The following is a 1,153,433-nucleotide window of genomic DNA, read 5'->3' as shown; positions in this document are numbered from 1 at the left end:
ATATGTAGCAGGATTTTAGAAGATATATTGTGTTCGAACATTATGAATTATCTCGCAGAAAATTGTCTGTTGACAGTCAGTCAACATGGGTTTAGAAAACATCGTTTGTGTGAAACACAATTAGCTCTTTATTCACATGAAGTGCTAAGTGCTATTGACAAGGGATTTCAGATCGATTCCGTATTTCTGTATTTCCGGAAGGCTTTTGACACTGTACCACACAAGCGGCTCGTAGTGAAATTGCGTTCTTATGGAATATCGTCTCATTTATGTGACTGGATTTGTGATTTCCTGTCAGAAAGGTCACAGTTCGTAGTAATTGACGGGAAGTCTTCGAGTAAAACAGAAGTGATTTCTGGCGTTCTCCAAGGTAGTGTTATAGGCCCTTTGGTGTTCCTTATCTATATAAACGATTTTGGAGACAATCTGAACAGCCGTCTTCGGTTGTTTGCAGATGATGCTGTCGTTAATCGACTAATAAAGTTCTCAGAAGTTCAAAACAAACTGCAAACCGATTTCGAAAAAATATCTGAATGGTGCGAAAAGTGGCAGTTGACCCTGAATAACGAAAAGTGTGAGGTCATCCACATGAGTGCTAAAAGAAACTCGTTAAACTTCGGTTACACGATAAATCAGTCTAATCTAAAAGCCGTAAATGCAACTAAATACCTAGGTATTACAATTACGAACAACTTAAATTGGAAAGAACACATAGAAAATGTTGTGGGAAAGGCTAACCGAAGACTGCGTCTTATTGGCAGGACACTTAGAAAATGTAACAGATCTACTAAGGAGACTGCCTACACTACGCTTGCCCGTCCTCTTTTAGAATACTGTTGCGCGGAGTGGAATCCTTACATCGAAAAATTTCAAAGAAAGGCTGCACGTTTTGTATTATCGCCAAATATGGGAGAGAGTGTCACAGAAATTATACAGGCTTTGGGCTGGAAATCGTTAAAAGAAAGGAGTTTTTCGTTACAACGGAATCGTCTCACGAAATTCCAATTACCATCTTTCTCCTCCGAATGCGAAAATGTTATGTTGACACCGGCCTACATAGGGAAGAACGATCACCCCAATGAAATAAGGGAAAAAAGAGCTCGTACGGAAAGATATAGGTGTTCATTCTTTCCGCGGGCTATACGAGATTGGAATAATATAGAATTGTGAAGGTGGTTCGATGAACCCTCTGTCAGGCACTTAAATGTGATTTGCAAAGTATCCATGTAGATGTAGATGTAGAATGACAGTAGCACTGTCTCAGCGGGATCGGGTGGTCGGTAAAAGCAGCCAACATTTAACTTCGTTTACCTATTATACGTGACCAGATAACTTCACTGTAAAACTCAACATAGATTTCAATAGAGACAATATTTTTGTGAACTGCAATAAACACTCCCCCTCCTATGGCCTCTTATCTGTCTTTCCGCTATACATTCCACGACTCGCTAAATACCTCAGAACTTTCCACTTCGGGTTTCAGCCAGCTCTCGGTCCCAAGTATAATTTGGAGTGCAGTAAATTCGGGAACTTTATTACGAATACTCCGACAGTTTACTGATAAAATTTTAAGAGTCTAAATGTCTTTACTCTAAACGCCGTCTGACGTCCCTACCTCTGCACAGTTGTGCAGATGCCTGCAACGGGTTCCGATGCAACCCGCACAACATGCTGGTTCTGCAAGAAATCCAGTTGGACAGGCGATGCTCTGCATGCTATACGCCTATACCCCCTTTCGCAATCCCCAAGGTGGGTATTTTTACCTCTAGAAAGTAAGTCGTATGTACCAAGTCTGGTTGTCATCGATCCAGTGGATTAGCTGGAGAGTTTCAATACACATACATAAATATTTTATAAACATACGTACATTAATTCTTTATACTTGCTCACCAGACATGGTGCGTATCGGGGAAATAAAATACCAGGGGTGCGCCAAAGTAGCGGCTGCTGCCTTGTAGCGTGGTATTGGCTTATCAAAGGCTAAAGGAAGAAAACCTTGAGAGTAAATTACCTGGTCCCCAAAGTTGGGGGTTGTGCAGTGGGTCAGCTCCTCACACATATAAATTAAAATCCTAAAAAAACTAATAGTAAGCCTGAGAGAAATTTGAATCTTGGAATATGAACTGGCGAAGAGAAAAGGAAAATGACATTTGGCTGCTGGAATGTGCAAGGCATCTCAACAAAACTGAATATATTACCAACAGAACTTGACAGTTTCAAAACGGATGTTGCCATACTCTCTGAGACAAGAGGAAAGGCAAAAAGGAGAAAAACTTGGTAATTATGCAGTGGGGTGTCCAAAGCGGTAAGAGACAAAGCAGGAGTCTTCATTATGATAAAGTAAGAGAATCATAAAGTGGAAATTTATTAATGAACGTATTATTATGGTAAAAATGATCTTTTTGCCAGGGAATTTGTAACTATTGGTGTTTATGCACACACGAATGATGCAAGAGATCAGGAGGAAGATACTTTCTGGTTTCTGGACAATCCTAAGGGAGACTATACAAAAAATACCAAAGAGGGAGGAGCTGATTATCTTGGGGGATATAAACAGAAGATTAGGAATTAGAAAATCTTCTCCGATGGTGGGAAAATATGGAGAGACAGAGTATAATGACAATCGAGAGCGATTGATTGAAATTTGTGGTTTGATCTGAAAATTATCAATACATTTTTTAAAGACAAGGATATTCATAAATATACTTGGCAACAGAATACTAGCGAACTTCGTTCTATAATAGATCATATTATCATTAGAACAGTAGTTTCAACGCAGCAGATGTTAGATCTTATAGAGGAACCCAGTGTGGATCAGACCATATTTAGTAAAAATGAACAGTTTTTGGTCATGGACGAATGCAAAGAATGATTGTAACAATTTAAACCAATCGTGCTGAGAAAGCTCAAAATCTATAATTCAATATTGACAGCCTACAGGATGAAGGTATACTAACATTCTTTGCTGCAAGAATGGAAAGAAAACATTGGAAGAATCATTTGAAGGAAGTACAGAGGAAATATATGAATACATAAAATCCAGTGTAATACGTATAGCAACAGAGATGCTGGGCATAAGGGGAAACAACCACAGCCATACAGCAAAATGCTGGTCGTAGGAAATAGAGGTGGCAGTTAAAGAAAAGAGGAACCCATTCTACCGGTGGTTGGATGATAAATCTGAAGTAACAAGAACAATCTACAAGGAAAAGAAGAACGAAGCGATAAAAAAATAAAGATAGCAAAGAATGAAGCATGGGAAAGGGCATGTGCTAATGGCAATAGCAATCTAGGATTTGGAAGAGCTAAAGAAACGTGGCCAGTATTAAAAGGACTTCGACAAGAGATTCAACCCAAAACCAATTTTCAATTGATAACACCAAAAGAATGGGAAGAATATTTCTGGAAATTATTATATGAGAATAGTATCTGGAGGAAGGAACAGTGGAAGAAAAAGAACTGGAAGGGGAGAAGAACCAAGTTTTAGGAAGCGAGGTGAGTACGGTAACAGGAACAGGGAAGGATGGTAAATCACCTGGACCAGGCAGTATCAATCTGGAGCTCTTAAAATATGGTGGTGATAAAATTGTGAAACTAAAGTATTAATACTACATTTAAGAAAGGGGATCTGCAAAGCTGCTGGCACTAAATAGCAATTTGTGGGAAAATAATTAAAAATAAGCTGTAAATAAATTTTAAAACCCGGATGGAAAAATGTGGCTTCACAGCTGGTAGATCATGCGTAGATCATATTTTCACATTACGACAGATCTTAGAGGAAAGTAGGCAAAAATTAAGAGACCATAGGATTAATTTTCACAGGTTTAGAAAAAGCTTACTATACTGTCCCGAGAAAATTACTTTGGAGAGCATTACATAAGGTAGATATAAAGGGTCCTTTAATTAATATAGTACAAGAAATATATAAAGGTGATGATGAAGTCCCATACTACATAACGGAGCGTAGGGGACGATGCGGGAGACCCGCACCACCGTACTAGGCAAGATCCTAGTGGACGTAAAGCGTAAATATGAAACTAGATCTGTATGATACCCAATCCTAGTCTCGTTTAAACTTAGAATATGTTGTTCAGTGTAATTACACGCTGCGTAAACAAGTAGTTGCGTCATTAAATGAATTCATTAACTATATTATGCACAATTAATTGAAATGAATGAAAACGGTCGCTAATCCAATTTGAGATGTTCATCTTGGGTATCATTCACTTAACCGCCGAGTGAAATCAAAATTATAAGTTGCAGTGGTCATAGCTTCAATAACTTTTCGTTAGCAGTCCCCTACAAAACTGTTATTTACAATGTCTAAATATGCTGTCAATACTGAACAATCTGACTGCATCATGATCATAAATCAAAAGTAGGAATATGGATACATGATGAAGTAATTTGTTAGATCCCGCTCACTGTGTCCACCTACAGTTGCAAAACACTTTTAACCAGTCAGAGTTTAACAGATTCTTTCATATTGACACAAATAGGGACCCAGTATCAGCGCCTAGAAATTCGTTAACTAGAAAAAGTAATATTTTTATGCAGCTTCCAAGTTTCAGCAGTGCTCTTAGTTTTGCGTTACATGAGTTAGGAGCTAAAAGTTTCTTTTGTTGTTAGTGTATGGTACTGAACGCAATTTCTGTAACTGACTTTATTTAAAATTCCAGTGCCTATAACGGTTACTTTTACCACTGTTCCTAAATCAATTACTTATTAGACACTAGATTTCATTTAAGATCTTTAGTAAAGCACATAGATGGTTTTACTATTTTAAAAAATTAATTACTCTTCAATTTACAAATTTTTGACCACACACGAAAACAGTACTCTATCAAGATTAGGATCCGACGACGGACGCACCAGGTTAACAATACGAAATTTTAACATTTATGTTAACACAAGTAAAACCGTTAGGCCTAATCTGTCTTCTTACAGTTATGATGTGCTTTTGCATTGCCATGAGGCGAAAAAAACTTCAAGATTAAATGAGATGTCCATTGAGCTGCAGTCCATTAGCTGTAGAACAAATTGAACATGCAATTTTCTAGTCTGTTTTAATACTTTAGTGGACGATTAACAGTCCCATTCCCCTCAGGCTACCAGCGCCTGGACAACAGAATTAAACATATCCCACTATCAGCCTTTTGTTGCAATTTGCCCTCAGAATACGAGGCAACGTGTTATTGGTGCCTGATCTGTAGGGTCGCCCCCTCCCAAGTTCTCTGTTCCGTGCTTTGACATTGGTTGCAGCGTGCCTCACTAACTCCCCAGGTAAATTACGTTTCTTTTCACCTTTGTCCTCGCTACTTAGATCACACTCGTCGAAAATTTATTTTCTGTCACGACACTTACAAACGTACATCATTTAGTCACAAATTCTTTGCAAATTTGCTTTTGTTTTTAGTGAATGCTGCAAGGCGGACAAGGGTGTGCGGGTAAGGTTGTGTGATGTTTCGTCAGATGTTCTAAACAATCCTAAATAGCGTAAATGGATCCCATTCTTCAGTGCCATGTAGTAGCCGCATTGATATAATGTTCACCTGCCCGCAGTTACTAACGCGGACGCCTCAGTCATTTGCTACCTGTGGCTTGACATGTGTGAGCAGCCCATAGTGGCTTGCCTTCCCTGTATTCTTTTTTTTTAAAAAATCATTGTGACTAAAGCTTTACCGCTTGATATTTATTTTATAAGTGACATGTAAGTACGGTTTCTTTCTTGTACTGTTAGTCAGTACATACACTTTTTTAAAAAAATATTCCCTTAATTTTTGTACTTATAGGCCAGATTGAATGTTTTATTTCTGATGAAAGCACTCATAGAAGTGCCGAAACCAGGTCAAAAGGCTTAATTTTTGCGTACGAGGGCTGTAATTGTTTTAATTTCATTTTTCAGTATGTAAAATGATTGGTATCAAACGAGTCTAGAAATTTCACCGTCTAATGTTGTAGACGAAAACCTATATTAAGCCAGAACCAATTTTTAATGTAGAATCACAGCACAAGTTCATCATACACCGAAGCACTGTTGTTGAGCAGGATTTTGCAGTTTTTAATGAAGGATAAAAACAGGCAACCGGCTGCACAAATTTTATTGCACTGAACGGCTTTCGATATCGACTAGGGGTATCTTCATAAGAAAAGGTTCACAGAATAGCTTCACATTGCAAGATACCCTTAGTCGGCATCGAAACCTGGTCACTGCAATAAAGTCGTGGAAGAGTTTGGCTGTTTTTATGCTTCATTAAAAGTTAAATACGATTTCTGAACGTCAACCATAAACAAGATTGTAAAATATTGCAGATGTTACATACTGTTACTTGAAAGACAGAATGGAAGGTAAGCGGAGCAATAAGATTTGTGAGGGTAATTTTGGGAAAGTTTGATGCTTCTGTAAAGCAGACCACACTCAAACATACATAGATACACAATGAGCTTGGAACGAATCCAGAACGCGCTACTAAAATCGTAGCATTTTAACATAGCTCGTGCAAACATGTCTGGAATTCCTCAGAAAACTTCGACAGCCACCTCCTGGGTAAAATTGACGTTCTTCTCGTAAAATCCTACTGGACAAATTTAGAGAAACAATGTTCCAGAAAGAATATGCAACAATTGTCATGAAACTTCCTGGCAGATTAAAACTGCGTGCCGGACCGAGACTCGAACTCGGGACCTTTGCCTTTCGCGGGCAAGTGCTGGAAGGCAGCAGACGATGCACTGGCAGAAGTAAAGCTGTGAGGGTGGGACGTGATTCATGCTTGGGTAGCTCAGTTGGTAGAGCACTTGCCCGCGAAAGGTAAAGGTCCCGAGTTCGAGTCTCGGTCCGGCACGCAGTTTTAATCTGCCAGGAAGTTTCATATCAACGCACACTCCTCTGCAGAGTGAAAATCTCATTCCGGAAACAATTGTCATGTTTCCACAGCATATGGACCGTGTAAATAAGATGAAAAAGATTAGCGTTAGTGTAGGGTCACATTCCTCGACTTAATAAGCAAATGGGATAGTACAGAAAATCGCTAACATTGACGAAAAGTACCGTCCTTCTTGTCGTGTATAGGGACACGTGAACTTAAACGTAAATATTTAACGATGATTTAAATAATTAAATTCATAACTAAAGAACTTAAGAACTTAGGACACCAGACTTTCGATTCACAATCACATTAAGACTTCTTAATAACAAGCAGTGAACCCTGAGTGGAGCGCCGAACATACCAAAACAGTAAGGAGTATAAGGAGCAACTAGTTGTCAAGGAGACCATGAAGACTTTAATTGCTAAGATCGACAGGAACTGATAATTAGGAGAGGAAGAGAGTGCCGAAGTACTGCGCGCGAACGTGCCACCGCCTCAAGTCGGACTGAGACTTCGGGCCCGTAGCTGGACTGCGGCCAGGACGTGCTAACGAAGTTTGCGTGGCGCGGCAGCGCGATGCGCTCTGCCCCACACTAGATTCCACCGGTCGGCTGCAGCACAGCGCACAACAGCGACATGAAGACCGCACGGAATCTCCACTGTGGCACGGCGAGGCTAAAAAAACATCGCTGCTTCGTTAGACTTTCCGCTGTCATTAAAGCTGAAAACGAGTAAGAATTTTATTAGTCTGCTTGTATACGCAGACGTTTCAGAAAACATCCACCTTATTTTCCTCTGGGCTTGAAATGCTGTTCTGTAATGGTTATAACAATACACGTCCGAAAAAATATCATAGACTATAACTTTTGGACAGCTGAGCACCGTATTAACAACTTCAGTATTTTAGTCAATACAGCAGGTGCGAAACAGTTTCTGTCTGCTTGGAAAGTGATCGTTGAGCAACTATCTAAAATAATCAGTTGTATTAAAATCATCGTCAGTTTGCGCACCAATGAAGGTTTCTTTCGTTTCTTATCCATACAGTAACTAATAACTACGAAAATACGTTCGAAGTGCCTTTCGTTCAATACTTTGCATGGTCAGATCTGTACCATTGATACTAAAATTTAGAGTGTTAACAGAATCTTCCGTCGGTTCTTGCTAGAACCACATTATAATAAATGAAAAGCAAAAGCAAACTTTTCCTTTTCATTTATTAAAATTTAGAGTCTCCTAGGACTGTGAAAGTGAAATGATATCCATCTTTTCTCATGAGTCTGTACACATAGGAGTATGAAAAAGACATATCCGGACTCAGAGCAAAACATAAAGCTTAGACACTCGAAATAAAGATGCTACATTCCTTATATAACGAAACCACCCATCAAGAAAGGAGTGTTTAAAATGTAACTCCTAATGAGGTGAAATCGGTATACCAATTTTCTTCACAGCATTGACATGGAGCGCAATCACATTCTCTGCGCAGTTGATGAGCTACGCATGTTGAATCGCATCTCCTGTGCTCACTTCAAAATACCTTCAAAAATTTGTCACTATTAAGTGTCAATGTTTATCATTGGCCTTCCTAGGGTAAAATAACGTATATAAATCTAATAGTAACGTCTGACACAGAAACTTTGGCTAGTTACTTAATGCCTTCTCTTAAAACAACCTAGAACAGATAGTTAAGAACCCCACTTATAATGGAAATATATTCGATCTAATGGCAACGAATAGACGTGACCTCTTTGACGATGTCCACGTCTAAACTGGTTGGTTCAAATGGCTCTGAGCACTATGGGACTTAACTTCTAAGGTCATCAGTGCCCTAGAACTTAGAACTACTTAAACCTAAGGACATCACACACATTCATGCCCGAGGCAGGATTCGAACCTGAGACCGTTCCGGTCGCGCTATTCAGACTGTAGCTCCTAGAACCGCTCGGTCACCACGGCTGGCTCTAAACTGGTATCAGTGACAATAATGCGCTTATGGCGATAGTAATTACCAAAGTACAAAGGACAATAAAACAAGCAGCAAGATACACATGTTCAATAAACTAGATAAAAATCATTAGTGTCATATCTCAATGAAGAACTTAAAACTTCAAGCACGGGGCAGGAGCATGTAGAAGTTTATAAAAGAATAGTTGACCACGCGCTGGATAGATATGTATATAGTAGAACAGTGCATCACGGGGGAGAAACTCCATGGTATACAGTCACCGTAAAGAAACTTTTAAAGGAACAGAGATTACGGCGTAATAGGTATAAAAAACAAAGCGAAGTGCTGTAGATAGAGAAATGCTAAACGAAACGTATTTGGCTTTCAAGAGAGCAGTGGGTGTTGCCTACAGTAACTACCATACCAGAATATCGTCAAATAATCTTTCACAGAACCCAAAGAAATTCTGGTCGTCTATAACGGCTATTAGTGGCACCAAAGTTAGTGTCCAGTCCCTAGCGAATGGGACAGGAACTGAAATTAAGGGTAGCAAAGCAAGAGTTGAAATGCTTGATTTCGCATTCAAATGTTCCTTTACAAAGAAAAACCCAAGAGAAATGTCCCAATTTAATCCTTGTACCACTGAAAAGATGAAAGAAATAAATATTAGTGTCAGTGGTGTTGAGAAACAACTGAAATCGTTAAAACTGAACAAAACTCCAGGACCCGACGGAATCCCTGTAAGATTCTATATTGAATATGCGGCTGTGTTAGCCCCTCTTTTAACTATAACCGATCGCAGATCCCTCGCACAAAAACCCATGTCCAGTTTTTGCAGAAAAGCAGAGGTCTCAGCAGTCTACAAGAACGGCAGCAGAAGTGATCCACAACACTACCGTCCTTGACAACCGTTTGTTGTAGAATCTTAGAACATATTCGGAGTTCAAACATAGTGAGGTATTTTGAACAGAATGAACTCCTTAATGTCAACCAACATGGATTCCGAAAATATCGATCATATGAAACCCAACTTGCACTTTTTCACATGACATACTGAAATTTTTGGATCAAGGCAATCAGGTTGATGCAGTATTCTTGATTTCAGAAAATCATTTGACTCGGTACCACACCTACGCTTATCGTCAAAAGTACGATCATAGGGGGTATCAAGTGAAATTTATGACTGGATTGAGGATTCTTTGGTACGGAGGACACAGCATCCTATCTTTGATGGAGACTCGTCGTCAGATGAAGAATAAACTTCGGGTGTGCTCCAGGGAAGTGTCTTGTGACCCTTGCCGTTCATGTTGTATATTAATGACCTTGCAGACAATATTAATAGCAACATCAGGCATTTTGCAGGTGCTGCAGTTATGTGATATGGAGAACTGTCTGAAAGGAGCTGCATAAATATGCAAGCAGATCTTGATAAGATTTCAAAGTGGTGCAAAGATTGACAATTTGCTCTCAGTGTCCAGAAATGTAAATTTGTGCACTTCACATAACGAAAAAAACGTAGTATCCTGTGACTATAATATCAATAAGTCACTGTTGGAATCAACCACCTCATACAAATTCCTGGGTTAATACCTTGTAGGGATATGAAATTGAATTATCACATAGGCTCAGTCATGGCTAAAGTAGGTGCTAAACTTCGGTTTATTGATAGAACACTTGGGAAGTGCAGTCAGTCTACATAGGAACTTTCTTATCAATCACTCGAGCGACCCATCCTAGAATGTTGCTCAAGTGTGTGGGACTTGTATCAAATAGGACTAACAGGGGATACTGAACGTATACAGTGGAAGGCAGCACGAATGCTCACAGGTTTGTTTAATCCGTGGGAGAGTGTCACAAACATTCTGGAGGAACTGAACTGGCAGACTCTTGAAGATAAACGCACACTATCCGGAGAAAGTCTATTAACAAAGTTTCAGGGACCGGTTTTAAATGGTGACTCTGGGAACATTCTTTTACGTATCGCTCACATAGAGTTCGTGAGGATAAGATTAGAATAATTACTGTGCGCACAGAGACATTCACACATCAGAAGGAACTATAAAAACTTGAGGACGGTATAGTACAAGCTAATTCAAGTAAAATATAGTATGAGCCTGGTAAGTTCGTATCAAGATGCGAACGAATTATCCGGATGGGACGGAAACAAGTAGATGTGATGTGCATGTACAGACAAACAAACGATTAGAATTTCAGGGAAATTGGTTGATTTGTTCGAGCGTAAGAGTTTCACGAATTGAGCAAGTCAATATCGCTTTGGTTCCCATCTGGCCCTTATGGAAGCAGTTACTCGGCTTGACATTAATTTATGAACTTGTTGGATGTCCTGAGGGATATCGTGCCAAATTCTGTTCAATTGGCCAACTCGAGTTGGCTGGAGTGCCGTGCCCATAATGATACAAGCGTTCTAAAGTGGGAAGAGATCCAGCAAACGTGCTGGCCAAGAAAGCACGAAAACAAGCATTACAAACTCTTCCTGTGTGGGTGGGCATTGTCTTGCTGAAATGTAAGTCATGAAGGGCAACAAAACGGGGCGTAGTTTATGGTCGTCGTACCGCTGTGCTGAAAGTGTGTCGCTAATAACAACCAAAGAGGTCCTCCTATGAAATGAAATTGCGTCCGAGATCATCACTCCTGGTTGTCGGGCTATATGACGGGCGACCGTCGGTTGGTATCCCATCTTCGGCTTGGAATCTCACTGACTTAAACTGAATCGTTAAAATTCATGGTTAAACTCTCAACTGTCACTTATTTTGCACAATTCGCCACTAGTTTCAGTGAATGACCGTTATCAAGCTCAGCTGGCTTAAAAAATGGGAAATCTATATCACAATTTGCACAAAAGTAATTTGCTCACCATAGTACAAAAAAAATTTCTCACAGTAGTAACCGTATACGATAATTTTCCTCAAGAAGCAAATGTACATAGACCGCTAGTAACTAGTCTCTCATTTGGCATCTCCAGGAGGCGACTACCATGATGGCAGGAAATACTCCAAGAAATGGTAGAGTGACAGAGAATCTGAAATATGGCTAGGTTTTTTTGAAATTCGATAACAAGTTGCAGTTACATGATAAACTAAATCTGAATACATCTGTGATCTCAGATAAATGAGGCGCATCCAGTAACACAAAAATATTTTCAATATCTTTAAAACTACAGAAGTTAATATTTGACAGTGAATAAACATTTTCACAATGAACCTCTGAATTAACAACTTCAACTGCTTCATGTGATTCAACAAACTATATCTCATATAACAGCATTTCACTATAGCTATCATTCATGAAAGCTAAAAACCTGTATCTATTTTATTTCTTGATTACCTATGTTTTTCATGTCTTTTCATCATGCAAATGTTTGTAAGAACATCGTATTCTTCACAGTAACACAGAATATGGATGCAGCATGAATACCTCATATTTTGTCACACTTGTGTATTTATCTAATGAGTGTGTTACTATTTTTGACAAATATTTATACAAATTTTCGAATGTTTGATGTCATCAAGATGGAAGATGCCATCAGGATGACTGTGGATAGGGAATTTGAATACTAAATATGGCAGTAGTGGGTGGGAAACTTAAATATTAAATATGTTGTCGGGTGGTAAATTTAAATATTAGTGATAGCTAAACGTTTTTACAGCCAATGACAGTGCAATATTTTTTGTGTTACTGTTAATTGTACTACAGAAGCTTCTTTGGGTGAAATAAATTTCGTAAGATTCTTTACCTTAATTGTGTAAACTAGTGCTATTCAGCACACAGTGCTCTAAGCAATGCTGAGAAAAAGTCTGAATAAGCAACGAAAGGATAACGTTCTACGAGTAGGGGCGTGGAATGTCAGGAGTTTGAACGTGGTAGGAAAGCTAGAATATCTGAAAAGGGAAATGTTAAGGCTCACTCACTCTAAGTATAGTGGGGGTCAGTGAAGCGAAATGAAAACAAAACAAGTATCTCTGGTCAGATGAGAACGAAGTAATATCAATAACAGCAGAAAATGAAATAACGGGAGTAGGATTCATTATGAATCGGAAAGTAGTGGAGGGAGTGAGTTACTGTGAACAGTTCAAAGATGCGGTGGTTGTCATCAGAATCGACAGAAAATCAACACCAACAGCGATAGTTCAGGTATACCTGCCGACATCGCAAGAGGAAGATGGAGAGACAGAGAAAGTATAAGAACATGTAATTCAGTACGTAAAGGGATATAAAAAAATTAACAGTCAAGGTGGACTGAAATGCAGTTGTAGAGGAAGGAGTAGAAGCAAGGGTTACGGGAGTATATGGACTTGGCACTAGGAATGAGACAGGAGAAAGACTAATTGAGTTCTGCAAAAAATTTCAGCAACCAATAGCGAATACCTTGTTCAAGAATCAAAAGAGGAGGAGGTACGCATGGATAAGGCAGGGAGCTTCGTGAAGATTTCAGTTAGATTACGTCACGGTCAGGCACAGACTCCGAAATCAGATACTAGATTGCAAGGCGTACCCAGGAGCAGATATACACTCCTGGAAATTGAAATAAGAACACCGTGAATTCATTGTCCCAGGAAGGGAAAACTTTATTGACACATTCCTGGGGTCAGATACATCACATGATCACACTGACAGAACCACAGGCACTAGACACAGGCAACAGAGCATGCACAATGTCGGCACTAGTACAGTGTATATCCACCTTTCGCAGCAATGCAGGCTGCTATTCTCCCATGGAGACGATCGTAGAGATGCTGGATGTAGTCCTGTGGAACGGCTTGCCATGCCATTTCCACCTGGCGCCTCAGTTGGACCAGCGTTCGTGCTGGACGTGCAGACCGCGTGAGACGACGCTTCATCCAGTCCCAAACATGCTCAATGGGGGACAGATCCGGAGATCTTGCTGGCCAGGGTAGTTGACTTACACCTTCTAGAGCGCGTTGGGTGGCACGGGATACATGCGGACGTGCATTGTCCTGTTTGAACAGCAAGTTCCCTTGCCGGTCTAGGAATGGTAGAACGATGGGTTCGATGACGGTTTGGATGTACCGTGCACTATTCAGTGTCCCCTCGACGATCACCAGTGGTGTACGGCCAGTGTAGGAGATCGCTCCCCACACCATGATGCCGGGTGTTGGCCCTGTGTGCCTCGGTCGCATGCAGTCCTGATTGTGGCGCTCACCTGCACGTCGCCAAACACACATACGACCATCATTGGCACCAAGGCAGAAGCGACTCTCATCGCTGAAGACGACACGTCTCCATTCGTCCCTCCATTCACGCCTGTCGCGACACCACTGGAGGCGGGCTGCACGATGTTGGGGCGTGAGCGGAAGACGGCCTAACGGTGTGCGGGACCGTAGCCCAGCTTCATGGAGACGGTTGCGAATGGTCCTCGCCGATACCCCAGGAGCAACAGTGTCCCTAATTTGCTGGGAAGTGGCAGTGCGGTCCCCTACGGCACTGCGTAGGATCCTACGGTCTTGGCGTGCATCCGTGCGTCGCTGTGGTCCGGTCCCAGGTCGACGGGCACGTGCACCTTCTGCCGACCACTGGCGACAACATCGATGTACTGTGGAGACCTCACGCCCCACGTGTTGAGCAATTCGGCGGTACGTCCACCCGGCCTCCCGCATGCCCACTATACGCCCTCGCTCAAAGTCCGTCAACTGCACATACGGTTCACGTCCACGCTGTCGCGGCATGCTACCAGTGTCAAAGACTGCGATGGAGCTCCGTATGCCACGGCAAACTGGCTGACACTGACGGCGGCGGTGCACAAATGCTGCGCAGCTAGCGCCATTCGACGGCCAACACCGCGGTTCCTGGTGTGTCCGCTGTGCCGTGCGTGTGATCATTGCTTGTACAGCCCTCTCGCAGTGTCCGGAGCAAGTATGGTGGGTCTGACACACCGGTGTCAATGTGTTCTTTTTTCCATTTCCAGGAGTGTAGACACAGATCACAATTTAATAGTGATGAAGAGAAGATGAAGTTTAAGAGGCTAGTTAGGAACTATCAAAGCGCAAATAAGTGGGATCGGCAGTACTAAGGAACGAAGAGATACGCTCGATGTTCTCCAAGGCTATGGATACTACGTTTAGCAATAGCTCAGTAGTCAGTTCAGTTGAGGAGGAGTGGACATTTCTAAACGGGATAATCGCGCAAGCTAAAAGCAAAAACATGGTGCAAAGAATATATCTGCGAAGAAACTATGGGTAACAGATGAAATACTTCAGTTGATGAAAGAAGGAACTACAAAAATGTTCAGGAAAATTCAGCAACACAGAAATACAAGTCACTTCGGAGTGAAATAAGTAGAAACCGTAGGGAAGCTAAGGCGAAAGGACTGCGCGAAAAATGCGAAGAAATCGAAAAAGAAATGACTATCGGAAGGACTTACTCAGTAAATAGAAAAGTCAAAACAATATTCGGTGAAATTAAAAGTACCCGTGGTAACATCAAGAGAGCAGCGGGAATTCCACTGATAAATGCAGAGGAGAGAGGCACGTAGGAGGAAAGTGTACGTCGAAGTCCCTATGAGGGGGAAGTCTGAACATGTGACAGAAAAACAAACAGGAGTCGCTGTAGAATAGATAGGGGATCCAGTACTATAAACAGAATTTAAAAGGGTTTGGAAAACTTAACATCACGTAAGACAGAAGGTATGGATAACCCTCCACCAGAATTTCTAAAATCAGTGGAGGAAGTGGCAACAAAACGGCTTTTCATGTTGGCTTGTGGGATCTATGAGACTGGCGGTATACCATCTGCCTTTCGGAAAAACATTGTCCACACAATTCAGAAGACTACAAGAGCTGACAAGCGCGAGAATTATCGCACAATCAGCTTAATAGTTCGCGCATCCAAGTAGTTGACAAGAATAATATGCAGAAGAATGGAAAAGAAAATTGAGAATGTATTAGGTGACGAGCAGATTGGCAGGTAAAAGCACCAGATAGTCAGTTGCGACGTTGCTGTTGATAAGGGAACCAAGACTAAATAAAAAGCACTACACGTTCGTGGGCTCTGTCGGCCTGGAAGAAATGTTCCACAGTGTCAAATGGTGGAAGATGTCCGAAATTCTGAAAAAATAAGGGTAAGCTGTAGGTAAGGACGGGTAATGTACAGTATGTACAAGAGACAGGTGGGAACAATATAAGTCTAAGACCAAGAACGAAGTGCCATAAACGGCATCTATTTCTAACTACATGATTTGTGCTGCATGGCCACAGGTGCCGCTAAATAACTGATTACCCGTTGCTAAATTTATTGAGGCTGTTAAATGAAGCAAAAGATGCAAAGCTAATTCTTTATCTTAAATGTTCTGTTATTGTTTTGTATGTGTTCTCACATAGTTGTTTTTCTGATTTAGAGCTCTAGAACCTAACTGTTTTTATTCCATGTGTGTAAAAATTAGCGGAGTGGTCTCTTGGGACCAATGTCGACCGTAAAGACCAGCCTTGGGGCAAGTTTCTGAGGGCGGGGCCTTGGCGTTCATCGTCAGTTACTGTCTAACGATTCTGGTATAAACCAAGCACTGTAATTTAACCTGTTTTAGTGGAAGTCTGTTGGATTTTAAACTGGTCTTTCACGCTTTCAAATGAGTTTTTTTTACTGAAAACTATTATGACCTCTAATTGATGGCTTTAAGATAATTTTTCAAACTATTTCTCAACGGCGCCTTTGAACTGTTTCGATATTTCATTTAATTACTAGCGAATTTAAATTGTTTTGCAAGTTCATAGTCTTTCATTTATTCTGAGTGGCGTTTCTAAATGCCTTATGCCTTATGTATCTGTTGTGAAGCAATAAAAATTGCCCATTTTTTGCTGAGTCTGGGCTCAGTCGTTTACCACTCCCAGATCCCCGCATCCTACCACCGTTTCAGTTTTTGGTGTTTACAGAGATACTGTGCTTGAGGTACTATGGGTTCACTGAGTATCGTTCTTGTTTTTAAGCTCCAGTTGTGAAGTCGTCCTAGAGTTTACACAATTGGATTTTCTAACTGAGATTGTGTTAGTGAATTGTGGACTATTCTACTGTATTGTTTAGGTATGTCACAGGTATTTAGAAATTCTGAGTATGCCAATATGGTATCTGTGTATAGGTTTCGTAATGGAAATGCCGCTTGTGCTTGTAGAGAATAAGGCAGACGAATTCCTAACTGCAGTGTAGCAGAAGACTCTTTACTCGTGTATTCAGTAACCTGCGCGAGAATGGGACAGTGCCGAGCATCAATATATCACCTGAAAGTGCAAATGAGCATAGTGTGGGTGAACTACGAGACATTATTCAGCTGGTAGAATGTAATCACGCAGAATTCCTACACCTATCGGTCCCCCACATACAACAGAATGGCTGACATTACATGGCGAACTTTGTATGTCCCCCATCCTTGTCGTGTATGGCAAATTCAACTTGAAGGGTAGAAGATAACGATAGATAATTGCAATTTTTTCGCTAGCTAACTGCAACTCACGGATAATGCAATTAATACCTTTACTGATAAAGGCTCTTTAACTTGTGATGGTATCACTAACACTCGTGGTCCGACGAAAATCCACAAGCCCTTCTGGAAACAAAATTTCAAGAACGCTTCCAGCATTATTGGAAGACGTTCCTTTGGCAACACGCATGCATATGATTATTCTTCGAACATGACAGAGCCCCTTGCACATTTTACCCTCCAGGTGAGAGATGTCCGCCAAACCTAACGGCAGGTTATATAACTACCATCAAGCGCAGTTTGACTGTTATTTGACCTCTAAGGCATCACGCGATCATGAAGGTGATGCATCAAGTCGTCATCGACCTTGTATGTGGACATGTGACGTCATCAATGACATTGACTGTATGATCTCATCAAAGTGGTCGTGAGCAGGAAATTTAAATATTAAAATGGTGGCCGTGGGTGTAAAATTTAAATATCAAAGATGGCATTTAGCGATAAATTTAAATAGTAAAGAAGCGAATAAAGCGCTGGAGCGATGAGTCGGATGATCGGAATCAATGATTCTCCACGAGTGTCTTCTCCCAATTTTATATTCTCTACTTTCAACCAAACTGTTCTGAATATTTCAGAGTAGTTTCGAACCAGCAGCAAAAGTGTCTGCGTATGTGCAACGATGCAATTCCATGTTTCGCCGTCTCGTTAAATCCTGTCACGTCTGAGCTTGTCAACGAGTAAAAGTTTGCTACTGTTTGCCAGACGCACAGGATATGGCTACAGTCATATTTCATTCGTGAAACTTGAGCCCTAGATTCCTCTTCAGCTATGCAGCCTCGGGCGCTAGCCTTGTGCCGTCTTCAGCGAGTACACCTTATTACATCTCAAAATGCATGTCACGCCGTTTCGGAATTGAAACAATGGCTTCTGCGTTTGCCCCGTACAATGCAACTGCGTGACATACCGAACAGCCAAAAGTGAATTGCTCTTTTTTTAATCAAACTGTTATATATTGTCATGCTGTCGTGGCGAAGCAGTTACATGTTATCAGCAGCATAGGACCTACTAGATTAGAGCACAAACGCAATGTACTGTGTAAGAATACAAGTGCATCTGCTAAGCTTGTAATACCGGTTCTAAAATGTTTTTCTTGTTTTCAATTCTTCAAATACAATTTCTCGACAACTGTTCCCAACATCCAATGTGAGATGTTCTACATGCGAGATTCCACACAATAATTACATGAACTTTTGTATCGCGCCTGGGAGGCGGCGCGTGGGTAAGGAACAGGAAAAGGTACTAATCTCTCGGTACTACAAACATAGTGAAAGCACCTTTACTAGCGGATAACGCATGCAAACATATTACATAGCTTGCAAGGTGGTGCGAAGTTGAAGCGAAGTGTCCTGGCTGCCTGCACCTGATGAAATGGGAAGAATCTGTAGCGATACTCGTAGAGCTCTCCTGCGCCGGCTAGATGGCGCTGTCGCCGGTGTCTGTCGTAGTGCCAACCTAAGTAGTGGCAATCGTAGCTATCGATACCACATGAACAGTTCCCATATCTTCTGTTTTTGTGAAATGTGCCTTTCGTGGAGATCTGTCAACTGGCAGAATTTTCTCGTATGCAATATTCCATTCTGCATTTGGGTATTTCACTTACGAATTTTCGCCAGACATTGTTGTAAACTTCAGGCTACAATTGATGCTTATCGAAGATCCTGTTCAACAGACATTATTTAATTATCATGTGAATTATTGCCTGCTACTTTCAAAGCTAGAAAGAAAATTAATCGTTCCATCCATTCGTTTCGGTTATTCCGGTGAGCAAAATCGAAAAGTGCTGACGATACATTGGAGGCTTTCTTCCAATCGCGTTTTCGTTGTCCCCTAATAATGATTCACCATTTTGGCTAATGCGGCCTTAACGATATGCTTAAATTTACGGTCTCTGTTCGAATTTTGTTGTCTATAGGGGAAAGATCCTTGCTTAGGAACATTAGTAACCTTGAGAATTTTTCCAAATTTGTAAGATCTCGTCTTTTGTAATTCTTTTTAGAGGGTTTATTTTAAACAATAGATTATATAAATCCTCTAGTTACTGGGTACCTCACATTGTGAATTATCAAATCATCTCCATCGACAACAACACTTCTGCAACAGCTTGAAATATGATACCATATATAGTATCACAAATTTTGTGTGTTGCCTCAACAAAATATGATGCTACTAATTTATCTTCTGTCTCAGCACCAATTTTCTTTCGTGAGTTTTCTACACACCCATCATCATCACATCATCATCATCGCCATCATCTCCGTATTCATTATTATCATCATCTCCTCCTCCTCCTTCTCCACCTCCTCCTCCTTTTCCACCATCTGCTTTCATTGATATCGTACACTGTTTTCTTTGGCCTCATCTTGGCCTGTCTTTCCTTTCGGCATTGCTGCTACAATCTGTCTAGCGCTCCAGAAACAGGTTTAAATACATTTTTCAGTACAGAATCACCTTGAGCTTGTCTTTTTAGTAGCAACGCCGGTTTCCTGTGGATATTTCGTTGAGATTTAAACAATAAATTTTTAAGACTAAGCTTTCGCCTACTAAAATTTAGAGACATGTTGATAAGCGCAGCGTTTAATCACATTGAGCCGACGGGAAGCAAAAGTCTCACTTTAAACCAATTCGCACAGCGTTAGGCGTTTTGTGTTTGGCGTTCAGCACACCCTTCATTCTTGAGTTCGAATCTAGAGGCCCAGGCTTCATGTCAAGGTGAGAACATTTTTCCTATCACATTAAATACAAGCCTTTCTTGTGATGGTGAATAGCTTAAAAAACTAAGCAATAATCAGTTCGGCAAATATCTCAGTTTTATACCGGTGATAACATGCAGCACACGACGTTAAATATATAAGTATAACTATCGAAATTAATACGAAAACATTCAGATCACCTTTGTTTACAACTAAAAGATTGTGCACATTCTCTTCCCATGCTCGTCTACTCATTTAGAGGAATGCATTAAAAGTCGTATCTGGATTGAAACGTTCGCTGAAAATATGTCTCAAATTACATTTATCTTGCTTGAAAAGAATAACTACATTAGCGTTGTGTCTAATTAATTATTTCGGAATTTTGCTATATGTTTGACGTAAATGAAAGCCATTACGGCGACCCATCGAAAAGTAAACCTTCATATGTTCTTGCTTATGACAAGCAATATCGTCGAAATCAAAAATCTAAAACATTAGCGCTTAGTGGAGCAATATTACGTCTTCCTTACTCGAAAACGTGAAGTATTCAATGTCTTCCTAGATGTTAGCACTTGTCTTAGAAATTTGTACTTACTGCAGTGATTTGGAGTATAAATACACCTTCTTAAACCTGAGACCATTTCTATTAAGGAAAAAGTTAATAATCACATTCGTTTGCCACAGTTGGAAGGCCAATTGTTTGTTTGCAATTTTGTGACTGTAATGCATATTCGTCAGTTACAGGACTGGTATTAAGTTTGTCCATGCTTCTGGAGTTGCACCGTAAAACACAAAAGATCCTTCTCTCTGTTAACAACTTATGTATAATATAATTGCATAAATTCTAGTACATTACTTGTAGAAACTTTCATATAACTGCATTGCATAGATTCTACTGCAGCACCCGTGAGGTGGAATTCGAGCGAAGAAGAAGGCGAAGCAACGTGGATATCTCCTTAATCGTGTTGTTAAAAACTTACCTGTAGAACGTAAAATACTCGGCTACTAGTACTCTCGGCCAGGAAAAAAACTGATTTGACCGTTAGATAGAGGTGATATTGGAGCCAATCCATTTGATGCGTGCAAGGATTATGATATAACTTATGCATCGTACCCAGACAGCTTGTCGACAGACATCGAGCAGATCAGATTCTGGCTGATAAAGGATGGTCTAGAGTGAAGGCGAAAGTGCTAATCTGAGTGACAAGTTAAATGCCTTATCAGTAGCTAAAGTTAAGATTGCTATGGGTATGAAAAAAGTGAGGAAGAAGAAAATCTACGAAAAGAATAAGAACAAAGCAGGGAACATAATGAACAGAATAATTAAAACTGTTCACACTGGAGTACAATGTATGGAGCCAGTCAGTAATCTCATAGCAGCTGTGATAGTCGCTCGCAAAATTACTTCACAGGTTGCTTCAAAAGAAAAATCGTTTGGCAGGGAGCGTATAATACCCACCTCCAAAACAGGTAGAACATTACCACGCATTCAAATATTTGCTGTGTTATCTACACCTGAAGGATTAACAGAAGAATAGGCAGGGGTCCTTAAGGCCGTAAATAATGCGAAAGTTGCTCGCAAACAACTAGCTGAGGTGAGAGGAAATAATAATACAATGGAAGCCATAACACTTCATAAAGGGAAGGGGATGTACTTAAAACTATGTAGGAAAAACGGGTTCTGTCTATATTTAATTAAAAAAGTTTCTCGTTAAGCAGTCTTCCAACTAAAACACTTACTAATATTGACTTAAAACATTAAGCTAAAATGAGAAAATACCACATTTAGGTGCGTTTACCTAAAAAAAATGAGAGTCCGGTTGTTAATCTCCAGACTGAAAGTGAACCTGGTTCACATTGGGCATCTTGTAAGAAATAAGGTAGTTTTGTGTATTGTTTTGATAGCTTCTGCATGTTAACGTCTCCTCTGGAAATAATACTGTGTTTCAAAAATTATACAATAAAATACAACTACAATACGCTTCAATCACCTAACAGTAAGAGGTGTGGCCACCTAAACAAAGTTTCTGAACACCAGATAAATTACAAGTTTTGTACCTCATACTGACAGTATCACAACGGAAACCATTGAACATTATGTAACGTTTAGCCTCTCTAGTAAAAATTTGATTATAGCTGTTAACTTTAACCTCACGCTAAATTTATGTCATTCATTCGAAACTGACTTAACAACTTAATTACCTACAATTCCACATCGAATATTACATCGAGAAACAGTACCTTCTACTTTCATAATCAAATAGGCGATGTGGAAATCCTGGGCATAGTTACTTTAAAACATGGAGCTTATGAACTCCATTACATTATTTACAACATTCTGAAGGAGATAGTGTGATACAACATTAAGATTGAGCGCGAAGGTGATACATAGAAAAAGAAAAATAACAGTGTAAAACTTAACATAGGTTACAATAAAACACTTAAATGAAGCGAGATAAAGAGTGACGTATATGTTGATTTCGGATGGAATAAAAATGTAGGCTCAGATTTAGATTTTGAGAGAAACATGAATGGGAAAGAAACCTTAAAAAAGTAGAACATCCAGTAGAAACGATAACTAAATCGACACCCTAGCTGCAAACAGGCGTTGATATACATCATTGGGGACACGTTGAAAATCTGTGCCCTGACCGGGATTCGAACCCGCCATCTCCTGCTTACATGGCAGACGCTCTACCCATCTGAGCCATCGAAGGCACAGAGGATAGTGCGCCTGCAGGGACATATCCCTTGCACGCTTCTCGTGAGACCCACATTCCCAACATGTCCACACCACTACATTCGTAGTGCGTCTAATAGATGTCCCCAATGATGTATATCAACGCCTGTTTGCAGCTAAGGTGTCGATTTAACTATCATCTCATTCTAGAGAAGCTGCACGGTCATCGATGGTATCTGTCCTTTTGGGAACATATACTACCTTCATATATAGTTAAAATAATGCTACCAGGACATTGACCTTCTTGTGCGAACGCACGCTCTATGCCCCAACTCCTACGGGACTTGGTAGATTAATCTTCCACGAGTAATGAATGTGACGGGCAAACATCTATTAGGCGTTCTACAAATGTAATGGTGTGGACTTGTTGGGAATTTGAGTCTCACGGGGAGCAGGCAAGGGATATGTCCCTGCAGGCGCACTATCCTCTGTGCTCTCGGTGGCTCAGATGGGTAGAGCGTCTGCCATGTAAGCAGGAGATCGCGGGTTCGAGTCCCAGTCGGTGCACACATTTTCAACATGTCCCCAATGGTGTATATCAACGCCTGTTTGCAGCTATGATGTCGGTATAATTATTATTTCAGTCTAAAGAAACTGCACCGTCATAAATGGTATCTGTTCGTTAGGGAACACATACTACCTTCATACATCCAGTAGAGCTTGAGGAAGTTAACATCCTGCGTTAATTGCAACATTCCTGGAGATTTATTCCAAAAAACTCCCGCTACATATACCTTACATCAGTTCTGGCCCGCAGTACCACCTGGATATAAGACCGTGGGAACACCAACTCTATTAATTTACATGCCAGTCGTGGTAAGATACGAATCAGAATTAAATGTATCAATTAGAGATCAAAACGGAAATCTTGTTGATTTTAACGGTGAAGAAATAACTGCTCGATTACATATAAAGAGAGGCAACGGGCACTCCATTCAGTCGTCATGTTATGTTTGAAGAGAAAAAAACGAACACAAGGAAGTATTAAAAGAAGAAGACTAAAAATCGAAAAATGTGCTGACTCTTCATAATCGATAAATACTATCGTCGCTGGGATCCACAACATTATAAATACTAACAACATTCACTGTGAGCTCTCATTTGACGTTGGATGAATGGAGGAGAAGATGACGAGTCACACACTGAAAGCGGCAGACGAAATTTTCGTAGCCAACTCAATTACACACTTCGAATATCATAAGTAAAAACCATTTGGTCAATCAGTTTTTGCCAAAAGCGATTCCATACGGATTGTAATACGAAATGAAAACTCTTACCTGCTTCCACGGGAAAGTCGTTCAGATGTTGAAGGAAGACTTCTCGATGAAAGAGTTCTGAAAGCTACTAACATTGATTTAAATAAAAATTGAGCACATCACTTGTTTTCAGAAATTCAGTGTCATTTGAATAGCCAAATTATAGATTGTGTGTGTAACGATAATGAAAGGGTATGTGTCTTCGACACCAAACAACGCAATCGCGTTGCAGACTGCTGATTGGGGAACGAAAAACGGACTAAAGAATTAATTGGTGCAGGTCAACGTTTAGGTTTCTGTAGCCTGTTCAGTATGGTACTCGGGATCGCAGAGGATTGCAGGAAGGTTGTTTTAACCGCTCTAAGCCTGGTTCTAGCATTCCACCATAGGGATTTAACTGAATGTTTAGGACCAGGAATTAGTACATGGACGTGGCAAGCTAAATTGAATACAGCGCTCGAAACAGCAAGACACATAATTTTAGCTTTTCAGTCAAATAAGAATTTGATTACAGGTTGTTGCAACCTATTCTGTACGATGGACAAAACAGAGTTGAAGGTATACTTGAATTAGCCTAGTATTTCATGATTCAGTGTAGAAATGATACCTTGAATGAATTGGGTAATAGTGCGTAACTTTACATCAGAGATTTAATGATGTACATATGAAAATAATCTGGCAAGTTTTCAACTGCAATGATTTCAAGATGATAAATATAACAACGACTGAAAAGCCACAACAGGTCACCACTGTGCCGAACGTCTTACTGGAGGTGAAGGTGAAAAGAAACCTCTCCTGCTTGGGAGTTATTTTGTTGGCATTACATCGTTCATTGATATATTTTTTGTTTTTCCTTTCCAGAACCATAAACTACGTGCTCTTTGATTTCCAAGGATTCTGCACCACAGATATCGATTAGTTCCGAAGGAGCTTACATTTCGGATGTTGGGTAGTGCTCAAAATACCGTGGTTGCGTCTTGTGATTTTATTCTACAGTGGACAACGCCCTACTATTAAATGGCTATAATTTCTGCAAAATGGGTGATGGAAAATTACCATCAGTGCAGTATGTGCTCAGCTGGTGTGCCTTTGGCTCAGATATTGGCACACGCTCAGATATCGCATCTGAGTCACGAGTCTGAGGCTTGGAATAACTGAAGTGGATTAAAGACCAGAATATGATGATCATAATATTGAGGACAAGGGATGCCCGTCACTTTCTGCGCTGCGATTGAAAATCGGTGTTGAGAAATACGAACCAGTGACTGAAGTGTTAAATGTGAGCTGGTGGAAGTGTGGTGACGTGACTGTCACTTTTGAGATTTCTCAGATGATGAACGTAATGGCGCTTTTGTTAAATAAATGCCGCGTGTTTTTATATCCACAGAGGTGTGGTAATAGAATTTATATGCACAGAATTTTTATTTTTTCGCTTTTTCCCTCTACCTCTGTAATATATAAATATAAAGAAACGTATTGTTATTGATGTATTATTCCAGTAAGATCTTGCAGACTTCATTGTAATCAACATGGAAGCTGGAGTAGCTGACGAACTTCATTTCCCAGCCTGCAAAGTGTAACCAAGGTGAGCAGTTATCACAAAAGGAATTGAGGACTTTCATCAAGCCGATCTGGTTGTCCTGATCGCATATTCCGGATACAATTCAGGTTACAAATAAAAATTAACAGTAAACGATATGTACACCAAATATACATGGGTCGCTGCTCAAAAGAGTAAACTGGTACTGAGGTTGCAGAGGTGTTCAGAAAAATATACAGAAAAAGTAATAGGATTCTGAAACATTTACAAAGAGACTTACGTAAGGAATTTTACAACACTCATTTCAAAAACATAATGGGAAAAAGTAAAATACATCACTCCACAACGTTTTGCAACTTGAAGGCTTCAGTTGTCAGTGATACTATAGAACTGTTGAGGGAGATATGTTTAAACGTTATATTGCTCAGAGTCATTTCAAATTGATTAATATAGTGCAAGATCTATTCAGTCAGTATAATGACACAAAAACAGTAAAATTAATATGAAACCTGATGATGTGAAAAATAACAGCATTTCGTCTACTGAGAGATTAACACGACTGGTTCACGAAAAGCTGAATTCGAAGTCTGTGTTCTGTTAGAGTTAGTTAACATAAGTATAATTTCGAGAAAGGCTTAACACGAAACTGGTCTACCGAGATATTCAAATTTCGAGAAGTTCAGGAGACGAACCCACGAACGTATCTGCTACAAGATTACGTCTTGCGACCTGCAGCCGGAGATTTCTAGAGCAAAAAACTACAAAAAACCAAATACATGTCCATACATCTAGTTGATGAAATCATATGAAGAAAAGGAAACAAAGCTTTCGTAAACTGATCGAGTTTTGATAAAACACGCAGCTCTTGGATTAATTTGTAACAGGCAGTATGTGTAAGAATTGGAACAGACATTTACGTTGGTAAATTGTTTTTAACACTAACTTGTGTGCTGCATTGGGCGGCACGTATTTTACACATTATTAATGTGTGGATAGTTTTGAGAATAACGCAGAATACATCGAAGTAAATTATGCGGTGCGCACAGCACTTCAGCGGACAGTGGTAGTCAGCCCAAATCGAATGTCTCCGCCACGTACCGAGGCTGCGGCAGCGGACCTGGTTCGCGGCCCGCCCGTCTCAGAGGCAATGCAGCAGCCACGCGGTAATTTTCGTCTCACGTGTGAGGTGTGGCGTTCGAACGCGCGCACGCTGGCGTCGGATTTCAAAACAAGACGCCTGCTGCGTACGGCTGTCTCGACGACATTTGCACAAACTGCTAGCCGTATCATCAGCATTGCTGAGAGCACTGTGTGCTGAATAGCACCAGTTTACGCAATTAAGGTAAAGAAGCTTACGAAATTTATTTCATTCAAAGAACCTGCTGTAGTATAATTAACAGTAACACAAAAAATACTGCACTGTCATTGGCTGTAAAAACATTTAGCTATACTACTATTTAAATTTACCACCCACCACCATCGTTAAAATTTAAGTTTCCCACCCACTACTGCCATATTTAGCATTCAAATTCTCCATCCACAGTTATCCTGATGCCATCATACATTCAAGGTCATTATTGATATCACCACCGCCATATTTATGGCATCAAGCATTCGAAAATTTGTATAAATATTTGGTAAAAATAGTAACATACTCATTAGGTAAAGACACAATTGTGACAAAATATGAGGTATTCATGATGCATTCATATTTTGTGTTACTGTGAAGAATGCGATGTTCTTAGAAACATTTGCCTAATGAAAAGGCATGAGCAACATAGGTAATCAAGAAATAAAATAGATACAGATTTTTAGTTTCCAGGAATGATAGCTATTGTGCAGTACTATTATCTGAGACATAGTTTGTGAAATCACATGAAGCAGTTAAAAGTTGTTAATTCAGAGGTTCAATGTGAAAATGATTATTCACTGTGAAATATTAACTTCTATAGGTTTAAAAATATTGAAAGCATTGTTGTGTTACTGGATGCGCCTCATTTATCTGAGATCGCAATGTATTCAGATTTCCTTTATTATGTAACTGCGACTTGCTATCGAATTTCATGAAAAACCTAGCCATATTTCAGATTCTCTCTCACTCTACCATTTCTTGAAGCATTTTCTGCCTTCGTAATTGACCGACCCTCGTCAAAATTCTCCGTGCTGGGATTCATCCCAGTCTAGCCATGCTGACACCTTTGCACCTTAACTTGCCCGTATCGCCCGCCTAACCGGACTGGTCGTGGCACGCCCTCGGCCCTAGGGCAACACAGCTTTACAAACAAATTCGCCTCATCGCTTACCAATTCTAGGTGGCTGATTAGTTCACCAATATACACATAATGTCATGGAGGATACAGTGCTTTAAGAAGAAGTTAAAAGAGGTGTCATGCGATGTGGTATATATAGAAAGAGATGGTAACGTCAAATTCAACTTATCTCCAGTGAACGTTTGTCAATATTTGAATGTAGCTTTCCTAAAAAGTTATCAAGAAACTCCATTAAAAACAAGTAAGCCATGGATAACTAAGGGAATTAAATTCTCATGTAAGATGAAAACGAAAATTATATAAAGGCCACAATAAGTCAATGTCTGCAATCATTTGCATACTACCAAAAACACTATTATATTCTAAGAAAATGCAGTAAAATATCCAGAAGAATGCATGCCCTGAAATAAATTTAGAATGCTGACATTAAGATTGAAACTCTGTAGGATATTGCCAGACAGGAGTTGGGACTGTCAATCTGTTAACAATATACCACAAAAATTAAACCAAATGACAATGTTGTCACAGATGATTCACAAGGTGCAAGTATGTTTAACAATCATTTTCTAAATATAGTATTAAAAATAGGCTTTACAGTTCAGTACCAGCAGCAAGAGAATATATTAAAAATCTCGTTACAGAAACCTTTACTAAACTAGAAGCAACTGAAACATAAAATATCATTCTACAAAACTTAAAGAACTGGAAATAACACCATCATCTTTCACTGAAATTAATAGAATTATAAATATTTCAAAATACAAAGGCCGAAATGGTATTTATGGTATTTGAAATAGCATTCTGAAAAGTTGTTCTGATTTAACAAGTAATGTCCTTCTCGATACATGTAATGCACCCCTGGTAGAGGGAATTTTTCCAGACAGGTTAAAATATGCGATGGTTAAGCCTCCTTATAAAAAAAGGTGCTAAGAAAGACTTAAATAATTACCGCTCAGTTTCCTTACTGACATCTTTTTCCAAAATATCAGGAAAAGTAATGTATTCAAAAGTTTTGAGAATGTGCATTATATTTAGTTCTCTATGACAAATAGTCACATTAACAGTTGTTGTAACACGAGCTGGAGTTAGGAAGTAGGGCGGACTGCTCCAGATTTTTGGCTTTACATACTGATCAGAACTTGAAGTGGAAGAAGAAAGTTACTAAGCTTATCAAACAGTTAAGTTCAGCTACTTTCGGTGCTCGTGCAATTGCTTGTTCTGAAAACGAACGAATTAACTTCCTGACATATTCTGCATGTGTCTGCTCAGTAATTTCTTAGGGAATAATTTTCTGGGATGACTCACCAGGTAGATAGGAAGTGTTGATTGCACAAAAGTGAGCAATAAGAACAATATGTTGTGTTCACCTGGAGTCATCATGTGTATACTTCTATAAGGAATTGGGCATTATAGCTTCACCGTCACAATATAAATATTCACGCATTAAATTCGCTATTATTAATCCTTCACACTTTGAAAAGAACAATGATATTTTTATCTACAATAATAGAGGAAAAAAATTACCTTTATCATCCATTGTTAATGCTCTCAGTGTCTCAGAAAAGAGTTCAATATGCAGCAGCAAAATGTTCTGACAGTTTGTCAAACACCATAAAATATCTGGACAGTTACCAAAGCATGTTTTAAATCTAACCTACAATTTCTCCTGGATAACTCCCTGTTCCATGGACGAATTTTTATTTAACAATTGGTGGTCTTACAAAATTGGTTTTTAAATGTAGTGCGTAAGTATGACTAAAAAATAACGCTAATTATTTGTATCTGTAAACTGTATAGTTCCACATCATTTTGATAGAAGAATCTTTCAAATGATCTATCGAACATTTATATGCGTAACTAAGTAATGAGAAGACTTACCTAAAGACACTTCTGTAACTAGGCTTTTACTAACTATACCACACAACGTAGCAAGAAATAATACGACATAGGAACATTTTTTTAAACGTCATTACAGTCAAGTTTGGAACTGACTTGTGACGTGCAATACAGTTACATATTCACTGACAACGCGACAGTGACTTTTATTAATACATTTCGTCAGTTGAGATAAGTTAAGTAAAACTTCCGTAAACACAAATAAAGTAATTGCAGTCTGTCAAGAACATCGATTAAATATCAGGATGTAACGTTGAAAAACGACAAAAATAGAACGACAACGTAAAGTCGGTTGCAACAAAGGCGACAGGTCGACTTCTATTCATTGGGAGAATTCTAGGAACATGTAAAGGCGACAGAATGCAGAACACTTTTGTGACCCACTCTTGAGTACTGCTCGAGTCTTTGGGACCCCCACAAAGTTGTATTAAAACAAGTCGTCGAATCGGTTAAGAGGGATGCTGCCAGCTTCATTACGGTTATGCGAGTTCAGCAGAAGCGCTCCGAGAACCCAAATTGGAACCACAAGAGAACAGAAGCTCCTTTCGATAAACACTACTGAGCAAGTTTGAAAAACTGGAATTTACGACAGATTACAGAATGATTCCACTGCAACAACGTACACCTCCCGTAAGGACCATGAAGACAAGAGAAGGGAAATCAATGTTCGTACGGTAACAAGTAGATGTTCGCTTTTCCCTCGCTCCATTTGCGATGATGGTCGAAGTAGAGAGGATATCAAATCTAGACTGGCAATGGCAAGGACAGCGTTTCTGAAGAAGAGAAAATTGTTAACATCGAGTATAGATTTAAGTGTCAGGAAGTCGTTTCTGAAGGTATTTGTATGGAGTGTAGCCATGTATGGAAGTGAAACATGGACAATAAATAGTTTGGACAAGAAGAGAATAGAAACTTTCGAAATGTGGTGCTATAGAAGAATGCTGAAGATTAGATGGGTAGATCACATAACTAATGAGGAGGTATTGAATAGAATTAGGGAGAAGAGAAGTTTGTGGCACAACTTCACAAGAAGAAGTGACCGGTTGGTAGGACATGTCCTGAGGCATCAAGGGATCACAAATTTAGCATTGGAGGGCAGTGTGGAGGGTAAAATCATAGAGGGAGACCTAGAGATGAATACACTAAACAGATTCAGAAGGACGTAGGTTGCAGTAAGTACTGGGAGATGAAGAAGCTTGCACAGGATAGAGTAGCATGGAGAGCTGCATCAAACCAGTCTCAGGACTGAAGACCACAACAACAACAACATTTGCGAGTGGAACGGGAAAGAGAATGCCGAGCATTGGTACAACGTACTTTCCTCCTTGCACCGAATAATGGCTTGTGGAGAATGTTTGTAGATTTAAAAAGCTAATGCTGAATTGACCAAGAATACATACAAAAGCAGAAATAGTATTTCTACCATGCAAGAAGGTTTGTAATGATTAATCTAATTAACTGTTTCAGTATGTTGTTTTTGAAATAATATTTTACCTCTTTGTCCAATACTCAGTAGAGACAGCATAATTTACGTTAGCAACACATCGATGCACATTGGCACGCAGTTATATTTCAGCGTTTATGATAACAATAAACGGCTTGTAATAATAAGCTAATTCAGTTCAATGGTTACAACAATTATTTAGTTGTTTTGTTATGGGTGATAAAGAACTGTAGGACGTCAACTTTGGATATGGTCCAGTTACAGTCATTTCGAGAATACAGTATGGCATACTATGCACAAAAAGGATTCCCTCTGTGCCTTTACTGCAGCGCTGAAATTAAGAGAACCCACCATAATGCTGTCCATTGTCGAAAGTGTAGTTCATATCCCATTAGCACCACTCCAATGAAATTGGGGGTAAATGGAGGAGAGCTATCTGGAATGTCCAGTCAAACCTGCAAAATCACGACTGAAATGAACGCAAACAGTCTCGACTGAAGAAAAATTCTTTTGTGGTAACCGGTTTCGGTCAGTTTTTCACCTTCACACTCGAGTATGAACATAGAATGGAGTCGTCGGGGATTTATCACAAACTTACAGATTGTGTGGCAGCAAAGACAGCGATTAAGCGACGCCAGTGGTTCCCATGGAGACAGCGTGGTCATATCGATATGCGCCATCCAGCAGAAGACTATTTCAGAGCAGCGACAACGGCTAATTGTTAAATATGTACTTGCATGCAGGCCGACATGTAGAAATGCGTGCAAGGTATTGCATATTGCTCCTAGATAATAGTGCCAATAGAAATTCTGCCTGAATGATCTCGTTGTTTACCACCGAGGAGCCGTGGAGGTGTTAACGTGCACATTTCAACAATAGACGAATTCAAAGTAAGGACGGCGACTAGCGGTTACAAAAAACTGACGTCCAAATAAGACGACTGTCGTAATATGTATCAAATTGACATTGACCAAGTAACCAGCAAGATAACAAGTAAAGTAGAGTGCATAATACCAAAAGCATGGAAAAGTAAGTTACATCAAAAGAACTGAGGCACAAAATCTCATTGGCCCATTGAGGTAGCCAAAAACATAAAACAACGAGCATAACAAACTGAATATTAAAAGAAATGTAAACATAGTTATTTGCAGTCATAAATATTAATTTAATAAATGTTCTTTTTCAGATATCCCTCTAAATCAATTCCATGTTTATATTATAGTGTGAAGAAGTAGAGACTGTTTGCGTTCACTTTAAAGTACTTTTTGCTAGACCGCTCTTCTCCACGAGAAATGTTCTCAAAAACCACTAAAGCCTTCTTCATTTGCAGGCCACTTTCAGAATCTGTTCATATACCTATTACTGCATACTAACACCATACACATCCCTCCAGAAGCGCTCTTGAAACACATCTACTCTCATTCTCAGACAACATCCAAGTCGTATTTAACGACCAAGTTCTTCCTCTACATACTCGTCATGGTTACAAGGGCCTGCGAGAGTATTTTCTAATGTTAACCTAGAAGAACTCTTTACAAGTGCATAGAAAAGTTATTACAGTTTTTCGAAAATTTTCTGAACGTGTTCTGATAATATTTAAACACAGAAAGGTACATTACTGGCCATGAAAATTCCTACACCACGACGATGACGTGCTACAGACGCGAAATTTAACCGACAGGAAGAAGATGCTGTGATATGCAAATGATTAGATTTTCAGAGCATTCACCTACAACGTGCTGACATGAGGAATGTTTCAAACCGGTTTCTCATACACAAACAGCAGTTGACCGGCGTTGCCTGGTGAAATGTTGTTGTGGTGCCTCGTATAAGAAGGAGAAATGCGTACCATCACGTTTCCGACTTTGATAAAGGTCGGATTGTAGCCTATCGCGATTGCGGTTTATCGTATCGCGACATTGCTGCTCGCGTTGGTCGAGATCCAATGACTGTTAGCAGAATATGGAATCGGTGGTTTCAGGAGGGTAATACGGAACGCCATGCTGGATACCAACGGCCTCGTATCACTAGCAGTTGAGATGACAGGCATCCTATCCGCATGGCTGTAACGGATCGTGCAGGCACGTCTCGATCCCTGAGTCAACAGATGTGGACGTATGCAAGACAACAACCATCTGCACGAACAGTTCGACGACATTTGCAGCAGCTTGGACTATCAGCTCGGAGACCATGGCTGCGGTTACCCTTGACGCAGCATCACAGACAGGAGCGCCTGCGATGGTGTACTCAACGACGAACCTGGATGCACGAATGACAAAACGTCATTTTTTCGTGTGAATCCAGGTTCTATTTACAGCATCATGATGGTCGCATCCGTGTTTGGCGACATCACGGTGAACGCACATTGGCAGCGTGTATTTGTCATCGCCATACTGCTGTATCACCCGGCGTGGTGGTATGGGGTGCCATTGGTTACACGTATCGGTCACCTCTTGTTCGCATTGACGGCACTTTGAACAGTGAACGCTACATTTTAGATGTGTTACGACCCTTGGCTCTACCCTTCATTCGATCCCTGCGAAACCCTACATTTCAGCAGGATAATGCACGGCTGCATGTTGCAGGTCCTGTACGGGCCTTTCTGGATACATAAAATGTTCGACTGCTGCCCTGGCCAGCGATAGTTAACAGACCGCCGAATATTTAAAAAGATTATGACGAGACATTTATAAAACTACGGCGGCAAAAGCAACTTAAGAACTGAATACTCACTTGAGTAATATTTTGTCGACAAAAATTGTATGGGGGGGGGGGGGGATGATTCACAAGCCTAACTAGCATTCATAGACGGGCTGCAATTGCGAAAACCTTTAACGGAAGCCATCGCAAAGCTTTGGAAGAAGTGGTTCAACGATCATAAAACGTGGACACTTGATGACTGGTAGAAGTGGTATTGTCTTATGAAGCATCGTTTGTATTGTTTTCTGCAATCTGCCAGCTTTGTGTATGGAGAACTCCAAACAAGCCTACGATCCGGCCTGCCTGCGCCCTACTGTACGGTGGAGGTTCCGTTACGTTTTGGGCGGCTGTATCGTGTGCCACACACACACACACACACACACACACACACACACACAAACACACACGCACACACAGGTAAAAATGATCATAATGTCATCGAACATCTTCCCTGGCCAGCACAATGCTCATTTCTCAACATCATTGAGACGTTATATGGTGTTTTACAACAGAGAGCGAGGAACATATTTCCACTTCCAACATCGCTGATGCAGTTGGCGGATGTTTTGGTACAGAAATGGGAGAGTTTTCCACTGGAAACTATTTAGACACCCTACGACTCTGTTCCACAAATAAATGCAGCTGTTCTGTGAGTCAATGGTGGCCTAGTTCCTTACTAATAAATAAATATTTTGTATATGTCAGTGGTTCATATTATTTTGTCCACCCCATATACTTCAGGGATACATTTTATCACGACACAGTATTCCAAATTTTTGACAATGTAAGTCGATTATGTAGGTGGGCACCAATAGACTATTTTCGCAATCGGAAGAGAAAGTTGGTGATTGAAATTCCACGAGAAGATCCTGTCGCTAAGAAAAACGCCTTTGTTTTAATGATTGCGACACAGATTCATATATCGTGTCGTGGCCCTCTCTTCCTATTTCGAGATAATTCAAAAGAGCTGTCCTTCTTTGAACTTTTTCGACGTGCTCCGTCAATCCTATCCGATGCGAATCCCTCACTACATAGCAATACTCTAGAAGAGGCCGGACAAACATGCTGTAAGCAGTCTCTTTAGTAGATCTGTTGCGAAGTGTTTTGCCAATAAATTACAGACTTTGGTTTTCTTTCTCCACAACGTTATCTATATGATCGTTCCAATTTCGGTTATAGGTAATCGTAATCCCTAAGTATTTAGTTGAATATACAGACTGTAGATTTGTGTGGTTTATGGTATATCCGAAATTTGGCAGATTTTTTTTAACATTAATGTGCATTACTCCACATTTTTCATTATTTAGAGTCAATTGTCACCTTCCACACTATACAGATGTCTTGTCTAAATTATTTTGGTGTTGATTTTGGGCATCTGATGACTTTAAAAGGATCAGGAACAGAAGAGGTCCTTTAATACTGAGGCCCTGTAACACTTTCTTGGGGAACGCCAGATATTACTTGCGTTTTACTCGATGACTTTCTGTCTGTTACTAAAAACTTTCCGACAGGAGCTCATGAATTGAGATGCACAAGTGGAGCGATAGTCCATAAGCACCCAACTGAATTAGAAGTCGCTTGTGAGGAACGGTGTCAAAATTTTTTTTAAAATGTGAAAATATCGAATCAGTTTGACGTGAACTGGCGGTAGTACTCTTTACTTCATGAGAATAAAGAGCTACTTACGTTTCTCAAGAACGATGTTTTCTGAAACTGTGCTGACTATTTGTCAATAAATTGCTTTCTCCGCGGTAGCTCATAATTTATGAACACAGTATATGTTCCAAAATCCTACTGCGAATCGTTGTCAGTGATATGGTTCTGTAATTCATCAGATGCGTGTTTTTTAAGTAAGGTCCGTTTGAACATAAGTACACAACTAGAGGTTGTTTCAAAAAAGTAAATTTATTTTCAGAAAGTACATAGCTTACTCTGTTTTTCGACATAGTTGACAAGTTTGTTCATACACGTATCATACCTCTCAACCAATTTTAAAATATCCTCTTCGTAAAAACTTGCCGCCTTCTCCGATATCCAAGAGTTCACTGCCGTTTTCACGTCGTAGTCATCATTTTAACGGCTGCCACTGAGGTGTTGTTTGAGGTGGGGGAACAGATGGTAACCGCTCGGCGCAAGATCACATTGTCATTGAGAAGGACAATTCCCTTTGTCAGCATGCCGCGTCTTTTGTTTTGAATCTCTCTGCGTAACTTTCTCAGGGTTTGGCAGTATGCTTCTGCATTGACAGTAGTTCCTCGTTGCATGAAGTCGACCAACAAAACATCATGCCTATCCCAAAACACCGACGCCATGATCTTGCGCTGGGACAGAGTCTGTTTGGCCTTCACCTTTACATGCGAGTGTGTGTGTCTCAATTCCATGCTCTGTTGCTTCGATTCGGGCGTGATATGCGAAACCCATGTTTCGTCTCTAGTTACGATCTGACTCAAGAAGCCGTCACCTTCTAAGTGCTAACCAATCAACTCCACGGTACACGCAAATCTTTGGTTTTTGTGGTCCTTTGTTAGGAGTTTCGGAACCCAACGGGAGCACAGTTTCCTAAACTTTAGGTGTTCAGGACCAATGTTGTAAAGCACTGATTTCGACACGTCAGGAAATTCGTTTGAGATACCTGTTATTGTGAAGCGCCTGTTCCCACGAATCTTCGCTTCAACTGAAGCCACCAAATCATCTGTAATCAAAGAACGGCGACCGGAGCGGAGCGGTCCTTATCATGGACGTTGTCATGACCATATTTGAATTCTCGTACCCTCTTACGCACTTTGCTTTCACTCATAACAGCATCACCGTGTTGTTGTTGTTGTGTGGTCTTCAGTCCTGAGACTGGTTTGATGCAGCTCTCCATGCTACTCTATCCTGTGCAAGCTTTTTCATCTCCCAGTACCTACTGCAACCTACATCCTTCTGAATCTGCTTAGTGTATTCATCTCTTGGTCTCCCTCTACGATTTTTACCCTCCACGCTGCCCTCCAACACTAAATTGGTGATCCCTTGATGCCTCAGAACATGTCCTACCAACCTTCTTCTAGTCAAGTTGTGCCACAAACTCCTCCCCAATCCTATTCAATACCTCCTCATTAGTTTAGTGATCAACCTATCTAATCTTCACCATTCTTCTGTAGCACCACATTCGAAAGCTTCTATTCTCTTCCTGTCCAAACTATTTATTGTCCATGTTTCACTTCCATACATTGCTACACCCCATACAAATACTTTCACAAACGACTTCCTGACACTTAAATCTATACTCGATGTTAACCAAATTTATCTTCTTCAGAAACACTTTCCATGCCATTGCCAGTCTACATTTTATATCCTCTGTACCTCGAACATCATCAGTTATTTTGCTCCCCAAATAGGAAAACTCCTTTACTACTTTAAGTGTCTCATTTCCTAATCTAATACCCTCAGCATCACCCGACTTAATTCGACTACATTCCAATATCCTCGTTTTGCTTTTGTTGATGTTCATCTTATATCCTCCCTTCAAGACACCATCCATTCCGTTCAACTGTTCTTCCAAGTCCTTTGCTGTCTCTGACAGAATTACAATGTCATCGGCGAACCTCAAAGTTTTTATTTCTTCTCCATGGATTTTAATACCTAGTCCGAATTTTTCTTTTGTTTCCTTTACTGCTTGCTCAATATACAGATTGAATAACATCGGGGATAGGCTACAACCCTGTCTCACTCCCTTCCCAACCACCGCTTCCCTTTCATGCCCCTCGACTCTTATAACTGCCATCTGGTTTCTGTACAAATTGTAAATAGCCTTTCGTTCCCTGTATTTTACCCCTGCCACCTTCAGAATTTGAAAGAGAGTATTCCAGTCAACATTGTCAAAAGCTTTCTCTAAGTCTACAAATGCTAGAAACGTAGGTTTGCCTTTCCTTAATCTTTCTTCTAAGATAAGTCGTGAGGTCAGTATTGCCTCACGTGTTCCAACATTTCTACGTAATCCAAACTGATCTTCCCTGAGGTCGGCTTCTACCAGTTTTTCCATTCGACTGTAAAGAATTCGCGTTAGTATTTTGCAGCCGTGACTTATCAACCTGATAGTTCGGTAATTTTCACATCTGTCAACGCCTGTTTTCTTCGGAATTGGAATTATTATATTCTTCTTGAAGTCTGAGGGTATTTCGGCTGTCTCATACATCTTGCTCACCAGATGGTAGAGTTTTGTCAGGACTGGCTCTCCCAAGGCTGTCAGTAGTTCTAATGGAATGTTGTCTACTCCCTGGGCCTTGTTTCGACTCAGGTCTTTCAGTGCTCTATCAAACTCTCATTTCATCTTCATCTACATCCTCTTCCCTTTCTATAACATTGCCCTCAAGTACATCGCCCTTGTATAGTTCCTCTATATACTCCGTCCACCTTTCTGCTTTCTCTTCTTTGCTTAGAACTGGGCTTCCATCTGAGCTCTTGATATTCATACAAGTGGTTCTCTTTTCTCCAAAGGTCTCTCTAATTTTCTGTAGCAATATCTATCTTACCCCTTGTGAGATAAGCCTCTACATCCTTACATTTGTCCTCTATCCATTCCTGCTTAGCCATTTTGTACTTACTGTCGATCTCATTTTTGAGACGTTTGTATTCCTTTTTGCTTGCTTCATTTACTGCATTTTTATATTTTCTCCCTGCACCAATTAAATTCAATATTTCTTCTGTCACCCAAGGATTTCTACTAGCCCTAGTCTTTTTACCTACTTGATCCTCTGCTGCCTTCACTACTTCATCCCTCAAAGCTACCCATTCTTCTTCTACTGTATTTCTTTCCCCCATTCTTGTCAATTGTTCCCTTATGTTCTTCCTGAAACTCTGTACAACCTTTGGTTTAGTCAGATTATCCAGGTCCCATCTCCCTAAATTCCCAACTTTTTGCAGTTTCTTCAATTTTAATCTACAGTTCATAGCCAATAGATTGTGGTCAGAGTCCACATCTGCCCCTGGAAATGTCTTACAATTTAGAACCTGGTTCTTGAATCTCTGTCTTACCATTATATAATCTATATGAAACCTGTCAGTATCCCCAGGCTTCTTCCATGTATACAACCTTCTTTTATGGTTCTTGAACCATGTGTTAGCTATGGTTAAGTTGTGCTGTGTGCAAAATTCTACCAGGCGGCTTCCTCTTTCATTTCTTTCCCCCAATCCATATTCACCTACTACGTTTCCTTCTCTTCCTTTTCCTACTATCGAATTCCAGTAACCCATGACTATTAAATTTTCGTCTCATACATTGTAGTATTGGTATGTCGGAAACAGTATACTTAATATTTCTATCTGTTAGACACGCAAACACTGTCGATAACATGGAGAAATATTAAAAATCTTTACAAAATCTCGTGAAGCACGAGACCTGAAGAAAGTCAAAATGGAGTGTGCAACTGGGGTGTGGCAAGACGCATGGGACCAGTCACTTAGTGGAAGTCCTCCCTCCAGTGGAAGTTTTGTGGCTGGGTGATCGGTTGTGCGCAGGGAAAATCCGTGTTGCGCTGCACCCAACTCCAGGAGACTCTCTACACAAGACTCCTTTAGATTGTGTCATCCAAAGTCGGTACCTCCGAACAGACATCTTTAGCATCGCGCCAAGTTCCACTCGACCAGGCTAATAAATCAAGAGCGCGAACAACCCATCACCACAACTAAGTATTTTTCCCTTGCTTACAGTTTTCAAAGTGCGATACAAAATGCGACAAAAAATTTCAATCAGTGGAAACAAAAATAAATAAATAAATAAAAATAAAAGATTTCTACACACAGCATGGTTGTAATTAAAATTTCGCTACTTGAGCCAGAAAAAAATTTACACTATGTGTACCAAACATTTTAGGAATGATGTTCCGTCTTTGCGCTGCAGGTGTTAATGTCACGGGCGTCGGTACTGGTACGGCGACTTGAAACACAAGTATCAGTGTGAATTACAGTTGCAGGCAATCACCATGGGTCTGGACAAGGTAAGCACGGCTTTTTACTCGAAAAGCTGTTTCATCAAAAACCACAGCAACAGTCCTGTAGCTCTTGACGAGTATCGACTCTTAAAGGAATGCGGATATTTTTCCCGCACTGAGGTTGAAAAACGTGATTCGGAATTAGACTTAACTGGAAATTTGAGAATTGCTTCTGGGCGAAGCCAAGGGCCAATTGCGCCACAAGTTGTTGAGGAAGTTACTGTTATGCTTGAGCATGCTGGACGCAATGTGCAGTTTTCAAGCAGTCCACGGGTTGGGTTACAACAGCTGAACATTCCATGGTCCACCAATCGAAAAGTGCTGCGAACAATTGTGAAATATATCAAGTGCGGTTACAGGTTGTCGTGGGTGCATGTGGTCTTCACATTGAACAACGTTTATAATCTGCAACATAAAAGTGGTACGCAATTAACGAATGTGACTCTCTCATGTGGAAATTAAAATGGTTTATTAGTTATTTATCTTCCTCATATCCATACAAATATTTCCATAAATTTTAATTATCCTATGGTCACTCGTTCTTCATGGAGGCTCTCCCAAGAAGAGGAAGTTTAATTATAACAACCCTGTACTTGGAATAACTTCAGTCAGATGTGGTAGTCCTCTTTTTTTCCGTAATATTCCATAACACACAGTATAAAAAGCTTTACTATAGTCTTACAGACTATGTAGGTTTTTAAATTGTACTCACTTCCTTATATTACTTTTTTTAATGCACCTTCGATGTTTTTCATTCTGTTTACTGTCTTCCCATATATTTTGCAAGCCGTATTAGGAAGACTTATAAATCTATAATTTCCACAGACCGTTCTGAATCCTGTTACGAAAGTAGTTGTTACAATTGCTTTCTTCTATTTCACTGATATTTTCCTTTGCTCTCAGCACTGATTTAAAAAAGTTAGAAGGCCCTCTTCTGTTAAATACCTAAAAACGTACATATGTAGATTGTACATTCCGGGAACTTTTCGGTTTTTAGAACTTTGTAAGGTCTCTTGAAATTCTTAAATTCCGTTTTATCAATTTCCGAAAGACATTTGTTCATTTATTATACTTCCTTATTCACCTCAAAAAAATGGTTCAAATGGCTCTGAGCACTATGGGACTCAACTGCTGTGGTCATTAGTCCCCTAGAACTTAGAACTACTTAAACCTAACTAACCTAAGGACATCACAAACATCCATGCCCGAGGCAGGACTCGAACCTGCGACCGTAGCAGTCGCACGGTTCCGGACTGCGCGCCTAGAACCGCGAGACCACTGCGGCCGGCTTATTCACCTCATCTTCAAAAATGGTTCAAATGGCTCTGAGCACTATGGGACTCAACATCTGTGGTCATCAACTACTTAAACCTAACTGACCTAAGGACATCACACACATCCATGCCCGAGGCAGGATTCGAACCTGCGACCGTAGCAGTCGCACGGTTCCGGACTGCGCGCCTAGAACCGCGAGACCACCGCGGCCGGCGAAGGAAATCTGCCGTGTCCTTTATACAGGAGTAATCCCGGCGCATTTACCTCCGTTATACTCACCAGAAATCCCTTGTTACAGCTGATTAACCTCTTGCTCTCCCTTGTGGGTCCAAGCGATTAATCTAGCAAAGGTGACAAGTGCGTTCAGACGTGTTGATTTTGTTTCACGCTATCCATGTATACAGGCAACGGCCTTGCCGCAGTGGATACACCGGTTCCCGTCAGATCACCGAAGTTAAGCGCTGTCGGGCGTGACCGGCACTTGGATGGGTGATCATCCGGGCCGCCATGTGCTGTTGCCCTTTTTCGGGTTGCACTCAGCCTCATGATGCCAACTGAGGAGCTACTTGACCGAACAGTAGCGGTTCCGGTCACAGAAAACCATCACAAGGACCGGGAGAGCGGTGTGCTGACCACACGCCCCTCCTATTCGCATCCTCATCCGAGGATGACACGGCGGTCGGATGATCCCGACGGGCTACTTGTGGCCTGAAGACGAAGTGCTATCCATGTATTTAGGAGCATTCTTACCCAGTCAGAGATGATTTTTCCCAGTGAATTTTGTAATAAATCCGTGTTAATCTCTTACATCCCTTGTGTGAATTCTGCTGAAACAGTCCACGGTGCTCTTTAATCTTTGGTTGGCATATGCTCCAGGTTCCTGGACACGTGGATTAAATGTCGATTATAATTAATATTTTCAGGCAGTCGGTAACAACCTATCTGAAGTTTATTATTCAAGTCATCTAGATTTTCGTATGTTTACCCTTCCGTTTTAACAAAACAAACAATAAAGTTTAACTACTATTTTCGTTATATCGGGTTACTGGCTTTAAAATGTACAAATTAAAGATAAGAAACATTTCATTTGTTAAATTACAGCCAAGATTGCTGAGCGTGTGTATCATGACTGAACAGGTGACAGCAAGCAGAAACTGTCTCTCTTGATCATACCCATTGAAGTAAACACTGAGGAGATGAAAGTCGTGGGATACCTCCTAATATCGTGTCGGACCTCATTTTGCCTGGCGTAGTGCAGCAACCCGATGTGACACGGACTCAACAAGTCGCTAGAAGTCCGCGGCAGAAATATTGAGCCATTCTGCCTCTGTAGCCGTCCATAACTGCGAAAGTGTTGCCGCAGCAGGATTTTGTGCACGAACTGACCTCTCGATTATGTCCTGTAGATGTCCAATGGGATTCATGTCGGGCTCGTCACGAGCTAGAATTGTCCAGAACGTTCTTCAAACCAATCGCGAACCATTGTGGCCTGGTGGCAAGGCGCACAGATATCCATAAAAATTTCAACGTTGTTTGGGAGCATGAAGCCCATGAATGGCTGCAAATGGTCTCCAAGTAGCCGAATATAGCCATTTCCAGTAAATAATCGGTTCAGTTGGTCCAGAAGACCTACTCTGTTACATACAAACCCCACACCATTATGGAGTGCCTTGTTGACTCATTTGGCCATGGCTTCGTAGGGACTGCGCCATACTCGAATCCTACCATAAGCTGTTACCGACTGAAGTTGGGACTCATCTGACCAGGCCACGGCCCAACCGATACGATCGTTATTGCTGGCATTATCATGTTGTTAGCAAAGGCATTCGCGTCGTTCACCTGCTGCCATAAGTCATTAACCCCTAATTTCTTCACTCTGTAGTAACGGACAAGTTCGTAGTACGTTCGACATTTATTTCTGCGGTTACTTCACGCAGCGCTGCTTGTCTTTTATCATTGACAACTCTACTCAAACGCCGATGCTCTCGGTCGGTAAGTGAAGGGCGTCGGCCACTGTTTTGTCAGTGGTGAGGGGTAACACCTGAAATTTGGTATTCTCGGCACACTTTTGATACTGTGGATTCGGAATATTGAGTTCCCTAAGGATTTCCGAAACGGAATGTCCTGTGCGTCTAGCTCCAACTGTCGTTCCGCGTTGAAAGTCTATTAATTCACGTCATGTGGCCATAATGTCCGAAACCATTTCACTTTGTTGATAATTCTGCCGGGTTATATGGCCGTGGTCCATGGAATACTTCTATTCCTAACGTTTCGTCCAATACTACGTTGGACATCCTCAGAGGTATAGCTGGACCTGTTGAGTCGGCACGACTCAACAGGTCCAGCCATACCTCTGAGGATGTCCAACGTAGTATTGGACGAAACGTTAGGAATAGAAGTATTCCATGGACCACGGCCATATAACCCGGCAGAATTATCAACTACAGTACCATCCGGTCGTGAAAGCCTTCATTGTATCATTTCACATTAACCTGAGCACAAATGACACCTCCGACAATGCACTGCCTCCCTTTATCACCATCTGTAGACTCACATATCGCTGTCCCAAGACCTTTGTCACGTCACAGTAAAGAACGTAAAATCAACTTACAGTCATGATTTACAGAAACATTTTCGGTTGAAATAAAGAGAACGAGGAAAATTCGGGGTGGGAATGGGTCTTTAAAAAAAAATAAAAAAAAATAAAAAGAGGCACTGCTTTCTGGAAGCAATGGATTAACGGAGAGGAAGAGAGGTAAGGAAAGTATCCGACGTGAAATATCTCCAAATCCGGGTGCTGTGGAGCGGACGGAGGCGAAAATGAGCGCTGTTCGTAGCAGACACGTTTCCGAGTGCGCACCGCACCGCACCGCACCGCATCGCGCCGCGCGGCAGAGCTGCGTGCGTGAAATATTCATGGGCGGCCCGCCAGGGAGCGGCCGCGGCGGCCGCGGCCGGCCCTGCTGCGGCTCACCGCCACCGGCAGCAGCGCCCGGCCTCACCCAGCACGTGCGTCTGGCCGACACGCCCGCTGGGCCGCAGGGCGCAGGCGCAGCGCGCGCCGAAGCAGGGTCGAGGATGCGGTAAACAAAATCCGTGTGTTGCATGCCGAAAGATATGTTCGAAAGAAAGAAAGTAGTACAACGAACTAGTCACTGGCCTGTTAAAACCGTGCGACTGACCGGCACTCGAAACCGGCCAGTGATCTTACCGAGTGAATTATCCGAGCACAACTCAAGACCCGTTCTCACCCTTATTACAGCATAGCCATTTCTGACTTCGATATTGTGCGGTGGCCGTCTGGCTCTAAAGTTACTTGTGGCGGAAGCCGTGGCGATGGTTCTCCAGTACAGCGGCGATAACGCAGACGAGAATGCTCACTGAACAGGCATGTTCTTTATTGCTTGACGCCTATGTAAAGAAGCAGGAACGTCCACAATAATACTTCTACCAGAAATTGTGATTCTCATGCCAAAAAATTAGTAAGACCACAACCGAACTTTTAAATTGTAGCGGAATTTAATACAGAAAACGAATTAAAGGTGGAGGAAACCAGACACTTTCTAACAAAATGTCTACATACGTTTTGGGGAAACGTAAACTATAAAATTTTAACTATTCGTAGAGTTAGCTGAATATTACACCCACACAGACTGAACCGTTTACTTCACTGCTTGACGACTGCAAAGTAACATAGACGTCATTGCGCAAAAGTAATCGCAGGCAATGATGGACGGCATGCAACACAGTTCATACTTAATAGATGTGGAATAGTATATTTGTAACGAAAAATGGTACAAATTTCACCACGTAAGCCGGCCGCGGTGGCCGAGTGGTTCTAGGCACTCAGTCCGGAACCGCGCGACTGCTACGGACGCATGTTCGAATCCTGCCTCGGGCATGGATGTGTGTGATGTCCTTAGGTTAGTTAGGTTTAAGTAGTTCTAAGTTATAGGGGACTGATGACCTCAGATGTTAAGTCCCATAGTGCACAGAGCCATTTGAACCATTTTTTTTTTTTTTTTACCACGTAAGAAAGCGGGATAACAGATACAAATAATGTCCATGTTTGACACTGGTCAGACTCGCAGCATAAAGATCGATACCGACTCTCCTCGGGCATTATTGAAATCGAAGTTGAGTGTGACAGTAAACTCGTCTGGTTCCTTGAAGTAGGTGTACATGAAACTAAGTTAATTGTTGGATGAACACCATGGTCTAATAACGAAATTCGGAAGATGCTGAGGAAGCAGAGGCTGTTGCACCCTCGGTTGAAAAGGGAAACGCACAGATCACGACAAGCGAAGATTAGTAGAGATTCGCGCGTCTGTGAAAAGATCTATGCGCGAAGCATACAACATCTACTATCGTCACACTTTAGCAAAAGATCTGGCAGAGAACAAGAGAAAATCTTGGTTATATGTAAAATCGTTGAGCAGGTCTAAGGCTTCCTTTCAGACCTTTGTTGTCCATTCTGGTGTGGCAGTTGAATGTAACAAAACGAAAGCCGAAGTTTTAAATGTCACGTTAAAGAAATCGTTCACGCAGGAGCACCGTACAAACGTTCCATTATTTGACCATTGGACGGACTGTCGTAGTGATGATTTGGCAATAAGCATACCTGGCTTAGAGAAGCAAATTAAAAATTAAATCCACATAGACTCTACTGATTACTTCATTCCCTCCCACCGGAGTTTCGAGTCCTCCCTCGGGCATGGTTGTGTGGATTGTTCTTAGTACAAGTTAGTTTAAGTTAGTTTAAATAGTGTGTAAATCTAGGAACCGATGACATCAGTAGTTTGGTCCCTCAGGCATTCACACATTTTCTACACTACTGGCCATTAAAATTGCTACACCAAGGAGAAATGCAGATGGTAAACGGGTATTCATTGGACAAATATATTACACTAGAACTGACATGTGATTACATTTTCACGCAATTTGGGTGAATAGATCCTGAGAAATCAGTACGCAGAACAACCACCTCTGGCCGTAATAACGGACTTGATACGCCTGGGCATTAAACAGAGCTTGGATGGCGTGTACAGGTACAGCTGCCCATGCAGCTTCAACACGATACCATAGTTCATCAAGAGTAGTGACCGCCGTATTGTGACGAGCCAGTTGCTCGGCCACCATTGACCAGACGTTTTCAATTGGTGAGAGATCTGGAGAATGTGCTGGCAAGAGCAGCAGTCGAACATTTTCTGTATCCAGAAAGGCCCGTACAGGATCTGCAACATGCGGTCGTGGATTATCCTGCTGAAGTGTAGGGTTTCGCAGAGATCGAATGAAGGGTAGAGCCACGGGTCGTATCACATCTGAAATGTAACGTCCACTGTTCAAAGTGCCGTCAATGCGAACAAGAGGTGACCGAGACGTGTAACCAATGGCACCCCATACCATCACGCCGGGTGATACGCCAGTATTGCGATGACGAATACAGCCTTCCAATGTGCGTTCACCGCGATGTCAACAAACACGGACGCGACCATCATGATGCTGTAAATAGAACCTGGATTCATCCGAAAAAATGTCGTTTTGCCATTCGTGCACTCAAGTTCATTGTTGAGTACACCATCGCAGGCGCTCCTGTCTCTGATGCAGCGTCAAGGGTAACCGCAGCTACGGTCTCCGAGCTGATAGTCTAGGCTGCTGCAAACGTCTTCGAACTGTTCTTTCAGATGGTTGTTGTTTTACAAACGTTCCCATCTGATGACTCAGGGATCGAGACGTGGCTGCACGATCCGTTACAGCCATGCGGATAAGATGCCTGTCATCTCGACTGCTAGTGATACGAGGCCGTTGGGATCAATCACGGCGTTCCGTATTACCCTCCTGAACCCACCGATTCCATATTCTGCTAACAGTCATTGGATCTCTACCAACTCGAGCAGCAATGTCGCGATACGATAAACCGCAATCGCGATAGGCTACAATCTGACCTTTATCAAAGTCGGAAACGTGATGGTACGCATTTCTCCTCCTTAAACGAGGCATCACAACAACGTTTCACCAGGCAACGCCGGTCAACTGCTGTTTCTGTATGAGAAATCGGCTGTAAACTTTCCTCATGTCAGCACGTTGTAGGTGTCGCCACCGGCGCCAACCTTGTGTGAGTGCTCTGAAAAGCCATTCATTTGTATATCATAGCATCTTCTTCCTGTCGGTTACATTTCGCGTCTGTAGCACGTCATCTTCCTGGTGTAGCAATGTTAATGGCCAGTAGTATAGTTGATTGCTCGAAAATTGCAAAGTAACAGAGACATCATTGGACAAAAATAGTCTCAGGCAATGATGGACGACATGAAACACAGAAAATACTTAATAGAGAAGGGGTGGTATATTTATAACGCAAATGGTACAGATTTCACCACAGGACAAAGTAGGATAATAGATATAAATAATGTCCATGTTTGACACGGGTCACACTCCCAGCATATAGGTCGATATGGGACTCTCCTCGAGCACTAATGCACATTATGCACCTGTTATTCACGCTGGCTGCTAAATTGCTAAGGAGGCCTTGAGTGGGGAGAGGGGGGATATTGTCTCACTCGTATCTCAACGCGGTTTTCATTTCGTGCACGGGTCGGGGGAGGGGTGTCAGTTCAGAGACCATCTGAGGCATGCTCTATAGGGATCAGGTCCGGGAAGTACTCAGGCCATTCCATACGTTCAGTATCTTCATTTCTGCAGTGTGGCCGACACCTCAGCGGTCCTATGTGGGCGAGCACTGTTTATGAAAAAAAGTCGGGACCTAGCGCATACGTAAACAAACGGGCGCCATCCAGAATGATCTCCTTGCAATGCCGCTGTCCTGCAAAGGTACCTCGCGCACAGATGTGCAGCGGTGTTCGGCCATCGCGCGTAGTACCTGTTCACACCATAATGCACCGATGACGTTCATAAATATTCTGTGGTACGTATCGCCTCCCTTCTCTATCCACGCTAACTGGTACTCAGAATCACTTGCCACAATTAAGTTGGTTAGTCGGAGAACATCGCTATGGATCACTGACGCTTACCGCAACCAGCATGCTCCCCACGCCAACGAACGTTACAAATCGTGCAATTATATTCAGAGCTAAAATAAGTAGATCAACTGAATGAGTACAAGACAATCCTTCTGCAGAACACAATCGCGATGATGGCGTTATTGAAGTGGGATACAAATAATAGGCTTCCGAGAATACAAACAGGCAGACCGAATTGCCACGAAGTGGTTCTGTCAGACAGACGTCTGAGAGGGTTTCTTTTTTTCTTTGGGGGGGGGGGGGCACCAGTCTTATGACTGGTTTGATGTTTGATGCGGAGGCGCCGGCCGCATTGGATGAGGAGTTCTAGGCGCATCAGTTTGGAACCGCGAGACCGCTACGGTCGCAGGTTCGAATCCTGCCTCGGGCATGGATGTGTGTGATGTCCTTAGGTTAGTTAGGTTTAAGTAGTTCTAAGTTGTAGGAGACTGTCGATCTCAGATGTTAAGTTCCATGGTGCTCAGAGCCATTTTTGATGCGGCCCCGCCACGAATTACTCTCCAGTCTACCAGTAGAGGCTGCAAAGTCTGCAGCGTTCAGCCTATGCGTGAGTGTTCCTTTTCACCACTAGGGCTACTTATCGATCCTTTTGCGGTTTGGTAGTCTGTCTACGACAACCGGCATGCTTTCGCATAGCGTTTCCAAGTTCAGCAGCCTTTTTTAATCGCGAGACGACACTTTTGGCCACACACATTACAGTGACCACAGTAGTGACACTTTGACCGGCTTCGAGCTGTCCATCTGCTCGTCCACGATCGTATGCACTCAAATGATGTCTTGCAGAAATGTTTTGTACCACAAGGAATGTCACACTAATCGGTTCCACAACAAGCTTCCTCAAAGACTGTACGGCTTGGACTGTCGAATGCCTATAGAGTGTTTGTGCACAAGCTTCGCTGCAGGTAATTAGCACGTCCCGCCCTTTAAATTTCCTTTTATTACCATTGGTCGGGTGTTCCATAGAAACTGTCGACTATTCCATTGCATTTGGCACACAGTGTGTTTGGAACGCCATAGTATGACCAGTGCTGATAAGCAAATAAATTCCGTACAAAACACATCTATCAGATTCAACTGAGGATTTCACAATAGAAAATACATCTCTTCTGACTGGCTGCTGCAAACTGACTTAATGACAGACACTGTATAGTGCTCTTATTTTAATAGCACATTGCATCAGACAGCACAAAGTTCGACATACAATTTGAATAAACGTCCAAAACACAGAAGCAACGCTTACAAATATTACATGTAAGCATTTACACTGCCTGACAAAAAATGCGAAGCACCGATAAGGGGAGAGGAAACGAAATGGAACTTCTCGGGTTGAGAGGGCATGTGGCGCCTTTTGAGTGCTTACGCTATCGAGTCAGAGTTACAAAGAACCAGGTATGAGCCCACTTATCGCTGACTTTGTGACATTGTACCAGCTTTGACCTGGGCACATACACCGATTCGGTTGAGAAGAGTATCATGAAGCCGTTGTAACGTCTGTTTATGGAAGCTGAACCAAAACTGCTACCCCTAGCCATTGATATGCCTGGCACTGGCACAGGGACGGAGTTGATATTGATTTTCTATCGGGGATAGATCTGGGTATTTTGTCTGCCACTCAGCATCTCGCAGACAGTTCCTGAAGATATGAGCCATGTGTAAATGAGAGATGTCCTGTTGAAAAAAGACACCACGAAATGTCACATGAAAGGTAACACACGAGGACGCAGGATGTCTGTAGCATAATGCTGTGACGTCAGAGCTCCCCTAATCGCTACCAGCTGTGTCCTGAACTCATGTTCGGCACCTCCTCACACCATGACGCCAGGAGTAGCACGCTCTGCTTCTCCAAGACTTTGAATGAATGGGACCTCTCCCCAGATCGCTGCCATACTTGCCAATCACGGTCATCCGGTACAGTGCCGAACCGCGATATATCAATGAACAAAATGCGATACCCCACATCAGCAGTTCAGGCTTCCCGGAAGCTGCACCGCTCCAAAGGAAGCAGTTCGTGTTGTGCATAGGATGGTAATCCCCAGTCCGGCTGCTACTAATTTCCGATCAAAGGAGCGGAATGACACAGAATGCTGCAGGGAGTCCATCAGTTATTCTTTTCGGATGGCAAGAGGAGCTGCGAAGGATTTATGGTGTGCTTGAACACAATGCGGCCAGTCTCGCTTGTGATGCTCAGACTTCGTCGACTGGAACATTGAGGACGAATGTGCCAGCCGTCATGTTCCATCCAGTCCAACGTAAGGCCACTGTTACACCCAAATACCCCGAAAATCTCCATAAGGTACGATTTGGCCAGCTGGTCTAACGGATACAATGAGGCTCTTTTCTGTCAGATGCTGATAACGCTCTCTCACACAAGTAAGCTGAAGCTCCGTGTCCTTCACGCTGATCACTTACCACCTGACACTGTTCACGCCACACATCTACCCTACCAGACCTGGTGACAACCGTAAACACGAACAGCAGTAGTGCGCTGTGGTGGCCGTACTTCTGTCATGGAAAACTGCAACTCTAATCATTTACATGTCTGCCAATAGCGTGTACACGTGTGAAGTTAGACTGACATCCAATCGTGTTAGTAGTGTAACGACAGCCACCCCACTGACGTCATCAAAGTTGGCGGCCATGATGTCAGCTGATGACGCGAGTACCGTTATCCAAGATAGCGTCTTTTGGCGGGAAAGTGCCACGCCCCCTTGCCACGCCCCTCTGGTAGGAAGTTTATATTTTGGTGGGAAATTGAATTATTTGCTTTAACGGGTCACCTGCCCCCTCTTTTTATACTTTACTGCATCATGGTGTGTCATCCTCTTGGAAAATGGGTGGAAATTTCAAATTTTGCAGGGAAATTGAATTATGTGCTTCTACAGGTCACCCGCCCCACTTTTCCGACTTTTTTGCATGATGGTGCGTCATTCTCTTGGAAAATGGTTCAAATGGCTCTGAGCACTATGGGACACAACTGCTGAAGTCATAAATCCCCTAGAACTTAGAATTACTTAAACCTAACTAACCTAAGGACAACACACACATCCATGCCCGAGGCAGCATTCGAACCTGCGACCGTAGCGGTCGTGCGGTTCCAGACTGTAGCTCCAGAACCGCTCGGCCACCAGCGGCCGGCTCTTGGAAAATGACGGGAATTTAGAATTTTGGAGGGAAATTGAATTTTGCGCTTCTTATGGTCTCCTGCCCGCCCCCCCCCCCCCCTTTCCGACTTTTTTTGCATGATGGGTCGGTATCCTCTTGGAAAATGGACGTGAATTTCGAATTTTGGAGGGAATTTTGCTCTAAGAGCTTATTCCTGCAGCTGAGGAGAGTTAGTATGGTGTTGCCTCCACTAGAGACTGCTCATGATGTCATTCAGTTCGAATATAATTTGTTTAAATTTGTATAAATTTGTTTAAATTTATTATCTACCTACAGCATTACTGGCTTAGTTTGGTGTTACCACCACAAGAGGGTGAGATATCAGTGCTTGTTGAGTGTGGAATGAGCATCAAGTAATGGTGATGCCAGAAAGGGAGAGTTTTTATAGCTGTACTACATGCACTCATTCAGCCGTTGAGTGCATCCACAGCTCGCTGCATGAAGAATGGAAGTGAGCATTTATGCTTGAACATATGAAGAAGGAGAATACTGTCTTTCAGATAAATGCTTTGCATTAAAGATGCATTGCACAACACATGGAAACATTGGTCTCTGCTCGAATTGTCTGTCATTTCTAAAACCTACGTCTAAGCTCCCAGCCCGCATCTCGTGGTCGTGCGGTAGCGTTCTCGCTTCCCACGCCCGGGTTCCCGGGTTCGATTCCCGGCGGGGTCAGGGATTTTCTCTGCCTCGTGATGGCTGGGTGTTGTGTGATGTCCTTAGGTTAGTTAGGTTTAAGTAGTTCTAAGTTCTAGGGGACTGATGACCATAGCTGTTAAGTCCCATAGTGCTCAGAGCCATTTTTTCTAAGCTCCCACCACACAAGAGACAATAACCTCCGATCCACCAAACCAAAGAACAAACCTAGTTCGTGAGGTCACCGCCAGAGGGTGCCATGATAGGTCACGTGATGCTGCAGTTTAGTAGATAGGAGCATCGCATCATGATGACGTCACATGTTTTTCTCAGCTACACATGTGACCCAGCATCCTCATCCCTCCCCCATCTCTCCCCAGGCGGTCTGGGCGAAATAGGCAGGAAAAGGTATCAGCCTGTTCTGGGCTACTGGAGAGAGGAAGGAGCGTACTTTATTTATTTTTGGAACAATTTATTTAGGGGGGAATTCACATAGTCTATTTATTACACTGATAAACACTCACCCTGACATGGTTGAGATCACAATAAACAGATTACAGACCTGGAAACTACTCATACATAATGCAGTACACTGATGTGCAGAGATGCAAAAATCTCGTAAATTATCGAAATAATCCAATACACGGCATAGAGACATGCAAACTACTCGTGTATCACCGAAATAATGCATGCAAACACGCTCGCAACGCTAAAACACCCGAAAATAACGCAGTGCACAAGCACTAAGCCCATGTAAAAAACGCAACTCATCAGCGACTCGAACCCTGATTCTACTGGATGGAAAGCCTAATGCACCCTGTAACACATGTCCAGAATCGGAAGAGGAAGTTTAGGTTAGTGTGCTTTATTTATTTTTGTCGGGAAACTGGCGCAAATATCCATCCTAATTACATAATTAATCTCAAAGATAGTAGCTATATTCATAGCGCTCTACAAGGACAGCCTAAAATCGCAAAACAGCGCAAAAACTAATGATACCATACAACTGGTGTTATACTGCTGGGAAAATATCTCGCAATACCACTCGAAACCAGCAACATAAACACTCAAACTCTAGCCTACACCTACAAGCTAGGGGGAAAAAGGCTGGCATGTAAGGTACTATCTTCATTCTTTTTGGTGGGAAATATCCTCAACTTACTAGATGCTGGTGTTGGACAGAGAGGAGTTTAAAAAAAGTGTATTACCTGCAAGGCACATAGCATCTATTGCTGTTTGACATTGGAGTTCACTACGCACATGAACTAAAAATCACCCTACAGCCCAGCTAACCGAAGCCAGTACACACTATCACAGCTGATGGAAAAAATGGGTCACAGCTATAATTACACCTTGAAACTGGCGCGAGAAAACCACCACTCATATTGCACAGGTCAATGCATCACATGTACTGGGGAAAATCGTCGTCCTAAAAGACTGCAGTCGTTCTTCTCCATGTACAATCACAAACTGCCGAAAATCTACCTACGCTATTTTACGGACTGAGGGATCTTCTACATCAGCAATCTCACGACACGTGCTGGCCACTGCCCACCTTGCCACTGCCCACCTTACCAACACAAAGCAGGTATAGTGATCTAGGAGATAAAAGGGCAGCTTTCCCCAAATGCATCTTATTCGTCTAAAGTATAGTGGTGCAGCCTCCCCTAATGGCTAGGAGACGCCGCTGTTACAGACTAGACAGATCCCTAACGCCTCTGGTTCTGTGATGGAAAACACTTTTGTTTAACATCATGTAGCAAGCTCAAGTAGGGACCGGACAAGAGCCACAGTCTCGTAGAGAATTCACTCGCCATTGTGCGATGTATTAATTAACATCAACTCGACTCTTATAATAAAGTAAATATTAACAAAAAAACATTTGCAATGATAATAAATGTCCTATTTCCACGAAAATACAAAAAGTCCAGTTTCATTGAGATTTATGAGAAAATCGGTATAGTTTTTTATGTTCGACTGAGAAACTTATCCCATCTGCAAAGACCTTTATGTGGAAACTCGAAGGAAGAAAGTAGAGGCAACTGATATTTTCATTCACAAGTACTGATGTCGGTCATGTAATAGATTCCAAATCACCCCTACAATTTACAGGGTGAAATAAGGTGTTTCTGCCGGCCGCGTTGGTCTAGAGGTTCTAGGCGCGCAGTCCGGAACCGCGCGACTGCTACGGTCGCAGGTTCGAATCCTGCCTCGGGCATGGATGTGTGATGTCCTTAGGTTAGTTAGGTTTAAGTAGTTCTAAGTTCTAGGGGACTGATGACCACAGTAGTGAAGTCCCATAATGCTCAGAGCCATTTGAACCATTTTTTAAGGTGTTTCTCAAGTCTAGAGAACCAGCAAACCGTGACATATTCATATACACAGACATACAGAAAATAGAGTAAACGTTCTCCAAATGTGGAATATCTGGGATGGAGGACTGGATACAACCGAGTAAAGTGCTATACTACAGTTCCTGATCAGTGCATTTGGGCTAGGTGTTGTCAGCTGTACTACATTTAGAAGGAAATTTACAACACAGAACGAGCGGTTATGTCATGATCGCATCGATAGACCTGCCATAAAATTGATAGAATTGCGAAAAATGACTGGAGAATACGTATAAGTTGAGCGAATATACACTAAAATGCGGGGAAATTGACGAAGTATTTGCGTGTCTTCTGGTTGGCACAGAACAAGTCTTCTGTATGGGGACAAGTATATGACAGCAAGAGAAATCTGAGATAACGTCGACATGGAAGCGAAGGGAACCAGGGAAACAGTTACTTTTCTTATGTTGAGGCTGTATTGTACTATATGTCTGTTGAGGTAACAGTGATACACGCGAATTGACTACCGTGTTTGGCGCTTTTCAGGAAGACGGAGAACCATATGCCTCTAAACTTACTTGCATCTGCATTAAAGGATAACAGAGAGTGGACGGGTTGCTTTATTGAGATGGAGTTGTAACGAGGTATGACTTAATGGTAGACTGATGCTGCATTCTAGAGAGGGAACAGTTGCTGCAGGTCAGTTTTCCGCTGTTCTGTCAGGCGGCATCAGTCGCGTGACATAGCCAGAGTTGGACTCGTATACGGCCAAGTTTCCTGTATCTGATTCAAAGCACTGTCTACTTGCAATCGTTAGCGGCAAACCTGTCGGTCGTCAGAGGACTTCTATTTCATGTGTGATGAAACGTGACACTTTCCTCTAAACGAACTATGATTTATGCGATGTATTCCATTCCCCTGTCGCATCATGAGTGTAAAATCGAGACTTCAGCTTCATAACTAAGATGATTCTAAGTTAGGTGTTTGTGAGGCACTACAATCCATGTGTATACATTTGCCTGACAGATGTACCATTTTTAGAGTTAGTGACGGAATGACTGATAATTTAACATGTCGGACGCTGCTGCTATGCGTTTATCTGTTCCCTTGTAAGAGGTATTCTGTGTTACTAACGATCATTTTATATAAGACTGAAGCGGGCATACTATGATTCCTGAACCATGATCAGATGTGAACAGTGGACGCTATACGTATCTAGAAAGCTATATTGTGCTTGTATCACACAGAGCCAATGTTTTAAGGAAGTAGTTTTTTTTCTTTTTACGGTTCAATAACATAGTTTATCGTAGAGAAACCGGGAAGAAGGGTGTGTGTCATTCGCTTGAAACATATTTCTTATATTGGAATATTAACAGCGCTGCATTCCATATGACTGACTGGTCGGAAAATCAAGCGATCGAACATTATAGCCTGTTTTAAGTGTGGAACGTTGTAGCCTTAGGAGTGCGTCTGTTTATGTTCTTTCTTACCAATACCTTCGAGGTACTGATCCTAGACTCTAGAACAATGCTTTAAAATTGGTAGCGTGGTTGACTTACGTAAAAATGCTTCGAACTCTATCTGTCTGCAGTTCTATCACACATAAAAATCTTTTCTTGTTCTTCTTAACTGTCTGCTATTACATCACAACACTTTCAAATCTGTTACTATATATCGATAAGGACTGCTAACCTAATCGACTTAGGTGCATCTCGAGAAATCTTGTGCACTTGGATGGGCGAGGACTCAGCAAGCTCCATTCATTCATAAGACATGGAATGTAGCGGTCTGCTTCTGGTGAGTTGCAGATTAAATTGGTTACGGTGCTGTTGGTCGGGTTGGTCAATGACCCTGTGAGGGGGTCTTTCAGTCTCTAATTTTATCCTAAGGCTGTTCTGTGACTCCCATCAGCATAGAAATGGATCGTAAATTAAGCACTATGCTCGAGGTGTTAGAAACATGTGTCTGGTATACATTGATTAACAATGACTGGACATACTGCACAGTCATCTATCTACATTTGCGATTATACTCACGAAGTGTAGAATGGGTTGTTTATCTATAATACTGAAATTGGGAAACATGCTGTTGCATCATTGGTTGATGTTGAAGTTCCTGTAAAATTGCTAAAGTTGTTCGCACTATCAACTGTGATGCTTATTATTTCAGTACATCCATGGTGTCTTTTCTATCCCATCCGTCCACTGGCACACTGTTGGTTACCACATAATGATTTACTGTCAACGCTTGTTTGAGTTGGAGAAAGAGTTTTGTGGAGGGGTGACACCTTCTGGGGATGGGTAATAGCAAAACAGTGAGGCATACATGACTGCAGTGTGAGTAATCAGATGAAACAAAACTCAGGGCCATCAGCTATTCTGTCACTGTAACACATGAGTTTAAATGCAAAGGTCATGAATCACCTTTGAACTGTAGTTTGGAAACTCTCCACAATGCCGCAAAACTCTTCCAGTTTCCTTATGTTGTAACTGACTTTTATTTAAAAATCATCCAGTGTGATGGTCTGCTATGGTAGCAGCAGTAACAACATGATTTATACCATGCAATGTCTAATTTTCTGCAAGAGTCCATGGATCCTAACATGTTAACGTCAGTTTCGAACCTGACACAGACCTTGAAGTCGTGGCAGAAAAACAAAATGTATGGCTGTGTACCAAGCGTGTTACAGCAGGAAAAAAAAACAATGTTTCAAACAATGAGACAGGGTCACAGGGAGCGTCTCTTGCAACGTACAGTACAGTCCACAGGGTACGATCATCCTCCTGCAGTACAGGTGATGAAACTTTAAACTAATCTGTGCTGTTGATGAATACCTGTACATTTAACAAGATCGTCACATGTGCTCGATGCCTGCATGCATGCGGTACTTATTTCCGACGTATGGGAGGAGAGAGATGCGGTAAAAACCTTATCGAGCTCTCTATTGGATGAAGTTAGTGGAACTTTTGTAGTTCGTAATTATTCTCTGTTGGATGATACAGAATAACGAAGATAGCATATTGGTGTGATAGATGTGAATGAGCATTGAGGGACACGGATCTGTAGTACTTGTATGTAGTTGGCGGACGCACCATAGTGCAGCAGCAAAAATCCTCCTCCTCCTCCTTCTCCCAGTTCCCGTTTCCATTGAATGGTCAAAACACAGTCTTGTCGCAGTAACGCAGCTTATCCTGTTTCTACACAGGATACAGAAGGTGGTAGATATAGTTTTCTCTGACTCCTACTCAGTTCCGACTTACATTGGAACGATCAAATGCGTAAAGCTCCAGAAATGTCAGCAGTTGCAAAATGCGTAGGGGCTATCTAAAATTTTACTGTAGCGGATAGGTTCGAGAAAGGTGATACATTTCGAGATATAAGGGTGCCAGAAAAATGATTCACTAGTGGATGTAATCATTAAAGGATTTCTTCATAGGATCCAATGCAGGCATGTGCTTGAATAAAAAGACTTGATTCCAAATCCCAGACAGCATTTCTACCGAAAGCCTAGCACTAGAGATGTGAAACGCTAGTGTACATTTCTTATGAGCTCAATCAGCACATCATCTACTACTGTTTGTGATCCTTCTCTATCAACCATCGCCTATAGCCCAGTCGATAAATCACCAAACCTCCGACATGCCATCGAGACAGAATGTGTTACAAATAGTGGGGAAAATATCTAGCGGCGGCGGCGTGAGGGAGTTGCAAATACCGGTTTCATACCACACTCCTTAGCTGAATCACTTTCAAAATTCGGTAATTTTATTACGAGGTTGCGTCATCAGCACGTGTAATTGCACTGTTGGTTTGATACTATACACTCTGGCGATCAATGTCTACATTCAGTGTCACGGTATTTATCTGAAAAAAAAATACCACTTCATTCAGAGGTAATGCCATACCTCGATTTATAAAGCGAGTATAGACGTTAACATGGGTATTTCTATGCACCTGAAGTACCAAGACCGTTTGTGATGGTAACAGGTTTTTGTATTTTATCTTTCACTGTTTGTAAGACGATTATGCCTCGCTTTCTAGGACACAGTGGTACCACTTGCAAGAAAGCTTATTAGACATGTCCACCCATCGTTGATTTTCGGTCAGTATTATTTTGTATCATCGTCAATCAGTTATTGATGAAGTATTATACTTAGTAGTAGGGGAGGTGTTATAGGTTCGCCTTGAGCATCAGGCCTATAAAGTATATGTTTATGTTCAGACATGTGCAAAGGAAATATGTCCAGTCGTAAGGAAGGCATGGATTGGACTTGGAATACTATGATAGCAAAGGGAGGAGAAGTATGTCAAGTCATAAGAATGGTACAGATATTTATATTTCCAGAGCTACAGCCGTCAGCTGTCAGTATTTCTGATACTTCGCTCATTGTCGAATGTCGTTCAACTGAAATGGAATCCTAGCATTTAATTGTAAGTATAGCTATCAAATATATAAATATGTGACGGAATCAGTAGGATGATTCCGTCTATGCATGCTTGGCACGGCGTTAGCCATCCAAATGGAGAGGGCTGTTGCAATGCCGGAATGTACTTGACTTCAGTGTGTAGTCCTCTAGACGGCTGAATAGCGAACTAATACAAGGTATGTGTTGGACAGCTTTCGTGATTATTCCCTCCCATGTAAATTGTTTGATTGACTGCTTCTTCACATTTTGGGTCTTTATTTGGTTGAGAGAACATCGATTGTGGTGTGTACATCTATTAGGTAGAAGACACTATTGCAGGATCTCTAGACATGAGTAACACCTTACTTGACTTTTTAAATTATAGGGGTGATTTGGAATCTGTTACATCACCGACATTGGTATTCACGAGTGGAAATATCAGATTACTCTATTTTCTTTTTTCGAGTTTCCGCAAAAGGTCTTCACAGATGGGATACGTTTCTCAGTTGAATGTAAAAAACTATTCCGATTTTCCCCATAAAACTAAATGAAACTGGACTTCGTCTATTTTCGTGGAAAGAGGACATTTATTATCGTTGCAAATGTTTTTTTTTTCTTTTTTGTTAATAATTGCTTTATTATAGGAGTAGAGTTGATGTTAAATAATCCATCACAGAACAGCGGGTGAGTTCTCTACGAGATTGTGTCTCTCGTCCGGTCTATACTGGAGCTTGCTATATTATATTAAGCAAAAGTGTTTTCCATCCCAGAACGAGAGGCGTTTGGAATCTGTCTAGCCTGTGACAGCGGCGCCTCCTAGCCATTAGGGGCGCCTGCAACACTATACTTTAGACGAATAAGAGGCATTTCGGGAAAGCTGCCCTTTTATCTACTAGTTAACTTACCTATTTGTGTTGGAGAAGGGTGATAGTATGAACGCAGACGGTGCTGGCGTAGAAGCTCCTTCAGTCCTTGAATCCTGTCGGTAGATTTTCGGCAGTTTGTGATTGTACATGGAGAAGAACGCACATTCAACTGCAGTCTTTTGGGACGACGATTTTCCCCGGTTCATGTGATACATTGAGCTGTGTTATATGAGTGCTGGTTTTCTCGCACCAATTTCGAAGTGTAATTATAAATGTGACACATTTTTTCCATCAGCTGTGATAGTGTGTATTGGCTTCGGTCAGCTGGTCTGTAAGGTGATTTTTAGTTCATGTGTGTAGTGAATTCTAATGTCAAACAGCAATAGACGCTATGTGATTGCAGGTAATACACTTTTTTTAAACTCCTCTCTGTCCAACACCCGCACCTAGTGAAGTTGAGCATATTTCCTACAAAAAAAAAAAAAATAAAGATAATACCTAGAATGAGATTTTCACTCTGTAGCGGAGTGTGCTCTGACATGAAACTTCCTGGCAGATTAAAACTGTGTGCTGGACCGAGACTCTAACTCGGGACCTTTGCCTTTCGCGGACAAGTGCTCTACCAACTGAGCCACCCAAGAATGACTCACGCCCCTTCCTCACAGCCGTACTTCTGCCACTTGCCCGTGAAAGGCAAGGTCACGAGTTCTAGTCAGTCATGCATTAATCAACACTTCCATTCTTCATACGGTGAGCTGTGGATGCACTTCTCGGCTGAATGAGTGGATGTAATACAGCTATTAAAACTCCGCCTGCCTAGCATCACCATTTCCTCATGCTCCTTCCACCCTGACAACTCAACAAGCACTGATATCTCAGCCTCTTGTGGTGGTAACACCAAACTAAGCTATTGATGCTGTAGGCAGGTAACAAATTTCAACAAATTTATATAATTTCAAGCAAATTTAAACAAATTATATTCGAATTGAATGACATCATGAGCAGTCTCTAGTGGGGGCAACGCTGTACTAACTCCCCTCAGATGCTGGAGTAAGCTCTTAGAGCAAAATTCCCTCCAAAATTCGAAATTCCCGCCCATTTTCCAAGAAGATGACACACTATCATGCAAAAAAGTCAGAAAGTGGTGGGGAGGGGGGCGTGGGGGCGGGGGGGAGGGGGCGGGTGACCCGTAGAAGCACACAATTCAATTTCCCTTCAAAATTCAAACTTCCCATTCTTGGGGCATCGCAGGTGGGTGTTGCACTTCCCCACCAAAAGCCACCATCTTGGATAACAGCACTCTTGTTATCAGCTAACGTCCAGACAGCCATCTTTGATGACGTCTGCGGTGACTTCACGGCCGGTTTTTGGGATAACGGTACTCGCGTGATCATTTGACGTCATGGCCGCCATCTCGGATGACGTCAATTTGGTGGCACCGATGTTGTTATATCACTCATATTTTTGGGGAGCTTCACTTTTCTCGTCAGGGAGTTTATATGCATCAAAAACTGAAAAAATTTCTGTATCACTTCAGATAAGTACGTAGCACACGTGTAAATAAATAAAGTATTCGAAAAAATGTAACATTTCTCCTGGTTAATCATTTAATAAGGGAATTTAATTTTGATTTAAGTTTTCACAGTTACCGAAACTGTTATTTAATATGCTCGGGATTTAAGTTACTTGATAAAAGTAACAACAATGAGAATATGTAAAATTAACTTCGTTACAAATGACCGCAAGAGGTTTCCTATCTTTTTTAAATTACGATGAATTATCTCTTGAACCCCTGCCGTGTGAATTAAAGCGCCACTTCCCGGACGGGGATGTTCACTAGCCACCGATCGAATCCGCTCGCCATATTGACGACGAGGGTGGGTGTGCTGGACAGCGTGGATGTGGGTTTTATACTGTTTCCTACACCTTACTACGTTAAAACCTGGCTGGCATCTCAGATACACAATTCAGAGACAATTAGGCAAGTTTCGCTCATTTTCGCATTCACAATACAACACCGAGACAGTTCGGGTACGCCTGCTGCGTTCTTTGGGATGGCAGGGTGGCGACAGGAAGGGCATCAGCCCATTATTTAAATTAACCATGCGAATTCCGTCAAATGTTGCAACTATGTGGAACAAAGGCATAAGAAAAAGAAGAAAAAGATGGATTTTCTCTCACATAAGGAAACTGGGGTGTGATCGTCTCGTCCTGGCAGCTCAGAACCGGTAGTCTAGTCGTCATTAAAAATTTTCATGGGCACTGGTCTAGCTAATGCTGAAGAAAAGTGTTATATTTACAAAATCCTCTTGATCGAAGCATTTGCAGTTAGCAATGTAGATCGTATGTGATTCACTAAGCAAACGGATGGTACTTGCCGACGTCACAGTAATTGTTAATCGTTTCTAACAGCAGTTCAAACTTTGTTAATTATAATGAGAAACATTTCGAATGTTTCAGTCCGTGATGTGCCCCAGAACCTTTTCGCATGTTAAACACATCGCTTCATAGCCGCAACATTATAATGCTTCAATTGTTATTTCGCGAAACGTTAGACCGTGGCAAGAAATTCATTCTTGTACCACAAAGTTGAAAGGTGGAAAGTCTTGAGGACTTGCCTCCTCTTCATTTTTATTATTGTTATGATGTTTAATGAGACGGATTGACAATAGTGGCGAGCGCGTGCCCCGCTGTCTACTCGCACTGCGTAATTAGAGGTCGCTGGTCTTTCCTTCAGTTGACAATGATTCTGTGAGCTCTCTGTGCCGCTGTTTTGTGGCAAGAGACGCGCTGCTCAGAGTGTTACCGGAATGCCGCCGTAATGAGCCGAATTCTGGGAAGGCGGAAACTGCCGGCCTCCGATAGACTGGTGGAGAGCACGTGAGGCCTGGTACCCGCTTTCACGTCAAGGGAGGTTTTCGCAAAGACCGGGACAAAGCCACGGGGAGTCGCCACGCAACCAGCAGTGACGTGCTGCTAACGCAGTATGGCGTATTATTACCAGTGCTACCCGGAGTGTTTTTATGACTTTCAGGCCCTCTCGCGCGACATGCCGGTGCCCTCCAAATTGTTCCCTGTCAGGAGAGAAACTTTTTCGGCATCTGCAAGTACTTGCAGGCCGAGTACACGAGGACCTTTTTCTTTTTCAGAGAATTATATCTGCTAGCATTGTAAAACTTTTCTTCTCTGAATCTCAGTGCCACACTGCTGGATGCCCCACAAATCGTCATAGACACCACCAATGTCTTTTTTTTTTTTTTTTTTTTGGAAGCTAAGTTCCCACACCAAGTGATTTTCCATGTGCACCAAAAAGAAGCGTCACTATTTGGAACTAGACTGTCAGAGACGTACAAGTAGCTTCAGTAACCTTTGGCGACAAGTCAATATATTGTGAGAATGACCTTTAGCCGTCTCCTGGAGGGAGACTGCGCTCGAACTTTTGATAATACGATTAGCGCGAAGGAATCTCGCAGCGAGCCATTGACAGGATGAGTTTTAGAGGTGCTCCATGTGCAGCATATTTTGGAAGAAAGGATTTAGAATGATTTTTAGGGGAGGTCATATGGGGATGGCGTGATATACGCATAGGAGCGTTGACCTGGAGACACCAAGAGAGGAAGTTCATTCGGTTATGGTGAGCAGGTGAGTTCGTCTGCGGACGGCTATCGAGGTGAAGCCAGTATTCGAACCTGAGTAAGGATGCCCTGGACCCAGACTTGCAGATTTTTCGCAGCGCCAAGCACGGGGTTCACCCGCGATGGGCCGCTTCTATGGTGAACATCTATGCGTTTCCTGTACTTACGAAATTTACCGGTTTTGTTTCATACCATCAGTGGCGTCTTCATTCGACGTGCGGCAGCATTTGTTCAATTAATGCATGCTGCACACATTCAGCTTAATGGTTCACGGTCAGTGTCACATAAGACAGAGTCAGTCAGATAATGTTACCATTGGTACACAAAGAGGGAGACGTCGCGTAGAGAATTCCATCGTTCATTCAACTTTGCCAACCGATCATTACTATTGACATAACTGTGACTTATATATGTTTTATTAACTCTGTAGTACTTACTTTTAACATCATATGCCATTAAAGTTTATGTTGTAATAAATCAGTCGTTTCAAAGAATAGCCTTTCTTATGTAAACAGAAAATATACCTTACTTCCTCCCCCCATGAACCATGGACCTTGCCGTTGGTGGGGAGGCTTGCGTGCCTCAACGATACAGATAGCCGTACCGTAGGTGCAACCACAATGGATGGGTATCTGTTGAGAGGCCAGGCAAACGTGTGGTTCCTGAAGAGGGGCAGCAGCCTTTTCAGTAGTTGCAGGGGCAACAGTCTGGATGATTGACTGATCTGGCCTTGTAACATTAACCTAAACGGCCTTGCTGTTGTGGTACTGCGAACGGCTGAAAGCAAGGGGAAACTACAGCGTAATTTTTCCCGAGGGCATGCAGCTTTACTGTATGGTTAAATGATGATGGAGTCCTCTTGGGTAGAATATTCCGGAGGTAAAATAGTCCCCCATTCGGATCTCCGGGCGGGGACTACTCAGGAGGACGTCGTTATCAGGAGAAAGAAAACTGGCATTCTACGGATCGGAGCGTGGACTGTCAAATCCCTTAATCGGGCAGGTAAGTTACAAAATTTAAAAAGGGAAATGGATAGGTTAAATTTAGATATAGTGGGAATTAGTGAAGTTCGGTGGCAAGAGGAACAAGACTTCTGGTCAGGTGAATACAGGGTTATAAATTCAAAATGTAATAGGAGTAATGCAAGAGTAGGTTTAATAACGAATAAAAAAAATAGGAGTGCTGGTAAGCTACTACAAACAGCATAGTGAACGCATTATTGCAGCCAAGATAGACAAGAAGCCCACACCTACTACAGTAGTACAAGTTTATATGCCAACTAGCTCTGCAGATGATGAAGAAATTGATGAAATGTATGATGAGACAAAAGAAATTATTCAGGTAGCGAAAGGAGACGAAAATTTAATAGTCATGGGTGACTGGAATTCGAGAGTAGGAAAAGGGAGAGAAGGAAACGTAGTAGGTGCATATGGATTGGGGGAAAGAAATGAAAGAGAAAGCCGTCTGGTAGAATTTTGAACAGAGCATAACTTAATCATTGCTAACACTTGGTTCAAGAACCATAAAAGGAGGTTGTACACATGGAAGAACCCTGGAGACACAAAAAGGTATCAGATTATATAATGGTAAGACAGAGATTTAGGAACCAGGTATTAAATTGTAAGACATTTCCAGGGGCAGATGTGGACTCTGACCACAATCTATTGGTTATGAACTGGAGATTAAAACTGAAGAAACTGCAGAAAGGTAGGAATTTAAGGAGATGGGACCTGGGCAAACTGATTAAACCAGAGGTTGTATAGAGTTTCAGAGAGAGCATAAGGGAATAATTGTCACAAATAGGGGAAAGAAATACGGTAGAAGAAGAATGGTTAGCTCTGAGGGATGAAGTAGTGAAGGCAGCAGAGGATCAAGTAGGTAAAAAGACGAGGGCTAGTAGAAATCCTTGGATAACAGAGGAAATATTGAATTTTATTGATGAAAGGAGAAAATATAAAAATGCAGTAAATGAAGCACACAAAAAGGAATACAAACGTCTCAAAAATGAGATCGACAGGAAGTGCAAAATGGCTAAGCAGGGATGGCTAGAGGACAAATGTAAGGATGTAGAGGCTTATCTCACTAGGGGTGAGATAGATACTGCCTACAGGAAAATTAAAGAGACTTTTGGAAAAAAGAGAACCACTTGTATGAATATCAAGAGCTCAGATGGAAACACAGTTCTAAGCAAAGAAGGGAAAGCAGAAAGGTGGAAGGAATATATAGACGGTCTATACAAGGGCGATGTACTTGAGGACAATATTCTGGAAATGGAAGAGGATGTAGATGAAGATGAAATGGAAGATACGATACTGCGTGAAGAGTTTGACAGAGCACTGAAAGACCTGAGTCGAAACAAGGCCCCGGGAGTAGACAACATTCCATTAGAACTACTGACGGCCTTGGGAGAGCCAGTCCTGACAAAACTCTACCATCAGGTGAGCAAGATGTACGAGACAGGCGAAATACCCTCAGACTTCAAGAAGAATATAATAATTCCAATCCCAAAGAAAGCAGATGTTGACAGATGTGAAAATTACCGAACTATCAGTTTAATAAGTCACAGCTGCAAAATACTAATACGAATTATTTACAGACGAATGGAAAAACTGGTAGAAGCCGACCTCGGGGAAGATCAGTTTGGATTCCGTAGAAATTTTGGAACACGTGAGGCAATACTGACCTTACGACTTACCTTAGAAGAAAGATTAAGGAGAGGCAAACCGACGTTTCTAGCATTTGTAGACTTAGAGAAAGCTTTTGACAATGTTGACTGGAATACTCGCTTTCAAATTCTGAAGGTGGCAGGGGTAAAATACAGGGAGCGAAAGGCTATTTACAATTTATACAGAAACCAGATGGCAGTTACAAGAGTCGAGTGACATGAAAGGGAAGCAGTGGTTGGGAAGGAAGTGAGACAGTGTTGTAGCCTCTCCCCGATGTTATTCAATCTCTATATTGAGCAAGCAGTAAAGGAAACAAAAGAAAAGTTCGGAGTAGGTATTAAAATCCATGGACAAGAAATAAAAAACTTTGAGGTTTGCCGATGACATTGTAATTCTGTCAGAGACAGCAAAGGACTTGGAAGAGCAGTTGAATGGAATGGACAGTGTCTTGACAGGAGGATATAAGATGAACATCAACAAAAGCAACACAAGGATAATGGAATGTAGTCGAATTAAGTAGGGTGATGCTGAGGGAATTAGATTAGGAAATGAGACACTTAAAGTAGTAAAAGAATTTTGCTATTTGGGGAGCAAAATAACTGATGATGCCAGAATGAGATTTTCACTCTGCAGCGGAGTGTGCGCTGATATGAATCTTCCTGGCAGATTAAAACTGTGTGCTGGGCCGAGACTCAAACTCGGGACCTTTGCCTTTCGCGGGCAAGTGCTCTACCAACTGATCTACACAAGCACGACTCACGCCTCGTCGTCACAGCCTTACTTCTGCCAGTACCTCGTCTCCTACCTTCCAAACTTTACAGAGGCTCGCAGAAGAGCTTCTGTAAAGTTTGGAAGGTAGGGAGTGTCCCTAAAGTTCATTGTGCAGAACTTTCGAAAGTGTGTCAACTGTTCCATCAACGTTTTTTATTGTTGAAAGATGTTTTATTATTGCGAATTGAAGCGTGCTCTTTGAAGCGTATTGCTGTTGATCTACACAAACTTTACGTCACTTTCTACATTTTAGTTTATATCCACATCATGGCGTGAATTTCGAAGCATTTTTATTCACACGAGGGATCAGTCTGCAGCGAATAACGTCATTAATATTAAACCCTACACGCAAAATGGTACTACAGAATTGTCTACTAATAATTTCTGGAACCTATCCTTTATAACTAATTAGCGTGTTCACGATTTTATTGTCGGGTACGAGGCGTTTTTTTTAAGTAAGTACCGTTTTGAAATTAAGAAAAAGAAGTGCTAATATATCTCAATAATTTTATTTTACATGAAAGTCTGTACCATAATCTACTTTTCTACATAATTTCCGTCAATATCGAGGCACTTGTCATAATGTTGCACCAGTTTTTTAATACCCTCCTCATAGAAGGCTGCCGCCTGACTTGTTAACCACTGCATCACCACTGTTTTGACTTCGTTATGAAGACGCTGACCGCCCAGGTGTTTCTTCAAGTGCAGTAACAGATGGTAGTCACTGGACGCAAGATCGGGTCTGTACGGAGGATGATCTAGAGTTTCCCGTCGAAAAGATGTGATGAGATCTTTGGTCTGATTCGCCACATGCGGACGGGCATTGTCTTGCAGCCAAGCAATGCCCTTGCACAGCTTGCCATGTCTTTTGTTCTGAATTGAACGACGCAGACTGTGCAATGTCTTACAGTAAGCTGCTGCATTGATTGTCTCATTACGAGGCAGAAATTCCACAAGCAATACTCCTTTTCTGTCCCAAAAAACTGTGCACATGATTTTCCAGGCAGAAATTGTTTGCTTAAACTTAACTTTTCTGGGTGAATCTGAATGCCGCCACTCCATGGGCTGTTGCTTTGATTCTGATGTGACGTAGGCCACGCATGTTTCATCTTGAAGAAACACCGGGGCTGTCAGCGTCTTCAAGAATATGACGAAGTCAAACCAGTGGTGATGCAGTAGTTAACAAGTCAGGCGGCAGACTTCTATGAGGAGGGATTCAAAAACTGGTACAACGTTATGATAAGTGCCTCAATATTGACGGAAATTATGTAGAAAAGTAGATTAAGGTACGGGCTTTCATGTAAAAATAAAATTATTGAGATATCTTAGCACTTTTTTTAAATTTCAAAACGGTACTTACTTAAAAAACACGCCTCGTATTTACCTGTTAGCATATTGCCATTCATTTTACTTAGTTGTTGTCTTTTAATTTTCTATAGTAACTTAGTTACTGTAGGTGCTGGATTAACGTTCCTTACTCCGAATTTTTACTAACAGTGCCTCTTTCAGAAACTCTGAAAAGCCCTTCCAATCGCCCACCTCAATGCAGTGCACATGTGAGCAATGGCCCCATTGATAGAGAAGAGGCGACGGGAACGCCTCGACGCTCACGCCGACCTAGCCGCAAGCCAACCTGCAGACTGTCTTCCGTAAATGCAGTACAACTGTGCGGCGTACAACGCCACCAAGCAATAGCGTTTGCAATTAGCCAGAGCTGTCACACCATGCTCCCCGTGAGTTTAACCGCTACACATAGTTTCAATTCTATGATTTAATGTTTTATACTTTTCATGGTCTTATACTTTCAATGATTTAAATTTTTAAGGACACTTCAATCAGTTCTAGGTATACTACGTAACTGTCGATTAATCAAGAAACTCCAACATTCAATACAGCAATGGTGGACCCGAGACAGGCGATCTAATAGATGTCTGCAAGTGCGGACTAAGAAATGCCCTATCACGCTGAAGGTTCAAATGGCTCTGGGCACTATGCGACTTAACTTCTGAGGTGATCTGTCGCCTAGAACTTAGAACTAATTAAACCTAACTAACCTAAGGACATCACACACATCCATTTCCGAGGCAGGATTCGAACCTGCGACCGTAGCGGTCACGCGGTTCCAGACTGAAGCGCCTAGAACCGCACGGCCACATCGGCTGGCTATTACGCTGAAGCTGCCACTTATACTTACCATAATTATTCATGGACAACCGTGGTGATCGCCGCTGTCATGTGAATGGCTATGCCATAAATAAGCCGAGAGTGCATTGCTGCAGTTGCAACTATGGACCGCGTTCATCTCCCGTGATGCGTACCGATTCCCGTGGCTGATACCCGCAAGATGTGCACAGCGCCACGTCTCTTCCGAATTGCTCTCCCACATGCATAACCAACACCAGCACACAAAATCCCGCCATGGCAATGCATCACGGCGCACTTCCGATCATTTGACCAAACGCCTTCCCACTTTTAAAAAAAAGTCCGCCACCACTCCGTCTCTGTTAATGACAAATTTACCTACGACGTGCTTTCGTTCCCAGCTCTGGCCTCGCGTTAGAGGTCCTGTGAATTTGGAAAGCAGCTCATGAGGATAGGCAGGATGTGTTTCTTTCGGAAATCGTGCGGTAGTTATCTACAAAAAGCTCCCAGCATAACATGAGGGAACAGAGCTCTCCTGATGCTTACGTGGCGTCCTAGCCACGGTCGCTAGGCAGGGCCCAGGCTGTAAATACACAACGGCCAATAACCCCTTGGAGCCCTGATTTCTACAAAGACTGACAGTATAACCGGTATTATTCAACAAGTCACCTACTTTATAAAAAAATTTGCCTCTATAATTTGTCGTAATATAAATGTGGTATGCAAAGACTGTATAGAAAGTGTGATATGTCTAATGTTGGAGTGCTTTGCTAATTTACGTTAGTAGCTGATATAAAGAAATATGGGAAATGTATGATTAACTAAGTAATATTTTATCGTGGCTTAGTGAAACGAAAATGTTCGGGTATGTAATTTTATATATTTATGCAAGTTGTCATTTGTATAAAATGGTACTTGCATAGGGACAGTGTGTAGGATATGTGTTATGTAAGAAATGTAGTGCTTTTGTACTCTACGGAAGTTACTGTGAGAAGCGTAAAAAGTGGCTTGGGTTTTTGGCGCTCTACTTGTAGAGCGACCGGGAATGCGAGGACACAGCCTGTAGACAGCAGTCAAAGAGGCAACACTCGGACGGAGCAGGCGATGTCTTGCCTGGAAATTGCTGCATAGTATCCTCGGATGACAGCTACTGAATTATTACGGCTTTGCTACAAGTTGTTGGGCTATGTCACGGACGTTAAAACGACGCCAATAAGAGTTAATTAGTCCATACTTCAAGAAACTTGTATGCCATACTATGGGTAGTGTAGGCGCCGTTACCATCTGCCACACCCGACGCCTAAGGCCAACAAGTTACGAACTAAAATAGAATTGTTGAAGCGTGAACCATTATTTCAAAATTAACTTTTTTTGAATAATTATTGTGTTAAACACAAAACCGGGTTCACCCTGTTATTTTATTCCTGTTCATTCACCTCTGTAGGATCCTTTCCTGGTGTTTGATTATTACGAGTAAACCTGTTATAAAGATATTTGGAGTGTTTTATTCTGCATCTACCGAAAAAAATGTTTGAAATTATTGTTGTGAACTAACTTTTAAAGTGAAGTGAAATTTGGCTTATATACTGAAGTAGATGTTTCAGACAAATTTAACGATTTTAATATGCTTACTGTCTTTGTGGCAATAAGTACAGCGAAAGTGAGTAAATGACTTTTGCGTAAAGATAAAATTCTTTCAGTAATAAACGAAATTCAATAAAGAGTTATAAATAGAAAATTGCTCATGTGGCTCAGTAACACTGAAGTAGGATTGCATAAAATTAGTGAATGACAATATAGAGCGGTCATACTCTACCTTTGGCTTTTGACAGATCATTTGTTAAGAGAAAGGTGTAAGCTAAAGTGTATTAATAAATTTAAATGTGTATATTATACTCTCAGAATATTTAAGTATTTATTTTGTTGGTTATATAAAACGCAAGCGTAGAAGTCCACCATGGCTAACCTGTTTTTAGCACACGCGATGATTAAAAATTCGTGGCCTTTCTAGATCAAAATTATTTATGTATGTGAGTGTAATAGCTAAAAGAATCCTGTGTCTTTCTCATAACCATATCCTTAAAAGTTGTATTTCTTTGTGTAGCTATGTCACGGAACAGCAGGAAAGTAGGCTTATTTACTCCTTTTGCTTGTCTGAAAGTTAACCATTTCTTTGCCTAGATAAGCTGGCGACCGTAAATCCACCAGACAATTCACTTAATGAACTTGGTATAGAAGGTCCTACATTCAATATTACTCGATTTTATGAAAAGAACTAATAGTCTGATTTCCATATCCATTTGTTTCGAAGGGAAGAACAAATCGAAGGCGTTAGCACACATACCCTATGGGGGAGCTGTAGTTGAGAACATCAGGAGAATTCTGAAGAAATTTGGCATCGAAAGTGTGACGTGTTCAGTCATCATCACAACCAGCCTACATCATAATGGAAAGGACAACTTAAGTTCATGAAAACCAGCCAACTAGGTCATCTCTTGTGAGTGTGGAACACCATACACTGGTCAAACAACAAGATTTACGATGAATACGAAAATACACTCTTAGCAAAATACTGGTCAGCTGGTGTACAGAACTGAGAAAGAAGTGTTAAATCGGGTATCTTTCTAGCCCCATCAAGGAAGTTAACGGAAACACAAGAGATCTGATATACATGTACAAACAAACAAATGATTACAATTTCAGAAATACAGGATGGTTTTTTCAAGAAAAAGAACTTCACAAATTGCGCAAGTCAATAACACGTTGGGCCACCTCTGGCCATTATGCAAGCAGTTGTTCAGCTAGGCATTTATTGATCGGATTGTTGCGTGTCTTCCTGGGGGATATCGTGCCAAATTCTGTCCAAGTGGCGCATTGAATTGTCACAATTCCAAGCTAGTTGGAGGGCCCGGCCCATAATACTACAAATGTTCTCAATTGGAGAGAGATCCGGTTACCTTTTTGGCCAAGGTACGGTTTGGCAAGCACGTAGACGGGCAGCAGAAGCTCTCGTCGTCTGGGGCGGGCATTATCTTGTTGAAATGTAAGCCGAAGACGGCTTGACGTGAAGGGCAACAAAACAGGCCGTAGAATATCGTCGATGGATGGCTGTGCTGTAAAGGTCACACGGATGACAACCAAAGGGGTCCTGCTACGAAAAGAAATGGGGCTTCAGACCATCACTCTTAACTGTCAGAACACGTGGCAGGCGATTGTCAGATTGGTATCCCCCTGCTGTCCAGGTCACTTCGAGACACGTCTTCTCAGATCATTGTGGTTGAATTCGAAGTGGGACAATCACTGAAGACAATTCTGTTCCAGTCAATGAAATTCCATGCCGGAGACATCTCTGGAGACGTTCCAGACAGCGGTGGCACACCAACCTGACTGTTGCTTGCCGCAAGTCCTAACAACCAGGAGTGATGTACTCGGGTACCATTTATTTTCAAAGCAGCACCCTTTGGTCGTCATTTGTGGCACCCTCACAGAACAGTGGTACATCGAGGTATTCTATCCCCCGTTATGTTGCCCTTCATGGCAAATCATCCTTGGCTTACATTTCAGCATGATAATGCCCGCCTCTACACGACGAGAGTTTCTACTGCTTGTCTTCACGCTTCCCAAATCCTATCTTGATCAGCAAGGTCACCAAATGTCTCCCCAATTGAGAAAGTTTGGAGCACAACGAACAGAGCCGTCCAACTGGTTCGGGAGTTTTACGATCTAGTAGGCCAATTGGACAAAATGTGGCATGAAACTATTCAGGAGAGCATCCAAAAACTAGGTCAATCAATGCCAAGTCGAATAACAGCATGCATAAGGCACAACTTGTGAAGCTGCTTCTCTGGAATATATCATCAAATTTTTCTGAAATTGTAATCAGTTGTTTTTCTGTACATGTCCATCACATCTACCGACTTCCACTCCACTCGGATAATTCCTTCGTGATACCTTTTCTTTCTTTTTTTGTCGTAGAGTTCATATGGAAAAATATCTGAACAAAGCATGATACCTGCACAACTCAGTTGCACTGTGATGTGCAAATTTTTAAGGCAAAATTCCCTACTCCGATTAGAGAAAAGCTAATAAACGTGTCAAAGTCTGGCCAGTCGCTGTGGCCGAGCGGTTCTAGGCCCTTCAGTCCGGAACCGCGCTGCTGCTACGGTCGCAGGTTCGAATCCTGCCTCGGGTATGGATGTGTGCGATATCCTTAGGTTAGTTAGGTTTAAGTAGTTCTAAGTATAGGGGACTGATGACCTCAGATGTTAAGTCCCATAGTGCTTAGAGCCATTTGAACCATTTTGTCAGACTCGGTCGTCAAAGAAGATCTATGAGTTTTACATTCAATAGACTTGATATGTGAAGGTACCAAAACAATAACTACAAGAGGAGTCGTAATGGAGAAAAAGATAAAACTTATTCTAATGCCTGCCATGATGTGACAGGGAATGAGTGAAATAATAATAGTGTTAACAGTAACAATAGGAATAATAATAATTCGTTTTTGAAAAGGAAGCAAAAAGACTTGACCGATATAGTCCAAGATATTTAAACTAAGACAGCACTAGACGGCTTCAACACTCATGGAAGAATTGCAATGCGATTTAAAACTGAACTGAATGAATGCTGAGAGGATGGAGCGGAGGATGTGAACTGACTATCAACATCACAGCAGGAAAACTAAATCCTATCGCAGTGTGCTGCGACCATGCAGTGTAGAAAAGGGATAGGGGGTGCAGTACAAGAACACCAGCTTATCCGGTATGATAGAGGATCTGATATAAAAGAGAAAATAGATTCTAATACCAGTCGAGCTAAGAATATACGTAAGATAGTGTGGCAGTCAGTATTCCTAGCTTTTGTAGGGGATATACTCGTTACAACTGTAGTAGACATGGAGACTGCAATATATCTAATATCAGCTGAAGTGTATGGCAGAATTCGTGAGAAAATTGACTCACCATCTTACAAGTGAGTAATTGTCATGTACTGGGAGCTACTGGAACGAGGTCAAAAAATATAAAACGGCAAGTTTGTTTACTGTTAAAATTGGAAACTGGAGCAACATTAGGTATGTCCCTAGTAGTGAATTCTTTGGCGTTGTACTGCATAATGGAAATTGATTTTTAAAGGCAAGCTATGATTGACTTCTCAACAAGTATTTATACACTTATAACTGATGGTATATAGATTGTTGTGGAACTGATTAAAACTCGATTTGGCCATGAGAAATATTGCCGTCATACGTACAGAATAGATAGCTAAAGAGAATGAAGAATGTAACAACTGGAGGCCTATAGTACCACTGATTTCAGGGAACAAATAACACAAAAAGTGTTGGAATCGACTTATTTAAGTGAAGAGCAGCAACAGACCAAGTGTAATAAAAGGATATAAACATCATCTAACGTAAAAACTGAAAGAATTTTGCTATCCTCCGTATCCCATTCCTTGGGCTAAAAGGTCAGCTGTAACTAAAGAGATCAGAAGAATGTCAAACTGGGAAATAGTATAACCATCACTAAGCCAATATTGTAATTCATTAGTAGCAGTGGCGAAAGCAGGTAGTAGTATTCGACTGGTAATTCATGTGAGGGCTATCAATAAGATTATTATACCAGTGAGAACACGTCCAGAGGATATAGATGAGCAGTTTCAGAGACTCCACAGAGTGAAATATTTAAGTAGTATCGACTGTGGACTAATATTGGAAGATTCCATTTTATGAAGAATCAAGCAAAAATATGGGTTTTATTTTTGCAGGAAGGAGCTATCAGTTCAAATTTCTGCTGTTCGGATTGAAAATAAGTGCTGTAGTTTTTATTGCTGCACTAGATACTGTTCTTCATCCAGAGTTAGTAGACATGGTCACCTTGTATGTTAAGGGGACCCAGAACGTCCTACACCTCCAATGTTAAATGTAAGGAACATTTTCTTATGAACTATTAACACCAGAATGATGAAACATTTACAGTATAATATTACATAAATTTAATACCATGTACCATATGGATTTTAATTTAGTGGTGTTTTTTTGGGAAGATATTAATTATTTTGTTACTGAAAATAATTGACACATTTTTGGCTTAGTATCTTTGAAATAAAATCTGTTATCAATTATGTATCACAAAAAGGCTATGATACAAGGTGTATATTGGCACTGTTTACATTCCTTCAAAATTTTAAGTCTTTATCTCTAATAGTTTAGCAGAAAATGTTCCTTATATGGCAAAAAAGTGAACTTGTGGAAAACGAGTTTCAAAGTTTCAATAATATTTTAGTGGAGTCCAGCACAATAAAGGGATTTTCACTGTCACTAGACATCACCTCATCTAGCCTTCTTTTCACACCTTTTGTTATTTGTCTGGCTTGCTTCTCACACTCCTTTTCTTTCCTTTCCACATCCCGTTTCCTCTCATTGTCTATCGACATCATTGCACTCACCATGTACTTTCCGGGCATCACATCCAACTTCTGCAGCACATTGCACTTTATAATGTTACCTATGTTGTACGTAGTAATGGCATCCTATATTCCAAAATGAAGAGTATGAATTTCCACAAACACATTTTTTGGGATTCTGGTCCAAATTACATTATTCACACTCTCATTTTGATTTTGTGTACGTCCGTGGAGACATTTCTTCAAAAGTTCAGTTGCAGAAAGATCCCTGAAAATTAGTTTTATAGCCTTCATAACAGTTTCTGGTAGACTGTGGTGATGCTTGTATACACGTTCAGATCCCTGATATTTGTTGTACTTGCACCAGGAATTGGGTCTCTGTGGGCACAGTCCATGTAGTGGCTCCTCGTCAGTCGATAAGATGTGGTAGTAAAGTGCCATTACAGCCTTTTCCATTGCGTCAACACTGTGAGTATTTTGTCTTATTGCCAGTCCATAGTCTCTCTGCAATTTGTCTGTCAATCTTGTCTGTCAATCTTTTAGCTCCACCCAAAGGTTTTCCATCACTGAGTACTTGGCCTTTCATTGTGGTCTTCAGTCGACGCTGCCTTGTTCCCATACGTTTCTGAACGTGACCTATGCACTCCTGTTTAGTAATGGTAACATCATTTCGATAAGGTTTCAGCTCAGATACAGCAGCAAAAGACTTCGAATCACCATCATCCAGGAACTGTAGGTATCTGACCTTGTACCATAGAAGAGAGCGACTGAAAATGTCTTTCACACCGGAAACTTTCGTGGCCCCACTAGATCCACTGTAATTCCTTCGACAGTTTTCTACATGCTCATCCTTCACTCTTTTCGGACACCTACAGTGCTTGGATTTAATTACAACATCTACAACTTTTGTAGTATCAGCACTTGTTGCCGTTATTACCCCATTATGTGAAGTGTGCCCGCGCTTCTGCCACGTACCATCTAGTGCGACAGTCATGACTCGAGGATTCTGAACATCTGGAATTTCTTCATTCACCGCCACAGCCTCCTCCACTGCTTCTTTCATGGATTCTTGGGCAATATCTTCAACACAGGATCCAACAACCGAGTTATATTTTGAGAATTTCGTTGGTGGTGGTTCAAAATGGTTCAAATGGCTCTGAGCACTATGGGACTCAACTGCTGAGGTCATTAGTCCCCTAGAACTTAAAACTAGTAAAACCTAACTAACCTAAGGACATCACACACATCCATGCCCGAGGCAGGATTCGAACCTGCGACCATAGCGGTCTCGCGGTTCCAGACTGCAGCGCCAGAACCGCGCGGCCACTTCGGCCGGCCTTGATGGTAGTGGTAGATTCATTACACCACAAAACATTTGACCAGCAGAGTATCCCCTACCGATTGACCTTAGAGCATAAACACATATAATATTTACACCATAGTACTTGCTTTTCTCACTATCAGTTTTATCTTGGCCTATTTCGACATAGTCTGAGTTCCAAAATGAAACACTGTAATGACAACTAGTACAATGGAGACAGATTTCTGCTGCAAGTCCTATGTGTCGTTTGACATTTACTGACATACTCAATTTGAAACATTCCTTACACAGTACTGAACTCTCAATCACCTTTGAGAGCAATGAAATGTTAATTATTTCGTTCACATTATCCTCACTACACTTCTCCAATAAACTGCAGTATTTTTCAGTTGATCCATGCAACTTCTTGCTTGTGCTAGAGACAGGAGTAGATTTCACTTCATGAATAACCTCACTATTTTCAGAATCATTTCCCAAGGTAGGAGAAATTGTCACAGTTCCACTAGTGTACCTCGGAGGAGGCTTCTTCCTCTTGTAAACTCTGTTACTAAATTGAGGCATATTTGATAAGTTCCAGTTACGCAATAGAAATACAACACAAATCGTGCAATAACCACCAAATGCTCAATGTAAACAACAGTACCCTAAGACTACAATATGCAGACAAAAAAATTGCCTATCAAATCGTGTTGCCAACATAATATAAAGTCTTTGGAAAGACCGGAAGTTTTGAAAAACGATGTTTTCAATGAACATGTATCCATGGAAATTCAATGTCGCGACATGCCCTCTACAGCACATTATTGAAAATAATATTTTCAGTACTTGGAGTTGAGCTACAGGTAAGATTAATATGTCATTTTAAAAAGGAAGATCTGTAGTATTTTATTTCACAATTAACTGAAAACCCAAAATTTCATCATTTTTAGGTTCCAGGTTCCCTTAACGATCTATTAATAGCAACCTCCACATTGGAGGAACATAAAGAGTTGATTAGCTGAATCTTGGAAAATGTTTCAAGATTATGGAGTGATGGCAAATCTGCAAAAAAAAAAAAAACAGAATTTGATCATGAAAAATTAAAAGTTTTGGTCCATGTTGTGACACCACAAAGAGTACTGCTGGATTAAACTAAGATCAGAGTAATAAAAATACTTTCTGGTGCCTAAGACGAAGAAAAACACTGAAGCATTCCTAAGATTACCACGTTTTATCACCATTTTGTACCAGACTAGTTGTTAAATTGTTGAACTTTACTACTTTTACCGCAGAAGCAGTTCAGCTGATTCTGGTCAGTAAAATGTCAGGTAGCTTTTTCACAAAATCAGAGGCACTACTTAAATCCAAGTTACTTCTATCCAGATATGTCTGAGAAATTATCTTTAACTACAGATTCGAATTGGGACTCATCTGTTGAGGCTAGGAACATAGACGAAAATACCCACCGTGTGTTCTATAGCGTTTACAAGTCTAGTACCAGTAGATTGTGAATGAGCTTACTTGACTACAGAATTGGAAGCTCTAGCTATAGTATGGGCACTCCATAAATTCCATTACCACTTAGCAGGAACACATACCAAAGTTTACAGTGATCACCACTCGTTGATCTCCCTGCTGACTTGCAAGTTATTGCATGCCAGACTAGTAAGGTGGTCTTTAACTATTCGAGAATAGAATTTTGAAATCATAAAGGCCAAGGCCGGAACTAATGCAGTGGCTGATATGCTAGCATGTTTGCTAGAGAGATGTAAGTATATAACTGAATGTGAGAAGGGAGTAATGGATTTTAATGTCTTATTAATATAAGAAATAGTATATATTTATAGTCGATACTATCTGACCATGTGAAAGAATATAAAATGCTTACAAAATGTAGAAACAAGAAGCAGAGGTGTAAAGGAACAGCTGACCAATGATCCAAAAGAAAATTTAGTATACCATAATGTATGCAACGTAAAGCATTATTCTACTGCTGTGATTTACAAAAAGATAATTGGTGTCTCTGTATACCTGAGAAGTGCCAAGTGTGCTTAATTTGGTATACCAGCTATGTAGTGGACATTTTGGTGTTCCAAAGTGTATGAATAAATTAAACTAATTGTTATTTTCCCAACATGAGACAGAAGATACAGTGGAAAGCTTCCTCATTCAACGAGGGGGTGGGAGATATATGGTAGCTATATATGATCTGTTCGTTAAACATCTCAAACTAAATGCACTGAAAAGGGCTACAAGCGTTCCAATAATAAGGAGATGCCATATGCTCAGAAATCTGAAACAAAATTCTCCAACAATGCAGCGGATTTCACTAGTGCATGTTGGCGATCTCTTAGAATACTAATTGATAAGGCTGCTAAGTGAAAAAAATTATTGTAACAAAAAATTGAGGAAGTTCAGCAGAGGAAAGACCTTGATTCCGTAGCCATCTTCAGTCTTCACTGGTTAAGAGGAAGAATGACAAACGGCAAATGTTGTATACTGGGCTATATATAATAAATGACGTTGTTCATGAAGGAGCATACCTTTTAGCGTAATCCATAGGATAAAAGGGTTATGTGCCTTACCGGTTGAAGAATTTGTTTTCCTTTTTTTTTTAATTCTTGGATGTACTTTGGTTATAGTTGAACATGTGCTTGCTAGTATTTGCAGTTACGTATTATAAAATTAGTTAAGGACTTCTTAGTTATAAGACGTGAGTGGAGAAAACAATATGCTTAGAGGCATAAGAGAAGAGGTGATATGCATGGATAAGTATCAGATGTACATATGTGTAAAGGGAAGTGTGAACTTTAAAGGTAGACAAAGGGAGATATCCGTGTTAGTAGTATCAGGGCAGTCTATCGAAATAACTCACAGTATCTTACAACCTTGGGGAGTCTACCGAAAAACTTCGCAAAATTAATGAACTATGAGGAAATAATCGAAGGGAGGAACTTAGTCAAAGGACAAATTACAGAATATGTAGATTAACGTTAGTGATAAGTTTTACTTTCGTATTTTGAAGTTATCCCAATTTTTCATGTTTGAAAAAGTGTTGTGTGTGAGCTAGTAATAAACACCAGCTTCTACGTACAAGGTGTAGTAAGACATCGAGTAGTTCATGGTGAATGGGAAGGCGAGATGCGATAAACGTAACTGGTCAAGTGCACACGTCAGCAGCTATTACACGTAACAGACTGATGGAACAAAAGGACTGCGCACAAGATATCTTAGATCAGACTTCGAAACTAAACTAGAGTGTATTGGATGCCTTGCAATTAGAATTTTTACCTAATGGTTTAGGAAGGGGACTAGATATGAAAATGTTATAAATGTTCTCTAATTGTCAATGACTGCGTAAACGGTTTAACCAACAGACAAGGATGTTCATTTGGAACATAATACAGAGGGTCACAGAAGGTTTAAGGAAACTTTTAAGGAAATTTTTAATTCGTGCTCTGATTTTGTAAATTCAGAATTTTTGCTGTAGACTTGAGTTGATCTGTGATAATGATAGTGCCGAGAAAGAGGTCTACGAAAATCCTGTTATGCTCATGCGGCGTAAAGAAACTAGCTTAATACACTCCGAATGTTAGCGTGAATATCTCATTACTAAGCTGTGAAATTACTGGGACATGAGAAATATTCGAAGATAAACTTTCTACGGAAATTATAAAGACATGAACGAACGACAGAACTTAATTTGATGTAGACGTGTTATCGTAGAGGATGCTGACCTCTGATATGTGCTAAAGGAGAAGAACCGGCTACTGAAGAAGACCGTGTTCTCTGTGCAAGAGGGGTGCGCTATAAAACGAAAGGTCAAGGTCCAGAATTAAGAAGTATTTAGGAAAAAAAAGAATATCTGTACGCTTGATAAATGATTGAGTATTCATATATTTACTACATTAGGAAGCGTAAAGTTTTTCGCGCTTAGTGATTTTTGTTTATTTCATTGTGTCATGTTCGCGAACATCCTATGAGGCATGGAGAGGTAATCCGCCAAAGTACCTTACTTTCTGCTGAGCCTAAGAGGGATACCATTCAGCCTCACCCTGGCTGAGGTGACAACCACCGACGACGCAGACGTCTACTGATGAAGAGTATTTCAAGTAATACAGTTCACACGGAAATTAAGACAAAATTTCAGGACTACAAAGGAACTGCCTAAATAAACGTCTGTAACCTAAATCAGTATGAACAAAATATCAATAACATCTGTGACTATCACTCTCCACTCATAAAATGAATATTGCAGAATTACACAAAACAATATGTATTAATTTTGTAATTATTTTAAGCAACATAAACATAATCGAAAATAACTGGTTAACTCAAACGATTTTTCTGTGAATTGAGACATGATTTACTAAAACTAAACTTCATAAAAAGTAAATCTGCAATTTTAATCTGTAGATTAAACGTCTTATGAGAGTATAGGCCTCTTTTGCGGTATTGTCGGTTCCCCGTAAAACTTTCCTGAGTGGGGAGGTGTAAGTAGTTTATTCCGGGCAAAGAAAAGTTTCCAATCTCTTACACAGCCGAAGCAAAAAGCGTTTACGCTAAAGTCATTGTAAGTCAATTAGCACTGATTGTAGACAAATTTATTTATAGAGTAAAGAAGTTTGTCACCATTGGGTTCGTATGAAGTATCCCATTTCAGAGTACTTATTTTTCGTAAATTTTGTATTTGCTGGTCTGTTAACTGCTAGCCATATATAATATGTATGTGAAGCAATTTAGGTTTGCGTGCAGTATTTTTTGCTGCTTACTATCTCCACTGGAGGAAACTTTGGTACGACAAACAGTATTGAAAAAGGCCCTTTGTTTTTGAGCTGATCTCTGTTATACATGTGTACTTCGCTTGTGGACGTATACGTTTGGTTATTTATGCTAAACAATTGCGACGAACCTATTGCAATGCGAGATATTCTGAAACCGTTCTCAATGAAGGATGAAATCGAGAACTAAGGTAATTCCTGGTGCCCGTGAACATGATTGCATTAAATACGTATGTCTTGATTTTCTAACAAAAGAAATCTGTTTGAGAAGACTGATGGTAGTTTTTACAATGTGCTGTGTATTTCGTGGTACCTGGTGTGGTTAGCTTCCGTAATAACTAGTAATCATTAGTCCCTCTTGTGAAATCGTACCTGTACTTTGATGAAGAAGTCCCACTTGACTCATTAACAGAATTAATTACTTAAGTTAAAATAACATTTTATGTGTTAAATTCTTCAGCGGCAGAAGACATCTTCTTTCGTATGTGGACACGGCAGTGGTATTTCATCAGTGTTCACTATCGAGGTTATATCGCGATATAGTACATATGTGAGAGAAGGTGGTATGTTGCCTGACTCTTCACGGAGCGTACCTCATCGGAATTTCGACAGAAACGCTATGCGTGATGCACAACATTTTCCTCGCAGGATGTCAGCGAATTTGGAGGAGAATTTCCTCTATGTTCTCGCTCCTTCTAAACGCACTTACGACAAAACTTCCTGGCAAAGGCTCTGCGACTGCGCTAGCCAAGCACGACTCACGATCCGTCCTTACGGCTTTACTTACCTTTCTCCTACCTTATTTTTGTTGCAAACATCCGCACGATTCTTGGGGTGGGAGAAATTAATACTTTCTCATGTCACCACCCTGAACGAACTCTTCCTGCACTGATGCTGTTCTCATTCCCCTTACGAAAGTATATCTACGAGACTGTTAGGCCAGCTTAAGTAAAAATGTCTGTTAGATTTCAGTTTCGACAGCACTTGGTCACAACGGTCAAGATTAGGTATTTTGTGTGTGATAAATTTATTAATAGTGCATAACAATTTTTCTTTTTGAGAGCCTATTACTTCTGTAAATATTAGCTGTTTCAGTTTACTGCATCGCATTCTCCTATTTTGACAATCTCATGATAAATGATCAGAGTAATGAGTATTATATTAAAATGTTTTATGTTTTTTATGTTATACGTTCTGACATGTTCCACACCAACGAGAATCATCCCTTTTTTTGGGTCTATGGAACGAAACTGAATCTAATCTAATCTAATCTAAGAGTTCTAACAACGAAAGTTTTAACTGTGTGCCCATGTTCGTATCTGTTGTCCGCTGATGATGTCAACAAGCTGCATATATAACAATCCCTGCATCCAAATCGTTTATAATCCAACGTGCACTACAATCAGGTATTGGCTGTTCAATACACATGGGGACGTACTGAGAGATTAAAACTGTAATAACGCTTGCCAGGCCATGCCGTAAATATACGACCTCTACCAGGACAGAGGTAATTGTATTGTAGTTTCGAGGGATAAAATTCAGCACGATAATAACGACCATCTCGTCTGCTGGCTGCTGACATTGGATAAACCTATTTGTTGGAGGTTTTAAACCAAATGATCTGAATCTCTATAACTGATACGTGCAGCACGTTAATCGAACAGTAAACTGTGGTATATGATATTACAAAGTGTCCCTTTAGCTCATCTTGATCTCAAACTACATTGAACACCACAAATACTGCGCACTGTCTCATATCAATACTACAAGACAGCAATCATAAAGTGTGATTGTATTGTTGTTGAGATAATATTGTTAGAAATGCTATGTAAATATAGCCGAGATGAGATCTGAAATGTTCCCCTCGGATAGGAATCACCGTCTCCAATCTCCATACTACATTGAGATACAAATTTTTCAGTTCTCACATCCATTAGCTACACCGATCAGCCACAACACTGCACACCGCGACGTTGGACGCCGCCTGGTGGCGTTGCGAGCACGTAACATGGTAGCAGAAGTAAGTAAGAGGAGCAGACACGGACGGGGGATCATCCTAGCGAACATACCGGTTGCAAATGGGAAGATATGAGACTCTGACAAAGGTCAGACTATTACACAACTAGCCATTAAAATTGCTACACCACGAAGATGACGAGCTACAGACGCGAAATTTAACCGACAGGAAGAAGATGCTGTGATATGCAAATGATTAGCTTTTCAGAGCATTTACACAAGGTTGGCGCCGGCGCCGACACCTACAGCGTGCTGACAAGAGGAAAGTTTCCAACCGATTTCTCATACACAAACAGCAGTTGACCGGCGTTGCCTGGTGAAACGTTGTTGTGATGCCTCGTGTAAGGAGGAGAAATGCGTACCATCACGTTTCCGACCTTGATAAAGGTCGGATTGTAGTCTATCGCGATTGTGGTTTATCGTATCGTGACATTGCTGCTCGCGTTGGTCGAGATCCAATGACTGTCACCTGAATATGGAATCGGTGGGTTCAGGAGGGTAATACGGAACGCCGTGTTGGATCCCAACGGCCTCGTATCACTAGCAATCGAGATGACAGGCATCTGGTCCGCATGGCTGTAACGGATCGTGCAGCCACGTCTCGATCCCTGAGTCACCAGATGGGGACGTGTGCAAGACAACAACCATCTGCACGAACAGTTAGAGGACGTTTGCAGCGGCATGGACTATCAGCTCGGAGACCATGGCTGCGGTTACCCTTGACGCTGAATCACAGACAGGAGTGCCTGCGATGGTGTACTCAACGACGAACCTGGATGCACGAATGGCAAAACGTCATTTTTTCGTGTGAATCCAGGTTCTGTTTACAGCATCATGATAGTCGCATCCGTGTTTGGCGACATTGCGGTGAACGCATATTGGCAGCGTGTATTCGTCATCGCCATACTGGCGTATTACCCGGCGTGATGGTATGGGGTGCCATTGGTTACACGTCTCGGTCACCTCTTGTTCGCATTGACGGCACTGTGAACAGTGGACGTTACATTTCAGATGTGTTACGACCCGTGGATCTACGCTTCATTCGATTCCTGCGAAACCCTAGATTTCAGTAGGATAATGCTCGACCGCATGTTGCAGGTCCTGTATGGGTCTTTCTGGATACAGAAAATGTTCGGCTGCTGGCCTGGCCAGCACATTCTCCAGATCTCTCACCAACTGAGTACGTCTGGTCGATGGCGGCCGAGCAACTGGCTCGTCACAAGTTGCGAGTCACTACTCTTGATGAACTGTGGTATCGTGTTGAAGCTGCATGGGCAGCTGTACCTGTACACGCCATCCAAGCTCTGTTTGACTCAATGGCTAGGCGTATCAAGGCAGTTATTACGGCCAGAGGTGGTTGTTCTGGGTACTGGTTTCTCAGGATCTATGAGCCCAAATTGCGTGAAAATGTAATCACATGTCAGTTCTAGTATAATATGAATACCGTTTATCATCTGCATTTCTTCTTGGTGTAGCAATTTTAATGACCAGTAGTGGATTAAGCAGAGCCTGTGAACCAGAATCTCAAAAACGGCGAAGCTGGTCGAACGTTCACGTCCTACTATCGTGAGCATCTACGGAGAGAGTCACAAGGCCAGTGAAACTACCACTATGCGCTAAATGGCTGGACGTCCGCGACTCTTCACAGAACGTGGGGTTCGGAGACTTGTCTTCTCTGTAATGTAGGATAGATGGTGATATGTGGCATCTCTGCTGAAAGAGCACGATGCTGGTGCATGCACAAGTGTTTCGGAGCACACCGCCCATCGTACAATGTTAAACATGGAGCTCCGCAGCAGACCACCCCTGGGTGTTCAAATGTTGATTCAACGACATTGTCTGTTAGAATTGCAGCGTGCACGGGACCATCGGGGTTCGACCGTCGATCAATGGAAACGTGTCTGTTCTTCGGGTGAATCACATTTTTGCTTCACTAGGTCGCTGGTCTTCTCCACAAACGCCGTCATCGGGGTGAACGGCGGCTCTAAACGTGCAGCGCGCCACGGATGCAGCGTGGCGGGGGCGGTATTATGCTATGGGAGACACTCTCCTGCGCTTGCACGGGACCTGTCGTAGTAATCGAAGACACGCCGACTGCTGCGAACCACCTGCAGCCCTTAATGCATGATATCTTTCCCGACAGCGATGTCATTTTTCAGCTGTACACTTGTGCGTTTCTCGGAGTCAGAACCACGATACAGCTGTTTGGGGAGCGTTATAGTGAACTCATATTGATGCATCAGCGATCAAATTCGCCTGACGTAAATCTTACGGACCGCATCCGTGGGTCCCTATAAGGCGCCATCACCGCGTATGCAAATCAGCGGCCCATTATTTACGTGAATTACATGGCCTGTGCGTAATGGACATCTAATGCTACGTACCTCCACAAACCTATCAACAAACAGTCGGAGCCCTGCTATGCAGAATAACTGCTGTGCTTCGTTCCAAAGACGAACAAACAAGCTATAAAGCAGGTGATCGTAATGTTTTGGATCGTCGGCGTACGTCTCACCGTGGAATAATGGATTTTATTTCGCTATCAAATGCAATGCTGCATCCATTACTTCAATTTCGTTTTGTATTGCAATTGAATTCTAAGAGTCAGGCGACACTACTTGCGTTTGTGTGTAACTGTTCCTGCTTGTAAGTCATTTGCTTTCGGATTTCTGTTTGCCTTTTCTGATAGTCTGGCCTCCTTTTTTTTTTTTTTTTTTCAGGAAATGCACCATCTGTTGTCCGTCATTTACATTCTTCACACCACTGTTTCTTATACATTATGGCGAAATAAACTTTGCATTGAGTATTTTAGATCACATTCTTCCCATAACAAATTAACTTGATATGAAATATGCATATCGCTGATTATTCAAAAGACAGCTAGACGCAAATGAATTGCCGCGGGCTGTATGAGTCTGTCTTCGACGTAAATCGCAAACACTTGTGTCAAATCTACAAGCAACGGTTTTGGGGAAAGCCATTGGACTCGATGTCGGCTCACTGAACAACGGCGCCAAGTTCGTTGGGAAGCTACCCGGGGCGATTTATTGTGACACTGGATGATTAATCCAACAAGGTAGGAGACTAGTAGAAATAGAAAAAGGCTGTGAAAGAGAAGAAGTATGTTTGTTTGCCAGTAGCGAAGAACGCATCGACAACAGTGTATACAAATACTGCAACGTACGGTTTGTCGACAGACAAACTGGTAAAGCCCCTTTCACACACTCGACTTTCGCGTCTCAGTTGACTACTGGAGGCAAGTGCGTCTATTGCAGCGCCGATGGCGTTCCATTCCTGTACTGACAAGGGAACCTCCCCATCGCACCCCCCCTCAGATTTAATTATACGTTGGCACAGTGGATAGGCCTTGAAAAACTGAACACAGATCAATCGAGAAAACAGGAAGAAGTTGTGTGGAACTATGAAAAAAATTAGTAAAATATACAAACTGAGTAGTTCATGCGAAGACAGGCAACATCAAGGACACTGGGAGTCAAGCAGCGCCGTGGTCCCGTGGTTAGCGAGAGCAGCTACGGAACGAGAGGTCCTAGGTTCAAGTCTTCCCTCGAGTGAATAGTTTAATTTTTTATTTTCAGTTTATGTGACAAACTCTTATGTGTTCATCACTTTTTTGGGAGTGATTATTACATCCACAAGGAAACCTAAATCGGGCAAGGTAGAAGAATCTTTTTACCCATTCGCCAAGTGTACAAGTTAGGTGGGTCGACAACATATTCCTGTCATGTGACGCAGACGCCGTCACCAGTGTCGTATAGAATATATCAGACGTGTTTTCCCGTGGAGGAATCGGTTGACCTATGACCTTACGATCAAATGTTTTCTGTTCCCATTGGAGAGGCACATTCTTTCGTCTACTAATCGCACGGTTTTGCGGTGCGGTCGCAAAACACAGACACTAAACTTATTGCAGTGAACGAACGGACGGACAGATCGTAACTTTGCGAAAATGAAGGAAGTAAAATTTTCAGTCGAGGGAAGACTTGAACCCAAGACCTCTCGTTTCGCAGCTACTCACGCTAACCACGGGACCACGGCGCTCCTGAGCTCACATTCTCCTTGATATTGCTTATCTTGCATATGGACTACTCAGTTTGTATATTTTTCTTATTTTTTCATAGTTCCACACAACTGCTTCCTGTTTTCTCGATTGATCTGTGTTCAGTTTTCCAAGGCCTATCCACTGTGCCAACTTATAACGAAATCTGAGGGGGGTGCGATGGGGAGGTTCCCTTGTGAGCCTCGTCTGTTACGAGTGGTCATTTTTGTTTAGTCGTCAGCGCCAAAACTGAAAGATTTGTGAGAGCAGTCTGCTGTGAGGTTTAGCGTATGATCGGTAACATTATGAGGGACTATCCGTTTTACGAAAAATAGTAAAAATCTAGCAATAATATGTAGGAACAAGCGATGATAATAGAGTTTATTAATGTCCAAAGCACAGTTGATGGTGAAGGCCGCTTGGTAAATCATTTGCACTCCTGAGAACTGAAAGAATGGGGAAAGTGGAAAACGAGTAAGAAAATATCTTTGTAATTTTTTTGTGTGTCACGAGAAAGCAAACAACACATTACAGATTAAGAAGACTCCAAAGCACATACCCCATTTTTGTAATAGGAGTGAGTCCGGATAGAACAGGTCAACTTCCGATGCTGGCAGACGCCAGCAAATTCTCTATCTGCACATGAGTAGTGTGAAGCAAGCTCGGAAATTTAGAGCTGCACACTCCCGAAATTCTATAAAACTCGCCTCTTGGTGAGTTGCCGATTGACACGCAGGCATAACGGCCCACAAACTTCGAGTAACCGATTTTGACCAGAAAGTCGCAGACTTGGGCTCATTAAGAAATTAAGGTAAATCTGTTGCTCGTATACAAGTAAATATTTCTGGAAATAATTGTTTCGTCTAATTACAAACTAAATTGTAGGCTGACCGCCGCACAAAACATTTAAATATGATGTTACTAATGTGAGATAAAGCTTCCATTAATGACTTGTCAGTTACAGTGTACTGCAAACTGTAACTGACGTAAAGAGAGTTCGTAAAAGAGTGATGCTGTGTATTTTACTGCTGTGACGTATTCGTTTCTGCGTAGTGACACCACGAACAGGAAAGCGAATCACTGAAGTGTGTGCTGTAACTTGGTCTTGATTAAACTCAGCTGCATTCCAAATTATTTATTTGCGTTGGTGACGGTGAGAAAGTTAAATTCTCTTTTTAATCAATTTGTTTCAATTGGCCGCAGATCTCTCCAATTACTCCTCCAATGACCAGTTGGCTGCAACCGTTTATGAGTATCGTGTCATTCATTTTCAATTATACACATGTTTGCGTGACTAGATTAACTCCCGACGGTACATTTTTTGTATGAATCGTAATTTAATTTATGAGAGAAGAGTAATTGGGCGAGGGATTCTGTTATAATGTTTCTAAAGATTTTATATCGAATGTTTTGCTATGAACGATGTGGACACGGCGCATGTTATCCACAAAGAGAGACAGAGGCACCTATATGTTATAAAGTTAGAAGCATAGTTCCATAGTTTTCACTTTCAGGTGTTTCTGGCAGTTACTCTTCGTCGCGCGGGCGCACAACGCTGCAGCCAGAGTGGAGAGGAAAAATATCAGATTTTCGTCCCGCTGCACCGGACGGGGCTCTGTTGCCGAGAAGGATTTTCGGAACTGGTGCCACTGGATACCACCAGTGCTTTCTGCGACTAACGGCGACGCAACCTGAACCCGTTTCTGCGCAGTGGTAACGACACTGTGCTGCGAATGCATAGAACTGCTGTCTAAGAATCGACTGCTGTTTGCACAAAAAAATTTAAATTGCACTCAGTTAACACTGCCTTGATAATGACTTTACATGAATTACTAAGCTTCTTTCACATTTTAGCACGTTGCATAGCAATCTTATATTGGTGTATAGCTGCAAGGAGGAAAGTTATCAAAGCGAAGCGAAGGAAATTAACTTGCAGACACCAGATGTGCATGTAGCGAAAGATTTCAATACACATAGTAGCGAACAAAGGGAAACATCTTATCTTCAGTAGTTCAAAAATGGTTCAAATGGCTCTGAGCACTATGGGACTCAACTGCTGAGGTCATTAGTCCCCTAGAACTTAGAACTAGATAACCTAACTAACCTAAGGACATCACACACATCCATGCCCGAGGCAGGATTCGAACCTGCGACCGTAGCGGTCTCGCGGTTCCAGACTGCAGCGCCAGAACCGCGCGGCTACTTCGGCCGGCTCACTACGTTGAACCGAAGGTCTGTGACTACAGAGCTTTGCGCGGTTGTACCTGTGTATTTTCAAAGATAAGCTTGCGGCGAGTGGTATAATCATAATCGCTATTTCTCATCATCGAGTACAAAAATCTACGGAGAGAGCATTCAGATGCGCAGAACGAGAATTCTGTTCGCAACATCTGCTGCAGCTCGAGTCACGTGATTTTGGGATGTCGCATTGTAGCTTACATTGCGCTTAGCGTATTTTGAGTGTTATTACATATACACATTACACATAGATCACTTTCAAAAGAACTGTAAAACTTTGTATACGTTTTTACAGCCATAGTAATAGTTTGGTACCAGAAACTGAAGTTGGTTTAAAGGTGTGAAGAGCAATAGTATTCTGCTTTTTGGCCACAGTGCCATAGCTCAGATTTCACTTCATTTACGTTTTTTCGGTAACAGGACGTTTTCTATTGCATTTATTCATATTGTAGAACTTCTGTTCTAATTAATTGCGTTATAATGACACTGTAGCCGACGCCGAAGTGTCACGGAAAAACAACGCATACTGATCTGCGAAACGGATACAGCAAATACGATAAGCGATTTTCGGCATCAGCTTGTCCATTATCATTTTCAATTTTTCTTTAGTCACCCTTCTGCTGTTTATAGACAAGTAAAATATCTATAACTTTTTTTTCACCATCTTATCATAAATGTAAACCCATACACTACCAACAAATAAATAAAAAAATACAAGATCAGTGCTCGAATTTAGGAGTAATAAAGAGGATGACAGTCAACAATTTTTTTCTTACGTTTGTAGTTCCGCTGATTACATTGTCGAGTCTGTTCTGATTAATTGCTTTACAGTGACATTTTATAGGAAAGTGTCTCGTGGGCACAAGGATTTGAGAAGCTGCATAAATAAGAGGAAATTAATCATATAGTCAGGTATAAATTCTATATGCATATGAACCTATCACCAATAAGTATACACTGACTGGCGATTTACGCAGACACACTCGCAAATTTATCTAGCACTCGTCTCCTAAACACATGCCGTAAAATCGCAGATAATATTTTTGCAGTACAAAGCTTTATATATAATGCCGTGTCTCGATATCTCTCAGCATATAAAGAGCCTCATATCAGTATGACATTTACAATTATACATTTGTTGTACATACCTGTGAAAAGTTGCTGGTCCGCCTTTCACATACTTCTCTTTACATTCGTAGCAACGACAATACTGCAACTGTTACTAAAATTCAAACGTGTAGAAACGTATATAAGACAAGGTGAATACGTGCAATACTCAAGTTAAGCTACTACCACAAACTGTAGACAGGCGTCGTCGTCCCGGAATGACGTGGTTAGCCTGGTTTGATGTTGACAACATGCGCAGTACGCTAAGCTATGCTCATTCTGTAGATACGTATCCTCTATTTCTCAAACACTGTGCAACTTCTAAGCGCAGAAGACTTCGCATATCACAGACCTCCGAAAGACTAAGTACCAGATTTCAATGCCGAGCGACCACGAAGTGGTAGCTCAATCTCGGACATGATAGAACCATTAATAACGATTTGGAGTAAATATTTTTGTCAGACTTGAGCAACGGAACACACAGTAATAACTGACACGATAAAGAAGTTCAACTTGGTGACTACGCTGTGAGTAAAATCGTAGTCTTGTTGATACTCTCTCCGTAATGACGGTTCGAAAACCTCACACAATGTATTTTTAACGCGAAGGGGGTCGCAGCAAAATTGACAGAGTTGAGCGAATTCATTACTAGGCATGAAGTGGACGTACTATTTCTTATCGAGGCTCACCTAGAGCTACACAGCCTTTCAAGCCCGAAACATGGTAGGGTACCGAACCGATAGGGTTAACAGGCATGGGGATGGCACTGCCATATTCCTTTAAAACTCGATCTCCCACTCGGTTGAAATACTGCCACAGATGAACACGTTGGAGCACACTGCGGTGACTACCAAACCGACTTATGGAAACGTCACGTTAGTTAGTCCCCAAGACCCAATTGACGAAAAGGATATTTTTGCATTTTCGATAAAGTAATAATGTCCGGAGACGTAAAAGCTAAATATTTTACTTGGAACTCGCGGCGGAGCAACCAAAAGATATGGCATTATACGCACCATTGAAGAGATTACGTGCCATAAAATATGGACCACTGGAAGCAATTTGTATTACTCTAAATGGAAACCTCCATCCAGATATGCTTGATATAGCTATAGTTAAAAATCTAAGAGTCGCTCTACAACTCAGGACAATAATTGACCTAACGTCCGACCACGACTCCGTCTCAGGCCTCTTGACAAAGGTTCACGATGGCCCGGCGACTCCGTCCCAAAACACCACAAACTGGGAGCAGTTTGAGGCAGAAGGCGAATATCATGAAGATGGAAAAGAAAATTGAGAATGCGCTAGGTGACGATCAGTTTGGCTTTAGGAAAAGTAAAGGGTCGAGAGAGGCAATTCTGACGTTACGGCTAATAATGGAAGCAAGGCTAAAGAAAAATCAAGACACTTTCATAAGATTTGTCGACCTGGAAAAAGCGTTCGACAATATAAAATGGTGCAAGCTGTTCGAGATTCTGAAAAAAGTAGGGGTAAGCTATAGGGAGAGACGGGTCATATACAATATGTACAACAACGAAGAGGGAATAATAAGAGTGGACGATCAAGAACGAAGTGCTCGTATTAAGAAAGGTGTAAGACAAGGCTGTAGCCTTTGGCCCCTACTCTTCAATCTGTACATCGAGGAAGCAATGATGGAAATAAAAGAAACGTTCAGGAGTGGAATTAAAATACAAGGTGAAAGGATATCAATGATACGATTCGCTGATGACATTGCTATACTGAGTGAAAGTGAAGAAGAATTAAATGATCTGCTGAACGGAATAAACAGTCTAATGAGTACACAGTATGGTTTGAGAGTAAATCGGAGAAAGACGAAGGTAATGAGAAGTAGTAGGAATGAGAACAGCGAGAAACTTAACATCAGGATTGATGGTCACGAAGTCAATGAAGTTAAGGAATTCTGCTACCTAGGCAGTAAAATAACCAATGACGGACGGAGCAAGGAGGACATCAAAAGCAGACTCGCTATGGTAAAAAAGGCATTTCTGGCCAAGAGAAGTCTACTAATATCAAATACCGGCCTTAATTTGAGGAAGAAATTTCTGAGGATGTACGTCTGGAGTACAGAATTGTATGATAGTGAAACATGGACTGTGGGAAAACCGGAACAGAAGAGAATCGAAGCATTTGAGATGTGGTGCTATAGACGAATGTTGAAAATTAGGTGGACTGATAAGGTAAGGAATGAGGAGGTTCTACGCAGAATCGGAGAGGAAAGGAATATGTGGAAAACACTGATAAGGAGAAGGGACAGGATGATAGGACATCTGCTAAGACATGAGGGAATGACTTCCATGGTACTAGAGGGAGCTGTAGAGGGCAAAAACTGTAGAGGAAGACAGAGACTGGAATACGTCAAGCAAATAATTGAGGACGTAGGTTGCAAGTGCTACTCTGAGATGAAGAGGTTAGCACAGGAAAGAAATTCGTGGCGGGCCGCATCAAACCAGTCAGTAGACTGATGACCAAATAAAAAAAAAAAAAAAATGTAAGACCCACCATAGTTGTGTCTGCCGCTGCAGAGATTGACAACGCCATTAACAGCTTACACAATAAATTAAGATAGCGTGCAAATGGGCAACAATCACAACAGCGTATGTCACACCGTTTAAAGAGTAATTTTCCCCACTGGTTCAAGACTTGAAAACGCTCTAAAATAGGGATTAAAACAGTGGAAACGTTTCCAAAATCCTGTGCACAAAAGAGAAACGAACTGAATCACAGAGACTGGAAAGTTATAACGGCCTTCCTCGATCGCAAGCCCCCAAGAAAGCCCTCCGAGATGCTCCTGGGCCTACTTTGACCTACTGCATAAGGCAGAAGTGTTTGCGGAAACATGTTAAACGCAGAACAAATTGATCGAACATGACGTCCACTTACAGGAGGAAGAGATTCAGATGGTCACACAGGTTGAACGAGAGGTCAGGCTGGCTGTTCCGTTCAACCAGCCACAAAAATACTACACCGACGAAACTAAAGAAAATAGTTAGGAAGCTCGGCACAAATCCAGCACCAGGGCCCGATGGAATATCTAACGAACAGCTTAACCACTAGAAACCACTGGTGCTGTTAACGTGAACATTCAACAGTTGTTTGATGCTAAATTATTTCCCAGACACGAGAAAGACGTCAATAATTGTTCCTATTCCAAAATCAGAGAAAGAACCGAGATTTCCGACAAACCACCGACCAATCAGCTTGCAACTCCGCCAACCACTACAAGAACATTACACAATTCGACCAGAGAAAATTGCTTTTCAAACGAATCTGTCGCCTGAACTACAACTAATACCTGTTATCGAACTCATAGCTTACAACATCAGGTGGGTATATTACACGACGGCAGTGTTCCTCAACGTAGAGAAAGCCTATCGAAAGGTATGGAAGGCCAAACTGATTATACAACTACGCGATTTCGCTGTCATACCAGATTGCCTGACCAGGATAATCGAGGCTTTATTACAGACAGGCTAGCTACTCTTCGTAAAAGTTGAGGACTAAAGGTCAAGTACACAATATCTCCAGCAAGGAATACCGGGAGTCGGTCCTATTACCAACACTGTTCATGCTGTATGTAAACGATTTATCTACCACACCAAACACGGTAACCGCACAGTTCGCTAATGATAAGGCCTTACTTACAACTATCAGAAGAATAAACACTGCCATAATCAGACTGCAACGCCAACAGAGACTCACAGAAGAGTGGGCACACATAAACATGTTCAAGCTTAACGCCGAGAAAGACAACGCAATAATACTTGTGGAAACGCCCAGACATTAGAGCCAGACTAATAGTGAATAATGTGGGAATTCAATTGCCCGATAACGTTCGCTACCTTGGTGTAATCTTGGACAGAAAATTACTGTTTAATATTCACATACATGTCAAACATACTCTAAAGGTGGCAGGGGTAAAATACAGGGAGCGAAAGGCTATTTACAATTTGTACAGAAACCAGATGGCAGTTGTAAGAGTCGAGGGGCATGAAAGAGAAGCAGCGGCTGGGAAGAGAGTGAGACAGGGTTGTAGTCTCTCCCCGATGTTATTCAATCTGTATATTGAGCAAGCAGTAAAGGAAACAAAAGAGAAATTCGGAGTAGGTATTAAAATCCATGGAGAAGAAATAAAAACTTTGAGGTTCGCCGATGACATTGTAATTCTGTCAGAGACAGGAAAGGACCTGGAAGAGCAGCTGAAAGAAATGGACAGTGTCTTGAAAGGAGGATATAAGATGAACATCAACAAAAGGAAAACGAGGATAATGGAATGTAGTCAAATTAAGTCGGGTGATGCTGAGGGAATTAGATTAGGAAATGAGACCCTTGAAGTAGTAAAGGAGTTTTGCTATTTGGGGAGCAAAATAACTGATGATGGTTGAAGTAGAGAGGATATAAAATGTAGACTAGCAATGGCAAGGAAAGCGTTTCTGAAGAAGAGAAATTTGTTAACATCGAGTATAGATTTAAGTGTCAGGAAGTCGTTTCTGAAAGTATTTGTATGCAGTATGGAAGTGAAACATGGACGATAAATAGTTTGGACAAGAAGAGAATAGAAGCTTCCGAAATGTGGTGCTATAGAAGAATGCTGAAAATTAGATGGGTAGATCGCATAACTAATGAGGAGGTATTGAACAGAATTGGGGAGAAGAGGAGTTTGTGGCACAACTTGACAAGAAGAATTGACTGGTTGGTAGGACATGTTCTGAAGCATCAAGGGATCACAAATTTAGCATTGGAGGGCAGCATGGAGGGTAAAAATCGTAAAGGGAGACCAAGAGATGAATACACTAAGCGGATTCAGAAAGATGTAGGTTGCAGTAAGTACTGGGAGATGAAGAAGCTTGCACAGGATAGAGTAGCACTATTCGATCACTACATAAACTGTGCCCCTTATTGTCGAGCACTCAGACGAATAAAACGAAAATATTGAGATTTTACAAAAAAAAAGAAAACTGTCATACCAGGAATGGCCTACGGCCGTTCCTCATGGAAGACGGCGTGCATGATCAACATCAGCAGAACAAAATAGATGGTTCAGACGTATTCTAAGAGCAACACTCTGACGCGAATGCAAGATCTACAGGCTGAACTAGAGGTTGACACGATTCAGGAGTTCATGAAACATCACAGTACAAAGCTGCTAAATAAATAGGAAATACTTAGAGCCACAACAAGATACCTTGAATACAGGGATGTGTAACCTCCCCCACACTTATCGACCGAAATGACAGTGAAAAATTAAACCGCGTGTACCTAATGGAAATTTGGGAAAAGCAATCGTCACCGAAGTTAATTTGTCGGTAAAGAGGGAGGAAAGGGTTACATCTAAATGAAAGGAAAAATGCAAATGAAACTGGTGGAAATTAATTTTGAAAAGGGGTAAAGTTAATAAACAAAGTAAATGTGCGGCTGTTACGTTAACAATTAACTAGCGGTAATTAGATATTTGAGATATTGGGGAAATCACGGTCGCCAGTCCTAAGGACAATTACTATAGTAACTGAAAAAGAAAGGTTTTTACACATATAATTAGCACTAGAAGCGTGGCAACTAAAGGTTGACACGTGTAGTGTGAAAACTGAAAGTTTGTCAGAAGTAATAAATTTCGCTACACTCTGGCTTAATTTAGCAAAAGAATTAATAAAACCGGAATATCGAAAGTTAATTTAGTGACAGAAGTTAATAGTGAGCTTTCTTTCTGAAGCACATCGAAATTCAGTAAAACACGCTTAGTCTTGGACTACCTCAACAATCATTTCAAAAGCTACTTGAATCTACGCAATTTAAAAATAAGAGATTTAACTTTGATCTTGAATTAAATGATTCTGAACAATTAACAATAGTAAAATTTAGTACGTACCAAGCTGAGCTGCAGTCGCAGGAAAGCTAAAATACGGTAACAAAACTCGCACTCTTAATTTGTGCTTGTGTAATCTAAATATTGTAGCCAGCTATGAATACCTTAACTGAACTTTGAAATTAAAGCAGTGAAATGGAATGATGCTGGCGTTTGAATTTCAACGACACTCGGGTTCATTCCGGAAAAGGAAGGGACCCCGCTTGGTAATGCGATTGGGACAATGAGCAACAAAGGTTTCATGCTACGTTGCTGTAATTTTGTGATTTGAACAGTTTGAAAAGCTGAGGTCTCCCATACAGTTCTAAAACTATACGTGCTTCCAGTCTTCCTTGTTGGCTGATTGAAGGTTTGAAGCCGTCGATCGAGGAGGTGGCGACAGTCACTCATTGTCGGCCGTCGCTGTTGCCGAAGCTGGATGTTGGCGCGCCTCCTTCTCGACACGGTCACCAGGCGAAACGGGCTCTTGATGTGCGCCACCGTGTCAGAAACTATCATAGTAAGTCGAGCGCAGTTACATTCTGCCCAACCCCGAAAGCGCGGCAACTCGCGGGAGCGTCACACAACACACCTGCTCCACTGCACTACCCCAGCCAGACTCTCTCTGCTCTGCCCGCGCTCCACGCGGTAGAGTTAACACTACCAAAGATCCTAAACACATGGGTTCTCCACACGACCTATCGATGTATTCGTTCGATAGCATAGTTTTCCCTAGGCCAGACCCAGCGTATAAATACAAATAATATTCACAAAACGAATCTATTATAAATCGACATAAATGCATAAATATATAGAAATTTTAAAACAATTACAATATATGAAGACACAGAAATGTCATATCTTTGGGTAACAAAATAAGGAAAAATCTATAGTACAATAGATGGAAATAGAAGGATATGCATTTCCGGCGTTACAGGTGCAGTAAACCCAAAACCAACTCACAGAGTACGCGTATCCAGAGCTATAATTGAAGACCCGATGTAATTTTGTAATCCACATCTCTGCAAGAGTGCGTTAGTCTCAGTCAGTTGAACTGTGCATTTCAAAGAATTTGGATTAATGACATATTATCTCGTCATGTATGCATAATCATGTGCATTGTTAAACAATTCAGTATCTAACAAGCATCAGTGGAATGTTATGTATATGGACATCACTAGTTACACAAAGTGCTTTTTAATTTTATTGTTTTTGTTTGTGACAAACCTGTTTTTATTTTTATCAAACTTGTGGTGAATGTGCTACATATCCACAATAATGTCAATATGGCGCGTGTGTTACGGTCATAATGGAACAGGACGTATAACAACAAAGTTTCTGAACATCAGGAGATGAGAGTCTTAGCTGTTGTAACCGGTTATTAGGAATAAATAATACTGAATGCGATCTTTGCTATTAAAAGTTTCTTAAAAGCAAATACACGACGCTCCTTCCAATCTTTAATTATGAGAAGTTCCAACTATAATTACACTCTATATATCACCTTCAACGATTAGAGATAGGACTTTCATATTCACAGGTCATGTACATTAGTGTGTTCTGCAGAAATTATTAGCATTTAGAACCATGTCGGCCCGCGGTTGAAGGTCACTATCGATATTGCGGCGCAACACCACCTACCTACCGGTAATGCGTGCCTGCGACTCTCGTTGTCGCTACAAATCGAAGGTAATGGATCAGTGCGACTTTAGCAGACGTGCAGGATGCCTCACAGACGTATGCGCGAACCGTACCGTCAAATCGAAGAATTTGAAAGAGGGTACATTATTGGCACGAAAGAATATGATGCATCCATCCAACAAATTGCTGTTAGTGTAAGACGAAGTGCGAGTGTGTGCAGAATGGTTCAAGGAAGGCCTAAAACACGATCCCCTCCGAAAAGGCCGACACCCCATCCAAATGGCACTGCGAGGCAGATCTGCGTCCTCCTCGGCTCTGGCGCAACAATTGAACAGTGTGACACATCGTACACTATCATGGGTGACAGTCCGTCGCCGTTTATTACGGCATGGGTGATATGCACATATTCCACTACTCCGCCTACATTTGACGAATGTGCAGAAACATGCTAGACGGCAATGGTGTATGGAACGACATCTCTGGAGACAGGAAGGACATCAGCTAGTGTTTTCGGACGAATAAAGGTTCTGTTTGTTTGAAAATGATGGTCGTATTTTGGTTGGCCGCAGACAGGGGGAGCGGCATCACAGTGACTGCATTCGCACAAGACATGCAGCGCCAGCTGAAGGCCTTATGGTGTGGGTTGCTATTGGGTACAACCACAAATTACAGCTGGGGTGCGTGTCCAGGGCACTGCGACCAGTGTGACCTACGTGAATGACATCCTGCCACCCGCAGCCATACCCTTCCTGCACAACACCACAGACGCCATTTTTCAGCAAGACAATGCACGACCACATGTTGCTGCACGAAAACGTGCCTTCTTGGTGTCTCATGTACTGATGTAATGATGTTCAATACATTGTCCTGTCACTAATGTAAATATCTGCACTCACAGTCCTAAGATCCTGTGTACTGAAACTGCAAATCCAGTGCATCAATTTCTGTACGTTTTCCAGTACCGCATTTCAATAAAATTTTTAATTTGTATGTAGATATGCACTTTTTAGTGTGATTAACTTAATAAACAACGTTGATCTGTATTATTACAAGTATTTTCTTCTTATCTTTTGTGTGTTTTGTGACTGTGTAGCTGTCGAACTACGTGGCTGTGGATTGGTCCAATTTGAATCTGTGCTAATGGTGAATTCGAAAACCCATTAAAAAAGCACATTGTTACAGTGACCAAGTGAAACTTATCCGCTTAAATTACTACCAGGTCAGTTTTAGTTCAATTTAATGCGAAAATAACTCACAATAATGAACATCCTTCGGTTGCCAGGATGCCATAGTGGCAGCCTGTTACTACGACAGTGGCAGAGTATTGCTTCCAGGCAATGTATGAGAATCTTACAGTGGCACGTAATTTTCACGTGACAAGGCTACAGATAGCAATGGGTGAAGTGATACGTAAGACGCTCCGGCGATGGATATGCTCCAGAAAATTTTCTTGTGCAAGAGCTATGTCGACTCTAGTGAGGTGGCCTGCTGGGCTGCTTATTCGATTGAGGATCCCTGACGCGAGCAGAGCGATCGAGGTGGTCCCACACATTCTAGACTTGGTTAAAACCTGGAGAGATTGGTGACTAGGAGAGTATGATAAACTCATAATGGTGCTCGCCGAACCACGCACGTATACTGCGAACTGTATGACACGTTGCATTGTCCTGCTGGTATATGCCGCCTTTCCGAGGAAAGACAAACTGCAGTTAGGACTAGACATGATCCCTAAGGATAGACCATATTTCCGTTGATGCATTGTGCCTTCCTTAATGACGAGGTATTATTGGGAATGCCACGAAAAACACGCCAAGCCATAACGCTCTCTCCTTAATTCCTTCCAGACGTTTCACGACGTACATGCGAACCGCCATGTGTCCGATGGAGCATACAAACTGATTCATCACCAAAGACCAAATGTAGCCTGTCAGTGGACGTTTTGTTTCGGTACTGGCGTGCAAATTCGAGTCTTCGTCGCCGGTGAACAGCGGTCAGTATATTTGCATGAACCAAGCATCTGCTGCCGAACAGAAACGTTCACTGAACGGTCGTTGAGGAAAATGTTGCTAGCGCCTTGGTTCATCTGGCCTGTCAGTTGCTGGAAAGTTGCACGTCTGTTCACCCGTACACATCTCTGCCGCCATCGTTCACCCCTGTCATCCATGGCTCGTGATGAGCCACAATTGGCTCGGCACCGATTTTGGACAGCACAATTATCTCAGTACACTATAACCACGGCCGCACTCGAACATTTTACAAAGCCGTTTCGCAAATTCTTCGACGCTGTATGTATTGTATGTTAACCGGGGACCTAGAAACGACGGAGAGGCTCCGCCCCACCGCAGCCGCTGTGGTCCACAACCGCACATACGACTACCGCAGTCCACTTCACCCTCCGCCGCCCAACACCGAACCCAGGGTTATGGTGCGGTTCGGCCCCCAGTGGTCTCCTACGCGTACGGTGGAGAACTTGTTTGCGCAGCAATCGGCGACATAGTGTAGCTGAGGCGGAATAAGAGGAACCAGCCCGCATTAGCCAAGGCAAATGGAAAACCGCCTAAAAACCATCCACAGAGTGGCCGGCTCACCGGACCTCAACATAAGTCCGCCGGGCGGATGCGTACCGGGGACTAGGCGCTCCTTCCCACTCCGGAAAGGCGTGCGTTAGACCGGTCGGCTAACTGGATGGGCTTCTTCGACCCTTGTCACGAAAGCCAATGATAATGCTCTTTTGAACTTCTGATAAATCGCTCTGTTTCCTTATTTTACTGTGTTCCACGTCCCCCAACAAGCTCTATATATCATCTAGTGTCTGTGAGTGGCTATTGCACGTTAGCATCGAACGTAGGCGGTGCTCATGTTAATGCGACTGGTGGACCGTGTATCACACTGTGCTCCTCTTACCATAAAATAGTTGTTCCACAGCGAAATAATCAACTCCAGCTAGCCGCTAAATATCTGTACGCTGCTATGGGCGCCACATTGGCCTTGACTCAAACACTTGTCTGTTAAATTTTGCTTTCGAATGGTTCACTTATGTGTCATGTAAGGATGGATAGATAGAGAGAGAGAGAGAGAGAGAGAAAGTTTTATTGGACAGTCTGTAGGAAGCTTTTCACACATTCATCAAATTTTTAAGCAATATTTGAACAAATTACAATGAAATTAATACCCCTCGCTGCATACAGGCGTTGATATAAGTCAACGGGGACAGTTGAAAATGTGTGCCTCGACCGAGACTCGAACCCTGGATCTCTTGCTTACGTGGTAGACGCTCTATCCATATCTTTTATTTTTTTATTCCGAAAGAACAGATACCATCTTCATGTATAAATATTTCAACAGTTTTGCGACTCACAGACGTAGTACTGAACTCTTGTGCCCTCACCACGTCGGCAGGCTCAGTCCTTTAGATCGAAGGACTCGTTCCCTTCTGTAAGTTTCGATAAACATTAATTACGTGACTTTTAGAACGAAACTGACCAACAAAAAATACTGAAAATTCCCCATTCTGGAACCGGAGTCCCCAGATTATTAATTGTACTGCAAGCCCGATTGAAGTAATGAAAAAGTTTCCTCGTTCAGCATGTGCCGTACAAAGAAAGAAGTACGGTTCTGGAGCACTCGCCGGTCTTTCATAACGGCCTGATCAAAGACGAACGCCCGCTAGAGTTTGAAGAGCGGGGCGGCCGCGGCCGTGGCCGTGGCGGCTCCGTGCCAAGGGCCCGCTGCGCCCCGGCCGCTCTGCGCTCCCAGACGGGCGGCCGCCCCGTTTGTCCCCATTAGGCGCGCCGGCTATGAGTCGCGCTTATGCGCTGCGCCACTCATTTGTCAGCCGGCTAATTGCTTTATTTTCTCTCGGGCACGCGGAACGGTCGACACGAGCGCTCTCCGTGCGGCGAATTCTCGCGTAACGCTCCGTTCGAGGGCGCAGCCGGCATTCATCAGCCTTAGCAGCCTCCACTCTACTTGGCAAGCGCAGACACACACAGGCACCAGACGACTCTCCTCCGAGCGGGCTGCGTGGTGAGTACAACTTGCAAGTAATGCGAACTAGAAAATAGTGAGCCCAATGCAATGATGGATATAACAAGTTTCTTAGCAGTAGTTTGAAGGTACGTTATTACCAGGGTTGGAACTATAATTGTGGCAACTATTTATTTACAGCTCGTACAAAATACACAAGAGTTTGGAAGTGTCACTGACCTTCAAAGTACTCACCAGCATTGTGTATAACCCGTTGCCAGGCGCGGGATTAGTCGGGCGGTCTCAGGCGCTGCAGTCATAGACTGAGCGGCTGGTCCTGGCGGAGGTTCGAGTCCTCCCTCGGGCGTGGGTGTGTGTGTTTGTCCTTAGGCTAATTTAGGTTAAGTAGTGTGTAAGCTTAGGGACTGATGACCTTAGCAGTTAAGTCCCTTAAGATTTCACTCACATTTGAACATTTCGAACCCGTTGCCAGCGATGTGGAAATCGTGGGATACTCTTAGCAGGGCCACTTGTGTTGACAGTTCGAGCGGCGCGGTCTATTGCCCGACGGATTTGTAACAAAAAATGGTTCAAATGGCTCTGAGCACTATGGGACTTAACATATGGGGTCATCAGTCCCCTAGAACTTAGAACTACTTAAACCTAACCAACCTAAGGACATCACACACATCCATGCCCGTGGCAGGACTCGAACCTGCGACCGTAGCTGTCGCGCGGTTCCAGAGTGAAGCGCCTAGAACTGCTTGGCCACCGCGGCCGGCAACATGTAGTTACATGTAGACATATTACAACCGTTCAGGAAATTTTTTGTCGCTCAGATATCGTTGTTTCGTGGTGGGAGACTTGGTGATCACGCTGAGCAAAGGACAGGACCACCACTTCGTGTTACTCAGGTACTCACGACAGTTATTAAGTGGTATGATGCTCTGTCATGTAAATATGCGGTACTAGGTTGGCTGATTTGGGGGACCAAACGGCGAAGTCACCGGTCCCACCGAATTAGGGAAGGGACTTGATCGTGTCCTATCAAAGGAACCATCCCATTATTTGCCTGAAGCGATTTAGGGAAGTCAAAGAAAACCTAAGTCAGGATGGCCGGACGCGGGTTTGAACCGTCGTCCTCCCGAATGCGAGTCCAGTGTGCTAACCACTGCGCTACCTCGCGCGGCCATGCGGTACTGCTGAACGTTATCGAAATGGCACTGTCACCTTCGGTATTATAAAATTTCTGGAGACCGAAAATCTCGTGTGTAGAAATGAGCATGGGTTCCCAAAACAACGATTCTGTAAAACTTAGATCGCTCTGATCGTCCACGACATAAAGAATTCGGTAGACACCGGCGCCCAGGGGTATGCAATGTTCCTTGACTTCCGCAAGCTATTCGAAACGGAACCGTCCTGACGCCTAATGAACAAAATGCGGACGAACTGAGTATCAGACCAACTACGTGATTTACTTATTTGGCTATGGTCTCTGTTCTTTCGGACATGTCCGAAAGCAGCTATCTAGAAGGAAATTAGAATTACATTAATACCTTCAGCTACTAACGGGCGTTGATATATATCAGCGGTGACAGGTGAAATTGTGTGCCCCGACCGGGACTCGAAGCCGAGATCTCCTGCTTACATGGCAGACGAACTATCCATCTGAGCCATCAAGGGCACAGAGGATAGCGCGATTGCAGGGACTATCTCGCACACGCCTCCTGAGAGACCCACATTCTGACTTTGTAAGTCCACACACTACATGCGTAATGTCCCACCCCAACACACTCATTACTCATGGAAGACATATCGCGCTTGCAGTTATTCGTATCGCCACATTGCTGTTCGCGTTGGTCGAGATCCAATGACTGTTAGCAGAATATGGAATCGGTGGGTTCAGGAGGGTAATACGGAACACCGTGCTGGATCCCAACGTCCTCGTATTACTAGGAGTCGAGATGAGAGGCATCTTATCCGCATGGCTGTAACGGATCGTGCAGCCACGTCTCGATCCCTGAGTCAACAGATGGGGACGTTTGCAAGACAACAACCATCTGCACGGACAGTTCGACGACGTTTGCAGCAGCATGGACTGTCAGCGCGGAGACCGTGGCTGCGGTTACCCTTGACGCTGCATCACAGACAGGAGCGCCTGTGATGGTGTACTCAACGACGAACCTGGATGCACGAATGGCAAAACGTCATTTTTTCGTGTGAATCCAGGTTCTGTTTACAGCATCATGATGGTCGCATCCGTGTTTGGCGACATCGCGGTGAACGCACATTGGAAGCGTGTATTCGTCATCGCCATACTGGCGTATCACTCGGCGTGCTGGTATGGGGTGCCATTGGTTACACGTCTTGGTCACCTCTTGTTCGCATTGACGGCACTTTGAACAGTGGACGTTACATTTCAGATGTGTTACGACACGTAGCTCTACCCTTCATTCGATCCCTGTGAAACCCTACATTTCAGCAGGAAAATGCACGACCGCATGTTACAGGTCCTGTACGGTCCTTTCTGGATACAGAAAATGTTCGACTGCTGCCCTGGCCAGCACACTCTCCAGATCTCTCACCAAGTGAGAAAGTCTGGTCAATGGTGGCCGAGCAACTGACTCGTCACAATGCGCCAGTCACTACTCTTGATGAAGTTTGGTATCGTGTTGAAGCTGCACGGGCAGCTGTACCCGTACACGCCATCCAAGCTCTGTTTGATTCAATGCTCAAGCGTGTCAAGGCCGTTATTACGGCCAGAGGTGGTTTTTCTGGGTACTGATTTCTCAGGATCTATGCACCCAAATTGCGTGAAAATGTAATCACATGTCAGTTTTAGTATAATATATTTGTCCAATGAATACCCGTTTATCATCTGCATTTCTTCTTGGTATAGCAATTTTAATGGCCAGTAGTGCATTAAAGTTCCGAGAGCGTAGGTCAATAGAAAAGTCAGCAAAAATATGGCTTCGTTCTACATAGATCTCGCGAAAAGACGATGAAGATGAAATTAGAGAGATTCGTGCCCACATGGAAGCTTACTGGCAATAGTTCTTCCCGCAAATCTTTCGTGACTGGATCAGGTAGACGGGAGGGGCGGGGGGGGTTGGTAGTGATGCCACACACCACAATGTGGCTTGCGGATGTAAATGTAAGGCGCATTGATGCCACTGATGCACGGAGACTGATGTTAGTTATAGACCTTAGGATCTGAAGTTATTATATTCTTACACATGATACCAATCTGTATTGCGATAAAATATTAAATTTTCATTTCTGGCCACTGGAGCCACAGTTCAAGGGGCTGCGTCCACTGTCCATTGTTGAGAGATAAGGGAACGTAGTCTCAGTGTTTCAGTTGCTCTCCCTCCTGTGCTATCCGGTTCGATAGCCAGGGCAAGGGAGACAGGAACACGTCGAACGTGAAGCTGGCCACAGACACGTAGACGGACTCAGGTAAAGCTCCTTTTTACCTCGAGGTGGAGCAGACACACGTGTCCGCCACTCCTCAGACCCTCGTGACCTCTCGTTGCTGCGCACTGACGAAACGCTGCGGCTGCGGCCATGAGACAGGAGCGGCGGAGGTTAGTGGAATTGGTGGCGAGTGACGAAGGACCAGAGCGTCAGCAGGATCTCTTTAAGGCCCCGTGGCGCAGAGCCTCGGAGCAAAAGGATCGTGACTGGCAGCTGCGTAGTGCAGGCTGTGCAAATCGATTCACATTTCCGCTGAGTTGTGACGCCGAACTCTTCGCTGCTGGTAGACCATGGAGCCTGCCGATCTACTGTGTCCCCGCGCCGAGTTGTATTGCTGTCTGTAGGTGGAAGGCATGCATCGGGGTGGAACGCATGCATTGGGGATTAATGCAATGCTGTGTTGGTGCATAGTTGCTGGGGTTCTGCTTCACATTGGCGTAACGATGACGGTGACTACAAGGTCAACTTGTCGTTAGCCACTTGCCTTCGAGGATGATGAGGGATCACCGCGCTTCAAAATTACTTTGCGTCGTGGCACTCCGTACGTTCTGCGACAGTGTGTAATAATACTGAGTTAAGGTTCTTGCATTGTCTATGTAATTTAACCCGAAAGTTTCCGAAGAGATTGTATATTTTGTACGTAAACTATAATAAAATCGAGAGAACATCTTTGTAAATCCTTTGGCCGAAATGAACACGAGGAAGGTCTGAAATAACCACTTCTCCTTCACAGAGGAAAATGAAATAAAAATAAATAACTAAGAAAATTAGAAATAAGGAAGATAATACAGAAAAAAATCTCGAAAGAACCAAAAAAAGGTAAAGAAGACCCATTCTTCTTTCGGAGTAACAAACACTTCATAAAAAACAACGCGACGAACAATTATAAGATTTGTAAACAAAAATAACCAAACAGAATTCACCGACCCTATAACTATAAGGAAAAAATTTTAAATATTTCCCACAGCAATAAGGATAGTTGCGGAATATTGGGAGCTTATTTCAGTCACTTCCTTAACTGTGAAGAACCGTTTGAAAATGGACTTTAATACTTGAACAACCACCAACATAATTAAAAGTCGTACGTTCAAAATGGCTCAGAGCACTATCGGAATTAACATCTATGGTCATCAGTCCCCTAGAACTTAGAACTACTTAAACCTAACTAACCTAAGGACAGCACACAACAACCAGTCATCACGAGGAATCGAACCCGGGAAAAAGTTGTACGTAACACACAGTTGACAAACCTTTAAATAAGACAGACTACGTGTAATAATTCAGCTTGACCGTTACAGATTTCTTTTTTGGTCGGGCGCGCTGCATCGATTTTGAATTACTGCAGTGAAACAGTCAGATTAACTTGCTGCAAGTTCGCAGATAGAGTGAGACTAAAATTTGAATCGTTAGCGTATCACCAGTTCCGTAAAAGTCCGTGATTTCCTACGAATTGACAACCTTTAATAACTGAAGAATTCTCCAAAAGACTTTATCACAAAACAACAGAGATAAAAGAATTTAAAAAAATTATATTTTCGAGAAAAATCAGAGTCAAATTTAATCTTTTTGTACTTATACAATCACTTTAAGTTTCTTCATGGATGAATAAATGACTTCCCACTTCCTCGATCCATATAACAACATCGATGTTGATCATAAGATGTCAAGTTAAGAACTAACTATTAATCGTTACTTTTTTCGTTTTGAACATTGATCGTCCACGTTTTATGTTTGTTACAAACAGTTAGTTGTTATTCCTTATGGAAATCAGCGGGCGATAGTACATTCCGACACTGTCCTCAACCGCACGATGGCCTTCGCCTGGTGAGCAGCTGTCGGCTCTTTCCTTGGCTGCAGCACAGAAGATGCTTGTTGCACCGTTCTCCTTCCACATCAAACAGATACAGAAAAAAAAGTTTCCGTATACAGTTGAAACTTTACAACAATACAAATGTCAGTGGTAATAGTACTACTAAGTATTTTACGTCAGACACGTGTAACAGATACGAAAAGTTTTATTATCTGCAGTCTGAGTGGTAGGAGACATGGTGTAGCTGCCTCAGTATTTGATTACACCACAAACCACTCAACGTGGTGGAAACACACACAAAAACACTGTGAGGCCTCGACAGAAAGGCAAATCACCGATGAACTTTCGGAAAATGTCAAAAAATACCACATATAGGCTCCGCAGAACATCTTGGAAGAAATTTAGATAAATGAAAAAATCCCATATAAATGGAAGACGGTCCTCATCCATCCAAACGATAAGAAACGATGTGAATCAGGCCCCAATAACTATGGATGGATCTCACTCCTAGAAGTAACGTACAAGGTATTCTCTAACCTTCTATTAAACAGAGAAGACCCCAACCAGACCATTAACTTAGAGATCACTAAACGGATTTCCGAAAAGGAAGGTCCCGCCAAGAACAGTTACTGAGCTTTAAAAACCTCAGGGCCTAGCAAAAACCAGTAACATGACTTTATTGACTTCCAAAAAGCTTAAGACTCGCCAGACCAGGAATCCTTATCTCTGTACAAAAGTACTAAACCTAGGCAACAAAATCACAGACATAACCAAAGAAAACCTTGTCAGCAAATACTGTTAAATTCATGGGAGAACCTTCTGAACATTTAATAAAGACTGGTGTACGGCAGGGAGACAACTCGAGGGGACTGGAGGTATCCGGCGGTGAGAACAAAAATGGTTCAACTGGCTCTAAGGACTATGGGACTTAACATCTGTCATCAGTCCCCTACAAAAATGTTCAAATGTGTGTGAAATCTTATGGGACTTAACTGCTAAGGTTTTCAGTCCCTAAGCTTACACACTACTTAACCTAAATTATCCTAAGGACAAACACACACACCCATGCCCGAGGCACGACTCGAACCTCCATCGGGAGCAGTCGCACAGTCTACGACTGCAGCGCCTTAGATCGCTCGGCTAATTCCGCGCGGCTCAGTCCCCTGCACTAAGGACTACGTAAACCTAACTAACCTAAGGACATCACACACATCCATGCCCGAGGCAGGTTTCGAACCTGCGACCGTAGCAGCCGCGTGGTTCCGGACTGAGGCGCCTAGAGCCGCCCGGCCACAGCGGTCGGCAACGCGGTGAGCACAGCATGAAGCTATGAGCGCATCTGAACTGCTTAGTCGGTGAGTATCTCACAACGCTGCTACAGTGCTAGTGGTGTTGATACAAAGTAGAGCAATGGCAACGATAAACAAAGCTAACTTTGCATTATATCTAAAACAGCAATTTCCGAAGTTGACATTTCGTAAAAAAGGAGCCCAAGGAATTTTGCGGAGTGAGAAAGAAGTGGCAGATGACATACCAGCGTTACAACAAGAAGAGTCATTGGACTGTGTGGTGTGGTATGCGATCGACTGTGCGGACAATATATATGAGGACTACAATGCTTAACAAGTGAAAGTGATATTGAAGCACGTGGCGAGTCATGGCGTTCACTATTTTTTCGAACAGGGAGCCACAAATCCCTTCTCCAGTGAAACGTAGAAAAGGACAATCATTGTCCAAGGAGCGGATATTAAAAATAATTACGTTTATGGAAGATCATACGCAGCATAGTAAAAAACAGTTATGAACACATTTCATACAAGTCCTCAGCAATATGAACGGGTAGCGCGTAAGAGAAACTATGGTATTCAAGACCCACTTGCTACAAAAACTGCTGTTTCCGCATTTCACGGATGCTCGGTACTGTTTACAGAATGTGCGTGATAGTGACCTCCTACGTGCAACATGTATTACAGTAATTTGAAGGGAAGCAGTGGGTGATTACATATCATCAAACAGTGCTACAGAATCAGAATACGTAAGATACTGAAATTTCAAACAAAGCGTCAACTTGACGATGTACAGCAAATTGTAGATCGGCCCGAAAATTTATGGATGAGATAGACGAACTTATCCCATACTTCAGCAAGGAATTTGTTTTCAACTCCGACCAATCGTGGTTTGAACAGAAAACACATACGAAAGGAAACAAGAATATTAGAGATACCGAGAGAGTTGTATCAAGATCATCTAACATAAATGCCTTAAAGCATTCATATACAATTATGGCGAGTGTTAATCTGGATGGTAAATTGGCTGGAAAGTTATTTATTGTGCTGCGAGAAGTTGGACTTGCGCCGTCCCCTACAATTCATTCTTATGTTTGTGAACTTGCAAGGGCAATACACAATATTTACCTCACAGCAAGCAAAAACGGAAAAATGGGCGAAGAGAACTATAACTATTGTATGAGCACTGCTTTTGGACAATAGCTGGTCAAAATAAATTGCTATTTTTTATTCCTGGCCTACGTATAAAAATCACACTCCTTCAGCGCAAACTATCTCTCATAAAAGTGTGTGGCATTGCAGTTCGTGCCACGTGGAACCACTGGACAAATTCAGTCTCTGGATGTTTGTTTTCTCTGTGCCTGTAAAACAAATTATCGCACTACATGTAGCTATGCCTTGAAGGATAGACTGTTTCGCATTCGGTTGCATTCCAACGCATTCCACCAGTTCTCAACACCCCGTTACACCAATGTGATTCTATATGCATTTCTTAAGAGAGGATACCTAGCTGAATGTCCTGCATGGCTTGTAAGTCCCACATTGTTCGCCTTCGATATTGATGGTGCGAACGTTGGTGATCACTGTGACGCGACATTTTTTATTCGGTGTTCATGGCGCAAGTTAATGGTTTGTTTTGAACATTTGTTGGATGTCGACGTGTCCATTTTGTGAAGTATACATCCCACAGAAGACTGATCTCTGCACCTCTCAGGCACTCATTCTCCGTCGCCCTCCTGATGCACAGGGCGCGTCATTAGCAGCTAATATTTTTCCTGTCATAACACTTTCAAATGAGCTTTACTAAAAAGTTAACTTTCAATCTTGCACCCAAGGGGTTCCTTGTAAATTGAAATTATCGACATGTCCTGTAAGTGTGTATGTTCACAAGGTAGTGTTAGCAACATTGTATGTCACAGAATGCCAGCTAATTCATCAACGTCATCGCGAACGAGCAGCCGTCAAAGGAAGCTAGGCTCACATCATGTGTCCTACTTAAAAATGGTGCCCAATATTCTATAATAAATGGTTCAAAATTCTCACCTTCAAGTTTCGTATTTTAATCAACGCAATCAGCAGCGAAGTGTTAGCCATTTCTTTGTAAGCACGCGACATATATCTGCTCTGGATACATTGCTACCAACAAATACGTGAACAGAAGTCTACTCTGTGTCCATCACCTTGGTAAGGTTAACCTGGAGAATATATCCAAACAGTTTCCTTCAAACGTGGGCATGAGGTTGCAATGCTACAAGTGAACCATACTGTATGAGGAACAGACATATCGCGAAAAATGTTTAACGACAAATACAGATACGAGAAAGTACAAATGGATGTCATCGTTGTTAGTGGCCATGGAGTGGTACTTTTTTTGTATGAACCAGTAAGCATAACTCCATATTTAAGACATCTAAAGTCAGAAATTCATTAGTATGTTTTAGCGCATGTCAGGGTGGACTCTGGTAGTTAGCATTGTGTGTTCGATGCTAAAGGAACTTGTTAGAGTATGCAAGAATACGTATTTGGCGTCCTACAAATTTGTCAATTTTACGCTCTATCCTGCCAGTTTGCCAATTTCCTGCGTTCGCGTCGTACCAATGTGCCGATTTCACTACGTATCCTGCCAATTTGTCAATTTTATGGCCAATCCTGCCAATTTACTGATTTAACGCCATTAGAGAAACGTTTTATACCATTTTCAAGAATTTCGACTGGAAAAATCTCATAATTTTACTTGAAGCCGTGATATCTGTCTGCAAGAGGAAGATAGCTGAGTGGCTAACAATAAAAAACACTCAATATTCAATAACCATTTAAATTATTATAAAAATTATAACAACTAAAAATTCGAGAATGGTGGTATTTCCAAAAGCCGCATAGCTGTTTGAGGATGCTTTTTTCGCAACTGCAGGTTTCATGCAACTTCATGTTTATAATAGTTATATTTTCATAATGCAGGTCGACTGTTATGCAGTCCCAGTATTCGGGAAGTTATCCACCTCAAGATCAAACTATACCCAAAAGATGTTTGTCAAGAATGTACAAAGCACGACTACTGAATGAGCCAGGCCGGATAGCACCCTGCGGGAAATCTTACAGAATGCGGTAGGAGCCAGCTGTATGACGTACGTACATCCACCGGTTTTGTTTTCCTCTTCGGCACCGTGGCCTTTCAACTTCCAGCCCTCCAAGGACACCACATCGGCCTGTTAGCAATAAGGGATTTTAAGTTTTATTACGTCGGTTTTATACAGTTGCTTTCTAACGAATCTTGTAACATTTTCAGATGGTTCAAATGGCTCTGAGCACTATGGGACTTAACTTCTGAGGTCATCAGTCCCCTAGACTTAGAACTACTTAAACCTAACTAACCTAAGGACATCACACACATCCATGCGCGAGGCAGGATTCGAACCTGCGACTGCAGCGGTCGCGCCGTTCCAGACTGTAGCGCCTAGAACCGCTCGGCCACCTAGGCCGGCTGTAACATTTTCTACAGGATGTTACCACCCTGGCTCATTCAGCAGTCGTACTTCGTACAGTTTTGACAAAAATCTTTTACGGAATTACAAAATGTGTGATTGGCTAACATTGAGCCATGACTTGTTTTTCAAGGAAGAAGGTTACGATAAGACTGTTTAACTTGAACAAGCTCCAATTGTAAAAATTCTTACACATTACTTTAAATATTTTGTATGGAAAGATTTGGAAACCGTAGGGGAAATACAACATATCCGCAGTTACTGTAAACAGAGAGTGATTATGCATTGGAGTTTCCTCCCTAAGTAGGTGTTTTGGCGTACAGAGTACTTCTATGCTGGAATGAGACATTGTCAGTTATTGAGGGATGTTTGGGGTAAGTGATCAGGATGGGAGAAGTTGGCATTCTATTCCATTTAAGACGGATATAAGTTATACAAAGAGTTAAAAAACGAAAAATCACAGCGTAAGGTCTCGGTAACGCAGACCGAGAAAAATGCAACCTGATCTGAATGTAGCGGATTCTATTTCTAGAACGCACTATGCACAAATCAGTCCCAGAACAAAATAAAGTCATGAATGCGACGTTCTGATAACGTAGATACGTAGTAATAAACTGATACACGTGCAACAGATGTCATTTATCGGGATAAGTGCGTGATAAGGTGAAAAGGGTGGGAGAAAAAGAGCACCAGTCGTTCTAACACAATCCATGAATTCAGTCTCCAAAACAGAACTCCGTATGTTGGACCACATAAAATGGTTATTTTGACAGCTAGCATTGAGTTGATGTAGGTTTTTCCAACAGAAACGTCCAGATTTAAAAGGGTAAGGCGACGATAAGTTACACCACCGCCCCAACAGCTCAGCCCGTTTCCGCACTCAAATGGATGGGAATGCTTTGTAACACATCTATATAATATTTATGCTGAAATCTGTGTTACCGATTCCCACAGTTGCTATGTTAGTCTTTCAGAGGCAGCGAACTATAATTTTTATGGATCACAAATACTAGTCTCGATTACATGCAACCACAAAATACAATCGCTCCATATGTTATCTTGTTACAACAAAATCGCGGTACATCATCATACATTATAGTGACGTCATGCTACAGCAACATCCGACGTTAACAATGGTTGACAATATCTTTTTTTGTCTTCACTAGTTCTATAAATTTGCCTGAGTGGAACGTAATGTTTGTTTGAGAATGACATCGCACGTATAAGAGACACCTAGGGCTATAATTTAATAAATACAATACTCCTAATGCATACAAATCAGCGTGATTGTCACTTTATTACTGGTATTAGGTTAATGAGATGTATTTCGGCAAGCGTCACGGTCTTACTTAAAAAATTTGGAGTTTATGCTGATTTTACAAACAGAGAAATACCCAGTATGCTGTTATTGACCTATAAATAATAAAGTGGAATGGTGTGGGTTATATATAAAGAGCATGTAACTCAAAAAACATAGCTCGACTATCCCTGTAGCATGTGGCTAACTATATCATCAGGTAAAGATTATAGCGTGACGTCGACAGTTGCTTGTGTGAGACTTAATGTTCGTTTGGGATGACATCCCGCATTAAAATGACGCCGTTGATGATATTTTAATAGTTATACACTGCTAAATTTCCTCCTTTTCACAGGTGTTAAATGGTACAAAGTAGTAGATGTTGCAGAGATACTCAATAAATTCCAGTGTGAGACGTTAAAAGAGAGGCGTTCTGCATCACGGAGAGATTTACTACAGAAATTTCGAGAGAGCACTTTTCGGGAAGAGTAGGACAGCATATTACTTTCTCCCAGATATATCTCGCAAAATGACTACGACGATGAAATTCGAGAAATTAGAGCTAGTACAGAGAATTACCGACAATCATTCTTCCCACACACCATTAACGAGTTGAACATGAAAGGGAGCATCCGTTATTGGTGCCAGAAGTACCTTCCGCCACACACCGTTACCTGTCTTGCAGGAGTGTGATGTATATGTGGATATAATAGCAACTCGCCGCCTTTCATTTGTGTGCTTTAATCGTCCGTTGATGGTTGATACATAACAGTCAGGACATTAGTTGAATAACGAGCGAAATGGAAAAGAAATTAGCCGCCTGATAAGCCTAAACATTACATCCTAGTCAACGAAGACAAAAAATTGTCGACTAGGAGAAAAATTCGTGTAGTTGCTCTTTTTTTTTACACTGGAGAAGTGGGGGGGTCATGAACAACATAACAGCATACAAAAAATTGACATGTGGTATGTGAGCGTGGGGATGCAGAGGGCGTTTAAAGTTGACAAACTCGAAAACAGCGGCTTATAGCGAAAACGTTCCGCAGTACTAAATTAAACTGCATTAAATTTCCTATAAAAATGTCATTAATTTTTTTCTTTAAGATTAATACTTTCCGCGTTGCAGGGGATAGAAAAATCGCACAAGATCAAAAATAGTGTTTCAATGGTATACAATTAATGTATATTTTAAATAAAGTGGGTTAAGAACACTTTTTGAATTTGTGTACCACCTCTAAGTGTAGTAGTATCGTATTAAGTGATAAATTGTGTTGTGGGATTGTAACAGGGGGAAAGGCGGGGTTGGTGGTTGGAAGCGTGACAGAAGGTAGATCGTGGGGTTCTGGTCATGCACTTCCTTCCTTCATAAGCCTGTAAAAGAGCAAAAGAGCGAGCAGGCAATTCACCATTATTAAGATACCGAGGAATTACATACGTTGGCTGCGAGCGGGTATTCATTAAAATCAAGTTGAAATTTTTTCGGAATGGGATTCGAACCCTGGTCTCCTGCTTATTAGGGAGATGCTCCGACCGAAAAGACATCCGGACACATTGGTCAGTGCAACTGCACGGACTGTCCTAACATTCCTCCCGTCAGACTCAAATTCTCAACACATACCACACCCCACTCTTGCCCATTACCTCGTGGCATTTCGCCGACTCCCGTGAGAGTTTGAGCCTGGTGTGCATCTCCACTGAAGAGACAATGGGCCGTTTCACTTTAGTTATACATCTATGTGATGTCTGTTCTTTCGAGCATGTCCGAGAGAATAGACACAATATATATGCATAATTCCTCATACTCACTAAACCACTGCACCACAAAAAAGCAACTACAGGGCATTTCACAATGTTACACGTACCAACCGTTCCGAGCTCTTCCTATAAATCAGTGGAGACACAGTGCAAAGACACTCACTCACATGGGGGTATTTATTTTCCACAAAATGTGTTAACAGTAGATTGACTACAGATGTCAGTTGCTAATAATAAAAAAGCAAGAAAGACAATGGACGGGTTCTACGTAAATCTGTGCCAACTGTTCTACACTGCCATAGGCAGTAGGGCAGGTGTAGCGTTATTTCAGGAAAGGCGACCTCCTTTATCATGAGAACTGCTCGCTTTTCAGTTTACAGACGAACTGTATCTCCCGGGAATTTCCTGCCCAGTTCTGTTTTGTAAGCAGAAAAAATACACTACTGGCCATTAAAGTTGCTACACCAAGAAGAAATCCAGATGACAAACGGTTACTCATTGCACAAATATATTATTCTAGAACTGGAGATTGTGATTACATTTTCACGCAATTTGGGTGCATAAATTCTGAGAAATCAGTACCCAGAACAACCACCTCTGGCCGTAATAACGGCCTCGATACGCCTGGGCAGGTCAAAAAGAGCTTGGATGGCGTGTACAGGTACAGCTGCCCATGCAGTTTCAACACGATACCAAACTTCATCAAGAGTAGTGACTGGCGCATTGTGACGAGCCAGTGGCTCGGCCACCATTGACCAGACTTTTTCAGTTGGTGAGAGATCTGGAGAATGTGCTGGCCAGGGCAGCAGTCGAACATTTTCTGTATCCAGAAAGGACCGTACATGCAACATGCGGTCGTGCATCATCCTGCTGAAATGTAGGTTTTCGCAGGAATCAAATGAAGGGTAGAGCCACGGGTCGTAACAAATCTGAAATGTAACGTCTACTGTTCAAAGTGCCCTCAATACGAACAAAAAGACGTGACCGATACGCGTAATCAATGGCACCCCATACCATCACGCCGGGTGATATGCCAGTATGGCGATGACGAATACACGCTCCCAATGTGCGTTCACTGTGATGTCGCCAAACATGGATGCGACCATCATGATGCTGTAAACAGAACCTGGATTCATCCGAAAAAATGTTTTGCCATTCGTGCACCCAGGTTCGTCGTTGAGTACACCTTCGCAGGCGCTCCTGTCCGTGATGAAGCGTCAAGGGTAACCGCAGCCATGGTCTCCGAGATCATAGTCCATGCTGCTGCGAACGTCGTCGAACTGTTCGTGAAGATCGTTGTTGTCTTAGAAACGTCACCATCTGTTGACTCAGGGATCGAGACGTGGCTGCACGATCCGTTACAGACATGCGGATAAGATGCCTGTCATCTCGACTGCTAGTGATACGAGGCCGTTGGGATCCAGCATGGCGTTCCGTACTACCCTCCTGAACCCACCGATTCCATATTCTGCTAACAGTCATTGGATCTCGACCAACGCGAGCAGCAATGTCGCGATACCATAAACCGCAGTCGCGATAGGCTACAATCCGACCTTTATGAAAGTCGGAAACGTGATGGTACGCATTTCTCCTCCTTACACGAGGCATCACAAAAACGTTTTACCAGGCAACGCCGGTCAGCTGCTGTTTGTGTATGAGTAATCGGTTGGAAGCTTTCCTCATCTCAGCACGTTGTAGGTGTCGCCACCGGTGCCAACCTTGTGTGAATGTTCTGAAAAGCTAATCATTTGCATATCACAGCATCTTCTTCCTGTGGTTAAATTTCGCGTCTGTAGCACGTCATCTTCGTGATGCAGCAATTTTAATGGCCAGTAGTGTAACTTCACTTAGTTTGGTGTTTATGCAGTGGAGCTATTTTCAGTTTATTATGTGGGTATTTATTTGATTTTGTTAAACGAGCTATTATGTAAAAAAAGTTCAACAGCTAGAGCTGTCAACTGTCTACCTCATTGAAGAGCCTTTGCCAAGAGTAACACGTTGACAATATGTATGTATAGATAACATTGTCTACACTATGAATGTGCGGGATACTTTTCTTAACTGGAGGGTATCAGATGCATCACCCATGACTCAGCTCTCCCAACATCTAAAAAGAGCCAGAGGCTTACATTGACTCCCTCTGTAACAGTAGTATGTCACCTAGGTGTTACAGAACTTGAGATTTTTGAATACAATTCAGACAAGGCATTACAGCGAATTGTTGTTCGAGATGTGTTATTCCTATCAGGTATTTTGACATCCCCATTGCAAGATATACGTTGGGCGTAGGGTATGCGTCTCCACTCAGTGCAGTCCAGTTTACAAGAGCGAGAAATTCCTGAGCGAAATGGAAGAGATTTGTGCAGTCTTCTTATAACACAATTAACGGCGCGAGAACAACAGTACATTTCTGGTCAATCATGAATTCACCACCAAGTAACTAGAACATCCCGACCGGCTAGCCGCGCGGTCTAGCGCGCTGCTTCCCGAGTGGGGAGGCGTGCCGGTCCCCATCACGAATCCGCTGGGTGGGCTGGTGTCGAGGTCTGGTGTGCTGGTCAGCTTGTGGATGGTTTTTAAGGTGGTTTTCCATCTGCCTCAGCGAATGCGGCTGGTTCTCCTTATTCCAAGTCAGTTAGACTATGCGTACACCATAATTACTCTTCCACGAAAACATTTGTGGTACGCTCGCCTGGTACGAAACGTTCCCGATGGGGCGAAGGGGGAGGTGTCCACTGCGGGCCGAACCGCACAATAACCCTGGGTACGGAGAGGGGCGGCGGTGGGGGAGGGGGCGTGAACCACTGTGGCCTGTTGTGGAGTTGTAAATCGCTGAGGGCTACGGTGGGACGAAGCTCTGTCGTTTGTAGGTCCACAGTTCAATACAATACAATACAATACAACTACAACATGGGTACACGGCTCTGTAGTATGCTGTCAACGACAGACAGAAGCAAGACGTCACATTTGCAATCCAACCCAACTTAAACCTAACTAACCTAAGGACATCACACACATCCATGCCCGAGGCAGGATTCGAACCTGCGACCGTAGCGGTCGCGCGGTTCCAGACGGTAGCGCCTAGAACCGCTCGGCCACTCCGGCCGGCGTTTAGCTAATTGTGCGATAATTCTCGCACTTGTCAACTCTTGCAGTCTTCGGAATTGTGTTGATGATATTTTTCCGAAAGTGACATGGTGTGTCGCCAGACTCATACATTCATTCTACACACCAACGTGAACAGTCGATTTATTGCCTTCCCCCCCCCCCCCCCCCCCTCAATGATTTTAGAAATTCTGATGAAGTGTTATTATTCCTTCTGCCTTGTTTGATCTCCTAAGCTCTTTTAAATTCTGATTCTAATACTTCGTCCCCTACCTCTTCTAAATCGACTCCTGTTCCTTCTTCTATCACATCAGACAAATCTTCCCCCTCATAGATGCTTTCAATGTATTCTTTTCACCTATCCGCTCTCTCCTCTGCATTTAGCAGTGGAATTCCCGTTGCACTCTTAATGTTACTACACTTACTTTTAATGTCACCGAAGGTTCTTTTGACTTTCCTGTATGCTGAGTCTGCTCTTCCGACGATCATCTCTTCAGTTTCTTCACATTTTTCATGCAGCCATTTCGTCTTAGCTTCCACGCATTTCCTATTTATTTCATTCGTCAACGACTTGTATTTCTGTATTTCTGAGTTTCCCGGAACATATTTGTATTTCCACCTTTCATCGATCAAATGAAGTAGTTGTGGACTACGTTAACATTATTGCGTACCACCTGCATCCCGTCATTCTTGGTGTCTTTCCAGAAGGCGATGCCATCTCACAGCAGGATAACAATCGCTGTCACATAATCAGAATGTGCTGTGGTGGCTTGAGGAGAATGATAGTGAACTGTCGTAGATGTCTTGAAAGTGATCGTAATTATTGTTTGTTCTGCTGAAAGACATACGGAAATATGTGACGTTGCTCCTTTGAAAATAATAGAATTTTGATTGAGAACAGAAAGAAACAGAAATTAATTACTCTGCTTCAAATCACAAAGAAATGCATTATCAAGTATATCAGTGAGAGTTTTAAAATATTCTCTACCAGCTCCTAAAAACTGTTCTGAAACGTTCCTGTACGTAACAGACAACTTACCTCGTCTTACCACTGCAACTGCATGTTCAGAAATATGATAAAAATATTTCAAAAGCAATACTTCGATCCCAGCAGAGTGCAGTGCATTGTCATAATAATTGCAACTATTACTGGCATATTATTTTGATACAGTTATTGAGTGATCACAAGGGGTTTGGTCAACTAACCTTAAACAGTTTAAAAAAAAATGAAAGAAACCAGTTAAGACTTTAATTTACTATATTCGCCAAATAGATTAGTTAAACACTGACGTATTTTACACAGACCTTAATTATTCCACAATGTCTGTACTCAGTAAAGATCAGTCTATTCACAGCAAAGATACGAATATTACTCTCAATGTATGGGTACACAAATCTGACAAAATCCCTCTAGTGCGCAAGCAAGTAACAACTGCGTGCAGCAAAAAGGCAAATTATCACGAAATCCTCAATTAATACCGAAGTCTCCTCCAGTGCTACTAGAATGGTCACGGCAGGCAGAGACCTCTCATATGGTGCGGCTTCTCTCCACCGCAGGCTGCGTCTGATCGCTGCCGTCTCCACTTAACAACTGTTCGCTTGCTACTACTCGCAGTAATAATATCTCAGACTGAGAGTTTGTGTATGCACACCACAGCAGAATCATTGGTAAACTTCGCAAAGAAGTATTAACATCCAAACTTAAATAACCCCACCCTCACTTTTAAGAATTGTGTGGTGTGATTCTTGTATAACACATTGGCAGGGAATGAACGCAAAATTGCTACATAACAAAACTGAGAAAAATAGCAATGATATTTTTCAAAAGTGGTAGATTACATAATCATAAGCAAAACATGTACATAATACGAAACTGATAAGCTGTATGGTGTTGTAGAAAAAAAATCTATAAGTATCATCTTGTGCTTGTAAGGACTAATATCCACCTGATATTGACAGTACTTCATTCGACAGGATAACAAAATGTTGTTTATAGCTCTCCAAGAGAGTAAAAAAATGTCTCAGTTGTGTAGATACAAATATTACACAGAACTGGAAATAGAGCAAAGAGAGAGAAAATAAATATACAAGTCTCATTGTGCAGGTAAGCACTTACATTTTCATGACATTAGCGGTACTTCTTTTGAGAATATAACAAAATGTTATCTACTGTTCCTTAACAGAGTAAAAACCATCTGGCAATAGAAAAACAGGTAAAGAAACACATGTTTTAGTTGCAGCAGACTCAGCGACAACTCGCACTATGTATACTGACAAGCACATCGAGATGTTAATATATTCATTTTACGACATACAAGCTTGAGATATACGCAGACTCAGGAACCAATTACATACATTATTTCCACTGACAACCACACCAAAATGCTTTAATGTGTCACTGCATTTCATATTCAGATGAAGATACTGTACAGAATCAAGAGTGTAGTAAAAGGCACCTCTTCAAAGAATCGTGAAGATCATAAAAACATTGACATTGTATCGCTTAGAGAAAACAGGTTCTCATAACTGACATAGAAGATCAGAAGTCTCATACATGGCACAATAACAGAAACGAACGATATTGAATAAATGAATAATAGTGAGTTATATACACTTGTATATGAAACTCAACATTATGTGAATAGGCACTTAAGCTCAGTGCTCAGTAAATGACTCAAAATATGTATGACCACAGATAATTACTTAAGTGTGGCAAGCTTCTTGAAGTACAGTTGTTATATGAACTTTAGTCCAAGCACATTGTGACAAACACGTTCTATATGAATTCATTTTCTGATGTTACAGTACCCAGCGTACTGTAAAGTACATGTTTTGATCCAGAAAACGCAAAATGTGTGACATATAACGTCACTGAATGACATACAGACATTAATAATGGCATATTTAAGAAATGTTACAATTAATCGTAGATCCCAGAGTTGATATGTAAATAGTAATTACATATGATGACATTAGAAAATTACAGGTGAACAATCAAAATATAAAGTTCATATAATCCAGTTTCTCTGGCAGATATTTAAGAAAAAATATATGTGAGTATACACAATTCCTTCTTATACAGTAGAAGTGACTTGAGCTCCAGTCAACATAAGTTAGTAAAGACTGTCATTTCTTATGACTGCATATTCAGTTTCGTTCTCATAACTGATTCAACATTCAGTCATTGAATAATGGATCTGCGATTATCACAAGTACTTTCTTATTATTACAACATAATTATTTCATTTTTTGAAAATCATAGTAGGGTTTACATGACGATCATCGAATAGAATATAAAAAGTAGCATCACAAGGTCAATATCGTCAGATGTTAAATGTCAACTCGTCTGTGTGTGGAGTCGGATTCGAATGGAGTCAAAACTGAATGGAGTCATAGTATGATGGAATCATAATCGTATGCCCATAAATAATTAATCACAACAGCAAAATAAATACAGCATTCAAAAGACATATTCTATAAAGCAATTAATAATGGCGCAACTTATTCTAAGATGCAACACAAGAAAGATTTATCCCCGAACTTTTGAGTAGTAGCTGAAAGAAGTGGTTTATTAACCGAAAATGAAGCAAATAACTTCTCTTGAGCTGCAGGATTGCTTAATGACAAGAGAAAAATCATCATCTTCCAATCATTACCTTAACGTGATGGAATAGGTACTGCATCACTGCTGCAGCAGAACCATAAGAGAAAGCCTGAAATAAAATTGTTTAAATAGAAAGATACTAAAGTATTGAAGTAACTTATTTTGCACGGTTTCGTACGAGATCCATAAAAATGTGGCTGATTAGCTTGCATCAAAGAGTAAAAATTCTACAAGCTGAAAAGAAAAAGTTGTCAAAATGCATAATATATTTATATACAAGTCACGGATCAATGTTTTTAACACGACTGGGTACATCTGGAATGTCTAGTTCTCTGTAACGTACCACTGCAACATTTTGCTCTGTTAGAATGCAACGAGCTCGCTTCGTACGCTACTCTCCGACCTGAAAACATTGTTTAGTTCGTAAAAACGCGTACAGTTCCCATCATCATCATCTTGGACAGTTTCCAGCCACTGGCTGGGTCTGTCAGGAACACAAGCCTCTCCATCGTGTTCTGTCTTTCCACCATTCCCCCTCTTCCACCTTCGTCCAGTTCTCTCCTCTTCTCATCACACATTCCTTCACTCCCTTCACCCATCTATCTCTTGGTCTTCCTCTGGGCCTCTTCCCCTCCAGTTGCAGATCAAACATCCTCTTTGGAATTCTTCCCTCATCCATTCTCTTCATGTGTCCATACCACTGCAGTCTTGATTTTTCTATCCTGTCCTGTACTGGTTCCTCCTTTAGTCTTTCCCTCACATACACATTTCGCAATCTGTCTCGTCTTGTTACACCCAACCTGCTCCTCTGGAACTTCATTTCACTAGCCTGTATTCTACTTTTGTCGCTTTTGTGCATTACCCATGTCTCACTTCCGTATGCCAATATGGGGACAAAGTAGGTTTGGTATATAATTCCCTTGGATTTCTGTGGCACCTCCTTGCTCCAAATAAGCCCCCTAATGCATTTGTAGAACTGCCCTGCTTTTCTGCACCTTTCATTTATTTCCATTGCGTTTCCCCCCTTACTTTCAATCACGCTTCCCAGGTACTTGAAGTTCTCTACCACTTGTAGTTTTTCCCCTCCACAAGTTATATCCACATTTGGCCTATTCTTCTTCCTTGTTGTGACAATTATTTCACTTTTCTTTGCAGAGAAATGCATTCCATATTGTGCTGCCGTTTCCTCCCATGCATCTAACTGCTCTTGCACCTCCTTCTCGCAATTTCCCCATAACATCAGGTCATCGGCAAAAAGCACTGCTTTCATTTTATAATCTCCAATTGCATCTGATACTTGCTGTAGGATTTCATCCATAACAATAATAAACAATAAAGGCGAAAGTGCACTTCCCTGTCGCAGCCCATTTTCCAGCTTGAACCATGCAGTACGTTCCCTCCCCACTTTCACACAACTCTCACTTCCCTCATACATTTTTCTGACTTTTCGTGTTATCTTTTCATCTATCCCTTTTGCGTTCAGCACATCCCAGAGCTTGTCCCTACAGATACTGTCATACGCCTTCTCAATATCTAAAAAGGCCATGATTAAGTCCTTCCCGTACTCATAGTGCCTTTCCTGCAGTTGCCTTACCGCAAATATGAGGTCCGTTGTTGATCTTCCCGGTCTGAAACCGTACTGCTCCTCTTGCAGTCTACTTTCAATACTGCTTCTTATTCTCTTCTCCAGGATCTTTTCATAGATTTTTCCACAGTGGCATAGCAGGGTGATTCCTCTGTAGTTCTCACATCTCCTTTTATCCCCTTTCTTGAAGATTGGGACTATAATTCCTTTCTTCCAATCCTCAGGAATTCTGTTCTCCTTCCACACCACCCTTAGCACTCTGTATAGCCACTGGGTTCCTACTTCTCCTGCTGCTCGTATCATATCCACTGTTACTTCGTCCCAACCTGGTGCTTTGCCCCCTTTCATCCTCTTTATGGCTTCTTCCACTTCATTCCTAGTTAGATCATCAATTTCCCCACTATTATAATCGTCTGCTGCCTTAGGCTCTCCATCGCTGTTAGTTACCCGCTTGGCGGCATTCAACAGATCTTCAAAGTACTCCTTCCAAATCTTTTTGAGCTCATGCATTTCCTCCACAACTCTTCCATTATTATCCATGATCCTCAGGCACTCGCTTCTGTCGTTCCTCTTATTTCTTACCATGGTGTAAAGAACTTTTTTGCTCCCTTCACTGTCCTCTTCTAACATTCTTGTCCATTTTTCCATCCACTTCTTCTTCTCCGCCCTTACTATGGTCTGTGCCGCTTTCTTTTTTTCCTTATATTTTACCCTAGCTTCCTCTGTTCGGGTCTGGAACCATTCTCTGAAGGCTTTGTTCTTTCGAAGTACTGCCTCTTTACATATGTTGTTCCACCATGGGGTTTCCCTACTTCTCCTCTTTGTGCTAGTTCTTCCGCACACAGTCTCAGCTGCCTCAACTAGAGCCCTCTTAAAATCTCCCCATTCTTCTTCCACTGTTTCTGGTCTTCCTTTGGCAGCTTCTTCCTGATCAGTGTCTGGTACTGGGTCCTCCGTTCATCCTCTTTCAGCATCCATGTCTTCTACCTTTTCTCCTGTATATCTGCTGCCCTCCTATCTTTTTTCTCTCTCAGGGTGGCTACCAACAGCCGATGGTCACTGTCTAAGGCCTCAGATGGAATGACCTTAACATCTGTGAGGCTGCTCATCATCTGCCTATCCACTAGTACATAGTCTACTACTGAAGTTTGGGACCAGTCTCCACTGTACCAAGTTATTTTGTGGCTACTTCTCTTCTTGTACCAGGAATCTGCGATCGCCAGCCCATTCCTCTTGCAGAATTCCAGCAACAATTTTTCCCTTTTTAAAAGCAGTTGATTTATCCACTACTGGCTTGCTAGGCCTATCGCAGCTTCACCAGAGCCCCGTTAGCCGTCACGTTTCAGGGTTCCCATAGGGCCTTCTCAGCTACCGTAGCGGTCCTGGGGCACACGAAGTCCCCGCTGTACATCGCCCCTATAGGCAGTCCCCTACTTTGTGCCGTTGCCCATCTCCCACGACTTGGACGAGGGGTTGGACTTATGGGAGACAGTACAGTTCTGCTTTTTTTATCGCTTTTGCAACAGAGAGAAAATTCACTTATGATCATGTCATACATAAAAAATAAAATTCACTAAGTGTGAGCAGTAATAAGTTCTGAATGGCTACAAGATGCGATAAAAGTGATATAAATACTGGTTTACTGGTACTTTTACTTTTTACTTCTTTTACTTCTCAGAGTTTTTAGCCATGTATTAGAATGAAATGTTGACCACTGTCAGATATTACTTTGTCAGCATGCCTTTCTTCCTTCAGAAAACTCTTTATGAATGCTGTAGAAACAGATTTTGCAATTGCTTCTGTAAAGGTTTGAATGAGACATATTTAGCGGTAAGCTCAATAGCTACAAAAACAAATGAATAACCATGTTTCGATCTCGTAACAAGACCAAAAATGTCAGCTAGTTCTCTTAGTTTCACAGGAATGATCGGAAATAGTAGCGTTTTGTGCGTAAAGGTAGGTGGTTTTGGCATAGTTTGCATTTTGTCAAGACAGTGGGAATTCGCTTTTCCATATTGTTGAAGTATCATGTCTCCTGTAATTTCTGAAAACATTTCTTAGCACCAAAGTGTGCGTAACTGATATGTGTGGACCAAAAGGATTTGTTGACGAGTACGTCTGAGACGCAGAGTACCCAAACAGGACATCTACGTATGAATAAAATGTGTTTACGTACAAGGTAGTACTGTCTTGTCGCAGTGTTTTATTTGTTTTGCCATTTCTCCTTCATCTCTTTCCAGATTGCCCCCTTCTCCTGTTCGTGAGCAATATCACATAATGAACATGAAATAAAGTTTTCAGAGCCTACTTGTTGCATTATAACAAACTAAAATTATTTTCCTTGAAACCTTCCTCATTACACTGGACTAAACCAACAGGTGCACGTAAGGGCATCAGCAACAATGTTTTCTCACTCAGATATGTAAATCACAGTAAAACTGAATTCCAGAAGGAACGAAGCCGAACGTCTTACACGATCATGATTTAGTTTAGTCGTCATAAGAAACTGAAGTGTCCAATGACCGGTATATACCTTAGTGTGTTTACCTTGTAGAAAGGAACGAAATTTGTCAAATTCCAAAGCTATGACGAATGCTTCGAGCTCAATGACAGAATAGTTACGTTCGGCTTTGGTTAAAAGCTGGCAAAAGCTATAGTTTCCTGGGTAAGAATACATTTTCTATGATTTATTGAAACAAGTGTACACCAAGACCAGATCTTGAACTATTCGTCGAAAGACAAAAATCGAAAGATAATCAGGATGGGATAATATGGATGCATTATGCAATGCAGTTTTCAGATCATCATATTCGGTCTGGGCGACATCATCTCAGCCGCGAACAGTATTGTTGCCTGTGAGTTGCATATAGTCTAGGTGTAGATAAGCTCTGTAAGCCGATAACACGTCGATAAATATTCACAAGAATTAAGAATGCTCTAAGTTGCCATTTGTTTATAGGTATAGGCATTTTTTCAATTGCTTTCAGTTTTTCTGGATTGGGTGATTACTTTTCGTAGAGACAATGTGGCGAAGAAATTTAATTTGCGTTTTACCAAATTCTGATTTTTTAAAATTTACTGTAATGCCATGCTCAAGATATGTCCGTAACGGTTCACTCAGTACTTGGTTGTGTACTGCAAACATATCACGTTCACGAGAGAAGTGATTAGCATTTACAAAATTAATGCGTTCACTGTGATTTCCAACGTGATAATTATTGAACTTTCTGGTGTCGTTATCACGACCCATATTTTCTTCGATGCTGGCAAGCTGTTCCTATCTCTTTCTTACGTCACGTTTATTTTGCTGATTAGTGGTCATCTGCCCTTCTTTAAAACATGGCATAGACTGAAATTCTTCAGCATGAGCGAACAGAACCGGCTGAGTATCGTCTGACCCTTTGTCTGAATCATTGTTCCATTGCGTCACTCTCTCGGATAATTCTTCTAGATGTTTTGCAACAATAATCAACTGATTTTGCGTCTTTGAAACTTCAGTGTTATTCTGTAACTGTAAGGACTGGAACTTTAGTGCTAAGTCCTCTATTTTCCATTCTTGTAGTGACTCAAAATATCAACAAACGGTACATGGTCAAGTCTGGACTCAAGATTATTAATATCAACCATGAGTTCCTCACGTACCTCAGTTTTTAATCGTTCTGAGATTTTCTCGAATTTACAATTTAAGTTTTAATAACTCTCACCCCAAAACAATTAGAAGTTCTCTTCCTATTTGCTACCAGATCCCTTGATGTCGCCACGAGGTTAAACATTACTTTTTTAATCTATTATTAAATCCTATAACCCCCCCCCCCCCCCAATGGACCTTGCCATTGGTGGGGAGGCTTGCGTGCCTCAGGGATACAGATGGCCGTACCGTAGGTGCAACCACAACGGATGGGTATCTGTTGAGAGGCCAGACAAGCGTGTGGTTCCTGAAGAGAGGCAGCAGCCTTTTCAATAGTTCCAGGGGCAACAGTCTGGATGATTGACTGATCTGGCATTGTAACACTAACCAAAACGGCATTGCTGTGCTGGTACTGCGAACGGCTGAAAGCAAGGGGGAACTACGGCCGTAATTTTTCCCGAGGGCATGCAGCTTTACTGTATGGTTAAATGATCATGGCGTCCTTTTGGGAAAAATATTTCAGAGGTAAAATAGTCCCCCATTCGGATCTCCGGGAGGGGACTACTCAAGAGGACGTCATTATCAGGAAAAAGAAAACTGGAATTCTACAGATCGGAGCGTGGAATGTCAGATCCCTTAATCGGGCAGGTAGGCTAGAAAATTTAAAAACGGAAATGGATAGGTTAAAGTTAGCAAAAACAGACATAATGTCTTATGGGACAACCGCAATCAGTGATTTTATAATGTTACTTAAAATCCGTCTTGATTGCAAATGTTTTTTTTATTATTCATATGACCGGTTTCAGTTCATTCAGAACCATCTTCAGATCTGATATTTAAGTTACAGGAGTAACCCGTCCAATTCAGCAACTTTCACATAACGTAGCTGAATTGGACGGGTTACTCCTGTAACTTAAATATCAGATCTGAAGATGGTTCTGAATGAACCGAAACCGGTCATATGAATAATAAAAAAAAAATTTGCAATCAAGATGGATTTTAAGTAACATTATAGGTTAAAGTTAGATATAGTGGGAATTAGTGAAGTTCGGTGGCAGGAGGAACAAGACTTTTGGTCAGATGAATGCAGGGTTATACATACAAAATCAAATAGGGGTAATGCAGGAGTAGCTTTAATAATGAATAAAAAAATAGGAGTGCTGGTAAGCTACTACAAACAGCGTAGTGAGAGCATTATTGTGACTAAGATAGACACAAAGCCCACGCCTACTACAGTAGTACAAGTTTATATGACAACTAGCTCCGCAGATGATGAAGAAATTGATGAAATGTATGATGAGATAAAAGAAATCATTCAGGCATTGAAGGGAGACGAAAATTTAATAGTCATGGGTGACTGGAATTCGAGAGTAGGAAAAGGGAGAGAAGGAAACATAGTAGGTGAATATGGATTAGGGCTAAGAAATGAAAAAGGAAGCCGCCTGGTAGTGTTTTGCACAGAGCATAACTTAATCATTGCTAACACTTGGTTCAAGAAACATTACAGAAGGTTGTACACATGGAAGAATCCTGGAGATACTAGAAGGTATAAGATAGATTATGGTAAGACAGAGACTTAGGAACCATGTTTTAAATTGTAAGACATTTCCAGGGGCAGATGTGGACACTGACCACAATCTATTGTTTATGAACCGTAAATTAAAACTGAAGAAACTGCAAAAAGTTGGGAATTTAAGGAAATGGGACCTGGATAAACTGACCAAACCAGAGGTTGTAGAGAGTTTCAGGGAGAGCATAAGGGAACGATTGACAGGAATGGGGAAAGGGAATACAGTAGAAGAAAAATGGGAAGCTTTGAGGGATAAAATAGTGAAGGTAGCAGAGGATCAAGTAGCTAAAAGGACGAGGGCTAGTAGAAATCCTTGGGTAACAGAAGAAATGTTGAATTTAATTGATGAAAGGAGAATATATAAAAATGCAGTAAATGAAGCAGTCAAAAAGGAATACAAACGTCTCAAAAATGAGATCGACAGGAAGTGCAAAATGGCTAAGAGGACAAATGTAAGGATGTAGAGGCTTTTGGAGAAAAGAGAACCACTTATATGAATATCAAGAGCTCAGATGGAAACTTAGTTCTAAGCAAAGATGGGAAAGCAAAAAGGTGGTAGGAGTATATAGAGGATCTATACAAGGGCGAGGTACTTGAGGACAATATTATGGAAATGGAAGAGAACGAAGATGATGATGATGTGGGAGATACGAAACTGCTTGAAGAGTTTGACAGAGCACTGAAAGACTGGAGTCAAATCAAGGCCCCAGGAGTAAACAACATTCCATTAGAACTACTGACGGCCTTGGGAGATCCAGTCCTGACAAAACTCTACCATCTGGTGAGCAAGATGTATAAGACAGGCGAATTACCCTCAGACTTCAAGAAGAATATAATAATTACAATCGAAAAGAAAGCAGGTGTTGACAGATATCAAAATTACCGAACTATCAGTTTAATAAGTCACAGCTGCAAAATACTAACACGAATTCTTTACAGACGAATGGAAAAACTGGTAGAAGATGACTTCGGGGAAGATCAGTTTGGATTCCGTAGAAATACTGGAACATATGAGGGAATACTGACCTTACGACTTATATTAGAAGAAAGATTAAGGAAAGGCAAACCTACGTTTCTAGCATTTGTAGACTAAGAGGAAGCTTTTGACAATGTTGACTGGAATACTCTCTTTCAAATTCTAAAGGTGGCGGGGTAAAATACAAGGAGCGAAAGGTTATTTACAATGTGTACAGAAACCAGATGGCAGTTATAAGAGTCAAGGGACATGAAAGGGAAGCAGTGGTTTTGAAGGGAGTGAGACAGGGTTGTAGCCTCCCCCCGATGTTATTCAATCTGTATATTAAGCAAGCAGTAAAGGAAACAAAAGAAAAATTCGGAGTACGAATTATAATCCATTGAGAAGAAATAAAAACTTTGAGTTTCGCTGATGACATTGTACTTCTATCAGAGACAGCAAAGGACTCGGAAGAGCAGTTGAACGAATGGGCAGTGTCTTGAAAGGAGGATATAAGATGGACATCAACAAAAACAAAACGAGGATAATGGAATGTAGTCGAATTAAGTTGGGTGATGCTGAGAGAATTATATTAGGAAATGAGACACTTAAAGTAGTAAAGGAGTTTTGCTATTTGGGGAGCAAACTAACTGATGATGGTCGAAGTAGAGAAGATATAAAATGTAGACTGGCAATGGGAAGGAAACCGTTTCTGTAGAAGAGAAATTTGTTAACATCGAGTATAGATTTAAGTGTCAGGAATTCGTTTCTGAAAATATTTGTATGGAGTGTAGCCATGTATGGAAGTGAAACGTGGACGATAAATAGTTTAGACAAGAAGAGAATAAAAGCTTTCGAAATGTGGTGCTACAGAAGAATGCTGAAGATTAGATGGGTAGATCACTCAACTAATGATGAGATATTGAAAAGAATTGGAGAGAAGAGAAGTTAGCGGCACAACTTGACTTGAAGAAGGGACCGGCTGGTTGGACATGTCCTGAGTCATCAAGGGATCACAAATTTAGCATTGGAGGGCAGTGTGGAGGGTAAAAATATTAGAGGGAGACTAAGAGATGAATTCACTAAGCAGATTCAGAAGGATGTAGGTTGCAGTAGGTACTGGGAGATGATGATGCTTGCACAGGATAGGGTATCATGGAGAGCTGCATCAAACCAGTCTCAGGACTGAAGACCACAACAACAACAACAAATCCTTTTAATTCACTGTTAGACTTTCTAAAGCATTATTTATTGGATTTTCTGATCTCATGAAGTTGAGCTAGTATTAATTGTGTAACATTATTATTGGGAGAGGGAACGATGAAATTATTTTTCTCTGTATAATTGCTTGTAGTTCCCTGCAGTTCATCATGCAGGACTGGTGAGTAATACAGCATGCACTCTTATTATTCACAGTATCATTCGAAAAGTATCTGACTTCATTGTCCCAAGAAGAAATTTTTACACCATGCCTTAGTTTTTTCTAAACTTCATTTGAAGCTACTTCTACCATCTTGTCCATTCCTGCCTTTCTCTAATTTTCATTGTCGTTGTAGTAATAAAGAAAACAAAATAAATTGCAAGACACCTGTTTTACACAAAACTGTTAACTACACTGTTACAAAATAAATACTGAACTAGAAAAGTTTTGAACAAAATATTTTGACTTAATGTGGAACAACATACAAGAATCAAAAATACTATGCAACACCTAATGACCAGATACAATTGCATAACATTTTGCAAATGCAGTAGAAAGACGAAGCATCTCTAACTGCAAAATCGTCCAACAAAATGAGCTCCTGGCGGGGTCGCCAGGTGAAACTGATTAGTAATTGCTGTTTGTTCTGCTGAAAGACATACAGAAATATGTGACATTGCATCTCTAGCAGTAATATAATTCTGCTCGAGAAAGAAAAGAAAAGGCTGGCCGAAGTGGCCGTGCGGTTAAAGGCGCTGCAGTCTGGAACCTCAAGACCGCTACGGTCGCAGGTTCGAATCCTGCCTCGGGCATGGATGTTTGTGATGTCCTTAGGTTAGTTAGGTTTAACTAGTTCTAAGTTCTAGGGGACTAATGACCTCAGCAGTGGAGTCCCATAGTGCTCAGAGCCATTTGAACAAAGAAAAGAAACAGAAATTAATTACTCTTCCTGCAAATCATAAAGAAATCCATTCTCAAGTAACTGACTGCAAGTTTTGAAATATTCTCTAACAACTCCTAACAACTTTTCTGAAATGCTTTTTTATGCAACAGACAACTTACCTCGTCTTGCCACAGCAACTGCGTGATCAGCAACGTGCTACAAATATTTTAAAACCAACACTGCAGTCCAAGCAGAGTCCAATGCATGGTCATAATCATTGCAACAACTACTGCCATATTCCTCTTTTTATACAGAAATTGAATGAACAAGAAGGGTTTGGTCAACTAACCTTGAACGGTATAAAAAATGAAAGAAACCAATAAAGACTTTAATTCACTGTTCGCAAAAGAGATTATTTACACTTACAAACTTTACACAGACCTTAATGATTCCACAGTGTCTATACTCAATAAAGTCGCCTCTGGCCACAACAAGGATTCGAATATTACTCTCAGTGTATGCATACATAAATCTGATAAAATCCTTCCAGTGCGCAAGCAAGCAACAACTACATGCAACAAAAAGGGAAATTACCAAAAATCCTCAATTAAAACCCAAGTTTCCTCGGCGCTCCTAGCATGATCACGGTTGACTTCAGCCTCTCATGTCGTGAGGCTTCTCTCCACCGAAGGCTGTGCCCGACGGCTTCCGACTCGTCTCAACAACCGTTCGTTCGCTACTACTCGCGATAATAATATCTCAGGCTCAGAGTTTGTGTATGCACACTACTGCAGAATCAATGCTCAAGCTTCCAAAGAAGTATTAACGACCATCTTCCAGTATTGCTCACCATATCCACCTGACCTGAACGCGATGGAACACGTTTTGGACGCTATTGGGGGCCATCTCCGATCTCATGAACCACCGGTCCGTAGTTTATGTGAAATGTGTGATCTGTGCGTAAACGCCTTGTGTCACATACCTCCGGAAACCTACCATGTACTTGTTTAATTCATATCACGTAAGGTCATTGCTGTATTGTGTTCCAAAGGTGTGTCAACACGCTATTAAACATGTGGTAAGAATAATATAAATGGCCCATTAATCTAAAAGAAAAATAATAAATACCAAAATAATATCTAATTGTATTCAAATCGGCGTATGAATATACACAAATTATAAAAACAAAACTCAACAGAAACCTTGAAGAATGAACCAACCTGTATTTGTTAACAAGTCATCGCTTCGATGCTGGCCAAACCCATTTATGTATTAAGTCGTTTGTGAGTAAGAGTCCTCAATTTCCCGGTCAATATAGGGAATGTCTTAGCATGTTCTTTTGGTTTTTCTCTTGCATATAAAAAAGTATGCATCAATTGTTCATGTTCTGATTCCTCACACTAAATGATAGCTACGAAAAGCATTTCTAGGGTGTTGGTATCTCTCTTGTATAAAATCACTTGAGGAGGGAAGCTTGAACAATAACATTTTCTGAAGTAACTAAAATTTTGCTTGCACATATTTTAGTATCGTTTGGTTTTTGCGCACTAGATATTATAACTATGATAACTTCTGCTGGACGCTGTTTGTTTAAAAACGTATATAACATGAAAAGTGATAAAAATAACAACACACTCAACGATGCAATATTGAACAGACCGTCGTAACGCGTTTCCAGTGTTTTTCCTGACACACTCCTTACAAACACTGGAATAGCCTTTTAAGGATGCCATAATTGATTCCTCCTGCCATTCTGTTTGAAGCTCAGTTCTCAACAGGCAATAAGCTCTAGCAATAGTAGTTTATCGATGTGGTGATTGCATATTTAACAAAACCTTTTATATGCCTGTATGAAACATTTCCTCATTTGTCATAGACGGAACGCTTCTGCGGAAACGTTTCATTCCGCCTTTGCCCTTGGGAAATACCCGCACGCTTTGACTAAATTTATATTCGGATAATTTACCTTTCAATTTTACGCGATTGTGAAACTTGTCTGCCATCACGGTATATTTAAATTGCTTTTCGCCGATATATGACATTCGCTAAAAACTCTACACTCCGTCGATGAAATCGGCATAATTGTGTACTTGTTACAGCCGTCGCTGCAGAAGATAACTGACCAGTTAGATTAGCTAATAATTAATATACAGAAACAGACAATCTTTTTGATGAGGTTTACAAGGCAGCGGGCAAATAACTCCATCTGAACTTCCATCTGCATCGTATTTAGGAGAACATTACTGTAAGATGGAGAATGATAGGTACTTATGCGAGCAGACAACACGGTAAGAGAGAGGTTCAGATGGTTGAAATGGCTCTAAGCACTATGGGACTTGACACCTGAGGTCATCAGTCCCCTAGAGTTAGAACTACTTAAACCTGACTAACCTAAGGACATCACACACATCCATGCCCGAGGCAGGATGCGAACCTGCGACCGTAGCAGCAACGCGGTACCGGACTGAAGCGCCTAGAACCGCTGGGCCACAAGGGCCGGCCTAACAGAGAGGAAACCAAGTTTCAATTAAAATAAAAGAAAGGGAGTACATCAACGAAATATTTGAAAACTACGGCGTCATTTGGAGGCTTGCTACGTAGTATTTGCTATTGGAAAACGGAAGGCAGGGGGCGCTAGTGGTACTCAGTGTACGTTCCGCCGCATACAGTAAAATGGCTTCGGAGTATTTATGCATATGTAATCTGGAAATGTGCGTAACGAGGAAGTTGAGAGAGAGATATATACACTCCTGGAAATTGAAATAAGAACACCGTGAATTCATTGTCCCAGGAAGGGGAAACTTTATTGACACATTCCTGGGGTCAGATACATCACATGATCACACTGACAGAACCACAGGCACATAGACACAGGCAACAGAGTATGCACAATGTCGGCACTAGTACAGTGTATATCCACCTTTCGCAGCAATGCAGGCTGCTATTCTCTCATGGAGACGATCGTAGAGATGCTGGATGTAGTCCTGTGGAACGGCTTGCCATGCCATTTCCACCTGGCGCCTCAGTTGGACCAGCGTTCGTGCTGGACGTGCAGACCGCGTGAGACGACGCTTCATCCAGTCCCAAACTTGCTCAATGGCGGACAGATCCGGAGATCTTGCTGGCCAGGGTAGTTGACTTATACCTTCTAGAGCACGTTGGGTGGCACGGGATACATGCGGACGTGCATTGTCCTGTTGGAACAGCAAGTTCCCTTGCCGGTCTAGGAATGGTAGAACGATGGGTTCGATGACGGTTTGGATGTACCGTGCACTATTCAGTGTCCCCTCGACGATCACCAGTGGTGTACGGCCAGTGTAGGAGATCGCTCCCCACACCATGATGCCGGGTGTTGGCCCTGTGTGCCTCGGTCGTATGTGGTCCTGATTGTGGCGCTCACCTGCACGGCGCCAAACACGCATACGACCATCATTGGCACCAAGGCAGAAGCGACTCTCATCGCTGAAGACGACACGTCTCCATTCGTCCCTCCATTCACGCCTGTCGCGACACCACTGGAGGCGGGCTGCACGATGTTGGGACGTGAGCGGAAGACGGCCTAACGGTGTGCGGGACCGTAGCCCAGCTTCATGGAGACGGTTGCGAATGGTCCTCGCCGATACCCCAGGAGCAACAGTGTCCCTAATTTGCTGGGAAGTGGCGGTGCGGTCCCCTACGGCACTGCGTAGGATCCTACGGTCTTGGCGTGCATCCGTGCGTCGCTGCGGTCCGGTCCCAGGTCGACGGGCACGTGCACCTTCCGCCGACCACTGGCGACAACATCGATGTACTGTGGAGACCTCACGCCCCACGTGTTGAGCAATTCGGCGGTACGTCCACCCGGCCTCCCGCATGCCCACTATACGCCCTCGCTCAGTCCGTCAACTGCACATACGGTTCACGTCCACGCTGTCGCGGCATGCTACCAGTGTTAAAGACTGCGATGGAGCTCCGTATGCCACGGCAAACTGGCTGACACTGACGGCGGCGGTGCACAAATGCTGCGCAGCTAGCGCCATTCGACGGCCAACACCGCGGTTCCTGGTGTGTCCGCTGTGCCGTGCGTGTGATCATTGCTTGTACAGCCCTCTCGCAGTGTCCGGAGCAAGTATGGTGGGTCTGACACGCCGGTGTCAATGTGTTCTTTTTTCCATTTCCAGGAGTGTATATATATATGATGTAGTTGTACCTAACAGCTTGAAGCTAAGTGAATGAGGAATGAGCTTAGAAAACAGTGTCTCATAAGAGAAATACACTTGCTCTGTTTGGTTATTACAGAATTTAACTGCCTTCTTTAGAGCTCTTTACAAATGTACCCTAATTGAGTGCTTCAATGTTTCATGACACTTTTTATTTGAGTCATCAGTCTTCTCAGTTTTCTCACTGGTTGATGCGGCCTCCACGACTTATTCTCCAGTGCCAAACTCTTCATCCCTAGTTATTTTCTGGATATATTTCAATCTCTGTCTCCCTCTATAGTTTTCCTCCTCTACAGCTATCTCTAGCACCATGGCATATATTCCGTGATGTCTTAACAGATGCCCTTCCATTCTGCCCTTCTTGTCAGTGTTTCCCATATTTCCTGTCATTGCCGATGCTCTCAGAGAATCTCCTCACGCCTTATCTTATTATTCCACCTAATTTTCAACATTCTTTTGTAACACCACATCTCAGATGCTTCGATTCTCTTCTTTTCTGATTTTCCCACAGTCCATGCTTCGCTATCATAAAGTGCTGTGCTCCAAACGTGCATTCTGAGAAATTAAGTCCTAGTTTGATACTATTAGACTACTCCTAGCTAGGAATGTCCTTTTTCCCAATGACAGTCTGCTTTTAATGTCCTTCTTGTTCCTTCCGTCATGGGTTATTTTACTGCCTAGGTAGCAGAATTTCTTATTATCATCTACTTCGTGATCCCTAGTCCTGATGTTAAGTTTCTCGCCGTTCTCATTTCTGCTGATTCTGATTACTTCCGTCTTTCTTCAGTTTACTCTCAATCCATGTTCTGTGCTCATTAGACTGTTCATTCCATTCAGCAGATTATGTAATTCTTCTTCACCCTCACTGAGGATAACAATGTGATCAGCAGTAGCGGACAAAAATTGCAATCCCAGAACTGCTCAGACTTACACGAACTGCACTAAGTCTTCCTTTCTTCTACGGACGAAATTGTTTTTGTAAAAAAAAGTACTAGAGGTTTAGCTGTATCTATTGTTCATGTTGTTTGTTTTTCACATACAGGCATTGCTACCAGGCTAAGAGAAGCAAGTGCTTCATTAAATACAAGAAACAAACAAATGTGCTCGCTTTACTAAAGGAATATTTATTGTGATGAGTTTTTGACTTTGACCTTAGGCTGGTTTCATCAAATTCGACCAACTAACTGCCAGTTGGAAAGCAATTTACTACAGATCTGATTCTGCGCACATCAATACGACGAATACTTTCTTAGTAGAACGAGCAACCTCGTTTCTTTTGCGTCGAAGTAACGCGGAACTATACAAAGCAAGGAGTTTGTGACACATTTCACTTCGTAACTGAATGTGTAATTGAGCCTACACGAAAAGCTCGAGCGAGCTTCCACAGTTGTTGAGACACTAGATGCGCCTACTTTCCAGATTTAGATTTTAGGTGTTCTCCTTAAAACGCACAGCGCAGTTGCCGGAATGGACTCTCCTGGATACCAGCTTCCAGGGTTAGGAGAAGCGCTCTGGCGGTTTAAACGACGAGGGTCAACATGTATGTCGTATTTAAGCGGTCGCACATCGCACTTCCCTCAAGATGCATACGGGGTTGGCACAAACTTCCCACCTTAGTTAACCGATTTGTAAAAATTTCGTAAATGTTTACACAGTTTCACATGGGATAACACTTGACCCAGAGAGGTGGCGTGCACAGATTCTGTACCGCGTTGGGGAAGGAGTGGCAGCAGTAAGAGAATCCATACACCATCTACCAGTAAAATGGCCTAATCCAGGTTAACACGCCAGCCCTGTCAAGATACAGGACGAGGTCAGGAATGAGAAGAAATGCTGGGATTGCTCATTTAAAAGGACAGTTTCGATTTCCTTAACTATTCCGAAGATGTGCTCCATCTATAATGCTTTCGTTGTCTAGGGGTATTATACCACAATAATAATCATGAACCTTCCAATTAAAACACCTTGTGTCACAAACACTTTGTATCAAGCTACAGAGGTTTCATGTATTTGCCGTTACATGGTGTAGCGTTCCCCCATTTGACTGCATTTAGGGGCTGCCATTGCGTTAGTTTCCTGATTTCAGTTCAGTACGTTTAAATGCATGTACGAATTCAGCAGATCTGCGTAAAGGGATGCGAAACAATTTACTGACGTAGAAAGCGCTTTTCCACAGGATTTATAACGTGTTATTACATCATTTTCATATGGAGTTTGCTTGTTACGATAGATGGTGGAGCACCAGTGACTTGCTATGGCCAGAGCAAGCGTACGTTTTCACCAACCATCAGCTGCAAAACGATAACGGTCGCCTCAGAGTTGTAGGATCATTACTCTTGTAACTCCTTCTGCACTGTCGAAAAGCATGAAGTAATTTACAAGAGAGTTGTTCGTGGATAAGTCTGTAAACAGTCGGCGACCATAGCACCTTAAATTTTCGAGAACAGTTGTTTGCTGAACCCACCTGCAGCAGAACAGTGAACAGGAAAAGGAATTCATTGACTACACTGGGTGTCACCGCTCTGAGTCTCTCTCCAGACAGATAGGAGAGTACAGATCTCGCACTGGACCATTTGCCTCCAAAGTCGTCGGTTTATGATTTTTTTCTGGGATGTAAAGGAACAGCTATAGGGAGGCAATACAAATATTGTTATTCATTATATTTGGTAATAAATGCCATTACATTGAAACATTAAAAACGCACGTATTAGAACTTAAATGTTTCAATGTATCGTTAAGTATCTTTCCTACTAGGTTGGTGCATAAGGCAATAACGTTGCAGTTGGTCGGTTGGCATGGAGCAGTGAGGAAGTCTGTGGCGCGTGTCTGGCCGGCGACGCTGGCTGGGTCCACGCGGGGTGGGAGTGTGAGGGGCTGTTCCTATTGCTACGAGATCGGTAGCTCACCGATCCCGGACACGAAAGTTGAGTCATTACTTAATTTACCAGCCACTCCCAACTGTTCACATTGTGTTGTTTGAATTTCATTTTGGGCTGTTGGGACATTCCCGCGAGCATCAACGTGTGTTTTCAAGTTGGCAAAATTCTAGCCGCCCTCCTGTGGAGTTTAACTTAACTTGATTATTTTGGAATTGAAGTGCACCAGCGGAATCTTCTGCCCTGTGGCCGTTAACGTTCCGGTTATCTGCCCTGGCCGTTGACGTAAATTCAGGCAGCGTATGTTCCTCGTCGTGTTGTGACTCTCCAGCACGGCGTGTAGTTTGACAGCCGAATGTGTAATACGTTGTGGGCTCTGATAACTTCTCCATTGTTCCATTGAACTCCCTGTTGTGTGCTGGTCAGGTGGAACGGAAGTTATTCTGTCGCTTGGTCCGTTGACTGTCTGTCGGTTGGGTTGCCGTCGGATTGAGAATTGTTGGGTCGACTGCCTCTCTCACCTAAGCGAGCGTTAGTGTTTGAATTCCAGGCCGACCCTTGGTATCTTCTGAGCGCCGTTTGATGTGCTGACTTTTCTTATCTGTCCTTGTTATTTTTTATATGGCTTCTAGCCGATTTTAAATTAAAGATGTTTTGCCCTTGTAAGTAGGCTGTTTAGGCTTTTATGTTGGTAACGCCACGTAGCGCTCTATATGAAAATCACTGACTGTGCTGTGTGAAGTCAGTGGCTGGTTTGCATTGTTGCAATATTTGCTATTGTAGTGTTCGGCAATTGGATGTGAACAGCGCGTAGCGTTGCGCAGTTGGAGTTGAGCCGCCAGCAGTGGTGGATGTGGGGAGAGAGATGGCAGAATTTTGAGAGCGGACGATCTAGACGTGTGTCCAGCAGAAAGAGTAAATTTGTAATACTAGATATCATGAACTGATATATATATATATATATATATATATATATATATATATATATATATATATATATATATATATATATATGATGACTTTTGAACATTATTAAGGAAAATACATTGTTTGTTCTCTATCAAAATCTTTCATTTTCTAATGATGCCTGTCAGTGCCTTCAGTAGCTAGAATCTTTTATTTAGCTGTATTGGCTGCATTGGCGCTCGCTGTATTGCAGTAGTTCGAGTAACGAAGATTTTTGTGAGGTAAATGAGCCATGAAAGGTATAGGTTATTGTTAGTCAGGCCCATTCTTTTGTAGGGATTATTGAAAGTCAGACTTATCTTAGAAGCTAGATTAAGGACAGGCAAACCTACGTTTCTAGCATCTGTTTACCTAGAGAAAGCTTTTGACAATGTTGACTGGAATACTCTCTTTCAAATTCTGAAAGTGGCAGGACTAAAATATAGGGATCGAAAGACTATTTACAATTTATATAGAAACCAAATTGCAGTTATAAGAGTTGAGGGGCATGAAAGGGAAGCAGTGGTTGGGAAGGGAGTGAGACAGGGTTGTAGCCCCTCCCCGATGTTATTCAATCTGTATATTGAGCAAGCAGTGAAGGAAACAAAAGAAAAATTCGGTGTAGGTATTAAAATCCATGGAGAAGAAATAAAAACTTTGTGGTTCGCCGATGACATTGTAATTCTGTCAGAGACAGCAAAGGACTTGGAAGAGCAGTTGAATGGAATGGACAGTGTCATGAAAGGAGGATATAAGATGAACATCAGCAAAAGCAAGACGCGGATAATGGAATTTAGTCGAATTAAGTCGGGTGATGCTGAGGGTATTAGGTTAGGAAATGAGACCCTTAAAGTAGTAAAGGAGTTTTGCTATTTGGGGAGCAAAATAACTAATGATGGTCGAAGTAGAGAGGATATAAAATGTAGACTGGCAATGGGAAGGAAAGCGTTTCTGAAGAAGAGAAATTTGTTAACATCGAGTATAGATTTAAGTGTCAGGAAGTCGTTTCTGAAAGTATTTGTATGGATTGTAGCCATGAATGGAAGTGAAACATGGACGATAAATAGTTTGGACAAGAAGAGAATAGAAGCTTTCGAAATGTGGTGCTACAGAAGGATGCTGAAGATTAGATGGGTAACTAATGAGGACGTATTGAATACGATTGAGGAGATGAGAAGTTTGTGGCACAACTTGACTAGAAGAAGGGATCGGTTGGTAGGGCATGTTCTGAGGCATCAAGGGATCACCAATTTAGTATTGGAGGGCAGCGTGGAGGGTAAAAATCGTCGAGGGAGACCAAGAGATGAATACACCAAGCAGATTCAGAAGGATGTAGGTTGCAGTAGGTACTGGGAGATGAAGAAGCTTGCACGGGATAGAGTAGCATGGAGAGCTGCATCAAACACGTCTCAGGACTGGAGACCACAACAACAACATAGCGTTGCGCTAAAAACATTGTATGTGAGTTTACTGATGATCAGAATAAGTAAAGAGTGAAATGTCTGAGTACGTTCAGTTTTGCTCAGCTGTTTGAAAATCAAATAACGTAATGGGTTTACCACCACAGTAATTTATGAATTTTTCTAAGGGGAGGTTTCACCCTTAAGGCGTGGGATTGTTTGGGCCTTCAGACTGATTTAAAGAAATCTTAGCCGCGCGGGATTAGTCGAGCGGTCTAGGGGCTGCAGTCATGGACTGTGCGGCTGGCCCCGGCGGAGGTTCGGGACCTCCCTCGGGCAGGGGTGTGTGTGTGTTTGTCCTTAGGATAATTTAGGTTAAGTAGTGTGTAAGTTTAGGGACTGATGACCTTAGCAGTTAAGTCCCATAAGATTTCACACACATTTGAACATTTTTTAAAGAAATCTTAGGATAAGGCCTTCTGCCTTTTAAAATTCAAATTCCCGTTTGGAGGCTTAAGTTAAGGCCTTCCGCCTATTTTATGTTAAAGTTGTTTTGCCCTTGAGGCGTGAAATTGAATGGCGCATTTAGCCAGGAATTAAGGTCTAAAATTAATGGTTCAAATGGTTCTGAGCACTATGGGACTTAACATCTGTGGCCATCAGTCCCCTAGAACTTAGAACTACTTAAACCTAACTAACCTACGGACATCACACACATCCATGCCCGAGGCGGGATTCAAACTTGCGACCGTAGCAGTCGCGCGGTTCCGGACTGAGCGCTTAGAACCGCGAGACCACCACGGCCGGCCTAAAATTAATGTTTGGCTTGCTCTGTTTTTAATGTTTTCTTTACTCTTGTGATTTTTGTTAAATGAATAACGTAGTATGTTCGAGTGCAACTGACAGCCACTCATTTTGTCCCCTTTCCACAGATTAAACTACCTGTCCTGTCCTGCGGGTATAGCAGGGGATCTCAGTATTCTCCGTCATTATTTATAACAGTCTGCCAACGCTTGAGTAACTTTTAGATTCCACGTGGTTTTATGGCTAAGAGCTCGTCGAGCCATGTTCGGTGCACATTTTCTTTTCCTCTTTTAGCTTGAAACACCATTTCTCGTCACCAGTAACGATATAGGAGAGTTGTGGTCGGTGTCGTTACGAGCCGTTTGATGACAACAAGTAGAGACGCACATATGGCCACCCACTGATTTTTGTGATTTTGACTTACAGATTCCTGTTCTTATACACCAGATTTTTGAACCTTCCCCATTGCATGCAAATGTCGCACGATGGTGGAATTATCACAGTCGACAGTTTTAGAGTATATTGACGTGGATCGTTATGGATTAATGCGTTTAAACGATCCTCATCAGGCCTCGAATGACTTTCTACATCTACATCTACATTTATACTCCGCAAGCCACCTAACGGTGTGTGGCGGAGGGCACTTTACGTGCCACTGTCATTACCTCCCTTTCCTGTTCCAGTCGCGTATGGTTCGCGGGAAGATCGACTGCCCGCAAGCCTCCGTGCACGCTCGAATCTCTGTAATTTTACATTCGTGATCTCCTCTGGAGGTATAAGTAGGGGAAAGCAATATATTCGATACCTCATCCAGAAACGCACCCCCTCGAACCCTGGACAGCAAGCTACACCGCGATGCAGAGCGCATCTCTTGCAGAGTCTGCCACTTGAGTTTGCTAAACATCTCCGTAACGCTATCACACTTACCAAATAACCCTGTGACGAAACGCGCCGCTCTTCTTTGGATCTTCTCTATCTCCTCTGTCAACCCGACCTGGTACGGATCGCACACTGATGAGCAATACTCAAGTATAGGTCGAACAAGTGTTTTGTAAGCCACCTCTTTTGCTGATGGTCTACATTTGCTTAGGACTCTCCCAATGAATCTCAACTTGGCACCCGCCTTACCAACAATTAATTTTATATGATCATTCCACTTCAAATCGTTCTGTGCCCATACTCCCAGATATTTTACAGAATTAACTGCTACCAGTGTTTGTTCCGCTATCATATAATCATACAATAAATGATCCTTCTTTCTATGTATTCGCAGTACAGTACATTTGTCTACGTCAGTTGCCACTCCCTGCACCAAGTGCCTATCCACTGCAGATCTTCCTGCATTTCGCTGCAATTTTCTAATGCTGCAACTTCTCTGTATACTACAGCATCATCCGCGAAAAGCCGCATGGAACTTCCGACACAATCTACTAGGTCATTTACATATATTGTGAAAAGCAATGGTCCCATAACACTCCCCTGTGGCACGCCAGAGGTTACTTCAACGTCTATAGACGTCTCTCCATTGAGAACAACATGCTGTGTTCTGATTGCTAAAAACTCTTCAATCCAGCCACACAGCTGGTCAGATATTCCGTAGGCTCTTACTTTGTTTATCAGGCGACAGTGCGGAACTGTATCGAACGTCTTCCGGAAGTCAAGGAAAATGGTATCTACCTTGGAGCCTGTATCTAATGTTTTCTGGGTCTCATGAACAATTAAAGTGTGTTGGGTCTCACACGATAGCTGTTTCCGGAATCCATGTTGATTCCTACAGAGTAGATTATGGGTTTCCAGAAATGACACGATACGCGAGCAAAAAACTTGTTCTAAATTTCTACAACAGATCGATGTCAGAGATATAGGCCTATAGTTTTGCGCATCTGCTCGACGACCCTTAGCAGCCACGGTAGTATCTCAGTTTCAACGCAGATTCAGTGTCAATGTCTGGTGTGGTGTTGTGTGTGATCAGTTACTGGGACCGTTTATTCTCCCGGGAAATTTAAATGGTCAGTGTACGGAACTTTTTACGAGAAGACTTATCGCAGCTTCTTGAAGATGTTCCTGTGGAAACAAGACGCCACATGTACGTCCAACATGACGGTGCAACTGCCTATCTTAATCAGCAATTCCCGCATCGATGGCTAGGTGCCGGCCGCGGTGGCCGTGCGGTTCTGGCGCTGCAGTCCGGAACCGCGGGACTGCTACGGTCGCAGGTTCGAATCCTGCCTCGGGCATGGGTGTGTGTGATGTCCTTAGGTTAGTTAGGTTTAAGTAGTTCTAAGTTCTATGGGACTTATGACCTAAGATGTTGAGTCCCATAGTGCTCAGAGCCATTTGATGGCTAGGTCGCGGGGGCCCCACAACTCGCCTGCTAGATCCCCAGATTTAACACTCGTAGATTACTGCATCTGGGGGTGGATGAAAGACATCGTGTACGAAGGTAAGGTGGAAACACGAGAAGAATTGATTGAACGCATTTTACATGCCGCAACGTCAATAAGGAACGAGCATGTGAAATTACGAAATGCTACTGGCGCGGTTCACTCCCGTGCGAATCTTTGCCTTCATATGCAGGGAGGAAATTTTGAACACTTGCTTTAAATGCACTCTGAATGCAAGAGACTGCTACAAAATTGTTTAATTTAATTATGTGCATTTTGATAGTGAAATCCTGTAATAAAAGTTGTTTTCTGCCATTTTCCTGAGGTTTTCAATTATTGCAGCTCCTTAATTATGTATCTGATCCCATTACTGTATTTACATTTTTTGCTCCAAATAACCTAAGGAATACCCTCCAGAAACCGGGGGAAAACCTCGTGACTCACCCTGTAGTTATAAGATACTACGGTTTTCATAGGATATCATGATTTTCGATTTTTTTTTTCGATTTGTACAGCTTTGTTCAGACTGTACAGCATTGTAGGTAATTGCATTGCCTACGAAAAGTTTGACCTCACTATTAATATTATCCGGAATATCATTAATATACAGCATGAAGAGTAAGGATTTCAGTGCCCTTCCCTGGGGCACACCGGAAGTTACTTCCACATCTGTCGATGACTTTCCATCCGAGACTGACTGATGGGTGGGCTTTTCTGTGAGAGGACTCACATAAAACTTTTAAAGTGATATGTGAGCTATATTAGCATGAAATGCAGAAAGACAGTGGTTATTGTTGAGTAAACTGCGATCTGCGTGCTGTGCTTTTACTCCTGGATGAACTACGATAGTTTTCGAGTGTGCAAAGGACGCAAATCGGTGGGTAACTGTTGAAACCATGCGTGCACGCGATATCAGATTTTAACATGACGAGAATTGTACTTTAAGATGAACACACTTTCAAGTGTGTCGTGTCACTCATTGAACTGAAACTGTTTCACAAGAGCTACGGAGTAAGACATTATACACCAGTGTCGTGTTTTTTTCAGGGATTTTAACATGCCCCGAGATGACTGAGTCAGAGGAAGGCAACGGCAAACCACCTCCATTAAGACCTTGCCTAGTACGGCGGTGCGGGTCTCTCGCATTGTTCCTCTACGCACTGTCAAGAAGCATGTGAATTCATTCCCACATTCAGAAACAATGTTTTGAGTTGACAGGTGTATGTATCGTGTATGAAAGGGAAATATACGGAGCAAAGAAGCGTAAACCAATACAATTCATCCCACCAGCATGCAAAAGATTTTGTGAACGAATTGCATTTGGCAGAAATTTAAGCTGGGAGACAAGAATGTAGATGAAGAATGCAAGGTTGGTCCAGTCATAAGTTCGTAAAATGCCAGACTCCTGAAGTGTTCCTGTGTTTCACTTGAGCAATGAATGGCTTTAAAGCTTTGCACACACTATGAAACAACTTAGAGTGTGAAAGCAAAAATCCAAAGTTCAGTAATCGTCGTATATAAGTAATCACATATATTATTATATAAAGATATATAATGAACATTGCATTGAAAAGTTTAGTCTCTGAAATAATTGTATCTCTGATATTTTTACATGCTGTACTTTTTAGAACTATAAGGTTTCAGATAGATTATGTAATGGTACGACAGAGATTTAGGAACCAGATTTTAAATTGTAAGACATTTCCAGGGGCAGATGTGCACGACCACAATCTATTGGTTATGAGCTCTACATTAAAACTGAAGAAACTGCAAAAAGGTGGGAATTTAAGGAGATGGGACCTGGATAAACTGAAAGAACCAGAGGTTGTACAGAGTTTCAGGGAGAGCATGAGGGAACAATTGACAGGAATGGGGGAAAGAAATACAGTAGAAGAAGAATGGGTAGCTTTGAGAGATGAAATAGTGAAGGCAGCAGAGGATCAAATAGGTAAAAAGACTAGGGCTAGTAGACATCCTTGGGTAACAGAAGAGATACTGAATTTAACTGATGAAAGGAGAAAATACAAAAATGCAACAAGTGAAGCAGGCAAAAAGGAATACAAACGTCTCAAAAATGAGATCGACAGGAAGTGCAGAATGGCTAAGCAGGAATGGCTAGAGGACAAATGTAAGGATGTAGAGACTTATCTCATGAGGGGTAAGATAGATACTGCCTACAGGAAAATTAAAGAGATCTTTGGAGAAAAGAGAGCCACTTGTATGAATATCAAGAGCTCAGATGGAAACCCAGTTCTAAGCAAAGTAAGGAAAGCAGAAAGGTGGAAGGAGTATATGGAGGGTCTACACAGGGGCGTTCTTGAGGTCAATAATATGGAAATGGAAGAGGAGGTAGATGAAGATGAAATGGGAGATATGATACTGCGTGAAGAGTTTGACAGAGCACTGAAAGACCTAAGTCGAAACAAGGCCCCGGGAGTAGACAACATTCCATTAGAACTACTGACAGCCTTGGGACAGCCAGTCCTGACAAAACTCTACCATCTGGTGAGCAAGATGTATGAGACAGGCGAAATACCCTCAGACTTGAAGAAGAATATAATAATTCCAATCCCAAAGAAAGCAGGTGTTCACAGATGTCAAAATTACCGAACTATCACTTTAATAAGCCATGGCTGCAAAATACTAACGCGAATTCTTTACAGACGAATGGAAAAAGCTGGTAGAATCCTACCTCGGGTAAGATCAGTTTGGATTCCGTAGAAATCTTGGAACACGTGAGGCAATACTGACCCTACGACCTATCTTAGAAGATAGATTAAGGAAAGGCAAACCTACGTTTCTAGCATTTGTAGACTTAGAGAAAGCTTTTGACAATGTTGACTGGAATACTCTCTTTCAAATTCTAAAGGTGGCAGGGGTAAAATACAGGGAGCGAAAGGTTATTTACAATTTGTACAGAAACCAGATGGCAGTTATAAGAGTCGTGGGACATGAAAGAGAAGCAGTGGTTGGGAAGGGAGTGAGACAGGGTTGTAGCCTCCCCCCGATGTTATTCAATCTGTATATTGAGCAAACAGTAAAGGAGACAAAAGAAAAATTCGGAGTACTTATTAAAATCCATTGAGAAGAAATAAAAACTTTGAGTTTCGCTGATGACATTGTAATTCTATCAGAGACAGCTAAGGACTCGGAAGAGCAGTTGGACGAATGGGCAGCGTCTTGAAAGGAGTATATAAGATGGACATCAACAAAAGCAAAAGGAGGATAATGGAATGTAGTCGAATTAAGTTGGGTGATGCTGCGGGAATTAGATTAGGAAATGAGACACTTAAAGTAGTAAAGGAGATTTGCTATTTGGGGAGCATAAAACTGATGATGGTCGAAGTAGAGAGGATATAAAATGACGCGGTAGGTATATACTGTGCTTTGTTTTAGGATGTTCGTGTTTTGTATCACTCTGTGTCCTCTTGGACTCCTGCCTAACCTCACCCTTGAAGCTCGTGCCAGATTCGAAATAAAGACGGTATTTGTAAGAACCAAAATTATATCTAAGATTGCTACTCGTTCCACCTGCAGCAATTTAATCTATGCTATTAGGTTCATGCTTGACTGCACCATTGGAAGTCGAGGCACATACGGAATAGAGAGCATCGTTTACACTGTCAACTGAGACAGTCACAGATTGCATTTAATGACAATCCGGTCAATTCATTCACATCGTAAACTCAAGGTATCACAGGTGTGTTAAGTTTTATCTGTTTCCACGTTTTATGAGAGTTTTCAAAATGTTTTAGTTGCTAGTTAATGCCCTGGAAAAATTTTAAAATTACATCAGCTCACTATGCGATAGGCATTTCAAGACTGATGATGATGAGAGTAATGGTTATTTATAGCAAATTAGATACATTGAGGGAAATTTTATAATTTCTTTTGAAGCCTATGGAGCACGTGATTCTAGCTCTTATGTGGAGGTGTTAGGCATTATACACTCCTGGAAATTGAAATAAGAACACCGTGAATTCATTGTCCCAGGAAGGGGAAACTTTATTCACACATTCCTGGGGTCAGATACATCACATGATCACACTGACAGAACCACAGGCACATAGACACAGGCAACAGAGCATGCACAATGTCGGCACTAGTACAGTGTATATCCACCTTTCGCAGCAATGCAGGCTGCTATTCTCCCATGGAGACGATCGTAGAGATGCTGGATGTAGTCCTGTGGAACGGCTTGCTATGCCATTTCCACCTGGCGCCTCAGTTGGACCAGCGTTCGTGCTGGACGTGCAGACCGCGTGAGACGACGCTTCATCCAGTCCCAAACATGCTCAATGGGGGACAGATCCGGAGATCTTGCTGGCCAGGGTAGTTGACTTACACCTTCTAGAGCACGTTGGGTGGCACGGGATACATGCGGACGTGCATTGTCCTGTTGGAACAGCAAGTTCCCTTGCCGGTCTAGGAATGGTAGAACGATGGGTTCGATGATGGTTTGGATATACCGTGCACTATTCAGTGTCCCCTCGACGATCACCAGTGGTGTACGGCCAGTGTAGGAGATCGCTCCCCACACCATGATGCCGGGTGTTGACCCTGTGTGCCTCGGTCGTATGTAGTCCTGATTGTGGCGCTCACCTGCACGGCGCCAAACACGCATACGACCATCATTGGCACCAAGGCAGAAGCGACTCTCATCGCTGAAGACGACACGTCTCCATTCGTCCCTCCATTCACGCCTGTCGCGACACCACTGGGGGCGGGCTGCACGATGTTGGAACGTGAGCGGAAGACGGCCTAACGGTGTGCGGGACCGTAGCCCAGCTTCATGGAAACGGTTGCGAATGGTCCTCGCCGATACCCCAGGAGCAACAGTGTCCCTAATTTGCTGGGAAGTGGCGGTGCGGTCCCCTACGGCACTGCGTAGGATCCTACGGTCTTGGCGTGCATCCGTGCGTCGCTGCGGTCCGGTCCCAGGTCGACGGGCACGTGCACCTTCCGCCGACCACTGGCGACAACATCGATGTACTGTGGAGACCTCACGCCCCACGTGTTGAGCAATTCGGCGGTACGTCCACCCGGCCTCCCGCATGCCCACTATACGCCCTCGCTCAAAGTCCGTCAACTGCACATACGGTTCACGTCCACGCTGTCGCGGCATGCTACCAGTGTTAAAGACTGCGATGGAGCTCCGTATGCCACGGCAAACTGGCTGACACTGACGGCGGCGGTGCACAAATGCTGCGCAGCTAGCGCCATTCGACGGCCAACACCGCGGTTCCTGGTGTGTCCGCTGTGCCGTGCGTGTGATCATTGCTTGTACAGCCCTCTCGCAGTGTCCGGAGCAAGTATGGTGGGTCTGACACACCGGTGTCAATGTGTTCTTTTTTCCATTTCCAGGAGTGTATATTAATGGGTTGTCAGTGGCAGCTCCTCGCCGACAAGCTTCCCACTGTATATGACATATCTGTAGGAAAAAGAAGTATTACTTTAAGTCAAGGGAAATAGGTAAACAGTGTGTCGCATAATATCACCGTGATGTTGATTTTTTCCAAGTCTGCGTTAGGAGAGAGTGTTGTATCTGGACGTTAGTGTGCCTAGGGACACAAACTGTTTCTTGGTCGGTACTTCAGTCCTGCGACCGATTTTAAAATCAAATATTTTCTGCAGCATTTTTTTTTTTTTTTTTTTTTGGTACATGAGATTTGGTTTTGTGCAGCATTTTTAGATTTTATGTGTCCTACACATTTAAGTGCTGCATAATATATTAAAGCCACGTGGAAAATATTGTTAAGTCTTCAGTTATAGATTTTTATGTCAAGTGCAATTCTGTATCTTTTCAAAACTAGTTGTATGGCCTGTAAGTTTTTAAGCAATACTTCGTCCGTCATGGACCATATTGAACCTACGAAAGAAGGTCTTTTAACATCGAACATGTGATACAAATGAATTATTTTCTTCAATGGTGGTGATAAGTTCCTATGGGACAAAGCTGCTGACGTCATCGGTCCCTTGGCTTACACACTACTTAATCTAACTTAAACTGACTTACCCTAAAGACAACACACAAGCCCATTCCCGAGGGAGACTCGAACCTCCGACGGGGGCAGCCAGTTTCTTCAATGTCTTAAAATTATTTCAACTGATTAAAATAGCTACTCCTGGGTTTCAGGCAGTATCCTCTGTTTCGTTCGATAATGAGGTGCTATTTCAGTAGAGTTGGAGAGTCTGAAATTCTGTTCGAGTTTTGGGGTGAAATGAGGCGTGAATGGGAATTTGGATTTAGGATGGAGGCGTGCTAAGGTAGTCTGTGCAGTTGTGACAAGCCACTGTGCCAGGGTAGCGTAGTGGTTAGCGCATGAGCGGGAGATCTCGGTTGAATCCTGCCTTGGTACAAATTTCCATTCGTCGTTTCAGTCTGCGTATATGTTTATCAATTCTGTCTTGAAAATGGAAATGTGTGTTAACTTCCAGTAGCTTCTATTTCAAAATGTAATGGCTTTTCGATAAAACTTCAACTTCATTTGATATCACTTACTCCTTATTGATGCGTGATAGAGTGCTAATTAAACAAACAAATCATTAAATACTCTGCTGACAATATTTTCTCGGTTGCAACGCTTTTTAAATTTCAATACATGACCATGTAGCACCTCGAAATATTTTTTCACACTTGGCCATCCCTTACTTTTCCAGAGTAATTTTTCTGTTTTGAGAAAAAAAGACTGTAGCACAGAGAAAAGGAATGCCACTATTTAAGAATGAAGTGAGAAAATATTTTAAATTTGTATTATAGCGCCGACTAGAGGCAAAAGTCTGTAAAGCGTTCTTAGCTTCAACACCCTTCTCTGCACTGTAAGTTATACAAGTGAGAATTACCAGCCCCTGACTGGCTAGCACAGCATTTATTGTGTAAACTGTACGGATGATGTCGCTGCTTCCACAGGACACTTTTTCAAGGAACTGGTGGCTGACAATGCGGCATACGTTTTTTCCTGGAGAGATATTATGTTTTGTTTGTTTTGCTCTTGTTCCACTGGTTTCCCAAAAGGAAAACGACTCGTGAACTGCTCGTTCTAGGGTTGTTGTAGTTGTGGTCTTCACTGCAGAGACTGGTTTGATGCAGCTCTCCATGCTACTCTATCCTGTGCAAGCTACTTCATCTCCCAGTACCTACTGCAACCTACATCCTTCTGAATCTGTTTGTTGTATTTATCTCTTGGTCTTCCTCTACGATTTTTACCCTCTGCGCTGGCCTCAAATACTAAATCGGTAATCCCTTGATGCCTCAGAATACGTTCTACCAATCGATCCCTTCTTCTAGTTAAGTTGTGCTACAAATTCCTCTTCTCCCCAATTCTATTCAGTACCTTCTCATTAGTTATGTGATCTACCCATCTAATTTTCAGCATCCTTCTGTAGCACGACATTTCGAAAGCTTCTATTCTTTTTTTGTCTAAACTATTTGTCGTCCACGTTTCACTTCCATTCATGGCTACACTCCATACAAATACTTTCAGAAAAGACTTCCTGACACTTAAATCTATTCTCGATGTTAGCAATTTCTCTTCTTCAGAAACGCTTTCCTTGCCATTGCCAGTCTACATTTTATATCCTCTCTACTTCGACCACCATTAGTTATTTTGCTCCACAAATAGCAAAACTCATTTAGTACTTTAAGAGTCTCATTTCCTAATCTAATACACTCAGCATCACCCGATTTAATTCGACTACATTCCATTATCCTCGTTTTGCTTTTGTTGACGTTCATCTTATATCCTCCTTTCAAGACACTGTCCATTCCGTTCAACTGCTCTTCCAGATCCTTTGCTGTCTCTGACAGAATTACAATGTCATCGACGAACCTCAAAGTTTTAATTTCTTCTCCATGGATCTTAATTCCTACTCCGGATTTTTCTTTTGTTTCCTTTACTGCTTGTTCAATACACAGATTGAATAACATTGGGGATAGGCTACAATCCTGCTTCACTCCCTTCTCAGCTACTGCTTCCCTTCCATGCCCCTCGACTCTTACAACTGTCATCTGGTTTCTGTACAAATTGTAAATGGCCTGCATTTTACCCCTGTCACCTTCAGAGTTTGAAAGAGAGTATTCCAATCAACATTGTCAAAAGCTTTCTCCAAGTCTACAAATGCTAGAAACGTAGGTTTGCCTTTTCTTAATCTCAGTGTTGCCTCGCGTGTTCCAAGATTTCTACGGAATCCAAACTGATCTTCCCCGAGGTCAGTTTCTACCACTTTTTCTATTCATGTGTAAAGAATTCGTGTTAGTATTTTGCAGCCGTGGCTTATTAAAGTGATAGTTCGGTAATTTTGACATCTGTGAACACCTGCTTTCTTTGGGATTGGAATTATTATATTCTTCTTCAAGTCTGAGGGTATTTCGCCTGTTTCATACATCTTGCTAACCAGGTGGTAGAGTTTTGTCAGGGCTGGCTCTTTCAAGGCTATCAGTAGTTCTAATGGAATGTTGTCTACTCCCGGGGCCTTGTTTCGACTTACGTCTTTCAGAGCTCTGTCAAACTTTTCACGCACTGTGGTATCTCCCATTTCATCTTCATCTACATCCTCTTCCATTTCCATAATATTGTCCTCAAGAACATCGCCCTTGTATAGACCCTCCATATACTCCTTCCACCTTTCTGCTTTCCCTTCTTTGCTTAGAACTGGGTTTCCATCTGAGGTCCTGATATTCATGCAGGTGGTTCTCTTTTCTCCAAAGATCTCTTTAATTTTCCTGTAGGCAGCATCTATCTTACCCCTAGTGATATACGACTCTACATCCTTAAAGCTGCATGCCCTCGGGAAAAATTATGGCTATAGTTTCCCCCTGCTTTCAGCCGTTCGCAGTACCAGCACAGCAAGGCCGTTTTCGTTAATGTTACAAGGCCAGATCAGTCAATCATCCAGACCGTTGCCTCTGCAACTACTGAAGAGGCTACTGCCCCTCTTCGGGAACCACACGTTTGTCTGACCTCTCAACAGATACCGCTCCGCTGTGGTTGCACCTACGGTACGTCTATCTGTATCGTTCTAGGGTATAGAATATAATAACAGAGTAAGAAGGGTGTTATGTTTATGAGAAATTACTCGCGGAAATATGCATAGACTGACTGAGAAAGATTTAATGAAATCAGTGTGCAATGTTCGTTTGACTCAGCAGGAATGTTATACAGTGCTAAAAGTTCTTAGACCATTAACATGTTAATGATCCAAGAACGTTTAGTACTGTACTTGACAATGGCATGAAAGCCGAATTCTTGGTCGTAGTAATACAGAGTCAAAATACTATTCAATAAAAATGTATTTCAAGACTGTGGACAACTTCTTATTAATGTACTAGCTTGATGGCTCATTCATTCAATTGTGTTTTGTATATGGCTTCCTTCACGATTGATTCACGATGTTGCAACTTTCTAAACGTGCATTTCATCCCCTTTTGGAAATGTACAAATAATTGTGATAATTGAAGGCATGTTCATGGCAAGTACGGGCGTATTTGTACTGCTAGGGGCGCAGACAGTGCCCATTAGGAGCCGTTTCACGTGCTGAGCGCCGGCGCTGACATATGAGCTGGCATCAGCAAGCGCCGCGGGCCGGCTCGGTCACGTGTAGCAGATGGCAGCACGGTTGACTGGCAGAGCGGCGGCGGCCTGCGGCCGCGGCGCGTCACACGCGCGGCTGACCGCGCCGCGCCGCGCCCTCTGCACGTCCCACTCATTATGCAGATGCTGCGTAATGGACCCGAAGCAGGGCCGCCGCGCCAGACAGCCGGACGCCCGAGTGCGGTCGCATTACGGGCGGTGCAGCCGCGGGGCATGTCCCACTCCGGGACTCGCCAGCCGTCTGCAGGGATCGACGTACAAATCGTAAAAGAGGCAACAACCGTACCTCCAAATCCACCCATTTCTACGTTACCTTTTACCACCGTCGTCTCTTGTAAACTAACACTCTACAACATTTTGGACTAACCCTCGACTGGCAGCTAGCGTGGAAACCTCACCTACTAACCATCCAGCAGAAAGCCCACAATAACACCCGCCAGGATAGCCGTGAGCGCCAACGCGTTGCTTCCTGGACTCGTGTAGGCGCGCCGGCCCCGGATCGAATCCGCCCGGCGGATTATCGACGACGGCCGGTGTGCCGGCCGGCCTGGATGTGGTTTTTAGGCGGTTTTCCACATCTTACTAGGTGAATACCGGGCTGGTATCCACGTCCCGACTCAGTTACACAACCCACAGACATTTGAAATACATTCTCGGTATTTCACGATTTACACTAGACGCAGACAGCTGGGGTACACTAATTCCGTCCCGGGGGGTACGGGGTGGCGGCAGGAAGGGCATCCGGCCACCCCTGAAAATTAACATGCCAAGTCCGGTTAACCATGGCCGACCCTGCGTAACCGCGGGACAAGGTGCAAGCGATAGAAAGCCCACAATAGACCGAAACTACCAACAGGCCAACTTGGGGAATAAATACCTCCACTATTCTCCACACCTACAAAAACCTGATCGAACCCAATGAGGCGACAACCATCCCTCCATATCTACCAAAATCAGTTTATCTTCTGGTGTAACCAATGGTTCCTCAAGATCCACCCCTCCAATACACAGGCAACAAAAAAACGGTTCAAACGGCTCTGAGCACTATGGGACTTAACTGCTGAGGTCATCACTCCCCTAGAATTTAGAACTACTTAACCTAAGGACATCACACACATCCAAACCCGAGGCAGGATTCGAACCTACGACCGTAGCGGTCGCGCGGTTCCAGACTGTAGCGCCTAGAACCGCTCGGCCACCCCGGCCGGCACACAGGCAACAACCATAGGGAGAATCACCAGTACTTTCCACCGCCATGGCTTCTACTTTATCTTTTACAGTCGTCCTATCCATTTAATTAACACACTACAACAACTTGGACTAACCCTTGACTGGCAGCTAGTGCGGAAACCTCACCTATTAAACATCCAGCAGAAAGCCCACAATACACTAAAACTACCAACAGGCTAACTTGGGGATTAAACACCTCCACTGTTCTCCACACCTACAAAAAGCTGACCCAACAGTCCTCTGCTATGCAAAGATTACGTGGATCTCCAACCCACCAAAGTTCCTACAAATCCTGATACGGCACGCACTTACCTTCTCTCACATGGATACTCTACCATGTCATTAAATTTCCACCCCGCCTCACACACGTCTAGCACCTTCGCGTCTCCTATACTATCTGCAAACTAGATTCCTATGTTTCTACACTACACACACTCTATATCGAATTCCAAAGCAACTTCAACCAACTCCCTCTCCTAGCAATGAGATCCGCCCCCATATTTATCCGTCCTACCAACTTTAAGTCTTCTCCATCTTTCCCACTTCACGTCAGGGCTCCTCTCTCCTTTTCCCTCTCCATCATGTCTTCTAAAAGGAAACACGTTACGCTAGACCTCAAGCAGAAACTCGAAATTTTAGATAAGTTAAATCAAGGTTCTTCGCAGAATGCTATTGCTTTTTAGTTCAGTGTTGGACGAGCAACTATTTATGACATCAAAAAGAAAGAAGATGTTATTCGACATTAGTCAACACAAATGGATAGTGAATTTGGAAAACGGAAGATTATGTGAAAGAGTGAGAATTAAGAACTGGACGTATCTATTTATAGATGGTTCATACAACAACTCGGTAAAGGAATTACGATCAGTGTCCCGACTATAAAGGAAAAAGCAGCTGCATTTAAAGAACAACTTGGCGGTAGTAACTTGTTTGCAGCGAGCGAAGGTTGGCTATCAAACTGGAAACAATGACACTGCACTCGGCAACTGACAGTCACCGGGGAAAGTCGCTCACCTAACGATAAGGATGCCGTTGAGTTTGTAAACAAGATACGGAAGGTAATAGAGGAAGATTTAACTGCTGATGCCTTGTATAGTGCTGATGAAACAGGACTCTTTTACAAGGTACTTCCTTCAAAAACATTAGCTGCTAGTAGCGAGAAGGAAGCTCGTGGTTACAAGCAACAGAAACAGCGCGTAACATTAGTGGCGTGTTGTAATGAAAACGCGAGTCATAAACTACCGCTTATGGTGATCAGAAAATCCCAGCATCGACGTTGTTTTCAACACACTGACATAAATATTGTACCAGTGCAGTATTGCGCTCAGAAGAAAGCGTGGGTGGACAGACGAATATTCTCTCGGTGGCTCCATGAAACGTTCGTACCAGCAGTGAGAAAAGGGCTAAAGAAGGATAATCGAGTCCATCAACATGAGGTGAGAAATACGAGGTATCCAAAGAGTTGGAAACTTGGGTTCTACTATGCCAAGACTGCATGATAGATACAACAGGAAAACAATTAATTAGCAGGAGTACAAAATAAGAAAGTATTTATTATTTAACTTTGCTGTAGTCCATGATCAGTTGGTTGACAATTATAAAAGACGCAACTACACTAAGCGTCTGTAAAATGACATAATTTACAAGTCACAGATCTTGCAGTGAAGAATTAATCTCTCGTAATCTTTAATGTCGAATCCGATGAATTTGAAGGCTAACTTGGAACGTAGCTACAAAGACTTGATGGCAGCAATGACTGAGCTGCAGACGATGGCTAACATCGGCGCTGGCTGACCATTGAGTGCGGTACGAACTGTAGACTGGCACAACACTGCACTACTCTCCTGCTGCACATGAAGTGGCCAAGCGCCGCATCGCGGGGAGCATCTGTGTACTCTTTGGCTAACACAGCCGTTCTTCTGTTCCGTTTATCGAGAGAATCGCATCCGGCGGATCGATCTCTCAGGCGGCGGTGTGATCGTATGACTGACGACATCACAAAAGAAAACCTTCCACTAAAAGCTAGCATTATAACTGACAATGCTACCACTCATCCTTCAGACGTTTCTCTAAAGTCCGATGGTATACAAGCAATCATTCTCCCGCCCAATGTGACAGCCCTAATTCAGCCCATGGACCAGGGAATTTTGGAATCAATTAAACGTCATTATCGACATTCACTTCTCGTCTCCTTGCTGAACGAAAGTGAAAACACTCTATCGAGACTATGCTGAAGGCATGGAAAGCATTTAACGTACGTGGTGTTGTTTTCTAAGCAGCCGAAGCATGGGATAAAGTGGAGAGCACTACCATAATGAAGAGCTGGAGAAAATTGTGGCCATCCATTGATGCCGAGTTGGATCCAGTAGTGAGTGACAGCGATGAGCCAGTCAATTCAGAATTATCAATTACTTCGTACACTGACATGTTCCACAACCTTCCAGACGGAGAAGAAATTGATGATGAAGATGTCACTAAGTGGCTGAATGAGAAAAACTGTAACACGGACCAAAATTTTACAGATGAAGAAGCAATCAAAAGTGTGCAAGAAAGTAATGATGAAAGTGATGAAGAAGAGGACACAGGAGGAGAGAGCATGAAGATTTCTCACACCCCTGGTGCTGAAGCTGTCGAGGTTTTCCAGGAGTACGTTATGCAATAACCAGATACATGTAGTACCGATGTAAAGCTTGTAAAGCAGTTACGTTATAAAGCGTGCCACCGTTGCGTATCATCATTGCGAGAGTTAAAAATTAGGGACATGTTTCATAGTGCTTGATACGACAGTATAATTATTTACAGTATACACTCAAGGACTAAGTTTTCCATGGAAATTGAGGTATTTTTGGATATAATAAAGTCTATCCTCTATGTTTGAAAATTGTAGCCTTCGGTTTAATAAAGTACAGTACACTATATCCCCTTTGTTTTCAAAATAAATAAAAAACAAAATAAATGAATAAAATAAATTTCAGACACTCAATAATCCGGCAGTTCCGCTAATCCGGCATCCATATGTGCCAGGAATGGCCGGATTATCGAGAGTCTAGTTTGTATGTATAATATATTTTCGTTTTTTTAACTACACAAATATGGTGTTTTACCCTTAAAGAGCGCAGTTGGACTAAACCACATGGCCAATTCCTTTTGCTGCCTTTCTTGCTGCCCAAACTTCCCTCGTTCGCTCGCTCTGTTTCGTTTCCGGTCCTCTGTCCATGCTTCTTGTCGGCTTTGTGTCTTCGGCTTCATATTGGTTGCCTTTTTGGTTGCCCATATTTCTTTCATCTTGCGGGTGTGATCTTGTTTGCGTTCTTCGGTCCATTTTACGCCTGTTCGTTTGTCACAGTGTATCTCATGTAGTTTACTTTTCTTAATGATGTTTCTGAATTTTATTCTGTCGTTTATTGCGTCTGGTGTGATGTTGAGTTGGTTGAGGTCGTTTATTGCCTCTGCAACTCATTTGTTGTTTCAAGTGTTACCCAGTCAAAGATCTGTTTGGTCAGTCTGTGTGATAGCATTCTGTATAGGTTGTCCATAGAACTGTAGTCTGCGTTTTCTAATCTTTTCTGGGATTGTCTCCGTTTGTACAGTTCCTCTGTAGGTTTCTTGACCTATATTCCATTGTTGTTAGATGCGCCAAATATTTTTCTAAGTATTTTCCGTTCTACTTTATCTAGTTGTCTGATACGTGTATGCGCTAGGATTAGTGTAGTCTCGGATGCATACAGTGCCTCGGGGAGCATAACCTTGTCGTAGTGGCGTAATTTAGCTTTTTGTGAGATAGACGTCTTGTTCTAATGATTGCACACTACTTTGAATGCCTTGTCCAATTTAGTTTTTCTTTCTTCGTTTGAGTCTCTGTTACGTCCGCTCATTTGTAGTGTTTTACCGAGGTATTTGATGTTTGCCGTTTTGTAACTCGTGTCGTACTTTGTGTTCAGGGATGTGAGTTTCTTTGTGCTCATAAACTGTGCCTTTTCGTGAGAGATCTGTAGCCAATTTTGGAACCGATTTCGTGTAGTTTTTCAATAGCTTATTTTGTTTCGTTTATACCTTTCGTGACAATCGCCAAATCGTCTGCAAAAGCCAGGCATTTAATCTCCAGGTTTCCTAAGGTTATCCCCTGTTGTGATATTTCCATTCTTTTATTACCTTATCTAACACTAGATTGAAAAGGAGAGTTGAGAGGCCATCGCCTTGTCGGACACGTCTGCGAATTTTAAAGTCGTTTTGGTCAAGGTTTGGTCTATGATCGTGTTTTGTTGTCTACTTTGTATTCAGCTAGATTTTGAAGAGAGTTTTCAAGTCGATAGAGTCATACGCCTTTTTGAAGTCGACAAAGGTAATGATCAGGTTCTGTTTGTGTTGTAAAATCATTTTCAGGTTCAAAATTTGTTCCGCACAAGGCCTCCCTTTACGGGAGCCTGCTTGGTATTCCCCAATCAAGTGGTCGGTCTGGCATTCTAGTCTGTTTAGTAAAGCTTTAGAGAGGATCTTGTATGTGAAGGTAGTGGGGTTATTCCTCTGTTGTTGTTCGGGTCAGCCTTGTCACCTTTTTTGTGTAGTGGGTGTGTCGGGGCAGTTTTCCAGTCGTCAGGAGTTTTCATGGTCTCCCAGATATCTTCCAAGATCCTGTGGATGTTTTTGGTTAGTTCTGGGTCTTGTAACTTCCAGATTTCCGCGATGATGCAGTCTTCTCCCGGTGCTCTACGATTCTTGAATGACTTGATTATTTCTTTAACTTCTTCTAGAGTTTGAGGTTCACTATCTGGATCGTACGTACTCGTTTCTGTCATCAATTCTTCCCTAGGGGGGTCCGTGTTGAGGAGTTTTTCAAAGTACTTTGCCAGAATGTCACAATTGTTTTTGGTATTGGCTTCTAGAGTTCCATCCGATCTTCTGAAGCACAAGTTGAGTGGTTGATATCCAGTCATATTTTATCTGAACGGTCTGTAGAAGTTTCTTGTATTGTTCTTCGTGAAGTCCGATTCGATCTGCGTCAGTCGCCATTTATCACACTGCCGTTTTTCGCTGCGGATGATTTTGCTTGATTGTTTCTGTGTTGTCAGGAAATTCATCCAATTCTCTGGGGATTTATGGCTATTAAATTCTTTTCCATGCACTGATTGGTTGGTCAATAGCTTGGTCACATGTGTAGTTCCACCAACGGTGTTTCCTTGTGCGTGGTGCTTGTGCTAGTTTCATGGCTTCTCGGATTCTTCCTGAAAGTTGTGTCCAGTCTGTCGTTTTCTCCATTTTACTTTTGTCTAATAATTGTGCCTGTTTTAAAGTAAGGTTTATGGATCTGTTTAACAATTTTGTTTTTCTGGAGCTTTATCTTGGGCAAAAGACGAATGCTGATCTGTAGTAGGAGGTGGTGGTCTGAGTCGAAGTAGGTTTTACGTGTGTCTATGTTCGAAATTTCTTTTTGTGAGTCTTTCTGTTACGTGGTCGATTTGTAGTTCTTGCTTTCCGCTGGGGAATTTCCGTGTTTCCGTGTTGGTTTCTTGAATATTGCTGACATAATAGCGAGGTCGTGGCTTTTGCAAAAGTCTATCAGGTGTTTTCCATTTTTGTTTGTGTCCTTGTGTGGAGTATGATTTCCTATGTTATGTCTGTAGTTCTTTTTTTTTTCGAGTTTAGCGTTGAAGTCGCCCAGTATTATTTTGAGTCTATGTGCAGGAATTTTCCTGATAGTTTCTTCCATTGTCGTCCAGAAGTTATCGATTTCGTCCGGGTTTTTCCTGTTTTAGTCATTAGTCGGTGCATGTGCTTTGACCATTGTGTAGGATTTGTTGGCTGATTTCACTGTGATGGTGTGTTTGGTGACGAAAAGTCGATTATGCTGTCCGTGATGGACCTGTGTACTGCAAATCCTGTGCCAAAAATCCTTAGGTTTTTCAGTTGTCTCGATAGTTTTCCTTTGTATTTTCTAAAGTTCTCCGTGTTGAAATGGTCTTCGTATGTGAATCGTGTTTCTTGCAGTGCACATATTTTGATTTGAAATTTTTCGATAGTGTCTGTGAGTTGTTTCATCTTTCCTGTCTTCATCAGTATGTTCACGTCGAGTGCGCCGATGTAGTGTTTGCGTTTGGTCTTGTTGAGGGATTTTGAGAAGCTCCGATTCTTCCCATGATGTCCGTGAGCCCCCGGAATCTGATGCTCACGACGATCCCAGTCTATTGACTGGGGCCCGGGGCAATGAGATTTTTCTCGTTGTACCATCATGTTGTTTAGTAGCTGGATATATGGCACGCTGCCGAGTACAACCTGACTTTCCAGATGAGGAGGTTGGTTGAAGCCACCACTGGCATGTGGAGCAGACGCCTTTTGTAGCCGCCCACTGACGGAAAAGACGCTGCTAGTGGTTTTGGTCCGCCCCGAATATTTCGTTTCCTCGGTAGCACCTATATCTAGGAGGCATTCCTCTATGCGCCAATTGAGGAGGCGCTCGGTTGCGGTACTACTAACCGCCCCGCTATATTAAATCGCTTGGATGAAGAGCCCCTCGCCCGAATGGAGCGAGGGAGTTGGAATAATAATTAGGGGAAAAAAATTCAAGGAGGCAGCTCACGCGACGCGTTACTCCACAGACTTGCTTGGAAGCGTTCAATGCTTGATTTGGATTAACTACACCGGTGGTATTACATGCCCCTTAATTGAATGAGCAATGATACACGATCTGATTATTTTATAGCTTGACTGGTTATGATATCTGAGGAGTCGGTCATACTCCGTCACTTTGAAGCATGTACATTAAACACTGGACCAATCCTTATTCCCCTTGTAGTAAATAAACATACCAGCGGAATAAAAAATTATAAGTAATATAGAAAATGGTAAGGTAAACGAAAACAATGTTATACACTCTAAGACAAAGAAGGAGACATATCATGTAGGAAATATCCGAAAGGGAGGGAAACATGTAGATGTGATGTACGTGACAAACAAATAATAACAGTTTCAGAAAAATTATATGATTTATCCAAGAGAAAGAGCGTCACAAATTGAGCATATCAATAATGTGTTGATCCACCTCTGGCCCTTATGCAAGCAGTTATTTGGCTTCGCACTTACTGACAGTAGTGTTAGATGTCCTCCTGAGGGATATCTTGCCAAATTCTGTCCAATTGGTGCGTTAGAAAGTCCCGGGCTGGTCGGAGGGCCATGTCCTTAATGCTCCTGCAGTTCTAAACTGCGGAGAGATCCGGCGGCATTGCTAGCCAAGGCAGGGCTTAGCAAACACGAAGACAAGCAGTAGAAATTCCGGCCGTGTGCGAGCGGGCATTGTCTTGCTGAGATGTAAGCCCAAGATGGTTTGCTATGAAGAGCAACAAAACGGGGCGTATGTTATCGCCGACGTATCGCTGTGCTGTAGTGATGCCGCACGTGACAACCAAAGGGATGCTCCTATGATATGAAATGGTACCCAGATCTGACTGTCGTGCCATAACGCGAGCGACAGTCGGTGCGGTATTCCGGGCGTCTCCCAACACACCCTCGCTGGTCATCGGGGATCAGTTGGAAGCGGGAGTCATCGCTGAAGACAGACCTACTCCAATCAATGAGTTCCAGGCCGAAGACGTGTTTGGAGACACTCCGGCGTGTGTGTCTGTTCACGTACCGATCACCACATATACCGATTTCCACCCGATTGGGATTATTCCTTCGTGGTCCGTCACTTCGTTTTCTGTCTTACAATTATGTTAAAACAAATAAAGTTTAATTAAATAAAGTTCAGACATAACAGAATGGTGGACTCACACGAATTTCAGAATCAAACAAAAAATTAAATAATAATGAATTATATAGTTATGTAATTAAGTAGTGCGAGAAGAGAATTGAAGATAAAAAACCACGTGGGAGCAAAGTTCGTTTCAGTGCACAATAACTCACGAGTCAGCCAAACACGGAGCGCGTTGATGCGGAAGTTAGCACAATGGACGAGGTTCGAATTACCGTCCAACCATCTAAATTCAAGTTTTCCGTGATTTTCCTAAATCGATCCTGACAAATGCCGAGGCGGTCCCTTGAAAGGGCACGGCCGATTTCCTTCTCCATCTTTGAAACATTCCGAGCTTGTGATCTGTCTCTAATGCTCTCGATGTTGATGGGACATTAAACCTAATCTGGCTTCATTCCTCTTTTAACAGCGAACACTAAACATCCGAAAGAGCAGTTTCCACTATCAATCTGAAAATAAACTAAAATTCACTGCTCTGAACAACCACTACGAATAATATGCAACAAGTCCATTGCACTCGAATACAAATATCAACGGCAGCAAAAAATCACGGTTCACACCTTCCTCATATTCCACAAACAAAATTTAAGTTCATGCAGTCACGCAAAATCGATCACCGAAACACGCAGTCAGTTGCTGTAAGTCTTGAGAAGAAACAGACTGCGTAAATGACACTCATAAATTATTCTAAGTCGGCTCAAATGTTAAATTATTTAACCTGCATGCAGCTCACCAACGTTAACAAAAGCTCTACAGAAAGAGAGACTGACTACAGAATCACCGATCTGCAAAACACCTTCCAGTCACGCTTAAATGTCCTCTGTGAAGCCACATACCATTGATTCCAAATTAGCTACTTAAATAATGACCACCATTCAAATTTGAAGCTAATTATACATACTCATGATGCCGTAGACGTCGGGGAAAATTTTGTAGCTGTTTTGCGATCTCTCAGTAAAATGTTAAATCAGTATTAAACAATTTTAACAAAGTTCATGAATGCATGGCTACATCCTACTTTCCTTGTAACAAAACTTACGATATGATGCAAATACTTATGAAATAATAAACTGGGGTTCCCCATTTAATAGAAATATTAGTTAAACATCTGGGAAATTCCTGCCACTTGCGACATGTGACTACATTTGCACATTAGTTTCTAATGACCTCATCTGTAGTTCTTTATACAATGCCTGTTTTGAAATGGAGGTTATTGGAGTGTTATTGACTTAATCAGTTTTCATATGGGGGGTTGTATGCTCAGACTGCTCCAGTGAATTAATTATTACTTTTAATGTCTTAATTATAGACAATATTAAGTTGTACAAAAAAAGCACTCAGCAGCTATGCTTCGAGTTGGAATGAGGTTGTCTCATCAATGCTATTTCTCTGGACTACTTGGTTTTTCTGTATCGTGTATGTAGGCTCTGTAGCGTAATTCCGCTGAAAATAATTACACTCCTGGAAATTGAAATAAGAACACCGTGAATTCATTGTCCCAGGAAGGGGAAACTTTATTGACACATTCCTGGGGTCAGATACATCACATGATCACACTGACAGAACCACAGGCACATAGACACAGGCAACAGAGCATGCACAATATCGGCACTAGTACAGTGTATATCCACCTTTCGCAGCAATGCAGGCTGCTATTCTCCCATGGAGACGATCGTAGAGATGCTGGATGTAGTCCTGTGGAACGGCTTGCCATGCCATTTCCACCTGGCGCCTCAGTTGGACCAGCGTTCGTGCTGGACGTGCAGACCGCGTGAGACGACGCTTCATCCAGTCCCAAACACGCTCAATGGGGGAGAGATCCGGAGATCTTGCTGGCCAGGGTAGTTGACTTACACCTTCTAGAGCACGTTGGGTGGCACGGGATACATGCGGACGTGCATTGTCCTGTTGGAACAGCAAGTTCCCTTGCCGGTCTAGGAATGGTAGAACGATGGGTTCGATGACGACTTGGATGTACCGTGCACTATTCAGTGTCCCCTCGACGATCACCAGTGGTGTACGGCCAGTGTAGGAGATCGCTCCCCACACCATGATGCCGGGTGTTGGCCCTGTGTGCCTCGGTCGTATGCAGTCCTGATTGTGGCGCTCACCTGCACGGCGCCAAACACGCATACGACCATCATTGGCACCAAGGCAGAAGCGACTCTCATCGCTGAAGACGACACGTCTCCATTCGTCCCTCCATTCACGCCTGTCGCGACACCACTGGGGGCGGGCTGCACGATGTTGGGGCGTGAGCGGAAGACGGCCTAACGGCCTAACGGTGTGCGGGACCGTAGCCCAGCTTCATGGAGAGGGTTGCGAATGGTCCTCGCCGATACCCCAGGAGCAACAGTGTCCCTAATTTGCTGGGAAGTGGCGGTGCGGTCCCCTACGGCACTGCGTAGGATCCTACGGTCTTGGCGTGCATCCGTGCGTCGCTGCGGTCCGGTCCCAGGTCGACGGGCACGTGCACCTTCCGCCGACCACTGGCGACAACATCGATGTACTGTGGAGACCTCACGCCCCACGTGTTGAGCAACTCGGCGGTACGTCCACCTGGCCTCCCGCATGCCCACTATACGCCCTCGCTCAAAGTCCGTCAACTGCACATACGGTTCACGTCCACGCTGTCGCGGCATGCTACCAGTGTTAAAGACTGCGATGGAGCTCCGTATGCCACGGCAAACTGGCTGACACTGACGGCGGCGGTGCACAAATGCTGCGCAGCTAGCGCCATTCGACGGCCAACACCGCGGTTCCTGGTGTGTCCGCTGTGCCGTGCGTGTGATCATTGCTTGTACAGCCCTCTCGCAGTGTCCGGAGCAAGTATGGTGGGTCTGACACACCGGTGTCAATGTGTTCTTTTTTCTATTTCCAGGAGTGTACATTCCATCTTTCGTTTCGTTCATAATAAACTGAGGTTCCCCATTCACTAAAAATATTACGTAAACATCTGGGGAATCCCTGCCATGGTGTCATCTCTACCCCTTTTAGCCAGCCTGTACAGTCTAGTCAATGGGGCCTTCTTTCAGTGCTCAAGCACATAGATGCCACGCATTCCTAATTCTGTTCGCTTAGGCTGCTTGTGCCGACCAAACTGTCACTCAGCACTTACTTTTACCCTGCGAGCCGTCTTCTCGTAATGTCATAATTATTTGCAAAGCTAACCTGTTAAAACCACGCTAAGTAATGTTGAGTATCTCACTTGGACCCATGAGACTTAAAATTGTCACTGCTCCAAACTGTATAACCACAAGTCCTGTAACTAATTACTCGTAGGAAGATTCTGAGAACCGTCCTCCTGCTTAGCTGGGTGGTAACGTGCTTGCCTCCCACGCAAGCGGCCCGTGTTCGATTCCCGGCCGGATTAGAGATTTTCTCCTCTCGTGGACTGTGTTGTCCTCGCCATCATTTCATCCTCATCCCCGGAGCTCAGATCGCGCAATGTGGCGTCGAATGAAATAAGACTTGCTCTTGGCGGCTGAACTTCCCCGGTAGTGGCCTCCCTGCCAAAGCTGCCATACGCTCATCTCCATTTTTTACCGAGAACCGCACACAAGGCTGGAATATATACACCGCTAACAGATCGTACATCTTCCTCCGCCAGCCACTACAGCAACAAAACGGGAGTACAGCTAACACCGACAGCTCACAAAACACGCAAAAACACAAAGTCAGATTCGTTCAGCAAACACTACCTTCAGCTAGCTATTGAGTCGACGCTATGATGTAAGATACCTCTTCCTACCTGGTACTTGCACACTCCTTAAACGGTTACACAAAACTGGAAAAGAACTAAACTGAATTCCGCCTGTATACACGTATTGCACTTCCAGTTCTTGTAGTCTTTCCGCGTTTAAAATGTATCTTTTCTTAATTATTAACTCCTGACTTCCGTTAAACACAATAAAACTCTAAATCCTGCCAACCGGGTCCACGTCACGGCAACGAAACAACTTCAAGGATTCGCGAACACCAAATCCCTCCACTGAAATTGTTTCAACATTCGACCTGTCGACCTGTCAGACTCAACAGTTCAGGCACTCTTTTTTTGCTGATTCCCGCACGCGCTAATAACACACCACAACAGTACATTGTTTAATCTCTGGGCTTTTCAAAAGTTTATTTCCAGCAGGTCCCGGAAAACAACTGCCATCCTGGTCAAACCACTCACCCTGGAGCCCACCTCTTAGGCCACTACCAAAGGCCATTTAGGAAGATTAAGAAAAGACCAGATCGTCATGTAGGCTGCAGAAAGCCTCCTTCCCCCAGGTACCGGAAACTGACTATACTGAACACAATAGCCACAAGACGAACGCACAGACGCGGCCTCGACAGAATGCGGTATCATGTGGTTTGTGAGGCGATGGCAGTTTTTATATGCTTAGTAATGTTTTGTTGTGGGTATGGATAAGCAACATGTACAGCAACTAAACAAAATTGATAAAGATGTGGCATATAAGGCAACACAGAAAAAACTTCCTTTTTTTCTGGCAGGGCCCCTCGGATTGTTCCGAGATATTTATATCACATATTTCCAACGTCATTCTACTGGGTGGCTTCCGACTTTTTTGGTCGGGAAGAATCGAAAAGAACCTAATGGAGGATGTTTCTCACAAAGTGGAAAATATAATTCTGAAGTGTTACCCATAGATTGGGTAACATCTGCATCACTGTACCTTTTATTAATATTAATGCAGTTCGACAATTTGGCATCAGCGACAGTAGACTGGGAAGACCTGAAGTGCTTTGTTGTAATGAGAGACATTTATTCGCAGCACCCAGCGCTCTTTGCATTTAGCGTGCTGTCAAGTGTTGGCTTACGCAACGGAATTCCACTGGCCGGACGAGAACCAGTCAGTAGCTACTATTAATCCGCTTTGAATGGACCGTACCTTCTGAGTAATCTTGGTTCCTGGGTAAGAAAATGCTTGCTCATTTTCTGCTACCACGTCTTTACCAGTTCTGATCTTAAACATATTACAATACTCCTTTTCACGAATTTTCATCACCCTCTTCTTAGCTTACTACTACTACTTACTTACCAACCCAACCACCATGATCACCATTATTTGACATCCACTAAAGACTTGCTCCGAACTTCTCCATGCATTACTTTCTTCAGTCCTATACATCCTAGCTACAGCTTTTAATTATATCTGTCCACTTTCCATTGAACTTTTCTTATCTCTTGAGAGTCCAGGAAAGAACTTCCTGCTATATGCACAATATGTGGTTAATGATAATTTGTTTACTACTCTAATGTTCATTATTAACTTAATTACGTCTTAAGTTTCAATCTATTGTCTTGCATCATTAATTTGTTTCTTTATTCTCTTAGTAAGTCCCAATACGTGTCTCTCTATTTCTCGTTGAGAGTCCCTAGTTTTTGAATGCTCTTCGCGTTAAAACTCCGCGTCTCACAACCCAGTTAAAACTGCTCAACTTCCCATTTCACACAGACCAAAAATCTAGTATTGAAAACATCTTAGTTTACCAAAGACGCTCCAGTATTACTCTTCCGTTTGCTTATTTTTCTATGCCATAAGTATAAACGTTCATCAGCTATTTCTAGAATTTCATTGTTAAACTACATTATTTTCATTTTGATGCGTTAACCCACTATCTATTTCTTATTAAAATTGATTTTCAACAATATTTTTAAACCTTCACCGTTAAGTCTTTCCACGATTTGTTGTGTTTGTGAAAGGTTATTAGCACTAGAGTCAAAGCCTACGATGAGAAAACGATTGTTGGGGTTTATTCAAATAACGCGTACCGATAAGTACACTTTTTGTGTCATGGACTCTCCTCCTCTGACTCCTCTTTCAATTCCGAATTTACCGCTGTTTTGACGAAGTGGAAGGGAAATGAAGCTTGATTTATATAGTCTTCAGTTCTCTTATATTGACTGAATCAATACTTTGTGCCTGAAGCGCCCATAATTCAGATGTTTTTGAAAAAATGTAAAAAGAGTTCTCAGAAGCTCTGAATCCCAGACAATGTGGTAATTATTGATCATTGAGTTATTCTGTTAATCTCTCATGATTCGCATACTTTCTATTGTTCCAAATGGTTCAAATGGTTCAAATGGCTCTGAGCACCATGCGACTTAACTTCTGAGTATTCAGTCGTCTAGAACTTAGAACTAATTAAACCTAACTAACATAAGGACATCACATACATCCATGCCCGAGACAGGATTCGAACCTGCGACCGTAGCTGTCACTCGGTTCCAGACTGTAGCGCCTAGAACCGCTCGGCCACTCCGGCCGGCTTCTATTGTTCCGTATCTACCAGTAACACCAGTTAATTCCTTCTTCTATATTATTCGTTATAAAGGTACTGAATACCGCGCACACTACAGAAATGAATAGACCTATGATCTTCCTTCATTTAGAGTAGAATTTTTTTTCAACTTCTCGAAATTGTCTCCCTGCGGAGTATTCTGAAATGTTGCAATTTTCATATTCTTTGGTAAAATAGAAAATATGTTGCATGCAGTGGATAGTACAAGTGTTCCTTACTATTGGCCTGATGGTGAATGAAGTCTACTAATGTTATGCTTAGTATCTTCTCCCGTTGTACTTCTATTACTATCCTGAAATAGAAGTGAAAATTATGTCCTCAGTTATATACACAGCACCTGTAATTTGACTAATAATTTGACCAAACGATGCGGTAACTATTAATTGTTACCAGTGAAGCGATTGTAAAGGTTTAAAAAGTAAGCAATCGAGTTCTTTATAATGTCTACTTACCCCTTCAGTTAATTCAAATAAATACGTCAGTTAAGTAATTCTAACGGTGCGCTTATCGTAAGTAAATTAATAAACATTATTGTGTGCCTATCACATTCATTCCGTTTTAGAATATACACACTTAGCTAAGCTCATTAAGAGGCGAATAAGGGTTTGTGTTTCCCTAATTTATCTGAGGTCTGTCTACACAATTTATGTGCAAGCCAACGAATAAACCAACCGTCCACTTTTGAACGGTATATTTTGTATTAATGTCAGGCAAACTACAAGTATAACAGTGTTTTTTCTTTTCCAGAGAAAATTGCTTTGGTGTATGAATTCTGGAACTAACAAGAATGGAGGATAGAGACATTATGAGCACTGACGCAGTATCCGAGTGGGATAACCTTGCACTAATGTGAAATCGCTGGCATGACCGAAGAAATGATATATATATATATGACCATCTCTGACAACCTGTCGCAAAGAGTTTGATATTCCATGCGGGTGCCACCAGAAGGCAACAGTGAAGATACGGACCCATGTCCTACATATTTAAAACACAGCCAACTTTAACAACTACATCATCATCTTATTTGTTCGGCGTAACTCTATCTGGTCACTAAGACCGATAATAAGCTACGACAATGAGCACAGTTACTTGCGCCAGAGTAATAAGAAAAAGGCGCTAAACTACAGCAAACATACAGCGCCAGGAGCGCCGGCGCACGAATTTTACAATGTCTCAAAAAAATTACTATAAAGTAGAATACGATGTCAAGTATGGTTTTGATGGCAGTCCTTAGTATCTTAGGAATCAAGCTACAACGAATTTTAAGTAGAGTTGTTAGCCGCTAATATATTTTTTTCTGCTTGTTTAAGATTCAGCACGGGCAGTGCGAAGTAGCTACGTTGATTAAACTTTGTTTCAACTTAGAGTTAAGAGATGCCGGGGTACTAAGGAGATGAAGCGCAATATTATAAGAGGAGTAAAGCCTCTCTTACCTTGCTTCTAATTAATTAGGGTAAATTACATTACAGTATTAACTCGGGAAAACATTAAGAAATTAACATGAGTGTAGAGTACGTTATTTCATAATGGCGACGCCATAAACTCCTACATACAAATTAGTTGCGTTGCAGTCCGTTTGCACCTTCTGAGCACAGCAGACAACTGCATGCTTCGGGGTGGAACGACACTCGTGGCTGTGAGAGTGAAGCGCGATACCTGACGTAGGCCTGTTCGAAATTGTATTAACAATAGTATTCGTCAGAAATACCTGTTATTGACCGTTGTAGTTCCTCAAAACCTGTGTTTTTATCCCACAATCGTCATTCACTTCCATGCATATATCGCAAAGATGCGTTAGCCTCTTCAGAACCTATGCACAGAATTTCTCAGCCTCAGAGTTGAACCAGATAGCATTTGCCGTCTTGAGTTCATCTTCAAATGGCTCTGAGCACTATGGGACAACATCTATGGTCATCAGTCCCCTAGAACTTAGAACTACTTAAACCTAATTAACCTAAGGACAGCACACAACACCCAGTCATCACGAGGCAGAGAAAATCCCTGACCCCGTCGGAAATCGAACCCGGGAACCCGGGAGTTCATCTTCAAACAGTTGTCCACCAAACCATTGTTTCGGGTAGAAGTAGAAATTTTTGTCGTCAGGTGCGTGGGTGGTGGAAACGTTTCCAATGGAAACGCCAAATATTATCGTTGCTTCGGGCAGAGATAGGTTTACGTGCGTTTTTCTCGGAGACGAACTATCTCGGACAACAGTTTCACTCGAAATCAATTTTACACGGTACGTCACAGTTTGGTAAACGTTTCACAGTATCCGTGACCTGTAATTGCTGACTAAAGTTCCATGAATTCAAGCAGACGAAAGCCCTTTTTGTCCGGAACACGGCACCCATCATTTTTAAACTCGAGTAAGAAGATGATATTCTTCGCCATGGTGAAGTTGCACATCGTCACTATATTGACTGTAATTATGATTCTTAGTCGATGTAGAACATCCTCATCTCGCCACCCGTCATTACTTGTGAAAATAAATCAACCACATCTTGTTGATAATGGTCCAAAAATATTGGTCCGATTGGCATTTTTTACTCTTTGTGTGTCGATGGGTAAGCATTTTCGTAGCCAATTTGAACACGGTTTGCAGTAAAAAAAATTCTCCGTGACAATTGTGTATATAATGGTGCGTCTAGCATAAGGAGATTCTAAGATTTTAAACATGGCTGCAGCAGCAACTGTTAAAATTCTTCACAATAAAGGATGGCAGCCAAAGACAGTTGCAGGATAGAATTTTTTTATTAAAATTCTTGACCAAGGTTTCGGTACATATAAATATACCTTCATCAGAAGTACAACTTCTAAAATTACATCATGCACTGGAGAATAATAAAACAATTATGCCAAAAGGCGTCGTCAGTAATTAAAATATCATCTCCATTTGTACAACATGTGTAATGGGCAACATGTTATACAAATGGAGATGATATTTTAATTACTGACGACGCCTTTTCGCATAATTGTTTTATTATTCTCCAGTGCATGATGTAATTTTAGAAGTTGTACTTCTGATGAAGGTATATTTATATGTACCGAAACCTTGGTCAAGAATTTTAATAAAAAAATTCTATCCTGCAACTGTTTTTGGCTGCCATCCTTTATTGTGAATAAGGAGATTCATCGGCCATAGCACCAATCGTCAGTTGTCCATCAGATCATAATGTCTGATCGACTTGTCGCACGATGTTATCTATCAGGATACTGGGATTGCCGTTCCTTGTATTTCATCATGCACATTCGTGCGGCTACTTCCAACGTCTCCACACCATTGTCTAACCTTTCCTGCACTCAATATTGTAAGCTCACAAACTAGACACATGCTGTGGACCCTTCTGCACACAATAGTCGAACAACAGCTAGCGCAAATGTAGTCCTTTGCTTTCACCCAAACAACTAACGGATCAAAACAATGGCATCCATGCAACTTTCCTCTGAGCTACCAAAATTCGGATACAGTGAAGAGCCAAAGAAACTGGTACACCTGCCTAATATCGTGTAGGGCCCCCACGAGCTCACAGAAGTGCCGCAACACGATGTGGCATAGACTCGACTGATGTCTGAGGTAGTGGTGGAGGGAATTGACACCATGAATTCAGGAGGGCTATCCATAAATTCGTAAGAGTACGACGGGATGGATATCTCTTCTGAACAGCACGTTGCGAGGCATCCCAGATACGCTCAATAATGTTCATGTCTGGGGGGGGCGTTTGGTAGCCAGCGGAAGTGTTAAAACTCAGAAGAGTGTTTCTGGAGCCACTCTGTAGCAATTCTGGGGGTATCTGGTGTCGCATTGTCCTGCGGGAATTGCCCAGGTCCCTCGGAATGCACAATGGACATAATGGATGCAGAAATCAAACAGGATGCTTGCGTACGTGTCACCTGTCAAAGTCGTATCTAGACTTATCATGGGTCCCATATCATTCCAACTGTACACGCCCCGCACCATTACAGAGCCTCCACCAGCTTGAACAGTCCCATGCTGACAAGCAGGGTCCATGGATTCATGAGGTTGTCTCCATAACCGTACACGTCCATCCGCTAGATAAAATTTGAAGCAAGACTCGTCCGACCAGGCAGCATGTTTCCAGTCATCAATGTCGGTGTTGACGGGCCAAGGCGAGGCGTATAGCTTTATGTCGTGCAGTCATCAAGGGTACACAAGTAGGCCTTCGGCTCGGAAAACTCGTATCGATGACGTTTCGTTGAATGGTTCGCACGCTGACACTTATTGACGGCCCAGCATTGAAATCTGTAGTAATTTGCGGAATGCTTGCAATTCTGTCGCGTTGAATGATTCTCTTCAGTCGTCGTTGGTCCCATTTTTGCAGGATCTTTCCCGGACGAAGCGATGTCGGATATCTGATGTTTTATCGGATTCGTGATATTCACAGTACACTTGTGAAATGGGAAAGTCTCCATAACATCGCTACTTCGGAGATGCCGTGTCCCACCGCTCGTGCACCGACAATAACACCACCTTCAAACTCCTTTAAATACTGTTAACCTGCCATTGTAAGAGCAGTCACCGATCTAACAACTACGCCAGACACTTGTCGTGTCATATAGGCGTTGCCGACAGCAGCGCCGTATTCTGCCTGTTTACATATATCTGTATTTAAATACGCATGCCTATACCAGTTTCTTTGGCGCTTCAGTGTACAAACAAACGGTACTTACTTTTCGAATGCGTCTCATAGACATAAACACGGCCTCGTCTAATCGCCTAATCATATCGCTTACTCGACGGTCTTCAGTGGACTAGGTCAAACCCAGATATGCTGAGATAGTTAAACGTCAGTGTTTCTGTTGTTGTGAACCACATCAACAGTTTATAACCATCCAACTGGGTCCAGAATATTCAGGCAAAAAATGGTGCCAATATTTGTTGTAAAGGGATCACTTCTATGGCAGTTCTGTTGCGATCCCCCCCAAGTAGGCGCCAGGTAAAATCTAGCCTGTGAATCCTGTTGTGAATTAGTTTGACTAAATAAATAAAGATCTTATCAGCTAAGAACTGCTACAATTTTCACTGAAAAAAGAAAGAAAGTAAGTTTACGAGACGAATTCATACATCTCGATAATGTTCCACGTTTGAGCAGAGAATTTTGTTTTTATATTTTGTCTATATCGCGCTACAGTTTCGGCGAAGTTAGTCATATTTTACAAAAACTTTACTTCGTTAATATTATCTTCGTGAACTTTCCTTCTTACATGGAAGCCAAATACGTTCCAACAAAATTTTGATCACAATTTACTGCACGTAGAATCAGTTTCCTAAAATTTACAATGTTCTCCGCAAAAGCAAAGGGAATAAATTCCGAAGACTGAAATCCCATGTAAGGTTTGAGTTAAGAGTCTGTAGCAGTTCTAAAAAGCTACAACTGTAATGAAAAAGCAATACAGTCTCACTTATGAGAGAGAAATGCGTATACTAGGTACAACTTAGTGAACGTCACGTATTTTGCAATCTCAGTCAGTTCTTTACACCTCCATAACTTCTGGATGGGGCCACAACTAAATGTTGTTCTCGCTGGAGAAATAGCAAATTGAAAGTTGGGATGCAAAAAACATAGCACTCATCCGCAAAACAACTGGGATAAAAAAGCGAAGAACAGAGGAACAGGGATCGACTCCTCCCATTTTTCCCCGTGTTTCCTCGGTCATTCAATATCTTCAATATCTGGAAAGGAATAGTGCCAGCGAACTGAGATCGACAGGTGCGCCTCGAGCCGGTCCTTAATTCCGGTGCAATGTTCGTCTTCCTCAAAGATATTTCTGTGTCCATAAACAAATCAGCACTGACATTCCTATTTGTGTTTACACTTAAATTCAGAATATTAGAAGAACGTTAGTGATAGAGGGATTTTGTATTGAGCTATGTGCTAATTCTTGTCTTATTTCAGTTCATGTATTGTCTGGGAAGGGGGGGGGGGAGAGGGGGGAATGACTGCATTAATTTACGTGATGTTAGTTATTAGTCTCATTTTATCTTCAGTGTCCCACGCAGTGTTTTTGCTGCCATCCGATATGCTGTACGAATATTTGTTGTAGCTTTAGCGGCAGCCATTCGGTAACACATCGGCCAGCACATCTGTTACCTGCGATATTTAACTGTGCGTAATCCGGGTGTTAGTTGCATGAACATTGCTAACACGTAAAGCTCGTGGTACTCATAACGTCATTGGACTGTGCGAGCAAATGTGAATGGTAATTTTAGAAGCGCTTCGGTGCAATGTTTTGTCATAAAACGTGTAAACAATTTCTATTTTTTCACGAATGTCGTACAGTCACCTATACTGTTTTTAACGAGAATATAGCACACAGTTATTTTATATCCTCTCTGCCGATGTCTGCGAAAAGTTTGATTTGCGTAATGCTCTTTACGTTAGGGCACGCATTACTGCTAAAGCCTCGCTGAAGTGCAGAGATCAATTCTGTAACATTATTCTGCCATTCGATATCAGTTCCTACAGAAGTTTTGTTTAGTACATTTCATGTCATTTCCACTAACAACAACTAGACTATGGTCTTCCTTACCATGTACAACCTTTGTGACGTTTTCTGGAGCATTACACTTTACAGACCCAGTATATCACTTCAGCCTTATGGTTTCTTAAAAATAATTTTTACAGAGCTTTAGTGCAGAAGACCTGACCCCATCAGCTTTGCATCTTCATGTGTCTTTCCCTATTCTTCGGTCCAGCCGCTATGTCTTCACGGTTAACGTGACGACCCAAATTTTCCGCTTAAGTGTGCTTTTTCATGTATCCTCCACTAATTGCCAGAATTTTCTCCAATGATTCGGAAGTGGAAACTTCGTGACGTTTTCGGTAAACTTTAGCCTCTAAGTGCCGTGTCTGAAGAAGATCTCGGAAACGGTATTTACAGTACTCAGTTGAGGAAAACCCAATAGGCTAGTAGCGTTGCTGCTTGTTGGACTACTTGTATCAAATTAGCTACGATTTTTACCTGTTAAGGTTTAAACTATACCTCAAGTTTTAACCCGTTGTCATCGTATTATGAACACTGAGCTATATTTTGCTGGTCTTCCCTTATCTTATTTCTACTACTATTCCTCTAACATTTACATGGTTTGTCTAGATGCAGTTTTCCTAAGACATCTTTTCCCACCCTCAGTAGGGGTTTTCTTTACTGCAACAGAAAAAGAGTCGTCGCTATATCTACTTACATCACTGTTACAACAGCGTATACTAATACTAAAAGAATACGACTAATACAATTATAAAACGTTTAAATTACTTCTACCACTGTCTAGATTTTTCTTCAGCTTCTCCTATTCCTACTACTGAAAATTATGTCACTAATACTAACACTACTACTATCGGAAGATGTGACAGATAATCAAACGATTGAAGTTTCAGGAAAATTGGATGATTTATCCAAGAGAAAGAGCTCCACAAATTGAACTGGTCAGTAACACGTTGGTCCACTTCCGGCCCTTGTGCAAGCAGTTATTCGGCTTGACATTGATTGATAGAGCTGTTGGATGTTCTCTCTAGAGATATGGTGCCAAATTCCGTCCAAGTTAGATCGTCAAAATCCCTATATGGTTGGAAGACCCTGCCCATAATTCTCCAAAAATTCTAAATTGGGAGAGATTCTGATCCCCTGCTGGCCAAAGTAGGGTTTGGCAAGCACGAAACAAAGAAGAAAACTCCGTGTGAGGGCTGACATTATCTTGCTCAAATGTAAGTCAAGGATGGTTTGCCATGAAGTGCAACAGAACGGAGCGTACAATATCGTCGACGTACTGCTGTGCTGTAAAGGTGCAGCGGATGATAGCCAAAGGGCACTCCAGGCTATGCCTCCAGTTTGTAGGGGCTGTATGGCGGGTGCAGTCTAATTGGTATTCAACCACTGTCCTGGACGTCTCCAGACAGGTCTTCGTTCGTCATTGGGGCTCAATTCGAAGAGGGCTCATCATTGGCGGGATTGATGACCCAGTAGTTTAGTCCACATAATCATCATCATCATCATCATCATCTCATCACTGAAGACAATTGAACTCCAGTCAGTGAGATTCCAGGCCGCATTTGCCCGGCGCCGCTGCAGACGGGCTTGTCGGTGTAGACTTCAATGGTAGCCGGCGCAAGGGGTGCCGTGAACTCAGCCCTCTTTCTGTGAGCCGGTTATCAATGATCCTTATGGTCACTGAAGCACCAGCTGCTCGCCGGATCGATGACACTGGTAAATCCAGGGTTCTGAATGCCTCTCAGACGAAAGCTCAGTCCTCTTGTTCTATCGTCTCTCTAGACCTACTGCTTACTTCTTGACGCTGTGTTTGGCAATGCTTCATCGATTCCTGCCAACACTGTCGAATAGTAGAATTACTCCAACTGGCTTCTTTGAGCCCAACTACACGTCGTCTCTCAAATGCAGACATCTGCGTATATTTACGCGCGACTAAAGCATAATGAGATTACAGCAAAATAAGAAAATCCCAAATAATAAAATGCACCATACGAAACACCATAACAACAATCACACTTACATACACTATTTCTTTACAAGGGTGGTCAATCTTACAAACACCAAATGAAAACGAGCAACAGCTCTTAGAAAAGGGTTTAGAAACAATGTTGACTCACCAGCAAATGAACACCAAATAGATCTGATTGTAGAATCTGAATATACTCTGACTACAGAAGAAAACAATGATAACAGTAATGTAAATACAGGGCTAACTAGGGAATTAATGAAAGAAGACATTAAAAAGATAGCAGAACAAACTTTAAAAAAATTTAAAAAGTTATGATGAAACAAAACTTAAAAATCTAAAGAAAAACAGCAAGCACAAAGTCTCATAATAACAAAATTGACAAAGGTAACAGTGTTGTCCTTATGAAAACAAAAGAATACACAGAGAAATCAAGCTCTACTAACAGATTTCAAACACATGTTGACGACAAAAAATGGTTCAAATGGCTCTGAGCACTATGGGACTTAACATCTTAGGTCATCAGTCCCATAGAACTTAGAACTACTTAAACCTAACTAACCTAAGGACATCACACACATCCATGCCCGAGGCAGGATTCGAACCTGCGACCGTAGCAGTCCCGCGGTGCTGTACTGCAGCGCCTAGAACCTCTAGACCACCGAGGCCGGCTGTTGACGACACACTCAAAAACATAGGGTATATGTTTACAAACAGTAAGAAACAGAGACTTGTACGAAAAGATATTGAAGCCTCCAACATGAGCTGTCAAGCAAAGGTCCCTAAAGAAAATTATCCTGTTTATCCAATAGTGGATTACAGAGCCGCACCCACATACCTGCTAGCAAAACAAAGGGAGTCACAGCTTACCTAATACCATAAACTAGAAAAGATAGAACAATACGAAATACTTCTTAGGTAGCAGAACATACAAGACGCACTAAAATCCCTGGCACATCACCATTGCTCTCCTTTGATGTAGATCGACGAAAACTGAAGAAAACCTGAAAACACACAACCAGCTACCTCATGAATACGCAGATGAAAGAATAAAATAGTTACAGTTAATAACACAACAAAATTATTTGGAATGCAATCAAGAATACTATGTACAAGAAGAAGGTTTACCAATGAATTCACCTATTTGAAGAACATTTGCCAACATTCTCATGAATCATGTAGAAAATTTCACATTCCACGACACAATAATAAAGAAAAGCTACGTCATCTACTAGTACAGGTACAAGGATGACATAATATGCATGGTAGATGAACCTAAAAATAGTATACAGCAGCTACACAAAGACGTAAATACTGTACACAAAAAAAATAATGTTCACAATAGAAGAACAACAAGAAACTCACTCAATTTCCTAGATACAATCATCTGAAAAGACAGAAACAAACTTACATTTTACATACACCGAAAAGCCACAAGAAGTGACACTATCTTAATTGCAAACTCCAACCAGGTGCAGAATCAGAAACAGGCTGGTATCAGATACACTTTAAACAGAATGAATAGGATTCCCCTAACAACTTCTGATTAAAAGCGAGAGCTGGCCATTAAAAAAAACAAACAGCGTTAAAAATAACGGAAATATAAAAACACCACATGCAACATGCACTAACATAAAAAATGGCCTACTGACCTACCACATCAAATTCACAAATAAAATAGGTAACACATTCAAGAAACAAGACATAAACATTGCTTAAAAACAAATGGATACAAAAACGTAGATACTGATCTATATTAACGACATAGGAGACAATCTGAGTAGCCGTCTTACATTGTTTGCAGATGATGCTGTCATTTACCGTCTTGTAAAGTCATCAGATGATCAAAACGACTTGCAAAATGATTTAGATAAGATATATGTATGGTGCGAAAAGTGGCAATTGACCCTGAATAATGAAAAGTGTGAAGTTATTCACACGAGTACAAAAAGAAATCAGCTAAATTTCGATTACGCGACAAGTAACACAAATCTGAAGGCTGTAAATTCAACTAAATACTTAGGAATTACAATTACAAGTAACCTAAATTGGAACGATCACATAGATAATATTGTGGGTAGAGCAAACCAAAGACTGCGATTCACTGGCAGAACACTTAGAAGTTGCAACAGGTCTGCTAAAGAGACGGTTACACCACGCTTGTCCGCCCTATTCTGGAGTATTGCTGTGAGGTGTGGGACCCGCATCAGGTGGGACTGACGGATGACATCGATAAAGTACAAAGAAGGGAAGCTCGTTTTGTATTATTGTGCAATAGGGGAGATAGTGTCACAGACATGATACGTGAATTGGAGTGGCAATCATTAAAACAAAGGCGTTTTTCGTTGTTACGGGATCTTCTCATAAACTTTCAATCACCAGTATTCTCCTCCGATTGCGAAAACATTCTGTTGACACCCATCTAAATAGGGAGAAATGATCATCACGATAAAAGAAGAGAAATCAGGGCTCGTTTTTCCCGCGTGCCGTTAGAGAGTGGAACGACAGAGAAACAGATTGAAGGTGGTTCATTGAACCCTCTGCCAGGCACTTTATAGTGAATGGCAGAGTAATCACGTAGATGTAGATGTAGATGTAGATGTAGATGTAGAGATCAAAACCCTACAGATACCAACTATCTGGAATCTATCAGCTCAGTTCTGAGATTGTGAAAAAATATACATTGGGATGATTGGCAGGATCTTCAACACAAGATATAAACAACAAGCCGGAACATTTAAATACAGTACAAAATATTCAACCTTTGCAGATCATCTAAAATAAGAATACCAATAGACCAGGCAATATTGAAAAAGATATGTACATCATAAGAATCAGTAAAGACAGACACCTCCTCCCTCTCCAAGAAAATTTCCACATACACAAAGCATTAACACAACAAGCAGTTGCTCAATGGCCAGATAAATATTGGAAACCAGACACAATATAATACATTGAAAAAATCACATGAAAAAGAAAAGAGCCTTTTCCATTGTTTACCTTCTCCCACTCAACCAGCTCCTCCCCCCTCCCCTCCCATTTCACTTCTTGCTCCTCACCTTTTCCTCCATCTAACTCTCCTTCACACTACTATGCACTTATCTCTACTGAACTTTGCCTTTCTTTCCGTACCTATTCACAAAAAAGGTACACTGCATTAGTATTCCTTCATTGCTCTTACGCAGTTTGTAAGTACACAGGAACATGATTAAATAGAATAACACACATATAATTAATTAAAAAATAGTATAGGTCAAAGACAAACTAGTGGAAAATTACGTTGGCATCACTACAAAACGCAATACACACTTAGAAGTCTACAAATAAACAGTAAACAGAGGTGTATAAAAAAGTGTGGCGCGTAAAACGAAAGAAATGCATAGTAGTTCAGAGCAACGTAAAATTAGACTACATGTACCATTGTCTAATGAAGGAAGATACCAAAGACGTGATAACAGCCGGCGTTTCCTGATATCGGCGCGAAACCAAGCAGAAACCATCGTAAGTAAAATTCAACAAATTGTTAACGAACCATTTTTCGATCTTAAAAACAAATCGAATTGTAAATATCTTTATTTACAGACCATCGATGATGCTTTACCTCAATAATGCGAAACGCGTCGGGTGAGAAAATCACGCAGTTCTCTGTAGTTATAACGACTGAGCGAAAATATCCTCAGGAACCTGCGTGTATTGTTCACGCGCCTGTATGCGAGGCTTAGTTACTATTCAGCTGAATATATGAAATGAAATTCGCAGGTACTTTATGCCCTGGTACCCACATGTCCCCTGGTTACAATCTTTGCCAGCTGCGCGGTGAAACTGTGCTGCACCCTCACACATTCATCCATCGGCCGCCAAAGTTTACAATTTTGTATATTTTTCGTCAATACCTGTATTAGTATCAGATTGTGACCAATTTGTATAACTCCTCATGGTGCGTCTTTTTTTATCTTAGAGTGTATTTCAGAAACCTAGAAACGGCTTTGCAGGCGAAACGGTCAGAAGTGAGGCATAATGCATTGTTGTCATATAACATTATTGCTAGCATCTGACTGATTCAGGCCCAATGTAGTATGTGTCAGCACAGCAGTGTGTCTTGGCGGAAAGCGAAGGATGTGTAAGAGAGGCAACATCGCTGCCGAAGTGTTTGTAGGTAGGTGCCAATGAACAGCCTTCAAGTCGCCAGGAAAATACGCTGTTACTCGACAAGCGAAGTCTAAACTTAGTCGTGAGGCATATAATTTCACTGTGTAGCTGTGCGAGAGGTTTGCAAACACACTGTTCGCTCCTACGCGAGTTCGACCTTTAATAACTACTCCTGAAATCTAATAACACAATGTGACACATAGGTTGTCTTCAGTACGTTACTAGAGATTGATATTATCGTATAGTTAGAGTTTCATTTATTTAGATATGAGAGAAAAATTCTAACGTATGAATGCTCGAGACGTAACACTGAAACGGGATAATCCTGTGTAACCTCTTTATTCTTTACAAGTGTTCTGTTTTAAGTGGAAGATCCCATTACGCTGTTTTGGAGTAGTAGCTTCTACTTGCGATTTCAAACACTGCAGACCATAATCTATCATGAATTAGAATCATATTGTTGTTAATCTCGCTTTCATAAATATGCTGTTAGGCTTCAAGACATGGGACACTGTGCTACAACATGCTTCTGAATCACCTGTGATGTCTCGCATTATATCTGTTACTAAATTATGCATGTCAACGGGAAACTAGCTCTCATTATCGTATAAGCGCTTTTATTTGCATACAGCGGCGAAGGTAGTTAAAAACGAAGTGGTTTAGTCGATGCAGAGAATAAAGCCAGCGTAACTAATAATCTGTATGACATATGATCATGTTGCACACATCATCCCATTTCCACCATAAACTCCTCTGCCAGTACTCATACAGGCGACCGTTAACAATGATGCGGCAGTGCCTGCCTTGATTAGACGCCTTAGTAACACACAGCCGAAGTTGTAGAGAAACATAGAATGTCTCATAGACGAATAACATTAATTTTATCAATTGCTTTTGTTTGAAGACATATCGCCTTTGTATACTAAGATTCTTTGTATATAACTCTTTTTGTAACTCTAATTTGACATGAAACATAATTGTGTTGACGATACCTTTGTGGTTTGGCCTCATGGTAGGGAGAATTTGAATGCCTTTCTAGAACATCTGAACTCGAGCCACCCGAACATTCGTTTTACGATGGAGGTGGAAGAGGATTGTTGCCTTCCCTTTCTTGACGTGTTGGTTAGGAGGAAGGATGATGGATCATTGGGACATTCAGTCTGCAAGAAACGTACTAATACCGACTTGTACTTACACGCTAATAGTTGTCACCATCCGGCTCAGCATGAAGGGGTACTTCGTACCTTGGTACACAGGGCACATGTCGTTTCCGACGCCGAGACTTTGCCAGCTGAACTGTCCCATCTTGAAGTTACGTTTCGTCAAAATGCTTATAATCATAGACAGATTGAACGTGCCTTGCGCTATCGACCCACTTTACATCGGGTGATTGATGATAATTCTGAGTCGACACCTAAGTCTACTGCCTTTTTGCCTTACGTGGGAAACACTTCAAACAAGATCGGTCATATTTTACGGAAATACGATGTGAAATTTGTTTTCCGACCTCCATGTAAGAGTGCTTTTGAGTTCTGTTAAGGGTGATCTTGGTATGAATAAGGCGGGTGTATATCGCATTCCTTGTAGCTGCGACACGGCATATATTGGTCAACCTATCAAGACCGTGGAGGACCGATGTACTCATAATAAACGGCACAAACGATTACAGCAGCCAAATAGATCTGCTATTGCCTAACATTGCTTGGATACTGGTCGCCCCATGTTATATAACAACATCGAGATATTGGCATGCACGTCCAGCTATTGGGACAGTGTTATTAAGGAGGAAGTTGAGATTAAATTAGCGAGCAACCTCGTTAACAGGGATTGAGGTTTTTGTTTAAACTCTGTTTGGAATCCGGCTCTCTCCCTCGTAAAAAAAAAAAAAAAAAAAAAAAAAAAAAAAAAAAAAAAAAAAAAAAAAAAAAAAAAAAAAATCTCTGACTTTGTTCATCTTTGGTGGCCCTTGCGTCCAGTGTGTGTGTTATCTTTCCTGCATCAGTCCGGGAACTGAGGTTTTAAATTTACATGTACGTCGCCTGTTCGTTGCAGTTTGCCTTGAAAATGGCGGGGTGTTCTCCCGCCGAAATATCGGCAGTCGCTGAAAGTGTTACCTGGCTGAATTCCCGGAAGTTATTTGAAAATAATTATACCAAGTTCATTCAGCAAATATATAATAACTTTAGAATGTTTTGTGGGTAAAATTTGAGAAAGTAAATAAAATTTCTGGTATCTCCGTAATTTTGGTAAGAGAGATGATAAACAAAATGAGACAGAAATAGAGGTGAGGTTGTGTAAAGGTGAAAACGCGTTCCTAGCTCCGTGGTTTGATGACCAGCACCCACTACACGACTCTTTGCCCTGACTGCAGCTGAAGCATCCAGCTGAAGCAGCTACGGGCATGATTCGATGGCATCTACAAAATAAGAGAGACTAAGGACGAAAGGAGACAGCACAACTCTACTTAAATATGAATCCACCATTGACTCAATTAATGTGTATTCTTTTATAAAAGCCCACAAATTTGCTAACAATGGAACTCACAGACTGAATGAGGTAAAAAGGGCACTGAAATGGTGGAAAAACTGCTTTGTTACAATAAAATAACCGGCCCGGTAGATAATACTCCGTCAACAAAGAACAAGCTGAACTGACATGTAATAAGAGGACATAAAATAAAAAATAAAACACGTAATTGGTGGAACGAGGCAGTAGAACGTGGCCGATTTCCTTAGCCATGACATGGAGGTGTCTGTGGAACGGATGCGATCGCAATCACGAGTGTCATCGTAATTCCTGATGAGGCGATTGTCACAACTAGCGTGCAGCTAGATCGCTAATTGTTTCTCCAACTAACCATTAATCTTTCACCGTCCTTACTGGCGCCCGTAACACTCGAACTAAACGAAGTAACATGTAGGACCATGTGGTCAGGACACTGACTGAACCAGCCACGGAAACTCGCCTTGACAGCAGAACAACTCAGGTCCCAGTGGTAAAGAGCTCTTGCTATGGGGCTGCTTAACACCCCGGTTTCAAAAAAAACTGTCGCCTGCGCAGAAGGCACTACTTGTAACTTTTATAGGTAACGTAACTCGCTCATCTACACAGTTTTCGGTAGGATGTTCACTTGCTTTAGCCTGCCACACACTGACTTCTTTTAAAATACAGACCCTCTTCTCTGGCACTTCTCTGGAGTATTCCTACATGAAAGACCGTCAAAAAGCATCACAAAGGGCACCCTTGCAACGCCATCTTGGCGAAAATTAACGACTTCTGAATTAATTGCAGGTACAATTAACAAAAATTATGCATAGTCCCTCTATACTGTGACATCATTACTGTCTATTTATCTCTCGTTCCTCCTTGAACACACATAAAATCACTTATATAACCACTACCAAAAGTGATTAACATCATTGCAAGCATCAAAGGCATGTTAATCCGTAATTACACTAATTATTAAGTGGCGACATCAGCTTGCCTCGTGAGTACGGCACCACAATCCTTCATTATCCTTGTTCATGTTTAAGGGAGGGGGGGGGGGCGGAGGAGGAAGTGCATCTCAAAAAACATCTAGTCTAGAACTCTACGCAACTGACAGCTTTATTAAATGTACTCACAATCTATTATCAGTCAGTTGTGTATGCATTGACGCACTTTGCGTAATTAGATTAGAGACTCCCGTTCCTTTCTGATGCTTAACGTTAACAGAACTGCTAAGAACAGATATACCGACTGTATGTAAAAACAATAATTAGTATTTTGGAACGGTTTACAGATAACTGATATTTCATTTTCCGTATATTCAGCCTTCCTTTCCCTGCAGTTCAGGAATCTCTGGGATTGACCAAGATTAGATCTTGTCTTAACGATACAGGTATATTTCTTTTAATGTCGACCGTACACACTTCAAGAATCACAAATTATGCATCTTCTCTCTCGACGTTGATTTCAAAGTTCGCTATGTTCGTCCTGTTCATGCTATATCGAAATCAATACTCAAGCCCCCGGTCAGACATCAGACTGCAGCACCTTGTTTATCGACAACATAAGTTACACAGCACGATTGAAAAGCAGTCGCCATGTCATGAAAGAAAGAACTGTTTCACTGACGTATACACCTCTCTTATACCAACGCTTTCAGTAATTATTTCATTGTTAAAAGACGTACAGCAAAGGTATTCGGAGCAGCGCGGTGTAGCCGTGTGTTCTAGGGCGTCTAGTCACGTGGCTCCCCCCCCCCCTCTCCCTCATGGTGTGTGTGTGTTTTGTCCTTAGCGTAAGTTAGTTTAAGTTAGATTAAGTAGTGCATAAGCTTAGGGACCGTAACCTCAGCAGTTTAGTCCCATAAGATCTTACCACGAATTTCCAATTTCCAAACGTATTCGGTTTGATACAACTTGCTTACGTCTGTAACACGAAGAAATCGAAGGCAAAGAATAAATACCACGGCCGAAACGCTTTAGAGTGCGCTAGACAAACATTCAAACGTAATGAAATCCAATAAACCATCTTAAAAATATGCTTCAAATGGACTTTACATTTGAATATTTTTACTTGCATTATGCTGTGGAAATGCACATTAATTCCTGCAGTTTTCTTTCTTTCATCTCTCAAGAAAAAAAAAGAAACTGAATGTGTACAAAGATATGTGAAGTATATTAAATACATGTGAAATACACATATTTGTGAGAAATACGTGGCATTCTGCCCGTAAAAAGCCAGTACTGAAATAAAAAATATCCCTAAACAACATGTGAATCAGTGAGTTCTGATTCATAATATACACATGTGATAGGAACTAACAGAAGCTCCATGAGGATATTCGCGAATGATACGTACGGAACTCGCATGCCCAGAAATTAAACAAGAAATGCTAGACGCTCTGAAAACAGGCCGTACAAGAAATGGCATTGACTCTCACAGTAAATAAGTATAACCTATTCCACACAAAAAGGAGGAAAGTACGATACTCTTCGATTAAAAGACCAGAGCTCTACCACTGGAAACAGTAAGAACCATAACATATCTAAGAGTAGATTTGGAGAGACTTAAAACGAAACTACTGCATAAATTAACTGTAGGAAAGTTAAAAAGGAAGGTTGAGATTATTTGAAAACATCGTAAGGAAGCAAGTGTAATCTATGCACAAAAAAGGAGGTTGTCAAAATCCTCGTTCAACCGATTCATGAACACTGATCATCTGCGAGACCTACCATGTAGACTTAATAGAGAATATAAAGAAGATTTACCACAAGCAGCTCCTTTCACCCTAGATTCGTTCATTGAGTGCCAGAGCATCTTGTAGATGCTTACCCAACCCCAGAAGCAAAACCTATAAGAGACGTTTGTAGTTAAAATTCCATGAACGCACATTTCAAAAAGAGTCACTTGTCACGTATAACATTACTTCCCTCTACATACATCTCACAATACATCCACGACAGGAAATAAAAAAATATTTCATGTTAGACGGAAGTTCACTGATTTCAGTTTGTAATTAATTTACGCAGTCACGTCGTAAAACAGTACGTCCATGATCTCCAGCTATTACTCTTTAATTGTCAAAAAACCCTAAGTAAACTTTTGAAGCAGTGACGTGTAACCACGCATGCAGTACCACTCAGCTTCGCGGCGCCATGTTCCTGGGAAAAGATTGAGGTAGGAATACTGCAGCAGTTATTCAGCATTTTCATGGTGTAAACTACATAGAAAGTTTCCCAGGTAAAACCCACCCCAAAAGGTTTTTAAGTTGTTTTAGAGGACTGTGAATTTTTCTCTAGCGTGCTCTAGAGGGTTTAAGCTGTAGTATTTGCTCGTGTCAGTTTCAGTTTAATTCATTGTTCATTCTTTGGCTTTCAATTCTTTGTTTCGCAAATATAAGCAGGCAGCATCAAACCGCTTACGTTTGCGTGATGTATATGAAAGCTATACAGGCTAGTTCAGGAAGAATAGTAAATATTTTAGAAGGTGGTAATATAGACTAAACCGAATAAAACATTCCATTAGTGTACATTCTTTATTGGTTAAAGAGATACAACTGATTACATGGCTAAATTGTCATTTCGCATATAACAGCTGCCGTCTTTATTTTGAAGCTGAAGTTGTAAAGTAGTTCTCCAGTTCACGTTTTCTGGCCAATCCTATCGCATCATTAATCATTCAACACGTATTTACAAACTGTATTCTGTTACGGGTTTTTCTGTAAGTGTTTTGTGACGGAAACGCCGTTGCTGCTTGTAGAGAATACGGTAAACGAGTTCCTAACTGCAAAGTACTAGAGAGGAGACTCGTGTTTTCCGGTGTTCCGACGGAAACCCATATGCTTCTGCGGAGACACATGTTCAAGAACGCTTCTCTGTAAACGTGTGATGTGGTACAGCAGAAAATCAGTGGGCCAGTTGTGTTACCGCAGCGTCTTACAGGACCCCAAAATCTAGATCGGTGGTCGCCAATCTTTTTTGCTTAGGGGCCAATACTGTTACTTTGTGGGGGCACTTCTGGTAGGCGCATGTGCAACCTTATTCATTGGCAATCTATATAAATTAGTATGATATGAGCCCACAATAGACAAATTACAGTTGTTGTTGTTGTGATCCTCAGTCCAGAGACTGGTTTGATGCAGCTCTCCATGCTACTCTATCCTGTGCAAGCTTTTCCATCTCCGAGTAACTATTGCAACCTACATACTTCTGAATCTGCTTAGTGCATTCATCTGTTAATCTCCCTCTACGATCATTACCCTTCACGATGCTCTCCAATACTAAATTGGTGATACCTTCATGCCTCAGAACATGTCCTACCAACCGGTCCCTTCTTCTAGTCAAGTTGTGCCACAGATTTCTCGTCTCCCCAATTCTACTTAATACCTCCTCATTAGTTATGTGATCTACCAATCTAATCTTCGGCATTCTTCAGTAGCACCACATTTCGAAAGCTTCTATTCTCTTCTTGTCCAAACTATTTATCGTCCATGTTTCTCTTCCATACATGTCTACACTGCATACAAATACTTTCAGAAACGACTTCCTGACACTTAAATCTATACTCGATGTTAAAAAATTTCCCTTCTTCACAAACGCTTTCCTTGCCATTCTCAGTCTATATTTTATATCCTGTCGACTTCGACTATCATCCCCAACTAGCAAAACTCATTTACTACTTTAAGTGCTCATTTCCTAATCTAATTCCCTCAGCGTCACTCGGCTTAGTTCGACTACATTCCATTAGCCTCGTTTTGCTTTTGTTGATGTTCATCTTACATCCTTCTTTCAAGACACTGTCCATTCCGTTCAACTGCTCTTCCAAGTCCTTTTCTGACTCTGACACTATTACAATGCAATCGGCGAACCAGGAAGAGTTCCGGGCTTGTGAGTGCCATCTGGAGACTGCTGCGTGGCATTGAGAGAAGCCAGGCGAGTGATCGTGCCTCCTGTGTGGTGCCGGCCTCTCTCACAAGGGGAAGGCCTCAAATTTGGCAGGTCGCTTGTGTTCAACCTAAAACGAAGGAATCTGAGATATTTTGGGTCAACACGCCTGCGTTTTTTTTAGAAAATCACCCCTGAAGGTTATGACGAGCAATCGACTCAAAATTGGAGGGATCGATAGATAACTGTAAATAGAGCATTTTTCATCATCAGGTATGGGGTCCGCAAACGCAAACTTTTCCATAAATCGAGGAAAGGACTTTTACAACTGCCATTTCTGTACCCACATGGTAAACGCCCTTGCCGACAGCGCCGATAGCCAAGGTAACTTGCTGGGACTCGGAGAACCCGGCTAAGAATCTCGAAGAAACCTAGTTTGTATTTTTCCATATTTCAATTGATAGGTATAGGAGGGTTCATAAGGAAAGTAAATCAATAAGGAATGATAATAATAAGGTAGGCAAACTAATTTCCCAAACGCCGTGAGTTAATTAAAATATTAAACTTTTAAGCCTTGTCACATGAAAACAACTCCTAGTAAGAGTGCTGCGAATTCCTCACGAGGGATCACAGATAGCCAACTGCGCGAAGCTTGTTTACAGCGAGGCACGGGACAGAATGCACGCGGGAGGAATATATTGTCCTGGTTGATCTTCGTCATGTCATAGTTACCTGGAAGAGTGAAAGTGTCCAGCACGAGCCTTATAGAAGTCGATGGGAAAGAGTTGTTTTTCACCATTAGCTGCCGCGTAATGATTTTTCCATCGTTAATGCACCAAATGAAACACGTTTTGTGAATGAATACTGTGTTCTTCCGTAAGTAACATATGACGAGTACTGTATGTAGTTTGTAGTAATTAGCTCGTCTGTTTATGCCGTAGTGACTAGTTATTGTTTGTTGTGTCATATCTTTCAGGTGCATAATCTGGATAATGGAGGATGCACACCCTTCGACTAGGGCTGTAATATATAGTTGGGAGCCTGTCACAGACGATGGCAAGCGGAAAGTTACCAATGCTGTGTTTTGGTTTGTAAACGTGTTGCAAGACAGACGCATTTTCAATGCACTTCCAGAAGCAGGCAGTTCTGTTTCTCGGCGTTACAGATTAATAGGAGCGGGTATGGTCGAGCGATTTTTGGAGCTGATGAACGAAATGACTTTTGTTGATACTGAAGTATTATACCATGAAGACGAAGCAGAAGGTGATTCAGTGGAAGATATCCTGACTAGTGAATCGCAAAATGGTCATAACACTTTGGAAATCTCCACGTCACTGGGAATATGTGCTTCATCTCTTCCCGATGAATATTAAGAACCGGTTACTAAACGATTGAATTACGGCGCTATACCCCTTGAAGTAAAAGTAAAGGCGGTAGTGCTAGCCAGGAATCATCCAAATTGGAACTTACAAACACTGCAAAAGAATGGAGCAACAACAGTCCTGAAAAGGAAGAAGGACTTGAAATTGTGGGAAAGTGATATCGTTAAAGGAGGGACAAGATACGACAAATACCAGGCAATAAATAAGTGGACATACGACCGATTTGTCGAATCTCGTTGTCGTAACCAGAATGTAACAACGAGAATACTTCAGGAATGGGCTGCAGGTGCAGCGCTTCAATATACGGCCAACAAGGATTTTACGTATGCTGCATCATTATCTTGGGCAAGAAATTTCAAATCGAAGTATATAATTCGTCAACGGCACGTCACTAAATACGTCTGTCATAAGGTGGTACAAAATATAGAAGATATACAGAAAGTGGCGGCTCTTTTCAGCACGCAAACGGCGTTACTTATGACCAGTTTAATCGTGATTACGTGATCAACATGGATCAAACAGGATGCTGATCAACATGGATCAAACAGGATGCGAGTATCGGGTGAACTTTCGACGCACTTTATTGCATAAGGGAGAAAATCGAACCCTTGTCGCAGTTGGTAGTAAAAACAAACTAACATATTCGTACACGGCGCAATATGCCATCACAACCTCTGGAAAAGTGTTGCCTAAGGTTTTCCTGAGTTTACGAGAAACGAATGCTACATTTGGTCCTCGGGTTATAGAAGAGGTCAATCGATTAACCGACTCGTTGAAAAATGTTTACATTACCTGCTCCAAATCCGGAAAACTGACGAATGCGATTTACAGAACATTTCTTGAGAATGTTCTAAAACCATATGTTTCTGATAACAAGTTTTGTCTAATATTCGATTCCTGGAGTGAACAAACTAATACTACAATATATGACACAATGTTTATAGATGGCGAGAGTCAGCCGACGTGCACAGTAAAAGTAATACCGCCAAACTGCACACGTGTGTGCCGGCTGTGTGATGTTTATTTCTATCGCCAGGTTAAAAACTTTATTTCCAGGCTTCAGAATTGCTGCAGTGTGCTTCTGGAAACACAGAGGGAATTGCACAACTGCACGGATGCAAAAACTATTCACTTCATAATTCATAACCAACTTTCAGCACCGATTTTTCAGGCAATGATATCGTATGCGTGGTACGCATCAAAATTAATTCCCGAAAAATGCATATTTTAAAATGTAAACCAGGTTTGTTTTCCGCCGACTCTTCGGAAGGAACAGTGTAGCTGTCGAAAGATTGCATTCATTAGATGTTCTTGGTGCCGCGAGTATATTTATTTGGAATGCTTATATGACAAGCACCATCCATCTAGTTGTTTGAAGAAAAGTGAGGACACGTAATAGTGACTGGGAGAGCCATTGTGAAGTGACCTATAGTAACATTTCAGTTGTTTACTATCTCAAGAGGTTTGAGAAATTTATTTGCCGACCTTATTATTTTCATTCCTTATTGATTTACATACCTTATTAACCCTCCTATCCCTGTCAATTGAGATATGGAAAAAAAGACAATTACCATGTTGGTACAGAAACGGCAGTTTTAAAAGTTTCTTATCTCGATATCTGGAAAAGTTTGCGTTTGTGGACGCCATACCTGATGATGAAAAATGCTCTATTTACAATTATCTATCGATCCCTCCAATTTTGAGTCGACTGCTCGTCATAACCTTTAGAGGTGATTTTCTCAAAATTGCGGAGGTGTTGACCCAAAATATCTAAGAGTTGTACTCAAGCGACCTGCCAAATTTGAGCCGAATCGGTTGGCCGTGTCTGAGGCCTTCCCCTTGTCAGTATTGGGTGCGTATCTCTAGCTTTGTACACAACATCATTAGGACACGAAGCGCAAGGCAGAGAAATATGCCTTGCACCACGACCTAATTCCCATAAATCAAAATTCATCATGGACACAAATATTGGCGTTGTATGATCAAACTATCCAACGATTAGCGTAGAATATGTACAAAAAATGGCTCTAAGTACTATGGGACTTAACATCTGAGGTCATCAGCCCTAGACTTAGAACTACTTAAACCTAACTAACCTAAGGACATCACACACATCCATGCCCGAGGCAGGATTCGAACCTGCGACCGTAGCACCAGCACGGTTCCGGACTGATGCTTCTAGAACCGCTCATCCACCCCGGCCCGCAGAATATGTACAGGATTATTGAATAATGAGTAATGAAACTGGATAATTCAGTGTTATTTTTTGCCGAGGTTTGACGGGCGCCAAATCGCTTTTGTGACAAAAGCCGGTCTCATGGAAGTAAAGTCGGAACAAGTCGACACATGAAGATACACAGTGCTGTGAAATCAATTCAAGGACGAGCAAACGAGGCGAGTGGCGAAGAAAAATTAATCATGTTACGACAGTTCGGAATTTCGAGGATCGCATGGTGTTGAACACACACTCCTATGTAAAAGAGACAACTTCAAGTGAGATATTCTAAAGCAGCTCTATGAGAACTTTTAAATGAAGTAAAAATTTTGCTCTTCAGTGGCATTCGTCTAATTCACCGGGTAATCGTTAGAAAATTGATCTTCTTTACACCTCATAAACAAAATGACACCATCATTTTCACACGCTACGAATTTATAAAGAATTTAGTATTTGGTGTGTGAACAATAACCTAGAATGCTTTTCCTTGTTTGACATTGTGAGCGTATCATACACACAATAATGTTTGTTTATTCTTCTTATTTCTGTATTATTGTGCTATGCTGCCTGCACAGGGCACGCAGTGACGCAAATCGAGTGATGGAACTGAGTATTGTTGTTGCCAAACTTACAGATAATATCGTATTTTTTGCGTTGTTTTGTCAAAAGATGGTTTTCTAGTTGTTGCCTATTAAATCAATATGTTAAGACCTTGGTTCTCCTGTTCCATTAATAAGTGCTCATCGATTTTTAACAGAAAGATGATAAGGCCGTATGGAACACCTTGATAGAAAATATCAACTGCCGATGTAACTGGCGGAATACAGGTACGCGCGATCTAGTCATACCGGGGCGTACTTGATGCGTGCGTCCTCTCCTTGCTGATCAGCGTCACCGCAGCCTGTCAAATGTTACCTGACTTAACTAGTTTGCTTTCGTTCTGACGCTGCGCACCAATTGGTAATACATATTCACTGTCGGATTTGAGAGGCCCAGGGAAAAAGGTTGTTGTTCAGCAGAGTAAGGAACCAACGCGTCTGGTGAAAGCAGACTATATTCTCTATGCTTGTGGCCTCCAGTTAAGTTGGGTACATTAGTAATAATTTGAAAATCAAAAGTGAATATCCAACGCACCAGTATTCACGGAGGTTTAGTCACTAATTGCAAGTAATCGCCTTCACAGCTCAACATTGACGAACTAACGACCTCGCAAACGAAACGCCAGGATAGTTCTGCTGCTGCTTAGCACCGGAAGCACCAAAAATTCTCCTCTGATATGAAAATTTCATGTCCGGAACCGCGCGACTGCTACGGTCGCAGGTTCGAATCCTGCCTCGGCCATGGATGTGTGTGATGTCCTTAGCTTAGTTATGTTTAAGTAGTTCTAAGTTCTAGGGGACTGATGACCACAGCTGTTAAGTCCCATAGTGCTCAGAGCCATTTGAACCATTTTTTGAAAATTTCATTCGACATCGTGATCGGAAGGTCATCAGCGATTATTTACTGTAGCACTGAATATGCACGGAGAAAGACAGTAAGCGGTTGTCACACATGCCAGTACTGATGTGAGAAATGATGTAATAGCATGACATAAACTTTGTTCCTAAGATCCACACCCGTCTAAATCTGAAGTTACTATCACAGCCAAATGTATAACATTTAAGCGCCAATTAAAGTTACTTCTTGTGCGACACAAATAACGCCCGACACGATCTGCTCCTATTGTAAGTAGGCTGTTCAAGTTTTTTTATTGGTAACGCCACATAGCGCTCTGTATGAAAATCACTGGCTGTGCTGTGTACAGTCTGTGGCTGGGTGGCATTGTTGTAATACTCGCCATTGTAGTGTTGGGCAGTTAGATGTTAACAGCGCGTAGCGTTGCGCAGTTGGAGGTGAGCCGACAGCAGTGGTGGATGTGGGGAAGTGAGATGGCGAATTTTTGAGAGCGGATGATCTGGACGTGTGTCCATCAGAAACAGTACATTTGTAAGAATGGATGTCATGAACTGCTATATATATTATTGACTTTTGAACAGTATTAAGGTAAATACAGTGTTTGTTCTCTATCAAAATCTTTCATTTGCTAACTATTCCTATCAGTAGTTAGTGCCTTCAGTAGTTTGAATCTTTTATTTAGCTGGCAGTAGTGGCGCTCGCTGTATTGCAGTAGTTCGACTAACGAAGATTTTGTGAGGTAAGTGATTTGTGAAAGGTATAGGTTAATGTTAGTCAGGGCCATTCTTTTGTAGGGATTTTTGAAAGTCAGATTGCGTTGCGCAAAAATATTGTGTGTCAGTTTAGTGTTGATCAGAATAGATAAAGAGCGAAATGTCTGAGTACGGTCAGTTCTGCTCAGCTGTTTGAAAATCAAATAACGTAAGGGATTTACCAGCACAGTAATTCAATAATTGTTCAAAGGGTACGTTTCACTATTTACAAACTTTTATTCGAATGGTGACGCGCACTTACCTGAATTCTGATGCTCTACTCAGTTTCGAGTCACATAACTCGTTATCTAAGCATCGTGCTTAGATGCGATCTTTACCAAACAACTGCTAAAGTATATATTTAGAAGATGTTCTGCCATCTATTATCTCTATTTTCGACTTAATATAGTGCGTAACGTTATCTCTTCGAAATGAGCGTGAGCAGTGAGATAGCACATCCCCGCCGCGTCTCAACGTCTACACGGAAATTCCTTTCCCCATTCCAGTACCATCCTCTAACAGTCATAAATCAGTTCCTTAATCTTCAATTAGTACTGATTGCAATGGGTACGAGATTTCATAAGTGACGCTACACGCTATGCCGAAACACAGGAAAATTGGTCCGGGTGATGCACGGTGCAGCGTATCATCTTCTCAAGAGCTTGGGACGAGCGATGGGCGATAGAATTAGCAGTGTGGCGGGTGATTATCGGCTGCAACTGGACGCAGTTGTCGTAGCAGCTCAGCGGTCGTCAGACGCTTAACGGCCCGCGCCCTGCTCGCCGATAGAGCGAGTCAGCTACGACACTGGCTTCCACGCGATACGATTGCTTCCACCCACTGGCCTCACCATCAGTGATCTATTGCTCTTTTCCACTTCCGCCAGGCAATCTCTAACAGAGCACAGAATGGAATGATAGCTCATTTCTGAGTGCGAAGCATCACTGGCGTACTGCGCTTCGCTCAGAACCAGAATCAGACTCGGATGCCAACGTAATATAGCTATCTGACACTGTAAACAGGAGATTGATCTCTGAATTTGAATAATGTAATCTTCTTACTAGAGGAGATAATTTTCCCAGATCGCAATAACCATATACACAGGCGACTAGTTTCAACAAGTTAAATTGCCAGCAACAGACCTAAAAAAAGGATTACAATTCTTTTTACAGTATAATAATCGTTTTTCTTTATAAAATGTTCAAATCTTCAACTGTGTGTGAATTCCTAAGGGACCAAACTGCTGAGGTCATCAGTCCCTAGACTTACACACAACTTAAGCTAACTTATGCTAAGAACAACACACATGCACACACTCACACCTAGGCCCGAGGGAGGACTCGAACTTCCGGCGGGAGGGGCCGCGCAATCCGTGACACGGCGACTCACACTGCGCGGCCGCTCCGCGAGGCGTTCTTTATGAAGAAGGAATTGTTCTACACGTATTACATGCCATCTACATACGCTGACCATTGTGCCACTGTATTTAGCGCCTGTCATTTAGTCACGAACATATTTGTAAATAACTGTGATATAAGGAAAGACGCTTTTTGAAAATCCAACGTAAAAAATATAAAATATACCATTCTTAAGGTCAACATCTCTCACTGAAGAAGGCGCTTTAGTTAACGTTATACCGGGTGATTAAAAATTCAGTATAAATTTGAAAACTTAATAATGTAGCTAGAGAGGTAAAAATTGACATACATGCTTGGAATGACATGGGGTTTTATCAGAACCAAAAAAAAAAGTATTGCTAGACGCGTGAAAGATCTCTTGCACACGTCGTTTGGTGATGATCGTGTGCTCAGCCGCCACTTCCGTCATGCTTGACCTCCCAGGTCCCGAGACCTCAGTCCGTGCAATTATTGGCCTTGGGGTTACCTGAAGTCGCAAGTGTATCGTGATCGACCGACATCTCTAGGGATGCTGAAAGACAACATCCGAACTCTGGACATGCTTTACAGTGTTGTTCACAACATTATTCCTCGACTACAGCTATTGTTGAAGATTGATGGTGGACATATTGAGCATTTGCTGTAAAGAACAACATCTTAGCTTTGACTTACTTTGCTACGATAATTATCGCTGTTCTGATCAGATGAAGCGCCATCTGTCGGACTTTTTTTAACTCTTGTATTTTTTGGGTTCTAATAAAACCCCATGTCATTCCAAGCATGTCTGCCAATTTGTACCTCTCTGTCTACATTATTCCGTGAATTATTCAGTTGTCAAATTTATATAGACTTTTTGATCACCCGGTACATTATACAAGAAAATCATGATTTTGTAAGACGTTGGGCTCTCCTGAACTTCATTGCTTACATATTCCGCCCTCACAATCATATTCCACACATCAAGACGCTTCATTCGAGCCCAAACTCGATAAGATAACGCCAATGTTGTATGAATTCATGCAAACGATATGCAGATAATTAGTAAATCGCAAGTGCACACCGAGATTGAAATACTCGAGGCTGGCGTATAAACACACATTCAAGACACGATGGTCACAGGGGCTTTTAGTTTGGGAGAGGCAACCACACGCCAGAAGGCTGGTCCCTTCAGAGGACGAGACAACCTATCTACGTTGGCCGGTGACCGCCCGTAGAGCAGACAGCATTTGCCCGAGTGAAAGGAAGAATGACCCCGTGTTTGGCTTAAAAGCAAATTCCGCTACATTGTGTGAGAGCGCCCAGCCTAAGCATTCTTTACAAACATAGCACACAGTTTCAGAGGTTTTCAGAGGGAGACAGCAAACGCCAAACGCCGATGCTACAGATTTCCGGATTGGTCGCCGTAAACGAAACGTCATTCTCCTGTTTTAGAAGAGCAATGCTGATTGGCAGACGATATTCCACGTCTGGCGTGGAGAGGGGCCGTTCCCTTGTCGCTCTTGGAGCGAGAACACGTAACGAGAGTGTGTGCACTCGTACGTGTATTCAAAGAGCGAGGAACAAGCCTCTCCTCAGTACTTCACTGGGAGAGCACCTCTGTTGAGAGTGAATCGGAGTGTGACTCTATATTCAGTCCTTGCGATTAAGCGTTGTTCACTGTGTTGGCCGCCACACTTATTGTGCAGTGTGAACAGATAGAGTTATAGGTAAACGCCTGCGAGCGAATTTTTGAGTGGCATGGTGGTGGACTGGTTATCTGACCGGTGTACCATGCCAATAGTTAGACTAGGGGCGAATAGGAGTCCTTGACTTCATCAAGGTGGAGGGAGAATTTGATTGGTGAAGGTCAATCCAGATAGAATGAGAGTTATCTTATTTTTCAGCAGCGAGCGGCGTGGACAGCAATCATCACAGCTTACGGTATTGTGTGCTACATCTCTTGAGAGCCCCATATTTCCTCCACAACAGTACACTTCACTGCATTTCACACACGACAGCCTTGACCGTACCTAGCAACATTCTAACGGATAATTATTCAAGTTGAGTAGGTGCGGCTCTCAGCCATTCTGCCAAGTCGCTAACAATCTTAAACTTTGTATAGAAATTTCATTAGCGAATCCTATCCGTTAGAGGTAACTTCACATTCCGAAAGGAACCCGGAAATAACTCGCTCAGTTCATAATTAAAATTGCCATTTTGATTTCTCAAAATTTTTGCAAAATAAATAATAACTTTCGTTAGTTTCACGTTTTTCTTACACTAACTAGCACTACTCCAGTACCCAAGTACCCTCCACTAGTTATGTAAGAAATTTTGTGAATTTTTGTGTCTTTTCCTTACAGCAGACGACTCTAGAAGATATTTATTGCTGAAAGTTTTTCAGGCATTTCTCTTTAGAACGTTAGGGGCGTCTGTCTGACTTCTGTAGTAGTGTGGGGGTGGAAATTGCATCTTGCAGGAGCCAAAGGGTAAGGGTACATCTAAGATTAATCCGTTGCTCAGAATGACAGAATAGCACCCACTTCGCTCTCAGAAAATGGCCACTCTGCCAGGATAGGTAAAATAGGCAAGCTACGAGGATAGGAAAGATTGGGATCAGAATAGACACAGGTAGTGAAGAAAGCAGAATTGTAGGGAAAAGTTTGTGTGTTATTGTGTTGGAAAATTTTGTATTTTTTTTACGAATTTTGTATAGCTGTAAGGGCATATGATTTTCAGGTGATAGGCACAGACGTAGGGTGACGGAGAGACGCATTGTGACGCAGCATCATATAAGTTAGAATTAAGAAATAACATTTCTCCCTATGCAAGCGCACAGGTGGATATTGGAGACTGTAGCAGAGGAGACAGAACATTATCCGAGAAGTCACGATGTTGTTGTTGTTGTTGGTTCAAATAACTGGTAAGTGGTCGTACAGTTTTGTAGATAGGATTGTGATGTGTTGAAAGAATTTCCATGTTAACGAGAGCACAAGCCAAAAGGTTACGTGTGAGACAGCAAGTAGACAAGATGGGGGAGAATCAACCAGATAGACAGCAAGTAAACGAGCTTATTGAGAATAGGACGAAGGTGAACCAGGGAATAGGACAGACAATTAATCAGAGAATAGGACAGTCGAGGAGCTGCAGAATCAGCAGGCTCAGTTAGACCGGGATAAAATTGAGACCGATCAGACAGATGGGAATCGAAGGGACGAGAACATCGAATTTCCAGAATATGAAAGGCCACATTCTGAGACAGAATTAGACATCCCACGTAGGAAATGGCAAAGATTAGATGCGAAACGAGCACAGGAAACACGATTGTTTGCCGCATATTCAGGGACAGAATACGCGTCAATACAGTCAATGAACCGGCAGTTAGCTAACGTTCAAAGAGAAGTAGACAGTGAGGAAGATGGGTGACATTTAGCATACGTCGAACCTATTGTACACATTCTAAATATGCCCCAACAACACACACAGAGTTTTGCGGAGTTATGAGCGCCACGAAAAGGTTCCGTAAGTGACGCAACTGTACCTGCAAACACAAGACATACACAACAGATAGGGCAGAATGCGGAGTTGTTTGCGCCAAGTAATGGTTCAATGACAAACGCAACTAGTCCTCAACACAGACGTCACGGGTTATTGCAGTTATCAAACTTAGAAACGCCACAGCATAGCCCAGTAAGATCAAGACCACATAGTTGAGCAGAAGGTAGTGTTACAGGACAGGACGCGATCATGGAGATGTTACAAAAAAAGAACGCTAGTATGACGAAACAGAATCAGGATATTAACACACAGATGACAAAAAAGTATCAGGAATTGAAACAGGATAATCAGGCTATTAAGACACAGACCCAACAGGTTAAAATCCAGGTGGGAGAAGGGATCGCCAGAATTGATAGCCAGATCACTCAGATAAACAAAGACGCGAAACAATCTAGAGAAAGAATTCAGGTACTAACACAAGGTCAGCAGCAATTACGCACTGACGTGGACAAGGTGCAATCGGACTCGTAAACGTTTTTACGAAAAAAGCCACTAGAACAGCAATACAAATTTCGGAAGAACAAGCAATTCAAAACAAGGTCGCAAAGGTTGCATTGAAAAAATATAATCGGCGGACCAATAAAATATAACTTAAAAACAAAGATCAGTTTGAAAAGCTTCGAACAGAGTTGATACAAACTATCGAAGAAAAGATCGAGACCGATTACACCTGTAGCGAAACAACTGACACGTCAAGCATTAATTCAGTACACGAACACGTGCCGAATAAGAAAGTTCAAGTAGAACCAAGGCTAGACGTAACACTCGCGCAGAAATCGAGACAGAAACCCCCGATTAAAGTAATACATGACATGCCACAGGACTAGCACAGTATCTAGAAAAACGGAACACATACATTCAGCCGATACCAATTGAAAGACAGGCAACTGAACCAGTAAATCCAGTGACACAACAGAACAGCAGCACAGGTACTATACCACGAACGACGAGAGTAGAAACACACGAACAACTCTTTTGTTCAGCAGTGATACGATATGACGCGGATATGAATCACGAAATTGAGAATAGGCAAACAGGCAGTAGAATACCAGAGAATAAACACGACGACACAAGCAGTGGCAGATTATTTGAGTCCACGAATCAGTCACAAACCGGATTTAAGACTAGATATGATACAGGCCACTTCCTTACAGTTAGAAAATTTCAACATTTCAAGGAATAATGCGGTAGCTTGCATGCACGCACATTCATCAATCAGTTTCAAGTAGGCTTACTAAACCACTGGAGTGTAGCTCACAAACTTGCCTTTATTTGTGCGCACATGTCAGGGACAGTAGATGCAAAAGATCGCGGCTACCTGTAAGTCTTACCTACAGTTCAGAACAGCATTTTTCGAAAGATATTGGTCTAAGGAAGCGCAAAACAAAATTAAATACGAGTTACTTCAGATGACACCATATGAAAACTCAGGAGAGAAAAGCGTGGTAAAATTCTTTGATACAATGGACAAAAAGAATCAATGCCTAGAAAAATCACAGAGTAACGGAGAGCTGATACGCCTACGTAGAATGAAATTATCGGTAAACTATCAACAGGCGACAGTAGGAAAAAATGAAAATACCGAAGAATTCAAAGAGGTTTTAAAGGAACTTGAATTTATGTTTAAAGTAGACGAGGTGAAAGAAAAAAGAAAGGAAAGGGAACAGCAAAAGGAGAGGAGTAGGAACGAATATTCCAATAATAATAATTGTAATCCTAACACCAATAATTTCAGGCAAGTTAACAGACAAGGACAGTGGCACAATGGAGAAAATTGGCATAGAAACGATAACCAGAATAATTGGTACCGATAATTACAGAGGAAATTATGGTCCACAGAGACAAGAACAACACAGCAAAGAGAAATCAGATGTAGAAGTTAGGCCACCGAATACTGCAAAACGTAAAGATTGAATTGAAAAATGCGGAAGAGGTTAGGCAAACTAACGTCCACCCTATCTTATACTAACCACTAAATAAAAAAATAAATTAAGAATGAACAAAATAACACGTTATTTAAAAGAAAAAGACACACAATACACACTAACAATCTCTTGCAGTATCAAGTGCACTACAATATGTACTCAAACAATAAATGGTACACAACAATTAAAATAATGAAGAAGTGGTAGGCTATAAAATTGATAGATACATGCTTTAATTAAATTATCATATGAGAAATAAATAATAATTTTCTTCATTTTTATAAACATTGCATTGTATAGAGTCAAAATCTCTTATTTTTTGTATAAAACAAAACATTGTAACCATTTTCTCTACACGAAAAAAGGTACATCGCCACCAGCACCAATCACCAGCTCCCTTAACACCAGAAGCTTCGAGATAGCGACAGAGAGGGTACAGACATGCTGAGAAAGCACTTAGGGCAATAACAACAACATGAAGACCAACGCCACACTGGAAATGCAGGTTGGACTTAAGGAGGACTGTTGTGTCGGTATCTGGGCCGACACCGTGAAGTTGAGATGGCTGAAAAGGCAAGCTAGACTAACGCAGACGGGCGTGAAGTACTGGAACAGGATACGTAATTAATGTTAGGAAGAAAAGTACTGAGCAGGATTAATACTTATCTTTAATATCATTGTGGTACATCGATCTTGACGATACACAGGAGACTTTAATTACAATCACTGTATGGCTAATGGCGCCTTGCTAGTTCGTAGCCATTAACTTAGCTGATGGCTATTCTGTCTCTCGGCTAATGAGAGAGAAAGGCTTGGTACATCTGGTCGGTAGCTAGGTTCTCGTACAACTGGGGCGAGTGCTCTCTCGTATCACGAGACCTGCCTTGGTGGTGGCGCTAGGTCTGCGATTACACAGTGGCGACACGCGGGTCCGACATGTACTAAATGGACCGCGGCCGATTTAAGCTACCACCTAGCAAGTGTGGTGTCTGGCGGTGACACCACAAGGACAACGCGCAGCATGGACATTTCATATGTCATGACACTGCTACACAATGGAAGAGCGTGGGGAGAATCATAATACGACGAGACGACAATGAAGGTACAAAAAATTACTAAGATCTCCAAACTCATCAAGTAACATTTGGAAAGGCAGTCAGATCCTAAACATTCTATATCACTCCTACACTAAAATTCACATATTCCTAGCCCGAAAAGAACAGAAGAATGCAAGAAAGAAGAACATACGATGCAAGATTTCTATCCTACAAAGGAAATTGCTTCAAATGTCCTTCCATGAACTTAGAGGCATGGCAACTACTACAACCACCTCTCCAAAAATAAACCTTAAATCGTCAAACAAATACAAGCGAACAGGAAATGGAATATTAAGTAGTACCAATCAACATTATCTAGAAATAGATTCAGCAAAATGAACAGTATTCTCCCTACCAGGGAGAACCAGGTGTGAAGTACCAAGACGTCACAGCACAATATTGGGTGACGATCGTCGGTAGTCAACTACAATCGTCGAACTGCCATACCATCCCAGGTGTGACAGCAAAGGAGTACCAAGGCATCACTGTTTATGCAATATACCGCATTCACCATCATCGGTTAAAAGTACCACTCCATGACGACGATGTCAACAAGGAAGACCCAGCATCACATGATAGAGTGCTTCTCTCATGATATGTGACACCCATACAAACGAGTCGATGCCTTCCAGTATTTCAGTGGGCATTGTGGAGCACAGAAACTGACACAGCACAAAAAGAAAAGACTGATAAAATACAAATGTAGAGTTAAGAAAATGATGTATCTGTAAAAATATTTTTTCCTTTTTTGTAAAAGTAAATATTTTACCATATATGTAAAGCCCATAATGTGATAGAGACCTTAAAATATTATGTAAAGAAAATTAATTAGTATAAGTAGATAATCTCAAAAATCCCTGTAAAGCCGTTAGCTTTTAATATAGTAAAAGGTTCTGGTTAATCATAGGTTGAAAGAGGATAGAATAAAGAAAAAACACTTCTTCACTCTTAAAACAGTGACACAAAAAAGGAAAGCAATGCCTAAATAAATAAAACAAAATCACACAACAGAGCTTTTGTGAACATTCACGTGAAGCTTAACTAAAGAAAAGTTATAACCACACTAAAACATGATACACTGTACACTAACGAGATTAGAAAAATTAATATTGTAAAACATTTTTTGGAAATGAAAAAGAAAAACAGACACATGTACTGGCAACGACAAAGAATAACAACCTTTGTAAAGTCTATATTTGCCTAACAACAAAACATAAATTGTAGAATTAAAAAATAGAAACAATAGCTACAAAGAAATCATTAAAAAAATTGTTAAGAATGGCTGAGAAAAGTTTATTAGAAATTCTAAAAGAACAATTTTTGCCTGACTTTGTCAATGTTTTCCTCGGCATTGACAAACCCCAGACAAAAATTTTGTCAGCAAGAGGGAGGTATGTAAGACGTCGTGGTCTCCTGACCGTCATTGCTTACACATTCCGCCCTCACAGTCATGTTCCGCACATCAAGACGCTTCATTCGAACCCAGACTAGATAAGATAAAGCCAGTGTTGTATTAATTCATGTAAACGATATGCAAATAACTAGTAAATCGCAAGTGCACACTGAGATTGAAATACTTGAGGCTGGCATACACACACACATTCACGACACGAGAGTCGCAGGGACATTTAGTTTGGGAGAGGCAACCACACGCCAGGAGGCTGGTCCCTTCAGAGGACGAGACAACCTATCTACATCGGCCGGTGACCGCCCGTAGAGCAGACAGCGTTTGCCAGAGTGAAAGGAAGAATGACCCCGTGTTTGGCTTAAAAGCAAATTCCGCTACACTGTGTGGGAGCACCCAGCCTACCCATTCTTTACAAACAGTTTCAGAGGTTTTCACAGGGAGACAACAAACGCCAAAAACCGATGCTAAAGATTTCCAGATTGGTCGCCTTAAACGAAACGTCATTCTCCCGTTTTAGAAGAGCAATGCTGATTGGCAGACGATATTCCTGACGCCTTGAGCTGAAGGAGTAATGAAAGAGACTGAAAGATACACCCCTTCACGTCTGGCGTGGAGAGGGGCTGTTCCCTTGTCGCTCTTGGAGCGAGAACACGTAACGAGAGGGTGTGCGCTCGTACGAGTATTCAAAGAGCGAGGAACAAGTCTCTCCTCAGTACTTCACTTGGAGAGCGCCTCTGTCGAGAGCGAATTGGAGTGCGACTCTATATTGAGTCCTTGTGATTAAGCGTTGTTCACTGTGTTGGCCGCCACACTTATTGTACAGTGTGAACGGACAGAGTTATAGTTAAACGTCTGCAAGCGAATTTTTGAGTAGAATGGCGGTGGACTGGTTATCTGACTGGTGTACCACGCCAATAGTTAGACTAGGGGCGAATAGGAGTACTTGACATCATCAAGGCAAAGGGTGAGTTTGATTGGCGAAGGTCGATGCAGATAACACGAGAGTTATGTTATTTGTCAGCAGCGAGCGGCGCAGACAGCAGTCATCGCAGCTTATGGTACTGTGCGCTACAGCTCTTGCGAGCCCCATATTTCCTCCACAACAGTTCACTTCACTGCATTTCACATGCGACAGCCTCAATCATACCTAGCAACATTCTAATGGATAATTATTCAAGTTGAGTAGGTGAGGCTCTCAGCCATTCTGCCAAGTCAATAACAATCGTAAATTTTGTATAGAAATTTCATTAGCGAATCCTATCCGTTAGAGGTAACTTCACATTCCGAAAGGAACCCGGAAATAACTTGCTCAGTTCATAACTAAAATTGCCATTGTGATTTCTCAAAATTTTTGCAAAATAAATAATAACTTTCGTTAGTTTCACGTTTTTCTTACACTAACTAGCACTACTCCAGTACCCAAGTATCCCACTAGTTATGTAAGAAATTTTGTGAATTTTTGTGTCTTTTCCTTACAGTGGACGACTCCAGAAGATATTTATTGCTGAAAGTTTTTCAGGCATTTCTCTTTAGAACGTTAGGGTCGTCTGTCTGACTTCTGTTGGAAATTGCATCTTGCAGGAGCCACAGGGTAAAGGGTACATCTAAGATTAATCCGTTGCGCAGAATGACAGAATAGCACCCACGTCACTCTCAGAATTGTACCAAACACTTGGAAATATTTCTGCCAAAATACATTTTGCTCATAGGATATTGCCTGCTGTGTTCACGTTGACAGCTGGCGGCACACTGCTGGCAAGTAGTCAAACGGACTATACAGGGTGTTCGGAAATTCAAGTTACAAACTTCTAGGACATGTAGAGTGGAGTGAATGTATAATATTCCGATAGAAAACCATGCCCAGAAACGTACCATTTCCGTTCTACGATGGTTTCAATTCAAATGTTTAACTCATTCACTTCTGCTTGCGGAATTCAATTAGGCGTAACGCAGTACAGTTATAAGGCAACAATTCTAAAGGAAACATAACGAAACGTCCGTTTATCACTTAAGAACATCTTTTTGTATTAACAGCCAAACATTAAAAAGTGGTAAATATGATTCATAATTTCTAACTTAGCGTTATAGATTGACACGAAATACACCTAGACTATTTAAAACAGTCAGCGACTAGCTATTAGAATTAGCACGCGCATTATGTTTCTAAACGTTGAGATGCACTACTCATTTACAACAAAAAATGGTCCACGCACCCTCCAAAAGATTTAAACTGTGTTCACATTAAAATACAAGAAGAGAAGGGGAGAGGGCTACTTGGATGGAATCAAAGACAGCGTTGTGAAGTGGCCTGTCTCTATTATATTTAGTTATATGTAAATATATATAGTGGCACTGCGTTAGCTGAGACATACCCTTACTACAGTAGGAGCAGCGTCAAACCCATTGACATTATAGAGTCTTAAGACCATACGTTAGTATAAAAACAGGTTCTGACTCTGTATTACTTAACGCTTAATGAATAACAAACTGAAAAATTATAAACTCATAATATGTTTATGTATTAGGGTGATGGCAATTATTAAATATTGGACCTTGTATGAAGTGTAGCCCTAGGTCTAGGTTAATGCAGACTGTTAAAAGTCTGCTCCCAGACGAAGGCGTAGGTCATGATGACAGATGTATGTTCATACACTATGTACAGATCCAGAGAAATTAATGGTTAAGAAATCGAAGGTAACCCTGCTGTGTGTGTGGAATTGCAAGTATGCCACAAAATCTTCTCCTTCCGAGTGTATATCAGCATGGGTACTTCCGTATAATGAGCCCGTTAGGTATGTTGTCATTGTCGATTTGCGTTCAATATTCAAAATGTTTGTGTGTCGTTGACCAGTAGTTGCTGCTCCTATCTTTCCAACTTTTGTCAAGTGACAGTTCAAATCGTCTAAATGCCTCCACGTTTTCTTGGAAGTGCAACTCCCCTTGGCTACCAATAACATCTTTCACAGTCTTTTGTGAGACCAGTGCAGGTACGCCCGGAGTTTTAGCGTGCAATGTTGTTTGCAGCTCTTCTCGGCGACGTGTTCTACGAATTTGGTGACGAAGTACTTGTTGCTGAAACAGAGCGACAGCCAGTAAAAAGAACGGTGTAACTTACCACAATCGCAGGTAGTTCCCGCCATAGCCTGAAATATCTGTACTCTATTCTCTGGGGAGTCAGATGCGCACGTCTTTCCCAAGAGAACACAGTAGTGCCCTGCACAAAGAGACAATACACACACAAATGCCTAATTCGACAATTGCACTATATACATTTTATTCTAAAATTGGCCGAAGTTCCATGGACTAGGAGATCTTGCCCCTTACATCACTACACTTTTATTTTATGTTTCTTCTGTTTACTTCTTAATTTCCATGCACAGGTCAGACGAACATTTCGTGGAGAAATAAAAACGAGATAAGGTGGCATGTATTCAAGAAACTTAAATAGTAAATTGAATTCATCAGAGTAATCTGCAAGAATCGATGAGCCGAAACATTATGACCACCTGTTTAATAGCCTATTGTTCCACTTTTCAAACACATAACAACAGAGATTCTGCTTGGCATTGACTCTATTAGTCACTGACAGGATTTCAGAAGTATTAAGCACCATCTGACAATGCACAGGTCGAGGAATTCCCACAAATTACGGGACGGTGATTTACGGGTACGCAGCTGGAGCCCGACATGTGTCCCAGTGGGTACAGATCAGGCACATTTTCTGGCCAAGACATCAATGTGAGTTCACTATCATGCCCCTCAAACCAGTATAGCACGATTCTGCCCTTGCAGCACAGCTAACCAGCCGGAAGGCGTCATCGCCGCAGGAGGAGACTTCAAGCATGAAGTAATGCAGGTGGTCCGCAATAATGTACACGTAGTTCGCTGCTGACGTGATGCCTTCGGTTACGACCACGGATCCTATGCAAGCCCAACTCAATGTACGCCGCAATGTAATTCTGCATTCACCGGACTGAGGTTGTGGTGCTATGAATGTATAGTGCAGCCATTCGCCTGCATGACGGCGTATAAGGACCCAATCATCAACCTGGCGTTACAACAAATGCGATTCATTCGACAGCCGACACGATTCTGTCATCCACGGTGAAAACTCAGTGACGATGCGCCCACTGCATTCATAACTGACTATGTCGTTGGAACACGTAAGGGTCGTGTGATGTTGAGCTCCATTTTCAAGAATGGGCTTTAAACGGTGTGCTCCGAAACACTTGTGCCTGGATCAGTGTTGTACTCTGTTTTCAGATCTCCCACTGATTGCTGCCTATACTGGCCTATCATGGATTACACAATGGGGGATCCTCCGACCTCTGCGCTTTGTGCTGCGACGTCGTCGTCCAAGACCATGCGGCCTACCGGTTAGTTCACCATCCTTCAATCACTTTTCATAGCTGCTCACGACAGAAGAACGCCAACAGGCGACCAGCTTCGCTGTTTCAGAGATTCTCGGGCCACAACAATGTGCCCTTTGTCAAAAGCACTTATATCAGGGTATTTCTCATTTGCGGCCGTATCTTCGCTATAATGACTACCTATTCATCTCCCTTCCGCTTACATTCTTTCCTTGCCGCATCGCGTGCCCGCGATACCAGCAGGAGGCATTCAACCTAGCTGTGGGCAGTGGTCTAATGTTTTGGTTCATCAATGTACATTGTATGTACTAGAGACATCCACACACTCTATATGTATTTTCTGTGCACACAGTTTTCACGCAACACGTAAACAGTATTTCTAATACACACATCAATTAGTGGTACCGTACTGCAAGGAGGAAGTGGCATATTTTCACTTACATATTCAAATCGCATAATGTACTTAAGTTTATCAACTACAGTATGAAGGTAAAACATTTTTTATCATTACTACACCTGAATCAAGGTCTTTTGATACAACAATGTTACAGATTATTTCGATAAACTCGCCTTTCAGCACTCAAATGATGGAGTCAGTACATTCAGTAATGAAATAAAAAATGAAATACCTAAATTGAAATAATACTTTTTTGTGGATGGAATGATTTATTTTGGTAAGTTTGGAATGAATGGTCCTCTTTGATCACCATACGTAACGAGAATGATATAGTTATCCGGTTATATGTACACTGTGATACAGAGGGTGCTCTGTATCAATTTCATTCAAATTGCATTTTAAAATAATGGTGCATCGAAGAAGAAAGACATTGGTTTTGCAGTTGGAGTACAGTAGAAATTACAGAATTACGGACTGCATAGATTTTTTTTTTTCATTTTCAAATTACTCCAGGCGATTCCTCCTGTCCCTTAAAAACAAAAAAATACATTCACATACATTTTCAAAGGTGTCGCATATGTGAATGCTGAGGATTAAGTACACCATAATGATTTTTTCTGCTATATGACATCGCTCCAGGAGATTTATTCTTTCAGCTTCTACAGTCAAACAAAACAAAATTCCACAAGCATTGTCACACTGTGTATCACAACGTTTGTAGTAAATATTAAACAGACGATTGAGGATATGAAATTGAATACTTTGAAGTAAGTAGCCCATGCCTGGAAAAAATGCGTTCGAGTGCTAACAGATAGCAGTGCTTATGTGTCACGTATCTGTAAACTACTTATGTTTCGTAAGCGATACACAATGTTTCATGACGCGTCGACGGTGCACTTTATTGTTGTTTACAGTTCGTGGGTGGTTCTCAAAGACGCAACCTTGTATGTGGTATGTTATATGTTAACCGGGGACCTAGACACGATGGAGAGGCTCCGTCCCCGCCGCAGCCGCAGTGGTCCACAACCCTCCGCCGCCACACACCGAAACCAGGGTTATTGTGTGGTTCGGCCCCCGGTGGAACCCCCAGGGAACGTCTCACACCAGTCGAGTGTAACCCTTATGTTTACATAGTAGAGGAATGGTGATGTACGGGTACGTGGAGAACTTGTTTGCGCAGCAATCGCCAACATAGTGTAACTGAGGCGGAATAAGGGGAACCAGCCCGCATTCGCCAAGGCTGATGGAAAACCGCCTAAAAACCATTCACAGACTGGCTGGCTCACCGGACCTCGACACAAGTCCGCCGGGCGGATTCGTGCCGGGGACCAGGCGCCCCTTCCCGCTCCGGAAAGTCGTGTGTCAGACCGCTCGGCTAACCGAGAGGACAAGACGCAAGCTTATTCGTTACAAGAATTTGGAAACGTGCACTTAATGTATGGTGTACCAGGATACGGTATCCAGACGCTTGTAGAAAGACGTTTCGCACCACGCACCATTCTAATTATAGTGGGGATCAGCAGCTTACCAGAAACTGGGCCGCCCAAGGCACGGAGAGCTGGTCAGGAATGAATTGTTCGCTCTCTGGAATTGGACAAGATGATCATTGACATTGTGGGAGAGGATTCATGAATGATTATTCGTCAAACGGCCAGTGCGGCATACAATTCAGAGAAAGGAGTGAGAGGAGTTTGATGAAGCGGCAGCTATACCTTCTTATAAACAATATGTGCAGACAATGAATGCATATGATTTCGAGCCAATAGTTCACATTGCCAATGAATTACGTTGAAATCCTTTTGCTAAGACTGGTGGCTGTCACTTCGAACGAGCTCTATGAGCTGCTGTTGTTATTATAAGATGGAAGTTGCCTATGTCAAATGGAGCATGTGAAGAAAGACTGTTCTGCTTGAACTCGAGTCTCTCTAATTTTACGTTCACGACCTTCTGCGAGATATGCGTCAGAGAAAGCAATGTACTGGTTGAATCTTCTTGGAGAATATGATATCGGAAGTTTTAAACCGTACCTTGATGCACTGCACTTAAACTTTTGTACCTCCTGTATAATCAAATGCGTCAACAAAAAGTTTTAATTATTTCAAATTCTCGTCCGTCAGTGGATAACTAAAATATATTCATTAATTATCAAGAAAGAATCAGAGTGCTGCCTGCCAAGGTTTCATCTTCTACAGAAATTTCCTTATCTCGGTACGGGGCTACAGAACGGGAAATTATAGATTCCATAATACATTAAGTACAAAAATGTTCGGGGAAACTCAGGAATACAGAAATACAAGTCTCTGAGGAATGAAATAAATAGAAAGAGCAGGGAAGCTAGGACGAAATGGCTACATGAAAAATGTGATGAAATCGAAAAAGAAATGTTTATAGGAAAGACAGACTCAGCATACAGGAAAAGCAAAACAACCTTCGGTGACATTAAAAGCAACGGTGGCAACATTAAGGATGCAACAGGAAATCCACTGTTAAATAAAGAGGAGAGAGCGGATAGGTGAAAAGCATAAGATTTTATTTGAAGAAACCAGAGTAATAGCCCACACATCGAATTACTGGGACTCTGTGATCCGGGAAGCAGTCGAAATTAGACTTAGCGATAATAACTTTAATAGAGACAACGGCTATGCACTTAGCAACACTTGGAAGAGTGCACTGGATAAAGAAAAATCGCAGAGAAAAACTTCTCGCACTTTACCTCCTGATTCAAGGGATGGCGCTGCAAGCAACGCGGGATAGCAACTACATCTATGGAAGTAGAGGGCACCACTTCGCTACGCGCCATATCGCTGACGTATTCCAGCCAGTAAGAAGCCGTCCTTTGCATATAAAAGTGGGAACCTCGCTAGTTCACGACAGTCAGTTTTAGCCCTGACGACGACCGTGGAGGTAGTGGTCGAAAGCTTGGAGATTTATCCTGATTTGACGCGGCATGTACACCGAGAAATTTTTACTCATTACTGGAACATTTCAGGTAGAGATAACGAACGACACTTGATAGGTTTCTGTTAATTCAGCCACCCTTCATTTCGATCATGTATTTTTGCATATCGATTAAGGCGATCTTTTGGTATATTTTCTAACAGCTCGCTAGCCGATTTCGATATCCTTCTACAGTATGGGAAGTATTTAGGTTTCACCTACGATCTTTGGAGTGAGTATCTCAGCCAATGAACACCTAGCAATTGGTGGTGTCACGTGAGCGCGTTGTATTTGATGGAAGGGAAAGAAGCAGCTGTAGGGAAGCACTTGTACTGAGGCACTCTCTTGTCGTATGTGTTCAGTCCTAAGTGGACTTGCCTTGTTGTGCAGTGCACGTTATTATGAGTTAATTTGTGCTGAGCAGTTTTGTGCCTGAACTGCGAGTTGTTTTGCGTTGGTACGAGTAAGCAGTGCTGATCCGGAAGACGCTGGTTGGAGGTATGGTCTGATAATTCTGTTACCACTAAGTTGAAAAGAAGAATATTGGCCTGCTAATGCTGTTGCCACTAATCTGAAAAGAAGGAGTGCATGATATCGGTATTGGTACTGAGAGTGGCTGCAATATTAGTTCTGAGAGTGCAAGATACGTTTCTTGAATTGATTTTGGCAAGCACATCTTCCCCTCGCTATGCGTTCTGCTTAGCGATCCGACGTAAGGCGTTGCTACTTTCCTTATTCTTACTGTATGCCGTGTGTCTTGTGGCAGTGTGACTGATTGGGTTTTATGACGAACCACGTATCAGAATGGCTAATAAGCTGACCCAAAAGTTCAGTACTACTTACGTTCGTGTCTGCCATTTAATCCAAGATCACAAGTTAGAAAATCATTGTTTTCATTCTCAAAACAGATGTCAACTATTAGGTTGGTGCATAAGTTCGAAACGTTTTTCTTTTGCATGTTGGAATTCCGTTTACCACGGGTTCATTTATCGATTGCCATTTCTTATTTGTAGTTCACTGTTGCTATTTGAGTTTACATTTCGTCATTTTGTCATTTGGAAATAGTGAGTGGAACTGTGGACGCTAGAAAGTTAAGTGCCGAGTGGAGAATCGGAACATTTCTGACATATTCTTCTGTTTGAGTTCAATAGAAGAGACAGCAGCGGAGACAGCCAGAAATATTTGCACCATATAAGAGGATAATGTATTTGGACAGAGCACGGCACATTAGTGACGCTCCACGTTTAGGAAGACCTCCGGGGTTTGATGAAGGTGGTTTAATCGTATTAGTCCACACTGTCTCTGGTGAATAGCGTTGGAGACAGATTACTGGCAGATAGTTTGTGGTCGTGTGTCCTGTACTACTGACACGAGTGGTTCAAGGCGCTACAGTCTGGAACCGTGCGATCGCTACGGTCGCAGGTTCGAATCCTGCCTCGGGCATGGATGTGTGTGATGTCCTTAGGTTAGTTAGGTTTAAGTAGTTCTAAGTTCTAGGGGACTGATGAACTCAGAAGTTAAGTCCCATAGTGCTCAGAGCCATTTATTTATGTATTTATTTTTGAGGATGACACGGCAGTCGGTCGATATCATTAGGCTTTCTAGGTTTGTTCGGACGGTGTTTGTTTATATGTATAAGGATAGGAACTGACCTGAGAAATTGTCTATTGATCGAGCCACACCAGAATATCTCTAAAATACTGATAGAATGAACCGTTGCGCAATTCATGTACTGTTGTCTGACGAACCGTTCTCGGAGTTAGTGAGATGCTCTTCGTCGATACAAATATCTCCTTTTCTTACGGTCACTATACAGGCTGTGAGCATAGGAAATGTACGTACAGCTTATCATCATATTTCGAACTTTGAGGAAGGTCTAATCATTGGTGTGAGAGATGTAAGAGTATCATAAACAACAGATCGCACATACATTTGGCTGTAGCACACTGATTCAATAACGACTGGTGACAGGACAGGTTGAGGACAACGTGTGAGTGCAAGACTAGGTGCGAGTTCGTGCAGCAGATTTACACCACGAGCACGGTGGAATTGTGCCCGACTGTCCCTGGTGAACAGCGTTGGAGACAAGTTACTGGCAGCTAGTTTGTGGCCGCGTGTCCTGTACTCCTGACACGATACCACAAATAATAGACGCGTGTAAAGAGCCAGAGTCAACTGAGACATGGGTGCCGTTCCATGGTGTTCGTCGATGAGATCCTTGTGTTTTTGTAACGGTCCGATGGACACCGGCGTAGAAGGCCTAGAAGCTGTCCTCGAGACCCATGCATCACCAACTTCTGTGATCGTTGTGTGAGGAGCTGTCGGAAATGGAAAGTGGACGTGTGGTAATTGTTCAAGATAGCCTGATTATTAGCCAATGCGTGTTATGAATGGTTATCACTGCTGCCGTACCTTTCATGACTAGGGTACCAAATGACGTATTGCAACAACATAGGCTAAGACGCCCATACTGCAGTACACACCACTGGCCTACACACTCCGCTGATTTATCACTAACAGAGCACATGTGGAATGCGATCGGAAGACTTAAATTTGAAACTACGCGCCAGCCAGACAACTTCATGAACTGCCAGAGCATGTGTTTCAGGTATGGCAAGAAATCCCTCAAAATGAAATTCACCGGCTGTTTGCTTCCATGTCATAACGAATATTAGAGAGTATTTGTGCCAGCGGAAGCTACATCTGGGACTTTGGTGGAAGGAAAGCTTAACCAACATCCTTTACATGATAAACATCTCCACAAACTTTCATAAATATCAGACTGATGTTTCAGTGTTGAATTGCCCCCTCTTCCTCTCACTTCCCGTCCCCCCCCCCCCCCCTCCCAGTCGAAACAAAATTTAAGACTTTCTTGTGTATCTCTATCAGCTTAGCACTAAAGTTCAGACAAACGAAGTACAGCATAAGAACAATCACAAATACAAGAGAATGGACAGGTTACGTTCTAATTCGAGAGTGCTAGGAAAATAACTCAAAGGCAATAAATTTTTTAAATTCAATATTTTATTACAAGGATTTACTTAGACTAAATAGCCGTAATTAAAAACATGATTAACTGCAAGACTGTTCAACCACCTGTTACAAGAGACGGCACAATACTGCCTCCAGGGCCCATATTACTCCTACATCGCCGCATGCATTAATATGAACAGTCCAGTTACGGGGCAGCACAGGATACTTTAAAACAATAAACGAACGTATGTATAACAACTAGAGCACAATTATTTTAAAGCCCATAGTATTAAGGATTGTAAACCGCCCCGAGCTCGGAAATCGGAATAAACACACAATGGACCTAAATTCCAGCAGCTGTTAATTAAAGGAGCTTTACATTTCCTTATAACAAAGCCTTAAAATACACGACATCTACTGAATGATGCCGCAATAACGACTCAAAATTTGCTTCAAAAAATCAATCACTAGCGGTAACCATTCAGTACTACAACAGTTCACGAACGATCACTGCCTTTAATTAATGAGCTGATGATCCCACTCTGGGGTAATTAATTGACAATCTCTTTTAGTAAACCACTGCATCGTTTAAAATACTTCGTAAAATCTAAACCACTAAAAGACAGTTTAAACAAACTTTAAAATGCTGTCGGCAAATCGGCTAATAAACGTAACACAGAAGAAAAAATACGTACTAACGTAAAACTAATAAGGGTCATTGCAGTTGGACAAACAAAAAATGGTTCAAATGGCTCTGAGCACTATGCGACTTAACTTCTGAGGTCATCAGTCTGTTGGACAAACACAAATACCACGGGCAAGGAGTAACGTTCATTACATAGACCTGCAGATGCTCGCCCTTATAGTTTCATAGTGAAGTTTGCCTTTACGCGCATAGCATCCACAGTACATATATTTAGCGTGCTACGCAGTGCCACCGCCCAGTGCGGTTAGAACCGCCGTCTCAGCTCGATGCAGCGGGGAGCTTACTTTCACACGGGACGGTGTGTCCCAATACAAGCTCACGCAGGGTCAATAAATAACGCTTCACACTGAAAGAAGTACACTTCTGCCGATGTACTTTCCAGACACCACATTGCCGACACAGCTGCCGCTAGCTACATATGCATCCATACACATTGCTCGACTTCGACTGCTGTCTGTCACTATCATTAGGGTGACTTTTGCGCCACGCGATCTAGGCCCGTTCATAAACCAATAATAAAGCGGAGCGCAGCAAGTTGCTTGGCCTCCCAAACCGTGACACTCGCGTGGCCGTCCAGAAGTGCACTCTCTCCAGACGATCTGTCTCGTCCCGCCATGTTTCGGGCGCACAGCGCTCGCCACCTAGCGGAGAGCGAAACAGTGCGCGAGGGGAACAAAACAATGGCTGGAATCGATTACAGACCGTCTCATTGTGTATTGGAGATTTTCTCTTGGATTAAAGGTAAATGACAGAAGCATAAATCTCCTCCTATTATCCCACTGTATTCCACTGCTCCAACCCCAGCACGTTGGTATCTGGGGGAAAACATGAGCGTAACATGTAGGCCGAGATATAAACCAGTTCGCCCTACCCACTTGGAATGGAAATTAAAAAAAAGAAATTCAGCTGCTGAAAACCGTAACTTCTGCGCACAATGAAGACTAATTTCATGAAATTTTACTCACATCTTTAGGTAACAAACAATTGGCATAAAGAAGATACCGAAATCGTAATTAGAATTATCTTAATGCAGGAACTGCTAAATTAATATACTGCTGATTAGCAAGTGAGGTATACGGACCTTAAAATCTCCGTAAGGATAAGTAATAGGAGACCGTTATCTTGCTGCAAAAAACCTGGCGTCAGAAGTACACAACCATCCAGAACAAAATAGTTAGTGGAACTAGAGAAAGATGTAACCCTTGAAACAGAAACGAATAGAAACCGGCATCATAAAACGTTGATAAGAAACCCCAGCCTAAACAAGCTTAGCGGACTTACACGGCCCGTCTTCTCAGTTACAGGGGCTAGCCACCACTAGTATAACACACACTACCTAAGCCGGTCCCGTCCAGCAGCGCATCGCAGAACCAGGGTAACCGACATAGTGGAACAGAGGCCATACAGAATCGTGAAGAACAACAGCAAAGTGCCAAACGAAACCGGTGCGTAAATGTGGATAAGCACTGGGAGTTAAGAAAATCTCTTACACAACAAAAACCCGGGACTGCAAGTCTTTAAAATTAACATTAAAACTTGTTCCCATCTGATCATCATATTTTTCCGTCATTTGAGATGTATCATCACAGGTGTGATTGCTTCTCGTATTAAGTGATATCACCAAGAGCGTCCAATGACTAATGCAAGACATTTTTATTTTCTGAAAGCAGGTTGGATTTACTCAAGATTCAAATACACCACCTATTTCCCACTCTTTGACTACAAAACCCTATTCTTCAACGTATTCTCCGTTCAGTGCGACTGCATGACGCCACATTACTGGGAGTGCCTGTTTGCCAGCGTGGTACCACTCTACTGATCGACGTCGGAGCCAACGTCTTGCTGCAGCAATATCTTCATCATCCTCGTACTACTTCCCGCAGAGTGCTTCTTTTACTGGCCCACACACATAGACATCGGAAGGGTACGATATCAGGGCAGTAGGGAGAATGAAGAGCAATCCAATGTTGTTTTGTGAGCTCCCCCCCCCCCCTCCCCCGGTCCGTTTTCTGTGGGGCCTAGTGTTGTCAGAGATGTCCATCTGTGCAGTGAGGTGTTTGGTTGTGATCTGCCGACCGCCTCGAATAAGAGTGTCCGCACGTTCCAGCATTGCAGGAGTCACAGTGGTGTGCGACCAGCCGGCCACAGTCCTACTGCATCAGTACCACTCTGCATCATCAATTTTTGGTACTGCGTCCTGCGGAGTGCATCGCCCATTGTGCCAAACAGGTGGAAGTCCGAAGTTCCGATATCCGAGCTAGGCGGTGGATGAGGAAGAACAGTCCAATGAAGTTCCATGAGCTCCTCTCGGCAGCGCAGACATAGTGTTACGGTTTACGTTGTCACAGACGTCCAGTTGTGCAGCAAGGTGTTTGACTGTGATTCGTCGATACCTCGAATGAGAGTGTCCGCACCTTTCAACATTACAGGCGTTACAGCTGGTGCTGCCACCGGAGTACGAAAGGTCGGACAGGTATGCGCAACATTCTTGCGATATTGACAAATGCTTCGCCCAACGATTCGCCGTTTTTTTGCTCACAGCCAGGCCTCCGTAGACATTCTGCAAGCTCCTCTGAATATCTACGATGCTCTGGTCTTCCGGCAAAAGGAACTCAGTGACAGTCCTGTGCTTCGAACGCACCTCAGACGCAATTCTGAAGGCTGCTATAGCGCAGTCGCCTATCGGAACTTCATGAAACCGTAGCAGCTGAAGCGGATAATTCCACGATGTCCCACAATAAATTCCGCACGTTTTCAACCGAAATTGGCTGAGCAGAAAATGTATTCTCGAGGAAAATCTGCTGGGAATTAAATTCTTCATGGGGCTAGAAATGTAAGGACATTGTGCTAATTCAGGGTAATTTTCTTTCTGAGTTTTTTTGAGACGTAAGTGCACGCGACGGCCTCGGCGGAGGTAAGTATGCATGAGGCTCCAGCTGCTTCCAGAATCGGCCGGGTGACTACTGCTGACAAGATCGCCAGCCGGGCACTCGGTCGCGAGACCTTTGCGTGAGAATGAGATCGGTTTATCGGTTTAGGAAGACAAAGGTCAACCACGGTATCAGCAGATGTGCAGGCGTGGCGCTGGACGGCAAGCGCCGCATGGTGGGGGTGGCGTCGGAGGCACGGCGGCTGGGGGGGAGGGGAGTGGTGGGGGAGGGAAGGGGCGAGCGGCGGAGGGGCGGGGCGGCGCGACGCCGCAGCCTCAGCCTCACTGTGCCCCGGGGCCCGGACACTCGCGCCGCGACGCCCGTACCGCCCGCTCAGCGACGCCGCCGCCAGCCGCCGCCACCAGCGCCGCCGCCGCCCCCGTGAGTACTGCTACTGGCTGCCTCCCTGCAACCACTGTACACCCTTGGTCTCGCAAACGGCTCTGCCTAGCGCAACACTTTACGAGCACTATTCCACTGTAATATCACGTTACAGAGGAACAGAATTTATTACATAATAATTCAGGAGGAAACAGTCATGCCGCCTAAGACATTTACTGGGAATGTAGAAACTGCAGTTTGGAGTTAAAAATAGTAGAAAGTAGCTTATCAAGTTTTAAGAACCTTTCCATCAGAAGTAATTCTGGAGTTACAAGCACGTAACACCGTTTCACTGGCTTTCAATACGATTTATGGTCTGTCAGATTTCGAGCATTCGTACTTCTCACTGTCTTTGGACACCTCCGTTCGTATACTAACAACCTCTGTCACGGCGTATCAGTGACTGATTCGTCTTGACAACGAGTGGAAGGTCTTCGACCAAAGTGTAGGAACAAGTATTAACCATAACCCAAATGTTAGCTGAGTCGATAATAAATTCTCCGTAAAGTTTCAAGGAGCATACCCTATGATTAGTAGTTGTTCCTTCGGAAACAACCAGAAGTGGTAAGGTAAATGAGGTAGATCATTAGTTATGATATGAGAATCGTATTCTGGGACAGACGAGTTAAATTTCCCATCGGCCATGCTGATTTAGATCCGCCGTACTAGTCTCAAACCATCTGAAGCGAAGGCCAGTGCTGATTCCCATATCAACTTTCGTCCAGGCCGAGTTTCTACTGCGTCTCTAACGTCCTACATATCGGTGCGACAGTTACCTCTAATACTCCTTACGTAGTGAGTTTGTGATAATTAGAACAAAAGTAAGGTTAAATTTCAACCTTCGTGGCCAGAAAGATCATTATAGACGGGACACGAGCTCTCAGTTGGGCACATGAGGGGAAGAAATTTGGTCGTAGCCTTATGGACGATACCATTCTGGCACAGGCGAGAATCGATTTACGGGCAACCTAAATCAGGAGTTTGAGGTATGGATTTGAACTCTGCTCTTGGAATGTCAGTCCTGAATCTTAAATTCTGCTTTGCTGGGCTTAATATAGTCGCCCCATAGATTATTTTATTAGCAACCAAAAACATTTTTATGGTGAAACACTATGATGCTTATAAACCCATCTGTGACGGTAGAAATAAGCATGTTGGAAGGTATTCCTGTGGTTCGAGAACTACGCTTGAATGTCGCTTGTATGTGCCGGTCGTAACTAAAATAACCCGGAAGTGCTCCTTTGCAAGCTACAAAGAGATGTTGCTCTTTATGTAGAGGTTAATACTGTGCAGAATTCTGGATTGCGGAAGTAATGTCTCGTGGCGAATGACTTCAGTTGTTCACCATCATGATAAGTGAAACACATTTAATGTTGGTAGAAATAAGTGAAGCCCCGATGTGTTGTTTTGTCACCTATTTTTGTTCTCGTGTCTTTAGGAAACAGAGTCGGCCTTTGCAAAAAAGTAACATGCAGTCTCCTTAATGAGAGACGTAAAAGTGTTTGATCACAGTCAATTAAATTGGTCTTGGAAGTGGATTATTGCTGCTCCAACTTTGTATAAAAGAGGTATATATTGCAAGTCGATTATTTGGTATGAAAGTCTTATTAATTTCTTTAGGGCCTACCTTCCTGCAGTTTCTTTATAAAACGCTCAGAAATAAAGTCACATACCCATTTTCGAGTCGAATGTACAACTGCAAGTACTTCAGCTACCGGCGTTCTCGATGAAAAGATTTGCTGAGCAATGCTTACTTCCTCCCATAAAAGTGGTTATCGCATCATATGCAGAAAATATATGGAAACTACGTCAAAGATTGCTTTTTTGTCTAAAAGTCAGTCTTATAATAAGGGGTTTAGCAACAGCAAAATGTATAAAATTGACAGAAATAGCCGAGAGAGAAGTACGGTATTATTTCAACATCGACTTTTCATCTTTATAATGCGCATTGAAGATGTCCACCCTGTGGCTGCCATTTTCTAGATGCTTCAGAAAATAGTTCTTTGCTAAATTTCTGTAATGGAAAGAGTTACTTACGAAGGATACTATGTTACAGATTAGAGCAATGTACATGTCGTTTATAGCTCGTGGAGTATAGAATAAGAAACGCTATGAAGTTCGACTTGCAGAAGAAGCCACGCCCCAACATGTATGGAGGAACAGTCTCTAGCAGAGTTGACCACGGCCATTTCTTAATGGCTAAAGGCGGTTCAGACTTCCCACAGATAATATCTCCTTAAGCTGGGAAATTTCGAACTAAGCTTCCCACAAATTTTTATCTCATTAAACTGGGAAATTTCGTACTAAACGTAGTTTTCATGCTAAGTGAGGGAGAAAAGAATTTATGAAAATATTTACAGCGCAGAGAAAATATCTTTCTCTTATCGCCTTTCTTCCTAGTCATAATTTCATTTCTTTCATTGTTTCACCTACTTTTTCTGTATGGCTCCTATTCGTTCCCTCACCGATAAAGAAAATACTATTCATTGATTATTTTAATAAATGTAGAAGTCTGCAAGTAAAACTTATATGCACGAATTTAGTCAGATACGATTAGAAGAATTTCCTCAGATGCCAGAGAAGATACGAAATGGCTGCATTACAGAATCAGAATCCATATAATTCCCCTCTCTGCTTCCAAATTTGGTTCACATATTACACAGACGATGTACCTCATAAGCAAACTTCGTAATTTTTCGTTTTAGGTATGGACCAGATAAATCATAATTCACCACCAAACAGAAATTTTTGGCCTCAAATGTACCAAAAGCTATTTGTCTAGTCATCGTCGAATAATTTCCTTAAATGTAAAACTAGGTCCACAAGGCTGTGGTTTGAAATAAAACATCGATTCTTGTAAGTGTAATTGGGGCTTGGCTCTTATTTGTAAAGAACAGATTTAAAACCAGCAGCCAGCCTTTCAAGTTTAGTTTTGTCGTAGTTTTCCGGAGACAGCCGGCACACGCGCTACACCATGGCGACGGTCTGCCCTTCTTCCGTGCTTGCCCAGTAAAGATAGAGCGCCGTCTCTAATGAAGTCGTCGATGTGACGTTAAAAATCCATGCTTCCGCAGCCGTGCTGTCACCGTACATCGATTTCCAAAGGGCGCGCCTGTGACACGTAATGAAGTGTTCGTACTGGGTGTTTGAATGCTCCTCTTACGATCCGTCAAAGCACGTAGTTGGCTTTGGCTAGATAATGATTTGAACAGAAACCGTTTCCGAGCTACAGCAACAAATATATGAAACACTTTATTCATTTTTCCCGAGCTTGTAATTTACTGACGAGCTATTATTTTGACGCCTGGCACCAAATGACAGTGGCCAATGTAAACCGCTGTTGTAGCAGTGAATTAGGATGCGGATCGGCAGCGTGAGAACCCATACTAAACATTTACTTGTATTCTTTAGCAGTGGGCATTGTTGTCGCATTAACTAGTTAGTTACAAATATAATAATTATGAGGTTTCCAGTGAATCACTACTTCTCATTTACTCAGCAGATGCAACAAAATGGAACACACTCTCTCACATGTTTCTTCCTGCAGCAGAAAAACTGGGATTCTATTCAAACGTTTCCTGCTCAGCAGTAACTGCAAGTTCTAATGGTTTGTGGGAACTGTCAACTGCTCTGGAAGTTCTATGGTACTTGACTCGTTGGTCAGTCAGAGAATTTGAATTATGAGAAGTATGTCGCTGCGAACAGCTCAACAGCAACAATTTACAAAATGTACGATGCTTGATGCTGGTGAACACTTTTACATGTGGAGATATACGAAAATTTGCTGCGCGAGAGATAAATCTGCTGATTAAAAGGACAGTCATGTTGTCTCCATTGCACTGGCATGTTTATGAAATACTGACAATTCATAAAGACCTTCTTCTCATAGAGCCATTGAAGAGATTTAATTTTTATAAAAACGTGTTAATCTTCCAGCAGAGTTCGCGCAACGTAAATTACATTACTATTGAATTTTATCGGACGATATTACTCGTGCACGGAGTAACGCGTCTTTTATATTTCAATACAACACAAATAGGATGGAAAGGGAATAAATATGCAAAAACCACTAAAGAAACATAATTCGACATCTAATGTAGCGAAATTCTATGCATTTTAGAGGAAAGATACCTGTTATCTTTTGTTCTGTAATGCAGACCAGAGTTTGTTAAGCGTGAAGGAACTTGCGAACCGTAGACCTAGAAGTGCTTCTAAGTCATCTAATCTGAAAAAATAGAAGAAAAGAAGATCAAACTTTAACATCCACTCAATGACAAGGGAACCTTCTCCATTCAGGAACTACACGGAAAACATGTACTTCAAGTGCAACGCAGCATTATGACAAATTTATTAAATATTATGGTATCACAATGATAACGTTAATTATAATGTAACTTAATGCGTTAGTATTAAGACTGTATGTACTCGCAGGTGCTCTTCAATGGAGTAGAATGAATTTTTCAGCGGAAAGATCTATAATTCACTTATAACTTCACAAGTTAGTCACGGATAATTTAACTCTCCCAGACAAGTTTTGAACATTCGTGTAGCAACGTATGCGACTCTTTTTTCGCGAATGTTAAGACCTGGAAGTGTATACTAAAAATTTTTTGGTCCTGGTATTATTATCAGCCTTTTTTTGAAGTAGCGGTAATTTTAGAAACGGAAAACATTATTACTGAGAAAGTCTATTATCAAACATTTGTCAGAATGGAAAATATTTAACACGTTTTTGTAACACTAACTTCAACAAGGAAACATACGATTTGTACCACAAACAAGAAAAGAATTTAATTTTTACAGTTGTCTGTCTCATTCCAGTGTGTCATCCACTTCTAAGAGTATATTTTTTCCTTTACTGACTATTTATTATATTAAAGAAACGTACACTTTGAACAAAATTTTTCCACTCACTAAGAAACTCGTGTGGTTCTTTACTTTCCGAAAACACTGTTTTCGTAGATGAGAAATAAGAAAAATAGCACACTGCCAGTACGTTTCACGCGGATGGAATATTTCGGCTTAGCAGAAAGTCTGAGTAATTAATATAGAAGTAGTTCACAAGTCAGTTATGCAAATAAGCTTTTAATTACACTACTGACCATTAAAATTGCTACACCAAGAAGAAATGCAGATGATAAACGGGTATTCATTGGACAAATATATTATACTAGAACTGACATGTGATTACATTTTCACGCAATTTGGGTGCACAGATCCTGACAAATCAGTACCCAGAACAATCACCTCTGGCCGTGATAACGGCTTTGATACGCCTGGACATTGAGTCTAACAGAGCTTGGATGGTGTGTATAGGTACAGCTGCCCATGCAGCTTCAACACCATACCACAATTCATCTAGTGCCTGGCGTATATTGACGAGCCAGTTGCTCGGCCACCATTGACCAGACGTTTTCAATTGATGAGAGGTCTGGAGAACGTCTTGGCCAGGGCAGCAGTCGAACATTTTCTGTATCCAGAAAGGTCCGTACAGGACCTGCAACATGCGGTTGTGCATTATCCTGGTGAAATGTAGGGGTTCGCAGGGATCGAATGAAGGGTAGATCCACTGGTCGTAACACATCTGAAATGTAACGTCCAAGTTACTGTTCAAAGTGCCGTCAATGCGAACAAGAGGTGACCGAGACGTGTAACCAATGGCACCCCATACCATCACGCCGGGTGATACGCCAGTATGGCGATGACGAATACACGCTTCCAATGTACATTCACCGCGATGTCGCCAAACACGGATGCGACCATCATGATTCTGTAAACATAACGTGGATTCATCCGAAAAAATGACGTTTTGCCATCCGTGCACCGAGGTTCGTCGTTAAGTACGCCATCGCAGGCACTCCTGTCTGTGATGCAGCGTCAAGGGTAACCGCAGCCATGGTCTTCGATCTGATAGTCCATGCTGCTGCAAACGTCGTCGAACTGTTCGTGCAGATGGTTGTTGTCTTGCAAACGTCCCCATCTGTTGACTCAGGGATCGACACATGCCTGCACGATCCGTTACAGCCATGTGGATAAGACGCCTGTCATCTCGACTGCTAGTGATACGAGAACGTTGGGTTCCAGCACGGCATTCCGTATTACCCTCCTGAACCCACCGATTCCATATTCAGCTAACAGTTATTGGATCTCGACCAAAGCGAGCAGCAATGTCGCGATACGATAAACCGCAATCGTGATAGGCTATAATCCGACCTTTATCAAAATCGGAAACGTGATGGTACGCATTTCTCCTCCTTACACGAGGCATCACAACAACGTTTCACCAGGCAACGCCGGTTAACTGCTCTTTTTGTATGAGAAATCGGTTGGATACTTTCCTCATGTCAGCACGTTGTAGTTGTTGCCACCGGCGGCAACCTTTTGTGAATGGTCTGAAAAGCTAATCATTTGCATATCACAGCATCTTCTTCCTGTCAGTTAAATTTCGCGTCTGTAGCATGTCATCTTCGTGGTGTAGCAATTTTAATGGTCAGTAATGTATTTTTTCATCTTCTTTGAGTTTGAAGCATACTGAATCCATCTGCAGACATTATTTTGACGGGGATGTTCATATTGACACAGAGTAGGAATTAAAATAAACTAGGAGTATTAGTGATTTTCCAAGATTGTTTGACATATGTATTCCACCATGTTAAACGAACTAGAAGATATTCTCTTTTTACCTAGTTTTTCAGGAAACATAAAACACGACCCTTAATAAAACTCTGCCTCTTGACGTGGTATATGCTGTAATTCCGTCTGTCTAACTCTCTACTGAAATTGAAGTTCTTGCATAACATCATGCAAAAGTATTGCAAATAGAAACCAAGAAAGATATTATCGTTGTAAACTAAATTGTTTTGAAAATGTATCTATTTAGATTTCATTATCTGTAAAATAACTAAGGCCTTTATTTATATTTTAAAGGTAATGTCCATAATGCTCAGTTTAATGGAACATGAAACGGCCTCATGAAGTTCAGGAATATTCTCCATTAAGCGAAACATCCCGCGTCCGGGCATTCCTGATTTAGGTTTTCCGTGATTTCCCTAAATCGCTCCAGGCAAATTCCGGTATGGTTCCTTTCAGTGGGTACGGCCTACTTCCTTCCCCGTCCTTCCCTACTCCGATGGGACCGATGACCTCGCTGTCTGGTCTCCTTCCAGAAAACAACTAACCAACCAACCAACCATTAAGCGAAACAACTCCATCTTTTCTGCATCGCAATGGTGTTCGAAACCACTGATGTCCCATACAGTTCAGTAACAAACTAGAATCAGCTTCAATCAGAAACGTCATACACATAACGCACGAGGCGTGTTGTACCATGTGGGACCATTTACATTTTTGGGCTCTCGTTCACGATAGTTTCACAGTCTATTCAGAATATTTGTGATAAGGTTTACTATGTTGCATTCATCTGTAAAATTGTGCCATTCATAATCAGTTATGTGTGTATCGTATGATAACTGAAAAAAAAATTAGAAACGCAAGATTCAAATATGAAATAAAATGCACATGTTTAAATTTAAATGCAAGGTTAACAGAAATTTCGCTCGCAATGAGGAAGTCCACACGACAAAAAGTACTCCCTTACAGTTTGCTCTTTAACGACATGTTTGGCGGATGGCTTCTTCACTTCACACGCGGTGTTTTGTTTTGGTGGTTTTCCATGTCTGGCATTAGTATTTCAAAGCATATGCTAACAGTGTGGAACAAAACAAGTGTCCATCAGACCTACCTAACAATAATGAGGATGAAATTCTCTCTCCATTACTACGTATATACTCTACCGTATTTTGGAGACATTGTTTTACTATTTGTTTCGAAGATGGTATGACATTTGTATCTATCCACTAAAGGGATAATCATTGTCTCTAACATTTTTAAGACTTAGAAATACTTCAGGTTTTCAGAATTTTGTAAACCAAAACATTAAACTATTGGACGGACATTCTTCAATTTTTAGTGAAGCGTTATTTGACGACTTTATTGGAGGGGCAAGTCGTCAGTTTACTCCCAATCGTTAATGTAAATTTGCGAAAATGTAAAAGGAATGCATGTTAGAGTATAACGTTCCATCCCATCGACAACGATATCAGTACAAACGGAACTGAAGCTTGGACTGAACAAAGATATTGAAGTCGGCCGTGTTCTTTACAACGCGACCAAGTAGCCTTAAGAGGCCTACGGGCACCATGGAAAACTTTTACAAGGCCTTCGTCTCTTGAATGAGAGTCCAGTTATTAATCCCTTGGAACGTCGATATGCATTCGAAACGATAATACCTATATGTGCCCAAAACAGCCCATCGGTTGCCCTTCCAAGGCTGAAGCGACCACTTTCCATTCCTCCCGCTATGGAAGATTTCGCCAAGATTCCACTTATTTTACCTCTCTCAACAGTAAATCTCTACCCAATCCATGCACAAAATGTGATCGATGAAGACATTTACCTTGGCACGGTATACCACACATTGGTCACTACAATCGCACGAAGTTACTCTTTATCTGGTATGGTTACAAACTCTTTCGTAACGGAGTCCTTAGACAAGAAGTCTAGTGTATCTTGCCAGTCAAACTGTCGCGACAAGTTAACTGAATACTCTTTACCTTCCCCGAGCGAATGCTGTCCTTTTACATGAAGTTTATGCTCAAATGGAAGAGTCAACAGTCTGTTGTCCTCGTAACATACGAGTCACTGTGCGCTACAGTTTCACTGCGAGTGTTTTATATTATGAGAGGAGGGCAGCAATAACATACGGTTTTGCCCTCTACTTCTGATAAATGGAAGGCTACAGAGGGTATCTCATAAAATGTTTTGCCCTTCCCGAGAGTCATTCTCTGCTGTTAGGGAACCAAATGACACTCTCCAGAATCATGATCAAAATATCTTTCAGCATGTTGCATACACCCTAAGAGGCACCGAAAGAGCTGGTGAGCCAACATGACGAGCCAGCCGTTCACAATTTATTGGTCAGAGCCGGATCCAGGACGTACATATCTCACTTGATGGACGTCATATTTCACTTGATGGTGTTTATAATGTGCACTACAGCACTGAGATCAGGTGACCTGGATCGCGGCACTAGCGCCTTTATGTACTCGTATGTGACGCGTTCATTAAATCATTCTGTCAGCGTTAGGAATGAATGGGGCTATGGCTTCTGTACCAACAGTGAGGATGAATGGCTTCCTTGAACACCGGTTTCTTGCCTCCCAGACTTGAACTGGCGAGTTTTTTTCTTTTTTTTTTTTAATTTTGGCCGGTCTGTTCTCCATTGCAATCCGCAGTAGTCAACGCGTTATTACCCATGACAGTCTGGTGGCGGTGAATTTATACTAATGGTATTCGCTGTTCAGAGCACAATAGTCCACACTATTACCCACGACAATTTTGTGGCGATCAATTTATGCTCACGGTGAACCCTTGAGAGTGTGACCCGTTAAAAGTCTAGTGCCTGCGCAGTCTCAGAGATTACTAAGCGCCCCATGGGTGGGACATTCACGATGTGGCCAACATGAAACCCACACATCCTACCAGTCACACGATACGCCGAATGATTAGTCCACTCGCCGCAACCGAAGCCCGATCTCTCTCCAATAATATTACTCATTCATTTTAGCTTAAGTTTATACATACCGTGTGTGTGGGTGTGTGAGGTTGGGGGGGGGGGGGGGGGGGTATAACGAGGAGAGGAATCTTAGGCTTACGGTTTAATTTTTGTGGTTGCTTTTAAACTAACGCGTCAGCTCATATAATTCAGTACGGGCGCCATGGACTTCGTTATTGTGAGGACAATTAATCATATCACCATCATCAGTTAACGAAATGCATGCCCGAGGAGATCAGTTTTGTATCTGTATGCTTATTACAGTACGTGATCTTGGTACTTCAGTCGAATTATGAGTAAATATTCAGTGAACATGATTTGCCTTTATCTGTTTACGTCCGCTGATTACTGAGTCTCATCTGTATTTACACATGTGATGTCTGAAAAACTGAAAAATTAAAATAAAAACACAAATGGCCAAGTGCGAAAAGGACTAGTACACAGAAGGTTTCATACAAATTTATTTCATCTACGATTTTTGGCTGTTGTCGATATCGATACTCGCAAGATATTGGTCCTGGGAATTCAAAGACCGTATCAAGGTCTCTTCTCATACTAGCCCGCTTATACAAAAAGAAGCGAGCAGGAGACTTCAGTGCAGAGAAAGAAGATTTAATGAAACATTTTTATTTACTTACTAAAACATGACCACAATATCCATGCATTGCATGCAGTAATGTTCAACTATTATGGATGATGAATGCAATGTATGTTCAAATGGCGAAAGATACTTTTATGTGGTATAATGACGACGATATAATTACAATTTAGCAAATTTTAGATTTTTTGCTGTACTTGCACTGTGAACCATTGCTTCTTGTGGGATCTCATGATTCTATGTTAACGGAAAGTACCCTATAGATTTTGATGGGTGAATTTGCTAGAATCATAATGTGTGACATAACTGACCGAATCTTTTAACTACATTGACTTAAAAGCTTAAATATTTTATACCGCCAAGGGACCATAGACTTCAGTATATGACATAAGTTTGAGCTTGATACGTCAACCTGTTCGAGAGAAAAAGGGGTCTTAAGAGAAGGACAGACAGGCGGAAAAAAAATTTTTTTAAAAATCTTATGATATAAATACAAATTAACAATGTTCGAAATTTTTCATTTACTTTCAAACCTGGCTTCTTGCAAAATTTCATGATTATAGGTGAACTGAAAGCACCCTGCACATTTCCGAGTATCAAAATATGTGACATAAATGGCAATATCTTTTGATTTCATTGACTTCTTACAATTTTTACACCTCCAAGGGACCATAGACAATAAGTGACATAAATATGAAACGGATGCGGTTGCTGAGAAAGTGTTCTTAACAGTCGTACAGACAGACAGACAGACCGGCGAACAACAAAGCGATCCTATAAGTGCGTCGTCTTTGCAGATTGAGACACGGAATCCTAAAAAACTAAAACGAAAATCAAGAGAATTTAAGTCTGTCCACTTCTGATTTTGTGCTTCACTTACTTCAGCCATTATTAGTGTCGACTGGTATGTATCTTCTGCAACCATTTGAAATCAGGTGCATCGAAATAATGGTAAAGGATAAGGTACGATCTAAAGACGCAAGGATTGAGTATGAGGGCTAAGGATACATCTTACCACGGAAAAGGTTGTTTAGCGGGACATCACTATATGAAGAAGTTATTTCAAGGCTCAGCAGTGAGGGGAAAACAATGTAGCTCACCGTAAGTAAAAATGTAAAAGGACTACAAGGAAAGTTGGACGTAGTAATGTAGTTAATGCCCCGAGAAGCAAACTTTAGGAATGACATGAAAGATCGGTGACTCACAACATAACGAGTGCAGTTTCTCGTTTACCGTAAGAAGCCTGTACATTCTTCCGTCAGCAGAAAAATGTTTACTTCGCTAGTCGACTTGATGTTAAAGTTCGACAGAAATAAATGGAAACAGTGCAGTTTGTGTCTAGCTAAATACCGGTAAATATAATATTGTTAAGCATTTTTGTAATTGTACCACTGATTTGGATATAGATTAAACAAGTTACAATGACCACGATGATCAAGGAAACTACGAAAGTCGCATTCGAAAATTAAGCCTAACTCGATTATTATCAACAGGCCCACTTCGCAAGACACCATGAGAACAACCCAGAATGTGGACAACGTATTACTTATTCCACGGTGTTGGTAACTTTCTGTCGCTAATGATAGCGCTTTTTCTCTCTTTAGTTTTGTCTTCCTTAGTTTATATCACATGGAATAATTTTCTGGGGAAATTTCGCACATGAAAACGACGTATAAATTGCACACGAAAGTGTTATAAGGATGCCATTTGATCTCCATCCTGTAAACTCACACAGGCAGCTGTTTAGAAGCCAACAATTTCTCAATACTTTTACTCTTGTATTGTTTGTTCTGAGGAACCAGTCATAATAACAGTTGAAATACCTTCAAAAAGTGAGTTGGAGAACCGCAGTGTGAACCTCCTCATCATTGGAAAATCTCTTTCCCGACGGATGTTCTTTCACCTTTCCGACTGCTTGAACGTTGTCATCTGTCGGTGATGTCGATGGCTTTCCTTCCAGATCAGCATCGTCAACATCTGGGCCTCCTTGGTCAAATTGTTGGTACCATTTCAATACTGTTGGAAGCGACATTGCATTTGGTCCAACCCTGCTAGATATTCATAGTGCATCTGTGTGATATTTTGCCAAGAATCTTAGTGTGTCGCTTACTTCAGCTTTGGAGTACGCCTCACTCTCAGATTGTGATGCATCTGTTACCCGTACTGCAGCAAAACTGTGTCTGCAGGCAGTGCGGAACATGCACTCTACACCAAGGCCGGCCAGAGAATGCGAAAACGCACGAGAGCCGAATGTGTGAGCCGCGTGAGGACTTTGCTCGCCCTACTCGTCTTTGCTCGGTCCTTCTCAGAAGTGCCTCATTTTAGTATTACTGTACAGCATTTCTCGGTCGATACAACTCTGTTCATCTCGGCAGAATCGTGATATCAGTGCTGTTTAGACTTCGGTATTTGTTCATGGTATGAAGGACTTTCACAAATCCAGCGGCTGTGCGCACGAAAGGCGGCAATCTAGCAATCTTTCCTCAAAAGCCTTTAAAACTGAATGGGAATGACAGAAAGATAATAATTCTCAATATCTACTATGCAACACACGTTCACAAAAATGACGGATACCGCGAATTTACTTTGGAACAATGTAACACCACCTTGCAGAAAGAATTTAAAGATTTAGTTCACGATGAAATATCAACATTAAATTACAAAGGTCGACAGATGGGATTGCTTGCTCTAGAAGCAAATTGTCCTAAATTTGTAGGCAAGTAGCACGTGAAAAATTTGGTGGTACATACAGTAACATTTCTAAGTTTGCAACATTATTTTACTCTCAGTTGCAACAGTTTTCGATGGAACTGGACGAGGAGTGTGGAGACTTTTAATATTATTGCAAGGTACGTTCGTTACGGTTGGCTGTGCGGTCTAACGTACGGCTTTCCGGGCGGGAAGGAGCGCCTGGTCCCCGGCACGAATCCGCCCGGCGAATTTGTCTCGAGGTCCGGTGAACGGGCCAGTCTGTGGATGGTTTTTAGGCGGTTTCCCATCTTCCTCGGCAAATGCGAGCTGGTTCCATTATTCCGCCTCAGTTACACTATGTCGGTGATTGCAGCGCAAACAAGTTCTCCACGTACGCGTACACAACCATTACTCTACCACGCAAACATAGGGGTTACACTCGTCTGGTGTGAGACGTTCCCTTGGGGTGGGGGGGGGGGGGGTGTCCACCGGGGGCCGAACCGCACAATAATCCTGGGTTCGGTGTGGGGCGGCGGAGGGGTGAAGTGGACTGCGGTAGTCGTCGTGGGGTTGTGGACCGCTGCGACTGCGGCGGGTACGGAGCCTCTCCGTCGTTTCTAGGTCCCCGGTTAACATACAATACAATACAAATACGTTCGTTAAGACAAGGAATTTGCCTGGAACGATTTTTCGATTTAAAATCGGCCATTGTTGAATTTACGAAGAAAAAAAGGAGTGCAGGAGCTAAAATTGGAACCTGTGGAATGGCCTACACACCTCGCATTTTAATGTACCTCACTGCACAGTGCCCACAGTAAGACTTTGCAAGGTCAGAAACAAGTTATTTCTGATTTTATGGGGATGCATTTATAAGGAAAATCACATCTTAGAAGGGGCAAATTATGACAAACGCGATTCAGTTTCTTAAGCTCACTGGTATTAAAGAAAGAATTAACTGTGCCCTTGAAAGAATTACAAGGATAGTTTCTAAACGTTTTGAAGACACACCCAGTCTTACCTCTCTTTTCCATCTATTTTTGACGTAGTTTGCACTTTCAGTTGAATGCGCTCCTGTGCATGCGCATTGATTGATCTGCAACGTAATACCAAGTCTGCATTGTTTTCCTGTCAGAGTTTCCATGTCTCCATAATGAAGTTAAAAACTTGCTTAAGTATTTCGATCAATGTACTTGTATGAAAGACCTTCTTCCAAAACTTTCTATGAAGCTAAATAGGTCTGTATTATGTGGCAATCTGACTTCAAAAATTTTTGTAACTCTCTACATCTGTCCACAAGGAAACAGTATGTATTGTGTGAGCGGAAAATAATTAAATAGTACTGAAAATTTATTTCATTTATGATCTATATTGTTGAGAAATGTGAAGTATAAAACCAAATCGTATGTAGTGCAACTGCACTGCCATTTAAATGCAGCACGTTCGTAGTTTCCCCGTTTCTCCTTCCTCACCGTTACATAGTGTCCTGTGGTGGTGGGGGGGGGGGGGGGGGGGGAGGGGAGGGGAGAGTGCAGACAGGCTGAGCCTTATGGCAATCGTGCCAGAAGACTGGTCACAAGTCGAATTCTTGGCCACCCTTGCTCTATGCAGTGGTCTTAAGGTGCGGCGAGATGTGTAGCTTATTTCCTGAAGTCCCTATGTAAATACACAAATCGATTCACGTAACTTTACTGTTGCACAGGAAGGAGCAAAGTGTACAGCCTAAAAATATTTGATCATCTTCCTCGTCGATACCAGCAAATGGCAAACAACAGAAACAGTTTTTAGCGCAACTGAAACTATTTTTGTTTGACAAATTTATGTGTGATTGAAATAAATTTAGTAATTTGAGATGTAGTTTAAAATTAAAGTGAACAACACCATCGTTATCCTTAGGGTCTTGGACTGCTGTACTGTTCCTTAAAGTAAAAGTAAAATTATGTGAATTGTCAGCAGTAGTTTTCACTGTAAATTATGATATTTGAAAATGACACTCCACAATCTGGCGAGCTGTCATAGATGTTATCCACGGACCATGTAAATAAATCTATATCTTCGTCTACATAGATACTCCGCAAGCCACTCTGTGCCACTACTTGTCATTTTCCCTCCTTTTCCATTCGCAAATATGGTGTTGCTGTCATGGTCTTCAGTCCTGAGACTAGTTTGATGCAGCTCTCCATGCTACTCTAACCTGTGCAAGCTTCTTCATCTCCCAATACTTACTGCAACTTCCATCTTTTTGAATCTGCTTAGTGTATTCATCTCTTGGTCTCCCTCTACGATTTTTACCCTCCACGCTGCCCTCCAATGCTAAATTTGTGATCCCTCGATGTCTCAGAAATTGTCCTAACAACCGGTCCCTTCTTCTTCTCAAATCGTGCCACAAACTCCTCTTCTCCCCAATTCTATTCAACACCTCCTCATTAGTTATGTGATCTACCCATCTAATCTTCAGCATTCTTTTGCAGCACCACATTTCGACAGCTTCTATTCTCTTCTTGTCCGAACTATTTTACGTCCATGTTTCACTTCCATACATGGTTACACTCCATACAAATACTTTCAGAAATGACTACCTGACACTTAAATCTATACTCGATGTTAACAAATTTCTCTTCTTCAGAAACGCTTTCCTTGCCATTGCCAGTCTACATTTTATATCCTCTCTACTACGACCATCATCAGTTATTTTGCTCCCCAAATAGCAAAACTCCTTTACTACTTTAAGTGTCTCATTTCCTAATCTAATTCCCTCAGCGTCACCCGGCTTAGTTCGATTACATTCCATTATCCTCGTTTTGCTTTTGTTGATGTTCATCTTATATCCTTCTTTCAAGACGCTGTCCATTCCGTTCAAATGCTCTTCCAAGTCCTTTGCTGTCTCTGACAGAATCACAATGTCATCGGCGAACCTCAAAGTTTTTATTTCTTCTCCATGAATTTTAATACCTACTCCGAATTTTTCTTTTGTTCCCTTTACTGCTTGCTCAATATACAGATTGAATAACATCGGGGAGAGACTACAAACCTGTCTCACTCCCTTCGCAACCGCTGCTTCCCTTTCATGCCCCTCGACTCTTATAACTGCCATCTGGTTTCTGTACAAATTGTAAATAGCCTTTCGCTCCCTGTATTTTACCCCTGCCACCCTTAGAATTTGAAAGAGAGTATTCCAGTCAACTTTGTCAAAAGCTTTCTCTAAGTCTACAAATGATAGAAATGTAGGTTTGCCTTTCCTTAACCTAAGATAAGTCGTAGGGTCAGTATTGCCTCACGTGTTCCAATATTTCTACGGAATCCAAACTGATCTTCCCCGAGGTCAGCTTCTACCAGTTTTTCCATTCGTCTGTAAAGAATTCGTGTTAGTGTTTTGCAGCTGTGACTTATTAAACTGATAGTTCGGTAATTTTCACATCTGTCAACAACTGCTTTCTGTGGGATTGGAATTATTATATTCTTCTTGAAGTCTGAGAGTATTTCGCCTGTCTCATAAATCTTACTCACCAGATGGTAGAGTTTTGTCAGGCCTGGCTCTCCCAAGGCCATCAGTACTTCCAATGGAGTGTTGTCTACTCCCGGGACCTTGTTTCGACTCAGGTCTGTCAGTGCTGTGTCAAACTCTTCACGCAGTATCGTATCTCCTATTTCATCATCATGTACATTCTCTTCCATTTCTATAATATTGTCCTCAGGAACATCGCCTTTATATGGACCCTCTATATACTCCTTCCATCTTTCTGCTTTCCCTTCTTTGCTTAGAACTGGGTTTCCATCTGAGCTCTTGATATGCATACAAGTAGCTTTCTTTTCTCAAAGGTCTCTTTAATTTTCCTGTAGGCAACATCTATCTGACCCCTAGTGAGATAAGCCTCTGCATCCTTACATTTGTCCTCTAGCCATGCCTGCTTAGCCATTTTGCACTTCCTGTCGATCTCCTTTTTGAGAAGTTTGTATTCCTTAACTGCATTTTTATATTTTCTCCTTTCCTTAATTAAATTCAATATTTCTTCTGTTATCCAAGGATTTCTACTAGCCCTTGTCTTTTTAACTACTTGATCCTCTGCTGTCTTCACTATTTCATCCCTCAAAGCTACCCATTCTTCTTCTACTGTATTTCTTTCCCCCATGCCTGTTAATTGTTCCCTTATGCTCTCGCTGAAACTCTGTAAACCTCTGGTTTAGTTTATCCAGGTCCCATCTCCTTAAATTCCCACCTTTTTGCAGTTTCGTCAGTTTTAATCTACAGTTCATAACCAATAGATTATGGTCAGAGTCCACGCCTGCCCCTGGAAATGTCTTACAATTTAGAGCTTGGTTCCTAAATCTCTGTCTTACCATTATATGATCTATCTGAAAGTATCTCCAGGATTCTTCTGTGTATACAACTTTCTTTTATGATTCTTGAACCAAGTGTTAGCTATGATTAAGTTGTGTTCTGTGCAAAATTCTACCAGGCGGCTTTCTCTTTCATTTCTTACCCCCAATCCATATTCACCTACTACATTTCCTTCTCCCCATTTTCCTACTCTCGAATTCCAGTCACCCATGACTATTAAATTTTCGTCTCCGTTCACTACCTGAATAATTTCCCTTATCTGATCATACATTTTATCAATTTCTTCATCATCTGCAGAGCTAGCTGGCATATAAACTTTTACTACTATAGCAGGCGTGGGCTTTGTGTCTATCTTGGCCATAATAATGCGTTCACTATTCAGTTTGTAGTAGCTTACCCGCATTCCTATTTCCCTGTTCATTATTAAAACTACTCCTGCATTACCTCTTTTTGATTTTGTATTTATAACCCTGTATTCACATGACCAAAAGTCTTGTTCCTCCTGCCACCGAACTTCATTAATTCCCACTATATCTAACTTTAACCTATCCATTGCCCTTTTAAAATTTTCTAACCTACCTGCCCGATTAAGGGATCTGACATTCCACCCTCCGATCCGTAGAACGCCAATTTTCTTTCTCCTGATAACGACGTCTTCTTGAGTAGTCCCCGCCCGGAGATCTGAATGGGGGACTATTTTACCTCCGGAATATTTTACTCAAGAGGACGCCATCATCATTTAACCATACAGTAAAGCTGCATGCCCTCGGGAAATATTACGTCTGTAGTTTCCCCTTGAATTCAGCCGTTCGCAGTACCAGCACAGAAAGGCCGTTTTGGTTAGTGTTACAAGGCCAGATCAGTCAATCATCCGGACTGTTGCCCCTGCAACTATTGAAAAGGCTGCTGCCCCTCTTCAGGAACCACACGTTTGTCTGGCCTCTCAACAGCTACCCCTCCATTGTGGTTGCACCTACGGTACGGCTATCTGTATCACTGAGGGACGCAAGTCTCCCCACCAACGGAAAGGTCCATGGTTCATGGGGGGGGGGGGGGGGGGGGGTTCGCAAATATAGCGAGGGAAAACCGAGTGTCTGTACGCTTCTCGTATCTTATCTTCCTGGTTCTTAAGCGCGGGAGTAGAATCGTTGGGCGGAGGTTCGAGTCCTCCCTCGGGCATGGGTGTGTGTGTTTGTCCTTAGGATAATTTTGGTTAAGTAGTGTGTAAGCTTAGGGACTGATGACCTTAGAAGTTAAGTCCCATAAGATTTCACACACATTTGAACATTTGAACCGTTAGGCAGTCAGCTTCAAATGCGGGTTCTCTAAATTTTCTCAATAGTGTTTATCGAAAAGAATGTCGCCTTCCCTCCAGGGATTCCAATTTGAATTCCCGTAGCATCTCTGTAACACTTACATGTTGTTCTAACCTACCGGTAACGAATCTAGCAGCCCGCCGCAGAATTGCTTTGATGTCTTCCTTCAAACCGACTTGGTACAGATCCCAAACACTCATACAGTACTCAAGAATAGGTCGCACCAGCGTCCTATTAGTGGTCTCTTTCAGAAGTGAACCACTCGGTCCTAAAATTCCCCCAATAAACCGAAGTTTCCCCTTCATCCACAGTTCTCAGTATATCACGTGAGGAAGGAAGTAAACTGAACGACACTTGCAGTTGTGATACAACATTACATAGAGAGATGATATCTTCCTGTTTGTGAAACTCAGCTTAACTTTTCGTCCCCAGGAGCAGTAAGTTCAATGGTAAATATGGATCATGACGCCACAACCAACAATGGATTGTTACTTAAAATTTCGTTTACTGAGACGCAAGCAGGAAGTTCAACAACTGAAATACGTTATTTACTACTCTAGATAACAGCGGACGGATTTCCTGTTTTCGGTGAAATGTAAGCGTACCGTAGCTTCTCTGAAACGTAGTGCTGTCAAGCTATCTGAGTCACCACTCTCAACGGCGAAACTTCAGCCTTTTCCTGGAAGAAGCCGCATCGGTGCAAAGTTTTGGTAGCGGAGAGGGCCCGGGCGAATGGCCGCTCGGCGGACTGTTCTGCTGCAGAGGAAGTTGCCGGCAGCTGGTGGCTGGACCAGGGCTGGCCGGCGGAAATCCGCCCTCTCCACCGTTGCCATACACTGAACGTAGGTAATAAAATGAAATTAAGAGGAAAAATGCGCCCTTAGTTGCTAATGAGGAAATAATTAGTTCTCACATCTGTGAGCCTCTAAACTTGTTTATTAACGCGCAAAATGAGAACACGCGTCTAGCGCTTGTAGGAAACCGCAGAAATGGGTCTTAAAAAAAAAGGAAAACAAAAATGAAAAATGTTACACATACTTCTTTAATTAAATTTTCGGGGATAAATTAAACACGAAATAAGAGAGAACTTAAGTACAATTATGCAAAATGAGCAACAAAGAATTTTCTTTATTGGTTTGTAAGTCGTATATAACATTCTCCAGTTAAAACACAAGACGCCCATACTACTTTGTTTCTCTTTCAGTAGGAAGGATATAAAGCGTGCTTTTGGGCCACAGAGATTTTTATATTAGGGCAGTATGCGTCGTATATTTGACAGTAGGCAGCACATGCTACGTAACTATGGAGTAACGCAATTAAGAGTATTCTGAGATTAATTCAATGTCTCTAGCAATTTCTTTCACATCAAAAGGCATGTACTCGAAGAAAATTTTCTATATCGATGTATGAAACTGGATTGACTCGACAAATAATACTTGTGTCGCGTCTTGACGCTTTCGAGATGGGCCATAGTCACCTTGGTTGGAGCACCTGGACGGTCGCTTTGCACGCATCTTCCGACCATCATAACATTGTAACTATGAAAGCAATATATTCATGTGGTGTGTCATTTGAAACAATGAAATCTGTTTTAAATATTCGTGAAATGTGGATTATGAAATAGTTTTGCAGATATACTACTCGCTTTACGAAAACGTGTTTTTAGTTTTTATTCCGAAAAAAATTCGGCATGGCCGTTCTTACACACAATACCTGACATGTGTGTGCTATTTTTTCTAACACTTTAGACACTGTCAGGAAGTTTCTTTTCGGCACGCTTTTTCCTTTAGGCTCTTACTCACATCGGAGCACACTTTGCAGACACTGGAGAAGAATGAATCTCTTGACTTGCTGCTCAAGAATGCCCTGACTGTACACGAACTTGGGATTGAGTGCACTTCTGCCTTTTACCCACATTCCATGTCTCCTGGTACAACACGAATGTATTCGTCACGCCCATCAGAAACAACTAGAAGACCGATTTTGTCCGCAATTTCAACAACTATCTTTTGAAAGTTTAATAAGCAATTGTGTGGTCTGATTTAGCCACTCAGTACAGTAAAACATGAGACGCTGACTTCGCGTACGGATAGGTCAGAATTCGAACACTACGTGGTAGCACAATGCAGAGACCCTTCTTCGTGCAGTCTACATTGTTACCGACAGACGGAAACAATTTTACGCACTGTACTTACAAGCCAGCAGCAGAAAATGGTATAACGGGAATAGGATTCGTTATGAATAGGAGGGTAGGGCAAAGAGTACGTTACTGTGAACAGTTCGGTGATAGAGTTGTTCTTATCAGAATCGGCTGCAAACCAACAGCGACAACGATAGTTCGGTACATATGCCGACGTTCACGCTGAACATGAATAGGTAGAGAAAGTATATGATTATATTGAAAGGGACAGTACGTGAAGGGAGATCAATATCTAATAGTCATGGGTGACTGGAATACAGTTGTAGGAGAAGGAGTAGAAGAAAACGTTGCAGGAGAATATGGGCTTCGGACAAGGAATGAGAGAGGAGAAAGGCCAATTCAGGTTTGTAATAAATTTCAGCTAATAATAGCGAATACTCTGTTCAATAACCACAAGAGGAGGAGGTATACTCGGAAAAGGCTGGGTGAGACGGGAAGGTTTCAGTTAGATGAAATGGTTCAAATGGCTCTGAGCACTATGGGAATTAACATCTGAGGTCGTCAGTTCCCAAGAACTTAGAACTACTTAAACCTAACTAACCTAAGAACATCACACACATCCATGCCCGAGGCAGGATTCGAACCTGCTACCGTAGCGGTCGCGCAGTTCCAGACTGAAGCGCCCAGAACCGCTCGGCCACACCGGCTGGCTTAGATTAAATCATGGTCGGACAGAGATTCCGAAATCAGATGTGGATTGTAAGGTGTACCCAGGAGCACACATAGATTAATATCACAATATACACTCCTGGAAATTGAAATAAGAACACCGTGAATTCATTGTCCCAGGATGGGGAAACTTTATTGACACATTCCTGGGGTCAGATACATCACATGATCACACTGACAGAACCACAGGCACATAGACACAGGCAACAGAGCATGCACAATGTCGGCACTAGTACAGTGTATATCCACCTTTCGCAGCAATGCAGGCTGCTATTCTCCCATGGAGACGATCGTAGAGATGCTGGATGTAGTCCTGTGGAACGGCTTGCCATGCCATTTCCACCTGGCGCCTCAGTTGGACCAGCGTTCGTGCTGGACGTGCAGACCGCGTGAGACGACGCTTCATCCAGTCCCAAACATGCTCAATGGGGGACAGATCCGGAGATCTTGCTGGCCAGGGTAGTTGACTTACACCTTCTAGAGCACGTTGGGTGGCACGGGATACATGCGGACGTGCATTGTCCTGTTGGAACAGCAAGTTCCCTTGCCGGTCTAGGAATGGTAGAACGATGGGTTCGATGACGGTTTGGATGTACCGTGCACTATTCAGTGTCCCCTCGACGATCACCAGGGGTGTACGGCCAGTGTAGAAGATCGCTCCCCACACCATGATGCCGGGTGTTGGCCCTGTGTGCCTCGGTCGTATACAGTCCTGATTGTGGCGCTCACCTGCACGGCGCCAAACACGCATACGACCATCATTGGCACCAAGGCAGAAGCGACTCTCATCGCTGAAGACGACACGTCTCCATTCGTCCCTCCATTCACGCCTGTCGCGACACCACTGGAGGCGGGCTGCACGATGTTGGGGCGTGAGCGGAAGACGGCCTCACGGTGTGCGGGACCGTAGCCCAGCTTCATTGAGACGGTTGCGAATGGTCCTCGCCGATACCCCAGGAGCAACAGTGTCCCTAATTTGCTGGGAAGTGGCGGTGCGGTCCCCTACGGCACTGCGTAGGATCCTACGGTCTTGGCGTGCATCCGTGCGTCGCTGCGGTCCGGTCCCAGGTCGACGGGCACGTGCACCTTCCGCCGACCACTGGCGACAACATCGATTTACTGTGGAGACCTCACGCCCCACGTGTTGAGCAATTCGGCGGTACGCCCACCCGGCCTCCCGCATGCCCACTATACGCCCTCGCTCAAAGTCCGTCAACTGCACATACGGTTCACGTCCACGCTGTCGCGGCATGCTACTAGTGTTAAAGACTGCGATGGAGCTCCGTATGCCACGGCAAACTGGCTGACACTGACGGCGGCGGTGCACAAATGCTGCGCAGCTAGCGCCATTCGACGGCCAACACCGCGGTTCCTGGTGTGTCCGCTGTGCCGTGCGTGTGATCATTGCTTGTACAGCCCTCTCGCAGTGTCCGGAGCAAGTATGGTGGGTCTGACACACCGGTGTCAATGTGTTCTTTTTTCCATTTCCAGGAGTGTAGTATGACGAAGAGTGGGCTGAAGTTTATGACATTAGGCAAAGAAGTGGATTACGAAAATACTAAATACTGACGAGAAACGGTTGAAGTTCTCTAAGGCTATTGATGCAGCAATAAGGAATAGCTCAGTAGGCATTACAGATGAAGAGGAATGAAAATCTCTAAAGAGGGTCATCACAGAAGTTGGGAAGGAAAACATAGGTACAAAGAAGGTAGCTGCGAAGAAACCATGGGTAACACAAGAAATACTTCAATTGATGGATGAAAGAAGGAAGTACAAAAATATTCAGGGAAATTCAGGAATACACAAATACAAGTCGCTGAGGAATGAAATACATAGAAGTGCAGAGAAGATAAGACGAAATGGTTGCATGAGAAATGTAAAGAAATAGAAAAAGAAATGACTGTCGGAAGGACTGGCTCTGCATATTGAAAAGTCAAAACAATCTTTTGTGAAATTAAAACCAGGTGTAGAAACACTAAGTGTGGAACGGGAGTTCCAATGTTAAATGCTGAGGAGATGTTCAAATTCGATGTGATGGGCCAAGCCCCACCCAACTGATGCTGCATTCTAACCTTTCAAGAAGGTATTTCCTACTCACCCGCATTAATTTACATTTTTCGACGTTCAGAGCTAGCTGCTATTCATCACACTAACTAGAAGTTTTGTATCAGTCGTCTTTTATGTTCCTGAAGTCACCTACCCGTACACCATTGCAGCCCATCCTTTTCGTCGGATCATTTAAGTGCATTGGGAATAAAACCGGTACCATCACCCCTGGGGCACTGCTTAGGATACCCTTGTCTTCGGTTAAGACTCCCCGTCTCCCAGCCACTCACATTATTTGGAAATCTAAACCATATGCTCGGACCTTCGTCAACAGCCCGCAGTGGGACACGTGTATAATGCTTTCCTGAAATCTAGCTACATGGAGTCTCTAGGGGCGTCTTGTTTTATTGTGATGTGGTCGCTGCAGACATGTATCTGCAGACACACAAAAATAATTACGCAATTTATTTATTCAAGACCATAATTACAACTTCATGAATACGGTTCACTGTAGAAAGCGGCAATTGTAAAACACCCCCGAAAAGCGTTGTTCCATTTTTTTATAGGAACACTTCATTTCCTTCAACCACCGAATATTTCGGCGTAGCTTGTAGAACGAAATACCAGTCTGTCTCAGGTTGTTCGCTTCCGCTGAAAGTTTGTGGAGTTAAACATGTCGGAATTTGTGTGGCCTACGCCAGTGCCGGAAAATACTGGTGGCCTTACACCGCCTACAGGAATGGACAGGCTCTACCTGAGCGGCCAGCATGTTGGCTCGTCATTTCCTGTGAAAACAGTCAGACATTTTGCTCGCTCGCACGGTGTTTGCTGGGAAAACACGGCGATGAGCGAAGAAAAGCAGCCGCACCCGTGTCCCCCGCGTGTAAGCGATCAATTGAACGACGGGAACGAGGCGGCGGCGCTGTTCGCCTCGTGTATTTTTCCACCAATTGCGATTGTGTAAAGCGCGATGTCGTGTCCGCAACTCACAGCGAAGTTTTAGCCGAAGTATTGAGCACCACCTGCGTTTGACAAGCTGCAAAGGTTTTAAACTTTTCGTCGAGGTCGCAAGAACTGAAGAAAGTGTTACCGATTTCAGTGTCTCAATACAGTCAACCTTTCTAATGACATCTAGTACACAACCTCTCAGATCTACGGTATATTGCCACCGAAATGTAATTCTTCTTCATTCTCGTGATGAAGCCGGAAAATTCTAAAGTTAAAACAGTGTGACAGCTCGATTTGTCCCATACAAGAAGTAGTCATTTGCTACCACAAATTTTGTTTTAGGCTATGCGCCAAACTCCGTATCGATACGCTGTGGTCATGTAGTAAAGATTTTAAATATTTCATAAATGGTTCAGTATACCGAAGCATCAGCTTTAACAAACAATAACCAAAGATGTGAGTATTCCATTTGATCATTATTCGTAACATTTTTTACGTATCGAGGAATAGAAACTTCTGTAGCTTTATGTACCGAACGAGGTAAACTATTGATGATGTTTAATGACACGTAGAAAATAAGAGCACAATGATGCATCAAATTTCAGCCGTATTAAAATTTCCTAACAGTTATGCCGGCACATTGCTCCTTGCATAAGAAAGTGGAAGTGAAAACTGGTACAGCCCGATTTCGCAGACGTTGCTGATACATTTGCAACTTTTCTTGTCAACAATTTCGACTGGTTAAAACTTGCTTTTACATTTAGCTAAAAACGTTAAGACTTAGAACCACACGCTAAAATGATCCCCCACCCCCTCCTTTTCCTACTACCATTTACCGGAGCATTCGTTTCAATATCTTCAGCGGATTCTAGAATATTATGGATTTTGCGGTTCAGGTAAATCATACTATGTGCACATTTGAATTCAGTCTCTGTGTTGTTATTGTGGTCTTCAGTCCAGAGACTGGTTTGATGCAGCTCTCAATGCTACTCTATCCTGTGCAAGGATCTTCATCTCCCAGTACCTACTGCAACCTACATCCTTCTGACTCAGTTTAGTGAATTCATCTCTTGGTCTCCCTCTACGATTTTTACCCTCCACGCTGCCCTCCAGTATTAAATTGGTGATCCATTGATGCCTCAGAACATGTCCTACCAACCGGCCCTTCTTCTAGTCAAGTAGTGCCACAAACTCCTCTCCTCACCAATTCTATTCAATATGTCCTCATTAGTTATGTGATCTACCCATCCAATCTTCAGAATTCTTCTGTAGCACCACATTTCGAAAGCTTCCATTCTCTTCTTGTCTAAACTTTTTTTCTCCCACGTTTCATTTCCATACGTGGCTACACTCCATACAAATACTTTCAGAAACGACTTCCTGACACTTAAATCTACTCTCGATGTCAACAAATTTCTCTTCTTCAGAAACGCTTTGTTTTCCATCGCCAGTCTACATTTTATATCCTCTCTACTTCGACCATCATGAGTTATTTTGCTCCCCAAATTGCAAAACGCATTTACTACTTTGTCTCATTTCCTAATCTAATTCCCGCAGCATCACCCGATTTAATTCGACTACATTCCAAATCCTCGTTTTGCTTTTGTTGATGTTCATCTTATATCCTCCTTTCAAGACACTGTCCATTCCGTTCAGCTGCTCTTCCAGGTCCTTTCCTGTCTCTGACAGAATGACAATGTCATCGGCGAACCTCAAAGTTTTTATTTCTTCTCCATGGATTTTTATTCCTACCCCGAATTTTTCTTTTTTTTCCTTTACTGCTTGCTCAATGTTTAGATTGAATAACATCGAAGATAGGCTACAGCCTTGTCTCACTCCCTTCCCAACCACTGCTTCACTTTCATGTCCCTCGACTCTTATACTGCCACCTGGTTTCTGTACTAATTGTAAATAGCCTTTCGCTTCCTGTATTTCACCCCTGCCACCTTCAGAATTTGAGAGAGAGTAGTCCAGTCAACATTGTCAAAAGCTTTCTCTAAGTCTACAAATGCTAGAAATGAAGGTTTGCTTTTCCTTCATCTTTTCTGTAAGATAAGTCGTAGGATCAGTATTGCCTCACGTGTTCCAACATTTCTACGGAATCCAAATTGGTCTTCCCCGAGGTCGGCTTCTACCAGTTCTTCCATTCTTCTATAAATAATTAGTGTTAGTATTTTGCAGCCGTGGCTCATTAAACTGATAGTTCGATAATTTTCACATCTGTCAGCACCTGCCTTCTTTGAGATTGGAATTATTATATTCTTCTTGAAGTCTGAGGGTATTTCGCCTGTCTCATACATCTTGCTCACCAGATAGTAGAGTTTTGTCAGGGCTGGCTCTCCCAAGGCTATCAGTAGTTCTAATGGAATGTTGTCTACTCCCGGGGCCTTGTTTCGACTTTTTCAGTGCTCTCTCAAACACTTCACGCAGTATCGTATCTCCCATTTCATCTTCATCTACCTCCTCTTCCTTTTCCATAATATTGTTCTCAAGAACATCGCCCTTGTATAGACCCTCTATATACTCTTTTCACGTTTCTGCTTTCCCTTCTTTGCTTAGAAGAGGGTTTCCATCTGAGCTCTTGATATTCATGCAAGTGGTTCTTTTTTCTCCAAAGGTCTCTTTAATTTCCCTGTAGGCGGTATCTATATTACCCCTAGGGATACATGCTTCTACATCTTTACATTTGTCCTCTAGCCAATCCTGCTTAGCCATTTTGCACTTCCTGTCGATCTCATTTTTGAGACTTATATATTCCTTTTTGCGTGGTTCATTTACTGCATTTTAGTATTTTCTCGTTTTATCAATTAAATTCAATGTCTCTTCTGTTACCCAAGGATTTCTATTAGGCCTCTTCTTTTAATCTACTTGATACTCTGCTGCATTCACTATTTCATCTCTCAAACCTACCCATTCTTCTTCTACTGTATTTCTTTCCTCCATTCTTGTCAATCGAATGGTCTCCCTGAAACTCTGTACAACCTCTGGTTCTTTCAGTTTATCCAGGTTCCATCTCCTTACATTCCCACCTTTTTGCAGTTTCTTCAGTTTTAATCTACAGTTCATAACCAATAGATTGTGGTCAGAGTCCACATCAGTCCACATCTGCCGCTGGAAATGTTTTACAATTTAAAATCTGGTTTCTAAATCTCTGCCTTACCATTATATAATCTATCTGACACCTTCCAGTATCTCCAGGCATCTTCCATGTATACAACCTTCTTTTATGATTCTTAAACCAAGTGTTAGCTATGATTAAGTTATGCTCTGTGAACAATTCTACCAGGCGGCTTCCTCTTTCATTCCTTAACCCCATTCCATATTCACCTACTACGTTTCCTTCTCTTCCTTTTCCTACTATCGAATTCCAGTTACCCATGAGTATTAAATTTGCGTCTCGCTTCACTATCTGAATAAGTTCTTTTATCTCATCATATATTTCTTCAATCTATTCGTCATCTGCGGACCTATATGGCATATAAACTTGTACTACTGTTTTAGGCATGGGCTTCGTATCTATCTTGGCCACAATAATGCGTTCACTATGCTGTTTGTAGTAGCTTACCCGCATTCCTACTTTTTTATTCATTATTAAACCTACTCCTGCATTACCCCTATTTGATTTTGTATTTATAACCCTGTATTCACCTGACCAGAAGTATTGTTCATCCTGCCACCGAACTTCACTAATTCCCACTATATCTAACTTTAACCTATCCATTGTCCTTTTAAAATTTGCCAACCAACCTGCCCGATTAAGGGATCTGACATTCCACCCTCCGATCCGTAGAACGCCAATTTTCTTTCTCCTGATAACGACGTCTTCTTGAGTAGTCCCCGCCCGAAGATCCGAATGGGGGACTATTTTACCTCCGGAATATTTTACTCAAGATGACGCCATCATCATTTAACCATACAGTAAAGCTGCATGCCCTCGGGAAAAATTACGGCTGTAGTTTCCCCTTGTTTTCAGCCGTTCAGGTTAGTGTTCCGAGACCAGATCAGCCAATCATTCAGACTGCTGCCCCTGCAACTACTGAAAAGGCTGCTGCCCCTCTTCAGGAACCGTACGTTTGTCTGGCCCCTCAACAGATGATACCCCTCCGTTGTGGTTGCACCTACGGTACGGCGATCTGTATCGCTGAAGCACGCAAGCCTCTAATTGTAAAACAGATACAGTACTGTTAGTATAATCTTCAAGTCAGCGGGCAAGGCATAAGGATAAACGGTTTTAATAACACTAAACTGTTACGTGCCTTTCTACTTCCACATGAAACGTGATAAGATAGACTGCTTAATAGCCTCTATGTTTTTATATTACTGAGCAAGTGATATGTGGCGGTGAATGCGGCGTTTACTTAGTAGTTGGAAAGAGTTAGTTATCAGTTGAGTACCACAGGATAAAAGCAAGGTCTCTTCCTGTTCCATGCATCTCCAGCTAAAGGCCTTCATGTCCATGATACGTTCTTTAGTTTTAGTAAGTAATGAGTCGTTGCTTCCACGTTGAGCCATCACAGTGAAGGTCGACTAGTTAAGAACTTATATTCGGACTTGTGATTACTGGCAGTTGTCTCATAATTTCTAACGCCGCCTTAATGCAGGCCACGAGGTCTTCCTCGAAGATTGGGAATAAACCAAAATTTTATTACCATCTAACAGGGCTTCCTCTTCTGATCCACCTCTTAGTTAATAGTGGAATCACGTGGCCGTGAACAATTTTATTAATCAGTACTTGAATCTCAGCGAGATGTCATATTTATATGCCAGCCAGGAGCCATTAAATTTCAATAATAACATCCCCTATAGAAACAACTTGTTTTCACGTACACTTTCCTAAGTACTTTGTTCGTGTATCAGAAGTTTTTGAGAGTAGTTTTTTTCTACAGCATGTAGTCTACGTTATTGGAAATGGAAATGCCATATGACTAGGGACTCCCGTCAGGTAGACCGTTCGCCTGGTGCAAGTCTTTCGAGACGACGCCACTTCGGCGACTTGCATGTCGATGGGAATGAAATGATGATGATAAGAACAACACCCAGTCCCTGAGCGGAGAAAAACTCCGACCCAGCGGGGAATCGAACCAGGGCCATTAGGTATGACATTCCGTCGCGCTGATCACGCAGCTGCCAGGGGCGGACATGTACGTTATTGGTTAACAATGCTTTCTACGAAAGAGAGAGATTGTTCTGGAACTACATACTGTATTCTACAACAGGATCTACCAACTGTTAATCGAAACAGCGAAATTCTCTTCAATAACGAAAATACCACTGCTCATCAAGCATGGTAGTCTCTGACACATCTTAAATAAGTAATTCTGATAATCTTGACAACAATATTCCGTCACACTCAATGTACTGTTGTAACACGCTGTTGTTACCATCGATTTTTTGCAATAATTGTGCTCTGAGACTAATATAAAATGGAAAGCAAAGGGTATTCCTCGTATCTGAATCTCATTTCTTCCAGGGATTTGTTGTGCGGCTTCTGATTTATAAAAGTAACAGTTGTGCCGCTTCTGATTTATAAAAGTAACAGTCTTAGTACCATTTCGCTCTGAACTACTCTAGAAGGTCAATGCCATTCTGTCTACGCACAGATTGCCATAAAAAAGTTGCGAAGTTGTGAGGCTGAGTTTTCTTTTCAAGCCGAACGCAGCCTGTGAACGCCAACTGCGTGTCTGCGGCCTGCATTTGCATCGCCTTCGGCCTCCCATGCGACGTGTAATATTTACAAGTCAAAGAGATGGGTGGCTGGGGTAGCCGCCAAGATCCAATACTTGGCGAAATCAGGCCAGGCACGCAGCACACAAAGAAAACGAATCCTGTTGCTGCCGTTATTTATGGTTGGGATAATACGTGTGATATAGCACCGCGCTATGAATATGGACTCCAATAATTCCTGACCACAGTTGATAAGACGGTATAAATAAAACCTCTGTGCAACTTTTATGCATCGGACTATACTGAGCGGAAAAATATGTCGTTCTCTCTGTAAAATGAGGTTTCTTGCACTATCCTGCTGCAAGTTTTTACTAGCAAACGCGCTCCGTTCGGAAGTCAGTTTTCATTCCCTGATGAGTTTTCAGTTGCTAAATCTTATAAACGAAAATGGCTTAATGTTGTGTAATTGTACTTTCCCATACCCGCATTGCCCGTATAAAGACAAGATTCCTTTTTGGGGCATTCTCAGACACGCAGCTGTAGTCTACCAGTAAGTTTTTCGTCGTACTAAAAACTAAACAGAAATGAAGCGCAAATCCGTTACTTTGAAGTTACAAGCTCGAAATGTGGCTTGGATCACACGCAGATATGTATGTACCGAAGACATGCACATTATATTGCTGTCATTGCTGTCATCTGATATCTTCTATACTAGTCTTTATGTGTACATGTCAACTAATTCACTTTTATCCAACAGGTATTATCACTTTTATCTGTCAGGTACAACTAACTTTCAATAATTACGGTCCTAAGAGCAACAACTGTTTGATATGACTACACGTGTACTTGCCACATGAACGTATGTTGGAATTTAACGCCATAATCAGTTATAAATGGAATGCAAACTTCGCTCAGGTATACAGTATCATTTTTTATCTCCTTTCACTTGAGCAAAAGTCTATTTTATTAATGAATCTCTGGTTTGGTCAACCTGAGCAGCCTTAATGTTAACAGTATTTTACTACACAATATTCGCTATCCTTGGGAACATCTAGTATTTAATTTACAACCATGTCCATAAGCGACATGATTGACGTAGACAATGTGTGCTCTAAAGGTGCCTTGTTGTCATCGTGATGTATGGCACAGTGAAACAGATGAAAGGTGTGGAGAAGTTAGGCTCACTCTCTGTACCGCGGATTCTGTCAACTCTGCGATGCTCGACCATTCCTCCTGCAACTACTTTCGCATTAACCAATTGCAGCTCAGTGGAACTGCGACAGATTAGGCCTTTGGCAACACCTTCCTGCATATGTGTGCACGAGAATCCTTCTGAAGAGCATGAATACGGGTTTGATGTATATGAGGCACGGGAAGGAGTGCCAGACAGAGGTATCAGAGCGACGTAGATTGGGGCCCCTCGCAACCTTGGGATGAAGCAGCCACAGAGAGACTGGTTGTGTTCCCGGCGCGCCGCCTGCTGCTAGGCAGCAAGGCTTACAAGTGCGCCGTGGCCTGCGACCGGGGCTTCCCTCGCTCTTAATGCTTCGGCAGAAGGTCCGTGACGTCAGCGTTATTCAATGCCTGCGGGCCACTAGCAAATCTACTATCATTCATTAGATATCACAAACGCTTTCTTTCAGAGGGAGCCAACCCAGAATAAATATACCAGCATGTTTTCGAGCGCACTCACCAAGTAAACAACTGAGGTCAAGATACTCACAGGTGAGACAGAGACAGTATTCTTAGCAGAACGAAACTACTCGCTGACTGTGGCCGTATCAATGTATCGACAACCTCTTTGTGTCGTGCCTTGCATGTGAATGAAGATGGTATCAAGTACTGTAGTACTACAATGAACTCTTTAACGTACAGATTTGTTGCAGTCCCATCGTCACAGGTTTTCTTTAACAACATCACTGATCTAATAGAGTAGCCAATATTCTAGTAAATATCTAGGCAGTATAATAATGCACGATCCAATAATAGTTTCTCGATCTGCCGGTCACCACTTGGCAATCGAGAGGTACTTTTCCGTAAGCTCGTGAGTATTAACCAAACGGTAAGAAGATGAGCTGCAAATGATCTGAGCAGATTAGTCTCTGCGAATATCTGTGGACATACTGTCTACACTGCTTCCCTTAGCTACTGAACAGTGAGTGGTGACGAATTCATACAACGAACAAAATCCTACAGATGCTCAGTGAGATTAAGATCAATTGAACTTGATGCGAGGGAGATATATTGATGCCTTTATCATGCACCTGAATCGATTCTTGGGCAGTTGTAGCCCTGGGGAATGGCACATTACGATACTTTATCCCCAAGAAGACAAATGTCATCATATGAGTATGATCAGATTTGTAATCATGATGCCATATCAGTCAAGAGTACGTTTTAAATGGGTGCTCGTAGTCAGAGTCACGATAATGTGCATCAATTTGTACAGGTAAAATAATCATATAAATCACTACATATGACTTTACGGCTAGTATTGTTAATCTGTGAGGCTTAGGAAAAATACACACCTTGCAATGAATTTGTCCTGTTGTAAGAAGCACTTTGGTTATTTTTATTTCATTGTGATGCATTTTCCAATATCGGTACGCACTGCTCAAGAGCTTGTTGCTGTCTACTTGTTCTGGCTGACTAGTACTTTCACGTAAGGGAGTACGACACTGTAGCGTCCATGACCGCCTTAGAAATCCTCATCTATATAATTTCTCGTGTTTGTTAGAGAGCATGTGTCCTCACTAATCTGCCTTGTTCTTTTATTGCCGCTAGAAAAAGTTGATTATTGACTCGCTGCTTCTTTGGTTCGTTAAAAAAAACCACTCAATGCAGAGTTCTGAAATTAAATTTCTTAATGTTTTCTGTTTCAAACTTTCACTACTGACTGAAAGAATGTGACAGACAATAAAACGGTGCTGTGTTCACGCGTACTGCTCTTTAAAGCGACACCCTGACACTCGTTTGTTCTTGTGATTGCGTCCGTCTGAGATATAGTTTAAATTGTGCAGCTAGGAATTACCACAATCTTCTCCAGCACATGTTTTGAGACCATTTTCAGCTAATCTCCAACTCGATTACTTGATTAAATATCCGACTGCGCTATGTTCTTTAGTATGATAAGGAAAGATTAGGAGACGTGGTTGATAATGAAAAGCTGAGTTGCTGTCTAATGGGCAACGTTCTGTTTAAAATAGGAAACTCACTCCTCAGGGTCTGCAGAGAAAGGCCTGCAAACACTGTAGCTGAATTACTGAGAAATTTCTTTTCATAACAAAATGCTTGGTATACTTATCTTTCATAACGAAATGTGCTTCCCGCCGCAACTGATGCACGTGATTTGCACAACAGCTGCTACGGTGTACTGTGAGTATACAACTTTGCATGTCCGCACAGCGTAATTACGTACTGTAGTTAGAAGCTACTAGCCGATTACTTCCCTCGGAGACCGTTTTACACCGTATTACAGAGATATGAACGGTAAAAACGGCGAATATAGTCATAATGAAACAGGAATGATACACCTCAGTTCTTGCAGAAGAAGATGTGATAGGTAAATAGGCTTGTGACGTGGTTAATGTGTGCACTTACAGGGTGAGCAGTAATAAAACCGACAAACTGCAGGGACGGATTCGTGACAGGGAATGGAGGAAAAATTATCGTATGAACATGTGTCTGGAAATCAATCGTTTCTACGGTAGATGACGCTGACGAATTAAAGTTCTTTTGGCATTGTGCCTTTTGTTCCTTGTGTGTTGCAGGCCGCGTGATTGACGCAGGGTACTATACGCAGCTGAATGGTCCGGTATTCATGTAGTGAACAAGCCGAGATAGTGTTTGTGTACGGCCAAACAATAGAAAACGGTCGAGATGCCTCACGGCTATACCAAAACAAGTACCCTCACTATACCAAACACTTCGCACAACATTTCAAGCGCTTTCCGGACGTTAGTGTGATCAAGGGTTCTTCCAGACGGATAAATGTACGGGAGAGGTACATGTTCTGGTATAGCCGTACTGCCTCTCGACCGTTTCCGTCCGCTCGGCTGTACACAAACGCCATCTCGGCTTGTTCACGACACGAATACTGGACCACTCTGCTACCTACACTTTCTTTCGCTTACGCCATAGTCCCGCAGCAATCGCAGGGTCGGCGTGGTTACAACGGATTTGGCAGTGTTAGGGATTGCCGGATGCCCTTCCTGCCGCCATCCCGTACCCCCCAGGACGGAATCAGTGTACCCCAACTGTCTGCATCAGGTGTAAATCGTGAAAGAGTGCGGACGTGTTTCAAATGTCTGCGACGCGTGTAACTGAGGCGGAATGTGGGGACTAGCCCGGTATTCACCTAGTGGGATGTGGAAAACCGCCTAAAAACCACATCCAGGCTGGCCAGCACACAGGCCCTCGTCGTTACCGAAGCAGCGCGTTAGCGCGTTCGGCTACCCTGGCGGGTACAGACTCTGCTACTTACACTGCGCTGTGTCAATCACACAGTCAACAACACACAAGGAAAACACGGCACGTGGTGAGACGAACCTTCATTCGTCAGTGCCATCTACCGTGGCAACGATGTATTTCCGGACACATGTTAATATGCTTTTTTTTCTTCATTTCCAGTGAGGAATCCCTCACTGCAGTTTGTCGATTTTTCAGCCTGTATTTTTAATTTTTGTTCTGGGTTCTCGGACTTGCATCCGACGCATTTTATTGTTCTACTACGGAGTTGTCGACTCTGAAGATCTGATCTGCTGCAGCCCTGCGAGCGGCGGCGCGCCATGGGCAGGCTCTCGTGTCCCCGGCCGGCTTCTGGCTTCCTGCCGCGGCTCTGCCCCTCGCCACGTCTTAACGGCGACACTGACAGCGTCCCAGACGGGCCGGCGCGCTGCCGGGTTTATGTAAAGGAGATTAACCGGCAGCGGCGGCCGCACACGGAAATCTAATTTGGCGCCGCTGGCGGCAGGTGCTAAACAGAGGCTTGCAAGGCGCCGCGCGTGGTCGCCGGCGGCACAATACAGGAATTAACTAAAGAACAAGTCGCTCTGGCACTGTCACCTACAGTCCCGACATACCTGTCGTGGGTAGAAATAAACAGACATTGGAAACTAGGCACGAACTCATTCCACTTTCAGAATATCAGCTACACACATATCGGGTGGTTATAGTTAAAGCGCTGTGGAGGTCCAGTGTGGGCTGTAATTAGTTAACGTGGAACCAATATACGCAGAAAAAAATTTAGTTCCAATTTTGACCACCAAGTGCAAATTCGGCGCTGTGAATGCAAGAAATATGTATAGCAATGTTTCCATATGTAACGGATTAGGAACGAGCCGTGAGCAGAAAAGGTCAAAAAAGTCAGAAAAGCATAACGTTGGTTTTATTATAAATCACCGTTTACACGATGTGTCCAATAAGCCCACAGGAGAAGTCTACTAGACGCTGCATCCGCAGTATGACGTGATCAACAGTTGTTTGCAGCAGTTCGCGAGGAATCTGTACAACGTGTTTCTGTTTACTGGCTTTCAGATCAAGTATATACCGAATGTATCCCTGTTAAATACGGTCTTTTAGACGTCCTCAGAGCCAAAACTCACATGGAGTCAGATCAGGTGATCTTAAAGGCCATGGATCTTGAAACCTCTAGAGAACGTGGAAGGTTGCATTAAGCAGATAGTTCGTTGGGCAAGCGACATGAGGTGTTGTCCCATCTTGCATGAAAACGATGGTTTTCACACAATTGCCCTCTTCTAAAGTAGGAATCAAATACTGTGTATGGAGGTCTCGATAAGGTGCAGACGTCACAGTACACCAGACAGACACAATAGGAGTCTTCTCTTCAAAGAAGAACGCGCCGAGAATACAGGTGCTTGTAAATCCATACCATACAGTTACAGACGCGGATGCAATGGCTCTTCAGGCACAACAACGGTTTAACAGTACTCTAAATTCGACAGTTACTGTGTGTTCACTACACCTGTAGCGTGGGATGTGCCTCGTTACTCCATAGAATATTATACCGCCAAAAATCAATTTCGATCCGCGCCGGAAACCGAAGAGCAAAATTTAGAACACTATAGATCATCAGGATTCAGTAGCTGCATCGTATTGATTTTGCTCGTGAAGCAATGTAAAATGGATAATGAAGCTTTCCATACTGTTGACCATGAGATGGACAAAATTTCTGATTCTGGACGAGCAATAGAACTACCTGGAGTTCGTGCTGCGTGGTCAGTTACAGCAAAACAACCTCGTCAGTAACTTCCACCAGGATGCGAACCCTTCTTCCAACCTCAGCCTCGTATACGAATTTCATTACCATCTTCTTTAAACCATTTGATGATATTGCGCCTCTCCTGATAGCTTTCAGTCGGCGGTACTCTGTCAATGCAGCACTATAATTGCTGCCGTTCACATAAAACCGTTTCTCTCTTCTCGGTAACCATACTGTTCATTCACGTTATGGCTTGTCAAATGACAGCGTGCATGTCATAGTGTAGTACAAATGATGTACAGCGGTACAGCGCCAGATTTTCACTTGCTGGAAATAAATGGAACTACTTTCTTCCAGCGTATATTGGTTCCGCATTAGAGCATTAGCGTATCTACCAAGTTTCCCTGCCATACGATAATTACAGCCAACACTGGACCTCACTGAGTAGCTGCACTTTAGTTATGACCACCTGGTACATAATATCATCTACATACGTATTCTGTAAACCATTAGACGGTGCATTGTGGGGAGCCCCTTGTACCCCTGCTAGTCATTCCGTTTCCTGTTGCACTCGTTTATATATAATTTTTTTTGAGTCATCAGTCTTTTGACCGGACTGATGCTGCCCGCCACCAATTTCTCTTCCGTGCCAACCTCTTCATCACAGAGTAGCACTTGCAACCTGCATCCTCAATTATTTGCTGAATGTCTTCCAATCTCTCTCTTCCTCTACAGTTTTTGCCTTCTACAGCTCCCCCTAGTACTATGGAAGTCGTTCTCTGATGTCTTAACAGTTGTCCTATCATCCTGCCCCATCTACTTGTCAGTGTTTTCCACATATTCCTTTCCTCCCCGATTCTGCGCAGAACTTCTTCATTCCTTACCCTATCAGTCCACCTAATTCTCGACATTCGTACGTAGCACCACATCTCAAATGCTTCGATTCTCTCCTTTCCGGTTTTCCAACAGCCCATGTTTCGGTATCAACAATCCTGTGCTCCAAAAGTACTTTCTCAAAAATTTCTTTCTCAAATAAAGGCCTACGTTAGATACTAGTTAGACTTCTCTTGGTCAGGAATGCTTTTTTGCCAGTGTTAGTCTGCTTTTGATGTCCTCCTTGCTCCGTCCACCATTGGTTATTTTGCAGCCTAGGTAGCGGAATTCCTTAACTTCATCTACTTCGTGACCATCAATCCTGATATTAAGTTTCTCGCTGTTCTCATTTCTACTACTTCTCATTACGTTCGTCTTCCTTCGATTTACTTTCGGTCCATATTCTGTACTCATTATACTGCTCATTCGATTCAGCAGATCATGTAATTTTTATTCACTTTCACTCAGGATAGCAATGTCTTCAGCGAAAGGTATGATTGATATCCTTTCACTTTGAATTTTAATCCCACTCCTGAACCTTTCTTTTATATCTGCCATTGCTTCTTCGACGTAGAGATAGAACAATAGGGGTGAAAGACTACATCTCAGGTCTGACAGCTTTTTTCATCCGAACACTTCGTTCTTGGTCGTCCACTCTTATTATTCCCTCCTGGCTCCTGTACATTTTGTATATGACCCGTCTCTCCCTATAGCTTACCCCTATTTTTCTAAGTATTTCTAATATCTTGCACCATTCTACACAGTCGAGCGATCTTTCCAGGTTGACAAATCATATAAACGTGCCTTGATTTTTCTTTAGGCTTGCTTACATTATCAACTGCAACGTCAGAATTGCTCCTCTGGTGGCTTTACCTTTGCTAAAGCCAAACTGATCGTCATCTAGCAGGAAAAATGTGAAAAAATCGAAAAATAAATGATGTTTGGAAGTACTGACTGAGCATACAGAAAAGTCAATACAGCATTCGGTGAAATTAAAAATAAGGGTGGTAACATTAAGAGTGCAATGGGAAACCCACTGCTAAATGCAAATATTAAGCCTTTCAGAGCTCTCTTAAATACTGATTCTAATACTGGATCCCCTATCTCGTCAAAATTGACTCTTGTTTCTTCTTCTATCGCATCGGACAAATATTTCCCTCATAGAGGCCTTCAATGTACTCTTTCCACCTATCCGCTCTCACTTTTTCATTATTATCTATTACTCTTATGTACCTAGATTCTCATATTGCACTTATTTTTTCTCTGTATTCGTCGTCGTACTAATTACGATGAATGTTTTTGTGTATGTGTGCACTATTAGGCAAATACTTAGTATTAGCAGTAGTAGGAGCCTTTGCCCATGTGGAATATATTTCTAACTAGAACACAAGCAAAGTGAAGAGGCTTTAAGAGCATTCCACCAAAATTATTTACCTTCAGCATAGTATCCTGGATGCAATCGTAACATAGCTTTGCTAAATTCTTTCAACATTTTGTCAACATCAAAGCAAAAACAGCATACCAAGCACTTTTGACTGTGTGTCGATGGAAATATTCTTGGCGTTGTGTCACATACAAGTCGATTCTCCCCACCCCATCTCGGCTTGCTAGATTGTTCTTTACCGAATAACGACCCGACGGAAGTCGTTCCCGGTTAAATCGCCAAATAGCTGACGGAAGTTTAATTTTCTAGCACTTCGTGTTCATTTCTTAAAAGGTTTGAGACGCACGAGCTGGCATCTTCAGTGTACTCCCTTTAATTAAAAAACTTTACCGACGGGGTACCCGAGAGTTAAGCTCGAGATTCATAGCCTCCGAAATAAATACTGGTACTAATTGCTAATTTATATCCACGAAACTGGTTGGGGTTAAAAATTCGACAAAGCGAAGTTCAGTTTAAAAACAGTTCGTTGCACAACTTAAAAACGGTGGACGATGTAACACAAAAGTTGGGCCAAATTACAACTGGAGTTGCGAACATAAATTTCTGTTTACAAGTTAAAGCAAGATGATGTTTTTGTCGTTTCTCAAAAAATTCATTACTTTCAACATTATAGTGTCCGTTTTCTGTTTAATCCACTAATAAGCTTTTTCTCTCATATGGATCATCTCCGTAATATTACTTATTACCATGTTGATGGATCCTTCATTTGACGCTGGATAAAATACTTTTATGTTCACCAATGAATACGCAAACTGTGGATGTTCTGTGTTATTTATTTACGTTAGAAACCAGATTTGATGTATAAGCAAGACATTACTTAACCAAAAATCGTCACGAAAGATGTTAGGAAGTTTATGAAAATTTTTGGCAAGATTTTCGATAATTGGTAAAAATTACTTTAACCACAGCAATCGTGACAACACTAGGCAAGATTGGTGGTGGAAAATGGATAGGCATTTATAAGTTGGGGCAGATGACCAGGATAAATGCCAAGGAAAATGCCCAAAATTCACAAATGCGCAGCCATTCATACAGTTTAAAGATTTCTTGATACTCGACGCTTATAAAAGAATTTTAAGCTAATATTTTGTATGGGAAAATGTGTTTTGCAACACTGCTTCTTCACTGTTGGGTACCCAAGTTAAAAAAGCCGCTTGAGAGTTAGGGGAGAGTAACTAGTGGAAATAAATTGGACTAGGAATAATTTTGGGTTAGTGCATAACAAAGAAAGAAAACGACACTCAAGTTTATAAGCAAATTTTGAAATAAAGGACAGTTTGTATTAAGTAGCTAGCCTGCCTGTAGTACTTTTACACATAATATACTACTGTAAAAAAAAATATTAAAAATCTGTCCTCAATCAATCACCATACCTAACCCAAGCACTTATTTCAAATTCTGAGGGCACTTTAAACACTTTGATACGCTTATCGATTTTGTTGGAATGTAACTGTTGTATTACATAAAACAATATTTACAAGAGACTCCTTTTCCTTTTAAATTGAAAAAATTTCAAATACATCCTTTTTTCTTAACTGTCCTGCAACTGTTCAATAGCCTACTGTTTACAACACTATAAACAACACAAAGACGAGGTTATAGTGCTTCTCACTCAACCACATAGGTTTGAATGATTGTCAGACGGTCACACCTGTGTTGCCAATTCCAGTTAACTAAATAATGCACAGAATTCCTTGAATTACCTGAAATTACCAGCCACTCACTCGAAATTTCATCTACAACCTATTTTCAGTAATAGCAGTAGCATTAATGTTTCCTTAGAATCACTGGAATTAGAATTTATCAAAAAGATTTTTGATACGGATGTGTATGTACCGATTCCGATTACACAATCACAAGAATCGCGGGTTCTCTAGGAATCGATTAATACCGGAATCGAACTATTCCAGAGTCTTGGGCATCGATTCTTTGTTATTAAATCTTTTTTATGGCAGTGTTCCTATTTTATCTGACAATAAAACATTTTTTTTCTTTTTTCACAGGAAACAGTTAAACATTTAAGAATACATTTACAATCAAGAAACACATGGCAGCTGTTTAACACATTCAGTAGTAATTTTGTTATCAATAATCATTCTTCAATAATATTCAGGAATTTGACATGGATTATAAAGTGTGTTAAATTACAAAGCGATGACCTAAAGACAAGGTGTTTTTATACCGGCTTATCCCTACAAAGCCATTCAACACGGTTTGTAAATGTGTGTGCGTGTGTGTGTGTGTGTGTGTGTGTGTGTGTGTGTGTGTGTGTGAGTGTGAGTGTGAGAGAGAGAGAGAGAGAGAGAGAGAGAGAGTGAAGAGTAGAACTGGGAAAAATAAAAATGACATCATAAATGATAAGCAGCTGTCAGCAACACGCGCCCTTCCTTGGTACAGCAAGTTTGAATGCTAGTAAAAAAAATAAAATAAAATAATATAAAAAAAAATTAAAAAAAACATGTTTCTCTCTTCTTTCCTTTCGTTCTTAGTAATAAAGCCAAGAGCGGAATTTATTAACTTTTAATATCGGGGGTGTCGTCCCATTTCCTTATTTTAATTGGTAAATTCTATATTCTAGCAGTAAAAACTTGAAAAGTATTTTTTTAATAACTGCTCAGATTTTGGGCTTTTAAAACTGCTTTGGGCCAATTCCCAGGCAAATGCCCATTTATAAATGTGCTGCCCACTGGGTATTTGCCCGGGCCACATCACTAAGCAAGAGTAATCGTCGCAAAATTAAAAGCAGTCATGAAAACATTAAAACCAATCACAAGTAAATGCAACGTAAAGGGAAGAAGGTGGCTGCACAATGGGACCCAAAATCTGATTATAGGTTCGAACTATAATATAACTAAAATGAACTTCTTATCTAAAAATTACGGAAGTGACAGATTGTATTATACATACAGAACTTTGTGTGTCCTTCAGCTGACAAACATCGTTAGTTAAACGATGTGCAGTTAGCCAATGAACCCTTCCAGTAAGCTGTCACCCATGAGATTACATATTGTTTGCAGGAATCTGCAGCAACTATTTGGAGATGGTTTCATCAGCTTTGTCTTCAACGTTTGTGGTTTTGAAAGCCGGAAATGCGTCTGTATTTGCTTTCTCGGAGAATTTATCACTTGGCTATTATGCGAGTACCGTCATAACCAATTAGATGCGTTCAGTATTTGCCAGTTTATCTGATTTTACGGACTTGTTGATTAATTACGCGTGTTTGCTACGGTAGGGTTGTTATAGATCTTAGTAGATAACAAGTGCTGACACGATGCATCGCATAATATGTATTCATAAAAATGTTCACAATATCTGATCAAGAAACAGCAGGTTCATACTCTGCTTATCTTATTAAGCCTGTATAGCGTCGGTGACAAAGTACAAGACGTCTGCCACTTTGTAAAAGCATGTCATTCATATTCACTTCTTCTTGATTTATGGACTTGATGGTAAAAACTTTTGCCTGCCAAAACTGCTTCCGTAAAACCAAATAGGAAAAGAACTGAAGCGCTTGTGTACCAGAGAAGGAAGAATACTGAAAATTAGGTGACCTGCAGTGAAGCACGGTTTCTCTCAAATCGTCGAGCAAAGGAATATTCCAAAAAATTATAAGAAGAGACAATATGTTATGACATGTACGAAGAAAACCAGGAATAATTTTCGAGGTACTAAAGAAACAAACTCAGAGTGGAAAACAGATATTCGAAAATACACACCAAATAATTTAGGAGTTTCGTTCTAAGCGCTTTCTAAGAGGAAGAGATTGTCATAAAGGAAAAGATATGGCAGGCCGTACCAAATCAGAAGATTAATCATTCTCCTCTCCCAGTTCTTCCGTTTAACAAACAAAATTGTGTAAGACATGGACAAATACATGGAACACAGAACAGCCAAAATGACGAAATCTTTTTTTCAGCAATATACGTATTTCATCATAGATAAGAAGTGTTCGCACTGTTGATTATTCATTTGTGATGGTCACTATTTTTTTATTTTCAACTTCTCTTCGCGTTTCAGATTTCCCCATCATCAGACCTGTGGCATAAGAATACAGTGTAAGACGAAATAGAGAGATATACATAACACTGACGCAGTGAAGCTAATATACCATTAACAATGATACACAGAATCTTTCACTTATAATCATTCCATTACATGATTAGTGCCCAAACTGCCTCAGAGAGTACCTAATGTGAACAACCTTTGCCATTATGCGGTGTCAGCAACAGTATGAAAATACCTATGACAACAGGCATGTGACATGTCCACGCTTATTACAAGTACATGTATTATTTAGCTTCAGTTATATAGAAAACTATAACAGAGGCAGTAATATATAGAAGCAACTAATACATGGTGCATTAAATTACAAAAAATTAGTGCCCTTAAAGGGTGATAATGGGGTTACAAGAATATTACTAGAATTACAAAGGATCTCTGTCAGCAGCCGAAAATGTTTGCAGTGTCTAAACCGTCATTACATTTACATTACAGTTAGCGGAATGAAAGCAATACATCTTTAACCAAACTATATGCTGTGAAATATATAATTCAATGTGTATAACTTTTCTAACAAATATTTACACCAGATACTTGAGAATAATAGGAACAATACTTTAACAAGCCATCAAGTTGCATAGTGCATGACATTCAATGACAAAATCTAGCTACTGTAAAATATGGGAAGGAGGGAGCAGGAGCATTTATTAGGAAAACCGGATGGGATCCTATTTCTTCATTTGAAATGGAGTGCGGTATACATGGGGAACATATGGAACTTTACATTATGTAATAGTCAATATGAGAACTTTGATCTCGGTCTCCCATTCGTATTGTTCGTTCTTGGTTCTTCTATGTACTGTACATCGAAGAGCCAAAACATTATGACTATCTATTTAACAGCGTGTTCTTCCACTTTTCAAACACAGTACAACAGAGATTCTGCTTGGCTAGGATTCTAAACGTCCTTGGCAGGGTTTCAGAAGTATGCGGCACCAGATGTCTACGCACAGGTCAAGCAATTCCCGCAAATTACTTGATGGTGATTTATGGGCAGGCAGCTAGCACACGATATGTTTTCCAGTGGGTACAGATCAGGCAAATATTCTGGCCAAGACATCAACTTGAGTTCACTATAATGCCCTTCAAACCACTGATTCTTACCTCGCAACACAACGGTTGTCCTGCTGGGAGATGTCGTCGCCGTTGGGGAGACTTCAAGCATGGAACGATCCAGGTGGTCCGCAATAATGTTCACGTAGTTCACTGCTGTCGTGATGCCTTCGATTACCGCCACAGATCCCATGGAAGCCCAACTCAATGTACCCCATAGGTCATGGGCCTGCATCTGTGGCGCGGTGCATGTATCGTGCAGCTATTCGCCTAGATGATGGCTTATGACAAGAAATGCGATTCGTTCAACAGTCGACACGTTTCTGTTCAGTGAATCTGTGCCCAATGCAACCGTAACTGACGAAGTCGTTGGGTCATTACGAGAACACGCTGGGGTCGTGTGATGTGGAGCTCCATGTTCAACAATGGGCTTCGAACGGTGTGCTCCGAAACACTTGCGCCTGCACCAGTATTGTACTCTGTCGTCAGATCTGCCACAAATGGCTGCCTATCCTGGAGCACATAGTGGGGGATCTTCCGACCTATGCGTTTCGTGACGAGACGTAGTCGTCCATTACCATAAGGCATACTCGTTATTTCACCATCCTTCACCCCTTTCTATGCTTCGACAGTAGTACGCCGACAGGCGAATAGCTTCGCCGTTTCAGAGATTCTCGTTGCCGCACGGATTGGCCGCACGGTTTGAGGCGTCATGTCACGAATTGCGCCGCCCCTCCCGCCGGAGTTTCGAGTCCTCCCTCGGGCATGGGTGTGTGTGTGTTGTTCTTAGCATAAGTTACCTTAAGTAGTGTGTAAGCCTAGGGACCGATGACCTCAGCAGTTTGGTCCCTTAGAATTCACTCACATTACAGATTCTCGTTTCCAGCCGCAGCGCCACAACACTGTGTCCTTAGTCAGAACCGCTTATATAAGTGGGTTTCCACTTTTGCAGCCCGTATCTTCGCTCTTCGTCTCTCTCCCGCTTACATTATTTTCCTACTGCGTCACGTGTCCGCAGCACCAGCAGCAGACATTCAGTCTCGCTATGGGCAGTGACCATAACGTTTTCGATCATCAATCTATTTTACCCGTCGTATAGCTCACACCTACTTTCCTGAGAATTTCAAACATCTTGCACTCTTTTACATCGTCGAACGCATTGCCTAGGTCAACAAACCCTATGAGGTGTCTTGATTTTGCTTCAGTTATCAAAGCGCAATGTCAGAACTACCTCTCTGATGCCTTTACCTTTTCTATAACCAAACTATACGTCACTCATAGAATTTTTAGTTTTCATTCTCCCGTATATTATTCTTACCAGTGACGTGGATGCATGAAATGTTAATCTGTTTGTGTGTCACGCCCGAAAGTCTAGTGGTACATCTCAAATATCCTAGATTCTACCCACCAACTTGGATTGTCATATGGTTGCCACTTCCGCCAATGATTTTAGAAATTCCGAGGGTATTATCTACGCTTGCTGCCTTATTTGATCGCAGTTCTTACAAATTTAATACTGGATCCGCTTGAAACGAGTTTACCAGTCCATTAGACTTGTTTCACGCTGTCTCCCATGTCGATTTCCATTTCATCCCTACCGAGCGAGGTGGCGCAGTGGTTAGCACACTGGCTCGCATTCTGGAGGACGACGGTTCAATCCCGCGTCCAGCCATCTTGATTTAGATTTTCCGTGATCTCCCTAAATTGCTTTCGGCAAATGCCGGAATGGCTCTTTTGAAAGGGCACGGCCGACTTCCTTCCCCACCCTTCCCTAATCCGATGAGATCGATGACCTCACAGTTTGATCTCCTCCAAATAAACCCTCCCTCCCGCACCCCCCCCCCCCTCCCCCTCCATTTCATCAGACTGATCCTCCTCCTCGTAGACGCCTTCAGTGTATGTTTTTCACCTAGCCACTCTCTCCTCTGTACCTATTCCGCCCTCAATCTTAATGATGATGCCCTTCAAAAATGTTCAAATTTGTGTGAAATCTTATGAGACTTAACTGCTAAGGTCATCAGTCCCTAAGCTTACACACTACTTAACCCAAATTATCCTAAGGACAAACACACACACCCATGCCCGAGGGAGGACTCGAACCTCCGCCGGGATCAGCCGCGCAGTGATGCCCTTCACTATCTCTGTAGTTTGTTTTGATTTTTCCATGTCCTGAATAAGTCCTTCCGTCGACCATTTCTTATGTTTCTTTGTATTTTTCTTGCAGCCGTTTCGCTTAAGATCCTTCAACTGCCTCATTCAGTCATAAGTAACTTTTATTACTGTATTCGTGTCTTTTCCTCAACATTCTTAGTTTTTACGTTGAACGATTGAAGAATTTCGTTTGTTCCGCCCGATTTCTTAATCATTACATTCTTTGTATCAACATCTGTCTGCCCTTCTCCTTTATTACCCCCATTTTAGGGATATCCATTCCTGTTCAACTGACCTACTTGCTGCGGTATTATAGCAGCATCTACATCCTCAAAGGACTTCAAACACACCTCATCATAGTTCTATACCTCAGTATCCCAAGTTCGTTCTTCCTGGTGATTCTTTTACCTGTAGGCTATGTTCATCTTTACTAAATTATGGTCTGGGTTTATATCTAATACTGGGTATTCTTTACCAACTATCTGTGTCTCACCCAGCTGATATTTTCCCACATCTCCAGACCTTTTCCAAGTTTACGTCCTCTACTTGCGATTTTGAATTGTGTATTCACTGTTATTAGCTGAATTTGCTGCAGATCTCCATTAGCCTTTCTTCTCTCTCATTTCTACTACTGAACCTATGTTATTCCACTGTTTCGTTTTAAATTTCTTCCCCTGTCCCACCTTTACAATCTCTCGTGGTTATTAAGCTATCATCTCCCTTTACACATCGAGTTATCTCTTTAATGCCATCAAATACTCTCCATCATATGCTTCTGACGCTGACGTATAAAGTGCGTCCCAGAAATGTTGCGACAGACTTTGAGGAGTTGTGGACTCTGTCTTAAAGAACGAATCGAGGATAGGAACCTGTAGCCGAACACGTCACCCACTGACGCTACAAGAGCGTCGAAATTATAGGCGCTAGGGTCTGCTCCTAGTCCAGCCCTTCTGCAGCAAACGTGACCGTACGCTGACGGACGGTAAGCATAACGTTTCGCACTGTTGTTTGTTCTTCTGTGTCTCCTATGAATGCGATGCTCTGTTGTCTTCTTGGATGCCGATTTTGGACACGGGTTTCCATCAGCAGTTTATTTTTGTCATGTATACCGAAAGGTATCAGAGATTTTAGAAGGTTCCAGGAGAAAAATAAACTGCGTATAGAAATCTGTTTCTGAAATCGTCGTCCTCCGAGGCAACAGGGCATCGCATTCATGAGGGATAAGGCGCTTATACGCGACGTCTAGCTCCATCTCTTCTATTGACCATCGTGGCAATATGTCGGGATCAGTGAGGAACAACAATGCAAGACGTTCCGTTTAAAGTCCGTCAGCGAACAAAGTCACGTTTGTTGCCGAAGGGGTGGTATAGGTGCCTAAAACTACGAGGCTCTGTGTCTTCGTTAGATGTTTCTTGACACGGATTCCTACCCTAGATTTGTTCCTCAAGACAATCTGTACAACCCCTCGAAGTCTGTCGTAAAATTTCTGGGACACATTGCGTAGCTGAACTATTGTTGCTGGCGTTGGTTTCCTGTCGATTCTGACAACAATAATCGCGTCACTGAATTGTTCAAACTAACTCACTGTCTGATGTACATTACTATTCATGACGAATCCTACTCCTGTTAGACAATTTTCGGCTGCTATTGGTGTTCTGTATATTCGTCTGACCAGACATCCTTACCCTTTTTTCATTCCACTTCACCAAATCCAGACTGAGCCTTCACATTAGCATTTTCAAATTTTTCTAGCTTTCCTACCACTATCAGACATCTGACGTTCCACGCTCCGACTCGTAAATTGTGGCATCTTCATACTGGAATTTTGTAGGCGTTCTGTAAACGCAATTCAGGTACGTTATATGCTCGTTGCAAAGCGTTGCACATTGCTCATTGAAATAAAGGACCACTATAGTGAAAGATAAGTAGCGCTGTTTTGTAAGCGTGACCCTATCTAGTACTGCCGCAGCGGAGCCAGTTGGTGTGCTCAAGGTCTATAGCATGGCTAAGATGTCTCGTGACGAATGGGTTATGTATCCGGTTACCTTGGTGTCTATTATGTGTGGCTTAGTGGCTGATGGGTCAAGTATCCAGCTGCTTTTACACAAACTGATGATGCCCCAAAAGGATGAAACGCGTCTTGACTGTAAATAATTTCGTAACAGACTGTTTCTGTTCTGAAAGATATCTTTTATTTAACCCTTTCGTGAGCCGTGGGAAACATGCTTCCCACTACAAAGAATTCGCTCCTAGTCCCGTGGGATTCACAGTTCCCACCTCTGTACGGTGCTACCACCTACTGAACAGTACAGGGTACTACTTCCAATCGGAAGTTCCCGCCGTTTTTGCTGTACCTTCGCGCAGAGGAATTGTATAGCTGAGTGTTGCTCTGTAGAGGAGCCTTTCAGTGCTGTTTGCGTGACATTTTATGATTTTTTCCTCAAAGCTTTAGTACAAGGTAAATACTTTTGATTTACCCAAATTTATGAAGGAAAACGTAAAAATGGAACGGGGAGAATTCCAGTTTGAAACAAAAGGAGCCATTTCTGCACTAAAATGGATTTATAACCGTCCAGTCACTTTCCTGTCTTCAATTCATGACCCATGAGAAACAGCCACAGTGAAAAGGAAAAACAAGGATGGTACTACTACAGAGATTTCTTGTCCTGAAGTTGTGGGAGAATACAACAAAATAATGGGTGGTGTCGATAAGTTTGATCAATTACTAGAAAGGTATGCTATAGGAAGACGTTCTGTAAAATGGTGGCACAGAATATTTTATTCCCTGGTGGACGTTACTGCAGTGAACAGTTTTATCCTGTGGAAAATAAGTAAAAGAGAAAGTGGACAGCATGATCAGCTCACATACAGGATCCATCTAGCCAGACAATTGATCGCTGGCTTCTCATCCCAAAAAAAGGAGTGGACAAAAACCTGTCTTTCTGGCAAAAAGGGGTAAAGTACCTGAAGATTTTCGTCATGTGGCTGTAGTGGAGCATCAACTCATTTTAGGAGAAACCTACTGGACGTGCCGTCATTATAGTACCAATGCTGCGGAAAAGAGCACTCGTTGTGTTTGTACATATTGTCAAATACCACTTTGCATAGACCCATGTTTCAGAAAATTTCATGACAAGTAATTATGAACAATCATTGTAACAAGAGAAGTAAATTTATCAAATAAATATGACATATATTGAAAAAGTTGTTTTGTCTTTTAACTCCAAGGAAGGGCAGTGGGAAGAATACTTTCCACCTTGTTGTTTGACCTCACTTTTTCAGTTGGAGCAAATTTGATATTCTGTATGATGAATATACCTATCTGTTAACTACTATCTGCTCTCCATTCATTAAAAAAACATTGCTCAAAAATTTTGCCCACGAAAGGGTTAATGAAGACTTCCACTGTCAAACCGAGAACTTTTTCTTCTTGAAATAACGTCGAAATGTAACTACGTTCGGATCATGTGTGGGTGATACAGTTGTGACTAGAAAAGAAATAGGACGGGGGCGTGTTGTCACAAAGGTAGCAATCTCTGGAATCAAGTGTTGTCAGATTAGCAGCTGCAGGTGAGGAATGCTGTTGGTACCAGCCGCCGTGCACTCGGCCGCGCCGCACCGGTCTGGCACTAACTGCCAGCACAATGGCGAGGCTGCCGTCGACGGCGCAATTAGCCCCTGGGGGTGAGGCGGGGGGAGGGGAGCGCTGTCGCTCTGCTAACGACGGGCTGCCACAGCAGCCGCCGCGCGCCGGCCAGCAGCGTCCAGGTCGCTGCGATACGAGGGCTCCGGTTGCTAATGAGGAAACAGGAATAGTCAACAGGAGGGCTCGTCCTCAAACACGACAGTGACGTCCTCTCGTAGGGTGCCCTACGAAAATGCCTTCAGTGCCTGTAATTAAATACGAGAGTAATGTTCAATCGAACAACTCGATAACTTGTACCACAGCAGTCAACGCACCGACGTCGCATTCGGTGGGGGTGAAGTCCAAATCCAGCTCCAGCCACATAAATTTAACTCGTCTGTGATTCCCGGGAATCGATTACAGCGAATACCAGCATGGAGTCTGAAACAACGTAGTCGATTTTTTCTACAACCTTCCAAGGTATGCTCTATCTCTTGAGGAACTCGCCGTCGGCCGGACGATAAGCGCAAATCTTCGATTTTACGTTTATACTTCCTTGTGAGTATTACTAAACTGTAAATGAGCCATCCGGTTAGCCGCACGTGTTATCACACCGTTCTTTGTGTTCGGTGTGGCGCGCAGGCCCCGACTCGAATCCACCCGACATATTAACGATGAGGGCTAAAGTGTTCCGCCCCGAAACCGTTGTCGCATTTTTACATGGGGTGGAAGGAAATCTGCTATACCTCTTTCAAACGTACATTCCGTGTCGTCTCCTGGAAGGTCCAATAAAAAAATTTATCACAACCTACCAACCAGTTGTGTAAATGTGAAGTCTAACAGATTATATATATATATATTACAGCATAATACGCAACGTGGATGGAAGTTTTACTTTTCTATAATTTTTGGCATAATATATATATAAGGTTTAACATCAGAAGAGGCACCAATGTTAGCACTGAATAGGGGATCATGGAGGAACTGTATAAGGGGGGCTATGCTCCAGACTGAACGCTGAAAGGCATAATCAGTCTTAAATATAAATATATATATATATATACGCCGTAATACAAACCAAGTCAATTACCAATTCCGAGCAATATATCGGACACTTCCAAATCGTGTAATATGAAATTTAAAACTGGAATGTCATCATTCGAAAATTAGGAATGAAATAATAGGAAAAATCTGGAACTCTGAGAATGTATCGTGAGAAATGTAATTGCACTTAATTAATTTCGCTATTACAGTATAGTAGTTTGTCTTCCTTCCGCTTGGCCTTGTCTGATATCTTCATGGTGTGTGTATCTTCATCTGGAACTGGCAGCATTAATGGTAGAGAGTGATAGCATTCCCATTTTCATTTTCACGTAGTGATAGAGGGGGACCAAATGCCTTTCCTGCCCCTTCCCCAAACCCCCCCCCCTCCCCACACCCCACCGCGGTACTGATTTGTGTGTACACCATCTGCCCGCGTCTAGTGTTTGGAAATGTGTCTAAAACAAATAAACGTGCACAAAGCTGAACATAATAGACGACTTTTTCATGGAGAGTTATAAAATGTTCTTGGTTACACTTGCCAAGCAACACCATAGTAACGTAGAAACATTTGTAAAAGTAACATAGAGACATCAGTATGACGTTTGTTCGTACTGTATATATATGAACATATGGAATGCAACCAAGAACATTTTATAACTCTCCATGAAAAAGTCGTGTATGTTGAGCGTTCCAAGTGGGAAGACTGACTCCTGATGTGACAGCAACCCCGACGACTTTCTAGCATGGTGGGTTGCCTATCAACATGCAGCGAGGGGCGGAGGGCCGCTTTGAAACGTAATATTGTGCGAAAGGAGAATGAAAAGTTTAATGTGTTGTCAATGACGAGATAATTACAGACGGAACTCTTGCTAGAATTACTCAGAGGCGTGGAAGGAAATTTGCCCTACCCTTTTCCGTGTCGTCTCCTGGAAAGCCCAATAAAATTTAAATTAAATCTATACCAGACCTATAAATCTGAAGTCTAAAAAAGCTACAAAACTAAGTGTATTTCTGTTGCTACAAACCGTAGCTAATACGACAGATAGCTATAAAACCCGCAACGCGTCAGTATGATACTTTTGTGTTAATTTACGTATTTTAGTATCAAAGAGTAACTATACCGGGTATAGACATTCTTTGTAACCATGAACATCTTAGCTCATTAAGATTAAAAAAACTTATTTCAAAGGACGACTGCTACTTTTGCCTGTGCTGTTGAAAAATTAAGTCGCTTAGCTGTCCTGATGCACTAAGTATATGATGTACGTATTACATTCTATAATATAAGGTAGAAAGCGAATTTCTCCTGTTCTTATGCAAAACCTCTCGCTCCCTGTGGAAATATTTTAGTGAAAAATATTATGTAAAGCGAGTTGTGTAGAAGATTGCCCGTCTGGCTTCCTTTTGTTGTAATTTCACACAGGCAGCCATTACGTAATATTTAATTAAATATTGGGCTTCACCGTCAAGTTAACTTTATAAATACTTCGAGTACTGATAGTAATTTTCAAGTATTAATATTTGAAAGTTCATTTTATCAGAATTTTTGCGATTTTGCATAGACAGATTAAACTGCAGTAGTCAACAAGGCTCATGTATGCCTTACGATATCTTTGAGTTTTTAATTAAATTTATTTCTGTCAAGGAAATGCTCAACCTAAAACGAAGCCAATTTTCTCTCAACGAAAATTATTTACCGTGAGTAGAAATCCTTATGCTACGTCGGTGTTTATATGAAGCGCGTATTTCAATAGTGGTACAAGTCCATTTTTGTTCGTATTGACATGCAGAGTCCTAAAGTTAAATGAGCGCTGAAAAATCTGCAGTTGAGATACCAGAAATATTCAAGCATATGACTTCTTGCTACAGGTTAACCTTTCTTTCTGTTTGTTTGGCTCATTAATTTCAGAAGCATTATAGACAGAAAAGTGGAGGTAATGGACCTGTACCACTATTGAAATAAGCCCTTCATATAGCCTCTCTCTTCGCAACAATTAGTTTAACGGGTAATAACAGCAATAGTTTCATGCTACTTCTGATTATCTTCGAGTCGGCCGCAAGTTTAGATAACGTAATTAATCCATTACAAGCAAAACTGCACCCATTTTTACTAATATTTGTGTCTGAGTAGTAACCTCGATTTTCGGCGGCGTGTGTTATATGTAAGCCTCATTTACGAGCGTGCAGAATATACGCTACGCCAACAGTATATTAAATATCCTCTAATTTTTTTTCCAACAATCCCGACCACATCGTACATTAAAAAATCGAAGTACTTTCATAATAAAAAGGGAAGAGAGAGAGACGATATAGTTCCAGTCAATCGCTTTACGCGATTCAGAAAATTTTAAGCCAGGAAACCTTAACTTGATAGGTGGTCACTCTTTTGAACCTCATTAGACTCGAGATGAACCCCTTTCACAATACTTCTGCTGCTACTATTATCAGACGAGCTCATTCCAATAGCCACGTTTACATAAATACGACGCAAAACATTTAATTTTGTTGTTACGTGCCGTTGTCAAATATGGAAACAAGCGATTCCTCCTTTAAAATGTGTGGATTAAAAGTCCTAAGTCAAGGTCGCAAAAATGCCTTGATTGATAACTAGTTTCAGTTAATTGACGATGCCACTTAAGATCATTGTAATTATTATTTTCTTCGGTATCAGCCACCAGGCATTATACATCGTCATAATCTCCTGAGCTGAGTCGCTCTTATTAAATTTGATTGCATAGGCAAGTGCACACTTAAGTAAAAGGTTGTCATTTTTACGTCATTGACCATACATTGATCCAATGTTCAAATTCCCACACACCAAACTTGTGTGTTAATACGAAGTGATTGACATCGACAACAACCCATATGTGATTGTAAACAAGAAGTGTCACTCTCAAAGCTACCTACAGGAACAAGTAAGTACCTGTACTATAGCTACTTCGGTTATCAGAGAACTGGCAGGTATGTAGCGTCATGGCTACACGAAATTTCTAACTGCCAGTTTCAGCTAAACGTGCTTATTAACAAAAAATTATCGAGTACGTGACCATTTCCCGGTAGCAGCTCTCTCAATGAAGTAATTATAAAGTGGATCAAAAGAATTAGCAGTGCATCCTAGTTCCATTAGCAATAACGGCACCAGAGTGTCAAGCGGGCGCGTGTGAAAGACTTGTCCAAAATCCCACCCCTCCAGCGGCACAGAGACTGCCTCAGGAGGTGTCGACGGTATTATGTGTATAGCATGGGGCGCGGACACACGTCGGTTTCAGCACTTGAACTTTTTTTGTGTGTGACCGAGTGAGGTGTTGCAGTGGTCGGACACAGAACTCGTATCGAGGGCACGGTGATTAAAATCTCTACCGCGTTTAGGTTTTCTGTAATTTACTGAAATAGAGCGAATGCCAGGACGGCTCCTTCGAAAATGCTTGACTTCCTCCCATATCAGTCCTCAGGTCGAGTTTCTATTCCAATGACCTCGCCATCGACGCGACGTTGAACCCTAATCATACTTGTTTCGTGTTCAAAATGATTTTGGCTTTGTTTATTGGCATTAATTTGAAACCACGTTACTTACAGTCGTTACATTTGCGTCCTACTATGCTTCTGGACAGTGACAGCATCGACCATGATTCCCACACTGAACATCGTTCGTGATAGTATCCTGCCTAGCTGGTAACAGGCAACGAACGAACCGCCTGCCTTGCAGTGTAACATGTCTGTAACTGCAACCAAAATACTACAAAACGGACTTTCAGAAGCCAGAAATATTACAAAGGGGAATGCTAGGAACAGACGTGCAATTAATTCAAATTTACGTTAGCCGTGATTACACTTAGACAAGTGATTTATCAACAATTCATTAATAATTCCGAATTAAGCAATCCTGATACTAAACTGATAGGTTATAGCGGAGTTAGAATTGTTAAAACTTCGGACAGGAGAACCAATGCACGTTCAGTTTCCGATAGAATGAACTTACTGTCCGAAGTAGAATAAAGATATTTCTTACCCTACGGGGCAACGATGTAGAGAAGCACACGCTGTTGGTGAAACCACTGCAGGTCTTCGTGTGAGTCCCAGCTGTCAGTTCCGGCCCCCCAGCAGCTGATCGACTGTCTCCCGGCATATTTATATCCTCGCGCCCGTTGCTGACGTCAGGTGCACTGCGCGGCGCTCCCTTCTGCTGAAAGGTCTCTCTCTCTCTCTCTCTCTCTCTCTCTCTCTCTCTCTCTCTCTCTCTCTCTCTGTGTGTGTGTGTGTGTGTGTGTGTGTGTGTGTGTGTGTACGTGTGGCAGCCTCGAGTGCCAGCGAATACGAGATGTCAGGGGCTCTTGTTTCTTTGCTACAAATCCTGGTCCTCTTTCTAAGACGTAGGATTCTCTACCTGCTGAGTGAATTCTTTTTTGACAGGTAAGTGCGATTGCTGCCTGACCTCCATTTTATAGTGAGTCGTACTGAACATCAATATTCCTGACATTTCATGAACGACGCTACATGTCTGGAAAAAAGTTTCTGGTGTATGCGAACGCGCATATTTAACATTTGGAACTCTCTTAACTATTGAGATATTGAAAAAAGTATGATTAAAACAGGAAAACTGTGTTCTTTTTTTAATGGCGTTCATTAGCTCTACGAACGAATAGTATAGCATTGTGACACTTGTCAATGTCAACAAGTAAGTATTTTCAGGAACTGTGGTAGCAAATATGGGGATGACGAAAACTGCGATATTCCAGTCCTACAACACGCCGTTTACCACCCTTTCGAATTCACAACCTTCTCGAATTTAGTCCGCACAGCTCCTTTACACTTGGTCTCACACTCTGCTCAGATATGGTTATTATGGCAAAATTTTTAAAATAAAATATAAATCGTATTAATATTATCTGCGGGAAACTGTTCAAGTGTACAGCCTTACATGACACACTTATAAATGTGTCTTTATGCCCACACATAAAAAAAGTTACATGTCTTCTTGTTTAACCCTCATGGCTATTTAGCAGTATTTATTTACAATACGTGTTTAGGATATTCTAAGCTGCCTTTCTGAATAATGTTCAAGTTTATAATATCTTAGTAATTTCGGGGTTACATAACTCGGTCCTTGTGGACATCTGAGAATGCAGCTACACAACAATGAACCAATACAGTGTATAATTAAGCAACGTAAATACAGTTACATCTATTGGGTATACGACAAAATGTCTGCATAATGATACACCGAAGGGAAAAATCATAGCATCCAAAAATAAATAATGCAGAGTAATTAAATTTCGGGAATACATTTGGCTATGTCACAATTAGGTGATTAACACTACAAGATCACAAGTCAATGTAAGCGTGAAATTACGCATTGCAAATGCGAAATGTGGGTACATCAATAACCGGTGTAACCACCAGAACGTTGAATGCAAGCATGCAAACGTGCACACATTGTACTGTACAGGTTCCAGATGTCAGTTCGTGCGATGGAGTTCAATGCCTTTTGTACTTGGTCGGTTAATACAGGGACGGCTATTGCTGTTCGCGTGGATGACGTTGGAGTTATCGTCCGAACATGCCCCGTGTATGCTCGACTGGAGACGAGTCTGGTTATTTAGCAGGCCAAGACAACGTGTCCACACTCTGTAGATAACGTTTGGTTGCAACACCGGTATGTGGGTGAGCGTTATTCTGTTCGAAAACACCCCCTGGAATGCTGTTCATGAATTTCCATTCATGAACAGAATTCCAGGAGGTGTTTGTTTAGTTATCTTTAGACTGAACATTCACTAAAGAAAATGTGTTACACCTATCAACAGCATTCCGTAAATAAACTGTGTGAATGGATGACTGGCTGAGTCATCCAAGAACAAAGCATAACAAGTCGAATCCCTAGTTAGACGTTTATTTTTGTAGTCAGAGTGCTCAGAGTGCTCCTGTTGTCATACGATATCGCCCCCTCTCCCCAGAATATAAATCCATGTGTAGGTCCAGTGTGACTACCACGCACACAGGTGGTTTCAGGTCCTCAACTGACGTCCTTCTACCCAACACAGGGCCATCACTGGCACCTAGGCAGAAACAGCGTTCACCAGAAAACACAACAGACCTCCGCCCTGCCCTTTAATAAGCTCTGGCGTGACACCACTGAAGTTGCAAATGATGGTGGTTTGGGATCAGTGGAATGCTCACTACAGGATGTCCGGCTCGGAGCTGTTCTCGAAGTAGCCGATTTGTAGCAGTTCGTTGTGTCACTGTGGAGCCAATTGTTGTTCAAGTTGTTGCTGCAGTTGCAGTACGATGTGCGAGAGCCATACACTGGTCTACCATCTCAGTAGTGGCACGTGGCCGTCTGGAACCTCGTCTCCTTGCAGTTATGTATTCTCGTGACCGCCACTGCCAGCAATCGTGTACAATAGCTGAATTCTTGAAAAGCCTGCAATATTTCAGAAGGAATATCCGGCTTTTCGCATACCCTGTCACATGACCTCGTTCAGACTTAGTGAGGTGACGGTAACGGCGTCTTTGGCGCCATAAAGCCATTCATGACACATATCAACTTACCAAGTCTACGTCCACGACAGTTACAGCGTGTATTTAAATTGTTTTGGATCCTCATAGTGGTGTTACTAGCTCCACTCTCATGTGACTGGCGCCAGATGAGAACAGACATCATCTTTGAGATGTATAAGCACGTCTACTAACTTTAGTTGATGGCGCACAACTCCTTCTTGGTGTTGTGATTTTTGTTTTTCGTCGGTGTATTTGCCATAACTATTTTAGAAACCTCGATGTATACAGGGCGTTTCAAAGCCATTGCATCAAATGTCTAGGCTTCATAGATCACGTCATAAGGAACAACTTTCATTAGAGGAAAAATGTTTGCAGACGCTCTCGACGCGGATACGCGTCGTTGTATTGAATTCTCCGGCCCTGAGACGACGAGATTTAACGAAACCAACGGGATCTACCAACCAAGTGTGGTGCATCTGCAGACTACCAACCACAAAAACTAACAGCGTTTCTCAACAAGACAACTTTAAGAATGAGTGTGTCTAGTCGGAGCTGGGCCCACCTCCTTTGACGTGGAGCAGATGACTGTATTATAGGCAACACACACAACATGCGAACACCACAGAATGCTTATGCCCAGTCTCCTCTCAGGAGTATAAACAATTATAAAATATGAATAATTTGCCTCTAATAAAAGTTGTTTCCCATGGCGTTTTACAGATAAACGTTTGGTGCAAAGACGTTGAAGGATCATGTGGTTAAGCCGGCCGGTGTGGCCGTTCGGTTCTAGGCGCTTCAGTCTGGAACCGCGTGACCGCTACTGTCGCAGGTTCGAATCCTGCCTCGGGCATGGATGTGTGTGATGTCCTTAGGTTATTTAGGTTTAAGTAGTTCTAAGTTCTAGGGGACTGATGACCACAGATGGTGCTCAGAGCCATTTGAACCATTTTGATCATGCGGTTAGCGTTTTTTACGTTGTGTGGGGCATCCTGAATATGTTCCGTTATTTCGTTTACGATCGCTTTTCCGTATCATGTGCTCTCTCTTTTTTTTATTTTCATTTTTATTTCGTGTTTCCTTTATTTTGCATTGAAAGGAAGCTCATGCATAGAAAAATGCGAGATCTTTTCACGAAATTCCAGTCACCGACTTTCTCATCTGAATGTAAAGATATTTTACTATCTCAAACCTGCACAGGTGAAAATGATTATCATAATAAAATAAGAGGTTAGATATCGTACAGAAAATATTAAGTGTTTAATTTTAATTGGAGACTTAAATTGCCAATGAATAGAAATATTAATCTGCATGTTTCGAGAATAAATGGCTTTGTTTCTTACTTTCATGACCATGTCAGCCTCGAATTTCTCAAGTGCGCCAAAACTGTTCACACTAGCAAGTCGGACTACACAAATAAATAGCAGGCAAGTTCTGAATTATTACTACAATTCGTAGCGATCTGAGTAAGACAGCAGTCCGTAATGGTCGCTAAACAGACATCGTGCTAGTCTGTTATTCGTTTTCTTACAATCAGACTCACACGCACTTCCATTGTAAAACCTGCCAGTAGCACACCAAGGTTATTAGCTGCAGAAAATATTATAACATGACAAGGTTTGAGCAAAATTGAGTATTTTCTTCTCTGAACTAAACTTACATTGATACATACGTATTAATAGATCGCAGCTGGGAGGAGAAAGGTGACGAGATAAGTAACAACCAGGTCTTACGCATTATGACTGCATGTCTTACATGCATGTGGTTTTTCTTCAAGGAATTTGTTACCACATTACTTATTCATTCATACCTCTGAGACAGTGGTAGCAATGCAAAAGTGTGTCCACCCGCAATCAAAACGGGGACCCCTTGCGCCTTAGGCAGACGTGATAACCGCTACACAGCGGGAAATGCTACACCTTCCGTTGCACCTCAGATAGAACTTGTAGGAAGAGCACTATTTTATCATAAAAAACATTGTGGAAATGCACCGTGTTTTTATTTTAGTTAACACAGATAGGTAACATTACCTGTTCTACATGAGACAGTATCTGTTTTACTACATTTTACATATTCATTCGTTTAATTACGTTACTTCTGGGAAGTCGATCCGTTCGTCCCTTTCGAATATTCTGTATTCTCTACCAACCCACACCTAAATACTTATTTGCGTGTTAAGTCCCATTGTGCTTAGAGCCATTTGAACTTATTTGTGCCAAGTCATTTCACTCTATTCCTTTTTAAAAACTTACCCTAAATTTACAGAGGTCGTATACCTATCCTTCCTTACCACAACAGATCGTACCTACTGAATAACAGTAACTATCCACCAATGTATTCTAGTCACTTATAAAATAGTATTAAAATTCATTTAGTAGAACATAGGTAAAGTATCTGGGAGGTGAGGTACAACGTCATTCATTTCACAAGACAAGGACAATGACTGTTCACTTTCATTTTTGCATTAGTTCAGCCGCAATTTGAAAGGATACAGCGGCTCCTAACTGAACAAGTAGTTTCTGACCCAGTTGTTCACTTTGTACTTCAGTAATGGATGAAAGTATTTCTTGAGGTCTCTCTGCGAATACAGTCTTTAATCTTTTTGGTAATGGGATATTCCAACAGATAATTGATTTGGAATTAAATTTCCCCAACCCATTCTGGTAATCCGTTGTTTATCTAATGGTTTATAGCATGTGCAATATGTCATACTCAGTGTAATGTGTCATAATCTGGAGGACAGTAAGCATCTGGGTTTCCGTCCGTCTTATTTTATTGATACCAGGTAGGCGGCACTCTGCATGTCGTGTGTGTCGCAGCGGCTGCGTCATGGCTCGCGTCAACGAAATGACGTCTCCATCTTTATTGATACAAGGCCGCGCTCTGTCGAGCAAAACGTAGCTGCCGCCTGATCTCTCGCGTCACCGAATTGACGTCTTCGTCTTGTGACGTACTGAGCTAACAAAACTTGCTGCTGCGAGAGGTGAACTTTCGAAGTCGCTTGTATTCGAGTAGAGTTTTGTCTGGCAGAATAACAGAAAAAGTTGACTCAGCCCCTGTAGCCCTAGTCGTATGGCTACATATCACTACAATGCATAACAGAAGTACTTTCGTTGAGTACTAGACTATGATAAACATCTGATAAACTATCCGATAAACTACCTGAGCCGCCTGCGATGTGTCATTCTCAACTTGTCTTTTTAATGCTTTTAATTCATTTTCTATGTTACCTGACTGATTATTGAAGCGTGTAGGGACTTTTTCCCGTCACTTAGGCAAATTTTGTGTCAAGACTTTCTGTATGTGTACCAGTTGACTTCTAACGGCTTATGCTAAGTGTTCTGTTCGGAATACACTTTGGTAACAATTTTTTGCACAGCTTTTTAAATTTCTAATTATAATGTTTTCTATAATTTATTCATCCTTTCCTTTAAAAATTCACATAATTTGTTTTCGTTATCAGTGGAGAGATCTTACATTTGGATTAGTAAGTGTTGGGAGTGAATTTCAAGGTTTCTTGCTCTACTTGCAAAGTTCAAATGTTTTCACTCAGTTTCTCTACAGATTCAGGAATACCTTCGATGATGTTTCGTAAGCCCATAATCTCGCTTATAATTTATAGATCAGCTCGCAACTCGTTGATCACGTGTCTAGTAACCTCAGGTTTTAAAAGCTCGGTCTGATTTTTGACCGGGTCATTAATTTGTGCTACTTGACCAGATACGCTATCTTGTTGCTGTTTCGTAGTACCTGTTCCATGATTGACAATACTTATTTACTGTTTCATGGTAGTCATATCATTTTTTAGCTCCAGGAATGGTTGTATAACAGCATCTGTTGCACCACTAACAGGCTTAACAGTATTCTCGTATCTACCCGGCCACGTAATTTCAATCGTCGCTGCTATCGTGTTATTTAAATTTTCAGTGGCTAATTCCCCTTCTGGTGTCTGACTAGACTCAGTGTCTGTTTGTGAGGAAGCCATCATCCTAAAATGCTGAAGGGCTATCACCATACTAATGTGCAATACAATTTGTCCAATCTATTGCTTATCGTAATGCAGTATGTGCATAAACAATTCAGAGATGATATTTGCACACAACGTGTCATCATAGCTAATACAGCTATCTTTGGAAAACAATTGCTAATCGCTACTACAAGCTGCACGCACTTAATTGTGGTTATGTATCTTGTGGTTCTTTTACAAAAACGTAATAATTACGTCAGAATTACGAATTTTGATATTAACTAAATTTTCTTTTTTGTATAGCCCAAAATAAACAGTTTTACAGATATAGAAAGCAGAATTATACAGAATGTATGAGATATCACCTTACCTCATGTTGTAGCCGTTAATGATGATGCCTATGAAGTAATTTATCAGTTTTGATTTCTTGCAGTTTTATACATGTACATCTGAGTTCACTGGATTTGAAAAAATTAATTCCGTTCATTTATACAGAAGGTTTTGAATCTTTCAAATAATCGTAGCTTGGCTGTTAAATATTGCACGTCCGTATTGTTGGAGTACATAAAAAGAAACAGACGCTCATGAGACAGACATATTTTGAAATAAAATTATACGTATACACAGCATATTAATTATCTATTTCGTTAGTCCTATGAGTGGCCGCCAGTTTATATCTACTGGAGGGTTAAAGTGACGAATGGAAATATTAATTTGTCCGAAATATTAAGGTTTCGGGAATAACTGCCTTGGTTCCTCATTTGAAAGACCACGTCATCTTTTAATGTGTCAAGTGCGCCAATATTGTACAAATCGGACTTAGTAAATTAAAAAGCAGCCAGGTTCTGAATTGTTACTACAATTCGTAGCGATCTCAATAAGACATTCTGCAAGCTGGTTATTCGCCTTCAGACGATCAGACTCACCCGCACTTCCATTGTAAAACCTGTCAATAATGTGCCAATGGCTTTAGTTATACAACATAAAATAGCATAACACAAGGTTTCAGCAAAATTGAGTGTTATTCTCGCTGAACTAAACTTACATTGAAACATACGCCTTAAAAGGTCGCAACTAGGAGAAGGAAAGGCGAAGAGAGAAGTAACAAGTGAAGTATGCCAGATAAAAGATGGATATTGTTTTACAACGATAACATTTTCTAAACTGATTACTCCAGAGTTCACGCATTTTTACTGCATGTCTTATATACATGTGTTTTTTCTTCATCTTATATAACTCATTTGTAGTCAGGCTATTAAATTTGCACTAAAATAAAAAAGTTTTACTAAAACAAGGAAAAAAACGTGAAAATTTTTAATACTTCGTTATAAGTGTTCGTGGTTCGAAGAACCCCATGCCAGAAGCTTTAGTGTGAATTGCAGAGTAGTCATGTAGATGTAGGTGTAGAATGTGTTACACTGAAGGATCTTGACTGCTATTTAATATCACACATAAGAAATGCTTCAAGTCGTTGTTCTGTTTATCTCATGATTGGTGAAGACGGACAGTATCATCGACAGAATTGCTGATAGTGGTAGGGGGTAGGTAATGTCCATTTGAAACAAAAAAAAAAGAAAAGAAAAGTGTGGCGCCAAGATGCGCGTGCGTCGGTTCTATTGAAGTTACGATGACTGAACGTAAACCTTTGTCTTCGTTCCTTCCGTCAACTATCAACAGAGCTGTTAAGCCACCTCGGTGAAAGCACGCCAAGACGCAGCCCATGATGTAGGGCACGTATTTCTAGACATATTTTCATATTTCCTATCAATATTTCTTTTTTTTTTTACTGAATAAACTGGAACAGTTTCGTTTGTCTGTTGTCTGTTATTCTAATTTCTTGTTTGGGGCAATGTTGTGCTAATTGTCATTTGAATACGTTTTACGGGTTCTATACATAACCATTTTACCATAGCGTTCAGGAAGAATGTCATTGCTGTTCCGGACGCTTACGTATTTAATTTTTAATGTTTCACAGAGGTAAAATAGTTCCATTAACGCATAACTACCTATTAAATATGGAGATTTTAATATGCGCTAATGGTAAAAAATAAAATAAAATTCGAAACACCAAGAAGAAATTGTGCCACATGAAATTATATCCGAAAGATGAGGTCTATTTAGATTTCGTGCAGGTCGCGTAAGAATAGCGCTAGCGGCATCACAATGAGGACGCAAATCAGGTTTGCCTTAAATACACGCTGTAACGGAAATAGGTGTTAATTCCCTTTGAGATTGGACGTTGTGCGTTGATGTTGGTGAAGAATGCCTTTAAGGGGACAAATGTGCCACTATCAGCACCTCGCTGAGTTTGAGCGCGGTCGTGTCATAGGACGACGAGAAGATGAATGTTCCTTTTGCGATAGTGCAGAAAGATCTGACAGGAATGTGGCCACTGTACATGGCGACAGTGGTGGTCACGGGCCCGGACGGCCACTCGGCATCACCGAGAGCGAAGACAGTCGTGTTCGGCGAGTGGCTCTAGCGCATCGTACTGCCTCTGCAGCAACGAGTAGCAGTTGGCACCACAGCGACACAACGAACTGTTACAAATCGGGTACTTCAAAGGCAGCTCCGAGCCAGACGCCTTGTAGAGTGCGTTCCACTGATCCCAAACCACCGCTATTTGCAACTTCAGTGGTGTCTAGCGAGAGATCACTGGAGGGCAGGGTGGAGGACTGTTGTTTTTTCTGATGAAAGCGGTTCTTCCTCGGTGCCAGTGAAGGCTGTGTTACACACAGTAGGCTTACGCCTGGAGTTATCGTCTGAGATGCGATTTCGTATGACAGCATTCTCGCTGTTATCCCACGCACCATGCCCGCAAAATTGTACATCAGTCTGGTTTTTCGACCTGTTGTGCTGCCGTTCATTAATAGCATTCCAGGGGATGTATTCCAACAAGATAACGCTCATCCGTGCACCACTGTTGCAACCCAATATGCTCTACAGAGTGTTGACATGTTGCCTTGGTCGATCACCAGATCTCCAGATATCCAATAAAGCACTTATAGGACATCATCGGATGACATCTCTATCGTGATCCACAAACAGCATTAAACGTTCCTGTATTGAAAGGCCAAGTGCAATAGACATGGAAATTCACCCCAAACTGACATCCGGCACCTGTACAATGCATCACTTTTGCACGCTTGATTTCAACATTCTGTCGGTTATAATGTTTATTAATGTACTAGAATTTCACACTTCCAATTGACTATCTCGCGCTGCATTAAATTGTGATTTGCAATGTTGCTCACTTAACTATATTATCTAGACAAATGTATTTCCGAAATTTATTACTCTACGTTAATTATTTCTTGGTGCTGCGGTTTTCTCTGTCAGTGCATTTTGGAAAACAGCTATTCTGCAAGTATAGGGCAGACAGACAAGAAAAATTACAAGTACGTAACAAACGTAACACAAAAACTATTGCAGTTACAATTTTAAAACCGAATCCATATGAGTGGTTATAGAGAAAATTATCGTTACAAATATTCAGTTGTGTTCTAACACTTGCGATTTCTATTATACATTAAAGAAAAACTCGTAACCGCACAGCCAATGCAGAGATAAAAATACATAAAGAATTCTTACCAGGATCTCTACATCTATAGATATAGGGATTTACACTTTCAATGGTCACGAATAGCCCTAATAGACAAAAATGTTGATGTCAGCACTGTAAAAAGTTAAATAGTGACAGCTGATGCAAATACTGCTGCACCTATCTAATTTAGGTCTTAAGAAGTCAGAACAGATTTATCAAAATTTGATTCGATTGTTCACGTGTAACTGAACTGCCTATTCGCACATTGCACGCTCTCTACAAGCTTAGACGTACCATACATTCACAGCGCTAAATTACTCATTTCCATACCTACACGCCACAGTTACGAGAAAGAGGAAATCGAGGTAATCTGATCACTGATAGAAACTCAGCGCAGAAGCTCGTTAATCAGATTTTGGTCCCATTCGGTTCATTCGGCTATTTAATGCGGACGCCACTAGAAAGCAGACTGGAGCGGGAATATAGAACGGCGGGCAAACACGATTAAAAAGTTATCTACTCGTGCGTGGCATATATAGGCTACATTTCAGAATATTTGATAAAAATAGATTCACGGTTATATGCTGGAGGAATAATGTTGATTAAAAACTATTCGGTTGTGGGAAAATAAAGAAAAGTTCATATATTCTTCAAACAAACTAACTAGTAATTTGTCACAAACTTTTCTTTGTTGAAACAAAAAGCCAAATTTAGCTCATTTAAACGAAGTTGTGTATCAGTTACGGTAGAGGTGACAGTACGTTGTGAATCCCACGTTACTGGCAGACAGTTGAGGACAACACAACAGCATTCATGACAGCAATATTAAGATTTCAAGTTGTTTTCCGCGAGAAAGCAAGTTCTTTGTTGCAACTTCTGGTTTCTATTGGCTTTAGATTACCAGTCGAATACAGATATCGGGTTGTGCTGTTATTCTGGTGTGGTAAAACTGTCAAAAATCTTGCTTTCAATCACCTTAGTGAAGTAGCGATTCAGACGCGATAAAGGCAGTCTGAAAGGGCAGAACACTAAAATGAACTTCGGGGACATTGCAGCAAACAGAATTCGTATCAATATTCGTGTTTACGGATGAGACTAAACTCCAGCCTTTGTGTTATCGGACTGGATCAGTTACTAATGACTAACATTGTGTCTCGTGCTCAAACTGAGCCTTTCATTGTGGAATGAAATGCATGCCACTTCCTGACACACGTTAAAGCTTGCATAATACAAAGGAGCGAGGCCTTAAACCACGGACTAGATATATGGCAAATTATTGGGATTACAGAATTGCTCACAGTCTTTGACTACGTCCGATGGGCGAATTGTTTAGAGAATATTCTGAGCAAGGAAGAGTGGTGATCGTCGCACAGTGAACAAGACTTTCTCAACCCACTCCACCTGTGGTCCATTAATATACAGTTGAAATAAGGCATCTGTTGTTCTCGGAAGGAGTGTCTGTATTCCGAATCCTGAACTTCCCGGATGTGGAGGATTGCTGTTCAGATTGCCTTCAATAATCAGGAGCAGCTGCCATCAGTATAACTGTCAGCGGAGCCGAGAAACAAATCTGGTTAAGTAAAAATGTTTATTCTGTTTCTGTTAATCGTATGTTGTAGACACATCGCAAGATTCAACATTTAATGATATACGCAGAGACCTATATGTTTAAATATTGTATTAGAGCTCCGTGTAAGTATGGTGGTCACCATGGTCTACGAGTAGCTTCTCGGGCTTGCAATCTAAACGTCCTGGGTCCTTCTTTGCATCCAGGCCACTGCTTAAATTATGAATAAAGTCATCGGCAATGGCTGCCGCAGACGTCAGACATAACGAGTCAGTCTCGTTGTCTCAACGGTCTTCTCATACAGAACGGGTGTGCGGACAGAAGCTCGGGGAACACTCTTGCCCTTCGGGTGATATACAGCCCCTAGAAAGGCGGAATAATCAGTAGTTATCAACAGTATGAGGCCACAGAAAACTACTGCATTAAACATAAAAAACAAAAAAAGTTTATACACAGAACACGTGACCTTTAGTAGAAAATGTGTTATCGTAATCTCTCCTAGGGCAAAAGATTCGAGAATAGCCCCCATTTGAATATCGGGAAGGGGATTGCCAAGGGGGAGGTAACCGTGAGAAAAAATTGATCAACCAACGAAAGGTAAACACTCTACGAGTAGGAGACTGGAATGTCAGAAGTTCTGAATGGTAAGAAAGCTAGAAAATCTGCAAAAAGAAATACTAAAGCACAACCTAGATATTGTATGTGAACCGGGGGCCTATAAAAGACGGAGAGGCTCCGTCCCCGCCGCAGCCGAAGTGGTCCACAACCCCACGACGACTACCGCAGTCCACTTCACCCCTCCGCCACCCCACACCGAACCCAGGGTTACTGTGCGGTTCGGCGCCCGATGGATCCCCCAGGGAACGTCTCACACCAGACGAGTGTAATCCCTACGTTTGCATGGTAGAGTAATGGTGGTGCACGCGTACGTGGAGAACTTGTTTGCGCAGCAATCGCCGACATAGTGTAGCTGAGGCGGAATAAGGGGAACCAGTCCGCATTCGCTGTGGCGGATGGAAAACCGCCTAAAAACCATCCACAGACTGGCCGGCTCACCGGATCTCGACACAAGTCCGCCGGGCGGATTCGTGCCGGGGACCAGGCGCTCCTTCCCACCCGGAACTTGGCGGGCTGCAACCTAGATATAGTAAAATGAAATGGAAAGACGATAAAGATTTGTGGTCGGTGAATAAATGGTAATATCAATAGCAGCAGAAAATGGTTTAACAGGAGCAGATTTCGTTATGAATAGGAAAGTAGGACACAGGACAGTTAATCTGACCAGTTCAGTGATGAAATTATCCTCATCAGAATGACTGCATACCAACGCCAACAACCATAATTCAGGCATACGTGCCGACCTCTCAGGCAGATGAAGAGATAGAGCGGTTTCGTAGTAGCAATGAGAAAGGAGATCGATAAAGTTCTGCAATTAATTGCAGCTCGTAATAGCGAATATACTGTTCAAAAATCACAAGAGGAGGAGGTGTACTTGCAAAAGGCCTGAAGATACGGGAATATTCCACTTGGATTACATCATGGTCAGACAGAGAATCTGAAATCTGATATTGGATTGTAAGGCGTACCCAGGAGCAGATATAGACTCAGATCACAATTTAGCAATGATGAAGAATAGGCTGAAGTTTAAGGAACAAGTCAGGAAGAATCAGTACGACAGAAAGAAATCTTGTCCTTCCTGCGCTACATAATTTCTATCGGTCATTCACTTCTAACGTCGTAGCTAGCAAACATTTCTATTGAGCACGTATTGCCATATACGGGCACACCTCTTGCTTCAGCATCGTACGATTTGGTCTGCTTCCACGGCATGTTTAGTCATAAATTCTTAGTAAATTTATGCTACTACTCTGTACAGCTGACAGAGTACATGCGCCTGTGTGGCTTAAGCTTTTAGCTTATGTAACTTTCATTGCACGGTACAGTCTCTGCAATAGCAGTAATGTGTTAGACAGGTATGTCATTGCATTTAGTTGCTACGGAACCTGTGGGTACTAAACTAAATGCAATGACAACTAAATGCAATGACACACCTGTCTAATACATTACTGCTTTTGCAGAGATTGTACCGTGTAATGAAAGTTACAAAAGCACCTCTCGGCTGCTGCAAATCCATTGAACTGTTTGGTAATTCATGCCATTTCTAAGAGCTTTATCGTGTTTAAGACTTTTCTGTGACAATTACGTTCACCTTCTAGGTAACGAACACTCTTATTACATTCTGCATGTACTCCAGTCACGATCTTTCCCTACAGTGTATACTCCTACAGCCCTCTCTAGTACCATAAATATTATTCCCTAATGTCTTAACACAGATCCTATCATCCTGTCCCTTCTTCTTGTCAGTGTTTCCAACATATTTCCTTCCTCCCAAACTCGCAGGAAATCTCATTCCTTACCTTATCTGTCCACTTAACTTTCAACATCCTTCTACAGCATCACATCTCAAACTCTTCGATTTTCTTCTTTTTCGGTTTCTACACAGTCATTACAGTGCTGTGCATTCTCAAAAATTTCTTCCTCTTATTACGACCGATGTTTTATACTAGTAGACTTCTTTTGCCCAGGAATGCCCTCTTTTCCTGCGCTAGTCAGTTTTTTATACCCTGCTTACTTCGTCTGTATTGTTTTACTTCGCTTCAAAGGTAGTAAAATTCCTTCACTTACTCTGCTCCGTGGTCATCGATTTTGATGTTAAGCTCACGTCATTTCTGCTACTCCTCATTACTTTCGTCTATCTTCAGTTTGCCGTCAGTTCATGTTTTGTGCTCAGTAGACTTCATTCCATTCACTGTTTCTTGTAATTCTTTCTCGAGTTCACTGAAGATATCAGCATCGTTGATATTCTTTCTACCTATATTTTAATTCCACTTCTGAACCTAACGTTTATTTCCGTGATTTCCTTTCGATGCACAGACTGAACAGTAGGTCGAAAGACTAAATCCTTGCTTTATTCATTCTTTAAACCCAGCACTCCGTTCTTGATCATACATTCTTATTGTTCCAACTTGGTTCTTAAACTTGTCGTTATTATCCGTCTTTCTAAATTTTCTGAGAATTTCCAACATCTTGCACTGTTGTCCATCGTCGAGCGCTTTCTGTAGGTCAATAGATCCTGTGAAGGTGTCCTGATTTTTCGCAAGCATTGCTTCCGTTATAAGAGCAACATCAGAACTGCTCTCTAGCACCTTTACATTTCTTAAAGCCAAACTGTCACCATCTAACAAATCCTGCATTCTTCTGTCGGTTTCTAGTGACCTCGACGTCGACGGGACAATGAACCCCCATCTTCCTTCCTTCATTCTTCTGCACATTATCCCTGTCAGCAACTCGGATGTATGAACCGTTACATTGCTTGTGGGATAACTCTCGCATTTAACTGCCCTTGCTGTCTTCGGAACAGTGTGGATGATAAATTTCCCAAAGTCTGGAGGTATGTCTCCAGAATATTACTCCTGATTCATTGATTTTACACATCAGTATGAATAGCCGCTTGGTTGCCACAACCACAAATGATTTCAGAAATTCCGGAAGAATGCTGTCCACCCCGTCTGCGTTTTTTAATCGAAAGTCTTTTAAAGCTCAGTTATACTCCGACTCTAATGTTGGATCCCTAATGTCTTCCATGCCGACTCCCGTTTCTTCCTCAACCACATCACCAAACAAGTCATCCCTCTCATAGCGGACTTCAGTTTACTCTGTCCATCCATTCAGTCTCTCCTCTATGCTTAACAGCGCTATTCCCATTGCACTCTTAATGTTAACGCTCTTGCTTTTAATAACATTTAAGTTTGATTTGACGTTTCTATTGCTGAATCAGTTCTTCCAATAATCATTTCTTTTTGGATTTCTTCACGCTCTTCTTGTCTTCTTGCCGCCATTTCGTCTTAGCTCCCATGTACTTCCTGTTTATTTTATTCCTAAGTGATTTGTATAGCTGTATTCCTGTCTTTCTCTGTATTTTTTTTTATTGCCTTCTTTCGTTGATCAATTGAAGTATTTCTTCCGTTACCCAAGGTATCTTCCGTGTACCTATCTTTATCTGTCCAACATCTGTGATGGCCCCTTTTAGAGATGTCCATTATCTTCAAATGAAATGCATACTGAATTATTCCTTATCGCAGTATCCATAGCCTCAGTGAACTTCAAGTGTATCTCTTCATTCATTAGCACAATACAGAACTAACTGGAACTGTTCAGTAACCTCTACGTAGGAGATAGTAAATCTTCGTGACCAAATGCGTGTCAAAAGTTTACAGTGGCATCCTAAAAAGGAATCGGTACTATTTACTGTATTTCTTCAGTTAGCTGCACATATGAGCCACTCCTTGATTACTTAAATGTCTCTTGTGCTACTGCGTTTTTTCTGAAGAAATATTGTAAAACACCTGAGGGTATTTTCGTTCCGTCGTTACAACTACAAGAAAGCGCGTGTTTTCCTCAACAGATGCGTTTCGCTTTAATGAGGTAAAGCATCATCAGTAGTGGTAATGTCTGCTTTCTTTCTCGCCTACATTAAGAAATACCATCTGCTAGCACGTTTTTGTCGTCTTTCTTCATTAGACACTGATACTTTTAGTCTAATTTTTCTTTGCTCTGCAGAACTACGTCTTACACAGCACACTTTCTCGTACACCACTGTTTACTGTTTACTTTTATACTTCTTCACCTCAATAAAGCGAAAGATAACTGGTGAGAAAAATGCGCATTTTCGTTTGGTTGTAACGACGGAAAGAAAATTCCCTCAATAACTGTAAAGCAACTACGGACAATATGGTCACACAAACGAAGAATTGTGAAGGACGCTTACATACGTAGCTTCTGTTGTTTCTTAACTAACTTCCGCCATAACATTCTTGTTCTGTGTCGACGGACAAAATTCCGAATCTACGTGCTGGTCCACAATTTTCTTATGTTGAAACGTACAAGTACGGCACTATAAGGAATACTTGCTTTCTGAGTCGTATTCTCGATTTAGTTTTTGCGATTTGTAGATGGAAACAGTCCACACAAAGGCTTTTTGTGGAGTGCTCCATTAGGCGACAAGTGAGTATTTTGGTTCCTATCATAAACTTCATAGCGCAATTTTCTGAGTTCAGTCGATGGAGCGAAATCAAATTAGTAAGGATTGATATTCAAGGTCAGAAGTAATACAAGCGAAACTGAGAAAAATTCTTTGAAGTGGTGTACACCACATGATACACTCATAGTTAGGAAGTTGGCGGGTGCCTGGCGAACGGTTTTGCATGCGTGTAATATTGGCGGGCGATGCGACGAAATACTGTTAGACCGTTCTCCTTGGTTTGCACACGGAACATGAGCTTTGTACGTTAACCAAAATGGACGTGGGGTATAAACACACCGGACAAAAGTCGCCCCTAGGAGACATGACGCTAATACCGCGGAGTCCCACCTCAAGCCATCACAGTGGTCTCAGTTCGCAGAGGAAGAGAGTCGACGTGGTTCCTCAGGTACGACATAAGCACTTGAAGCCACTCATTTATGATTAGATTCTGTAGAGCTACCCAATTGCGGGATGTTGGTTGTTGACTTCCTCCCGCTGATGCAAATGTTGTTGTTGCGCAATCTACATCCTTCTGAATCTGCTTACCGTTTTCATCTCTTTGTCTCCCTCTATAATTTTTATTCCACACGCTTCCCTGTGGTACTAATTTAGTGAAACATTGATGTGTCAGAATATGTCCTGTCAACCGTTCTCCTGTTTTAGCCAAGTTGTGTCACAAATTTATTTTCTCCACAATTCTATTCAGTACTTCCTCATTAATTACGCGATCCACCCATCTAAATATCAGCATTCTTCTGTAACACCATATTTCAAAAGCCTCGTCAGTGTTTCACTTCAATACGCTACATGGCTACACTTCAAATACCTTCAGAAAAGACTTCCTAACACTTAAATTTGTATTTGATATTAACAAATTTCTCTTCTTTAGAAACGTTTTTCCTGCCATTATCAGTTTACATTTTATATCCTTTCTGCTGCGCCCATTATCAGTTATTTTGCTGCCCGAATAACAAAACTCCTCTGCTACTTTTAGGGTCTCATTTCCTAATATAATTCCCTCAGCATCCCATTTCCACTATCCTTCTTTTTCTTTTATTGATGTTCATCTTATATCCTTTTTTCAAGACGCTGTCCGTTCCGTTCAACTGCTCTTCAAAGACCTTTGCTGTCTCTGATCCAAATAGTTCCAGATATTTTCAGTGCGTTTAACATTTGATGATTCGGGGTGCCAGTCTATGAGCGATATAATGTCTGACTGCACGAAAAACAAGAATGTATGCATGCATCCCTGTGAACATGACGAGTTGGGTCAAATCATGGTACGAAAATCATTCCCAAAACGATACATAATCCCCTCCTGCCTGAACTACGGTACACTTCCACAAGCTGCGAATTAAGCACCTGGTTGGTCCGTCTGTGTTTCTTTCGTACAGAGACAAAATCGCGATTAATCGAACTACACTAGAGGCGTCTACTCAGCTTCTGTCTAGCTTCCGTGTCGTTTGGCCCATTGAAGATGTGCAGCATTTCGTGCAGTTGCGAGCAATGGCCCTTTCCGAGATACTCTACTCCAAATATCTATTGCATGCAGTTTCCTTCACAATGTTCACTTGGAACTTGGATGAGATGCTAACACTAATATCGGCAATTTCTGTCGGGTTTGAAACCGATTGTCATTTCAAGAAGAAACGTACGATTAAATCATCCTAATGGAAGAACTGGAGCCCTACACAATTGCTGCAGCATTCACTGCCCTTTAAATACAGTTTCCTTAAATGATTGCAACAGGTGCCAAAATTTTAAAAGTAATAAACAGTTATTATGCAGACAACTCATATGACCCTTCCCTCTACATTAGTACAATTAGGAAAAAATTCTGAGAGCTGCCACAATTTTAAATTATCAATAAACAGCTATTACGCAGACAGCCCCAAATCACTTCTTGGTATACCCAGTTTTTTAAAAAAAACATTCTGAGAGCCGTCACAGATTTTTTTTTAATAGAAAAACAATTATGAAGCACACGGCTCATATAACTTATTAGTATTCACCAATCTAAGCAAAATATTCTAACAGTTGTCGCAAATTTTCTTTAAATAGCAAAACAGTTATTAATCGGGCAGCTGAAACGCTTAGTTGCTGCGTACCAGCTCATGCCACGGTTGTATTTTAGGATCGGTACTATACTTGAGGACTAACGGTTCAAACCCAAAGAAAGGAAAAATTAGAAACCAAGAAGCACGTGAAAAATTACTTAACTTAAAAGGTAAGGGTGCCGTCCATTGGTTCCATAGGGGTAAATCAATTACAAATCGTCTCTGCATTCAAAACTTAGGAGAATGTACCATGTTCCTACTAACAGACGCTGAGCTCCAGAACAGGCATCGTAGTCGATGCAAACCAGGCTGATGACGCTGCCCAGAAGCAGCTGATTGTGTCTGCAGAACGCCAGTATCTCAACACACTAGCTCACACTGCCGAGAGTCGCCGCAAGATAATCACCTACGAAGGGAACGTTTCATCTCCATGTCAGACCACTTCGACTCACACTGCCGTTCCACCTGGCTTACCTCTTTCTGCGAGTGAGCACCTATGCTGCCACCGGAAATACTCTGCACTATCGAGGCAATGATCTCGAACCGGAGCAGAAACTGACAAGGTACAGAGCCGCCACGGCTCAACCTCCGCCACTGAAACCCAAAGATGCCCTGGCGGAGAGTCGGTACCTTGGGGAGAAGGTTAGGATGAGGCTAATTACTATAAATACAAATAGATGAAGGCATATTATGCCTTCATCTATTAGCTACTTTAGACAACGGCCTTGCCGCAGTGGTAACACCGGTTCCTGTCAGATCACAAACGTTAAGCGCTGTCGGGCTGGGCTAGCACTTGGATGGGTGACCATGTGGTCTGCCGAGCGCTGTTGGCAAGCGGGATGCACTCAGCCCTCGAGAGGCAAACGGAGGAGCTACTTGATTGAAAAGTAGCGGCTCCGGCCTCGGAAACTGACATACGGCCGGGAGAGCGTGTGCTTACCACTTGCCCCTCCATATCCGGATCCAGTGACGCCTCCAGGCTGAGGATGACACGGCGGCCGGTCGGTACCTTTGGGCCTTGATGGCCTGTGCAGGAGGAGTTTAGTTTATTAGCTACTTCATATTTTTATTGTATAATATGAATGAATTGCTGTTAAGTATTTAGTACTGTTACTTACTGGTACCTTCCTCTTTTGTTGTTTCTACATCTACATCTACATCCATACTCTGAAAGCCACCTGACGGTGTGTGGCGGAGGGTACCTTTAGTACCTCTATCAGTCCTCCCTTCTATTCCAGTCTCGTATTGCTCGTGGAAAGGAAGATTGTCGGTATGCCTTTGTGTGGGCTCCAATCTCTCTGATTTTATCCTCATGATCTCTTCGCTTGATGTACGTAGGAGGGAGCAATATCCTGCTTTTCTTCTCGGAGAAAGGTATGATCTCGAAACGTTAACAAAAGCCCGTACCGAGCTACTGAGCGTCTCTCTTGCAGAATCTTCCACTGGAGTTTATCTATCATCTCCGTAACGCTTTCTCGATTACTAAATGTTCCTGTAACGAAGAGCGCTGCTCTCCGTTGGACCTTCTCTATCTTTTCTATCAACCCTATGTGATGCGGATCCCACACCGGTGGGTACATAGAAATAGCAGACATATCCTTAATCTTTTAAAGCAAATGAAGCACTGCGTTTCATTACTATGACACTTATTTTCAGGTTAGGGCCACGAGACAACGGATGACCGTCGACAACTCGACAACTGCAGAAAAGTCACGTATAGACCAGGTGGGAGGGGGGGGGGGGGGGGCAAGTACACGCGTACCTTAAGCCACGAACACGGCAACAGGGACGTTAGTGTCTCAGAAATGCTGTATCAACTCTTATGCCGTATGTTTGTTGCTCGTTTCTGTCAGTTCGTTATTAAAGTAGCACTGAGTGCTTTGCCCATATTCTATAATAGCGCAATACTTCAAACCAATGCAAATTTTACGAATAAATATTACTCCTTTTTTTTATAGACAGTTTATTTAAAAACGAAAATTTTTAGCACTGCAACTATGTTTAGCTGACATTTCGACTTTTTTACTCAGAAGTTAGTTAAAATTAAAAACACCTGTTACAATCGAGAACAAACGAATTCCGAAAGCCGGTCGGAGTGGCCGAGCGGTTCTAGGCGCTTCACTTTGGAACCGCGAGACTGCTACGGTCGCAGGTTCGAATCCTGCCTCGGGCATGGATGTGTGTGATGTCCTGAGGTTAGTTAGGTTTAAGTAGTTCTAAGTTCTAGGGGACTGATGACCTTAGATGTTAAGTCCCGTAGTGCTCAGAGCCATTTGAACCATTTTTCAGTTCCGAAAAAATCCGGTTACCCAAGTTTAAAATACCGGTATCGGTTTTAAACGGTCGGTTTTTCGCATTCATACCATTTACATCGCTCCAAAACGACTAGTGTGGTCTTTTCAAGGAGTGACTTGTCTTATCCGACTAGCTTATGTGGCTGGCGCCTTTGGAAGGTATGGGATTACCTGAAGGCGTGTGACAAATCTATGAATGTGTTAACTGAAAACTGCGTTACAGCCCAGAGCCCTTTCGTATTGCGAACAAGCCAGACAAAATTTGCTAGTACGTGCCTTACTTTGCTTTGGTTTCAGCCAGACGCTGCCGTTGAACACGCACCTGGCTGGGCGGCACGTTCGCTAGGGTATAAGACGTAGCTTATTTTCTTTGAGAGTCGAGCGCGTTGCTCTATTATGAATAAAGAAGAATGCAAATTGCCGGTAAGTACGTGGAGCACAATACGAGGCGCTAACGGACAAGAGCGGAGCAGCGCTGCATTGTGCCCACTGGTCCGGGGGCGGTCTCTCCAGCCATAATGGCGCCACGCCGCGATGACAACAGAAAGACAGAGACAGAAGCAGCAAACGCTGACTCCCTCCTCTGCAGCGGGCGCCCGGGAAATCCGCCCTGCTGCGGCGCGTACTTCTGGTTTCCTCAAAACGCAGCACGCGTGTACAGCAACAACGTGATCGTAATTTATGTCGGCAATAAGCTATAGTAGTTATTTATATCGTACTGCGAATGTTTAACTATATCAGAAAACAAAAAGTAACATCAGGTATTCCTCAAGGAAGAACCTATTTCTAGCTGAAGATGCTGTCGTTTCCTTCTTCTTCTTCTTCTTCTTCTTCTTCTTCTTCCTAGGCTAAAGCCTGTTTCCTTCAGTACCCCTCAGTCTACCCTGAGGTTGTCGCTCTATCTTTTACCAGCAGGGAATTTATTTCTTACGATTTTCACAATCTTCCGTACATCAAACTTGACTAAATGTTCGTTCCATTCATGCTTTCTCTTATGAACCCACTCATTAATGGAGTGCACTTTACATCTTTTTCTGATGCTTTCACTTCTCTCTCTATTTCGCAGTGTCTTCCCTGTAATCCTTATTATTCCCGTAGTTTAAAAAAGTTTTTTGTTTGTGATGCTTCTGATCTTGTTTCAACTGTGTATGTCATATTGGCTCTCACCATTGTTTTGTATATTCTTACCTTTGTATCTTTTTCTATGTGATTGTTTTTCCAAAAAGTATCATTTAAAAATGCTGCCACTTCATTTGCTTTTGCTACTTGTTCTCCAACTTCCTGTTCGGCATTTCCACTTCTTGATAGTTCAATACCAAGTAAATGTCATTATCAGTTGCATAATTTTTCCATCCACTTGGAGTTTGCATCTAACTGTTTCCACATACGTGGTCACAGATTTGGGGTTTTGAGTGGCTATAACCACATTTAGCTTTCTGGCTCCCACATTAAATATATGTAAAAGTTTCTGCAGGTTATCTCCACTTTTCGCAGATTATCTTCACTTTTTGCCAGAAGAACTGCATCGTCAGCTTAACAAATGATTTTTATTTCTTCGTACCCCACTCTATAACAACTAACAGCCAATACCTTCCTTTTCATATCGTCCATGACTACATCGAAAAGTAGTAAGCCCAGAGAGACACCTTGTGTAATACCACTATAAACTGCTATGTGCTATGAAGCTTATTAACCTGGAAGCAATTTTCACATGCACGTCGTTTTCATTTATTTTTATTTTACACCTCTAGTTCCGTAACATCAGACTGAGGATCATCTTCGTCGTCATGGAACGAATCAGTACATAAAAGATGAAAATAGGTGAAATAAAACTTACACGAATCCTATGCTGACGACTAGGTGCTGAGTATTGTTAGCATATCCAACGATATAACGCAGGTATTCACTTAAGTTTTTTCCGGTAAATCTCTGACAGAATAGGAGGGAGCCATGAAGAAAATGCGAGGATTACTGCTAAGATATTTTAATTCTTATGGTAACTTACTGAAAATGGATGCAGCACAATACTGCACGCCATTCGGAACAAGGGTCTAGGAGGTTCCATCCAAGTTCAGGTTGGATTTCTGCCTAGCGTTAACTGGTTGGACGTTGCTAATCCTTGGGAACAAGATCACATTGTTGACAACAAAGGAAATTAAAGAAAATATTTACTGAGAGGCTTATGTTAGGATTCCCAGGCCTCTGAACAACGGTTGACAAGAGGTTTGAGAATTTACACCCACATATTGCTCGAACTGCCTATTTGTGAGCTAAAACTACCCTTTGTGAATAACACCTTATATCATAAGCGAAGAGAAATAAGTACAGTAGACTCATTTTTGTGATGGATTATCACTTATTTTCTACAAGCCATGAACTTATGTCTCGAACTGCTCTGTTTGATACGCTGTGTTGTACTAGGCATCCTTGACTACCGAGCTAGTGTCACCAGCAAAATTAAATATTTTAGAAGACATATCATATATAGATTGATAAGGCAAAACATTATGACCACTGCCGGCCGAAGTGGCCGTGCGGTTAAAGGCGCTGCAGTCTGGAACCGCAAGACCGCTACGGTCGCAGGTTCGAATCCTGCCTCGGGCATGGATGTTTGTGATGTCCTTAGGTTAGTTAGGTTTAACTAGTTCTAAGTTCTAGGGGACTAATGACCTCAGCAGTTGAGTCCCATAGTGCTCAGAGCCATTTGAACCATTATGACCACTGCCCTCCGCGACGTTGGATGCCGCCTGAAGACGTTGCGGGCACGTGACGAGGCAAGAAAAGTATGTAAGAAGAGCAGACAAGGACGGGGATCACCTAGCGAAGATACGGGCTGCAGACGGGAAAGTCCATTGAGATAAGCGACTTTTGTAGAGGGTAGATTGTTATTACGCAGAGCCGTTGAACGAGTACCCAGAAAACGGAGAAGCAGGTCCAATGTTCACGAGTTACTGTCGTGTCTACGGAAAGAGGTAGAAAGCCAGTGAAGCTACAACTAGACGCTAAATAGTTGGACGTCCACGACTGTTCCCAGAACGCGGGGTTCGGAGGATTCTCTGTCCTGCAAAGTACGATAGATGGTGATCTGGGTGAATCACATTTTTGCTACACTAGAGTGCTTGTTGTCTCCACAAGCCGGTTTGTGTGGCCGAGCGGTTCTAGGCGCTTCAGTCTGGAACCGCGCGACCGCTACAGTCGCAGGTTCGAATCCTGCCTCGGGCCTGGATGTGTGTGATGTCCTTAGGTTAATTAGGTTTAATTAGTTCTAAGTTCAAGGGGACTGATGACCTCAGATGTTAAGTCCTATAGTGCTCAGATCCATTTGAACCAATTTTTGTCTCCACAAACGCCGTCATCGAGGTAAACGGCGGCTCAATACGTGCAGCGCGCCACGGACGCAGGCTGGCGGAAGCAATATTATGCTGTGGAAGACAGTCTCCTGCGCCTGCAGAGGATCTATGTTAGTAATCGAAGACGCACCCATCTGTATCCCTTTATGCTGGACGTCTTTCCCGCCAGCGAAGTCATTTTTCAGCAGTAGAACTGTCCGTGTATGGTAGCCGGAACCGCGCTACAGTGTTTGAAGAGAGTTATAGTGAACTCACGTTTATGTCTCAACGACCAAATTCGCTGATGTAAATACTATGGAACGCATCTGGATCGCTATCGGGCTCCTACGCCGCGTACGTAAATCAGCAGGCCGTTATTTACGCGAATTACACGAACTGTGCATAGACATCTATTGCCACATACCTCCACAAACCTACCAACATTCTGTCGGATCTCTGGTACGTAGGAGCTGTGACCAGCTATTAAGTAGGTGATCGTAATAGGTCTTCTACATGTTTTATAAATTATAGAGTGCGGCAATCTGTCGTCCCTTTTTAGATTTTATTACGCAAATCCAGATTTTGGCTAGTAGCCAGCCATTCTGAATGCACTATTTTCTATTCTCAATGCATGTAAGTCCCTGTTGTTCGGGCGTCAGTCACAGTTCCTTGAAATCTACATGCGTCGGCAGAACAGAATACACGTGCTCCTTCAAGTGTACCCGCAGCAAGAAATTCAGAGACTTCACGTCAGGTGAATGCGGAGGCCATAACACAACTGGACCTCGCCGTCCGAACCATTTCCCTGGAAATGTTCCTCTGAATACCGTCGAATATTAATTCCAAAGTGTGGAGGTGCACTTTCATGTTGGAACCGTAACCTCTGTCGAATATGATGTGGAAAATCTTCCAGTGCGTCAGGCAAACAGTTTGAGAGGATTGCGTATACCTTCGCGCAGTCAACTGGTCAGGCAAACACCTGGCTCCAAGTATTCCGGACGAGGCGTCGATGCCAAACCGAGGTTGATACCCACGGTCGCGGGTGACGTGCTGGTTAACGTCACACCAATGGTGGGCGTTGTGCATATTGAAGACACCTTCACGAGTCAACGCTGCTTCATCTGTCCATTAAGTGCCGCGCGGGATTAGCCGAGCGGTCTGATGGCGCTGCAGTCATGGACTGTGCGCCTGGTCCCGGCGGAGGTTGGAGGCCTCCCTCGGTCATGGGTGTGTGTGTTTGTCCTTAGGGTAATTTAGGTTAAGTAGTGTGTAAGCTTAGGTACTGATGACCTTAGCAGTTAAGTCCCATAAGATTTCATACACATTTGAACATTTTTTTGTCCATTACAGTGCTTGTGAAGTCGTCGTTGGGTTCTTGTTGTTGTCGGAACCATTCACAGAACTGCATCCGCAGGCGGCGGTCGGCAGGATGCAGGTGACGCGTTAAAGGATAACGACAGCCCATGCTCGTGCAGCATGTCAACGACCGCGCATTGCGAGACACGCAACTGATACGGTGGGGCTCTTAGTGTATGACCTCCAGATCAGCTTCCTCAATAACTGGAGTACGGCGTGTCCGTGAACGATCTCTGTCACGCGATGGCGGAAGAAGACACATTTTTATCTGGATGACGGCGATCAAAATATCAAGCAGTTTGTTCACGAGCGGCGACGAAAGCCCGGTTATGAGATGCACCAAAGACCAAGAGCATATTCCACCTATTCATCGTCTGCGTATGTCAAACGTCTGCCAAACTGTTTTAGAATAACACGACATGAAAGTACGACAAGTGTACGGATGTACATGGAGCCTGTCATGGGCGCGCTACTCCGTTAGCACCTAGTCCCTGTCTGTCTGCAGCGCATACACTATAAACACGTCATTAGTCACAGCAGGCTGTTGCACCTAACGTGCATCACCTCTCTTGCAGCATTTGTTCTGTATGATTCATCCCGACACTGCTAATTGTGAAATGTTCGTTTTCGAGTTACACTGTTTCACCAACGGTATTGGACGTGATGTTTCCACAGTCCCATCGATTATAATAAAAGTAACGTATGGAAATACTAAACATCATGCTTTTATCAAACTCAATGCTGCAATACATAATTAGTGGTTCCATTGTGATAATACACACAAATATTAACCGAATTTGGAAATTATTTGCAAAGCACGTTGTTAGCCCTAATGGTGACGCAAAACTCCAACGAAATATAGTGGACTTGAACGTGTCAAGAATAATAGTTGGGTTGGGTTGTTCGTGGGAAGAGACCAAACTGCGAGGTCATCGGTCTCGTCGGATCAGAGAAGGACGGGGAAGGAATTCGGCCGTGCCCTTTCAGAGGAACCATCCCGGCATGTGCCTGGAGCGATTTACGGAAATCACGGAAAACCTGAATCAAGATGGCCGGACGCGGGATTGAACCGTCGTCCTCCCGAATAATAGTTGATATTAATTGATGGGACCACTGGGGAGGGTACACAGATAACAGGTTTTGAATCTAGTAGATGAAGCGGTGCGAAACAATTCCCGTCAACGATGTGTAAAACGCTTCTTTAAAATCTGACCAATGAAAACGATTGTACTTCCATTTCTATGTCCCTAATATGTAAGTTAAAATGTTCTGCAGAAGACACAATACAATCTCTGTATGACGGTTAAGACAACAGATATCGTGCAACGCAGATTACTTTTAGCAAATAAGAACAAATACACCCCGATCCAGGATCGAAACCTCGACCTCCTGTGATAACCCAAAACCGTATCCACTGCACTGATGGCACAGCACTACTGACACGTGCTGACAGAGGGAGTCACCGTGCGTGTGATTACAGTGCTGCCAAACTGAAAATCTCTCTGTCCACTCATAAAGTATGAGAGGAACCAGTTGTGAGCTGCTGCTCTTATTCCGTAACGGTCTAACTTCTGCAGGAATATTTTGTGGGCAACACAATCAAACGCCTTAGTTAAATCAAAGAAGATGCCTACTGTTAACAACTTCCGTCCAGTAGATCACAGAAAAAAGAGAATATAACATTTTCAGTTGTTAAACTAATTCTATGTCCACAGCGTACGCTTCATGTCAAATTATGTTAGCTGAAATTACCAACAAAAGTATTACAAAGGGATGATGTTGATAGTATTTCTACTAATGGTATAGATGATAATCCTCCTTAAATATCATTAATGAAGCACTATGCGAATGAACAAGGGAAAATACCAGTCAGCGACATACTTTTGTGCCAGTGCCAGTGCAATGACATACTTTAAGAAGTCTATCACATCGTTAAAATACCTTCCGCGGAACAACGAAGCGATTTCAAATGGAAGTAGCACATTAAAACAGTATTAGGGAAGTCGTGTGGCTGACTTTAATTTTCTCGAGTAGATTATGGGGAAAATGAAGTACACTTGTTATGGATGTAGTGACATGCACGCACCTCCAACCCAACTCCGAATATCTCAGAGATTTCTAGTAAATATTTATCCTATTTCTGTAGTTAGTCTGTCTTTTCTTTTTCTGTTTTTTTAGCATTTGTATAACTTTGAGCAATGAAGGATGAAGTAACATTTGCTATATCTTTGCTGTGGTTTGCTTTCCATACACACATTTGTGATCGGCTAGTCTCTTGAGTTGTTAACAACTCGCTAACGACCAGTTACATCAGTACTTTCACATCTGACTCAGCGTCTGTTGAGTGCGGACATCTGATTGTTCTTTTGATGTTCAGCTGTTCAGATGGGGCCGTATTAATAATATTGACATGTTGATATGACATTACTTGACACGTGTTATACAGGATGTTACTGAGGACGGTTTACTGAACAACATTACATCAGTATTTACGACATCTGAGAACTAATAATTATAGTTATTACAAGTCATATGTTTTTAGGTTGGGTTGTACCTCCAAGTACACGTGGCGCAAGGAAGCCGTTAATATTCCTTTCTTCTACGGCAGCATGTCCGATCTTGAAGTGTAGACGCGTGGGTGCGAAACGGGTAATCTATACTGCCCGGAGTCCTTCACTTCACGCGCCAGCTACGACCGTACAGAAAACATCAGGTCATAAACTTTAAAATGTGTTTGCGCTAAGACTATCGACGCAGACAACAAGTAACCATCACATTCATGTGTGTATGTATTAAGGTACCACACACAAAAATATTTGCACCTATACCCTTTGTGCCATCTCTGCTCCAAACAGAGATGATTTTAGTATGTTTTCAGTATCGATGGCTCTTCCAGTTTTTAAGAGATAAGCTGGCCACATTCACTTCATTTTTTTGTAGCGCTTTCCCTTTCAGTTTAATTCCCTTCCTCAGTTTCGTTTCGTTGTCTATTTTTATGAAGATTACATTAAGTACAGTATTCTTCAAAAAGACTGGTCCGATTTCAGGACACTATATCTTTTACATGAATGAAGACAGAAACATGGGGTGACTTACCAACTTACACATCGAAACCAACAGTTTCCCATGGTTCCATTTGTAAGCTGCCGGTTCTTGTGGCTACCGGCGGAAGTCTGCCTGATGCAGGTTAGTCTGGAAACAACCGAATGAAAACAGTCCATTCAGTCAGTTGTACTTTTACATAGAGATTGTATTATTAGGCGTTAATTACTTTCAAGTGAAACCACTCTGTAGTATTTCTGTGATTTCTGCTGGTCAACTGGAGAGTAGTTTTGGTAGTCGAACACTGTAATGATTAATAAAATATTTTTCGCGAAAAAAACTGTTTCCCACAAGTGACAGTATACGCACAAGAAGCAAGTCATTAAGTTACCGAAAAGTTAAAAAAGTGTCCTTTTGCTTACGTTCACATTTCGGCATTTACCGAAAGACAATTATCGTTGCCGGTTGCAAATCGGCAAGGAGAGAATATCAGTCAATGCCAAACCGAACATCTGCTTGTATAAGAGCTAGAGGTGGACAAACACATTATTGACTTCCCGATACTGTAAAGCTGCTTCCTTGAATAAGTCATCCAATTTGTCTGAAACTGTTTGTTGGTAAGTGTATATCTCCGTTCCATTCAGGTATGTCCGTCACGGTGCGTTTTTTTTTCTACTTTCTTTCTTTTTCCCCCCTTAGAGTGTACGCCAAAGTGGTAAGGCGTGTTTGTGAAATTTGACGGTTGTTTTAAATATAATAACTTTACAGTCCTGTATGTAAGTTAAAATTTAGCCCTCGTTTCTGTCGTCGTTTTTGTAGAAGATACACTACTGTGTGATCGTATGAAGCATTTTGAAGCAGGAGATATAATAAATGTTATGGTTTGGATGAAGAAATGTGACAGAGAATGCAAACAATTGAATTACACTTTGAATAAGTACCTGATATAATCATTGTTGATTTTTTGTAGGCATTAGCCAAATCCAGATCTCAGTATTTCAACATAACCCAATCTTTGAACGCCCTTGTTATACGTTGTAATCGACGAGTAAATCTACTAGTATCTAGTTGAAAGCGTTTCTTTAATGCACTACAAAAATAAATAATACAATAGAAGGTTATGTTTGTGAAACTGTTGTTTCGCCTTCTATTGCTAGTACATTCACTGACACCTACTTGGGAAATACTCTCACAGTAGCCATATTTTAGTATCAACAAATCCAGGTACACGACAGAAGATTGATTAAAAATGAGTTCATCAACGAAAACACTAGTTTTGGAAAAAAAAAGCTGTAGAGTGGCAGCTGCACCTAGGGTACTATTCTGAAGATGAGGCTTTCCTGGCTCTACTCTTTTATTTTGTCTTCGTTTCTATTTCAGAAAATACTTGCACTACTTTGAAATTAATGCGACATACAAATTCCCTTAGTAATTCATATTCCATCTGCACACTAAAGTGAGCTACTAATTGATTAATAATACGTAGAAAAAAATGGTCCCCTTTCTATCGAATGAACCCTTAATACAGGAGGATTTAACGAGTCTCATTTTTCTTTAGTTTCAGATACAGTTGAATTTTCCACTAGTATTTGCATTGAAAACTACATCTTTTATTTGACTTCAAGAATCCTCCGAATCATGGTCGTCAACATCTGGTGATTTTCACGTTTGCTGTCAGAATCTTTTAATATATCGATTGATACACATTTATAGCACAAGTGTTTGCCAGCTACCTTCATCTCTGGTTGACACTCCAATTTGAGTCGTTCCTTTTTCCGGTTAGAAGTACTACTAATTCTTAACTAATTGGTCCAAATTGCTCTTGGGTTTACTGTCTAACATGATTTGTAACTCCAAAAGCATTTAAATGGCGAAGGATTGACGAAACTAACAACTTGATGCTTTAAAATTACGGTATTAGACGCAGTAAATGTGTAAACGCGTGTGACCTTGTTCATATGTTTTTTTACAAAATGCATGTCGAGTGATCATTGTATTGCGTATGATATTTACTGAAAGGGCAGTGGAAGCCGGTTTGATTCAACTTCGCCTGTTCACACCAATGTGATTCATTCTCAGAGCGAGCGCTATGTATTTTTATCGGTAGTGGGTTTTTCCTCTTTGCTAGGTATATTTTACTTCTTCATTTCACATAGATCATTCGAGAATATTTTCGTTGCGTTGCAATAGACATAAAATATACGTCAATTTAGCTTTCCATCAAACTTTACCTCGATTTTCTAAATAACTTCATACCTCAGCCATTAATAACCAGGGTGTTCTGAATTCATAATGGCTCCCCCACGTTCCTCGTGACGTAGAGGAAGATAGATGGTCTCACTGGGCATTGTCGACGGAAGTTTGCAAGATTAAAAGTGTCTCGAAAGAATTTGTATTCGTTCTCGCTGCTGATTAGAGTACAGGGCTTATTCTCTATGCGACGCCTTTATTACGCACAGATCCTTCCCTGATGGATGGCCGCAATATATGGAGAAGTTTTCCCAGTGGTAATTGTACCGCAACTTTCTCATTCCTTTTTCCTAATTCTGTTGCACGATTAGTCAGAGCGCTTCCTATGTAAAGAACTGATAAGCTGTTTCACAAAAGGACAAAAAAAGGAGAATGATTCTTAACCATTGACTTGGTTAAAGTGGTGGTACACAATACCAGAAGTCGATTTTATTCTCTTTTGATAGGGAGAAAAAACGGTTAACAAAACTTGTTAAATAACTTTCTTTTCTGGACATAGATTTAGTGTGGGCTCAGCATATAACAAATTCATCAGCTTATCCACAGATCTTTTTGAAAATGTATCGTGTTATTGAGGATTGTTGCCAAGTGTTGGTCTCCAATTCTTTATTCTTCCTCCGAAATATGTCAGGACCTCAACGTGTGGAAACCGTTTCACCGAGTGTCGTGACACAAGCCGAAGAGTCTTTCAATAAAAGAAGTTGGAAAGGTCAAGTGAATTACTCTTTTGTTTTCGAAAGTTCTGTTAGCTAGATCTGCAATTTCATGCCCTAGCAATTTTACGTCTAATTGTGTTGAAACATGGCTCTCTTTCGTAGGGGGCACAGATATGTTTTGTGAACAGTTGACAACATTTTCTTTGTTTATTGTATTTCAGTTGCTCTACAGGCGATTTCTGCGTGTTTCTTAATGGACATATGAATGGTTAAAGCTGTGGAAAAATTTGTATTATTATAATTTTTTTGAATTAGGTACCGACAGGTTTCTTGGTTTATCTTGAGTCAGATTTGCTGTACACAAATTCAGAAAAATTCTCGTCATAGTTGCTTTTGAAGTGAAGATTACAAAAATAAATATTATGCTAGCACGTTTAACTAATATTTGTTGGCCTAAATTCAAATTTTATAGCTTCAGTCGAACCAGATTCAAGTTCCGAGATTGTCTGCCCGTTGTTAATAGCTTTATTAAAAACGTTGCAGAGTTGATGTATCGCGCTATTTCGCCGTAGTTATGTAAGAGTTGCTTTTTAGAGTTCCGTACCTCAGTCGATAAAAAAGGAACACGTAATACAAAAGGAAATCTTAACAGGACCACTTTTTTGTCCGCCCGTCCGTCCGTCCGTCCACTAAGACCCATTTTTCTCAGAAGCTATAATTTATGGCTCAAATGGCTCTGAGCACTATGGGACTCAACTTCTGAGGTCATCAGTCCCCTAGAACTTAGAATTACTTAAACCTAACTAACCTAAGGACATCACACACATCCATGCCCGAGGCAGGATTCGAACCTGCGACTGTAGCGATCGCGCAGTTCCAGACTGTAGCGCCTAGAACCGCTCGGCCACTCCGGCCGACTAAAATTTATGTCACTTACTAAGGTCTGTAGTACCTTGACGGTGTAGTAAATGTAAGCTTCCAAGTCAGTGAACTCAATAGATACGGCTGTTTACGTTCCATATTTTAAAACTCAGAACCCCGATCATAAAAACCAACATGGTACTCCAGTTAACCTAGAATAATAAAAGTAAAGGAAGAAATTCGAAAATGGATAATTTGTAATTATATCACACAAAAATATTTCTTTTGTCATTTGTTATCCGACTTCAAACTTAAAATTAAAACGTTTTCGAAAGTCTTGGAATTCCCGCGACCGATGTCTTGCCAGTATTAATCTGTAAATAAGAGAAAAATTAACGAACTGTCTAAATATTTGATTAACTTCGAACGGAACCCTCAAACTGCGAGTCCTTCTCGCATGTGGATAATTTATAAAAGTAAATTGACAATCGGGTAAAAAAGACATTAATAACATTACTTGCAAAAGCAAATATGTATTTTGCAATAAACACCATTGAACTCCACCAATATGAGCCAGCGATATACCAGTTTTTTTGTTCTTTGATACTGTTTTGGATAGATATGCTTTTGTACATACACATTTAAAGCGGATGTAGCTCCACGCAATACTCGTTATTGGCGAATATGTCTCCCCTCAGGCCGGCCGTTGTCGCCGAGCGGTTCTAGGCGCTTCAGTCCGGAACCGCGCGACTGCTACGGTCGCAGGTTCGAATCCTGCCTCGGGCATGGCTGTGTGTGTCCTCCTTAGGTTAGTTAGGTTTAAGTAGTTCTAAGTTCTAGGGGATTGATGACCTTAGATGTTGAGTCCCATAGTGCTCAGAGCCATTTGAACCATTTTTTTTTTTTTTTTTGTCTCCCCTCAGAGCCGTCTTTGGGAAAGGGAGGGAAACAAATTTAAAATACGTCGCGCTGGTAGACGAGTGACCAGACACATTGTCCCAGTGTAAGATCACTGTTCTCCACGTCAGTCATGAAAAAAAAGAAAAAAAGAAAAATGTACGGAAGGAAGATTAAGCTTTAACATCCTGGACAACATGATCATTAGAGGCGGACCCCAAATACAGATTGGTAATAACGGGGACGGAAACTGATCTAACCATGCCGAAATAAGGGTTTAATGAGTCTTCGGAAATCAGAGAAAACCTGAATAGCAGTGGAGCGGGACTGCGACTTTATTTTCGCTCCTTCTGAATACGGCCGGCCGGAGTGGCCGTGCGGTTCTGGGCGCTACAGTCTGGAACCGAGCGACCGCTACGATCGCAGGTTCGAGTCCTGACTCGGGCATGGATGTGTGTGATGTCCTTAGGTTAGTTAGGTTTAATTAGTTCTAAGTTCTAGGCGACTGATGACCTAAGAAGTTAAGTCGCATAGTGCTCAGAGCCATTTGAACCATTTGAATACGAATTCAATATGGTAACCAATGCGCCACCTCGGAAAGAAAGTAAGTTCTAAGTCCTTTACATTATGTTTCAACTTTTCCTAAAACCATACCGTAATGTCCTTTGCCGACTGTTTCTGGCGTGGAGTCAACAAAAGCAGCTCCCATCGCGCACAATCCGTTTACAAGAGAGCCCGAAATCGAAACAATCCTATTAAAGGACGACTCCATGAAATTTGTACAAAACCTCTCAAAAAGAACTACGCAGCCGGGCCGCGAAAATCATTGCCGGTCGTAAGCTCGCGGAAAAGTTATTTTTTCACGTACCAGAGAGCTACCTAGAGCAGCACTATAACAGAGTATTGTAAATCATTCTTCAATTCTCGGAGATAGGCACTTCAAGTGTAAAGGCACCTAGCATGATTTGCTCTTTTCAACAAGACTCTAGGTGCCAAAGCTAAATGAAGTAGTCTGCTTAACGCATTTTATCAGATCTCTTAAGTCCAGATTATTACCCTTAAATATACAACCTACAAGTATTCTACAGTGCAAGGACTTTCCTTTCGTCCTTATTCCCATGTGCAGTGGAATTTACTGTACTCCATCTACTCCATCACAGAACAAAGGTAATTTTGTTGTTGCCATCGCCTATACTGTTCATTAATAATACCAAGTCATTATTCTAAAGTGCTTTCGATTTATTTCCTCCCACAGTCTTTCATAAAAGTCGCTCGATTTCTTAGCTCTTTCCATGTGATCTTCTACTTTAAGTGAAGCAAAATTTGATCTGAGAAAAAGCTGTCACATATGTCGTGCCTTTAGCAGGATTATTATTAAAAAACAAGCTTCCAACATCAGGAAAAATTCTGAACTCTTTGCATGCATATTACAGCCAGTAAGGTAAATCAATTTTGGCGAGACTTCATGCTGATCCAGAGTATGTTCACCGTCACTATTATATTTCATGCTTTTCTGTGAATAGGCGTTAGGCTTACGAAGTATCTACGTCTCAAGAAAGGGCATAAATTATTCTTAGTGGTGGAGCTGTGAGGCGGCAGGTAAATTACCAAATGGTCGTTTGATTCGTTATGTTATGAAAAGACACTTAAACTGTCTGTGCACGTTTTAAACCTACCTTCGCCATTTACAAGAGCCTAAAAACTATTTTTACGGTCAGTCAGAATGCTATGGAGAACATACTGGTCATTCTTTTCAGTCTATTGATTGGCGACTCCATAGTGGCCTGTGCACTACGACCAGAAAATGGGTATACTTGGAAGGAGATACAGCATTGGTCGTATATTTTTGTTTATTATCGCAAAATCGATTTTCGGTCACTTAGTGACCATCTTCAGTGCTGTAATTATAACTTAAATTAGTAAGCACTGGTGTCAATAAGCTTACGGCGATCACGTAGTCTATGTGATCGCCGTAAACTTATTGACACCAGTGCTTACTAATTTAAGTTATAATTACAGCACTGAAGATGGTCACTAAGCGACCGAAAATCGATTTTACGATAATAAACAAAAATATACGACCAATGCTGTCTCTCCTTCCAAGTATATCTTTTCAGTCTGTTAAGTCCACATTACTCTTTATGCTCACTGAAAGAAAATGTTCCTACTTCTATTTACTCAGTGGGTTCAGGGACTATGACTATAGAAAAAGTTTTTGAGTTTTAACTGTTCGATATATTCTGTAAAAGTTGGCACGCACAAAATATGCTAATATACCTAATGATAATAATAATATCCCTATCGGAAATAGGACTATTAACAGTTCAGAGGCGATCTCCATGGGAAATTCCCAGTAAAATGGTCTATCGCCACGACTACTCCTCATCAAATGTTAACTGCTCGCCTTGAAAATGGAAAATAATCTCGCCATTTGCCACGTAGTTTCGTCAACATTACGGCAGGCACACAAACGGTTACTTCCGTGAAATCCAAGCAATCCTGGACGATGTACGGTCCTCATGAGATCACTTCACACTTTTACCCAAAACGCCTTCAAGTCTGCGCAGCTTAGACATCATTCGAAGCACTACCCACGCAGGCATTTGACTGACGCGAACAGATTGATATCTAAGTGCTAAGTGTCTCCTTCTACTGCCTCTCTGGCTGTGTTTCTATAGGGGTGCAGTGGAACGCCAAACGGAACACCTGCTATCAACCCGCCTATGCACAAGTAGCTGTATCTCAATGGCCCCTTTCTTGGACATATCTTGCCGTTTAAAAATTTACAATCTTCTTAATTTTTTTATAAAGAAAATTAAATTTTCTTTAGTTACTGAAAAACTTTTAGCTCGACTGCACCTAAACTTTTCTAGATAGAATTTTTAGAACAGAATCGGCAAAAGAACATGACCTCTGAACCTCCTCTTTGTGATTCCAGTCATTTAAAATACAGTCTTGAATCTTGGTACAGCTGTATCGAGAGCTGTAATTAGAACTTCCTATAACAAATACAAATGGTACGTAATCGACCATGAATAAGGAAGTTTTAGTTCTAAACCTCATTTTTAATGAATAACTTGAAAACTAGTAGAGATAGCTTATTAGTGTCGCATGGTTAATGTTTTTATATGAAACTGAGGCTACATACGAATTTTTCATCTTTCTAATACTTAGCCCCTGCAATTTTTCGTACAAATGGCGATTTTAACCAAAATATAGCTCTGATCAAGTTGATACTTGGAACTTTCAATTGTGACAGACATTTGCATCTTCCGACGAGTCTTTAGCTTTCCCATTTTGTTATTTAGCGCCACTTTTTTTTAACATTGTTTATTTTGCCAAACATATTAATGTGATCAGTCTGAGACTTTACAATGTTAATATTAATATACCTAAGCACACACTGACTGAGTTTGGAAAAGTTATTTAATTTTTAATTTCACTCCTGAATTATGGCGCAATCCTTTGCAGTTAAACACAGGTGTGTTATGACGACGTTGAGCTAGTAGAAGTGAACTGGGGTAAGCACCGGCACACTCGCTCGCCTCTAAACGTTTATTGAACCAACGCTTTTTATTCTTCGTTGCGCAATGAAACCATTTCCTACATCTTAATGTTCATCAAACCAACGTTACATGGTTGTTTTTGAGCCAGTATCATGTAAAAAAGGGACTACATTTGGTACATTTTACTGAAGATACGTTATGTACTCAGTCAAGTTCACAAAAAGGATTAACGGGTTTTCATTCTTTAATTCTGCTCCTCATGAAATACACAGTTCCACATTTCCCTTCATTACCAGCTTTATGCCAGTCGTAGTATCAAACCAGGCTTATGTATATCCATTTTTATGGGACAGAATTTTCTCATAGATAAAATCTCATCTGTAAAAAGTCTGGGATTTAAATTAGTCATTAAAATATAACACGTACAGAGATAGTCTTGCTACAAGAAATGAACAGTTTTCTGACAGTCTAGAAATAGAAACATGGTTTTCGCTATGCATGCTATTGAGATAATGTGTGAGGAGCACGAGATGAGTTTAAGAAAGATTGATGTTCTTTTAGTTCCTGCATGTTACCTTATGGAAGGTTCGTGTGTTCCAGGTAGTTCATAATGTTTGCATTCAGAATGTGTTCCGATATTCGTCTACCAATAGATTTCAGTGGTATATGACAGTATTTCTGTGTTTCAGTTACACACACACACACAAAAGAATACCTGTTGTAACCGGTGCTATAAATAAAAATCAGCCGGCGAACTGTGTCTCCCACGCCCGGGTTCACGGGTTCGATTCCCGGCGGGGTCAGGGATTTTCTCTGCCTCGTGATGGCTGGGTGTTGTGTGCTGTCCGTAGGTTAGTTAGGTTTAAATAGTTCTAAGTTCTAGGGGACTGATGACCATAGATGTTAAGTCCCATAGTGCTCAGAGCCATTTGAACCATTTGAACTGTGTCGGAGCGAACATCTGAGATATAAGAGTAGAAGATTGTCTGAACACACAATGGGCCGAACACTCCTAACGATGGGCATCCGCTTTCCATGCATGTGCGAACGTACCGTGAAATCGCCCGTCGGCCGGTGTGGCAGTGCGGTTCTAGGCGCTTCAGTCTGGAACCGCGTGACCGCTACGGTCGCAGGTTCGAATCCTGCCTCGGGCATGGAAGTGTGTGATGTCCTTAGGTTGGTTAAGTTTAAGTAGTTCTAAGTTCTAGGGGACTGATGACCTCAGATGTTAAGTCCCATAGTGCTCAGAGCTATTTGAACCATTTGAAATTGCCAACTGCGACTGAAATGGGCACGTGACCAAATGCACTGGACTTTGGTGCAGTGTAAGAGCGTTGCATAGTCTGATGAAACTTGATACCTTCTTCATTATGCCGACGAGAGGCGCGAATCCGTCGACTTCGGGAACAGCTCCTTGACACCTGTACTTCGGCACCTGATGGATCGTGTTAATGCGTAGCCTTACCCAGACGCACGGACAACATCACAGCCCAGCATCCTGTGATCCATTTACTAGACAACTAACATGTTTACGGAGGTGACAGTAGAACTTTTGGTTTGGTCAGCACGTTGGTGCGGGCGTGGAGGGGCCCCATCTCTTTACCTGTACTTCGGGACGGAGACAAGTTGGCGGCGGCTCCATTATGCTCTGAGGAACATTCACGTGGCCATCCATGAGTCCAGGGAGCTACTGCAACGCACCATGCTAAAAAAAATATAGGAACAACTGACCCTCCTCTTTCTCAACAAATTTACACTGAAGCGCCAAAGAAACTAGTATAGGCATGCGTATTCAAATACAGAGATATGTAAACAGGCAGACTACGGCGCTACGGTTGGCAACAAGTGTCTGGTGAAGTTCTTAGGTCTGTTGCTGCTGCTGCTACCATGGCAGATTATCAAGATTTAAGTAAGTTTGAAAATGGTGTTATAGTCGGAGCACGAGCGATGGGACACAGCATCTTCGAGGTAGCGATGAAGTGGGGATTTTCCCGTACGACCATTTCACGAGTGTACCGTGAATATTAGGAATCCGGCAAAACATCAAATCTCCGACATCGCTGCGGCCGGAAAAAGATCCTGCAAGAATGGGACCAACGATGACTGAAGAGAATCGTTCAACCTGACAGGTGCAACCCTTTCGCAAATTCCTGCAGATTTCGATGCTGTACCATCAACAAGTGTCAGCGTGCGAACTATATGGGCTTCGGAGCCGAAGGCCCCCTCTTGTACCCTTGATGACTGCACGACACAAAGCTTTACGTTTCGCCTGGGCCCGTCAACACCGACATTCGACTGTTGATGACTGGAAACATATTGCCTGACCGGACGAGTTTCGTTTCAAATTGTATCGAGCGGATGGACGTGTGCGGGTATGGCGACAAACTCATGAATCCTTAGACCCTGCATGTCACAGGGAACTGTTCAAGCTAGTGGAGGCTCTGTAATGGTGTGGGGCGTGTGCAGTTGGAGTGATATGGGACCCCTGATACGTCTAGATACGACTCTGACGGGTGACATGTACATAAGCATCGTGTCTGATCACCTGCATCCATTCATGTCCATTGTGCGTTCTGAAAGACTTGGGCAATTTCAGCAGGACAATACGACACCCCACACGTTCAGAATTGCTACAGAATGGCTCCAGGAACACTCTTATGAGTTTAAACACTTCCGCTGGCCACCAAACTCCCCAGAAATAAACATTATTGAGCATATCTGGTATGCCTTGCAACGTGCTGTTCAGAAGAGATCTCCACCCCTCGTACTTTTACAAATTTACGGCCAGCCTTGCATGATTCACGGTAACAATTACCTCCAGCACTACTTCAGATATTAGTCGAGTCCACGCCACATCACGTTGCAGCACTTCTGCTTGCTCGCAGGGGCCCTACACGACATTAGGCAGATTTCTTTCGCTCCTCAGTGCACACCTTCCTTATTACGTAATGGTTGTACATCACGTAACCATCATATTGTATTAAAAATCACCCACTTTCTTCTAGTAGCTCAATTATTTTGTATGAAGATTTAAAATTACGTAGCTGAAAGGCAGAGAAGCGCCGATTTGATGGCTGCCAGCCCGCTCCTCAGTAGAGGGAATATAATTGAGTGTTCGATACAGGGTGAACATTAATAAGACGGCCAAACCACAGGGACTGATTTCTGACTGGAAATGGAGGAAAAAGCCTCCTATGAACACGTGCTCGAAAATGCACTGTTTTCGCGGTAGGCGGCGCTGACGAATGAAAGTTCCTCTGATCAAGTTCTGTGTGTTCCTTGTGTGTTGGAGACTGCGTGTTTGACGCAGTCTACTTAAGCAGGGGAATGGTCCATTATGTATGTCGAGATAAATCCGAGATGGTGTCTGTGTACACCCAAGCATATGGAAACGGTCGAGAGGCTGAACCCTGTCCTCCAAATCTGGTGTACGCTCAGTCCGCGGCCCCCCTCCATGTTCTTCTGTCTAAAGAAACACATGATCACAAAAACGCCAAAAAAGAGCCTGAAATGTGTAATGTGGTTGGTGTCTTTCAGGATACTTGTCCTGGTATAGCCATGCTGCCTCTGGACAGTTTCCATCTGCTTGGCAGTATACAATCACCATCTCGGCTTGTTCCCGACATGAATACCGGACAATTCTGCTGCTTATGGTACGTTACGTCCATCGCACAGGCTGCAAAACACAAGGAACATATAGCACGTGGTCAGAGGGACTTTCATTTGTCAGCGCCATCTACCGCCGCAACGAGACATTTCCAGACATGTGTTATACGGTCCTTTTTTTCTCCATTTCCAGTCAGGAATCTATCCCTGCAGTTTTTCGGTTCTATTAACGTTCATAGAAAGGTCGCCGCAACACGGCAGAACGTAATTTATGTTAGTACTTTACTGGATCACGTTGTACCGGATGACGTTTTAGTGGATCACGCGGCAGTGCACAAACATGAATTTTTAATTCTTGTTTTCCAATCGTTGAGGACTCTTTTCCTTCAAAGGCTCAGCGGTAAATTATGATCACGAGTGAAGCTACTAATAATTCACTTGAAAATTCTGTACAGAACTACTTCGGTACCTGAGACATGAATGAGTTTCAGCGATTTCAGTTTCCTTTCATCATCACTGGGACTGATTACCAGGCCACTCACCACTGCACTGGTAAGTCATTGTATGATGAGAACATACATTGAGTTCCCTTTGTGAAAAATATTTCAAAACAGATTCAACATTTCTGCTTTCTATTCTGATGTATGCCGTGTCCTTAAGTGTCTGGACACTGCCACTGACATCCTGTTCATGTGCTCGACATCCACTAGGCTTTTGGAACTCGTTCTGCGATTCTATTTTCCTACGGAAATCAGTGATAGCATCACATATCGCGCTTTTGAGGAGCGAAGACATCTCTGCCTTGGTTTACATGTTTTTGGAGGACGTAGTATGAAGTAAAACAAGGAAAAAATCTAGTAAATACGGGCTCTAAAATGGATACTTGGAGCTATTGACACTTCGCGTGTAGAAGAGGTGCGTTTCACAGTAGGGAAGATCAGTAAGTGCTCATAGCTCCTAAGGTTTGCATTTTAGAGCCCATATTTCCGGACTTTTTTTTCTTGTTGTGTTCACACAACCACCTCTGAAAGTTGCTTGCTCTACAGTGTAAGCAACAATACCGGTACACTTACTCTATTATCACAGGTATGAGAATGATTTTCACTTGTAACTTTTAACTTTGCAGTTTCCGGACCAGGGACGCTTACCTCAAATTAATACATTTACTCTTCTCGATCCTTCCTGAAAGTTTGTTATATCATCAAGGGATTACCCTGCATATTGCAAGAACAAAATTTGTAATTTCATGTGGGTTATCGTTGCTGTTACAGTGGCCCGATACTTCCCATGACATTTTCATCCTGTAACAGAAACAAGCATTGGGCAGTGAATCTGAGATTTGCGGCGGGGCAACGCGAATCGTGTACCTGTGATTTGCAACCAAATTTCCCAGCACCGATATGAATGGCACGTACGCCATGTCGAAAAATGTGACAGGTTTCACCGCGAGATGTGGTTTCCAGAAGAGTGCAATCAGCATAAACTGCTGTCAGAATCAGTGACATAGCCGCGTAACAAAGCCTGCCTCCTCGTGAAACGCTTCCGCGTTTGTTTAACGTCGCTTTCGGAGCGGTGTCGGATGGCATTTATCTCAAAGGCCTATGTAATCAAATGTGATATGTAGTTGTTGATTTCTGTCTCCACGGGCATAATTTAACTTTGCCAAGCAGCTGAAACACATGGGGCTATTTGAAATTTTGCTTTGTATAATTAGATAATGTTGCACACACCTTGAAGTTACTCTGTTGATGTGGGTCTTGATATGTAAGCAGCGATTGGAATCTCGGTAGCATAAAATTTCATCATCATTTTGGATTATCAGACGGGCAAGTGGTGGCGATCAACATTTTATAATCGATAAACTCAAAGAAACTGTTAATGTTAAATGGAATATATAATATATAATGGATTGCAGACGACAGGAAAATAGTGTCTATGTCTTGTAGGGAAATTAAGGTAAGCCGCACATCTCTTCGCGTCGCTCTTAACAACACAAAGACTACATCACAGGATACAATAACCCACGATACATGCAGAGTAGTTATAATTAAACTTTGGCTGTTTGCTCCAGTGTAACGGAAAACTATTTACCATATGGGTACTCAACTGCATGGGAATGACGTTCATTCTATGCGTGGTAGGATTTGTGTTATTATTGATGTTATTATCATGACTTGCCGTTAGGTGCCGGTACCGGAACTAAGAACGTGCAGCTTGAATGGCATACATTACTGTGATAAGCTTCGCCAAGATGTGACCAGTACTCTACGGGAGAACTGCTTTGGACTCAACTATTTTGAAGCACGGTGGAACTCCCTCTTACATAGCTCGTGAGGTCACTGGGTTACTCCGTAACACATTTGACGAATGTCTTCGGATTTGAACCCGTGTGATTTCCGGGTGTGGAGTTAGTTGAAGGACAGGATTTATCAACGGGACACTAACACATATTAGAGGCTGAAGATGAGTATAGCGAGTGACGTAGCCAGCATCCCATCTGAAGTGTTTCGGCCGCAGTAGAGTAATCTCTATGGCGGTTCTAGGCTGTCGCAGAAGCAGGTGGTCGTCACATTGAGTAACGTTTGTAATCTGCAACGTAAAAATGGTAAGCAATCAACTAAAGTTTCCCTCTAATGTGGGAATTAAAACCTGTTTCTCTTGGCGATTTATTCGTTACTTCCCATCCGCATGTCCTTACAAATGTTTCCCCAAAATTTCATAGTCTACCATCAGTCGTTTTACATGTAGGACCTCTGAAGTAGCGAAAGTTTCATTATAACCACCCTATACATCGTAGGATCCCAGCAAGGCTCTGTCAGAAAAATATTGTGGGATGCATCAGTTACTACACAGGGTCAAGAAATCACTGAAGAGATGAGTGGTAATTATTAGCTCTTATGTAAAAATTCTAGATCATATACAGTTACTAAACACTTTTATGACGCGTTTCGGCACCAGTTATCATCAGATCTTTAAGCAGAGAAGCGATTTATAGAAGCTAATGTAGAATCAGATTAGCAGCTTATGTAAACTGAAATTGGTAATTTCAATACTCTTATGAAGTAGAATAGTTTCACCGTTGTTCCTGTCTTGGGGATCTGTTTTCCTCCGCAGGTATTCTGTGAAAAATTTTGCAAGTTCCTTGTGTACTAATTCTCCTCCTGCTTTAAGCATTTCTGTTGAAATACCAGGCACCTTTCCTTCCTCAATACTTTAACTGACTTTGTACGCATTTTAAACTGATCAGTGAAACAGATATATCACAATACATGATTTGTCAACATACAGTTGGTGTATTTACTTACAGCAATTATTTCATTTTGTATCACTGGAAATTAGTGGCTGTAATTAAGTAATTACTATTTTTGACAAAATATAAATTAATTTTATTCATGCACATAGTTACTCTGGCACTGAAAACGCTTTTGGTGATCCTCATTAAAACCGATTTGCCTCTTCAGATTGATAATTAACAGCATTCTGTGTTTTGTCGGTCTTACGGATAAAAATTTCTATTAACTCCAATAGGTTGAAAATATTTCTATTAACAGTGTGACATAGGACTCGTTTTCAATGCAGTTCAGATTTTTTCACAACCACTTACTTCACTTACGGTCCAGTGTACCATAACATTGCTACGTGAGTGGGCAAAGTGGAATGTCTTGCGATTTCTTTAGTGAAGAGTGACGATCTGGCATAGCAACGAGGATACGGTTACGAACGATACAGGGATAGCTGCAAACTTTTTCTATAACATGTACATTTATCTTTGTCCGTTATATTTTTTTCTTCGGGTTGTTCCGTAGTCTTTCCCTTGTTAACAGTCTCTTTACACAGATAATGGAAAGATGAATTTGCTCTGTTCATTAAACAAGACTAAGGTTTAGGGCAGTTTTGAGATAAGAGATAATGAAAGGCTTCCACTGGCAGTGACAAGTGCACAATGAAACAAGGCTCAAGTAGATATTCCCTTCTCGGGCGTAAGACAAACAACTGATTCCCATCTGGGACGGCGAAGATAAGTAACACTTAATTAAAACTTTAAATGCGGGCTTTATCTTCCAATATGCATGTAGGTCGTCTTCTGCTGCTCCGTCTGCAGAGGTCTTAATGTTTCCAAGTTTTATAAGCAGTGTAACTAATCTTAATTCTTTTCGTACACCTCCTGACTCACTGCATTAACCCACGATTTATTTCACAGCTACAACGATTATTAACTGTGGTAGGCTGTTTTCTTTTTAATATCGAGTTGTTATTATTAAGGACACATCACCTGTGCAAGGTACATATCAAAATTTTATGTAGTTTAGTTATTTTCTTTTGTTTCTTCCACTTAAATGCGTTTTCCAGCACGAAAATTGCGTAAGCTAGCCATGTTTCAGCAAAAACTAACCAAACTGATTGAAACTGAGACAGTTAACATGATTTTAAAACGATATTCATTAAATACATATTTGACCGTTTAAAGGTGAAAAAATTATGGAATTATGTGTCTTATTATACAGCTACTCATTTTCCCTTCAGCAAATATAAATCATCATCCGCAGAAGCAGCAGCAGTTAGACATAGACTGCTTGTTTAGGACCCTCTGTAGAGTTTCCCATTCATTATAGTTTTGAGTTGTTTACAACCAAGAAGCTCCTGTACGTTATCCAATCTCAGAAAAATTTAAGTGATCGTTTTTCCCGCGTGTCGTTGAAAAGTGGAGCGGCAGAGGTGGTACAGTGAACCCTCTGCCAGGCACTTTATTGTGAATAGCAGAGTAATCACGTAGATGTAGAGTTATGTACACTCACATTTGAAGCGAACTTTTCAAAATCCTAAGCAAATCTGTAATACACGCAGACTTTGAATCCAGATAATGTTTTACAGATTTCGTCCTTAGCTTTCTCAGTCTCTCTGAATCCCAGGTGCAGTAGCAATTAATTCCATTGCTCCTCTATAATAATTTTGTTCAAGAATTTCAAAATTGTGTTCCAAAACCAGCTTGTTCAGTTGTATGTGGCAGCACGGTCTCCTACCCAGCGTACACTAGTATACCAGAGCACTAACAGTTTGGTGAGACACATAGTCAATGCTAAGCCTCAGCAGAGCTATGCTCAGAGCAGTCTCGGTCACTTCTGAGTGCTTCTAAGCCACAAAACCTGGGACAAACATTATCACGTCGCGTACTATACAGGTACCAGCAGAGCTCATAATGTCTTCAGTCTGAAATTTGACATGGTTTTAATACAGGGTGTTTCAAAAAGGACTTTACAACTTTGAAAATTAATATAAATTAATTCATAGTACCTACAGAGGTGACTGTAGTGTCAATTTGTAGGGAAATACATCAAGTTTTGTCTCGCATGTTCACTAATGCCGAATCTCACAGTAAGGACCACTAGTGGCAGTTGCGTTAAAGATGGCTGCCTTCACTGGACCCGAGCGTGCTAGTTGTGTGTTTTGGTTTGAAGAATCGAAGTCGGCGACAACAGTTCTGCGTAATTTCCGTTGCAAGTACGCTAAAGATCCTTCTAGTACGCCTAAAATTTATGAATGGCATAAAAGTTTTGTAGAAACAAGGTGCTAGGTACGGAAAATCATCAGGTCGTCCAAGCACATCTGACGACATCATTAGCGAGTGAGACAACGTTTTGATAACAGCCCTACGGAATCGACATGGCGTGCATCTCGCGAACTGCTAATCCCACATACGACTGTTTGCATTTGAAACCGTGTGGAATGACGATCGTACAAGCAATAAAAGACACTGATAAAATTTCTCGCAAGAACTTAAGCGCGGATATGTTAAATCGATTAAATGAGAATAAACACTTCTTGAACAAAATCGTCTTTTCTGACGAGTCGGCTTTTCACTTAAGTAGCAAATTTAACACATAACTGTAGGATATGGGTCAGTGAAAATCCACATCAAACATTGCAACATGCTCATTGCAGCCCTAGTTTGAACTTTTTAGTGCACTGAGCACGAACAAAGTGTACGGCCCCTTTTCTTCCGTGACAGAACCACCAACAGGACAGTGTACCTGGATTTTTTACAACAACCGTTTGTACTACAGATCGATGAGGATGGCCAAGAACGAAATGTTTACTTCATTCAAGATGGTGCACCACCCCACTACCTGGATGACGCCTGGGATTTTCTCAGTGGCCGCTTTCCAGATCAATGGATCGGCCGTGATGCGCCGATTGCATGGCCTCCACATTCCCCAGAACTGACACCACTCGATTTTCTTTTTATAGGGATTCAACAAGGATATCCTGTTTGTACCTCCTGTGCCGGCTTCTCTGCCTGAACTTAGTACAAGGATTTACGTGGCCACTGAGCAAGTTACACCTGCAATGCTACAGCGAGTTTGGGAAGAAATTGACTTCCGATGGAATGTGTGCAGGATAATCACCGGAAGCCACATACAAACTTCCTTAGTTTAAAGTAAAAAGACTTGAAGTGCTTCCCTAAAAAATAATACTAAACCCAGCTCTGTATCTTCTCTCAATAAATTTATATGAATTTTTTAAGTTGTAAAGTCCATTTTGAAATACCCTATATGAGTACCCACTAGCTAGAATCTTAAATCCACAATTCCTGTGAATACACTTACCTACGTTCTTTCATAATAAAATTCGTCAGTTGCTCAATTATTCTTATTTCGCTTTACAGGTTTTAAGGGATTAATCTTACCTTCAGAAGCCTACAAAATTTTGGATATTACAAATCATTAGAACTTATCCAAATATGTATGTGAAGTGTAAGAAGCGTATTAGAAAAACGTACTTGGTTTAGAAGGTTCAGTACCTTCTTCACAGAGGCATAATGCCATGACATGTCCGAAAGTGAATATGTTGTATATTATAATTATATTACAAATGGGCAGACTTAATTTAGAGTAGATGAATCTCATTTATGTACATAGTCATGGTTTTTTGCTAGCAGCAAGGAACACACATAAAAGCATATGAAAAGTATAACTAAGGTATATAAAGTAAGTTACACGCAATACATAAATACGCTTGAATCTTATTTCTCTGTCGTCTGGTACGGGTCAGGTAAAGCATTTACATAGAGTAATTGGTATCTGTTTCCTCCTCACTAAGATGAAATTAACAACTTTCCCTACGATTCATCTTCAACAGACAGCAAATGTTGATAATACAGGATTTACTTTGTCTGTGATGATGAGTAACGTAGAGGCACGTAGCGTACATTTTCGGTCTGGTGATGGCGTTGAGGGATTGTAGCATGACGTTCCAGATTTGCTCTATAGAATTCCGTTCATGTTGTAAGCACCCTCACGTACGTAACATGTTCCTCAAGCCATTCTGACACAAACTGACAGAAGCTTTGGTCGTGGTGTGGGTTGCCTGTGGGATGCTGCAGGCAACATATTTGCCTGATTGCACTGTAAGTTACGGTATCATTCACTGCTGAGAGACGACGACAAAGGTATTCAAGTCCGCATTTTGTGCTGTTAAACATATTCAAAGGGTAATATTCCTCCCATCTCCCTGAACTACGCCATGTTGGAAAGCGTGTCGCATCGTGTCAGATCTTCATCTTTACGCTCTCAAGCTGTCACCAGGTATAACCCAAGCATTCTCCGACGTGTCAATTCGGGCGACCTGTTTGCATCATCCGTGATAGTGTCCTGGTGCCGAAGCTAATACGTGAGCCTAAGATCGCAGAAACATAAACGGCTGTCTTATGAACCACATATTAAGGAGATCGATGACACGGCTGCTCTTCTTAAGTTGTAAAGTGTGTGTAGTGCTTCATAAGAAATGTGAGACACATGGGAAGTTTTTTGTTTTACAGCGAAGTTTTGTACACTTCATTTATTTTAGCTTACTTCGATTCATCCATTAAAGATGTTCTCATTTTTTTCTTTTTCCAGTACAAAACTACAATGGGTTGTACTTGTCTAGTCTAAGATAGCCCTACTTCTGTAAAACCTGTACGCAAGTCCCGTTGTAATATAGTTTCCTGTTTTCTCGATCGAATATTCTTCTGTTAGTGTTTTATTTTACCTTGTATCTGCAAAAATAATCCCAATCATTCCACTTAATTCTAATTACATGGTACGTTATTCACGTATAACATGAAACGAAGATTCCATGGCGGGATATTGTGTAGCATGACCTGTAGATTTTATAACGTCAACCTTAGGATTGTTCGTGTGCCGTAACATAGCCGCCCGTGTCTAGTTTCTCAAATAATAATGAACTACTCATGGTCTGTATAAGTCACATTAGTCGCCCTTAAATCTTGCTTGATCATTGAATAAAAGAATAATGCTTTGAATAGAACAACTCATTTAAACACACGCGTGAGTAAGTGCCGCACTATTGTGCAGGTGAAGGACTAATCTTGTGAAATTAAAATCTAAAAATTTTCTGTAAAGTAACCTAAGTAAAAAGACCGACTTTTTTTGTTCCAGTGGAATTATAGCATCGATTTACCCGGTTAGGAATTGGAAAGCAGAAAATATAATCAATACACAATTTCCCGCACCATGAAACTTGCATCCACAGGACTGTTGAATGCTTCGTTGCATCAGACGGTGAAAGCCGCTGTTGATAATACTATTACTGCATTTGTCACATATTTGAACGCTTCGCGACCTGTTCAAATAAAGTGTGTTACTACACTGCGCTGCATAGTTAAAGGAGCATTTATTTGAAACCCTATAACTGTCTCCCATTGCGACACAGTAACTAGACACTTGTCACAAAGGTGCCTACAACCTTCCTCTGTGACGGTACAACAGCGAGCTCACAGTGACGTCACCCTTGTGCTAGCTGACGCTTGAAGCAGCAAGTTGTCGACACATGGTAAAAATAGGCCAGAGTTCATAAGTTCATGTGAGATGTAATGTGGATTAATGACGTCACATTGGCGACAAATTTTATTACAATTCTGCTCACACGATGGGAAGGTCGCCACACTCCCCCTTACCCACATTTCACCCCTTCGTTTGATACCTGTGCGACTGAGATCAGAACCGCGACGCTTGGAGTTGAAATCACACGGGTTTGTTATGGGTGGCCGAGGAAAACATATCGAACGACACAAAAAGTCTTCAAGATGTGGCATCAAGTGCGTTCTTTAAAGCACCCCTTTCCTAGAGGCTTTCGTTGTTCACACATTTCGTGCTCGGAAACAACAGTTTGCAGTGCGATGTTCAACAGGACGACGTTCTTAACAACCTACGAACGATTCAACCCTTTTCTAAGAACATTGCAGCGCAGTGCTGAAGCCCCAGTGAATGTGATCTCACACCTTTGGATTTTATTGTGACCACAAGTTATAATTTGGTATACAGGGTGGAACCACTAGGGACTGTTCAAAACCATTTGATGAAATTTTAACGTGATCTGAAAGAGAAATGGGTGGTTATGCTTTTTCATCCCTCCTTCTCCGCGTGCCGTCGTAGGTCGTGTGCTTGGGGGAGTTATGCGGCATTTAAATCTACGTGAATGAAACGGCAAAGGGTCTCACTACCGCCCCCCCCCCCCTCAGTTTGACAATACCTCTGCTGCCATCGAGAAAATTTGTTGAGCACTTTAAAAATATCCCGGTACAGAATTTTTATTCATTCACCGATCCCTACCTGCAGGCGGAACAAGCAACCCGCTCCACACTAGAACCTCCTTGCCGCAGAGGGGTGTCAACGGGGTTGGCTGTCTGGCCAGCGGGTACAAATCGGTAGATAGATGTCTCTGTACCGACACATTTCTAAAGTGCCCTAGAAAGGTGGGCAAATGGCAATGATGGTGTTACCGAACTGGGTGATCTTAGTCTGACTTTTATTCATGTGCCTTTAAATATTGCATCTCCCCTCATGCACACGACTTAGGAGGGAGCGGAAGAGGAGGAATGAATAACTACAAACTGTCGTTTCCGAGCATGAAATGTGAGAGTACGAACGCCCGTAAGGAAGGGGTGTTTTCATTGAAACTCTTTGTCATCTCCTGGGGCCGTTTGCTACGGTCCAGAGCGGCGGTGATGTGCTCAAAATCTTTTTCTCCACCACCCATAACAAACCTGCGTGATTTCAACGCCAGGTGCCGCGGTTCCAACCTCCATCGCAGAGGAGTCAAACGAATGGGTGAAACGTGGGTAAGAGGGACTGTGACAACCTTCCCATCGTGTGGAAAGTCCACCGTGGCGTCGGGTAGAATTGTGGTGAAATTTGATGTTAGTGTCACATCCTTAATCCACCTTACAGCTCACATGAACTTCTGCGCTCTGAGCTCTTCTTCGCATGTGTCGACACCTTGCTGTTTCAAGCGTCGCAGAACACGAGGAACACGTCGCAGGGAGACACCCTTCTGTACCATTACATAGGTAGGTTGGAGGCACCTCTGCGCCAGTTTTCAAACTTCTGCGTCGTAATGGGAGAAAATCAATGAGTTTAGAAAGAGCGTGAGTATTTCTCTAATCACTTAACGTTCAGTGAGTATACTGAAGCAACAAATCTACCAATATATGTTTAACAAAGTTCTGTAGTTTTTGAAAAATAATATGTCGCTTATTAATGAAGACAGTGAAACATTTCGCTAAGGTAGCCAGAAAATGCGCAAAGGTGAGTGTCATCTAAAAAAAATGGTTCAAATGGCTCTGAGCACTATGGGACTTAAAATCTGAGGTCATCAGTCCCCTAGAGCTTAGAACTACTTGAACCTAACTAACCTAAGGACATCACACTCATCCATGCCTGAGGCAGGATTCGAACCTGCGACCGTAGCGGTCGTGTGGTTCCAGACTGTAGCGCCTAGAACCGCTCGGCCGGCAGTGTCATCTAGCTCAAGCCCATTCCATTTTGTTAAACGGTGTCTATACACAAATATTCAGTGTAAACCTAAGTCATTGTACCTCGAAAACGAAACAAAGTCACTAATATTGACCACAGCCTTCCATTAAAAGAAGTATCTTCTTCAGTACTTCGGCAGATGTATAAGTTACGATTACTATTGTTAGACAACCTTTTGCGTACTATAACTTTGTTGAAAACAAGCTTTTCTAACCTTGAACGGTTGATGCAAGAATAGAAACCAGATTATTATCAAACACATGTTTCATATTAAATTTCTGATGTCATTAGCCGTATAAGCCTTACATGCTTCTTCAGAAACTTTTATCACAAAACGTAGGAAACATAGAGAATGAAGACTTTCGCACGTTTTCCGGTAAAAGCAACCGTTGAGAAAGACCATCATATTAGACAGGAATGTTATCCGAACAGCTGCGGAACATTTTTCAATCTCTGCACCTGTGACAGACGCCGATATGACCCAGCTTCGAAGTTTCCCGCGCGACTGCCGATTACGTCGCACTTTGGTGGAGAAATGGCGCCATACGTCTTACTTTCGCTGATGTGCGGAATGATAACTGTTCCCAGAAGTTGAGCGTGAAATCGATTTTCAGCGGCTCCGCCTAGCACCATAAAAATGGCCGACTTCCCCGTCAGATAGCAAACATCGTGGGTGGCAAAATATGCCACTGTCTCGGTGTATACATAAGCTATCGCGCCGAAGTTCCTGACATTTGAAGAGAAACACTTGAGCCAATGACAAAACGGTCATCTAAAAATAACTGAATATTTATTTTACCGAAGGTCTTACATCATTTCGCGGCGTTAGTGGCTTGGAAAATGTAGGTCGGGGGTTCTAAATTTGTTCAGGAATGAGAATGACTTTTAAATGTGCCGTCACTGCCTTTAATCGTGTGTCAATACGGAGTTACGATTCTATACAGGGTGTTCCAAAACGATCTTTAAATTTTGGTCACGTTTGCTTCAGAGGTGGGGATAGGTAGAAAAGTGTAGTTTGCGGTACAGTGTTCGCACGCACCTAAAGTTTTTATTCGTTACTGATGAAAATAGCAGCAACATATTACTTTCTCGCACATATGTCTCACGAAATGACAGCAACTACAAAATTCGAGGAAAAAAGAGCTAATATGGCCGCCATGCGCGAATGGAGCGTGGGGGGGGGGGGGGGGGGCAAGAAGTGGTACTAGAAATACCATTTGCCTCACACCCTAAGGAGGCTTGCGGAATACAGATGTATATTAAACCAGACTCAGGAAATCGAGACCCTTGAAGAAAAAAAAAAGTAGAGAGAGAGAGAGAGAGAGGCTCTCAGTCGACACAATTCCACTCGAATATTTGTAGAACGTTAGGGTTCTGCTCGCCCCAGAGGTGCTTTATCGGCAAACAGTTTTTCGTTAGACATTTGTTTCATGCTTCTTCATTTGCAGAAGATGTTCTGGAAAATATCCCAAACTCGTGCCTTAATTTATGGCAATTCAGTGCAGTTCGGACACCATCCCTCATTTATCAGTCACCAGGTCACCACAGATAGCTTAACTCACAGAACAGCTCTAGATATTTCTTACTTCCTCAAGACACGGCTAACATTCTGTGAATGACACGTCGGCTGATGCACTCACAATACTTACACATCCTCTGCTGACGTCATATCTTCCCAACACGTGCTCCTGTGCCTTTCAGACGAAAAGGCGAGAGCAGCAACCCTACCTATACCCGTCGTGTTCAAGTTAACTCGCATGCGTACTGCGAATTCATAACGAGGCTTAATTAGTGCTACGTGCTTCGCGTGTCTATTTCTCTGTCCTCCTACGTGTAGGGGAGTAGTGTTTCCAAATTTGTATGCGGGAGAGCGACTCTGTAATGCACGCTCAACACGACGCTACCGGAGTCAAACCACAATGTCCCTTAATGAAGTCACATTTTTCATGAAAACCGTGTTTGTGGCCGCCAGACGAAACGTTTGCCGTCGGTAAGCCGGCTGGGAGGCACACCGTGCAGCACAAAATACCGAGCGCTTTGTTTCCCACCTTTTTCTTCATGTTTTCTTTGTTTACCTCTTTTCAGAGAAGAAATAACGTAGTTATCCTATTTACTACTAATTATTGTTACAACATCTCCATCTAGAAAGCATTAGTATTCATTTATTTAGTGTATGGTGCTGTACACATTTCATACATTTGTTATACGATCAGTGATAAAATACACTATAAAATAAATCAAAGAAGGATGCAGAAAAATAAGATAAAGTACAGAATACAATAAGACAGTTACACAAAACATGGCAGCAGATAAATTGTGTTACTTTGAAACTTCACTTTCTGACGTCCAGATCGGCGATACGTTCGAAGCAGGACAGTGTGACATTTAAGAAGTCAACCATGCTACTCCGATAGGGTCTCAGTTCACAGTTCTGGGCGGTGTGGTGGACAATCTAATCCGCAGTCCCACAATCACAGCCAGGGCTGGGTAGTTTTTCCCACTTGTCGAGATTCTGTGCACACATTCCGCGTTCCGTTCTAAGTCAGTTTAGGCTTTTCCATATCTGTCATGGAACTTCAAAGCCCTTAGGCTTTTCTATTGGATTGATAGTTTCCAGCGGGGAGAAGTGGGTCACTATCACTTGAGCTCTCGTGCCATTTAATATCCTTGCTGGGATGGAAAGTTGAATATTATTCAGTATTTTTGCATATTACTTCACCAAAGCTTCCTGTCTCAGCGACGGTGGGACTATGTGCCTGAGTGCTTGAAGTCAATGTAGTAGGGTAGTCTTTTTACATCTAGTTACAATCCTCATTGCAGCGCTGAGCTAGGTGTCCACCTCATTCACAGGTTTGCTTGTTAACCACCCTAGTGCGCGGTACTCGGTTGCAGAGTACACTAAGGTGAAACGGAGGTTCGCACCGTAACTGCTGATACTCCGTTAGTGCTACAGAATCTCTGCATGAGATTGTTGTGTGAACTTAGGAAAGTAGTGTAACATTTTAAAGAACATAGGTTTTCGTGGTTCTTCAATTCCCTGCGGTGCATATCTTGTATCAGTCTCACACAGTCGAACGCCCGAATTACTTTGGCAGATCTTGGTCAGTGCGCTTAGCTATTATTTAGTGTGTTATCCGAAAAGTAACGTGTTCCACGACAATACAGGCGTTGTGCTACGAAGTAGACAAACAACATCGATAATTTTACTTACGGTAATCTCTTCATGTTTACAGACTGTATCGAATAGCATTAGTAATTGTATCCCTATGATGTTATTTGAGGTAGAAGTATGTTCTCAGGAATAAGGATACAATAAATACACTGAAGATCATTAGGCATTTCCCTGCTCGATCACATAAACAACTATCCACAACTAGCTGGAGTGGTTCCAAACAATGAAAAGATGCAAGAATAGATACTTCGCTGGTATATGCACATCATACTGTCACCACCTATTTCAGTCATCAGCTCAGCCCTTCACAACACTGTTGAAGATCAGGGACACCGTGGAAGGTCTAAACCACGATACATAAAGCAGATTTAAGATCAAGAAGCCTAAATCAACAGGAAGCGTTAGCCTGTAAGAAATGACTGCATTGACTCGAAAAGCGGATGCCACTCCAACGAGACGGCAATAAGAATAAGAAAAGAAATACTCCGAGGGAAACAGAAAATTGTACGCCATTTATCACTGAATGCTGCCAACGTGATACTCAATTATTACCAAGCCAGCGGGATATGGTGAGTAAAATTTCATCCTCATGCTAGCTTGTTTTTCAGCATTTTCAGTATTGAGAAAGCCATTCTTACGGATACAGAATGGTGTGTCTAGCGTCACTGGAAATTTTTAGTCGAGATCTCAATACATAACGCTCAAAAATGTGCTCGTGCACCTCAGAATCATCATTTGGAGTTTGAGAAAACTCGAATCATTGACATGAAGGGTACGGAGCGTCATACCAACAGATCCCCCATCAGTTGGCTGTAGTGCAATGACTACAGAACGAGTGGAAAAGTGCAGCAAGAAGACAAGCATGGGATACACCACGAGAAGATCGCAAGAGTGTTCGACAGGTTCCGAGGAATAAACAGATGACAACAACTGAAATCCTAGTCAGAGGTTACATGCGGACACCACGAACATTCGGCACCAGAGGACTGGAAGCTAGACTGGCATCTCGGTCTTCATTCTTCGTTTCCGATGACACCATGAAAAGTATAGAGCCCTAGTTAAGTTGGACATTAAACACCTCTCTGTGGTGTTCATCTCGCTTTCTTTTGTGGTAGTCACATCGATATCAGTGTGACGACATGGTCAATGGTCAGAGGGACCAGAGATTCTCAAGACACGTACCTCTCAAACTCCTGGAGTCATGGTGTAAAGAGCTATTATATGCGATAACAGTGCTAATTTGGTGAGACTGAATTCTAATCTCTATGTGGTAATAAGGGTAACCCCTGTTGTGGTACCCTTCATAATCAGGATGCCAAACGGAAATTTACAGCACGATAATTCAACATTTCACAGTGCAGTTCGTATCACAATCGCCTGGAGGAATGTACAAATCACTGGCTGACTTGCTCGACCTCTCATTTGTCATGCAAAAAACATAATTGAAATCTGATGCGAAAAAATATACAAAAAATATCGAAATATTTGAGAGTAGGTGTTACAGAAAAAGTTTGAAAGTTAGGTCGACTGATAAGAAATAAGGAGGTTCTCCACAGATTCGGCTAAGAAAAGAACGCACAGAAAACGCTGAAAATGAGATGGGTCAGGATTATGGGACATATGTCAATATATGAGGGGACACTTTACATGGTACTAGAGGGAGCTTTAGAGGGTACATGAAATGAAAAAAGTCAGGTGGCATTGTTGGCCAAGAGGCCCCGTCCGGGGAAGTTCGGCTGCCGGGTGCAAGTCTTACTTCAGGTGGCGCCACATTGGGAGACTTGCGCATCGGTGATGATGAGATGATGACGAGGACAACACAACACCCAGCCGACCAGCCGGAAAAAAAATCTCTAACCCGGCCGGGAATCGAACACAGGTCCGCTGCACGATAGGCAAGCACGTCACCACTCCGCTAAGCAGGCGGACAGGCGGACTGTAGAGGGTAAAAATTTTTGGGGAATACGTTCGACATTGAGGATGAAGGGTGCAAGAACTACTCTGAGGCGAGTGGTTAGCGCAGGAGAGGAATTCGTCCCAACAACAGTCTTCGTCAACGGACACGGCCATAAATTCCTCAACATGATATCCGTAGTCTGTTTGCTTCCATGCTACAACGAATACAAATGTGTATTCGTGTTCATGAAGGTCACGTCACTTACTGTCATTGATGATAGTCATCGATTCCAAATGGAATGATTAATACCCATTATATGATGAACGTAACTGTAAAGTACTATTTATCCGATTATACAGCATTTGTAGACTTAGTGAAAGCTTTTGGCAATGTCGAACTGGAATACTGTGTCTGAAATTCTGAAAGAAAGCATAAGTAATATTCATTGGGTGAAAGGTGTAACTTTTCTGAATAAAACATTGTTATTTGGGGTGAACTAAACGAGGAGTGGACTGGTTTCCTAGCCGGCCGAAGTGGCCGTGCGGTTAAAGGCGCTGCAGTCTGGAACCGCAAGACTGCTACGGTCGCAGGTTCGAATCCTGCCTCGGGCATGGATGTTTGTGATGTCCTTAGGTTAGTTAGGTTTAACTAGTTCTAAGTTCTAGGGGACTAATGACCTCAGCAGTTGAGTCCCATAGTGCTCAGAGCCATTTGAACCATTTTTGACTGGTTTCCTATGTTAGACTCCGTGCGTCTGTGCTGTGCTGTTCTTTGATCCTGAACAATTCAAGCAATATAATTACAGAAACGCTATCTGATTAGATGAGTAGACACAATATCTGAAACAGCATAACTGTACACCTGTATTGCAATTAGCTTCTACCAAATTAATCAGAATGCGCAAACAGACTAAACAAAATTCCAAACATTAAATGATACACACGCAGATTTAACACAATATGGCAGGAACAGAACTATCTACATATGAAATGAAATCTGAAATGAACTTTATCTACATTGAACCTGATAATTTGGAAATGCAGTGCTAACTGTAAATGATCTTACTATGTTCTGACAGTGACTCAACTGGCCCTAACAAATTGTCATGGCTTTGCTGTGGCAATGGATCTCAGTACTGCTCGAAGTGATGAACATACGAAAATGGAGCGCAGCAGCGAACCAGCTAAATAAGAAAGAAAGCCCTGTGCAATGCAATGCAAGGATGAGTAACTGTGCTAAGCAGAACACGCTTCAGCCACTGTGTCCCGCAAAGTGGAATGCAGCAACACACACAATCAGTTAATAAAATTCGTTAGAAGACGGTGGAATTTAATATTGAAACTTTTTCTTTCATGATTACAAAGATATATTAGAAAAATTATTTCTTATTACATAATATGACTCTGCCATGAATTTAGTTACTGAACTGGTAAATGACTTGTAAATCTATAACTTGTGACTCCAAACCATGTGAACTAACAACTTTAGTTTATCACGTCTAAGAAATGAAATGTGTGGCTAGGGCCTCCAGTCGGTTATACCGACCGCCTGGTGCAAGTATTTTTAGTTGACGCCACTTCGGCGACTTGCGCATCGATGGGGGTGCGAAGATGATGATGAAGACAACACAACACTCAGTCCCAGAGTGGAGAAAATCCCCGACCCAACCGGAAATCGAACCCGGGTCCCTTTGCATGACATTCCGTCGCGCTGACCACTCAGCTATCGAGGCGGACGTCTAAGCAAAGAAAGTAACTAATCCGAATAAATAAAGAAAAATCCTACAAAAACTTTCCGTTTTCCAAACACATAATAAATTATGCGCAAGCAAGCAGTGCAGCAACAACAGTACCAGGAAATCTTCACTTATGAAATTAATTTCTAGAAAACCATATTTCCGAAATCAACATTCTCTCTGTCTTCATCTCTGTGCTCTGTAAGCTATTTCCAAACCACTCAGCAGCATGACTAATGCCTAACTCATTCACTAGCTTGTCTTACCTGCTACAGCAACGTCAATGCTACCAGCACACAAAGATCACATTTCTTGTTCTCAGAACCTCTGTGCGTAATATATCGACTATTGAAATCCTCTGTCTGAAAAATATCCGGTATACTGATATGAAGTGTGACACATCGGGTGAAGATGGAGCTTAAATCACTTTTCGTGGGTACCGACGGGAGGGTAGAATAAACAGTTTTCTGTTGAGGGCAACCGCAGCAGAAGTAATCCATGTTTCTGAAATAAACTGCTTTCAGCTGTATACAAACTGTTACTGTGGCCCTGCATGACGAGGTGGTTGGAGGGTTGCTGTCCGTCGCTTACTGTGTGAAGATACCGGCTTTTAAGATGTTAGTTTCTCAACTGGTCAGTTTGAAACTACGACGCCCTGCTCGTAGCGGATAATAGTATTTTATTTTGAGAAGGTTGAATTCCTTTCCTTCCCCTATCGTGACTTAAATGATTTCCTGACATATGTGCACCTGAAGACATTATTTGAAATCACGAAACCGGTCGTATTCCTGTAAAAGTTTATATGCAGCTGAAAGCGGGTTATTCCAGAAATATGGAATAAGGTAGTAGCCTTACAAAGCCTATTTACAACTTGTACAGAAACCAGATAGCAGAACCGCGCGAACGCTACGGTCGATGGTTCGAATCCTGCCTGGGGCATGGATGTGTGTGATGTCCTTAGGTTAGTTAGGTTTAAGTAGTTCTAAGTTCTAGGGGACTGATGACCTCAGATGTTAAGTCCCATAGTGCTCAGCGATTTGAACCAGATAGCAAGTGTAGGAGTTGAGGGACAAGTGTGGTTGAGAAGGGAGTGGGGCATAGTTGTAAGCTATCCCCAATGTTATTCAATTTGTACCTTGAGCAAACATTAAAGGAAACCAAAGAATAATTGGGAGTATAGGAATTAAAGCTCAGGGAGGAGAGATAAAAACTTTGAAATTTGCCGACGACGCTGTAATTCTGTCAGAGACAGAAAAGAACTTGAAGGAGCAGTTGAACGGAATGGACGTGGTCTTGAAAGGAGGATATAAGATGAATATCAACAAAAGAGAAAGGAGGATAACGGAATGTGGTCGAATTAAATCAGCAGATACTGAGAGAATTAAACTAGGAAACGAGGCGCTAAAACTAGTAGATGAGTTTTGCAATTCGGGCAGTAAAATGACTGATGATGGGAGCAGTAGAGAGGATATAAAATGTAGACAGGCAGTGCCAAAAGAACGTTTCTGAAGAAGAGAAATTTGTTAATATCAAATATAAATTTAATTGTTATGAAGTCTTTTTTGGGGGGTTATGGAGTGTAGCCATGTATGGAAGTGAAACATGTACGATGAACGGTTTACACAGGAAGGGAATTTAGGCTTTTGAAATGTGGAGTTACAGAAGAATACTGGAGATTAGATGGGTATATCGCGTATCTAATGAAGAGATACTGAATAGAATTTGGGAGACAAGAAATTTGTGGCATAATTTGACTAAAATGAGGGATCGGTTGATAGGACACATTCTGAGACATCAAGGGATCACAAATTTAATACTGGAAGTAAGTGTGTGTGTGTGTGTGTGTAAAAGTCGAAAAGGGACGCGAGGAGATGAATACATTGATTGCCAGACCATTATGATTACCGGCCTACTATCGATATAATCCCGTCCAGGCGATAGCAGTGCCACCTGGCGAGGAATGAATGCTAGTCAGACACACGCACGGAGCATGTGGTATCAGTGAGCTTGTTACCCGTGTGTAGTACGGGAAGGGCGCGCGATCTAACTGAGATTGACCGGGGGAACATTATGATGTCCCGGAGCCTCGACACGAACATTTCGGAAACTGCACGACTTGTCGGGTGTTCGAGGAATGCCTTGGTGAGTGTCTTCAACGCATTCCGAAACCAAGGTGAAACCAGTTGGTCGGACACCCCTTGTCACAGACTGGTGAAACAGGACAAGCGGCGAATTGTGACGGAACTAACATCAAACTTTAATGCTGGGTAGAGTACAAGTGTGTCTGGACGCAAAGTGCATTGAATACTCCTAACGGTTGGTCTCTGCAGCTGACAACCTATTCATGTGCCAATATTACACCGCGACATCGGCAACTACGACCGAAATGGACACGCGACCATCAGCACTGGACATTGGTGCAGTGGCGGAGCGTTGCAAGGTCCGATAAATCCCGATATCTCATTTGTCATGCCGATGGGCTGCAGCGAATCCGTCGTCATCTAGGGGAACAGCTCCTTGACGCCTGTACTGTGGGACGGAGGCATTCTGGCGGTTATTCCACTATGCTCAGGGGAACATTCACACGGGCATCCATGGGTTAAGTGGAGCTCCTGCAAGGACCATGACGGCCAAGGAGTAACGTACACTGGTTGCAAACAACGTACACTCCTTCATGGCGATCATATTTCCCGACGGTAGTGACATTTTTTGGTTCGAGGGTCACTGACGAGTCCCATTTGATGTACTGCCCCCCCCCCCCCCCCTCCGTCCCCAACGCTAGATCTGAACCTGATCGAACACATCTGGAATGTGACTGAACGTTGCGTCAGACCTATCGCCCCTCCCCCATAATTTACGGGAAATTAGATGACTTGTTTCTGCAGATATGGTGCCAACTCCCTCCAGCGACCTACCAAAGACTCAGTGCTTCCATGCCACCACGCGTCGTCGCTGTTATCTGTGCCAAAGGTGGACGTACGGGCTGCTAGGTAGGTGGTCATAATGTTCTGGTCGATCAATGTATAAGGAACGCATTCAGAAGTGTGTAGGTTGCAGTAGTTATTGGGAGATGAAGAGCCTCGTACTCGATAGAGAAACATGGAGAGCTGCATCAAACCAGCCTTCGGATTTAAAAAGAAGGAACAGTGCTGTGTGGTGTAATGACACAGTAAATCGTACTCCTTACTCAACACTGGTTTCAGGAATTTCCGAAGCCGAGCGCGCCTCATCTCTGGAGGCTGAATTGTCTGGCTATTAACGGCCAAGTGCTATCGGTCACGCGCAGTTTCGTGAGCCGAGTGTGGTGGTTGTGGTTAAGCACGCGGCGTTAGCGTGCAGCCGTATCGCGCGTAAATGGTGGGACAATTTGCTGAAGAGTATGATTATGAGTTAGAAGTATTACGTCGGATCATAGGGTAACAGTATCTTGGAAATTCGGTTTATTTGCGGAAAGGAGCGCGGAGTTAAAAAGTTGTGGACGAAAAGGCATTGTGGTTGTTGGTTAGTAACTCCGTTACCCGAGCAAATTGCTTTTAAAGCAGATACGAAACAGATTCCGGTATCACTGATAAGCAGTTAAAGTAATGGAATGCAGCAATAATTACTTCAGCATGAAAAGAGATTAACTGTTAATATATGAATGGACGAGCCCAGGCACTGTTAAGGAGTGTGTTACGCGCCAAATGGGCAATAAAACGAAGCAATTTGAACAGTTATTACTTCAGAGTGAGATTTCCCATTTTTTATAACTGAGGAATTTTGACGTTTGAAAAGTGTAAGGCACACGTGATCGTATTTGGCTCATGGTCAGGTTTGTATAGTAAGGAAGTATGTTCTCTCTGTAAAATTCCCTTACTCGAGCCCGTTAGCTACAGAACTAATAAACTCAAACGATGGGCTTTGCAGACAAATGCAGACTGGTGCTTCCGTCAGCGCATATCCTGCCACAAAGTCGTCTTAGGGCAATTATAAGGCCTGTCAAGGTCATGAAAAATTGTCTTAATTTTGAATAAATTTCTATCTGTCTAGATCACAAGTTTATAAAACGATACGACGGGTTTAAATTGTGCTAACAATTATCTTCAGATCTAAAATAGAACAAAATATTGGTCATAAAAACTTCAACGCCTGTCGCTGATGCACAGTTGACGAGTGCAGGGGAGCCTGTGCTACAATGCCTCCTCATCGATGTTGCAACAATGGCTCTGTGCCCTTCCGTATTTTGTAATTTATTTGTTAAATTATTTCGAATTTACTGACGTGCGATGAACGTTTTGACGGTACAGCATTCTTTTCTTGCAGCTTGCCTTTTACTTGTTAAATTACTTCGTAGTCTACTAAGAAACACCTCCCAGTATCATTTAGCAGCCTGCTCATTAAATTGTTGTTTTACCTTCTCATATTCTCTCCTCGCATTTTATTATTTTTAGTTCTTGGACGCTTTTACTACCATCATTTAACCTGCCAATATTCTTTTGTATATGTTTCAAATTTAAATTAAAAGGAAGATCAGCGTTGGCCGCAATATTGATGTTTTATTGATAGCAGAATCGATTTTTGATCACATAGTGATCATCTTCAGTGCTGTACAAATTAGACACTGGTATCAAGTTATCAATAACAAAAACTGAGAAGCGCTTCCCAGTTTTGGTTATTGATAATTTGATACCAGTGTCTGAGTTTAATTTGTACATCAGTGAAGTTGATCACTATGTGACGGAAAATGAATTCTGCTATCAATAAAACATCAATACTACGGCCAACGCTGACCTTCCTTTTAATTTAACATATATGGTCGTTGTGCACACAGCACTCCATGGAGTCGCCAATCAGTGGTTCATATTTGTTTAAAATATGCTTTCTATTTTTTAATTGTCCATACACTGATGCCCTCTAGCAGAAGCACATTTGTTTTTATCTTAAATAGCTGCTTTATGAAACAGACAGTATTTTCAATAACTCAGTACTTAAGCGTATAGCGTGTGACGTGTTACACTCTACAACGACATTTCATGATATGCTCTTTGTCATTTCCTATCCTTTTTTATACTGTACTCCACATTTTGTAAGTAGGTAGAATTTTGTACGACAATTTTTTTTCTATTTTAGATCTGAAGACGTTTTTTAGCACAATCGAAAATGGTCATATCGTTTTAGAAACTCGCAATCTAAAAGAATAAAAGTTATATTAGAGCAAATACATGATGATATGTATTATTTACTCAGAAATAAAATGTGACTAATGCCAAGATGACAGGTTTGTCTAGTTTAGAAGCAAACTGTAGCATCTTTATTGTTTATGATACTGATTCGTGGATTTAAATATTACTGACGAGTGTCACAGGGAAAGTCGGTAAACTTCACACAAACTTTCAACCATATTTCCTTTATTGGAAATCACTTATGTATGAAATGTCTTCTATTACATAGTCACGTCTATTAAATATTATAATAGAGGAAAGTAGTCTGTGTAAATAGGTGTTCACAGCCTATAGCCGGCCAGTGTGGCCGAGCGGTTCTAGGCGCTTCAGTCTGGAACCGCGTGACCGCTACGGTCGCAGGTTCGAATCCTGCCTCGGGCATGGATGTGTGTGATGTCCTTAGATTAGTTAGGTTTAAGTAGTTCTAAGTTCTAGGGGACTGATGACCTCAGATGTTAAGTCCCATAGTGCTCAGAGCCATTTGAGCCACAGCCTATATGTTACCTCTTCATAAAGCGCATATTGTCAATCCCAAAACGTTTCAGCGCCTGAGGAGGCTGTTGCCTTGTAAGCCAAACATAAATTTCATTGAAAAGACGACAAATGAAAGGCTTTTAAGCCTTACGCGAGTTATTGCAACCCCTCCAGAACTCTCTAATAACTTATTTTTGCTTTCGATCAGCATCAGTTTGGTCTGATTAAAGACGAGGAAAGAGGGAATGGTGGAATTATATAAGAAACTATCAGCCTCGATTGTGGTAATGAAATCAACCTTTACCTAGGTTTCAGCCCTAGTAATTGAGCCTTCTTCAGAAGATATAGCCGAATCTATAATTTGTCTAAGAGGGCATGGTTTTCAAATAAAACTAAAACATCCTGAATAGGCGTAATCACATTAAGGCTGTTCTAGTTTTATTTCTAGACCATGCCCTTTTAGACAAATTATAGATTCAGGTATGTCTTCTGAAGAAGGCTCAATTATTTGGGCTGAAAAGTAGGTAAAGGTTAGTTTCATAACCACAATCGAGGCTGATAGTTTCTTATATACTTCCACCATTCCCTCTTTCCTCATCTTTAATCAGACCGAACGATTGATGACTGTGCTTCAGTGTTGAAAGTACAAAAATAGTGGAAGTGTTTCAGTTGGGTTGGACTGAAGCGCAGTGGAACTTACGTGGGAACCGTTGGAAGAATTCAGATCCAGAGTGCCTGGTCTCACAGGGTCCGTGCAGATATTAAAGAAAGAGCGTACTATCTGCGCAAACAACACGGTAGGGAAGAGGCAGTGAGTACCGGTGACGTCAGGTACGACACTCTGAGTGTTGTGCAGCAGTGAGATTGATCTGAAAACCTTAGTAGATAATGAGTAACAGTAGGGTTAGCTCCACAATTCTCTATCTGCTGCAGACCTAAGCATGATAATCCTGGTGCCAAGATGGATGCTCTTTCCCAAGATTTCCCCTGGAACCTAATGGGGATGTCGTTATGAGCAGCGTAAATTTTCAGAGCAAAGTGAGGGGGAAGCGAGGCAGGGGCGTAAATGCGCTCATTTCACGGGAAACTCGGCAATTACGCTATTAATTCCGCGTCAGGCAGACGCGGGCGCCCGGTAAAGGCTGCTGTGCTGATAATTCGGCGCCATCTTCCAACCAAATGAGATCGTCGAGAAAAACGTTCAGGTGTGATGCGCTGCTATGTTGCAATTGTTGCCCCGCTCCCTCCCCCTTCCAATTCAGACGAGAATAGTCAACATTTTGTCTGCCTTTGTCAGTGTACACAGTGCAGGCAAGTCACTAAACATTCAGACAACATGACAAATTTCTACATGGGCACCACGAGGGGAACAGACTCAGAGTGAAAACATGGGCTCAAAGGAAACCAGATTTCGCTGATAAATATACTGATATTTAAAGTAACGGTAGTGTTACGCATTGCCTTTGAGCGGTAAAGGTATGTAGTAATGGTACTGGTGAATGTGATAGATGATTTTTAATGATGGTAGATATAAAAGAAGGCCCGGTATAACAGCACTTCGCGCAATTACATGACTTAGTCGACTCAGTGATATCACCGTCACTCAGCAAACGTTTACTAAACAGACATCGTCTTCGTATTACATTGCAGTCTATATCGTGATACTCCACTGATAAAGAGGCGATGTACTCCGGCATTTTGTTTTGGATTCTCTAGCCACCTGCTACGTTAATGTGGAGCGGAGGTTCAAATGGTTCAAATTGCTCTAAGCACTATGGGACTTAAAATCTGATGTCATCAGTGCCCTAGACTTAGAACTACTTAAACCTAACTAACCTAAGGACATCGCACACATCCATGCCCGAAGCAGGATTCGAACCTGCGACCGTAGCAGCAGCGCGGTTCCAGACTGAAGTGCCTTGAACCGCTCGTCCATAGCGGCTGGCCCGCGGTGATTCCAGTGTGTATCTGGACTGCTGACATGTATTGTAAGTAGGCTGTTTATGTTTTCTCTATGTAAGTAGGCTGTTTATGTTTTCTTATTGGCAACGTTACGTAGCGCTCAATATGAAAATCACTGGCTGTGCTGTGTGCAGTCTGTGGCTAGTTTGTATTGTTGTAATACTCGCCATTGTAGTGTTGGGCAGCGGCAGCTGGATGTGAACAGCGCGTAGCGTTGCGCAGTTGGAGGTGAGCCGCCAGCAGTGGTGGATGTGGGGAGAGAGATGGCGGAGTTTTGAAATTTGTCATGAACTGATATATATTATGACTTGTGATGATATCAAGGTAAATACATTGTTTGTTCTCTATTAATATCTTTCATTTGCTAACTATCCCTATCAGTAGTTAGTGCCTTCCATAGTTTGAATCTTTTATTTAGCTGGCAGTAGTGGCGCTCGCTGTATTGCAGTAGCTTGAGCAGCGAAGATTTTTGTGAGGTAAGTGATTTGTGAAAGGTATAGTTTAATGTTAGTCAGGGCCATTCTTTTGTAGGGAATTTTAAAAGTCAGATTGCGTTGCGCTAACAAAATATTGTGTGTCAGTTTAAGCACAGTCTTGTATAATAGTTCAAAGGGGACGTTTCAGTGTCTCCAGTCAAAAAATTCATTATGTAACTTTTCACGATTGAAGTGATAACTAACAATATATGAATTCCTCTCATATGTTACGTAAATATACAGTAATGAGCCTAAACACTATGACAACCTTTTTAATAGCGTGTTGGTTCATCTCTGAAACGTGCTACAGCGGCGATTCTTTGCAGCGTGCACTCAACATTTCCTTGCCGCGTTTCAGGAGGTATAAGACAGAAGCAAAGAGAGTATTCCTCGCCAAAAGAAGCAGTGTTGCTAACATAGCATTACATGGGAGTGAATAATCTATGGGAAACCCAGATATTAGAGTCGAAGCGTTTAAAATGCGCTATAGAAGGATCTTGAAAATTGGATGGACTGATAAGGGAAGAAATTAATGGGATCTCCCCAGAATCGGCGAACATCTGGAAAAGACCGGAAAGATGAAGGAGCAGCATCATAGGACACAGATATCAATGGTTAACTTCCTTGGTGCTTGAGGGTGCTACAGAGTATGGGCAAAGACACAGATTGGAATAAATCCACCAGGTAGTCCAGGACGTTGGGTACAAGTCTTACTCCGAAATGCAGAGGATGTCACAGAAGAGGAATTAGTGGCGGCTGCGTGAAACGTGTCAGAAGACATTACCCAGGAGCAAAAGACTCCAGATGTCTAAGCACAGTTCACATAAATCTAGAAAATTAAGGGCTAGGTGTTTTTGGGTGCTGAGCGAGCGCTCAGTAGCATCCTAGATCTGCTACTTAGAGTTTATATCAGGCGAATTTGGTGGCCAAGACATCAAACCAAGCTCGTCAGGCAACTGTAGCACAAGTCTGGCATTGTGAACGACAGTTACCTGCTGGATGATGACGTCGCCGTCTGGAAACACATGACATATGTCGTGGTGCGGGTGCGTCACAATAATGTTCATGAAATCGACAGCTGCCTACACTGTTGGGCTACAGTAGCGTCTTTGATTAGTAGTCCAAACTTCCCAGCTCCCAGGTTCAAAACCAGCCACCGCTTAAATTTTGATTGATAATCAGCATTGGCGGTCGGCATAAGAAGTCACTCTCATTCGGACAACGGCCTTGTCCAAGAAGGCGGAGAAGTGGATAGAGGTTCAGAGCATAGTCTTCCTCTGGGGGTGAGAAACTGCCCATAAAAGCGGAGGAATCAGCGGTGATCAACGGTATGAGGATGCAGAAGGCAATGGAAATCACTGCATAATGTGTCTCCATAGGACATGTGGCCTGTAATTGAAAAAGTGTCTTGATCATCTCTCCATTGGCAAAAGATTCCAGGATAGTCCCTCGTCGGATCTCCAGAAGAGGACTGCCAACGGGGAAGTGACATGGGAAAAAGATTGAACGTTCTAAGAGTCGTGCCGTGGAATATCAGAATATTGAATGTGGTGGGGAAGCTAGAAAATCTGATATGCAAAGGCTCAATCTAGATATAGTAGGGATCGGTGAGGCGAAATGGGAAGAAGACATGGATTTCTGGTCAGATGGGTATAAGGTAATATCAACAGCAGCAGAGAAATGCGAGAATTATCGCACAATCAGCTTTTAATAGCTCATACATAAAAGTTTCTGCCAAGAATAGTATACAGGATATTTGTCAGGACATTTGTCAGGACATTTGTCAAGAAAACTGAGAGTGTGTTGGATGACAATCAGTTTGCCTTTAGGAAAGGTAAAGGCACCAGAGAGGCAATTCTGACGTTGCGATTGATAATGGAAGCAAGCTAAAGAAAAAACAAGACACGTTCGTAGGATTTGTAGAGCTGAAAAAAGCGTTTGATAATGTAAAATGGTGCAAGATGTTCGAAATTCTGACGTAAATTGGGTTAATCTAGTAGCATAGGGTATGTACTAAACGCAGGAGGGAATAATAGGAGAGACAACCAAGAACGAAGTGCTCGTCTTAAAAATGTTGTAAGACAGGGATGTAGTCTTTCGCCACTAATGTTCAATCTGTAAATCGAAGAAGCAGTAACGCGAGTAAAAGAAAGATTCAGGAGTGGTATTAAAAATAAAATATCACTGATATGATTGGCTGATTACATTGCTACCCTGAGTGAAAGTGAAGAAGAATTACATGATCTGCTGAACAGAATGAACAGTCTAATGAGTACAGAATATGGACTGAGAGTAAATCGAAGAACGGCGGAAGTAATCAGAAGTAGCAGAAAGGAGAACAGCGAGGAACTTAACATCAGGGCTGATGGTTACGAGTAGATGAAGTTAAGGAATTCTACCACCTAGGCAGGAAAATAACCAATGACGGACGGAGCAAGGAGGACATCAAAAGCAGACTAGCACTGGCAAAACGTGTATTCCTAGCCAAGAGAGGTCTACTAGTATCAAACATAGGCTTAATTTGAGGAAGACATTTGCGAGAATGTACGTTTGGAACACAGCATTGTATGATAGTGAAACATGGGAAAACCGGAAAAGAAGAGAATCGAAGCATTTGAAATGTGGTGCTACAGAAGAATGTTGATAATTAGATGGACTGATAAGATAAGGAATCAGCGGGTTCTGCGCATAATCGGATAGAAAAGGAGTATGTGGAAAACACTGACAAGGGTAAGGGATAGGACGATAAGACATTTGTTAAGACACCAGGGAATGAATTCCATGGCACTAGAGGGAGCTGTAGAGGGCAAAAACTGTAGGGGAAGACAGAGATTCGAATACATCCAACAAATAATTGAGGACGTAGATTGCAAGTTTACTCCGAGATGAAGAGGTTGGCACAGGAGGGGAATTCGTGCGAGTTGCATTAAACCAGTCAGAAGACTAAAAAAACTCAAAAAAAGTGCTCTGTTGTCAGGTCTAATGTAAGTCCTAGTGAATGTCCCCCACTGCATACTACTGTGTCCATGGGCTGAAGTACGTGGCACAGTGTATTTTGCGATCAGCCGTTCGACGGGATGGCGATGTATCCGAACACAGTTATTGACCTGGTATTATCAAAAATGTGATTCACCCGACCACACGACTCGTTTCCATTCATCCACGGTCCAACGTCGATGATCCCGTGACCACTGCAATCTTAACTGACGATGTCGTCGAGTCAGTTGAGACGTCTGCTGCTCAGCCCCAGGTTCAACAATGTGCTTCTAACGATACGCTTCGAAACACTGTTGCCTGCACCACTACAGTACTCCGTCGTCAAATCTGGCACAGGTCACCGTCTATCCCTCTCTATGAGCGGGCAAGCGTTTTGAGTGGTGGGCATCCAACACGTTGTCAGTGACTCGTGGTTTCGCCGTCCTGCAACCACTTTCCACAGATGCTCATGGCAGTAGCACGCCAACAACAGACGAGCTTCACCGTCTCCGAGATGCTTCTTTCCATGCGCCTCGTCGTGACAGTATACCCTTTAGCACAGTCGCTTATGTCACCGGATTTCTACATTTGCGATGTGCACCGTCGCAAAAATGATTGCCTACTCATTTCTGCTCCAGTTATGCATTTTTTTCACATGCCTACATCGCCACTAGGCGACATTCAAACTCACAGCGGGCAGCAGTTATAATAAGGGGTGGTGTAATTAAACTGTCGCTTTTTGAGCCAGTGGCGATGGGAAACTACATACCATCTTTATAGGAATAACAGTCAGACTGTAGGCTGTAGGATTTGCATTTTTAATAGTCTTAATGTCATGGCACGCCGTTAGAAGGCGGTAGTGGTACGACTATGTAGGGTTGAAACACAAGCATCAGTGTACATTTGAGTTGCAGACAGTCAACGTGGATCTGTACGAGGTAAGCAGGGCTTTACTTGCAAAGCCGTTTTATCAAAATAGTGCTGCTTTTATTCAGGAGTATTGACGGGTTAAAGGAATGCCGAGAGGGCCTCTTTCCGCAACGGACTGAAGAAGATTATTCGAAAGTTAAATTAACTGGCAGTTTGCGATTTCCTCCTGGGAGATGCCGACGGCCAGTTGCGCCACTGATTGTTGAAGATGTTGTTGTTGCCGTTACTGAGAATGCCGGATACAACGGGCGATCTTCAAGGCTGTGTTCATGGTCCAGGTTCGAAAAGTGCTGTTAACAATTGTGGAATGGTATCTCCAATGCGGTGCCAGGCTATCGAAGATGTAAGTGGTCGTTACACTGAGTAACATTTGTAACGCGAAACGTAAACATGGTAAGCAGCTAGCAAATGTTACCCTCTCAGTGGAATATTTCATATTTCTTTGGTTTACACGTTATTTCTCTTTCGCATGTCCTTAAAAATGTTTCCATAAAGTTTGATTGTACTACGATCACTCGCTTTCTATGGGCGGGCACTCTCAAGTAGTGAAAGTTTAAACTATAACCAAAATACAGTTTCGCTCATAAGTGCATACGGCATTAAACTTTAATGAGAAGTGTATCTGTTAACTGAAATCTCAGTATTTACCAAAATGTACACTAGAAATAATACGGACTACGGGAAAAGTCTTTTGGCAATAAGGTAAACTGTCCGAACACAAACAGATTTGCATGGCACATACTCATCGGACATGTTACCGTATAAGGTAAGCTTCAGAGTCGTGATCGCAAAGTGATGTAGTATGTGCTACAGCATAAAAAACATAAGTAGTCGTATTCACTGCCTTCACCAACTCATAACTTAACTGTCACCCTTCAGCCTAGTCCATTTTGTGTTCACATTCACTGTATACGCCAACTTACAGCCAAACTGTCATGTAAAAACCTATTCTAGATTTCTGGCGGAGCTATGCACCAGTTTGTCACCACAATCTCCATTTCAAAGCATAATGTACAAGCCAAATAAATTTTGACCGTGTTCTGTTCAATCTCTGTTTGCTTTACAATATCTGTTCGCAGCGAGACAATAGCTTTTTTGTGCTAGCTTGTATATTCTCCAGACGAGACGCTGCAACAGCTACCAGACAGAATTGCCAACTTCCCTTCGGTCCGTACTAGTACTTAAAATTTTATTAATTGGTGAAACTTTATAGCAGACTAGAAATATCGCTAATATTAATTAAACATATCCTTGTGAGGTACTCTACATGGAGCTAAAAATAACAAGCGAAGGACGAAAAAGAACGCAGGGAAACGGTTGTTTCCCAATTACATCTAAAAGCAATCTCATTGTCATGTTGTCCTCCCTCTGGACTTCCTATGGACTGATAAAATGTATTTATGGCTTTCTTCTAATAGTAGTGTCTGATCGGAACGCTCTCTCAGAGCTTCTTAAGTAGTTTCATGGATTTGCTCTGAGTGCTTTTCACTGCAACTTGCGACACCTGCCATTGTCAGAGACATTTGTAAGACGAAATGCAATGGAGCGTTGCACAGCCTGAGTTTTTAAAAATATTCTTACTGAAGAATCCGTCTGCTATTCGTAAAATCGTTTTTAATGGATCTTTGTGTATTTGAGAGTGGAAGCTGGATTCAGAAATTTCAGTTGAGGTTCTCCATCGTGAATGAACAATCTCGTTTTAGCACAATTTTATTGATAAATAAATGGGAATAACTTATAAATCTTATAGCTGGATAAACTATAGCAGTTAAATTTTAACTTACTTTTTTCTCAATGTATTTCGTTTTTACTATTGAGCAATAAGCACTTACAACCACAAAAAACTAGTGCATAAAACATTGATCATATGCGTTCTCCGCTTCCGAACATATTCATTTCAAGTAAAGCTGCTCATGTATGTTCCAGGTTCTGTAACATTAAGAGCCGACCGCTGTGGCCGAGCTGTTCTAGGCGCTACAGTCTGGAACCGCGATACCGCTACGGTTGCAGGTTCGAATCCTGCCTCGGGCATGGGTGTGTGTGATGTCCTTAGGTTAGTTAGGTTTAAGTAGTTCTAAGCGTAGGCGACTGATGACCTCAGATGTTAAGTCCCATAGTGCTTAGAGCCATTTGAACCATTTTTTGTAACATTAATAATTTAATAATGTTACAACTTGCTTCACAATATCTATCAACTCAACATTCCTTTTCCGATTGCTTTCTACTAGACAACGATGGAGAGTTCAAAATAAAATGTGTAAGCTGATGATAGCTTCAATCTGAAATACATAAATGTTCATTAAAAACCTTTCTTCTACGAGGGTTGTCCAGAAAGTAATACACCGCATTTTTATCTTCAACAATCCTTTATTGATCAGAATGAGAATTAAACACGTGAAAGAATGGTGTTTCATCTGCACCGTATTTCTCTACGTAATCTCCGTCCCATTCTACGGCCTTCCTCCAGCACGAAACAAGGGCGTGTACGCGCTGTCGGTACCAATGCTTGTCCCGGTGATTCACTGTGTGAATCAGCTCCTCATTGTCCTCAAAATGTCTTCAATGAATGGCCTTCTTTAATGGACCAAACAAGTGTAAGTCCTAAATGGTGGGCTCCATGTGGTTCCCAAGTCGTGCAGCGACCGTAAACCATAAAATTACCAAATATGCTGCAACCAGTCGCAAAATCATGTTTTATTTATGCACTATCGATTTGCAAAAGTGAATAAATAAAACATGATTTTGAGACTGGTTGCTGCATATTTGGCAATTTTAAGTGTAAGTCCGATGGGGCTAGGTCAGGGCTGTCAGGTGTGACAGCCATGGATGGACTTCCCGACCGCTGCAAATCGTGGAACTCCGCCGAATCGTCTTCTGATGACCTCACCCTCCGTGCCCAGCGACTAACTGTACTGCTATCGACAACAGATTCTCCATAGACTTTGCACAAGCGTTTGTGAATATTCTCCACAGTGCAGTGAGAAATTAAATGACGGCACGTTGCTTGCAACGGACATCACCTACAGACGCCATTTTAAAATGTCCTGCAGCTACGCTATCAATCGGAAGTGACGGAAACTTGGCGCACTCACTCAGGAGACTTCAAATAATACTTACGTAATGTTCCGAATTCATAGCATTGTTTTCGGCTGAGTAAAAAAAATGCGGTGCATTATTTTCTGGGCAATCCGCATACATACCTGTAGTGTTATTAATACAATCTTCCACTTTTTTCGTCTCTTTCTCTCAATAAAACGTCACACAACTTCCTTCACACGTTTCGTAGTGTTTCCAGATCTGTGAGGGCTTTTCGTGAGTCGTGCTTGGCTAACTCACTCGATAGAGCACTAACCTCAGGAAGCAAACGTCCCAGATTCGAACCGTGCTCCGGCATAAAATTTTAATTTAACTTACCAGGAAGTTTCCTTAGCCTTCTTCGAACCACTGTCTTCTCATTACTATCGCCCAGTCCTGTAATTCACAATACACAGATCCCGCCACTGTCAGTAAGAATGATGCCAGGCGCCTGACTAGATAGTTGTCGTCCGTGTAGGGGGACGGGTTATTTAGCCATCCTCCTAGACCCTGCTGTGACGACTACGGCTCCGTCTACGGCCGGCTTGGCCTAATTAAGGCAGCTCGCTAATTACGCTTTTGTCGCCGGCACGTCGTGTTACGTCGGACGGCGTCGTGTCTGCCCGCCGTGAACTGCTGGCGACGCCAAGGGAGTCCCCTCACACACGGCGTTGGAGGCCGTTTCCCAACGGCGTGCACCTCTTTCGGCGACCTCCGGCGTACCCGATGGCAGCAAATCTGCACCGGACCAGCGAGTGCAAAATGAGCGGATGGTCGGGACGTTTAGGTTACGTACCGTTACACCGCGGTCTTTGGAGAATCATTTCGGACGGGGAAACTGAATTGTGGGGACAGGTCATGGGGTGGGAGGGGGGGGGGTGGAAGGAGACTCCTGGCTTTGTACCACGCTTCGATCCTTGAAACATGTTATACGTCTAGCGCTTGATGAAACAATAGAAATTTGCTAGACAATTGGTAAACAGGAATCAACAATTTAAAAATACTTGCCTTGATTCTCTTATCTGATATGGCTGAACCAGTAGTAAGATTTCTAGTTTATTTTTGGTTATCAAGGAAGGTAATGTAAGCTGCGTTTTCATTCGATGTATCATACTCCTGTCTGTATAGTGGATATTTTTCAAACAGCTGTTTTCAATAGTCGATATGATACGCCATAGAGGTTCTGACAATAAGCAATGTGATCTTTGGTTTGGTAGTAGCATTATCGTTGTTATAGAATTGTAAGAGAAGCTACTGAGTGAGTCGGGTATTGGACACACTACAAAGTGGTTTGGGAATAGCTTTCAGAGCACAGACATAGAGACACATAGGATGTTGAATTTTGGAAATATGATGTGGTAACGATTAATTTGATAAGTGAAGATTTCCAGGTACTGTTGTCACTGCACTGCTTGCTTGCGTGTAATTTATGATGTGGCTAGAGACGGAAAGGTTTAGAATGATTTTTCTTTATTGGTTTGGATTAGTTAGTTTCATTGTTCGGAGATGATAATGTAATCCGTTAAGATGGCTCGCATTCAGAAGTTATATAGATTTATCACGCCTTTACCATTTAAATAATTTAAAAATAATATTTGTCATAAAGAGGGTAATTTTTGTAAAGATCATTGTCATTGTTAAAAACTGAGTTTTCAGTATTTATAATATAATTTTTAAAGATTTGTTTCCTTTTCAATTATTTGGCAAGTTTTAAGGCTATCACTATCTCCTTACGAAAATCTATTTTCTGATTATGTGCTTCTTCATTTCACTGAGCGGGACGCAGTGGTTGAGACTGAAGCGTAACCAGCTTAGCATAGCTGCCTGTACTTACATTGGACTTCACAACGCTTTCCTTCTTTCCTTTAGCTGACTTCGCGCAGTACTGAGTTTTCGTTGTCACAGGTAATATCATTCATAGTTAGGTGTTACATTTCAAAATTAACGTTAGGGTCACGTTAGATAAAGTTCACTACAGATCACATTTCTTACGCTGACAGTTTTGTTCTCACGGTGCAGTGTTACATTTGCGCGTGTATCATGCAGTGTTTGGAAATTTGTTGAGTCAGCTTGCGTTCGTAAAATTACAGGGCGTTTGCAGACAAATATTTTGGGTTATTTATTCCTTTGAAATTCGTTCTGTAATTTAATGTAGCATTTTTACTCTGTTAGTTCTGTGTGTTGAAACTGCATGTCACGTAGCGTTACATCTTGCTTTGTAGCACTGTTAAGTGTCCTCCAGAATATAGAACTTCGCACGACAGCCTCTGTATTAACTAAAATGCAGTTTCAGATAGTTTGGCGACTCGTCTTTATCAGATAGCGTTTCGTAATTACACCACTTCTGTTGCTCGGACGACAAAAAAGACATACGAAGATAGGAAACCAGTCCTGCTATAGTTCACAACATGCAAACATTTTAATTCAGAGAAGTTGTACAGTTTCAGAACATAACGTTCATAATCAAATGCGTCTGTTGTTAGCTATTGTGCGCTAAACGTTATATTTTAGAAGATGAGACAATAAAGGCAGTGGTCTGAAAACTATTGCTTTCCACGTGTTCAAATTTATGCAGCTGCGGACTCACAGTGCTCCAGTCTATGTGAGTGAACTAAATATATTCAGAAGCACCATTAGATGTGTTACCTGCCTAATTAAAGAGTTAGTTTCATTATATCTCTTAAGGGAAATACAGAGATTATTAATTTGGAAAGGACGTGTCCTATATTTTTTCCCAACTTGGTCCCATAGACTTTTAGTACCCGTTACCAGAGATCATGACGTCGACAGGACATAACATTGTGATCTTTTTTCCTTTCACTTGAATCTGGTGCCCATTTGTATTTCTTAGGAAACCTTGACACTGATTTACTTTGATCGCCTTTTTTACATTTTTCTCTTTCCGTGATTGTTTCTAACGTTCTGGCATATTTTTCCATCCTGATTTCATAGTCTTTCCATCAGAATATGTCCTCACTTACATTAAGATTGTTTTCACAGAAAAAAAAGTTTGAAGTAAAGACTCTTTCATCAATATAAGCGGTACTAGGCGTTACACTCTATCTTTGTGTGAGTCATTACAGAACATGACAGGACACACTCTCATTAACAATTAGAGAACGCTAGGTGGGAACACACTCTGGAGTTTTTGTTACTTAAATAAAGAAAAAAAGAACGTTATATGGTAAGATTATTTTACTTTCTTCTGATCTGTGATATTACCTGCAGACCTGTGCGTTGAAGCGTTTAACCGCGTTCTTTCTGATATTCATTGTGATATATCCGGCACCATGGAGACATCTACTAGGGAAACAAGTAGTCACAATGTCACAAGTTTATTTCTCGAATATCAGTGTATTATGGAAATAAAGTTCCTTTAAGCCATAAATTAAAAAAGTTCTTCCACAAGCGAAAAATAAACAGTAATTCTATAATGGCAAACAAAATTAAAGTTACTGGAACAAACCCACTACAAAGTTCCTCAACGTGTGAATATAAGTAGTTGATAAGAGAGACGACAACACTTTAAAGGTGAACAAAATCATGAAGTCTGAATAAAGTTCAACGTAAAACAAGTTCCTTAATTCTTGGCTTTGAAATTAAATAAAGTCTCCTCTCTAGCTTAAGACCAAGTAGCAAACACTTTCAAAATATCTTCTAGCCGTACTTCGCAAGAGAAGTTCCGACCGTGAAACAGTATGGAAAATTTCTACGTCCGGCGAGGTTAAAAACACGAAGTAAGATCTTGGCACTACTTGTCGGTGAAGAAAGAACAGTAGAAGTTATACCAAGCGACAGCTAGCACGTCGCCGATCACATTCAGAGTCCAGACGGAGGAGGCGGCATACTATCCTGGAAGATGGTGGTGAAGTCCATAGCAAGACGTTGCTGGAGTTTTGTTATCGGTTGCTCGCTGCGATGGAACTGTCTTGCTAACTGCTCTGGTGTAAATAGCTGCCCCGCGAAGGATACGTGCGGGCCTATTTTCGGCACGTGACACTGCGCAAGCAGGAAGAGATGCGGTACGCCAACGATCTCTTCCGTCGCCGTGCACGCTGCCTGGTGACCTGGCCAGAACGCTGTTGTCGCCACTTGCTGGTAAGACCGCAGAGATCCGGAACTCAGATTTCCCGCAGCGTCCTTTCCGCAAGGGCGAAGCTCGTGGCAACCCAGACAACTTAGATGTTGTGCGTGGTGCCGTCGGCGCCTGATGTTTACGGCGCCACAGCATAATGCATAGCCAGTTTAACCAACAAACAGGATGAAATTACAAAATAGTGACGCAGTGTAAAGCACTGTCAATATGTGAACTCCCATTTGCAAGCTTAAGGTACAAATAATTATGTTAAGCCAGCAATTCATCATGATACTACTCAACAACAACGATACCAACAATTGTGCTCGATGGGGAAGGTAGTTAAAAAGGCGAGCTATACTGGCATAAGAAGGTCATAAGACAGACTGCAGACGCCTAATGACAAAACATAATGCATCACACAGTTCATAACGCCAACTCGACAACACGTCATACTATACTACGTCTCGCAGTGCTGAATCGACACACAGACCGCACTCAATCCAAACATTCTATTTTCATTACCACCATGACACCATATTTGCTCATAGGTAATTTTATTTCAAATCACCCAGTGAGTGTGTAACATTTTGTATTACGAAACACATCACACACTTCTCTCTGACGATTCTGGCAACGTTCTTTCCGAATCGAAACTGTAAATAAACATAATCGAAAAAATAAATACTGTATCACATGTCATCATAGTTTTTCTGAGAGATTCACGTTTTCTGTTACATTATTTTGTTATGATTGGATCAACGTTTCGCTTCTGTAAATGAATCTTGCTTCTATGTTTGTGGTGCTCTGATCAGCTGTAAGCATTGTTCTCACAGTTCACTTACGTAATTTTCTATTTCATCGAGTGAATCTTTTTCGTTCCCACTATGTATGAACCGGAATTACCACGTAAAAGTTTTGCTAGCATGCCGCAGTTAATTTAGCCGTTGCATTTCCCCGTATTATCCATCCTTGGCTTGTAGACTATGTGTTTGGAAAGTAGTAAGTTTCTTAGAGAATGCGTTTTCTTTTAACCCCTGACGGCGCTCCTCATTCCAGGAAATATAAATCTGAATGCAGGGACTGGACAGTACGCCAGAGTAAAGGCTAAAGAAAAATGAGGACCTTAGTTTCTGGGATCGTATATCGCCTTTTTCTTGCTTTATAGCTACAAATAACTACTTAGGAATAAACAGATCTTTACACAAGCCAAGCACTGAAAACAAATAAGGACTAAATGTTACTAATTCTTTTTAGCATCTGAGCCACCTACATCAACACGAATGGGAAGTGATGGTTTCTGTAGACAAACGGTTACAAATCAAATTTTACGTTAGGATTTTGTGGTTACCTCGAACTTTATAAGTAATATGTGAATCTGCATATGTTGCTTGGTTATGTGGTGTTACAATCAACCTCTCACTACAAGCTCATGTTAATATAGACAGGGGCAGGACGACGTGATGAATCGATCGGCAGTTTTCTAGTACGGTACCAATAATAACGTACAGGAAGTGTGGCTAAGTGCATGAAGTTCAAACAACTGTTGTAAGATGACTATAACGTGGAATGAACACTACGACACACTGTACGAAGATCAATCGCAGTGGGTGTCCTGAATCTGTCGGGAAAACGTAAATAAGTCTTTGATATAACTTAAGTGCCAGTAGAGCGTGCTATTCGAATGATATTTAGAACAAAGTTTGCTCCCGACTCACTAAATTCTTCATTCAGCCGAAAAAGACAAATATGAGTGAATAACTAACAAAATATTTAAACGAATTACGTTTGTTTCATAAACGTAATTAAACAGCACACGCGGTTAACAGAACTGCAAGACTCGAGCTCACTGCATAAGCAAAGAGAAGTTTGTAGCTCAAACACGCTGCATGTTTTGCTTCAGTTTGTGTTCCTCACAAACTGAATTTTGCCGGCTGCAGACAATATTATCTTTTTCAGAGAGGTATTCGCGGTATTTGAATAAAACGAAAACAAAGCTCGCCGCTGTCACATGACACGGCCACCAGAGCTCGGTGAAAAATAAATTTCAATCACAATAGAGGCACTGCACGAATATTGCAATAACCAAAATTTAATACAGATTTATAACTCTTTCGATTATATTTATCATTGCACGTTTGGGAAAATTCTTGGGTGAATTCTATACTGGCGAAATGCATAGAAACACAAGCTGAGCTATCGTTGCAAATTCTCAGGCAGCTCACATTTTCTCGGCTGAGTGCTGCGAACATTCAACGAAGATACAGACGTGTATAAAATGTTCCACTAGTGTTACGGTGTTGGCGCTAGAAATATTCACGTTAATTGTTTCATTACTATATTTAGTGCCGGCCGGAGTAGCCGTGCGGTTCTAGGCGCTACAGTCTGGAACTGAGCGACCGCTACGGTCGCAGGTTCGAATCCTGCCTCGGGCATGGATGTGTGTGATGTCCTTAGGTTAGTTAGGTTTAATTAGTTCTAAGTTCTAGGCGACTGATGACCTCAGAAGTTAAGTCGCATAGTGCTCAGAGCCATTTGAGCCAACCACATTTAGTCAGAAAATGGCGATCCCGATTCTGCCAACTTCACATGCGTAGGAGCTGATAATTTGTAATGGCGTGATATCCTACAGGAGAGCAAGGTTGTGAACTGACCTCCCAGGTAAAACAGCAACAATGAAAATATTGCTTGACTTCCAGACTAAGTAGGAAATCCTTTCATTTGAAGTTGGTATGGGCGGCTTGCATGTCTATTTCACCAGCCATTTTCTCAAGGAACTTCTTTCGTGGAACTTGTTGCACGCTTTCCAATGCTAGAAAGTCTAACGAGGTGACTAAGAATGGTATCCAGGGTTTTCATAGCAGTTAGCAGGAACTACACTCGGTAGGCTTTGGAGAAAGCCAGTTTCAGTAGTGATGCGTCAGGGTGGGCTAGGCATTGGGAACTAAGAGTGTGCAGTGATAAGGTTTGGTAGCAAAACATACTCTTCACTGTTATTACTATCACAATTTTCACTGAGTTCTGTGTTGCGGTCCAAAGATATTGGAGATTATTTTTATTTTCTCAGAAAAGAATTTCGTTCCCTCTTCTGCCCTGCTCATTCAGAAGCCAGAAAATATGTACACCTGTACTCCACGATTCACCGTATGTCCAGTCGCAAAAGGTTCCTGGGAGAGCAGTTGCTCTTAAGCTTTCGTGTGAGCTCGAATATCTAGATTTCCATAATTGGTTTATTCTCGAAATGTATGTAGGAAGAAACAATAAAACAATGGTTCAAATGGCTCTGAGCACTATGGGACTTAACTTCTGAGGTCATCAGTCCCCTAGAACTTAGAACTACTTAAACCTAACTAACCTAAGGACATCACACACATCCATGCCCGAGACAGGATTCGAACCTGCAACCGTAGCGGTCGCGCGGTTCCAGATTGTAGCGCCTAGAGCCGCTCGGCCGCCCCGGCCGGCAAGAAACAGTATGTTGTGGTTAAAATCATAATCATTTATTCTCCTGCGAAAGTACGCATTCCGAACAGAAAACCACATTGCGCTTTGGTGGAGTTAGCTGAGTAATTCAGTGACGTTTTTGCTTTTACTAAATGATTACGGAAAGTGATGCTCTTCTTTGGATCGTCTCTATTTCTTCTATCAGTGCTGTTTGGTACGGAACCCAGACTGATGAACAGTATTAAAATTATGGTTAGAACGAGGATTTTTTAAGCTGGATCCTTTGTGAGTGGACTGCTCTTCCTGAGAATTCTTCCAATACGTCTTTCTGAAATCTTCATGCTATTGGTTTTACGTGACCGTTCCAGTTTAAAATCGCTTCGCTCTTAGTTACTTCACCCATCCATCTACGGATGTGACTGCTTCCACTGAGTGTTCTGTAGCTGTGTGTACAATAATAAGTCTTTCTGTCTATTCTTAGCAATTTTGTTACATTTTTTAATGTTGGTAGTCAACTGCCAGTCTCGACTCTCTGCATGTCTTCTTGCATTTCAATATAATTTTCTAGCGTTGAGACTTCTGTCTATAACAGCATTCTCCGCGAAAAGCCTCATGGGACTTCCGAGTTTATTCATTAGATTATTTATATACCACGTGAAAAGTAATGGTCCTATAATACTCCCTTGGGGTATGCCTAAGTTACTTTTACATCTGAAAATTTCTCTTTAGAGAGAATAACACGCTGTGTTCTGTTTGCTCATACTCTTCAATCTGGCATTCCGTATGCTGTTATCTTGTCCATTAGGTGGCACTGCAGAACTATATCGAACGCCATCCGGAATTTAAAGACCACAGCATCAACGTGGGCACTGGCATCTACTTATTTCTGGGTCCCGTGGACGAGCAGAGCGAGCTGAGTTTCACACTATTGTTTTCGGAACCTATTATGATTCTTACGTGGGAGTTTTCAACTCTTCGGAATTTCACAACATGCGAGCGGAAAATATGTTCCAAAACTGTGCAACAGACAGACGTCAGAGATATAGAAGCTACAGTTTTGTGATCTGTTCGATAACCCCTTCTGAAAACCGGAATGACCTGCGTTTTTTGACAGTCACTAGGAACGCTTCTCCCCTCCACCGACCTGTAGTACCGGGTGGTCAAAAAGTTAGCATAAATTTGAAAACTTAATAAACCACGGAATAATGTAGATAGAGAGGTAAAAATTGACACACATACTTGGAATGACATGGGGTTTTATTAGAACAAAAAAAAAAAAAACGAAGTTCACAAAATGTCCGACAGATGGCGCTGGACAGCAAAACGTCAGTGACTGCGCATGACAATCGTGTATAAAAGGAGCTGTAATAAGAGAGAGAATCAGATGCGCCAGCAGTCGCAGCATTTTGACGTTACCCGAAAAGGCGCTTTTAGTGAAGCTGTATTATCCGAATGGGGAATGTGCAAGTTCAGCGTTAGAATCCTATCGCCATAGGAAGGGGATTCGAACGGGTAAAGATCCGTTGACAAATGCAGCTGTGGCGAGAATGATTTCGAAATTCGAAGCCACGGGTTGTTTAGACGATAGACTCCGTAGTGGCCGACCGAGCACAAGGTGTAATGCTGCTGAGACCAGGAAGAAATAGAGACTGTTCAAAATGGTTCAAATGGCTCTGAGCACTATGGGACTCAACTTCTGACGTCATCAGCCCCCTAGAACTTAGAACTACTTATACCTAACTAACCTAGGGACATCACACACATCCATGTCCGAGACAGGATTCGAACCTGTGACCGTAGCGGTCTCGCGGCTCCACACTGTAGCGCCTAGAACCGCACGGCTACTCCGGCCGACAAATAGAGACTGTAGCGAGTTCTTCTATGCACGGGGAAGTCCGCGCTCGTGCAGTCGCACGTCGCACCGGCATTCCATACACTACTGTTTGGTTGGCACTGAGGCGTACCCTCCGATGCTATACGTACAAAATCCATAGGAATCATGAACTGTTACCTGGCGATTTAGTGAAGCGGGGGGCATTTGCGGTGTGGGCGTTTCAAAAGATGGTGGAAGATGACGATTGGTTGAGTAACGTGTTGTGGACCGACGAAGCTCATTTCACGCTCCGAGGGTCTGTCAACGCCCACAACTGCAGAATTTGGGCTACCGAAAATCCTAGAACTGTCGTGGAAACTCCATTGCACGACGAGAAAGTCACGGTAAGGGTTGGATTTACCACATCTACCGTTATCGGGTCTTTTTTCTTCTAGGAAATGAGTGATTCTGGTTTTGTAACTGCTACCGTGACGGGTGAGAGATTCGCCGATATGTTACAGAATCGCATCATCCCCAGCCTGGCTGATAAACCCCTGCTGGAACGTACGATGTTTATGGAGGATGGCGCTCCACCCCATATTGCTAGACGCGTGAAAGATCTCTTGCTCGCGTCGTTTGGTGATGATCGTGTGCTCAGCCGTCACTTTCGTCATGCTTGGCCGCCCAGATCCCCAGACCTCAGTCCGTGCGATTATTGGCTTTGGGGTTACCTGAAGTCGTAAGTGTATCGTGATCGACCGACATCTCTAGGGATGCTGAAAGACAATGCCTCACCATAACTCAGGACATGCTTTACAGCCCTGTTCACAATATTATTCCTCGACTACAGCTATTGTTGAGGAATGATCGTGGACATATTGAGCATTTCCTGCAAAGAACATCATCTTTGCTTTGTCTTACTTTGTTATGCTAATTATTGCTATTCTGATCAGATGAAGGGCCATCTGTCGGACATTTTTTGAACTTTTGTATTTCTTTGGCTCTAATAAAACCCCATGTCATTCCAAGCATGTGTGTCAATTTGTACCTCTCTATGTACATTATTCCGTGATTTATTCAGTTTTCAAATTTATACTGACATTCTGATCACCCGGTACATTGCTACAAGTAGAGGAGTAACTTATTTCCCATTCTCTTTGTATAATCGCATTGGTACCACATTAGATCCAGCCGCCTTTCCTCTGCTGAGCTATTCCAGTTGCCTTTCTACCAAGTGGTCACTTATTTTAGTAGCTGTGATTTCGACGTCCGTGCGAGAGCTTAAATGAAGATCCATAGTACGATCTTCCTCAGCTTAATATGGTCTTCCCACTTTAAATCGCTGCAGACGCGTACTGCTAGAAATTTTACGAATAGTTCTGTTTCCAGAGGTCGATCGTCAGTAGTGTAGTTCAACAATAGTGGATCGTCCCATTTATAGCGAACAGAATATTTTTGTATGGTGATTGTTAACCCACAGTCTTTACACCATGGGTCGACCGTCTGTCGTCTGAAAATCTTTCTGCGTTTTCTGGCGTTGCGACTTACATAATCACCCGTGAGTAGTCTCAAATACTTCCTGTGCATTTCAGAAAGTTCCGAAAGCTGAAGAAAATCACCTGGTTCTAAGTCTGAGGGATAGGAGTCTGAGGAATAGAATGTGTGGGTAGGTATTTCCGTGGATCTCGTGCATTTTTAGTGATGAAACGATCGACGTTAGAGTGCACCAATAACTGAGTATGTTGTGATCATGGTCGCCTATTCTTCAAATCATTACCCAAACGGTGGAATAGCTTTTTGTAACGGGAGCTTGTCTTTCATTACTGTCTCATTAATAGCCAACAGCACGCTGTTGATCTAAAAATCCGTCGCTCTCACTTTTACCGTTATTTTAAATATACTATAATGAATCTTACGGACTGCAACGTTTCTCATTTAGTTTTGAGTATCTAGAAAATTGTCTCGCTGACAACGTTTCATATCCCGTAATTCGCTAGTCTGATAGTTTTTAAAAATTCTGTACTCATCCATATGTGCTTTGAAATAGATATGCAGTTCCATTCATTCATTCATCGTGTTCCGTAGATTTCATAAACAAGGAGAAACTTCGGAGCTGTGGTATACGTCAGCAGCATTAAGGGAGAAGGGGGGGGGGGGGGCAATGGGTAGGAGAGGGCAATTTCCCGCGCTGTAATCTGGGGAACGCAACTCTCACACCCACTGTACATAGAAAATCATGTGCGATGATGATTTTGTCGCTGTTTTGCATTGAAGGCGGATGTGAAGATTTACAGAAAATTGCGAAAGTATAGTCCCCAAATTTCTCTCTCTTTTTCAAACAGTCATCATCATGCTCCAGAAACGTATCATTCCAGCACGCTGGCGCCCCAATGCCTGTCATATTTCCAGCGTGAAATAAACGTGGCTGAGTACCCTGCCCAACATCGGTCCCTAATTTCAATAATGACATCCTGCCCTCCTGCTGCACCACTTAACCTCAACAATAATTTTCATTTGTCTGTGGGTTAAGAAGAACCATCACGGCTTTGTGATACCACAATGAGTTTTTTAACTGCACAGCGAATGTAGTAGTTTCAGAAGAAAACGATCTTACTACACCAAAGATGAGTTCATCTCTATTTTATCAATGCGCCACATACATCGACAGAAAAGAGAAAATACCGCTTTCTGCGTAGTAGAGAGGAATGAAAGGGAAAAATCGAGGTCGAAAAGATCTGCTCTTCAAGAAATGGGACACCCTTAAACACCTTAGAGCTCAACTCAGGACAAAATGCAGTCTCGGAATTACGTACTCAGCTGTCCAGACAGCATAGTTGCACAATAGTTTGCCAAACTGGGGTGGATGGTGATGGGAGAGTGGTAAAGCTCATCTTGGTTCACTCCAAGGTCGTTAAGCAGTCAATAATACTGGCAATTTCTGATTGTTCCTAGAGGTTTTCCATGCTCATTTCGTCCGATGCTGACCCGAGTTACTCTCTACCATAAAACACAAAAAATGTACCTCTGAAAACACATTTCATCAAACTTTAATTATGCATGTTACCTTTAAAAAATAGGAGACATGAAAATAATACAATAAAATCACTGATATGACCAGATCCTAGTTTCTCTAACCACACAGTTTATAGGTGACATAAGTTGAATAAGATTTTTTAAAGTTTATTTCCTGTTTTCTCACTTTGTCGAGTTTTAATCCGTAGCATTTTTCGTGGCTATTTTTGTTGATAATCAATAGCAATTTCTCAAGTTTTCTGATATCAAAAAAGGCAGTTCTAAAATATGGCCCCCTACTGCATAAAATTCTGCGGAAGCCCATCGTCATACAGTAACGTAACACAAGCACATCGTAGAAACTTAATAGGTATGCTGTATCGATATGGCAGCACTGTATTGTTCATAAAAATTCTGCTAATAATTATTGACTGCCCTGTCAGCAACAAACACTCAGCTTAGACTTTCAGTTACAAAACGATTTGAAAATATTGCCTGTGTGACTTAGTTTGTCAGGCATAACTGAAAACAGATAAGGTAAATAGCTGCAGGAAATTTTTCAGATGTGCATGCAATCTAGTCCCACGTAATCATATCTGAGTGGCACAAAAGTTACTATGATTAACATGTCTCAGATTGAATGCGTCACTTCACCGTGTGCAATGATCCGTTTGATCGGCACGCAGCTGGAAACGGAGCGGCGAGAAAGCCCAAACTCGGGCAGTGAAACAAAGACCGGGGGACCGAATGGCGCGCACAGATCACTGGTGTTACGCCCAGAGCAAACATTTGCCTGCAGCGGCGTTTATTCTTCCTGAAGCATCCGTCATCTGGCTGGGCGGTACAGCAGCAGCACTGGCGTTATGCATGCCCTTTGGCGCGGCGGATAACGCTCCAAACGCCATAGTATCGCCGGACAATTTCTGCTCCCGCCCGTGGCAACAAATACGTCACAGCTTTGTGCACATGCGTGTAACACTGGCCAGAGCTCTATGCTTCTGTGACGCTTCAGAAAACCGTGTTTCAAATGACGACAAACGATCCCTTCGTAGATATTCAACATTTAGGAACGACCTACTCGTCACAGTATGTAATGGAAACTGAATTTTATGATTTTCAGTTTTAATTAAATTATGCATAGGGCTCCAGATGATGCTCTAATTTCTCTATTTTTCTCGAAAAGTTACCAGAAATCGCCGCTGTAAAATACTATTCTTTTCGCATATTCCCGTGGAAATTGTGTGCAGCGATGTAGTCAGTTAATAATTTTTCTAATAATCCGCTATTCCAAACTGCGGGATCGCTGTTTTACAGGGCGCAGAGACAATCAGAAATTACTACATAAAAAAAGACAACAGATTCTAGTTAATAATTATTTAACTACTTTGAGTACATGTCGTTGAAAGCAAGAGAAACAAGCAATACTTCTTAGATAAGGAAAATTTCCAATAAAAGTCAAATAACACGAGGAAGTGAAATATTAAAGATAGCGTTTGGATTCAGTATACTTTTCGGTAGTAACACTTTGTAGCCGGCCAGGGTGGCCAAGCGGTTCTAGGCACTACAGTCTGGAACCGCGCGGCCGCTACGGTCGCAGGTTCGAATCCTGCCTCGGGCATGGATTTGTGTGATGTCCTTAGGTTAGTTAGGTTTAAGTAGTTCTAAGTTCTACGGGACTGATGACCTCAGAAGTTAAGTCCCATAATTCTCAGAGCCATTTGAACCATTTGAACACTCTGTAGAATGTAGGGCTTCACGAATGATTCATGGCACTTGATTAAAAATATCTATGGTCACTGAAACATGAGTCACGAGACCTCCTGCTAACTCCACGTGTTTATACACTGTCCAGTCACATTAATGTGATCAGCTGTCATAAGCCTGAATAGCCAGCTTGTGCAGCCTGGACAGCTGCGTGCCATCCAAAAGAGTCAGTGAGATTCTGGAAGGTACCGACAGGAATGTGGAGCCATGGTGTCTCCAGTGACATGGCCAGTTGCGCTGAGAATCCATGGCGCGAACATTTCATTCGAGATGGCCCCATTGATTCTAGGTTGGATTTAAATCGGGGGAGTTTCGTGGACAAGGGAGAACGGTAAACTCATGTTGTGCTCTTAGAGCCTCGCACGTACATTGCGAGCTGTGTGACATATTGCGTCACCCTGCCGGTAGATGCCATCGCGCCAAGGGAAAGCAAATTCCATACAGGGATAAAATATGGTTCCTAAGAATAGATGAGCGGGCGACGTCATCCTGATTTAGGTTTCCCTAAATCGCTTCAGCAAAATGCCTCGATGATTCTTTTGACAAGGTCCGCCTGCTTAGTTGAGTGGTAGCGTGCTTGCCTGCCATGCAGCGTGCCCAGGTTTGATTCCCGGTTGGATTGGAGATTTTGTCCTCCCTTGGACTGGGTGTTGTGTGGCTCTCATCATCTTCTCATCATCATTGATGCTCAAGTCGTCCAATGTGACGTCACATGCAATAAGACTTGCGACACGGATGCCGAACTTCAACGGACGGTGCCTCCCGGACAACAATGCTGTACGATTATTTCACTTCTCTTTGGTCCCCTCCCCCAAATCAACCACCCAACCAAGGTAGATGCATACTGGTGTTGATACAGCTCATTCTGGAAATGACTCGAAAACATTCCCAGACCATAAAGCTCCCTCTTCCGACCTGGCCCTTCCGACGATTGTTTCAGGGTGTTTTTTTTTTTTTTCAGACGTTCCACTCCGTGCGCGTCAATGGCCATCTGTCGGATGGAGCATAAAATATGATTTCTGTAAAGGCTACCTGTCACCACCCAGTGGACGTCCAGGTGCGATACTGGCGTGCAGATTCCAGCCTTCGTCTCCGATGAACAGCAGTCAGTGCATGATCCAAGCGCTTGGTGCGGAGGCCCATATGCACCAACGTTCGCTGAAAGTTGTTCATCTGAGCGGTCAGACACTGAACAATTGCACCCCTGTTCGCCTGTACGCACCTCCGAAATCGTCGTTCACCCCTGTCTTTTATGGCCCGTGCTGAACTATAGCTGCCTCGGCGCCGGATTTGGATAGCACCATTTTGCCACTCAAGGTAAGCCGGCCGCGGTGGTCTTGCGGTTCTAGGCGCTACAGTCCGGAACCGCGGGACTGCTACGGTCGCAGGTTCGAATCCTGCCGGGGGCATGGATGTGTGTGATGTCCTTAGGTTAGTTAGGTTTAAGTAGTTCTAAGTTCTAGGGGACTGATGACCTAAGATGATAAGTCCCATAGTGCTCAGAGCCAGAGCCACTCAAGGTACACTTTGACCACGGCGGCACGCGAACAGTTTAAAAACATAGCCGCTCGGAAAATGTGTAATACACATACAAGGCTATTCATAAGTGCCTCTGGTGTTTCAGAAACACGATATACAGAAAGTATATACACATCAAAGGGCACAGCCGCCTCCTTATTGTGTGATATGCAGCTACGCCACGGCACTTACGAATCCAAACTTGGAGAGATGTGATATCCATAGCTGTGGGTAATTATTTTAAGTCTTGTAGTATTCGCGCCGTCGTATTCTAAAACGCTGGAGGAACTTAGGAACAACACTGTATTTATTCACATTAGTCTGAAGCGCAGTTTTGTCAAATCTTGAACAACGACCAGCAGTCATTCACATTGACTCTGATCAAATATTGCGCTCTGATGGCAATGGACGATATGTTACTAAAGCGATTTTGGATTTTGAGCGAGTCTTGGATTCGAAACCTTTCAGCAGCCCATATGTACGTACAGTTATATCTCAAGAGCTACCAAATTCCAAGAAATAGAGCTGCTTGAGGAATAATTAGTCGAGTCCGATTCATCCTGCCTTACACGAAGCGCTCTATTTTCATTTACATTGTCTTATCTCGAGACGTATAAGATTGCTCTCCACAGTCTCTACAAAATATAATATATGTTTTCACAAGAAACTCGAACATCAGAGACTTCTCTAGGACCGTTTTGTGTGTCTGAAAAATGGATGAAACGGTTCTATCTATGGAGTTAAAATCTTCTGAACTGTTAGGCCGCGTTACATTTCTTCAAATAATCGACCTTTCAACTCCTCTACTGAGATCTTCTGCACGCTCTTGTGGTGTCCACTGCAGATTGAACACTTTAAGTGATGAGTGTTGCGCTTGTGCCGGAGGAGAGGGATTATTGGGTAAAAATTTTGGGCTGCCATTGGTGAGCCATCGTCATTGGATAGTAAGAGAAGTTTTCCTGCGCTAATGCTGAAGTAGGTTATTGGCTAAAATTCCTATGACTACCATAGGTTGGCCAAGTCATTGGTTAGAGAGGGATCTTTCTCGCACTTATGCTGGAAAAGAGTTACTGATTAAACTTCCTCCTGCTACTATTGCTGGGCCCACATCATTGCTTAGAAGCGAGACGAGCAGATCATGAAAGGGGAATGTTATCCTGGTGTAGCCGCAACCAAAGATTTAGAATTAACCTACCACTCACACGAGGAGTGAGACCTAATATACATGCATTTTTACGAGCTAATAAAGTGAACTCGCGAAGTGTAGCTTATTCCGGCTGCTTCCATAACACAGCTCCCAATGTGGACGTTGTGCTCATTTGTCATGTCTTATGGCTCTTCGCTGCTGGTATTCGAATAATCCTGGTGACGCAATCAGTAGTGAAGTTATACATGTTAATGAACTTGCAGTCCAGCTTTCGATGAATCTAGTGACTTCACGAAAGTACATTTGAAACTATTGCTCCAGCTTTTTTGCGACATCCAAAGACCACTCCCATGCCCTACGAAGTGTATATCTCCTGTCCCTGTTAAAAGTGTTCTGTTTGTTCCAATATCAGCTGCTTTCTTTATAATGGAATTCGAGTATGCTGATGCATCAGCCAAGATTCTCGTCTTTTCAAACTGTATTTTGTGTTCGTTTTCCTGGTAATACTCTGCTATGGCTGACTTGTCAAGCACCCTTTGTTTAATACAAGGTTAGCCAGTGAAACGAGAAGATATAAATCAGTAACTAATTCTTTAAGAAAATTTATTTTTTTTAATTTAATGGTTATAAGTATAAAGTACAAAGGTAACCATTTACTGCAAAATAAGTGAAAAAATCATTTTTTGAATATAACAACTGCCAAATATCCTCCAATGGAATCTATGCACTTCTGCAGCCGGGCCTGGAAGTCTCATATGACATTTTACAGCATATTGACAGTATTCCTTCAATTTCGTCCCGAATTCGTTGTTTTAGGGATGGGATAGTTCTGGGTAGATCGTTCTGAAAAACTATTATTTTTAAGTAACCCCTTAGAAAAAAGTCGAAGGTTGTCAAATCTGGAGACTTAGGAGGCCAAGGGATTTCCCCTTTTCGAGAAATGACACCGACTGGAAACAAAGCATTCACAGCATTCATGGCAACTCTTGCAGTGTGGCCTGTTGCCCCATCTTGTTGGAACATTGTGTGTTCATTCACTGGAAAACGGGCGAGTTCTGGCGTAAGAAAGTTCTGGATCATTGCAACGTAATGCACAGAGTTAACAGTCACAGCATTTCCATTGATATCCTTAAAGAAAATAGGCCTATGATTCCTCTTGCCGACATTGCGCACTAAACCGTCACTTTTTGAGCATGAAGAGGCGTTTCATGAAGTGGCCAGGGTTTTCCTCCTACCAGTATCTGAAGTTTTGTTTGTTAACAAAACCAGAGAGGTGGAAATGCGCCTCATCGCTCATCCACAAGTGGTTTACTTGGTCGTCACTTTCTTCAAGTCTTCTGGCCATTTCCTCACAAAATTGTAATTGTTTCTGGTAGTCACTTGGTTTGAGAGATTGCACAATCCGTATTTTGTATGGGTGAAAATGTAAATCTTGACGAAGAATCCTTCACACCAAAGTGTTACTTATTCCAAGACGTAGAGCATGTTGTTTGGAAGATCGGAGTGGAGTTCTGAGCATTGCCTGTTGAAAAGCAGCGATGTTTTGAGGGGTTCGAATGGTTTTTGCACTCCCACCTCGTTTTTAAGACTTTGATCCAGTTTGTTCAAGGTTGTTTATCCACGAACGAATTGCGTTATCCGGGGGCACAGGCCTGTTGCGTGGTATGTTGAACTGGCGTCGAAAAGCACGTCGCGTTTGCACCAAACTCTCACCATTCGTATAATACGCTTTAAACGCGTAGCCGCGATGTTCATCCGTCCAGCGATCCATCGCAACTAAATGGCGGGACATGCAGGTAGAACGGAGCCGGCCACCATTACCCCAACCACTCACATTCCAACTGTCAAGGCCATCTCCAATCTGCCCGTTTCACTGGCTAACCCTGTATGTCGCTTGTGCTCGGTACAACGTTCCGCAACGATGCGAGTTATTTGACTTATATAGATGTTGCTACATCTCAAGAGACCCAATACACACCGGGAACACAAAGAGGAATGCCGTCTTTGAGCGCAGTATATTGTCTCTGCAGCACAAGTCCTAGCTCGCTGCTCGTTGCCGCACAGTATGGCATGAACGAAGCCAGCTTTGCCTCTTCCGCCGATTCACAAGGCTTCCTTCGTGGGTGGCAACTGAAAGCGTTTAGCATGTCTCTCTTGCTGTAGCCATTCTCTCTGAATACCTGTCTCAAATGCTGCAGCTCAGACGGTAGAGGTCGTCGTCAGAAATAATATTTGCTTTGTGTACTAATGAGTTGAGGAGTGCTTTCTTGTGTTCGGATAGTCAAACCTATCGGCGCGAAAGTGTTGGTCAGTGTGCGTTGGCTTCCTGTACACTAAATGACCAAGCCCGATTCCTGCCTTCGGCTCAACTAAAACATGTAAGCTTGCCATTCTTCTCCATCTCGGTGGTAAATTTAATGTTGGGTTGGACACCGTTCATGTGATGACGAACTGCTGCAGTGATTTTATTCAGACATGCCGCCGCGAAATACTCCGAGCACTCGTGATTCATTGTTATGCAGATGTCACCAAAGGATGTGGTTTTGACTACGAAGAAACAGATTGTTATCTGATAATAAAAAGATTAAATACAGCTGAAGCCGCTTCTTAATCTACAGTCCCATTTGTGGTTGCCCTGTCTACGAGATTTCCTGCCACACCAGTTTACCACGATTGTAGATCCTCCCGAAGTTATGCAAATAACTTTTTTTTTTTTTTTACAACACCTACAAAACTTAAACTGGCCATGGAGCCTACCAGCCGAAACTGCTGTTTTATTTGGTCCCCCTATTTCTCCTTCCACCTCACCCTCTTCCTCTTCACCCTCTGGTCAGTTTGGCTTACGTATGTGTTATAGAGAACTAACAGAAAAGTTTTCGCATTCATTCACGTTATTTTCCTATATGGTAAAGTGGTATGGCAGTATACCAACGGTGATCAGCAATCCATGCGCTGACGTATTTTACTGAATCGATGCAGATGTGATTCGTTTCCGAGATACGTCTGCTGATGAAACGTGTATTCCGAAATTGAACACATTTATTGTGCGAGAAATCAACATGAATAAAGTGCAGCCCAAGACAATCTGTAATAAGTTGTCTTAAATATTTCAACATTTCGCGACCCTGTCAGCAACTGTAAAAATATTAATTTTAATTTTAAAAACCAACAGCCTCAGTTGCAAAGTTTACCTAGATTTACCTAGGTTTCAGTCGGGATAACCAAGCCTTCTTCAGGATAAAAGTAACTACCGTTTGTCCATAGTGGACATCTTCAAGCTAAAACTACAAATCCATAAATTATCGTCAGACTGTAAAAACTGCCTCTGTCCCACTTCGCGACCGCGAGGCGGCAGCCACGAGTGCTGTACTCAAACTGACCGTAGCGTAATGAGACCCGCCTAGGCGGACGCAATACCTTGAGACTGCGTGTAAACTGTGTGATGGGTACTTGTTGGGACAAGACGCGAGCTAACTCCTGACCTTGACTTTACTAGTGAAATAAAATAAAGGTACAGCTGAGGAAAAGGGGGTATATGTTATCCTGTGCAGAACGTAATTAGATCGACTGTCTTAACATTTATGAAGTATTCGTTGGTCATGATATGAGGAATACATCACGTGCTTACAACTTATGGCCTGCCTAGAAACATTTTGTGCTTAAGCACGAAGTTTAATCACCTAAAAAGAACTTGGGAGTGGGAAGGATAATATAAGCCAAAATCGTCATTATTATGACTAGCTCTAAAAAATTTTTGAGACGCAAATGTTAAGCATTTACTTACCTATGGTTACAACGCATGAATATCTTATTGACTTAGCACACAAATGGTCATCAATGAACTTATGAACAAGTCTACATCTAATCTGTAACGTCTGGCAATACGGGCCATATAAAATAGATGGTCATTATTGAAGACTAGTATATTTGACGTGAAACGGTCCTGAATCAAGTCAAAATACACTACTGGCCATTAAAATTGCTACACCAAGAAGAAATGCAGATGATAAACGGGTATTCATTGGACAAATATATTATACTAGAACTGACATGTGATTACATTTTCTCGCAATTTGGGTGCATAGATCCTGAGAAATCAGTACCCAGTAAAACCACCACTGGCCGTAATAATGGCCGTGATACGCCTGGGCATTGAGCCAAACAGAGCTTGAATGGCGTTTACAGGTACAGCTGCCCATGCAGCTTCAACAAGATAGCACAGTTCATCGAGAGTAATGACTGGCGCATTGTGACGAGCCAGTTGCTCGGCCACCATTGACAACACGTTTTCAATTGGTGAGAGACCTGGAGAATGTGCTTGCCAGGGCAGCAATCGAACATTTTCTGTACCCAGAAAGGCCCGTACAGGACCTGCAACATGCACATGGGTCGTGGATTATCCTGCTGAAATGTAGGGTTTCGCAGGGATCGAATGAAGGGTAGAGCCACGGTCGTAACACATCTGAAAAGTAACGTCCACTGTTCAAAGTGTCGTCAATGCGAACAAGAGGTGACAGAGACGTGTACCCAATGACACCCCATATCATCACGCCAGGTGATACGCCAGTATGGCGATAACGAATACACCCTTCCAATGCGCGTTCACCCCGATGTCGCCAAACACGGATGCGACCATCATGATGGTGTAAACAGAACCTGGATTCATCCTAAAAAATGACGTTTTGTCATTCGTGCACCCAGGTTCGTCGTTGAGTACACCATCGCAGGCGCTCCTGTCTGTCATGCAGCGTCAAGGGTAACCGTAGCCATGGTCTCCGAGCTGATAGTCGATGTTGCTGCAAACGTCGTCGAACTGTTCATGCAGATGGTTGTCTTGCAAGCGTCCCCATCTGTTGAGTCAGGGATCGAGACGTGGCTGCACGATCCGTTACAGCCATGCAGATAAGATGCCTGTCATCTCGACTGCTAGTGATACGAGGCCGTTGGGATCCAGCACGGCGTTCCGTATTATCCTCCTGAACCCACCGATTCCATATTCTGCTAACAGTCATTGGATCTCGTCCAACGCGAGCATCAATGTCGCGATACGATAAACCGCAATCGCGATAGGCTACAATCCTACCTTTATCAAAATCGGAAACATGATGGTACGCATTTCTCCTCCTTACACGAGGCATCACAACAACGTTTCACCAAGCAACGCAGGTCAACTGCTGTTTGTGTATGAGAAATCGGTTGGAAACTTTCCTCATGTCAGCACGTTGTAGGCGTCGCCACCGGCGCTAAGCTTGTGTGAATGCTCTGAAAAGCTAATCATTTCTCATATCACAGCATCTTCTTCCTGTCGGTAAATTTCGCGTCTGTAGCACGTCATTTTCGTGGTGTAGGAATTTTAATGGCCAGTAGTGTAAACTAATGCAGGTGCCTGATTGAGCTTCATGACAGAAAAGACTAAAGTAGGGGATAATGTGGCGGCAATGGGGTACTCATTGTTTGTGGATCACCTCCATGAAGACAATTTGACTACTTTGCAACTGAGGCTGTTGCTTTTTAAAATTAAAATTAATAAGTTATTTCTCTGTCCCTCGATCATGCTACCTAATCAGCACAGCTGAAAAGACACCACATTATATGTAGCTGTAGAGGCCGCTCGGACAAGTGTTGGCTTGAACAGCAGTCGAAACGTTGCTTGGTTTACTTTACAACATGACAAAGTAGCTCACATGAAGTAATTTTACTGTCTCGAGCGCACACAGGCGCCCATAAATTTGTCGGTCGTAATACTGGTGTCGCACCGTGAACTTATTAGGTGACGTATTTTTCAGACATCACCCTCGTGCTTCCTCCGTGAAGTATACCGTAGGACACATTTCCCCGGGGTGCTCGTCGCGTTTTCGGTCCACAAAATACACAGGGATATCGAACGGACGACGCTGCTATTCACGTGGAACGCACGCCGCGCCGCCATCCGCCCCGCCCCGATATTCTCTGCTACTTTGCAATGAATACAAAGAACCGGGAACAGCTCCTTCACGTCCGCCCCGCCGTAAATGTTTTACAAGCGCAGCTGCGCTCCCTGCGGAGTTACGGGCCACGGGGCGGGCCTACAGTGAGCCTGCCAGCCGCCGCCCGAGCTGGGCGTGCTGGCTCCGCGCAGCCTCGCCTCGCCTCGCCTCGCTCCGAGGACGGGGTCGAGCAGAGCGGCGCGTTTGTCGCGGGCCACGTCCGGCGGCTGCGCTTGCTTTATGACGTGCCATTGCTTCTGACGGCCGCCGCCATACTCCAATGGAAACTGCAAGCTTTATTTCCGCTCTGGCTTCGGCGCGCGAAGTACTCTCGTAAAGTTTAGAAGGCCGGTTGCGGAAGAGCGGAATGCGTTTCCTAGTCGTACGCTTTGATGGGGGACGACTTTACGATCCCTGCGAGGGATTCCCGTCATTAGACGAGAATTTTGGCAAGCTGGTACGTACACTTGTTGACGGTTGGCGAATGAATGAAATGCAGCTTCGGCAGTTAAAGAGAGCATTTAAATGCGTATTTATTAACATCGGTGTTGTGGTCTTCAGCACGAATACTGCTTCGATGCAGCTCTCAACGATTGTTCTGTGCGTTCCTCTTAGTATTTGCTTAAGTACAACAGACAGCGCCGGGCGCTGTGGCCGAGCGTTTCTAGGTGCTTCAGTCCGGAACCGCGCTGCTGCTCCAGTCGCTGGTTCGAATCCTGCCTCGGGCATGGATGTGTGTGATGTCCTTAGGGTAGTTAGGTTTAAGTAGTTCTAAGGCTAGGGGACTGATGACCTGAGCTGGTAAGTCCCATAGTGCTTACAGTCATTTGAACAGCAGACAACATCCATTTGAACCTGCTCACTGTATTCGGACCTTCGTCTCCCTCTACACTTTTTACCCCACCCCTACCACGCACTTCCTTCAATCACCGAACTCAATTTCCCTTGATGACGCAAGATATGTACTATCAACCAATTCCCTCTTTTATTCAAGTTGTGCCGTAATTTTTTTCCCACATTCTCCCCATTTCTTTTCTCTCCGTTCCCAATCTCTTCAAGTGCAAAATCTACCCATCGAATCTTCAGCATTCTTCTACGGCACTGCAGTTCAAAAGCTTCCTGGCGCTTTTTGTTAAAACTATTTATCGTCCACGTTTCAGGTACGTACAGGCCACACTCCAGACCAGCACATTCAGAAAAGATTTGGTAGCACTTAAATGTATATTCCACTCTCCTTATGGAAAACTCTTTTCCTCCGACTATCAGTCTCCAATATTCTCTCTATTTTGGCTATCAGTTATTTAGACACCTAGATTGTATAAATGTGATTTCCACAGTACTGCCTGATTTCATTCGACTAGATTAATTAATGTTGTTCACTATTGCTGAGAATTAGTCACTTTAATGTGACTACCGCCTACATTCGACGGCACCGAGCAACAGCCACTTATAGACGGCAAGTGGCAGAATTAGCATTGGAGGGTATATAAAACGTGTGGGGAGGAAGTGGGAAACAGTGCAGTCGTTGTCGTAATGCGGAAACGGAGCGATTCGTCTTACATCCAAACGAGTATGATCAATGGCATTTCCGGTACGGCTATGTAGAAAACCCGTTCCCATGCCACCGTGGTTAAAGTATACCGTGCATGGAAAAGTGGAGCTATCCAAAACTGGCCTTGAGGCACCTGATGTGCACCAAGACCAATAAATGACAGGGATGAACGACGGCTGCAGAGGTGTGTACGTTTGCATATACACCTCGGCAGGAGTCGCTCTGGTTCATGCATCACCCTTGCTAACTGCTGTCCATCAGCGACGAAGGCTGGAATCTGCGCACAAATACCGCAACTGAACGTCCACCGAGTGACGACAGATGACTTTTCCAGAAAAATCACGTTTCGTGCTTCACCAGAGGGATGGACGTTGGTGCGTACTGTAGGACTGTTGATATTTTCAAAAATATCGGGAATCCGATAAATCGATATTTTGAAAAGTATCATGGTAGCCTCTCGAAATATCGAAAATATTATTAATATATCGATGGAAAAAAATCAACTTACTGTCAAAAAAAAAAAGAAAAAAATAATATGAGCGGCACATTGTAAATATGCCACCAGCTTTAGAGCTGTATATTTAAATATTGATTTATTATTAGATATTCTATTCATCAACAAGCCAGCAGCCTGCTTATCCCCCTTACAGCAAGAATTGAAAGGAAAGCAATGCACGTTCATGATTTGGGATAACCACTTTGCTAACAATGGTAACTGCATGTGAGTGACGCGATAAAAGATGTTCGATGGGTCTGTCGTTCGGTTTCGTCACATACTGGAGTTTTCTGGAACACTTCATGTCGATTTCCCAGTTTTTTTTTAATTTCTGAAAACGCTAGGGACCTAGCAGGTGTAGCGTCCACCCACCACAAGGACCAGTCTCGTCATTTAGCTTTTCGTTCATCATTTTCAGCAACTATTTTTGAAGAATGCCGATGCGGAGAAATAGCTTACTAGTTGCGTTAAAAATTGTCGTAACTTTATAAACAGATCTAGTGTACGGCGTGAAATGTCAGAAAGCAAACAAGGAGGATGCATTATGGTCTGAGGAATATTTTCGTGACATTCCTTGGGTGATTTTCTTGAAGGATCCACACAGGTATGCACCTATACTTGGCGATCGTGCCCAATCCTACAAGTATGCTGTTTTTCCTTTGCACGATACCATGTACCAGGAGGACAGTGCAACGTGTCACACACCTCGCAGTGTGCGTGCGTGGTTTCCTATTCTCCCTCGGCCACCATACTCTCCAGATTTAAACCCAGTCAAAAATCTGTAGTAACACCTCGATCGTACAGTTGGTGCCATGGATAAACCTAGAGCAAATGGCCACGACACTGGAATCAGTATGGCTCCACATCCCTGTCGGTACAGTCCAGAACTTCACTGACTCTCTGCCTGCACGTCTAGCAAGGGACCGCGCTGCCAAATTTGGCAATACAGGCTTTTTACAGGTGGTCACATTAATGTGACTGGAGAGTGTATTTATTCAGTAACCTCTTTTCCAGTCTTTACCCGTTCGTTTCACTTGCCCCTCCAAGTCGTTCGCTGCCTTTGCACAGTTGCAATGCTATATTCAAACCTTAAAAGTTTTTGTGTCTTTTCTTTGAACTTCAATTTCCTCTCCAAGTTTATCCTTACTTACATCCACTGTTTGTTCAACGTAGAGATTCAATAATATTGGTTATAACCTACAACCCTGTCTTACTCCCTTCTCAACAATTGCTTCAATTTCATTCCCCTCGACTCTTATAATTGCCATCCGGCTTCTGTACAAGTTGCATTGAACATTTCGCTGCCTGTATTTTACCCCTGCTAGCTTCAGAATTTCAAAGAGTGTATTGGAGTCAACATATTCCAAAGTTCCCTCTCTGAGTCAACATTGTCAAAAAATTTCTCTAAACCTACAAATCCTATAGGGTCAGTATTGCCTCGTGTGTTCCTACTTTTCTCCGGAACCCAAACTGATTTTACCTGAGGATAGCTTCCTCCAGTTTTCTGTTCTTCTGTAAGTCTTTCCGCTCCCGGGATTGGAATGACTCCTTACCCTCTCCCTTAAAACCCACCTCCTTTCGTCTTTCCCTCTCCTTCCCTCTTTCCTGATGAGGCAACAGTTTGTTGCGAAAGCTTGAATTTTGTGTGTATGTATGTGTCTGTTTGTGTTTCTATCGATCTGCCGGCGCTTTCGTATGGTGAGTCACATCATCTTTGTTTATATATATATATATATATATATATATATATATATTTCCTTAACTTTTCAGTCTTGTCTTCTTTGCTTAGTACTGACTTGCCGTGTGAACTCTTCATTGTCGTGTGTAAATCACACAAGTGTTTCTGTTTCCTCCAAATGTTTTTTAAATTCCCAAATATTTTCTTAACTTTCGATACCATTTTATTTACTTGTAAAGCATTTTGACTTGTGATAAAAAGTCAACGTCAGTACGAGTAGTTTTAGAGAATTTAACTTTGAGCTGGAAGTGAAAGGAACACGTACAAAGTCGATCGAATTTTATTGGTCTGTGGTAAAATGGTTCTTAAACAGCCAACAGTGGAAAACGAACATTGATATATATTTTCCTGATCAGCAACCACTCATCGGACTTGCATAGTTAGTTACTGCGATAAGTTACAATGAAAATATATTGCTATATTGAAAACATAGACTCTTGTATAAAGCTAAGGGCTACGAGAAATAAGCAGGCTTCTTGTGGCACCAAATATCACACAGTGCTTCAGTACATTCAAGAGGGTATGCAATGGTTAAAGAAACATTTTTTCTACTTTTTTTTTTTTTTTTTTTTTTTTTTGAAGTATTGTTCTGTGTAATATATCGCATGAGGCGCGGTTACCGCTACCACAGGCTATCCCTTTCCTTGTTACACTTGTGTAATGGTGTTCCACACTCAGCTGATATCAGAGATGGGCTTAGAGAGCGCACGACGCTCAGCAGTAAACAAAAGGAAACGCGTAAGCAAACAGCGCTACCGCGGCGTGACGCTGGAGTAGCCACGTGACACGTAGCCGCCAGCGTCTGTCGTCGGCCGTGGCAGCAGCCACTGCGACTTGGAGCCGTACAAGTGTCGATGCGCAGAATACCACTACAGCCCAGTACACTTTGCGGTAAGATACGTAATCGTCAGCTGCCGGCGATACACCTTGCCCCTTAACAATGACATCAGTGAAAATCGATCTGAACTGGAATACTGAAGGCGGCACCTAAAATATGCATAAATCACTCTGCTAGCTGTACTAACAATCATTTAACCACTATATTCTAACCCTGATCAGGATCTACACGAATATAATAAAATAAAAACGAATGTAATAAAATCAACAGGAATGCCTCCTTCCTCGGTTATTCAGTCTAACTGCTAATTAAAATTGTCAAGAATAAAAAATTGTGAATTATTAAGAGTCATGTATGTGTGGTGAGATTTATGAAAATTGTTTATTGTAACTGAAATGTTACAATGACGGCCCAGATAAAGTGTTGAATGGAAAACACGAGATGTTGTGTTTTAGAAGTAGCTGGCTCAGTTAATTATTCTCGACCGTGAATTTCAAATATTTTATTTGTGCCATTTGTGTTTCCACTGTTGTATCGGGCATCGTGAATTTTTTTTAGAAAAAAGAGAAAAAACAAGCAAGTTCTGTATAATTACTGCAAATATTATTTATCTCCTTGAAATAGCCGTAATGGCAGCTAAACAGATTACGTCAAGGATGGCTAATTCTACTTGTTAAAAAGTTCACCAACACTTCCAAAGTATGAATTGTTAAAATACAAATATACTATTAATGACAGGTAAGTAAAAGCCACAACACAATGTGTCTGATCGTACTTATTATTGTTATCAACCAAAACAATAGCTCACATAATTACACACATCCGTACATATAGTGGATTGAAGGAAAACAATTGACGAGCGAAGTGACAAGAAATTGCAGCAAGACAAAAAGAATAAAATATTACCAGAGCTATCTGCAGTGTGAGCTTACTTATGTAATCTTAACTACATGGACTGTACCAATCCTAACTTGTTCCTTAACCGCATTCCATTCGTTTTCGATATTATCCATTTCAGAACTGAACTGAGTTTGTTCACTGTTCTTTCACCGAGACAACTCTTCCATTAGTATATTCTGTATTTATCCTAAATCACTCTTGATTGCCTGTACTGAAGTGCTTTGCTCTTCATATACATCAGTAATGTTTATGATATCGCCCCTTTTAACTCTGTCTCTACTTCTCTGTGATCTGACCATATTTCTCTCTTAAAAACTCATCTACCTTCAACTCATGTTTGGCAGAAAGTTTCTATTCTTGGCTTCCCGTCAGATCTAAATTCTCAACTTATCCACACATTACTGATGTAGTGCCCCTTGCCAGTTATCATCATTACTCGGGCGTTTCGCCGATAACCGTAAGAGTTAGAGGGTTGTGTGCATCCGTATTGAAGTGATCAATTGGGCATCTTCACCATAATTATATACTATATAAAGGAACAGACACAATTTCGATCCCGCAGCCATTATGAATCAATCAAAATCCGTTATACCGTTTTCTGCTGCTGTTTATATTGCTCTATACTCGTTTGACCAGAACTCATTTTCGTCTTTCCATTTCACATGACCTCGATTATATCTAGATCGAGCGTTTGCATTTTCATTTTCGGATTATTTAGCTTTCCTACTGCGTCCAAACTACAGAAATTCAAAGCTTCGACTCGTAGATCGTTACTCTTTCGTTGGTTTTCCAATCTATGTAGTCCCCTCTAAGAGATCAGAATGAGAGACTAATCCGCATTTTTTTGCCAATGGAAAGATCATCATGATACTTTGAATTACAGGCCACATGCCCTATGGAAGCAGATTACATGTCTTTAATACACTGGTTTCTATTGCCTTCTGCACCCTGGTGCCGTTGATCACTGCTCACCCTTCCGCCTTTTAGGGGCACTTTCCCTCCCCAAGGGCAAGAGAGTACCCTGAACCTCTGTCCGCTACTCCACCCTCTTTAACAAGGCCGTTGGCAGAACGAGGGTAACTTTTTATGCCGGAAGTCCTCGGCCGCCTTTGCTGCTGACTTTCAAATGGCTCTAAGCACTATGGGGCTCAACTGCTGAGGTCATTAGTCCTCTAGAACTTAGAACTACTTAAACCTAACTAACCTTTGGACATCACAAACATCCATGCCCGAGGCAGGATTCGAACCTGCGACCGTAGCGGTCTTGCGGTTCCAGACTGCAGCGCCTTTAACCGCACGGCCACTTCGGCCGGCGCTGCTGACTTTGATTCAGTATTTAAGCAGTGGCGAGGCTCAAACCCAGGACGTTTTGATTACGAATCAAGAACGCTACCCCTAGACCACGGTTCGAAATATTGTAATCATTGTCACCGAAATCTGACGTTTCATCGTCATTTAATCATCAGTGAGCAGCTTCACCTGGAAACAGAACACCTGAATATACTTGTGGACACTTGTTCGCCGAATCTAGTCCATCGAACGTCGGGGCTGTGTTACAGCATAGTAGCGGGATGTATGGGGTGTTTTTTGCTTATTAAATACTGTTCCAGTCACGAAGAACGTGTTTTACGGGATATCGGTCAGTAACTATTCCAGATGGTCCAGGGCTTGTTGTCGGTATTCATCAGTATCCAGGTGGAAATATTCAGTTGCGCGGCGCTACGTAAGAGTCTACGCCCCTGAACGGTCCAGATTAGATCCAGCAAACTGTTTTAGTCTGTCAGCTAGCCTGTTGCATAAAACCGTTTGGAGTAGAGTGAGATATTTTTTTCTGGTTTCTACGAAACGACCTCCGATATCTTAATGAGGTGAGCTAGATTGGCCCACTGCGACAACTCATTTTTTATAGACGTCTGCTGCACGCTGAGCGCCGTCGGACAAAGTGACTATGGAAGTCGATTGCTGGGAGCTACTTACGTTTCCTTTTGGAACTTTTGAGATTGGTTATCGACCGCCGTCTTTGTAAGAGGAAGCCTGAGAAATGACTGGCTGTGGCGGCTGGACTGCGATGGCTGATTCCGGAATGCGGGGAAGCGCAGCGGCGTAGGCCGCGCCGCGCCTTTGTGTGCAGCCGGAATAGTTCCCATCAGCCGCGACGTGCTCACCTCGTTCTGGCCACGACAACCCGCCAATTGCTGCGCCCGCTATATTCGGCTGTGAGCTCGCAGTACATTTCGCAGTGCTGGCTCGTGTATGACGGCACGAAACCTTCAGCAGGACAACTTCACATACTCCTAACATACTGTCGTACTGTCAGTCAGCATACAGTCGCATTTTCAGTCTGGCAAATCACTACCGTTTTTGGTACGAAGTACAATCAATCACCAACCCATCGCCTGGCAAGCAATTTTTTTTTAAATTTTTTATTTTCTTTAGGCGCTCACGCAACTACAGCCACCTCAACAGTGTAATGTCAGGTGGATTGTTTGGGGGAAGAGACCAAACAGTGAGGTCAACGGTCTCATCGGATTAGTGAAGGACGGGGAAGGAAGTCGGCCGTGCCCTTTCAAAGTAACCGTGCCGGCATTTGCCTGGAGCGATTTAGGGAAGTCACGGAAAACCTAAATCAGGATGGCCGGACGCGGGATTGAACCGTCGTCCTCCCGAATGCGAGCCAGTGTGCTAACCACTGCGCCACCTCACTCGGTGTGTAATGTCAGTTATGACGGTACTAACCTAAAAACAGCACAGAGTCTCCGAGTGAAGAAATTCTCCTACCCTGTCGGGAACCGAACCCAGGCCTCTTCGATTACCGGTCCTCTGCGTTGACTGCATAGCTACCAATGTGGAATGACCAGCAGCCTTCAAACTTGCTTAGACAAATAAGTACATCCGGCAATTGTCTGATGATTGTACTCCGTACTGAAACCGGTTTTTTTTTTTTTTTTTGTGCGTTTTTCCCGCGTATACGTAGCGTCGGCATGGTAAATCGGGTGTGGCAATGTTAGTTTAGAGGGTGGCCGGATTGGATGGCCTTCCTGCCGCCACACCGTACAGGACTGCAGCCAGACGTCCTCATGGACAGCCGCCGGTGTTTCAACAACTGAAACTAGAGGTTGCTGCGCATGGCAACATAACACCTCGGTGGGCGAAGTCCATCAACCAGGAAACAAAAGACTATGTTTGCAGAAAGAAAATAGACATTGTAAATAACTAGCGTAACCACACAACTTAAGATAACCAACGCAAGACATACGGAAATATTAATTAACGGGGGGTGGCGTAAGTAAGTCTAACTCTGTTCCTCTTTTGTATGATCAAGGAGAGAGCAGTGTTGCAGGCAGAGTTTAATGAAAACCAGGATTTTGCGTAAATTACGTTATTATACTGATGCATGCGATGAACATGTACCCTGTCTTATCAAAAGTATATGGACACCTTCGCAGACACTAATATCAGGTGCGTCGAGGCTTCGTCTTTACGACAGTTTCAACTCTCCTAGGGACAACTTTCAATGAAGCAATTTTAAGTAAGGTTCCAGTACCCCTGCTTGCAACATTTACTGATTATTACACTCAAGTACCTGCGCATACAAAGTTTGAGACTTCAACGTCCTATGGTTCTATGGGAATTTTAGACTTAATTTTTTGTACGTGAATAAGTTCGTGAATTATTGAGATGCAACTGAAATTGCAGTTATAAAAACGAATTTCACAAAGAACTATGTTGTAATTAATTTTTATATTTCTAAATTATGTAAGTAAGAGTGAGACTTACGTATACGTTGTCCTGATTTATATACAATATCTGGCGTGACTGCATCTGGTGATTGTTTTCAATATATTTCGTGTGAAATTCTGAAATATCGATTTCACCTCTATTAGTGCTGTTTTATACAGTGTGGCGTAATATTTAGACGTGATATTGTAAACATTTTCTGTAATTTTTTGATAGGTCACACCATGTATTATTTATACTTAGCCGGCCGGAGTAATTTAAGACTGTTGACATCACAGATTCTATACATTTACGTAAGAACAGATTATGTTCAGAGATGACGACCTCTTTAGACATCTCTGGCATTTGTATCCACTCTTTCACTCTCAACCATTGTCGATTAAGCCAATAAAGTTATATAAATAATTTTTGTGTTTGAAATCTTTGTGTTTATTAAGAATTTCCTTCGGATATTTTTGTGTGTGTATGTATCTAAAGTCCTTCGAAAACATTCATTTCTAATCCTTTTGGTATTTTGTTTAATATTGTTAGAGCGTTTCGATGTTTGGTGCTGAGTGGTTTTCGTTTTTAAAATGAAAATAGAAACTTGATTGGTTGTTTCACTGACTCTTACGTGTTCACGGAATTGTGTGATGAAATTACGTCCTGTCTGACTGATGGGGAATTTACTGCAGCTATCGCATGTGATTTTGTAAATTCCTGGTTCTGAGTAGCGGGAATTTCTGGTGGTTGCGAAGTAGTTTCCTTCTTAAACAGCTGTTAGAGCAAAAAGCCAATTTATTAGGTATGTTCTTTTTGAAAAGTGCGTTAATTTTGTTGGAAATGTTAACTAAATATACTGTGGGTACATATTTAAATGTAGTGTGTGTCCTGTCTTCTTTGAGTAGGTAGATGTCTGAGTGTAGTGTGTCTTATTTTGGTTTTATTCGTTTGTTGTATAACTGGGTGACAACTTTAGGTTCAAAGTTGTTTTCGTAAGCTATATATCTTAGTATTTAAAGTTCTTTGTCGATTGCTTCTTTATTTAGAAGCAAATTTATTAATCTGTTGGTCATGGAGTTGAAATACGCAAGTTCATGTGAGGTAGGGTGACGTGATACAGTATGGTGGTGGTAGGCTTTCTGTGTATTTCAAAGTTGTGTTCAGTGTTATTTTTTCTAATAATTAGGCCCAAATAATTTAATGAACTATTCGTTTCCATTCCAATAGTAAATTTTATATTAGGCTGTTGGTTGTAAAAATGTCATAAATTTTTAGAATGTCATCGCTGGTTGCCTTAGTGTGACGTCCACATACCTATAGCAGTAAATAATTTTTTTATAGAATTGGAGGTGGGTAGTTTTTCTTTGAGAGCATTTAGAAAGATGTCTGCTGGTGTACTTGCTGTGCAGCTTTCCACAGCTACATATTTTTGACTATAGATTTTGTTATTGAATTCGAAATAGTTCTGAGATAAGATGGTTTTGAGGAGATCAATAATTTCATTTGTTTCTGTGACAATTTTTTCTGTATTTTAGGAGGTTTTTGTTTATATCTATTGCTTCCTTTGTCGGAAAGTTGGTATATTGACTTGTGATATCTAGATAAATAAATGTAGAGTTTCGTGGTGTCGTTACGTTTTCAATGTGTCAGCTAATTTCCATGCTATTTTACGGTATATTTTTTGTTAAAGGTACATGATTTTTGTAAGAATTTTATTTAACTTTTTGCTTATTTTATATGTTGGACAGTTTATACAATTTATTACAGGACATACAGGAATTGGAGGTTTGTGTATATTAGGCATGGCTCTTAAGATTATTAATCTGTCAATAGTACATTGCAGTTCTTGATACATTTTTTAAAAATTTGCACATCGTATTTATTTATTGGGCTTTGGGTAATATCTGTTATATTATTTTCATCAAAGAAGTTTAAGATTTTGTTTGTATAATCATTCTAGTTTATTATAACTACGCTATTGCCTTGGTCGGATTTTATAGCTATAGATTGTTTATTTAGTAGCTTTTGATTTATACTGTTAAGTGTTTTAAATTCTGTGGTTTGATTTATCGTGGGTTTATTGTTTTTTAGTTGATTATCTATTATTTTGCTATTTTGAGAGTGAGTTCATTTTGTTTCCTTGTAGGTAATTCTGCACAATCAATTGTTATTTTGTGTTGGCGATGACATGTGTGATAGAACTGCTATAAATTTTTCGTTGGATGTTATGTTTGAATTCTTTTCTAGTAAATTTGTTTCAGAATTTGTGAACTGGATTTTCATTAGTTGTTTTTACTCGTGTGTAAGAAGTGAAAGAGAGATTATATACTACATTTTAATTTTTGTGTTATTTTTGTTATGTGTAAGGTTGGTGAAGTTTATATTGTGGGTGTGTCGAACATATTTTTTGCTCTAGGATATATAATACAATAATCTGGAAATGTAAAAATATTTTCAAATTTCACAGGATATACCGACTTCCTTGGATATAGACGTGCTAAGTACAATTCTTCGTTCAGCATTTCTTTATGTCGAATTTTGTCAGTTATTTCTTACTTGATACACTTTTTGCAGCCTAGATCTTGACACGTTGCACGATATTTGATTAGTAGTTATTATTATATGCATATAAGATGGAATAACGTTGTGGTGTAAGCATTTGCTGTTGTATCTTATGATTTCTGTAGAGTACATGATTTTTAATTTGAGGCATATGAAACGCAGTATATTCCTCAATGTTTCATATGACAATGATGTCGTTAGTTTTTGATGACTGGGCCTGCAATGAAATATATGTTTTGAAAGGACATTGTAAGTAAGGTTCCTGTATCACTGCTTCAAACATTTATTGATTATTACGATAGTTGTTTCGGAAGATTTACATTTTCAAGTACCTGCGTAGACAAAGTTTGAGAATTTCTATGTGCTATGTTGCTATAGCGAGACATAACTGGAATTGCAGTCATAATTTTCATTATCAAGCAATGATGCAAGACTAAAGAACTCATCCTCATTGCGAAATGACTGATGTTAAGCTATAAAGACAGCCACTTCTTACGTAAAACAGATTAAATGTTGTATGGGGCTGTATATTGGAACTTCCCATCGTCCTGTGACGCACACAACGCTACCAAGAGTGTCGCATGTACTTCCTCGTTGGAATGTACTGCACGAATGTGACCGAGGCCACTCGCGGGTGTGCGGCGCCACTTACCCTCCCCTAGCTAGGTCAACAGTGAATATTTCTTCTTTTCCACGTGTTAATACCAGCTAACTGCGTTGTGCCAACGTTCGAGATGCGTTATTGACGCAGAACAGAAAGTCAGCGCTTACCTCATACCGACCTAACACATGCAAATGTTTAAAGTAGACTACTAACTTAACCATAACTGCAAAATGTTTAGTAATGCCGAGGTGGCAAGTGTCTCATTGCGTGCATTTGCTTTGTCAGACAAATGAATGTGTAACGGTATATTTCCATTAACTCACCGGTAGTTATCAGTAACCTCTTTATTTCATTCCAAGTTACAGAAAACATCGGAGTTCATCAAGCTTCAGAATTAATTACACTGTCCTTTTGTCTTAAGAAAATAGCATTGAGAGAAATATCCGGTTTGCATCGTTCTAAAATAAAGCATTTTGACGCTGTAATGAATTATTACTGTTGCATCTGTGGACTCTTTCGACTGTGTTACTGGCGACATATGGTGTTAAAAAGTATTCTCTGGACAAGAACATGTGGTGTTAAGTCATAAAAACAGCCACTTCTTACTTAAAACAGATTAAATGTTAACTTCTGTAAAGTTTGGAAGGCAGGAGACGAGGTACTGACAGAAGTAAAGCTCTGAGGACGGCGCGTGAGTCGTGCTTGGGTAGCTCAGTTGGTAGAGCACTTGCCCGCGATAGTCGAAGGTCTCGAGTTAGACACTCAGTCCGGCACACAGTTTTAATCTGCCAGGAAGTTTCATATCAGCGTACACTCCGCTGAAGAGTGAAAATCTCATTCTGGAGGTTAAATGTTGTTATAAGCTAATTTAGTTAAGATCATCACTTGCTCTATTATAAAAGGCAAATAGTTCTATCAAAAAATCTGTGTTGTCGGCCGTTCGATCATTACTGGGAATCCTATGTATTTACAGTAGCAGCCAGAGACGAACCAAACAGTAACTAAAGCTAATAGCTCGTCTTTATCTATATTTCTCGACAATATTGGAGATCATCAAAGATCGCAAGACTCGTCAAGCAGCAATAATATAACGAACAGACAGGATGAAGGCACAAGCATTCGAGACAAACTGACAGAAAGAGCAATTATTTTATGGAATGCTGTGAGGATTACAATTCAAATTAGTCATATCACAGTATTACATTCACTTGACTCGTATCACTATATACAACGGTATTCACAACGAAATAAAAAATCGCAAATTTTTAAATTGTTATGGAAAACTCACTTGCCTGTTTTAGCTTGTAGGGAGACTATAAATCCTCAAATTACAAATTTACTTTGAGCGTAATGTACCCTTAAACACATTTTTACGTCCTTGCCTCATTTCAAGATACAAATTAACTACTAACTGCTTTTAAATTTGTCGTTGTTTATGTATTAGCTCGCAGACAAACTTCTCTTTGCCATTTCTGAAAGTAAAACAATAATAATTTAAGAAGAGCACTGTGTACTCAGAGGGCAGCGTCTCTGCAGAAGCAACCTCGCACCAGTTTCTCGTGTTGACAAAGAAAGACGGCGCATTCGTAGGAAGAGAATGAGCTCCCTCTGCGGGCAGTGGCTGCGGCTTTTAGGTTATTAAAAGAGACCTGGTGGTGCTCGCAGAAGATGATTATAGGCCGGTATTGTCGCATTCTCGCTTGTGATGAAAGAGATTGTAAATCTTCCAAAATATGTCTGTTACTATGTTGTTCTTGTTGTGGTCTTCAGTCCTGAGACTGGTTTGATGCAGCTCTCCATGCTAATCTATCCTGTGGAAGCTTCTTCATCTCCCAGTACCTACTGCAGCCTACATCCTTCTGAATCTGATTAGTGTATTCATCTCTCGGTCTCCCTCCACGCTGCCCTCCAGTACTAAAGCGGTGATCCCTTGATGCCTCAGGACATGTCCTACCAACCGATCCCTTCTTCTAGTCAAGTTGTGCCACAAACTTCTCTTCTCCCCAACCCTATTCAGTACGTCCTGATTAGTTATGTGATCTACCCATCTAATCTTCAGCATTCTTCTGTGGCACCACATTTCGAAAGCTTCTATTCTCTTCTTGTCTAAACTATTTATCGTCCATGTTTCACTTCCATACATGGCTACACTCCATACAAATACTTTCAGAAACGACTTCCTGACACTTAAATCTATACTCGACGTTAACAAATTTCTCTTCTTCATAAACGCTTTCCTTTCCATTGTCAGTCTACATTTTATATCCTCTCTACTTCGACCATCATCAGTTATTTTGCTCCCCAAATAGCAAAACTCCTTTACTACTTTAAGTGTCTCATTTCCTAATCTAATTCCCTCAGCATCACCCGAATTAATTCGACTACATTCCATTATCCTCGTTTTGCTTTTGTTGATGTTCATCTTATATCCTCCTTTCAAGACACTGTCCATTCCGTTGAACTGCTCTTCCAAGTCGTTTGCTGTCCCTGACAGAATTACAATGTCATCGGTTAACCTTAAGTTTTTATTTCTTCTCCATGGATTTTAATACCTACTCCGAATTTGTCTTTTGTTTCCTTTACTGATTGCTCAATGTACAGATTGAACAACGTTGAGGAGAGGCTACAACCCTGTCTCACTCCCTTCCCAACCACTGCTTCCTTTCATGTCCCTCTACTCTTATAACTGCTATCTGGTTTCTGTACAAATTGTAAATAGCCTTTCGCTCCTTGTATTTTACCCCTGCCACCTACAGTATTTGAAAGAGGGTATTCCAGTCAACATTGTCAAAAGCTTTCCCTAAGTCTACGGATGCTAGAAATGTAGGTTTGCCTTTTCTTAATCTAGCTTCTAAAATAAGTCTTGCCTCACGTGTTCCCATATTTCTACGGAATCCAGATTGATCTTCCCCGAGGTCCGCTTCGACCAGTTTTTCCATTCGTCTGTAAAGAATTTGCGTTAGTATTTTTCAGCCGTGACTTATTAAACTGATAGTTCGGTAATTTTCACATCTGTCAACACCTGCTTTCTTTGGGATTGGAATTATGATATTCTTCTTGAAGTCTGAGGGTATTTCGCCTGTCTCATACATTTTGCTCACCAGATGACAGAGTTTTGTCAGGACTGGCTCTCCCAAGGCTGTCAGTAGTTCTAATGGAAGTGTTACTATAATAAAGGCAAAAAGCTATTACGGTGAACCGATAAACAGGCAACAGTCAACTGTTGGGACAATATATGTAGTATGCTGGATTCACACTCAAAAACTGCAAACGATTCTCCTCTGTGGTGAATAACGGAATCACTTCTTGCCACATTACAGAAGGAGAGGAGCAGCGAGCATACTACTTTTAACATTCAAATTTGGCACAGGCAGAGACCTGTAGAAAACATTTCAGTGTATAAACCAGCTTCAAAGTCATTTTCAATAGTCCATGTATAGCTCTTGGTCTAAGTTCCTGTCAAAATACGTTAAGCGTCAACAGTGTATTTAGGCTCTCTGGATGACTGGGACAGTGTAACGGAAGCTAACTGATTCTTTCGCCGCTTCTTGGTGGAACAACTTCGCAATTATAAACGGGAGGCACAACGTTGTATATGTCCTACAGCATTAATTTATTTTGTTAATCGTTCTTCGGCTTACAAGGCCATCATTTAACTGACTATCGTCAACGAAGACGGTTCAATACTCATGAGAGTACAATATTCAAGAACAACACTGAAAAAGAAGCTACACAACGACAGTGAAGCCCGAACACAGTAAAAATGTCATTTTGACAGTGCAGAGCTAACGTAATTAAAAATGTTATACGTAAACAATAAATAAAATTGGCGATCAAAAGGCTTACTTTAGAAGGTCGTAAAGTCCAAAGTCGGTATGCCAATCTGGCAAAATAGTCGTACGTACCGACGAACCACGTTGAGGACACCTTTTGGTAGAACACCGTGTCCTGCTGCATTAAGAAGTCCGTAACTGCATGCTGACATCGTCGTCCGACTCAAATCGTCGTCCCTTCAATGCTGTTTTTAAGTGACTGAAGGCGCGATTATCGAGTGACGAAATATCATTACTGTAGGGCTGGCGTTCCAGTGTGTCCCACTTGAGTCAGCGTAACTTCTGAGTTACGATTTGGAGACGTGCGCAATGCAGGCCGCGGTGACCGAGTGGTTCTAGGCGCTTCAGTCCGGAACTGCGCGACTGCTACGGTCGCAGTTTCGAATCCTGCCTCGGGCATGGATGTGTGTGATGCCCTTAGGTTAGTTAGGTTTAAGTAGTTCTAAGTCTAGGGGACTGATGACCTCAGATGCTAAGTCCCATAGTGCTGAGAACCATCTGATTTAGACGTGCGCCATCGTGAAGTAGCAGCACCCCTTGCCCACAACGGCGGTTTTCCACAGACGTGCTGTCCGACACACGTTCTTCATGCCCCGATGAATGTCTACCGGTGTTTATCCTTCGGCGACCAAGAAAATAACATCACGTAGGACCTGTACGGACGCAGTTGATAATAAAGTCGCGATATCCATAACGTGTAGGCTTTCACGGCCGCCGTCTTTATTAATTAAAACTTCCGGGCTAAGAGGCCGTGGTCTAACAGTAGAAATTCTTCCTCCCAACGTTTCGTTGCCAACTGCAAGCAACAAAACGTCAGGAGGAAGAATTTCCGCTGTTCCATCTCGGCCTCTTAGCTCGAAAGTTTTAATTAATGAAGTCGTAATAATTTCACGTTTCCGCATTTACCTCACGCGCGTCGGAAAGATGCGTACGCCACATTAATTCCTTGTCTAAATGTCGGTGTTTATATACTCGTATCGAAGTCACACTACGTTGCATATACTCTGAAACAACGCCCACAGAATGAAATTTTTTGACTGCTCCTTATAAAGGAACAAGCTATAAATATATTAACACTAACACCTACATAAAAATTTTAAATGAAATTAACAATGACAATAAAGTAAATGTAATACGAGTCAACAGTCCTCATGAATAGTTGGAAGAGGTATTTCATATGGAAGAGATGAAAAAATAGAATAGACAATTCTATAAACAGTGTACAACATACACAATATTGTGCTCATTATTTGCTATTGTAGCAGAAGCGCTATAAAAGCGTAAGTGACAGACACTCGCGGAAACCAGATTAGAAAATTTTGAGAACCACTTTTCAGCACTGAAACTACAAATATACTGCATCCCTCCTTTAAAACTGTCAAGTTGAACTTAGATTCGTAGTAGAAAGCGCAGATGCTTACACGGCTTCCTAAAGTAGCTTAAGGATGATAGCAGATTAGTGTCTACCTCTCTATTGATTGTTTATAGTACAGTAAATATAAGTAACCAATTACGTGGAACCCTTCTATTAATTGGTGAAATGAAAGCTGCGGGGAGCAAACAAATCTTCATGAACTGTAGTGATGAGGTGAAAATGGTTTCGAAAGTAACTCTCTAGCTATATAAGGTGGCTTGTTCGAAGGTTATAAGTATCTTCTCTATTTTTGTAATAAGCTCTATAATAAATGGGATCTACATATGGTAAACCGTACCTCGTATAAATTGCTGCTTCTAAATCTGCCTTTGGACCACTGAAAAGACCTCTGAGTGAAACATGCATCAGTGAGCTGACGAGGAGTCGTTGACCCATATAATGATATCAGAGCGCGTGTTGTTGCATCGCATTGCAACAGTTTATACGATAGCGCTCAAACACACGTGCAACGTTGCGAAATAGGTCGATACTCTTACGTACTAAGGCAAATGAGTGCTAAGTTATCGAATGTATACTTAACCTGAAGTAATGACACATGTTGGTGTTTCGCTGGCACATTCTGATTTGACACCGGTGTTTGTAGCCCGGACGAAATTTCCAGACGATTACAGGAAGGATGGTGACATTTTGTTGTTAGTTCCACAGTACCGCCGCTTAAAAAGATACTTTCAGTGCTCCGATATTGGCGCAACAAAACCGTTGTTACATGCTGCTCGAGTAAATGATCTGTCCAGTGACTGCCATACTTCTGCAGGTCGACAAAGGGACTCGATTTCCTTCGCTGCTGCTCGCATACCGCTGACGGTATCAATGCAGTTAATTCAAAATTTCCGTCAGCTGTGGCCGTGGATCTGTCTTCCTGCAGATTAGATGGTGAATGATGCGGATGCGTGTCGTTTGATGTTATGGTATTTCAAATGAAATCTTTCATGAAAGTACAGTACTTATAGTACTTTAGCTGCCTCTAATTTTTTTCTAACACGATGTACTGTTTTTCATCTGAAGTTACTACAGCAAAAAGGGAAAAAAATTATTCTACAAGTCCTGAAACATTAGCCGAATTACTTATAAGATTATAAATAAGTGCTTCCCGACCCGTATCAGTATGATGCAGCGGAAGAGTTAAAGTACTTATAAAATGGTACTTAATTCGCAGGAGAAGTAACCAGCAAATAAATTTTAGGATTTTTTTTGTTTACGATATGTTTCTGATTTTCTCTAAATTAATTAGTGGTAGTTTTGGTTCACTTGAACAGTCTGTGTTCGTACTTTACAAGACTGTGTAATAGCACAGATCTAAGACAAAATTGGAACCAATAAACAACTTCATTATCAAGGAATAATTTGCAGCAGCAGTTACGACACGGTATGCCAAGCATGTATTTCTTGTTTCATAATCTATCGTTGAAGTATTGATCAGCTGCGTCGAATGGAGACAATGCACGTTGGTGCTGTTTTATTTTGCTGTGAGTGCATAGTGCCTCGTCTGGGGAGAAACTGGGAAGAACTGACAGAAATAATATTTACAATATAAACATTTCCATCTGTTTATTTTAGTGTGAACAATAACTGCTTTCAACAATAACTGGTGTCTGCACAAACCCGCAATTATTGTCTAACCAAACATTACACTAACAGAAATAGAGCAGGCACTATTTTAAAATGAATTGCTGTCTAAAAATTGTTATTGCCACATGATGAATGAAGTAGAACGCTGTAAATATACCTACTAAATAGCGATTCCCGTCACCAGAAAAAGAAATATTTTATTACCGCCAGAAGCGTCGTATATTTACAGGTTGCAGATGAGTTACATTTTCTTTCATTATTTACACAATATTTTTTAAACAGATGTCACTGACAAAATCAGAGAAAACAGTAACAAGACTTATGGAAACATATCTACCTGCAGCTGAATAACATAGAAAATTGTATTTTCTCCGGCGTTCTTGGTGTGACTTTCTGATATGTTTTCGCATTTCTAGCATAGTTGATGACTCCATTCTGCGCCAGATATAATCGATGACTGGGTTAGAAATCGGAAAACATATCATTCAGTACAGAACAAAACTGAACTAATAGAACGACTCGAGCATGAGTAAATTCAGACGATGTCTGCAAGGTGAAAGAGAGATGTGTAGTAACAAAGTTATTTCAGATGTTCTTCTTACAATGGCTGTCTTTTACATGTCTACACAAAAATTAAATTAAATATGGATAAAACTGAAACTAACAGAAAAGTTTGTATCGTAATTTTTTTTTTCAAGTAAACCAATATTTAGAGAGCTGTCCTTGATTTTCTGCGACTCACAAGAGACAAAACAGAGTAACATAAAACTGCCATATTCAAACGATATCATAAAGACTATATGAGACGACAGATGGTTTGACTGGACGAAGCAAACTGGTCACAAAGTGCACGAATAGATTTAGCGGCCAACCAAGCTTCAAATGATGGTAATTCTGAAACTTCTGTTCTTCCCCTCGATTAACTGACCGTGCCAAAAAAATCATCCTGTATAAATATTATCGGTTTTCGTGTAGTTTAGTCTTCAAACATACTATATGCTGTTACTAACATGGTAGCTAGCAGTACCATGCATATGGTTTTGCTATGTATTAAGTATTTCAAATCCTGTGGAAGAAGTGTCATAATATCACATAATGCATTTGACAATGACTAACCTAAGCCAAAACTAGTAGTATTTAAAAAATTATATTAATTAAGAATAATACATAATTCATGTCTACGTTACCACGGGTAACACAAAAAGTTCGATATGTTAATACAACCAGGGGACTCTACGAAACTTTCACACTTTTATAGTTTTAAATAATGACAATACCTGGAATAAGCGCAGTCGTTAGGATAAGGGTAGCTGTGGGAATGAAGAAAAAACATCATTTAAAAATGAACCGAATGACGTGAAATAACAATCGTGAATTTCTTATGCATCCTTGTGCATACATTTCCACCTAGTATTGCCTGCAGTTTCTAACTTTCAGCAGGAATATTTACATTTACCTGTCGTTGAAGAGAAGTTTAATGGTAAATACTAATATAAAATACAAAGAAGTAAATAAATGCGAAATGTATGAGTTAGAACGTAGTGTTCGCTGCATACCTGGTATATCACTAAGACCAGAATAACCTCTAACTGTATTCTGAAATTCTAATTTCATTTTGTATGCTTTGTAAGCACATTAGCCCATAGTAGCAATAGATAAATCATAATTCCAAGCGACAGTAACAAATATGTTTGTTATTTGGGAAAGTATGTTCGTTTAGAAAAATCAACTTGTACACGGGCAGAAATAATGGACTACCACAGTGATCACATTTATAATCAATGACGGTGCTGTATACAAATTATCCAGTTAACAAGTACTTCAAAACAAATACAACCGTATTTATAATAAATTAATATGAAAAGGGGTGACTTATTCGTGATTAATAAATTAACCTATAAGTGAATGAGGATAATGAGTAGATAATTTAGTACGTAAAGGGATATGAAAAGGTAATAGTCATCGGTGATTGGAATACGGTTGTAAGGGAATAAGTAAAAGAACGGGTTACAGGAAAATACAGGCTTGCATGTAGGAATGAGAGAGGAGAAAGGATGACCGAGTTGTGCCATGAGTTCCAGTTAGTAATAATATTGAATACTCTGTTCGAGAATCACAAGAGGAGGAGGTATACTAGAAAAGGCCGGGATTGTATCTTGGCCATGCAGAGATGCCGATATCAGATAATGGAGTGTAAGGCGTACCCAGAAGCAGATATAGATTCAGATCAGAATTCAGTAGTGATGAAGAGCAGGTGAAGTTTAAGAGACTAGTCAGGAAGAAAGAAGTGGGGTACGGAATTACTAAGGAATGAAGAGATGAGCTAGAAGTGGTCCGACGCTATAGATACTGCGATAAGGAGTAGCTCAATAGGCAGTTTAGTTGTAGACGAATGTACATTGCTAACAAGGACAATCACAGAAGTTGGTAAGAAAAACATAGGTACAAGGAAGGTAACTGCGAAGAAACCATGGGTAACAGAAGAAATACTTCAGTTGATCGATGAAAGAGGGAAGCACAAAAATGTTCAGGAAAATTCAGGAATACAGAATACAAGCCATTAAAGAATGAAATAAACAGGAAGTGCAAGGAAGCTAAGGTGAAATAGCTGCGTGAATAATGTGAAAAAATCGAAAAAGGAATGATTTCCGAAGAACTGACTCAGCATACAGAAAAGTCAAAAGAACCTTCGGTGAAATTAAAAGCAAGGCTGTTAAAATTAAGAGTGCAATGGCAATTCCACTGTTAAACGCCGAGGACAAAGCGGATAGGTGTAAAGAGTACACTGAAGTTCTCTATGAGGTGGAAGTCTTGCCAGATGACGTGATAGAAGAAGAAACGGGAATCTATATAAAAGATACGGGAGATCGAGTACTGGAGGAAGTGGCAACAAAACGACTGTTCACCTTGGTGCGTAGAATGTTTGAGTCTGTCGATATACTACCTGACTTTCGGAGAAACATCATCCACACAATTCCAAAGACTGCAAGAGCCGACAAGTGCGAGAACTGTCGTACAATCAGCTTAAACAGTTCATGCATTTAAGTTACTGACAAGATTAATATGCAGCAGATTGGAAAAGAAAGCTGAGGATGTTTTAGATGACGAAAGGTAAAGGCACCAGAGAGGCAGTTCCGAAGTTGCGGTGGATAATGGAATCAAAACTAAAGAAAAATCAAGACACGTTCATAGGATTTGTCGACTTGGAAAAAGCGTTCCACAGAGTCAAATGGTGCAAGATGTTCGAAATTCTGAGAATAATTGGCGTACGCTAGAGGGAAAGGCGGCCAATATACAGTATGTAGAAGAACCAAAAGGGTACAATAAGAATGGAAGACCAAGAACGAGGTACTCGGATTAAAAATGGTGTATGACAGGGATGTGGGCTTTCGCCTGTACTGTTCAATCTAAACATCGAGGAAGCAATGACGGAAATAAAGGGAAGGTTCATGGGTGGAATTAAGGTGGAAGAACATCTACGATAAGATTCGCTGATAACATTGCAATGCTCAATGAAAGTGAAGAATAATTACAGGATCTTGTGAATAAAATGAACAGCTTAATGAGTACAGAATAGGGATTGAGAGTAGATAGAACAAACACGAAAGTAATTAAAAGTAGCAGAAATGAGACAAGCAAGAAACTTAACATCAAGATTGGTGATCATGAAGTAATTGAAATCAGAGAATCGCCCTACGTAGGCAACAGAATAACTCACGACGGACGGAGTAAGGAGGAAATAGAAAACAGACCAGCACAAGTAAAACAGACGTTCTTGGCCAATATAAGTCTAGAAGTATCAAATATGGACCAATTAGAGGAAGAAATTTAGAATGTACCTATGGAACGCAGTAGTGTATGGCAGTGAGATATGGACTGCGGTGCTACAGAAGAATGTTGAAAATTATGTACACTAATAAGTAAGAAATGAGGAGGTCCTCCGCAGAATCAGTGAGGAAAGAAATATATGTAAAACACAAGAAGAAGGGACAGGATGGTATGACATCATTTAAAACATCATAGAATAACTTCGATGGTGCTAGAGGGAGCTGTAGAGGGTAAAAACTGAAGTGGAAGACAGAGATTGGGATACATCCAGCAAATAATTGAGGACGTAGGTTGCAAGTGCTACTCTGAGATGAAAAGGTTGGCACAGGAGAGGACTTCGTGGCGGGACGCATCAAACCAGTCAGAAGACTGATGACTCAAAATAAAAAGTTAGCTTCATAAAATACAGGTATGGAGCTGGGCATCCATGATGCATTTTGGCCTGTGATAGTTAAAAGTCCCTTTTATGATAAAATTTTTCAAGAAATTGGCTTGCGATGTCAGAAGCTCTTAAGAAACCGATATAACGACGCCTCATTCGTCACTGTATGTTCAGTATGTGATGAGAATAAGGGATGACGACTTGAGAAATAAAATATTAAGATAATTATCATAGTATGATAACGATACAGTTCTGAGAGTACAAAAATGGGCCGGCCGCGGTGGTCTAGCGGTTCTAGGCGCTCAGTCCGGAACTGCGCGACTGCTACGGTCGCAGGTTCGAATCCTGCCTCGGGCATGGATGTGTGTGATGTCCTTAGGTTAGTTAGGTTTAAGTAGTTCTAAGTTCTAGGGGACTGATGACCACAGATGTTAAGTCCCATAGTGCTCAGAGCCATTTGAACCATTTTGAACAAAAATGGCTCTGAGCACTATGGGACTTAACATCTTTGGTCATCAGTCCCCTAGAACTTAGAACTACGTAAACCTAACTAACCTAAGGACATCACACACATCCATGCCCGAGGCAGGATTCGAACCTGCGACCGTAGCAGTCGCGCGGTTCCGGACTGAGCGCCTAGAACCGCGAGACCACCGCGGCCGGCTCTGAGAGTACAGAGATCATCTTGATTTACCGTCGTCCAAATTGTTCATCATTGTTTTACACCATCGATACGTCTTATAAAATACCAACTCTGAACATATTTGTCGCAGGGAGTCACTCATGACCCTTATTTATATAGAATTGGCTTATTTTCTGTTGGTCGATCTCTGTTCTTATTTCAAAATGACCGGTTTCGGGTAATGTCACCCATCTCCATATCATATGTCATAGTTACAAAGTAAACAGTCTTAACGCTGTCAGTGAACAGATATAAAGTAAATTTAAAGTTCTATTAATACTGGTTACTCTACAGTAACGAGACTTGATCTGAAGACAGGCATCATTGACCAAAACCGGTTTTTGTTGTTGTTGTTGTCGTGGTCTTCAGTCCAGAGACTGCTTTGGAGCAGCTCTTCATGCTTCTCTATCCAGGGAATCAAATACAGCAACTCTTCCTCTACAATTTTTACACTAGGGCTTCGCACCAATACTAAATTGATGATGTGCCACAAACTCGTCTTCTCCCCAATTCTATTCAGTACCATCTCATTAGTTACGTGATCTACCCATCTAATCTTCAGTGTTCTTCTGTAGCATCACATTTCGAAAGCTTGTATTCTCTTCTTGTCTAAACTATTTATCGCCCACGTTATACTTCCATACATAGCTACACTCCATACAAATACTTCCAGAAAAGACTTCCTGACACTTAAATCTATACTCGATGTTAACAAATTTTCGCTTCTTCAGAAACGCTTTCCTTGCCATTGCCAGTCTACATTTTATATCCTCTCTGCTTCAACCATCATCAATTATTTTGCTCCCCAAATAACAAAACGCATCTACCACTTTAAATGTCTCATTTTCTAATCTAATTCCCTCAGCATCACATGATTTAATTCGACCACATTCCGTTGTCGTCGTTTCGCTTTTGTTGTTCACCTTATATCCTCCTTTCAACACACTATTCATTCCGATCAACTGCTCTTCCAGGTCCTTTGCTGTCTCTGACAGAATTACAGTGTCGTCGGTGAACCTCCAAGTTTTTATTTCTTCTCCATGGATTTTAGTTTCCACTCCAATATTTTTGTTTATTTCCTTTGCTGCTTGATTAATATACAGTTTGAATAACATCGTAGATAAGCTACAACCCTGTCTCACTCCCTTCTAACCCACTGCTCCCTTTCGTACACCTCAACTCTTGTAATTGCCATCTGGTTTCTGTACAAACTGTAAATAGCCTTTGGCTCCTTGTATTTGACCCCTGCCACCTTCAGAATTTGAAAGAGAGTACTGCAGTTAACATTGTCAAAAGCTTTCTCTAAATGCTAGAATCGTAGGTTTGCGTTTCCTTAATCTATCTTCTAAGATAGGTCGTAGGGTCATTATTGCCTCACGTGTTCCAACATTTCTAGGGAATCAAAACTGATTTTCCCCTAGGTCGGATTCTATCAGTTTTCCATTCGTCTGTAAAGAATTCGTGTTAGTATTTTGCAACCGTGACTTACTAAACAGATACTTCGGTAATTTTCATACCTGCCAACACTTCCTTTCTTTGGAATTAGAATTATTACATTTTTCTTGAAGTCTGAGGGTATTTCGCCTGTCTCATACATCTTGCTCACCAGATGGCAGAGTTTTGTCAGGGCTGGCACTCCCAAGGCTGTCACTAGTTCTAATGGAATGTTGTCTACTCCTGGGACCTTGTTTCGACTTAGGTCTTCCAGTACTATGTCAAACTCTTCACGCAGTATCATATTTCCCATTTCATCTTCATCTACGTCCTCTCCTATTTCCATAATATTGCCCTCAAGTACATCGCCCTTGTATAGACCCTCTATGTACTCCTTCCATCTTTCTGCCTTCCCTTCTTCGCTTAGAACTGGGTTTCTGTCTGAGCTCTTGATATTCATATAAGTGACTCTCTTTTCCCCAAAGGTCTCTTTAATTTTCCTTTAGGTTGTATCTATCTTACCCCTACTGATATATGTCTCTACATCCTTACATTTGTCCTGTAGCCATCCCTGCTTAGCCATTTTGCACATCCTGTCGGTCTCATTTTGGAGACGTTTGTATTCCTTTTTGCCTGCTTCATTTACTGCATTTTTATGTTTTCTCCTGTCATCAGCTAAACTCAGTATCTCTTCTGTTACCCAAGGATCTCTTCTAGCTCTCGTCTTTTCACCTACATGATCCTCTGCTGCCTTCACTAATTCATCTCTCAAAGCTACCCACTTTTCTTCTAATGTATTTCTTTCCCCCGTTCTTGTCAATCGTTCCCTAATGCTCTCTCTGAAACTCTCTACAACCTCTGGTTCCTTCAGTTTATCCAGGTCCCAGCTCCTTAAATTCCCACCTTTTTGCAGTTTCTTCAGTATTAATCTACAGTCCAAAGCCATTAGATTGTGGTCAGAGTCTACATTTGCCCCTGGAAATATCTTACAAAATGTGGTTCCTAAATCTCTGTCTTACCATTATATAATCTATCTGAAACGTTCCAGTGTCTCCAGGCCTCTTCCACGTATACAACCTTCTTTCATGATTCTTAAACCAAGTATTAGATATGATTAAGTTATGCTCTGTGCAAAATTCTGCCAGGCGGCTTCCTCTTTCATTCCTTACCCCCATTCCATATTCACTTACTACTTTCCCTTCTCTTCTTTTTCCTACTATGGAATTCCAATCCCCCATGACTAGTAAATTTTCGTCTCTTTCACTATGTGAATAATTTCTTTTATCTAATCATACATTTCTTCAATCTCTTCGTCATCTGTGTTGTCAGTTGGCATATAAGCTTGTACTACGGCGGCACGCGTGGGCTTCGTGTCTATCTTTGGTACAATAATGCGTTCACTATGCTGATTGTAGTAGTTTACCCGCGCTTCGACTTTCTTATTCACTATTAAATCTACTCCTGCGTTACCCCTATTTGATTTTGCATTTATATGCCTGTATTCACCTGACCCGAAGTATTGTTCCTCTTCCCACCGAATTTCACTAATTCCCACTATATCTAGCTTTAACCTATCCATTTCCCTTTTTAAATTTTCTAACCTACCTGGCCCATTAAAGGATCTGACATTTCACGCTCCAATCCGTAGAACGCCAGTTTTCTTTCTTCTGAAAACGATGTCCTCCTGAGAAGTCCCCTCGAGGAGATCCGAATGGGGGACTATTTTACCTCCTAGTATTTTACCCAAGGGGACGCCATCAACATTTAACCATACAGTAAAACTGCAAGCCCTCGGGAAGAATTACGGCTGTAGTTTCCCCTTGCTTTCAGCCGTTCGCAGTACCAGCACAGCAAGGCCGTATTGGTTAATGTTATAAGGCCAGGTCAGTCAATCACCCAGACTGTTGCCCCTGCAACTACTGAAAAGGCTGCTGCCCTCTTTAGGAACCACACGTTTGTCTGGCCTCTTAACAAATACTCCTCCGTTGTGGTTGTACCAACGGTACGGCTATCTGTATCGCCGAGGCACGCAAGCCTCCCCACTATCGGGAAGGACCATGGTTCATGCGAGGAGGCAAAACCGGTTATTTCGAAATAAATAAAAAGGTCACAGCCAGATTTACCACATTTGTTTAACTATCGGGAAATTTTCGCTACTGTTACCTATCGATTCGATGAAACGTCAGTTGAAGTTACAAGTAACACTAAAACAAATTCGATGTTTCTTCTACATCTGTGCAAAGTTTCAAACAATTCCGACAGGTGGAAGAGCCATAATGAACCACTAACGAACACTTGTTACTAGCAATATGCTGCAATTTAATTGTTTGTTAAGAAAGAACCTTAGAAAACATCCATAAACGTTTGTGCGCCGCATATGATAATGGCACTGTTGACAGAGTACTGGTTGGTGATGGATAAAGAGAATTACAGCATCTGAAAGCGCAGAAACTAAGCTTCGTAATCGGCCACGTTCAGGATGCCCTGTCGCGACATGGTGAATCGCCGTGGTGCTATTATTCGTGTGAATTAAGAATTCTCTACGTTGGACACACTTTGAAGATGGTGCATGAGCTTGATTCGTGTAGTGATAACGTGGCTACGAGCACTGGACAAGAGCTGTTACCAACAGAGAATACGTTCTCTTACACAGCGCTGGCGTAAGGCCACAGAACATGAGGACTGCATAGAAAAGCAGTCCATGTGAAAGGAATATCGCCAGTCTCACCAAATTCTATTCTTAACAATAGATACGTTCTGATAAAAAAAATTACGGGCAATATTTATTGGACGGCCCTCTCAGTAGTGAGCTATACGCAATGCTTTGCTACTTCCTTGTCCTTTCAGCAGACCCGTGGAACATTTTATGCCTCTTGGTTTCTAAATACCAGCTATGGATATGTTTAAACTCGATTATGGGCGTCGGTACTGACAGAATGTTGATATCCTTGTGGAGATGACATGTTTTCGACAGCTAGTAATGCGAATTCTGTTTTAGGCTGCGTAGTGCTATGATTGCTTTATAGCCGTGGCACCAAAGTTAGCAACAAAAGCGTAATGCACAGACAGAGCGTGACCGACCCATCTATCCAACTTTTCTCATTAACAGGGCGTGGTGTGACCGCACGATACCCTCGACCGTAGCGAACTCGAGCTGCTACCCACCTGCCAAGCGGTTTTGCATTTGCACGGGAAGCGATTTCATGTTACGCATCCTGGAGCAGGACAACGTGTTTTGTGGTTCGCCGGTGTCTGTGTTCTCGAATGAACGACGATGCTTCGTGTATCAGACACCACGGTTTCGAGACCTACGGCAGGCATGCACGCATGTCTTAACACGCGTCTTTACCTTCTGTATCTTCTGAATGCTTTAGGCTGCAACTCATAGAGTACAGTGGACTCGAACATAAGTTGCTGAGGAACCTAAACGGGGTGCATCATGTTTAGGAATGGGTAGTCGGAAATGAAAATTTCATGGGATTCAAGACTCTGAACAAGTAATGCGATTGTTTGTAAGTTGCACATTCTTTATTAGAAACAGATGCATGCTGCGTAGATGGTGGTAGCGACAACTTGAAAAACAAAACTCAGCCGCATGTATTATATACAGTGAACACAAATGGGCATATGGTCGTCGATGACAGAGAATCACTTGCTACGAGAAGATCCCGACATGCGGTGTATACTGCTGCAGCAGTGTCTAGTGCACGGAGATAGAAAGAACGCAGAGAATTTTTTTACAAAAGGCGTCATCGTACTTGGAGTAAATCCGTCGAATTGAATCGTTCAACTCCACAGAGGTGGCCAAGACTCTCGGCAAAGGATTTTTCGCAAAACACAACTTTACGAGATGGTGTTGGATCATGTGGGGTAGATTCATCGATAAACACCTGTCAGCCTGCCAGTGAAAACTATTCTTCGAAGAATAGGGCGTGGAGAGAAGAGGTAAGCCGACAGTTACAGCCCTACCACAAATACGTAGTAGTCCGCAGCTCGTAATCGTGCGGTAGCGTTCTCGCTTCCCGCGCCCGGGTTCCCGGGTTCGATTCCCGGCGGGGTCAGGGATTTTCTCTGCCTCGTGATGACTGGGTGTTGTGTGATGTCCTTAGGTTAGTTAGGTTTAAGTAGTTCTAAGTTCTAGGGGACTGATGACCATAGACGTTAAGTCCCATAGTGCTCAGAGCCATTTGAACCAAATACGTAGTACCAGGAAAAGTTAAAAGTGAGTAATAATAATACGGGAAGGGAATGTGAACCGACATGTAGGCTGGAAATCAGGGAGGACGTAAAAGAGCTAGAATGAAACCTGAACGATTTGTAAAACAAAATAGAAACTTTAAAGAAATTGAAAAACATAAAATAACATTTTAAAAAACTAGACAAACGACACTAAAAGGGGTCTTCACAGATGAAGAACGACGAAAAAGATCGCAAAGAAGGAAAGGTACTGGACAATTCGGAATGAGAACTTATTGAAGAAGAATATCAGGAAATGATTGACTGGAGTGGACCAATAAGGCCGTAAAAGATGGAAAGGAGAGGAAGAAGATGGTACTGTAAGTCCGTCTTGATGCAAAAGACTTTTGCTTAAGTTATTATTAGTTTCAGTGAAAATTTCTTCATTATGAATGAGTCTCTTTATTCTAAAACATGCGAAACCAGCACCGTTTCGAAATATTACAAACACGATGTTACACGTGTTCTATTCCAAATAATGTACTGTGTGTATACTTTTTTATAAAAAAATCTTTTTACATTTGATTCCCTGCATGTTTTTATATTTATGCCGTTTCTTTCCGGCATGTTTATTGCCGTTTTCAGGCTTACAGTATGTCATCTGCAACTGAATCGGTGGCTGTTATTAACAAGATGTATGAAAATGTGATCTTATATACGTCAGCGTTATACAAATGGGAATCCCCTCGAATCAAGGACAGCTGCCAACATGAGTAACTTAGAAGTAAACATCCTCGGAGTACTGAAGCAACTTAAATCAGTTAACAAAAACAAGTCTTTCAGTCCGGACTGTATGCCAATTGGGTTCCATTCAGAGTATGATGATGCAATAGCTCCATACTCAACAATCACATACAACCACTCGCTCGACGAAAGATCAGTACACAAAGACTGGATAGTTGCACAAATCACACCCACATTCAAGAAAGGTAGTAGGAGTAATCCACTAAATTACAGACCCTTATCGTGAACGTCGGTATGCAGCAGGATTTTGGAGCATGTACGGTGTTCTAACTTTATGAATTACCTCGGAGAGAACGGTCTATTGATACATAGTCAGCACGGATTTAGAAAACATCGTTCTTGTGAAATACAACTAGCTCTTTACACACACGAAGTGTTGAGTGCTGTTGACAAGGGTTTTCAAATTGATACCGTATTTCTTGATTTCCAGAAGACTTTTGACACTGTAGCTTATGGAATATTGTCTCAGATATGTGACTGATTAGTGATTTCCTGTCACAGAGGTCACAGTTCGTCGTAACTGACGGAAAGTCATCGAGCAAAACAGAGTGATTTCTGGATATCCCCATGGTAGTGTCATAGGCCCTGTGGTGTTTCTTATCTATATAAATGATTAAGGAGACAATCTGAACAGCCGTCTTAGGTTGTTTGCAGATTATGCTGTCGTCTATCGTCTAGTAAAGTCATCAGAAGATCAAAACAAATTGCAAAAAGATTTAGAACAGATATCTGCATGGTGCGAAAATTGGCAATTTGCCCTAAATAATGAAAAGGATGACGTCATCTACCTGATTGCTAAAAGGAATTCGTTAAACTTCGGTTACACCATAAATCAGTTTAATCTAAAAGCCGTAAATTCAACTAAATACCTTGGAATTACAATTACGAAAAACTTAAACTGAAAAGAACACATACAAAATGTTGTGGGGAAGGCAAAGAAAATACTGTTTTTTATTGATAGAACACTTAAAAAATATAACAGATCTACTAAACAAACTACCTACGCTACGGCTGTCCATCCTCTTTTGGAGTACTGCTGCGCGGTCTGGAATTCTTACCAGACAGGATTAAGAGAGTACATCGAGAAAATTTACAGAAGACCAGCACTTTTGTATTATTTCGAAATAGAGGAGAGTGCCACTGACATGCTACAGGATTTGGGGTGAACATCATTAAAACAAACGCGTTTTCCGTTGCGGCGCCATCTTCTCACAAAATTTCAATGACCAACTTTCTTCTCCGAATGCGAAAATATTTTGTTCACTCCACCCTACATAGGGAGAAACTATTATCATTATAAAATAAGGGAAATCAGTGCTCACTCGGAAAGATATAGGTGTTCGTTTTTTCCGTGCGCTGTTCGAGATTGGAATAATATAGAATTATTCTGAAGGCAGTTCGATGAACCTTCTGCCATGCACTTGAGTGTGATTTGCGGAGTATCAATGTAGCTGTAGATGTAGTGTTCTGGATAGAATTTTTCTGGGGACTAGGTTGTAACATAATTTATCATGTACTTACTTTCTTTGGTGGGCTTTTGGTGGCTTGAAAAACACAGGGGAACATGACACCGGTAGTAATTCAAAACGTTACGCTGTCTTGCTTTTCGTGTGTGTAGCGAGATCTATCACGAGCACGTTTTGACAGATGTAGCGGGAGTTCTGTGCACTTCTGTTCCTTACATAAGTCTCTGTGGATGATGGGGGAGTCATTGTAACGGAGTGATTTTTTGAAGACCTACAACGCGCATGGAGTTGCCACAACGGCTATATCAGTCAGTCCATATCACAAAGGAAGGTAGAAAAATAAAATTAATTTGATAACTTCGGTTATAGATACCAGTTACCAACAAATTTCCGAAATCACCGGTAATAATCTGGGAATGATCGCATTATTAATAAGCAACTTATCAAACTGAATTAATCATTTTTATGTCTTTATATTAATTATATTAATTTTCTCGAGCCACTTAGTATCACCGAGGGATTTCCCACATGGAACACTATCCAACAGAGGGGACGGAGTAATTCTCGTATTCTCCATTTGTTTAAGATAGAAAATTCTCAGAAAGGCGAATTTCCTGTACAGTTTTTGGTCGATACGTTTCAATGATAGCTGAAGCCACGCGGTGGTGTAGGATTACCATTATCTCTGGTTCGGAGAATTTGCGCTCAAAGAGGTGTCCCAACCTGAGAGTCCTAGAGAACCCGGCCACCCGTCGCGGCGAAGGTGCAGATACAGTTTGTTCCCTCTTCCTGTCACAATGGCTGCGTGGACCTACTTGTTAATTTCACCCCACTTTTCGATATCCAAGTTTACAAATAGGACCGACAGCCAAGCAGCGGGGGTTTTCGGTTGCTAATCTCAGGCAATTCATATTACGGACAGTAGGATTGCGGAATTTGCCGTCATTTTGTGATACAGACACTGTCTCTTAATACTTTGTGTGCAGCATTGTATTACGGCCGTCAGTGTAGGCTAGAATGGCACGCATTCGGAACTTGCAGCAGTCACGTTGGTTACAACTGCGCCATTACACCATTTGTTCCATGGGCACCCGGAAACGCGACCTCACAAAATATAATAAGGTAAGCTTTTTCGTTCGAACCCCACACTTGTTTTCGTAATTCAGATCTCATGGCTTTCGTCTTGTCATCCTCCCGTTCAACAACTCCTCGCTCTCTCTCTCTACGACCGGACCTATTACCGTTTACCATAAGGTTTTTTTTACGTGATTCCATGTATTATTCCTTGTCCTACAGCAAGGTGGCTTCGTTCCAAATCTCTCAGATTAAAGGGTGCATGTTAGAAAATTTGTAACAGATCTACCTCCAATTCGTCTGTCTTAAAGCAAAGTATATGCCTAATTAACCTCTATACAGTCTATCATGTTTTGTAACTCCCTCACTGTGCCAATGTTGTTAAATGAAGTTTTCAATTAGGCTACGAAACACCTGCAGAGAGAAGAAGTCCGACGTCGTTACGTTCCAGGGACGGCAGATCACCTGGTGAGAGCAACTTCCTGTCTGACAAGGAAAGGTGAAAAGCAGCAAAACATCTTATCGCCACAGGCACCAGACACACTAGTCTACGCACAGACCAGATAGTTACATAATTTTGTGTGTGTGTGTGCATGTGTGTGTGTGTGTGTGTATGTGTGTGTGTGTGTGACACCAGACACTCGTATACCCACAGACCAGATAGTTACATAATTGTGTGTGTGTGTGTTATTTCTATTCTGTGTCGCGAACCAGTTCTCTTAAAGCAGTAAACAGTGTGTTGTTGTAAAGAGTTGTGCTTTCATTTATTATGTTTCTGCCTTCCACTGTACCTTTTATATGTAATAATTTTGTTATCTTGTAATTTTCCGTGTAAACTGTTACTGTGTTTCACGGTATGTGCACCAATTTCAAGATATGTGTCGTGGTGGTTTGTATTTATTGACTATTCTGCGAAAGCTTCAAGTTACAATGATCGTAAAAATATGTGCATTTGGAGAAACCGAAGGAAACCAGTCTTCGAACGATGTCCTCTATTTCCTGCAGAAGTCTGTGTAGGCAGTTGGGAATTTCACTATTTCTCCTCAGAGAGTATGGAGAGCTCTAAACGGGCTTCACAACAACAACTCGTGGATGAAAAAGTTCGCCTTGGACGTAAATGATGACCCAAATCAGTATGACCACCTGTTTAATAGCATGTTGGTCCACGTTTGGAACGCAATAGAGCAACGATTCTGAACGGCATGGATTCGACAAGCCTTCGGTAGATTTTTGGTGACAAGTGGCAACAGTCTATGCATAGGCCATGCAGTTCCCTTAAATTACGGGGCACGATGCCTTCCATGGGGTTCAGGACAGGTGTATTCGGTTGTCAAGACATCAATGTTAGTTCACTATAGTGCACTCCAAACTACTGTAGTGCGATTTTGGCATTATGACATGGACAGCTACTCTGCTCGAAGACCCGAGGGTGTTTGTATGCAGGCTGAAGCGACGAACGAAAATCTGTACCAATGCCAGGATTCGAAACCCTGTCTTCTGCTCACTAGGTGGACGCACTAACCACTACGCCACACTGGAACAGTGGCTTTGCACAGCAGCACAGACTACGTGGCATTCCTCCCTCCTCAATCCAGATTCCCATTTAGGGAGAATTCCAAGTGGACTGAGGCGTGAATGGGAGTTTGGATTGAGGAGGTAGTCAGTGCAGTTATGTAAAGCCACTGTGCCAGGAAAGTGTAGTCAGAGCATCTGCCCGGGTTCGAATCCTGGCCTCAGTGAAAAACTCATTCGTAGCTTCAGTCTGCATACAAACAACACAGATGTTTGAGACTTTAAAAGATCTCTGGAGCCGTGTAGTTTCTATAAACCTGAAGGTGCACCGAAATCGAGTAACACATCAAGCTTGGAAGGACGCAGCTGGTCTGCAGTAATGTTGACGTAGTTGACAGCTGTTAACGTGCCTTCGATTAGTGCCACAGTTCTGATAAAAGCCCTGGTGAATGTTCATCATGGCATAATACTGCCACCTCCGGCCCTCGAACGCGGTGTGGTTGATGTTTTGAGCAACCGTTCTCCTTGATGGCCTTATATCTGATCACGACCACTGGCCTGCTGGAAGAAGAAACATAATTGATGAAACCAGGTGACAGGTTTCTGTTGATCCATTGTCCAATCTCTATGACCCCGTGACCACTGTAATCGTAACTGAAGGTGTCGTTCGGTAATCATGGCTACTGCAGAGTGCTAGCTTCAACAAAGTACGCTGAACAGTGTGTTCAGAAACACTTGCGCTTGTACCAGCAGTCTACTACGTCATCGAATGTGCCACGGATCGCCGCCTATCCCGCTTTACAGAGCGGGTGAGCCTCCGACCATCACGTTGAGTCGTGAGACGCATTGGTCCAACACCTTGTCGCCTACTCGTGGTTTACCGTCCTGCAACCACATTTCATAGATGTTTGTGACAGTGGCACGCAAACAGCCGACTGGCTTTTCCGTTAGCAATTCGTTCGTTTCCACGTGCCGTGCCGTAACAATGTTCCCTTCGTCAGTGGATTTCCCTATTTGCACCCCGTATCGTCGTTAGAGTGGTTCCCCCTCGCCTCTGCTCCGCTTATGTACTTTCCTTGCCGTACCAAAGTGCCTTCAACACGTCATTCGCGGCATACAGTATCTCTGTGGGCCGCAGTCGCGGTCTTTCATCAGCGTATATGAATCGACACAACTTACCATTACGACCAGCTACATCTACATGATTACTCTGCAATTCAAAATTAAGTGCCTGGCAGAGGGTCCATCGAACCACCTTCAAGCTGTTTCCCAACCGTTCTACTGTCGAAAAGCACGTGGGAAAAACAAACATTTAAATCTTACCGCCGGCCGAAGTGGCCGTGCGGTTAAAGGCGCTGCAGTCTGGAACCGCAAGACCACTACGGTCGCAGGTTCGAATCCTGCCTCGGGCATGAATGTTTGTGATGTCCTTAGGTTAGTTAGGTTTAACTAGTTCTAATTTCTAGGGGACTAATGACCTCAGCAGTTGAGTCCCATAGTGCTCAGAGCCATTTGAACCATTTTTTTTTAAATCTTACCGTGCAAGCTTTGATCCCTCTTATTTTATTATTATGAGCATCCTCCTATGTAGGTGGGGGACAAAAAATTATTTTCACAGTCTGAGGAGAAAGTTGTTGATTGAAATTTCTTGAGAAGGTCCTACCGCAGCGAGAAACGCCCTCTTTTTAATGACTACCACACGAATTAATGTATCATATCCGCGCCTCTCTCTCCCCTGTTTCGCTATAATTCAAAACTAGCTGCCCTTTTTCAATGTCCTCCATCAATCGCCTCTGTCGCCGATCCTGCACGGCACAACAGTACTGCACCGAGCGAGGTGGCGCAGTGATTAGCACACTGGACTCGCAAGCAGAAGGACGACGGTCAAACCCGTCTCCGGCCATCGTGATTTAGGTTCTCCGTGATTTTCCTAAATCATTTCAGACAAATACTGTGATGGTTCTTTTGAAAGGGCACGGACGATTTCCTTCCTCATCCTTCTGTTATCCGAGCTTGTGCTCCGTCTCTAATGACCTCGTTGTCGACGGGACGTTAAACACTAATCTCCTCCTCCACAACAGTACTGCAGAAGAGGGCGGACAAGCCTAGTGTAAGCAGTCTCTTCAGTAGACCTCCTACATTTGTAAGTGTTCTGTCAATAAATTGCAGTCTTTGGGTTTCTTCCCCACAATATTATCTGTGTGATCGTTCCAGTTTAGATTATTCGTAACTGTAATCCCTACGTATGTAGCTGAGTTTACAGCCTTTAGATTTGTGTGATATAGCAGTTTCCTTTCAATACTCATGTGGATGACTTCACACTTATCATTATTTAGGGTCAATTGCCACTTTTTTCACCACAAAAATATCTTCCCTAAATCATTTTGCAACTCATTTTCATCATCTGATGACTTTACAAGACAGTAAATGACAACATCATCTGCGTACAATCCGGGAGGGCTACTCAGATTTTCTCATACATCTCTTATATAGATCAGGAACTGCAGAGGGCCTAAAACATCTCCTTCGGGAACGCCAGATGTTACTTCTACCAGAAGTAAGATCGCCTGTATAATGAAAACAACTGTCGATGTAGGTACATCAAAACGAAATGTATACAATATCTACATTCCTAGTCTTCTTTTCCTACAGATGGCAGGTAAATTTTGTAGGCACTTTGAATGTTACAATTGGCAAGTCAAATGTCGTTACATGGTGAACTAAAAACCAGCTGAAGCTGTACTACGACTGGACTCTGATGGGTTTTACGATTTCTCCGTGTTTGCATGTGTTATTTTTTATTAATTAGCTTATTTATTTTATAAATATATTTCACATTCAACCTACTTAACAAGTGCTATTGCAGCTGCTTCCTAATCAGGCTATAAGCTAAAGGAATAGCACAATTTAAGTAACTACAAAAATCTCTTAGTGCAATCCTTTCACTACTAGACTAGGCTTATCCATTACGGAGATTTTAGGACGCGTGACTGTTAACTGAATGTAAATACATAAAAATTGAACCACTCACTTTTTTTAATAGTTATTTATTATTCCATGTTCTTGTCAGAGAGCCAGACCCAGCATTATGCTAGAAATAATTATGTAACATCCAGAAAACCAGCTGAAGATGAACCTGAAGAGGTTCGAAAACCGGTTCATTCATAACTACTAATCAAAAAAGTGATGGGTTGCAAGTATTATGTATATAAATAACTATTCAAAAATGTGACTGGTTGCACTTTTATGTATTTACTTTCACTACAATTTCCTATATCCACAAACATAACTTTATCTGTGATCTACAACTGCACATCGCTACTAATGCGTTATAAGCAGTAACAGGGAAACTAGTTTCACGATGTCGTGGGTCTCCAGCTACAAGAAGTAATCACTGTTATGCTCTTTTACGGACAGTCTTCCTGCATATTTCCGTTACCAAATATCGTTCATTAATTCCGGAGGAAATCGATTCGAAAAGTATTCGTAACTTGATAGGATCTGCAGACTGTTGTATAAATTTCATAACGTCTGCTCTAAAAGTTTGTTAACGTCCAAAGCGCTGTGTGTCGTATTCCGTTGCTATTCAGTCTTGAGTTCCGAGTCTTAACCAGCTTACAGGTACGAATTACATCTAAGTTCCAAATTCTTTCAAGTGTTCTCTGAAGATTATGTACACTACTGGCCATTAAAATTGCTACACCACAAAGATGACGCGAAATTTGACCGACAGGAAGAAGACGCTGTGATATCAAATGATTAGCTTTCCAGAGCATTCACACAAGGTTGGTGCCGGTGGCGAAACCTGCAACTTGCTGCCATGAGGAAAGTTTCCAACCGATTTCTCATACACAAAGAGCAGTTGACCGGCGTTGCCTGGTGAAACGTTGTTGTGATGCCTCGTGTAAGGAGGAGAAATGCATACCATCACTTTTCCGACTTCGATAAAGGTCGGATTGTAGCCTATCGCGATTGCGGTTTATCGTATCGCGACATTGCTGCTCACGTTGGTCAGGATCCAATGACTCTTAGCAGAATGTGGAATAGGTGGGTTCAGGAGGGTAATACGGAACGCTGTGGTGGATCACAACGGCCTCGTATCACTAGCAGTCGAGATGACAGGCATCTTAACCGCATGGCTGTAACGGATCGTGCAGCCACGCCTCGATCCCTGAGCCAGCAGATGGGGACAAACTATCTACACAAACAGTTCGACGACGTTTGCAGGAGCATGGACTATCAGCTCGGAGACCATGGCTGCGGTTACCCTTGACGCTGCATCATAGACAGGAGAGCCTGCGATGGTGTACTCAACAACAAACCTGGGTGCACGAATGGCAAAGCGTCATTTTTTCGAATGAATCCAGGTTCTGTTTACAGCATCATGATGGTCGCATCCGTGTTTGGCGACATCGCGGTGAACGTACATTGGAAGCGTGTATTCGTCATCGCCATACTGGCGTATCACCGGGCGTGATGGTATGGGGTGACATTGGTTACACGTCTCGGTCACCTGTTGTTCGCATTGACGATACTTTGAACAGTGGACGTTACATTTCAGATGTGTTACGACACGTGGCTCTACCCTTCATTCGATCCGTGCGAAACCCTACATTTCAGCAGGATAATGCACGACCGCATGCAGGTCCTGTACGGGAATTTCTAGATACAGAAAATGTTCGACTGCTGCCCTGGCCAGCACATTCTCCAGATCTCCCACCAACTGAAAACGTGTTGTCAATGGTGGCCGAGCAACTGGTTCGTCACAATACGCCAGTCACTACTCTTGATGAACTGTGGTATCGTGTTGAAGCACCACGGGCAACTGTACCTGTACACGCCATCCAAGCTCTGTTTGACTCAAAGCCCAAGCGTGTCAAGACCGTTATTACGGCCAGAGGTGGTTGTTCTGGGTACTGATTTCTCAGGATCTATGCACCCAAATTGCGTGAAAATGTAATCACATGTCAGTTCTAGTATAATATATTTGTTCAATGAATACCCGTTTATCATTTGCATTTGTTCTTGGTTTAACGATTTTAATGGCCAGTAGTGTAGTATCTTCCATTAATAGTTGCTCGATTGCATTTTCTCTGCGATTATCAGGCTAATCAAGGTTCGGATGTGTTGAATGGTTTTGTGGATTCGGAATTTTCCCAGAAGACGGCATTTGGAACTGATGAAGTCATCCGGTGCAGTCCATTCTTAGGGAAAATGTAAATAATACCTCAGGTTTGTTATTGCATTTATCATGTAGGTGTAGGTGACGTGTTAATGGATCTAGAGGGTTCATATGCCAGTTCATTTTTTTTTTTTCTAGGTGGTCTGTCTGCTAACTGGTTTCATGTGGCCCGCCACAAACTAGTCTCGTGTATCAATATCTACACCTCAGAGTAGCATTACCACCAACGTCCTCAACTATTTGTGCTATATGTTCTAATCTATACACTCCCGTGCAATTTTTGCTATCTGCAGTTCACTCTTGTACCATAAAAGTTATTCTCCGACAATTTAACACGTATCCCACCATTCTTTTCTTCCTTCCTGTCAGTGCTTTCGACGAAGTCCTTTCTTCGCTCATTCTTAGAAGGATGTCATGTCGTATGTCCATTTATTTTTAGCCTTCTGTTTTAACTCTACGTCTCAAAAATTTCTGTTTCCTTCTTTTCCTACTTTCTCGTATTCCGTGCTTCACTTCCATTCATTTCTGTGCCCTAGACGCACATTCTCATACATTTCTTCCCCAAATTCAAGCAGATTTTTGACGCTAGTATACTTAGTTTAGCTGTTTGCTTTTTACATCGTCCGTGCTTCATGTGTTACGTCCTTCAGTTTCGTCTACTTCGTGGTCTAAATTTTTATGTTAGTTTTATCACTAATCTCATTTCTGTCACTCCTCATTACTTTCGCCTTTTCTCCGTTCACTCTCAGTCCATAGTATGCGCTCATCAGATTGTTCATTCCGTTCAACAGGTCGCGCAGTTCTTCTTCGCTGTTCTTCTGGCACCAGCGAATCATATCACTGATATCCTTTCTTCTGGAATTTTAATCGCACTATAAGCTGCCTTTTGTGCCCATCATTTGTTTTTGGTTGTATACGTTGAATAGTTGTGTAGAAATATTGTGTCCCTGCCTTAAGAACTTTTTAATCCGAGTACTCCTCTCTAGAGCATCCATTAATATTGTTCACTCTTTGTTTCTGTACGTACTGTACAGTACTCATCCTTTCAATATAGCACTCGCTAAAGCATTGTTTTTTCCTTTTTTTGGATTTCGAACGTTTTGCATCATTTTCCGTTGTCTAACGTTTGTTCTACGCTACTCTGGATCGGCAAATCCTATGAATCTTGCCTCCATTGAGCGCAACGCCAGAATTTCATCTGTTGCGCATTTGACTTTCCCAAGGCTAAACTGTTTGTTAGTTACTCTCCGTCCGAACAAGACTTGGAGGCCAACGGTACGACCGATCGCCGTGTCATTCTCAGCCCACAGATGTCACTGGATGCAGATATGGAGGGGCATGTGTTCAGCACACCGCTCTCCCAGCCGTATGTCAGTTTATGAGACCGGAGCCGCTACTTTCTTAGTCAAGTAACTCCTCAATTTGCCTCACAAGGGCTGAGTGCACCCCGCTTGGCAACAGCGCTCGGCATACCGGATGGTCACCCATCCAAGTGCTAGACCAGCCCAACAGCACTTAACTTCGGTGATCTGACGGGAACCGGTATTACCACTGCGAAAAGACCGTTGGTGTTTGTTAGTTAGCAGCACCTAAATTTTATTTTTCATTCTTCTTCGTATAGTCCAAAAGGATTCAGGTTATACCAAAGAAGTTAAGGGGAAGGAGGCTCATTTTGTATGATAATTAAATAGTTGAGAGAATGTCATTGATATGATTATCGGTTTGGTGTAGCAATCACTGCCCACGTCTACGGGACTTTTTTTTGCCTGTTTTTCTCCATACTACCACATCTCAAAATGTGAGAAGCAAAGAGCTTTAAGGTGTGCATCACAGTAGAGAAGATGAACAAGTGCTCATAGCTCTTAAGGTATTCATTTTAGACCTCATATTTAATGGAATTTTTGTTATGATGTTCCATACGGCCCCCTTTGATAGTCCTTCGGTGGAATTCTGGTTCACCTTGTATTTTGTTGACTGTCAACTATATAGGGAGAAATGACCATCGTCATGAGCGAAACAGAGCCCTCACGGAAACATTTAAGTGCTATTCTAGAATGGAATTATAGGGAAATAGTATGACAGTGAATCTACTGTCCCTTCAGCAAACATTAAATGAGAATTGCAAAGTAGTCGTGTAGCTGTAGATGTCAGCAAGTTAAATGCACGAGTTGTTTAGCGGATTGTGCGATACTTTCCGCTTTAGCCTAATTTTAGCACAGTCTGGATATAAAGCCGAAGCGGAACTTGCAGTGCAGCGGCTGAAGTGCTTGTGTCGGTCCCTGCTGCGCCACCGGCGGCGGCCTTGTGCCTGCCTGACTCGTAGGCGTGGCGTAGCCCAGCTCTGCAGTTATGCAACCCGCGCGACGCACAGTGCCCACCAGCGGCCGCCGACATTTCGGCCGGCAGTCGAGCGTTTGTTGTGGAACGAGGCGGAAGAAGCGGCAGCAGCAAACACTCTCCTAGCGAGCACGCAGACGCAGCTTGGTCGACGCCCGCAGCAACATGTCGTCCGCTTACGGTAAACAACGCGCTGTGGCTGCTTCCTCTCTTAAACATCTCGAACTCATTTCTCAGTCTTGACTGTCCGTGGCTGTCACGAAAATGTCACTTTACATTTATTGTCACAACCTGTCACATAATATGCTTCTTCATTTTGTCTTCATTTTTGCCCACTCAAGAAGCGCTTCCGAACTCTATCGTTGGCATGATAGTTTCTGACTTCTAATCCTCCCAAAATCTCTCCAGCTTCAGTAGTTTTCTTTTTTCGTTCTTCTGACACTTTCTTCTCGTTCTTTTCAAGCCTCTCTGTGGATCCCTGCTTTACATGATGTTTAGAAGAACTGCGCTGACACCTGTTAAAATTGTTTTACTGATAACATCCGATTTCGCCATAAAAACATCATCATCAGGTGCAACGGTTTCAATAGGTCATACGTATACCCATCGCAGCTAGTCAAGTTATATTACCCAATGGATATTGTATACATTACATTACTGTTACATTTATCATGTCGTTATAGGCCCTTGTTTTAAAATTACCCTGCATCGGTGTGACGGCTGGGCAACACGATGTTGGGAAGAGTACAAGCGGCCCCTGGTGACTTCACTGGATTACGTCTTTGTCACCCGTCGTTTGCCAATGTTATGTATAATATATCTTGACTAGGAGCATGGGTATATCTATGACCTTTTAACGTTGCACCAGATGATGCGGCTCTAGGCCGCTAAACTGTTGTGTATCAATAAAACTACAATTTTACCACCTGTCAGCGAGATTCTTCTAAATATCAAGCGTTTCAACAGCAGTGGGCGCACAGAACATAAAGTACTTTGTATATTGTATTTCCTTCTGTGTTGTTCATATGAATCTTATAACCAGCTGAATTTATTTCAGTTAGTGATGGTGAATAGTCTTCTAGCGAGTCTATTACTGTTCGTTCCACAAACATAACCACTGAATTTCAAGCCATTCTTGAGTATTGTCTTAGTGATCTGTCTGCATGCAGAAACCTGATGTCCTCCTCTTCATCATATCACATTATTAATTCAATTTTTTAAAGATTTTTATGTGCGTATCAGAACGCATCATCTGGTGCTTTATTTTTTTACCTCAAACTGAAACATAGTTACAAGCTATATGATACAATAAAATCTATCCTAACTTGAGCTTTTATATATACCACAACAGTCGCAGATCGCAAATATTTGCTGAGGAAACTGTTGTGGTATTTGCAAAATTTCATAACACTGGATCGGTGTCACCTTTACAGTGACCTTGTCACCCTCATCTAACTTGATCTACTGAATCTGTCCATGTGCTGTTTCTCCAGTCTTTCCTTGTTTAACAGTAAATGGGTAGAGTCTACCAATGCTGCAAATATACTGTAACGACAGTGAAGTCATATTTCACAGCAAAGTATTTAAATGTAAACAGAAAAACAAAGTACTACTTGTAAGTCACGAGAAGCAGCTTCTCGTGTTGCATGTCCGCTTGTGACGTAAACAGTATACATTTATTAGAATCACTTTCTCTCACTTCATAGGTTTATACGGTAGGTACCCAATGGCATCTGAGAAGCATGGTCATGGTAAAACAAGAACTGTTTAATACATATGAGCTCTACTGGCCAATTCTACGAAAACAGCGGAAATGATGCTAACAAGTGCATGTTGTGTTACGACATGACGGCACGGTATGATAAAAAGTGCATCCATAAAACGTGAAGCGCTCGTTCCACCTGGTGTGAGGTGAATGCCAAACAGGCTGTTACTATGGATTAATATGGGACAGGTCTCGCAGTGCTATACCCAAACAAGCAATAAAAAGAAACATCTGAATTAATAGTGTTCTGTTACATGTTTGCAGTCGGTATACGTCTTCTACATGTTCATTACATTTATTCGCAAACAAATCGTCGGAACTACTGCATCTATCTTAATATCGGTTTCAGAATTAGGCTTCCAGTAACCAGCGTCATGCCAGACTGACATCGTCGTTGCCTTTGAGTCAGTTCACCAGATCTAACAGGATCTACAATTTTATTGAATACTGCTGGAATGCTGAAATGCCTCGTGGCCTCAAATAACCGACTGAATTTTTCTGTGTACGTCTTAGTCTGACGATGGACGTCTGCAACAAGGACTGAAACGCTGGACTGCACTACACGAAATTGTCTCACGTGTTGTAAGCAGTGCTTATTCACAACGAGATTAAATTAACCTAATGGCAAAATGTGCGAAAATAAGAAACAATCCTTCGTACGGCATTCTTGTATATTTTTATGACGAATATTTTTAAGCCTTTATTTTTTTAAATATGGTCCTTATTAGCACAGTTTTATATTTTCTTCAGAACAGCACTGAACGCAAAACGCTACAGAATATTATCACACCTACTTTTGTACAACATTTAAAATAGCTTCATCCAGTTCTGTTTATCGACCAATCTTCATCTCATCGTTCAAATTTTGTGAAGAAGTATGTATGCACTGCGTTGTAGGTATTGCAGCTTTCATAATATGGTTTATTCTAATTAAATAACAGTGTACGTTGGCTGTTGACTCGTTTTTGTATCACGAATATCCCATCTGGAACAACGCGTTAATTTCGGATTCAGCAGTATAAAACGCATGGAAACTAGTATGAAGAAAATTAATGGAGCATTTACAGCAAGAATGAACGCTGTTTTGATAATTTAGAGAGATTCGACTTCACTGATTATCTATTTGGCGTTGAGAATAGAAGTGTCGCTTGGTACTGAGGTCGTTGTGTTTCATCCTTTACCCTTGTCGGCTTGAGATGCATGTTGGAACCAGTTTGTGGCTTGCAAGCATCCGAAGCTGTTCAATGTATAAATGTGTAAAGTAGAGGTACAAAAAAAATCACCACATGTTATGATAATAGTAGCATATATTAGGAATCATTTCATGTAGAAACTGACGCTTCAAAACGACCCATTCACAAGTAATACCACTGACACTCTTGATACTGCGAAAGAAGTCTTATGTTTTCTGCTCACCTCGTAATAATGGAACCAGCTATGACCCTTTCACTATGAACCAAACACTAACAATCGACTCCAGTATGCAAATTTCGTTGAAACTCAAATGCTCGAGATGCATCTGAGAAGAATCAGCCTATCGCTGGGAAAATGTAGTTCTACACAGAGATCGTTTTGGACTACAGAGATCACTTTGGTTTGCGTAGAGGTAGGGAGAGTGTTGCTGCTTTCTCTGTGTGAGTGAAAGCGGAAGTCTTTGGAAAATAAACGATGGCCATACGTGGACTTAGGAACAGCGATTCAATTGCTAATAGCAAATGAAGATACTTTGGCTGCTTCTGAAACAGGACTGGAGTCTGCATAACAAATGGCATCACTGAAGTTCATAGAAGACAAAAAAGTTAACAAATGTACATTTGCGAGATGAATGAAAGAATCTGTATTTAGGGATTGGAAATGTGTGTTATTGGTGGACTTTGTAAGGCCTGCCACATCAATAACATCTGCATTGTACGAAACTGAGACATACCATTCAGAACAATAGACGTGGAAAACTGAGAACACTGAGAAAACTGAGAACACGCTTACATACTCCTCCACTCTGTCCAGATGACTCAGAATTTCGACACCTCTTCCTCCACCTAAAGAAACAGTGTGCTTCTCACCGTTTTGAACATTTGGTGTCCGATATTCCAAGTCCCGTGTTTTACGCAGAGACCTGGATGAAGGTTTTTCTATGGTAGTGGAAGCTCCTGGAAAATGGTGACTATGAGGCAAACTCAACGCCTGTAGATCGCACAGGAAACTTATCTCCAATGTTTATGAACTGCTACTAGCCAAGCGGCAGCACTCTTTCAGACGTGACTCGAGCAACTAAATTAGTGACGTACTTTTGTGATTTATTCTACTCTTCTCTGTCGAAATGAGAACGGTGTTGCTCCTGTTACTTGGAGCTTACTGCCGGCCGTCTAGAGAGACAGCAGAGGAACCGGAAGTTAACGTCCAGCTACATGAGAAAGAACAGCAGCGGGCCATTTATCACGACTACATTAGCGCACTGCACCCCACCCCTTGCCACTCTGCAAGCTAAATGACTCATGCCGAGTGCCTGATGAATGGTAGAGCAGCGAGCACAGCGCTAGACTTCGTTGGCCGAGCTCGCCACGGAAACAAAATACTGACCCCTCAGTATCTGTGCCCATACACGTATACTTCTAGAACGGTATCGACAAGATTGTAGGGTAGCAAAGAATAACACATACAATGGTATTCAACATGCGCAAATGAACCAAAGCATCTTTCTAAACTAGCAGGGTTACAGTCAGTCCCAAAATAGGCAAAACTATACTGTTCTGAACTTGTAAAACAGAATCGTGGTACTAGTGTACTAATGGCTGTTACAGCGAGAGGATGCAATGTGCCAAATTGAAATGATGTAGGATCTCTGGTGTTGTCAACACAAGTGAACGATTAATCAGTGAGCAGTACTGTTGTTCACAAGAAAATATTATCGATGGGTAGTTATTACAAAAGTTAAATTGCTTTAGGCAGTACATTTAGTGCACAAAATATAATCTATTTTTCTATGTGGATAAGTGCTAGATGTGCCCATAAGAAGAATGAGATTCAGATAAGATATTTTAAGATTATACGTAGATATCTGAAACTTGTGTCATAGTTTACTTTCTGCAGGTAATATTTCGAAGTGATTTCAAAGGGGAAGAGCACATGAAATCAGTAGCTGCAAAGATAAATGGAAGACGAGGCCCTAATTAAACTGAGAGGATTCTCAGAGCAGTGCATCTGTAAACGAAACCGCGTACAAGATGATAGTGCGAACAATTCTAGAGTAGCACTCCTGCGTTTGAATCTCTGTCGAGCAGACTTGGCAATAAGCATCGAAAGAATTGAGAGACGCTCAAAATTAGACTTCCAAAATCACATAATCATATCCGTAGACTAAAGGAGACTGCATCCTTACGCGTCCTTGACGTGTGCGAGTGAAGCCCACTTTTTTGGCTCGAAATGAGCTCGCCGTGGGTGATAACCTACCCTTTAGGACTGAAAGAGATAACGTATTTGATGTGCTACACAAGTAAGAGCCAGTCACGCATTACGCAACTAATCACCAAGTAAAAATGGTTATTTTACAAAGCTGTTTGTAGTGGGCTCGTTATTGACTGATGCAATTAAATTGCTTCACATTAGTTTTTCCATATAAATGCGAAATAATGAAAGCTTGCAAAAATAGTACGGTGTTGGGAAACACTGAGGTCTAGAATGACAGGCGTGTAGTCACGTTTGTGACAAAATGCACACAAATCCTTGTTTCAAACTGAAGCAAATAGTAAATTTCTAAACAAAAAATATTTCTAAACTGAAATGTGTGAAACATTTTTTTCCTACTATTACGAGTATATAGTTAAAGAAAAGAGAACTGCGTGGAATCCGTAACACCATAGCTTTTTCTTACTTTTGTCATACCTTAAACAAGTATAGAACTGAAAGTTTGTGCAGTTCAGTGCTATATGCTAGACTTTATAGTTCACAAGAAAGGCTACGATCTATGAAGGAAGCTATCTGATAGAGGAAGCTAATGCATAGTTAGGGGTCGGCGTTCTGTAGTCAACCAAATGAAAGGTCGAACCACATGATTCTAAAAGCTCATAAACGACAACGTGTTTCGCTATAGACCCTCTCAAGAGATAAGACAATATCTCTTTAGAATTTCTGCACTCATTGGAGAATATCGCAAGCAAGCGACTGTTGCAGTTGGTGTGTATCATCTATGAGTCTGGAGACAGCGCATTAAATTATCGGAAAAGTGCGAGGATTATCGCAGAATCAGCTTGTAATCTCATGTATCCCAACTGCTGACTAGAATAATATATATGTCGAAGATTGAAAAAGGAAACTGCGGATCTGTTGGATAATGACAAGGTTGGTTTTAAGAAAGGTAAATGCACCAAGGCAACGCTGTCGTGTACTTGATAATGGAAGTAAGACTTAGGAAAAATCAAGACACATTCATAGGATTTTCGACCTGGAAAAAGCGTTCGTTAATGTAAAATGGTGCAATATGTTCGAAATTCTTAGAAAAATAGGAGTAAGCCGTAGGGAATGACAGATAACATACAGTATGTGCCAGAACCAAGAGTAAGCTATAAAAATGGGGACCAATAACGAAGTGCAAAGATTAGGACGGGTGTGAATGGAATGAGAGGTCTGATGAGTAGAGAATATGGATTGAGAGTGAATAGAAGGAAGACGAAAGTAATAGAATAGTAGAAATGAGAACAGCGAGAAACTTAACGTCAAATTGGCGGTCATAAAATAGATGAAGCTAAGGAATTCTGCTCTCTAGGCTGCAAAGTAACCAATGACGGAAGGAGCAACGAGGACATAAAAAGCGGCCTAGCCCTGACAAAAAAGCGTTCCTGGCCAGGAGAATAGTATCGAACATAGACCTTAATTAGAGGAAGAGATTTCTGAGAAAGTACGTTCGGAGCACAGTATTGCATGGTAATAAAACATGGACTGTGGGAAAACCGGAACAGAAGAGAACTGAAGCATTTGAGATGGTGTGCTACAGACGAATGTTGAAAATCAGGTGGACTGATAAGATAAGGAATGGGGGGGGGGGGGGGGGTGCCCTCTGTAGAACTGGCGAGGAAAGGCTTCCTCTAAAACTGACAAGAGAAGGAACAGGATGGTAGGAGGTCAGTTAAGACATCATCAAATAACTTCCATGGTACTAGAGGGAGCTGTCGGGATAAAAACTGTAGAGGAAGACAGAGATTGGGATACATCCAGAAAACAATTGAGGATGTAGGGTGCAAGTGCTACTCTAAGATGAAGAGGTTGGCATGGGAGGGGAATTCGTGACAGGCCGCATAAACCACTCAGAAGACTGATAACAAACAAAACAAACACACATTCGATAGCGTGACGTCGACGAGGGGAGTGAATTACATTTGGAGCAACTCGAACATCAAGGTGTGGACATCCGCGGCATGCACCTCTGGTGTTAATGAATGGTCCAGGACTTGTAAAGATCACTGTTCATGTAACTCTGCTGCCGCTGCCACAACGTCTGAGAGATGTGTTCTTCCGTTTTACCCAGCGCGCTCTCAAGCATTCTACTTCCATACTCACCGCCACTTCCATACTCACCGCCACTACCACACTCCTCCCCAGTTATCATGTAATCGACAGTCGCATCAGGGGCGACCTGCAGGTATTGGTGTCATCGTTGCGACAACGTAGTGCCACCTACCACCTGCCTCTTCCACTGTGTGCGTATGTCTATGCCTTAAGTGTACATAAACTATGCTGGAATGTACCCCCGTCTTACATCGACACGGAAGTAGTGTGCACTGTACAGTGTGTAGAGCCGGCCGCGGTGGCCGAACGGTTCTAGGAGCTTCAGTCCGGAACCGCGTGACCACTACGGTCGCAGGTTCGAATCCTGCCTCGGGCATGGATGTGTGTGATGTCCTTAGGTTAGTTAGGTTTAAGTAGTTCTAAGTTCTAGGGGACTGTGACGAAAAATAATAGCACTGCAACTGCAAAAGCAACTCCAGAAACTGAATGTCGCACTCGCGAACTCTGTCAGCACAAAAAAAAAAGAAGAAGGGACATCCATCAGCAGAAAATTACAGGGCGAGCTGGAATTCCAAAGCCATACATCAGTGATGAAACTCTCCACAACAGGAAAACGTAAACTGTGGAGCAATGGACGGAAGTCATTTAGTCTGAAGAGTCTGTTATTCGCAACTTCTGGCCGGGTTCACGTGCAAAGAGAGAAACATGACGAGGATTTGGTGATGATTTGGGCAGCCATATCGTGATAGTCCATGGCCTCAGGAGTACTCTACAATGTCGTCTTACTGCCAACTATTATGTGACCATTTTGGCTGATCAGGTCCATCCTGTGGTACAGTATTTGTTCCCCAGTAGTGTAGCTGTGTCCCAAACGGACAGAGGCCCTGTTCACAAAGCTCGCATCGTCGAGAACTGGTTTTGTGAGCACAGGGATGCATTGACGCATTTCCACTGGCCACCAAAGTCACCAGATCTCAGTATTATTGAGTATTTGTGGTCTACTTTGGAGACAAGTGTCCGAGATCTCCACCCATCTCCTTCATCTCTTCTTACAATTCCCACTATTTTGCAGGAATAATGGCATAAGATTCCCTTGAAAGCCCTATTCATCCATTCGAGGACGACTGAAGCAGTATAGAACACCAATGGGTTTCGCACTTTTTATTAGGCATGGCAATGAAACTTCCGGGCAGATTAAAACTGTGTGCCGGACCGAGACTCGAAATCGGGACCTTTGCCTTTCACGGGCAAGTGCTGGCAGAATTGAAGCTGTGAGGACTGGTAGTGAGTCGTGCTTGGGTAGCTCAGATGGTAGAGCACTTTCTCGCGAAAGGCAAACATCCCGAGTTCGGGTTTCGGTCCGGCACACAGTTTTAATCCGCCAGGAAGTTTCATATCAGCGCACACTCCACTGCAGAGTGAAAATCTCATTTAGGCATGGTAATGTTTTGTGTTTTTGTTTTTTCCATATTTTTGTTCACCTCTGTATTACACACCCTTTCAATGCCATACAGTGTTTCAGTTTGTTTCGTTTTACCAGAATTTTCAAGTACTGGGCTTGTATTCTTTCATAATATGTCTGAGTCGTGTGCGGCTCATGTTGGTGCCGTTGGTAGGTTGGCATCATGTAGTAGGGATAGTGGCGTCTCGTTTTCTTCTTCTGTTTACTGGTGCCACTACGTTTGCTAGCGTTGTCTGTCGGTGAGTGGCAGCAGCAGCGTTTATCGATATCTAGTACCCATAGTATCTTTGGAAGGACGTGAAGTGTTTTCCAGGTCGGGTGTAAGGTAGTTCGATTGGGACGGAGCAGCAGAGAAGTCTGGCAGTACGAAAACTTGCTGGGAGCGCTGGCGGCATGCAGGCATTGCCGGATCGAGGGGCTGTAGTTGCGAGGGCCACAACCTCATTGTTCACCAGACCCAGCACGTTGAGTTGAGTGAACATTAATCTAGTAGTGGAACGTCCATTTTTGTAATCACGCTGTTTGTTCGTGCGTTGCTGCTCGAGAGTCGCTGTGAGAGGAACAGCAGCAAGTGGAGCGTGCTGAGTTGGCAGAATCTATTAGCCGTCTTCTACTGCCTGTTATTCAGCTTTGAATTTCGTGTTATTATTTGGTGAAGTGCAACCAGCAGTATTTTACTGCCTAGTGGCAGCTAACGCCCCAGTCACCTGCCCTGGAGATTAGCGTATTTTTGCGGCAGTGTACTTTCCTCGTCTTGCCGATGCTGTGCGGCATGACGTGTTGTTCGACAGCCTCCTTGATTGCGGTGTGGATTGTGATTTATTTTGTCTACCTTGGTTGTGGTGGTTCCTTCTGCCCTTCGATGTTTTAAACACCGGATTCTGAAGACGCGGTGCTGTCTGTCACTTCGCCCTCGCTTGAATTATTCCATCGTTGTACTGGTTATCACACGTTAGGTGGATTTGGTAAGAGGATTGAACAGCGTTTAAACTGCCTCTAGTTGCCATCCTGTTAAGTGAGCATAACTCTTGACTGGCTGTCTCACCGCTTACGCAGCTGTAGGGACTATTCTCAGGTCGATCCTTGGAGCACTGTCTGTGGATCACTCCATTCTTTATTTGGTCTGATTGTTCCAATTGGTTAAAAATAATATTTTGTTTAAATTATTCCTATTGCTTGTGGCCTTCAGCCGACAAATAATTATGAATTCTTTCTTAATAAGGCCTTCAGCCGTCAGTGTAGCTTGTGCTATAAATGGTTCAAATGGCTCTAAGCACTATGGAACTTAACATTTGAGGTTATCAGTGCCCTAGACTTGTTGTTTGTTGTTGTTGTTGTGGTCTTCAGTCCTGAGACTGGTTTGATGCAGCTCTCCATGCTACTCTATCCTGTGCAAGCTTCTTCATCTCCCAGTACGTACTGCAGCCTACATCCTTCTGAATCTGCTTAGTGTATTCATCTCCTTGTCTCCCTCTACGATTTTTACCCTCCACGCTGCCCTCCAATACTAAATTGGTGATCCCTTGATGCCTCAGAACATGTCCTACCAACCGATGCCTTCTTCTAGTCAAGTTGTGCCAGAAACTCGTCTTTTCCCCAATTCTATTCAGTACCTCCTCATTAGTTATGTGATCTACCCATCTAATCTTCAGCATTCTTCTGTAGCACCACATTTCGAAAGCTTCTATTCTCTTCTTGTCTAAACTATTTATCGTCCATGAATCACTTCCATACACGGCTACACTCCATACAAATACTTTCAGAAACGACTTCCTGACACTTAAATCAATGCTCGATTTTAACACATTTCTCTTCTTCAGAAACGCTTTCCTTGCCATTGCCAGTCTACATTTTATATCCTCTCTACTTCGACCATCATCAGTTATTTTGCTCCCCAAATAGCAAAACTCCTTTATTACTGTAAGTGTCTCATTTCCTAATCTAATTCCCTAGACTTAGAACTACTTAAACCTAACTAATCTAAGGACATAACACACATCCATGCGCGAGGCAGAATTCGAGCCTGCGACCATAGCAGCAGCGCTGTCCCTAACTGAAGCGTCTAGAACAGCTCGGCCACAGCGGCCGGCGCTTGTGTTACTGTCAATTTTGTTTAAATGACTGTTTTTAAAAAATTATTTCCTTAGATTAAGTGTACGTATTTACTGTGCAACCAACGGTAACTGATTAGGCCCCGTCCACACTTTTCCTGCCTTCCCTAAGTCCTATGTTACAATGTCGGTCACTCGAAGAAAGATTAATAATCACGCAGCAGCATTTTCTGTGACTTTTGAAGTGTCAGTGGGAGACCAGAAACTGAACAAGGCTGCAACGTGAAACGACTGCAAGAGGTCGAGAAGCTTGCGGGTTGGTCTTAGCACGAAGCGGGCTGCTTCAGTGCAGCGGCGCAGTTTGGAGAGCAGCAGTGGTGGGTGGTCCGCTACGCTGCGCTGGGCACAGCGAGCCGTGACACCGGCCCGCGTCACGGCGGCTGCTGGTGGAGGTGGAGGTGGAGGTGGCGACACGCGAGAAGAGAGGCTAGCAGGCGGGGCGCAGGGGGCAGCGGGCAGCGGCAGCGGCTGGCCTCACGCGAGGCCGCACCGCGGCACGCCAGCGTGCGCAGCCGCCGCCTCTTATCGTGCCACACAAAGACGGCCGCTCGTAAATTTTCTCGTCACATCTCCAGGTACAAGTCCGTGCCACGCACCTAGCACCGCACGCGTCTCTCGGCTGCAAAGTGCTGTCCCAGTATTCTTCTTCCACCCTGGTGAACGGCCATTCAGACTGTCTGCTCGAGTTGATATACTTTCGCAGACTGACAGACGTGGGAGAGCCATTAGGCTGTCCCTGCTCACGTGTCACCGGAATGTAGGTCACGATACTTTGCCTGTAGAAGGAAGGCTCATTAAGGTTTAACGTCCTGCCAGAGACGAAGTACAGTTTCGAACTGACTGTGTAAGATTTACCGGCGTAGTAATTCCTGGTAGTCTCCTCGGGTTTACTGCCGGATTCTAAAATCAACACGACTCTATATTTCGGCTTTCCATTTGTACGCCATCTTAACGTCTCTGCAGCTGCTGACTTGCAGCCTTGGCTGGAAATCGTCGTCTTACAAAGGTCCACGTACCGTAATAGCCCTGTTACATGTGGCTATTAACAGCTGCAACAACATTATTAAATGGTGTCAACTTATGTGACATAACTTATATTTCTAAGTACTACTTCACCTACTCATCTTTTTACTCACGTATTTATATTTCTACTGGTGTCTAACGTTTTATTCAATACTTCTTACTGTCACAACACTCCATGGATCTCATCACAATTTCGCCCTTTTACCAAAAAAAAAAAAATTGCGAACGATCTCAAAGATCTACCATCTTATGAACTAAGCCATGTGTTGTTTCTTACGGCACAAAGCGTGTGAAAGGAGGGAGAACGAAGATCGGTTCCCGCATACAGATCACATCAATTGTGGACGAGCATATTTCCAGTCATGATACAGAAGTCATGACTCGGAATGAGAGAGTCAGACACAGCCTATTGACTACAGGAATTGTAATGCACGGCAAGGCTAAAATGGAATGCTATAAATAGTAGTCAAACCTTAAAAGGACATATTGATCGCTTTTGAGCACTATACAGGGTGGTCAGAAAATGTCTGAAACGCTTGTCGTGTTGTTGTAGGGCAGATTGTACTGAGACATAAATGTTAAGAAAACAATGCGATACGTTGCGCCGTTTCGAATAGAATTTAGCCAATCGGGGCGTCGCGCGCTCACATTCAAGCGGCCTCCCAGGGGCAGTGTTGCCCAACGAATGCTTTGACTCGTTAGCTGAAACTTGAATTTACGCGCGCGACGATCTGATTGGCTAACTTCAATGCTAAATAACTCGGAAACGGCGCAACGTATTGAATTTTTTTCCTAACATTTATGTCTCAGTACAACTTTCCCTACAACATCACTACAAGCGTTTCAGACATTTTCTGACCACCCTGTATACTTGTTAAGAAAATAATTCGATACATTGCGTCGTTTATGAGGCAATTAGCATTGAATTTAGCCAGTCAGGCGTTGTGCGCGCATATTCAAGCGACCCGCCGGAGACGGTGTCGCCAGTCATGTTCTTCTTTTAGTTTCTTAGAACCGAACAATGAAGCGACACAGTAATTGGACGTGGGACGGAAGTAAGGATCGAATCTGAGCCAAAGGCTGAGCAGTCTCGTGCGCTATTATCTACGCCCTGAGAACAACCAACACGAGTTGTATCTGGTGGGCCCCTTGAATTTGCACGCAACTGCTTGATTAGCTAGCATCAATCCCGATTAACTTGGAAACGGCGAAACGTGTCGAATTTTTTTTTTTTTTTCTGAACAGTTATTCTCCAGCACAGCCTGCCCTGCAACACCACCCTTACAAGCTTTTTAGACTGTTTCTGAACATCCTCCACAAGCCCCTTACCACGTATGGCGCACGTGCCGCTAAGCACAGGTATTGCCCCAAGGCATCGCCCGTATACGAACATCGACGCCAAAGATCCATCGCGCGCGAGAGGTCTGCACTTGAGAAAAATGGATACTTCGGAAAGGATATTAGTCGTGATATGTTGTTTGGACCATGAAAAAATGTGCATGTAGAATAATATAGGTCTGTGAATTTTATTCGTTGCGTTTGTGGCATATCCTTTAAGAGTAGAAAATTTTTAAAGAAATTTGACGTTAAGAATGTGCTTCATCTAATTGCCTGGATTAGGACACTAGTCGACTATGTCAAGGATGATTTGCACACGCAAAATTCGTTGTGAATTTGGGAAATCTTTCATTAGCCATTTGATTCGCACATTTGACATGTGCGTGGAACATCACCGTCACACGAAGCTGCGACAGCTGAAAAATCGACTATCTCGCAACAAAAGACAAAGGGTAAAAAAATAAGTCGTAAATAATATTTATTGAATATCCATATATCGGTTACTGACATCAATAGTCCAGTTCGGACTGTGTGCATATGTAAGTGGTTTTAATATTTTAACTTACATTTGCTGCACTGAAGATGACCATACAGTGACCGAAACCTGGGTATGCAGTAAACATTATTTGCGGCAGATTGCTGTACCCTTTACTGCTTGATATAAATACAGTCACTGGGCACAACTGCTTCCCCATGGAATGAAACCTGATAAAAACAATGTTCTTTGGTGTGGCCGGACCCATTGTTTGAGGTTAGTGTTTAAGTGTTTAAGTGTGATACGTATTACGACACCACAAGCTCAGCCTCTGGGGCAGCATCTGATGTGAGCGGCGCATGCAGCGCGTCGGCATATACAGGATGGCGGTTTCCTGCCTTGGCATAACTTGTCAACATGACTCAGCAGCTCCAGTGTTTCTCCTGAAGATGTTCCACAAGTGTATCACCAAAAAATCGAGTTGTGTTGTTTCCAAGATCCGGCAGGATACCTGATAGACTACCAACACTCTTTGGTTGGTGAAAAGATAGAGAATCATCCAGGTATTTTCTTGTCGAGATTAACAAGACCACTTAAAATCTAAACCTACATATCCCTCCAGAATATGAGTCACGCATTTAAAACATCGCCAAGTTACCTGATTTTGTGTCCAGATAGCAACAGATTGCAGAGTTCTGTAAAATGTACACGATTTCGAAATCGTTGGTCACCAAAGAAAAGTATCTCCTCCCTCCACCACTGCAAAGAAAAGAAAGTCATGTTTTGAAAGATATACCATATGACATCAGTTTGAAAAGATGTCAATTTAATTCTATTCTTTACCCAAAATGACTCGTTTTTGAAATACCAGATTCTTTCAGATAATCGGTAATAATTCATCCACTGTTTCGACTGGGTTGAAGTCTGCATGTAGTGGAGGGGCTATGTTCCATCTCTTAAGATGAAGCTGTCGAATTGCTTGAGACTTAAGTAGGTAATCTTACTGCCACCAGCAACCGTTTCATGGTACTAAGCAATCTAGGGCTACTGCCATTTCTGTCTTACTTGACGCTGCACAGTCCACCATCCGAATTGTCTGTGCAGTGTGACAGAGATGGGGAAGCTCCATTGAGACTCTGTTATAACAGATAAAGGAATTTGTACCCTCTATAACAACGTACGCTTTCGCGGCCGTTGGTGAAGGTGTTAAGAGTCACCGAAAATGTCAGAACGAAAGCTCTGAAGATTCTGCAAGAATAATGCGCTATTAATATCCGAGAACTTGTGACATCATCGATCGTATCTTATTGGAATGTGTCCATGAAGCAAAGTGTGAGCAGGAAGGCGACGGTTCATTGTGACACTCCTGGCCACAATGGCCGCAATTTTTTTCGTAGATATAAAATTCTATTAGTGCTGCTGACTTCCGTAAGAACTTCATCTGTGCTTCTTTCTTGTTTTGTTTTGAAGAGTGCACAGTTTTCACTGCCACAAATAAGAATTTGAATAGAGAGTGATTTGTAATGATTAAGTATAGTTATTAAAAGTTCTAAAAACTGTACTTTAGTGCCACTGGGGTCCAAAGCAAAAACAAATTATCTAAATGACAACAATCAGTCGCACTAGTTCTGATTAGTTGGATTAAAAATTCTTTTATTTTGAAATCATCGCAGCTTCGGTTGTGCCGCCATTTTCTACACACATCAAAAAACGTTTTGCATCACCATGGTGTCCAGAACTCCTGAAGATTGACGTTGACTGTGGATATTGTATAACAGGCACAGTCCTTTTGACTGTTTAGAGACGTCACTAAATCCGCCCGAAGATGTAAACAACCATGCATGAGCAGTGCCTATTAGACGGAGGGGGTCCGACAGCCGATCAGTTCCAGTCATTCCAACAGGAAGGAGGTACAAGGCTCGTGTTGTCTGTAGTTCAGCCATGCCTAGACAGTCAATACCGCGGTTCGATCGCGTCCGCATTGTTGCTTTGTGCCAGGAAGGGCTCTCAACAGGGGAAGTGTCCAGGCGTCTCCGAATGTACCAAAGCGATATTGTTCGGACGTGGAGGAGATACAGAGACAGGAACTGTCGATGACATGCCTCGCTCAGGCCGCCCAAGGGCTATTACTCCAGTGGATGACCGCTACCAACGGATTATGGCTCGGAGGAACCCTGACAGCAATGCCACCATGTTTAATAATGCTTTTCGTGCAGCCACAGGAAGTGGTGCTACATCTACATACATACTCCTCAATCCACCATACGGTGCGTGGCGGAGGGTACCTCGTACCACAACTAGCATCTTCTCTCCCTGTTCCACTCCCAAACAGAACGAGGGAAAAATGACTGCCTACATGCCTATGAACTAGCCCTAATCTCTCTTATCTTATCTTTGTGGTCTTTCCGCGAAATGTAAGTTGGCGGCAATAAAATTTTATAGCAGTCAGCCTCAAATGCTGGTTCTCTAAATTTCCTCAGTAGCGACTCACGAGAAGAACGCCTCCTTTCCTCTAGAAACTCCCACCCGAGGTCCTGAAGCATTTCCGTAACACTCGCGTGATGATCAAACCTACCAGTAACAAATCTAGCAGCCCGCCTCTGAATTGTTTCTATGTCCTCCCTCAATCCGACCTGACAGGGATCCCAAACTCTCGAGCAGTACTCAAGAATAGGTCGTATTAGTACGACACAAACTGTGGGAAATAGGCTGCATGATGCGAAAGTTCACTCCCGACGTCCATAGTGAGGTCCATCTTTGCAACCACGACACCATTCAGCGCGGTACAGATGGACCCAACAACATGTCGAAGGGACCGCTCAGGATTGGCATCACGTTCTCTTCACCGATGAGTGCCGCATATGCCTTCAACCAGACAATCGTCGGAGACGTGTTTGGAGGCAACCCGGTCAGGGTGACCCCCAACCACTCTGAGGCTCTACGCCGAATCGCAGTTGAGGAGTGGGACAATCTGGACTAACAGTGCCTTGATGAACTTGTAGATAGTATGCCACCACGAACACAGGCATGCATTAATGCGAGATGACCTGCTAGTGGGTATCAGAAGTACCGGTGTGTACAGCAATCTGGACCACTTCATCTCAATGTCTCGCTGTACGGTGGTACAACATGCAATGTGTGGTTTTCATGAGCAAAAAAGGGCGGAAACGATGTTCCAATTTTCAGTAGAGGTTCCGGAACTCTCGGAACAAGGTGATACAAAACTTTTTTGGTGTGTGTGTTATAGACATGCAAGACTTTCTGGAAAAATTACTATAGTGAAAAGTACACTCTAAGACAAAAAAGACGCAACACGAATGAATTATTCGAATGGGACAGAAATTGATAGATGTGATATACATATACATACAAATGATTACAATTTCACAAAGATTGGATGTGTTATTCAAAATAAAGAACTTCGTAAATTGAGCAAGTCAATAAAGCTTTAGTCCATCTTTGGCCTTTATGCTAGCAATTATTCGGTTTAGCATTGACTGATAGAATTGTTCGATGTCCTCCCGGTGGATATCGCGCCAAATTCTGTCCAACTCGCGCGTCAGGTCGTCAAAATCCCGAGCTGATTGGAGGGCCCTGTCCATAATGCTTCAAGCGTTCTCAGTAGGGGAGAGATCCGGTGGTCTTGACCGTCAAGTCAGGGTTTGGCAACAACGGAGAAAAGTAGTAGAAACTCTTGCCCTTTGCGAGCGGCCTTTACTTTGTTCAAAAGTAAATCCAGGATGACTTGCCTTCAAGGGCAACAAAATGCAGCGTAGAATATCGTCGACTGGCCACTGTGCTGTAAGGGTGCTGCGGGAGACCACCTGCTGCGAAAAGACATGGCATTCCAGACCATTACTCATGGTTGTCGAGACGTATCACGGGCGACAATCAGGCTAGTATTACATCGCTGTCTGGGGCGTCTCCAGACATGTCTTCGGCCTGGAATCTCATTTATTTGGGTATAATTGTCTTCAGTGATGCGTGACGCCTCGAACTGATCCCCAATGACCAATTTTACCACCTATGGGACGAACTCCTATTGGCACATCACTGGATGCCACAACGGTGTCTTTGAGAAGCTGGTCATGGGTAACAAAAGATAAACAGTAGTTAAACAGGAACTTCCATTGTCTTGTATCTGTACAGATAAATGTTTCATTCGCTATTGAAGTGCTTGTGTTGTTAAGAAAAACGATGCAATGTTCCTTTGGACATCCCTGTGTACCTCATTTACTGTCCATTGTAAAAGACGGCGACAGGGAACAGAAAAATTGTGTACATCCGAAGGCATAGGCGCTGTGGCCACTACAGCCGTTATGAAATACACGAAATTCTTCGCTTTTGCAAAACGAACAACCATCAACCGCATAAGCGAAAGACGACAGTCAAAATCTGTGCCGTAGCGGGACTCGAACCCGGATTTAACCCTTTACGCAAGCGGTGGCCCCCACCTGCTTCGACGGCCTCAATATACGATGCGGCCTTGAGAAAGGAAAATTTATTTCTGGAACTAAACGGAAAACTAACGAGTGGTGCAGTCTCCCTACGCTTTCCACACGGTGGCAGTCGTTGAGAAGGAGCGTAGACCGGCGGGCCTGAGTCGGTATGCCGCCCGAGTTGAGAGGAGTGTGCCTGCTGAGCCGCCGGCTCGGCATTTGGAGCTGCGCCGGCGCCGTTGCAGGCTGGCGGGCGACCTTGGCCCCGGGCGAGGCCGGGCGACGCGCCGGCAGCGTCCACCACACACTCGCGCAGGCAGCGCCGTCCCCTAACAGGACCCCTTCGCTTTCACCTGCGTGTGGCAGAGTAGTTTCCAGAGAGGCACAAACCGGGCGTAGCAGAAAAAAGTTCCTATTCACTATACGCAGCGAAGTAAATCAACGATTAAGATAAAGCACTTCTATATCTAAGGCCCGTCGGACGGTCATGATTTGTTTACCTGTTGACATAACGATTTTCGGATCCAGGTCGTACTCTTATGCACAGTTTACTAATGTATCGTGTCCTGCTGGAAAAGACGTCCTTACAGGTTATGTAAATGGTTTAGTTTAGTAAAGTTTGTTGCTTCTAACACTAAATACTTCAGCCACTGCCTATTTTTGACATATGAAAGAATTTAATCTATACTACTACATAAAGACAAGTTGTTGAGTAACGTTACCAAAAATCTCAAAACATCTTTACCCATCTTTACACAGAGTACGCGAAAGAACTTGGCCCCCTTCTGACAGCCGTGTACCGCAAGTCTCTAGAGGAACAGAAGGTTCCAAATGATTGGAAAAGAGCACAGGTAGTTCCAGTTTTCAAGAACGGTCGTCGAGCAGATGTTCAAAACTATAGGCCTATATCTCTGACATCGATCTGTTGCAGAATTTTAGAACTTGTTTTTTGCTCGCGTATCATGTCATTTCTGGAAACCCAGAATCTGCTCTGTAGGAATCAACATGGATTCCGGAAACAGCGATCGTGTGAGACTCAACACGCTTTATTTGTTCATGAGACCCAGAAAATATTAGATACAGGCTCCCTGGTAGATGCCATTTTCCTTGACTTCCGGAAGGCGTTCGATATAGTTCCGCACTGTCGCCTGATAAACAAAGTAAGAGCCTGCGGAATATCTGACCAGCTGTGTGGCTGGATTGAAGAGTTTTTAGCAAACAGAACACAGCATGTTGTTCTCAATGGAGAGACGTCTACAGACGTTAAAGTAACCTCTGGCGTCCAACAGGGGAGTGTTATGGGACCACTGCTTTTCACAATATATATAAATGACCTAGTAGATAGTGTCGGAAGTTTCATGCGGCTTTTCGCGGATGATGCTGTAGTATACAGATAAGTTGCAGATATTAGAAAGTTGCAGCGAAATGCAGGAAGATCTGCAGCGGATAGGCACTTGGTGCAGGGAGTGGCAACTGACCCTTAACATAGATAAATGTAATGTATTACGAATACATAGAAAGAAGGATCCTTTATTGTATGATTATATGATAGCGAAACAAACACTGGTAGCAGTTACGTCAGTAAAATATCTGTGAGTATGTATACAGAACGATTTGAAATGGAATGATCATATAAAATTAATTGCTGGTAAGGCGGGTGCCAGGTTGAGATTCATTGGGAGAGTCCTTAGAAAATTTAGTCCATCAACAAAGGAGGTGGCTTACAAAATACTCGTTCGACTTATACTTGATTATTGCTCATCAGTGTGGGATCCGTACCAGGTCGGTTTGACGGCGGAGATAGAGAAGATCCAGGGAAGAGCGACGCGTTTCGTCACAGGGTTATTTGGTAAGCGTGATAGCATTATGGAGATGTTTAGCAAACTCAAGTGGCAGACTCTGCAAGAGAGACGCTCTGCATCGCGGTGTAGCTTGCTGTCCAGGTTTGGAGAGGGTGCGTTTCTGGATGAGGTATCAAATATATTGCTTCCCCCTACTTATACCTCCCGAGGAGATCACGAATGTAAAATCAGAGAGATTCGAGCGCGCACGGAGGCTTTCCGGCAGTCGTTCTTCCCGCGAACCATACGCGACTGGAACAGGAAAGGGAGGTAATGACAGTGGCACGTAAAGTGCCCTCCGCCACATACCGTTGGGTGGCTTGCGGAGTATAAATGTAGATGTAGAAACATTATGATATATAAATCTGTATTGTTCGGCTTGATTTCAGCAACACATTGCAAAACCGATAGTGCAAATTTGCAAATATCTGCATAAACACCAGAGCTAAACTTTTAGGAGAGCTACCGTATATACACTGAGGGACAAAAGTCAAGGGATAGCGATATACACGTATACAGATGCCGATAGTATCACGTACACGGTGTATAAAAGGGCAGTGCATTGGGGAAAGTGTCATTTGTAATCTGGTGAAAACATTTCCGACGTGATTAATCTCGCGTGATGGGAATTAACACAGTTTAAACGCGGAATGGTAGTCGGAGCAGGATGCACGGGACATTCTATTTTGTAAATCGTTAGGGAATTCAATATTCCGAGATTCACAGTGACAAAAGTGTACCGATCATACCACATTTCAGGCATTGCCTCTCACCACGGACAACGCAGTGGCCGACAGCCTTCACTTAACGACATAGAGCAGCTGCGTTTGCGTGGAGTTTTCGGTGCTACCAGGCAGGAACACTGTTTGGGAAAACCGCAGAAATCAATGTGGGACGTACAACGAACGTACCCGTTAGCACAGTGCGGCGAAATTTGGCGTTAATGGGCTATGGCAGAACACGACTGACTCTAGTGCCATTGTTAACAGCACGACCTCGCCTGCACCGCCTTTCCTGGTCTCGTGACCGACCAGTTGAACCTACACGACTGGCAAATCGTGCTTTGGTCAGATGTGTCCAGATTTTAGTTGGCAAGAGCTGAGAGTAGGGTTCGGGTACGGCCCAGAATGGTGTGGGCTTTCGTTCACATGGAATGGACTGGCTCCTCTGGTCCAGCTGAACCGATCACTGGAATTGGTTCTGTTCAGCTACTTGGAGACCATCTGCAGTATTCATAAGCTTTTGTTCCTAAACAAGGACGGAATTATTGTGGATAATAATGCACCTGGTCACCGGGCCATAACTGTTGGCGATTGCTCTGAAGAGCATTGTGGACATTTCAAGCGAATGATTTGCCCATCCAGATCGCCCGTTATGTATCTCATCGAACATTTATGGCACATTATCGAGAAGTCAGTTCATGCACAAAATACTATAATGGCAACAGTTTCGTAGTTATGAAAGGCTTATAGAGGCAGCATGGTTCTGCGAGAGCTTCTGTAAAGTTTGGAAGGTAGGAGACGAGATACTGGCAGAAGTAGAGCTGTGAGGACCGGACGTGAGTCGTGCTTCGGTAGCAATTGACACGTGGTGTGGCGCACGGTCCACCACCCCCACCTACCTACATCAGTCAGATCAACATGGTACATTGTCGTGAACCGAAAATACCCTACGAATGATAAAAAGTACGCAATACATTTGGCGGATTAGCCCTTGTGTCAGCAATGCGGCGTGCTGGATACGGACGACCATTGGCTGTCTGGACTCTCGCAAGAAAGATAATAGCGTTCATGCGGCGCACTATCTATACAGCAGTCTCTCCTCACATACTATTTTTTCCAGACGAAACGTATTTTCCGCGTCATAAGACGAACGCAGTGGCGTGGATCACAGGTATGACGGTCCATTACATCTACAGAGACACACGTCAGAACGTACTGGACGTCCTGGATTACTGGCAATACTTCCAAGACGGACACACAAAACTATTACAGCTACACAAGTACAAGGATTGCTATACCAATTTCCAAGTAGCGATTTTTGCGGACCCGCCATATACTTGGGGTGTGCCGGGTGCGCAAAGATGAGCGGCGGTGCTGTCGTTGTGAAACCGACCAAGTAAAGTGATCAGCTAAGGACACTATGCGAGTGTGCGACCTAGGAAAAACTAACGCTTGCACAGTTAGCAAATGGATGTACTTAAAATTTTGTTTTCATATCTATAAATACTTTTCTTTAGCGTGCCGGAGGTGGCCCCACTTTAATTTTGTTGTTATTTCATGCTGCATGGTAGGACGGCAGCGAGGTTCCTTCCAGGACAGTTAACATGTGTCAGGCCGTACTGTGTTTATTTTGTGAAAATAAAGGTTTCTGTTTCTCCTACCTTCCTTAATAAAAAAACCGGTTCTAGGCGCTTAAAAAAATAAAAAAATTTTAAAAATTAAAAAAAAGATGGTAGAGCACTTGCCCGCGAAAGGCAAAGGTCCCGAGTTCGAGTCTCGGTCGGGCACACAGTTTTAATCTGCCAGGAAGTTTCATATCAGCGCACACTCCGCTGCAGAGTGAAAATCTTATTCTGGAAGATCTGATTTGTTCCACACAAGACAACCGAACCCTCACTGACTCAGGATGCATCCCCCGCTCCGTCCATCCCGCCAGGCGATTCCTCTGCGGGCTAATACATACCCTTGCCTTTACATTAATGCTGTGGTTTCGATATTTTAGCAAGCGTTCCAACGTAATAAGCAAATGAAGGAAAGAACTGCAGGGCCCCAGATCTTGTCTCATTCACGCCACTTGCATCTTAATGATGGAAGGAAAATGTTTTCAGTACCAAATTACAAACACATACACTAACTGAAAAAAGTATATAGGCGTCCTTATGTAATGAGGAGCTGACTGCTAGATGTCACGACGAGGCGGACGATGTTGTGTTGCAGTAGAGAAACAGTAATAGCAAAATGGGTCTGTCAGCAGAGCTCAGTGATTTCGGACGTCATTAGTCATTAGATCAGATTTTTATTGTCCGTATTCGTTGATTTAATTTTTGATGTGATATGTTTCGATTCAATATCAACTATCCTGACCTGTTTGTATCGGTTACATGAGCAAAATTAATTTGCGACTTCACAGAGTCTTATTTTACAAGCAAGGATTTTCGCCAAGGAAATTTTCACTTGAGTAAAATATCGACCGTGTATGCCCAAGTCGCCTGTTGTGGTTGTGTCGTGGAAACGCAGAGGAACAACAACAGCTAACGAAGATTAAGATGGCCTAATGCCCTGATAGACAGGGACGGTCGACATTGCGCTGTGTGCTTCTAAAAAAGTCGAATGAAGTCAGAAGAAAGAATCACTCGTGATTTCCAAAATGCTGCCAGCAATACAGCTAACACCATGTGCTTAGATAATTTTAAGAAAGATAGGAGTGCAATAGGCGAGCAGCTCGTCATATACCACTGGACAGTGGATGCCTGGAAACGAGTTATTTGGAAAGAAGTATCACGCTACAACCTGTGGCAACCCGATGGAAAGGTTTGAGTATGGTGAATACCTGGAGAACGCTATCTCCCATCTTGTGGTGCCAACAGTAAAATACAGAGGAGGCGGCGCTATGGACTCCGGGCGCTTTTCGAGGCTAGGATGCTGTCGCCTTATTGCGCCAACGTCCGCCTCGGTAGCTGCGTGGTCAGCGCGATGGAATTCTGTTCTAGGGAGCCCGGATTCGATTCCCGGCTCGATCGGACTTTTCTCCACTCAGGAACTGGGTGTTGTGGTGTTGTGTTGTTTCATCACCATATCATCCCCAAGCGCTCAAGTGACGTCAACTAAAACGACTTGCAGCAGGCTACTGGTCCACCCGACGGGAGGCCCTAGCCACGTGACATTTCATTTTCATTCCGCTGAAGAAAACCCGAAACTCGAAAGGAAATGGACACATTCTGCAGCACTACATACTACGTTCAATCGATGAAGAGATCGGAAACGATGTCTGTATCAGTATGACACAGTGCCCTTACATAAAGCACATCTGTGAGGCAGTAGTTTTCGGATAATATCGTTCCTGAAATAGACTGGCCTGCCCTGAGTCCCGACTAAAGAAAACCTATGGGAGAGTTAGTATGTCGACTTAGCTTCAGACCCCGACATCACTACCTTCTTTAGATTCAGCTCCTGAGGAAGAATGGACTGCTATACTCATTCAGACACCTCATTGAGAGTGTACCGAGCTGAGTTCAAGGCAGAATGAAGACGAAGGGCGGTCACACTAATAGGATCCCAGATACTTCTGATCAGCTAGTGTGACTCTTCCAAGGAATTTTTAACTATGTGCAGCCCTGTCAGCAACTGTGATAATTGAACATGTAACACGTCAGCCTCAGTTGCAAATAGAAACCAATCTTTACCCATATGGAGAACAGATACCATCGGTGACCATGCAGCTCTCTAGAATGAAATGATAATTAAATCAAGACCCTAAGTTGTTGACAGGCGTTGATATACATCAACGTGGACAGTTGAAAATGTGTGCCCCGACCGGGACTCGAACGCGGGATCTCCTGCTCTCATGGCAGATGCTCTATCCATCTGGGGACACAGAGGATAGTGCGACTGCAGGGATTTATCCCTTGAACGCTCCCCGTGAGAGCCACATTCGCAACTTAATGTCCACACACTACATGCGTAGTGCCCCTGCCCACTACACTCATTACTCGCGGCAGACAATCTTACCTAGTCCCGTAAGACTTCGGGCAATGTGTGTGCATCCAGCACAGAAGAAGAAGGTCAACGACCGGTTAGCTTTAACTATAGCGAGATGATTAGATTAGATTGGATTAGTTTAGATTAGTTTTTCGTTCCATAGATCCGTGCTGAGGAGATCCTCGTGGATGTGGAACATGTCCAATTTTTATTTTTTATTTTTAAGCTGAAATAACAATACTGATAGTATGAATATATACAATATATCATTTGTTTCTATTAAAAATTCGTCAATGGAGTAGAAGGAGTTGGCCACTAGTAAGTCTTTCAGGCTGCTTTTAAACTGATCTTTCTTTGTAAGTAAATTTTTTTATGTTTGCTGGCAAATGATTGAAGATGAGTGTTCCTGAGTAGTGGACCCCTTTTTGAACTAAAGTAAGTGCTTTAAAGTCCTTGTGCAGATCATTTTTGTTTCTGGTATTGTATGTATGAACTGAGCTGTTTGCTGGAAAAAGAGATATATTATTTAGGACAAATTTCATTAAGGAGTAAATATACTGAGAGGCAGTAGTTAATATACACAGTGCTTTGAAGAGGTTTCTACAGGACGTCCGTGAATTTACTCCACAAATAATACGTATCACACGCTTTTGGACTCTGAAAACTATCTGTTCTTTCGGACATGTAATTGTAGTACCACGATTAACGTGTAACATCTTGTTAAGTTACTACTTGTATGCTCTGCCACTTTCTAAATACCCTAAGCAATTTTTGTTAATGCTATCTTCATTACTGCTACTAATGCTATGTTAACTCAAATTCATCTACTTTTAAGTTTTTAGATGCTGTTGCCTTTATTGATGCATAGTCATACTGATGTACTCTCCACAATATTACAGATCATTCCTGTAAATAGCCATTCATATGTATATTATTTAACCAGATAATGTTTGACCTATGTATTCAAAATTGAGGAATAATTTTGCCGAGTAATAGCTAGTCTTTCTTACGGTTTCCGAATCTGTTATAGGGGTATCGTTCTCCTCAGTAGTAAATTCTCTTACATATTACGTCATTAAAGATTTTAATGGTTGTTGTTGTTGTTGTTGTTGTTGTGGTCTTCAGTCCTGAGACTGGTTTGATGCAGCTCTCCATGCTACTCTATCCTGTGCAAGCTTCTTCATCTCCCAGTACGTACTGCAGCCTAAATCCCTCTGAATTTGCTTAGTGTATTCATCTCTTGGTCTCCCTCTACAATTTTTACCCTCCACGCTGCCCTCCAATACTAAAAATGCCTCAGAATATGTCCTACCAACCGATCCCTTCTTCTAGTCAAGTTGTGCCACAAACTTGGTTACATTAATCCAATTCCTTATGTAAGATAGCTACTGTTATGTATCTATATTTCCACCCTCGATGAGCAATAAGCACCATCAGCGATGCTCAGTACACAGCTGCTTGCCGCGTTTAGTTCCGGCGCAGCTCTCGCGGCCTACCGACCTCGTCCCCGCAGTGGGGCCTGGTGTTTCTCTTCAGCGCAAGTAATGCAGATTTATGACTGATTACTACGGTGCTGCAGTTTTATACTTGACATAGCCAGACTTTGGCATGCAATAGTTAGTGTCATTGGCTTCTGAAGAAGGCCAAATAATTTTGGCTGAAACTTGGGTAAAGATTGGTTTCTATTTGCAACTGAGGCTGACGTGTTACCTGTTCTCTCTTCAAAGGATTTTGTTTGGCGTAATCTTTCTAGTAAACAGAGAGTCCATCTAAAGCACTACGGGTATTGTTGTATTGTGTCTCATGTCATTCACACTGAGCTGCAAGAACTGGGTCAACAGTGCTCGCAACTGTTAATACGTAACTGAAGTGCCACTGCAGCTGTATACACTAAGAGTGCCAGTGCGTACGAGCAGGCCGCATAGTTGGCGCCCTGTGGCACTCGCATTACCAGGGCAGGCCGGAGCAGTGCGGTCAACGGGCGGCGCGTCACGACACGCATGCATGCGTGCCCCGCGGTCTGCACCGCAGCCTCCACTGATCCGTGGCAGCAACGCCGCACGCAAGGCCGGCACGGCGCGCACCTACTGTACCGGCACGCCCCGCACGCACATGCGGAAGACTCGCGAAAATACTACCTTGTTCTTTTGAAGTAATTATCACGCAGATGCATCAGCTGGGCTTCTTGTTATTGGTTACCCACCAACTTTTTAAGACAGTTAGCCGAACATACACAGGGTGCATATGAAGTACGTGTATAAAATTGTAGGTTGTTTGGTTCCCGGGTTCGATTCCCGGCGGGGTCAGGGATTTTCTCTGCTTCGTGATGACTGGGTGTTGTGTGATGTCCTTAGGTTAGTTAGGATTAAGTGGTTCTAAGTTCTAGGGGACTGATGACCATGGATGTTGAGTCCCAAAGTGCTCAGAGCCATTTTTTTTTTTTGTAAGTTGTTTACAGGGGACAAAAATAAACAGTTTTTTACGCGATAAAAATGTCACAGATGCATCGTTTCTCCGTTAGGAGTCCATGGAGACATCGACGATTGTGATGTTCGAAGATGTTGTTCAAACTGCTGTAGGACAATTATTGCGTTAGAGATGTTGCTGAAAATGTCGTCCGTCTACATTAACGCACAACTGGCGTCTACATGCTAATGACTGTCTAACACTCTCAAACCAACAAAGTGTTTCACAAATACTGACTGGCAGTTTCAGTTAAACGGATTGTGTCCCGTACACGATACGATTCACGTCCCCCATTACTAGGAAGTTTAAACATCGTCTCTGAAAATCACTAACGTCAAAAACTTCATAGACGCTTAGAGCGGAAGCGGTGCACCTGTGATATTATTGACATGTAATAAGCTTCTTTTTATCGCTTTTAATTACTCTAAAATTTTGTATACGTAGCTTTTTACAAACTATACTGCAATCTATACTGCACTACATAAAATAATTATTAACTACATAACCTATGAAATATACCCACATAAACATCATTGATTCCTCGTCTAGTTTCTTAATTGCAGTCAAGACCAAACTGTGTGACAGGAAGGCTTTTATTAGAGTTACAACGCTTCATTATAGTGAAGGACGTCCTCTAGATTTAGCACAGTTTGACTCATACACTCTCTACTATTCTTCTGTGTTTTCACTGTATAATCGGTCCGCATTCGCCAATCAGAAAATTTTACAGTTCTTGCTCGAGTAAGGGGGACTGTTAACTCACATGTAAAGCACGTTTCACACGTGCTTGATGATGATGATGTTTGGTTTGTGGGGCACTCAGCTGCGATGTTGTCCGCAGCTCGTGGTCTCGCGGTCGCGCTCGCGTTCTCGCTTCCCGAGCACGGGGTCCCGGGTTCGATTCCCGGGGGTGTCAGGGATTTTCACCTGCCTCGAGATGACTGGGTGTTTGTGCTGTCCTCATCATTTCATTATCATTCCAGAAAGTGGCGAGATTGGGCTGAGAAAAGGTTGGGAATTTGTACGGGCACTTATAACCGCGCAGTTGAGCGCCCCAAAAACCAAACATCATCAACTGCGCTGTTATCAGCGACTGTACAAATTCCCAGTTGTTACACAGTACAGTCTCACCACCTTCACGAGTGGTGATGAAACGATGAGGAAAACACAAGCGCCCAGTGACCGCGTGGAGAAAATCCCCAACCCGGCTGGGAATCGAACGCGGGACCACATGTACTTGATGATACTGACAATTGTCCAGTCTGCTCAAAGCTGTATTGGCTTTATCGAACTTGAGATGGAATTGAGTGCGGACAACTTATCCTAATAGGCTAAATGTACAGTGTAATCTTCGGTTTTCGGGCGTCCGCGGTCAACGAACAACTCCGTACGGCCCTGAATGCTGTCATCACGCTGAACCATCACTGAAACATGCGCCTTGCTGGGCGACATCTCAGCCTCTTCAAACTTATCTGCTTGTTTCATGACACATCTGTGAAAAGCATAGATTTCAGGGCCATGTTTTCAGTTCATGTAAGGCATTATAAGCAGGTAGTTGCGTAATGTTGTCACACTAAATAACGCATTTGGGCAAGACATTAATCGCAATTTCAGCTGTCGTAATTATTTCGTGCAACTGGATCGGACAGCATGGTCCCGCTGACAGGCACGTTTCGGTTCCTTCTCCAGTAGTCGTACAACTCCACATAAAAGACACTGCATGATGTCAATCCTCACGTGGGTGTGTAGTTTCCCGAGGAAGTTCCTTTGTTCGCGGACCTTTCCGACTGTGACGATTTCATAACGCCCGACTGGCGTACAGTGACGCACTCAGTTTTGCAGCAGCACTGCGAAAACTCCTCTCTGTTTTGCGCAAGACAATTAACCCTGTGACTTAAATGGCGTTCAATTAACACATGGAATGTGTTCGACTGAACACACACTCTGCAAGTGACAGCTGCAATCTTTGTACGTCACTAGGACACCCTGACACCCCCTATATATGTTCAGTTTATATGAATCTACATTAATCTGCGCAAGCCACGTGATGCTGTGTGACGGAAGACACTTCTGCTACCACTTACTGACCCCCATCCCTTCTTCTCTGTTTCACTCGTGAATGGCACCTGGGAAGAATGATTGTCGATAAGCCTCTGTATTATCTCCAATTTCTCACATTTTCTCGTCGTCGTCATTTTACGAGATGCATGTGGAAGGAAGTAATATGTTCTCTGACTCTTCCTGGAATGAACTCTCTCGGAATTTCAGTAGGAAAGCTCTCCGTGATGCACAACGCCTGGCTTGTAGCGTCTGCAACTGGAGAACAGTACTCAAGAAGTGGGCGAACAAGCGCCTTGTAAGCCATTCTTTTGTGGATGAGTTATATGCTGTGTTCCATACGTACATTCTCAGAAATTTCTACCTGAAATTAAGGCCAATGTTTGGCGGTAGCAGACGTCTCTTGGCCAGGAATGCCCTCCTTGCCTGTGCTAATCTACTTTTTTATGTCCTTGCTTCGTCTTTCATGTTTTAATTAGTTACCAAGATAGCAGAATTCTTTCACTTCGTTTACTACTTGGTCCCCATTTTAGATGTTTACGTCTGTAGCTAATGTCATTTCTGCTACACCGAACTCCTTTAGTCTTTCTTCGGTTCACTATTAATCCACATTCTGTGCTCATTGGACGCTTCAGTCCATTCAGCATGTCCTGTAAGTCTTCATTCTCACTAAGGATAGTAAAGTCATCAGCAAATTATGTCAGTTACATCCTTTGACCCTGAATTTTGATACCGCTATTGTAGCTTTCTTTCATTATAGTCACTGCTTCTTCGCTTCAGAGACTGAACAGCAGGGGCGATAGACTACATTTCTACGTTACACTCTTTTTAATACGAGGACTTCGTTCTCCCATTAGCAATGGAATTCATGCGAAACACCTAATTTGTTGAAAACGTGTTTCTCATTTACCATTCCTTTCGACTGAATCACCGATATGCATATAAAGGCATACAGAGAACGACATTGGTTGTTGTTGTCTTTGTTGTATGGTGACGCCATTATTGACAACGCAGAGTTTAGTAAGTACTTTAAATAACGCTATAGCTTCTAAGTCACAAATCTCGGGTTTGAAAGATTTTGTTCCTTCGCAGATGGTTCGGCGTGACTGCCTTGGCTTCATTCAGTGCTTCTGTTTCTTTCCATTGCAAATGTAAAATTTTTGATGTTTTCGAGCAGTTTTCGTACAACTCTAATAAAATTATTTGGAAAGCCTTCTGCATCTATGTGTCGAACAACGTATGAATACAATTTATCCGTTGCTACAAATAGCGGGTATGTGTCCCTGTATGAATGGCTCTGAGCACTAAGGGACTTAACATCTATGGTCATCAGTCCCCCAGAACTCAGAACCACTTAAGCTTAACTAACCTAAGGACACCACACAACACCCAGTCATCACGAGGCAGAGAAAATCCCTGACCCCGCCGGGAATCGAACCCGGGAACCCGCCTGTATGAATGTTAAAATCTTTGTACCATTAGACACTGCAGTTGTCAAATCTATACAGTTTTGTGCCGTAACATGTGTTTCAGGTTCCTTTCATACTTCGCTATTTATAAACATAGAACATCGTCGCTTTACCCACCAGCTACAGAAGTTATTTGACGAAAATGATCTGGACACACTAACGCAAGATATCATCTAATAATTTTGGCTTCTGCAGTTTTCCGTCATAACGTTTGAAATACTTCCTCCAACGGAAAGAACGGTGTTCTTGCACATACTGTAACTCACGTTTTTTCCTGGTGTAATTTACCTGCATAACCAACTGGATCAAGATTTGAGCTGCGAGGATCTGATGTTGAACATTGCACCAGCTCTGAAGATCAGATTATCCAGCAGAGACGTTGCCTTCCTGCTTGTAACTATCGATCGCAGAGTGAACTACGCTCTCGAGGAAGAGTGCTCCGTCAGAGCCAAGCGACGTCAGGACTTGATTTAGCCCGACCGTCACATCACAACGGTGACACACATCACAGCACCGCGTGTTTCATCACGCCTTACGCTACGTCGTTTTGTGTGAAGGCGGAAGACTTACCGCCGACAATCACTGGCCCATTTGTTTCCTCCTTGACTCCTTGAAGGACCTCCTCATTCGCGCACCTTTCCAGTAAGACTGCTATTGTGGGAGTCGTTAGCGCTACGTCGACAGTGTTGGCCTTGCTTTTTTTTAAGGATCGGGACAGTGGGGCAAAGAAGCGGCCGCGGTCTTTAAATAAGAAAACTGCTGAGAATCGGAATATGTTTCGGCCACCACTGCTTTTATTCGCCTTTTTTATGACGATTTAAGATTGATATCCTTGGCATTCATTGCGTAAGCCATGCCATTTTATAAGCCCAAGGAGTTCTCATTTCAGAAAACACAAAATATTTCCGTAACTGTAGTGTGCATATGTGTCTAATAATGACAGTGAACTATAATATCTGCTGCGAGAATATCGAAAACAACATCTTTGATTACACGAGGTTTCGACCCCTCAGCTGGGATGTTCTTCAGAATTTCTCTAGTTTCCTTGGATGGAGTGGTGAAAGACAGTGTCGCGTTCACTTACACGAGGACGTATTGAAAAGCAATGCCTCCCATTGTTTCTGGGAAAACTACTTCAGATTTTTAAATGAAATAAACGTTATTAACATTCCACGTCTTCATTCTTCAAGTCTATATACTTGCAGCCTTCTGCCACTAGATGGCTCCGAATTGTAGCGTGTAACGTAGCGGCGTGTAAGGTAGCTGTGTCGCTGCTTGAGAAACAGTGTCCTGTACTCGAGATCCAAATTCGAAGTTTGTCCACATACGGGGCAGCCTCCCGTTCAGTACGACAATCACAGACCACACACGGGAGCGCTGCGACAGTTGCATCGATCCGACGCCTTGGGTTCATTGTCGTCGCTCATCCTCCATACATTTTCGACTTGGTCCCATCCGATTTTCATCTGTTTCAACACTTGAAGAACACATTAGAGGACTTCACTTTGATAGCAAATATGTTATTCAAACATTTCGAAATAAAAATTTTGATTGAAGAAACCAAAACGTTTATTTGGAAACCTATGAAGAACTTATTTCCTGACATTTGAATGCCTAGTGAGAAGTTCACCCCTACAGGAACTTCCGCTATCTTGAACAGACACAAGAACTGTACCCGAGAGAAAATAATATGAAACCACGAATAACAGGTGCCATCTAGCAACGACCGCTGCACTTCACTACCTTCCCACTACAAATTATGTTATCTTTCATTTATTATATTGAAAGACACTTGTAATTTACTTCTTTTCGGTAGTTTACGCTCGCCCCCGTTCCATTTCCATATTTATTACTTATTGTTCTAGCTAAAATTTAAACTGAATGTAAAGAACAGTACAAAACAAATTTTAGAGTGAAACTTCCTGGCAGATTAAAACTGTGTGCTGGACCGAGATTCGAACTCGTGACCTTTGCCTTTCGCGGGTAAAAGCTCTAAAAACTGAGATACCCAAGCACGACTCACGCCGCGTTCTCATAGCTTTACTTCCGCCAGTATCTCGGTAGAACACTTGCCCGCGAAAGGCACAGGTCGCGAGTTCGAGACTTGGTCCGGCACACAGTTTTAATCTGCCAGGAAGTTTCGTATCAGCGCACACTCCGCTGCAGAGTGAATATCTCATTCTGGAAATTTTAGAATCATCACAATGAATTCAATTTTAGAATTATTTCTGAATCAGTTCTTATTTTTTGAATACTTTGTTGTGCTATGACATGTTTCAAACTGTCAGAAGACGAATACGTTTTTCATCAAGTTAAACACTTTTTAAAGGACATATTACCTTAAAAATCTACAACCGAGAATATTTTAAAGAACTGCATTCTTAAAAGAACTTCCATTTTAATTACTTGTATAATTTTCTGTCCGCCATGCCTGCATTAACGACCACTAGCATAAATGGCTCTGAGCACTATGGGACTTAACATCTATGGTCATCAGTCCCCTAGAACTTAGAACTACTTAAACCTAACTAACCTAAGGACACCACACAACACCCAGTCATTACGAGGCAGAGAAAATCCCTGACCCCGCCAGGAATCGAACCCGGGAACCCCACTAGCATAGCTTTGCATCCTATGTATAACTGGTTGAAGCATGCTTGAGAATTTTGACTCATTTTTACATTTATGACTCGTTGTAGTGCAGCACAATGGGAGGTATATCGTGTTTTTGTTCTAACTTCTGTCATTTGTGTTTAATCTCTTAATGTTGTAGCTAGTAATGTACTATGGCTTCTGAAGATGGGTGCAGCATAGCTGACACCGGTAACTGTACTCAAAAAACTTTGCGATCAAAATAATCATATAAAAATTGCCATCATCTACATTAACATTACACACATTATTGGATGTTTGTACTGTTACTGTGATGTCAATAAATAAAGATTTGACATCGAGGTCACCACTATGTCCATTGCGGAGCATAGTTCTCCCAAAAAAATATTTCGAATCCTCCACAAGAAAATTCATTTTACCGACAAGATGCTCCAGTTCACCCGATAAAAGACTAGCTACTAAGTACGTTGAATAACTAATCCAGTTCTCTACAGGTCAGAGCCGACATCCTTCGCTGTGAACCTTCGGTAGACCACACGTTCTGGGCAACACAGATGAACGTGGCGTCAGATTCTTACTAATAGAGTTATCCATTCTTCAGCCTGATAAGAGATTTTTTCAGTTTTGATTCGATCCTCTTGGCTTGTTTATTCAACTGTGCCTGAAACAGTAGTTGCATTTCCTTTTTTCGACCTAGGATATTGCACTGCCTGTATTATTCTGATGACGATGCACTGTGCCGACCACAGCCGTTACGAAACACATCAGACGAATTCGCAATTGCGAATAATGACCACCATCGGCTGTAGAATGGAATGACGACAACGAAAATTTGTGCCGGACTGGGACTCGAACCCGCGATAAGCTTATCGCGATAAGCGGGAAATCCGGGTTCGAGTCCCGGTCCAGTACAAATTTTCGTTGTCGTCATTCCATTCTACAGCCGATGGTGGTCATTATTCCAAATGCGAATTCGTCTGATGGTTTTTTTTTTTCTCTCTGGTGGCCACGATGCGCTCATTCTCATCAATAGATTTTCTTCTCCGCTGATATGTTGTTCCGCTGTGGTTTTGCTTTTCGCAGAGTTCTCAACGCGTCCTGTCTTCCTTCCTCTGCCGGAACTATACAACGTAAGTGATAACAATGCATCTATCGTATTGTATGTTAACCGGGGGCATAGAAACGACGGAGAGGCTCCGTCCCCGCCGCAGCCGCTGTGGTCCACAACCCCACGACGACTACCGCAGGCCACTTCATCCCGCCGCCGCCCCACACCGAACCCAGGGTTACTGTGCAGTTCTGGCTCCGGTGGACCCCCCACCCCTCCGGGAATGTCTCACACCAGACGAGTTTAACCCCTATGTTTGCGTGGTAGAGTAATGGTGGTGGGCGCTTACGTGGAGAACTTCTTTGCGAAGCAATCGCCGGCATAGTGTAGATGAGGCGGAATAAGGGGAACCAGCCCGCATTGGCCGTGGCGGAAAACCGCCTAAAAACCATCCACAGACTGGCCTGCTCACCGGGCCTCAACACAAGTCCGCCGGACGGATTCGTGCCGGGGACCAGGCGCTCCTTCCCGCCCGGAAAGCCGTGCGTTTGATCGCACGGCTAACCGGGCAGGCCCATGCAGCTATTTGGGTATATAAATCACAACGGTGTAAGTAGCACTTATTCTCCACCACGAAAATGGTTCCTTAGTAATGCGATCATATTAGTTTGTTTTCTGTCAAAAAAATGTTAACTTGATTCAAATATTCCGCGGACAGCTCTTTTCCAAACTATCTTCCACAGTATGTGTGTATGTCTGGTTATGTAATCGGAAGCTTTTACACAGGTCCTATTCATTTGAAACGGAAAACCGTGTATCATGGGATGGTCTACCATTCGCACCAAAGAACGCAAAAATATTTCTATCTGTCAAGACCAGAGACGGTAAGTGCTGCTTGGAGTAAATGAGCCCCACCATACACACAGCTCGTGCTGTTGAGCCCGACAACCGTCGTCCAATTAAGTTCCCGCCGCAGCAAATAGGCTCCCGCATCTGCACGCCCCTCCCCTCCCCTTCCCACCACTTCCCTCGAGCACACTCTCCCTCAGACAGAGGAATTCCGACTCTGACTCAATTGCCGGCGCGTCCACAGAGGCGGTCGCGTAAACACGCGCGTTGGACGGGAGCAGCACGGCTGTTGACCTCATCAGCGCGCCATCCCAAACCAGCTGCTGCCCGCAAAGACAAGAGGGCCGCCACTGTACCGGAGTGGAGGGCTTAGCGCCACTCCAATGTGTACTCGCCCTCCGGTCATTTCGCTGCGTGCGAGGCGGCGCCTCTGACGCGACAGGGTGAGACTGCGCTGGTGGGCTCTCGATTGCTTTGCCGTCACGCAGCGACCCTGTAGTCAGCTGTGGACAGTTCAAAACTGCTGCATGAAACAGCCGAAAACGTATGTAATGGACCCCATGGATAGGGACTGCAACTGCTGTGTTCGGATGCAGGCTGAGTTGGCATCCCTTCGCTCCCAGCTTCAGGCAGTGTTGGCTTCGGTCACACAGCTTGAGGCTGTTGCCAATGGGCATCACTGTGGGGGTCCGGATGGGGGTTTGTCGGGGACGGCCAGCTCGTCCCACGCATCCCCTGATCGGACTACGACTGTGGTTGCCCGGGATACTGCCCGCATTGAGGCTGATCCCTCACCTGTGGTAGAGTGGGAAGTCGTTTCAAGGTGTGGCAGGGGGCGAAAGACATTCCGGAGGGCTGAACGGAAGGCCTCTCCAGTTTGTCTGACGAACCGGTTTCAGGCTCTGTCTCAGGCTGATACTGATCTTCGGCCTGACATGGCTGCTTGTCCTGTTCCAGAGGTTGCCCCTCAGTCTGCAAGATCCGGGCAGTTGCAGAGGGTGGGCTTACTGATAGTTGGGAGCTCCAACGTCAGGCGCGTAATGGGGCCCCTTAGGGAAATGACAGCAAGAGAGGGGAAGAAAACCAATGTGCACTCCGTGTGCATACCGGGGGGAGTCATTCCAGATGTGGAAAGAGTCCTTCCGGATGCCATGAAGTGTACAGGGTGCACCCATCTGCAGGTGGTCGCTCATGTCGGCAGCAATGATGTGTGTCGCTATGGATCGGAGGAAATCCTCTCTGGCTTCCGGCGGCTATCTGATTTGGTGAAGACTGCCAGTCTCGCTAGCGGGATGAAAGCAGAGCTCACCATCTGCCGCATCGTCGACAGGACTGACTGCGGACCTTTGGTACAGAGCCGAGTGGAGGGTCTGAATCAGAGGCTGAGACGGTTCTGCGACCGTGTGGGCTGCAGATTCCTCGACTTGCGCCATAGGGTGGTGGGGTTTCGGGTTCCGCTGGAGAGGTCAGGAGTCCACTACACGCAACAAGCGGCTACACGGGTAGCAGGGGTTGTGTGGCGTGGGCTGGGCGGTTTTTTAGGTTAGATGGCCTTGGGCAAGTACAGAAAGGGCAACAGCCTCAACGGGTGCGGGGCAAAGTCAGGACATGCGGGGACCAAGCAGCATTCGGTATTGTAATTGTCAACTGTCGAAGCTGCGTTGGTAAAGTACCGGAACTTCAAGCGCTGATAGAAAGCACCGAAGCTGAAATCGTTATAGGTACAGAAAGCTGGCTTAAGCCAGAGATAAATTCTGCCGAAATTTTTACAAAGGTACAGACGGTGTTTAGAAAGGATACAGTGCATGCAACCGGTGGTGGAGTGTTCGTCGCTGTTAGTAGTAGTTTATCCTGTAGTGAAGTAGAAGTGGATAGTTCCTGTGAATTATTATGGGTGGAGGTTACACTAAACAACCGAACTAGGTTAATAATTGGCTCCTTTTACCGACCTCCCGACTCAGCAGCATTAGTGGCAGAACAACTGAGAGAAAATTTGGAATACATTTCACATAAATTTTCTCAGCATGTTATAGTCTTAGGTGGAGATTTCAATTTACCAGAAATAGACTGGGACACTCAGATGTTTAGGACGGGTGGTAGGGACAGAGCATCGAGTGACATTATACTGAGTGCACTATCCGAAAATTACCTCGAGCAATTAAACAGAGAACCGACTCGTGGAGATAACATCTTGGACCTACTGATAACAAACAGACCCGAACTTTTCGACTCTGTATGTACAGAACAGGGAATCAGTGATCATAAGGCCGTTGCAGCATCCCTGAATATGGAAGTTAATAGGAATATAAAAAAAGGGAGGAAGGTTTATCTGTTTAGCAAGAGTAATAGAAGGCAGATTTCAGACTACCTAACAGATCAAAACGAAAACTTCTGTTCCGACACTGACAATGTTGAGTGTTTATGGAAAAAGTTCAAGGCAATCGTAAAATGCGTTTTAGACAGGGACGTGCCGAGTAAAACTGTGAGGGACGGGAAAAACCCACCGTGGTACAACAACAAAGATAGGAAACTACTGCGAAAGCAAAGAGAGCTCCACTCCAAGTTTAAACGCAGCCAAAACCTCTCAGACAAACAGAAGCTAAACGATGTCAAAGTTAGCGTAAGGAGGGCTATGCGTGAAGCGTTCAGTGAATTCGAAAGTAAAATTCTATGTACCGACTTGACAGTAAGTGGCTCGAAACAGCATATCCAGACACTCCGGGATGATGATGGCATTGAAACAGAGGATGACACGCGCAAAGCTGAAATACTAAACACCTTTTTCCAAAGCTGTTTCACAGAGGAAGACCGCACTGCAATTCCTTCTCTAAATCCTCGCACAAACGAAAAAATGGCTGACATAGAAATAAGTGTCCAAGGAATAGAAAAGCAACTGGAATCACTCAATAGAGGAAAGTCCACTGGACCTGATGGGATACCAATTAGATTCTACACAGAGTACGCGAAAGAACTTGTCCCCCTTCTAACAGCCGTGTACCGCAAGTCACTAGAGGAACGGAGGGTTCCAAATGATTGGAAAAGAGCACAGGTAGTCCCAGTCTTCAAGAAGGGTCGTCGAGCAGATGCGCAAAACTATAGACCTATATCTCTGACGTCGATCTCTTGTAGAATTTTAGAACATGTTTTTTGCTCGCGTATCATGTCATTTCTGGAAACCCAGAATCTACTATGTAGGAATCAACATGGATTCCGGAAACAGCGATCGTGTGAGACTCAACACGCTTTATTTGTTCATGAGACCCAGAAAATATTAGATACAGGCTCCCAGGTAGATGCTATTTTTCTTGACTTCCGGAAGGCGTTCGATACAGTTCCGCACTGTCGCCTGATAAACAAAGTAAGAGCCTACGGAATATCAGACCAGCTGTGTGGCTGGATTGAAGAGTTTTTAGCAAACAGAACACAGCATGTTGTTATCAATGGAGAGAGGTCTACAGACGTTAAAGTAACTTCTGGCGTGCCGCAGGGGAGTGTTATGGGACCATTGCTTTTCACAATATATATAAATGACCTAGTAGATAGTGTCGGAAGTTTCATGCGGCTTTTCGCGGATGATGCTGTAGTATACAGAGAAGTTGCTGCATTAGAAAATTGTAGCGAAATGCAGGAAGATCTGCAGCGGATAGGCACTTGGTGCAGGGAGTGGCAACTGACCCTTAACATAGACAAATGTAATGTATTGCGAATACATAGAAAGAAGGATCCTTTATTGTATGATTATATGATAGCGGAACAAACACTGGTAGCAGTTACTTCTGTAAAATATCTGGGAATATGCGTGCGGAACGATTTGAAGTGGAATGATCATATAAAATTAATTGTTGGTAAGGCGGGTACCAGGTTGAGATTCATTGGGAGAGTGCTTAGAAAATGTAGTCCATCGACAAAGGAGGTGGCTTACAAAACACTCGTTCGACCTATACTTGAGTATTGCTCATCAGTGTGGGATCCGTACCAGATCGGTCTAACGGAGAAGATAGAGAAGATCCAAAGAAGAGCGGCGCGTTTCGTCACAGGGTTATTTGGTAACCGTGATAGCGTTACGGAGATGTTTAATAAACTCAAGTGGCAGACTCTGCAAGAGAGGCGCTCTGCATCGCGGTGTAGCTTGCTCGCCAGGTTTCGAGAGGGTGCGTTTCTGGATGAGGTATCGAATATATTGCTTCCCCCTACTTATACCTCCCGAGGAGATCACGAATGTAAAATTAGAGAGATTAGAGCGCGCACGGAGGCTTTCAGACAGTCGTTCTTCCCGCGAACTATACGCGACTGGAACAGGAAAGGGAGGTAATGACAGTGGCACGTAAAGTGCCCTCCGCCACACACCGTTCGGTGGCTTGCGGAGTATCAATGTAGATGTAGATGTAGATACTTCGCAGTGCGCATATTTCTAGGGATGTCTGCCAGCCGTGGTGGCCGTGCGGTTCTAGGCGCTACAGTCCGGAACCGCGGGACTGCTACGGTCGCAGGTTCGAATCCTGCCTCGGGCATGGATGGGTGTGATGTCCTTAGATTAGTTAGGTTTAAGTAGTTCTAAGTTCTAGGGGACTGATGACCTAAGATGTTAAGTCCCATATTGCTCAGAGACATTTTGATCTCACACCACAGCACAGCAGTTTTGTATTAAGACATTTTCAAGCATTTACAAAACATAATACAGCGTAGTGAGACTAACAGTAATTACAGCCATACTTAGAAGATGCTTGAAAATGGCACACTGCTGGAAGTACAATCGTAAAATAAAATTCTAACAGATGAGACAAGATGAAATCCTTTGAAAGCTAATGTCCAGCTTCTCCGTTGTTCGGCCATTACATACTTGTAGTTTTATGTCCTGCCGTGAGGAATCAACTTTTGCGATATAGCCAGCTATAAAAATCTCGTTACTCGCAGCTCCGTTCTCAACGCTCTCTAGGTAACTGACATTTTTGAAAAGCAATATTGTTGATAAGGCGTGACATTCGTCTCCATTTCCTGTTAGGTAGGATCTTTCTCCAACCATTACCCTTACGTCACGTCCCATAGCTTCGAATAGTAAATTATTCGCGTTTGACAAGAAAGGCGACAAAATATTGAAACAATGAATCTTGTTTTTCACTGACTTCAACTTCTGAACGAGTTCACGTCCCAAGGGTTAAACATGGCGGAATTTTGGTGATGATTTGGAGAGCCACATCACGGCGTCCCACTGTTACTTTGCAAGGTCGGATTGCTGTCGAGATCTGTGTGACCATAACGCTAATCAGGTCCATCCCATGGTACAACCTTTGTTTGCCAGAGACGATGCCGCGTTCGAAGGCGACAGCGCCCCTGACCACACAGCTTGCACCGTTCGACTGGTTTTGTGTGCGCGCGCCGGCCGAAGTGGCCGCGCGGTTCTGGCGCTGCAGTCTGGAACCGCGAGACCGCTACGGTCGCAGGTTCGAATCCTGCCTCAGGCATGGATGTGTGTGTTGTCCTTAGGTTAGTTAGGTTTAACTAGTTCTAAGTTCTAGGGGACTAATGACCTCAGCAGTTGAGTCCCATAGTGCTCAGAGCCATTTTAACCATTTTTGTGTGCGCAAGGATGAACTGTCGCATCTCCCCCGGTCACCACAGTGACCAGATCAGAAAATTATTTCCAGAATGAGATTTTCACTCTGCAGCGGAGCGTGCGCTGATATGAAACTTCCTGGCACATTAAAACTGTGTGCCGGACCGAGACTCGAACTCGGGACCTTTGCCTTTCGCGTGCAAGTGCTCTACCATCAGAGCTACCCAAGCACGTCTCACGACCCGTCCTCATTGGAAGGTAGGAGAAGAGGTACTAGCAGACTTGAAGCTGTGAGGACGGGTGGTGAGTCGTGCTTGCGTAGTTCAGATGGGAGAGTACTTGCCCGCGAAAGGCAAAGGTCCCGAGTTCGAGTCTCGATCCGGCACACAGTTTTAATCTGCCAGGAAGTTTCAGAAAATTATTGAGCTTTTGTGGTCTACTTTGGAGAGAAGGGCGTGTGATCATTATCCAGCTCCAACATCGTTGCCTGAACTTGCCAGTATTTTGCACGAAGAATTGCATAAGATTCCTCTGAAAATCATACAAGTATTCATCCATTACGAGAAGACTGATAGCTGCTTCAAGTGATAACGACTTTCCTGCACCGCAGTAGGAATGCTACTGTGTTGTGTTGGTGGTGTTTCCACATTTTTGCCCACCCGCTGCAGTCCGCACTGTTAGAACAAATCCGACAGCACCATTCGCGATGTGGATGTGGCTCATCCGAGCACGATATCTTCCTACTGTCATCCTGACACGTCTCTTCGTCAACCCATCTTGCTGCACTGCTTCCACAGAATTGACTGAGACTTACGTCTACGGTAAACGGTCACATGAGCATCTAGTACCGGCTCTGTACAATCCACAGCGCTTTAAGACGACCTCCACTCTCCGGGTCGCTGGTTTTGAACAGGTCATGCGCTTCCACAGAGTTGAAATTCTGTTTTCGTGTATCTTTGCCCGACAATATACCAGCACCATCTAATAGAAAACCCGTCAGTTCTCCCCTTTATTCTCTTTCCAAGATGCAGCTTTCGGTCTATGTGAACGGACTTCCACATACACATCTGCAGCAATCGTTCTCATGGTCTGAATTGATATTTAAATAAAGACCCTAAGCTGCTGACAGGCGTTCATATACATCAACGGGGACATTTGAAAATGTGTGCCCCGATCGGGACTCCAACCCGGGATCTCCTGCTTACATGGCAGACGCGCTATCCACCTGAGCCACCGAGGGCACAGAGGATAGAGCAACTGCAGAGATTTATCCCTTACACGCTCCCCGTGAAACCCACATTCCCAATTTAATGTCCACACACTACATTCGTAGTGTCCCTGCCCAATACACCCATTACTCGCGGCAGAAAAACTTCCGTGTCCCGTAAGAGTTCGGGCAATGCGTGTACATCCACACAGAGGAAGGAGGTCAATAGCCGGTTAGCCTTAACTATATGAATATGGTATCTGTTTTTTCGGACATGTCCGAAAGAACAGATACCATCTTCATATTCTCATGATATTGTCCTGCAGCATGACGATTCGCAGCGGTTCGCTAACAAACCTTCCTCCTTGAGGTGGTTCCAGTATGGTCGCACACCTGTAAGATGATTAATCGCTCTCCCTCCCCTGCTATGTTAGAGGAAAAAGTTCTCAGAGGATTTTGTGTTCCTGGTGCAGTAACCCGTCTTACGATATGTCCACTATGTCAGTAAAAGTTTACACCACAACATCTCTCCGATGGGAAATAGTGCTCTAACATACACAACCGCAATGTCAGTCGCTTTCAGTACGAGGAAGCGTTCCCACAGATCACTAACAAGGACTTGGCGGCTCATTTTCTGTTTAAAGCTGATGTACCCCAGTCAAATGCTGTTTATTACACTCAGGTGTATGTTAAAAACCCCACTGAAAAGAAAATGGAAGCTAGATTAAAAAGATAACTAGCAAATGAAAGCGACACAAATTAGATACAACAGACGCCAAAACTACATGTCGTGTCACATAAATGCGACCGGTCAAAAGCCTGAATAACCACATTTGCCGAATAACAACATTTGCAAGGCAGTCCGCTGTGATACGTGCAAGAAGAGAGTCATTAAGATTTTTGAAGGTACCGATACGGATGTGGAACCATTCCAACTTTAATGCCATGACCAGCTGCTCTAGATTTCTCGGTTGAGAATCCATGGTGCAAACAACCCGATTAACGTGGTCTCACAGATTCTCGATTTGGTTTAAATCCTGGCAGATTGTTGACCTGGGGAGTACGGTAAACTCATCGTGGTGCTCTCCGAACCATGCACGTACCATGGGAATTGTGAGACACGTTGCATTCGGAAAGGGTAGATAGTCTCCAAGGATAGAACCATATTTTTGTTGATACATCGTGCCTTCCAGAATGACGATATCACCCACGAAATGCCATTAAAACGCTCCCCTGGCCATAACGCCGTACGCGCCAAAGCCCATCTGTCTGATGGAGCATAAAACCTGATTCATCTAAAAAGACCACCTCTCGCCACTCAGTTGCGGTACTGCCATGCAAATTCCACCCTTCGTCGCAGATGCATAGCAGTCATTATGAGTGCGTGAAACAAGCATCTGCCGCGGGGACCCATACACAGCAACATTCACTGAACGGTGGTTGAGGAGACATTGTCGGTAGCCCCTTGATTCATTTGAGCGGCCAGTTGCACGTCTTTTCGCAAATATACATACTCGCAGCCGTCGATCGCCCATATCATCTACGGGGCGTGATGCATCACAGTTGCCTCAGTGTCGTTAATGGTAGCGATAATTTGTTACGCACTGTGTAGTTTAACTACGGCGGCATGCGAACAGTTTACATAGTAAGCTGTTTCGAAATTGCTTCCTCCGGTGGCCCTACAGCCAATGGTCATGCCCTTTTGGTCCTCAGTAAATCGCCCCGTTTCCGCGTTGCGAGAGCCACTACATTGTTTTCCTGTTCTCCCCCTCCCGACACGCTTTATAGAGCCTCCAATACTAGTACTGCCACATACCGTCTGTGAGTGGTTAAGTACACTGACGTCGAACGTAGGAGGTGGTCACGTTAACGGGCCTGGACCGAGGAAGTAATGAAAAACTTATCACCTCAGCTGAAGTAGCTTCAAATGGCTCTAAGCACTATGGGACTTAAAATCTGAGGTCATCAGTCCCCTAGACTTAGAACTACTTAAACCTAACTAAGCTAAGGACATCACACACATCCATGCCCGAGGCAGGATTCGAACCTGCGACCGTAGCAGCCGCATGGTTCCAGACTGAAGCTCCTAGAACAGCTCGACCACAGCGGCCGGCAGCTGAAGTAGCGTGCGTGTTTTGCTCTAGGTGTCAATGTAATCACTCATTTGCATATTTTGGGAAAGAGGACTGCATCACCTACACGTGTGTCTCTATTTGCGCGTGGGGCAAGCACGGCCGCACGGTGACGATGCGCAAAACGCACGTGTGTGTCATTCCCACAAATTCACCCTGCAGATGGACACCTGCCACCCGCGCCACTGTGGCACGCTCAGTATCGGCGGCAGTGAACTGACGAGAGTGAGCACCGCGTTGCGTAACGGCGGCGTGCAGGAGACTGCCCGGCTGACACGGCAGGAAGCGAGAGGCCGCATCCGCTGCGACGTCAGCAGTGAGCGCCGCCCACGGGCACGGGCTGGCTGTGGCAGAGCCCGGCACGCGCCTCTGCTCTGCTGTGGCCTGCGGCGGCGGCGGCGCGGCTGCTCGGTGACCCACTTCTGCTGACCCGGCCGCCGGCTGCGCGCTCAGTGGCCTTCCCACGAGCTGCTGTCACATGGGGACACGTACAGTTGCTCCCGTCTCTTCATTCCGCTTTTGACCTCGGACAGCATATGGCTCTGCTTCCTCCACTGGTACTGTTGCGAGTGGACTCATAAAGTTTCAGTTATCGAATTTTTCCCAACGATGTGTGACTTTGCCGGGACCTTCGCCGTGTAAGTAAACGTTTTGGCTGTGCAGGGAATGTTCGATTTCGAAAAAGACGTTTCCATTCCGGAAATGCTTGCCACGCAATGGTTCCTTCATCTGAGGATAGAGGAAGGCGTCACTAGGTGCTATGTCTCGACAAAGGGGGAGGAGGCGGGGACATCTACATCTACATCCATACTCCGAAAGCCACCTGACGGTGTGTGGCGGAGGGTACTTTGAGTACCTCTATCGGTTCTCCCTTCTATTCCACTCTCGTATTGTTCGTGGAAAGAAAGATTGTCGATATGCCTCTGTGTGGGCTCTAATCTCTCTGATTTTATCCTCATCGTCTCTTCGCGAGATATACGTAGGAGGGAGCAATATACTGCTTGACTCCTCGGTGAAGGTATGTTCTCGAAACTTCAACAAAAGCCCGTACCGAGCTACTGAGCGTCTCTCCTGCCGAGTCTTCCACTGGAGTTTATCTATCATCTCCGTAACGCTTTCTCGATTACTAAATGATCCTGTAACGAAGCGCGCTGCTCTCCGTTGGATCTTCTCTATCTCTTCTATCAACCCTATCTGGTACGGATCCCACACTGCTGAGCAGTATTCAAGCGGTGGGCGAACAAGCGTACTGTAACCTACTTCCTTTGTTTTCGGATTGCATTTCCTTAGGATTCTTCCAATGAATCTCAGTCTGGCATCTGCTTCACCGACGATCAACTTTATATGATCATTCCATTTTAAATCACTCCTGATGCCTACTCCCAGATAATTTATGGAATTAACTGCTTCCAGTTGCTGACCTGCTGTATTGTAGGAAAATGATAAAGGATCTATCTTTCTGTGTATTCACAGCACATTACACTTGTCTACGCTGAGATTCAATTGCCATTCCCTGCACCATGCGTGAATTCGCTGCAGATCCTCCTGCATTTCAGTACAATTTTCCATTGTTACAACCTCTCGATACACCACAGCATCATCCGCAAAAAGGCCTCAGTGAACTTCCGATGTTATCCATAAGGTCATTTATGTATATTGTGAATAGCAACGGTCCTACGACACTCCCCTGCGGCGCACCTGAAATCACTCTTCCTTCGGAAGACTTCTCTCCATTGACAGTGACATGCTGCGTTCTGTTATCTAGGAACTCTTCAATCCGATCACACAATTGATCTGCTCTTACTTTGTTCGTTAAACGACTGTGGAGAACTGTATCAAACGCGGAAGTCAAGAAACACGGCATCTACCTGGGAGCCCTCTGAGTCTCGTGGACGAATAGCGCGAGCTAGGTTTCACACGATCGTCTTTTTTCGAAACCCATGCTGATTCCTACAGAGTAGATTTCTAGTCTCCAGGAAAGTCATTATACTCGAACATAATACGTGTTCCAAAATTCCACAACTGATCGACGTTAGAGATACAGGTCTATAGTTCTGCACATCTGTTCGACGTCCCTTCTTGAAAACGGGGATGACCTGTGCCCTTTACCAACCCTTTGGAACGCTAAGCTCTTCTAGAGACCTACGGCACACCGCTGCAAGAAGGGCGGAAAGTTCCTTCGCATACTCTGTGTAAAATCGAACTGGTATCCCATCAGGTTCAGCGGCCTTTCCTCTTTTGAGCGATATTAATTGTTTTTCTATCCCTCTGTCATCTATTACGATATCTACCATTTTGTCATCTGTGCGACAATCTAGAGAAGGAACTACAGTGCAGGAATATGACGTTTGGTACCCCAGAGAAACAACGTGTCTCACGGTGTCCAAAGCAGAAAGAGCTAGGACACTGTCGTGGAGACAAATCACACACCCGTCAACTTGCCAGCGCGTCCAGTGGCGTCATCTCCGAACTTGACGTATCCGTATAAACGAAGATTCGACTCGCCAGCCACCGTCGCTGCCCATTTAACAGAAAACTCTTCACATGAGTCTGTTATAGGGCACAAATGTGCTATACCAGCCTGGAAATGAGAGCTAGTACAGGAGTTCGCAGGTACAATATAGGACTCGCGACGTGGCGATCACCTGTACATACTGTAAAGTAAAGCCCATGCCACATTTTGCCACATGTCAACAACTACTGTAGCGATTTAGGTACAGTTCTCACCAACTGATAGACATTCACGAAGAAAATTGTGTGGGATGTTCCAGGAGGAATGGTCAATATTCAGGAATGTGACAGAAATGGCCATTCGAAGCAAAGAAGTCAGGTAAACATAGACTCTAAAATGCATGCCTTAAGAACTATTAGTCACTTGCTCAGTAAAACGTATGTGTTTCACAGTACCAAAGATGAACAACTGCTCTTAGCTCTTCAGGTATGCACGTTGAGCCAAGGTTTACCGGACATTTTTTCTTGTTTTAGCCCATATTACCATATCTCCAAATATGGAAAGCAAAGAGCATCCAGTAAAAGAGATTTGTTTCACAGTTTCCAAGAAGTCCTCATAGCTTCTAAGGTATGCGTTTCAGAGTCTATGTTTACTTGTCTTTTTGAACTTCGAATGATCATTTGTCACACCCCTGAATGCTAACGATTCCTCCTGTGAGCCGGCCGTAGTGGGCGAGCGGTTCTAGGCGCTACAGTCTGGAACCGTGTGACCGCTACGGTCGCAGGTTCGAATCCTGCCTCGGGCGTGGATGTGTGTGATGTCCTTAGGTTTAAGTAGTTCTAAGTTCTAGGCGACTGATGACCTAAGATGTTAAGTCCCATAGCGCTCAGAGCCATTCCTCCTGTGACACCCAATATAAATAAGCGCGGGCGTGTTTTTTTCTTTGTGTGTGTGTGTGTGTGTGTGTGTGTGTGTGTGTGTGTGTGTGTGTGTGTGTGTGTGTGCGTGTGTGTGTGTGTGAATATTTCAATAAAACTTTTTCATGATGGTGTAAACGTATTTTAGTATATGCTCTCTGCTAGTGGTTAAATATTGTAATAAATTTTTTTCTTGTGTGTGAGTGTGTGTGTGTGTGTGTGTGTGTGTGTGTGAATATTTCAATAGAACTTTTTCATGATGGTGTAAACGTATTTTAGTATATGCTCTCTGCTAGTGGTTAAATATTGTAATAAATTTATTGCAGTCTTCGAAATATCAGAGACAGGAATTATACGCTACACATTTCGCTATTAGCCTACAGAAACGGAAGTTATCATTGCAAAAAGAATTAACAGACTGACGCTTGTGGCGTGTTAGTACACTTTAGTAGTCTCGTCCCATTAACGTTGTGCATAGCATTCTACCTTGCACAGCCACAGAAGTTTCTTTAAAAGATTGTTCCTAGTTGCATTAGTTAATATGAAATGATTTATTATCTATCGCAATATCCAAGTAAATACAGGTCTCCAATGAAGTATATCAACGCCTATTTGCAGCTAGGGTGTCCATTTAATTATCATTTAAATACAGGTTCCTGGCAATGGAATATCATTTTTAAGGGCTGTGGATAGCTGCTGAAAAGGTAATCGGTGAGTGTGTTTATCATAAATGAAGAAATTAGACGTTTATTTTTCTACCGAGAATGAGCTTGTTCATGAGTTACTGACCCATCATTTCTTCTGTTGCTTATTTAATAAAACACTGTTTGAGGGTTGGGTGGCATTACCACATTAATGAGCTGAATCCTTGTAAACTGGCCTGCGGTTTGGCAGAAGACGGATATTTCAACATGCTAACAGGAGGAGTGGTGTAGGTGTGACTCAAAACTTGATAGACTGATTCACGAAGAAAATTGTGTGGGATGTCCCAGGAGGAATGGTCAATATTCATATATATGACAGAAATGACCATTCGAAGCAAAAAATGCAGGTAAACATAGGCTCTAAAATGCGTGCCCTAAGAACTATAAGCACTTGCTCAGTAAAATGTATGTGTTTCACAGTATCGCCGGCCGGGGCGGCCGAGCGGTTCTAGGCGCTACAGTCTGGAACCGCGCGACGCTACGGTCGCAGGTTCGAATCCTGCCTCGGGCATGGATGTGTGTGATGTCCTTAGGTTAGTTAGGTTTAAGTAGTTCTAAGTTCTAGGGGACTGATGACCTCAGATGTTAAGTCCCATAGTGCTCAGAGCCATTTTTCACAGTATCGAAGATGAACAAGTGCTCATAGCTCTTGCAGGTATGCACGTTGCTGCACGCTTCAGTAATGGAACGAGTCGACGAGTAGGAAGCGACCACACACACCATTGTTCTCAGACTCGTCACACTCGTAGAACTGTAAAAGAGGCCAGTGTAGCACTGACATATTAGCGGCGCTTTTAGTTCTGATGTATGCAACCCTCAACACTGGACTTGTACTCGCTCTATTTATCATCCCTTAACGGCAACTTATGGAAGTGAAACATGGACGATAAATAGTTTGGACAAGAAGAGAATAGAAGCTTTCGAAATGTGGTGCTACAGAAGAATGCTGAAGATTAGATGGGTAGATCACATAACTAATGAGGAAGTATTGAATAGGATTGGGGAGAAGTTTGTGGCACAACTTGACCAGAAGAAGGGATCGGTTGGTAGGACATGTTCTGAGGCATCAAGGGATCACCAATTTAGTATTGGAGGGCAGCGTGGAGGGTAAAAATCGTAGGGGGAGACCAAGAGATGAATACACTAAGCAGATTCAGAAGGATGTAGGTTGCAGTAGGTACTGGGAGATGAAAAAGCTTGCACAGGATAGAGTAGCATGGAGAGCTGCATCAAACCAGTCTCAGGACTGAAGACCACAACAACAACAACAACAACGGCAACCAGTGATGCTTCGTCTAGCTAGCCTCCTGTAGCCTCCTTTTACAGACATAATGCCGCAACCACACTATAACAGTCCCAAATACACTCAGTGTCAATTTCGGCGAATGACCGTTTGGTCTTCGACATTTTTGACTGTGATCAATGTGAATTTTTTCACTGTTTGCTTTGCTGCTTTGTCATGGGGTCGTAGTGATGCACCACTGTCCATGCTAATTAAGCTACTAAAGAAGTCGTCTGTATTGGCCTGAGACAGCTGTAATATTTCCTGCTGCTACCTCGGTAGGGAGATGTTGAAAACTGATTGATTTGCGCTTTTCCAATATTTTCTCAATTGTGATGCATCGGTTCTAGGGCATAGGGCGTCCACTTCTCTTGCAGCTCCGAGATCTTCACAGAGATATGGTCTGTCAGTCCATTCTTCTTCATTCACACTTGTTTTATCCCACTGGGAACTTCTGTGCCAGGTAACTGTGGTGTCATATGACGATGGATTGTTGCCATTTACATCCTCTAACTCAGCACCCGGATTCCATTTTCTCAGCGTTGTTTCCCTTCAAATGCAGATAACAAATTACAAGACGATACTCCATTTTATCAATGCGCTGCGCCAATTTAGTCTCGACCCGTCTAGCGGCGTGCCACGCTACTGTGGCACAGAAACTTCAGTGGTTTCCAGGGATACAGATATGTATCTGCAAACGAACACGAAATTAATAGATAACTTTACTTTCTCGATGTGATGATTAAAGCCCTGTGACTAACCCTCGTATTAGAACGAATCGTATTGAGATTATGTACCGCAGTAATCCCAACAGCTCAATCGAAAATAAAAACATGTTTCGCGTTCGTGATATCAATGATGGGGAAAGATCGAGGGACAAATTCAGTAACAAAGAAAGGCAGGAGAACTGAACTCATCGCTCTGCCGGCCTGTATAACCTGTCTCTGCTTCCTAGATAACTGTATAACATATGTGGGCTCATACACAAGGACCTGATAACGAACTTGTCCCTGCCAATTATATTTCGGAAATACCGATCTCGTGAAACGCAATATACATTCTTGTCACATGACGTACTGAAAGCCGTCAACTGAGATAATCAGACGTAGTCAGGAAAACCTAGCGTTTCCAGAACTTCGGAAAACTTTGCTCAGTACAACATTGGCTCCTGCCTAATTATATACTTTTACAAGGGATGTCTGTCCAGCTATTAAAATCGAGTGAAAACTTTTTGACAGCGGAACGTTGTACGTAATCCCAGTCGGAAAGTCATCTAGACACTATATACTTCGTATGATTGAGGAAAGTGTGCTTGGCCGTTTCTTTTCTTTTGGAAAGATTTAGTTTTTTGTAACCTTTACCGTTTGTTTCAAAAAGGTGTGGATGATTATATGTGGTTAGTACCGCTTTACCTTCTAAATGTTGCATAACGTACTTTTGTAGTCATGTATTAACCAGCAAGAGTACTTGAAAATGAAACTGTATCTGGTTTTTGCCAATAGCAAGATGTTATCAAATCCTGTTACCAGTAATTGTACAGTCTTTGTGGATCAAACTGGCTATCACTGTTTACAATATATGCTAATAGCTTGGTGGCTAGTGTTAGTGTTGTACCACCGTCTATGTTGCTGTCAATATAGTATTATTTTCCGGAAAAGGCAGGAACAGGCAAACAGATGTGAGGAAAATCGTTTCTCTTTCTTGAACTGGCAAAAAGCTTTTGACATACGGATAATAAAGACTGTGCACTTAGCGAAACACGATGCTATTGACTGCGGAATTAATGAGTCCTTAACAGTCGCTACGTCGTATCTAGTAATGACAATATGTAAGACAACAAGCGAAACTGTTACAAGAGTGACAGGCTTCAGCTTCAGCTTAACGGTAAGATAATGTGGCAACACAGTTTTCCTTCTTATGAGAGAGATTGTTGACAAAACGCTCTGGGCTTGTATTGGTGTAGTGCTCAAGCGCGCAGTTCAGCCGAGAGCATCGATCGTGTACAATGCAGACCAACGTGAGTGATCACAGGTCTTTTTGCCTCGCAGTAGAGAATAACACAAATGCTGCAAACCTTGACTGGGCAACACTTGGAGAACGATACCTACTATATCGACGAAAGATTATTCTTACACAAATAATTATTATTTAAATAGGTGAATAGTTGTGTATTTGTGACTACACGACTCGCAGCCGAACTATCTGAACGGACGCAACTGCAAAAAAATCGCAGAAGCAGTCCTAGATAAGAGTACATAAGATAAATAGCCGATAGTATATGATGCGACAGTCATGCTCAAACGAAGACGTTAGCTGGCAAGCGACAGAAAAAGAGAAACAGCTACAGAGTTCATGCCGGAAGAAATGAGTATTATTATGTAATAACAACTTCAGTGCCACGCTAAGCCTTTATTAATGCGCAGAAGTACATTTTCAACGATGTGTAAATAGTTGAAATGTAATGGTTCTTTATATAGTAGTAGCTCAATCCCAATGAGATAACCAACTTGCAAACCGTAAGCTAATAGCAACTTCTCGAGAGAAACTAACATCAGTCACATTGTATGCGCACGACAATCAACTGAGCTCTGGGTTGAAATTCATTTGGGTCCGTTGCTTGCGTTCATTGTTTGCATTAGTACGTAAATAATACTGCTCCACCAGTCCTCTCAACACTGTATTCTTCGAGGTACACGATGTGATCACAAGTATCCGCACCCCTAAAAAACTCACATTTTTCATATCAGTTGCATTGTGCTGCCATCTACTGCCAGGTATTCCATATCAGCGACCTCAACAGCCAATAGACATCGTGAGAGAGCAGAATTGGGCGCTCTGTGGAACTCAAGGTCTTAAACGTGGTTAGGCGATTGGGTGCCACTTGTGTCATACGTCTGTACGCGAGATTTCCACACTCCTAAATATCCCTAGGTCCACCATTACCGATGTGATATTGGAGTGGAAACGTGAGGGGACACGTATAACACAAAAGCGTACAGGCCGACCTCGCCTTTTGACGGAGAGAGAAAGCCGACACTTGAAGAGGGTCGTAACGTGTAATAGCCATACATCTATCCAGACCATCACACAGGAATTACAAACTGCATCAAGATCCACTACAAGTGTTATGACAGTTAGGCGGGAAGTGAGAAAACTTGATTTCCTTGTCGAGCGGCTGTTTATAAGCCACACATCGCGCCGGTAAATGCCAAACGACGTCTCGCTTGGTGTAAGGAGTGTAAACATTGGACGATTAAACAGTGGGAAAACGTTGTGAGGAGTGACGAATCACGGTACACAAAGTGGTGTCCGATGGCGGGGTGTGGATATGGCGAACCCCGGTGAACGTCATCTGCCAGCGTGTGTAGTCCCAACAGTAAAATTCGGAGGCGTGTTATGTTGTGGTCGTTCAAAAATGGTTCAAATGGCTCTGAGCACTATAGGACTTAACATCTGTGGTCACCAGTCCCCTAGATCTTAGAACTACTTAAACCTAACTAACCTAAGGACATCACACACATTCATGCCCGAGGCAGGATTCGAACCTGCGACCGTAGCAGTAGCGCGGTTCCGGACTGCGCGCGTAGAACCGCTAGACCACCGCGGCCGGCTGTTGTGTTCGTGTTTTGCATGTAAGGGTCTTACACCCCTTGTTGTTTTGCGTGGCACTACCAAAGCACAGGCATACATTGATGTTTTAAGCACCTTCTTGCTTCCCACTGTTGAAGAACAATTCGGAGATGGCGATAGCGTCTTTCAAAACGCACGAGCACCTGTTCATAATGCACGACCTGTGGCGGAGTGGTTACACGACAATAACATCGCTGTATGGACTGGCCTACACAGAGTCCTGACCTGAATCCTGTAGAACACCTTGGGATGTTTTGGAACGCCAACATCGTGCCAGGCCTCACCGACCGACATCGATAGCTCTCTTCAGTGCAGCACTCCGTGAAGAATAGGCTGCCATTCCCCAAGAAACCTTCCAGCACCTGGTTGAACGTATGCCTGCGGTAGCGGAAGCTGTCATCAAGGCTAAAGGTGGGCCAACACCATACTGAATTCCAGCATTACCGATGGAGGGCGCCACCAACTTTTAGGTCATTTTCAGCTAGATGTCCGGATACTTTGGATCACATATTGTATGTTCTCCACAGGCAACTTGACGAGTATTCTTTGTTCAATGTTCTCTCAAACTGAATATCACCTCTGCAAATTCGACCAAGCAAACCACTTTTTAGCAAAATCTTGCTAGTTTTCTGCAAAAAAATTATATGCACATGCCTATTCAAGTTGAATTTCTTCCAGTTAGGATGACACCTATCACGAAACTTTTCTACTTTCGTTCGTTCGTCTCTTTGGCCACAACATCTGGCTGCAGTATACATTAAATGCAAGTCAGTTAAGTTGTTGCAGCGATTAATGCTCCGTCTTTGAAACCCAAATTGTGAACTAGGGCTGCTCTGTCCACCGATGGAGATCGATCGGTCGATCCCCATGATCCTCCTCTCTTCCAAAACCTCTGTCCTAATCCAGTTTAAATGAGCAGTTTTCGTAAAACACCAGTTTGTCGACAGTGAGTGTTTCCCATTATTTGATGGCAGTAAATCTGACAACCCTGTCTCAACCTCTTTCGTCTCTATCTGCATTTCATCGCCCGCTCGAGCCAAGCAACAGTCTTTCCTTTTGCATGGTGAGGCTCGCGAACCCTAACTTGTAGCGTAGTGAGCGCGATGGAAAGAGCGCTAGGTGTTACATGATAAAGTGTGGTGTGTTTGTGTTTGTGTGCGCGAGAGGGGAGGGCGGACACAAGCTCCGCCTCCAGTAGGTAACACAAATCCCTCTTTTCGAGCTTCCACGAAACAACAATGTGCACCACGGAGGTTCAAAATGGCTCTGAGCGCTATGGGACTTAACAGCAGAGGTCATCAGTCCCCTAGAACTTAGAACTACTTAAACCTAACTAACCTAAGGATAGCACACACATCCATGCCCGAGGCTGGATTCGAACCTGCGACCGTAGCGGTCGCGCGGTTCCAAACTGAAGCGCCTAGAACTGCTCGGCCACTCCGGCCGGCGCACCACGGAGGAAATAACTCTATTTGAAAATGACATTTCCTTGAAGTCAGACTTCAACAAAGATAACTTCTGGAAATTAGTGAGTGTAAAGACCTACCCTAACATTATAAAAGTGGCATCGCATATTTTATATCTTATTTTAAATCTTATTATCTATGTGAGGTATCGTTTTCAATGATGAATACTGTGAGATGTAAGTTTAAACATAAAGTGACTAATCCTTATCTTTCAGACTGTGTATGGTTGACTGTGAGAAAATGTTCACCAGATTATAATAAACTTGCTATTCTTACGCAAAGTGTCTCACTTCATCTCTCTCAACATTTTTGATGGTATATATTGTATTTATTTATTTTTTTTTCAAATGTGTAATATCTTGAAAACTGAGTAGTAAGCCTACATTTTTTTGATGGAGAGAAGATTACCTTTTATGTATCTTGTGTAATTAAAATGGTTAATTTTGGCTACAGTGTTGTTTTGTGCTAAGCGATATTAACTTTTAAGCCAGTAAATCCCTAAATGGACAAAATTGCACATAAGGCATCTCAAGTCCAAAAAGGTTGAGCACCCCTGCTGTAAACAGTGATTAACTCCATCGTGGAAACATCAAAGTCGACTGTATTGTTTCCCAAATTACTACCACTGAAGTCGATACACGTACACAAGCAGAAAGGTAAGCAAAAAAGTGCCTCACACTCATAACTCCTTCAACACCATCTCTTTTGGACCACTGGTTTTTTACCTCAAAGTACTCGGTTTACAGTCCTTTTCCGTCTTAATAATTTGTCCTAAAGGTTTGGGACGTGCTATATATATGTTCGGAAGCCACATCTATCAGATATTGAGCTATATTTTCGTAAAAAGTGGTATTAGCATTTATGCCACTCTGAAATATCACCGTACCGTACATAAATGGTCAGATAAAACACGTTGCGCCCTCTACAGAGTCGAAAGAATTTCCATCCTTCTGAGTGTCAAATACGTCTCTGTAGTTAAAAAAGGGAAATATTTGTTTACTTTCTTCTTTCTTTTGCACAAACTCTGTTTCTTTTACTTGTGGAAGTCGTTTGTAACCTTGTATTTTAACACGTAGAGCATTACGCATAGTTACCTCGCCATTTAAACCTGCACATAAAAGTTGAGACCTGGCAATGAATAATAATGTGAATGGTAGTTGACGCCTGTTACTGTTAGTTCTGGCTCAGACTAACACATAAGAAGGATGGAAAGCACGATTCGTCGCCTCTTTATTGAATTCCCGAACTTATTGACAATTAAAGAGTATAGCTTAGATTGGAATTGAAAGAAGTCATCGTTCAACGAAACTACCACTAGCTTAGAGGAAAACGCTGTGAACTTGTTTATTTCTTTTTTTATGAAGGAGATCTTTAAAGGACTCAGAAAAAGAAGTAACAAAGGGTAACATAAAAGTCGCCGAAGTCCTCTTCCCATCCCAAGATGCCTGTTGCACCCGTTTTACAATCTTCCTCTCCTTCCCGTCATCCACTTTTTCTTTCGTCCTGTGAAAGCTTTGTACTGGCAATTTCAGAGGGCAAGAAACTACAGTAATATAACAAGCAGCTAAGTGACAGTGAAGAATCAAATATTTACGTTTACCGGTACAAAATATTTCAGCATCCGGGACTACACCAACTTTGGCTATTCTTCGTGGCTGTTATACAAAGAATTCGGTCATACATTATGTTATAACTCTGAGAGAAGTCTGCAGTCTACTTTGAGAGCGACGACAACTCAAGATATTGGTCGATTAGAAGAATAATACTGTGATCAAAATAAATGTTACGTACTTAATATTGAATATTTAATAATAAACGTTATGGAATTAGTTTATGGTATCTCAGTACATCTGCTTGTTTGTAATGTAATTCTAGCGGAAAACGTGCATACCGTGGAGGAGGAGGGGGGGTGGGGGGGGGGGTCGTACGTGCTCTCTCTCATGGTGCAGGGAATGAGACAGGTGGAAGCCACAGAAAATGTCGTTGTGAGTCAAACTGATATGTCTAGAATCTGGAACAAGTTTCTAGCGATAGGATCAGTTGAGGATCGTTGCAGTATTGGCGGCGGAAGAAGAAAAAAAAAAAACAGGTGTGCATGACCGATATCTGCGAATAAAAGCTTGCAGAAACTCTCGACACAATGCTGGACATTTGAGGCGGCATTTCAAAATAGCTACAGTAGTGCAAGTGTCAACAAAAACGATGCGAAATAAGCTCAATGAGCAGAGATTACGTGGCAGAATACCACTCAAGGCTCCTTCTCTAAATTGATTTCAGAGAGGGGCTCGTGTCGCATGGGGATCGTGTCGCATGGCCACGAAAGCACTATTTCTGGACTAGGCATCAGTGGGACACAACACCCGTATCGGTGCCCACCCTGACAATACTGATGTTGTGAGTGGACACAACAAGGACAAAGTTCTCACCCGAATGGTATCGTAGACCGCCACCCTTATCAACTGGTTTCAGCCACACTTCAGGATGAAAGAATGTATGGCGGCAGGACAGCCCCTGGTGTCAGTAGATGAGAGGATGACTGTTGTGAAGTGTCGGACGACATCCCCGCAGGCATTGTGGCTCCATTTTGTGAACATCTTGAAGAGGGATTCACGTTGATGGACGACAGTGCACGCCCCCATTGTCACAATATTGTGAACATCTCCATAGTGCAGCATAAAATTAGTTGGATGGAGTGATCTCCGTATCCTCCAGCCTTCAGCTGAATTGTCAATGCATGAGCAGTTTGCAATCGTCCCGTCCCACCAGTGGTCTCACAGGGCATCATAGAGGCCTCTGTGGAGAAACGGGACAGTATCCCACAGACTTATCTGGACAATTTGCTAAGGAGTATACCAAACCTCACTGAAAAGTGTCTCCCTTTACGAGGAGAGCCAGTTGGCCCATAAACAATGTGTTTTACGAGACGACAGTGGGAGGAAACTGTAGTTTTTGCAGTGGAATCTTTTGTAAGGTTTTGTTTTTCTGTTTTTGTTTGTATTTGTCAAGCGGAAATATGTTTATCTTCCTTATTCTTGTTTTCTCATGACTATACCTGACAGACCAATATCAGTTTTGTTTTCTACCATCTCATTGACAGTAAAGAAATATGCAACATTTATTTAGACCACTGTAGATTATGTGTGAAGAAAAACAGGAAAAAGTATGACCCGTAGCGTTAGCATGCTCTTATGCTATAACTTGGTTAACTGTAAAAAATTATGTTTCAATGTACTGATCGAGTAAAGCAGCGCTCTTGCGAAACTTCCCAGCCTGCAGCCACAAAAGTTAGCGAGTTTATTGAGTTATCGACGTGATCTAACTCCCTCGGTCTGTTTATGCACGGCGTGCACGTACGCCTTGCTAACCACGGCTTGTTACGATTTAAAGCGACATCGTTGACTTTACTGCCCCAGGAGACGTTCATGAAAGTTTAAAGAGCTGCAGCAGCTAGCAGTCCCTTAATCAGGTGGCGCCGCTCCTGGAATTTGCGCCCGATTTATCGATTATACGATTAATAACGACTGCTATAATTAAATATTGCGCTTTATAGAGTATGAAGCGGGACCCTGCTCCAAAGTGGATTTCCACTAAGGTTGTGGGCATGTCATATTGATACCAAAATGCCACTCATGATAATGATGTTTAAAGAGAAATCGTTAGTCTTTATTCGAATCAGTTTGGCACCAACATTTGGCAAAACACAAAGTCGGAAAATCCAAGTGTTTGTGGCGTGGTGTTATAGGAAGATACCGGATTGTTAAGAGACAAGGAATTTTTCCACAGAATCGATGACTGACTGCCACGTTCTGTGATGAGGCATGGACGACCAACACCTCGTTGTCTATTAATGATTTCACCGTCCTTCAGCTTCACGATTGTAGTAAGCGAACAGCTGACCAGTTTCGCAGTTTCCTAGATTCTCCCTCCCAGGCCCTGGGTCTTAACCATCTGCCATTTGCCACGGCGGTTATGTCAGTGTATCTGCGGCCAATATAGTCGCTAAAATGATTCCTCATTCGTCTCAGCTCCGCTTATTTGATTTCCTTACCGCTCCCCGTGCCCGTACAGCCTCCGATATTGCATTCCTCAGGTCTCTAGTAGTGTTGGGATAGCGATATAAACACACAAAAATGACGGTAGTATGGCTTACACAAGGTTTAAAAAGACAGTGCATTGGCGTAGCTGTCATTTGTACATGGACGACGCAGTGGCCGACGACATTCACTTAACGACCGAGAGTAATGCCGTTTGCTTAGAGTTGTCAGCGCTGGCAGACGAGGAACGCTGCATGAAATACACGCAGAAGTCAGTGTAGGACGTACGACGAACGCTCCTGTTTAGACAGTGCGGCAAAATTTTAGCTTTAATGGGCTATGGCAGCCGACGACTGTCGCGAGTGTCTTTGTTAACAGCATTGCATCGCCTGCAGATGTCCTGGGCTCATTACCATATCGTTTGGACCCTAGACGACTGGAGAACCATGGCCTTGATCAGATGACTACCGATTTCAGTTGGGAAGACCTGATGGTAGGGTTCTAGTATGGAGCAGACCCCACGAATCCAAGGACCCAACAAGGCACTGTGCAAGGTGGTGGTGGCTCCGCAATCGGATGACAGTGTTTATATGGAATGAATTGGTTCATGTGGTTCAACTGAACCGATCATTGACTGGATATGGTTATGTTCGGCTAGTTGGAGATCATTTGCAGCCATTCAACGATGGAATAAGTGGATGACAGTGCGCCATGTCACCGGGCCACGATTGTTTGCGATTGGTTTGAAGAACTTCTGGACAATTCGAGCGAATGATTAGGCCACCCAGATAGCCCGACATGAGCCCCGTCGGACATTTATGGGACATAATCGAGGGGTCAGTTCGTGGCTATATAGGCAGACTGGCACAGTATTTCTGCAGGGGACTGCCAACGACTTGTTGAGTCCATGCCATGTCGAGTTGCTCCACTACGTTGGGCAAACAGAGGTCCTACACGATATTAGCAGTTCCACATGATTTTGTCACCTCAGTTTAAATCCAATTGGACAGACGTGTATCATTCCTTCTTAGTTCTGAATCCAACTGAAACCTGCTGCTTTAGCTCGCATCCAATATGAATTGATTTCGGATGCTCCCTCAGCATCCATGATAATCCTGGATAATCATTTCGTTGCTCAGAAATTGGTTCAAAATATCAACATTTAAAAAATTTTAATGTTCTGATACTTTTTTTTACCAATGAGAATCACTGAACCTGACGGAACAGCTCTGTTATGATTTCAAACTTGCTTATCATTAAAACTCCATATCGGACCAACGCAAGAACTCGAAATTTTTATACTAGTGGTCATCTCTGCGATCTGGAGTGACCTATGCAACACTCTCCGATCGGGTAAACGGTAGTTCATATCCCCGTCAGCTGCCCATATTCGGGTTCCCCATAGACTCCCTAAATCTCTCAAGCCCAAGATGATTCCTTCGAAAAGGATGCGGCTGAACTCCTTGGCCATCCTTTCCCTGAAGTTCTCCGTGTCCAGTGATGTCGTCAACGAAGCCTTAAACCATAGTCTTTGTTTGCGTGCCTCAGCGTCTATGTTACTCTCAAACATAAAGAACTTTCACCCTCTCACGTGAATGTTTTGCTTGGACCAAGACACATAAGACGTGCGCTCAAAAGGTATCGGGAATTTTGTAATTTTACGTGTTATATTAGTCCGATTCGAAGGATCCTTCTTGAATTAGTAAACATATCTGAAAAGAATGTGTACAATATATCCCAATCGGATATTTGGTCACTCATCGGCTGTTGTATAGGTTACGTGCGTTTTGCTAGTATCGGTGATTATTTACTTTGTATAAAAATTGATCAGAGCACTTGTAAAAAATTTCTGTGTAAGAACGGAATAAAACGCAGCAAAGTTTGAGAAATGTTAAATATTGTTTCTTGTGAGTCTTCTACGACGGAAACAAAGATTTACGAGTGGTGAAAGGAGTTCGAAAACGGCCGTGCAGGTTATCGAACATGCCTAGCATTCTCCAAGTAGCCGCTCATCGTCAATCGATGACAACGTGGAATAAGTGAAAGAAGTGAGTGATCGCCGAATCACAATCCGAGAAGTCACTGAAGATTTTGGAACATCTCTTGGTTGGTACCATGATATTTAGTCGGATATTTTCGGTATGAAACGTGTTCCAAACCGTTGACTCGAATAGCACCACGGCAAATTAAAATGGTTCAGGAATCGATAACTGCAGTCAGTAACGATACAGAACTACTGAAACGTGTTATAGCAGGTAATGAAACATCGGTTTACAGATAGGACGTCGTAACTTAGGCTACACCGCCCCAGTGAGTGCATTCCGAGACCGATAAAGGTTCGACAAGGGCGATCAACTCTGAAGGTTATGCTCACTGTGCTGTTTTATTTTAACGACATAGTGTACCATCAGTTCCTTCAACAAGGTCGGATAATTAATAAAATGTATTACTCACAAGTTCAACGCCATTTGCGTGAAGCAATCCTGAGCACACAATGCAGATTCGCGGCGAAACAACTCATGGCTTTTGTGAGGCCACGATAGCGCGCTTCGTTGCGTCTTCGTGAATTTTATTCGGCAGACATGACCAAATGCGTGTTTATTCTACAAAGTAACACTAAGGATAACCGTATCCCCTAGAAACGGTTTTCTGGTTAGTAAGAAATTTTATGGTTTTTCGAGAGGTAGTAAAAGAATCATAACGTAAAATCAGTTTTACAGAAGACGAATGGAAGTTGTAGATTCATTGGAAGGATTGTAGGATAAGTACAATATATGTTTAAAGTAAACTGCATATAAGGCACCAGTATGATCACTTTTGGAACATTGCTGCAGCCTGTGGAATTCGTAGAGAACGCTGTCAGGCGCCATCTTCGCATCCAGAATCCACCGGCCCACTATTTACGGAAATTATGTGACCTATGCATAGACAAATGATTCCACATACCTCTGGAAAGTTACCCAAGGACTTGCAGAATTCCGTTACGCGCATATTGGTACAGTATTTAGTTCCAATGGGGGGAGCACCCTTTTAGCACGTTTTGGCTCACCAGTGTACACAATCTTATCAAATGTATCCGGACACCTTTTAGTGGACATAAATACGGTGTTCTGATAACTTCAACTCTCCTGCGACTGGGGCAATGAGGTGGCTGAATATCTGCGAAGGAAGGCAAGCCCATTATTCCTCAAGAGCCGAAACCAGTAAAGGCAGCGATACTGAACGCTGGGGTCTGGAGCGAAGTCAAAGTTCTCTCATCCCAAAGGTCTCCCATTGAGTTCAGGTCGGGACTGTGGGGAGGCTACTCCATTTCAGTAACGTTACAGTCCGCAGACAGTTGCCTCACATAATCTGTTTAATGACAGAGTTCACTGTAACGTTGATACAATTAATCATTGTCTACGATCTATTCCTCGAATGTACGCAGTGCACAATAATAATAATGGGTTCATATCCTACCACATTTAGCGTTTTCTTAAGCGCAATAAGGGGACCGAGCCATACTTTGAAAACCACTTCTATACCATAACAGCAACTCCTCTGTAGTTCACTGTTGACACTACACATGGTGGCAGGTAACGTTCTCCAGGCGTTCTCCAAACACAAGTAATTCCACTTTTGATTGATATGATCCGCACTGACTCTAAAATAGTTTTATTCAAAATCACGAACGGTTTCGTGTCAATTGAAAAACTGGTGATGCATCCTCAGGTGAGAGAGATCATCTTCCGTGGTGAACACTTCCCGCATTGGAGAGCGGACAGTATTGCACTGCCTACTGCCGCTCAACCACGTTGCTGCTCATAGCACGGCTGAGATATACCCGTCGTTTTAACAGTGGGCTGCTGGTTTAGGGCGCTGTATGTTTATAATGTGTATGATGGGTAGTGACTATAAGGCCCTCTTCCACGAGTTGTTAAAAAGAACCTCTTTCGACCGAGGAAGCGTCTTCAATCGACGCGAAACCGATCTTGACTTTGAAGAAAACTATTTTGCATCCAGTTCGGACCATTTCAGTTAGAGTGTGGAAATTTGGCTGCAGTTGACCGCAATGTAAAATAACATGTCCACATCATTACTCCGAAAGGCCACAGGCTATAGCTTGATTCGTCACTCCAAATCGCACGTCTCGATTTATCCATCGTCCAATGGCGTCTCTCTTTACGGCACCTCAAGCGTAGCTTAGCACAGACTACAGTAAAGTATGGCTTATGAGGAGCTGCTCAGCCATTATATCCCGTTCTTTTTAAGTGTCTCCTCACAGCCATTGTGCTAGATGGACTGCTTGAAGCGCTTTGGAACTCACGAGGGATTCTTTCCACTGCTTTCACGCGATTTTTCTACAATCACCCTCCGCTATGTTCGTCGTTCTCGGTCTGCCTGGTCGTGGCTTCGCTGTGGGTGTCTCCTCGTCTTTCCACTTTACTGTCACATCACCAGCTGTCGACTTGGGCAGCCTTATGTCCCATGACTAATCCACGTTCAAGGTAACGAACTAACGTAATTACCCCATTCTGCCGTTACTGCTTCTTTACTGACCACAAAATCACACCATTTTCTTTTACACTGGCGGTTTCGCCTCTCCTGACATACATGGTCAATTCCGCATTACATAGAGATAGTTTCGATCAGAAAATTCTGATGTGTTTGGGTGGATGATGGATAAGGAGGATGGTGAGAGAGAAAAGAGAAGAAGGAAGGAAGGAAAGACTGGGTGTTTAAAGAGAAAGGGAGGCTCTGGAAACGGGCGTCCTGCGGGCTACCCGTATCGCGACGTGACCTGGCTGCCGTATGCGGCTGATAGCCGCCCCGTGTGACCGGAAACCCCGCCCCTGCGCGTAACGAGTCGCCTTTTACGCAGACACTGGCCCGCCGGACCGGGCGGCCGCTTATCACCGCGAACACAAGCCCCGGCGCTCGGCCCTGGCTTCCTGTGACGTTACGTCTCGTCACGTCACGTTTCGTTTCGTGTCGCTGAGTTGCGCTCATTAGAGTGTCTCGCAAGCGAGCTCACTCAGGGCGCCAACGATAATCGGTGCGTTGCTTTTCTTGTTCCATGAAGCTGTCTAACCGAATAAAACCTTCACTTGGGCCTGAAGATTTAGTTCTCTCCTGCCCCTTTCCTAACGATTGTCCCTGCGTATGGGGTCGCCGGTTTTGTGATTTGAATTTCTTATTTGATTTTTTAATACTACATGGCGATACGTTTGGCTTTAGGAAAGGTGAAGGCAACAAATGGCAGCTCTGAGTGCGTTTTACCATCGATTTGTCGACCTAAAAATTGCGTTCAACATGCAAAATAGTACACAAGGTATTCTAAATTCTCACGAAGATGGATGTATGCTATAGGGAAAGATAGGCAATATGCAATATATACACTACTGGCCATTAAAATTGCTACACCACGAAGATGACGTGCTACAGACGCGAAATTTAACCGACAGGAAGAAGATTCTGTGATATGCAAATGATTAGCTTTACAGAGCATTCACACGAGGTTGGCGCCGGTGGCGACACCTACAACGTGCTGACATGAGGTAAGTTTCCAACAGATTTCTCATACACAAACATCAATTGACCAGCGTTGCATGGTGAGACGTTGTTGTGATGCCTTGTGTAAGGAGGAGAAATGCGTACCATCACGTTTCCAACTTAAAGGTCGAATTGTAGCCTATCGCGATTGCAGTTCATCGTATCGCGAAATTACTCATTGCGCTGGTCGAGATCCAATGACTGTTAGCAGAATATGGAATCGGTGGGTTACGGAGGGTAATACAGAACGCCTTGCTGGATCTCAACGGCCTCGCATCACTAGCAGTCGAGATGACAGGCATCTTATCCGCATGGCTGTAACGGATCGTGCAGCCAAGTCTCGATCCCTGAGTCAACAGATGTGGACGATTGCAAGATAACAAGCATCTGCACGAACAGTTCGACGATGTTAGCAGCAGCATCGACTATCAACTCGGAGGCCATGGCTGCGGTTACCCTTGACGCTGCATCACAGATAGGAGCGGCTGCGATGGTGTACTCAACGACGAACCTGGGTGCACGAATGGCAAAACGTCATTTTTTCGGATGAATCCAGGTTCTGTTTACAGCGTCATGATGGTCGCATCCGTGTTTGGCGACATCGCGGTGAACGCACATTGGAAGCGAGTATTCGTCATCGCCATACTGGCGTATCACCCGGCGTGGTGGTATGGGCTGCCATTGGTTACACGTCTCGGTCACCTCTTGTTCGCATTGACGGCACTTTGAACAGTGAACGTTACATTTCAGATTATTACGATCCGTGGCTCTACCCTTCATTCGATCCCTGCGAAACCCTACGTTTCAGCAGGACAATGCACGACCCATGTGCATGTTGCAGGTCCTGTACAGGGCCTTTCTGGATACAGAAAATGTTCGACTGCTACCCTGGCAGTACGTTCTCCAGATCTCTCACCAATTGAAAACGTCTGGTCAATGGTGGCCGAGCAACTGGTTCGTCACAATATGCCAGTCACTAGTCTTGATGGACTATGGTATCGTGTTGAAGCTGCATGGGCAGCTGTACCTGTACACGCCATCCAAGCTCTGTTTGACTCATTGCCCAGGCGTATCAAGGCCGTTATTACGGCCAGAGGTGGATGTTCTGGGTACTGATTTCTCAGGATCTATGCACCCAAATTGCGTGAAAATGTAATCACATGTCACTTCTAGTATAATATATTTGTCCAATGAATACCCGTTTCTCATCTGCATTTCTTCGTGGTGTAGCAATTTTAATGGCCAGCAGTGTATAAGAACCGAAAAGGAAAAATATGAATGGACGACCAGGATGAAATACTCCGATTCGAAAGAATATACGACAGACATACAGTCGTTTTGCCCCTACTAATCAATGTATGTGCGGACAGATACATGTTCATCTGCAATCAATGAGGCACATGGCACTGATCTGGTAAACTATGCTGCAGTGCTGGATCACAAATTTTATAATTTATAATTCTGAACTAAATTACTATACACTACAGTGACAAAGTTCATGCGCTAGCGTTACGCAAATTTATAGATGGCGGTAGTATCGAGTGTACAAGGTACAAAAGGGTAGTTCACTGGTGGAGCTGTCATTTGTACTCAGGTTATTAATTTGAAAAGGCTTCTGATTTGACTACGGGCGCACGACGAGAATTAACAGACTTTGAACGGGGAATGGCACGTGGAGCCAAACGCATGGGACATTCCATCTCAGAAACTGTTAGGCAATTCAGGATTCCGAGATCCACGGTGCCAAGAGTGTGCCGTGAGTACCAATTTCAGGCATTGCCTCTCACTACGGACATGGTTCAAATGGCTCTGAGCACTATGGGACTCAACTGCTGAGGTCATAAGTCCCCTAGAACTTAGAACTACTTAAACCTAACTAACCTAAGGACAACACACACATCCATGCCCGAGGCAGGATTCGAACCTGCGACCGTAGCGGTCGCGCGGTTCCAGACTGTAGCGCCAGAACCGCTCGGCCACCAGCGGCCGGCCGACGGCCTACACTTAACGACCGAGAGCAGTGGAGCTCGCTGGGAGTTGACAGTGCTAACAGACAAACAACACCGCAGAAATCAAAGTGTGACGTACGACGAACGTATCCATTAGGACAGTGAGGTGAAATGGGGAGTTAATGGGCTATGGTAGCAGGCCAACGACGCGAATGCCTTTCCTGACAGCTCGAACTCGCCTTCACCGCCTCTATCGAACTCGTGGCCATATCAGTTGGATCCTACACGACAGGAAAAACTTGGCCTGATCAGATGAGTCCCGATTTCAGTTGGTAAGAGTTGATGGCAGGGTTCGAGTGTGAAGCAGTCCCCACGAAGCCATTGACCCAAGTTGTCAACAATGCACTGTGCAAGATGGCGGTGTTTCCTTAACGATATAGGCTGTGTTTACATGGAATGGAGTTGTTCCTCTGGTCCATCTGAACAGAGCATTGACTGGAAATGGTTATGTTCGGCTGCTTTGAGACCATCTGAAGCCGTTCGCGAACTTCATGTTTCCAAGAAACTATGGAACTTTTATGGATGACAATGAGGTGTGTCAACAGGCCGCAATTGTTCGCGTTTGGTTCAAAGAACATTCTGGAGAATTCGAGCTAATGATTTGGCCACCCAGATCGCCCGACAAGAGTCCCATTGAACATTTATGAGACATAATCAAGAGGTCCTGCACCGGCAACGCTTTCGTAATTATGAACTACTATAGAGGCAGCAAGGATCAGTATTTCTGCAGGGACCTTGAACGACTTGTTGAGTCCACGCCACGTAGAGTTGCTGCACTACGCCCGACACGATGTTCAGAAGTAGCTCTGACTTTTGTCACCTCGGTGCATAACAGTATACTGCACTACACTATACTACACTACACTACATTACACTACTGCTCTTGATATCACAAAGAGGTTAGATTTCACATTTGTCTGGATGGTTAGCCCCCACTGCGCTGAGATACAATTCAGGATTCACAGGGGCTGTGCCACCCAAAGTGTAGAGATGGGGAGATGGCTGTCAAGATCTCAAGAAACGCTTCCTGGTGCTCCCCGAGGCTCTTCTACTCACAGCTTCCGGAAGGTTGTTGTAGGTGGAAGTTCTGCCGTGGTGCCTCTCTCTGTTAGGATGTATCGCTTTTTCATGGTTCTCTCAGCAATGTAGACTTGCAGTGCTTAAGCTTATATTTTAGCTGTCAGTGAGTTCAGCTTATCCTGTAGTTCTCATTCCTTATTATGTATTATCAAATGCGTTCCCGTCCTGGCCTGTAATATCTTGTCTAATAACACACTCTCAGACGATGTCGTCAGGGATGCCGATTGCTCCACATTCACAAGTACATGTGATGTGTTGTATTTCCAGTAAGTGGCTGGGATATGGACCCCGTCCTGACAAGTGGCGTATTGCTCCCTTGGTCGGAAGAAAATATGGCATTCTTGATATTTCTTTTATGTTAGGAAGGAACTGTTAGGTTCTCCTTCCTGTTTCTGCCCTGTCCCATATTTATCGCCATTTACACTGAATACCAAAGAAACTGGTACACCTGCTTCTTATCGAGTAGGGTCCCTGCGAGAACGCAGAAGGGTCACAATACGACTTGGCATGGACTCGACTAATGTCTCAAGTAGTGCTGGAGAGAAATGACAACATGAATCCTGCAGGGCTGTCCATAAATGAGATAGAATAGGAGGGGGTGGAGATCTCTTCTGAATAGCACCTTGCAAGGCATCACAGCTATACTCAAGAATGTTCATGTCTAGGGAGTTTGTTGGCCAGCGGAAGTGTTTAACCTCAGAACAGTGTTCCTGGAGCTATTCTATAACAATGCTGGACGTATGGGGTATCGCATTGTCCTGATGGAATTGCCCAAGTCCGTCGGAATGCACTATGGATATGGATGGATGCAGGTGATCAGACAGTATGCTTACGTACGTGTCTACTGTCAGAGTCGTATGTAGACGTATCAGCGGTCCCATATCACCCCAACTGCACATGCCCCTAACCATTACAGAGCCTGCACCAGCTTGAACAGTCCCTTGCTGACATGCAGGATCCATGGATTCATGAGGATGTCTCCATACCGGTACACGTCCATCCGCTCGATACAATTTGAAACGAGACTCGTCGGACCAAGCAACATGTTTCCAGTCATCAACAGTCCAATGTAGGTGTTTACGTGCCCAGGCGAGGCGTAGTTTTGTGTCATGCAGTCAACAAGGGTACACATGTGGGCCTTCGGCTCTATGCGTTTCGTTGAATTCTTAGCACGCTGACACTTGCTGATAGCCCAACATTAAAATCTGCAGCAATTTGCGGAAGGGTTGCACTTGTGTCACGTTGTACGATTCTCTTCACTCGTCGTTGGTCCCGTTCTTGCAGGATCTTTTTCCGGCTGCAGTTATGTCGAAGATTTGATGTTTTACGAGATTACTGATATTCACGGTACACTCGTGAAATGGTCGTACGGGAAAATCCCCACCTCATCGTTACCTCGGAGATGCTGTATCCCATCGCTAGTGCGCCGACTATAACACAAAGTTCAAACTCACTAAAAATCTTGATAATCTGCCATAGTAGTAACCGATCTAACAACTGCACCAGACACTTGTTGTCTTGTACAGGTGTTGCTGACCACAGCGCCGTATTCTGCCTGTTTATATGTCTATACCACTTCCTTTGGCGCTTCAAGGTATATCAATACATGACCTTATTTCTTTATTCGATTCGCCTCTAGTGGCCAATACTCATTTACCTTTCCTTATTCGGGCTTCTTGAGCCAATATTATGAACCTCTCTTTCGTATGACTACGTCTAGAGATAGCAAGTCCAATACAGTATCACCAACAGTGCCTTAGTCGGCGATGTTCTATGCATCTTTCAGGAGCAGATGTACACTTCTCTGCGCTCGCCTTAAAGCCTGTCCTGTAATTACCTTCCTGGTTCTATGAGCCCAAACGCTCGACCCGTAGCCCACAATAGCATTAACACTGCGATGTGATATTTCCTTATTGCGATTATTAACATTTGAAAACTTCTTTGGCCAAATATTACTACTTTGTTCAGAATTGTAATGCCTCTCTGGCAGGCTATTTCTACATGTGCATGAAAGTTTTGCTTTTCAGCAACGTCTATACCGAGGTAACTATGTACATCATTTCTTTTCACAGGTCGATCATTTTACTGTGATAGTGAAGTTCTTGTTCCTTCTGGTGACATATAAACTGTTTGCGTGCCGATCGACCCACCCTTCTCCGTCTGTACCGGTCCCTTGTCCGTTCGAAACTCAACTATGGGTGTTTTGTTTATGCGTCTGCACGCCCATCCCTCTTACGCCGTCTCAACACTATCCACCATCAAGGCATCCGTTCGTCCACAGGCGCCATTTCACCAGCCCGGTTGAGAGTCTGTATGCTGAAGCTGCTGGGCAACCACTGTCCTACCGCTGTGACCTTCTCCTCAGCAAGTATGCATGCTGTTTGTCTGCCAAGCCTGGCCACCCCTCCTATGCCTACTTCTTTGCTGATTCCTTTGATTGTCAGTATGGGGCTCGTCCCTCTTCTCTGTTACCTCCTGGAGTCCGCTTTCTTCACTTCCTACGGCGGCTTAACTTCACACTACTTCCAACTTTCCCAGTGGGTGTGAACCCTTCACCACCTTCGCTTCGTGAAGCGGCTCATGTTACCCTTGGCCTTCATTTGCTTCCTAAGGACACTGCTCCAGCTTCGATCTATCGCCTCCAGTTTCACGACCTTCGCATAGAATTTCGCGATAGTACGTTTGTCTACACTGATGACTCTCTGACTGAACGTGGGGTCGGGTGTGCCTTCGTCGTTGGTACCCGTGTCTTTCGATATCGGCTTCCGGCACACTCCTCAGTATTTACAGCCGAGCTCTTCGCTTTGTATCAGGCCGCGGAGTATATCCGGCGACACGGCCTTTCCAATTGTGTCCTCTGCTCAGACTCACTCAGTGCCCTCCAAAGTCTATGTACGCTGTACACTGCTCACCTCTTGTTCATTGGGTCCAGGAAAACTGTCACTTGCTCATTCGTCGTGGAGCCAGTGTCATGTTTCTGTGGGTCCCTGGTCATGTCGGTCTGCCAAGAAACGAGGCTGCTGGCGTTGCTGCCAAGGCTGCAGTCCTCGTACCTCAGCCCGCGAGTACCTATATTCCCTCCGATGACCTCTGCGTTGCCGTCTGTCAGGAGGTGGTGCCCCTTTGGCATCGCCAATGGTCCTCCCTCCACAGGAATAAGCTTCGGCTTGTTAAGCCTCTCCCAACGCCTTGGATGACCTTCTCTCGGCCCTCCCGCCGGGAGGAGATTATTTTAACTCGGCTGCGTATTGGGCACTGCCTTTTTAGTCATCGTCATTTGCTAAGTGGCGCTGCCGCACCTCTTTGTACACATTGCGCCAAAATGTTAGCTGTCATCCACTTCTAGAATGCCCTTTTTTTAACAGTTTACGTTTCAGCTTGGGTCTGCCACGTGATTTATCAGCCGTTTTAGCGAATGACGCGCTGGCTGTCGATCACGTTTTACTTTTTATCCGCCGAAGCCATATGGCGAAGCCAATTTAATTTTTAGTTTTGGACCTCCATTTCTGTATGGCGTTTTCTCAGCCGTTTTTCCACGTGCTTGTTTTTAGTTGTCTTTCATTCTGTCCATTGGGACTGATATATAGTCGTTTAACTCCTCTCTGTGTTCATGTTCTCTAGTTTTGACTTGGGCGCGTATGACCCCAGTTGTTTTTTGCAAAACAAAACAAAAACTGAAACAGAACGGATCAATATAATTACCTATCGTTGACCTTTCGCTAGTCTCATACCAGTTTGGTTAAGGTAATGTTATGCTGTGTTGTGCCTCTGAAACGTGTTTAAAAGATCTCAAATAATTTATTCATCATTAGTATTAATAATTTATTCATCATTGGTATTCAGTTGATACAATACGTTAACTTATCATTCTGCATTTATTAGCGTACATTCGGTAACACCAGAAGAACAGATATTGCTCTTTAACTAAATTGAGTGTATCTATGACACAGGTTTTATATTTGGCGTTGCTTAAAAGGCCCATTCCTCTCAAATATAAGCACCGTCTCTTAACCACTGCAGCACTTCATTTTGTTTAGTCAAACAGTAACAGAATGAAAAATAAATGAGGTTGGTCTATTTCAGAGATATAGTTCGAAGATAAAGTATTGACATTCTGCCCACTGTAAGTTGTACCTCTCAACTAGCTCTGAAGTTTTCGAATTATACTCCCCGCGAGCAACGCCTCTTCTGTGTTACTTTTCCTTCATAATTCTCTTTCTGTTCATATATGCTGTCGAAATGCGTGCATCGTCCGCACTGTAGAACTCCCAAGGGCGCTGCCAATTCCACTGCCGCAGGCCGCATGCATATTCCATGAGCTTATATTATAGCTTCTCCCATTCCATCCGTCCGTCGCAAGAAACATGATACCCCCAGCGCAACACTGGCTTGTATTTCCTTCCCTTCAGTACGTACCACGTTTGGCTTTATGTTCGTCGGGAATTTCTTTAGTTTTGGCTCATTCTGCATTATCAGTTTTCTGTTGTGTTTATGCACGCTACAGAGTTTATTTCGTACTGCTGCGCACCTTACAATGGCAGAATGAAGTGCTCAAAACATTTAAGAGAAATATCTTAGTTTCAAGTAAGAATGTCTCGCTTTGAATGGAGCTATACTGGAGACAAAAATCTTAAATTATTTTGTAGAGACAGTAAGCAGATAATCAGTTGGAAATTGGAAGACGTATTAAAACCCCTTCACCATGGTTTTAACGGTTATAAAATGTCTTCTGCAGAAGGAAATATGGACAATGGACTACATGTTGTGGCAGTTGTACGTTAAAATAAGCCAAAGGCGACAGTCAAATATAGAATTTCACCACCATGATAATTAAAACATGCACAACACTGTTTTTGTCGTGTGGTATTTCCTCATCAATGTACAAATGGTTCAAATGGCTCTGAGCACTATGGGACCTAATATCTGAGGTCATCAGTCCCATAGAACTTAGAACTACTTAAACCTAACTGACCTAAGGACATCACACACATCCATGCCCGAGGAAGGATTCGAGCCCGCGACCGTAGTGGTCGCGCTGTTCCAGACTGGAGCGCCTAGAACCGCTCGGCCACACCGGCCGTCTCACCAATGTACAGCTAGTGCAAGTTTTAATTTATTATGGTGGCGAAATTTTATATTTGACTGACGCCCTTCAGCTTATTTTAACGTACGTCTTCCACAACATGTATTCCAGTTGCCTATATTTCCTTGTGAAGAAATCGTTTTTATAACCGTTGGAACTACGGTAAAGCGATTTTGATACAGCTTCCAGTTTGCAACTGATGTTACTGTTGCTGCTCCAGTCATGTACAAAATTTAAAAACTTAAATTAAAACTTAACGAATTGAGAGAATCAGACTGGCCTAAATATTTGTCGAAAGATGCAGATAATTACGCCTGCAACTCTTGCTTCACCAATTTGTGAACTGGGACTCTAAGAAGGGATTTGATGATTAAAACACAGGCTTTCCTCCATGGGCGGACGTATTATCGCATAGTACAATCACGAACAAGATGAAGCTTCTACCAGTTATTTTCACTTCTTCCTCTTCTTCTTCTTCTTCTTCTTCTTCTTCTTCTGATCTGTAACTGCTTGAATATAATGCATTGCTTGCACGCCTTGGGCACATATGGCTTTGTCATCTTTCAAGCACAATGTGATCATTTAACGCACAAATAATAACCAGAGAATTGCTACAATAGAACGTCCCGTCTCCGCGTACGTCATTGGCGGAAAGGGTATAAATGTAATATGGGAGGCAATGGGATGTTGTCTTGGTACAAAAAAAATCACTTCGGACGAATGCTATGGATCAGGGAAACCGAAGGAAATTTTCCATTATGCCAGAAGGCGTGTTGTGCTTTTGAATTTAGTCGTACTCAATCAGTGATTGCAGTTCAGCGGGCGTTTCATATAAGATTTCGTGCTAAACCACCATCACCAAAGAACATTCGACGGTGGTGTGAACAGTTTGAAGAAACGGGGTGCCTCTGTAAAGGCAAAAGTCCTGGCCGGCCGTGCGTTCCTGAGCAAACAGTGGAACAAATCCGACGAGCATTAGAGCGGAGCCCCCGCAAGTCTACGCGGCGTGCTAGCCGAGAACTTGCGTTTCCGCGCATGACAGTATGGCGTGTGTTACGGCGTCGTTTAGCCCTCAAACCATACCGATTTCAACTGGTACAAGCTCTTCGAGATAATGACAAAGTGAAGCGAGAGGACTTTAGCAGTGCTATTGGACATGGATGATGACACTTTTATGTCACGGTTGACATTCAGCGATGAGGCAACTTTCCATATTAGCGGTAAGGTTCACGTCATAATGTGCGCATATGGGGACTCGAAAATCCTCATGAAACAATTGAACACGAACGTGATTCACCAGAAGTGAATTTTTTGTGCTGTTTCGCTAAGCAAGGTTTGAGGAATAAACCGTAACAGGACAATCATATCTTGCAATGGTACAGAACTGCTTATTCCCACAATTTGACTCTGACACTTTCGTCTATCAGCAAGATGGAGCACCACCGTACTGGCACAACAACGTGCGCAGTTTCCTCAATGCCAACGTTCCTCAACGTTGGATAGAGAGTACAGGACGGCGAGACCAGGCTTTACACTCTTGGCCTCCTAGGTCCCCTGACTTAACACCATGTGATTTCTTCCTGTGTGGATATGTTAAACAATGTGTTTACGTTCCTCCCTTACCTCGTGACATTGATGAACTAAAAACCAGAATATCAGCTGCTGTAGCTTCAGTGATACAAGACACCTTACGCTCAGTTTCGGATGAATTCGGCTATCGGCTAGATGTCGTCCGTGCAGCCAATTGAGGACATATTGAACATTTATGATAGATTTTTATAAACTAATGTTTTTTTCTGAGTAATTTAGTTTGCAATTTGTTAGTGTTAAGCCCTTCTTCCTGATAAATAATTCTATATAAAATCGGGTCATTCTTTTTGAGACGCCCTGTATAGCTGGACCGTGTAGGAATCTGTTCATGTAGACTGCGGTTCAAGTGCCTTATTCACTGTTCTAGCACTCTCAGTAGTCGATATCAGAGATAAACAATCAAGGGAGGAAAAACTTAAACCCTGATATAACTACAGCTTTCTGCTACGAAAGCGCTTCCTAACGCCTGATTTCCCCCCAGTTTCCGTAGATCATCTCTTCTGCGGGCCTGAAAGTGGGTCAGGCATTTTAACAGAGGAGAGAACAAGGCACAAGGGACATAAGAGCGAGTAACAAGAATACTCCGTTTTCTCGCCAAAGTAGCGGGATTTGTCCTGAGGTAGGAAGGCTGAGCCGTAGGCTAGGATTTACCTTAAGACCTCGTCACATAAGCCTGCGCGCCGGTATCGAAGGAGGGTGCAGCACGTAATCCCAGCCTACCAGAGACAAATGACGTCCGCCCCCAGGACCCTTGTCCTAGGCTGCCGCAGGTCACGCTGCGACTTAGAGATCGCTGGCACAAAAGCCCGCCTGGAGTGAAGCTGCGTTTGATTTACTGCCGACAGCGACAGAAACTATGCAAAGAGCGTAATTTCTTGTGTGAAGTAAAGGAACGACCCATTACGTCAATCACTGCACAGAGTGTTGCGCACTATGATGCAACTTTCTTCTGCTTAGTGTTGAGTAATGTTAAAAAACCGCACCAAGTAAAAAGCTTAAAATAAAATTTAATAGCGCTATATCACAAACTACTGTCTACGGATTCCAAATTTACTGTGTGTTTCAGAATGACAATTTAAAAATTTGGGGACAGATTCCTTACACCAAAACAAGAAAAAAAAGTCTAGTAAGCATGTGTTCTAAAGTGAGAGCTACGAGCACCTGTAAAATTTCGAAACATTGTGTTTTATCATGCCAGTATTAAATAATGAAGTGTTCACACTCAGGCAGAAATAATTCGAGTTGTTAGAAAGGGGTACGATTATCTTTCATGTGTAGACATTTGGAAGAAGAAAGGTTAGACTTTGTCATCCCGTCGATGACGAGTTCATTGAAGACAGTTACTGGACAGTTTGTTACGGACAGTGCAGAAAGCGGCCGTCGCGCACAGCAACCATCTTCTCCTCTTTCATATAGGATTAAGAGAGGTTCTCTAAGTTGATGCTTTTATCACATCACGTGGTCTTACCAAAGACATGTCGTACGTGCACTTATCGCGTTAAATTCGACTTGACGGGTACTACGGCAGTTACATATGTTCCGTATTTATAGATTCACCACAGTCAGTGACAATGGCTACTAGTCAATATTTACTTCCCAACGGAAGTACGTTGAAGTGGCAGCGGGAACAGTGTACCCAAAGCAGAGCAGTAAAATAAGCGACTGACATGGCATCAATAAGTTACAACAAGTCCTTCCGCGGTGGTCTTGCGGTTCTAGGCGCTCAGTCCGGAGCCGCGCGACTGCTACGGTCGCAGGTTCGAATCCTGCCTCGAGCATGGATGTATGTGTGATGTTCTTAGGTTAGTTAGGTTTAAGTAGTTCTAAGTTCTAGGGGACTGATGACCTTAGATGTTAAGTCCCATTGTGCTCAGTGCCATTTGTACCATTTGAACAAGGCCTTCATCAATTAAGAATCTCACTAGAGCACAGATAGCCAACGCTCCTTAGGCAGTCGGCCGGAATGCCTGAAGAAGACACTTCGGTGAGATTTCAAGTTGTGTTGGAAGTTGAATTCGTCGTACGGTAAAGAGACCTATAATTGCAATCCTAACATTACATAAGAAAAAAAGTCAGTAATCAGATTCCTGTGCTTTGCCTATTTCCCTCGTAACGTGACCAGATAATCGGTAAGCTTAATGCAGTATCACGTGCCATTTCCTAAGGACACTGGAGAATTTAACTCTTGACTTTAAAGATTACTCTTCTGATTTAGAGTCGTAAATACATTTCGTTCCTGTTCCTTGATCGTTGTGATTAAAGGAAGAAAAAAAACATATAAACTTCCGTCAATAGAACTTGAACGTGACTCATAATCAGTGCTTAAGCCGCGGAATTGGATGAACAGGGTGTTACAGAATGACGTTTCAAAACTTTGGGGACAGGTTACTTACACCAGAAAAATAAATCAAACTCCATTAAACATGTGCTCTTAAGGACATAACTTTAGAGCTATGAGCATTTGTTAAACGGAAGAGATGTGTTCCACTTAGGTCTCAAGGTACGCACTTTAGGTATCATGTTTACTAGACATTCTTTTCTTGTTTTGGTGTAAGGCATCTGTCCCCAAATTTTTAGAACGTCGTTGGGAAACTCCCTGTATACATGGGATCTGCAGATATAGCGCAATAACAAATGGTTCAAATGGCTCTAAGCACTATGGGACTTAACATCTGAGGCCATCAGTCCCCTAGACGTAGAACTACTTAAACCTAATTAACCTAAGGACATCACACACATCCATGCCCGAGGCAGGATTCGAAACTGCGACCGTAGCAGCAGAGCGGTTCCGGACTGATTGCGCTATAACAAAAAAAAACTAACTATTTGTTGTACGTATTTCAAGTTACAGAGCGCAATGGCTCACAATTTGGCTGTAAATTCCTTTCACCTTAGTATTCAGCAACTGGGTGGCTGCCATTTTATCATCGGTGCGTCGCAGCAAATCTGTTTCTCCTTTTGTTAGATGAATTCTTGACATTGACCCTGTCGTCGCTTCCTTTATGTGACAAATTTGTCAGGACGGTATTAAGAAAACACCTCCAGTGACTAAAAATGATTTATTAATAATTTATGTGCTCTGATTGGAACATTATCTTCAGGTGAAGCGGCGTTGCGTTTTGAAATTAGCATGCAATGTGGTCTAACCTTTTCCTGCGACGCAGAGGAAAGCTGGTTGTTTCACACATTTTTACTGCCAGAGAAAATCATTTCCATATTTTCACAGCTTACCGGCTCTGGCCATTACGACTCAGTTCCAGAAAATTCCACATCAAGTAGCTTGTTCGTATAAGCACGCATGATACCTTCCCTAGTGCATCGCAGACTTAGAAACATGGTACAGTACAGTGGCGTAAACATAACCGTTACAGTCGAAACCCGTTATAAGCGAGTGACAAATTATTTAAAAAATAAACTGGAGTCTTTTTAGCACTTTTGAAATTAAAACTTTTTGAATCTCATGGAAATAGCAGTTGTGCAACTAAGCTGTGTAAATCAGAATAACAGACAAAACCATTGCTGCCCCAGTGCACATAGCTGTACCATGTTGCACGAGAAGGCACTGGCGCTCGCGTTAGTCTCGGGTGATGAGAATAGGCGAGCTGCGAGGGAAGCGCAACACTGGAGCAGCGCCTCGTCCAACCGGTTTGCGGGCGTAAAAACCGCAGCCAGAATCGTCCGCGGCCAGCGTTGCGTCAGCCCAGCGTGCCGGTACACGCGCAACGGGCTCTATTCTGGGTCGTGGCTTGCAGCGCGGTGAATTCCTTCCGTGGAAACCAAGCTGTCGTCTCCTTCCAAGATCCATCGCACTCACCACTGACAGCAAGTAGGGGAATTCACCTACTATACTTGTTCCCTTACAAGCAAGCAGTCCAAGCACTTTACTGTGGTAAATCGTTGAAATTCACCATATGTCCAACTGTTCCAGGCTCCTAGAGCATAGTCTACATCTACATCCCCATACGAGTATGTACTCCGCAGACCACTGCGCCGTGTAAGGTGTTCCACTGCGTACCGAGTCAGGGCAAACACACCGTCTATATACCACTGTACTCGCCCAAATGTCATTCTCATTATCCCTATGCGTCTATTCGTTGGTGGCAGTACAATGGTAGCACAGACTTCTTCGAATACGTGTTCTTCAAATTTACGCTACAGGGTGTCGCGAAACCTACGTCGTCTTTCTTCCTAGGACCCCTATACACGTTGCCCAAGTTTTTTCGTTACACTTCCGTATGGGCTACCGAACCGTTAGGTCAACTTCCGCAACTGATTGATGAGAATGCTACATCAACATCGATTGCACCCCTACCATATTTCTATGCACCAGGAATTGCATGGCGACGACTTTGAACGTCGTGTACAGTTCTGCCACTGGGCACAAGAGAAATTACGGGACGATGACAGATTTTTTGCACGCGTTCTATTTAGCGACGAAGCGTCATTCACCAACAGCGGCAACGTAAACCGGCATAATACGCACTACTGGGCAACGGAAAATCCACGATGACTGCGACAAGTGGAACATCAGCGACCTTGGCGGGTTAATGTATGGCTTGGCATTATGGGAGGAAGGATAACTGGCCCCCATTTTATCGATGGCAATCTAAATGGTGCAGTGTATGCTGATTTCGTACGTCATGTTCTACCGATGTTACTACAAGATGTTTCACTACATGACAGAATGGCGATGTACTTCCAACATGATGGATGTCCGGCACATAGGTCGCGAGCGGTTGAAGCGCTATTGAATAGCATATTTCATGACAAGTGGATTGGTCGTCGAAGCACCATACGATGGCCCGCACGTTCACCGGATCTGACGTTCCCGGATTTCTTTCTGTGGGGAAAGTTGAAGGATATTTACTATCGTGATCCACCGAGAACGCCTGACAACATGCGTCAGCGCATTGTCAATGTATGTGCGAACATTGCGGAAGGCGAACTACTCGCTGTTGAGAGGAATGTTGTTTCACGTATCGTCAAATGCATTGAGGTTGACGGACATCATTTTGAGCATTTAATGAACTAATGTGGTATTTACAGGTGGGACACACTTCGTCTGGCTCCTCTGCAGAGACTCATCCGGTTTGGGAGGCCCTGCCGGTAGCTACAGTACCGCCGACATGACCCTCTGCTACCATGGAGCACGCAAACCTTTTCGCCCTCACGGACAGTGCTACTCTAAGGCGGTGTCTCCTGAGAGGTGCTTCTTAGTACTACCTCAGAAAACGTATATGATGTTGCTTGAAAGATGTTCCCCACACTTTATAATCGAGTACTATCGGTTCTTGCTCTGCGTTATAGGCATTATCATATTACGTGCACATTACACCTTACACCTTACCTTACGTCAAGCGGAAATTTTGACCAACTATTTCCACAACTCCTTGCGATCGTCCCACGACTATACTCATCCGTACACAACAGCATCGTCGGGGAAAAATTATAAAATGCTGCTGATCCTGTCTGTAAGAAGTTGTTATGTAGCATCCTATTACGCTTCATTGAGGCACAACCGATCTCACGCTCATTTCTGTGGAACTTTCTAAATTCGAATATTACGACGTTTCAGGAAAGAAAAAGGTTTGTCAAATAATCAGCACGAATTAACGAGAAACCACTTGCTTCTTTTCCAACTCTCTATACCTTAAATACTAATACTTAGATGAAAATATAGATACCGTCTTCGTAGATTTTAGAAAGGCGACCGAGATTGTACGACGTCGTCAGCAAACAAACAAATACAGTCACTGAGAACAACTTCACAGAAATTATATTGGTTCAAAAAAATTGTACAAGAACAATCCAGCGCGTTATAGCGGACAGATACTAGTTGACATAAGGGCAAGGAAAGGGTGACAGGACTACCATCGTACTCACTAGACAGATTTGTCAGACACGGTCAGATGCGCTATAACAGTATTCGTCGACGATGCTGCAGTCTACAGGAAAGTATTGTTTAGAGCCTGGCCGAGGCCGATGGTGAGAAAAGACGGAAAAGCAGAAGGACTTCAGACAATTTTCACAATGAGTGAGCTGAACGGCGGCTCGCAATAAAAGTTAATAAAGGCAGGATAACATTTGCAACACAGGAAAAGAATGACATAACAATAGTAATTTTAAACATCTGAAACCCCTCACATCGTTTAAACATTCTGGGACGATGTCTGGGAATTAGCAGCACGGTACGCTAATGAAAGGCTTCGATTTGTTGGAGGGGTGGGAACTGCGTTATTTCTACAAACTCCAACACTTTTCTTCATGAAATTTATACATGCTTTAGGGAATCAGTTGAGGTCAGCGACAGTATTATAAATGTATGGAATAATTTTTAATACTTCAGTCACTTTTTACTAATATTCATTAGCACGGCGCGATTGCCCATCATCAGGTGCATTACAGTTACATGTACACTAATCTGATGTGTGGTGACGATTATTTGCTAGATGCTCCAGTGAGATTATGTACCGAAATTTAACCCTGTGCAGGAAGGTCTCTTATTTCAGTATATACTTTAAGTGAATTGTATTTTTAATCATTTCATTAATGTATTTACTTACATTTTTGCTGTAAATGTGTAAAACAAATTAATTTCCAATTAAAACGTAAGTAAATGCATCAGTTAAATGGTTTAACATAAAACTCACTTAAGCTATACATTACGTTAAATGAATCTGTCCATATAACATCGTAGCCGCGCGGTTTTAGGCGCCTTGCCCCGGTTCGCGCGACTCTCCCCGTTGGAGATTCAAGTCCTCCATCGGGCATGGGTGTGTGTGTTGTCCTTAGGGTAAGTTAGCTTAAGATAGATTAAGTAGTGTGTAAGCATAGGAACCGATGACTTCAGCAGTTTGGTCCCACTGGAACTTACAACAAATTTACAATTTTTTTAAATTCCGGTTCAGAAGAATCTCACACCAAGTGATCCTCATCACACTTCGGATTAACGTACAATTATAAGTGTAATGTACCTGATGGGCAAAACACGTCGTGCTAATAAATATGAGCAAAAAGTGACTGAAGCAGTAAAAATTCTTTCATAAAAAGATGGTTCAAATGGCTCTGAGCACTATGGGACTTAACTACTGTGGTCATCAGTCCCCTAGAACTTAGAACTACTTAAACCTAACTAACCTAAGGACATCACACACATCCATGCCCGAGGCAGGATTCGAACCTGCGACCTTAGCAGCCGCGCGGTTCCGGACTGCGCGCCTAGAACCGCTAGACCACCGCGGCCGGCATTTCATAAATTTTTAGGCCCTCTGAAGTAGGCGGAGCAGCAAACATTGAGCAATTCCACTGCCTCTATCGCACATCTCACACGAGGATCGTGACATTTACTGCGACGTCAGGGTGTCTATCGTGAATTACATTTTTCGCTCTCACCATGACTTTACGATGGCTTGTGAAGTAAATATCTGGAACTGGATGACAATAACACACTTCTCTCTCTCCTCACTGGGAATCAAGTCCCTCCATAGTTGCAGATTTCTCCTACAAACGCATCATGGGTTGTTATCATTCTTCGTAAGAACAGTTACTCATAAACATTAACCGTGTCTAGACTCTGTGAATTACATGATTCAGTATCCTGTTCTCAGTTTTTTTTATGAGCACTCACATTTTAGTGGATTTATAACATCTGGGGACAGTTATTGGCGTCGCTTGAATGAGAATTGAATTTGCATAGCTCGCATTATTGCCCGTTTTTTTATTGTGATATCACTTCCCAAAATCAGCACGGACCTGCATTCTGTATCATCGCTGAAGAGAACAAAGGCTTCAGAAACCATCTTGCGGCGCCACCGTTTACTTTTATCCTTGTGCAAAGAACAAAGTGCTGTCTTGACGTAAACAACTAGCTTCAGTTGCCACGGTAGTCGCCAGCAATGCCCCAAGCTCAGCTCCAGCAACGTCTCAAGTGAGTCCGAAGTAGTTTTACTCGATGAAAATTCTAAGTACCAAACAACGAGGAAAATGTCTGATATCTGTTGCCCGCAGCTCGTGGTTGTGCGGTAGCGTTCTCGCTTCCCACGCCCGGGTTCCCGGGTTCGATTCCCGGCGGGGTCAGGGCTGGGTGTTGTGTGATGTCCTTAGGTTAGTTAGGTTTAAGTAGTTCTAAGTTCTAGGGGACTGATGACCATAGATGTTAAGTCCCATAGTGCTCAGAGCCATTTTGATATCTGTTTGTGATAACCCACACTGCTGGAAATTTTCAGTTCACCAATTGTAGCTCACGTTAAATTTCACTTACCAGAGCTGAGCTTTCACTCAGAAATTAAATATAAAAGTACCACTTTGAATGAAGACTCTCGATTGTACAGACTCAGATGTTTGGCCTTTTTGTCTACCCAGAATGACGCAGATTCCTCCTCATACCACACACGACACGGGCATGTGTGCTCTCTGCCGACATAAAAATCTTATTGTCGCTGCCCCTCCAATATATACGGACATGCTACCCTATCACCAGACACGTAACTTCTCCAAGCTGCATTAAATATAAATGCGCTAAAATTAGCAAACTGTTACGCTGATAAAAAACAGTGCCATGGTTCTTGTCAAACAGCTATTCTAATATACAGGGTGTCCTTTCAACGTCTCCATAGGTGCATTTTCTCTGGTGTATCCGCAGTTATTTGTAATTTCGTTTTTGCAGTATGTAGCTGGAGGCAGCCCAAACAAGTTCTGCTCATAACATCTTTTAAGTAACATACAGTGTCGACGGAAAGCGTCGTTTTCTTTCCAGTTACAAACAAAATTACTTCTGAAGCCGAATTTTAGGTGTCTATTGGATAGAGCGATCCTAAATTAGTCTAGTGAGATATTTGTTTTATCGCCCTGTATTAAAAGAGGGAGAAAAATAAGCTGTACTCTCGCAGCGACAGCCCGGGCCTGGCCGAGCTGACTGCTGTCGTCATACAGCGGCGCCGCTGCCCAGCCGCTGTCTGCTCGAGGTCAAATGCCAAGTAAATTAAATCGCACGGCCCCCACTGCAGCGACAGCGCAGGTGCACAAAACACTGACGACCAGAAAAACATAATTTAACCGCCAAGAGCTGCTGATAAATAATTCTTCATGCATAACTAGTTTCAATTTTCAATAAACTTCATGTGCCATAAAATCATTTAGTACAACTTACGTGGCAATGATAAAAGCGCGGCGTCTTGAAAAAGTAAATCCGTCAACGTCCACCGCTAGAATGCAACACGATTCTGCGTGGAATGTATTCGCCAAGTCCTTTGTAGGTTTCCAGGTATGTGTGGCTCCAGACGTTTAGGCACAGATTACGCAATTGTCGTAAATTACGAATGGTTTGTGGGTGCGGAGGTAACGCCCGATAGCCTCCCAATCAACCTCAGCTCACTATCGTGTTCCTAAACCACTGTAGCACGATTTTGGGCTTGTGACACGGACAGGTATGTTGCTGGAAGGTGGCGTCACCGTCGGGGAAGACATCAAGCTTGAAGGGGTGCAGTGCAATACAGTCACTGAGGTGCTGTGGGGGTGTGCTGTGCACCTGCAGCAACGGTCACGCAGTTCACAGCTGCCGTGATGGCTTTGATTACCACCTCAGGTCCCACTGAAAGCCCATGTGAATGTCCGTGGCGCGGTGCATGTTTCGAGGAGGTGTTCGTCTGGATGACGGCATATCCGGAGACGACCATCGACCTGATGTAACATAAACGTGATTCATCCAGCCAGGGGACTCTTTTTCTTTGATTCACGGTCCCGCCCGGATGATCCTGTGCAGTCAAAATCGACATTGTCGTTAGTTCAGCACGGTGACGCGTAAGGGTTGTCTGCTGCAGAGACTTACGTTCAACTATGTGCGCTGACTGGAGTGTTCCGAAACTCTTGTGGAAGCACCAGCAGTGTGCGCTGAATCGAGTGTTCCGAAACTTTTGTGGAAGCAGCAGCAGCAGTGTGTGTTGAATGGAGTATTCCGAAATTCTTGTGGAAACACCAGCAGCGTGCACTGAATGGAGTGTTCTGAAACTCTTGTTGAATCACCAGCAGTTTGCGCCGAATGGAGTGTTCCGAAACTCTTGTGGAAGCACCAACAGTGTGTGCTGAATGGAGTATTCCGAGACTCTTGCGGAAACACCAGCAGTGTGCGCTGAATGGAGTGTTCCGAAACTCTTGTGGAAGCACCAACAGTGTGTGCTGAGTGGAATATTCCGATACTCTTGTGCAAACAGCAGCAGTGTGCGCTGAATGGAGTATTCCGAAACTCTTGTGGAAACACCAGCAGTGTGTGCTGAATTGAGTGTTCCAAAACTCTTGTGGAAGCACCAACAGTGTGCGCTGAATGGAGTGTATTGAAACTCTTGTGGAAGCACCAAAAGTGTGCACTGAATGGAGTGTTCCGAAACTCTTGTGGAAGCACCAGCAGTGTGCGCTGAATGGAGTGTTCCGAAACTCTTGTGGAAGCACCAACAGTGTGCGCTGAATGGAGTGTATCGAAACTCTTGTGGAAGCACCAAAAGTGTGCACTGAATGGAGTGTTCCGAAACTCTTGTGGAAGCACCAGCAGTGTGCGCTGAATGGAGTGTTCCGAAACTCTTGTGGAAGCACCAACAGTGTGCGCTGAATGGAGTGTATCGAAACTCTTGTGGAAGCACCAAAAGTGTGCACTGAATGGAGTGTTCCGAAACTCTTGTGGAAGCACCAGCAGTGTGCGCTGAATGGAGTGTTCCGAAACTCTTGTGGAAGCACCAACAGTGTGCGCTGAATGGAGTGTATCGAAACTCTTGTGGAAGCACCAAAAGTGTGCACTGAATGGAGTGTTCCGAAACTCTTGTGGAAGCACCAGCAGTGTACGCTGAATGGAGTGTTCTGAAACTCTTGTGGAAGCACCAACAGTGTGCGCTGAATGGAGTATATCGAAACTCTTGTGGAAGCACCAAAAGTGTGCACTGAATGGAGTGTTCCGAAACTCTTGTGGAAGCACCAGCACTATATTCTGTCGTCTGATCAGCTACGCAGGGTGATTAAAAGAATTGACATGGCACATCGTCTATATAACAAGGATCGGTAATCACATAGGAACCGGGGGTCGTAAACGCCACGAGAGGGCGCTACGATCACGAGACGGCGTTGCTATACAAACATGGGCGGAGCGCATTGGAGACCGTCGCCATTCACGCCGTGGAAGCATTGGGAGTAACAAGGCTAGCTACACGTACCGCTAAATGGCTGAGATGCATTTGACCTATTGCGGTGACAACTGCAACGGACGAGAAGCCATGCGTTGGTGTAGTGCGAAATACCCCGATAGAAAGGCGACGTGCCATACATTATTCGCCAACCTTCATCGCTGATTGTGCGGAACAGGCTCGTTTAATGTTTATAAGCCGGATGCTGGTCGCCGACGAACAACATGGACAGTTACGGCTAAAGAAAGCGATCTCGAAAGCGTGCAGAGGACAACGTCAACAAGTACAGATATTCCGCGCCACTGATACCTCCCAATCCTCCAAAAATGGTTCAAATGACTCTAAGCACTATACGACCTATCATCTGAGGTCATTAGTCCCCTTGACATAGAACTACTTAAACCTAACTAACCTAAGGGCATCACACAAATCCATGCCCGAGGCAGGATTCGAACCTGCGACCGTAGCAGCTGCGCGGTTCCGGACTGAAGTGCCTAGAACCGCTCGGCCGCAACGGCCGGCCTCAGTCTTCTATCTTGCGCATTGTACAAGACGAAGGACTGCAACCGTTTCATTTCCAACTCATCCAGGCATTGCAACCGACGGACTACAACAAGCGCATGGAATTTCCGAGGTGATTTCCGTAGGAATCCGCTGCAGACCGAAACTTCACAGCGAGTGTTCTCTTCCCCGATGAGACTGCGGTCTGATTCGAGGATACGATGAATGTTCACAACTTGCATACGTGTGCAGTTGTGAACCCACATACTACCCGCGTGCACGCTCGTAACAAATTTTCACTTAACACGTGGGGTGCCATCGTCAGAGATTGTTTCATTGCGACGTACGTTATCCCGGACAGGCTTGATGGTCGCACATGTCCCGCATTCCTGCGAGACGTTCTGCCTGAGACTCGCTATTATGTTCCCGTGCCTATACGTAGCCGCATTCGATGTAAGCACGACGAACCCACGCGCGCTTCGGTAGATACGTGAGGGCACATCTGCAGGAAACCTTCCCGGCCACTGGATTAGTGGTGGTGGGACAGTCGCATGCGTCGGTTGTGGCCGAGCGGTTCCAGGCGCTTCAGTACGAAACCGCGCTGCTGCTACGGTCGCAGGTTCGAATCCTGCTTCGGGCATGGATGTGTGTGCTGTCCTTAGGTGAGTTAGGTTTAAGTAGTTCCAAGTCTAGGGGACAGATGACCTCAGATGTTAACTACTGCAGTGCTCAGAGCCATTTTGAACCAGTCGCAAGGCCACCACCATATCGATTTTTTCCTGTGGAGGTATCTGAAGGGCCTTACGTATGGAACATCTATTACATCGCCGAAGGACGTAGTGGACAGGATTGTTGCGGCAGGAGGATGTCTTCCAGATAATCAGGTATCTTTGAGAGGGTGCGCCGTCCAATGCAGCGTCGAAGTTAGGCGTGTTCCGATGCATCTGGACAAAACTTTCAGCATCTCCTTCAGTGGGCGTCCATTTGTATCTTGTGACTAAAGAACTGCAACGCCACTTAGTAGCCCAGTATGGCCTTTGCGATCTCCGTTTCCTATGTGACTACTGATCCTTGTCGTATACCCGATGTGTCATGTCAGATTTCAGACTTTTTTTGAATCACTCTGTACATCGCCACTTATCTTGTTTCACAAAGCGGGCAAAACTCCTCTCTCCACGTTCTGTCATGCTTGGTGGACGTTCAACACATTGTCGCATACTCGTGGGTTCACCGTCCTTTATCCGCTTCCCATAGATGTTCACGATGGTAGCACGTGAACAGCTCACTGGCTTCCACGTTTCAGACATGCTCGTTCCCAGGCGCCGCGCCTGGTCAGAGTCGCTTACGTCAGTGGATTTTCCCATTTGCGACCTACATCGCCACTGGACTGACTTCCCATTCGAATCTGCTCGGCATATTTTCTCCTTGGGGCGTAACGTTGCCGCAAAGCTAATAGACTGACGATCAGCCTACAACTTATAGGCCCTCTCTACCGTACTTACGCCAGTGCCAGGGAAAGGCAGATGACTGAAGTATTCACACACTGATCTTGACATACTCTCCAGCGGTGGCTGAACACCTAACTAGCATAGTTCATCAGCACAGTTCACAGAAACCATAATCATAGTGATATGGTAGAAAAGTGCTTTAATGTGTCCATAACTAGAAACAGAGAAACAGCTGGGGTTATTTATTTAATAAGTATTGCAAGCACCCGATTGCCTGATATGCGGATTATTCGTGTATAGCTTATCGACCTCTAGAAATCTAAATAAACGAGATCTGAATAATCTGTTACAATTAGAACCAGTATTGTCGTTTGGAGTACAATATTATGCATGTGGCTCATGTTTTACCGCCAGAAACTGATGCGGGCCCCAGAGCAATTTCGGACACCTCTGAAATGTTCTTCCGTTGCTTCCCAGTCCAAATTCAAGTAAATGCGGGGACTACACGTCTGAAAAGTCCGCTGACTATTTATTGTTTATATATAATATCGTAGCTCGTTCAAATGGCTCTGAGCACTGGGGAATTGCACATCTGAGGTCATCAGTCCTCTAGAACTTAGAACTACTTAAACCCAACTAACCTAAGGACATCACACACATCCAAGCCCGAGGCAGGATTCGAACCTGCGCCCGTAGCGGTCTCTCGGTTCCAGACCGAAGCGCCTAGAATCGCTCGGTCACATCGGCTGCCTCATAGCTCATTCCATGGGATAACTTGATAATTTCTAACCCGTACTTCTGGCGAGTAACGTGTGAGTCCACAACGATATAGAGTACGATGTACTTCAAGAGACTAGTTATGAACAATCAAAGAGCAAAGAAGTGAGATACGGAAGTACTATTAAATGAACATAATCGCTTGAAGTTCTCTAAGACTGTAGATACTACGATGATGAATATCTCAGTACGCATTTCAGATGAAGAGGAATGGACATCCCTAAAAAGGACGATCACACAAGTTGGAGAGAAAAGTGTAGATAAAAGGAAGGTAACTGCAGAGAATCCGTGGGTAACAGAAGAAATTCTTCAGTTGATCGACGAAAGGAGGAAGTATAACTATGTTCAGTGAAATTCAGCAATTCAGAAATACGAGTCACTTAGGAATGAAATGATTAGGAAGGGCATGGAAGTGGTGAAATGGCTGCATGAAAAATGTGAAGAATTCGAAAATGAAATGATTGTCAGAAGGACTGACACAGAATATAGAAAAGTCAAAACATCCTTCGGTGAAATTAAAACCAAGGGCGGAAACAGTAAGAGTGTAATTGAAATTCCACTGTTAAGTGCAGAGAGAGAGAGCGGATAGTTGGAAAGATTCCACTAAAGGCTTCTATGATGGGGAGAAATTGACTAGTGTGCTAGAAAAAGAAATTGGAATCGACAGAGATGACGTAGAGAACCGGTATTACAATTAAAATTTAAAAGAGCTTCGGAAGACTTACGATCAAATAAGGCACAAGGGCTACATAACATTTCTAAAATCATTGGGGTAAGCGGCAACAGAACGACTATTCATGTGGGTAGGTAGAATGTATGAGACTAGCGATATACCATCTGACTTTCGGAAAAACATCTTCCACACCATTCCGAAGACAGCAAGAGCCGACAAGTGTGAGAATTATTGCCCAGTCAGTTTAACATCTCATATATCAAAGCTGCTGCCAAAAATACTACGCAGATGAATGGAAAAGAAAACTGACAATCTGTTAGTTGACGATGAGTTTGGCTTTAGGAAAGGTAAAGGCACCAGAGAGGCAGTTCTCACGTTGCGGTTGATAATGGAACCAAGGCATAAGAAAAAACAAAACACTTTCATACGATTTGTCGACCTGGAAAAAGCGCTCGACAATGTAAAATGGTCTACGATGTTCGAAATTCTGAGAAAAGTAGGGCTAAGCTATAGGAAAAGACGGGTAATATCAACACGTACAAGAGCCAAGAGAGAACAATAAGAATGGAAGACCAAGAACGAAACCCTCGGATTAAAAAGAGTGTAAGACAGGGATGCAGTCTCCCACCCCCCCCACCCCCCCACGTATTGTTCACCCTACGCATCCAACAATGACAAAATTAAAGAAAGATTTAAGAGAAGAGCTGCGCGGGATTAGCAGAGCGGTCTAGGGCGCTAAAGTCATCGACTATGCGGCTGATCCCGGCGGAGGTTCGAGTCCTCCCACGTGCATGGGTGGGTGTGTGTTTGTCCTTAGGATAATTTAGGTTAAGTAGTGTGTAAGTTTAGGGACTGATGACCTTAGCAGTTAAGTCCCATAAGATTTCACACAGATTTGAACATTTTTTAAGAGAAGACTTAAGATTCGCTGATGATATTGCTGTCCTCAGTGAAAGTGAGGAAGAATTACAGGGTGTGTTGAATGGAATGAAAAGCGTAATGAGTATATAATATGAATTCAGAGTAAAACGAAGAAAGACGAAAGTAATGAGAAGTAGCAGAAATGAGAACTTAACATAAGGATTGATGAGCACGAAGAAGACGTCATGGCATTTTGCTTGCTAGGCAGCAAAATAACGCATGGTGAACGGAACAAGGAGGACTTAAAAGCAGACTAGCACAGGCAAAGAGGGTATTCCTGGCCAAGAGAAGTCTGCTAGTATCAAACATAGGCCATAAGTTGAGGAAGAAGTTTCTGAGAATGTACGTTTGGACCACAGCATTGAGAATGTACGTTCGGGGCACAGTACTGTATGGCAGTGAGAAGCGGACTTTGGGATAACCGGAGTAGAAGAGAATCGAAGCATCTGAGATGTGTGGTGCTTCAGAAGAATGTTGAAAATTATATGCACTAATAAGTGTGAGGTGGTTCTCCGCAGGAATGGCGAGGAAAAAGGTATATAGAAAGCATTGACAAGAAGCATAGACAGGGTGGTGGGGCCGTCCGCTGTGACCGATCGGTTCTCGGCGTTTCAGTCCAGAACCGCGCTGCTGCTATGGTTGCAGGTTCGAATCCTGCCTCGGGTATGGATGTGTGTGATGTTCTTAGGTTAGTTAGATTTAAGTAGTTCTAAGTCTAGGGGACTGATGACCTCAGATGTTAAGTCCCGTAGTGCTTGGAGCCATTTGAACCATTTGGCTTGGCTCTGAGCACTATAGGACTTAACTTATTGAACCATTTGAACAGGGTGTGGAACACCTGTTAAGACATTAGGGAATAATTTCAGCGGCACCAGAGCAGGAGTTCCCAAACTTTTCCTCTTATGGCACATTGAAACTTCTGGTAATTACATGAGAAACTTGTTTACGAGGTGCATTCAAGTTCTAAGGCCTCCGATTTTTTTTCTAATTAACTACTCACCCAAAATCGATGAAACTGGCGTTACTTCTCGATGTAATCGCCCTGCAGACGTACACATTTTTCACAACGCTGACGCCATGATTCCATGGCAGCGGTGAAGGCTTCTTTAGCAGTCTGTTATGACCACTGGAAAATCGCTGAGGCAATAGCAGCACGGCTGGTGAATGTGTAGCCACGGAGAGTGTCTTTCATTGCTGGAAAAAGCCAAAAGTCACTAGGAGCCAGGTCAGGTGAGTACGGAGCATGAGGAATCACTTCAATGTTGTTGTCATGAAGAAACTGTTGCGTAACGTTAGCTCGATGTGCGGGTGCGTTGTCTTGCTGAAACGGCACATGCGCAGCCCTTCCCGGACGTTTTTGTTGCAGTGTAGGAAGGAATTTGTTCTTCAAAACATTTCCGTAGGATGCACCTGTTGCCGTAGTGCCCTTTGGAACGCAATGGGTAAGGATTACGCCCTCGCTGTCCCAGAACATGGACACCATCATTTCTTCAGCACTGGCGGTTACCCGAAATTTTTTTGCTGGCGGTGAATCTGTGTGCTTCCATTGAGCTGACTGGCGCTTTGTTTCTGGATTGAAAAATGGCATCCACGTCTCATCCATTGTCACAACCAACGAAAAGAAAGTCCCATTCATGCTGTCGTTGCGCGTCAACATTGCTTGGGAACATGCCACACGGGCAGCCATGTGGTCGTCCGTCAGCATTTGTGGCACCCACCTGGATGACACTTTTCGCATTTTCAGGTAGTCATGCAGGATTGTGTGCACAGAACCCACAGAAATGCCAACTCTGGAGGCGATCTGTTCTACAGTCATTCAGTGATCCCCCAAAACAATTCTCTCCACTTTCTCGATCATGTCATCAGACCAGCTTGTGCGAGCCCGAGGTTGTTTCAGTTTGTTGTCACACGATATGCTGCCTTCATTAAACTGTCGCACCCATGAACGCACTTTCGACACATCCATAACTCCATCAACACATGTCTCCTTCAACTGTCGATGAATTTCAATTGGTTTCATACCACACAAATTCAGAAAACGAATGACTGCACGCTGTTCAAGTAAGGAAAACGTCGCCATTTTAAGTATTTAAAACAGTTCTCATTCTCGCCGCTGGCGGTAAAATTCCATCTGCCGTACGGTGCTGCCATCTCTGGGATGTATTGACAATGAACGCGGCCTCATTTTAAAACAATGCGCATGTTTCTATCTCTTTCCAGTCCGCAGAAAAAAAATTGGAGGCCTTAGAACTTGAATGCACCTCGTATTTTGAAGGATAATAATTTTTTTAAATGAGAAAAGTTTGCATTTTAAATCGTAGCTAATAGGTCAAAAATCATAATAAAATTTTAAAAAATATGAAAAAATGTCGAAAAGAAGAAAAGCTACGTTATTAATAGTTTTTTTGCTGAGCACTTACTCTCCTCCTGGAACGCAATTTGGGAATATGCACTAGAGGAAGCTGTTGAAGGTAAAAACTGTAGAGGAAGACAGAAACTGACGTACAACCAGCAAACAATTGAAGATGTAGGATGCATATGCTCCTCCGAGATGAAAAGGATAGCACATGGGAGGAATTTATGGAGGGCCGCATTAAACCATTCAAAAAGTCGAAGACTAATGGCGCAAATGAGTATTGCAATGTGGTTCAAATGGCTCTGAGCACTATGGGACTTAACAGCTGAGGTCATCAGTCCCCTAGAACTTAGAACTACTTAAACCTAACTAATCTAAGGACATCACACACATCCATGCCCGAGGCAGGATTCGAACCTGCAACCGTAGCGGTAGCGCGGTTCCTGACTGAAGCGCCTAGAACCGCTCGGCCACTCCGGCCGGCTTATTGCAATGTGGCATGTGGTATGTTCTGTAAATAGCACTTTTTTTAGATTACCTGTGTTATTCGATTATGCACTGAAGTAGCTTGCTGTAGATAAATCAGATGAACCACCTCTCAGGCCTTTTTTAATGCCTCATCATATTCTTCGAGTAACTTAAATACTAAACTGTGAAATTGTAACTGTTAATTCAACATCATACGAGAATCGGACTTTCAATAACCTTCTAAGGAAGGTGCTGTTATAGGAATTATTTTGCAATAACCAACACACGCAGTCGCCATACTAGATGATTTGGTCATGCTTGTCCGTGATCATGGAACTCTACTGCCTGGTTCGTGAAACATTCGGCCGCTAAGGGATGCGCGGTCTTTCGTTCCTCTGGAAGAGGCAGCAGAGGGGAGCAGAAAGAGAAAGAGAAAGAGAGAGAGAGAGAGAGAGAGAGAGAGAGAGAGAGAGCTAGAGAAAGCTCAGTGTTTGTTCCCTCCGGCAGTGCGGCCAATCACAGAGATCAATCGGTTGCCCCTCCGAGCAGAAAATCGCCGGTGAGCCTCGTCGGCATTCCAGTATCCACATCAATTAACTGGACGAGAAAAACGACATCGTTGTTGCATTTGCTTAGGTCGACCAACCCACAATTTCTTGTTTGTTTTGATCAAGAGGTCATCGGTAATAAGAAAGGAAGATGCGAAATCTACATGTGTCACTGTTACGGACAACAGCGTTATGGACATTTCGACAAGGGAAACTGACATCCATCAGTTTGAATAATTGTTTGATTATGTGGTCGCGACTTGCCTCAGGGATCAATTGACGATCTATAGAACTAACACATTGATACCAGTCGAATACGGCTGTTATACAACGTATTATTTACAGGCTGTATCTCCGGCGCCTTGGAATAAATGGGCATGAAAGAGAAAAAGGAAAGGAACTGATCGTTTTAAGATATGGTATGTATAATTCTCATTCATAACTTCATATATTCATTCATTCCGAGTCTATTAATGCCTTCAGTAACAAACAGTATTTTGTACTAGTGAATTTAGTCGCCTTACTAGAGATTTTTTCATGTAGGAAATCTACAAAAATTTTGTTTCATTTGCTACTTCCATGCGACAGTTAGTGTCCTTCTGTTGAATATGATGAAAATTAGTCAAGATGTAGCAAATATTCTGCAGCATAAATGAAACATGAAAACATAGCTTTGTAGTCTTTTTTTTCGATGGCCTCCTTGCACAAATTCTTCCAGTGCTCAAGCCACGTAGAAACTCAATATCTCGGATATTTGCACCATCGCCGTCAAAATATGCAGATGATGCAAATCGCCGGAAGGTCGAGGTTCTTCGCGAATGTAACGCCATTGGCGTAGAAATAATTTTATCCGTTAAAAATCCAGATAAAGACTTAGTTTCCTCTTGGAACACATTTAAATGTACAAGATAAATATGTTCTTTTCACCATCGTTTTCGTACAAATCACTTCGTGATGGAGATAGAGAAAAGATGTATGCTGGTGCTAAAACGTTAAAAACGCTTCTCTTGAATTATTTGGTAACTTTACACTGTTCATCTTTTCCGCTATTTTGAACATATTTTCCGCGTTCGTCTTACGAAATTCATAACCTAACATCAAATCTTTTCGTGACAGGAATATGCATTTGACCTCATTCAAGATAAAAAATAAGGCATATATTAAGACGAATTACACCTGATGATGGACCCACAGGGTCCGCAATGCTTCGTGTAGTTAATAAAACACGAAAAGTTGTGACTGAAGGCGTTTTTTTAATTCATACCTCCAGTTTATTGAATACAGTCACGTTTGACGCTGTCAAATGTGGATAAAATTAAACAAAATAGCCTTCCTTCCTTTCGCCTGAGGAACATGTACCGCTCTGCAAGAATGCCAAATGACGCATCTCGCTGTTATATTGAAAAATCCGCCTCAGTTGCGAAAATTTTCTGGTCTTTACCCAAGTTTCGGCTAGAATAATCTAGCCTACTTCAGAAGCAAAAAATGTTTCCCGTCTAACGTACATCGAAGGTCTATATTTTAGTATACTTGACCTATGTCGGTCAATAGTAGTTAAGTGTGATGATAGGGGCGTTGTACGCCCAGTTACACCCTAATTAAATCATAGATAAGGATTAAGGTTTTAAATAAGTGAGACAAGTAAGGTGTTCGTTATTACTCATGTTCTGTGGGGATACTTTACACGATGACCATATGTGCATAAAGTCGTAAAGGTAATTCTTAAACTTTATACACCCAACCAAGCAAATTTCCTTCCATTTAATACAATTTGCGTATAGTTAATACACATAGGGACTTCATCTACATAGCGCTTAATTTGCTTACAATTACGGTTATCAGCTCCCAACACGTGATATACAGACAGCCAATGATATACAGCTTGACTCTCCGTACGAGTTGCTATGTACTCAGGCAATTCTGCGTGCAACGGTCAGTGCCAACGTACTTGCCGCTACCAACCGACCGCGTGGTGAAGTGATGCCGGGGCTGGACTTAAGTATTTTTAATTTCACATGGTACCACGGTACTATAGGTTTTAATCTTCAGCGTTGACTGTTCCTTACTCTGGCATGTTATAGTAATTTTATGCTTTTGAAGAAGGCTAGATTATTCTAGCTGAAACCTGGGTAAAGAGCAGAAAATTTTCGCAACTGAGGCGGATTTTTCAATATACTAGTCTATTACAGTTGCTGACGGGGCTGCAATATGCTAAAAATTCTTGCGTCTCGCTTTGTTTATGTTACTGAATTTTATAAATATTACAGCTGACATATTCAAATGACTTCAGATGTGGTGCCTCAGAAGTCATCTTTCGATACATACACTGTTTATACTGGGGATATACGGTACTGGTAATTTAATCAACACGGAAATGTACACTCTTATGGAACTTCTTTACAGATTACATTAATGATGAAAACAGACCTTTGCCTTCCGCTGACCTCTAATGCCTGGCTTCATATCTTCAGTGCACCAGTATCTCTGAAGCTATACTGATACAGCTTCTCTTAGTCACTCTGAGACACTTTGAAGAAAGGAAAATTACACTTTAATTTCCCGTCGAGAACGACGTCATTAAAGGCGAAGGCTGAGGTAGGAAGGAGAAGGAAATCGGCTGTGTCAGTTTCAAAGAAACCATAGCGGTATTTACTCTAAGCAATTTAGGGAAACTACGGAAAATCTAAATCTGGATGGTCAAACGGAGATTATTATCCTGCTCCCCTGTCTCCCCTTCCGCTGTATACTAGTGCAGTATCTTTCCACTAGGTATTTCGCTGCAGATATCAAGTTTACAGACAGGGAGAGTACTAACGCAGAGTTGTGAATGAGCCAGCAAATATGGACTCCTTTGTTCAAGTGTTCTGACGTAGAGCGGCGTAATTTTAGTGAACATTGCTATGCAAAGTATTATGTTAGCTTCCGTTACTCATTTTCAGCTTTTGGTAGGTGGTATAGTTAGAACAATAAAGTACGCTGGAAATCTGCTGGTACCTACTTTGTGGTGTGCGACCTGTATGGTCGCGCTTTGCGGGAAAGCGCACTCACTCTCGCATGTGCGTTGCGGCGTCTGCAACGTCACATCGGCGCATCAACGTACGCCTCAGGGACGTGCTCCGGAGGGCCTTTTGCTGCTGACGGATAAAAGATTCATTCAGGTGAAAGCCAGTACTCCCAGCCAATACCTCTCGTATCAGGGTGATGCGAAAGCGTATAAAAGCATAAAACCTAGAACGTATGATTCAAAATGCAGTAGGACGCTTATAAATACCGAACTAGTAATGTTGTTTAAATGTCCCTTTATTTTGAAACGATACTATTTATGAATTACAAAACAGCACCTACTAATGAAACTGTAAATGCTTTTAATCTCACTGTAAAATCACATTATTACGCAGCGTAGCCCTTGCTTTTGGTCCATATGAAGTCGTGACAAGGGAGTACAAGTATTTCGTCAGATGTAATTTGAATGCTGTCCACGAATTAATTATATTCCTATAGTAGCGCTCTGCTGGAGATAAGTAAAATTTAGCGCCATACGTAGTCTGCCTGCAATGCGAAATGTGAAAACGGGAGATTTATTTCGATGAATTTCGCAGCGACAAGCATTCTGCATCATTAATCTCTGCGCAGTAAGACAGACACAAAGGATACTCACTTGTGTTTGATAGACGCAAGAGAATAACCGTGCCACTTCAAGCACGCACCACTGCCTTAACAACAAATATACATGTTGGTCGGAAACGGTACGAAAAGCTTGTAAGAGTGTTGCACGTTAGGCTGTGCTGAGAAGTACTTGTTGAGAAAAAAATTCGACACGTTGCGCCGTTTCCGCGTTTATTAGCATTGAAATTAATCAGGCCGTTGCGCGCGAATTCAAGCGGTCCACCAGATAGAGTTAGTACATTAAATGTATTCGCAATTGCGAATAAAGACAGCCATCGGCTGTAGAATGGACTGACAATGAAAATTTGTGCTGGACCGGGACTCGAACCCGGATTTCCTGCTTATCGCGAGCGATCGGCTTACCATTTGGCTATCCATGCACGACTCACGGCCAGACACAGATGTCGTCAACCATGCGTCTACGACCTGTCCTCGTACATCCATTACGCATATTCCCGTGTAGGTCAGACGCTGTACCTGAAATTCGCTTCCCCGGTATTAACAGAGAAATACGATATTACAGTACGTGTTCTATTCTGATTACGATGTAAAGTTCCTTTGCACATGCAAGCATGTCCAAACGGACTTAGCATTGTAATCAGAATAGTACACGCACTGCAATATCGTAGATACAGTTAGTGACAGTTGTTGTCATAGTGTAGATGGTAGCACAGCAGACTGCTCAGCCACTGGCTCGGGTTCGATGCTTACTACCATTCCATGCTCCCTTGGTCGGTTTTAGGAAACCAAACGAAGCGCACATTTGGCGACATTGTCTCTGGCGGGGTCGCTTGAATTTGCACGCGCAACGGCCTTTTGGCTAACTTCGGTGTCAATTAACTCGGAAACGGCGCAAAATATCGAATTTTTTTTAAAATTATTTAACAGCACAACTTGCAATTCAGCTCCCTTACAAACTTTTCTGACTGTGTCTGACCACGCTGTATATCTGCATGTGGACGACAACGAAATAATTCAAGCAAGCCATTTAGCTACGTAAGGCAGTTACCGCACGAAATAACGGAGCATAATTAGATTCATTTTCTACGTTTTTAACGCAACAATATTGAATCTTTTGTTATTTACCTACGTTTTAATCCAAGCCTACATATAGCGATCTTTTTTCTAGCTCCTTCTCGGACATTTTGTTAAATACTAAAAACTTCGATAATTTCTGGTGTTAATGAAAATACCGTTCAAGTGTGGCGTATAACGACCAGAGATGTGGTTGAATTTAGAGGACACCGCCGTCAACAAAGGAAAAATTTTCATTTCTTTATTTTTCCCAGTCATAACTGTCTACTCGCTTAATTTAGAGTGAGATTGTTTTTTTTAATTGGTAAGCCATATCAGTTCTCGGAAACTTCCCTATGCATTTATTAGTAACTAGCCATCCGACCCGGCTTCGCACAGGTAACATTAAGTACCTGCTGTCATACTGCTTGTGGCGGGCCACTGCGTCGCGTTACTAGTAAATTTCAGATAACAACGTTAAGTAACATAATAGCATCATTTTCATATAACTTAAGCGATGTAAGCAGCACACGACAGTAAATTTGTCTGGATGGCATGAATGTTCTCTCTTCCATACTGAATTAATATGTCGTGCCGATGATGGGAGGACATCGTGATGTACGTAATCTGTTTACAATCGAAGTAACAATATTGTATACGAATCTTGTGTGTGTGTGTGTGTGTGTGTGTGTGTGTGTGTGTGTGTGTGTGAGTGATTGATTGATTCAGTATGTATCGAAGCCTGGCTGAGGTGGCACAAATAAAAGAAAATAATCAGAAAAAAATACGCATGACGTACATGTTTAGCTCTTTCTACTGCACTGATCTTGTGAAGCTGAGTATGCACGATGATGCATTGTTGAGACTCATTCTCACAATTTTTTATCGTGGACTGTTTACTGCAGACGTATTTGCCGTAGCTCGCAAAGAATTCTGTCCACTTCCAGGTTTGATTCCAGGAAGGCTGAAAGATGGAAGCTGAGTTATCTGCTGCGCTGTCGAAAGGAAGTACTATATGAAACAACGCAAAATTGCAGAAGCAGCTTCTCGGAAAAAGTTTCGCTAGTAGCATAAAAACAAAACACCACAAATTTTAGAATCGCATGGCTTTCGCTATGCAGTTGTTCTCAAATAATTTCATTGAAACTTATCGGTAAAAAATATTAGATTACTTCAAATTGCAAGTCTCACATGACAGCCTAGTGATGGGATGTATCTTCTCGTTATTGATCATATTTATTACGATACTTCACAGTAACTCACTGCCCAATGTTAGTAAAATTAGCCATGAATTAAGAGTGTAAATTGCGATTCCTAATGTGAGGGCTGCAGAAACTGGCAGCCTGAAATTACCGTCGTATTTCGAAATGCGTAACTCCACATCATTCAGAGGTAAGTGCTAGGCTAAAGATCAGTGTGAAAAACGCGACCCAGCCATCTTTCCCTCAATTTTTTGGTTTCCAGCCACACTACCACTAGACCACCACACTAGGTGAAAATTATGTGCCAGTTGCTGCGCTCTTAAGACACGGTTGCTCTTTTGATTTATGGCATCTGTTCGCTAGATGGCAATGGCATCATATTAACAATTCAATTCATCATACACTGAAGCGGCAAAGAAACTAGTATAGGCATGCGTATTAAAATACAGAGATACGTAAACAGGCAGAATACGGCGCTGCGGCCAGTAACGCCTATATAAGGCAACAAGTGTCTGGCGCAGTTGTTAGATCGGTTACTGCTACTACAATGCCAGATTATCAAGATTTAAGTGTGTTTAAAAGTGGTGTTATAGTTGGCGCATTAGCAGTGGGATACAGCATCTCCCAGGCAGTGTTGAAGTGGGGGTTTTCCTGTTCGACCATTTCGCGAGTGTACCGTGAATATCAGGACTCCAGTGAAACATTAAATCTCCGTCACCGCTGCAACCGAAAAAAGGTCCTGCAAGAACGGGACCAACTACAACTGAAGAGAATCGTTCAACGCGACATAAGTGCAGACTGCTGCAGATTTCAGTACTGGGTCATCATTGCGAACCATTCAACGAAACATCATCGATATGAGCTTTCGGAGCCAAAGGCCCACTCGTGTAACCTTGATGACTGCGCGACACAAAGCTTTACGCTTCGACTGGACCTCTCAATACCGAGATTGGATTGTTGATGACTGGAAACATGTAGCCTTGTCGGACGAGTCTCTTTCTAAATTGTATAGAGCGGATTTTTTGTGACGTGTACGGATATGGAAACAACCTCCTGAATCCATGGACCCTGCATGTCGTCATGGGACTGTTCAAGCCGGTGGAGGCTCTGTAATGGTGTGGAACATGTGCAGTTTGAGTGATATGGAGCCCCTGATACGTCTAGATACGACACTGACAGTCGACACGTACGTAAGCGTCCTGTCTGATCACCTGGATCCTTTCATGTCCATTATATATTCCGACGGACTGTAAGTAGGCTGTTTATGTTTTCTCTATGTAAGTAGGCTGTTTATGTTTTCTTATTGGCAACGTTACGTAGCGCTCAATATGAAAATCACTGGCTGTGCTGTGTGCAGTCTGTGGCTGCTTTGCATTGTTGTAATACTCGCCATTGTAGTGTTAGGCAGCTGGATGTGAACAGCGCGTAGCGTTGTGCAGTTGGAGGTGAGCCGCCAGCAGTGGTGGATGTGGGGAGAGACATGGCGGAGTTTTGAAATTTGTCATGAACTGCTATATTTATATATGATGATATCAAGGTAAATACATTGTTCTCTATTAATATCTTTCATTTGCTAACTATCCCTATCAGTAGTTAGTGCCTTCCATAGTTTGAATCTTTCATTTAGCTGGCAGTAGTGGCGCTCACTGTATTGCAGTAGCTTGAGCAGCGAAGATTTTTGTGAGGTAAGTGATTTGTGAAAGGTATAGTTTAATGTTAGTCAGGGCCATTCTTTTGTAGGGAATTTTGAAAGTCAGATTGCGTTGCGCTAACATAATATTGTGTGTCAGTTTAAGCACAGTCGTGTATAATTGTTCAAAGGGGACGTTCCATATGGCGACCCTGCCAGGATACATTTTCTTTGGCCAGTAACAAGAGGACATGATGTATACCCATCATACTCCGCTAATTTTGATTTATTTCCTTCCATAACTTGTTTCAAGTTTTTATACAACACTCCTGTCTGTGCAGCAATAGCTGCAGCTGACTTTGATGTAGGAAGATTAGCACAGTCACCTATTCCAAATACATTTTTGAAAACGTCATGCTGAAGAGTGTATTTGTTAACAGTCAAATAACCATCAGAATCAGCTAACTCTTTGTTTCCTCTTAAAGCATATGGTGTCTGGTGTGGTGGTACCACATGCAAGAAGTCAAACTTATATTTTGATATTTCTTCAGTGTTTTTTGTACTTTGCACAGTAACTTCCTTAGTGCCAAGATTGGGCAATTCCAGCAGCACAGTGCCACACCCCATACGTCCAGCATTGCTACAGAGTGGCTCCAGTAACACTCTTCTAACGCTAATCACTTCAGCTGCTCACCAAACTCTCCAGACATTAACATTATTGAGCAAATCTGAGGTGCCTTGCAACGTGCTGTTCAGAAGAGATCTCCACCCCCTGGTTCTCTTACGGATTTATGGACAGTCCTGCAGGATTCACGTTCTCAGCTCCCTCCAGCACTACTTCAGACATTAGTCGAGTCCATGCCACGTCGTGCTGCGGCACTTGTGCGTGCTCATGGGGCCCTACACAATATTAGACAGGTGTACCAATTTCTTTGGCTCTTCAGTGTAATTCAGACACTTTGTACAAAATAGTTATATGTTATATACAAAAACCTTCCTCGGGAAGCAGTGTCTCTATTAATCAAAAGAGGATCAAAATTCCTACAAAAGTTCCTGAGATTAGTCTGTATACCAGGTGTGATCAAAAGGTAACGGGAACTTTTTAATTTCATGGGCTTTATATATCCAGTTTTCAAAATTTCTTTGTTTTATCTGGTTGGTACACATTTTGCTTATGTATGTTTGCATTTTCAGCTGTTTTAAATATTTAGCTTATTGTTGACAGTCGAAAAGGCTGTACGTGTTTTCGAATGTTCGGCGAATTTTCGCTTACGAAAAAGATGAGTCAAAGAGTCTGCATTATATTTTGCTTGAAATATGGAATGAAGTCCAGCACAGCATTCGAAATGTTGACTGTGGCTTTTGGCGAATCTACTAGAATTTACGAAGGGTATAAAAGTTTCAAAAAGGGTCAAGAAGACGTTTATGACAACGATGGCCCTGGATGCTCATCAATTACTGACGACAATGTGGGAGAAATGAAGAAAATGGTTCTGAAATATCGCCGAATCACCATCAGAGAGGCTGCTGATGATATCGGCATATCCTCTGGCTCATGCCAAGCAATTTCTTCGGATGTCTTTGGCATGAAACGTGCAGCAGCAAATTTGTTTCGAAGTTGCTGAATTTCGAGCAGAAACGACGTCACGATGACATCACTCAGGAGTCGCTGAATGAAGTCGCCAAAAATCCAGAACTTCTAAAGAAGGTTATAACAGGTGACGAAATACGGGTATGACGTCCAAACCAAGGCCCAACCGTCTCCATGAAAACTACCTGAAAAGCAAAGACCGAAAAAAGTTCGACAACTTCGATCACATGTGAAGGTTCCTCTCGCTGCTTTCTTCGATTACAATGAGATAGTGCATCATGTGTTCCTGCCTTGTGGTCGTAAATAAGGAAATGCAAGTTATGTGCCGTCTGGGTGAAGGAATCCGAAGAAAACGACCAGAATTTTGGCAAAATCGCACTTGGAAATTGCAACCTGATAATGCTACCGTACATACCTCAATGCTTGTTGGTGATTTTTTGGCAAAAAAACTTCATTCTATTCCCGAGGCTGCAGAGAACCATAAAGGGATGTCGTTATGACAACACTGATGAGGTAAAAACAAAATGGCTGAAGGACCGGAACACTATAACGAAAAGTGAGTTCCAGAAGTGTTTCCAATATTGGAAAAATCGCTGGCATAAGTGTATTATATCTCATAGGGATTTCTTTGAAGGGGGAAAATTTCACGCTGATGAATAAATAAAAATACATTAAGAAAAAAATTCCGTTACCTTTTGATCATAGCTCGAATAAAAACAGACGCGAGCAAGCAGCTTTAAATAGATAAATAAGTGTTCCTTGTTGTTAAATGTGGCATGACTTTTGGAAAATAAATGACTTTCGCTTCCGTAGAATACAGTCACATACAAGATGTGTCGCGTAACACATTAATACCTTTTATATTGTGAAAGGTTCAAGATATCGAAGCGAGGTTTTCGGCAAATGATAGTAGGCAGAGACGCACGTATCACCCGAAAATGTGAAGCGACCACAGTTTTTTCCTCATTAATGGCATTCCGAAGTTAAAAGAAGCATAAAATTTCATTTTGAAAAATGTATCTCGGCTAATAAGCGTTCGAAAAGAGTATTAACCCGCAACAAAAACCATTCTGCAAAACTGCGTTCTCCTTCGCCTACTACCATTTTCCGAAAAAACTCATTCCGTTATCTTGAACTGTTCACAAAGTACAGGGTGGTCCATTGATAGTGACCGGGCCAAATATCTCACGAAAAAACTACAAAGAACGAAACTCGTGTAGCTTGAAGGTGGAAACCAGATGGTGCTATGGCTGGCCAGCTAGATGGCGCTGCCATAGGTCAAACGGACATCAACTGCGTTTATTTTTTTTTTATATAGAAACCCCCATTTTTTGTTACATATTCGTGTAGTACGTAAAGAAATATGAATGTTTTAGTTGGACAACTTTTTTCGCTTTGTGAGAGATGGGCGCTGTAATAGTCACAAACATATCGCTCACAATTTTAGACGAACAGTTGGTAACAGGTAGGTTTTTTAAATTAAAATACAAAAAAATCATAGTGCCATCTGGTTTCCCCCTTCAAACTAAACAAGTTTCGTTCTTTGTAGTTTTTTCGTTTGGCGCTTATTTCGTGAGATATTTGGCCCGGTCACGATCAATGGTCTACCCTGTATAGAGGGTCTTAACGTTTTATGTGATTTACTGGCTCTGAGCACCATGGGACTCAACTGCTGATGTCATAAGTCCCCTAGAACTTAGAACTACTTAAACCTAACTAACCTAAGGACAACACACACATCCATGCCCGAGGCAGGATTCGAACCTTCGACCGTAGCGGTCGCGCGGTTCCAGACTGTAGCGCCAGAACCGCTCGGCCTCCAGCGGCCGGCTATGTGATTTACTATGCATAGTTAACGCAACTATACATGTACAGCAAACTTTGAACACCAAAGAGTTCAGAAGTAATTCGCTTAGAATATGCATCAGCTAGTTTCTGCACAATGCAAGGTTTGGTAAGACAAAATACAAAAACCCCAGGGATCCTTTTATTTAGTATAAAACTTCCGTGACCAGAAACAAACAAATCAGTGAGCTTTAGTTAATTTAACCTTAATAACGTGTCGGCTAATCGAGAAAATGAACATTGTATTCGTATTCATACCATCGCTGAAACACGTGCAGTAGATTCATTGATAATTGTTAACTAAATTCTATTTCACTGAAGTTTATTGTGGATGTTTATATGTTCTTCTGTCGACTTGTAGGCAAACAAATTTTATTATTTTACTCGTTTACTAAATAAAATAATGGTTTTTATTAACCGTTAAAGATATTTTTGCTCGCTGTGTATCACAACATCTTACTTTTTTTTCTATTGAACATACCTTGAGAACTGTAACTAGAAAAAGTCTGAGTTTTTTCACCTAGAGATTTGAAATTATGGTGTGTTAACCTTGGTCTTCGGCTCAAGTTCCGTACGGTACACACCTCGTTCTTCTGCCACCTGACATTTCTCTGGAATTTTCACTATTTTAAAGGTCCTCGTTCCCTTGCCGAAAGAGACCAGAGTCTCGAAGTCGACAACGATGCACCTCTTCATATCTATCACAGTGGACAGGTCGTTGGACCAGTGGTGCACCGCCCGCGAGAAGGTGGTGCACTCGTAATCGTCGCCGTCGCGCCCCTTCTGCAGGCACAGCTCGTACCGGAACCGGCAGGCCGCCTCGGCGGCGCCGAAGAAGCGCACGGCCAGCGACAGGCGGCGGTCCTCCACGCTGAAGCGCTTCACGTAGGCGAACGTGTGCTCGAAGGCGAAGAAGACGTGGTCGCCGCTGCGGAAGCAGCCCGCCTGGGAGATGCCCAGCTGGACGGCGCTCAGGGGGCGGCCGGAGTCGTCGCTGTCGGGGACGGTGGTGGCGCTACGCGCGTGCGCGGCCAGCACGTGCGCGCGCAGCTGCTGCGAGGTGTTGGCGCCGCGCCAGCCGCAGCCGAGGGCGCAGGGCAGCAGCTCGTAAGGGCAGGAGGACTCGTGCGCCGCGCGCGCCGACGCTTTGAGGCGGCGCTCGGGGCAGCCCGCGAAGGCGTTGCGGCAGGGGCTGCCGGCCGCGGAGGCGGCGAGCCGCTCCAGCGCCAAGTTGCGCGCCGCCGACGCCGACAGCGCCCCGCGGCACGAGGGGCAGGCGCCGCGGCACCGCGGCAGGCACACCGAGCACACGTTGTGGCCGTTGGCGCACATGTAGATGGGCGCCTCCATGTACTCGAAGCACACGGGGCACTCCAGCACCGACAGCACCTCCTCCTCGCTGACGCGCACGTCGGCGGGCGCCGCCGCCTTCCCCTGCAGCTGCTGGCGCTCCACCTGCGGGGCGGCCGGGTGGACGCGCTTCTGGCTGATCTTCATGCTCGCCGCCGAGATGGCCGCCAGAATGAGTTCGGATTTCTTGGAGGGCTGAGGCTGAGGATGCGGCGGCGGAGGCTGCGGGCAGTTGAGGCGGTTGGCCGGCACCGCGAGGTTTGCCCTCCGGCACCTGGGTGTCCCTGGAGCCGCAGCCTCCGCCGGGTACGCCTGCCGACTCATCGTTCCCAGTCTGTCTCGGCCTGTCGAACAGAAAGACGTCTCGATTTATCTCGAAGACACTTGCATCTATTTGGGTATTTAAAACTCCTCCTTCTGAAAAAGACAAATGTATTTGTAACTCTTCAGGCTTCCCCGGCGAGATCTTGACATGTGGAATAATCTTGACATGTGGAATAATCTGGTCTACTGCCGGATGTTACGTGACCGAAATATTGTACCAGAGCAACACAAACATCCGGCAGTAGACCCGATCATTCCACATGTCACAAACGTATTTTTTCTTTACATGTCTTTGGCATGAAACGTGTAGCAGCAAACTTTGTTTTGAAATTTCTGAATTTCGAGCAGAAACGACGTCGCGAAGACATCACTCAGGAATCGCTGGATGAAGTTGCCAAAAATCCAAAACTTCTAAAGAAGATTATAACAGGCGACTAAATGCGGGTATGACGTCGAAACCAAGGCCCACTGCAACAAATTACAGAGCAACACAAGGAATACAATAAAGAAACATAGAACGTTTTCATAGGCTACACTAGGTGGGGGAGATATGACGGGAATGGACATTCGAAGCAAGATAGTATAGTGAACACCTTAATAGCTGTGAATACTTTTTAATCTTTGATACTCTGAAACAAATCTCTTCAACTGTAAGCTCTTTGCTTTCCATATTTTGCGACGGAGTAATCTGGACCAAAACAAGAAATAAAATATCAAGGAAACAGGGTTCTAAAATGTATGTTTTAAGAGCACTGAACACATGTTAAACTTCGGACTATGAAATACATCTCTTCTAGTGACCAATCGCTTATAGCTCTTAATGTAAGAAGTTTACGGCTCAGGTTCACAAGACAATTTTTTCCTGTTTTGGTCCATTCTACCTGTTCCCTTAATATGGAAAGCAAATACACTACTGGCCATTAAAATTGCTACACCAAGAAGAAACGCAGATGATAAACGGGTATTCATTATACTATAACTGACATGTAATTACATTTTCAGGCAATTTGGGTGCATAAATCCTGAGAAATCAGTACCCAGAACAACCACCTCTGGCCGTAATAACGGCCTTGATACGCCTGGGCATTGAGTCAGACAGAGCTTGGATGGCGTGTACACGTATAGCTGCCCATACAGCCTCAACACGATACCACAGTTCATAAAGAGTAGTGACTGGCGTATTGTGACCAGCCAGTTGCTCGTCCACCATTGACCAGACGCTTACAATTGGTGAGAGATCTGGAGAATGTGCTGGCCAGGGCAGCAGTCGAACCTTTTCTGTATCCAGAAAGGCCCGTACAGGACCTGCAACATGCGGTCGTGCATTATACCGCTGAAATGTAGGGTTTCGCAGGGACGAATGATGAGTAGAGCCACGGGTCGTAACACATCTGAAATGTAACATCCACTGTTCAAAGTGCCGTCAATGCGAACAATAGGTGACCGAGAAGTGTAACCAATGGCACCCCATACCATCACGCTGGTTGATACGCCAGTACGGCCATGACGAATACATGCTTCCAATGTGCGTTCACAGCGATGTCGCCAAACACGGATGCGACCGTCATGATGCTGTAAACAGAACATGGATTCCAGAATGAGATTTTCACTCTGCAGCGGAGTGTGCGCTGATATGAAACTTCCTGGCAGGTTAAAACTGTGTGCCGGGCCGAGACTCGAACCCGGGACCTTTGCCTTTCGCGGGCCAGTGCTTTAGCAACTGAGCTACCCAAGCACGACTCACGCCCCATCCTGGAAGGTAGGAGACGAGATACTGGCAGAAGTAGAGCTGTGAGGACGTGGCGTGAGTCGTGCTTGGGTAGCTCAGTTGCTAGAGCACTGGCCCGCGAAAGGCAAAGGTCCCGGATTCGAGTCTCGGCCCGGCACACAGTTTTACCTGCCAGGAAGTTTCAGAGCCTGGATTCATCCGAAAAAAATGACGTTTTGCCATTCGTGCACCCAGGTTCGTCGTTGAGTTCAACATCGCAGGCGCTCCTGCCTGTGATGTAGCGACAAGAGTAACCGCAGCCATGGTCTCCGAGCTGATAGTGCATACTGCTGCAAACGTCGTCAAACTGTTCGTGAAGGCGGTTGTTGTCTTGCAAACGTCCCCACCTGTTGACTCAGGGATCGAGACGTGGCTGCACGATCCGTTACAGCCATGCGGATAAGATGCCTTTCATCTCGACTGTTAGTGATACGAGGCCGTTGGGATCCAGCACGGCGTTCCGTATTACTCTCCTGAACCCACCGATTCCATATTCTGCTAACAGTCATTGGATCTCGACCAACGCGAGCAGCAGTGTCGCGATACGATAAACCGTAATCGCGATAGGCTACAATCCGACGTGATGGTACGCATTTCTCCCCCTTACACGAGGCATCACAACAACGTTTCATCAGGCAACGCCGGTCAGCTGCTGTTTGTGTATGAGAAATCGGTTGGAAACTTTCCTCATGTCAGCACCTTGTAGGTGGCGCAACCGGCGCCAACCTTGTGTGAATTCTCTGAAAAGCTAATCATTCGAATATCAAAGCATCTTCTTCCTTTCGGTTAAATTTCGCGTCTGTAGCACGTCATCTTTGTGGTGTAGCAGTTTTAATGGCCAGTAGTGTAGCTTCCAGTACAAAAGATTTCTTTCGCAGTTTCGAAGATGAAGTGCTCGTAGCTCTCAAGGTATTCATTTTAGGGCCCATGTTTACTACACTTTTTTGCTACGAATGATTGTTCCTGTCCTATCCGTGCATACTGTCAATTCGTCCTGCAACACCGTGTATAAAAGCCTTCTATAAAGTGAATAGACCATTATTATGGGTGGTGTAGGGAACAAGAGATAAACCAACCGATCTTATACGGGTAATTCAGAAGTGCTACGATACTGCAAAAATCCAAACAACTGCGGAAATGAGAAAATAACAGATTCCGACAAGATTCCAGCCTTTCGCCACTGCTCTTTAGCATGCACATTGAGGCAACTGTACGGCGATGGAAAATGAAGTTACAGAATTACACATACGATTGTAATCAACACATTATTTAATAAAGATGCTATTTGCAGATGATCAGTGATAATGTGCCACAGAAAGCTACCTATGAACCACGCAAAATGTATCAGATATATAACATGTCGATATCAATTGCAAAAAACAAAAGCTGTGGTTTTCTGGGGGAAAAAGCTAGTAAGGACAAAAATAGTACTAGAAGCCAAATTAATTGACCATGTGGATACATTTAATTTTTTAGCCACCATGCTAACGTACAGAGGAGACCTAGATAAAAAAATGAGTTTAATTGGCTAAATGGTACCATTAGCAGACCACTCCAAAATAAAATAACAGCAGAAATTTATCTTACATTTTATTAGGTTACAACGGTACCAAAATTACTGTAAGATAGTGAGTCGTGGATAAAACTAAAATAAGATTGAAACTTCCTGGCAGATTAAAACTGTGCCGGACCGAGACTCGAACTCGGGACCTTTGCCTATCGCAGGCAAATAAGATTACAGGAGAACGAAACGAAATTCCTGAGGAATACAGCGAAATATGCAAAATTAGATTATAAAAGAAAATATTTCGTATAAACGTAAATGTCGAAGAAAATGGGCAAATATGGATACCCAATCGTGTTGAGACGGGAAGAGTGAAGATTATCACTGCATTTTTGGCTATATATTCCGCAAGGTAACAGATGCATTGGAAGACCATAAAAAAAAACCTTGGCTGCAACGGGCTAAGAAGGGGCAATGCACGACAGAGGAGGAAAAAACGAGAAGAAGAAGCAGAGGAAGAAGGCCCAAACACGACTGCTGCCTATATAACTGCTACTAAAACCAAGCAACATTCCATCCCCTCAACTACAACGCATAAATCCTCTCACGATCGAGTACAGAAATATAGTGGTTAACAGAAATCTACCATTTCACGAAGATACCGATGATGTCAATCGTAACCGACTCCGCTGTAGACTACCACCAACGAATACAGCATGGATCGCTGTGGAAGACAAGATCCATCTTACAGACAACAGTAATATGGATAAAAACTTTTCGGTTAACTTGCCGTGTCGGATAAAAGCCCAACCTTTCGATAACTGCCTCCGCCATCGTTGTCAGGGGACTGTGTCGTGAAACTGACGAAGCTCACACTTTTATACTCAGAAGACGACATCTGATTGGCTACATTGTACCACAGAGATCGTTCATGCTGAGGTGACGCTCCCAAGCGTGCATATGTTACGTCTCGGCTCGCCGTCTGGTGCAGCTGCAGCGCGACGACTTTAGGCCTACATCTGGCAATGAACTCTGAGAAGTCTTCCTCTGTGCTCTTTCTTAGACAAGTCCACGCCTCCATGCAACGCTAAGTACATAGTCAGTGTCCTTGTTGAAGTTGTCAGCCAGGCACAAAAGTGGGAGCACTGCCAGTTGCTCGACAGTTAGAGAGGTAGCTCCTGGCAACAACGTTGCAGGCAGTCTTCGGAAACTCGGAAATTTATCAGTTTTCTTTATAAAACTTACGTAAAATTGCTACGAACTTATGTACCAATCCAATAACAAAAACAAAAGAGGTTCAAATGGATTTATCGTTAGGTTACAGGGAGAAATACCGACAAAACAACTATTGAACTGAGAAGCACATGGAAAGCGAGATCCCGGAAGACAAAGGAGCAGATAGCCATAGACTGAGATCTTAAGGTTGGTTTGAACACCAAAGAGCTTTACTAGGCTTGGTTCTATTGGAGATGGAAAAGGCTATTTAGTCAGGTCAACAACAGCTGCGAATCGGCATTTTGGAAATTAGTAAATCGCTTCAGCTGCATGATTTTTTTTCTTTGGATTGTACTGACAATATGAGTCCAATAAAGAGGATATTCATACAGGTGAAGCTGTTTTCTAATTTCCGAGATGCCTATTGGTGATCGTATACCCCCACCATCGTCCGATTTTTTTTTATGTAGGAAGCTTCACTTTAAAGTGGACTCCGAACAATGGTGCAGCTAAGCATATTTCACGTTAACGACCATCCCCCGAAGTCAAATAAGTGATCAGTGCCAGATTAAAATCTCGGGACGAACCAGGGATCGAACTTAATCCATCCAACGTCTGGAGCTTTACCATCTTTTTAACTGCTATTAATTATCGACAAACGGTACTTAAAAATAACATTTTGTAACATTCGCTCCACGTTGTTCAACTAAGTTGACAATATGTTTGAGAAAGATTGTACATCATCCTAGTCTTCTTTTTTTAAGTTTTTCTCTCATAATTAACAACGAAAATATTAATCCGTGATCACAGGCTCGTAAACACATTCTGTTTAATTGAGAATGCATTACAGTATAATTTTAAAGCCTTTTGTGGGTCAGTCAATTACTGTTTCACAAATATTAATCGACATTGTCAAAATGGAAGCTGTTAATGTTTGACAGCAGAGAAAAAATGCCTATGGAAAGCCTCTTCTGACTCCTACTGCCAGGGCAGGGAGCATAAGGAGTTAAAATCAGAAACATAATTAAGGTAAATAAATTGCCTTCTGTTGAATAATGAACAGCTGAAAACTACAAACAACTGTTCAGGGTATCTCAAGATAGCGTCAAACCACAGAGCCAACGAACCACACACGGTGATCATGAAGAGTCTAAATCAGAGTTGTGAAATTGAGTCTGCGACGGCTGATATGAAGATGACTGGCAGGTGCCCAGTTGAAATATCGTGCGAAGTATTGAACGACGACCGGCTGCAAGCCCGAAATTTGTTTGAACACTAAATCAGAGTTGTCAGCTGGCCGTTGTAGCCGAGCGATTCTAGGCACTTCAGTCTGGAACCGCGCAACCGCTACGGTCGCAGGTTCGAATCTTGCCTCGGGCGTGGATGTGTGTGATGTCCGTAGGTTAGGTAGGTTTAAGTAGTTCTATGTTCTAGGGGACTGATGACCTCTGATGTTAAGACCCATAGTGCTCAGAGCCATTTTTTCAGAGTTGTCAAACTATGATTCAAGCATAGCTATTACCGAAGACGAATATTTTATGTTACTCACTGGGCCAGACTGGTTGGACGAGCTAATGCTTCAAGTTCTGTTACACATCGCATTTCAGTGTAGTCTCTTTTCAGAATCTATAATTACAAATACTCGTTCACAACTGATCCGAGAAACCGCACCAGTTTTAGAAACTGAATCCTATCTCGTGAATTTGGAGGTTCCCGCCTGCGAGCCTCAACATGTCTTGTCGAATTAAAGCCGGTATTACAAGACGCGCCTAACGGTTACTAGTCTGATGTAGACGGCCTGCCACCTAGTGGCGTAACAGGTGAAGCTGGGACTTTAGCAGACGGCCTATCCGCCGGGAAGAAATAGGAACCGCTCTATTCTGCAGTTTATCAACTCAAGCGCAGTAGGGGTCTGCGTGCCTGCGCGGGACGCAGCATTTCGAACTGGCTTTCTGCTTATTATTGTTTTCACTTGAGCAATACGGGAATGCATAAGGACCCTTTTGGCCATAGCACGATTGCACGAGGTACTGTTCTATTTCAGTAATAAAACAAATGAAAATTCTCTTTTTCCTATTGCCGTTCGAAAAAGCTTCCTATTATATAAATGTAATGAAACAAAGAATCGTGCTTATTGAGACATACAGCAAGTAAATGTGTCTATATGATCTACTAGATGCGCTGTACTATAGTAAGATGTGTCTACAAATGTTTAGTTATGAATTTATATCTTTTACGAAATTGTTCATATATTTTACTTTCGATATGTGTACGTATCACCATAATTGGTGAAAGTGCCGCATGTATTTGATTTGATTACATGTTGTTGTTGTTGTGGTCTACAGTCCTGAGACTGGTTTGATGCAGCTCTCCATGCTACTCTATCCTGTGCAAGCTTTTTCATCTCCCAGTACCTACTGCAACCTACATCCTTCTGAATCTGCTTAGTGTATTCATCTCTTGGTCTCCCTCTACGATTTTTACCCTCCACGCTGCCCTCCAATACTAAATTGGTGATCCCTTGATGCCTCAGAACATGTCCTACCAACCGATCCCTTCTTCTGGTCAAGTTGTGCCACAAACTTCTCTTCTCCCCAATCCTATTCAATACTTCCCCATTCGTTACGTGATCTACCCATCTAATCTTCAGCATTCTTCTGTAGCACCACATTTCGAAAGCTTCTATTCTCTTCTTGTCCACACTATTTATCGTCCATGTCTCACTTCCATACATGGCTACACTCCATACGAATACTTTCAGAAATGACTTCCTGACACTTAAATCAATACTGGATGTTAACAAATTTCTCTTCTTCAGAAACGCTTTCCTTGCCATTGCCAGCCTACATTTTATATCCTCTCTACTTCGACCATCATCAGTTATTTTGCTCCCCAAATAGCAAAACTCCTTTATTACTTTAAGTGTCTCATTTCCTAATCTAATACCCTCAACATCACCCGACTTAATTCGACTACATTCCATTATCTTCGTTTTGCTTTTGTTGATGTTCATCTTATATCCTCCCTTCAAGACACCATCCATTCCGTTCAACTGCTCTTCCAAGTCCTTTGCTGTCTCTGACAGAATTACAATGTCATCGGCGAACCTCAAAGTTTTTATTTCTTCTCCATGGACCTTAATACCTACTCCGAATTTTTCTTTTGTTTCCTTTACTGCTTGCTCAATATACAGATTGAACAACATCGGGGAGAGGCTACAACCCTGTCTTACTCCCTTCCCAACCACTGCTTCCCTTTCATGTCCCTCGACTCTTATAACTGCCATCTGGTTTCTGTACAAATTGTAAATAGTCTTTCGCTCCCTGTATTTTACCCCTGCCACCTTTAGAATTTGAAAGAGAGTATTCCAGTCAACATTGTCAAAAGCTTTCTCTAAGTCTACAAATGCTAGAAACGTAGGTTTGCCTTTCCTTAATCTTTCTTCTAAGATAAGTCGTAAGGTCAGTATTGCCTCACGTGTTCCAGTGTTTCTACGGAATCCAAACTGATCTTCCCCGAGGTTGGCTTCTACTAGTTTTTCCATTCGTCTGTAAAGAATTCGTGTTAGTATTTTGCAGCTGTGACTTATTAAGCTGATAGTTCGGTAATTTTCACATCTGTCAACACCTGCTTTCTTTGGGATTGGAATTATTATATTCTTCTTGAAGTCTGAGGGTATTTCGCCTGTTTCATACATCTTGCTCACCAGATGGTAGAGTTTTGTCAGGACTGGCTCTCCCACGGCCGTCAGTAGTTCCAATGGAATATTGTCTACTCCGGGGGCCTTGTTTCGACTCAGGTCTTTCAGTGCTCTGTCAAACTCTTCATGCAGTATCATATCTCCCATTTCATCTTCATCTACATCCTCTTCCATTTCCATAATATTGTCCTCAAGTACATCGCCCTTGTATAGACCCTCTATATACTCCTTCCACCTTTCTGCTTTCCCTTCTTTGCTTAGAACTGGGTTTCCATCTGAGCTCTTGATATTCATACAAGTCGTTCTCTTATCTCCAAAGGACTCTTTAATTTTCCTGTAGGCGGTATCTATCTTACCCCTAGTGAGACAGGCCTCTACATCCTTACATTTGTCCTCTAGCCATCCCTGCTTAGCCATTTTGCACTTCCTGTCGATCTCATTTTTGAGACGTTTGTATTCCTTTTTGCCTGTTTCACTTACTGCATTTTTATATTTTCTCCTTTCATCAATTAAATTCAATATTTCTTCTGTTACCCAAGGATTTCTACTAGCCCTCGTCTTTTTACCTACTTGATCCTCTGCTGCCTTCACTACTTCGTCCCTCAAAGCTACCCATTCTTCTTCTACTGTATTTATTTCCCCCATTCCTGTCAATTGCTCCCTTATGCTCTCCCTGAATCTCTGTACAACCTCTGGTTCTTTTAGTTTATCCAGGTCCCATCTCCTTAAATTCCCACCTTTTTGCAGTTTCTTCAGTTTTAATCTACAGGTCATAACCAATAGATTGTGGTCAGAGTCCACATCTGCCCCTGGAAATGTCTTACAATTTAAAACCTGGTTCCTAAATCTCTGTCTTACCATTATATAATCTATCTGATACCTTTTAGTATCTCCAGGGTTCTTCCATGTATACAACCTTCTTTCATGATTCTTAAACCAAGTGTTAGTTATGATTATGTTGTGCTCTGTGCAAAATTCGACCAGGCGGCTTCCTCTTTCATTTCTGTCCCCCAGTCCATATTCACCTACTATGTTTCCTTCTCTCCCTTTTCCTACACTCGAATTCCAGTCACCCATGACTATTAAATTTTCGTCTCCCTTCACAATCTGAATAATTTCTTTTATTTCATCATACATTTCTTCAATTTCTTCGTCATCTGCAGAGCTAGTTGGCATATAAACTTGTACTACTGTAGTAGGCGTGGGCTTCGTATCTATCTTTGATTACATATTTTGTATTATTTCAGCATGCCAGGAAGGAAACTGTTGAGAGAATAGCTACAAGAATCAGAGCTGTTGTGTGGGCCACGACCAGTGAGGACTGTAAAACCCGTTTTACATCTTTGAGGTGTCACTGGCGCGAATCCTGTCATGTACTATCGAAAAGGTACACCCAGTCTGACGAAGTTCCTAAATTCGTGTGGATCTTCCGGCCTCTAATTCTTCACCTCTTCTTCCCAGCCAGGGTAGAACCCAATTCCGACTCGCGTCATTACGTTCTCGTTTCGCCCTCATCAGAACGACTACGGGCGAACGCTACCACGACAAAAGCTGCACAGATAGTTACGTCCTCCACGTCTAAAATGCTATGAAACGTAAATACAGATGATCATTTGCTTGTACTAGCATGACATAAAACGAATACTTGAGTCCATAATTCTGTATATTCTTAATGTAAATTCATTGTAGCTGCCTAAGATAACAATAACTGCTTAATAAAAACGAAGCTAGTCCCCTCAGAAGTTTCAATATGAATAAAAAACAGCTTTAGGAAAAGACCAACTTTGACACTCAACGACATAACCCAGGTAAACAAACTTGTCGTTCAAAATAAGTTCACTTGAGGCCCCTGTGCAGACTTACACGTTAAACGTGCCGTGTAATAGTGGTAACGAAAGAGTTGGCAGTTCCAGGCTTGTACGGGCCTGGGCCGCTGGTGCAGACTGGTATACGACATGTGTGTCGTTTAATACCGACTTAACATCCGATGAAACCTGGACTTTCACGGATGATGCTGTAGTATACAGAGAAGTTGCAGCATTAGAAAATTGCAGCGAAATGCAGGAAGATCTGCAGCGGATAGCCACGTGGTGCAGGGAGTGGCAACTGACCCTTAACATAGACAAATGTAATGTATTGCGAATACATAGAAAGAAGGATCCTTTATTGTATGATTATATGATAGCGGAACAAACACTGGTAGCAGTTACTTCTGTACAATATCTGGGAGTACGAGTACGGAACGATTTGAAGTGGAATGATCATATAAAATTATTTGTTGGTAAGGCGGGTGCCAGGTTGAGATTCATTGGGAGAATCCTTAGAAAATGTAGCACATCAACAAAGGAGGTGGCTTACAGAACACTCGTTCGACCTATATTTGAGTATACATTTACACTGACTATCGCACAAATGAGAAACTTGACATAAGGTAAATGTAACATCCAGTAACCATAAATATACATGGAGAAATTAGGTTATACCCATCATACCATAAATCAGTCACTTAGACGTGAGCCACAAGCGAAACGAAACAGAAGATATCATCTCTCCAGGAACCGCGTCAGAATCAACTTTATCCGACAGCAGAAATGTTTACATGGGCCATGAAGTGAGAGGAGATACTAATCACACATGCAAGCGTGCTTATGTTTCCAACTTGGTACTGTAATAATCAATGTCACGCAAAAATTCAATAAATTGAAATCCACTCGCGGCCCACGCAACCAAAAAATTAAGGTAATCTTTAAAACGACGCTAATGGAAATGAGCGTTTGGCGTTATTGGCCGGGAGGCCCCTTGTGGGGCAGGTCCGGCCGCCTTGGTGCAGGTCTTATTACATTCAAAAATGGTTCAAATGGCTCTGAGCACTATGGGACTTAACATCTGTGGTCATCAGTCCCCTAGAACTTAGAACCAATTAAACCTAACTAACCTAAGGACGTCACACACATCCATGCCCGAGGCAGGATTCGAACCTGCTACCGTAGCAGTCACGCGGTTCCGGACTGCGCGCCTAGAACCGCTAGACCACCGCGGCCGGCCTTATTACATTCGACGCCACAATGGGCGACCTGCGCGCCGGATGGGGATGAAATGATGATTAAGACAACACAACTTCCATCCCTGCGCGGAGAAAATCTCCGACCTAGCCGGGAATCAAACCCGGACCCGTAGGACGGCAACCCATCACGCTGACCACTCAGCTATCGGGGCGGACAAAACGACGCTAATCAAATCAAACGTCGCTATGAGAACCTGAGAAATAATCGACGCCCTTCTCATACTACATCATTCCAACTTCCGCTTCAAACCAAATACCACAGCGAAGCAGCGCTTACCGACCACCTGAGCTGCATTCAAAATGAAGCGTCCATCTCCGCAGTTCGGCCATGGAATGTCAGTATCTCTCCACTTTTGCCGCAGAGTAGCATGCCTGCATCTCTTCCATTGGACCATAGAGCAGCGCGTCCAAATCTCTCCCCCGTATTCCGCAGATTGCCCAAAAATTTTGACTAACCCTCCCGCTGTCGTACCCGTGGGAAAAAAAAGAAAAAAAAACGAGGGAAATTTTCCTTCCGAAATCCCCTCTCCTCGGTTATGCTCCAGACAAATACACGCCAGCAATATCAGTACCCAATGAACCACGTTACTCGTTGTCCCCAAACAGAGTAGAAAAAAATCACACTCCCGTTCTCCCCCTCTTAAGATTATTTCAAAATAGCTGGTCAAACGGGATGTCGTGCAGGGAGCCCATAACTAACAGTCCCGGTGCAGTCATGTCACCTGTCTAGCTGCATAGGCGAGGAATGTCTGCTCAAATTTGCTCAGTCGAGAAATTCTGGAGCGTGAGGGACACAAGCGGACCTCAGTCATGTCGCATTCCTGTACGGCACCTTACATTTGCCATCTAAACAAAGTGAGCGGAGAGTTCCCCGTCGGAAGTCGCTGTTGTCCTAAAATCCTTAACGCGTAAAAAAAATCCCCACAGCGTGGGTCGAGACGGCAACTAGCCAAATAGAGGCCTTCCACACTCCAAGCACCTCCGAAATTAACCGACCAAATGCCAAACCAAACTCACCCAGCTGTATAGTGGAAGCTTTCATTGCTTAAGTAAAACTAATACTGCCGCTGCATCGCCATTTACAAAAAAAGGTGAAATGCGGCTGCTATTTACTCATTATGTCGCAGTTATTTCTGTTACATTCTTGATCTTCCATCGAAATTACGGCAGAGTTAATCTTAAATGGTGGCCGAAACTGACTGACATGAAACGAATAGGGCAGAAAATGGTGGACGCGTTTCAAGCTGTGAAGAGCAGCAGTGTCGGCCAATTACGTTTTGAGATTGCTGAGTATGGTCTCTGTGGAGTATTGGTTGGTGTGACAGCTTAAAATTGTTATTTATTGGAAACTTTTGAAACTATGTAAAGCATTGAATTAGAAAGGTTTTGGTAGGAAATACGTTGGTGCCAATGATAGATGTAGATGCAGGTTTATCAGTTAGTGTAAAAAATATTTGGTAGTCGATCGACACCACTTCGTTGATGCTTCGACGGGTCAGACTTATCGAGCAGTACTCTCCTGGAAAAAGGTTATAATAAATCAGGGGCGGCTACAGCTTGCCAAATATACGTGAGCACGATGTACGGGACGATATTTTGGCTGTCTCGGCTTTGCTTGGTACATCTCGGAAGTACTCGGTGCAGCACGATATTTCATTTAGCACTACGGTGCGACGTTTTTTTTGGTCGGCACGACTTTCTTCAGTTCGGCAGAATCGTGCTACCAGCGCTATTTACCCTTCGCTGTTTGTTCGTGATATAAAAGAAGTTCACATGCGTTCACATTTGCACAGGAAGGAGCAGTCTAGCGCGCGTCACCACAAGCCTTTAAAAATGTCTCGAATTGGTCGTGCGGTAGCGTTCTCGCTTCCCACGCCCGGGTTCCCGGGTTCGATTCCCGCCGGGGTCAGGGATTTTCTCTGCCTCGTGATGGCTGGGTGTTGTGTGATGTCCTTAGGTTAGTTAGGTTTAAGTAGTTCTAGGTCCTAGGGGACTGATGACCATAGATGTTAAGTCCCATAGTGCTCAGAGCCATTTGAACCATTTTGTCTTGAATTACAGAAAAGTAGAATAATAATACTTAATATCTATTATGAAATATACAGTCGCAAAAACGAGTGCCGAAAGTTTGGTATGGAGTGACATTACAACGCCATGGAGAAAGAATATTAAAGATTTAGATGACAATGAAAGAGCAAAAAATGACAACTACAACAGACAGGAGTCGCCGTTTTGTACATCAAGAAACACTTTATGCTAAATTTACCGAGTAAATTGGTGGTATTGATTCCAAGTTTTCTGAATTTGCACCCATTATTCGACTGTCAGTTGCCGTTTCAACTGAAAGCACCCCTGTGCATGTTCAGGTGCAATTTAATTCCCATTTACAAGTCCTTCTTTTACGTTAAAACTGTCCAGGACGTCTATGTTGCTTTCCTCAGGTAGAGTTCCCACGTCTCCATAATGAGGGTGCAAACGTGATGAAATATTTCAATTAACAAATGTGTGTAAAAGGCTTTTTTTCGATTATTAAACTAAATAAGCCACGATAACATGACAACCTGGATGCGAAAGTGCGTGAAAATGTCTGCGTGTGTCAGTATACAGAGTTCGTACCAGATAAAAGACATAGTATGTCATCAGCACACCAAAAATAATACTGAAAAATTGTTTTGTTTGTGGTATATGCTTTTGAGAAACATGAAATATGAAACCAGGTCATATACAGTGCGACTGTATCGTGATCCGAATGCGGCTCGTTCGCAGTTTCCTCCTCTTACCCCAATGATTTTAGAAATTCTGATGGAATGTTATCTAGCGCTTCTGCCTTATTTGACCGTAAGTCCTCCAAAGCTCTTTTAAATTCCGATTCTAATACTGGATCCCCTACCTCTTCTAAATCGACTCCTGTTTCTTCTTCTATCACATCAGACAAATCTTCACCCTCATAGAGGCTTTCAATGTATTCTTCCCACCTATCTGCTCTCTCCTCTGCATTTAACAGTGGAATTCCCGTTGCACTCTTTAATGCTACCACCGTTGCTTTTAATGTCACCAAAGGTTGTTTTGACTTTCCTGTATGCTGAGTCTGTCCTTCCGACAATCATATGTTTTTCGATGTCTTCACATTTTTCCTGCAGGCATTTCGTCTTAGCTTCCCTGCACTTCCTATTTATTTCATTCCTCAGCGACCTGTATTTCTGTATTCCTGTATTCCTGATTTTCCCGGAACATGTTTGTACTTCCTCCTTTCATCAATCAACTGAAGTATTTCTTCTGTTACCCATTATTTCCTCGCAGCTACCTTCTTTGTACCTATGTTTTCCTTCCCAACTTCTGTGATGGCCCTTTTTAGAGATGTCCATTCCTCTTCAACTGTACTGCCTACTGCGCTATTCCTTATTGCTGTATCTATAGCGTTAGAGAACTTCAAACGTATCTCGTCATTCCTTAGTACTTCCGTATCCCACTTCTTTGCATATTGATTCTTCATGATTAATGTCTTGAACTTCAGTCGACTCTTCATCACTACTATATTGCGATCTGAGTCTATATCTGCTCCTGGGTACGCCTTACAATCCAGTATCTGATTTCGGAATCTCTGTCTGACCGTGATGTAATCTAATTGAAATCTTCCCGTATCTCCCAGCCTTTTCCAAGTATACCTCCTCCTCTTGTGATCCTTGAACAGGGTATTCGCTATTACTAGCTGAAACTTGTTACAGAACTCAATTAGTCTTTCTCCTCTTTCATTCCTTGTCCCAAGCCCATATTCTCCTGTAACCTTTTCTTCTACTCCTTCCCCTACAACTGCATTCCAGTCGCCCATGACTATTAGATGTTCGTCCCCCTTTACATACTGCATCACCCTTTCAATATCCTCATACACTTTCTCTATCTGTTCATCTTCAGCTTGCGACGTCGGCATGTATACCTGAACTATCGTTGTCGGTGTTCGTCTGCTGTCGATTCTGATTAGAACAACCCAGTCACTGAACTGTTCACAGTAACACACCCTCTGCCCTACTTTCCTTTTCATAACGAATCCCACACCTGTTATACCATTTTCTGCTGCTGTTGATATTACCCGATACTCATCTGACCAGAAATCCTTGTCTTCCTTCCACTTCACTTCACTGACCCCTACTATATCTAGATTGAGCCTTTGCATTTCCCTTTTCAGATTTTCTAGTTTCCCTACCACGTTCAAGCTTCTGACATTCCACGCCCCGACTCGTAGAACGTTATCCTTTCGTAGATTATTCAATCTTTTTCTCATGGTAACCTCCCCCTTGGCAGTCCCCTCCCGGAGATCCGAATGGGGGACTATTCTGGAATCTTTTGCCAATGGAGAGATCATCATGACAATTCTTCAATTACAGGCCACATGTCCTGTGGATACACGTTACGTGTCTTTAATGCAGTGGTTTCCATTGCCTTCTGCATCCTCATGTCGTTGATCATTGCTGATTCTTCCCACCCCTAGGACAAGAGTGCCCTGAACCTCTATCCGCTCCTCCGCCCTCTTTGACAAGGCCGTTGGCAGAATGAGGCTGACTTCTTATGCCGGAAGTCTTCGGCCGACAATGCTGATTATTTATCAAAATTTCGGCAGTGGCGGGGATCGAACCCGGGACCGAAGGCGTTTTAATTATGAATCTCTGACGCTACCCCTAGACCACGGGCAACTTTTTTAATGTAGCTTTTCTTGACGTAAACTACAAAAGCTATCTCTGTTGAAGTTTTGACAAAAGTACATATAGATTTACAAAATTCATTACGACAGCATTTACAATAACCGCGAGTAAGCATATATTGTGGTAGAACTATGCACAGAAATGAATTTTTTTGTTATGTGAAAGAAGGCACCAACGTTCTTCTTCTTTGTAGGATTGCAGTAATATTGGAAAGGGGTGAATTAGTGAACTGGGTTTGTTCGTTCGTTAATAAACGCACATCTGTTTCTTAATTTCCAAAATTTCTAAACTGAGTGAGATTTGCATCCGGTCTCTCTAAGTGAGCGACTTTTGCGTCTTTTGTGTGTTTGTGTTTTCGTTTATCAATTGTTCGCAAAGGATATTTTGGCGAGACATACTAAAAATAATAATATTCTATTTGAAAAATTACATGTTTAACAAACCTCATTGTTTACTTCTCTGAAAACAGCGAAATAAATATTTCTTTCAATTATAATTTTGTAACTTACAGAGAGAAACATCTTATCTGAAGTGGTCTGTATATCAATAACAGGTACTGGAAGGCACGCGAAAAGCAGAAAATGAGAACTGTGTGTTGAATTATTTAATACATGTTTGTGTGTACTTTCCCCTCCAAACGAACTGGTTTTCTCCAAAAATACAGTTTGATTGCACTCTGACATCAAGTATGTGAAAGTTGTTTTTAGGTTAAGTACTTTATACATCCTCCGTGATCTCAAATCAGCTGTTCCGCCATCACAATTTTCCATGTTCGCCCACGACAGGCGTTAGAAACTTATACCATGAACTTAGACTGGGCTGCCCCCCTTTAAGTTTTACCGGAAAACCTCTCACTGTTCCCATGTACGAATCAGGTGTCGTAAAGCATTATCTGTACACATCTACGTACACTATAGCGAAAACTTCGACGCATGAGAACCGAACCTGGTCAAGACTGATATGATTTTGTTTGTTTTTGGGAGCCATGAGTAGAATTAGATGTAGCTGATTATCCATCCATGTAAGTGCCCTACGTGTGAAAATGCTACGATATTTGTACCATGCTCAGTCAACCATGGTGGCATTGGCACACGTTGATGGACACTTTAAATTGCATTAATTAATCGTATCAATTAATTAAAATTTGTACTTGATATACTTGTGTGCGAAAGCAGTAATTTATACAAAACCTGAATAAGTTGCGTAAGTTGGAAAGTATTGAAATTCACATACATAAGAACCTATTTTTATTGACACAGTAACTTTTATCTGTACTTCCAGAAGTCTCAAAAAGTTCTTGATCGATTTAGTTCTAATTTTTACACGATATTCTCACAAACATTCGGACGGACATTGACTATATATTTTTTTAACAACATTATACATGTTTTCTGTTAAAACCGACGGCGAGAAATAAAATGCTGAGCATGCTGTAAAAATGTTATGTTTCGTTTTCTTTCTCGTAGTCTGCTTTAACTACGATAGCAGGCCATTTAAATCATTAGAGAAATTGCTTCTCATATATAGTTGTTTCTTCTTACATATAATTGCATGCAACAATTGTATACTCAACAATGTGTTATTTCGTTTTCTTCTTTGCAGTCGGTTTTAACAGGAAATCTGTAAATGACGAAAAAATTTTATCAGTGAGTTTTCGGATCAAATTCGCTGTCCAAAGGTATTAAATGCTACCTGTTTGCGGATGATAACTGTGGGAAATAAAGACATTGGCCCCCACAGATTCGGCAGTTGGAGAGTTTAAGGTCAGACATTCAAATATATTAGAAATACTTTACGACCAGAATGCTTTAACCATGGTCAGCTATGTGCCCTTTTATGATACACACACACACACACACACACACACCCATTGTTGTTCAATAAGGCATATAGCCTAATAGCCTCTATCATAGTATTTCAGAATACTGTGTGGTAAGTGTTAGTGAAAGGGCACATAGCTGACAATGGTAGAAACACTCCGATCGTAAAGCATTTCTAACTTATTTGAATGTTCGACCTTCATTATTATTGCAATGAAACCTTAAACATTGTGAAAATGTTTTCTTCTTTGCAGTTTTCTTAGTTTGAGTCACTGAATATATTTGTAAACCATAACGACAGCTTCCAGTAGGCGTTCGTCTGTATGAACTGCATACATAGCACTCCCTGCGTCATTTGCATTTGCCCCACTCAGTCGGTTGACATGTCAACATTACTGTGATGTATGTGACAGAAGCAGGCACAAGTGTTGCGCACTGCTCTTGTTGATTAGTTCTCAAAACAAATGATGGTTTCATCAATTCGTAATGCGCACATTCGGGAGCGACAATATATCATAAAACTCCGTAGCTTCCGACACCTGGTCTTGCAGTTTACAGAGCCATTAGTTAAAATGTCGATCAGAGTCACAAAGACCACAACCTGATGTGCACCTGTCTATTCTTATTTTATATCTGTAGAACTGTCCACCCAACAGGCCCTTTCTACGTATTAGTATTTCTATTTCTGAGGCTTCTACACTATTCAGCCTCTGCGTGTAACGTGTTTAGACCCCAATGTGCATTGATTATCTTTGTCATTCCTGACACTCCAAAGCTTTTGCTAGCTCGGGATTACTTCCGAGGCCATAAGTGCCTATTCCAGAGTTGTTGTATTTCAGCTCCTCTATCTGCTCTTCAATTCGTGCGCAACCTTTCGAATCATCCTGTACAGTGTTTGCTGTCGGATACGTATCATTCGCTTAAGGAACACAAAAAAATAAGGCAGAAGAGACGTGGCTGTTTGCCTGGATGTATTGGAAACTTATCGCGGCAGTTATCTTGACTGCGATAGACGTGTTCCTTTTTTTTTCTTCCACCACAGCAAAGAAGTTAAACGGCGCCTCATAAACGGAGCGACCGTTATCAGTGAGCGTTATCAGCGTGGAGCCGGCGCTCCGGAACTGTGCCTCTGATAAGCCGCCGCCACAAAGCGCTGTAGGCACACAAAGTAAACTGGCGTACCTGTTACACCCACCTCTTAGTCAACACAGAAAATACAGTCCATCGGCAGCTGGTGCTAACTATCTCCCACAACACAGACATGCGTAATACTCGTCAGTGTGAATACTAATTTTTTGGATAGAATTTGTAAGGCTCAGATAGATCGCAATATGAGAAAGTGTGAGAAGGTTGGTTCAAATGGCTCTGAGCACTATGGGACTTAACAGCTGTGGTCATTAGTCCCCTAGAACTTAGAACTACTTAAACCTAACTAACCTAAGGACATTACACACACCCATGCCCGAGGCAGGATTCGAACCTGCGACCGTAGCGGTCGCGCCGTTCCAGACTGAAGCGCCTAGAACCGCTCGGCCACCAGCGGCCGGCAAAGTGTGAGAAGGAAGAGTAGTCAGTATATACGACTCTACTGATGGTGACCCCTCCTGAGGAAGTGAAAGTTAATTCGGAGATTCCTCTCTTATTGACAAGTATTCTTAACATAACAAATCCCCGAGCCTGCACATCAGTGTCCACACCCCATAGATTTGCACTTGGTATGCCAAAGACAAAAAATGATGCCCTACCTTAATATTACAGCATCCATGTGAATGCTTCACGACATTCACTCCAGGATTAAGGATTAGACAATATCTGCATCGCACTTCATTGCAAAGTAATAAGATCAATTATTGGAAAATGCAAGTGAACTTCAAGAGGAGTAACAGTAAGCACAGCTGGCGTACTTACTAAGGTATACAGAGTGAAGTGACGGTGAGCGTAGGGTTCTGAGATAGTATTCGGGTGTAATGAGTTCCAAATCCCCAGGTCCAGATTTGGACTTTTGTTGGATTAGCAGTTGACTTACGAGAATGCTAGATTTTCCTCGCCGAGCTTGTGCTTTGTTTTTAGAAATCTCGAGGTTCGGACTTTAAAACTGCAATCATCCTTTTCTCCGTAGTATAGTGTACTGTTTAATAAAATTTTCCTATCCTATCATCGTCATACAACAAGTATATACACAGACGCCGATAAAAATAATGCTGTGCTCCTGTACATATAAGCAGAGCAATGTAGTAAGCTAGTAGACAGAGAAATTAGGTAACCCAAAGGACGAACAACTTGATAAACTTTCTCACATACAGAAGAATACCCGCCACTGTGTTCCTGCACCCAGTGGGTTGAACTTATGGTTCTAAAGGCTCTGTGTATCTTCTACTTCTGACGCTTGCAGAATACCAATGTTGATGCAGTTGCATTTCTACGCGTGCGAAGCCAGGGCAGCAGACAAAGGATTAGGAAGCTCAATCTTTTTCATGAGACACTAAGACAGAGTATATAAGCACCACTCCATCACAAAATTGGAGATAGGACTGACAACAACAATGCTTTCCAGAAAAAAGGCTCTGAACTGGATACTCCAATGCCTCGGAACAGATTCTGCCAGACGGTTGCGTGTTTTTCGTCCTAGGAGTACTCTGGCGCCACGCGACGGCTGGCTGGCCTGTGTGAGTGACTTACGTGCGTGCACACGGCGGCCCTGCGCGACGTGGCTCGTGTTCGTGTGGTGACACCCTCGCGGTTTCGGCCGGCACTGACCGCGCGCCGAAAGCCGTATCTTATCTCGCCTGGAGCTGCAATAACGACGTCGTAGCGCGCGGAGCACGTACCGCCTTATCCAGAAAAACCCGTTAACACGCAGTAACTGCGTCATAAACGACGTGCGTCTCACTACCTAAATACATTGATGCGGATAACTTCGCAACCTTCATATACTTGAGTTTCAGAAATAATGTCGTTAACAGCTGTTTCTCATTAACTGCTAAACGTCCAAACTCAGTTTTTATGTGAGGTAGTTATAGCTCAACCTCACATCGACATAAAAGATATGGAATAACTAAGCCATTAATTGCATTTAATAGGTTCCAACGTGACCGCTTCCATAATTTTTTTAACGCCAACTACCTAGCTTACTTACTCTGCGCGATAAGGCAGGGACGACAGCGCGCTGTTGCAAGGCACGTCTTCCAAAGGATTCTGCAAGGGGTGTGAAAAAATATAGAAGCACCAAATACACTTTACCTTGCCTAATACGGTGTAACAAAACCGTTCGAATCTGAAACAGCCTCCGATCGTCTCGGAATGGATAATTAAGGTCCGGCATGGTTTGCAAGGGATTCTTATACCACTCTTCCTGAAAAACACTGGCAATGGTAGGTAACGAAAGTGGAGGTAGACAGCGATCACGCACCCTTCTCCCGGAGATGACTGGGTGTTGTGTGATGTCCTTAGGTTAGTTAGGTTTAAGTAGTTCTAAGTTCTAGGGGACTGATTACCGTAGATGTTAAGTCCCATAGTGCTCAGAGCCATTTTTGAACCTTCTCCCGGAAGTAGACCACAAACGCTCAGTGATATTGCACTTTGCAAACTATAGTGGCCAGGGGAGATGAGACACTTCATCCTCATGCTCAGAAAACCAGTCATGCACGATACGAGCTGTTTGAACAGGCGTCCTGTCTTCGAACACCAATGGGGACCAAACATTGTACCGTGGTGTGGACTCAAAATGGTCACATAATCCTTGGCAGTAATGCAACTCGTGAGAGTAAGCATGAGGCCCAAGAAATACGACAATATGGCTGCCAAAATAACCACCGAACGCCAGACGTGTTTCACTCTTGGGATGGTGATCCGACCAAATGATAATCTTCCATTGCTTCACGGTACAGGTTGTATGGCTTCAGCACCACGTTTTACGGACATTTGCATCACTGATGAGTGGTTTTGGAATTCCAGGTCACTCTGCATTTCCCTGCGTAAGGAGCTCCATAATGTTGTTTTGTTGCTGACATGGTTTTGGAGTGCAAAATTCGGTTCTGAAGTGCTTCTTCAATTGTATCCTCTTAGTTTTAGTCACGGTACTCTTCACTGACCGTCTGTAGCAATCACTGAACACACACTTTCGTCCGAGTTGTGACTTACTGGATGATGTTTTTCCGTTTTCCCTGTATAGGATATAAATCTTCGATACAGCACCACCTGAAACACCAAACATTTCGGCTTTCTTGGTTGCGGAAGCACCCACAATAAGAGCACCAACAATTTTCCCGCGTCAAACTTTACATAACTACGAATAAGGCACTCACAATTACACAGAAAACTGTTCTGGCCACGGCTGACACTTGCTGCGTGTTCAGGACACTGAACACGTGCCGCTCGTCATGAAATACAACAGCGCCCCCTGCAGACTTGGCTAGAATCTCCCATTCTCGGGATGTTTCCATATTTTTGTCCATCCTCATATTTCCTTCTTTCTAATGCCAATCGTCCTCTGCTCCTATCTGCAGAAAGTTCTCATGGATTCCTCTCTCCTTTTATTTGGTCTGCCTAGCGCTCTTCTTCCGCGGGGACAAAAACGTCCATGGCCTTTGAAATCCATTGATTTATCTATCTAAGCGAAGCGACCTACTCGTACAAGCCGTTTAGCTCTAATCAAGGCCACTATAAGGATTCGTAATGTTGATAATAATACATTTTAGTCAAACATCGAAACACGCTCTTAAAAACGTTCTTTCTGACAACGTTCGTTTCTGACTCTTTGTACATGGCCCTTATTACCTTTATCTAGCGTCAAAGTAGTATCCTTTCCTCCACAACGTTCGGAAAAATTTCACGGCTTCCTTTATTGCATTAGATCAAAGAAAGTGAGTTTCTCATTAATATTCTACTGGGACGATAATAATATGCTACCGTACATAAGCAGCAACCTAAATTTTGAGGAAGAAATTAAAAAAAAAAAGCGCGGAAATAACCTGCACACTGATTGTGGGGAAAAAATTAACAGAAATTTGTTTGTACTTAAAACGTCATATGTAGGTATGCACAGTTAACATTTGTTCTCAAATATGATAAAATATACTGGGTGTTCAAAAAGTCTGTCCGCAGTGCTGTATGATTGTTATCCGCACGTGCCGTATGACTGTTCGTCTGCCTGCGTTACTTCGCTTCAAGTGGACTCTCCCAACATCCCGCTGTTTCGTTTATCTCAGCCAGCGTCAGTAGTATCGTTGATGTGTGTCGTTACGTGTTGACGTGAACTTTTAAGTTTAGTTCCTTTATTCGTTTGCTTCGTTTTTGTCACTGCTAAGATGCTAACCATGTGTGTTTTTAGTCGAACAAGTGTTCAAAGCCGGCGGTAAATTCACAGTTTCAGTTCTTCAAACATTTAATTCAGTTTTCCCGAAGACAACACTCCCACATCGCGATACGGTGCGAGATTCGATTAACAAATTTCGAAGTACGGGTTCAGTGACAGATGCACCGAGATGTGGTCGTCATAGCGTTTTGTCTGAGGATATACTACTCGATATTTCCGATAAAATGTCCATGAGTCCGAAAAAGTCAGTAAGAAAACTCGCTCGGGAAACCGATGTTAGTGTCGGAACGGCCCATACAGCTGTAAGGAAAAAAATTAGAACTTATCCCATACAACGTGACAGTCGTGCAAGAACCTAAAAATACTGATTATGGCAAGAGACTGCATAATGGTCAATGGTTCGAAAATGTCGTTCAACAAAATGGAAGGGATATTCTTAATGAAACGTTTTTCACTGATGAGGCGTGGTTTCATTTATCCGGGTACATGAACTAGCAAAATTCTCGTATGCGGAGAACTGCAAATCCATTGTGTATTCATGAGGAACCACTTCATTCGGTGAAAATAGGAGTGTGGGTTGCAATTTCTAGACGTGGGATTGTGAGTCCTATATTTTTCAACGAAACAATAAACACACAACGATACTGCAGTGATATTCTGTACCCATTCATAGGAAAACTTGTTTTAAGTGAAATACTGAGCGGTTATTTTCATCAAGATGGTGCAACCGCGCATACACCTAGCGTTTCAATGTCAGTGCTTGCTGATGTTTTTGTTGATGGCATAATTTCACAAGGTCTTTGACCTTCACGATCGCCTGACCTAACACCACCTGACTTTTTCTTGAGTGCAGCGAAAGCAACTGTCAATAAAAACCGTCCAAAATCCATCGATGAATTGAAAACTGCAATATGCAATTTTACTCCTTCGTTACAGAAGAAATGTTACAGCTTGTGTTTGGAACATGATTAGACGAATTGAATTGTGTATTCAACAACAGGGGCGGGGGGGGGGGGGCACTTTCAACACTTAATGTGAAACTTTGTAAGTAAAAATGAATATTCAGTAAATTAATAACTTGTATTTCACTGAGTTTTATTTCGGTATATTCACTGCGGCATACGGCACGCGTGGCTAAGATTATACGGCACTGCGGAGAGACTTTTTGAACACCCCGTGTTAGCACGTAACATACGGGAGCCATGTTTTTTCTTCTTCACTCTCGTCACTATCACCACCCGTATTCACGTCTTTATTCTCAGTCCGATCACTTTTTTATTCTCTTCCCGCAGTACGACACCCTCGCTGCCATTCAAGACATTCTATATGCAGCATTTCTTGAAACTGTTGATGATGGGCTGTGATATCGAGGACCATGAAGCAAGAATTCATTCACACAGAAGAATGCCTGACGGTTTCTTAATCTTACCAGTGGTGTAAGGTCTTCTTCCAGGAGTCGATCTAAATATATATTCTTTGGAGGTCGATCTTGAACGGCTTGTTTTTGGTTACATCTAACAACTGTGGTTTTAAGTCATTCCTCCGGTATTACAATGTCTACCTCTTTGTGCACAAAGTTTATCATTTAGTTCAGCGGTTAGATGTCACTTTAAAGCACCCTAAAGTAGAATGGCTTCCGTTGCAACAAGTACCCCAGTCTGCGATTCCAAGCAGTAGACAACCAATCAGCGATCAGTTGCGTTGTCATGTAGCCCTTTTCTTGGCGGCGAGTCACTGAGTGTTAAGGAAAGTTTTCTGTGGACATAATTTTTCTCTTAAGAATGAGATAATGGGGTAACTTTTACCTTTTGACTGTGGCAGCTAACATCACAGTTACTCGATTCTCATTCCCGGTTCCGTTTAATGGGATACGTTTTTCGCCTTGAGTGTATGTTGCAGTATTTTTCTCAATGTCCAAAAATACTGGAGTTTCGCCAGCATTTCCAGGCTGATGAAAACGGTATGAGTGACGTCTTCGCAACTGGATGACTTACCACTGAGAGCTAATCAGTTTCTCTCCGAAATCTGTTAGCATTACCTATGCTAGTGTAGTACTTCGTCGGAGATCATGGGTATTTCTTAGCAAAAACAGACGACACACTCACACGGAATTCTCCTTGTCGCATGTTTAAAGACTGTTTTGATATCCAAGTCCTTCAGTTGGATTATTTGTTGCAAGTTAGGTATCCTTTCTTTCCTCCTAACTTGCAGATAGGAAAGAACTTTAGCTTCAGGTTCCGGATACTTGCCAGGTTCCGTCCCCAGAACGTTTTTCTGGATAAAACTACCTTCTTCCAGAAGAAAATTTTAACTCTGTAGGAGAGTGTGCGCTGATGTGAAACTTCCTGGCAGATTAAAACACAAAACCGTGACCTATGTCTTTCGCTGAGAGTGCTCTACCTCTCATCTTTACTTCCTCCAGTACCTCATCTCCTACCTTCCAAACTTCACAGAAGTTCTTCTGCAAAACTTGCATTTTTCCTGAGTCGTGTTTGGGTAGCTCAGTCGGTAGAGCTCTTGGTCGCGAAAGGTAAAGGTCCCGATTTTGAGTTTCAGTCCGGCGGAAAGTTTTAATCTTGCAGAAAGTTTCGTACCTTCTTCCACTGTCCTCTGAAACAACCCAACATCGCACAGTATAGATTTTTCAAGTCCACACTTTCTTCTGGTCTCTGTTGGTTGTGGGTTTGGTACAACGCACAACTGCAAGTTTGAGGTTTGTATCGTAACTGCGCCGAATTCGTTGGCTTGATGACACTATTCGCTCAATATGGTCGTTCATATCGGCATATGTCGGGCCTTCTTACCAGTATCCATCATCATCATCATCATCATCATCATCATCATCATTCGTGAGAGTGGCTTGATTGGTCTGTGTAAAACAATTGCACTTTGTAAAAATTGGAAGTTTTTACGGCCGTTGATGACCGCGTAGTTGAGCGCCCCACAAACAAAACATCACAATCACCATCTCAATAGTATCCAATCCAAACTAACTTATAAGCTAATGAAACAATACTGGTGGACCTACACAATGTTCGAGCCAATAAAATACCGGTAAAAGTTTGCATTGTTACGTAATAAAATACCTTGCCGTTAGTTTCGGTTAGAGCTGCTAGCTGTGTCGTTTCAAATGAGCACTTTTTTTTCAGTAAGGATGTGTAAAAAGACAGGGTAGCAGATATTGGACACACCCTAACTTTTCGAGGATGCAATTTAGATAAGAAATACCGTTTATCTTGTGGCCAGTACGGTGCTTTCGACTCTTGGAGGGTAAAGTCGTTATATCTATGGGGCGGGAACACTTGCTGTACTGACGATGCGATGCTTGCACATCCTAGCAGCGGTGCCGTAGCCGAGCGCCAGTAGCAGTGGCAGTCGCAGCGGCAGCGGCAGCGGCAGCGGCCAGATAGAACAGAGCCTGCAGCGGGCCACTTGCTGTAATTGAGTTTGGCCTGCTATTTGCCCGCTGGAAACTTCGCCAACTTCGCTTTCGTCAATAAAGCGACCACCACTTCGCTTCCTGGGCGTCACACTCGGATGGAGCTAAAATGGCCCCGATAGTCCCATTCCCGCCGCACTTATTGATTTTAAGGTCGTCTTAAACTTGGGGCGCCATCCAATATTTTCTGTAACTTAGTTATGAGTTTGTTCAGGTATAGCTGGCCGGAGTGGCCGAGCGGTTCTAGGCGCTACAGTCTGGAACCGCGCGACCGCTACGGTCGCAGGTTCGAATCCTGCACTCGGGCATGGATGTGTGTGATGCCGTTAGGTTAGTTAGGTTTAAGTAGTTCTAAGTTTTAGGGGACTGATGACCTCAGATGTTAAGTCCCGTAGTGCTCAGAGCCATTTCAACCATTTTGTTCAGGTATGGATATATCTTTGCTCCGCAACTAGCACCTTACATCGACACTAGTAGATTGTTTCTTTGAATATTCTTATGGTCAGACAACTTACCATGCGAAAGGTACTCAGAATTGTGTAATTAATGTAACTGTGTAATTAATTTTTGTTAGTTCGCACGCATATGTCTGCAGCTATGGTACACCCTGAAATGCACGAACCATATTGCCGTAGCACGCCGCTAGAGAAACCAAAACAAGATCGCATAACCCATTCATAAAGTGAGGCACCGAGTGGTAATTAGTTTTGTCCATTTGAATGAAGAACAATGCTTCAGTAGTCCATGCTGATTCATTGAAAGTGTACGGCAACAGTGCATCATCATGTTGCTGGTGACCATTATATCTGTTTACTATCCCTTGCCTGGCCTTCTCAGACGTTCTGTGCATTCTTATCGGTGCGGAGCCACCGTAAGTAACTTGTGTTGAGCACCAAGTTGTCATCAATGAAGTTTGTCAACGTTAATTGTGAGTGCTTTCAAACAGCGGGCTTAATCTCTGTACGTTCTTGTATTACTCTAGTTCGTTGGGGCTAGCACGTGCTATTACTGTGGTGCTGGGGGCCGCATTGCCGGTCTGCTATGATTAGATTAGATTAGATTTACTTTCATTCCAATTGATCCGTAGTGAGGAGGTCCTCCAGGATGTGGAACATGTCAGAAAAACAACAATACATGACAAATATTTACAACTAAAACAAATAAGCTAATGTACCATTCCACAGGTCTCAAGTGGAATGATCGTAATTTTTTTAATGAACACTATATGAAAGTCATTTTACAAATACTAATGCACTAAATTTAAAATAAAAAAGTTTTTTATTTATTTATAAGGTAATAAACATGTAATACAACTACTATAATACTTATTTACAATGAACACATTACTGCACTGAAATTGTGCAGAAGTTAGGTTGTATTTAAACACACACACACACACACACACACACACACACATACATTTACAATGAACACATTACTGCACTGAAATTGCGCAGAAGTTGTACTTATATATATATGGAACTATATTATGGAAATGGAAGAGGATGTAGATGAAGATGAAATGGGAGATATGATATTGCGTGAAGAGTTTGACAGAGCACTGAAAGACCTGAGTCGAAACAAGGACCCCGGAGTAGACAACATTCCATTAGAACTACTGAAACCGTGGGAGAGCCGGTCCTGACAAAACTCTACCATCTGGTGAGCAAGATGTATGAGACAGGCGAAATACCCTCAGACTTCAAGAAGAATATAATAATCCCAATCCCAAAGAAAGCAGGTGTTGACAGATGTGAAAATTACCGAACTATCAGTTTAATAAGTCACAGCTCCAAAATACTAACGGGAATTCTTTACAGACGAATGGAAAAACTGATAGAAGCCGACCTCGGGGAAGAACAGTTTGGATTCCGTAGAAATGTTCGAACACGTGAGGCAATACTGACCCTACAACTTATCTTAGAAGAAAGATTAAGGAAAGGCAAACCTACGTTTCTAGCATTTGTGACTTAGAGAAAGCTTTTGACAATGTTGATTGGAATACTCTCTTTCAAATTCTGAAGGTGGCAGGGGTAAAATACAGAGAGCGAAAGGCTATTTACAATTTGTACAGAAAGCATATGGCAGTTATAAAAGTCGAGGGGTATGAAAGGGAAGCAGTGGTTGGGAAGGGAGTGAGACAGGGTTGTAGCCTATCCCCGATGTTATTCAATCTGTATATTGAGCAAGCAATAAAGGAAACAAAAGAAAAGTTCGGAGTAGGTATTAAAATCCATGGAGAAGAAATTAAAACTCTGAGGTTCGCCGATGACATTGTAATTCTGTCAGAGACAGCAAAGGACTTGGAAGAGCAGTTGAACGGAATGGGAAGTGTGTTGAAAGGAGGATATAAGATGAACATCAACAAAAGCAAAACGAGGATAATGGAATGTAGTCGAATTAAGTCGGGTGATACTGAGGGAATTAGATTAGGAAATGAGACACTTAAAGTAGTAAAGGAGTTTTGCTATTTGGGGAGCAAAATAACTGATGATGTTCAAAATAGAGAGGATATAAAAGGTAGACTGGCAATGGCAAGGAAAGCGTTTCTTAAGAAGAGAAATTTGTTAACATCGAGTACTGATTTAAGTGTTAGGAAGTCGTTTCTGAAAGTATTTGTATGGAGTGTAGCCATGTATGGAAGTGAAACGTGGACGATAAATAGCTTAGACAAGAAGAGAATAGAAGCTTTCGAAATGTGGTGCTACAGAAGAATGCTGAAGATTAGATGGGTTGATCACATAACTAATGAGGAGGTATTGAATAGAATTGGGGAGAAGAGGAGCTTGTGGCACAACTTGACTAGAAGAAGGGATCGGTTGGTAGGACATGTTCTGAGACATCGAGGGATCACCAATTTAGTATTGGAGGGCAGCGTGGAGGGTAAAAATCGTAGAGGGAGACCAAGAGATGAATACACTAAGCAGATTCAGAAGGATGTTGGTTGCAGTAGGTACTGGGAGATGAAGAAGCTTGCACAGGATAGAGTGGCATGGAGGGCTGCATGGAACCAGTCTCAGGACTGAAGACCACAACAACAATATAAAGTTGGTTTTACTGAGAAATTCATCAATGGAGCAATGGAGTAGAAGGAGTTGGCCACCAATAAATCCTTTAGGCTTCACTTAAACTGAATTTCATTGGTTGTTAAGCTTTTTATGGCTGTTGGCAAGTCATTGAAAATGTGTGTTCCTGAATAATGCACACCTTTTTGTACAAGACTAAGTGACTTAAAATCCTTGTGAAGATTATTCTTATTTCTAGTATTGATTCCATGAATTAAGCTGTTGGTTTGAAAAAGTGATATATTTTTAATGACAAATTTTATTAAGGAATAAATATATTGGGAAGCAGTAGTTAGTATCCCTAGTTCCCTAAACAGGCTTCTGCAGGATGTTCTTGAGTTCACACCACATATAAATCTTACTGCACGTTTTTGTGCCCGGAAAACTTTAGCTTGGCTTGATGAATTACCCCAGAAAAAAATATCCCATATGACATTATGGAATGAGAGTAAGCATAGTATGCCAGCTTTTTCATTTTCATATCCCCTATGTCTGACAAAAGTCGCATTGCAAACAGAGATTTGTTAAGACACTTCAGCAGTTCTGTGGTTTGCTCCTCCCAGTTGAATTTATTATCAAGCTGTAATCCCAAGAATTTAACACTGTCCACTTCTTCTATCTTCTTGTCATCTTATGTTAGACATATACTCGTTGGACACCCCTTACAAGTTCTGAACTGCATGTAGTGTGTTTTTTTCAAAGTTTAGTGAGAAAGAATTGGCTAGGAACCAGTGATTAATGTCCACAAATATTTTATTAGCTGATCTTTCTAAGACTACACTTGATTTGCTATTTATTGCAATGTTTGTATCATCAGTAAACAAAACAAACTTGGCATCTGGTAATGTTACTGATGAAAGGTCATTGATATACACAAGAAAAAGTAAGGGCCCCAAAATGGATCCTTGTGGGACCGCATATGTAATTAGTTCCCAGTTGGATGACGCCTGATAGCTTGATACATGTCTCTTTCCTAACAACACCCTTTGTTTCCTGCCAGAGATATAAGATTTGAACCATTTTGCAGCATTTCCTGTTACACTATAATACTCTAATTTACTTAAAAGGATATTGTGATTTTCACAGTCAGATGCCTTTGACAGATCACAAAATAAACCAGGTGCCTGCAATTTTTTGTCTAATGAATTAAGCACATTTTCACTGTAAGTGTTGATAGCGTTCTCAATATCAGAACCTTTTAGAAATCCAAACTGTGACTTTGACAGTATGTTATTTGAGATAAGATGGTTATAAAGCCGACTGTACACTACTTTTTCGAAAATTTTTGAAAATGCTGGCAACAGTGAAATTGGACAGAAATTTGATGCTATTTCTTTATCTCCCTTCTTAAACAGTGGCTTACCTTCAGCATATTTCAGCCATTCAGGAAATATCTCACTGATAAATGACTGGTTACACAGATAGCTTAATATGTTACTTAGCTCAGAATCACATTCTTTAATTAACTTTGTTGATATTTCATCATACCAACTAGATGTTTTTGATTTTGAAGATTTTATGATGGACATTATTTCTGTTGGGGTAGTGAGGGTCAAATTCATATTGTGGAAGTTGCTTGAAATTTCTGGTCTGAGGTATTCCATAGCAGCATCTACCGAACCTGACAACCCCATCTTTTCAGTAACAGTTATAAAATGTTGAATTAAAAGTTCTGCAACACTATACACATCTGTCACCAATGTATCATTTACTCTTAATGCTATTTGTTCCTCTTCATGTCTGGTTCTACCGGTTTCCTCCTTCTCTATATCCCATATTGTCTTTATTTTGTTATCTGATATGACTATCTTTTCCTTGTAATATATTTGCTTTGACATCCGTAATACAGTCTTTAATATTTTGCAGTATTTCTTGTAATGTGCTATAGCATCAACATCGGAACTGTTTCGGATTGACAGATACAGTTTTGTTTTTGTTTTACAAGATACCCCAATTCCTCGAGTAATCCATGGCTTTTTTGTAGACTTTGCTCTAACCTTGGTAAGTTTTGGGGGAAAACAGTGTTCGAATAAGGTATGCACTTTATTAGCAAAAGTGTTATATTTTTCATTCATGCCATGAGCACTGTAAACATCAGTCCAGTGAATGTCTCTGAGGAGTGTCCTAAAATAATCAATTTTTGGCTTATTGATTACCCTCTTGAGCTCAGATTTAACTGATTTTATATCCTGTTCAGTATTAACATTTAACAGAAGGAACTGCATGTCATGGTCGGAGAGGCCATTGACTATTGGTTTTGTAATATAATTTTGTTCATTGGACTTTTCTATAAAGATATTATCAATGGCTGTTTGTGAGCAATTGGCTACCCTAGTGGGGAACTTTACAGTGGGAATTAAGTTGAATGATAGTGTTACTAACTCAAATAAGTTCTTATTGGGAGAGTCTTTAAGAAAATCTACATTGAAATCACCAGCAACCACTATTTCTTTGTTTTTGGTTGTTAAACGGGCCAGTATAGCTTCAAGGTGGTTTACAAACAGATTTAAGTTACCTGCAGGTGCTCGATATACACTTAATGTTATGAATGATTTTTTGCGAAATTCTAATTCTGTTGCACATGCTTCCATATGTTGTTCCAGGCAAAATTTATGAATGTCTATGTTCTTAAATTTATGACAGTTCCTAATGAATGTGGCAACTCCTCCTTTCTCCATTTCTGATCTACAAAAGTGAGATGCTATCCTAAACCTTGTAACACTTAAAAGTTCTATACCAATGGTCACATGATGTTCAGAGAGGCAGATTATGTCAGCTGGGTTTGAAGACTCTAATTCATCTATGCAGATAGTTAATTCATCAGTTTTATTTCTCAGTCCTCGAATATTTTGATGCAATAAAGATAGCTGACATTTCACATTGTCTGAGTTAAAATTTGGTAGAGGTATAATATCTGATGACTGTTGAAAATTCTTAACCAATAGCTGTTGATGCTGATGTAATAAGCTGGAATTATGTTTTTTGATTTCTTTCTCAAACTTAACGTTTGTCTTAGTTCTAACCTCTCTCAAAATTTGCTTTCTTTCTGTCCTCCCTACCCTAAAAAAGAGTCTTTTCTGAACCCTATAACCACTGGTATTTTACCACTCATGACAGTGCCCCCCCCCCTTTAACTTTCCTGCTATTTCCCCAGCCAATTTACCCTTCCCCTTCCTGTTGAGGTGAAGGCCACGCCTAGTATAATCCCACCTACTGAGAGAATCAATAGGAACCACACCAATGTGTGACCCTGCACCCGACATAAGCAGCCGTTCCAGCTCCAAATTAACTCTCTTGACAGAAGAGTTCAAATGAGGTCGGTCATGGCGCCCAAGAACGGATACAAACTCAACAGTAGTATGCTTCGATGCTGACACAATCTTCGCCAGGTCACACACTATACTGTACCCAGGATCTCTGTCAATACTGTTACCTGCCCCACCCACTATAACCACGGTGTCTTCCTTAGTGAAATCTTTGCAAAGTGATCCTAAACTCTCTGTCACCTGCTCCAGACCAGCACTAGGTTTAAGAAAATTGGTGACCTGGTATTCTGATCCTAGTTCATCCTGCAAAAGTTGGCCAACACCTCTTCCATGCGCACGCAAGCACTTAGGTTAAGATAAGCTCGCATCAGACCTGTACTATTATTTGAATAAAGCTGAGTGAGTTCACCCGATCACTGCTTGTTCTTTTGACAAACTATTAGTTACTGTGCTGCAAGCGGCTATTGAAAACTGTGCCTAGAAGCTGGAATCTAGTGCTGCCACTTCATGTTAAGGTTATGTCATTTGATGAATGTTGTAAATGTTAATAAAGCTTAGGTTTCAGATTACTGGTTAATTCATTGGTATCTAGCGTAATGGGCGGAATTCAACTTTACACTTTTATACACCAGTCCTTAACTGGGTAATCTCTAATTTCATGATTTTACTAAACGGTAATTACAGGGGTTGGTGCCGGCACTATGAAAAAAGGGAGTTGTTAAATATTTCCATGGTCAGGTTTTAACATAGTTTCCCTTTCACTGTTGTGATATCATTTGTATTACTTGTGTCCGCATGGTTCCGACGACGTCCATACACCATTACGTTGTATGCAACTAAGATGTCCACTTGCTTTGATTGTACCGTGGCGTTGACTTGAGAAGATAAAATTAATTCAGGTTACCCATTGTATACAAAACATTAATAGTGGAGGTATAGATTTGATTGATGGTTTAAATGAATGCTTAATTTTTTCGGGGTTCTGAATTTTTATTTAATTGCTTGGGTACTAAACAAAAGTTTTAAAAGGCCAGTCTGCACATGTTGGAACCCAGTTCCGCTCCGCTCCCGTATGTGTTACAGAACGAAATTGCGGCTTTATGTTTAGGAGCAAGACACTACGAAGAAAGCACTCCAAAATTGAAGTCCAAGGATGATTATGACGGACAACGACCTACAGTTTGTATCTTTTCTAAAGATCGTTCTACTACGAGGAAGAAATTTCTGTTTCGTGTGGTCCTTTCCGACTCCTTCCCAAATGAAATTTTTTAATGAAATTACATAACTTGGACATTTGACGAGAGATCCAAATATGAGGTGGTTGTTAACAAATCCATACAAAGGTGTAATGTGGCAGTGGTCAAAGACGCTCCATTGTATGGTAACGAATCCCTTTTATTCGAGACCTGAGAAAATGTTCTGATGGGATCCGAAAGCACTGATAAGCTGGTGGACGCTGTGTCGATGTTCTGGGAATGTTTTAACGAAGCGAAAGTGCCCACTGTGTCTTCAGACAAAACATGTATATTGAGCTAATTGGTCTCTTCGTTTCTGTGTACATTTCGCTGTCATATAGTCAAGGCTGGTAACATTACCAACCTTGAATTCCCAAATAGCAAGCCTGATTTTCAGAAGGAAAACCTTGTGACAGCTAGGTATGACGAACATACAGAATCCTTTATACACATTGTCTGAACTGCGAAGTCAAGGGCAACCTTGCAACATAGACATAACATTCTCGAATATTTTACTGTTCCAGACGAAAGAGGCGCTAATCATGTATCGTTGTACACCGATATAGATGTATATTTCAGTGTCTTATGCCGTCTCCTTGAGTCCTTATCAGTAACTGTTTTTATCTTTAGACTGTTGGTGTTATCTTGCTATTTTCTCAAGTACATCAACTTTTATCTACCTCAGAGCATCAAGGAAAGTAAGTCAACTATAATCTTTAAAAGTAATAGTGACGTTAGGCTTTCCTAAAATTATATTCCTTTTACGCCATTTGCAAAGCACAGGCGGCACGAGCCCTTCAACTTATTGCAGTTGAATCATTTTGCCAGCAAATTGGTACAATAATACAGTGTGTGTGTGTCCTCTCGGTGCAACTGCAGACGAAACTCCATTTCTGAGTTTACAGAGTTTTGAACTGGACGAGACTCCAATTTAAACGGAGTTTTCTCTACATAATACGCGTTAATTCCGAGGAATGGAAGCAGAAGAAACATATTCTTTAATAATAATGAAACACAAAATTACGAACGGCTCGTATACTTCCCAAAATACTTTCTCTGCATGATTGTTATTACTGTTATAAAGGTTCTTGGTAGTCTGCTTTCCTGCAGTCACACTTCATGTCGTATGCGTGTCTACTTCGTGGAAACTGTGCAGCGGAATCCCAGAGAAAGCTACCCACCCATCTACCATTGCTACCTTTCGCGAATTATTGGATAACGCCATGTGAGGAGGTATGCCACGTTACTTGGTGCTTACTTCCAGCAATACGCGAGAAATGCATGCTTGAACGTAGATGCAGATGCTAACCTAGCCTGCAGGTTGCGCTGTTGTATTTACGAACGGCACCCGTGCAACGTGATCCAGACGTTGCAAGTGTCAGCCGTAGTCAGAACACCGTTCTGTGTAGTTTTTCGTGCAGTGTGTCGGTGGTAAGTGAATTAGAACTGTCAAATTCTTGATGCTCGTATGGTGGGTGATTCCGTAACCACGGCAATCGAACTGTTTGGTGTTTCAAGACGCGCTGTGTCAAAGATTTATAACACACTCATGGAAAACGAAAAAAGTTGTCCGCTAAGACACAGCGAAGACGACAATGTGTGTTGAGTGATCGTGACAGACGGTCACTGAAGAGGATTGTAAATGTCGTATGACTAGGGCCTCCCGACGGGTAGACCGTTCGCCGGGTGCAAGTCTTTCGGTTTGACGCCACATCGGCGACTTGCGCCTCGATGGGAATGAAATGATGATGATTAGGACAACACAACACAACACCCAGTACCTGAGCGGAGAAAATATCCGACCCAGCCGGGAATCGATCCCGGGCCCTTAGGATTGACATTCTGTTGCGCTGGCCAGTCAGCTACTGAGGGCGGTCAAGAGGATTGTGGCAGAAAATAAGAGGACTGCAACTGCAGCAGTCACTTCAGAACTGAATGTCGCATTCGTGAACCTTATCAACACCAAAGCACTACGAAGGAAGCTCCATAAGCAAGGAATTGGAGGGCGAGTTGGAATTCCAGAGCCAACCATCAATGACGCTAATGCCCTTAACGGGAAAACGTGCTGCCCAAAACCAGAACATCTCGAATGTGGAGCAACTGAAGAACGTCATTTGGTCTTGTTGCACACTGTTTCCAATTTCTGGGCGAGCTTACGTTCCGAGAGTGTAACGTGGTGGAGGTTCGCTGACGATTTCGACAGCCATATCGTGGTATTCCATGGACACCGCGAAGAATTATTCGATCGTTTTTGCTGGCCATGTCCATTCCATGACACACTAATGGTGAAGCTATTTTCCAGAACGACAGGGCCTTTGTTCATACAGCACACATCGTCCAGGTGTGGTATTACGAGTACCAGGATGAATTGTCCCATCTTCATTGGCCGATCATCATATCTCAGTATTATTCAGCCTTTGTAGTCTGCTTTGGAGAGAAGTGTACTTAATCGCTATTCACCTCCATCATCGGTACGTTAAATTGCCACTATTTACAGTACCTGTATTTAACCATTTCGACGCGACCAGAAGCTGTTTTGAAAGCTGATGGGTTTCCTACACCATATTAGGTGTGATGATATATAGTGGTTTTGGTGTTTTCACATTTTTGTCCAGCCCCTGTTCTTCTCCCGTACTGCACATACAAGCCTACTGATAGTGAGTACACTATGAAAAGCCGTATTCTCCGACCTGCAACAGCACATCTACAGGTAATCAGCACATCCACGCTCATTGACTGTCCGTAGACACTAGTCATTTCGGAATTTAGTTCATAGCACACTGCTGTGGTATTCAACTTCCACCGAGACCACTGTCGTTCAGAGACTCCAGAAACAGAAATAAAGCTCTTGCGCAAACTCAGCCCTGGGTAGCACTATTTAAATCCCAAGTCCAGCCTATCATCGTCGGCACCGATGTGCCCCACTATGAAGTACAGCCTATGCCAGTCGTCACAATAATGGTGCAACTACGTTTTCCACCTCCGGGCCTGTAGCAGCGACCGCCGTCTCACTGCCTGAGCCCGGATTGCCTGCACAGCAACCCACTAACGGCCGCCGCCGGTGGCCTGAAGTTCCGTATTCATCGCCCGGGTAGTCCTGCTAGGCTCGCCTTGCTCTGGCCCCCGCCTAACTCGTCGCTGCCCACCGTCTATGTCTGTCTGCCGCAGATACACTGTTCTACGTTCGCGTATGTTTATTGACGGTTTTGGCAACGAGTGGCTGCCTACATCGTCCGCACCTCGACCCACGTCCAGCAGAGAACGCATCCTCACACTTTCTCAAAGCGACACACCGTTACAGTACGTCTGGAGCATAGCAGTTTATGATAGTGAGTGATGGACTGTCGGCAAACTGGTAAATAAGAGAGTAGAAGCTTTCGAGATGTGGTGCTATAGAAGGATGTGGAAAATTTGGTAGACATACACTACCGGTCATTAAAATTGCTACACCAAGAACAAATGCAAATGATAAACGGGTATTAATTGGACAAATATATTATAGTAGAACTGACATGTGATTACATTTTCACGCAATTTGGGTGCATAGACTCTGAGAAATCAGTAACCAGAACAACCACCTCAGGCCGTGATAACGGCCTTGATACGCCTGGGCATTGAGTCAAACAGAGCTTGGATGGCGTGTACAGGCACAGCTGCCCATGCAGCTTCAACACGATACCACAGTTCATCAAGAGTAGTGATTGGCGTATTGTGATGAGCCAGTCGCTCGGCCACCATAAGCCACCATTGACCAGACGTTTTCAGTTGGTGAGAGATCTGGAGAATGTGCTGGCCAGGGCAGCAGTCAAACAGTTTCTGTATCCAGAAAGGCCCGTACAGGACCTGCAACATAAAGTCGTGCATTATCCAGCTGAAACGTAGGGTTTCGCAGGGATCGAATGAAGGGTAGAGCTATGGGTCATAACATATCTGAAATGAAACGTCCACTGTTCAGAGTGCTGTCAATGCGAACAAGAGGTGACGGAGACATGTAACCAATGGCACCCCATACCATCACTCCGGGTGATACGCCAGTATGGCGATGACGAATACACGCTTCCAATATGCGTTCACCGCGATGTCGCCAAACACGGATGCGACCATCATGATGCTGTAAACAGAACCTGAATTCTTCCGAAAAAATGACGTTTTGCAATTCATGCAACCGGGTTCGCCGTTGATTATACCGCAGGCGCTCTTGTCAGCGATGCAGCGTTAAGGGTAACTGCAGCCATGGTCTCCGAGCTGATAGTCCATGCTGCTGCAAACTTCGTCGAACTGTTCGCACAGATGGTTATTGTCTTGCAAACGTCCCCATCTGTTGACTCAGGGATCGAGACGTGGCTGCACGATCCGTTACAGCCTTCCGGATTTGATATCTGTCATTTCGACTGCTAGTGATACGAAGCCGCTGGGATCCAGCACGGCGTTCCGTATTTCCCTCCTGAACCCACCGATTCCGTATTCTGATAACAGTCATTGGATCTCGACTAACGCGAGCAGCAATGTCACGATACAATAAACCGCAATCGCGATAGGCTACAATCCGACCTTTATCAAAGTCGGAAACGTGATGGTACGCATTTCTCTTCCTTACACGAGGCATCACAACAACGTTTCACCAGGCAACGTCGGTCAACTGCTTTTTGTGTATGAGTAATCGGTTGGAAACTTTCCTCATGTCAGCACGTTGTAGGTGTCGCCACCGGCACCAATCTAGTGTGAATGCTCTGAAAAGCTAATCATTAGCATATCACAGCATCTTCTTCCTGTCGGTTAAAGTTCGCGTCTGTAGCGCGTCATCTTCGTGGTGTAGCAATTTTAATGGCCAGTGGTGTAAATTAAGGAATGGCGAATGCAGAATCGACGAGGAAAGGAAGATGTGGAAGTCACTGACAGGAAGGAGGAACAAATGGATAGAATATTAAGAAAAATGGAAAGACATCAGGTAATAGGACATAAGGAAATAACTTCCATGTTACTACAGGGAACTGCAAAGTGTAAAAACTGTAGGTTGTGGGTTGCAAGTGCTGCGCCGATACGAAGAGGTCGGCACGTAAGAATAATTGGTGGCGGGCCGCGTCAAACCTGTTGAAAGACTCGAAAAGGAAGGCGAGCACAGTGGAACGCGGCGTCGCCGCTATCGCCACCTACCTGGTTTGCTATTCAGCTGCGGGCGGGTGCCGGATTGGGGCTAATGAGGCGGAATGGCGATGCAAACGCGGCCCGCCAGCCGGCATCGACGTCTGGGAGTGCGGGATATTGGGCCCCGGGCAGGGCAGGGCACGGCGCGGCGGACGGAAATTGCGGCGCGGCGTGGCGAGGCCAGACTTAGCGCGAGTTACAGCCGGCGCGCCACGCGACGCGCAATTACCGAACGCCGCCGCCGTGGGCGCCTCCAGCCGCCGTTAATTGCTTCCAGGCGGCGACGCCAGGCAGCGCCGCGCGGCGCAGCGCACGGGCCCAACCGGGATTCAGCCGCAGTGGCTGCTGCTCGCCTCGTACTTCTCCTCAAACGCGCCGGTGTATGTAAATGCTCTGTGGCTTTACTCATTCTGTCGTTACCGGATTCTCAGAGGTCAGGCTTTTCGCCTTACGCTTCCGATATGCACATACACTTATGATGCGGAACATTACAACCACTGCCCACGATTAATACACTACTGGCCATTAAAATTGCTACACCACGAAGATGACGTGCTACAGACGCTAAATTCAACCGACAGGAAGAAGACGCTGTGATATGCAAATGATTAGCTTTTCAGAGCATTCACTCAAGGTTGGTGCCGGTGGCGACACCTGCAAAGTGCTGACATGAGGAAAGTTTCCCACCGATTTCTCATACACAAACAGCAGTTGACCGGCGTTGCCTGGTGAAACGTTGTTGTGATGCCCCGTGTAAGGAGGAGAAATGAGTATCATCACGTTTCCGACTTTGATAAAGGTCGGATTGTAACCTATCGCGATTGTGGTTTATCGTATCGCAACATTGCTGCTCGCTTTGGTCGAGATCCAATGACTGTTAGCAGAATATGGAATCGGTGGGTTCAGGAGGTTAATATGGAACGCCGTGCTGGATCCGAACGGCCTCGTATCACTAGCAGTCGAGATGACAGGCATCTTATCCGCATGGCTGTAACGGATCGTGCAGCCACGTCTCGAACCCTGACTCAACACATGGGGACATTTGCAACAACCATCTCCACGAACAGTTCGACGACGTTTGCAGCAGCATGGACTACCAGCTAGGAGACCATGGCTGCGGTTACGCTTGACGCTGCATCACAGACGGGAGCGCCTGTGATGGTGTACTCAATGACGAACCTGGATGCATGATGGCAAAACGTCATTTTTTCGGATGAATCCACGTTCTGTTTACAGCATCATGACGGTCGTATACGTGTTTGGCGACATCGCGATGAATGCACATTCGAAGCGTGTATTCGTCATTGCCATACTGGCGTATCACCCGGCGTGATGGTATGGGGTGCCATTGGTTACACGTCTCGGTCACCTCTTGTTCTCATTGACGGCACTTTTAACAGTGGACGTTATATTTCAAATGTGTTACGACCCGTGGCTCTACCCTTCAAAATGACTCTGAGCACTATGGGACTTAACATGGATGGTCATCAGTCCCCTAGAACTTAGAACTACTTAAAACTAACTAACCTAAGGACACCACACACTACCATACCCGAGGCAGGATTCGAACCTGCGACCGTAACAGTCGCGCGGCTCCGGACTGAGCGCCTAGAACCGCTAGACCACCGCGGCCGGCGGCTCTACCCTTCATTCGATCCCTGCGAAATCCTACATTTCAGCAGGATAATGCACGACTTTATGTTGCAGGTACGGGCCTTTCTGGATACAGAAAATGTTCGACTGCTGCCCTGGCCAGGACATTCATCAGATCTCTCAGCAATTGACAACGTCTGGTGAATGGTGGCCGAGCAACTGGCTCGTCACAATACGCCAGTCACTACTCTTGATGAACTGTGGTATCGTGTTGAAGCTCCATGGGCAGCTGTACGTGTACACGCCATCCAAGCTCTGTTTGACTCAATGCCCAGGCGTATCTAGGCCAGAGGTGGTTGTTCTGGGTACTGATTTCTCAGGTTGCACACAAATTGCGTGAAAATGTAATTACATGTCAGCTCTAGTATAATATATTTGTACAATGAATACCCGTTTATCATCCGCATTTCTCCTTGGTGTAGCAGTTTTAATGGCGAGTAGTGTAGCATCGTAACGCGGTGTAGAATTTTTGTAATAAAGCCTTCAAAACTGTGTGACCGTGCAGATTACCATTGCCCCATGCTGGTCGCCAAATTTAGTGAACACAAAAATCTCGTCTCTGACATGAAATGGCATGCAGATTACTTATGATATCGCCCCGCAGAAGTCAAGAATTGACTACTGTGATTATAAACTCTGCTAAGGGGAAGGACTTGCGCCTAAACAGCCTGCAACCCAAACTACATGCCTATCTTGCAAGCAGTCAGCATCCTTACAAAAGACTGCCGCTGCACACTCGACAACTGCATGGCGACCGAAGTGCCAGCAGGGACTTCTGACTCCACGGACCTCTTCCTTACGCCAGCCACCTAACAGGAAGCAAAACTGAGCGTATCCTGGCAGCGAGGTCTGTACGTAGGGCGGCCAGTAGACCCTGGGCGGTGAGTCCTCGCCAAGCGAGCTTTCCGGGCCAGGCGCCGAATGCTTATTGCATTTCGACAATCAGGAGCTCACTCCGGGGTCACCGCCACACTGCAGTCGCCGCCCGAGCCAGCCTCCTCCCCCTGTGTTCTGCAGCGTGGCCTCTCTAGAGAGGGCGCACCCGTTACAGGAACACTGATTCTTGGTTTCATAATATTTCTGTGATTGTCTGTTCGTCGGCCACGTCGTACATAGAACATTCTTCTTTGAAACTTACACTCCAACTGTTCCCTACCGGTTGTTATTGTCAGATTTAGCATTTATATCGGACTTCGTCATTATCCTAAATGTGTTGTGAACTTTGAACAGACGTACTTGTTTCTCTAAGTGACTCAAGAACTTCATTCCGCCAATGTTTATCTGAAGTGTGGTAAGAACGTACTATCATAAATGTTTTCCTGTCTTTTAGAGCCAAGGCTGGGTACAACACTATTTTCCTCGTTACTAGATAGCTGAACTATTTTTCTGTTCTACTCAGAAGAATACATTTTCATTTTTTTCCTGTACGGAGGTTTTTTTTTTCTACTAAGGTTTGAAACACTGTGCATAACAAAACGATTTGGTTTCATGATTCCCAAGATTTATCATTATTAAGTTAAATTTTGTTTCTTTCCATTCGAATTACTTTGTTCGTACACTTACACTTGGTCTGTTTACTTGTGCACCGCCTACGTCAGGCACTTCAAAATCAAGCAGGAAAAGCTTATTGTCACGCGAATTTAACTGATTAATTAGACTATTAAAACGCGAAATATTTACGTTTTCTAAGGTACGACCGTCAGGGCCCATTTGACTCGGTGTGGACACGACGTAGTTATTAAGAGCAACGCGAGGGGAATGAATCATCTCACCATTCTTCGTTGTCATTTGTTGTGATGATGGCGACAGACTCCAGGTTGGTAAGGTGCGTCGCCCAGCAGCGGCGGCACCAAGTCGGCACCACCCATCGGCGAAGCCCCTGGAATGATCTCCGCCTTGACTGCTCAGCCGAAACAGCGATATCAAGATGTCTGGGGCGGAATTAGACAAGGAAATTGTAATTCTCAGTCTAGTGCTGCATTCCCGAGCACTGCACGGTAGCGATCCATCCATTTAACATGGAACAGGAGCCGAATAAGTTACAAAGTGACAATGAACATGTGAAAAAGGATCAGTTTCAAAGGGAGCAGATTAAGTAGGCGATGGATGGAAGAGCGCCCATGTCGTCTTGCTTTCTCGTTCTCTCGACAGTAGCTTCACTTCGCAGTACTCTCCTTACGACAAGACACAAGACTCATAGAACTTTTCTCCTCTTGGCGTAGTCACTGGCGGATTAAATTTGCGAGTGCCACCCAACAACAGGTCGCCATCCCGTGACCACGCCTCCCAGTGCAGGATGGAAGTTTTATATATTGCTTGGGCTTCTGTGTGACCCGGGAACTGGCGTCTTTCTCACGTATTCACTGCCGAGGCTGTTCCCAGCGTTGGTAGCACATTGTCCCAAAGTTTTCCACATTCCTTAGTTGCTGTGAATGCAGCCACACAACGCTTTTTATGTAATGGCTCTGTGTACGTGAAGCCTACACAGTCTAACGTTTGTTTTTCGTCTAAGAATCTGCTGACATTCGTGATTTAAGAGCAACTTTCTTACACTCCGACAAATTTATTTTTAAACAGGCTGACTCCTCTTTCCCACTTCCATAGTTCCACATGCCTTCTGTGCGAATCCTTGGCGCTTTTGTCTCTACGATCCTTCTTAGTGTTTGCAAGGGTTCACGAATTGTCGGTATATTTCCCAGTTTTCTGCCAGGTTCTTCGCAAGGTGTCCATTCTTAGGCGAGCCGAGGGCATCCGTCAGTCTACCCCTGAGTGGTTGCAGAGTGGCCCCGTGTCTGCGTCTCTGTCGGCCGCTGTATGAGGTCCGACATTCCCCTCGTCCTGCGCCGCTGGCGCTGGGAGTCGGCGAAAGGGGTCATTGACGGAGGTATTACAGTATACACTGAGGTGACAAACTCGTGGGACAGCGATATGCAAATTTACAGATGGCGGCAGTTTTGCATACACAACATATAAAAGAGCAATGCATTGGCGGAGCTGTCATTTGTACTCAGGTGATTCTTGTGAAAAGGTTTCCGACGTCATGGCTGCACGATGGGAATTATCAGACTTTGAACACGGAATGGTAGTTTGAACTAGAACCATTTCGGAAATCGTTTGTGAATTCAATATTTTCGGCCACTGTGGCTGAGCGGTTCTAGGCGCTTCAGTCCGGAACCGCGCTACTGCTACGGTTGCAGGTTCGAATCCTGCCTAGGGCATGGATGTGTGCGATGTCCTTAGGTTAGTTAGGTGTAAGTAGTTCTAAGTCTAGGGAACTGACGACCTCAGATGTTAGGTCCCATAGTGCTTAGAGCCATTTTTGAATTCAGTATTCCGGGATCAACAGTGTCAAGAGTGTGCCGAGGGAACCAAATTTCAGGCATTACTTCTGACCACGGACACGGCAATGGCCAACGGCCTTCACTTAACGATCGAGCGCAGCGCCGTTCCGTAGAGCTCACAGTGCTAACAGAGAGGCAACATTGCACGAAATAATTACAGAAATCATTATGGGTCGTACGACGAACATAACCGTTCCGTTTGGATACTGCGGCGAAATTTTGCGTTAATGGGTTATGGCAGCAAACGACCGATGCGACTGCCTTTGCTAACAACACGACATAGCCTGCTGCGCCGTTCCTCGGCTTGTGGTCATATCGGTTGGACCCTAGTGCGGCGCAGACTCTACGAAGCCATGGACCCAAGTTGTCAACAAGGCACTGTCCAAGCTGATGGTAGCTTCACAATGACTGGACTGTCTTTGCATGGAATAGACTGGATCTTGTGGTCCAACTGAACCGATCACTGACTGGAAATAATTATGTTCGGTTACTTGATTGACTTTGTGTTCGCAAACAGCGATGACATTTTTATGGATGACAATGTGCCATGTCACTGCGCCACAATTGTTCACGACTGGTTTGAAGTATATTTTGGATAATTCGAGCGAATGATTTGGCCACCCAGATCACACCACATGAATTCCATCGAACATTTATGGGACACAATCGAAAGGTCAGTTCGTGAACAAAATGCTACTCCGGCATTACCTTTGCAGTTACGGACGACTATAGACGGGCAGCATAATTAAACAGTTCTGCAGTGGACTTCCAGTCACTTGAGCCCATGCCACGTCAATATATTAGGAAGTATCCCATGACTTTTCACCTCAGTGTTTATCATTTGTATATAACTACATTGCTTAAAGCACCCTACCCCCCCCCCCCTCCTCCCTCACACACACATACACCAATAAGTTTTTGCTACATGGGAAGTGTGCACATATTACTTGTAATTAATTTCAAAATACTACGGATGATCATTTATTTAAACAGACTTTGTGTACTGTTTGGTGTGTGCGCTGCTTTACACAATGTGGTAATATACAAATCATATAAATGCTGCACATACTCTACTGCAAATCGCGAATGCAAGCCAACAATATCCCAACAAAATTATGCAAGATTCGTTTCGAAATCGGTTAAGCTGCTATTTTCTTAAATAGCGTTATCAATAGCGAATGGTTGCTGACATCTTCATTATAAGAATCAACGTATATTTTGTACACAGTCACGTTCTCAAAATATGTTTTCGACAAAATAGCACACAGTTTCATTATTTTTTACTTTAATTTAGTCTGCCGAGAGGGCAGCAGTCTACTTGATTAGTGACTTGGCCTCTGTCTTAGCTGACGATGGGGAGGGTATAGTACGTACTTTATAATTATGTTACGCTTTTAGAGTGGAGATTTTAGTCATAGAGTGAATATCTCACTCTTTTTGTAAGTGATCTGCAATCGGTAGTCCAAATGCTACTCCGTTAGTGTTTTTTTTTTATTCTATGTCGGTTACTTCCCTCTCTTTTATCTTAACTTGTAATACCTGACATTGTATACGAGTAATCATTAGTATGAGTATGTATACATTGCATGAATTCCGCTGAAAAATTTTACAACTTTTACCGTGTATGCCGGCCGGTGTGGCTGAGCGGTTCTAGGCGCTTCAGTCTGGAACCGCGCGACCGCTACGGTCGGAGGTTCGAATCCTGCCTCGGGCATGGATGTGTATGATGTCCTTAGGTTAGTTAGGTTTAAGTAGTTCTAAGTTCTAGGGGACTGATGACCTCAGATGTTAAGTCCCATAGTGCTCAGAGCCATTTGAACCATTTACCGTGTATGTCAGTTATATTTGTATTTTCTGCTTAGAGTAACGATTCAAGAGGGTACTGATGATGCTACATAATACCCTGTGTCATATTCTCTGCTGTGATTTGGAAAGTGTGTATGTAGATGGAGAAAGGATCCATAAGCGTTGACACTGCATTTTATTTTTGTCGCAGTTTTGGCCAGCCTTGGCGCTGCTCCTGTGTAAGAGCAGCCATTTATGAACTGCAGGGAGCGACTACGACTTCGATCAGCAGGAAAATGTAGGATTCTATAAAGATCCGTGGTAGTTACCGGCTCACGTCCGCCAGCAGGTCAGAAATTGGGGTACTCTGGAACACTGCTCTGTCCTTGAAGCTGTCAATTAACATCATAAATACTTATAACTAAATCAAAAATTCGAGTACCAATTTGTGGGCATAATTGTTTATTTAAAAAAAACGATAGTTTAGACATACTACAATATGACCATTAAAATTTAAAAAAAACTTTTCTGTATAAAACAAATTGTCCTCAACATCAATTTAAGTGCTTGCGAAAGCGTCAGCTTTCACTAAATAGTATTCTAGGAAAGCTATTCTGTTTTTCGCATAGCATAATGCGTTAGTCTAATTTTCGGCACGGTCGTCGTAACAGTACTCATATCAAAAGTAAATATATACCACCAAGATTTCTGCAAAGCTAACTTCCACAGCGTAACATTTCCAAATTCATTTTGAGCTGGAGTATTGAAACGGATATGCAATTAGCGAAAGAAATTGTAGTCATATTTCGCGGTGTAAATCGTGAAGAATTATGCGTGCTTTCCTGAGAATCGTGTCTGAATCTTAACATAATTTCTATTGCTGCTCAGGAGCAAACTTCGTAACCGAAACAAGATAGTATCAAAGAATCTACGCGAATGAAAGTGAACTTCATTTGCCTGTAGCCTAGGCACAGACGAAAAGTTGGCGACATTGATGTAGTTAACAAGCAATTGGTGTTGATAATGAGAACAAAAACAAGAACATGATCAGATAAAATTAATAAAATAATGATTTATAAGACGAATGCCATTGTCATTGTGTTTTGAGTACATTTTGCCATCCAGAACTTCCTATTAACCAGGTATCGCATTTTGCTCAGATAAACAAAGAGCGAAAGAACACGTGTGAACTTCTGTACAAACACCGCTCTTTCTATACCGTTAAACAAAGACATCAAAAAATGATATTTCAAATAAGAAAGGTGCTAAATTTTGTGCTTTTGAAAATACGTGCACGTTGAAGCTTTCACTAAAGAAAAAGATTGCCCAATATTTGTGGCTAACACTTACTCGGTAGTGTTAGTGTATTTTCCTTCCAGTCATAATGCAGTTAAGCTGGTCAGCTCCACACTATAGTGACAATACCGATATTTTCTTTCCACTCTTTCTATTAAGAATTATTTTGAATCCGTCACTTATTATTTTCTCGTAGTTATTTTTCAGATCTTAAGGGAAATCTGTATCTATTTATGGAGTTGACTTCAGGTATTCTTTACGGGTTGTTATTCCAATACGCACAGTCCTAAAAACGAGTCTTTTACTTAAAATCGCACTCATACTGCTGCTTGATTATTATTGTACGCTACTAACTTTACGAGTAGGTATTCCAGATTAGCACCAATACTACATTTCTAACATTCTGACATTACTTCCGCATTTCCATCTCTCTGAAGTGCATATTGTCCCATAAGCACTGCTAATTCCAGTTGTATATATTCACTGCTTGGCAGCAAGAGCGGTGAGTTGGACGACCGTTGTGAACTTCCGTGTTGGTTTAACCAGTTAGCTATCTAATTGGGAATCTTGTACCGTTTACTACTATTTCACGTATTCATACCTACGTACACATTTCAGCACTGACACCGAATGGAAATACTGAGATGAAGTACTACAGTGTATGCGGTACTATTTGGAGTCATGATCATATATCAATAGTCTAAGAGATTAAACTGAACAAGTTTTAGCGAGATAATAGAGAAAAGTGAAAATGGAAATGTGGTTATACTTCTAAGACACCAGGAACAGGAAGAGACATAAAACGCATCTACGTGTCAGGAACTAATCGAATACGTTACACCCTCAGGAAAATACGTAATAGCTGCATACAGACAAACTAAGACACCTCTCAGCAGCCGGCCGGTGTGGCCGTGCGGTTCTAGGCGCTTCAGTCTGGAACCGCGTGACCGCTGCGGTCGCAGGTTCGAATCCTGACTCGGGCATGGATGTGTGTGATGTCTTTAGGTTAGTTCTAAGTTCTAGGCGACTGATGACCTCAGAAGTTAAGTCGCATAGTGCTCAGAGCCATTTGAACCATTTTGAACACCTCTCAGGAAATTCTGATTTAACATTTCACTGATCGGAGTTTCCTCTATACATAATGAAAGAAAACAGAGTATAAAGGAATATACTAACTACTCAGCACCGCTTTTTTTTTAATCGTCAGTCTTACGACTGGTTTGATGCTGCCTCTTCTTGCCAACCTCGTCATCTCAGAGTAGCGCCTGCAGCCTACGCCCTCAACTATTTGCTGGATGTATTCCAGTATCTATCTTCCTCTACAGTTTTTACCCTCTACAGATCCCTCTAGTATCATGGATGCTATTCGCTGATATCTTAAAAGGTGTGCTACCACCCTGTCCCTTCTTGTTAGGGTTTCCGTATGTCCCTCTCCTCGCAGAGTCCGCGGAGAACCTCCTCATTCCTTATCTTATCAGATCACCTAATTTTCAACACCACATCCCAGTGTCAAACCGACGGCCAATACGATAGCAGCCTTCGTTTCACTCAAATAATGACCTTATGAGCCGACTGTTTCAGTAGCCATGGCGACAACTCAAAATGAAGCGATTCGGAAACATATTCCATACAATACTTGCATGATCCGTCATTCGGGATAATGCGCTAAATTGTGCACACCAAGAAATTTCTACTTCAGCTACAATTTCATCTAAGTATCTTAATATAACATTGACCTACATTAGCCAAGCATCATTATCGTCATCGTAATTGGCACAACAGCTTTTTGTGAGCCTTGGCCTTCTGTGGAAGATTACCTCATGCTTCCCTGTTTACTGCCGAACTCCACCAATTTTGAATTCCAGTTTTCCTTATGGCCTCTCTTACTCCTTATTCACACTTTCACTTTGGTCTTCCAACTCTCCTGGTTCCTTCAGGCACAGAGCTGAGAATCTTCTTAATCATTTTGTCGTTTGCTTTCAGTACATGCCCTACCCATTCCCTGCATTTTAATGTAGCTAACAATGTCTGGTTAATTATACAGATAACATAATTCGTAGTTGTTATACAATTATATATTTTTTTTTTTGGGAAGGCATGGAAACTGGTCAAAAGTCTCAACAACGACCCAACAGAACCACAACCAAATTACAGTGAAGTTACACCTGATCAGATAGCTCACCAACTACTCATGAACGGAAAAACTAAAAGGAAGATCAGGAATGGCAAAATTAAAAGAAAATTGAACGAGGAGATTAGCTTCCTATCTCACCCGTTCTCCATTCAGGAGCTACAAGATGCCATCAAAGATTTGAAAAACAATAAGGCCGCTGGCCTCGACGATCTGAGATCTGAGCAAATAAAACATTTTGGACCGGGAGTACAAGCATGGATCCTAGAGCTAATGAATAACTGTATTACAACAATGCAAATTCCTAAACTGTGGAGGAAAGCCCGGGTTATTGCGTAACTAAAACCAGGGAAAGACCCGGCCTGTCTCACTGCTTTGTCATTTATTTAAAGTGCTGGAGCGAATGATCCTCAAACGCATAGCTGATTATGTGGACAAAGTCCTCATTAACGAACAAGCTGGATTCCGACCAGGAAAATCATGCTGTGGCCAAATCCTGAATATCACACAGTACATCGAAGACGGCTATCAGAGAGGAGAAGTAACTGGGGTCGCATTCCTGGATCTCAGTGCTGCATATGACACAGTTAACCATAAGTTGCTTACCCAGAAAGTGTATAATGTTACTAAGGACTACACCCTTTCTATGTTCGTGCAATGTATGCTACAGAACAGACGCTACTATGTAACCTTACAATCTAAAAACAGCCGATGGAGGACACAGAAAAATGGACTTGCACAGGGCAGTGTTTTGGCTCCAATATTATTTAACATCTATACCAATGATCTTCCCATCAGCCACCAGACACGAATGTTCATATATGCTGATGATGCAGCAGTGGCCACACAGGATAAAACCTTTGAACAAGTGGAGGAGAATCTCACAGGAGCCTTAACAGAACTTGCTACCTATTACGACGGCAATAATCTCAAACCAAACCCCAGTAAATCACAAGTATCCGCCTTCCATCTTAGGAGCAAACAAGCCAAACGGAAACTCCGAGTCATGTGGCAAGGGGAAGAGCTGAAACATACAAACAGCCCAAAATACCTGGGAGTAACACTGGACAGAGCACTTACTTTTAAGCAGCACTGTCACAACACTAAAAAAAAGGTCTGTGCCAGGAACAACATACGGCGGAAGTTAACAGGTTCATCGTGGGGAGCTCAACCACATGTTTTGCGCACCACAGGTCTGGTGCTGAGTATCTCAGCTGCGGAATATGCGGCGCCAGTTTGGAGGAACTCTGCCCACGCTAAGCAAGTTGACGTCGCCGTAAACGAAACTGTACGTATTGCCACAGGATGCCTCAAACCAACTCCCACAGACATCATTTACCCCATCATAGGCATAGCACCACCCACTATCCGCAGACAAGTAGCCGCCGAGATCGAAAGATCAAAACAAAAGAATGATCCTCGACACCCGATGTATATGCACCGAAAACAACGTGTCCGGCTGAAATCCCGCAGGAGTTTCATGGAAACTACTGAAGAGCTCGCCACCAAGCCCGTCGCAAGGCGGCTATCTCTCTGGGAAGAAATGGTGCCACACTCCACAATGGAACTACTTGAGGAGGGATCTGCAGGATTTCAACTACCTTTTACAACTTGGAGGTCATTAAACCGGCTGCGCACTGGAGTAACTGGGTGCAAATCAAACCTATTTAAATGGGGTTACAGTGATAGCGATAGGTGTGAATGCGGAGCAATACAGGACTTGGACCACCTATTGATCTGCCCAGACATGTCTATGACATGCACTAAAGATGATATTTTGAAAGTCAATGACAAAGCAATCTACGTTGCTAATTACTGGGAAGGGAAGATATAATTGGTGCATCCGGACACGGAAGAAGAAGAAGAATACAATTATATAACTCATAGTTGAATCTCCTCCTCCAGGCACCATTTTCCTTCGTTGGCTCAAAAATTTGTATCACGATCTATCTTTCAAATATGCCTAGCTGGTTTTCATCAATTTCTGTGTTTCAGCACCGTATGTTGGCACCGGTCGTACTAGAACTTTATACGTCATAACTTCAGCTTTCCTAAAGAGCAGCTTAGATTTCAAATGTTTTCTGAGGTCGTGGTAGCACTTGTTGGCGGAAAATGTTTGTATTTAGCTTTCAGAGCTGATATTGTTCTCATAGTATACTACTAATCCGAAATAAGTGAAACTACACACGTCATCGAACTTATATGGACCAATTTCTATGGACAGTATCTAATTTGGATAATCTTTCTTAGTTTTACCTCCATTTTCTAGCAGCTCTTTCAAGATCTGTAAAGGCTTCTTTCATTGCTCTTTGCGTTCTTGCAATTATATCAATATTATCTACATATGCCAGCACCTGAACCGATTTGTACAGGACAATCCCTCTTTTACTGATGCCCGCATCTCTTATAACCTTTTCCAAGGCTATATTAAACAGAAGGCAGTATAATGCGTCTCCCTGTCTTAATCCATTTTTTTGTGATCACAACAATTGATAACATATTCTGTATTGCAATTTGACTCTGGGGGTTTCCCACAGTAGCTTTCACTACGGCAATCAGTTTATTAGGAATGCCTAATTTGTTGGACTTTTATGAAGGGTATGATTGATTTCAACAGTTTTCTGGCGTTCGCACTCTTTTCGGATTGTTTTCCAAGTTAAGTTTGTAGTTTAATGCCTCTGAGCACTATGCGACTTAACTTCTGAGGTCATCAGTCGCCTAGAACTGAGAACTAATTAAACCTAACTAACCTAAGGACAGCACATACATCCATGCCCGAGGCTGCCAAAAATGCTTTACAGGTCAGCGTTATTTTGGGGTATATACAACAAAACATGTTGGTGAACTGAAATCTGAAACGGATGGCTAACCAAAACCAACCATGTTACTGTTGGAAAAAGCTTTCAAACGACAGAGGTGTTAAACAATTTCACATTGCTATCAGACCTTCCAATGTCTAATAAACTAAAGGAGCTTTTGAATTTAAAGAGTAGTGTGTAGTGTTTGTGGGACTGATAATCTAAGTAGAGAGGGAGAAAAATGAAGTTTAGAATGCTGTGACTTAGGAGATGTAAAATGTAAAATTTAGGGCTTCATCCATTCCATTATGAGTACTAAGTTATCACACATTTTCGCATTTGTCAACAGGCTTGTTACTACATCATACACAATAATTCAACGGGAAAGCATATAAAGAAATATGTGCCTTTCCTAAAAGTAAAGCAAAGCATTTTTCTTCTCCCGGTGAATCAGCTGTGTGCTGTTTCCTGACGTCACTACTGTTGACGTAAAAAGCACTCTGCAGACAAAGCGGTGTCGCCTGAGACGAATAAATATTTCATGGGACGCAGGTTCCTACCTGCCTCCTCATTAAACCTGCAGAGTGAACAGAAGAGCGCCAAAAAATATTACGACGTATCTCCCACATATTCTTTGGGCACCCCGATCGTACACTCCACTTCATCGCCAAAATGAAACGTGGGACATATTTTCTCTTCAGTTGGAAATCCTTCAGTGTTACAAATAAATCGGAAAACATGTGTCACAGCTTTGTTGGAGACGTTACTTGGGATTCAGACAGAATCTCCAATTTCCAAGATTCTTGCAAATTTTAGCAGAGCAACCAACGTAACACTTACTGAAACATCAGTGTTACTTATGATTTTTGTAGATACTGGTGTGTTATAATTGTTCTAAGTAGGTGCTATATATTTTTTTCTTTTCTTACTGTAAAACTTCAGTATAAGTCCAATACCAGATTGGACACGTGTAACACCTTAGCTGTACATTTGCATAACACAAAATCTTTCTCCTCTTCCGTTTCAGTCATACAATTGGACAAACTACCTTCAGCCTCCGTCAAATCCAAAACCAGCCTCCATTCAAGAAGAGATGAAAGATGTGTTATCATCGAGGTAGCTTCGGTCTTGGCATATCCCATATGTTTATCGTGCAATAGGAAACCAGTATCTCCGTTACACTGTAAACTATCCATACTTTTCTCATTTCTTTCTATTTCTGTTTACTCCTTGCCTCTCATCTACTGCTCCCACCATATTATTTCTTACTGTTCTTCCCCACATTGGTTCCATCTGCACTGTTGCCTGGTGTGCAAGACGAAAGCAACTTTCGAAAGATGTGTCACTGCCAAGTACGAGGGGCGTTTGAAAAGTTCGTGCAAGAATAAAAACTACTTATGTGTTTGGGGTGAACCATTTTTGCTTTTCGACATAGTCTTCTTTTAGACTCATACACTTCGTCAAACGCTGTTCTAATTTGTTGATCCCTTCCAAATAATAGTAATTGTCCAAGTCTGCAAAATAGCTATTAGTTGCTGCAATCACCTTCTCGTTTGAATAAAATCTTTATCCCGCCAGCCATTTATTCAAATTGGGGATCAAACAGTAGTCCGAGAGAGTCAAGTCTGGAGAATAAGAGGGATGAGAAACGAGTTGGAATCCTATTTCTATTAATTCTGCGATCACAACTGCTGAGGTGTGTGCTGGTGCATTGTCCTGATGGAAAAGAACTTTTTGCGATCCAATCGCCTACGTTCTTCTTGCAGCTCGGTTTTCAAACGGTCCAATACCGATGAATAATATGCACCTGTCACAGTTTTACCCTTTTCCAGACAGTCGATGAGGATTATCCCTTGCAATTCCCTAAAGACAGTCGCCATAACATTTCCGGCCGAAAGAATGGTCTTCGCCTTTCTTTGGTGCAGATTCTTCCTTGGTAACCCATTGTTTAGATTGTTCTTTGGTCTCAGGAGTATTGTAATGTATCCATGTTTCATCCACAGTGAGTAAACGACGCTTAAAGTTCTCCGGATTCTTCTTGAACAGCTGCAGACCATCCTTGCAACACTTAACACGATTCCGTTTTTGATCAAGCGTGAGCAATCGCGGAACCCATCTTGCGGATAACTTTCTCATGTCTAAATGTTTATGCGAAATATGTTGCACCCGTTCATTCGAGATACCCACAGCGCTAGCAATCTCACGCACCTTAACTCTTCTGTCATCCATCACCACATCATGGATTTTATCAATGATTTCTGCAGTCGTAACCTCCACATGGCTTCCAGAAAGTTCAGCATCACTTGTGCCCATATGGCCACTCCGAAAATTTTGAAACCAGTTATAAGCTGTTCTAATCCAAGATGTTTATCAAGCTTCTCTTTAGTCTCCTGAGACGTTTTGCCTTTCATAAAGTAATGATTAATCACCACACGAATTTCCTTTTCGTCCATTTTTTTGACAATCACTCGACTTGCTTGATTCAAATGAATCCCAAACAGAAAGAAATAGACCAATATGGCTGAAACTTGGTGTGCGTTCTTTCCAAAGATGCTATAACTAAACATGACCTCGATATGCACCGATGGTGCCATCTCTCGGACTTCGCATAGACTTTTCAAACGCCCCTAGTAGCTTGGTGAAGGTCGGACCATACATCGACAGAACTGCCATAGTATAGCGCAGAAGGTAAGTGAAAGACATACGCAATGAGACGAACAGAAATGACACTTTCATTTTAGAAAATAACTACGCTAAAGTCACCGCGGTTCATGATGAATCTGTGGCAGGATATGGTTCCTAATAGGGGTTGGTGGTCGACAAAAATGTCCTGTAATGGCTAAAAGTTGGTAAGGAAGCCTTGGGGTTGGGCGTTCAATTCCTGCAACAGCGAGGTTGACAGCTGCTGGACGGTTGTCGGTGGATTGGAAGCGCAGCAATACCTCTCCTCAACGCATCCGACACTTCCTCGATGGGATTTAAGTCGAGGATCGGGGAAGCCAGCCAGTTCACCGAATATTTACTCTTTTCAAGAGCTTCTCCACTTACGCAGTTTGATGTGGTCGCTCGTTTTCATCCATAAAAACGCTGACGTTCGACAGTGTTCATGGGTGCATCACATGTACGTACAGCGTTGTCTGACATGATCGGTTTGGTGGCCTAGGTTTGACGCTGTGTGAGGCATAATGTTGCAAGTGAGTACTGACCTCACCGATAAATTTATGACAACGTAGCCCACTCCTTCCATTTGTGCGTCTTTTCAGGGTTTCATTCGGCCCTGACTTCGGTTTTATGGACGACAATGCGTAATGGACTGGTTTGCCCGTTCCCCCGACTTAAATCCCATCGAGCATCTGTAGGATGCGTCGGAGGGACGTATTTCAGCACGTCCGCAAGCACCAAACACCATCACGCAGTTGTTAACCGCACTGGTTGAGGAATGAAACGCCCTTCTACAAGAACTCCTTACCAATCTTGTGGCCAGAATAGGAGTACGTTGCGGAGCATGCAGTGCCGTCCTTGGTGATCAAACACACCCTGTTAAGGACCATGTCCAGCCGTTTGCAATGTCCAGGGGAACTTCATGAACAGCGGTGACTCCAGAGGAATTATTGTTTTTGAATAAAAGTGTCGTTTCTGTTCGTCTCATTGCACATATATTTCAGTTACCTACTGTACTGTACTTTACTGGACTGGACTGGACTGTACTGTACTATGACACTTCCTTCTACGTATTGTCCAAGATTCGTAGAGGTGTGTAACTTTTCAGTGACAAATCATACGAAAGTTACTTCGTCCTTAAGTTTTGCACAAAGTGCGTAATGCAGAACACCACTTATTAGACACCAGCGTCGTGACTGACGTATCACAAAGAAAAAGTAGTGTTACAATTTGTAACAACTCTGGAAGGGGAAAAGATGGTGTTCGGTTGATTCATGTTCATTTGTGCGGGCAGAGAAGATATGCCCGTTCTGCTTTCGTAGCTGGTCATTTGAATACCGGGTACGGATGTTTTGGAAATGAGCTCCCTTCTAGACTCATTAACAATAAAATTTTTAATTTAGAAGCTGCGGTGGATGAGGTATGCGTTGTCATTTTCTGATTTGATTTACTTCATTACATTAAAGTGTTCCCTTTAAGATTGTGAAACTCATTATTTAATACTAAGGGTAGTATTCAAGTGGGCTTCTTCCAAACATGTTGGTTGGTTAGTTGGTTTGGAGAGAAATGGATTAAACTACAGTGTCATCAGTCACTTCCAAACATGTCCTTAGAGAACATTTACCATCCGTTAATCACAAATGGTTCAAATGGCTCTAAGCACTATGAGACTTAACATCTGAGGTTATCAGTCCCATAGAACTTAGAAGTACTTAAACCTAACTAACCTAAGGACATCCCACACATCCATGCTCGAGGCAGGATTCGAACCTGTGACCGTATCAGTCGCGCGGTTCCGGACTAAAACGCCTCGAGCCACTCGGCCACAGTGGCCGGCCGTTAATCACACCTTACAAAGTTAGCAAAGGTCGCTTTTAATTACCTCGTTCTCGACTTTATGATTAAAGTATTCCTTATTATTTAGTGCAATTTACTGGTTTGGTAATAACGATAGTATTCAAATAAGGTATTGTGAAAGCGTATTCTGTCACTAATATATTCAATTTGCTGTCTTCGTTTTTTGTTAACATAAACAAGTCGCCAATAATTGTGTCATTTTTCAAGGTGTACTTTTCTTTATGAACTATTCTTGGCAGTAGCAATCATGAGCAATGAATGAAAACACTTGTTTCTTTAGATCTATTCTTGTGTTGGAAACGAGGCAATGGAGAGACCTAGAGTGAAGCCTACGTAGAAGCACACTATCAACTCTACGGCTTCTTCTCCAGTATCTTTACGAACTATTATTTAAAATTAGATGTCAAAAACATTTGTATACCCTCGTCAGTAAATCAGTATGTAATATTCTTTACAATTAAATCAATCGTCGTTTATTTCAAAATTTTGTGAAAAAAAGTCTAATGCATTTGGTCTCATCTGAGTGAGGAAGATTAAAAAACAAATTATTAATATAGCGCGAAAAATATATGCCTGCTGCCAAATGTGAATAATCGGTAATGTCTTGTTTCAGCAACCAGAATCAATTACCAGTTTCATCCTCTCTGAAAGAGTCTAATAACAGTTAAATAAGTAATACGTAGCCGTTCTAAGATTTTTACTATACACCTGAAGTTGTAACGTTGCTGGTGAGAGATTTACATGGAAATTCAATTGAGACTTGAGCGTATTAATACACGTTACTAAGCACAGACAGTTTATATTTAACGCTCTAGTGGCTTCTTATAAAGGTAAGCTGCTATTTCATTTACGTTTAATAGTCGCTGTATCTGAACAGTTCCATAGAAAAAAGGTAGAATTTATGGCGCAGCCACTCGTACTTCAAAACGGAAAACGTACCGAATTAAAATTTGAAACATGATACACGCAAATAATTACCACCATCCTCTACTATCTATAGAAGGTGCATGGTAAGTGCAAGAGTTCCACTGTTTGGACAAATCTGTACTGCAGAAGAGAAAAATGGCCACTCTCGCTGAAATTTAATCGTAATGAATCGTGCTCATGTTTTGTGATGGAACTGTAATTACTCTCACCTCTCTTAACTCAGTTTGTAGTGACACAGATCGGTAGCTGGCACTCTGTTGGAATCGTCATAAATTATTGTTTCGCTCCTCGTTTACTTGGAGTACTGCACCGCTTGATCATAATCGGCCTCGCGATACCGAGCAACGGTTTATTGCTAATGATGTGTACTCGTCATGCAAGCAGTGCTCTTTTTAATGAAAGGTGCTCGCTTATTATTACGCTTCCACCAGATCCTGCCTTTCGTTCTCCATCGGCAAAATTGGTGTGATTTCAGTGACGACCGCACAGAATGAGCGTGAACTGCAAAGCATCAGCAATACTTATTACTAAAGCATTATTCGCGTGAAACTTCGACAAAGCACAAATAGCACAGTGTTTCCCAAATTTCTGCTGAATAGATTAACAGGTCGAGGATTAATGTATGTATACATCAGTTAATAACTGAGACAGAGATTAGTCATTATGACGGCATAATTATATGATAGTTCGATTTAGGGCATTAGGACTGATAAACGATAGCCTGAAGAGTATAGGATATGGATTGAGTGTAAGTCGACGAAAGTAATAAAAGTAGCAGAAATGAGCACAGCGGGATTCTCAACATCAGAATTGGCGACCTCGAAGTAGAGTAAGTTAAGGAATTCTGCTGCCTAAGCAGCAAAATAGCCCATGATGGACGGAGCACGGAGGACATAAAAAGTAGTCTAGCACTGGCAAAGAGGGCATTTCTGGCCAAGCGAAGTCAGCTGGTATCAAACTTAGACCTTAATTTGAAGAAGAAGTTTCTGAGATTGTATGTTTGTTGCACAGCATTGTATGGTAGTCGTGTCGTGGGACTAGGGACTCCCGTCGGGTAGTCCGTTCGCCGGGTGCAAGTCCTTCGAATTGACGCCACTTCGGTGACTTGGGCGTCGATGGGGATGAAATGATGACGATTAGGACAACATAACACCCAGTCCCTGAGTGGAGAAAATCTCCGATCCAGTCGGGAATCGAACCCGGGCCTTTAGGATTGACATTCTGTCGCGCTGACCACTTTTTTTTTCATTTTATTCGTTGTTGATCGTTGTGTTTGGTCGTTGCGGACGTCACATGGCATCCGTTCAAGTTCGTTGTTGATACTTGCACTCAGTTTTTTATTACAAAGGCCAACCAGCTCTCTGACCGAACACACTGAGCTACCGTGCCGGCACCACTCAGCTACCGGGGGCGGACATTGTATTGTAGTGAAACATGGACTGTGGGAAAACGGGACCAGGTGTGCTTGCAACAGTCGTACTGATCGCTGGAGCAGTTGATGTTGTCTGTAAAAAAGCAACGACGTACGCCGCAAGTCAACAAGGATATGTATAACAAAACACTGGCGATGCACAACGTAAACAGACGGCACCAAGAGTGCATGTTCCCCATGATTGTAACGTTTTGTTCTTGTGTGCTTCCCAAGGCTAATGACTTGGAGAAAATGAGCTCTAACATAGGAACAAAGCGTTTCCAGATCCATATTCATAAGCATAATTTCTTCGTCTACGTGTGAGGAATGTGTCTTGCATTTTGTGCCGTACATTGTTATACCCTGTATATGCGTCTCATTCAAATAGTCTCTTTTTATTTATTGCTATTTCATCGCTCTCGTTCCATATGGACGAGAGAGTGCGCCTCCAGTGGCACAAGAAACCGCTCTTCAGCCAGAGGTTTTAGAGTACAAACAAAGACGAAAGAAATTTGGTTAAAAAAAATTTAAATATATAAAAAGATGAATTTTGTTGATATTGACAAAAATTTAGGATGTCGATTTTCTTTATTCTTTAAGTTGTAATGGAAAGACTAAAAGTTAAAGATAAAAATATATATTTAAAACACTTTGCAGAAACAACGAAGGCCATTAAAAAGGGACACAGTTCAAATAGTTCAAATGGCTCTGAGCACTATGGGGCTTAACATCTGAGCTCATCAGTCCCGTAGACTTAGAACTACTTAAACCTAACTAACCTAAGGACATCACACAAATCCATGCCCGAGGCAGGATTCGAACCTGCGACCGTAGCAGTCGCGCGGTTCCAGGCTGAAGCGCCTAGAACCGCTCGGCCACCGCGGCCGGCAAGGGACACAGTACTTTCATTAAAATGTTGATGGAGTTTCAGTGGGGTTGGAGATGGAACGGGTGGGGGGGATTTTGGGAACGGAAAAGATGTTGTATATGGCTGAAATGTGTGTGTGTGTGTGTGTGTATGTGTATAGATATAGTTGACCGTTAGGCAGCATCTACGGGGATGAAGGTACGTGTTTGGGTTGATAGTGGGAAGACAGCAAGTGAGGAGGAGTCTGGTGAGTATGCTGGTAATACTACAAACGGGAGAGGTGGTGGATGGCAGAGTTCCCTGATGTGGAGTGGAATAGGTGGGAAAGAGTTAAAGTTGGTACGATGGATAAATATTAGGGCAGATTTCAATGTCTAAAGAGGGAGACCATTGAATAGCGTTGGAATAGGATGTGAAAAGTGTTTGGGTGTAGGTACGATGGAATGTATTGGTATAGGCGCGCAACATACCGTAATTAGTGATCAGAGAAGAAACAATGGCAGTGTTACGGCTTATAATACATAGTATCTGGGTGAGAAGAGGTAGGAATTCGGTGAGATTGCAGGAGACACATGTTGGAGAAGGTATGCGGATGAGGAAAACTGGACTGAGCCCATAGCGCTCAAGGATTTGGAGTGAGTGAAAGCACATGATTGGAAAAGATATTCTTGTAACATTGTTGTAGGGTAGTGCATAGTGAGGCAACGTTTTGCACGTGTGGAGTAGAGTGGAGTGTTGCAATCTCAACTAATGAACTAACTTAAAGCGACTCTCGGTGTGTGCCAGTGACGTCGTGATGGGCAGTTCAGTAACGTTCGTGAATTGGAACGTAGAAGGCAGCACCTATGAAAGGCCGGTGATTGGAGCGGCCTCGGGTGGCGGCTAGGCGGGTGCGAAGGCTGCAGTGCGGCGCTGAATGTTTCAGCCGCGGAGCGGGCGCTGCTCACTAATTCAGCAGGACTCGCCCCAGGGGCGAGCGCATATACGCACACACGTACACGCGCGTCCCTGCCATCTCACCCTCTACGCTGTTCTGTCCTTGTGCATTGCTTCGCCTCTATTGGAGACCATATGCTGCAGAGCCACCTGAACCCTCTGAACAAGGGGTTGGAATGGTTGCAGGTAGAGAAATCTCATTACTAAAACATGAGGCTAGAAAAATTTCCCACATTACAAAAATGAATAAATAACATAATAAAATAAAAAAAAGCAGAACCACAATGAGACCATCAACTTGGAGAATACCAAGCAGGTTTCAAGAAAGAAAGTTCCTGTCCAGAACAAATCCTAAACCTCAGAAAACTCATGCCCTATCAAAAATAAAGAGCAAAACCAAATGTTACCCCTTTAATTGACTTTAAGAGGGCATACGACTCAATAGACCGGGAATCTCTCATCTCTGTAATAAAAACATTAATCCTAGATAACAAAACCACAAATCTAATCAAAGAACCCTTACGAACATGTAGTCCAAAATTAAATTCATGGCACAACCCTCCGACCAGCTTGAGATAAAAACTAATGCGTGACAAGGAGATGGACTCTCCCCACTGCTATGTAACAGCGCCCTACAATACGTAGACTATTTAACACGAAGATCCATAGTGAAATCCAAGTAGGAAAAAAAAACAGTGGCATCGAAGTCAATTGTCTATCTTCTGTAGATGATAAACCCTACCAGCCGAGAAATGGGAAGAAACCAAAGAACAGATTCTCGAACTACAAAAAGAAACTGAAAAAGTAGTCTCAAAATCTGCTTTGAAAAGAACAAGATAATGACAAAGATAAGGAAAGCCCCCCAACTAGTTTTCCAACTCACCAAAAGCACATATAACAAAGTCCCTCTAGTGAAATGCAAGAAAGAAAACGTTAAATTACAGTAATCGAACCGGAAGCTCTTTATGCAGTCCAAACATGGTTCATCACCAAACATGGTTCTGTTGAAAGGCTGGAGATCAAAGAAAGAAAGATATTAAGAAAAATCCTTGGCCCAGATTCCACAAAAACAAACTAATTCACAACGAAAATGAAACCCTTTACCAAACTACCGAAAAACTCTCAGACACCATGAGGAAAAGAAGAACTGATTTTATGGAGTCATCCTCAGAATGAACCAAAATAGGTTAAGGAAAATATTTTTTAATACTTTCGCAAAAAAAACAACCAAATTGGTTTATTGAAACGGAGAAGGACTTAAAAGAAATAGAAAAGCACTGATAATATGCTCATATACAAAATTGCAAAATAAAAAAATTTAAAAAAACAAAAAAAGACGAGAGGTTCTAAGTCAAAACTAAAACCATACGAACAATCCAAATTTTTATAGAAGAAGAGAAAGCAAGATCAGAAAAAACGAAGGAATACAGGGCTAATACACTCATGCTCATAAATTAAGGATAATACTGATACATGGTGAAACAACGCTCTGGTGGGCGGTTTGCAGGTATGACCATGAGGCGCATTTGACCTGCGGTCGTCGCACGGTGACGCTGGCAACAGCCCACATGCGCAGAGGTGTGTTCGTGCATGTCGGAGTACGGTGCAGCGAGTAAGTGTAAGACGTTTTCAGACTAGCTAATGCTGACTGTGTGTTGAAAATGGCTCAAAGAACACATACTGATGACATTATCAGGGGTAGAATACTAGGGCGACTGGAGGCTGGTCAGACAAAGCAGGTCGTAGCACGAAACCTCCGTGTGCCACAAAGTATGATCTCAAGATTATGGCAACGATTCCAGCAGACAGGAAACGTGTCCAGGCGCTACAGTATGGGGCGTCCACAGTGTAAAACTCCACAAGAAGAACGATATCTCACCATCAGTGCCCGCAGACGGCTACGGCGTACTGCAGGTAGCCTTGCTCGGGACCTTACCGCAGCCACAGTTGTCTCCAGACAGTTATGTTCACGGACGAGTCCAGGTATAGTCTGAACAGTGATTCTCGCCGAGTTTTCATCTGGCGTGAACCAGGAACCAAATACCAACCCCTTAATGTCCTTGAAATGGACCTGTATGGAGGTCGTGGTTTGATGGTGTAGGGTTGGATTATGATTGGTGCATGTACACCCCTGCATGTCTTTGACAGGGGAACTGTAACATGTCAGGTGTATCGGGACGTCATTTTGCACCAGTACGTCCGCCTTGTCAGGGGTGCAGTGGGTCCCACCTTCCTCCTGATGGCTGATAACGCACGGCCTCATCGTGCTGCCATCCTGGAGGAATACCTTGAAGCAGAAGATAGGTGACTGGAGCGGCCTGCTTGTTCTCCAGACCTACACCCCCTCGAACACGTCTGGGATGCTCACGGTCGACGTATCGCTTCTCGTCTTCAAACCTCAAGGACACTTCAGGAGCTCAGACAGGCACTGGTGCAAGAATGGGAGGCTATACCCCAGTAGCTGCTCGACCACCTGACCCAGAGTATGCCAACCCGTTGTGCGGCATGTGTACGTGTGCATGGTAATCATGTCCCATGTAGATGTCGGGGTACATGCTCAGGAAACAGTGGCGTTTTGTAGCACATGTGCTTCGGGACGGTTTTCTCAACTTATCACCAATACCGTGGACTTACAGATCTGTGTCGTGTGTGTTCCCTATGTGCCTATGCTATTAGCGCCAGTTTTGTGTAGTGCCACGTTGTGTGGTACCACATTCTGCAATTATCCTTAATTTATGAGTATGAGTGTAGATAGGAACAGAACATTAAAAATCGACTGATATAACGTACCCCAAAGTAGGATGGAACGAAAGAAAATGAAAAAAAGTAGAAGCCATGATTATTATTATCTCTCAAATATACCGGACGTTCTCTGGGACACACTGCAGCTAAGGTAGCAACTTAATACATTACTGAGAACTGTGTGAAGGTGTCGGCGTTCGGGTGGCAATTAATCTCGGATTCGTTCCTACAGCAAACAGCAGTCGAGACATCGCTGACCAATATCTGTGATAGATACCCGCACCTGTGTGTAGTACATGTAGCAAGACAGCTCCATGCGGACGTACATTATCGTCACTGAATCTCACCAATGCAGATGCAGTGCAGCTAGTACATCTGGAAAGTAGTAGTATACCTCCCATTGCCAACGATCATACAATGATGTAAAACTTTTTCCACCCTCACACCATACTAGCCACTTTCCACGATTTTCCCGTCGCTGTTCAGGCTATCCATTTCCTCCCAAATATGTGACGAGAACCACTCACAAACTGAAGTAGAGTTAATCCATGAAGAGTGGATTCCTATACACCAGTGGTTCCCAAACCTTCTGGGACCATTGCCACTGAGCGAGATCAGGTATCAGCCTTTACTCTCAACGAAGTTGGGCACTAAAGATTATTTAAGTTTGAAGAAAAATGAACACTCAAATTTTTAAAATCACGAATGAAGAGGTAACTCTTCGTTAACGGTGAAACAAATTAAACTCAAGTGTTTTCTTAGGATTTTTCAGTGTACCGTGAAGTAATTATTGAATAAGATGGATGAATGTCTGTAGTTACTCAATAAGGTGGATGAATGTCTGTATTTCCAGCAAACCTTTTTTTACATTTTGTGTGGTGTTGCCCAACGAACATTCGCTTCGTCGGTTTTGTCTTGACTGATGCCATAGTCTAAAGTCTAAATACAAACTTGTAAGTTGTCACCAGCGGTATCCGTTTTTAGTTAGCGTTTCCCTAAAGTAGTGTACGCTACTCACTAACCTTGCACTAAAAAAATTCCAACTGAATTTCATCAAAGTCTCTTTTTAGAGTGTTGTCCTTCATCAGGCCTACAATCAACATTTATTATGTCTCGGAAAGACAGCCAAAGTCTGTGAAAAACACTTTTTCGGACTTACAATGCCGCTGCGTCTACGATTCGTGTCCTAATTGCTTCAAGATGTTCAGTAATTTTACGTTACAAAACAAGTTCCACATGACATTTCTGTCACATCGTGTAGTAGTCTTTACTAATAGATTACATCCTGTTAGCAAAGACAGTTCAGACACGATTGCAACTGCTCTGTAATTCACAGCTTACCATGAAATTCAATCTATAAGAAGTGGTCAAACGAAAACGAGACAGACGAAAGAAAAACAAGTATGCTGTTAATTATTTTAGAAGTACTCGCCTTATCCTTTAATACATTCATTTCATTGTGAGGCAAGACGGTCAATGCCTTCATGGAAACATGTCTGCGGTGGGCTAAGGAACCTTGATTGCACACAGGCATGCACCTCTCCATACGAAGCAAATCGACGGCTACAAACGTCTTTCTTCGGTGCTCCAAAAATATGGAAGCCGCATGGAGAGAGATCGGAACTCTGTAGAGGATGAGTAAGAGTTTCCCAGCGAAACTTTCGCAGCACAGTCAAAAACCTTTTCAGCATGTAGGCCCACCAACAGTGAAATAAATGTATTAACCGATATAGGGATTTCTTTTGAAATAATAAACGTTTTGCTCACTTTATCTCGAACTGTCTCGTTTTCATTTGACTGCTCCTAATACGTAACTAATTGAAGAAAGTATTACCTCGTATATTGCAACACAATTCCAGTTGGTGGGGAAACATGTCAATATGTGTTACGGAAGCTTCATATCTCTCGCTTCAAGGTGAGAATAGGAGACGTACAGATAAGACTGTCGCTGTGGTGCCCGTGAACGCTCAAATAACGTCCATTATCTTCATTCGCAAGGGAAGCACCCAATCGCACCCCCTCAGATTTAGTGGTAAGTTGGCTCATTGATCAGCCCATCAAAAACTGAATGCATATCAGACATGAAAACAGGAAGAAGGTATACTGATCTGTGGGAAAAAGAAGCAAAATAGAGACGGTGAACCATCCAAATTTAACATGTACAATGCCGAGGAACGTGATTGACGGTAGCGTCGTGGATGTGTGGTCATGGTGTTGGACTGCGAAGAGGCAGATCCGGGTTCAAATCTCCCTCGTGACTCATATAGTTTCTTCACAAAATTATGAACTGTCCATCCAGTCATTAACGTGCTTGTTCACTGTATTCATATTTGTGTAAGTGTCGTGACGTAATGTCCGCTTACAACAGCGACATGTAACGAACGGATCTCCAGACGTACGTACCTACTCTTTGTTCTACGCAGGTACCACATGGAAAACGGAACGCAAGAGGCGTAGTAAGTTTGACTTTTGAATTCCTTCGTCGTAACATAGTTCACACCTGTTTATCTGTTGCTTCCATTTCTGTGAGGGCTCTATGCCGCATCTCGCCTCCTCTAACTATTCGTCACATTTATTTGCGACGGTAATATATTCTTACCACATGACTCATATTCTGTGATGAATAGTGAGAGCAGGTGAGATGCCGCATAGACCTCTCACAGAAATAAAAACAGCAAATAAACGGGAGTGAGCTATGTTACGACGATGGAAATCAAGAGTCAAAACTTGCAAAACGAAGCGGAAGAGACATAACATGTGACACCTGTCTAGAAGAAATTGGAGGTACGTACGTCTGGAGGTCCCTTCGTTATATGTCGCTGTTGCAGACAGGCATTACACCACGACACATACACAATCCTGACTTCAACAACAGACACGTCGATGACCGGACGGACAGTTCGTAATTTTGTAAAAAAAAATATATATATATATATATGGGGCACAAAAGAGATTTCAAACCCGCATCTCACTTTAACACCGTGACCACAAAACCACGACGCTACGGTTGATAATGTTCCTCGATATTGTACATATTACATTTGGATGGCTCACTGTTTCTTTCTTGCGTCTTTTTCCCACTATTCAGGACACTTTCTTCCTGTTTTCATGCCTGATCTGTGTTCAGTTTTTGATGGGTTTCCCAAATGCCCAACTTACCACTAAATCTGAGGGGGTTGCGGTGGAGAGTTTGCCTTGTCAGGATTAGGGGGAGAAATTCACGATACGAACAGACACAGCTTGCTACTAAAATGGAAATACTTTTGTGTGTAATCCACCAAATTTAACCACTTACTGCTCTAATTTTTGCGCACTCTAGTCAACTACGACTTTCGAAGGCTATTGGTGTCCACCAACTTTTGTCACCATTTCGATGTCGATATCACATTACTATTTCATCAAATTCTTTCGCCCCTTTACTGAATGAATATTTTTAATAACACCATGATGTCACTATTGAGAATCTTCTTTCTTCACTTGGTTGCGAGTTTATTTATTGAAGTCTTTGAACGGAAGGGACTACATTCTGTTGTATTAAACTGAAATGTTCTTTGCAATTTACATCCGGGCCGTGCAGTCGCTGGCGACGGCTTAGAGTGCCAGTTCAGTAAACAACTTTTTCTTATAGCTTATATTCGTCAGCTCCTTGCTTAAATCACTACATTCCACAACCTGTAGAGATTTCAGTATGGACACACCCAAAAGTTGCACATCGTCACTCAAGATAGCTAGTAAACTTTCACTCTGGTTCTATCTATCAGAGATCATCCAATAAAATATCCCGCTAGCAATTTCTCGAATTTGTTACCACGTGCCGTCAGATATGGAGTTCGATCTTCCAGCTACTTTAGACAGAATGCGGATCGTCTAGGAGTTCACTGATCATGGTTGTAATAAAAAAATTGAACCTCTTTTTTTTACTACAGCACTGGACAGCGCAGTTTTAGACATCCAGTAACCTTACAAGAATTTCGGCCGCTGAAAATTCTGCAGTAGGTTATTTGGATAAAAGAAATTCTTACTGCGATTTCACTCCGCATTGGTATTCAACTTTTTGCGATTCATAGCAATAGGAAGGAAAGTACTTTTTTTATGTCTCCCGACTTTTAGGATTTCCTTCTTTCATTATTCCGCGGGACCGGATGAGAGAAGGTAATAACGCAGCCCGGCGCCCGCAGCGCCGCGCCGGCCTGAATGTTAATCACGGCCCATTAATGTCGGATTCCGTCCTTCCCTACTTTTATCAGACCATCAGGCTGTGCATATTAATGACTATTGTGATCTACGAAGGTTCGTATTGAGCATGTTTCAGCGCGTAAAGTTTACGATTTTTAAATTTCGTTGTAACGCTCCTCATTGTGGAAAACAGTCTTCATGTGATTTGAACGCTACATCAGAGTAGACGGAAAAGAATGGGATCAGCAAAAAAAATTTAGTTACACAAGAAAACAAAAATCCTTCCAACAGTTTTTCTAGAAGACATATTAGGTCATTGTCATAAACAGATCACCGTCGTCATCATTTCACAGTTGTGGATATATTGTTGAAATAAATTATTAGACCGTGTTAAATACTGCAATGTCGGTCGAAAGTACCATATTTTCTGTAAAGTCAAATCAGAAATGTAACAAACATGGAAGACATTTTTGTTCACAATTCGTAATGTTACTGATGTATCCTTTCTGCAGGATCTCAAGAAAATGTCCTGAGTCTTTTTACGTATGTGTCAGTCTTCCCCACCTGCGGCTGGAACAGAGTGGCCAGTTGTTTTGCCAGTGTATGTAGTGAGTTGGACAATTTTGACCGTTTATACGATGTGCTGTTGTGTTTATTTAGGGATGAACTAAAGGTAGAAAGTGAAAATCATAGCCATCACACAGTCTGCGAACTTAAACCTCTCGTCAGCCGCGTAACTGGTGGAAGGTGACCGTCTCGAAATACCAAGGTGCAGCTCACATCTGAATTAATGTTTCTATCGACTTTACCTGTAGAATACGAGGCTCATGCACGATCTTGAGTGAGCGATGACTTGTCGCAAATTTCTAAGAGGGGATCATATTTCAGATTCCTTTTCAAATTAAGAGAAATCCGGACCAGTTCAGTCCGTAAATTCTAATGTTCAAGTAGTATTTGTTTGGAATTGTCGTGAAAGTACTGAATTCAAATATTTTTGTTTTGGTATACAGTAATGTTCACTTCTAACAATGGCCTTATAAAATTGGAATTAATATAGGTTAATGGATCACTTAATATATTCCGCTTTTCACACATGCTTATATTTGCGTATATGATCTAACACTTCAGTTAGCCCTTCAAGTCTATTAGTTTTAATACTACCGCTGAACACTTAATTCCACGTGCCTCAAGTTGTTCGATAAACTCAGCCACTTATCTGAAAAAATTATAAAACCGACAATGTCACCAAACTACCAATAACGGCAAGTTAGAATAGCTTCATGAACAAAGCTTTCGCTATTTCACCCTCTAAAAAAGCAACATGACAACAAATCTAATCCTGAGGTATCGTGAATTTTTCAAATTCTGGTGTTAGTCCACCGTCCCACACCGTTCAAGGAACAATGTCCCGTGGCCTACGAGCGTCAGCGCCAAATATGTCGTCACAACGCGACGCTGGAACAGAATGTCCACCAGCATTTCTGCACCGTGCCTTAAACAACCGGTCAACCTACCCACCAGTAGTTCTCATTCAAACATTCTATCAAAATTATTAAAATAGCCCACTATTCAGAATTACCGCTTCGTTAATACACGGTTTACATGCGAAAAAATAGGCATTTGAAAGCCAGCCTCTTTGAGTCCTCACACGTGCACCGCTCATCAAACGAAAAAAGGGCAACCATGAAGCCAATTAGTGTGTTTATCGCATGGCTGTCGTCATAATTGCTACAGCTATAACGTAATCGGTATTCTGACTTCGTTTGTAAATTTGCCACACATAATAATTATTAACAGTGTTAATGGCATTTGGCTTTTATAGGTTGTAAAAGATTTCACTCTGAATTTGCACCGTATCTCCATTAATATTTGTAGCTTGAACAGTCTCAAATAATCGCTGAAATTTCCTCCTCGAAACAAGTATGATAATGTAATCTGATTCTCTATAACTCTGTTACGTAATATGGAAATTAACTTTCTGAAGAGTTCCGCTCCAGAGGCTTTCAGGTAAACAGAACTTTGGTTTTTTTCCCGCTCACGTCGTGAACAGCAAAGTTTGTTACCTCTCAGCACAGTGCGCCCGGACCACCAGTCGAAGCTCAGCCTCAGCTTCTTAGACTAGCGGTACTATGCACCGCCCATTCCTTCCACGTAAGCCTTGGAGCCGCACACTTACAAGTGTGTATTTTTGCAACGAACACAGAAAGGTGTACACAATTTACGCGCCTCCCCTCCCCCTTCCGCCCCACCACACCATCCCAAACACAAATTGCTTCCCTGTTTCCATTTATATGTCCATATATCGCCAACCAGGACATCCAGTCGACTCCAAACCTATAAATCCATTCCAGTCCTGAGTTCAGACTATAAAGAAAGCATAGGAACAGCGATATTTGCACGTTTCAAACATGACATTGTTTGTAACGGCCGTCCGTTGATTTTACGAAGGCCAAATTTGACGACGTAGGCAGTTGTTAGCATTCAGGACGCGTACTCCAGATCTATTACATCATTCATGAAGGCAGACAATTCGCGTGCTTCTTCCTTCATCTTAACTTTCTAAAACAGTAATAAAATTTTCTTATTAATTCTCTATATATAAAAAAACCACAATTTACGATATTTTTCATTTGTTTTCAGCCTACCACTTATACCAATCAAAGGAATTACGACGTTAGCTGCTATTGGGAACTGAACTAAATCAGTGGGGAAAGTTGAAAATTTGTACCGGAACGGGGCTCGAACCTGGATTTTTCAGTTTCTCGCAAACGGTTACCTTGACTGCCTCGGTCATCCGGACACGATACGTGGCCAACCAAATTTACCAACTAACTCATACACTACTAATGTAGTGCCCCTGTCCATTATCCTCAATACTCGCAGATATCGTTGATTCCGTAGGAATTTGAGGTTCTTCGTCCGAAATAACAGACACCACATATGTATAATATTGTTTGCAACTTGGTGCGACAACTTATTTACGGGACGCGTTGTATTCATTTTGGCATGTCACATCAGTACTCTAAGCACACATAGTTATAACATAAACCGAAAGCAAACGGATATTATCAGCATCTATATACATACTCCGTGCCATAGGGTACCTGTACCACCACGGTCGTTTCCTTTCCTGTTCCACACACAGAGAGAGCAAGCAAACGACTGTCTATATGCTTCCATATGAACCCTGATTTCTCATATCTTATCGTCATGATTCTTAGACGAAATGTATATTGGCGGCAGCTTCAAATGCTGGTTCTCTAAATTTTTCGAAAAGAACATAGCCTTACCTCCAGGTATTCCCATTTGAGTCCCCAAAGCATCTCCGTGACACTTACGTGTTGTCCGAACCTACCGGTACCATACACTGGTGTCCTAATTTAAAGCAACAAACGGAAATTTGCCTTTATATTTCCACAAAACAGTATAAACAGTTGACAGTAGAGTGGAAAAAATGTAAAGAATACAGAACGTAAACAGTTGCAACATGCATAACGATAGACAATAATGCCCTTCGTAACTTTTTTTTCAACTGAAAGGATTTACACACACATTCCGACAGCTGGCTAATGTGCTCAGTATGGGGTGAGACCACGCGTGGCAGGGTGGCACTACGTCTGGCAGCAATAAAGGCCTGACAATGACGGAGCATTCTGTGAATGTCATCAGTCTCATGTTGAGGCAATAACGCCCATTCTTCCTGCAGAGCTGCTCGCAAATCTTGTATAGTAGTTGGTGGGCTCTGAAGTGTAGTAACTCGTCTCCCTAGTGCGTCTTAGACATGTCCTATAGGATTCAAATCGGGATAGCGAGCAGCCCACGCCGTGCTTGTAATGCCTCTCGTTTCCAAGAAAACATCAACCACCCTGCTCTACGTGGTCGTGCATTATTGTCCATCAAAACAAAGTCAGGGCCCACACCAACTCGCAACAACCGCACATGAGATCCCCAGGTCTCGTCACGATACCTGACAGCCGTTAAACCTTGCCACTTCACCAGTAGACAAGTGTAATGTGCTGCGCATACATAGAAAGAAAGATCCCTTATCATTTAGCTACAGTATAGCAGGTCATCAACTGGAAGCAGTTAATTCCATTAATTATCTGGGAGTACGTATCAGGAGTGATTTAAAATGGAATGATCATATAAAGTTGATCGTCGGTAAAGCAGATGCCACACTGAGATTCATTGGAAGAATCCTAAGGAAATGCAATCCGAAAACAAAGGAAGTAGGTTACAGTACGCTTGTTCGCCCACTGCTTGAATACTGCTCAGCAGTGTGGGATCCGTACCAGATAGGATTGATAGAAGAGATAGAGAAGATCCAACGGAGAGCAGCGCGCTTCGTTACAGGATCATTTAGTAATCGCGAAAGAGTTACGGAGATGATAGATAAACTCCAGTGGAGACTCTGCAGGAGAGACGCTCAGTAGCTCGGTACGGGCTTTTGTTGAAGTTTCGAGAACATACCTTCACCGAGGAGTCAAGCAGTATATTGCTCCCTCCTACGTATATCTCGCGAAGAGACCATGAGGATAAAATCAGAGAGATTAGAGCCCACACAGAGGCATAACGACAATCCTTCTTTCCACGAACAATACGATACTGGAATAGAAGGGAGAACCGATAGAGGTACTCAACGTACCCTCCGCCACACACCGTCAGGTGGCTTGCGGAGTATAGATGTAGATGTAGAATTTCATGTACAGGTGTTCGTGTGGTCGACATAATCCCTGCCCGCACCATTAGGGATTCTCCTCGATATCGGTCTCTTTCCAAAACGTTTGGGTCCCAAAAGTGAGTCCCACGTTCTATCCAGTTACGAATCTCGAGATGAAATCGAGATCCATCTGTGAAAACAACATTGACCTCTGCTCGATCGTCTAGGTGGCATACTGTCGACTCCCCTCTAGACGTCCTCTTCTGTGCAGAGGCATCAGAGGTACACATGCAGCAGGTCTCCAACAATAAGTGTCATTCTGCCTAAGCATGCTGTACACCGTTCGCCTCGATACAACACGTCCAGTGGATGCTGCGAGGTCAGATGCTAGTCGTCCGTGCAGTACGAAGGCTGTCCCGTCGTGCCCTTACAGCCAAATGACGGCCCTCGGCTTTGGATGTCACACGTGGTCGGCACTCTCCTGCTCGTCAGGATACAGGTTTGGTCTCTATAAACCGTCACCTCATCCGAATAACAACAAAACGATTCAGATAAGTCATCCGGCCGTAACAGTTTGCGATTGTCCAGTTTCCATTTTTCCTATGGCTCCCCACCATAAAGAGTCTGGTAGGTGTCTTCTCTGTGTCATACTGCATCGTCTGTGACACTGTGTACGCAGCGATTGCGGATGTGATGTGGGACTACCCGGCAAACACTATCCCATTTGATAGGTGCTCCGATGTCGTAGTTGGCGTTGTTGTCTGTTGATCGGATTGCATTCTTCTGTGCAGAACATGATCGTACTGACATCTGTTGGCAGTCTGTATGATTATATCGTGAATTAGACACATGACGGGGCAATAGTGGTTAATTTTGGACGCCAGTGTATCTGGCAGCCCGCCTCTGAATTGCTTCGATGTCTTCCTTCAGTGCAGCCTGGTGGGGATCTCAAACACACAAGTAGTACCTAAGATTAGGTTGCACAAGCGTCCCATATGCAGTCCCCTTTACAGGTGAGCCACACTTTCTTAAAGTCGACCATTCGCCTTCCATGTCACAGAGCTCATATGCTCGTTCCATTTCATATCGCTTTGCAACGTTACGCCCAGATATTTAAACGTCAAGCAGACCATCGCTAATGCTGTATCCGAATATTACGGGCTTGTTTTTCCTGTCTGTCCGCATTAACTTAGGGCAATATTTTCTACAATTTTGTCCAAGTGATCTTGTGTCTTCTTGCAGTCATTTTCGACACCTTCCCGTGGACCACAGCACCCTCAGCAAACAACCGCAGACTGCTGCGCATCCTTTCCGCCAGATCGTTTACGTGTATAGAAATTAACAGCGGGTCCTAGGACACTTACTTTGCTTGAGCGCCGTTCCGCCAGTGCATTTTTGCTGGCGCCTCTGTGGGCCAAGGTTACGATCGACAACATCGGTATCTGCGCAGACCGCACTCTGCCGTGCGGCCATCACGTCACGGTGGCCGCAGCCGGCGGTTTGTCGTCGCTGGAGCGCGAAAAGCCGCATCGCGAGGGCGCATCGAGCCGATTTCATGCGCAGATATATGCGTCCTCTATCAAGCGCTCCGCGGCTGTCGCTCTCGATCATTCGGACGACTTTTTTTTATCGATCACTCCTCCTCTCCACCCCCGCCTCCGTCACTCAATCACACATACGAGTATAGGTGCTGCCAAACTAGCAGCAACTGTATTGCTGCTTATACTGGCTGTAACGGAATGACGTTTAAAAATATGTGTAATAAAATGGAATACCTACAGCCGTCCTTACGATGTTATTTATTATATGGCTATCAGTTTCGGTGATTTATTACATCTTATTCAGGCCTTCACTGAAGACTGCTGAAGCACCGGAACTGGTAGCCATATAATAAATGACATCGCAAGGACGGCTGAATGTTTTCCATTTCATTACACAAGTGAACGGCCTAAGTCGCTCAATCTCCAATCAGAAGGATGGACATAAAAATCTTTTAAAATATTGGTTGTTTCTAGAGGATGAATCTTTCATCTACCTCTACATGCATACTCCGCAATCCATGGTATGGTGCTTGGTGGTGGCTACCCTCAACCACTACTATTCATTCCCTTTCCTGCTCCATCGTTCATGCAGCAGAATCATACGAACATACCGTCATCTGACCATCGCACACAGTTTCGTGTGGACAACATTGTAATAAGCATCCCTGGCGTAGAGAAATCTGAAAGACTTGAAAGCTAATATATCGCCAGGACCTAAGGGAATCCCAATTAAGTTTTACAAACCGTACTGTACAGCATTGGCCCTTTATTTAGCTTGTATTTATCGCAACTCTCTCGCCGAGCGCAAAGTCCCAAGTGACTGGAAAATACATAAGAAGGGTAAAAGAACGGACCCGCAAAATTACAGGCCAATATCCTTAACATCGGTTTACTGCAGAATGCTTGAACATATTCTCAATTGGAATATAATAAATTTCCTTGAGACAGAAAACTTGTTCTTCACATATCAGACAGATTTAGAGAACATTGTTCGTGCGAAACTCAGCTTGCACTTTTCTCATACGATATCCCACGAACTATCGATGTAGGGATACAAGCGAATTCCATATTTCTAGATTTCAGTGAAGTTTTTCACACGATGCGACACTGCCGACTGTTAACGAAGGTACAAGTATACAGAATAGTTTGCCAGATGTCTGAGGGGCCCGACACTGAGTGTTCAGCAAAGACATATTGTTGAGTACTGTTCGACTGTTCGGGATCCACACCATGTCAGATTTAAGTAAGACGTCAAAGCAGTTCAGAGATGTTAATTTTAAATTAACAACAGCCTCAGTTGCAATGTTTACCTAGATTTACCTAGGTTTCAGATGGGATAAACCAACCTTCGTCAGAATAAAAGGAACAAGTACGCATGACACACTATCGTGCATGCGCTCTCGAGGCTATAGCCAGTTCCACTACAACATCCGTTGCTTCCGTGCTGCGGTCGCGAAGTGGGACCGAGGCTATTTCCCAGATAAGTTATTGCAATATGACGATGTATTACTATATTATAGTTTTTAGTCTTTGACGTTGTCCATTATGGACAAATCGTAATTCCTTTTATTCTGAAGAAGGTTGGGTTATACCAACTGAACTCTAGATAAATATAGGTAAACGTTGCAACTGAGGCTGTCGTTAATTTAAAATTAATATTTATGCAGATGCTGACAGGGCCGAGAAATGATGAAAATATTAAAATTCAGTTCAGAGATAGGCTGCTAGATTTGTTACCGGTAGGTTTGAACAACACGCAAGTATTACGAAACTCAAATGAGTGTGACTGGAGCGAAGGCGACATTGTTTTTGCTTGTTGTTGTTGTGGTCTTCAGTCCTGAGACTGGTTTGATGCAGCTCTCCATGCTACTCTATCCTGTGCAAGCTTCTTCATCTCCCAGTACCTACTGCAACCTACATCCTTCTGAATTTGTTTAGTGTATTCATCTCTTGGTCTCCCTCTACGATTTTTACCCTCCGCGCTGCCCTCCAATACTAAATTGGTGATCCCTTGATGCCTCAGAACATGTCCTACCAACCGGTCCCTTCTCCTTGTCAAGTTGTGCCATAAACCCCTCTTCTCCCCAATTTTATTCAATATCTCCTCATTAGTTATGTGATCTGCCCACCTAATCTTCAGAATTCTTCTGCAGCACCATATTTCGAAAGCTTCTATTCTCTTCTTCTCCAAACCATTTATCGTCCACGTTTCACTTTCATACAAATACTTTCAGAAACGACTTCCTGACACTTAAATCTACACTCGATGGTAACAAATTTCTCTTCTTCAGAAACGCTTTCCTTGCCATTTCCAGTCTACATTTTATATCCTCTCTACTTCGACCATCATCAGTGATTTTGCTCCCCAAATAGCAAATCTAATACACTCAGCATCACCCGACTTAATTCGACTACATTCCATTATTCTCGATTTGCTTTTGTTGATGTTCATCTTATATCCTCCTTTCAAGACACTGTCCATTCCGTTCAACTGCTCTTCCAAGTCCTTTGCTGTCTCTGTCCTTTACACTTAAATTTGGCATATCAAAGGTACCATAAATCTCCCCTTTCTCGAACAAGTCCTGACGTGTGTAACGACGTGCTCATCTCGGCTGTGGGGCTAACGGTCTCGCGAGCGCTGGGGAACCCATTTGCCAGCGCAGCCGTGCCGCTTGGCGAGCGACAACTTACGGGTGGTCGCTACCGCACAGTAGCGCACAGCGCACATGGCGGCGGTCGCGACAGTAAACCGTGCGCCTAATGGCCCCTGGCTGGCAGGCGCCCAGGGCCGCCACAGTACTAAGGAGGCGCCGGCCCTCACATGCATTCTGCAGCAGCGCGGCAATTCACTGTGCGATAAATTCGTCCATTCTCGCTGGCCTCGTAATACAGCAACTCTGGACTTCGGCTGCCTCCGGAACTTCCACAGTCTACATATACTCTACCCAAGTGTGTACTGAATATTGTAATACACCATTGCTTCCAGCATGAAGTTTCTGCGAAGTAACATGGTTATAAAACCTAATGCTCGCTTAGCGTTTAAGGGCGTTTTTGAATGCGGGGAATCTCGTTAGAACATCCAGATTTATGTTTTCACAGTTTTGCTAAATGACCTAACTTTCTCAACCCTCCTCCAGTTGAACAAGTGCAGATTCTCTAATGATGATAACTTCGAACAAATGTTAAATTCTGAACTAACTACCTTCCTTATACCTGGATCGTCATACAGAAATTACAAAAAATTAAAGTTTCCTCGTGTGCCGTTTGTTACTTGAATAAAACCATTTGTCACTATTGATTAAATATCGAAACTTTGGCACAACATTGAAGTGAATGAAATGCTACATACCATTTTTCCTGATTATGTTGAGAGTTACGGAAGAGGTTCAAAATGGTTCAAATGGCTTTGAGCACTATGGGACTTAACTTCTGAGGTCATCAGTACCCTAAACTTAGAACTACTTAAACCTAACTAACCTAAGGACATCACACACATCCATGCCCGAGGCAGGATTCGAACCTGCGACCGTAGCGGTCGCGCGGTACCAGACTGTAGCGCCTAGAACCGCTCTGCCACTCCGGCCGGCTACGGAAGAGGAATTATTACTTAAAATATTACTCAAAAGGGTCCTGTCTGTATCCTAAACTTACTCCACCAACATACAAAAGTTTTTCTGCAAATAAAATACTCTCTTATTAGCTATAAACACACTATGTAGCCGGCCGCTGGTGGCCGAGCGGTTCTAGGCGCTTCAGTCTTGAAACGCGTGACCGCTACGGTCGCAGGTTCGAATTCTGCCTCGGGTATGGATGTGTGTGATGTCCTTAGGTTAGTTAGGTTTAAGTAGTTCTAAGTTTTAGGGGACTGATGACCTTAGATGTTAAGTCCCATAGTGCCCAGAGCCATTTGAACCATTTGAGCCACACTATGTAGACCTTGTCAATGAAGTTAAGGAATTCTGCTACCTAGGCAGTAAAATAACCAATGACGGACGGGGCAAGGAGGACATCAAAAGCAGACTCGCTATGGAAAAAAAGGCATTTCTGGCCAAGAGAAGTCTACTAATATCAAATACCGGCCTTAATTTGAGGAAGAAATTTTTGAGGATGTACGTCTTGAGTACAGCATTGTATGGTAGTGAAACATGGACTGTGGGAAAACCGGAACAGAAGAGAATCGAAGCATTTGAGATGTGGTGCTATAGACGAATGTTGAAAATTAGGTGGACTGATAAGGTAAGGAATGAGGAGGTTCTACGCAGAATCGGAGAGGAAAGGAATATGTGGAAAATACTGATAAGGAGAAGGGACAGGATGATAGGACATCTGCTAAGACATGTGGGAATGACTTCCATGGTACTAGAGGGAGCTGTAGAGGGCAAAACCTGTAGAGGAAGACAGAGATTGGAATACGTCAAGCAAATAATTGAGGACGTAGGTTGCAAATGATACTCTGAGATGAAGAGGTTAGCACAGGAAAGGAATTCGTGGCGGGCCGCATCAAACCAGTCGGTAGACTGATGACCAAAAAAAAAAAAAAATGTAGACCCTTAACAGGGAAATGTTTGTAGGTCATTACTGTAGCTGAATTGCCAACATGATGACTTACTACATCAATGGGCAGAAGTTCAATTCCACGTTAATTTGCTACAGTTTGTTTTATTTTACTTGCTTCCCGTAAAGTATATGTAATATATGGAAATTTTCCTCTATTCCGATTTTGTGCAGTTAATTTTCCACAGTAGGTGCGACAGTTTTTAGGTTAACGAGGATTACTTGTGGTGGTAAGTGTGATGAAACTGGCGTAAATGTTTGCTGTGAGCTCATTCGTGTGGGTTGGCTCTGACTCCTACAGGTAATTACAGTAACAGTTTTAAAAAGTTCTGCGACTCAAAGGCTGGCAGACTCTCTTTGTCACACTAGATGAATATGCAATAGACAGAAAAACTATGTCACTCCTGCAACGGACACTCACAGACACCACATCCAAAATAAAATTTACGGGAGAAGTCTCAGAATCATTCGAAATACATTCAGGGATCAGATAATTGATGGTCTCTCACCGCTTCAATTCTAAATGATGTCGGACAAAATTATCAGACAGGGGGAAGAAAAACTAAAAGGCAGCTCGGAAAAATATGTTCACAAACAAGACAATCATAGAATGCTTGGCATTTGCAGATGACCTGGAAATACTCAGCAACAATAGACGTGAAGCACAGAAATACTTATATAAAATCTCTGCCAATACAGATTTAGTGATATCACAGAAAAATCAGTACACTGAAATAAAGATCAACAACACACAAGTCATCCACACAAAACACGGAGAGGGTAAGAGAGTGGATAAAATTCAAGTATCTTGGCATATACGTAAAAGGCAGCCAACATAGAACGAACACAAAAACTTCACAAAGCCTACAACCTGACATGGACACACTACAGTGAGAGAAACGTGTCAAGACAGCCTACTACCAGTAGCACTCTGCTATCAGAAACGACTAAGGCGGAGCATCAGGCATCACAGAAACAGGAAACATTGAACGTAAAATCCTCAGAAAATTTTTTGGAGCAGTACACAGGGATGGTATATGGATGAAGAGACTAACCAAAGGTTTATACGAACGCACACATAGGCTTACAGACATGGTCAGAAAACGCCGACTAATATTCTGTGGACACACATATAGAATGAACAGCAACAGACTCACAAAGAGGATTTTTAATGCAGCAAGCAGCTCAATCAACAAAGCCGGTTGGTTTCAAGAAATAGAAGAAGACCTAAAAGGAGCAGGAATCAGAACGGAATCGATAAATGAAAAAGAGAAATTCAGAAACATAGGTTTGCACACAAAATTTGAAGTAAAAAAATGAAGCAACCAGGGAAAAGATTGGCAGAGCAAAGTAAACAGGAACAAAATCGAAGAATGATGAGCTTTTGGGTAGAGGAAAAGAGGAAGGAAACAAGAGCAAATTGAATAATCATATAACATTCGAGTTAAACACTGTCTTAAGGGCAAAAATGTGTAATAATACTAATAATAATAATGGCGATGGTAAGGACAATGATGATGATGATGATGATGATGAATGTGATACTAATAATTACAGTCCTGTAAAAGGGCGAAGATGATGAAAAACTGATTATTGATTCTACACAACAGCAGCAACACGAAATTTGAGGTTCCCTTACGATTACACTACTGACTTCTGGAAAGGGTGGTGTTACACCCCATGGCCAACCTATTTTGGTACTGTGAACACACTGATTGTTGATCGCTCAAGAGTAACTCTGTGTAAAAGTGTTCTGGTCACTAGGCTTTAGTTTTCGAGAAAGAGATAATTGTAATGCATAACGTTTTATACTGTCCTTTAGTCTCGTCAATGCGTCGTGTGATACGTATCACAAAAGCATTCGAAACATCTGCTGATACGATGCGGTTGCTGCCACCTACATATTTGTGACTCTTATTGCGATATTGCTCTGTATCAAGCTTTCAGAAGATGTTACAAAATTTGATAATTTGTTAACCTAATGTATAGGGAGTATTATAAGAGTAGCACTACTTTCTGTTATGTTTTAAGTTTCTGTATTTGTTTAAACGCCCTTTGCAGCGTAAGTGCTGCAATATACATCTGAGTACGTAGGTTTTACGTTTACTGAAGTTTAACTAGTATCCCATCTTTGTTTTCAGGTGAGTTACTGAGGAAGAGAGGTCGCCCGGTTGCAGCTGATTCGAAGAAGTCTCGTCCTTGAAACCCGTAAGACATTTTCTGCTAGCGCCTATGTATTTCATATCAGCATATGGCTTTCCGTGCTCTTGCACAAGCATTCTGCACATTGCTTCAATTTTATTCCACAGCGCAGCTGTTTATAAAAAACACAATTAAACTGTGCACCAGCATTTGTTCGAGGCAGTAGCTGTTGTATCTGAACGAAATGATATTTTCTACTGTAGATTATCTGTCTTTATTCTTTTACATGGATTCAAAATGCGATGAAGGACAAATTGTCATCCATCTGCTTATGTTAGCCACAGTTACAGTATGGAAACGCTACCATACAAGATGATGATGCCTCATGATGACCTGATACATTTGCGAATTTATAATACATCAATTACTACGCTGTTTGTTTTAGAATGAAGCCTTTTGTGCTTAGAAGTCGACCACAAACAGTCAAACGCTATAAATATAACTAGTTGGAGATTTAATCTCTGAAATAAGATATTTAACAATTGACATCCACACCTACCACAGCACTAAGGGGGACAAAATGCGCATTTATCGTTAATTTCATGTCTTCGTTGCGGGAACTCTACGAAGTTATGTGAAATGGACCGAAGATACTACTGCAGTAGTGTTGTTAGCAAACGGTACGCAGATTTCTTGGGGACATCGCGGGAAAGTAGTGTGCCTCTGTTAAGGACACCACATAAGAGCCTTCAGTGCTGTATTTTCTAGAGTGTGATTCTAGTATTCCTGACACTGATCGTGTGTTGATTAAAGACGGTACAGAATCCAGAAACTCACTGTCTGTAACAAGTCGATGTAGCCTATACAAAAGTGCAACAGATTTTGTTCAAGTAACGTAAAGAGAATCGTTGAAAGCAAGGTTATTCTCGTAACATTCTGAAGCATAAATTTAGCATAAGCATAAGCATAAATTTAGAGAACCAGCCTTCTTGGTGTACTGTGTAAGGAAAGTTTGGTCGGATGTAAAGACATTTGGTCATTATACACACCCACTATACGCGAATGGAAATAGAACCGCGTAATAATTATGCGAGGTATCGTGTTTCAAGAACTGTACAGGGGTTAGATTGATACATATGTAACAAATTTATCGTCAGGGATTTTATACAAACTGTTACTCTGGCACGTTGACACGTCCGGGTGCCCCTGTAGCTACGTTAAAATCCATACCTCACGAGTTGCTGTAGATCACACATCTAGCAGATGGTCATCCCGGTACTGTAGCTGGCTCACAGATTCGGTGTTTCGCAAACCGTCTCCTGAGGCACACTGCTCGGAATGAGGAAAAGGTCAATAAATATAGCATACTATCACTGAAAGCGTTATGCTCAGATCTAGAGACTGACACAGGAAAGGCTGGACACCATCAAAACAGTCTGGAGAGTGACTTTTTTAGTCATTGCAAATGCTGGGTATATTGAACCCTTCGCTTTAAGCGGGTCGCAAGAGCGGAACACAGCAGCGGTTTTATAATCATCGATGCCCTGTCACGTCGCCACAACTCCTGCCCCTCTCACCAGCCCTCACCCCTTCATCCCCCCGGACGTTCCCTCTGACATGAACACGGCCCGTGTCATGCTTCTGTCCATGTGCAGGCCAAAATTGTCTGCAAAAGGCACCACATCCCTAACAGTCACCACAGTGTGCTCTTTTACATTTGGTTTAATACTCATCTGGTCATTAGACTAAGGATTGCTAGCGTTTTCTGGAAGCGTCCATATCGAATGCAGACAATATCTTTCAAATAAAACGAATAGATCAAACCACAAGTAAATAATATCAATGCCGTTTTGGAAATATCCAGCTATATCAAAACAATATAGAGCAATTTGAGTGGATTCCAAATTTAAGCGCAAAAATAGCATGGTAGTTTACTTTTAAAAAATCATCTACGTTATACCTAACACAGCAGATCGGACCTATTGACGAATATCATCAAATTAATAACATTCCGAAAATGTATGGCACAGTCAACAAAATTAAAAGAGGTTTTAATTAAAAAGCTAAGGTGAGAAGTAGGGCAGTATGATTACTGAACTAAGCAAAATTTTATCATCAATCAAGAAATACTTTGACAATCTATTGAATGCTTCTAATCTGGAATAGGCAATGAAAAATCCCAGCAGGAGCATTAATAACGATCAAATTCCAGAAATGATATTTTAAGAGGTGTTGGGAAGATTCAGGCATCTAAAAAGAAAAGAAAAGCAAGACAGCTGGGAGTGACGGAATTCCGACTGAAGAGATACTAAAATATGAAGTTGAAGCACTGCATAAATGTTTGTTTCATGTGATAAAGGTAATCTCAGAAATGGAGAAGGTACCAATAGAATGGAATCATTAACACTCCTAATACTTAAAAAAGGAGACAGGGATGACATCAGAAACTCTACGGAGATATACTAACAAACACAGACACGCTTGAAACCGTACACAGAAAATGTAATCGGCGAGCCGGCCGGTGTGGCCGAGCGGTTCTAGGAGCTACAGTCTATAACCGCGCGACCACTACGGACGCAGGTTCGAATCCTGCCTCGGGCATGGATGTGTGTGATGTCCTTAGGTTAGTTAGGTTTAAGTAGTTCTAAGTTCAGCGATTACCAAAATGGCTTTCGCAGAAATAGATGCACTGCTGACAATATATTTGTAATCAGAGTAAGAAACGAAAAATCATGGGAATACAAACAAAAAATACATTACTTGTTCATCGATTTTATGAAAACTCATGACTCCATTGACATACAAAGCCTGTGGAATGTAATGACAGATTTGGAATTTCCAATTAAATTCATAAATATTCATTGCTGATAACATAAACATGTTTTTGATAAATGGAATAAAATCTGACAATTTAAAAAATGGACTAAGATAGGGAAATGCCCTGTCCCCTCTTCTCTTTTATGCAGCCTTGGAGAGAGTTATGAGGAATCTAAGACTAATACCTACTGGGATCCTCGAAAAAATTGAAGTTAAGTTTTTAACATATGCACATGATATAGTGATCACTGGATAAAGTGAAGTAGATGTTAGTAGTTATTTGTGGAGCTCGTAGAAGAAGCATCCAAACTTGGCCTAAAAGTAAATGATCAGAAAACAAAACAGATAAAAGTTCAAAGATGTAGAGATGAAAAAGACAACCAGTCATATCTAATATTCGGCAACTATAAATTTGAAGGCGTGGAACAGTCCAAATTTCTAGGCTAAAAGTAGATGAACAATATCATACAAAAGTATAAGATACGGGAAAATGCTAATAGAGCCTACTACTCTGTAAAAAAAACTTTTAGAGTCTAAACTACTAACTGAGAAGACTGAAATGAAGTTATATAACACAGTTCTCTGACCAGTCCTAACCTATGGATCAGAATCTTGGTGTTTAACTCAAATGGAAGAACATCAGTTACAAGTATTTGAGAACAAATGTTATAAAAAATCTTAATTCTAAACTATAGTAATGAATCACAAAGCTTGGTGACAAGACACAGCACAGAATTCACATTCTAACACAACAAGCCACAATAATGAGCGTAATGAATTTCAGCAGACTTCAAAGGGCCGGTCATCAGATAAGAATGAGCAGCATCAAGTGGTTTCCAGAATAGTCGTGGAGAAGTTATTTGGTAAGAGACCAAGCGGGAGACAAGAGAGTACACAGATAAATGGAATTGAAACATTATAAAACAGGATCAGTGTAAATAATTGGCAGGAAGTAGCACAAGATAGAAGTATTTGAAGGCTACATGTGAGTTCAACGCGGGAATTTAGAGCCCCATAGATGCCAAGATGTTGTATGTAGGTAGATAACAGAATACTACAATTTGTCGCAAACCAATAAATAATTTACGAGACATCTCGTTTCATTCTTTGGACATAAGATTTAGAAACTATAATTAATAACTCAATGCATTGTGATGGTTAGTTACGTTGCTGCTCAATGATAAAGTTCAGCATTTAATGTTTAGTGCACTTTAGTCTAATTGGAGACTAAGTTCGATTTAATATATTTTCAAGGGAACTGTTGTGGCATACGTTCGAGATGCTTTCCGGGAAACTGCGAAAAACTATATGAATGATGACCGGACAGGGTTTAAAACTCTGCTCCACCAATCATATGTCCACTGTTTTCATCTGCACACAGCGTAAGGCGATGTGTAACAGCAGTATCTGCCAGATCTCCAAACGAAATAGTACTACTCCGAGAGTACTTGTCTTCGAAAAATCTGGAAGTTTTTATACTGTCTTTATCTAGTAAGTACAAGTACTGAAAAAATACACGCATCAAAAAAGTTTTGCATCAGCTCGGTTCCAGAACGTGTACAGAATATTGGAATATAGATCAACATAATTTCCGCCCTTTTTATTGCTCATGAAAATCACACATTGCACGTCGTACCACCATACAGCGAGATCTTCAGAGACGGTGATCCACATTGCTGTGCATACCGGCACCTCTAATACCCGGTAGCATGCCCTCTTGCATTGATGCATGCCTGTATTCGTCGTGGCATACCATCCATAAGTTCATCAAGGCACTGTTGAACCAGATTGTCCCACTCCTCAACGGCGATGCGACGTAGATCCCTCAGAGTGGTTGGTGAGTGACATCGTCCATAAACAGCCCTTTTCAATGTATCCCAGGCATGTCCGATAGGGTTCATGTCTGGAGAACTTTCTGGCCACCCTAGTCGAGCGACGTCGTTATCCTGAAGGAAGTCATTCACAAGATGTGCACGATGGCGGCGCGAATTGTCGTCCATGAAGACGAATGCCTCGCCAATATGCTGCCGATATAGTTGCATTGTCGGTCGCAGGATGGCATTCATGTATCGCACAGTCGTTATGGCGCCTTCCATGACCACCAGCGGCGTACGTCAGCCCCACATAATGTCACCACAAAACAGCAGGGAACCTTCACCTTGCTGCACTCGCTGGACAGTGTGTCTAAGGGGTTCAGCCTGATCAGGTTGCCGCCAAACACGTCTCCGACGATTGTCTAGCTGAAGGCATATGCGACATTTATCGGTGAAGAGAACGTGATGCCAATCTTGAGCGGTTCATTCGTCATGTTGTCGGTACCATCTGCACAGCGCTGCATGGTGTCGTGGTTGCAAAGATAAACCTCGCCAGGGACGTTAGGAGTGAAGTTGAGCACCATGCACAGTTTGAGTAGTAACACAACGTTCTGTGCCTGCACGAAAAGTATTATTCAACATGGTGGCATTGGTGTCAGGGTTCCTCCGAGCAATAATACATAGGTAGCGGTCATCCACTGCAGTAGTAGCCCTTGGGCGGCCTGAGAAATGAATGTCATAGACAGTTCCTGTCTCTCTGTATCTCTTCCATGTCCGAACAACATCGCTTTGGTTCATTCCGAGACGCCTGGACACTTCGCTTGTTGAGAGCCCTTCCTAGCACAAAGTAATAACGCGGACGCGATCAAACCGCGGTATTGACCGTCTAGGCATGGTTGAAATACGGACAACACGAGCCGTGTACCTCTTTCCTGCTAGAATGACTGGATCTGATCGGCTGTCGGACCCCTTCCGTCTAATAGGCGCTACTCATGCATGGTTGTTTACATCTTTGGGCGGGTTTAGTAACATCTCTGAACATTCAAAGGGACTGTGACTGTGATACAATATCCACAGTCAACGTCTACCTTCAGGAGCTCTGGGAACCGTTGTGACGCAAAACTTTTTTTGATGTGTGTGCAATATGTGATCAAAAGTATCCGGAAACCTGGTTAAAAATGTCTTACAAGTAATGCTGGAATTCAGTATGCTGTTGACCCACCATTAGCCTTGATGACAGCTTCCACTCTCGCAGGCACACGTTCAGTCAGGTGCTGGAAGGTTTTTGGGGAATAGCAGCCCATTCTTCACTCAGTGCTGCACTGAGAAGAGGTATCGATGTCGCTTGGTGAGGCCTGGCAAGAAGTCGGCGTTCCTAAACATCCCAAAGGTGTTCTGTAGGATTCGCGTCAGGACTCTGTGAACCACTCCGCTACAGGCCGTGCATTATGAACAGGCGCTCGATCGTGTTGAAAGATGCAGTTGCCATCCCCGAGTTGCTCGGTGGGAAGCAAGAAGGTGCTTAAAACATCAGTGTATGCCTGTGCTGTGATAGTGCCACGCAATATAACAAGGGGTGCAAGCCCCGTCGATGAAGAACACGACCACACCATAACACCACCGCCTCTGAATTTTACTGTTGGTTCAAATGGTTCAAATGGCTCTGAGCACTATGGGACTTAACATCTGAGGTCATCAGTCCCCTAGAACTTAGAACTACTTAAACCTAACTAACCTAAGGACATCACACACATCCATGCCCGAGGCAGGATTCGAACCTGCGACCGTGGAGCCTAGAACCGCTCGGCCACACTGGCCGGCTTTACTGTTGGTACTACACACGCTGGCAGATGACGTTCACCGGGCATTCGCCATACCCACACCCTGCCGTCGGATCGCCACATTATGTACCGTGATTCGTCACTCCACACGTTTCTCCACTGTTCAATCGTCCAATGTTTACTCTCCATACACCAAGGGAGGCGTCGTTTGGCATTTACCGGCGTAATGTGTGACTTATAAGCAATCGCTCGACCATGAAATCCGTTTTCTCACCACCCGCCAGTCATAGTACTTGCAGTGGATCCTGATGCAGTTTGGAATTGCTTTGTGATGGTCTGGATAGATGTCTACCTATTACACATTACGACTCTCTTCAACTGTCGGCGGTCTCTGTCAGTCAACAGACGAGGTCCGCCTGTACGCTTTTGTGCTGTACGTGTCCCTTCACGTTTCCACTTCACTGTCACATCGAAAACAGTGGACCTAGGAATGTTTAGCAGTGTGGAAATCTCGCGTACAGACGTATGACACAAGTGGCATCCAATCACCTAACCACGTTCGAAGTCCGTGAGTTCCGCCGGGACCCATTCTGCTCTCTCAGGATGTCTAATGACTGTTGAGGTCGTTGATATAGTGTATCTGGCAGCAGGAGGCAGCACAATGCACCTAATATGAAAAACGTATTGGGGGTGTCCGGATACTTTTGATCACATAGAGTACTAAGAATTTGACATGTGCAGAAGCAAATACTCAATTCGTCAATTTAGAATACAGCTGCATAAAATAAGACCAGCTAGAAGTATTGGCGACGAAACAATATTTCCATCTTAGTACCGGAAGCTTGAATTAACTCTCACTGTTGAAGTGGTACAGTAGTTGTACTTTTGCACCACAGTGACACGAAACCTTTTTAACAGAGGAAACATAGGCTTTCAGGCCTGCGCGTGACTTTCGAGTGGACTGTAAAGAACCTACGTTATTAGTGCCTTGAACATGGGTTTTATACCTATAAAACATCTCTTGCGAGAAGTGTTACTCTTCTGCTTTAATCTCAAGAGATCTGCCAAGGAAAGCAATCACTTGTTAGTGGAAGCGTATGAAAAACATGCCCTGTCGGAAACAACTTACAAACGTTAATTTCGATGACGTAAGGACAACGGTTTGGAGGTGAGTGACAAAATGCGTTCTGGTCGGTGTGGTGTACCAAGAGCCACTGCGTCTCAGATGGTGAATTCTGAACGACAGGAAGCACATTTACCGAATATGAATCTCTCTCGTAAAGATAAACGTCCCCAATATGCTTAGAAACATGACAACGCCAAACTGCTAAATATCAATGCAAAACCACATCTTGAAAATCGAGTTCAGGAAACCTAGAAGGGCCCCATCCGCCGTATTCACAAGGCAGTGCTCCTTCCGATTACCATTTGTTTCGGTAGGTACCGCATGGTCTTTCTGAACAACTCTTCATATCTCTTAACGATCTCGAAAACTGGCTCAATGAATTTTCTTTATATGAGAACACTACTTCCAATTAATTATCTTATAACATTCATCTAAAAAATGTTGTGGCAAACAAACAGCGAGATTTAATTCGAGAACCCAACAGTAGTCTTACGTTCGTTATTTGGTCGCATTAGGTCTCAGTGCCAACGGCCTTGCCGCAGTGGTAACACCGATTCCTGTCAGATCAAAGTTAAGCGCTTCGGGCTGGGCTAGCACTTGGATGGGTCACCATCCGGTCTGCCGAGCGCTGTTGGCAAGCGGGGTGCACTCAGCCCATGTGATGCAAACTGAGGAGCTACTTGATTGAGAAGTAGCGGCTCCGGACTCGGAAACTGCCATACGGCCAGGAGAGCGGTGTGCTGAACACATGACCCTCCATACCCGCATCCAGTGACGCCTATGGGCTGAGGCTGACACGACGGCCGGTCGGTATCATTGGGCCTTCGTGGTCTGTTCGGGAGGAGTTTAGTATTAGGTCTCAGTGTCGTTCACCATCGCTACAAGGTGATTACAGTTCCTATTACGGGCTTCGAAGTGTTATTTCGGAGACAGTCGACAATGTTTTGATAAAAAAAAATGCATAGTTTGGATGTAAAAATGTAAAATAAGTTTGAACATCGCATCGCTTTCAATCTCCCGCTTCACGTTACGCACACAGCTGAACTCTGACTTGTGTGTTCTACCACGAGCCCATAGCTTAGGCACTGTTTTCAATACTCGTCGTAGGATTTTATTCTACATGACGAAGGACGTCCTCTTCAAATTCGACAGTGCGGCGTGTTCGTGGAGCGTCACACTAAACTGTCCTAGTTGCTAACATACCACTTTCTTGCAGCCGTTATTGCAGTCTGAAGAAAATGGTATGTGACACCGGAATCACAACAGGGACTGACCACGCCGCCCTATTCTCAGTTTTTGTACGTACCGCAAAACGGGAGACTTAAAAGTGACCCAGATCTGCAATCTTATTTTATAATCAAACGGTGCATTTCCAGTTCTGTTCAAAATATTCAGGAACTTCGTCATTTCACGCCAATGCTATGTTGCAGCGAAATGCGGATGGCATCCCTACACAAGCCTGTGTTTAATGTGTAACTGCCGGAAGTGGCATTGTTGTAGGTCTCTTCAGTGCTGTACTGAGCAGAACGTTGCGTCAAACTGTTTGAGAATTTCGAGATCGCAGAGTTAGAGGAGCAACGCGTCTGCATTAAATTTCACGTGAAACTCAGGAAAACCTTTCCAGAGACACACCAAATAATGTAGGAAGTAAGTGCTTAAGCTGTACTCGGTGTTACGAATGGCCGAATGGAAGTTAAAGATGACCCTCGGTCAGAACACCGTTCGACGTCTACCGACGACTTAGAAGGATTAGTTCGTCATGAATTCGTGACACAGAGATAAGCTATTAACCGATTGTACTGTCTGGATGTGCTGCGACGCCTGCGAGAAAACTTGAGAAGGAAACGACCTGAAGGTGGAGAGACAATTCATGGCCCTTGCATTACGACAACGCGCCCGCGCATTCATCCCTGTTGGTGCGTGACTACTGCACAAAAAACGAAATCACTGTGCTGCCTCAGCCTCCGTACTCTCCATTCCTGGCTCCTGCAGTCTTTGTTTATTTCCAAAGTTGAAAACCACCGTTGAATAGAGGAAGATTTGCAATGATAGATGAGATAAAACAAAATTCATATACTGCACTTCGCGTTATCCAGCAAGAAGAATAACAAGACTGCTTCCGGAAGTGGAAACGGCGTTCAGAAGGGAGTATCAATTGTGGAGGAGAGTATTTAGAAGCATACCTTGCACAATAAGTAAAAGGTAAGCGCAGAAAAATTTTGTGGACGAAGTTCCGGAAGTTTTTTGAACAGACTCCTTTCCAAGACTTCAGCTACTAAGTCCTCTCTACAACCCACAGAAGCCCGTAAGATAACTCGTGAAACACCCTGTGTACATCAGCCAATACTTCCATGCATAAACCCCGGTGCTAAACATAGAAACCTAGAGATACTGAATCATTTTCACAGCTATTTATGGCTGCTCTGAAACAATTGAACTGCCATAGTTAAGTTGTGATATGGTTCAAATGGCTCTGAGCACTATGCGACTTAACTTCTGAGGTCATCAGCCCACTAGAACTGAGAACTACTTAAACCTAACTAACCTAAAGACATCACACACATCCATGCCCGAGGTAGGATTCGAACCTGCGACCGTAGCGGTCGCGCGGTTCTAGACCGAAGCGCCTAGAACCGCTCGGCCACTTCGGCCGGTTGTGATATATTAACGAGATGTAACCACGTTTGCAATCTCCTTCTGGGTGACGTAGACACATAAAATGTGACTCATATTTGCGGAAGTGAATTGAGTAGTGTCCTGTTAAGTGAAACGTATGTAATAGCCTGCTCAGAAGAGAACAAAAAGAAAGATAAGAACCTAAACTTGTAGCTCCAACTGCTCTAAGGGCTGTGATACCTCGAACAGACGAGCTCTTTCGTCACCTCTATAAAATTTAATTAATGTTTGTCAAATACCAGTACACTGTCAGACTTGTGATTAACTTTTGAATATATTTATATATTCCATTGACATTTTCAGCTGATGGGTATTTTATAAAAACTAATTACAAAACCAAGTATTTACGGAATTTAATAAAAACGGAACCAGAGGACAGAGGCAATATTATATGAGTGAGAAGTAAACTTCAGTTTCTACAGTGTGGACTGAATGCGAATTTGAGATGTCTATGTTAAGGGAAACACGTTGTATACTACAGAAATGCAAAAGGGGTCATCCATACATTCCGTGAGCACATTTCACACTCAGATGCCAAGGAAATTAAGAACCAAATTATGGCCGGGTGGAGTGGCCGCGCTGTTAGAGGCGCCATGTTGCGAATCGCGCTGCCCCTCCCGCCGGAGGTCAGAGTCCTCCCTCGAGTGTGTGTGTGTGTGTGTGTGTGTGTGTGTGTGTATTGTCGTTAGTTTAAGTTAGCTTAAGTAGTGTGAAAGTCTAGGGACCGATGACCTCAGCAGTTTGGTCCCTTAGGAATTCACACACATTTGAACTAAATTATGTCTGTGTTGACACTTTCACATTTTAAGCCCTCACGTCGTTCCCGTCGCTTGTGGGGAACACGCAGCAGCAATTTAATCTTTTCTTAATTCATTGTTTCCTCTGACTGCACTGTACTGGTATCATTCAGCTAAAATATTTCACAATGGTTTTTATTTTTGAACTGCCGCCGTTTATTTGGAGCTGACGGGTATTAGAGACACTTACTAACAAATTTGGTGTCCAATGAAATTTACATCGAACCACTCTCCCGTTGCTTGTATCCCAGAATCGTCGAGCAGAATGAGGAAATATCCTTGTTACTAGGAAATTGTGAGCGAAAGGAAGGATCCAAAAGTTGAACTATAATAGCAATACCACCTCCCCAAGCGCTTAATTTTCTCACTAAGCAAGGTGCTAGTTCAGAAATTAGCTTTGAAGAGCGACACATCAAACTCTATGCTGTGCCTGGAATAAAACAGCTTGACAAAGAGCTCTGGGTGCGCCAGCTGTGTTTTGAATTACTGATGAATTTTTGAATAGTTTAAAGTTGTAATGCCCGATCATAGAGTTGAAAGAAATGGATAGGAAGAAAACCCAAAACAGTACGTTTTCTGTCTTCCTCGACAACGTGAATAGCGTCCTTGTCCCCATTATTTTATCGCAGATTACTTCTCCGTTTAATAAACCCATCGTCAGTAACATTGTCGTGTGCTCTCACTTAATATGTTGCACATATGTAATTGTAATGTCGGACCATGATGTCTGTCATCTGTTTACCCACTTTTTTTTTTCAACGTGCATGTTTCCACCGTGTAGTTATGGAATTTCTTCCAGCTTCTTCTTGCTGACACACAATACCACTGCAAACATTTGCCCAAGTAGCGTGCGTTAGCTGTATTGATCATTCTTACAGACAAATGATCGATCGAATACTTTTTTATGAATATGTTAGTGCCAGTTTCGTAAGGAAGTGATCTGGAATTTCCAACACCTATTTATCCAAAGGAGCAAGTAAGTGCCTGTAATTTTAGTCTTACCATTTGCTAAATATTATAGACTCAAAAAAGTAACAAGACTAATATACTCTTTTGGTGATATGAGAAGTACCCCCTTCTGCGATAAAATAATGGGGACATGGACGCAGATAAAACAAGGACATGGATGCAGAGAGCCGTTTTAGAACCTTGTCAACGCGCCAGTTACGTAAAAATAAACGTCACCATTGAAAGACTGCTAAGATAAAAAATGAAATAGGGACTGAAACAAATCTCTTCTGAGATTGTTGATAATACTAATAAATTCAAAACATAAATTTGAAAGGTGAAAAACAAGAAACTTACGTGAAACTAAAAAATAGACGGAAATCCTCGGCAGCACTGCAACAGTTGAACGCTCACCATGCAGACATGGAACACTACCAGAACTTCATGTGGCGATCTTCCACGCTCCTGCGCAGCTGGAACGATGTTACTCTGGAACACAAAGCCATGACATCAGCAAATGATAACATCTCTGAAATCGTAACCGTGACAATTGACTTCATGCAAGGTAACTAAACTCCATCGGCCGAATTAACTGCCATTATTACAACACAAATTCAGAGCAGCAGTTTTCTACAGTAACTATGAGTTTTGTTGAAATCAGCAAGCTGAAGCAGTTGGAAGACACTGGACTTCCGCTCTGGAAGATCAGGTCTGAACTCCCCACCTGACCATCCAGATTAAGATTTTCCATTGTCTCTCTGAATATACTATGGCCGGGAAGCTTCGTTTGAAAAAGGCCCATCCAATTTTTTCCTCGTCATCTTCGAGTTTATACCCCGATGTTGTTGTCATCGGCGAGACATCACAACTCAATCTCCGTTCTTCCAATTATTTTTCCAAACAGATAGAAAAAATGAAGAAATGTGAAGAAATAATCAACTGTAGCTTCATTCGATTCTTCAAGAAACTATCTTTATGCAGACAACATTATTTCAAGTATCAACTAACTTGTAGGGGGTGGACATAAAATATGGTAAATCTAAAACACATTACCATGCGTAACACGGCGTCGAAAAACCGTTGACATTCAAAAGATCTTCTAGTCGTCTGGGAATGGATGGATATAGGCCCCGAATGGTTATCAAGGGAATCTTCTACTGTTCTTCCTGCAAAGTAATTGCGCGTTGAAGTTAATAAAATGAAGATAGATAGCGATCACACGCCCTTCTCTCCAAAGTAGACCACAAAGGCTCAATCATTCTGAGATCTGGTGACTGTTGACCAAAGAAGACGAGACATTTCAGCCCTTGTGCCCATAAAACCAGTCATCGGCGATGCGAACTTTGGGAACAGGGTCCAGGCATCTTGCAACATAGCATCAGCCTTGGGGAACAAACACTGTACCAGGAGATGGACCTGATCAGCCAAAATTGTCATATAGTCCTGTAATGCAACCTTGCAGAAAACCCATGTGGTCCATGGAATACCACGATATCGCTGCCCAAATCATTACTGAAACCCCGTCATGTTTCACTCTTGGAACGTAAACTCGACTAGCCGCGCGGGATTAGCCGAGCAGTCTTAGGCGCTGCAGTCATGGACTGTGCGGCTGGTCCCGGCGGAGGTTCGAGTCCTCCCCGGGCATGGGTGTGTGTGTGTGTTTGTCCTTAGGATAATTTAGGTTAAGCAGTGTGTAAACTTATGGACTCATGACCTTAGCAGTTAAGTCCCATAAGATTTCACACACATTTGAACATTTTTGAAACTCGACTAAGTTAGATCTGTGTGAAACAAGACCGTTCGGTAGTCCAGGTTCTACTGCTTCGGCACCACGCTTTCCTGTTCCAGCTCACCGCGCAAATTCCTGCTTATGGACCTCCCTTCGTTTTTTGGTGCTGACAGGTTTAGTGAGTGTAACATTCGGATTCGGTTCTGCAGTGACTTTACCTGCCGTCGTCTTCTTTTTTTCCCACATAATCCTCTTCAATTACCATATGTCACGATCACTCCACAAGCACTTTCACCCGCACTGTGAGTTAGTGGATGATATTTTTTCCGCTCTCCCTGTGTGCGATGCAAATCTTCGATAAGGTGCCTCCAGAAACACCAAACACTTCGGCTTCCTTGGTTACGGAAGCAGCCACCATATGAGCACAATCATTTTACCCACGTTATAACTCACTTAGCTCCAACATAATGCATTCACAACCACACAGAGCACTGTTCTGGCCGTGGGACACACTTGCAACGTATTGAACACGTTTCACAGGTGCCTTTCATGGTCAAATATAACAGCACAACTGGCACGCTTGGGTGGCATCTGCACTTACGTTCAGGCATGCATTTCTCGTGGTTTTTCCGTATTTTTGTCCCACCCCTGTATGTTACCTCCATTTTGTATGACAGTAAAGACGAGAACAACTTTTAGTTATATTAACCATTCAGCCTATTTTTCCTCGAACACGTGGTTTCCGGAATTTGCATGTGGAGACTGCCAGTCTTTATTCCTACATATTTCAGGAGTGTACGTGGGACGTTATTACTTCATGAATTGACTGAGCTGTAGAGTCTTAACGTGATAATAAATAGGTATACAAAGAGGGAAGTTACCTGTGCTTCGCTTCATAACATTTTATTGCGATCCACTTTTTCCGTGAGTTCCATATCTTAGATTGTCTGTCGAAAATGGTTCAAATGGCTCTGAGCACTATGGGACTTAACATCTGAGGTCATCTGTCCCCTAGAACTTAGAACTACTTAAACCTAACGAACCTAAGGACATCACGCATATCCATGCCCGAGGCAGGATTCGAACCTGCGACCGTAGCCACCGCACGGTTCCTGACTGAAGCGCCTAGAACCACTCGGTCACCGCGGCCGACTTGTCTGTCAAGTCAGATTACAGAGACGCTTGCGCACGTAGTACATACATCGCTGTCGTCATTTTCGTTCTACTCGCTGCCTGTTGGAAAATACAAAAGGCATAAACGCCATTTTAAGAATACTACTTCTGCGATAAATTTTGCATAGGCCATACTTCAGCATTAGAGCTTATTGAGTCGATCAGTTAAAATATATCACGAAAAACATTTCATGTCAAAAGTTTAGTTTAACTTATGATTGTAGCTAAGCAGAATGCATTCTAAGGTAATTTCCTAGTCAATAAAAATCTTAGGTCATGTGCGATTAACCATACATTTGAATTATTAATATGCGCTTATCACTGAATTATTTAAGAAAAGGAAATAATTATAAATTAAAAAGTGATTAACTTAAAATATAATTTGCAAGTTTTCTTAACCTTATCTGAGAGGCTAGAAATTAAGAGTCAGTATTCAGACTATTTTATTTCGTTGTGCTGCACGTGTAAATTTTAAAACTTCAAACTATTCAGTTTAAAGTCTACAATAAGTAGATAGTTTACCCAATACCAACAGCCACCATATAAGACGGGTGGCTACCATCGCAATGAATATTAGTACTCTAAATTAAAGTGCAATTAACACAACTGTCTAACAGTCGTGTATTTATAATAGTGCCTGGCAAACGCTATTATAGCTTGTTCATATACATATTCAGAAAAGCTGATAATGTTGTAAATATGACAGAGTAAAATCTTGAGCAACTCATAGAGAAACGCATATTTATACCAACGTGTAATATTATCCAAAGTACAGTGTGCGATATTGCAGTACCCAGGACTAAGCTGTTCTTTGACTTTCGGTTGATCAGGATGGTATCTCAAGCAATGAACAGCTATAGTACCGGACATGGAGGTAAAAATAAAGGGAGTTATAATGAGGTCAAAAAGCTAAAGCCGACGTCCGCCATCTTAGTTGCCACAAAGCATTACTTTCAAGTGTTTTTCTTCTGCCCAGAACAGGGAACACAGAATACACAGAGTTCACACACAGTCACGTAAAATTTCCGAAGCTAAGTGCCACAACATTGGACACACTTCATCAGATGCTTTAATGAAAAGTGTTTCCTCATATACATAAAATAATGATTTGCCAGATGAAAGCAAATGAACATTGAATTAATAAAATGATAGATACCCGCGGTAGCATGCTTCATTGCTTGAAATATTAGGAAGCGGAAGATTTTGTTGTAATCTATAAAGATCGTTTACTTTTTCAGAGATTTTTTAGGGTTCAAACGTTCGGAACCTTTAACCCCGAGAAACTTGTCTGCTTTCTTCTTACGTTCTTCATTTTAAGTCGTTAGATGATGTTTCTGCTTGTTCAAAGTATGTAGCTGAGTTGAATCCGTCTCCTTGTTTATTTGTAAATCAAGTTTAGAGCAATCGGCTCTAAATTTATCACACGCTGAACGTATGTCAAAACTTACGTTGTAGTTACAAAAATGAGTTGATACTGTTTGTGCGACGCAGGATTTGGAGGACTTTTCTCTGAATATAACAGTTGTAACATACGAATATAAAGTTGTTCTGGTAAATATTTGCTATCACGAATGCTATAAAAAGAAATCGGCCTCTTAGGTGCTACAGTATATGATATGTTGACACACTTCAGATACGATTTCCCCATTAAGATTGTTTGGTGTAATGTTTCCTTCTGGCCTCAACATGTGCTTTCCCTGCCGTCTGTTGGTGATGCCTTGCAATACAAAGAACGCTGGTTGACGTACCTGAACATCCTGTATTGTCCATCTCTTTCACTATGCAACGTATAGGAAAAACAGGGTATGCCGCTTAATCTGAACCTTTCTTTGACTTTCTTCGCTTCAGAGGATTAACGGTGGTAAGTCCAATAATTGTGTAGTGAAATTGTTTCTATGTCATTTTAAAATGACATTTTGAATTTCCCGCCATTTTAAACAGGCGTTGAGCGAGAAGTGGCATTTTTACCCCATGGAAAAACCCAGTGAACGTTTTGGATGTTTAGAAGTGGCCTTCTTGGATTCTATACTTAGCACAAGTGACCTGACGAGCACGCAGCCTGGACCCATGTTCGCAGGTACGCCGTCTTAGATTATATATATGGCACAAATGAACTGGATTTTGAGGGCTAGAATTCAGCACTGTTGATTCGCAGACATCTACAGAAATTAAGGCATCCAGCGTGCCAGTAACTGATAGCTTCGGGCAACCGAAGATATGTTACGCACACTGAAGATCTCCACATTCACACGCTGCTTCTCCAGTAAGTACATGCACCGCTTCAGGTTCTGTCGTCGCCGTGTCATCCCGCTGTCTTCCACGTCTGATAAAGTAGTTGAAACCAGGAGCAACATTTTCCTTTAGGTTTTGAGTCATACGTGTGTCTCATCCCCCTGAAGTTCTATTCCGTGAGCGGATGGCAATCATTCAGTTGTTTCAATTGTTGGGCGAAAACTCCTTTTTGACTTCAAACTGGGAAGCTGTTCTTCACTTTATAACATGAAATGTCTACGGTCATATTTCTCAATCTTCTCCTAAACTTTTGAAGTGTGCAGTGCTAGGACATATCCTAGCGGCAGGTTCTTCCGCCGCCAGGACAACAAATAAGAGTCCACGACTATAGGGGGAGTTCTGCCACGTAGGCTGGTCCTGAAAGTCTGGAAAGTGAAATTTCGGACGGCTCGGATACAAAACAGATGTAAAATGAGGTGACAACAGTCGCGGGATAGCAAAGTCCACATATATAGACGGCGATAATATTAATAAAATAGCAAATGTTAGGTATTACCTCTCATCACAGACAACGCGGTGGCTTCACTTAACGACCGAGATTTTGCGTAAAGTTATAAGTGCTAAAAGCCAAGCAACAATGCGTGAAATAACCGCAGAAACCAGTGTGGGACGTAAGACGGAATATCCGTTAGGACAGTGCAGCGAAATTTGGGGCTATGGGCTATGACAACAGAGGACCGATGAGAGTGGCCTTGCGAAAAGCACGACATCGCCTGCAACGCCTCTCCTGCACTCGTGACCATATCAGTTTGACCCTAGTCGACTGAAAAACCGTGGCCTAGAAGTATGAGTTCCGATTTCAGTTGGTAACAGCTGATGGTAGGATTCGAGCGTGTCGCAGACCCCACGAAGCCATGGACGCAAGTTATCAACAAGGCACTGTGCAAGCTGGTAGTGGCTCCATAATGGTGTGGGCTGTGTTTAAGTGGAATGGGCTGCGCCATCTGGATATTCGTATAATTTGCAACTATTGATAGACTGCTTGTTCTGATGAATGACAACGTGCCATGTCACTGGGCCACAACTGTTCGCCACTCTTCTGAAGAACATTCTGGACAATTAGAGCGAATGATTTGGCCACCCAGACAGCCTGACATGAATGCCATAGAACATTCAAGGGACATAATCGAGGGATCAGTTCGTGCACAAAATCCTGCACCGGAAACAATTTCGGAATTATAGGTGGCTATAGAGCCAGCATAGCTCAGTATTTCTGCGGGGGACTTTCAACGACTTGTTGAGTCCATGCTGTATCCGTTGCTGCAGTACTCCGGGTAAAAGGAGGTCCGACACGATATTAGGAGGCATCCAGTGACTTTTATCACCTAATTGCATTCAGATACTTATGTTTATGATCCGAAAGAGGTGCTACACGTAAGGTATGCTATGTTAATGCATTCAAGAACATTCGAGAACGGCTGTAATAAATCATACTGGAAGACACCGCAAATGCTGCTTTAGGAAATTACCGCACCTCGATAAGAGGCCGCAGACCAAAGCGCCCTCAGAGCTTTACGGAGTCATCGTAGTGAACAGGCGAGAGCGTTTTTGAACTCATTACGGGGAGGCTGAGGATTAAAGGGGTGGCAGTAGGCACGCGCACGCGAGGAGTTGTAGTGAATTCGCCTGTACGGGCGCTGCCGCTGCCGCTGCCGCTGCCGCTGCCGCTGCCGCTGCCGCCGCCGCTGCCGCTGCCGCCGCCACTGCGCCGCGCGACCGGCTGGCTTCATTAATGATCGCTCCTCGACGGCGGGAATTGCGAGCAAGTTGTTAATGAGGCGCCGCAGCCGTTTGCTACATCCGGCGCTTTGCAGGGACGGGGCGGCCCGCGGCACAAAGCGCGGGCCAGGCGGCGGCCGGCAGCCGCTGCCCCGTCGCGCGATGTACGACCCGGTGCGACGCGCATTAGCCACCCCTTTGTTCTTCACTCTAAACAAGACCACCTCGGACGCACACGCGTGCTGTACGAATTAAATTAGTAGCGCGTGAACTAATGTGTTAGAAATTACGCGTCACTGCAACACTTTTATTAGTGAAATTTGGTTTCGCAGGATAGAGCGGATCAGGTTATTGTTGTGGAGGAGGGCCATAACCACTTACTGTCAGTTGCACAAAACACACAAACTTTTATTTTCCTAAGTACCACTTAATTACACATGGCCTTAAAATGATCAAAATACAACAATATGGCTGAAGGCCTAGTTAAGAAAACTTGAGATACCTCCTCCGCTGAAAGGCCCAAAACCACACCAAAAACAAGAATCGCTGAAGGCCTGATCACAAGTTATAAAAAATTGCTTTAAAGAATGAACGCGGTTGAAGGCCTTACTGAAAAAATATATATATATACCACGTAAATACTCGCCTGAAGGCCACACAAGACACTGAACAACTCAGGGCTTAAGGCCTGGATAACAAGAATTCCAGATAGAGCAATTTTTAAAAAAAATCGTTTTAAGCAAATGAATCTTCAAATTTTAATTTAAGATAGCTGAAGGCCTTATCTTAAAAATATTTCACATAAAAGCTCAGCTGAATGCCACACACTGAACAACTCAGGGAACAAGAATTTCAGATAGAACAAACTCTCAAAATTTAGTTTTTAAACAAATTGTTGTGTACATAGTTCCACGTAGTCAGCACGTACACAACTTTCCCAATAGAGCGCGCCCCGCTAATCCCAACAGCGCAGGGGCAGCGCTCGTCCGTCTCCACACTACGCGATGGCGCTGTCTTAGAGACGGACCAAATTCTGCTTCCGCCGACCCTCGTATTAATATGTAACGCAGCCAATGAGATTTCTGCTAACGTAGAACCTTTTCTCCTCGCGGATCACACTCGCGCAGTGATACCTGAACGCTCGAGGTATTATAACGAGTGTACAGACCTCCGATTAGTCAGTCTGCATTAGTCTGCATTTGTCTGTACCAGTCTATAGTCAAGTTTCAGTCTGCGCCTAATATGATTATCATATTCCTGTACATAGCCATGAAGAGAAATGTATAGACACTGTGGTGTCACCGCCAGACACCACACTTGCTAGGTGGTAGCTTAAATCGGCCGCGGTCCATTTAGTACATGTCGGACCCGCGTGTCGCCACTGTGTAATCGCAGACCTAGCGCCACCACCAAGGCAGGTCTCGTGATACGAGAGAGCACTCGCCCCAGTTGTACGAGAACCTAGCTACCGACCAGATGTACGAAGCCTTTCTCTCTCATTAGCCGAGAGACAGAATAGCCATCAGCTAAGTTAATGGCTACGAACTAGCAAGGCGCCATTAGCCTTACAGTGATTGTAATTAAAGTCTCCTGTGTATCGTCAAGATCGATGTACCACAATGATATTAAAGATAAGTATTAATCAAGCTACGTACTTTTATTCTTAACATTAATTACGTAGCCTGTTCCAGTACTTCACGCCCGTCTGCGTTAGTCTAGCGTGCATTTTCAGCCATCTCAACTTCACGGTGTCGGCCCAGCTACCGACACAACAGACACTTTGTCAAGTATCAGAGATATGTGAGAATATGATTAACGTACCAAGACCAAAGGAACTTCAGAATGTCAATTGTAAATAGCATCCAGAACCAAGTTAAGTTATTTTTATGCTTGTTATTATTTTAATAAATGTATATGAAAATTAATCAAGTTCTGTTTAAAGTTGGTCACCGTCAATCTGCTACTCTAAGTGTGCAAGTAGCATTTCTATCGTCTGACCTAATGGCAGAAGATAAACACGCCACGATAAGAGCACGAGACATATTGCTGACACTCGCCTACTTCGTTAGAGCGACAAGTCAAATAATCTGATGGTGTGTGTACCGAAGGTCTTACAGTACGCACACCACACAAATCAATCTTCAAATTTTAATTTAAGTCACCTGAAGGCCTTATCTTAAAATTAAAACAAACTAAATTAATAGACAGCTGAAGGCCTCGCACAGTACTTCAGACTAAAATGAAAATCACAATCTAAGACCAACAGAACAGTGGTGCTCAGAAGTGTTCCAAGGGTCGGCCTGAGGAGGCTCCTCTAATGTAAGGTGAGGTGAGACTGGCAACCAAGAGTAAGGTTAAATAATCGGATGGCAACCCCACCCAGGGACGGCTGTAGGACTGACAACAACCAAATCAATTCCCTTCTGCCTGAACAACTTCACAACAACAGAAGGTATCAGCCGAGGACGAAGATACCAACCAGCACTACGTCTTCAAAATTGGCGTCTAAAGACAGCCAAAGCATAATAACCAGTCTAAGAAAAAAGTACAAACAAACAGCTAAAAGGCTGTCGAACTACACGCCATGCCGGACAGCATCCACACAGCGAGGAAAAACACACTGCTGGGAAACTAAGCTACCGATCAGGGCAGGTAACTGGGGCGTCAATGGCTACAAGGCAGAAAACACTGCTGATGCATTTCACTGATAAGTAACAACCAATTTAATAGTTAAAGGCCATACAGGAAGACAGCTGACTTCAACACACCATCCGTTGCTTCTAGCTGGAACGGCCCAGGAAGCAACAACCGGCAATGAACGAAGAGATGTCATAGCAGTTGAGCTTTCATAACAGTTTAACTGAACACTCAACTTCAGGTTCGGTGGTCAACGAACTCTGTAGTCAACGAACTCTGTAGCTCTCGCAGCTAGCGCCTCACAATCTGACCGCGCATGCACGCTGCCATCTGTCCCGGTCTGACCTCTTGCCGTGGGGACTTCCTCGCTGCTCTGTCCCAACCAACCGACTGCCACACACACCACCACACAGAAATATAGCGGTCACACCAAAGATGGTACAGCAGTACTAGTATCAATAAGCGCTGCTGCTGCCACTGATGGAGGCAAGTCAGCAACTCGTTTTGGTAGTAACTCAGGGAGAAATAAGACGCCACTCAACTGTGACAAAATGCCAAAGAACATAAGTCATCAATGCGAGCCGGCCATGGCTCAATTAGGTAGCTCTCTTTTCTGTCTGTTCGGTACAAATTTTGCAATTAGTAAGTTTCATGTGACACCGATCATTTTGCATGATATATCGTTACGATGTGGAATGAGTCATTTTACATTCATATCACAAATCAATTTGTAAACATGGCTACATGCTGAACATTCATAAGTCTTCTACTGATCTGATAGAATTACACTTTCCTTGATACACATGAGTCTTAAGTTTATCTTCAATATTGACAGAAGCTGAAGAAATAAATTAAAATTTGTACCACAGCCAGGTCTTGAACCTGGATCTCCTGCTTACTGGACACATGTGCTAGACGTTACACCACCATAGCAGGGGAAGTAGGCTGAAGACGTGAATTTAAGTTTGTGTTGGGGGGGGGGGGGCATTGGAGTAAGGCAGTCCATGCAGGTGAGTTAGCTATACTTCTACGGTGGTTTAATGGATATTACATCTGCCTAGTAAACAGGAGACGTGGGTGTGAGTCTCGGCCCTGGCATAAATTTTAATTTATTTCTCCAACTTCTACAATTAACTAATTTATCTATTTTTTCCTTTACATGTACAGATCTGAATTAGTAATTAAAGACTTGAAATAAGAAATGCTCTAAGTGTCGTAATGAGCAGTTCTTAGGTTTTGTGTGAAATGCGATCTACAGTCCAAGTCCAATAACATATAAAAGACTCAAACTGCCACGAATGAAAATATAGTACCAAATGCTTAGCAGCCACTGCTGTTACCATATGAAAGGCTCTATGTTCCGCGTGCTTACTACTTCCGTTAGATAAAGTGTCGGAGGCAGCAAGTGCTTGTAAGATTGTGAGTGGAATGATACGACAAAATGAAGGAGAAGGTACTGTAGCAGCAATGAGAAAAAAGCTGAAAAATTAATACATAAGTTACGGTAATAAATGTATTCCTGAAAAGGGCTGCTAACCTGCACCATAACTGGACAGAAAGTTTATTCCTAAGTTATCGAATGTATTGAGCCAGAAGAGGTAAAGGGCATGATACAGCAATCAACACAAATGAAGCCAATTATCTTCAGTGACATGACTGCATGTGACTTCTTAGATTTCAGGAAAGCAACAGATTTTAACATAAACACAGCAAATCTAAACATATTGAGAGTACAGTGGCTATGGTTGGAGAAACATAAGCCTCATGTAGTTAAGACCAGGTAAGGCCAGGAGAAGCGTAAGTGAAATTGAGGCCTAGAAAGGCGTCCCTATTTTGAGAAAATGTGTACGAGTATAGGACGTCAAGAAAATGCAACTGCCTGCCCCGAATGTTACAAGCCACACCTGTGAAGAAAAGAAGAATTATTTGTTTGTAATGATGCGCTGGCCGGAGTGGCCGAGTGGTTCTAGGCGCTACAGTCTGGAACCGCGCGACCGCTACGGTCGCAGGTTCGAATCCTGCCTCGGGCATGGATGTGTGTGATGTCCTTATGTTAGTTAGGTTTAAGTAGTTCTAAGTTCTAGGGGAAAAATGACCACTGCAGTTAAGTCCCATAGTGCTCAGAGCCATTTGAACCATTTTTTTCTAATGATGCAGTACCCGAAAATAATGACGACATATCGTTTTACAAAAGCAGAATGAACTTTTATTATCTTTTTGCTACCTATTGAACTCTGGCACTTAGAGCTTTTCATTGCATTTCCACTTTCAGTAAGTTTTCCATACAATCACATTACAATGTTTGTAATTTAATTTGTGAACTACATTCATACTATGCTTAGCTTTCAAATAAAACACAATAACAACACAATAACGACCATTAAGTACCAAGTATACTTAAGACATTTTCTTCAAATTCATGATTTTGGCACTTAGAACCCTTTTTATTTCAGGTCTTCAGTTCCTATCCTCCACCTTTCACACATTACAGTAACAGAAATTCTTCTACGGAATAGAAGCATGTGTCAAGGAGAAACTTTTTCAGTCCGTATTCAGATTTTAGTTTCTTGCCCGTCAGACAATTCGTATCAGTATAGAAGTGGACAAAAAACTTTGTTGCAGTATTCTGCACGACTTTTTGTACTGAAGACATCAAAAACATGGAGTATAATGAATGTCTTCTGGTATTGTATTTATGTGCAACATTGTTCCTTTTGAAATGCAGTGGATTATTTGCAACAAACAACAACCTTCAGGAAGGAATAAGTATACTCTGAAGTACTTGGCAGAATGCCCAATTTCTTAAACAGATGTGTAAAAGATGACTGTATGAGCACCATATATTGTTCTTAGCGCATGGGTTTCAGCAATGAAGACTTTCTTTCTTACCCCAGAACATTATTCCATATGGCATCACTGAATGATAATATGCAAAATATGTCAACGCACTGATTTTTCCATTTCCAAGATTTGCAATGATTCTAAGCGCAAATGTAGCTGAACTACATTGTTTCGGGAGCTCCAAAATGTGCTTTTCCAGTTTAAATTCTCATCAATAAGGACACTTACGAATTTTGAAGCAGCTTTTTTGAACTAGCTTTCCGATGAGCTAGTGACTTGAAATTTTACGCATAGCTCAGACCTGGACGTCAGTACAATAGTGTGAGAGTGAGAACCACCTATGGTACCTCCGATAGGGGATGGGATGGACTTTAAGACGAGTGACAAAGGAGCATAACGTAGAGTATCGCCTGTCCAGTTGGAGTTCCCGCATGATGGCTGTGCTTGGGATATTGTGTCACAGCCCTTACAGGCGCAAGGCGCTTAAATTGCCTGTTGCAGAAACTGTCTGTGACAACGCACTACTTATAGGTGTAATTGTACAACGACTGAAGTAACTTCTACCAGAACGGGCACACCTATCACTCGAAAACTGGGAAAAAATGCTGTGGCAGTAAGAACCCGCCTCCAAGCACCCCTACAGCTAGCGGTGGCAGTAAAAGGGGTGAACATACTCTGTAGAGGCAAAGAAACAGATACACCTGCCTGGGCGGTGGTTAGACACTGGACTCGCATTCGGAAGGACGACGGTTCAATCCCGCGTCCGGCCATCCTGATTTAGGTTTTCCGTGATTTCCCTAAATCACTCCAGGCAAATGCCAGGATGGTTCCTCTGAAAGGGCACGGCCGACATCCTTCCCTATTCCGATGAGACCGATGACCACGCTGTCTGGTCTCCTTCCCCAAACCAACCAACCAACCAACCAACACCTGCCTAATATCATGTAGGACTCACGCGAGCACACCGAAGTGCCGCAACACGGCGGGGCATGACTCGACTAGCGTCTGAAGTAGTGCTGGAGGGAACTGACACAATGAACCTTGCAGGTCTGTCCATAAATTCGTAAGAGTACGAGGGGGTGGAGATCTCTTCTAAACAACACTTTGGAAGGCATCCCAGATATGCCCAATAATGTCTGGGGAAGTTGGTGACCAGCGGAAGTGTTTAAACCCAGAAGAGTGTTTCTGGAGCCATTTTGTAGCAATGATGGACGTTTGGGGTGTCGCGTTGTCCTGCTGGAATTTCCCATGTCCGTCGGAATGGACGTGAATGGACGCAGGTGATCAGAAAGAATGTTTACGTACGTGCCACCTGTATGAGTCGTATCTAGACGTATCAGGGGTCCCATATCACTTCAACTGCACACGCCCCAAACGATTACAGAGCCTCCACCAGCTTGAACAGTCCCCTGCTGATATGCACGGTCCATGGATTCATGGGTTTGTCTCCATACCCGTACACGTCCATCTGCTCGATGCAATTTGAAACGAGACTCGTCCGACCAGGCAATGTTTCCAGTCATCAACAGTCCAATGTCGGTGTTGACCGGGCCAGGCGAGACACAAAGCTTTATGTTTTACAGTCATGAAGGGTACGCTGTAAGTAGACTGTTTAGGTTTTTATGTTGGTAACGCCACGTAGCGCTCTATATGAAAATCACTGGCTGTGCTGCGTGCAGTCTGTGGCTGGTTTGCATTATTGGAATATTTGCGAGTGTAGTGTCGGGCTGTTGGATGTGAACAGCGCGTAGCGTTGCGCAGTTGGAGGTGAGCCGCCAGCAGTGGTGGATGTGGGGAGAGAGATGGCAGAATTTTGAGAGCGGACGATCTGGACGTGTGTCCATCAGAAAGAGTAAATTTGTAGTACTGGATATCATATATGATGACTTTTGAACATTATTAAGGTAAATACATTGTTTGTTCTCTATCAAAATCTTTCATTTGCTAACTATGCCTGTCAGTAGTTAGTGCCTTCAGTAGTTAGAATCTTTTATTTAGCTGGCAGTATTGGCGCTCGCTGTATTGCAGTAGTTCGAGTAACGAAGATTTTTGTGAGGTAAGTGATTCATGAAAGGTATAGGTTATTGTTAGTCAGGACCATTCTTTTGTAGGGATTATTGAAAAGTCAGATTGCGTTGCGCTAAAAATATTGTGTGGCAGTTTAGTGATGATCAGACTACGTAAAGAGAGAAATGTCTGAGTACGTTCAGTTCTGCTCAGCTGTTTGAAAATCAAATAACGTAAGAGGTTTATCAGCACAGTCATTCATAAATTTTTCTAAGGGGACGTTCCAACGCGAGTCGGCCTTCTGCTCCGAAAGCCTATATCGATGATGTTTCGTTGAATAGTTCGCACGCTGACACTTGTTGATGGTCCATCATTGAAATCTGCAGCAATTTGCGAAAGAGTTGCACTTTTGTCATGTTGAACGATTCTCTTCAGTCGTTGTTCCAGTTCTTGTAGAAATTTTTTCCGGTCGCAGCGATGTCGGAGATTTGATGTTTTACCGGACTCTTGATATTCACGGTTCAATGATAAAAAGGAAAATCCCCACTTCTTCTTTACTTCGGAGACGCTGTGTCCCATCGCTCGTGCGCCGACTATAACACAACGTTCAAATTCACTTAACTATTGATAACCTGCCATTGTAGTAGCAGTAACCGATCTAACAACTACGCCAAACGCTTGTCGTCGGGTAGATATCTTTCTTGCTGCAAACAAATCAGCTGCGTGACTCCAGATGTGCAACGCGGTTATAATATCCCGCAGTGCTGAGCGGACAGTATTCCTGTCCTCTCGGGCGCAACTCGCGTGAGGCCGCGGAAAACCCCCTTGACGCTGATTATGATCCTCCGTAATACACTGATCCCACATTCGCATGGTATTCTTGGCATCCCGAGTAACGCGAGCAACAATAACGCGAAAGGATAAATTGCAATCTCGACAGGCCACGTTCCTGCCGCCATTGAAATCCAGCACATGCTGGTAAGCGTTCCTCCTCCTTACTCAAAGCTGGATATAATCCTCTAACAAATACGGCTTTCAATAGTGAATGATAAACCCGCACGTAATCTTTCCTTATACATGGAATGTAGATGGAGTTACTCCTACCGACTTCGTGCAGTTGTGTTGAAATGCTTGATGCGGCGGGTGTATCGACTACTTATTCGCCTGTTTCGATAGAACCGCCGTAACAAGCATCTCTGGTGGCGGGTAAACCGCTGGAGGTAGCGCCGGTGGGAGGGGTGAGGTAGGAACGGCCTTCGCGAGCAATGCGAAGAGACGGTGTTCACGGGTTGGAGTAGTGGGCTGAGTGTGTGCCGAGTAGCTCTGCTCTCCTGCTGTAGTGTACTTGGCTGATGAGTGCTGGCGGCGGCATCCGATGTTCGTACGGAATGGAGTTGAGGCACTTGTTCTGTTAGCATTCACAGAAGCTGTGGCCTATCTGGCTACTTACTCATTTGTGGTATTGAAAGATTCGCGAGAAGTTCGCTTTTTGAAATACGTAGTTGTCAAGCCCGTGGGCTACGCTCGCTTTACTGTTCACAAACAGCGTCGCAATAGTGAGGATTGCCTAGTGTCAGTGCGTCTGCCAGTGTGGCTGCTATTGTACCTTATTATTTACATTGCTTGCGTGTGTGTGTGTTGTCAGATATTCTGAGACACACGATTTATGTGCAAGTAGTGTTCATTAACCTAGATGAGACAAATCTTATTTCTGCTGTAGCTCGTGTATAGCACCCATCATTACCGTATACAAAAAGTTTGAATTTATTTTGGTCTTGGAGGCGTTTCTTGATTATAGTTTAGTGTTGAGATATTTCGTGGCGGTTTCTAACCGTCGTTACAACTCTCAGGTGACGCACTTTTAATTTTTTTTTCTGAAATCATGAGGTCTGATCCTGAGACGCAGTTGCAGTGACTGTAAATTCGCATAGGACTGTGTGTACTGATTTCAATGCTTCCGATTCTCAGGTGATGGTATCCCGGGTTCGTTTTCCGGCTGGGTCGGGGATTTTCGCTGCCCACGGACTGTGTGTTTGTGCTGTTCTCATTATTTCATGATCATTTGTGAAAGTGGCTACACCAGGCTGTGTAAAGATAGCGACTTTGTACAGGCGCTGATAACCGCGCAGTTCAGCACCCCAAAAACCAAATATCATCATCATCATCTTCATCATGTGATTGTTTTTGTTCTTCGTATTTTACTTAATTACTGTAATTTTCTGTGAATTCCACTTGGTGTGGAAGCACACTTATAAGCTAATGAGAGTCAGTTGAGGCCAGGCGACAGTTTGTTAGTCGCTCAGTTTCAATTTGATTACCATGTGCGCCATTCTGCCTTGTGTAGCGGAGTATTGTGTCGTCACTGGTATCGACAACTACAGTAAAAAATGGTGCAAATGGCTCTGAGCACTATTGGACTTAGCTGCTAGGATCATCAGTCCCCTAGAACTTCTAACTACTTAAACCTAACTAACCTAAGGACATCACACACATCCATGCCCGAGGCAGGATTCGAACCTGCGACCGTAGCGGTCACATGTTTCCAGACTGTAGCGCCTAGAACCGCTCGTCCACCCCGGTCGGCAACTATAGTATTATCAAAGCGCTTGTATACCGGCTTGTTGAAGGTCGGGGTCTCTTTGGTCCAGTCAGTAACTTACTTCCTTTGAATAGCATTGTTTTCAAGTTTTAATATCTTGTCTTAAGGTAATATCCCAGCAGTAGCCCATCTTACCTCCACAGTTTTATAAAATTACGCCTTAATCAAAGCTATTACCTTTTGTTTAGTAACACCACTGACGTAACTGTCCCTATGGTTAGTACAATGGACTCGCATTCGGGAGGACGACGGTTCAAACGCGCCTCCGGCCATCCTAATTTAGGTTTTCCTTGATTTCCCTAAATCGCTTCAGGCAAATGCCGGGATGGTTCCTTTAAAATGGCACTGCTGACTTCCTTTCCCATCGTTCCCTAATCGGGTGGGGACCGATGACCTCGCTGTTTGTTCCCCTCCCCCTAATCAACCAACCAACCTGATATTAAGCTTCTTTTCCATGGCCCCTGTGTGGAGGTGTGGTAATTGCCCGTATGTTTGTCTTGCACTGTACTATTATTCTTTGTTTCATAAGTAGCCTTGACTTAAATATTTCTTATTCCATTCCGTTGAGGCGGGGTCAGTGTTCATTATTTTTCACACCTGACACTGGTATAAATTGTTCGAGCAAAGGAATACTTATTTCCTTTACATGGGTCGCATCTCACGTGCAGCTTGTAAATAATTTGGGATTGTTTTAATTGAAGGTGTTGTATTTTCTAAGTTCTGAGGAGACGTACATATTGTCTAAACTATATTATATCTTGGAATTCTGTTAAAAATACGTCTGTTTTCATAAAAATTGCATATGTCACTTCTAAGCTGTATCATATCTGTGGAATCTGTTCAAGTAGATTTATGTTTTCTTAAAGGCGGCATACGTTACGTTTATGTATATTATGTCTTTTATTCAGAGTAAGAAACGTCTTGTGTTTTTCCAAGGCGACGTACGTTAAGTTTTGCTAAACTGTACCTTTGAAATGTCTTAGAGTAAATGTCTCTTTTATTTAAGTCAAGTCTGAACTTTGGAGTATTCATATATGCTAACCTGTGATAGACTTTAAGGTCAATTGTCTGGACCTCTCGTAATTTAGTACTGTTTCCACGGATTAGAGTGATAAATGTTTTGATAAAAGAAAAAGATTTTTTTATTCTTTAATGAAGATTTGGTGGGTTCAGAAAAGGTCGATCATGCGTAGAACAAATCCTTAACTTGAAAAATGGTTCAAATGGCTCTGAGCACTATGGGACTTAACAGCTGAGATCATCAGTCCCCTAGAACTTAGAACTACTTAAACCTAACTAACCTAAGGACATCACAAACATCCATGCCCGAGGCAGGATTCGAACCTGCGACCGTAGCGGTCGCGCGGTTCCAGACTGTAGCGACTAGAACCGCTCGGCCACCATGGACGACTTAACTTGAAAAACTCAATGAAATATTTACATAGTACTTCAAACAAAAGTTATGTCATCACGTTTGTCGACTTTAAAAAAGCATATGACAGTATAGACCGAGAATCCCTTTTTGAAGTATTAGCAGAATTTGGACTAGATGAAAAGACAACAAACATCATAAAGGAAACACTCACGGAGACCAAATCCAAAGTAAAATTTATGGGAGAATTGAGCACAGAATTTGAAATAGACACAGGAGTACGACAAGGGGATGTACTGTCCCCTGTGCTCTTCAATTGTGATCTTGAAAAAGTTGTTAGAGAATGGAGAAAAGCAGGTGCACCAGCACACAGACTGGGACCAAGACGTAAGTGTATAGAATTAGACTGTTTAGCATTTGCTGATGACATGGCACTGATCGCACAAGACATTACCGATGTACAGAAACAGCTAGAATTATTACAAGAGCAGGCAGCTAAAATAGGATTACAAATTTCATTTGAAAAAATAAAATTTATGACTGACATCAAAAATGCACCTTCTGATCTCAAAATTGGTCATAACTACATCTCTCAAGTAAAAGAATTTAAATATTTAGGTGAATGGATTGCAGAAAATTGTAATGAAAAGAAATCTGTCAGATCAAGAGTCCAGAAAATGGAGACGGCGTTTCAGTTAACAAAAAACATTTACAACAAAAAGAGTCTCTCGTGGAACTGCAAAATACGACATTATACAACAGTAATTAAACCCGAAGTTCTCTACGCATCTGATACACTAAACCTTCAACACAGAACACTAAAAGAGGAATTAGAAGTGAAAGAACGTAAAATAATGAGGAAAATCCTAGGACCAAGAACTAAAGATGGTGTGCATTATCCAAAAGCCAATGCAGAAATATATAAAAATATCTCCAAAATAACAGACACAATGTGCATGAGAAGAATCCAATTCATGGGACACATAGAAAGAATGGACTCAAACAGGTTAACGCACAAAATCCATACATTTTTAAAGAACAAGACCGAACTGGTACAAACAGACGGAAAAAGACCTGAGAGAATTAGGGTCTCCAAATCTAAAGGAAAGAAATGAAATCAGAAAAATCACAAACACACGGGGTTTTGAGGAAGAAGAGAAACTAATTATTTGCATATCCAAACATGTAGTAGACTTTATGAAAGTTTGACGTTTGCTACGTGCCAAGTTCATGCTGTTGCAAAATCAATGACCGGCAGTATATAAAGAGGTAAGTTTGTCCGGAAATAAGTAATTGTTGATCTACGAGCCAGACTATGTACACTATCTGATAAAATGCATCCAGACACTGCAGTGTAATGTGGAATTCAACAGCAAATGTCACGATAGGCGGACTACCCACTAAGAAATGAGATGGGGAGTATAGTATAGTGAGGATAGTAGTGGTGATAGTGATAGTAGTAGTAGTAGTGAGTAGTGGCGGCGGTAGAATCGGTCAGTCAGGGGAGATCAGTGACCTGAGACGTGGATCAGCCATTGGATATCACTTGAGTAACAATAATCCATCAGGGACATTTAGATTTTTGTAAAGCTGGCGAAGTTGACTGTTCATCATGTGACTGTAAAGTGGAAATGCGACGGAACAACCTCTACCAAACCACGACCACGTGGACCCCATGTAGCGATGGACAGTGGCCATAGAGCAGTGCGGAGGACGGTGATAAAAAATCGCATGACATCAGCTGAAGGAATCACTCGTGAGTTCCAAAGTGCTGCCAGTAGTCCAGCTAGCCTAAGGATTCCGCGCAGGGAGTTAAGAAAGATGGAGTACAGTGATCTAGCAGCGCCTCTTGAGCCACACATTTCCGCAGAAAGTGCTAAGCGACGCTTGAGGCGGTCTAAAGAGCGACGCCATTGGACAGTGGGTGACTGGAACCGAGCGATCTGGAATGATGAATCACATCGAACCTGCGGCAGTCCGATGGAACGGTTTTGGTTTGGGGTATGTCTGGAGATCGATACCTGCCGTCATGTTTAGTGGTAACAGTGAAGTATGGAGGAGTTAGTGTTGCGGTATGGTGGGAGTGCTCCCGTTACTTAGCTCAAGGAAATGCTAAATGCGGAAAGATATGAACGCCTTTTATAGAACTGTGTACTGTGTACAGCAGAGAAACCGGATACGATGTGTTTGCATGACAATGCACCTTGTGATAAAGCAACATCTGAGATGCAATCCTTTGTGGACAGTAACATTCCTGAAATGGACTGGCCTACCCAGAGTTCCATTCTTATGTCAATGGAACACCTTTGGGATAAGTTACAACGTCGACTTCGCTGCAGATCCCGGTATCCAAAATTATTACCTTATCTGGTTTCTACTCTTGCGTAAGAGTGGGCTGCTATTTCTCCACAGACATTCATAAATCTCCTTGAAAGTGTCCCAGCAGAGTTCAACCTTTCATAAAGGCTGTGTGGCTAGGGCCTCCCGTCGGGTAGACCGTTCGCCTGGTGCAAGTCTTTCGAATTGACGCCACTTCGGTGACTTGCGTGTCGATGGGGATGAAATGATGATGATAAGGACAACACAAGACCCAATCTCTGAGCGGAGAAAATCTCCGATCCAGCCGGGAATCGAACCCGGGCCGTGAGGTATGACATTCCGTCGCGCTGACCACTCAGCTACCAGGGGTGGATTCATAAAGGCAAGCCGTGGCTGCACCCCATAATAATGTCCACACCCCATAATAACTGTTTATCAGGTAACGTATATAGAGAATGGACAGTACTCAATGGTATAGGCCGTCTATCTGTTGAAGGTCATGTCTGCTCCTACGTATATTCCAGTGACTGCACCACTGATTTGAGTCATAGTCGGACTGCAGTTGTAATGAAGGCTAACTGCTAAAGATCCCCTTTTCACGGCTTGAGTTATACTTACAGATAGCGAGAGATTCACTCAGAGTCAAAATAAGCAGTTACAAAAAAATTACCTGTTGGCACCTGTGGGCACATTAAAATCTTCAAGTGGTGGCGAAAACGAGGGATTAGTTTGGTCTTAATATCAGTGTGTGAACAGGACATGTGACGGACTCAAAGGTCCACATACTGCACCAGACTGATTGGCAGGAACTGGTTATCTTCATTTTCCCCGCAACCAATCATCCACTCTATTAGAGAACGTCCCCCCCCCCCCCCCCCCCCCTGCTAAAAGACAGTGGATGGGCACAACTCCATTTTTTATGACTCACGCTACAGTTCCTATAATTTTTTGAGCAACAGATCGGTCGAAGAAGTCGAGGACAGCACCATTAGGTCTCAGGTGTGTGTCCCATGGGTGAAAATAAAATCGAGGACACCAGTCGAGGTTGTCATTCTTTAAGTGAAGTAGCTAAAGGACATGTAATAAAGATTGGTAACCACACTCAGCGCATCCTATAGTGCAACATACACGGCTATCATTGATCTAAATGGCACATAAGAATAGGAGACACTTTTCTAAACATAATGTGTAGTGGAAAATGTACTCACAGATAATTATGACATGGTAATCTCTTACGTTGGCAACGGCCTTGCCGCAGTGGAAACACCGGTTCCCGTGAGATCACCGAAGTTAAGCGCTTTTGGGCGTGGCCGGCACTTGGATGAGTAACCATCCAGCCGCCATGCGCTGTTGCCATTTTTCGGGGTGCACTCAGCCTCGTGATGCCACTTGAAGAGCTACTCGACCGAATAGTAGCGGCTTCGGTCAAGAATACCATCATAACGACCGGGAGAGCGGTGTGCTGACCCAATGCCCCTCCTATCCGCAACCTCCTCTGAGGATGACACGGCGGCCGGATGGTCCCAGTAGTGCAGTGCATAATCTCTTACGTTGTGGGGTATCCCGATATTCCCTCTGTAATTATTTCGTTCGTGTTCGCTACCTAAGTCCTTTTCGTATGGAATGGGTAGTGAACGAACAAAGCATTCTTTTATCACCAGTAACTTGTGGATTGGGAAACATTACTTTTTTTCAAATACATATAAGCTGAGGGCACCACCTGAATAAAATGTGCAACTAGGTCATGTAGACGACATCGTCCTACAAGTATGTGTGTGTTCCCTCTGCCGCTACGATACCAGTCTTCTGATACAATTTTTCGACTTGCAGAATGAAGACACTACGTCCGAGTAACGTGCCATCCTACTAGCGTTCGTTAACGAACAGATTGCATCAAATACAGAAACGTGAAAGAGCCAAACAAAGAAGAAACTTCCTGGCAGAGTATAACTATGCACCGGACCGGAACTAGAACCTCAATCCTTATTAGGTTACCGGTTCAAGTAGCGATTCAACAAAAAGTTTTAATCTGCCTCAGCAAAAAGTTTTAATCTGCCTGGAGGTTTCAAAATTGCATATACCAGGTGATCAAAAAGTCAGTATATGTTCGAAAACTGAATAAATCACGGAATAATGTAGATAAAGAGGTACAAATTGACACACAAGCTTGGAATGACATGGGGTTTTATTAGAACCAAAAAAATACAAAAGTTCAAAAAATGTCCGACAGATGGCGCTTCATCTGATCAGAAGAGCAATAATTAGCATAACAAAGTAAGACAAAGCAAAGCCGGCCGCTGGTGGCCGAGCGGTTCTGGCGCTACAGTCTGGAACCGCGCGACCGCTACGGTCGCAGTTTCGAATCCTGCCTCGGGCGTGGATGTGTGTGTTGTCCTTAGGTTAGTTAGGTTTAAGTAGTTCTAAGTTCTAGGGGACTTATGACCTCAGCAGTTGAGTCCCATAGTGCTCAGAGCCATTTGAACCATTTTTTTTGACAAAGCAAAGATGATGTTCTTTACAGGAAATACTCAATATGTCCACCATCTTTCCTCAACAATAGCTGTAGTCGAGGAATAATGTTGTGAACAGCACTGTAAAGCATGTCCGGAGTTATGGTGAGGCATTGGCGTCGGATGTTGTCTTTCAGCATCCCTAGAGATGTCGGTCAATTACGATACACTTGCGACTACAGGTAACCCCCAAAGCCAATAATAGCACGGACTGACGTCTGGGGACCTGGGAGGCCAACCATGACGAAAGTGGCGGCTGAGCACACGATCATCACCAAACGACGCGCGCAAGAGATCTTTCACGCGTCTAGCAATATGGGGTGGTTCTAATAAAACCCCATGTCATTCCAGGCATGTGCGTCAATTTTTACCTCTCTATCTACATTATTCCGTGGTTTATAAGTTTTCAAATTTATACTGACTTTTTGATCACCCGGTACTCTGCCCTCTATGGGAACAGGTCCCGAAAGGCCCTACGCTATCGGCCGACCGCCGTGTCATCCTCAGCCGACAGGTATCACTACATGCGGATATGGAGGGAGAGGGGGGGGGGATGTAGTCAGCACGCCACTCTCCCAGCCGTTGTTAGTTTTCGCGACCGGAGTCGCCACTTCTTAGTCACGTAGCTCTTCAAATAATCTCACGAGGGCTGAGTGCACCCGCTTTCCAACAACGCCCGGTAAACGGGACGGTCATCCACCCAAGTGATAGCCAAGTCAGACAGAGCTTAACTTCGGTTATCTGATGGGGAACCGGCTTTACAGCTGCGGCAAGGCCATTGGAACATATTCTGCTGCGGAGTGAAAATTCGTTCTGGAAAGAAAGTTTTTCGTTTGCTCCTCTGATTGGGTTCGACGTATAATTATGTGTCCTATATTCTACAGTAGAGACAGTTGCTATTTTGACAGCAGTTCATAGAGACGATTCTTAATGCGCACGTAGCTCTAAAATTAACATTTTGACGCGATCATTTTCAAGAGACGACTATGTCATCTGCTGCTCTGCATCATATATTAATTACATACTATATGTCACTGAATACTGGATACAAGAGGAGAAACTAAGTGTACATAAGACAAAGATGTCTTCAGATTTTAAGCTGCTATACTGTACCACTGACGTTTCTGTTACTTACTCTTGGTGACACTAGCACGAAGTAGTGGAAGCGCGAATAGGGAGGTGAATAGTATGTAAGTATCGAGACAATGTTTATCAGCAAAGGAGCAACTTATCCAGCTTCAAGAATTGCAGGTAATGGGTTTCATATCTCACCATAGGGGCTGAAATACTGCGCGAGACGGACGGTCCTTAGATCAATGTAAACGTATATCTCACAAAATTCTTGTGTAGGGTAGTTGGCATATCATAAAACATCTTCACTTAAATACAAATTTCGACAGCCAGCCCATTTAACAAGAAAACAGGTTGTTGTTTACCGACTCACTTGTACACATGGTTCCTTAATTCAAAAATGCGTGTCCTTTTGTTTCTTAATTACGTTCTTCATTCACTTCTCTCAGCAAAGATTTTTTTTCACTGCACCATACTAGAAGCTCTCGCCATGAAGGGTAGCAATGGCAAAGGTGTTGCATTGGGCTCAGTGATTCCGAAGACAATGTCCGGAAGAAAGGGAGTAAGAAAATTGTCGAAATATTGCGTCAAGACCACGTTGTTACTCGTCAGACAACATGAGATTTCAACAGTGAAATTTATCGAGAAAACTTGCAGCCTCAAGCATAGGATATCACAGACAAACTTCACCTGTCTTAACACACTTCGTTATTGCGATACTTTAGTAAAAAACTGGATTATATTATCACGTATTTACCGAAACAGCCCCAGGTATTAAATACTAATAAGATACGTCGTATGGTACAACCTGCCTTACACACTATAATTTGCAATGAGAGATATTTTTATTTAAGAACGAACTCAAATATAGTTCATGCCGCAAATTACTTTGCAGTCCGAATTTTGTATGTTGACACTGCATACCGTAACAAAAGTGGATTACTGCAGAGGAAGAAACTGAAATATGTCAGCGATATTTATATATATTTAGTTCACTTGGTATGTAGTCAGTAACTTATCAATGGTTTTCAGAAGTTGCTCTGCTTACAAATCCGAGGTATGGTTCACGATACGGTATTCACGTGACCAATAACCGAAATAGCTGATGGATCTGCCAGTCATTGCGGATACGATCCAATTAACTGCCCGCTTGTTGTTATAGAGGCCTTGAATATTTCAAGGATTAATCACCGCCAGCGGATTTCAGTTCATAATTAAGACCACAACCATTTCCTTTTCGATATGAATGGAATGCAGCCCAATGATTTCGCTCTGCATTGTAGCAAACGAAGAAACTCGTTGCAGGTTTTTCTTGTTTTACAGCACTGTGACTTATCGAACAACTGCATTATTTTATTGGACTATCAGTGCTGCAGTCGAACGAAGGCATTGGATTTCTTTTCGGGAATAGAGCCATTTAAGTCACTGTCAGATAATCAGGAGCAGATTTTGGGTAGTTTTGTTAAATATCTTAAAGGCAAATACAGGGATAGTTCCTTCGAAATGAATGTGGTTGATTTTCCTACCCATCCTTGTCCTGTCCAAGCGTGTGCTGCATCTGCTATGACCGCTTAGTCTATAGGTAGTTAAATTATTTGAAAATTCTCTCTATGTTTGCTTCTTCCAGTTAGTGATGCATAATGATATAACCTGTGCATAGAGAAAAGTTGGAGTATTCTTAAGTCGACAGAATTGTCTTACGTACAGTAGCTTCATTTGTTGTGGTGATAACAACTCAGCACAGAATGATCGCCACTGAATAATTATCACGCCACTAACCCACAATTCTGCCACAGTCAGGATGATTCATCTGTCGATCTCATCGTGAATAATGATGCCACTAGCTCGCCCGAAGATTCCTAACGGATAGACGTGATGACGAAACGTAGGAAATTATATTTCTTCCCCTTAAGGACAAGTTTTGTGATACATAGTTTTTTAACTACAGTTTAATTTGTCTGGAAGATATCACTATCTTCTAAGCATGTACACGAGTGGGAACGAATGGAGGATAGATGAGCAGAGTGACCTCATGCTGTCGAAAATAGGACCACCACAAAAACATCGGCTACGAGCGCTCATCGTATGCAGTATTTCCTGTGATGTCATTGCACAGTAATATAGTCATAACCTAGAATTGTAAGTGGCTTGGACAGAACAAGGATTTTCTGATTTTTTGAAAGAAATGTACAGACGATTACAGACGATTATTCCTATATTGCAACTGACCTGCGTGCCCGTTCAGGATGAGAAGATCGCCAAATATTTCGTTAAAGATCTTTACATACCATTAAGGGACAGAGGCACAGGAGAATCTCGGAACTGAGCCATCACTTGGGCTACCCAGATCTTTCATTTGGCTGTCGTTTCTCTCATTCTTTACAAAGCGAGTTAAAGGCATTTTGTTTCATTTCCATAATGAATGCAGCAGATTCCGTCACTGTTTCTCATATAACCTGGTGCAGAAACACATGCAGCTCTAGAAGGCGATTTGCAACGACGGCTTTACAATAAGCTGACATCATTTAAAGCATTGCTACAGTACGCAGAAAGACTTTTACTCGATCGATGACTCGTTCAAGGAATTTCAGCTGAGCCTCTACACGTAATTCGCGTTATATACTAATATATCCAATATCGTTTGATTACACAATCAGCAACCAGGCCCCGTAAAGGGGTTTTACGTACCGTTGACCACAAACACATACTGGGATTGGGAGAGAGTGGGAAAAGAATCTGAGCGTTCCTTTTACATTTGCCTTAACTCAAAATTCTCGACGAGGATTTAAACCACTTTCCTCCGAAAAGGGGGTCCAGTGTATCTAAAAACATGAAACGGACAAGAAGTGCAAAACGTCAAAGCAAAACGAACAATACAACCCTGCAGAAGCATGCATGACTACAGCAAAGGTATGTGACGCCCATAGGAAGATTAAAGAGAGGTTTGAAGAAAAGTGTAGCACCAGTATGAATATTAAACAGTTCCGATGGCAAACCCATACTAAGGAAAGAGGTGAAAGCTAAAAGATGGAGGAAATGTAGTCTATATAAGGCAAACATACCTGAAGACATATAGAAAGGCCCGCATCTCGTGGTCGTGCGGTAGCGTTCTCGCTTCCCACGCCCGGGTTCCCGGGTTCGATTCCCGGCGGGGTCAGGGATTTTCTCTGCCTCGTGATGGCTGGGTGTTGTGTGCTGTCCTTAGGTTAGTTAGGTTTAAGTAGTTCTAAGTTCTAGGGGACTTATGACCACAGCAGTTGAGTCCCATAGTGCTCAGAGCCATTTGAACCATATAGAAAGGGAAGGAGAAGTAGATGAAGATCAGGCAGGAGACATCAGTTTGTGAGAATAATCTGAGAGAATACTAAAAGATCTAAGTAAAATCAAGTCGGCTGGAGTAGCCTACATTCCGTAACAATTACTATCCTTGGGACAGCCGGCCATGACAAGACTAATCTAGCTGGTATGCAGGGTACATGGTACTGACTAAGTGCCCTCGAACTTCAAGAAGAACATAATAATACGAATACCAAAGAAAGAAGATGCTGACACATGTGAATAATACAAAACTGTCGATTTAAGAAGTCATTGTTCCGAAATATTGACAAGAATTATATACATAAGAATGGAGAAACTGGTAAACGCCCAACTCGGGGAACATCTGTTTGGGTTTCGGAGAAATGTAGGAGCACGTGAGGCAATACTGACCCTATGATTCATTTTAGGAAATAGACTTTTAAGAAAGGCAAACTTACATTTATGGTAATTGTAGATTTAGAGAAAGGTTTAGACTGGAATACAATCTTAGAAATTCTGAAGATGGCAGTGGTTAATTGTAGTGAGCTAAATGTTATTGCCGGCCGTTGTGGCCGAGCGGTTCTAGGCGCTTCAGTCCGGAACCGCGCGACCGCTACGGTCGCAGGTTCGAATCCTGCCTGGGGCGTTGATGTGTGTGATGTCCTTAGGTTAGTTCGGTTTAAGTAGTTCGAAGTTCTAGGGGACTGATGACCTCAGATGTTAAGTCCCATAGTGCTCAAAGACATTTGTACCATTTGAAATGTTATTTACGACTTATACAGAAACCAGGAAGCAGTCATAAGATAAAGGGTATGAAATGAATGCAGTAGTTGAGAAGGACCACGACTGGAGTTTAACCTATTCACAATGTTGTTCAATTTATACACTGGGCAAGCGGTACAGGAAACTAAGGATAAATTTGGAAAGTTGGAAAATAAATGAAATTTCTGGGATAATAACTAACAACTTTGAAGTTTAGCGATGACAGAGACGGAAAAGGACTTCTAGGATCAACTGAATGGAATGGGTAGTGTTTTGAAGACATTATTAGATGAACATCAACAAAAATAAAATAAGGGTAAGGGAATGTAGTTAAATAAAAGCAAATTATGCTGGTTTGGAAGCAAAATAATGACGATGGCTGAAGCAGAGAGATATAAAATGCGAACTGGCAACAGCAAGAAAAGAGGTTCTTAAAAACCGAAATTTGTTAACATGAAATATGAATTTAACTGTTAGGAAGCATTTTCTTAAGGTATTTGTGAGGGGTGTAGCCTTGTACGGAAATCAAGCATGGATGATAAACAGTTCTGACAAGTAAGAATAGAATGTGTTGAAATTTGGTGCTGAAGAAGACTGCTGTAGATTAGATGAGTAGATTAACTAACGAGAAGGTACTGAATTGAATTAGTCAAATGAAATTTATGGCACAGCTTCAGTAAAAGAGGGTCTTCGTGATAGGATACATTCTTAGCCACCATGAGATCGTCAGTTTGGTAATGGAAGGAAGTGTGAGTGGTAAAAATGTAGACGGAGACCAAGGCTAGACTATAATAGACAGGTTCAGATGGAGGTAGGCTGCAATAGTTATGCAGAGATGGAGAGGCTTCCACAGAATAGTCTAGCGTGAAGAGCTGCACAAAAACAGTCTTCGGACGGAAGACCATATCAACAGTATGACAAGAATATTACTGTTAGAGATGTGGTTACAAAGGGCACCAGCTTCATTTGAATTAAATTTTAGAGAGGTCATGGTATTATATAACGTGTTAAAGATCTAATGGGAACAAAATATGTAAAACGACGTACAATCTTTAAAATCCAACTCGGGATAGTGAAAATGGAAAAAGTAAACTCGTGTTGTGAAGAACCTGAGGCATGTTTTTCATCTAGTACCAAATGCTGTCTAACTTCTGTGGCGAAGAAAACTGAATAGAACTGAAAGAAAATGAAACCTGTTGAATTAAATTTCCGTGGGAATATAAAACAATGGTAAAAATTGACAGAGGTGACGAATTGAACGCAGAACAGAATAAATATTATTCCATTTTTCTAATAAGAGTATGTAGTAACATGACGGAAGTACAGGGAAGCATCTAAAAGCAAGGCAACTTTCTTCAAAATAAAATTTAAAAAAAAAACTTCTTTTAAATACTGCCAACATGTCCGAATCAGTACACCTGGAGTTCAGTTTTAACTGAAATGAAATACGACCCTGAGAACAAAGACTAAGAAGAATAAATTAGACATCTGTAAGATAGTATTGCAGAAGTAAGTAAAATTTTAAGTGGAAGAAGAAAGTACGAAGAAAGAATGAACAATGAAGAGAGCTTTCGAAAATACCTTATCAGAAGAAGGGCAAGTGTGTAGTATGTGGGAAAAATGGTCCAGGAGCAATTGTTTCAGCACTGAAAGGTGGAGAAGCATACATTGTAAAGACAGACAAAGATTACAATACGGAAAACAGACTGTCACGGTCGGTGGACGTATTGCTTACGCAAAATTGAAAAGATTAGAAGTGTGTACAATGGCACCTGACGTAGAACTGATGAAAACTGTAATGATGAAGGGAAAATGTGCACTGCAGATTGCTTTGTAGAAGAAATCAATTGACAATGAACAGTTACCGTTCTTCCATAAGAATGACTTTCGCGTTCGCCAGCAGGAATATGTTAGCCAACTGTGATTGCGGTCACTACATTAACAGAAGGATACCACTTATTAACATGTATCTTGTAACAGCTTATATTTTTTCGCCTTCCAATCCTATTCCAGGCCGTAATTGCAATATTAATTACTCGCCATTATACATACTTATTTCAGGGGAAGTGCACAAACCTGATATTCAATTAGTACTCAGTACTAAGGCATTATTCCTGGCGATTATGCACAATCCTGTGTTGCAGAAACGGTTGCTAATTTCATTAAGGTTCTTCGCATATACACTGAGGTTACAAACATCATGGGAAACTTCCTAATATCGTGTTGGATCTTCGATCGTCCGGCGTAGTGCACCAGCTCGACGTGACATGGACTCAAGAAGTCGGTGGAAGTCGTTGGAAGTCCCCTGCAGAAATACTGAGCTATGCTGCTTCTATAGCCGTCAATAGTTGCGTAATTGTTGCCAGTGCAAGACTTTTTGCACGAATTGAGCTCCCGATTATGTCCCATTCATGTTTGATAGCATTCATGTTCGGCGATATGGGTGGGCAAATCATTCGCTGTAATTGTGGAGAATGTTATTCAAACCACTCGCGAACAGTTGTGGCTAGGTAACATGACATTCGTTTGCGAACATGAATTCCATGAATGGCCGAAAATTGTCTCCAAGTAGGCGAACATAGCACTTTTCAGTCAATGATCGCTTCAGTTGGACCAGAGGACCCAGTCCATTCCATGTAAACACAACCCACACTATTATGGAGCCACCACCATCTTGCACAGTGCATTGTTGACAACTTGGGTCCATGATTTCGTGGAGTCTGCGCCACATTCAAACCCTGCCATCAGCTATTACCAACTGACATTGGGGCTCATCTAATAAGCTACAGTTTTCAGGTGTGTGGCGTCCAACCGACATGGTCACGAGCCCAAGAGAGGCGCTCCAGGCGATGTCGTGCTGTTAGCAAAGGCACTCGCGTCGGTCGTCTGCTGCCACATCTCATTAACGCCAAATTTCGCCGCACTGTCCTAACGGATACGTTCGGCGTACGTCCCATGTTATTTTCTGCAGTTATTTGACGCAGTGTTGCATGTCTGTTAGCACTGCCAGCTCTACGGAAATCCCACTGCTCTCGGTCGTTAAGTGGAGGCCGTCGGCCACTGCGTTGTTCGTGATGAGAGGTAATGCCTGAAACCTGGTATTCTCGACACATTCTTGACACTGTGGATCTGGAAATATTGAATTTCCTAACGATTTCCGAAATGGAATGTCCCATGCGTCTAGCTCCGACTACCATTCCGCGTTGAAAGTCAGTTAATTCTCGTCGTACAGGATTAATAACGTTGTAAACCTACCACGTGAATCACCTGTGTACAAATGACAGCTGCGCCAAAGCACTGCCCTCTAATCCTCGTATGCGTGATACTACCGCGAGCATATTGCTATCCAACGCATTTGTCATCTCAGTGTAAATACATGGATTCAGTTCAAGTCAAATATTAGTTGGCAATGTGCATAATCTGCAGAATAACCACAAATATTGGTTCTCACAAACAAGTAATACTGAACAAACACGTGCATTTGTTGGTGTGTGCTTCTATGATTTCTGGTGACGCATAATTGCCAGTGATATTTCGTACAAAGAGAAAAAAAAGTGAAATTTATCTTTGCTACAGGTTCGTGTGGAAAAAGTCTTCCGTCACTTTTTCTGTTTGTGTAAAAAATAAAAAGTTTATGCAAAAATATCAGAGTGGCTTAGACTGTGAAGTGACACGGTAAACTGCACCCGAAGCATACGTCTCATATCACAACAGCTGTCAGGTACAGATGCTTAGCTTCGACAGCTGCTCCATTGATTACTAAACTCCGTTCCGTGAAACTCGGCAACTTGCAGTAAGTCTGCCGTAATGCAGACACAGAGAACGCGAGCCAGGAGAGAGTCTCGCAGAGCTGGGAGATTTAGCCGTATACAATTACCCGCAACTGAGTAGCGCGCCGCGTCGCTGTCGGACAGGAATTACCCGAGATAACGCAAACGTATGGCCCGGCCGCAGCCCCTTTGCGGGCAAACGCTGATGGCGGCTGCGGCGCCCGTTGCACCTCGCATGTCGTACTCAGCTGTGTTCAGCGTGCGAGAGTGGGAGGGGCGGGCCTTCTGAAAGGCCGTTCGTAATCTGCTCTTCTGTTGCCACAGCAAAACCAGACACTGGAAGACTAAATGTTTCTAAGCCCCTACAGTTAGATACTGCTCAAGCACCTCGAAGTACAAACACAAGCCAGCCGCTAGGCGTAAATATTTCGACGTGGTTAATTAATCAGCAAGAGTGCGACATTCTGCTACATCTTCATCTACATTTATACTCCGAAAGCCATCCAACGGTGTGTGGTGGAGAGCACTTTACGTGCTACTGTCATTATCTCCCTTTCCTGTTCCAGTCGCGTATGGTTCGCGGGAAGAACGACTGCCGGAAAGCCTCCGTGCGCGCTCGAATCCCTCTAATTTTACATTCGTGATCTCCTCGGGAGGTATAAGTAGGGGGAAGCAATATATTCGATACCTCATCCAGAAACGCACCCTCTCGAAACCTGGACAGCAAGCTACACCGTGATGCAGAGCGCCTCTCTTGCAGAGTTTGCCACTTGAGTTTGCTAAACATCTCCGTAACTCTATCACGCTTACCAAATAATCCTGTGACGAAACGCGCCGCTCTTCTTTGGATCTTCTCGGTCTCCTCTGTCAACCCGAACTGGTACGGATTCCACACTGATGAGCAATACTCAAGTATAGGTCGAACGAGTGTTTTGCAAGCCACCTCCTTTGTTGGTGGACTACATTTTCTAAGGACTCTCCCAATGAATCTCAACCTGGCACCCGCCTTAATAACAATTAATTTTATATGATCATTCCACTTCAAATCGTTCCGTACGCAAACTCCCAGATATTTTACATAAGTAACTGCTACCAGTGTTTGTTCCGCTTTCATATAAGCATACAATAAAGGGTCCTTCTTTCTATGTATTCGCAGTACATTACATTTGTCTATGTTAAGGGTCAGTTGTCACTTCCTGCACCGAGTGCCTATCCGCTGCAGATCTTCCTGCATTTCCCTGCAATTTTCTAATGCTGCAACTTCTCTGTATACTACAGCATCATCCTCGAAAAGCCGCATGGAACTTCCGACACTATCTACTAGGTCATTTATATACATTGTGAAAAGCAATGGTCCGATAACACTCCCCTGTGGCACGCCAGAGGTTACTTTAACGTCTGTAGACGTCTCTCCATTGAGAACAACATGCTGTGTTCTGTTTGCTAAAAACTCTTCAATCCAGCCACACAGCTGGTCTGATATTTCGGAGGCTCTTATTTTGTTTATCAGGTGACAGTGCGGAACTGTATCGAACGCCTTCCGGAAATCAAGGAAAATGGCATCTACCTGGGAGTGAGTGCGAGCGAGCTCAGCGGAAAAATGTAAGACAAGTGCAGACCAACATCCTCCGTTACTCTGATAATATTATGTACGAAGCACTAGGTAGAACTCAACAACACCTATCAGGGATTTGACGGATCAGTTATGATTTTGAAACAAACTGATTAAGATAATACAGCAAAGCTTTGCTGACGACTCCTAATGAACGAAATCGATTCGGTCATTACAAATGACGTCGTACAAAAAAACCGCTCCTCAATGCCATAAATACTCCCAGCTAGCCTAGAGACAGTCGATCAGTGGCATTAGCGGTGTTCATGTCGTTCACCCTCGATTCTCTGATTATTGTACTGTAACATCTTGTGTGAGATTGTACCAATATTGGTCATACTCTTGGTGTATGATCTGATGACCGCTGATGTGTAACCCCAGATGCCTATGACGTAACATCCAGTACTGAAGTCGACACTGATGAGTAGTCAACGAATCTATTAACACTGTTCCATTTCAGGGCACTAACTGCTCTGAAACTTCAGCATCAATTGGGTCAGACCACCTACGGAACTGGTGGGTCAGGATCAGCATTCAGCACATCATAGCATCTGACATCGCGGTCCATACGATGGGACTACACAGGCAGTGACCGGAGAGGTACAGAATACTCTCAGGATGGCGTGTGAGCCACACACACATGTGCTGCGGTCACAGTCTCATCCGTAGCAGACCAGCAGACGTGTAGCGCCCTCAGAACCAATGTGCTGGCAACCCACCACACTCCGAGTCACCAGCCTATGCTCAGGGCTGAAGCAGCTATCTTCAGCAGCCCTTAGAGTGCCTTTGGATTCAGCAGATTCCACTCTGTCTTGTGAAGCCACCAGCCACCATGGAAGACATGGCCACAAGAAGAATTCTGAGGAATATAAGAAATATATTTATTGGGTCTGATGGCGGCACACTAGTTCCTCAGCCTCCAACCTGACGAAATAGTAGTGGTTTCCAGCCAGGGAGTGGGCGACGCCTATAGCGCAGTGGATCTAAGCACTCCTTGGAGTTATGTTGGGGGTGGAGGACTAGGTTGTGGTCCGCCGGTACTACTTGTTTCACGTATAATCAACTTAAATTTTTCCTGGAATTCTCTCTCTCTCTCTCTCTCTCTCTCTCTCTCTCTCTCTCTCTTAGAATTAGCACTACGTTCTCACTCGTTGTCAATTCATACCTCGATATCTTAAGGTCTGACGCTGTTATCCTTGACCACGTTGTGCCGCTAGTTGTTTATAGTGAATATTGTCTTTCTGCATATACCATGTTTGGGCTTCTGATATACATTGTTATCAACTGAGGGTTGTACTATAGTTGCCACGAACAGCGATCTCACGTTTCATTTGTACCTTGAATATGAGGGGTGTTCACCTTTTGAAACATCGACGGTTGTCGAGAACCTTAATCCGGCTGCATTTCCCTAAGTTATTGGAATATTCGATACGTCACCATAAGTCAAAGTTTCACATATCCAGTTCCTTCCATAAGCAGCTGTTCTCCTGTTTATTATCTAGTACTACCTCAATTCGTGTCAAATTTCTAAATGTTTCCCATATAGGTGCGTATATTTCAAGTGCTGGTGTCAGTTTTATTGAAATATCTTAGGATATTTGGCTGCGTTATTCTGTAATAATAAAACAACTACTTACATAATAAAACAAACGTTTCGACCATCTTTGCAGCAGTCCTCTTCAGGTCGATGTAAAGCAAATATTGTCGAAACAAAGGATTTTCAATGGGCCTGTTGTGTCATAAATGACCCGATATAACGCCAAAAACGATTTTACTCAAAATGTTGCTCATTTGTTCTAGTGCCTGGGTGTAAACTAAACACTCGCAGAAGAACTGGCTTTAATGATCTGTCTCAGGCATTGTAAAGAATGCAGATAAGTCACAAAACGTCTGTAACATATTGACCATAGAATGCTATCCAGGATCTGTGTGCGCAACGTTCATTAACCATAACAAATTCTTACAATACGAACAAAGTGGAATTTAGTATCAGGAATGATCTGAAACAGTACTGAACAATACTGAAGAATTGGCTTTTTTCGATACATACTGCATATGCCGTTGAGTTAGCTTCATCTGTAGGGACAAATATGAGGTAAAAATTAAACTAAGTATGAGTATGACGGTATGAGTGTACTACCTAATCGGGGGATAAAATGACTGAAGATTGTACATTATAATAGAATTAATAGAATGCTAATGAGATCTCGTCGTGAAAAATGTTGCAAGTATTATACAATGAGTGACGTCTCGTTTTGTCTCGGCTCGATGGTGACGGTTGTCCCAGTCGAGATGACGTGGAATGGCGTCCGTCGATCACGACAACGCCAATCTGTAACAATTATAAAAACAAACTCCTCGCGCGTTTAGGCTATTTTTCAGACACTGTCTCTCGAAACTGACAACGTCTCGACGGAGCAGCACGCCAGAGTGTGTGCTCCGCCCTTGCTTGTAATTAAAGTCATTGTGTTCGATATCTATCGATCTTCTGCACTTATAAGTATAGCGACTGCACCACTCGACAACGCGATGACTCCATTGATCTGAAATAATAACCAAAAGTCCTTTGGGTGTTCGCGAGAGACTTATCAGCTTACGCGAACTTGCTGGCTGTAGTTATTATGCCCGGTTTGAGAATGGGTATTCAAACGTTGAAAATATAATCACTTGAATCATAAATGCATAACCGAAGCCGATGTCACATCACGATTTTTGCGAGGATATTGAGTTGTTAATTATTATTCCGTCGTCAAGGCGTCGCTACGTCGCGTATTCAACAACTACACGACGTAATTCCAGAGATAACATACACCTGAGCAATGTTCAAAATGCGTCGTATTTCGGTGTAAACTTACTGCTGTTTACAGTTAAATTGTCACTAAATCACTTTTCACTTTTATGTTATCCGAAGAATCAGTTAATTCCACAAATACACTTTAAATTTCCATTAAATGATGTATGCGGCACGAAGAATTAAAGTTGAGTTAAAGTTTAATGTTCTTCGTAATTATTTGTCCCTACACTGAACACACACACTGATTTGTCATTCAGGGAAAGGCGTCTGTTAGCATCAGCAATTCTTACTTTGACGACAGCTTCTGACAACACGGCGCAATTTGTAAGTTCTTCGTGATTGCGTTTATCTGTTGCCTACTCAAGTCTAATAATGTCGGCGATCTGTCTCTTTCTGTGTCGTTTGATGTTCGTGACTATTAAGTATCACGAAGGCTAAGCCCAATCACAAATCAGCAATCACACGAGTTATTTTTCTATCGCATATATAAACTTACCCGTTATCTGGCTACACGGTAAAGATGATTTTACTTCAGCCCTTCTTCTGACTAATACTTCCAACCGTAAAACTTTTAAACTTCAGATCGGTTTTAAAACAATCCAGTAGCGCTTAACATGCGTACTACTATTACAAGAGTACAAGAGAGAAGTGGAGTTAACATCTCCATTGCCGAGTTACATTGTAGTCACAGCGAACTTACAGGTAGATGCGGCTATAACTCTCTTCTAGGATAAATGTTACCTTTGGTCAGTTTATGGTCAGGGCTTTAACATTCGTAAATAATATTTTTTGAATTCTTTCTTTAAAGTTTCTGTTTCGTATCACATGGTATTCTTTCATTCAGTCCTTTCTTTATGATAAGCATTAGTACCTACATAACATTCTTATTAATCAAACTGTCAAGAGTGTAAATTTTGTTGTCAGTAGCTGTCATCACTGACAGGATGAATGATTTTTCTATTTCGTTTTGGAACAAAATGGTGTTCATTATGGGTTCTATAATTGGAGCGTTACAACTGCCTGACAGAAAAAGTGAAACCCCGAGAACACGTCGTCGGATATCAATTTTGTACACGTAAAGGATTAGAGTTGCAGTTCTAGTCTGGAGCCGCGCGACCGCTACGGTCGCAGGTTCGAATCCTGCCTTGCCCGCATCTCGTGGTCGTGCGGTAGCGTTCTCGCTTCCCACGCCCGGGTTCCCGGGTTCGATTCCCGGCGGGGTCAGGGATTTTCTCTGCCTCGTGATGGCTGGGTGTTGTGTGCTGTCCTTAGGTTAGTTAGGTTTAAGTAGTTCTAAGTTCTAGGGGACTTATGACCACAGCAGTTGAGTCCCATAGTGCTCAGAGCCATTTGAACCATTTTTGAATCCTGCCTTGGGCATGGGTGTGTGTGATGTCCTTAGGTTGGTTAGGTTTAAATAGTTCTAGTGAACAGAGTCAGATATTGAGTGAGGATTAAGGACATGGAGATGCTACGTACTAGTCTGAGACAGCGTTATCAGCACCTGACAGCGTTTTAAAGTGGCATCATTGTGGGTCTCCGTTTGACCGATTGGTCGAATTGTGCAATTTACAGATTTCTGGGGCATATGGATGTGACAGTGGCCCGATATTAGACTGCATGGGGATGTGGGGTCAGGCATACTTGTCGTGAAGGGTGCGGTCGACTACATCTGACCGCTTTAAGGGAGAATCGCCGTATTGAGCACTAAGGACATCGTAACCCTTTCACATCTGCACCTTCCGTGTGAGAACACGTAAAGAAGCCCCTCTAACATTCAGTGTCGGTCGATGATTAGCAGCAGCTGCACTGGGTAACCACCGTCGCAGGCTGTCGTTAAGTCCACAACACATTGGTCTGCGCCCGCAGTGATGCCATGACTAGGAAGCACGGACTGCTGGCGAATGGCGTCGGATTGTATTCAGCGATGGAAATGATTCTGCACACTCACGATGATCATCGTCGGAGAGAGCGACGACCTAGGAGAGATCCCATTCTTCCAATGTTTTCGAGATCCATAGTAGCGTTACCCCTTTGAAGAGCCAGCAGTTACGCCTTGAGAACACATCTGCTAATGTTTGACGGAGTTCTGGCTGGAGCTTATCATGGATATCCCGCGTTCTCATCTGTTGACTATCATGCGATGGTAACGTCATGTCATTCTTTCAACAGGATAATGCCCATCCACACATGGTGCGTGTCCCTATATTGAGGTACTCTGATTGTCAGCAAGGTCCCCGTATCTCTCATCAATAGAACATGTGTGGTTCCAGCTCGGACCTCCGTCCAGCATCCTGGATATAATGGACCAGTTAACTGAGGGCGCTTTGCCTCCTCGAGGAAGGATATAATGAAGTTAGGAGAGCTTTACCTACCGAGTCAGTGCATGCATCCACACCAGAGTAGTTGCAGCGTCGTACTGACAACAGGGCACATACTACCAAGTTCTTCGAAAATTTGATTAGATTTTGTGATCGCTGCAATAACACCACATATCCTCTCACCCTTCGGGGTGCATCACATTTTTTGTGAGACAGTGTAAATTAACAGTTAAAGATAAACAATATATAATACAATGAATAGTTCCTCAAAGTTGTTGTTGTTGTGGTCTTCAGTCCTGAGACTGGTTTGATGCAGCTATCCATGCTACTCTAACCTGTGCAAGTTTCTTCATCTCCCAGTACTACTGCAACCTACATCCTTCTGAATCTGCTTGGTGTATTCATCTCTTGGTCTCCCTCTACGATTTTTACCCTCCACGCTGCCCTCCAATGCTAAATTTGGGATCCCTTGATGCCTCAAAACATGTTCTACCAACCGGTGCCTTCTTTTTATCAAGTTGTGCCACAAACTGCTCCGCAATTCTATTCAACAACTCCTCATTAGTTATGTGATCTACCCATCTAATCTTCAGCTTTCTTCTGTAGCACCACATTTCGAAAGCTTCTATTCTCTTCTTGTCCAAACTATTTATCGTCCATGTTTCACTTCCATACATGGCTACACTCCATACAAATACTTTCAGAAACGAATTCCTGACACTTAAATCTATACTCGATGTTAACAAATTTCTCTTCTTCAGAAACGCTTTCCTTGCCATTGCCAGTCTACTTTTTACATCCTCTCTACTTCGACCATCATCAGTTATTTTACTTCCTAAATAGCAAAACTCCTTTACTACTTTAAATGTCTCATTTCCTAGTGTAATTCCCTCAGCATCACCCGATTTAATTCGACTACATTCCATTATCCTTGTTTTGCTTTTGTTGATGTTCATCTTATATCCTCCTTTCAAGACACTGTCCATTCCATTCAACTGCTCTTCCAAGTCCTTTGCTGTCTCTGACAGAATTACAGTGTCATCGGCGAACCTCAAAGTTTTTTTTTCTTCTCCATGGATTTTAATACCTACTCCGAATATTTCTTTTGTTTCCTTTACTGCTTGCTCAATATACAGATTGAATAACATCGGGGAGAGGCTACAACCCTGTCTCACTCCCTTCGCAACCACTGCTTCCCTTTCATGCCCCTCGACTCTCATAACTGCCATCTGGTTTCTGTACAAATTGTAAATAACCTTTCGCTCCCTGTATTTTACCCCTGCCGCCTTCATAATTTGAAAGAGAGTATTTCATTTAACATTGTCAAAAGCTTTCTCTAAGTCTACAAATGCTAGAAACGTAGGTTTGCCTTTTCTTAATCAAAGAAAAGTAATCCTATTTATACACTTGAGTTAAGTCGTTATTCATCCTGCATCCAAGAAACTACCGTACGAGTTCCATTATGTTGTGAAACAAATGCGCTGAGAACTATATACCTATGTGCGATCTTATCATGAGCACCATCGGTATTGCTTGGGATCTATATCGGAATTGCATCATGGATTTTTTTACACAGTTAATTTTCAAACACTTCCTGTAAACGTTGCGAAAGATACAAGAATACACATACATGTTGACAGACCTTGTTTAACGATTTCCTGCAATATCATATTGTTAGGTGGAACGTTTATATTAGGCTGATTTCATTTTAGTTGATGCCCAATGATGCAGAGGCAGATACGCGTTCGACAGCACGTTGCTGTCTACCAATGCACCAGGGTGAGCAGCATTCGGCCCAGCACTTGCTGTTACTGCTGCTATTATTTCGTTCTAGAACGCGATACGGCCGCACTCGAGCCGCTAAGTGGTCGTGAATGGAGTGGAGTTACAGTACACAGTGCTGTCCAAAGGTAATGACTCTTTTACGGTGATGCGCCTCACGAACTGCGTCTGCGAAAATCAATTTCCCGTTGTCGGTCGTTCGATTACTCGTCCGCGCTCGGAGCACTCTACTACAAAATCTTTTTACATTCATTGTAAAATTCTAAATTGTAATTACAGTGCCTGTAAAGCCACCTCTGAAAGGTTCGCGCTTTGTATTTGTCAGTCGCTATTTGGTATTAAATTAATAAAATTTTACTGTGAACGCCGTGCAAGATAGATAACTTAATCTGAATAAAAAAAAGTTAACTTTGAGAGTTTATTATGACGCGTGAAGATCAAATTGCCGTAAAGACAGGCATTACCGGAAAATAACAATACCATGAGGAGTGTAAATACTTTCCCAACAAGCAGCTACCAAGTTATTATTTGCATAACGGTTTCGGAATGTTATGAAACTACCCCTACATTAATTTACTTTGGTAATGTCATGTTAGAACATTAACCGCCGTCAATGAAAAAGAGTGCAGTACATGCGCCCTTGAAGACTGGCATTTATAAATCTAAACGCATACAGACTTACACACGGAACTGATTTAAAACGCTGCTAGGAACTGATGGCCAGATCCAGTTTTTTTTAAACATTTAAAGTACTTGTGTACGACAAATGCACAGACATTCTGTCAATCAACGTTACTAACAACTGTCACGAACGACTGAAACATTGGCAACACTGTCCTGTTTATGACGTCCTGCTCCCGTGTCAGCATTTTCATTTTAAGTCATTTAAGGTTACTGCAAACAAACAATGAAGTGCACTAGCAAATAAGAGGAGAGACAGCTGTTATGCATAATATGTTTGATACTGGGCTAAATATTGCTAGCAGTGACACACACATCAGAATATACCCCTACGAAGGTTATACAGCTACACTTTCAAATAAGCAGAAAAAATAAGACAGTTCTAGAAATGGTTGTTTTGCTGCGAAATCCAAGACATTTACATTTTTTGTCTCGTTACGGAGTTACACTTTAGTAGGCCTATCCAGAGGATGACGATCAGTTTGGCTTTAGGAAATGAAAAGGCACCAGAGAGGCGGTACTCAAGTTGCAACTTGACAATGGAAGCCTGAAGTCTGGAGAAAAATGAAGACGCGCTCGTAGCAATCGTCGACAATGTAAAATGGTGCAAGCTGTTCGACATTCTGGGAAAAATAGGAGTAATCTATGTGGAAAGATGGGTAATATCCAATATGTTCAAGAGCGAAGAGGGAACAATAAGATTGAAAAACAAAGTAAGAAGTTCTCGAATTAAAAAGACAGGAATGCAGTCTTTAGGCCCTAGTGTTCAATCTATACATCGCAGAAGTAATGGCGGAAATAAAAGAAATTTTCAAAAGTAGGTTTAAGATTTAGGTTGAAAGGATGTCATTGATAAGTTCCGCTGATGACATTGCTATTTTCAGTGACAGTGAAGAAGAATTACAGGCTCTGTTCAATGGAACGAACAGTCTAATGAGTATAGAATATGGGTTAAGAATAAACCGGAAAAAGAAACGAAGGAGATATAGCAGAAAAGAGAGTAGTATAAACTTGACATAAAAATTGGAGATCACGAAGAAGACGAAACTGAGGAAGCAAAATAACCTATGACGGACGAAGCGAAGAGGACACAAAAATCAGACTATTACAGGCAGAGAGGGCATTTCTGGTCAAAAGAAGCCTTGTGCTATTAAACATTGGCCTTAATCTGAGGAGGAAATTTCTGAGAGTGTACATTTGGATCACACCATTGTATGGTAGTAAATCTTAGTTAGTAGGCAGACCGGAAGATAGTAGATTTGAAGCATTTGCGATGTGGTGCTACAGAAGCATGTTGGACTGATATGAAAAGGACTGAGGAGATTCCCCACAGAATCGGCGAAGGTAAGGACATATGGAAAAAACTGAAAAAAAGAAGGAACAGATCGATAGGGAACATGTTAAGGTCTCAGGGAATAACGTCGTGGTACTAGAGGGAGTTGTAGAGGGTGGAAACTTAATGGGAGGACAGAGATTTGAATACAAACAGCAAATAATTCAAGACGTAAGGTGCAAGTGCCACTTTCAGATGAAGAGGATAGCGAAGGAGAGGAATCTGTGGCGGGCCGCATCTAAGCTGTCAGAACACTGATTATTAAAAAATAAATGCTAAGGACGTGGTATATTCTCATTCACGCCAGTAAAAATGTGCTCACTGATGGCTAATCTGTACTATAACAGGCCGGCCGGGGTGGCACTACAGTCTGGAACCGCGTGACCGCTACGGTCGCAGGTTCGAATCCTGCCTCGGGCATGGATGTGTGTGATGTCCTTAGGTTAGTTAGGTTTAAGTAGTTCTAAGTTCTAGGGGCCTGATGACTTTATAAGTTAAGTCCCCTAGTGCTCAGAGCCATTTTTTTTTTTTTTTTTTTGTGCTATAACACTTTCCGTCTTAAGATCATGTGACAACCCTTCTGGTCTCAATCGGCGAAATGGAGGTATTAAGCTCTGCAGGAGAGCTTCTGTAAAGTTTGAAAGGAAGGAGACGAGTTACTGGCGGAATTAAAGCTGTGAGGACTGGTCGTGAATCGCGTTTGTGTAGCTCAAATGGTAGAGCACTTGCCCGCGAAAGGCAAAGGTCCCGATTTCGAGTCTCGGTCCGGCACACAGTTTTAATTTGCCAGGAAATTTCGTATTATTAGAATGTTTGTGACTACAACGCATTGTATCCACATCACCTGGCAGTCTAATCTGTTCAGATTATTCAGTCTGTTGAGACTCACTCATGGCAGTAGAGATGCGAATTTTTACTAGTCTCTCTTCTGCCAGAATCCACAAGCAGATCCCAAGTGTGCCTAAACGCGTTGCTTGCAGGCGCTTGTGGGATCAATAATCAATTTTCTGATACCCATTAGAGGTTGGCCTATCTTTTCGGGCGGTAACATGAGCATTCCGGATTAAATACCTATAAATGTGTGATATCACCGCCAGCTGGCGTCCCCTGCTGTCCCATTAACGGCTTTATTGGCGTGGCGTCTGACAATCACATGTCGTGGAGGAGTTATGACGCAGCCATATAACTCATACATACGCGAACAAGAGTACATTGTCTTTCTTTTTGCTGAAAAATGTTATCTAGGTTGTCGACAATGATTATACTAATCATACAGCGTTATACAGGGTATTTTTACTAAAATTGGGACAAACTGCAGAAAAAGATCCTTGAGAGAAAAAGGTGTTTGAAAAGCCATACAGACATATGGTCGAAAATTCTTTCCAAAGGAAGCACACCCACTTACATTTGAACATAAAAAGTCTTTGACAATGTAGGTTTCAATGATTGGAAGCAAAGATGAGAAAACGCCAGGCAAGTAAGAATGTTTTGTCTGTATTAATGTCTCAGCCCCACACTAAAGATCGCAGTAATGTTGTCCATGACAGTGGTGCACTCACGTATCGGTACTAGGGGACATCCGTTTCTCTTCTGTTGCCGATTCTGGGGTGGACACGTGTCATGTTGTCATGGACAACATTGCAGCCCTCTTGAGTGAGGAGCTAAAACACTAATAGACACATAACATTGCCACTTGCCTAGCGTATTCTCATCTCAGCTTTCAACCATCGAAATCTACGTTGTCAAACATCTTTCATCTTCACCCCCGCACTGCATTTTCGACCTTATATCCATATGACCTTTTATGCTCCTTATACACTCAAGGATCGTTTCATGCGATACGTCCCTGTTTTAGTAAAGTCACCCTATACAGCCAAGTCTGATTAAAGCAATCATTGCCAACCAAAAAGATAACGTATTTTCTCCGTTAACCAAGATGACGGGCATTCGGGAGGACGAAGGTTCAATCCTATCCCAATTTAGGATTTCCTTGATTTCCCTAAATCGCTCCAGGCAAATGCCGGGATGGTTCCTTTGAAAGGGCACGGCCGACTCCCTTCCCCATCCTTCCCTAATCTGATGAGAACGATGGCCTCGCTGTTTGGTCTCTTCCCCCACACAACCCAACCCCTCCAAGATCACGCTGTACAGACCGTCTACGTAGTCGAGAACTCAGCGTGTGTGATTGTAACATACAGGAAACAAATTCAATTCCATGCCACTAGAGAACAGTTTTAAAAGTTTATCACGCAATGGAACGGAACGAAATGGGTTTTAGCCTCTTACGAAACAATATTTTTAACCGTGACATTCAGACAGAAATGCTAAGTTGATGATAAAATGGAAGACCTCTTAATACTGAGCACAATGTAAATAATAGACTGTGTCCGCTAAGATCCCTTTCTGGAAAATTCTCTTGAAAATAGCCCCAAAACGCACATACGACTTCTCATTGTCCAACAAGATATGTATCCAAAACAACTGTTTTTCTATTTATTCTAATTTTTTTTATATATCCAAAACAATTATTTTTCTATTTCGAACACATGCTACGTCTGTAATATTGTAACATACACTACAAGCATGAGAAACGAAACCGTTTACTGTAGAAGTGGATACAAGCTTAGTTGTGCTTCCGTCCGCATAAATCCGATGTAGAGATCTTGTCTCCATTATGCGCATTCAGAGCCGTTTCGAAGTTAAGAAAGTTGAGGGTGCATTGTGAGAGAGCGAAACTTCTCTTTCACCAAATAAAAAAGACAGCTGTGGGGATGGGAGCTGAAAGAGAAATTCAAAAAACCCTTTTGAAGTAGAAGGTAATTAAAATAACAATGATTTAGATGAACGCCACCGATGAAAAGTTAGGCAACAGTATAATCAAGTACATTAGACGGTTTTTCAGTTAACAAGAACTATTTGCGACTTATTACATTTTGCCACGTGAACAAGGAGCTACACGTCCGAAATGGGGAGCAATAAATACACTACTGACCATTAAAATTCCTACACCACGAAGATGACGTGCAACAGACGCGAAATTCAACCGACAGGAAGAAGATGCTGTGATATGCAAATGATTAGTTATTCAGAGCATTCACACAAAGTTGGCGCCGGTGGCGACACCTACAACGTGCTCAAACGAGGAAAGTTTCCAACCGATTTCTCATACACAAACAGCAGTTGACCGGCGTTGCCTGGTGAAACGTTGTTGTGATGCCTCGTGTAAAGAGGAGAAATGCGTACCATCAAGTTTCCGACTTTGATAAAGGTCGGATTGTAGCCTATCGCGATTGCGGTTTATCGTATCGCGACACTGCTGCTCGCGTTGGTCGATATTCAATGACTGTTAGCAGAATATGGAATCGGTGTGTTCAGGAGGGTAATACGGAACGCCTTGCAGGATCCCAACGGCCTCGTATCACTAGCAGTCGAGATGACAGGCATCTTATCCGCATGACTGTAACGGATCGTGCAGCCACGTCTCGATCCCCGAGTCAACAGATGGGGACGTTTGCAAGACAACAACCATCTGCACGAACAGTTCGACGACGTTTGCAGCAACATGGACTACCAGCTCGGAGACCATGGCTGCGGTTATCCTTGAAGCTGCAGCGCAGACAGGAGCGCCTGCGATGGTGTACTCAATGACGAACCTGGGTGCACGAATGGCAAGACGTCATTTTTTCGTTTGAATCCAGGTTCTGTTTACAGCATCATGATGGTCGCATCCGTGTTTGGCGACATCGCGGTGAAAGCACATTGGAAGCGCGTATTGGTCATCGCCGTACTGGCGTATCACCCGGCGTGATGGTATGGGGTGACATTGGTTAAACGTCTCGGTCACCTCTTGTTCGCATTGACGGCACTTTGAACAGTGGATGTTACATCTCAGACGTGTTACGACCCGTGGCTCTACCCTTCATTCGATCCGTACGAAACCCTACATTTCAGCAGAATAATGCGCGACCGCATGTTGCAGGTCCTGTACGGGCCTTTCTGGATACAGAAAATGTTTGACTGCTGCCCTGGCCAGCACATTGTCCAGATCTCTCACCAATTGAAAACGTCTGGTCAATTGTGGCCGACCAACTGGCTCGTCGCAATACGCCAGTCACTACTCTTGATGAACTGTGGTATCGTGTTGAAGCTCCATGGGCAGCTGTACCTGTACACGCCAGCCAAGCTCTGTTTGACTCAATGGCCAGGCGTATCAAGGCCGTTATTACGGTGGGAGGTGGTTGTTCTGGGTACTGATTTCTCAGGATCTATGCACCCAAATTGCGTGAAAATGTAATCACATGTCCGTTCTAGTATAATATATCTGTCCAATGAATACTCATTCATCATCTGCTTTTCTTCTTCTTGTAGCAATTTTAATGGCCAGTAGAGTATAATATTTTCATATTGGCAATTGCAGAAACATCCACCTTAGTGCTCTCACTATGTACTTTATTACAAATTATAACCCCATCTGGATGCAGTAAAATCGAGAGAAAAAAACTTACATCTTTCATCAATGGGTAATCTCAAAGTACAGTCACGAACAATTTAATAGGAAAAAATCGTAACAAGAAAGATGTAGCATGCTCGTATCACTATTTAGCGTTAGCTTCTGCTTTGAGTTCCGCGCCTCTAGAAACTTCGAAACAACCTGTACGCTTGTTAGGACTTGCCAACAGCTCTTGCTTGCAAATTATTTTCTGAAATGTGCCAGTGTGCACAACACGCAGTTTTCGGCCTGAAGTTCAACAGCACAGAAGCGTACATATTCTAGAACGCTGCTGAAGTTCCGTCACTGGCGATGGTCTTTAGGATGAAGTTGTGGCCATGACTGACTAAACAGTTTCTTATTAGGTCTGCTCTGCTTGTTTAAGAAGCACCGCAACGCTAATGGACTTCCGACCTAGTTAATCATCAGTGACGCTGTCCAGTATTGCATCTGTCCAGTAAAATAATACCTGAGGTTAGACTCACGACGGCAGGTCACAAGACTGTGCCACCAACCGAAAAGTAAATACTTCCCGAAGAACATTAACTTTCCATCTGCTGCGTTCAGAGGTGAAGGACGTAATACCGTCAACGTGGTTATTCTTCACTTTTAGTGTTAGGCAATATATTACTTGTTACAATACCCTTCTATATCTGTGAGGCGCGTGTTTTCACACTAACTAGATTGGTAGTCTTTCTGAATTACACTTCGTGGGTTGTTCTTTCGTTTGTTTTTGTTTTCCTGCATTTTAATTCGTACTCCACCACTACGACACCTGACTTACTGATCTTACCTCCTTAGGCAACTCTAAAAACGTTCTTCCCAGTGCTTTGACTGTTTTCCTTGCTAACAATTACAACTCCACCTACAACAAAATTAAGACTAAACTTTAATATCGTGCTTTCGTCTTTTATATTTTGCGTCCTTATGAATAGTTCAAGCGTTTTATAACTATTCGGCTTCTTTTGTATTTTATCACAAGATATTAAATATACTTCTTCGTATTTTATTGATGGAGACAATATTTCTTCTGACATTATGATCATCGCCCACAATAAGACTGAATGCTACCTGGTGGCGTAGCGGACACGTGACTTAGTAAGGAGAGTACCTAAACGGATCAGGATGAATGGGATATCATTCTAGCAACAGCACGGATCGGAAACAGGGCAATCAGATGACGTAAGCAACTTTGACAAAGGGCGAGTGTCATGGTCCAGCACCTGGGAACGGACATATCGGAAAGGGTGAAGCTGTTCGGCTGTTAAGAGTGCTACGGTCGTGAGAACCTAAGGAAAGTGGCTGAAGGATGGTGAAATCATGGGTGGGTCACAAGGTGTTGTACGACCACGTCACACCACAGAACGCAGAGGTCAGAGGCTTCTACACTCTGTAAAGCAGGAAAGGCTCCCGGGAATCTGTCGCAGATTGTTAGTGCAGCCACAAGAGTTTCAAAGGAAACGTGTGGCCTGGTCGGATGAGTCATGTTGCTTGTTACACCAGGACAATGGTCGTGTCCTGGTACACTGTTATCCGGGCAAATGGCTACACCGCGTCATAGAATCAGGCCGTTGGGGACATGACAGCTGTGGACTACATGAACATCATTGTGGACCACGTGTATCCCTTCTCGGTTGACGCCGGCCGAAGTGGCCGAGCGGTTCTAGGCGCTTCAGTCCGGAACCGCGCGCCTGCTACGGTCGCAAGTTCGAATCCTGCCTCGGGCATGGATGTATGTGATCTCCTTAGGTTAGTTAGGTTTAAGTAGTTCTAAGTCTAGGAGCCTGATGACCTCCTATGTTAAGTCCCATAGAGCTCAGAGCCATTTGAACCACTTTTCTTGGTTGACTTCCACGATGGTGATGGCATCTTCCAGCAGGATAACTGGACCTGCCAGAGGACCAAAATCGTGCCACTTTGGTTTGAGAAGCATGTAAGTGAATTTACGTTGACGTTTTGTCCTTCAAATTGGCCTGATCTGAAGCCAGTGGAACACATCTGGGACACTATTAGCCGATCGTTCAGCGTCCATAAACTACCGGTCCGTACTATTTGCCAGATGCGTGACCTGTGCGTAGACATCTGTCTGGTGCGGCATATTTCCAAAAAACTACCAAGGACTTGTCGAATCCATTGCACAGAGAATCGCCGACGTATAGCGTTGCAAAGCTATTAAGCTGACGATCATGGTCAAGCTTTGTCTCATTAGTGTAGATTCTTCGACCAACTTGATGAGAACGAACGACACATATTACAGAGAGAGCATTAAAAAAACAGTATTGCATGTATATCCAAGCAACTAAACCTCAAGTTTTGTCCAAAAGTGTCGCAGGGTAAGAGGTGGGAGAAGGTAGATGAGTGCTGGGATGAAGGGGCTCCAGATCATGTTAGTTTCGTTGTTAAAGGTGAAACAGTTCTGAGATTTAAAGACAAACGGCTTTGGGTACATATGGCATTGCTTTAACTTTCGACACAAGATCTCGCAGGAGGCCTACGACCATTAAACAAGCTTGAACGCTGATCAGATCACCAAGTAACAAGAATCCACTTGTTGCAAAAAGTTTATTGACACGTTTCGGGCATGGCGTGTAACCTGAATATCAGAAACCAGTTTAATACAATGGTAACTAAGGTGTCCACCGTAGGCTGTACACAAGTAAAACATCCAGGTAAAAACAAATGAACAAAGTTTATTTGAGTAAAGAGAAACGCAATTCAGCTTCAAAATGAGAAATCTTTGGAATATGGTTAAGCACAACCAGTCTTTGAAACCTTGGAAGGAGAAAACAAAGTTTTATACTTCTGAACAATCTTCGTAAAGGAAAAACACAAATGAATTCTTCTTAGCAGAATACAAAAATAGTCCAACTGTCTGATAATGAGAAAAACAAAGTCTTGCCTCTAAAAGGCAGGGAAAAAAATCTCTGATCGTAAATTCAGATAAAAGCTGCCGAAGCAAACTTATGAGTCAGTTAGAGAAATAATTATATCTTTCAAAGTTTATAACACATTTAGGATAATGACAAATTCCGATATAAATGCTTAATCTGACAACATATTCCGGTAGGGTACAGTTAGTCTAAGTTCCAAATAAGGCCGTACAACTGGGAATCACAGAAGTATCATGAAATCAAGAGTCTTCCTGTCGGCAGTAACTCGCTATCCCGGATCCCGGCGCCGTCCTCTGCGCCAGGATACAGTGTCTCGCTTCCTATCACGTGGCTGGCTTAAAAAGAGATCCGTGGTGCCAGCGACCTCTGCTGGCGCTTTGGTCACCGTCTAATGGTCCAGCGTACAGCGGCGCCCCCGAATGTCTTCTGCCAAAAACCAGGCTGCCTGTGTAACTGGAATGTATTTTAGGTTGCAGACTTATTAGGAGCAATGACTTTGCACCACTATTAACATCAGGTATCAGTGCTAGAGTAACCACTTGACTTTATATTATGAATTAGTTTCGTTTCTGATGATGGGCCGAAACGTGCTAATAAACTCTCTAACAAATGAATTATTGTTATTTAGAAACATGAAAGAGTGTTAATGGCGTCCTCACTTAATCGTTTGCTGCTATCCGACATCCTTTACATATTTTGGGTTTTTCTATACACATATTTGATAGTCCGTCTTTTTGGCATGTTGGTATGCGATTCCGGCTGCCGAAATATTTTCCTAGGTACGGTTGCCCTTTCCCGCTCACTGTTGGCTACGCCCCGTTCACCTGTTCTCTTATTGGTAACGCTGCAGTGACGGAGGAGCGCACGCCTCTGTAGTTCCAGCGCAGCAGCGCCCTGTATTTCCTGTGGCGGCAGCCCTCAGTCCCCCGCCTGAGAGGGTCCTCGCTACACTCTCACCCACCCCCTCCCCCAGCACCCCCGGCGTGCAGGTCTATTTTTAAGCCCTCGCACAGCGCGCGCCGTTTCGAGCGTCCAACCAATCAATCGATCTCGGACGTGCTACCCGCAGCGGGGGCAGCCGCCCCGCGAATCTCGCACGAGATGTCCGCTGCTACAGCGCTCCTGATGCCGGTAACCACACTTCTGGCCCACACTGTACATTTGACACGTCCCTCAGCGTGACCAGTTCCTCCGTACTTACTTACTCCCTACTTCAGTGAGCGGCATACTGAAAAAATTTCGCCGACGTGTACTCTTAACATTACTTGAATTCATTGGTGCAGAAAACTTTTAACTTCATTGATTGTTATAAAGTGCCTGAATAGAGAAGAGTATTCATAAATACGAAACGTCGCTTAAGCTACTGTATGAGAAAAGTAAAGTATTTCAAATTACTCTCATAGGATACGACAATAGCTTTACAGACAAACAACTGCGTTCTATGTAGTCGCATGTAATCTCATACCTCAACAAGTGTCATTGTCTACAAGAAAAATAGTTCCACACAATTTCAAAATCATAAAAAGCTTTTTAGCATCCATACCTAAAAATATCCACCAAAAGAAATGCATGTTTTTAAGTACAAATATAAAACACTACAGCACAGTGATATGATCGTAATACAAGTTGAACAATAGGCTGCACAGGAGCGAGGTACATAAAAGATGTTTTATTAGAAAAAATAATGGAGCCAATACAAAACTACAGATGGTTGTAGAAGAGAAGTAATGATTGGACTGCAGCTTTCTAGACCTGCGTTATCGGCTGGGGATTTGTAGGACTCCACTTGATACGTCAAGGATGAACAACACGAAGGAAGCAACTCCTCAAGTAGCAGACTACTTGTGGAGTGCACATGAGGGTTTCTTAGGCTAGGCCGTAGTTCAGGTACTCTCATGAACACTCGCAAGTCGATATGCAGCGAGGGAAGCAAGGCTGTGTTCAGAGCGAAGAAACTTTGACTGTCAAAATTTCATCAATAAACTGTTGAATTATTCGTAACAAACTTCCCGAGTTTACTGTCCTCCAGGAAATTTCTCGAGCTCAAATTATTCTAGAGACCAAGAGCTGGCTGAAACATGAAGTGAAAAGCTCGCGACATTTGCCGAGTCATGATACATATATCCGAAAGAGAGATTAGAAGCCATAGGAGGGGAAGTGTTCATTGCAGCTGACAAAAATAGTCTCTCTGTTGAAGTCGCAGTTTAGTGTGACAGTGAAGTTATCTTGTCGCGAATAACAGGCCTAGGTAAAACCTAGTTAATTGCTGGATGTTTTTACCGGCCGCCCGATTCTGCTGTGACAGTTCTAGAGCTATTCAGAGAATTTCTATGATCAGAAGATCATGCACTACTAGTTGGAGACGATCTTAACCTACCGAGTGTAAACTGGGATGTCTATGGATTCATTGTAGGGGGCAAAGACAGATAGTCATGTGAAGTACTTTTGAACACGTTTTCTTAAAACTGTCTTGAGCAATGGAACTATCTTAGATCTTGTAACTACAAATTGGCCGGACCTTATCGACAGACTCAGTATAGAAACGGGGATTAGCGATCCTGATGTCATTATAGCAATTATGGTCACAAAAGTTAATAAATCAGTTAAGAAAGCTTAGAGACTGTTTCTGCTAGAAAGGGCAGATACGTGGTTGTTAGCATCCCACTTAGACAGTGAACTGACATCTCTTGGTTCCATTAAGATGGACAAGACTAATCACTGGCAAAGCTGAAGCAGATTATAAATGGCAGTCTGGAGAATTATGTGCCTCGTGAGTGGATTAAGGACGGAAAAGACGCACCATGATTTAATAATGAGATGTGGAAACTGCTGAGGAAGCAGAGGCTGTTGCACTGTCGTTGCAAAAGAGAACGCACAAATGACAAGATTTGTTACTGGTAGGTTCTAACAACATGCAGATATTACGGAGATGCTTCGGAAACTGAAATGGGAATTCCTGGAGGGAAGGCAACATTTAGAGAACCCGCATTTGAAGCTGACTGCGGAACGATTCCGTTGCCTTCACCAAACATAGAGAGTAAGGATCACGAAGATAACATACGAGAAATTACAGCTCATACTGAGGCATATGAATAGTCGTTTTCCTCGCTCTTTTTGGGAATTTATCAGGAAAGTAAATGACTAGTAGTGGTACGGGATACCCTCCTCCATGCGCCGTGAGGTGGAATACGGAGTATCGATGTAGATGTAGATTTAGATTTAGATTTAGATGTAAATGTAGATGTAGACTTACCAAAATACATAAAAATGTATCCACAGTAATGGCAAAGCGAAGGTTACCCTTCTTTGTACATGTCTACTGAATGACTGATAACAGGCCGATAAAACCAATTTTGCTGCATTTCTGGAAACAGAAGTCAACGGTAACGCTCATGAGTGAAACCACTGTTCACACATAGTCACATAGTCACGTAGAGAGCGCGTTTGGAATTTCGATGTGTACTTCCTCGTTACGTCGTTTTATACATGATGGGAAAATTACAAACTTGTCACCATTTACGAATTAATTTGCATTGATGAAGCTGATCAGGTATCGTGCTAATTCAAGCGATCCGTCAGATACAATTAGTGTTAGTCGATCCCATAGCGTAGATGATAGTGCATGAGACTCCTTAGCCTTCAATTCAGGTTCGATGCTTACTACCATCCGAAGTCCAATTTTTGTATCGCTCTCTTTTCGGTTTTAGGAGACCAAACAACAAACACATTTGACGATACCTTCATTGGCGGGTAACTTGAATTTGTGCTCACAACGGCATGGCTGCCTATCTTCAACGGTAATTAATTCGCAAACGGTGCAAAGTATCGGATTTCTTTCTTAGCAATTACTTCTCAACACAACCTGCAACAGCATTACAATTTTCTCCGACTGTTTCTAACCACCTTGAATATTCTTCGTACATCCATATTTAATCTGGAAAACAATGGAATCATACCTTACATATGTCTGATTGGCAATGCATATTTTTCTTCCTGTTAGTTAAACTGTGCACACAAAGAAGAATTTTTAGGGTATTATTATTCGTTTTTAACACCATTTTAGTACTGTTTTATTCCTGGATTACTATCTCTAAGAGTAATGGCATGCCACCTATACTTATATATACCCCCATTTTTATTCTAATGTCTGGTATTGATCTATAACGGAAATAACCGTGTATATTTAGCATCATTTGCACTTGTTTGTACCATAAAAATTGTTAATGTCTAGGTCAATCGCACCTTAGTGAAAATGAACTAAATGTAACTACTTTTAATGAATTCATCCTACATATAACATGTTTATAATATATTTATTTTGTACACCAGCTCACAGACTACTGATTCCTCACATTGTTTGTTTTATGTATTGTGTTGTTATATAGGGCCTGAAGACGGCGTTGACGCAACGTCGAAAGTACTAGCGAAGTAAATAAAAAATCTTAAATACAGTTGAAGGAATTTCATTTTTAATAAAAAATAATAAAAACTCTGAATATTTGCTGAATTTAGATTTAAGTTATTTGACAATGATAATTGCTCACTAATGTAAGTACACGAAACGCACTGATAGTTCGGAACGTAAATGTCCTTGACTCTGTGACTGATTTGTTATTTGTTTCATACAATAACTAAAATGAAGTTTTGTACTAATATATGTTTTTCTGTATTCAGATACTTGATAATGATCAATTAGGTCGAAACCAGTTGTGCTCCAATCAAATAAAGCAGATTTTTCCAGAATACCTTTCATTAAATTCATTAAAATTGTCAGCAACTGCTATCATTGGGCTTTTATTCGCTACTTGTTGTAGTCTCTAGCAAAAACAGTAACTCTCCAGCTTCGAAGTCTTAAAGAAATAATGCAAAATGCACAACACAAAGAATCACAACAGAATACCTTGCAACTCGCTGGCTTGCGGCACTTGGAGGCGAACCAGACTCAAACAAAATCAACACGTCGGATTAACTGGGAAGCAATAGTTTTGTTTAAACACTTTCTCATACTTACCTAAAAAAACATTCATTTCTGTCCCAGAAACATAGCATACAAGTAGTTAAAATACAACCTATAGTATAAAGTTTCCAGGATTTACAGACCGGTGGCAGATGAATGATTATTGCGGCAGCTAGGACGACAACAGGTGTTGGATGATGCTTCGCTCAACTTGACGTTGGCAGTTGTATTGGAGTAGTTACTTGTGATATAGCGATCGTTTACAGCTTGTCTTATCAAGAACTATGAAAGTTACTACTGTGCGTTTTTATAGTAGTTTCGTCTCGATGATTTGAATTTTAACAGAGTAATGACGAGAGCCTTAAATTTCAAAACGCGTTGAAGTGCATTGTGAACATGAATGCTGTCAAGCTATAACGATGTACCAGTGGTCTTACAATGAGACAGAACTCCCACGACATGTTAGGTTTTTCGTTGCCGACACATCCCTTTCAATATTTCGTTTCGGTGAAGTTGATAGAGAAATTATTTGTAAGTTTTTCACTTTAGCAGGTGAGAGTACTCATGACTACGGTTTGGACGTTCGTAGGGTTTTGTCGAATCCGTTTCGAGCGCGCGTACGGTTTCAAGTCAGCTGCGAGTGGGGCAGTCGAGAATGAGAAAGTGGGCCAGCAGGTCGCGTCGCGAGGAGAGCCAGGCAAAATCTTGAGTGGAACGAAGTTATACCGACTACTTTGATTATTAAAAGTGAGATAAATGTCGATGGAGGTAAGAAGTGGAAAGCCGACAAAAAGCAGAAGATTAATTAAATAATTCAGGGAAAAATATAGTATAAAATATCATTAAGTAAGTAGCGTTTGGATTTAAGAGGCTGGCATGTTTAAGACATAACGGGCGTGTGCATGATGAGAAACAGTGATTGTGATATAAAATGTGTCAACTCAAGCAATTTCCAGATTTTTTTCTTTCTGCTCATCCCTTTTTGATTCCCTACTCCTGAGACGTGGCCAGTCTGTTGTAGAGCAAATTTTGTCCCGTTCAGCCAAATATCCCAACAGGCAGAGAGACTCTCAATTTTAAATGCTTGAGTTCGAATTCCAGAATGATACTGTTTTAACCTTTTAAAAATCTTTTCACTCCCATCCCCGAGGGGGAATGCGCGTCGCTTGAGAGATTCTTCTTGCTCTGCTCAGTCGTATGGCTTGTGCACATTTATTCTATTGCACTTTCAATACATATATTTCCTTTATTGCACGTTTAAAAATATAAAAGTTCTATATCTTGTTATTAAAAATCCTAGAGGTCTGTTTGTTGCTAAATTTCACTGCTTTGTGAAGTAACTGTTTACTACATGTTCCGTATATTTATATTCTAGGGCTTTAGTTACATATTCCACTGCTTTGTGCAGTGGCTGGCTACTGTGCTGTTTATATTAATTTATCGTCTTTCGTGTGGATCTAATTGGGTGTCTTCGTTTTCCATCTGGAGTTTCCGTTGTCTTTTTGTTTCTTTCTTTTTTTTATTTTACTTTTTTGCCTCTCTTTTCCAACTCATGAGAACAGGATGATTTATTTTTGGGAATTATAGATCATTGTCCCAGAAAAAAAAATTAAAATTCTGCGTGTGTGTTTTGTGTAACTGGTCTGTCTCGCATCCAGAATTAATTTATTTTGCGCTTTTAATATTTCATTCCTACGAGCACAGCGGGCGGTTTTACATCTGGCCCATTTTAGGCTCTCGGTATTTTTCAGCCAATGAAAAGCGAGGTGTTAGGACAGAGGGATTCGCGATTGAGACTAAGTAGAACGGGCTTACGATTTCCAAGGAGAAACCTCCCATAAAACTTTGTCCGAACCGGGAGGTTGGAAATATTTTAATTTATTTCTGGGACCATATTTTCAATTGTCTCGGAAGAGAATAAAATGTATGTTAACAGCGTACATACGTGTGTCACTGTGCGTGCTGAGGGTGGCATCAACATGAACTGAATAGTGTTGTAAAGGAAATGACAAGTGTGAGTGCGGACTATACTATTGCTAGCATGAAATTCTCCTCTAATAAACTGTGACCGTAACTGAAATTTACATTCGTTGCAATTATTGAGTATAAACCATATGTATCCTATCATTTACGAAGCTGTAACAGAATCAGACTGTATTGAAATCCAATCAGGAACGTGGTGTATGTACGAGGAGGCACAGGTTCACAGTTATCTGCTCTCTCTTTTCAACCTGTATGCCAGTTCTTCATCCAGTCACTACTCCTAACTGAATAACACCATTACCTCTACTTTCTGATCGTTAGCAATAATCTAATTTATAGGAAGTATGGATGGACGCTTTACAAGCATCTAGGAAGTACGTTTTGGTTTCGTAGAAAATTATTATTTGCGGCAATCTATCACTCACTTTTGAAGTTAATGATTCACGAAACTCATTCTGTTTTCTTCTTTCTTTCGCAACGTTGTATCTTACAATCTGTACCATGTCTTCTTTCTTTCTTTATTTCGGTTCACTTATGTATCACGTCACACACACGGCCAAGTATCCATCTGTGTTGTTTCTTTCAGACATCGACAATCGGTGTTTCTTTTACTTTCTTCGCAGTCTTCCAATAGGATGCGCTGCCAATCTTCTTTCCACTTCGTGCAAACACGGAGGGTAATCAAATTTTCCAGGCACGTCGCCGCTGTATCCCTTCTCTAGGCATTCAACGAGAAGAAACGGATTCGCCGGAAACATTGGACTCCAATGAAATACTGTAAAGCTCCAGAAAGCTTCTATAAGCAGTAAAAAGTTTCAAGATGTAGCGTAAAGAGCTTTTGCTGATGTTGACCTGCTATCATGTTTAACATGCGTGAGAGATATTTCTAACAATTGTAGTAATACGCTTTTGAATATTACATCCTCGTGCCAGTTTACAACAGGATGCTATACTTTCTTTCTTCATCCGCGGTTTCATAATTGCATTCGTATTATTCATTTGTGGTAATGAAGATAGTTACAGCTTCTATGATTATCTTCATTACCATAAATGAATAATACGAATGCAATTATCACAGGCAATTTTAATTCGTCGTGTGCGTGTGTCAGCATTTATCTAGATACGAGATTATGCAACATAATTGACGTCTTTGATAACAGACAATAGTGAACTTTGATTTAATGAACAACGCTTGAAGAACAAAGAAAGCGGCTCTCGTGTCGTCCTCTAAATTCCTCTGTTCGCAAAAATGGATTCGCAATTTCATGTGCAATAAACACACAAGGACCGATTACAAGACCAACATCCAACGACGAAAAAGTATAAAAAAAGACGAAATAAAAATTACCTCTAATATTTAAAGTAATACGAAATGATTTTAACGAAGAATTAGCAAAGTATTGTAACTTTAAGAAATCCCAATCCCAATGTGGTGAAAATTGCTCGAAAGTTTGCTTCATCTCACTTAAAAATAAAAAAATAAAGAGAGACTCGGCATGGCTTCCCTTTCGACAGTGAACTGCGTCGCTGCAAATTAACAGCAATGGTTAAATTATCTCCAGACTCTTCGTGAAAGTACGAATCTTCTGAAAGTAAATCCTTTGTAGTCCAATCCGTAAATTAAATTTTACCCCAAGTTTCTGTATTCGTTAATACAGGTATAGAAGATATAGCGTTCCGAAATCTGAAACACTCTGCACCTTAATAACAAAGAAGATAAAAATAATCCAACCCAGAGAGAGAACTTCACTGTCTTCTATAATGATCTACATTTGCAATCATATCCTTAACTGAGTATTAGACATATATGAATGGTTTCATTGCTTACTCGTGAAGGGACGAACGAAGACAAAACCGATCTTCTCTTAATACTCAATCAGCAGACAATTTAATGGTATAATATCTTGCGAGAAATAGTCTCGCTATTATCGCTATCAGTTCGCAGGAGACTTACGAAGGCGAATGATAGCGCCTGCATTGTCGCCGTGAGGCAACCCGCCAAACAACTCCGCTTTGCGTACACTATCTCCGACAGGCGTTCTCCATTTCGAGTTACGCGTAACTGTCTCGTTACATGCAAAAACACACAGTACCTTTAAATGAGGTCTTTCACTTTCCTGCGATGCTCTTCATGATGGTGACTGAATCCATGGCTGGAATAACACGACGCTTTACAGGTCGAATTGTTTTGGAAATATCGAGAAAGCTTTGGGTGGTATGTAGCGAAATGCATTTATTTTTACACGTTAATCATAGGTTCTCGTGACATTCGGATCACGATTAAACGCTCGGTATGATGAGAGTACAGCAAATATTTGGAAGGCAGGAATCAGCAGAGGTAAAGAATTCTTACACAACTGCATGTTAGTGCACGTAATTTACGTATTTTCCTTCTTACAGTCAACATAGCAAAACGAATTTCTTGAAGCAGGAAAATGTGCCAGTGGTAGGTGATGATACAATTACCTGAGCCGACTAAGTTAATGCCTAAGTATATAGTCTGGTACGATGATTCAAATAATCAACGTTCTTCCACATACGGAAACTTCGGCTTCCACTATGTCTGTATCATTGCACAGGTATACACTCACAACACAAATACGTCTCCCCGTGGGGGCATGTATCAGAACCACTGCAGTGTTCAACTTGTCTCCGGGATTTGAATGGCATATGACGGCAGCACCAAACTTCGTGGAGGAACTTCTACAACGGATATACGACTAGTTAATTATCAACAATGGCACATGTACTCACAGAATTTACAAACTCCACTTTTGCAAATCACCTAACAAAATAAAACTAATGGCCAAATAATATAGATCTAACCTCCTGAAGATGCCCAGGGAAAGTAACAGTCTATGCTGAAAACTGACATCAGAAGCAAATTTCAAAAAACAATAATAAAGGAGAAGAAGGTCCTTAGTGGACACAAAATACAAGATTATTTGCTGCAATTGACATGAAAATGCTAGGACACGAAGCAGCCAGTTGGATGCACTTTAATAACTGTTCTTATGTCATGGTCACACTTTTTTATTATTTACCAAATCACCTTACGTATTTAGATATCTCGTCATTTTCAAAGGCTCTGAAACAACACAAAACTGGTATCACAAGATGTAGAAATATGTTACATCTCACCACTGATTAGAGACATAGTACAAGGAGTAGAAAATGTCTTTCTAACTTACCACTGTTATGTCAGTCATATAAAACTGTTCGTCAGATACATTGACCTCTTTAACTTTTTCAATCACGAGACAAGTGCAAACTGCTACCAAGGGACAAATTGGAAGACAAGAGGACTAAACCGCTAGACGGCGCTAGGTACGCGGTACACGCTGGATTACATCGCATAAAACAATTTCATCGCTGAACAGTTCATGGATATCAAAAAAATGGCTCTGAGCACTATGGGACTCAACATCTTAGGTCATAAGTCCCCTAGAACTTAGAACTACTTAAACCGAACTAACCTAAGGACATCACACACACCCAAGCCCGAGGCAGGATTCGAACCTGCGACCGTAGCAGTCCCGCGGTTTCATGGATATCGCTTAGCGGTATTTTATAAAAATGTATTTCCTTACAAAAAAATGTGCAACAGATTTTTTCAGTGGCCGAAAATATTACACTGGAAGAGCACGCCGACTAGCGCTACGGTACATGAAGCCAATCGTCTCATAACAAACAATTTTTTTTTACAATTTACAGCGTATAAAATGCTAGCATCAGTAAAAGTTCATAAAACCGTTTTATAAGAATTTACAATGTCTAGAAATACCAGCTAAGACACGTAGCATTCACTTATGAGGAACAGTTGGTGCCCACGCATTTCAGAAGGCACAATCTTGGAACAACATACATCATATTCATCAATACTACACTGGTGTCCAAAATTGAAGCGACGAAGGGCTATTTCCCCGCCCTGTGTCTAATTCACGATATCGTCACAAAAAATGTCAGCAGTCCGTACAATTGTGACCTACACGGAATATGGCATTCTGTTCAACGGACGACCACGCCAGCGAACACGTCAGAGCATCCATCAAAGGGGGTAGTATTTATCGGGTAGTCCCACATTCACAGTCGTGGTGTACGCGGTCCTAGACGGTGCAGTATGGCACATAGAATATGCCTTCCAGACTCTCTTCAGTGGAGAGTCATACGAAGAAGGGGAAGCAGGACAGTCGCAAACTGATGTGGCCCGATGGCTTAATGTGAATTGTCCTGTTGCTTTTCGGATTTGGCGACAATTTATAGAGATGGAAACTGTATCCCGAAGATCAGGGCAGTGCCAACCACGTGTGGCATCAGAAAGAGAGAAACCTTACTTGACTGTAAGGGCACGACGGTACCGCCCCAGTACTGCGCAACAACTGGCATCTTACCTCGGAGCACCAACTGGACGTGTTGTAACGAGGCAAACGCTGTATAGGAGGCTAAAGTGGCCTTTATTGTGGGAGACCTGCTGTTTGTGTACCTCTGACGCTTCTTCACATAAGGGAACGTCTAGAGTGGAGCCGTCAACATACCACCTGGGCAGTCGAACAGTGACCAATGCTCTTTTCACAGATGAGTCCCGTTTTGGTCTGGAGAGTGATTCTCTACGCACTCGCGTTTCGAGGGAACGTGGAACACAAATTGTGGCAAGAGAGAAATATCGAGGAGTATACCTAATGGTATGGGCAGGGATTATGTTGACCACTCGAATGCCTTTTCATGAAACTGTACGGGTGAATCGGCAAGGTTTAACTGCTGTCAGATATCGCGACGAGATCTAGGGACCTCAAGTGCGGTTACTGCGAGGTGGTGTGGGCCCAGACCTCGTGTTGATGGACGATAACGCTCGACCTTATAGAGCACGGATGGTTGGTGTTTTCTTGTAAACGGAATATACTACATGCATGGAGTGGGCTGCTCACTCAGCCGATTTGAATCCCATGGAGCATGTCTGGGATGCGCTATGGAGATAGAATGCGTAACGTCAACATAGACCGACCACCCTCCAAGACTTGCTAGTAACTCTGCAGGAAGAATGGGTGTTATTGCCTCAACATGAGACTGATGACATCACTCACAGCATGCGCCGTCTTTTTCAGGTCTGTACTGCTGCCAGAGGTGGTAACACCCCATGCTGAGCACATTAACCAGTTGTCGGAACGTATGTGCAAAACGAAGATTTTTGTCTACCGTTATGAACGTTGCAGTTGTCTATGCTCTGCATCCTTTACCATCACCTGTTTGTATCTACATCTGCATGGATACTCCGCAAATCACATTTATGTGCTGGCAGAGGGTTCATTGAAACACCTACTTCTCTATTAATCCAATCTCATAAGGCGCGCGGAAAAAACTGACACCTATATGTTTCGGTGCAATCTCCGATTTCCTTTATTTTATTGTGGTGATCGTTTCTCCCTATGTAAGTCGGCGTCAACAAAATGTTTTCACATTCTGAGGAGAAAGTTGGTGATTTAAATTTCGTGAGAAGATTCCGCCTCAACGAAAAACGCCTTTGTTTTACTGATGTCCACTCCGAAAACTTGTATCATTTCAGTGACACTCTCTCCCCTATATCGCGACAATGCAAAACGTGCTGCCCTTCTCTGAACTATCTCGATGTATTCCAGCAAACGTTTATTTTTTTAAGGATCCCACACAGCGCAGAAATATTCTGAAAAAGGCGGACAAGCTTAGTGTTGTCAGTCTCTTTAGTAGATCTGTTATATTTTCTAAGTGTCCTGCCAATAAAACACAGTCTTTGGTTAGCCTTCTCCACAACATTCTCTACGTGTTCCTTCTAATTTAAGTTATCGTCATTGTAATTCTAGGTATTTAGTTGAATTTACGGCCCTTAGATTTGACTCATATATGGTGTAACCGAAGTTTAACGTTGTTTTCTTTTAGTACACGTGTGAATGACTTTACACTTTTCTTTATTCAGTGTCAATTGCCAATTTTTCCACCATACAGATATCTTTTCTAAACCGTTTTGCAATTCGTTTTGACCTTCTGATGACTTTACTAGTCGATAAACGACACCGTCATCTGCAAACAACCGAAAACGGCTGCTCAGATTGTCTCCTAAATCGTTTATATACATAAATCGTTTATATACGTAACACTATCACACTACCTTGGGGAACGCCGGAAATCACTTCTGTTTTACTCGATGACTTTCCATTATTTACTACAAACTGTAACCTCTCTGACGGGAAATCACGAATGCACTCACATAACTGAGACGATATTCCATAAGTACGCAATTTCACTACAAACCGCTTATGTGGTACCGTGTCAAGAGCGTTCTGGAAATCTAGAATTAAGGAATCAATTTGAAATCCCTGGTCAATAGCACTCAACACTTCATGCTAATAAAGAGCTAGTTGTGTTTCACAAGAACGATGTTTTCTAAGCCCATGTTGACTGTGTGTCAATAGACCATTTTCTTCGAGGTAATTCATAATGTTCCAACACAATATATGTTCCAGAATCATGCTACATATCGACGTTAGTGATATGGGCCTGTAATTTAATGGATTACTCCTACTACCTTTCTTGAATATTAGTGTGCACTTTGCAACTTTCCAGTCTTTGGGTACGGATCTTTCGTCGAGCTAACGGTTGTATATGATTGTTAAGTATGGGGCTATTGTATCTGCATACTCTGAAAGGAACCTAACTGGTATACAGTCTGGACCGGAAGACTTGCTTTTGTTAAGTGATTTAAGATGTTTCACTACTCCGAGGATATCTACTTCTACGTTATTCATGTTGGCGGCTGTTCTTGATTCGAATTCTGGAATATTTACTTCGTCTTCTATGGTAAACGAATTTCAGAAGGCTGTGTTTAATAACTCTGCTTTCGCAGCATTGTCGTCGATATTATTTCCATTGCTATCGCGCAGAGAAGGCATTTATTGTGTCTGGCCCCTGGCATACTTCACATACGACCAGAATCTCTTAATTCTCTGCTAGGTTTCGAGTCGAAGTTTCATTGTGGAAACTATTGTAAGATCTCGCATTGAAGTCCACGCTAAATTTCGAGCTTCTGTAAATGACCGCCAATGTTGAAGATTTTGTAAAATGAACGCAACCTCACACAATTTCAGCTTGTTGCTTTGATTTTGGACAGCAGCGTATGTGGCAACCATTCCAGTTTGCCTGCCTAATTGAAACTCGTTAATCATCAAGCATCAGTATAACTAAATTATCATCCAAAATACAATCATATGAAAACTAGTGCAGTATTACTTATAACGGTACATGGGCAATTGTGCTACCTCAAATTACTTGTTCCCTTTTACTTACGTCACGTGTCACTTTTTTTTTACTCCAGGAATGAAAGAAAACTTACTGAAATAGGTACAACTACATGACAAACTCTCGGAAAAAGAGCTCTCGAAAACAGCGCTACTATGGCTGTTCCACAACGCTTTCCCGTTTTTTATTGAAAGTTATTTTACGAAGCGTTTGCAGTCACAAGATTACAAATGGTTTTACAGGATGTCATGCTTAATCTTGTTTACCCCTTCACCGCCCCCTCCCATTCTTTAATTGTATCATGGCATTTTACATTGCTTTTTATTCGCAGAAAACAGTTTCATGGTTATAGAACCACAGAAGATCTTATGTACGTTGCTTTAAGTACGCCAGTTGGAAATCTATTCTCTTCCCACCTACTCCTGTAACAGTTTTCTTTCATTCCTGTGTATTTTCAGTTTATCATAGATTTGAGATCCCACTTCCGTTGCAGTAGTTCAATATTTTGGCTTTCGTACCACGCTGCAGCTTCTTTCTGCCTTGGAGAGTTTTCTGAAGGCATCGGAAAGGGTCGAAGGTTGGTGTAAGGGGGAGGGGGGGTTAGCGCCACCTGCACGTGAAGGCGATATTTACCGCCTGAGAGCGACGCTTTTCAACGTTTGCACTTCCTCAAGTGTGACAAAAATATCGCATCGCCGCTTGCTCTGCAGTCGAGAGTGCTAACTGCGGCACAAAAGGACTGCCTGCCTTCAGAGGGGAGGGAAGGGGGAGGGCAGATTAACGGACCCTTTTTGTCGCTGTCAGCCGAGCCCTGGGCGGAATCTCCTTCCCCCGCCGGCGCGCCATTATGCCAAGTCGCCCGTGAGGAAACACCTGCTGCAAATTAAATCCACGTAATGACACAGAAGCTGGGGCGTAAAGTAACCTCTCTTACAAGAGGGAGGTTGTAAACGTACTTCTGGCGGGGTCAACTGTCGCAGTCACACAACACGTCCTTTGAGTAGTGGACTAGAGATTCTCCCCACCACCTCCTGTATGGCGCCACCGTAACCCATGTTCCCCCATACCATGTGTTTCACTCACTAAAACAAGTCCAATGCCCAACATCTGAAGTAGCAGGAAGCGAACCCCCTACCATAGAAAAGTAGCTGCTGTAAGATCTTGTTTGCTTGCACGCTAGCAACTTGTATTAACTACATCTGCATCTACATCCATACTCCGCAAGCCACCTGACGGCGTGTGGCGGAGGGTACCTTGAGTACCTCTATCGGTTCTCCCTTCTATTCCAGTCTCGTATTGTTCGTGGAAAGAAGGATTGTCGGTATGCCTCTGTGTGGGCTCTAATCTCTCTGATTTTATCCTCCTGGTCTCCTCGCGAGATACACGTAGGAGGGATCAATATACTGCTTGACTCTTCGGTGAAGGTATGTTCTCGAAACTTCAACAAAAGCCCGTACCGAGCTACAGAGCGTCTCTCCTGCAGAGTCTTCCACTGGAGTTTATCTATCAACTCCGTAACGCTTTCGAGATTACTAAATGATCCTGTAACGAAGCGCGCTGCTCTCCGTTGGATCTTCTCTATCTCTTCTATCAACCCTATCTGGTACGGATCCCACACTGCTGAGCAGTATTCAAGCAGCGGGCGAACAAGTGTACTGTAACCTACTTCATTTGTTTTCGGATTGCATTTCCTTAGGATTCTTCCAATGAATCTCAGTCTGGCACCTGCTTTACCGACGATCAACTTTATATCATCATTCCATTTTAAATCACTCCTAATGCGTACTCCCAGATAATTTATCGCATTAACTGCTTCCAGTTGCTGACCTGCTACATTGTAGCTAAATGATACGGCATCTTTCTTCCTATGTATTCGCAGCACATTACACTTGTCTACATTGAGATTCAATTGCCATTCCCTGCACCATGCGTCAATTCGCTGCAGATCCTCCTGCATTTTAGTACAATTTTCCATTGTTACCACCTCTCGATATACCACAGCATCATCCGCATAAAGCCTCAGTGAACTTCCGATGTCATCCACAAGGTCAATTATGTATATTGTGAATAGCAACGGTCCTACGACACTTCCCAGCGGCACACCTGAAATCACTCTTACTTCGGAAGACTTCTCTCCATTGAGAATTACATGCTGCGTTCTGTTATCTAGAAACTCTTCAGTCCAATCACACAATTGGTCTGATAGTCCATATGCTCTTACTTTGTTCATTAAACGACTGTGGGGAACTGTATAAAACGCCTTGTGGAAGTCAAGAAACACGGCATCTACCTGGGAACCCGTGTCTATGGCCCTCAGTCTCGTGGACGAGTAGCGCGATCTGGGTTTCACACGACCGTCTTTTTCGAAACCCATGCTGGTTCCTACAGAGTAGATTTCTAGCCTCCAGAAAAGTCATTATACTCGAACATAATACGTGTTCCAAAATTCTACAACTGATCGACGTTAGAGATTTAGGTCTATAGATCTGCACATCTGTTCGACCTCCCTTCTTGAAAACGGGGATGACCTGTGCCCCTTTCCAATCCTTTGGAACGCTACGCTCTTCTAGAGACCTACGCTACACCGCTGCAAGAAGGGGGGCAAGTTCCTTCGCGTACTCTGTGTAAAATCGAACTGGTATCCCATCAGGTCCAGCGGCCTTTCCTCTTTTGAGCGATTTTAATTGTTTCTCTATCCCTCTGTCGTCTATTTCGATATCTACCATTTTGTCATCTGTGCGACAATCTAGAGAAGGAACTACAGTGCAGTCTTCCTCTGTGAAACAGCTAGAATACAGATAAGATGGACAACACAATGATGAACAAGTCAATAGCGTGGCAGAAGCATTAGCAAGTTTCCGTGTATGAGCACTGTCTATATTGCGACTGCTCAGAATTCCCACGGCTAGAGACTGCCTGGCTGTGTGCACCTTCTCTAGCTATCGCTGCGAACAATGACACTGCTGTCTACACAGCATCATCCTCACGTAAACACAAATAACGTACATTTTAAACTAAAAAGCGAACAACTGACGTAGATCGAAGGTGCTAACCGATACCTTAACATAGGTCTGCTGGAGAGTCCTTGAGCATATTCTAAGTATGAATATAATAAATTTCCTTTAGAAAGAAAAGCTTGTGTCCACGTATCAGTACAGATTCAGAATGCATAGCTCGTGTGAAACTCAGCTTGCCATTTTCTCACACCTGTGAATCATGGATGAAGGAAGAAAGGCAGATTCCACATTCCAAGATTTACGGAAAGCTTTTGGCACGGTGCCCACTGCAGGCTGTTAACGAAGGTACGAGCGTACGGAATAAGTGCCGAGTTATGTTGGGTGTCTAGAAAGTTTCTTAAGTAATAGAATCCAGTACGTTGTCCACGACGACGAGTGTTAATCAGAGGTAAGGATGTAGCCAGGAACGCCCCAGGAAGCGTGATAGGCCCGCTCGTATTCTCTATATGCATAAATGATCTGATGTGTGTGGTTAGCAGCAATTTACGTCTGTTCGCCTACGGCGCTGTTGTGTACAGGAGTGTGTCGTCGTTGAGTGACTATAGGCGGATACAAAATGACTAAGACAAAAATTTCTAGATGGTGTGATGAATAGCAGCTCGCTCTAGATGTAGGAAAATGGAAGTTCATGCAGATGAGTCGGAGAAACAGTCCTGTAATGTTTGAATACAGGACTAGTAGTCTGCTGCTTGACTCATACGTCGGTTAAAAATCTAGAAGTAACGTTGCAAAGCCATATGAAGTGGAACGAGCACGTCAGTACGGTTGTAGGGAAGGCGAATGGTCGAGCTCTGTTTTCTTTTCTTTTTTTGAGGGGGGGGGGGAGACTTTAAGGAAACTGTGGCTCATATGTAAGAGAAACGGCGTAAAAAACATTAGCTCGACGCATTCTAGGTCCGACCAAAGGAAGGAATCGAAGAAATTCAGAGGCGTGCTGCTACATTTTTTTCCGATAATTTAAAGCAACGTCCAAGTTTTACGGACGTGCTTCGTGACCTCACATGTGAATTCCAGGGGGTAAGGCGGCACTCTTTTAGCGAAAGATTATTGACAAAATTTAGTGAACCTACACTTAAAGTTGACTGCAGCTAGATTCCGCTGCCGCCAAAGTACATTTTGCGTAAGTACCACGAAGATAATAGTGATTAGGGCTTGTATAACGGCGTACAGACAGTCATTTTTCCTTCGCTCGTTACCCTGAAGGAACAGGAAGGCTATCTATAATACTGATGACTTCTACCCTTCACCTCGCATTGTACATTGACTTCTGGAGTATATACACTCCTGGAAATTGAAATAAGAACACCGTGAATTCATTGTCCCAGGAAGGGGAAACTTTATTGACACATTCCTGGGGTCAGATACATCACATGATCACACTGACAGAACCACAGGCACATAGACACAGGCAACAGAGCATGCACAATGTCGGCACTAGTACAGTGTATATCCACCTTTCGCAGCAATGCAGGCTGCTATTCTCCCATGGAGACGATCGTAGAGATGCTGGATGTAGTCCTGTGGAACGGCTTGCCATGCCATTTCCACCTGGCGCCACAGTTGGACCAGCGTTCGTGCTGGACGTGCAGACCGCGTGAGACGACGCTTCATCCAGTCCCAAACATGCTCAATGGGGGACAGATCCGGAGATCTTGCTGGCCATGGTAGTTGACTTACACCTTCTAGAGCACGTTGGGTGGCACGGGATACATGCGGACGTGCATTGTCCTGTTGGAACAGCGAGTTCCCTTGCCGGTCTAGGAATGGTAGAACGATGGGTTCGATAACGGTTTGGATGTACCGTGCACTATTCAGTGTCCCCTCGACGATCACCAGTGGTGTACGGCCAGTGTAGGAGATCGCTCCCCACACCATGATGCCGGGTGTTGGCCCTGTGTGCCTCGGTCGTATGCAGTCCTGATTGTGGCGCTCACCTGCACGGCGCCAAACACGCTTACGACCATCATTGGCACCAAGGCAGAAGCGACTCTCATCGCTGAAGACGACACGTCTCCATTCGTCCCTCCATTCACGCCTGTCGCGACACCACTGGAGGCGGGCTGCACGATGTTGCGGCGTGAGCGGAAGACGGCCTAACGGTGTGCGGGACCGTAGCCCAGCTTCATGGAGACGGTTTCGAATGGTCCTCGCCGATACCCCAGGAGCAATAGTGTCCCTAATTTGCTGGGAAGTGGCGGTGCGGTCCCCTACGGCACTGCGTAGGATCCTACGGTCTTGGCGTGCATCCGTGCGTCGCTGCGGTCCGGTCCCAGGTCGACGGGCACGTGCACCTTCCGCCGACCACTGGCGACAATATCGATGTACTGTGGAGACCTCACGCCCCACGTGTTGAGCAATTCGGCGGTACGTCCACCCGGCCTCCCGCATGCCCACTATACGCCCTCGCTCAAAGTCCGTCAACTGCACATACGGTTCACGTCCACGCTGTCGCGGCATGCTACCAGTGTTAAAGACTGCGATGGAGCTCCGTATGCCACGGCAAACTGGCTGACACAGACGGCGGCGGTGCACAAATGCTGCGCAGCTAGCGCCATTCGACGGCCAACACCGCGGTTCCTGGTGTGTCCGCTGTGCCGTGCGTGTGATCATTGCTTGTACAGCCCTCTCGCAGTGTCCGGAGCAAGTATGGTGGGTCTGACACACCGGTGTCAATGTGTTCTTTTTTCCATTTCCAGGAGTATATATATATATATATATATATATATATATGTGCAGATGTAGCAGAGGTCTGCGATAAGCACGCGGGTGACAGTATCGCTTCACATTGTTAATGCCGAAATGTGGACGGAAGTGAAAAATGCATGTTGTATTTTCTCAAAAACTGCTATTTATTTTCTTATTTGGGCTGAATACGTTGTACATATAGCTCATCTCTCAAGCGGTACACAAAATACTGCCTGATATTACGCATAATCTACAGCGTGATTTCGCGACGATGTTAGAAACTTTCATAGATCATGGGAAATAGTAAATCTATCAATTTGAGGTACAGACCCTGGTCCGTAAAAGACCGAGTTGAAAGTTATAAAGGAAAAACGCTTTTGATACCTCTTACAGTAGAATACATGCCCCGGTATTTTTGTTACTGAGGCTGCACGCCGGCCGGGTGGCCGAGCGGTTCTAGGCGCTACAGTCTGGAACCGCGCGACCGCTGCGGTTGCAGGTTCGAATCCTGCCACGGGCATGAATGTGTGTGATGTTCTTAGGTTGGTTAGGTTTAAGTAGTTCCAAGTTCTAGGGGACTGATGACCTCAGATGTTAAGTCCCATAGTGCTCAGAGCGATTTGAACCATTTTGAGGCTGTACGGCAGGCAAGTTTCGGACGAGCTAGTATAGACCAAACCAAGAAAAAAGTGTTTGGTAAACACGGGCTCTAAAATGCATACCTTAAGAGCTGTGAGCACTTACTGATCTTGTGAAACACATTCACCCCACTGAAAAATTGCGCATAGCCCTTAAGATATGCATTTTAGAGGCCTTGTTAGTACACACTTTTTTGTTTTAGTCTATACTACCGCCTCTGCAAGGGCGTATCTTCAGTTGTGGCATGCACTATCACTATGTACATGGCTCTCATACTGAATTTTCTCAACCACTAGCTCAGTACCCAATATAGCTGGTTCAAATGGCTCTGAGCACTATGGGACTCAACATCAGAGATCATCAGTCCCCTAGAACTTAGAACTACTTAAACCTAACTAACCTAAGGGCATCACACATATCCATGCCCGAGACAGGATTCGAAGCTGCGACCGTAGCAGTCACGCGGTTCCGGACTGAAGTGCCTAGAACCGCACGGTCACCACGGCCGGACAATATAGCTCGTGTATGTATTCATTCCAATTCTATTAGTCTCCTCCTTCTCTCTCTGACAGTCACACTTCGTCTGGCTCCTCACCACAACTAAGATTTCGAATTAGCCTTAGACTTCACCAGCTCTCAACTATACTCGTATTGTCACTTTTCAGCCTAACTTATACCTCAGACTACGGTATGTTGCCAGAGCCTTCATTCCGATAACTAATGTGGATATCTATCATCAATATAGTCGCAAAATAACTGCCAATGATTTATTCTCTTGCTGTTTGCCCATGCGTCAGTCACACACCACGACATCATTATGTCAAGTGACGAAGCTGGTAGCTGACATCCGGTATCAGTAGCTTCGGTTGACCCGATACTCTACTGACAGTATGACACCGAGAGGTGTGACGCGCTTAGAACGGCGTCGGCGCAGCGGCGTCCTCCCTGGCCAGCGGCAGCAGGAGCAGGTGGCGTCCGAGCGGCGGCGGCGTAGGCGTCGTATCGACCCCCGGATGGTGGCCTGCAGGCTGGCCAGGCGGAGGCCGAGTCTGGGCCCTTAGTGCAGCCACTTAGGGCGCTGCGGGCGTCGCCTCGCGGCTGCCCTCCCTCCCTCGAGGCACTGGCCGGCTGTCTCGCCACGCATGCTGCGCCCATTAACCGTCGCAGTCGCTAACGAGCCTCCTGCTACTCCGTTTTGCAAACAACGCTGCACTGTTTATTACTCAGTGTCGTAACTGTCATTCAGTCAGGCGAATGGAATCGAAGGAAAACACTCAAATCGAAACAGCTGTAACATTGACTCCCAAACCTCACAAAAAGACCCCACAGCAAACAGATTTTTTAATTACTATCATAAACAGTCTTGATCACAATTTATTTATTATGGTGACCGGTTTCGACCACTACCACCATCTTCAGACCAATGAGTAAGGACCTCCTTCTGCTGGAGTATCACTACTAATGTTCACACTTCTCTCCTTCGTTTTTTAAAATTATTAAGACCTTTAGGTAATATTTTATCTTTACTTTGTAATTTTATTTCGCCAAATATTTTTTTTTATTTTTATTTTTTTATTCTCCAGCAGAAAGAGGTCCTTACCCATTGGTCTGAAGATGAGCACAGTAGTGGTCGAAACCGGTCACCCTAATAAATAAATTATGATCAAGACTGTTTTAGATAGTAAAATTTGTAACACTTCGATCACTCTTTACCCCACAATGTATCCAAAAGTAATTAAACAGATTTTTGTACTTTTTATATCGATGGTATGTGAAGTTCAAAGCTTAAATATCAGTCGATCAAAGCAGTTCGATGCAAATCTAAAAAATTCTCGAGAAAATCGACTTTGAAGATTTCCGGTTGTTTTTAATTCGCCGAAGTTAGATTTATTTCCTTTGCATGGGCCATGTGATCGCTGGAATGCTTATGTACTGTGTGTGTGTGTGTGTGTGTGTGTGTGTGTGTGTGTGTGTGTGTGTGTGTGTGTGTGTGCTCGTGCGCGTGAGTGTAGGAGGGGGGGAGGGAGGGGGGGGGGGGAAGAGCTCTTAAGTTCGATTCTGCGATTGTAAATTTTAAACGAAGGTTCATCTTCTACGAGAATTTCTGTGAAGTAAAAAAACACATAAAGATAAAAATTTAGTTGCAGTTTTTTCTTATAAATGTTTTACAAGATACCGATAACTAAGAACATATATTTTCAAGTAAAACTGTAATTTTGTATACCGTATTTAATTACAAATAGGACTACACGCATTTCTCATAAAAATGACTAATAGATATCTGTTAATTACCCAGTATTTGATGACTTTTAGTTTTAAATGATGTAGGTATTCGACCCGAATGAAAAGAAAAAATAAATAAAAAATGACGGCTGTGAGACTCTTACCGGCGACACAGCAGTTACCAAACTTGACCGCTAGCGACTTTTTTCTTCATCTTAATGTACATAGTTTACATTTCACAGAAATGCTGGTAACACAGGCGCCTTTGTTTAAAAATGTGCATCATCCACGAATCTAACCCAGACCGCAAACTTGGCAGCGTGTTTTCTACCATAGTTGTACCACAAAATATCGCTGTAGCTTTGGTGAATTAAAGACGCTCGGAATACTTCAAAGTCGATTTCCCAGAGGATTTTTGAGAGTTGCACTGTGCTTTTTAGTGGGAACTTCACGTACAGTTAACATTAAAAAAATTACAGAAATCTGACTGCCGTGTGCTCTCCTTGTTAGTAATTACGAAAGAAAATACAAGCTGAGATATGACGTAAGATTGCAGTGAGGAGCAGACACACTTGCATTTATTTATATTTATTCAAGGTTAAGTGCTTCAGATTTGGCTTACAAGTATCACTGCGATTATTACTAGTAACTTGTCACACACAATATTCAGATTCTTTTCGTAATCCGTTTTCTGTAATAAGTTTAGCGTTAAGAAACGCAAACGAAGCACTTCACGAGCCTTCGGCTCGCACCAACACTGCTGACCCAACGAGGTGTTTCGGGCTGACTAGAGTAGTTGTCAAGGAGAAGCGTCGAGTGAGTGCACACATATGGAGCGGCTATATGGCACGGTCGTAGGCGGGAGACCGGACATTTACTATCTCAGTTTAGTTTCGAAAGCCGCACAGTCAAGCATCGGTACGTGAGTCACGTAAAATAGCCGTGAGCATCGCAATCATCAAACTGACGCACCAGGTTGAAGACACTCGTTTGGTAAAACAGCGGGTCCTGATGCGCGAAGAAGCTCCTAATCGCCTGCTACACAGCCTCGTCCGACAGGACTCGCCTACTCCTCAAAGACCTGAAATTACAATGAAATCCAAACCATTAGCTGCTTACAGGCGTTGATAAATATCAACGAGGACAGTTAAAAATGTGTGCCCCGACCGGGACTCGAACCCAGGATCTCCTGCTTACATGGCAGACTATCCGACTGAGCCATCGAGGACACAGAGGATAGTGCGACTGCACGACTGCACGGACTTATCTCTGGCACGCTCCCCGTGAGACCCACATTTCTATCTTACTGGCCACACACTACACTTGTAGTGCCCCTGCCCACTATACTCAATCTACCGATGCACCTTCTTACATCAAAGATCTATACTGGGCAACAGAAGGCGTGATAATCGCACGGGGGGGGGGGGGGGGGGATTAGAACTGAGGCGAGGGTGCTCGAATGTCTCCCACTTGAGTTGTCCGTAGAGGATGAGGCTGGTCTCCCGGGTCGCCCGGCGTCGTGTCGAACCACGACCAGCACGGAACTTGACGTACCGTTCCACAACGATTGTTTTCGACAGACATGCTGTCCCAGACGAATTCTCCATTTCCGATGGATATCTAGCAGTGTTTGTCCTTCGACAGCCAAGCAAAGAATAACACCACGTTGGTGCTGTCGCATTGGTGATAACGTCGCTGTAGTTCATGTTTCCGCATTTATCGTAAGCACGTCGAGAGAGACACAGAAGCCACACTAATCCACTTTCTACATCGGAGTCTCACTACGTTGCATGTGTACTGCAGCAGCGTTCTCAAACTGGAACTTTTCTGTTGTCCAGTATAACTTAGTGAATCGCTTCTCTGCGAGCAATGCGCTGGCCGCTATGGCCAAGCGGTTCTAGGCTCTTCAGTCTGGAACCGCGCTGCTGCTACGGTCACAGGTTCGAATCCTGCTTCGGACATGGATGTGTGTGATGTCCTTAGGTTACTTAGGTTTAAATAGTTCTAAGTCTAGGGGACTGATGACCTCAGATGTTAAGTCCCATAGTACTTACAGCCATTTGAACCATTCTGCGAGCAATGCGAAGTGGGTTATATAAATAGGAGGTTAATTTCTTTCGTTCATGTAACTCATGTAAAGTATTTTATGCACATTTTCATTGTTGTGTAGTGGACCTGTGATACGTGTGACATTGTAGGCTTTACGTCATTATACCGCTTCTTAGTCGTTCACGACTCCATGTTCTACGTGATTCGAGTAATACAAGCTGCTCGCTTCTGACTTCTCAATTAGTTGTCTTGAGAACCACAGGAACTAACGACACGACCTCAATACAGCGTCTACGCCAGGACATCTGTGGACCACACAAGGTTGGTGGACAGTTAAAATCTCTCTATTCTGCCTTTACGTCGCGGAAGAAACTAGGCCCCTCACACCTGCTACATCCATAGCACAGGTATGGGTAGGAGATCTGCAGGAACACAGAGGAGCGGATACACAGGACGTTAGCTACATTGAACACAGACTCTTTTCCATTCTGACGTAGTAGTTACTCAGTTTCAAAATAGCATTACCTGTCACCCCACCATGAAGTCCCGATCGGCCTGCTCTTTTTTGCTGGGTCTGTCACCCTGGTGTTATCTGCGCATTGCTCATGGTAAATCAGTAATTGTCGTGCTGGGGATGGCAATGCATAGCGTTTATTGACAAAAAACAAGAGCAATGCAGATTATTTTGGGGAAGTGACGGACTAACCTTCAGCTGTATTGTCACTTCGTTGAACAGGCAGTTTCGTTCTGAAACGGACCATCTCGTAAGAACTGAGGACGGCCTGTTTCTGACCAAAAGCGGTTGTTTAATAGAACAACAATACAGCGATGTGCAATCCATTATTTCTGAAAAGAACAGTTAGCATATACAAACGTATGCAAAGTTGGCGGAGCCTCACGGGCTGACACAAAACGAGTTCCGAAAAGTTTCTACTCAATCCCATAATCATAAGCCTGCACAGAGTGCAGGTGTACAGTGCGATCCAGTGACCAGTACTTATACAACGACCCGCCTTCCTAGTAATGTCCTGGTCGAAGTTACGGAAGCGACTGATCCATCCGCTGGCAGACTGACTGACTGGCTGGGTGGCTGGCTGCGATACTGACAGACCTGTCCATTACTCCCCTAGGTTTACTCCGCAGTTTCCATTGTCTTTTCTTTCGTATTTCCTCACATTCAGTTTTTTTTATTTTTTCATCTATTCCATCTTCGTGGTTACCAGTGGTGTCCAAGCTTCAAGTCCGGAGCTGACCAGGCTATCTAGTGATGTTCAGACGCTGGACGCTGGTCCAAAGGGTATGGATGTTGGTCGTTTCATGTCAAGTGGTCTAGGGCTCCCCGCTCGACCATCTTGAATTTTTCTGAAATTTTGTATATCGAGTATCACATTTCTCAAAGGAACTTTGGTTAAGTTTTAGATTCTACAGTGGAAAACTTGTTGAGGTACAGCCGTTTGTTTGACCCCATACCCTGACCACTTACAGTACGACACTGACATTTCACCAACTTTGAGACTTAATATATCTCTTGGTATATCATTTAAAAACATGAAACTTAGCTAGCTCGTACAACTGTCGGCGCTCTATTTAATGGTGATAATTATTATTATTTCCGTGTGCGCTATAAGTAGATAAACTATGTCAAAGTCGGCAAAAGAAATTAGCACCTAAAAAAATTAAAGTTAAGTGTTACATATCTGTTTAAATAATTAAGAAATAAATGTCAAATTTGATGCATAGTATGACTACAAGGTGTTCTTTTAAAATTCATAATTCCGTGTTGCTAGGTCTTTCTGTTACTTTACAAATTGGCGATTTTTTAAAAAAGGCTAAAAATGGGGTATATTAAATCCGATGTTGCACAAAAATATCTTCTACAAACGTTTTAAAACCACTCTTATTAGACAGAGAATGTTTTGTGCATCGTAGAAAAGTGGATTTCATAGACTAACACCAAAGATGAACAAGTCGCAGAAGTTGCGCATGCGGAGTACCAGTTTTGTTTACAAATACCTGTTATTTTTATCTCGAGTGCCCTGTGCAGTTCGTTGTTGTATTCGTTGCGTTTTGTGGTCGTGTTCTACATTGTTTTGGCAATCCATCGCGAATCAGAACATAAAAGAGTACCGTACTTGTGTATCCTAGTATACAAATTTTCTGATTCGTATCAGTATTACTTCGCTTAGTTAGAAATGAACGTCAGTGAATCAATTAATAATGACAAAGAAATATTCAAATGTGTGTGAAATCTTATGGAACTTAACTGCTAAGGTCATCAGTCCCTAAGCTTACACACTACTTAACCTAAATTATCGTAAGGACAAACACACACCGATGCCCGAGGGAGGAGTCGAACCTCCGCCGGGACCAGCCGCACAGTCCATGACTGCAGCGCTTTAGACCGCTCGGCTAATCCCGCGCGGCAATTGATAATGATTATCTTATATATGAATGCGCTATTGGGCACAAATTGTCATCAAAATTCCACCACGGCTCATTTTATTCGAACAAAATCCCTCTCTATGTCCTCCATGCTCGCTGCTTGGAGATTACCGCAGATCAGACGTAACAGTTCATCCGCACTGAAGAAAGTGGATTCTTTGCCCATCGAGGCGGATCAGTTGTATGAATGCGTGGTGTCTATTCTTTCGGAAGTGTCCGAAAGAAGAGACAACACGCATTCATACATCCTGCACAATTTTGACCCTAAAGGCTTTATGGTATCCCTTTTGTCTCTAATTTGCTTCGTAAATGAGAGGCCCTCAGAACGCAGAACTGATCAGAATACTTGTTACTTGGCACGGACCGGTTTAGTCTTGTGGATTCCTACTCGTTTCCACACAGAGCGTTTTTAAACAAAACCCTCAGGCTTACGATGGATGTCCAGGCTCCAACGACTGTTTTCATAGCTGTGTATGCGCTGAAACTGGGATCAATTGTGATGTAGGGCCGGCAGACATTCGACCTCGGAGTGATGTTGCCATTACAGAGGACACGAGTTTGTTCGTAACGCCCTAGGGAGGACACCAGGGAAGCGGAGGGAGGAGCCGGCCGCGGTGCGAACTGCGCGAGGCTGTTGTGTTGTAGGCGGCACTTACCTCGAGATGACGAGCGGGAATAAAAAGATACGCGCGGTGCCGTGGCGCGCCGCGGAGCGCCGACGTATATTTTTACAGCGCCCAGGGAGGCGGCCGCGGCCACGCAGCAGTATCTCTCTCTGCGAGGCCGTGGAGGCGGTGGCAGCGGCGGTGGCTGCGGCCGCGCGGGGCTGTTACCGGCGCGAGCTGTCGCCGTAAAGCAAACTGCGCCGCCCCGAGGCCCGGGGGCTTTTAAAGCCGCACAAGGGAGGCGAGAGCGGCCACGTGTGAGCACCAGGTGTGGACCGAGGAACCGCAGGAAGCCGACGCGCAGTTCCTGCCTTCCTTTCCTCTTCCTCTGCTTCTGCTTCTTCTTCTTCTTCTTCTTCTTCTACTACTACTACTACTAGCACGAAACGTATATGGATCCAGAACAAAGGACATGAGTAACTTCATTGTAGGTCCGCCGTGGCATTCTTTCACATTCTACCTCGGCATGAAACAAACAAGTTTGCTGAAAATATTGACGAACTATTTGAGGACTTATACTGTCAAGGGAACCTCCCCATCGCACCCCCCTCAGATTTAATTATAAGTTGACACACTGGATAGGCCTTGAAAAATTGAACACAGATCAGTCGAGAAAACAGGAAGAAGTTGTGTGGAACTATGAAAAAATAAGCAAAATATACAAACTGAATAGTCCATGCGGAAGATAGGTAACATCAAGGATATTGTGAGCTCAGGAGCGCCGTGGTCCCGTCGTTAGCGTGAGCAGCTGTGGATCGAGAGGTGCTTGGTTCAAGTCTTTCCTCGAGTGAAAAGTTACTTTCTTTATTTTCGCAGTTATGATCTGTCCGTTCGTTCACTGACGTCTCTGTTCACTGCAATACGTTTAGTGTCTGTGTTTTGCGACCGCACCTCAAAACCGTGCGATTACTAGACGAAAGGACGTGCCTCTCCAATGCGAACCGAAAACATTTGATCGCAAGGTCGTAGGTCAACCGATTCCTCCACAGGAAAACACGTCTGATATATTCTATACGACACTGGTGACGACAAGTGCGTCACATGACAGGAATATGCTGTCGACCCACCTAACTTGTACACTTGGCGAATGGGTAAAAAGATTCTTCTACCTTGCCTGATTTAGGTTTTCTTGTGGATGTGATAATCACTCCCAAAAAAGTGATGAAAACATAAGAGTTTGTCACATATACTGCAAAAAATGAATGCAACAGTTTCACAGTCGCACAGTTTTTCCTGTGCTCTGTCAAAACATATGTTTTTAACGTTTTCAAATTTTTCCGTGTGCAGACCGTCAAATCCTGCATATGTCCAAGCAAATCTGAACATGTCCTAGAATTTTGGAGAGCGAAGTTGATTATGTGTGAGTGTCTGAACTTTGATAATTGTCTGAAAAAAAAATTAAACTTTTCACTCGAGGGAAGACTTGAACCAAGGACCTCTCGTTCCGCAGCTACTCACGCTAACCGCGGGACCACTGCGCTCCTGAGCTCACACTCTCTTGGATGTTGCTTATCTTGCTCACGGACTACTCAGTTTGTATATTTTGTTTATTTTCTCATAGTTCCACACAGCTTCTTCCTGTTTTATCGATTGATCTGTGTTCAGTTTTTCAAGGCCTATCCACTGTGCCAACTTATAACTAAATCTGAGGGGGGTGCGATGGGGAGGGTTCCCTTGTGAGATGAAAAAAGTTATAGGGTACCTCCTGATACCGTGTCGGACCTTTTGTCTGGCGTAGTGCAGCATTTCGACATGGCACGGACTCAACAAGTCGTTGGAAGTCCCTTGCAGAAATATTCAGCCATTCTGCCTCTATAGCCGTCCACAATTGCTAAAGTGTTGCGGAGCAGGATTCTGTTCACGAGCTCACCTGTCGACTATGTCCCGTAAATGTTCTATGGGATTCATGTCAGGCCATCCTGGTTGACCAAATCATTCGTTCCAATTGTCCAGAATGTTCTTCAAACCAACGAACAAATTTGGCCTGGTCACATGTTTTGGGAACATGAAGTCAATGAAAGCCTACAAATGGCCTCCAAGTAGTCTAACAAACATTTCCAGTCAATTATCAGTTCAGTTGGACCATAGGACCCAGTTCAATCCACGTAATACAGCCCACACAATTATGGAGCCACCACTAGCTTGCACAGTGCCTTGTTGACAATTTGGGTCCATGGCTTCGTGGGGTTTCCGCCGCACTCGAACCCTACCATCAGCTCTCACCAACTGAAATCGGAGCTCATGTGTCCAGGCCACCGTTTTCCAGTCGTCTAGGGTCCAAGCGATATGGTCACGAGCCCAGGAGAGGCGCTCCAGGCGATGTCGTGCTGTTAGCAAAGGCACTCGCTTCGGTCGTCTGCTGCCACAGTCATTTAACACCAGATTTCGCTACACTGTCCTAACGGATACGTTCATTGTACGTCCCACATTGATTTATGCTGTTATTACGTGGTTGCTTGTCTGTTAGCATTGACAACTCTACGCAAACGCTGCTGCTCTCGACCGTTGTCCGTGTTGAGAGAGAATGCCTGAAATCTGGTATCTTCGGCACACTCTAGACGTTATGGACCCCGGGATACTAAATTCCCTAACGATTTCCGAAATGAAACGTCCCATGCATCTAACTCCAACTACTACTCTGCTTTCAGAGTCTTTTAACCTTTTCACATGAATCACCTGAGTACAAATGACAGCTCCGCCAACGCATTGCTCTTGTATACTTTGTATACATGATACTACCGCCATTCTGTATGTGCATATTGCTATTCCATGACTCTTGTCACCTCAGTGTGTTAGACGAAATGTTGAATAACCACTTGTTTGAAGTTTACTCTGAACATATGGAAAACAAATTCGACTAACTGAAAAATGGCCTGCCTCTTGGTTCCACTCCTGCACTAAACTTGTTGCGTACTAACTCTTTCTTTAAACACTCTCCGTATGTAAAAAGGCTTAAATAAGTTAGTCGAGTTTGTATCTGCAGAGGGAATAGCCACAGACCTATCGTATAATCAAAAATGGTTCAAATCGCTCTGAGCACAATGGGACTTCATTATCTTTTAAAACCATACCATATTTATATGTTCCGAGACGACTGGAAGCTGTTTGGAATGTTAAAGCGTTTTCTACACCGTATTAGGCATAATATTGTGCCGTATTTCTATAGTTTTTTTAGTCTCTGTATGCACGTCTGCATCTGGAATCTCTTCGCATCACGCCTCGTTTGAAACTAGCTTCTAGCCGCTCTTGACTTACCTATTTTCTTTTATCATTAGTCTTCTGACTGGTTTGACGCGGCCAGCCACGAATCCCTCTCCTGTGCCAACCTTTTCATCTCGGAATAGCACTTGCAACCAACATCCTCAATTATTTGCTGGATATATCCCAATATCTGTCTTCCTCTGCAGTTTTTACCCTCTATAGCTCTCTCTAATACTGTGGAACTTATTCCCTAACGTCATAACAAATATCCTGTCCCTCCTTCGTGTCACGGTTTTCCATGTATTTCTCTCCTCACCGATTCTACACAGCACCTCTTCATTATTTTTTGTCAGTCCACGTAATTTTCAACGTTCTTCTGTAGTACACTCCTGGAAATTGAAATAAGAACACCGTGAATTCATTGTCCCAGGAAGTGGAAACTTTATTGACACATTCCTGGGGTCAGATACATCACATGATCACACTGACAGAACCACAGGCACATAGACGCAGGCAACAGAGCATGCACAATGTCGGCACTAGTACAGTGTATATCCACCTTTCGCAGCAATGCAGGCTGCTATTCTCCCATGGAGACGATCGTAGAGATGCTGGATGTAGTCCTGTGGAACGGCTTGCCATGCCATTTCCACCTGGCGCCTCAGTTGGACCAGCGTTCGTGCTGGACGTGCAGACCGCGTGAGACGACACTTCATCCAGTCCCAAACATGCTCAGTGGGGGACAGATCCGGAGATCTCGCTGGCCAGGGTAGTTGACGTACACCTTCTAGAGCACGTTGGGTGGCACGGGATACATGCGGACGTGCATTGTCCTAATGGAACAGCGAGTTCCCTTGCCGGTCTAGGAATGGTAGAACGATGGGTTCGATGACGGTTTGGATGTACCGTGCACTATTCAGTGTCCCCTCGACGATCACCAGTGGTGTACGGCCAGTGTAGGAGATCGCTCCCCACACCATGATGCCGGGTGTTGGCCCTGTGTGCCTCGGTCGTATGCAGTCCTGATTGTGGCGCTCACCTGCACGGCGCCAAACACGCATACGACCATCATTGGCACCAAGGCAGAAGCGACTCTCATCGCTGAAGACGACACGTCTCCATTCGTCCCTCCATTCACGCCTGTCGCGACACCACTGGAGGCGGGCTGCACGATGTTGGGGCGTGAGCGGAAGACGGCCTAACGGTGTGCGGGACCGTAGCCCAGCTTCATGGAGACGGTTGCGAATGGTCCTCACCGATACCCCAGGAGAAACAGTGTCCCTAATTTGCTGGGAAGTGGCGGTGCGGTCCCCTACGGCACTGCGTAGGATCCTACGGTCTTGGCGTGCATCCGTGCGCCGCTGCGGTCCGGTCCCAGGTCGACGGGCACGTGCACCTTCCGCCGACCACTGGCGACAACATCGATGTACTGTGGAGACCTCACACCCCACGTGTTGAGCAATTCGGCGGTACGTCCACCCGGCCTCCCGCATGCCCACTATACGCCCTCGCTCAAAGTCCGTCAACTGCACATACGGTTCACGTCCACGCTGTCGCGGCATGCTACCAGTGTTAAAGACTACGATGGAGCTCTGTATGCCACCGCAAACTGGCTGACACTGACGGCGGCGGTGCACAAATGCTGCGCAGCTAGCGCCATTCGACGGCCAACACCGCGGTTCCTGGTGTGTCCGCTGTGCCGTGTGTGTGATCATTGCTTGTACAGCCCTCTGGCAGTGTCCGGAGAAAGTATGGTGGGTCTGACACACCGGTGTCAATGTGTTCTTTTTTCCATTTCCAGGAGTGTATAACATCTCAAATGCTTCCATTCTATTCAGTTCCGCTTTTCCCACAGCCCATGTCTCACTAGCATACAAAGCTGTTCTCAGAAATTTCTTCCTTAAATTAAGGCCTATGTTAGATGCTAGTAGACTTCTCTAGGCGAGGTATGCCCTTTTTGCCAGTATAGTCTGGAGTTTATCTCCTTGCTCCGTCCGTCATGGGTTATTTGGCTACTTAGGTAGCAGAGTTCCTTAACTTCATGTACTTTCTGACTGCTAATAATTATGCTAAGTTTCTCTCTGTTCTCATCTCTGCTACTTCTCATTGCTTTCGTCTTTATTTGGTTTACTCTCAGTGCATATTCTGTAGTCATTAGGCTGTTCATTCCATTCTACAGATCCTGTAATTCTTCTTCAATTTCACTGAGGATAGTAATGCCTTCAGTGAATCTTAACACAGATGTCCTTTCACCTTGAATCTTAATCCCACTCTTGAACCTTTCTGTTATTTCTGTCATTAATTCTTCGACATATAAACTGAACAGTAAGGGAGAAAGACTACATGTCTGTCTTGCACCCTTATTTATTCGTGCCTATCGTGTTTGGTCTTCCATTCTTATTATTCTCCCTTGGTATTGTACACATATCCCATACGCTATTCAATTTATGTATTCAGGACGCGCCAGAAACCGCGTCTCACAAATTTATAAAAGTCGAAATCGAATCACCAAATACACAAGTTTCCCAGGGGCAGAAGAAATGTTCACTTTGTAGGGAGCACATTGTGCTTATGTGGGAGCGATCTAGATGCTTGTAAAACAATAAACTGGTAGCCAAGATCGCAGGAACTCTGATTACCGGTTGCGACGAAATTAAATCCACCATCATCGGATCTTAGATCACATACAGGTTACAACATCAAGGCAAACAATAGTGATATTAATAGTTGCATATAACACGCAGGCCTTACAAAATTGTCGTAGGTAGCCTATGAGCTACTTGCGACAGCTCTTTAAGGCCTGCGTGTTATAGGTAGCTATTAATATCACCATTGTTTTCCTTGATGTTGTAACCCGTATGTGTGCTAAGATCCGATGATGGCGGCTTTAGTTTCGCCGAAACCGTAATCATGGAATAAAAAGAATTCCTGCGATCTTGGCTATGAGTTTACTGTTTTACAGAAATGTTCACAATGAACGTACGTGTATTAGACGAGTATTTCTAAAGGTGAAAGTTAAAACCAAGTATAATAAAATCATAAGTTGCAGCTTTCGATCCTAGCAACAATAACGAAATCTACTGTTAGCGTGTATTGTTGGGAGACAATGTAACACCATGCAACAGAAATCCAAAGTACCCAGGTTTTAATATCCCTCGCTTCACCGTGCATCAACGAATCGAATCAGATGTGGAACAGAGAGAACAGCTGCTACTCACTACAACTGGGGTTGTCGGGGCTCTCCAAGATTCGACTGCAACGAGATGGCAGAGACGCATCTTTCAGAACTGCCCATTACATGCTTTTGCCAGATCCTTGGAAGAACTATACAAAGCTGGTGCCAGAGAAATTGGGTGTTTGGAATACCTACGTACTATATTGCATCACTTAGCTAACCTTAGCCAAACAACATAACACATATCACTGATTGCTTTCTGCGAGCCGCGCTGGATTAGCCGAACGGTCTCAGGCGCTGCAGTCGTGGACTGTGCGGCTGGTCCCGGCGGAGGTTTGAGTCCTCCCTCGGGCATGGGTGTGTGTGTTTGTCCTTAGGATAATTTAGGTTAAGTAGTGTGTAAGCTTAGGGACTGATGACCTTAGTAGTTAAATCCTAGAAGATTTCACACGCATTTGAACATTTTTTTTTTTTTTTTTTTTTTTTTTTTTTTTTTTTTTTTTTTTGCGAGCAGTTTCAGGAAGTAAGCAAATAGAGACGGGATTGTCCAGCAGTAGCGACATACACAAGGCTGAAGTAAAAATTTTGATATGATAACTAGGCTGGAAATTTAAAAAGTCTGAGGGTGCTTCAATACAAAAACTGGGTTTGATATAAGGTTTTTATACACTAAAAGATGCACTTAATTGATTCACGACTAAGATAAGAATGTAAATGAAGAGTAAACACAATGAACATTAATACATTTAATCGGTCCGTGACTGAAACTGATCTTGGAACTAACTGCTGTCTGAATTCAGTAGCGTTCTGAAATACACAGACAGACGAGCAGCACAGCTGGGAGTTACACACTGCTCTGCATGTTAGGCCGCCTTGTATTCCACCGGACATCTCACGGCATCCAGAACATTCTTTAGAAAGTCTCTGGTTTACGTTATGTACCGTGTCTGCAAAGCGCGGCCTCTGCGTTTGACACTTTATGTTATTTCCCGAGTTTGCGAACACAGAAGCAGCACTTCCGACGATTACAGTATTTGAAATACAGCTAAACCAAGAGTTTATTCCGGGACACTCAAAGAATGTCCACAGCCCTTTGGCGGCGCCTTGTGGGGATATTAACTCCGAATACACAGGTGATTGCTCATTGCCTACAGCTCTAGTCGGCTAGTGCCTGACGTTATTAATCTTACCAGTTCATCTGCTATTTTTTCCTTTATTTAACTGCTTGTTTATGATTTTTTTGTCTGTAATATTTTTAATGAACAGAGTGACCCAAAAACCCGTTAAATTTGAAAATTCAATGCGTCACGGAATAATGTAGGTATAAAGGAAAAATCTGATACACATGCTTTGAAATGACGTGGGGTTTTATTGACACCAAAAAAGTGTACAAAATTATAATAGATGGCTTGATTCAAATGGCTCTGAGCACTATGGGACTCAACTTCTGAGGTCATCAGTCCCCTAGAACTTAGAACTACTTAAAACTAACTAACCTAAGGACATCACACACATCCATGCCCGAGGCAGGATTCGAACCTGCGACCGTAGCGGTCTCGCGGTTCCAGACTGAAGCGCCTAGAACCGCACGGCCACTCCGGCCGGCATAATAGATGGCGCTTCATATTATACAAAAGGAAGACTCAGTATAACAATTGATTTTTAGCAAAGATATGATCTTTATAACTAATGCTCAACAAGGCGACCGACATTCATCAACCATATCTGTAGCTGAGGGACAAATTTGTGAACAGCACTGTACAGCATATCAGTAGGCACGATGTGAATTTGGCGTCAGATGTCGTCTTTTGCCATGCATAATGGGATCGGACAAACGCGGTAAGCTTGTGACTTCAGGTAAGCCCGCAACCAATAATCACATGGATTGAAGTCTGGAGACGTGGAAGGCCAAGATTGACGGAGATGGCCTATCAACATGAGATCCTCACCAAACGATGTGCGCAAGAGATCCTACCAGCAGTTGTTTATCAGTCAGTGTAGGGGTGAAGCGATTTTGTAACATATCGCCGAACCTCGTCCTCATTGCGCTGACGTTTCCCATGCGGTGTCACTGACGTCTGGTGTCCATCGCCACCTCTTGGTCGGCTTTTGCACTAGCTTTTGGGGTCAATAAAACCCTATGTCATTCCAGACATGCGTGTTAAGCTTTATCTTTCTGTCTATATTATTCCGTTAATTAGTGCATATTCAAATGTTAACGGATTTTCGGGTCATCATGTACTTGTGATTATCCAAAAGCATCAAACGCCAAATAAAAAAAATTAAAGATTCAGTTTCATTATAGAGGAATGCCTTTTGTGTTTGCCACACAGAAAATTTAATATTTCCGGCCCGCCCCCTCCACGCCCCCCCCCCCCCTCCCTTTCACCCGGCCAAGGCGTAAGTACCTCTAAGTTGTGAACTATTGGTCTAAATAATGGTTAGTGTGGAGTCATGGTGCATTAAACCAGTCAATAACTGCCTCTTAATAAAAAAAAAAGTATGTCAACACGAGTAAAAGTTCCATGACTTTACGAAAGAAGCAAATGCCTGAACTCTGTTACCTGCAAAAGACAGGCGGTAGCAGTTCGCTCGCAAAGCCACCGAGCGCCGAGGTGGTCCAGCCTTAGGCAGGCCGGCCGGCCAGCCCATTCATGCAGGAGCTCTATTGTCAAAACCAATAGCAGCAGGCAACGTCATCCTGTTAGCTCTGGAGGGGGCTGGAGTGCCGGCAGCCAGCAAAAGCGGCCGCTGTGGCGCCGGCAGAGGGGTGGGGAGGGCGAATGCTGGCACCTCATGTAAAATGGATCCCGGCTGTGGAACCGCCAGCCGCCGACAGGACAGCCCGCGAGGGGCAGTTAGCGAGTACTCGTGTTACAGTCCGTGTACTGGACGCGTTTCACGGTGGTTCCCCTAAATTAGCAACGCGATTGCAAGATTACCCACATCGAACGCCGTTTTCAGAGGACTCGCATGCTTTGTACTGAGTGCTTACAACAAGAAGTGCAGCTACTCACACAGGTCCACTGTGGGTTGTAATTAACTTATGGCGGTGAAACCTTACAGAAATGCTAATGCGTTAATGTGGAAACCGATTTACGCTGAAAAAAAGTTAGGTGTAAACATAGTGCTGTCAAAGTAAAGACATACACAGGGTGATCCATTGATAGTGACCGGGCCAAATATCTCACGAAATAAGAATCAAATGAAAAAACTACAAAGAACGAAGCTCGTCTAGCTTGAAGGGGGGAACCAGATGGCGCTAAAGTTGGCCCGCTAGATGGCGCTGCCATAGATCAAACGGATATCAACTGCGTTTTTTAAAATAGGAACGTCCATTTTTATTACATATTCGTGTAATACGTAAAGAAATATGAATATTTTAGTTGGACCACTTTTTCGCTTTGTGATAGATGGCGCTGTAATAGTCACATACGTATAAGTACGTGGTATCACGTAACATTCCGCCAGTGCGGACGGTATTTGCTTTGTGATACATTACCAGTGTTAAAATGGACCGTTTACCAAATGCGGAAAAGGTCGATATCGTGTTGACGTATGGCTATTGTGATCAAAATTCCCAACGGCCGTGCACTATGTATGCTGCTCGGTTTCATGGACGACATCATCCAAGTGTCCGGAGCGTTCGCCGGATAGTTACGTTAATTAAGGAAACAGGAAGTGTTCAGCCACATGCGAAACGTCAACCACGACCTGCAACAAATGATGATGCCCAAATAGGTGTTTCAGCTGCTGTCGCGGCTAGTCCGCACATCAGTAGCAGACAAATTGCGCGAGAATCGGGAATCTCAAAAACGTCGGTGTTGAGAATGCTACATCAACATCGATTGCACCAGTACCGTATTTCTATGCACCAGGAATTGGATAGCGACGACTTTGAACGTCGTGTACAGTTCTGCCACTGGTCACAAGAGAAATTACGAGACGATGACAGATTTTTTGCACGCGTTATATTTAGCGACGAAGTGTCATTCACTAACAGCGGTAACGTAAACCGGCATAATATGCACTATTGGGCAACGGAAAATCCACGATGGCTGCGACAAGTGGAACATAAGCGACCTCGGCGGGTTAATGTATGGTGTGGCATTATGGGAGGAAAGATAATTGACCCCCATATTATCGATGGCAATCTAAATGGTACAGTGTATCCTGATTTCTTACGTAATGTTCTACAGATGTTACTATAAGATGTTTCACTGCATGACAGAATGGCGATGTACTTCCAACATGATGGATGTCCGGCACATAGGTCGCGTGCGGTTGAAGCTGTATTGAATAGCATATTTCATGACAGGTGGATTGGTCGTCGAAGAACGTTCACCGGATCTGTCGTCCCCGGATTTCTTTCTGTGGGGAAAGTTGAAGGATATTTGCTATCGTGGTCCACCGACAACGGGGTCCGAACCGCACAATAACCCTGGGTTCGGTGTGGGGCGCCGGAGGGGTGAGTGGACTGTTGTAGCCTGTTATGGGGTTGTGTACCACTGCGGACTACGGCGGAGGCGAAGACTCTCCGTCGTTTCTAGGCCCCCAGTTCCATTCAATACAATACAAAGACATCTCAGGCCCATTGTACAAATTTTGTTTACGAAACTACTTAAGCCCGTTAACGCAGCGAGTCATATATAACTCTTTTCATTGGACTATATAGCAGAAAGTTATTACCTCTACGTTTCCCATTTTGAAATCTCCTGATAATTTCATTGTTTCTGATGGTGAAACGCACTTAATGGCAACATATCAAAACCGTTTATGAAATATTAAGTACTTTAAACGGAATAAGCTTACAGAGACATACAAAACCTGTATGATTATACAGCCAGTTACTCAAATGAAGATTGAAGACATATGGATAATTGTGGCAGAAGTAAGGTATATTGTTGTCCCTAAAATACCGTGTAACTCGTGGCCAATCCTCACATATATATTTTACAGTACGATTCCGTTTGCTAACAGTCGTCTAAAGCATTGAGAGGGAATTTACATCGATTATGTGGCTGTCGCCTGTCTGGACAATGTTATTGATACAGACATAAAACTTAGCGAGGGGCCGCAGTCGTTAGCACACTGGACTCGCATTCGGGAGGACGACGGTTCAATCCCTCGTCCGGCTATCCTGATTTAGGTTTTCTGTGATTTCCCTAAATCGCTCCAGGCAAATGCCGAGATGGTTCGTTTGAAAGGGCACGGCCGACTTCCTTCACCGTCCTTCCCTAATCCGATGAGACCGATGACCTCGCTGTCTGGTCTCCTCTCCCACAACAACCCCCAACAACCCCAACGGACATAATGCAGGTTGCATAAAACGACATCGGTAGGGGCAGCTGAATCACATCTTCTATACAAAGTGTCACAAATTGTGTAGTATGCTGGATTTATTCAAGTGAGGAAATGTTGTCATGTTTGCTAATAATAATTTCTGATTCTGTATTTTATGTAATGTGTAAACATTGTGCATGGAGTTACCTCTATATGTTTATTATTCTTAGGTCTGAAGACGGTCACCGTTGACCTAAATTAATTACCTGATTAATAAACCTTTATTATTTGTGACTGGGCTTATAATGGAACAGAGATCGAAAATTTTTAAAATTTACAGTTCTTATAATTGTACCTGATTATCACGAGTTGTGAAAGAGCAAAATTGTTTAAAAAGCGCGTAGTCATAAACTCTAAACTACAAGGAATCACCCCATGGTACACTTGTGATAACGTTCCATGACTTCTAGTATTTTACTACGCTCATTACACATAATGAAAGACCATGCGTCATGAATTATGGTTAGGAAGGGAGGAAAGTGGAAGGGGGAGAGCAGAGGCGCTGACACTGTGCGCTATTAAAATGTAAGAAAGATGTTGTACTAAAGTTGATATACGGTTTAAGCATTTAGGAAGCATTTAGACGATGCAACTAACAGTGATACAGGTAACATCTTGTTGAAATTCATAAATAAATTAACACATTGTTTCACCAGAGGGCGTCTGAGATGCATTCTCTTTGGCTCTGAGCACTATGGGACTTAACTTCTGAGGTCATTAGTCCCCTAGAACTTAGAACTACTTAAACCTAACTAACCTATGGACATCACACACATCCATGCCCGAGGCAGGATTCGAACCTGCGACCGTAGCGGTCGCGCGGTTCCAGACTGTAGCGCCTAGAACCGCTCGGCCACCCCGGCCGGCAGATGCATTCTCTGTCACGTACAATGGGTTCAGTGTGACTGCGGCCGACAAGCCGCTCAGCCACGCTGCCAGAAAATGCGATCTGCTAAGTCATCTTCTACCGAGTGGTGCTGCCACAAAGCTGGAGAGTTGCAGCTAACGGCGCCGTCCGAGTACGTCGTCAAAATTGTTGCAGTACACCCAACTCTAGAAGTCACACTGGAGATTATTTTATCTTATTCTTTCAGGGATGTCGTGTGACTAGAGTCTCCCGTCGGGTAGACCGTTCGCCGGCTGCAAGCCTTTCGATTTGACGCCACTTCGGCGACTTGCGCGTCGATGGGGATGAAAAGATGATGATTAGGACAACACAACATCCAGTCCCTGAGCGGAGAAAATCTCCCACCCAGCCGGGAATTGAACCCGGGCACTTGGGATTGACATTCTGTCGCGCTGACCACTCAGCTACCGGGGGCGGACTAATCTTTCAGGTGATACCCTTCGGCTGACGGATGCGTGTCTTAGTACAGTCGACGCCACATTGTGCGACTCGCATGCCTGTGATGAGGATGAAATGATGGTGAAGACAACACAACACCCAGTCCACGAGCGGAGAAAATCTCGAACCCGGGCCCGCTGCACGGGAGGCAACACGTAACCACTCAGCTAAGCAGGCGGACAACTAATAGATATATTTTAACATGTTGGAAGAATTTCAGATTTATGGGTATCATCTGAAAGAATATATCTGAAATTCTTCCAACATGTTAAAACATATTTATTAGGTGTCCGCCTGCTTAGCTGAGTGGTTACGTGCTTGCCTCCCGTGCAGCGGGCCCGGGTTAGAAATTTTCTCCGCTCGTGGACTGGGTGTTGTGTTGTCCTACTCATCATCATTTCATCCTCATCGCAGGCGCAGTCGCACAATGGGGCGTCGACTGTACTAAGACTCGCACCCGGCAGCCGAACTTCCCGAGATGCGGCCTCCCAGCCGGCAATGCCATCCGATCATTTCATTTCATATCATATCTATTAGGACCCAAGTGTAAAATCCAAGATGTCTCTATTGCTCCTACCAGCCATATAGATTCACTTAAATACTCTCCAAATGCTCTACGTATGTTCTCATTAATATGACGGAAAAACGTCCTGTTTTATGAACATTCCGCTAATTTCATATTGCCAGTTTACGACTGATCTCTGACGAACTGATACTTTCTAGTACATTGCCGTATTATTCTCCTCGACAAATATATAGTAGTATTCTTCCTTATTTGAAAGCACGTGCAATAAGTTACTCCGGAACATTGATTTCTTCTCATCGCTCTACTTCTTTCCTTTCAGTGCACACCCGAATCTCATTCCACACGTCTCTCCGAGAAAAGCCAGTACTTCCACTGTCTAAGCTAGTCACGTCCATTTACGGAAAATTCGCCCGGAGCGCGGGGGTCCCTGGAGGACGAAGCGGTCGGAGATAAGCTCCTAGCGCCACGAGTCGACGTGGTGAACTTTGCCAGAGGAGCCAAAGCCGCTGACAGCGCTAGACTGTAGCAAGAGCTCCGCTACGGAGTTCAGAACAGCAAGAAGAATTTCTGCTATTTCTACAGTTTCGCTGCTCGATGACGACACTTCGTAATGAGCGCCTATTACGAAGCTGCACAACCGCCGTGGATTGTAATATACTTAATACCAAATCATCTGCGAATGCGAAATTAGGTGAAATTTACGGCTATGAATGGGAGTTTTTCCGTATTTTCGTATACTGCCTCCTGCCTGCACCGGGCTGCCCAATTGGCAGGAAATACGTTCTACTTCACACGAGGACCGTCATAACCGTTCTGCATTTGTGCCCGTTTTGCTTTCTACCGCATCTGCCTGAACGGGAAAACTAAAATGTCAACCTACTTTGCTTGCCTATATACATCGTGTTCCGTAATTCTGTGCCGCACTGTCTTATTCTCAAGCAACATCTTATGTAGCCTTTGCAGAAACAAACCATCATGTCTATCTATGATACAGATATTTTCCTAATCTCATTTAATTGTAGACTCGTTCATACTTTGGTCTCTATCTCGAAATATGTGTTCGCGTGGCTCTTGTAACATCTAAATGGACAAGGGAATATGCAAGAGGAGAAGCACTGTCAGAGCTACGGAGAGAAAAAAAAAGGGAGATACACCAACGGACAAACACACACAACAGATAGTAGGACGGAGATTTGATTCATTTCATCCATCATACAGAAAAGTGACTTCTTTATCGTAACATCAACTTCCCCACCATCGAAAACATCGAAAAAATACTGGACAGGCGGGGTGTGGAGACAGAGAGAGAGAGAGAGAGAGAGAGAGAGAGAGAGAGAGACAGAGACAGAGAGGAAAAAGGGGGGGGGGAGAGGAAGGCAAAGAGGAGAGACGGTGGGACGGAGCGAGGCTGTTTATTGATTTTGTTGCGTAGCAGCTTTGTTGTAGAAGTTGTGTGAGTGAGCATGGCAGTAACCCTTTAAGCAGATTTCAGAGAGATTTAGTCATAAATGCCTGCTATAGCCATGTAGAACCACAGGATGGGTGTTGTATACATTACAGATGGAAATTCTAATTTAAGTGACCCAAGCAATCGCTAAATTATTTCTCTTGAAACTTGTTGTCGTAAGAGGCCACATGGCCTATATCGCGACTGACCTATGCTCCGCCTACTTATGATGCTCACAAGACAACTTAAATAAGCTCCACCTTTCCTTCCTTCGTATCACTATGAACTGTTAAGTGTTACACACACACTCAGGACAGACAAAAAATATGTCTACTAAGCACAAATGGAAGAACAATATATGCGCTATCGAGGTGTTTCGGGGACACACAAACAACGAAAAGCTCTACAAGAAGTCTACAAATAATAACCTGTAACAAAAATCATGAAAACAATTAAAGAAAAATAATCAACCCTCAGATGGTCATTTTTCAACAATATTGACAATTTTGTGGAAAAACTGCGCTCTAAGAGATCTGAAGAGGTGCCATTATTCGTTAATGCAAAATATAGGTCACGAAGCTAAGGGATTTATCACAAAGTAACATCACAAGTTAAGTGAAAGCAGGCAGTGTTCGTTCATTGTCCCAAACGAGAGAAGGATTGAACTTAACGAAATCAGTAATATTCATTACTAAATTCAAATATACAGCCACAGCGCACTTTCAGTATCTTCATTCACTCGAATCCTTTAAACGACATAACTTCAATTTAATTAAATAGAGCTTAAGTACTGATGCTTTTTAAGGAGACAGTGCAAGTAATTCTTCCTTGTATATTTATTTATCTATCCTCACTTTTGCATCCACCTACTTTGGAATAATCACGTGGAAGAAAAGGGACGGTCAATGAAAACAGCTGCAATAATTTCTGCAAATGACCGTCAGGATCTCTAAGCTGGCACAGCCGCAAAAACAATGCAGCGGTGTTCGGAAGGAGCAGGCATCGAAACCAGTCTGTCTATACGAATTTAGCTTTCACGGGACCTACAAATCACATAGTCTATTTATATTTCACAGAAGGTTAATGATTTGTTAATCTTTTCCTTTTCTAATGAATTTAGTAATTAAATAATACACAGAAGAATTGAAAAGAAAAAAAAATGTTCAAATGTGTGTGAAATCTTATCGGACTTAACTGCTAAGGTCATCAATCCCTAAGCTTACACACTACTTAACCTAAATTATCCTAACGACAAATACACACCCCCATGCCCGAGGGAGGACTCGAAACTCCGCCGGGACCAGCCGCACAGTTCATGGCGGCAGCGCCTTAGACCGCTCGGCGAATCCCACGCGGCATGGAAAAGAAAATAAGGGTTTTGTTAATTGCGATTGTTTTGGCTTTAGGAATGGTAGAGGCACAGAGAGGCAATTCTGACACTGTACTTCGTAACAGAGCCCTACTCAAGATAAATCTAAACACCTTCATAGAATTTGTCGAAGTAAAAAAAAAAAAAAAAGCGTTAAATTCTCAGAAAAATTATATAAACTACAGGGAAAGGTGAATAATATGCAACAGGTACAAGAACCAAGACGGACCAATAAGAACAGAAGACAAAGAACGAGGTACGTTGAACCCGTACATCGGATAAGTGAAAACGAATATAAAGTATTGGTTCAGTAGAGAGATTAAAATTCAGACTGAAAGGTTATCGATGATACGATTCACTCTGTGAAAATGAGAAAGAATTAGAAGACCTCTTGACTGAGATAAACAAACGAGCGCAGAAAATAAGCTGAGATTAAACCTTAATTGAGGACCTGCAGCCAAACTATCTGCGCGCTAGTCACATTGGACCTTCTCGTGGATTTATCGTATGGAGTGGTTATCCCAAGCACACTGACTGCAAAATTGTTCGTCAGTCTGGTGACTTGCCCTGCTGTACTGCCATACAGTAACAGCATTCCAGGGGATGTTTTCCAGCTGGATAACGCTAGCCCACGTACCGCTCTTGTAACCCAACATACTCTACAGTGTGTCCACATGTTGCCTTGGCCTGTTCGATCACCAGATCTGTCTCTAATAGAGCACATACGGGACATCATCGGAAGCCAAACAGCGTCATCCACAAACAGCATTATCCTTCCCTGTATTGTCCGACCAAGTGCAACAGGCACGGAACTGCATTCCACAGAGTGACGTCTGGCACCTGTAGAACAAAATGCATGCCCGTTTGCACACTTGCACTCAACGTCCAAGCGGTTACACCGCTTATTTAAGCACCAGCATTTCAACTTTTGCAACAGCTTATCTTTCGCTTACGTTGCATTGTTGATCACGTAAAGATGGTGTCTAGAGAAATGTATTACCGAAATTTCATTACTATACTTCATTATTTTTGGTGTAGGGATTGTTTTCCGCCAATGTATTTTCCGACGTCCTAGAAGAGATACTACGCCCTGCGAAGGACAGTCTCGGCCTCAGGATCCCTGGCGTTTACAATATTCCTTGTGAGTGAGGAAGCACTTACATCGGTCAGTCCACCCGCACCGTTTCCGACCGCTGTGCAGAACATCAAAGGAGATCGAGAGCTGGAGAAACATGCAGCCTCATAAAAAATACAAAATACTGTTTCACGAAAAAAGTTTCCTCCCAGGCTTCTACGTATTGGGACACGTAACCATGGAGGCTGTGGAAATTAGGTAGTGTGAGGAGATCTTCAACCATGACGGCGAATATAATCTTAGCGATGCATGTAAGGGAACTCTCGATACAGAGAAGAGACAGAGATATTCGTCGCAATATTTACGCTACAACAGGAGCGATGGCGCCACCAGCGCAGAATTTGACACCATCTGCGACAGCATTACGTAATCACTGACCAATCAGGAGCCGTCTATGGGCTATATGAGGCCACCACAGCAACGGTTTTGACAGTTACTTGATCCTGATTAAGAAGACGGGTGTAGTCTGGTGGTCTTAAAAAGATATACAATCTTCTGAAGTCGGTGTGGTTAAAGAGGTTTTGTTGGAAACGTAACAGCAAAACAAATCTTGGCTATTTAATTATGCCTGAGCAATGAAATTTGTATGTATATTTCTTTGACAAATTTCACATTTATGAGTTGGTACAATGTAGTTATTCAAGCAATTATTTTTCAAAAATTATGTCTATTTATTGACAACATGTCAGATTTAAGAAAGAAATAAGTTCTGACGAGAAGCTACAGAAAATTATTTCCTGATCAGAGCAATTAGTGTGCAATAAAAATATCATGCAATAAAAACATTAAGCATGCCATAGTCATTAAAAAAATGGAGTCCCATGCTTCTTGACACAGCATATGGGATCGATGCGGGAGACCCGCACCACCGTACTAGGCAAGGTGGTTTGCCGTTGCCTAACTCCGACCGTAGTGGGGATGAATGATGATGAAGACGACACAACAATACCCAGTCATCTCGGGGCAAGTGAAAATCCCTGACCTTACCGGGAATCTAACCCGGGACCATGTGCTCGGGAAGCGAGGGCGCTAGCGCGAGAACATGAGCTGCGGACCCATAGTGACTAAATAGAATAATTAAATATGTGCGACAACGGAGATCATACCTCTTGTTGGCAAACGAATCTGTTGCAACTGATTCGCAGTGGCCGTGGAAATACACTCCTGGAAATTGAAATAAGAACACCGTGAATTCATTGTCCCAGGAAGGGGAAACTTTATTGACACATTCCTGGGGTCAGATACATCACATGATGACACTGACAGAACCACAGGCACATAGACACAGGCAACAGAGCTTGCACAATGTCGGCACTAGTACAGTGTATATCCACCTTTGGCAGCAATGCAGGCTGCTATTCTCCCATGGAGACGATCGTAGAGATGCTGGATGTAGTCCTGTGGAACGGCTTGCCATGCCATTTCCACCTGGCGCCTCAGTTGGACCAGCGTTCGTGCTGGACGTGCAGACCGCGTGAGACGACGCTTCATCCAGTCCCAAACATGCTCAATGGGGGACAGATCCGGAGATCTTGCTGGCCAGGGTAGTTGACTTACACCTTCTAGAGCACGTTGGGTGGCACGGGATACATGCGGACGTGCATTGTCCTGTTGGAACAGCAAGTTCCCTTGCCGGTCTAGGAATGGTAGAACGATGGGTTCGATAACGGTTTGGATGTACCGTGCACTATTCAGTGTCCCCTCGACGATCACCAGTGGTGTACGGCCAGTGTAGGAGATCGCTCCCCACACCATGATGCCGGGTGTTGGCCCTGTGTGCCTCGGTCGTATGCAGTCCTGATTGTGGCGCTCACCTGCACGGCGCCAAACACGCATACGACCATCATTGGCACCAAGGCAGAAGCGACTCTCATCGCTGAAGACGACACGTCTCCATTCGTCCCTCCATTCACGCCTGTCGCGACACCACTGGAGGCGGGCTGCACGATGTTGGGGCGTGAGCGGAAGACGGCCTAACGGTGTGCGGGACCGTAGCCCAGCTTCATGGAGACGGTTGCGAATGGTCCTCGCCGATACCCCTGGAGCAACAGTGTCCCTAATTTGCTGGGAAGTGGCGGTGCGGTCCCCTACGGCACTGCGTAGGATCCTCCGTAGGATCCTGCGTAGGTCATGGCGTGCATCCGTGCGTCGCTGCGGTCCGGTCCCACGTCGACGGGCACGTGCACCTTCCGCCGACCACTGGCGACAACGTCGATGTACTGTGGAGACCTCACGCCCCACGTGTTGAGCAATTCGGCGATACGTCCACCCGGCCTCCCGCATGCCCACTATACGCCCTCGCTCAAAGTCCGTCAACTGCACATACGGTTCACGTCCACGCTGTCGCGGCATGCTACCAGTGTGAAAGACTGCGATGGAGCTCCGTATGCCACGGCAAACTGGCTGACACTGACGGCGGCGGTGCACAAATGCTGCGCAGCTAGCGCCATTCGACGGCCAACACCGCGGTTCCTGGTGTGTCCGCTGTACCTCGCGTGTGTTCATTGCTTGGACAGCCCTCTCGCAGTTTCCGGAGCAATTATGGTGGGTCTGACACACCGGTGTCAATGTGTTCTTTTTTCCATTTCCAGGAGTGTACATTTAAATGTGTAGCATGAAAAATTGCGTTAAAGCTGACAAAAAAAAGAAAAAAAACTAGAAAAGTAATGACTACTACTGTCATATCCTAACCCATACAAGAGAATAAAGGAATAATGCAGATTACAGATTAAAAAAAATGTTGTGTCATTTGTCTTCTTACTGGTTTGCTGCGGCCAGACACAGCTACCTCTCCTTTGCTAACCTCTTACACTTGGTTATATATCTTAACCTGTCTTTCCTTACCGTTTTTCCCCCTTACGGCTCCCTGTAGGTGGAGGTTATCCGATGATATCATAACACGTGTCCTATTATCTTGTCCCATAGTCAGTGCTATCAATGTATTTTGTCCTTTGTCGTTTCTGCGCCGAAACTCTTCATTTAGCACCTTACCGTCTCCACAACTTTCAGGATCTTCCCGCAACACTGCGTCTCAAACTTGTCGAGTCTCTTCTTCTACGGTTTTCCCACAGTATGTTATTCACTTCCATACAATGTGGCAGATGTCCATTCTCAGAAGTTCTTCCCTCAGATTAAGGCCCTTACTTGATAGCAGTAAACTTCTTTTTGGCGAAGGATACCCTCTTTGCCTGAGCTAGTCTACTTCTTATATCCTCCTTGCTTCAAACTTTATGCATTATTTGCCTTCTAAAGTGGCAGAATTTCTTCGTCTAGTAAGTGATTAGGATATCGTGTTTATTATTAATTTCATTTACATTTCTCCTAACGCGCTTTGGCTTGACACCACTGAAGTCGCAGATGGCGGTGGTTTGGGCTCTGTGGAATGCACGCTACAGGGCGCATGGCTCGGAGCTGATTTTGAAGTAACTGAATTGTAACAGTTCTTTGTGCCACTGTGGTGCCAGCTGCTGCTCAGATTGCTGCTGCAGATGCAGTGCGATGCCAACTCCGAACACGACAGTCCTCTCCCTCGGTAGTGCCATGTGGCCGTCGGAGCCCAGTCCTCTTGCGACCCTACATTCTCGTGCCCACCTCTGTCAGCAATTATGCACGGTGGCTACATTCCTGTCAAGTCTTTCTGCAATATTGCTGCCAGCGCCCTGTTGTGCAACTGGTGCGAAATATGAATAGACACCATCTTTCAGATGTAGAATCACGCCTAACAATTTCTGTTTAAGGCGCACAACTCTTTCTTGGTGTTACGACTTTTTTCCCGTCTCTATAGATCTGATACCTCGGCTTCCCAGTACTCTGACTATTTTGTAGGGAGTAGTGCCGCAGAAACGAATCATCCAATGAGTGGGTTATCACGTGAATGTCCAACATTTTCAGCTGTTCTTGGAGAACGATGAATTCATGTCAGGTGACGCATAGCCGTTCTTCCGGAACACAACTCCTCGGAATCCACGTGGTCCTCGTCAAACAGTTTTTGCTCTGCGTAGCATCGTACACTACTGGCCATTAAAATTGCTACACCACGAAGATGACGTGCTACTGACGCGAAATTTAACCGCCAGGAAGAAGATGCTGTGATATGCAAATGATTAGCTTTTCAGAGCATTCATACAAGGTTGGCGCCGGTGGCTACACTACAATGTGCTGACATGAGGAAAGTTTCCAACCGATTTCTCATACACAAACAGCAGTTGACCGGCGTTGCCTGGTGAAACGTTGTTGTGATGCCTCGTGTAAGGAGGAGAAATGTGTACCATCACGTTTCCGACTTTGATAAAGATCGGATAGTAGCCTATCACGATTGTGGTTTATCGTATGGCGACATTGCTGCTCGCGTTAGTCGATATTCAATGACTGTTGGCAGAATATGGAATCGGTGGGTTCAGGAGGGTAATACGGAATGCCGTACTGAATCCCAACGGCCTCGTATCACTAGCAGTCGAGGTGACAGGCATCTTATCCACATGGTTGTAACGGATCGTGCAGCCACGTCTCGATCCCTGAGTCAACAGATGGGAACGTTTGCACGACAACAACCATCTGCACGAACAGTTCGACGAAGTTTGCAGCAGCATGGACTGTCAGCTCGGATACCATGGCTACGGTTACCCATGACGCTGCATCACAGGCAGGAGCGCCTGCGATGGTGTACTCAACGACGAACCTGGGTGCACGAATGAAAAAACGTCATTTTTTCGGATGAATCCAGGTTTTGTTTACAGTATCATGATGGTCGCATCCGTATTTGGCGACATCGCGTTGAACGCACATTGGAAGCGTGTATTCGTCATCGCCATACTGGCGTATCACCCGGCGTGATGGTATGGAGTGCCACTGGTTACACGTCTCGGTCATCTCTTGTTCGCATTGACGGCACTTTGAACAGTGGACGTTACATTTAAGATGTGTTACGACCCGTGGCTCTACCCTCCATTCGATCCCTGCGAAACCCTACATTTCAGCAGGATAACGCACGACCGCATGTTGCAGGACCTGTACGGGCCTTTCTGGATACAGAAAATGTTCGACTGCTGCCCTGGCCAGCACATTCTCCAAATCTCTCAGCAATTGAAAACGTCTGGTCAATGGTGGCCGAGCAACTGGCTGGTCACAAAACGCCAGTCACTACTCTTGATGAACTGTGGTATCGTGTTGAAGCTGCATGGGCAGCTGTACCTGTACACGCCATTCAAGTTCTGTTTGAGTCAATGTCCAGGCGTATCAAGGCCGTTATTACGGCCAGAGGTGGTTGTTCTGGGTACTGATTTCTCAGGATCTATGCACCCAAATTGCGAGAAAATGTAATGACGTTTCAGTTCTAGTATAATATATTTGTCCAATGAATACCCGTTTTTCATCTGCATTTCTTCTTGGTGTAGCAATTTTAATGGCCAGTAGTGTATTTAAAACTGCTCTCTTCTGGACTGGATGGTGAAAAATCTGTGTGTTAACATAGAAACCAGTGTGCATCGCGTTTCGGTATTCTGAGTGGCCGAGACTTCCGTTGCACCAAAACATCTAGAAACTAGAGCCTTTCTTCTTTCCCTATTTCGCTAGTGAAATGAATGTTTGGGTGCATATTGTCCATATGTTCGTGGAAGTGCTCAAGAGTTCCTACGTTGTGTGGCTATACCATTAACGTGTCGTCAACACAACGATAACATGAAGTTGGCGAAGGGGAGCCAAATTTAATGCACATTTCTCAAAACGTTTCATAAAAAAATGTGTGAGAAAATCTTCAACCGTGACTGCGAATATAATCTTAGCGGTGCACGGAAGCAAGCTCTCGATACAGAGACTCAGAGATATTCGTCGCAATGTTTACACTACGACGGGAGCTGTGGCGCCACCAACGCAGATGTTGGCACCATCTGCGACAGCATTACGTAATCACCGACCAATCAGAAGCCGTCTATGGGCTATATGAGGCCACCGCAGCAGCAGTTTTGATAGGCAGGTATTCCTGACGAAGACGACGGAAGTAATCGTCGAAAGCTCGAGCGTTTACAGTGAACTGACGCGGCAAGAAGTCCGAGAATATTTTATTCAGCTTAACGTAAATGTCGCGTGACTAGGGCCTCCCGTCGGGTAGACAGTTCGCCAGGTGCAAGTCTTTCGATTTGACGTCACTTCGGCGACTTGCGCTTCGATGAGGATGAAATTATGGTGATTAGGACAACACAACGCTCAGTCCCGGAACGGAGAAAATCTCCGACCCAGCCGGGAATCGAACCCGCGCCCTTATGATCGATAGTCTGTCGCGTCGACCACTCAGCTACTGGGGGCGGACAACTTTGACGATGATTTGTACAATGTCAGAAGATTTCAAAAGTCTGACATATGCTGAAGAAAAATCTTTTGCAGTACCACTTGATTTTGTCCCAGAGCCCGAAACTGCAATAGTGAAGTAAAATAATTTTCTAAGTCAACGGCAAAGTAGATGTCTTTCGAAAAGCCTATAAATGAGGAAGGTATAATGTCGTAGTATGGACTGCATGGGGACGGCCTTGAGGGGAAAGAAAAAAACAAGACTCGGGCTCAGCGAGTCTATGAATGCCGCCGAAGGAGAAGACAAAACCTTCCCTTTCACTACACCCTACGCCCTACACCCTAGAAGCAGCCAAGACTGAATTTTCAGCTCATGAACTCAGATTGCCTATAAAATTAGCATTTCTCATAATTACTGATGTCCAATGTTTATTTTAGGAGCGTCTCCGCTTATTCCCTTTTCTGGTATGAAATGAGCATACAGTATCTCTCACAAGCGTCGTTGCCTTAATTGGCATACATATTCAGTACTGTAAAAGATCCCTTCCACAGATAAGCCTGTGCATGCAGGAGAAGATCCGTGGTGATAGAATTGATTCAGCAGCTGAGCCGTGCAACGCCGACGCCCTTCGGCACATTTATATGCATCGTAAAAACGTTCTAACCTAGCATCTACTTTCCATTTTACAAGTCCTATAGCCCTCCATTATTTAAATGTAACAGGCAGATGAGGTCGTTGACATCAACAAATACTTATTACGTCCTCTTTGATGATTCTGATACGCATAATACCCTGCGAAAAGCCGCAAAATTGTCTAAGGAAATTGATTTACCTGTTATTTACTGTCTGGTAGCAGCAGTGTGTGGGGGTGGCGGGTAAAAATTTATTTAAATGCCGTCTTATTCACTATTGCCATTTGAAAGCAAGTCTTTCTATTACAACAGCACATTTAGCAGTTCAGAGGGGACCTCTACGGTACGTTCCTACCAGATTGGCTTTCACCCTGAGTAAAATTACTCAAATGAAAGTTTACAATAAATATTCAGAATAAATACTCGCCATAAAAGTGGAAATAAAGTCATCACTTGCCACGCGGAATTTTAATTCACACGGACAGCACAGTAACCGTTACTTTGGTGAATACTAAGCTATGTACAGTCCTTGCGAGTTCACTATCCGTTTTTACCGCAAAATCCGCGCTTTGGTACAGTTCGGCTCTGACGTCATCCGAGACAGAGCGCAATCCGACGTTTAACAGACGCGGATTTTGTATTAGCTGAATGCGAAGTGAACTTCTCTACTGCCTCGCGGGCTGTATTTATATAGATGCCGGAGCGGACGGCCGAGGGAACATCTGTTGTCTACGGCTATCTGCATATTGCAGCAGCCGCCGAACGACGCTTTCTCGGGCACATAAACTTTAAAAATATCGCTACAAATTACTTCAGAAACCTCTTAATTTTTATTTGTATTCATTTAAGTTGTCTGAAAGTACAGAAAAATTTTCAGCTTGCTAGAATGAAAACGTTGCCTTCCAGAATTTTTATAGCGGAACTAACGGTAGATCGTTACCTCTGAAACACATCTTTACTAGAATTTTTGTCGGCAGTTATTAATACCACAACTCTAAAATTTGGTATAACACTATCACTTGGTATCTTTTATCATCCACTTTAACCAAAATTCCCTATCATTAAAATTATAGGTACTTAATCTACAACAATTAGGTACATTTTAGTTACATAATTGGTTTTTACTTAATTACTCAAAAATTATAAGAGGTAGCTTAACGTGGCCTCTCAGCTGTTATTTTTGGGGTGAACTGAAGCATAAAACAAATTTTCATGTTTCTAAGTCCATTATTTAGCGCTTTTGATTTTTCCTAAAAACGAGGATTGCGGCGTTAATTTTTGTTTTATGGTTTTGAAACCTTGTGAGTTCTAAACTGCACCTTCTAACTAAATTCTGGCTTTCTAGCTTCATTATTTATTGCCACTTATTTTTCTCTTAAAATGGCATTTTTACTTAAACTGTTAAGTCTAGAACATAAGGACTTGGTATTTGGAACATTATAACACTAACTATATTTTAACAACGTTTTAAACATAAATTTTGATTTTTAATTTCATACTTAATTGTGATGCAATACTTGTGCGCTACGCGCAGACCCGTTATGGTAGCGTGTAGCTACTAGCTGTGAACTGGGGTAAAAGTCCCGGCACACACTCTCGCCTCTGTATCTCACACACGATACAGCGCTTGCTTTGCTTCAAGTGTACCTTGCTAAAGTAGCTGATAATTTTAAACATATTGGTGTGATGAAAGTACCTAATCCATACGTACTATAACAATGTACACTGACAAGCTAAAACATTATGACCATTGCCTACGGCGACGTTGGATGACGCCTGGAGGCGTTGCGGTAACAAACGAAAGTAAGCGGAGCAGACACGGAAGAGGAGTCACCCTAGCGAAGAAACGGGCAGGAAATGGGGAAATCCTTAGACAAAGGCCAGATTATTATTATGCGGAGCCTGTGAACGAGTATCACGAAAACGGTGAAACTGGTCGAATGTTACGTGCTACTGTCGTGAGCCTTCAAGGAAACAGATAGAACGACAGTGAAACTACCACTAGGCACTAAATGGTTGGACGTCCACGACACTTCCCGGAACTTGGAATCCAGACACTTGTTTGCTCTGTAAATTTGGACAGATGGTGATTTATGGCATATCTGCCGAAAGAGAACAATGCTGATGCACGCACGTTTCGGAGCACGCCGTTCATCGTACACTGTTGAACTTCGAGCTCCGCAGCAGACCACCCCTGTGTGTTCACATGTCGACCTGACGACATCGCAGAACTACGATTGCAGTAGGCAAGGGACCGTCGGGATTCAACAGTTGATCAATGGAAACGTATTTGCTCTTCGGGTGAATCACATTTTTTCTGCACTAGATCGATGGTCGTATGCAGAAACACCGTTATCGAGGTGAACGGCGGCTCCAAATGTGCAGCGCAGGTTGGTGGGAGCAGTATTATACTCCAGGAGACATTCCCCTGCGCTTTATTGGGGCCAAGCGTCATTTGTAAGTATTCGAAGACACTCTCAGCTGCAGATCAACTGCATCCCTTCATGTCTGATGTCTTCCCCGACGGCAACATCATCATTGTCCGTGTGTCGGAGCCAGAACCGTGCTACAGCGGTCTGACCAGCAGTGCAGTGAACTCACGTTGGTGTCTCGGCGAACAGATTCGCCTGATGTAAATCATATAGAACCCATAAGGGTCGCCATCGAGCGCCATCGTCGCATACACATTTCAGCCGCCCGTTATTTAATACATGACATCTAACGCCACATATATACACAAACCCAGCAACAAACTTCCGGATCACTGATGCGCGGAATCAGTGACGTATTTAGTTCCAAAGACGGACAAACAAGATATTAGGCTCATCAGTATGTATATATATATATATATATATATATATATATATATATATATATATATATATATATATAGTGCGTGTGTCCACGTATATTCCATACCTCCTCCTAAACCAGAGGACCAAACTTGGTACAAACGTAAGCACTTTACTGTCAGGCAACAATCGCTGTGACTGTAAAAACTACTTACCTATGATTGGGGTGTGGTGGGGGTGGAAATGTTGGATAGCAGGTGACGCGTGAATTCCCAGACTTTATTCACAAAGGACTTAAGACTGAAAGCGCATAGCTCCATGCAACAAACTTTAAACATAATTTCAAACATTTACGAAATGTTTTCTTGCTGACAAGCCCTGCAAAGTGATGAAAAAGCTCATCACTTACAAATTTACCGCTGTTCATGCAGTGGAAGTACAGGATGAGGCATGATGTTATAATATATTACTGCTTTACTACTAACTGCATTCGAGATACACACATGTAGCACTGAATGTACCCTCAAAATTATACCATTGTACGACAACTGGTTCAGGATATATGACGTCATAAACAATGTGATGCGTCAAAAATTGCCGCATGATGCATGACGTTTAAGCTTACTACTTCTTTGCCACTCACTCTATTCGCAATAAGTTTCGCAGACAGTATCCACATATGTCTCTGAATGTGCCTACAATATTATATAATTGTACCACAGATATTTCATGAGATACGACGTCATAAACATGTAGCATAAGGCCAAGCGCTGTGTGGTATGGGTGTGGACGCACAGCTATTAATAAACACCTGGGCAAAACCGGGTTTCGCTGCTAGTGTTTCACACAACACCGAAACGTTGTTATGGACAATTAATAGTACGTACCGAAGTGAATTGTCTTTTATCGAGGTATTACTCTGTATCTTTCACCGATCGAAATTTGGAAGAATTTAATTTATATAAACGTGTACTCCCCAAAACATTTTTTTAAATCTTTCTTTTGACCATTCATCACCTATAAGCATCTTGGTCTGGATTTCTATTAACTTCTTAATATGTATCAGTTAGGCCCTATGCTGAGGAACAGACTATAACATTATTGCTATAATGTTCTCCCCTGGTGTCATATGAGATACTTTTCCCAAACAAATTTATTACATAAACTTTTAAATCTTCCCTGCTACATTACTGCATTAGAAACGGTGGTATAAGACCCATGTCTTCACACCACCTTGTAACCTCCCCCTCACTTATCGACCTTAATGACAGTGAAAAATGAAACCGCGTGTACCTAATGGTAATTTTGGAAAAGCAATCGTCACCGAAGTTAACCTGTCGGTAAAGAGGGAGGAAAGGGTTACATCTAAATGAAAGGAAAAATGCAAATGAAACCGGTGGAAATTAATTTTGAAATAGGGATAAAGTTAATAAAGAAAGTAAATGTGCGGCCGTTACGTTAACAATCAACTAGCGGTAATTAGATATTTGAGATTTGGGGGAAATTACGGTCGCCAGTCCTATGGACAATTACTATAGTAACTGAAAAAGAAAGGTAATTACACATATAATTAGCACTAGAAGCGTGGCAACTGAAGGTTGACACGTGTAGTGTGAAAACTGAAAGTTTGTCAGAAGTAATAAATTTCGCTACACTCTGACTTAATTTAGCAAAAGAATTAATAAAACTGGAAAATCGAAAGTTAATTTAGTGACTGAAGTTAATAGTGAGCTTTCTTTCTGAAGCACAAGGTTAGTCTTGGACTACCTCAACAATCATTTCAAAAGCTACTTGAATCTACGCAATTTAGAAATAAGAGAATTAACTTTGAACTTGAATTAAATGATTCTGAACAATTAACAATAGTAAAATTTAGTACGTACCAAGCTGAGCTGCAGTCACAGGTAAGCTAAAATACGGTAACAACACTCGCACTCTTAATTTGTGCTTGTGCAATCTAAATATTGTAGCCAGCTGAACTTTGAAATTAAAGCAGTGAAATCGAATGATGCTGGCGTTTGAATTTCAACGACCCTCGGGCTCATTTCGGAAAAGGAAGGGACCCTGCTTGGCAATGCAATTGGGACAATGAGCAACAAAGGTTCATGCTAAGTTGCTGTAATTTTGCGAGGCGAATGGAACAATTTGAAAAGCTGAGGTCTGCCATACAGTTCTGAAACTTTACGTGCTTTTAGTCTTCCTTGTTGGTTGATTGAAGGTTTGAAGCCGTCGATCGAGGAGGTGGCGACAGTCACTCATTGTCGGCCGTCGCTGTTGCAGAAGCTGGATGTTGGCGCGCCTTCTTCTCGACACGGTCACCAGGCGAAACGGGCTCTTGATGTGCGCCAGCTAAAGCTTCCCGTCCGCGACACCATGTCAGAAACTATCATCGCGAGTCGAGCGCAATTACATGCTGCCAAACCCCGAAAGCGCGGCAACTCGCGGGAGCGTCACACAACACACCTGCTCCACTCGCTACTCCAGTCAGACTCTCTCTGCCCGCGCTCCACGCGGCAGAGTTAACACTACCAAAGATCCTACACACTTTGATTCTTCACACGACCCATCGATGTAATCGTTCGATAGCAGTTTTCCTTAGGCAAGACCCAGCGTAAAAATACAAATAATATTTACGAAACAAACCAATTATACGAGTACATCGACATAAATGCATAAATATATATATACAAATAGTAAAACAATTACAATATGTAAAGACACAGAAATGTTATATATTCAGGTAACAAAAATAAGGAAAACAAATTATAGTACAATAGATGGAAATAGGAGGATATGCATTTCCGGCGTTACAACCTACTCTTCTAGAACAGCACGCTGCCGAAATATATAATGGACGAATCAACATCTGCTCTTGGGAAGAGTCACAGCGAAAACTTGGGTCCTGGAGTGTAATCCAGGACATCGGTGTTCAGTTCAGTGACGAAAAAATCACTGTAACACTCCTTAACTTGCCGGACAAATAACAGCGAACTATGTGACGACGTCTGCATTTTTGACAAGAAATAGCGATCGAGTAACGATTTAACTTTTATAGGAAGCTATAGTCAGCAGATAAATAGAGGTAATTTTTGGATTTGTATATCTTCACGCGACAACCATGGAAGCAAACGAAATGCACTATAATTTCAATATAAACTTTTTTCTTCAGCACTTACCCCGCCCTGATAAGGTTATCTAATGCTGGAAGATTGTCGCTTCACGACTTGGCAATTAGTTTAATTATGTAGCTGTTGCACTTTGCATTTACGCTAAAGCAGGGAAGTTGTCTCAGTGAATCGCCTGAGATTTGATCAATGCGTAACCGTGAATACAGGATCTTCACATCGTCAGAATATGTCAAGTAACAAACTTCCCAGAAGGTCTCCACACGTTGACTCGCGTCCTCAGTTGACAGCTCGAGAAGAATTCTTAAATCTCATTATTTGCTTACTGTGGTTCACAGCTAGGGAGAGACTCGCAACCTAGTATTTGTCCACACCATTGTGGAAAGTGTCCAAAAACCACACTTGAGCTGATCAGTGATTCTCAATCTTCCGTGCTCGAGTCCTTGAATAAAGTTCTCAATTAATTTATCGAAACAAGTTAATCTACAGATTTATAACAAAGTATGCACTCATCAAAAGCTTGAGATTTTACTCGAATGTGACGCGGCGAGTTAACCTAAAACTTTTGATCACAGACAAATGGTTGTTGATCAGATGTACTTCTACCTATATGAGCAGTGCGCTTGTATAAAATGAACAATGACAGAAAGTATCAAAACTGACGTTTCTGTAATAAGCATACCGGGAAGTTAAGTAATCCCCCAAGTAGATGGTTCAAATGGCTCTGAGCACTATGGGACTTACCATCTGAGGTCATCAGTCCCCTACAACTTCGAACTACTTAAACCTAACTAACCGAAGAACATCACACACAGTCATGCCCGAGGCAGGATTCGAACCTGCGACAGTAGCGGTCGTGCAGTTCCAGACTGACGCTCGTAGAATCGCACGGCCACACCGGCTGCCCCCCCCCCCCTGCCCCCCCCCCCCCCCCCCCAAGGAGACATACGGAGCTAGGTGAAGCAATGGCTAGCTCATTGGATTCGCATTCAGGCTGGCTGGTTGGTTGATTTGCGGGAGGGGATTTGGGGGAAGGGACCAAACAGCGAGGTCATCCGTCCCATCGGGTTAGGGAAGGATGGGGAAGGAAATCGGCCGAGTACTTTGAAAGGAACGATTCCGGCATTTGCCTGAAACGATTTAGGGAAATCAGGGAAAACCGAAATCAGGATGGCCGGACGCGGGTTTGAACCGTCGTCCTTTCGAATGCGAGTCCAGTGTGCTAACCACTCCGCCACCTCGCTCGATCCGCACTCGGGAGGACGACGGTTCAAACCCGCTTCCGACCATCCTGATTTAGTTTTTCTGTGATTTCCCTAAATCGTTTCAGTCAAATACCGAGATGGTTCCTTTGATAGGGCACGGCCGCTTTCCTTTCCCATCTTTTCCTCATCCGATGGGACCGATGACGTCGCTGTTTGGTCACCTCCTCCAAATCAACCAACCAACGAGACATCATGCTAATACCATGTGACACCACGTCTTGCACTCAATTCTTCGATTATGTTGTATCCAGCTCAACCCACAATTTGATAATTGCATCCCGTAGAACTACAAATTCTTCGGGGACGTTGACCGTTACGTTGGTGCATAATTTTGTAGCGTTTGTGTTTTGCATGTTGGTATTCAGGTTGCTATGGCTCTATTTATCGATTATTATTTGCAGTTCACTGTTGTCATTTCAGATTTCATTTTGTTATTTAGACATAGCGAGTGGAGCCGTGGATGCTAGAAAATGGAGCGCCAAGTGGATAAATCGGAACGCTTTCGGCATATTCTTCTGTTTGAGTTCTATAGGGGGGGGGGGGGGGGTGACAGCAGCGGAGACAGCCAGCGCGTGTACGCGGATAATGCCATTGGACAGAGCACGGCAAGGAAATGGTTATCTAGTTTTAAAAAGGATCGTTTTCATGTTAGGGACTCTCCATATTCAGGAAGATCTTCGGTGTTCGATGAAGATCGTTTAAAAGCATTAATCCACAATGATCCACGTCAGTGTACTCGAGAACGGCAAATGTGATGAACTGCGGTCATTCCATTTTATTGTGCAACGTTTTAATGCAGTGGGGAAAGATCAAAAGTCGTGTGTATGGATACAGCATGCTATGAGCCAAAATCACAAAAATCAGTGCAACTCTGCTTGCTCGTCATCAATTGGCTCGTGAACAACACCGACAATTCCTGTCGTGTAGAGTTACTGGTGACGAGGAATGGTGTCTTTATGCTAAGTTAAAGAAAAGTACCAATTCCCCGTACAAAGATCTGCGCGCATCCACGAAAGATAATGTTATAGACCTACATTTGGTGGAAACCTACATTTGGTGGAACAGCGACGGTGTGGTGTACTACGAATTGCTTCCACTGCTGCATTGCTGACATTTAATTTCAACAGCTAAGACGTCTTGTAGATGCAATCCAACAACAACGACCAGGAAGACTGCGTGAAGTGACGCTACTCCACGATAACGCCCGCCCACATTCTGCTAGACTGACAAAAAAATACTATACAGGACTTGGGTTGGGAAATCCTTCTGCATCACCCTTATTCGCGTGATCTGGCGCCTTCAGATTTTCGCCTTTCCCGCTCTCTATTGAACAACATTGAAGGAATTCCTTTCCCGAATGAAGATGCGCTCTGGACATGGCTAGATGAGTTCTTCGCCTCAAAACCACATAATTTCTACAGTCGCGGAATCGAAAAGTTACCGCAGCGTTGGCAAACTGTTGTATATAGTGAATTAGAATATATTATTGAGGACTAGTCTGTGTTATGTGTATCCGTCGTGTTCATTAACTTATGGAAAAACGGTACAAACGTATACCAAACCCACAGTTTCAGACATTTTCTGTTGGGCGCAGAACGCATGATTTAGCTGACAGCCGATGTACAATGAGATGCTTCAGTGCTCGCAAAATCAGGAATGCATGCGTGTGGTCCTGTGAAAACGCCCGTTTTCATCTTGTAAGATGGCATGTCCATCATGAAGATGTAAAAGAAAGGGCAAAACTTGGTTATTGGGAATGCTGAAACAAACATCCCATTTTATGTTCATGTTAAACTGAATGAATTGGTACGAAAAATACCCCCCAAATCATTACACAAACACTTCAGACACCCTCAGCATATTGCTAGCTAAACACCTCGTTGGACCATGGAATAACTTGATGCCCTGATGAAAAGAGACAATACCGCAACTTCTGGTATCACATTTACTTTACTCCAGTCAGCTACTGTTCGGTTTATGTGCTGTTTGGCCCACTGAAGAAGACTTGCAACTTAATGTGCCGCTGTGAGTCCAAATGTCCATTGCTTGCATTTCTTTCCACAGTGTCGGGTTTGAAACCCATTGCCGTTGTCAGGCGTGGCACTTGACTTCTTTCCTTGTCTGTTAGAATCTTCTTGGGATCATTGCTTATATACTCTGCCACATGGGTGCGAGTGGTACACCGTATTAGTAGACAAGTTGGACAGTCCGCGTTGATACGTGCAATAGTCATGGGTACGTCCAAGAACAGGTTTCTGTGACTTCTTTAGTGTACCCATAGTACTGCGTTGATTCCATATGAGTTACTGGCACTGGTTTAATAACTCCGGTAAATTTACTTGACAGAACGGAACATTTTAGTCGCGCTTTCACGGTTGGTAATTTGATTATTCCAAGGATCGTATAAAGAAGTTCAACAATGTACAGCGTATAGTTCATTGTTGGCAGCCGTCTGAATTGGTCAGGTGTGTCGACTGCCACTGAAAATGGAGAAAAGCGAGTTCCATGCTGTTATATTCAATTGAAGGGCTGGACTGCCGCACAAGTCAAAACGGAATTAGATGAAGTTCACGCGGGCTCTGCATCATCAGTGGAAGATCATTTGCTTTACGATTAATGAATTTAAACGTGGTCGGACAAACACTAAAGACAGAGGGCGCTCCGGTAGTCCAATTGAGGACACCACAAAGGAAACCATTGACAGAATCAATGACACAGTAATGTAAGAACGCCAAATAAAAATTCCTTGAATTGCTTAGACTGTATGCACCTCAACTGAGCGTGAGCGTAATAGGGTGATGGAGAATTAACTTTAAAAAAGCTGTGTGCGATGTGGGTGACGCGACTGCTCACAGTCGACCAACAGCGCATCCGGCTCAGTATTTCAACACAAAGTGTGGCTATGCTTAGTCGCAATATTGAAGATTTATTGCGCAGATTTGTGGCTGCTGATGAATCCTGGATCGGTCATTACTCACTGGAGTCAAAACTGCAATCAAAACAATAGACAGAGGCTGGTGAAAGTGCACCATTTGTCAGCTGGTAAAGTGATGGCCACCTTCTTTTTGGGAGGGGGGGGGGGGGGGAGGCGAGGCGATACCAAGGAATAATCCTCACAGAATACTTGGAAAAAGGAAGAACCATAACTGGACCCTATTATGCTTCAATGTTGGATCGTTTGAAACTTGAGTTGGCTGATTAAAGAACAAGGCTGGCACGCAGAAAAGTTCTTTTTGACCAGAATAATACACCATCCCACACGTCAGCGATAACAATGAAGAGAGAGCATGAATTGGGCTTTTAATTGGTTTCTCATCCATCCTATTCGCCATAGTTAGACAAAAGTGATTTCTTCCTGTTGCCTAACATGAAGCAGGCCGCTGTGGCCGAGCGGTTCTAGGCGCTTCAGTCTGGAACCGCGCGACCGCTACGGTCGCAGGTTCGAATCCTACCTCGGGCATGGATGTGTGTGATGTTCTTAGGTTAGTTAGGTTTAAGTAGTTCTAAGTTCTAGGGGACTGATGATCTCAGATGTTAAGTTCCATAGTGCTCAGAGCCATTTGAACCATTTGAACCTAACTTGAAACTTATGCTTGCTAAAGAGAAATTAGCATCAAATAAAGAAGCAATAGTTGCAGTCAACGAGTATTTTGCATAATTTGACAAATATACATAAGTACAATATACATAAATAACCTTGTGGATGACATCGGAAGTTCACTGAGGCTTTTTTGGGATGATGCTGTGGTATATCGAGAGGTTGTAACAATGGAAAATTGTACTGAAATGCAGGAGGATCTGCAGCGAAATGACGCATGGTGCAGGGGATGGCAATTGAATCTCAATTTAGGCAAGTGTAATGTGCTGCGAATACATAGAAAGAAAGATCCCTTATCATTTAGCTACAATATAGCAGGTCAGCAACTGGAAGCAGTTAATTCCATTAATTATCTGAGAGTACGTATTAGGAGTGATTTAAAATGGAATGATCATATAAAGTTGATCGTCGGTAAAGCAGATGCCACACTGAGATTCATTGGAAGAATCCTAAGGAAATGCAATCCGAAAACAAAGGAAGTAGGTTACAGTACGCTTGTTCGCCCACTGCTTGAATACTGCTCAGCAGTGTGGGATCCGTACCAGATAGGGTTGATAGAAGAGATAGAGAAGATCCAACGGAGAGGAGCGCGCTTCGTTACAGGATCATTTAGTAATCGCGAAAGAGTTACGGAGATGTTAGATAAACTCCAGTGGAAGACTCTGCAGGAGAGACGCTCAGTAGCTCGGTACGGGCCTTTGTTGAAGTTTCGAGAACATACCTTCACCGAGGAGTCAAGCAGTATATTGCTCCCTCCTACGTATATCTCGCGAAGAGACCATGAGGATAAAATCAGAGAGATTAGAGCCCACACAGAGGCATACCGACAATCCTTCTTTCCACGAACAATACGAAACTGGAATTGAAGGGAAAACCGATAGAGGTACTCAAGGAACCCTCCGCCACACACCGTCAGGTGGCTTGCGGAGTATGGATGCAGATGTAGATGTGGATAGTATTCCGATGGGATTAAAAAGCTGGAGGATCGCTGCACCAAGTGTATATCCAACAAAGTGGTTTTTTTTTTTTTTTTTTTTTTTTTTTTTACCAGACTTATCAAACCACCTTCACATCACTTCACTGTCATGAGGTCGCCTGACCGCTTTGCACCAGTTCTATCACCTCTACAACGCTCCAAAGCTATTGATTTTATACATGCGAAGCTGCGCCTTTACGCTCAAACTGGATGGCGCGAGTACCCGTTAACGATACGTAGAACGCACCGCCGGTGACGGCGCCTCGTCGGCACAGACAGAGAAGTGCGACGTCTGCCCCCTACCGGCCCTTGCCCAGGCAGCCCACGTCCGCCGCTGGTTATCAACCGGCGCCTGCTTTGGCATTCGCACGGCGCGCTCCGGGCTCAGACTGTCGAATTTCCGGCCCTCCGCCTCTCCAGAGGAGCTGATTGCGAACCTTTGTCGCCCAGGCCGCAGTCGGCAGCCGCAGCGCAGGCAGTGGCGGCGGTTCGTCTGCGGCGCAATGGCTGCAGCTCGTTGTGGGAAAGCGGGAACTGTTGCTGGCAAGTAGTAGCAGCACCGGCAGTGTCTACTTCCACACTTCCCTTGAATGCCACAAGTCCTGTGTGTCTACAAGTCACCTAATATCGACCTTCGTTAGTACTCGGTGCGGGTCACTTTCGCACGGGAAACAGCTCACGTGTTCGTTAGCGGCAGAAATATACCAAACAGAAGCGCCTTAGGTTGCAAAATGTGAAGTATCTGTCTCTTCGAGATCTTTGCGTACACTAAGATATGAACATTCCAAATAGAATAAAATTTTCACTCTACAGCGTTGTGTTGATATGAAACTTCCTGGCAGATTAAAACTGTGTGCCGGACCGAGACTGTAGGAGACGAGATACTGGCGGAATTGAAGCTGTGAGGACGGGGCGTGAGTCGTGCTTGGGTAGCTAATTTGGTAGAGCACTTGCCCGCGGAATGCAAAGGTTCCGAGTTCGAGTCTCGGTCCGGCACACAGTTTTAATCTGCCAGGAAGTTTCACATTCCAAATAATTGTGAGGAGGAATAATTTGAATGTCATTGCTTCTCGTTTCACTCGCTGCAGTTTAAGTTGTCCACTTAGGTTCCTGCATAGCCAGACACTCGCAAACTGCCACATATTCGAAAGCAAAAGGGCAAATATTAATTTCACCCTTCGTTCTCTAATCAGAAGGAAATGTAAATAACATCGAATATTGCAGAACGTGCTTGTATTGCATTCGTAAGAAAGTCCCACAACGTGTCGACAGCGCTGAGATGAAAAAAATAGCGTTTAGCAGGATGCATACCGAATCTTTGGACTCCGTAAACCACGAAAACATCCAATACGATAGCGCTTGATCATGGGAGTTATATCTCCTGTGTGCCACGCCGACTGGCCGCGAGGTTTGAGGCGCCACGTCACGGATCGCGCGGCCCCTCCCGCCGGAGGTTCGAGTCCTCCCTCGGGCATGGGTGTGTGTGTGTGTGTTGTTCTTAGCAAAAATTAGTGTAAGTAGTGTGTAAGTCTAGGGATCGATGACCTCACAAGTTTGGTCCCTTAGGAATTCACATACATTTCAACATTTTTCTTCTGTGTCGATTATCACAGCATCTCTTCATGCGTTATTAACTGACATTTCATGATAATAGTGACATGTTTGTCATAAAATTCAATGCACCATTGCCTTGAAGCGGTATACTACAAGCTGCAACGCAAAACACTTAAAAATGCCGAAATCAATATGGCACCTTGCAACGATGTGGGTTGCTCTCTCACTACCATTTTATCAATCACTTCACCTACCTGGATAGGTTTCAGGTTGTCTGCCCCCTCACTCTGCAATGGTAGATACTGGTTTATCCGATAAAAGCAGCGTCGACGTAAAGTCAGCTAACTACCTAACACGCAAAGGCCAAATAATTCCAGTCAATGGGCAGCGTCTGAGAGTTAGCTAAACCATCGGACGTTCGGGGATTCTTGGATGACTCGTTTGAAAAACGTATAAAATTTCTTGTAAGCTGGTTTATCGACTTTAAAACACAGAAAATGGCTGTCAAGTCCGCATTTAATATCCCGGCACTAATTATGCAATGTTACTGACTGTTTCTGTAACAAGTTCACAACCAAAAGCAGCCAGAAGATATTTTAAACGTCCTGAAGTATCACTGACTCAGGACTATTTGCGAGTTAACACATTCAGTCGTTCAGTAGTCTTTTTGTACAGAAGTGCTCGCCACAATGTCTCGTAATTTGCACGAAACACGTCACGCGGAGTTTGTACAACTTGAAACGTTCACACGCGAAATCTCCTAAGATAAATCACTCACAAAGCTCAAACTTTCTCAACATACTTAACACTGTAGTTACTTAATAATCAACTACACGAGAACCGATCAAATGCGCATATTTCTTCATTTTGGTACAAATTTGATCAGCACGATTTAACATAGGTGTTTACGAGAAGACGGCTCCAAACGACTAACTCGACTCATAGATTTGATGCACAAAGCTCTACTCAAATGAGCGGGAAATACTGTATTCCTACTGGCTAGTATGTTAAGCAGCCAATCAGATTTTCTCGAGCACTTCAATACTCGCGGTACTTCTAATGTCAGCCAATCAGGTTACCACACGTAATTTAGACTGGAAATGTCGTAATTCCGAAAGTATATAAAATTTAATGAAAACAAAGTATGATCCTTTCCACAAAATAAATTACTAATAAATTTAATACTCAACGCCCCTTCTGGCTGCCCTTTTCAAATCTAGCTCATCTGGACATACGTCACAAATTCCCCCACTACACAACAACATTCTCACGCTTACATTTACATAGTTTTAATAAAATATCACATTCTCACTTTACGTATGTCCTCGATTCACTCTCTCTGTCTCTCGAAAATACTCACACAACCAAAACACAATGAAATAAGAATTTTCCAATGTACTGTTAATTACGTCAGAAATCTGTGGCAATGAAACTAAAGAAAATTCTAGGAAATTAGAGTATATGAACCAATCCTCTTGGTTGTAGTTTTAATTGATACCATAGATGAATACATTACAGTCTCTAACTCGGTTTCACATGCCAGCGCAGTTATTATGTGTGAGCTAGAGAACCAAAATCTCTCCTCCTGGCAAGCTACATTTTTAATGCAAAGTGACAACTCGTAACAGTTTGCTACGTTGCAACCCTCCGCATCGATTGTCGTTGTTGCATGTGACTTCAAAATGGCGTCACATTTGCAGGTCTGTGAGATGTTGTGCCATCCATCTGGACAAAGGGGCACACTTGATGAATCGAATCTACGGTTAAGCTCTTTTGCTAAATCGCAGCGGCATCGCTGATGGGGATGCCCCATTGTTCTAGAAGGGAGTGATTGGGGCCTAGAGATTTTTTGGGGTGATGGAGTGAGTTCAAATGGTTCAAATGGCTCTGAACACTATGGGACTTAACTGCTGAGGTCATCAGTCCCCTAGAACTTAGCACTAACCTAAAGACATCACATACATCCATGCCCGAGACAAGATTCGAACCTGCGACCGTAGCGGTCGCGCGTTTCCAGACTGTAGCGCCTAGAACCGCTCGGCCACTCCGGCCGGCACGGAGAGAGTCGAGCGTGAGGAAGCCTGCATGGCGGCTCAGCGGAGCTCCTGCTCCGTTCATCTCGCTTGAAAAAGATATTGGGGAATATTGTCAGTAGAAGCGGAGCATAACTGCAGAACAGATCCCGAGTGTATAAAAGTGATAATTTTGTAGTCAGCTTTAAATTTTGTACTTAGGAAATTGTTACGAAATTAAAAGTGTTGTCGTACAGTAATGAACGGCAACGGTAAACGTATACATGAGGGAGGCGACCATGGTGAATAATTTGCGTAGTCTGAAATTTGCTGAACTGCTCACACATAAAGGAATTGTAACCCAGAGAAAACTAAAAACCACTACTCCTTCATTTATTAATCGATTTTTACGCGTTTTTCGGCGTTAGCCCTCTCAGAATCCTAGTTCAGATAAAAAGTGGAGGTTTACTTGGTTTCCTTGCAACTAACATGTCAGTCTGCTCAAGTTCGTTGCAAGTCAGTCACGTAATCCTCCAGTTTTTATCTAAACTAAGATTCTGATGATGGCTAACGCCGAAGTACGCGTAAAAGTCGATTAATAAATGAGGTAGTAGCGGTTTCTAGTTAAATGCCTTCATCTGCGACCAAATTAGCAGTCTGCAGACTACGCAGCACATACAGGCTCTTGATAAATGAGTGACTGCAAAATTCAAATGGCTCTAAGCACTATGGGACTTAACATATGAGGTTATCAGTCCCATAGACTTAGTACTTAAACCTAACTACCCTAAGGACATCACAAACATCATTGCCCCGCTTGGCGAATCATATAACAGTGTGGGAGAATAGACAGGGCAGGTGTCGTAGGTTCACTATCAGAAACTTAATTATACACGCTTGTACCTTTGGTGTAAGTTAGTCCTCTGACTATCTATTAATGTCTGATGTGCTAATTTGGAAATTTGTGGTAAGTTCCTATGGGACCAAATCGCTGACGTCATCGGTCCCTAGGCGTACTCACTACTTAATCTAACTTAAACTAATTTACGCTAAGGCCAACACATAAACCCATGCCCGAGGGAGGAGCCGCGTGGTGTGGCAGCTTGGTTTGAGGTGCCATGTCACGGATTGGGTGGACCCTCCCGCCGGAGGTCCGAGTCCACCCTCGGGCATTGGTGTGTTTTGTTCTCAGCACAAATTAGTTTAAGTATTGTGTAAGTCTAGGAACCGACGGCCTCAGCAGTTTGGTCCCGTAGGAGTTCACACACAAATTTTGCCCGAGGGAGGACTTGAATCTCCGACGGGGGGGGGGGGGGGGGGGGGAAGTCACGTGAACCGTGGCAAGGCGCCTCAAACCTCACGGCTACCTTGCGGGACGAATGTCTGATGTCTTATGTTTCTAACCAGCCAGACACTAATAAAAGCACTACAATAGAAGGTGCGGGCTATACGCTGAGAATACGAACCTTTTCCTGACTCAGTATTGAAAGATGTCGAACGAACTTGGGTCACAACGTTCCAATCCGAACTAATGACAAGAATGTAAAGTGCTGCGACGCAAAAAACTTCTGGGCAATGAGGAATGGTTCTGTCGACAGTCAGGTTACTTCTCCTCTACTGCTCGCATTTCAGCGGTGTGCTGCCCGTGTTTCCGACATGTGTACCTCAGTAATGTAGCTACCGGAAATGTTGAATTTTACTGCGCGGGAGAGATTATTGAATGTCTCGTCCGCCTTCGTATGAGCACCTATTAATAGCAGCTCATTGATTGAATGTTATTCCGATTCAGGCCTGCATTTCGTATCGCGGCCGAGAGTTTAATCTTCTAAAAGCATCGCAGCGAGGTGGCAGGAACGTCAATAATCCTTGGGGCGCTTGAAAGGGCACGGCCGGCAGCCGGTCTATGAGCTTCCAGGAGGCCCATTTATCGGCGAGCGCTGTGCGCCGTGTGGGGTTGAAAGCCCCCAATACTGGATCTGTCAACCTAACGAGGGCAACGAACACACGATGGCAGGCCTCCGGCATCGGCGAAACCGCTATCTATAGCGGAAAGGTGAAAGCCCCCGTCCTCAGTATGTTTTCTCTGCTATTGTGTAGTCGTGTACCGGTTAGAATACGTTCACAATGTACTTTATCGTTACATAGAATAATGTGGGATAATTGTATTCTCTGTGTTTCTCAATAATTTAATAGACTGAAAAAACCCTGCTTAGACACTCTTGACTGACTATGAGAAAGCTTTTGATGAAGTTCAGAAAATGAAACTGTGGTAAATTCTAGGAAAGACTGGCATACCCCAACATCTAATAAGTGTAATTCAAAGTATGTATATACACAACAAAGTCAAAGCACAAAAACGAACCCCGTTCGCGGGGAACATCTATCAAGTAATGACACAAGTATGTCCTTTGCCTCCCACATTGCTTAATGCACGGGGTGAAGAAAAACCCTGCGCACTTGGACTTCGTATCGTGATTCCTCACGTCCTAGCAGTACAAAAATGTCTGTCATAAAACTTCGCCGGCCAGAGTGGACGAGCGGTTCTAGGCGCTTCAGTCTGGAACCGCGCTATCACTACGGTCGCAGGTTCGAATCCTGCCTCGGGCATGGATGTGTGTGATGTCCTTAGGTTAGTTAGTTTTAAGTAGTTCTACGTCTAGGGGACTGATGACCTCAGATGTTAAGTCGCATAGTGCTTAGAGCCATTTGAATCGTTTTCAACAAAACTTTGTCCTACGCATATTTCCGGCAGTAAATGGTCGTTAAGACTGGCAGTCTGGAAACACTGTAATCACATGTACGGTAACTACCTCCGTCAGCATATCTGACTAGTGTTGTGAAACTGGTACAGTGGATAGCGTTTTCGGTTAGCTTGCACGAGGCCAATGATTCTATTCGGGGTCGAAGCGTACTTGTTTTTATTAGCTAAATGTAGTCTGCGTGCTACGGTATCTGTCATCTTAATCGTCATATAGCGATTACAATCTGCGCTTACGTACTAGGAACACAGAAATGGAAGTACAATAATTTTCATTGCTTACCTTTTAAAGGAGCTTTTTGCACGTTGTGGATGCACCACGGCATTCAATAGGTTCCAAACCTGTTTCCTGTGTACGAAATATTATTCTTGCCTCGTTCAGGTCCAGTATATTTCGTTAGGACCTTACGTCACCGGTTGGGCTAGCAACGTGCTTTGCAAACAATATCCGAACTCGGTTACCGTTTGCATGTATTATCACCATGGAACCACTAATTATGCCTTTCAACACTGAATCTCATAAGCGCAAGCAGCTTAGGAAGTATTTCCATGCATTACTATTACTGTTATTATTATTATTGATGGTAATTGGAAACATCACGCCTCTACCGTTATGGAAACGGTGTAATTCGAAGACGAACGTTCCACAATTAGCACTGTCGGGATGAATCATGCAGATCAAAAGCTGATGCGTGTTAGGTGGAACAGCCCGCTGCGACTAATGACGTGTTTATATTGTATATGCTGTTTACCAGACAGGGACTAATTGTCGGCGGAGTAACGCGCCCGTGACACATTCCATGTAAATACGTACAGATTTCGTATTTTCTTCTTGTGTTATGCAAAAACAGTGTGACAGACGTATGGCATACACAAATGATGAATATGTGGATATGCTTCTGGTCCTTGGTGCATCTGAGAACGGGCCTGGTGTTGCCGCTCGTGGATATGCTTCTAGATATCCTGGTCGACGTCATCCAGATAAAAATGTGTTTCGTCGTCTGGAGCATCGCCTGCGGGAGACAGGTTCTCTGCTTCCACCATCGCGTCACAGAGGTCGTCCATCGACTCACAGAACTCCAGCTACTGAGAAAGCTATTGTGGAGATTACACACTGAGAATCCTAGCGTAGCAAGGCAGCTGTGTGCCTCGGATTGACGTGCCGCACGAACATGGACTACACCCCTACCATTATTCTTCAACGCAAAACCTGCACCCTACAGACCGCCGTCTGCGGATGCAATTCTTTGAATGGTTCCAACAATAAGAGGAAGCCAGCTTCACGAACACTGTAATATGGTCGGATGAAACAGCGTCCACTCGTGCGGATGTCTTCAATCCGCGCAATGCTCACAATTGGTGAGGGTTTAAAGCCCACGTGACCCGCAACCGTGGGTACCAAGTTCGCTTTGGCATCAACGTCTGGGCCAGAACACTGAGAGATAGGAGTTTGGGTCCCTACGTGTTTCCTGACTGGTTGACTGCACGAACGTATCATACATTCCTCTCAAACAATTTTCCTGATACCCTGGAAGGTGTTCTACTTCATGTTCGGTAGAGCTTATCGTTCCAACATGGTGGTATACCTCCATACCTTAGAATTAATTTGTGACGGAACATTTCCAGGGAAACGGCTCGGACGCGGAGAACCCGTTGTATGGCCTTCGCATTCACCTGAACTAAAAAAATGGTTCAAATGGCTCTGAGCACTATGGGACTTAACATCTGTGGTCATCAGTCCCCTAGAACTTAGAACTACTTAAACCTAACTAACCTAAGGACATCACACACATCCATGCCCGAGGCAGGATTCGAACCTGCGACCGTAGCAGTCACGCGGTTCCAGACTGTAGCGCCTAGAACCGCTAGACCACCGCGGCCGGCTCACCTGAACTAAATCCCCTGGATTTCTTACTGTAGGGACACTTTAAGAAGCAAGTGTATTCTACTCAGCCGACAGATATGGAAGAACTGTTATAACGCTTTCATGCTAGGCTTGTATCTATGGATGCAGCCATGTTGCGAAGAGTCCAGAGCTGTATGATCCAGAGGGTCACTCAATATTTTGACACGCAGGTGGCCGCTTTGAGCATCTCGTATTTAAAATACACTATTAGACACATTGTCTAAGGGTCGATATTTCTGGTAAAGCCTGCTGCTTTGTTTCATCGCTGAGTATACCATCTTGAGTCAAGATGGTACGATCTTGAGTCAAGATGGTATACTCAGTGATGAAACAAAGCAGTAGGCTTTACCAGAAATATCGACCCTTAGACAACGTGTCTAATAGTGTATTTTAAATACGAGAGTATGCCATCGTAGGCACTGTATAAAACTTAAAACACTTAACAATGGCACTTTGAAGCCGAAATCATGATTTTGTAAGTGTAAATGTAACACTGCAAATAAACAACAGTCTAATGGCAGTACTAATTTTAAAGAAATATATTATGACTGTGGCCCCGCATTATGAAAAAATTATTACCTGCTGCACATCCACATTCGACAGGAATGGTTGACTAAGGCTTTTTTTTTTTAAGGAATCTAAAGCTTAATAATCGCATTTCGAGAGGTCATGACTATAGGGCGGGTGCTCGAATGTCTCCCACTTTTCCGCAACGGCTGAGGCTGGTCTTCCAGATCCAGATCGTCTTACGTTGAACCGCGACCAGCACGGAACTTGGCGTAGCATACCACAGTGTTGGTTTTCGATAGACATGCTCCCCATACACATACCTCATTGCCCGGCGTTTATCCTTCGGCAGCCAAGAAATGACTAAGAGCACGTGGGTCCTATTTGGACTCATTTGGTCACGACGTCGTCATAGTTCGTGTTTCCGCATTTACCGCATGCAAGTCGGGAAGACACGAATGAGGCACCAATCCCTTGGCGACACTTCGGTGGTTATATACCCGCATCGGAGTCGCACCACGTTGCTTATACGCCACAGAAACGTCCTAAAATGAAAACTTTTTGATCGCCCCTTATAGACTAGCGCCATGGGTAATTCTAACAGACTCGCATTTTTAGTATTCGTGTCGTGTTGATTTCAACGGTGGAGGCCCGTTGGAACGAGTATTTGCACTGGTTTACTTTCACATTCTGTGGAAATATTCCGAAACTTTTTGAAGGCGTAGAAGCAAACCGAAGTCTTCCTGCATGTGGCGACATTATTTTCTGCAGGTTAAGATGCTCATCCACAGTCACAACCAAGTTCTTGCAGTTTCTTGAAATGGTATTGGAATATCGTCGAGGAGAAAATGAGGCAACTATTCGCACGTTTCTGAAGTTCTTTATTTTCTGATGTATGGATAATCTGTAGCATGGTTTAATCTTTATTGTCCTTAGTTAGTAAGTTTGTTGTTTTCCTTCTCTTTCTGTACCAAGTTTTATTGGACGTCTTAGATTATATATGTCTGTTCCTATCTTAAGAACAGTTCACGTTCTCGTTTACACGCTTCATTTTCTTTGTAGCTCTTCATTTAGTGGCCCTTCAAATACTCACCAGTTATTTCGCGCACAACGTTTCAGTCATACACTTCTTAATTGGCCGGCCGCGGTGGTCTCGCGGTTCTAGGCGCGCAGTCCGGAACCGCGCGACTGCTACGGTCGCAGGTTCGAATCCTGCCTCGGGCATGGATGTGTGTGATGTCCTTAGGTTAGTTAGGTTTAAGTAGTTCTAAGTTCTAGGGGACTGATGACCACAGATGTTAAGTCCCATAGTGCTCAGAGCCATTTGAACCATTTGAACTTCTTAATTTTCATGTCAACTATGGACGCTAGTTAATGTCTTCCAACGAAAACAGTATCCCTGTAATATATTTCTTGATAGCTTATATGCTGTTACTGCTTGGATTTCTTTGCATCTTTTACTTCACGTTGCGTAATTATGATACTAACCAATTAGCCAATTATATACTGCTGGTCATAAATAGCAGGATATAATGAACCAATAGTGCTACTATCTATTTACGAGGCGTTAAGTAGTTGAAGAACAAAGCTGCAATTATTGGAGATCTGTTGTAGTAGTACACATAAACTAGCGAAATTATGCGTAATATTATCATGTACTTTGGAACTAGGGACCGGTTTTAAGTTATTCGTTCGGCGTGAATGGGGAAGCGGACGCGGTTCCGTTTTAACGGCGGTAGCGACGTCTGCGCCCTGGGAGAGCTGGTGAGAGGCTGAGGGCGCGGCCCTGGGAGTCGTCGCTTATTTAGCGCTCCCGCTGGACGGGCGGCCCGCCGTAAGGGACCCTGCGGCGCTACAGGCGGCGGTATCTGCCCCGCGACTTCCCCAGAGAGGCGCAGCGCTCCGGCACCGCCATTTGTTTGGGTTAGCGGCGGGAAAGAGCGCGGGGGAGGGGGCGAGACACGCGCTCTGAGCAGCAGCCGAGAGGGCGCGGCCAGCCGGCCGTTAGTATCACTTTGTACGTGAGGGTGCGGCGGACGCCCACAGCTGCCGATGAGGATCAGCTGGAATCGAGAGTTTTTTTTATATATATACAAAGGATGGGGTCCCTCCACGCCCACACCGACGTGGTGACCAAACCAGAAGTTATACTGTCACCTCCGTATAACATGCTAGTTTTCGAATCAGGAGTCACAGGATGCGGACTGTTATGTTGTCCATGCATCTGGGCAGGATTACTCATTGACATGGTCCATAAGGAGATAGAAATTGGACGAAAGAGATCGAAGGGTAGCGGTTTGTAAGGGCAGAGGGAAAGAAAGTGCCAAGGCAAGCGCCAAGGGAAAAACACCTCTGCGACAATAGGATGGGTAGTAAGGGCAGTAGCGGCCTGCTAGCTGCGACAGTGCACGCAAGGTGTGGTTATGCTAGCGCGAGGTATCATGCATCGTTACCTTTGTCGTGAATCGAGAGCAGGACGCAGCAGTAGCAGTGCCTGATATGATAGCAGTTCTGCACAGCTCCCAAAAAGTTTGCCCTCATTTGCCGCCTTTTCGTCTAATCTTTTAGTTTAGTAAACCTATCCAGTCAAATACAGGTGTTAGGAGTTATAACTGCAGATACCCTTCTGGTTGGTACCTTAAAGTGTGACAATTTCAGTGTGTTTGTTGTTTTTTCATCGTGCCTAACGCTCTTCCCACAAACACGTGACATAATTTACTGCCTGAGGTTTTCTGCTCCACTAAATGGACTATGCCCGTCAGCATAGACTAACCATTTAGTACACTCAAGACACCCCTGTGTACCATATAACATACACAAGCACTTGCAGGCGCAACCAAGAGGAAAACAATTCTTCAAAACAAACAGAACTTGCTAGAGACTAATGCGAACCTTTTTCTGCAGAGGTCGGCTCACAGATACAGGTAAAGTTGGAGTACTCCGCCGACTTCCGCCGGCTTTATAAGGCCACCGCAGCAGCAGTACAGCCAGTTCCTTGCGCGAGCTATGACCAGCTCCGACGGACCTCAACGACGCTCTTGATGAATGGGTGTCTACAAGTTAATTGTTTTTGTGTGTATATAGTGATTGTTCAAGAAGTGTAGTTCAGTTTCAATAAACGACATTGTACTGAGTGTTCTACAATGCTGAGTATTCTCCAATTTCATCCCTGGTTTCCCGTCTCTAGCAAAGACAATTTCTTTCCATATCACTAAGTCCTTTCCGTCCATCCTTCTCATATTTCTATATGTGCATATCGTTTTCATCACATGGATTTGCATCTCCGTGTTTTTACACGAGGTGCACTGGTCAAGTGACTTCCTACATTTCTTTTCCTTGATGGCAGAAGTTTGCATGTCCAACATGTTTAGTAGAAGTCATCGTATTTCACACATATTCCTTCTTGTATTTTCGTGTCTGATTATTAGGAGGTACTATGTGTGATTATCTGCACATGCTCTCGAAAAGGCTTAATTTGAACGTAATTTTTTGAGATTGCATGTCGGGAAGCGAGATGCAGCGATAAAATCTTTCCTCACTGCGATTCGCAGTATAAAGATGCAACATTCAAACTTTCGGTGCAGCATCCACCTTCAAATACCTCCTGTCTTCAATGAGATGGGTCTGTATACTCCACCCAAACTCAGAAGGTTGCTATAATGTGCAAGTCTATTTCAGATCTCACGAAATACTGAAAATCCGAATAACGTAAATGAAATACCTAATAAAGCGAAACACAATGATGAAAAGACACATTAACTTTCTTCGTCTACTTCTTCTTCTTCTTCTTCTTCTTCTTTTTCTTCTTCTTCTTCCTCCTTCTACCCTCTACGTCTACAAGACTACTATGCAATGTACACTTAAGTGTTCGGCAGATGTCCACAGAGTCACTCTCACAATATTTCTCGAACGTTCCACTCGCGAACGGCACGTGAGAAAAGCCAACTCCTTTCAATGCGAGCTCTGATATGTCTTATTTTATTTCGACTGCCATTTCTCCGTATGTAGGAGGGAGTGGGAGGAGAAACAAATGTGAAAATATCTCGACACACCGAAAACAGCATTTATCCGAATGATTCACAGACCAATTCCAGAAGCACATCTATGACATACTCAACTCTATATCGTAATAATACAAAACTAGTTGCCCATCTTTGAAATTCCTCACTGCCCTCGTCAGCACTATCTGTTAGTAGATCCCATATGGGCAGCAACACTCCATAATAGGACGAACTAGCATAGAGTATGTAGGTAGAGTCTTAATCAGATATGTTGCTTCTTCTCACTGTTCTGAAAATACAAGCAGTCTTTGGTTTGTGACGCTGAAACTTTTCTGAGACATATAAAAAGTGTGGCGAAGTCTCAAAAATTGACCAGGCCAGAGTCTTACATAGGAAGAGACTTTAATTGTGGAGTGATTCTGTGTACTAAATCACAATCTCAGCGATAGTAATCACGGCATATTATTTTATTAATTAAAGTCGATAAAGTTAATCGGTCCGTTTACTCATTAAAATTAATTTTACGGAGCCATCATAAATCAACGATAGCTTGCCTAAGTTGAGGAGCATCGAATTTTGGGGCAGATTAATTTTCGTGTTCACCGATCAGTTAATTCAGAAAGCCAGAAGATGGCGAAAATCAGTAGAAAATCGGGACTGTTAGGTTCAGAGTTCAGCTCCGGAAACGTCGTGGCATTGGGAAACCAATTGCTCCTGTGTCCATTGACCTGACGCCACAACAGATTAACCAACCTAAACGCCATAAGGGCGAGACATCCCTGTGTAAAGAAGCAGCGGAACTCGTCTTCACTGCCACCCCCAGTCAGTTTGGCTACAGGAATGATTTTCTCTAAGACGAGGCACGCGGCAGTGCTTCGTCCGAGTTTACAAATACACGGATAGACGCTCTCTGGTCCACATTCCGTTGCAGTATCACACTGTCACTTATAGCAGTGCAGGACTTGCCACTAATTGTAAGTGTGTTGCCTTCCATCACCCTGGAAGCAGCCTTGTGCGAAGTCAGTTTTAGTTAGTATGCTGCGCCTTACAATGTTCGTTACTACTTCCGACGTTTTTGTCGCGCAGTTACGCTGACAGTGCGATTTCATAAATGCTGAAGCGTAAGATTTTTTGTGCTGCTCCTGCCTTCGTTCTCATATCCGTAACGTCTCATGGTGTGTTACCTTCTATCGTGATGTTCTCCACCGAGACCTCGGTTAAATTTCTCCAAATACCACTCCCTAGGGACTGGATGAGTTTTCATTTGTTCCTTACTGTTTCCCCATGTGTTTTTATTGTCCTTCAGTAGCGTGTCGAGTAACCCAGAATTTTGGGTTGATTTATCTCAGTCCATACACTAGGACTAGCTCACATTCACTGTGTGTTAACGGACAACATATTACCATTTATTTAAAATTGACTGTCTGTTACCTATCTGTAATTTCTCCCTTGTTCTTTCTGCACGTTATTTTTTCTCGTAATTGAAGCACCTTTAGTAGGAAAAGCAGTCTGATGTCTCCACGGTCAGCGGACAGACAAGTGACATTGTCTTTATCCACTAATAAGGAAAAGGTGAGGGCAGTGCATTCTATGTCTTTCGTTAATCAAGCATCTCCAGGCTTGGCATCTGAAGGTTCGCCTTTCCATAACATTTTCTATGGTTTGGTTGCAATGTAGTTGTTCGCAATTGTAATCCCTAGACATTTATTCGAATCGACAATCTTTACATTTATATGATTTATCGGGGAAACGAAACCAAAGGGAATATTTTAGTTATCATATTAAGGAACACACACTTTATTGTTCAGGGTCAATTACTCTTTTTTCACCATTTAGATATCATGTCTATATCATTTTGTAATACCTTTTGGTTTTCTGATGACATCACGATTCTACTGAAGAGAGTCGTGCCGACCGAAAAATGCCGCACCGCAGTACTAAACAAAATATCGCGCTTTACTGAGTACTTCCGAGACGTACCGAGAAAAGCAGAGACAGGCCGACCCCTGGCCCAGACATCCGGTTCGTGAGGCGTTTAACATGCACTGGCCGGTTCTGGTTCATAAGATCATACACTCGTCTAAGATCTCACCAAATGTCATCCTATTATTGCACTCAGATAATGTCCTCTGCCGGCCGCTGTGGTCGAGCTGTTCTAGGCGCTTCAGTCCGGGACCGCGCTGCTGATATGGTGCAGGTTGGAATCCTGCCTCGGGTATAGATGTGTGTGATGTCCTTGGGTTAGTTAGGTTTAAGTAGTTCTAAGTCTAGGAGACTGATGACCTCAGATGCTTAAGTCCCTTAGTGCTTAGAGCCATTTGAATGTTCTCTCACTGTTGTTGTGTCATAACGACATTGTTGTTTTATTCTTGTCCTGACCTCTGTTTCTTTCTATATTTGAGGAATTTTTTGGGGATATTAAGTATTAGCAACATAGATTTTCCGTATATGTGTTATGTTAAATTGACGAAATACTACTGAGTGCATGAATACGTTATAACAAAGTCCGCGAGGTTCCAAACTGCAGATGTACACTTGAGGACTAACGCTTTACAAAAAGTGTTCCTCATGGCCGCAGTGTACGTGAAGGCAGGCATCAGTACGTCTCCCTTTCGCTGCCCAGATGAGTTCCGAATCCACTGACAACCATCCTCCTGGAGTTCAGGACTGGCAGGGTTCAGGTCTGGGAACCTGGGAGGCCATAGTACTGGCGAGTCGCGACCGATATACGTGTTGTTCACGCTATTGACCAGCAGTTAGCGTTACAGAATGATGCTAAAATCAAACGAGGGCAGTTTATCACTTTGTAATTTACGCCCTCATTTGCAGCCTTTCGAAACAAATAAAGCCTTCATAATTAACTGTGTTTTAGCGATGACGTGTCTGCACTTGTGTACGTCGTTTCGGGTAAACCATTGTTTTCTTTCTGGACCTATATTTATTAGTCGTTTAACGTAGGTAACTCAGCAAGACATACTTTTTGCAATTCATTCATTCTGTAAAGATTAAATTAGTAAATGTGAACTATCCAGACTCAAAAATATTCCAGACTAAAAGTTGCTACCGTTCTTGATATGGAAGTACTTTAACAGCAGTAAGCTCTCGTGCCAATTCAAACTACAAAGGAGTGTTGTGGCCACTGCAGAGATTCGCTTAAACATTCCTCGTGGATTCTAAGGATAGTTGAGACGCCACTGTGCCCCGGCGTCTCGAAACGGAACTCCTGAAGCGACACTTAGCGAACTGTCGGAAGACGCGGAATGCGAAGATAGTTCTCGGTGAACTAAATTCCAAACAAACTCATGCATATATAAAAACGGTTATTGCATTTGCACTGTGCACCGTTGAAGTAATAACAGCAGATCTGAACAACTGATATTCATTTGCAATGTTACTGTTTAAGTCAACAGCCGTTAAGTCGGTCTGACACAGTATCCCATTCCTGTCGCTTACCACCTATCGTCTTCATTTCAGCGTAACAGTTCCAGTCTAAAACATCCACTGTCTGCCTTACACATCTACATCTGCAATTCCCACTTAAGTAGAAAGAATTCTATAAAAAACACAACATAAAATTCATAATAACTCTCAAATTCATTTATCAGATTAAGTAATTTGTATATTCAGTGTATGCTACCTGAGATTATGTTTAAAAAATCATTCTCAAATTCATTCTACTACTCTGCAGGCGCACTATCGTTCTTTCGATGATTTTTGCTTAATTTTTCGGTATACTTGCGAATCCAGTTCTGGAGTTACACGCTGAATTCCAATATTGAGCTCTGGAGGTGATCCTGGTTTGTTGACGTGCACATGAGATTTCAAATATCCCCACCGAAAGGAAGTCACACTATGTCAAATCACAAGATAAGGGTGGCCAATTCAATTCATTATTGCGGGGAAATCACCCAATCAGAGAAAAACTCTCGTAACAAGTCAGTTGTTGTAATTGATGTGTGACTATTTGCACCATCGAGCTGAAATCACACCTCTTCAGCGTTCACATGATCCAGTTCAGGCCACAAAAGCCCTCTCAGCTCATTGCGGCAGCGTTCGCCACCCATGTTAATGCGTATCCGCGTCCACCATTGACGAAGTACCGTCCAATTACGACCTCAAACCAAATACCACACCACACCACACAGTCACTCGCAGTGGATTTAATGATTTCACCATAATTATTGGAGGGTTTTCTGTGTACAAAATCCTGTAATTTAGCTTGTTCACGAAGCCGGTGAACAGAAAGTAAGCCTCATTAATGAACATTATTTTCTTGATGAAACTGTTGTCCGCCGTCTGTTTCGCAAGTAAATATTCGGCACTTTTCGTCAACGTTTGGCTTCAGTTTTTGTATCTGATCGATTTTATAGATGCAGATCTTTCAGAATTCGTTGATCGCTTGTTTGGATATATCACATTGTCCTGAACGTCGGCGAATATATTTCACCGGACTTAACAGCTCACGATGACAATGTTTTCGAGAGAAAGACTAACACGAGAAAGCCGTGAAGGTATACCGTCAACAACCAGCCAGTTTTCTCATATTTTACACTGTCTCACCATAGTCATTCGGTGCATTACTCAATTCATTACTAATCATAAAGAAAAAAAATGGAATTTTTTGTGCAGTAGCCATTAGTGTCCACATAGGAGGACAGAAACGGCAGACATTTCAAAAGTTGTGATCTTTATGGACACATTTTACTTAGCAGAGGGTTCGTGGTATTCCTTTTAGAATATTTATCGACCGTTCCACTCTCAGATCACGTGAGAAAAATGAACACCTATTTTTTTTTTTAGCTCTGATTCCTCTTATTTTACTACGATTGTCATTTCTCTTTACGTAGGTCGAATAAAATATATTGGTATTTGGATGAGTAAGATAATGACAAATTTAATGACAAGTTCTCACCGCAACGGAAAACGCCTTAATGTTAATGATTGCCACCCAACTCCTGTACATATCCTGACACTCTCACCCCTATTTCGGGGTAATCCAAAACGAGCAGCCCTTCTATGAACGTTTTAGATGTCTCCCGTCAGTTCCATCTGGTAAGGATTCCACACCAAATAGCAGTATGCCATAGGAGGACGGACAGGTATAGTGTAGGCAGTCTCTTTAGTGCATTTGTTGCATCTTCCAAGTATTCGGAGAATAAAACAGTCCTTGGTACGCCTTCCCTACAACATTTCCTATGTGATAGTTCCAGTTGAAGTTGTTCGTAACTAAAATCCCTAGTATTTAGTTGAACCGACAACCATTTGACTTGTGCGATTTATCGTGTAACAGAAACTTAAAGGAAGTTTTTGTGGCTCACACTTTTCCTTATTTAGGGTAAACTGTCACTTTTCGCATTGTAGAGATAACTTGTCTAAACCATCCATGTGTAGGACTTCTACAATTATTCCTTTCCACACACACTAGATTACTGTTTCCAGCAAACGGCTTGTGTGATAATATATTATGTAGCCATCCATTCAGTCTCACGGATTCGTTATATACTTAGATTTTTTTACTCCTTTTTATTAAAATAGTGCTCCAAATTGGGATACGATCTCGAAATCTTGCCTTTAGCGGGTTGTGCTCTTGACGGCTGAGCTATCCAGACACGACCTTTCATCCGCAGGTCAGTATTTCCAGTAGCTCTGTCCCATTTTGATACATTCTGATGCTGAAATCTCTTGTAAAATCGCATCTTATTGGCTTGAGAATAAAACTGATAACGTTTTTTCTTCTTTTTCTGTAACAAAAACCTTCTATCATGTATTGTAACTCTTCCCTTCGTGAATCTGTGTTCGGATTAGGGAGAGAAAACTTGACTTTTACACTGATACACGACTATAGGTGCAGTGTCGTGCTTCCACCTCTTTAAATTCCGCAAGAATGTGACTCCTAAATATTTAGAATTAAATCAGAATTGCCAAACTACGAAAGGATAAGATTGAGACTTTTTTTATTTTAGATCACAATAAACAAAAGTTGTTTTCTCTTGTACGTTACACTGCAAGCAACAGCTGATTTACTTTACTTTGAACTAGCAATGTAGCCTGAATCATTAAAAATTCAAACAGCGAACATTAACATATAAAACAATGCCCGCCTGGTTAGCCATGCTGTCTAACGCACTGCTTTCCGGACGGAAAGACGTGCCGGACCCCGGCACGAATCCGCCCGGCGATTAGTGTCGAGGTCCGGTGTGCCGGCCAGTCTGAGAGTGGTTTTTAAGGCGGTTTTCCATCTGCCTCGGCGAATGCGGGCTGGTTCCCTTATTCCTCCTCAGTTACACTACGTCGGCGATTGCTGCGCAAACACTTTCCCCACCTACCCCTACACCATAATTACTCTACCACGCAAGTATTGGGGCTACACTCGTCTGGTGTGAGACGTTCCGGGGGGTGTCCACTGGGGACGGCGGTGAGGTGAGTGGACAGCTGTAGCCTGTTGTGGAGTTGTGGACCACTGCGGGCTACGGCGGGGACGAAGCCTCTCCTTCGTTTCTAGGTCCTCGGTTCCATACAATACGATGCAATATATACAACAAGAAATCTTGCACCCTCCCCAGACATATGCTACCATCGATTACTCAGCAATATCGACTAACACACCCGACTCAAGGTATTCTTGCCTCTCGTCAAGATTAGTGACCACAAATGTTGTATGAACGACACTACATTACCTTTTTTAAGTTCACAACAGTCATAAGCACAGGAGTAATGGTTCCTTAACCCCGTCCTTCGTAGTTAAGCTACGCTCCAAATTAAGTCTGCCCTCCCACAAACGACGAACACGCACTTCTGGCCATCTCCGCATGGCGCCGATGGGGGGAATGAATTAATAACTAAATACGAAGTAACAACGATTAGTCTCGTTAAAATGTATTTATATCTTAACGATATGTTAGATGTCGCTAAGTGCTCTCATTCCCAAATACTGGATCGATAACCTCCGGATATTTACGCCCCATAACTTACGCTGTGTCAAGACAAACATCCTGTTTCTAACTGTAATACTTGTCTAATTATGTTAAACTTTTAAAGTAAGATGATCTCTCTTAATGAGTAGGCAGGGTTATTTGGTAAGCGTGATAGCGTTACGGAGATGTTTAGCAAACTCAAGTGGCAGACTCTGCAAGAGAGGCGCTCTGCATCGCGGTGTAGCTTGCTGTCCATGTTTCGAGAGGGTGCGTTTCTGGATGAGGTATCGAATATATTGCTTCCCCCTACTCACACCTCCCGAGGAGATCACGAATGTAAAATTAGAGAGATTGGAGCGCGCACGGAGGCTTTCCGGCAGTCGTTCTTCCCGCGAACCATACGCTACTGGAACAGGAAAGGGAGGTAATGACAGTGGCACATAAAGTGCCCTCCACCACACACCCTTGGGTGGCTTGCGGAGAATAAACGTAGATGTAGATGTAGACTATGACAGCATTTTTTTTTTTTGATTCGGTCAGAAACTACGCGGAACAGTGAAAATTTTTGTTGCCCCTGGAGGCTACCCACTACTAATAGTGGATTCAGCGTTCGATTAGTAGTATGTAAGGGCAGTAAAATGAAAAAGAGACAAATGAAAAAAGTAAGTATATTATTTCAAAAGTAATAGCCATAACAGTTAGTACATTAATCCCACTGTGAGACAACACAGTCAATGCTTTCAGATAAAAACGTTTGCGGTTGCCTACTAAACGAGATTTCACTCTGACGTGCACACCTTCGTCCGAAGCAAATCTAAGGTCACGAATATCTTTCTTCAGGGCTCCAAACACAATGGGCAGATATTGAGAGTGAGTGGAGGATGTGTAAGGCTTTCCAGGCAAAATTCTGCAACGTAGTCGAAACAATCTTGGCAACACGTGGGCCCGTCCACACATTCTCCAGAGGTTCCGAAATCTCCCCATGCGATTTCCATATTTTTGGAGAACTAAAAGAAGACATTCGTGACTTTTGGTTTACTTCGCACGAAAAGGAGCACGCCTGGATAAAATATCGGTTCCGTAGGCAACCGCAAACAGTTTTCCATGAAACCATGGACCGTTGTCTCACAGTGGGATAATTTATTAACAGGTATGGCGATTACTTTTGAAATAATAAAGAATTTAGTTTCATTAGACTGCACATAAATTGTATTTCGTTTGATAACCGGTTTCGGCCTTTTATCAGACCATCTTCAGACCATTTTATACCCCTTGGTTGACAGCAGGAGGCGGTGGCGTGCGGCAGGCCACTGTGCAGACCATTACATCGGCTGCTGCTGTCCGAAAGGAGTGAAAAATGGTCTGAAGACGGCCTCATAAAAGACCGAAACTGGTCACCAACCGAAATATATGCAACTAACACGCGAGCTATACTGTTTTAATGAAATAATTTTACTGGCCGTTCTTAATAAACGACTTACTTACGCTTTTTTCCCCATCTGTCTGGTTTTTGTTGGACTGCTCCTTATAGATCTGGGAAGTAATCCTGCGGCGATGAAAGCATTGGAATGTCAGGAACAGAGTGGACGGTCAATTCAAAGGCGCCTTAAGGTCGGTACAGATAAGGTAGTCTATTGTTTACTCAGCAGTACTGCGCATTACAGGTGTTGAAAATAGCTACCATCAAACCCCACATGGGCACAAAATCTTCGCAGAATATTCTGGAGCACTCTACTATGCATACCAGTCTTTGCACGAACCTCATCAGATGCTGTAAGTATCCTGTGGAGACGCGTTTCTTTGCAGCGATCTCTGTGAAGTACACCAGGTTTTTTATTTTCGTTCAAAAAACAATTAATATGCATCAGATCATGGACACGAGGTACCTACGCACTTGCACACCCGCTTCCGATCCAGCATCTGGGACATGTGGCACTGAGTACGCGACGTACTTGCAGGTGCTCTGTTTAGTTGCATCTAGCAGTAAGCACATAGAAACAACACAATATCACTGTCGAACTGAGCTTAAGGTGTGTGTCCTTGTTGTTACAGACATTCCAGTGCTTTCACTGGCTCAGAATAACAAAGTTGTTGTATCTTGATTCCTCTATCAACTCCTTCATTTTGAGCGTAGCACTTTGAATCACGCTGTACAACATTTCACATACGCATTACAAAAATGGTTCAAATGGTTCTGAGCACTATGGGACTTAACTTCTGAGGCCATCAGTCCCCTAGAACTTAGAACTACTTAAACCTAACTAACCTAAGGACATTACATACATCGATGCCCGAGGCAGGATTCGAACCTGCGACCGTTGCGGTCACGCGGTTCCTGACTGTAGTGCCTAGAACCGCTCGGCCACCACGGCATTACATACATACAACTAATGTATTGAATAAATAGCCTCCGTTTATGGAACTGCACAATTAGGAAAATAATATTCTACCTCTTTAGTTGCATAGCTATGGATAAGGTGCGATGAATAATAAACGCTTTCTCAAAACGGATTGTCACGCTGTGATGTAAAACGCACCGTGTGTGTAAAACCTTGTTCAAATGTAAGAAAGGGCCTAAGTCTTTATCTTTCAAGGATGAGTAAGTACTCCAGATACTTTCCTACGCGTATATCCCAGCAACGTATGTCACATCCATCACCGAAAAATTTGGGGCGGCACCATCGACGCATCAGATTAGTTTAATGCATAAGAGTAAGCCGATATCTCCGACGAAGGTATGAACTTTTTTGTGAATACTTATGAATTAATTATTAACTGGAGCAGACGATTGAATTACTGGATACTAAACTGAAATACTTAATATGTAAGATTTTTTAAGTAATACCGAAGTCTGTCAGAAATATGACAAGTTATGCCGTCTTTTGAAAAACCGCAGGTTTGTTTATTTAGACAATGTTTCTAAATACATTATTTTGTCCAGCACAACGCCACGGCTTCTAGTGCTGTTCAGTATATCCTTTACACTGGCTGGGAAGAATGGGTGGCGCGTGGCGAATACAATACGTATGAGAAGACGACGGTCTGGGAGCCCAGGGATGGCACGTCTGCCTTATACATTCCCCTGGCGGATCCCTTTGTGCGGCTAACGACGTGCTCACAGCCGAGCTCCTCGGCTGCTCCTCTTCTCATTTGGGGATTTCTCCGGCTCTCTTCGGGTCGTTAAGCAGTGCGCCCAGCCGACTCCATACGTCTCCAAGTTCGTTCTGCTTGCCTCCACTGGCTAAACACCAACGAGTGGACGTGGCCGCCGTTTTCAGAATACGAAATTGCTTCGAGCAGCTGTGCACAACCTACACGAGTCTGTGTCATTTCAGTTAACCGAACCGACTCCTATTACATACGACTGACTACTAAGATATACACTACTCGCCATTAAAATTGCTACAGTATGAAGATGACGTGCTACAGAGGCGAAATTTAACATACAGGAAGAAGATGCTGTGATATGCAAATGATTAGCTTTTCAGAGCATTCACACAAGGCTGGCGCCGCTGGCGACACCTAAAACGTGCTGACATGAGGAAAGTTTCCAACCGATTTATCATACACAAACAGCAGTTGACCGGCGTTGCCTGGTGAAACATTGTTGTGATACTTCGTGTAAGGAGGAGAAATGCGTACCATCACGTTTCCGACTTTCATAACGATCGGATTGTAGCCTATCGCGATTGCGGTTTATCGTATCACGACATTGCTGCTCGCGTCGGTCGAGATCCAATGACTGTTAGCAGAATATGGAATCGGTGGGTTCAGGAGGGTAATACGGAACGCCGTGCTGGATTCCAACGGCCTCGTATCACTAGCAGCCGAGATGACAGGCATCTTATCCGCATGGGCCGGCTGAAGTGGCCGTGCGGTTAAAGGCGCTGCAGTCTGGAACCGCAAGACCGCTACGGTCGCAGGTTCGAATCCTGCCTCGGGCATGGATGTTTGTGATGTTCTTAGGTTAGTTAGGTTTAACTAGTTCTAAGTTCTAGGGGATTAATGACCTTAGCAGTTGAGTCCCATAGTGCTCAGAGCCATTTGAACCATTTTTTATCCGCATGGCTGTAACGGATCGTGCAGCCACGTCTCGATCCCTGAGTCAACAAACGAGGACGTTTGCAAGATAATAACGATCTGCACGAACAGTTCGACGACGTTTGCAGCAGCATGGACTATCAGCTCGGAGACCATGCCAGCGGTTACCACTGACGCCGCATCGCAGACAGGACCACCTGCGATGGTGTACTCAACGACGAACCTGGGTGCACGAATGGCAAAACGTTACTTTTTCGGATGAATCCAGGTTCTTTTTACACCATCATGATGGTCGCATCCGTGTTTGGTGACGTCGCGGTGGACGCACGTTGGAAGCGTGAATTCGTCATCGCCATACTGGCGTATCACCCGGCGTGATGGTATGGGGTGCCATTAGTTATACGTCTCGGTCGCCTCTTGTTCGCATTGACGACACTTTGAACAGTGAACGTTACATTTCAGATGTGTTACGACCCGTGGCTCTAACCTTCATTCGATCCCTGCGAAAGCCTACATTTCAGCAGGATAATGCACGACCCATGTGCATGTTGCAGCTCCTGTACGGGCCTTTCTGGATACAGAAACTGTTCGACTGCTGCCCTGGCCAGCACATTCTCCATATCTCTCACCAATTGAAAACGTCTGGTCAATGGTTGCCGAGCAACTGGCTCGTCACAATATGCCAGTCACTACTGTTGATGAACTGTGGTATCGTGTTGAAGCTGCATTGGCAGCTGTACCTGTACACGCCATCCAAGCTCTGTTTGACTCAATGCCCAGGCGTATCAAGGCCGTTATTACGGCCAGAGGTGGTTGTTCTGGGTACTGATTTCTCAGGATCTATGCACCCAAATTGCGTGAAAATGTAATCCCATGTCAGTTCTAGTATCATATGTTTGTCCAATGAATACCGGTTTATCATCTGCATTTCTTCTTGGTGTAACAATTTTAATGGCAGGTAGTGTATTTGCTGCCACATATGCGTTTTTTCCGACAACACGGGCAGGACAGAGATGCGCCACTAATTTCGAGATTTCTGATGGTTTTGTTCAGCTTGGATTGCGTTAGGATCGGAGTGCCAAAAAAGAGTTTGCTCTCTGAATGTATCTGCTATTTATTTGCATGTGTGAGCTGTTCCGGGAGAAAGATTTCAGCGAAGGGTACTTGTATATGACTCTCTATGCTTCTAGAAAACAACCTATCGTTAAGCGACTGGCTTGGAGCGCTGTCTGAAAACAATGTCTCCACATTCGATTCAGTATTGCTAACAGAAAATGCTATTCATAGCAAACAGCAAGGAGAAATATGAAGCAACGTAACTTATGAGGCTACTGAGGAGTTTCACACCACGCTTTCTTTTCCCCTCTGACATTGGATAGAGTAATGGATTCTTGAAAGGGGCCAATAGTCGTTTTCGCAAATAAAATTTATTATTATTGTCAACAACTGCACACAACGAATTTGATGTTATTTGAACTCACAGTTTTAATATTGCCATAGAAAACTGTTAAACATAACTTTAAGATACCTTATGATAATCTGAGGATTAATCTCACTTGAATAAAGAATTATTTATTGGCAGCCCTTGGCGATTGAACACTGACGTTTTTTTAAATAGTCACGAGCAGGTGAGGCACCATCTTCACAGAAGAAATTGGCGTGTAATTTATTATGTTTCATTTTTTTAAATTGCTGTTCTGTAAAATTTATTCACGTTCACTTACCCCCCAATTCCCTGGTGCCACTTTTATCCACTCCTTTTCTTTTTTGGTCATCAGTCTGCTGGCTGGTTTGATGCGGCCCGCCACGAATTCCTCTCCTGTGCCAACCTCTTCATATCAGAGAAGCACTTGCAACCTACGTCCTCAATTATTTTGTGGATGTATTCCAATCTGTGTCTTCCGCTACAGTTTTTGCCCTCTAGTACCATGGAGGTCATTCCCTCAAGTCTTAACAGATGTCCTACCATCCTGTCCCTTCTCCGTATCAGTGTTTTCCACATGTTCCTTTCCTCTCCGATTCTGCGCAGAACCTTCTCGTTCCTTACCTTATCGGTCCAATTAATTTTAAACATTCGACTACAGCACCACATCTCAAACGCTTCGATTCTCTTCTGTTCCGGTTTTCTCACAATCCATGTTTCACTACCATACAATGCTGTACTCCAGACGTACTTTCTCAGAAACTTCTTCGTCAAATTAAGACTAATATTTGACATTAGTAGACTTCTCTTGGTCAGGAGTGCCCTTTTTGCCATTGCTATCCTGCTTTTGATGTCCTCCTTGCTCCGTCCGTCATTGGTTATTTTGCTGCTTAGATAGCAGAATTACTTAACTTCATATACTTCGTGACCATCAATCCTGACGTTATGTTTGTCGCTGTTCTCATTTGTACCACTTCTCATTACCTTCGTCTTTCTTCGATTTACTCTCCATCCATACTCTGCAGTCATTGTATTGTTCATTCTGTTCAGCAAATCATGTAATTCTTCTTCACTTTCACTCAAGATAGCAATGTCATCAGCGAACCGTATCATTCATATCGTTTCATCTTGAATTTTAATTCCAGTCCTGAACCTTTCTTTTGCTTCCATCGCTGCTTCCTCGATGTACAGATTGAACAGTAAGAGCGAAAGGCTACATCCTTGTCTTACACCCTTTTTAATACGAGCACTTCGTTCTTGGTCGTCCACTCTTATTCCCCTTTGGCTGTTGTACATATTGTATATGACCCATCTCTCCCTATAGCTTACCCCAATTTTTTTTCAGAATTTCGAACATCTTGCACCATTTAACATTGTCGATCGCTTTTTCCAGGTCGACAAACCCTATGAACGTGTCTTGATTTTTCTTTAGTCTTGCTTCCATTATTAACCGCAACGTCAGAATTGCCTCTCTCGTGCCTTTACCTGTCCTAAAGCCAAACTGATCGTCATCTAGCGCATCCTCCATTTTCTTTTTCATTCTTCTGTATATTCTACTTGTAAGCAACTTGGATGCATGAGATATTAAGCTGATTGTGAGATAATTCTCGCATTTTCAGCTCTTGCCGTCTTCGGAATTGTGTGGATGATGTTTTTCTGAAAGACAGATGGTACGTCGCCGGACTCATACATTCCATACACCAACGTAAATAGCCGTTTTGTTGCCACTTCCCCCAATGACTTCAGAAATTCGGATTAAATCTTATCTATCCCTTCTGCCTTATTTGGTCTTAAGTCCTCGAAAACTCTCTTAAATTCTGATTCTAATATTGGATCCCCTATATCTTCTAAATCGAATCCTGTTTCTTCTTCTATCACATCAGACAAATCTTCCCCCTCATAGAGGCTTTCAGTGTATTCTTTCCACCTGTCCACTGTCTCCCCTGCATTTAACAGTGGAATCCACTCCTAATTGATCTATATTAATGGAAGTAACTATCCCAGTTATGGCTGTATTTTATCTTTCATTGCTTAAAAATAGCATCGTTTCTACGGGGCCCGAGACAATATCAGGAGGTCCCAGATGTCGCTGTCGTTTACTGTCTAGCAAAGTCATCAGAAATTCAAAATAATTGCAAAACGATTCGCATAAAATATCTGTATGATGTGAAAAGTTGCAGTTGACCCTTAACAATAAAAAGTGCTCGTCCACATGAACACTATAAGGTATCCGTTAAACTTCGGAAATTTCGGTTAGACAGTAAAACACAAATTTAAAGATCGTTGATTTAACGAAATACCTAGGATTTACAATTAAGTACAACTTAGATTGGAACCATCACACAGATAACGTTGTGTTCAAGATGAGGCAAAGACTGCGTTATATTGGCAGAAAGAATATGCTGCAAGTCTATTAAAGATGCTGCCTACACTACGCTTGTCCGTCCTCTTCTGGAGTACTGTTGCACGGTATGGGATCCTTATAAGATAAAATTGACAGAGGACATCGAAAAATGTCAAAGAAGCGTAGTTCGTTTTGTATTTTCCCGAAAAAGGGCAGAGTGTGTCACAGATATGATACGCAAGTTAGGGTGGCTATCATTAAAACGAAGGCGTTTTTCGTTGTAGCGAAATATTTTCGCAAGATTTTAATCACCAACTTTCCCCTCCGAATGCTAAAATATTTTGTTCTCTCCGATCCACTAAGGGAAAAATTATTATTGTAATAAAATAAGAGAAATCACAGCATGCACCGAAAGATTTACGTGTTCGTATTCGCCACACGCTGTTCGAGAGTCGGACACTAGGTAAATAAACGTGAAAGTGGTTCGATGAATCTTCTGTCAGCACTTAAGTGTGAATTTTAGAGTAGTCACGTACTTGCAGATGTTGAAGTAGGCTGTTATTTTCAAATAGCGCTTTATTAAGCACTATTACCTATCTAGAGCTTTGTTCATCATCGAATTTGTAACAGACGTGGCTACAGCTCCCTTGTACGTTGTACAAAACAAGTCACATTTGTTGGAAGCGCTAACAGCTGTCTGTTTCTGTTTTCTGTAAATAGGTATTCCGAGACTGTGTAGATTGACAGCCATGCTATGCATAACTGTACATAGCTTGCGATTTTTGCCTTAAATAATTCACGAATGTCATGTATCCAAATTATTGTGCAGTTGAGAAAGTGCGAAGATCCACGTTAACTAGCAGTGCTCAGTAAAATACTACTTTCAAGTCTTGAAAGTCTCTTCGGGTTTGCTGCCGGATCCTAAAATCAATTTGACTCGATATTTCGGCGATCCAGCTGGTCGCCATCTTCAGGAAAATGCTGCTTCTGCTGATGAGTCCCGCTGAGAACTGACGCCAGGTTACAAATCGACGTCCTATATAGGCCACCGTTCAGTACACGGCGCATGCGCCGCCCATCACGGTTTCTGCCTTCCAAAACAGGGAGGTGGCGCCGCCCTTAGTGAAACACTGCTGGCAACGATATATCGCAATCAAGGCCGCACCGAAGAACGTTCAGTTTTGATGCGAGATAATACAGGATTCCACGTCTTGCTAAGAGGAAACCCATTGTCTCTGTTGATTAAATTATCAGCCAACCTAATTTCAATCGCCTCTTTATAGACACTGTTCCAAAAACCGGAAATGTTGGCAACCACAACAGTTTCCTCAAATGTCACAATGTGTCCCTCATTTAAGCAGTGTTCTGCTACCGCCGATTTTTCCGGCTGTTGTAGCCTCGTATGACGTGTTCCACACACCTGTCATGCACTGTGCGAATAGAACGGCCAATGTAAGCTTTCCCACATTGACACGAAATTTTTTACACCCCGGGTTTCTTAAGCCCCAAATCATCCTTCACAGAGCCAAGCAGAGCCTTATTACGACGGGAAAGCCTACGTAATCAGTATTTTCAAGTAACAGCCATGTGGAAACGATGTCTTTCTTCACAGCGCCTGTAACATCTGTCTAATGGAAATTCTACAAGACGGCAGTGGTTTCTCTTCGCGGACGCTTGCGCTTCCGTGCTGTCCCGTGAGTAGCGAGTAGCCGGTGCTGTCCTGTCCTGTCCCATGCTGTCCTGTCCGCCGCAGACGGCCGGGCGACAAAGGCCTTTCACGGTGGACCCCGCCCCACCCGCGCCTTCGGTCACTAATTAATGAGCCGGCACGGCGCCTGACTAATGACGCGGCGCCAAGGGCAGAGGGGCTGGCCAGCAGGAGGGGTGCGGGGGAGGATTGTCGCAACACCTGTGTCACACGCACGCACCGCCAGCACGCTCTGGGCCACCGTCCCTCCCGCCACTGTGGGAGCAACGTCCGGTACTACATGAACACCTCGTCTCACAACAGCGCCCAACACACTGGATTGTGCCGGTAATGCACTAAAAAGGATATACATGTATAGTCTATTGTTAAACCCAGGAGCCAGCAGACGAGTCCCCAGCCACTCTCACTGCGACACAAGGAGCACCTACAGCCTTTTTCACAAGTTTCGAGCCACCCTTCAGCAGCGCTTCTCACGAATCAGAAGTGAAGCAATGCGCACACACAACCGAGAAGCGTTTGTTTCCGACTTAATTCGTTAATAATACACGGAATATAGAAAGTAGTTAAAAATGGTTCAAATGGCTCTGAGCAATATGGGACTTAACTTCTGAGGTCATAACTCCCCTAGAACTACTAACTACTAACCTAAGGACATCACACACATCCATGCCCGAGGCAGGATTCGAACATGCGAGCGTAGCGGTCGCGCGGTTCGAGACTGTAGCGCCTAGAACCGCTCGGCCACTTCGGCCGGCATATAAATTAGTAACTCATATACACTGCGTGACTAAGGAAGTGAAGCACCCAGAAGGGGAGAAGGAAACCAGATTAAACTTCACGAGTTGAGAGGAAAGGTGACGTTATTTCAGCGACTACAGAAGAGTCAAATTTACAAAGAACTTGGCAACATGAGCCCTCTCATCAGTGTGAAGTCGGATTCTCTCTGGCCCGGTTTCATACACTGATTCGGTTGCGAAGGTTGTCATCAAGCCCCTGTAGCCTCTCCTGAGGCAAGCTGGACCACAACTGTTGTAACTGATCCTTGACGTCCTCGATATTAACAATAAGACAAGTTTCACGTCCCAGTTTATCCACATATGTTCTATCAGGGACAGATCTGGGGATCTTGTGGCCACGTGAGTACCTCAGCATCACTGAGGCAGTTCACAGAAACACGTCCCATGTGTGGAAGAGCATTGTCCTATTGGAAATGGCATCACAGTACTGTCGCATGATAAATAGCAGACGAGGTCGCAACGTACTGTTTTTCCGTCAGAGTACCTTCAATCGCAACCAGTCCTGACCTACATCTACGTGATTTCTCTGCTATTCACAATAAAGTACCTGGCAGAGGGTCCAATGAATCATCTTCAAGCTGTTTCTCTACCGTTCCACTCTCGAACGGCGCACGAAAAAAACGAGCATTAAATTTTTCTGTGCTAGCCCTGATTTCTCTTATTTTATCGTGATAATCATTTCTCCCTGTGTAGGTTGGTGCCAACAGAACGTTTGCTCAATCGGAGGAGAAAACTGGTGATTGAAATTTCATGAGAAGTTCCCGTCGTAACGAAAAATGCCTTTGTTTTAGTGATTGCCACCCCAATTCACTTATCATGTCTGTAGCACTTCCTCCCGTATTTCGCGATAATACAAAACGAGCTGCCCTTTGAACTTTTTCGATATCATCCGTTAGTCCCACCTGATGCTGATCCCACACCGCACAGCAGTACTCCAGAATAGGACGGACAAGCGTGGTGTAAGCAGTCTCTTTAGTAGACCTATTGCACCTTCTACGTGTTCTACCAGTGAACCGCAGTCTTTGGTTTGCTCTACCCACAAAATTATCTACGTGATCGTTCCAGTTTAGGTTACTCGTAATTGTAATCCCTAAGTATTTAGTTCAATTTACAGCCTTGAATTGTGTGACTTACCGAGTAATCGAAAGTTAGCTGATTTCTTTTAGTACTCATGTGAATAACTTCACACTTTTCCTCATTCAGGGTCAACTGCCACTTTTCGCACCATACAGATATCTTATCTAAATCAGTTTGCAATTCGTTTTGGTCATCTGATGGCTTTACTAGACTGTAAATAATCTAATAGGGCTACTCAGATTGCCTCCTATGTCGTTAATATAAGTCAGGAACAACAGAGGGCCTGTAACACTTCCTTGGGGATAGTCGGATATTACTTCTGTTTTACTCGATGACTTTCTGTCTATTACTACGAACTGTGACCTTTCTGACAGGAAATCACGAATCCAGTCGCAAGATATTCCATAGACACGCTGTTTGTTTAGAAGACGCTTGTGAGGAACGGTGTCTAAAGCCTTCTGGAAATCTAAAAATATGGAAGCAATTTGACATCATCTGTCGATAGCACTCATTACTTTATGAGTATGCCGGCCGCAGTGGTCTAGCGGTTCTAGGCGCACAGTCCGGAACCGCGCGACTGCTACGGTCGCAGGTTCGAATCCTGCTTTGGGCATGGATGTGTGTGATGCCCTTAGGTTAGTTAGGTTTAAGTAGTTCTAAGTTCTTGGGGATTGATGACCACAGATGTTAAGTCTCACAATGCTCAGAGCCATTTGAACTTCATGAGTATAAAGAGCTAGTTGTGTTGCACAAGAACGATATTTTCTGAATCTGTGCTGACTATCTGTCAATAAATCGATTTCTTCGAGGCACTTCATAATGTTCGAACACAGTATATGTTCCAAAACCTTACTCCAAATCGACGTTAGTGATACGGTCCTGTAATTCAGTGGATTACTGCTATTTCCCTTTTTGGGTATTGGTGTAACATGAGCAATTTTCCTGTCTTTAGGTACGCATCTTTCTGTGAGCGAGCGGTTGTAAATAATTGCAAAATATGGAGCTGTTGTACCTGCATACTCTGAAAGCAACCTGACTGGTATACAATCTGGACCGGAGGTCTTGCCTTTATTATGTGATTTAAGCTGCTTTGCTACACCGAGGAGATGGCCGTGGTGGCCGAGCGGTTCTAGGCGCTGAAGTTTGAAACCGCGCGACTGCTACGGTAGCAGGTTCGAATCCTGCCTAGGGCATAGATGTGTGTGATGTCCTTCGGTTAGTTAGGTTTAAGTAGTTCTAAGTTCTAGGGGACTGATGACCTCAGATGTTAAGCCCCATAGTGCTCAGAGCCATTTGAACCATTTTGAGCTACACCGAGGATATCTACATCCATGTTTCTCATCTTGGCAGTTATTCATGATTGGAATTCGGGAATGTTTACTTCGTTCTTCTTTGGTGAAGGAGTTTCGGAATACCGTGTTTAATAACTCTGCTTTAGTGGCACTGTCATCAGTGACTTCACCATTGTCATCGCGCAGTGAAGGTATTCGTGTGTTTTATGTACGACAAGAATCTCTTTGGGTTTTCTATCAGATTCCGAGACAGAGTTTCGTTGTGGAAATTATTAACGGCATATCGCATTGAAGCACGCGCTGTATTTCGAACTTATGCAAAACCTGAACTCATTCCCAATGACTTCTCGCACAATGACACCAGGAGTAATAGCAATGTGCCTTTCCAAAATATTAGAAGAGCGACTCATCGCTAAACACAATGAGGTATCATTCAGCAGCAATCCACACTTCAGGCCACGGCACCAATCCAAACGCACCCGATTGTGTTGTGTTAACTGCAATCTACTCATGGGATACTAATGGCCTGGTACGGCGGCTGGTAGTCTCCGACGAAAGGTGGAGGATGATAGAGAATGTTGTAGGGAGTCCGTTACTTTTTATTGCATAGCAGGTGCAAATGTGAAGGGGTCAGGACGTACTTGGTGCACAATAGGGCGATCTCCCTTGGGGTGGTCGCCCGAAACCGTGTCAACGAGTCTGCCTGCCCTCTCGTTTACGTGCAGTCCGATTTCGGATGACTGACACGACCGAATGCCCCACAAATCTGGCTATTGCACTCTCCGATCAGCCGGCCAAACGGAGACGCACAATTAGGTCCCTTTTCAGACTGCTGATAACGCTGTCTCATTCGCGTACATAGCGTCTCCGTGTCCTTCGCAGCTATCACTCGACATCTGACGCAGTCCTTACATATCCTACCGACCCTGGTAAGAACAGTAACGCACTATAGTGGCCGCTCCATCTGAGTATTGCAACTCCCAATCATTTACATGCTCGACGATGGTGTGTGCGTGTACGAAGTTACTCATTATTCGACCATGTCTTCTGGGTACTTCACAGTTGTCAAGTAGTGTAATTAAGAAAAGAAACGATAATCTAAGTAAATCACCGCAAACTGCACTCCCCTGCTAGACAAGTCGCCCTGTGCGGCAGTTGTAGCGGCAGTCCAGAAAAATCCACTTCCCCTCCACCATAAGCGCTGGTCGCTCTTCAGTCTACCGACAGATTACACAAAAAATCAACCTGCGTCTATGAAACTTCTCTACATACGCTTCCTTGAATGTGACACATTTTTACCAGCGTTGGATGACGAAGACCTAGATTGTAGAGGTCTGTGTTTCCGTTGTGTAGGGTATGTTCCACCACGAAAATCACCCCGTCGTAATTTAGAATTGCCACCTACGCAATAGTTTTTTCTTCCAAGGAAAGAGGAAGAAGACACTGGCTGTAAATTTAGGAGGCAAAATTCGATAGCCCAAAGAAGCAGCATGTTTGATTGTATACTGTGCAAAAACACCCCTTTGGACAGCTTTCCGCGATACTTCGTCTTGGCAGTCACCCGTAAACTCGCCGGGAAATTTTCATAGTATGGTTCTGATTCCACTTGTTAGCACCGCACCATGCCAATAATAATAGTAATAATAATAATAATAATAATAATAATAATAATAATAATAATAACACTGCGGAACACCTTGCTCGACGATGTCTGGGTCTTTCCCTTTTCCAGCGGGGGTGGGTCAATGTTTACACTCCTTGGTTTTTTTTTTTTTCATTTGTCTCCGGGTCATAGTGATACACCCAACAGTTATTCTGTGGCCAAGTCATTCGGATTAGCCACACACCGCTGCTACTGTCAATGTTTGGCGGGCTTTGGGTGCAAGCAGTCGTGGAACCCGGCGGGCTTATTTACGGAATTCTACAGGTGGTGCGCCTGTCTTGCAAAGAGCTTCATCACTTTTCTGAAATTCCTATGGCGTCAGTTATCACTGATACGGTTAATACCATACTGTGTCGCTGTTTATGTTTCTCGTTCCAGTTTTATGACGGCTTTCATGTGGAACGTCTTCAAAAGCAGTATAGGGTGTACTCATGCTTAAGTTCAGTCAGCGATTTGTAAATGTTCAAAGAGGAGAAGACTTTTTATACCTTTTCAGAAACTTTGGAAATAATTTATTTATTAAGGTTTCCATAAGAGTTACAAATAATATTTTCATTAGTGACTAGTTTCGAATATTTTCCTTCATTCTCAAATCATAACCTACCTTAAAAGGCACAATGTTAACAATAAAACATGAATTACAACGTTTTCAAACATTTTGTATGCACAGATTACAGTAGTGGAATGAATCTTTTATGGAACACTTGCATTTATAATGTTTCGCTGTACAGAATACATTTCTTTTAACATCAGATCAATATAACAAGTGTTATTTAACTTTATTACGATTGTCCTGATAAACTCAAAATTCGATACGCGCCTTTAGTTGTTTATAAGTAAAAATGTGACAGGCGCCTTCAGCTGTTTATTACGTGTTCATAGGCCTATGTTCTGTCTCTCAGATATCACAATGTTACAATTAAATACGTAGATACTGTATTGATAAATGTCTCGCGCTATTTTGTAAATTATTGATATGTAATAACCTAAAAGCCTTTCTGAATTATGAATATTTTTAAAAAGAGCAAAACTATTACTGTATTCAAACTCGAACCGCTGATTTTAAAAATGATTCATGATTCAAAAAGGTAGTTACTTTATGAAAAATCAGTAATTTAAAAATAATGCGAGACCTTTAGCTTTACAGTACCTATGTATTTAGAGGGAACATTATGATCTCCGAGAAACAGAACATAAACACATATAAAGCAACTGAAGGTATTTGTCAAATTTTTATGTACAAACAACTAACAATGCCTATCGAAATTTAATGTATCAAGATAATTCTATTGCAGTCAAATAACAGTTATTATATTGATCTAATGTTAAAACATTACACATGTAGGTATGTCATAGAACATTCATTGCTCTGCTGTAACCTCTGAACATGAAATGTTTGACAATGTTGTACTTCATGTTTTGTTAGTAACATTGTAGCTTTTAATGCTGGTAATGGCTTGAGAATGAACGAAAATGTACGAAATTAATCACTACTGAAAATATTATTTCCAAGTGTGGCGAGGACCTTAATTAATGGAATTACAAATATATTGACTTGCTGATACTGATACCATCTCATTGTTGGACTTATGAAAACTTTCGAAGTATTTCTTTTAGAGACAAATCTTCCTATTTGAGAAAAATACGCACACAGCACGAGCACTTTTAATGACCGTACAGACAAATCTATTCCTTATATAAGGCTGATCGTTAAACCAACACGACAAAAGCGTAGTTGATAATACAGTCATCTCCGTGGAAAATCTGTAACTTCATTGAGCAGCATTTTCCGAAGAAGTAAGAAAAATGAGCGAAAGGCTAGTACGCTTAATTTACGGTTTTGGTGTTCAACAGTTGATGCGTTCTACAGTCTCTCTCTCTCTCTCTCTCTCTCTCTCTCTCTCTCTCTCTCTCTCTCTCTCTCTCTCTCCCCCTCTCTTTCACACACACACACACACACACACAAGGAGAATTCCCTCCTGCCTTATACATCCGCCACCCTTCTCTTTATCACATTCATAGCTGGCTGGCAGAGATAATTTCAGGTTAGTCTTCAGTAGTAAGCAGCACAGCAACGCATTTCAGTTTATCCTCATTTGTTAGCCATCCCATCCCTGTCGCTTTCACTTGTTTGCTTTTCTGGGCTAATATCCTGATTAACAGCGACAGCCTGCCCTTACTGTCACACAGTCTGGATTTGCGATATGTGCGCGCCATCTCACGCTAACAAGCCGTGTGTGTGTGTGTGTGTGTGTGTGTGTGTGTGTGTGTGTGTGTGTGTGTGTGTTAGGAGATGAAGGGGGGTGGAGGATAGGGGGTGAGTGAGACAGATAGAAAGAGAATGAAAGAGGAGTGTTTAATGTGCGCGTCTATGCACGCGCTCGGTGGAAGGGGCTGAGGAAGCAAGTTCGGTTGGGAGGAAGGAAACTAAAATTTCAAATACTCTAAATTCAACATTTATTTTCCATTTTTATCTCTATAAAAGCACTTAAACAACTATATTGAAAAAGTAAAGAAACAATTAAGCAATGACATACGTCTCTGAATGTTTAACTGTGTTCAGTCAAAACTAGCTTTGTCATTCTCGGTTTTTAGAAGATTATCAGTGAACGATTTCTGTGTACGTATTGCTGGTTGACAGACATACCTTCTGCACTCTACAGTGAAATATTTAAGAACAAAGCATTTAAGAAGATGAAGGAGGCTTGTGTGGTGAGTCAAGTATCTTAGTGGCCAAGGATTACACGTCCAAAAGAGAGGAACGTGGTTTGAAATTCAGCACAGTTTTCCTGACTGTTGCCGGCTCATCATGCGGATAACATGGTTTTCTCCAACTAACTCTGTTAAACACTCTGAACGGCAAAAAGGTCATTGGAAAGCATTATTATACGAGTTGATCGTCGGCTGCTGAAGCGTATGCGGTGCATTTGTCCCCGTATAAACCTGGTAGAACTGTGTCACCCCATACACAAGGCGTTGACTATTTGACTTACGATAGACCGTGGGTCGCCCCACTCCGGAGCCAACGAAACTTTCATTCGAACTTTCCTGGTCGAGATGAGATGGGTGAACTGGGGGGGGGGGGGGGATTACACGTGTTAACGTGTTAAGCAACGTGTATGCGTATGCCACAATGCAGACCCGCCCTATACATTTTTGTCCTCGAGAAGCCAAATCCTCCGGTAATCTCCGACTTACTATACTCCATACGTCTTGCACCGATTGTCATTACAGGTTCAAAGCCGTTTAGCTTACGACCTGTCGGTAACAGTTTGCTCAGATATCGTGTCTACACTTGCAACATATAGCTGGAACAAAAGCGTGTCATACACAGCACGTCTGCATATACGAAAATACGACAACTACTGCCGTCAATTTTCAGCCACTCATTTCATTATTCTGATAGCAGTGACTACCTCAAAATTTCTTCGCTAGCGGAAGCGTAGTTCTTCGTGAGATAACCAGGGTCATATAGCATTATGATGAAAGTTGTAGTTTAATATAATACCCGAGGAATGACACAACATATTAAATATTGTGATATAGGCGCAACAAGTATATGCAGATTGTTATAGACTCTGAATCTGGAGGACTAGAAGGAATTAGAAGAAAATGATTCCGGTATTTTACTCGGCACGTTGAACTAATATGAAGCTCTCGGTTATCGTGCAAATGACGCGACGTTTCGATGAGTGTCACTCGTATTATCTTCTGGGGATGATGATGGGAGTGGCATCATAGAAACGTCGTGTGATTTCCACGAACTCATCCAGCTAGAAACCCAAGAGTCTCATTTTAGTCCTAAGAACATCGATTTTGATGTAATGAACACAGTAAATATTATACAAACCATACTAAACTCATGAACAATTGGCAGCTGCCGTGCAGGAACGAAAACGCTTCTGTTGCCTCGATCAAGAGAATGTGACAGATGACCGACGACGTGGAAGTCGTATCGAAGATGGATAACATACTTGAAATCAGTATATTTGATTGAGACATGACATTCTATCTCGGAGGCCGTGGAGGCACTGTACCTTCACACGCCCCCCTATCAGTGGGTACCGTGATTCGGGCAAATACGCAACTAACGAACTATGGTAAAGAAAGATTGTATTGACGACAGGGATTACAACCGACTATCGCGGATTATGGTAGCTGTTAGAGGGCTGGGCGTCTTAAAACGGGACAGTAACAGCCGATAAGCACCCATATCAAACGGAGCCACCACCTTGCTCTGAGTTACAAAAGTCAGCGCCTCGCAAAACGTACCGTTATGAATATATGGGAGAGATATTCGTCCACGTGGGTCTGGTATTGAGGAGACATGAATTTGAAGTTAAAATCTTCTCGGTTATTAGACCGTGTCATGTTTCTTCTAAAATGAACGACGGTTCGACCCCTCTGCTGGGATCTTCTGGTGTCCACTACTGCTAGTGTTCTAGCGGTAGTGGACACCAGAAGATCCTGAAGAAGATCCCAGCAGAGAGGTCGAAACGTCGTTCATTTTAGAAGAAACATGACGCGGCCTAATAACCTAAAAGATGTTAACATCAGTGACAACGGCCACGAAATCCAGCAGACTCACACATGAATTCGTTGCACGGCCGAACGCTGGCAGGCCCAGGCCATAAGGCGCACCGCGGCTAGTTAACCGTTTCCGCCCCAGGTGGGCTCAAGTGCAGAGAGAACGAGCGCGTAGCCGGAAGCGGGTAAATCCCAGGGCTGGGAATTCCACTGCTGAAGCTCGCATTGCCTTTGTTCACAATACGTGGCGGAGTGTCAGACAATCTTAAAGATAGCAAAGTTACATTTCTTTGAGGTTCGACAGTACATCACATTAAATACAAATGCAAATCTAAAGACGTTGGCGATCTTAGGTAAATGAGGTACATCCAGTGACAACAATATCTCCATATTTTTAAAATTACAGAAATTAATATTTCACAGCGAATAAGCATTTTTACAATGAACCTCTGAATTAACAACTTTTAATCGCTTCATGCGATCTCAACATACACTGAAGCGCCAAAGAAATGACATAGGCCTGCGTATTCAAATACAGGGATGCGTAAACAGGCAGAATACGGCGCTGAGGTCAGCAACGCCTGTATAAGACAACAAGTGTCTGGCCCAGTTGTTAATCGGTTACAGCTGCTACAATGGCAGGTTATCAAGATTTGAGTGAGCTTGAACGTGATGTTACTCATCAGGGTAGCCGAGAGCGCTAAGGCGCTGCTTCCTGGACTCGGGTAGGCGCGCCGGCCCCGGATCGAATCCGCCCGGCGGATTAAAGACGAGGGCCGGTATGCCGGCCAGCCTGGACGTGGTTTTTAGGCGGTTTTCCTCATCCCGCTAGGTGAATACTTGGCTGGTCCCCACGTTCTGCCTCAGTTACACGTTTCACGGACATTTGAAAAACGTTTGCACTATTTCATGACTTACACTAGACGCAGACAGCTGGGATAGACTTATTCTGTCTTGAGGGGTACGGGGTGGCGGCAGGAAGGACATCCAGCCACCCTCTGCCACTAACATTGCCAAATCCGTCTTAACAAGGCAGACCCTGCGTTCCTGCGTAATAAAGGCCTAAAGGAAAAGAAAAGAAAGAGTGAGCTTGAACGTGGCGTTATAGACGGTGCACGAGCGATGGGACACAGCACCTCCGAGGAAGGTGTTGATGAAGTGGAGATTTTCCTGTACGACTGTTTCACAAGTGTACCGTGAATATCTGGAATCCGATAACACATCAAATCTCCGACATCGCTGCAGCCGGAAAAAAATCGTGCAAGAACGGGACCAACGATGACTGAAGAGAATCGTTCAACGTGACACTAGGGCAACCCTTCTTCATATTGTTGCATATTTCAATTCTGTGCCATCAACAAGTGTCAGTATGCAAACCATTCAAAGAAACATCATCGGTATGGGTTTTCGGAGCCGAATGTCCACTTGTCTACCCTTGATGACTGCACAACCCAAAGCTTTAGGCCTCGCCTGGCGCTTCTACACCGAAGTATGACTGTTAATGGCTGGAAACATGCTCCGTGGTCGGACGAGTCCTGTTTCAAATTGTATCGAGCGGATAAACATGTACGGCTGTGGAGACAACCTCATAAATCCGTAGCCTCCCGCACGTCAGCAGCAGACTGTTCAAGCTGGTGGAGGCTCTATAATGGTGTGCGGTGTGAACAGTTCGAGCAATATGGGAGCCCTCATACGTCTAGATACGAGTCTGGCAGGTGGTATGTACATAAACATCCAGTATGATCACCTGCATCCATTCGTGTCCATTGTGCATTCCGAAGGACTTGGGCAGTTCCAGCAGGTCAATGTGACACGTCACACGCTCATAATTGCTACAGAGTGGCTCCAGGAACGCTCTTCTGAGTTTAAACACTTCCGCTGGCCACCAAACTCCCCAGACAGGAACATTATTGAGCATATCTGAGATGCCTTGCAACGCGCTGTTCAGAAGAGATCTCCACACTCTAGTGCTCTTATGAATTTTTGGACAGCCCTGTAGGATTCATGGTGTCAGTTCCCTCCAGCACCACTTCAGACATTAGACCAGTCCATGCCACGGGTGTTGCACCACTTCTGCGTCTTGATTTTGCATTTCACATTTGACGATGCCACTATGGCTGCAGTACATTAGGACTTCGTTTTTATAAAACAGGTATGCCTCTTCATACTTTAAGTGCACAAATGCATATATTTGTCAGTAGTACTTTCCATTATGGTCTATTTATTTTTTAAGCTGTAGACAATCTGTGAGTGTATTTATGTTTCTTCCGATTTTTTGCTGCAGATCTAATGATGGTCATTATAGACCGAAACCGTTAATCTGTTAACGAAAAGTTTGTGACCATAGACGTAAATGAAAGGGAACTTATTGTATATACGGGTCACTGTTTTATTCGCGACAGTGTCGCAGCTTGTGAAAATAATTATTTAAGCTAACAGACTTGCAGTTGTAATGTCGAAAGAGCGAAGAAATATTACTGGGCTCGATTCTGTCGCTGAAAATATCTTTCACACTCCGGTGGAAGAAAATGGGTGCTCTGGAGGCCAGCAGGAGCCTTTTATCAAGCTTTTCTGCAAAGGCAGCGAGCGGCGCTTTGTGCGCTTATTACGTCGGCGGGCTGCAGCGGAAACCCTCGGTCCGTGCAAAGCGGCTACCGGAAGAAACGCGGCGTAGCGCGCGGCTCCAATAAGCGGCCTTGGCCGGGACACGACCGCCGTTATTGCAGTCCGGGACAGATGTTGGAGAGCCACGCGCCGGCGGCGTTAAGGAGTACGCGACTGGAAAGCACGACGCGGCTCCTCGCCCGCGCGAGACACTCGTGCTGCACATTTAGCCGCTAATCCTCTGCTCGAATTACAGTGTTTCGTAACGTCCACCATAATAAAGCGACAGCGACGCAACTGTTGCGCTTAATGGCTTCATATACTCTACTTCAGGATCACCGGCCAGCCAACGGGGACAGTGCTGGAAAATGAAACTGCAACTCAGCTTGTAATTTATACCATGCGTCACTAATAAACAACACTGTGTGGCGCTAACTTCCTGGAAAAAATTTGGTCTGTCGATCGATAACCGTTGTACCTCTCACCTGAATGAGGGTAGATGGCATTAGTACAGGGACAAGTGATCAGCTTCCCAGTCTGATTGCCATTAAGGTGAGTCACTGCGAGTCGAGGAAAAGATGGTGCTGTGTTGCATGCGAAAAAAATGAGCAACCAAACTTGATGCAGCGGGCCAAATCGCGACTGAATACAATTTCAAACTATTTATTTTAACACCATCAGTCTTACTAACACAATTTAAAACGATTATTTGCTGTATATTCAACAAAAGTTAATGTGCAACTTTTACAAAAATAGTTATGAACAATTATTATCAACAGTAGTTATCAACAATGGTTATGAATAATAATTATCAGTAATAATTAGGAATAATAATTTTCAACAGCAGTTATGAATAGAGAAATCACTTTGAATAAACTGTAAAAGCTACAAACCACGAAAATCGACCGACTTCGCGACATTATTTTCGTCATCAATAGAAAAAGGTTATGCAAGAAAGTGACACAGAATAATTAAAGCGCCCAATGTTCGCTTCTAGGAGGATCCTACTGTTTTTCCTTGCACATAACTTGATTTCCTCGTCTGATAATGCTTTTTATAATCGTAAAGTTTAAACATTAGCTCCTCCTGTAACTGGCTGGGTAAGCCAAATTTCAGGTCAAAACGGTTCAGATGGCTCTGAGCACTCTGGGACTTAACAGCTGAGGTCATCAGTCCCCTAGAACGTAGAACTACTTAAACCTAACTAACCTAAGAACATCATACACATCCATGCCCGAGGCAGGATTCGAACCTGCGACTGTAGCGGTAGCGCGGTTCCAGGCTGAAGTGCCTAGTACCACTTGGCCATTCCGGTCGGCAAATTTCAGGTCAAATAACGACAGTCATTTACAATAGGACCATGACCAGTAAACAAATTATCTAAAACTTCCGGGACAACTAATGCTTTCAGGCAATGTGCCGACTTGGATCATCATCTTTTCCTGCTGCCACCGTCATCTAATCACAAATACAAAACGTCACATTCTCTGTATGTGTAATACAGTCGCCGACACTGAATCGTCCATACTAGTGAAGGGCCGGCCGCGGTGGTCTAGCGGTTCTAGGCGCGCATTCCGGAACCGTGCGACTGCTACGGTCGCAGGTTCGAATCCTGCCTCGGGCATGGATGTGTGTGATGTCCTTAGGTTAGTTAGGTTTAAGTAGTTCTAAGTTCTAGGGGACTGATGACCACAGAAGTTAAGTCCCATAGTGCTCAGAGCCATTTGAACCATTTCAATTGAACTAGTGAAGGAACCTTTGAAGTCGAACGCCCCTTCACTGAAATACCAGCAGAGTTAACGAATGTCTGGAGTTCTTTACAAAAATCAAGGAAAATCTAGATCTCGCTGTCACTGACATTTGAACACCTTTCCTCTCAGAAATTCTAGACCTTAACAGTGCATTGTCTCGTTTGTTGGTCATAATTATGAGATAATATTTACATTTAGCGAAGGAAGACCCCAGCCGTGCGATTGGCATAAAAATTCGCTAGTTCCTTGTCTGAAGAACAAAGGATTTCCTCACCAATAGTCACACTACATTGTGTTTATAACCACTATAGTCTTCTGGTTAATGAAACATATAAACATAGGAATAAAACTCAACAGCAAGATTACTATCATCGTACTCCCGTTACGGATGTCACCGCCTCTGACTTCCGCTCTCTTGTTTAATGCAGTCTGTTTCTTGCGATATGCGCCAACATTCTTTCAGAGACCTACTTTAAAAGTTTCGGGTGGAGGTCTTCGTTTTATTTCTCTTTTGGCAGACCTGTTTAACGCATTTTCTATAGTTTCCCAGACCACAATGGCTTCTTTGATCCAAACATGTTAATTGTCGTATAATTTCTATGTTAAAGTACTTCCGGCTCTCCCAGCCCCCCTTCCCCGCTTTCTTTCTCTCTCCTCAGTTCCCACCGACCGAGACAGTACAGTCATTAAGCTGAATCAATGCAGTCAGCTATGGGAAAAATGAGAGAGAAATTCCTGTCCAGACATTTGGATGTATGCTACCGTTTTCCTATACTGTCTCACGAGAATTCTGGGTTGATTCCTTTGGAAAAGTAACAGACCACTTCTTTCCCCAATCTTGGTGAATCAGAGATTGTGCTTCGTCTGTACTGATCTCGTCGACACGACGCTGCAGCCAAATCATCCTTTTGTTCCAGTCCTATTCAACTATATTTTGTTGAGATTTTACTACTAACATTTGAAACGTTTAGACTTTCTGGAAGACGATGCCAGTGACACTGCCAGCAAAATGTGAGTAATGGGAGGTTATGGTAAACTCTGCCAAGTACGCTAACAGAGTAAACGTCAGACGCTTTATACTTTATCAGGATCTGCAAAGCTCCTGAAAGTATTCTTACTTAACTGACAGAAATATTGATGCTCGGGTGTGTTTATCAGTCGAAATCTGGTTCAGACAGCTGTGTACGCTTGCCTTGTGGTTGCGTGGCTAGCTGTAGATCCAATTCGCAGCGTCACGAAGGCAAACATTGCCAGTGTAACACCAGATCCTATCATCACTGTTGATAGAGAATATATGGCTCTCAGTCACACCTCCGACCGAAATCTCTAACAGTTGCGATCCACTTATCTTGCACTCACACGAAATTTACGTGGCACAAGTCGCGATATATCTTCCACTCAGTTACATATTTTTGAATGGCTGCGCTAACATTGTCCTTGTTAATGCTCAGTTAATCTGCCCTGAATCTGAAAAACAGTCTCGGATTTTGTGACGTTATCTGCCGCTCTAGTATTATGCTCACTATCTGTGTACCCGAATGTGGCGCGTTGTTGCGTATCTGAAATATCTTTAGCGACAGAAGATCTGTAACCAGCCGCGCTAGAGGCCAGGGGCACGGACTGGCTGAATAACTTGCACCCTCGTGAGAGGCAGGCATTGCCTGCAGCGCAGCTGATATTCATGTGCTCTGTAGAAGATCTTTTATGTGTTTCCTTACTTAAGCAGATAGGACATACTTCTGAGGAAATCGCCGTTAGTAATCCGATCTCAGAGTAGAAAACTCGCATAAAAGGCCGCAGTATTCCGCTACAGAAGTCTTATGAGATGAACAGTACAAATTAAGTCATTCAACCAACGATATATCGCTAGTCTTCCGTGTAGATGAATTGTTGCACTTCGCAATCATTCACATAAACAGTGCATTAAAATATAGCTCCAAACTATGTTTCGCGAAAAGAAAATACTCTGTAGGGCTTGAAGAAAACAATATCTCGAAAAGAGAAGTTATGAGAGAATTGTTAGAAATAGTTAAGGCAAAGAAACCTAGGCATGTCTACGTCACGAGCAGATATTATAAGGAACTTGGTTTTTTGTTATGTTCTGAGCTCCATACCACTGCGTCCTGAACCTAGTTGAACAGATAAGGCTCATAATCAAGTAACATACGAAGGCCCTCTGAAAAGCAATGTTTCGGCCTTTTTTATGTGAAAACTCTTAACTTTTTAGATAAAACAAACTTCATTAAAATTTTATATCTTTAGTCTTCATATCTACGTATTCATTTCTCAACATAGACACACTGATGATGAACACATTTCTCCCAACGAGAAACCAGTTTGTTGATATCGAAACTGTAAAACGTTTGACTTGATTGACGGCGCCACAACCTCACAGCTGCTTGCACCGCTTCATCACTATGCAAGTGGAGTCCTTGAAGGCGTTCTTTAAGTTTGAAGCCGCGCGGGATTAGCCGAGCGGTCTAAGGCGCGGCGGTCATGGACTGTGAGGCTGATCCCGGCGGAGGTTCGAGTCCTCCCTCGGACCTGGGTGTGTGTGTTTGTCCTTAGGATAATGTAGGTTAAGTAGTGTGTAAGCTTAGGGACTGATGACCTTAGCAGTTAAGACCCGTAAGATTTCACATACATTTGAACATTTTTTAAGTTTGGAAACATGAAAATCGAGTTGGGCCAAGTCAGGACAGTATGGAGGATGATCGATGACAGTTAACCTGAGGCATCAGATGATTGCACATGTCGCAGCGTTCGTGTGTGGTCTGGTATTGTCATTCTGAAGGAGAGGGTGGTCCGTGTGTGGACGAACTCTTCCAATTCGAAACTCAATTACAGCCCTCTGCTTCTCAGGCACGGACATAGTAAAGTTACACACTGCCATATGACACGCTACAATTCAGAGCTCCCTAGCGGCAAAGAGCTGCAAATATGAAGAACGAAGAAGTAGAATCTTAATAACGTTTGTTTTATTTAAAAAGTTTTAAGAGTTTTCACACAAAACATTTCGAGCCATTAATTTTCAACACGCCTCTCGTGTAGTAGGATAAATCCTCTACAAACATTTCGTAGAAAATTGACGTGCCTAACACAAAGCTACATAAAATAAGTAACTATACAAGGCTGGCGAAAAGGCGGTGCACACGTTAAAATATGTAAGATCAACATTAGTGTCGATATGTTTTCATGTATTAGGAACTTGAAAGGATTGCAATAGAAACTGGAGAAGGCCATCGACGTTGTCTCATTGAGCTGATCGAAAGTTCTGCCGATACGGCAACGTAATGTACCCGTTCAGATGACGAAATCACAGTTCAAGACTTAAGATTTACTATACATATTGTGATCGTCTACAGTAATCATCGGTAAGCAATATTTTTGTTCTTACGACTTGTAAACATGCGAATTTACGCTAACATTTCCCAATGCCAACAATGCATGGTGTTTCTAAGAGATCGATCTGATTTCACAATACTATAATTCCTAAACCAATGAGGACAGAAAAGTGAGTTGCGTTTTAACTTACTTATAGGACTACAAAGCTTTCATATCCAAGAGAACCTTTCATTTTATAATGACCCATTTTTTACATGTATGGACATTCAGCTTTGGGGTATTTTTTATAGTTACGTTTAAGTTCAAAGTTTTCAGTCTGCCTACACAAAAGTACAATGCGACGTTCAATAGAGTCACAAACTTCCAGACGCTCGTCAAACTCGTCCCATGCTTTCGTGAGCATGTCTGTATAGTGCTTACTTCTGCTTCAATGCAGTGTCAAAACCCTCACAAGAAAAAATCACGTACCCTGAGAGGACGGGGCCTTTGAGGCCAGTGGTGCAGTGGAAGATCCGTATGTCCCTTACGGCTGAAACAATGTTGTAATCGTGACGAAACTCACGCCCCACAGTTGTAACTGAACTGCCCCTGTTGAATCGGAGAATACAAAACGCCTTTTGTTGATGTTCACTCTACCCAGACGGGATAATGAACGAGCAGGCTAGCTGCACGGAAGTGATACTTACCAATAACTCGCAACTGGCGCCAAGTTATGTGTTGAGAGTCACTGAGTTGAAATTTTCCCAGGATTTCTACCCACTCATGTAAGCACACAAAATCTGACTCATCTTTAAAAAAATACCTTGTGTTTTGAAATAGTGTGCCCGCAGCTTTCCTCCAGCGATAACTACTTCGAAACCCCCAGCGCCCTCACTACATAAACTCATCTCAGACGAGCTATGACAATAATTCCGTCTCCGTCAAGAACGCGTTTGAACCAGTTGCTGCTTCCGTTGAGCATGAATGTCGCTGCCATCTGCGTTACTGTTTTGTTTATGTTTACGCATTAGTCTATCGCCCTTTGACGAGAATCGGCACGGGCATTATGTTTCACGGGCCACACAGACCTAACTCCTTGCGCTTAGTGTGCTTGACGCCATGTGACATTACTGAGCTCTCGCGCTGTGCCTAGTCACTCATCTAGTACAAATGTGGAAGTTTGACATTGCTCCCTTTTAGATGTGCCTCAACTTGTTGTAAGGGGTGATCGTGAATTTTCCGTTTGAGGGCGTTGCTGCGCCGTATATGCAACGTAGTGCGACTCCGATGCGGGTGTATAAGCACCGACAAGCAGGCACGGGATTAGTGTGGCATTCGTGTCTTCCCTGAATGCGTGCGGTAATTCGGAAACATTAACTATGTCGACCTTATTACCAAATGCATCCAAACAGGATCAACGGCCTGTTTTCTTGGCTGCCGAAGGACACACACCGATAGACAGCCATTACAGAATGAAAAATGTGTGTGGGACAGCATTTATGTCGAAAACAACCATTTTGGAGAAGGGGTGGTGCTGCTTCATGATTACCCAAGTCCCCATATTGCAAATGCTGTAACGTAGAAGTTACTCCAACTGAACTGGGAGACACTCGAGCACCCGCCCTATAATCCTGATCTGCCCCTATGCGATTATCGTGCCTTCGCTCCCTTAAAAAAGGTCTTGATGGATAAAAGATTCATGTCGGACGACGATGTGCAGCAGATAGGTTTGGACGTCTTCATGCAGAAGGACCCGTGTTTTACCAAACGAATTTGTTCAGCTTGGTGCGTCGGTGGGATGCTTGCCTTAATACTTAGTGCGATTTTGTCTGATTGGCAGACCGATTCTGGACTCTACGGCCTTCGGACGAAAAGTTCATGATCGCCCCCCTGCACATCCCATTACATTATAGTGACCTTGCATGATCACCAGAAACTAAAGTAACATCGAAAGCGATTTAGCACCTTCTCCGATAGCATAAATAGTTTCTCAGGTACGATAAGCAGCACTATCAGACTGTTCGCTAACGGTTCTATCGTTTTCGGACGATCATAAGTAAATGGAGAAATACGTGGACCAAATTTGCAGTTGGTGTAATGAATGGTATCTCTCTTTAAATGTGGATAAATACAAGATAATGATTGCAACAATAAGAAGAACCCGATAGTGTTCTATTACAAGACTAGTAGTGAACATCCAGTAAGCCACACCCTGTAAGTATTTAGGGTTAACACGAACGAAATACACTACTGGCCATTAAAATTGCTACAGCACGACGATGACGTGCTACAGACGCTAAATTTAACCAACAGGAAGAAGATGCTGTGATATGCAAATGATTAGCTTTTCTGTGCATTCACACAAGGTTGGCGCCGATGGCGACACCTACAACGTGCTGACATGAGGAAAGTTTCCAACCAATTTCTCATACACAAATAGCACTTGACCGGCGTTGCCTGGTGAAACGTTGTTGTGATGCCTCGTGTAAGGAGGAGAAATGCGTACCATCACGTTTCCGACTTTGATAAAGGTCGGATTGTAGCCTATCCCGATTGCGGTTTATCGTATCGCGACATTGTTGCTCGCGTTGGTCGAGATCCAATGACTGTTAGCAGAATACGGAATCGGTGAGTTCAGGAGGGTATTACGGAACGCCGTGCTGGATCCCAACGGCCTCGTATCACTAGCAGTCGAGATGACAGGCATCTTATCCGCATGGCTGTAACGGATCTTGCAGCCACGTCTCGATCCCTGAGTCAACAGATGGGGCGTTTGCGAGACAACAACCATCTGCACGAACAGTTCAACGATGTTTGCAGCAGCATGGACTATCAGCTCGGTTACCATGACTGCGGTTACCCTTGACGCTGCATCACAGACAGGAGCGCCTGCGATGGTGTACTCAACGACGAACGTGGGTGCACGAATGAAAAAACCTTACTTTTTCAGATAAATCCAGGTTCTGTTTACAGCATCATGATGGTCGCATCCGTGTTTTGCGAAATCATTGTAAACGCACATTGGAAGCGTGTATTCGTCATCGCCATACTGGCGTATCACCCGGCGTGATGGTGTGGGGTGCCATTGGTTACACGTCACGGTCACCTCTTGTTCGCATTGACGGCACTTTGAGCGGTGGAGTTTACATTTCAGATGTGTTACGACCCGTGGCTCTACCCTTCATTCGATCCTTGCGAAACCCTACATTTCAGCAGGATAATGCACGACCGCATGTTGCAGGTCCTGTACGGGCCTTTATGGATACAGAAAATGTTCGACTGCTGTCCTGGCCAGCACATTCTTCAGATCTCTCACCAACTGAAAACGTCTGGTCAATGGTGACCGAGTAACTGGCTCGTCACAATACGCCAGTCACTACTCTTGATGACCTGTGGTATCGTGTTGAAGCTGCATGGGCATCTGTATCTGTACACGCTATCCAATCTCTGTTTGGCTCAATGCCCAGGCGTATCAAGGCCGTTATTACGGCCAGAGGTGGTTATTCTGGGTACTGATTTCTCAGGATATATGCACCCAAATTGCGTGAAAATGTAATCACATGTCAGTTCTAGTATAATATATTTGTCCAATGAATACCCGTTTATCAGCTGCATTTCTTCTTGGTGTAGCAATTTTAATGGCCAGTAGTGTATATGAAATTCGAGGAACACTTAAAATCACTAATTGGGAAGCCGACTGGGAGACTTACATTTGTCTGAAGAGTTCTGGGTAACTTTGGTGCATCTGTAGCGGGAACTGCATACTAGACGGTGTTGCGACCACTTGTAGAGTACTGTTGTACAGTTGAGAGCCCTTATCAAGTATACAGAAATCAAATGGGTTCAGAGAGGCGCTATTAGAATTGTAACAAGTCGGTATATCCAACAGTAAAATGTAACAAAACTGTGTGCAGAACTTAATTGGAAATCTATTGAAGAAAGACGACGTAGTTGTTGAGCAGCCCTGTTGGATAACGCTAAAGAAACGGAATAAATGTGAGGACGTTCTGCTGCCACCATCGTATGTGTCAACGTCAAGTAGGGATCTTTTTAATAACGTAAGGGGGATCAGGGTATTTAATTACCAGCTACAGATCTTTCAAACGTTACTAAACATACTCGTACAATCAGAGAGCAGTGAACCACAGAGTGCCAAGACACCCCTAAATACAGAGGCAGTTTTTCCCTCACACGTCATGTAGATGAAGTATGACAGAAAATCGTTACCAGTGCTTTGACGTACCCTCCACGTATTAAATTGTTAATAGTATTCTACTGAAAACTGATGTAAACATAAATGTTGTGCCATTAAATGATTTTGGACCTAATAGTGTTTTAAATTCATTATGTAATGTTGGATTTAATATACTTCAAATAATGTTAATTATAATGTACGTTGAGTTGTGTAGTGTGTGTGTGTTATATTAATAACATACATTTGCTTAAAGAAGAAGAAAGAAGCACGGAAACCACTCAAAAATCGACCTGCAACTTGTGTGCTTGAGACGGCGATGCACTACGCATATAGCGAAGTCTCCTGGGCGGCGCATCTCGTCAGTAGCAGGCGGAAAAGGACTAGGGTGAAGTTGTGGTGAGGTGAGGTGGGGTTAGGTTGTGCATTAACGAGCAACCAGCCGGCAGCATACGGTATGCCGAGCTTAATTCTGCAACAGCGGCGCGCGGGTTGCAGGCCCGCCAGGGGCCAAAGCACCGCTTTGCATCTTGGTCCTTGCATGGTCGGACGGCCAGTGTTCATGCATACTAATTCCCACGCCTCACTAGGTTCTCCAAAAATAAATTTTTCACTACTTCTGCTGCATATACACAATCATGCGCTTCACGAGTGTAAGGGAATTAGGAATTTGCAATTACATTCCGAATTGTGAAGAGCGAGAGAGGGAAATAGACTGCCATTAGTTTTCCATGGATTTTCGTAGCAAATGCTGAACTAATGAGGAACTCCTAGGCTTCTGACCTGGCCGTAAAGTATCCCCTGTGCGCCTGAGTTGGATAGATTGTGATTATTGATTTCCCGCATGTCATGTTTGTGCTTTCGCTCATCATACTCAAATCACGGATTAAGCTGGACTCGTTACTCCCACGATCAAAGTCTTTTTTTGGGTTGTCCTATATAATTTCTCTAGGCTGAGACTTCATTCTGTAGTTATTAACGCCTCACCTGAAATGATAATTTCTATATGTCGTTTCGGATCTTATTAATATGCCGACCGCTGTGGCCGAGCGGCTCTAGACGCTTCAGTCCGGAGCCGCGATGCTGCTACGGTCGCAGGTTCGAATCCTGCCTCGGGCATGGGTGTGTGTGACGTCCTTAGTTAGGTTTAAGTAATTATAAGTCAAGGGGACTGATGACCTCAGATGTTAAACCCCATAGTGCTTAGAGCCATTTGCACCATTTTTATTAACATAATAGCGCAACCTTCGAGGTTACTAGGTGGTAATATTTTCGTTTTATTTCTTTTGTCGTTTCAGTACTTCTCCACAGGAGAATGTTTACTTTTTGGTAATATGTACGCCTGAACATCTATATCTGAGAATTTTAAGACGGGAATTAACAGGCCTCGTTCCCGCACTCTCCCCATTGTTAGATCTGCGTTCTGCTCCTCTATTCAACAGATATTACAGCCCGCTGAAATTTGAGCCGTGGATTGGCACTATTATCTGCACTATTCATTGTATTTAATCTTTGGCTGAAAGCATCTGCAGTTTGCTTACTTTTCTGTTTAGTCACGTGTGTAATCGTCTCTACTACAGTGATACGGCAAAAAGCACAATCAAAGTTACAGAAGATATTAACTTAGAAGTCAATGAACTCAACATTGTTGACCAGCAGAATCTTGCAGAAGTAGAAAGACCAGTAATCTCAACCGAAAATAGATATTAGATCTAAGAAGAGTGCAGATAAAAGGATGAAAGAAGAGGAAGGGTCTCAGATTTAAGAAAACGAGCAGAAGCAGAATCTTTGTGGATCCACGCATCATGGATCATGGTACCGAATGTGTCACTGAAAGGGGCACTGCCGGCCGCGGTGGTCTCGCAGTTCTAGGCGCTCAGTCCGGAACTGCGCGACTGCTACGGTCGCAGGTTCGAATCCTGCCTCGGGCATGGATGTGTGTGATGTCCTTAGGTAGTTAGGTTTAATTAGTTCTAAGTTCTAGGGGACTGATGACCTAAGATGTTAAGTCCCATAGTGCTCAGAACCATTTGAACCATTTTTGGAGATAGAGTGAGATTCATCAGTGTGTGTTGTGGCGACAGTGATAACTAACAATGTTCTATGGTGTCCTGGATACCATTTTCTCGATTATGTCTCGCTCCATTAGTTTTCATCAAGAGAAAAATGTCCGTAGCTGAAACTTACCGACACATTAAAACTGTGTACCAAACCAGGACTCGAACCTTATTTTTCGCGGAAAGCGCCCTAAACAGCTAGGCTGTCCAGGATCGACTAACAACCATCACTCGCTCTCTAAATTCCATCAAAGCATGCAAGCCTTCCTCGTAAAAGTTGAGGTTCTGCATTCGAGTCCAGGTCTGGTACAGAGTTTTAATCTATCAGTTTGAAAATAGCACACACTCTAATGCAGAGGGAATGATTCATTCTGGGAATTCTGAAGATTGTGAAAACATTCCCGAAGCACTTGTTGCTATCGTACAACAGCACGATAATTCTCCTTTCCATGAAACAAAAGGCCATTACAAAGCCTTTCGTAGAAAAACTGGTTGTATTTTGTACTGGGCTGTTCATATTCTTGGCATGAACCGAAATGAACATGTTTGATATGAACTGGTGAGACTGTTCGGTGCCACGTCAGTTCGCTCGAAAACCCCTTGAAACTCGTGCGGGTGATATTACCACTTGTACTAGTCCTGGTCTGATCTGAGTTAGTTGATATTTGCATCACATGAACAAAAGGGTGAAACATGAAGAAAAATTTGATGTGGATAGGTTGTGGAAATGAGAACACAGCAAAGAGGCGCAAAGCACACTAATACATAATTAAGACACTTTCGTTACAAACGCACTGCAACTGATACTGCCTGATTCATCATGGGGCCATTGGTTACAATAAAAATAGAGAAGGGTAAAAAAAAAATTTATGAACACTTCGTTTGTAAACAACGTGAAGGAACGGTCGATAAGAAAAAAAGTTACTGCCTGTAAAACATGGCACGTAATGTGCTCCATTCATGTTAGTTGATACTTCCAAGATAAATAGCTCTATTTGTAATTTCAGATTCTCACTAATGGTAACTTTGTTATAATGTGTACTCGTAAACAGTGGTAACTGCCAGAAACTTGGGTACCGGTAGTGGTGACATATGCTGTTCCGTGCCAGGGAAACACTTTTGATAGACAATTTTTACAAATCCAAGGAAAAGTGGACAACTACGGGTGAGATAAAGATCTTGAATGTGTTCCTGAATACAAATGCGCTTCATAAGCTGTTGCTAATCAGATAAATGTGAATAATTATGTAAAAAACATTTAAACAACGTTGTGTCCCTTACCAAAGTTTACGTGAATTTATGTGACATTATAATGGTAGAAATATTAAGGGTCAACCTTAACATTATTTACGTGCAGTAGTAAGGGGTAAATTGAATCTAGTCTTATATTGCGCTGAATCTTCGATTAATTTTTGAGGTTTTATGCTTTATTATTGCACCAATTGGTACTACAAACAAACTGAAACAATTCGGAGCTTTTAAAATAGTATGTTTGGCAAGCTTCGCAGTATTGTTACGTTAACTCGCCCAGCAAGTAAACAATGATAATTCAATGCTAAACCATGTAACGTGTCCTCAGTTTGCAAGTAAACGATATTGACTACTCGTTCAAAAATTTTTAAGAATGTTATAGAAATTACCATTTTAAAAATGTGTCGTCACTCTAGAGACACTTGAAAACAACGATTTAACTGTATTAAAAATCGCGATGGATGGACTTGAAACATCGGAATCATGAGCGCTAATTGAAACTTTACGTGTATTTCTCAAAACAACGAATTTGTCCCTTTCCATTGTTTACAGTCGAGGACTTCATATCGGAAATACTCATAACAAAGCAGTAAAAGGAAGCTAGCATAATTAATTACAATAACCGATGGTCAACTAAGGTCAAGCTTTAGATCTGAAGTACAGACAGCGTGTTCTGTACACATGACCAAGAAATAAACTACATGAAATATAAACTTTCTGGAAGTGATATGAAAATCTGAGTTTCTTGTATATTTATGGGTAAACAAAGGCAAAACGGTTTTAGGGCCAGGATGTGGTACTGCAAATATAGTCATCCTCCCCCTCTTACACGATCGACTAAACAGTTACCAAGTTCGCCGCTGTGAGCAACAAGGTGGTTCGATTGAAAAAAAATGTGGGAAAAGGAAAGAAGCCATACGAAACAGTAATCCAACACGACGCAATAGTAATCATCACGATAATTGCCATTTGAGCGGAGTCTGTGATTGTGTTCCCTGATGCTGCTGGTGCCAGGGTGCAGACAAGCCGCGTGTTATACGTAGAAGCACACGAAAGAGACAAAGGCAAAAAGTTATCTTGCTACTGCGTGGTTCTGTTACTACAAAGATATTCTTATGCCAGTGATCGGGACGCCCAATCGTAGAGATAGAAAGTGAAAAACTAAAATTTATGAGTTTGAAGAGATGTCGTGAAAAGCAATCCTTTCACCCTTAAAGGCTATTCATCCTGGTTCAGGAATAGTGACAGAAAAATCCACATTTCGTGTATTGGGACGTAGTGGATAACCTCTTTTGTGATACTTGTCATTAAATACGTGTCTGGGGTCTATGACACGAACAACAATGAGCGTCCTATCTATCCTGCTTATCTGTCTAAATGCAAGAGTAATACGCTGGACGAGGTGCGCTGGAATCTAACGACCATAAATGTGCCGCATTTTCCACAAAGTGGCGAGAAGCGACCTTTCATTCTGGGAGGAAACTGCGGAGCGAAACCAGTGACCGAGTTCATTACAGCTCACATCAAACAGCCAGTAGCACCGCGCCGCCGTGCAGCGCCCCCAGTACGGCTGAGATGGGAAGCAATAACGAGCCTCGTCTGCATAATCCTTTCATTGATCGAAGCCCTCCCTACGGAGGGCGACTTCCATTAAATGAAACGAAATTAAAACTTCCGATTGCCACAGGAATACAGTGATTTTATCCACCACCTTTTCGACTTCTCCGCCGTTCTGCGTCCAATATCCTGTGGCAAACTGTAGTCGACTGCTGTAAAAAAGGCAAAAAATTAGCTGTCGTGCTAAAGGGTTTTCACGTTCTGAAGACCCTTCCAAAGTCGAAGCTGGTAACATGTAGTAAATACCTAGTGACTGTGCAGGTTAATTTTCTTCCTCTGTACATGCTATGAAATCCCACAGGAAATTAACATGTGAGGTTGCTTATGTATTGGCGCAAGTAGCTTGGACAGTGTTTCAAACATCTGTAGATATCAAATAGGGTTGTGAGTAAACTGGAGTGAATATTTTCAGGTATGGATACTGGACGTGTTGAAAAGTAATGCCTCCGATTTTTTTGCGTGAGAATATTGTACATCTTTATTCTACATGTCTACGTATTCATTTCTCAATATGTCACCTAAGGACGAACACATTGATCCCACAACGAGAGACTAGTTTGTTGGTACCGTCACTGTAGATTGTTTGACTTTGTTGACGGAGCTACGCTTGCACCGGTTCACCAGTATCAGAGTGAAGTCCCCAGATAATAATGAATAATGAGCGTATGGCATTGGTGACCGGGAGACCCCTCGCGGGGCGGTTCGGCCGCCGCTCCACACGTTCTTTAACGCCACTACGGCGAGTGGATGAGGATGAAATATTGATGAAAGACACACAACACCCAGTGATCTCGAGACAGAGAAAATCCCTGACCCCGCCAGGAATCGAACCCGGGACCCCGTGCGCGGGAAGCGAGAAGGCTACCGCAAGACCACGAGCCGCGGACAGTGAAGTCCTCAAAGTTTAAGTTTCACGAACATGAAAATCGTATGGGGCCACCTCAGGACTGTACTGGAGATGATCGATGACAGTCGACGTAAGGCGTCGGATTGTTGAAGATGACGCAACGCTGGTGTATTATCTGGCATTGGCATGCTAAAGCTGAAGGTGCTTCATAAGTCGATGACCTCTTCGAACTCGACACTTGACAACAGCACTCTGTTTCTCACACACCGATGTAGTTAGGTGACACACCGCCATGTTACACGCTACAACAGGGGGCCCTAGCAGCAGACGGCTGGAAGTATGAGAACATGAAGGATAAAGAAATAAAATGTTAATAACGTGGTTTTATTTAAAAACCTTTCTGAGGCACTAAATTACAGCAATTTTTCTTATCTGAGATTTAATTATTGAGCACCAGGGAGCAACTTATTCAGTAAACACAATACTGGTTTCCATATCTTGCACCCCTCACCTTTCCCTGACAGTTTTATTTCAAGAAGTTGCATATAAAATCTCGCATTCACATATGTACTAGCGTCATTTAAGAAACCAAGGTTCTCTTAGTGTCGTCCTAAAGTTACGAACATTTGTCTCTTTTCGTATCACCAATTGGAAAACTATTTTCCATATAGCTAGCTTGTTTTTTATTCATCAGTCTTCTGACTGGTTTGATACCGCCCGCCACGATTCAACTCATGTACCAACTTTTCATATTAGTGTAGCGATTGCAATCTGCGATCTCAATTATTTGCTAGATTTATTCCAGTCTTTGTCTTCTTCTACAGTTTTTACCCACTACAGCTCTCCCTAATCCGTGGAAGCTATTCTCTGATGTCTAAACAGTTGTATCGTCCTGTCCCTTCTTATCCGTGTGTTTTCCATACATTCGCTTCCACGCCTATTCTACGCATAACTTCCTCATTCCTTACGATACCAGTCTATCTAATCTTCAACATTCGTCAGGTGCATCTCGTCTCAAATGCTTCGATTCTCTTCTGTTCCGGTTTTCCACCAGTCCATGTTTCACTACCATACAATGCTGTGCTCCTAACGTATATTCTCAGAAATTTCTTTCTTAAATAAAGATCTATGTTCGTTACTAGTTGATTTCTCTTGACGAGGAATGTCCTTTTTGCCACTTCAGTTCTGGTTTTGACGTCCTCCTTGCTCCGTCCATCATGGGTTAGTCTGCTGTCCAGCAAGCAGAATTCCTTAACTTCGCCTACATCCTGACCCCCAGTTCTGATTTTGAGTTTCTCACTGTTCTCATTTCTGTTACTGCTCATTACTTTCGCCTTTCTTCGGTTTACTCTCGATCAGTACTCATTATGCTGTTTATTGCATTCAGCAAATCCTGGGATTATTCTTCACTTTCACTGAGGACACCAAAGTCATCAGCGAATCTTAACGTTGATATCCTCTCACCTTGAATTTCAATTCCTCTTTTCAACCTTTCTTTTATTTCCGTAATTGTTGCTTCTTCGATCTACAGATTGAACGGTTGCCGGCCTTTGTGGCCGAGTGGTTCTAGGCGCTTCAGTCTGGAACCGCGCGACCCCTACGTTCGCAGGTTCGAATCCTGCCTCGGGCATGGATGTGTGTGATGTCCTTAGATTAGTTAGGTTTAAGTAGTTTTATGTTAAGTCCCATAGTGCTCAGAGCCATCTGAACCATTTAGACTGAACAGAAGGGGCGGAACGCTGCATCCTGTCTTGAACCCTTTTAATTCGAGCACTTCGTTCTTGGTCTTCCACTCTTATTTCTCCGTCATGGCTTTTTTACATATTGTATATCACCCGTCTTTCCTTATAACTTACCCCTTTTTTCTCAGAATTTCAAAAATCATGCACTATTTGACATTGTTGAACACTTTCCAGGTCTGCAAATCTGATGAACGTGTTTTAATTTTTTTTTAGTATTGTTTCCATTATCAACTGCAAAGTCAGAACTGCCTATCTGGTTCCTTTACCTTTGCTAAAGCAAACTGATCGGCATATAACACATCCTCAATTTTCTTTTCCATTCTTCTGTATATTGTTCTTGTCAGAAACTTAACTGCATAAGCTGTTTAACTGTTTGTGCGATAATTCTCGCACTTCCCGACCGAATAAAACAGTATTCCGGACCGGTAGCCAATCTCAGAACCCTGATAAACTACCAATCATAATGAGGCGCAGGTCCATTTTCCTGTTGATGCAGTGCGCCAGTGTGGTCCAAGAACGATAGATCAAGTACGGTCTTAACCTTGTCTTCCAATATCACTTGACGTCATTATCGAGCGTGGTGCCTCAGTGGTTGGCACACCGGACTCGCATCCGGATTTCGGTTTTCCGTGATTTCTCTAAATCCCTTGAGACAAATGCAGCGATGGTTCCTTTGACAGGGAACGGCCGATTTCCTTCCACATCCTTCTGTTGTCCGAGCTTGTGCTCCGTCTCTAATGACCTCGTTGTCGACGGGACGTTCAAAACTAGTCTCCTCCTCCTCCTGACGTCATTCTTCTAGATTTTTCTGTCTGGGTTTATCTCTAAAGTAAAACACATAACGCACCTCTTGATATGGCTGAAGCTCTGAAGCAACGAACTGTACAGTGTTGTCAAGATTTACAAGATGATGGGGGAGTTGTTCGGAAGAATTCGTAACTTATTGCAAAAGCGAGGGCGGAATTGCCGCCAAACGTGACAACAATATGTGGAACATTTGCTTAAGAGGTACGAGTGAACAGTAAATTGTAACATTCATGCAAGTGTATTGTAGCTCTTGTTAAGACGGCCGTGGCTCAAATTTGAGCGCGATAGTAGATAGGAACCTAGATGAAAAGTTTACATTTCAGACACATTTGTACTAACCAGAACAACAGTTGATAGTGAACAAAGCGGCAGTTCGTTTCCACGCATTCGAAAATATTTTGCAAATGGCTCACCTGTGGACCCACGTTTACAAAAAGATTTTTGCTTATGTCATCGTATGTTTTCAACAATGTCACTTTCCCCTGTTAATTGTTATACAACTCATAGAAGGTGATTTATGTAGTTTCATTCTTGGTAGCATTTTCTCGGCTTGAGTAAACCCTTCGTCACTATCTATATCGACAGAATATCGAAATTAAAACCTGGATTTTCTATTACGACCTGGAAAGTACCGTAACAAAAGGACAAAAACCAATGGAGGAACATAACGTCAGGTGACCCTCAAGGATCAGCATTAAGGCCACTCTATATTTTCCCTACGTGCGAATGACCTATCGTCACTCACGTTTCACTATAATTTAGCGGCTTTACACCGTTACTTTACACTGTATCCACATAACCCTAAGCGGAGCTCAGTAGAAAAAGAAAGGGCTACCTAGACTGGCGGACATCTGGTAAGTATCGGCTGGAGAGCCGGACATTTGCATCAGAGGTAGCGACAATGTGACCTACAGTGTTGGCCGGGGACATCGCCTTTGCAGTTCTCCGGAAAGCTCCGGCACATAGTCCAGTCTCCTAGCGGCCAGTTCTACCCCCGGCTCCCAGCCCACTCGCCCCTTGTAAACAGGCGACCCGCCGCGCCGGCAGCGAGTGTCGCCAACTTCCGCGCCGCGCATTCCCCGTCCCCTGCTGCTGAATAAGTTATCCCGTTGTTAGGGTGTCCCGATGAACTTTAACGCGGCGCTCCTCTCGCGGGCTACCAGCGGCACTCAGTGCTCTTGTTTCTTCCTCCCTGCTAGCTGCGCCGTGCATCCGGAGTGCTGCACAAACTCCCCGGTGGACCGTCCATCTAAAACTTGGCGGGTAGCTTCACTAACTCAACTTGTACTCTAACAGCGATTTTAGACGATTAATGGAAAGACTGTACACGCCTCTTTTACACATCTCGTTGCACATGTCACTGATTAAGTATTTTTTGCACACGGAACAAGATTTTTTTCTGGTATGAGCAATAATAAATAATGAAAACATTCAAACGCTACACGAAAGAACTAGTACGAACCTTTCAGAGAAAGACGGCTCTATAAAGCGGTTACGGAAAATGTATGGGACTTTTTAGTGTCCATAATATACTCATCCGTCCGAAGAATGCTTTGATGCAGCTCTCCAAACTGTTCTGCCCTTTGCAAGCCTCTTCATCTCTGTGAAACAAGTTCTTCTTACACTGATACTGACTTGGTGACTGCAGTCAAGCCTTGGTTTCCTTTTACAATTTTCACCTCCTCAAACCCACACTCCCCTTTCATCATAATACACACACACACACACACACACACACACACACACACACACACACACACACACACACACACTTTGCTCCATTACCAAAATGATGACCTATGGATGCCTCAGCATGTGTCCTATTACCCGATTTGCCGGCCAGAGTGGCCGAGCGGTTCTAGGCGCTACAGTCTGGAACCGCGTGACCGCTACGAGTGTACCATTTCACGAATGTATCGTGAATATCAGGAATCCGGTAAAACATCAAATCTCTAACATCACAGCGGCCGGAGAAAGATCCTCCAAGAGCGGGACGAGTAACGACTGAAGAGAATCGTTCAAAGTGACAGAAGTGCAACCCATCCGCAAATTGCTGCAGATTTCAGTGCTGGGCCATCAACAAGTATCAAAGTGCGAACCATTCAACGCAACATCATTGATATCGGCTTTTGGAGCCGAAGGCCCACTCGTGTACCACTTGATGGGCCCGTCAACACCGACATTAGACTGATGATGACTGGAAACTTGTTGTCTGGTGGGACGAGTCTCGTTTCAAATTGTATCGAGTGGATGGACGTGTACGGGTATGGAGACAACCTCATCAATCGATGGACCCTGCATGTCAGCAGGGGACTGTTCAAGCTAGGGGAGGCTCTGCAGTGGTGTGAGGCGTATGCAGGTGGAGTGATATAGGTTCCCTGATACATCTCGATACGACTCTGACATGTGATATGTACGTAAGCATCCTGCTTGATCACCTGCATCCATTCATGTCCATTGTGCATTCCGACGGACTTCGGCAATTCCAGCAGGACAATCGATACCCCACATGTCCAGAATTGCTACAGAGTGGCTCCAGGAACATTATTTTGAGTTCAAGCCTTTCGCTGGCCACGAAACTCCCCAGAAATGAACATTATTAAACATATCTGGGATGCCTTGCAAAGTGCTACTCAGGAGAGATCTCCATCCCTTCATACTCTTACGGATTTATGGACAGCCCTGCGAGGTTCTTGGTGTCAATTGCCTCCAGCACTACCTCAGACATTAGACGAGCCCAGGCCACGTCGTATTACAGCACTTTTGCATGCTCGCGGGGAGCCCTACACGATATTAGTCAGTTGTGCCAGTTTCTTTGGCTCTTCAGTGTTTATTGTGATGAAAACTACTTGCCATGTGGCTTTTGTCACGTGCCGATGCGACATTGCCACATTCACTGTCACCTGTGTCAGGTTAAGGCTCGGAAAACGAGAGCAGGCTGAAACAAAGGAAGGATGTGCTAGCTGCGGTGCATAAATGGGCTGCCAGCAATGTTCCATAAGGGATTACGCGTGTTTGCCAAACCACTCAAAACTTCCAAGCTAACTGCCGCTTTGGTGTGGTGCCTTGCCAACGGTGGATCGTCCAGTGTGTGACGTTGAGAGCACTGTTTAGCACAACGGAGCTCCAAGGCGAGAAGAGTCAACTAAATTTTAATCGGATTATAGTGGAACGTTGCGCCTAGACGCGAGAACTTCGGCGCCTTACGTCAGAGCGCTAATGGATCCGAACGGCAGCCATCTCTCCAGTGATAAAGTTGTCGGTACACTGTGCACAAGTCAATATAAACTGAGCGGTCGGCAAATGAGCGTTTCACTTTACAAACGCGAAGCTTCCGAGATTGTTTAGGCACGGTATTAGAAAATAATTTTATTAAACTCGATGTCATAATCCGCATCAGGAAGGCTCGACCATCGGAGTGACTAATTATCAGCTGAACGTGATAATTCAAATGGAATGACCGAGCGATCCAGCGCTGGTCTTCTGGTCCGGAGAACAGCAGTTCAAATTCCCATCCGGCCATGGAGTTCTCAGTTTTCCGTTAACTCCCTAAATCACTGAAGGCTAATGCTTGGATGGTCCCTGTGAAACCGAACGGTGATGTTCCTACTCCATTCTTACCCAACTGTGTTTTGTCTCTGATGACACAGCCGTCGACTGTTCGTTAAACGCAAGTCTTCCTTCAAGTCGTTTAGGTCGACTGTCGTCAACACAATTTGCAAGAAAAGTCTGTAATCATGCAGAATGTTAATAAGCCAAAGAAAGACGAAAATGATAAGGAGTAGTGGACATAAGATTAGAGATCAAGTAAGTTTAAAACTGGGGACGTTGAAGCTGAAGTGGAGGAATTCTGCTGCTTCCAGGCAAAGTGACGTATGACGGACGAAGCACAGGCAAAGGGAACACTCTTGGCAACAGGTCATATACTAGTATCAAACATTGACCTTTCTTTGAGGCATATATTTCTGAAAATGCACATCTGGAGCGCAGCATATTATGGAAATGAACCAGGAAAGGAGAGAATCGAAACGTTAGAGATGTGCTGTTACAGAAAAGCGCTGAAAATAAAATAGACTGGTAAGAAATGAAGAGGTCCAGTGCAGATCCGGCGAGGAAAGGAAGACGTGTGAAAATACCGAGAATTAATGTTTCTAGAGGAAGCCGCAGAAGACAAAACTGAGGGGAAGGAAGTGATTGGAATATATACAACAAATCATTGAGGGCGTTGTGCATCAGTGTTACTCTTAGAATAAAAGGCTGGTACAGAAGAGGGTATCATAGCAGGTCATATCAGTGAGAAGATTGTTGAAAAACATAGTGAATAATCAGGTCATCAGGACTAAATTTCGAGGAACGTACATATGACCACATTTATCATTCGCAAAAGGAGGGAGTCCGGAAATCGCGATTGACGAGCCCACGAAATCAGCTTGTAACTCATGTTTCTTAAACAGCAAACTTCGTCATTTACCAATGATATCAGAGATGACAGGTTGGCCAGCAACGTGCAGCACAAAGTAATGCAGAATTTGGCCCACTTATTCTTACCTATAATTGCCGAATTTCTGACTAATATTCGCTCGGCGGACAACACTTCCGATTGCAGACTCTTTGCCAGCAAAAATTTTCTATTAATTACTTGAATTATTAGCCGTACATTTCAGTTTGCATATGTTGAATTTAATACTAATATTCGAAAACCTTCATGGTTGGAGCAACAACTGTGACAGTTCATAAATAAAACTAATCCACAATAGGAGCCATCCCAAGAAAAGAATAATTTTACGTCATTAATGATTCTCAGTTTACATCCTTTGGCCGAGGATATATGAGGAAAGCCGTCGCTTCGAAAAAAAACGGCAACTGATAGCAGTCTCATTTCAAGCCTAAGGGAAGAAAATTTTTACGAGGCCTATACTGAAAGTCGTCAGCAACACAACGATAAAATTCCAGTTGCAACGATGTAATAAAATTACTCCAGGTTCCTAATTTACTGTGTTTACGGCACATGTTGCCATGCTGTGATGTCATTTTTGTCCATCACGTGACCAGAAGCAGTACTTCCAAACTGGTCGAAACAAATGTTTCTTTTCGACAGCGTGCTGTTATTTAATTCCTTGTTGAAGAGAGAAAATGTGCAGCTGAAATTCACCGCAGACTTCATCGTATCTATGGATATGTCCAGTGCTTTTTTTCTAAAAAAAGTTTTAGGGTACTCCTACATTGGATATAATGCAGCTAAAATTACTTATAACTGAAGCATGGGATACCACCCGTCTGATTTTAGCCATGACGTCATCAACATCATCATGTAGCCCACCATTAGTGGGCGAGGGCACTACATGCTTGTTGAACTGGCTGCCAGCGATTCAGTTGTCGAGAACAGTTGCCGCAGCTTCGTAATGCTTGAAACAGTCAATGACATCGCTTTTCCCACCAAAAACTGCACTGCTATCGTTCGCATAGCATTTACAAACACGAAAAAATGAAATAACAAATTTACGTCCGTGAAATAAATCTTTGGCACTCTTCCAAGTTCTCAACATCGTAAAAATATTATTTTGTCGACGAAAAAGTTTAGGGGTACGCATCCCCCAGCGTTCCCCCAGAAAAACAGTACTGGATATGTCTGCAGAAGCGTTAGGAGATGAATGAAACACTTCAATGATGGAAACTCGAGTATCGAAGATGAGCCTCGTAGGGCCCGCACACGAACTGCCTCCAAGGAACGCAGCAAGAAAACATTCAGATCGATTTTCTTGTGAACGTAGGTAAATCATAAAGCTGGCCATCGTATGGAAAGACTTTTGAAGCTCCAACGTGCACTGAGTGATAAACGCTGTGGGAAGAATATCATCCTGCAAGAGGATAATGCGCAACCTCATATTACTCGTGTCACTGTAGAGATCAGCATATTTGGGCGGGGTACTCTTCCACGTACACTCTAAGTCCCGGCTTGGCACTCCCCAACTACCATCTTTCCTGTCCTATTAAGGAACAGATGCGAAACCAAGACTGGGGCCGGTCGGAGTGGCCGTGCGGTTCTAGGCACTACAGTTTGGAACCGGGCGACCGCTACGGTCGCAGGTTCGAATCCTGCCTCGGGCATGGACGTGTGTGATGTCCTTAGGTTAGTTAGGTTTAATTAGTTCTAAGTTCTAGGCGACTGATGACCTCAGCAGTTAAGTCGCATAGTGCTCAGAGCCATTTGAACCATTTTTGAACCAAGACTACGAGACGGTGGGAAACTTCAGTAAGAAGTGCGTCAGTTTTTTGGGGAAGTTCGCATTTCTGTCGGAAGGGTATTTTAAAACTTGCAGAACGATGAGGACTTGCAAAAAATGGCGACAACTTTGAAAAGTGACAGAAAATATGAGGAGAAAGATGATGGCCTTGTTTGGTCTAAAAAATAAAGATTAAAATTTTTTTTAAATAGTTACTTTTAGTATGTATTTGCTACCTTGACAGCTGTAAGAACCAGACAAGTAAAATAATATACTTGTTCAAAATTAAATATTCTTTCATGGAGTATACTTTTAGTTTCGTCTGGTTCGGTAGCTGCGCGGTCAGCGCCGCGGAATATCACGCGAAGGGGCGCGCGTTCGATTCCCGGTATGGTCGACGATTTTTTGCGCTCGGGGACTATGTGTTGTGGTCTCACATCCGTGTCGTCGTAACTGACATTCTACTCATGAGATGGCTGAATAGGCACGTCCCGAAAGCCAATAAACAAAAATGAAAAAACTTTTAGTTGACGCTTTTAATGTTATGCAGAACTGTTTGCTCATCTGTTTCTAAATACGTTTATATTGTCTTTAGAAAACATTTGAACGCTTTGCTATATTTAGTCACAATGAAGAGCGGCTTGGGCTTCAGATGTGTTCAATAAATCCAATAAAATGACATTTAACTTTGCTTGCATTGTGTATATCCTTCGCAATCTTTAGTGTAATGGACATTATTTTAAACTTCATTTGCGGGCCACACAAGCCGGCGTAGCAGGCAGGCACGTGGGCGCGTTCTCTGACAGCGTGTCAGTCGATAGCGACCTCGGCACGAGCGACGTGCCTTTTGTCCGCTGCTGTTGGCAGGCTTGGCAAACACTTATTCATTTCACGGCAGGCCGTCGTTTGCGAAGCCTGGTAAGCGCTAATGAAGGAACATAAAACGCGGACCGGCACGTGCCACCACGAAGCAGCCAACTCCTCCCCCCCCCCCCCCTCCACACTTTCCTTGACTCTCAACCCTTTCCCCTCCTACTGACAGCCTGCCGTACTCTGACAGGTTGTTAGGGAAGGGGGAGGAGTCACAGAGACGTTCACGCCTTCATAAATTGGTATGTACTTTCGCTATATATCAAGGTTAGTGCCATATCCGCGACCACACAAGTAGTGGCGAATTACTTTGACTCCCAGAACAATGAGGTCGCTCTTACGGCTTACAAATGCTTCCAAACATGTCCAATCGTTTCTTCTCTCTGTGTTCGTGCACTAAATTTGCCATACCAAATAGGTTTGTACTCTGCGACTATGATCTCACGTCGTTTGCGACACACAAAAATTTGTGCCAGACCGCTTATCGCGAGCGGCTGCCTTAATCACACCGGCTATCCTAGAACACCTCCAGGACTATTCCTCACTTCCATATGTCCCGTAGTCACAACCCTTATACTCACACAATTCATGATCCTCGCACAGGGAAATAAATATTGTTATTTCATCCCGTCGAGGCAATGATACATCATCAATGGTTAAAATGCCTGTATTTATACAGTGTCTGCATCTTTGCAATGCAATGTCCTTCAGATACGCATGCATTTTTGAAGGAACAGACACTGTCACCTACGATTACAGGTGTGGTAAATATTACGAAACATATTCGCATTCTGCGAATACTCATTGATGTCAGCTACTGGTAACACGTGAAAGATGCAGACACTGTGTAAATACAGATATTGTAACCATCAGAGAGGTATCCATGCCTTGACGGGTTAAAATGGCGATGTAATATTTGTCTTCCTGTCCGTGAATTACGAAATATGCGAGCGTAAGGGTTGTGAGTATTTGGCACACGCAAGTTCGGCTCGGTGCTGGAGGCGTGCTTGGGCAGACAAAGTGCTCAAGGCGACCGCTCGTGACAAGCGGGAAATCCGGGTTCGAATCCTGGGACGGCACAAATTTTCATGTGTCACATACAGCTGACTCTAGTGCATACTTACAGAATACGTATCTATTCCGTATTATTTACCATAGCCGTCATGTGATGGAATTACATTTTCCTGGAGACGTGTTGAATCTCAAGTTTATTTTTGATAAGGATAGAAGCACAGGTACAGTATTTCCCTATTATGTACAAAGCTGGGCCGCTATTACAATACCAGAAAGCCCTGGCAATACTGCAGATTTAAGAAGGAGAAAATCAAGATGTGAACTGAAGTTTCACATTGGAATAGGGTAGTCCGTACTGCTGTGACAGCCACCATGCCATTTTGCTGTAGTGGGTCTGCCTACTAAGCAGAAGACCTGAGTTGAAGTCCTGGACTAGGCACGAATTTTAATTCATTCCTTCAGCTTCTATCATTCTCGAAGGCAGAAGCTGCAATCTTCAGTGACAGTGTCTGTTTCTTCAGACATGCACACATGTCTCAAGGTCGTCGTCTTGTGAGGATGCAGACACTGTATGGACGCAGAAATTGTAACCATTAATAAGGCACTACATTTCGAATTTTTCAAGTATAGGCCTAAATTGTCATTTCTATATTACTAATGAATGCAATTAATTTTTTTCCAAATCTTCTACCATGATACCTGTATAACACTCAATCTTCGTCCTGATAGGATATGTCACATTTTGAACAATATTTGGACAACTGCGACATATGCTGCCACGAATAACGTGTGTTCGCTGACTGGACTTCACATTGTTGAGTTTAAAATACCTGTATCTTTGTTATTAAACTTATTCTCTGTATCTAGTTTGGCTTCGAAACCGAGAAAAGAAGGAGATCTATCGATTGTATCACCTAATTTCAGGTATCCGTATTGACATAATTTAAGTAAATGGAGTTCATCTCTAAGAATGTAAAAATCGTGCCTAATTTTTAAGTATTAAAAGAAATTCGGAAATCTCCAAAGAAACTCGTGAAACCAACTACAATAAGCGGGAAGCACCACAAAGTACGTGCCAAGCACAGGATGTACTCGTAATCAGTTCCACTTGAAAACATCCGATCACAATTCATTTACTCGACCTAACAAATTGCCGATGGTATGATTATGATTCTGCTGCTGTGAACCGTGAATATTACATTGCACTGAGATTCTGTTAGTTAGTGTTGACATTAAAAGGAGACGGGGCATTGGTTTCATTATATTTTCCTATTCGTATTGGAAAAATCATCACCATGTTAAGTGACTGGAAAATATGCAAGTAACAGCATTAAAAATATCAATTTCCCCGTTTATCATGCCATCCTTCTGTTACTACAAGCCGGCCACTTCTGCATCTACATTTACATGGATGCTCTGCAAATCACATTTAAGTGACTGGCAGAGAGTTCATTGAACCACCTTCACGATTTTCTATTATTCCAATCTCGTAAAGCGCGTGGAATGAACGAACACCTAAATCTTTTCGTACGAGTTCTGAGTTCCCTTATTTTATTATGGTGATCATTTCTCCATATGCAAGTCAGTGTCAACAAAATATTCTCGCATTCGGAGGAGAAAGTTGTTGAGTGGAATTTCATCAGAAGGTTCCACCGCAACGAAAAACACCTTTGTTTTAATGATGTCCACCCCAAATCCTGTATCATTTCAGTGACATTCTCTCACCTATTTTGGGATAATACAAAACGTGCTGCACTTCTTTGAATTTTTTCGATGTACTCTGTCAATTCTATCTGCTAGGGATCCCACACCACGCTGCAGTATTCTAAAAGATGACGGACAAGCGTAGTGTACACAATCTCCTAACTAGATCTGTTACATTTTCTAAGTGTCGTGCCAATAAAACGCAGTCTTTGGTTAGCCTTCCCCACAGCATTTTCTGTGTGTTCCTTCCAATTTAAGTTGTTCGTAATTATAATACCTAGGTTGGTTGGTTGGTTGATTTGGGGCTAGGAGACCAAACTGCGAGGTCATCGGACTCATCAGATTAGGGAAGGATGGGGAAGGAAGTCGGCCGTGCCCTTTCAAAAGAACCATCCCGGCATATGCCTGAAGCGATTTAGGGAAATCACGGAGAACCTAAATGAAGATGGCGGGACGCGGGATTGAACCGTCGTCCTCCCGAATGCGAGTCCAGTGTAATTCCTAGGTATTTAGTTGAATTTACGGCCTTTAGATTTGACTGATTTATCGTGTAACCGAATTTTAACGAATTCCTGTTAGCGCTCATGTCGATGACCTCACACTTTTCGTTATTTAGGGTCTACTGCCAATTTTCGCACCATTCACATATCTTTTCTAATCGCTGTGCAATTTGTTTTGATCTTCTGATGACTTAATTAGTCGATAAACGACAGCGTCATCTGCAAACAACCTAAGACGGCTGCTCAGATTGTCTCTCAAATCGTTTATGTAGATAAGGAACAGCAAGTGGCCTATAACACTACCTTAGGGAAGGCCAGAAATCACTTCTGTTTTACTCGAAACTTTCCGTCAATTACTGCGAACTGTAAACTCTCTGACAGGGAATCACGAATCCAGTCACATAACTAAGACGATATTCCATAAGCACGCAAATTCACTACAAGACGCTTGTGTGGTATAGTGTCAAAAGCCTTCCGGAAATCCATAAATACGGAATCAATCTGAAATCCCTTGTCAAAGGCACTCAACATTTCATGCGAGTAAAGAGCTAGTTGTGTTTTACAAGAACGATGTTTTCTAGATCCATGTTGACTGTGTGTCAATAGACCATTTCCTTCGAGGTAATTCACAATGTTCGAACACAACTTATTTCTAAAATCCTGCTGCATAGCCGGCCGGTGTGGCCGAGAGGTTCTAGGCGCTTCAGTCTGGAATCGCGCGACCGCTACGATCGCAGGTTCGAATCCTGCCTCGGACATGGATGTGTGTGATGTCCTTAGGTTAGTTAGGTGTAAGTAGTTCTAAGTTCTAGGGGACTGATGACCTTAGCTGTTAAGTCCCATAGTGCTCAGAGCCATCCTGCTGCATATCGACGTTAATGATAAGGGCCTGTAATTTGATGGATTACTCCTACTACCGTTCTTGAATATCGGTATGACTTGTGCAACTTTCCAGACTTTGGGTACGGATGTTTCGTCGATCGAACGGTTGTGTATGATTGTTAAGTATGGACCTAATGCATCAGCGTACTCTGAAAGGAACCTAATTGGTATACAGTCTGGACCAGAAGACACGTTATTGAGTGATTTAAGCTGCTTCACTACTCAGAGGATATTTACTTCTATGTTACTCATGTTGGCAGCTGTTCTTGATTCGAATTCTGGAATATTTAGTTAGCCTTCTTTTGTTAAGGAATTTCGGAAGGCTGTGTTTACTAACGCTGCATTGGCAGCACTGTCGTCTGTAGTGTCTCCATTGCTATCGCGCAGAGAAGGCACTGATTGTGTCTTGCCGCTAGCATACTTCACATACAATCGAAATCTCTTTGGATTTTCCGCCAGGTTTCAAGACAAAGTTTCGCTGTGGAAACTATTATAAGCATCTCTCATTGAAGTCCGCGCTAAATTTCGAGCTTCTATAAAAGATAGCCAATGTTGAGGATTTTTCGTCTGTTTAAATTTGGCATATTTGTTCGTTGTTTCTGCAACAGTGTTCTGATCCGTTTTGTGTACCAAGGAGGATCAGCTCCGTCAGTCGTTAATTTATTTGGTATAAATCTAAATACTTCCCGTACTATTTCTTTGAATTCAAGCCAGATGTGATCTACAGACAAATTAACGATATAATTTGTCTCTCAGGACGCGGTAGCATCGCTTCACCTGTCAAACGGTTGCACTTTTTTTTTTTTTTTTTTTTGCCCTATAGAATTTCAAGACTGTTTGTCGTAGACTGTGGCCGGGCGGTTCAGAGTTTAGCTGGAGTTCGACTACCGCAGACCTTAGCGTGCGTATCGTGCCGTGCGCTGTGCCGAGTGCTTAGCCGTTACCAGTCCGCGTGGGCTCTGTCCTTCCTGTGCTCGTCTCTACCTGGGTTCCCATACATCGACTCGCACTGCGAGTTCGTTTCCCTTTCACGGGATTGGCTCCCCGTCTGTTATCGAGCCACGATTTATGCGCACCGAAGGTGTTGTCAATCGGCGTTATCACGCCTGCGCATATACTAAAGAGAACTATAGTTGATTTCTTAAAAACTGCGAGGAAATATCTGTACCTTTGTAAATTTTCCGTGTTTAATCTTGTGAACTAAAACTGGAATGAGACGAACTATTATTCTTTACAGTCGTCTGTCCGTGTTGTAATCCTCAGCAATACAAGTGGTGTAATTATGAGAACACTAACAGATTAAAAAATTCGCTCAAACTTTAACTGTATAACTGTATTTTTTGAATAACATTGCAAAAATAATTTGGAAACCAAAACTGTAGACTAAATAAGCTACCCTGTAAAACTAAGTATTGCGCAGGAGTGAGCAGTGCTACAATGCGTGACGTCATAACACACGACTCGCAAATCTAACACACAAATTAACAGAATAAAAATGTTCTATAAAATTACTAATCACGTTTTGAAAGAACAAACTACCAAAATGTTTCTATGAAGATACACTGTGAATTGACGTACACAATCCGACTGAAAAAAATTTCGAAAACAAAATAATGCACACGAAAATGTAACATTGCACTGTGAAAATAGAACTGTGTGCATGTGAAGTGAAATCTGAACTGCATTTGCCCACCTAAACCGATAACGAATTTCAAAAAGCGAAGCTAACTGTGTGATCTAATTGTAACATAAACGCAATGTAAAACAGGCCCTAACAATTTTTCTTGGCTTACCTGTGGCAACGGACACTCGGTACTGCTAGAATTAATGAACGTAACATATTCAGCTCAGCAACAGGCAAGCTAAATGGGAAACAAAAGCCTTACACAGTGTAACGCAAGGACATGCAACTATTCCAAGCACCTTATGCGTCGGTCTTACTGTGTTCCGCAAAGTTCAGTGCGGCGAGACATATAACCTGCGAATACGAACATTCTTTCGTGCTGAGATGGTGATGGAATCTGAATATGCTAAATGACAAAATAATTCATCATTTAAAAAATTATATTACGAAAACTGATAGTCATTCATTACGATGATCTTTATAAAAACTATCCTTTATAATAAAAATTTCTCTGAACTGATTACTGAAAATGGTAAAGCGGCGGTCAAACTAACATCTGAGCGCAAGCCATGTGAATTAAAGAGTTTAATTATTCTCATCTGCACAATGAAGCCAACTAACCCCAACCAATAAAGAGAAATTCCACTAAAACCTTCCGTTATTCACTCACTACGCCAAGCAAGCGATACAGCTGTACCTGGACATTTTCACTTCCGAAATCACTGTTTACCAAACCATAATTCAGCATTGTCTCTCTGCTCTATAAGCTATTTCAGGATCGCATTAGTGCAGCCAACACACGACTCTTTCAGAAGCTTCTCTTATAATGCTTACTGCAACGATAACACTACTGACAAACAAAGAATACAGTGCTTCTACTCAGAACCTTATGGCGTAACATATCGACTATAAAAAAACCTCTGGAAAATATTCAGGATATGTATGAAATATGAACCATCGCATGAAAATAGATCTTACATCATGTTTCGGGAATACCAAAAATAAGCTAGAAACCTTACACCTTTTCATAATCTCTGTAAGCACCAGTACAGTTAATTTCTGGTTAAAATAATAATGGAGAGCAGAGAGTCGGATTAAATGGCAATTTACGGTGACGTCGGTTTCCGCCAGTCGCCTGTTGGTGGAGGTCTGCATGCCAATAATTAATGGCTACCCCCACTACAGTGGTGCCGTATTCGAGCTTCGCGTGTAGCCGTTGTGAAAACACTGGCTGAGATAATTACGCTGGACTGGTAATTTGAGTCAAAAACTGTTTTGTTGGTTGTCCAGTGTAGCAAGTACATAGGGCTCTCCGGAGTAGCAGGTGTTCTCTCTCGCATCCAAATAAAATCGGCTTCATAGCGCCCAACGCTGTTCCACGCTTCCGAGTGACCATGGCGGAAGACGTTTCTTTGACGTTACTGCCTTAAAGGAGTTCTGTCTGGGGGCGAATAGCAGTCCACTGTTTAGAATCACAATGGGAATTCTACGTGATGTTTTCGCATAATACACTAGTGTAGCGAACGAACGTAGGGCGATGTTCAGTGACAACCGATTTTAACTACTGTTTTCCAGCCTGTTACCTTGATTCAGATTTCTTTCTTCTTTTCTTCGGAAGTGAACACACCATCAAAGTTGAAGGTTTGTTTCAGATGGAAGTGGACGGGGTAGGGAACCGAAAATACCTTTGGACAAGACACCATCACAATATTCAGCTGAACACAGATAGGGGACTGCGAGGAAACTAAATCACCAAGTGTGGGAATCGTACCCAAATGTCTCAGTTACTACTCCATATTCATCTACATTTACATCTGTACTTCACAAGCCATCTAACGTTAAGCGGCTGAGCGTACTTCTGGTACCAGAAGCTGTTTTTAATTTTCATAAATCACTTCAAATTAACTATTACAACCAGGTTTCGTAACTCCACAATCAAACACACCCAGAAGGAGTATTCCATGTTCTTTCCCAAATACACTAATGATCCCTTTTAGTTCCTTTTTAATAAGATATTTAAAATTGGTGACGCGTTGGCAGTCTAAATGGAGTATGTTGGAATCCCGATGTCAGACACTTTCAGCTCCGTAACGTTACCGACAGTAAGTCACACGTGGTGACTGCTGAGAAGCAATTCACAGAAGTGAGCGAGTATGTGCTCTGTCAGTTTTCTCTTTCGAGACAAATGCAGTAAAACCACGGAACGTAATACATGATGCCGTGCCAGTGCTCCTCCAGAGGTGCCAGGTATGTATTACTGTTTCCACTTTCCCTGTTTCTTTCATGCTTTACTTAGACCCTCACGATGGTACATTGTCATCATGCTCAACCACTGAGATTGTTCAGCACGCGGAATTGCATTATGTCGTGGAGATATTTGTTGCTCAAGAGAACTTCTGAACAATTAAGATGCTCCTCTGATGAATTATTTATGTAAATACAAAAGTAAGAAATGTTATTCGATACTGCAGCAAACTACTTGTAACTCATGCTCAACAACGACTGTATTGAGCAGTTCAGTATCTTAGTAAAAAGAGGGCGTCTTCTTTTTACCCCATCCTTCTCTGTGGTTCAATTGGCTCTGAGCACCATGCGATTTAACTTCAGAGGTCATCAGTCGCCTAGAACTTAGAACTAATTAACCTAACTAAACTAAGGACATCACACACATCCATGCCCGAGGCAGGATTCCAACCTGCGACCGTAGCGGTAGCGCCTAGAACCACACGGCCACTCCTGCCGGCTCTTCTCTGTGTTTCGAACATCTTATATGTGTAACGTTATCAGTGTCGATGCGTGAGAAACAGCGTTCTGTACTAAGGCTCCATACAGCCCAGACTTGGCCCCATCAGATTTTCATCTGTTTTCAAAACTTTGTAACCTCCCCGCAGATGTTATAAATGATAATAAATTCCCCGCAAATAATGTCAAAACAATAACCTCCCCGCAAAAAAAAAGTAAAAAGACTATATTTGAATGTTAATCGGAATAGAGCCAAATGTTGTCGACCTCCCACAAAACATCGTTAAATTGAAATAAAAGCGACTGTACCTTCGCTACAAAAATATTGAAAAATAATGGTCCAATGTAAACTCGACACAAAAATTGAGAAATGAACATTAATCATTAAACCCACAATAATAGGGCAGCATCGCTGACCTTAGGCCCTGTTCAATAATTAATCTGATAAATTGATTCTGGGAGGAAAACCATAGGAAATATTGTTTCAATTGGAATGATTCTTTTTTTAAAAAAACGATTGCTTTGAAAACAAAATTATTATTGGGACATTTCTTGAACAAATTAATTACAATTAACATACATTACATTATCAGATGCGCGCAATGCTGCTTTATTACCTTATTTAACAATATACCTCGTCCCGAACCTTGACCAGAGACCCATGTCGACGCCCGCCGACTCCACACACACTACTTCCGAAAGTACAACTCGCAACTGAACTCTCGCGCAGTCAAGCGCAGACTAGCAACGATAAACAACTCTCTGGTCAGAGATTCTGTCATGCCTCGCCATCGCTGGTAATGAATACATATGAAACGTACGCGTTTCAACTTAAAGAACAAATTCGAGTACTTTAATAGTAATGAAGTGGTGCAAGCAGAGGTGAGGTTGTGGTTCCATCAACAAAGTCAAAATTTCTACAGTGACTACCAAAAAACTGATCTCTTGTTAGGAGAAATATGTTCGTCGCCAGAGTGACTATGTTGAGAGACATTCACGGATGTGAATGTTAATAACGTCTGTTTTATTTAAAAAGCTCGAACTGTTAGATTGCCCTCACTTACAGCTTTCTTTGGCCAACTTTATATACGTGCATGTATCCCAACCAATGTGCACTACCTGACGGCCAATTCATAACGAACACTTAAGTCTGCTATCCAAAGCGAAAAGCAACACAAAATGTATATACGCTGCCATTTCTATACATATTAAAACGCTTCTATGTAATATGCTACTGTTAATTTACTTTCAAAGTATTGTGTTGCCATTCCGTAGCGGTAATACACACATCAAAAAAGTTTTGCATCACCTCAGTTCCGAGAGTTCCGGAACCTGTACAGAAAATTGGAATAGAGATCGACATAAACATAATTTCCGCCCTTTTTATTGCTCCTGAAAACCACCATACAGTGAGAGTTGATGGTCCAGATTGCTGTACACACGGGTACCTCTAACACCGAGTAGTACGTCCTCTTGCATTGATGCATGTCTCTATTCATCGCGGCATACCATCCACAAGTTCATCAAGGCGATTCAGTGTAGATCCCTCAGAATCGTTGGTGGGTCATGTCGTCCATAAATAGCCCTTTTCGATCTATCCCAGGCATGTTCGATAGGGATCATGTATGGAGGACATGCTGGCCACTCTAGTCGAGCGATGTCGTTGTCCTGAGAGAAGTCATTCACAAGTTGTGCACCATGGGGGCGCGCATTTGTAAGATGGCCCCTTGCATGAAGTCATTAAAGAACACCGAACTCACGTTGAACGAAAAGTAGGGCTCAACAAAAATGACTGACAAGGCACAATGCACCTTGTACAGGGTATAGTATGGACGTATTGGAATAATTAATGTTGGGTGATGGTTTTAAAGTAATTCAAGTGACGTGAAAACCTTGTGGAAACGCGTCGATTTACTGAAGGCTAGTTTATCCCAGGGAAGTATTCAGAGTTGACCGCAGCCAGGTGGCGGCGCGCGGCTGGGAAGCGGCGAAGGGTAGCGACAATAGGCAGCTTAGGGCGGCTCATACTCTGAGAAAGTGATAACGGGGCGCGGCATCCAGCTGCCTTAAGATGAGTGACAGTGAGGGAGTGGTTGACCCCATGCTGGTGAACCGGGAAGCACATTGAGAACTTGTACGCCTGTTGATAAATGTCCGTTGTCCCACTTTCAGTGAAACATGCAAGAAAGCAGCGCAAAGCTACGGTGGAGTGGTCAACAGAGGCCAAAATATGCGTGCTCGTAACTATAGCAACTTCACGCTGAATTCACGGTCCGCAGAGTCTGAAGTAAATCAGGTGAAGAGCGACAGAATTAAATACGGTGGTCTCCGATGGGAACGTAGGACCAATGAATTTGAAGTACTCTCCTGGAAGTCAGAATTTCGGAAAAATTGGTGTTTTATGCAGATGCTAACCTTGATGGGTGGCCTGGGAGGAGCTAAATAGCAGAAGTTGAGAGGAAGGGAAATTTTGTGGGAATTTGTTCACTTCCCAGAGCAGGCATTGGTCGGCGCTGGGAAGCGACGCCTAATTAACGTGACTTGCGCTGCAATTGGCGTAAGTGATTTTGCTGGAGGGCAAACCGAGGCGAAGAGCGGACTGGGAGAAGTCTCCGTAGAGGTTTTTTCCACTCCCAGCTTGTCTACAGTGCAGACGTGGCGCTCTTTACTCAGCTTGCCTGAGAGAGAGTCAGCATCTCTGCAGTTTAGGACTTATCAAACGGAACGATTGAGCTTGGAGATTGAAAGTTTTCGATCAGCTATGTACTTAGCAAGATAGCTAGGTGTGAATAGACGAGCGCAGCTTTGCAGCACAATGAGGCTGGCTGACGTCCTCACAACGACGGCGCCCCGCCACGCTGAATTTGGTGATATTGCGCCCACTCCGGCTTGAGTGAGGCCACTGATTAATTTGTTGGATTACGTCGACAAAGTTTCCACGAGGGTTTCATGGGCCGTGTATTGTAGAATTCTTCTCGAGCTTCGCATTACACCTAGGTTCAAATGGTTCAAATGGCTCTGAGCACTATGGGACTTAACATCTGTGGTCATCAGTCCTATAGAACTTAGAACAACTTAAACCTAACTAACCTAAGGACATCACACACATCCATGCCCGAGGCAGGATTCGAACCTGCGACCGTAACAGTCGCGCGGTTCCGGACTGAGCACCTAGATACACCTAGGTCAGTCGATAGGAGTCAACACTGATTTATCGCGCTTTACTCCACGTAAACGCAATTTATTCCCACTGCCTGTTAGGAGAGTCATGTAATGTGATGATTGAAGGTCGTGAGTTAAAATAAATTTGTGCTAATCAACTGCATCTGTTTTCAATCATGTAGTTGAAATCCCAAGTCACTTTCTTAATTAATTTTATGTTCAACATTTGCATCTGGTGTTCAATAGCTAAATATAACATCAATGTGCATCCCTAATTTTAATTAAAAGGGATCAATTCTGAATCAATTAATGTCAACACTGCCACCGCAGTTCAATCAGGAGTCACAGGGCCTTATTGCTTTCTTTGCGTTATCCGATATTGCGGCAGTTTTGCACTCTCTGTTGATCTGTTAGTCAATTAGCTGGGGCGAACACACGCCAAAACCAGATAACTGACGGGTGGGGTGTTACACATTGTCTTCCACGAAGACGAATGCCACGCGAATATGATGACGATATTTTTGCATTGTTGGTCGGAGGATGGCATTCACGTATCGCACAGCCGTTACGACGCCTTCCATGATCACCAGCGGCGTACGGCGGCCCCACTTAATGCCACCACAAAACAGCAGGGTACCTCCACCATGCTGGACAGTGTGTCTAAGGCGTTCAGCACGACCTGTTGCCTCCAAACACATCTCCATCGATTGTCTGGTTGAAGGCATATGCGGCACTCATCGGTGAAGAGAACGTAATGCCATTCCTGAGTGGTCCATTCGGCATGTTGTTGGGCCATCTGTACCGCGCTGCATAGTTACGTGGTTGCAAAGGTGGACCTCGCCATGGACATCGGGAGTGAAGTTGTGCATCACGATGCAGCCTATTGCGCACACTTTGAGTCGTAACACGACGTCCTGTGGCTGCACGAAAAGCATTATTCAACATTGTGGCGTTGCTGTAAGGGTTGCTCCGAGCCATAACCGTAGGTAGCGATCATCCACCGCAGTAGTAGCCTATGGGCGGCCTGAGCGAGGCATGTCATCGACAGTTCCTCTCTGTATCTCCTCCATGTCCAAACAACATCGCTTTGGTTCACTTCGAGACGCCTGGACACTTACCTTGTTGAGAGCCCTTCCTGGCACAAAGTAATACGAGCCGTCTATCTCCTTCCTGGTGGAATGACTAGAACTGACCGGCTGTCGGGCCCTCCTCCGTCTAGTTCAAATGGCTCTGAGCACTATGCTTCTTAACTTCTGAGGTCATCAGTCGCCTAGAACTTAGAACTAATTAAACCTAACTAAGGACATCACACACATCCATGCCCGAGGCAGGATTCGAACCTGCGACCGTAGCTGTCCCGCGGTTCCGGACTGAGCGCCTAGAACCGCTAGACCACCGCGGCCGGCCCTCCTCCGTCTAATAGGCGCTGCTCATGCATGGTTGTTTACATCTTTGGATGGGTTTAGTGACATCTCTTAACAGTCAAAGGGACTGTCTGTGATACAATATCCATAGTCAACGTCTATCTTCAGGAGTTGCGGGAACGGGGGTGATGCAAAACATTTTTTTTGATTTGTGTATAATGCGCTTTTCTGTACAGCCAGCCACTAGATACTGCTTTAGGATATCGAAACAGGTTGTGAAAGGAAGGAAAAATGTAAATACATAACAGTCTGAGTGAAAAATGCCGCATTATATTAATAAGTATACAGCTGCGGTACCGTAAATGAAGAAGGAGGTTATGTATTGGAGGTTAGTCTTACACACCGTGCGATTGATATAAGTGATTCATACTGAGCTATATTACCGAACAATTAACTGGCCCTCAAGTTCAGCCTGCGATATTTCTTGTAACGCTATCCACTGTAATACTTGTACTACTTTCTCTTTCTGTACCGAACGTATACTTCGGTTAAAGTGTTTTGTTATACGGTAAAATCATTCCCTTGTTGCATGGATGACAACTGTTGCAACAGTGTATCAACTAATACTGTGCCCTCCTTGTACTCATACGATGACACTGCTTTGTCACCTACAGAATCCCTTACAATCTTTCTTCTTGTTATTGGTGGGTCCTTCAGGTCATCTAAGAACCGCGAAAGAACGTACTGGTACTGACAACAGATAACGCACTGAAGAAGCGGAAACTCGTTTCTACCGTGAAAGTTTGCGAGAGTTTGATTTGCAAGTGGCGTATCTCATTCTGGAAGAAAGGGCGAAGTTCTTCCGGAGCGCCGTTTGGCGCCACTGCGCCGGCGTTCTTAACAGCGGCCTTTAAGAATGCAAAGAAATCTGCCCCCAGGCAGTTCTTTAAAGGATAGTTCAGCGCCTAGATTAACCTTTAGTGTTATTTTATACATTAGCCCGTCAGCGCGCAGCTCTGCAGTACGGCCACTCGAAAACTTTCGGCCCTTGTGGGATCACCGGTCGACATTAAAGGCTGCTCGCTGCAGTAGGGACCCAAGGGCCCCATGGAATCAATTTCGCTTTACAGCAGAAACAAACAGCCACTTCACTACACGACAAAACTTTTATTGTTGTCGTGACATTATTCCGCGCTGTAAAGTTTCTGGAATGCTTAATAGCTCATTAGAGCAGTTGAATGTGCTATTACTAGAATTGTAAAACTACCGTAGGCTTCTGTAGACTACCATACATAAGCGTAGGCAAAAGTAATTTTCCAAGTAGATTTCTTTAGTAAGGTCGTAGCCTGTTATCTGTACACTGAGTGTATGCATACCTATCTGGCGTTAGTTGGTAACGGTCGCTTATTTTACGTATGCGATTAGTGTCTTACTAGATCGCCCTAGAAACTGGAAGCGATGGACCGTGTAGTGGTGAACCATCCAGAAGCTCAGTGAGGATGTATAAAGAGCAGAATAACCTACGGAACATTTTTGTTCTACATAGTTATCCTCTTAAATGTTACTTAAGAATAAACGGTATTTATATCAAAACTGAAATTGTCAATGTTTAACTCGTTGTTTTATACGAAAATAGTTGATTTGTAACGTAAAACAGAGGGATGTTGTAGTAAAGAAAATAATACAGATTTACGATTTAGCGCTCGCATATTCATAAACAACCTTCGTATTTATCAATAACAACAGCAAATGCTTATCTTTGATCATGATGACCATTCTACTGAGTATAAAATGTATATCTGTCTGTGTGTGTGTGTGTGTGTGTGTGTGTGTGTGTGTGTGTGTGTATGTATGTGTGTGTGTGTGTGTGTGTGTGTGTGTGTGTCTGTCTGCATGTATACTGTACTTGCATCAGAAATAATTGCTTTGGTCACATGAAAGCGCAAAAGTTATGTGATCAATTAATTTTGTAACTTATAAAATGAAATTTATATTGTGTAAAGATGTAAAATACACAGAGTAACACTGCATGATTTTCGGTTCTAATTATAAGCAAAACAAACTTCCAAACACATAAAAAGGCGAAGAGAAGTCGTCGGCTCCCATTCTTCCTTGTACACAGTCATTTATGTGATTCTTGAGTTTCTCCCGGCGTATTTGATAATCAAAATATCCAGCCATGACAGCCATAGCGTACGGATCTCCGTACCGGCACGTTCACAGGAGCTCAGTCCGTCAGTTCACCTGATGATGGCGACATGTATGATGGCCGAAATATTGTGCCCGTTGGACACTGTAGACCGGCAGTACACCCGTGGATATTTTGAATACATTCATTTATGTTTCTTTCCCTATAAATTCTACCAATACTGCCGCTAATCCTATCATCTACTACGTCATTTATGTAGTGTGCCAAAACTACCAAACCGTAGTTTTGGTAGAGTGCATGTCTAGTTATTAGAAATTTCTTTCTTCTTTAGTGCTTTAAATGTGATCTGCCTGCTGCAACAAGGCAAGAAGTTGCTGGTAAACCTTTCGGGATGTAAGGTCGTGGTTCAAGAAACTTTTCTTTTCCTGGCCTTTCGTCCAGGACTGCGCTGGACATCTTCAGAGGCGTTCCTCCGCTGAGTCTCGCCGACTGACTGGTCGCACGTCCGAGAATGACATATATACTGCAAGAAACGGGGGCGTGGTCGAAGTAACACGTGATGAGCAGACATAATCATTCCCAAAGATAAAACTTAACTATCGATTGTCATTTTATCATAGATAAAATTGCCTAGCGATTCTACAGAGCTACTGTCCATATGACGATAAGTTTCATTGCCTCCTCTTTTCTCTTAAAATTATCATGATGGTTATAAATTTCAATGGCTTTTCTACATAGTCGTGGATAATAATTTTAGGTTGTAGATAAAATTTCTGTTTCGGAGAACTTCAAATGGTTCAAATGGCTCTGAGCACTATGGGACTCAAATTCTTAGGTCATAAGTCCCCTAGAACTTAGAACTACTTAAACCTAACTAACCTAAGGACATCACACACACCCATGCCCGAGGCAGGATTCGAACCTGCGACCGTAGCAGTCCCGCGGTTCCGGACTGCAGCGCGAGAACCGCACGGTCACCGCGGCCGGCCCGGAGAACTTCCTTCGTGGTTTCCTGACTGGAGAGCATGCTCTACTACAGCTGATTTCTCTCTATTTTTCCTAGTCGGCAAAGACTTTTGTGCTCTTTTAGCCGAGTATTCACGCTCCTCTTGGTAGTTTCAATATAAACTTTACCAACTGTACACGGAATTTTGTATACACCACATGTCGACAGAGGAGGGCGTTTATTCTTCACAGATTGGATTACTTGACTTATTTTCTTTGTTGGTCTGAAGACCAGTCTGAAATCATGTTTCTGTAAAATCTTACCTATGTGATCCTTTACATTTTTAATAAAATGTAGAGAAACTGTATTTTTCTGTCATTGTGGTTCATCCTTGTCCTTCGGACTGCTGTTCCTTGGTAGCAAAATTCTCTTTCCCTCTTTCCCTGAGTAGCCATTTTTCTCGAAGGCTTGCTGCAAATGTTTTATTTCAGCGTCCAGGTGTCGCTCTCGGACGTCCAACCAGTCATTTGGGTTGGGTTGGGTTGATTTTGGAAGGAGGCCAAACTGCAAGGTCAACGGTCTCATCGAATTAGAGAAGGATGGGGAAGGAAGTCGGCCGTGCCTTTTCAAGGAACCATCCCGGCATTTCCCTGAAGCGATTTAGGGAAATCACGGAAAACGTAAATCAGGATGGCCGGACGCGGGTTTGAACCGTCGTCCTCTCGAATGCGAGTCCAGTGTGCTAACCACTGCGCCACCACGCTCGGTCGACCAGTCAGTCGGCAAGACTCAGCGGAGGAAGCTTCAGGAACAGAAGAGTTTCTTGAACCACGACCTCACATCCCGAAAGGTTCACCACAGCTATGTCATCCGGTCGTGAAAGCCTTCATTCTGTAAGGCAAGAAGTACCATATCATACCAGATTTCTATCCGTAAGATTGATTTAACATTCATATAGAGTTAAACCAAAAAAATGCATTAAAGATCATTACTGGCAATTTTTATCCGTTAATTCTACGTGAAATTGTCTGAATGCCTTCCAGCAAACGTACCTTGTCGTCATCATTGATAATGGTGCACTAAGTAGATTGTTACATTCTCTTCATTACAGTCTGACATTTAAGAAAAGCTGAGAGAGGCGGTGAATTCTTGAAATAAGGTAGGAATTCTAGTAAAACGCAATTTTTTACAAAAGCAATATGGACGACGTTTCCATTGAAAATTAACATTCGAATAATTGACAATTCTCTCACATTCGAGAGAAATTCCATCGCGAAATAATGGATCTGAAGGTTGTAGGCAAAGATGAAACGAATAACTATACATATGTATCAAACGGGGAAAAAATTAATTTCCCTTATTTTGGGCCACACGATTCAGAACAAATAATTCGAAAAGGCAAGGGACGACTGCCAAAGTCGGTTTTAAAGGGGAACAGAAAATCTTTAGACAAATATACTCCACCATTGTCGTCTATAACTTTCGAGAACGAGAAAGGCAAGTAGCCGGATATATAATGCTAAGCTCCTGAATATGGAGATTATCAATTACGTATAAATTTTGCCTAAGATGGTCCGTAATACCCTCATACGTAAATCTGTTACAGGTGTTTTGTCTGAAACTCATCTCGAGCCAAACTACTTTACTCTGGCGTATAATTTTACAGTTAAGCACTTCTTCTTTATTCTGTACACATATATTAATTTACCAACTAATTAAAGCAGCAGAGTTATAAAAGAGAAAAGGAACGCCAGATAGCTTCCCCAGTTAGCTTCTAAACCACCAACTGCTTGTCAGAAAAACTAAATTAATACCACAGTAAGAGTATTTTTGCGCATAAGAATCTATGATTTAGCGATTGATGAGTGCATAATATCATCCATGTCACGGAATTTTTCAATGGACAATATTGCTAAGAATACACCCCATGTTTAACAAACATGTGATATAACTACATAGTCACATCAGAGAACTTCTGGCGTATGAACTAGGTTTTGCTGTTTGGTCACGCACACATCTCCCATCATTACCCACTCAGAAAATGCGTCAAAATAACAGAAAACAGGCAAAGGCTGCAATGTTAATATTCCGACATAACCCTAGATTTTACGCTGTGTATGTGGTTATTCGCCTCGGTGATGGCAGGGGGCCGCTATAACTTCCGCTAGGCAAGGAACCGTGAAACGTTCAGAATCAAACACTTTCATCGCTCAATTTCCCCAGCTAACAGAAATTGGTCGAAATCCTACTTAAGGTACGCACATTCCCATGGAAATATCCCATACGCGCTCAACAGCATCGTTTTGTAACAACCTTTTGCTTTCCAAACTGAACATCCTAAAAGTCATTAATAAATGGTAAATCACAACTGATCGTATAATGTGACATGGAAATGTCGAAGTTATTAAGAGTTTGGGTGCATTATGTTGTCATCGAAAAGGTTTTCTCGCCTGAGAATGGTATCTATTTGGGGCTTCTTTTCATTGCACGAAGTGGCTCGGTGGTGCAGCAGCCAATGGGTTAGTAATGGCAGGTCGCTGTTAACAATGGACCACACTCGAAACAGATTAAGGACTTTGTAAGAGCGTATGGAAATCTATATTTCTCTCGTTTTTAAGTTTCAGATAAAATGCAATACTGTAGTGAGTACTTGCATAACATTATCCCCAAATATCCCTACATGACCTCAAAATGGAACTCTTAGAAGACTGAATGACTAAAAGATTCAGGGCGAAATTCAGTATCTATCAAAGAATATGATAGTTGTTGTTGTTGTGGTCTTCAGTCCAGAGACTGGTTTGATACAGCTCTCCATATTATCCTATCCTGTGCAAGCTTCTTCATCTCGAAGTACCTACTGCAACCTAGATCCTTCAGAATCTGCTTAGTGTATTCATCTCTTGGTCTCCCTCTACGATTTTTACCCTCCACGCTGCCCTCCAATACTAAATTGACGATTCCTTGATGCCTCAGAACATCCCTTCTTCTAGTCAGGTTGTGCCACAAATTCCTCTTCTCCCCAATTCTATTCAGTACTATGGAATGAGAAACTCGGTCGCAGGTTAGAATCCTGCCTCTGGGATGGATGTGTGTGATGTCCTTAGGTTAGTTAGGTTCAAGTAGTTCTAGGGGACTGATGACCTCAGATGTTAAGTCCCACAGTGCTCATAGCCATTTGAACCATTTGAATGAGAAAGTACAAAGGATTATCGACTCACTCCGATAGTACCATGGCAGCTATGAGAAAAACTTACTTAGAATGGACAACCTAAAAATCTTCAACGCTACCTGCAGAGGCGAAACGAGAGATACCAGGATCGAAAAGATGCAAAACATTTAAACTTCGGGCCCGGTGTGACAACACCAAGACCTCCCTAGAAGTAACAGGTTCTATCGAGTGCCTAATAACTGAAACGCTAAACCCTGAATTGGGCGTTAAATGAATGAAGAAATGAAAGAGATTCTTAGTGCTCAAATGAAGGACATAGCACTAAGAAGAATACGTTTAACACCTGTGGTTCCTTTCAGGCTAGAACACAAAAAACAATAAGCTAACTAGAGTAAAATTTGTAATAGGCAGTTGTGTTGCCGTGTTTAAATATGCAACTAAATGTAACTTTATCTGAACGTTCTTTACCAAGTTATAGCACCATTACATAAGAGGCTATACTGACCTCAATATGTGAAATTTTTAATGTTTTGTGCAGTACCAAGGAACGAAGTTTGCATTTGACTGAGTTCTTTAAAGTTGCTATCGTTTATTTTATATCCATCGACATTGTGATTCTATGTCTACAAGAAACGAGGCAGTGTCCACAGCATGTTATGAGGCGATACACCGTGAGCACTCAGCTCGAAAACTGTACTGTTTTTAAGGAAAGCAGAAATGCGTTGTTATTTGATATATCAAACTAATATTAACAAAGTTCTCTTTGTGTAGCTCATTCAGTACAGCACAAAATGTATGAAATTAATAAAAGAGATATTTTACAGAAAAAATGCGTCTAGAAACTTTTGTATGATTCAAAACGGAAGACAGCTTTTGGGAAAAATTCTTTAAAAGAGCGTTTCACAATAACGTAACGGACGAGGTACTAAAACAATGAAAACTTCCTGACTAACACGAGAAGTAGCAAACAGAAATTGAGAAAAAGATGATTAGCAGTGTGGCACGAATGATAAATACACAATAAAGTAACTTTATTAAACCCAACATTTTTCAGTGATCCACATTTAGATATTGGCTTTTCTTATAACACGTCATTTCTTATAACACGTCATTGTGATCCTTCGTAAATAGAAACGACTTTGCAAAAAATCAAATAAAACCCAAGCTTCCTCATAAAGTTCTATTATTTCTAAAATTCTACGAAAGTAACAAGAAAAACATTTTTGTCACAGTGACTACTGAAAGTTTATATAAATTGATCATGAACCCAGGTAAGAAGATTATGAAAAGAAATATGGTGTACTGAAAGTTAATTATTTATTAATATCATCGCTAGAGTGAGATGTAACGGAATCAGCCAAGTAAGCTAAACTGAGCTAAAATGTAAACTTTCAAATATCCAGTAATTCCTTAAATTCGCAGGGTGTGCTAACCATTAACAACTTTGCTTAGCTTCACAAAAGATTATTATGCTACTCAGGACTCAGACTGAAGACAGTTCAGTACAGTGTGACATAAAATAAAAAGCTACGCTGAATATCTTTCTTCACTTTTATCTCTTGTAACCGAAAGAGAGAGAATATATCAACATGCTGACGAACACGACAAAACTCAACTCCCTATGTTTCTGCCCCCGCACCATTGCGGTGTTCTGAGCTGACTCTGGCATTATTCCAGTATGTTTCTCTCTTGTGTTTCCGAGGAATTACATCCAGCTGCTGCCAAATCCGCAGAGGCGAAAGCGGCAGCAACACGCCCTCAGCCGCAGGGTGCAGCTGACGTTTCGATAACTTCTCAGCCAGGAAGCCCTGCCCCGGCAGAGCTCCAGTTCAAGCCTGTGGATCTAAATGAAGTGTACTCAATACGCTGAGCAAGATACCTACATTTACAATAAAAAACATCGCTACGACTCAATATATTTAAAGCTGACATTGTTTTATCACAGCCGGGGCAAACCTTCAGCGATAGAGTACAGTTCTAAGAGATTATTTAAGAAGTTTTATGCCAAAACAAACAGGCGACAAGTAGCAGACGGTGGCAACGCTCACCAGGCAGCCTACAAGTGGCCAGGCAAGCCTTCTAGTGTCATATGATGGAGGATTAGTGGAGTGCAGTACCACTACCCTTTTTCAAACAAATACTTAATTTTAAACCGAGCGAGGTGGCGCAGTGCTTAGCACAATGGACTCGCATTCAGGAGGACTATTTTTCTCCTGTTTTTAATTTAATAATTTCTTTGGCTGTTTGAGTAATCTTACCTTATTTAATTTACATGTGTTCCTTTACCGGTTCAAACCACGTCCGGCCATCCCAAATTCAGGTTTTCCGTGATTTTCCTAAATCGCTTCAGGCAAGTGCCTGGATGGTTCCTTTGAAACTTCCTTCCCTAGCCAGATGGGAACGATGATCTCGCTGTTTGGTCTCTTCCCCCCAAATCAATAACCAACCAACTCACTTAATTTTAATATCATAGTCTGTGTTCATATTCATTCTCTGTATAATAATGTGGAAGTAGCAATAGTTTCGCATACGTTAAGAACTTAGTTATAAACAGTTATAAGAGTCGAGGGGCATGTAAGGGAAGCAGTGGTTGGGAAGGGAGTGAGACGGGGTTGTAGCCTCTCAAAAAATGGCTCTGAGCACTATGGAACTCAACATCTGAGGTCATCAGTCCCCTAGAACTTAGAACTACTTAAACCTAACTAACCTAAAGACATCACACACATCCATGCCCGAGAAAGGATTCGAACCTGCGACCGTAGCGGTCACGCGGTTCCAAACTGAAATGCCTAGAACCGCACGGCCACAACGGCCGGCGGTTGTAGCATCTCCCCGATGTTATTGGTTGGTTCAAATGGCTCTGAGCACTATGGGACTCAACACCTATGGTTATCAGTCCCCTAGAACTTAGAACTACTTAAACTTAACTAACCTAAGGACATCACACAACACCCAGCCATCACGAGGCAGAGAAAATCCCTGACCCCGCCGGGAATCGAACCCGGGAACCCGGGCGTGGGAAGCGAGAACGCTACCGAACGACCACGAGCTGCGGGCCCCGATGTTATTCAATCTGTATATTGAGCAAGCAGTAAAGGAAACGAAAGAAAAATTCGGAGTAGGTATTAAAATCCATGGAGAAGGAATAAAAACTTTGAGGTTCGCCGATGACATTGTAATTCTGTCAGAGACAGCAAAGGATTTGGAAGAGCAGTTGCACGGAATGGGCAGTGTCTTGAAAGGAGGATATAAGATGAGCATCAACAAAAGCAAAACGAGGATCATGGAATGTAGTTGAATTAAGTCGGGTGATGCTGAGGGAATTAGATTAGGAAATGAGACACTTAAAGTAGTAAAGGAGTTTTGCTATTTGGAGAGCAAAATAACTGATGATAGTCGAAGTAGAGAGGATATAAAATGTAGACTGGCAATGGCAAGGAAAGAATTTCTGAAGAAGAGAAATTTGTTAACATCGAGTATAGATTTAAGTGTCAGGAAGTCGTTTCTGAAAATATTTGTATGGAGTGTAGCCATGTATGGAAGTGAAACATGGACGATAAATAGTTTGGACAAGAAGAGAATAGAAGTTTCCGAAATGTGGTGCTATAGAAGAATGCTCAAGATTAGATGGGTAGATCACGTAACTAATGAGGAGGTTTTGAATACAATAGGGGAGAAGTGGAGTTTGTGGCACAATTTGACAAGAAGAAGGGACCGGTTGGTAGGGCATGATCTGATGCATCAAGGAATCACCAATTTAGCATTGGAGGGCAGCGTGGAGGGTAAAAATCGTAGAGGGAGAACAAGAGATGAATACACTAAGCAGATTCAAAGAGATGTAGGTTGTAGTAGGTACTGGGAGATGAAGAAGATTGCACAGGATAGAGTAGCATGGAGAGCTGCATCAAACCAGTCTCAGGACTGAAGACCACAACAGCAACAACCAGAACTTACTGGTATGGTGCAGTACAGTACCCTTAATGAAATGCAATAAAGGTCCGTTGATTATGCTCATGAAGTACCGCTACAGCGCAGAAGGGTTGTAACATATGGCTGTAAAGACCGCGCGCAGACTACGGATTCGGGCGTCTTGGTGCTCGGTTCCTATTTGAGCCAGGAACATGTGGTAAAACTTTTGGTTTGGCCTAGACCAATGATCATTTGTATAGCCACTCGAACATTTACTGTAACTATGTTGAAATATATCAAGCAAGATTTCAACGACAAGTCGGAGCTGGCGGCCAGACAAATTGTTCGAACATATTAATTCTTGATTAAAACTGTGTGCCGGACCGATACTCGAACTCGGGACCTTTGCCTTTCACGGGCAAGTGTTCTACCAACTGAGCTACCCAAGCATGACTCACGCTCCGTCCTCACAGCTTTACTTCCGCCAATACCTCGTCTCCTACCTTCCAAACTTTACAGAAGCTCTCCTGGTTCGCAGGTTGGTAGAGCACTTGCCCGCGAAAGGCAAATGTCCCGAGTTCGAGTCTCGGTCCGGCACACAGTTTTAATCTGCCAGGAAGTTTCATATCAGCGCACACTCCGCTGCTGAGTGAAAATCTCATTCTATATTTATTCTTTCTTGCAAAAGATTTTAATTGGGCTGAAACTAATGCTCAAATGGCTCTGAGCACTATGCGACTTAACTTCTGAGGTCATCAGTCGCCTAGAACTTGGAACTAATTAAACCTAACTAACCTATGGACATCACACACATCCATGCCAGAGGCAGGGTTCGAACCTCCGATCGTAGCGGTCATGCGGTTCCAGACTGAAGCGCCTAGAACCGCTCGGCCACATCGGCCGGCAAAACTAATGCTCAGCTAATGGCAACATTTGTATGTGCACTGTTCGGATTTTAAGTGCAGAATCCGTCATCATCGTTCGGATTTTACATGAGAAAACAGTCATTTCAACAGTTTGAAAAATCTTGCTTCGGTTGGATTTTACGTGCAAAAAAACGAGTTTTTCTGGAGGCTTTTGAAGAGCGCAACTTCTATACGAAGGTACATAAATGGATAACGTCAATAACTTTGTCCGTTGTCGAGATATGATTGTTTAAAGCCCAGCAACATGTAGCACTTAGAATTCGATCTTACGTGAACTGAATGCGCGGGATTGGTTTAAAATGATTCAAATAAATAAAAATGGTTTCTTACAATAAATTGAAAACTCCTTTCAAAAATCTAGCTTCATTCGACTTTCAAAAACACGTTTTTGTGAGTTTTTGTTTCCTTTTTTCAAAAAAATTACGGATATGAAAGAAAGATTCAAGGATGGAATCGAAGTTCAAGGTGAAAGGATATCTGCGATAAGATTCGCTGATGACATTGTTATGGTTAGTGGAAGTGAAGAAGAATCTGCTGAATGTCATGAACAGTCTAATAAGTACAGGATGTGGATCGAGAGTAAATCAAATAAAGACGAAAGTAATGAGAAGTGGCAGAAATGAGAACAGCGAGGAACTTAACATCAGGACAGGTGATCACGAAGTAGATGAAGTTGAGGAGTTCTGCAACCTAGACAGCAAAATAACCTATGACTCTCGGAGCAAGTATGACATGAAAAGTAGACTAGCGCTGGCAAAAAGGCCATTCCTGTTCAAGAGAAGTCTATTAGTATCAAACACAGGCCCTCATTTGAGGAGGAAATTTTTAAGAATGTACGTTTGGTGCACAGCACTGTATTTTAGTGAAACATGGACTCCGGGTAAGAAGACAATCGAAGCATTTGAGATGTGGTGTTACAGAAGGATTGTGACGTAGCAATGGGATGGTGGTGCTGGGGTTAACAGACATACAGAATGAAAATCCAGTGACAAAAAATTTCATGCTTTAATTACACACAAATATTTAAACAGAAAAGTCAAGAGGTGAACCCCCATTTAGCCTTACAAAAGAACTGATAAAACAATTTTATCATACAATTTTTAAATACAATTTTAAGATCAACGAGCAGTTAAAATTTGAATTTAAACTTTCATTCCCTTTATACGTTAAAGAAACATCTAATATTAAGACAGCAGCTAATGAACCACCATGACATTTCCTTGGAATCAACCAAAACAACTTTCAGATTATGTACTGTGCTCACCGTCCTGCATTTAGAATGAACAATTTTAAAACGTGTACAGACAATCTTTACATAAGGAACAAATCCCATTAACTAACATGGCAGACGGAAATCGCACAGGGCTCACCAGAATTAACAAGGAAGTTTTAAATTTACGCACTGAGTTCACTGTCCAGTATTTCAGAATCAACAACACTAAAATGACCACAAGTAATCCTTACACAATAGACAAGTCCATTACTACTTTGTATTGACAGCTCACAAGTTAACGTTACCAATATGCAGCAGTCCTTCCAAAATGTGAACGACACCTTTTTTAAGAATAATCAAATAAATAACAATATACACAATACTCAACATAATTTAATAAATTTGCTTATTGGTCAGGGCAATCATGCGCATCCAAAACCGCGTGGTTCAATACAATAACCACGATGCGCACCAGTAATGTACTTCACTACAACCGAGTCACCCAGTCGGGTAAGCCATAAATGCTCTTTTACACGCTGTAACGGCCACACGAATCCACGTACGCTCGACCATCACCACTTTTTTTTTATTATGTGGCTGTTTAACGTCGCTCAGAATCCACAACTCGGCGACTGGCGGTATGTAGTAGTTCCAGCGGGCCCCTACATAAAATTCTTCATGCCCACTCGGTCAAACAAGGGCTTGCAACCTCCGGTTGACCGACCATGTTCCCCGACCTGTCCAACGGATCACCAGGACAAAGACTGCAGCCGCTCTTCATCAGCCGTCTCTGTCGCAGCGAGGAGTTTTTGTTGTCCCACTCCGCGCACTGCCATCAGCACGGGCGCGGCCTATCCCGGGCCGCCACTCGGCGGGAATTCAAAGAGGCGACCGCTGGCGCCAGAATCGAACCGTCACAAGGATGATGAAAATTAGGTGGACTGATAAGGTAAGGAATGAGGAGGTTCTCCGGAGAATCGCCGAGGAAAGTAATATCTGAAAAATACTGACAAGAGGAAGCGACAGAGAGGTAGAACATCAGTTAAGACATGAGGGAATAACTTCTATGGTACTGAAGGGAGCTGTAGAAGGTAAAAGCTGTAGAGGAAAACATAGACTGAAATACACCCAGCAAGTAGCAATTAGCTGAGGACGTAAACAAGAAAAAAGGCGCTAACTCCAAGTTTCCAGTTTTATCCTTCAGCCATTTTCAAGAGGAACTCTCATGCAGTTTGTAAATAAAATACTTTTTAAGGTCAAAGGCGACAATAATGTTTTTTTCAATGTTTCACGTAGTACGAACCTTACGCAGACGACGATAATTAGCCTTGATTACATTCCAAACTCTTAAGCAGAGTCTCATGCAAGCAACACAAGACGAAAGATTCGCTTTCAGTTTTCCGCTGACGATGAGTTCAATAGAACCAGAAGCCTAGCTCTGATCGAAAAGACCTTAAGCAGTAGATAACTGGGCTTTTCAAAGGAAACATCCAAGCATTCGCCTTACTCGTTTAGAGAAACAAGGAGAAATATACCTAGCTTGCTGGACATAGACTCCCTTCCCGAAAACTAGCTTATCTTGCTTCCTATGTGTCTCATGCACTCAGAACAAGATCCGTACATTGGATGAAGACACAAGTAGGGTGGCCATCTTGGTGCTGATAGAGAGAAGTAGCTAGGAGCCGCCATAATGTTTCACGTATTCTGTATCATTCCGGCCAGCTAGGTGCTGCCTTTGTTAGACAGCAGACTTGGCGAGGACAGCGGTTCAAATATGCATTCAACTATTGAAATTTAGATTTAACATAGTTTCCCTAAATCGTCAAAGGCAAATTCCGGGAAGGTTCCTTTGAAAAGGGCACGGCCCATTCCCATCCTTCATCCGGGTTTGTGCTCTCTGAAGTCTTAGACGTCAACGGGACACCGGCCGGAGTTGCCGAGAGGTTCTAGGCGCTACAGTCTGGAACCGCGCGACCGCTGCGGTCGCAGATTCGAATCCTACCTCGTGCATGGATGTGTGTGATGTCCTTAGGTTAGTTAGGTTTAAGTAGTTCTAAGTTCTAGGGGACTGATGACCTCAGAAGTTCAGTCCCATAGTGCTCAGAGCCATTTGAACCATTTTTGTCAACGAGACGTTAAACTCTAATCTTCCTTCCTTTCTTCGATTCCGTACTCATCAGTGGCAACGACATGGAAATGTATCGAAACACCTTTATGTTCATATTACCTATTAACTACCTGGCATAATAGTAACCGCAGACTTTTCACAAGTGATGTGGTTATCTACAGTTAAGTACTCACTGAAAAAAAATTCACAATTATCCAATCACATCTTTAAAATTATTCAAATTTGAAAAAAAAATTAAACAAAAAACGTACTGCCTAGAATGCGATTTACATTGAACTATTAAAACATGATAACTAATTTCGGTTGCGTATAACAACCTTCTTCATATCTGTAAACAAGCAGAAATATAAATCGCCTCAGAAAATTCATAACAAAGCAGTGCACTGTTTAAAAATGTTAAAGCCCACACAATACATATATATGGAGAGCCTACTCCATTAGTAAAACGAACATACTTTACAATGGATTTTATAGCGTTATTTAGATAATAATGTCAGACTTTCGCATCTCGTGGTCGTGCGGTAGCGTTCTAGCTTCCCACGCCCGGGTTCCCGGGTTCGATTCCCGGCGGGGTCAGGGATTTTCTCTGCCTCGTGATGGCTGGGTGTTGTGTGCTGTCCTTAGGTTAGTTAGGTTTAAGTAGTTCTAAGTTCTAGGGGACTGATGACCATAGATGTTAAGTCCCGTAGTGCTCAGAGCCAGCCAATGTCAGACTTCACAAATTTCTTTATAAGATTGCAAAATTATGAAAAGGTTGGTAGCTTGCTTTAAATTTGTAGAAATATAATATTTTGAATTACACAAAACGAAAAAGAGTAGTATCCTATGAACGCAGCATCAATGAAAAGATCACATAGGCTCAGTCACGGGTAAGGTAAGTGAAATGTACAGGTACAATGCAGTCCGATTACAAAGGAGACAGCATACATATCACTTGTGCTTCCGGCTAATAAATATTGCTCAAGTGCGTGGACCCATACCATACAGGACATACAGGATACTGAAAGCAAAAAAAAAAAAAAAAAAAAAAAAAAAAAAAAAAAAAAAATTTGCGGCACGAATGGTTACAGATTTGTTTCTCTCACGGTAGAGCGACGCAGAGAAGTTGAGAAATTCCTACTGATACTGTTTTCAAGGTGCAAATTACCACGCGAAAGTCTGCTTGCAAATTGCGTGAATCAGTATTAAGTAAAAATTTGGAGATATTCTTGAGGTCCCCACTTATCTCTCCCGTACAGATCGTGAAGTCAAGATTACACTAATTACAGCACGGACGGAAGAGTTTAAATAGTCATTATTACAGCGTTGCATAAGCGATGTAAATGGGGAGAAACATTAACATTAGGTACCACGCTAAGTACCAACTGCCGTGCAGTCCTCAGAGGTTCGCATTGTATACAGACTAACACGTAGAATCATACGCATGCGCACAGTGCACTAGCCACCCCTTCTTCTATTGTCAGACAAACTCTGACAGGAAATTTGTTCCATCATTACGATCCGAAGTACTCATCCACAGAGTGTTTATATATAAATAGAGAGTGGCCAAACATGTTGCGGCCTTTTTTTCCTTTCTTTCCTGAAACGCGGTCGTCCGTAGACTATAACAGCACATTGATTTGACGAGTGACACCAAATCATAGCTTGCAACTTGTTATTTTGTACGTAGCTAAGGCGAGTAACACTTACAGCTATACGTTTATTGTATAGCATGCGGGACAGTCAAGTGAGAAGCAGTTCATAGGTTAGACGAACGCCAAAAATAATGAAATATTAGTCATTTTTATAGTTTTCTAGACATTAAGGAAATGACTGGAATCGACCAGATAAAGTTTCTTTTGATGTATTTCAAACATTAAGAAGCCATTACAGTTTTTATTGCTGGAATGTTCATCCTTGTAGTCAGTAGCCTCTGAGGTTTGAATATATTTTTGTCGTCACAGCGTAATATTTTTTCAACGAGTCATTCTGCGCCTAATAGGTTTCTCTTCTAATTTTTCAGCACTGTTATGTGGCAAAATAACACAAAAAGCCGGAAAGAAACATTTAACAGTAGCTAATTTTTGAGAAGAAAACATTTATACTTTCTACACTAAGACAGCAACAGTAATGCTTGTAACTGATTATCCACATTGTGCACACTAGCAAAATTCCAATCGTCTGAATTACATTCGTTGACCATGTTCCGTAACTAATAATATGCCCCTTGAACGGCAAAAAATAGCATATAAAAAACCGTCTGTACATATATCACACGAAACAAATTAAATTGTTTGCATTAACAGATCACTACGAGAGATGAAGCAAGCCCAATTTGGGAAAAAAAAGTTGATCTGTCTAAGGTTTGAATTCGCATCCATCGGCTGTTAGTCGGAAACTATACCACTTAGTCACCTAACCACATTCTTCCATACTACATTAAATGTACGAGACGCAGTGTGTTACGCACTAAATTAATTTCAGTTAATGTTGTGCTTCCAGGTGTTTTGGCGAGATGTTATTTCCATTTTACGCGCAGTAGGTGCTGCGAGTGTGCCTGTTATGAGCATTAAACGGAAATAACAATTCGCCAGAACACCCGGAAGTATGTCATTAATCAATCATGTAGAGAAAACCTAATAAAACAATAATTTCAGTGACAGTGGCTCAAGCAATATTCCCTCGTTCACTAACAGCCTTTATCTAAAGTCATACTTGATGATGACCCACACAATGGCGATAGGTGTAACCCCGCTATGCCTCTCCAAAACATTGGAAGAATGGGACCTCTGTCCAGGTTGCTGCCACTGTGCATTGTGTATTGTGTGTATTGAACTGAGGACTTAGAAACGACGGAGAGGCTTCGTCCCGCCGTAGCCCTCAATGGTTCACAACCCCACAACAGGCCACAGCAGTCTACCCACCTCACCGTCGCCCCACACTGAACCCAGGGTTATTGTGCGGTGGGGTGGAATGTTACAGCGGTATTGTGGGCTATTTTCAGTCATAATACTAGAGTTTGCACATCAATTAGTGGACAATGATTCAACGGTAGAAACATTCTGAGGAAACTTGGATTATCCTGGGAATGGCGGACAGACTGACAGGAACTGGATGCACGTTTCCCGTTGTATGGAGCTCAGCGTTCCTGTAGCGCGGTAACTACATACTACTGATGGTTAAAAGAATGGCTTTTAATTCGTTACTGTGTAACCAACATACCAATTGTACACTGCACCTCTGAGTAGTCTTGGTACAATAGTAGACATAATGAAATGCGGTTACACGTTATTGATGGCACATCACAGAACAAATTATGTATTTCACACAGAAAGAATAATCTGATCGTTTCCGCAAACCAGCTTTACGATTTCCGTCTTCTGGGTGAACTTAAACTGCCATCTGTTTGCGTCATTCTTCAATTATTCGAAATACTAAAGACTTGATGGAATAGTCACTACTGTTTTTAATTTAATTGCGGAAAGATCTGGAATTATTGTAACCTGTCCTTAGAAAGTAGGTAAGATATATTAATAACATTAAATCTCCCGTCAACCAAAATTCAGTCTACAAAAATATGCATGAAAGCCTACTGCGACAATCATCGCCGCACACTCGACTTACAACACTATTCTTTAACAAATGATAATTACGTAAAATGAATCGACAGAGGAGATTCAAGAGTGCACCACTATCTGTATTTTTACCTGAAAGTAATTATACCACGGAGTAGGTATTTGGAGCATTAAAATCGGTCTACAACAGTGGTTCCGAACCTCGGTATAATTACTCAAAAATAGCTCTGAGCACTATGCGACGTAACTTCTGAGGTCATCAGTCGCCTAGAACTTTTTTTTTTTTTTGGTCATCAGTCTACCGACTGGTTTGATGCGGCCCGCCACGAGTTCCTTTCCTGTGCTAACCTCTTCATCTCAGAGTAGCACTTGCAACCTACGTCCTCAATTATTTGTTTGACGTATTCCAATCTCTGTCTTCCTCTACAGTTTTTGCCCTCTACAGCTCCCTCTAGTACCATGGAAGTCATTCCCTCATGTCTTACCACATGTCCTATCATCCTGTCCCTTCTCCTTATCAGTGTTTTCCACATATTCCTTTCCTCTCCGATTCTGCGTAGAACCTCCTCATTCCTTACCTTATCAGTCCACCTAATTTTCAACATTCGTCTATAGCAGCACATCTCAAATGCTTCGATTCTCTTCTGTTCCGGTTTTCCCACAGTCCATGTTTCACTACCATACAATGCTGTACCCCAGACGTACATCCTCAGAAATTTCTTCCTCAAATTAAGGCCGGTATTTGATATTAGTAGACTTCTCTTGGCCAGAAATGCCTTTTTTGCCATAGCGAGTCTGCTTTTGATGTCCTCCTTGCTCCGTCCGTCATTGGTTATTTTACTGCCTAGGTAGCAGAATTCCTTAACTTCAATGACTTCGTGACCATCAATCCTGATGTTAAGTTGCTCGCTGTTCTCATTTCTACTACTTCTCATTACCTTAGACTGTTCATTCCGTTCAGCAGATCATTTAATTCTTCTTCACTTTCACTCAGGATAGCAATGTCATCAGCGAATGGTATCATTGCTATCCTTTCAACTTGTATTTTAATTCCACTCCTGAACCTTTCTTTTATTTCCATCATCGCTTCCTCGATGTACAGATTGAAGAGTAGGGGCGAAAGGCTACAGCCTTGTCTTGCACCCTTCTTAATACGAGCACTTCGTTCTTTATCGTCCACTCTTATTATTCCCTCTTGGTTGTTGTACGTATTGTATATGACCCGTCTCTCCCTATAGCTTACCCCTACATTTTTCAGAATCTCGAACAGCTTGCACCATTTTGTATTGTCGACCGCTTTTTCCAGGTCGACAAATCCTATGAAAGTGTCTTGATTTTTCTTTAGCCTTGCTTCCATTATTAGCCGTAATGTCAGAATTGCCTCCCTCGTCCCTTTACTTTTCCTAAAGCCAAACTGATCGTCACCTAGCGCATTCTCTATTTTCTTTTCCATTCTTCTGTATATTATTCTTGTAAGCAGCTTCGATGCATGAGCTGCTAAGCTGATTGTGCGATAATTCTCGCACTTGTCAGCTCTTGCCGTCTTCGGAATTGTGTGGATGATGCTTTTCCGAAAGTCAGATGGTATGTCGCCAGACTCATATATTCTACACACCATCGTGAATAGTCGTTTTGTTGCCACTTCCCCCAATGATTTTAGAAATTCTGATGGAATGTTATCTATCCCTTCTGCCTTATTTGACCGTAAGTCCTCCAGAGCTCTTTTAAATTCCGATTCTAATACTGGATCCCCTATCTCTTCTAAATCGACTCCTGTTTCTTCTTCTATCACATCCGCCAAATCTTAACCCTCATAGAGACTTTCAATGTATTCTTTCCACCTATCTGCTCTCTCCTCTGCATTTAACAGTGGAATTCCAGTTGCACTCTTAATGTTACCACCGTTGCTTTTAATGTCACCCCTGTTTTGACTTCCCTATATGCTGAGTCTGTCCTTCCGACAATCATATCTTTTTCGATGTCTTCACATTTTTCCTGCAGCCATTTCGTCTTAGCTTCCCTGCACTTCCTATTTATTTCATTCCTCAGCAACTTGTATTTCTGTATTCCTCATTTCCCCGGAACATGTTTGTACTTTTGAAGTATTTCTTCTGTTACCCATCGTTTCTTCGCAGCTACCTTCGTTGTACCTATGTTTTCCTTCCCAACTTCTGTGATGGCCCTTTTTAGAGATGTCCATTCCTCTTCAACTGTACTGCCTACTGCGCTATTCCTTATTGCTGTATCTATAGCGTTAGAGAACTTCAAACGTATCTCGTCATTCCTTAGTACTTCCGTATCGCACTTCTTTGCGTATTGCTTCTTCCTGACTAATGTCTTGAACTTCAGCCTGCTCTTCATCACTACTATATTGTGATCTGAGTCTATATCTGCTCCTGGGTACGCCTTACAATCCAGTATCTGATTTCGGAATCTCTGTCTGACCATGACGCAATCTAATTGAAATCTTCCCGTATCTCCCGGCCTTTTCCAAGTATACCTCCTCCTCTTGTGATTCTTGAACAGGGTATTCGCTATTACTAGCTGAAACTTGTTACAGAACTCAATTAGTCTTTCTCCTCTTTCATTCCTTGTCCCAAGCCCATATTCTCCTGTAACCTTTCCTTCTACTCCTTCCCCTACAACTGCATTCCAGTCGCCCATGACTATTAGATTTTCGTCCCCCTTTACATACTGCATTACTCTTTCAATATCCTCATACACTTTCTGTATCTGTTCATCTTCAGCTTGCGACGTCGGCATGTATACCTGAACTACCGTTGTCGGTGTTGGTCTGCTGTCGATTCTGATTAGAACAGCCCGGTCACTGAACTGTTCACAGTAACACACCCTCTGCCCTACCTTCCTATTCATAACGAATCCTACACCTGTTATACCATTTTGTGCTGCTGTTGATATTACCCGATACTCATCTGACCAGAAATCCTTGTCTTCCTTCCACTTCACTTCACTGACCCCTACTATATCTAGATTGAGCCTTTGCATTTCCCTTTTCAGATTTTCTAGTTTCCCTACCACGTTCAAGCTTCTGACATTCCACGCCCCAACTCGTAGAACGTTATCCTTTCGTTGATTATTCAATCTTTTTCTCATGGTAACCTCCCCCATGGCAGTCCCCTCCCGGAGATCCGAATGGGGGACTATTCCGGAATCTTTTGCCAATGGAGAGATCATCATGACACTTCTTCAATTACAGGCCACATGTCCTGTGGATACACGTTACGTGTCTTTAATGCAGTGGTTTCCATTGCCTTCTGCATCCTCATCTCGTAGATCATTGCTGATTCTTCCGCCTTTAGGGGCAATTTCCCACCCCTAGGACAAGAGAGTGCCCTGAATCTCTATCCGCTCCTCCGCCCTCTTTGACAAGCCCGTTGGCAGAATGAGGCTGACTTCTTATGCCGGAAATCTTCGGCCGCCAGTGCTGATTATTTATCAAAATTTAGGCAGTGGCGGGGATCGAACGCGGGACCGAAGATGTTTTTCATTATGAATCAAAGACGCTCCCCCTAGACCTAGAACTACTTAAACCTAACTAACCTAAGGACACCACACACATCCATGACCGAGGCAGGATTCGAACCTGCGACCGTAGCGGTCGCGCGGTTCCAGACTGTAGCGCCTAGAGCCGCACGGCCACTCCTTGAGTGGTAAAATGAAATTTTGTGAGGGGTAAAAACTAAGCGATTCGATTCTGTTTCAGTTACGATATTAAATTATTTTCAAAAGATCATTACTCTTATCACAATTCTCTACACTGATGTTATAAGTTAGCAATAATTACTTTTTCTCAATTAGTAGAAGTTAGAGGTTCCTCGCGTAGTCCACCCACTACACACATATGTTATGCTTTGTCCCGTACATTGCCAATCACGAAGTGAGGCATATACGTAAGAAATGCTAAATATCTCGAGACAGTATCTTCTCCAAGTTGTAGACAGTACCTGCAGTAGACCAGAAATTGCTTCATTACTCGCTTGGAAACAGATAAATGAATTAACTGACAGCACGACAGATTAATTATTATTATTATCACACTACTAGCCATTAAAATTGCTACACCAAGAAGAAATGCTGATGATAAACGGGTATTCATTGGACAAATATATTATACTAGAACTGACGTGTAATTAAATTTTTACGCAATTTCGGTGCATAGATCCTGAGAAATCAGTACCCTGAACAACCACCTCTGGCCGTAATAACGGCCTTGATACGCCTGGGCATTTAATCAAACAGAGCTTGGATGGCGCGTACAGGTACAGCTGCCCATGCAGCTTCAACACGATACCACAGTTCATCAAGAATAGTGACTGGCGTATTGTGACGAACCTGTTGCTCGGCCACCATTGACCAGACGTTTTCAATTGGTGAGAGATTTGGAGAATGTGCTAGCCAGGGAAGCAGTCGAACATTTTCAGTATCCCGAAAGGGCCGTACAGGACCTGCAAAATGCGGTCGTGCATTATCCTGCTGAAATGTAGGGTTTCGCAGGGATCGAATGAAGGGTATAGCCACGAGTCTTAACACGTCTGAAATGTAACGTCCACTGTTCAAAGTGCCGTCTATGTGAACAAGATGTGACCGAGACGTGTAACCAATGGAACCCCATACCATCACGCCGGGTGATACGCCAGTATGGCGATGACGAATACACGCTTCCAATGTGCGTTCACCACGATGTCGCCAAACACGGATGCGACCATCATGATGCTGTAAACAGAACCTGGATTGATCCGAAAAAATGAAGTTTTGCCATTCGTGCACCCAGGTTTGTCGTTGAGTACACCATCGCAGGCGCTCCTGTCTGTGATGCAGCGTCAAGGGTAACCGCAGCCATGGTCTCCGAGCTGATAGTCCATGCTGCTGCAAACGTCGTCGAACTGTTCGTGGAGATGGTTGTTGTCTTGCAAACGTCCCCATTTGTTGACTCAGGGATCGGGACCTGGCTGCACGATCCGTTACAGCCATGAGGATAAGATGCCTGTCATCTCGACTGCTGGTGATACGTGGCCGTTGGGATCCAGCACGGTGTTCCGTATTACCCTCCTGAACCCACCGATTCCATATTCTGCTAACAGTCATTGGATCTCGACCAACGCGAGCTGCGATGTCGCGATGCGGTAAACCGCAATCGCGATAGGCTACAATCCGACCTTTATCAAAATCGGAAAGATGATGGTACGCATTTCTGCTCTTTACACGGGTCATCACAACAACGTTTCACCAGGCAACGCCGGTCAACTGCTGTTTGTGTATGAGAAATCGGTTGGAAACTTTCCTCATGTCAGCACGTTGTAGGTGTCGCCACCGGCGCCAACCTTGTGTGAATGCTCTGAAAAGTTAATCATTTGCATATCACAGCATCTTCTTCCTGTCGGTTAAATTTCGCGTCTGTAGCACGTCATCTTCGTGGTGTAGCAATTGTAATGGCCAGTAGTGTAATTTACCAACAGTGAGCATAGTGCACACATCTGAACTTGTTTGATTTCAGATGAGGTTGTAGTGTGCAAGTCTAGCAACTGCCGCGATGGAGAGGAGTAATGCAGGGAAAGCATGTTTCGTAACAAGTATATACCCTCACTGTGGATAGGTAGTTTTCTTTTCAGAGAAGAATTTATAGGTAGCACCTGCGATACACCACGAATTCATTCGTCATTCAGTCATCCATTCTAACACACACACACACATACGAACTAAATATCATCATCATTTTAAAAATAAAAATGTTCCAAGAAAAATCTTTCATTCTACAGTTTAGTTAGGTGTTTGGTGATAATGTTGGGGCGGGGAGGGGGGGGGGGAGGGGGGGCGCAATAGATGGCAGGGAGGGGGGAGGACGCAGGGTACTAGCTTATGTCTGATTGCACTCAGGGGTGATGATGTAAGAAAAGTTGGGAACCAGTGATCTACAACAGTGCCTTTATTCTTCAGCCACGACAAATACAAGACAGAAAAAAAATGTGGCAGCCTGAGCTCATAGCCATATCACCAATGGCCACTTTTTCCCTATATACACGGGTAGACATTTAATATGGTTCAAATGGCTCTGAGCGCTATGGGACTTAACATCTATGGTCATCAGTCCCCTAGAACTTAGAACTACTTAAACCTAACTGACCTAAGGACATCACACAACACCCAGCCATCACGAGGCAGAGAAAATCCCTGACCCCGCCGGGAATCGAACCCGGGAACCCGGGCGTGGGAAGCGAGAACGCTACCGCACGACCACGAGATGCGGGCATAAAATATGGAACAAGGAGAGAAATACGTGCTTGAACATAAATGCAGATGCTAGCCAAGCGTGCAGGTTGTACCACGAACGGCACATGTACAATGCCTCTATACGATACGAGTGTCAGTCATTGTGAGAATAGCGCTCCGTGTAGTTGTGAATTCATTATGTCACATCTAAGTCAATTGAACGTGGGCAGATTGTCGATGGTCGTACTAACGGTGCTTCTGTAACCAAGGTATCCGAAGTGTTTGGTGTTTCATCAGGCACCGTATCTGAGATTTATACCGCGTAACTTACAGGGAACCCGGATAAACATCGTCGGCTGAGTCACAACGTCGGCAAAAGTGTGTGTCGACTGATCGTGACAGACGGACACTGAAGACGATTCTACCGAAAACAAGACGACGACAGCTTCAGAACTCACTGCAAAACTCAATGTCGCATTCGCGAACCTTAACACTGCCAAAACATTACGAAAGGAACAGCATGAGCCGGGAATTGCAGGTTGAGCTAGAATTTTAAAATCGCGCATCAGTAATTCATATACCCGAAACAGGAAAACTAGGTACCGAAGCCTTAAAACCAGGATTATGGAGCAATGAAGGAATGTCATTTTGTTGGCTGAGTCTTGTTTCACGCTGTTTCCAACTTCTGGCCGAGTTTACGTCCCAAGAGTGAAACATGACGAGGTTCAGTTATGCTTCGAGCATTCATGTCGTGGTATTCTTTGGGCCTCATGGCTACTCCGCAAGGTCCCATTACAGCCAAAGATTATGTGACCATTTTGGCTGATCAGATCCATCCCATAGTGATGTGTTCCAAGACGCTAGGGCCTATGTTGACACAGCTTGCATCGTTGACGACCGGTTTTGTACGAGGAGGAACTGCTGCATCTCTCCTGGCACCACAGTCACTAGATATTATTGAGCCGTTGTGGTCTAACTTGGAGAGATGGCTGTGTGATAGCAATCCATTTGAACTTGGAACTATTTTGCAGGAAGAATGGTATAAGAATCCTTTGAAAACCATATAGCACGTGTGTGTATTTATGCGTCCCGCAACCACTGGAAGCTGTTCTGAATGCCAACGAGTTTTCTGCAACGTATTAGGCACCATATTGTGTTGTATTTTTCATGTTTTCATATCTTGCACCCACCCCCTCCCTCCCTCTCCCGGCAGGAGCAGTGGCAAGACTCAAAAATGCAATACGTGAGACAACTTGACTTAAAAAATTAATTCTATGAAGCTCACATTGAAACAGCATTAGGCTTCTTTTAAATTTCAAGTAAGTATTGTTGGCAGTAAAATCCATTATATTTTCCGTGTACGTTGGGCACTTCACACGTATTTTTCAGTGACATAAACTGAAATTGCCGTTTTTCGACCTGTGACACTTTTCTTGTCGGGGTGCGATATATGAACCGCTTACAGCAGAAATTTCAAATTGGCTCTGAGCACTATGGGACTTAACTTCTGAGATCATCAGTCCCCTAGAACTTAGAACTACTTGCACCTAACTAACCTAAGGACATCCCACACATCCATGCCCGAGGCAGGATTCGAAACTCGAACTGATCGGCTGTCGGACCCCCTACGCCTAATAGACGCTGCTCATGCATAATTGTTTACAACTTTGGGCGGATTTAGTGACATCTCAAAGGGATTGTGTCTGTGATACAGTATCCACAGTCAGCGTATGTCTTCAGGAGTTCCGGGAACCGGGGTGATGCAAAACTTCTTTTGATTTGTGTAGAACCAATGTATAATATGACAACTACCAAGACTACAGAAAGAGAACAAAAATTTGAATGGTGGAACGGACAGTTCACAAAGTCGTAAAAAGAAATTTGTAAAAAATAAATGGCACGAGAGAGTTTTGGACGTGGGTCATCCGCTTGGCACTCCAATAACACGAGCACATTACCCACAACGCCGTTACTGTTGAACTGTGCTTTTTGAGGCAGTTGTTTTTGGATCGTTCACTGTTCCTATTTTGCTTCTTTTCACTGTTCAGTACACTTTTTTCCTGTTATCAAGCTTGATGGTTCAAATGCCTCTGAGCACGATGGGACTTAACATTTGAGGTCATCAGTCCACTAGACTTAGAACTACTTAAACCTAACTAACCTAAGGACATCACACACATCCATTCCGGACGCGCGGTTCCAGACTGAAGCGCCTAGAACCGCTCGGCCACTGCGGCCGGCATGCTTGATGTGTGTTCAGTTTTTGACGGGCTATCCACTGGGTTATCTTACCACAAAATCTGACGAGGTGCGGTGGGTTTTCCTTTGTCAGGACCGTAATCGTCAAAGAATGGAAGTTTATAAATTTCGGACCAGTTGCCTTTCTGCGGTAAGTGACTCACATAGGCTCTCTACGTATGCGTGACGTCGCGCGATGCTGCACTCCGCTATCGCGGAACGTCGCCCACGGCGTGCAGACGCACTGTGCAACGTGTCGCGACGGTTTGCTGTAGCGAGTGCCTAGCGACGACGTGTCGGCTGGCGAGCGCTGGCAGCCCGGCGCGTGCCGCAATCTGTGCGTGTCGCACCGCAGTAATGAGTTGCCGGGGGCGGCGCGTTTGCCACTCGAGCTGCGGCCCCGCCTCGCTCCGGTCGGGCTGTCGTGTCCGCCGCCACGAGCCCTGACACCGCGCCCCGGGCTGCCTGCCTACCCGAACACGCGCAACTTCTGCCGCGCGCTACCGACTGCTGCGGGCCGTTTCTGCAAGTCGATAGCACTGCTGATTCTCCGAGCAAACTTGTGCGTCGCTCGTAACCGTGCGAGATCTGTTTTAGGTTTATTCGAAACGGGAGTCTTCATAAATGGGGAAATATAGATCCGCTCAATCTCTGCCAACTCATTTCAGGGCCTGCAGAGATACATACGATCCAAATTTTAAGTCAGGAAATGATTTTGCATACACTAACTCTGCCGCTCACTGGCCCCAGCAGCAATTTCTTGTGCAATTACGGCATGCGTTATGGTGGCCATTCCCCGTCCGTTGCATCTGGTCACTCTAAGGCGACGACCTATTCCGTTATCTGTGTATCATTAGAAAAGTACGGATTTTCGTAAAGTAACAAGATATCATTAAAAAAGGACTCCGTTAGTTGATATCCTCACAGTGGAAACGGAAACTGTGATTCCCCTTTCCTTTAACCCTTTCACAACCAACTTCTTTTATCGCAGGGGAAGACCTTAACGCACGGTCATTTTTTATTAATGTAGTACTTACAAGAAGCAATACGAAAAAACATTTCCCGTTGTTTCTTTTTTTAACGCGTGAAGGGGAGTACATACAGGGTTATTCGTAAGTACCTCCATGACTACAGAAGATAAATAAATGTCGCGTGACTAGGGCCCCCCGTCGGGTGATCGTTCGCCGGGTGCAAGTCTTTCGATTTGACGCCACTTCGGCGACTTGCGCATCGATGGGGATGAAATGATGATGATTGGAACAACACAACACCCAGTCCCTGAGTGGAGAAAATCTCCGACCCAGCCGGGAATCGAACCCGGGCGCTTAGGACTGACATTCTGTAGCGCTGACCACGCATCTACCGGGGGCGGACATTACAGAAGGTGACTGCACAAAAGCCAAAAGATATACAGAAAACAGACACACATCAGTCAATAGAGCATCTCTCGAATTTTTTAACTCGCATTGCAGGTGCTCCGCATGGGAACCTTTGTGGCGCCGTAAATACACAATCCAGTCATCTAACATTCTGCGTGGTGTCTGTTTGTTCTATATCGTGTCTCCCTACCACTTTCGCGCAACGACGCTCTGAGTGTTTTTTTTAGGGAATTGACTAGTTTGAACCTGGGATCTGTTGCTGGTAAGGAGACACCAGACCGCACATGACATGTAGAGTTCATAAGAGTTCAGTGAGACTAGCGATGATATAATCAAATACTTAATGATTTCAGTGTCAGCTCTACTGCACTCCCTGTAAAAGAACCTTAATACTAACTAAATTTAGTGGAAGGGGTTCAAGGCTTTCCTATTTTCAGTTAGCTGGTAAAATAACGTCGAAAAAGCAGTTAAGTTTACCATTGGAAATTTTATTCTACTCACAAAACATTGTTTATAAATTGCACTATTGATAAAAGGAAATGTTTTAATACAGGATGATAAAAACCAACTGTGTTCAACAAAAATGTGAACGAATATTCCCTGAATGGGCTTCCAATTTCTACAATAGCTCGAAGAATGACCTATGCCATATCACATCTACAATCTAGATTTAAGTTAAGTTCCATAAAAGAGAAAACTATCAAAATGGTCTACAGTGACCCTCAATTATCTTTAATTACTTATCTAATTTGCCGTAAATTACAGTGGCTGATGTGGCTTCTCAATAATTATATAACAGAAAAATCATCGCGTTTCAGATGTTAACTTACGTAGCAAATGTGAATACCATGAAATTTAATTGACGATCGACACTACTATTACGCAAAGCGGGGATGTAACAGATGAGACTTCTGCAGCTCTGAGTGAAGCCTTATGCACTCAAAAATGCGGCATCGCGTGCATTCATTACCTTGTGGGTGTTTAGGCAGCGTCAGGGCGGCGCAGCTCCTCACACCTCGCCGTCTCGGAAGCAACTCCCTCCTAACTTCTCCTTACTACCATTTACCGAAGTTGGTTTAAAAAAAAGCTATCTGGCTGTGTTTTCAACTGACCAATCAAGGGTGTCAATGTTAACCTTAAGCTCCGCTTACAAAAATTCTGTCTATCCAATGAGAAACGTTATACTTTTCGTGGTGGGGCAATGTTTTTAACGTTTGCAACGTAACAGAGACGCGAAAAAGTCTCACGCTAAAACTTGCAGCTGGTGTGGCGCTTTTAGTGTTATCGCAAGATCTATACTGTTCTTCTGGAGGGCTCTATCTTTTAACATGGACTGGGGGGTGGTCCTGGCGGCAGCCGGCAATGTGGGTGTCCGTCCCGTTATCGTAGGGCCTTCTAGCTTAACACGGTTCTGCTCTCGGCTTCTGTTCTCGTTTCTTCCCTCGGAACTGCGTCTGTTTCACGGTGGGGAGGTATGACATGCATTTAGGCGTTCTTGTGTTAGTCTGTGGTATTCCATTTGCTCAATCGTTGATCGTATTACTTTGGTTAATTTAATGTCAGGATTCATTCGGAGCTATGTAACATACTGCCGGATTTGCTATCATGTCAGGGTTTTGATGGAAGGTGTTGGATTTGCCTGACACCTTACAGTCATATTAATGTGACTACCGCCTATGTCCACAGCTCGTGTTCTAGTGGCTAGCATTGCGGCCTCTGGATCACGGGGTCCCGGGTTCGATTCCCGGCCGGGTTGGGGATTTTCTCTGCCCCGGGACTGGGTGTTTTTGTTGTCCTCATCATTTCATCATGATCATGATCATCATCATCATCATTATCATCATCATCATCATCATCCGTGACAGTGGCTACACTGGCTCAAATGGCTCTGAGCACTATGAGACTTAACTTCTGAGGTCATCAGTCCCCTAGAACTTAGAACTACTTAAACCTAACTAACCTAAGAACATCACACACATCCATGCCCGAGGCAGGATTCGAACCTGCGACCGTAGCAGTCGCGCGGTTCCAGACTGAAGCGCCTAGAACCGCTCGGCCACCCTGGCCGGCTGGCTACACTGGACTGCGATAAAATTGTGCTGTGTAAAAATTGGGACTTTGTACGGGCGCTGATGTCCGCACAGTTGACAGATGGCATGTCCCAGAAGTAGCAGAGGACGGTCGTGCGGGGGCTTGCAGGAAGCGGAAAATAGTGCAGTCGTTGTTATGCGCAATCGGAGTGACTTACCAGCGTCCAAAAGGACACCATCATTGGCTTTCGGGCAAAGGGCAGAAGCATATCCGAAACGGCTAAGTTTTTAAACTGTTCGCGTGTCTCTTTGCTTAAACCATACCGTACAACGAAAAATGGATCCAAAACCGGCGCTGAGGCATTTGTGGCCCACCACGGGCCGTGCCGTATATGACGCGGGTGAATGACGGCTGCGGAGATGTGTGCGGTGGAAGACACATGCAACTGTTGATCAGATGAACCAACAGGCTTTGAACAGTGTCTCCTTAACGACCGTTAAGTGAACGTTGCTGCGTCTGGGCCTCCGCAGCAGGCGCCTGGTTCATGCACCAGTGCTGGCTGCTGTTCATCGGCGACGAATGCTGGAATTTAAACGCCAATATCGCAACTGCACGTCCACTGAGTGGCGACAGGCGTCCTTTTCGGATGAATCGCGTTCTATGCTCCATCAGACAGATGGCCTTTCCGTGTACTACGTGAAACGTCTGAAAGCAAACACTCTGCAACAATTGTCGGGAGAGTCCATGACAGAGGAGCGACCGTTACGGGTTTTGTGACATTCCCTGGGTGATCCCTTTACTCTGGAAGGCATACTATGCAGGCAACATTGGGGACCACGTCCAACCCTACATGCAGTTTGTTTTTCCAGGGCACGATGGCGTCTACCAGCAGGAAAATGCAACATGCCACCACGTCTATCAGTGTACATGCGTGCTTCGAAGAGCAGCACCAAGAGTTTACCGCACTATCATTCTCGCCAAATTCTCCTCATTTAAACCGAATTGAGAATCCGTGGGACGACCTCGATTGGGCTGTTCGCCTCATGCGTTCTCAGCCGATAAACCTATCTGAGCTGACCACGGCACTGGTGTCGTCATGGCTTCCTCCCTGACGGGATCTTCCAGCTCCTCACTGACTCTTTTCCTACACGTCTCGTTACAAAAGGTGGCCATTCAGGCCTTTTACAGATGTTCACATTAACGTGACTGGACAGTGTATCATTAAATGATTGTAGTTCACTGAACGAATGATTCGAGAAGGCACTACATCAACCCATTTTTCAAATCTGTTCACCGGGATGCCTTTCTGCAAAAGTGAACAAATTCGATGCTACAGTAAGGAGCGCATAATTTGTATACATAGTCAGCCTACAGGGGTGAATGAATCTTGCAGACCATTAACAGCCTTCCCTTTGCCAATGGGACAATGACATATAGAAAAATACATGCAGCCAACTCTCCCTGGTTCTCTGATAACCTTCCGTGGGACACATACGTCCCGATGGTAGGAAAAGAGTTAACTTTCACGTATTACTACACTAGTATCATGACGTAAATTGATGCTCTTCGTAATGATACGATGATCGATGTAAGCTCTTGATACCGAATATAAGTAGTTTACGTTAAAGAGTATTGTACGATATGCCTTAGACTGGTTTCTGCCTAAAAAATTTTATAAAGGATATTATCATATAAAGTTGATCGTCGGTAAAGCAAATGCCAGACTGAGATTCATTGGAAGAATCCTATGGAAGTGCAATCCGAAAACAAAGGAAGTAGGTTACAGTACACTTGTTCGCCCACTGCTTGAATACTGCTCAGCAGTGTGGGATCCGTACCAGATAGGGTTGATAGAAGAAATGGAGAAGATCCAACGGAGAGCAGCGCGCTTCGTTACAGGATCATTTAGTAATCGCGAAAGCGTTACGGAGATGATAGATAAACTCCAGTGGAAGACTCTGCAGGAGAGACGCTCAGTAGCTCGGTACGGTCTTTTGTTGAAGTTACGAGAACATACCTTCACCGAGGGGTCAAGCAGTATATTGCTCCCTCCTACTTATATCTCGCGAAGAGACCATGAGGATAAAATCAGAGAGATTAGAGCCCACACAGAGGCATACCGACAATCCTTCTTTCCACGAACAATACGAGACTGGAATAGAAGGGAGAACCGATAGAGGTACTCAAGGTACCCTCCGCCACACACCATCAGATGGCTTGCGGAGTATGGATGTAGATGTAGATGTAGATTTAAACGTGATCAAAGCCTTGTCGACGAACAAAATGAACGTAACGAGAGCCATGCGTGAAGTTATCATCGCTTTCGAAACTAATCTGAAACAGTGAGAATAATGGAGACGAGGTCGGAATACTATATTCTGTTGGAATACTTTACATTTTTCTCAAAACGAAGAAAATAAATTAACAACTGACAGAATGTTGTTTAAAGATTTTGTGTTGGTACAATGTGACTACACAACGTCATCGGAAGAAGGCCAAAGTGGGGTTGAATTGGTCATTTCTGTGAAATATTTTCCGTCTGTGCCAGAAAATAAACTGTTAAGTAAGGTTTTTGTGTCCACAGTAACGAACATCTTTTACTAACAAAGGTGTTTTCACAGACGGACTGATATTAGCAGCCTGGAGAAGAAGAAAATCGAATCGTTTGAGATATAGTGCTATAAAGGATGTTGAATATTTGGTGGATTGGTAGTTTCTCCGTAGAGTCGATGGATAAAGAAGCATATGGAAATACTGACAAGAAGAATGGACGAGATGATAGACATATGTTGAGGCATCAGGGAATAACTTCCACGGTACCTGATGGAGTTGTGTCGGGTAGAAACGTCAGGGGAAGACAGAGACTGGCGTACATCTGACAAGTAATTAAGGACGTAGGATGTAAGTACTATTCTAAGATAAAGAGTATGTCACAAGAGAATTAAATATCATCGTATAGAATTTCGTTAGCTACCTCGACTTTACTGACGGGATGTACATGACTGATTAATGTACGCATCTGTCATTCTACAAATCACTTGAGTTTTGAGGTTTTTCTTGATCAGAATTTCCCTTCGATGGTGATCACGGTGTAGATATTGGTTATATTTCACTCACGGCTTTTGTACATTTTATTGGACTATTCCCACAACAATACCTCTACGCTAGGTTAGAAATGCAAAAGTTTTTGTCCTAAAGCATAGCTATAGAAGTGCACAATTTGCTCGTAACTCGCATTACAAAGTCTAGTTGCGCACAGCCCGATAAGAACACCAGCAACAAGTGCTGCCAGTGCCCCTAGCACTGCACCGAGATCACGTCCGCGCTCCTGCCAGCTCTGACAAATGGAGAGTCTCCCCTGTGCAATTATTTGCTCCGCAGTCGGCACACGACTACCGGAAATCGATTTTAATCAGAGTTACAAATTCTGATGCGGGAACGTGCTTGGTTAGAATGCCGATTTCTGTGACTATAGACGAGCCCATGCGTGCAAAGGACATCGAACTCTCATTTCAACATTTTACCCGTATAAGTACATGTACCACCACAGAAATCGGGATTTTCCAACAACAAACAAAAACGTAGAAGTGAAAAAGCTGGCGATCTTTTTTGAGGAGTTACAAGAGTTGTTAGAAGGGGTCTAAAAAATTCTACAGAACAGAACTTCGGATTCAGTACCACGACCGATAATGGAGACAGGTTAATGAACTTTGCTGAGACGACTTACAGTACATCATCAAACGTTGTCCATGAAAAATCCATGCAGCAAATTCACATGGAACGGACGAAACGGAGTTAAAAATGACAGTGTATGCTGTTAAAATAACAAAATAACAAATAAATCGTGCCAGATGTGTCGGTATCAAACCAGTTTAGGGCCTCTAGTGACTACCTACGGGCTAATAAGATGCAAAATGAAACTACACACTAAATTAGAAAGAACTGAACACATGGTATAACAAATACAGTATTATACTGGAAAGAGAGATACTCCGTGGGAGAAGAAGAACGAAAAAAATTTAGAGAACGCAAAATAGCTGATGAAGACAAGTATGAATTCAAAGTAAATGCTAACAGAAGTCAGATAGAATGAACCAAGCTAAACAAAACGCTTCTCAAGTGTTTACGAGGATTTATCAGAAATTCGATGAGAAGGTTGTACGGGAGATTACGGAGAACAATCGAAGTATAAAGAAATTAACGCTGCATACACATTACATCAAATTAGTTAGGATATAAGATGTCACTAATACGACCAATCTCGAGACAATACTAGATGTTTTAAGAATAAGGAAATACAACTAAGGTAACAAAAGCTTAGTAAACAGACTGTGAGAATAACTGCATTCTGGAAGAACTACCACAAGATGTCGAGAAAGCAATTCCCATGCATGTAAAGTGGAAAAACCCTGTGAATGATGGGATACCACTAAAAACGATGACAATAGGGGGAGAGAGATGGTAAAATTTTCACCGTTATTCACAGAATGTTGGCGTAAGCAGACGGTACCAGATTTTTGGAACTGGCAATCCACAAGAAAGGAAGCTTGGAAGAACTAAAGGACGATTAGTCTTCTCTCAGTGGTAAAAAAGGTTTTTACAAAAATCGTTCGTAATCATCTAGACATAATTTAGACCAACTTTCTCCTCCGAATGCGAAAATATTTTATTGACACCGATTTACATAGGGAGAAACGATCACCACGATAAAATAAGGGAAATCAGAGCTCGTACGGAAAGACATATGTATCAGTGAAGTTTTAGAGAGAAGCCATGAATATCGGTGACCACACTGAATGGCGTTTATAGAAAATGAGAAAGCATTTGACTCTTTCACAATAAAATCTATGCCGGCAGCGTCTGAAAATCAGTGAATAGAAGCTAGCACATCAGGTTGTTGAAGAACGTGTAGAACAAGGCGGCGTAAATTTCTTGAAGGTTGAACGAGAATGAAAAGTTAAAATGTGATGAAACAGTTAAAAGGAGACTCCATTTCATGGAAACTATTTCCTGCAGTCTTGGGTGAAGAAGGAAATCTTACCAGAACCACTTTCGATTTACTTATGACGCTTTTTTGTTTCGTTCCATTGCAGAAGAACTTCAGCAACTGATGGAGAATCTGAAAAGAGTAAATGAGACAATAGATCAGAAGATAAATAAAGTAAGACCAAAATAGTGTGCAATCAATACGCTGATAAGAAACTGGTAAATATTAATCCCGGAATTATAGTAACATTAGTTTAATTCGTATACTTAGGACAACGGAATACAGCTAGCAGATAGATACATAAACATATAAACTGGAAGGTAAAACTAGCTTACAGCTCGTTTGGGTAAATGAATTCCATATTCAGATGTAAATTCGAAATGTGCCTTAAACGGGAAAAAAGTGGTTGCCGACGAGCAATTGAAAGATGAATATTTGGCTTAACAAGAGGGAACAGAAAAAGTAATAAATTCGAAACAGGCCAGAGTTGAGAATGTGATGTAGACTTCTACGAATAAAATGTCGAATAGGAGATGAGATGCACATGAAGCGAGTCGAAATAACGGGAATGTACAAAGGATGTTCTGTGTTGAGTGCCCTGTGACAAGGAAAAGTATGGAAGATGAACTAATGGGAGATGGATTGACAGCATAAGGAAATAAGCAGGACAATCTAGGATGTGAAGAATGAATATCGAAGATGCCTATACCAGAAGAGGGCGATATATGGTTGACGTTTTAGATAAGTGACAGTATAATAGCAAATAACCGTTGATGAATGGGCTGAATAAAGTGTTCGTTGACTTCGTATGTCTCAAGGGTCAAGGAGGGAGGGGAGGAGGCGGCACATACTTGACACATCTCCCGATTATTGATCAACCGTTTCTAGAAATTTTCAAATAACTTCCGGGAATTCAGCCAGGTAACACTTTCAGCGACCGCCGATATTTCGGCGGGAGAACACCCCGCCATTTTCAAGGCAAACTGCAACGGACAGGCGACGTACATGCAAATTTAATACCTCGGTTCTCGGACCCAAGCAGGAAAGATAACACACACACACTGAACACTAGTGCCACCAAAGATGGCCAAAGTCAGAGCTATCGATAGTGAGACTATGAATTCGCAGGTGAGGTAGCATTGAGTCTGTCCCTCTGTTTCTTGACAAGGGAGAGAGCCGGATTCCAAACAGAGTTTAAACAGAAACCTCCATCCCTGTTAACAAGGTTGCTCCCTAATTTAATCTCAACTGCCTCCCGAATCACACTGTCCCAATAGCTGGACGTGCATGCCAATATCTCGGTGTTATTATATAACATGGAGTGACCAGTATCCAAGCAATGTTCGGCAATAGCAGATCTATTTGGCTGCTGTAATCGTGTGTGCCGTTTATGCTCAGTACATCTGTCCTCCACGGTCCTGATAGTTTGACCAATATATGCCATGCCGCAGCTACAAGGGACACGATATACACCCGCCTTACGCAGTCCAAGATCATCCTTAACGGAACTCAAAAATGCTCTAAAATTAGAGCACTTTTGAGTTCCGTTAAGGATGATCTTGGACTGCGTAAGGCGGGTGTATATCGTGTCCCTTGTAGCTGCGGCATGGCATATATTGGTCAAACTATCAGGACCGTGGAGGACAGATGTACTGAGCATAAACGGCACACACGATTACAGCAGCCAAATAGATCTGCTATTGCCGAACATTGCTTGGATACTGGTCACTCCATGTTATATAATAACACCGAGATATTGGCATGCACGTCCAGCTATTGGGACAGTGTGATTCGGGAGGCAGTTGAGATTAAATTAGCGAGCAACCTTGTTAACAGGGATGGAGGTTTCTGTTTAAACTCTGTTTGGAATCCGGCTCTCTCCCTTGTCAAGAAACAGAGGGACAGACTCAATGCTACCTCACCTGCGAATTCATAGTCTCACTATCGATAGCTCTGACTTTGGCCATCTTTGGTGGCACTAGTGTTCAATGTGTGTGTGTTATCTTTCCTGCTTGGGTCCGAGAACCGAGGTATTAAATTTGCATGTACGTCGCCTGTCCGTTGCAGTTTGCCTTGAAAATGGCGGGGTGTTCTCCCGCCGAAATATCGGCGGTCGCTGAAAGTGTTACCTGGCTGAATTCCCGGAAGTTATTTGAAAGTTGTCTACGCCAGGAGAAACTCAGGTCTCGTTTCTAGAAAGTTGTTTAACTAGGGATAGGTTACGACTGGCGGAAAACAATCGCCCTCAACACCGTGTGACTACATACTGCTAAACAAATTGTTTATTTGACACGTTTTTATACGCTATGAGTGCAAGTACAGGTTGGAATGCTTTGCTTTTCATCTACAGTGCAGTGCTCGAGATAAAAGTTCGGTACTTTGCGAAAAGAGTTAGACCTTCTATTCACTCGCGGTGGACGGCCGCAGTGGCCGAGCGGTTCTAGGCGCTATAGTCTGGAACCGCGCGACCGCGTGACCGCTGCTCAGAGCCATTTGAACCATTTTGAACTCGCGGTGTTAAACTCACTGCAGAAAATATCAAAGACTCCGTGAACTCATACATGATCTGAATAAGTCTTGAACACCGCACTTCAGCTCAGAGTTAACAAAATCTAATGCATAAAACATTTCTATGTTGGTGAGATTCGAATAAATACTACAAGCTCCTACACACGTTACAAGAAAAATTTTAAACACCTCGGGTAGCCATTGATGTATGTCCCACATCCAGAAGATTTCACTCTGTCACAGGTTCTTCTCGTTCACAACAATCTACAATGCCCACTCACATTAATGTGACCACCTGACAAAAGCCTGAACAGCCACCTTTTGCAGCACAGACCGCTGCAAGACGTGCAGGAAAAAGATCTGTGTAGCTCTGGAAGGTACCGACAGGGATGTGGAGCCATGTAGACTCTGTGGCGTGGCCAGTTGACCGAGATTTCTCGGTTGACGATCAAAGACGCGACATCTCTATCGAGGTGGTCCCACAGAGTCTGCATTGCGCTTAAATCCGGCGAAGGGAGTACGGTAAACTCACCGTGGTGCTCTTCGAACCACATGTATACACTGCGAGCTGTGTGACAGTTCACTGGTAGATGCCGTCGTGCCGAGGGGGAAAAAAACTGCACGTACTGGGTGGACGTGGTCCCCAGCGATAGATGCGTACTTCGTCCAAAATGACGAGATCACCCAGGGAATGCCACGAAAACGTTCCACAGACCACACAACACTCCCCTGGACCCTTCCGACGATTGTATCAAGGTGTTTTCACGCTATACGCACCAACAGCCATCTTCCCTATGGAGCAAAAAACGTGATTTAACCGCGAAGACCGATGGTCGCCGATGAATAGTAGTCTACAGGGTGCATGAACCAGGCGTCTGACGCGAGGTCCATATGCAGCAACGTTCGCTTGACGGTCGTTGAGGAGACACTGTTGGTAGCGACTTGACTCATCTGGGCGGCTAATTGCTCACAGCTGCACGTCCATTCTCCCGTACATGTCTCCTCAGCCGTTGTTGCCCCCATTATCTATGAGCCCTGGTTCACCACAGTTGCTTCGGCGCTGGTTTTCGATGGCGCCATTTTGCCATCCACCGTATACTTGAACCACGGTGGCACGTGAACAGTTTACAGACTTAAGCCGTCGGCACACGGACCGTGCATCCGAACGTTGAGCGTGCCGAGTTTCTGACGTCACAGCATGGAATAGCACGCTCGGGAGTCTTTCCGAACGTGCAGAGCAATATCTGGCATGTCAGATATTCTCAGCGTGCGTCTGAGCGTTGACCAATGACATGGCACAACGCCACCTACGTCACACGCACGCCGTCTCCCTTCAGTACAGAGTTGTGACGCGCCATATTGTCATTCATTTCAAGCCTATACGTATATACGCCGTTCCGAGCACCAGCAAATTGAGAATCACTGCAAAACTCATTGTTAACTGTGTGATTCGTTCCAATAAAATAATGAGAAACATCATATTCGCGGCAAAATAATTATTGTAACTTGCGTATAATGAGAGTAGGCTATTTGAAGGCAGCGACACACTGAAGATCCACCCAAAACGCATTGTTCTTGGTACAATGTGTTATAATTAAATTTCAGTTAATAAAATATCTACGATTAAAGTTTCTAGCAAGAGGTAAGGTACTATCATTAGATACAGCAGACGTGATGTTGGTATAGCGTAATGAATAGCAACACTGTATACTAATGAGGTTTCTTTTGTTGGGGCGGTGGTTCGCGTCCTGACACGACAAATTTTTTTTCCCTAACATTCGTGTTTTTATAAGGTTCTGATACTTTATTATTAGTTTAATATAAGTATAGACTGTAATGTTTGATTTTATGTAAATACAAGTTCACCTTTTTTTGAGGGGTGACTTTGTTCGATTGGCTTAATCTAAAGGACAGCTTACGCTACTTGTATAAAGGTATTTTTTCTCCTTTTTCTTTTACGCTTCGTAATTGACATGTTGCAAAGATTCTGCTACTGGGTACGAACAGTGATCAAGTAAGACTGACCTTGGGGTTTTACTAAAATGTGGGAATGATGAAATAATGTTTATCTTATGCGGAAAGTATTCCAATTTTGTAACGCACTGCTTGTAATGGAACTTTCATAAGCCTGTGTCCTTCTTGATTGGACATGGTACTTTCATTTTCGTGGACGATGGAAGAAATGTGCATTTTAATAGAGCTAACGTGGGAATTTTACGCGCCCGTTGAGTAAACTATGTGATTAACGAACTAGAAACATCCCTCAACTGTCGCTTGAGAGCGTTGCGATCGCGTATACCACGTTGGGGTCCACGTACCGTATGCACAAGTCGCATCATTCCTGAGCGTTGAGCAGCACGTTGAACTGGGCACGCCCAACGTTAACGTTCGGCAGCACGGTCCGTGTGCCGACGGCTTTAGCAATTTCAGAAATGCTTCCTTTGTTACCCCAATCGCCAATGAAATATCCTTTTGGACGCAGTTAAATCGCTACGTTTCCGCCTCACGACAACGACTGCATCCCCCTGACACGCTTTAGATACGCTCCACTACTACGCTTCCACCTCCGTGATTGTTTCATGCTGCCGTCGAAGACTGGCGGTGGTCACATTAACCTGATTTTGCAGTGAATATTCATGTTCATAACAACCTGCAAGCTTTCATAGCTAACGGAAAGCTACGAAATGACACATATCGGTGTGTACGATCATCCCTCCAAGTTTCGAATCATAATATGTGTCGTGATGTAGCTGCAGAGTGCACCACTAGGGGGAAGGGGGCAGGGGAGGCGAGGCGTGTCAGAATATGTTAACAAATCATCCGCTCCGTACTGTCGCATCAAGGTAGTTCACACTGGCAGATAGGCAACCCAATGAACACACTTCCACAGGGCACTACTCTCGTTGCACCTTCCCAGGCAGCAGAAGCAGTGACTTAAATGAGTCGTATACACATATTGACGTTTGCCAAGTCACAAACGGTGCCCATATGGAGCACCTGTGATGCGAGTTAAGAACTTGGGGTGATGCTTTATCTACTGATGTGTGTCTGTTTTCTGTAAGTCTTGTAGCTCTTGCACAGTCGGCTTCTGAAACCCTAAAGGCACTTATGACTAACTTTGTACTGTTTTATATGTGCAATTTTACAGACAACTGATGCTCTGTGAGCAGAACTCTGCTGATGTTTTAGCACCTCTCTAACTTTTCGGACCTGGAAAGCTGGTGCACCATGAGTAATGTTGGAAACCCGACTGTCACATGCAAGTTCCTAGGGCATCAGTATTTCGGTCGAGGTGAAACAACAATATGAGTAGGAGACTCAGGGATCCTTTTCAGTGGGAATAGCCATGGTACCCCGTACCTGTCACTTCTCTTAGCTGAGTTTAGTTTAAGGCAAATTTAATTTGTTAGAAGGAAAAGGGGTATGACAACCACGTTTATATTTTACAGAAAACGTATACACGACATACAACCAAATCAAATCCACACGATTGCCTGCTCGAACGGTGTAATACACAGCGCTCTAGTTTGCAAAACAGAGAGGTGAATGGCTCTGAGCACCATGGGACTTAACATCTGAGGTCATCAGTCCCATAGAACTTAGAACTACTTAAACCTAACTAACCTAAGGACATCACACACATCCATGCCCGAGGCAGGATTCGAACCTGCGACCGTAGCGGTCGCGCGGTTCCAGACTGAAGCGCCTAGAACCGTTCGGCCACAACGGCCGGCCAGAGAGGTGAGCCAGACCCAAATCGAATCAGCGCGGCCGATAAACGACAATGGGCTCATACATCGTCCAGTCTGAGAGTGGTTTTCAGGCCGTTCTTTGAGGCAAATGCAGGCCTAGTCCTCAAATTCCGCCCCGAAGTATACGATAGACTAGCAATCAAATTACGGTGAGACACTAACTACAAAAGTAAACTCCGACTGAACTAGTCTCGGAAGGCCTAACGGAACCGACCAATAGCCGTTTCGTCCTCAGGCAATATGCGTCGCCAAATGCAGATACGGAGGGGCGTGTGGTCAGCACACCGCTCTCCCGGCCGTTGTCAATTTTCGTGACTGGAGTCATTACTTCTAAATCTAGTAGCTCCTCACCCACCCAAGCCCGACAGCACTTACCATCGTTGATCTATGGGAACAAATGTTACTATTGTGGCTTCGCCAATGGCACGATGACAAACACAACAATTACATTGACACTTAATAAAATTTACAAGATTTAAAGATGGCACACACGACTTCTTTACTCCTGGGCTAGCTTGATGATCGTACTCAGGAAAGGCATCCGGTTACAAAGACACATAATAAAATAATGTTTGCCCAGTCCTGAAAAAACGGACCCTGTACTAGATGGGATGAACGCTAGGGGAAAAGAAAGACGTAATAGCATAATATACAGAATAAACTTCATATTATTAAAGTAACATAGCATTACATACTCTGAAATAGTACCATCATATTGAACTTTTTCCTAGAAATCTAAGGAAAGTGATGTTGGCTGACATTATTAGCTCATTATAAATCAGTTTTAGGAAATTGTTCTGCGTATTAATTTCATTTCTTTATCCTTTCCTGCGAAGCTAGAACATTGGTTTCTACACGCTTTGCAATATATATCAATGTTTAGTTACAGGCTGCTTCACTTTAAGTCACTGAGACGTAAGACATCAAGATAGTTTGCAGAATATTCGCTCGAAGACGTACGTTTACCCGACCATGTCCACTCGGCTATGCAGTACTATCTAAAGCAACGCTGCACAGACTTCGGTAGCCATTAATCTGGTGGCCGTTCGTCCCTCTCTGTTCCTTTTTGTATTTTTTTTTTACTTGTCTTTCATTACTCCCGGAAAGGAAACTTACTTCTTTTGAGCCACGCCAGTCTAGCTAACATTAGGGATGGGGAGCCCAGATAGGAAGGATAACTTGTTTACGTTACTCAATTTTTTAACTGCACTCGGGCAACAGTGGAGTTGCGACAATCAGAGCTGCTCGTGAGCCTTCAGTGTACGATATGTTTCTGTAAATATATCTTGTTGCAATCATATTTGTTAAATAAAATGAATATTTGTGAAACAGTTTTTGCGGCCATTTCTTTGTCTCAGCGTAATGATTTGCGGTCTGCGATACTAGACAGTCTGTACACCGCTGATCTGAAGCATAACCAAGATCCTCTTTCCCTACCTCAGACCCTTCCCCGCCATTATTGCCACCTCACTGAAGTCTAATTAAATTAGTCGGCATATTAATACGAACCGTTTCAGACTAAAATTTCAAACTTTATTAATTGGCTACTTGCTAGGAACTTAACGCAGACTGTGAAATCCAACTTTACTTCCACAACTCATCTCCTTGCTACTCTGGCGAAAACCGCTACATGCAGATGTCTGACAAAACTTTAAAGGCATATAAGTCTGCACACTGTAATAATTTCCTTCGGTTATCTTAATCATCTGGCGATAAAACAGACTCATTCATGCAGCGCAGCTTCCAATCTTGTCCAGAAGTCTCTGCTCATTGCAATCGTCTTTTATAGAATGTAGGTACACCTTACATATCGCATTTGAAGATTTTATAGTCAAACTTTAAAGAACAATATTTCCGTGAAAAATTCACATATGCGCTTCAGAAGTAGGCATTTGGTTACCGGAAGATCTGCTGCGTATAATGGCTGCAGTCATTTCTCTATTAAATGTTGTGCACTTCAGGCACTAATCTTTCCATTGCAAATGATTTCATTTTTGCTTAAAGTCTAAATCGCTTATCTCATACTCTTCTATATTTATATTTGCGCGGCCCAGTGGAAGAGTAGCAAACTATGGATTCAAAGGTCTTCGGTTTGATCGCCGTCAGTCCTAGGACTATTATCTGACACTTACCACTTTTTTCCTCTGGCCATAATTTATAATGTCAAAAATGCTGTTACACCATGGTTCGAAGTCCACGTTAAACAACAGGTCCCCTATAACTGGCTAAGAAAATGAGTTTAAAGATCCAGTGAATGTATCGACATACCATCTCTTGTAGGACCATGGCTAGTAAAGCACGTTGTGGTGTTCAAGTCAACCTTCACATTGCTGATATCTTTACTTTTAGTATTCCTCCCATATTCAAAGACGAGACGATCCTCATTATCTCCACTATCTGATGAGCAGGATTTTGCTTAGTCTTAGAATATAATTATTGCTTAGTTAAAGTACAAAGTAGCGAGATTGCCAGACAGTATGAATGCCATCAACATGTCAGGAAGTTCCCCGCAGATTGGGGGTGTGTCTCCTTTTGGTAGTTAGATATGCGGATCGTTTAGTCAGAACAGATATCGTGTACGCACGAATGATCGAAATTTGTGAATCGAATGAAACAACAAGTTTTTTTGCGATCTTCGCTTATGAAGTTTTCTTCAGTTATCATACACTGTAGATCGTTCTCAGATCGCCCTCAGACTGACAATGTCAGGAATATATGACACCAAAGAGGATTATTGCAAAAAGGGATACAGGGGCCCTAAGTAGGAGGGGACATGACGGAAAATTTCATTCTCTCTTAGATCGGTCGGCTGCACGCCGAAGCCATTACCACAGAGCGCGAGTATTCTTCCACACTGCTTGAGTTAAGACTCGCACGATCTGACTAGGGAAAGTTCATTGGTTGCCTCGAAAGCGTTTCGACATCAGCGCTGACACAGCAGCGTCAGCATTGGCAGTACGGCACGTGAATCCTCGATTCCTTGCTTCAACCCCCGTGGAAGGACCGCAAATATCTAGGCTGTTACAAAACTTAGTAATAATTAGGTACTACAGAATTAAGTCCACCCTGAAGTTGCAAGAAATAAAGAACTGTGACGACAAATCGGGAATTATCTGTTATGATCGTATTCCGATTATGAATTACAGTAAATTCCAGTGTGTGATGACGTGCATCTGTTGTGGGTCATATCCAGTGAGAAATTTAGAACATACGTTCTCTCTCTCTCTCTCTCTCTCTCTCTCTCTCTCTCTCTCTCTCTCTTGTGCGCGCTCGCGCGACACACGAACACACACACACACACACACACACACACACACACACACACACACATACACATATACACGCCGGGGTTGACGACGAATTGTTAATCTAGGATAACGGAGGCAGCCTCAAGTACCACCTCCACATTTGTCTTGTCGTATGTCCAGCAGCGAATCTCATGCTAAACATGAAGGATTAGCACATGAGAGGTAAAAGTCGCATATGGCAGGGTGAAAGTTTCTCTAAATGGCATTAGTGGGTCACTTTAAGGTGAGGAATTTAATTTTTTTCATCTTCTAGCACTCTACTTTCTGCCAAATTTATTCTGGCGAATAGTTTCATCCCATAATACTGTTGAAACTTCTCCACTTGATTCAATGCCGTTTACAGCAAGAAAATTCTTTAATTGTGGGAACAGCTGACAGTCCAAGGGCACCAAATCCGAGGAGTAGATTAGTAAGTCAACAGTTCATACATTAAATTCCTCATTTTTTATTATTCACAAAGCGCCTATATGTGAAGGTGCATTATCAGCACGAGAAAGCTTCTGGCGTAATTTTTGAATCAGTTGGCCTAAAGACTTGAGTACAATTCAATAGTCTTTTTTACTCCTTCCAAAGCATTTAGTAAGGAGAATCATTTGCGTACCAAGAAATAGCTACAGTCTCTCCAACAGGTGAAACAAACCTCGGCTTTCATCAATTTCTGTTACTGCTGGTTCCTTTATGGTTGAAGGGGTGAAACCACGGCTAATAGACAGTGAATTTTACAACACAAAATATATTCCAGTGTTCTTAAAATGGTTCAAACTATGCTGCAAACTCAATTTTCGTACTTTAAATTATTCAGCTATGAACAATTGTAGCGCTTATGCCGTACAAAGTTTTCTTGTAGCCCTGATACGCCTGTGGTTCCAGCTGTTTCCTGCACCTAGACTCCGATAGCCCAATTCTACATTGCCTGTTCCCTAGATTTCAATTGTGTTTACTGTTTTGTGACGTCATTTATGGCGACGTTCTTCAGAAGCAGTATGGCCACAGTTCATTCGAGTCACCCATTTCGTAACTGTTCAAAATGAAGGAGCTAGCTCCTAATAATTTTCGTCGCTGACAGACCGATCTATTTAAATAATTTTAAAAATTGCTCGTATTTTTAATTTGATCGTTTAGATGAATCACAGAAAACACTACTTGAAAATGTCGTATGTTAGAAACTATTTCTTATAGCAAGTTGGCATTTGACTTACGTCACAGAGCAACATGAACTGCGAGAATCCTGGTGTGCTGTGAGAATCCTGAAATAGCACGAATCTTCGCAGAAAGTCCGCCAGTCTTATCGGCTATATTTAGCAGTTTATAGTACTGCAAATGGTGGTTCATTTATAGGCGGGCACAGTTACAAAATTACGTACACGAACACAAGTTTCTGCGATGAAACATCCGTCACTGACTGCAAAGTCAGCTGTAATTTGAATTTTAGGAACTTCTGTCACAGTGCCCAAATTCGTATAGCCATTATGCAATAACAAATACTCAAGTCTGATTGTAGCCGTTCGCGTAACAGCATCCGCTGAATCACGTTTAAAGCTATCGAAACAACTGCGCCCAATTTTCTGCTCATGTGGAACAAGTACCTCTCTCCACTACTCCCGGATAGGCAATGCCACCCACAACCCACCACCAGATATTTGGGCAACCCGTCCTAGCTCCATTGAAATGCCACCAATTCCAGACGCCAAACATTTAATGTGGCAAGTCTTAAAGGCTGTAGCGCCAAAGCATCAGCATAACAAAAACGTTTTCATTGAAAAGAACCTCATTTCTGAGTCAGACCGGGAAATTCTTCCTGGTACTCTGTTAAAGTTACAGACTCGAGTTAGACACCGAAATCGAGCGACATCGGACGCTTATCAGTAGGATTCAGATTCTACTTAAGCTTTACTGTGATTTAGTGTGGTGATTTCCGCACCCAACTAAAGCAACATTTTATGTATTAGGTCTACAATTTTTCTTCCGCCGTAGCGGCAAGTGGTTGTAGGTCGTAAGTATCATACAACAAGCTTAAGCGCTTATAAACATATCGTCCTCAAAATATTAGCCGTTGTGTGGTTCCATTATAGAGCGATTCTCGATAGGATATACCCGCTACAGCCAGTTCTCATCATTTGCGGAAGTTTTAATTTTCTCATTTAACATGAATAAATGTGAGGCTGAGGCTCATAAAGTGCTGGGTAAGAGCTATGGTGAGGCGCCTATTGGTGAAAGAACGTGCAGAGAATGGTACAATGCTTCAAGAACGGCGATTTTGACGTCGAAGACCGGCGTGGATGTGGAAGAGAGAAGGTTTTCTTTACTACTGAAACCGGCATAAACAGTTGCAGGAGTTCGTTATCGAAAGTCGAAAGCAATTGATGCGTTTGAGCCGAACACTGAAAGACAAACGGCCACAACACAGCGGTGGACATGAAAGGGTGGTTTTGCAGTATGACACTGTTCGACGCCATGTTGCAAAATCCGTCGAAACGTAAGTGGAAACTACAATGTGAAGTCCTGACCCACTCGTCGTATTCTCCAGACATAGCTCCCTCTGACTACTAACTTTTTCAATAAATGTCAGATGACCTCGCTGACAAAGCGCTTCTGGCCATATGAACATGTGTAAAATTGGATCGGTTCATGCATCTCCTCAAAAGACGCCCAGTTCTTCCGCCGCGGGGTTGGTATAATGCCACTGTAGTGTTCGGGAAAATATGGTCGTTGAGTGACTGTGGGAGAATATAGGATGACTTGGACTGAATTTGTGTTTGGTGTGATGAATAGTAGCTTGCGCTAAATTTACAAAAATGTAATTTAATGTAGATAAATAGGAAAAAATAATTCGGAAATATTCGAATACAGGATCAGTGGTGTTCTGCTTCACAGTCATATCGATTAAATGTCTAGGCATAGCGCCGCAGAGCGATATAAAAAAGGAATAAACACATAAGGTAGGTAGTAAGGAAGGCGAATGGTCGACTTAGATTTATTGCAAGAAAAGTGAAGTTCATCTATAACGCACACCATGTATAGAACGCTTGCGTGACCCATTCTTGAGTACTGCTCGAGTGTTTGGGGTATCCACAACGTCGGATTAACGGACGTCATTGCAGAAATTCAAAGATTTTCTATCGATAGCTTCGATCATCACGCGGGTATCACAAAGATACTTCGTGAATCCAAATGAGAATCCGTGGAAGGAACGCCACGTTCTTCTCGCGGAACAGTATTGAGAACGTTTAGGGGGCCGATATTTGCCACCGACTGCAGAACGATTCCGATGCCATCTATGTACATTTCGCCTAAGGACTGCAAAGAGAAGAGAAACTAGGGTTCGACGCACTTGCGAGTGAAAGAGAAAAGGGTATGACCAGCAGTGGTAAGAGATACCCTTCACTATGCCTCGTTTGATGGCTTGCAGAGTACGAATGTAGATGCAGATATAGATGAAAAATAGACAAAACCACGCAAGAAAGTCAACAGTCTAACAGTTTTCTGCAAAACCGTAACCGGTTCAATGGCCATAATGGAAGAGATAGCGAACGCAAGCTAAACGTGTGAAAGTTTCATTCTCATAGAATTTAATACTATTAATATCGACTGCCACTCATAAAAAGCCATGGGGGTAGTTCGTTATTACAGTCTATTTGTTTCGCAGCGTGAACATTGTTCAAACACACTATTTGAGGACTATGTTGAGATAGACTTTTTCGGTGTCATTTAGGCGGCGTATAACGAGCTGCCGCTGAAACAGCGCGGAAGAAATGGCGAGTCCGCATTACGTCCTCGCGGGTGCCCTTGTTTATACAGTACTGCCAGGTATACCACTAGCGCATTCGTATCTGCAGTTAGGAGCAAACGGCTGCGAAAACGCGCTACACTTCTTTTTTTCTTTTTACCGTCATACAGCCAGTCCGAGGAAGATAAACGTAACAGAATCGCCCGGGGCCCGCTCCGCAGGGAGTAGCAGGTAATTGCAAAGGGGGGTGAGGGCGGCGGCGTAGATCGTGACGCAGCACGGGAAAGGGGCGGGGGGGGGGGGGGGGCCGGTTGGAAGCACCTCTGCCTCGGCTGCGATCCTTCACACAGCGCTTGGACCTGCGTCGCTCACCGCCCTCGTTACTCTCGAAGTTCTACAACCAATTCCACAAGCAGCCCTTCTGTGGCACTTCGCATACGCAATGCAAATGAGTCATTAGTGTCCCTGCACACCACCAAGAAAATTTAATTGGCTGTCACCTGGCTTATTGTATTACGTTGCACCCGCAGTAGAAGTCATCTGAGGCACTTCGCACCATTTGTAGTGAATTTCTAACGGCTCAGAGACGAGGACCCTGTGATAATTCAGGTATTTTGCACTGTGCTGTTTAGACTTGATGAGAAAATTGTCGCACATCCCTCTGTCAATTTGTGGTCTCTATTTTAGTCCGGTCCAATGTAATGAGGGACTTGGATACGGCCGGCGGAGTGGTCGAGCGGTTCTAGGCGCCGGCTGGAGTGGCCGTCCGGTTCTGGGCGCTAGAGTGTGGAGCCGAGCGACCGCTACGGTCGCAGGTTCGAATCCTGCCTCGGGGATGGATGTGTGTGATGTCCTTAGGTTAGTTAGGTTTAAGTAGTTCTTAGTTCTAAGGGACTGATAACCTTAGAAGTTAAGTCCCATAGTGCTCAGAGCCATTTGAACTAGGATAAGAATCATCGACATTTAAAATCTAAATGAGAAAATGCTTCCGGTATCTAAGTATTTACTAGAATCTCTGAATGAGAGGATGGAAGGGGAACTGTTGTCATAACTTTTATATTTTATGAAGTAGGAAATATTTTTCTACTCAAGAACTAAATACTACCAACTGGATCATCCTATGTTGGTAGAGAAAAAAATATTTATTGAACAACTATTTCCCGCTGTAGGATCATTCTGAAGCCTTCATATATTGCCAATAGGGAACGCCACGTGCCATAGTAACTTCCTGCACTGTATAATACAACTCCATCCTTAGTATGCACTAATAACGTTTGCTAAAAGTTATTGTTGCTTTTGTAACGAGATTTCTTCTCCACATTTATCTTAAAGTTATAGCGCTCACTCGTTTTAGTAAATGAATGGCAAGTTCTTGCAGTTGTGTTTTAACAATGTTGTTGTTGTGGTCTTCAGTCCAGAGACTGGTTTGATGCCGCTCTCCATGCTACTCTAACCTGTGCAAGCTTCTTCATCTCCCAGTACCTTCTGCATCCTGCATCCTTCTGAATCTGTTTAGTGTATTCAAAAAATGGTTCAAATGGCTCTGAGCACTATGGTCGCGCGGTTCCAGACTGAAGCGCCTTGAACTGCTCGGCCACACAGGCCGGCTAGTGTACTCATCTCTTGGTCCCCCTCTACGTTTTTTACCCTCCAAGCTGCCCTCAAATACTAAATTGGTGATCCCCTGATGCCTCTGAATATGTCTTACCAACCGATCCCTTCTTCTAGTCAAGTTGTGCCACAAATTTCTCTTCTGCCCAATTCTATTCAATACCTCCTCATTAGTTATGTGATCTACCCACTCAATCTTCAGCATTCTTCTGTAGCACCACATTTCGAAACCTTCTATTCTCATATTTTCTAAACTATTTATCTTCCACATTTCACTTCCATACATGGCTACTCTCCATACAAATACTTTCAGAAACGACTTAAATCTATACTCGATGTTAACAAATTTCTCTTCTTCAGAAACGCTTTCCTTGCTATTGCCAGTCTACATTTTATGTCCTCCCTACTTCGACCATCATCAGTTATTTTTCTCCGCAAATAACAAAACTCATTCACTACTTTAAGCGTCTCATTTCCTATTCTAATTCCCTCAGCATCACCCGATTTCATTCGACTACATTCCATTATCCTCGGTTTGCTTTTGTTGATGTTCATCTTATATCCTCCTTTCAAGATACTGTCCATTCCGTTCAGCTGCTCTTCCAGGTCCTTTGCTGTCTCTGAATGAATTACAATGTCACCGGCGAACCTCAAAGTTTTAATTTCTTCTCCATGAATTTTAATTCCTACTCTCAATTTTTCTTTTGTTTCCTTTACTGCTTGCGCAATATGCAGAATAAATAACATCGGGGATAGACTACAACTCTGTCTCATCCCCTTCCCAACCACTGCTTTCCTTTTAACAATAAGGAACTCAAATAATGCAAATTAGATGTGTTAGAGTATTTCACACCGTCTTAAGAATTATATAAACAAGCACGAGAATGTACGATATACTGAGGTTGTTTTCTACATTTGTATTTTACCTTTCACCTTATAGCATATCATACATTAGCATATCATACATTAGCATATCATACATTAGCATATCATATATTAGGCGACGTACTTTTTAATTTTATTAATTATTTTTGAATGCAAGAATCTCCTTTACACCGTGTCAATGTACTGTCCTAAGACTTGCGCAAATATGACGTGACTGACCATGCAGTTTTTTCTCCACTGCGTCCTTCATATTATTTATGTTAGTCATTCTTACGACCGCTGACGAACTGCACCTTGCGGCACCAGGTATGAATTGCTTCAAGGTGTTTTAATATCATTTGTCTTACCATTGGTGATATTATTTGTAATGCTACACTTATGAAACTATTATGTTGACGCCTATTTATTCTTTTTCCCAAGTTAGATCGATAGATGACATGCTGGACAGATCGAAACCAGTAATCACTGACAAAAGGAATTGTGATCCAGGTGGTGTTTGTTCGCTTATTATAAAAACTGAGATCACGGTTCATGAGATAAGGCGCCCGTTAAGAGATAAACAGTGGCATGTATATCTGCCAAGCAATATGATTAATACCATCAGCACTGCCCACCATGCCTGGAACGCATATTTATTTTCGCTCAAAGCGTGAATTCAGCGTAAATGAACAAAAGTTACCTCATAACTTCAGTCTGACGTTACTTAATCAGTTCTTGAAATTACTGCAAAGAATAACGAAGATAACCTTGTTACTGTTCTAGATTCTTGCACCGACCGGCGCCCTTACCCATTATGAATTACAATAATTGAACAAAGTGCGCTCGTCAGTTTTATCTGACCCATTCAATTCTGATCATTATTAAATTACTACAACTCGAAGTTGCCTATGGCTTATGCTCCAATATTTTTTTCTTCAGCTATACTATTCAAAAAGCAGAAAGTTGTTTCTAATGAATACTTTTAAATATACCACAAATCCCGGTGTGTGAGCTTTTAGCCAGGAGACCTGAAATCTAATCAGATCTTCCACAATGCGCAGACTTTTTTTTGTGGTAAGGACTATGGGACCAATCTGCTGAGGTCATCGGTCCCTAGGCTTACGCACTACTTATTCTAACTTATGCTGAGAACAACACACACACCCATGCCCGAGGGAGGACTTGAACCTCCGACGGGGGGAGCTGCGCGAACCGTGACGAGACATCCATAGACCGCACGCTACCCCGCGCGACAATGCGTAGAACCGGCCGGTATGGACGTAAGTACAGTACTTGTGTGTTCCCTAAAATACCTGCAAGTAAGTAACTGAGGGAAAGACAGAGAAAAAGAGTCAAGGAATGACGTCTACGAACACTTTACTATAGCGAGGAATTCATTAATAGAACATGTGCTAAGACGATTCACCACTGTTAACTCGACACTGAAAAAAGATAGTATAGGGGAAAAGTTTCAGTGCTGCACAGAGATTACAAAATGTGAAATAAATTTGATGATAGGAATTAATGCTGGACATAATGTAAACATTGCAGAGACCAACCTCATCGAAAAAAGTCACTTCCCTCCTAATAGCGTGTAACATTTCCAGGAGCCCGTGTAACAGCTGAGATTTTCCTTACCGAGGAGCGGATGAATTTCAGAATGTGTGAGATATGAGTGCCATCACAACACTCATATCGGCCAGACAGTATTTGTGGTGTTACCCGATGCTCTATTCTCAGTTCCATGTGGTTCCGTTGGTTTTCAGTGTGGTGTCAATATGGTGTCTTAACGGATTAGCCCCAACTTTTGACTGCTGTCAAATGTTACGCACAACAGCAATCACTGCTTTGGTCCAGAGGACGGAAGATTTGTCAATTTGGAAGAAAGGGTCGAAAGGGATGCGGTCTTCATTTAACTAACAGGTAAACAGCAAAATCTAGCACTTTACTGTAGCCATCATGATCACGGCAAATCTCACGTCAACCTTATGAGTAATATACGCTGCATTTAAACCTCATCAGGCCACTACAGCGCCAGTTAGAACTTACACCAGCCCTTCGAAGCCCCAGTAAAAGGGTTACAGTGAACACAGCAGGCAGAAAAGCGATTCGTGTAGCACATAATACGTTTCACCAACCAGCCGAGTACAGGCCGGGAATCCCTGTCTGTCATAATAACCTCAAGTACGCAGTATTGTTGCGAATTCCTTGCGGGTGTCACTGTCGATAAATCCATAGGACAGTACGGAAAAATAAAGGTTTTGATTCTGTTACTCGCTGCAGGCAAAAACATGGATTCCCAAATCAATGACATCATTTCTTTTTATCTCAGATTTCATTTGCGCCTTTTGTCATGCAGAATGCATTGTATCATTTATGTCAACACTCAAGACTGGCTTGTAGTTCCCGAGTAGTTGATTCTACCTATCCCCTTCCGCCCCATGTACAGTAGCCTGAAGTCATAATTAGCTTAATTGGCTTCGATCATAATTAGCTTGATTATCTTCGACACGGCCCGTTTCTTATACAGATGTTCATTAGTTTAATTGAGCGAACGCAGTGGTTAACATGGTGGAGTTCCGTCGATTTAAATCCCTGACCATCTACACAAGTTCCGGTTTTCCCTCATTTCCCTACATCATTTAAGGCAAACGCCAGATTTATTTCATTGGAATGGACACGGTCACACACAGTCACTAATGACTTCTACGGCGGTGGGAAGATAACCCTAATCTGCTACTCTGCATCCTTCCTTGCTTCCTCCATTCATTATTTTAATCGTTGTGTTCAAGACAGTTCTAATCTACTTTCCTTTATTTATTGGGCTATGCCCTGTATTCAGGATAACACTAATCTCCCGTAGTTCATTCATTCATTAGTTTTTGTCCTGTATTCGGGAAAAACCTAATCTGTTTTCCTTCATGAACTCGTTCATTAATTTAAGCCCTGCATTCAACATTCTCTTCTGATGATGCTAGCACTTTTCTGGGAACTTCCCTTTCTTTCTCTGTCTTCAATGTTTCAGACCTTTAGTCTAAATTTCCTCTAGCCAGTCGTGTGATCATAAACATATTGACTGATACTTGACAATCCGCTTCATAGTATACGTTCGTAGTCAACTTGTAAGGCATCTCCATATTTCTAATGGATGATCTGTTGTTTTCTTTTGCTGTGATATTTAAATTCATTGCCGAATGTAAGTTCTTCCTAAATGTACATTTAAGAATAGTGAGCATGGTACCACCGCAGGCCAGTAATGGAACAAGGAAACTCGAACATTCACATCTACAGCTACGATTTCATGTATACTTTGCAAACCACTGGAAAGTAGTGCAATGCAGAGTACCCTCTGTCACAGACAGGGTAGCGTCTCCTTTCATTCTAATCGCGTATGGTACGTCGGAAGGGTAACTACTTAAATGCTTCTGTGCGCACTCTAATTAGTCTTGTCTTCGCGGACCGCACGGGAGCGTTAGTTAAGGGTCTAAAGCAGGGGCGCCCATTTTACCTTACCTGAGACACACTGGAGATAATGAGAACTTTTGGGGCGCACATAACATACTTCACACTAGCAAAAAAACTACTGTCGGAGGGCGTATACAGTTAACAGATTCAAGCCACATGAGGATTTATAACTTCTACTGACTTATGGTGATCGGAACTATAGTGAAGAAGGCTCTTTATTCATTTCAGCAGAATTTCCTTGTATTTCCACAAATTACTTACATTATACGTCTCTAACTCTCGGTTCGCCGTTGCCACAGACGTTGCCGTAAGACAATAGACCAGCGCGTCTAACTGATTGGCTGATTATAAAGACGAGACTGTGGAGTCCCTGTATAGTACGGGCAGCAATGTTAACAATTGGATGGACCATCGAGAGCATAGCATAGTGCAGCGGGAGTTTCAAATTGAAGATGTTCCATACTTACTTTACATAAACAGAATTTTAAGAACCTTTTTTCCATTTTCTTCTGTTTTACCGATCGTTTGATAGATGCTCACTTCTTGGGGCATACTGATGCTTTGGGCCACATGCGGCCCTTGGGCCGCTGGTTGGACACCCCTGGTCTAAAGAATATCTCTAGAACCTACGGCTAATACAAGTTGTTCATTCTTTGTAAGCAGGCTTTCGCCAGCGAACTGACGTCTGTCTTCAAGCGTCTGCCAATTCAGGTACTTCATAAAAACGACAATAGGTAAATAAAATCATAACAATAAGAGTATCAGTTCCGTAAATGAATACTTGTGTCTTTAACCAGCTGTATCTCTGTAACCAATAAAAATGGCCCACGCGTTATTTGAAATCTTTATATTTGAATTAGTTTATGCTATCACCTCGTAGTCACCTCCTAAAATATTTACTACTACTGACAAACTCGGCATTCTGCAGCTATCCTCAACCAATTTTCTATTAGGAACGGAAACAAAATATGAACAGTGTTTGTAATGTGATATCGAAAAAATTTCATTTCCATGTATTCGTGAAAATACCTTTGAAATTATGAAGCAGTCATACAAAGATATATGCATAATGTTCAAATGTATAAGTACGGTACCCTGCACAGTTTCTGTACGCTGGGCGCAGATGCTTTGTGTGCCAACAAAACGATTTTGTAAACCTCTCTACGGCAACGCCTCTTCATAGCTCTATAGACGGTTATCGTTTCCGCCTACAGCCGTTTGCACTTCGCAGATGAAAGCTGTCAAAAGCGCTGCCAGGTATGAGGGATTTCCTTAAGTTGACTCCACTGTAGGACTGAGTTAGTAGCAAGCAGCATGAAACCTTCATGGATGATGCGGCATTTTTCCACGCATCTCAACTTTTATGATATCATATCTCTTGAACTATGTGTAATACACTGATATACAGGGTATACAAAAAGAATCATCCGATTTAGCAGGTCTATATTTCTGAACCTAATGGACATACACAATGAATTTTGTTTTCTGATGAACGGGAAAAGTTTGTTTTTTTTTCATACCTTTTCATAGCTATTCAATATGCCTCCCTTGAGATGCACGGATTATATCAATGCGGTATTCAGATTGTTCCCACACTGCACCGAGAATGTCTTGAGATTCCACAGCTGCTGTTATGCGATTCATTGTTATTGGTAACAGAGGTACATAAACAGTCTTTTATAAACCTCCACAAGAAATGGTCACATACAGTCAGGTCCGGTGATTTTGGAGGCCAGTAATGTAAAGTTGAATCATTTGTCCAGTGCGACCGATCCATCGTTCAATAAGCCTTCGATTTAATAATTCCCGCATTACCAGATGCCAGTGTGGCGGTCCTCGGTCCTGGTGATAAACGAAGTCGTTTGAATCAGTGTCCAACTGTGGGAAAAGGAAGTTCTCAAGCATATCGAGAAACGTGCTTCCTGTAACAGTGTTCTCGGCAAAGAAAAATGGACTACACCTTTTCCAGTGAAACTGCACAAAACACACTAAATTTTGGAGAGTCCCTCTCATGTTGTACAAATTCTCGTGGTTGTTCCGTATCCCATATTCTCACATTATGACGGTTCACCTTTCCATTTAAATGTAATGTTGCCTCGTCATGAAACACTAAGTGTGGAAGAAAACTGTTATCCTCAATCTTGCCAAGAAAGAAATTACAGAGCTCCACATGCTGTTGTTTGCCATCTTGACGAAGAACTTGTAATGGCTGAATTTTGTACGGTTTCAGTGTAAACGTCGACGCAACACACGCCAGGCAGACATTGGGCCCATGATGAGCTGTCGAGATGCACGGCGAACGGATTTCTGTGAGCTCATTGTGAAAGTATGGCGGATGCGTTCGACGTCTTCTGTCAGACATTCGGGGACGGCCCGGCGACTAGCCTTTACGCAAACAACCTGTTTCTCGGAATTATTCAGTCCCTCGTCTAATGCTCTATGCTGTAGGAGGATCCACAACGTACCTAGTGCTAAAATCACCCTGGAGAGTTATTACTGACCCGCACTGCGCAAAACGTAGAACGCAAAATGCTTTCGCCGGCCGGGGTGGCCGAGCGGTTCTAGGCGCTACAGTCTGGAACCGCGCGACCGCTACGGTCGCAGTTTCGAATCCTGCTTCGGGCATGGATGTGTGTGATGTCCTTAGGTTAGTTACGTTTAAGTAGTTCTAAGTTCTAGGCGACTGATGACCTCATAAGTTAAGTCCCATAGTACTCAGAAAAAAAAATGCTTTCTGTTGTCCGAACGCCATTTTTACTAGAACTGAAGTGGGCGCACCCTGCTGCTACGTAGCGGGAACCATGTAAAACTGGACAGTTTGCTCTTTCCAACAGTACGTTGTTCACGCACATATCTCAAATTCAATAGTTATGATTTTTTAAAAAATTAGATGATTCTTTTTGGTACACCCTGATTACTGTACGTACGTTCAGTGACATATGTGGTTACTGTCTGTGAAATAAGTTGTGAATATGGTTAGTAGCAAAGAAGTAATAAATTTAAAAGTCATCCATGATAGGGCATTTTTAACGAATTTCAGTGCTATGACGGCATATCACCTGATCTGTTTTACATTTACGTACGTTTGCAAGTACACTCAGCGACATAGGTAGAAAGTGTCTCCAAAATGTGTTGCGAATGGAGCGAAGAAGTAATAAATTTTAACGTCATGCGCAAGGCAGCAGTTTTTCACGCATATCAGTGTCTACACGTCATATCTCCTGGAGTATGATATAATTTTGCAGGTGCATTTCGCGGCATATGTGGATACTGTCTACGAAATTTATTATGAATAGTATTAGACGCACAGAAGTAATAAATTTATATGTAATGCATCATTCAGCGTTGTTTCATGCATCTCATTGTTTTTGACGTTATAGCTACTTAACTACGATAGGTACATTACTTTTACCCCCATCCAGTAAGGGATACGTGTACCACCTTTGGTTGAAATCGGTCCAATGGTTTAGGAGCAGAGGTGGAAATCAAACACACACATACACATTATGTATTCCTCCAGAAACACCTTATGTAATTTTGCATCATCAGCTAGAATGTGGAAGTGAATGTTAATTTGCATGGTATATCATTATTATGATACGAACAGTATTGGTCCTACCACGATACCGTGGGGAACACCAAAAACTCATTTCGTTTCTGTTGACAACGACACATCCTTGATGATCGCCTAGTAATCGTTTGATTTCCGAGGCACAACCCAGACAATTTCAGGCACTGTGTGCTTAGACTCGTACGGCTGGTTTTCAGCACGTGGGCGCAGGTGAGTGTCGGCACAGTAGGCTGCAGCGCTCGCTTGGCGGCTGAGCTGGCCCGTGCACGCCGCTTGGAGCTTGGCGCTTGGAGCATGCGTGCGGCGCCCGCTCCTCCGCCGGCCGGCCTGCCCGTGTGCCTTGTGTGGTCTTGCAGGGGCGCGCCATGGTGACGGTGTTCTGGTCGGTGTACCGCGCCATCTCCAGCGCGGCTGACGCCTGTGTGTGTGCTGTCGCAGGAATCGACCCCAACGACCCCGAGGCGCAGCGGGCGGCCACCAAGATCCAGGCAGTGTTCCGCGGCCACAAGACGCGCAAGACGATGCGCGCCGGCGACGCGCAGGACCAGAACGAGCCCACCGAGGCCGAGCTCGCTGCCGAGTTCCGCGCAGACGACAAAGGTAGGCGCGCGCCGCTCAGCGCTGTACACTGGTGTGCACAACTCAGAGACCAAAGTGACTTTCGCATGATGTGTCACTGCCAGGTAACAGCTCGATGCAACTTGGACCATGTATAAACTGAATACCCAAAGAAACAGGTACACCTCCCTAACATTGTGTAGGACCCCCGCGAGCACGCAGAAATGGCGCAACACGACGTGAATGGACCCGACTAATGTCTGAAGTACTGCAGGAGGGAACTGACACAATTAATCCTGCAGGGCTATCCATAAATCCATAAGAACACGAGGGGTGGAGATCTCTTCTGAACAGCACGTTGCAAGGATTCCCAGATATACTCAAAACCGTTCATGTCTGGGGAGTCTGGTGGCCAGCGGAAGTGTTTAAACTCAGAAAAGCGTTCCTGGAGCCACTCTGTAATAATTCTGGACGTAGGGTGTAGGCTTCCCAGATATACTCAAAACCGTTCATGTCTGAGGAGTCTGGTGGCCAGCGGAAGTGTTTAAACTCAGAAAAGCGTTCCTGGAGCCACTCTGTAATAATTCTGGACGTAGGGTGTAGCACTGTCCTGCTGGAATTGCCCAAGTCCGTCGGAATTCACAGTGGACATGAATGGATGCAGATGACCATAGACGATTCTAACGTACGTGTCACCTATCAGACTCATATCTAGACGTATAAGGTGTCCCATATCACTCCAACTACACACACACACGATGCAATTACAGAGCCTCCACCAGCTTTAACAGTCCCCTGCTGACACGCAGGATCCATGGGTTCTTGAGGTTGTCTCCATACCTGTACACGTCCACCTGCTCGATACAAGTTGAAACGAGACTTGTCCGACCAGGCAACATCTTTCTAGTCATCAACAGTCCAGTATCGCTGTTGAAGGGCCCAAGCGAGGCATAAAGCTTTTTCTCGTGGAGTCATCAAGGGTACACCAGTTGGCCTTCGGCTCCGGTGGCCATATCAATGATGTTTCGTTGAATATTGGCCAGAAGGTTGGTAAGGAGTTCTTGTGGTACGGGGTTCTGTTCCTCCAGCAAAGAGGGTGACAAGTGCTGAATAGTCGTTGGTGCATGTGGTCATGCTGAAATATGTCTCACCGACGCAGTCCACAAGTGGTCGATCGGACTTAAGTCGGGAGAATGGGCAGGCCAGCTCATGCGCCGAATATCCCCTCGTTTCAAGAGCTCCGAAACCTGTGCATTTCAGTGCAGTCGCGCGTTGTCAAACGTAGAAATGAAGTCAGGACCTAATGAACTCCCGAAAAGACGCGCACGGGGAAGGAGTGCATTGTCACAATAACGTTGACCAGTGAGTGTGTCATGTTCAAAGATTCGTCCAGCTTTGTCGAACGCGATCGTTTTGAAAGTTCAGATATTATGATATGGGAAGGCATAGTTTTGAAAGGGCTTACTGAATTTTTGAAAGCGGTACACTCAACGGCTAATTTTATCGCGATGCTGCACTCCTCCTCCCCACATGCGTCTCTACAGGGGCGTATTCCGCCATGACTTCATTTTAAGGATGATGGTGCCGTGACCGCTTTGAACAAAGCAGCTGGACGAACTCTTGGAAAGAAATAATATTGGCGAATCAACTGTCCTGCCCGTTCCCCCGACTTAAATCCCACCGAGAACGTACGGAATGCGTTGAGGAGACGTATAGCAGAACATCCACGTGCACCAACGACTATCCAGCAGCCAACCGCGCCGGTAGAGAACTGGAACGCCCAACCACCAGAACCCCTTATCGAACTTGTGGCCGGCATGGGAGCACGCTACAGAGCATGCGCTGCCTCCCGTGGTGATAGCACATCCAGTTAATCACAATGTCTCATCTTTTGTAATGTCTAGGGGATCATCATAAATCGCGGTGACTTAAATGTAATTATCGTCTTTGAATAAAACTGTCATTTCCGCTTGTATCATTGCATATTTCGTTCAGTTAACTTCTCTACCATACGGTATCAGTTCTTTCTATGTATGGTCCAAGTTTCATCTAGCTGTTATACGTGGCAGTGACACACCTGTCCAAAACTGCCTCAACCTAGGTTGGGACATATGCATGTGATTATTAAGCAATTTCCAGAAGAGTTAGTTTTATACTTTCCGGCTCCAGTTTCTTGATAGATACTAGGAGAAGGTAAAGGCCCCCATAAAAGTGTCATTCAACACTGACCACAGTGTCTCGATACACAGTCATATCCATCGATTATATAAATTAGAGAATTTTTTTTCACTCTTGAGTACCTAAGGGTGAGCATATCCGCCATATTATTCCGTTTGTAACACCGATAAATATACAAATTATGCATGTGCCTTTTGAACGACTACGTTCTGCCAACTTCATAATGACTTGCACTTGATTCACACACCATTTGCTCATTTACATGATTTATGGTGGCTGACTACTCCACTAGTCTCATTCCGTTTGGTGAAAACATGGGTAAAGAGTCCTGAACCTGGCATTCTGCGGTTATCGAATTCGCTACAAGCAGCAGTGGCAGCGATTCCATTACAAAACCAATACACAATGTCATATCAGCATAGTATTTGAAAACACGTTTGGCGTGCTCAAACGATACAGCAGAATTGGCCAACAAATATCGGAATCCAAAAATTCAGTTATAGTCAAGTACTGCTTGACGGAAATGACACTAGATAAATAAACTCACAGAAACTGGAGTACCATCATGCAAAACGAAAAATATCTTTGTGATCAACTGTATCTCTGAAACCAATAAGAGTTAACCATGTTTTGTGGCATCGTCTATAGTTCGCGGTGCCACACCAAAGTCGGCATCGCGAATCGATACCACATACATTAGTGAGGACTCGCTGCAACCCGCAACAACCAACGGGAGACACTCCAGAAGGCACGCCCTCCTCTCAGTGTAGCAGCGCTCTGGCACTGAGGTCAGAATAGTCTACAGCATGCAAGAGCTCTGCTCCTGTTCGAGACCTCAATTACAGATGGCAACAGCATCATGATGGACAGTGTCAGTTGTTAAGGTTACTGATAAAATGTACTTTGGTAAATGTTGTATTTTGTACTGGAAGAGAACAGTTTGTTAATAAGTATATCAAGTGAGGATTTGCTCATCAGTGACAGTTGTAAATTATCCATTACTTCTTTCGCAAAGAAATGTGTCAAAGTTAAGTAAATCTTTCACTCATTTATGTCATAAAATGACCTGTGTTCTAGTTTGATGAGTTTTCTCCCAGAGCAATCAAAGAACTCACAGTTATGATCGGACGAAAGTAGTTTCGTCTGGTCACAAATGGTTTCATGGTATGTTCTATTCTAATTAGTCTACCTATTGTTCCTAAAATATTCACTGCTCCTCGTTTAACATCTTTTATAACGCTTTACGCTGTACCTCCATGACGTAGTGATATATCTCGGCTCTTGAAAACGTCTGAATTTATCGAAATGACTGTTTTGTTCACTCTCTGAGATGTGAAAAATCCGTCATTCGAATTGTGATTCCGAACAAAAAGCTTAATAATGAGAGTATTTCGACAAAATGACACTTCCACACAGTGAACCTTGCAATAGATTGCGTATTGCTTCACTGTTTTGATTTTCACAATTTCATATTAACTCCAATGGTAATTGTGGAAGAAAGAAAATTCCTTCTTACGAATTTCGTTCTCGTCATTGTGAAACATGAGTGTGTGTAGAATAAACGGAAAGAACAGTGTGCAGTCTATTTGCTTTTTATAGCGTAACATCTCAAGTCCGCAAAGATATTCTTCCGATGACTGACTCAGAGTGAAAGATTTATTCTCCAAACAATTCCTGCATTGTGACTGTTTTTCCGTAATACCCTTTCTGCCAGAAGTACAAGCCCAACAGAGTATGCAAGAGCGCTTAGATGAATTTTGGAAAGTACGACACTGGGGTATCGAAGTTGTGAGTGTGATTCGTGATTCGTACTTGGATAACTTATTCGCGAGAGAATTCCTCGCAAAAGAGCCTGATTCTGGGTTCGAGTCCACACCGTTTTACTGATGAAATTACTATATTTATACCGTTATCTTGTATACTTTCTTTTGAACCAAATAATATTAAAAGTTATATTTTGTTATTTTGTGTTGCACATAGGCATTTATTTACCGAAACTGCTGTGTCATGCATTAAAAAACGGTTTACTTGGAAACATTTTCTACGGAGGTCGCTCTTATTATTGCGAACTGCTCCTCATGGAGGTTACACCTTAACTCTCTAATTTTGGAATCTCATTAAAATATTTGTAGGTGTACTGCCATGTCATCTTATAAATTACTTAATATGCTAAAATACTAAAAGAACTGACGTTTCGCCCCTGTTGTCTTCTTCAGGGTAAAGTCTGACACCAGACGCGGGAGCCTACGTATATGTTTGGCAGTTTCACTGGGCCTATGCAGACATTCTCTGTGTAGGTAGCTGTTTCATTACATCATTATAAACGAACAACGTGCTTGAAGTTGTTTTTATATGTTTGAAATTTTTGGTAGGTCTTTATAATCAGGACTTACGTTTTAACATATCGAAAATGTCAAGAAAATTTCAGCGTTCACGTTCGTATGCAGCGAGTTTGAGAATTAACGCAACTAGTTGCTTTCAATAACGTTAAAAATTTGCTTAATGCAGCCCGCAAAACCGCTAATATGCATAATTTTCTGTGTTCCACCAGAAATATTTTCTTTTATTGCAAATGTCACTTGTTATACTGCACAGTGTGGCTGGAAATGTAATTTGCCTTCCAATCCAGCACCACCACACACATTCGCACTGGAACCAGATACGAAATAATACGAAACAAATTGAACAGTTCTGTAAAAGTTATCCTCCATTCTACTAAACATGTACAATTACACGCGTTGCTGAAATCGTTATTGACGTCTACTCGTTAATTTCCAATTAAGTACAATGTCAAAATTTATTTAATAGATTCGGCACTTTCTTATTAGCAGATACAAAGTAAAAGTTTAAGTGCATTGATATTTCAAGTGATCAACCTACTGTTCTTCACTGAGACTGCAGTTGGGTAGAAAGTGTGTAACGTTTCAAAGAATATACCTTTTCAGTGTATCCTGTACGCCGTGAACAAATACTTACTGTCTTTTTGTATTTGCTATTTAAATACATCGTAACAATATTAACCAATTAACTAATGTCACCAGTACATCTTTCCTCATATTCCTAGTCGTTATCCTTTATAGTTCATGTCACGAACTTCTTGGCTCAAAACCCAGTCTGGTGCAGCTGATGATATTAGATAGCCTTTTCAGATGATTCTCAATGTTTGTTACTTATATAGCTCAACCCTCCATTAAGCCAAATCTATGCCCGTGATATAACCTTGGATGTGTGATGTCACAGTTTCGTGGCGATCTAAGTGCATGGTTTGATGCATCGTTAATAAATAAATTCCATACCTACGAGGTCATTTCGGAAAGTAGTTTCTGCTGGCATACTATAGAGGGGAGAGTACACGCCAAGACGAACTGTACTTAAAAATGCAGCTATGGTCAGTATGCAACCAGCAACCTGAAAGGGAGGATTACTATTAAGCTATGACACAAAGACAGGTGTACTGCGGACGAAGAAGAAAATATCCTCAGACATCCGCGGTCAATTTATGGAGACAGTGTTACGAGCAACGCTACTGTGACACAATTATGCAAAAATTTTCCGCTACGGATGAAGTGACGTGCTCGATCGTCTACAGGGTGGACAACTGTCTCTAGTCATCGATAAAAGTTTCCAAAAAGTGAACTAAACGGAGAAAATAGTAGAATTACGGAATTACATCACTTCTGTCCTCACTCTTTGTTCCGGAAGTCGTTTGATACAGTTTCGCACGGTTACTTAGAGAAAAAAAAGAAACATCGAGCATATGGATTATCAGCCCGGCTTTGGGATTAGATTAAATTCCTAGAAAATAAAATACAGCGTGTCGTTTTTAACGGAGGAAAATCGTCAGATGTACGAACTCCAAGTGACTGTTATTGGACCTTTATTACAATACAGGGTTTCAGCCACCTCCTACAGGCATTAAAATAAATCAAAGGTGAAAACTGAAAACCCGAAAGACACGCTCCTCTAGAACGGTTGGCTTCACTGCGTCGGCTATCGGGACACGCTCCCGAACTACCCGAATTCTCAACCTGTCAGCCACAAGTATAGCCCCCACTTCCATTAACCCCAGCGCTCGTAGCATACGCTAAATCCCGTAGGCGTTACGAAGATCTGGTGCATCCGCACTGAAAGTACTTAGAGCCGTCCTCGCTCATACATACCAATCAAAAAAAGTTTGGCATCACCACGGTTCCGAGAGTTCTGGAACCTGCATGTTGTTCCGAGACCTTCAGAGGTGGTGGTCCAGACTGCTGTACACATCGGTACCTCTTATACCCAACAGCACGCCCTCTTGCATTGATGCAAGCCTGTATTCGTCGTGGCATACTATCCACAAGTTCATCAAGGCACCGTTGGTCCAGATTATCCCACTCCCCAATGGCGATTCGGCGTAGATCCCTCAGAATGGTTGGCGGGTCACGTCGCCCATAAACAGCCCTTTTCAATCTATCCCAGGCATGTTCTATAGGTTTCATGTCTGGAGAACAAGCTGGCCACTCTAGTCAAGCGATGTCGTTATCCTGAAGGAAGTCATTCACAAGATGTGCACGATGGGGGCGCAAATTGTTGTCCACGAAGACGAATGCCTCGCCAATATGCTGCCGATATGGTTGCACTATCGGTCGGAGGATAGCATTCACGTATCGTGCAGCCGTTATGGCGCCTTCCATGACCACCAGCAGCGTACGTCGGCCCCACATAATGCCACCCAAAACAGCAGGTAACCTCCACCTTGCTACACTCGCTGGACAGTGTGTCTAAGGCGTTCAGCCTGACGTGGTTGCCTCCAGACGATTGTCTGGTTGAAGGCTGAAGGCATATGCGACCCTCATCGGTGAAGAGAACGTGATGCCAATCCTGAGCGGTCCATTCTGCATGTGTTGGGCCCATCTGTAGCGCGCTGCATGGTGTCGTGGTTACAAAGATGGACCTCGCCATGGACGTCAGGAGTGACGTTGCGCATCATGCTGCCTATTGCGCACAGTTGATCTCGTAACACGACGTCTTGTGGCTGCACAAAAAGCATTATTCAGCATTGTGGCGTTGTTCTCAGGGTTCGTCCGAGCCATGATCCGTAGGTAGCGGTCATCCACTTCAGTAGTAGCCCTTGGGTGGCCTGAGCGAGGCATGTCATCGACAGTTCCTGTCTCTCTGTACCTCCTCAATGTCCGAACAACATCGCTTTGGTTCACTCCGACACGGCTGGCTTCCCGTGTTGAGAGCCCTTCCTGGCACAAAGTAACAATGCGGACGCGATCGAACCACGGCATTGACCGTCTAGGCATGGTTGAACTACTGACAACACCTCCTTCTTGGTGGAATGACTGGAACTGATCGGCTGTCGGACCCCCTCCGTCTAATAGGCGCTGCTCATGCATGGTTGTTTACATCTTTGGGCGGGTTTAGTGATACCTCTGACAGTAAAAGGGACTGTGTCTGTGATACAATATCCGCAATCAACGTGTAACTTTAGGTGTTCTGGAAACCGGGGTGATGCAAAACGTTTTTTGATGTGTTTACATACTGATACATGATGTCTGATGTCGGACACGTCCAACAGAACAGGCACAATATATCAATACACTAGGAGGACATTCTGAGTGATATGCATTTCCGGCGTTACAACATGACCGACAGAACAGACCATTTCACCTGTGAAACCTGCGAAATGAAAAAGGATTTGTCCTACTATCGTTTGCGATAAGATAGGTTTCTATTGTTCATCTCGAGGCAACTTACAAAGAGCAATGCAAAACGAACACTACAAAGCTCGCCACACATTGCCGTCAAACAAAAAACTTGACGACGTCTTCTTGTGTCTAGTGCATCTTGCGCAATGTGAATGAACGGCTGTCGTAAGAGTGTCGCATGTATGAGGATCTTCAAAACGCCTTAGGCCATTTCTTTCGTCGGTGACAGAGTTCTACAACGATGGTACGGCGAGCGCTATAAGGTCGTGGAAAATGGTAAAAATTTTATGCGTATGGCAAACGGTCGTTTCATGTTTTTCATATTTCTTACCAAATAGTGGAAGATACCTTTCGAGTAGTTCTCGTACAAATTAAAGTCTTATGGCTGCCCATATGGTGCAAACCTCTTAAAATCTGACGGGACGTCAGCCGCTTAGGTTTCAATGTCGCTACATATTTAGTCACCTAGTTCCTCATTTGCTATCACGAAACTGAATTAACCCTGTCCCACACTTTCCTATAGCAGAAAAGTCTGAGTTAACCATTGTGCATCGAACACAGAACCTTAGTGTCAGAAGCCAGCGACAGTAACCGCTGGTCGTCTCACAAATAGACTATACCACAACCATTCACAATATCTGGACAAAATGACACATTTCGGCCGTTTGATAAAATTCAGGAAATACGTTTTTCTCACAACTCCGCTACCTTTGTGTGAGATAGAAACGTCACGTTCAGTTCTCCTCAGACCATTCACGAGGAGCCGAGACTCTCGACCCATCTGAAGGGCTCTTTAGACTCACAGATTTACTGCCACTGGCATCGACGGCAGTATTTGTCGGCTGTATTTATTGCCTCTTAGAGCCGTTAGCCACTCGGCCTTAAATCCCTGAAGCAGTGCTTCTAACTGTTGCCAAAAAAAGATTGCACAGACCACTGCACCGCAATAATGCTTCCAGACGTCTTAGCAGCCTGGCACTCGGACTGCTCTAGGACGACGCATTTTATCAATCCAAGCACACTGTTTCAGAAACAACACTGCGACAATTGCTCTCCTATAAACTGCAGGAAACCTGCAGTAAAATGGAAAGATCTGATTGCAAAGGAAATTTCTTTTATGATTAGCTATTCAAACATCTCTTACATTTATAACAGCTAGGTAATAGTGTCTGGACAAGCCCATAAAAATTTCGCTTATTCATAAGTACAATGTCGCTCCTTGTACGGAAAGCGCATTACGTACCTTTTTTTTCTCCAACGGACACGATAGGAGAGGGGGAAACTTCACCCCATTCTAATTCCTAATTAGGAAAATAATGTATCTGAGTACCTAAAACCGCTTCCATACTCTCCAAATGATGACTCAACTACTTTGCCTGAATATATTAACCCAGTATCGTTGCTAAACTTGTCATTGTTTATAACCATCTAATGATGTACAAATACTCACAAAATTACTACCGTACGCTTCTCCAATAGGAAATAAAACATTGTATTTTTCTCGTTATAGGATTTGTTTTCCGTGATATATTTCGTCACAATAGGTAGAAACAATTTTTAAGCATAAGGTTTATTTTGTTGTATTAATTCTATTTGATTTCCTCTTCTGTATGCTTCACAGTAAATACTGAGCCAATTTACTTACACACGAGCTCCTCTTTCTCATTACGAAGTGAACTGTGCTGAAATATACATCGTTTTAGTGTTTCTCTATACAGGAAGTCTTGTTTTTTTACGATGCGTATCAGCGTTTATTTTTTGGCGGTCCCTCTTAAACCTTTTAGACCAAACGTTTACATCTCAAACGTAAAATCAAGTCATTCCTGGGTTCCGCACGTGTTTTCAACATATCTTTCATTTTCTCTCTCCATTATCTGTCTTCTTTGTGTCAAGTCCACTGTTTCTAAACTCAGGACTCATTGACGTTTTGCTACTCTCACATTCCCACCACCCCAGTGCGCAAATAGTGATGAAGTAAATGTGAAATCAATAAATAATAAGAGACTCAAATGGACACAGCATGCAGGAATTTATGTAAAAACAGTTGTAGTATATTGCTCGCATACTTATCAGAAGTTCTGGTTTGATAGAAAAAGGTCGAGACAATATTTGGTGTTGCGCTTACTGTGGACTTAGCGAGTGAGAAAATATGAAAATACTGCTTGTGCTTCTTGAACGCCAGGTATAACATTGCGGGTTGCACAAAGCGACTTCGGTAGGTGCAGCTGAATCACTCTGAATGCAGTCATGTCTCACCAGGAAAAAAAATCAGAAACAACGTCCCCTTCATGCGCTGACTGCAATAGTCAATTGTAATGGTGGCATCGACAACAGTCTCTGAATTGGTGAGCTCAGTGAATACATGCTACTGACGTACCGGTCTGAGGAGCTAGATGGCGAAACGAGTTTTCTCGTCCTTCTTTCCAAGGCCGCTCCTAACACGTTAGAGGATGGCATTCACGTATCGTACAGCCGTTACGGGGCCTTCCATTACCACCAGCGGCGTGCGTCAGCCCCACATAATGCCATACCAAAACAGCAGGGAACATCCACCTTGCTGCACTCACTGGACAGTATGTCTATGGATTAAACCTATACGACACACCTTAACACTGGCCCAGAAGTGGTTCGGAGCGCCATGTAATAACAGCAGTCTGCCTCTATCTGCCAGTGGAGGCACTGGTTCCCACGCTACGCCGCAGACACTGCTTGCGAGCAAAACTGAACCTGGAATGACTGATCGACGAGGACGAAACGTACAAAAATTACTAGGAGCCAGCGACACTAGGGAGTGCTGAAAATTAATGCCTTTTTAAATAAAATAAACGTTATAACCGTTCAACATCTTTATATTTCATGTCTCCATATCTGCAGACCAGTGATCTCTATACAACCTGGATGTAGAAGTCTGGTCTCTGAATATAGAACTGCAGCGTGTCTGCAAATACACGTCTTTGCATCGTCCGCTCTATTGTAGTTTGGCAAACAAATTTCCATCGGTCTGCATGTGACAAAGAATTGCAGACTGATTTCTTGTTTTGAACTTTATGTCAACATATGAAGTAATAGGCTTATGAGGGAGAGGAATTGAAAAGTATTTTCTTTTGGTGTTCTAGTGACATTTCCTAGCAGCCATGTTGTAGTTTGGCAAGAAACGAAATATGAGCATCTATGGCTGCCACGATAGAATGGCTGAAGTTCAATATCCAGGTAGCATAGAGATCACTGCTGCAGACATCTGCCACCAGAGGCCGTCGAACTGTAGAGTATAACATGGGGGTGCGTAACTATTCGGTGAGAGAGAAACAGCTCCCTGTAATCAAGTTTCGAATTTGAGGAGTTCCTGCACACTTGGAACACCCTGTTCTTGATCAAGACAATGCCAGATCACACACGAGCGCTGTGACATCTGCAATAACCCGACGTCTTTGGTTCACTGTCATCTATCGTCCTTCGTACAGTATCGATTTGGGCCCATCCGATTTTCGTCTGTTCGCAGAATTTGAAGAACACTTTCGAGGACTTCACTGTGATAGTGGTGAAGCGGTGCAAGCAGAGGTGAGGTTTTGGCTCTGTCAACAAAGTTAAATATTCCACAGTGACGGCATCAACAACCTGGTCTCTCGTTGGGAGAAATGTGCTCATCGCCAGAGTGACTATGTTGAGAAATAAATATGCAGGAACGTAGAATGTTAATAAAGTTTGTTCTATTTAAAAACCTTTATCAGTTTTCTCATAAAAACTCGGAGGCACTACTCCTACAAATGCCCTTCTAATTTGTTCGTGAAGATGCTCAGCCATTCTCATTGCTACTTTCCAATAAGCACGCACAACAGAGTGTAATATATTGCGTTCTATCAGTCAAAACTGCTTCAACCAAGCAATTTATTTGCTAGTATATGAAGTGTAGTCAAAAAATTTAATTATCACCTCAATCCGATTCGCCCTTCAGTGTGACACATTTCTCCTAATAATGGCTTAACGGAGAACGTTTGCACTTTGACTGTTTATGAAAGGTTCCTCATCGAAAATGACCTCTACATCATCCTGGAAATGCCTGGCATGGAGTGCTTTCTTCATCCGAGAAAAGAGGATTAAGTCACTAGATCCCAAGTCAGCAGAATGCAGGCGTAAAGCAAAATTTAATAGCACACAGAAGTAGCATGTGTGTTGTAGAATGAACTAAGATGATGTCGTGGAGCAACAGTTTACAATGACGTTTCGACTGACAGAATTCCGTACCCTCGTAAGCAAATTTCGATGACGCCAACTGTGGCAGTTTGCTGCTTGTTAGCATAATCTGTCAGCACCACACCACACCATTTCCAAAACAGACCATCACCTTGCCAATGATGGTTGGGACGTCGACTTTTTCGGTGGTGGTGAATCTGCGTGTTTCCACTGTATGCTTTGCTCCTTTGCATCGGGGACATAGTAATAGACGCGGCATTCGTCCTTGGTTACTAGGCGGCTAAATAATTCATCTGGAAAAGCGTAATGTTTCCGCTGATATCTCGGTTCGGCGGCCTTTGTCAATGGATGTGACCAATGAGCAGTCGCGGAATCCAGCAGGAGGCGATCTTTGCCGTGTTCAAAATGTCGTGGAAGATGTTGAAAACTGACCCATGATTGATTTTCGCATTTTTCCTCTGCCGATGTGCTACGTTACCCTGAGACAAGAGGATTTCACTGTGTACCAAGACTCCAGAAATGTACCTGCAAACAAAACAAAAATTAATTACGTAACTTTATTTTTTTGATATCATAATTGAAACTTTGACTACCCTCTTTCAATCCATACGCCTGTTCCATATGGCATCGATCGCCTTTCGAAAATCTAGGAATATAAAAGCCATTTGTTATCCCTCGCCCACTATTTGCGGTTTGGATATCGACAGCATTGACACTTTTTCTCTTTTACGAGAAGAACTGCGGAGTTAGTGGCGTGAGGGCGTTGCCCACCAAGACTGCGATACAGAGACCTTCCCTTCTGAATAGACCCTTAAGCCTTTGGCACACGGACTTTGAGTGTGCCGAATTTAACGTTCTGCTGAACGCTCAGAAACGATGCGACTTGCGCCTTCGTTTTGTGTGCCTCAACAGGGTATACGCTTCGCAGCGCTCTACAGTGGCAGTCGTCGGCTGTATCCGGGTCGTAAAGCGAACATTTGCTCCCTTTCCCATATGCTACCCATGTTTTTCTGTGTGTAGTACACATAAATAAAGGCTTCAAATCCATGAATTTGTTATCAGGTAAAAAGGAACATACCATGTCAAGTCAATAAGGACAACGGCTTATAGAAGTCCCACTACAAAGTGTGCGTTGGTAATTTACGATAATGCTGCAGATAAGAATTATTTCATCATTCTCATCTTTTAATAAAAACCCCAAGGTTATTCTTCCTATATCACTGTTGCTAATCAGTAGTAGAATGTTTACAACGCATTAAATACAAAACTTGAAACAACAAAGTGCGCCGGCCGCGGTGGTCTCGCGGTTCTAGGCGCGCAGTCCGGAACAGTGCGACTGCTACGGTAGCAGGTTCGAATCCTGCCTCGGGCATGGATGTGTGTGATGTCCTTAAGTTAGTTAGGTTTAAGTAGTTCTAAGTTCTAGGGGACTGATAACCACAGCAGTTGAGTCCCATAGTGCTCAGAGCCATTTGAGCCAACAAAGTGCAAAATATATTACCGCAAGTTGTAGAATCTGTCTTGTTGATACAGCCAATCGAATACACTCACTCCTCAGAAAGTCCGCCCCCGGTAGCTGAGTGGTCAGCGCGACAGAATGTCAATCCTAAGGGCCCGGGTTCGATTCCCTGCTGGGACGGAGATTTTCTCCGCTTAGGGACTGAGTGTTGTGTTGCCCCAATCATCATCATTTCATCCCCATCGACGCGCAGGTCGCCGAAGTGTCGTCAAATTGAAAGACTTGCACCCGGCGAACGGTCTATGGCCCTCGTCACAAGACTCCTCAGAAAGAGAGCACATATATTCACATAACATCGAATATTAAATAACATAATTTTATTACACTAATAAAAAATTATCAGAATCTATTAGAAAACACGAAAGTTAGTAAAATCATATTTGGGACTAGCGAGACACGAACCAACAACACGTCCCCGATTACCTTAGAAGTCTGCGCATTTGTTGATTACGCTACACCGACCATGAATAACTCACCATCATCCTTTCCATCTTACCGTCTCTTAAAAGCCTTTCCAGCAGATATGCTACTAACTGACATTTAATTATTGGGTTGTTGCATAACGGCGACTTTATTTACCAATAATATATTCTCCTTCGCAACAGTGTGCCAACGTTTGGATAACTTTCCGATTCCGCGACTGTAGAAATCACCTGGTTTTGAGGCGGAGAAGTTGTCGAGTCATGTTCGAAGCGCATTTCCATCCGAAAGGGAAGTACCTTGGTGGTTCTTCCATGGAGAGCGGAAAAGAAAAACATCTCAGGGCACAAGGTCAGATGAACAAGGTGAGTGATGCATGATTTCTCGACTCCTGTATACTGTTTTTCGTCAGTCTAGCGGAATGTAGACTGACGTTATCGTGGAGCACCATCAGTTCAAGCAGTATTCCTGGTCATTGTTCTTGGATTGCGTCTGCAAGACGTCTCAGTTTTTAACAGTAGATGCCAGCTCCGATTGTTACACCTTGGGAAAGCAATTAGTAGCACGACACACCGTCGCTGTTCCACCAGATGCATAGCGTTATATTCTGTGGATGCGCGCAGGGCTTTAAACGGGGTGTTTGGGCTTACTGTTCCTTATGTTAGCATAAAGACACCAATTCTACACACCACTGACGATATAAGATAGGAATGGTCGGTGCTGTTCACGAGCCAATTAATGACGACAAAGCGGAGGTGCAAATATGGTCAACCATTGATTTTTCTGTGATTTTGGCTTAGAGCATGCGGTACCCATAGGCCAGAGTTTTCAGCCTTCCCCGTTGCGTCTAGATGGCGCACGATGGCGGAATGATCACAGTTCATCATATTTGTCAGTTCTCGAGTACATTGATGTGGATAATTATGGATTAATAAAATTAAACGATCTAATCAAACCCAGAAAGTCTTCCTGAATGTGAAGAGTCACTAATGTCAAAAAAATCCTCCTCAAAACGAAAAAACCATTTTCTTGCCGTGCTCTGTCCAATTGTGTTCTCCACATACAGGACGCAAATGTTTGTGACTGCCTCTGCTGCTGTTACCCCTCTACTGAACTCAGAGAGGAAAATATGTCGGTAATGTTCCGATTTCTCCACTTGTCACTCCATTTTCTAGCGTCCACAGCTCCGCTCATTACCTACAAGTGACAAAATGACAGTACGTAAACTAAAATAGCAACAGTGAACTACAAATAAAAAATTACAGTCGATAAATAAACATATATCAACCGGAGTACCAACAAGCAAAACAAAAATACTACGAACTTATGCATCAACTAAGAGAAAAAACTGTATCAAGTACAGTGTGTTTCCGATGGATCCTCAATAATACTATCATAATACGAAAGTTAAAATAATTATTTAACCACGAAGACGACGTTCCCATCATTTTATTACAGTAAATAGTACAATTAACGACAGGTTTTCGAGAGATCTTCAACTCACTGCTGCTTACAAAAGGCATACGTACATGAGAGCTTCAACTGGAACCCAACATGGGCCCCCACGACTTTGTACTGAAGAGTGATGGCATCATGTGGCATAGGTGGCGTAATTCTATCTCATTGCTCCAAGTGCCAACCCACGTTTAGAATATCTGACATGCCAGATATTGCTCTGCAGGTTCCGAACGACTCCCCAACGTGCTTTGTCTACGCTACGACGTCATAAAGTCGGCACCGAGGCCCACGAGAAAGATAGGCCATGGCGCGTGCGTCACAGCACGTGACACTGCAGGTCTTATGAGTGCCAACAGCCGTCTTCGGAGAGGAGTAAGTAACTATTTCAGACAAGTTTAATAATTCTCGACTGCGCGTTTAAATGCATGAGAGGTCTCGACAGCAAACGACAAAGCTAAGACCTTTAGTAAGTATATTTTCAATTACATATTTTTTTCCCGTGGGCCCTGCTCGAAGCCGAGAGTTGGCGAAGTGTGATGGACAAGCCGACTGGTGTGACGTCACAAACTCGTTGCGAGGCCCGTATTTCTGGTGGGCATCTCTCGGCACGCTCAAGCTGATGACACCGCCTTCCTGGCTCTCTAGCCTACCCTTCAACGGTCCCAACGCACCCTCCAAACCCACCTTAACCAGTTCACCACTTGGTGTAACTAGTGGTTCCTCCGTCTCAACCCCTCCAAAACCCAGGCAATCATCAAAGGCCGCACCACCCGCTCCTTCCGTCTCCATGATTTCTACCTCACACATTATGGTCGTCCCATCCAACTCGCCCCCACCCTGAGAAACCTTGGCCTCACCCTCGACCCTCACCTCACCTGGACCCTTCACGTCCAGACCATTCAGCAGAAAGCTCTAACATTCTGCGTGGTGTCTGTTTGTTCTATATCGTGTCTCCCTACCACTTTCGCGCAACGACGCTCTGAGCGTGTTTTTTAGGGAATTGACTAGTTTGAACCTGGGACCTGTTGCTGGTAGGGAGACGCCAGACCACACATGACATGTAGAGTTCAGAAGAGTTCAGTGAGACTAGCGATGATATAACCAAATACTTAATGATTTCAGCGTCAGCTCCACTGCACTCCCTGTAAATTTAGTGGAAGGGGCTCAAGGCTTTCCTATTTTTAGTTAGCTGGTAAAATAACGTCGAAAACGCAGTTAAGTTTACCATTGGAAATTTTTATCTACTCACAAAACATTGTTTATAAATTGCATTATTGATAAAAGGAAATGTTTTAATACAGGATGGTAAAAACCAACTGCGTTCAACAAAAATGTGAACGAATATTCCCTGAATGGGTTTCCAAGTTCTACAATGGATCGAAGGATGACCTATGCCATATCACATCTATAATCTAGGTTTAAATTAAGTTTCATAAAAGAGAAAACTATCAAAATGGTCTACAGTGACCCTCAATTATCTTTAATTACTTATCTAACTTGTCGTAAATTATAGTGGCTGATGTGGCTTCTCAATAATTATATAACAGAAAAATCATCGCGTTTCAGATTTTAACTTACGTAGCAAATGTGAATACCATGGGCTTTAATTGACGATCGACACTAGTATTACGCAAAACGGGGCTGTAACAGATGAGACTTCTGCAGTTCTGAGTGAAGCCTTATGCGCTCAAAAATGCGGCATCGCGTGCGTTCATTACCTTGTCAGTGTTTAGGCAGCGTCAGGGCGGCGCAGCTCCTCACATCTCGCCGTCTCGGAAGCAACTCCCTCCTAACTTCTCCTTACTACAATTTACCGAAGTTGGTTTAAAAAAACTATCTGGCTGTGTTTTCATCTGACCAATCAGGGCCTCAATGTTAACCTTAAGCTCCGCCTACAAAAATTCTGTCCATCCAATGAGAAACGTTATACTTTTCGTGGTGGGGCAATGTTTTTAAAGTTTGCAACGTAACAGAGACGCGAAAAAGTCTCACGCTAAAACTTGCGGCTGGGGTGGCCCTTTTAGTGTTATCGTAAGATCTATACTGTTCTTCTGGAGGGCTCTAGCTTTTAACATGGGCTGGGGGGTGGTCCTAGCGGTTATCTGGCGACGTGGGTGTCCGTCCCTTATCGTAGGGCATTCTAGCTTAACACGGTTCTGCTCTTGGCTTCTGTTCTCGTTTCTCCCCTCGCAACTGCGTCTGTCTCACGGTGGGAAGGTATGACATGCATTTAGGCATTCTTGTGTTAGTCTGTGGTATTCCATTTGCTCACTCGTTACTCGATTTATTCGGAGCTATGTGACATACTACTGGATTTGCTTATCATGTCAGGGCTATCATGGAAGGTGTTGGATTTGCCTGACACCTTACAAAGCCCATTCCCACCTCCACCTCATGAAACTCCTGTCTGGCCCTACATGGGGATTGCATCCTTCCACCATCCTCTACACCTACAAATCCCTCATTCATCCTATCCTGTTATACCAGCATTGCCTGGATCTCCGCACCCACCCGCTTTTACAAGGCCCTCCAAATCCCTGAACGCCATGCACACCACCTTGCCTTCCATATCCGCCTTCCTTCCCCCACACGGCTCCTGTATGAACTCATCCCCTTCCCCCACCTCCCCCTGTTCCTCCAACATCTCCGCATCCTTTACATTGTCCGTAAGCTTGATCCCCCCCACCCCCTGGTTTCCTCCTTCCTCTCCACCCTCCACCCGTTGCCGTGCCTCTATCGCTGTATCCCTCGCTCTCTCCACCTCCACACCCTCCATCTCCTTCATCAGTGCAATTTCCAGCACCTCCCTCTCCCGAATGATGAACTTCGCTGTGACATATACCCTTCCTTTCAACTATAACCTGACCTTGTTCCCCACTCCCACTTTTTTCCTCTACCCTCCTTCTCCCTCGAGAGGATTTTCCTCCTCCCCACCCTCCCCCCTGAGCCTCTGCCCCCGTCTTTGCCTCTTTCCCTCCCACGTCCCTCCCTACCTGGCCCTCTCGGGCGCGCCCCCTACCCATCCCCCCTCTCTTCCCCTGCCTCCCTTTTTCCCCTTCTCCTTCATCTCCTTACGCCTGGCAGATGCTCCGTTTTGATCATCGTGCCACGTCAGTGTTGTGTTTAGTGCTGTTTCTCCTGTGCATCGAGAGGTGCGATTTTAATTGTTTGCTGGCCGTGTATTTAGTGTTACTGTCAGTGTTTATTATGTGTTTCGCCATCCATTGATACTTTAATGCTCCAGTCACACTGCGCCTTGTTTCTTTTAATTGTCCCAGTGTGTGGTTTTTTGTGTGTTACTTTTTTACGGATTTTATCTCCATTTTACAAAAAATGGTTCAAATGGCTCTGAGCACTATGGGACTTAACATCTATGGTCATCAGTCCCCTAGAACTTAGAACTACTTAAACCTAACTAACCTAAGGACAGCACACAACACCCAGCCATCATGAGGCAGAGAAAATCTCCATTTTACAGTCGCCCCCTTTTTTGTCTATTGTCTTCCATGATGTTCCCTCTTTTTTGTATCTATGTTCACCGTGTTTTCTCCTTCGTAATTTTTTTAAATGTCTTCTATTGTTTGTTCTATGTCTTTTGGCTGAAGAGCAGCGCATATGCTGCTGCCAGCCCGCCCCGATGGGGAATTGAAAGACAATAAAGGAAAAATAATCGGCACGCTCAACGCTCGAATGCACGTTCCGTGTGCCGGCGGCTTTGAGACGGACAGCGCCGGCCCCGCCTGCGTTATCTGCCGCTGCAGGCGCAGCGCCATCAGTCTAGCACGGCAGGTCCGGGCGCTGCCTGTATGACGTCCAGCTCCGCCGCCATCAGTCTTCGTCCGCCGCCGCGCAGCGCAGCGCCTTGCGATTGCTTTCATGTCAGCCTGCCCGCTCCGGATATGGCTTTACGTGTCGCCTGATGGCCGCGCAGCCAGCGGTCGGGACTAACGGCCACAACAAAAGACGACCCACCGTAGATTATACGGCAACCTAACAACTTCAGTTTACGAATATCGGGAAGTTCACTAGAAACTTGATCTTGACAGCATGTCATATCGCACCGATAATACTCCATGACGAAAACATGATACGACTAGAAATAACAGCCAGAGAGTTGCAAATTAAAGGTCTATTTAACCCTTACCATAGTTTACACAAATATACGAGGGTTGTCCAGAAAGTAAGTTCCGATCGGTCGCAAAATGGAAACCACAATGAAGACCGGAAACGTTTTATTTGCAACAGTTAGGTACACCTTCCACCTACTTCTCTACATAGTCCCCGCTCCAACTTCGATTGTTATAGTGTTGTATGAACTTTCCAATATCCTCGACATAGAAACAACCGCCTGTGCTTTCGGCCAGTTATCTGCACTTGTCTGTAGCTCGTTGTGTGTGGAAAAAATTTGTCTTCATAGCCAGCGGTTCTTGTGAGCAGAGATGAGACTCAGGAGGAGCCAATTACGGACTGTATTGTGGGTGATGAAACACTTCTCATCGGAAACGCTGCAGGAACGTCTTCATTACCCCTGCAGCGTACGGCCGACAATTGGCCTGAAGAAGGAAAAAATGGCTCTGAGTACTATGGGACTTAACATCTGAGGTCATCAGTTCCCTAGAACTTAGAACTACTTAAACCTAATTAACCTAAGGACATCACACACATCCATGCACAAGGCAGGATTCGAACCTGCGACCGTAGCGGTCTCGCGGTTCCAGACTGAAGCGCCTAGAACCGCTCGGCCACTCCGGCCAGCCATGAAGAAGGAAATGCTCGACAGTTGCGTTATGTGGTTTGCATGACACAGTTAAATCTCTAACCAGGCCTTTATACTTGGCGGGAGACGCTATTCCCTACGCATCTTTACGTGCGCACTGTTCACTCAAAACCGAAAAGAGCGATGCGACACGATCGACGGGCATACTAGAGACACTGCCCAACACATCTGTGCAAAGCCTTACCGTATTTTCCGAGTGGTTTCCATTTCGAGACAGAACGGAACTTACTTTCTGGACAACCCTCGTAAATTCATTTTCTTCAGAAGGAGAATGGACGAATTGAACAAATTGTTACAAATTAGTTACGAATTTCAAGCAGTGAAGGAACCAAATTCAGTAAGTTACAATTAAAAGGATTTTTAGAAGAGTACACTCACACGTAAAATTACACACTGAAATAAACGGGACCCTAGACTTAGAACTAGTTAAACCTAGCTAACCTAAGGACATCACACACATCCATGCCCGAGGCAGGATTCGAACCTGCGACCATAGCAGCAGCGCGGTTCCGGACTGAAGCGTCTTGAACCGCTCGGCCACAGCAGCCGGCTGATGTTGAAGTCATAAGACTCTTGTCCAGTACTCGGTGCACGCCACCCACAAATATCAACAATTAAAATACGTAACTGAAAGTAGTAGCGTAATGCTGTCGGGCTGTGTTGCAAACTTTAAAATAAAACGCACGTGAAGTTGTATCCAGCAGACATTTACTGCGACAAGCTAATGAGAGGAGCCGACGGACAAATACACTCCTGGAAATTGAAATAAGAACACCGTGAATTCATTGTCCCAGGAAGGGGAAACTTTATTGACACATTCCTGGGGTCAGATACATCACATGATCACACTGACAGAACCACAGGCACATAGACACAGGCAACAGAGCATGCACAATGTCGGCACTAGTACAGTGTATATCCACCTTTCGCAGCAATGCAGGCTGGATGTAGTCCTGAGGAACGGCTTGCCATGCCATTTCCACCTGGCGCCTCAGTTGGACCAGCGTTCGTGCTGGACGTGCAGACCGCGTGAGACGACGCTTCATCCAGTCCCAAACATGTTCAATGGGGGACAGATCCGAAGATCTTGCTGGCCAGTGTAGTTGACTTACACCTTCTAGAGCACGTTGGGTGGCACGGGATACATGCGGACGTGCATTGTCCTGTTGGAACAGCAAGTTCCCTTGCCGGTCTAGGAATGGTAGAACGATGGGTTCGATGACGGTTTGGATGTACCGTGCACTATTCAGTGTCCCCTCAACGATCACCAGTGGTGTACGGCCAGTGTAGGAGATCGCTCCTCACGCCATGATGCCGGGTGTTGGCCCTGTGTGCCTCGGTCGTATGCAGTCCTGATTGTGGCGCTCACCTGCACGGCGCCAAACACGCATACGACCATCATTGGCACCAAGGCAGAAGCGACTCTCATCGCTGAAGACGACACGTCTCCATTCGTCCCTCCATTCACGCCTGTCGCGACACCACTGGAGACGGGCTGCACGATGTTGGGGCGTTAGCGGAAGACGGCCTAACGGTGTGCGGGACCGTAGCCCAGCTTCATGGAGACGGTTGCGAATGGTCCTCGCCGATACCCCAGGAGCAACAGTGTCCCTAATTTGCTGGGAAGTGGCGGTGCGGTCCCCTACGGCACTGCGTAGGATCCTACGGTCTTGGCGTGCATCCGTGCGTCGCTGCGGTCCGGTCCCAGGTCGACGGGCACGTGCACCTTCCGCCGACCACTGGCGACAACATCGATGTACTGTGGAGACCTCACGCCCCACGTGTTGAGCAATTCGGTGGTACGTCCACCCGGCCTCCCGCATGCCCACTATACGCCCTCGCTCAAAGTCCGTCAACTGCACATACGGTTCACGTCCACGCTGTCGCGGCATGCTACCAGTGTTAAAGACTGCGATGGAGCTCCGTATGCCACGGCAAACTGGCTGACACTGACGGCGGCGGTGCACAAATGCTGCGCAGCTAGCGCCATTCGACGGCCAACACCGCGGTTCCTGGTGTGTCCGCTGTGCCGTGCGTGTGATCATTGCTTGTACAGCCCTCTCGCAGTGTCCGGAGCAAGTATGGTGGGTCTGACACACCGGTGTCAATGTGTTCTTTTTTCCATTTCCAGGAGTGTGTGTGCCAGCACTGGCGATAGGTCAAGCTTGGTAGGTGGCGCTTACTACGCGAACAATGTATGCACATAGCTGCTCTGAGCAACAGATCCCTATTCACCAAATAAAACGGTTAGAAGATGAAATTAAAACAGAATGAAACTAATGAAAAAAGAAAAAATGGGGAGGGGTAGGGAAAAGGAGGGCGCTAAAGCCATATAGCATCTAAAGAACAAACATGCTCAGATAAATAATGCTAATTATTTGCATAAGCCTGCATAAAGCAGCGTGAGAAGAGCTTGTCAATAAATGTGGGAACGTGTTAAGTAACGTTATACAGGGAGTTCATTTTATCTGAAGACTATAAAGTATCTCGAAAACTGCATATCAAATCAAAAAACTTACAATTCCAATTTGTTTGTATCTTCAATGCGAGCTCCCATTTTTTTTTTATTGCAGATTACGATTCAACGGCAAAATCTACATATGTTTTGTCTGAAGCATTTCCTTCGTTTCGCGACAAATGGCGTTGTAATAGAAGGAATAGAAACGGGTACACAATCCCAACGCTGCTCACTGGCCCCAGAATATCCAATGGCACGTGGGATCCCACCTCCATGCTCGGGTAAGACAGGTCTAACGACTAGGGCAACATGCTGCATTAGTACCTGTAGTTCCTGTTCCAAAAGCACTCGATATCTGCGTAGGTTCAACGTCTGTCAAAAGAAACGGCCCAATGAGTTTGTTACCCAGGATGTCACACCACACGTTAAACGATCAAGGACGCTGATGGTCAACTTGCCGTAACCAGTGGGGATTGTCTACATTCTAGTAATGCATTTTATGCCTGTTTACGCTACCATGGCATGTGAATGTAGACTCATCGGAAAATAGTACTTCGGCAAAGAACGTGGGCTCGTTTACATTTGTTGACGTGTCCATTCACAAAACACTAAGCAGTTATGGAAATCGGCGCCATGAAGTTCTTGATCCAGTGACACATGCTATGGATGATACTTATGATGATGCAGTATTGTGACAATACTACCTACTGATTTACTGGAATCGCGATGTAACTGCCGGGCGCTTATATGTCGTTTGTGGTGCAGTGCCGGTACTACAGCTATTTCATTAGCTTCTCCCGTAACACGTTTGGTTCCGTTATTTTGCTGGTCTGCACGCTGCCATCAGACAAAGGCGTTCACACCCTAGTAAAAAAACGAACGAGAGCGAGCTTTCTCTGGAAAATGCTCTGCGCACAAGGCAACAGCAGCCTCAACATTTCCCCTACAGTCTTCGTAGTTAGGATCATTTCATTTTTTTCGTCTATGGTTGCAGCATTCGTCCACTTGCACGTCTGTTCTCCAAATGACAGGTAGGTGTGCAGGCAATAAATACTGCGCAACTATTGTACTGTTTAGAGCCGCCATCTGCTCTACGTCCACATGAAGAGTCAGCTCCAGTCGAAGTATACTACCTGTAGTTCGCTACACGGCCTCGGTGGCGCGTCGAGTAGTCCCCTGTTCGACATGGTTCAAGTTGGTTCAATTGGCTCTAACACTATGGGACTTGGCATCTGAGGTCATCAGGCCCCTTAGAACTTAGAACTACTTAAACCTAACTAACCTAAGGACATCACACGCATTCATGCCCGAGGCAGGATTCGAACCTGCGACCGTACCGGCCGCGCGGTTCCAGACTGAAGCACCTAGAACCGCTCGGTCACAGCGGCCGGCCCCTGTTCGACATGTCTGAGGAATACAACATTGCGAATGGGGTGTCCAATTAGAAATTATTAACCACTAGCCTGTCGCAGCACTGAGCTAGGGTCCGACGTGCTATTGGATAGTCAAGGACCATTGAGTAGCATGTTGTAAATTACGACTGAGTACCCGCTTCTATTCCTCCGATTACAGCGCCATCTGTAGCAAAACGAAAAAACGCTTCAGACAAAATGCATGCAGATTTTGGCGTTGAATCGTAATCTGCAATAAAAAACGAGGGTTCCCATTGGAGGTTCTAAAGTCGCCCGCCACCTCCTACGCATGGGGTGGGGTGACGCGTCGAGTGTGGTACCAATAGATGTCCTCCTCCGAGACATACAAATTGGAATTATAACTTTTTTTTGATCCGATGAGTTGTTTTCGAGATATTTCAATATCTTCCGTTAAAATAAACATCCTATATGTAGCCAATACATTTCGTAAAAGACGTTAATGTAAAAAAGGCATAAATACGTAGAGCAGTATTAATAAGCGCGTAACTAACATGAAAGAAAACATACTTCTAAGAAGGAATGCAATAGATTAAAATAATAGAAAGAAGGTGGGAGGTAGGGGGGAGTAGTAATTATAATCAATGAAGTAACGACTACTAGGAACAGTGGCCATGAATGGCAAAGCATACTATGTAAGCAAATTAAAAAACGGATGCAAGTAGCAATTTGAGGAAATCCAAGCAATACATCGATAACTGTTAGAGTAGTTAATGTATACAGAAATGCGTAGAACTGCACTGAACAATACGTACATAATCAGAAAGAAGAAGATACATAAAAAGGTACAAGAAGATTAAAATACGAAAAAAAGGGGAGTTGGAAAGGGGGGCCAAAAGGGTGTATTAAATATGAAACTATTAAAAGACAAAATGTAGCTATGCTATGAAAAATTACAAAATTGAAAGTAAGTTTCATAAATGTAAATAGAAATCCGAGGAAACTATATGACCAGTTGAATTAGATACACCAAATGCGATCATACTGACGTATGGCGTGTCGTACTGTTATTGGGCGCGTAGAATCCACGACCTACTGAAACCAGCTGGCCGAAATCTGCTACGCATCCCACAGTCACTGTGGACACTCACCTATATCTTCACAACTGTACCCTGTCGTGCGACGGACGCACTTACAACACCGCACCCAAAATGTGGAGAAACATCAGTGGGAGCTACACTAATGGCCATTAAAATTGCTACACCGAGAAGAAATGCAGATGATAAACGGGTATTCATTGGACAGATATATTATACTAGAACTGACATGTGATTACATGTTCACGCAATTTGGATGCATAGATCCTGAAAAATCAGTACCCAGAACAACCACCTCTGGCCGTAATAACGGCCTTGATACGCCTGGGCATTGAGTCAAACAGAGCTTGGATGGCGGGTACAAGTACAGCTGCCCATGCAGACGTTTTCAATTGGTGAGAGATCTGGAGAATATGCTGGCCAGGGCAGCAGTCGAATATTTTCTGTATCCAGAAAGGTCCATACAGGACCTGCAACATGCGGTCGTGCATTATCCTGCTGAAATGTAGGGTTTCGCAGGGATTGAATGAAGGGTAGAGCCACGGGTCGTAACACATCTGAAATGTAACGTCCACTGCTCAAAGTGCCGTCAATGCGAACAAGAGGTGACTGAGACGTGTAACCAATGGCACCCCATACCATCACGCCGGGTGATACGCCAGCATGGCGATGACGAATACAAGCCTCCAATGTGCGTTCACCGCGATGTCACCAAACACGGATGCGACCATCATGATGCTGTAAACAGAACCTGGGTTCATCCGAAAAAATGACGTTTTTCCATTCGTGTACCCAGGTTCGTCGTTGAGTACACCATCGCAGGCGCTCCTGTCTGTGATGCAGCGTCAAGGGTAACCGCAGCCATGGTCTCCGAGCTGATAGTCCATGCTGCTGCAAACGTCGTCGAACTGTTCATGCAGATGGTTGTTGTCTTGCAAACGTCCCCATCTGTTGACTCAGGGATCGAGACGTGGCTGCACGATCCGGTTCAAATGGCTCTGAGCACTATGGGACTTAACATCTGAGGTCATCAGTCCCCTAGAACTTAGAACTACGTAAACCTAACTAAACTAAGGACAACTCACACATCCATGCCGGAGGCAGGATTCGAACCTGCGACCGTAGCGGTCGCGCGGTTCCAGTGCACGATCCGTTACAGCCATGCGGATAAGATGCCTTTCATCTCTACTCCTAGTGATACAAGGCCGCTGGGATGCAGCACGGCGTTCCGTATTACTCTCCTGAACCCACCGATTCCATATTCTGCTAACAGTCATTGGGTCTCGACCAACGCGAGCAGTAATGTCGCGATACGATAAACCGCAATCGCGATAGGCTACAACCGGACCTTTATCAAAGTCGGAAACGTGATGGTACGCATTTCTCCTCCTTACACGAGGCATCACAACAACGTTTCATCAGGCAACGCCGACCAACTGCTGTTTGTGTATGAGAAATCGCTTGGAAACTTTCCTCTTGTCAGCACGTTGTAGGTGTCACCACTGGCGCCAACCTTGTGCGAATGCTCTGAAAAGCTAATCATTTGCATATCACAGCATCTTCTTTCTGTCGGTTAAATTTCACGTCTGTAGCACGTCATCTTCGTGGTGTAGCAATTTTAATGGCCAGTATCTGAAGGCCTCTACAGGTGTCCCAACCGGAAAAAAATAGTCTTGAAACGGCTGAATAGTGCTTTTATTAAAGCTGTCCCAGTCAGCATATACTACAGAACAGCGAAACTGGCGGCTGGGGCCTCACGTATAGAAGGCACCTCATCCTCTGTTTCTGCGTACGTCCCCCACTTGTGTTCTCTCCGTATAACTCACTCGTCAGAATTCTGAAGCCTTCTGTCCGAAGTCCCGGGCTTGTTTCGCCAAACTCGGTAAACTAAGCCACTAAACTATGCTTTCTAGCAGATCTATTCACGATGCATTGCGAGGTACTCTCTTTGAAATGACATTATTTTCGAAATTTGCGACAGCACACTGCAATAAACATTTTACAGCAGAAGCGGACAATGATTTCTTTCAAACATTATACTGTATTATGGCTGTGAAACCAGTAGTGAAGAAAATATCTGAAAATACTGTAGTGAAATAGCAGCCATAGTTATATTTTTTACCCTTTCCACATTGATGTAGTCTCATGTGATTTATAAGACGTATTACAGTAAAATGTTCTATTATTGCTCATCTGTTGAATTATAAAGCTCCTTCAGTTTTGACTGCGTGAACCTTTGAGCCTTCCTTAGCTCTGAATATCAGCTTTAACCGCGGTACAAACAGGAAGACACGGGTCATTTGTTTCCCATAATAAAAATGAACAGAAATGCCAGGACGTCAGAATACTCCCGGAAGCTTTTCTACCCCATATTGATATTTTTTAGGGAGGAGGGAGAAAGAAAAGACGATAGGAACTGGAGCGAAGACAAGTGAAAGCGCTTACGGCTACGCGCTGAAACTCGCACCTCACTTTGCAAACGTACTACACATCTGCGCAGGGAACGCATAAGCGAATGATTGGTAACGATAAAGTAACAAAACAGCTCCAGTGGCGAAATCAATAACGTGCGTGTTGCCACATAAATCCTGTCGACGGTAGGTATTTGTTTGGCAATCATTGCTTCTTATCATCCTAGCTGGACGGCACCTGTCGCAACAACGTGCACTTGGAGTCACAATGCCGTGCGATCCAATCACGGATCGATACGTTCTTCCACGTAGTTCTTACCTTCAATACAATTTACGAGTGACGTAACCTGAGTTTTGTAAAAAGCAGTTAAGCTTCACAGATGACCTCAGGGAAGACGGAACTTCTTTCCCTACTGTCTTTAATACTTGCTTTAATACAGTACGTAGAACTTACATGCAGAACTGCAGTTCGTGGCCACAGTTTCTGCCAGAAACTGGCGTTTGTTAGGCGCACAAGTCCTGCTAGACCGTTGATTCCCTCCCCACAAACAGTGTCAACCAGTGGCATCCCACCAGCCCAAATGTTTTGCTCACATATCAATAGTCTATATAACCGTCCCTCTTTATCGCTATTTTTTTGAGTTATGCACTTAATGTGTTTCGGCCACTGCGATCATCAGAATCACATTACAAATACGATATAGCAGTGCCTGTGTTGTTCTGATTACGATGCCAAGTTGCTTTGGTCGTGCATGCGTGTCCAAAGGAACAGGCGCTACGGCGGCCACAGCCGTTACGAACCACATCAAACGAATTCACTGTTGCGAATAAGGACTACCATCAGCGTAGTATGGAATAACGGCAATGAAAATTTGTGCCAGACCAGGACTCGAACCCGGGAAATCCGCAATGTTGACGACAGACGAAGTTTGGGTCTGGCCGCGGGTCGTGCGCGGAAAGCGAAATAGTGAGGCGACCGTTCGCGATAAGCGGGAAATCCGGGCTCGAGTCCCGGTGCGACACAATTTTTCATGGTCGTCATTCCATTATACAGCTGATTGTAGTCCTATTCGCAATTGCGAATTCATTTAATGTGTCACATTTTAAATGTCGATGTACTGGTCTTGTCAGTTCTCATGAGTTACAAGGGGTGTTCAATAAGTAACGCAGAACACATTTTTTCTGAAAGCAGGTTGGTTTTATTCAGGATACCAGTACACCATATTATTTCACACTCTTTTCGCTGCAAAAAGATAATCTCCGTTCAATCTGACGGCCTTAGGCCACCTTAGTGGTAGGGCCTATATGCATGCATGGTACCACTCTACACACGTCTTGACGCATCGATAACCCGCCCTTCATTCACGTAGTGCTTCACACTGAGTAGATCCCTTATCAGGCCGAATACGTGGGAGTCGGAAGGAGCGAGATCTGTGCTGTAGGTTAGATGAGGAAGAACAGTCCATTGAAGTTTTGTGAGCTCCTCTCGGCTGTGCCGAATTGTGTGAGGCCTTGCGTTAGCATGGAGAAGGAGAAGTTCGTTTCCATTTTTTTCGCGACGAACACATTGAAGTCGTTTCTTCAATTTCCTGAGTGTAGCATAATACATATCAGGGCTGATCGTTACACCATGAGGGAGGCTATTAAACAGAATAACCCCTTCAGAATCCCAGAAGACGGTCACCACGACTTTCCCAATTGCGGGTGAGGGTTTGAACATTTTTACAGAAGAGTGGAGACTTCTAACACGCAAACAATTCTGCACAGATGGTCCTCCGTTGCTTTATATGGTCTTCTTTTAGGTGGCGAGGAATGCAGCATGCACACGCATTTGAGTACCCCAATTAGTGGACGAGTGCGTCAGCACTACCAGCAGAGACGTCCAGTGGGGCAGTGTGACGTTTGGTTGCGATTCTTCTATCAACTTGAATGAGAGTGTCCGCACGTTCCAACACTGCAGGTGTCACAGCTGTGCGTGGCCGGCAGCCACGCGGGAGATCAGACAGGCTTGCGCGACCTTGTTGCGATCATGACAGACGCCTCGCCGAATGACACTCCCAGGACTCCGTAGACATTCCGCAAACTGCTCTGAATATCTGCGATGCTCTGGTTTTCCGACAGAAGCAACTCAGTGACAGCTCTCTGCTTGGAACGCACCCCCGTAACACACGCCATTCTGAAGGCTACTTATAGCGCCATCTGCTATCGGAACTTCATGAGACTATAGGGGCTGAAGCGGGAATATACCACGACGTTTCTCAACAAATTCTGCATTTTTTCAAACGAAACTGGTTGAGAGAAAAAGATGTATTGCATTACTTATTGAACGCCCCTTGAAGATGAGCATTGACCGATATAGTGTATCTAGATTTTAAATGTGATTCTGATGACGGCTAACAGCCAAAACGCAGTAAGATGCATTGTTGTTGTTGTGGTCTTCAGTCCTGAGACTGCGTTGATGCAGCTCTCCATGCTCCTCTATCCTGTGCAACCTTCTTCTTCTCCCAGTACTTACTGCAACCTACATGCTTCTAAATCTGCTTAGTGTATTCATCTCTTGGTCTCCCTCTACGATTTTTACCCTCCATTCTGCCCTCCAATGCTAAATTTGTGATCCCTTGATGCCTCATAACATGTCCTGCCAACCGGTCCCTTCTTCTTGTCAACTTGTGCCGCAAACTTCTCTTCTTCCCAATTCTATTCAATACCTCCTCATTAGTTATGTGATCTACCCATCTAATCTTCAGCATTCTTTTGTAGCACCACATTTAGAAAGCTTCTATTCTCTTCTTGTCCAAACTATTTATCGTCCATGTTTCACTTCCATACATGGCTACGCTCCATACAAATACTTTCAGAAACGACTTCCTCACACTTTAATCTATACTCGATGTTAACAAATTTCTCTTCTTCAGAAACGCTTTCCTTGCCATTGCCAGTCTACATTTTATATCCTCTCTACTTCGACCATCATCAGTTATTTTGCTCCCCAAATAGCAAAACTCCTTTACTACTTTAAGTGTCTCATTTCCTAATCTAATTCCCTCAGCATCATCCGACTTAATTCGACTACATTCCATTATCCTCGTTTTGCTTTTGTTGATGTTCATCTTATATCCTCCTTTCAAGACACTGTCCATTCCGTTCAACTGCTCTTACTTTTAATAAAAATAGCGATTAAGACGGATAATTATACTGTCAGGTGATAACGACCGCGGACTAGTATTACTATTTCATGTCATTTATAGGCACATGTCAGTGTTTGATCTATACGTTCAACCTGTGAACCAGAGTTCACAACGTATTTGAAAGCAATCACGATAGCTTGTATTCAAAGTCGTGGTATTCTTAGTTGTCCGTTCTGTTCCATTACACAACCTAACGGGTTACAGTATCCCAATATTACCATGTGGTGACCCCTCCTGGAACGCACTCCACGGTACACCGAAACCAATAAGGCGCTACCCTGAATAAGATTACTCAATGACGTCCACAATCCAAGCAAACTGGTAGCAGCGCGCAAGTTTAACTTGACAGAATCACTCTTCTGGCTGGTTTAAAGCGGCGCGGCACGATTTCTTACCCTGTGCTAATCTCTTGACATCATAGTAGCACTTACAGCCAATGCCAGTTCTTTGTCGAATGTATTCCCGTGATGCTGTCGTCCTCTATGCCACCCTACGGTACAGTGGTAGTTATTCACTGATACGTATCGTATCATCCTACCCGCTCTTCCGGAGTTTTCCACGTATTCCTTTTCTCATCGGTTCAGTGGTTAATCATATTTTCTGCATTTTTGTGTAACACCACAAGTCAAACACTTCGATTTTCTTTTCCGGCAGTCCGAGATTCACTTCGACAATGACGTCTTCCAGAAATAAACTTTCAGAAATTTCTTTCCTACTGTAAGGCCTCTGATACTGACAGACAACTTTAGGACGAAAACGTTCTTTTCGAATGTGCTTATTCTGTTTCTTAAGGCCTTGTCGGTTATACTTCATCGAGGTCCCGAGGTATCACAGTTCTTTGAGCTTCTCTGCTACGTGATCCCCACTTTTGATGCTAAGTTTATCGCTAATCCTATTATTTAGTACCTTCGTCTTACTACGGTTTAATCTCTGTCCATATTCTGTGCTCAGTGGACTGTCAATTCCATTCAGTAGGTCTCTAATTCTGTCAAAATTTTATAGAGGATGGTAATGTCATTCACACCCTTTCTCTTTGAATTGTTATTGCATTCCTAAACAATTATTTTCTTTACATGAAATGTTTTCACAGTTGCGAATATCAACAACTATCAACTGTATAACGGAATGACGACTGTAAAAATTTGTGCTGGACCTGGGCTCGGACCCGGATTTCCCGTTTTACGCGTGCGGCCGCCTTACCCGCTTATTTGGCTATCCGCTCACGACCCGGCCAGACACAAACTTCCATATGTCGTCGTTTCTGCACCACAACATGTACTTGTACACACGTTATGTAATTTCCATACAAGGGAGGACATTTTGATTGAAAGTCGCCGCCCGGTATCGAGGGATGAATACGATACTGCAGTGCTTGCGTCATTAAGAAGAGTGATGCAATTTTGCTTCGGGCATGCATTTCCTTTCCTTCGTTTATTCTTCAATACAATGATTGAGCAATGGAGAACAGAGACTGCATCCCCACCGTCCGTTCCTTTAAATCCGAGCACTTCTCTTTTGATATTCGATTTTTTGTGTTCCCTTTTGATTCATGTACCTATTTTTCTGAAGAGTTCAGTCATATTTCTCCACATTACATGGACTAAATATTTTTGTTTTAGGTCGACTAATCCTACAAATGAGTATTACTTCCATTATCAAACTAAACGTCATAATTGTTTCTCAGGTGCATTTGCTTTCTTAAGATAATCATTCAACTGATTTTCAGTTTTCTGTTCCACTGTTTTGTGGTTTTTTTTTGTTCTTCTTCTTCTTCTTCTGGCAAACCATATACATGAGCCATCAATGTGATCATACGACAGTTGTCACATTCAGCTACCCTTGCTATCTTTTGGAATGTGTTAAAGTTCTCCGAAGAACCGTTACTGTTTCTCCAGACACATAAATCCGAATAATCGTTTGGTTATGACTTCCCCCAACGATTTTATAAATCCGAAGGAATGTTATTTTTCCTTCCGTCTTGTTTGATTATAAGTCTTCCAAAGTCAACAGCTATGTCCGCAGGAGAATTCTAAACTCATGGAACGAGGTTGTGTTATTTCCCTTTCGATTTTTCGCCGTCTCGGTAATTGGTTCTTTCAAAGTTTTTGGAGAGAAAACAGAACATGAAATGTATCTATTTTTACATTCAAATATGCGATGGTGTTTTTATAGATCTTATAAATTTTCCCCGAGACCTTTAAGTCTCATCTTTATCTACGATAATGACGCAAGGTGAAGAACTGAATTAAAATTTGTGCCACGGCCGGGCCGCGAGCCCAGGTTCGAGTCCTGGGGGGGCACGAATTTTAATTCAGTTCTTCACCTTGCATCATTATCGTAGCGATGGTGTTTATTTACAATGCAACATCGTTCTGGTACCAGAAGACCCAGCTCGTACACGCCATCGATACGAAAAAGTGAATACTACATAACACAAAGGGATATTTCAAATACAACAACTGTGTACACTGAGATTGCTTTTACAAAGCCGGAATGTAAACTCACGGTGACAGTGATAGCCGCTGGGCGCTATCAATAAAAATGCACACTCGAGTGAGCCAAAAATTTAATACGAAAATGCTACTGCCTACACCAGCTATATGTAATGACTGCGTACGCCAGCTATATGTAATCGAAATGCACAGATTTTTCTGATGGACTGACTTATTTGGCCAGGAGTGAGAGCCTGCTTAATGTTTTGATTCTATAGCAGAAATCGAAAATCAACAGATTGATTTACGATTTTTAATGTCAATCATTTATGGTCATCATTGAAATCGCAGCCGGCCGCGGTGGTCTAGCGGTTCTAGGCGCTCAGTCCGGAACCGCGCGACTGCTTCGGTCGCAATTTCGAATCCTGCCTCGGGCATGGATGTGTGTGATGTCCTTAGGTTAGTTAGGTTTGAGTAGTTCTAAGTTCTATGGGACTGATGACCACAGATGTTAAGTCCCATAGTGCTCAGAGCCATTTTTGAAATCGCAATTTTCACTATGGTGATAATGCAGCTAGTGTTAAAGCAATATTTCCTGCTCTGTCAGAGACAGCAAAGGACTTGGAAGAGCAGTTGAATGGATTGGACAGTGTCTTGAAAGGAGGGTATAAGATGAACATCAACAAAAGCAAAACGAGGATAATGGAAAGTAGTCGAATTAAATCAGGTGATGCTGAGGTAATTAGATTAGGAAATGAGACACTTAAAGTAGTAAAGCAGTTTTGCTATTTGGGGAGCAAAATAACTGATGATGGTCGAAGTAAAGAGGACATAAAATGTAGACAGGCCTTGGCAAGGAAAGCGTTTCTGAAGAAGAGAAATTTGTTAGCATCGAGTATACATTTAAGTGTCAGGAAGTCGTTTCTGAAAGTATTTGTATGGAGTGTAGCCCTGTATGGAAGTGAAACATGGACAATAAATAGTTTAGACAAGAAGAGAATAGAAGCTTTCTAAATGTGGTGCTACAGAAGAATGCTGAAGATTAGATGGATAGATCACATAACCAATGAGGAGGTATTGAATAGAATTGGGGAGAAGAGGAGTTTGTGGCACAACTTGACTAGAAGAAGGGATCGGTTGGTAGGACATGTCCTGAGGCATCAAGGGATCACAAATTTGGTGCTTGAGGGAAGCGTGGAGGGTAAAAATCGTAGAGGGAAACCAAGAGATGAACACACTAAGCAGATTCAGAAGGATGTAGGCTGCAGTAGGTACTGGGAGATGAAGAAGCTTGTACAGGATAGAGTAGCATGGAGAGCTGCATCAAACCAGTCTCAAGGCTGAAGACCACAACTACAACAATGGAAGTACCATACAAAATTAATTTTAATAATGCTTTAATTTCTTAGGCCTCCACTAAGGGTCAGCACAAAAAGTTATAAATCTCGAAACCTTTTTAACCAGTATTTCTTTCGCTGATGAATTCTTTGTTGTCTAAACACCAGTGTAACAAAATGTTCGTTTTATATAGTTCATACTCTTTGGCGCTGCGTATCAGCTCTTCAGAAATGTAACCTAAATCACCTATATCTCAACTTAGAAACGAGGAGAAAGTCTGTTCGTTTGTTACACGAACCGTATTGGCTACCGACTAAAGTGATTTACAAAACCTGAAAAATTTAGCAAGACAGTGGTGATTCCAGACCAACTTACATTGAATATGTCCCAGCAGAGTATCACTGATCAAAAAACTTGCCTTAGAGAATACACGACTTTATACATAAAAGTACTTTACGCACCTCTCTCTCTCTCTCTCTCTCTCTCTCTCTCTAGTTTATGCCACATCCAGTCGTAAAGTTGGTACACTAAGACGAGCGATTCCACTTCACAAATTGATGAGCATCCTGAGGAAAAATCTAAACACTGGAATCGCTTTACTATCTATCGACGATCTCGTCCGCCCGCCGTCTGTATCTGCAAGGGATGTAACCCGTCCCGACCAAAAACTCTTCCCTCAGTGTTGATCTAATGTGCTGTAGTAATAAAAGACAAAATTATAGCGCTTAGCCTTACGTGTAGAACATAAATTGGTTCTGGTATGACATACAATGTCACAAGCACAGCAAAATTTATCGAACGACGTATTTCGGAAGTCAAGCGCACGTTTTGAACTTCCCTACATCACGACAAAAGCTATGGTTACTGACGCTGATGTGCAAACTACACAAGAAATACACTTATATAATCGAACTAGTAGAACGTTTACAATTAAAAGTGAAGCCACCATTTCGTCACAATCATTTTACCAAGACCTTAGAGATTATAGTCACATTACATTCATCTTATTGTGGAAAATTTGAAAATGGATACTTGATATTCGAAATAAATTTTACTATGTATGTGATAGCTTACTACACAATCATACCGATCACAAAATTAGCTTCCCCCCCCCCCCCTACCCAATATATATCAAATTAACACGGTGGTTGGTAACGTCACTTCGAAGAGAAAGACATTCCGTAAGTTTCTCCAGATATGCCAAATCAAAGTGAAGTCGCGCAAGAGTATTAGAGCCCGTAGAACCGCCAGACTGCTGGCACATTGACTGATTCGTTTCATATACTGTTCCAAATAGTCCCAAACATTCTGTATGGGGTTAACATTGCGAGGTGCTATTGAATACCATACGATACGTCAAGCCGAGAACGTGGCTGTTTTCATCTTCGATGACAAGGGTATCCACAGCATGCTCATCCTTGAAGAAGTACGGGAGGACAAATTCTGCACACCGAAAATTTAACGTTCTGGTTCATGTTCACGGTGGACTACGATCATGGTACGAAAAATCCCTCTAAAACATCAATCACGGTCTCACCTTCGGCCTGAGCTACAAACAACACATACTGTGGGTTAACCTCCCCTTGGAACGTCATCTCCATCGAAGCATTGCATCATTTGACGAAAAAAATTGAAAAAATATAGTAAAATATTTTCTGCAATGATTTGTCTAAAAGAAATAAACGAAATAAATTAGAGAAACATTTTACGCGCCACTGAATGATGCTCGAAATCATGCACAGCAAATGAGGTGTTGATTTAGAAAGCGCTTTGTTTTTTCCTGATTGAAAGATTCTCCACGGAAAAATTTTCCAGACTGAAAAATCGTTGGAACTTTTCTACACCTTCTGGGATAGATAATAGAAATATGCCAAGACCACGTAACAGCAGACTGCACGGTCTACATTATGCACCAGACAAATATCCTCTACTGCTCTTTAAAATTCTAAGATTATTTTTATGCACCAGACAAATATCCTCTACTGTTCTTTAAAATTCTAAGATTATTTTAAGCTGCTAAAGGTAACCTCTGCAAACACATTGAAATGCACATCAGGAATTAATTCCTATTATCAAGGGGTCATACTAACAAACAAACTTTATCAAAAAATTTGTGAATGCGCAAAGTGTATTGACTGGAGACAGAAATGTGCCTGGAATTATGTCTCTGGTGTTCAGATGATTGCAAGTCGTCACGTAGACATCACGCATTCAGCGATTACACCACTCATCACCTGCATATGAAGAAAACAGGATGTAATGAAACCCAGACGGACGTTTGGGTAAAACCTTTCAGCTTTCAGTAGAAACTGACATAAAAAATTCTAACGCCTCACGACCAGAGATTAATGTCACGAAATGCAGAAATAGTTTCCGAGCAAAATACAAAGTTCATTAATAATCAACAAAAACCTCCCATTTAGAGCATATTCAGGGGAGCTCTTTTGGCAAATCTGAAACTGTTCAGTTCTTGTGTTGCACTTTTTTCGGTTGGTTGCAAAGTAGGCCTTAATTTCACTCTCAGTCATAAAAAGATGCACCCGTCAGGGGTTTTTCGAATTGATCGTAATCGGTAGATGTGATGTACATGTACAGCCAAACAAATTATTACAATTTCAGATCAACTGGATGATTCATTGAAGAGACAGTTCACAATTTAAGCAAGTCGGTAACGCATTGGTCCACCTATGGCAAGCATTTATTCGGCTTGGCATTGATTGGCAGAGTTGTTGGATGTTCTCCTGAGGGGTATCGTACCGAATTCTGTCCAATTGGTTTCTTTAGAAGGTCAAGATCCCAAATTGGCTCGAGGGCCGTGCCCCAAACGTTCTTAAGTGGTGAGAGATCCGGCGAGCTTACTGGTCAAGGTAGGGTTTGGCAAGCACGAAGTCATACCGTTCAAACACTAGTCTTCTGCGGGAGCACAGTATCATATTGAAAAGTGAGACCACGATGGCTTGCCATGAAGGGCAATAAAACAGAGCGTAGGATATGCTCTACGTACCGGCGTGCTGTAAGGGTGAGCCCTACGACAGCCGAAGGGGTCCTGCTATAAAAACAAATGGCATCCCAGATTATCACTCTTGGTTGTCAGGCTGTATGATGGACTACCGTCAGGTTGGTATCCCACACCTGTCCTGGGCTTTCCCAGAAACAGCGTCGACCTAGAATCTCACTGACTGGAGTAGAATTATCTTCATTGATGTGTCCCTCTTCGATTTGAGCCGCGACAATCAGCGGAGATGTGTCTGCAAATGGCACGGACAGGAGTCAGATACCAACCTGACTGAAGTCCGCCATACAGCCCTACAATCAAGAATGATATTCTGAGGTGCCATTACTTTTCATAGAAGGATATTTTTGGTTGTCATCCGCGCCATCCTAACAGCACGACGATTCGTCGACGTACCGTTGCCCTTCAAGGCAAGCCATCGTGGACTTACGTTTCAGCTAGGTATTGCCCACCAGCACGCGGGGAAAGTGTCTACCGCTTGTGTTCATGCTTGCTAAACCCTATATTGGCCAGCAAGATCGCCGGCTCTCTCCCAAATTGAGAACGTTTGGAGCTTTATGGGCACGGTCCTCAAATCAGCTCGGGATTTTGACGATCTAACGCGCCTAGTGGACACAATTAGGCATGATATCCCTCAGGAGGACAACAATTCTATCCATGAATACGAAACAGAATAACGGCTTTTATAAGGGCCAGAGACCGACAAACGCGTTATTGACTCCATCAATGCGTTATTGACTTTCTCATTTTGTGAAGCTCTTTCTCTTGAATAAATCATCCATTTTTCTGAAATTGTAAACATTTGTTTTTCTGAAACTTCCTGGCAGATTAAAACTGTGTGCCCGACCGAGACTCGAACTCGGGACCTTTGCCTTTCGCGGGCAAGTGCTCTACCAACTGAGCTACCGAAGCACGACTCACGCCCGGTACTCACAGCTTTACTTCTGCCAGTACCTCGTCTCCTACCTTCCAAACTTTACAGAAGCTCTCCTGCGAACCTTGCAGAACTAGCACTCCTGAAAGATTGCGGAGACATGGCTTAGCCACAGCCTGGGGGATGTTTCCAGAATGAGATTTTCACTCTGCAGCGGAGTGTGCGCTGATTTGTTTTTCTGTTCATCACATCTACCGATTCTTTTGTGGCGCATCGTTTTTTCTAGGTCTTAGTGTATGTCTCATTGACGACTATTTCACCTTTTTATTGATCTGTTTTATGTGGACAGTGTTTCGAATTACGCTCTGTAGCCATTTTCAGGAGGTACATTATTATACTGTGATAAACATTCATATTGCGTAGTATTATAATGACTCACTTGAAAACGTCACTAGAGCCTAAATCGTCATACCGCCGAAAAGGAAACAAAATAGTTGTGACGAACTTTGTGGATCATATCCGATAATCCTTATGAAAAACTTATAATGTGACATAGAATAATGGGAAGACGTAAACGCATCTCGGGATATGACTCCATGTTTGAAATATAGAAAAAAGGAAGTGCCAGTTAGGTATTGAACAGCAGTGCGAGATTTTCCCGCGCAAGAATTCAGCACATGCAGCTATGGTTGCTACTTTTAATGAGAGTGTTTATGCTCTTCCCAGAAATCAGACACCATTCTTATAACCAGTCAGGTTCAAAACAGAACACACTTCGCTGCAGAGTGAAAGATTCGTTCTGGGAATCATCCCCGAGGTTATAGTTCGTCTGTTTTTTTACAGTATCATCTCTTCCAGGAGTTCCATGCCAGCAAGGTATTATGTAGGACAAGTTCTGTTGAGTTTGTAAATAGGAGAAAGGTACTGAGGTAAGTTAAGCTGCTATGGCGGATATTGATAGCTTAGTAGGTAAGAACATTACCCACGAAAACCAAGGTTCCGTGTTCGAGTAACGGCACGACGCTTCATTTTAAACTGCCAGAAGCTGTATCAACCTTCGAGTTTTTTCTCTGCGTGGCAGAAAACTATGTCCGAGATCATCGTAAACATTCTCAGATGGTTTTGCACTGAAGAGAAAAAAAAACTGGTGCATCTGTCTAATATCGTGTAGGGACCCCGCGAGCACACAGAAGCGCCACAACACGACGTGGCGTGGATTCGCCTAATGTCTGGAGTAGTCCATAAATCTGGAAGAGTATGAGAGGGTGGAGATCTCTTCTGAACAGCACGTTGCACGGAATCCCAGATATGCTCAATAATGTTCATGTCTGGAGAGTTTGGTGGCCAGCGGAAGTGTTTAAACTCAGAAGAGTGCTCCTGCAGCGGCTCTGTAGCTATTCTCGACGTTTGAGGTGTCGCATTGTCCTGCTGGGATTGTCCAGGTCCGTCAGAATGCACAATGGACATGAACGGATGCAGGTGTTCAGACAGGACGCTTACGTACGTGTCACCTGTCAGAGTTGTATCTACACGTATCAGGGGTCCCATAGTTCTCCAACTGCACTCGCCCCATACTGTTACAGAGCCTCCACCAGCTTGAACAGTCCCCTGCTGAAACGCAGAGTCCATGGATTTATGACGTTGTCTCCATACCCATACACGTCCATCCGCTCGATACAATTTGGAACGAGACTCGTCCGACCAGGCAACATGTTTCCAGTCATCAACAGTCCAGCATCGGTGTTGACAGGCCCAGGCGAGACATAAAGCTTTGTGTCGTTCAAACATCAGGGGTACACGAGTGGACCTTCGGCTCCTAAAACTCATATCGATGATGTTTCGTTGAATGGTTTGAATGCTGACACTTGTTGATGGCCCACCACTGAAATCTGCAGCAATTTGCGGAACGGTTGCACTTCTGTCATGTTGAACGATTCTCTTCAGCCGTCGTTGGTCCCGTTATTGCAGGATCTTTTTCCAGCCGCAGTGATGTCGGAGATTTGATGTTTTACCGGATTCCTGATATTCACGGTAGCCTCGTGAAATGCTTCTACGGGAAAATCGCCACTTCATCGTTACCTCGGAGGTGCTGTGTCCCGTTGCTCCTGCGCAGACTATAACACCACGTTTAGACACACTTAAATCTTGATAACCTGCCGTTGTAGCAGTAGAAACCGATCTAACAACTGCGCCAGACTCTTGTTATATTATACAGGCATTGCCGACCGCAGCGCCGTATTCTGCTTGTTTGCATATCTCTGTAGTCGAATATGCCTGCCTATACAAATTTCTTTGGCGCTTTAGTGTATATTGGGTGAGCTAACTGGCGACTCAAATACGCACTGTCTATGGTACGATACCGACTCAAGTATGTACAAAGAGGATATTACCTGTATTGATCCGTGTAGTGACTTCCACACAGTGTCCTCGTGCAGCTCCATGAACTAGACGGACACTGCCACGTCAGACGAAACGGATGATGGATGACATCCGTCCTCGCGACTGCAGCCACTCTGTGTGCTGAACCAAGGCTCATCCGTCATCAGGACTGTCCTCCACAGGTCCGCAGCTGATGCGCACACTGCATAAACCCTGTTCCGTCCCTGTCCAGTAATTGAGTGAGTGCCGCTGTGGTCAGAACTCCCGATTTGCATTCGGTAGTAGCGGTCTGCTGAAAACCGTCTGGCTCTCCTCATTTAACTGTCTCGTTCGTTTTCTTCATCCTATTTGAGAAATAGATGACTGAATTCATTCCCCTTCTTCGCCAGTCTGAGCTTTGATTCCGTCTCTAATGACCTGAAGATTAAGCGTCATATCCTAACCTACACTGCTTCATTTATTTTTTCCATTCCATTACACGGATGGAGTCGCAATCGCCGTCCTTCGAGGACACAACGGCAAATATCCACCTGCGTGCTGCCTAGACCTGATCAGTCCTAGGTAGATCCAACTGGATGCCCGAAATTTTTTCCACAAACTGAGAACAGCAGAATGACAAATATTTAATCATAAATTCACCTCTGAAGTTGACCTGTCTCAAACTTCACAAAATCCCTCCATCGCGATTGGTACAGTGCATTTTGCCTCGGCAAACAGTCAAACGTGTAACTTGATACAACTGGAAAATAACAGCCAACCCGTAGCAGAATTAAAGGTCCTTTACCATGGTTTCGACAAATATAAATTTGTGTTCTTCAGAAGGAAAATGGACTAGAAGAATCACATACTGACAACAACAGATGTTGGAGCCACGAGGCTCATGTCTAATACAATATGTATGTCGACCACAATTATCATCTACATCTACGTCTACATATATACTCCGCTAGCCACCAAGCGGTGTGTGGCGGAGGGCACACTTAGAGCCAAAATCATATTTTCCCCCCTCTGTTCCACTCGCGGATCGCGCGAGGGAAGAACGACTGTCTGGACGCCTCAGTACGAGCTCTTATTTCTCTTATCTTTGAATATTGATCATTGCGCGATTTGAAAGTTGGTGGTAATAACATATGCTATACATCCTCGGTGAAGATCGGACTTCGGAATTTAGTGAGCAGCCCCTTCTGCTTAACGCGCCGTCTATCTGCAAGTGCGTCCCACTTCAAACTTTCAATAGTTAGAATGCATAAAGGAGGTAACAGACAAGAGCCTTTTGGCTCTAGCATCCGTTGTTGTCAACACGTGAGTCTACTTGTCCATTTTCCTTCTGAAGAAGACAAATTTATATTTGTCGAAACCGTGGTAAAGGTTTCGCAAAACTTTAATTCTGTAACGGGTTGGCTGTTATTATCCAATTCCACCAAGTTCCCAGGTGCATCGTTCCTGGAGCACAGCTATGTTTAAAATTTTTAAAACATTTAACTCACCTCTCGACGCTGAGAACACAGCACAGCCGGTGCAGTCGCGGCCGCGTAGTCCAGTGGATGCACTAGGAGCGGCGGTAGTTTCTCTTTATACACAGCATTTAGTTTCGTTTTTGGTCTCATGTGATTTTTTGAACCAGTGTGTATTTAACTGTGTTGACTAGTTTATGTTACCATATTCTGTGCTTTTGTGTGAGTCTTACTGCATTTCTTCCAGCTAACTTTGGAGTGTAGCATAAACCAGAAGTGGAATAGTAGCAGCAGTTAGACTGCTTTGTATCCATTATTTGTGGCTATTTGTATTATAGTAGTCATTTCATTTTAGTAATTGCCTGTATCTAATGGTAGTGTGTTTAGTCTGTGGAGCATGTATCTAAGTACTGCCTGCTTTTGAGAACTGAGATGTTGTGATGTCTCATGTGTAATTGAGTCTGTTGTTGTCGGGTTTCGGTATATGGCAAATGAGTGTTGGTTGTTATGAATCTTTATGGTGACGTCCAAGAAATTTAACTGTCTATTTTGCTCTTTCTCTATTTTAAAGTGTATCTTATCAAGAACAGAATTTATGTCTGTTTGTAACTGGTCAATTTTATTGTTTGGTTCATCTATAGGCACAAGATATCATACATTTGTGATTTTGATACAAAAAGGAAATGAATACTATAATACAAATAGTCACAAACAATGGATACAAAGAGAACTTTGTAACAAAGCTGAACAATAAAGTCAAGAAACAGAAAAGAACGAACACCCAACTGTCACCAACACAAGGACAAAATCACACACAAAGAAATACACAAAACACAAGAATTTAAACAGCACAAAGTGTGAAAGAAACAGAAAGTAAAAGATGGAACACAGTGACATACAATCACAAATACACACACAGAATATCCAATATTTTCAAAAAACAAGGTATAAAAATAACACACCAAACCAACAACTCAATTCAGAAATACTTCCTTAAAACAATAGGAAAAAGTGATCCGTGTCAGTAATCAGGAATATACCGACTGAAATGCAATACATGTGATGGAAGATACATAGGTCAAACCAAGAGGACATTTGGCACCGGATACAAAGAACATGCAAGAGCACGGAAGTACAGGAAAAATCACTCAACCTTTCCAAATCACTTACACCAACACCAACATAAAATTACAACCACAGACATAGACATGGAAATCATAAGGATAAACAACAACAAAAAACACATCCTCACCTTACAAGGAAACTACCACATCCAAGAAACCATAACAGAAAACAAACAACTCATAAACGATCAAATAAATTTGGCAAACCACACTCTTTAAACTGATTGACCACTTAATATAACATTAAAAGTACAAATATAACAACAGGCTCCATTTACCACTACCATTTTCTCCCAGATCTATCCCATAATGACAGTTGAGGCTCCCCCCCCCCTTTTTGGGAAAAAAACACCACCCGTCTCACTCTCTATCTACATATAAGACAATTTTGCCAACTCTCTCTCTCTCTCTCTCTCTCTCTCTCTCTCTCTCTCTCTCTCTCTCTCTCTCTCTCTCACACACACACACACACACACACACACACACACACACACACACACACACAATCGTTTCATAGGTTGCAACACTCATAACGTGAAAGAAAACAGATGAATAGGCATAAACACTGTAGCAGTGATGAATGAAAAACAGTTAAGAAAGACAATTATAACTAGTGCAGCGCAGGAAATGACGAAAAATGCAAAAACTGCAAATGTGAAATGAAGCCTTCGACATCAACCACTGCTTGCCAGAGGGGAAAGTGCAGACTGCAAAGAAACACTGTACGGAGCTTACAGACTAACTTTATAAAGGAAACACTGTTTTTAACCTACAAGAATCAAAAAACAAGTGTCAAGCGTATGTATCCAATTTACAGAATGCCACAGAAGATTCTTTGCAAATAAAAGCGAAACGCGTTTGGTGTAATTCTTTCAATTACATTGCAGTCAGCTGAAGACAGATATAACCTATAATAACTGATATTAACAGCTGCTGCAGAAGATAACCACACAAACAAACGTGTTTCACGCATTGTCGCTTGTCTGTTAGCACTGACTCTACTACGCAAACTCCACTGCTCTCGGTCGTTAAGTAAAGTCCGTCGGTCACTGCGTAGTCTGTGGTAAGAGGTAATGTCTGAAATGTGGTACCTCGGTACATTTTTGACGCTGTGGGTCTGGTAATACTGAATTCCTTAACAATTTCCGAAATGGAATACCCCATGCGTCTAGCTGCAGCTACCATTTTTACCTTCAAAGACTGTTAATTCTCGTCGTGCAGCAGGAATAACGTCGGAAACCTTTTCATATGAATCACCTGAGTACAAATGACATCTCCGCCAATGTACTGCTCTTTCATGTCTCGTGTGAGTGATACTGCCGCCAAATATATATGTGCATCTCACTATCCCATCATTTTAGTCATCTTAGTGTATATACGCAAACCTTTCTGGTGAATCAGTCATGTACAAGTGAAAATCGTATCAAAGTTCGTACAGTAGTTAACCTTCACATACAGACAGAAAGACTCATGTGTAGATGCCAACACACAATCCTTTATTTGTCCGAGAGTGAGTGCTGCCTCACGAGCCATATATCGACCAAACAAAACATAGTGCCGCGAGCAGGCTTCGCTTGCAGCATCAGGTTCAATGCACCCGCTTTTACGAGGCTTCATTGGAGCCGTGTGGCCTGCATATTACCCACGGCTGACCTACTTGGGATCCCAGCGGCTATCTGCCCTGCTAGCAGACGCTGATACATTACCTCATCAATCAATTACGACGACGTACAAGTCTTCGGCAGAAACATCCACTGACACCACCATTCAGTAGACCAGCAGTATGGAATAAGCAATATTTTAAAATCATTTATATTCATCGAGACTACTAACGAATACGTCACTGATAAGGAAAGCCATTGAAGTTCTTAGCTTCTCATGCAACAGTAAATGATGATAAAGCTGTAACCAACGGTGCAGCTGGTTTGGACATCACAGAACTGTTCTTGGCACTGAAAGCGTCGCCTGATGAACATTTTTCCGCACAAGTCACTTATCATTTAGCGCCCTTACCTCAATTTTTCCACATAAGCGACGTATCATTTGTCATGCAACAACCCCCCCCCCCCCCCTTGCTCACTGGTTCCGTCGCCACTTCCTCCCTCATACCCTCATATATTAGTTGATGTTCCTTGGACTATTGGTAAGACCTTCAGATTCACTTGCTACACTTTCTACAACGCCACGTAGGACTGAAGCCGAAAACTAACGCTTGCCTTACAAAATCTAAACTGCATATGTGGTCACAACACTTTCTGACAGAATTCCAGATGATCTCTCATCTCCACACACAGTAAAATTTCACAGCTGCTCCACAGATCTCTAAACTCTCGATACGAGAGCAGCCGTCGTAAATGGTTTAACATTCGGAGTTATAGCCAATCTGCATTGTCGTTACAGATTGACTGGCTTGCCTTGTGTCGTAAAAATGAGCGTTCCCAGTGATTCTGCCCCTGTTTTCGCTAAACACATGCCCCTAATGCCACCTCACGACAGGGCAGTTTCCATTGACTCCAGCCGGGGAAACGTACGAATACTGGCTCCTTTTCTGAGCACCTTCCTTTCAAATGTCTTGGATTCATCTCTCGCAGTCGGGTCAACAAACATTAGCAGCAATTTCAATAGCTAAAGAACTATATCTCAGATGTGGAAATGTTTCTAAGGCCATTAGGATCAAAAACGTTCTTACCATAACAGCAGGCTGTTGTCTCTAGTGATTTGGCAATGATATTTCTATATTACTCAAAGATGTACCTGATTTCTATACGCAACAGTGTTACCATTGTAAGATTCTAAATATTTTATCTGATACTGTTAGTGAATGTAGGAGTATTTGTCCCGTCAAGACTTCAGAGATGCTCCAGAACTCGACAAAGGCTTTCTTGAACAATTTTGGTATGCGATTGAAGAGGTTTAGGAAAGTTACGGAAGCTGTACATCTGGACAGATATGAGCACATTTTCCCCAGAATACGCGTACATTCTCATAGTCGTATTGTTCGCTATCAGTCAACATGTAGTCACAATTGTATATTACCACGATTGGGTGCATCAAATTTGTGGCTCGATACAAACTCGGTATGGACTGGAGTGCAACAGAGAAGAGTCATGGCGTTCTATTATCCATCTACATCTCACTTATTTTAAAGATACTTCGAGGTGAGGAACCTTTGAGGGGATGTGGCAAATTACCTCCTGTCGACCAGGAATAACAAACCAGTCAAGTTAGGCACATACCACGAAATAACTTACACATACATTAAGACTCTGATGGTGACAAATACTACGGAACCAAGTGAGTGTGAATGTGAGTGCGAAGTCCAGTACCCAATACAGGGAGTGATTCAGCTGCCCATACCGATGGGTTTCATGCAACCCACAACTTCTTCAAATGCCACCTGCGAGATTTTCATATTCTGTTGCACAGTATGAGCAAAATATTAGCCCTAGAGAAAAAATTATCAGGAACTTTTTGCAGGAAATTTAGTGTATTTAAATTTTATTCCGGGATACGATATCTGAGTTATTCATGTAAAACATGTTTGAAGCCCACTTTTGTAAGTGTGTTCTTCGTATAGTTTCCTAAAATCGGACAAGAGAGCGATACAAAAATTGGACATGGGACGGTGGTAACGATAGAACCTGAGCCAAAGTTTTGAGCAATCCTGTGCTCTACCATCTACGCTCTGAGACCAAACTACACTAATGTATCTGGCGGGCCGCTTGAATTTGCGCGCGCAACGACCTGATTGGCTAACTTCAATGGTAATTAACTTGGAAACGGCGCAACACACTGTTTTTTTAACAATTATTTCTCAGGACAACGTACCCTATAACACCCTTACAAGCTTTTGAGATCTTTACTGACCTCCCTGCATAAGGGCGTACCAATCACCCGTCTGCATTCATTCCACTTGACAATGGCCTGGGTTTGCTTGGTCGAAAACTCATAGCAATTTAACCAAATGACGAGAACATTTTTTCAGTGTTATTTCCGTGAAGCTCTTCGTCCTCAGCTGAAACCAAACTGTCAGACTCCAGGTTTTCGCCACACAGACAACGGTGCGCCAAAGCTATAAGACACAACTGCCGAGGGACCGAGTGTTGCGCACCACCAATCATAAACACTCAGACGACGCGCCATAACACTAAATGAAAGTGTCCCTCCTTCGTACACTGTACTTGGGACCGTTGTGATCAAATTTATCCGACGTGAGACCAGCCGTCAGCCATTTGAAACCTCCCTGACAGAAAACATACTCATTTGTAAGTGAATACCCAACAGAAATGCAGCCACCATAAGTATTAGCAAAGACAACATTGTCAGACGAGTGCCAAGAGATTTACGTCAAGAACTGCAGCGACGCCACGTCGCGTTTGCGAGCGGAGCCCCTTCGGCTGCGGGCAACAGCGAGGTGGGAGGGACAGAGGACGGCGCGGATCGCAGCCTTTGAGGAGCGCCTGGGGAGAGATGGCCGCGGCAGCCTAGCCCAGCGCTAGGGTTCCACTGTGCTCCCCTCCCCAGCCACCAGCCAGCCGGCAAGTGCTCGTCCGGCTGAAGAGCTTTCGATCGGGAAGCGGGCGACAGTCTCCCCGGCGTCTGACGCGGCCGGGCCACAGCCTCTGAGGGCTTCATCCTGACCTCGCTGCCTCTCTTCCCTAGACGTCTCAATGCCGGCGCGGCGCCGACGCTGACGTGTGGCGTGAAGCTCAGTTCACAACGAGTGAGGCGAAAGTGACTTCATTTTGACGTCACACGCTGACGACGGGCGCTGAATATTGATTTTCATGATTGTTTAGCGCGATAAAAATCAAGACTGAAGAATTTGGGAGACACTGTATTGGATTTCGTCTTTTGGGGGCTAAACTGAGATTTTCTCCGTTTTATACGCACATCAAAAAAAGTCTTGCATCACCTCGATTCCGAGAGTCCCGGAACACCTACAGAAAATTGGAACAGAGATGAACATATACATCATTTCCGCCCTTTACACTGCTCATGAAAATCACACATTGCATGTTGTACCACCATACAGCGAGACCTTCAGAGGTCGTGGTCCAAATTGCTGTACATACCGGTACCTCTAATACCCAACAGCACGTCCTCTTGCATTGATGCATGCTTGTATCGTCGTCGCATACTATTCACAAGTTCATCAAGGCACTGTTGGTCCAGATTGTCCCACTCCTCAACGACGATTCGACGTAGATCCCTTAGAGAGGTTGGTCGGTCACGTCATCCATAAACAGCCCTTTTCAATCTATCCCAGGCATGTTCGATAGGTTTTATGTCTTGAGAACATTCTGGCCACTCGAGCGATGCCGTTATCCTGAAAGAAGTCATTCACAAGATGTGCACGATGGAGGCGTGAATTGTCGTCCATGGCAACGAATGCTTCGCCAATATGCTGCCGATATGGTTGCACTATCGGTCGGAGGATGGCATCATTACCAATATTCACCATCTGTAGACATAGTTAGCGCACATCTGACCATGTCTCCCTTACTTTCTACCCTTGATGAACAAGAACTGTAAGGAGCCTCAGAAAGCACCATTTCCAACATTCGCCATCTGAAGACATAGTTAGCGTACAGCTGGACACGTCTCCCTTACTCTGTACCCTAGGTGAAGGAGAACAGGAAGGAGAACAGGAAGGAGAACAGTAAGGAGCTCAGAAGGCACCATTTCCAATATTCACCATCTGTAGACATAGTTAGCGCACAGCTGTTTATGCATCCCATACTTTCTACCCTAGATGAAGAAGAACTGTAAGGAGCTGCAGAAAGCTTTCTTACCAACTTACACCATCTGTGGACATAGCTAGTGCCCTGCTGGGTATGTCTCCTTTACGTTACATTCTAGGTGAAAAAGAATAGGAAAGAGCTGCAGAGAGCACCATTTCCAACTTTCACCATCTGTAGACATAGTTAGCGCACAGCTGAACATGTCTCCCTTACTTTCAACCCTAGGTGAAGAACTGTAAGGAGCTGCCGTAAGCACCATTTCCAACATTCACCCTTTGTAGACATAGATAGACATAGATAGTGCTGTTACGGCGCCTTCCATGACCACCAGCAGGGCTCCACATAATGCCACCCCTAAACAGCAGGGATCATCCACTTTGCTTCACTGCTGGACAGTGTGTCTTAGGCGTTCAGCCTGGCGGGTTGCCTCCAAACAAGTCTCCAACGAGTGTCTGGTTGAAGGCATATGCGACACTCATCGGTGACGAGAACATGATGCCAGTACTGAGCGGTCCATTCGGCATGTTGTTGGGCCCATCTGTACCGCGGTGCATGGTGTCGTGGTTGCAAAGATGGTCCTCGCCATGGACATCGGGAGTGGAGTTGAGCGTCATGCAGCCTATTGCACACAGTTTGAGTCGTAACATGACGTCCTGTGGCTGCAACAAAAGCATTATTCAACACCGTGGCGTTTCTATGAGCGTTCCTCCGAGTCATAATCCGTAGGTAACGGTCATCCATTGTGGTAGTAGCCCTTGGGGGGCCTGAGCAAGGCATGTCACGACAGTTCCTGTCTCTCAGTATCTCCTCAATGTCCGAAAAACATCACTTTGGTTCACTCCGAGACACCTGGACACTCCATTTGTTGAGAGCCCTTCCTGGTACGAAGTAACAATGCGGACGCTTTCGAACAGCGGTATTGACCGTTTAGGCATGGTTGAACTACAGACAACACGAGCCGTGTATCTCGTTCCTGGTGGAACGACTGTAAATGATCGGCTGTCGGAGCTCCTCCGTCTAATAGGCGCTGCTCATGCAAGGTTGTTTACATCTTTATTCTGTGTTTAGTGACATCTCTGAACAGTCAAAGGGACTGTGTCGGTGATACAATATCCACAGTCAGCGTCTATCTTCAGGGGTTCTGGGAACCGCAATATAAGCGTTTCCAAAACACCAGCCCACTGAGGATCTTTCGAAAACGCGTAGATATGGTAGCATTTATTGTAACACAATGACGAAAAACGTCATATAGATGACTAGAGAATTCTCGTTTTTGATTATTTTGTTATTATTACTCGTATTATGAAAGTACGCAATTTCATGGCAATGGTGCATTGAAGATTTGTTAAGCAGGCACCGTTCTTGGTACGATACGGTATAATTAAATGTCAGGTAATAACATATGGGAGGTTAAATCCTTTAGAAGATATAAGATATAGGACACAGTTACAAGTTGCACAAGTTTAAATTGGTGTAGTGGGTGGACGCTTCGAGTTGAGCAGTATAAAGTACCTGCCTAGGAAACACACTTCAACATCGATTTACACTGGATACAGACAGATGGGATGCACAGATTCTGTGGGAGTCGTAGTGTAAGGAAGGCTATGCCACCACCAGCTAGCACTAACATTGCCAGAACCCATATAACAATGCCGACTCTGGAGAAAACGGGAAAACGCAAAAGTAGGAGAAGAAGGAGAAGATTATTCGTAACGAGCCATCAGAGAATATCCCCACAACAAAATACTAGAAAATATTTCTGAACAACCACCGAAGTCTTGGAGCGGGATCGCCCTGAATTGCGAACACTAGTCTTATTTATTGGGAGCCACAGTCTGGAACCGCGCAACCGCTACGGTCGCAGGTTCGAATCCTGCCTCGGGCATGGATGTGTGTGATGTCCTTAGGTTAGTTAGGTTTAAGTAGTTCTAAGTTCTAGGGGACTGATGACCTCAGAAGTTAAGTCCCATAGTGCTCAGAGCCATTTTTTATAGGGAGCCTGAGATGGGTCTGATAATGTATCGCTTGTAGAGGCAATGTACGAAGCAATTATTCAAATCATTTCACCGTTTTATCAAGTTTTAGAACATAGTAACTGAAACAGGGTGTCTATATATGTTATTAATATGGGTGAACTGGGTTATTTCATCGGTAAACACATTTGTACTTCTTAACATGTATCGAAAAAAATACGTATTTCACAACGTAAGAAGCTCGACTACCCCAGGGGCTTTCCTTCTTCGCCAAATAACCTGCTTGCCCACAGCTATTCAGTACTAGCCAATGACTCTTTATGTTACATTACAGTCAAGCGGGGCATGCAGTTGCTAAACTGAAATGACGTGCCAAAAGGTTCACCTTCAAGATGCAACACAGTGTACACACTATCATTGTAGCGGGCCACGGTATATTCCAGAGAGAGCCATAAAGTTCAAATTACAGGTGACAACTCAACCCGAAACGGCCAACGGTATTCAAAATATAATTTCAGTCGACATCTCCTATTCGAAGTGCAATGTTGTCGCAGTGCACTCCAAACGAAAAGCAGACTGCATTCACAATACTCTGTCTTATAAATCACTGCTGCTGAACACATAAAGTTCGCCATATTGCTTAGACAACTTCCACATCGTGCTGTCCACTCTTGTGCTCCACCGCACAAAATTTTCATTAAAAAAATTGTTCAAATGGCTCTGAGCACTATGCGACTTCTAAGGTCATCAGTCCCCTAGAACTTAGAACTACTTAAACCTAACTACCCTAAGGACATCACATACATCCATGCCCGAGGCAGGATTCGAACCTGCGACCGTAGCCGTCGCGAGGTTCCAGACTGTAGCGCCTAGAACCACTCGGCCACACCGGCCGGCTTTTCATTAAAGGCAGGCGGCTTAAAGCCCCTCCGTCTAGCAGCTTCGACTCGTGGCTTTCAGAAACAGCTCCTCTCTTTGAAGGCCACAACCTCACTCTCCGTGCACCCCATTGTCGAGTCCCACTCGACTGACTGTGCCCTTCGCTGCGTGCGCCGCACCAAAATCAGGGTTCATAGTACCGAATGGTGGAAGGCACGCTACGGGCTTTCTTCACACGATTGGCTGCGCGGCGGATACAAACATATGCGGACAACGGGCACAAATTAAAAAGTAGTGCGTGAACGGTTCTGTATTCACACCGAAGATTTTTTAAGCGAAACCCGAAAGTAGACGCACTTACATTGCTCGAAAAAGAAACTATGTGGTACACCTATAACATGTAATTAATACTGTGTTTTTGTATTTCTATCTCTTATTACAGTAATTTGACCTTGTAATACACTACTGACCATTAAAATTGCTACACCACAAAGATGACGTGCTACAGACGCGAAATCTAATCGTCAGGAAGTAGATGCTGTGTTATGCAAATGATTAGCTCGTCAGAGTATTCACATAAGGTTGGCGCCGGTGGCGACACCTACAATGTACTGACATGAGGAAAGTTTCCAACCGATTTCTCTTACACAAACAGCAGTTGACCGGCGTTGCCTGGTGAAACGTTGTTGTGATGCCTCGTGTAAGGAGGAGAAATGCGTACCATCACGTTAAGGACTTTGATAAAGGTCGGATTGTAGCCTATCGCGATTGCGGTTTATCGTATCGCGACATTGCTGCTCGCGTTGGTCGACATCCAATGACTGTTAGCAGAACATGGACTCGGTGGGTTCAGGAGGGTCATACGGAACGCCATGCTGGATCCCAACGGCCTCGTATCACTAGCAGTCGAGATGACAGGCATCTTATCCGCATGGGTGTAACGGATCGTGCAGCCACGTCTCGATCCCTGAGTCAATAGATGGGGTCGTTTGCAGGACAACAACCATCTGCACGAACAGTTCGACGACGTTTGCAGTAGCATGGACTATCAGCTCGGAGACCATGGCTGCGGTTAACCTTGACGCTGCGTCACAGACAGGAGCGCCTGCGATAGTGTACTCAGCGACGAACCTGGATGCACGAATGCAAAACGTCATTTTTGCGGATGAATCCAGGTTCTGTTTACAGCATCATGATGGTCGCATCCATGTTTGGCGACATCGCGGTGAACGCACATTGGAAGCGTGTATTCGTAATCGCCATACTGGCGTATCACACGGCGTCATGGTATGGGGTGCCATTGGTTACACGTCTCGGTCACATCTTGTTCGCACTGACGGCACTTTGAACAGTGGACGTTATATTTCAGATGTGTTACGACCCGTGGCTCTACCCTTCATTCTCTACCCTTCATTCGATCCCTGCGTAACCCTACATTTCATCAGGATAATGCACGGCCGCATGTTGCAGTTCCTGTACGGGCCCTTCTGGATACAGAAAATGTTCGACTGCTGCCCTGGCCAGCACGTTCTCCAGATCTCTCACCAAATGAGAATGTCTGGTCAGTGGTGGCCGAGCAACTGGCTCTTCACAATATGCCAGTCACTACTCTGATGAACTGTGGTATCGTGTTGAAGCTGCATGGGCAGCTGTAGCTGTACACGCCATCCAAGCTCTGTTTGACTCAATGCCCAGGCGTATCAAGGTCGTTATTACGGCCAGAGGTGGTTGTTCTGGGTACTGATTTCTCAGGATCTATGCACCCAAATTCCGTGAAAATGTAATCACATGTCAGTTCTAGTATAATATATTTGTCTAATGAATACCCGTTTATCATCTGCATTTCTTCTTGGTGTAGCAATTTTAATGGCCAGTAGTGTACGTACATCAAAAGTCCAGAAATATAAGTAAACAGAATTCCATTGGAAACGCCGGAGACACATAGACAGGAGGGACGGCAAACTTTGGACGTTTGAGAGCGAATACAAGACGACGGTAGAAGAGTCGCAGCGCGTGCCGTAATCTACTTTGCGTGCTATGCAAGTTTAACTCGTCCAGGGGTATGCGGGGTGGGGGAGCGCGGCACTCCCCGGCGTCTTCTGTCAGACGGGCTCCCACCCCGCTCCCGTCGCGTCGCATCGCTTCCTTTGCGCCACAGCCCCGCCTGCAGGCGGATGGATTCCGACAGCGAGCCGCGCGCGTGCTGCGAGCCGAGCGCCTTGGGAAGGCAAGCAGAGTGGCTTGATGGTGAAGGTTGGGGGATGACGGGGGGGGGGGGGGGGGGGGAGGCAGTCGCAGGGCGGAGCGCCAGCGAGCGGGCGACGCGGCACCGCCACCAAATTGAAAGCCTCTCACTGCGTGTGTGTGTGTGTGTGTGTGTGTGTGTGTGTGTGTGAGTGAGAGAGAGAGAGAGAGAGAGAGAGAGAGAGAGTCGGCTAGTAGCTCGACGGCTGTCCTAGTGCCAGCTGACAGTGGCTGACCGCCACACGATCAGAGCGTGTTCATATGCTGTTGTTCCCGAACAGTATTGTTCTGTGAACAGGGGTTCACTCCCCGACAAAAAAGCGAAGCATATAGAAGGGAAGGAGAATACATAATGAAACTTCGCGGGTCGAGACAGTTTGTGAAATCGCTAAAGAGATTAAGAAAAAAGTGAAATTTACAAGGAATTTGGCTGCATGGGCCCACATTCTGACGTTCCACTCCCTTCGGTCTGGATGCATGAATAGATTGGGTTGGGAATGATGTCATAAAGCGTTGTATCCTGTCCTGGGCCAGTCTGCCTCACAAGTGTTATAATTGTTCCTCAATATCGTGACTCTGCGAGGGAGCTCACCTCCGAGTTGGTCTCATAAATGTTCTGTCCGGGTGGGGATCTTGTAGTCCACAGGAGAACCTCAACATCACACAGACAGTTCAAAGAGATAGTATCCTTTTGAAAAACGGCATCACAATAATGTCGCGCGAGAGGTAACACAAGAGGACATAAGGTGTCCGTAAAGTACCACGATGCTGTCACAGTTCCCTCAATGACCACCGTCCGTGACGTAAAATCATAGCCAGTAGCTCCCCACACCGTGAGGCAGGGAATAACACCGCTACACCTCTCCAAAGCATTTAAAGAACGGTACCTCCCACGAGCTGTTGTCATACTGACCGATAATGGTCACCCATGATAGTGCAGAACGGCGAATCATCGCTACATATATACTACGCTAGCAACCAAGTGGTGTATGGCGGAGGATACTATTCGCTCCAAAGTCGTATTTCCCCTCTCTGTTCCACTCGCGGAACGCGCGACGGAAAAACGACTGTCTGAACGCCTCACTACGATCTCTAATTTCCCTTATCTTTGAATGGTGATCATTGCGCGTTTTGAAAGTTGATGGTAATAATATATGCTCTACATCCTCGGCGAAGATCGGATTTCGGAATTTAGTGAGCAGTCTCTTCCGTTTAGCGCATCGCCTATAGGCAAGTACGTCCCACTTCAAACTTTCTGTGAGATTTGTAACGCTCTCGCGATGTCGAAATGTACCAGTCACGAATCTTGCAGCTCTTCTTTGGACCTTCTCAATCTCTGGAATCAGACCCGACTGGTAAGGGTCCCATACAGACGAACAGTACTCTAAGACTGGAGGAACTAAAGTATTGTAAGCAATTTCCTTTGTTGAAGGACTGCATAGCTTCAGGATTCTACCAATAAACTGCAATCTACAGTTCGCCTTACCCATTACTTGTGTAATCTGGTCGTTCCATTTGAGATGATTTCGAATATTCACACCCAGATACTTGACGGATGTAACCGCTTCCAAAGACTCGTACATTAATGGGGATTTCCGCTTTGTTATACGCAGTAGGTTACACTTACTAAAATTGAGAGATAACTGCCAGTCATTACACCACGCATTTATTTTATGCAAATCCTCATTGATTTGTTCACAAATTTCGTGTTATACTACTTTCCTGTAGACTACAGCATCGTCAGCAAACATTCCAATGCCTCTGTCAATACAGTCAACCAAATCGTTTATGTAAATCGTAAAAAGCAGTAGACCTATTACGCTGCCCTGGGGTGCACCTGATGATACTCTTGTTTCTGTTGAAGTCACCGCATTCAGGACGACATACTGCTCTCTGTCTGTTAGAAAACTTTTTACCCAACCGCATGTGTCATCGGATAGACCGTAAGCGCGCACTTTTTGGAGAAAGCGACAATGCGGAACTGAGTCGAGCGCCTTTCGAAAGTCGAGAAATATGAAATCAACATGGGAGCCGGTATCTGGAGCCTGTTGTATATCGAGCACAAAGAGGGCCAGCTGTGTCTCGAATGACCGCTGTTGCCTAAAACCATGCTATTTTCAGCAGATGAGCTTCTCGGAGTGTAGAAAGGTCTGTCTGTGTTTGTGTCCATTATTTTACAACAAATCGACGTCAGCGAAACTGGCCGATAATTAAGTGCATCCGATTTTCTACCCTTTTTATAGATTGCTATGACCTGGGCCTTCTTCCAGTCCCGTGGAACTTTCCGTTGTTCCAATGACATCTGATAGGTGATGGATAAGAATGGTGCTATAATTGTAGCATAGTCAACATAAAATCTTACGGGGATAACATCTGGGCCAGATGCCTTCCTGGCGTCTAAGGATCTTTTTTACAATCCCAGATACACTCAACACTATGTCAGCCATCTTTGCGTTTGTTCGATAGTTGAAAGTGGGAATGGTGCAGCAGTCCTCTACCGTAAACGAGTGTTTGAAAGCTAGGTTTAGAATTTCGGCCTTCTGTTTACCATCATCCGTTACATTACTCGTACTTTCAGCAAGAGAAGGTATTGAACTATTTGTAGCGCTAAACACAATACGACGCCAATCATGAGCAGTCCACGCCTTCCTGTCACGATACCACTCTCAACGCAGCCATGTATGTTGTAACGCTAACGACGGTAAATCGCTAGCACGGCTGCTGCTAGTCTCCGACCTTTGGTTTGGGATGACACAGAATGTTACACTACTGGGCATTAAAATTGCTACACCAAGAAGAAATGCAGATGATAAACAGGTATTCATTGGATAAATATATTGTACTAGAACTCACATGTGATTACATTTTCACGCAATTTAGGTGTTCAGATACTGAGAAATCAGTACCCAGAACAACCACCTCTGGCCGTAATAACGGCCTTGATACGCCTGGGCATTGAGTCAAACAGAGCTTGGATGGCGGGTACAAGTACAGCTGCCCATGCAGACGTTTTCAATTGGTGCGAGATCTGGAGAATATGCTGGCCAGGGCAGCAGACGAATATTTTCTGTATCCAGCAAGGCCGGTACAGGACCTGCAACATGCGGTCGTGCATTATCCTGCTGAAATGTAGGGTTTCGCAGGGATAGAATGAAGGGTAGAGCCACGGGTCGTAACACATCTGAAACATAACGTCGTAACGTCCACTGTTCAAAGTGCCGTCAATGCGAACAAGAGGTGACCGAGACGTGTAACCAATGGCACCCCATACCATCACGCCGGGTGATACGCCAGTCTGGCGATGACGAATACAGACTTCCAATGTGCGTTCACTGCGATGTCGCCAAACACGGATGCGACCGTCATGACGGTGTAAACAGAACCTGGATTCATCCGAAAAAATGACGTTTTGCTATTCTTGCACCCAGGTTCGTCGTTGAGTACACCATCGCAGGCGCTCCTGTCTGTGACGCAGCGTCAAGGGTAACCGTAGCCATGGTCTCCGAACTGATAGTCCATGCTGCTGCAAACGTCGTCAAGCTGTTCGTGCAGATGGTTGTTGTCTTTCAAACGTCTCCATCTGTTGACTCAGTGATCGAGACGTGGCTGCACGATCCGTTACAGTCACGCGGATAAGATGCCTGTCATCTCGACTGCTAGTGATACGAGGCCGTTGGGATCCAGCATGGCGTTCCGTATTACCTTCCTGAACCCACCGATTCCATATTCTGCTAACAGTCATTGGATCTCGACCAACGCGAGCAGCAATGTCGCGATACGATAAACCGCAATCGCAATAGGCTACAATCCGACCATTATCAAAGTCCTTAACGTGATGGTACGCATTTCTCCTCCTTACACGAGGCATCACGACAACGTTTCACCAGGCAATGCCGGTCAACTGCTGTTTGTGTATGATAAATCGGTTGGAAACTTTCCTCATCTCAGGTGTCATCTTGTAGGTGTCGCCACCGGCGCCAACCTTGTGTGAATGCTCTGAACACCTAAACATTTGCATAACACAGCATCTTCTTCCTGTCGGTTAAATTTCGCGTCTGTAGCACGTCATCTTCGTTGTGGAGCAATTTTAATGGCCAATAGTGTACATGTACTCCATTACTTGTTCTCGTATGGCATGCGGAGATTGAAGAGTTTAGGGTGTGCTTGGTGCACAATACGGCGACCATTCCTTTAGTCATCAGAAGTCGTCATCCCGATTCTTGACGACGAGTATTTCTGCCTTCACATTTCATGCAGCCCCACATCATGGCGTTGTCTCATCTGAATGCCCACAAAACTAGATATTCTACAACTTGGCCAGGCGGCCGAATCGAGACCCACAGTATAATCCTTGATAACGCTGTCTTTAAGCAGCTCTCGGTGTCCTTGATAGTGAACACTGAACGTCTGACGTTCTCCGTGCCTCTTATGTACCCTACTAGGTCTGGTAACATTACTAATGCACTCCAGTGGTCGTTCTACTTGTCAGAGAATTGCAAATCTGATCTTTCACGCACTCGCCGACGGTGTATAAGTGTACAAAGTTACAGTCGTATTCGATCATGTCTCCTGGGTGATTTACATTTTTTGCAGGCAGTGTACTCACACAGGCTCTGTCGCAATTAATATCAAAAACTGACATCGGTGAATGTACTTGATAATAAAAATGAGAACATTCCAGTAAACTTAAGTCCTCAAACTAACCGTTTGCGAGATAACACCCGACTGTTGAAATTTCGCCCATGCTCTACCTTAACAAGAAATACAGTATTGCCTCAGCAGGTTACATGCTACAATTTGTTGTATATTCGTACCTGTTAAAGGAGTTGTTTGACGTGTCATCCTCACATAACTGAATTCGTCTCTGTAGTTACTTACGAATTCTTTCAAACAAACCCGGATCATCTCTGTCAAGATTGTACGATTCTCTGACCCAGTTCGTCAGTCGAATAAACTAGAGTGGAACACAATTACTTCACTTATGAGATGACTACCATCGGAAAAATCCAGAGCATTGTCAGGTAGTGTGGGACACTATGATACTGATACTCGACCTATTCATCTTGGACAACTTAGCTTACTCAGAGGTCGTCTTAAATGAGTAGTAAAATACATGGGTGACCGGACATGCGTGCACCATATTTCTCAGTATTGCGCAAGGAGAACTTCATCGAGAAATCCTCGAAGATAGCCCACAGAAATGGAAGATACCCTCGGTCATCAAGGTTTCTTGGAAGGATGTGTTTCCCAGTGACACACTATCAAGTAGTACCCTAACCAAGCTTTCAACGGGAAACGTTGCTGATGAAGAGACTCATAAATAGTATGCGGTTTTACTTCGAATTTGAGCCCAATTTCCTGACGATTCTATCTAGCATTGCGAGGGCGGTTGTAGAAAATCTCATGAAATCATCAGAAGTAATCACTTGAGAGTTCCAGGGTGCTACCAGGAGTCCAGCTAGCACAATGGCTGTGCGTACAGAGTTAAAAGGAATGGGGCGCAATGGTCGATCAGTTCCTCGTAAGCCACACATTTGTGTAGTCAGTGTTACACGACGACTGCTGTGATGTAAAGAGCGACGCTATAGGACAGATTACGTCTGGAAACGGGTGGTGTGACCAATCAAGCTATACTGTCTGGCAATATGATGGACGGTTTTGGGTTTGACGAATGCCTGGAGAACATATCCGCTATCATGTGGAGTGCCAACAGCGAGGAACAGGGTAGGTGGTGTTACGGTAGGGGGTGTTTTTCGATGTTAGGGTTTGGTCCTCTTATTGCGCTTAAGAAAACACTAAATGCGGAAGGATACGAACACATTTTACAGCGCTGTGTATTGCTTACAGTGGAGCAGTGGTAATCAACCTGATCCCTACAGTCCACTTGTGGGCGTTCCAGCTTTCATAGTGGGCGGCAGGTGACATGGATTTTAAAAAGATTTTCCTTAGGTTTTCATAAAATTTTGACATAAAGTGTTTGGTAACTAATTATTATTACATGCTTTAAATTTGCTGTAACTCTACTTTATAAATTTTACGAGGTGAAGTTACTTCCCTGCTTTATAAATCACCATTATTGTGGAACTGGTGGGCGGTTAGAACATTTTACACTTATCAGATATACAAAACTAGGGGGTAGGTAGAGAAATAGTTCGGAGACGATGATTGTTTCACTATGATGATGCACCCTGTGATAATGCAGATTCTGTGAGGCAATGGTCTGAGGACACTACCATTCCTGAAATGAAGTGGTATCCACAGAGTTCCGACCTGAACCCAATGGAACACCTCTGAGATGAATTACAATGTCGACACCGCTCGAGAGCCCAGTCTTCAAAACCATACTATCTTCTCTGGTTTCGCATCTTCAGGAACAATGGGCTGTCATTGCTCCACAGACATTCAAACACGTCGTTCAAAGTGCCCTCAGCAGATTTCAAGCCGTCAAAAGAGCTAAAGGTGGACGAGTCGCATATTAATGTCCACTAATACCCTATATGATGAAACGTATATGGACACCCCCAAAAACATCCGTTTTTCATACTAGGTGCATTTTGCTGCCACCTACTGCCAGGTACGCCATATCAGCGACCTCAGTAGTCATTACACATCGTGAGAGAGCAGAATGGGGCGCTCCGCGGAACTCACGGACTTCGAACGTGGTTAGGTGATTGGGTGTCACTTGTGTCATACGTCTCCATGCGAGATTTCCATACTGCTAAACATCCCTAGATCCATTGTTTCCGATGTGATAGTGAAGTGGAACCGTGAAGGAACACGTACAGCATAAAAGCGTACAGGCCGACCTCGTTTGCTGACTGACAGAGACCGCCGACAGTTGAAGAGGGTCGTAATGTGTAATAGGTTGACATCACACAGGAATTCCAAAATGCATCAGGATCCACTGCAAGTACTGTGACAGGCGGGAGGTGAGCGGTTGCTCATAAGCCACACATCACACTGGTAAATGCCAAACGACGCCTCGCCTGGTGTAAGGAGCGTAAACATTGGACGATTGAAGAGTGGGAAAACTTTGTGTGGAGTGACGAATCACGGTAAAGAATGTGGCGATCCGAAGGCAGGGTGTGAGTATGGCGAATGCACGGTGAACGTCATCTGTCAGCTTGTGTATTGCCAACATTAAAATTCGGAGGCGGTGGGGTTATGGTGTGGCCGTCTTTTTAATGGAAGGGACTTGCACCCTCGATGTTCTGCGTGGCACTATCACAGCAGAGGCCTACATTGATGTTTTAAGCACCTTCTTGCTTCCCACTGTTGAAGAGCAATTCGGGGATGGCGATTGCATCTTTCAACACGATCGAGCACCTGTTCATAATGTACGGCCTGTGGCGGAATAGTTACATGATAATAATATCCCTGCAATGCACTGGCCTGCACAGAGTCCTGACCTGAATCCTATAGAACACCTTTGGGATGTTTTGGAACGCCGACTCGGTGCCAGGCCTCACCGACGGACATCGATACCTCTCCTTATTGCAGCACTCCGCGAAGAATGGGCTGCCGTTCCCCAATAAACATTCCAGTACCTGACTGAACGTATGCCTGCGAGAGTGGAAGCCGTCATCAAGGTTAAGGGTGGCCCAACACCACACTGAATTTCAGCATTACCGATGGAGAGCGCCAAGAACTTGTAAGACATTTTCTGCCAGGTGTCCGGATACTTTTGATCGCATAATGTAGGGGACTGGATACTTTTGATCAGGTAGAGTAACCTGTCCTGTTTAAATTGCGTATTAAGCAATAGTACACTTGTTTTATTATCTTGAGCTCATAATCACTGTGTGAAATACACTTTAACGGCAGCAGAGTTGTCGCTCAAACTTTCTGGAATACACGTTCTCTAAATTTACACAGTAGAGTTTCGCGAGAACAATGGCGCGTTTCTTCGCAAAGATTCTCATTTCCATACGGTCTATGGATTATGATTCTTACCGCTATTTGTCATTATAGAACGCAAAATGTATGTCTTGTTTCAACTTAATGATTGATTAAAGATTTTAGCTCTTTACATTATGTCTTAATGTAAAATACGTCATTGTAGTAATAAATGCTCATCACCATCCCCAGCCCCAAAGATGTCTGGCTGTCGACAGAGCTCTCAAACAGGTGTCCCAGCATATATAAGGGGTGTTGAAATAAAAAATGTGTGCGGGCCCTCAGGTTGCCAATGTTTCGAATACGCTGCAAAAGTGCCGCTGGGAAACCCCTACACATCCTCCATATAGCCCCGATCTCTCCCCATGCGAGTTCTGCATTTTTGGAGCCATGGAGGAAGGCATTCGAGGCCATCGATTTGATGGCATTTTTGCACCCTGGGTACAATCATGGTTCCGTACTCAACTGCAAACTGTTTTCCATGGAGGCAGTGACCGTCTTGTCTCGCAGTGACATAAATGTATTAACAGCTATGGCGTATGGCGATTACTTTTGAAATAATAAACTCTTGGCTTACTTACTTAGTTACTCTATTTGACTGCCCTTTAAAGTAAAGTCATACGCTTCCTTACGTAGCCTTTAAACAATTGCAGTACATGATCTAAAAATCGTCATAGATAGCATCGCCGTATTACACGTGAGCTGAATTTGTTGCCATAGTGTTATAAAGCTTTTTCACGATTCGATAAAAAAAAGTAAATAAGAATACTAATAAAATAGATCACTCACCATTTAAACTGTGGTGTAACGTATCGAGCTCATCACACCTGTAAAACACAAATATCATTGTCATGGTACCGAATCGTATCTCATGAAAAGATGCATGCTACAACTAAAGGGAAAATACAGGAATTTACTGTATTTCAGGTATGAGAGTAATGGACAAATGGAAGTATAGGTGTTACTGTGCTAGTGGAGTGACCTCGGAATTCCTGGTACGCTTTTCGAACTCCGTTCATCCGTCATCTATTTCCGTAGCAGACACGCAACAATTGAACCAAGAAAATGTACTGAGAAAGTCACGATGGTGTAAATTCTTCGTATTAGACTGAGGACAGGTGATATCAGTGGGAACAGATACAGGCACCAAGCGCAGGGTAAGTCCACTCTCCTTAGGTTTTGGCCGTAGAATGCGGAGAGCTCCCTTGCTGTTTTACCATCTTATTTCCACCCTTTCAAAGGAGGGTCTAGTAGCAATACAAAATATCTGGTCTTCAGCAAATTGAATAAATATTTAATAATTACAAAACTCTGGATATGACATGAAAGATACGTGCTTTGAAACTAATAAACGATTAAATGAATGAGATATTAAGATTTAATGTGAATGAGGCAAGTTGCTTGCGATTTATGTTATAGTTGATTGGCATCTACGTTGTTTACAAATATGATGATGATACTTGGTGACATTTTTGATAAGACGAAAACGGGAGGGGAGAAGTTGCTTATCAAGGCGCATCAGTCAGTCGGGTGATCTTAGGTTGGTGCTATGCCTTTTATGTGCAGGGCTCAAATGCGGGTGTAATCAAATTGAATGTATACTTACATGCAAGTAATATAAAACAACATATACTCCGTGAGGAATCAACTGTTTCACGAACTGACATCAAATTTTTTATATATGAAGTTTATATTTATGGGCTCCAGTGTACACGCCTAAATATGTTAAACGAAAACGCAGTATTGAATAAAGAAAAATAAAAGCATGCTACTTGGATGCAAGTTTGATAACAATTGTCCCAACGAAACAAAAACCTAGCCCGGATCGCCACCACGTCGATCTCGTGTTGAGGGTTAAGAAAGTAACGTCTGGTGCTGTGGTGAAAATTCGCGTCAGGTGCAAACGGTGGTCCATTAAGAAGAGCGCCGAATACTGCGACGATCAGCCGCTCTCGGAGCTCAGTGGCTAGCTCTAGCTGCCGATCTCACTTGGTTTGCTACCGTCTTCTGCTTCGTCTTCCTGCTCCACAGACCCCTGTACTTTCAGGTTTCCAACAGAGAAAAATCCGTCCTGTTACTTCTCACCTAAACTCTGGGTCGCACAAGCCAGAACGACGAATGATCCAGTCATATTTCGTGCAAGTGGTGCCAAACAGTTATTAGATAACTGTGAAAACTTCACACGAATCTGCGGATACCTGTGTCGATCATGTGCTCATCCTCACGTATCATAAAATTGTTTATAGCAGCAGCTCGTACAGCAGTACTGTTACCGTAGTGTCAAATAAAATAAAAACCATACTTCGTCACTGCCTTCAAGAGTTAAACGCAGTGTTGATTATATATTTCATTCTAATCTTGGCAGGTGCGACGAAGGATGGTTTCTATTTCATTTGATGCCACAGTAAGAACTTTTATCATACAAGCTCCTAAAATAAAATTATTATACCTGTAGGTCATCAGTTGACCGGAATCGGAATTTGATATTTTTTCAACAGCAATTAGTGACAATCTTGAATTATAACCCTTTTCAACCAATCATAAATTTAGTATCTGATTTCGTCGTGTTCGTCAGCATTTCAAGCAATCAGTTTTCCAGCTCGCCTTCCCCTTCTGCGGCAGACCAGGTTTCTCCAGTGCTAAATCGCCAGTTGCGTGTGGACACGTTATGCAACTCTGTTCCCTGTCATACGCGCTAAGATGAAGAAAACATCAATGGCGAAGAATTCACAAGTAGAAAAAAAACACCCAACAACAGACCAGCGAAGAATTCCTATTTAGAGAGAAAGATCATCCCACAAGAGACAAAACTTGGTCTGCTATGCGATTTTTGCACAACCTCTACATCTTCGAGTATCCTCTCTATATCTTTAAGTACTCTCTCTGAATTAAATGTTGGCAGCAAGAGAAACGATTCTGTATGAAGATGGGGCATGGATCCTTGGCTAATAAAATATTTGGAACATTTATATGTATTCTGTTAAAGGAGTAAAGGGAACAGATAGACACCAAAAGCAATGGTGAAACAGACATTGTGTTAGAAAAGGACCGTTTTCTGCAGAAATATGGGAAAAGACTAAAATGTTTTGCATGAAGTGACCTCCTGAAACGTGGACATTGAAGAATAAAGACAGTGAAAGGCTGGAAGCTTCTGAGATAAGGACATGGCAAAGAATGCGAAAAGGAGGGACAAAAAGAAATAAAATAGAAACACGTGGAAGGGAAGATGCGGCGAGGGAGGAAAAGATTTCAGATTCTCTGCTGGGCGGTAGCACATACATTAGAAAGCGGTGGACCGCCAGGGATCCAGAGGACCTGCTAACACACCACGAAACTGATAACGATGATGCAGATAATGATGATGATGAAGAAGAGGAGGCGGCTTCTTGAAAATGGTTGACGAAGGTTACACAAGCCAACGATGGAAAAACTATTTGCTGAAGATACTTTATTCTTATCTTTTTTAGGATGAGAAATCCAAATACAATACTTAAAAAAACTGTATCACCTATCATTTCTTCACATTTTACAGTTAAATTTATTAAATTAGGCCATTTTTAGAGAATTTAACAGCTTTTATATAGTTAAAATCATTTAAAAAGGAGGTGTAATGAATGTATTTTTGTGTTAACAGATGGTGTTTTGTTTGCTGTCAACCTAACCTCACTTTCCCATTTTCTGTACATGTGCTCAGTACAGTATCTAATTGTGGTTGTAAAAACTCTGCTGACAGTTTTTGTTATATTTATGGTGCATTTGTGATTAAAACACACCTCTGTTTACCGTATAGCATAGGATTTTCATACTACATAATAAAAAGCATATTGCTCGAAAACTATGGGTGATACAAAAAAAAACTAAGGCTAGATTTGGATTCGACTCATAAAAATCTATAAAGATCAGCTGTCTAAGTAAAAAAAAAAAGGTTTTCAAAAAAAGTTTTCGTTGGCCTTTGTTATTGGTGTGAGTAGGATTTTAAGGACCCTTAATGGCTGGGGCACTTGAAGGAGAGAGAGAGAGAGAGAGAGAGAGAGAGAGAGAGAGAGAGAGAGAGAGAAACTATATCATTAATTTAGCAATTCTGAGAAGAGAGCACTGTGTGCTACAGGCGTGCAGTCGTCAGATTAGGGTAGAGGCGCCGGCTGGATGCTGGCAACCGTAGGGAGCAGATGCCGGCTGCGCTCAAATTAAATTCTTTGGACTCTGGAGCAGAGTCGCCCTCTGACAAGAGGCACGCGCTGGAAAGCAGCGCCGCTGTGAGGCGCCCTCTGCAGTGGGGCGACGCGCGCAGGCTAATCCGCCCGCTTGCTTACTCCTTAGCGACAACATCTAGGCGCCTCGCCCCTTTGTACGCCAGCTCTGCGGATACTCGTCAAAAAGCATCCGGAAATAGCCAGGCACACATCAAATGGACCTTTTATCCCTTTTACTTGCCATTATTAAGAGGAGCGTGGCGCTACGAAACGCCTCTACTATTACATTTCTTTGCCAAAGTCTCTTAAACTACCTTTCCCCGCCGTCAATCGACTGTTCCTTAGATAATTTTTGGGGCTAAATGTTGGCTGCCTCGGGTGGTCCAGTAATTGGCTGTATGTCCATATTGTTTCACAGCTTTTCTATAGCATTCGTGTTTCATCCGAGACTTTTTGTCATTTGTCAACAACAACAAAAAAAATAGCTACAGGATTCTTCTGCTTCGTGGCAGAACTTCGCCTCGTAACGTTCCATCTCAGATGTTCCTTCTTCAAATGACAAAACAAGAAAAAGCACGAACTAAAAAGTAGTTATCTACGCTGAAACCTGAAACTAATATACACTACTGGCCATTAAAATTTCTACACCAAGAAGAAATGCAGATGATAAACGGGTCTTCATTGGACAAATATATTATACTAGAACTGACATGTGATTACATTTTCACCCAATTTGGGTGCACAGATCCTGAGAAATCAGTACCCAGAACAACCACCTCTGGCCATAATAACGGCATTGATACGCCTGGGCATTGAGTCAAACAGAGCTTGGATGGCGTGTACAGGTACTTCAACACGATACCACACTTCAACACGATACCACACTTCATCAAGAGTAGTGACTGGCGTATTGTGACGAGCCAGTTGCTCGGCCACCATTGACCAGACGTTTTCAGTTGGTGAGAGATCTGAAGAATGTGCTGGCCAGGGCAGCAGTCGAACATTTTCTGTATCCGGAACGGCCCGTACAGGACCTGCAACATGCGGGCGTGCATTATCCTGATGAAATGTAGGGTTTCGCAGGGATCGAATGGAGGGTAGAGCCACGGGTCGTAACACATCTCAAATGTAACGTCCACTGTTCAAAGTGCCGTCAGTGCGAACAAGAGGTGACCGAGACCCGTAACAAATGGTACCCCATACCATCACGCCGGGTGATACGCCAGTATGGCTATGACGAATTCACGCTTCCAATGTGCATTCACCGCGATGTCGCCAAACACGGATGCGACCATCACGATGCTGTAAACAGAACCTGGATTCATCCGAAAAAATGACGTTTTGCCATTCGTGCATCCAGGTTCGTCGTTGAGTACACCATCGCAGGCGCTCCTGTCTGTGATGCAGCGTCAAGGGTAACCGCAGCCATGGTCTCCGAGCTGATAGTCCATGCTGCTGCAAACGTCGTCGAACTGTTCATGCAGATGCTAGTGATACGAGGCCGCTGGGATCCAGCACGGCGTTCCGTATTGCCCTCCTGAACCAACCGATTCCATATTCTGCTAACAGTCATTGGATCTCGAGCAACGCGAGCAGCAATGTCGCGATACGATGAACCACAATCGCGATAGGCTACAATCCGACCTTTATCAAAGTCGGAAACGTGATGGTACGCATTTGTCCTCCTTACACGAGGCATCACAACAACGTTTCACCAGGCAACGCCGGTCAACTGCTGTCTGTGTATGAGAAATCGGTTGGAAACTTTCCTCATGTTAGCACGTCGTAGGTGTCGCCATCGGCACCAACCTTGTGTGAATGCTCTGAAAAGTTAATCATTTGCATATCAAAGCATCTTCTTCCTGTAGGTTAAATTTCGCGTCTGTAGCACGTCATCTTCGTGATGTAGCAATTTTAATGACCAGTAGTGTACTAGCATGCTAACGTTTGTGAAAATACCAACACTTAGGAACAACGGTGCGTGCAAACAATGTACCATCAATAAGTGATTAAGACTACAGAAATATGGCGTTAACGAAGGTCAGTCTCACTACAAGGTAACTCAGTAAAGAGCCGTCAAACGAAATGTAATTATGAAATAATGTACGAGTAAGCCTCGCCGACGTCTACGGTGCCAAAATCATCAAGAGAGTTGCAATATGGCATAATAATCGGCCTATGAGAAACGACTTTTTTCATGCAGTCACGTTTCTGATCGTACACGCCACGATGATACACCAGCAAGTAGAGGATAGCTTCCGTGACACAACGCAGATAGGGGTAGTACGCATTCGTATTAATAGTGTTCGTTTTGACTTTTTCATTTTTCGATAGCCATTGTAGATCTCAGTCGCAAAACAAGCAAGCTATTGTAATTTCACCAGATCAATGACTCGTATATACACTGTATTAGGTCCGCAGGGCTCTATCTTTGTAAGATAATGGTATACTGCAGATTGGCTACCGTCGATAGTAGCTGCTGGTTTCCGCTAAAGATAACTGGCCTCAGCATTCCACAGTTCCGTAATCTGTTCGAGAGATTTATTGCGTCTTAAAGTACCTGCTGCAATATGCATCCGTTCTCACGAAAAGACTTTCTGACGAAAGCACAGATTTCAACGGAACTACCAGCTTCACAGGAGAATGCCAATTTATTTAACGAGATCAGAAGTTTATTCCTGGTACTGTACGAAAAGCACGTCAAACTCGAAAGCTAACCCAGATCAAATAAACGTTGTTTAAGTTCGTGTGGGCTGAAATGCATGTTTATTTTGAACTTATTGCAGAAAAATGGAAGAGAACAACGATAAGATTATTACTTTCTTGCTGACGTTTGAATCCTTTCTCCGAGTGATAAAGGGGTTTCATATAACCATCTTTTCTTGCGTACTGTTTCTTCTAATCTGACAGGAAATTTTTTGGCAGTGATTGCTTTAGAGACTTCTAAAAATGCACATAGTAGGGCAAATAAATTCCGAGACTGACTTTATTCCTGGCGTATAAGCGATGTCAGCGCAGTAATTACGGTGGCCGCTTGAACAAACTTCTGTAAACAACAAGTGTGCATTTGACCAACCAGTTGCGAGAAGGCAGTGTTAACTAGTGGACATGTGGCCGTAGCCTGTCCACATTGTTGTGTCACAAACCGCAGTGGAGCAACCTCCGGAAAAAAAAGTGCTCAGGACATTCTTCAAAACGTTTTGAAGAAGAAAAAAGTTTGTGCAAAGTTTGTTTCGTACTCTTTTTATTCCCGAGCAAAAACAACGACGCACGGACTCCTGCCACGACTTGACTGAAATGCTAACTGCAAGCAGTTCTTTCCTGAAAAGATTGGTCACAAGGAACGAAGCTAGGTATCATCACTGAAAATAAAATGATCGTATGGCATTGTTGCCAAGTGCAAGTCTAGTTTCAGTCAGCGCCACATTGGGCGACTTGCGGCCGATGGTGAGGATGAAATTATGATGAGGACAACACAACACCCAGTCCCCCAGCGGAGAAAAATCTCCGACCCGGCCGGGAACCGAACGCGAGCCCAGTGCATGGGAGGCAAGCACGTTACCACCGAGCTAAGCAGGCGGACAGGATCATCGCTACTGACCTAACGCGAAACGAGATTCTGCAGATATTCACCTGAAGGGTCAATGCTTTGAGGGCATAATCTACATTCAAGCCAAGGCGACGAGCAAGTTGAACAACTTCCCGAAGATGGACTTTTCAGACAGTTTTACCTGGTTGTATGAACGTTCTGTGTGACGTACTCAAGTGAGGGGGAGACTATGTAAAAGACCTGAAGCATTTAAACCACCATCTTAACGATTCTCGATTTTTTTTTATTAATTCAGTGTCAAAACTTCTTTGATTGGCGGGACATTTCAGTAATCCTAGAGCTTCATGATAGTAAATAACTGCTCACACTGAAAAATATGCCCAGTTGTGATAAAATTTCATACATGAAATTCAATTTCCAAAGCTTTCGGTGAAGTGGTTATAAAAGCATATTTATCAGTTTCACCGGATTTTTCCTTCATGAATTGCAAGGGATTTCAGTTTCTTCCATTTTCATTGGATTAGGCACTTACTGAAGAAATTTTAAAAAAAAAAATAAAGGAGGTAAAACCTTCCTTCCAAAATTTTAAAATCTGTAGACCTTGTTCCACTTTTATTATCATGATGGCAGTTTATTTCTGAAAATTCTTATGCCGTTTAAACCATGCAGGAAATTTTGTTGCAGCAGCCAGACTTAAATGCAGATTCTCAGCTATTAAGAACTACATATTTCGACTCACAAACATACTTAAGAATATACGAGGGGCATTCAAAAAAGTAATGCAGCACTTTTTCTGAAATCTGGTTGGTTCTATTCAGCTTTCCGAAACACCATATTATTTCCCACTGTTTTGCCTACAAAACCCTATTTTTCAACATAATTGCCGTTCAATGTAACCACTCTACTAGTCGAAGTCGGAGGCAACGTCTTGCTGTATTAGTAATCTCCCAGTCATCGACGTACTGTTTTCCATGGAGTGCATCCCTGACCCGGGCTGTAGGTGGATGAGGAAGAACAATCTAATGAAGTGTTGTGAGCTCCTCTCAGGTGCGCAGACTTTTGTGAGGCCTTGCATTGTCATGGAGAAAAAGTTAGTTAGCATTTTCAGTTTGTTCACACGATCCGACACTAGCAGTCACAACTGTGTGCTGTCGGCCAGCACGAGGGGCCTCGCCCAACGACTCACCACGATTTCGTTTACAGACAGGTCCCCGTAGACATACTGCAAGCGCCTATGAACATCTGCGGTGCTCTGGTTTTCCGTCAAAAGAACTTCAATGGCAGCTGTCTGTTCGGAACGCATCTCCGTTAAAGACGCCGTTTCGAAGCCTACGTATAGCACCGCCAACTGCCGGAATTTCATAAATTCATAGAAGCTGAAGCGGGAATATACCACGATGTCCCACAACAAATTCTGCATTTTTCCAACCGAAACTGGCCGAAAAAAATAAGTTGCATTATTTATGGAACGTAGTGTGGTGTCACCGCCAGACACCACACTTGCTAGGTGGTAGCTTTAAATCGGCCGCGGTCCATTAGTACATGTCGGACCCGCGTGTCGCCACTGCCAGGGATCGCAGACCGAGCGCCACCACAAGGCAGGTCTCGAGAGACTGACGAGCACTCGCCTCAGTTGTACGGACGACGTAGCTAGCGATGCACACTGTCGAAGCCTCGCTCATTAGCCGAGCCAATAGTTAGAATAGCCTTCAGCTAAGTCAATGGCTACGACCTAGCAAGGCGCCATTAGTAACATTGCATGTATCTAAAGAGTCTCACTTGTATCGCCACAATCTCCAGATGTACCAAAAAGTATGGATTAAAGTTAAGTATTCCAGAAGCTACGTACTTTTCTTTATAGCATTCATTACGTATCCTGTTTCAGACCTCACGCCATCCTGCTTTACCTTAGCGCGTGCCTTTCGGCTTCCTCTCATTGTGTCTAGGCTGTCTTGTCTAGACACAACACGTAGTATGTATAGGACAACCAGAAATACTGATTAGCGTTTTTCGTAGTTTCCGTAAACGTAGTAGTAATGTTCATTTGTTTTCAAGTAACCGGAGCCATGATGGTATTAGTAACGCGTTCGAGCCGCAGTACCCTACAACTCTCTCAGGGCACACCGAGCAATCAGTGTTGATAAACAGCACATAAACGTGGGAGCGTCAGAGTCTCTTGGGCAGAAGAATACGTGATATGCTACAAGCAGATCGATGCACGTACGAGATGAGCTGCCGATTCTGCAAAACGGCCAGAGTAGAACGAACAGCTCGTTTAACAGTCTCTTCACGGTGAAATCAACTGCTGGAATGAGATTTTCACTCTGCAGCGGAGTGTACGCTGATATGAAACTTCCTGGCAGATTGTGTGCCCGACCGAGACTCGAACTCGGGACCTTTGCCTTCGCGGGCAAGTGCTCTACCAACTGAGCTACCGAAGCACGACTCACGCCCGGTACTCACAGCTTTACGTCTGCCAGTATCTCGTCTCCTACCTTCCAAACTTTACAGAAGCTCTCCTGCGAACCTTGCAGAACTAGCACTCCTGAAAGAAAGGATATAGCGGAGACATGGCTTAGCCACAGCCTGGGGGATGTTTCCAGAATGAGATTTTCACTCTGCAGCGGAGTGTACGCTGATATGAAACTTCCTGGCAGATTAAAACTGTGTGCCCGACCGAGACTCGAACCCTTTGCCTTTCGCGGGCAAGTGCTCTACCAACTGAGCTACCGAAGCACGACTCACGCCCGCTACTCACAGCTTTACATCTGCCAGTACCTCGTCTCCTACCTTCCAAACTTTACAGAAGCTCTCCTGCGAACCTTGCAGAACTAGCACTCCTGAAAGAAAGGATATAGCGGAGACATGGCTTAGCCACAGCCTGGGGGATGTTTCCAGAATGAGATTTTCACTCTGCAGTGGAGTGTACGCTGATATGAAACTTCCTGGCAGATTAAAACTGTGTGCCCGACCGAGACTCGAACTCGGGACCTTTGCCTTTCGCGGGCAAGTGCTCTACCAACTGAGCTACCGAAGCACGACTCACGCCCGGTACTCACAGCTTTACATCTGCCAGTACCTCGTCTCCTACCTTCCAAACTTTACAGAAGCTCTCCTGCGAACCTTGCAGAACTAGCACTCCTGAAAGAAAGGATATAGCGGAGACATGGCTTAGCCACAGCCTGGGGGATGTTTCCAGAACGAGATTTTCACTCTGCAGCGGAGTGTACGCTGATATGAAACTTCCTGGCAGATTAAAACTGTGTGCCCGACCGAGACTCGAACTCGGGACCTTTGCCTTTCGCGGGCAAGTGCTCTACCAACTGAGCTACCGAAGCACGACTCACGCCCGGTACTCACAGCTTTACATCTGCCAGTACCTCGTCTCCTACCTTCCAAACTTTACAGAAGCTCTCCTGCGAACCTTGCAGAACTAGCACTCCTGAAAGAAAGGATATAGCGGAGACATGGCTTAGCCACAGCCTGGGGGATGTTTCCAGAACGAGATTTTCACTCTGCAGCGGAGTGTACGCTGATATGAAACTTCCTGGCAGATTAAAACTGTGTGCCCGACCGAGACTCGAACTCGGGACCTTTGCCTTTCGCGGGCAAGTGCTCTACCAACTGAGCTACCGAAGCACGACTCACGCCCGGTACTCACAGCTTTACATCTGCCAGTACCTCGTCTCCTACCTTCCAAACTTTACAGAAGCTCTCCTGCGAACCTTGCAGAACTAGCACTCCTGAAAGAAAGGATATAGCGGAGACATGGTTTAGCCACAGCCTGGGGGATGTTTCCAGAATGAGATTTTCACTCTGCAGCGGAGTGTACGCTGATATGAAACGAGGTACTGGCAGAAGTAAAGCTGTGAGTACGGGGCGTGAGTCGTGCTTCGGTAGCTCAGTTGGTAGAGCACTTGCCCGCGAAAGGCAAAGGTCCCGAGTTCGAGTCTCGGTCGGGCACACAGTTTTAATCTGCCAGGAAGTTTCATATCAGCGTACACTCCGCTGCAGAGTGAAAATCTCATTCTGGAAACATCCCCCAGGCTGTGGCTAAGCCATGTCTCCGCTATATCCTTTCTTTCAGGAGTGCTAGTTCTGCAAGGTTCGCAGGAGAGCTTCTGTAAAGTTTGGAAGGTAGGAGACGAGGTACTGGCAGATGTAAAGCTGTGAGTACCGGGCGTGAGTCGTGCTTCGGTAGCTCAGTTGGTAGAACACTTGCCCGCGAAAGGCAAAGGTCCCGAGTTCGAGTCTCATGTAGTAATGAGTGCTATCGACGGGGGATGTCAAATTGACTTCATATTTTTAGATTTTCAGAAGGCTTTCGACGCCATTCCTCACATGCGTCTTCTAACCAAACTGTGTGCCTATGGAATATCGCCTCAGTTGTGTGACTGGATTCGTGATTTCCTGTCAGAAAGATCACAGTTCGTAGAAATAGACGGAAAGTCATCGAGTGAAACAGAATTAATATCTGGCGTTCCCCAAGGAAGTGTTATAGGCCCTCTATTGTTCCTGATCTATATTAACGACATAGGAGACAATCTGGGTAGCCCTCTTAGATTATTTGCAGATGATGCTGTCATTTACTGTCTTGTGAAGTCATCAGATGACCAAAATGAATTGCAAAATGATTTAGCTAAGATGTCTGTGTGGTGTGAAAAGTGGCAATTGACCCTGAATAAAGAAAAGTGTGAAGTTATTCACATGAGTACTAAAAGAAATCCGCTAAATTTCGGTTATGCGATAAGTCACACCGATCTGAATGCTGTAAATTCAACTAAATACTTGTTGTTGTTGTTGTTGTTGTGGTCTTCAGTCCTGAGACTGGTTTGATGCAGCTCTCCACGCTACTCTATCCTGTGCAAGCTTCTTCATCTCACAGTACCTACTGCAGTCTACATCCTTCTGAATCTGCTTAGTGTGTTCATCTCTTGGTCTCCCACTACGATTTTTACCCTCCACGCTGCCCTCCAATACTAAATTTGTGATCCCTTGATGCCTCAGAACATGTCCTACCAACCGATCCCTTCTTCTAGTCAAGTTGTGCCACAAACTCCTCATCTCCCCAGTCTTATTCAGTACCTCCTCGTTAGTTATGCGATCTACCCATCTAATCTTCAGCATTCTTCTGTAGCACCACATTTCGAAAGCTTCTATTCTCTTCTTGTCCAAACTAGTTATCGTCCATGTTTCAGTTCCATACATGGCTACACACCATACATATACTTTCAGTGCCACAAACTCCTCATCTCCCCAACCCAGTCCTATTCAGTACCTCCTCGTTAGTTATGCGATCTACCCATCTAATCTTCAGCATTCTTCTGTAGCACCACATTTCGAAAGCTTCTATTCTCTTCTTGTCCAAACTAGTTATCGTCCATGTTTCAGTTCCATACATGGCTACACACCATACATATACTTTCAGAAACGACTTCCTGACACTTAAATCTATACCCGATGTTAACAAATTTCTCTTCTTCAGAAACGCTTTCCTTGCCATTGCCAGTCTACATTTTATATCCTCTCTACTTCGGCCATCATCAGTTATTTTGCTCCCCAAATAGCAAAACTCCTTTACTGCTTTAAGTGTCTCATTTCCTAATCTAATTCCCTCAGCATCACCCGACTTAATTCGACTACATTCCATTATCCTCGTTTTGCTCACTAAATACTTAAGGATTAAAATTACAAATAACCTAAATTGGAAAGATCACATTGATATTGTTGTGAGCAGAGCAAACCAAAGACTGCGATTCATTGGCGGAACACTTAGAAGGTGCAACAGATCTACTAAAGAGACTGCTTGCACTATACTTGTCTGCCCTATTCTGGAGTACTGCCGTGCGGTGTGGGATGCCTATCAGGTGGGACTGACGGATAATATTCAGAAAGTTCAAAGAAGGGCGGCTCGTTTGTATTATCGCGAAATAGGGGAGATAGTGCCACAGACATGATACGTGAATTGGAGTGGCGATCATTAAAACAAAGGCGTTTTTCGTTGCGACGGGATTTTCTCATGAAATTTCAATCACCAGCTTTCTCCTACGTTCGCGAAAACATTCAGTTGGCACCCACGTACATAGGGAGAAATGATCATCACAATAAAATAAGAGAAATCAGGGCTCGCACAGAAAAATTTAAGTGCTCTTTTCTCCCCAGCGCCGTTCGAGAGTGGAACGGTAGAGAGACAGCTTGAAGCTGGTTCATTGAATCCTCTACCAGGCACTTAATAGTGAATAGCAGAGTAATCACGTAGAGAGGTAGATGTAGATAGAATCAGTCGTCTGACTGGTTCGATACAATCCGCCACAATTCCTCTCCTGTGCCATTCCCTTCACTTCAGAGCAACACCTGCCACCTACGTCATAATTTGTATGTTGTATATATTGCCATCGCTGCCTGCTCCTACAATTTTCATCTTCTTCAGCTCTCGTCAGTATCATGGAAATATTTCCCTGGTGTCCAACACATGTCCTAGCATCCTGTCTCTTCTTCTTGTCAGTGTTTTCAATCTGTTCCTTTCTTCGACGATTCTGCGGAGAATCTCCTCAATCCTTATCTTATCAGACCACCTCATTTTCAACACCATTTTATAGCACCACACCTCATATGCTTCGATTCTCTACTTTTTCCGTTGACCCAGAGTCCACGATTCAGTACCACACAATGCTGTTCTCCAAACGTACATTTACAGAAATTTCTGTCTCAGATGAATGCCGATGTGTAACTAGCAGCCTTCTTTTGGCCAGGAATGGCCTCTTTGCTTCGCTACTCTGCTTTCTATGTCCTCCACGCTTCGTCCGTCGTGTGTTGTTATTCCTTAACTTCGTCCAATTCGTGCCAGCTATCCATGGAGGTCTTCAGCGGTTTCCTTACTCCTTTTAGCGGGAAGGCCGTGTTGGTTCCTTCGAAAAAGACACTACCGACTTCCTTCCCCACCCACTTCAATCTTATATTGTGTTAAATCATTTCTTCGAAATTAGTCCATCCATACCAGTCATGAAATGGAATCCAGATTTGTATCGATGCCGAGCCAGTTACAGCTTATGGGTCATTTTGGTGGCCGCACAATTCTTTGTCCCTTCACTCTTGCAAATTTATATTTCCTTAGTTTACAATCATTCATAGTCGCAATGTCAGTGTTTCACTTTCTCTTTCTCCATTTCATAGGAATTTTTGAGATAACTAACTTCGTAAATATTAACACCATCTCGTACAAGTCGGTGCTATTCTCTGCTCATTCATTATACTTCATTCTCACTAACGTAATGACAGAAACCACCAACATGCAATAACGAAATAAAATCAAAATTTCGAATTTCATTAATTCCTTAAGTAAGATTTTTAACAAATATGGAACCATCAATTTTCTTCCAGTTTCGGATATTTTTCTGAATTCTATCTATAACACCTGCACCATTTGTCAGTTTTTTTATTTCTTTTTCTTTCTCCTGAAATCATCTTCCCTCTCGGCTCAGCTGCAAGAATGCGTCTGCTCTCCCTGCATTCCGTAAATTCCCAACCGTCTGCCTCCTGGAAATATTTAAGAATTCTCTGCATTCTGGAACTCGCTGTCAGATGTTCTGCGTTTGTAACTATTGACTGTTCTTATCCGTTCTTCAATAAAGCAGCGGTTTGGAACTAATATCGAGTCCACGCCCATCAAAGCGACGGAGCGCGATATCGTTTTCCAATAATCGCCATCGAAGGGTCCACGCTTTGTTTCCACTCATATTTCAGAGATTATAAAAGTGCACCTCTCACAAAACATCCGGGCAGAAGTGTGGGTTGTTAGTACGTAATTCAGTATTATCAGCATTTCATTTACCACTAGAGAGCTCCCAGAATTATTTACGTTTCAGTAACCGTTTATTTGTTTTTAATGAACGACACAAAGCGACTGTGAGCTGAACACGGGAACGAGTGAATAGCACTCAATCGCAATCCACACGCTACGACTGCAGCACATTTTTTTGTACTAATCTACAATAAAGCGTGACTACGACTGAGATATTTTTCAGATTTTTCAAAGCAAATTGCCTCTTCAAATTTCCTGACACGTCAGGAGTGTAAAACCGAAGAAGTCACAACTATTAATGAAAGCATGTATGCAGGCTGATATCATTAATCAAGCGTTAAAATTCGTCTCACTATGTAACTGACGTTTCTTAACTCTCCTCGCACTGTATGTTGGTATAAGCTTCTACATATTTATTTTCGATTAGATTTTCCATTATATAGTGTAATCTGCGGTGGATGACATCTATTACGACTATTATTTTATTTAATACACGTTATGAAAGTTGGCCCTCGTGTAATACGTCATGTTTTGTCATAGTTTTCTCCTCATTTTGTTTTTAACTTCAACGTAGAACTCCTTTGCTGACTGATGAAACACAAGTTGGAGATTCTCGAAGTTCATCAAATGAATTACTGTCGCATACCTGCCACTCACTGTACAATCACGTAATGAATCACGTAGTACTTCTGTGATATGTCGCCATTAACAGCCGCAACAACGCTGTCAGTTGGCTTCAGTTTGCTTGACAGATGACTGCTGTTTCTAAGTACTACTTCAGCTGCCCATCCTTTCACTCACATAGTGATATTTCTACTAATATCTAATTTTTCCGTTAATACTGCTTATTATCCCAACACTCCGTGGATCTCGTCGCAATTTCGTCGGTATAATACCTTTTACAAGGAGGATAAATGATTGTGAACAGTTTCGAAGACCTACCATGTTATCAACCAAGCCATATGTTGTTTTTTTGCGACAGAATGCAGCTGAAAATAAGGGAGAACCACGACCGGGATTCGGATAGCTTGGTTCCCGTTTCCAGATTACATCAACTGTACACGAGTATATTTCCAGTGAGAGCATAGAAGTCATGACTGGGAATGAGAGTCAGACATAGCTTGTTGACTACAGCAGTTTTAATGCACGGCAAAGCTAAATTAGAATTGTAAGAGCATCGGACGAAATATTAATCACATTCTTAGAAGGACGCTTAAAAGGTCGCTTTTGAGGGCTATAAATGGTTAGATTTAGGGTACCAAAAGGTCTTATTATCTTCCAGTATTGTCGTAAGGCAAGACAAAAAATGGTTCAAATGGCTCTGAGCACTATAGAACTTAACTTCTGAGGTCATCAGTCCCTTAGAACTTAGAACTACTTAAACCTAACTAACCTAAGGACATCACACACTTCCATGCCCGAGGCAGGATTCGAACCTGCGACCGTAGCGATCGCGCGGTTCCAGACTGTAGCACCTAGAACCGCTCGGCCACTCCGGCCGGCTAAGGCAAGACAGTGAAGTGGACTGTATGTGCCAGTCGGTTGTATGGATCGTTTGCTTGAATGAGTTGACATGTAGATGTGAGAAACTGGCCTAAAGAAACTTTCATGTTTATTTGAGTACCAATGGCTTCTGCCTGAAACCACAATTTTTTTAAGAAGTACCATTGCCTTTCGCGTGAAACCACCGAAACTATTGCAAGACAGAGACATCTAGTGATACAGTGCTGTACTTTTGCGAAGGTAGTGCATTCCATAAGTCACTTAGTGCCTTCAAAGTAACAGCGCGAGATAGTGCTACATGATTGTTGAAAGTTGCGACATGTGTGTATCTTATTATTACAGTAATCATATTACGGATATCATTCACAGTGAAAATAAGTATACCTGAAGTTACTGTAAGGTAAATTTGAGTTTGCACTAGTGCTGTAAGTTCGAAATGAAACCAGTGGAGCAGTAGGTAATTTTTATATAAATTTTATAAATTTTAGGCACATTTTTGGCTATTTTTAGGATTATAGGTTATTTTAAGCATTATGAGTTCATGGAAGTTTCGAGATATGGGCTTGTGTCTAGGAAAAATGCGAAATTACTTTGAAATATATCTCATGAAATGATGGGTTGTTGAAAATTGTATGTTCCAGTGGTTCCAAAGTGAGACCACATCTTTAAAACAATCGACTTTGTGCTCCTTGACAATTTCTTCTTGTATTCGTTGCTTACGATGATTTTAAAGGTTAATTTTATGAAAAATTTAAAATTTAATTTTTTTTACAATTGTTGATATTGCTAGGGTTAACGCGCCCATGACCACAACTGGAGTGAAGTTGCCCGACTTGTTCGTATATTAATGCGGAATGTCCAACGTGCCTACAGAGAACGGTGTAGTACCAACATTGCGTGAAAACAGCGATCTCAATCAGCATCCGAGCAAACATAACGAAGCGGAACTGCACGCAGTGCAACTCACGGGTCCAGTACCTCGCAAAAGTTCATTAATCACATCAGCGTAGACAGCCGCACGTCTTCAGTTTGCCAGACTACACACAAAGTTCACAGTAACTGAATGGATGCATGTAGTGCTGATCGACGAGCTGCGTTTATGTCTCTTTTTCAAATGGTGGAAGGTGTCTAGTGCACCGACGACCCAAAGACGCATTAACCCGTGGCATATGGTGGGTGAAGTTCAGGCCGAAGGTGGTTTTGTGATGTTTTGAGATGTTTCTCGTACCATCGCTTGGAGGTCCACTCATTCAAGATACTGCGAGCGTGAACCAGGATGTCTGCATGCCTACGTTCCTGGTTTGACGAACACTCGGACACCCTGCACACCTTGACTTGCCCGCTATTTTCTACGTGATTCTGCTTTACCAACGACATAATGTTACCCCGATTCTCACATATACATTCACGTAGTCAGATTTATCTTGTAATTTGCGTTCCTTGTCAATAATTTTGAAAGTCTCTGAAGATGCAGAAGTTATTAGTTCGACGTAATAAGTGTACTGATGTTGTGGATGATGCAGTCGTAGTTAAAAATACATAAGGTTCCAGAAATCGAACAATAGATCTGGGTTAGAAGGTCGCGTGGTAAGAGCCTAACGGGTAGGATGATTAGTTGCTCATTCCAGAAAACATGGGCTCTAAAACGCATACGTCTAGAGCTTAAGCACTAGTACATCTTCGCTATTGTGAAACACATTTCTTCTACTACAAGTTCTTTGCTATTACGAACGATCTACAGAATGCAGTAAATAAGTGAACAAATAAATGAAAACACCTTATTCCGTTACTGTGAAACAGCAAAGCTGATAATGTATTCTGCTTGCTATTACATACTTGTGAGCCGTCGCTAATGTAGATGCTAAGAACGACATCCATTCATAGTAGCGCACTTCTGTCCGACATCCTGGGGAATAGCGTACTCCCTGAAAAACTCCAGCCTGGTCATGGGTGCGCTGGTAGGTATTGATAACGCGCTCCTGTAATATATGTACATCATAAACGGCTCTCTCATACACTGAAGATTTCAAATGTTCCTACAACCAAAAATCCAAGAGATTAAGTTCGGGAACAAGCTACCCAACCTACTGGACCTCTTTGACCAATTCGTTAAATCGAATTTCCGAAAAAATGGCCTGATGCTCCATCATCCATGAACCACATCTCTAGCCGTTGCTGGAAGGGTACCTCCTCTAGGTGAGCAATGTGTTCTAATCTGTTTCCCGCATTCTGTAGGCCGTTCCGAATAATAGGAAAAACACATAGCTGCGACATTAAGTCACGAAGGAGGTATGCGGCTTTGTTGAAAAATATCTGCAGTTTGCAAAATGCTAAATAGATCACTGAGTAAAAAGTTATTGACTGGATGCAAGTTGACTGTATGTTCCAAGCTGGCTTTATTGTTCCAGTGTTACGCGTTTCGGACATTGCCATCATCACATATCTGCAGAAAACAAGATAAAAATACATAACTATACATAAAATAAAAATAAATTACGAAACTGAGATAATCGGACACATAAAAATATATTACAAGTTATTAGAAGACACATACCGTGGAACATCATGATGCTCATAGATATTAAAGTTACGTGTTGGAGTAGTAACGATCACAAGCAGATTGAGAAAATGCTCATGCTGAATAGGAAAATCTTCTGCAGGATAGACTGCTCGGTATTTTTATTTACACTGACCGGTTTCGACAGAATCTTGTTGGCATCATCAGGTCTACAAAGTACCAAAACTAAAGCATTTACAAAGTGAATTTATCATGTGTACAAATTCGTATGTTAGTGACAAGATGTGCAGTATACGCGCATTAGTTTACATACCTTCGAAAAATTCTTATTAACATGCATACATGCCACCAGTACAGAGAGAAGACTTTCCACTAACAGGAAACACACCGTTTTGGCTTATCAAGCAGAAAAAAGAACACATAAAACATCCATAGTACGCACTACGTGACCAAGACTGGAGATGAACTGGTATGATATGCTTGGGCCACGATTGCATTTTTCACCTGTTTATCTCTAATACTTTGTGTCTTCTAATATACTGCAATATATTTTTATGTGCCCGATTATCTTGGTTTCGTAATTCATTTTTATTTTGTATATAGCTACGTATTTTTATCTTGTTTTCTGCAGTTATCTAATGACGGCAATGCCCAAAACGCCTAACATTGGAAGTATAAAGTCAGCTTGCATCCAGCCAACGACTTTTTCCTCAACGACTTATTCAGCATTTTGGAGACTGCACACAATAGCAAAGATGTTGCACTGGAAGAGATGTGTTTCACAGTAGCAAAGATGAAGAAGTGCTCTTGGCTCTTAAGGTATTGATTTTAGAGCCTATGTTTACTGGACATTTTATTTTCTTTTGTCTGTACTACCAAGTCTCAAAATATGGAATATTATCTTTTAACATACTGTGTACTCAAGTCATTCAGTGGAAAGAACACGCAATATTTTGTGTACCACAAGAAGCTGCCATCGGGAATTAGAGGCTGGTGTGATATATATTCTTTTGCCGTATAACTTTTGGCTGACTTATTTAAAAGGTTTTGACTGACCGCTCCATCTGGAATTGATCGCTTAATAATAGAAACTAGTCATCGTAATACATGCAACTGAGACCGTTAAAATAAAAATTTCTGAAATTTTGCACTTGTGGCTTATCTCGCGACAATGTAGCGCATTATCCAAAAAGCAGGAACAACATTTCTGTCAGTTATTACTGCTAGGGGGATTGCAGTTGCAAAAGCAACACCGTGCCCAATTATGCAGTACAGTAAACAGCAATAGAGAAGTTCTGCCGGGAATGAGATAACCGGGTGGTAATAACGGCGGCCATAAACTCTGTTGTATCGCGGCAACTGTGCAACTACTGCGATTCCAAAACAAAAACCGGCTTAAAGAAACATCTCCATCATCTTTAATGTTCGCGATTGCAGCCCGATGGCTGGCGGCGGGCTCACGAGGAGGTCGAACTTGCGGCCATTAATCATTGCTGGAAATAGCTTCCAGGACGGCCAGTAAAATAAGGCTTCCTGGTCGCGACGTCCGCGCTGCTGCCCCGCCGAGATATGCATCGCCGCAATATTCGCATACGCTGCTTCCGTATGCAGTCGCTCCGAAAACTCCACGCGCCCCAGTTAATGAAGCGCATAAGAACATATTATCTCGACTTGCCGAATTTTTCAGACCTTTGTGCGCGAGGCGGCGCTCTGAAATATTGACACATTTCATACGCCGTCTGCTCACACACAAGCCGGAGAGTTATGTGGTAAGGGAGATATATTTCTTCGACAAACTTACCTCTTGAGGTAAACTCTGCGACGCCTGTAAACCCAACCACAGGTTTCCAAGCATTACCTCACAAAACTATGAGAATTCAGGTCCGTCTGTTATGGAAACATCTATTCTTTTTCATACCCAGAGATGTACATCTACGTCTACATATATAATCCGCTAGCCACCAAGCGGTGTGTGGCGGAGGGCACAATTCGCGCCAAAGTCATATTTCCCCCTCCCTCCCTACCCCTCCCCTCTGTTCCACTGGCGGATCGCGCGAAAGAGAAGCGACTGTCTGAACGCCTCAGTACGAGCTCTTATTTCCCTTATCTTTGAATGGTGATCATTGCGCGATTTGAAAGTTGGTGGTAATACATCCTCGGCGAAGATCGTATTTTGGAATTTAGTGAGCAGCCCTTCCGTTTAGCGTGTCGTTTATCGGCAAGTGTGTCCCATTTCAAACTTTCTACGAGACTTGAAACTCTCTCGCGATGGCTAAATGTACCAGTCACGAATCTTGCCGCTCTTCTTTGGACTTTCTCAATCTCTTGAATCAGACACAACTGCTAAGAGTCCCATACAGTAGAACAATACTCCAAGACTGGACGAACTAACGTATTGTAAGCTATTTCCTTTGTTGAAGGACTGCATCGCTTCAGGAGTCTACCAATAAGCCGCAATCTAGAGTTCACCTTACCCGTTACTTGTGTAATCTGATCATTCCATTTGAGATCATTTCGAACAGTAACGTCACATTGTGCCATCGTAAGAGGATGCTTCTGTTCAGGTTTGTAAAATGCAAAACATGGCAAGACGCAGTCAGTGTCGCATAAAGGTACTACTAGGGGCTTCAAGAAAGTAAGGTACACATTTTTCTGGCAGGTCAAGTAACTTTTAGTGAATGCTGCACTGCTCTTCAAAGTGACTTAGATACGTGACACTATTTTTCAACATAGTCACCAAGTCTCTTGTAATTCAGAGGTCGGAACGTTCTACGAGACGTTCAACTCCTCGACGGTAAAAATCCGCTCCTTGGACACGGAGTAATTCCAGAACCACTTCGTAAACGTCCTCAACACAAACTGCGATGTTCAATGCATTTTTCTTTCTGTTAACCAGTGTTGGATTCACATAGTGACAACAACTATAGACGTTAAAGGCTATGAGGTGCTGGTTAACTTCTTTATAAATTTGCATGGCGCAGCAAAGTAACAGTGGCAATTTCATGGACTTAAAGGTGCCTTGACAACCAAGATGACAATAGGAAACCACATCCAGAGCCGTAACTTAACGACGCTATAGAGCGACGAAATTTTATGGCTCAGCGCCTGCCGCTAGATCTTCCCTTCGGCAATAAATGTTTGCGTTTGAACACTGACATACAGGGAGCAGAAGTAACAATACACCCGAAAGTTTCCAGGACATGAGATACCGTTCAACCTGGCCATACCCGTCATAACCACACTGCAGAAAAGCTGTTGTGTCCTTTAGACACCTTCCATCACCCCTCGAAGTTGGCTATTACAGTTCTGTTACATCCTGTACATCGCATTTCAGGTAAAAAAAGGTATTGCAATCGACTGAAATATATTGCCTGATAAAAAATGTCAAGCACTTCAGAAGTGAAGCAGGAAACGAGACGTAACTTCACAGTGAGAGAGGGTATATGGTTCAAAATAGAGTCAAATTTACAAAAACCTTGACAGTATGCCGTGACACCCTCTCTGGCCTGGATGAATCCACTGATTTGGTTGGGAAGCGTTTCTAAAGCCGTTTTATCAACTCATACAACTGTTATAACTGGTCCTTGATATTCAAGATGCTGGCCGCTGTGGCCGAGCGGTTCTAGGCACTTCAATCCGGAACCGCGCTGCTGTTACGGTCGCAGGTTCGAATCCTGCCTCAAGCATGGATGTGTGTGATGTCCTTAGGTTAATTATATTTACGTAGTTCTAAGTCTAGGGGACTGATGACCTCAGATAGTAAGTCCCACAGTGCTTAGAGTCATTTGAACCATTTGACGTCTGGTCTGGCACCATACATGTTCTGTCTGGGACATATCCGGGCATCTTGTTGAGCACGGGGCTACTGTACACGGTTCATCTAGGCACTTGCCACGTGTAGACGACCACTGTCTTTTTGAAGAATGGCACAAAGTGCTGTCCCATGAGAGGTAACAAACGAGGACGCAGTACGTTCGTGACGTACCGTTGTGTCGTGACAGTTCCCTCAGTCACTGCCAGCCCTGAACCGAAGTCACACCCGATGGCTCCACAGACCATGAGTAACTCCGCTGTACCTCTGCAAAACGCTGGAAGATGAGACTGCTCCCCGGTCGCCACCATACTCGGTCATATGGGGTAGTGAAGAATTGCCATTCATCGCTGAACACAACGCGACGCCGTTAATCAGGAGCCTACGCATGAAACAGTAATTCCCTTGTCCTGCTGATGCTTGTTTCCGACCAATGGTGCGGAATGACACAGACTGCTGCAGGGGTTCCACGGCACTGAAAGACCACTTATAGTACGAAATACAGAACTCGAGAGCTCAAAAGCTGGTGAGTGAATTCGTGGTAAAAGGAGTAGGACGACTGCGACAGGGCTCGTAGGGCATATTCATTCTTCCCCAACATTAGTTGGCTACTGAGGATGAAACATGTCAATCCCCAGCTGCGGCATGGTTTATTTCTCAGCCAGCCTTAGGCTTTGTAGCGTGTAAATCTCGGACGGGAGTCTGATTGTACCCGTGAAGAGAATGAGAGGGACCCGAATCGTCAAGGGAAAGACAACTAACGTACTCACACGACGACATGAGAGAATAAAGTAGAGACCAGACGCTGTGGAACGATCTCAATGATTGTGCAAAAAGAAAATCTAGAGGCTGCATTAAGATTATTTACAGCGATAATAGTACAGGCAACAACAAACACAAGCGAAAAATGACGTCACAGACAATACTTGTGATACAGATGACAGTAACGGTGGTAGCAGATCAGACGACAGAGACACAGGCGAAGACAGACAAACATGGAATCCCACCAGAGTCTCACGACAACAAGTGGTCACCAGGAAATAATATTAGACCGTACCAGAAGTGGAGAAATAGAGGACAGCGCATACTGTCGTGTAGGGAAACATAAACCACATGTAGAATCACGTTATCTGAGGGCGAGAGACTCAACATATTGCTGAAGCACTCGCCCTTGGACGGCGACAAGTACTTGATCGGGAGGTTGCTGCCCAGGAGGGAGGAGCTCAATTATGTGCTCGCTCCTGGGTAGCATGGGTGGTGGCGCTTTATAAAGCTCAGCTTTTCTATCTTCCTATTTTCCTATTTTCTTAATAAATAAGCCATTAATTTTAAGCATTTCTTGTTCCTAACTAGTTCTTTTTCACACTATTTCGAGCTTCAATGCTTTTAAATTTTGTTAAAATAATAATAAATCTGATAAACTGTGTAAGTACACGTTAATATTGTAAAAACACGACCTATCGTAGTAACTATGTATGTGGCAGGTCGTTTGTAAATGGCAGCAAATAAAATAAACAATAATGATAAGTCCATAACTTGTTCTCGGATGGCGGTCGTTGATGTGATTGGGCTACAATGTGGTTCGTGCACAGTAAGAGGATCCTGCCTTCTGGTGCTCATAAGTAGTCGCCCAAAACTTCGACGAGTATGCCTCCCCTGACATTCTCATGCAGTCCACCATCGGGCCACCGACACATCTGAATGCCCCACAGGTCTGGATACTGCACGATTCGACCGGTCGACCACATGGAGATCCACAGTGAGGCCACTTTCGAATTGTCAGATGGTGGTAGCGCCGACTCACACGAGTATGCGGAATATCCGTGCCCTCAGCAGTGATAACTAAACACCCGACGCAGTTCAAACCTCTTATATACCATACCAGTCCTGGTAACAACACTAACCACGAACGACGCGAATGAACTCTCGTGGTCGTTCTAGCTTTCACAGAGAACTGCAACTCTAGTCATTTACATGTCCGCAGATGATATGTGCGTGTACGAAGTTACACTGACATCCGATCATGTCTTCTGGGAGCTTCACATTTTGTCTGTAAGTGTGCGCACTTCCCGAAGCTTACAATAACACGCTATCATCTTAATGTGCAAAGCAATCATTTCCTAGTCAGGGAGGTGGGCCAGACCCTGATTAATGACCATGTAACTTCTGCACAAGCTAGACAGTTTTCCAAACTTGACCCCTCCCCCCCCCCCCCCCCCATACCTGCCACGAGATTCACAGTGCATAGATAGCCAAAACCAGAGCAAAATGGCTCTGAGCACTATGGGACTTATCATCTATGGTCATCAGTCCACTAGAACTTAGAACTACTTAAACCTAACTAACCTAAGGACAGCACACAACACCCAGCCATCACGAGGCAGAGAAAATCCCAGACCCCGCCGGGAATCGAACCCGGGAACCCGTGCGTGGGAAGCGAGAACGCAACCGCACGACCACGAGATGCGGGCAAAACAAGAGCAAACACTGAACAAAATCCACACAACTTCCTGATAGATGTTGCACACAACGTCCCAGCCTTAATTTAAATGATGATGATGGTATTAGGAAGAGCAAGCAGCTGCGGTAATTCAATAAGAATAATTTCTAAAGAATATTCGCGTGACTTCTCTTAACCATCGGGTCCTATCGTGACGACAGTAATACTTAAGAAACAAACGAGGTAAAGATAGTTGTCTGAAATAACATTGGAATCCTAAAACCGTTCAGCAGGAAAACTAACTTCAGTAGCTTATTGATTGTGTTTTTAATTACGCCACAACTAATTTTTGTCTCACTTCGTTCATATGTTAAATTTATTCGTGGAGACGTTTGCAAGAAAAATAACTGAAACGGATGGCCACTATAAGGAAACAGCACTGAAACTATGCTTCTGGACAGAGTAAATATGTATTTAACACCAAACTGGGAGTCAGGATTTCTGGTTATCTCCATCAAACGCTTTAAAGTAGTGATTTTATGACGATAATGAACATTAGATGTGGCAAATCAACGTTCCATCATACGATTTTCCTGTTGCAAACTGAAAAGAAGTCCTCACCAGTCTAATGACAACAAGTCATCTACAAATAATTTCTGATGTCCAATTCTGTCAATAACGCAATGTAACCGCTATTTGGGTCGTGTTCTTTGAAACATTTTTCAATTTTTATAGGCCGTTTTCTTTTACTTGTAAGCCGTATCCCAATGACAAAAGATGTTTATAAAACATGAATCGAATGGAAATGATCTCCCTGCGTGCGAGTGAGACGGTCATTCTTTTCATGGAGGCGCAAAACAGGACAGTAGTACACATTTACCATCTAATCTGTCAGATTAATGAGAACTAGGTGGTAACTGAATTGATCGTCTGTGCATCGGAACAAATATTAAATTGACAGCTTGTTGATTTTCGTGCTGAACTGGGACCTGGGCGATCGTCGATAACCGACTAAGAAATTCATTTAAATTACACTGAATGTATTGAAAATCCATACAATACGACTGGCTACATTCCTGATGCACAAAACTTCCACAATGGAAGCTATTTCATAAAAAAGTAGAACGTGCAAATTTGCATATGCGATCAAAACCATTTTATTGTGCTATGGGAGCCGTGGTGCAGCTCGTAGCTCTGTTCTGAATTCCGAAAAGCAACTGAAATAATGTAAACAATAATATTTGTTATGGCATTCGTTCTGTCACTAAGTTCTCAAATAACTCTCACAGTATGAGCAGTTGATTCAAAGATGGGAAAAAAAACAGCGAATAATTTTTTTCCAAATCTCTTTAATTTGGGGATATAAAGGTAACTACAAAAAGAAACTCAAATCCAACAGCCGCGCGGGATAGCCGCGCCGTCTTGGGGCGCCTTGCCATGGTTCGCGCGGCTTCCCCCGTCGGAGGTTGGAGTCCTCCCTCGGGCATGGATGTGTGTGTTGTCCTTAGCGTAAGTTTAAGTTAGATTAAAGAGTGTGCAAGCCTAGAGATCGATGACCTCAGCAGTTTGGTCCCATAGAAAAAATTTCCTAATTTGAAATTTAGTAAATGCTCCAATTTTAGTTAATGTTTGGAAAACATTTGGAAAGGGACCGTATAGCAAATAAAAAATAAAAAAGGATCTACATAGACATAGCGCGAATGAGTAATGTGCTATCTGTGTTCAGCAAAGAAAATTCACTAGATACAAAACATATCATTCTGTACGTAGTTAACGCATGATTCCTTTATGTATCTTAGATCTAGGGCAAGTATACAATATGCAATACATTTTGTTCATTTAACCCTTTCCTGCCCGACGAGTAGAATTCACCACTGGCATCCAGTCAGGCTGTACCACGGATAACTCTTTGACAATAACAGTTCGGTACCCACAGAAAACAGAAAAAAGGACACACTGTTGTACCGCTGTGTTGTTCATTTCGGCACAGGATTTGAGGGCCCTGCTGACGTGAAAGGACATTTTTATGAGTGTTTTTGTGTTTATAACGTGGTTTCGAATTGTTTTAGTGAATGTAAACTTATATTTTTAATGCAGTAAGTAAATAACCCAATCAGTTGTGTTGAATATAACCTGACGGGACTCAAAAGTTCTTCTTGCGTTTTTTACATCAGTGCAACACATACGTGTATTAAAATGCACTACCCTGTTTTTAGTTGCTTTGGTAATATTCTTCCCAAATATTAAATACTTTGGTACAGTTTTGCACGGTTTGGGCAGGAAAGTCTCAGAGGAATTTTTACATCCACTGCAAGGGTTAAAGCAAACAGTTACCAAAAATGTTCTCATATTAGAAAACTCAAATTGTCAATAAAAGTACTAAACAACGGTAATATTATCATTACTATGTAAATCGAGACGCTCCTGCAAAACACGCTTGTGTTTTACAACAGGCCGCAATATAGCTTCAAGCTTTGTAAACTCTGTTTGTCAATTACAGTCGATACTTTATTCTTTTTAAACGGAAAACGAAAGCAAATCATTAAGTTCTCAGTTCATTTTTAAGGAGAATTTTACTAATGAGACTGTAGCTAATAGTATGTTTGTTTTGGTAACAGACGTTCACAGCTACACAACGCTGTGTAACGTCTATTCCAATAAAAACCATCACCCATTAAATCGAATACCTATAGCTATTGATGCATCGACGTGTACCTAGATGAACCTTCGGCGCTGATAGCGATGATGGATAATGTAAGCGGAGGAGTGGTTTAGCGAGAAAATACGAAAAATGCAAAAACGACGCTGTCGTATTTGAGAGTGACAATAACTTATACATCGTTGCAACCAGACCCAACGGACCAAGTAGGACTTGCTGTTCCTCACAAGCGTCTTCTAACCGAACTGTGTGCCTATGGAATATCCCCTCAGTTGTGCGACTGGATTCGTGATTTCCTGTCAGAAAGAACACAGTTCGTAGTAATAGACGGAAAGTCATCGAGTAACAGAAGTAATATCCGGCGTTCCCCAAGGAGGTGTTTAGGCCGTCCACTGTTCGTGATCACTATTAACGACGGAGGAGACAATCTGAGTAGCCCTCTTAGATTATTTAAGATGATGCTGTCATTTACCGTCCTGTAAAGTCATCAGATGACCAAAATGAATTGCAAAACGATTTAGATATCTGTGCGGTGCGAAAAGTGGCGATTGACCCTGAATAAAGGAAAGTATGAAGTTATTCGCATGAATACTAAAAGAAATCCGCAAAATTTCGATGACGTGATAAGTCACACAGATCTGAAGGCTGTAAATTCAACTAAATACCTAGGTATTACAATTACAAATAACCTAAATTGGAACGATCACATAGATAATGTTGTGAATAGAACAAACCGAAGACTGCGATTCATTGGCAGAACACTTACTAAGTTCAACAGATCTACTAAAGAGACTGCTTACACTACACTTGTCCGCCCTATTCTGGAATATTGCTGTGCGGTGTGGGATCCGCATCAGGTGGAACTGACGGATGACATCGAAAAAGTACAAAGAAGGGCAGCTCGTTTAGTATTTTCGCAAAATAGGAGAGATAGTGTCACAGACATGATACGTGAATTGGAGTGGCAATCACTAAAACAAAGGCGTTTTCCGTTGTGACGGGATCTCCTCGTGAAATTTCAATTACCAGTTTTCTGCTCCGATTCCGAAAACATTCTGTTGGCACCCACCTACATAGGGAGAAATGATCATCACGATACAATAAGAGAAATCAGGGCTCGCAGAGGAAAAATTTAAGTGCTCATTTTTCCCGCGTGCCGTTAGAGAGTGGAACGGTAGAGAGACAGCCTGAAGATGGTTCATTGAATAGCAGAGTAATCACGTAGATGTAGATGTAGAAAATGTGATTAACACTCTGGAAGGCGACTGTTGTGTCAGTATCAGTAGAGAGTAAGCCAGACGACCGACTGAAATATTCCCCATGACAATTGTTACTACCCTTATGTCTTAGAGCGTGTGCAGGGCTTACTACTGACAGACATCCCTCATCGGGAGCAGTTTTTTCACTGGTTTCTTCACCAACGATTCTGGGATTTGTCATTTATCCTACTCACAGAGGAGGCCACCTTTACGCGAAGTGGTATCTTGTACAGAGCCCTGCGTGCGAGTGAAACGGTCATTCCTTTTATGGAAGCGCAAAACAGGACAGTAGAACACATTTACCATCTAAACTGTCAGATTTATGAGAACTCGCACGGAAGTGAAACGTGGATGATGAAAAGTTCAGAGAGGAAGAGAATGAGTCGCTTCAGAGGAACACAGTTGATGAAATGTGTAGATCAGGTAACTAATGAAGAGGAACTTAAACAGAACAGCGAATCATCTGCATCGGTGCAGAGGAATTTGTCTGTCGGTATAATTGGCGACCGCGTCTTCTGACAGGCCGGAAGTATCGGCGTTTCTTGTGGGCGACTTTGCATCCCATTCTGGAAGAAGTGCCATTGATGATTCGAAGGGTTATGTGGCTGCTTCGTGATGGTGCTGCAGGTCACTTCGTTGTTTACGTCTGGTCGCACCACTATCGTGTCTCCCCTGGTCGATGGATCGGACGAGGGGGCCCACTTGCAAGTCCTGCTCGTTCACCGGATCTCAACCTGTGCGCTTTCTGGCTATGGGGCCATCTCGAACGTATTGTGTATGTACAGGGCTATTACAAATGATTGAAGCGATTTCATAAATTCACTGTAGCTCCATTAATTGACATATGGTCACGACACACTACAGATACGTAGAAAATCTCATAAAGTTTTGTTCGCCTGAAGCCGCACTTCAGATTTCTGCCGCCAGAGCGCTCGAGAGCGCAGTGAGACAAAATGGCGACAGGAGCCGAGAAAGCGTATGTCGTGCTTGAAATGCACTCACATCAGTCAGTCATAACAGTGCAACGACACTTCAGGACGAAGTTCAACAAAGATCCACCAACCGCTAACTCCATTCGGCGATGGTATACGCAGTTTAAAGCTTCTGGATGCCTCTGTAAGGGGAAATCAACGGGTCGGCCTGCAGTGAGCGAAGAAACGGTTGAACGCGTGCGGGCAAGTTTCACGCGTAGCCCGCGGAAGTCGATGAATAAAGCAAGCAGGGAGCTGAACGTACCACAGCCGACGGTTTGGAAAATCTTACGGAAAAGGCTAAAGCAGAAGCCTTACCGTTTACAATTGCTACAAGCCCTGACACCCGATGACAAAGTCAAACGCTTTGAATTTTCGGCGCGGTTGCAACAGCTCATGGAAGAGGATGCGTTTAGTGCGAAACTTGTTTTCAGTGATGAAGCAACATTTTTTCTTAATGGTAAAGTGAACAGACACGATGTGCAAATCTGGGCGGTAGAGAATCCTCACGCATCCGTGCAGCAAATTCGCAATTCACCAAACGTTAACGTGTTTTGTGCAATCTCACGGTTTAAAGTTTACAGCCCCTTTTTCTTCTGTGAAAAAAACGTTACAGGACACGTGTATCTGGACATGCTGGAAAATTGGCTCATGCCACAACTGGAGACCGACAGCGCCGACTTCATCTTTCAACAGGATGTTGCTCCACCGCACTTCCATCATGATGTTCGGCATTTCTTAAACAGGAGATTGGAAAACCGTTGGATCGGTCGTGGTGGAGATCATGATCAGCAATTCGTGTCATGACCTCCACGCTCTCCCGACTTAACCCCATGCGATTCCTTTCTGTGGGGTTATGTGAAAGATTCAGTGTTTAAACCTCCTCTACCAAGAAACGTGCCAGAACTGCGAGCTCGCATCAACGATGCTTTCGAACTCATTGACGGGGACATGCTGCGCCGAGTGTGGGAGGAACTTGATTATCGGCTTGATGTCTGCCGAATCACTAAAGGGGCACATATCGAACATTTGTGAATGCCTAAAAAAACTTTTTGAGTTTTTGTATGTGTGTGCAAAGCATTGTGAAAATATCTCAAATAATAAAGTTATTGTAGAGCTGTGAAATCGCTTCAATCATTTGTAATAACCCTGTAGATAGCATTCCAGATACGGAGACACTGGAGTAGCGTTTTCATGCTGCCTTTGACACTGTTCGGATGCAGCCTGGCCAATGTGAACGTGTGAGACATCACATGCTACGGCGCGTACACGCATGCGTCGAGGCACATGGAACCCATTTTCAACACGTACTGTAACTGTGGCTGCCTGGTTCAGCGCGTATTAGACCGCAGTGTCTGTAACAATCTATGAGTGAATAAACGATCTCCAGTATCATTATTTATTGTACAAGCAATTATGTGGCCTAGTGTGAACAAACCATATATCACAGTATGTGAAATATGAATGATTTTCTTTTATTTCAATCGTTATTTTATAAGATTGGCATTACGCATGACGAAGACGTCACTTCATTTGCCTTCTTTATACTAACAATAGCTGACAAACTTGCACTGCCAGGGCGTTCATTTTGCCACCTTTCTGTTAGAATCGAAACCAAAAAATGAACACTGTTTGTAGTGTAATATTAAAAAAAATTCAGTTCCATGTATTCGTGAAAACACCTTTGAAATTATGAAACAGTCGTACAAAGAAATATGCGTAATTTACAAACATATAAGTATAATATCCAAATTAAGAAACATAGTGTGCAAAATTCAAATCCTCCGTAATGTTTATTTTACGTGAAAACTGATTATAAACAATATTTTTAGTTGTATGTCCAGGAGTTACGATGCACGAATTTTTGGGTGAGCCCACCATTGAGCAAGCGACATAAAGTTGTCCAATAAGTGTCAAATCCACTCCGCAGTATTCAACAGAATGTCCCTGTGACTTTGGAAAATGCAGGTCTCACTGGTGACTGCAGTCTCTTAAGAGGCAAGGCGAGATCTGCCGGAGTAAGGAGTATCCATGAGATGTGCAGAATTTTATTCTCTCCCTTCTTTTTAAAATGATACCCTCAAGTACATTACCCAACATCATCTTAGCACACAGCCTCGTGCCATTGCGAAGTTTTGGCGGATCGTGGTTTCGTAGTAGATTAAGTGGTGATCCCACTTCTAGTAAAAGGCGAAGGGGATGGTTGTTGTTTCCGCCTAGTGCTGTTTGCGCTTCGCAGTTGAAAGCTCTCAAAAACGCATCTGGCTGTCAGGGAGTTTCTGAAGTTGACTAGACTGTAGGAGCGTCTTAGTAGTAAAGAATAAATGCATTAAAACGTCATATATTATGCGGCAGTTACTCATGTATCTCTTGTTTAAGACGTCATATCTCCTATACTATGACAGGTAGATGGTTCTTACCCTCACAGTGATTGTTGCCTTACAGGAAGGGATATATGTAAGGGATATGCGTACCAAGTCCAGCGTCTGGAAGGAGATGTGAAACAGACATACACACATACATAAACCTGTTTTTATAATATATATGGATTACAAGTTCATTAAGGTTACTACACATTATTTTACACTTTTTAGTACTGTACCACTTTCTCTGATGTAATTCCATCTCTACATCGCGCATGTAACATCGCATCGTTCTTCTTAACAACGCAGGCACTCCAGTATCGTATTTATCTCTGTATTTATCAGCTGAACAGGGCAGTGACTTCCAGTTAAAGTGTCCCGCTCTGTAAGGGAATTACATAATGTGTGTACGTGTTGGGTGCAGGAACGACGAAACATGGAAGTTTGGGTCTGGCCGTACGTCCTACAGGGCTAGCCACTGCGGTTAAGACGCATAAAGCGGGGAATTGGTTCGAGTTCTGGTCCGACATAAATTTTCACTGTCGTCATTCACTTATGCAGTTAATGATTGTTTATATTCGCAACTGCAAATATATTTCGTGTAAAATAACTGACGACGGTCGAAGTAAATTGGCAATAAGAAAGGATAGTCTGGAAAAGAGATATATGTTAATATCGAATATTAATTTAAGATTTAGGAAATCTTTTTTAGAAGTATTTGTCTAAAATGTAACCTCGCACGGAAGTGAAACGTGGATGATGAAAAGTTCAGACAGGAAGAGAATGAGTCGCTTCAGAGGAACACAGTAGATGAAATGTGTAGATCAGGTAACTAATATAGAGGAACTTGAATCAGGCAGAAAATAAATTTATGTCTCGACTAAAAGGAGGAGCCGGCTGATAGACCACTTGTTAAGGCATCAAGATACCGTCAGTTTCGTAATGGAGGGAAGTGTGATGGGTCAAAAATTGTAGAGGAAGATCAAGAGATGAATGGTGTAGGCAAGTTCAAGTGGATATAGGTCGCGGTTACTGTGCAGAGATGATGACGTGCACGGAATAGATTAGCGAGGAGAGCTGCATCAGACCAGTCTTAGCACTTACGAACACAACTACTACACAACTTCCATTAGTGCTGTATGATCTTGTGGAAGCTACTGGAAAAAATACACTATTGGCCATTAAAATTGCTGCGCCAAGAAGAAATGCAGATGATAAGCGAGTGTTCATTGGACAAATATATTATGCTAGAACTGACATGTGGTTACATTTTCACGCAATTTGGGTGCATAGATCCTCAGAAATCAGAACCCAGAACAACCACCTCTGGCCATAATAACGGCCTTGATACGCCTGGGCATTGAGTCAAACAGAGATTGGATGGCGTGTACAGGTACAGCTGCCCATGTAGCTTCAACACGATACCACAGTTCATCAAGAGTAGTGATTGGCGTATTGTGACGAGCCAGTTGCTCGGCCACCATTGACCAGACGTTTTCAGTTGGTGAGAGATTTGGAGAATGTGCTGGCCAGGGCAGCAGTCGAACATTTTCTGTATCCAGAAAGGCCCGTGCAGGACCTGCAACATGCGGTCGTGCATTATTCTGCTAAAATGTAGGGTTTCGCAGCGATCGAATGAAGGGTAGAGCCACGGGTCGTAACACATCTGAACTGTAACGTCCACTGTTCAAAGCGTCGTCAATGCGAACAAGAGGTGACCGAGACGTGTAACCAGTAGCACCCCATACCATCACGCCGGTGACACCCCAGTATGGCGATGACGAATACACGCTTCCAATGTGCGTTCACCGCGATGTCGCCAAACACGGATGCGACCATCATGATGCTGTAATCAGAACCTAGATTCATCCGAAAAAATGACGTTTTGCCATACGTGCACCCAGTTTCGCCGTTGAGTACACCATAGCAGGCGCTTATGTCCGTAATGCAGCATCAAGGGTAACCGCAGCCATGGTCTCCGAGCTGATAGTCCATGCTGCTGCAAACGTCGTCGAACTGTTCGTGCAGATGGTTGTTGTCTTCCAAACGTCCCCATCTGTTCACGCAGGGATCGAGACGTGGCTGCACGATGCGTTAAAGCCGTGCGGATAAGATGCCTGTCTTCTCGACTGCTAGTGATACGAGGTCGTTGGGATCCAGCACGGCGTTTCGTATTACCCTCCTGAATCCACCGATTCCATATTCTGCTAACAGTCATTGGACCTCGACCAACTAGAGCAGCAATGTCTCGACACGATAAACCGCAATCGCGATGGGCTACAATCCGACCTTTATCAAAGTCGGAAACGTGATGGTACGCATTTCTCCTCCTTACACGAGGCATCGCAACGTTTCACCAGGCAACGCCGGTCGACTGCTGTTTGTGTATGAGAAATAGGTTGAAAACTTTCCTCGTCAGCACGTTGTAGGTGTCACCACCGGCGCCAACCTTATGTGAATGCTCTGAAAAGCTAATCATTTGCATATCACAACATCATCTTCCTGTCGGTTAAATTTCGCGTCTGTAGCACATCTTCGTGGTGTAGATTTTTAATGGCCAGTATCGTACGAAGGAGGACATTATTCCTCCAACTTTTGTGCAAAATATTTTATTTGTACCCAAAACATTTCAGTAAGTAAACAATAAATTACTAAATAAAATATTTTAAACGCAGGCTGGTGAAATGGTGGCCATCTTCGAATTTACAGAGTCTGTGGGGCCTGTCCAGGAAAAAAGATATCTCGGCGGCAAAGCCAGAGATGTTCTTTCATATGTGAAATCATACAATCAGCTGTTTCTAGTGCCATTCTATGATAATTGGGACGAGACAAGTGATACTCGTACTATATTTACCCACAATTAGGCGAACAAGTATCAAGCAGCATTTAGGTCCAATCTGACTGTCACTGCCCAGCAGCTAAGCCATTTATACTCCCACCTTAGCGGCAATGTGGTATCAACGTTCGATACCACAGTAGGGGTTGCAGTTATCGACTGAGGTCCGTATTATTATCGTTGGACCCGCGAGTCGCAACCAGCGCCGCTCCGCAGCTTGTATCAAGTTTCTAACGAGCTCTCGTCCACTCTTGCTCGCGACGTCAAGTAGTAAAGTAGCATAGCCTTCAGCTTATAGGAAGCAACCTCTAACAAGGCGCTTAGTAACATATGGCCTAAGTGAGGCCTCAACAGCTATCTGTTTATAATTATATGTATGCAGCCAAGAAGAATTCTGTACAGCCAGTTAAGTACAATATATATTATTTTTTACAAACGACTTCTAATTATTTTAGTCGTCACAGATTCAGACCATGCAGCCAGCACCTTATCGACGTTACTGACAAACCTTCTGTGATTTATATGTTTCTATTTAGCATTGGCCACCAGTCAACATTGGCTACGACTCGTTCGTCGTCATCGTAACAGGCAGACTCTCCCGAAATTTTTTTCTAAACAAATGAATACTGAATACCTAAATAATTAATTGACTCGTAGCATTTCATTAAGAGTACATGTATGTTCTTGACAGAATGTGGAGTGGTTCATCACTCTTGGAAGTTAACGTCATACATGCAAATTTCTGATACTGCTTCGAAGTAAATCTAGTGTGCATTTAAAATTAGTTGACTACAAGAATCGAAACGAACATCGGAAATTTCACTTTCTAAATAAATTCCGTAACCGGAATTGAAAGCCAATAAGACAGGCCCGACGGCTGCCAGTAACAGGGCAGCGTTTGTATTGCGCGTGGCGCCCTGCGCTCGGTATCTTTTCGCCGTATTTTGCTACGCGGCAGGGTCAGGATTCGGGGCGCTTTTGTTCAGCGGGGGCGCCTCGAAGCATTTGTTACGGCTATTGTCTGTACGTCCGCGCCACGATTACCGGCAAAACGTCGCCTGACAATGCGCTCCTCGCTGTTCTAGCACAAAAGCGCAAAATATTCTCGCCCTTTCCTTTTGCTGGTGTTCGTCTTCTGATCGATAGTAAGTTCGTGTTAGAGAGGAGAAACTGCCGTGAGTGACAACACGTATTCAGTGTGATTTCCTCTGATGAATTAATGTGAAAATGACAACCGTCAGTACTTGAGCGTGAAGTGATTGTGAGTCATTTAATTGGCTAGAACACTATCGACAAACTGACTAAAATGTAATTTAGTTCAGCCAAGATATGTACTGACTAGAACATAACTTTCACACGTACGCTTTTGTGTGTGACTTTAAATTAAGTATTAAGATCAGACAGAAGTAACTGGGATCAGAAGCATTTCAGTAAATTGGATCACTAAAAGCATGACATGAATATGCGAGACTCATTGTCGACTCACTAATAGCTAAGAGACGAGCAGCCATCTTTACTCAATCCTGATCACCAGACACTGGACTCGCATTCGGAAGGACGACGGTTCAATCCCGCATCCGACCATCCTGATTTAGGTTTTCCGTGATTTCCCTAAATCACTCCAGGCAAATGCCGGGATGGTTCCTCTGAAAGGGCACGGCCGACTTCCTTCCCCATCCTTCCCTAATCCGATGAGACCGATGACCACGCTGTCTCGTCTCCTTCCCCAAACCAACCAACCAACCAACCTGATCACCAGTGTCTTCAAGTTGCCTGAAAGGGTTAACTGATAAAACTAGTACCTCACAACGAATTTGAAAAAGTACCGTCTGGCTATAAAAGTCATTTTCATTTCTCAGTGCTTTATTCACAGCTTTAGAATACACGGTGGTTGTAGTTAAACTTTCGGTATTTGAGAGGACCTCAATGAAAATCGAGAGATCGTAAGGCAATAAAAATTCTTGGAGACATTTGTAAGGACATGCGGAAGAGAAAAATTATTGAAAGAAACATATTTTGATTTCCACCTATGAGGTAACATTTGTTAATTGCTTATTGTCTTTACATTCCAGGCTACAACTGTTGCTAATTATGACGACTATCTGTTTACACGATAGCCTGGAACCGTACTAGAGATTGTTCGGTGCACTTTTCGAACGGTGGACAGTTCGTGCACTGCTTGAAGATCGCACATTGCGTCTAGCACTCTTAGCCATGGCAACAGTAACTTCTTCAATAATTAGTGTCGCAATTGGCCCGTCGGCCTCTCCCAGGAACAATTCCCAAAATCGCTACTTAATTCGAAATTCTTCAACGCCGGGGCGGAAGGAGGACCTCTCGGTATTTCTTTAATGCGTCGATACTCTCGAGGAGCAGCAGCGCTACCGCTGTTGTTTTGATAAAACAGCTTTACGAGTAAGGCCCTGCTTACTTTGTCCAGACCCACATTACTGTCAGCAACACTGATACCTTTGTTTCTATAGTACGTCGACGTACCAGTACAAGCCCATAATGGCAAATCATTACACTAACACTATTAACAACCGAAATCCTGCAGCGCACAATCAGAACATCATTCCTATAAAGTTTGGTGCCCATACGGTAGGTAGTTTTCAGTCTACGCTGGATCTAGTAGCGAAAGTTTAACTATAACCCTCCTGTATATAAAATCTCTAGTATATAACTCAAAGTTTTGAACAATTACTGATACTGAAAGGTAACGGTTAGCCACTGTCATACTGAGTAACGAGATGTATCGTCTGTGCATCATCCCGGCGACGCGACAGGAAGGAAGATGGGACATGTAAGTGTTTTATTACAGCTAATTTCCTGTACTCCTCACTACAGATGCGAATGCAGTTCCATGATTGTGTGGGCAGGTAGAATATAACGCATCAACGTGGCAGAGGATTGAAAAATACTGTAAAGGCGGGAACGACAATTTGGTTTTCAAATGGTAACGACAACTTCTCTCACCCCGAAACTTCACGTTACTTTGAGGGTGAAAAAAAACGCGCCTCGCGTGAGCAAGACGGCAAACTTTAATGAAAGTTTCTACCCACCCTCCTGAGTTACTTTTGGGGGCGAGGGAGAGGCCTTTGGGTGAGGGAGATGACAAGACGTGGTATCGCCAAGGAGAGAATCATTGACGTGTTTGAATTCTAACGAAAATTACTCCCCACCACTCGGTAGTTGGACCAGTTTTGGACGAGAGAGAGAAAGCAGGACAGGAAAGAGACAGAAAAACACTGCCTTACACGGCTGTTGTGTTTGGTGTGTTTCAAACAGACTGGTCGCCCCATCCCTCTCTGCCTACGGTCGAGCGCTGTTCTGGAAAAGACGAGGGAGGCGAAGTGTGATAGAGGCACAGGGACGCAATGACCGGGCGTTTCCAAATTTAACTAGTTTCACGTTCTCCCATTTGACGCGGAAGTAACACTCTGTAAGTAGGCTGTTTAGGTTTTTATGTTGGTAACGTCACCTAGCGCTCTGTATGAAAATCACTGACCGTGCTGTGTGCAGTCTGTGGCTGGTTTGCATTGTTGGAATTTGCTATTGTAGTGTTGGGCAGTTCTCTGTTGCGCAGTTGGAGGTGAGCCACCAGCAGTGGTGGGTGTGGGGAGAGAGATGGCGGAGTTTTGAGAGCGGATGATCTAGACGTGTGTCCATCAGAGACAGTAAATTTGTAAGACTGGATGTCATGAACTGATATATATATTATGACTTTTGAACACTATTAAAGTAAATACATTATTTGTTCTCTATCATAATCTTTCATTTGCTAACTATGCCTATCAGTAGTTAGTGCCTTCAGTAGTTAGAATCTTTTATTCAGCTGGGAGTATTGGCGCACTCTGTATTGCAGTAGTTTGAATAACGAATATTTTTGTGAGGTAAGTGATTCATGAAAGGTATAGGATATTGTTAGTCAGGGCCATTCTTTTTTAGGGATTTTTGAAAGTCAGATTGCGTTGCGCTAAACATATTGTGTGTCAGTTGAAGCACAGACATTTATAATTTTTCTAAGGGGACGTTTCAACTCGCAAAAGTGGGAATGGATGACGGGAGAGCTACATGTAGATTGAGACGAGGATAGAAAATTCACTTCATATGGGGAAGATTGTAATTGGCCCCTTTCATATTTGCCGAATGTCCGTTTTCCCCCCTCCCCTAAATATTGCGGTGTGAGCCGACTCGCACGAGTAGTTCTCAGGTAGACACGGAGAGTGGCCTTTACGTAAAGTGTGCAGCAACTACGGGACGTTGACAGGCGGCCGGCTCAGAGGATACAGCACGACGGCTGGTGGCTGTGCAGAGTGTGCGTCTGCGAGTGTATAAAGTCCTCCGTGGTTCTCAGGAAGTCGGTATTTAGGACATGTTATGACGTGTTCCGTCACTTTCGAGTTATTCTCACTTGTTTCAGTCAAAGCATGGATACGATTGGCGTTATTCTTACGTCCTACTTCGTCAGTCCTAAGCTTATATTTAAGCTTGCAGGCCAGCTACATTTCTTATAATTGCTTTGTGTTAAAGATGTTAACAACGAGTGACCTCCAATATATTTTTGAAACCATAGTGAATTTTTATGGATGTTATCATACACTATACCTTGTGACTTAAACTGGACAATTATTCGTACAACCATGCAATTTCAAGTTGCTCTGCTATAAAAATCTTGGCCAGGTGTGTGTATGACTTGCGCTCTGAGGGTTTCGTACAAACTTAATTACGTACAGAGACTCTCGACGATTTTTGTCTGTTATCGACATCGTTACTGGCAAGATATGGGCCCCGGGATTCCAAAACTTTGGGGAATGTTTTATTTCCAAGTTGAAATCGGATAACAGATGACAAAGAAATAGTTTTTGTGTGATATAATTACAAATTAAGAGTTTACGATTTTTTTTTCGTTTACTTGTTCTAACAGATGTCATGATGTTATGGGAACGGGAAATAGGTTTTGACGAGGGAGTTTGCGATTGTTAAAATATGTGACATAAGAGCTGTACTTTTGATTACGCTAACTTAAAGACTTACATTTATTACACCGACAAGGAACCACAGAGCTTAGTGTGTGTAATTTTCAAACCGATACGTCTACGTGTTCGTGAGAAAAAGCTTTTTAACAGTAGGATAGACAGAAGGACAACAAAGTGATGCTAAAAGGGTTCCTTTTTTACAATAAAAACTGACTGTAAGCATTAAATATAGTATTTCCTGTATTCACTGCAATTTCCCAGATGGATAAAACTACAAACTTGCAATCAAACCCTTACTTTTGTTTAGGCGAGACATGCTGCGCAGTTGAAAAATTCGAAGTTTCTGATCAGTGCTACCACCTCTTGGCTGTTGGCACAACGACGAATAAGTGTTTTTCGGCAAGTGTGATGCCTATATATATGCTATCACAGGCTAAGAACGATCAGCTGCGTTCACGCTCGAGCAAAAAATAAAACCTGGAGGTATCGTACATGATGATAGCACGGGACTCAAGACCTTAAATGACACTGGGTTCAACAAAATCCTCGCCGGCTGTCCATTCCCGTCGCACCGTATCCTTTGCTTAATCTGTCGCCAGTGTTAGACAGACATAGCTGTCAGTAGCTAGCAGAGACTGGTTCTCTGGAGTGTCTGCAAGATAATCAATAAATTCAGTACTTCCGGAGATATAAATTTTACCTAAACCACACAATAATCGTGCTGGCATTGTGAAACCGAATTAGTGACTGTAATGTATTCATCTATAATATCAGTTGAAACTACAACCAAGAGTATAGTTTCATATACTCTAATTTTCTGGAATTTTCTTTAGTTTCATTACTACAGATTTCTGATATAATTAAAAGTACTTTGTATAATTATTGTTTCATAGTGTTTTGATTGTGTGACTGTTTCGGTGAGACTGTGGGAGTGAATGGAGGGTATATGTAGAGCGAGAACGGGGTATCTTATTAAAACTATATAGATGTATGCGTGACAAAGTTATTGTGCAATAGGGGAATTTGTGACGTATGTCCGAGTGAGCTTTATTTTGTAAAAGGCAGCCACAAGGGACGTCGAGTATTAAATTTATTAGTAATTTATTTTATGGAAAGGAATCGCATTTTGTTTTCATCAAATTTTATTTACTTTCGGATTTACGAGATTTCTAGTCTAAATTACTTATGATAATCTGATTGGCTGACATTAGAAATATCGCGAATATAGAAGTGCTCGAGATGATCTGGTTGGCTACTCAACATACTAGTCAGTAGGGATTCATTATTTTCCGCGCGTTTGAGTATGGCTTCGTGCTTCAGATCCATGCGTCGAGAGAGTCGCTCGTGAGCCGTCTTCTGGTAAACACCTATGTTAAACCGCACTGATCAAACGCTCCGCAGGTTTGAGCACTTCTCGTGTCGTTGGCGTAAAGCGACAACAGTATTGATTACTTTCTGAAAGTTTGAGCGTTGCGAGTGGTTTATTTTATGAGATGTTCGGGTGTGAACCTTTCATGTCATATATAAACTCTACATGGCGTGCTTCGTACACAATACGAGACATTATCGCGACCACTTCTCTACAAGAAGCCTACTGAACGACTGAGTGTGTTAACTCGCAAGTAGTAGTGGGTTAGTGACTGTTTAGGACGTTTAAAATTTCGGGTCGGACTAAATATCTTCTGGTTGCATTTGGGTGTGAACTTGTAACAGAGACACTCAGTGGCATCCTGTAACTGATGTTGGGGTATTAAATACGGACTTGGCAGTCGTTTTCCTTGTTTTAAAGACAATAAACCAGCTTACAGGAAATTTTACACATTTTTCAAACGAGTCATGCAAGAATTCTGAAGACTCTATAGTTAACTAACTTTAAGCTGCTGCCCATGGACAAGAGTTACGTGGCCTTTGCGTGATGGATATTTATTCGATTTTTCGTCAACGCTGCCTTTTGTCGGTTAAACCAGTATCTACTATCGCAGAGTAAAGGAGCAGACAACCGAAACCTATCCAGGCAGATGGACTGATTGTTTAATGAATAGTGAGAGAACGACGGGCCCCGCCAAAGTCTGGAGTCCAGCACTGTATGCATGTGATCCATGGACTTTGAAGAATTCGGAGAAGTGCTTATGTGGGATATGGTGCTATAGACGGATGTTGAAAATTAGATGGTATGAATAACATAAGGAATGAGTAGGTTCTCTGTAGAAACGGCGAGGAGAGAATTATGTTGAAAACACTAAGAATAAGAAGAGACTGTATGACACGACATGTGCTAATACATCATGGGATAACTTCCTTCGTACTAGAGGAGGGTGCAGGGAGAAAAAACTGTAGGGGAAGGCGGAAATAGCAATATATCCAACTTATAAATGAGGAAATTGCGTGGAAGTGCCACTCGGAGATGAAGAGGTTGGCACAAGAGGTGAAGTAGTGGCGGGCCACATCAAACCAGAGGACTGTTGAGGCAAAATTACAGATAATTTGATTAAAACAAATTTTCAGTGAGTAGAACGATAGGGGCCAGGCGTTATCCAGTCATAGCTGTTTCTTGGGTATCACGTGCACGCTGTGTTGCCTGCTTTGCATGTACGCGCATAGCGTTGTCAAATAAAGCAGGCTGCAGGTAGTGGAGGGCAAAGAACTAAACGCGGAAGAAGGAAGGAAGACTAGTGTTTAACCATGGAGGTAAGAATAAGGGGAGATGGCGCTACGTATCCCAGCCGTACTACTTTTTGAAGCCATGGGGGCGTGGCTCGCTGCCATGACACTCTGACCAAAACATTGCCAGTGTGCTATAGCGCTGCGTGTATTACAGTCGCTAATTGCACCATATACGCATGTAACGTCATCAGATTCGTTGTTTCAAAGTTTTTGTTTAAAATAAAATCTCGTAAAGGTGAAATTCCGCGTTTCTTCTGATTAAAAATAGTTTTTAATGTAATATTACGAATAGCTAGTCTTCAATGTAAACGATACAATTTTGTTAATTCAGTAATAAACGTGTAACACAAACTAAATAATAGAAACTGAGAACTAAGTTAGCTATACCCTCCCTCCAAAGCCCCATAAATACATCTTGTTTGTAATACGTACTGGGACATTTCAGTTACGTTACACTACTGGGAAACACTGTTCATTACCACCAATATTTACTGAAATACGGTACATAGAATGGCAAATCTACACAGTGTCCTGTTTAGGCCTATACTTTACGCCAGTTAATGTAGTGTTAGCTTTTAATTTGGTACATTATGAAGACAAAGTGAGTTACTCAACACTTAGATTATCGACGATACGTACGTATTATACTGAAACGTGAACTTGAAAACTAAGAATTTAATTCTTTGAATTAACATACCTTTTGCAAATGTTTTGGGTGTGTAGGGAAAACTGATGGTACAGCATTTTCTCGGAGCCTTACTGTTGAAAGGGAAGTTCGGTCTATGTCCTCTTCTCGGAAATGCTGAGAACATATAGTGCTCCATTTAGACGCACGCCAATTCTTCCTCCTCACGGCATTCTCCCACAGAGCTTTCAGACTTTCATTTTTAGGAAATCTAAAATCATACAGGAGAAAAACACGCTATAGTACAAGTACCGATGTAGCACAAGTTCATTCACAATGAAGTTGTAAAATCACACTTAACGAGACAACTTATACGTGAAATGTTATTCCCTTCGATTTCGCATCACAATCAGAACGATTCGTACATCCGAACACCACACAAGTCACCATAATACAGCAAAATCCTTCCAAAAGCGAGCGACAAGCCTATGCACACAAGCTTACAGCAGCAATGTTTTGGTCAGATTGAGATGGCTACCCTCGGCTTCACATGGGTTCACAGCTGTGACGTCACGGCGTCTCCCTCTATTCTTACCTCCATGTGTTTAACGTCCTATCGACGTAAAGGTCATTAGAGGCGGACCACAACCTCGAAGTTGGAAGAGATGGGGAAGGAGAGCGCCGTGCCCTTTCAAAGGAATCATCCCGGTAATTGCTTAGAGCGATTTAGGGAAATTATACAAAACCTCATATGGGTGGCGGGACAAGGATTTGAACCGTCGTCCTCCGGAATGCGAGTCCAGTACGTTAACCACTGCGCTACCTCGCTCGGTAAACCAAACACGGAGTGATCTATATGGATAGCCTGAGTACAGTGGCTGTGTAATAGCCAGCAACACCGCCACTGTCACTGACAGCTGTCAGTCACACTGCTATTTTATTCGAGCTGTAACTGATCATTCACACAAAGCTGTTTTGTTCTAGCCACAACTGTTCAGTCACACAAACAGATGCAATTTAATTACATCGTACGTAGAGCAGTAGTCAAAGTTTTAATTATCATCTCGAAATAATCAAGTTGCGACGTTGAAACTTGACGACAGTGTGGTTTTCTACCACAGGGTTTCCCAAACTCTGCTCACCGTAATGCTGGTGTTCAGCAGGAAGAGAATAGTGCTTCGCGAAAAATTATCAAAAACCTGGCTAATTTTTTCGACCTTTTGACGGTATTAATTTTTTTTTAATTTCATTATGATACGTGTTATTAGTTACGGTTTAAAATTAAAGTAATCACTGAATAAATTAAGTTCTTCTCGTTTTAAAAAAAATTTTAACTTTCTAAATAAACAACGTGTTCCATCAAAGTTCTAGTTTTCTCCAAGTGTTCTGTCAAAGTTCGGAAAAACCTACTCTACATATTCAGCCTTCAGTGGGACATTTTTCTAATTATGGATATCTTGCGGACACCTTGATTGTAGTAGTCTACATTTTGGCTGTTCGAGAAACGTTTCAGTCACTGAGTTGGCGTGTCAGGAGATTGCCGGGGAGGGGAGAGAGATGAGGTTATATTTGATAGTCAAAAGCAGCAGCATTGACTGTTCTCCGCAGAATGAGCTGGGGCGTTGCCGCAAAGGAAAAAACAACACTTTACGTAGCCTCCCGTGACATTGCCGTCTTGACATCCTACCCTAATCTCGTCGGGAAATTTCGGTAATTTGCTCCTGTAATATTCTGCTCGTTCCAAACGACAGAGCCTCCATTTGTACAACGATTTCCGATTCTTCACAGAGCGATGGTCTGCCACTTCGCTCTTCGTCTTTAAGATTTCTGTGATTGCACTGGAATTGTCTGAGGCACCTTACCACTGCGTGGATTGGAGGTGGTATGCCGTTGCCTTCCTCTGAACTTTGAAGAGATTTACTAATCCTGTTATAGTGGGACACGCAATTTAACGTAGATTCTGAACCTCGGTGCAACTCGGCAACGTTATTCCTGCTGAAATGCATAAAACGCATCACCGCTTCATCAGCGGGCTCCGCCATGTTCGTTTAGCTCTTCTAGCGGCGTGTTACGGTTTGTGGTGAGGGTGTAAGGAAGCAGGTGTATTCTTTCCAGCTACCATGTTTTTCTCTCACCCCAAAATTATTATTATTATTATTATTTCGAAATTCGTGATATTTTCAGTTATAGGGCATGTCCACAATATCAAAAAATTTCGAAGATTGAACCAGGTCTTAACCAACTTAATTTTATTTTCTGTTACTTTTTTTTTTGGTTATTTAGAATCCATCAGCACAGTTAGTTTGCTTAAGAACCGTGATAATTAAAAAACACCAGTAATCATATTTTGTTGTTATTTTTCATTTTTAAACGTAGCTTGCTTAGCGCCCCATGTTTCACTCGCGTAGACTGTACGGACTGCACAGATCTTTTGTTTTTCTTTAATCGAATATTTATGTCATTCACAAACTGCAACATCTTCCAAACTTTTCATGCTCATGGTCTTTTTCATAGTCTTCTCCGAACATACTTCTGACCAAAACGCGGGTCTAGCAGCAGGAGTCCAACGTTCTTGTTCATCATGTCTTTTCCGTTCTTGTGGAGATATCTGCATAGAAACTTTCATCCCCTAACACATATTTCTCTATATCTAACCGAGAAGTGAAATACCAATTTTCATATATTTAGCTTTAAAATAAATATTATCTTAAAAAGTACGTCCCCTATTTCATCCCCTTAGGGTTTGAATTTCCAAAAGCAAATAAACATATTTTTTCATTTCTAACAGAGAAGGGAAATACAAATTTTAGTACATTTAGCTTTAAAAGTGCATTCGTAATGAAATAATTTCGTAAACCTTTTCATCCCCTATTTGACAGTTTCCAAAAATACTGGAAGACGTACTTTTTTTAATAACTACTTATTTCCAAGAAAAATTTCAGCCACTGTTTTACCTCCCTTAGAGGTTGAATCTCCACAAATGCTGAAACAAGTATTTTTTTTATTTCTAACTGAGAAACCAAACACCAGCTTCCGCAGATCTAGCTACAAAATTGCCTTAACAGCGAGACATTTTCAAAAAACCTTTCATCCCCCATTTAACCCGTTAAGGGTGGAATTTCTAAAAATTCCTTCTTAAACGACGCCTACAGTATAAGATCAACACCTTCTCAAAATTTCTATCTTTAATGGGTTGGACTGGGCGATGATGAGTCAGTCAGGCGGGACACTGCCTTTTAGTTAGATTACCGACTCTCTGATACAGGAAATCAAAAAGATATATAAATAAGTGAAGTATCCCTACAGACGATGACGAAAATATGTTATCAACTTTTGCAACTTCTGAGTTTTAGGATAATTAATTTCCTTCATAAAAACATTGCTTCTGAAGTAGAATTCCATATAAGTCCAACTAGCCAGCGTAACTGAATAGAGATTATTATCATATCTAAAAGTACTAGTTGAAACGAATATCCGACTACTCAGTTACTCATAAATGTAAATCTTTTATTGTAATTAATGAAACGCCAGGAAACAACAGTAGCTAAATACAGTTCCAATTATACCAACTCACAAAAGAAGGTTGTCGTAAGCCGTTTTAAGTCAGTCAAATGGTTCAAATGGCTCTGAGCACTATGGGACTTAACATCTGAGGTCATCAGTCCCCTAGAACTACTTAAAACTAACTAACCTAAGGACATCACACACTTCCATGCCCAAGGCAGGATTCGAACCTACGACCGTAGCGGTCGCGCGGCTCCAGACTGAAGCGCCTAGAACAGCTCGGCCACTCCGGGCGGCCTTAAGTCAGTCTGCGGTGAGTTTGAAAGCAGCAAGATCAGTGTTCGCCGATAGGGGGAAATGTACTGCAGATGATGCAGTATAAGTTATCAGTCGAAAGATGTACCGTGATTTATCTAAGTTTCATGTCCGGGAGTTCGGCCATGAGTCAGTGACTGTTGTTAATGATCGACTGTGCAATTTTAATTAATTTCTTGGACTGTGTTAATCTTCCAACAATAGCTACTGCAAACTGTGACAGCAGGATCAGTCTATGAAGTGTATTATTTCCAAATGATAATTACTGTGCACATCATTTTCGTGTTGATATGACTGCTAGACTTCAAGGTCAGTGATTTAAGAACTTCCGTCAGAAACTGTGTTAACTACTTATGTACTTATATGGATATGGTGTCCTTTCGGACATGTCCGAAAGAACAGTCACCATATCCGTATAAGTATATAGTTCTGGTAATATCGGCCATGACCTTCCTCTTCTGTGCGGAAGCACACATCTTACCCGAACTCTTACGGGACTTGGTAAGAATGTCTTCCACGAATAATGAGTGTGTTGGGTAGGGACACTACGAATGTAGTGTGTGGACATATAAGATGAGAATGGGGGTCTCGCGGGAGGCGTGCGCGAGATAGTCCCTGCAGTCGCGCTATCCTGTGTGCCCTCGGTGGTTCAGATGGATGCCGGCACGGTAGCTCAGCGTGTTCGGTCAGAGAGGTGGTAGCCCTCTGTAATAAAAAAAACTGAGTAAAGAAATCAGCGATCAACTTCAACGGATGTGATGTGACGTCCGCCCCGACCAAACGCAACGAACAATGTCGAACGAAATAACGAAAAGAAAAGGTGGATAGAGCGTCTGCCATGTAAGCAGGAGATCCCGGGTTCGAGTTCCGGTGGGGGCACACACTTTCAGCTGTCCCCGTTGATATACATCAACGCCCGTCAGCAGCTGAAGGTATTAATACATAATTCTAATTATGTTAACTACTCGTTTACAACATGTCAATTTTTTTTATAATTACTTCACTGTTAGGTTATAGATCTTCAACTACTGTAGTATGTGGCTAGCCGATAATCTGTGCATAATTTAAGTAGATGAGACTCAATCTGGCAAAAAAATTTGTTCATTCAGTAATAAAAGTGCAATAAAAGTGTTGCAACTGTAATCTTGGTGTGGTCTGTGTCATTTGAAATAGCCTACTTCCAAATACCAATTTTTCAGTCAGATTCGAAGGAGGCACACCTACCGTGGACTTATTTGTACACGTAGCGGTAAGACTACAATGTGATGACAATGTGTCTCACGAATATACCAATATGCCTGCACACAAATTTAAAATTAATAACGTAGCTTTATTTTTAAAGGCTGCCTCATCTCAATTAGCGACGCCACCTGGAAGCAGTGTCTGATATCCTTTTACGTAGAGATCAACTCCTGCAATGAAGTACGAGTGGAACTCCAAACTTCTAGGCGCTACAGTCTGGAACCGCGCGCCCGCTTCGGTCCCAGGTTCGAATCCTGCCTCGGGCATGGATGTGTGTGTTGTCCTTAGCTTAGTTAGGTTTAAGTAGTTCTAAGTTCTAGGGGACTGATGACTTCAGCAGTTAAGTCCCATAGTGCTCAGAGCCATTTGAACCATTTTTGAACTCCAAACGTAAACACCTTTATACCCAAAGTCTATTCAGAGCAAGCAGCACAGAGACATTTCTTCGTGATAAAACTGTTCTTTCCTCTTCATGAACTCAGAAGCAGCTATCTGGACGCATGGACGCACACACCATTAGGGTGCAGCGAGCGATAAACTGAAGGCGCAGCTGCTATCTCGGATTCGCGCTGGCCTGCCTCGGGCTCATCCGCTTTATCGAGTTATGGCTCGGCGAGTATTCGCCGCTGCCGGCAGCCGGCCTGCTCATCTCCACCGGCTGCCGTTGTGGCTCTCTGAGTGGTCGACACTAAGTGGATTAGGGACCCGCAGAGCAGATCTGCCCGCCTCTTGCGGCAACCCCCTCCCCCCCCCCCCCTCCATCCGCCAGTCTCCGTGGCGCCAGTCTAGCTTCGACAAGGAGCACTCAAGTCCTAGTCCTGGTTTTCATTATTGCTGCAGAGTTCCCCAGGGGCTATCAACTGGAAGGCTGGGAGGTTATGACTAAACGTCTCATCGACTTGGAAGTTGTTAAAGACGGAACAAGAACCCAACTTGACAAGAGTGAACGAGAAAATCGACCCGTCATTAACTTTAACGAATAATCCTGACCCTCACCTGAAACCCTGCACGACGAGAGCTGGACGGAAATCTGAAGTCCGTTCTTCCCGCATGTAGGTCCACGGCCTCAACCATTAGGATCTTTCGTTGTGTAAGACATCAGAGACCATGACCGCTTCATTGCAGATAATTTTATTTTCTTTCGTCCAGCAGAATTTGAAATTTTTGAAAACGCCAGCGATCTTTAAAATTAAAATTTAAAGATTAAAAACAGTCTTGAATGAGATTTTCACTCTGCAGCGGAGTGTGCGATGATATGAAACTTCCTGGCAGATTAAAACTGTGTGCCGGACCGACACTCGAACTCGGGACCTTTGCCTTCAGCGGGCAAGTGCTCTAGCAACTGAGCTACCCAAGCACGACTCAGGCCCCGTCCTCACAGCTTTACTTCCGCCAATACCTCGTCTCCCACCTTCCAAACTTCACAGAAGCTCTCCTGCGAACCTTGCAGAACTAGCACTCCTGAAACAAAGGATATTGCGGAGACATGGCTTAGCCACAGCCTGGGGGATGTTTCCAGAATGAGATTTTCACTCTGCGGCGGATTGTGCACTGATATGAAACTTCCTGGCAGATTGGGTAGCTCAGTTGGTAGAGCACTTGCCCGCGGAAGGCAAAGGTCCCGAGTTTGAGTCTCGGTCCGGCACACAGTTTTAATCTGCCAGGAAGTTCCATATCAGCGCACACTCCGCTGCAGAGTGAAAATCTCATTCTGGAAACATCCCCCAGGCTGTGGCTAAGCCATGTCTTCACAATATCCTTTCTTTCAGGAGTGCTAGTTCTGCGAGGTTCGCAGGAGAGCTTCTGTGAAGTTTGGAAGGTAGGAGACGAGGTACTGGCGGAAGTAAAGCTGTGAGGACGTGGCGTGAGTCGTGCTTGGGTAGCTCAGTTGGTAGAGCACTTGCCCGCGAAAGGCAAAGGTCCCGAGTTCGAGTCTCCGTCCGGCACACAGTTTTAATCTGCCAGGAAGTTTCAAAAACAGTCTTGATCGCAACTTTTTATTTTTATTGGAGTGATCGGTTTCGACGCTATTTAAGAACCATCTTCAGACTCTGAAAACGCATATTACCAGATAGAGGGATCGTTATAATAGTAAGTATATATGACAAAAAGTAGAACTAATAAATAAATATACCCAGAACGGTGGGTGGACTCTGTGGAGCAAATTGCGCCGACACTTGACGCTGAAATAACTGTTAATCGGACAAGAAGGGAACAGTTATTAAATAGGCTTGGTCACGCCCACCGTCCTGAGTGTGACATCATTGCTAGCCAATCAGAAAGACGTCTACGATTAGGTAAGCACAAGAAGTAGATTAAAAAGTGCGTTATGGTTGAATTATATCGTAACATCATTATAAATGATTATTCGTCATAAAATATAAACTATAAAGGGTTACTTGGTTTAAGATCAGGTAAAAGTATGCTGCCTTCTAACGTCTGTTCTGCGAAGATGCAGCAAAAGTTGCTAAGTCGACAGGGAGACGCCACTCGCAAAGATACATCGAGGGTTTCCGTGGAAACGGCGTCCTGTTCCGATGTGGCAGTCTACAGTGCTGTCAAAGATTTCAATAGGCGAGGACCAATGGCCTCTGTCGATATAACATGTTGGAGATAACTAAAAAGTGGATTATAGTAATATTATATCGTAACATCACATAAGTCTCATTCGTCATGAGATATAAATTGTAATGGTTAAAGATTTAAGAGCAGCTAAAAGTACGCTGCCCTCTAATGTCAATTCTGTAAAAGATGCACCAAAGGTTGCTATATCGATAGTGAGACGGTGCTAGCAGAGGTACATTGAGAGTTGCCGTGGAAACGGCGTCCTATTCCGATGCGGCAGTCAACAGAGCTGTCAAAGGTCGCCATTGATGAAGATCAACCTCCTCTGTCTATATAACATGTTGGAAATAACTTAATGTGATGGTGGTTTTAACAGCCATTAGACAGTCAACAGCAAAATTCGATCGTCACCACCACATGGCCAAACACAGTGGTTATGTAGCCTCGCATTCGAGAGGATGGAAGTTAAAATCCATATCCAGGCATCTAGATTTAGATTTACCGTGGTTTTCATTAACCTCCCAAGACAAAGAACAATTGCTTTGCCCAATTCTCCATAGTGCAAGCTTGTGTCTCGTCGTCGACGGGCCTTAAACCACTCTCATTTCCTTACAACGCAATCAATATGTAATGGGCAGCGTGGCGATTCTTCTTGGAAAACGCGGAATTCTCAGAGAATTACATTTTAGACGAAAAAATCAGGGAAATCTCAGGGAATTTCAGGAATTTCATAAAATCTCATGAATTTTATCGAGTTTTATAAATTGCAACTTTTAAAACATGTACTTAATATTTCAATGTGTGTTAATTATATGAATATTATTCCATACACATTATCGATGTTTAAAAACTCCGGTTAAACTACTGCTTATGGCTGGTATATAGCTCAGCTAAGAGCAAAGAAAAGTCTTTATGTCAAAGTAATAGACATGCCTGAGAAAAAAAATTGGTCTCGCTTAGGAAGCACATTAATACAGCGTAACACTGACTCTAGGCTTGACAGTGCACAAGCTTCATCAGGTGTGCATTACCCAGAAGATGCTACATACTGTGATTAGATTCCGTAGAGCTACTACACTGTTGGATGTTGCCTGCTATGTTTCATCCGCTGTTCCAAATAGTACCACATATTTTCTATGGGGTTAAGATTGGATGATAGTTGCGTTTAAAAGCAGGAAGGTATTCGTGTAGCCCTCTGAACACTATCGTCCTCATTTTAGAAGACGAGAGTGTTCAAAAAAATGTTCAAATGTGTGTGAAATCTGATGCAACTTACTGTTAAGGTCATCAGTCCCTAAGCTTACACACTACTTAACCTAAATTAACCTAAGGACAAACACACACCCCCATGCCCGAGGGAGGACTCGAACCTCCGCCGGGACCAGCTTCACAGTTCATGACTGCAGCGCCTTAGAAGACGGGAGTGTCCAGAGCATATTCGTCATGGATATGTAGACGAAAGTGCAACACTCTGTCAGCGAGTATGTTTGAATAAACGTGCTGGTTCACCTGAATTACTGGGCAAAAGTAATGGTGCGATAAGCCGGCCGGAGTGGCCGAGCGGTTCTAAGCGCTACAGTCTGGAACCGTGCGACCGCTACGGTCGCAGGTTCGAATCCTGCCTCGGGCATGGATGTGTGTGATGTCCTTAGGTTAGTTAGGTTTAAGTAGTTCTAAGTTCTAGGGGACTGATGACCTTAGAAGTTAAGTCCCATAGTGCTCAGAGCCATTTGAACCATTCGTGGTGCGATAAGCACCCTCAAAATATCACACGCCCACCTCTGTCATCACAACACACTGCAAGTTAGTCGTCTTATTGGGCGGTCGGTGCACTTGTCGTCTTGAAGAGGTAAAATGGCGGCTCGTCGTGTGTTGTTTGGTCCACTGAGGGCTTGCACCTTTACGTATCGCTGCGAGGGACCCGACTCCAAATGTCCACTGCATGGAATTTAGTTCGTACTACTCGCTCAGAAACCAATTGACATGTAATTGCTTTAATCGACATTAGCTAAGATCGATTTGAAACTGATTGTCATTAACAGTTCCTCAAGCCACCTTGCTGTGTGTGGCGGAAGGTACAGTGTGTAACGCTGTCGCTTCCCTCCCTTTTTCTATTCCAGTTGCGAATGATTCCCCGGAAGAAAAATGGTCGGTAAGTCTCCGGGTGGGCTTAAATCTCTCTAATTTTATCTTAATAGTCTTTTCACTACGTATACTTAGGAGGAAGCAATATATTTGTTGACTCTTCTAGGAACGTACGGTCTCGGAACTTTTTACAGTAAACCATGCCGTGATGCAGAACGCCTCTCTTGCAGCGTCTGCTACTGGACTACTGGAGTTGGTTGATCATTCCTGTGACGCTTTCGTGCGTATTAAATGCCTCTGTAGCGCAACGCGCTGCTCTTATTTGGATCTTCTGTATGTCTACTATGAATACTATCTGGTACGGATCTCATACTGACGAGCAATAATCAAACATTTGTCGAACGAGGATTTTGTAAGCCACCTCCTTTCCTATTGCACTACAGTTCCTGAGGATTCTTCCAATGAGTCTCTGTGTGGCGCCTGCCTGCCCTGTGATTGTTCCACTTTAGGTCGCTCCGTACGCATACTCCTAGATACTGTGTGATGGCTTCCAGTGATTATTCTCCAATCGTTCCTTTTTCTTTCTTTTTTTTCATCAGTCTTCTGATTGGTTTGATGCCGTCCACCAGGAAATCCTCTCCTGTGCCAACGTTTTCATCTCAGCGTAGCACTTACTGGATGTATTTCAATCTCTGTTTTCCTCTACACTTTTTACCCTCTACAGCTCCTTCTAGTACTCTTGAAGTTATTCCGTGATGTCTTAACAGACTTAAGATACATCCCTGTCTTACACTCTTTTCAATCCGAGCATTTCAGTTCTTGGTCTTCCACTCTTATTGTTCCCTCTTGGCTCTTGTACATTCTGCGTGTTATTCGTCTCTCCCTGTAGCTCACCCCTATTTTTGTCACAATTTCGAACATCTTGCACTATTTTACATTGTCGGACGCTTTTTCCATGTCGTCAAATCCTATGAACGTGTCTGATTTTTTTTTTTCTTTAATCTTGCTTTCACTGTCAACCGCAACGTCAGAACTGCCTCTCTGGTGCCTTTACCATTCCTAAAGCCAAATTGATCGTCGTCTAACAGATCCTTAAGTTTCTTTCCTATTCCTCTGTGTACTACTCTTGTCAGCAGCTTGGATGCATGAGCTGTTAAGCTGATTGTGCCATAATTCTAGCACTTGTCGGTTTTTACAATCTTGGTGATTGTGTGTATGATGTCATCCGAAAGCCAGATTGTATATCGCCAGACTCATACATTCTACACACCAACATGAGTAGTCGTTTTGTTGCCACTTCTCTCAATGATTTTGGAAGTATTAGTGGAATGTTATCCATCCGTTCTGCCTCACTGGATCTTAATTCTTCCGAAGCTCTTTTAAATTCTGATTCAGATACTACTATTTCGTCTTTTATTACCTCATCAGACAAGTCTTCCCTCTCATGTAGATCTTCAGCATACTTTTTCCAACTATACGCTGTCTCTGCTGCATTTAACAGTGGAATTCCCGTTTCACTCTTAATGTTACCACCCTTGCCTTTAATGTCACCGAAGGTTGTTTTGACTTTCCTGTATGCTGAGTCTGTCCTTCCAACAATCATATCTTTTTCGATGTATTCACGTTTTTTCCTGTAGCCATTTCGTCTTAGCTTCCCTGCACTTCCTATTTATTTCATTCCTCAGCGGACTGTATTCCTGTACTCCTGTATTTCCCTGGACATTTTATCACTTCATTCTTTCATCGGTGAACTGAATTTTGTCTTTTGTTACCCATGGTTTCCTCGCAGTTGCCTTCTTTGTACCTACGTTTTTCTTTCCAACTTCTGTGTCTGCCCTTTTTAGAGATGTCCATACCTCTTCAACTGAACAGCCTCCTGAGCTATTCCTTACCGCAGTATCTATAGCCTCATAGAACCTCAACCGCATCTCTTCATTTCTTATCACTTCGTATCCCACTTTTTCGTGCATTGATTCTTCCTAACTAGACTCTAAAGCCTCAGCCAACTCTTTATCAATAATAAACTGTGATCTGAGTCTTTATTTGCTCAAATGTTCAAATGTGTGTGAATTCCTAAGGGATCAAACTGCTGAGGTCATCGATCCCTAGACTTACACACTACTTAAACTAACTTATGCTAAGAAAACACACACACCCATGCCGGAGGGAGAACTCGAACCCCCGGCGTGAGCGGCTGCGCAATCCGTGACGTGGCGCCTCAAACCACGAGGCCACTCCGAGCGGCTATTTGCTCCTGGATACGCCTTACAATCCAGTATCTGATTTCGGAATCTCTGCCTGACCATGATATAATCTAATTGAAATCTTCCCGTATCTCCCGGCCTTTTTCAAGTATACCTACTTCTCTTGTGATTCTTGAACAGAATATTCGCTATTAGTAGCCGAAATTTATTGCACTCCTATAGTCATACAATAATGGGCCTTTCTGTCTATATACAAACAACGCGTTGTGAAAAGTAATGGTCTGGAAACAGTCCCGTGGGATATGTCGGAAGTCACTTTTACGTCTGAAGACTTCTCACCACTGAGAATGACATACTGTGTTCCATATGTTGGAAACCATTCGATCCAGTCGCACGGCTGGTCTGACATTCCGCACTCTCGTACTTTGTTCATTAGACGGCAGTGCGGAACCGTTCAAATGGCTCTGAGCACTATGGGACTTAACATCTGAGGTCATCAGTCCCCTAGAACTTAGAACTACTTAAACCTAACTAACCTAAGGACATCACACACATCCATGCCCGAGGCAGGATTCGAACCTGCGACCGTAGCGGCCACGCGGTTCCAGACTGTAGCGCCTTTAACCGCTTGGCCACTGCGGAACCGTATCGAATGCCTTACGGAAGTCAGTGAGCACGGCATCTATCTTTGTGTCGGTGTCTACCGCCTTCTAGGTCTCACAGCCGAACAGAGCGCGCTGGATTTGACACGATCGTTGCTTTTCCAAATCCGTGTTAGTTCCTACAAAGGAAATTTCAGGTCTCCAGATATTTCACAACAGGCGAGCATAGTTTTGTGTGTCTATTCGACGATCCTAATCGAAAACATCAATGACTATTTTTTTTTAATCATCAGGGACACTTCCCTGCTCCAGAGGCCCACGGTACACCGCTGCTAGAAGAGATGCGAGTTCTTTCGCATATTCTATGCAAGATCTTATAGATAACCCGTCAGGTCTAGTGGCCTTTCCTCAACTAAGCGATTTGAGTTGCTTTTCTTTCCCATTGTAATTTATTTCGATGTCAGCCATTGTCTCGTTCGTGCGACTGTTTAAAGTGTGATCTTCCTCAGTGAAACAGTTTTAGAAAAAGACGTTTAGTATTTTGGCCTTTTCTGTGTCGTCCTCCATTTCAATGCCATTATGATCACAGTTTCAACGCAGCAGCTTCGATGGCTCTTCTCCGCCCTTCTCGGATAGGACTGGTTACAAACAGCTCTAACGACGTGTACATGGCTGCATCTTGTGCAATATTTCTTATGGACACGTTGAAACAGTAACAAATCGGGAAATGTCATTCATGGCATGGCCCCCAACACGCAGACCCTTTTTGCCATTCTGTCACGTCTCCACGTGGACCTCCATTACTGCGCTGACTTGTTACAACCGACTGGCAGTTGCACGCCACACCACTGCCATGTCTTACTGTGGAGGGTCACATGACAGCCATTGGTTCCAGTTGTACATCACTAGAGCGTTCCAAAACGAGCAGCTTCTTCTTTTACAGAGACAACTAACCTTCTGTCCAGTCAGCTTATTGTATATACCATACCAATATCAACTTTAGTTTTTGACTGAAATTGTAGTGGTTTACATTTTCAAATATCTTCCAACTAACTCTAACGAAAAACAGACCTCAACAGTTAGGTTTGCTCTATAATTTATATGTAGTGCAAGTCTTTGATAATACTTTAGAGGAGTTTTTCGCTTCAGGCCATTACCTTTCCCAACATATCACCTACCGAAGGGCACGGAACGTAAGACGAGGTCGAAATCTCACGGATGGAACAACAGAGTCGGTACGTAACAGAATCAGTGGTCCTTCCACTTGCACGCAGCACTTGTCGCATGCCCATTCAGCCACTGTAACTGAGAAACTTTCCTACTTTCCCCAACCTTGCAAGCATTCTATGTGAACCTATATGTATGCTGCACGATTGCAGTGTTCTCCTATAACACATAATACAGAATATATTAATTATGTGCATCATTCTACGATTTTACCACTAGTAGCTGTTGGAGTGGATTACTAAAGTTTTTGTTAAAAAAACGAATAGCTACTCAAACAGCTAATTTGCAGGTGGCTTTACTGCCCGAATATCGGTATATCTTATGATCTATACTCTCGGAGGAATGTAGCTAATAAAATTAGCAGTACCTAAGTAAGACGATAACATGTATCTAATCCCTATAGACAACATCACTAGCAGCATAGAACTAAAGCCCCGTATAAATACTGGACAAAAGCAGTGAACATTTTGGTAATACTTTTGAAACACGCACAGCAATTACTGTGGTTCACCTTTAATACGCATTATTAGTAATCGTTAGCGAAGTAACTGAAGCTTATGCCAGTATTTAATAATATCATTTAATGTGTAAAGTTATCACTGTCATTTGCCACGTCAAACTGGAGAAAAAAATTTATTCTAATTTGGTGTGGTAAGACCAGCGAGAAATTTTTTTTACAAGGGTGTTGTCTAGAGAAACTTCGTACTCAGTACCACTTAATGATTAATACTCTCTTATTTAGTACACTGATTTTCATACTGTTTCGGAACGTTAGTCTGAACGTAATAGTACTTATGTAAAACCACAAGTGTAAAGACCGACAACTTGAAATTTACACTTCAAAAAAGCAATTCAAATTTCAGTCTAAAAATATTGCTTGAGGAGTTTAATTGTATGAATAACAATATGTTATCCAACTGTTCACAGCGCGCGACAGAGCTTGCGTAAGCAAGAGGGGAAGCGCATTTGGACGTGGGAATAATTACATCAGGAGCGTGCACTGTATTAATTCACCTCTGTTTATTTACAGGTGAGAGCAATGAGACTACTGCTGGAATGCAAACTAAAGTTAGCATTTAAGACAGTTAACAGTGAAAAGTATCTCAGATAAGAGACAATAGTCACGCAAATGCAAAATAAGTTTTACTAGTTAATCAGTCACTGCAGTACGCTGAAAGTGACGAAATTAACCGAATAAGCACGCATTTCCAAAATTTATCGAACTACTTATCCACTGATTATCGACGATACAGTGCGGATATTCGAGGCACAAAATTTATCAAACTTGGCGTGTTGAGAGCTAGTACACACCGAAACGTATACTGAAGTTAGCCACATTACATATTAAATTAAAAATGTGAGGATATCAGCCACAATAATGTCGAGTAAAACTGTGTGAGGTTACGTGAAACACGAAAATTTCCTTGTTATAAGCACGTTCTCACTTGACACCCTCAGGCATCTCTGACATGATTTCCTCGATGGGCATGGCGATATCGTTTTTCTCAATTCTGGTAATATGGCTGGAAGTGTTGGGATATAAATTTGGTCCTAGTCGAAATACAATGAGAAGAAGCCACACGCTCAGACATTCGGAAAGCACGTCAGGCGTACACAAGACATGTTCTCTACGGTCGATCACGAGACCATCCTATCGACTTGGCTGAGATTTAGTACATCACAGATATTATAGTGTAGTTTGTACATATTTGTAAACTTAAAATCTCTGTATTAGAAGCCACTATAACTTTCTTCATAGGATCCTCGTCAGTATAACGTATACTAAGCCTTGAAGCACTACAGTTCAAGAATAATTCAGGTTTGTCTTTTGATTCACTTAGTATGTAGATACTGACTATAAGTTGGAATATTTTTATCTATCTTGTGAAGGAGAAAATCGCTAGAAAATGTGATTTTACGTGGTGTTATGATTGTTGAAAGCTCATATTACATATACATTAATGGCACGAAACATACTAAGCTCACTTGATGAAAAATCAGTCACGCCTAGAGAAATCATTGCAAGCATAATTTAATACAGTGTAATTGCGGTCCTGGGTTTGATAACCGCCTATATTACGCTATGAAGCGAGTCTACAATGTTGTACAGCTATGTCGCACCCAGGTTAAGCCACACACTGAGGATCTGAGCAAGCATTCCACAAATTGAGGGTATGCTGATGTCTGAATTTTACCAGCTGTTTCAACATCTCCCACGGATTCTCTAAGGGGTTCACGTCAGGTGATTTTGCAGGCCAGTCGAGATGTAATAGGGTAGGGGAGTGTTAAGAAAACCAGTCACATATTCTCCCAGTCCGATAAACTTTGCTATTGTCGTCTTTATGTGCATGTGTGAGGAATGGCCTCTTGCGAGGTGACAGACTCCAAACGTTCATTGAATGCAGTTGCCGTTGCAATGTTATCTCGGATAAACCTTCATTCACTGCCTGCAACAATTCCTGTCGGGGTTGGAAGCGATTTTGGTTCAAAAGCCATGAAACGCGTCTTCTGTCCCTCTTAGTCAGGACTTTTTTTTTTTTTTAAATTCTGGAGTTGCGTTTCGTGTCCCCATGTGTTACATCACTGCTTGTACGCACGTTGAACGGTCCGCTACGAAACACCAACAAAATCAGCGACTTCGCTCATCGAGTGAGCAAGGACACGGCCAACATGAATGTCACTTTTCACCACTCTGTCACGTCCTAACATTTATTCATTTTTTTGTACAATGACCGCTTGAAACATCACTGATCGCTACCGCGTTATGCTGACATAGAGACAGTGCGCGCGGTGGACCACGTGACTCGATAGCTGCGCCATCTGTAAAGGCTTAACGATTCATCTGAGCGTGCCCACAGCGGTGACTGATTTATTGTCCGGTGGAGCTCATATCACAACTGAATTATCGATACAGTTCCTTGTTCTTGTGAATTATTTGAAATTGAGCTACGGGTCGATACTAGTTGTTCGAAAGAACAATGGAGGAGAAATTCAGCCGCTGTGGTTCTTTCGTTGGACATTTTCTACATCAAAGATACAATAATTACGTTTTACAGCACAATAGTTGAGACGAGTATCCTATATTACAGTGAATAAGAAGCTGCAAAAGAAAAGGATTAAAGCAACACACACACACGGCGGTAATGTTGTGGTAGCGGCAGTAACTGAACATCAATGGCAAAGAAGAAACTATTGTAGATTAGAGAAATGAATAGTGAAAGATTTACAGAGTATGATCGACGTACAGTTACCTAAAGCAATGTTTCGTTACAACCCAAGAGGCAGAACGAATGTTACCAGACCAAGTACAACCTGAAGCATATGATCATTGTGTCTACCGTTTGGTGGAAGAAGAAGACAAAATTTCATCACGTCCAGGTACACCTGTTTTGTAATGGGCCAGACACAATGTACGGTGAAACCACGTTTATTTTTGGTACTCACATTCTGTCCTATACTAAGGCACTGTGTGTACCGAATTTCCCTGATTAATGAAATTTAGCTCAGGCACACTTCATGAACCATTTCGAAAATACTCGTCTCTTATGGGTATGACCATCAAATTTGTACCGAAAACTGCCGTTTTTCTGACGTTTTCAGTCTGTAGCCTGCACAGTCATCTGCAATCGCGTCATCACTACTTTCTGCAGTAGGTAATCTCTCGAGCGCTGTAATTGTAACTGCTTTGTTACTTGATCTCCCACTGAGAGTGGCTCGATGTCGCAGAATATACATGATGGCCAAATTTAGCGTGTAAACTATAGTGCAAATCCAACAGTGCTTTCTTGTCAACACGTATTCAAGAACATTATGAGCGGTTATGACAGATCGATAGCGCCTCCATATCCAACAACGACGTTGTTTACACCTGCGGGCTCGTGTAATTAAATTTTATCATAGAAATTTCGGATACCTCTCTCCGAACCATTTTTAAGTTGATGTTTGCTTATTTTTGGATATGTTATTGGGCGTACACTGATAAGCCAAAACATTTTGACCTCTCCACCGCGATGTTGGTTGCCACCTGGTGGCGTTGCGGGCACTTGACGCGGCAACGAAAGAATATAAACGGAGCAGACACGGACGAGGGATCACCCTAGCGAATGATATGGGCTGCAAACGAGAAATCCATTGAGATAAGCGACTTTCACAAAGGGCAGATTATTATTACGCATAGCCTGTGAGCGAGAATATTGAAAACGGCGAAACTGGTCAAATGTACTCGTGCTGCTGTCGTGAGCATCTACAGAAATAGGTAGAACGACAGTGAAATTACCACTAGACGGTAAATGGTTGGACGTCCGCGACTCTTCAAAGAATTTGGGGTTCGGAGGCTTGTCTACATCTACGTCTACATACATACTCCGCAATCCACCATACGGTGCGTGGCGGAGGGTATCTCGTACCACAACTAGCATCTTCTCTCCCTGTTCCACTCCCAAACAGAACGAGGGAAAAATGACTGCCTATATGCCTCTGTACGAGCCCTAATCTCTCTTATCTTTGTGGTCTTCCGTGAAATGTAAGTTGGCGGCAGTAAAATTGTACTGCAGTCAGCCTCAAATGCTGGTTCTCTAAACTTCCTCAGTAGCGATTCACGAAAAGAACGCCTCCTTTCCTCTAGAGACTCCCACCCAAGATCCTGAAGCATTTCCGTAACACTCGCGTAATGATCAAACCTACCAGTAACAAAACTAGCAGCCCGCCTCTGAATTGCTTCTATGTCCTCCCTCAATCCGACCTGATAGGGATCCCAAACGCTCGAGCAGTACTCAAGAATAGGTCGCACCAGCGTCCTATAAGCGGTCTCCTTACTTCCAATACTACCAATGATCCGAAGACGACCATCCGCCTTCCCCACAACTGCCATTACATGCTTGTCCCACTTCATATCGTTCTGTAATGTTACGCCAAAATATTTAATCGACGTGACTGTGTCAAGCGCTTCACTACTAATGGAGTATTCAAAATATTACAGGATTCTTTTTCCTATTCGTCTGCATTAATTTACATTTATCTATATTTAGAGTTAGCTGCCATTCTTTACACCAATCACAAATCCTGTCCAAGTCATATTGTATCCTCCTACAGTCACTCAACGACGACACCTTCCCGTACACCACAGCACCATCAGCAAACAGCGGCACATTGCTATCCACCCTACCCAAAAGATCATTTATGTAGACAGAAAACAACAGCGGACCTACCACACTTCCCTGGGGCACTCCAGATGATACCCTCACCTCCGATGAACACTCACCATCGAGGACAACGTACTGGGTTCTATTACTTAAGAAGTCTTCGAGCCACTCACATACTTGGGAATCAATCCCATATGCTCGTACCTTAGTTAGGAGTCTGCAGTGGGGCACCGAGTCAAACGCTTTCCGGAAGTCAAGGAATATGGCATCCGTCTGATACCCTTCATCCATGGTTCGCAAGATATCATGTGAAAAAAGGGCGAGTTGCGTTTCGCAGGAGCGATGCTTTCTAAAGCCGTGCTGATGCATGGACAGCAACTTCTCTGTCTCAAGGAAATTCATTATATTCGAACTGAGAATATGTTCGAGAATCCTGCAACAAACCGATGTTAAGGATATTGGTCCTTCTGCCCTTCTCATATACAGGCGTCACCTGCGCTTTTTTCCAATCGCTCTGGACTTTACGTTCGGCAAGAGATTCGCGATAAATGCAAGCTAAGTAAGGAGCCAATGCAGTAGAGTACTCTCTGTAAAATCGAATTGGAATCCCATCAGGATCTGGCGATTTATTTATTTTCAACCCATTCAGCTGCTTCACAACCCCGGGGAATCTGTACGAGACTCAAACGGCGGTATGTTTGTACGATCCTCCTGCGTGAAAGATTTCTCAAATGCTAAATTTAAAATTTCAGCTTTCGTTTTGCTGTCTTCCGTTTCCAGGCCAGATCAGTGAGTGACTGGATGGAAGCCTTCGACCCGCTTAGCGATTTTACGTAAGACAAGAATTTCCTTGGGTTTTCAACAAGATCTTTTGCTAAGGTATGACGGTGGTAGTGGTCTTCCGTAAAGAAGGATAGGTGGGATCTGTGGAATCTGTGCCGAAAGAGCACAATACTGGAGCACACACAAGTGTTTCAAAAGACACCGTTCATTGTACATTATTGAAAGTGGAGCTCCGCTGCAGACCATTCCACGTATTCACATGTTGACCCGCTGACATCGTCAGTTACGATTGCAGTGAGCACGGGACAATCGGAATTCGACTGTCGATCAATGGAAACGTGTCGGCTCCGCGGATTAATCTTCATTTTTGGTGCACTAGGTCGATTGTCGTCTCCAAAAAAGCCGTCATCGAGGTGAATGGCGGCTCGAAACCTGTAGCGCGCCACGGACGCAGGCTGCTGGGAGTAGTATTACACTATGAGAGACATTCTCCTGCGCTTGCATGGGACCTGTGGTAGTAATCGAAGACACGCTGACAGCTGCAAACCACTTGCATCCTTATATGCTTGATGTCTCCCCGACGGCGATGTCATCTTGCAGCACTATAATTGTCCGTGTTGGGACCCAGAACCATGCTACAATAGTTCAAAGCACATCATAGTGAACTCACATTGATGTCTCCGCCACCAAATTCGCCTGGTGTAAATCCTATGGAACCCATTTGGGTCACTATCGGGCGCCATCACCTCGTACGCAAAACAGCGGCCGTTATTTACGCGAATTACATGACTTATGCGTAGACATCTTTTTGTGTCTCGCCTGGAAGGCGGCGCGTGGGTCTGCTCCTGTAAACTGAATGGTTAGGCCGAATGTAGGAAGTGAGTAGGAGCAGGTGAGGTAAGATTCTTGGTACAGCTTTTTAGGTGGAAGTACATTTAATAGAAAATTATTAGTCAACGGCATACGTAACTTTGCAATTGAAGAGCCTGTAGGTGCGAAACCGTATTCCCCGTCGTAAGTAGTACAAAATCTCAATAGCAAGCCAAAACCCTCTGAAGTTGAAGCGATGTTTCCAGGCTGTCTGCTCGTGAACAAATGGGTTGAACCTGGAGCGGAGCTCGTAGAGCTCCACAGCGCCAGCTATAGGGCGCTGTCGTCCGTGTCGTAGTGCCAACCTAAGAACTTGTACCTATGCCGTGGCATCGTGGTTATTGATACCACACATCTAATGCCACATACCTCCACAAACACACCAACGAACTGTCGGATCCCTGGTACGCAGAATCAGGGATGTATTTAGTTCCGAACACGGACAAACAAGTCATTAAGCAAGTGGGTATAATGTTTTGGCTCATCAATGTATATTAAATGGTCCATTAATTTGAAATCACCGGGAAAACTATTAAATACACGAAAGAATGAACTAGCAATTTCAGACACAAACTATATGAAAGCTACTGATGCTAATTATACCTGCCAAATTTTATAGGATATTAGTTATTTACACCCTAAGTAGGCTTACGATCATTGGAAACTTCACACCTAAATATTCTTACCAGCACTTAAACGTCACAGTCGTCTCTTGCGAGGTCTTATTTAAACGTAACAGCGATTGCAATGAAACCGGGTTAGCCGCATTCAAAACGGTGAGCACCTGGCGCACAGTAGTACGGAGTTGTGCCGTTACTCAGTTTTGTCGCCTTGCTGTTGGCTGGCCTGGAGGCGCTCTGCTTTACGACCGGCTCAGCTATAAGCTGGAGGGCGCTGCTGCGCCCGCCCACTTAAGCCCGGCCACACGCGCCATGGCTGCTGCGATTTATAGCCAGTCGGGCGCGACGGCGGCTTCCACCATATACGGCAATCGGAAACACGGATTATTAAGAAACTCAGGCCCATCTGTTCCTCGGTAAATGAGAGTTACCGGACTCTAGAATGCTCTTGCTCTTAAATTACAAATGCAAACCGATTGAGTTCCCATGAGCATTCAGACCGCGTTCTTTTTTTTCTTTTTTTATGTTTCATACAGTTTCAACACTCACTGCTCCTCCAGATAGCTGTCCACCGTATACTCTGTTCAGTTATAGGAAGAAAACCTACTCCTGAGAATGAACCCAGGAGTGAGATTGGGTGTTGAAGAAAAAATTGGCCTCGCAACCGAGATCTTTTATCGGTACTGATCAGCTGGCCATTGCCATGAATGTTACCGAAAAGAAGTGGCAGAAGAATTTTTTGTATACGGATTGATGCACGCAGCACCTGAAGAAACAAACACTTCCCTTCATGTTTCTAAAACTCGAAACAAGCAAATATTATCTATGGGGGCAAGTCGGAACGTATGCCCGAGTAATCGCAGTGTTTCTGATGCTTTTTTGTGTGTAACATCGCTGAAGCTCCCCACTTTCTGCCCCTCCTCCCCCTCTCTTTCTCTCTCTCTTTCTCTCTCTCTCTCTCTCTCTCTCTCATTCTCTGTCTGTCTCATCTCTGTCCCCCTCCTTCTTCTCCATCCCTTACTCTTCTCCTACTCGTCCCTCTTCTCCCACCCCCTCCCTGTCTTACCCTCCTTTCCCTTCTCCATCCCTGTCTTCCCCCCTCACCACTCTCCCTCTTTCTCCTTTTCTCCCTGCTTCTCCTCTTTCCCTTCTCCTTCATCTAATCTATTTCTCCCTGTTCCCCTCCCTACTTCTTCTCTTCCCTTCCCTTCCCTCCCAACCCCTCACTGTGTCATTCACTGTCCATCCACCCTCGCACACAGAGGATCACGATTCATTTCATATTGCGGATCAGTTCATCTAACACGGCATCCTGTAGCACCTAATACTGCACGGTAAGTGCCTTCTGCAGGATAAGTACGAAAGGGTTATTGTGTACAAAATGTGTGGGTGACCTAAAGAAAGTGTATGATGCCTTTAAGTTGGTTTTTATGTGAATAGGATGTGACCACACACCGAAGACGTCGTCTAAGTATTATTCTGAAATTCCGAGTAAATTAATTAAATTGCAGGCAGGAAAAGGTGGTCATAGTTTACTAATTAAATTGTTTATTTCACAACTTTATGCAGTCGGGAAGTGTAATAGCAGATTGACATGCCAACAGGTTAGTGCACGAGTTAGACTTGCAAATCCTTGAAAGGTAAAGTTCTAACCACTTGTGGTATGCCACAGAAATAATCACAAGTCCATTAAATGCACTTAGAAAAGTACTGCATGTCAACGAAATCATGGAAGTATTTACTCTGTATCTACAGCAGGCTGCAGTTCAACGTTAGTCTAAAAAAAATGTTGCGAGGATTCAACTAAGCCCTGGAATACACTTAGGTATTTATACATGTGTCACACGAAAATTTTTCAAACACATTTAGAAGCGACTTAGAGGCCGCACGTAGGCAGACTTCCGCTGGCCATCACAGGTCCTGCCTTGTTGACAGAGTTTCCCAGTGTAAACAAATAATCCACAGACCAATATTTATCTCTCGATTTTTTTGTGATTTTCCCATGACCCAGTCGTCCGCCTTGTATCCTTTGTTATCTATGTGCTCTCCGATCAGTATATTCCGCTTCTGAGTTGTAATCACCTTCCCGGACGAAAACTACACTACCGTAGATATCATATTAGCTGCCATTTGTTTAGTGCATCGTGGCGCACAGCTTTTCGTACTATTCATTACATCCTCAAAAACTACGACGTGCCCATGTCATGTGTTTGTGGCCGTAATATGTCCTGCAAAACCTTCCTAGCACTCGCATGCAGCGTTCTGTGGGGTTACTCGCCGGACGTTGTACCGAGATTCTGATGTGTTTGACTTCTGAACTCTGAACGAAGTTCTCTCACAACTTAGGTATGAATTGGGACCTATTATCCGACAGAAGTGCATTCAGCTTTCCAACTACCGAAAAAAGTCTCTCTCTAGTTTCCGTATTGTAAATTTGCTGGTAGCCTTCGTTGCCCCATACGGTTTCGCATACTTCGCAAAAACGCCTACCACTAGCCAAATATATTTTTGTTGATCACTGTTGATTGCTGGTGTTCTACAGCGTCTAATGTAAGCAAGTCACCGACTTCGCGGGGCAAGATGTTCTGCTTGGCTGGCAGTTGTGCTGTGCTCGACCCCTCTGACAGCGGACACACACACTGAATAGGACGGAACTGTGTAGGATGTGTTGTTCACTAAAGACTCTGCGCTTATCTTTCATTTTTCTTTTGTCAGAAGTCTTTGACACAGACGTTATCATTTTTCAACTTCAGCTACTGTACTAATGTAGCTACTGGTCACTGTAATGTTTCAAATACAATAGTAACAATAATGATGATTAAAATTCACCCAGGGTTTATGGTTATTGCAGGGCAGTTGGAGGAAAGACACTGTTACCTGATGAAAAGACGCTTTTGTAGATTCCATGGACAAAAAAAAGAAAAATGCAGCAGCCAAAACAGCAGAAAAAGAAATAGGATACTTCCGAGGAAAAAGAATAAAGGCACCATGAGTAACAACACAGTGACAAAAAAATAAAAAAAAGGAGCAAACATAAAAACAAAGGAGACGAGAATAGTCAAACAATGTACAAAAGTCTAAATAATCATTTGAGAAGGGAGGCATAAAAATCAAATGGCAGTGGTTAAAAGAATGCGATGATTTAGAAGACATGGACACAGAAGAGCAATATGACGTACTTTGTAAGGAGCTATGCAGAGTCCCTTCGGATAAGTGAACAATGAATTGTAGGGAAAGAGAAATAGAGGATGAAAATGATAAGATACTGCACAAGGAGGGAGGAAGAAGTAACCGATTGTAAAGATATACGGATGACTTTTGGAAGATAGGTAAATCTGTTGAACTGTATGGTCTTCCTACAGAATAATTTTAGTATTGGATAAAAAAGGCGTAGCAGAAATGACAGTTTTTTTCAGTGTGATATGAGAAAGTGGTCACGCAAGTCATAGCTAAAAATCTCCAAAAAATCGGGTACCGAGAAAAGTACAGAAAACAGAACTAAACATGTAGACTCTCACGTTGTCAAAACTTTTCTTAGGATACAAACAATGAAAGATAACGTACGAGAAGAGCAATATGGTTTCAGAAAAGGGAGAGGTACAACAGATGCTAATGGACGTATTAGAATGGTTGCTGAAAGATGTATAGAAAGAGGGAAAAGAATTAGTTCGTGCTTCATAGGTCTAGGAAAGGTCTTTGTCAGAGAAAAATGGGACAAGATGATGGACATACTAAAATTGAAGAAGATGAACTTGAAGGACAAGAGACTAATTAAAAAGATACACACAAAGATGAATGCAGCTGTGAATCCTCTTGTCTTTCACTAACTCTATTTACCATATATATCAGAGACTTGATAGTCAAGGGGTACAGAAGGAAGGAGCAAGCATTGGACGCTGGAAGACGAACTGTATCAGATTTGCTGATAAAACAATATCTCTATAACAAAAAACCTCTCAAAACTTGAAGGACTGCAAGTGTACAGATGAAAAACAACACAAAGGAAACTGAAGTAATGAGAGAACGTAACAAAGAAGTTATAAAAGTGAAAACAACGGGACGTCAAATAGAACATGCTACACAGTATGCTAATAGATAACTGAACGAGTGAAAAAGAAAAACGGTCAAGAACTGCTATGGTAAAGGTAGCTTTCAAATGAAAGAAGAGAGTATGTAGTAAAGGCGGAGTTGAAGTAAAGGAGAAGATCGGTTCAATTCTCATGTGCAATGTTTTTCTGTACGGCTGTGAACGTTGGACATTGAAAAAGAGAGAAAGAGAACATAATAAAAGGAAGAGAAATTGTGTTATTGCATTAAAAAAAAGTAACTGATCAAGTACATTTTACAGAAACATAGCATCAGACCAGTTGTATACCAACAAAGAAAATGAGAACAAACGTCCTCCTTTGACGGCATGCGGAATATGTAAGATTTCATGTATGTGTGGAAAGGTCTACAGTGAAACTACAAGGAGAAGCGTGAACACACGTCTGAAGGACTACAAAACTTTTTGCCGACAAGAGAAAGTAGAAAAATTAGCTGCAGCAGAAATTGCTCTACGGTCAGGAAACCATTAAGTGAAGTTTTCCGAAACCAAACTTTTATCTACAATCACAAACTAATGTCCAAGGATGTATAGAGAAGCCATCGAAATGCTAAACTGGGGACAATTTTATCGGATAAGAATAAACCACGAAACTTACTCAAATATAGACAGTGGGGGTACAGAACCGATAAATAACTTATCTTTGACAGATGACAGTTCGATAGTTAAGCTTTACCTTTATCGAGACTTATCTCTACCGATCACGCCACTTATGTCGCTGTTGGACTTCCGATGTCGTACGCTGCTCAGGAAGAACTGAGTTTCACATACGGTCTTACAGAACAGGAGATGCATCAGTAACTCAGACAACCGGTCATGAACACCATCACCGTAAGATCAAAAGTGATGTTCCTCTCTGCGCTTAGTTATTAAAACTGTAAGACACAATACAACTACCGGAAGCCCTTTCTAAATGGTAGTTTTAAACGCATTTTCTTCAACGAAAGACACACAAAATTTCTTGTGTGTCTGCACCGTCTATCATCACCAAAACAGTGATGGCTCTGCGGGTCGCATGAGAAAGATTCGCAGTTGTCGACCCCTGTCCTGAATGGAACTTCTGTTATAAAGTAAGTTAGCTACAATGATCATCCGGAATATTCAAAATTTCGGCACTGATGTACACGGTCCAGTGACATTAATGTGACCACCACCTATGTTCGACATCAAAGACGGCAGATGGTAGCACTGGCAGTGGATGGTATATAAAGCATGTATGGGGACGTGGAGAACAGTGCAGTCGTCGCAGTGCAAGAAAAAAGCGATGGCATCCAAAAGGGCTTTATAATTGGCTTTCGAGCCAAGGATGGAAGCATTTCCGAAACGGCTATGTTTGTAAACTGTTCGTGCACTGCCGTGGTTAAAGCGTACCTGGACAAGGATTTACAAGAAAACAAATTCTTTGGAGAGCAGTGTATGGCAAAATGGCGCTTTCGAAAACCGACTGTGGTGCACCACGGACCATTTTGACAGGGATGCACGACGACTGCAAAGACGTGTACGGGCAACTGAGCGCCCAATGGAACCAAGGGGCTTAATGACCGTTGAGGAAGGTTACTGTGTATGGGCCTCTGCGGTAGACGCCTGGTTCACGCACCCATACTGAGTGCTGCTCATCGGCGACGAAGGCAGAAACCTGCACCCACTGATTGGCGAAGGTGGCCTTCTCACATGAACCACGTTTTATGCTCCATCGTACTGATAGCCGTTGGCGTGTACGGCGTGAAACGTTTCAAAGCAACCATTCTGCAAGGATGCAGGTCGGAGGACAATGCAACGTGTCACGCAGTTCCCTGTGTACGTGCTTGTTTCGAAAAGCACCGCAATTAGTTTCCTTCTCCCCTGGCCATCAAAACCCCCGGATTTTAACAGAGTCGAGAATCTGTGGGACCATTCCGATCGAGCTGTTTATGCCACGGATCCTCAGCCGAGAAACCTAGTGCAGCTGGTTGCGGCACTGGAGTCCACACCCCTTTCGGCACCTTGCAAAGCCTCACTGACACAGTTCCTGCACGGCCACTCTGAAAAATGTGTCTATTCAGGCTTTTGATAGATGATAACATTAATGTGACTGGACAGTGTAGATATGCATTGAACGAAATGGTGTACTGACTAACTTACAAGTAGAGAAGGAACAGGTTTTAAAGCCCCGTCGGTCATTATCTTCATTTCCCTACATAACTTATCGCAGATGGACTGCTCTTCAAAGAAATGTATTTTATTACAAATCCTTGGTCAGTCGTGCTGCAGCGTTTTCTTTAACACCCTCGGCGTCAGTGAGACCTAAACTTTACCTTACGTTATTCACATGCCCCAATGATAAGCACTCCATGAGATTAATTAGATAAGCTTCATTATCTCGGAGAAGCTGTTAAGGAAACGTTTCTCTAAAGTTTCGAATAATATGCCGAAGTATTCCAATACTTTTCGCTTTCACTTCTTGAGGGGGTACTGTTACTCATGTTTTTTTTTGTTTTACTGTACCGAATAGTGTGTTTATATACAGGGTGAGGCAGCTAAGTCATAACACCCCTTGTATCTTCTCAACCGTAATAGATACAATGATGACGTAATAAATCCCTGGTGCCTGATGATGGCAACGTGGTCGATTGTCGAAATATTGTGTCCTATGCACACTCATACTAGGCTGTTCAGCCGAGATTTATTTCGTCATAAAATACGCCTGGAGAAATTGAAGAATCACAGATACAAAGATGCCGTTTGGACGGTGAATGGCAGGGACAGGGGCTAATTGAATACCTCACATTTCATGTTTGTGCTATTTTTTATTACAGTGGTACGAGACCTACTTTGGTTTTTTAAATGGAACCCTATGTTAAATTTTAGAGTAACATGATGGGCTTAAAAAGACGGTTTCAAATATGTGTATATCGAAATATTTACGCGAATAGTTTTTGAGACACAGATATGTTCTCGTATCGTGTTCGTCCTTCGAAGCGGCGTTGTCCAATGCGACCTTTCCTGTTGTGTAGAGTGCATGGTAAACGTCGCGAGTCCGTCCTTACACAAACACGCCCATATACCCGACAATAGTAATACATACTGCGATATTTTGCGCAAAAAATAACTGATGGTGTCGCGCAAATATTATTCAATTATTTGACAACTGTGATACCAAAATAGAGGACAACATACAGTATTAAAATACTGCAAGATGTTAATACATTTTAAGTAACAGAAATACAAATGTAAACGAGGAGGCCCTTTTTAGACGCAGTTGTTTCGTACGCATTTGTTTTTTATTTGAAAATATTTACTATTGATCACAATACGAAGCAAATACACACAAAGGTGTAAAATACATACAGTACGTGATACAAAACTTTACTGAAGCATGCGCTCAAAAAGCTTCCCCTCTGCTGCAATGCACATTTGTAGTCGCCGTTCGAATGATTTGTGAACGGCTGCGAGGGTGTCTCGTGAGATATCAGCGCACGCTTCGATGATACGTTACTTCATATCATCTGGCGTAGTTGGTATTTGAGCACAAACTTTATGTTTGATTGCTCCCAAAGGAAAAAATTCAAGAGGGGTCAAATCAGGGGATCGGGCTGGCCACTTCACTTCAGCACGTCGTTCTATCCAACAATTCGGCAACTTTTCATTGAACAGCTCTGTAGCCACACGGGAAGAGTGAGCAGAACAGCCGTCATGTTAGAACCACATGCACTGCCGCGTAGTTAGTGCTACATCTGCCAGCAAAATGTTTAGCAGGAGCTGTGCATAGTTATTGCCATTTAGTATACCCGGAATGACGTACGGCCCCACAATGACATTTCCGGCGATGCCGCCCCCACACGTTAACACTCCACGGTTGCTGATGCTGTACCTGTCGAAGCCGGTGCAATATGCGTAGAACACTTCTCTGACTTGTACCACATTCCGAGGCGATACGTTGCGACGAAACAGGAGGGTCGTTATGAAAATGGCTCTGAGCACTATGTGACTAACATCTGAGGTTATCAGTCCCCTAGAACTTAGAACTACTTAAACTTAACTAACCGAAGGACATCACACACATCCATGCCTGAGGCAGGATTCTAACCTGCGACCGTAGCGGTCGCGCGGTTCCAGACTGTAGCGCCTAGAACCGCTCGGCCACTCGGGCCGGCGGTCATTATGAGCCAACACTAGAACGCCCTCTTCATGTACCTCGCCAGTTGCAGCTTTTTTGCCTTGTCTTCTGGGTATGGCGTTCCGTGATCCCGATTCAAGTAATTTCTTGTATATACGTGCAAGAAGCTGCGCGTAGGACGCTCACGATCAGGGCACAGCTCTCCATATCGCTTTAATGCTTTAACAACATTTCTTCTGCTTTCACCATACACTAGAAGCATATCTAACTTTTCTTCGTTGGTGGACATGTCTGCTGCAAGAAACTGTGACGGAAATGCGATGTCTCATTTTTTTTTTTCTTTATTGTGATTTCATTCCCCTGCCCCATATGGGGAACATGAAACAGAGTAAGGGGAGAAAATGGAGGTAAAAATACACTGACATGTAGACGTTCATTGGGGACAGTTAAAAAAGTCACCAGAAAGTTAAAAAAAACACAGTTGGCGATTCTTAAAACATAGGGAAGACACTGGCTGCGCATGCACAGGTTAAAAGTTGGCCACAGTATTAAAAACACTCCGAAACAACACACTTAAATCCCACTTGGAGCACACACGACGAAGAATAAAACTACCAGGTGGGACCTGCCGAGGGAAAGGTCAGAGAGGATGGAAAAGGAGGGGAGAGCACGGGGCAGCTGGGGAAGCGGCGGGAGGAAGAGAGGAGGGGCAACCGTGGGTTCACGAAGAGGCAGGAGACACATGGGGCGAGAGAGGAAAAGAGAAGACAGGGCAGGAGGGAGCGCAGAGACGCTGAAAGAAGGCACAAGAGATGGAGGGGGAGTAGGAGGGGAAATCCGCTCAGAAGGAGGGAGGGGGAGGAGAGGGAGCCCTGAGGAAGAGGCAGGAAGAGGGGGTTAGAGTTGGTAGGAAGGGTAGATGTCAGGGCGAAGCTCATCATCCGGGAGTGGTAGACAGTGGAAGTTGTGTTGGGAAAGGAGATGGAGGGTGTGGAGATGGAGAGAGGGAGGGACACAACGGTAAAGGGGCGGCAACTGGTTGGGACTGGAGAGGAAGGGCGACACCAGGGGGTGAGGGGGATCAAGGCGGCGGACAATATATAGTGTGCGGATGTGTTCAAGGAAAAGGAGAAGGTGGGGGAAGGGGATGAGGTCATAGAGGATGCGCGTGGGGGACGGAAGGCGGACGCGGAAGGCGAGGCGGAGTGCATGGCGTTCGAGGATTTGGAGGGCGTTATAGAACCGGGGAGGGGCGGAAGATGTCTCATTACCCAAGTAGCACATTTATACGCTTCACTCCAGCTACCTCGAGCATCACCTTGCGGCGTTATCGAGAAGCAGGAAAACAAAGCCTTCCCTGTTAAGTTCCTCACTGGTCAACAAGAAACGTCGCACTGAACAACGCAGCTTCGAAGGACGAATACGATACGGGAACATATCTGTGTTTCAAAAACTAATTCGCCTAAATATTATGATAGACACATATTTGAAACCGTCTTTTTCAGCCCATCATGTTACGCTAAAATTTAACATAGGATCCCATTTTAAAAAACGAAAGGTGGCCTCATATCTCTATAATAAAAAATAGCAAAGACATGAAATGTGATCTATTCAAGCAGCCAAATGGTTCAAATGGCTCTGAGCACTATGGGACTTAACTGCTGTGGTCATCAGTTCCCTAGAACTTAGAACTACTTAAACCTAACTAACCTAAAGACATCAGACACAGCCATGCCCGAGGCAGGATTCGAACCTGCGACCGTAGTGGTCGCGCGGTTCCAGACTGTAGCGCCTAGAACCGCTCAGCCACTCCGGCCGGCCTATTCAAGCAGCCCCTGTACCTGCAATGCACTGTCTAAACGGCATATTTGTATTAGGGTTGGGGAGATACAAGGAGTGTTATGACTTAGCTGCCTCACCCTGTATATTTAACCAAATTGTGTGGTAGTGACCTTTAGAGTTGAGAAATATGCCTCCGGAAAGAAAGACACTGTGGTAATGACGTGATAAAAACGCACTGCACCTATCGTCCCATTGATAACAAGATTTTCGCAATAGAAATATCTACAGAATGTAACGCTGATACGTGTGTCTTAATACATGCTCATACATCATATTACCATCCTGGCAAAAGAAAGTGAATATACTGAGTGACCGGTGTAAATATTTCCTCCTTGCGACGTCATCGCAACGGCGGGTAACGTAAGTATTTAAACGGCGCTGCTAGCTCACCTACAGGCAGTCGCAGAAGTGCCAGTGACATACTGGTCTGGTGCTCCAGTCCGACGTTTGAACTCGCAAACCCTATGCGGAACGTCAAACGACTGTTTGCCCCGTCGCACTTTGCCTTCCCGGGCAGGCGTATGAGCCGGCCTGCGTCCCCGGGGGCACAGTCCGCACTGGCGGGGGCGCCTCGCCTCGCTTCCCGTGCGCCTATTAGCATCGACGGTCTCGCAACCGGCAGCTCAGAACACACTCGTTAGCGGGACTCCGCTGAAACAACGCGTAACTGCCGCCACGGACGCCGATGGAGAGGTCGCTGGCTCATACACTCCCCTACGTAAGTTTGGAAGCATCACGCTGCGTATTACAAAGGAGCAAGATGGGAGTGATGTATGAGACTTATTGGTTAAAACACAGAATACACTACCGGCCATTGAAATTGCTACACTACGAAGATGACGTGCTTCAGACGCAAAAATTAACCGACAGGAAGAAGATGCTGTGATATCCAAATGATTAGCTTTTCAGAGCATTCACACAAGGTTGGCGCCGCTGGCGACACCTACAACGTGCTGACATGAGGAAAGTTTCCCAACGATTTCTCATACTCAAACACCAATTTACCGGCGTTGAATGGTGAAACGTTGTTGTGATGCCTCGTGTAAGAAGGAGAGATGCGTACCATCACGTTTCCGACTTTGATATAGGTCGGATTGTAGCCTATCGCGATTGCAGTATATCGTATCGCGACATTGCTGTTCGCTTTGGTCGAGATCCAATGACTGTTAGCAGAATATGGAATCGGTGGCTTCAGGACGGTAATATGGAACGCCGGGCTGGATCCCAACTGCCTCGTATCACTAGCAGTCGAGATGACAGGGATCTTATCCGCACGGCTTTAACGGATCTTGCAGCCACGTCTCGATCCCCGAGTCAACAGATCGGGACGTCTGCAAGACAACAACCATCTGCACGAACAGTTCGACGACGTTTGCAGCAGCATGGACTATCAGCTCGGAGACCATGGCTGCGCTTACCCTTGACGCTGCATCACAGACAGGAGCGCCTGCGATGGTGTACTCAACGACGAACCTGGGTGGACGAATGGCATCCGTGTTTGGCGACATCGCGGTGAATGCACATTGGAAGCGTGTATTTGTCATCGCCATACTGGCGTATCACCCGGCGTGATGGTATGGGGTGCCATTGGTTACACGTCTCGGTCACCTCTTGTTCGCATTGACGGCACTTTGAAGAGTGGACGTTACATTTCAGTTGTGTTACGACCCGTGGCTCTACCCTTCATTCCATCCCTGCGAAACCCTACATGGCAGCAGGATAATGCACGACCGCATGTGCAGGTCCTGTACGGGCCTTTCTGGATACAGAAAATGTTCGACTGCTACCCTGGCCAGCACATTCTCCAGATCTCTCATCAATTGAAAACGTCCGGTCAATGGTGGCCGAGCAACTGGCTCGTCACAATACGCCAGTCACTACTCTTGATAAACTGTGGTATAGTGTTGAAGCTGCATGGGCAGCTGTACCTGTACACGCCATCCAAGCTCTGGTTGACTCAATGCCCAGGCGTATCAAGGTCGTTATTACGGCCAGAGGTGATTGTTCTGGGTACTGATTTCTCAGGATCTATGCACCAAAATTGCGTGAAAATGAATCACATGTCAGTTCCAGCATAAAATATTTTTCCAATGAATACCCGTTTATCATCTGCATTTTTTCTTGGTGTAGCAATTTTAATGGCCAGTAGTGTAGTTTTCAGCATGCCTTCGAAAGTAGTGATAAAGTGTTATCGACATCACTGAAGGTGCAACATCACAAGTTATTTGTCTGAAGTACTGCCGGTAAACTGTATAAACCTAGATATTATCGTGCGTGCTAGTAGGTAGGTGGGCAGGTGAGTGGGTTGGCGCACGTGCATGTGCGCCCTAGTGAATGAGGGAGCGCCTGAATGGTGAACGGGGGAAGGACGGGAGGGAGACAGAAACACAAAGGGAGAGAACTGAGGCGCAGCAGGTCCTCGCATTGGCAGGTACGGTGGAATGCGCCCCGGCACGTGCTTGTCCGCGCGCTGTGAATATTGATGCGCCCCACATGCCTGGGGCATCCACTATGTCACTTCTTGCGACCGTTCGGCGAAGAGGCGGGTATTAAATTCCTGTTGCAAGATCCGTCTACGTTTCAAGGCCAGTCCTCTACGCCCAACAGGAGTAAAGATCATATTTCTACTTGACGCACATGGGTAGCAAAAAGCCAGCGCAAGAGGATTCGCTGTTATAAAAATGTTCTGGACGTGTATATTTTAAGTAGCTCTCAGCAGTATGATATTTTAGCAATGCAGCTATATGAGCTCTGAGTATTATCCTCTTGGCGACCCAGACGAACAGAGTAATTTAGTTACAAGTGCACCAAAGTGGCCTCTCATTTCTGGCTCTTCCGCAGTATTTGCACGTAGTCAGCGGGAGACGCCCTCTCTGCTCGTTTCTCAACTTAAACGTAAGGCTCTTGTTTCCTGTATCTCTTTGTATAATACTGTTTTAACGGTACGTATGAAATTAGTTTGAGTTCATATACGGGAAACGCCATTAGCTTTGTTTTTTTTTATATAGTGTTATTCGCCTACGTAAGCTGAAAGTTCCTGGAAACACAACGTGTGACAATGAAATGATTCGACTTGCCTGTTAAGAACTTTTAGTAGCTGCTGTTGTTATTTGTTGTGTGTTTTTAGATCCGTCGTATAAATTGTATGTTTTATATTAGTTTATTTACAACTATTAAATAATTACCAAATAAAAGAATCATTAAATACAGTCTTATACACACTATTCAGAAACAGTGGAAGGAAATGAAATCGTAAGAAACAACCAATGAATCTAATATTGTAGTGGTTTCTGCAGAATCGTGAGAAGGAAAATTTCATGACAACTGACAATTATCTTCGTTTTATTGTTATTTCATTGCATTGATTTGAAGTCGGTCATAAAATGAACCATCTCTGGCATTTTGGTGTTGAAACGGTCCTGTGCCCGTTAATGTGGATTGTCTTCTGCTTTGTGTGGTTTACCACAGAAAGAAGTAAATGATGTACTGAACACAATGTATTGAGAATTAAAACTGATCAAAATTAGGAACAGAAAGGAAGCAATTCTGAAGCAAAATGACGTAGTGATGACTGGGAGTTAGTCATTTGAACCGGACTTCGAAAACCATCGCACGGTACATAGCTATGGATACATAACGTACCACAATCATTTCATTTCCTCGCGTCCTGTTCTGTTTATGGTGTGCAGGAAGATAATTTGTGAAATGATACTCGAATATCGCACATCCCGACTTATTGCTTTCTGATGTGTGTAGAGCGGCTGCTTATTAACGATACAACTGGTGTTGTCTAGACTTGTATCAGCAGAACCAGCAACTTCTTAAAACGTAAGTAATAACAGAGATCGTATATAACCTGTATCTGTTAATTGTTCACTCTAAGTAGACTGTCGGCGCGGTGTCTGACGGTAGTAGCTGTTGCGACAGGCCTCGGAAGACCCTTTACGACTTTGGAACGATATTCGTTTTCTTCCGGTCGCTACCAACTTTGGCTGTCAATACTGCGCGCAAAGAGTATGTTTATTGATCGTATCAATAAAATTAATTTCAAACTCAGTTAATAAAACATTGCCGTGATCTTTAAATCCGTGTGTTGTTTAAGAGTGCGTAGTCGCACTGAAAGCAGTGTTGTCTTCTAGCTAAGGTTGGCTGGATTGGGGGCGCCATGAAAGCTGTCGGTACAGACCGGGGCCATTCGACTTCTATCGAAACAGCTACCACATTCAGCCACCGGGCCAAGAGTCTCCTGAAAGTGAACAGTTAGTACACTTACGGACAATTAAATTGGAGGCATTGAGCACGATGGCGTCCCAGATAAGGTCAACAGAATTAAGATCAGGTAACATGGAAAAGGGAGAAGGCCAGTCTGGCACAGTTCAGTAGTAGACTGGTGCATTGCCAGCAGCGTGCTCAACGCGAACAAACGGATGCACGTAATGAGATATCAGGTTTCTATATCATTCTACTACGAGTGACTCTGGTAGACGTGTCTAGACCTCATTTCTTCGCGTTTAAATATCCACCACATGAGAACACAGTGCCCAGTGGTTTTCGAGATACTTCCACATGCTTCGGCATGCACCAATGTGTATCGTGGGATTCATTCGTTCGATGTTTCGGTAGTCTAATGGCGAAACTCCTACGTTTATGCTAACCTGTGTACCCTGTGGTTTGCACTCACAAGAGGGACATCCATGGGGCGTCCGCTTCTATACCCCATAACGTGTGTCCGCAGCTCGTGGTCGCGCGGTAGCGTTCTCGCTTCCCGCGCCCGGGTTCCCGGGTTCGATTCCCGGCGGGGTCAGGGATTTTCTCTGCCTCGTGATGACTGGGTGTTGTGTAATGTCCGTAGGTTAGTTAGGTTTAAGTAGTTCTAAGTTCTAGGGGACTAATGACCGTAGATGTTAAGTCCCATAGTGCTCAGAGCCAGAGCCCCATAACGTGAAGGTGGATTTGGATGGTTTGTTTTTATTCGTTCTTCGTTCGAACAAGCCTCAGAAGGCCCAATGGCACAGACTGACCGCCGAGTCATCCTCAGCCCTAAGGCTTCATTGGATGTGGATATGGAGGGAAGTGGGGCAGAAACACAACTCTCCGCCATTGTCAGTATTCGTGGCCGGAGCTTCTACTTCTCAGTCAGGCAGCTCTTCAGTTCGCCTTACAAGGGCTGAGGGCAAGCCGCTTGCAACAGTGCAAGGCAGACCCGGATTGTCACCAACCCAACTGCTAGCCACGCCCAGCGGTACTTAACATCAGTGATCTGACAGAAACCGCAAGGCGGTTGGTGTGTTGTTATAGTTGTTAAATAATTAACTGAAGAAGTGATCTGCTGCCCTGTTGCCCGCCTAAACCGTTGTTGTGCACCACGGTGGCGGACTGCGAGCCCTATCATCATCCCACAGTTTGGCGCCGGCGGTATTTCTGAAATCGAGATACCCTAATTAGTCGGTGTCTAAAAAGCTTGTGTCTTCAGGGCCTCGAAAATGAAGTATCCCACGCATCGGGTGCACGTGACCTGGTCGCTATTAAATGGGCAAACACAGATTCGTCACAAGGTCGAAGGAGAAGCGAAAGTGTCACGGAAATGCTCATCCAATTCCAATGGCAGATGATACAAAAGATGATGTGGTTTATTGTGTGCGCCCTTCGCTAGAAGAGTTAACCAATATATTGCCAACTACTGTGTACACTTCGCGAAAAGACCGTGAAGGTAAAATTAGATACCTTCGATCTCGCGTTGACAACAATCGTTCCTCTGCGCAGCTTTTGCGACTGGAACAAGGAAAGGCGCTTGTGACAGTGGTGCGCAAAGAACACTCCGACTCACACCATAAGGCGGATTAATGAGTAGCAGGTGTAGAAGACAGTGCGCCTTACCCTTCCTGCTTTCTCTTTCTCTCTCTCTCTCTCTCTCTCTCTCTCTCTCTCTCTCTCTCTCTCTCTCTCTCTCTCCCCGACAGCCTGTACGAGCTCTGATCATCTGCCAGTCACTACTATTCCATCCACTGTAGCCACAGGAAGACGTGCTTAGTAAAATTTTTCACCTTGTTTTTAAAGACAAGAAACATTCCCCAATAATTTAAAAGTGACAACATAATTGCTCTCCTAACGGCATATAACTCCAGAGATCTTCAACAAAGCTGTAGTCCCATTGCACTGCTTAGTGTGGTATATAAGCTTCTAGAACGAGTATCTCCTCAGACTGTTCAAAGATTACTCGCAGATGCTGTGAAGACTAGTCCCTGGCTCTTACATTACACTGAAGCGGACTTTCAGATGAAGGTGATAAATATGTGACTTTCAATGATTTATCAGAAACCTACTGAAACAACGCCTACTCTACAAACTGATGAAGATAATTCCATGACAAATAGTTATAAATATGATTGGTACCAGGGAATTACAGTTCATCTTGGGAAACAAATCCAATTTCCAGAAATTCCTCCAAAATGGTTTACTTCAATGTTCAGTATTATCCCCTCTGCTCTTTAGCCTCTATATTGCTGATGTGCCAGAAGAGTTCGTAAGAGATATGGTTATGCTGGTGATATGACCGTAGTCACAAGGCATACTCTTTCTGAAGCAAGGTGGAAATCCTGACATCTGATGTGTCTGTTGTGGTAGAATATTTCTGAAGATGGAGCTTTAGACCTGGTGCTGCTAAAATAGAAGTAACTTGTTTCCGTCTTATAGACAGATAACGTAGTGGAGCTGTGGACCTTTTCGATGACGTACGCCTTAACCAAAAAAAGGAGGGAACATATCTGGATGCCCTCTAGATAGAACTCTTGTCTTTCAACGCGCAGCTCGAAAAAACCGCCGCTAATCTTAAAACAAATAATCTAGTTCAAAAACTTTGTGGTATCACATGAGGATCATCAGCGACAACTCTGTGGGCTTTTGGTCTGAGTTTGGGATCTACATCTACATCTACATTTATACTCCGCAAGCCACCCAACAGTGTGTGGCGGAGGGCACTTTACGTGACACTGTCATTACCTCCCTTTCCTGTTCCAGTCGCGTATGGTTCGCGGGAAAAACGACTGTCTGAAAGCCTCCGTGCACGCTCTAATCTCTCTAATTTTACATTCGTGATCTCCTCGGGAGGTATAAGTAGGGGGAAGCAATATATTCGATACCTCATCCAGAAACGCACCCTCTCGAAACCTGGCGAGCAAGCTACACCGCGATGCAGAGCGCCTCTCTTGCAGAGTCTGCCACTTGAGTTTATTAAACATCTCCGTAACGCTATCACGGTTACCAAATAACCCTGTGACGAAACGCGCCGCTCTTCTTTGGATCTTCTCTATTTCCTCCGCCAGACCGATCTGGTACGGATCCCACACTGATGAGCAATACTCAAGTATAGGTCGAACGAGTGTTTTGTAAGCCACCTCCTTTGTTGATGGACTACATTTTCTAAGCACTCTCCCAATGAATCTCAACCTGGTACCCGCCTTACCAACAATTAATTTTATATGATCATTCCACTTCAAATCGTTCCGCACGCATACTCCCAGATATTTTACAGAAGTAACTGCTACCAGTGTTTGTTCCGCTATCATATAATCATACAATAAAGGATCCTTCTTTCTATGTATTCGCAATACATTACATTTGTCTATGTTAAAGGTCAGTTGCCACTCCCTGCACCAAGTGCCTATCCGCTGCAGATCTTCCTGCATTTCGCTACAATTTTCTAATGCTGCAACTTCTCTGTATACTACAGCATCATCCGCGAAAAGCCGCATGGAACTTCCGACACTATCTACTAGGTCATTTATATATATTGTGAAAAGCAATGGTCCCATAACACTCCCCTGTGGCACGCCAGAGGTTACTTTAACGTCTGTAGACGTCTCTCCATTGATAACAACATGCTGTGTTCTGTTTGCTAAAAACTCTTCAATCCAGCCACACAGCTGGTCTGATATTCCGTAGGCTCTTACTTTGTTTATCAGGCGACAGTGCGGAACTGTATCGAACGCCTTCCGGAAGTCAAGAAAAATAGCATCTACCTGGGAGCCTGTATCTAATATTTTCTGGGTCTCATGAACAAATAAAGCGAGTTGGGTCTCACACGATCGCTGTTTCCGGAATCCATGTTGATTCCTACATAGTAGATTCTGGGTTTCCAAAAACGACATGATACTCGAGCAAAAAACATGTTCTAAAATTCTACGATGGAGTTCTGAATCTGTTGAACAGCGCTCGTGTAAACAATATTTATGCTCAACTTAATAACACTATGTGTATATTTTAGGGAACAGTTAAGTTTACTCGCACCATCTGTCGGCCCGTCCTGAGTCACATACTACCTCCAAATCTGCAAAGAGAAGAAGCCTTGATCAAGGAATACGACAGGATACCAGAAAACCCTGGCATACCGAAGCATTCTGACATTCTGATCTCAGAATCAGCAGACTTTGTCCAAGAAATAATCCTCTTGCACTTGCAGTCTCACTGAGGTTAACATCGCCAATTCCTGGAGAATTGGTTCTAAAAAGCCAATCAACATGCGAGTTATTACCCTGTATTACTCAGACAGTATCTGGGTTTGATCACACCCTCAAGATATTGTCAATTTTCAGCCGCCTTATGAAGGGACACGGAAGGCGTGCAGATTCACTTTTTAAATCGGTAACACTGTCCTCACCAGGATACGAGTGTGGCGCATGGAAGCAGACAGTCCAGTGCAACAGGGAAGATTGCAGTGCCAAAGAATATAAACCGTGGTTTTGAGAGATTTCCGAAGGCAACCCCAGATATCATCAAATACGTTTATACAAGAGGTTTGCCTGTGATTAATTGCTAAGTAGGACAATGAATTCAGGCCGAAGCAATAAATTAAATTATGTACGAAAACCGGCTTTTGAACCCAGATCTCCTTCACACTAGGTAGCTGTATGAACAACTGCGCCACTATGGCACTGCGGTTCAAATGGTTCAAGTGGCCCTAAGGTCTATGGGACTTAACATCTGAGGTCATCAGTCCGGTGGCACTGCGGCTAACACAGTTGCACGGATTACCCTAGCACGTTCAGCTCCCTAGAACAAACTTCAATTCACACCTCAGACCGTCTTGATGTTTCCTTTCTTAACTCGTATCAGTATTGTGGAGGCTTTCAAACATTAGAATAGCACCTAAGCACATCTGCCCTGTGGGCAGGAGACACAGGTTTGAATCCTGGTCTTGATACAAATTTCAATTCATTGCTTTGGCTCATATTCATTATTATAGGTAAGGTTGAGACTTATGATGTCCCTGGAGCATATAATTTATCTGATTAGTAAGTGTTAAGTGTTTAGAATTAATGTAATGTAATTCAGAATAAAAACGCACGTACATAAATACCATATGATGAAGAAATAAATACAGGCTTGTTCTCTCTACAAAACAGTAGCTACTTGTAATTAATTTGCACTTTGGAACAATATTTATGACCATTCAACGGAAAGAAGTCTTTGAGCACATCCTTATACCTTGCATTAGTATATTAGCATGCTAGGTATAGTCTGTGATAATGCTTTTCTGTTTCTTGGCCACCGCGATTTGCTACTTTACGAAAATCTCTTCATGTGCATTCATACTATGCCAAAACACCGTGAACTGCATCTCAGAGTATTGATAACAGTACCACTCAGCTTACTCAATTCTTTATCGATGAAGTTTTAATTATCACGTAGAAAAAATAAAGTTACGTAATTTTTGTTTGTTTCCAGACACACGTGTGCAGTCGCGCCACAACGCCACGTCACGCTGCTAAAAAAGTCAAAACAAAATGGTGTAGCCTGCTGAAAAAGCTTAATACCGTGCGCAAATTTGTTTTCGGCACGAGTGGAAATGTTGCAGCTGTTTCGTGCCAATACAGTCAGTTAAGTAACTCAATTGGAGTGGCCTCACACGGTTGAAACATTTCCCTGCTCTCGAAAACGAATTACCTCTCGATATTCCGCTTTATCAACAGTCTTTGGCATCCTCTACCTTTTTCTTCTCTTCTCTAGAGGCGTTTTGTAGTACTGTGGCACGGGGATATCTGTATATGCCAACACTGCGCACATGTGCCTGCAAACGAACAAAAATTAATTTCCTTTATGTTTTCGAGATGCTAATTAAAACTGTGTAACTGCCTCTCGTATTCCATCTCTACTTTGTTTCAAAAATTTTTATACCCTGCTGCTCTCTCAAGTACAACGGAAGTTAATCCCTGATGTCTTAATACACGTCCTACACTGTCACTATGAATTAGTCATGACTACTATCGCAGCGTCCGGTAATGACCGGTTGCTATGTGGTGTCGAATTCGTTTTCATTGCGAGCAGTGTTGGTGAAGACTACTTTTTTTTAGTAACAGACAAAGAAATTTTGTGCAACGCCGTAATCTGCACGGCTTCCCGTCTCGTAGCACAGAGACCGTATCTCGCCGGGCCGCACATTCTGAAACCGCAGCCTGTAAATTCGTGGCTGCTCGGGCTGCGACCACGGACCAGCTGCGGGCACATCGCCGCCCGTTTGTCGGGCAGTGTTCAACCGCACAATAGCACAGTGCAGCTCGCCAATGCCCGCCTGACGCACTACCGTAATAGTAGCCGAGCCATTTTCCGGCTCTGGCATTGTCTGCTTGTACTTGCGTGTGTTTGGAGGTATGCCGTGGGTATTCGTCCCTCAGGATTCCATACGCGGACCAACTCTTCTGCTAAGACGTACAAATAATTTCCCATTAACTGTAATTGATACCTGTAAATCTATTTTCTCTACCGATGATGCAATCGTAAGTGTTATAGATGCTAGTCAGTAAGGTAAATAATCTCGCACAGGCAATCAATTCTTGTTTCACAACAGCCTTGATTTTATTCATACTGGATTCGACTTGGTGGTTGTAGGCACAACTAACTTTCTTTTCTTCTGTGTTGTAATCTCGCACAGGGAATCAATTCTTGTTTCACAACAGCCTTGATTTTATTCATACTGGATACGACTTGGTGGTTGTGGGCATAACTAACATAACTAACTTTCTTTTCTTCTGTATTGTCAATGTGGTAGAGCCTACATTTTAACATTCATTACAGACTGTCTGTCAGTGACGCAACGCAGTGAGATTCTTACATACACGACCGTGAGTCAATAAATAAATCGCACACTGGGATAGAGACATCACAGCCGCGTTTACCAGCCTGAAATTGATTTTTCTTTATAACATACTCCACTTGTAAACTTAAACACTTATCCCATAGTTCGACAAGGCGTTAAAAGTCTGCAGCATAGAATTCTTGTGGTAGCGTTCGCATCTGGGGCCGAGCGATTCTAGGCGCTTCAGTCTGGAAACGCGCGACCGCTACGGTCCCAGGTTCGAATCCTGCCTCGGGCATGAATGTGTGTGATGTCCTTAGGTCAGTTAGGTTTAAGTAGTTCTAAGTTCTAGGGGACTGATGACCTCGCATGTTAAGTCCCATAGTCCTCAGAGCCATTTTTTCGCAACTGAGAAGTGAACTCTCGGGATATAACAAGTTTATTTAGTTCCTTACATTGCTGCAACCCACAAAACCGATATGTCCCTTGGGTAGCGAAATACCCCTAGACTGGGAAACAATGAACCATCACTGGATAACCAGGGTAGCCAGGACGCTACTTTCAAATAACTTCCGGGAATTCAGCCAGCTAACACCTTCAGCGGTCGCTGAAAGTGTTACCTGGCTGAATTCCCGCAGGTTATTTGAAAGTTGTATATGGCAGGAGAAACTCAGATCTCAGGACGCTACATGTTTGTGACTTTTCTTTGTCCTTGCTGAATTCCTGTATGCAACTGAACACAAATTTCCATTAAATGCATATATTTCTAACCATATACGGGATGAATTTCGCTGTGGACGTGCACTGTGAGCAGTCCCTCGACTCACAAAAATCAGGTTGATCTATTCTGCTACACACTCCTAGCACACCTGCCATCTTGGTCTGACTGCACATCATTGGTTGCTGCCATGTTCTAAATACAAATAGGCACGAAATTTAAAACTATATGTGGTATTCTGGCGTTTGCGACTTATTTATTGACACCCACGTATTCCTGTAAAGGCTTACAGTCTGCTGTTGTAGTAAACAAAAGTCAATAGTTAATTAAAATAAGTAGGGCACATTTGCTGAACATTACATCAGGGGTGTTTGGAAACAGGACAAAAGAAAATCGTAATACCTTGAGAATATAACAAGGTACAAAAAACATGTAATTCTTAAAGTTGTGAAAGCGTGAAATTTTGTTTGAAAAATCAAAGCAACAAAACAAGCATCCCCCTCTTCCACAGAAGAAATCTTTACGGAGAATACAGATTCCTTGTCTGGGCAACGGTCTATCTAGCTTTCTGTAACACGATTTAAGAACTCCATTCACGATAAAGAACAGTAGAGAGTGTATGAACAAGTCCCTGGTGGTGCCTCTTGCAGAGCATTTGTCTCCCGCCTTACTCCAGAGACATCATCTATGATATTCGGATTCGGGGAGTTCGCTTTGTGTAGTACACATCAGTCTCACAAGAGAAATTCGTTCACCTGGAGGACATCGACACGAACCGGCGTTAAGGTCTGCAAAGAGAAAGTGTGGATCAATTGCATATATAATTGCAGTAACTCATCCCTGTACCTCCGAGCGTTCCTGGCACTGCAAACTGGTCTCTTTTCAGGATGTTTCTGCCATTTCACCGACTGATACTCAGAATTCTATCTATTTCTCCGCTCTTGTTTTAAATCAAATAACGACGTGGGCTCTCGCACTATAATTAATCCATTGCTTCAGAAGGAAGGCCCTTTCTTCACTATAACCTTAATTTTTGTCTAATGAAAGTAGCTTTTTATGTAATACAGCGGACACTTTTGACTACCACATAAAACTGCCTGAAATTATCCCGCTCCTTCCACATTGATCTTTTATTTCCCTTTTTATTTTTTCAGATTTTTCCGTGTGGTTCAGGTATTTGTATTTGGAAACCCATTAATAAAACATGTCTACTGATGCAAACATACATTGGAAGTCAGAACCATCTGTTATTCGCAGCGACATAATATGTTACATGGGACATACCTTCCCTGCAATAATCCCGCCAACCCTGATATGCCAACATTGCTTAACTTACTTTCCGACAGTTTCAAAAGCTTTCTAAAGCAATTGAAGTATCACATTCGATGTACAGTGTCGAAATACATCGGTACTGGTATTTGTATAATCTAAAAGACGATATTCAAACTGCTAAAACGACGATACAAAAGCGCCGATAAGTTACAAAATATTACCCAAGTCCAGAGTTTCAACCCTTAAATCAAATCTCATAATAAATTTCTATTCAGTTCCTATTTTGATATTTTTAGCCCTTCTGTCTTATCAAGACAGTTTCATAAATACATTATAAATGAAATTTGCGAGTGCCTCTGAATTGCATATATCGAATAACCAGTACTCCAGCAGCGGCAGAGCAGCGCTGCTGCGTGGGGGTAACAGTCTGTGCAGGGAATGACGGCATGTGAGACGGGGCAAGTTCCTCGTATTTGACTATCCATATTAATACATACATTGATCAGCCAGAACATTATGACCATCTACATAATAGCCTGTAAGGCTAACAGCAGCGACGCGTCATGGTATGGAAGCAATGAGGCCTTGGTAGGTCGCTGGAGAGAGTTGGCACTACATCTGCACACTAAAGTCACCTAATTCCTGTAAATACCGAGATGGAGGGAGGGGGGGGGGCGGGGGGTGGCATTAGCTCTGATGCCACGTTCAATCAAAAATGGGTCAAATGGATCTGAGCACTATGAGACTTAATACCTATGGTCATCAGTCCCCTAGAACTAAGAACTACTTAACCCTAACTAACCTAAGGACATCACACAACACCCCACGTTCAATCACATCCCAGCTTTGTACGATAGGGTTCAGATCTGACGAGTTCGGGGGCCAGTACATCAACTGGAACTCGCCACTCTGCTCCTCGAGCCATTCCATCACACTCCTGGCCTTGTGACATGATGTATTATTTTGTTGAAAAATGCCACTGCCTTCGGTAAACACGATCCTCACGAAGAGGTGTACGTTGTCTGCAATCAGTGTGCGATATTCCTTGGCCATCATAGTGTCTTGCACGAGCTCCACTGGACCCATGGTTGCCCATGTGAATGTTCCCTACAGAGCATAATGGAGACGCTGCCAGCCTGTCTCCGTCCCGCAGCACAGGTGTAAAGCAGCTGTTCCCCAAGAAGGCGACGTATTCGCGCCCTCCCATCGGCAGGATGAAGAAGGTATCGGGATTCGTCAGACCGTGCAGTGTTCTGCCACTGCGCCAACGTTCAGTGCCAATGGTCTCGTGTTCATTTTAGTCGTAGTTGCCGACGTCATAGTGTCAACATTGGCACATGCATGGGTCGTTGGTTGCGGAAGCCGATCATTAGAAATGTTTGGTACACTGTGTTTTCAGACACACTTGTTCTCTATCGAGCATTAAAGTTTGATGTTAGTTCCGCCACAGTTCGCTGCCTGTTCGGTATTACCACTCTGCTCATACTACGACGTCCGACATCCCTAATGAGAGGTGGTCGCCCAAACCCCACGTCCTCTGGACGTGGTTTTACCTTGGTTTCACCACGTGTTGGAGGCACTCGCCGCCGGTCGCTGGTGGCCGAGCGGTTCTGGCGCTACAGTCTGGAACCGCGCGACCGCTACGGTCGCAGGTTCGAATCCTGCCTCGGGCATGGATGTGTGTGTTGTCCTTAGGTTAGTTAGGTTTGAGTAGTTCTAAGTTCTAGGGGACTTATGACCTCAGCAGTTGAGTCCCATAGTGCTCAGAGCCATTTGAGGCACTCGCCACAGCACTCCTCGAACATCCGAAAAGTCGTACAGTTTACGAAATGCTCGTGCCGAGCCTCCGGACCACCACAATCTGCCCCCTGTCAAACTCAGATAGAATGCACACCTTTTCCATTCTGCACACGGGCAACACTCTCACTGATACTACATGCACCGTACGTGTGTGTGATTAGCAGTCAGTCCTTGCCAGGTGACGCTGTTATCTCCTGGACGATTTTATATCGATAGTAGGTCGGTGGTCCCAATGTTTTGGCTGATCATTGTATATTAATAAATATTGCTAAACCGAATATCGCACTAGACAAATCTGGAACCACTCTCTCGAATGGCATATGTATTTCCACTTTAAAAATAATTTCGTTTTTAATGGGAAACAAATCGACGTTCTCCGTTGACAGTGGATGTCGCGTGAAAGACGTAATGAGAAGTATTTGTTTGAACTGAGTCTACCTACATACTGCAGAGACTAAATGAGAAATAACTGCCGAAACTCCAGAGAAAATGGGCGCTAAGAGTTGTCAGCCCCATTTTTGTCTGTCAAAACAAGGAAACATAGGTAGCCCTCAAACTTCTCCTCCAGATGAGTTTGGACGAGCGCTATTCTGTAAGCTGGAAAAGCGTTTTTTAACTTCTGTCGTTACGACCTCTGCTGTACGAGGGTAGCGCATTCATTGTTTTCGTTTTCATCTTCTCCTCCCGGATCCTTTTCATCCTTTCCCTTCCTCTGCTCCGTACCTGCTCCCACAGCTGCTGTATGATCTCTTCAGTGCTCCACTGGTGATTCTCTATCTTTTTCCTGCATCCTCTGTCACTGATCTCTGGAATATTGGTATACTTGTACAGTCGTGGACAAAATGAGCGAGACCCCTCGCCTTTTCGTTGTGCTGATCCGCACAGCTTTTAAGTCTGCTACACAGCATAATAGTCAAGGCGACGAAGTGCTACCAACATACTGTGCACCTGCGTGAAATTGACAAACCATCCGAACTTTGTCAGACTGTTTTCACTCATGTGTGAGACTATATTAATGCTGATTAGTGTGTTAAACACAACACGTAAATATAAGATATAAATGAAAGAAGAAACGCTAATTAGTATGAACTAATGAATTTCAGCTTATCGAGATAACACAACTATTCTAGTAAGACAAAGTACCCCAGATCGTTACGAATTAGTAAAATATTATGCTCATTCGGCCGCGAATCGGTTTTTGTCAACGTTCAGACCACTCATAGTGAATTGCCGTTGCTGACCTACTATGAAAGCGTGCAAATTTAGCAATGCGTGAAGATTCACAACGAATTTCAGTTAAAAATCATTCAGTGCCACACGTAAGTCAATTCAATTATTGACAGAAGTGGAAAAAGGAAGGCAGTAACATGCATGAAATTCTACAAGTTTCATATTGACTGTGGTGTCACCGCCAGACACCACACTTGCTAGGTGGTAGCTTAAATCGGCCGCGGTCCATTTAGTACATGTCGGACCCGCGTGTCGCCACTGTGTGATCGCAGACTTAGCGCCACCACAAGGCAGGTCTCGATATACGATAGAGCACTCGTCCCAGTTGTACGGACGACATTGCTAGCGACAATGCGGACGAAGCCTCCCTCTCATTTGCCGAGAGACAGTTGGAATAGCCTTCTGCTAAGTCCATGGCTACGACCTAGCAAGGCGCCATTAGCCTTACCTAGTTTGAGAGTTATCGTATAAATGTCTCAAGAAGAACGCTGTATTCATCAAAGAATAAAAGTTAAGTATAAAGCAGCTACATACTTTTCTTGCTACCATTCAATAGTTATCCTGTTCCAGACTTGACGCCAGCCGGCGTGTGTGTACGCGTGCCTTTCTTTCGGCTCCCTTCCCAGTGTGGCGTAGCAGGCTTGTTACGCCACAACATTGACATCCACAAGGCGCCAGTACAGACTAAAGGTAGCAATAAAACGTATCGGGGGCGCGAGAATTTCTTAAAATTTCTATACTGATAGTCTATCTGCCACCATCGAAATTAGAACCGAAAACATACCAGACCTCCCTTGCAGTAGCAAACACCTTTCACTATGCCAGCAGACAACCCAGGCAAACAGCCCTCTATTATTACCCCGGACATGAATAAGCCGGCAACATTTTCCGTTGCATAGAGCTTTCTGGACTCTGAAACATGAATTTTCTACTTTATGTCACCGTTTATGTGATAATCATTAGGGATGTTTGTCGAAAAAACAAAATACTGTTATTAGCGAGTAAATTTAGTAGGATAATTCTGCACCACCCCAGGAAATGAACAGCTACATAGCTGCCAAACGTATTCTATGATTTTGCGAATTCTCCATCAGACTCGCCACAGCCGGAAGACGTTCATTAGCCGAAGTGTTTCTTAAGCTAGCTGGCAATGGGAATGCTCGCACTTCCAAAACGCGGTGGCATTAATACTAGGATCTGAATTACCACGTGTATAAGAAGATGGATTTTATTTGCATTCCTGTAAACGTGATTTGGATCGATAGTGTAGTTACGAGTAATATGCTGTTGTATCGACTGCAACTAGAACATTTCGAATAAAGAGTAGGGAGAATGATTTGTGCGGTCCCCATCTCCAGTAACTGTCGTAGCTATTTTCGTTGTTAGGATTGCGTCACCTAAATCGGTAAAAATTGAAACCTACTAGTCTCACTTTCTACACCGTCTATCTGTCTACCCAACCCTTAAAACCCGTTTACCTCGAGCGCGGGTAGACATAATAAGCTGAAATGTATCGCACTTCCTGCGGTATATCGTCCGTTGGTGGTGTAAAAAAGTTAGCTTCTATGTCAACGCAATCTAACGATATGGCCGTTTATGTAAATAAAATTTACGCGAAAGGTCAAAACATGGCTCTAAGAACTATGCGACCAAACTGCCTAGGGCATCATTTCCCTAGACCTAGAACGACTGAAACCTACCTAACCTATGGACATCACACACATCCATGCCCGGGAAAGGATTCGAACTGACGGTCCACGATATGACGCCGTTGAACGCACGGCTAACCCACGCCGGCAAGCTGTTAATATCCTCTGGTGTTGCTAAAAAGTTATTCACTTCTGGTGAATGATTTTCTGCGCAGTTCATTTAAGATAGAATAATCAAAATATATTTGATGTTACGGAAGAGGAAGGACGCGTAATTCATTTCCCCTTGTCTTCATTTATCATGTTAGATTCGCAATTGGAGCATAAGTACTATCCATAACCATACTTTAGCGCCAAGTCATAGTCACAGATACTAGAATACAACACATTGGCTTGTATTTGAGGTATTAAGTTTCCCAAGAAGTGGTGGCAGGCGACGCTGTGATGTCTTCGAAGCGCGAGCTTCGGCAGTGCTAGCTTTCTCAGCACATCAGCTCAGCGAACGTTTCCTTCCTGCTGCTAGTCTAAAGGACAATGGCAACACTGTAGAATACGTTTCACAACTATGTGACCATCGATTTACATTCTTGAGTGGTTCATAATTATGTTAGTAAATCCACTCGATATTTTTATGTCCTTTAAATTACATTTGCTACGCGATTCGCACTGAAGACGTAGGAAATGTATGTTATGTGGTCCAGAAAGCAGGTTCCAAGAGAAATTGCTGCTTACATTGACATTTATGTTGCGAATCAGTCGTCTTATCCCTCACATGGACCACGAGGATGCTCTGTTTTAGTACAGTTGTTTCATACCTTAGTGGTATTGTGTGTTGGTGGCGTTGCCAGTTTACACACTGCGCATGTATCACACAATAAAAGCGTTGGATGCCTACAGTGATCAGTCTACTTGAAAAACGTTTGTTGTCATCGTAATTTATGTAACTTGCTCTCCTACTTCCAATTTGACAAGTTGTGGAAAAATGTCTTACCATGCTTGTCCTAGTCTCAAACATTGTCTGACTGAGAAAAAGTAGGCATGAAGGAGTCATTGAAACCAATTATTCGCTATTATAGCAAACTTTTGAATCCACTGGACAGTTGAATTCTCTGTATTGATTCTGAGAGTTTTGTAATTCCTCTTGTTGTTTACTGTCTCAATGTCATCCGTGAGAATAAAATTAAAGGCAGTGGGATTAGGTTACTAATCTATATACTGTGTATTAATATTCTGCACTGCCACGTAAATTTTTAAGGTTATATTCTATAAGTAAAACAGAGTATCGGTTTCAGTCCTAGGATCGACGATAAACTTCAGAACTACAATTACAGAATAGTGGCATATCGATTATGGCTCCTCACCATCAACAATAGTTGCTATCCATACTTTCGTATTTGCTACTTGACCGTCGTCACTCTTTCGAGACAAACCTGATCTTTCCACAATGCCATTTTTGATTTGCTTCATAATATGTCCTATAACAACAGATTTGTTGAAAATATTAATTGTTAAATACGCTACTCCACAAATTAAAAACTTCCAGTTATTCTTTATGTCCTGAAACTTAGTACCGTTCACTTTCACTGAAGAAAAGATACATAACAATAAAATGAAAGGCTCTGCTAACGTTATACTACGCCTTCCACATCGATGGCAACGGGGTTCTACACAACGCTGGTGACTACTTTGAAGGACAGTAACAGGTGCAAACATGTAACTCTTTTGTATCGGTTGTGAATAAATAGTTGCCACTGTTTAAGTTCCAACCCTCGTATAGTCTTACACATGATTGAAAACGATCTGACAAAGTTCGGATAGTTTGTCAGTTTCACGCCTGTGCATAGTATGTTGGTAACACTTCGTCGCCTTGCCCGTTATACTGTGTAGCGGACTTTAATGCTGTGCGGATCAGCATAACGAAAAGGCGAGGGGTGTCGCTCGTTTTGTCCACGACTGTACTACCCTCTACCAGGTACTTAACCGTGATTGCAAAACACCTTTTATTCCAGGCAGCTATAGCTGTGGAAATACATCTTGGTAAGCTGTTAAATAATCCCCTAATGAAGCAACCGGTCCCGCAGCTTATGGCGGCGTCCTCAGATCTACATCTGAGTACAGAAACTTGGGGGACAAAATAAGCAATAATTGTCTACACCCCAATTTAATATAGGATGTAATAGATGACTAATGAGAGTACTCAGTCAATTCATATAAAATCCAGACCAGGTTTAAATTGACGACCCACATTCTCAGTCAAATGAAACTAAAACTGCGTCGAATGACCGATAGTCAAGTAATAAAATCGGTGGCACTATGGAATAAACTACCCCATGATGGCAAGGGGCTTTTATAACTTGGGTTATACTGTTTATTTTATTTTCTCCCCCTTTTTCTACTTAGGTGCAAACCTGAGGATGCGTCTAAAAGCTGTGAAAACGGTTGTTTAAATAAAGGGTCATTTAACAGCTGTCACTGTCCTTCGTTTATCAAGACGTAATTGTGAATTACAGAGTAGTCATGCAGATGTAGATGTATTTCTCCAGCTTTTTTTCCGAGTAATGCTTCCTCTGGCAAACGCACTTGGCTCCTTTCTTCCCTCTCGTCATATTCGTTGTTTCCCTTGAAGCAGGATTCATCTAAGAGGAGCTCCCTTCACCACTTTTGTATGATCCAATCTCGATGTTGCTACCGACTGAGGCAGTATTGAAAGCATTCGACTCTCGCTCTAGAGCAGTCTGCATTAATTTCTCGTCCGGAAATGTGTAGGTTTTCCTAGGTTTCCTTGGTTAAGGTGAATTCTTGGATGGTTACATGGAAAATGACGCCGTCATGTTCGTGCACCTTTCCATCCATACGCTATTCGGACTTGCACTCAGTATCAAATTATTTTGTCATCTACATCTACATCTACATCAATACTCCGCAAGCCACCTGACGGTGTGTGGCGGAGGGTACCTTGAGTACCTCTATCGGTTCTCCCTTCTATTCCAGTCTCTTATTGTTCGTGGAAAGAAGGATTGTCGGTATGCCTCTGTGTGGGCTCTAATCTCTCTGATTTTATCCTCATGGTCTCTTCGCGAGATATACGTAGGAGGGAGCAATATACTGCTTGACTCTTCGGTGAAGGTATGTTCTCGAAACTTTGACAAAAGCCCGTACCGAGCTACTGAGCGTCTCTCCTGCAGAGTCTTCCACTGGAGTTTATCTATCATCTCCGTAACGCTTTCGCGATTACTAAATGATCCTGTAACGAAGCGCGCTGCTCTCCGTTGGATCTTCTCTGTATCTTCTATCAACCCTATCTGGTACGGATCCCACACTGCTGAGCAGTATTCAAGCAGTGGGCGAACAAGCGTACTGTAACCTACTTCCTTTGTTTTCGGATTGCATTTCCTTAGGATTCTTCCAATGAATCTCAGTCTGGCATCTGCTTTACCGACGATCAACATTATATGATCATTCCATTTTAAATCACTCCTAATGCGTACTCCCAGATAATTTATGGTATTAACTGCTTCCAGTTGCTGACCTGCTATTTTGTAGCTAAATGATAAAGGATCTATCTTTCTGTGTATTCGCAGCACATTACACTTGTCTACATTGAGATTCAATTGCCATTCCCTGCACCATGCGTCAATTCGCTGCAGATCATCCTGCATTTCAGTACAATTTTCCATTGTTACAACCTCTCAATACACCACAGCATCATCTGCAAAAAGCCTCAGTGAACTTCCGATGTCATCCACAAGGTCATTTATGTATATTGTGAATAGCAACGGTCCTATGACACTCCCCTGCGGCACACCTGAAATCACTCTTACTTCGGAAGACTTCTCTCCATTGAGAATGACATGCTGCGTCCTATTATCTAGGAACTTCTCAATCCAATCACACAATTGGTCTGATAGTCCATATGCTCTTACTTTGTTCATTAAACGACTGTGGGGAACTGTATCAAACGCCTTGCGGAAGTCAAGAAACACGGCATCTACCTGTGAACCCGTGTCTATGGCCCTCTGAGTCTCGTGGACGAATAGCGCGAGCTGGGTTTCACATGACCGTCTTTTTCGAAACCCATGCTGATTCCTACAGAGTAGATTTCTAGTCTCCAGAAAAGTCATTATACTCGAACACAATACGTTTTCCAAAATTCTACAACTGATCGACGTTAGAGATATAGGTCTATAGTTCTGCACATCTGCTCGACGTCCCTTCTTGAAAACGGGGATGACCTGTGCCCTTTTCCAATCCTTTGGAACGCTACGCTCTTCTAGAGACCTACGGTATACCGCTGCAAGAAGGGGGGCAAGTTCCTTCGCGTACTCTGTGTAAAATTGAACTGGTATCCCATCAGGTCCAGAGGCCTTTCCTCTTTTGAGCGATTTTAATTGTTTCTCTATCCCTCTGTCGTCTATTTCGATATCTACCATTTTGTCATCTGTGCGACAATCTAGAGAAGGAACTACAGTGCAATCTGCCTCTGTGAAACAACTTTGGAAAAAGACATTTAGTATTTCGGCCTTTAGTCTGTCATCCTCTGTTTCAGTACCATTTTGGTCACAGAGTGTCTGGACATTTTGTTTTGATCCACTACCGCTTTGACATAAGACCAAAATTTCTTAGGATTTTCTGCCAAGTCAGTACATAGAACTTTACTTTCGAATTCATTGAACGCCTCTCGCATAGCCCTCCTCACACTACATTTCGCTTCGCGTAATTTTTGTTTGTCTGCAAGGCTTTGGCATCGATGGTATGTTAAACCTTATTTTTCCGAAAAGTATCCGGATTCCCATTGTTGGACATTGATATTAAACATTAATATAAGGTGTGTCCACCCTGTGCCTTTGTGACAGCCCAAACGCTGTTTGAGACACTTTCAGTGAGTTGTATGAATGTGGAGAAATGACAGTCCATTCTTTCTCAAGGGCCGAAACCAGAGGAGACACTGAAGTTGGAGTCTGGAGCAAAGTTGACATTCTATCCCAAAGGTGTTCCATTAGGTTCAGGTCGAGGCTCTCAACCGTTTAGTTCATTTCAGGAATGTGTCGTAGCGATGCAAACAGTCTACGTCTCCGAACTGTTCCTTTGTTGTACGCAGTCCACAGTATGTTCATACCACACCCCAACCACAAGAAAGACACCCATATCGTAACATCACATTCTCTATACTTCACTGTTGGCACTATAAATGATGGCACATAATTTTGTCCAAGCATTCGACAAACACAAACCCTTCCGTCAGATAGCCATAGGGTACAGCGTGATTCGTCTCTCCAAATCACTCGTTTCCAGTGGCACTCTTGGTGCTGCCACCTGCTGTTTGTGAGTGGTTATTGCATTTTACACCACGAGTGTCGCTTCGTTTAAAGTTGACTACAGGTATGTGTGTGTTACGAGCAGCTGCTCGACCATTGTACCCATGGCATTGCCTAAACACAGTCATTGTGGTACCTGGATTTCTAGCAGCACTTTGGAATTGAGAGTGTTTCCTTCCACTGTTTCAGGCGGTTTTTTACAACCGTGCTTCACAATGCTCAACGGTACCTGTCCGTTATTACAATACGTCTGCCTTGTCTCGGTTTAGCTGTGGTTGTTCCTTGGCGTGTCCACTTCGCAGTCACTTCACCAAATGTCGACTTAGGAGTGGAATATCCCTGAAGGATCTGTTACTCACGTGGCAACTAATTACTAGCCCACCTTTAAGTCACTGAGCTCTCGCGACCGACCATTGTGCTATTACTGCTATTACTGATAACACATAACTTGCTGGCTCCTTTTATACTGATGGGTATGACTCTCTTGACACCTAGTGATCAACAACGCAATACTAATGGGTGTCCAGATCATTTTCATCACATACTGCAGAACATTCAGCGCTACTGAGAACATGTCCTAGGGTTCGGCCCTGTAAAAGAGTGAAAAAGGCGTCTTTGCGGCATTACGTTGATAACAAAGATAATATATCTAGAGAATTCGTCTACATTAATTACCGCTCCCTGGAAAGCCTCTCGTGCTGCTAGCCTCCTATTTCATGTAGTTCAGTTATTCTGTAGCTGCTTGGTAATCGATACCGTTTCGGTTAGAGCTTGTTGCTGAATAATATAACATGTTTTCTGTTGTGTGATCGGCGTGTAGCTCCACGTACAGGAAAAATAAAACTACGAATGTTTAACACTGCACCTCATAGTTTGTTTTTCATTTATTTCTGTTTGAAATGTGTGTTAACCACATGCCCACGGTCTAGTCAGATCACCGCATATGTTCGACATCAACGTGCAATAACCACTCACAAACAGCAGGTGGCAGCACCAAGAGTGCAGGGTATATAAAGCATGTATGGGGCCGTAAACAACAGTGTGGTCGTTGTCGTAATGCGGAAACGAAGCGATTTATCTGATGTCCAAGTGAGGAAGATCATTGGCTTTCGTGCCAACAAGTGCGGATGTTAAGTCTTTAAACTGTTCGCGTGCCGCCAGGTTTATACACGCATGAAAACAAGTTTTGCATCACCCCTGTTCCCAGAAATCCTGAAGATAGACTTTGACTGTGGATATTGTATCACAGACACAGGCCCTTTGGCTGTTCAGTGATGTCACTAGACCCGCCCAAAGAGGTAAACAACCATGCATGAGCAGCGCCTATAAGACGGAGGGGGTCCGATATCCGATCAGTTCCAGTTATTTCACCAGGAAGGAGGTACACGGCTCGGTGTTGTCTGTAGTTCAACCATGCCTAGACGGTCAATACCGCGGTTCGATCGCGTCCGCATTGTTACTTTGTCCCGGGAAGGCCTCTCAACAAGGGAAGTGTCCAGGAGTCTCGGAGTGAACCAAAGCAATGTTGTTCGGATATTTAGGAGATACAGAGAGATAGGAACTGACGATGCCGTAACTCGCTAAGGCTGCCCAAGGGCTGCTACTGCAGTGGATGACCGCTACCAAAGGATTATGGCTCGGAGGAACCCTTACAGCAACGCCACCACCCTTCATAATGTTTTTCGTGCAGCCACAGGATGTCGTGTTACGACTCAAATTGTGCGCAATAGGCTGCATGATGCGCAACTTCACTCCCGACGTTCATGCCGAGGTCCGTCTTTGCAACCACGACACCATTCAGAGCGGTACAGATGGGCCCAACAACATGCCGAATGGACCGGTCAGGATTGGCATCACATTCTCTTCACCGATAAGTGTCGCGTATGCCTTCAAATTGCTCTGAGCATATCCGACTTAACTTCTAAGGTCATCAGTCGCCTAGAACTTAGAACTAATTACACCTAACTAACCTAAGGACATCACACACATCCATGCCCGAGGCAGGATTCGAACCTGCGACCGTAGCGGTAACGCGGTTCCAGACTGAAGCGCCTAGAACCGCACGGCCACACAGGCCGGCCATATGCCTTCAACCAGACAATCGTCGGAGACGTGTTTGGAGACAACCCGGTCAGGCTGAACGCCTTAGACACACTGTCCAGCGAGTGCAGCAAGGTGGACGTTCCCTGGTGTTTTGTGGTGGCATTATGTGGGGCCGACGTACGCCGTTGGTGGTCATGGAAGGTGCGGTTACGGTTGTGCGATACGTAAATGCCATCCTCCGACCGATAGTGGAACCACATCGGCAGCATACTGGCGAGGCATTCGTCTTCATGGACGACAATTCGCGCCCCCGTCGTGCACATCCTGTGAAAGACTTCTTTCGGGATAACGACATCGCTCGACTAGAGTGGCCAGCATGTTCTCCAGTTATGAAGGGTCGGAAGGGTCCAGGTTGGGGGAGGGAGCCTTATGATCTGGGGAATGTTTTCGCGGCATTCCCTGGGTGCTTTCGACGTTCTGAAAGACACAATGGATGAAAACAAATATGCATACTGCCTTGGGCATCACGGTCGCACCTGCATGCAGTTTGATTTTCCTACACAGGGTGGCACCTACCAGTACGACAATGCAACATGCGACACAGGTCGCAGTGTACGTGCGTGGTTCAAAGAGCCTGGCCATCAAGTTCCTCGGATTTATACTCAATCAAGAATATGTGGGACCACCTCGATCGGGTTGTTCACGCCATGGCTCCTCAACCCAGAAACCTAGCGCAGCTAGCCACAGAACTAATCGCCATGGCTCCATATCCACGTCAGTACTTCCCAGAACTCATTGACTCTCTTCCTGCACTCGGTCCGCACTGCAAAACGTGGTTAGTTAGACTTTTGACAGGTGGTTACATTAATGTGACTGGACAGTCTGAATGGAAGGAAACTTTTTAATTGTTTCTCTCTTAAGTCTGTACCGTTTTTCGAGTGTTGTAGATCATGTGTAACTCCCAAATCAGTGAGATTTTTTTATTGGGTGCTTCTTTTGTGTTGGAAATCGTATAATGCAACAAGCAAATCTGAATATAAAAATAATTTTGCTGACTCACTCTTCTCCTTGTGAATGTCACGTAATCTGAGACTATAGAATTTAAAACGAAGATCTCTGCTTTGCGCTCATTTGTCACCTTATTGGCTAAAAGCATCAGTGAGCACATTAGTTTTCACTGTAAAATTTACTTTAGTCAGTGTTCACAAAATTATTTAGTTGTTATACATGTTTCGACTGTGTAGTCATTCTCAATGGACCATAAATATTCCTTTGGTCGATAGCTGTGTCAAAACATACTGGCAGTCAACATTTTATTTAGTGAGCCTCCTACTACTGGATTATCTCTACAGTCCCGTACAAATGCAGAGAGAGGAAGGTTGTTGCAATCTGCTACTGATGACTCGTACAGATGGTCAAGCGGTCAGGACTTATCAGTTGGGCGTTCAGGGCTCACGTTAAATGATAAAACAGGAAATTAGGTCAGATAAAGAGAATATATTGCAGTTTATGGGATAGACGGGGTAGGAAGTTACCAGTCTAGATGCTGAACAACTAAAAGAAGTGGAAAATGGGAGGGGAGGCGGTTCGTATTAAGATCTGTTTGTGGCCGGTCGTGGAGCCCAGAGACAGCGGCTGTCTCCCAAGAAAGACATCTATTCTACCAGAATTGTTAATACCTTTGCTGCGTAGTGTAACAAATACCAAAATATAAAATGTGTCATAAGCATAGCAGAATACTTAATTCCCTGAAAATCAGTGTATTTGGGTGACAAACATAATAAATCAACTCAATACATAAAGTTAACACCCGACTTGTATTAGAACTGGATTATGCGCATTTGTAACAGGTAATAGTTGCCTAAAGTTCCAAAGACTACAACATATTAAGAAAATTTCTGTAAAATAAAGAAAAAATTAGTAAGTCCAAGAGTTACTGTACGATAAATAGCATGAAAACCTTATCAACGTTAATCCGTGTTAAAATACAGAAGTACAAAATCTTTTCTGATATTAAGCAGCATATCCTCTCTTCAGAATAACAGAAAAATTTCTAATTGCTGGCTACAAACACAGTGTCAGGAGTTTATACCCTACCACAATAACTGTGAAATACAGTAGCAATAAAATAACAACTCATGAAATATTAGTAGATTTACCACTTGAAGAAGTGGTTCTGATTTTAAGATTAAAAAAGAGTGTGAAAAATTAATCCTAAAGTAAACACAATTCAAAATGGGAAGTTTTGCTGCTTAAGGCAGTTGAGTAAAATATAATTCATAAAAGCAGTCATTGAAATGTTTAGTCTCTGTGTTGATTTCATTACTCTGGATCACTTTAAAAGACAATATGCTGACAAAATACTTGAGTTATGGATAAAGATTTGACTGAGACTTTTTAAATAAATTTTTGAAGCCAATCCTCTAAATATTTCTTGACTGGCTGCCACCTTGTACAGTCCCCAATAAAATGTTGATTCCCAGTGAATTTTGACGCAGCTATATTCCAAGGAACATTTATGGGTTTTTGGGAACAGCTTTACAGTAGAAACAAGTACAATCACTAAACAATTTTCTGAGCACTAACTTAAATAAGCTTTATAAAGAAGATGTGTTCTGTTCGTCTACTATAAATAAAAAGATTATTTCATTTCTAGGTGCACTGGTAAGAAACTATCAGTTATTATTTTGTCGTTATGCTATGAATTATCCTAGATCTACAGCAATTACTGACCTTTTTTCTCGCCGTTTACCACTTTTCCTTATTACACTTAAATTTTTTGCATCCGATGATACAGGACATAAATTATTTGTGAAACTTGTACAGACAGGGAAATATAGTAAAAGACCCAGCTTCACAACCTCTTATTCAACATTTTACCTCGAACAAAAGTGTTTTCGCATGGCGTTATTTATCATCCCTAGTCGTTTCTCGTAAGGACTTAGAAATACCATTTATAGTGAAGACATCATTTGGGGTATACGTATAGGGAACTTTTTAATACCAGCAAGGGTAAGTCAGTTTGTGTTTACAGTGTTTTCATGTAGGATCCTGGGTTGTATGTGTGTCCCATGTTGACTACCTCAATTGGCACTGGGTTGTTTAATGTAATCATTGCTACAGGTTGCTGAGAACAGTTGCCAGTTTTTGCCTGATAAGCCTCAAGATCGAGAGCAAAGGCCAGTATGGTGTCGCTGTCAAAAGGAAACAGATTAGCAAGCTTACTAGAGAGACGATTTAGATACGGGCTGTATATCTGAGTGTTACTTGTACAGTCAGTGAAATTGTAAAGGAAGAGAGGGTAGCAATTTATAGCGACTAGAGAGGTACTTCACAATAATGTAGAGTCAAAAGGGAGAGAACTGAGAGGCAGCATCATCAGCTAAGACACGCATACCTGTACTGTGATGCGGCTGTCGATACACGGTGCCCTTAGCAGCAGCCACGCTGGGTATGACGGTGACAGACCTAAGATGCTAGTTTTAAGGCAGATTAAACACATAGCTTAATATGTTGGTACTAAACTCACAAGCGCACTCTTCGATTAACTTCGTTGATATTATGTCATAACCACTAGAGTATTTGGATTTTTCGGATTTTATGGTGGACATCACTTCTGCTGCTGTGATGAGGTTCCTATTCATATTATAGATGTTATTAGTAATGACTGATCTGAAATATATTATGACAGCAACTGTTGAACCTGACAGTAGCTGTTATGAAACGTTTGTCAAAAAGTTTTGCAACACTGCTCATACCTGTTACCAATATATCATACGCTACCTGCTTCTTTTCATATCTGGTTCTACCAGTTTTCTGCTGCACTACATTCCAAACTATTTTTATTTAATTATCTGTCTTGATTATCTTTTTCTCGTAATTAAGTTGCTATTATGTCCGTATTACTAATTTTAATATTTTGCAGTACGTCTTGTAATCAGCTATAGCATCAACACCAGAGCTGTTTGTGACTGACACATATAGTTCCCTTTTTGTGAGACGAGTAATTTACGGTTTCGTTGTAGACTTTTGTTTAATCTGGATTAGTTTTTGGGGAAAACAGTTTTCAAATAAGGTAAGGGCACTGTGTAATGTATATTGGGATAGGGTTATGAGTGGTAGTGGTATGAGAGAGTGGTGCACGAAATTCAAGTCTGGGCGCAGATTTGTGCATGAAGAATGTGGTCGAGGTAGACAGTCAGATGTAACTGCTGAACTTAAGCAACTTGGTGGTGAAACCGAATGTGAGATATGTCGGTTAGTAATTTTCGAACTATGTGAAAATGTGCCTCAGATCTCACGGACAACCACCTTCAACATTGTCACAGACAGGTCATGATACCGTAATTTTTGTGTATGGTGACGAAAGAATAAGGAAGCCTCTGTCACGATACGAAAGTTGTCTGAATTTGTGTGCGACTGAGTGGACAAGTAATGTCAACATGTAAGTACAGATGCTGTACAAAAATTTATTTATTTATTTTAATAGTCAGTCGAATGTATTAATTGCAGTTGCACTTAACTCTCCGTTTCATTTTTAGACGAATCTGCCAAGTACTGTTAAAAATTAAGCTGGAGAAGACAGCCAATGACATCTCGTACCAGTTAATCTGAGGGTGGCTGGACTGGAATAACTACACACGCAGCTTGATAGGTCACGTGACAGAAGGTCAGGCTGATGAGGCGGACAGCGGCAAAGGGTCACAAAGACTGGAAGCTGCTCTGCCAACCAAAGCCCTTGACACAGGAGACGCACAAGCACGCACAGAGGCAGCCACGTAACGCAAAAGTCAAAGCACGTGACATCAAAGGCAAGGGCCACACATACCTGAAACCGGCAGGGGAGTGGGAGCACTGCTGCCAGATACCTCTCTACCTTATGGAACAGTCTGGCGGGAGCTTAATCTCTGCCCAGAGAGAGACTAAATCTGGGAGTCAAGAAGTGAAAATGATACGTTCTGTCTCAAGAAAAATCGATTTGAGTCATTCGAACGATACTGTAAACGCTTACAATGTCTAATACAAATTGTTGAAAAAGATTAATACTGTGTAATTAATTTTTATTTCACTAAGTATATGGATATGAACAATCGACGCACATACAGTTGGGAAAAGAAGATTTGAACTTTTTACAAACTTAGTTTATAAATGTAAAGTGCGTCCCCCTTCTGCTAAACGACGTACATGCAAGCAGCAGTCGTACTCGCCTGACGCATGCTGTTGGCCCTTCCTTGATACAGTGTCTCACTGTTTGCCTCATTAGGCCACCAACTCGCCATGAAAATCGGAATTGTTGTACATGACGAGAGATATGTACCGCCTCAGTTATTTGTGCTGCGGAATACTACACTGTTTTATTACCCCTGAAGCTGAATAAGATTTCGCACTAGTCGCAGTATTTTAGCAGCGTACCCGGTAGACGGCAAGGAAAAGTGGTCTGAACCAGCGACACACCGAAAAGCGCTAATACCAGCGCTTACCAGCAAAAATCTGCTACAGACAGTCTTTGCTCCACGGTCACGAGAAACTTTCAATGGTGAAACGAATCAGTTACAGAACATTTTAAAAAGATAATTTTCTTAAATAACCACTTTCAGCTGACATCAGAACAAATTGCCAAACAGTAGTCACTTCCGTATTAAATCTCAGTAACAACATTACCGACATTACAGTTGATGTCTGCTGAAACGTACATCATCGTAATGGCTACAGTAATTTGTATTATTGCACAGCTTATTGAACCATTTGATAATGAGCTTAGGTTCGAAACTACTCTCTGCAATTTATTACGTTATTTGGTCATCATGACTTTCCCGGAGCTGGTGTACCTGTTGTTTCGATTACGCTGCAGAAGTTTCGCTGGGAAGCCCTTACATATCCTCTGCACAGTCCCGATCTCTCCCTATGCGATCTACATATTTTTGAAGCCCTGAAGAAAGACATTCGTGGCGTCTATTTGCTTCGGACGAAGAGGTACACTCGTTAGTACAATAATGCTTGCGTAGGCAACCGTAAACGTTTTTCCATGAAGCCATTGACCGTCTTGTCTCGCAGTGGAATAAATGTATTAAGGTTATCGCGATTGCTTTTGAAATAATAAGCACTTTGGTTACTTTTTTCCATCTGCCTCGTTTTCATTTGACTGCCCCTTATACATCGTTGATATTATGATGACTGATTCTGGATGAAACCGCATATTTTTGAGAGATAAATATCTCCTGATTATATTAGTAAATGAAATAACCCGTGTCAGTCGACAGCATTCATCTGAAAATCGTGTTAAGAAAGAATGGTAAGTAACCACCTTATTGACATTATCGCCGATGTCTGCTATTTCTTCCAGAAAAATATCTTTTAACTACGGTTCTAAATGAAATTTAAAAATCACGATTTTTGCTCCACTGTTTACATTTATATGTACATCGATAGTCCGCAGGCCACCTAGTAGGGTGTGGCAGCGGGCACTTTGTCTATCACTGTCGCTTCGTCCCCTCGTGTTCCAGTCGCGAATGGTTCACTTGAGGAACTATTGTTGAGGAAGCCCCGTGGGCTAGAATCTCTCTAACTCGAAACAATTTTCTAGCGGTGCGACTTCTGTATGATTCGCGAACCATATCGTGGCGATTCCAAAGCTATCTAGTAGGTTATTTATATGCACCGTGAATGTTAATGGACCTATAAGACTCCCTGGCAGTACGCCAGAAGAATTATTTCCGTTAAAATTATATTTTGTGTTCTGTTCGTTAGAAATTCATGAATCGAGTCACAAGGCTGATACGCTCGCGTTTCGTTCGATAGGCGACAGTGACGGAAGTCAAGGAGCACAACATCAATCTGGGCGTCGATATTTAATGCCGTCTAGATTCCCTGGCCGAACAGAGAGGTCTGGATTTCACCTGACCATTGTTCGCGGAATCCCAATTGATTCCAACAAAGGAGACAGACGCCTTAATATGCGTGTATTAAATGTGCTCTAAAATTCTACAAATGACATGTCAGCGGTATAGGCCGATAGTGCTATTCGACGACCATTCTTGAAAACTTAAATGACCAGTGTATTTTTCCAGTCACACGTCATACCTCCAGTGACATATAGTAGACTGTTGCTAGAAGAGCAGCCAGTTCTTTCTATAAGTAGAATCGTTTTAGTATGCCACCAACTCTAGTCGTCCTTCCACTGTTGAATGACTCTGTCTGTTATTTTGTTAATCGTGCTCCGATTTAAAGAAGGATTTGCAGTAAGTCCTTCCCTAGCGAGACAGTTTTACAAAAAGGAATTCAGAATTTCAGCCTTCTCTCTGTCGTCCTTTGTTCCGATGCCATTACAGTGTCGACAGGTGCCACTGATCTGTTTACTAGCTTAACATCAGACCAAAGTTTGGCTGGATTTTCTGTCAGATCAGTAGCTGCGTAATTATCGCGTACGGTAACATACCTCTAACGATAGTTGAAAGACTTCTACGCCCCGTCATCCGTATCATTACCATCATGGAAGTATAATGGGTCGGCTTAAGATGTTCCAAATCTGATGAATTCTTCGCGGTTTATCAGCCAAGGGGTGGCGTCATTGAAACGTTGCGACAAGACGACGCCACCACTCGACTGATAACCCGAGAAGAATTCATCTGTGGAATACACCGAGAAAGACTGAAATCGCATATGTTCCAAATCTGTCTTCTACCTCGAGAACGGGGGAAGATTTTCAAGAAGTGTAACATCACGACTGGACAAAGCTGCTGTTTCCACAGTAATTGATGTGTGGGTCATCGCCAGCAGGCCAAAAGAAACATTCGGTTACTACCGCTCAAATAGATTCCAACATTCCTTGTGTTTCAGGCATACTCTGTCCTCCAGAACCATATCTGGATGACAACCATATCACGTCGGGTTCCATTCTCTGGAGTCCATCTTGTGCATTCTGCTGCGTCTCTCACTCCTCCATGTCATATTACTGTTGGGTATTGCAAATCGCTCGTAGGCCTGCGCCGGCCGATGTGACCGAGCGGTTCTAGGCGCTTCAGTCCGGAACCGCGCTGCTGCTACGGTCGCAGGTTCGAATCCTGCCTCGGGAATGGATGTGTGTGATGTCCTTAAGTTAGTTAGGTTTAAGTAGTTCTAAGTCTAGGGGACTGATGACCTCAAATGTTAAGTCCCATATTACTCAGAGCCATTTGAACCATTTTATTAGGCCTGCCGGTAGTGTGACGCGTCAGTGCAATGTAATGAGCTATTCTGGACGCTAGAGGAAGCTTAAATATGAAACATAATTTAATCATACTGAAAAGTGACAGTACACTGGACGTTGAATTTTGGTATAGGATATATCATAACAAACCTAAGAAGAGCACTTCAAATCTTAGCAACAGTATCACATATGTGGCAATGGTACTTGTCAAACACAATTGTATCGACTCTTCAGTTTTTTTGTTCTCTCATGACCGCAGAATTTATTCACAGAGAGAACGCTCCTCTGAACCGCTCCTTTGCTGATACTTTGAAAAGCTGGTGCTTAAACGGAGTGGAATGAAACTGAGCAAGGCTTGAATCTCGTACGCTTGACTTGGAAGACCTCATCCTAAGAAGACATACTGCGCAGAGGACGTCAGCACGGATCCTTCGGGACTTCAGAATAGCATGAGAGGACATATTAACACAGCTCTTGCAAAGCGGTGTACAGAGTGTTCCGAACAAATTCAGGTCATGCTTTTTGACTAGATTAGATTGGATTTACTTTCATTCCAATTGATCCGTAGTGAGGAGGTCCTCCAGGATGTAGAACATGTCAGAAAAACAATAATACATGACAAATATTTACAACTAAAACAAATAAGCTAATATACCTTCCACAGGTCCCAAGTGGAATGATCGTCATTTTTTTAATGAACACTATATGAAAGAATCATTTTACAAACACTAATGCACTGAATTTAAAATAAAAAATAGTTTCTTTATTTATAAGGTAATAAACATGTAATAGAACTACTATAATACTTATTTACATTGAACACATTACTGCACTGAAAAGGTGCGGAAGTTAGATCGTACTTACACACACACACACACACTTATTTACAATGAACACATTACTGCACTGAAATTGTGCAGAAGTTATATTGTACTTATTTATATACACACACAAATCAGTTGCTTATACTGAGAAATTCATCAAAGGAGCAATAGGAGTTGGCCACCAATAAATCCTTTAGGCTTCTCTTAAACTGAATTTCATTGGTTGTTAAGCTTTTTATGGCTGCTGGCAAGTTATTGAAACTGTGTGGTTGGTTGGTTGGTTGGTTTTGGGGAAGGAGACCAGACAGCGTGGTCATCGGTCTCATCGGATTAGGGAAGGATGTCGGCCGTGCCCTTTCAGAGGAACCATCCCGGCATTTGCCTGGAGTGATTTTAGGGAAATCACGGAAAACCTAAATCAGGATGGCCGGACGTGGGATTGAACCGTCGTCCTCCCGAATGCGAGTCCAGTGTTGTTTGCACAAGAGTAAGTGACTTTAAATCCTTGTGAAGATTATTCTTATTTCTAGTATTGATTCCATGAATTGAGCTGTTGGTTTAAAAAAGTGATATCTTTTTAATGTCAAATTTCATTAAGGAACAAATATATTGGCAAGCAGTAGTTAGTATCCCTAGTTCCCTAAACAGGCTTCTTCAGGATGTTCTTGAGTTCACACCACATATAACTCTTACTGCACGTTTTTGTGCCCGGAAAACTTTGCTTGTGGTCAGGAAATCACAGCGCATAGTCTAAACAAAATCTATATATTTTTCAATTTATTCTAAGAACTTTAAATGGCTCAATACCAATGTGAACAAAAACTACCCAATATATGCTCATTCTTTAGCGAGTGGCGTTAAAATATGCGTTTTGGGGCATAATTGAGCCAAGAGTCAGTCCTAAGAAACTGGTCTCGTAATGTCGAATTTTGTTAGGAGTATACCAAAGATAGAGAAAAACAAAATTTGCTTCAAACTGAAGGGGAAGAAACGTATGATGGTTGGTCTCAATAGCACGCAGTCAGCGGTCGACTGATTTCAATCGGCATAAAATGATGCTACTCTTGATATTTCATTGCAGTTCATAGCATTTATTTGTGGACCAGGATAATACAGCATGTATATAGGGTACAAATACACTTTTAAATTTTTTTTTCTTTTCCGCCACAGCTCTCTAGCCGTCAGTTGTTAGATATCTGAAGACTTTCCCCTCAGTGCCTTTGATCAAGCTTTCCATTTTTAATATATTGTTTTTTTTATAACGAATAATTGTGATGGAGCCATTTACAGCATTATGCGCATTTATTACTACATTAGCAAAATTGCGTGTTGGGCTAGTAACTGGTAGTAGATGGTCTCGTAATAGGACCGGAAATCCACCTACGGCGTGGATATGTGACCACAGAGCTAGATAATTACGTTTAGGATAGTAATAACTATTGAAAAAAGTAGATAAAATAGCAAATCATTGAAACTAGAAGAGAATCGACGTTGTCCTTTCTTGGATATTGTAATATGGAAGAAGGCTGATGGTGTACTAAGCCATGCTGTCTCTAGGAAGTTCACCCACATAGACGTGTAGGTACAGGAAATGAACTTCCATCATCCGGCGCGGAGAATTATAGTGCTATCTACCCTCGTCTCATTGTAAGAATCCTGTAGTACAGGGTCAAAGACTACTGCACACTTCCACAAGTTTAAGTAATTGGAGCAAATCTTTTTTTTTTTTCCTTTATGTGTGGCATCATTCAAAGGAGCTTATGGAGGCACAGAGGTTCCTGAGAAAAGAGGAAAAAAGAGTTTTTCATCTTTCTTCGCCGTCAACGGCGAATATCTAAATAAATAACCACAGAAAATTGCTTAAATTTTAACGGTATATTCTCTAGGTATTAGAGTAGAAGTGATATTATCCTGTCTTCAAAAATCTGTATCCGCTATCGAAAAACACCTCAAAAACATGGTTTTTGGGTGTTAAAATCGAGTCGCGGATCCAAGAGAACTATCGACAGCGTATGACTGAAATATTTACGATATGTCCCTAACATCCCAATCTCTAACGACCTTTAAAATTTTCTTGATATCTTTATCCGTTTCTGACATCAGAGGTTTACAAGTAAAACATGCGCGTAAAATCCGTTGTGAGGCGGAAACCCATTTATATAAAGTGACGTAGCACGAAAAAAAATGCGGTAAAGCCACTCGGATATCATAAGAAGGGTTCTGGGAACCACATGTTGTAGTACTGAAGTACATGCAAGACTTTTGTGCACGTAAAATCTGGTCTGAGGTGTAAAATTAGTTTGGCGTTATTTCAGTTTCACGCGAGAAACTATCAACATTTGATAGTCTCATAAAGTTCTTTTCATATGAGTGACACGCCCTGCTGTAGTGGCGAAAATAAGGGAACCAATGGAAAAATACTCCTATTGGAGCATGAAAAAGACGAATACGCTCCTGTTTAAAAGACTGAGTGGAAAGTGGGGTACCAGCTACCTCATTCTACCTACTCAGTTCTTTTAAATCGTACCCAAAAATTGTGACAAGCGAACATATTCGCGCTTTTTTGTGCTGAGACAGAAGAAGACAATGGCAGAGGGAAAGAGACGGGAAAGCAATAAATACTGGAAAATAGTAGAAAGTGGATGTGGTATAGGAAGAGCGAAGGAGATAATGACAGTGTGAGGGAAAGAGAGGGACTCAGTGGCAGTTGAAAACAGGTGATAGTGACAGAACACTGTTAGAAAAAGTGTCAAGCAGACAGTGTCAGAGGGTGAGGAATAAAGAGAAGGAGAAAGTGGAATGATAATCAGAGACACAGTCTATCCCAATAACAACAAGGAAGAGAAAGATAAGGGCAGCGAGAAGAGACAACAGCAATGGGAAGGAAGGAATGAATGAGATAGTAGCAGTAAAAGAGACCAAAATGGAGGTAGCAATGAGAGGAGACAGTAGCAATAGGATACGACGAAGGAGACTGTGGCTGTGATACAAGAGACGATGTTTGTTAGAAACACAAAGAGATAATGACAATGAGTTTGGCTGAATGATTCAGAGAGAATGGGCAAGTGGGATTGAAGCGACTAGGGCGGGGCTTGGGGCAGTGAGAGATGAGCTGTATGTTAAAAAGAGCGCGAACATATTCGCATGCAAACATTTTTAAGGGTGCTGAGGAAGGTAGAATGAGGCAGCTGGAATCCCAGTTTTCAGTCAGTCTTTTAAGCGGGAACATATTCGCCTTTTCTGTGCTCCTATAACGAGCATTTTTCCGTAGGCGTATTCTTGGCTCTGGGAAGAACTCACTGAAATTTAGCGAACCACGGACATGAAGCACCAAGTGAGTGTGTCCGCCAATACATGGGCTAATATGTATGCACGTCAGAAACAGAGAAACCAGCAGTGGCAGAAGGCAGCTTAAATGAAGAATGTACGTTCGATTTTGAGAACATAAAGTTGCTGCGACGAAGCGAAGGCTTTTGGAAGAGCATTATAAAATAAGGATCTACGTGAATCCTATCAATAGGAATGAAAGTTAGCAACTAATATTGTAAATATTTGCAGCGATTTTTCTTCAGCTGAAACTTCAGTTATGCTTTGTCATATAGATCAGGAAAAATCCCGTTTCGTGCAACTCAATGTTTTATTTCGTGTACCAAATATGTTTCACCTACTCATGTTAGGTATTTTCAGTGGTCTATAATATAAAAGAAAATTATACATAATTTGATACGATGTACTTTAGTGATTCATGGCAGTTCTTTTAATTACTTAACTACTTACAACTATATGGTCATGTACTCTGCACTTACATTCATTTTTTATGTCCTTTCGTGTATCTAGATGATTTCTGCATGTATCAGATGAATATGGCACGGGTTTCTTCCGCTTAATAGCTCACATTTAAACATTTCACTACGCATAATCTATAGACCGCTGTACCACATCATCTTGTTGCTCACATAATTCAGAGCTGGGATCGTGGGAGTTGTAGAAGATGAGAGAAGAGTGGAATGTTGAGGTGGGAATGGAGGGAGGTTGTGTAGTGAGGCACTGCATGTGTGTGTGTCATTTTTTTCTTTTTGTTTATGGTAAATTGTGAGTTAGTTTGAATACTGTCTTCTGTCATATCTCTTTTGATCACTGAACGTACTTTTATTTTTACGTATGGCCTTCTATATCAGATATTCTTCCTGCAGTGTGAACATTCCCTCATCTTTGATGTTTTGCATTTAGTGCGTCATGGAACGTTTATCGGAAAGACAGATTAGGCGCCGTAGGACGAGGAGTGTTTATTACAGTCGACAAAAGGAGACTCTCTATTGAGGTCGAATTTGAGTGTGACTGTGAAGCTATCTGCGAGCGTGTAAAGGTCAGGGTGAAATCTAGCTAACTATTGGATGCTTTTTCCTGCCACGCGATTCCGCCGTGACACTGTGAGAAAGTCTGCGCACAGGAGCGCGGAAATACCCAGCTCGTCCAATATTAGTTGGAAGCTAGTTACCTACCGAGTATAGACTGGGACGTCTATGGATTCATTGCAGGAGGTACGGACAGGTAGCCTTCTGAAGTATTTTTGAACGTATTTTCCGAAAACTGTCATGAACAGACAGACAACCCACACGCAACGGAAATATTTTAAACCCTGTACTTACAAGCGGGCCTGACTTATCGGCGCAGTGCATTTTAAAGTTTCACTCACCTGGTAGTGAATCTCTTCTTACACGCACGCCACCCTGAAGCTTCTGACATGCAGTTCTCTGCCGGAAAAAGCTATAAAAAAACGGTTGTACACGTCATAACCTCAAGCCGCACTAAAGTTGTTTTTTCGGTGCAAGGAATAGTTAAATGAAAGTATTTATCCGCGCAGTATTTCACTCTATTACGATAAACCTGCATGCACCAGTCATTACCAAGTCTTACTCTAAGCTTTATAAAGTCCGAAAAGTTCATCTGGACACCTCATTCATAACCGTGGCCAGTCTATAGTAATTATGATCTATGCAATCATATTCACGGAACATAATTTTCAAGTTCTCGATCAAGCAACACGCCACGTGGTATTTAGTTATTTTAAACATCACCAAAAGTTGTGAATTTCACATTTATGATTGTCAGAGAAACATCACAGCTAATCGGAAAGCAGCAGCAAGCCCGCTCAATCCCGCGAATATATACAGAACCAACCAAAATACGTCACTGAATCAGAACAGTAAATTACCATAAATAAATTCTGAAAGCCAAAAATATAAAATTAATTCCCTCTTAACAAAACTACTTTCCGAAATCATAATATCATTTCCCCACTACCAAAACTGACGAAATAGTTTATAACAAATTCCCCGGTACGAATAACTAACACACACGTCATTCCCGGTTGTTCCTCAACTGGCCAATTATAGTATAAAATCTTAACATAAAACTGCATTTCACATTCACACCTTCATTCACTCTCATAACTAGACATAATAATAGTAGCAGTTAACTGAATGCAGTTCGACAGTGTCCATCGCTAGTGACCTCTTTCATACCGCATAGACACTACATTTACTCGAGCCAACTGACGCCACCTATCTTGCGCGTGACCCATAGTGCACGTCTGTTCACAGATCTCCCATCTCAAGAGGGACGATGTAGAGGCGCTATGCCTCAGGTGTCAGTAAAGAGACCAGGATTAGTGATCATGATGTCATCATAGTGACAATCAATACTAAAATTAATAAACCAATCGAGAAGGCTAGAAGATAATTTTTGCTAGAAAGAGCAGAAAACAGTTGTCAGCATCCCACATAGATAACGATGGCACAGCATTTAGTTCCACTATGATGGACGTAGAGGAATTGAAAGTTGAAACTTATTGTAAATGATGCTCTGGAGAAGTATCTGCCGAATAAGCGGATAAAGGACGGGAAAGACCCACCATTGTTTATTAACAAAATCCGGAAAATGCCGAAGGAGCAAAGACTGTTGCACTCGGTCCAACGGGGAAAGCGTATAAGACGATAGGCAAAAGGTGCGCTTCAGTCCGGAACCGCGCGACTGCTACGGTCGCAGGTTCGAATCCTGCCTCCGGCATGGATGTGTGTGATGTCCTTAGGTTAGTTAGGTTTAAGTAGTTCTAAGTTCTAGGAGACTGATGACCTCAGATGTTAAGTCCCATAGTGCTCAGAGCCATTTTGCAAAAGGTGCAAACATTCGCGCGTCTGTAAAAAGACCGACGCACGAAGCATATAGACAACTGCCACTGTCATACCCTAGCAAAAGTTCTGCCCAAGAACCCGCGAAAATTCTGATCCTACTTAAAAGGCTTCTATCCAGTCACTCGCTGACCAACATGTTGCGCCAACAGAAGAGAGCAAAAGGAAAGCTGAAGTTTTAAATTTCACGTTCAAAAAATCGTTCACACAGGAGGATCGTAGAAACATACCATCGTTAGAGTATCGCACAGACTCCCGTATGGAGAGAAGCAACTAAAAGGGTTCGAAAAGTAAATCGCCAGGTCCGTATGGAATGCCAATTTGGTTTTACTCCTTATTTAGGTTGTATTTATTGTGAATCTCTCACCCAGCGCAAAGTCCCAAGCGCTGGGAAAAAGCTCAAATATAATAGTTGAAATAGAGTTCAATAAATGTCCAAATATAATGAATTTCGTTGAGATGGAAAACTTTTGTCCACAAATCAGCAAGGATTTAGAAAGCATTGCTCGTGTGAAACTCAGCTTGCCCTTTTCTCACATAACATCATGCAAACCATGGATCAACGGCAACAGACATTCTTCATAATCTTAGATTTTCGGAAAACGTTTGACTCTGTGCCCCACTGCAGACTGTTAACAAAGATACGAGCATACGGAGTAGATTCCCAGACATGTGAGTGACAGGAAGACTTCTTAAGCAACAAAACCCATTACATTGTCCTCGACGACAAGTGTTCATCAGAGACAAGAATGTCGTCTGGAAGGCTCCAAGAAAGGACCGTTCTTATCATCTATATACATAAATGATCTGACGGACAGGGTGAGAAGCAATCTGCGGCTGTTGACTGATGATGGTGTAGAGTACGGAAAGGTGTCGTCTTTTAATGAGTGGAGGAGGATACAATTCAAGTTGGTGGCAGCTAGTTCTGAATGTAGAAAAAAAAATAAGTTCTTGCAGATGAGAAGGAAAAACAATCGGATAGTGTTTGAATAATAAAACATTCGTAGGCGCAACGTTGCCAAGCGATATGAAAGGGAACGAGAACATAAGGAATGTAGTAGGGAAAGCGAAAATTCGACTTCAGCTTATTGGGAGAATTTTTGGAAAATGTGGTTCATCTGCAAAGGAGACCGCGTATCGAACACTTGTGCGGCCCATTCTTGAGTACTGGTCGTGTGTTTGGTATCCTCACCACGTAGGATTAAAGGAAGACATCGAAGCATCTCGGAGACGGGCTCCTAGATTTGTTATTTGTAGGTTCGATCAACAGCCAAATGTTACGGAGATGCTTTGAGAACTCAAATGGGAATCCCTGCACAGAAGGCGACGTTTTTATCGAGGAGCACTGTTGAAAAAACTTAGAGGCCCGCCATTCGAAGGTGACTGCAGAACTATTCTACATCCACCAACGAACATTTCGCGTAAGGACCACAAAAATAAGATAACAGAAACTAAACTCGTTCGGAGGCATATACACAGCCTTTTTTCCCTCGGTGTGTTTCGAAGTGGCACAGGAAAGGAAGCAACTAGGAGTGGTACAGGCTATCCGCCGCCACGCACCTTGCGGAGTATGTATGTAGATGTAGTTGCAGATCGCCACATCTGTTTTATCCCAGTATGGTTCAAATGTTTGAGTTGTTTCTCATCCATACAAGAGTAAAACCCTCTGGAAGTCATAACTGAGCTCTCTCACCAAGTGATTTCCTACCCTTGCTCTTCTTTTCTGTGGCTTACTGCCGTTGGTTCGTCCGATCTACGGTACAATTTCCAGCCAAAGGAGCATGTTAATCACTTAGTTAGTTCGTTAGTTATATGTCCATAGATCATTTGAACGATTCTTTTATCGAAATGACTTGGAACGGGTCAATTTACGCGAATATATATACACAAAATTGAGCAGTAAGAATAATATGTGATGTTCGCCCATGGATATCATGTAGGTACCCTTTCGAGGAGCTAGGCATTTTACCTGTGCCGTCACAATATCTATATTTGCTAATGAAGTTCGTCATTAATAATCCATCACTTAACATATTATTATCTTTAGTCCTTCTAATGCAGCGACATTCTTTTTCCTCTAGTGTTGTACGTATGCACATCACTCTTCCTCTCAAACTGTGGTGGATTATTAATGACGAAGTTCATTAGCGAATATAGATATTGTGGAGGCGCACGTAAAATGCCTAGCTCCTCGAAGAGGTACCTACATGACAATTTTGTGCATCCAGTACCTTCTTTCTACGTGATGAGTTACCCCCGACATTATTAAGTGGAAATATGCAAAATGTGTCAGGAGTCTGATACGTTTGTTTCCAAGATTAGCAGTTATACGAAGAGCGAAAGTCGCTGAACTTAATTGTTTGAGACGCTAAGTAATATGCTTCTTCCAGTTCAGGTTTTCATCAATATGTACACCCAAAAATTTGGAGCGTTCTACCCTACTTACTGACTCTTGCTCGTATGCTTCATCAATAGTTGGTATGACTATTTGTTGTACAGAAGTGAATTAAGTGTGTTTTTTTTTCGAAATTAAGTAGAGCCCATTTTCAGAGAACCACTTGTAATTGTTTAGAAAATACCATTTACAAACTCTTCTCTAGCTTTATCTCTGAAAGGATTTGTTGTAACACTAGTATCATCTGAAAAAAGTACGAATTTTGCTAGTTTGTTGTGAAGTGGAGGCAATTCATATACATGAGGAATAGGAGCGGGCCCAAAATTGAACCCTGTGTGATTCCCTTAGTGATTTTTTTTTCCCCCAGTCACTAAAATTTTCTATCTTCCCGCCACTAAATTATTCAGCACAACTTTTTTCATTCTTCTTGTCAAGTATGATTCAAACCAGCTGTGCAACAAGCGATCAATTGCGCAAAACTTGAATTTTTCTTAAGAGAGTACCATGATCTAAACAATCAACGCTTTGAAAAGATCACAAAAAATAACAAAGGGTAATTCATTATTATTTAAGGCCTGTACTATTTGATGAATGAATATAAATAGCATTCTCAGTCGAGCAACCTTTCTGGAATCCAAATTGTGATATGCTAAGTAAATTAAGTTTGTGAGTACTCTCGAGTACACTACTTTATCGAATATTTTGGAAAAATATGTCAGTAAGGAAACTGGACGATAATTGCTTAAGGCAGTCTTATCCCTTTCCTATGAAGTGATTTAATAACTGCACATTTTAACCTGCCTGTAAAAATTCCCTGTGCCTGTAATGCATTGTTTATATCATTAAGGACATTATTAAGCTGGAACGACTTTTCAGGAGTCTGTTTGCAATGCCGTCAACCCCTCAAGAGATTTCGTTTTTTAGAATTTTAGAATTTATTAATTTCATTGAAGGATGTTGGTACTACTTCTGGTTGCGTTAAGTTTTGTGGAATGATATTTTAATATATCCTCTTGCTTTTTCAACTTAACAATTTATTTCTATGTTTACTGATATATTTAAAAAGTCATTGTTAAAAGCAACTGCAACTTGTGAATTATCAGTCACAACATTGTCATTTAGTTTAATTGTTATGAAATCTTTTACACTGACTACCAGTCAAGTCTCCCATTTGAAGACGTCCAATATAATGTTAACTCTTGGCCTATACTAAGTCTCCTTGGTGCCAGTTTCTCTATCCGTGAAACAAATTCGCTAATAAACATTATGCAATAGTAATTTACAAGTCTGGCTATGTCGTGCTTCTGGTAATGGGAAAGGTTCGCGTCTACTTGCGTCTTTAGTGTAGGTGTTCCACCCTGCGCTGTCATTCTTCGGTAACTGATGTTCCCCGTGCCCCAAGCTTACAGCCTAGGGTTTAAGAGCTTAAGAAGACTGCCAAGCCATTTGCCAACTAGCAGCTAATGGGGAGCTTCCAGAGAGGCCTCTTCAGGTAGAAGCGGTGTGCTTTCCCTTCTCAAAAACTGCCGTTGTGGAACAAAATCGTATACGGTGCCTACACCAATCACTGGAAATGAACTCACATGCGAATAGTATCACACACGTATGAATCATTTCGTTCCTACGTTCACCAGCGCACATGTGCGTAGAAGCAGCACAGATCTGCTAGAAATTAGTTATAGAAACTGATACATGAAACAAATCCCATTACATGATGACGAAGTGGTATTTTAATGTGAAAGCAAAACGAAAAGTGCAGACGATTCGTCTCAGAGAAACAACAAGTGACGGAGGTCATACATTAGTACGAGGGCAGTTCAATAAGTAATGCAACACTTTTTTTTTCTGAAACAGGGGTTGTTTTATTCAGCATTGAAATACACCAGGTTATTCCCCAATCTTTTAGCTACACAACACTATTTTTCAACGTAATCTCCATTCAATGCTACGGCCTTACGCCACCTTGAAATGAGGGCCTGTATGCCTGCACGGTACCATTCCACTGGTCGATGTCGGAGCCAACGTCGTACTGCATCAATAACTTCTTCATCATCCGCGTAGTGCCTCCCACGGATTGCGTCCTTCATTGGGCCAAACATATGGAAATCCGACGGTGCGAGATCGGGGCTGTAGGGTGCATGAGGAAGAACAGTCCACTGAAGTTTTGTGAGCTCCCCTCGGGTGCGAAGACTTGTGTGAGGTCTTGCGTTGTCATGAAGAAGGAGAAGTTCGTTCAGATTTTTGTGCCTACGAACACGCTGAAGTCGTTTCTTCAATTTCTGAAGAGTAGCACAATACACTTCAGAGTTGATCGTTTGACCATGGGGAAGGACATCGAACAGAATAACCCCTTCAGCGTCCCAGAAGACTGTAACCATGACTTTACCGGCTGAGGGTATGGCTTTAAACTTTTTCCTGGTAGGGGAGTGGGTGTGGCGCTACTTCAGAGTTGATCGTTTGACCATGGGGAAGGACATCGAACAGAATAACCCCTTCAGCGTCCCAGAAGACTGTAACCATGACTTCACCGGCTGAGGGTATGGCTTTAAACTTTTTCTTGGTAGGGGAGTGGGTGTGGCGCCACTCCATTGATTGCCGTTTTGTTTCAGGTTCGAAGTGATGAACCCATGTTTCATCGCCTGTAACAATCTTTGACAAGAAATTGTCACCCTCAGCCACATGACGAGCAAGCAATTCCGCACAGATGGTTCTCCTTTGCTCTTTATGGTGTTCGGTTAGACAACGAGGGACCCAGCGGGAACAAACCTTTGAGTATCCCAACTGGTGAACAATTGTGACAGCACTACCAACAGAGATGTCAAGTTGAGCACTGAGTTGTTTGATGGTGATCCGTCGATCATCTCGAACGAGTGTGTTCGCACACTCCGCCATTGCAGGAGTCACAGCTGTGCACGGCCAGCCCGCACGCAGGAGATCAGACAGTCTTGCTTGACCTTGCGGCGATGATGACACACGCTTTGCCCAACGACTCACCATGCTTTTGTCCACTGCCAGATCACCGTAGACATTCTGCAAGCGCCTATGAATATCTGAGATGCCCTGGTTTTCCGCCAAAAGAAACTCGATCACTGCCCGTTGTTTGCAACGCACATCCGTTACAGACGCCATTTTAACAGCTCCGTACAGCGCTGCCACCTGTCGGAAGTCAATGAAACTATACGAGACGAAGCGGGAATGTTTGAAAATATTCCACAAGCAATTTCCGGTATTTTCAACCAAAATTGGTCGAGAAAAAAAATGTGTTGCATTACTTATTGAACTGCCCTCGTAGAAACTGTCGAGAAGAATAACATGTTTTATCTTAAATCCATTATTCCAGAAAAAATTAGAAATTTGACTTGAGGAGGACCAAACAGAACAAATAAATTAAAGTAATTGCAGTTTATCAAATAATAATATGATAGTACGAGATATGACAGTTCTGGACTTCTTTCGAATAACCAGTGGTCAGAGCCGTAAAAGAAGTTTTCATACCGTTAAACTGAGAAGACAAAGAAGGAACATACTTCCGCGGAACATATCAGAATCACTTCCGTTTTGTTAATAGATTTGTGTTTACCATTGATGCAGATAAGCTTCAGTAACTGCTGGAATAACGTAGAAGAAAAATTTGGAAGCAGGCCTGAAAATCAGTTGCCGTAAGATTAAAATAATGTATAATTAAGTTGATCAAAAGAAAATGTGTTGCTTATAATGCCGGAATTCACAATGAGTGCTGTTCATAGACAAGCATTTTGTGTGTCTTAAAGAATTTCCCTCAAGAATTTATACAACAGTACAAGAGAAAGGCCTGAGATATTACTACTAAGAATACTTTCCCAGTACGTCACTGAAAATAAAAATACTGATTATTAAGCAATTCCGTGAAGGCCGAGAGTAACGTTAAAAGACGCCAAACCTGAGCAAAAAAGTAAATAACTAAAATTAATGATTACTGTCAAAAGCTACAGATGACGTATTCGCCTAATTATCAGGTTACTGTCTATTAATATCGTGAGGAACAATATTAATCAAGTCACTGAAGCGACTCCGAAGGTAACTGATCTACCAACCCAATTCATACGTAAAAAAAAAAAATATGTAAGGAATGAAAGGAAATTATTCACAACTCGATCTCATGGTAGTTCTGCTTAGCAATATTGATTAAATAACAAGGGAATAGTTATCATGGAACATAATCAGGTTTCTTACTGCAACTAAATTCCACTTACACATTTCAAAAAAGTATCTTATATTTTATCTGAAGTTGGGGTACACAGGAACACGTGGTCGTACTCTACAATGTTGTTGTTGTTGTGGTCCTGAGACTGGTTCGATGCAGCTCTCCATGCTAATCTATCCTGTGCAAGTTCCTTCATCTCCCAGTACCTACTGCAACCTACATCCTTCTGAATCTGCTTAGTGTATTCATCTCTTGGTCTCCCTCTACGATTTTTACCCTCCACGCTGCCCTCCAATACTAAATTGGTGATATCTTGATGCCTCAGAACATGTCCTACCAACCGATCCCTTCTTCTAGTCAAGTTGTGCCACAAACTTCTCTTCTCCCCAATCCTGTTCAAAACCTCCTCATTAGTTACGTGATCTACCCACCTAATTTTCAACATTCTTCTGTAGCACCACATTTCGAAAGCTTCTATTCTCTTCTTGTCCAAACTATTTATTGTCCATGTCACACTTCCATACATGGCTACACTCCATACAAATACTTTCAGAAATGACTTCCTGACACTTAAATCTATACTCGATGTTAACAAGTTTCTCTTCTTCAGAAACGCTTTCCTTGCCATTGCCAGTCTACATTTTTTATCCTCTTTGTTTCGAACATCATTAGTTATTTTGCTCCCCAAATAGCAAAACTCCTTTACTACTTTAAGTGTCTCATTTCCTTATCTAATTCCCTCAGCATCGCCCGACTTAATTCGACTACATTCCATTATCCTCGTTTTGCTTTTGTTGATGTTCATCTTATATCCTCCTTTCAAGACAATGTCCATTCCATTCAACTGCTCTTCCAAGTCCTTTGCTGTCTCTGACAGAATTACAGTGTCATCAGCGAACCTCAAAGTTTTTATTTCTTCTCCATGGATTTTAATACCTACTCCGAATTTTTCTTTTGTTTCCTTTACTGCTTGCTCAATATACAGATTGAATAACATCGGGGAGAGGCTGCAACCCTGTCTCACTCCCTTCCCAACCACTGCTTCCCTTTCACTCTTATAATGTAAGTAGGCTGTTTATGTTTTCTTATTGGCAACGTTACGTAGCGCTCTGTATGAAAATCACTGGCTGTGCTGTGTGCAATCTGTGGCTAGTTTGCATTGTTGTCTGCCATTGTACTGTTGGGCAGTTGGCTGTGAACAGCGCGTAGCGTTGCGCAGTTGGAGGTGAGCCGCCAGCAGTGGTGGATGTGGGGAGAGAAATGGCGGAGTTTTGAAATTTGTAAGACTGGATGTCATGAACTGCTATGTATATTATGATTTTTCAACACTATTAAGGTAAATACATGTTTTGTTCTTTATCAAAATCTTTCATTTGCTAACTATGCCTATCAGTAGTTAGTGCCTTCAGTAGTTTTAATCTTTTATTTAGCTGGCAGTAGTGGCGCTCGCTGTATTGCAGTAGTTCGAGTAACGAAGATTTTTGTGAGGTAATTGATTTGTGAAAGGTATAGGTTAATGTTAGTCAGGGCCATTCTTTTTTAGGGATTATTGAAAGTCAGATTTCGTTGCGCTAAAAAAATATTGTGTGTCAGTTTAAGCACAGTCATGTATAATTTTTCTAAGGGGACGTTGCCTATCACAGAGACAGTCAGAGAAACAGACAATTTGGGAACCAAAATAATTATCAAGGGAGACAGAATAACTTTAGACGCAACGGTCCAGCGCGCAGTTACGATTCAGGGAGAAATTCTCCACCACGTGACCGACAAGAAAGAAACTATGGAATCTACCGACATGACGACGAACGATATGATCGTAACAACAGACCAGAATTTAAAAGGTGAATTTGTAGAAGTTAGACCTCCAAATCCCAGTAACGACGCGCGGCAACAAAGAGACAGACAATGACTCGCACCGCAGGCAGACACGTGCGCCGGCTGGCTCCGAGAAAAATAACGTAGACGCTAACCTTGAGAAAAATTTTAGCATTCCTTACCGACGTATACCACATGATAATTGCGTTGAAGTTGAAACTCTGCGTACTAGGAAGAGTAAAGGTTTACACCACATTTCACATGTAAATCCGTTTATTGAAAGATATTCTGCTTTTTAACTTTGTCTTTGCCATATAACTTTTCACTTTACGTTACTAGTATGCTTTGTCAGACTTAGAATCTGCTAACATGCAACAATGGTTGAAGTTAAATATCCAGTCAAGAACCAAGAGAACTTATTTAAACAGAAATTACGAATGCATTGTTATTGTGAACACACGACACATTCTTGCTTGTTAGTTGCACGATTACGTAACGACTATAAGGCTCACATACATAGAACATATACTGCTAATGAGATTTTAATGCAACATTTTGGTTTACTTGAAAATACATTCTGGATTTAAAGTACTTTCTGTGAGATACCAGATGAGACAGTGGTTAGTTTATGTGACAGCTACACGATTTTATCACGACGCTACTAATGAGTGACAATTTACAATGTTGCTTTTGCAGTGTTTCTGTTTTATATCTGCACAGTTTTTCTGTATTATTCTGGAAAGTAAAACATGTTTTAGTATTAACTTTTGTGGTATAGCTACAATGAGACTGCCTTTTCAGTAGCACAACAATACGGTACAGCACAGTACTTTCTTCATCACGGCAATAAGCGTAATAACTAAGATATCAATACGCAAAGCATTTCACTTTTGTTTACCATGAGGTAAGTACATTGACTTCTGCAGAACTTAGCTTTCGGAGGACGATAACTACGACACTTCCACAGAGATTATCTTACAACAAGACGCACAGTTTAGCGCTACAGTACACGTATTTGAGTGATTAATTTTGTACTTAAAACATTTATTTTTAAAGATATTTGAAGTACAATGATACAACGGTTTTCCGTGATACGTTTCATTCCATTGCTGTAATCTGTAACACCTGAGGGTATAATTACATTATTCCTCAGGGGGTACACGCCTACTTTGTGTACCATGTAGTTGGCAAGCACAAGGAGCCCTACCTAATATGGTATTTGATTATACAACTTTACACATCGGTACCATATTTCTCTAACGCGTAAATTACACAGCTATCTGATCATTTAACTGAGAGACAAACATTTTTTTTACTACGTCAGTGACACATGTTTACGCAATCACAGAGTTGGATTACTTCACACTTACGAAATTGTATTTTGTGTGTACTTTGTGAACTGCTCATATTTTTTCAGAACCATTGTGATACTACGAGAGCTTTGAATGATGTATTTGGTATGGGATCATGATTTTTAAAGAACGTTTGAGGTAGATGACACTTTTGACATGACCAGAGAATTTTTTTAGGTTTTGAAATTATTGAAGGAAGCTACGACGATTTTGAGATTTGGCTGCTGTTGCGGTATGTTTATGATCCATAAGCTGATGCTATATGAGGAATTTGATTATGCTACATATTTATTATGATGAAATATTGAAGAAGTGTCGACGAATATGTATATGTGTAATAAGGTAAGGAATAATGAGTAGTGGTTAGGGACTCTGGTTTGTGAAAAAGGATGTTGGAAACCGAGAATCGTACTTTAAGAGTTATGAAATGTGTGTATATATGTGAATGTATCACTATGCTGGCGAAATTTTTTTGGACACTGTTATACTTACAGGATTTTGTTTCTATACATTTGTAACGCAAATTCTCGACCTGTGAAATTTTTTTTATGAGACTGTCACTGTAGTGCAAACTGGTGTCTTAAATATTTCGGTAAGAAAGTTAAGTGACCACCTGCACGTAATGCGTCTTGGGCACCCAGCTGTGCGACAGTCGCCTGGAAAAAAGCCATTAGTGTGTGCCTTTCAGAGGCACAGGTGGAGAAAAAAAAGAGGCGGCCATTTCCTCGCTATTGACATTCCTTTGTAGAAATCATCGCAAATACGACACGCTTAAACTTGAAAACATATGATTATACTGTGGAGCTCTTAATTTATGATATTTACTAAAATTCCTAATGAAACGATGAGAAACATTTCACGGCTATTGTCTTGCTAGTTGAGAGAAATGCCATATGGCTTGCTTTATGTATTTATTTACTCATTTTGTTTAGTATCTAGTTTCTAGCACTGCAGTATTGGTTAAACTAAAATTGAATAGATGTACTAATATAGTTATTTTATGCCTACAGATCCAGTCAATAATAACTTTATAACCTATTCCAAAAAAATTGAGGGAGCACAAAAAAACATTTTCCTTCACAGGAATTGTGTACATAATTTTTGTCAATGACTTGGTAACTTTCTTGCAGATTAAGTTTTTGTGATGCATCACTCTAGTGTTAAGATCTGACATAGGTATTAGACATGGCCATCTTTACTGTAATATTTTTTCTGCTTGAGCTTTGTCATGTTTAGATATAAGTTATTACATTTGCTGCTGCTCTTTGCCAGGCATAGTGCTACTAAATTTCACTTTACATTACTCTGTTAAGCCAGTTTTACTACGGATTTATTTTTTTGTTTGCTGCTCATTGCCTTACATTAGTTGTAATATTGGTGCTTGCTTTGCCAGTTTGCATTTTTTTTTCATTGCTGTTTGTATTAATTGTTTTGTGCTGCTGCATTGCCTTGTCCTTTAGTTTAGCATCCGAGCTCAGCAGATTTAAGTTAGCTTAAGAGGGGGTAGACTATATAAGAGAATGAGTTGCGATGAATTGGAAGAAATGCATTGAGAAGTTATACGAAAAAAGTACAGAAAGCAGGTATAGATACGACTTTTTGGGAATAATGATGAACGAAGGGAGATCTCCAAGGAAAAAAAAGGTTTTGTTTGCAAAATACTGCAGTACCAAATGTTACACTGAAAGCAAACCCTGTCCTTTCCTCCTGTGTTATCCCACTATGTGTTTGTGTACTTTTGTGTATTTGTTTTCTTCCTGTCTCTGTGTACAGTTTCATAGAATTTTTTTCTCTTCTAATACTAAGCTACATTCACTATGATAAGGAATACTGTTATCCTCAAATATAATTTGCATTAATAATATGTTATTTTCTTTGTAAAGATGTTTAGACATTATTTATTCTGTTCTGTTTTAATGCTCATGTGTGAAGTTGATGTTTCGAAAGTTATTCTGATCTTTTATGTATGTACTCATGTCATAATTCCTGTAACACTGATGTATATGTTATTTCGATTCTTTTGTAATGCCTGTACTACAAATGTTATCTGTATTATTATGTCTTTAATGATGTATTTTGTACCTTTGTAATTGTATTCTTATGTTATAAAATTGTAATTGACACCAGTTCATCATATTATTAACTTGTAAGTTCCATTTCACTGCACACGTTTCTGTTGGTCGTAGTATATGGACAATATGTGAGAAGTAGGGACTGTTAGTGTTTGCACGTGTGTTAATAATTCAGCAAGGGACTGGATAACAGCATTGCTGGTTCTAAGGACAATTCCAAAAACTTTGTAAGTGCACAAGTGGTGGTTATGGACTTTCTATATTGCCCACAAGACTCTTCGATGGTGATTGTGCACCTGCACAGTCGCAGCAGATGGCTGCTGGCCATCTATACAAGGACTACAGTGGGTATACACCTTTGATGATCCATCAATACCATTATTTCTACAAGGACTGCAGTGGTTCTGCACCTTTGGTGGCCCACCAATACCATATTCTCTACCAGGACCACAGTGGGTCTGCTCTGTGATGACCTACCTACCAATATTCTTCAAAACTTCGACTGACTCTGCGGTTTGTTTGCTCTGTTGTGGCCCATTACCTGTCTGCATGTCAAGAGTCAGCACTGTCTTTCCGTTGGAAGGACAACACTACTTCTTCAAGACTGCATGGAAATCCACTACTTCCGTGTGCATTGTCTATTACTGCTCAGACTTTGAGAAAAGAAACGGCAGTTTTACTGTTATAACCAATCAGAACTGTCTTTATGGACTGTGAGAAAATTTTAGCTTTTGATCAACATTGTATCAATAAGTGTGTGCATTTGATTTCTTTGTTATTGTAATTGTGAAAAAAATTTTAACAAATATGTATTGACCAGTGCCCAAAACAATTTGTAAAATTTTTTGTGGGGAGCACGGGGGCTATGTAAGTAGGCTGTTTATGTTTTATTATTGGCAACGTTACGTAGCGCTCTGTATGAAAATCACTGGCTGTGCTGTGTGCAGTCTGTGGCTAGTTTGCATTGTTGTCTGCCATTGTACTGTTGGGCAGTTGGCTGTGAACAGCGCGTAGCGTTGCGCAGATGGAGGTGAGCCGCCAGCAGTGGTGGATGTGGGGAGAGAAATGGCGGAGTTTTGAAATTTGTAAGACTGGATGTCATGAACTGCTATGTATATTATGATTTTTCAACACTATTACATTGTTTGTTCTCTATCAAAATCTTTCATTTGCTAACTGTGCCTATCAGTAGTTAGTGCCTTCAGTAGTTTGAATCTTTTATTTAGCTGGCAGTAGTGGCGCTCGCTGTATTGCAGTAGTTCGAGTAACGAAGATTTTTGTGAGGTAATTGATTTGTGAAAGGTATAGGTTAATGTTAGTCAGGGCCATTCTTTTGTAGGGATTATTGAAAGTCAGATTGCGTTGCGCTAAAAAAATATTGTGTGTCAGTTTAAGCACAGTCATGTATAATTTTTCTAAGGGGACGTTGCAATAACTGCCTTCTGGTGTCTGTACAAATTGTAAATAGCCTTTCGCTCCCTGTATTTTACCCCTGCTACCTTTAGAATTTGAAAGAGAGTAGTCCAGTCAACATTGTCAAAAGCTTTCCCTAAGTCTACAAATGCTACAAACGTAGGTTTGCCTACTCTACAATAGCCATTCGAAAAACGACGCCGCGGAATGGCGAGAATAATTGAAGTACAGCAAAAAATATACAGAGTTCACTTCTGTCCGGCCTGTTTAGCAAAACTCTTCCACCAAATTTTTTTATGATTTTAATTACAAAACGTATTTTAAACAGAAAAACAAAAACACAAGTTTACCACATATAACAGTACTAATATGTTTCTATCGGTATACCTTCATCTGACTCTTTAGACGGTTTTGAAGATACATGAGGGCAATGCGTATATTAAGGGCTTATTTCAATAGTGGTACAAGTCCATTACCTCCACTTTTCTGTCTATAATGTTCTGAAATTAATGAGCCAAACGAACAGAAAGAAAGGTTCATATCCAGCAACAAGCCATATGCTTGAATATTTCTGGTACCTCAATTGCAGATTTTTCAGCGCTCATTTAACTTTAGGGTTCTTTATCTCAATATGAACAAAACTGGACTTTTACCACTGTTGAAATAGGCCCTTCATATGTATTTCATGGCTAGCATATATAACGCTGTAATGTTCATTGTGCATAAGGCATTGAAACCGATGACAAAAATACTTTGCGATCGAGCCAGGAAATGTTTCTTTACATATTTCTAAATTGAAGTCCCCCTCCACGTTTTTCTGTATATGTGAAGACTGATCTCAGAAACTAGTGTAGGTATTTTGACGGTTTATTACCTGCACGCCAGAGAAGTAGTCCAGCCGTAGATACTAACTGCTACCCATATGAAGCCTAGGCGAGTCACAAATATGAAAGTGCCAATTAACAACTAAACAGAACCAGTCGAAAAGTTTTTATGTTTGTGGAAGTTGAAAACACCAGCTGGATTGACACGAAAGGAAACGGAAGAGTAAACCTAACTTGGAAAGCTTTTCGTAAACTAATTAAAGTTTTCAAAATTAAGCTTACACTGAGTCTGAATAGGTAAGTTAAGTTTACGAGTAGTTTATATTGTCAGTATTGATTTACACCGTTCGTCAGAAAAGTTTCGAATCTGATTTTAATCCTGGCGTAAAGCGACATCAACACAGTAAGTGCGGTGCCTGCTTGAATCACTGCTGTGAACAACAGGTGTGCATTCGATCAATCAATATGAGTAGGCAGTATTAAGTAGTGGACGTGCGGCCGTAGTGTGTCAACGTTGTTGTGTCCAAATCGCAATGGAGCATCATCTCTAAATCAGGCGTTCAAGACGCTGTCCAGAACGTTTTGAAGAAGAGAAAAGTGTGTACAAATATGGTCCCGCACGCTCCGGCTCTCAAAGGGAAACAACGACTCGTGACTTGGCTGAAATGCAAACAGTGGACATATCTTTCCCGAAAAAAATTATTAGGGTGAAGAGACTTGGTATTATCAATGTGAATCTACCACAAAACGACAGAGTGCAGAAAGTCACATTAAGGGTCAGTTTCACATGTTTGTATGAACGTAGTGAGGGGAAAATGTGCATAGCATCTAAAGCATAAAAACCACCATACAAACTTTTCTCTATTTTTCTATTCATCCAATCTCGAAACCTTTTGGAAAGATGGTGTGCCGCAGTGTGATGTTTAATGCAAAAACTGTGTAAAAAGTGATGATTCCTTAGAGTGTCACGGGGAGATGAATGTTGGTGATTACCAGAGGAGGAAGGAAAACAAACAAATAGATGAGCGAACAGACTAAAAGACGTAATTACGGATGCATGGAGAATAGCGTAGCCAGCCAAACGAATGCTAGATGGACCGAGGACATTCTTTTCTGATTTCGGAGAATAATGAGTGAGTGAAAAGACGACCTAATGAAATGCAGTTATTGATAGTTACAATGTCTGTATTTATACAGCGTCTCTGTCTTCACAATACAATGTCTTTCAGACACGCTTACGTGCCTGGCGGAACAGGCACTGACACTGATGATTACAGCTGTGGTAAACATTACGAAATAGATCGGCATTCTGCGATTATGCCTTGACGTCAGTTGTTTGCGACACATGAAAATTTGTGTTTGACCGGGACTCGAACCCTGATTTCCTTCTTGCTGTGAGCGCTTGCCTTAGCCACTTCGGCTATCCGAGAACGGTCCTGGAGGCGTACTCGTACAGCCGATGTGGCTAGGGTGACTGTTTGCGGTAAACGGGAAATCCGGTTTCGGATCCCGGTCTGACACAAATTTTCGTGTGTGGCCAACAGCTGACGTCAAGGCATAGTCACAGAATGCGGATCTATTTCGAAATGCAATTGCTCTGTAACGAGCAACCGGTGAGCACGTGTTCCTTGTACCAACATACTCTGTAATATCCCTGAACAACATCTGGAATTTTGTCGGTGGAATACGGTTTCACCCTGTACATAGTGGACAGCAGTAGCCCTATCACATAATACCAGGAGGTACGCCAGACAGTACCTTCGCTTCACACGATGTCTCCCTGTTAAGAAGAACGACGTACTAGGTTCCATTCGCAAGAAAATCTTCAATATACTCGCATATCTGTTCGGATACTTTGTACGGATTTTTTGTTGTGCTATACGAGTAGTTTGGATGATCTGGAGTATGTTTTGATGCCAAATATGCACATGTTTTTAAAAAAATGTGTCAAATCTTATGGGACTTAACTGCTAAGGTCATCAGTCCCTAACCTTATACACTACTTAACCTAAATTATCCTAAGGACAAATACTTACACCCATGCCCGAGGGAGGACTCGAACCTCCGGCGGTTCCAGTCGCACAGCCCAGACTGCAGCGCCTCAGCTCGCTCGCCTAATCCCGCGCGGCACGTATTTTAAAAGTTTCATGTTGTTTAGAGTATGTCGTGGCACAAATAATATTTGTGTTCTGTAATATTTGTTTATGTTAGTAGTGTGCTTCACTTTATGGCCCGCACAACAGTGTAAGGTAGTAAGAAGTCCTTGTGAGCATAAAAAAATTTCTCACTGTGAAAGCAGCGATAACGGCCGCGACTCTTGGCCCCTGTGGATGATCACCCACCCCATGATCAGAGTGCTGTCCCCGGTGACGAGCCGCCGCTGCTTACAGAACTAATGGCCAGGAAGAACCCCCCACCCGCTGTGCAGAGCGGTGGTTGTGCTTGGCCACACCCACTGCCTCCTCCGCAGCCTTCTCATGGCCCCCTGCGACGCGGCAGTACGCAGCCAGCACTCATATACCACCCTGCTGAAGGCGCTGCTCGCAGCGGTCGGCCCACTAAACTACACGCCCTGCTCAGAGTTGTTCTCTCTTGTTTCCAGAACTCTGCAATGCGGCTACCAAGATCCAGGCGCAGTTCAGAGGTCACATGGCCCGGAAGACAACTCCAAAGGAGAAAACCGCTGAGGACCTCAGCAAGGAGATGGAGAAACTAGACGCCAAGGTACGTGTTTCACCCCTATGTCCACCGCGCCAGACTAAAACACGGATCAATACGCTGCGTCTTTGTGCGTCTACTAGTCCGTAACAAGTAATTTCGTTACATATGCGAGTGCAGACTGAAAAAAAAAAATAAAAAAAAAAAAATTACTTATTTCATTTCTTGGTCAGTGATACAGTTCTAAAGTAATTTTCTAATCGTTTAGTAGAGTGCCTACAGTTTTGGTTTCTTTTGGGAAACAAAGTTTGTAGAAAATCTATTTTCACTTAAACTGAAGGATGTAACAGAAATATTTGTCTATCCTTGCACTAGCTGGTTACAGGGACTTCGACTGTCAAGTCTGAAATGGAAATTAACACCTGCAGCCGTCGCTTTTGCATTTCATTTAATTATGCAACCAGTTTCGGTGTTCCTTTACACCAGCTTCGGACCCCTTGACCACCGTAAATTGGAAGGTTCAAAATGGCTCTGAGCACTATGGGACTTAACTTCTGAGGTCATCAGTCCCCTAGAACTTAGAACTACTTAAACCTAACTAACCTAAGGACATCACACACATCCATGCCCGAGGCAGGATTCAAACCTGCGACCGTAGCGGTCGCGCAGCTCCAGACTGTAGCACCTAGAACCGCTCGGCCACTAGGGTCGACGAATTTGGAAGGAATCCAATCTCGTGTGCAATCATAACAGGAACCAATATTAAATAATCGATGTCCGTAGATCTCTGGTTTGCAAGACACTACCCCTTCGTTTATTAACTGATGACTGTCAGGAGGACAGGCTCCTGTTACGATTGCACACGAGATTGGATTCCTCCCAGTTTACGTTGGGCAAGGGCCTGAAGATGGTGTAATGAAACACTGAAACCGGTTTCGCAAATAAATTGCAGGCAAAAGGCACGACTGTAGGTGCTTTAATTTTCATTTCGAAACGGAAAGTGTCAAACACGAGCACTCTGACTGAACACTACGGAACTGATGCTCGATATGTTGTCTACAAAGACAGCTTATTTTCAGTACAGAAAAGAGCCATTTCTGCAGATGGAGAACGACGTGAGCACATCACTGGGTGTGTCTAACATTATTGGAACTTTACAGGTGAAGATCGCAACACAACTTGCCGGGAGACCGGCGCATGCAACTTACCTTTCGGACTTTCAGAAAGGTCGGTTCATTGTCATAAAATACATGGAAGCATCACAATGACAGATTCGCAGACAGTTGGCCGTTGTACAATGACTGCAGAACGGGTGTTGACAAGAAGGATCCAGGACAACTGTGTGGCAAGAAAACAGAGAAAACAGAGAAGAATTTTTTGACTGGTTCTGATGAACTGATGATTTATATTCTCTAAACTCAGGGAGTGTTTACAGAGAGTCATCACGAAGCGTCGGGAAAATACTAGTGGAAGTTCGACGGATATCTTGGGCTGTGATGCGTAGTTCACCGTTGAGACTGTTAAACAGACAACAGACGTTCCCATAATATAGAGCCAGGGTCAACTGGGACATTGATTGGCATTCTATGGTATTCAGCGATAACTCTCGATTCTCTTTCTGGTGGTCGATTCGATACCAATGTGTCCGTAGACTGCCCAGTGAAAGTGAAACTTGCTGGCAGATTAGAACTGTGTGCCCGATCGAGACTCGAACTCGGGACCTTTGCCTTTCGCGGGCAAGTGCTCTACCATCTGAGCTACCGAAGCACGACTCGCGCCCGGTACTCACAGCTTTACTTCTGCCAGTACCTCGTCTCCTACCTTCCAAACTTTACAGAAGCTCTCCTGCGAACCTTGCAGAACTAGCACTCCTGAAAGAAAGGATATTGCGGAGACATGGCTTAGCCACAGCCTGGGGGATGTTTCCAGAATGAGATTTTCACTCTGCAGCGGAGTGTGCGCTGATATGAAACTTCTTGGTCGGGCACACAGTTTTAATCTGCCAGGAAGTTTCATATCAGCGCACACTCCGCTGCAGAGTGAAAATCTCATTCTGCCCAGTGAAAGGTTGTGAGCAGCTCGGTCGAACCTTTCCAACTACTAGAATCATGGTGCAGATTGCTACTGGACTGGTAACTGTTGAAGGGAGGTTGACGCTCGCCATTATGTGGCTGGAATGATACAGTCCTGCTGTCATAGTACAAACTAGCATATTCCAGAAAGATAATGCAAGACTCCACAATTCTGTTCAGACGAAAATCGACTTGAGAAACGGGCGAATTCTTAAGCTGCCCCCTGTTCCTCTGATTTGTCAACCATAGATCATGACTCGGATGTAAAGGGAATACGTATATTTTAATTATTTTAATAAATACAGCAACCAGCCCCTTTCAATGTACGTTTGTTTACACCAGTAGGTATTTCGGGCTTTCACTCATCTTCATTTTGCTTAATACAAAATGGCTCTGAGCACTATGCGACTCAACTTCTGAGGTCATCAGTCGCCTAGAACTTAGAACTAATTAAACCGAACTAACCTAAGGACATCACACACATCCATGCCCGAGGCAGGATTCGAACCTGCGACCGTAGCGGTCACGCGGTTCCAGACTGAAGCGCCTTTAACCGCACGGCCACACCGGCCGCCCAGCTTAATACATTTTTGAATCTTGTGTAAGTACATCGTCAGCACTTTGAATGCTGCTGCTGGCCTGTGCAAAATTAACAATACGTTTTTTGGCAACTACAATTCGCGAGTTGTTATTTACGATACGTTACTGGTTAGGTGAAGACATAGAAAATTACCGGCCCATTTCCCTGCTGCCACCATTTTCAAAAATAATATAAGCAACTATGAAAGACAGATTAATGAATTACCTGAATAAATACAATCTTTTCAGCGAATCACAGTTTGGTTTCCGAGGTGGCAAAAATACGGAGTCAGCCATAGTATAATTTACAAAAGTTGTACTTGATGCTTTTCACAAAGATGAGTGTGTCACAGGCATATTTTTGGGTCTTCCTATGGCCTTTGATGCAGTCGACCACAAGATTCTATTAAATAAATTAGAAGCACTAGGAATAAGAGGGTAATTAATGACTGGTTTCGATAATACCTAGCAGACAGGGTACAAAGAGCAGAGATAACACACACTTCAAATAGATCTAAACATTTAGTAAAACACTTGTCAGAACCATATCAGCGCACACTCGGCTGCAGAGTGAAAATCCCATTCTGGAAACATCCTCCAGGCTGTGGCTAAGCCATGTCTCCGCAATATACTTTCTTTCAGGAGTTCTAGTTCTGCAGGTTCGCGGGACAGCTTCTGTAAAGTTTGGAAGGTAGGAGACGAGGCAGTGGCAGAAGTAAAGCTGTGAGGACGGGGTGTGAGTCGTGCTTGGGTAGCTCAGATGGTAGAATACTTGCCCGCGAAAGGCAAAGGTCCCGACTTCGAGTCTCGGTCCGGCACACAGTTTTAATATGCCAGGAAGTTTAAGAACCAAAATACATTAATATAGGGGTCCCACAAGGTAGCATATTAGGACCAATACTATTCCTGATATACACCAATGACTTTCCGAGTAGTGTTACTCATGGTGAAAAACTTCTCTTCGCTAATGGCAGCAATATTATAGTCACTGAGAAAACAAGAGAACTCCTTGCACAGAAAGCAAAGCAAACGAAGCTCTCAAGGAAATTTACAATTGGTCAAAAAGCAATAAAGTGACATTGATCATAAAGAAAATTACTTTGTAAATTATAGATTGCAGCGACTAGTAGTCCTTTTTTAATTTTTTGGTGCAGATCTATATTTCGGCTAGAAGCTAGCCGAAATCTAGATCTGCACAATAAAATTTAAAAAGGACGACTGATCGCTGCAATCTAGAAGCTTGCCGAAATCTAGATCTGCACAATAAAATTTAAAAAGGACGACTGATCGCTGCAATCTATAATTTACAAGTCAATATATTAGTCGCTGAGTGTAACAGCTTTCTTAATAGAAGGTAACTTGACGGAGAAAATTAATGCCATGAAGATAGAGTGCGTAACAAATGCTAAATTTCTGGGAATGAATACTGATTCTCAGTTGAAGTGGTGTGAACACACAAAGGTACTTGCAAACAGAATGTCATCAGCATGTTATGCCCTTAGAGTCCTATCATCAGTGTGTAACATGCAGTGTCTTTTAGTTACATACTATTCATATGTACACTCAGTTCTTAGCTATGGCACTCTTTTTTGGAGAACAAATGCATAAAATATGAACACAATTTTCAAACTCCAGAAAAGAGCCATAAGAATAATAACCAAAAATAGTAGTCTATCTCATTGTAAAGATCTGTTCAAAACACTGGGGATTTTAACTGCTCTTTGTGAATACATTTACCAGTCAGTTGTACACATCAAAAATAACATTGGTAATTACTGCACAAATAGCTCTGTCCATGACCATGGAACAAGAGCTAGACTCAACTTACATTTACCAAGAAAAAATAGACATAATACTCAAAACAGCATTTTCTACCAAGGAATAGAACTGTACAAAAATCACAAAACGAGATTAAAGAAATTGCAAAAATAGACTTATTTAAAAAGTCAGCTAAAAGGTACCTGTTATGCAATATATTTGATACATTGAAGGATTACTTAAACAAAACAGATAAGGCGTTTGTTTAAAAAAAGTTATGCAAATAAATAATAATAATGATTATAAAACCTGCAACATTCCACACAACACCTTCACACTGTGTTTCTTTCCTTCCTTTTTTCCTTTTCTACGAATAGCACAATACTAACACCTCTTCCTCTTTCTGAACTCAACATTCTATACCAGGAGTATATCTAATGATTGTCTCTAACTACAAGTCTATGTGTATACAAATCAGTTTATTTTAAATTGATCTAGGCTTGTATATACTTTGACATGTCCTATATCCTTGTGAAAAGAGATCTGTGGATGAATAAAGCTGCTGCTGCTGCTGCTGCTACTACTACTACTACTACTACTACTACTACTACTACTACTTACTCCGCCTGTTGTTATTCCAATTTTTACCTTTGTAGATGTGAAACAAACACTTTCTCATTTGTATATTGCACGAAAACGCGCAGTATCCTCCATGTTGCCGACTGTCATCTTCGTTTGCATCGGAAAATTATATCTATGGTCAAAGCTTTATTTTACTTACATGTTAAACAATTTCAGTTTTTCACTTTTTAGTTGTACAGAAGTTTAAACTAGAATAGTACTTTCAGAGCACGTAAATGAAATATAACTTTGAGAACAGATATAATTTTCCGACGTTAACAAAGATGTTAGTCAACGACGTGGCGGATACTGCGCTGTTTATGTGGAAAATACGAGTAAAAAACTTTTTGTGACACATCTGTGACCGCGAAAATCAGAATAACAAGCAGAGTAGAAAGTGAGAACACCTAACCAATAATATCTCGTAAATACATAACTCGCGAAGAGTAGTAGCTAAACAAAATTATTAATTTTGCACAGGCCAGCTGTAGCATCCAAACTGCTCTCAATGTTTTAACGACGTACTTAATGAAGATTCAAATGTGTTACGCCAACTGAATAACATCTTCGTACTTAATGCAGCTAATGCCAAAAACATTCGGCAGTTGTGAATAAATTTCACAAGTTTAGTACCGGTGCAAGATCGTCATCAACGTCTGTTTCTTCAAACACTGTTAAAAATAGGTCTCAGAATTATAAGCTTCTACGGGAAAAATGATGATCCTAATACTAACGCTGAATACGTTTATCTCCTTGAAACCCTGTGACGGTAATCTAAGTAAAAATTGCGAGAGGTAGGGTCGTAGTAAGACATGTGGAGGTTTGGGTTGGTCCTGGAAGTGTGCTCGGATGGCCGAAGTGGCCAAAGCGACCACTCGCTACAAGCGGGAAATCCGGCTTCGGATCGTGGTCCGGCACAAATTTTTCGTTTGCCACCAGTACGTAATATTTTGAAACCTACAACAGCTAGTGTAAAAAAAGTTCCGCAATTGTGGATAAAATAATAAAAAACCGACTGATTGCTGTATTTTTCAAAATAATGTAATCCATAGTCACGGAGCTCAACAGCAAGTAAAATAGATAAATTATTGTATACTTTCATACCAGCCTCCAGCCATCAATCTCCATCAATTGATACAGCATGTTTCAGTCATGACAAGAGATTGACGATGACATTTAGGGGCTGTTGGATTCCCCGCCATAAGGAATACGAGATTCTGTTCGTTACCGCTGAAGTCACATCTCATACTGATGATGATAATGGAGATCAGTTGAGACTCAAATGAAAGTTTAATCATTTAATACGCTTTAGGTGATGATGATCACCACGACGTTTGATAAAATCGGATTAGTGCTTCACGATGTATCACTTCCGCCATCGTATTTCCAGCCATTTAACCTGTAACTTACTATCCAGACGGTAAGATAGTTGGTGTTATCAAAATTTCGACTTTTTATTTGTACATTGTTTCATAGAATGATACTTTTTGCATTTAATACATGAAACTCAATATCATTTCTATGTGTAAAATAGACATTTACGAAAAAATATAACATTAAGACTAAGAAGTAAGATATATGTACAGACTGAAGCGACGAATGAAAATTTGTACCAAGTCCAGGTTTCAAACCCAGGTCTGCTGCTCACTAGGCAGATGCCCTAACCACTACGCCACCCTGGGACAGTGGCCTTTAGCAATACTTTTTAGTGTAGGCAAAAAAAAGTAGCAAAATGAGTGTGGGTAGGAAAAAATTGGCTGCCCTCAGCACGTCTTTATGACTCCGCAGGTGTGCTGTGCAGATGAGTCTACTCATACGTTCCCACGTTTTAACAAGAATTATACCCATTTCTTACTCTGCTTCGTGCGTTATGGAAGTTTGATACTATCTAGACCGCTTCTTGTTTCAGCAAAATAATGGTTTCATCGACTTCACCAGTCAATAAGGCGATGAAATGAAATATTACGGAGAGAATTCTTGCAGTGGCGGCATCAGACAGTTGCGCCAGTCAGAGAAATGAAATGAGTTACTCACATTTGATATTTACTTAAAAATTAATTAAAGTCGCTGTCGAAGGCCTACAAGGTCTCCCAAGCTGCTGTGGCTGCAGAAGAGAGTTAATTAACAAGCCGCAAGAGGCTTACACAACCCCCTTTAGAGATGAAGCAAGAGATGAAAACGCTCAATTTTCTTGTGAGAGGAATCGCTTAATGTTGCTTAGCTGAAATCTTGGCAAGAGATGAAAGTCGGTTAAATAGCCAATTGCAACTATTTAAATTAATTTGCAATAAGAAATACCTGACAGTGATTGGTTAAATTCACTGGAAAGTGACGAAATTGACACAATCTCCATGTACTGAAGTGAAAGGGTACAACATAATTAGACGAGATAATCCACCCTTAGACACGATGACGCTGTCTATTACTGCAACATGATCAGTTCATGCGCGCTGAGATGCTGTCCTTACCGACTCTCAAGTTTGGTCTAGTGTTGTTGTTGTTAGTGTTGTTGATGTAGTCTTGACTCCGAAGACGATGCACCCCTTCAAGATAGTCTATCCTGTTCAATCCTCCTCGTCTCTATGAAACTACTGCAACCTACTTTCCTTTAAACGTGCTTCCTGCACTAAAATATCTACCAGCCGCTCTTCTCTGCAACCTCACTAATCCTTGATGCCACGGGATATGTCCTATCACCCGATTTCTTCTTTTAGTCAAGTTGGGCCACAAATTTCTTCTTTCCTCGTTTTGATTCATCACTTCATTAATTTTTCGATCTATCTATTTAGTCTTCAATATTCTTCTGTAGTACCACATTTTAAAAGTTTATATTCCCTTCTTATCTGTACCGTTTATCGTCTATGTTCCAGAAAAGATTTCCTAACACTTAAACTTATATTCTGGGTTAACAAATTTGTCTTTTTAAGAATGCTTTTTTCGCTATTGCCAGTATGCACTTTATTTCCTCCCTACTTTTTTCATCATCAATTATTCTGCTGCCCAAGTAGCTCATCTGCTACATCCATTAAGTCGTTTCCTAATCTAATTTCCTCAGCATCACCTGATTCCATTCTACAACATCCCATTGCCTTTTTTACTTTTTTTGTTACCTTATAAACTGTTTACAAGAGGTTATCCATTCCAGTCTTACGAGCCCTTTGATACTCTTATAGAATTACAATCTCGTCGTCAAACCTCAATGTTTTCATTTCTTCTTCGTAGGTTTTAATTCACTTCCCAAATTTCGCCTTGGTTTCCGCTACTGCTTGTTCAATGTAAAGGTTGAACAACATCGCAGATAGGCTATATCCCTATCTCACTTCCTTGTCAGCTGCGTGGGGTAACCGCGCCGTCTGGGGCGTCTTGTCACGGTCCGCGCGGCTACCCCCGTCGGAGGTTCGAGCCCTCCCTCGGGCATGGGTGTGTGTGTTGTCCACAGCGTAAGTTAGTTAAGTTAGATTAAGTAGCGTGTAAGCTGATAGACCAATGACCTCAGCAATTTGGTCCTATAAGACCTTACCACAAATTTCAAAATATGGCTCTGAGCACTATGGGACTTAACATCTGAGGTCATCAGTCCCCTAGAACTTAGAACTACTTAAACCTAACTAACATAAGGACATCACACACATCCATGCCCGAGGCAGGATTCGAACTTGCGACCGTAGCAGTCTCGCGGTTCCGGACTGAAGCGCCTAGAATCGCACGGCCACCGCGGCCAGCACAAATTTCAAATTTCTCACTCCCTTGTCAACCACTGCTTCTCTATCACCTCCCTCGACAGTTATAACTGCAGCCTTGTTTCTCTACAAGTTGTATATAACCCTTCGTTCCCTCTATTTTATCCCTGCTACCTTCAGAATTTCGAAGTGTGTATGCCAGTCAACATTGTCGAAAACTTTATAAAAATCTACAAATGCTATAAACAGAGGTTTGCCTTTCTTCAATCTATCTCCTAAGATAAGTCGTTGTGTCAGTGCTGCCTCGCGTTTTCCTACATTTCTCCCTAACCCAAACTGATTTTCTCCGAGTTCGGCTTCTACAGGTTCTTCCAGTCTTCTGTAAATAACTGGCGTCAGTACTTTGAAACCATGTCTTACAAAACTGCTGTCACGGGAATATTCGCACCCGCGAACGCCTATCTTCTTTGGAATTACTGGTCCAGTCTATAAATCATTAAATACAGCCATAGTGCGGATCTATACCTCTGGCTGTTGTTCAAGTCTACCTTCCTTTATCAATGCAATGTTTTACTGACGGTAGACGGCCTATAAGTTTATGACAGTTACGAAATTTGTTATATTAACGACGAGCATTATAATAGTAAATATGACCTAGCCAGTCGTTTTAATGGAAATTTCGTGGTGTCCTAATTCTAACATTCTGCTATGTGCGGGATCATCGCATAGCCAGAAGTATTAATATTTCTACTACTTGTGCGAGCTCATCTATGTAGTATTGGTGCTTCAGAGGTGTTACCTGTGGCATTTTCACCGCATTATACAGATTGGTGCATGAGACTTTTCGAAGTAAAACTGTGTTCCTAAACAGTATTCAACAATTCGTCTACTACATATGTCTATAGTTTATAGCAAAATAGTGTGTATAAAATAACACTACATTCATTTACGAATGTTTATTGGAACGACACGATTCGACAACATGCTGCCGTCATCAGTTGCATACAATTATATGTAGGAACGAACTTTGTTCAAGTCCATAAAAACTGATTTATAAATTATTTCGTAAAGAAAAAAATGACTTAATAATACTGAACAGACCAATAAATACTAAATAGTCATACTGTGGAATGTATGTAACGACATAAATATGATTATATAAAAAAAGTCTGTATTCTTAGTCTATACGCTACCATAGAAATTGAAATAAGTTTTAACAGATAACTATCTTTGGAATGGAAACTACTGTACGTGAAAGCATGAAGTGATGTGGTGTATGGTCTTGTGCTCTGTGTCCCATACAAGGCTGTATTCGACAAAAAGACGTAAATAAAAACATCACCGACATTGAAACTTAATGACAGATTAAAACTGTGTGCCGGACCGACACTCGAACACAGGACCTTTGCGTTTCGTGGGCAAGTGCTCTACCCACTGAGCCAACCAAGCACGATTCACGAACTGTCCTCAGAGCTTCACTACCGCCAGTACCTCATTCTAGAATCACCGACATTATTCAAACATACGAAACACATAATGGTGCACACTAAAATATATAAATCTTTCTGGACAGGGACGATTTTCGGTACGTAAACTCACTGTCACATCCACGAAATCGATCTCATGACGCTCCTAAGGAATGTGCAAGAAAAGCACCTTAGGAGGGCAGCGTACTGCCGAAATGCGTCTTGCTAATAAATATTACTAAATAAAAGTGATTGGGGCTGAAAATTTATAAAATAATTTTTGTAATCGACAAATTCCATACAGCATGGATGAATACAAATTTACTTCAGTATGAAAGTTTTTTAAAAAAAGTCACTTCGTTTTTCCAACACAGTAGTGACCCCTCACCTTAGGCATTGAAATTAACTTCGAAGGAGGAGTTTACGCCCTGACTACTCGTAGTCAGACTCGATCCTCGTTGTAGATCCATCGAACAGATCAGACACGAAATTACCAGTTTCGACACAGGCCACACCACGCACGCTACAATTAAGGCCTTCTGTTCTGAGGGGAAAATTAAATCCATGCGTGCAACACTCGGAGAAAAAGCCTTTATTACTGTTTAAAAATGAATTTATCTCAAAATAAGATAAAATAGCCTTCTTCTTCTCCTTCTTCTTCTTCGCGGATGGATCACTTACGACCACGCGTAATCAACATTTATTGCCCTTCCTTTTCGCCAAGTATTCCTTCATAAACAACGAATGGGCTAGCTTTCGTTGCGTAGACCACGTATGTCGGTTAGTTTTTCTCTCTTCTTCCTCAAAACCCCTTGTGTTTGTGATGTTTTTTATTTAATTTCTATCGTGTAGATTTGGAGACCCTAATTCTCTCAGGTCTTTTTCTGTCTGTTTGTACCAGTTCGGTCTTGTAGTTTTCTTCTTTAAAAATGTATGGATTTTGTACGTTAACCTGTTTGAGTCCATTCTTTCTAAATGCCCCATGAATTGGATTCTTCTCATGCGCATTGTGTCTGTTATTTTGGAGATATTTTTATATATTTATGCATTGAGCTTTGGATAATGCACACCATCTTTAGTTCTTGGTCCTAGGATTTTCCTCATTATTTTACGTTCTTTCACTTCTGATTCCTCTTTACGTCTTGGTCCCAGTCTGTGTGCTGGTGCACCTGCTTTTCTCCGTTCTCTAACAACTTTTTCAAGAGCACAACTGAAGAGCAGTGGGGACAGTACATCCCCTTGTCGTACTCCTGTGTCTATTTCAAGTTCTGTGCTCACTTCTCCCATAAATTTTACTTTGAATTTGGTCTCTGTGAGTGTTTCTTTTGCGATGTTTGTTGTCTTTTAATCTAGTCCAAATTCTGCTAATACTTCAAAAAGGGATTCTCGGTCTATACTGTCATATGCTTTTTTAAAGTCGACAAACGTGATGACATAACTATTGTTTGAAGTACTATGAAAATATTTCATTGAGTTTTTCAAGTTAAGGATTTGTTCTACACATGATCGACCTTTTCTGAATCCACCTTGGTATTCGCCTAGTTTTGAATCCAGCTGATGTTCTGCTCGGTTTAGTAGGGCTTTAGACAGAATTTTGTATGTTATTGACAATAAAGAGATTCCACGATAGTTGTTGGGGTCTGTTTTACTTCCTTTTTTGTACGGAGGGTGTATGATTGCTGTCTTCCAATCTGTGGGGATTTTTTCAGTTTTCCAGATTTCATGTATAATTTCTTTGAGTTTTGCAATAAGATTTTCTCCTGCATTTTTCCATAATTCTGCGATGGTTTGGTCTTCTCCTGATGCTTTGTTATTTTTCAGTGACTGAATTATCTCCTTAATCTCCTGTAAACTTGGTGGCTTTGAGTCTGGGTTTTGTTGTGTGTGATGGAACTCAAATTTTTCTGCAGGCTTTTCACAATTCAGTAATTTAAAAAAGTATTTTGCAAGAATTTCACAGTTTTCGGTGTTGGTATGGTCAATTTCTCCATGTTTATTTTTGAATTGGAGTGATGGAGGAGAGTACTTTGTTAATTTTTGTTTGAATACTCTGTAGAAATTTCGGGAATTGTTTTTCTTGAAATCATTTTCTATGTCTTCCAGTTTTTTGTCTTCGTGTTGTTTATGGACTGTTCGTACTGCTTTTGTGACTGTTTTCCTGGTATCTTTGAGATCTTCCAGGGTTTTTTGATTTTTGTTGCACAACCAATTTTGCCACGCCTGTTGTCTGAGATTAATCAGTTGGTCACACTCATCTGTCCACCATGGGTGTTTACGTGTTCTTGTTTGCGGTGCTACAGTTTCAGCTGCTTTTAAAAGTCCTGCTTGCTGTTGTTGCCAATTTTGTGGTTTTAAATTTTGTGTTTCTTTTGTAAATTGTTCATTACCATTTACCTTTTGTATATCATATTTACGGTGTAGAGATTTCTTAGAGAATTTTCTTTTTTCTGGAATGACATCTAGGGAGAATTTTGTTGGGTAATGGTCGGAATCTAGGTCTAGTCCATTAAGGACTTTAAGTTTCATGATTTCTACTGTATTTACGCGGGAGATCATTACATGGTCCAACTGATATTCACCTATTAATGGATTAGGTGAGATCCAAGTTTTCGTTTTTCAGTCTCTTTTCTTGAAAAATGTTGATTTGAAAAATTGGTCGTGGTTTTTGCAGATTTCAATGAGTCGCATGCCATTCCGGTTGGTCTGTGTATGCCCTGACCATTTACCTACCCAATATCGATATTTCTTTTCTTTATCGATTTGTGCATTGAAATCGCCCATAAGGATTCTGACATGGTTATTTGGGATTTTTTTGGAGAATATTGTCCAATTGGTTCCAGAATTCTTCTACTTCTTCTACTTTGTTTTTGTTAGTGATGTTAGTTGGTGCATGTCCGTTGATTAGGGTGTATATCTTATTAGCTGATTTTATTGTCATCATGGAGAGCCGACCCGAGTAAGATTTTTAAAGTCGAGACTGAATCAAGTATTGGTGTATCTACTACAAATCCAGTTCCAAATTGTGGACAATTTTCCATGGCTTGTTTGCCAGGTTTTACTTTGTATATCCTGTATCCTTCTGAATCAAAAGGATTTTCATCTGTATATCGTGATTCCTGAAATACAGTAATTTTGATATTACGTTCTCTGGATTTGTCCAGGATATTTTTTAGTTTTCCCATTTTTAGGAGAGAATTTACATTAAATTTCATTAGCCAAATTCTAGATTTTGGTTTGATTTTGTTATTACGGGGTTTTGAGGTACTCCGATTTACCTCCATGCACACTTCTGTGGTCTTCCCAGAATCCGAATAGACCACTTGCGGTTTTTCAACCGTGGGATTTGACCCACTGTTGTCTTTGAAGGTGCTGTATCCATGTTGATTTATTTGGACTGGGTTTGTGACTGAAATTGAGATTTCAGTCTGATTAAGCTCAGAGTTCCACTCCTGAGTTTTATAGATCAGCCGCCACTAACATGTGGAACAGACGCTGTAGGGTTACCGCCACTAACCTGTGGAACCGTCGTGCCCTTTACCTCTTTATAACGAAGATCAATGTGCAAACTTTTAAAAAATATTTCTCTGGGCCAAGTTTTATTCCACATGCAAATATTCATTCAGAACTTGCAGGTTACGTACAAGAAAAAAATTATACTCCACTATGATTTAACTAAATATTTGTTACCACAACATTAACTAATTCGTATATAGTCAGAGTGCAGCCTCATTGAAATACAAATTATGTTAATCAGCCATAAAGTGACATGTTCCTCGTCATTACGATGTACGGCACAAATGGCGCACGCGCCACTTAAATTACTAAACTAAGCTAACTAAACTGAAAGTTCGTCTGCGTGTAACAATTCATATTGCCTCCAACTACTGCTTAATCATTGGGCTAGAAGTAATTTATCTTAGTTTGGTACTGCATCTGCTAAAAATATTGAAAAATTGTTTGCTGGTTCCTTGTCCTTCCCTTCAGATGAGCTTAAAGTTTCATCTTAGTGCTGAAACTTCATTTACATCCATAAATTAATTAAGCTTTCTTCCCTTTTTTCTTCTTCCTTACATTATGTTTCCTAGGTCCGAAGTGACTTTGTTGAGTACCTCTCCAAGTTTTCTTTTTCTTGTTCTATACATCGCAATGTTAAAAAAGAGAGAAATGTCATACTGATACGCTCGTGACTTTTCTATGGTTGATAGTGCTTTTCTGCAGATTTTATGCTTTACCTATTCCAGACAATTTGTACGCACTGACTTTAGTAATTACTAAAGCTTCCTCTCCGATTCCTGCTGACGTGTTTCAGATCAGTTCATTTAGGCCAGTCAAAAACTAACCGTATTTATAGGTCACCTCTTTCTTTCATCTCAACCTTATCGTCGATTACGCTGCAAGACAGCTTTCCCTCATCGAACAAGCTTTTGATGTTCTCCTGTTGTCTACCTGTTCTTCCTCCTACGTTTGAAAGAGTTTTCTCCTTTACACGCCAGAACTTTCCATTCCTTTGAGTTACATTAAAGTTTCTCACACTCATCTTCCGTCTGTCTTATGAACTTATTTTTCAGTATTTTTACACGTCCGTTTCATTTATTCTGATCTTACTTCTACCCATCGTACCTTATCATTTGCACTCTCGTATTTTCTTCTTTTACCACTGAACCGGAGTATTCTTAACTACACCTTTATTTTTAATACTGCAGAGATTATAGTGTCTTCACACTTACAGAGTTTCTTCTTTTTTATATTCCAGTCCAATTCTGCTGTACTAGCCTCTGGGTTTAGTAAAAACTGCTTCGGGGATTTTTTCGCTTCACGTCATCTCATCTTATTTTTCCGACATCCCACTTCCTCATTTGCACATTGTTTGTACTCTTCAGTGTCTTTGGCTGTCACTCACCTCTTAGACTCGATGAAGATCCGTCCTATGATATGCTTTTCCTATTCAACATTTACACTACAGTTAAGCAAAGATTTCAGGAGCAACACTTTTAGTGATGCCCTGTGATTGTTGGTCATTTGTAATTTCGGCAGGCTGTATTCGCTAAGGCCATTTCTACAATTAGAACTCATGTAATCTGCTGAAAAGATGCCTGGGTTCCATTACGAAAAACATCATCTTTCTTTATGACAATGGTGAAAAGAAAACTGAGTGATTTTGAGATGCGATTTGTTGGAACGTCCGTTGGATTTGGATCCCCCAGTTGACTTCCACTTATTCTCAGATCTACAGACCTCTGCGCCTGTAAAATATGTTGAGCCGAACAAACAAGTTATGCACCTATGGATGAATATTTAGCAGACTTTACAAGTGCACTCTGCAGGGGTGGATCAGATCCCTGGAACGTTGGATCAGGCATACTCACTTGAAAAGCGATACCATGTTTCAGCCAATAAACGTTTTTCACTGCGGACTTTTCACTTTACCCTTGTGCCAATGGCTTTGCCACGTTGAAGACATCAGTTCTCGTCACATCACCGACGTTAAGTAACTTCGGGTGTGGCCAGTACTTGGATTGGTAACCACTGGTGCTCGTCATGTGCTATTCACTGCCTTCCCTTTGCCTCTAGGGCAAAGGAGATAACGGGTAGTGACGCAAAGTCAATTATCATCAGTCTTTGAGCCGTTGTCCTCGATTAAATCCCAAACCTGTCCACAGTTTCTCATGAGGTGATGGCATCTAACACTGTTGATGATGATCCGCCCATAGGATGCATGGGATGGGAATTTTAAGATGATAGGCAGCCCCTTTGGTACTACAAAAGAAGTGAACAGATGAGGTCATAGGTCCCGAAACTTACACACTACTTAAACTAATTTATGCTAGTAAAAACACACGCACATACACACAAACATGCCCAAGGGAGGACTCGAATCTTCGACGGGAGGGGCAGCGCAGTCCGTGACTTGACGCCTCTAACTGCGCGGCCCAGCCATTAGTGCCATACGAGTTTCTTCCACTTTCGTACCTTGCTCTTGTAGAATTACTGGAATTATGGAACCTTGGGAGACATTTTTATTTTTTCTCCACCGCATGTTACTTAACTCTTTATTGTACAGCAAGTATGTCATTGTTGGTCAGACCTTAGAATTTTAAAATGATGTGTGCTACATGTCCATAATTTTAAACTGTGTTATAAATCTGGTTTGTGCTATATACATATTTTAGAACTATGAACACTTAGTGTGCACCTTTGTAAAATTCTAAAGTGCCGTTCAATAATATACTGTCTATACTAGTTGCTGCACAATAAAGATTTTAGCGGCGTACGGTTGGCACATAAAAGTGTCTTTCATAACAGCTATATTTAATAGCTCGGGGAGAAATCACTTCGTATTGTCTATTCAGATTAGGGTCGCTAGTTTCATTTAACAATTTTTCTTTATATGTGTTAATGTTAATTACGTATTATTTAGAACGCATAAACTGGGAGATAGGTGAATAAAGTACGAAATATTTCTTTTAGTGCTTGGGCTCGGAACTTACTTCTTGAAAGAGAATGGTTCAAATGCTCGGTATTTTTATTAGGCAATCTCGGAATCCTTAATCATTTCTTTTCCAAATGAGCCAACTCGCCATTTCCTGTCGACGATCCGTTAATCTATTGAAGTGGAGGCAATAAGCTACAGTCGACAAAATCTTCATAACGTTCATGAATAAATCCTTTTGACGCGTTTTAGACAGGTGAGAGGATCCACTAATTACCTGCGCGTGTAGTGCTTCTCTATTGAAAAACGCCCTCTGTTTTAGCTAGTGGAAAACGTATCGTAAGGTTTTGTGTAGCACCTGATAGCAGAGGAAGCCCGCAAATAAAATCCCTGACGAGCAGATGGTGTACTAGTTTGTAAGTTGTGAAGCCAGGACGTCAACAATGCCTGGATGAATTCTGCATTATTTCAATGACACAGGCAGCTGACTGAAATATTCCCACAAACAGCAAACTACGCGAAACAGTTCTCTGCCTCTCATCAAAGGTTACTCGCTGTGATTAATAAGGCGCTATACAATGCTACTGTGTTGTGATGAATACGAAAGTTGGCAATGAACGGGACAGAAACTTGCATAGCCAATAGAACGTTTACCCAATATAAAGAAAATAGTAGGTATTTTTAGGTTCTTGTGGGCTCTGCATCCTCTTCAACCAACAGGAAAGCTTATCTTGGCCAAGAATATTACTAGTACTCACACCTTAACACCATAAATCACAGCAAAACTGAAAATACAAGGACATCTTCGAGCGTTTCAGTAGCAATCTTGCAATAATGAGCCGCAATAAAAAGTAAGGTTTACAGTAGCGCTCAAAAGTATTTTGACAACATAAAACTCGTTATTGTATCTCTTAAAATAAAACACTATCTGGTAGTATCTTGAGTGTAGTGGAGAGCATTAACAGAGATTATTTGAACGTGTCAGGTTGCGAGTTGTTTGTTTACACTTTGCGCTGCCGGACGAATGTCACTTTCAGCGAGCTGAAAAGTATTTTGAAACGCAGTTTGCTCCGTGAATTCGTGGAAGTTACTTGCTTGTTAGTTTTGATTTGTACTGATATTTACTTACAGCGAGTACTTCAGTACACCGAAGCGTAAAGAATATTCTAATTACTTTAGAAACGCCGTGATAAATGCTCTAAAGCAAGGACTGAAACAAACCGAAGTTGCTCGTATTTTTAAAGTGTCTCGTCAGCTCGTTATTACATGGAAAAAACTGTATAATAAACTAAAGACTGTCGAAATAAAGCATTTCAAGGGACGTCCAAGAAAAAAAACGTTTCCTAAAGTCGATTTTATCATAAAAAGTAATCAACAAGTGGTGTTCGCAAGTCGGCTGTAATGATACAAAGAGAATTGAATGGAAAAGACAACGTCGACATTCACGTTTCCACTGTCAAAAGACGCTTCAAATTCTTTGGAGTACATCGACGAAAACCGACGAAAAGGCCTTTAGTATCTACGAAAAACAGGAAGTCCCGACTTCCGTTTTCAGTACTGCACAAATCATGGTCAAGTTCAGACTAGTCTAAAATTCTGTGGAGTGAGGAGAGCAAATTTAATTTAATGTCATCTGATGGTATCAAGTATGTTCGACGTCCTGTAAATAAAAGATATGACTTTCGGTACTAAATTCCCACGGTCAAATATGGAGGTGGCAGTTGGATGGTTTGGGGATGTCTTTCACGCTCTGGAACCGGAACGTTAGTTCGAATTGAAGGTAATATGGATCGGTTCGTTTACGAACAAGTATTGAAGACTCAAACGACGCTGAAGATTACACGCCAGCTGAATGATATTTTCAATAAGATAACGATCCCAGCACAAATCTAACTACATTAGAGGTTTTTAAAACGCAAAAAAGTCAAGGTTTTGGAGTGGCCAATTTCTGTAACATCTGTGGAAGCAGTTGGATCGCAGAATAAGAACGAAAAATTATTCGACCAAATACGCTTTTTTGAAGCTCTCAAAAATGAGTGGGATAAAATTCCGATCGATCGATTCCAAAAGTTGATCGACACAATGCAGGCGCGGTGTGAGGCTGTCATAAAAGCCAAGGGATATTCCACTAAATATTGATTTTCTTTTTACGGTAGATGATAAATATGTGTTAAAAATGTTTTTTAAACAATGTCAAAATAATTTTGCTCCACCATTGTCCTCATTAAAAAAATTACTCTCTATTATGTTGCGAAAAAGGGTTACTTGGTCACTATTCCGTAGAACATTGAATGTCCATCAATGAAATAAATTACTGATTTTCATGTTGCGTACTAGTTTGTAATTAATGCACTTAACATGTTTGTCAAAATACTTTTGAGCGCTACTGTATTTTTAGTGGAATTATTTCACATGTTGCTGTTACCTTGTTATTAACTTCTTATGTTTCTCGTCTAGAAATAAGAATGAGAAAGAAGTAAAACAATGAAACAGCTCAAAGGACGACAACGTCAACAGAAACGTAGAAAGAATAAAGGAAGTGGACCACTGCCTTCTAATATACGCTGTCTGATCGAAAGTATCCGGACACCCGTTAGTGGTCACTGGCATGGGTGCGTCCTCCCTTCGCCTTTACGATGGCTTGGAGTCTGTTCGGGACACTTTCAACGACGTGTCTCAGTGTCTGTGGAGGAATGGCAGCCCGTTCTTCCTCAACCAGTGAAGGTAGTGATGTCGAACGTTTGGGGCTGGAACGAAGTCAGCGTTCTGACTCATTCCAAAGGTGTTGAATTGTATTCAGAGCGGGACTGCTGGCGGACCACTCCATTTCAACAACGTTATTGTCCAAAAAGCAATTGCTTCACAGGTGCTGCTTTATGACGGGGTCCATTATCACGCTGATACAAACCATAATGGCGTCCAAACTGGTGTTTATTTATTTATTTTTGTTTTTGCTGTACGCAGTTCAGAATTATGTCGCACATCTCTGTGTTCTTTAATTTAACAAAGACAATATTTGATGCAATAGGTATGTGAATTCCCACTATACAGGGTGTTACGGGTATTGGTACAGATATTGTGATCATTACTACATTAATACGTACCCATTACAGTGTTTTTTTGTTTGTTTTTTTTACTGCGTTTAGTATGTTTTCTGCTCGGTCGTAACTACACCGCGATGTGGACTACGCCTGCTAGTACAGACTAACCGTTTTACGTCCATGTGACCACAGTTCAATATCTGACCTACTCCCAGGGGAAAATAAACATTAATGGCTTCCTCTTGCCATATATACTTGGAGGTACTAACCACCTAAAACAATACTACTCATAATATATATAATTATTAGTCTGCAAGTGAAGGAAATACCGATGTAATGGAGTTCAGTCATCAACAGACCTGCACTTATACTACTAAGTTGCCTGCACAGATAGTTGTAATCATGTTGCAATAACACAATACGCTAACCGTGCGGAGCTTCATACAAAGACAAATGCCAGTGTACCCTTCTTATTCGGTTGCGACGTTATTCCATTATATACAGTATCATAGTCTCTGAAGAGCAGTTCCTCAAACTATCTAATGTAAGCGCCTTTGATATACCACGCCAGCGATGTCGACTGGGGCACACTGCGAATTTGCGTGTGGGCTCGTGCCTCCGCTGCCAAACGACTCATGACCTGCTGAACTTCCGATAGAACTTCTTCTCCTGCCTCACAAACTCCACAAAAGTTCTCCTGCATATCTTGCGGGAATAGCACTACTGGAAGAAAGAATAATGCAGAGAATCTGTCAAGCCACTACCTAGGGGATTGTTTCCAGAATAAATTTTATCTATGCAGCAGAGTTTGCGCTGACTTGAGATTTGCTGGCAGATTAAAACCTACCGGACTCTGCTGCAGACTGAAAATTACTTCTCTAAACAATCTCCTAGCCTGTGGCTAAGACATTTCTCTCCAGTGTAATTTCTTCCAGGATTGCTAGTACAGCAAGGTACGCAGAATGTGCTCTGCGAAGTTCGGAAGGTGTGAAAAGAGATCCTGGCGGAAGTAAATTTTCGAGCACCCGTTACGGAAGGGAAAGGTCCCGGTTCGAGTCGCGTTGTGGAAAATATTTTAAATACCCGAGGAAGTTTCGATTAAGTTAAGTTCACACTCGTTGGCGTGTGGCTGCGTTCGACGGGATACAAAGTCTTGCTTTAATGATTTTTTTCATACTCTTCTCGATTAACCATTCGTGTTTAAATCTTTAAACAGGTTATGTACCACAGCGTAGGAGCAGCTTTCTTTTGCAAGAAGTTCGCTGACTGCGAGCTTTTTCACAGCGCACGTACAGAGTAGTGGCAACGAAAAAAGTGAAAGGAGGGGAGACGAGGCCCCGCTATTGGGGGCGGGGCAGGACCTGGACACATCTGCGTCACGAGGCTGTCAGCCGCACCACGTAGGCTCGCATTCATCCGGCAGCAGGCGTTGCGTTATTAAAACCGGCCAAATTGAAATGAGCCCGGCAAGTTTTTGTAACACCGCCGCGCCGCCCAGGTTTTAATTCCGTCCCCATGTCGCCGCCACGTCTCGCAAAGCACCAGATGGAAAGAGAATTCCGCTCAGTCTACGTGTTCGGGCCAGAGCTGCACGCAGGAATATGTCGACGCTTTCGCTCTCGGTCGTTAGTTCAAACGGCGTCCACTCTAGCGAAGAGAGCGGCCAAACAAATCTGTTATAGCGACGGCTGCCCAGCCTGCATTTCCAATGGAATCAAAGGAGAATCTAGAAGAGTCAGTACCGTGGTAGCAAGGAATGTCCAGTAGTGAGTAAAGGAATTTCATGCTACTGCATTGTCTCCTATTCTCCCCCACCTTTTCTAACATTTCCTCATTTCTTAACAAAATGTTAACATAATGATGAGTTCACTCCATTTGCATTCCTTGTTATCCTAGCTGTACCCACACAGGATGAAGATATCAAATCCAAGAAGCAGGAAGTGCACTATAGGCTTTTAAAATTGTAACACTAGGAAAGTGTAGTAGGAACAACAAATTCTTAAATTTGTAGCTGACTTGTGATCATACATGGTGTGAAGCTTAATACATACGATTGCCATCTCTGGCGCTAACAACGTCTCCTATCCAGCTGCCCATCGACTCGAACTGAGCTTTAATGACAGGCACAGATACTTGGCGACGTATCCGTGTATGTCATACAAGCTCAGTTCAGCTCGCTGTCCCAACTCTCTACTATAGGTCAACAATCGTAGCGGTGACGTGCCCGTCTCTTGTCAACTCATGAACCCATGACCAGATGTGTACCGGCCGGTGTGGCCGACCGGTTCTAGGCGCTTCAGTCCGGAACCGCGCGACCGCAACGGTCACAGGTTCGAATCCTGCCTTGGGCATGGATGTGTGTGATGTCCTTAGATTAGTTAGGTTTAAGTAGTCCTAAGTTCTAGGGGACTGATGGCCTCAGCTGTTAAGTCCCATAGTGCTCAAAGTCATCTGAACTAGATGTGTACAGTGGGTTAAAGCTCTAGAGAATGTGCAGTGTGCTGACCAGAGCAGTAGTGGAATACTCTGTGTATCAGGGCAGAGTAGTATAACAAAGGCAAAATATGGTCTACCGTTATCTTGTTGAAAGCTAGCGTTACAAATGCCTTTAAAATTGCGTACACTCACCAGCCTTTGAATCATTAAAGTAATGCCTGACGTCCAGATCACAAGTTATACGTACCAGAGGTGATCGTGTTTTGTGCCCAAAGGGAACTCATACTATTACACAACGTGCTGATGACGAATGCAATGTGTCAATTGTTAAGTTGGTTATGTTGTGCGTCAGTGGAGACGTGGTGGCATGTCGTAAGAAAATAGTGCCCGCGATCGCAGCGAAGTGATCGTGGAAGTGCGCTCTGCTGGTTACGGATTTCGCTCTTCTCGTGGCAGCTAGCAGAGACTCGATGGATAACAAACCAGTGTGTTGTCGTTTGGAACATTTGCCATACGGGCCAAGGACGGACTCTTCTTCCTTTTTTTTTTGTTTTTGTTTCAGGCGATTTCACAGAAATATTACCATCTCGTGGCTGGACTTCCTAGATGCAAATAGTGGCCGGCCGGGGTGGCAAGCGGTTCTAGGCGCTTCAGTCTGGAACCGCGCGACCGCTACGGTCGCAAGTTCAAATCCTGCCTCGGGCATGGAAGTGTGTGATGTCCTTAGGTTAGTTAGGTTTAAGTAGTTCTAAGTTCTAGGGGACTGATGACCTCAGAAGTTAAGTCCCATAGTGCTCAGAGACATTTGAACCATTTTTTTTTTTTTCAAATAGTGAAGGGGTAATTTGAAGGACTAGTTTTCTCTTTATTTCCGCGTGAGAAGGGTGTGAGCATTAGGTCGTTTTAACCTCCTAAGGAGTTGGTTACTTTATTACACTTCATTTAATGTCACATAGTGTTTCACTTGGCCTTACATTACTGTCACACGACGTTACATTATTATCTTTTTACGTTACTTTGTTATATCATTGGGGTGCCTCGATGATGGCGCAGGGACTCTGATGCGATGCCACCCCAGACCCCACGTAAACAAGATATCTCATAGTGGGTCTTAGTGCTTCAATGGTAACGGCTTGTTTTGAGTGGTTGATACGATTGCTTCCCTGATGGTCTTCATGTGGAGTTCCTGATGGGGATCTCTGATCCTTGCCCACCTAGGCACTCCAAGGGTTAACACAGGCATCGGTTTCGAATACCCTGCAGCAGTTTGAGATTGCTTTCACAGGTGATGCCCCAGGAGCAGCATCCATATGATTGAAGGTGGGATCGTTGTTTGGTAGAGGCTTAGTTTGGTCCTCACGTTCGAATATTGATTGTACAGCAGTGTGTATAATTGGTAAAACAGGTGCAAGGTCCTGTTAGTTTTCCCTCAACATGGTGCTTGAAGAAGAGTTTCTGGTCCAGTACCACTCCAAGGTATTTCACCTGCTTTGTCCAAGGGAGTGCAATGGTGTTCTGTGTGAGACAGTCTCTGAGTTCGGATCGATGGCGAGCAAACATAATGGCCCGCGTCATCTCTACATTCTGGGTAATGCGATTTGCTGCTGTCCATAACTCAGTAACTAGAAGCTCATGTTGGAGGTGCCGTACTGCTACATTGACAATGTGGCTGCTGGTAAGGATCTCCGTATCGTCCACGACTGTGCAAGGACGACTTGTGGAAGTAACAGTAGGCCATTCACGTACAAGACGAATTGAATTGGGGACGGAAGAGAACCTTGAAGGATGCCCTTCGGCAGTTGTTGAAACTGGGCCACTGTCCGTCCATTCGGACAAAGACGCGCCTACCTTGAGAACAGCTTTCAATAATCTTCGTGCAGTAGTCCAGGATGGCCGCGACGTCATGCAGTTTGGTGAGGAGCTTATTTTTCCATACCCGATCATATGCCTCCTCAGCATAGAGAAAGGCAGCCACTGTATAGTTCGCAAGGATCATATGATAATCCGGACGACCTGGAGTTCCAACTACAAGAGTGGCTGAACGTGAACTAGTCTGAGCGTATCGAATTCCCTTCGGTGATGGCTGGACGAAGTCGTGGGAGTATGATCGTCCCAGTACTTTGGAGAGTGTTGGCAGGAGGCTGGTGGGCCGATGGTTTTGCAACTGGCGATGGTCCTTCCCTGGCTTTAGTAGTGGTACTATGCGATCAATCTTCCATTCGGACGGGAAGTACCCTACAGGGAGGCAACTGTTAAAAAAGCGGGATATCAACACCTGTGGTTTGCGCAACAACTTCGACTACTCGTACGGTCGGGGGTTTCAGTAGTTGCCGAGTCATCGAACAATCGACCGAACCTCCGCCGGTGTCGTTTGTAGTGGTTCCGTCTGTCTTTCCATCCGCCTGGCGTCGTATTCTTATCTCCTCCTTTCCGGGGCGATCTCATATGCTAAGACTTATTGCGCCGCATACGTCGTGGCAAAAAAAATTCTGCCTAGCTTAATGGGTAAAGCAATGGCCCGCCACTTTTCGTGTTCTTGGATTTCAGAGGGTCCGGACCAGGCCCCATTCATGCTTGCTGTGTAAGGCGACAGCAGCCATCGTATCTTCCCACTTTTCTTAGGGAGTTCAACTAGATAGAGGCTTAAGTTCTCGGCGGTCCTCGAGGTTGCGGTTCAGCTGCCAGCGTTTTCGCATCCTGTTTTTAAGGTTCTTCAAGTCCTGGAGCAATGGTGGAAACTTTTCACTGTATAATGCCCGTCGCTCAGATGTGGCCGTAGCCTGACAGTAGCCACTATGGATTTTTTCAGTCAATGCGAAGATGGTTTTTTGTATGAGGACTGTTGCCGATACGTCTGTTGTGGGGCGAACATTGTTGCTAAGGAACGCCTGGTACTGATCCCAGCTCGTGGTCTACGAGTATTTTACGGGTGGGCATAGAAGTTCCAGCACTTCTGTGATGATGCCAACCACTGGATGGTGGTCGGACATAGTATATATCGGATATAAACAAAGACATAGATGAATAAATATATTTATAAGCATGCTGCTACCGTTTTTTCGTGTAACTGTGGAGTACTTATGGTCTGACGCGATCGATAGTCATCGGCCACTTTCACCTCCAATAACTCATGTACTATTCAAGTTACATGCCTATAATTTATACCAATTTAGGTTTACACTAATAGCTTTCTAAAGACACGTCGATCGACAAAATCTGATGAAACGTTTAGATTTTGGAAATTCGTTGCTGGGTGTTACTTGTATAATTTACCTTCAGATACTAAGCTTTAAACTAATAAAGATATTGGAAATCTGATTACACCATCAGAATCGTCGTGCAAATAATAGTAATATACATGTTTCTTTTTGAGGTATCATGATTCATCTGGCTTCTATTAATTTCTATATGTCTGTGAAATGTCTGCCATTATGGTCTCACCAAGTCCGCCATCTTTGGCTCTCTCGGCGTATAAGTCTCTTTCATCGACACAGCGTCAGCAAGGAATGCCCAGCCACGTGCTCAATGGATCACGTGGTCCGGCCGTTGTGCGGCATCACGCGCTTGCTAACGAGCAGTGCCTTGCCGAGCGGCCCGAGAGGTGGCCGCCAACTCTGAACGTAAAACATTTCCAGGCGCCACAACTCACCCGTTACCTTACAACCACATCCGAGAAGCAACAGAACGATTCACATTAGGCCATTGGGCCACATCAGTTTGCGACTGGCTGCTTCCATTCTTCCTATGCCCACCCACCACAAAGAGTCTAGTAGGCGTCTTCTCTGTGCCGTACTGCACCGTCTGTGGCTGTGTACAGAGCGATTGTGGATGTGGGGCTACCCGGAAAACACCAACCGGTTTGATAGGTACCCTAATGTCATCGCTAGCGTGGTTGTCCGTTGACCACAATGTCATCTTGCGTGCAGAATACGATCGTACGTACATGTGTTGAGAGTTTATATGAATATATTATGAATTAGACATAGGAGGGGGAAATAGCGGTTTCTTGCTCTAATTTTAAACACCATTGTAGGCGCTTGCTGACTTTTTCTGTCAACAGTTTATATTTCCAGTAACGCACAAAAAAGTTTTAGCTGTTATAAGTTAGCTTCTGGACATTACGAGTATATTTCACGACACGTATCAAAGTGCGTGAGCGTCGCTCGTACCAACATCCAAACTATTGATAACCGTTTTTAAGTCATCAATATCAACGTATTAAAATACCAAGTAGTATAAAATGGTTGCTCCGCAGCACTACGGTAGGTTCTTTTTCAAGCAGCTAAATCTATGTCTTTTTCTATACAAGTCTGTAACATCTGGAAGTATTCGAAGCAAACTTTTTAGGTCTATGACTAACTGGAAACAGTACCTATTGGGTGACATCCCAAGCGCCACAAACTGGAGGGGAGGGGGGGGGGGGGGGGTGGACGGAAATAGGAACTCTACGACCTCACGTTTCGTAAGTCTAGAACCTCTCCATACAGTCAGTGTTGAAGCAATCCAATAAGTGCATCCATGTTACTTTCGGAAGAGAACATCATTCTTTACAGATAAGGAAGATACGGCATTAGCAAACTGCAATAGCATCCATGGAAATATGCCAAAGTTAGTTAAAGGTAACGATAAAGGTAACAATGCCTATTTGGTATTAGGGACAGAAAAATGGCTGAAACCGGCAGTGAATAGCAGCAAAATACCAAATTTCGATTGGAAAAATATTTTAATGATAGGCTGAAAGCTAATGGTGGTGACATATTTACTGCAGTAAGAAACGCAATAAAGTCTAGTGATGTTATAGAAGCAGAAACTGAAAGCGAAGTAGTCTGGGTGATGGTTATCATGAAAGATTTGTCAAGTCGTCAACGTCAAGTCGTTCTTCTCACGCATCTACTCGCTAATGGAAATATGGAAGTTTGGTGGAGGGGGGGGGGGGGGGGGGGGAGTGGTACTACAAGTAACTTCCGCCACGATTCGCGAGATGTGTTCCGAAATATAAACGTAGATTGTTTTTAACAATATGTAAATAAAAGTAATGTAATTTTTTATAGATGGGATTCTCTTTCCTCTTTAATAACAGGTTATGAGACTCCTGTAGTAAGCTAGGGTTTATATGAACGCTCGTATTTAAACCACCTCCTAATCAGGGGTTCTTCACTGGAGATCATTTATTTTCCGTAGCTAGGCTAGCTTCTCATTTTATAATGCATAAACATTTTCTGCATTGTAGCAACACACCTCGTCATGCTGCGAGCTTCAGAAATATTTGAAACTGCCCTCATTACTCACACCGTTAATTTGGCCCGCAATGCTTTGATTCATAATGGCACGATGTACGCGAGCAGCTCATATTTACCCGCTGTGTGGTCCTAGATTAGCGGAAGAGCGTGGATCCGCTTGCTTATTCAGTAGTACATCATCACTCACTGCCGGCATTCGGCCGGTTTGCCACCAGTCGTTACAATAACTCACGTGCGCAGCCGGTCGCGTGGCTACCGCATACGGGCCACGTGGCATGGCAGGAAGCACTGTGGCCACGGCTGTCTCAAATTCACCCAATAGTGAAATCAAGCTGCGCGCAGGCTTGCTGTTTGCACTGTTAGTGACGAAATGATGCCATCTTCTGACGGTGAATAGGGAGGAGATAAGCAGGTTTTTTTCTTTCGTTCAGTGGAAGCAATATTAATTTGGTATCAAGCTGTTAACAAACTCTGTTCACGTTTAAAGCTTCGACACCAAGCAGATTGGTATGGCCCATTACTGCAGTAACTTAACGATGCCGGTCTCACTGTTCAAAGCAGGTAACAAATTCAGTGATGCAATAGGTTCACCGTCTTAACCACACTGGTTAGTGGTTTGGAGGATCCGATTATGGACTACTGACATCCAGAGTTGTACGTCGATTCACCAAATATCCACGATTAGTGCGCAACTTCTGAATACTTCCTTGTTTAAAAACATTACAGGATCTTATAACACTTTCTAAGTTGGAACATTTTGACATTCCTGGAGAAAAAGAAACTTCTGTCATATAGCTTATCTTCTTTCTGCGAGTTTTCTACATCGTGCGGCGTATCTTGCATCCTTGTTTCCACCTCCTGTAATTCTATCCTACCAGTCCTCTTGTTGCATGGCCCTGTCCTGCATCGCGTGCCCCACGTCATAGTTCCAATCTGGCCGGGATCTTCCTCTTTTTCTGTCTCGTGGAGGCTTCCATCGCCATTTTAGAAGGCCATCTTTCCTCTTGGATTCTTCTAAGATGTCCATGCCATATTAGCCGTTTATTTTCAGTTGTGTCTACAATATCTTTTTCAACTCCCATCTGGTCTCGATGCATTTCATATCTTATTTCGTCTCTCCTGTTACCTCACATCTTCGTCTCCAAAACTCCATTTCTATTGCCTTTAATGTCTTCTCATTGACCCTGGAGACTTCTCACAGTTCAGCACCACAAAGAGCAATGCTCTCAACTGTAGTTTCGTATATCTTCCTTTTCATGTATTTGACGTTTTATTGCAAGTAATGCAGCGTAACAGCTTAATTACCACCTATCCCTTTCCTGTTGTATGCATTATTTCCTCGTTGTTTCCACCTCCATCCGTAATAACTGTCCATAAATAGTTATATGGTCAACTAAACTTTAGAATACATCCATCATCCATAGTAAGATCCCTTCGTATATCTTCGGCAACCATTTATTTAGTCTTTGTAAAGTTAATTTTCATGCCCCAGTGCTCATATTCTTCTTTAAGCGTTCTTAACGTATAACATACATCCTCTTCTTCCTCGGCGAAGATGACTTGATTGTCATCTTCTTCCTCGGCGAAGATGACCTGATTGTCGGCGAAATTTAGGGAGAACAGGATGTCATCACCTACTCAAATGCCCATGTTTTTGTATCTCCTTTTCCAGTTTTTCAGTGCTTTGTTCAAAAATATTTTAAAGAGGGTAGGTGCTAAGCAGCATCATTGTCTCAGTCCTTTGTTAACCTTAAGTTTATGTGATAGCAAATTCCCAAGTTTAACACGACACGTATATTCTGGATACGGCTTTCCAACATTTATAAATGTTCTGGTTTTTTCTTGCTTCCCTCAACCCAGAAAGTGTTATACTGGGATAGGCCTTCTGCAACTCTGGGAAAACCATGTATGAGATGATAAATCGACACCCTAGCTGCAAACAGGCGTTAATATACATCATTGGGGACATGTTGAAAATGTCTGCTCTAGCCGGGACTCGAAACCGGGATCTCCTGCTTACATGGCATACGCTCTATCCATCTGAGCCACAGAGGGCACAGAGGATAGTGCACCTGCAGAGACTTACCCTTGCACTCTCCCCGTGAGACCCACATTCCCAACATGTCCACACCACTACATTCGTAGTGCGCTTATAGATGTTTGCCCATCGCATTCATTACTCGTGGCAGATTAATCTACCAGTCCCGTACGAGTTGGGGCATAGTGTGCGCGTTCGCACAAGAAGGTCAGTGGCCGGGTAGCCATATTTTTTAACTATATATGAAGGTAGTATCTGTTCCCGAAAGAACAGGTACCGTTGATGACCGTGCAGCTTCTCTAGAATGAGATGATAATTAAATCGACACCCTAGTTGCAAACAGGCGTCGATATACATCATTTTAGTGGTGTGGACATGTTGAGAATGTGGGTCTCACGGGAAGCGTGCAAAGGATAAGTCCCTGCAAGCGCACTATCCTCTTTGCCCTCGGTGGCTCAGATGGATAGAGCGTCTGCCATGTGAGCAGGAGATCGTGGGTTCGAGTTCCGGTCGGGGCACTCATTTTCAACATGTCCCCAATGATGTATATCAACGCCTGTTTGCAGCTAAGGTGTCGATTTAATTATGATCTCATTCTAGAGAAGCTGCACTGTCATCAATGGTATCTCTTCTTTCGGGAACAGTTACTACCTTCATATATAGTTAAAAACCATGTACGTCTCAAACAGTCTGCCTTGGTTCAGAGAAAGCTACTCGCATGAATCGCGGCATTTTTTCCTCACATATGATGTGTTGCAAACAGCAGGTGAAGGTGAACAAATTAGGTTTCAACTTCCCAGTATTCCGAAAGGCTCTCCTCACTTATGACGACTAATAACCAAGAACCCAACATGTGGCGTATCTTCTGAATTACAATTAATCAAAGGTATCCAGACGTCGATTAGTGGACATTAATGTGGGGTGTGTTCAACTTGTTCCTTTATGATGGCTTGAACTCTGCTGGGGACACATTCAGTGAGGTAGCTGAATGTCTGTGGATGAGTGGCAGCCCATTCTTCTTCAGAACCCGAAACCAGAGAACGTAGTGCTGTTGGACGCTGAGATTTGGAGTGAAGTCGACGTTGTAACTCACAGGGTTCAGGTCCGGATTCTGGGCAGGCTAATCCACTTCAGGAATGTTATTGTCCATAAACTGTAGCCGCACACGTGCTGATTTACGGTAGTTCTCACTGTCATTACAATTATTCATCGTCTCTCAGCAGTTCCTCTACTCTACTACACAATGTTGTAAAATGTTTTCGTATCCTTACGCATTTAGCGTTTTCTTAAGCACAATGAGGGGCCCATCACTCCAAATCACTCGCTTCCAGTTATCCACTGTCCAGTAGCTTCGGTCTTCACCTCACCTTAGCATCCACTAAATATACATGCGGCTTATGAGGAGCCACTCGATCATTGTACCCTGCTGTTTTTAACCCCAGTCACATAATCATTGTGCTAGCTGAACTGCTGTTAGCAATTTGGAACTAACGAGTGATTACTTCCGCTGATGTAGTGCGATGCTAGGTGGCCTCTCTCTGCCGTTACATGGGGTCCGCCTGGCCATAGTTTGGCTGTGGTTGCCCTTTGCGTTTCCATTTCACAGTCACATCAACAGTCGGCTTTGACAGCTTTAGAAGGATTGAAATGTCCCTGGTGTATCTTTAGATCCGAAAACTAGTCCTCTTTCGAAGTCACGGAAGACTTCTAAGCGACCCACTCTACCCTACCGTTAGAGTTTCTCTGCCGGCAACACAAACACAATACTGCCCGTCTCCTTTATATTGGCAGGTCCATCTCTCGTGGCATGTAGTGGACAGTCCCACTTTTCATAGGGGTGTCCAGATTTCTTTTATCAGACAGTCTATGTGATTTGCTTGATAAAATTTTGAATATTAAGAACCAATACGTTATACTGAATAGTGAATGTTCAACAGAAATTGATGAAAAACTAAAGTGGAGAAACCGTATAGTACAACTGCTAAAGCGTTTATGTTCGGCTACTTTTAGCTAAGCAATAAATGCCAACTATGGGGTTATAGGGCCACCGGCCTTGTCGCAGTGGTAACACCGGTTCCCGTCAGTTCACTGAAGTCAAGCGCTGTCGGGCTGGGCTAGCACTTGGATGGGTGACCGTCCGGTCTGCCTAGTGCTGGTGGCAAGCGGGATGTACTCAGCCCTTGTGAGGCAAAACTGAGGAGATCCTTGACAGAGAAATAGCAGCTCCGCTTTCGGAAACTGAGATACGGCCGGGGACGGTGTACTAATCACATGCCCCTTCATATCCGCATCCAGTGACTCCTATTAGTTGAGGATGACACGGCGGCCGGTCGGCTCCGCTGGGCCTTTCCTGGCCTGTTCGGACAGAGTTCAGTTCATGAGGTTATAGAAGTCAGCAAGTTAAAATACTTTGCATATTTTCATTCTCTGATGTCTTATGGGATAATTTACTAAGGTAATTCCTTACTTAGGCGACAAGTATTCATTGCACAAAAGAGAGGAATTACAATTATTTGTGGGGAATTCACACACGTACATCTTGCACGTACATCTTAAAACAGCCTCGCACTATATTTATTCACTAATGAAATTCACCATCGACAATCCATCTGAGTTTGAGAGTAACCGAAATATTCACAAGTACAACACTAGAATGAATAATGACCTGCATTACCCTTCAATGAATCTAAATTTGGCTCAAAAATGGGTGAAACATGCAACCATAAATCTCTTTTACAATGTACTCAAGGAAATAAAGCATGTGACAGATATTACAAGTGTTTTCAGATGTAGAACCCCTTCTATGCCATAGAGGAATCCTTTAATCGAAATAGTAAACTATTTTTCCACAAACTACCTGTAAATGTCCACCATGAAGTCACAAATATTTTTCTCATTTTTTGAGTTATATATGTTTCTTTATATTGAAACGTTCCACGCTATAACGTTTATCGTTAAGATGATCTATGGAACACGTAAACGAATGTGATATCGGGTCGGCCCAGGGAATCTTAAATGGCTCTGAGCACTATGCGACTTAACTTCTGAGGTCATCAGTCGCCTAGAACTTAGAACTAATTAAACCTAACTAACCTAAGGACATCACACACATACATGCCCGAGGCAGGATTCGAACCTGCGACCGTAGCGAGGGAATCTTAACGAACCTGCTAATTTACTCAGTATACACGAATAATTATGAGACAGGGGCAGGAGAACTCTCAAATTGTATGATGGCGATCGTGTGGTCCACAGGAAAGTATCCTCACTGGACTATGATAAAGAACTTCAGAACTACTTATACAATATTTCCACTTGGTCCATAAGATAACAGCTCCCTTTAAACGTGGCTAAACGAAAGACAATGCGCTTAACGAAGGGAGAGAACACAAAAGTTTCCATTAGAAGATTAGTGGCGAACTCTTGGGGCCTGTTATATTGTTTAAACATTTAGACACAGTGCTATGAAGCAACCAGAAATAGAAACAACGCATAAAATCCGTAGGATGGAATGCGAATGAAAACTCAGCCTTGTTAATGGGCCGGCCGTTGTGGCCGAGCGGTTCTAGGCGCTTCAGTCTGGAACCGAGCGACCGCTACGGATCCAGGTTCGAATCCTGCCTCGGGCATGGGTGCGTGTGATGTCCTTAGGTTAGTTAGGTTTAAGTAGCTCTAAGTTCTAGGGGACTGATGACCTCAGATGTTAAGTCACATAGTGCTCAGAGCCATTTGAACCATTTGAACTTGTTAGTGGGTTTAGTACAAAGAGCATTTCATCTGTAAAGGACAGCGAACACAAGGCATTGGTATCAACAATTCTAGAATAGAGGTCAAAAGTTTGGAGAATTTAAAAAGCAGCTACGTTGAACTAAAACAGGGAAGAGTTCCTGTTACCTTAATATATTGATGTATCCTTTAAGACAGTGTAACAAGGATGTTAAGGTAAATGAAACGGGAATCTTTCGGGAAAAAGGGGTCGAGACGGTGTTGGGTGAATCAGGGAGCTCGCATATCACCCAGAATGCGAAGCTCTTCTGCTGTGTCGCTCGTATATGACGCGTAAAAAAGTGGTTTTTCTCCTACTTTACATGTAAATGATCAGGACCGGAAGTGCAAACACTTAACCATGTGCTTTTCAGCGGACTATCAAGTCTTGATGTTGATGTAGATAAAATTGGTGGTAACATATTTCGAAAATACACAATGAATTCTTGAGAAACGTAGTGAAAAAGTCTCATTGAAATGAATCACTTTATCGATGTTCTTTCTTTTTATTGCACCGCCTCGTAATCCAGCATCACTGATGCGTAAAAACACACATTAATTAAGTTTATACAACAAATACTGTGTGATGAACAGTGTCCGGGTACTTATTAACGGATGCCTGTATTAACATGAAGCGTGTCCATCCTTCGGCTTTATGACGGCTCTAACTCTGCTGAGGACACTTTCAGTGAGGAGTCTCAATGTCTGTGGAGGAATGACAGCCCATTCTTGCTCAACAGCCGAAACCAGAGAATGTGGTGACGTTGGACGCTGGTGTCTGAACTTATCCCCAAAGGTGTTCCATTGGGCTCAAGTCGGGACTCTTGGCATGCAGTTCATTTCTGGAATGTTACTGTCACGAACAATTACCTCACAGATGCTACTTTACGATAGGGCTTATTCTCATGCTGTTGCAAATAGTCATCGTCTCCGAGCTGTTCCTCTGCTGTGTGCAGTACACTTTGCTGTAAAATGTGTCCACATCATTCCGTGTTTACAGTTTTCTTAAGCGTAATAGGGGGACCACACCCATATCGTAACACCACCTCCGCTGTACTTTATTGTTGCCACTACGCCTGACGGCAGGTAACATTCTAAAGACATTCGCCAAACCAAACCCTTCCACCGAATTGCCACGAGGTATAGCGTGATTGTTCACTCCGCCTGTCCAGTGGCGTCGCTCTTTACATCTCCTCAATCATCGATTAGAACTGCATACAAAAGTGTGTGGCTTATGAGAAGCTACTCGATCATTTATACCCCATTCTTTTTAACTTCTTAAGCACAGTCATCGTACTAGCTGGATTTCTGGTATCACTTTGAAACTTACCAGCGATTCCTTCCGCTGATCTCATGAGGTATTTTACAACCAACCTCCGTAGTACTCGCCGGTCCCCGGTCCGCTCTGTACGTGAGATCTGACTGGCCTTGGCTAAGCTGTCGTTGTTCCTTCGCGTTGCTGCTTCACAGTCGCATAAACAACAGTCGACTTGGGCAGTTTCAGAAGCGTTGAGATGTCCCTGGTGGATCTGTTACTCAGGTGACGTCCAACTTTTAGTCTCCTGAGTGACCCATTTTGTTGTTACTGTTTCTCTAACGAAGGCACAATATCCCCCCCCCCCCCCCCGTCCGCCTTTTATACGCCAAGGATCATCTGTAGCGACATCCAGTGGTCAATTCCGTATTAAACATATGTGCCCGGATACTTCTGATCAAGCACGTATCTGTGTCATCCTGAAGTGTAATGCAGCTTTCAATAAAAGTTACTGGGCCTGCCACATTTCCTTTCTGAAGTCCTCAAGTATTTTTGCTCTTCGAAGTAAGAAAGTTTATTTGTAAGTACGTTCCGAAGTCGCACTGTTTTATAATTTTCTTTGAAAGTATACTGTTATTGATTTAGGAGACAAGTGATGTATATTCTTTTAGAAGTACAGGGCTACATATTCGACTTGGTGAGCACAGAACAATCCCGTTTTTATGCTTTTAACGCCGGAGAGGTCAATTGCAGAAACTCTGCCTTTTTAGTCCAGTTTCATGTTTATGCCGATTCGTTGTAAATGAATTTGTTTTGAGGAACCTTCGTTTTGACATTCTGAACTTTTATCGGAGTCTAAGGTAAATTAGTTGGTATATTATTTATTGCTTTATATCATTTCCTTCTAACAAAGCTATGTAGTGCACCCTTGGGAATCTTCTTCCAAAAAATATTGTACGCAGCTTTTCGTATTTTAGTCTAGGTCATTTTTGTGTGTTCCTGATACGTCAGTGGGCTTTGCGTCTCAGTCACGTTGTAGTTGTGTTGTTTTCCTATTTCAGGCAAAAGGACTCAGTAACGAACACTTGGAAATGTTTCAGTTTGTGATTACATTTTTCAAGTAAACCGGAGTCTCAAAATCTTCGGGTTTTAGTAATTTTATCATATACGATGTCATGTGTTTCCTCAAGCCATTTAACATGTTCTTCACTAGTAAAGCTCTACATTTCACCTATCTCCTCTGGAAGGCTCTATGTGTTTAAGTTGTCCCTGAAAATTTGCTCTTTCCATATGTACCATTCCACTCCTTCGTTAATTCGGCTGCTGACATGTTATGCTGATGGAAGTATATTAGTCAAGTAATATACTTTCTTACACACGCTAACTACGTGTCTTCCAAACCACCGCTCATAAAAGTAATATAATTTTGTTAGTGCACATATCTTCAAAAACCTAACTTTTGGTATAAGTTCAAAGTTCGACATACCGTCTGCAAAACATTGTTCTGACACCAAAATTTATACCTGGGATTTTGTTGAATAAATTTACCAAGAATAATTGTATCGCAACACTGCTAAGAGTAACCACGTCTAACAGGTCATATTACTTGATATCTGCTTGTCCTTCTGTTACTAGCCATCAAGCCTGAAACTGAGCCTATACATTTTTGTGACTTACGTTGCAAAATTCTTTGGTTAAGCTCATCTTCACCATTGCCGACAAAAAAATAGCTGCGATATATCCAAAGCAAAGTCTTATCTAGACCCAAGGCGATTAACGTCACCGTTATTCTGCTGACACTTATCAAACTGGCCCCACAGAATTATGATGAAAGTCGTCATCGTATAATAAGCACTGGACACAGTGAACGGCCTCTTACCTGTTAATTTCTTCTGCATCTACATGACTACTCCGTAATTTACCCTTAAGTGTTGGCAGAAAGTTCACAGAACCAACATGAGACCACTACTCTAATGAATCAGGAATCACACTTGTTCTTACACCAGGTTGATGGGCGTGTCCGGATACGCCGTCATCCAGACGAACGACTGCTCGAAACAAGCACCGCGCCTGGGATGCAGCTCGATGGGGGCAGTAGTATGCTGTGGAAGACATTCAGCTGGGATTTCATAGGACCTATGGTAGTTATCGAAGACACCACTGCAGCTGTGGACTACGTGAAAGTTAACCTGTGATCCTCCATGCTTGATGTGTTTCCCGAGAGCAATGACATCTTCCAGCAGGATAACTGTCCTTGTCACCAGTACAGAATCTTGCAATGGTGCTTTGAGGAGTATGATAGTGAACTCATGTTGAGGTCTTGTCCACCAAATTTGCCTGATATGGAAGCAATGAAACACATCTGTGTCGCTATCGGGCGCCAATTCCGCTTCCACAAACTACCCATTCTTAACTTATCGGAATTGCATGACCTCTGTGGAGACATCTGGTGCGTCATACCTCCGACAACCCACCAAGGACTTACCTAAGGTACGTCACACTGAACTGTTGCTGTACTGCTTTTCAAAGGTGGATCAACATGGTATTACGTAAATGGTCATGATGTTGCGGCAAATTAGTGTGCTCCTACTCATCGTTAGTACCAAATATCTGCAATTCATGACTGGCTAGGTAACTGTGAATCATTAAACCGGTAGTCATAGTATAATACACTTTTACGCTTCCTGAAGTGCATATCTTTCAATTTATCTGCTTTAAGAACATGTTGTCAATGCCCGCGTCAGAGCCATATTTCGTAACGGGGTATTATTAAAATTTTTGCTGGATAGTATTTAATGATTAATATCTGTACCATCTCTGTGTATAAGATTGTAGCTAGCACCGGTACTGTCGGCTAATTACTGTATAGAACGGACAGTAACGGTCCTTTTACACTCCTACATGGTACGCGATAATTGTCAAAATGGTTCAAATGGCTCTGAGCACTATGGGACTTAACTTCTGAGGTCACCAGTTCCCTAGAACTTAGAACTACTTAAACCTAACTAGCCTAAGGACATCACACACATCCATGCCCGAGGCAGGATTCGAACCTGCGTCCGTAGCGGTCGCGCGGTTCCGAACTGTAGCGCCTAGAACCGCTCGGCCACTCCGGCCGGCCTATAATTGTCATTTTCACTCTAGACGCATTCCCACAGAAATGTATTTTCTTTAAAAACAGTAAGCGACTGGCGTGAATGGTATGGTTACTGTTCTATTAAAACATTAAACCGTGTTTTCTACAGCCGAACAGGGCTCATTAGGAATTAATAGCTGCGTGGGGTGACCATATGTTCGTTAGTATCTAATCGCAACATGACACAAGGCCTATTTGCCTTATTTATATTTCTAACAAGGGAACCTCCCCATCGCACCCCCCTCAGATTTAGTTATAAGTTGGCACAGTGGATAGGCCTTGAAAAACTGAACACAGATCAATTGAGGAAACAGGAATAAGTTGTGTGGAACTGTGAAAAAATAAGCAAAATATACAAACTGAGTAGTTCATGGTAACATAAGAACATCAAGGACAATAGGATCGTAGGCGCGCTATGGTCTCGTGGTAACGTGGGCAACTGCGGAGCGAAAGGTCCTTGGTTCAAATCTTCCATTGAGTGAAAATTTTTATTTTTTATTTTCAGTTTATGTGACAAACTCTTATGTTTTCATCACTTTTTTGGGAGTGATTATCACATCCACAAGAAAACCTAAATCGGGCAAGGTAGAGAAATCGCCAAGTGTACAAGTTAGGTGGGTCGACAACATATTCCTGTCATGTGGTGCACATGCCGTCACCAGTGTCGTATAGAATATATCAGATGTGTTTTCCTGTGGAGGAATAGGTTGACCTATGACCTTGCGATTAAATGTTTTCGGTTCCCATTGGAGAGGCACGTCCTTTCGTCTACTAATCGCACGGTTTTGCGATGCGGTCGCAAAACACAGACACTAAACTTATTACAGTGAACAGAGACGTCAATGAACGAACGGACAGATAATAACTATGCGAAAATAAATAAAGTAAAATTTTCACTTCAGGGAAGACTTGAACCAAGGGCCTCCCGTTCAGGAGCTACTCACGCTACCACGGGACCACGGCGCTCCTGAGCTCACATTGTGCATGATGTTGCCTATGTGACCCATGGACTACTCAGTTTGTATATTTTGCTTATTTTTTCACAGTTCCACACAACTTCTTCCTGTTTTCTCAATTGATCTGTGTTCAGTTTACAAGGCCTATCCACTGTGCCAACTTATAACTAAATCTGAGGGGGGTGCGATGGGGAGGTTCCCTTGTTAAGTTACACAGGCTGCAGTCACTGTCCGCAGTGCAACAGGTTGTAACTGAAAGTGTGAAGTACATATGTAGTAGGGCGACTTTTCGAATAACGTTCTAGAAGCTCGGAAAAACACTTCCGTATAATCTAATAACACTTCCATGAAATTAACCAGTTGAAAGTATGTTTTAAAATGATTACAGTTCCATTACGCAGTTAATTACGTTTGTAATCCAGGCGCTCTAACTGCGAAATACTGTTTATAAATACTGGGAGTATAACGGAACTTAACACGTGTATAAATGAGAGGCACAATTCAATCTGGTATTTTAAATATCACATTATTACTGATGCTTCTCAATAATACGGTTACATGTTCTCGATAGCTATTTATGATCGCGTGCACATAATGCAAGCATTTTTCAGTTATTATTGGGTACGCTAACGCATGTCCTGTGCGGCGGCTCTCGGCTCAGAGCAGCCGGTTCAAATCTTGGTAGTTTTTTCACCACCACTGTGTCGCCGGTAAAGGCAGGAGATGTATTGGAGTAAAGTCCTGGGTCAAATCCTAAATGTCTCCGCAGTGTGTCGTGAAGTCAGGACTTGTGACACTACTGACGTCAATCCATCTCTCGGATGAGAAATTTAACGTACTATTTGTGAGGAGTCGGCTGTGGCCTACACCATGTTTCACACTCTCCATTTTGTAGTAAAAAAAAGCGGAAACTAGACACTACACTAGAAAAACACACACACACAAAGTCGCGCACGCTCCTTTTGCACGCACCTACACCAACAAAACGCAGTTTACGCACATTGGAAGGTAAGTGACCACTGTGCTCAGAGAAGAAAACCGTTTCTGATTATACAGCTGAACTAACCCTTAGTATCTGCCAACCACATTAGAGTTTCAACTCTCTGTGGCACCAGAGTGTGTTAGTATTGTTCGTGCGTTTTATTTTTGCCACAAGTCATATGGTACACAGGGTGTTAGGGATATAAGTCCAGATACGTCTACTGGTGACTAAGGACGGTGTACTGAAGAACATTACTTCAGCGTTTACGTCATTTGCACATTAACAATTGTAGCCTTTCCAAGTCGTATGTTTTTAAGTACATTATTTTTCCCTAGTCAGGTGTTGAAGTGTGGACACGTGGATGAAAACAATTATTTTAAGCTGACACTTAGTGGTATAGTACGACGGTGCAGAAAACATCAGGTCTTAGGGTTTGTGGGAAGACTGTTCGACACACAGATAAAACAATCAACATTTAACATTAACTGCCTACACGTGTGCTATCATTTATCAAATATGGTTTATTACGCACTATGCCCTAACAGAACAAATAGTCCTATTACGGGAAAAGCCACGTATAACACTATACACCACACCGTTTGTGTACTCCTACTATTTTTGTAATCAATTATGGTATTTAGATGCAGTATAAAAAAAATAATGTTACCCTCTGTGAGGGTTTTTGCAGAATTAACCGTGAAATGCCTAAAGGGTTTTGCTTAGCGGACATGAAATTGAAGTTACGTAAACACACTCAACGTAGCTGATCCAATTTATAAACTGTTTTAACTAATCACACTTGCTCAAATGAAATAGAATACGGTCGTCAGCCTAATTAGGCATAGAGATGTGTAACATTTGTTTTAAAGAAAAAGTAAACAGTTTTAGTGGAAAAACACAGCCTATACTTCTTTCCTACGAAAGTGCAATGAACCCAATCACAGGCAAAAAAAGTGGTAAAGGAGATACTAACAGTTATTGTAAAAAATGCCTGTCCTCATAAACACGAAAGACACTGTTACAGTCACCAATTGCAAATACTTTGTCAGACCTGAGTAACTTCATCAGCACAATAAACGCAAGCCAATACTAAACTGGAAATTGGGCAAGGGTCTAGTCTTATTTTGTCAGACATTTTCTACACAGCACAAATTCCATTTCATTTCACTTGCATAAATATTCACACTTTTCGTTAAAAACAAAGAAGCAAATGCATTCATGGATAATGTTGTCCACAGTAATTTTGCCTTCAGTGAGAATAAAACGGTCAAGTGGGTGCTCATAAACTGATATTACACGTTTCAGCACGCAATGTGCATAAAACTCAACATAAATTTCAAAAACAGTGAGAATATTTCCTTTAATTTACGTCTATGGTCACAATCTTTTCTGTTTAACAGATTACCGGTTTCGGTCTTTAATGACCATTATCAGATCTGTCTCATAAAATCAAAGTCCTAATGCACTGCAGCCATAGTGGCACAGTCAACTGTTAAATGCGGAATCAGCACCAGCATCGTCAAACACATATAAATCACATCACGTGCACGAGTCATGTTGTCAGTGAAACTACTATTTAAAACTCTCAGTAGTTTTACTGACAACATGACTCGTGCACGTGATGTGATTTATATGTGTTTGACGATGCTGGTGCTGATTCCGCATTTAACAGTTGACTGTGCCACTATGGTTCAAATGGTTCAAATGGCTCTGAGCACTATGGGACTCAACTGCTGAGGTCATTAGTCCCCTAGAACTTAGAACTAGTTAAACCTAACTAACCTAAGGACATCACAAACATCCATGCCCGATGCAGGATTCGAACCTGCGACCGTAGCGGTCTTGCGGTTCCAGACTGCAGCGCCTTTAACCGCACGGCCACTTCGGCCGGCTTTGTATCCAAAATCAGTCATTAATACACTACTGGCCATTAAAATTGCTACACTGAGAAGAAATGCGGGTGATAAACGGGTATTCATTGGACAAATATATTATACTAGAACTGACATGTGATTACATTTTCACCCAATTTGGGTGCACAGATCCTGAGAAATCAGTACCCAGAACAACCACCTGTTGCCGTAATAACGGCCTTGATAGGCCTGGGCATTGATTCAAGCAGAGCTTGGATGGCGTGTACAGGTACAGCTGCCCATGCAGCTTCAACACGATACCACAGTTCATCAAGAGTAGTGACTGGCGTATTGTGACGAGCCAGTTGCTCGGCCACCATTGCCCAGACGTTTTCAGTTGGTGAAAGACCTGGAGAATGTGCTGACCAGGGGAGCAGTCGAACATTTTCTGTATCCAGAAAGGCCCGTACGGGACCTGCAACGTGCGGTCGTGCATTATCCTGCTGAAATGTAGGGTTTCGTAGGGATCGAATGAAGGGTAGAGCCGCGGGTCGTAACACATCTGAAATGGAACGGCCACTGTTCAAAGTGCCGTCGATGAGAACAAGAGGTGACCGAGACGTGTAACCAATGGCACCCCATACCATCACGCCGGGTGATACGCCAGTATGGCGATGACGAATACACCCTTCCGATGTGCGTTCACCGAGATGTCGCCAAACATCATGATGCTGTAAACAGAACCTGGATTCATCAGAAAAAATGACGTTTTGCCATTCGTGCACCCAGGTTCGTCGTTGAGTACACCATCGCAGGCGCTCCTGTCTGTGATGCAGCGTCAAGCGTAGCCGCAGCCATGGTCTCCGAGCTAATAGTCCATGCTGCTGAAAACGTCGTCGAACTGTTCGTGCAGATGGTTGTTGTCTTGCAAACGTCCCCATCTGTTGACTCAGGGATCGAGACGTGGCTGCAAGATCCGTTAAAGCCGTGCGGATAAGATGCCTGCCATCTCGACTGCTAGTGATACGAGGCAGTTGGGATCCACACAGAGTTCCGTGTTGCCCCCCTGAACCCACCGATTCCATATTCTGCTAACAGTCATTGGATCTCGATCAACGCGAGCAGCAATGTCGCGATACGATAAACTGCAATCGCGATAGCCTACAATCCGACCTTTATCAAAGTCGGAAACGTGATGGTACGCATTTCTCCTCCTTACGCGAGGCATCACAACAACGTTTCACCAGGCAACGTCGGTCACCTGCTGTTTGTGTATGAGAATTCGGTTGGAAACTTTCCTCATCTCAGCACGTTGTAGGTGTCGCCAGCGGCGCCAACCTTGTGTGAACGCTCTGAAAAGCTAATCATTTACATATCACATCATCTCTTCCTGTCGGTTAAATTTCGCGTCTGTAGCACGCTATCTTCGTGGTGTAGCAATTTTAATGGCCAGCAGTGTTTATCAATCATTGCAGCAAACTTTCTTCAACTGCGTATTCCGTTTGTGGTTCGTCGTTAGAATGCCAAATATGTCCATAAAGTTTGCTTGAGGGAAGAACAGATACCATCTTAGTATATATATAGTTAAGGCTCACCGGCCACTTGACCATCTTCTTCTTCTGTGCGAATGCACAAACAGTGTCCGAACTCTTACGGTAATCGGCAACGCGCCGCGAGTAATGAGTATAATGGGCGGAGGCACTACGAATGTTGTGCGGGACAATACTTTGAGAATGTGGGTTTCGCGGGAGGCGTGCTAGAGGTAAGTCCCTGCACTCGCGCTATCCTCTGTGTCCTCGGTGGCTCAGATAGATGGAGCGTCTGCCATGTAAGCAGGAGATCCCGGGTTCGTGTCCCGGTCGGGACACACATTTTCATCTGTCCCCGTTGACGTATGGCAACGCCTGTAAGCAGCTAAGGGTGTTCATTTCATTGTAATTTCATTCTAAGGAGCTGCATGGTCACCGATGGTATCTGTTCTGTTCCGTCCGAAAGAACAGATACCATCTTAGTATATATAAAGCTAAAGGACTTCAGCAACTTCCACATGATATGTCACTGCCAAATAACGTAGCTCGTTGAAACTAAGACCATGCGTAGAAAGAACTGCTACGGTATAGCACAGAAGGTAACTGAAAGACATACACAATAAGTCGAACAGAGATGACACTTTTACTCAAAGACAATAACTACACTGAAGTTACTGTGATTTATGATGGTCTTTGGACATTCAAAAAGGCGGGACACAGTTCTTACTAGTTTGTGTGAGGACCACGAACGGCAGTGCATGCTCTGCATCGTGCCCACATGCTGCACACAAGGCTGGTAACCGGTTCTTGAGGTAGGCCGTTCCATTCCTCCACCAGCATCTTTGAAGCTGCTGTGTCATAGTTGGCGCATGTAAGCGAGCTGCAGTACTTCTTCCCCATGCATTCCACACGTGGTCGATGCGATTTACGAGGGTGAGTCAAATGAAAACTTTAAATATTTTGTAATTATTATTTATTGTGCAGAAGTGGTACAAAGCTGTATCACTTTTCAACATAATCTCCCCCACGCTCAATGCAAGTCCTCCAGCGCTTACAAAGTGCATAAATTCTTCATCATCATTTAAGACTGATTATGCCTTTCAGCGTTCAGTCTGGAGCATTTTTTTTTTTTTTTTTTTTTTTTTGTCATCAGTCAACTGACTGGTTTGATGCGGCCCGCCACGAATTCCTTTCCTGTGCTAACCTCTTCATCTCAGAGTAGCACTTGCAACCTACGTCCTCAATTATTTGCTTGACGTATTCCAATCTCTGTCTTCCTCTACAGTTTTTGCCCTCTACAGCTCCCTCTAGTACCATGGAAGTCATTCCCTCATGTCTTAGCAGATGTCCTATCATCCTGTCCCTTCTCCTTATCAGTGTTTTCCACATATTCCTTTCCTCTCCGATTCTGCGTAGAACCTCCTCATTCCTTACCTTATCAGTCTACCTAATTTTCAACATTCGTCTATAGCACCACATCTCAAATGCTTCGATTCTCTTCTGTTCCGGTTTTCCCACAGTCCATGTTTCACTACCATACAATGCTGTACTCCAGACGTACATCCTCAGAAATTTCTTCCTCAAATTAAGGCAGGTATTTGATATTAGTAGACTTCTCTTGGCTAGAAATGCCTTTTTCGCCATAGCGAGTCTGCTTTTGGTGTCCTCCTTGCTCCGTCCGTCATTGGTTATTTTACTGCCTAGGTAGCAGAATTCCTTAACTTCATTGACTTCGTGACCATCAATCCTGATGTTAAGATTCTCGCTGTTCTCATTTCTACTACTTCTCATTACCTTCGTCTTTCTCCGATTTACTCCCAAACCATACTGTGTACTCATTAGACTGTTCATTCCGTTCAGCAGATCATTTAATTCTTCTTCACTTTCACTCAGGATAGCAATGTCATCAGCGAATCGTATCATTGATATCCTTTCACCTTGTATTTTAATTCCACTCCTGAACCTTTCTTTTATTTCCATCATTGCTTCCTCGATGTACTGATTGAAGAGTAGGGGTGAAACGCTACAGCCTTGTCTTACACCCTTCTTAATACGATCACTTCGTTCTTGATCGTCCACTCTTATTATTCCCTCTTCGTTGTTGTACATATTGTATATGACCCGTCTCTCCCTATAGCTTACCCCTACATTTTTCAGAATCTCGAACAGCTTGCACCATTTTATATTGTCGAACGCTTTTTCCAGGTCGACAGATCCTATGAAAGTGTCTTGATTTTTCTTTAGCCTTGCTTCCATTATTAGCCGTAACGTCAGAATTGCCTCTCTCGTCCCTTTACTTTTCCTAAAGCCAAACTGATCGTCACCTAGCGCATTCTCAATTTTCTTTTCCATTCTTCTATATATTATTCTTGTAAGCAGCTTCGATGCATGAGCTGTTAAGCTGATTGTGCGATAATTCTCGCACTTGTCAGCTCTTGCCGTCTTCGGTATTGTGTGGATGATGCTATTCTGAAAGTCAGATGGTATATCGCCAGACTCATATATTCTACACACCAACGTGAATAGTCGTTTTGTTGCCACTTCCCCCAATGATTTTAGAAATTCTGATGGAATGTTATCTACCCCTTCTGCCTTATTTGACCGTAAGTCCTCCAAAGCTCTTTTAAATTCCGATTCTAATACTGGATCCCCTATCTCTTCTAAATCGACTCCTGTTTCTTCTTCTATCACATCAGACAAATCTTCACCCTCATAGAGGCTTTCAATGTATTCTTTCCAGCTATCTGCTCTCTCCTCTGCATTTAACAGTGGAATTCCCGTTGCACTCTTAATGTTACCACCGTTGCTTTTAATGTCACCAAAGGTTGTTTTGACTTTCCTGTGTGCTGAGTCTGTCCTTCCGACAATCATATCTTTTTCGATGTCTTCACATTTTTCCTGCAGCCATTTCGTCTTAGCTTCCCTGCACTTCCTATTTATTTCATTCCTCAGCGACTTGTATTTCTGTATTCCTGATTTTCCCGGAACATGTTTGTACTTCCTCCTTTCATCAATCAACTGAAGTATTTCTTCTGTTACCCATGGCTTCTTCGCAGCTACCTTCTTTGTACCTATGTTTTCCTTCCCAACTTCTGCGATAGCCCTTTTTAGAGATGTCCATTCCTCTTCAACTGTACTGCCTACTGCGCTATTCCTTATTGCTGTATCTATAGCGTTAGAGAACTTCAAACGTATCTCGTCATTCCTTAGTACTTCCGTATCCCACTTCTTTGCGTATTGATTCTTCCTGACTAATGTCTTGAACTTCAGCCTACTATATTGTGATCTTAGTCTATATGTGCTCTTGGGTACGCCTTACAATCCAGTATCTGATTTCGGAATCTCTGTCTGACCATGGTATAATCTAATCGAAATCTTCCCGTATCTCCCGGCCTTTTCCAAGTACACCTCCTCCTCTTGTGATTCTTGAACAGGGTATTCGCTATTACTAGCTGAAACTTGTTACAGAACTCAATTAGTCTTTCTCCTCTTTCATTCCTTGTCCCAAGCCCATATTCTCCTGTAACCTTTTCTTCTACTCCTTCCCCTACAACTGCATTCCAGTCGCCCATGACTATTAGATTTTCGTCCCCCCTTACATACTGCACTACCCTTTCAATATCCTCATACACTTTCTCTATCTGTTCATCTTCAGCTTGCGACGTCGGCATGTATACCTGAACTATCGTTGTCGGTGTTGGTCTGCTGTCGATTCTGATTAGAACAACCCAGTCACTGAACTGTTCACAGTAACACACCCTCTGCCCTACCTTCCTATTCATAATGAATCCTACACCTGTTACACCATTTTCTGCTGCTGTTGACATTACCCGATACTCATCTGACCAGAAATCCTTGTCTACCTTCCACTTCACTTCACTGACCCCTACTATATCTAGATTGAGCCTTTGCATTTCCCTTTTCAGATTTCTAGTTTCCCTACCACGTTCAAGTTCTGGCATTCCACGCCCCGACTCGTAGAACGTTATCCTTTCGTTGATTATTCAATCTTTTTCTCATGGTAACCTCCCCCTTGGCAGTCCCCTCCCGGAGATCCGAATGGGGGACTATTCCGGAATCTTTTGCCAATGGAGAGATCATCATGACACTTCTTCAAATACAGGCCACATGTCCTGTGGATACACGTTACGTGTCTTTAATGCAGTGGTTTCCATTGCCTTCTGCATCCTCATGTCGTTGATCATTGCTGATTCTTCCGCCTTTAGGGGCAATTTCCCACCCCTAGGACAAGAGAGTGCCCTGAACCTCTATCCGCTCCTCCGCCCTCTTTGACAAGGCCGTTGGCAGAATGAGGCTGACTTCTTATGCCGGAAGTCTTCGGCCGCCAATGCTGATCATTTATCAAAATTTAGGCAGTGGCGGGGATCGAACCCGGGACCGAAGACGCTACCCCTAGTCCCCCTTATAAAATTCCTTCATGATCCCCTATTCAGTGCTAACATTGGTGCCTCTTCTGATGTTAAGCCTATTACTTCAAAATCGTACTTAACCGAATCCAGGTACTTTCTCCTTGGTCTACCCTGACTCCTCCTATCCTCTAGTGCTGAGCCCATGAGTCTCTTGGGTAACCTTGCTTCTCCCATGCGTGTAACATGACCCCACCATCTAAGCCTGTTCGCCATGACTGCTACATCTATAGAGTTCATTCCCAGTTTTTCTTTGATTTCCTCATTGTGCACACCCTCCTGGCATTGTTCCCATCTACTAGTACTTGCAATCATCCTAGCTACTTTCATATCCATAACCTCAACCTTATTGATAAGGTAACCTGAATCCACCCAGCTTTTGCTCCCATACAACAAAGTTGGTCGAAAGATTGAACGGTGCACAGATAACTTAGTCTTGGTACTGACTTCCTTCTTGCAGAAGAGAGTAGATCGTAGCTGAGCGCTCACTGCATTAGCTTCACTACACCTCGCTTCCAGTTCTTTCACTGTGTTGCCATCCAGTGAGAATATGCATCCTAAGTACTTGAAACCGTCCACCTGTTCTAACTTTGTTACTCCTATTTGGCACTCAATCCATTTATATCTCTTTCCCACTGACATTACTTTTGTTTTGGAGATGCTAATCTTCATACCATAGTCCTTACATTTCTGATCTAGCTCTGAAATATTACTTCGCAAACTTTCAATAGAATCTGCCATCACAACTAAGTCATCCGCATATGCGTGACTGCTTTCCTTTTTTCCTTTAGAAAAAAATTCTTTTGGTAGTCCGCGCAACCACTCATGCACCGCGCAGCGTACCTCTTCTTCCCATTGCGTCTTTGAGTGGTCCAAACATACGGAAATCACTTCGTGATGAGGAATGGTGCCTTTCCTTGCTCGCTCTCTTCGTTTCCGGTTGGTGGAAGTGAAGCCAGGTTTCGTTCCCAGTAACGATTCTTGCTAGGAAGCCATCACCTTCTCGTTAAAGCACCGAAGAAGTTCTTCACAAGCATCAACACGTCGTTCTCTCATTTCAGGAGTCAGCTGCAGTGGCACCCATCTTGCAGGCAATTTGTGAAACTGGAGCATATCATGCACAATGTGGTGTGCTGACCCATGACTAATCTGTAAACATGCTCCAATGTGATTCGGTGTCACTCGGCGATTTCCCTTCACTATTGCTTCAACTGCTGCAATGTTCTGTGGGGTCACAACTCGTTGTGCCTGACCTGGACGAGGAGCATCTTCCACTGAAGTCACACCATTTGCGAACTTCCTACTCCATTCGTAGACTTGCTGCTGTGACAAACATGCATCACCATACTGAACCTTCATTCGTCGGTGAATTTCAATAGGTTTCACACCTTCACTACGCAAAAACTGAATAACAGAACGCTGTTCTTCCCTGGTGCAAGTCGTAAGTGGGGCGGCCATCTTTATACTGATACTGCGACGGTGTGTGTGCATCTGCACTATGCTGCCACCTACAGGCCGTTCTGCACGCTGTTTGTAGCACGCTCACCAACTTACAGGATAACGGCGCGAAATTTCGATTTGTTAATACAAATTTAAGGTTTTCATTTGACTCACCCTCGTAAGTAGACGGAACTGGCAGGCCAGTCCATTTGGCGAATATTCTCTCGTTCCAAGACCTCCTGTACCTCTGTAGTTCGATGCGGTCGTGCATTTTCATTCATAAAAATGAAGTCAGAGTCACACATGTGGAAGGAGTACATCATCACAATAATCATCACAATAACGTTGACCAGTGACCGTACCGTGTTCAAAGATTTTGAGGTCAGCACGTACGTGCATGTTTATGCCTCCCAAACCATAACATCTAGACCTCCAAAAGGAAAATGTTCAACGATATTTCCGGATGCATTGCGTGTTCCCACTTCTCGCCATACTAGGATACGTCCAGCATTATCGACCACGATCATTCTGGAGGTCCACGTGTTGGATGTGGGGAGGCGTAATGTTGTAACGACGTACTGACCTCCAGATCAGTGAACATGGCACACTCACCAGTCAACGTTATTCTCACACCGTAGTGCTTCCCCATGCGCACCTTTTCAGGGATGTTTTTATGGATTTCCAAAATTATCGTGGTCGATACTGCTGGACGCATCCTACTATGGCGAGAGGTGGTAACACGTAATGCATCCGGAAATATTGTTGAACATTTTCCATTTGGTGGTCTAGGTGTTACGGTTTGGGAGGCATGAACATGCAAGTACGTACTGACCTCAAAATCTATGAACACGGTACGCTCACCGGTCGACGCTATTGTGATGATGTACTCCTTCCCCATGTGCGATTATGACTTCATTTTTATGAATGGAAACGCGTGACCGCTTCGAACTACGTAAGTGGAGTTCCTGCAATGGAGGATATTCGGCGCATGAACTGGCCTGCCCGTCCCTGGACTTGAACCCCATCTATCAAGTGTGAGATCTGTTGGGGAGACGTATTGCAGCACATCTGCACGCACTAACAACCATCCAGCTGTTGCCAACAACACTGGTGGGGGAATGGAAAGCCCTACATCAACAACTCCTCACCGGCCTTGTGTACTGCCGTCCCTGGCGGTCACATACACTGTTAGGAACTGTTGCCGCCTTTTGTGATGTCCAGGTGACAATCATATATCGCGGTAACTTCGTTGTAATTATTATCTTTGAATAAAAGTGTCATTTCTGTTCGCCTCATTGCGTACTTATTTCAGCTAGCTTCTGTACTTTACTGCAGTAGTTCTTTCTATGTATAGTCCAAGTTTGGTTCAAATGGCTCTGAGCACTATGGGACTCAACTGCTGTGGTCATAAGTCCCCTAGAACTTAGAACTACTTAAACCTAACTAACCTAAGGACATCACACACATCCATGCCCGAGGCAGGATTCGAACCTGCGACCGTAGTGGTCGTGCGGTTCCAGACTGAAGCGCCTAGAGCCGCTCGGCCACTCCCGTCGGCAGTCCAAGTTTCAGCGAACTATATTGCCTTACAGCAGTGTTAGTCAACCTGCTTCCTAACGACTATTAGTGGACGTTCCAGCTTTAATGGTGGATGGAAGGTGGTTGGGAGTTAAAGATATTTTCATTAGGTTTTCATAAAATTTAGACAAAGTAATTGGTAAGTCATTTTTATTACATGTTTTAATATGCTGCATATCTGCTTTATAAGTTTTATAAAGGAAAGGTACTTCCTTGTTTTCTAAATCAGCATTACTGTGGAGCTGCCGGGTGGTTAGAAAATTTTACTACTAGCAGAGAGACAAAGCCGACGGTACGTAAAGAATTGACTACCCCTACTTTACAGTGACACATCATACGTACCTTACTTTCGTCCTTAAGTTCGCGCTCCACTGTATACGCTCATCTTGCAGAATTCAGTGCAATTAGTTGGCAGTCTCAGTGCTAACGGAAATACTGATGATGAGAGTACACTACACCTTTATTTCACATTAATTATGAAGTAGTCTAATTTGTGGAAAGTTTGTTGCTTTTATAGTTCTTAAAACAACTGCGTAACAAAGATTTTTCCACTTTTTTTTTTTTTTTTTTTACAAGTGCTTTCCAGATGATGTTTTACCTGTATTGCAGTTTCTTGTAAGTTATGATGGAGCGACGTGTTAATAACACGACAGTAATAATTTTTTATCATCATTCTTCTAAGTGGTTTGATGCAGCCAGCCATAAATTCCTCACCTGTCAACCACATCATCTCAGAGTAGCACTTGCACCCCACGTCTTCTATTATTTGCTGGATCTACTCAAATCTCTGTCTTCCCCTACAGTTTATAACCTTCTACAGCTCCCTCTGGTACCATGGAAGTTACTCCTTGAAATCTTAACATGTATTCTACTTGGCTGTCTCTTCTTCTTGTAAGTGTTTTCGAGATGTTCCTCTCCTCACCAATTCGGCTGAGAACCTGCTCATTGCTTTTCTTATCAGTCTACCTGATGTTCAACATTCCTGTACACCGTCACATCTCGAACGCTTCTCTTCATTTTGTGTTTTCCATAGTTCATGATTCGCCTCCATACAACGCTGCGCTCCAAACGTACATTCCCAGAAATTTCTTCCTCAAATTAAGTCCTGTATTTCATACAGCAGACTTCTCTTGGTCACAAATGCCCTCTTTGCTTGTGCTAGTCTGCTTTTCATGTCCTCCTTTCTTCGTTCATCGCATGTAACTTTCCTTCCAAGGTACCGGGGTTCCTTCACTTTGTGGGCCCATTTTTTGTGTTATGTTTTTTACTAATGTAAACGTAGGCTTCCGCGGCCGTTGTCACAGTAAATAAAATTCTTCTGGGTTTGAGGCTGCATTGTCAACTATAAAATTCCGACGTTTCGGCGACTGTTGCCAAGGCGCCTTCCTCAGTTGCAATTAGCAATACACCCTGAGGAAGGCGCCTTGACAACAGTCGCCAAAACGCCGGAATTTTATAATTGACAATGCGGCCTCAAACCCAGAAGAATTTTATTGAGTGTTCATTACTAATCTTATTTCTGGTACTTCTCATGAATTTCGTCTTTCTTAGGTTTATTCTTTAGTGTGTACTCTTAATCTGATTATTCCATTCAATAGATCTTGCACCACTTCCTTAATTTTGCTGAGCATTGCAGTGTCATCAGCAAATCTTATCATTGGTATCCTATGACCATGTATTTTAACCCTACTATTGAACCTTCCTTTTATTTACGTCATTGCTTTTTCGATGTATAGATTGAACAGTAGGGGCGAAAGATTCCATCCCCACCTTGCACCCTTTTGTATCAGAGTATTTCGTTCTTGGCCTTCCATTTTTATTTTTTCTTCTTGGTTCTTGTACTGCTCTATACTAGCGGAACTGGATATACGTCCTAATCTCCTTCGCCGGCCGTTGTGGCCGTGCGGTTCTAGGCGCTTCAGTCTGGAACCGCGGGACCGCTACGGTCGCAGGTTCGAATCCTGTCTCGGGCATGGATGTGTGTGATGTCCTTAGGTTAGTTAGGTTTAAGTAGTTCTAAATTCTAGGGGACTGATGACCTCAGAAGTTAAGTCCCATAGTGCTCAGAGCCATTTGAACCTAATCTCCTTCTGTCCTCTCTCTCTGTCCATAACTTCCTCCCCCCGTCTTTCCATTTCCTCCTCCCCTTCACTCTGGCAGTCTCCTCCTTCCCCTCTCTATGTCCATTTCCTCTCCTTCCCCCCCCCCCCTCCCACTGTCCAACTCTTCTTCCACATTCTCTCTGACCTCAAGCCTTGTTTACAGTTATCTGCAAATGCAACCTCGACCTGGAATTGAATTCGCTTAAAATGAATGGGAACATGGTTGATATCGTTGTTATGCCGTATATGAGAAAGGCCTCTACAGCTGCTAGATCTGTGGGAATAGTGCTGCAATGACAGTATTTTGCGTAGTTTTAATCTGCGAACGTTTAGGATTACAAAGCTTCGGACTATTCATATTCCGTAATAGTATTATAAACATTAACCAATAAACCAATGAAACTACTTTTATATTTAGCATTAAAACCAGTTGTGAAGGAAAAAACAAAACGGCACATTATTGTGTATACAATGATTATTTAAAATTCTATATAAGGAGAATGAATATGTTTGAGAGAAACTATTTGTTTAATAGTTTAAATGTCCTACTATCGCAATTAAAACTGACTGCGATAATGTTAATGAAACTGTACGCCGGTCGTGGTGGCCAAGCGGTTCTAGGCGCTACAGTCTGGAACCGCGAGACCGCTACGGTCGCAGGTTCGAATCCTGCCTCGGGCATGGATGTGTGTGATGTCCTTAGGTTAGTTAGGTTTAAGTAGTTCTAAATTCTAGGGGACTGATGTCCTCAGAAGTTAAGTCCCATAGTGCTCAGAGCCATTTGAACCATTTGAAACTGTACGTTTTCACAGCACAGTATTTTCTTTTTCCCAGTTAGGTTTAACACAGAAACTGAAAATTGTCGTTAAAAACATATGTAGCTTATTTTAGTATGAATATTTACTGGAGCATCGTATACGAATTCGTAGTAAATCAGTCAAGCACTTTTTTAGACTTTTGCTAACAACGTTTCCATCTTTTATATTACACACGTTTATGTATTATATATATGAAAAATGTATATAAGAAATGTCTGTCAAAATGTCTATTAGAGGATTGTGTAAATATCTGAAGAAAATCAGTCAAGAACCATTCCAAACTCTTGTTAACAAAGTTAAACAACGATCTGTCTCTTTAGATGGTGGTAAAGATTATGCGTCTTTTCTCATAGCTTACACATATTCGCTTGCGAATTTCGAACGTCCTACACCCGTTTATATTGTCGAATGGTTTTTCTAGGTCGATTCCCTACGTCAGAACTGCCTCTCTGGTGTCTTTCCTTAAGCCGAACTGATCTACCACACTGGGCTCGCATTCGGGAGGACGACGGTTCAATCCCGTCTTCAGCCATCCTGATTTAGGTTTTCCGTGATTTCCCTAAATCGTTTCAGGCAAATGCCAGGATGGTTCCTTTGAAATGGCACGGCCGATTTCCTTCCCAATCCTTCCCTAACCCGAGTTTGCGCTCCGTCTCTAATGACCTCGTTGTCGACGGGACGTTAAACACTAACCACCACCACCGAACTGATCGTCATTTACCAAAGTCTCAATTTTCTTTTCCTCACTTTTCTACATTATTCTTGTCAGCGACTAGAATGCATGAAGTACACTACTGGCCATTAAAATTTCTACACGACGAAAATGACGTGCTACAGACACGAAATTTAACCAACAGGAAGAAGATGCTGTGATATGCAAATGATTAGCTTTTCAGAGCATGCACACAAGGTTGGCGCCTACAACGTGCTGACATGAGGAAAGTTTCCAACCGATTTCTCATACACAAACAGCAGTTGACCGGCGTTGCCTGTTGAAACGTTGTTGTGATGCCTCGCGTAAGGAGGAGAAATGCGTACCATCACGTTTCCGACTTTGATAAAGGTCGGATTGTAGCCTATCGCGATTGCAGTTTATCGTATCGCGACATTGCTGCTCGCGTTGATCGAGATCCAATGACTGTTAGCAGAATATGGAATCGGTGGGTTCAGGGGGGCAACAAGGAACTCCGTGCTGGATCCCAACTGCCTCGTATCACTAGCAGTCGAGATGACACTCATCTTATCGGCATGGCTGCAACGGATGGGTGTGCAGCCACATCTCGATCCCTGAGTCAACAGATGGGGACGTTTGCGAGACAACAACCATCTGCACGAACAGTTCGACGACGTTTGCAGCAGTATGGACTATCAACTCGGAGACCATGGCTGCAGTTACCCCTGACGCTGCATCACAGACAGGAACGCCTTCGATGGTGTACTCAACGACGAACCTGGGTGCACGAATGGCAAAACGTCATTTTTTTGGATGAATCCAGGTTCTGTTTACAGCATCATGATGGTCGCGTCCGTGTTTGGCGACATTGCGGTGAACGCACATTGGAAGCGGGCATTCACCATCGCCATACTGGCGTATCACCCGGCGTGATGGTATGGGGTGCCATTGGTTACACGTCTCGGTCACCTCTTGTTCTCACTGACGGCACTCTGAACAGTGGGCGTTACATTTCAGATGTGTTACGACCCGTGGCTCTACCCCTCCTTCGATCCCTGCGAAACCCTACATTTCAGCAGGATAATGCACGACTGCATGTTGCAGGTCCTGTACGGGCCTTTCTGGATACAGAAAATGTTCGACTGCTGCCCTGGCCAGCACATTCTCCTGATCTCTCACCAATTGAAAACGTCTGGTCAATGGTGGCCGAGCAACTGGCTCGTTACAATGTGCTAGTCACTACTCTTGATGAACTGTGGTATCGTGTTGAAGCTGCATGGGCAGCTGTACCTGTACACGCCATCCAAGCTCTGTTTGACTCAATGCCCAGGCGTATCAAGGCCGTTATTACGGCCAGAGGTGGTTGTTCTGGGTACTGATTTCACAGGATCTTTGCACCCAAATTGCGTGAAAATGTAATTACATGTCAGTTCTAGTGTAATATATTTGTCTAATGAATACCCGTTTATCATCTGCATTTCTTCTTGGTGTAGCAATTTTAATGGCCAGTAGTGTATTAAGCTGATTGTGTGCTACTTCTCGAACTTACCTGGCCTTGCTGTCTTTGGGATTGTGTGGACGATATTTTCCCGAAAGTCTGATGGTATAGCTCCAGGGCCATAGATTCTAAAAACCTAGTGGAATAGTCCTTTGTTTGACATTCACCCCAAAGGTTTAAAAAAATTTTTTTTATTATTTTGAGCTTTTCCTCATTACAGAGGCTTATCTCCAACATAATAATTTACTTGGAAATTACAATACAAACAATAAACGTTCTTAAACTATATTCTCAAAATATCCCTCCAGGTGTTTCGATCTTGTGTGTCGTGTTCCTCTGCGCCCATTCTACTCATTGTGTGCTGTACATTCTGGAGCCAGGTGATCATAGGCCGTCCTCTTCTTCTTCTCCCCTCCGGTTCCCACTCCAGTATCAATTTTGGTATTCTGGTTTCCTCCATTCGTCGTACATGCCCGTACCACTGTAATTTCTTCCTATCCATTCTACATCTACATCTACATCTACATTGATACTCCGCAAGCCACCCAACGGTGTGTGGCGGAGGGCACTTTACGTGCCACTGTCATTACCTCCCTTTCCTGTTCCAGTCGCGTATGGTTCGCGGGAAGAACGACTGTCTGAAAGCCTCCGTGCGCGCTCTAATCTCTCTAATTTTACATTCGTGATCTCCTCGGGAGGTATAAGTAGGGGGAAGCAATATATTCGATTACGTCATATATTCTTTCTTTTATTTCCATTCTCCTTATTACTTCGGTGTTCCTTATCTTTTCTTTCCTGGAGATTCTTGCCGATCTTCTCCAAAAGTCCATCTCTTGAGCTTGTAATTTTTTAATGTGCTTCATGTTAATTGTCCAGGTCTCCGTTCCATACAGAACCACACTCTCTAATATGGATTTGTATATTAATTTTTTAGTTCTGCTCATTACATTCCTGCTCCATAAGACTGAGTTAAGCATCCCAATGACCCTCCGTCCGCTACTAATTCTTTTATTGATTTCTGACTCTGATTTTCCCTCGATTTCTAAAATGGGTCCCAAATAACGGAAAGTGTTTATCTTTTTGATTTTCTTTCCTTCAATGTATAGCTCATCTGAATCATCAGTCAAGTATTCTGTTTTTTGGTAATTAATCTTCAAACCCCAAGTTTTGTATGCTACTGCTAGTTGATTGCACATATAGTTAGCATCCTCCCCATCTTGTGCTACGACTACTTGATCATGATGTAGGTAAATTCCATCTCTTATTTCTAATCCCATACTATTACATTTACGAGACCATGTTCTAAGGCTAATATCTATATAGATTTTAAATAATGATGGTGACATCGGACAGCCCTGTAAAAGGCCTTTGCTTGTTCTAAATTTCTGTGAAAGACACTCACCCCAATGGTTTTAAAAATTCCGTTGGAATATTATCTGTCCCTTCTGCTTCATTTGATTTCAAGTCATCCAGAACTCTTAAATTCTGACTAATACTGGAGGTAGTAACGCAGGTGCCGGTTTGTCGACAGGAGGAGGTGGACATCGACCTGACGGACCCGGAGCTGCACAAGGCGGCCTCCAAGATCCAGGCGTCGTTCCGCGGCCACAAGGCCCGCAAGGAGGGGGACCCCAAGGAGGGCGGCGACGACGGCAAGGCCGGCGACTCCGGCGGCGCCTCGCAGTGAGCGCGCCGCCCCCGCGCCGCCCGCCGCCCCCGCAGCTGCCGCCCCCGCCCTCACCACCGCCGCCGCGCCGGCTGGTGACCGCTTGTTACCTGTTCGCGGTCGCCGCCCGGCGCCGCCGCACCGCCTCCGCTACCTCCAGACTCCCCCACAGGTCCGCACCGAGCGCCCGGAAGCTGGCGAACGAGATGCTGCCAACTCACGTCGAGTCACTCTCAGTCACGAATCTCGAGCCTAAAGCGGGAGCATCGCAGAACCAATCTACACACGCATTCACAGCCGTCAGTAACACTGTCATATGAAGAACGCATACAGAAGCTGGGTCTTTCATAACGACCCACTCAATATGTTATCAACATTGTTTCAATTCCAACTACAGTCTCAATATAGGATCAAATATGCAATACAGGACAATATTTTTTGTGAAAGCTCTCGTTCGTCATTAAAGATGTTAGAATACTGCCCAAGTTTGGTAGTGAATGGAAAACAGCAGTGACTAATATCTCTGAATGTCAAGGAATTGAAATGGAGAAGTAGTTTATTTTGTACCAGGCGCCAAATCTTTCCGACGTTTTCCTAAGTGTAAGGTCGGTAGCGGAGACGAGTATTTCGAGGCAGCAGCGGGGCCTCCTCCTTGTGTATTATTTACTAACCCATCCCAATTTCATCTAAAAGTCACTTCTTTTCGTCATGGAGCATGCTCTTCCCTCGATTGGGTGTCCACCCACAGTCGCACCCGTCATTCGAAGTAGCACAAAAAATTAAACAGCTATCAATAACTCAAATAGTAACGCTCATTCCTTGTTTCTTTAGTTCTCCACCATTACGGGGCTATGCTAATTGGTGGTCGAGACGCCTGCAACTCCGGCCTCCAATTCGTATTGCCCTCGCAGAAAATACTAGAGTGCCAGTAAAAATACAGAAACCCCAATGTACCTACGTGAACAGGAATACTTCAGATACATTTATTTATCTAAACCACAGAACAAACACTATGCACTTGCTCAAGAAGGGAAGAGTGCGTTACACGACACAATCTACTTGTTATTTATATACAATAAACTTAAACTTCATTCATCAATATTAAAGAAAGTAAGACATTTCTCATGTACTGTAACAAATAACATAGATCTATAAATCTCTAATGACTCTGTACTATCGACTACATTTCTTTGTGCTTCTAGAGCATTTCTAAATCTTCTGGTTTGCTCCTTCGGCGCTTATAGAGGCTTGTACAGCAGTTTCTCTTTCTTCAATGGAATAAATGAACGCTATTTACATGAAAAAACAGAAATCAAGAACAAATACGAAAGGAGGCTGTTCAATACTTCTCTATCAGAAAGATGTTCATAAATTCATGGACTCGTTTGGCACCTAAGCAGCAGCAGGTAAAAAGTATAAAGATTTCGAATAGCTATAATAAGTTGGATAATAAATATTTTCCTTGACTCGTTCCGTTCGATCTTATAACGCATTATAGCTTAGGGCTACATAGAAGGCTAATGAGGCAAATGTGCAGAATAAAGAATGAGTTGTAAGAATTTTTGAAAACCGTTGAATAAACAGTGAAGTTAATAAACTTTCGAGATATCCATGATTGCTATTCATAAGATTAATTTCCTAATGTTAATATTGCAAAACTAATAATATTGTTAGTCGAATTTTAATTCTATTGAAAGTTAAAGTAACAAGTGTTGTGTCTTTCATTATGCTTTATCACATCACTGTACGATAGGGGAGAAAAGCAGGAATTAAATCATGCAACAGGCAGTATATAAGGTATGAAATATTATGTCTTTGAACAATTTGGAGATTAATATTGTTCTTTGTAATACACAAATAAAGTAAATAAAAATTATTATAAATCTTAATGCATATCATTTCACGTTAAAGCTTCCTGCAGCTGTTCCTCACATTCTGGCTTCTAGCTTTCTAGCGGAAATGCAAATATGTATCTTCTTGACAAACCGATAAAATGTCTAAAATTAATCACTAGGTACTCGCAAGGTTACATTTACGATGGTAAAGTTACGATAAGTTTCACCTCTCTGAAATTTTACCATTAGGATTTCCTAATGGCTGTCTAAGTCATTTCATTACCTACCCATGGCGGCCCTCCCCCTCGGAGGTTCGAGTCCTCCCTCGGACATGGGTTTGTTTATTGTTCTTAGCATAAGTTAAAGTTAGTGTGTAAGTGTAGGGACCGATGACCTCAGCAGTTTGGTCCCTTAGAAATTCTGCAAAAATAGACTTAATGTCTGATGTCATACCGCAATCACTGGTTATACAATGATTGCAAAAATGTTTATTCACATGACCGGTTTCGGTTCGTCTAGAACCATCTGCAGATCTGCAGTTTCAGTTATAGGAGAAACCCGTCCACACACAGCAACCTTCACATGCTGCGTCACTAACGGATTATAACTAACCTTAGAAATTCAGAAACACACACACACACATACACACACACACACTAAGAAGAATCCCGCCAATCTGCGACCTTGTGTTCACTTTGTACTTATTTGTTACGGTCGTTCCCTAAGGAAAATCGTCACTGTCTTCATTTCCGAAGCCACGATTACTCAAGCTGTATGCCAGATCGATGCATCAGATTTCCGAACTTTGGAAATCATTCTGTCTTCTGAAGAATGATAGCTGATGGAACTCTCAAAATTGAATATGAACAAACGTTTGGTTTGCCTCCTGTTTCAGCGCGCTTGTTTCGTAGTTCTAAACCAATATTACTCACTGATCACACCCGCCAGCAGTTTCCATCATCCCTCAGTTAAGGTCACGTATCAGTAGCTCGCCTTGATGAGCTCGCTCATACCTGCCGAAAAGCAATAATCGTATAGTTCACGAACCATTGATAGTCAGTGACTTTGCCGTGCATTTAATTACGTCATCTGGTAGCGTGCGCCTGTATCATGAGGGATATGTTTTGTCACAGCTCCATGTGATGCAAAAGAGGGGGAGGAATGGGGGAGCTGCAACAGTAAAGAGGAAAAGAAGGCAGGAGAGAAAGAATGTCTACTGCACTATCGGTTATCGATGTTAATATGCACAGAACAGAAATCCAATTGTCATTTGTAGTGCAACAGTTGCAGTAGGGATATTAATTCTACTGTAAACTTTCACGGTTTTTTTTTTCAGCGATACCTGCTGGGCTGATATGCCCCTCGGCTCCACACAGAGTAATTGGCTGTCGATGTGTTTGATATGTAATAAATTTCAGGATTGTGGCAGCTAGATTTCGTCATTAACAAATCAATCAATAAACTCTTTGTTACTTCCTGACGATTTTAATATCACATGTACAGAATAGGTAACAAAAACTTTCAAAACAAACTACGAGTAATTCAAAAACCATCAGTTATAGCACGTTCGGATTTTCTCAGAACTTTTTAACGGCCGATCTGTCACTAGTCTGCACTACTGTGAACTATCTCTTTAAAACAACCGTTCACGACGTCAACCATCTGCTCACGGCAGACAGTACAGCGACACTGTCCCAGTAGAATGAAGCAAGACTTCAGTGGCTGTGACAGTCCCAGCAGCCTAGTGTACGCTGTTGTTGGTTCCAGACTGCAGACGAGATTCTTTATATGACCCAAAAAGAAGCTGGCCCCCTGATACAGGGTGCGGCGCGGGAACTTCCTTATTTGAAACGCGCGGCACACAGCGGCTGTTACTCATTGTTGGGAAGATTCTAGTGCAACCAAAAGTGCGAGACTTAACATTTTTAAGGTTAGCTTAGCAGCGATCATGCAGTGGGCAAGAGAGTTCCGCGAGTTCACCGTTGCGGCCTACTTTTCGAATGCACACTCGGTCATCAGAACTCAGCGTGCATTCAGGAAACAGTTCAACATCGCGCCTGCAGGTCGTGTTCCAAATGGGAAATCAATTGTTATGTGGATAGATAACTTTGTGGATACTGGGAGTGTGCAGAAAAAGAAACCAGTACCTTCAAGAACCACCAGAACGGCTGAAAACATCGAGAGGGTAAGGATGTCGATTCTGAATTCCCACAAGCGATCTGCAAGCAAATATGCAGCTGTCCTTGCAATTTCTGAACGCACAGTGAGACGAATTCTTCATGGAGAGTTGAAATTTCATCCATATAAACTGTCGGTCGTGCACACACTTCAGCCACGTCATGTTGTTTCACGAAACAATCCGTGTGAAGCCTTGATCGATGAGCTGCCTCGCGACGCCTTAATGTTCTTCAGCAACGTGGCACATTTTCATTTGTCTGGCTGCGTAAATAAACAAAATATGCGGTATTGGAGCCGCACGAAACCCCGATAACTTCATGAGCAGCCCGTGCATACAGAAGTTGTGACTGTTTGGTGTGCATTATCTGAAGTTGGCATTATTGGCCCATGGTTCTTCGAAGAGAACGATAAGGCAGTGACTGCCACCTCTGAACATTATGTTCAGATGATTGAACAGTTTTTTTTTTCCAGAACTTGAAGAAATGGATGTAGGTGATTGGCTCCAACAAGATGGCGCCACAGCTCACACGGCACGAACATCGATGATCATGTTGCGCGAACACTTTCCCCATCGTCTCATCTCTTTGATAGGCGATCTCCAGCGGCCAGCACGCTCGCCAAATTTAGCGCCATGTGATTTTTTCTTATGAGGCTATCTCAAATCCTTGGTATATACCAATCGTCCGCAGACCCTGGCTGAGCTACGGAAAAATATTCGTGTTGCTGTTGCCAACATCGACAGAGACATGTTGGAAACAGTGGACCGAAATTTCCAATTTCGACTCTCCAAATGCATTGAGCAGAACGAAGGCCACCTTCAAGATATCATTTTCAAAACTTAATGGAAAAAAACTTCAGATCTTACTCTTTGTAAAGAAAAAATTAAATTGATGTCTCTAATACTTCCTGATTTATGATTTTTTTTTTTTTTTAAATAAGGCAGTTCCCGCGCCGCACCTAATATTTAGTGGCCGAGATATCAAAGTGACATCGCCACGACTAGTTAATAGTTCCACACCGCTGTAAGTTTTCGAGGTCCCTAAAATCGCGTTGTAAGTTTCTACATGCCATGTTATGTTGACAACATTTAAATTCGCGAGTGGTGTGTAGCTCAATTTCCCGCAAATGTAGGACTGCACGTCCAATAAATGCTGATTGGACGACGTCTTTAGCCTCTCGGGAAATATAGCCACCAAACGATTATAACGATTTTACAGATCGACCGTGGGTGCCATAAAATATTGTATTTCTTCGGGTAGTCGCCGATATCAGATTGGATGTGCATAATTAAGGGACAGTTGTGTTTCCTGAGCACTAGCCGAGTAATGACAGATTTTCTGTTATGATAAATAACAGACCAGTTGATAACAGCCTAGAGACCTGGACCAGAGACGTAAATGAACACAGTGTATTGCAACCGAAGTTTACGTTTAATAAAACAGATACCGACAGTTGTGGATTCCCTATGTGCGAGTATTCAGGATAAAATAACAGCCAACCGAGTAGATCATACTCAATTCTAACTATGCACTACACTATTGTCTATTGATGTTGGTATACTAGTTCGGCACCGCTGGTGACGTAGAAAAATAAAAGAATTTATGCCAGTCAGTGTCGTTTCGTCTTTCGGTAATTATTGAATCATTATCATACAAGACGGCAACAACGAGTCCGAAGAAATTTCGGTAACCATAAATTCCTCACATCATGTCACTAACTAAACATTTCTGAACAACTTCTGAAAATTTGTTTGCAGGGTTCAGAATCACTTTGTATAGTGTTTAGTAGTCCGTCCCCGAAATTCAGTGAATACATGTCGTCTGCAAAGTACATACTAAATCTACTGAACACTCATACAAATTCGCTTACCTCTCATACAGTAACTACGTGCTGCAGAATATGGTCTCGCCGGCCGAAGTGGCCGTGCGGTTAAAGGCGTTGCAGTCTGGAACCGCAAGACCGCTACGGTCGCAGGTTCGAATCCTGCCTCGGGCATGGATGTTTGTGATGTCATTAGGTTAGTTAGGTTTAACTAGTTCTAAGTTCTAGGGGACTAATGACCTCAGCAGTTGAGTCCCATAGTGCTCAGAGCCATTTTGAACCAATATGGTCTCGAACAGCTATTATGATTCCTGACTACGAACAACGGTGAGACAAAAATATGAAGAGAGAAAGAAGAAAGCTGTTCACATTCCACATTCACAGTCAAAATCTTTACTGATTCGTCTGAGTAAAGACCTATTCATTTTACACTCTACTAATACGGTTCAACTTTTAATCGTGACATGAACAAATTTCCCAGTCGGAGTTACTACCACAGTCTAATAAATACAGTCACGACACTCTCTAGAGCGAAATTTGTTACCGTTTGACAGGTGGAGCAACGCTAGCGCTTCAAGAGTCGAGAAAGCAAACGGTCACATGCGTCGTAAGGATAGAGTTTGTTTTTAATTATGTTCTACTTAATTAAAGAAACAGATGTTATATTTTTGCGTTCCATGCCTTAGTAAATTACCAAGAGGCATGAATTATCGCGAAGTACTCATAAAAACAACCGAATCACAATGATTCAGTGACATAAGCTACAACTAACTCATGAAGAAATGCTTTCAAATATGTCTATATTTGCATCTTATTCCGTTGAAAGCAAGAGAATATAAACATATGCATGAGAAGCATATATTTCTGTTCTTGTCTATTGTTGTTATCATCAGCACTTTCCTTGATAATTAAAAAAAAATTATGGAGTCCATCGATTCGCCCTTTCTTACAGTTCATTGGACTTTTTAATACACGAATATTTTTGTAAATGTAATTACTTTTGCTTCAAAACAGAATGTGTGATAGATTATTGCCGTTTGTGGCCCACATTTAGCAACAATTGTGGAATTGGTTTCTACTGTGTTGGGAAACAGCTTTATTACTTTACTGTTACCTATGTGTGGTTTTCCCTTACGCTACAGTTGTGATAGGATATTTGATAGGTTAAATAATGTAGATATTACATTCCATGTAGGTTTTCTACGTTCTACATTCACTCATTTGATTGAAAATGTAGCGAACAAAACTCTACTTTGTGGGATAGAGATACAGCGTCTTTTCGTAAAAGGTCAGGACTTCTGGTGTTTACCAGCAATTTTTTGTTATTAAAACAAAAAATTACTCAGGAAATGTCTGTACGTTACAAGAGAATCATGAATAAACTGTCTTTTAATTCACGGTTTCGTATCTCCCAGTACTTAAGACAGTAAATAATGTGACGTAACTTTTTAGTTATTGTCGATTTTTATGTCACTACATACACTCCCTATTGTAAGAATTATGTTTGTAAATCAACATAAAAGTTAGTATTCGCACTCATCCTAGAACGTACTCAGAAACGTCGCTTACTGGCCGCTTGGGACGCTGCTGTTGCCGGGAGTAACAAAACCTAGACGAAGTGTCGCGACTGTTATGTTAGAATGTGGTTACTACTGTCCCTGTTGCTGATACTCCCATGGACGTAAAAAAAGAAGGGAGCTGACACTATAGACTTGATGCTCTACGTTGTTTCGAAACCATGCGGTCTGTCTCCATTTTAAGTAGCCCAAAACATTAGCAGACTACTGTTTACGATTTCTTCTTGCTCATTTTTTGTGTCGTGTGCGTGCAACACATGTTTTAAATACAAAATATTACAGTGCTTACATGAATAACGTAGTGTCAGAAAGGCAATTTCGGAAGTTTTTCTGTTCTTGAACGCGTGTTTGCTCTAGTAATACGAGACATTTTGCCTCGTTAATATAACTTATAATTAGCGGTGGGAGGATTTTAGGGCATGACATGCTGTCCCACCTATCAGTGCGGTTACGTAGCCGTGTGTTGTGCGGGGACGAGGCCGTTGATACAGTGTGGCTCGTATGTCGGAGCGTTTGCGATTTGGAAGGCAATGAAAGCCGCAGGGAAGAAGAGAAAGAAATAACGTTGAGTAAAGTAAGGCAAATCTAGAGTCAAATGGCAGAAATAAAACAACTACAATAAAACTAAAAAGTGCAGCCACAATTCATGTATACAAAAGAAAATATTGCTTGAACGGCACCATTTGTATGATTCCTTTAAACTGTAGATTATGATCGGATCGATTAGTATACCGTGAACATTGCAAGGTGGCATTTTCGAAGAAACAACTATGACTCCACACAGTCAAAGCACCCAACAAGTTCGAAACTAGGCACGAGCACGCCCGCCGCCTACGGTAAATGCAGCCCAAAGCGCACGGTTGTGTGACGTCAGCAGCGTAGTGTTCGTGGCCAACGATAAATACTTAGCACAGCCCACAGATATATGTCTGTTTGTGTCAAAGCCCTTAGATGAATTCCTTGACAGTGTAGTAGCACGAAGGTTTTAGCAAATATCTTTAATAAAAGTGAGAGTGAGGCTTAGACCTATATTTATCACATACCATGGCCACGTCAGAGTGACGTCACAGGGACGTCTCGCTGCGATGAACCTCATGTTTTCGGCTATTTAAGGCGGCGGACGTCAGCTTCAAGTTTGTGACAAAATGACAACTCCCTTCTTTTTTTTTACCTCCATCGTTACTCCCATGAAAGTAATAAAGGAAGGGGGTGGCCTTAACGGTTTACGTTATTTTGAAGCCAGAGTGGGTGCTATTTTAAGTAGTCCAGAGCATTAGTAGACTAGTACTTACGAGTGCTTCTTGCTCAATATTTCTGTCGTGTGCGCGCAACAACTTTGAGTACTAAAAACTGTAGAGCTTGCATGAATAACATAGTGTCAGGAAGGCAACTTCGAACGTTTTTCTGTTCTTGAATACATATTTTCTCTAGCAGTACGACACAGAGTGACGTCTCGGGGAAGTGTCACTGCGGTGAACTCTGGGGTATGAAAGTGATGAATCTTATGTTTTGGGTTAGTTAAGACAGCGGACGTCGGCTTCAAGTTTGTAGCGTAATGCCACCTCCCATCTTTTTTACCACCATGCTTAATGTCTACGGAGATATTATGGCGTACTACACATATCGCCAACACGGAACGATATTTGTCTTGTAGCATGCTGTTTACACTTTGATCAGTACACCGAGACTTCAATATTAAACGTATTTGTATTGTTTTCATGCGTTTACTTATTAGTACCAGTAATGGTGAATAATCACTGCTGATAAGAATGAAAATCGAAATACCTGAAAGGAGCAACAGATATTTTTTATTTGCAAATACCCATGTAAATAAAAAAAGGGAGTTGCCATTAAGTCGCAAGCTTGAAGCCGATGTCCAGCATCTCATGTAGCCCAAAAACATTAGGTTCACTGCATTTATACATACATGGTTCACCGCGGTGATACTTCCCTGTGACGTCACTCTGATGTGTCCATGCCCAGTTTCGGCCGTTGAGAATAATTATCGAATTTCATGCTCGGATCCCGCACAACCTACAGCTACGTGACAGCTCTGATTGTTGGTGCAGCAAGCATTTCATTCTCTAAATTTCTCCCACCGATAATTATTCATTGTTCACATTTGTTCCCTTTTAAAAAAGATCCTGGCTAAACATGTGGTCATGTGTGTGTCAGTTTCGTGCGTGTGAATATGTGCGTGTGTGCGCGCTTTGCTTCCTTTCTCAAGAAAGCTTTGGTCGAAAACTCGTGCGAATACTCCTTTCGTCATGCCTGCCTGCTGCTCGGCTTCTAAGTAGCAATGTATCCGCTTCACAGTATAGTTATTTCCTCAGGACGTTTGTTGTAAATGATCCACTACAGTTCAAAAGGGACAATGATGTACATAATAACAATATCAGAAGAAAAACATGATATTTATTAAGCCACAATAATGTTGTCAGTAGCACAAACAGGGGTTCATAATGCTGCAACCAAAAGTTTTGATCATTTATCGAGTGATACAAAATACCTGACTGACAGCAAAGTAAAATTTACAACTAAGCTGTAAACGTTTCTCATGAGATGTGATATGTTTGGTTATTCCTGAGAAACTGACAATATTACTGACGGGAAAAATTCTGGGAAAAGAAACAAACAGATTACTGCTGGAAATGTAAGTCTAAATGTTACACAGGTTAGGTTGTCATTACTAAAAAAAATATTTACTTACATGTTAAAAGCAAAATATACACTTTACGGGGTCTAAGCGTTTGAGACCATTTCCTTCATCACATTTATAGCACTGCGCAAAGTTGGAAAAGGTTTTAAAAAATTATATCGGTTTTTTACCCTGTAAATTACTGGTGTTGGTTACACACTGAGCGTCACTTCATAGATAAGACTTCAGAGTGAGAAGACGTTTGAACTACAGTCAGATTAATGCACTGATAAACTAATAAAACAAGAACTCTATTCTGCACGCATTTGTTTCTTTGACATTTCAATAATCGTCCACTTTGTTCACATGCCCAAGATCGATAGCACGCCTTGCTTCTGCCCTCGTTGCACAAGTTTGTGGGCTAACAAAGAACTCGTAGGTACTTTTTTTGCAAAAGTAACATTCAAAATGTTGTACAATACTAGATGAAAGCTGAAAATGTAACGAACAAGAAGCAGTACCAACAAAAACACAAGCATTGGTTTCGGAGTTCCAACTTCATTTGCTACCAACTCAAATACAGTAAAATTGAAATTACATGGATTACGAAAACATACTTTTCGCATCATAACCTTCTCTGCTTGATTTTTCGAACCATATCAAGAAACAACACGTTACATTAACGAGGTCAAATGTGTCTTATTACTAGTGCAAATACACATTAAAGAAGAGAAAAACGTTCGAAATTGTCTTCCTGACACTATATTTATTCATGTAAGCACTGTTCAAATGGCTCTGAGCACTATGGGACTTAACATCTATGGTCATCAGTCCCCTAGAACTTAGAACTACTTAAACCTAACTAACCTAAGGACAGCACACAACACCCAGCCATCACGAGGCAGAGAAAATCCCTGACCCCCCCCCCCGGGAATCGAACCCGGGCGCGGGAAGCGAGAACGCTACCACACGACCACGAGCTGCGGACTGTAAGCACTGTAATTTTTGGTATTTAAAAGAGCTGTTGCGTGCTCACGATAGAAAAACGAAAAAGAAGCAGTTGTAAACAGTCGTCTACTAATGTTTTGGGCTATTTAAGATGGCAGCAAGCCGCACCCACTCTAGCTTCAAAACAACGTACAGCGTAAGTCGAGTGTGCCATCTCCCTTCTTTTTTTTACTTCTATGCGAATACCACAAGTTACATGACTTTAGAGTAAAGGTAAACTGGCGATAAAAATTATTTTCTGCGCATCTCAATGCTCACTCTGCAGGTTTCGTATTGTATTTTGGTCCCGGAGAATACATACTTTCTTTTGTTGAAGTAGTTAAATAAGCGAAAGATACTTACTTGTGCAGGACACATTCAGTTATATTGCAGCTGTTAATTGTGTCACTTCCATGGCGCCCGTCTAAGCAGCGATTACAAACGTCCATGGCGCCTGTAGCATAATGTTCGTATGACAATTATTACGTTTCTTAAAGGATTATTAATACGATTTTATGTAAAAAAAACTGTAATGTAAGAAAGAAATAAAAGAACGACTCGCACAAAACTCTTAACCTCTTGTATCAAAAAAGTGTATCTGTAACTTTGTTTGCGGAACCAAGCAAGCGAAATACTCGATTTGTGCTAATGGATCGACAATTCATGTTAGTGTATAACTCACGTTACCAAGCAATAACTTAACTGAAATTAAACAAGAACCATAATAATAATTGGCTATCGTAATTTTAACAATAAATATTATGTCGTGACGATTCCATTCACTCACAAGCAAAAATAAAAGATCTTTCCTGATGATAGCTTTATTTCATAAACGTTCTTCTTTGTGTTTGACATGTGTTGACACCCACCCTCCTCGAGAATGGTCACTAATTACCGACAACTACTCACAACTTAACCACTTACAAAATATTTTTTTTTGTTTCCTCTCAGACCGAATGATGTTTTATAAAGTAGGTATATATACCAACAAATTTTCTTGAGGAAGGAAGGGACAATTTCTGAATAAATTATCCGTAGCTGGGAATGAACTAAGAAATGTGTTCAGTGGAGCTCGGTCCATTAGTGAAGAAATGTCAGATATTTTGTATTAACAATCTGCAGTGGGGACCTTTAGTCCGTAGGCTTAAACGAGAAATGTGGAACGTAAATGAAAGTAAAAACTTTAATCTGTCCACTGTTGTAAACAGAAATTAGGCCTTCCCTGTCCGTTTCAGAAATTAAATGACAGTTACAACACTTATAGCACGTGTTTCTCTGAGATTTAAGACTACATGCTAGTAATGGTGTCACGAGCGACAATGGAGATAGCAGTGACGCCTCCTTTCAACAGGCATCATTTTTACGACACAGTCGTCATCATATGGAGGTAAGTAGACACACTGTTACTTACTGTCACAAATGTTTAACAGTAATTTTCGTGTGCAGAGATCTTGAAACTTTTCTATGCGTCGTTCAACCCATTTTATATATACAGTTTCGTTCACGCGAACTGTAAGCCCCGTACACACTGAGCCCGAAACATGTTTTCAATACATGTTTCTGGCTACTTGATGTGGACACCGTTTGGAGACATGTTTCGAAACACAGAGACATCTACCATGGCAGTGTCGGTACAGATCAAAGGAAACAATGTGAGGCTAGCTACCACTTGTCACCGCTGTACGGCGCTAGCGTGCGTTTGTATGTGTCGTCTACTGTTAAGTGATGTGTTTATTATAGTGTCGTTTTCGCTTTATTTTTCTAAAACAACGGAGTGGTCAAGGCAGCAAATTGTTGATTTAACTGCCATGTACCAGGGCGAGGATTGAGGAAGCAAGGAATATAAAACAGTGTTAAAAAAACATGATGCACCTACAAAAATTGCAGCAGCTTTTGGCACTGACAAGGAAAGTGTAGCGAAAAAAATACGATCGTACGTGGTTGCTTACAGGCGTGAGAAAAGAGAAACATTTTCCAGCAGACCATCTGGTAGTGGTGCAGACACTGCATATGACTCCAACTGGTTCGGCTATCGGCTGCTGCAGTTCTTGGACGATGTTCATGAGCCGAAGGAGACAACAGATACTGTGGAAAATGAGGAAAGAAAATTATGCTTGTTTGTCTTTATTTGTATTTTATAGTACACAGTCACATTCACCCATAGTTATTTTGCCACGGTACGCTTCCTTGTGGACTTAAAAATATTTAGCAAACTCGTCTCGAATTTGTTTATTCGCGGAAGCAGCTGTCCTTGGTATATTCTGTGCTGCAATGAAAACTGATACAGTGTCATCTCGTCTCCATGTTCCTGGAATCATCTCACCTGTCTGTAAATCGTAGGAATCAAAGCTTCCATGAGGGGTGTACTGGTTCCTTGCCTCAGCATTTCCCTTAAAAAACTGTGCAGACATACAGCTGTAAGTGTGACTGTTTTTGCCTTCTCTGGTTATAGCAACATAGTTTTCCTAAACACACGAAAAACTGAAACCATAATGTCGAAAGTGTTCTCAACAACCATTCTGGCCCTAGAAAGTCTGTAGTTACAAACTCTCTCTCTTTTTTGAACCTTTAACATGTTTTCCTGAGTAGGGGTCTATAATATTTTCCTGTAAGGGAAAGCATCGTCTGCTACAAAAACTTCCTGTAGGGCCTTTGTGCCACCTGGTAAGCATTCAGCTTGTGGTAAGTTAAGTTTCTTTTTGTTAATTAACTCACTTATGCTCGCGTTTTTGAACACACCACCATCTGATATTCTGCCTTGGCAGCCGATATCTGTGTACAAAATGTTATAGTTGGCATCGACGACAGCAAGCAGCACAATGCTGAATGAACCTTTATAATTATAATATTCACTTCCACTACCAACAGGACACTGTAGTACGATATGTTGCCTGTCAATTGCCCCGGCATAGTGGGGTAACTGAAGAATCTGTGAGAACAAACATGCTGTTTCACGCCAGTCGTTTCCAGTCGCTGTTATCTGAAAGAAATTTGATTTCAGGTTTTCGCACATTCACCAGAGGGCATAAATGAAGATGAAGAGGTTATGGCTGGACCTTCCAGTCCTCCACCACGAAAAGTCAGAAGGGTGGGCGAGAAAGAAGATACGCAGCAACCCTACAAGATAGCGTCTCAATTATTAAGTGCTGCAAAAACAAGAAGATAACAAGAACGATGAATGTAGTACATATGGGCAGTATGTGGCACCAGTGTTACGGAAATTGCCAGAGTTACAAAGATCAAAAACAATGCCTTTGCTTAATGAAGTGTTAACGAAACAGCATGTAGCATATTTGGAACGTCAGCAGCCGACAGTGGGTATGAATGTGGCAGCGCCATCATCATCATCAAGTAACTCCCCTGTCACATTTACGAGTTATGTAGACAGTGATAACACAACTGAAGAAGTTGTGGTTGAGAGATCTGTAATGTAATTGACAAATAATAATATTTCGAAAAGATGCTTGTTTAACGATGTTTTTCATTTACTTACCTTTACATAATCCTTCAGTACTTCCAACAGAGCTCCACATACTTCAGGTACTATTTGAGATATTGCTTACTTCGAATTGTGAAATAAATACGCAAGACTCTGAAATGAACCTCCTGTTGCCAGAAAACGAAGCCTTTGGTTGACTGAAATGCGATCTGGACGACTTTCATTTTGTTTGTGTAAACCTTCTAGTACTAATTATGCAGCACCACATATCATTATTATTTACTCGGCACTAGACATAACGCAGCAGCAGACGATATGAACACAACAAAACAAGGAGCACTGCAGACGGTATGAACACAAACTGTCGCCACTGTGGGCGGAAACAGAGACAAGAAACAAAGTCGGAAACATTTGCGAAACATCGCAGAAAACAATGTTTCCAACAGAAACATGTTTCCAGCGGCAGTGTGTACGCGTCTTTTAACACATGTTAAATATCAGAAATGAAACTAAATAGTTTACTCCACATATATTTTGTACAAGGTAGGAACAGACTCGTCAAGATTAACAGTAAAATTATTTTAAATCAATTTTTGTCCTGTTATAAATAAATTACCGTAATTATCACACTTATTGTTTATGGCATACAACTCAAAAAAATGTTTTGAAGGTGACAATAGCTTTCCAATTGATCTTCGTGAATGTGGCAATCAATAACAAGTAACATTCCAAAATATAATATATTAATTTCCAGAAAAAACTATTTCAGAATTAAAATCAGTAATCAGTAAATTCATAAAGGAGAAGATACGAGTAATTTGTGGTGTTGTAGGTGTACTCGACGCTGTTACGTAAAACTGTCGCGATTTGGAGGTTCGCAGGACACATTCTCTCTTTGTTCAATAAGTACATTATCCCAAAAACTTCGGCTTGCTGATTTGGTTATGGCTGTATGACAGAATTCACAGTCTAATTTTTAATCATGAGCTGATATTTCCTAAGAATTACGGACAAACAGCCCACTAATGTAGGTACTGGGTACCGCAAATGCGCGTGAGTGCAAAAAAATGCATCATATCTCCTGTTAAAATTACAATGAGTGCGGAAAATATTGCAAGGGTTAAGAAGGAGGTGTCGAACTTTCAGCAGCTACATGACATGTCACACAAACATATTAATGATGGAATTACTTTTAGTTGATTCCGTGAATGCACAGTTATTAACTAAACCCTATAAAGACTCAATTTTGTGGCATTATAATAAAGAGGTAAAAAAAGAATGAGACTCTCCTTCTACGATAACTAGCAACTTCAAATTTTATTGTCCCCATGAACTGACTTTAAGGGTGCTTTATGGAGTTAAAGGTAAGTTAATCCAGGAACTTTCATGTATCTAAGAAATGATCTGCTGAAACTGAACGCTGCTGAAATCCAATCTACAAAAAGCTTCATTCTTTAAATCGCCAGTTAAGTCAATGCAAAATTAATTTATCCGGTATACATCCGTTGTGCCAGCACATCTAGTGGTATATGTGGCTACTGTTTGCAAAATGTTGTGAATAGTTAATAGTACAGAAGTAACAAATTACATTGTCTTGCTTCATGTGGCAGTTTTACTGCATGAACAGCGAAAATGTAGTAAGGTAAAAAACTTTTTTCCTTTCATCATTTTGTGGGGGTTGTCAGTGATAAAACGTTTCATAAAGGTTTGATATTATTTGTGAAGCTCATTGCAAGTCACAAAATGCTCTCATTCCATAAGGTAGCTTATATGTTAATTCAGGATACGCCATGCCTGCTTGACCTGTGCATAGTTCTGTAAGATGTTTGGTTGGCGAGTTGTAAGTCACTTCTCGTCCCATCCTATCCTACATGTGCTCAATTGGAAACAAGTCTAGAGATTGTGCCGGCCAGTGAAGTTGCTGCCCTATTTGTGGAGCACATTGAGTTTTACAGCCAGTGCATGGGTGAGCATTATCCAGTTGGAATAACACATCACCTTCCTCTTGTAAGAACAGCAGATGAACAGGTCTAACAACATTCTGCTCGTACCAAGCACTTTGTAGCATCCCCTCCAGAAACACCAAAGGTGAGCGAGAGTTGTAGCTTATTGAACTCCAGAGTATAAGGCCTCGTGTAGGAGCAGTGTGTCATCGATGAATTTACTTTATGAGACAGTGCTCACCAGGTCTACATCATATGCACAAATGATCATCCCAACACTTACGGGCAGGCAGAATCTGCTTTTGTTGCTGAAGACCACGGTGCACCATTCTATCTCCCAAGTACTCCTCTGATGGCACCAGCAAACCCGTGCACATCAGTGCTGTGACATGAATGGAAGGCATGCTAGAGGTGTTCACCAGAGACAACTATATCATCAGCAGTACTCCAGGGAAGTGTAATAGGATCACTGTTGTTTTCTGCATACATAAATTATTTGGTGAACTGGGTGGGCAGCAATATGCGGTTGTTTGCCAGTGACGTTGTGGTGTATGGTAAGCTGTCAAAGTTGAGTGACTGTAGAAAGATACAAGACAACTTAGACAAAATTTCCAGTTGGCGTGATGAAAGGCAGCTAGCTCTAAATGGGGGAAAATGTAAGTTAATGTGGATGAGTAGAAAGATCAAACCTGTAATGTCCGGATACATTCCTGTTTGACACAGTCAAGTCATTTAAATATCAATGTGCAATGATGCAAAGTGATATGAAATGGAACAAGCATGTGAGAACTATGGTAGGGAAGGCAAATGGTCGACTAGGGTTTATTGTGAGAATTTTAGGAAAGAGTGGTTCATGTGTAAAGGAGGCTGCATATAGGATGCTGATGCAAACTATTCTTAATTGTTTGGGATCTGTACCAGGTCGGATTTTTATTTCAAAGATAATTGCTTTATGATTATAATGGTATCCTGTTGCCTTTTGAATTTTTTTATGTATTTTTTTTTCAAATATGCCAGTCCAGAAAAGATACATTTTCTTTCCGTTGAATTAGTACCATATGGTACTATATTCTCTATAACGGTGAGCTTCCACTTTTAAACTGGACAGGTTTTATTTTAAAACATCATTTTTTTTACCTTTCAAGGCTAATGTATGTCTTCACTGAAGTTGTTTCTTACTAATTTCTTTGCCACCTATCGGCTTTGACCCGTGACGTACATCTGTTGTGGTGTGTGACGTCACGACGGCGCGAAGTTCAGTTTGCGAGTGTCGCGTGTTTGTAGATATCTTGTTGTGCTGTCGGTGATGCTCTCTGGCGGCGTGTTTGTAGGTTGCGGGTATGGTTTTGTTGTTGGTTTAGTGTGCAGTTGTGATATGTTTGTGGGTGGTATATGGTTGCGGTTCGGCGGTGCTCTCTGGTGAGGTTTGTGGGTTGTGTGTCGTTTTGGGTTGTTGACATTGTCAGCTGTTGTTCTGGTGATTAGTGAACTTTAGTGGCATATTTTGCAGTGAGTTGATGGTTTAGTTTTTGGTTATTTCTACATTAATGTAGTGTTGTGGGGCGTTTTTGAATTTTTTAGATTACTTTTCCTATGTCGTTGTTAGGAATGGATATGACCGATAAAGTCAACAGTTTTCGGCTGTGGGGTATGATGGGCGACACTGCTATGTTAGATTAGATTTACTTTCATTCCAATTGATCCGTAGTGAGGAGGTCTTCCAGGATGTGGAACATGTCAGAAAAACAACAATACACGACAAATATTTACAACTAAAACAAATAAGCTAATGTACCATTCCACAGGTCCCAAGTGCAATGATCGTCATTTTTTAATGAACACTAAGAGTCATTTTACAAATACTAATGCACTGAATTTAAAATAAAAAAGTTTTTTATTTATTTATAAGGTAATAAACATGTAATACAACTACTGTAATACTTATTTACAATGAACACATTACTGCACTGAAATGGTGCAGAAGTTATGTTGTACTTATATACAAATCAGTTGGTTTTACTAAGAAATTCAACAATGGAGTAGAAGGAGTTGGCCACCTTAAACTGAATTTCATTGGTTGTTAAGCTTTTTATGGCTGCTGGCAAGTTATTGAAAATGTGTGTTCCTGAATAATGCACACCTTTTTGTACAAGACTAAGTGACTTTAAATCCTTGTGAAGATTATTCTTATTTCTAGTATTGATTCCATGAATTGAGCTGTTGGTTTGAAAAAGTGATATATTTTTAATGACAAATTTCATTAAGGAATAAATATATTGGGAAGCAGTAGTTAGTATCCCTAGTTCCCTAAACAGGCTTCTGCAGGATGTTCTTGAGTTCACACCACATATAACTCATACTGCACATTTTTGTGCCCGGAAAACTTTAGCTTGGCTTGATGAATTACTCCAAAAAATAATCCCATATGACATTATGGAATGAAAGTAAGCATAGTATGCCAGCTTTTTCAGTTTTATATCCCCTATGTCTGACAAAATTCGCATTGCAAACAGATTTGTTAAGACGCTTCAGCAGTTTGTGGTGTGCTCCTCCCAGTCGAATTTATTATCAAGCTGTAATCCCAAGAATTTAACACTGTCCACTTCTTCTATCTTCTTGTCATCATATGTTAGACATATACTCTTGGGACACCCCTTACAAGTTCTGAACCGCATGTAGTGTGTTTTTTCAAAGTTTAGTGACAAAGAATTGGCTAGGAACCAGTGATTAATGTCCACAAATATTTTATTGGCTGATCTTTCTAAGACTACACTTGATTTGCTATTTATTGCAAAGTTTGTTTCATCGGCAAACAAAACAAACTTGGCATCTGGTAATGTTACTGATGAAAGGTCATTGATATGTCACTCATATAATTCCTGCAGCTGTTTGGGTTATTGGCTGAGCTGGTGAAGTGCACTGCATGTGGCGAGTATATGAAGTTAACGAAAGTCCCAGTGTCTTGGACCAGGGACGGTTATATATGGAGGTGCCGGCGTGACAACATTTAGCGCTCCACTTGCCGGGATACCTGGTTCGAGAAGTCTAGATTGGGCATGCGTGAAATTGTGTTGATGAGTTACCATTTTTGTTATCAGTCCTGTCATAGTTTTTGCGTGCATGAGGTGGGTGTGAGTGAGCGAACTGCCCTTGATTGGTATTCTTTTTGTTGCCAGGTTTGTTCAGAATACATTAAATACAAGGGTAAGTTGTGTGGGCCTGGAGTAATGGTTGAGATTGATGAGTCGCAGTTTGGTAGAAGGAAGTATGGGAGGGGTAAGCCTATGTTTGCTTTATGGGTGTAGGGGGCTATGGTATCGGGGTCTCGGTCTTCTGAATTTGTGTTTATGGCTGTTGAAAATCATACAAAGAGGGAGTTAGTGGTGTTGATTCAGGATTATGTAGAACAGGGGAGTAATGGAGTTTCTGATGGGTTTGCTTCTTATAGTGGGTTGGGTCAGGAGGGCTACAATCATTTAGTTGTCAATCACAATGTAGAGTTCAAGGATTATGAGAGTGGGGCCTGTACAAATACTGTAGAGGGGTTTGGGGGGGGGGGGGGCGGCTGTTAAATATGTTATAGGGAGGGGGGAGGGGGAAGAAGTGCTCTTCCAACCTTCAGGCTCATTTAGGTGAGTCCTGTTGGTGGAAGAGTGTCCCTGAGGGGTATTGTATTTTTAGGGTTTTCTTAAGGGCTGTTAGGAAGTTGTACAGGCCCAGGTTGTGGGTTAGTGAGGATTTTTGTTGGGGGGGAGGTTTGGGGAGGTAGATGGGTAGGGGGTGGTTGTGGATTTTTGGTTTTGTTGTGTTTTTAGTTGTAGGCTGTGTATGGTTTTTTTTTTTTTTTTTTTTTTTTTTTTTTTTTTTTTTTTTTTGTTTTTCGTTAGTATTTGTTTCTTTGGTATTGATTGGGGGTGATGGGGGCTGGGAAGTTTATTTGCTTGTTGTTTATTCCATGTGGGTGTGGGGGGGGGGGGTAGGCAGCACCAGCCCTTTCATGTGGTGAGTTTTCATGTTTTTATCTGGTTAGATGATTTGTGGATCATGTGTGTGGGGAGGGGGGGGGGGGGTTGTGTTGCTGGTATTGGTGAGTTGGTTTTGTGTGTTGTTGTTGACATGTGAGGTCAAGGGAAGTGTTCGATTCCAAATTTGATGATTTCTTGTGGTTTTTGAGGTAGTGTCAGTCCACGCTTTTTTAACACTATGCCAGAGTTCATCACTGGTAGTGAGTGGTGGCATGCGAGTCTCTTGGCATACCATAGCCAGATGTTTTCAATGTGAAACAGTGGTAATAGTGTTGTGCTTATGTAATAGTACCTGTGCTGTCATGACTGGTACTGGGACCATATAATGATGATGAATGCTATCTGGCAGCACCTCCACACTCATCTGGCAAGACACAGTGTCCACTCCTGTACTCAAAGTTGTCACTAGGTGCATCATTGTTCGGGCTCCTCTCCATGCTACATATCGAGGGAAGTGACAACTATGATTGCCATAATGACTGTCCGTGGTGCTTCAAATGTCATTGTGTTGTCTCGGTTCAAACAAGCCCATAACCCACTGCAAGGTATGTGATGTGGTGGTATGATTCTCCACAGTCAAGTAAACAATGTGTCTGAGCTCTCGGGCACTAGTCTTGTGGGGCTGTTACGATCTTTATGCACTTAATACGGCCCTTCTGAACCCATTGATTCCATACTGACCTGCCATTTGTGGGATCCTGATGAATGTGAGCTGCAGTATCACAGAATGATAAAGTGCAGTCTCAGTTCTTAATATGTGACAATTGGGCCACTGTCGAATTCAGACATGTCCTGATAGGTGTTTCTCCTTCTTACACAAGCCATAGCACAATCTTCTCGCAAACAAGTAACAAGGAAATGTGATAGTAGTATGGGAAATGGGGTCTAGTGCAGCAGGGGATACAACCCGTCGGCTTTGGACAAGGACATCACAAGCCGCCAGAGAGCAGTTTACCATTTTCGCTTTTGCTGTTATGTTTCAGTTTCGTTTTTGTACTGATTGCTTAATAAAGTGGATCTGTTTATTCTATCTCGTGAGATTTTTTTTTTTTAAAAGCCAAAAAACACTTATCAGCCACTGAAGGGAGCTACAACACTAAGAAGAATCGCTTCTCGATTGGCCACTTGTGACGTCATTGTCCAAAGCCGACGGGTTGTATCCCCTGCTGCACTAGTCGCGGGAAATGTGCAGCATGATCTTTTGTTATGTACAGAATGTAGAAGGAATTACTCCAGCCCAAATGGGCCATTGCACTGAAATGCCAAAAATTAATATAGGCCCTATGCAAAACATGTATAACACTTCATGCCAGTTTGAAGTTTATTGCATTCTGTCTTCTTGGTGTTGCAAGTTAATGGCCAACAGTGTATCTGTTGAGAGTTATGGTAGGGTGCTTACAGAATAGTTTATAGAGTATTGGGAAGAAATAATGATGACATGTGCCATGGTTAATGGAGGGTCTTAGCATTCTGTAAAAAGCTGAAACATTTTCATAACATTAACAAAAACCTGTACTGGTTGGATTATTTCAATGAATATTGTAAAACATAGGAAAGACATTCAACAAGACATTAACATTTGCAAAAAACTATTTGTGTGAACCTCATTTCATCATCATTCAATGAAGCCAAGAGCACCTGGAAGAAAATTAATAGAGAAGCTAGATAGTCATAACATAATAATAGTTCATGTCTAAAGGTTGCAAATTCGTACTACCATGAGAAATGGTAGGGACCCAACACTTTCCAAAAAAGAAAGTCCCATATGCAGCTCCAGATCTGTTTGCCTTTTGCCTATTTGTCCAGTATCCACTATAGAATCACACTGTTGAAATAGTTTGTATACAGGACATCAGATGTCATGAAATCTCCATAGTATTTTATGAGTACAACTGACCAGCACCTCTTATTTATGACAGTCCAAAAAGAAAATGTGCAGGTATGAAGATGTCAAGTTCAGTCGCAAACAATGAAGGTTTTTTGATCGTTAGCAGGAAGGACAGGTAGGTCACCATTGAGATGATGAATTAATGACTTCAATGCACATTCAAAGGTCATCATTCCTGTTGTGTACTGCTGTTGGCTGCACCGGTGCCCTGTGCAGGACAGCAGGAGCAGTTTTAGAGAAGAGTACACGGACCAATAGGGTCCTTTGAAATAACCACCAGAACTTTATAGAGAAACCCAGAGACTGTTATTCATGATAAAAGGGTATAAAATTCAGGCACCTAGGAAAGCAGCCAACTGCTTGGAAAGGTGACCACAAGGATGGTATGGGGTGCGGGAGAGGGCAGTGTTAACAGATCAGAGGCTGGTGGGCGAGAGAGGGAAGCCATCATGCTTCAGTTGCCAGCTGCCCACATCCATTGTGCCATTTGATTCTCCCTCACATCCTTGTTAGCCAGGGATGGTGAATGAAGTCCACCCTAAGCATCACCGATCACCAAACCTGACCGTGTGAGCAGCAGCAGCAGGTCAGCAACATATGCTGAAGTTGTGAATAGTCTTCACAGCATCTCAGCTTGAACTAAAAGACTGGAAGTTCTCAGCAAAAAATTTACTGCATGAGTGTTGGGAGAGATATGTCTCGAACATTGGGCGCCTTACGTCACCTTCCCAAGTCTGGGCAAAGATCAAACGTGTTTTCGGGTACCAGACCCCACCAGGTGTTCCCAGTGTTAACATAAATGGCGTGTTATCTACCAACGCAAACGCGATTGCCGAGCACTTTGCTAAGCACTATGCTCGAGCCTCTGCATCAGAGAATTACCCCCCCCCCCCCCCCCAGCCTTTTGCACTCTCAAACAGTGGCTGGAAGGGAAAGTCCTCTTGTTTACTACACCCCATAGTGAATCCTATAACGCCTCATTTACAGAGTGGGAGCTTCTCGTGCCCTTGCACATTTCCCCGACACAGCTCCTGGACCAGGTCGGATTCACAGTCAGATGATTAAACATCTCTCATCTGACTACAAGCAACACCTCCTCGTCATCTTCAACTCGATCTGGTGCAATGACGTCTTTCCATCGCAAAGGAAGGAGAGCACCATTATTCTGGTGTTCAAACCCGGTAAAAACCCACTTGGTGTGGCTAGCTATCGGCCCATCAGCCTCACCAACGTTCTTTGTAAGCTGCTGGAACGTATGGTGTGTCGGCGGTTGGTTTGGGTTCTGGAGTCATGTGGCCTACTGGCTCTATGTCAGGGTGGCTTCCGCCAGGGTCGCTCTACCACTGATAATCTTGTGTCCCTACAGATTGCCATCCGAACAGCCTTTTCCAGATGCCAACACCTGGTTGCTGTCTTTTTTGATTTACGAGAAGCGTATGACATGACCTAGCGACATCATATCCTTGCCACATTATACAAGTGGAGTCTCCGAGGCCCAATCCTGATTTTTATCCAGAATTTCCTGTCGTTTCGTACTTTCCATGTCCAAGGTGGTGCTTCCCATAGTTCCCCCCATTCTCCATTAATGGTCTACGAGCAGCTGTAGGGCCGTCCGTCTCACCTTCTCTGTATTCAGACAACTTCTGCATTTCATACTGCTCCACCACAACTGGTGGGGCTGAGCAGCGCCTACAGAGAGCCATCCACCAGATGCAGTCATGTGCTCTAACCCACGGTTTCCAGTTTTTGGCCGCAAAGTCGTATGTTATGCACCTCTGTCAGTGTCGTACTGTTCATCCAGAACAAGAACTTTACCTTAATGATGATCCACTCACTGTAATGGAGACATATCGATTCTTAGGACTGGTTTTCAATGCCCAGTTGACTTGGCTTCCTCACCTTCATCAGCTTAAGCGGAAGTGCTGGCAGCATCTCAATACCCTCTGCTGCCTGAGCAACACCAACTGGGATGCAGATTGCTCTTATCTGTTGCAGCTCTACAAAGCCCTTGTTCAATCCCGCCTTGACTATGGGAGTCTGGTTTATGGTTCGGCGGCTCCCTCAGCATTGTGTTTACTCAACCCAGTGCACCACTGTGGCGTTCACCTAATGACAGGAGCTTTTAGGACAAGTCCGGTGAAGAGCGTCCTTGTGGAAGCCAGAGTGCCTCCATTGCAGATTAGACGTGCACAACTGCTGATCAGTTATGTAGCACACGTTTGTAGTTCTCCTGCACATCCGAATCACCGTCTCCTTTTTCCACCCACAGCGGTTCATCTCCCACATCGGCGGCCCAGGTCAGGGCTTCCAATTGCAGTTCATGCCTGATCCCTTCTTTCTGAACTGGAGTCCTTGCCTTTACCACCTACACTTGAGGTCCATTCACGTACACCTCCATGGTGTACACCTAGGCCGTAGCTTTGCCTGGACGTTTCACATGGCCCTAAGGACTCAGCTAACTCTGCAGCTCTCCACTGCCACTTCCTCTCAATTCTTGACAAGTACCGAGGCCACAAAGTAATTTACACCAACAGCTCAATGGCTGATGCTCATGTTGGCTTCGCATATGTCCATGGAGGACATGTTGAACAGCATTCCTCGCCCAGTGGCTGCAATGTTTTCATTGCCAAGCTGGTGGCTATATCTTGTGCTCTTGAGCATATCCGTTTATGCCCTGGGGAAGCGTTTCTTCTGTGTACTGACTATTTGAGCAGCCTACAAGCTCTCGACCAGTGCTACTCTTGTCGTCCTTTGATAGCGACCATCCAGGGGTATATCTATGCCCTGGAATGGTCCGGTCGATCAGTGGTGTTTGTTTGGACCCCCAGGTCATATCAGAATCCCAGGCAACGAACATGCCAACAGGCTACATGGAAACCACTTATGGAGAACTGCTTCTCTGCGACTGACCTGCGTTCAGTACTACGCCACAAGGTATTGCGGCCTTGGGAGATGAAATGGTATAACCTCAACATGCATAGCAAATTGCGTGCCATTAAGGAGACTACGAATGTGTGGCAGTCCTCCATGCAGGCCTCTCGCAGGGACTCTGTGGTTCTGTGCCGGCTCCGCATTGGCCACGCTTGGGTGACACATGGCTACCTCCTGTGTCGTGATGACCCACCTCAGTGTCGGTGCAGCATCCAGCTGACAGTGGCCCATATCTTGGTGAGCTGTCCTTCTTCGGCTGCCCTGTGCCAGAATCTTCAGTTACCTGACTCATTTCCATTAATTTTAGCTGACAGTGCCTCATGAGGTAATTTGGTTTTACATTTTATATGCGATGGTGGGTTTTATCATTCTATGTAAGTTTTAGCGCATGCCTTTTGTTCCTTTGTGTTCTCCACTCTAATGCTTTTAGGGTGGATGTTTTAATGTGTCACAGAGTGGCTGGCTTTTCCTTTTTATCCTCATGGTCAGCCAGCCACAGTCATCTGCTCTCTTGTTTTTACCCCTTCTACCCATTTCTTGCTTCTCTCTATGGCTCTGAGCACTATGGGACTTAACAGCTGTGGTCATCAGTCCCCTAGAACTTAGAACTACTTAAACCTAACTAACCTCACACACATCCATGCCCGAGGCAGGATTCGAACCTGCGACTGTAGCAGTCGCGCGGTTCCGGACTGCGCGCCTAGAACCGCGAGACCACCTCGGCCGGCTTCTCTCTATGGTTTTCTTTTCCTGTTTTTGTCCATAGTAGTATTGGTTGTCCTCCTGTTGTTCTTCTGGTTCTTCCTTTCTCTTGTTATTGTGCTGTACATCTCCTTTCTTTTTTTTCTTTCTGTTGTGTAATTATTTTACTGGGAACAAGGGACCAATGACCTCACGGTTTGGTCCCTTCCCTTCCTCTTTTAAACTAACCAACCAACATCGCAACTTTAGACATTAAAATATGTATACCAATATAGCTAAGGACCAAGTCCAGAATATTATTACTGAAATTCTGCATACCCTTAGTAATTGTCCACTGGATGAAATTGATGAAATGCTGAAGGTGTTAGGAACTATTCTTGATTACAATTATTTCAAGTTTGGTGATTCTTTTTTTATTCAAAAATAGGGACCAGCAATGATTTCTGCATTGTCTTACTGTGGCTGGCAAATATTTTTCTGTATAAGTTCGAACATTTGTGCAACATCACCCATCTTATGGTGTAGAAATACCTGGTTGGTTTTGCTATGTTGATGACCTCCTCTTAATACACAAAGATCCCAATTTATTTTACAGTTCCTTAGAAGACCACTTGAATTCGCAACAATCCAGTATTCAATTTTCAGTAGAACACATTGTTAATAGCACACTACCCTACATTGATTTTATTTTTGATGTTTACCATGCTTCGCCATTCTTCAAATCATCCCATGAAATATAAAAAATCTGCCTCCTGTTCACTTCTCCACTGGCTCCATAAAGTCTCCATAACCCCTCACACTTTTGACTGTGAGTACCAGGTTGTACCAAGTACTGAACCTACTAATCATTATGACATAAATTTTCTTCACAATATTAATAAAGAATTATTGAGGAGGGCAGTTTCTTCCATCAACCACATCACATTTTCTTGCACTGGTTAGGCAGGACAATAACAACAAGACCTACTATCACATTCTTTACTATGGCAAACATTTAAAAAAAGAATAACATAAATCATGTTTATCTCATCTTGGAGAATGTAGGTGCCAAATATAGACGCAGTGGACAGTCACTTAGCACACCACTTAAGAACACAGAGGTTTATTCAGTATCCTGTAATGACTGTTCTCTGAAGTACATTGGGCAAACTGGTAGAGGCTTTAACATTTGCTTTAAGAAACATCTCAGTCCAAAATAAAAATTCAAAAACTAAACTATCAGAGCACACAGGTGAAGCTAAATACACACATGTTCAGGAAAAACAGAACAACTTGAATGACTAGAGATAAGACATTGGTATTCACAGGACATGTATATTAGTATGTTCTGCAGAAATTATTGGCATTTGAACCATATTGACCCCATCAATTTGAGGTCAACGTCAATATCAGGGTACAACACCACCTACTGGTAAAATGTGCCTGCAGCTCTCGTTTTTGCTATAAACTGAAAGTAATGGATCAGTGTGACCTGAGCAGATGTGCAGGATGCCTTACAGACAGATACATGAACCGTACTGTTAAATCAGTGAGTCTACAACAGGGTGCATTGTTGACATGAAGGGATGTGATGCATCCATCTAGGAAATTGTTGCTCATGTGGAATAAAGTGTTCTGGCAGTGCAACGGGTGTGTGCCAAATGGTTCATGGAAGGATGTAAAACATGACAAGATGGGTCAGGTCACATATCCAGACCACCACCAGAAGCTTGGCACCTCATCCAAGTGGCATTGCTGGACAGATCTGCATCCTCTGCAGCTCTGGTGCAACAGTGGAACAGCATAACACTTTGTTCACTATCAAGGGTGGCAGTCCATTGGAATTTATTATGGCATGGGGTACATGTGGGTTGTCCACTTCTCCACCTATCTTTGATGAATGTGCATAAAACATGCTAGATGGCAATGGTGTGTGGAACAATGTCACTGAGGACAGGAATGGTATCAGATAGTGTTTTTGAATGAATCCAGGTTCTGTTTGTTTGAAAATTACGGCCACATTTTGGTTTTCCCCAGACAGGGGAGTGGTTATCTGCCTTTTACCTTGGCCTGCCAGATCGGCCAACCACCTCAGATAAACTTTGGAACCAGGTGAATCCAGCATGGATGGCTATACCACAGGACACTATTTGCAGTTTATATATGTTGATGTCATCACACACCGAACAAGTTATCAGGGCTCAAGGCGGACCCTGTGCCTACAAGGCAAACAGGACACATGCTGAACCGAGGTGACTGAAATGCCAATCATTTCTGACGAACATACTAATGTACCTGTGCTGTGAATTTGAATGTTCCATCTTTAGTCATTCAAGGTGTTCTGTTTTTTTCTGAACATGAGTGTAATTCACTTCTAAAATGTCACAAAATTAGTTACTTCTCTGTTGTTGCTCTGTCTTGGCTGGCAGATGCTGCCTGTGAGGACGTCTGAAACCAATTGCATGTAAGGTAAAAATCAACAATGTATCCCATCTTTGCCAGCATACTGAGAAAAAAAAACCTCCAATTGTGTGTCCAGCACAATGGATGTCATATTGAGCATACGGTGTAATGCCGACACTGACAAGTGCCCTTAACTTAAACAGGTCATAATTACTACACAAATAAAGATGTCTTAAAACAGATTTCACTTGTGTATTCCTGAAAAAGAGGCAGTTCAAAATGATGTGCATATGACCCCCTTCCCATCTGACATCTGTAACTCAAATCCAAATGGTGGATTTCAAGATGGCCACCACAACGGATGCCATAGTTGCACCCCCACCTACAGACACCCCATACCAGATGCCACTGTGATTCCTCACTACATTTGATTTTTATAAGGATGTATTCAGGGTTTTGCTGTATTTTAAAAGTCTGAACATCTGTTTGCAAACACCTGTGTTACTGTGTATGAATGATCAATCAGTAGTGTATAAGTGTAAGATAGCCTATAATCAGTTACATTCATCTGCATCACCATGTACATCTATAATCCCAAATCTCCTGTACAGCACATGAAGCAGATATTTCACATGAATATTGGTGATTTTCCATTCACATAATGAGCAAAGAAGAAATGAGTATATTTCTGCATGTGCGCTCTAATCCCTCTTATGCCAATAATGTGATATGCAGGGTGAACCAAATCCATAGACAAACTTTTAGATGCTGTTCAGGTATACATTCTGAAAATTTTGCAGTAATGGACCTGCAGTCTCCAGCAACTCATTAAAGAGTAATAATGTAATTATGATTTATTCAATTTGTTAGCACGACCATCCTTGTTTTTGTGTGCAAATATCTTCACAAAATTGAAGAAGCATGAAATATGCAATTACTAAAATACACAACACAAAACACAGAGTAATGCTACAATTCCCATCCATAAAATTGTTGTGATGTCATTGCCATTGGTATGAGAACAGCTCTTCCATTGGATTCAGTGAACAAAAAGATGAAGTGCATTTTGACCAACACTTCATCAATAAGCCTATCAATAGTATAGGTAAATTGAAGATGGAAGTGAGGAGAAAAAAAGGGAAAGGGAAGGGATTACTGATGTCAGCTGCATTGGGCATTAGATGGAATCAGAGGCGATGAGTGAAAATGTGTACAGAACATATTTCCAGATAAAAACCTAGATCTTACAGCAGTCAACATATATGGACCTTTGTCAGAGACAAAAAGGGACTATTGTTATATTATTTTAATTGTAGATATTTTGTCAAAACTAATCAGACCACACCCATTTAAAAAAAGCAACCAGTAAACAGCTGATTAAAAATTTACCAGTGATTATTTCAAAGAAGTTGGGAAACCAAAAGCTATCCTCTCAGATAATGGGTCACAGTTCACATCTCAAACTTGGAAGGATTTCATTGACATTATCAAAATTAGACACATCTTAATGTCAGTCTATCATTCGTACAGCCATCCATCTGAAAGATACATGAGGCAAACTGAAAGGCTTTGTAGAACCTACCATAAAGAAGCCATGTAAATTGGATAAAATATGTGAAGAATTTTGAAGATATGATGAAAAGTCTGCGACATACATAAACTGGATTCTCGCCCTTCAAAGTCATATATGGTAGATGACCAGTCAAGTTTCTTTACAGAAAATGTAGAATATCTAGCTTGTAGAATCGTGTCACCACAGGAAAGGGAAGTCAGTGTTAGGAATACAATAAAAAACAAGGAGAAATAAGAAAAAGAAAGCATGATGCAAAAGCCAAGTTTTCAAAACTTTAACTGGGGGACTTTGTATTAGTGAAATGTTGGGAAATGTCAAAAATAATAACTGCTGAAAGAAAGAAGTTTTTTGGGATCCAGATGTCCCTTTGAGGTAACAGAAAACCCACATCCCAATGCATTTTGACAGGTGTATCAAAAATCCATGTTATTTGGACTATGCAATGTCACTGAACGAAAGTTGTGCAAGTATGATACTGCATGGTAAAGCCCTGTCAAAATAACCATGAAACAGTACAAGAACACAGATCTATAGACTAGAAAAATGAACTAACTTCTTACCCATGAGTATTATATACCTTAAATAGCCATTCACCAACTATTTAATATCAGATTATACCGATGTTTTTGTTATGAAAATCATCGGATATCTATTATTTGCGTACATATCTAGTTATAAAAAATTTGAATTACTTTAAGACAGTAAACATAAAATCAAAAAGAAAAAGATGAAGTTGGGGGGGAAGGTCAAGCAGACATTGTTGGCTGTAACAACCTCTGGAATTTTAAATGTCTCATGCAAGCTACAGGTGTATATGAAAGTTGTGTGAGGGTATGTATCAAAACAGAGGGTAGATAATAACAATTTAGCAAAAAATGTGTATAAATCTTTATTCGTGTACAGATCATTTATTTGATTATGTCAAAGATTAGAAGAGTTTAGATACTTGTCAACAGATGAAGATGTTTAAGGGAAAGTTCCTTTTAGATGCAGAAGTTGATGAGATTTTTTGAAATCTTTGAGGTGAGTGATGCTTTTGGTGTGGAATGGCACCAGGTTAGAAATTCTTTTTATGCTTTGTGTTGTGCAACAGTAAACATGCTTTGATACTAAAACAATTGAAATATTAAAAGTTGGACTTTAAACATAAACTAATAACATAACTTGCATAGCTTAAGTAAGACTACTGCAAAACATATGATTACTGATAACAATGCAAGTTTTTGCCTGAGTATGAAAGCTGTCTGACAAAATAAATAGTAAGGAAAACAGAGGTGGAAGGGGGAGCACCAAATTATAAAGACTATTAATATTTGTTGTCTGTTTTACAGAACACAAACAAAACTATTTCTGTGCCTATGAATTTAAAACAAATGGCTCTCTCTACATAAGAAAACCTTTCACCAATTAATTGTATATGTACATTCAACATATTCTCAGTATTCATTTTTACTAATAACATGACATAAAACCAAACAAGATTAAACATGAATCTCAGTACTCTATTAACCATGAGTACCATGCACTGCTTTTACTTGTTGTATAAAAAATAATTTCCTTGTTGAATAGAATGCTTTGTTTTATAAATAATTTAAAAACGAGCTGTGCTCATAAAGGATTTCTATTAGAATTTGAAAAAAAAAAAAAAAATAAGAAATATGAATCACAAACTATACTCATGAACAATGTTCGATGAATGTGAGAAGTGTGTAACCATGAAAAATGCAGGTTGTAAAATACTTCCGATTGAAAACAAGATGGTGCATTATTCAGGTATATCTGTAAATACTCAAACTAATATTTGTAACAATCACCTGTTTTCAGTCCTGAACGTTTTTCAGCTGTTTTTAATACTATGAAAGTAATTACTAACATCAGGCCTTGTAAAACATATGAATGTTTAAACCTGTCATGCTTCTAAAGAAAATGAGAAATAATTCTCTTAATCAATAAATATTAGCTCTTAATAACTGAATAACTTAATTAAAGTCCTTGTTAGAACACTTTCAAGCCTCAGATGAAAATTTTTGTAGCCTCATTTATGTGAAATCCCACTTTTGTCATCTGTCAGTGCACTAGTGAGGAAAAGACAAACGAACTTCCCCAGTCACAAAATATAAATAAATAAGTAAATAAATGAAAGCTGTACTTTGTATCTTAAGTGTCAATATTTTGAATGTATATAAAAACTTTTCTATAAATATAGCTCTCACTACATTATCATATGTACATATTATTCTTTCTTTAAAAGCTCAGCTTGCTCTTAATTTAAAAGAAATGATATTAATCAATTAAAGGTCTTGTGACCAAAGATGTACTACACTGTGCATACAACTACATGCCAGAAAAATTTTATTAAGTCATGTCTGTCATATAACTGAAGAATAATACACTTGTTCTTTCTGTCAGTGAATAACTGCAGGCATGTTACATATTGTGCAGTATGCCTTTTTATCTTATACGCAAGAGTTTTCTTTGTAGCTGTAACTTATTATTTCTATGAATCTCGTTGACATAACAAAATTTTACTTAGAACAGTTATTTCTCAGAGAGGGCATATTACGTCACACAGTCTCAAGTGTCTGTCCAACATTGTGTGAGGGGATGTATAATGAAGCAAGCCCTTAGAACACCTTCTTTTACCATTAACAAACAAATCGATAGCACTCCATTTTGCTCACATTATGACTACATTTCCAAATTTAGACCAAAACGGGTGTACAAAAAAACACAAACAACTTTGTCAGTGCAAGAAGATATAATTGCCACCAGAATTAGACCAATTTTATCACATAATAGAAAAATGCCATACCTCTGTAATATAATTTCTCTGCAAGTTCTGTATTTACATTCAGAGGGTAAGTAGAATGGGTTATAACTTTATTTAAATATTTATTGATGCATGCAAACTAATGCCATTATGTCGCAACTGTGTTTGTATTTCTAACTCACAGCCATTACACAATGATTAATATATCAATTAATGACCAAATTTGACTAGCTTAATTCAAGACATAAAAATGGCAATTCTTCTTATGTTTTTAGTTATCTGCTTTGTTATAAGAACTAAATAAAACAGACGAAACAATCATATAGCTCCAAGAATCAAAGTTATTTAAACAAAACTGTTGAATAGACTAGTAAATGTGGCCTCACCCACATGTTGGAAAGCATCTGTTTTTGTGTGCAAAGAAAGGGAAAATGCTTTGTCAGTCAGTCAGAGATGGATTTCAGTAGTGGCAACTAGTAGCTTGTTATGCTTTGTCACTTGGCAGTGTTGCATAACAAACTGTGTTTTCATAAATTGTGGTTGATATACAGCAGTAATGAGGAGATGACATGGCTTTTGGAAATAAACAAATAGAAAATATCTTGTGTTCAGTTTAATAATTAAGCGACCCACCACCTAACTTTTGAAAATGGCTGAAGAAATTGCAGGCAGATTGGTGAGTACCCAAAGTCAAATTCTTAAACTGAATGCATTTCTCTTGTCAGCACATAAACAGGTGTGCTGTTGTCATTGTCAGAAGAGCTAATCAGCAATTTAATGCTTTTTATGTATGAGAGGGGTTTAAAGCTCTATATTATGTTCCAAAAAACATTCATTTAAAACTTGGTGCATTGCTTAAAGAATGTAAGGATATTCACATGAGTGAGGGTTTGCATTATCAACAGTTCACTTGATGCCATTCTTGCTTATTTACTTATTTACTTAACTCCCTCTTTATAGTATTGATGTAGTAGAACTTGTCAAAATATAGGACCATATAACATATTACATACCCTGGTGTCCAAAATTAAAGCAACAAACCGAAACTTTGCAAGGTTGCATTTATTTTGCCACGAAACAATATAATCAGGTGATAGTAAAGTAGAAACAATATAAATAATACAGAATCTAAACAACTGCAACATGCATAACGTTACACAAAAATGCTCTTTGTTTTTTCCAACTTACCCAATGTACACACACATTCCGACAACTGGTTAATGTACTCAGTATTGGGTGTGACCCAACTCTGGCAGAAATACAGGCCTGACAGACAATGGGGTGTGCTGTCATCAATTTCATGTGTAGAGGCAATAATGCCCTTTCTTCCTGCAGCATTTCTCGCAAGTCTTGGAGAGTGGTTGGCGGATGCTGACATGATGCAGCCCGTGTCCCTGGTGCATCCCAGATGTGCTCTATGGGATTCAAATTGAGAGAGTGAGCAGACTACGCCATGCATGCAGTATCTTTCATTTCCAAGAAAATATCAACCACGCATGCTCTATGAGGTCGACCATTATCATCCAGCAATAAGTCTGAAACCACAGCACCTCCAAACAACCACACATGAGGTCCCAAGATCTCATCAAGATACCTGACACCAGTTATACCTTGCCACTTTAACCATACAGTTTCATAAAGCAGTGTTTGAGTGGTCAACATAATCCTTGTCCACACCATTAGGGATCATCCTTGATGTAAGTCTCTAGAATGGTTATGTCTTGAAATCATGTTCCACATTCCCTCCAGATGTGAAGCCATCAAGCATCATTGTACAGACCCAACTGGAATGCATCTGTGAAAAGAACATTGGCCAACTATTCAACTGTCCAGGTGGCATGTTGACGTCTGCACTCTAGACGTTCCCTTCTGTGAAGACGTGTCAGAGGTATATGTACAGCAGGTATCTAACAATAGAGGTCCCTCTGCCAAAGCCTTCTGTACACCATTTGCCTCACTGATACATGTCTAGTGGATGCTGTGATGTCAGATGCCTGTTGCCGTGTATTGCTAAGGTAGTACATTCATGACCTTACAGCCAAATAACGGTTCTCTCTTTCTGATGTTACACACATGTAGTCCTGCCCTGGTCTTCAGGATACAGTGTCAACCTCTATAAATTGTTGTGACATTCAAAAAAACAACAGAACAATTCACATTAAGCCATCAGACCACATCAGTTTGTGACTGTCCTGTTTCCATTCTGTGCCATACTGCACCGTCTGTGACTGTGTACACAGTGATTGTGGATGTGGAACTACCTGGTAAGCACTATAAAGTTTGATTGGTGCCCTGACATCATTTTTGTCCATTGACCAGTTCTGTGCATGATACAATCGTACAGACATATGTTGACAGTTTGCACAATTTTAATTTGAGTTAGACGGAGGATGGGGAAATAGTAGTTTGGTGCTTTAATTTTCTAAACCAGTGTATTAACATTCATGTACAAAATAAAGGCACATATACGTTCAAACATTATGTCTAGGCTGATAGCTTTCTTGTCAACACATCTTGATGACTGTAGTAAATGAAGTACAAGAAAATAAAATTTTATCTATACACACATAGACAAAATAGCTACACAGCTGAAAAATTATTGGAACGTCTTGGTTGATTTTACTAAAGTATGAAATATTTTAGTTGTATATAATGAGGGGAAGGCAGTCACCTATCTATAATGCATATATGTGGACTCAAGCGGTGAACAAAAATTTCTGCAAAGGCTGGGATTCAAACCCAGGTGTCTTGCTCACTAGGCAGATGCGCTAACCACCGTACCACCTTGGCACAGTGGCTTCACACAACAGCATGGACTACACTAGCATGCCTGCCTCCTCAGTCCTAATTCCCAGCCTCAGCCCACTTGGTATTTCACCTAAACTCGAACACCAGCAGCCAAAGGTATGTACATTTTGGTGTCTGTGTGGTTGTGTGAATGAATGGGTGCACTTCTACTAGAGAAAGAGTAAGAGCTCGGAAGCTAGTATAAATGCTATTTATTATTGCATGTTTCTATGTGCGACACACTAGTCAGCTACAGGTAAGTGGTTGTATTTTCTGCATTATAATATTCTTCCATCCAGGAATTCTCTATGTCGTTAAATATTGTAATTAAATATGTGCAATAACATAAAATTTCGTACCACATGAACAGCCCAAAAAATACCTAAGAACACACATTAATTAAAATAAGTACATTAGTAAAATGCCTAGTTCTATCCTGAAATAGTTTGACAGTTTCAATTTCCATGTGGAGAGATTTGAGTCAGAATCTACAGATTTGTGCAATATCCCTAATATACCCCTCCTCCCCCCATGAACCATGGACCTTGCTGGGGAGGCTTGCGTGCCTCAGCGATACAGATAGCCATGCCGTAGGGCAACCACAATGGAGGGGTATCTGTTGAGAGGCCAGACAAATGTGTACTTCCTGAAGAGGAGCAGCAGCCTTTTCAGTAGTTGCAGGGGCAACAGTCTGGATGATGGACTGATCTGGCCTTGTAACACTAACCAAAACAACCTTACTGTGCTGGTACTGTGAATGGCTGAAAGCAAGGGGAAACTACAGCCATAAATTTTACCAAGGGTATGCAGCTTTACTGTATGGTTAAATGATGATGGAGTCCTCTAGGGTAAAATATTCCAGAGGTAAAACAGTCCCCCATTTGGATGTCCGGGTGCAGACTACTCAAGAGGACGTTGTTATCAGGAGAAAGAAAACTAATGTTCTATGGATCAGAGCATGTAATGTCAGATCCCTTAATGGGGCAGGTAGGTTAGAAAATTTAACAAGGGAAATGAAAAGGTTAAAGTTATAAATAGTGGGAATTAGTGAAGTTTGGTGGCAGGAGGAACAAGACTTCTGGTCAGTTGAATACAGGGTTCTAAATACAAAATCAAATAGGGGTAATGCTGAAGTAGGTTTAATAGCAAATAAAAAAATAGGAGTGCAGGTAAGCTACTACGAACAGCATAGTGAACGCATTATTGGAGTCAAAACAGACATGAAGCCCATGCCTACCACAGTAGTGCAAGTTTATATGCCAACTACCTCCGCAGATGAAGAAGAGATTGATGAAATGTATGATGAGATAAAAGTAATTATTCAGATGAATATAGAATGGGGGTAAGGAATGAAAGAGGAAGCCACCTGTTAGAATTTTGCACAGACCATAACTTAATCATTGCCAACATTTGGTTCAAGAATCATAAAAGAAGGTTGTATACATGGAAGAGGCCTGGAGACAATGGAAGGTTTCAGATAGATTATATAATGGTAAGACAGAGATTTAGGAACCAGGTTTTAAATTGTAAGAGATTTCCAGGGGCAGATGTGGATGCTGACCACAATCTATTGGTTATGAACTGTAGATTAAAACTGAAGAAACTGCAAAAAGGTGAGAATTTAAGGAGATGGGACCTGGATAAACTGAAACAACCAGAGGTTATAGTGAGTTTCAGAGAGAGCATTAGTGAATGACTGACGAGGGGAAAGAATTACACCGAGTGAGGTGGCGCAATGGTTAGACACTGGACTAGCATTTAGGAGGACGACGGTTCAATCCCGCGCCCGGCCATCCTGATTTAGGTTTTCCGTGATTTCCCTAAATCGCTCCAGGCAAATGCCGGGATGGTTCCTTTCAAAGGGCACGGCCGACTTCCTTCCCCGTCCTTCCCTAATCCGATGAGACCGATGACCTCGCTGTTTGGTCTCCTTCCCCAAAACCAACCAACCAAAGAATTACAGTAGAAGGAAGATGGGTAGCTTTGAGAGACGAAATAATGAAGGCAGCAGAAGTTCAAGTAGGTAAAATGGCAAGGACTAGTAGAAATCCTTGGGTAACAGAAGAAATATTGAATTTAATTGATGAAAGGAGAAAATATATTTAAAAAAACAGTAAATGAAGCAGAGAAAAAGGAATACAAACGTTTCAAAAATGAGATTGACAGGAAGAGCAAAATGGCTAAGCAGGGATGACTAGAGGACAAATGTAAAGATGTGGGGGCACATTGGTCAATCCATATGAAGTGGTCCAATGATGGTTGCTTGACCATTTTTAAATATTTTAATCTTTTTATATGTGATTGCCTTATATTTGAGAAGTTCAAACCAGTTTTTTAAAATAATTTAGCTTGCACCTTTACTGGATGGCGGCCATTTTTATTTGTAGGTGCACGACGATTTTTCATTCTGGAGACATTAGTGAAAATTTGAATATCTATGCACTTTGTTAAGTTACAACATTACAATTGACATGGTTGATTTAAGAAAAATGTCATCTACAACATTGTCTATTACAAAAAATAACCTAAATTAAAAAATAACCAGTAAAAATGACCTCCAATGTTTGGTATCCAAATTTTAAAAAATCTACTTTTTAGGCCCAGAAATAATAAACAAGGACTGGTTTATGAGAGTCTGTTTTTTCCTATAGTTAGATAACATACACTACTAGCTTCATATAGAGCAAGAACACTTACAAATGTACTTTTTTTGCATCTTGCAATGGTAAAAATGCATGTGATGGAGTAGGAGGTACAACAAAACATGAAGTAAGTAAAACCAGCCTACAAAGACCAACCACAGACCAAATTCTCACTGTACGAGATATGTATGTCTTATGCAAGTATAATATTAAAGGCATTACCTATTTTCTGATCAAGAAAGACGATGTGGTTCTGCATATGAAAACAACACTTCAAACCAGATTTGAAATCTGTATAGCAATAAAAGGAACAAGGCATTTTCATAAATCTCTTGGCATTGCAGAAAACTTAGTTCATTGTTATGTAACATCAGAAACCGAAAAATATGATGATCATTGTGTCAGTAAAATTACATCTCTGTCTTTAATGTTGAATGACATTGTGGCATGTGTGTATGATGGACATTGGTGGCTTGCAGAGGTTGAAAGAATACGTTTTGAAAACAATGATGTTACCATCCTGCTGGCCCAAGAACATCATTCAAGAAATCTACTAGTGACAAAGTTTGGATACCAATGAAAAAGGTTTCAGTGAAACTTTCAGTGCTTGAACTTATCACAGCAACTGGGAGGTCTTATTCTGTATCATAAAAGTTGTCTGAAGAACATTCACCACCAGGTTTAGGAACAGTCACATCTCGAAGGATGTTGATTGAAAATATTTATTTTAAGTATGTCAAAATAATATGAACATTAATTTCGGTGATGTTTCCCCTTTTTGTATACAATTCAGTACCTTACTTCAATAATAATTGATTATATCCTGCCAATATCACACATGACCCCCCATGAACCATGGACCTTGCTGTTGGTGGGGAGGCTTGCGTGCCTCAGCGATACAGATAGCAGTACCGTAGGTGCAACCACAACGGAGGGGTATCTGTTGAGAGGCCAGACAAACGTGTGGTTCCTGAAGAGGGGCAGCAGCCTTTTCAGTAGTTGCAAGGGCAACAGTCTGGATGATTGACTGATCTGGCCTTGTAACAATAACCAAAACGGCCTTGTTGTGCTGGTACTGCGAACGGCTGAAAGCAAGGGGAAACTACAGCCGTAATTTTTCCCGAGGGCATGCAGCTTTACTGTATGATTAAATGATGATGGCGTCCTCTTGGGTAAAATATTCCAGAGGTAAAATAGTCCCCCATTCGGATCTCCGGGCGGGGACTACTCAAGAGGATGTCGTTATCAGGAGAAAGAAAACTGGCGTTCTACGGATCGGAGCGTGGAATGTCAGATCCCTTAATCGGGCAGGTAGGTTAGAAAATTTAAAAAGGGAAATGGATAGGTTGAAGTTAGATATGGTGGGAATTAGTGACGTTCGGTGGCAGGAGGAACAAGACTTCTGGTCAGGTGACTACAGGGTTATAAACACAAAATCAAATAGGGGTAATGCAGGAGTAGGTTTAATAATGAATAGGAATGCGGGTAAGCTACTACAAACAGCATAGTGAACGCATTATTGTGGCCAAGATAGATACGAAGCCCACACCTACTACAGTAGTACAAGTTTATATGCCAACTAGCTCTGCAGATGACGAAGAAATTGAAGAAATGTATGATGAAATAAAAGAAATTATTCAGATTGTGAAGGGAGACGAAAATTTAATAGTCATGGGTGACTGGAATTCGAGTGTAGGAAAAGGGGGAGAAGGAAACATAGTAGGTGAATATGGATTGGGGCTAAGAAATGAAAGAGGAAGCCGCTTGGTAGAATTTTGCACAGAGCACAACATAATCATAGCTAACACTTGGTTTAAGAATCATGAAAGAAGGTTGTATACATGGAAGAACCCTGAAGATACTAAAAGGTATCAGATAGATTATATAATGGTAAGACAGAGATTTAGGAACCAGGTTTTAAATTGTAAGACATTTCCAGGGGCAGATGTGGACTCTGACCACAATCTATTGGTTATGACCTGTAGATTAAAACTGAAGAAACTGCAAAAAGGTGGGAATTTAAGGAGATGGGACCTGGATAAACTGAAAGAACCAGAGATTGTACAGAGTTTCAGGGAGAGCATAAGGGAACAATTGACAGGAATGGGGGAAAAAATACAGTAGAAGAAGAATGGGTAGCTTTGAGGGATGAAGTAGTGAAGGCAGCAGAGGATCAAGTAGGTAAAAAGATGAGGGCTAGTAGGAATCCTTGGGTAACAGAAGAAATATTGAATTTAATTGATGAAAGGAGAAAATATAAAAATGCAGTAAATGAAGCAGGCAAAAAGGAATACAAACGTCTCAAAAGTGAGATCGACAGGAAGTGCAAAATGGCTAAGCAGGGATGGCTAGAGGACAAATGTAAGGATGTAGAGGCCTATCTCACTAGGGGTAAGATAGATACTGCCTACAGGAAAATTAAAGAGACCTTTGGAGATAAGAGAACGACTTGTACGAATATCAAGAGCTCAGATGGAAACCCAGTTCTAAGCAAAGAAGGGAAAGCAGAAAGGTGGAAGGAGTATATAGAGGATCTATACAAGGGCGATGTACTTGAGGACAATATTATGGAAATGGAAGAGGATGTAGATGAAGATGAAATGGGAGATGTGATACTGCGTGAAGAGTTTGACAGTGCGCTGAAAGACCTGAGTCGAAACAAGGCCCCCGGAGTAGACAACATTCCATTGGAACTACTGACGGCCTTGGGAACGGCCTTGGGAGAGCCAGTCCTGACAAAACTCTACCATCTGGTGAGCAAGATGTATGAAACAGGCGAAATACCCTCAGACTTCAAGAAGAAGATAATAATTCCAATCCCAAAGAAAGCAGGTGTTGACAGATGTGAAAATTACCGAACTATCAGTTTAATAAGTCACAGCTGCAAAATACTAACACGAATTCTTTACAGACGAAT

The 1,153,433-nt window shown here is 42.7% G+C and overlaps 1 protein-coding gene and 2 pseudogenes across 2 annotated transcripts; all 3 read left to right on the top strand.

The window, feature by feature from the left end:
* The first annotated feature begins 41,503 nt into the window (after positions 1 to 41,503).
* On the top strand, positions 41,504 to 41,621 carry LOC126459410 (5S ribosomal RNA; annotated as a pseudogene).
* A 177,367-nt stretch (positions 41,622 to 218,988) lies between these two features.
* Positions 218,989 to 1,114,287, top strand: LOC126457734 (neuromodulin). 2 transcript variants are annotated; one of them, XM_050094276.1, is made up of 5 exons: positions 218,989 to 219,095; positions 597,748 to 597,814; positions 860,668 to 860,911; positions 1,055,304 to 1,055,425; positions 1,112,264 to 1,114,287. In XM_050094276.1, exons 3-5 carry the CDS (start codon positions 860,677 to 860,679, stop codon positions 1,112,417 to 1,112,419), a joined length of 513 nt encoding a protein of 170 aa, XP_049950233.1. In that variant the 5' UTR covers positions 218,989 to 219,095; positions 597,748 to 597,814; positions 860,668 to 860,676; the 3' UTR covers positions 1,112,420 to 1,114,287. The 2 variants fall into 2 exon arrangements, with proteins under 2 accessions (XP_049950233.1, XP_049950234.1); XM_050094277.1 differs by lacking the exons at positions 218,989 to 219,095; positions 597,748 to 597,814 and adding an exon at positions 411,774 to 411,908 and having other exon boundaries at positions 860,750 to 860,911.
* Positions 1,086,764 to 1,086,881, top strand: LOC126458884 (5S ribosomal RNA; annotated as a pseudogene).
* Positions 1,114,288 to 1,153,433: the final 39,146 nt, after the last annotated feature.

Source organism: Schistocerca serialis, chromosome 2 (genome assembly GCF_023864345.2).
Source record: "Schistocerca serialis cubense isolate TAMUIC-IGC-003099 chromosome 2, iqSchSeri2.2, whole genome shotgun sequence".
NCBI classification, from domain to species: Eukaryota; Metazoa; Arthropoda; class Insecta; order Orthoptera; family Acrididae; genus Schistocerca; species Schistocerca serialis.
The sequence above is the reverse complement of the archived record's forward strand: the minus strand, read 5'-3'. Positions and strand labels throughout refer to the sequence as shown.

Coding starts and splice junctions, on each gene's coding strand:
- LOC126457734 (XM_050094276.1), top strand. CDS start 860,677: ATGGTGACGGTGTTCTGGTCGGTGTACCGCGCCATCTCCAGCGCGGCT. Junction 860,912..1,055,303: donor GTTCCGCGCAGACGACAAAG/GTAGGCGCGCGC, acceptor TCTTGTTTCCAG/AACTCTGCAATGCGGCTACC. Junction 1,055,426..1,112,263: donor TGGAGAAACTAGACGCCAAG/GTACGTGTTTCA, acceptor GTTTGTCGACAG/GAGGAGGTGGACATCGACCT.